Raw genomic sequence first — 1130687 nt, 5'->3', positions numbered from 1 at the left:
ATATTAAACATTTGCACTAAAATAAATTTTGGAACATTTTGTTAATCATAAGATCCTCGCAAGCACCCAAACGCCCAAATTCAAGGGTAAAATTCTTAACGAAAAAATTCCGTACATATCACATCAGTTTCCACAGTTTGTCAATAAACATATCAATATGCGCACAAAATTGGTTTAATGTCAATCAACAATGGAAATGTTGGGGAGATAAAGGAAAATGCGGCAGCTCCATTGCTATCCTGATTTCAACATTAACAAAATATTTGCATTAAAGTCAATTATGTAAAAATAGTACATTAAAGCTTTTGTAAATATTCTTCTCTTTAATATTTTATTTATTAATCAGTGAAACTAATTCAAAGCGTTTTTCAATTCCATTTGCAGCTTTGCTGTGCATTTATTTGGGATTTTACAAAATAATAAAAGCAAAATTCCTTTGCCTTATCCCTTGAACTTTGGCTAACGCCCATCAATATTAATCAGAATGCATATTTCATAAAGCGATTTCAACATTTCATTGTCCAGTAAACTCGATAAAACAAGCATAATATTTCCCATTCACAGAGTCATTCTTTCCTCTGTATTTCAATCATTAATCTCCCCGAATCAATTTCGCAACGCTGACCTCCATTTTAAATATGCATGGCAATTACAATTACAAAATTATATTTCCATATCCCAGCAACAACAGCGATTCACAGGGAAAATAACCACTTTCATTTGTCATTTATTTTTATGGCGATTTTTTGTTGGCTTTAATTGCAATTACAATTGACAAATCTACAACAACCAAAGGGGTTAAGACTGGAAAAGAGCAAGCCGCAAATGCAACCAAAAATTAATCATTATCAGTGTTGATAAGCGCCTGAATATTTTCCCATTTGCCGCACATTAAAAGTGCATTATAAGCATAAATTATTACAAGAAAAATAGGAGGTTTGGAATGTACGATAAAAGTTTAAGCTGTGTAAGCGCAATTTCTTATTTGTTAAAATGGGAATAATCCTGATCTTAATAACTTTACAAATCTTTTAATGCATCTATTGTCATTTACAAAACCCTATTCCCTTTAAATTGATGTATTGTTGTATTTTCTTTTGCCGGAAAATTTCATTTCTCATTTCCTTTTTTTTTCAATTTTATTCTTGATCGAATTTCATGCAAATCAAACATTATGGGGCGGCAAAAATCTGCCAACTCAGACTGAGTGGGGAAATGAAGGGGCATGAATTGGGCAGGAGGCTATTGGGCCTAAATAGGCGATTCGTGACTTGCAGCTGAGACTGCGCGACTGTTGCCATTAGCGGGGCCTAATTAGGCGCGGTCTGGCAGCACCCGCAAAAAATTATAGAAACATATAGCAAACCGCACGAAAATTGTGCAATTCATCCGGGGGCTTGGAAAAGGGACTTGGGCAGCTGGCGAAAAAGAGGGAAATTAGCACGTTAGCGTGATTCACGCGACAGTTTTACAAGCCCTCGGTTCGGAAATGATGAGGCACTCAGTCAGCCCACATCTCCTGCTACTTGGCTGCATAATCGTACTTCGAGCAAATGGAAATGGATATTTGATTGTTCGATTGGGGCTTTTTAAAATACCTAATTTATGACAGCCTAAGAAACCGGAAAAAACTGTTTAGATTTCGTGGAAAATATGGAAGAAGAAATATTTGAAGCATTTGAAATTTGATATTAATCAAATATAATATAAAAAACTTAATATACAGTTTAAATCTACTTTTTTGTTTCTCTTAAGTAGTGCAATCGATTCAATTGCTATTATTAGGAAGTGGGAAACATAGTGTTGCCAACTTCATTGCCAATCAGAATGCCATCCACACGCAGTCCACACACTCCAAGCCCTCGCTTTTGGCCAAGTAGCTCTAATCGTATTTCTCGCAAATGCTTAATGTCTTAAAACCGAGCAGAATAAATACCAAAGTGGACATGAGGATGAGACAGGAGGACTCCGAGCAGAGGATACTCTGTAGGAGCTGAAGCTTCAGCACTGAGTGCAATTAATTAAGCAAAGCTGAAAGTCATGCTCACAATCCCATCCTTTGGTCCTCACATACGCACCAATTTAATTGCTTACAAGTTGGAAACATGGTCAGAACAAGAAGCACAAGGGGTCAAGCAGCCAGGGGCAAATAACAATTGTAATAAAGCGTCAAGAGCAAAGCAAGAAAAATTGCAACAAATGTTCAACTAAACCATAAAGTGTGATTAATTGAATATTTCTTATGCTGCACGTAGACGCGTCGAGAGCGCACAAAAGAAATTCACTTTAGTGGCCAACGATCTCCCTTAACTCCACCATTTCCCCACTTTCCCCCCTTCCCCAATTTCCAAAAAGACAGAGAGAGTTGCAGCTCCACGGTAGCTAAATTTCTAGCTGGCGGCAATAAATTTAAATAAATATACGATTACGCGTGCGTATTAAGTTGCTTCGGGCCAACGATGCCAGAGAGTCTAGTCCCGGGTCAAAAACAATGGGTGTGATTTGGTGTGGGTTGGCTAAAAACTATAGGACTAAATTCTTTTTTTTTGGCTTTTTAGTTAAGTTTAGTGTGGAGTCTTTTTCGGGACATGTGTTTCATAATGCGCTGTTGATCTTCAACTTATTGATTTCATTTTTGAATATTAAAACTTTGTTTCTTTAAAAAAATATATCTTCAAGTTGCAAAGTGTAATTTCCCTCAGCTAAATGACCTTGCCAAGGATTTTTGAATTTTTGCTTGTCCATTTCATGAAATAGTATCATGAAATTGGAATCGTGTAAGCATGACATAGCTTAACAAACATATAGAATTTGATGTCGTTATTATTACACGTGTAATTAATTTAGTTTAAAAACTTTCTGATATATCGAATTGCTATGATTGGTGTAATATAATTAGAAAGATGCTTTAAATTATTATTGATTTATTTGATTTTTTTATTGTCAAATTACTAGTATTTTTTAACATAATTAACTCTCTTACAACTGCATTTTTTTTAATTTTTTGTATGAATTTTTTTATCACAACTTGGGCTGTCGATTCCACGGTGTCCAGTTCCAAAACTGCCGCCTATTTTGTATCTAGAACAATGGCAGTGGCTCGGCTGCTCCGTCCGCTGATACGGCCGGCCCTGCCTCTCCTTAGACCTCCACCGTCCGCTCTGGACCACCGCTCCTCTTCCTCTTCCTCCGGCGGGCCGCTCGTGGCTCGTTATCTGCTGACTTCTAATTCAGCCGCAATAAATCAATGCAACGTGCTGCAACGGCGAACAGTGGCAACATTTTGCGGCGCAAATGTGTAAGTGGAGTTGATGAGAGGGGATACTGGGGCGATGTTGTGGGGATGATGGAGGGATGGGGCAAGTGGGCGTGGCCTACCACACGACAAAAACCAAAGCACACACACGGACCTAAGTTCTCGCCCCGCTCGACTAATCGAAATTTGTTGGGCATTTGTGCCCATTTTTTATACCGTCTTGTTGCCGATTTTATTTGCTTTTAATTGGCCATAATAAAAATTTATTGGCCTCAACTTGTTAATGGTTCGTTAATGTTGCAAACTTTTCACTACGAATCGCTGCTAGCCGTGAATGCGTAATGTATTTTAATATTATTACAGTTGCCAGGTGAGCCGCCAAAAGGTAGCACACGCAATTAATTGAAAACCAAACAGATTAATTAATTTCGTATATTGTCATAACCATAACAGAAACAAAAAAATATTTGTAATTAACTGGCGCAAATTGAAAATATTTTTGCACTATTATTTTTATATGGGTGTACTGATTAGCAATTAGTGCTATAAACATTTTCATAAAATTTGTTTAAAAAAACTTAAACGATAATTATTTTTGTATATTTCGGTTACATATTTTTAGAAGAGCGGTGCTCAGTCCATTAATGTAAATTAGAATCGTTTAGTCAAAAAACCTTGTTATTATAACGAGTTCGCAATTCATAACTGCGTGAAAATGCAATATATACGCTTGATTTAAATCGACTTTTTCTTAAATTGAAGCAATTATTCTAGCAGATAAGCTGTCAATCGAAACTAAAAATATTAAATTGCAAATATATATTTTTCAATGTTAAAACAAACACGTCATAGCAAGACAAATATAAAACACAAATTCAGTAGCGGATAGTGGGAGTGCCTCTAGTTTTATAGATCCCGAGTTCAGATCGAATCGGCTAATAATTCTGATCAAGAATATAAATATTTTGTAGAGTAGATACTTTTCAACGCATCTCTTTTTCTCTTTTCTTTTACTCTGCTAGTTCTAGGTATACCTCACTAGTTGCTTCAACTTCCTTGCAGCACTTATCTGCACCACTTAAAGTTCTGTGATAGTCTGCAAATGCATTCAAATCTGTTGCACCCCATGAGCAATAATCATCAGCCACTAGTTTGGTGGGGTTTTATTGCCTTTATGTATTCCTCTCAAGGAGTGGGAAAACCTGCTACCGAGGGTTCGACTTTCGATTTCCACCAGACATATGCTGCACATACCCCCTTCTGGGCTTCTTTACTACCTCGTTCATGGGATTGCCCCCCTCGTTCTGCAGACAACCATCGATGTGCATTCACATCCTTTGTTGTCACATTTGGCACGCGTCTTGGCCACGGATCATCAGGTGCACAAATGTATTCCGTCGCCAGTTGGCAATTGTTGTTCAGCTTGTTGTTGGCCATGATTGGTTTTTATTGTTGCCGTTGTCGGCACACAAACACCTTTTTGCTGCACCAGAGACAGAGACATGGGGACTGAAGTCTGGAGACTGGGGACTGGGGGACTGGTCTCCGGGAAAAGAGAGTGGGGAAGCGCAAAAAGGGGATACCTTGGACCCGTCGACATGCAAGCTGCTTTGCATAAGAACCGGTTACCCTCGTGGATTTAACTTTTTCTCTCTTATTTTCGTTGAGTTTTAAATTGATTGGAGGATTTAATTTCAGTGGCAGCTGCCGTCGCTACCGAAGCTGAACAAATGTCGGGTGTTGAACACCTTTTCATATATTTTTTTTGTTTGGGTCTGGTCAAGCCTTTGCACTAAATTACCGTAAAAATGTGCTACCCCTTGCGACGCTTTTAGTTTGGTGTTTTTTTTTTATAATTTTGCACATGTTGTGTAATACGAAATGATGGATGAAAATGCTCGCCAAAGAGTGGTATATCATTTTACTTGAGGACAGCTAATAGGCAACGTTTTTGCTTTGACACTTGTATCAAAAAATCCTTAACTTTTCTTGGATGTATAGAAAATGTGTGTTTAATTTGTAGTTACATTTAATGTTATATGATCAATTTAGTTTACTCACCTTTTATGCACTTACACCCCCCAAGTGAAAACCACAATGAGAGAAGTCGGGAAAAAATTATGGTTCAATTTGTGAATTTTGTTGTCATGAATCATTTGGATTATAATGAATAACTTTTGAGTGGCAGTTGCAGCTTTTTGCGTGCTGAAATTAATTAAGTCTGCAATGCCATGGCAACAGTACAAGAGGAAAAGGAGTGCGGGAAATGGTAGGGAGGGGGGGACACAGGGACATAACACACCCTGTCGGCACGTCATATGCCCTTTCCCTCTTCCACAATGCTCTGCTCTCACTCGCACCCTCCTTTTATCACCCACACAATTTGCAGTCCGACTTCGTTTTTTTCAGTTCAGCTCCATTGTGTACTGTCCTGCTTAAATTTGAATTGTGCTGCAGTTTTATGTGGTACCTAATACTTACAATTTTTGGGTATATCAAATTTGGTTCAAAATAAATTTTAAAATAAATGAAATAGTTAAGATAAGTTTGATCTTAAAAGTGGATTTTTTATAATTATTAACATACTGAATTCACGATTTAAGTCTTAACAAAATGATTTGACAAGACGATAAAGATATGAATAGTTTTGAATAACCTTAACACATTTAAAGACATTTTCCAGGGTAACGCGCATTCGACTATTGACCTCATTTAAATGCTAGTTCCTGGGCAAATTTTTCACTTTCGCCGAAGGTAGTCATCCACATCCAGCACGCGGTCTGAGCAAGAAACCAAGGGGAGGAAAACTCAGACAGACGCGTGAACAGGACGAGGTATCAAGCCAGGCCGAAAGCCAAGCTGGCCCACACAACACATGGTCAGGTCGGCACAAATATGGTTTTTATGCCGGGTCATAAATGTCAATTCCCAATGCATGTTTGCCACTATTTAGATTCCTGCTTTTCCATTCCTCACAGCGTTTTTTTTATTCTCGTTTGGTTTTTATGTTTTTATAGTTTTATGGTCAATCCCCCAGGTTTGTTGAACTTTACAATTGCTGAGTCATTTGGTCTGTCGCGTGCCTTTGGCCCTGGAAAATGGAAAACTGGAGGAGGAGGCGGCTACAGCTGTGGGCGTGTCTGTGGTTAGTCAGCCCACACGATTGTGAGTATGTGTCCGTGTCCTTGAGAGCGGCGAATGCACACAACCAAGGAAAGGAAAAGTGTTTGTCTGGACGGCCAGGAATCAGCACGAGTCCAATGTTGATGATAATGAGAACAAAAGCGCCTTTGTTGGGGTTTTCTGGGGTGGTTATGGCTTTTGAAATAAGTGAATAATTGCTGCACTAAGAAAATTGAGGAAAAAGTGTTTACTTACTCATATCGAATCGAATGCAACTTGGTTTTTTGATACGAGCTGCACCCAAACGGAATATGACATGCATGTTATTCTACCCCTAAAAGCGGTAATTTAGAACTATAAACCACATCTTCATTTATACATATGTTGTTTTACTTTTATTTTATGGAGCAAGCTCCTATGCCAGACTTTCAAAAACTTTTAAAATCTTGAAAAGGATGCGGTCCTAAGGCAAAGGGATGCCTGTTATCCCTCAGGGAAACCGCTGTTATTTTTATTATTTTGATTGAGTCCAACGCGTCGCAGCGTCAGAAATGAAGTGGAAATGAAGTGAGCACTTGAATTTCAATTGGAGTGGCCAGAATTCAAGCCCAGAACCTCACACAAAACCAAAGCTCTGGACCAGCAATCAACCCCGAAAGCATAAAACACAATTCCAGGCCGAGTTTCGAGCTATAAATAAGAGGCAAAACAACAAGACGAACAAAAAGAATACATTATTCCCCACATTATTCCACTTTTTGCGGTTGCCGGAGAAAGGGTTCTTCTGGCTGGCCCCTGAAATGGTTTGACTAATGATTATTTAAGTGAATTACCATTAAGAGCTCCGTTCCTCAGCTTCTCTACGGCCAATTTGGCCTGGAGTGTAATTGTATAATTGTTGACGAATGTTTTAGCATTGTTTCTCGCCTCTCCGTGTTGCCTGCTCTTCGGCTTATTAATATTAATAAAGTTGATTAAAAGGCTTATTCGGAAAACTAAACAAAGGCACTTAATGCCTCAAATACGTTTAAGTGTTTGCAAACGGTTCCCCTAAGTGGAACTGGCTTATGTTTTGTTTGAACCTCGCTATGATTTTAAATCTGGCGCATGAATTCAAATTGGGAATATTGTATTTATAGTTATGCTTATATAATAATCTTTGAGGAAAATAGTTATATATTAAATAAGAAGTCTTTAAACTGTTAATACGTGTTTAAAGGCAGTTTGTATAATCTGCGTGTTAGGAACAGTTCTAAGTTGTCCCAAAGGCTATTGAGTTCTCAGAAATATCCGAATTCCTTTGCCTCGATAAATGCTTGAGAGAAGTCCAGTTTCAGACTTGGAGCTTGGTCGGTTGGTCTCCAGACTGCTCACCCGAGCGCAATTTCCCATAAACAGGCGTTGCGAAAGCGATTTGCATCGGTTGCAAGTGGAGCTTTCCCAAGGAACCCCCGTTCCCATGCCTCTGATGCAGCTCCAAGTGCCGCCCAAGTCGGGCGTAGCATGTGGCACTAAGTCGTCAGGGGAATGCGGCGAGATAAGCACAAATTAGTGGTAAATTAAGGCATCAGCATTGCTTACCTACATGGTGCACTGGAAAATGTCACATTCTGCACCGATCAAACACTGCTACACAGAAATACCATCAAGCTCAACTATTAATCATTTATTTGGAATTCTATCTCTGTTCATCAAAATTTCACATTAAGTAAGGGAAATTATTGTAGACATTTTTCGATTCCGGATAAAAATCTAAATAATATAATAATCTTAATTAAGGAATTATTGCAACTATGTATATTTAGTTCTAAATTTTTCACAGAAAAAGTGATCTAAAGATTAGTTAGTCTTTTTGTCTATGTACAGTCTCAACTGGACATGACAAACTCCAGGGAGCTTCGCAGTGCCTTCCTGTGAATACCCAATCCCAATCCCAGTCCACTGACCGCAGACCAAGTTTGATGGACGTGCACTCAACACTTTCGCCCAGCTGACAGTTACACTAATAACCCCCTTGCAACCCTTTCACACCCACTTTATGCCACCATTGCACCTCTGAAGCGCCCGCCCCCTTCGAAGCCACTCCCCCAAAGGCAATCCTGTGTGGCTTATCAGTTTTCAATCACATTTTGACTCGAATTTTGGTACATTCGGTGTGTGTTTGCCTGACCATAAATCAAGAAGACGCCCGATAATCCTCAATTCACGGCTGCCACTTCACGTGGAGAGTTGAAAGTGCGACAGAAGAGATAGGCACCTTCCCCAAATAGATAAACATTGACAGCTTGACATGTGTTCAAATATCAAATCCATCCCCTTTTCGGGGCGAATAAGTCCTGGCACGAATCGAATACGTGGTTTAATTTTTATTGTTCCGAGGTTCAAGGCTGATCTATTTTTTCTTTATTGCCAAGGGAAGAGAGCAGCTGAAATCGAGAACAAATGGGGAATTCGTCTAGGGGTTCTTCCTCCATGACACGTGTCGTGGGGATCACTTGCCGGCATACCTTTAAAATGTTATAGTTATAAAATATAATGTTTTTATACATGCACACTTGCATTTAACCGCGCAAATGTATTACTAATTAATGATATTGTTTTTATGTTTCAATTATTATTTAACAAATTAAGCTTAGAGAGCACTGGTTGCGGTGGTCTTCGACAACATTTTATTATAGTGGTTCGGTCAAATACTATTTATTTAATTTTAAATGTTTAATTCAATTAAATCAGATGTGCGAAAGAAGAAGGCTGACAAATTCCCCTGGCAGTTACCAAGCCATTAGCTGGTGATGTAACCACTCATCGGCTTCGTTACTTCTGCTCAGACACAAGCACACATCAACTGCCATAGAGGTCCTTGGTCCTCCGACTGGAAGACCATAATAAAGCAATAAAAAATGGAGGGATTCAGGAGAAGAAAGGCGAAAGAAAGGTAAACGCCGGTGAGGCCAACTAAAGAGCCGCAAATGCTGTCTGCCCCTCCCTTGTTCCACATCCCGCTGTCTAATTTATCATCAAAGCAGGCCAGGACAAAAGGATAAAGGACATGCGGCGGCGTAGTGTAGTGACCATGGAACCAGCTGGCTTCCTGACCAAACCGACGGAACACAAAACACAGCGCCCAACTGAAACCTGCGGGTGTTCCGGCTGCAGGTATATGTGTGCGCCCGAGTTTATGACTAAATTGAAACAGGTTGAGCCGAGATGAGACAGGTGAGAGGAGTCGCAAAGGTTCTGGCAGTTTACTTTCCGTAGTTCTGTAAAAGATGCCGAGGAAAGGTGGTGGAAAAAAGCAAGATCAGTGGCAAAGAGGAACTAATTAATAAAGTGAATAATATAAAGAACAAGCTCAAGAACTATGAATAAAAATATTTAGCATTTGTATTGAATATTGAAGTTCGAAAAATGTAATTTTTAGGATTGAAATTCAATGAATTTAAATCTAGGTGGCGGCATGTTTCTGTCAGAACAGTCACCATAGGCGCCTCGAATCCGTTCTTCCACGAAGAGAGCACTATTCCTTTTGAAGATCTTTTCCTACTCGTCTTGTCAATCAATTGACTTCTTCACTTGAACTGATATCTGTTTACACAACACAATCGCACACATCCCGAGATCAAAGCGAGACCACTTGAACACTTAACCCGAGGCGAGCCCGGATAAATCCGAGTCCCAGCTCCGACTAAGGACTCTCGGCTGCCCTGGGGCTTATCTCACTTACAAGTAATTGTAATATTATCCCTAATAAGCAAAAGATTGATAGCATTCCGGGGAAGGACCATAAAAGCGGGAGAGAGTGTCGTGGGGACTGGGGAAATTATTAGGAGGGTCCGAGGAGCGAGCCTCACTCGGCACCGGCTTGAAAGGACACAAAGGATGGTATGGCCGGCTATCTGCTTACTCTTCTCATCATCACTCGAGTAAACAATGTCATAAAATCATCAATCAAAGCGGGGAACTCCTCCCACTCCCTATCTCTTCCTCCCGTTCCAATTTTGGCCTTCTCGTCTTGTTTTCTTAGCCTTATAGCCCCTTTTTGTATTGGCCCTTTGTGCGGGCCCTAAACTGTCTAAGCAAACAACAACAAACTGGACACGCGTCCGGATTTGGTTTTGCCTGGGATTACCCATGCCCCTTAGATATTTATATATGTGCCTCCCTTTCTTGTATTTCTGGGCCTGTTAATACAATTAAGTGTTAAATTTGTTGCTGCCTTTTGCTAGGGTTATTTGTAAGACGGGGCAAATTGTTTTATGGGCGTGCCGCTATTTACATTATAAGTAGATATGGTCAGGAGATTTTCTTGCGGCATGTCTCAATGGGGAATTCGGGGGCAAGATGGCAATCGCCTTGGTTTTTGGGGCACCGGATGCGAAGGTGCTTCATTAAGTGGCTGAGTTTATGCAGCAGCGTTGGATTTTCTTTCTTGTAGGAACTTAAACTAAGTAAGAAATGTAAGATGTTTACCCCATTATCTGTACAATTAAGTTATATACAAATATATAAACTACGATTTGTTTATCAATTTATAAACATATATTTTTATCATTACGTTTTTAAAAAAATAAATTTTCTTGAAAAGACTCGTTCCTATCTTTTTTTGTATTCATTGTTTTGTTTTTAAGTAAATAAGAACATCTGCATTTCTACCTAGTACTGTGTGTATATCTGAAACAACCCATAAGGACTACCTGTTTATCAGTAAGGTCATAAAACGGCAGGACAAATATTTTGTCGGTCATGTTCATGCTTGATCAATTGGACTTGTAGCAAGACTGGTATCCTTTTCGTTTAACAATTAGTCAACATAAGAAAGATTTTCTTATATATACGACTGTTTTGTTTTTGTTCTGAAGACTATAACACATTTTTTTCAGTATATATTCATTACCGGCCTGTACTCCACGATTCATCATAGTCAATCGTATCATAATTTTCTCATTATCCCTGCCCTGCCTCTACACACACGTTCTTGAAGTAGGTAGATATTATAACTGACACTGTCAACTGACTGGTTTTTGTACCAAGTTGGCACTGGTTTATTTGCTAGCTGATTAACTAACCACCCACATTTTGTTTGTCGACATTAGATCAGGTTTCCAAAAACTATAACTATAAAAAAAGTGAACAGAACATTTTAAGAATAGATTGAAATTAACAGAATAAATTAAGAGTTGCTTAGTAGAATTCGCATTGAAAGTGCGAAAGTATGGAATTAAAAAATTGGAGTTGTTCTGGCCGGTGATGAAGGATTTTCATATTTTACCTTAAAATACGCATTGAGGGGCATAAATCGCTTTAATTCAGTACTACGTTCAAAAGTAATTCATAATCAGGATTGAGTTTATGAAATATTTTTCTTCTTGATAAACATATATGCATTTATTAGGTTACATCTTTTCACAAATTAAAGTAAAATCGAATTTGCCTATTTGGTCGAATCAATTCCTTTCCTTTTCCGATTCCAATCAGAAATATAAAGGACTTAAACAATTTCTGTTAAAACAATAAAAACAAAATTCTTGGATGATTTCGTTGGATTTCTCCCTAGTTTGATTCAAGCCTGAACATTTTCCAGTCGAACATATTGCATGTTTCTGTTTGATTCTCCTCTTCTGAAATTTTGCATCGAGTTCGTGCTGTTAGAACACTGTTAAGCCGTATAAGACTGAGGTTACACATAAAATCCGCAAGAGGGCGCTACTTCGTGGGCTGTCGGCGGGCATCGTTGCAACTTCGGTTCCACGACACGAACGTTTTCGTCTGGACACGAAAAACGGAAAGCGAATGTATCTGAAAGATACGTTTAGTCTATTTCGACGCGAGCATTGTAACGGATCGCAGGTCACGGACGCTTGGATTAACGGTACTGTTGCCCTGAGTGTCATCTGTGTGTGAGAGTGCGTGTGACCGGTCAACAAAAAAAAAATTTAACAACAAAGCAAAGAAACCCCACAAAACCCCCAAAACCCGCCACTCGTGCATGAGTGGTTTGAAAAGTGCATAAGTGTAACAGTTGGAATTTTAAAAAATATTTTCCGATATGATTTCAAACGAAATATGATCGAAAGCAGCTGATAAACAGCGGGAAAACAGCAGTAAACCAAAACAAAGTGATCGAGATAAAGGTGTTTAACTTAATCGGCATCTTGAAAAGGAAGAAAAATCAGGGGCTTTCAAAAAAGTCATAAAAAGTAAGTGCAGCACGACCAAATAAAACAATACCAATTGTGGAATGTAAAAATATTTATGCAAAACGTAAAATAAGTGAACAAAAAAAAGAGCTTCTGTGCAAATAAACAAATATTTTCTCACTAAGATAAACAATAAAACCCACAGTCTGGGTGACTGCCACGCCCCCTCAAGCTACCGGCAATCTCCACCTCCAGAGGCTATCCTTTTTGCGCTCCTTTTTTGGGTCAGCAAATGGATCCGAATCATTTTTTGTGGGATTTCCTTTTGCTTTGTTTATTTTTCCGTAAGCGCGCGAGATTTTGCACACAGTTTTTTCTACTATGTTTTTGGCATATTTGTTTATGCGTTCATCCAGTTTTGCTTTGCCTTTGGGTGCGTTGCAAAATGGGTTTAAAATTGGCAAATCTTTGGCGGGAATATATCAAGCAACTGTCAATGGATTTGAATAAATTTACAACTGTCTAAACGGTTTAATCTGAGCGGAAACTTAGCTTAAGATTGTTTAAGTTTCGAAACTGATTAGAACTGTTTGTGTAAACTGATGATTAGCAAAGGCTTTGTTGATCTTTATGTAGTTTTGAGAGCATCAAAAATATACATATTTGCTAAGGGCAACGTTAAAGGTTGAAATGTTAACAGATACTTAATAAATGCTAAATCTATTGGCTTAATGATTATACTACAGAGACACCTAAAAATATAATTTCGTCTGCTATGAACTCCTTTAAATAAAAACTAATTAAAGTAAAATAATAAGTGCTGCTGGTATCTAAGAAACTGATAATATTAATATTAATATTAATAATATTAATAAAACTAATTAAAGAATACACCTGCAATGCAAATTATTCCACGCTGCTCCTAAGGATTAAATATATCGATGCAGTCAGTCAAAAGTACTACTATTCCCAAAGAAGATCTTTGGATCCTGCCCTTAAAGTTCCCCATAGATGGCAAGCACAAATGGGGACTAGTCCTCAGATGTTGATCACTTGGCTTGGCTTTCATTTAAATGCCTTAATGCTGATATTGACCTTTTCCTAAGTTAAGCAAATCCGAAATTTGTAAAACACTCTGTCTAAGAGAAAATATGTCAAATGAGGCCCAAACGTCAACGACTTAGGTGCGTGCCCTATTAGCCTCCCCAATAAAAATTAACTCAGGTTAAAGACGGGCGAAAATCCCGCCAAAGACATAAATCTTCGAACAGGCCGCAAAGTCAAATGAAAATAGCACAAACAGAAATATTTTCATTAAGAGTGTGGAAAATATTCAGCAGAGGCAGGGAGCCGGCAGAAGGGAGAATCAACATACATCAATCTGTCAGTGGGGCCTGTCAGCTGTTTTAAGCACCCACAAAGTGCTGTTGCCTCCAAAATACGAAAAGAAGAAGAAAAATATAAGAAGTTGGAGACGCCGGGCAGACATTCAATAAAGATTGAACCCGAAGAAGATAAAGCAGAGCGGTGAAAAACCCCAAATGTAAATGTGAAATTTTTCGAAATGCATTTTTCGTGAGGAGCCCCCATAAAAAATTTGTGTACTTGTACTCTCGCTGGTTTTTTGCTTATTGAGTAAAGTTTTCCTTTGTATTTATTTATGTTTTCCCTTTTTTTTGCTTAGCCACGCGCAAAACGTGCGCCAATCAATTCCAGACCGAACTCAAGCAAAACATAGACGAAATTGAAGACGAAAAAAATCTTAACCGTGTGAACATTTTTCCACTCCCACGGCAAACAAATTAAAGCAAAGTTGAGAGAAGAAGAGCCCGTCAAAGTCGTGTTAAAATTAGAGACAAAAGCAATTTGTCTTTGTGCAATACTTAAACTCGAAGATGTATCTTGCAGATACATTTACATCTGAGCGCAGAGTCGATGGTCTATTAAGCGAACGTGTTGATTGATTTTTATTTTCGGGCATTACACAGAAATCGACACAGGGCTCGAAAACTCTGTGTTCCCATTCCCATTGCGGTTTTTGTTAATGAAAATTCAACGCCGCTTTCCGCTGGTAAAATCAGATAGAGGCGGGGGAAGGGCCTGCTAAATCATTCAACACTTGAGGGTTTGCTCTCCAGTTGATTCTATTAATTACGGAACCGTACTCGAAAGTGGGTCTGTATCGACTGCCATGGAAATCGATGACTTATTAAGGAGTATCGTCTCAATGGGAACAGTTTGAATGCCGTAAATTAGGGATGTGAGCATAGAAAAGTATATTCTAACTAATAAACAAAATGCGTAATCACATATAAAGTTCATATTAATTTTGTATTTCTGTGAATGCAAAGTATTCAAGTAACTTAAAGAAAAATATTTCGAAATTGTTACATTTATTACAGGTATAATAAGTTTGTTTGGAGATATATAGTAAAATATACAATAAAATGGTACAAATTGATAGCCAAATTTTTGGTTGTTCCCAATCCACAATCACCTTTAGCACTATTTCACTAACAATTTGAGCGCATCCAGCTTTTCTAAGGGATCTCCTAAAGAGCATATAAGCAGTCGTAGCTATCGGCAATGCTTTTCCCATTTTCCACTCCCTGTTTCCACACTTTTTGTCATCACCTTGGCAAATAGATTTCGGTGTCGGAAGAGCACTTAGAAAACTGCTTTGCTGCTGCTTCCACTGGTTGCTACTGCCACTTGCCAGACCGAAAATTGATTGATTTTATTTGCACGATTGGGGGGAAAGAAAACGTTAACCAACTCCTTCTCTGCGTTTTCTTCCCCCAAAAATTTCGTCGCGTTTGCGGTTCGTAAAAGGGGGAAAAAAGTTTGCTGAGGTGTCTGTAACTGACATTTTGTGGCCAACTCATTTGCACAGTTTAAATTTTGGGCTTCCCCCTGTCAACTAGCTGAAGTTATGGAAAATACGCTTTTTTTGGGCTTCAGAATGGGAATCTCTGCCCCAAAAACCAAACTCCAACTGTGCTTGTCTGGCCAAAAAATAAAGGCATATTCCTTACTCAGTTATGGGATGAAAATTGCTTTACATTTCCTCTACCCCCGTTTTGCTGCGGTTTTTCGTCTGCATTATCGATGAGTGCGTTTTTCATTTGCTGGAAAATTCACCTAAAAGCAATCGGCATAGTTGTGACTCCGTTTTCACTTCGTATTTCCAGGATGCAGCTGAGAGAAGCAAAATTGTCATGAATAAATGATGGCCAAGGCGAGGATGATGACGACTATGTTACGGGCCAAAAAGTGAAGACACACACAAATATAAATTTTTCACAGTAAAATCCTATTTTCCCTGTCCTGTTTTCCATTTTTCTGCAAATTTATGGCATATTCCCAATTGAGATGGCCCGGGCCCAAGTTAAATAAAACCATTGTTTCGGCTTCTTCGGTAAAATTTGTTTGGAAATGACTCCTGCTCTCGAATGTCTCACAATTAATTTGAGCCCTCTGCTCTCCATGGAAATCGGTTATAGAATTTATTAAAAATATACAACTCTGAAATTTAATGAAAAATGTATGCATAAAGTGGGCGGTCCGGAATTGATTGAAAATGACTTATGTTTTTTTTTTACGTTTTCCAAATAAAACAAGGTAGTAAGGTTGATGTTTAAAAGCTTTTATTTGAATTTTGTAAATTTTCATGAAATTCCCTAGATTCTGCCTTTTAGACTTTAAGCACTTGACATAGTACGAAGCGTTAAAAAATATTATCATATGTATGAATAATTGATAGGCAAACAATGTCTAAAATAAAGTGATCCATTTCATGTAAAGAGAGTTAAAAAGTTAAAAGTATTATTTGCTTAATGCCAGAAAATAATATTGATTTTAAGTCCCAATCTGTATGCTGAACATAACTGAAATCAAACAATGAACGTCAGCAAATTTTACCGAACAAATGGGGAATTGTGTATTTATATATAGCGAATTTACAAACGGGAAAATATTTATATGGCCCAGAAAAAACTTTTGCATTCACCGATTGATTGACAGTCAAATTAGCGGCAAACAAATGGCGAGAAGCCAAGGCAAATAATTTTAAAATTCATGCGATATATGTGTATGTGGAGAGATGACACATATACACTGTGCGCATATACGGCATATCAATCAAATAAATTATGGCATTGTGTAAGGCAAATTACGGCAAATGGGCGATCCACTAGATGCAAATCAATATGTGCAGCAGGCAATCATTCAACTCGTTCGCTCGTCAGTCAATCAAACGCTGGCCATTAAGGTTGGCAAGGGGTTGGAAAAGAAGGGGGGATTTTCCAAACAGCCTCAAGTGGTTTCTACGGCCATAAACAAGTGCCAGTGGAAACTCTTTTCTTTTTCCGATTGTTTTTTTTTTTACATTTTTTTTGAATTGGCGCCGGCGTCGTTGCAACCTAATTTCCCATTTATCGAACACTTTTCGGAACTGGCGCTATGGCAAATATGGCAATCATATGCTGCTACCATCGAATTGTATGTTTACATGGTGGGCGGTGAAAAGGGGCGGGGCAAAGGAGACGCACACGCATCATCACTCATACGTCACGTTGTCTGACTTGTATATCAATTTGGGGGGGCAGACGGAGCAGTGCCTAATAAAAGATACAAACGAAAGCTCGTCGAACGAATTGGAAATGCTCTGGGTTGGAAATTAGCAGGCAATTAAAATTGCTGCATTCAACGACAAACAATTTGCATGGTGACATTTATTGGCTAGTTTTAATTATATGCAATTTGGTATCAGAAAGGCAGGGTTATTTCTAACCAAAGTACATACAATGAACGCCATTAAAAAACACAAAGGCATAGATTTTTTAACAACTAAACAAAGGTAAAGTTTATAAGGTATTTTTTAGATAGGTGAATTTTTGTTATACTTATATCAATACAATTCATTATATGAAAACGTAGAAATTAATTAAAATTAGATAAATTAGATCGGTATGTTTTTCAAATCAACATGTTCATTAATGATTGGATGTGAACTAAAACAAAACACACCCAGAACAACTCTATTACTCTTTTCGCAAAGGGTATTTCACAGATCCCGCTTTCGATGAGGCATCTGAAAGTACGTGCCTCGTGCCTCATGTTTCATTCCTTATGCGCCATGCCTCGTGGCTCAATTCAATTGCAGCCCAATTGACGTTTGCATAAATATTCCCTTTCGACTCCGTTTTTGCCTTTTTTATGGCCGCTTCTCGGCCATAGTTTGCACAGTTTATAAATTCTGTAAGTTTGCCCCTGCCACTGCCCCTTTTTTTGTTTAATGCTGCCTGTTGATTTTTTATGGCACTCGATGCGTGTTGCTCTTTAGCACAAAATAAACAAATTAAGGCGCACAAACTGCAGCTTTGTTGTTTATGAATTTCGATTCTCTGCGGCGCTGATTTTGTTGTTTCCAGTTTATTGGTCGGGCGGAGATTTCTCAAATCTTGCCGAAGGGGGATTCTTTGCCCGGGTTGTTTATGAAGTTTTGAAATCGATTTGGCAACGCGGCAAGTGGCCCTCCCACACGAACATAATAAATTCTAAAAAACACATTCCTCTTTATTTGGCGTCGCAATGGAATTCTTCCGTTTCCCTATCGATATAAATAATTTTTTGGGATTTATTGTACGAACTTTTTAATTAATTCCCATCATCGTAATTATGTTGGTTTTATTTGGGCAATTCGATCTGCCTTCAATCAAGTCAAGTGGTTCAGTGGGAGAATCGAATTAAGTGCCGCTGTTTTGGGATAATTAGTATTAGCATTTGGCTTTGGATAGAAACTGATTTGTTGCAAGTAATAAAGATGCATCTTTCAGATCATTATGTCTACCGTTTAAGCGCGTACTACGAAAAGTTAACAAAAAATAATATAGATATAAATATATTAGAGTAAATATAACTAGTTAACAAAAGCGTTTTCAAATCAACAGTATTCTAAGACTTTGACTCTTAGCTAACAATAACCTGAAATAATTACTACCTTAATCCAGCTACCGAATTGTGAATTTTTTTTTTCGTTTGGTAATTTGAACATAATTCGTTATCCCCACTTTATCAGCCGCTTGGCCGAAAACCAAAATTCAATTACCTCCATTCGCCCCGGGCCATGAAATTGTAACCTGAGCTAAAGAAGCTCGGAAAATGTAAGATGGGCGGAGGAAAACCGAGAAAAACAAAGCATTTTTGGCATATGCTAGACTTTCATTTCAAAGTGGGCGTATATTGGGAGACTCAATCACTCAAAATGGAACGGTAATTGATAACTTTTCAATTTTCCATAGCCAAGGGCAAAATGGCAGGGGTGTTGAATATGGTAACTTTTCATTTTCCATAGAATTTTCACACATTTCTGGTGCAAAGGTCTCGGTGCTGGTGAAAACCTCAATAGAGAAAAAGCGAAAGTTTTTGAGTATGATTCGTCTATTTTCCGCCTCTCAGGGGGTTTCCTTTTGTCTTATTTCGAGCTTTGACCGTAATGACCACCATTTGTCACAATGAAATGTATACATTTCCGTTTTTTTTAGCTTTTAAATGATTTTTCCATTGTTAAAAATTTTAATTCAATTTTTGTCCATACATTTTGCAATCTAATTACTGATTTTTAGTGAATTTTATCCATTTTATTTCCCCGAGCTTTTCTACTCATTCACTCGATTACACTTTTTGCCACTTAAAGGCAAAATTATGTAAATGAGCAGCCACATATAAAAGCACATGAGTGTCTCAAAGTTAAAGATCCTTTTTTGTGATTAGACTTCTGTTCCAGTTCACTGAAAAAATAAAACGATGAATTTATACACATAAATTTACAACAAGAATTATGTTTCATAAAAAATAAACATAAATTGTAAATGCTTTACCAGTCAAAACTAAATGATTTCGACAAATATTTAAACCCATTATTCACACAAAACATTTTTATACCAAACCCCCTACGAATAAGAATCTAACCTCGACTTTTACCAACACTTGAGGTCACCAAGGATTCATCTGAGTAAGGGTATCGCTGACAGGGTGACATACAAGCACCACTCCCAACTTGAGCCACCTGAACCACCGGAGGAAACCCAACAACAGGCTGGGGAGTGGTCTCAGTCACTTGCGACAGTATCGCATTTGCTTTGAAATTAGTTTGCCAGCAACCGAAAAAAGATATATGTATATAAGCGGGAGCGAAAAGCGAAGGGAAAATGAGACGTGTGTGACTATGTTAGGGCTCCGTTTTGTGCACCTGTCTAGGGGGGCGGGAAGTCCACCTGCCATAGGGGGCGGGCCGGTTGCCCATGGCAGTCGGTCTTTGCCGACTTGTTTACGGTGGCAGCGAACAGATACAAAGGAAGCGGATAAGGGGAACCCAGATAGAAGGATACAAAAGATACACAGATATGCAAGTCACATTACAGACCGGATAGTCAGAGTCTAGTTGGAGTTCAGCTTGGTGGAATTGCCCAAGCTTACATCTGCATGCAAACACTTTTCTGACAGTCATTCGAGGCTCTAATTTATTTGATTTTATTCTATTCGCACCATAAATGTCTTCTGCATTTGTCAATCAAAAAGTTTTAGTGACCCACATTAGATTTATATAACTTGGTGTCACAGATTTTACATATCTCTTTGGGAGCACATGATACATGGCAACGTATTTGAAGATAGATACATAGATAGGTTGTCTGCGTACAATTTAATAAATTGTACAAAAATTTGAGTTGATAAAAAATCAATTTATAGTTAAAGGTTTCGATTTGAATTGTTAAAAGATTATATTTTAATCTAAAGTGATAGACTTGCAAATTTTAAACTTAACTCAGAAAAACTATAGAAATATTCTATCTTCCCACAAAATATTGGTACACATTTTGTGGAAAACAAATAAGATTTAGTAAGCAAAATTTAAAAAAAAAAGTAAATATGCATATATCCATTAAAGCCTTTTAAAGACTACGTAGTCAATCAATCTGGAAGTGACATCATCCCATCGATGAAATTACCATGCATGATCAACTTAAGTCCATCTTATACGTCACTCAAGCTGGGGATTCATTCATCTGGTGCCTTATATACAGCCAATTGATCAGTCCTCGCCTTTGCCCACCAAGACCTTCAATTATCTATCAATTAGAGACACACAAGAAGACGGGGAGAAAGGAAAGCCCAGCCTTTCCATTTAGAACGGAAATTATTCATGACTTCCATGGAAAACCGAAAAACAAAGAGGCCAGAGGAACACAGAAAAAATCAAATTCGAGAAGAAAGCAAAGAAGATAAATGACCAACAATTAGTCACACCTACGATGACAATCACCGAGCGATTGGAAAAGGGGAATGGTGTGGAGAACGTGGGCTTACCAATGGCTCCAAATCGAATTCGAATTCCCCCAGTTCCTCTGGGTCAGACAATGGCCACAGTAATGAAAATTTAGCAGGCCCAAAACACAAAACCAAGCTTAATTGCTGCGGGGTGGGGGAAAACGAACCGAAGGCCCTTGGCCCCCCAAAAGTGCATGTGTAGTTTTGATTAGCGTCAGGTGGCGTGTCAATCGGCAATTTGCGGCACGCCCCCTCAGGAAAATGACATTTGAATGATGACAGTGAACCGGTGACTGGTTACAGGTAACAGGTAACTGATCACAGGTGACATCTGGCGTTCTTCCGCACTTGTTTTTCCAGGGTTGGGCCCCCTACTCTCACAGAAATATCTCTATTATGCAGACCAAACAATCAAACAAATTGCTGCCTTCTGTTCTGTCGCTTATAGCGACTGGCTCACGGGCGCGTCTGCAGCAATAAATAATTATTTACATATTCATTGGTTTTTCATCATCTACCATTGCAGATATCAGAAGGAGCAGGAAGCCATTCGAAACATAAATCCGACAACAATCAACATGTTTGGCCATCTCAATTTGCTGGCCGCTCTGTTTTTCATCGGCACACTGAAAGGTGAGTTAAATCAACGCAAATTGTACACGTTTGTTTCATAGCTACACTAAAAAATGGGTTTTTAAAATAAATCCACATCTCTGCTTTAACTTAAACATGTTTAAAATGGAAAAGTAGGAATTTGCGGCACATGCAATATGGAACTTACCATACTACTTCTGTTCTAACATAAAAATTAAAATATCTGTCTGACTTGCATGCCAATAAATCAGATTATTTCTAGCGTGTATTCAAATTCATAAAAGGCACTCAAACTCCGTGACCAAATGTTAGCCAATTATGCAGACTTCATTTGTCAACGTTTTGGCGAGTATTCAAATATGAAATTTCACACTCGGCCTGACATTTCCCCACCCCCTCTATCCAATCCACCCACAGCATCGTTCATGGGCGGGTTTGAGGGGGCCGTCGGTGACCGCAACTCGGGCGCCGGCTCCATGGCGTGCCTCATAAATTAATTTACACTTGAAACTGGCCAAGCCAAACAACAACAAAAACTGCAATAACAACAAAAAAAATAAAAGTGTTTTGTTGCCTCAGCAACAACAACGATATCAACAGTGGCGAAACTGAATGCCCCGTACCACCCACGATGGGTCGGAATTGCAAAATTGCAGTTGGGAATTGGCAGCGGGAATTGGGTGTCTTAAATGAATACGTTACGAAGAGTTTGAGTACACTGAAATTGATCAAAGTTAGGATATGAAAAAGGGCTTCTTTCAAGATAGACTAATTTGAGACTAATCATTAGGTTTACATGATGTGTTTATGCGAAGCAAATATCACGCAATCATATCGCGATCAATTTTACGAAGTCACGATTTATCGCATACTAAAGTTATAAAGTTATATTTAAAATTAATGAATATTAGCTTATAGTTAAATTAAACACTTAACTGTTACAAATTCTTGTTATTATTTGCATATATTTTTTTAAGTGATATAACAATAACTTCGGAATTTCCTAACTAAAACTGATATTTAATAACACTCATTAAGCTTCTTCCCATTGGGGGCCGAATTAAACGAAGTTCTAAAGCAGTGTTAGTTTTTGCCGCAAAAAGCCATAGGACCCCCCTCATAAATCCCCACCCAACGCCACTGTGGTCATTATCAGCTTGAGTGGGCAACGGGAGCCACGAGTCTGTTTAATTGAAATCGACGCTGGCTGCGCTTACTTTCTTCGCACATGAATTTGTTTATTAACAATTCCCTAAAAAAGCGATAAAGAAGCTGCGTATTTGGGCTAACGCTGGGCGAAAGGAAGGAGGGGAACGCCCAGGGATTCTGGGTAAATTGCTCTGCGACGGCACTTTGTCGTCTGTCGTAATAATTCCGTTGCAATTGAAATAAATTAAATTGCATGCGGAGCCATTGTCAGCGATGTCGCCTGTTTTCCTCCGTTATTTGTGTGCGCTTTTGTCAAGCGGAATTGTCAGTGGGTACTGTATTCAGCACCACCGAGCCACCCAAGCCATCCAAGCCAGGCAAGCCATCCAAGCCAGCCAAACCACCCAAACACCCAACTATCCGACTTTCCGACCCTATATGGTGCACATGCATACCACCATCACGAATGCAGATGCATAAACCGCAGCGGCCCAAACCAAAACCCCGGCAAAGTCATCACATCGTTATGTGCACATGTCACTGCGGCATTTGTTTAATTAACAAAAACGCTCGTGTCCCTGCCCCTCGGACCATGCCCCTGCCCCTGCCCCAGCGACTTCAGCTGCATCTCTGTGGATTGTGGGTGCTAAGTGGTGACCCCGACCAACTTCCCGACCCATCCGTTCGGGAGCCGAAAAAGCCTTGCGGTTGTCAGTCATCGTTTGTCTTTGTAATTTGTGCCCTGATGAGTTATACTTTTGAGTGCGTATTCGCCTGTCCGTCCCACTGTCCGTCCTGACTGATTAATGTGATGTGTGTGTTTGTGCGTGTGTATGGATCATGAGCTGGGCGGATAGTGGAAACTTTAGCTGATGGAATTTTGAGAATTTTGAGTGCGTCGCAGAAACAAGTGAAACCATGATTGGATGATGAGAGTGAAAGGGATAATGTGGAGTAGAGGAAAAACTATATTTATATATCAAATTTAACAAGTGAATGACAAATGAATGAATTTAAGTGGAAACGATATGGGTCCAAATATAATAGATTCAAAATGACATGCAGAAAATGGGTAGAGAAGAAGAGTTTCCAACTGCATTCAGCAATCAAAACTGCCACCCAAGTGCACTTCCAATAAACACGACACCTTCGGTTAGTTTTAATTCCTTGGATCTTATTGACACTAAATACTTGGAAACAATTTTGCCAGCCACAAATCTAGACTAAGCATAAAGGTCGCCACAAACAAAACTTTCTCAATAAAATGTTGAAAGAAAGTTAAACCAAACTGACAACCGCAACACGAAAAACATTTTAACTCCAAGAAAGGAAATAAAATTGAAAAAGCCAAGCTGGAAACTGCTGATGACATTTTCCAACGAAGGAGGAAACATAGGGAAACATTAATCATTTAATTTGATAAGCCATAAACGAAGTCGCCGATAATCTTTCTACGTGTCCCATTGAAAACAAGGGAGTATAGTCCACACATTTCAAAGGGGGTTGACTTCGATTTGGAATCGCACTTGGTGGGGCTTTGGCTCTGCCAGTGACGCATTGCATGCTATTTCAATTGATTACGCCGAGCTCGAGGGCCAGCTAAAAAAGATGAGAGGCAGGCCCTGGAGGAAAACTACTACTTTTGGCTTTCACTTCACTTGCAGACAATCGAGGGTTGGCCAAACTTGTCGCATGAAAATGCAATTCAATTGATTTATGTGCTCGATGCAATTACTTGAGAGGAAGTTCTGGCTGCGTGCCGGGTGCCAATAAAAATCCAAGCTGCCCCTGCAACTGACAGCCGCATAAATTGCCGCCCATTCCAGCGGAAAGCCAAACAGAAGAACTCAGCCACATCTACATCCAACCGATTTCTTTGGGCAGCCCGATGGCAACCCTGAACACCTTGTCACTAGGTGTGAAAAGTGCTCCTTGGTGCTCTGCCACGCCCACCGCACCGAAAATAATCAATGGGCGTAACGGTAGCGGGCCAATTAAATTTATCGCCAACTCTTTTGTGCCTGCAAAATTGTTTTTAATTGTCCTTGGCAATTAAATACACGCCCGGCCGCCTTAGTCCTTTCCTTAGCCCTCTTCCCGCTCACCTTCCTCACAGGAATTAATCGAGTCGTGTGCCCAGATAAACACAAATTTAAAGCGGATAAACCCGAGGGGGTTTTTGTGGTTTGTGGGCGGCTGGGGTTTAGAATGTGCGGAAAGGGGTGGCGAAATCAGGACTCGGGTTGGTAAATTAAACACGGGGCAGGATCTTCAAGAAAACTCTTTTTTGCCTAACATTATTTCAAAGAGAAACCTTTTAGCTTTTAAAATCAAATTTTTAAGACCTCCAAACAACATTTAACGACACAGAAATTCAATAAAATGTTGTAATTATTATGTACTTCCAGAGATTATAACTATGACAAAGGTCTCCAATAAAATTCTATAATCTTCTGACACAATTCATCAATTTCAAAAGAATTATTAGACACTTTAATGACATTTTTATTAGGAAACATATCAGTTGAGTGTTTAAACTAGAAAATAAAAAATTCACGAAAAAATAGGGTAAATCAAAAATCATTTTAACTTTTTGACTTAAGAAATCGAAGCCATTTCGTTTAAATATCTCATAAATCGTAAGTCCTCGTATCATAATCTTTAAAGGCATCTCTAAAATTCCATAAAAATCTTTATCAATTCAACTCAATTCCTGGCTTCCAGCTTGGCAATTTGGCTTCATGCAAATGAATGATTTTGATGAGCCTGGATAAAAAGGATGAGCGAATACCTGAAGCTGCTTCAGCTGCATCAGCCCGCAGCCGAAACCAATGAAAACTTCTTTATCCCTTTACCTTCAATCTTCCCACTGACATTGCTTTTTTATCCTTGTGTCCCGTCCGAGTAGCAGTGCTTAAAAGATGCAAAGTAACTGCTGTCCTGGACCAATGTTGCCACATCTTGAGGCACTTTTTGAGCCACTTGCAGCCATTCGAGCTTCCTATTTTTCCACATTTTCTCGCTATTTTTTCCCCCACAGTTTTCTCTTTACATAGGAAAATCCACAAAATCGACATAATGAAATTTTATCTTGGTTCTGTTTTTTTTTTCTATTACCCTACTCCATCTGCTGCTGGTCTTTTTATATCATCTATATTAAAGACTTTTTTTTTAGAGGTACGCTGATTTTCAAAATCATTGTAAACATTTTAACGGGGATACAATAGTTTCCAGATTAAAGCACCTTTTTCAAATACTTTTACAATTGTTTTTTCATTTTCACAACAATCAGTGTTCGATTTTTGAGTGCACTACTGATTTCGATTTCGGTTTATGTTTGCATCTACAAATCTCCGAGCCGCAGCCATAAATCAAAAGTTTGTTCTATATTTTTTTGAATCTGTTATCTATAGCTTCCACACTCGTTCCGCTTATCAAAAAATACCCCGCTCTCTGGTGGTCCAAATTTTTACTCGCACATTTTATTCAAATGCTACGTGTTGCATTTTTTTCAGCCTGCACATTGCTCATAACTTTTCTGTGTCCAGTTGGCACTATTTTCCCACTCTCTTTGCTTTTCCGGTTGTGTTTCTGGTGGGGTTTGGAAAAGCAAACACAGACTAGACCGAAGGCGATGGCTAGTTTGAAAAATATATTACTCAGGCTTAAATTAAATTTTTTGGAATTAGCTAAAAATTTGTATTTGTATTTGTGAGCAAACTACCGAAATTTTTCACTGAACTATAATTTAGTGCCCAAGATTTTCCTGCTCTAGTGCAATTTTCGCGTCTCTGGCCTTTTTCCATTCACAGTTCATATTTATTTCCCTAGCCAGTGATTATTATTTCATTTGGTTGCTGCTTTTGGGCCCTGTGCAGAATTCGCTGCCTTTCATAATTCTGGCGACTTGTTTGTTTGAATTGTGTGCAATGCTGTGTTTCGATGTGGGGTGGGTGGCTGGGTTGGATTTGCTGGCATGTGGGGCAGATTGCCATGTTGCTGGCGGAGCGTTAAACGCGCCAAATTGATTAGCATTTAAATTGCCTGCGAAATGTGTGGCACAAGGAGCACTGTGACCAGCGAAGCAACAGCAGGAGCGGCAGTCCAAAAAATTAAGCCATAAAGCTGAAAGCGGACCATGAACGGTGCGCTCCTCTGTCGTTTGGCCAGCTCCGTCTGCTTCGCCACCCACCTTCCTGCCTTTTCCCATTTGGATTCCCATGGCAGCAATGAATTGCAAATAACGCATTGACCGCACTGCACCTTTGCCGCCACCTTTTGCGGACAATTCTGGGTGAACCTCAATCCCATTCCAGATCCAGGTGCATATGTATGCTCGTACATGGATGTATGTGCGATATCTGTCCAACTTTTGCCCGACTGCCGGCAAGCGTTGCATGTTGCTGGCACAACAGCAACATAAATGGCAGCAGCAACATTCGTTGCGTTTACCGCCAAAAGCAGAAACCTAAAAGCAAAAACAATGAAAAAGGCAACCTGGACAAAAAGGTTAAAAGACAAATAAAAAAACTAAAACCAAAAGTGCACAACACGGATATAAAATTTTTCATGCATTTGTAATTTATGTGCTAAAATGTTATCGTTGTTATCGCCGCCTTTGTGTGAGTGTGCCAGTTGTGGGCGCTGTTGTTCAAAGTTGTTGGCCAGCGAATTGTTGTGCACTTACGGTGGGCATCAATGGAATGGCTGGCGGTGGGCGGCTGCCTGGGGCAGGGGGCGTGGCAGACAACCTGGTTGTGCCACATTTCCAGTGAAAAGAGCTGTTAAAAGCGCCCGAAAAGGACAATAAGTAAATACAATTTATCAAAATAGCTAGATGAGCTATTTTATTTTTATTTTCCTGCCGTAATTAAGTTGCAGAATATTGTAAAACCATTTTGGAGCTCAAAAACTTGTTTAGACTTTATTAAAGCTATGAAAAATAAGTGCATTTGGACTTAAATAGGGAAGATAATTCTTCACGATTATCCGATAGGTTTGATAAAGTTAATTGAAAATTATGTCAACGTTCATTGCAGAAATCTTAAATCACTCGCCTTTTGTCCTCGCCTTGATTGCATACGTTAAGCAATTTGTGCGCTTGATTTATCAATATTTTAATATTTATTAACCGGTTAATTAAATGTTCGCACACACACGCGTTATTGTGTGCCCCAATCGCGATGAAGTTTCTTTCATCTCGTGGGGCCTTTCATCTTTCAGCCTTCCATTAAAAAATATCATAATCAATATCGATGACAACGTCGGCGGCAAGAACAACAATTAACCTTCTTCAACAGCTGCGTCGCATTCTTAATGTGAAAATACAAACAAAATTGAGTAAAAACAACCGAACTACAACAAGAGACAACAAACAACTCAATTTGCCACTGTGCAAGTTGCTGTTGGAAGTCTGCTGTTTATTGTTATTTTTACTTGCTCATTGGCGATGCGATGCGATGTGCTGCCGCTGTTGCATATGATCAGCCATCGTTAAATCGTGGACACTCCAACCCCTGCGGCCTCCTCTGCAAAAAAAAGGATGACGATGACGTGGCTTTGATGAGTTGCCAGTTGTCGTCCAGCCGCAAACATTCAATTGAATTGCCCAACAAACAACTGAAACAACAACATGGAAAATGCTCTGGACGGCGCTTCACATACGGGCTGGTGGAAAAAGACCCCTGGAGTTCGATATCTTCTGAAAAGGTCACCGCCGGCGGGAGACCTTTGGCTCTATGTTTTTATTTTCGTCTGGCCAACCGCTAAGTAAACCGCTGGTCCAAGCATTAAACTTGATAATGGAATTGGAAAATATAGAGGGAGCGAGCAAAAAAAAAAATAAAAATACCAACGAAATAGAAAGGGTTTAGCGTGGAAAATGTTGTGCTCATAACACTGGTTAAATACCCTCTAATAAAGAAGTACTCATTTATAAATACTTACCAATAAATATCCAAATAACATTCTATACTAAATAGCGATGGGGAAAAACTATTTAGCATTCAAACATTTTGATTTTGCGTTGAAAATCAAACGTCAATATTGATACACATGAAGGGGATAATATATTCTATACAGTTGTCTAAGTTGACTAAAAAATGTTGCAGTATTTGAATAAAAATTCTCTCCAATATTTCGCCATTGCATGCATATGCATTCTGCAATATTTATGAAGTCATTTTTGCATAACCAAAATCCCAAATGTATTTATGGGTATTTATGAATGTATAATATTGTTTTAAATGCTTTTATTTATTTAGCTTGAATACTATTTTGTGGCGCTTTAAGTGGTATTCTAATATATTTTACCAAGATCGGAATGTTACTTTAAGCCGATCCAACTGAAGAACTTCTTTCTTCGCCATACCAATGAAAGCTTATAGAGTAGAACTAAGCGCATTTTCACTTATTTTTTTTTAGTATCTGAGAGGCGGCAGATCTACATGGAATACACATCCATATACCACATATCCATATCCATTAAGCTGCCGCCGTCAGCGATTCATGTTGGCGCTCATGTCCAGACGTCGCTCCTCGATTCTCAGCACTCCGTTCCGTCCCTTCCCTAAGTTTCTCCACTAAGTTCTCCAGCCCCTTTCTCACAATGCACTGAGAGTAATTCAAATACCAATTGAGCTAATAATATCCATTCTATCGCTGAGTAAATTGACCTACCATAATTGATTCTACTTGTATAAGATACGCCCATTATAAGTATATTTTAATAAGATCATGGAAGTTATCTATTGCTTTGTTATAAGCCTTTGTTAATCACCTAATTTTTTCCAGTGCACTATTCATTCCCCTACTTTTCCCTACTGCTGTCATCGCTTTGTTTTCGGTTTCGCTTAATGCAGCGCGCGACATGCAAAGCGGTCAATCCACTGGGCTCCTGCTCTTTGGCCCCAGTTCCTCCGCCCCATTACCCAATCCCCTTGCCCCTGTCCAATACTTCTCCACCCCGCCCCCGAAAACTGACCTTATCTCGCCAACGTTCGACGACATAATAAAACTCGCTCTGCGTCGCCTTTCAACATTTATTCTGTTGTTTTGTTCTTCAGCTCGCGCGTTTTAAGTTCAGCATCGTAAAACATTTTTATAATGCGTTCACGTTGTTCGCCCGAAGATCTTTCAAAGGGTTTTTCTTAGCTTGCCTGGGAATCGATGGTATGGAGGAGGTCTTCCACTTTGTAAGTGAAGTATGCGTGCAGTGTGGTAACGATTTGCACAATAAACTTAGCTATATTCACTGTATTTCATGGAAAATCGATTTTAAATGTAATACAAAATCATGATTTTTCTACATTTGCGTTTAGTTTGTTAATAACCTTAAGCTTTTACTGCAACTGTCCAAAAGCGCAGGAAATCAGTACGAAAATGTATTCCGAATCCACTTTTAACCTAACCGCTTTACACTTATGTCACGGCGTGTACCGCGGCGTATCTCTTCTTCATTTGCATTGCGGAGGTGGCTCAATTTTGTCTTCGGGCCATCAAATATTGAGCGCGTTTTAAGTGACACTTTACATCACCATTGACACTCGCAGTGAGTCCGGTGCTCTGGGCTCCTATGTGTGTGTGTGTATCGCTATCTCTTTCGTTTTGCGATGCTATCTCTGTCTGCTGTTTTAGCTTTATAGTTTGCGTGAGGATCGTAAAGTGTATTTTTTATGGCGCAAGGCTTTTTAGGAATTGTTTTTTTCGGCTGCCACTTGGTTGCACCATTGATGATGAAAAACTTGTGACTTCGTTTATCGATTGACTAAATTTAATGGGTTTTCTTTAGTGTACACCTCGCTTGGCTTTTCCCTCGATAATTTGCCTGTGTTTATGCTGGTGGTATTTTCCGATTTCTGGATCTTTGATCTTCCCTAATTGGAATTCTCTTGGACTTTTTTGTTCCGGTTTCGTCACAACGTCTGAAAATGAACGGAAGCAATGGTTGGGAAAGTTCTTCTGACTTTTCCCATACCCAGTGGGTGGTGCAGGTGGTGCTTTGGGTGGATTGTATACATAGTGCTCGGCTAAACTTCCTTCGAGTGCTGTTACTGGCGCCTGTCAACTGGCATCGATAAAAATCTGCAGCTTCCTGCAATTTCCGCTTTTGACAATATGCGGGCTGCATACAAAGTTTTCCTCCTCCTCGGGCGAAATATTTCCTCGCCTACTTTTTCCAGCAGCCAGGTAAATATGTATTTAGATAAGTGTCACTTATCTAGACCAACCAGCCGGGAGTTCTCATTCTTCGACAGTTTTTCTCTCTCTGGAGACCCTTCAAACTGACTGCCGCACACGCAATTAATTCTCTTAATTGAAACTGCAACCGTCTTCTGCCCACCTAATTGGTAGTTGCAGTGGGCGTGGCCACAAAGGGGCGTGCTCTGGGGTCAGGAGGCATATCACTTGCATCGGAAAGTGGCGCCCCAAATGAAAGCAACCAGCAGAAAGCGAGGGACAAGTTGCGAAAGATGAGAATCCCGAATGGGAACCAAGAATGAATGAATGAATGGTTGACTGAATGGGCACAGTGGATCACTGGAATTTATGCGGAATTATTTAAAAATATGGCCCTGGCTTTTATATTCTCTTTGGAATTTTCTTTAGAATTTTATTTCCAATTAATTCTAAGCATCCCGCTATAAAGATCGGGAAAAATGCCAGGTGATTGCCACAATCTTTATGGCAGCGCATAAAATTAAACTCACTCAATGGCCCAACAGTGATTAGGGGCCATAAAATATATTTAAATATTATGAGAATTTAATTGCAGAACCGATATAAAGCATTAATAAAACTTGAAGTTTCGGGAGAGATCCTATAGAATTTGAGTAAAATGAAAAGTAGTAAAGCATACGTTAAATAAAGGTATTTTTCTAATAATCATGGTAATAATAAATAGTTGGTAATTAGTGTCTTAAAAATGTCATTTAAATTATTCATAAGCTCGATATTTGTGCAATCAAGCCCACTGTGCATAACGTTGGACAAATGAATGAATACATGGATTCCTTGGCAATTTTAAGGAGGGCACATGGCAAGTGTGAGAAGCGGGCGAAGCGACAAATGCAGTAACTGGAAAATTGCGCGACAATTAAAGATTTTGCGCGACGATGGAAGGGGTGGTGGTGGGGTGCCGAAACGGGGCGGTTAAAGGAGAAAAACAAGGCGGAGGCGTTTTCATCTCCGGTTGCCGTTGCCCCGAATGTAAGTCAAGTGAGGCGTAAAGTGCATGCGGGATAGGGGTTAAAGTGTGCAAAGGAAACCCAGTGCACCGTAAGACTCCACGGCCGCTTCCCCGACCGAATTTCCTCCCCCTCATTTTCCGGCCCCTTCTCAGCCGCGTTTCCCTCACTGTAGTTGTTGTCAACTTGTTGCGGACGAAGCATTGAAGATGTCTCGCTAAAGCGAATGTGACAACTCGGCTGACAAAATGCTAACAAGATGATGTGGCGCAAACTTTTTTCCAATGTCTGCCCGGTTTTTCCGTACTTTTCCTCACTTTGCAGCCTGCAACAAGCTGTGCCAACAAATGACCAAATGTCGCCACCAAAAAGTGCCACAAAGATGCAGAGCCGACCACCCAGAGCGTCAGAGTTTTTCACGTAGGCTGAATTTAATTGCAGAGAACAATGTATCTTCATCTTGTACTCTCCTAAAGTGATTATACGCTGAATTTTCATCTATCCGAATTGAAGCTTATTATTTTAAAGATTGGGAAATATAACAACAAATTGGTGAATGAAATTTAGAACTATTTGGTATGGAAAATATTATCTCTAGTGCCTTATAAAAACAACAATTTCTAGATAAGCTTAAAGGGTATTCTAGGAAGCGAATTCTTTTTGAAACGTCAGCTCTTGTTTGCATTGAAATACTTTTCCTGCGTACAATTTATGAGCGAACAACAGCAGAGAGTAACAGCGAAAAAAATTGACAAACAAATTCTTAGTGGCGGCAACGCGTCGTATGCGCAATTTTCCCCTATGCGAAACCGTAAATCATTGCGACCAATGCTTGACATCTATGAGACCTCCTCTGTATGGGTGTATATCTAACCATGTGTGTGTGTGTGGGTGTCAACGCCCCTCTGTGGGCGTGGCGGATGCGTGTGTGCGTTAATCTTAACTGCGACTGCAGTCGCCGCTCGTCTTCACGTTTTTCTGCCTTTGACAGCGTCGGTCGGCATTTAGTTTTAATTTATGGCACATTTGCTCACTTTATGTTCATTTCTCTCGCCCAGATGAAGGCACCACCCACCCACCTAGTCGCCCCATCTCTGCTGTTGTGCCCCGCCCCCTCGAGAGGGTTGCGCCCTCGATTTAATTGCTTTGGAAAGTGCAGAAATTACAAGACAATGGTCTTTGAAGATCTTTTGTTCTTTCGAAATCGCTTGGAAAAGATATTTCTCAAAGATAAACCATTTTATAGCTTATTTCTAGCGTTTCTTCTGTGTAAATAATACAGGTATAATGGTGGGGGTAGGCAAAATATATACAATTGATTCAAATGTTATTTTGATTTTAAGTACTTATAGCTTAAGACTGTCTACCCATGTTCAGTGTAAATTTATATTAAATTATTCAAATAACTCAGTCTAGGGTATTACCTCTTTTCTAAAGAAACCGAAGTTTAATCCCATTCGTGGTTTTCACTTGCTGACGCTAACTAAGTGTATTGACCGTACCTGCTATTGAACAACACGGTTGAACAAAGCGGATAACAACCATGAAGCACGGGTATTAATTTGGACTATTCAATGTGCCACTTAATACCAAAGACGTGTCAATTTCATGGCTGACAGAATCGCCTGAGATGATGATGTGCTGCTCCTGCTGCTGCTCCGCCTCCGCATCGTTGACATCCTTTGGTGGCGTGATGGATTGGGAACGGAGGTCAGAGGCGGGTCACCACTGGGGATTAATTACAGCCATCAAAAGTTATTAGACGCAATTATCGCAATGCTGGCAACGTGACTACGATTTGAGGCCACTCCAAGCTGCCTGCCTGCTGTTGAGTGAATAGCCATGCTGCAAGTGTGATCAAATGCGCTATGTATCTTATATAAGTATCTGTCACTGGATGGTTATGGATGCATGAGCTGACGTAAATATTGAGCAACTATCTGCAATATTTCTGCACTATTATATGAACATACTCAAGAATTGGTTAAACGAAAAAAGAGATTACACAGTTCAGCAGCATCACAGTTAAATCAGAAGATAAGCTTCAATATAATTCTTGAAAATATTAAGTAAGTTTGATTATTTTTTGGCAAAACTGCAGAAATATTTCTCTGAACATTAGTTGGCAGTCACTAACAACGAACATGGCAGTAACAACTGTTGCAGGAAAATCAGCAACATAAACAGCATTAGCACACTGGCAACAAGAAATAAGCGGCAAGCTCATCAGCATCCACTTCGCCAACAGCAATTAAATTGGGCCGCCGAGAGCAAGCCGAGAATTTTCATTGCCTCCTCCATCGAGAGCATTTTCACCCCATTTCCCCAATAATTCTGCCCCCGCCGTTCCTCGTGGCTTAATTCTCACCAAATTTCTCTCGCCGTGTCTGGTCGACATTTGTCAAATGTCGCTGGTCTGGGGTGGCTAAAACCGCAGTCCATGGACCTCAAATGCCTTACCCCGGAATGTCCAGCCCGCAACAAATGATTTGTCAGCTGGCACGGAGGAATCTTTCAAAATTTGTCGTTGCCTGGTGTAATTAACACTTTACCGAAAAATTGAACTTGCCCGGCCGCAGACGGGCCAAATATCCATTAACAATAGCTGCTGCACCCCAATTTCCTTCTAATTTTCCACGATTTTCCAGCCGACGGGAGTGCTAAAACAATTAGAAACAGCCGCGCTTCGTCGCTTGTCGGTTGTCATTAACGCAGAATGCGACAAAAATGATCAGCAGCATGAAAACGCGGAAGGCGGCAAGTGTGCAATTTTTAGTACACAGAAAAAAATATAAACAATATATTTGTAAAAGCATTAACCGAAGGGCAAGTTAAAATAAACGATGGGACTCTGAAATAAAATGTATATATTTATATAGAAGATACATCAGAATATTCATCTCATTAAACTACAAAGGGAGTCAAATTTAACTTACTAATTATTTTTCGAGCTTGTTTGCATGTTCTTAGTTGCCGGCGCTCATATTAAAAAACAATTTTTGTCAACTTTGTCTCTGGGGCGTAAATATGGAAACTTTTGTTGATTGAGGCAATTAGCAATTGGCCTCGCTCTTGGCCCGACCAAATGTTTGTCTAATTACACTCGGCACACACTTTACACAGCTTTCAGCAGGCTGCCATTTGTCTTCATTCTGTAGCAGCAGCAGCAGCAACTCGCTTTATTTGCCTTTGTCAAGGCGGCAACATGCAGCATGCAGCATGCAACATGCACAGCGGCAACATTGACAGACTCCGTCAACGAGACTTATTTTTTGCGGCTGAAATTAATGTGGCAAAAGTTTGCCAACGCATGGCAACTGCAGCGTACTGCTCCCGTATTTTTCTACCACCATTCATCCAAGGGTTGCGATGGTTCTTTTTTGGCCCGAGGCGCCTGTGGTTTTCACTGCCATAAAATTATACTTTATAGCATATTCCGGCTGCTGTTCCCGGTTCCCGGCCGTATTATAAATAGGTTTATTTCGGATGGCTGCCGGGCCCAAATGCTTAATCACATGTGGGGCGTGGTCCAGACCCTGATCGGGAGAGCGGGCAAAAGACTTCCCCAGAAAAGCTGACAAATTGATTGATGATCTGCTATAAAATGTCTCGTTTGTTGTGAATGTAACGCAACATAAATTTGCAAAAAATTATAGCAGCAGCGAAGAAAGGACGCAGAAAAAGTCCGGAGAAAGAGTAAAATGTGGAACAAAGCCCCTTGGCTCAGAAGCCATAAAAAAGTGTGAGCCAAACAAGGGGAATTCTGCAATGTCTGAGTTGATTCGACGAGCAGTGAGTGCAGAAGTTATAATTAAAAACATATGTGCCATGACCCAAGGCAAGCAAAAAGTCGAAAATATTGAGAGAAAGAGGGAAAGTTTAAAAAACGGGGGAGCACAAGAGCTGGGTTGGGTTTAAATTGAAGTTGACTTAACCCCGAATGGGTTAATTAGACGACCGTGGTGCAGTCAAATGGCAAAAGTGAACTGAAATGAAACCAGTCAAGGTCAGATGTGTGTTGCAAACAAGGAAAGACAGAATCAGAGGAAAATGCAACCAAAAGGGCACTGCATGTTTCATGATTTTTGCAAAAACTGAGCATTTTACAGGGCTTTTTTAAAACTGAATAACTTTAGTTTTGTATCTCTATAGAAGTTTTGTGTGTAGTAAATTGTGTTACCTCTTAAGATTATTCCCAGCACATACACGTGGAAATATCGTAGAGATAGCAACTGAAACAATCTCAGCTTTATGGCCGCAATTTCTCTCCCACTGCCAACTCTTTAAGCCAAACTATTCGAGTCCCGAAAAACATTCCCTGCGATCCCCAATAGCTCCATTTCTCTTCAATCACCTGGCGGTAGTGGAACCATTCCTCTTCACTAACAAGACCCCATCCCCATTTGCCAGCAAAGACGACTGTACTAGTACCTGTAGCCAGAAATCGCTGAATCGTCACAAAATCACTTTTACGATTTTGGTTTATATACTCACATATAAGTATACATGGGGCAATAAAGAGGAAAAAATAATATGGCAAACTAGCCCAATACAACTGAGAAATCTCGGTCCCAAACTGACTGAGATTTCCAGCTCGGCGCTGTCGTTGCAAACTTTTGGCATCCACTGTTCAAGGCTCAATAAAATTGCACGACGAAGGAGCTGCTGCTGGCAAACAAAGTAATTTTTATAGTAGCCAACATCTTCCCGCCACACATGAAGCTCAGCGGCAACCTATATGGGCGAATGCTTTACTTATATTTCCTCAACTTTTTCACCTTCCTTGGGGTTTTTCGAGCATTCATGATATTTTTTTTTGCCCCATTCGAATCTTTATTTTTTGCCTTTTCGCAACGTCACAAAGTTGCCGCAATCTGTTGAGGCTGCTCCGGAATCCGAAACGCGAAAAAGGTGGAGTTGTCTGGTAGTTCAATTCGTTAGCAGAGGGGTGGTAAAAAAATAGCAGGGGAATGTTGGATATTCATAGCTGACTGCGAACAATTTACGCCTCGCATTACACAAACTTTTTTTCGTTGGGTTAGCGAAAGTCAGCGTGACTTTCCAGTTGGGCTTTGTGCTCGTATTTATTTACATTCATATAACAAAAAAATTTATTTCCCTACGCACATATGTGCATCAATGTTTTCGGGCTTCCCTAATTCCGGGAGCTGCAACTTATTGAAAACGAATGGCGTGTGAAAAATGTGGGGTTTCTTTTATTTTGGCCTTGAGTTGCCATGAAATCGAAGCAAGTCATATTGCAAACATATATCAAAATAAACGAATGATATTTGCGAAAAGTCAAGGCACACACATGTCAGTTGTTTTATAAAGAGATAAAATGGAAAACATACTTCTATTTGAGGGGAGTAAAAAGGCAAAAGCCATTTTTGTTAGACACTAAATCATTTATACAATTAAGATGTTTAAATTACTAAAATGTTTTGTTTTTAGTTAGCAAGTATCTAAAAACACTTATACTAAATGATGAAGATGCTGTTTAACCTTTGTAGAATTCGAACCTATTGTTACAGATAGCCGGAAGGTATTAAAAGCTAATCAAACCTGCTTAAATCCTATCCGGATCCTTCTCTTACTTCCCAGTAGATGGGATAATTACTGTCTTCCCCCAACTGGCTTTCATTTCCATTTCCAAACACAACTGCGAATTATCCCCTGGCTCACCACATGAGGCAGCAATCCACTCAACCAGATAGAGACGAAGATACACGAAGTGAAAGAGAGAGGGCTATAGGCAGAGGGATAGTGAACTTTTACAAACAGGATGACACAAATTAGGTCCCAAAATTAGCCAGCTTTTGCGGAGGAGATAGTTTTTCAACAGCAACAGTATCAGGGTTTTAGTGGGTGTGCCATGGAGATAGTAACAGCTTTTCCGGAATCTTTTAGCTGGAAAATATTTAGGCACAAAATGTTTCTAACTGTTGCTCGGGCGCACAAAACTTGGCACAGCCGGAATCCGTTTCCGCAATTTTTGTCTACTTCTCGTGGCCCGTATTTTCTCTTTTCTGTCTACGGCAGAAAACTGTTGCACTTTTCCCAGTTGCAATATTTTTCTATCCTTTTGTAAGAGTGTTGCACACTTTTTAGTGTAAATATTATTGGCAACAAGCGCTGTAAGTGCCAAGAGGGGGCGTGGCGGGCGGACAATGGGCGAATGAAGTGGGTGTCTGGGCCTAACGGCACACGGCTGGGTCGGAAAAGTCGGAAAAGCCGAGCGAGTGCTGAAGTAGCTGCTGTTGCTGTTTGTGCCGCACTTTAAATGCACTGGAAAGTGTTTGCTTATGGCACTCCAAACTCCCACACACAAATACACCTTTCGAATATCACTTGTGCGGAGTATATATACCCATCTTTATACATATATTATGTCTCGAGTCTAGCTTGGGCGCCTTCAAGTTTAAGTTTTTAAAGTAATTTATTTTCTCCTACCTGTGTAGTTTGTTTTATTTTGGTGCTGCCACGGTTGAGGTGGCAAGTTCTATCTCTTTCTTTACGGGGCATTCTTTCTTTTCCGGAATGCATTTTTGATTTTTTTTCCTGACCCTGTTGCTGTTTTTTTAGCTGTCACTGTTGTGAAGCGGGTAGTAGGGATCTTACAGCCGTTTTGCAGATGTGTTGATGCTGCTGCTTTTGGCTGCTTTTTTATACCAATTTTCTCGTGTGTCTCTTCTTTTCCTACTGTTTTTCCTTTATTCCCTTGCTGCTTTAATTTTTGTTGTTTTTCCTGCTGATGCTGTTTGCTCTGCTGTTTCTGCTTGTTTCCCTGCTTGCTGCTGTTGCATTCACTCTGCTTTTCTTTCTTGCATTTTAAGTGCATTTCGGCCATGTCCGCAGCTGTGTGTGCTTCACCTTTTGCTGAGCCATTTTTAAGTGACTTGCAGTCGACATTCCGCCGACTTCTGCACAACAAATTCCTTTTAGTACGAATATATTGTGCTTCGATTGCTTTTCCAAATGAATAGATTTATAATAAGATTTTGGTCGAGATAGACAACCTACAATCAGACCAATATATTAATGTTTTTTTTAAATGTTAAATAAAATACGAAGGTACATTTCTCTCTGTGCATACACCCTCTCCGCTCCCTTGTCGTTACACTTTCACCCACTTATAACCTATTTTTTTATGTTGCATACTTTTGCGAACCGGCGTTCTTTTCCCCGTTTCTGGTTCTCTCGTTTGCCAGCCATAAATCATCTTGTTGAGTGCCACACTGTGGCAAAGGCTTAAAGTGTTAAATCAGCACAAAATGTTGCCTAAAGGGGTTAAAGGGGCTGCGAGGGGGTTAAACAAAATGTGCCAAGCATGCGGCGGCAAATTCAAATCACATTATAATTCATGTGGCAAAAGTTCAAAATTAGAGACGCAAACTGCAAAAATTGGAAAAGTCCAAGAGAGAAACCAAAAATATTAAAGGTTTCTTTTTTTTATGACATTAAAAAACTAAAAATTAATGCTTAACATGGTAGTTGCATATTTGTTAAGTATTGTAAATAATAAATGCATTTTAACTCTCGGTACAAATACTAAGATAATTCCTTTAAATTAATTAAAATCATTTCTAGACACAGCAGTACAATAATTTAGCACTTTAATGCCTTCGGGGTACATTTCAGATCCCAGAAACTATTTCTGTTAATTTGACCTGAATTGTTACCTGTTACTCGATCTGGACGAGAACAATAAGCCAATCTCAATCCCTTTAGCCGTAATGAGTTCAATTCGCATTTCATGGGGCCAGTAGGTCCTTGAAGGAAATCCCACCGCCTAATACTGGCTATTAACCCAGCACTGGGCCACAGAGTCAGCCGCAGTAAACTTCCAAGACCGCAGTAACCAAATGGCCCAAGCCAAGCGGAGCTATCTAAGCCAACACACCCACACACACACGGGCACAGTCAGGGGTCCAGGACCTGGATCCTTGCCCTGGTCCCGGTTCCCAACCATAGCCATGATCCGGCGCCCTATTCGTTGAGTTGCAAATTTTAATCCCATAGTGAAGCTTAAACAAATTTTGTGCCTCAACCGACATATGTGGGCATAATTGAAGTCGAAATGGGATGCAAAGCACACGCTCAATGCCCATACACTGCGCGAAATGGTCAATAGGTTGGGCATAGCTTACCATTTGATTGAAGTGAATACTAAAATGGCAGAATTGTGAATTATGAAAATAATAGATAGATATGAAAATAAGTAGATAATGCTGCGCTTGAAACTAACTAATTTTACTTCTAAGTAACATTATTGACCTATTTTCCAATTTCGGAAGCTACTTTCTTTAAGTGAACTTCTTCCTCATATGGACATTGCTCACATCGTTCTATTGTATTTGCATTAGTGTAGTAAATGCAAAGTGTTATAAGCTTTATTATGGTTGCCGTAGTAGCAGCCTCCCTCTTTCGCTCTCGGCTCCCCTGAATTTTATTCACCCCCAAAATATACACCGCATATTGCAAGAAAGGTCGGTCCCAAGCACGAGTCCCAGCTTACGCCTGGGAGTTTTCTGTAATGATGTGCCCAAATCCCACACACGCAGAGGGAAACTACAAACTAATCCGAATTCCATCTGCCGAGATGAGAAAGGATCGGGGGGAGTTCGGATAAAACAAAGGAATGGTTAACACTATCCTAGACATACCAACCTAAAGTGCAGATACTCTTATACTCTTATATATATATATGATTAAATATATTTTAGTACTTTAAAAGTTTGAAGTTTTAAAATATATATTCAAAACACAATCTCTTGCTAATTTATGATAGGCAGGCAAAACCTTTTATTCATCAAATTACCTAAGCGCCAAACAAATTGAATCACAATTTCATTTATCCCTCATCGTTTTTTGAGGGTAGTGAAAAACGTTTGGCTAAAACCCCAAAATGGATTGATAATATCCCGCAAATGATTAACTTGTCTGAAACTTTTTTGTCAGCGCCTTGGGGGGCCTCTAGTTGAGCCGGCTGAGAGGGGTTCTTATCGAGGGACCGCTCACATATGTAAGCCCCCGTATGCTAATAGTTTTCCGAGCTTCCAACAGATTTGTCAAGCTGTCTTATGCCAGCCCCCGTACTTTCCTTCCCATATTATTTAAATCAATCAGGCGGTAGGGAGCGGGGGGATAACTGATTGTGGGCTTCTCATCAAATTAGATCCAAATGGCATCGTTGATTGGCCTGCCCGACTGACAGCTCATAATGAGATTGGATTTTTCTCCCTAGTAATTGACAAAGGGTTGAAAATCTGTCTGAGTTCCCCTTAATATATGCAATAGTGTCAATGTCAAATGCCGGCCATAACTCTTTGGCCAGCCCTCGCAGCACATAAATATTGTATCACATGGCGTCATAAAAGAAATAATGATAAATATCCAAATCAGCAGAGACGGCAGCAGCCCAAACAGAAGTGTCCCAAAATGACTTCATTGCAGTGGATGCGGCACCAGAAATTCATAAACAAGGAGACAAGTGCCCAAGTCGTATATTCATCTTATACAGTCAGTCCCCCATCTCAGTCCGTCTTTGCACTTCTCTTATCCGCAACGAGGCGGTAATAAATCTCTTGGCAAAAGGCGAAAAGGCAAATCGTACAGATTATTAGGCCGCTCGCTCCGCAGTTTCCTCTGCCTCGAATTTCCATTGCGTCAGGAAAACATCTGGTAGCTTTTGGAGGATTTTATGGATTTGCCAGCGGAGTGGGCGTGTCCCAATAGAAATACTTATGTTTATGCGATGAGCTCAAGTTCTGACAGTGGATTAAGCTTTGCATAAATATTGAAAACAGTTTGAATGCCTAAATCATCTTGTGGAAATCGTTCTAGAGTTTTGGCAATTTGTTTTATTGGCATGATTACTAATAGTTTAAAAATCGATTAATCAAAATTCAAATAAAACATTTTCTAACTGGAGCAAATCATACTCAATTGACAAATTTCCTCAAAGTTATTCAACTTAAAATTCGCAATGCACAATGGAGCCCACTTTGGACTCCCAAAACAGCTAATTGCTGGCCATCTGTCAGCTAACCGCCAAAGGCAATCAAAAAGTTAAGGCCAAAAGAGCGACAATTCGACCGCAAACTAATTTATTAATCCCCTTCCACTTCACCTCACAGCGAAAAACTAAAAGTTTTAAAGCTTCTGGCTTCGTCCTTTTGCGGACGCTGCTAACCGCTCACGGACATGGCTAAAATATGCAAAACTAACATAAATCTCAATTTGGAGATTTATGAAAAAACACACACACTCGTAGAAACCCACAACTAAAAAACCTGAAAAAGTGTCGCTGGCAAAGTAATAAAAAATTTGTAATTCCAATTGCGCCACAAAAAGAAAAGATAGAGCGTGGGGAAATAGCTAGACCACAGCAAATATCACCAAAAAATACCACAAGCAACCTAGCACTATAACAAAAAGGCTTTTAAATAAAATAACCAAAAAAAAATTGAGTCGGAAACCGAGTGAAAAACTGCGTGGTGAGGAAAAATTGTGCTGCGCTTAAGTGTCAAATAGCGGAATGCAATATAAGCAATACAGTTAAGGCTCGCACCGAAAATATGACTTGCTTATTGGAAAATAATCAAAAACACTCAGACAATAGGTATGTCTTACTTTTAAAACTAAAACGTGTTGAAAACTATTTCTAACAATATTGTATTGGAACCTAAATGGTAATAGATACTAGATTTTTTCGTTGAAAACTAAATAAATTCAGAAAGCAAAATAGAGCTTTGTAAATATCCGTGCCAAAAATGCAATTAGGTAAATTAATTTAATAAAAAATGATTTTCCCCTGGACAAAAGCGTGCACACAAGCACTCGACTGAGCCGCCACTGTCAAGATAAATTACTTACCGTAAGCTCTCCCACAAAACTTGGCGCTGAACAAATTGAAAAATAAAAAATTCAGCATTCCGCGAATAAAAAAATCCTCCGGAGACCGAACTACTAGAACTGGCAGGGGGCGGGGTTGGCGGATGACAAAAAAGGGTTTTGTCTTTTCCCTAATATTTTATTTGCCACCCAGCCAGCAATTCCTCGCCACCCCGATTTTTCAACGGTCGTGCGTGTGTAAAATCTGTCGCAGATTCGACTTCAATTATTTTTTACACAATTTTCTTGTCTCTTTCGGCGTTGCGCTCGGTTTTTTACCTCGCTTCTAGTGTGGCTGCACTGAAAAAAATGTTTGAAATTAGATACAGACATTTAAAAGCGTAGTCTGACGTATTTTAGTTGTTTTAACTTTGTTACCAGGAAATAAAACAAAAAGTTTGGTTTGGCGACATTAACTATAGAAATATTAAAAGAATGTACATATTTATTTATGTAAATAAATATGTGTAAAATAGTAGTAATGCCTCTGTAATATGTATATTACTCTTGCGTTTGCATCGTAAATATCGCAACTTATAATTGAATAAATGTTATGAAATATAAGCTATGAAATTTATAGTCATATTAATTCTGGTATGACTTTTTAGCAGTGCGGTTTTCTAGGCCGTGCACATTTTTCGTTCTCGTTGTTGTTTTTGGTCCTTGCATATTTTCTTTTTTGGAGCTGCTCATAAATTTTGGGACTGTCCGTCGGCGGTAAAGAATCACTGCCGCTGCCTCTGCCTCTGCCGACTTCGCAGCTCCGGCTGCTGTTATTCTAATTTTATGGAAATTCCTACACTTTTTCTTGCCTTCGCCAGCGCCTTTTCTTTTCTTTTCCTTGCTTTTCTTTTCAGCGCACAGATTTGTGTTTGAGAAAAATCTGTTTGTCATACGCTTCGTTGCGCCTCATTTTGCCACGGAGCGGGGGGAAAAGTCGAGAATAAAAGGCAGAGTGGGGCCGAAAAAAATTTATTAGCCGGGCCTCCCAAAAAAAAACCCAAAAATAAGTAAAAACTCCATTTAAAGGCTGGACACTGGGTGCCATAAGTATGCTGTGTCTTCTGGCAGCCGACTGCAAGGGAAAAAACTTTTCACAACGCATAAATTTGCCTGCGTTAGTTTCTTCTTTTATTATTTTGCGCCACATAATTCTCCCCGAGCAGCCAGCATATGCTCAACTACTACATATAACACCACCCCTTCGGATCCGCAGTTCCAGTTTTCGTTACGGTTCCGAAGATTTGATATTAAAGCAGGCGCAAAGTGAATTTTAATGATTAAGCCCTAGGGGCGGACACATCAAAATAAAGCTAACAAACTTTTCGCTTCGTAATTTTTTCGATTTGATGCTCAATTTAATAGAAAAGGGAAAATACAAAAATTAAGCTAATAATGCAAAGGGATTAAGCTCCCATAAATAATATATTGAATAAAGAGTAGACTTCCATAAAACAAGCGCAAGTGAAAGGCAAAATGTGCATTTTGAAAAAGTTCACCTCTAGCAAAAGTGACAAAACAACCATTTAAGTCCAATTGAATTTATTTTGTTATTGATAACCACACAAAAAGAAAATCCCATCATTTGCCCCTTCACTAAAGCGAATAAATGCCACAAAAAAATAGCCATTTCGATTTGTTACACCTTCTAAAGCCCGAACCAAAAAACAACAATCAGCGTCATTTGATTTCACATTATTAATTAATTCATGGCAACGCCAACAAATTAATTAGGAATCCAGCGAGCGGAAAAACGAGGGGAAAATGGTCGATAGAAAGAGAGGCGTTGTAATTTCATAAATTTGATTGCCACGCCAGCGAATTAGTGTCAAGCCAATTTCAACTAATGAGCAGCCATTAAAAGATATATCGAAATATACAGATATATAATTGGGCATGTAACTTGGGCCAGGAGCATCTCCATTTTTGCATTTTCAAATTAGGAGCAACAAATGGATCGTCTAATATTTGTTGTCATTTGCCTATTTATGATAATTAAGCTTTGACATCTTTATGTTATTAATTCATTTGACACCAAGTCAAGCTTCGCCCACGTATTTCTAATTTTGTCAACGTTCAACGGATGTCGTCGACCACAAAAAGTTAATAGGCAAAGGGCCGCAAGTGACCCAAAAAAAAAGAAGAAATGGGAATGAAAAGCCAGCGGAAAACGGAACGGGGAAAACCACAAAAAGAAACGAAATGAATCGGCAAGGTGAGAAAAGTGCGGCACCTCTCGGAAGTTTTCCCCAATTTTCCCGGCGGCATTAACCGTTGATCGGTGAGAGCATTTAAAAACTACGGCAGCCTCCCAGAGGCGTCCGACTTGCCTCATAAAACTGACAATAAAAAAAGGGGAATTCGAAGAGTCTAAGTGGCGGGGAATGGTCTTTGGAAGTGGTTGTAGATCCATGCTGATGAACTTACTCCCCTTTTCTCTGATTTAGAATAGGAAATCACTCTTATAACTAAGAACAAACTATATTTGTAAAAATTTATACAATTTTAAAAAATATTATACATCCACAACTTTCCCTTTTACTCTTTCTACTATGGCCGTAAGAAAACTACTACTGAAAAATTGATCGCCCTGCAAATGCCAATGTCAAAATCCCGACCGAAAGCACTTCAACTCAATTTTCCCCCTTTCCCGGGAAGTGAAATCGGAGTTTATTTTTATAGATTTGAGGGCAGACAACAAAAAATCAATTGTCTTGCACACTTGTGCATCGGAAGCATCCCGTACCCCCTTCTTTTTACCCTGAGGGCGTAGCGTACACATGACATGTGTCAAAAGCGAAAAGGGAGCGGGGAAAATGTAAAATAAAATATATGTACGTACTGGAAAAAGTGTCATAAGAATGGAAAGAGCATCTCAACTCTTCGGAAACGAGATGGGCGTGCTGCCGACAAATAAAACTGTCGGGTTTAATAACACAACACGAGATGCAACTAGGGGAACTCTTAGATGGCCAAGTGCACTTCTTACAACGACTAAACCATCTTGGGGCGACCCCAACTGACTGCTCCATCTGACAGATTACAGCTGCGATAAACTAGACTTTCCGTACCAAAGTATTCCTATCTGTGTTTCATTTCCAATTAGAAATCAGCCACCGCTGATAAGTCCCTCTTCTTAAAATATGACTTTTTCATTTCAACCAGACCATAAATATATCAGTGTTCTGTTCTAAACGTCACTGGAAGACACAAATAGAAAATTGTTGAAGAAGAGCTTAAAAAGATGCCCTTCTGACGATCCATGATAATTGGAGCTCATTAAATATTTGTTTCTACGTTGTTGGTTTCCGAAATAAATTCGAATATATTACTGCAAAAGAAACCACAAACTTACTACTACATATAAGATTTAGTTTAGTTAATAAAATGAAGTTATATCTAACTTATTTTAGAAATCCTTCACAATTAACCCACTCAATGTTTAATGAAAAGAGCTTCAACTTAATCTCAAACTTTAAATGTAATTTCTAACTTTGAGTTTAGCTGCAACTTTAATCAACATTTCTCTTATTCTTTCCCTTTTCTTTGTCTTTCAGGTAAGTCGCCGAGAAGTTTTCCGACCAAAAACCCACCCACCCATCGACTTCTACCATCTTCCGAAATAAGGTAAACAGGGAAAACACTCAACTTCTTTGTGCCCTGTGAACAACTGTGTCGTTGTCGTTGGCGTGAAAAAATCCATTAGAAGTGGAACTATGTCAATCGATGCCAGAAAGAAAGAACATTGAGTGGCGAAGAGGAAAATGTTAGGGGGCGAAGCGTGAAGTGCAGAAATGAAAAGTGAAAACAGGGTAAACTCAGACAAAAACCATTTTTTTTTTTTTATTTTAATTTTATACACAATATTGAATGGCTTCGGAGTACTCCAATCAGCTTAATTATCGCATTTATATATGTGCATTTCAACTTAAAGTCCACTAACAAATGATTGATCTAGTCACCTCAACTGTCCACCTGGTGGAGACTTCACTGTCCCCAGACATATATGCAAAGCTGACGGCACATATGTATGTTGGCCTGTGGTAGCCATGAATTATTTACATACCAAACCACCCAAATGCATTTCTAATGTTGCGACAGTAGCAAAACAGAAAGTGCAAATGAGATTTGCCTTTCACTGTGAACCAGAACGAAGTTTGTTGCCGGTCATCGGACATCAATGGATATATCTTACGGTGGTTAAGACAAGTCAAGCTCTTGCCCAGACCTATTGATTTTGGTCAGAGCAGTGCCTTTGCCCGTCATTCGGTTCTGTATTTGGTCTAATTTGGGGCTTAAGTGGCTCTCTCCTCCTCCACCGACTTTGAGTTTTGGGGAAATGTGGAAAATGTCGAAAGGCGAAGATTCAAAATTAATTTATTTTCCATTGGATTTAATTGACAGACAGCGGAAGGTTAAATTCAATGCAAAGTTAAGACGCTATTAAAACTGATCTGAGAAAAGTTTCAAACCGTAGTGACAACTATTCTTGAAACTTTATCTCCGTCACTTTATGATGAACATAAAAGAACAATTTTCCTATATCTTGAATTAAAATAATAAAAATTGAAGTAAATAATGAAAGAAGAGCGATGCTTAAATATGATTGGCTTAACGAAATCAGTGAGCGTGATAATAAGGCTTTAAGACTTCATTCGGGTTCGTAGTTTCAGATTTACCTTACACACTTTCAAGAAAATATAAAAGTGAATTACATTTTCCCGGTTTTTCATCCACACAACTCTCTTTACTCGCTCCCAGCATTCCATTTCCATTTTAGCACGGAATTTCCGTACTCAAAGTCAGTCGCACAATAAGTTGGCAAACAATTGAATGCCTCATCAGCAGGACTTCGATTGATATTATGGGACAGCTACTCAGGAGGATCCCTACACCGATTGCCTCGCCCCCTTGCCGCCTCCGCAGACAGCTGTTATTATCAAATAACCGCGCAGCATATCAAATAACAAGAAACAAACTTTGTCAACACGAGTGGCTCGTGTGGAGTAAAAATGCTGAGCCAGGAGGAGAATGGAATATACATACATACATATATACATTGAAGTGGGAAGAACTTAACCCGGCTGCAAAAAGTCTTGGATAATGTTTGCCAAGGGATAGCGAGAGGGGCTGAGGCGGGGATGTTTGCACATTTGCTGGCATTTGCAGGATATTTGTGTATCCCCTGGATACACTTTCCTCAGGGAAAGCAAGTCGAGTGCAATTTGATATTATTGCCAACTGGCAAATACACTCGAATCATTCCATTGTATCCGTGTATCCTTGCATCTGTAACCATGTATCCTTGCATCCCCGAATCCCTGCATCTGGTGCATCTGATGGCTGTGGTTTTGCACATTTGTTTGCATTGTTTGAGCATTCCCTGCCCTGAAATATGATTAAATATTTCGTAATGAGACTGCGGAATCCTTACGGCACCACCGAAAGCCAGAAAGAGATGGTTGGGCTAATTGAAACTGTCAAGTTTGCTCAGTTTTGTGGCTCCAGTCACATCCAGGTGCCTCGAAACTTCGTCTCCACAGAATGTCAAATCATGTAGGAGTATGTGCGTCTGGTATCTCGAAGATAAATATTTGCAGCCAAGGGTTTGGGGTCGGTTCATTAGGGAAATGTGTGGAAGTTTGGCAAAATACAACATTTTCTCAAAGTGCAATACCATAGATAAATGGTTGAGCAAAAGTTTGACATTTTTCGGAGAATTTAGTTGAGTATGTGGTGTGTGGCCTAAATATATGTATTTTCCTTAATCACCAAGAAGTTTTCCTGCAATTGCGGTATCTAGTTAACTTGATATTTAATATCTGGAAATATTCCTTAGCAAAAAGCTTGTTAGGACTCAAACCATATACATATTTATATTTTGTATCTTATCTAATTTCTTAACTTTGATCTTTATCCTAAGATTTCGCATATAATAAACCAATTCAAGCACAAAAATTCTACACATATAAAGAACATTTTCCACACCTTACATTTTAATCTGCGATTTCCTGTGCGAACCAGATTCCAATCAGTTGTAGACCTATCCCAACACTTTACACCACTCAAGGTCACACACAAGGACCCATCCAATGGCAAAATAGCAAGGGCGATAGACAGGGACTCATATCCAATTTCGGGGCAACATTTTCGGTTGAAATGCTTAAATTGTTTTTCGTATAAATTTCAAATTAACAAGCCCTTGACTCGGGAAGTTAACTGATTTATTTCGGATTTGTGACAACAACCGGAGGTCGTCGGGACATATGAAACCCTTTTTCAGCCAGCCCCGCCCCTAGTCCTTGGACGCCACATGGGCCTTTTGGATTCGAATTGGTTCTGATTTTATTTTCCGACCTTTTTCGTGGGTGCCGGGCGCCTTATAGGATCAAAGGATTACGCAAAGTTTGGTGATGCGTAAAATGAGTTTGATGTTGATATAAACATGTTGATGATGTTTTAATGTAAATAAACCTGAGCGGGTCCCATGATCCATTCTGAGCCATCGATTCCGTGTAATGACGTGTAATCTGTGGAGAGTTCTGTTGACCGGCATTAAGCAATTTAATAATAAAATAGGCAGATGGAGTTCAGTTTATAGTACTATGCGTATAAATAATCCACAAGCGTGTTTAAAGTAAACTGCAGAATAGTGGTTGTCGCTACTTTAAGCTAGGAGACCCTAAAATATTGCATTTATATAGTAACAACTCATACTCATAGTTCCAGTTAAACGCTATCGCTTTGGTATATATGTATTCTATTCAATTTGACCCCTCAAACTTGACGTGAACTTTGACCGCCCGTATTGAAACTGACACAAGGAAAGTTTATTAAATGGAAACTGTCTTCGCAGGATGATGAAGCTACTAGCAAATTGATGCGTGACCGCATCACGTAGCTGGGGCTATAAATTCCCTGGCAAGTGTTTTAAAAAATGTTTATAATTTTTGATGCTCGACTGGCGAAGGGTCGAAGTTCGCCCCTGCTCTTGAAATATATCCAGGAATCTATTTTCGGTTGAGCCACACGTCTGCACCTTTGAGCCTGGGAACTCTCGGCACGCGTCCCTAGCAAGTTACTCAAAAATGCTGTTAACCTAGATATTTTCTAGCTAAGTATATATTATCTTAGGGGTAGAGGGAGAAAATACGAATTTATCTAAACTGTGAGTTGTAATTTGGCAACACTAAGCCAAAAAATAGGATTTTCCAGGAAGCGGAGCAGCACAAGTAGGGTTCAATGTCCCCAAGGCATCGTCTCAATGACAGCTACAACTGGGACCTGTGAGAATCCTTCGTCGACATTCCTTTCCTCTTGCCTTTTGCCCAGTTGGACGTGCGTAGTTTTCCATATGACTGCTCTGGGAATTTTGTGACGTGTGTGCCACTGCTAATGTATATCCTTAAATGCACAGACAATATTCCCTTTGCCTTCGTGGTAATGCGCTTATTATGATGATGCCACATAAAATAACAATTTGACTGGCCATTACACAATTTGGTAGCTTCGCATATGCCCGCCAGAAGTCAGCTGTTCCTCAATAGATGTCCTGCATCGAGCCTGTTTCCCATGTGCTGATCATTAATCCTTAATGAATTAATCAGCACGTGGCCCCTGGCCGTCTGCCTGTTTATCAGTCCCGCTTTCCTCAGCTGGATGTGCCCGAAAGGACCTAGTTTATTGATATTGCTTACCAGCTACCTGCTACCTGGCCGAGTTCACCAGGTGTCTTGTGCTGGGACCGTATACAAACAAACAGCTGCCTAGCTTGAACCCCAATGTTTGGCTTTGAATTGAGCAATTATAGATGCAGATATCTCTAATATTGGCTTGCCTTCGTTTGCATGAGCAGTTTTGTTGGCTGTGACGACGCAGGTTTAATAAGGTACATTAAAGAAATTATAGCAAATGTTAATTTTCTCAACATTTCAAATCGTTTAAATTACAGACATAGTAATAAATTAATAAGATATGCTATGGTCTTACTTATCCAAATCTTCAGGATAGAAAAGAAGAAAAACAACTTGGTATCTTAAACAGTTTTTTAACAGTGTTGACAGTGTCTTTTTTTAATCTGGAGCGTAATTCTGTAGAAATTCTGTATTTGCCAAATATTTTTTCTAGCTTTAAATATTTTATTAAATCATCCCTCGCATGTATCGTCCAGTTGCAAACCTCCCACAGCTGCTGATGTGACACTAGCCTGAAAGAAAACAAAAGAATGGAATCGAATTCGAATTGAAAACATCTGTTCCAAGGGCATTAACGGCTCTATTGAGGGGTCAGGGGTCACAGGTCAGGGGTTGTCCAGAGATTATAGAGAGGGTGGGTGAAATGACCATAACCGAAACACATTTGAAGTCGGACTTGATACAGCAAACACGTGACCCTGTGGACGAAGATGACACTATGGGTGGGAAGACCAAAGGCAGATCAAATTCGGACCCTCTCCGATTTCCCTTAATTTGCTGACCTTCCGACCGGATTTGGGCTCTAACTTATTTGGCTTTCGCTTTTGTGTTTCAATTATAAATTCCTCATGGTCAATACGCTTTAATTGCTCTCTTTATTTGGGCTGACAGTCCGTCCTTCCCCTATTGCAGTAGTAGGCCCCCGTTTGTCCACTTTGAACGATGGCCAGCCGAGCGTGAAATACATTAGCGTGCGGACCTTGTTAGACCTCCACCATACACACTCACAGTCACACACAATCCCTTACCAAGCCCACCCACACCAATACACTGGGGCACGCAAACTCATTTAAGGCCCAAAATGGGAATCCCCCGAGGAGCTTTTCTGGCCCAAAGGATGTCAACTGTACACACCGTTGGGGCAAGGGAAAAACCATTGGAATACCCTTCGCACACCGAAGATTAAGAGAATGCTTGCAACTTTGGCATTTTTATTGACACTCTGTATCCAGAAAACAAATTGAACTAGTAGCTAATCTTGCAAAAAATCAATTAGAAAATTTAATTTCATCTATATTCTAAAAGCAAATTAAATTTCTCATACATACAAATAAAATAAATGTAGCTCCTTTATAATTTAATTCTTAAAATTAACTTTGTTAGGGTATTTTCATTTTCAATCAATGGGCGCTTACCAACCATCATGTTTTTTGACTGTCTCATGCAACAGACATTTCTGTTTACCACCACTATTTGCCACCCCCACGTCAGCCCCCTGCAAATGAAGTTGGCAACCCTGGTCGTCTATATTCCTGTCCGCCGTCTGCAATTCCCAGTTCCCATTGCGAGCTAGGGACTTCGGCTATTAAATCGAAAAACGATTACAAACTATAATACAGTGTTTGTTTTGGACGCCCACAATTCTGAACATTCCCTGTTTCCTGTTCGCTGTTACCCCCACCACATTTTCCCATTTCGAATTTAGCGTAAATGTCAATTCTATTCGGAATCCCTTCCCCGATTTAGTCCCTTTTGCGGTCATTTCATTGTTTCATTTTCACACGCAACAATAATTCCAATCTCTGGATTCCTCTTTCCTATTTCCTCTGGGACTTTCATTTTGGGCCATAAAATTGCATCAAATTTTATGTGCAATTTCGATTTTTATTTGCTTTTGATTGTGATTTGATCAATATGTTCCTCTTGTTTGCCCTGGCTTTTCTCGTTCCAATTGTTCCTGTTAATTGAAATGTTCATTGAACTGGTTTCGTTGGTCATGTAACTCCCCCATGAATTCCTATTGTGTGTCAGAGCCCAAAACCAATTAATAATAAATTATGAAATTCAATGGAAGAAACTTAGAGAACTGTAGTTGGTAGGATGTTGACCTAAAGCTACCCTACATTAAAGTTTATCATTACTTTACTCTTAATATGTAAAAACAATAAAACAAATGGAAAAATTATGAGGAAATAAAGATGCGACTAAAAATATTCCATGCGAATACTCTTGATTGTGATTGCAAATCAACTACTTAGTTTCTATTTTGATCTTTATACAACCACGTCGACTAAAGGGTAGCAAAAATTTCGAAGAATTGTGTTGATGTATGACTAGATGTTTTTCTTGGAATTAGCCACCATGGAATAATGAAACAAAATTGGAGGTGGAGCCATTAAGTTAATTTTTTAACTGATGAACTGCTTGCCTCCTCTTTGGTATTTGTCTCGCATTTGACGCCCATTTAATTCATTTTTTTCTTGGCATTTTTGTGTTGCGTTTCAACTTTATTAAGATAGAAATCAATTTGGTGCCTTGGCTTGACTGTTCCGCATATTTGCACGGTCTCAAGTCTGTCAAGATGGCCTGGATTCCCTTTCCATCTGAAGGCCCCTGGATGCCGCTTGTCTAATTCAGGAAATTGCCATAAAACACGCCACAAGGCGAAGGCGCAAAAAGTGTCAACTAGTTGACCTCATCTCTGAAGCCAGCTGCATCCCAAACTGGCAGGAAAATGGAGGAAGAAACTGTTGCAGACATCAAAATGACGTGACCGGGCGAAATGGGACGGGGAGGATGTGGGAATTCCTGGTGGCTTAGGATCGGTGCAAATGAAGTTGCCAAAGCTGCTCCTGGGTATCCGCTTCTGATTCTGTCCTGGGATTGTCTCTTACCATGGGGCAATTACGATGCGACGGAGAGTCCGTGTTCGGGTCATCATGGGGCTTCCCAAATTCCAACTTTTTTCCTTCGGTTTCGGTTTTCCGGAGGCTATGTGCAGTCGACAGATAAACAAGTTGGCAGCACTGCGCGTGGCGTGCGGAAGGGATTCCCCTTTTGCTCCGCCTCTGTGTCCTGTCATTTTGAAGCTCGACGCTCATTTTCGCCTCTTCCAGCGATTTTACTTCGTCGACTCAGAGCTAGTTGCTTTTTGGGGGCTTATTTGGTACCCTCGAAAGCGGCTTTGTAATTCTGCTAGGTAGTTTTGTACTCTCAACGATTTCCCTGACCATTTCTAAATACAAAGTTTAATTAAATTAAGATTTATTTGAAGTACACATATTTGAAGTATGATGTTGTGAGAAAAATATAAAGCGTTACTTTACATACTTAAAAATAAAAAGAATAAATTCGTTTATCTATAATGTAGAACAGTTGGCCCTACAACACTTAAAATATGTTATTTTTAAGTTTATTTAAAATATGTAATTATATTCGAAAGTGTCCAAAATAGTTTACATTCCTTTTAAAGATGGGCCTAATTTCTCAACAATTTAGAATGTTTGACTTGAGTAAAACACTAGGTACCTAAATTCCTATCTTAGAGCCCTTAATCCGTGCCTGTTTAGTTTTTTTCTTTTTAGCTCACAAGAAAAGCCCCAAATAGCTGAGTAAAGTACGTGCATCTGTGTTTGTTTAAGTGTATTATTGTGTGTGTGTGCTCGTATCCGTGTTTATTCGTTCCGTTTTGTGTGTGTTTGTATGCGTATTCTGTCTTGCGGTTCGACAAGCGTAAGACATTTTCAATTACAGTTGCCAGCATGACCGCTAACCAGCCTCCATAGCGTCCTCTCCCCCCACATCTTTCCCGTTTTCGCCTAGTTTTTCCGACATTTCCCAAATCAAGTTGCGTGCCAGGGTGTGTGTCTGTGTACAAGTATCTTGTGGATGCTTGTCAGGCCACGAAATGCGTCAATTAGACGAAATTGCAATGTAGGAAAGTGCAAGAACTGCAACGCCTTTTCCACTTTCCCCCCTTTTTTTCATCCTTTTCTTTATTGTTGTTTTGAACAAAAAGTATTCATATAAATTCTCGTTGTTCTTTGTTTTTTTGTGTTTGTTTGCAGGCTGAGAAGAACTTTTATGAGTGTTAATTTGTGTTGTCAACAAAGTTAACATGCGACGAAATGTCGGACTCTTCTTGGCTCCATGCCTTTTTCTACTTCCAGTTGTTTTCTTTATCCACCTCGACCATGGAAAGTTGTAGATCCAAATGGCATACTACTATGCTGGAAAAACAGAGATGTGGCTGGCGGAGAGTTTTGCTAACTAAGTACAAGGAATTACTGTAGTTCTCCATACTTGGCATTTCTTCCTAAAAATCACTCTTTGGAAATTGTGTGTTGGTGATGTGTTGGTATGCGTATATAACTATGCTCATATGAACAAATATTTTCTAAAATAACAGCACGCTCTATTCTATTGATTTGAAATCAATCAGATCATAGCACAGAACATTCTCAAATTCCTTATCGCAATGGGGTCTTTACACTTTCGAACTTAAGAGATACTCAGCAGCGAGCACTTAAGGCTCTTGCTGATATCTCTGAAACTCACAATATCATTTCCCGACTTCCCTCCTATGTCAAGTATCAACACCCGTAATGCTCAAGTGCAATTAAGATGCAACTTTATGCGTCACTAATCTCCGGTAGAAGCCAGCTGTCAAGGGTGTCCGAAAAGGGGGTTTTCAAGGGGGTTTCTGGGACTGAGAAAGTGCGTCAGTGGTGGTGGTTCAGATGACCGCGAGACCCCACAGAGAAGCCTGTCAATCAAGGAGCCACAGTTGCATGGCCCGTTTCGGTGCCAAGCACTTGACTCTGACCCAAGTCGAAAAAACACTCTGAGCCATAAATCAATTAAAATTGATTCTCTACCAAAAAAAGAAGGAATATCTGCAGCCCCGAGCTCTCCCGTTCATCCACCTCTTCCAGTATATTCTTAAACTGACAAAAGACAGCGCAAAAAATATGTATTTTTCCCGTAATGAATGAAGTAGCTGGAAATGATCCGAGATGAAGTTTTTGCTACTTAGGGAACGCAGTTGCCCCCAAATCCGAGTGTGTGTGTGTGCGTGTGTATCTGGGTGTGCAGTGTTTCTTATCTGCAACAGACAGCGAGGCAGTCAAACGGAGCATAAAAGACGGAGACTTGAGAACGGCGAACCGAGAAAAGGAGACGCAGTCTAAATCAGAGGCAGAGTCAGGGTCGCAACTGCATTATAGTACACTGTCAAAAATGAAGTAAACATATTTTAGGCACACAACGGTATAATCTGCAAGAATCAGCCTGAACACGAATTACCATGACTTTCATTAATTTTGTACAAGTAAATCAAAATATTCTCATTATTACTATAGTTCATTGTTATTATTCACATTGTTATGAAGCCAATTTTTTAAATTAAAAACTAATATATAATTTTTCTTAACGCTGCCCACTTTTTAGCTGAGTGGAGCCCACTCAACAGTCTATTTCTCCGCCCCCCTCGCATTTAAATATTGACAGCTATTGGCCAATTGCCTCGGCTCAGAAGCACTCTGCCAAGTGTCCATAATTCCGTTTGGCACTTTTGGCTCATAAATAAAATTTCTGCTCGCTATTTTGTTGTGGCAGCATCTGTGTGGCAAGGCAATGCCCATAAAGAGGGGACTGTGCACACTGCAGTGGATATCTCGATTTGGCTGTGGACACACACATTCCTCATTCGCTCCTGCTTTGGCCATTTCCATAAATATTTCATTTAGCCCAACCGCCAGCAAGCTGCACGCTTTTCCGGCTTTTCCTCTTGATTTTTCTAGCTTATCGCCAGTTGGGCATCTTCCAAGCTCAGACAGCCTGTCCCCCATTTTCATCCTGTTCCGTGGGATGCATTGAGACAACAATTTCCCCCTTTGGAGTCCTCGGAGGAATCCTCCCTGGGATGCTATTCCAATTGTTGCAGCTTGTTGCGCACTTGCAACTTGTCATACATTGGCATAAAATAAGAGAAAAAATTTTTTTGTGACATTTTCATAGAGCATCAGACTGTGAGATAATTCGGAATTCAGTGAATTTGCAATGCGCATTGACATTCAACGGGAATTCTATTGAGATTTTCAGGGGATTAAGCAATTCAACGAAAAAACATAAGCTTATATATAGACTTATTTGCATAATCATTGAATTTATTTTATTAAATTGTGTGACGAATAGAAATAATCTTAAATTTTAATGCATAACGTAGTTGTGCTACGAAGAATCAACAGAAGCATATAGAACTTTGTGCAAAGAAAACGGCAAACCATTTACTTAAGCTATCGTTTAATTAAAGATTAACCTTAACTATTAATATTTTTAACTACTATTAGTAGTAGTAATTCGTCGTAGAACAACAAATACTTGTATTTAGTTCACAAACCACAACTGGCGCGCTGCTTACCACATTGAGTTGTGGGCTTCAGCCGCAAGATGCGGTGACTCTTGACTTTGGCGGTCTTATCAATGGCAATTGGCCTCTCAACAATAGTCGGGTTAATTAGAAATGGCCACGCCCACCGAAGTCAATTACCAGGCAATTGCTTTCGAGAAAGAGGGAGAGAGAAGTACCTGGTAATTGAAAACTATTTATAATGAGTTAGCTGGGATTAATGCTGCCTTAGTAGGGCATAAACGAGAGCCCATCGGTTGGATGTATTATGTTGCTGGGACTTGAATCCCTAATGTCATTGGATCTGCTAGCCAATTGTTGTTGAGAGTTTCTGGCTGAGGACATGACAGGATAATGGCCGCATTTAGCATACATTAAAACACTAATTTCCATGAAACGAAGCAAAAACCTAGTATATTCCTCCTTTTTGCTGCTCCTGCTGCTGCACAGGCGGTGCCTTTTAATAGAGCCACACTAATTACATGCCGTTAGAGTGAATGCCCAGCCAAGTGCCGAGAAGTCCCTAGCCCCCGGGAGTCCCCACTTTTACTTCCTCTGGCTGCCCTGTGTGCGTGGGATTCACCGCTTTGCTGGGCGACAGGAGATGGAGCAGGGGGATCCCTGCAACAGCAGCAGCCAAAGTCAAATTTTGTAATTAAAGCAGCGGAATTTATGAAACGTAACATTTTGCATTTTGGCGTGCAACAAGGCAAAACGCACACCGACGTGCATAGGCACCAATACATCAGCACTACACATATATATCAACACAGACACACCGACAACTGAAGGACGCTAATGCCTAGTCAGCTTATAAAGGCGAATAAAAACAGAATTAAATATTAATTAGATGTATCAAAAAAGTTTAAAACCCTGGCAATCCTTTTGATTGAATATAGAGTATCTTGTAGACGGGTATTTTGTTTGAATCGCTTTACCTAACAATTTTGTTTTACCCTCAGAGTATTTTTTCATGGCAGTTAATTTTGTAGCAGCGAGACCAAAGGAAATGCTTAAATTTTAATTTCTGCTTTTCACTTAGCTCTTTTGCCAGCTTAGACGTTCACACACGTGATGAAGGAAAGGAAAAACTCTTCAAGTTTTATGGCCACACAAGCGGCAGCAATCGAGCCGATTCAGCAGGATATATATTATATATATATTTACAGTATATCTCCGCGTGGCGTTGGTCATTTTTCGAGGGGTAAAGCAAGGGGGCAATATATAAAATTTATTAGCAGAAATTATGATTATTTCGTTTGCTCTTTGCTGCGTGTACTTTTAATATCCACTTCGGTCTTCCTCGCTTTTCCTTCCGCCAACTTTTCCTTCTCCTGCATTTTAATGGCGCTCTTCGGCGTTTCTTCTTCTTCTGCTGTCAGCTGCATCAATTTTCCAGCTTCGCCAGAAAAAAATTATAGGTGGAGAGCTCGTTAAGCTCGCCTTTAATTTTTACTTAAGACCATAATTTCTGCTCAGCAATTTTTTGTTTTATGTGTGTGGCCCGCCATTTGCGTGCGTTTAATTGTGGTTGAGGGGGTGGCAAGCCACCACCTGCAGCCACCCAACGCCCATGCCACGCCTTTTTGGTCATTAGGCGTGGCCAAATTGTTTGTGGCTAGGTGGACGAGCTCTGCATTCTAATTGATTTGGCTTAAAACGCTTCGGCATGCATATTCTTCTCTGTGGATTGCCCCTAAATTGAAATGAATGAAATATAACCGTGTCACGCGGAAAGGATTAAATTTAGATGTTTGCCAAAAAAAAAATATCATTGAAATAAATTAAGATCACCCCACATAAATTAGTTGCTATCAAATGCCTTAGGCACTTTACGCAACATATTTTCATTTTTGAAAACTCCAGCCATTTATTTTAAATTTTTGATAGAACATTAATTATAAACAAAAAACAAATAGAAATTGTACTAGTTCGCATTTTTACCCACATTTAATCATACTTGTTCTACGAAATTTCACGTTCAGCCAAAAAGTATGCCATTAATTGGAATACACAATGCCATAATGAATTGAATGATGTGTAGAAAGCCCAGCTCCTGTATGCCCTTAGAAATTTTCCTGCCTAATTCTGGTTCTAATTCCATTACCTGGGCGCCCCCAGAAATGCGCTCGTAAATCCTATAAAAAAAGACAAATGACCCATTAAGCGCAAAACTTGTGCACTTTCATTGCGAAAGGATGAAGGCGAAGGCTGGGGGTAATATAAGGATGAAGGGGCAGGTCTCGATGGAGGCAAGAAATGCAAAAAATGGAGGCAAAATTATTGCCCCGCAGCCAAAGACAACAAACTCTTGATTTTTATACCTGCAGCAGCCGCAACAAAAATGTTAGTGGTGGGAGTGAGAGGAGAGTTCGGGAAAGAGACGGGGCGAGAAGAATAGAGCTGGCTCATAAAACGGCGAGATATGCCAGGAAAAAGGCGCCACGCAGTGTTCGTCTATTTTTCACTTGGTCGGTTCTCTGTATAAAAAAGTCGTGGCTGGTAGCTTCGCCCAGAGGTGTGGTGGTGGGAGGGGTTAAAAGCGGGTTAGAGGGGTTTGTTTTAGGATTTGTTGTGCTTATGAAAGCATTAAACTTTCCTCATTTAAGGGCTGCGCACTTGAGTTGCCTTTTTTACTGCAATTTTGCTCTTCAGCTTCAGCTGCCCCTCAATTTTGCCCCCCTACGAACAATTTTCCAGCCCCCCCATCACCCTTTTCCCACCCCTTTGACGATGTCGTCTGATTATGTCGCACAGCTCGCAGCGGTTCTTGAAACTGGCAAGTTGTTTTGCTTTCGCCTCAGTCAGTTATTGTCACTAACAGGAGCGTGGGGTATACTGGTTAATCCTATTACATTTTACAGAATTTATTAAAAATAATTTCAGTTTAATTTAGTTCTGAAGGGGGAACAACAGCTTTATACTATTTGATCAAATGTTTAATTTAGAAAAGGCTTAATTATGAAAATACTTATACATAAATATATAAATGCATAGTATACATTCTATGGAAATTGTCAGTTTCATAAAAACTATTATTTATAAATAAAGGATATTGAGTATGTATTTAGGAATTTCGGAGTTCATTGAAGTATGTAAAGTTCCTTCATTTTTGTTTACACTTTTTCAAGGGTATCAGTCAGACCAAGAGACCCGAATAAGCCACGATGGTATTACTTTTCTTAACCCGATAAGCGTCTGGCGACAATAAGGCAGCCAGATCCTTGTCTATCCCTCCGTTTGTTTTTACGAGAGTGTGTGTGAAAAAATATTATGCAATTTCAACATTTTACACACTTGAACATTTTCATGCCGCCCTGCAGCGTTTTGAGCTCCCAGTTCGGTTTTCTTTTCCTTTATATTTCCCATTTTCCTTTTTTTAGCCTTCCCACTTCACTATGCTCTCTTTTAGACACTTGATGAGCTGATGTTGCTTTACCCACACACACACGCGCAAACACACACGTAGACACCGACACATGCATTGGGTAAATTGTTAGAAAAGTATTTGAGACACTGTCGCCCTTGTTTTTAGGATATCAAGTGGGCGTGGCTGAGCTCAGAGTGCGATTCTCCTGAGGGATTTGCAGTGTCTGTTTGCTCCCATCTTTTGTGCGCTCCGCTGTAATGTAAGAGCAAACAAATGTGCCACGCCCCCAAACTACTCACCGCCCACCCCGTCCCAGTCTGTTGAACTTTGACTCGTCGCGAGCTGTCAGCTTTCATTTGAATGCCACAGTTGCAACCTAAACCGCTTAGACTTCTCTCACGGAGAACAGGATCAGGAAAAGGAGCCTTAAGTTTAAGCAAGGAGCGAAGGGTCTCAAAGCGAAGCAACAGCAGAATGCACTAAATAAGGGACTCGCAGGCGGAAGGGAAAAATAATCCAGAAAAGGAGTTAAGATCTGGGAAGCCCCGGGCCAACGTGCAGTCGACTTAAACGCATTTCGATGTTTACCCCCTTGGCACAGTGACTGCTAAAAGTTTGCCTTAGTAATAATTCACACACAAACAACAGCAACAGCACCAGTGAGACAACAACGAGCATTTTTATAGTTACAACATATTTAGCCCGAGGCGAGACGTTCATATTTACTTCTGTGCAAAAGCAGCGCCAACAATAATAATCATAAAGTAAAGAAAAAGAAGGACAAAAAATATGAAATAAAACTAACGACGCTACACGGCGAAATAAAATTAAAAACGAAACAATTTTTTTTTCAATCAAGTTCATAACGACTTTATTATATTTAGTGAATTCAAAGCCATGGAATATTTTCAAAATTCGTATATGTGAAGCAAAATAAATATCGAATTTTGTTTTAATTTATTTGATATACAGATAAGGTTGGATATCTAAAACTAAACATTAATATTTGAGTTACTCCTTTTTTTTTTTGAGTGCATAGAGGCTTTCCACTCAGTGACTCCCACGCTAGGAGGTGAAAAGGTTGAAGGCAAAGGGAAATAATAATAACAAAAGGCAAACAGAGCGAGCGAAAGGGAACGAGCTGGCTGCCGAGTCTCGTGTGGCGCCTCATGTGGGAATTTTCATACGGCGCGTAGCAATTTCACACATTTACATAGTAAAACACACACTGCACCGCTCTCCGTTTCCCAAGGAAAAGTGCTGTCGCATAGCGGAAGTGAAAGAAGTTGTCGCTCCTCCAGGATCACAAAAAAAAACCAAACGGGGCGGGACGGAGGAGAAATGCGCAAATTATATTTCGTTGTAAGGCAAAAGCAAACAAAAATGGTGAGAGGGGTTAAAAAACGGAAAGAGGACATGCGTGTGCTGCTATTACAGCAAAACAAACAAAAATGGGGAAAAATTCTGGCATATAAATAAAATATCGTAATGTGGGACAGGCACCATGGGAATGGAGTATAAATTATGCATTAAAAACCCACAAAACCCAAATGGATAATTGAAATTGCCCGAAGCTGGCAAAAATAAAATTTAATAATATATATTAAGCTGCACAAAATAGTTTCAGATTAAAAAATATAATAGCTGATATCTATCTAATACGCGAAAATATGTTTTGTGTTAATTAATTAGATGTTTTATACACAAATTGAATTCAAATGGAATAATATATTAAAGCATAACAAATGGTGTTTTGTACAAAACCGGAAGTACTTCGAATTTTTATTGTTAACTTCATTAATGAAAGAGTAATAACTAATTTTCAATTAAAATTTTAATGTCAAGTGCTTGCTCGTTATTTTATGAAAGAATCTAAAATAAATTAGTGGACAAACATAATATTTTTCTACTTTTCCATTTAAACAACACATTTTGAGCGAAAGATTAACAAATAACAATTGCATCAATGTCAAACCATTAGATGCATAAACAATTCAAAGGTTAATTAAAATGCCACCAATTGAACATTGCTAGATAAACACAATAATAATTTATTTTTAACTCTAATTTTTCGCATGTACATAAATTTCTTGTAATTTGATGTGCCAAACAAAATGTTAGCGAATATTTGAGCGGGACAAACGCCCATAAATTATGTCGTGTGACATTCCTCTCCTTCTATTTGCATTCGACGTTTGTTGCGTTTTTCGTTTGTATATTTTCCACGTTTAGCGGCCCACAAAAGTAGGCAACAATTTCTGTTCCGCCTGTAACCGCAGTTTACGGATGATGGCGAACCGGAAATGGGGGGTGGCATATCAGCGGGACTCCTGCTGTGCACGAATGCCATAAACGCTCACAAAACACACCCACACGAGCACACAGCAAGTAGACTGATGGGCAGGCGGCCTACATGACGTATGAGTGACTTTTATGTTTTAATTGTGGGCCCAAAATGGTGGGCGGATGTCGACTGCCACACAGCTGCGACAGCTGGAAGCCTTGAGACACTCTCTAATTGGCAGTGAAAAGGCTTTCCCCCACCCCGCCTAATCCTTCCCCTGATGATCATTAAAAATTTGCATAATTTATGGGATATTTGCAGTAACATTTGATAAACTTGAATACCCCGAGTGAAACTACTGACGATTAATGATAAATGAGGGTAGTTACGAACAAACAAAAACCAACTCAAATTTGCATACTATTTTATGACAATATTATTTCATAATTAAAATTAAATCTCATATTTAAGAGTGAGGAAGAAAGTTGTAATTAACTATGCACAATAAAAACATTAAAGAGCGCAAAAAAAAGGTAGGCAGCAGAGCGACAGTGAGAAATAAAGGTAGCTCAAATACAATTCATTTTTTGTCCCGCAGCACGAATTCTCAGTCATAGGCCAAAGGGCCTTTGGTCCTGTCCAACACACTGCCACCCACACACAGGCACACGCAGGACCACTCAGCGCCCACTCACACATTCAGACAGGCAGTGAAATTAATTAAATAAGAAAAAAGGTAAACCGAGAAGTTAAATATAAAACAGGAAAAGACAAACCCAGAACAAAACCAAAGCGAAATGGGGAGAAGAGAGCAGTAAAGTGAAACTTGAAATTGAATAAAGCCCACAGCATGGGTGGAAAAGGAGAAGGGGCGTGGCAGAGGGCAGGTGGAAAATGGGACCAAAGACAAAGGCAAGACGACTGCAATATAAAACCAAGACAAGCTTAAAGCAAAGTGGTCTGGGGGAATAAGTTATACAAAATGAATCCGTTGATACCCCTTAATGGATTTATTGTATCAATTAAAAATCTAAGAAGACTGATAGTAACTAAAATAAAATATGTACATGTATTTTGCAGCATTCATTTACTAATAATAAAGATTTGGATTTAAATATCATATTGAAGGCTCTACACTGGGCTCTAAAAAAAAACACCCACTGCCAAAATACCAAATTAGTACAGCTCAAGAAGATTACTCCGCCCGAGAATGGGAAGGATGAGCCCCGAAGACATATAATTTTCAATGCACACGGCAAATTTTCAGTCAAAAGACCTCAGGGGAGCAATGTCACTCAGCCTGTTTCCTCCCTGCTCCCCACACATATACATACATTTATTTCCCACTGCAGTTTCTTGATGACAGGAATCGGGGGTATTGGATGAAAGCCAAGTAAAGACGGAGGCGTCCACATGATTAAGGTTTCACAATTTATCTAATACAATTAGTCAGGAGGTGAGCAACTGTCATTTCATGGGGACAAAGGGAGTCGGCGGTCTGGGGCTCAGGGTTGGGTTGCGGTAATCGTAGACCCTTGGCGCCGCACTTTCCTTAATGTCCGACAGTCTTCTCCCTTCAGGGTTTTCCTTTTCACGACTTTTGAACTTCTGATGCAAATCGTGGTGGAGTGTGTGGACAAGGTGCGTTGCAATCGGGTGTGACCTTTGTGCTTTATGGCATTGGGTGTGTTTACCTCACAGTTGCTGCTCATATCTCAAGGTGTTGCCCCTGACTTCAATTAACTTGAAAAATATTTATATCAGACAAATTTAATATTGCAGAATTTTTCAAAACATCTTTTATCTGCTTCCGAAGAAGAAAAGAGGAAAACGATATTCTTTTCGCGAAATTTCTTTCATAATTTTATTTGCCATTTTTTTCGTCTGATCAATTATACGTTCTTGTATAGTTTTTAGGCAAAAAGGCTTTTTTGTTTTGTAGGGAAACTTATATACCAGCCCTGGTTCAACAGGCAGAAATTTCTCCACTTTTTTTCCGCGTAACCTTCTTTTTTTTTGCTTTTCGCTTTTCCCACCCAGCTTTTGTACCCTTTTGAACCATTTAAACATGGACCAATGCAATCTGTTGTCAACATTTTTTCCCACTTTCCTCGATTTCGGTTTTTCCTATTTGTGCGTGCTTTTGTTTGTTGGCCATATCACAAAACCGCAAAAAGGCAGAAAACTTTTTTGGCCAACAGTTGTTTATGAGGGGCAAGGGGATAAGGCACGGTCGGGGAAAACTGTTGGCAACAAACTTCAACAACTCAATGCACTCAATCAATGCACACAAACAGCAACAGTCGCCGCCTTTTGTGGCACAAGCACTCGACTCATTCGCACAGATACTCTCGCTAGCACGCACACACATAAACCACTCATCAGCTGAAAATAAAAACAAATTTATAGTGCCACAGATAAAGTGGGCAAAGAGGCAAAAAAAAATAGAAAGATTCTAAGGACGAAATGGAAAAATCAACAAGCGATTTTTCAAACAGCGACAAAGCAATCAGAATACAATCAGAAAGCAAGAGAAAGAGAGTGAAATATACATACTACATCTGTAGGCATACACTTTTATGCCTTGTAAACAGATTGATTTCAAAAATGATAATGGGCCCCAAAAGCCGACAAAAGCCCACAGCCAAGCAAACGTAGCACTGAGCATCCAGGGGGAGCTCGCAAATCGGGGACTTGGGCAGCATTCCAACATTCACAGACCATTTGGCGGCTTAAGGTTCGCTGTCGGGTTATCGCTTAATCGCATCGCTTGCCAGCCACCCGACAGCGTGCACTGCAAGAAACATTTGTTTAAAACAATATAATATTGAGCACTAATTCGGCTTACGAATAAATCTTTTTGAAAAATAGTCCACAACCCACTCAAATATGTTCAAGCATTACCTAATATTAACTATTTATAATGTTTTACATAATTTGTTATATTTAAATTAATTATTAACATACATTTTAAATATTTTTATGACAATGTCCTACTAACATTTTAAAACCAATATAGGTACTTTACATTGCAGTCACTTGTTTTTTATTCTCTCACTGTAGCGATTGCTTGTTGTTGCTGTGACTCCTGCTACTGTTGCCTTTGTTCTCTGTTTTGGTATCGGTTTCTTGTCTGTGGCTCTTACACAAATCCTCCTTTTGGTAAAACCCCCTCCTTCGCCGATTGTGTCCTTTTGTGGCTCCCCTTATAATCATTTTTCAATAAACAAACAATTTCATGGGCGGATTGTCTTTTGGCAAATCGGATCTAAGCCTCAATAAGCAGCCAGCGACAAGACGCACTTCCTCGATGGCCCCGCCTCCGATTTCCCGAAGCCTGATGGCTATCTGGGGGCCTTGGGGTTACCGCAAATGCCCTTTCCTTACACTGAGCAACAGGAATTTCAGTCGCATCCAGTTGAATCCCCACTTCTGATTTGAGTGCGCTGTTCCATTGTGAACAACAAAGATTTTATGGAATGTTCTTTAGGTACTTTGTGGTTAAAGTAGAAAGCTGTATATGCTTTAGTCATTAGGTGTGTCTGATTGATATGAAGACTTCAACTTATAAGTTTTACACTTCCTACGGTTTTTTCACGACTTTATAGTGCAGTGTTCGGCCAATTTCGAACTGCCAGCCAGTCGATTTCTATAGATTAATAATTGTTGCTTTTTCTTTGGCTTCCTTCTTTAATTCCACTCTCCACTGAAATAAGATACAAGATTTCTGTGCATTTTAGTCAGGGACCAGGCGATATCCTGATAAATTTCAAGTCAAACAAATGGCTTAAGCAGGATCCGGAGAGTAATTACTCCAAGTAGCGAGAAAAAAGCGGAATGAAGGGATAACTACGACCATCCTTTGTATTTGTGTGATTCCAGCTCTGATTGTGTGTGTGTGTTTGAGTGGAAGAGCGGGATAAAAAATTCAGCAATTTCCCCGGTTACGGGCTGCTGCCCTCTTCACTCACACTCTCTTCGTTTGTCACTTGAATCTGCAACGAATTGCTAAATTTTAACTGAAACATTTATCCACCAAAGCACTAAATTATTCCTGTCCCTATAGAGAACTGGGGTGAGCTCAGTGTCTCCACGGCTCCTTTGTTGTATTTGTATTCATGTGGCAAATCGGGGACATTATCGTCAGCATCGTCATCAGCATCCGTATCATCAGCATCAACAGCTGCAGTTCGTGCCAAAAGTCGTAAGAAAAACAAAAAATGCCAGAGAAGCAGACAAAAGTCAAAAGCTGTTATAAGTCTGTTTCACCCTTCTTAGTTTTCGTTTTTATATTTCTGTATACCCTCATTATAACAGATATAATACTAAAACCATAGAAGAGTTTTCACAAAAATAAATTATATCTCTGAACTTCAAAATTACTTGATTTCTAAATAGAATTAAAGTTAGTTTTAGTTATTTATTCGCTTAAGTAGAGACAGTTACATAATTTAATGTAGATTTGTTACCAATAAATTATGCGCAGTAACACATAATGCAAGAAAGCAAATTTTTTAATTTGATTCAGATAGCGAGTGATGACTGTAATTCCCTGTGGCTTGACTTGGAGCTCGTCATTAATAACCGCGAATTATAAATTCCTTTTTTTCGCAGTCACTGCGGTTTCCTTGATGAGGGAGAATAGCGGTTGGTAGTGGGAAATCGCATTTCCAGACAGCTTCATTTTCCGGCAAGGGTTGTGAAAAAGGGGGGGAGGGGCTTTGCATTGGCTACGCATATTCGTTTCATTTGCTTCTCGTTTGTCGTTATTCGGTTTCATCCTGTTCTTTGGCTTTTCCCTCCTGTTTTTTGTGCCAACGTAAGCGCTTTTAATTTTCAGCTTGCATGCACAAAAGTATGCAATATGTTTTTGCTGACCCCCCTTTGAACCCTTATCCAACACTGCTCCACTGCACTTATGCATGCATGACATGGACGGTGGGCGAGAGGGAGTTGCAATCGGGGTATGCCAGGCTAGAGCTCGACAATAGCTTACATAAATTTTAAGCTCCATTAGCAAAATGTTTCAGTTTCGGCCCAGAGGCGACGTGTGCAACTCTGCCCCTCTCACACCACACCTGTATACGCCTCTCTTTCGGCCACCCGGTAGCTGTCCCTCTCACACACAGCCCTAAGTTCAAGTGCAGCAAAAGTTTCGGGTGTTGTATTATGCGAATTGCATATTACATAGAGTTGCAACCATTTTTGTTGGACAATTTCAAGTGAAAACTTTTGGCTTAGCTTAAGCCCCAGAGCTCATTTGTATATAAATTAAGAAGGAGCAGGGGTGGCAAAATAAAAAGATGGTTATCATGAGTTTCAGCTAACTACTTAAAAATCCCTGGAACAGATTCAAAGGCAACACACCACACCAAATGCTCATCCTTTGAGGGCCTGGAAAAAATCCCACTAATTGCAAATAAATTAACTCAGCTAAGCTAATGGTCAGGCTTAATCTTTCTCTCCGCAGAGAGAAAACCACAAAAATAAACAATTAAATTGGCCAAAGGAACGCCAGCGGACTGCCGACCAGCTGATGGCGGCATAAAAATCAATTCCAAACAACTGAAGCGGCCAAATGAGTTGCGGAAACTATAACTTACCAAGGCCAACACAGAAGCACATCGTAAACTTGGGGGATACAGCGCCCCTTAGACCCCCCTTCCCGCGCCCTTTGAGCCACACAATGAATACAAATTGCTCGGTAAATAAACAAACATCTCAATAAGGAGCAAATTACTGACGCCAGTCAGCGAAAATAACACAACAACAGCAGCAACAAAAAGAAAACACAGTGGAGCAAACAAACTTCAGCAACTGAGCAACTGAGAAGGATAGATGGAAAATTCGGTGATGACGGTGGGGGAAGGACCCCAAAATAAACACAGCCAACGGAAGGAAAAACCAGCTCACCCACACATATGTATAAGTATAATCGCTTCAAGGGAAGGGAAGCTAAAATGGCATATAGAAAGAGGAATGTGCAATGCATGACAATAGCAACAATTTGGTTCCTGAGCCTCTGGCTGCAGAGAAAGAAAAATCATTGCATTTCGATTAATAAGTATTTTTTCATAAGTTCACTAGTTGTCAGCTTTATGGATACTAACTATCTATTAAATCTTAAAAAAATCCCACCCTCATAGTAGCAATTTTTTGCAGTGTATCGAAATGTGATTGTGTGTGCTGCTAATGAATATAATGGCGTTACTCAAATGACGCCCCTGTTGGCCGTTTCAGTTGTTGTACCCCTTGTTGATTCAGTTGCTTCTACTCATTCAGTTGCTGTTGGCATTGATGTGTGAGAAAATTGCTTAGCACCAACACAATTGCACATAGACTCGTCCTTAGTGTCTGTGTGTGGATGGCTAAAGCAAATAATGAGCGTAAATCATGGTTTATCGATAAATATGGACAAAGGCACGGATATATAGCATGTCCATGCTCTGGGTTTATTGAGATTCACGGAGAATGATGTCCATGAAAATGATCATAGGGAAAGGGATTACCCATACCCAAAAAATATGAGAAAAACAGGAAACATAAGATTGGATTTCTCGGAAGAAGCAATAAATCAGTAAAAAGCTTGGCTTTGATAATAGAAATGCAAACAATTTTAAAACGGAAAAAGTGTAAAATGGAAGAAACGGCTTGACCTAGGGAAAATTAAATCATAATTACAAAAATCAATAGATTCCAAAGCCAATTAGGGTTACTATAGCACTTCCCTTCGATGAACCGCAAAAATCGCATGCCAGCAAAATTGCACACAAATTTTAAAGCCAGACCTCCTGCGAAATTATGGATAAAGAATGGCACGCCCCTTTTCTTTTATTCCCTGGCCCTAATCAAGTCCAGGCCGTATTCTTATCTTATTGTCTCAGCAATTTAATATTTATGCAGCTGCGGGGAAGGGGGAATATTTGGTGGAATGGGTGCCCTACAGTCATGGTCCAGTTTAACCTCCATTTGCACCGAGGCCCTACGGAGTCGCAATCCCACTACCGGGTCCAGTTGCCCAGTCCCCTTCCCTAATCATCATTTCGCCTTGTTTTCTTTTCATTTTCCATACAATTTTCCGCTCAGCCGTTTTTTTTACCCCCAGCCCCACCCTGTTTTTGATGTTGCCCCGGGGAGGGCTGAAGTAATTGTTGCGCTGCCTGGCACGCCCCCAGGCCAGTTGCCGCCCCTCGGCTCCAAGCACATTAAAGTCAGCCGAAACGGGAATCGCGAATATTCGCCCATCCCAGAGGGGCAGCGGGAAAACAGATAGCTTGCCTTAGTCAGAATCTGAGCTGGTCAAAATATTTGTGCTGTGAAAATGGCTGGTTTCCCTTCAACTCTTTCTCAATTCAGTTTGGCTCAGTTAGTTTAGATCATGCTGGCCAAATGCGTATTCTTGCTATGGCAGAGCTTCTGCAACGGGTTTTTATTAAATTCCGCAATCGAATTGCAGGCATCGCCCCGCATCCCCGAACGCCGTATCCTGGCCAGATCCTTATGAACTTTTACAGAGCCATTATATGCAAATGATGAGAGCGGAGAAAGCAAATATTGCTACCTCGGGCACTGGCCACAGTGGGCAAGCCGAAGGAGTCGAGGCAGGACCATGCACACGCACTGCCATTGTTTGTCCTGGCTGGCAGGATGAGAATGCGGATGAGGATGGTCCACAGTCCCGAGTCATGTGCAGACATTTACATAGGCAAACAGCTTCGGCTGCCGGCCCTGTTCATCTACTGCCCTGGTATCCTGGCGTTCTGGCGTCCTGGCATCCTTGGTGTCCTGGCACGAACTACTAATAAACCAAAGAGCAGCAACAACAATGGCGTTGGCAGCGGATATTAAGCCTGAACCGGCCCCGAGGTCCCAAAAAAAAGAGAGGTATCCTGCAGGCTAGGAGATAGGGAGCGGGGAGATCAGGGAAGTCAGGGTAAAACAGACAAATAGGAGGAAAAAGCGGCTCGACCTTAGAAAAAGGCCACCTCCCTAACGAGGCTAACTTTTTGCCAAAGATTAAAGATGTCCGGCAATAGTGTAACGATACGGATACAGGGACCTGCCCCAAGCAATGGAGCTCCCCGCCCATCACGCAAAAATTCAGGACCTGCGACACCGATGACAGCTTAAACAAGCACCGCCAGGGGGCGCTGCAGCAACAGATGAGCTTTGGACATTTTCGAGAGCATTCCCACAGGCGAAACGGAATCGAACATGATTTGTCGCCTATTAACATCCACAGTGGGCAGGAAAGTTTAATTTGGTGTTTAAAAATAAAGAGGCACTGAACAAAAAATTATCACTAATATATTTATAATATTGCAATTCATAATGAACTTAAAGGACCAGCTTACTTAAACGTTTATATCGATATTTCAACCCACTCCACGGACCATTGAACGTGCACTGTGAAACCATTTGCCATTAAAAGTTTCGATTTGTTGGGAACTATGCACGCGTGGCATACTATAATATTGGGAAAGGATTCATATGAGAGGAGGAAGATTCCGCATATATTTTCGTGTCATATGTGAGAAAGTTTACTCTCCTTTCAATTCCCCATTTGGCTTTGGCTCCCTCTTTTAGTTACAGCGAATACGAATATTTCTGGGTATTTTTGTGTCCTTTGCAAATTTAATCACTTAACCCCAATGAAGTATGAAAGGAAACTTTTGTCGCCCACAGAAAAAGTTGACAGAAGAAAAGGCAGCAACAGCAAAAGTGAACGAAATTCACTTTTCCCCAAGCCAATGCACAGTCAAAAAATGATATATTTAGCGTTTTACGTGAAACTGAAAATAACTTGAAAATCTCAATAAATATTAATACACTATTTATTAAGGAAATATTGAAGATATTTTGCAGAATTTTATTTGCGCCTTGAATATTTTTCTGAAAGTGTGAGTGAACGGGAAATTGATTTTTGACTTGGCAAAGGTCGCAGCCTGAGCATATTAATTTCACTCAAACCCGAACTTCAACTCCGGCAAGAACCAAAGGATGCGAGAACAGCTATTGTGTGCCCTGTTGACATTCTGCACGAGATGTGCGTGTATGGGTGTGCCTGGTGTGTTAGCGTATATTAAGTGTGTTGGTGAGTGTGTCAAGGCGCCCAAATGACAAAGTTACTGAAATTACCCAAAAGCAAAACTTTTGCTGAAACTGCTGCTGCCTCTATTGATGCTTCAGCTGTTCGGATGCTCCTTCTAATGGTTACAGTAGTACCTCGAAGTAAACTACGAATAAACATATGTTGATATTGTCCAAAATCTCATTTCAATTTCTACTCTTTATGAAGCAATCAGCTTCGCTCCACTTAATATACAGGATTTTATTTCAAAGCTACTAAGAAAATTACCAATAAATGATGATTTTTTATCTGAACAAACTATAAAAAAATCTACATTTTTCATACAATTTAAGACTAATGTCAGTAAATTATTTAATTATTATTTTATTAATTAAATTGTCAGTAAATTAATTTTAATATTTATGTTACCCTAAGAAATTTAAATATATACCCTTTGTGGTACTACTACATTCTAGGGATATCACTGTAGTACATTTTTTGGCAATGCCATTGCTTTTGCGTCACAGTTCCATTTGGTGTTCGACTCTTAAGCAGAATTAATGAGAGCAGAGCACGAAGATGGGGAGCTTGTAACCTAAATTCCCTGGAAAATCAAATAAAAAGTTTTTCTGTTTATTCTGCGCTTCTGTATTTATTTTACCTTTTCCTCATGCGCATTTTTCTTTGTTTTGGATGCTGGCCAGCAAAGGAGTTTATTTCTCATAGACGACATCGTGCTTGCGGAGAGAATCTCTACCAAAAACTTCACCCGTGCAGTCTCATTAATGTCCTTTGGTCCCTTCATCCTTTTTCCCCTTCGTCTTGCCGCTCTTTCTCCGCAAAGCTGAATGTCATTTGTTGCAACTTTTCCTGCAAATTGTGGCAAAGTACTTGCTGCAAGTGGCTGCTTTAAGTACTCCGTATTCTCTCACCTGTGGGTGTTTGTATGTGCATTTCCATGGTTACACGTACACATTTATATTGCCGCACATACTCGACTTGGAATATCCTGGCAGGTTCGCCATTTATGTTCATTGGCAATCCTGTTTGTAAGTTTGGTCTACCTCTTTAATGTAACCAATTTGTGTATTCTTTCATAATGAACCTTTATCTATCTATCATATCTATTTATCTCTATCATATTAACATTTATAATACCCAGCTGAACTGTTCTGAATTTAATAATATATCCATTAGTCCGTTAAATAATTTAATTAATTTCTGCACTTTTTTTTCTGACAGGCTTAACTTATAATCTTTACTTTCCGTTTCTAGAAAGTATTCAATTCTTTTTTTTATACAGAACCTATTTGTGGATTGACCTTTCACCTTCCATCTTCATATTTGGCAGTTTAATCATATTTCTTGCACTCTAATTCAATCAGTTTGAATAGCTCATCCATAAGTTAATTGAAAATCAGTGAAAAACTTGTTGTCAAAGTGTCTCTCATCATATTTTAGCTCGAAAAGTGTTTCTATTCTCGACTGAACATGACGTTGCACTCAACTCAAGGCAACTCATCTGAGCGACAACAATTGCCAGTCATAGCCATGGATATAGATAAAGATAAGGATATAGATACAGATGTTGTCATTGAGATTGATATGGACTAGTGAGGGTCTTGGCCTTCCCTTGCCTGTGTGGACAATAATATCCTCTCACATTTTATTACACTTGTAATGTGCAACGATTGGAGAAAAGGCAAAGGAAAACTGTGGGCTGGAAAAGTCTGCCTCGGGTGTAGTAATAATGTGGGACCCGTCCAAGAGAGTGGGTGGGCGTGAGTGTGTATATGTCCCATATATTCCAACACTGTGTATCTCTGCCCCACCCACAGTGATTGAGTTTGTATCATTGTCAATATTGACAATAAACAAGTTTGCCATAAAATGCTACAAGACCCAAAATAAGTCGTCGGGCGATGTGGACAAAACCACAGTGCGCCACAGAAGTTTTTTGCCCCGCCCAACTATAAATGAATGAATGAACCTCAATCCTGTCGCCATAGCAAAACATCATTTCCTGTCAACGCATTGACTTATTAATATGTATAATATAATTTACAGCACGTAACCACTCTGGTACAAAGCACTTTAACAAATTAAACGAACGAAGAGTTTCCGATAAAATGGGTGAAATGTTTTTTATAAATTATATAAAGTATACATTATGCACCAAACGGTTTGGGGTGCGTCCATCGGTCATTTTGCTGGTCAGTTGACACGGGCTCCAGTGAAAATAAACTTTGGTAATTAATTAAAAATTTCCAGCTACATAAATCAATCAGGCGTCCTTCGTTCGCATCCCACCGTCAATTAAAGTTTTTAAGCACCTGCAAAAAACATATTTAAAATTCTTACTTATACCGATTTGTTCAACGAATCCGCAAGTTTTTATGTGATGTACTCTTTCAGAAGGAAATTCATTAAGATATACTCTACCAGAAGAAATTTAATTAAGAATATACCCCTATAAAAATCGCTATTAATTTAAATATATATTTAAAATGATATTTAATATTATATTTATACCTCATCCATGCCCATATACCCGGTACCTCGTGCCAATATTTGTTTTAACCCCGCCTTAATTCGTTTGCTTTCTTTTAATTTATTTTATCGCAGATTTCCGCGTTGCTGGGCTCAGACTGACCGAGGTTCGCATTCCGATGTACGTGATTAAGGGTACCGCGGCGCAGTTGGAGTGTCTTTACGATCTGGATGGCGAGGCCCTCTACTCCGTGAAATGGTACAAGGATGGCAACGAGTTCTACCGCTATGTGCCGAGGGATATGCCGCCTGCCCAAACGTTCCTGCTGCCTGGTGTTAACGTCGATGTGAGTACTCCGTATATATCCTATTATTACTTGGGGAAACGAACTAAACAAAGTTTCTGATGCTGTTGGTGTCGTACTAAAACTGAACATTACAAACAGCGTTGCATACTTTTGTGGTTGCTGCCGAAAGAACAATGCAGTTGGCCAGCCTTTCTCCTCTCTCTCTCTTTTTGAAAAAGTTCTGTATCTCCACATGGACAAAAAGACTAATAACACATACTTAAAATAATTAATTAACTCTTGCATTACGCACACATTTTTTATGTTTAAGTTTTCTCTTTTACCATTATATTTAAATATTCTTAAAAAACCACATTATATCCATTTTTTTAACCCAATTCACTCTTTTTGTCAAGACTTTTTTCTGTGTACACCACATCTATTTTTTCCGCAATGTTTGGGAAATTGTTTCGTGCTGTGGCAAAGGTGATTTGGTGAAAGGAAAGTATAGGAGTCCTTGTCTCTTAAGACAATGCGATATCTCCAGTGCGAAAACTGCGGGAAAGGAACTAAAGGACAAAAGAAGTTCTACACTTGGTTTTGGGCTTGAATAGCAAGGCAGGAAACTGGGCCTCTTCTTGGTCTTGAAATTAAAATAGAAAAAGAGAGAATTTAAACATATTTACGGAAAAGAGAAATAAAGACCTTTAAACTAATTACATAAAAATAGCAGATAGCTCTGAAATAAACGGAAATTGCTTAATTGGTGAATAACACGAAACGCAAATGACAGCGATGTTTAGAAACGGCCTAAAGCTCAGTTCTTTAAGATTATTGTACATAACACACGATAGTAGTTTACAAACTTTTCAATGCCAAAACTTCACCTTTAGTTATCTGCGTAGTATTCTGTACTTTATGCTGTCAAACTACCTAAAAACATACAACATATATCCTAGGTACATACAATTCCCAAGATATAACGAAGTTTTAGTCAAATTTGCCCTGAATTTTCTTCGTCCAAGGCATTACGAATTCCATTTCACTTGAACTTCGTGAAACGCTCGAAGCCCAGTTAAGAGCTCTGGAAGCAGATACAGATAGCTTGTCAAACATATGCCAAGATAGATAAAACATTCGCAGATCGAACTGTTTAATCGACCGCAAAAATAGAATGAGTGTAGGGCACTTCTTCAGGCGTTGCTCCATTATTTTAGCCACTAAAACTTTGGCACGTAACAATGCACTAGACGTTAACCCACAGAGGCCCCCCTAGCCCCCTGGAAATGCGGAGCAGGGTGTGCGGTGGGTGAAATTGGATGAATGGGTGCTAGGGGTGGAGAAGCGAGTTTCAGATAAGCACGTGAGCAGACAATCGCAGTCAGTTGATGGTTACATTCGACATGCCACGCTCGCTTTTCCTTGCCATAGGATTTCACATTTTCCCGCATTTTCCTCTAGTTGGCCACCGAAAAAGTGAAATCTGCTTTCCCATGCATGCATCCCCCTACCACAGAGTCCCGGCCCTGTCGCTCGTTAAGTGCAATAAATATTTCAAGTTGCGCTTTTGCGTTTGCTGCCGGTAGAGGGCGTGGTCGACGGAGTGTCCATAAAGCGCGTTGCCCTCGCCGCAGAAAATTCCACACTCTGCGATCCACGCTACACATTACCACTAAACGATTTCCGTTCGGCACTACAGTGGATTAGAGAAATATTTCGGTCTAAACGAATGAGAAGCAGGAGAAGCTCGGCTGGATTTCAATCAAAATTTGGGGTAATTATGGTGGAATCGAAGTAGTGATGTAATGATAGTGACATTAATGGGAGTTTTAGCGTGCCTTTGCATTACCTGCGTGTTAAAATGTAGTTAAAAAATACTTAAGTTGTTAAAATGCAGTAATCCAATTAAAATGAGCTTATACACTACTAATTAAATGAGAACTCCGAATTTCTTTATCACCTTTTAATAGACACAGTGTTTCAAGCACTCAATTTACCAGCGCACCCCACTGTGCACTGTTCTTTTCGCCGCTTGGCGGTAAACTTTTTGATGTTGCAGAAGAGGGGGACTACGATGGGACTCACAGAAGATGCCAGTTAGCGATAACCAATTGAAGCGGTTGTGTGTGCTCCAGCTCCATTTGCTGGATATTGTTTTAGCATAATCGATTTGAGTGACTGCGGCGGGGAGATATATGTGTGCGCAAGGGGTCTTCTGCTGCTGTTTTGGCTTGTTTTATTGCAGTTGGCCAATAGTTGGCTGTTACTCCGGCCAACTTAGGACTTAGACGTGCGGTTTACCTGGGCTCAACTCCCTGGCATATCCGTGTGTTTGTGTGGTAAACTATAAATTAGGTTAAAACAACATGGAGGAGGGTTCGGGACGGCAAAGAATGCGCAATAAAAGATAACAAAGTGCACTTTTCTGCTTGGCCAGATAACAAAGTGTGGGTGGTGTGGGGTTTCCTGGGGTTAAACAACACGCAGCTGATCTCCTTATCCCTCCTCCCTCATAGCCTCGCTCACATTTAGACCCGGATTTAATGGCTTTAAGTTCAAGTGAAATATTTGCCTAACCCTTTTTCGGTCTGACATTCAGCGCTGACCCTTCGAGGGACCCCAGTTATTAAGGTGCAGGAGGCGCTTGGACATCTCGGACATTTAAAAGGCATTTACGAAAAAACAAAAAAAAAACAAGAAGGGCAAGAAAAAGAGGGCCAGCTTGAAAACAAGCGAAGCTGCGGCAATTTTCAAAAGCAATTACGTTACATTAACGTCCAAAGTGGCTGCAGGAGCCCCGCCCTCTTGACAAACCCCCTTCACCAACGCCTCTGGCTGATGGTATTGAAACTGCCAATGACAACGCCAAGAGCTCCACTGAAAGGGGGGTTTGTCGGGGGGCAGCTGCAACTTTTTCCCACTTTTCGTTACATTAATTTTAACCAGCCATCTCTTGCGTCCCCATCATTCAACAATTTCTCTCGATTCAACAACGACTTTCTCTATTTACTCTACTTTCAATACTCTTTAATACTCTAATTGTAATATTATTTAATTAATTTAATTTTTTTTAACTATACATTCTATCTATCTATAAAATATTGATTGCTTTAAGCATTATTATATGCTTTGTTTTCCTGTGTCTTCATTTCAGGCGATATATATTCATCTTTTCTGCAGATTGCAGTGAAAAGAGCATACAATATTTCCCAAAAAATACTTTCCCCATCCGATATTTTCCCAACTTCTGACCGTTATTTTCTGCTCTCGTTTTTAATTGCAGTTGCACAACTCGAGCGACGCGATTGTTACGCTGCGCAACGTCAATCTGCAGTCGGCGGGCCGCTTCCGGTGCGAAGTTTCTGGCGAGGCACCCTCCTTCCAAACGGTCACCGAGCACGGCGACATGATTGTTGCGTGTAAGTAGCATATATATTCCCCAGTTGCTTTTCCACCCAGAGTAGTGTAGTGCATATATATAGCTAGCTGGGCGTCGGGCGAAAACTTATAACTCTAATTAGAAATTGCGGCCATTTGGCGCTGACTGCTGGTGGTCCAGATGCTGTGGCTAAAAGCGGGAAACGGGGTCCTGTCGGTGGCCAACTGACGCTGACTTTGACTTTTACTCTTGGAACTTGTCACAGGATGGCAGTATTAACCCTTTACGAGCACAATTCGGTTCGAAGCTCATGGACTGAGGGGTGTCTTGAGTTTTCCAGTGTCTTATATTTTGTGCTCCCAACCTATTGAACACATATACTCTCAAGCACCAAGTTGAATTTAAAGAATATATTAACTGCAAACATTAATATAAGGTTAATGCAGGAAAAGAAAACTAATTAAAAAGCTTTCAGAAATTAAAAGTAAAATTTAAATAATAAAATTCAACTGAGAAAAGGAGACTGAAATGGGCCATTGCTAAAACTTTGAGCAGGACTTTCGATCCCCGGAATCCCTGCAAAAAGTTTCCCTTTAAGCAAGGAATCTAATCAGGTAAACACACTAACCCCATTAATCGTCACCCAAATGTCCTAAGCTTGGCCTTGGTCTCCTTCATTTACTTACACCCGAACTAAATTGGTAACTCCAACTGATTCCAGCAGCCTGGCCCAATCAGCTTTATTCAATCGGAATTGTGTTTACTTAGTCAAAAGCATTTGCAGTGCATTTGACAGGCTTCATTTGATTTCATGCTTCTAATGCCAAATAAGCTTACTGAACTTCGTCCGGACTCCCACTTTCACCCCGGGCAAAACTTGCCAAAGCTTAACGGTTTAACTCAATTTTGGAGGTTGTCTGTCTCTGGCTCCCGTGGCTCTTGTCTTGGCCAACATTCCTGCAGGGCAATGCCAAAAATGTTATCAAGACGCCGCCGCAAAACTGAATGTGCAAACAAAACGTCAAGTGAAGCCGGAACTTTAAGGTGCGCGTTATTATCCATCGACCCACATTTTGCACAGAAAATAGTTTTTACTGCTTTGTTTGCCAGGTATTGTTATATTGGCAACACATCTATGTGTGTAGAAAACTATAGTTAATTAACAGCGATGGCAATGTATACTCTCTTAGGAAAAATACACTCTTAGGAAAAACCATCATATACATAAATAAATTCTATAAATAAATGATATGTCAGAAGCGGTAGATGGTTACTTAATTAGTTATTAAGAAGATAATGCGTACATCAACTTACATATTTCTATCAGATGGAAACATTAAATTTAAATTTGTTTCCGTTTTGCAAATCATTTTTATTTTGTGTGTTCATTTTTTTGCCAGTGTACTACACCCACTCATCACTACACTTGCAATGGGGAGCGCTTTGAACTGGCGTTGACATTTCGTTTGTTCAATTATAAAACTTTTGCGTGGGCGTGTCGACACGCCCCCTCAACCTCGCGCCGCCCCCTTTTTTGCAATGGCTGTCTCCCTTTTATTGTTTAACGTGGACTCTGTCTTTGTTCTAAACGGGGGCTTTTGTTGTGCTTTTGTTTCTGGCTTTCGGATGTTTTGTTGCTGCTTCTGCTCATACTGCGGTCCCATCCCGGCTGGCTCTGTTTGGCTTTCAATCAAAGTTTTTAAAAGCTTCGGCAGCAGAACGGGCTGGGCATATGCCACGGCTCACAACGCACAACTCACCGCCCACCATCCGCACCCACACCATGGCATTCAGGAACTCGCCCACAGATGCCTTTTTCGGGGCCCCTTTGGCAAACAACAACAAGTCGAAACCATTTCCGTTTCCGTTTTGCAGAGCCCGGAGATCCATAGAGATTCCCAGGGATCTTTTTAGGGCCATTTTAACTGCTCGGTCAGACTTTGATTTGTTTTGGGTGTACGGTGATCAAAAATAGCAGGAAACTGTGCTATCTCAGTAACTAATAATATTTTTGAAATCTTCAATTCATTTCTTAATGTTGTTTGAACTAAAACCGTATGTTTTATAAATAATTACTATTACTAGTTTCCCATATATATTTTATATCACTTTTGCAGAGTGTTGACACTTTGGCTAGACAGTTTTTATTGGTTTCCTTGATTTCATTGCATTTGGCTTTTTGTTTTCCCGTTTGCAATTTTATCCAAAGTCCGTCAGTGCATCAACGGCTGGAACTTTTATTGAATTTCCGGCTGCGCTCCGTTGAGTTTGTTGTCCCTTTGCAGCGGTCCCTGTTCCCTTGTTGTTTCTGTGGTGGCTTAGGTTTATTGCAAAATTCAGTTACAATCTCTCGCTAGCCACAGTCACCGCCAAAGGTCTGCGGCCGTAAATGAAATTTCCGTTTCGTTGGCGGCTTTAAAACTGAAGTTTTTCCCATATTTCCATTTGATTTTTAGATCTTCCGGACGAAGGATCACCGAAAATCAGCGGTGGACGACCGCGTTACCAGATCGGTGACTATGTTCGGGTTAATTGCACCGCAGGACGCTCCAAGCCCGCTGTGAAATTATCCTGGCAAGTGAATGGAGAGCCAGTTGAGCAGCAGAAACTCCGCAAATACGACACAATTGTATCGGGACGAGATGGTCTGGAAACTTCTGTGCTGGGCCTTCAATTCCGGGTGGAACAGAAACACTTTCGCAAAGGCAACATGAAACTTAAGGTGAGTTGAACAACTTAACTAAACTCAACTGTCGGACTCTTGTGGCTCAAAACAGTATCAAAAACAATGTAGAATTTGGTTCGGGTAGATTATGTTCACTTACAAATCGTGATATTACATTTTCGATGTGCACATTTACAAAAATCTTATTATAATTTATTTTAGTTTTATAAATATATTTTCTTAATTACAGTGAATCCCTAAAACAATAATTTTACTTTTCAAAAAGGTTTTTGCACTAAAAATATTATTTTTATGTTCCATGTGCTTTAAATGTTAGTTTCCCTCCGAAAGTAAAACCAAAAGATTGTTAAATTGTTTTTGACTGTTTTGGAGTTACGCAAGTTCGATAGTGTTTCGTACTCTCAGCTAGCTAACCTCAAATATGTTGGATCTTGCAGTGCATAGCCGAATTGTCGACCGTGTACTGGAGGTGCAACGAGGAGTCCGTGGAGGGCGACCGGCCGCAGAAGGCGCCGGTGCTCGAGTCCCGGGAAACGGTCTACGCCAGCAACTCACGCGCCGATCCCGTCCAAGGTACGTCTTACCGGGAATTATTTGTGACCAAAATCTTATCGCTCTTGTTCGTCCAAACAAATGCAGCCAGTTCCACGGCTTCAGCGCCCTCCACACCAATCACGCCCCTCGTCCTCCTTCCGGTGGCGCTGGCGGTGATGGTGATGGCAACTCTGGCGCAGGGAATCGCGAGAGATATAGACACAGATAAAATATCCATGGATCGGACAGCGCCTGGAGGGATTGGGATAACGAAAGGAGCTCAGCAGGCGAGAGAGTTGCTGGCTGGCCGCGAGGAGGAAAATCGCAGGACGAGTCACGGAAAATCCGCAACGCAGCTGGAGAAAATGTCATTGACTGCACGGTAGCTGCATTAAGCCACAAGGCGGCTATTTCCCTCCACAACACACACTTTTCACCGATTTTTCCGTCTTCGCTTTGCATAGAAAATAAAGAAACTCACTGAGAATCAAAAACAGGAAATGAACAAAAAAAAAAGTAATTCAAGCAAAACGAAAGAAATGCAGCTAATTTCTTTATGCCGTTAACAAAAGCTTTCATGAATTTAATTTGAAACAAAACCTATCTAGAGAATAAATTACATTTACTTGTCTGAGAATGAGAAAAATTGTATGTGAAAAAGCGTGCTAATGTTTTAACTCTCTTAGGAATGTTAAAACCTGTGTCGAATGAAAAATCCAACTGTAAATAGTTAATGTTTAATATATATATTTATGTAACTGTATTGTATGTTATTATGGTTAAGCTCATTCACACACAAAACAGAATTTAAATATCACACGAAAGGAACAGAGAAAAAGTGAATGGAAAATCCTTCCACAAAAGTTGGTCAAGGCAAAATACGAGTTTAACAGAATAAAAAATATGAGTAACTATAAATTAATATGTAGGAAAAGTATCGTTAAGATTGTTTTAGCTAAGCGATGATGAAGGGGAATTTTAAGCAAAACACATGGTGAATATTTTGTGAAGTATACAGTGCGTTACGAAAGTATGTGAACTTCAATTGACATTTCTTTATAATATGGAAAAAAGGCTTTTTTAGTGCCGACAAATAAATTGTTAATATAAACTTATATACCAATTAAATTAAATTTTTTTATATCAGACCATATTTTTGGACTATGATAAAATTTATTTCAACTTGCTATACTTTCGAAACGCAGTGTATAACTGTCACTCAAATTCAACCGAAACAACTAAAATGTCTTCTTTGATTAGATGATTTGTCTATAAAATTTCGTTGTTCGTTGAGCATGCATTAAACAATGTAAAATTGTAATTAGATAAACGTAATGAATGCTACCGATAAGGAATCACAAAAATAAAACCAAAAAGCACTTAATTTAATATTAAACAAAAAAAAATAAGGAAAAGAGAGAAAAACTAATCAAAGTTAGGAATTACAACTTGGTGACTGTTGGAAAAGTCTTAAAACTAACAAAAACATATCGTACATTTATATGAATTGCCAAAGTCTTAATGGGTATTAACTAAAACGCGTGCGTGCTTCTGTGTGTGTTTGATCCTTTTTGAAAATAAAACTAATAACATTCCGGGTTCGACTTAGCCATCATACAGAGGAAATGTAAACCGTTTAGTTAGCCAAATGTTAAAAACAATAGCAAGATTCAAAGGAGCATGAGTAATGAACACAAATTTAAACAATAGCAAAATGATTGTGATGAAGCCTTAAAAACATAGTTGAACTCAATTCATATGTGAAATTAAGTGAAATGAAACGAAATCAAATGAAATGAAATGTATTGGATTTTATTGTGTAAATATAAAGGCGATTTGTCCATGGATTCCATACTTTTTTGCCCTTTGATGTCCATAAATTCTGTGTGTAAATATGATTACGAGCTAACTAAATTAGAGTTAAGACGTCAGCAGCAGCAAAACAAAATCATGGAACGAAACAAAACAAAAGCCAGAGCCAATTTTAATTATAAGCGAAAAACAAAAGATAAAAATATATAAATTACACATTTAAATATCGATGAGCGAACATTCAAATGGTAATTGAGTACAATTGTGGGGGCCTGAATTGGTGAATGTGTGTGCGAATGGGGATTAAAACATAGATATAGTATACATTAAACACACATATACAGAATCTGCATTGTTGTCAACTGTAACTGATTTTTAAATCTTATTTAATATCTATGCCATTAATAGCAATTAACAAGAAAACTACTAAGCATAAAAAAAGATGAAAACAATGCAAAAGTACTAAAAAAACTATAAATTGCATTAACGTTAATTCGAAAAACAAAAAAAAATAAATGTGTGGTAATTGTAAGTGTAAATTATTTGTGTATTTAAATAACAACTTTTAGATGTATTAAAAGGCAAGAAAATAAAAAGCAAACTGCATTCAACTCTATACGATAAACTCAATGTGAAACCGTAAACAATTCAAACCTTAAAGCTGCCATGTAAGCAAATAGGAATTATTTACAACTCAACTCAAATCAAATGCCATAAAGTAACTTCAACTGAATTTAAATGCCAGACAAAGGGCAGACGTCTCTGTAAATATCTTTAAGCCTCATTCAATTTGCGAAAATTACTCGCAGGCGATCAAAAACTGAACGAAGAATTGTGAAGTAAACGAGTGGAAATTCATTAATAAAACATATTTGTTTCAAAATCACAGATTATCTTCGTTTTTGCATTAAATTGTCTGTAATTTAAGAATGGATACTATCAGTAAGTTCACACACTTATTATTTTTAGTTTAGTATGTCCCTCCAAATTAAGTCAGCTTCAATTATTTCGCACACCCAGGACAAGTTCCCCTGTCCAATTGTAGGAACATACTTTCAGTATTTCCTTTTATTTTGGTTAGGTGCAACACAAAGAAAATTGGGTAATTTTAAGAAAATATTTCAAATACGTGAAAATGTTCTCGCCGAACGTGACAACAACCTCCAACGGCAAATAAAAAAGTAATCGAGACCGGAAGAGGGAACATGGCACAAAACATTTAGCAGTAAAATAAGAGCAGTTACCAAAATAATAGAAATGCCGAAAAATAGACAGTACCAGGAATGCGTAGTAGAGATATGTACATATTTGTGCAGGGTTTAAACAAGGTGTTAGTTTAAGAATATTGAGGTGAAATATGTCCGACAAGTTAAAATGTTGGGCATGGAGAAATATGATTATCGTTGTTGAACCAAACTAGAATATGAAAGATAAACTTTTAAATCATTGTCATCTTTCCAGCGAGCGAATATTCAATTTCCATGTTTTCTCCATGTTCAATCATTCTCTAAAGTTTTTTTTGTTAATTCATTAGTTTCATTCTTTTTATTATTATTACAATTTGGTAAAAAATCTTTAAAATCACATGAAAAAAGAATTATCTTTTCTTAAATTGTGGACACCTATTCAAACAACTTTTGCATAAAACGGCACCAACCCAAAAAAAAAAACCAAAAGCACAGCACGAGCAAAGCAGCACAATAAGTAGAAAATATCTGCGGACTTATCCGTAAGTCGCACCTTAGCTTTTTCCTCGCCGGACTTCACTAATAAGCTGCCAACGAAATAAGAACATTTGATAAATACCGAGGACAAAGCCAAACAAATTATAAGTGTTGCGGATGTACGATGCTGGATAAAAGGACTGAGCAGATTTATTAGCTAGCCGACAAATGGCCGCAAATGTGCCCACCTGGTATATTTGCCATCAAATGTCACATAAATCAGATTTGCCATCTAATGAAAACAGCGTGAAGATTTTCCGGGAAATGCTAATACACCCAAGCTAATTCCCTATTTTGGTAGCCATTATTCCAGACCCACTTAATCTGTAGTTCTTGATGTCATCGCCAGCTATCTGGAAGATACTTCTGGCATATTAAGGCCAATTGTCTGGGGCTTAAAAGTTTCATGTTTGATTTCGCACAGATAAGAAGGCATCAATTTGCGGCACAGGTAAACTTTTCGATTGCCTCCTCTCACCTGTCCCCCCCCCCCCACACACACACAATGATAAGTTAAGCTGCTCATTCAAATGGGGGGCGGAGAGTTACTCAAGTGGGCGAGGAAAGCTGTTAAAAACTGATGCCGATATGCCCCAAAGTTTAATTGGGCTCGTTCAATTGGAAGGAATATGCCATTTGGGGTGTGAGCTTAAGAGACATGGCAAGAAATTTTCTAGCCGGGGTCGTGGCCTTTGAGAAGATTTACGTGGTAATCAATTTGGAAAAAAATTGAATGAAAATTTAAGAAACAAATTTGAAACGTTTTTTTTTAAATTGTTTTTATTGTTTAAGAGCTCATGTGACCTCAGCTAAACCCACCCAATCCAATCAGTGCAAAAACTCCTTAAGTCATTTTCAATCCATACCCTAGATCTCGAAATGTTTCATCCATTACCCTATCGACTTGAATTGTCAGTGGCAGACAGACAGGATGATTGCACCTTGAATCGCTTTCCATGCAGCTCGAGGAAACTGAGTGTAGATTGGGGGGCCACAATCATCACACAATGTCATGTCGCCGGCTGCCATTATTTGTTGCCATTCGGAGTTGTCGTCTTGTAGTGTTGTTAGCATTTGCAGCTTTTGAAATGATTTGCAATAAAAGTGTCTGCCACTGTCCATTGGCCACGCCCCATTGCCAGATTACGTGCCACTTCAACAGCTGTCCATTGGTGTGGCTGTCCCTGGTTTTGTTGTCCTTGGTATTTGCGTTGCTGGTGCAGCTTATCTGGCCTCTCTAGCATGGGTTGGCATCGTCATTGTCCTTGCCACTGTTGCGTAATTGCCTTTTGTTTACTCTGCTTTCATCTCCTGCGTCACCCCACACACCTCGGCTCTTGACCTTTACGCATCTTTCAGGTGCGCCAGGGGCAGTAAAGTATGGTCAGGAATTTTAAAAGTCAACACTTGTGGTCTTAAACTGACACTAACAGATTTGTTGAAAACTGTAGAAAAAAATATCTACGAATTATTATTATTGTGCTCTTTACAGAATAAATATTCCTTTCGCAATTTGGTAGCGCACAGCTTGTATCGCAAAACTTCCACAATAGAAATCCGCTCCTGAAATGGGAAAAACACAAAAAAGCCATAGACGGAACGGCATTGGCTACAATCATCTTTCCTGCATTGCCATAAAAATGCGTGGCAACGAACAAATTACTCATAAAAATAAATAAAAAATTGCTGCCTTCCCGTCAGTTGCTGTTTTGGCCAGTCGTTGTGCTGCCTGCAATTTCTGGCACATCATTCGGGATTGCCGGGGCCGTAAATTATATAGATTCTGGCCAGCATTTCTACACTTCTGGCATACAGGCGGCAGTAGGACCTTAGATATTCCCCGGTCCGTGCCATTAAAAGCCGTTTTGTCCGGGAAAATGGAAATGATTTCGTGTCATTGCAGTTACGTGTTGGTGAAAATTCCAGCAAATTCAGGAGACAGCAGAAAAGTATTGATATTTCTGCATGCATGGCATTGCGTCTTTAATATTCGCAACAATTTAATAATACTTCAAGTCACTAAAATCAGCGATTATTTGGTATCTGGCTATTTACAACCTGGGCATCTGTTAGCGATTACAGGTTTTAAAGTCTTTAACACTTATTCCTTACTCTTCCAAAAATGCAACACGCGTACCCAAAAAATAGGCCGCCCATAAAATCAGTTCTTCCAATTTACATTTTATCGACTTGGCACTTGCTTGCCTCATTATGTTGGCCATTTTTATTGGCTTCCAAAGATTTGCAGCCGGACCCAACTCTCGAAATGGAACCTTAAAACAGAAACCCGCACATGCGCTGATTTAATCAGGAAATACATTTCGTTACCTGGAATTTTTATGGCCAACCGGAGAAGAGGTGGAGCGATGTGTTTTGGCAATTTTCATATGTCTAAACAAAGGAAAAGTTGCCAGCCTCTGCTTATCTAACCGCAAATGGTTGATGCCATCCTAAGACTCTGCCGATATTTGATTTTTTACGACCTCAACCCACACTGAATCCTTTCTTTGCGATTTACTCTCGCTTAAAATAACAATTTCAAATTGGTTTTACTGCCTGGGGGTTGGATTTTCTCCTCTCGTCTTGTGTTTATGTCGCCTCGCATTTTGATCGCTTTGCATAAGCGCCTTTCAGCAATTTGCTTTGCCTCTGACCATTTGCTATATGCGGCTTAAAGGGGCGTGCCCCGCCCACCCCTTTAACCTCACTCAGAAGTCAAGTGCATTAGATCCGGAAAAGCTGCACTTGCTGGGTTGAAAACAGGAGACTCTTTTTTCGGAGGGTTGAGGGCTGGAAAAGCTAACTTTTGTGCACCAGACAATAATTGAAAACGCTCTCCCTGCTGGCCGAGTTTGTTGGCCAAACTTTGTGTGCTGGCATTAAATTTATGTTAATTGAAATTTATGTGCGCTGGCCACAGCTCAAGCTCAAACAAATGAAATTCGGAAAAAAGAACCAGCGCAATGGAAAATGGCAAACTTTTCCTGACATTGGCAGCCAGCCTGGTTAGTTCGCAGCGCATCGAAAGGCCAAAATATAAATTAAAGTCACCATTCTCTCCGTTTTAACAATACATTATTTGATTGTCATTCGTAGTGAAATATAAATCACATTCAAATTAAATTACTCTATTTTAGCCAAAGGCAATTTGTGGCAAATACAATTGTGTGCTGTAACAATTTAATTTGACATTTTTTCATTTGTGTTTGTGTATGGAATTGAATGCTTCGACATTCATATAATTTATAAAACTTATTAAAATAGTTTGCCAGTTTTGTTCATCAATTATTTATAAGCAAAACCTTTACATTTCTCTGTCATAGTCTTCAGTCGCTATTAATTCCATTTGCCACTTTATACTGAACGCAGCTAATGGAATTTAGCACTGTACAGAAGAAGAAGTCCAGGGCGAAAGGACATCCACACTCCTGATTAACACTCATAATTTGATTCCTAATGGGTTGTGCCCTTAGTTGGAGATCAAAACAGGTTTGCTGCAACAGAGGGCTGTAGATTATTAATAAGATCCTTTATTTTACACTTACCAGGTTCTTGAGCTGACTGACAAAGTTCCCATCCAACTGCTTAAGTTTTGTATGTCTCAGATCGATTATCAGAAGCTGCAAATTGAGAAAGTCCTGCATTTGAACCAAACGGTCATTACAAAGACCAATGAGTAGCATCATCAACAATGGCGCAAATCCGCTGCCCAGATATCTCCAGAAAACGAAGCTCCATTTCTGCATCACAGTTTTATGGCGGTGGAAAAATATCCATTCGATAATGTATGACCAATTTCTCACTAGCTCAACGATGTTCGAGAAAAGCATGCTTGCCACTGGAAGCCAGAGCACTTTGATATCCTGGTGGACATTACTAATTTTTGCATAAATCCGCAGTAGCCGAAGGAGTTTCTTTCGTTGCTTTCTGTTTGGCTGCTGCTCCTGTTGGCAGTCCTGCAATCATAATAGACATAAACAGGATAACAAAAATCAAAGCATTTTTGTATAGTGTAGGTGTGATCATTTTGAGCGGTTCGAGGGCGATTCTAAAACAAGCGTGCTTCATTAGAGTTTACTTAATCTCAACTTCGTAGTTTTGCAGATACCTAGATCACAGGGTCATACGGACAAACAGGCGGACAATGAGCAGAAGGACAGACAGACGGACGGACAGACGAGCATTGGCAAATCGACTCGGCTAGTAATCCACAAAAAGAAAGTAAACGAAAGTAAATGAAAGTAGTGTATATACCATATAGGGTCTAAAACGCATTTTTCTACATGTTACATACATTCAAATATACCCTTTTGATACCCTCTTTGAGAAGCGGGTATAAAACTTTGTTATGGCTAGGGTTTTTTTCTTACCTTCAGAAAATGATTGATAGCAGCGATCCAAGATAGCAGAAGCATTTGGTAAGCCACATACACATTACAAATTAATCCCAGCAGCAGGGTGTTTAGCATCGGTACTAAATAAGAATGATTAATAGTCTGCAGCAGAGTAAATTGCAAATGCACTACGTAAAGGATCAAGAGCGAGATACCATCCAAGGATAGAGGTCCGAGAATTGAGTTTAAATGAGCGTTTACCCGGATAACGTCATTCACACGATCCACAAATGAGCGATTCCAGGATAGGCTATTCAGCCAAGAATAAAGGCGAGCGGTATTCCAAAGCGATAGTTGCACTGCAATTGCATCTATCAGATTATCAAAAAGCCGTCCTGATTTGTTTGGAAGTATCGGAAGAAACGCCATACATAAATATTGAGCGAAAGAATAATTCCATAGCAGTGTCAATATCTTTAGGAGCAGAGCAATCCGCTTGGTCCAAATATTCCGAGGGTGTATGACCATTTTTACTTTTCTCGCATCGAACTTTATTTGCCCAACCACCACGCCGCGATAAATTATATATGAGATCCAGCAAATAAGGGAAACTGACCATCGTAAAATTCGGGATAGCCACTTTTTGCGGGATTTTCTTAAAGGGATTTCGTGACCCTTCTCTGGCATTATGGAACCACTGAATGAGTCCCATGTGCCGGGTTGATTCATAACGGCATTCATGTGGGCTACAATGGAGTAGGAACTGGAAGTTATGACCGTGTAATTACCCAACCCCAAATATATTCGCTTTATTCATATCACCAATCAACTAGCAACCACAACTTGAAAATACAATCAACTAATGTCTGCTTCTATATTGATGCCATTTAATACAAAATGTTTAACAAAACAAAGTATTGTACACATTCATTAACATTGTTGTGAGTTTAATGAATGACTAACTTAAAAATGTTCAATATCATACTGAATTAAAAAAATTGAATGCGTGATCAGGTTTCCGAACATGGCCAATGTATTGCTGCGAGTTACATCATACAACTTAACAACCTTTATTTCTAACGGATTTCGTATCAACTGCAGATTAAGGTTCTCAAACTGTCGGTAAGAAATCTTTGTTATAAAAATCAAAATCCATAACTTCATGTACTCACGGCTTCTTCGAGGCGGACATCCAAGCCAACGAATATTGTCCGCTCCCCGAGTATTTGTAGCATTTCCCGGTAGTCATCCTGGACGTGGAGCATGACCGATAAATTGAGCATACCATCAAGGTAGTAAAATAAACACCAAGCATATGATAGGATTACAGCACTCAGTGCCATGTTCAAGTTCTCATATCCATGTTTGAGGATACTATACGCCAAGTAACAGGTGCCCACCGAGGACAAGTAGTAGCCCCCATAGATCATGGCCCCCTGAATGCCGTATACTTTTTCCATTTGGTCCACAATCGTGTGTAATTGGCTCTGGACTCTTGCTATATTCTCTAGCTGATCCGCCAACGAACAACACTTGGTCATGAAAACTCCCTGATGCCGGGGGCTTAACAGCAGTTCCTTGGCTTCCTCGATCACCTGACGCAGTTCCGTGTTAATGAGCTGGAACTGTGTCCGAACGAAAAGCATTATCATGTATTGCTGTATCATAGTCATGTTGAGAATAACGGACACCCAGTACTGCAAGCCCAGTCCCAGGTAGAATTGCGAGTCTATATGCCCCATTGCATTCAAGACCATGGCCATTTGGAGGCCATCGGTCATAGTCCCGGAAATAAACTTGGTGAGAATGCCCCAGCGAGACATTCTCCCTACCTGCGGCCTAGCTACATACATTCGGACCACACTTGCCGTCAAATCCATCATCTTGCAGCGCTGGTACCATCTGTGAATCAGTATGAAAAGACCTACAAATACAACGGGAATTAATCACTTAAATTATGCAACGGCTTTTTGAATTAGTGTTTTTGCTACCAGTAGCAATTCTAAGTCCGGTCATTATGGCGACAACATATTCGTGCAACATGTTTGCTCTGCCGAAAATCGTATTAACAATGTTTGTGTTTCCGGTCCAGTGATAAATGTATAGGACAAATATACATGAATCCATCGCAATTGCGTAAAAAGTACTCCATTTTGTTGTAAATACACGCCCTGTGTTCCAGTCGAACTCAAAGGTACTGAGACCGATGAGGAGTCCATAGTGGTAAACCGCTCCCAACAAAAAACTTTCCAAGTCCATTATTTTTACGAACTGAAAGTGTCCTCAATGTGGTTTGCCCTGCTGCGGAAATAATTTAACTCCAACCGTAATATACTCATTTCGAAAGAGATATGCTGATAAGATTGGACAGATTGATCGAACCAAACAGAGTAATTATATGATAAAGGTCAGGTAATACGGAAACATTCTTTATATTTGCAAACAAGCATGATATTTTTATACTAAGCGATTAATTGTGAAGATAGTTCCAAAATAAACCCAATGTCAAAATGATTTAAATAATATTCCACTCAAAAGAATTCCATGTCAAATTGAATTAGAAAAATTGAATTCACTATAATAGAAGCACACATAGCCGCAGTTGAGCCACGCGTGATAGGGAACATACCCATTACATTAATTTTTAATGGGTTTCGAGCCAGTTGCAACTGAAGACTTTCAAACTGAAAGGTAGTAAGTGTATTTAAAAAAATCGATTTCATTTGGATTATAGCTTACGGATTCCTCCAGTCGAATGTCCAAGCTGGAAGCAAACACAGTTCGTTCCTCCAATAGACCCAAAAAGTCCTTGTGATGGTCCAACACACATAGCATATTGTTGCAATTGACCAAGGCATCAAGGTAAAATAAGGTAATCCAAATGCAGGCGATGATCGAGGTCTTGGGTGACAGTTTCAGATTTTGCGGTCCATATTTATATATGCTATATGACATATAAGATGTGCCCACAATGGATAGGTAGTATCCACTATAAGCCATAAGCCCCTGCATGCCGAATACCTCTCCCAGTTGACCCACCATCGATTGTAGTTTGCTCTGGACCTCGCCTATATCTTCCAACTGATCAGATAGATAGCAGCATCTCGTCATAAAGCCTCCATTTCGGTGCTGCAGGAAACTCAAATTCCTGCTTTCCTCGATCACCTTTCGCAGCTTTGCGTTAATAATCCGATATTGTGCTCGAATTAAAAGCATTACCAGAAAATGCTGGGATATGGCCAAATTCATAATGAACGAAACGCACAATTTTACAAACAAGCCCATCAAATCGGCTGTTCCTTGGCGTTCCAATGCATCCACGGAGAGTCTTACTTGAAAGAGGTCCATTGCAAAACTAATGAAAGCTTTCAATATAACTCCCCAGCGAATCATACTCTTCGACTGCGGATTGATCATATATAAACGGATAACGTCTTTCACTAGCTGCATCATTTGGCCACGCTGAAGCCATCTATTAAGCACCGTAATGAGCCCTAAAAAATATATAATCAGACTGAAGAACGGAAATTTTATATATTTTTACCCGCCACGATCTTTAGGCCGGACATTACGATGATAACATATTCATGCAGCTTATTTGCGCTTTGAAAAATTAAATTGTTATTACTGTGAGCGGTAAAATGATAAATTGTTGTAATCAAAATAAGGATGTTAGCCATGAAGGCGTAGATAGTACATCGCCACGATGTAAATACGCGTCCTGTTCGGCAATCGTACTCAAAGTTACTTAACCCTATCAAGTAGCAGTATATGTGGACTGCCTTCAGCAGCAACACGACCCAATCGACCATTTCGGAAAACTGAGTCGACTCCTACAGTTGGCCAGCATGTTAATTAGCTTATGTCTATGACAACAATAATCTGATATCGAATTCAGATTTTGATTCGGATTGCCAACGAGGCGTACACAAAAAAAAACACGTAATGGAAAAGACTTGCAAACATATTGGAGAAGTATTATTTATTTAACTTGATTTATTTATTTTTATCCCCGTTTCTACTATATTCATTAAAAATTATGTCTGACCATATAAAGACTGTGATCTGGGAAACTATGAAAGCTATCCGTTTCTCGTAGACCAAAAGGATATTGTAAATTTCCGACCGAATCGATCTGACCATGCCCGTCCGCATGAACGCCTCAAACCGCCCAAAAATGGGACGCGGAATTTTAATTTTTTTTATTTTATTTTTGTTTAAATTTCTCGTTTGCACTTCTATTGCCTGAGAAACGTGTGTGTCCGTAGTTAGGTTAAATTCGAACAGGTAATTTTCCAAACATGATAAAATTATTTATATATGGCCGCCCTTGTTGAAATTAAGATTTAAATGATGCCGATAGAGGTGACGATGATCTCGATGATGTTTTCAGTAGAAAATTAGCAACATAATGCTTGGGGGCTTTATTTGTTGTCAAAAGCTTAAGTATCAGAAATCCTACAACAAATTTTGTTATTATTTTACTTTTTATTTTTTAATTTTTTAAAAATATTCCATTTCGTATTTAATACGTCTATTTGTTGGCAAAAGCTGAAGTATCAGAAATTGTACAAATAGTTTTGTTATTATTTTACTTTTTTTTTTAATTTTTTAAAAATATTCCATGTCGTATTGAATAAGAAATATCGAATGTGTTATTATAGATCCCATCATGGCCGCGGATGAACTCCGAGTAATGGTAAATATATCCAATACTTCAAATTTGAACGGATTTCGAATTAGCTGCAATTGGATGCTTTCAAACTGTAAAAGTAGAAGATCGCGATACTTTAATTTGGATAGACGGATAAAAACTTACGGATTGCTCCAAGCGGACATCCAAGGCGGAAGTAAACAGAGTTCTATCTTCTAGTATCCGTTCTAGCTCCTTGTGATCATCCAAGAGATTGAGTATAACAAACAGATTTAGTATGGCATCCATGTAGTAAAAAAAACACCAACTAAATCCCAGTGCCACTGCTCTGACAGTCAAGTGCAGTTGTTCTATACCATTTTTAGCTAAACTGTACGTTATGTAATTTGTTGATATAAAGAATATATAGTATCCGACATAAACCATCATCCCTTGCAAGTCGAACATCTGGTTCAACTGGGCCACGATAGATTGAAGTTCATTCTGAAGTTTTGCTATATTATCTATTCGATCGGCCAAGAAACAGCACTTGGTCATGAAAGCCCCTCTCCGTGGGTAAGTCTCACTTAGCATCTGGCTTTCATGGATCACCTGCCGCAGCTCTGTCTTGAGCAAATGGTAATAGGCTCGAACGAAAAGTATTATCAAATAGTACTGTGATAAGGCCATATTTATAATGGCTGACATCCAGAACTCCAAGGCCATTCCCACGAATTGTTTGGACCCCAAGCGACCCACTGAGTCTATAGATATGGCCATTTGTAAGAAGTCGCTGACGACAGCTACAGATAACTTTACAAGAATTGCCCATCGGGACATTTGCTTCACTTGCGGCTTTTTTAGAAATAGCCGAAATACACATTCAGCCATGCGCATTAGTTGTGCTCGCTGGTGCCATCTGTTGAGAATTGTAGAAACTCCTAAAAAATGTCCAATTTAAAAATCTTTAATAGATGGTTTCATAAATATAGTATAATTAGTTAAGCGACCTGAAGCCATCCTCAGTGAAACCATCACGATGATCACATATTGGTGTAGCTGGTTCACCTTACTGAAGTACGAATCGAGATTGAATTTCTTGGAGATTTGCAAAAGCACCACCATACAAATTAAGACGTTAATCGCGATGGCGAATATTATGCTCCTTTGGGCTGCAACAACACGACCTCTTTGCCAGTCAATTTTGAAGTTGCAAAGACCAATGATCTGCCCATAGTAGTAGGCTGCCTTTAATAACAAACCGACCCAGTCAAACATTTCCATTAACTGAAAGAATCCTCAATTTCGGTTTCACCAAGGCTAATTAATTTGTGTCAATGACTTCACTTACCTAATATACTGATGTAGACAGATACATATTACAGCTGATATCCTTGATATATTGTGCTTTCACAAAATGTAGTGGTATAAGGCTCCATTTCACATTGTCTGAGTAAGTTCGGACCGAAGGGGTGTTTTATTTAATTTTTAAATTTATATTTAGAGCCAAATAAGTTTAAGTTATTGTATCTCAGAAGTGGAACGAATGAATGTTCACGGATATTCTATACTGCACACAGCGCAAAAAAAGAAGTCAAGAAGTACAAACGATTTTAAATATTTTGAGTTGCTATCCTACCCTAAAGAACCAATTGAAAGCAGCGAGCCAGAAAAGTAAAAGCAACTCATATACCACATATGTGTTGAAGAAAAGCTCCAGCATTAAATTGTACAGCGAGAAGATGTGTAGTTGAATTTGACTATACCCAACAATCTGCAGAACAGTCAGCTCCAACTGAAAAATGTACAGGATCAACAAGAAGTTAGCGTCCAAGTAGAGCGGTCCCACAGTCACATCTATCTGGGTTGTTATGTGGATCACGTTGTTCACTAGTTTAACAAAGTGTCGATTCAAGGAAATGCTACCCATCCAGTAAAACAAAAGAACCACATTCCATCATGATGGCGGACATCAGTATATCAAAGAACCTTGGGGAAGTAAAAAGTAAGCCACCATTTTCCAATGGAATAAATGAGGCAATGAAAAGCATATGAGATGCCAAATTTTTTAAGTAAGAGCCACAATAATCTTCAGACATAGGGAAAGTCATTTTATCCAAATGTTGCGCGGCTGAATAATCATTTTCCGCATTTTTGAATCGTATTTAATTTGACCAATCCCGCAACCACGATAAATAATGTATAAGGTCCATGATATACTGAAAACAGACCACTTTAGAAGTCGCGAATTACATTTTTTATAGGAAGTCCGTACTGTTTTCTCTTCCACCATTAACTAGTTCTCTATTTATTTGGAAAGACAGACTTCCCCATTGATAATGAAATGGCATTAATGGCGAAGTAATTTAGGCTTACAATTGTGTGACCTTTAATGAAAAAACGAGTCTTAATAGCCTATAAAGTTGGTTATGGGTTAAGGTACCCAAAGCCTATATAAAGTATATATATTCTTGTTCTTTATATACTGTAGTATTGAATTGTTGCCACGGCTACTTAAAATATATAAGTATTAAAATATACTTAAAAATATTTTTAAATTTTGGTATTAGTCTTGTAAATGTCTAGCTTTAAGCTTTTTGCCACTTTAAGCTTTTTGTCAATGGCATCTTCTTACCTAATGAATCTGATCTAAATTTTGATGTATTTATAAGCATCTCATTTAAAGGCGGTTGCAGTGACATTTCAAAATTATTTTAGAAATATGTTGCATTGGCAGAAAACCGCAATGTTCTTTTGAACATACAAAACCCACCATAACAGCAACCCCAAAGAGCAAGGATGCGTCATAGTCCTTCCAAGTATTCGTGCCATAAATCAAAAGTAGCGGAAATTCAGCCTCACACCTACCTATGCACACTCACCCAATGAATCATGGTATCGGTGGGTAGAGAAGGGTATGCGAGGGGCGTTAATGCAGTTCATGTTGCATATCCCTTCGCTATTCATGGTCAATAAGCGTGGCTCGTGAGGGAAAAAAGCAACAAACACACAATAAAATGGTAATTACATTAGCCAATGTGTTTATGCTGCATTTTCACGCGGTTTACAACTAAACTTATTTAAGAGAGCTGGGGCCATGCGGCCCTTTGTTAATTTATGCATTCAGTCCGACCCCCCATTAATGCGAATTATCTATTCGATTGTAATTTAGTTGATTGTTTTAATCTTATTTAAATTAAAACACTTGAAAATTTAACTTTCAATTCGGAAAAACAATAACTTTGCAATAGTTATAATTCTACTACTGGAAACAATCTAATTGAACTTTTAACACATTCTTTTATTACGTGGACGTGTAAATGTTACCCATCAAATTAATTTGTAATTTAAGGCGCATTTGTATGAAAATAATACTCTCCCCCAATTATTGCTGCCGCGTAAGCATGTGCGTGGCACTTTTATCAAATTTACGCTTATTGCATTTTAATTAATTATAAACAGGTAATTATGGTAAACAGTCTGGCCCACCGCCGACCCATAAAACCGGGCTTACAAGCATTACCAATTTACGAGCCAAGTGCTTGGCAGTTCCGCCAAAGTGCCATCCTGGGACGGGCAAATCGTATATAAAATTAATTTAAAACACGCCACAAACCCTTCGCAAATTCCCCTCTCTGCAATCCCATTACCATGGTTATCCATTGGCTTACTGCAATTTTTAGTGTCAGTAGTTGTTAAATGCCTAAATGTTTGACCCATAAATTTTAGAGTCACGCCCACAAGGAAGGAAGTTATATCAACAGGTGTAGAATCTGGTGTGTATACAATTATATTTCAAAATTTATGACGGACTTTTTTACAAAGGTGCAAAAAGTTGAACTGTTTTTGAAATGGGTTATAAACATTTTTGAATTGAACATCTAACCCGTAACTCGAAACTAATTTAGATTTAACAGAAAAATAATGCCGATGGGCGCACCCTGCCATATTCGCCATTGGTCGTCTCGGAGTACTTATATCCTTTCAAGTGGGCCATGGATTCATTTTCGTAACGGATTTCTTGGCGTGTCTTGGCCGTCTTGGACTTGACACAGTACTCTGATCGAAGACGGTTTCTCCTGGCGTAGTATCCATACATTTTATCTCCGTATGTTTTCCTACATTCGGCGTAAATGGACCCGTATCGGGAGTAATACTCCCTTTGGGCATCTGCAAACCAGGCGCTACTTTTCTCCCAGTTAGTGCGAGTCTTATCAATCTGACTGGCCACAACGCGAAAGTGCTTGAGCTGATCCACAAAAATCACCTCACTGTACTCTTTCATTGTGGATTAGGAAAAATCAACTCAGAAGCAAAGGGATAATATAACCATTAAAAATATACACTTTTTAGTTTTTAGTAAGACATTTTATGCTCTAGCTTATGGAAAAGAATAAAAAACAAAACAGACAGGCACATAAAGGCCTGTTTTGTTTCAAACGTATAACTAGATGTCTAGTTTCCACAAATTCTTTATGCAGTCTTTAACAAAATATCTATTATATGTTATTGTCCATTAAAACAAGCAATATTTGTAAATAAGCAGACCAAGAAAATCAACTTACATACATAACTAAATAAATGTTAATTGAACTGAACTTAAGGCTTCCTTTGATTAGGGTGTATTTTGGGTGCTTACATAATTGAGGAGAATAGGATGCTAACCAGAAACTAAAATGCGATCTAAATTAATAAAAGACGCTTCTTTTTGCTTGCTTTTTTGGACTTAATTTATTTTTCATTTTCATGTTCAGTTTTACAAACTATCTGGTTTTACTTTTTTTGTCAAACATTTGATTTTCCAATACTTACAAATAAATGGTAAACTAAAGTATTAACAAAGTTCATTGATGAAGGTTAATGAAGGAAGGTTAGTTTTTGACTTAGCTAAAACCGACAAGGATTTTGTTTTCCGCCTCTCGGTTTGATTTAGTTATGTTTTATTTTTGAATTTACAACACGCACAAGATTTGCTTAGATTTAGATTTAGATGTAGATTAGCTTACAGAGTTGCCGAGGATTTCTTTCGCTTAGATCCTAAGTAAACTTGAGTTCAAACGTCGCTGGCTATGTACAAGAAACATTCATTTTGGCTAAGTTGTATGGCGTTTACGCCCCTTGCCAGTCGATCAATGCCAAGCTGAGATGTCTGAGATAAATTTTCGGCCCAGACCAGCAGCTGTTTGTGGGCCATTTGTAGCCATTGCCGCGGTGCCTTTGGCCCACAATCGAACGGCTTTGTATGCAAATGAGCCATTGGATTGCATTTCTCACGCCCAGGTGAGTCCGTCAGACATGCGATGTTCCTTACCATATGGAAACCCCAGTCATCGCATGAGTCATGAACTGCTTTTGGCCTTTTGTTAGCTGCTTGGTTACTCTGTTTGGACTTGAATGCATTCGATTGCGGTTTGTTGCGCGTTTTCGCAATTTGCATGTCTCCGACAATTTCCACCTTTTTTATTTCGCCACAAACTGCTCGGTATCAGACTTTGGGGAACTCTGACTCAGTTTGAGCCAAATTAGCATAAGCCAAAGGATTTGTATCATGCATGCGGCTAATTTCTCAAGGGGAAAATATAATGTTACTCATTGGAAAGAATGACTAGCCTCAACTGTTTTTTTTTTTTCATTTTTTCGCCAACGTTAAATTTGTCTTATTTTTTTTATGAATGTGTTATAAGAAATGGCCTTCGTTTACCTTTGAAAAGTTTAAAAGTGGCTTTTCTACTTTTTTTTTAAGAGAGCTAAACTTTTAAAAGGTTCCTTTAAAATGAAATTTGAATCTTTTCAAAATATAAGTAACCAATGTAAGTTACTGAAAACATACCTGCAATCTTATTATTTTTCTTTTCTACAGTTTGTTTTATTTAAGGTCAATACATCTTACATCCATAAGGTTAGTTACATGTTTATTTGTACGGCATACTATCATACTATTTTTCCAAACTTTAAATTTTATGCGTTCAGTTTTCTAAAGCCATTGAAGGAGTCGCATTGGCCGAACACTTCCGTATTCCCCGTTTGAAGTTGGCGACACCCTATATTCTTTTAAATGGTCCATTGGCCTGTGGGACCTTCTTCTTTCCCGACGTTTATAAGACTTCGTATTAACTCTGTGTTCTTCCCTCAAACGATTCCTATTTGCATAGAACTCGTAGTAATCGTTGCCATACTTTTCAAGACTCTCCTTGTAAATTTCGGAACACCTTGCTGCCAAATTCCTTTGGGCAGCCGGAAACCAAGAGCACCGCTCCTCCCAAGTGCGCCGTGTCTCCTCGATTTGGCTGCCCACAGTTCTGTGGTGCAAGAGTTCACATGTGAATATCACCTGGTCATACATCCTAATTATACTGCGATGTGTACGTTCTTTTTTAACAAATTAACAGAACACTGTGTGTGAGACGCAAACAGCTCTCAAGAATGATTAAAAACAATCAGGCATAGTTTCGTTTCCTACATTATTTTATAAGTAAGTTTAGTTATGAAACGACCCCTTGACGTTTCTCAGCTTGGCACTGATTAAACTGATTACATTCAGTTACATACACGCTTATATCAGGACTTCTGCCAAATTTTAAAGTTTTTAACTTGTGCAATCCTTGGCTTCTTGTCTGGCTATTTACAGCTTTCTGATGAAAATACTTATTCATAATCTTTCTCTTTGAGGAATTTTTGGAACGCAAATGCAAGTTTTTGCTTAGTCTTAGCTTACATTACTTTCTGGCTGATATTACTTCGGGTTTTCATTGTTTTAATTCTATAAAGTTTAGACTTTTTGCTTTACAATTTTCTTACACTTGCTTAAAATCTTAAGGTAATGAAAAATTGTGTTGGGTTAAGTTGTAGACTTTTCTTGGTATGTAGATCAAAGTGCGAATATGTTTTTTACAATCGAAATGTTTGGTTGCTTTTGATATGCCCGAAATGGATGATAAATTGGAAAGGATTTTCAAAATTAAATTAAATACGTTGAATGAAAATCATTTTCTACACGGTTTTACTTCCTATCGCTTTCAAAATGAAGAAAATATCACATAAGATCAACGAATGATTTGCCTAAACAACAATTTCTTAAAACTACATACAATTGCCTAATACTACGAATAATTATTTACAATTTCTTAGCCTCTGCTTAAATGCTCGTGTTAAGTAGTTACCATTTCGATATTCAAGTGAAATATCTGGCTCTTGATTAGGTAATACATTTATATCCCCTTTTTCATGCACACATACATCGATTGAATTTTGAATTAAACCAAAGGTTATGATATAAATAAATCCTTTGGTTTCTGTCTTAAAGTTTTTGGCGTAGGATATGTCTGCTTTTACGAACGGCTCTGCTAGTTAATGGGCTTCAGTTTTTGCGATCCTAATGTTGAAGGAGTTAACTATTTTTTGGCCAGTTCCAATTTTGAAACAGCAGCAGCAGGATGACAGGAGGCAGTAATACAATCAGGCTTGATGGCAGTTTTGAACAGGCGGCAGCTGAAAATACAAAATATTAGCTTGGCGTTCCTTAAAATAAATCGTATATTTAAAATTTGCGGATATACCAATCGTGCTGGACTTGGCTGCTACCGTCTCCCGAGATTCCAATGCCGGGGCACGATGCTGGCGATCGCTTTCCACACTCTCCTCGTTACTCTGCAGATACAGTGAGCTGATCTTGGCCACGCACTAGGGGAAAATGAAATACGATTAGTGCACGATACTCATCCGAATTGTATTGCAACTTACCTTCAACTTCATGTCGCCGTGCTTGAAGTGGAAGGACCGCACCCGGAACTCCAGTCCCAAGCGAGCCATCTCCAACCCATCTCGATTCACCACCACCTTGTCGTACTGCCGAAGGTGCGTCTTCTGCACCGGTTCCCCATTTATAAGCCAACTAAGGTGACAGACGGGCTTGGACGGCGACGAGGTGCAGTTAACCCGGACGATGTCTCCAATTTGGTAGCGCGGCTGGCCACCTGTTATTTTCGGTCCGTGGTTGGGGGTCACTGAAATGTCAAAAGAATATTCAGTATTTGTGGCACAGTATACATATTTTTTTACTACCTATTATGACTTTATTCGGGCTTTAGAGAAGTTAAATTGTTATATAATTGCTAACTATGGTTGTTTTCATATTCACTACATCAAGCTTTTAATTTAGCTTGGCCGACATTTATGACTGTTTTGGCTTAGCTAAGTGTTGTTGTGTTTCAATTAAGTTCTTTGAATTCGCTCCATTTCTGTTTTCCCAGAAAACTCACATAGCTTTACCTTGATCTTCTGGGTATCCCCTCATTTGTAGTCCCGCTTGAGCTCAGTTATTCAATTTTAATGAGCTGGGGAAATTGAATATATCCTAGACGAGAACTAGCTGGTTATTTCTGGCCACGTTTTCCACCTTCCCATCCACACCCTCCCACCCTTCCGGCTGTTTTATTATTTTATATGCAGCATCGCTTATTTGCCCCACTGCCCCAAAAGTAAAATCAGCGAGTATGGAGGCTAGGCTACTTTCCTCATGGAGGCTGGCAAGGCATTTCCAAGATTTATGTGCAGATTTTCGCCAGGCGAGTGCGGGTAGATGTGAAATTGGGAGAGAAGATTGCCCATAACACAGCTGAATAAGAGAAAGAACTTTCGTTTTGGGCATACGAAATGCTTATTCAAAGTTTATTTGGCCATGTGTGTGCAAGTGTGTCCTGCAATTTTCATCTGTGTGTGTAATTCTGTTCCTGACCATGTAAGTGTATTTAAGGGTGTTTTTGGAATGGTGATGGTTTTGGGGCAGGGCCTATGTCCATCACCTATTAAAATCGTCTTTGGGCCTACTTCCCAGACAAACCAAAAGGAATCAATGCCAAAAATAAAGACACAAGAATTCAAGATTAGAAACAAAATTTTAAGCTCATCATTTCAGATGTTCATATAAATCCCGAAATCAAAAGCAATTTGTTAAATTACTTCTAAATCTGCCGGAATACCTACAGGTTTAAACGAAACTATAACATCAACCATATCCATTGTCTTTTACAACTCACTCCGTCTGTTTTATCCTTCTCCACATAACATGTACAGAAATAAAAACCAAGTCAAGTGGGAACAGGACTAGAATCAGGGCTCCTCCTTAGGCGCTGCCCATGTCCCCTATATCTGCAAGCCTCCTCCTCTTCTAACTCGAGTGTTTTCTGTATGCATTAAAAATATTCGTTCATGCCAAAACCCAGAAAAATTGAGAAGGGGAATTTTCTTCCGCATAACATTGCGGCTTCAGTAAGTGAGTATGTAAGTCATGAAAGATAATTAATTTTTAATGGTTTCCAAAAAATTAATTTTCCCTGAAATTTGTCGGTTGTGTTTGTTTTTTTATGTCCAGCTTGAATCAGTTCTTGCACTTTTAATAGTACAATTCAATAGAATATATACGTATGTTTTAGTTACCTAAGTAGAATAATATTTTGGCTTGATATATAAATAATAAATGGTGCACCTAATATAGCTTATTAATTGTTTTTGGCAAAAATCAATGGAGTACTCGGTGTAGCTATTGCATTCAATGAGATATTAGAGAGATATTGAGAGAAATATTATTCTTCTCAGTGTATGCGTCCTGGTCAGGTTGCCCTTTTTTCGGGATTGCATTTCCCTCTCCCGTTTGCTTATTTGTAATTTATAAAGTGAAGTTTACTTTGCTTTGGCTCTGCTCTCTCCCATGTAAACTTAATTTTCTCCAAGCAACTGACTTTCTGGAGAAGAATGGGGCAATAGTTGGTATGGGAAGGATAGAAAGGACCTATAACGGCCAGCTTTGGTGCAATCTGAAAATCCAGCTTGGAGAAATGCATTTTTGATAAACGCATTTGGACAGATTGAAAATATAATTTCATGGTTCCACTTTGTTGTCATTCTAAATTTCATTCTTTTGTAGAGAGCAGCTGCAGTCAACAAATGCAATGACATAAAACTAGCTTACTCCCGGTTTTGATTTTATGTTTTCTATGCATTTAAAATAAAGAATTACTTGTGTATAGTTTGTAAACAATGTAATAATTTGAATTTGAACACAAGAATTGGCCTGCCAACAGAAAACTGCCCTAAATTCTTCAATTTATTTTGCCCTGCCAAAAAAGAAAATCCGAACCTAAATTAATGGATGACTGAATAAATTCAACTTTATCTTAGCCAGATATTTATTACCTCCCAAATATATTTGCTACCGAATGTCGTTGCTTTGCTTTAAACCTCAGCTCACCTGCTTGTATTTGGGGTTATGTTGGGATAATTGTTTATATATATTATGTGAGCATTTTTTAAATCAACGCCATATTGTCGCACTTAAATTTTATATTGCGGCATAAATCTATGGAGACAAACCCGTAGAAAGAGAGAGGTTCGTGGAAAAAAGGACACGTATGTCTGTATGAGTTGGCAATTTATTTTGGCCAGACTTAGCACGCAACGATAAAGGACACACAAAAGGAGGAGGGCAAACTGGGGGCAATCGAGCCAGATGAGGAGAAATGTGTGCAGATGGGGACGAGAACCCTCAGGTCACAGGACCTGCAATAAGCCGAAAACTAAAAGCTAAAAGGGAAATGGCCGAATGTCGAATAGCCACATGCTTCAAGTATATTTTCGGTATTTTCCTATGACTAAGCAGTTTCTGTTGCCGCAAAAGGAGAGTGAGGGGAAAAAATAGTGCGGAGGACACCTTTTGTGCAGTGGTTGGTAAAAAAAAAACAAGAAAATAAGTGTCTGAAGCACTTCCCCAACAGCAACAACAAATACCTAGCATAGTCACAGAAAAAATAGATATTTACTAGATTTGGGAAGTACATTTTAAAATACCCTTCAATATTTTGTATAAATATAGGGCTGTGCTTAACAATAAAAGTGCATTACACACAATTATTAAGAAAAGGCAAGCATATAATGCAAATTTATAAATAGTGAAAATGTACAAATAGTTTCATTTTGTGTTTTAAACTTTCCTTAAATAATGTTTCCCATGTCAGAGAAGAGTAGGCATACTCAGAGCAATGGGAGCAACTACAGTGAGCACTGTAAGTGGGCGTCTATCTAGGTTTTTTTGCATGACTTTCCTGCTCAGTTGGGGGTCTTCTTTTAATACGCTGCGGTATATTTTTTGTTAGCAGCCAACCGACCACCTGAAACCACCTCCCCTTTTCGCTCGAAGCGCACTTGGCAGCTTCTTCTTAGCAGGTGATAAGCCAGGTCAGGTGGTTGGGATTTTGGCAATGAGGGTTGTGAGGACGAGGGGGTGGCATGCAGTGGCACCCCTCTAGGCATTCACCTGCTCCATTTGCAAAGGACCCATTGCTGTGGGGTGTGTGTTAGTGTGGAGGTGTGGATTATGCACATGTTGAGCATTTCGCTTAAGTGTTTTTTTCTCTCTTCTTTAGGGCTTGTTCTAAAATCTCAATTTTTTGGCATTTTCTTTGGGCTTATCTCTATCTTGAAAATTTTAATAAACATTTTCCGAAATGATTTACACTCCATTATATTAAATGAATTCAATGGAAATGCAGGTGACAGTGGTCCTGTATAAAAATATATGTAAATATATGTGCAATAAAATTATGCGAAATAGCCATTTCAAGGTACAGAGGTATTCCCGACGTCTCGGTAAAAATATAAATGGGATTTATTTTTTTCACTTGTCCCTAGTTGCCAGCATACTTTTTATACTTTATTTAGCATTTAATAAATTGATCAGGATTGATGAGCACCTTTAAGTGTGTAAATTTTTTGTTTAAATTATAGAAGTAAAAAAACGTGTTTTGTTCTTAAAAAAGGAAAAATATACTTGAGTCTCTGAACTTAAAGGATAACCCGACTGAACTCCATTCGGAACTCGAGTTCTTCGTGTCACTTCCCACTGCACATCCGTTTCGTTTCCCTTGTCCCAAGCACTTCATGCTCCGTTTCATTCCGCCCATTCCCATTCCCTCCGAGTCCCGTTACACCCGTGACATTTCTCGTTTGTTATCTTTAATTTTGCATATGGCAACGATTTTTAATGCACGATACGAGTCCTTTCCCCTTTCAGCTGGATCCTTCGGTTCAGTTGCGGCATGTTTGAGTTAAGACAACATTACAGTTACCGTTACTTCCGCGGCTCTTCCGTATCCTCATCTGCATTGGACTCTCCGATTCCTCGGTATGTGTGTTAATACACTGGAAAAATATTTCGGCCTACGTGATCAAAACGTTTTTATCTTCTTTATGTACGAATCCTGTAATTCAATGTCCAACTTCAATATTTAAATGACTTATTCCGACAACCAAATGTAAAAGTAATTTCTTAACATTTTTTTTGTTACAAGTTTTCATAAACGAGTTTCTTGTTCGAGTGCATTTGTTGCGTATCTCGCGTTGTTTTATAATTAATGAGCACGCAAGGCTCTCAACGCTTGGCAGATGTCCTGCTCTCTCCGCACGATGTCCTGGGTGTCTCTCTGGGTCCTCATCCTGTTTCTGAATTTATGGTTAAGTGCACTTTAAAGGACAAACACACATATAACTCACTTTTCCCGCTGAGTTCCTTCGCTCCTCGTCCTTTTCCCTTTTTTTCGGAGAGCCCTTCTTCTCGGACACTTTCATGCACAGACATACACATAATGTGATCGCTTATCGATTTTACAATATAAAAAAGCAATTGCCTGCATAAAGGTCCTGGAACAAGCCCCTTACTTACATTCGCAGGCAACCTCCCACTGGCAAGCAAAGTTAAATGTGATTTTTATGAGCTATGAGCGAACTTTGGGGCGCAGGAAGCTGGGGGCGGCACTCTGCCATAATATTTATTATTGCTCCTTGGCCTGGTCACCCTAATGAGCTGTAAATTATCCAAAGGAGGCCAAAGGCAAGGAGCTCATTACAGTTTCTTAAAGTTACGGCCTAATTTCTAAATATCTTAATTCTATTTTAGTAAAATCTTGTATGTTTGGGGCTTTAGCAACACAAGTTTAAATGTTAAAAATTTAACAAAGCCAAACTTCGAAACCGAGCAAGCTTGAACTTTATACATCATACTCATACTTGAATTGAAATGCTTTCGCTGACACTTTACGATCGCCAAATTAACATTGTCAACTCCCATCGGGAAAAATCGCCTTTCACTAGAGCATATTTCATGGCTCACTTGCATTAGCAGGACGAAAATCCCTCTTCGCAACCTCTTATTCCTACTTCCCTGAACTCTCTTTCTACGATGCTGCTGACACAGTTCTCGATGATGAGGCTACATCCCACTCAACCAGACTCATTCATCCATACTGCCACCTAATCCATATCTTCCATATTTTGCTTGGATTTGCAACTCCACTGTTGGCTTTTATAAAAGTAATTGAAAGTTTGAATGAAATTCATAAAAAAACAAATTTTTATTTTAATACACTTATTATAAACTTGGATTTAATTGGTTAACATTAGTAAATTGATTCATTCTACGTATTCCAAATTTTCAAGTATCCTATGACCACTGTACCCTTCAAGATTTGTGCATCCCACTTTCTTTGTGCCCTATATTTTTTGTGCTTTCCTTCTATAACTTCGGTTCGAATATCGTTCAATTTGGCTGCCCAGACACATTGTTTAATATGCAAAACCATTTCCCATTTCCCCGGCATTCCAATGCGTCTTCTGAATGAAGGAGGAAAAGGGCAGATGTGAGGGGATTTCGAGAGTGAGCTAAGGGAATAGCCCAAAGGAAAATCAGCATGAAATGTGCTTAGAGTGGGCGAGGGCGTGGTCGCCTTTCTTGGCGATGTCCTGCTTCTTGCTGCCATAAGTTAATGCAGGTTCCTGCCCCGAGGATGGCGGCTTCCATTGATGATTTCGGTGGTTGTGCTTCGGTGTCCCCAAGGGGATTCCCATGCTTAGTCACTGCTTCTGGTGCTGCCCATACTGATAACCGTTTGATTCTTTTATGAGTTTATAAATTTGTGATTAACTTCAGGCGCATTCGGCAAACTTGATTGGGTTGTGTGAAAACTTCCATGAATTGGATGTGGAGTGAGAGAAAGTATGAGCTTAAGGAGGCAAGACTGTGCGGAGAAAAAAATCTTTCCGAATTCCCATTCATCTAAATATTTAAAGGACTATACAACTTTTAACATACAAAAAGGACATTCTCGGAAAAATATAATACAGTGTTTTCATGATATCAAAAAAGGTGCACATGAAAAAAGTATTGCTTTGTACTGTTTTCCCAAGTGTACTCGTTATCCTTCACATATGTAAATGGTGATAGGATAAACGATCTTTTTCTGCAAGCCAGCCTCCGCCAGATGGCGCCTTTGTCTTAGCCCCGTTTTTACCCACTTGGAAGTCGGACATGAAAACATAATTTTACTTCAAAAATGCGATGACAGTGGCACCCGGGCTCCGCCCACTTCAGCCCATGACCACGCCCCTTCACTGTACACACATGTGCGCCTTTTGTTGGCACTGCGTCGACGTCGACTGCGACTGCAAAAATTCTATTTCAATTGTTTGCTTAGATTATGCAGTTGTATTAAGAGTGGAAGGCACAAAAAAACCAAGTGTGGAAATGGGGACAGGAGCAGGACTACGAAGAGTCTAGGGTTGCCAAGGCGAAATGAGAAGAAAGGCGAAAAGAAACAAGTGCAGGATGAAATCCTTTAAAAAGCAGCGAACAAGAGAAAAGTGAGTGAGTTTACAAGGAGCCTGGGAGTTGAGACGACTCGACAATGCCATTTGCAACGCATTGCCATGTTGCATGAATTCCATTTACGGACTGCGACTGAAACTGGAGAGTGGAGACTGGCGACCGGAGACCGGCGTGCTGCAACCTCGACCAGGTGAAACACCATCAGGATCTGCACCACCTGCGGGAGGCAGTCGCTTTAAGATGTCGTGGGGAAGCGCAAGGAATTTAATTTCATTAAGATGATTAATGCCGCCTCAAGAACAAGTTATTTCAGCCAGTGTGGTATTTGCTTTTATTAGATTTACAATAGAATTATTCCGATGCTATATTTGAGAATGTTTATTTTAATTTAAATTAAGATTTCCCTAAAGATATTTAATTTTAGTATAAAAATATTAATTCTATAAAGCTTTGGAGAATTGCGTCGTTTTTTCTTACTATTACTATTTTTTTCTTTAAATTAGATTTAAATTGCTTAAACACAAGAATTTTAACAGACTAAAAACCAATAAAAAGAGAATTATTTTTAAATTTGCTAGATTTCATAAAGCTGAAATCGTTGTGAAGTGCTTTTCTCCATCTTTAAAAGGCATCTGCTTAAGTATCCAATTTGAGACGGGTCTGCCTTGCCACTTTGCCTTTCACCTGAATATAACACTCCCCATATGAAACTGGGTATTCTTGTGTGGCACTGTTTTTTATAAAAGGGGGAAGGCCATCAAAGACTGCTTGACAGGAAGCTGACAACCTGCATGCAATTTACATTCAGCAGCTTCAGATTTCGGCTGCCTTGCGTGCGCTCTTAAATGGTTTTGCCTCGCTCCGAGTTTTTCTGCCCGGTGACAGAGTAGCAGGAGTCCTTGGCCGTTATCCTTTAACTCGCCGCTGTCAATCCTTGTCGGCTGGCTCCGGGCTTCTCCGCTCTTTATCCACTCCCAGCAATTATGTTGCACTTTCGGGATAACTCAGCATCCAGCATTCTGCTGCCTGCAACTTCTGATGCCGCATCACTTGCCACTGTCATTCACAACATTGTTTGCTGCCCGGCACTATTAGCATTTTAATTAAATTTTCTGCTGTCGCCCGATGTCCAAGTGCCTCGCCTTTTGAATACCCCCTCCCCGGCCATTTGCATTCACATTCCGCCAGCATTTATGCACCGCCCTTATGTTAAACTCACCCACAACGGTCATGGTCTCCGACTCGGATACGGTGTTGAATGCGGGCGCCTCGCCGGACACCTCGCACCGATAAAGTCCGGAACTCTGCAGGGTAACGCGGCGCAGGAGAATCTGGGTGTCCGAGGAGTTACGCAGCTATAAGAAAGAAGGGAATATGGATTTCCGTAAGTATTCGTACGTTGAAAAAATATGAGTACTTAAATTAAATAAAAGGGAATCTGCATTTAAGAAATAACCCTGAAGAAGACATCATCAATTCGTGCGCTTTAATTTTAAGTATCTCTCAGATAAAGTAAGAACTTTAATGCAAACGGCATTAAATTAAATTTGTTTTTCAGTTAAACATCCAAACGAGATAAATTACATGGCAATGAATCGACATAAAATCAAACGCAATTAGAGTTGAAGATTTTTCTATGGATGATTTTTAACATTCACAAATTCTAGGCAAAATGAAGATTGATGATGGGAAAGGCAGTTTATTATTAGTTTAGCCACACTGTGGGCGAAAAATGTAATTTTCTCAAGGGCCGCAACGCAAGAAAACGCCAAGCAGAAGGAAAGCAAAAGTCATAAACCAAAAAGTCGGAAGAGCCAAGACCGAAAAACCAAACAAGCAAATGAAAATGAAATATCTAGAAACAATCGCACAAGGGCCTGAATAAAAGATAGAAGATACGCGTGCGAGGGCGGTATGTTGTAAAAGTCACTCGCACAGTTTTTCCTGTACTGGCTTTTTCATTTTCCCTGGGCAACAATTGCAGTCAAGTCAAGTTCTTTAAGTTGCACTTTTATTATCGCACACACATGCGGGAAGAAAGTTTCATTTGATTCGAGCAAATTTTTATGAAAATTCCTTGCTCTCGCTTTGTGCTTTCCCCGGTCACAATTCCCTCCACCCACTCCACTCCTCTTCGCCGGCGTAAACAATCACAAAAGTCACGTTCAACATTATTTTTGGTTTGTTGCTTGTTTTCAGCTGTCCCAGCACCACCCCTCCTTCCTCAACCCTTGGCTGGCCCTTTGGTCCTCTACAATGACTGTGGACTGGCTTTTGTTTGTTGCCTTCTTGGCAGTACTTAAGCCGATTCTTCTACCCATTCTTCAGCTGCGTCTTCGTCTTTTTGCCAATTCTTTCGCCACGCTCAAGTTGTCAGCACCCCCTAGAAAAATTTAGCTCAGGGGGTCGTTTTCCACAGGACCGTAAAGGGGGTTGGGAAAAGTTGTGGTGGGGGCAATGGCAGTGCTAGCCAAAAAACCAAATCTTACCGCAATTCAAATTGCAGTCTCCCTTTATTGCTTTCTCGTCGACGCCGTTTCGCTCATGACTGCAGATTGAAGTTGTTATTTGTAGTTCCAAATTTGGTTTGGCTAAAAAGAATCAGGGTCCTAACCTTGTTTATGTGCCCTGATTGAAGTGGCCAACAAATAAATGAGGGACCGGTCTTGAATAACAGAGGAATAAGAAGCTACCATAGAAAAAAACATATTTACATTGGACCAAGTCTTTTTGTAACGTTAAAAGTCGTTTGCATAACGTGTATATACAAAATAATATAAAAAAAATTAAATTAAAAATACTTAGCAATTTCTGACAGGAAAATGATAAATGAGCTATCCGTAATATAAAGCACTAGTACTTAAAACAAATAGTCTTATAGTTATAAAAGTTTGCAAGTCTATGGCTACATTTCCAACCGAGATCCTTCTTAAAATAAAGTAATTACTATATTCGGTGCAACGAAAGCTGATATGAGAGTGCTTATCAAGCTTTTCCCAGCCATACCACAACAAGCATTATTGTAGCCCGGAGAGCCCGTCTTCTGTTCTAATCATTTCCCTCCACTCAACTCGACCTTCAACCCTTTTTGAGAGGGCGGCAACGAAATGCAGACATTGAAACCAAAAGAAAATTATGCCGCATTACGCATTATGCTTCCACTAAGGAGTCTCCCTTAGCTAGCGTTTTTCTTTAGCTTTCTTTCCCTCTCCCTGCCACATTTACTTGTATTTTCCGATTTTCCCATTCCAGACGCTTGGCCACACGCACACAGGCCATAAAACACGCTGGCACATTGCTCATACGCCACGTTAGCCTCGACAATTGACGGGATTTACTTCTCTGCGCACTGAGAGAATAATAGCTTTCTTAGGATAAAAAGCAAAAATTCTGACTGTACAAAGAAATTAAAGTAAGAGCAGATGCATATAGTATGACAAAGTTTGTATTATCTTTTTACTATAAATCAATTATGAATACCATACCATTTTTCCACGGTGCTCTCGCACTTTCTTAGCCTCATTTTGCTTTGACTGCTCGTCTTACAGAGTAGACGCACTTAAGTGCTTTTGGCAAATTATTATTATTAGAGCCGCACGAAGTTAAGAGGGCCAGCAAAGGGATATCAACTTTGTCTGCTATATTGACAGCTTTAAGTGATTTCCGTTAACCTTTTCGATCGCAAGGCAAGCAGACCAACACGTGACCTTAGCCTGGCCAGGAAGGGAAACTGAAAATGGATGGTTGGCGGGGCGGAAAACAACCCTACCAGACACACATTTTTATGGGCAACTAAGGAAGGTTACATCCACATTAAATTAAAGTTAAATGGCAAAACTACGTGGCAGCAATTTTCATTCCAGCGAAGACGTAATCAGCAACAAGCAGAGTGAAAACAGGGGAGCAATAGCGGGCGGAAAACTTGCGAAAAGCGCAGAAAGAGCTTCCCTTGCCATTGTGGCAATTACATGTTTTAAAATAATCATTATGATCGGGTCGTAACACTAAATTCAAAGCAACAGCCCCTCCCTCCTCAAAATCAGCACCATAAAGTGTAATAAAATTTTAAATTAAATTTTTCCGCTTCCTTTTTTTAGATAAGGAACACCTGTTGTTGTTTTCAATAAGCACCGGGAGAAAAACTTCTAATTTGTACACATCTTAAATATGAAATATTTTAACTTGCTTGACATTATTGATAAAAGCGGCTTTATAATGCTCTTTAAATAATAAAAATGGCAAAATATTCTATTATAATAAAAAGATAATCCTGCTTAAATATAAGTCAAGTTCAAGAGCTTTAAAGCTAATATTAATATACAAAATTAATAAAATTAAAATTTTTGTGTATTTAATTTTGGTTTTTTTGTATCAGCAAATAAAATATGTATTTTCTATATCCTGTTGCGGTGCACTTACATCGATGTTGACTCCGGGCAGGGGGAAGGACTGTCCGGGGGGCTTATCGCGTGGCACATAGCGGTAGATCTCGTGCCCGTCCTTATACCACTTCACCGAGTACAAGGACTCCCCGTCGAGGGCGTAACGGCAGCCCAGAGTGGCGCTCTTCAGGCGCATTATGTGATTGGGTATCTTCACCTCGGTCATTGTCAGCGAGCTGCTAATGTCTGCAATTAGCGTTTAAAAGAAATAGAAACGGATGTTAGTGTGGTGAAATTATTTTTAATGGATTCCCCCGAGATGATGCCATTTCCATTTCCATTCCTATTCTCAACTGCAAGTGCACCAAAGTTATCCCCTTAATTCGTATGCTCTAACCCACTTTCATATTTCAACTGTTATGATTCCAGCTGGCCATATTTTTCCACCAAAATGGCCAGAAGGCAAACACAAAAAACCTTTTGCAGCCCTGTCATATGAATTTGTACTTGTCCTGCTGGACTCCGGCTACTAGATCCCGGGGAAATCCAGTGCACGTCACTGCAGTCCACAACTCACGTGTAAGGCGAAACAAAAATACATGCGCCAAAAACTCAAAAGTCCCAGAAAAAGAGGCATTTAGAAGTGGAATTTCCATACCCTATATGCATAATTTCCATTTTTAAAAGAAAAATATCATGTGCTACGCCCAGATATCGAGGGTTTGCTTTTGAATAATCATATTTAAAGGATTTTATCTTTAACTTATTTAATTTTTCTGATTTAAAAAGAAAGTAACATATTTGGGTTTTAAGCTTAGCTTTAGCAATATATAATTTTTTATTTAAAAAACCTTTGTGGGTCGAAAAAAGAAGTATACCCCGAAGAAGGGTAATCAAACCCAAACAGAGCCAAAAGCTTTTAAATCACAAACAGCAGAACCTGGCACATATCCCCATATTTGCCTTTGGCGACATTTTGGCGGCTTTTCGGTGAGTCCCCGAAGGACTAGCGGTACCCGTAACGCTAACCGTTATATTTGCAGCTGTGTGGGTGGGGTCACGCCCACTTATTTAATATACCGCTACACTTTTCATTTTTCCAAACGTCAAACGTGAAAAAGTGAGTTCTTTCTGCGGGAAAGCGGGAAAAACAAATACTCACGCACACTAGCACTGACACTACTCCTCAGACGCATATGTATATGCATGTGTGTGGGTGTGTGCGGTGTAACGTGCAGCGCCGCCATTGAATTTATCACATTCACATGCAAATTGCGCCAAACGACCTTATTATGCAAATTGCCAACTGCAAATGGAGAACGAAATTGATTTTCCTGCATTCGCCGCTCCAACAACAACATCACGAATAAGCGAAGGGAAAGTTACGGATAGGAAAGGAACGGAAAGGGACTCATGCGCAAGGAACTAGAGGTACAGTGGTTACCTGATAAGCCCAATGAATTACTACACGGAAATGTGGAGCTTGCACGATCAGTTAAATTGGCGAAGCAGTAAATGCGAATTTAAGGACGAAAACGGCGGACTCTTGGGATAAATATGACGGATTTACGTATTATTATTATATTACTCAAAGAAATGCGTAGGAATATGGTTTAAAATTCTATTATTCATTATGAATATTTATATATAATATTTTTCATTTCAATATTAGTTTATTTCTGCATATTTTGTTAGCAACTAAGAGGTACGATCTGCTGCTTATCAGAATGTGTTGCAAGTTCAGGATCTCCTGTTGTCTATGGCATCGTTCAACAGTTTTGCGGCACTCAGCGTGCCACCTTTATATGACAACTTGTGAGGAGGGGCGGGAAATATCACCTTAGTGGCGAAAGGGGGAGAGAGAGTGTGTGGTTTTCACAGCGACAAATGGCGAATATATTGAGCTGTCAGACGCCCAACGCAAAAACCCGAGCCGGAGGTCATGCACACAGAGACATTGGCACAGTGGCATCTGTAGTATTGAACAATGTGGACAAGTAGGGCAGCAAGACACTCCAAAAAATAGGTGGGAATATCTGAATAAATTATTCAAGTTAAATCTGACACCACGGCGTATGAGTAATCTTTCTAGGCCATTATGTCTTGCATGCTTGATAACAATTTGCTAATCTGATCTAAAGAAAGGTATAGTCACCAGTTTGTTGCCGTTCTATATAGAGCTTTTGACTTACTATTCAGAGGATATATGCTGCTTCAAAATCAGGAGACAAGAAACGAATTTCTCCCAGTGCACAGAAAGAGACAAAGTAAGGGAACGCGAAAAGAGAGAGCAGCGGATTTGCAATCGGAATCAAAATCGCAGCCGCGCCTTCAATAAAAAATACGTTGAATGCTTTCAGCTTGTTTGCTTGCACGTGTGTGTTGCCCTTTTAGTGTGTGCGTATGTATGGGTGTCCGTGTGCCGGTGGCAGACAATTGGCATAAAAGGAAGAAGAGGCGGCGATGGCAGCCACAAAATGAGTTAGTTGTTTGCCTTTTTGCTGTTCCACAGGCACACAGACACACACAAGCGCTCTTTTTTGGGCTCGAATATTTTATAGCACCAAATACAAATCGGCAGCAACAACAAAAATCATGCATTATAAATTCATTTCCGTGTCGGCATATTTTTGTTAACCCAACAGCAGAATAAGGCAAATAAATGGAGTATATGGTGCCATAAAATGTGCTAATAAGTTAAGGATTTGTGTCAGTGTACAAGAAGAAGGAAAACACGGTCGTAAGGTTTTTAAGGTTTCAGAATATTTTACAAAGTAACTTTACGATTGAAGTATGCCAAAGAATGGAGTTGAATGTTAAGGAAGTTATGCAATTTTGTAAATTATTAATAGATATTTAATACCATAATATTCGATAATTATATATAAGATCTTCCAATCTTAATGCATAAAAATCTTGAAGACCAATTGGCATTATTTTAACAAGTATAATTTAAATTTTAAATTCTTATTAGTACGAAGTACAATGCATGATCCTGGTAATTTAAGACCGGCTCACCCATGTCCTGTTGGGATACGCCTTGCGGTTTTAGCGCCTTAATTGCAGTTGACTGGCATTTGACTTTGCAAATTGGCCTGGGACACTCCACCCTCTCTGTCACTCTCTCTGCCATCCAACCCTCTCTTTTTGGCACTGGCGGTGCAGGACCCACTGCGTAAATGGAGTGTGTCCTTTTTTCTACTGCAGACTACGGCAACAACAACTGACTGCACATTAAAAATTAAAAAAGCCAACAGAACGGCAAGGAAACTCGAAACGAAGTGAAGCTCAGTGACTGACTGGGGGTTTAGCTAAAAAGAGGGTTCAAAAACTTATACTAATTATAATAAAATTGTAGGCAAGTTCTATACTGCAAGTCATAATACCTGGACATCCAAAATTATGCTGCATTTATACAAAGGTATTTTGATTCTTCAAGGATGCTACACGGTAAAGCCCCGTGACTACGCCACTGTGTGTGCAAAATGGAAGAAAGAACCCGATCCACTCAAAGTCAAAAGCCAAAAGCTAAAGCTAAAGTCGAAGAAAGGCAAACGAGCGGGAGGGAAAATTAAGGGGAGTAGCTGGTAAAGAAAATTTGCCTACGACAACGAACACAGCAGGAAGAAAAGTTAAAAAAGAAGGAAAGTAATTTCATGCATCGTTTAATTTTCATTCGGGTTTAATTTGTGCAACGCCCCCACAACATAACCCCTCTTTTTTCAGGGTTCCAGCTCCGCCATTCTCACCATATCACCATAAAGAGTTCCTTGATGGCGTTTCGTCCCCTTTTCGCCGGAATGTTTGCAATTCCCCATTTAGACCTAATACTCAACAGCCACTTCCAGCTCAACTGACAATTGAAACAGCAAATAAAGTGGGGGCTAAAAGGGGTAAAACAAATGTTAGGCAGCCAGAAACACAACAGCCCTCAAAAAATACAATATCACGAAGCTGAAATTGACACCAACCAAGTTTGAAGGGAAATAAAATTAAATGAAGCGCAGCATTGCATTCATGTTTCACTGAATAAGCCTTTTCGCCTAGAAAAAGTTTTCAAATCATTGAAATCGAAGTATATTCATAAAGGCGTAGTTTGATAAAACACCATATCAGTTAGGTTTAATATACATATCATACTTGTTCCAGAAGATAATACCCTTTTTTTTAACACACTCCCCCATTACACAAGTCCCAAATAGCCGACTTGTCCTCATCCAAAAATTGTTTCGACTTTAATGAAGTCAATTTTGGAAGTTGTTCCTGACAACCCCATACTTCCACCTCCAACTTACTTTTGGTGTTCATCCTTGAGAAAAGTCTGTACCCCTTTTTCGTAATTGAAATTTTTATAGTTGTCGCACAGTTTGGTATCTCGGGCGAAAGAAAATGGAAGGAGGCGGGTTGAGACAAACTTTTATCAGCGCCTGGCGCATTCTTTAAAACAATTTCCACTTTCTACCATTCCCACCCACACAACGTCCCTTTTGCGCAACAAATTAATCCCTTTATTTGCATAATTGAAAAACATCAACTGAAGCAGTCAAAAAATATCCAGATCTCCAAGTTTAGTAGCCAGCGGGCAAATCTCCTGAAAGACGCAACTGACAAGGATACACTCCGATTTAGAAAGTTATGAAAATAATTGTGTATTTTTTCAATCAGATATAACTAAGTAGTGGATACATATAGCATGTAATTGTGCATATAATTTAAAATAACATTTAATTTCATTAAGAAGTTTTTACGATTGTCATAGATTTTCCTCAAATCCTTTTCCCGGTTTTAAAATATTTTTCGAGTGCTTCGGGCCGAACTTTCGCCACATTTTAATGTTGTTGGCCGCATCGCTGCCCTGGGGAGCTATTTAACATTTTTCCAACACTTTGATAATCGCACTTTGCGGGCAGATTAATTATTTACGAGCGGCGTGTCCTCTTCTACCTGAGTTCACTCGCATCGTTTAACCCGCAGACAGACGGAAGACATCCGAGAGTAGACGACAAAAGCCCAGAAGTTGATGTTAAATCATGGTAATGCCTAAAGCTCCGGCTCCCCGCCCCAAAATCCCAGACCTCCTCCAATGCCAGGCCAGGTATATTTGTCGCCGGTCTTAAGAGATTGCGGCGCACAATTTCCGCGCTTGGCTTGGGGTCAGGTGGCCCCTGCCCCCTTTCCCGGGAGATTTTCCGGGGCGGAAAAGCAACCGCAAGACATCAAAGCGCGCGCAGCGAGGACCAAAAGCCAACCAACGGAAGCCGCATTGGGTATGAGAAGTATGCGAAGGCAATGAAATGCCAAAATTATGAACAATATTCAAAGATATTAACGGAATACTTTAAAATTTATAAACAATGTTGCACAATTCGTCATCCATGAAAGGCTCAAAGTATTGCAATATAGGTATATTCATAAACAATTTCATATTAGAAAGAATACATATAAAATGTTTGCATTATAATAATAATGAAATAAATAAACCAATTGATTAAACCACATTTTTTACAGTTCATTTTCCGATCAACTTTTTCTAATATTCCCGAAAAAAAGAAGCATATCCCTTGAGCTCACTTACTTATCAAATGGTAATATTTCAATTGGGCGGTGGCCTAGCCTCTGGCCCAAATGAAAAGGAAACAATGCTCAGAGAAGCAGGACCTAGATCATCTGGGGTTATAATTAAATGGGTGGCGGGGTTAACTGCTCCTTTATATCCTGTAGTCCTGCGGCGCAGTGAAGGCGTCAAATTAATGCGCTAAATGCAATTTGCGGCGCTGAAAAGACGGCTTAAGGCGATGCCAAGTGCCTGGTTCTTTGAGCCAACTAACAGCCAAGGCAACTTTTCCTTTGGCCCCGTCCCTTTGCCATATGAATTATGCAGTCAAGGAGAACAAGACTGGGCTCGCGAGTAACATAAGATGAAAATCGGTTTAAGTTCTTTAAGGGGTGAATGCTAAACAGCTTACGCATATATCAATTACATTAAAGATATAAATGTTATAACATAATTATTCGCTGCTTTCTTTAAGCTAGATGTTTTACAGTTTGCTTAAATGATTTCAGAATTTTCCTCCTAATTGATCATCGTGTATGCAACTTGGCATTATTTATTCAAAAAGTTGGACCATCACACTCTTGCAAATTTCACCACTGAGCCTCCATTAACATACGGCCCACTTATTGCATCCCCTTCTTGGACTTCCTTCCTAGCCACATTAATATTTGATTACTGCTCCCAATTCAAGCTTCTTTCGAATAGCAGCGAAAAAATTTCCTATGCCTTGAGGCCGCGACCGAAAGTTGAGCTAAAATATTGGCTTCCAGACGGCCATAGAATATGTGCTCGAACATATAGCAGAGAATTTAAAATAAAAGGCCATAAGCACGCTTCCTACCAACCAATTTTCTTTACTTTCCTTCCCTTTTTTTTGTATTTCTGACTGCTTCTGGCATAATTTGAGGAACTTCCTATTCAACTTTCGCCGACCAGCCCCAGGGGACGGACACTCACCTCAGAGCGAGGTGTATATATATTTATAAAGACAATTTGGCCGTGGCATATTACCATGCCAAGGGATATACGAAGTCTTGGACCGGTCGAGAGTATTATAAATAATTCAGTGGCCCGGCTCTGACCGGAGGCGCTTTAATGAGGCCAAAACGGACTTTGACCATCACGAGTTTAAGCAATTTTCGTAGTCAGGTGAAGGTATAGGAATTTATGACAAACTTTCTCTTTTCAAACGGTTGTGCCTTGTTTTCTTGAGATATCACTTGGAAAAATCGATATCCACAAAACTCGATTGAAATAAAAAGTTTAATTTATTTGCATATATGTAATATATATATTTATATGCATAAATATACTTATATTTAACCATTAAAATTAAATCAATTTAAAATTAATTCCCCAAAGCTTTTCTTGTTCCACAAAATTTCTAAGTAGACTCAGATTTGTGAACGCCAAGAAAAATCAACCGATAAAGGTAAGTATACATGACATATCCAAATGTGGGCGGAGTTCGTCCGGGACGCAAGTCGAAGAGGCGTGGCAAGGGGGAAAAATGGGGGTAAGCAGCCGCAATGCGTTAGGGAAAATCAATTTCGCATAAAAAATTCAAGCAAAATTTTATGCCAACCTTTTTTTTCGACGTCGCTGTTTGTGCCATAGCTTAAGTAAAAGTTATTGGCAGAGAGTGTGCGGATGTTGCATGTGTCTTTGTGTGGCGGCATGTGAAGTTAATGATTATGCAAATTGGCCTATAAATCGATTCCAAATCGTCGGTATGGCTGCAAATGGTCGATAGTTTTTTCAGCGTCCTGATACGGCGACAAAAAAGGTACTTTGCCTATGTATTCGCCCTGGTTTAGAAATTACATAAAGTTAAATGCAAAGCAACAAAATTATTCACCGTTACCTATAATACATCTCACAGGCATCGATTTTTAGCCCTAACATCAAATAACTCAGGCCTTTTCTCCTAATGCTTTGCGAGCTCGTCAACGCACTATAAAAATATCATTATCAGAGCAAAAGTTTGCTTATCAAAGACGACTTCGACAACAGCAACAGGATAAAAACAAAAAGTGCTGGGGAAAATTGTGGCAAAGAATTTGCATATTCCACAAGCCATGCGGCAGGAGCCACAGACACGCGGCTGCCACTGTCGTTGAAGTTGAAAAATGAAGGCCAGGAAAATTGAATTGCCAACTGGTCGTCTGGGTTCCTTTCCCCTTTTTGATTTCTCATCGTCTCGCAGAAAGCTTATCATTAAATTCAAATATCAATCAATTTATCATAAAAAGGAATGGAAGCGCCAACAAAGAAGCCAGTTGAAAAGACGAACAGGGGAATTATGGAACTGCATCTGCATCTGGAAAAGGAATAGGGAATCAATAGAGAAAAGGGTCAGGTCATTAGCTCTTGGAATTTCAATATACATAGAAATTGGTTTAATAAGAACCAAATATTGAAATAATTTTAAAAGCATAAAATACTTCTAGTGTTATATGGAAGTTCTTTAATATTAGGGTTTCCACTTTTAACCAAAGAACCACAAAGATTCCGACCACAAAAGCCTTCTATTAACCAGTTGACACTTGTGCCTTCGACTGCCTTGAAGCCCTTAAGTAAATTATTGCTAATGGCCTTTACAGATGGGAATCGCTTGCTAGCAAAGTAATCACAACACGTGATTGATTGAAATCAATTTCCCGCCATAGACATCTGTGAGTTGTGTGTGTTTGATTTTCGGGGTGGTGTTTGTGTTTATGCATATATTTGCTATCATTCGGTTACTTTCTCTTGTGGCAACACTTGAAGAAAGGATTCCTTACCAGAAACATAACAAATAAGAAAGATTGCTTATAACATAACATTTTCGAAGTTGTAGTACCGAATACTACGCATTTGAAGGAAAAAGATTTCAAATATTTATTTTTGGATAAATTAAGATAATTAATAATTTCAACTGTAGACAATTATATTTTTGTAAGCAGTTCATAATGCTTTTTGCTTGTGTATTAGAGGTGTGTTCTTATATACTATACTTTTTTATTCTTTTAGATAACGATACGTTTGAAATCAAGCAGGTTGAATGAGGGTCCCTTTTCCGAGATTTTTCCATTTCTCGGATTCTCCACGAGAGTTGCCATAGATGCCAATTGCAGACAAGCGAGAAGCTCAAGTTGAGGTCGTTATCCAACCAAATTTTCAGCGCGCTTTTCTCGCACTCATCTTTGATATGCTGATTTATTCCGCGAAATTAATTTCAAATGAGTGGCTGATTGTCATTATATGGAGTCATATATGAATAATCGAAAGTGCATCTATCTGGAAACCTTCGATTCGCTCCAGTCCCAATTTCCGCCCACATTGTTGGAAACGAAAGCAAAACAGAACAAATACGTGGCTGGGATTTTTATAACCAAATCAGGACAGGACCAGCCACCCAGTGAGATACAGCTGCTTTTTGGCATTGCCTTTTATTGTTTTTTATGATCATTTGTATTCATCAATTTTGTATTGATTTGGCTGGGGAAAGCCAAGACAGAGGAAGCGTTTATATGCCAAGGCAGCGAAAGGATAAACAAAACTTGGCAGAGGGCAATGAATTCTGATGTTTTGTGGCCCGTTTCGTCCTTTTCGCCATGGTTTTAGCCGCTTTCTCCGCTTCTTGGCAATTCCGCACAGCATCTTACGAATTTATGAGCTATAAAAACATCTGCCAGGACGGACGCCCCCCTTTTTGTTACCCCACTTTATTTTCCCTGTGTGGTAAGGACAAACAAAAGTAAAGTGCTCCACTTTTTGATTACTTTTGGTTATTGTTTTTATGATTTTTGTTTCCTTTACTTTGCTTTTATTTTACATTTTGATATCACTTCTTCCGGAGTTCGAGTGTCCTTTCTTTCATTGCGTAATTTTAATTAGGCGCCAAATGCATACTAAAATATATATTTATTTTAATGGATGGCATGTGTGTATAGGTATTGCAAATGGATTTGAAAATTGAATGGATTGTTAAAGATATTTTGTAGGCTTGTTTAAAAGAAAAAGGAACAATAATATCAGCAACCACAATAGATATGTTGTCAGCTTCTGCGAAGCATTTTTTTTTTTATTAATTTTGTATAATTATCAGCTTAATGAGCCAGAATTTTATTGATTTTCATTTTGCATTCGAAGATTGCATTTAATTTAAATATTCGATCTCTTTGAGACTTTTCAACTAAATGGAAATTCGCGCTTTTTGCCATTCATTGAATTTATTAAGTTCAGAACAAATAAATATGAATGGTAATTAACTTTTAACCAGCAAAGAGAGCAGACTCTGAAAAGACTGGGAATATTGAATATTTTATAAAGCTGCGCGCGCATATTAAAATTGCATTAAAAGTGTCAGGGAAATGCTGCTTTCTTTTTTCTCCAACAGAGCCAAATTAATCCAGGAAAAGCCAAGGGGGCGGTTTGAGCGGATAAAGGAGATGCCAAGCTGCGGTGGGAAAGCGAATAAAAAATTGAATATGCAGCCAACGGAATAACTGAATTCATAAAACGCATCGCAGGCGAAATGAAATGCGGCAGAAATGAAATGTTAACAACGCCAAAAGCCGAAAAGTAGTTCGCCCATTTTCCACCGAATATAACGAAACGGGGCATCTGCGGGCGTGTAATAAATAAAAGAGAGCAAAGAGACTTTCGGCGACATCAAAGTTATTGACAGCTGTAAAGTTCGGTGTAATCTCTACTCCCATTCCCGCATGGTAAAATGTCAGAATTCAATTAAAATTTTATGATATGCACAAAGCAGCAAGAGCAGCAAAAGCAGCAAAAAGCGCCGACTCTGGGAGTCGCGCAAAAAGTAGAAAAGGAAAGTTAAGCAGGAGCAGGGAAAGTGGATGCGAAATTTTCCTGTCATAATGAAAGCAGCTGCATGCCCACTCACTCGCCTGCACTTTAGCACACATACACACACTCAAACGCTCATTGAGGCCATTGGCAGTTTCCCCGCTTTTCCCCACCATTATGCGCTTTTCCCAGCTTTTCTCTTTACTTTGTGGCGGCGACAACTGCACACAAGTGCTGCGCATTTTGATATAAATTTATGAATACCCTACCCACAGGCCAGAGGGCACATATGGCTGCATAGCAGTTAAATTTTATTGATAAGAAAAGTATCACTTTCCATTATGTGCTGGTAATATCAAAAAAGAAACAAGCTGCGACCATACAAAAATGCATTAATAATATCTCAACCTAATATTAAATAATAATAATTTTTTTTTTATTATTATATAGTAACAATAATGAAAGTAGGAACTTCACACTAATTTCCAACTTCAAAGCTGACAAAAAGCACATCCAAATGACACTCTGGCCGATGCTGAAAGTACTTGTCTTGACAATCCAAGCATTTTTTGTGATGCTGTTATTGCTGTTGGCCATCTTGAGCATCATTTGTGCGGCGATTTTTGTGCTGAGCTCTCGGTTTTTGCGGCAGAGAAAAATAAAACGAAAATAACCATTAAAATGATGGTTATAATTTAGCTAACCATTTCGGCTAGCATTGTTTTGTAGCTGGCCCAGCTGCTAATGCGACTTTATTGTTATGGATGTGACGCTACTCTCTCGCTTTTTCTTTTGCAGGACCAGCGAATTTGATCATGTGCATGTGGATATGCAAATGGGTATGTTAACAGGATGTTGCAGCATGTTCGTCATAAATTCTGTTGGAAAGCCGTGGTAGTGAGGGCCACAAATCGACCATTTGCAGTGACCTTTCAACTGGCGCCCATAAAGCTGTCTCTCAACCGCCCCCACTCCCCCAATTCAGCCTTTTTTGGCCACTTTACAACTTGAAGACCACGGAGCGGACCCAAAAGCGGATGCGATAAGCTTAACCCATCCGCACACTCAGTGGAGGCATTGATTACCAGCGGCCCAAATAAATTACGAGGGCTCAGTACTCTCTGGTCCACTCAAATGGCAAACTTTCCCCTGCAACTTTCACTTTGGAAACAGCGAGACGGGCAATGGCGAAAGCAAAGCAGCCACCGGAGGCGGAATTTTTCCGCTCTATTTGCGCTGCACAGTGACTGCCAAAAATCCACTGCAGGCACCTAACACAAGAAAAGATCCGATGAGAGATGTGCCAGGACATAGACAAACAAATACCCTGACTTAAATTTAGATCTCAGCATTTAGCATGCGCTTTATATATTATTTTGTTGCTCACTACAATTTATTCATTATATGAATTTATAAAATTTAATGAAATAAATATAATGACCACTTTCACCACACATCCTTGAGCTGCCGCCACAAAGTAGAGCGAAAAACCAACTTTGAGCTGCCATTTGCCATTTTCCAGGGCCATTCTTGAGAGCGTCTTGGCAGCGATGGGCGCGTGACAGGCGGGAGGCGTGGCTAGCGATGCGTGAATAAATCAGCTCGAGTTGCAGGCACATGTAAGTAATGTTTCCTTGGCCAGACACGAGCCCATCCCTAAACTTCCGTGGGAATGTGTTCGAGGAAATGACACAAGTGAAAATATTTCAAACACTTTGGTCCAATGTGAGCAAGGAACTTACCGAGAGTGTGATTGTATGGGTATTTGCCATCGATTGAATTGTCTTTACGCTTTGGTGAGCGGCTTACACGACTCAGCCGAAGCTTTGATTGTGGGTGTGAGCGTCTTATTTACTCACACACCCACACTCTCTCCGTCCGGAAGTCCCAAGCCTTTACTTTCGCTTGCCTGCTCTTTCTCCTAATCAAGTGCTTTCTTCCGCAGAGTGCATATAACATTTAAAAATAGTCAGAAGGTCAAGGCTTAAAGGCTTAAACTCACCACGAAAATATTTTATCCTTTTTTTTAATTTCATTATTGACTTATGCTAGTGGTATATTAAAAATAGGGCTAGCTAAACTTAATTATTTTTCTGCGCAAGCGTTTGAATTAAATTCTAGACAATATGAATTTAAAAACGTTCAGAAAACCTCTTGTTGCCTGTGCCATAAATTAAATGTTAAAATTAAAAAAAAAGAAGTGGGAGAAATTGTTTCTGCCACACAACACTTTATGCTCTTGATTTCGGACCCTTATCAGACATTGTATCCTTATTAATCTTCCATTCCTGATCCCAATGCCTCACACAGATTTCTCCACTCGATTTGCACATTTGATAATTTCTGACTGCGAATCAAAATCAATTTGCTGGCCATCAACGCCCATGAGGTTGAGGTTGTTGCCACGAGGTCTGACCTGGAAAGCCTTTTAGCCCAACATTTGCCTTTTGCTACGCCCTCCGCACAATTTCCTCCCAATTTCCCGCACCCATCCTGCGGATCCTTGACTGTGCTGATTATTTTATGCCTGGACGAACGGTCAGACGGTGTCATGTTGTTGCCGGCCCCTTAGATTTTTTGATAAATTTTCCATATCGTTAGCAGCAGCGGCAGATGATGATGAGGGGCCAGAGGGGAGGACCACAAGGACCGAGGTCCGTTTTAAAGGGTGTTCTCGGCCCGTTTTGGCTTGCTCTTTTTATTTACGGGCCAGATGCACAATTTGTTGTAATACAATATTTTGGCCATTAGGAGCCAGGAGTTGGGAGCAGAACAAGCAAATGGCCACTGACTTTGTTTGCTGCGCAATGTTTGCGCTTTTCTGTTTTTCTGTCTACTTTTTTTCCTCCAACACTTTGAACCTTTGCACGTGCCCCATAAGATGGGTGGAAAATTGAGAAGACAGAGGTGCAGGATATTGAGTTCAGTCGATGAAGGGGTAAGTCTCTTTCCGTGAGAGGATTTTAAAGAATACAATTATTTATATTAAAAACTATGAAATGTTTCAATTCAGTAGAATTGATATAGTCATGTATTATGCTTAAACGACGCTTAAGAACACACTTTTAACCATTATTAAAATTAAATAAATAAGAAATATATTTATTTCTATCAAAAATTTAAACATAACTTTATGGCGAACGTTTCAGTTCTTCACGGATTAGAGGGTATCATGGCGTCTTTGATCCTGGTAATTTAGACAGTTTATTTAGGCATGTTTCTGGTTTGACCCAAACGTAATCCGACCAAGTTGAGAAATAATGCTTCCAACATTTTTGGGGAAATCCCTCACACATTTCCATCTTCTTCTGTCTCATTTCTTCATACCCCGCTAACTTCTAGTCCTTGACTGCTTAATGGAACGTAAAGTCTGCATGATTAATAGGCGCCTGTCGGTCGTTCGTCTGAGCCTCGTCAGACATTAATGCTAAGTCCTACCGTATCCCGAAAATATACACTTTTTTTTCTCTCTCCGCGCTCGAATGATTTCAATAAAGACACACAAAAAATGCCCAAAAAAGTCAACTCAGGGCACTTTTATTTTGTTTCAATTTGGTTAGGGGCGTTTTCTGACCGGATCGGACCAAATTGAACCGAACTGAACCGAAAAACTGGGTCCCAAACTGTTTGCTTTGTCCTGTGTTTTTTGCCTTTTAGACATTTTATTTTACTGAAATCACAAAATGTTGTCCATATTATGTATCGAATTTCAAAAAATCTAGAATAATAAATGGATAAAGCACATTTAGTTATCCAACAACTAATTATCCACTCATAGTACCTATTGGATTTCAGTGAAGTTTTTCTTATTGTGAAACTGATCAGCTAGGAACGAACTCTGGAAAATACAGCAATTGAATGCATGACGAATTTAATATTTACGTTTAGTGCTTTTAAATTAGACACCAAACACATTTTATGCAATTTGTTCCAAAAAAATGCTGTCATGTCAACGAAAAGTGCCATGAAATATGTACGGATGTTTTTGGATTACAGTTTGCACTACCCCTCCGATTTATTTGAATGCTGGGCACCTGCTGCTTATGTCAACGACAATAAACGAAAGTGGAAAAACAACAATGAGGAAAGAAAATAGAAACAATCGAGGAGCTTTCATCAATTGCCCAAATGCAGAGATAAACTTCAACAAAAGCTTAGTGGCTCAAAATGTTTTTGTCTCGCAAACACAGGACATTGATACGTATGTGACTGTATGTGTTTCCCATCTATTGCAACAATCGGAGTGTGCGTGTGTGAATAATCAAAGCAAACACAAAGTGGAGGAAAAAACACTTAGCCACACAGAGACTCAGTTGCTTTGGCCATTGCGGCGACACAGTTTTATTTAAACAAAAGCATACTTGAGCTTATGCTCAGTTTGCCGGCAACAATTTAATAGCAGTGTATGGATGAGGGGCTATGTACACCACAGGATATAAGTGTGTCCTTACGTAGGACGTAATGCCCACATATGCACCATCCGCATGGTATATTTTTCGCATATATAAATATTGGACCTTGAAATACTTATTAAATCTTGAAAATCTCTTAAAAAAAAGTATCAGCATATGAAACCAGTGTTTGGCAGTGCCAAATTGGCACTAAGTTAAAGGGAAAAAATATATAGCATACTTATATGGGCAAGCAAAATCTATGCCGGAATTTTACTTTGATATATTTTCCCAGAACTAATCAGAGTTTGTTAATCAAACTTTTGAAGCTTTTGACGAATGATATGATATTTAAAAATTTCTCCTTAAGAAATTAAATCTACATCGATTGCCAGGAAATATACATATAAAAGAGAGGGAGTGACCCCCGTTTTTCATATGATTATTTAGACCCCTGTTGATTTTTCTCTTTTTTTTTTGTGCTGAGTCAAGGGCGATTTCTACGTGGGCTCGACTTGATTAATGCGAAATTGTGTTACCATCTAATGAGGGGGTGGCCGGCATAGGGATATCTATGGGTATATGCGCGTATTTCAATATAATAAGTGGGAGTGCCCAAGCAGGTGGTTCTATTTCATTTGAGTTCGGTCATTATTTTCGCAAAATTCAATGGGAACGAGCTGAGTTTCCAATGAAATTTAAACGAATTTCATATTTACAGTTTGCCTGGGGGTGGTGGGCGTTTTCGGGGGACGCTGTCAGAAGCAATCAGGCTGCAGGCGCTGCTCGGCAATATCAAAGAGCGTATTAACATGCAAAGCAGGACCCACAACCAGAGTCGAAGTCAGAGCGCCAAAAATGAAAAGTAGTAGGTATGGGTTGAGTAAAATACAAAACAAAAAAAAAATGAAAAGAAAAAACAGACTGGCAAATAAGGAGACGCGAACTTGACTTGCCACAGAAGGCGCAACAAAATTGAAAACCATTAGGATTAATGTTTAGTTGAAAGATTTGCGCGTTAAGCCATTTTTACATGGCTGCCTTCGGCTGCTCCGATTGCTAATGTAGTTTATGTGTAGGAGTGGGTGGTGGGTGGCGCCTTTGGATTTCCCGATGCCAGGATGGCTCTTAGGCTCCCAGGGAGTATCCTTAACGCTAACTGACGTTGGCTTCTGCTGCGGATGCTGTTACTGCTGTTAGGCTTAAGGCGAGACGCTCAAACGACATGTAAAATGTGACATTTTAATGTATGCAAATGAGACGTTGAATTAAGCCAACGCACCCACACTGGGAAAGCCAGAGAGACAGGATAGGGAAAGCGGCGGATATAGGGAGAGCCGCAGGACCTGCAAGGATCCCCGCTGGTGTGCAAACATTCACTTGGCTCCATATCCGTTTCCGCTGCTCAGCATTCCCAGCTCTGTGCTCTGCCCTTTGTGATATGATTTGAAAATAATGAAAAGACAGTTACAGTCCTCCCACTCACTTTTTCGCCACCCCTATTAGAAACCCCCTCACGTTCCTGCCCTGCCGGAAATGTCAACTTAACTGGCTTGAACTCGAAAAATGCGACAAAAGGCAGCGCCACAGATTATTGAAAGTAATAAAGATAAAAAAATATATACAAGATATATTACTCTTGGAAACATGTGTAGGGCTGTATATATTTCATAATACATCCTAGGAATAGTACTGAAAAATATGATGTATTTTATAAAACAAATATTTTTGAGGCAAACATTTTTACAAATTACAAATACCTAGCTCTGGTTTGTAAATATTATGTTTCTGGAGAAAAAAAATAGAATTGCGAGGTCCCCTCTAATAACAAACAAGTAATCCTGAATGGGGACTTCTTGCCAAATTTATTAATTTCTATTCCGTCTGCGTGCCCCAATTTGTCCTTGTCGACGCTTTTGTCTTTTGCCAATGGACTTGTTCGATTGTTTTGGTCTTTGGCTTTCAATTTGTTGATTGTTTTTCTTGGGATTTTCCCAGGAATTTGTTTTGAGGGAGCTGGATTTCCGTCCACAGAAACAATTCTGTAAAAATGTTTGAGTATGAAATGCGTAAACTTTTTGTTTGGCGTTACATTTTCTAAGAAATGCTGGAGAAACATTTAAGATATTTGTTACTTCACTTAAAAGTTCTTAAGAAGTAAATGGAATAAAGAGAAGAAGACAACGTGTTATCTTAATTTCTTTGTTTGGTAAAAGAGTTGGCTCGATTACAGTAATGTTAAGATAACAAATTAAAACCCAATAATAAAAGCTAATCTTAATTTAGCTTTTAATTAGATTTTAAAAAAATGTGTGACCAAAGCTCACCCGTAAAATCCCAATATTAAATATTTTCCCTGCTTGCAAGCAGAAGAAATCCTTTTACTGGAACTCAGGGGTACATTTGTTTAATTATATCCCATATTTAAATTAATACCAACTAAGGCACACTTTTGCCATTTGTGCTTAGACTTTTCCCCCCAAAAATTTTTAGATGAATGGAAAAAAGATGCCCACTGCCCCGGCGTGGCATTAATTATGACCCATTCTAATGGTGCCCAAAAGAACCTTTTGTATATGCATACGTATTAGGAGGGAGATTTATAACTCACCGATTAGGACTAGTATCACATGTAGGATATACCAGATCTGCAAACTCGTGGCCGCCGTCCTTCCTGTGGCCGATTTTCTCGCTCCCGGAGTTCCGTCCTGTTGCTCCATATTCATTCGCAGCTGTTGGTGGCATTGGTGGTGCTCGGTTTTATGGTGGTGCGGCAGCTGGTGCTGGGTGAAGGGATCCTCCGCACACATCTTGGCCTCCGTTAAATGCCCCATAGAGCCACGCCCACACGCACTAATGTCTTTATTAATTTCGGTGTGAAATTTTCACTTATTTCATTTGGACATTAAGTTGTTGTTTTGGGGCTCCCCCTATACTGCTGCCTCTGTGCGGTAATAAAATGTTGGCTATTAATCACTTTTAATCGCGACGCGAACAAAAACAACGGCAAAGTTAAAGGCAAAAACTATTAAAGGACCTGAGGCTCCCCGCCCCATTTTGCTGCTTCCATCATATGGAGCGGCACTGCAGTCAAGTTAAAGACATAAATTTTCAAGCATTTTGGGAAAAGATTAATTACACAGCAGCCTTTTCTCGGTTCTGCGGCGGAAAGAGCGTGGAAAAGCGGAAAACGAAGGAAAGACCTTGCCACATAAATTCAAAATCCAGTTGCCGCTCGCTCCTTAACCCTTTGGTTGATTTAGAGCGTCAGGAAAACGCTTGCCAGGCAATTGAGATGGTGACTAACATCAAAAGCGGCGGGTTGCGTTGGAAATTCACTAAAGGGTCGCCTTTTTTATTTTAAACGGTGACATAGCATATGCCAATTGCTTTAATTTTAATAACCCACAATCCTTCAAGTGCCTGACCACAATACCGATTTATAATCCAAGCTAAGCACGCGCAGCTAGCTGTGCAATTATCATAAGCTGGTTAGGCGCTGTTTATTAAATGAAATACCAGGAATTCGGTTGCGGATTGGGGTCGAGCCACTGGGAACAGCTCATATGTCAAGATTGGCAAAATTATGGCCTCATCTCAGACATACGTTAAAGCGAAATTTATTGGTAATAGGGTTGTTTGTTTCCAAATTATTATTTTATTTATGACAGCAATTACGGTTCAATAATATGCGGACAACCGAATTTGAATTGTGATCAGTGCAATAATGAAAAACATTTAAACATGCATCTATGAAAAGAATGAAAAACATAAGGTTAGAAACATATTAAATGATTTTGAAGTCTTTGTAACGTTTCTTTACAATAAAATAAACTATGAAAATATATCTTTTTAACTTCTCGATTATTGTCATTTTGTATTTCTCATTAAAAAACAATAAAACACGTACTTTTAGAAATTACACACACCCGCATTACACCAATGCTGGAAATGATTTATGGGCATTTACAAATCCAGTGACAGCACGAACAATTAACAAATATTTATAAATATTTATAAATATACTGTCATTGCCCGACAGATAGCAATAATATTCAATTTTTTCCGATTAATTCCCTTTTTTTGGCATTTCACTTTGTTTAAAGCCAACAATGGCTGGATAAACACAAATAAATAGCCAACAAGTCAGGTGCAGATAATAAAGCAACAACAGCAGCAGCTGTTGTTTAAATTACAGCAACAATAAAATCGCGTACACCCGCAGAAACAACAACTCTGGAAAGTGGGGCGCCCGAAAGCAGGCAGTACTGAATAAATGGTCAGGACCCCGCCTTATGTACAGGACACTATATCTATTCCAACACGCCCAAGCAACATAATTAGCCTAAATTGAAGCAGGAGCTGAAAAAGGGAGACGGCAATAGCGGCAAAAAGAGAAAAAATCACATTTTATAATTAAAGATTAAAATGCTCTCCGGCTGAATGTGGAATTTATGGTGGCAAGTTTTCAAGTTGGAGTTCCTGGCGCAAGTCAGGGAAGTCAAGCCGTGTTTTGGTCTTACAAAATTAAGGATACCGCCTTAATCATTTAACAAGTACATAGACAGCTTACTAAATTACTTTGTATCCTACATGTTTTAGTTTTAAGCTATTGTTTCAAAAATCATATTTTGCTTGAACGTTTTTTTATATAAAAAAGTTGTTTGGGAATGTAACCTTCTTGCATAAATCTATCATAATATTTATAAAAAAAGCTCACTTGATGCCGTAAAACCAAACTGTTTACTTTTTTATATAAAGGAATGGGAAAACAACTACAAAAACTGACGATGTAAAAGTTAAGCCCTCGCTTTTACAAGGTTCAGTTTTTGGTTTCTCCACTTTTCCGGTTGGCTCGACTATTTTTAATTTTTGTTAGTTTTGGGGTCGCCAGATGATTACTCCTTGTGTTCCACTTTTCGCGCTTTAATTAACCGCAACCGCAACAGTTTTCTCAGTTTTCCCAGCAATAACAACAAATGCCTGACAAATGTTTTCGGCACGCAACAAATGCGGCATTTCGAGCGGGGGCTCAAAGATTTTTCATTTCCACGACCTGCACTTGCTCACATTTTCATTGAATACGTTTCTGTTATTATTGCTGCCACACTTGCACTCGTTCGTTTTTATTTGAGAGTATTACGGGGCATTTCCTACTTTTTTGTAAACACGATATTACTTTTAGTGACCGCTCGCTCACGCACACACACACATGCACAAAATTTGAAAGTGTGCGTGCTATTCGATTGGCTCAGTTTTCAGTTTCGGGTTTCGTTTAGCTCCTTCACAAAGAGGGGATTGTAACAACGCGCGCGACAAAAATGACGTGCGTTCACTTCAAAGTTGAAATAGCGACTAAAAAAAACTCATGCTCACAGTGCCTAGCCCGCGAGTGGCGCCCTCACTTGGCCAGCACTGGAAGCTTCTTGGGGGAATGTCATTCGACAAAGCAAAGCGCGAGAGGGAAAGCTCGCTTAGCTCTCCTGCTCTCTCCTTCCCCTTGTTTGTATCATTCCCAATTGGTTCAGTTAACAGCGGCGTGTTTTTAACATTGGAACTTTCCTATAAATTGTTAGGGTTTGTGGTAGCTCACATAGGGAAATGTGCTGAGGCGAATTGACCAAACTGTATGGCTTACTATAGCATAACATTTAGCCAACAACGCATACAGTCTGCCATAACTTTTGAGAAACATAATGGGAATTTCCTGGTATAAGAAATTCTCTTAGCTATGTTAGTTTCATTACATATCATGTTTTTTTTAATAATTACTAATAATACTTCAGTTTATAAGTAAAAGAACAGCTATGAAAATATATAATCATAGGAAATACTGAGAATATTATTGAGAATTACTGATTAAAAATGTAGTTTAAACTCGTAACCTAGTGTCGTTGTTCCTACGCACTATTGACTTAACCAAATTTCAAGGCTAGCGAGGCAATGCAATTAATTTGCACATTGTTTTCTGGTGCTCAATTAAACGCCATTAAACGAAGGACAAATAAAATTGTATATGCAAATAAATAAATGCGAATGTATAAGCTCAAATGAGTGTGGGCCCGAGAATCAAATATAAATGGCGCTTTGCTTAATGAAATAAAATGTAAATTTCACTGTCACTGTAAACCACTTAAAAATAAATATGAAAAATTATCACAATATTTAATGAACCAACAGACCAGAAAGCCAAACTCCAACTGATGACGTCAGAGCAGAGGGGCTGTGGCGGAAGGGTTTTTTAAAATTATCCCTGATATATGACTTTATCTATGCGATGCACACAACTGAACGAGGGGAATCGGGTTAAATGAGCGACTTTTGTTTGCCCACCAGCAATGACAATGAGCAAAAATGCAATTCAAATTGAAAATGAAAAATAATGCAAATAATTGAACTTTTTGCGCATTAATCGAGTTAAAGTTTCGTTTTGCATGAGGAATTTAAAAGTGCGTTAAGAACATTACAAACTGCAGACCTTTTAAAGGTTCAACGCTGGTTTTTCTGCGAACTTACTTCCTTCCTCTGAGTTTCCCGCCTTTCCGCCCTGCCACATGCAAATTTCGACCACTGCTGTTCCTTAAAACACTAAGAAAAGTTGCATATAGCCAGTTTAAATTTATAATTTTTCATTTATTTAAAGTACTTTTATACGCGTTCGTCGTACAATAAAAGGATATACTAGCTTCCTTAGAGCGAATACAACAGGTACTGGTTGTCAATACAGAGTTTTTGAACGCAATTATAGTATAAGGTTCGAAGTAGCAGCTCTGCGGTGTGCGGTATTATCAATATGACGAAAGGACATTTAAAATTTTTCCTTCTGAGTATCGTGTATATAATAGTCAGGGACTTTGACTACAACACGCTGTACTACTTTAATTTAATGTATTAGTACTATGAAAACTACAAGTAGTACCATAGAAACATAAATAGGTTTAATACTTTAAGTAACTAGATATTTTTTTGTCTGCATTTGCCTGGTACTCTCAGCTTCTATCCCAACTGGAAACCCTCTTCGGGACAGTGGCATTTCACTTCATTTCTGTGCCTGGTTGAAATCGGTGCAGCACTTGAAATTTTTAAGCTTATGTGGCTTTCAAATGGGGCAAGGCTACGAGAGGGTTAAGGGGCTAGAAGGAGTATTCAGCTCTCCTCTCTGTGTGCTTAGCTAATGGTTCAGTCTAGCTTAGGTAGCCCTAAAGGAGATTCCATTCCTAGTCAGGAACATTTGTGGCCTGCATAGCAATCCCCCAACCAATAAAAGCACTAAGAGAAATATAGAAATCTCAAAATGCACTTTAAGTAATAGCTCAACTCACATTTGCTAATATTTCATAATGCTAGATTTTGTGTTCCCATCTTTTCTCAACAAGAGCGTGTAGATTGGATTTCGAGTGAAATTGTAAATGAAATGAGTCAAGAGGAGATTCTTGACTTGAAGTAAAACCAAAGAGAGCCAATTAAAATTCAGATTTTCTTATCAGCTGAACTGTATATTTTAACTTAAAAGCATTTATCAATACGATACTGTCTTATAGCATTGTTACCCATCGATGGCCTTCAAAGTAGGCTCTCTCCACCAAGCTGAATTTACGTGTGATAACTTCACGCGCAGCTGTCATAAAAAATTCGCGCAAAAGAAATGTTTTCGGCCTGGCCCAAAGGGAGTGGATATGGTGGATGGGGTAGGGTTAAGGGCACACTCATAAATTAATACGAAATACACTTAAACAAGAACAGCGAGAGAACGAGAAAAAAAGGAGGGGAAAAACTTTTGTACTCATTGATTTATAGCGTTAATATTTCTGCTTTAATGCATCAAATAAATTAAATTGTCTTACGCACCTTTCAGCAGTCGAAGCTGGGAAAACTTTGATGCCACTTCGGGGCAGGGTACGTGTCTAACAGGGCATTATTTCCAGCAAAAGAAAAGAGCGAGCAGCAAATGCATAACTTCGATTTTGTAAAAACAAATAAATATTCATAAAAAATTATTCTTTTCTCTCCCCCTCACACGCTGCTGTCTCCCTCTTTCGTATTCCAGTCTTCGAAAAAAGCACTTTGCGGATCTTCAGTCGCCGCCGCTGTTTTGCATACAGAAGGAAAAAGTATGGGCAAAAGGCGTTTGAATTATAAATATTCATTTATGCTAAGCAAGGTGTTCGTGGGCGGCAGCAGGGGGCTCTGGGCGGGAATTTCTCCAGGTGTACTCGGGGGCGTTACCTTCGTCACGCCAGTTGCCTCCCCTCTTCTTTTTTTGGCTGCTCCTTTCACTTCTGTTTCTGTCTTGGCCTCTTTACCAACAGGTCGTATGATTGATTTAATTACGGTGTAAAGCGTGCTATTTTCAGCCATAGCAGCAGTCTTCTTATTTTTATGTTGGGAAGAGTAAATATGCCTCATATAGACTTCTGTTCTTAGCTACATTATATAATTTAAATAAAATTCGTTCGTTATTCAGCAATTTTGAATCAAGACCAATCAAGCTAATAAATCAAAAAAAAACTAAGTTATTCAAGTATGTGCAAAAATTATGCATTAAATCTAATAATTAAACTTCCTAATTGAAGACTTCTTGAAAGGGAATTTTTTGGTATTTTGAGACATGCCCCACTTATTGCTTATCTGTGCTTTAGTAATCTAGGTAGGTCATTAAACTCGCTGCTTCGCTCCCCCTTCCTTTTGCCAACGGATTGCTTATCGCGAAACAGCCAAATGTTTGCAATTTATGGTCGCTGCTCATTGTTGCTGCCTTCACCGCTGCCATTTTACCACTCCGTTGTTAATGCCGAATGAAAAGCTCAGCTAAGCGCCAACGCCCGCATCTACACATAATTTCCGTTTTCCTTTGTGGCGCCCACAGCATCGGATGGGCAAAATGGGGGCGTGGCACAAGGGAAACAAACAAGCGGCAGTCGTACTTCATGTAATCAACATTTTAATTGCGGAAACGGAACTCACACACACGCCCAGCCAACGTGGCGTATGTGGAGTATCTGTAACACATTACGCATACGCAATGTATGCTTCACTCTGTTTTGGCCGCCGTTGTGTTTTTTTTCTGCTTTCCATCACATTTCCGTCCTTGGGACTTTTTCTGGCCCACTCTTTCTGGCAATCGCAAATCTAGTTGCCTCTCTTTTGCGCTGGAATTCATTACATCAAATATAAAGAAAGTTTTAGGCAATTTGCCAGAAGTCCTGGGAAAAGAGAAGAGCAGCTAAAACCCATTTCCCTCCCACACCACCTAGGAAAAAACGGAATATACTATATACCCACTTAAACGCTGCAGCATAGCTGCATGCAGGTAGCCCAAATCTACTTAGCTGATGGTGGTCGCCCGGAGGGAAAAGGTAAAAAGGGGAGGTGACTAGGTAAACGTAAACGAATTTGCGAATATTCAGCAGCCGTGGCAGCAACATCAAACTAAGCTATGGCATGAAAAAAGGCTTCGAATTGAAAGTACTCTACAAAGCAATACAACTTAATCAACTAATTACTATTTTTTCACTTCATATTCTAAAAGAACTGTACTATTTTAGTAAGTGTTTATAGTGTAAGTGGTGCAAAACACCATGATTTTAACCACCACTAATTTTAATTAAACACCTAATTGTATCCGTTGGCAGGTAAGAATATTATATTTAAAGGGTACTTTGCGTACATGTCAATAATTCGATTAGCGAAAAATGGCCATCAGGATATTTATGGTTGAAAATATTTGTCCATTTTATATTTGGATAATCTTTCCACTTTACTTCCTGGTCAATTAGGCTAGTCTGTCAGTACCCAACGACAACTTGCTACCCCATCCCCTATAGAGACAGATATCCTTCAGACCGCTCCCTTCAGTCCTCCAACTGCTTGCCACCTTACTTTCAGCACAGCTTGCCTTACAGAAGGCAAGTCAGTTTGCCGAAACACTTGAGCGACAATGCCAGGCGCCACAGCTCGTAGCTAAGCAATGCAGACGAAAGCCCAAAAGCCTGGAACCTTGATCCCCGCGGGTCCCTTATCCAGGCTGACCTGTACTTCCGAGTCCTTCTCACTAGTTTCTTCTATTTTTTATGGCTGCATCAACAGCAGCAGCAGGGGCAGCAACAGACATGATAAATTCTCTTTAGTATGCGGCATACATGAGTGATGATATTAACCAACAACATGCAGCTTCCTCGGGGGTAAAAGTGGGAAACACGATAGTCAGCCCAAAAAGGAATCGCTTGAATCTGTCTTTCCTTTTCCGCCCATCTATTCGAAACAGATATGATGTCATGGATTAAAACGCTAAGTTATGAAACGATTTTGCAAACAAATCAGTTATAGTTTTAATTTTTTAAGATGCCTTTTATCTAAATATCAAACACTTTCGTTTTCGTTGCGTCGAAGCTCTCGTTTTTTTTTCCAATATTTATTTTTTAGTTCTTTCTCGTTTCGTTGTTTTATTTTGAGCTGTGTTTTAACCCCACCATGAGTATAATTCAAAGAACCTCATTTTCACGGGCATCGGTATACTCCACAGACAACGAACCAACATCGAGAATGGGATCAACAGTTTTGATTGGTAATGATATCGCTATAGAGGAAAAAACCGAGGAGACCTTAGTCCCAAAAAAAGAACTAGTAAGACGCCAAAAAAGATCAAAACCTCAAAAGATTACAAAGACACCGGTTGAAAATAAACCACGTAAAGTGGTTAAAAAGCCTCAAAAGGCGGTTCCATCCCAAGCCATTTTACCAACGATCGTAAAGAGCCAAAAATCTTTGGTAAGCTCTAAAGAAACGTCACGGAAATTTACTCTCCGTGATCGTTTCTCTAGAAATTACCTTTTGGACTCTCCTGGAAATCGGTCTAGTGTGATGTCTGTGGGATCAAACACCTCCGTCTTATCCAGAGCTTCCACAAGTTCGCGAAGATCTAGAACCAGGACCAGCAGTAATAAGCTACCCACAAACAAAAGTGGATTCTGGGGTCCTTATAGAATATTTGTTTTAAAATCTAAGAAGCCTCAAACTGCTGAAATAGTACAGAATTACCTGACAGATACTTTTAATGTGGAGGTACAGATAGTCGAATCATCAGAGTCCTTAAATTCAATGCGTTTTAATACCCCTTCGGATTCCGATTCAAAAAAAGCGTTAACTAGTATTTTATCGGAATCCGATACTGAAATGGAGCTTACTGTATCGGACCAAGAAAGTGATGTCGAAGAGCCTGAAGATACGAAACAATCCGAAAGATTAAGGTTTTTGGAAATATTTGGTAGTCTACCTGATATAAACAAGCTCTCTGCTAGTGACAGTGTTGAAAGTATACAGTTTACCAAAGAGAAGGAAAAAGTATTACCAGTGGTCAAGAGTGACAGAGATCGGAAAGAATCGGACTCATTCGCGGATCTTCAAGTGGAAGATGAGTACACCGAATTTCTAGACCAAAAAACCCACAGTCTAGAGATCAGTAGCGAATCTGTAAGCGAAACTGACGAGGAAATCTATAATGATGGCACAATTCCAGAAGAAAGCCAAGATAAAGATATAAGTGAACATTTGCTTAGTATCCAGATCAGGTCGACAGTCTTCGACGCTTCCTCATCGGATTTGTTTAATGAGATTCATATGACTAATGTAGCGATGGTTGAGCAGTTCCTCAGCGGGCTAATAAATGAAGTGGTCAAGTATGATGAAAGTACTTCCGTCCGATTGGGACGACTTCTAGACAAAGAAAAAATGCTGGAGGAGCTGTATCTACTGGTTATCGACTATCAATGTGAAATGCATCGCAATCAGGTTCTCGAGAGGAGCGTTTCAGATTACTATGTAAGGCGTAAGGAGTTTTCCTTGGTCAGCGATGACAAGCAAATCGACACTATTAACCGCGAAAGGCTGATGTCTGCTCTGATAGAGCTTGATAATCGTTTGGAGCAAGTTAAGCTGACTGAGGAGTTAAGTGCTAAACAAGTCAAAGCTTTGATCGAAAAGGAGGCAGAAGCCCGAGCTTTGGATGCCCAGATATTAGCCAAATTTGAAGCGAAGGTCAGGGAAACCCTTTGCAAGGACGAACTTGATCGTATAACAATTGTCGTGAATGACCTCCTCAAAAAAATGAACAAGGCTCGCGATGAAACATCCGAAGTACGGGAGGAATTGCTTTTGGTTCAGCATCGTTTGCAGGCCCTAAAGAACGTGAGAGCTAATGGTGTTTTCGGATTTAAACTTATATATTTATTCTCTTTTTTTTAGAAATCCGAAAAATTGGAAAATCTTGGAGGTGGCCTCCGCGTCCTTGAATATATTTCTAATCAAGCCCGGAACAACGCTCTGAGGCTTAAAATTAAAGGTAAGTCTTTCTAAATAATTTAGAATTTAATTTAACACATTTAATTGCTTGCTTTTACAAATTATTTTATCCTTAAATAAAGAAATTATCTGTATATATATCTTATGTTATAAATTAGTCCGTAATTTGTGTTTTTAATTACAGAAAAGGAAATAGAACTTAAGCGGTTTCGCGACCGCAAAACCTATGATGTCCATGCGATGGCCCACTTGAAGAACAAGCAGAAAATAAACGAGGAGCTGCTGAATAATATGAAGTCAAAGCTAAAAACGCAGCAGAAGCTTGAAAAGGACCTCAGAGCTCGTCATTACAGGGAAATGGTAAAGCACGACTGGGTGAAGAAAAAGATACTCAAACTTAAAAGAGCCGGCTGCTTGATGCATTATCCGGATTTGTTGCTGGACTACGATGCAACCGTGGATCATGTGCGGAGAAAGCGATTGGTGGTCAGGAAACTCCACCAAGAACACCTTCGCCTCGAGGAAAGGATATTAGAGGTGGACACCCATATCAAGACGATAAACACGTCACTCAGAACCAAACTGAGTTTTGCCTCCGTGTCCTTAAGTCGGCTAAGTAACAAGAGCCTCAGTGGAATAAGAAGGTAGCATTTTCTAGGGGTCAATTTCTGTATTTCTTTAGGTTTATTTATAATACATAAGATAGATGCACAATAACGACTCATAGTTCGATGCATAGTTCTTGAAAGTCAAGTTTGATTAGTTTGGACTTGCATACTTCACAACTATTCTGATATCGCCAAATTTAACTGTTGGTGGTTTTAATTTGCAGGGAAATTCACTTCCAGCAGCTGTCAGAGACACATGCGCAGGACCTCAATTCACTTTTCACTGAATGGTGCATCCGAAGCCACGCAGCAGGACATGTCCTGGCTGCTGGCATAAAAAGTAGTGCTAAAAAGTATTCAAGCACTTTACTTAATTTTTATCTAGTTAAATACAATACTCTGTAGTCAAATTCGTACATAACTATTAGGCAAACTTATAAGATGGCAACAATATGCATAAATTTATGTTGGGTGTTTAGAGTACCAAGCTTGGGGCTCAGAAAGTTTTGTGAAGCACTGTATAAAACATATGTAAGGCAAAGCCATGTTTTGCATCTTTTGGCAGCTGCCATATATCTTAGTTTCTGGGCCCTACAACAAAACTACGAAAACATTGGATACATAGTCGCCACACAGCCGTATATCTATAGGTGCAACCACTGGGAGTGTATTAGTCAGTGGTGAATTGGAAGTAGCATCTAAGGATGAGCCAAGCAAAACGCAGATGAGCCGGTGGATGGGGCAGGACGCGTCTGGTGGGGCGTGGTGGTGCGTGGAGGTAAAAGGGATTAGGTTGGGAAAAGGGGATTCTCGGAGTCTGTCCAGGCTGAAGTCCGTGTCTGGTTTGGCCTGCTCCTTGGTATGCACATTTCATGTTGCACTTAAAAACAAAAAACGAACAGGTATGTTCGAGGCAAGGTTGTCGAGTGGGGGTCTTTCGGTGGGGTGGTGCTGCTGGCACACACAAACATGTGGCGAAAACTAATAGCAAAAAAGAGGAAGCACCAGTAGCAGCAGCACCCAGCAAAAACCGAACCAAAACCAACTGAGTTGGGTTAATGGCAAAGGTGCTGATGCTGCTGCTCCAGCTGAATTTGCAGCACCCTTTGACCCCGAACTAAGCAGCCCTGGCCCATGGCTCCCCATCTCCCACCCCAAAACCTTCCTTCACTGCAATTTTTTTTTTGATTTTGTAACCAACATTAGGGGGAACACAGGTGCATGCTTACACTGGGAGAAATATTGACTAATAGATTTTAATAGATATATAAAACATGTAAGTTTACATGTCTTCTTTACAGTAAGCTCTTATATAGTATTTCCCATTTGTATTTTAATTTTATAATGATGACGTAAAGAGTCTTCATAAAACTAAGAAGTATAAGAAGGTATTTTTAGCAGAGCTGTAGAATTTGAAATTCACCAAGCTTTTATATTGCTTAAATATTTTTCAGTGCATAGATTTTGGTAAGGGTGTCCTTATGTGTGTTTTTAGCACGCATGTTCCAAGCGCTTATCGCCATCGTCGGCTGCTGTTAAGAGGGGTTAGAAAAGTTGGATTTTTTTAGACGGACTCGTGCGGGCTAAAGAGTTAAAGGGACTTGCACAGGTAAGGTGGAATAGTTCAAGAAGGATGGAGCGGCATTCTTGGCAAGCAAGATGAAATTTCGTTAGCTAAATTCGATTTTGCACTTGAGCCGCTTGCAGACCAGCTAATGCAGAGAAGCGACCTTCTGCCAATTTTTTTTTTTTTTTTTTTTACCACTTTGCTCTTCTGGTAAAACCAACTTTGGCCTCGCTGGCCAAGTGGAAGCTAAGAAAAAAAGCTAGAAACTAAAGCTAATGCGCTTAGGGAAATCGTTGAAAAACAAGACGGGAGACTAAGACTTTTGTTTGTCCGTCAATTCGATGAATAATTAACACAACCTAAATTTGCAAAAACTTAAGTATGTGGTTATTTAAAATTCAATACATTAATAATGTATATCACATAACTAAGAAGTTATTTCAAAAATTGATATAATATATTCTATTGAATTCTCCTAAATGATTTTTGCCGTTGTTACAATTTTGGTTTCACAACTTTACGATTGACCCTCTGCCAGATGTAACATAATCTTGACGGCGGCATACTTTTGCCCACTGAAAGCAATTTGAGGTACTCAGCGACACACTCACACACTGACAGGAAGACACACAAATGCATTTATGTTGGACATATGCGGTGCAAGTCGGAATGTGCCTCTTCAATCCGCAATTTGGTGGAACGGAAGGCGGGGCTAAATAGCTACATATCTATGGCCCGGCATCTATAAGCCAATTTCCGATGCTCTACATCCGCTGCCAACGCATCCGCCACTGGCGTTCCTGCTTTGCATTATATAATGCTGTAGTTTCAGCAAATGTCGCGCTCAATTAACGCAGTTAGGTATTTTTGGAGCATTTCCCTTGCGCTGCATATCCCTTCCTGACAGCGAAATGCAGATGATTATCCTGCTGCTGTAAGTGTTTTCGCTATAGTGGGAGTTACAGGAGTGGGGGAAACGGGGTAGAATGGTTAAAATGCGTGGGAAATTGAAACACTAAAAAGAAGGAATGGTAATGTTAAAGCAAATGAAGACATCTTTTCAATAACATTAAAATTATAAGTACTAAGTAGAGTTAACTTATAAACAAATATTAATAAAATTAAGTTCCAATTGTTTCTCTGTACTACTGAAAACCCAAAGAACAAAACATTAAGTTGTTCCTTATACCAACCGTATTTCACAAGGATTTGGTGACGTAGTCATAAACCTTTGCCACTCACTGTCAGTCGCAAATTTGATTAAGCTGCGCAGCGATTTATGCTTAGAAATTATTTATAAATAAATCTAGCTAACTATTGCCTGCAGCTCGCGGTGGCTTCGTCAGCAGGACGAAGAAGAACGTCAGCCCTTTCTTTCGGCTGCCACGCCCCCTCTGGCCACCTCGTGGTGCATGCCACTTAAAGCGTGCCGCACAAACCCTCCTCTAGCACACACATATAAACACGGAGCGGAGCATTTTGAGTAATAAACTCATTTCATATGCTGACTGCTTTTTCATTTCAAAACTTTTTTTTCGCTCTTTCACTCTTTTGGTTTTCCTGTTGTTTGCCTCTTGTTAGCGGGAAACGGGGTAAAAGGATATGGGGGCAACTTCTACAGCAGGGTCAAATGATATACGAGTATGAGCTGTGTTCCCTTTTTTCCAACTCCAGTTCGCAACCCTTTTTTCATCTTTTTTTTCCTTGGCTTTGGCTGGAGAGTTTCTGGAGTTTCGGTTGTTGTTTCGTTTCGTTTCGCTTGAAACTTGCAACTTGCATGGGAAATATTAAATATGCATACGCTAAATGCAGTCGACTGCGGCATCCGTGACTGCAACTGCTCCCGTTCCTGTTATTGTTGCTGTTTATGTAGTTTTTTATACGTGGTAATAGGTGAGCTTAGAGGGTATATTATTTCTAACTAGGCGCATATAAAAAAAACAACACTTTTTTGTTCTTCATCTTGGCAACGGCGTCATTTCTTTTCTGTAGTTTATAAAATTGTATTTATAGTTTCATGGTTAAAATTAATATCAAGATTACTCCATATATATGTGGTTATGTATTATATACTGATATAATACTATTGATTTACTTTACTTGTTAGTTATACAATTTTTTTTAACAACTTGATAAGTTTACTAATTTACTACTTCTTGAAACAATATTATTTAGAGTAGCCGAAATTCGAAATATCCATCACCATTTGCTGTTGCCAGGACCGCGCTAAAACAGGTGAAACAGGCTGTCAAAAGGCCTGACACCGCTGTAATGAAATTTGCACAGACCACGTCGACGGCCATTGCTGCATTCGTCCTTTGGCACCATCGCCAACCTATGCCCACCTCATCCCACCTTTAGTTTTTACATATATCGCACTAAACTCAGTTGAGTGACATTTTAATAAAGTGCTCACTTGTTCAATTAAATGCCTGAGGCTTTGTACGATAAAGAAAATAATGGCGGGATCGCAAAAAACTAAAGTGCAAAAGCAGACAAACAGTCAGTCAGTATGTCAGGGGGGCCACGTGGCGTATACGTAATATTCAAACTGCATTCTACCAATGTCTTTTGTCTGTCATTCAATTGTGTTTAGAGCTAACAAGAGATGGATCTCATGGATGGGTGTCCGGATGAATGGCTCGAATGACGGGTCGATGGATAGATGGATGGTAGATGGTGGGTTATGTCAGTGCATTAGCTCTGGGGTGGCGGAGTAATGACAGTTCTTGGGGTCATGACACATCGGGAAGCATTCAACTTTGTAGGGTGCTCAGCAATTACTTGATGGGAATTCAAATAGGCAGCTTATCGGTTGACACTACTGGGCAAGCCAATGTTAGTTACACTTATTAAGGTGCAACTACATTTTCATTTTTGAATTACTAGGCTATTACATAATTAGGCTATATAACATTTTCTTAGATTTAACATTGGAGAAGCTTAATACAAATGCATTTCTAAACGTTGTAGCCTCTATTGGTTAATATTTAGATGTGAAAAATAATTTAAAGGCCACAGATATTCTGAAAGCACATTTTTCTGTTGAAAAAAAAAAATTAAATAAGCTGGAAAGATAAATAAACAGCAACAGATGAAATCTGAATTAGAGAATAAATGATTCTGGAAGCACATTTTTCTGTGGAAAAACATTAAAAAGGCTGGCAAGAACACAGATATTGGAACGCTGCTGTAAGTGCCAAAGTTGCTGCCATAACCGAGAGTCAACTCTAAAGTTAAAACTGCAAGTGAAATGCAAAAACTTTTACCTTCGCCCCTTCGACAACAGCAAATATTCTGCAGAATTCGGGGAAAAGAGAAACCGAACGGGCTATCAAGTATGAAAATTGGCACATCAAGGGCTTTAAGCGACAGTCGTTTATCTCGGGCACAGGTTGGATCGCTTTCCGGATATACACGGATATATAGATGTGCATGCATTAGCCAGCAGACACGATGCGACAAGGAAAGCGATTCGCATTGCAAGCCAAATAAATTCTTTGCCACAATGCGAGAAGTGCACATGTGCAAAAGAGGTGCAGGCATTCGAGGACAAATCAATCAGGTAAGAATTACCTTAGGAATATGTATTTTATTTATTTTAAAAACAAAACAAATTATCGCTTAAAAATGCATGTGTAAAAATAGGTGTGGAAGAAGCCATATGCAATATTTTTTAAGGATCAGTGGTTGCATAAATTTGATTCTGCCAAAACATAAACGGCTTATTTCCTCGCAACAGCCAAGATTTCCGCTCGGAATAGAGACATTTTTGAAACGTTTCCTGCAAACGAGTTTTTGGATCCGCATTCCAAAATGGGTTGATTGCCGTTTTATCTCTTACCTTTTACATAAAAGATCTATGGGCCGGAGAGTATAGAAACTACAAGATTTTATTTTTTATAATTGGTAACCCTTTTTTATACTAATTTTTTTATGAGTAGGAGGCGAAAACTATATTTTTAAAATGGCACAACTTTTTAAAATTGGTGCCCAACATTTTTAAGTAATTTAAATGCTTTTCCTAAACTAAATTACTTTCAATGTGAAGGAAATAAAATTAATTGCACACTCTAATTTTGCTGGCAATTTTATGGCGCAGCAATGAAAACTAAGTCGAGTATAATAAGAACGAAGGCCAAAATAGACACCCAAGGGGAGTGAAATTGGGGGAGAAAGCCAGTTGGGAGGCGCATATTCTAATCACCCGAGTCACGCAAATGTCAATGCTGCTGTCAAAGTGTCAATGAAATGTTCAATGGAAATAAAATGCGCAAATAATAGGAAAACCAAGGCGAACAGCAAAAGGCATTCGCAAAAGGAAAACGGGATGGGCGGCGGAAAAGTGGGCGGGATGAGCAGAAGAAAGTTGCGAAAAGCACAAGAAACTTTGTCAGTTTGCGCTGCTTTCTCTTCTCGGTTATTGAAAATATGGCTTATATGGAAATGCCGCGGAACATTACGCTTATTCTTCTTCGCTCTGCTTTCTACGGCTTCTTTTTATTTTCATATTGCCTTAATTTTTTCCAATTTTTTAAGTCCCTAAGAGCACATTTTAATTAATGAATAATAAATAGAACAAAAGAATGAAAGAATTCATTCCTGAAAGTGTCATACATTTTTAATATTCTTATAAACAATACAAGATCATTTAAAAGGTTTCTTTTCTTTCTCATAACTTAATTATTCCAAAAAATGTAATCTATACTTTAAAATTCGTTTAAAATAATTAATAAAATACAACTTAATCAACCTAAGTTGTATGATTGTTTTTATATAATTTAATAATCTCTGTTCATCTGAGAAAATATTGAAAGAGTACTTAAGGCGTCTATTCCGCACTATAATGGAACTTTATATTCTGTTTCTTTCTGCTATTTGCTGTTTTATTAATAAGCGCCATGGCGAATTCCCCCAGCGTCTGTGTGTGCGTGCGGAAGTGGTCTAGCATGCCTCACTTTATTTCTATTCCCCACTCTCTACTTCCGCCGTTTTCCTCTGCCCCGTTTCACTTTCCTCCAATTAAATTTTACAGGCTTTAAGGCTTTGGGCTCAGGCCTCCGGCCTCGACTAGTTATAGGCAACAAAAATTAATAGAGCAAAAAAATGGCAACTCATTTTTACTACCACTACGCAATAGAAAGTCCAACGAAATCGTCGCCTCTGAAGTATTCTGGTATCGACTGGGCGGGCTTTAGTTTTTCTAAATATGTAGTTCGTTAGCACGATGATAAATGAGTAATACAAGTTGGCCTAACAGAGCTTTTCCCACATACAAATTTTGTAGATACTTGTAAGTTTTTAGGGCCCAGGCGTTTCCAAAAAATTGTTTTTTGTGAATTACTGGAAAAACGTTCAGCTGTAATGTGTAAAATATCTGTACAATGTCCCTTGCCAAAGCAAATAAGAGCTTTAAATTCATCATCATCTGCAGCAAAGCCCCACTGCAAACCCTATCAATAGCGCTTGCCATTGATTTCTTCGACTCCCGGCCAATGCTAATTGCTCGTACGTCTCTCATCGAGGAGGATAGCTATTCCTGCTAATGGCTGCCAGAGCTGCTCCTCATTTTCCTATACTTGCAGCACCCACGGGGAGTGTATTGTGCGGATAGACCGAACTATGAAAATTTGCCACAATTTGTGTGTGCAACCGACTCTGACTCAACCTCCCAAAATTTGACGCCTGATCAATAATATTGACTGAGCTGGGGAAACTCTCTCTAAAGCACACAGGCAGCCGGAGGGAAAACTGCTGGGAAGGTGGGAAAATTTAAATGCACCAGATGGTTTGATGATGAAATTAAACCAATACAACAAGCTGGTGGGAGAAATTTATAGAAGGGGCCATCGAACTACCAAACAACCGAACTTACACGTACACGTTCGCTTGAACAGTGAACAAACCTTAAAACATGTTGTCAGAAATGTTTTAAAAATAAATAATAAAAGTTAAGCTTTAGGAAACCACTAGTTGTTATGGTACTTATCGTTAACAGCATTTTTAATACTTAATTTAAATAATTTTATAATCTTAGTTTTCAATTACGAATCTTTAATGTATCGATCTTTTTTTTTACTTAAAAACAACATCTGATGTTGTTATAATGACATATAACAAATATTTAAATATATAAGTTATGGAAATTTACAATCAAAAATGGTTCTCAGTGCACGCAGTAGGACTTTACTTCCAGAATGAGTGAATGGCTGAGTCTGGGATTCGGCTCGCAACCGAAATCGGTTGACTGCATCCATCGTTGGAACAATTTGGGTGCAAAATCTATATTCCATGCACACGTAGCAAATTGCAAACGGACGTAAATACATCAATTGCAATTGGGGAGCAGTCGGTGGTCCAAGTGGACCCGTACCCGGGTGACAAACAGTTCAATAAACCTCGGCAAACAAATTTAATATGCGTGGACAGTGAGTTGACAACTTCTGACAACCCGGCCAGCGTTCCCAGCTGCACCTGTGTGCGTTCGAGGCATCAATTGTAATTAATTGGCCATGTCTGGCAGTCAAAATTAACACATGATCATCAAACAAATTTGCAGCAATTTTCAGTCGGCATTAGAGTCTCCATAATCTCTGGCTCCTAATGATGGGTGGACATCGTTCCGTCGCTTAAATATTTCTATTCAAAGGGGCCAGTGAATTACTTAAATCGATTGCGCATTAATTACTGTAGTTATTTAACATGTATAAACCTATACGTATTATTTCACTGCTGATACTCTTTTTTTCAAAAAGTAACATCAAATTAAATTTCATTGCAGCTATGTGGTTAAATAATTTATATTATTCCTCAAAATGGCTTCAGTGTTACATTAACTGCTTCATTGCGTATTGCCTTCTTCTGTAGCTTCCTCTGCGTTTTTCCAGTCAAGGTCCTGTGGTGCATAATGCTTATTAAGGAGCAGGACCAACGTCCTCAACCCCTTGCATTTTTCTTCTTTTTTTTTTTTAACCATCCACCCAACGCCTGGAATTCCCGCACTTTCCCCATTTTCAACGCTTGACTCTCCAACTGTTTTGCTATGACGCTTGAGTCAACATTAATTTAAATGAGTTGCCACTTAACTTTTAATTAAAAATTCACTTTTTATTTATTTAGTTGAAAATGGAATGGACTGGCCCCGACCCTAGCCCGCATGCCCCTCGTTTGCTGGTGGGACATCCGCGCGCTTGCTCGCTTTGATTTAAAAAAGTAGAAGTCAACTAAAATAAAAAATGGCTACACAAAAAAAGGCGAGCTAAATTAACGAAAAATAAGAAAAACAAGTGCTGAAAGGAGGTCGCAGTTTGGCATACGCGCAGTTTCGTATAAATTAGAGTTTGCATTATTTTATTCTGCTTGAAATGAGCGCAAATGGTTTCATTTAATTTGCAAAGCGCGACTTTAATTGCCATCGACTAAATAAATATATGCAAGAACAAATGAGTGCAAATATAGAAAAGCGGGAACTTATTTTGCCCATTTTCTTGTAAACATACTTTTGTCTTCTGCACTTTTTCTACCTCTTTTTGCTGGATCTATTCTTTCCTTGTATTTGCATTTCTATTTACACAGGTCTTAAGTGCATTTTCGCCTATTGCGGTTTCGGCATTGTATTATTTTAAGATTTAATTCTGGGATTAAATTATAAGTTTGTAATTTACTCAGTAGGCAAGAATTAAAAAGAAGTTTTGGCAAAATATAGCTTTCTTACAGAACAAATTCAAATAAATATATAGTCTGTAAGGAGCATTTTTGTAGTCAGTACGATGATAAAAAATGTAATCGACCTCACATCCACACATTCCTCACTGCGTGATGGCATCCTGGGATATTTCCCCCCACAGGCACATTTTCAAATGGCTTAAGCTGGCCAAAGCTGATTATTGAACAATTTCCGTTCAGTGGTCCATTGTACCGCCAGCACTGCCCCCCCTGGCACAATAAACCGAAAACCCATCAGGATGAAAACTGCCAAAAGAGCTATCGAGAATGCGGATGCCGTCCAAACTGCCTGCAATCCAATCGCGACTTCAGTTAGCCACAGAAAATGCAACTCCCACCAAGTTTTGCTGTAAATCTCTCGCCGCGCAGAAACTTGAAGAGGGAACACTTACTTAATTGAATGGGTTGCGATTGGGAAAAGCGCGGCTCGCCATGAACTTTATCATTATTTTGTGTTAATTATGCAGCTTTCGACAGTGGAGTTGGGGGATCTTGGAGGGCTTTCTTCTCAATGCCCAATTATCATTTTCGGGGCTGGGAACTTTTGCAGCACTTAATAACCAAAGATCCCAGACAGCACGCAAAACTTTATCCGCTCTAGAACGTCCTGGAGGTTATGAAAGGGCAAGGGGATTATCAATTTCCCGTTCGCTTTTCATTATGGCAACCTTTGAACTTTGCACAATAAGTTGGCTGGCAAGAGTTGCACTTTTCGATGGCTCCGCCGGCCGCTCCTTAACAGATTCTTTTCGGGCCCGTCAATTAGCCAAAGCCTCCGACTGACCAGCAGACAAATAGTGAAACAGAATTACAGCTTAATTCGTTCATTCGGGATAAGCACAAAACATGCCAGTCTTCTGCTGTCTTTCGGCTGAATTAACTCCTAGCACTCAAGCCAACTAATCGAATAAAGTACAGTTTTCATTTACAACAAGTTGGCAGGTCGTCTCATCCCGCACAGAGTTGTATCACGCGCAGGGTTGAACTGGTGTTTTATATTTGGCTAACTTTTTCTATAAGCCCTCATTTCTTCGCCGCCGCTGAAAATTAAGTTTGTTTTCCATTAAGTTAAATAATTACAAAAATATCCACCAAAGAAGCGAAATACTCATTCCATATTCCCCCTTTTTTCGAAGCCCTTTGGGGCGTGGCCGGAATAGCAGCTGCAGTTGCCCTTGTACTCAGTGTGTAACTGCCAATGGGAGATGCCTCTTGCTCGGCTGACTAACTATTTGACCAGGGATGGTTCAAAACTTATTTACTTTTTCATCGTTTAAAAAAACATGTTTTGTTATCCCTAAAAGTGAACAAGAATGTACTATGAACTCAAGAGATTATTAGATAAGGAATACAAATAGGAAATACTTAAATAAATATAAATGTATTTAATTGACTAGATTTGTTTTATAACATATTTACAGAATCCCTGAGCAATTTGCGAATTGCGAATCCCTGGAGTCCTGACAACTGCCGTTAGTTCGGCTTGAGTACAGAGGAAAAACGGAGGGCGAAAAGTTTCGCTTAAACGACGCCTCAACACTGGCTCATTATCTTTGGCCTTCTTAGCTGCCTCCTTTTTTTCCTTTCGGAACTGTGTGTCTTTTTCTTTAACGCTTCGCTAATCAAATTCAACATTTTTCCTTTTTAATTTGACAATTCGAAAACAGGCAGCCAGGAAACGACGGAGCAACAGCTGCAGGCTGTCAATTGGAAAATGATCAAGTAATGCGTAGATGGGAATTGTCAGGCCAAAAAGGAAAATGGAAGTCTTTGAGGCTGACATCTTCAGAACTATTCAGATACTACAGTGTCTATGGAGTAATTCAAAGGTGACCCTTGGAGTGCAGTTGGCTAAAATGCATTACAATTAGTGACCAATTAGGCAATGTCCTGTCCAGAAGTCGGCAACAATTGCCACTAGTTTGCACCCTTGTAAATTGATTGAATTTACTCTGCAGGCACGTGACCTGAGCTCGCCACTCCTTTCAACGCGTGTTTCGCATATCTTAGATGCTTCAATTGGACCTGCACCAAGGGTTGCCAGATCTCTCTTCAAATGAGCGCACTAATTGGCCTTTAAAGTGTCCATATTAACCGGGACACATTTTTCTGTAAAGTCCCCTTATTGCATCGACTTATTTAGTGTAAATGTAGTAAATGTTTAAAAGCAAATTATGCTTCGCATAAATCATATATTATAAATATTTTTAAAAAAATGTTATCTGAACTGCCAACCGCAGATCCTTTTAAATTAATATTATTCGTCAACTACATAAAACATAAATATTTTTAAGTCAACTACAAATTTTTAAGTTTGACTACTTAACGCTAGTTTTTGAACTAGTTTTCTGCATTTGTAACTTCAGTGTATGCAGCATGTGATAGCCTTTGAATATTGATAATAATATATGAAAAAGGATAAATATCACTAGCACTAAATCTGGTATAGAGCACCAAGTATCAGTATTTTGTTTTAATGCTTATATAGTACAGAAATTGACTATTCGAATTTGAGGACAGTTCTTGCTTAATACAAATGTTGGTAGCCTTCAAAAATTGGATCTCATTTGGCTTTTTTAATGATATACTATAGTTTGCAACTTGTGCGCCATCTCTTGGTCATAATTTATGCATTACGGTCTTGGCTTGGCTTTCACGAGTATGACCCTCCCTCAGTGGCCGTATGTGAGTTCGCTTGGCTGATTCTCCAAGCGCATACTTTTTGATGGCCTTCGCTTTGGGTTTGCTCACTTATCAGGAGTCTTGCAGACGTATCCGTATCCTTGCACGGCGACCGTCGGATGTCAATATAATTTAAGCAAATATATGCAGCGCTCACGGACATTCGCTCGGTCATACACCAAGAATTATACGCTTTTGATGAAATTTTTAATCATGCCAAGCTCAGCTCTAGACATAACAGAGACGAAGAGAGCGCCCCTGTGATTTGCATATTTCTAATTTCAAAGTTGTAATTAGTATAATTTTACAGTTCTAATTGGATGATGATTGGGCCAACTTCGTTTGGGCCGTATGTGAGTCGGCCCCATGAATATGCATGGATATATGTAAGTGGAAAGGCTAAGGAAAGGGGGTAAATGGAAGTAATGGGCGGAAGGCCAAAGCATAACCTTCATTTGGCTTTGGCGAGAGAGTGAAAGTCATTAACATGAGTTTCCAATTACAGACTGCACCCTTTGAAAGTGCTAATAACTTTATGACGTCTGCGTTCTCGAATGCATATAATTATGCAAGCCCGAAAATAATATTGAGCTAAATAAGCAAGTATGTAAATTATCATTTTAGTAGATTTTCCATATATTTATTAGCGTAAGTTTATTAATTACAATAGGGCTTGCGCGGTCTGCACTTAATGAGACGAATAGTAAGTACGTGGCGATGACCGACGCTTCTCATCTTCCAAAATCGACTAACTTAAGTATAGCAAGAGTTCTTATCTCTAAAGCTTAACAAGTTACAGTTTCTTATAGGTAAAGCTCGATCTATAGATGGGAAAAGCACTTGAGGCTTACGACTATATTTCGGGTGTTTTGTGATTGTGTTAACTCCTCCCCTTCTAAGACGAAGGCTGTCCACAGACTTTTTACAATTGGCAAATCTATTTGAAAGCGGATCTTACGGGTAACATTGGTTGTGCACTAAGTTCCCATACTGCCAACCTGGTACTGCGTTAAACCATCGAAGGGAAGGCAGCTCTGCGTGTCTGGATGATCCGAGAAGTTCGTAAATGCTGCTGATTCTCCATGTCATGGGTTCGCAACAAGGTTCTGGAGATGATCGTAGCGAACTTGGAAAAAATCTTTATTGTAACCGTCGACTTGTTGACGACGATGATGCTGATGTTGGTTGAACTAGTTGACCATCAAAACGTATGTGTTGAACGCACTCTGGTTGGCGTCTGATGGCAGATATTATTCAGTTCGTCGTTTCAGTACCCAGGCGCAGAAATAGTTGCCGCATCTTTACGTCTTTAGCAGATACTACGTTGATAGATCTTAATTCCCTCTTCTACTCTTCTCATCTACTTAAGAGGTAGTTACAGTTTTAATACTAAAGTTTTGACAATAATTAAGTATAACAATTATAATTTTATAATAAAGTTCATTCAGATATTTTTGATATTAAAGTATGTAGTAAAACGCTTATTGATTGCAAGTATTGATTTTCCTATTTAGTTGAACAGAATCAGGGAATTTTTTTTAATCGGGAATTTGAAATCTAATTAGAGTGAGTGCGCTATACTGTTATTATGCCGTTTTAGTAATGCATTTATTTTCTATGGTAGTTTCAGGAAATATTTGTGGTTGCGTGGACTTTAAGTTTTCAAATCATTCGGGTCTAGCATTTCATCACATACCTTTAAAATTTTCTAAAGAGGATGAAGCGGAAATAATACAAAATGTTTAAAGATTAAATAAGAAGGATTTGACAAATATTTAATTGAAAAATGTTTGCAAACTCTTTTACTAGTGTTCAGATTTCACGTTTGTATTTTGCTAACTTGGCGATGGTCACAAAAGGAAAAGAAATACTAAACCTAGCGTAGATTATCTTTATGAACGACCCTCCCTTTTATGAGGACCGTTGTCCCGAGGTCTGCTTCGATTAGTTCTTCCCTATACCGTGGGGTTAGTTTATTTCCCAAGCGATTGTTTTGTTTTACCATGACGGTTTCTCCCACCTCAAAGGTTCTGTCTCGTCTTGTTACATTTTCTCTTCTTAGCTGTTTTTCCTGAGCTTCGTTAACCATTTCTACTATCTCGTTAGCCAATTCGGGAGGAGTTGAATGAATAATGTCGATCGGTCTTCTATTGGTGACTGAGTGCACCGTCTTATTGTATTCTATTGTTGCCTGAAGAATAAGGTTGACTGTATCATTCATTCCACTGTCAAGTTTCAGGCATCGAGCTATTTCTAAAAGCGTGCTGTGAAACCTTTCAACCTGTCCGTTTGAGGTACTATGAAGTGGAGGTGCGTTCGCTATGTTAACATTAAAACGATTTTTCAAAAGTGACTTGATTGACTCGGAATTTATGGACGGTTCATTGTCACAAAATATTGTCTTTGAATGGGGAAAAAAGTTCATTAGTTGCATAATTGCAGGTTCTAAATCAGTTATCGTTCGAGAGCCGATTGGTTGCACAATAGCGAATTTGGAAAATTTGTCAATACATGTCAAAAAGTAATTCCTGTCCGTAGAAAATATATCAATATGCAATGTCTCGCCTACATGTGACGGAATAGGTGTTCTCCCGAGGATTTGCTTTTGCGGATGGCGGTCGTATTTGGCTTTTTGACAAACCAAGCAGTTAGCAACAAAGGTAGCGGCTATTTGTGACATTTTAGGGAAAAAGTAGTATTGAAGAATTTGTTTTACATTCTCCTGTGCTGCCCTATGCGCTCTGTTGTGCTCCAAAGACACTATTTCCCGTTGCTCAGTTTGATTAAAAATGTCGCTGACCATTTTCATAGTGTGTCGGAAGGTTGTTGCTGGAAAGTCATTTACAAGACTGTTTTGAATGAAAGCTAGTACAGGTAATTCGCAGTGTATCGCATTCACTACATCCGGCTTAACCACATCACGAATTCTTCCGATTAAGGTCTCTTTGTCTAGAAACTGTATTAGATGCCTTGTCTTGCTTCCGAAAATAACAAAAGTTCGAGTTGAGTCTGCGGTGCCCTCATCTATCACAATTTGGTTTCTAAAACAGTTAACCGGCTTGTCGATAGTTTCGATTGTAAAAGTCAATGAAATTTCGCTATGTATTGTTGCAATGTCTGACTGGGGTTCGTCCTCTAGGACATGAATAGCCTGCCTGGATAGTGCATCGGCAACATAGTTCTCCTTGCCAGGCTTATAGAAAATTTTAGCATTATGTTCGTCTATAAACGCCTTCCATCTCTTGATTTTTGCATTTGGATTCCTATCTGACACGGCGTATGTTAACGGCTGGTGATCTGTAAAAATGTTTAAGTTTTTGACACCATATAGATAGTTCCTAAGAGACTTTAAAGCCCAAACGATGGCCAAGAGTTCTCGTTCATTTGTTGCGAAATTAAGTTCTCTATCCTGTAAAGTTCTCGAAATCATTGTAACAGGCTTGCCATCCTGTGATAAGACTGCCCCCAGGCCAAAAGCCGAAGCGTCTGTTGTTAAGTCAAAGGCTTTTCTATAATCGGGATACAATAACATTACATTTTCGGAGACAAGAACATTTTTAAGCTTCTCAAAAGCAGAACATTGTCTTTCATCGAAAGAAATTGGTATCTTTTTAGACTGGCTTGCGGAAACCTTTCCGTTTTCACCCTTCAGAATGTCAGTGAGTGGTCTAGCAATAGAGGCGAAGTCCTTAATAAAGCAGCGGTAATAACTTGCTAGCCCTAAAAACGATCGAACACTAAACAGATTAGTAGGTTGATTATATTTCTGAATAGCCTCTACTTTGCTAGGACTGGTTGTGATACCTCCACTTGACACCATGAATCCGAGATACTCGACGCTTTCCTTGAAGAAAAACGATTTCTCTTTAGAAACCCTCATGTTTGCCTCAGACAGTCTGTCTAGTACCCAAGCAACGTCGTTTACGTGGTCCTCAATTCCGTTTGAAAATATTATTACGTCATCAACGTAAACGTAACATGACTTTCCTATACGGTCCCTAAGAACATCATCAATAGCACGTTGAAAAATACTTGGGGCATTTTTCAAGCCAAACGGCAAACGGCAAAACTCGTATTTTCCATTTCCTACTGAAAAGGCAGTTTTCTCTCTATCCTTTTCTGCGAGCAGAATTTGGTGAAACCCCGATTTAAGGTCAAGGGTTGTAAAGAACCTGGCTTTTCCCAAATTTGACAAGATGGATACTACGTTTGGTATAGGGTACTTGTCGTCGATTGTTTTTAAATTTAGTTTTCTAAAATCTATAACCAACCTTTTCTTAGTATTTCCCTCTTCATCTGTACCTTTTTTATCGACTACCCAAACCGGATTGTTGTAAGGTGACGACGAGGGCCTGATAATTCCGTCCTTTAACAAAGCATGTGTCTCCTTATTCACAAAATCCGATACGCCCATGGGGTACGGATAGAGTTTTGAGTAAATGGGTTGGTCGTCCTCAGTACGTATTGTGGCAACAATGTTGGTATTATACGGCAGTGCTTCTTCCGGTTCCGCAAAGACGGCCAATCGGTTTCGAAGCATTGTATGGAATTTATTAGATATCTGATTTGGAACCACAATATTCTCTATGTTGGTGAAATTTACGCTGTCACATCTCAAAAACTGAATAGATTCCACTTCATTGTTGATATTCAACGTTTTGTTCTTAAAATCTAACGTTGCATTTCCCTGTTTCAAAAGGTCAAGTCCTATTATTGCGTCAAAACTAGAGAGACTTGGAAGAATAAAGAATTGAACAGATGTGTTAAATAGCTTAATAAAGCATTTCTGTTTGACGGTGTTGCAACCATGAAGCGATTTTACCGTGAATTTATTTTGTACCGGTATTATGTTTTTTAATTCAGGGAGGGGCTGTATGTAATTTTTCGAAGCCCCGGTGTCAATCAAAAGTTTTATGGTTCTCCCTGCTATCTCTCTTTCTATGTACGGTAGCAGGGATTTGTGGCTAAAAAATGAACATGATCATCAACCTCCGCTTCTGCCTCCTTTTGATAACCGTCTGTATCTTCCTCACATTGACCTTTCTCATGAGGTAAGTAGTTGATCCTCTGCTGTTTTGGCCCTGTAAACCTTGCACTGCCACTCGTTGGTCTTTTTGATGCTTGCGCATACCCAAAATGTCCCTGAGCCTGACTTGTGTTTTGCTGTTGGGGTTGCGATGCGAATTGATTTTGTGTTCGAAATGAATTTTGTTGTTGGGATGGCCAAGAATATTGTTGTTGAGATGGCCAAGAATTTTGCTGTTGGGATGGCCAAATATTTCCCTGAGTCGGAAATGGAGCTTGTCCAAAATTTCCAGTTCTTCTAGATCGCATGGATACATCAGGATTTGTTAACTGGACTGGATCTTGTCTTTCCTGGTTATCATAAGAATGAACCTGACGCTTGCTAAAATATGGGTTTTTAGTTTGCATGGGCATGATTGAGTTTCTATCCTTATCGCTGTGCTTTTGTTCGATTTTCTGACCCCTGTCTCCAATATTTTTAGAATAAATAAGGGCGAATTGGTAACGCTCATGGTTCGACTCGACCTCTTGCGCTAAAGCGAGAGCAGTTGGTAAATCTTTTGGACCTTTTGCAAAAAGAATGTCGCTCAACGATTTCTTAGCTCCGGTTACAAATACACGTAACGCGTCCGTCCTGTACTTTTCATTCAGTGACATCGCCAAGGCACTATCAAATGTCATTATTGTCTTGTTGGTAAGTAGGGTCAGTTTTTTCTCGACTTCATCGTAGAATTCAGTAAGAGTCATGTCTCCCTGTCGCAAAGTTGATAGCTCTTGTTCGATTAGATAGATCGGCCTTTTGTCAGAATATGTGAAATCAAGACGGCTGATCATTGCTTTGAAATGTAACGGAGTATTAAAAGAAGCCAATACTGTATTCGCTGGACCTTTTATTTTATTTCGCATAATACCAAGAGCTTGGTAAAATGTTGAACTTCCCTCGTAATCTTTGAAAACTTTAAAAGCGACATGAGCCGCTTTTCTCCACGACACATATGTTTCACTTTTGCCATCAAAATCTGGCAGAGATTTAATTATATCTAGAGGCTCGTTACAGACAACACCTGGTCTAATTTCAGCATCTACATAAGTTTCCACCTCTGGGGTGTTCACTGTTAATTTCCCGATTCGCTCATTCATCTCCTGCAATTGCTTTTCAAATGATTGTTTTTGGACTGCGAGCGCACCGGCAACAGCACTCTCTACGATCGCTTTTAACTGAGCTTCAAATTCCATTTCGCTAGTTGTCTTTGTTTTTGACCACCAATTATCTGATGACTTATTATTTTTTTCTGCACTGTTTTGCCTACTTGCCTGGTGCGCTGACCATTTTTTTAAGCTTGACACTAGGTTGTCTAAAAGGTTATCACTGTCACTCATGTATTTTTATTATCAATACTCTTTGCATAGGTTATAATATAATAATAATAATAATATTTTTAATTCGTTCAATACGCGTTATACTTACAATATAATAATAGTGATTAACAAACAATTTTAAGGTAGATGGTCTTAGTAATTAATATTATATTTTATGTAATCACGAAATTTTTATTTCTTAGGTTAGAGTTAATTAGCCAAAGCCGCTGGTTTTGTCTCCGGATCCTCCTTTTGTTATTTATTTATAATTATTCAGTTATCGTAGGTTTTTATATCCGTTTGGGCGCCAATTATCATTTTAGTAGATTTTCCATATATTTATTAGCGTAAGTTTATTAATTACAATAGGGCTTGCGCGGTCTGCACTTAATGAGACGAATAGTAAGTACGTGGCGATGACCGACGCTTCTCATCTTCCAAAATCGACTAACTTAAGTATAGCAAGAGTTCTTATCTCTAAAGCTTAACAAGTTACAGTTTCTTATAGGTAAAGCTCGATCTATAGATGGGAAAAGCACTTGAGGCTTACGACTATATTTCGGGTGTTTTGTGATTGTGTTAACTTGTATGCAGGAGGTTTGCATTTGGGCTTAAATTAATTCATAAATATTTGGACTGCTTTCTGAATCGTTCACTAATTTTTTTTAACAAAATTTACCTGCAAACCAGTTAGCAAAATTAAATCGCTCAAAAGGAAGCAAAATAAATAGCAGGAAGTGGTAACATATCAAAAGTAGAATGAGAAAGCGAGAAAAACGTTGAGCAAACATGGCTAACGACTGCATTTCGATGCGAATGCGAACGCATACTCGTCCTTGGATGCACATTGAGCTGAGTTTTGAAGTCATTTCCAATGTTTTTGATTTCAGTGATTTGTTTATTTATGCATAAAGCATGCGATTCGTAGCTGGCTTTTGTGCGAGCATCAGCAGGAACCCACTGAGCCAGAAGCAGGAGCCTCGTCTGTGGAACTCGAAGCCGACAAAACTTAGATATTCCGAGCGAATGCACTCTCTCCAGTTTTCTGCAAACAAATCAAAATCAAAATCGTGTGTGAATGCGATCGAATCGTAAACATGGCTGCCATTCCACGGAAACGCAACTGGCACACCTACATCGGTGGTCAAAAAAATAACAACAAGTTACCTAAGGCACACAAAAAATCTTAAACTTGAGTTTATGTGATCCACTTAACTTTTAATATAAATTAATTTTTTATTTTGTATATATATATTTATATTTATCATTGAAACTGTGATCATCGCTATGCCAATGTACATTTTCGCAGAAACGATTTCATTTTGCCCCCCAATAACCATTGATATGTCCGCTCTCTGTTCGATGCTTCCTGTTATCCTGCCACCGCCCCCTTTCCGGCTTTCCGGCCACGCCCCCTGCTCCTGCGCGGTGTTATCCACTGCATTGTTTGCATTGACACGGAGCGGCTATCAAACTGGCAGAAGTTGACTTGCCACTGGCAGGCTTTGTTCGCCATCTCGCACTGAGCTTGCGGCCATAAAAAATGAGGTGGCAAATAAATATTGCGTAGCAGAAAAACACACACGTCCACATCCGTCCGCACATATCCTTCTTTATATATACATTAATGGCATCTTAGTAAGTGTTGTCCTGAATCGTATACAGACTTGTGATCCAGATTAGTTATGACGATATGACTGGGTATGCTCATACTTAATCGAAAATATTAACTTTGTACCTGTACCAATCTCTAAAAATATCCTGTATTTGTTGAAAAATAAATTAGTTTATCTATCATCTTTAAAGTCTCTTTAAATAGGGCACATCTCACCTGGCCGTAAGCGCACACCTTCCTACGAACTTGTCCAATTTCATTTTTGTCAACATATTCGCTTTTCAAGTGATTCGGCCAAGCAGGAAGGCAGAAAAGCAGTAAAGCAAGCCGGCCAGCATCGTTCCTCATCTGATTCGCCCACTACCTCATGATTTTTCTGCATTTCTCCCGTTGCTCGTTGGGATTCTTGTAAGAATTGCTAATAACCAATTTCGATTCAATTCAAGTGTCAGCACAAGACGACAAAGATGACGACGGCAGCCAATGCAGCAGAGTATACCACAGAATAGATAGGAGGACCTTCCTGGCCATCGGGGATTGTGCGGAGCCAGACCAGCGGATGTGGGGTTACAACCACGACCACAATCCACACGGGAAGCACAGCCAATTGAGTATTAATGGTCGGACTTCTCCTGGCTGCTCGGCATCTCTTGCACAGGGAATATTTTCGTACAAACGAACTGCCATTATTTATTAATATAAATAAAAATTATTTTAAAGGTAGAAATTCAGCAGTAAGCCATAGCCATACATCTATAATATAAACCTATTGCTATAATAACATATATTCTACAATCTAATAAATTCCACCCAATTAACATAATTTAATTGAACAACAAAAGTCATAACTTAGTAACAAATATAATAAAGAAATAATGACTTATTAACATATTTCTCTAAGTGTATGATGCTGATGCCAGCAAGTTTTGCGGTCAGAATTATGGCTGATGGGGGGTACGAAGCGATGGGCGGTTAGCAGGGGAGGTTACCCATTTGAAAGTAAAATCAAACATATTAGAAAAATTGTTCGACGAGCCAGAGCGAAATGCGAGTCGGGGTCAGGTCGGCTCCAGTTCAATTCAGCTTCCTTCGGAGCGGTTCGGTTTCCTGTCATTCGTTAGCAGATCCCAGAGAAGATGATATATGAGTTTGGCTCAAGTGCCATGCGATGGCAGCACGCCAGGGCGACACTTCCCCTCTCGTTGGATCCACGCTTTTGTCGGATTTTATATTAATGATAAATTAAATTGTTCATTGACTTGAATAATTTTGTGCGTTGTCGATTTTCGGGGGAATTTTGCGGATAGTTTTCACATCTACATCTAGCAATTCTCCCACGTTTCGCATAATAAATTGATGGATTTTCTGTGGTATTCGGTGAACTGTCCGGGGGAAATAACAAAAACTGTTGACAGTTCGTGTCACAATTATACAACTACGGGTATATTATGTGCGGATTAGTGAATAATTGATGATAAGGGTTTGTCGAATTTATAAACAAACGGCAAAGGTGTGGAAAACTGGAAAGTTTAATTTTACCTTAAATGGCGCTTTTAAGGAAGAGATATTTAAAATAACTTATGAAAATACAACTTTAAAATTAAAATGTGCACTAAATATAATATGCGTGATAAACTTGTATAATCAAGGGGAACGATTAAGTCGAGTTCTTATGCTATCAGCTTTGGCTTGATACTAATTATAACTGAAACACTTGCAGTGTCAGTAAGTAAATAGTTGCAAAACAATCCTTAGCTCCATTTCCGCCCATCTTTCCCCTCCCCAGTCTTATGCAATTAAGCAATTTTCATGGTTGGCGGCAATAATTTTATGTAATGTAAAAACTATTTTTTTATGGAAAGGAAAAGGCAGTGGGTGGCGGGTGAAAGCGATGAGCAAACGAAACGAACCAAAAACAATTTACAGATTTTGCACAAAAATTTTAATTAAACAAATTTTGTGTGTGGAAAGGAAGTTGAGTGTAAAAGCAGAAAAGTTTTGGTTTGCACGGTCTGCGACTTCCTTTTCCCCAATTTTGCTGGTAGTAGGAAGTTGGCACGAGGAACTCCGGTCGGGTCCTGTTTCTGCTCTTGAGCCTGTGCCCGAGTACCCAATTCAATTCAATTTTTGCACCATAAGTTTTGCTCAAAATACCAGAAAACTTGCTCAATAATCTGGCCGAAAGAAAAATTTATATATATATAAATATATAGCACAAGACAGCTGAATTTTGTGTGCAGGAAATGTTGGCAGAAAGTTTGCGTTTTTCTCTCTCTGCCCCAAAAACTATGCTTGACCCTGGTTGGTGTGGGTACTTTGGGAATTCGGTAGAAGCTGCCAGTCCGCATAAATCTGGGCAGCTGGCTGCAAATTTAACTCGGCATTTGAATGTCACCAAGCTCACCCAACTCCATCCCGTCTAGACTTATAAAGCCGTCTTATTCAGGGGACAAAATAACGAAAAGCGAGCGAGCTGGACCCTAAAACCAATGTCTGACTACCACTTAAGCGGACTGGAACGTATAAATCTTGCAATGGTTGGAATTTCCACAGCAGCAACAACAAGTTAAGCACAACAATGTGCAATTTTATTGCCAAACCTCAGACGTTGCGTATACGTAACGTAAGCTGCTGTTACTGCATCAGCAACGGAATGCCACAAAATGCTTCCACCATACGTTGCCACACACATTTTGAGGAATGGGTGTGGAATGGATGGTTCGCGTGGGCTCTTCGGGAGGAAAAGCAGTAAAGCTTTTGACTGCTGCGGGGCTTCAAAGGGAGTTTGACAGTTTGACGACGAAAATGTTTTTGGGGCGGCTTTCGATGAAAATTCCTCGACGGGGGCAACTGAACTTGGCTTTAAGCTTAGGTACCCCCTAAATCGAAATCGAAAAGAGTGAAGAAATTGATGCCACACTGTAAACAGCGTAAGAATTGATCTAGGGGAACACAATTACTTTATTGCATAGTTTCAAAAATAATTTTCAAGGTATCTAAAGCTGTAATAGTTTTTATATAACTTGAGCAGATATATAGCAGCATTGAAAATAAACTTATGTATTGAAATAATAAAATCTAGTTGATAGATAATGCAATTAAATATTGTTTAGATCAAGTACTTATAGATGAAATATCACATTTCGTCCTTTTTGTAATAGGATACATGAAAGTTCATACATTAAAATGTTAACAATTTTATCAGCGCTATGCAGAGCCATAAAACAAGGAGTTTATCGAAAGTAGTTACCATGAATATCCATTTTACAAATTTAACGCACCTTTCACTCTGTGGCCGCACAACAAAATGCTGAATACAAAACATTTTGTTTGTGGCATTTGGGGCATGTCCCCGGCGTCATAATTAGAAATGAAAAGTGAAAAATATATTTCCACTTTTCAGCAGCAACAAAGGGAATAACGAGAACAGCGACAGCAAGCGACCACTTTGCTATTATTTATGTTAATTGTAACGAAGCTGAGGCGACGTTCATCACGCTGTCTGTCTGTCCATGCGTCTATCTCCCTCCCTGCTCTCATGCCCTCTCGCTTCCACACAGCCGACTGTTTGTTGCAACCATTGTGGCATTGCCGGTGTTGTTATTGTGGCCATGCTGCACACGTGACAGCCCTGGCCACTCGTCTATGCACGCAGTGTCAACTTGCCACACACACCACACAGTGCAACATAAAAATTGTAACAAATTGTATAGTGCGTAAATATAGTATAAAAGTACATTTTTGATAAAAGCCGTAACATAATCAATAATTTAAGCTTATTCAGTTTAAAAATATAAATGTTATAAAAATTAAACCTATAGTTTTATAACTACACTATAAAGAGAAGGAAGATACCTTTTTATTTTTATTTAGATTATATTTTAGAAACCATAATGCTTATATTTTTTACCACTGTACCTTTGTGTGGGTGTCGTGTGCATGCGAGTGCCAGTCCTTCTGCATGTGTGTTGGTGCATGGCATTATTAGGCTAATGGCTGCCCCGTGGGCATTCAAAGCTTTTGTGTCTGGGCAAAACGCTTTTGTCCGCCATTGTCCCTGCGCCGATCTCCCTTCCACAAAGTGCTATCCTCTCTCGCATTCCGCTTTAACCTCTCATTCTCAGTCTCCTTTTACACCGAAAGCCAGTGTTGTAAGGCGATCTATGTCTTTACAATTGTAGTTAAAAATAATAAGTATATTTAGAGTAATACTCAATAAAACTATAAACGAAGTCTATGTGTGATATGGATCGTGCTTAGAAATAGAGATCAATATTTTCCACATATATGTACTTGGTTTGCAGTGTGCAATGACAGCAATTGCGCTGACAGCGAGGCAAAATGGAACGCACACACACATATGCGAGCGGAGACAGAAGTTGCCCCGTCATTTGGAGTGCAGTTTATATTTAGTCTACCACACAATGACTGACGGGATGGCGCCACACTCCAAGTTGAAGCTGTGCTTCGGAAACCACAATCACCAATTTGGAGTAAAATTATAAACCGTGTTTTAGAAACCCAAACATTTTATAATTAAATTTTCTAGATCCCAGTGCTTGCATCGCCTGTAGCTGTTGCGCAATTTAACATTGATAGTAATTTAAAACAAAATACTGTAAGGATGCTCGAAGGCATTTATTGTCCTGCTGGATATGCATTTATGCATTTATATTTAGATTCCAAGCTTCGATAGAATTTTCAGAGTGTATCCCCATGGCCATTATATCAACCCTGCTTCTGTTGTAACAAATAAATTTTAACTCGAGCTGAGCTGAGCTTGAGCTGAGTTGAGTTGACATGCTGCCAATTGGCCGCGTGCGTGTTGGATTTACAATTGCGAATCGGGTCAATTTGCAGCCGAGCATGAGACCCGTTATGATGTGAAGGACCTCCGGCAGGAGGAGAGCTCTTCGAAAGTGCTGAGATTGTTCGCAGGACAGTGGAAAGGAGTATATGGGGAGAGGCAACGAGTCTCACGTTTGTGTTTGAAATGGGATAGTTCTCAGTAGTACTAATAGATGGGTAAGCGTTGTAGGAAAATGAAATGGAAATTATTTAAGCGTCCTTAAACGACATTTAACTTCCGTCACACTTTAAACTTCTAATGAATAGGATATAAATTTTAAATATAAACATTTACTAACAACACAGTGTATCTGAAATGGACAATATACCCAGGGAGCCACCGAAATGCATTTGAACAAGGAGCAAAGCAGATAACATTACCGGATATCCTTCCCAGGACGCCATTTATATTTCTCTAAAATTTTCATAGCCTGCTTTGCAACTAAGCAGCGATGGTTATCATTGCGAGGAGCAAAACGAGGGTGAACTGATAACTTTAATGCCAGACACTTAGTCCGCACCCTTTTTCCCCACTTTCTCACTCTAATTTCCCTTAGCTTTATTTATATCGGCCTAAATGAGTGCCCTTTCAGCTGCGAATTTTTCATTAGCCCAAAAAAGACATGAGCCATGGGCTGGGGAAAATTATGAAATATAGAGCAGAACTGCTTAAGGAAAAATACGAGGGCTGAGACTACCAGAGTACCGTGATTTATGCGGCCTCGACTTAACACCGCAAAATCTGAGCCTTTGTGTCAATTTGTTTTGCGTGCCACGAGGCAACCCAAGACAGAGACTGACTCACGCACCGGCCAAACAAGGGAAAAGTATGAAAATGCGGGGTGAAAAACGACGGCGGGTTGAAAAGGCCAAGTGAATAATTAAGCGGTTTATAAACATTAGTCTCAGACAACGTTAAGTGGCAGAGCTACACTCAGAAATTCGATTGGACTAGGGTCAGAAATACAATAGGCAATGCAATAAACTAATGACAAAAACAAACTCTCGATTGCATTTAAATAAAATAAATTAAAAATTTGTTTCAAATTTTAAGTGACTGCTATGGAATTTACTAGAACATAAACGAAATGGAGTATTAAAGCAGGCATTTTAAAACGAATACATTGAACAATTTAAAACGAATAATCTATGTGCTTTATAACGAAATGGGAAATATTTTTTTGTTTTTTTATAAAATTCTTGAGACTATTTTGCTAAGCGCTATCAAGAAACAGAGCCCGTTCTGCGCCTACCCAACATTATTTATGTCAGCCGGCCAAGGGCCTTGGAAAAGCGGGAAAAAGACAGCGGAATAGAGGGCCAGTCAAAGTTAAGGGTAATTTGCAAAAGGGGCCTTTAAAGTTGGTCCGGACTGGACTGCCACTATTTATATTTAATCGCATGCTCCAATTGCAAAAACAATTTAAAATCAACTTGCTCGTTAAGTGAAGCGGCACACAAGGACCCCAGTTCCCACACCCCTCTTCCGACTGCTCCCCACCCATTTTCCCCTATTTTCCCGCCGTTTTCCTCCCATTTTTCCTCCCCTTTTCCTGTTAACCGAGCCTGGCTGCAGTTGTTGGTCCTACTGCTGAGGCTACTACTGCTGGCATCGTTACTGCTGCATTTTCGACAAGTGCTTTTAACATTAAATATTCATTTACAGCATTAAGGGCACTCGAAGTCACGCGTTAACGGTACCGTCAGAACACACACACACACACACAAACAAACACAAATACACTGCACAATCCCAAAAAATGTTTGTCGAGGGGAAGAGGTTTTTTGGGGCAGCCAACTGAGAACGTGGCGCATCAAGCAAAACGGACACGGGCGTGCATTAAGTGAATATATTTCTGGGCCAAAAAAACGAAGACTTAGCCTGGTTACCTGCCGTGCTGCAGAACACTGAAAATAATTCATATTTCCTTAAGAAAATCATAATCCCAAGTTCGAAACCACCAAATCGCGATTTCAAACTGAACTATGAAATGACAAGTAAAGTTCAACACAAGGAAATTTTTTGGCAACCAGTTACATTTTTAAAATTAATAGTAATTAAACATTTTAATAGAATAACGATAAGGTACAAAAATGTTAAACGTTTGAATAAATTTTTAATCTAAAAGAAAACTTTGAAACTTTTTTTCCTTAAAACAAAAAAATACTTGTGAATATACTAAAGCTTAAAATAATTAAAGGATGTGAGTGTGTTGAGCTCCGTTTGTGGATTTACATAATTTAAATTCTACTCTAAGCTCATATATGAAATAAAGCGCATTCTATATTTCTGTAGGTGTTTTATAAGTCCAAAATCTATTAATATGATATATTTGTTTTTTAGTGCAGCTACTGAAATATAAAAACCGCAGGATGTTTTGTTTTTGGCAAAGCGATGATTAAGGAAGAGTCGCGATAATCGGAGCAGAGTCGCGTTTCATTGCCGCTTGTCTCAACTAAGCGTGTTCCGATACCAAAAGCTTCTCTAGAGAAAAAGGAGAGCGGCTTGGAGAGAGAACATGTCCCGAATTGGGTCTCTCTCAGTCTCGGGTTTGCTCTCGTTTTACCTCGTTTCTCTGGCTTTGGCAGCACATTTCGGCTTTTGAACTTCGACTTGCCTTCAGTCTCGATTGTAGTGTCGATTGGGCTAATTCGAGGCTGACTTAAGCGGCCTTTTGGGTGGAGAACAATGTGAATAAACCAGGCCAATTGTGGATTTTTTTGAGGGGTCAACTAATTTGCCTTTTAGTATTAAGCAAATTGATATATCCTTTTCTGATTAGTATTAGTAAATTACTTGAACAGGCAAGAGCTTAAGTATTGGCAGCGAAAAATGATCCAACTCCATTCGAAATTTGAGAAAATAGGTCTTCAATTAGTTCATCTCTATTAAAAATTATTAATTTACTTATTTACCATCTAAAATTCATAGTTGTAAGCTCACATTCCCATGATTGGGAGCCAGCCAAATAAATATTTAAGTTTAATCATGAAGGTATTTGCTGTTCTGCGAAATCGCAAACGAACAAAAAATGGGTCACTGGCCTCATCAGAACTAACATTTAAGCCCACGCACTCTCCCACACATATCATAAAAGTATTTATGCGCAATTTAACACGAAATAAAATACATTTTTTCGTCCTGCCGGAGCCCTTGTCTCCTTTCTTGAGTCCTTATGCGGCATGCATGACAATTATACCAAGCTAAATTTGAGGCCAACGACGACAACATTGCTCAGCTTTTGGTAATGATTAATGAACGTGTGGGCGGGTGTTTCCGTGGGTGGTTAGGGGTTGTCAAAGGTCTGAATGTTTCACATGTGTCGCTGTTTGCTGTGTGTGTTGACTCCCAAGTTGACATCATAATTCGGGCATTTGCTGGTCAGAATGCGTTGACAGTTTTCAGACATTGTACTGGGCAGAGGTCACAGCGAGATCAAAGCTTATGACCGAAAGAAATTAGTCAGGTATTAATTGCAGCAAATTTTAACAAAAATCAAATCAAAGAAAGAAGCTCAAGAATTTAAAGAATTCCCCAAAAAGTGCCAGCCAGCTGATCGGGAATTTATATGCATGGCGCATGTTGCCGCATGCCACATGGTGCCAAACATTGGCACAGACAACAAGACACACAGACTTCACGGCTCAAGGAGGGCGCGCTTTTATGCCAAACACATTGGCAAACATAAAATTTTAAACATGCATAGGCCGAAAATACAACTCAGAATACAATACACCAACCAGTCAAGAAAAAATACAACGTACAGGCGGGCATGCTAAGCAAGAAGTACACGAAAATGCCGGCTAATTTAAGGTCTCTAGAAGAGAGAATACCCAATACAGCGGATGGAAATGTTATCCTTTTAGTTGAAGAGCTATAAAAATATAATATAAGGCATACAAAATCACTGCCCTAAAAGGCCATTAGTTCCTATAAACTGAACATTACCATTCAACGTGTAAGTGTAACAACTAGTATTACAAAATATTTAAAGAAATCTGAAATTTCATGAGCCTAACTTCACTTTGTTCACCATTCAGCTTAGCAAGCCCTCTTATCCCTGCCGCATCACAGGGTATCGTGCGAGTAGTCGAAGCTTGTTGTTTGCTTAGCCCCTTGGCGGCCTTCTAAGCAGCTTAAGGAGCAGAAGAAGCGGAACCAAAAACAGAGAAGAAGCTCAAACATTCCGCTAAATTTATACCCCGCACATACAACGAAAACTCCAGGACTCGCACACACATGTATGTGGCACATATATTTGCATATTTGCGTGTTCTCTGTACCGCGCTTTCTCCACATTGCTCTCCTTTTGCCCGCTGCGCCTGATTATGGCGCTTAAAGAAAACACTTAAAAAAATAAGTGGAGGAAAACTAGGAGGGCAGTGAAATGGGAAAACAGCTCGGCAACCCGGCAAGTGCCAAGCGCAATTGGGGTTAATATCCTAGCACGAAAATACTCACACACACACACACACACATTGAAAGCGCTGCCCAAGTTTATTTTGAATTATTTATGATTAAGTTTATGGCAGAATTTTTGACTTGAATTTATTTGGCCTTTGGCTGCCTGTGAAAATTCCCATGAAAAATACGCAAAAATTAATAAAGCAAAGCGAATGACGAGAGAGCCGGCTAGAAGTACCAACCGAAATAGAAAACTTTTGTTGCATAATAAGCCGTTAGCCGTTACCTTTTGTTGCCTTTGCGTGCTGGCCAAATTAAAAGCCAACAATGTCTGCAAAATGAACCAAAAATAACGCAAAAAAGCACAGAGCGGCAGTACGAAAACTGAATAAAAATCCACAACGTGTTGTTATTTGTGCCCGCTTGGCGAAAGATTTTTGTCGCCATGCTCGAGGGCTATAAATTTTCTCAGCTTGTCGCAAAGTAAATGCAGGGTAATAGAGGCGTATAGGCTATTACATATTTATCATATTGAAAACATAAAGTATTATCATCATTGAACGATACCCCAAACCTATAAGTTTATTATTATGTTGCACGTGAATCTATTCTTTCTAGTTCATTTGCTAACTACTCTTTTTAAATATCTATCGTGTAAACAATTTTAGCTCTATATTAAAAAATTTTGAATATATTAAACAACTATTCCAGAGAATCAGCTATTCGATTTCATTTTGCAAGCACACCTTCCAGCGGCCTGTGGAAAGTCCTTCGCTCGTAGTTCTATGTGTTTTTGTGCATTGACATTTACAAAGTGAGAATTTAATTAAACTTAATGAAAGTGCATGAGTGTCCGTGGAAGGGGCAATAAAGTGGGGGGCCATTCTGGCATGGGGCCAGGCCCAGCAAAAGGTGAGAATAAAAAGAAGTTCGGCTTTAGTGGGCACTTGCCAGGCTATTTCGTAAGTCTGCCTGTTTACGGTTTCGGCCATTAAATGGCCAACACTGGGCAGAGGGGCGGTGGGGCGGAGGGGCGCGGCGCATGATGAGCAGGTCAGCTTCAATTGCAGCCGCACCACATTGCGTATGCTTAACGCACCCCGGATGGAAATCGAAAACATCAGAGAACAAAACAAACGAAAATCGGGTCGGAAAAGCCAAAAACGAATTCGAAGCCAGGGGAAGGAGCAAGCTGACCCAAATTTCAGCTGCATTGCGTTCCGGACCCCACTGCGTATGATTAATTTAAGTGAGAGTGGTTCGTTGGAAAAGGGGTAGGAAAATGGCTGAGGGGAATCCGGCTGCTGTGGCATTTTCTGGTCGATAAATTTAATTTACACAAATTAGTCGCGCATTGTCGTAAAAACGCTATCGAGGAGGTGAAGCAACACAGCAAGTGAGCGCCGGCATAAAAACAAAAAGCTAATTAATTAAAACACCTTGGACACAAACGCACACACACACACACCCACAATTTCCCTGGAACTCCACTCCATAGTAATCGAAGTGAGCTAAGAAAATAGATGGCTTTTCCGAAAGGGGCTCGCTGTAGGGCGATTGTTGGTTGTTCTGAAGAGGAAAGGAGTTGGGACAATAGCTTAATGCTATAAGTAAGCAAAAGCATTGGTCAGAGCTTCAGACAATACAAGATTAAATAAATTACAGATTACTCAAAATCTGTGTTAAGTGGAAGGATTTGAAATGCTCTTAATCGTTTTCATTAATACCAATTTAAATGTTTCACCTTAGGCATAAACTTATTTCATACATAAGAAGCCCAGACGGATATAAAAATAGAAATAAAATATTAAGCAAATCCTCTTCGGACGCTGATTGAAATGAAGTCCGGGAGAACTGACCAAATAAAATATGGGACCGCACGAGCAATTCAAAGCGCTAATTTCTTGGGCGCGGCCACGCACGTCTGGCCAATCCTTGGCTGAACCACAAGGACCTCGTCCTGTCCCATCTACATTCCGCATTCCGCTACATGGAGGTTCGAGCCATTTTCATTACATATCTGCCTTTGTGGTCCAAGTTTTTGCTCTCAAGATTCATTCGGCCATCTCGCTGAGCGGTAATTTATGGCTACGCATTTGGTTTACTAATAATATGGCCAAGGATGTTCTGCAATTTCGATTCTGGCGCCGCCTTTTGTTTACCTAAGCAATAACAATAAATTAATCGTCATCGACAGCCATTAGCAGGCCGCTTCCTGTCCTCTCTTTATGCTTTTGTATTTTTAATTATGTGTCCAAATTTTTGGTATTTGTTCTGTCGACGTTCGCTTTACTGCACTGAAAACATTTGCTGTAACATATTGACAGATATGTAATTAAAAAATTACTTGCATCAAAGAAGTATGCATATTGAGCGTATAAGACAAACAAACTCATATGTTTTTGCTCAATTATTGCTAATTAAAATCACAGTAATTTGTATTATGAAATAATAAGCTAATTTTTTACAGTACCCCGCCTCTTCCGTGGCTGGAATAAATATTCGTATTCATATAGGAAATATGGCGTGTCGAGCTGTTAATTGCCTCTATCAATGTCGCTTCCTGAGCGCATTTTACATGTGTTTAGACACCGCATACCTAGACACCAAACCCCTCGTTTTCTATCCCACCTAATTGTGGGTAATGTGTTTGGGTTTAATTTTTTCTTTTTTTTGAACGATTTTCTGGTTTGGCAAAATGCGTGGCAAATAGTGGGTGAATGGTTTTGTTGCTTTTCGCTGTATTTGTTATACTTTTTGGATATTTAAATGAGTGTGTGGGATTTGCGTGCTTAGAATTCTATTGGGCTAAATGGCTGATAAGCATCTACATATATTGGTAGTTTAGTGTGTTCATATAAATTGATTATCAGACTGCTGTGAATCATAGAGCCATGGCAATGAGAACAAGCAAACAACATTTCTCCATACGAACCTAACAACCTTCATAAATATAGACAAGAATTTCGATTGAACTAGAAAAATCATAAGGTCAGTTAATGAATAAATAAATGAGTAAATTGAAGTGAAATTATTTAATAACAGTCGAAACTTTACACTTGAATAAAATGGCTCATTGTGCTCATGAAAGCGTAACCGGCCTTTACACATACACAGACACGAACAGCAAATTGTGTAATGCAATGAAAATGGAAACCGCACTCAGCACAGAATGCAGTATGTCAACGTTGAGGAGAACGGAAAATCTTGTTATTGTTCGAATGTGTTTGTGAGTGGAGCTGTAACAAGGCAGCTAATTAGTTTTTGGAAAATGCCGCAGGATATTTCGAATGGTAAAACACAAAACATGTGTTAAATTTCAAGCAACAAGAGGAAAATTTGTTCAGCAAATGCCGCACACTTAAATGCTCTCTGAAGTATAAATAATATAAAAATAAATAATATTTTAGCTAACTTTGTTTATATAAAATAAATCAAAATACATTATTTTACGGCTAATATAATAATATATTGAAAACGCAATTAACTATATGTTGTATAATGACTAAAATAAGTTAGTTTACTAAATAATATATTATATTATAACTATTATAATGTAAGACAAGAATGCCGCCAATTGAAGTACATTTTTTATTTTGATTATGTGCTGCCATATTCACACACAGCCTAATAAACTTCCCTAAAGGGTAGCCAAAGCGTAGACATTGTGTAAAGGGTGTATGATGTGCAATGCACTTATGCTAAATAATTGAAAATATTATATTACCAAAAGTAAATGTGTCACATTTCCTGTTGACTTTAATTGTTGTCAGAAGCCCGCCAGGCGGAGAGAATAACACAAAACGGACAAAACGGAAGTGTGTGTGTGTGTGAGTCTGGGGTGTGCGGGCCTACAGTGCGTATGGGTAACTTATCTTACCGTTGACATAAATGACATTTTAAGGGCAATAAGTTATTTCACATTATGCTGCTTTAACCCCAAACTCATCCGCTACCAAAGGGTGTGGGCTGAAAGGGTTTCCAGGGGCTTCCAGGGGGTCCTGGCCATACAAGCCCAGCTACAAGCGGTTGGAAAGGACACAAGGACATCCACAGACTGGCTCGAGTTGTTAACAACTATGGGAGCAACTTTATGAATGCACCGGGGGTGGAGTGTGCGTAAGTGTTTGCACCGCATGCGGAAGTCACATGTTTGCATTATGTGTATGTGTGTCCTTTGCCATGTCCTTGTCCTAAGCCCCTTCCCGCCTCCACAGCGCCCCTGTTTACACTGCACTGCACCCGCTGCAGTTTGGCCAGGCCAACGTCGCATAAATTTTCCACATATATTTACCCAGTGTTTGCGTCTAGCTGGCAACATAAATTTTAACTGCTGTGAAAATATTTGTTTAATGAGAAACTTTTAGCCGGCTTCCGCTCCCAACAGGGAGCAGTCACTCAGCCGGACCAGCATTATAATTTATTAATTATTTAAGTTAAAGCCTTGTGGCTGGCCGTCTGTAAAGAGACAGATAAAATATTCACACAGTGCCAAATGTTGCAATGGCACCAAATTAGATTGTCATCAATTCTCGAGTGGCATTCTCAGTTGACAATGACAATTCTTTATTTCTTAACTATCTTGGCTGTCATTCTTAGGTGCACTTTATGTATTTCAACAACACCCTTTAGTGATTTAAAAGACATTTTTGTGAAATACACAAATTTTCATTTGAAATAGTGGCACAAATTTACGGTGATTTTTATGGCGAATCTGTGGCTTCCTAAAATGTTACCAAATAGCTATGATAAAGTCAACTTTCATTATTCGAGTCGACCGCCAATTTGTTCCCAGCACAAGATTTATAAAAACCATAAATGGGAAAAAATTTCAATTAGACCGCCAACAAGAACGAATATTTCCATTTTTGGTAAACCACATTTAGTCAGAGTTGCCGGCACTTAACCTGCCATAGCCCACACTCACACACACAGACATACGTCGCTTTCCCTTTAGAGGGAGACAGGGAGATGGAGAGCCGCACACACAGATACAAATTACCAAAGATTTATCGCTTGTGCACTTGGAATTGATGACCAGGGCCTAATTGTCATCCGATATGAGTCCACCGCATGACTCGCATTGTCGAAGGAACGGTGAAGCAGTCAACCAACGGAGGCGGAAAAGGGCGATGGCGATGGCGGTGTGGAAAAGAGGGGCGTGGCTGGGAGCATTTTCCACCGGCTGGCAAGGGACCATTCGCCACCAGCACATTTATACACTTCATCCGAGCACGTGCACAGTTTTGCATGCTGCGGATAACTTGCACACACAAAAACACTGGCAAAAAAAATTAGAACTAAAGATATGCACAGAACGTCTTGAAATCGGGTGAGCATAAATGGTATGAGCAGGTGAACTTTCAAACGTGCTTTTAACAATGAATAAATACTTTTAATTACCTCACATTTATTGTCTGAAAAATAAAACAAATTTTTACAATAAAAACGCAATTAAATTGAAATAATCAATTATAAATTATAGTAATAAAGCACTATAAAAAAACCATATGTTTTTAAACCTTTATGTTTTTCTCTGCACACACACGCAAGGCCATAATTTTTACAAGGAGTAAAGGAGAGCAGGCGGAGTTGAGATGGAGTAAGCGAAGGAATGGGAATGGTAGAGCGATTTATGTTTGACTTTCGTGTGTGGCCAGCGGTTGAGAGACGAGGATGGGAGGATGGGATGGCAAAGTTCCCCTTGGACTCAACATATTTTTCCCCACATTCTCAGAGGAATATCGTATATCTCGGCTGAATCGCTTGATTCACCCAATAAGAGAAAAAATCTTAGGAAATAAATACATGAATATATTAATCCAACCATCTGAATATTGATACAACCTAAAGGTTTATTAGCGAAATAGTATTTTAGCAAATTATGCAGGTTTTATGGATGGAGTACTATAAATTATTTGTAGTATTTATTATTTTACTTACCGTTCGGGTCCAAATACATGGGTATCGCCCGTTCGATGACATTAAATGGAATCTCCGTGTGACGTTGGCCCTTATTTTCCCTGTTAAGTTAAGACTTTGGCTAGAATTGAACTATTCGCTTTTGGTAGAGTAACTCCTGCCTGATGTTGTTGTTTTCGTTGCTGCATTGACTGATAAATCGCCAGCAATTTATTATTGATAACACATTGGTACATTGATTGTGTATTAACTGAAACTGTTTGCCAAAGTAAAGTGACATTGATATATGGCATGTACATGAAATATCGCCTGTTCCGACTGTTTCTCCCTCCTGCACAGTGGGCATGTGGTGGGTGTGGATCCGAATGCGAATCCGAGTCCGAGTCCTAGGCTGCAGAATACCCATTGTGGCAATCAACACCAGACGCTGACGCAAGATTTGTGGCCCACCAGTCAGTCAGCCAGTCGTCCTCGTCGAGGGAGTTCGGTTTGGTTCGGTTGAAAACTTAATGCCCAACATTTGACATGCCATCAGAAATGATGATGGCATTTCATTTTAATTTGGCACATAACAAAATGCAATTATTTATATCAAATATTCATGAATCGTTGATGTATTTATTGCATCCCTTTAAGCATACATGATTTAATTATTTTATCCTGCCTTCTGGGAATTAAAAAAAAAACTGTAATATATATATTTTACAAAGCCGAGTGATTATAGACAACTAAATTTTTTTTCATTCATTTTATAAGCATTTTTAATAATAAAACTAAATTTCAATTTGATCTATGTTGGTTTCCGACTATTAATTAAACTTAAACCATTTCATTCTCTTAAGCTTGGATTGCTGTTTGCGCGTTTGCTAGTGACGTAATTCGTATAATTAAATAACACCACAAAGCAAAAAACTAAAACTAGTTAATTTGCTTCAACTATTGAATCGGAAGACAGTTTAGTTTGTAATTATTATTTACATATCAAATATACAACATTTGTGCATAGCTGAACATAAAAAATCTTTGAATTAATTAAAGGCTTATTAAATTTAGATGTCTACTTCCTATAAGTTCTCTACAATCGTGAACAATCTTAACGAATATATTCATAAAAGATCAATACGTGCACTTATACTTTATTTAGCATAAAAGTCATAAAACATGCAGGCGTACACATGTATACACTTCCGCCTGCATATGGATGAAAAACGCAGCTGGAGGACGAAGGAGTCAACAATCTCGTTGAGCACAACCAACATGCAAATGCAGACAGATGTGGCAAATGAACAACTACCAACTAGAGCAACAACAGCCGGAAAAACAATGGAGCTGAGTAACTTGTACAGGAGCAAGAGACAAGTGACAAGCAACGCCCAAACACGAAAGTGTAATCAACGCTTAAACACTCGCGACGGCAGCGGTATTCCAACATGGCCCAGTCTTTTTGCCCCCTCTAATGTCACAATCACCTCCATTTTACTCTGCCTCTGCTAGCCCCCTTAATGGTGTTCCAGCATTCGCCGTTAACAAAATAGTTGAAGCATAATGAGTTGGAACGGGTTTTCAAACTGCGAAATTTTTCAAAATTTCTAACACACTACATCATTTGTGTTTGTTAATATGCTTCAATAATTTATTTGTAACTGAGTAAACAAATTGTAAATGGAAACATCCTCCATGTGACTTTTTTGTTGCATACTCTTTCCGGACATTCCGTCGCTAGATGGCGCTGCAAAAAGACAGTGCGACAGCCATTGCGACACATTACTGTCAAAACTCATGAAAATATTTCAACCCAGACCGGAGCATCACACACTGGCCCACGGAAAGGGGCATCCAGCGCAAGAAGCACAACAGCAATGAGAAAAACTCACTAACAAGCATCATATGCCAGCTGAAACGTCAACAACAATGCAACATTCTCGCACACACATACAGCTCATTAGAGCCATGACATGTAGGGGGGCGGAGGGCGTGTTGGGCGGTAGGGTGTTTAAGGATTTACTACGCCGGCTTAGCAGGAGCAGCAGCAACAGCAGCCGGAAATGCAGAAACAGAAGCAGTGGAACGTCAAAAGAAGCTACAGAAATTGGAACAACAGGGGCACAAGTTTCCACCGTACAGTAGCCACTCGCTTAAAGTTTTTGAATTTTAAAATTTTTATATATAAGTATAAGCTGTTAGTTCAAATACAAGTCTTGCGTTATGTTAATTTCATTTTCAAATGAGTAACCACTTTTAAAATACAAATTGTTTAAGCTTCTGTGTCAAGTAATCCCTGTATTCTTAGCTGAATCAGGATATCTGCTCTGCTTTTCTTGCCGTTGTTTCTGTTTCACTCAACATTCATTTGTTTCAAACTTGTTGAAATTTCTCTTCCCATTTGGATATACTGACCATGTGAATGGTTTTGAAAATTACAAGCCCTTTACTAATAACACCAACGAAACCTTTAAACCCAAGCTTAAAATAAAAATGTGTATAAATAACTTATTACCTTACAAAATTCATGGAAATCTAAGGAATGCATTCCGTTTACATTTCAATGAATCCTTTTTCCATATGAATTGAGTCACATTTTGAACGCAACTTGCTATTATTGCATCAAAGATTCTATATTCAGTCGAATTTTACTCAAGCTGTAAGGGTATTCAGGCAGTTGACTGATGAACCATGAGAGGCCATCCCTGTTTGCTGTTGCTGGCATTTTATGACAGTTACAAAAAGTTGCCTGATGATATAATGTTTATGTGTCGCTGACACTGCCACACGCACCCCATCGCCAACAACATACAGCCCACTGTTTTTCCGTCCCATCGCCCACTGGCTGTTTTCCACGAAAGACAGAGACACCGATGCGATGCCCGCCGTCATAATTGCACCTGCAAGGCTAACAGTCGCAGACAGTGAGGAGTTGGGCTGGGTAAAAGGGGGTGTTCATTGGGAAAAACAAGGGGCATGAGCCGGAGCAGCTGCACAAAAAGACGCACAAGGAACAATGACACGACAGAAATATGCCAAGTAGCCGACCCCCAGCCCCCGCATCAACGAAAATGACAGCGGAAAAACAGGGGGTGGGTCGGGCGGAAAAGCTGGGAGACATATGATGCATATCGCAAATGTCGTTTGCTGTCAGTTTCCGGTTGTTGCAGCAGCCATTTTGTTTATGCATGAACACGAATGCGACTGCGACTGCCACTGCCACTGCAACTGCCACTGCAGCAAAAAGAAGGCCGACCAGAGCGGGTGGAAAGCCGTGGGTGTGGACTCGGAAAAGTGCAAAAGGAAAACCAGGTGGGCGGACTGTACGAGTTCAAGTGTAAACTAATTTCGCGCTTTGCACTTGGTTAGCCCGACATTGAGTTATGATTTTCGGTTTTCTTTTGGGGTCAACACTCATGGCACGTGATGCCCGGCTTTAAGCCATATTTTATGGATACCGTCCGCTCCGTTCCTCCCCGGATCCCAGCCGATAGCCGCGTTTTGACAGCTTCACGCTCGATGGCAGTTGGTCAAAAGGGTAAACTGTCCCATAAGTGCTTACAAATAAGGTCAATCAATCACTCAATCAATCAAGGTGGCACTGGGGGATTCGGTCTACCGCGTACGATATCATTACTTACAAATTTAATTTAAAACTAAAAATAATGGAAATCATGAGTTCAAATAAATGTGTTCTAAAGCCGCAGAAATAATTATTAATATTTAGGCATTTAATAGAATTACTAAGCAGTTCTATCTAAAGTAACAAAGCAAAATGAAGCCACTTCAAATGCAAAACAGTCATGGCAACTCATTCCACGCTTGATTACCGCTCACATATCGCTGGAAACTTCGATTGCCATCGCCGAATGCCGATTGCAGTTTGCTCCCCTCGACGGACATTAAGTCTAATGCTCTCCAAATGCCGCCGATTGCGGTGAACAATTGCTTTGTATCCTTGCTACACGAGGCATGTACATACAAGGACTCGAGCAAGGACACACTTGATCGGGTTGACATAAGTCACGATGACTGGCCACAATGTTTGGATGATGATTAGGACCAGACACTTGCAGACCACTTCGCTTGATTTGCCGGCATGACGTGTCACTTTATGGGCCCCCCATAAAAAATTAACCAAATTGCCATGCTAAAGATTAATTTCAGCACTTTGCGATGCCCTTAAATACATTTAATTTTAATTAGGTTTGTTTGAGGTGTGCCAAGTTACTGGATTCTTTTTGCTTCACTTAAGAGCGAATTGATTGCTTCAATTTACAAATTTATATATAAACTAAAAAAAGATAAATGAATAAAAATGATGGAGATAAACAAGATAAAGTTGTAAAATTGGATAAACATCGGATTCACTGAAACAAGTAAGTTAGGAAAGGTCAGCAGCACTCGCTTCTTAATACCAATTTACTCTTGTATCCCTTTTAAAAACAAACTTTGGAGACGAGAAGCGTGTGTGTGGACTAAAAGCAAACGGCAATTAAATGTCATAAAAGAGCCGTAGTATACTAAAGTAGGGATTACAATCTCTTCGACTTGTTTTTTAACTCGAGACGGGCAGCAGCTGGGACTGCATCCACAGCCGTGGGGTTCAAGCAACCGAGAATGTCTAGACATTTCCAGCTTTAGCCTTCATGGACAACAAAGTCTTCATTAGGCGAACGACGATTTTGGTGCAGATCGTATGACGTGATATTTATTTCCATTTCATGGCCGAAAGGAACGCCAAATTGGCCAAAAATCGAGAACGTCTGGGTTGAAGTTGTTGAAGATTACTTAAATGAATACGCTATTAAGTCCAACGAATTTAATTGCTACACCACCAATGTGGTTTGCCATACAAGATACTGCTAGATATGAAGTTATATATCGGCCTTAGATTTGATGTTAAACCTATTATCATATTGCATCTCTTGCAATCAAGTTTAAGTTAGATTTAACATGTTAAAATGGAATATCTACATTTCAACTATAAAACAAGTGAGAACACTATACTGTGGCTCCTTCGCCTATCAGTTTTCGAATATAATTGGAGAATAACTGAATCGGTTTTCAAAAGTGTGGGCTGAAAATTGTTTTTTAGCTCGTGGGGGTAAGAGAGGTCTCGACGGCCATATCGACTCAAAAATGTATACATTTCTTTTGCCTATACTTTTCAAACAAAACTTGCACAATTCTTCCCACTATATTTAACGTGTATAAAAAATTAAACAAAGCAATGAACGGTATCGAAAGGGAAAATATGGCCGACATAAAAAAAAAAATGAAAGTACGATAGTATGTGTAAACTTTTGTAATTAAAATATTTTAAAAGAACCAAAAATATTTACACGCACAGACCGCAAACCATGTTGGCTTGCATAACTGAAAAAAATGGGGATGGATAATAAATGAAATATTGTAATGTAAGTTGAGCTTATACAGATCCGAAAACAAACAAAAGAATTGAAATCGGTACTTGCTCGACAATTATTGTGATGAATGAAAATAACATGATTCTTGTTTACGAAGAACTAACTAAATATTACAGAAAGTAAACTCAAGACCAATACATATTATGCCTAGGAGTAATAACTTTATTAATTGAAAAGTCCAATACAAAATTGCCGCATTTTACGGAATTTCATTGCACACAAAGACTTTTGAAATAATTTCAGCACATTGTCCTTCTAGCTCCTTTTTGTCTCATCTTCCGAGTATCCACCCACGCAAAGAAAAGCAAGGAAAAGAGTGGAACCCGTTAGGCGTCATTATCGTGCACACTTAGTTATCCCTTTGAATGTCCTCCGTCCCTTCATGTGTGCGTTAGTGCGGGTTTTGTCCTTTATGGCCCAAATAATTGTGCGGTCTCCGGGTCGAGAAAACTATATTTTTAAAGCTGAGCTGGGCAAAGAGGGCGTTGATGGAGTCATTTGAGATCAGAGGCGATTACTGTTATTTGGTGTCTAAATTAGCTTGGATGCATTTGCGAATATGGGTTTATTTGACAGTAGGATTAAAATAAAGCCGATATAGAAGGCTATATTCAGGAATATGAAGTAAAAACATTTGCAGCATTTCGGCTTCACGGATTGGATTTTGATTTCGAGCCGACGAAACATATGAAGACATTTTCTTAATTTAGGCAACACTAATCGAATGCACAAGAAGGTTGGTGTTTGCAGTCAAATAGAAATCTATCGAAACGGGATCCCATATCCTGTTGTATCAATCAATTTTAGCTTATAAATTACGCGTTTTTTGACCAGAATGTTTTTTCACATTCGAACTTATGTTTTTCTGTATGGCGTTCAAATTCTTTAGGTCAATATTTTCACCATGGTCAAGGACCCGAGTGTGTTTTTCTTCTTCTGCAGATGTTTTTTCAATGACTTCGGTAGCCGGTGGTGGTGATACTGTTTCCGGTTCTGGTTCTGGTTCCGGTTCCTGTCGCTGTTCCATTGGCGGTTCTGGTTGCGGTTCTGGTTCCGCGGAAACGTACACTATCGGCGGATCAGGAGTCTGGCTCATTAGCTTATTAAAGCAATGATGGGCGGGATGGAATCCGGGCTCGGGATCCTCCTTTGGCAGACTATCGTCGGAAATCATCGATTGGTCTGTAGGCCGATCGTATTGGAAATACGGAAGTAAGTCGTCGGTGTCGGTGTCGCATGGAGGACACTCCTCTTCGCCGATCTCGGAGATATGTTCATCATCTACGCTTAGTAGACTCTCCGAGGACTCTGTGAACTCCTCGCGGATCAGACGCCTGGCCAACTCGACCGTTGAGAACTCAGTGTAGTGCAACTTTCGGCGTCGTACAAAGGATATGCGTCTGGCTCGCTCTTTGATAGTCTCCAGGAATTCGAAATCTTCAGAGTCGTCCGAGCTGCAGGATGGATCATATGCGAAGAAGTCCGGCGTCGTGAGCTTTGCCTCCTTATGCAGTTTTTCCACCAGATCCTTGTGAGACATGACCTTCTCGCTGGTTTCTCTTTCCAACGACGTGGTCGATTCATTCTCCAATTCATAGGGGTCCGAGTGAACGGGCATTCCCAGGTTCATTTTATCGAACCTTATTCTTTTAGTCGCCATGGTTATAAGACAAAGTATTTGTTTTTTTTTAGCTTAATCTTATTTTTGGGATTTATAAAAAGTTTATACGTTTAAGTAATATTTCTGCCCAGACTGAACTGGATGTGTTAGCTTTGATGTTTTAATCTATGTTAACTAGATTAGCGTTATATCGGAAAAATTTCAGTCCTCCATATTTATAATGATTATTAGAAAAATAATATAATACTTCCAATGTAAGTGCCTTAATATACTTGAAGCTCTCATTTTCTTTTCGTTTTCATCTTGTAAATTTACCCGAGTTCGCCGAATCAAACCATATCTTGGACGTCAGTCTGGGTCCATGGCTACTACATTTTTTGATAACGGCCGAGATTCGCCTACGTTCCATAATTTGATGTCACATTTTTTCCACAACGCGGGTTAAGTGTTTAACCTCTGGTGCGAGTGGGCACAAAAAAGGGCGATATCTCGACAAAAGAAATTTGTTTGCGAGCCAATTTCGATTGTGTCAAAAGGAAGGTTATTTATTGGACCGCAGGCGTCATTGTCTAGCCATCGATGGGAATAAATATGCCAGTGGCGTCTCACAAGGATGCATAAATTGTCAAAACGAGATTTCGACTTGCGATGAATTTAATTGGATTGCAAAAGTTTCTTCGCGTATCGCAAAACCGAAAATTGAGCTGTTGAAACGTGACGTTTCCACCAACTCAAACGGAACCGCAGCCAATATGCATACAATTAAACTGTATTTTCGGCATCTGGTTTTGGGATAAAAGCGCCTTTTATGGACACTCCATTTGACCCACATTCGAAGAAGGAATTCTGCCAAGAATAAAATGTTTATTTAGCATTTTATGCCAAAAGAGAGAGCGCTAAAATTATTTACGCAGCATCAGGCGTGTCATTTGCATGTGCCACGCCCCAGCCCCACAGTCACGAAAAATTCAAGGCGATGAAGCCCACAAAAATACGCTAAAAGTATTTACATTTGACTCGGAAAAATTATACATTTCCGTGCAAATAAAAAGCAAGTCCAAAGCATCTAGTCGGTGGGCGGGCAAAGGGGCGGACAGCATCGGAGGATGCCCGGAAATAAAACCAGAATCCGAACCAGAAAGCAGATTAGAGATCCTTGAGGAAGGCTGCACGAACTCGAAATGCTCTAGGTGACGATATCCCAATAAAAAAATATAAATGAAATTGGAAAAATTGCTTTAAGAAAAGCCATACTTGGATTGACACATTTTTAAGAATTGATTTCTTAAATGCAAAAAACTATATTAATATTTAAAAAATTATGAAAGCAGATAATTGGATTCATCTTGTTAATGCCGATGAGATTTCATAAGGTAAGGATATCGAGGTGTTGCATTCAGCTCGTAATACTTAAGCAGCTCCTTCGATAAAGGACAATGACAGGCGTGGCAAAAAAGCGCGTTGCAAAGAGGAAAAGCTTCAAATCCGCAAACAAACACTGTGACAGCTACAATGCGGGAACTGAAAAGTGGGTGGCGCTGGGCAGAAAAGCATCACCCGACCGAATGAAATGTACTCTCTATTGACATTTGATTCCAGCCTCACTTGGCTGGGAAATAAAAAATATATATATGTGTATGTCAGGTTGTGTACAAGTGCAGAGCGGACGCAGTTAGCCCCGTTTTGGGGGTAAATGCGGAAAAGGGGCAGCCGGGTTCTTCACTTTGTTGCACAAAGCCTTGCTCAGATTTCGGTGAAGGAAAACTCGTCGCTTCACTCTTCGAGGCTGTCGTTTTTCGTTTCATTGTTTGTTTGTTTGTTGGTTTCGTTTCGTTTCGCTTCGTGCTGTTCCGTTTTCGCTTTTGTTTGTTCGCCTGTGGATTGTGTTTCCTGTTACAAGGCTTCCAGGATCCCATCTCCCGAACCCATCTCGAATCCCCTGTCCTGTCGCCTTGACGCATAAATTTGCCTTAATTTGTTGCAAAATAATTTCATTCATTTACGTGCTGCCATTTACATGGCCGTTGGTCCACGTTGATAACTTATTTAAGCGCTCTTTTCCCCAGCGAAGGAAAAACAAAATTTGAACAAAATAAATTATCAAACTGTCACATTGACGTATCGCCCAAGTGAGACAATCCGGGCAAACCGAGGAGCCAACGGGGAAAAGTCGAGCCAATCTCCTGGCCATAATCTAGAGCATCATGTTGCTCGTTTAAAGGATGTCAAAGGTTGGCCATATATCAGCAAAAGGCATCAAACGCAGTCGAGTCGAGGCATCGGCTTCAGCCCGTTAACAATTTCATGTAACAAATTCTTCGTGCCCGATGCCGGACATGGATACATGGTCAGGAGTGTTCGCCACTGGAGTGGGTGTAAGAGGAGCACTTGGAGAAGTATTTTTGGGATTTACTATCCATTTAATAAGGAAACTTAATTCACAATATTAAAATTAAAGAAAATATGAAACAAATATATACAAAGTATAAGATACTAAATATTCCCGTCTTTAAATAGTTTGAATCAATAAGAAGGTAAGGGTTACGTGAAGAATCCCACAGTAGCAAAGCACACAAAATCTGTTTTATAGCGAAAAAGAGTAACTTATTTCTCGCAGTGTCGACACCCGAGCTGTTTCAGATTTCCAATAAATATGCCTAGGGTGGTCGTGGTCCTTCTGCTGATCCTGATACCGCCTCTGGTTCTGGTTCTGGTCCTGTACTGCTCTGCTCTGCTCTGCGTTGGGTTTGGACTCGGAGCCACCGCACTTCCTGCTGTCTGCCACCCACTGTCGCTTATTTGACATCCTGACAGTTTCGACAGTTGCCTCTCGTTTCTCGCTCCACGACAAAGTGCGTAGGGACGCCGGACGATGAACGACGGCCAGAGCTTTGTTTATTTATATGGTTTATACGGTCGGGATGTGTGTGCAGGCTACCTTGTGCCGGCGCTGCGGTTGCTCCCGTAAACGATGCTTTGTTGGAAAAGCGGGAAAATCGAAAAATGCCGCAGAAAAATATCCATTGCACGCGGGTCTCCGGGTTCAAGGTGTAGCCCAGCATGTGACAAGGATTCGATGCTAACCCAGCTCTCGGTGTGTGTATTTGTGTACGGCACTGTTAGCCACTAACAAGCGGCTAAAATCTGTCGCCAACAATGGTGGCAATTGGATGTGGACTACTTGGTAAGGGTTTCAATCTGGCGGGGACTCAACATCTTTGATGTGGGTTCAATGTATCTGGGTTTCCTGGGATATCCAAAATCTCCAAGGGTTGAGAGAAGTCCTATCAGTAATTTGGTTGCTGTATCATTATAACTATCTTCTTATATACTTTTAAAGAATGGGAATTTAATTAAATGTTTCTTAAATATTATTTGCTTATTCTGTGCCTCGATCCCACTGTTCTTCAAGTGAATTGCCACCTGAGACATTGTAATTTTGGAGTACTTCATCGGTTACTTCAAAGCGGAGTGATTGCGGCATGAGGTTTCTAAAGGTGGCAAGTGAAATAAGATATCACTGCTCAGCTCGAATTCTAGTTGAGATTGAGCTGTGAACTCGAGTCCGATCTCGACCGATTGGCACACATATTTTCCGCTTTTGTTTGCAATTATGCGGCAAATGGAAGCAGCTTTTAGAATGGAGCGACCAACCTATCCATGCTCCATCCCATTTTGCTGTGGATCCGGGGTCTTGTTGATTTTACCGATTCCGCTGCAGGCCAACGGATGCTATGGACACACACAAGACAAACGGATGGACAGAAAGTTGTTTGCTTCATTGGCTGCCACAAAATATCAACAAGCATTTTGTTTATTTTCTCAACAAAACAAACACACACACAGACCGACGTCCATTAGAAGGGGTTGTCAGGGGACTGAGGAAGATATCCTGGCTTTTTTAAGTGCATGTTGTTTTAGCGTTTGTGACATGCAACTGCCAGGGGGAAATTGAATCGAACCGAATGGATGCGAAGCGAAGCTTCAGTCCCAAATTTATGCAACTTCAATAGCATGAATCCATTGTTTGACCACTGAAGAGCTTGGTCATCCTTCGTCCTTCGGCTGAAGTGCCATTTTCGTGCAAACTCAGTGCAAACTGAGTCGGCAAAGTGAAAAACCATCCAGTCTACAACGTATTTATATTTGCTTGTTGATCATCCGATTGGCTTTTCATTACGTTAAATTAGTTTTCAAATGCAGGCGGCAGAAGTTGCAGCAAAGCGTTTTTGGCACTTGCCGATTCTCATTGAACCAATGTTTATATTAAATGTGAAGACAATTTATTGCTTAAAGTGGAAAAATTGAAAAGAAAAAGGCTCAGACCTAAGCCTTGGTAAAATCATTTCAATTGTTTAGGCCAATTTCTTGTACATAATATATATAAAAATATATAAAATAGTTTTTCCATTTGATGTCCATAAGCTTAGACATTTTTAGAAACAGTTTCTGTATGTATAGTCAGCTACTTATTTGTGAGAATGGCATGCAGATGACGTTTTCCTGCACATTTTCCTTATGATAAATGCAAAGTCGGTGGTAAATTTATGCAGTTGTGACTCTGCATGGTTCGGGGCCCTTTTCTGGGTTCCGATCAATGCCAGGGCCGTTGGCCATGTCAACGGACGGGGAGCGATACGAGTTTGGTTCGGATGGGTGGTGGTGGCACACACCAGATACCAGATACCCAGCTCCAGATACGGTTATGGATATGGAGTAGCTACGGCCATGACTGCAATTTAAATATTGCATGTGCTTCGATAGGAGAAGCCGTGACCAGAGCGAGGAGCAGGAATGAGCCATGGCAGCAGCTTTGATGTAGACTGCAATGCACTGGAAAAAATGAGGATAGAAATGCATTTATAATGTCTCCTATGTTTGTATCTTCAAATATTTCTTCAAATTTAAGCAGTAGTTGCTAATGAAGCATATTATGAAAATGTTCATCATTATATATGTACGTTTAGCCATTTTTTTCAGTGCAGAACCCCATATGCGAGTGCCGCCATCACATATTAAGCATAAAATTGTGTGCCAAACAAAGTAACGATAAATTGGACTATGTAAAAGTAAGCAGAGCCTGCGGATGGAGTTGGAGACGGAGGACGCGATGGCGATGGCGATGGCGTTGGCGATTCCAATGGCGATGGCGATGGAGATGGAGTGCGCAGTCCCATTCAGAAAAGAGGGGCGTATTTGGCAGGAAGCGTCGCATTATAATTTATGCACATGCAAGCCACGGAGTCTGGCCGGGGTCGTCTGGTCGGTTTTCTGGTTGTGGTTTCGGTGCGGTTCAGGTCCCGGGTCCCGGGTCCGCCACTTAATCCGCGTTTAATAACACGAAGCCAGCGCTGCCCAGCCCCTGATCCCGATGTGCGATACGACTTTCCGAAAAAGGGGGGGCAATCGCGGAAACTCCACTGCAGACGCTCCATGTCGATAGCAATTGCTTAACCCGCTTTATGGTGCTCCTCCAGGCTGTGTACATTTTGGGGGCCATATTTTCGTGGGGATTTATTTAAAGTTTAAAATAAAATTGGGTGTACACGGTCTTTGTTTTATGGTATTTTAAAAGTATTGTTAAAGCGGCATTGATAAATGTTAAAAGCCTCTGGGTAAGTCAAGTCAAGAAAAATAGTTTCACACTGCAGGAAAAAATCAAGTACTAAATTCAGATAGTAATAGTTAACATTATTTATAGAAGAATAAGCTGAATAATCTGCAATGTTTATTAAACAGTTCAATTGTTTCACTACTTGCTTAGTAGTAATAGTAGATTAATGAAATGTTTACAAATGCTTTAAGTTGAACGTTCCATGTCGATTGCCACCGCTTAACCCCATAAAATGCGGGAAATCTTTTGAAAATTTTTAACGCTCCAATGCCCCACCGAGGAAAATATTTTGCTATTGGGCTCGGGATCGTATGTTATGCATGCCTACCCCAAGGGGTCAAAGGGTGAAAATGCTTAACCAAAGGCATTTTTATCAGCCGAGGTCTTAACACGCATATACAAATATGCCAGACACACACTCACACCTACGGGCTGCAGTCACACACACACACACAACCAGAAGGACATAAACAAGTCAAGCTTTCGGTGTGTGTGTGTGTGTGCGGGGGGTGAATTCGAGGCTGGGGCAACGTCTGCGGGTTAAAAGCGAAACCTTATCGAAAACGTTTAAACGCACGCAAATTCCACGTGGGTAAGATAAAACATGCATAAGCCAGGTGGATGGGGAGGACGGTGGGCGTGGGGTGGGCTGAAGGCCTTTTGTTCGGATACCGCTCCTTGTGCGTTTGTGTGTGTGTGAAAAATATGCCAATGTTAAATATTTGTCGCATGCTGTTGTTGCTTTTGTAGGGTGTCTCTGGTTTGGCACCCCTCAGATAAAGCCTTAACTACACTCACACACTCACACGCTCGCATACGCACTCACACCGATACGCACGCACACTATGCGGCACCCTGGTATGTGTAATCTTTTGCGTGCTTTACGCATTACGCTCGACACAGGACACCGTTGCAGGACACTTTGAATTATTCATTTATATGTCGACGGTTCAACTGGCACTCTCGCTTTTCATACCCTGGAAATTTCTAAAGAGCGACAAACTAACATAACCAACATATTAGGAAGTTGTGCTTATAGAAAAGAGCTCATTTCATTGCCTTTTTACTAAGGCATTCTTTTAGGAAATGTTAGCAACTGAGTAGAATATGATTTAGAAATAAACCATTCCGATTTCATTAACATCAAAAGTTTCTTATACTAAAATGCTGGGTATTTCAGAGTGGAAGCCCGAGGAATATCGTTTTCCCCTGCTTTATATACGCAATCCAGGGGACAGTTGACCCAATAGGGAAAGCTAAGGGCAGGTGGGGTGCTCCCGGGTGGGGATTTGTAGGGAGGAGGGCCCGGCAAGACAGGTAAGCCCGCCGCCTCCCAATAGGCGTGTTTGTAGCAACAACTGTATTTACTTTTATCGCTGATAAAGCGCATAATTTATGGCTGCTTCACAAAATTTAAATGCCCACGAGAATGTCCGATGGGAGACAAAGCGCTAAGGAATTTTTCCCCGGCTCCGTGAAAATCCTCCGGCGTGTGTTTGTCCGGGTCACTTGATCTCCATGGCACGCATTGAAGCTAGGCCAATTATTTCTGGGAGCTTAGAGCAAAAACAATTTAATATGCAGACAATTAATTGTTAATTTTCATAATTAAGTGAGTTTTTTAGCTCAGATACTTGACAAAAATTATAAAGAAAAAAATGTGCAGTGACCCAATTAAAATATTATAACAAAACATAAAACATATATTACATAAAGCCAGGGGCCATTTGAACATCCTATTTTATATAAACTAGTTTAAGTACTGCAGTTCCTGAATGAAATTATATTAATTATTTTTGCTTTGATGGAAGGCATAAATCATTTGTGTAAAAGCAACTAAAAGGGAAGTTATCTGAAAGGCCTACCACACTTCAATTTTGTTTATATAAAACTCTATACTTAATTGAAACTAATTGACAGGGAATAACTTTTTGAGCTTACATTTATTTGCCAGTAAAGCTTTTTCAATTAAATGATGATTTCCGTCGACCTTTAAAAGGTAAACGATCCATTAGCTAAACAAACTGTTGCAGTACTCAAAACAAGTAAATAGAGATCAATATTTAACAGCAATTTCAATTGAAAACTTGTTGAACTAGCTGTGAACCGGAGTGGGCGGGAACCGTAACTTCGACCAGGGGGCGTGTCCATTCAAAATCAATTACACACGCCCCCGAGGTCAGAACGCAGTGATTTAATTTATGGCTTGCACGGGAAGCTATGTGTGTGCTTCTATGCTTTTCTTTTTGTTTTACTAAATAATTGTAGTTTAATAGCTGATTAGAATGTAAATGCAAAAAGCATTGCCTACATTTCGGCGCTGCCCTCTAATAAATGTGTTCATGAGTGTGTTTTATTAGGGGTGGAAATGGAATGGCGTGTTTTGGTCCTGGAAAAATGCAAATTCAATTGCAATGCAATGTGATGAATGTTCACGTATAAAATATGTGGCGTTAAATTTTTGTCGAGCGCAAACAAAAGTCAACTAAATGTAAATGACCAGGGGAGTAAGGAAAAATACACTTAAAAAGGCACCTACTTACGTCTTAATTTATAGAAATTGTTTCTATAAATTCAGGGATTAGACAACATTTATTTATATATTGTTGATAAAATATTAGTGCGAAAGTTTTATATAACAAACCAAACTATAAAGCCGCAAATTATACCTAGCTTATAGCGGATTTATAAAAATAGCATGGAATACCTTAAAAATTCTCTTATAGAATTACGCTTCCCCATTTACTTGCTGTATAAAATCAGCTGTGGAAATATTCCCGCTTCTGTTTTTGGGGTCAGAGCAAGGCAAACCAGGCGAAAAGAACAGAAAGGAGATCCGGATTACGGACTTTACGGCTCCTAGGCACAAGAAATGGCACAGAGGAAATTTATGACTATTAAGCCAAAAGTATGTGGCATTTGTTGCTATTTTTGCACACACCGCCTCGGTAAAGTTATGCGACAGAAATAGCGCTAAAATATGCAAACCCAAATCGCACACAAATGCCGGGCTCCGCACTCGCGATACCTTCATTCCACCCACTTCAGGCCGGCTATCAAAATAGATGAATCAAATTAAGTAAAGAAAAAAGTAGAGTGCAGAGAGCACGGCTTAATTGAAATGCTGACAGGGGCAGGTACTTGGACTCCAAGCAATCAACCTAATTTGTCGTATGCAATGCGTCGATTCCAGTGTCGTGTCTGCAGTTCGTCGTGTCCCTCCAGTCAGTCGGTCAATATTTATAATGATAGCTAATCTGCAGAAAGGGCAGCTCCAGCCCCAGCCCCAGCCCCGGCTCCAGCCCCTCGGCTCCTGCCCTCCATCCTGTCATAGGCCGAGGTCACCGAAGAGCTCTGAACTCTCGCCGGGAATGTCTGTGCTTTGTTTGCCCCTCCGGCGAGTGGAAGCGCTTTAAAATGATGGCGGAAAATAAATTGAAAGTACTTGTCCATTGTTTGATTAATGTGTCAATAATGGCAAACAGACCGCGACCCGGAATTTTTCAGATAACGAGCAGGAAAAAATTCCAGTCGAATTGAATGTCGGACGGAGTGCTTTGCCAGATTAAAGCGTGCAAACATTAAAGTTTGTTAGAAAAAGTCAACTTTTTAGAGATTTGAATGCGGGCTTATATTGAAAGAAAAATATTTAAAAATATTAAACTGAATTGAAAATGTTAATTGAGATTACCAAGACTTTTATTTGCCTGAAGAATCCGAATCCGAGTCCGAGGCGTTCCCTGTCCAAGATTTTCCCCTTCGATAAGAACTTCACGTCCACCATCGTAAAACTCCGCTGAAACACCAGTCGCAACTTTTTCAACTGCCTTAACTGACAATTTCAACTAATTTGCTCAACTGACGCCCAATAAATCTCCGTGCCCAAATCAACTCGGCCACGCCCCCCACTTCGCCCCCGCCCCAAAGATCCACACCCACTGCATTGCCCTTAGCTCATTTACGCCGGGTGGAGAAAGGCGGAGAAAGGCATGGAAAGGGACCACTACAATGGCAACATCACTGCAAGGAAACGTAATTTTATGTAATTGAAACCATTTTCGTGTTAATTAAACTCTTTTTTGCTCCCAACGACGCTTCACGTCGGTCTGCTTTGCCACTTTTCACTGTGTCCTTCCGTTTTCCTTTGCTGATGGAGGTCTTGGTCTTGGCTTAAAGCATTTTACACTTGCCATTAACGTGGCTCCGCGTCCAAAGTGACAGCCACAATGAAAACAAAGACGCGGACTTTGAATTCCAAATGGAAAGGGCGGGCTGAACTTAAAAAATGTTTTCCACTCAAAAAAAAAGAAAACTTACTAATTTTCTATAATTTTATAGCAGGATTTTGGAAAGTTGAACTGATCCATGACCACTGCACTGTATAAGTAAGCCCACAAATACTTGTAAGTAATGATTTTTTTTCAGTGCATCACCTACCAGCACAAGTCATCGTGCAACGGGTGTCCATCGATTGAGTGGGGTTCCTGTAGATTCCGCAGGGGCTGCTTCACAGTCATTAAATTGGATTTCTTTTCGAGCATCGTTCGCTGTCTGCTTTTTGAAGGGTTTTCCGAAGGAGATGAGTGCGGGGCATATGGACGATAATTTTGAATAACAAATACTCAGTTAAGATTCTTCAGACTTGTTTACTGCGCTTGCTTGGTAGGTGGGTCATTTTGTAGCTTAATTCATAAAAATTTGATATACTCTCAATGTGCGTAATGGGGCTTAATTTCATTCATAAAATCTGCAGAGTCAATCATCGCATGCCAAAAATATACACCCAAATCAGGATCATCCTTGGCTTTTTGTTATTTTTGGCCTGCCAAATCCATGTCATGTTTAAATTGCAACAGCGCAAAACGAACACAAAATCTTTTTAATTAAATTTACTTCTTTTATTTTGGACTTGAAAAATGTTTGGCGTACATTTGAGCGTATGCAAATAATGTCATAAATAAAATGGCTGTACGCCATGACCTTTCTGACATAATACCTGATATTCGTACCCAGTGAAATCAGTGCAATGGAGTGTGCTATGGGAATAGGAAAGATTTATTTTCGAACAAGCGTTTAATTAGCCAATTAATTAGACTACTAAATACAACCAATTAAAAATATATTTTTACCGTTCATAAATAGTTTACTAATAATGATTTATAAATTAGAGAATTATAAAATATTTATTATTGATTTAAAATGTTATTTGAAAACCTAGGTACACTAGCCTCTTTAGAATTTTTCGTACAATTTCGACTTGATTTTAGAGGGTATTTCTGTGCCTATTTAATTACCACGGTAGCCGTTCTTTTTTGGCACTGTTGCTCTGTGGTTTGTGTCATTCATTTAGCTTTTGTTCCACTCGGCTGTTGCCATCTCCCCACCTCAGTTTCCCCCGCTGCTGTTGCCATTGTGCCGAGCCTCATTTATTTTACTTACACGCATGCGATGGCAATGGCGGTACCGCCAACGTCGCGTCATTTATGACACCTTGACAGAAAAATGAGCACAGCCCACACCGGTGGGGCTGGAAAGGTTGGATGGGCGTAGGGCACCAGGTACAAGGTGGGTGGAAATGGGTGGAAGTGGGTGGCGGGGCGCCAGGTGAGGTCGGTCTGCGTGGGTGTCTGGGGTGCGGTTGTTGCCAAACGCACATTCATAATTTCATTTTCCTCTGAGACGACGACGGCACTCGCTATGCCCTTGTACCAGTCTACCTTGTCCTTTTGGTCGTTCTACCCTTAGAGAAGGTCCTTAGGCTGCAGAAAGATTTTCATATAAAAAGTTAATCGAAAATTAGTTCTTCCTTACCTGTGTAGCAAAATTATATAGTTTACATAATTATAAATTATAAAATTACATAGTTTAGACTTTTTAGTTTTCTGTATGTGTTTGAACAAACGATTAGGGGAAGGGTAGTTATACTTCTACTAAGATATGTTACCCATTCTTTGTAAGCGCTTCCTCTACTTTTTTTTTATCCCATCCTCCGTTGTGCCTCTTTGTGTCGCCTTATTATGCGTCTGAAATTGAAAAACTTTGTTTGCCGGCACGCTGGGGTTAACAAATAGGCTGCCTTGGCTTGGGCTTCCCCTGCCCCTCCTCACGACCAGCACTCCACCACCCATTCTGCCCACTACCAGCTTTTCCGCTTGTGGCAACACCCAGAAGTGCGTCACATAATTTGATGCCTTTTATGGCTTTTAATTTGTTGCCGTCGCTTCTGTGTCACTTGGCTTTTGCCTTTTTATCTCCCCTCTTTTATATGATTATTTGAATCTGGCAGTTGTCAGTGTTTTTTCATTTAATGAATTCTTTTGGCTAATGAGTGTAAGGAAAGGCGGAAAAGTCACTGAATAGCTGCGTACAGATAGAAAACTGGCAACAAGTTCCATTACCGATCGAATTGGCATTTTCTCAGAGCTGCGTTATCAGGTGAAAATGATTTTTCCCTTTTTCCACCTATAAAGCGTGCATAAAATATCACATCCACCAACGTTGGGAAATTGGTGGCAAATGAAAAATAAAGGGCACTGTGGGTTAATAAGCGTGTTCGTGTCGCGTGATCTCGTAGCTTGATTGCCTGCTCTAGTAAGGAAAATTGATTTTACTTGTTTATTGCAAAATATTGTTTGTTATTCCTTTCCCTGCGACGTCATCTTTCCCAGTTACTGGGATTGCGTTCGGCTTTCTGTTGACAAACTGCACAAGTTTCGCTTTGCGGTGTACGAGAAAAGGAGGAAATTAATTGCTTTTGTGGGTGTTGATCGGTGCAGTGTGCTTTACAGTGTGCATTAAAGGGCCCTAAAATAAATTAAAAGCAAAGCAGAATTATTTTAAAATAAAATAATAATAGGGTCTTCGGAATACTCTACATAAAAGACTACACAATATACGCTTCGGTGGCCATGTTCTTTGAAACAGTCTGCTAACAAGTTTCCCAATATTTGCATATTCCTATGCAATGCCTTCGTGCAAATATCACAACATACTGATGCGACGCCTTACTTTTATCCATCCATCAGCCGTGGAACACATTTATAAATTATGCAGTTTGCACTAAAAAGTAACAACACAAGCCAAGCTCAGCCTTTTCTTGCTCCCTGCGAGAGCCTTTTGTTTATACTTTTAATAAACAACTCAGAGACAGAAGTGAGGGACGTAGACTCCCCAACTCATGTGCACTTTATGCATTATGGAAGCCATCCTGTTGCACCTGCTGACAGACGGAAAAATGTATGAAAAATACTTACTTAATTAAATAAATTTAATAGGTAAATTGTATATCTTAAATTTAATCAAAAATTATGAAAGAAGATAAATAATGTATCGTTTGTATGCATTTTTATTTTGTATTACTAATTAGAAATCTTGTTATGTTTAGTGCACATTTTTCTCTCACTGCATTTTTGCAGTTGCTGCTGTACTATTTGCCATTTGCTGTTTGTTAAATTGCTTCTTTGTGTTCACGTGCAAATTTCGACGGTTTTTACCATTCGTTCTATACGTTTTTTATTTTGTTACCTACCCCACCTGTTTTTTGCATTTCACCAGTGGAGTTTTTGTTGGCCAACCTTTTGTGCCATGTGCGGCTGCTTTATTCAGTGCATTTTGTTTGCATATCAAAATGCGTGAAATGTGTGCGATGGGTATTTCGCCGAGTTGGTATATGGGCGGAATAGTTTTGGATGGAATATATACGGCGGCTTTGTCCCGATCTGGGCCAACTTATTAGCGACGTTTTGGCCCGGCATTTACCATGCATAAAAATGTAAGCTCTGCCAGGAGGAGCGAAATTTATGTGCGTATAAATATAAATGCGAGTGAGGGAAAAATAAACGAAATTTTTACTGGCGCTTTTCTTATGGTGCAAGTTTTTCCACAAATATGCGAAGAATTTTCGGGATTAGCAAAAAACGCCAAATTAACTTGCCCAACTACAACAGAGAATAACAGAGCACGTGGGATTTTAACAATATCTTAGGCACTTAAAAGATACCTTATATTTCAGTTGAAGTTTGCAAAAGAAATCATTAAAATATAAAAAGATCATCACATAAATCTGAGTTAATTATCTTATTTGGAATTTGAAAGCTAAGAATAGCAATCTCAGGATTATATTTCGATGGAACTGGAATTGAATTTTATTTGACAACTTCTAAAACCATAACTTTTTATCGTCCCCCTTTAATCCTTTGTAATTCCTCAAGCTGAGACCGCTTTCATGTTCACGGCTGGGTCTCGGTCACTTAAGAGCATCTCGACCCTGATCGTTGTCCTGACAACGCTGATCCCCGAAAAGGACCCAACAGCAAAGCGAGACCGGCAACTATTGCGGTGACATTTGCCAGAGCCCAAAAACACTGCGATTTCCCATCACCCGAAACGGCAATGGTTATGCTAATGCCAAGGTGGGATATCCAGCAGGAACACCGCCAGGCTCCAGCTTCAGGACCAGGTTCAAATGCTGGAGCAGCCGCAGCCAGTCAACTTTTATTTCAACTTTATGCCATTTGGCCACCATCGGACTGTAAGTGGGGTCTGTCAGCATGTGTGCGGGTCCTAAACTCAATGGCACCCTGGGCTCCACCCCCTCTTATCCAGCACCCTGTGTGCTTGTGCACTGGAAGAAAATTTCCACACATCCAATATTGATTCACATTGTTATTTGGTTTCGCAGAAAGGTTATGTACATTTAGGCGGGCTTTAAATATATTTAGCATTTTCTTTACATTTACCTTTATGAATGAATTATTTCGCTTAAAATCTGGCAGCTGATTTTTTGTCGTGTCCATTTAAGGGGATTATGCAGCATAAGGCGGAGCGAAGGACGAAAGCAGCAGGCGAAGGGACAGAGAATGACAGGACTGGGAAAGTCAGCGGGAAAGGACTGGGGCAGGATCAAGCGGTCAGCGGGTAGTTGCTGTTAAATTCAGGTGTGTTCCTCCCCTCCCCACGCATTTCTGCACTAGCTGCATGAGCTCATATGGCTGTGTGTCTGTGTGTTTTTCTGTGTGTGTGCGTCACCGTGTGTTTGTCCAAGCTAATACCTTTTTATGACCGTCATATGTTAATGCGGCTTCATTAACATTTTAATGTCGACGGTCCCAATAAAATAACACCGAAAGACACAAAAAAAAAAGAAAGCACAGAAGCCCAGCGCAACCCCAGAAACGCAGCTTAATTAAAAAATTTAATTTAACAAAAGCAAATAAAGACCCACAAAGGAAATGGAGAGAAAGACAAACAGTCAAGTACCATAATTTGATTTAAACGCGGGATCGGCGGCTACCTATGATATGTAAATGGAAGTGATACAGATACCTATAAAAAACGAACTCAAACTAATCTGTAATAATACCAGATTTCCCAGCAAGCTATAGTTGAGCGATAATCTCATCATCAATATTCATACCCATTGTATCATTTTTATCCCACTTTAAACTGTTCGAAAAAGTTAAAAAATGTTTACTTATGCCGACCTATAGAAGGTGGAAAAAATGTGTCTGAGGTGCATAATGAAGGTAAAACAGAATCATTGCCAGAACACCTACTTTCCTCTCCGAACGCATGGGTGCGTAAAGAGTTTGACGAGAAAGTAATTTTAAACATCGTTTAATTTTCATTTTGTGTATTTTTTTCCTTGTGGCCCCCCTTTTTGTTATCCCATACCCTTAACTGAAGTGTTTTTCATAAACCTTTTTGCTGGACGACGCTGCCCAATGGACATTTGAGCAAAAAATTCCCGCACTTTCTTAACAAAGTTAATTTTTATGCTCTCTGATTTTACGCAGTGTTTTGCCTTCTTCTAACTTTGGATTCTTTACTTTCATGGAGTTGGCTGCAATCAAACAGCAAAAACTGTTTAACAAGTATCAGGGGTTTTGTTTTTTTAGGAAAATTCTGTTGTTTTTTTTTCAGGCCGTCGAAATGTCAAAAGCAAGGTCAAGTGACCCATTTGATTAACGAGGCGAAAAGAGAATTGAAACGTGTGGGTCAAGGGAGTTATGTTGTTCTAATTGATTGCAATCTGTACAACATGACGTATGCGTGATATTTGCTTAATTTGTTAATTATGCAGGACATCTGGAAGAGCACTTGCTGATATTACTCTAATAATTGAGGTGCTTATTTTACTGTTTATTTCTTCATTTGAATTCCTTGGCAAGTCTCATCGCCAATGTTTGCGACTAACTAAAATTGACTTCCAATTGAAGGGAGCTGGACCATTTTAGTGCGAATTTCTGGGTCGCAGGAAGATAGAAGAAAAAGCAGAAAAGATGGGGTGTGGAAAACACGAGCCTTGCTCTTGCACTGATCAAGTCAGGTGGACCTTGCCTCAATCTCAGCTGCACTTTGGACAGGAGCAAACTGCGCTGAGATGTGGGGAGAGACAGAGAAGGACGACTAGTGTGTGTGTGTGAAAGAGTCAGCGACCGTGTGCCGAGCAAATGCAATTTGCATATGCATGAAGCTCTGTGGCCGACATTTTTGCAAGTGTAAAGTGTAAGAGGTGCAAATGACAGTGACCGAGGGCGGAAAAGTTAGTGGGAGGGGGAAGGACATCCGCAATGATTGTCCAAAAACAACAAGAGGAGAAGCGCAGGCCGAAGAATAAGAACAAGTGGCAATGTCCTTGACTATGTAAGCTTAAGATCTAGAAAGATGTTTTAAGGTTAAATTCATTTTAAATACAATATTTATAATATTATTTATCAAATTAGTCTAGTAGTAAATAGACTGTATTTGTTATTTTAAAATATAAACTATAATATCAGGCACTCATTATGATAAAAAATGTTTGATTTGGAAGTAGATTAATTACGTGTAAATATATTACAAAAATATGTATTTCTCTTTGTAGTCCAAATAGTTTATTTACCAATTCGGAAAACATATTTATATTCTGGGAAATTTTTCCGCAAGTGCATCCTTCTTAATTCCATTCCAGCCTGTTTTGTGTTTGTGCTGACTAACTGTGCCACGCCCCCAACCGTTTTTAATTAGTCATTCGGCCGAAATCTATATGCAAAACCAGCACCTGTTCCTACTTTCTCCTCGCTTCCACAGTCGGTGCCATTTGTATACGCAATCGGTGTACTCCCATTTGTGTTATTGTTTTTAATTTGAGAATTCTCAAGAAGTTGTAAATTCATTACTTATTCACTTGACGGGAAAAGAATCAGGGGAACAGCTAGAGCCAGAGAGCCAGCGAGGCAAAAGAAAAGCTCAGCGCAAAAATAAATTAAAAATGTAAATTAAATTAGTAACTTCAGTGCGTCTGTCAAGTGCTTGGCTGATTTATTTGGCAGGCCAGCCAAATGGCCAGTACCTGCCCAACGCGCCCCGCCCACCATCTTTTCGTTCGAAATAATTAAGGAATTTGAAGACTTTTCCTTGGCTCCTCTCTCGCTTAACTTGACCTTCAGCAAAGTTGACCATGGCAAAGTGTGGAAAATCTCTTTGCCCAAAGTCTAAAAAGTATTCGCATACACCCACACACATGCCGGACAAACTTTATTGCATAAATTTTTAAATGCCAGCGAGTCCTGGCGGGTGAGATATAAATGTCACAGAAAATATTGCAAGACTTTGCCATTCGTTCGCTGCCATTTCCCACGCTTTCCATCCCGCACACATACGCACTCACATATATCTTAGCGCCCACACTCCCCGTATCCGGCATTTTCCCACTGCGAGCTGCTCTGTGGCTGCAATCAGCCAGCCAAACTTGGCTGCTCTGGCGTCTGGCGTCAAGATAAATGCACAAGTTCATTCTCAGTTTTAGTCAAATACCCTGCAAATGTAGTAGTTTATTTTTAAGAGGGGCTTACAAAATTGTGTCCATCCGGGAAGAAAATTATAATGACTAATTTATGGCTGTTGAAAAGGAAAATCATATAATTTGACTCATACAAATAATGTAATAAAGATCACATTTTTAAATTAGCTTATCATACTATTAGGTTTGGTTTCTTAAGTATCACCTTAAAAATATATAGATAGGCAACTAGAAAATTCTATAATATATATAATCTAAGTTATCTGATGCCTGCTCTTAAGCTTTCCTAGGTGTTTCCCAAAGAATATACAACTTAATACCTTACTTGAGTGCGCGAAACTTGACTTGATTAATTCTTTACCGATTTCGCGAACAAAAGAATGAACAGCGTCAACAAATTAAGTTAAACTGCTGCGTAGTGCATCTGCATTCTCTGCTCCCTAATTTCCATTTTCATTTGCTTGTTTTTTCAGCAGGGGGCGGTATTTTTGCTCTGTTCCCGCTTCGCATGGAAAGCGGGAAAATGTTGTTGATGTTTGCTGCATACCACGAAGCACGGCTTGGCTTGGCAAGCGCATTGCATATTTGCTTTAAACTTTTGTGTCAGCAAGGAAAGTGAGACGGGCGGGAAAGTCGCAGGAGATGCAGATGAGTAGGAAAAACCTTGTGAGATAGACACACACAGTCACAGTTGCAATCGCAGTTATACTCAGACATCAGAAAGTTGTGACATTCACGGAAACAAACAAACTCCCACACACCTTACGCGATTGTTGCCGTTGGCAAAGTTCTGTATTTTTTCAGCAGTTTTTTCTGACGTTTATGCACTTGCTTCTAGCTAAGAAGAGTTTATTTCAGTTGATGGCTAGCGAAAATATTTACAAGTATTTAATGCAGCATATAAAAAATCATGGGAAAGCAACCGAAATCTGCCAAACACGCTGCTTTTTAATTATCATAAAATATATTGCCGTCCAAGAGTAGTCTTGCCAGAAGTTGGCAATTCATTTTACAGATATTTTAATGTTGATTAAAAGGGATTTAATCAAATGCCATGGTACCTTATTCCGTTTTAACAATAAATAAAAATATTTCACCGGGTCCCTCTCTTGATTATTTAAATGCCCGCCTACGGTTGGATTTATTCGTCGCCAAATTCTGTGCAAATCTGGAAATTGTGTGTGCCTGTGCAAATAAGCGGCAGACCCTTTCAAATATTTGCAGTGCGTATACGTAATTTTTAATTGATTTGGCCACAGTTGGCAAACAGGCAGCAGTAACAACATGGGTCACGTTAAATAATACCCATTGTTGGTGGCTGGCCAATGAATATTGAGATGAGGTGAGTAATATAGACACGAGGGAGTGCTGTGCGCATAATAAGCCCAAAATGTTCTGTTTTAATTGCATATATTAGGGTCCATTTGCCATGGTGTATTTTGTTTATTGAGTACACAGTCGCTTAGAAAGAGACGACTGATGGGAGTGAAAGAGATAGCGATGACATCGTGTGCTGCTATTGTTCCTCGATAACCCATTGTCGCATCTACGTCGCGTTTCACCAGCAATTAAATTATTCACAAGTTTTAAAGGCAATTTCACCAATTAGTTGACGGGATATCAGGTTTGTGATAGGTTCTTAGTAAACTATATAAGGCAACGTATAGAAATACAATTAATCCAATAAAGAATAATATATAAATTTAGTTTCATAATTGACTTGCTATTACAATGTTCTTCTCCAAAGAACAAGATCTTGCTTAAATTACTCTAAATTAGTAGCATATCAATCGCGGCAATTTGTCCTAACCGACCGTTTGTGATAATTTTCCTATTTTTATTCCAGAAAATTTTTAAAAATATTTGATAAATTAAATGCCAACAATTTCAGCAAAGCGGATAAAAATCCATTTTTTGCTTAAGAAATTAATTGATATCGCTTAATAAGCAATTGAAATATTTATTGCCATTTTAATGTCTCTGAAGAGCATGCCAAAAATTCAGTTGCAAATTTGTACAAATTGTTAAAAACTTTTGCTCTATTAATTTTAATTTCGGTATGCAGCACATTTGGTCCAAGACACTAAATTCTCTGTGTGCTGTGACCATGTGTTGTCTGCCCTTTTTGAGATTAATTAATTTATATCAACATTTCAGTTTTAAGCCAAGCAAAACAATCAGCTTTATGTCCTTCAAGCCTGAACCCATGTTTATTTCTGTGGCTTGGTATGCTTCTCTATCTATTGTAGTGTGTGAACTCTTGCAGGGAACTGCTTTTGTGATGCCAAGGAAGGTAACAGATTTATTAAAAGATTTATTATGGGTTAGATTTGTCAGGGAATTCATTGAACCGTTTCTTAACAGGCGGATGGGAAGTCCTGTGTCCCATACGGAGCTAAAGTCTATACTTAATTCTTTTAAGAGTATTTAACAGAAAGTTATCCTTATTTATCCTTATTCAGGATCACTATCACAGTCGATCTGGCCACGTTCGACGTACCGTTCATACAAACGTGAAGATACCGGGAATTACACAGAAAATAGATTAAGATTAAGAATGCAGATTCTTTAAAGGTAGCCGCAGTTTTTTTATTTGACGTGGCAATTTCAAATGATTTGCCAAACGAATTCGAAATTTTCTCCCTGGCACTCCTAATTTCAGAGTAAAAACTCTTCTGGCGTTTTGTTATTTATTGCACTTTTTGATTTATTTAATTTGTGATCACAGGATTGACAGCTCTTAGCTGCGGTTTTTACTATTACCACTAGCCGGCAGCTTTCTGTGGAGTCTTCTGCTGCCACTGTCTCGATCCCCAATTCCAAATCCCCGATGCAATCCAGTCTTCCCCTCTGCTGTTTATCTTGGCAAAGAGACTTTGGCCATGTACACGAATTGAGGGCGATGGCGTTGGTTCCTGGTACATGGTTCCTGGCTCCTGGAGTCGTGAACTTGTAAAAGAAGTTGTTTTTCCTGTTCTGAAAATCTTCCAGTGTGTTGGGCTGTGTCAGTGTTTGTGTATTTTGGCCGCCTGTTTGTTTGGCCAACTGTTTAACTTGGCTCTCAGGCGCCTGGGCCGCAAAAACTTACAATCGCTAGCACACAAGTTTCGCTCACAAAAAAGAACAAGAATTACCACCTCTAAGCCCACTTGACGCACAGCCATTAAGCATTTTAAAGTGGGGCCAAATTGAATTATGGTTTCATGTGTGAACACAAATCGATCATAAAACACTAATTACACTGCCCGAACTAAGAGCGTTAGCACGCTTTCCCGGATTTCATGGCTCAAAGCTTATGGCTCATGGCTCTTGGCTGGTGGCTCAGATGGAATTAGCCACCCACTAACACCGCTGCAGACACGGCGATTAAAAGCTTAATTATCCCATTGCGACACTTCATTAGTTTCGACCAAGTCGTCCTGCCGGCAAAACGGCTTCTCATGCTCCGGCATCCTCAGCTACTCCTCCTCGTTCGCCGAAAACTTCTTCGCCACGTTTATTGCAATTAATTTCCCTCAGTTCAGTTTTAGTTTTAAGTGCTTCCTGAGCATGTGTGTGTCTGGTTCCTCTCAATTGGTGAGAAAATTGTGTGTGGTTCTAATGGTATTTTTATTTAAGGAGCCATTTAAAATTTTATAATCCATATTTTGTATCGTTTCTGAGGCTTAGACAATTCGAATTTATATATATTATGTTACATTAACGTCTATATGCACTCAAAGACTGGCACAAAACATCGATGGATATTGAAGACAAATAAAAGATTTAAACATCCTTTAAGGATCCATCTCCACTTTCCCATTACCTGGAATCGGAAAAAATGAAATATATTTCCCGTCCGCTGCTCAATTAAATCGGATGCCACAAGGGGGAGACACGACCTGCACCTGACTTCCATCTCGGGCTTTTGGCTTTTGTGATACTTTGCTTTTCCTCGGCTAATGGAAATTTCCGTTAGTCCGTTGTGAAGCTTATTTTTCTTTGCGCAGCTTTTCACAGATTCAATTTGAAACGGTACATTGAATTAAATTACATAAACGAAGATGGGCGACGACGATGGCAGGATGCTAGGGCAACCCGTCAAGCTGCAACCTTAACAATAATATGGCCCACAAAATCGCATAACAATGAAAATGGCTAAATAAAAAGGCAACAAAAAAAAACAGAAGCTCGTCTCAAAGAATAACTTACCCACCACAAGAATAGCGCAAAATGTGAAACGAATTTCAACAGTGAAATCGGCAATGCTCTGTCGACTATTGGCTCATAAAATTACCTGCTCTGTCGAGTATTGGGTAATAAAATCACCTACTAGAAGTGCAATACGAATTCACATTAAAAAATAAAGAAAAATAAAACTTAAAATCTGAATATTTTGTATTTTAACTGTTCTAATACCTGGCGATAAGTCCCATTGTATTTTATTTATTTAGTTCGTACAAAATAGCTTTTTGACTTTCAGTCTCTTTTTAAGGTTAAACAACTCTGATACGTTTAGAGTATGACTAAAATATGGGTCCAATCAAAGTGAAGTCATCGTCCATCGTAATAATAACTCTAAGGACATAGGCTAATGCACTTCAATTTCCCAAATAAAAGAACAGTTGAAAAGAACAGAAAAAGTCGAGTCAATTAGGCGCGTTTCCGGTCAATTCGCTTTGTGCCTGCTTTGGGGTCCAGCGATTCAATTGCCAGAATGGAAGACAAGGATGGTGGCACTAGGGGATGGGATATGGATGGGGATGGGGATGGGGTTTGGTATGGGGATGGTTATGGCAGGGGGGAGCGTCGAGTGTGAGAGCCAACACCCCATAGAAGCACTCAACTCCTAAGCGCATGGAAAGCCATCAGTGAGCGACATAAATTATGTTCTTTATGGCCACACCAGGCCAAGCAAAAGTTGACTTTTTGCATTGAACTCCGCTGCATAAATCAAAAGTGGAAATGCGTTCTGATCGGGTGGTGCACCTGGAAAAATTGAGCCTCTTTTCGAGAAAACTAACATATTAAATGAAATAAATAAAAAAAAAATGATTATTTATATATCGAATAGAAGTACACATGCATTTCAATAAGTATTCTACTATATCTTGTTAATAACTCAATGGAGAGCTTCGCATTTTAAACAGGTTTTTTCTCAGTTCCGCTGAGAGCTGGCCAACAGTTTTTGGGGTCGACCCCCTTCGTAGCTCTTGCTCACGTATACCGCTGCACGTTTGTCGTCCTGGGGCCGCTCTTCCTCTGCTTATCCTTCTGCCGCTCCTGTCGCCGCAGGAGGTGGCCGCACAATTTGGCACGTGTGATAAACTAAAAATTGTTGCTGGCAGCCATCGCTGGACGCGACTGCAAGTGTCAGCATATTCCGGCCAAAAACTAATAGAAAAAAAAATGCTGCGCTTTTTGCTCAGATTTTTCGAGGGTTATCTGGCGCATGTAGTTGACCTTGGGGGTGGCACAAAGTTGCCGCCATTAGGGAACTATTAGCTGCGGGCCTCGCCAATATTAAAAATTGTTCGCCCATATTTCTATCTTTCTCGCTGCTGGACAAATTTCCATTGGCCATTTTTACGGCCGGCTTTCCAACTATTTTTCGGAACTTTATCAACAATTGAGAAAATGTTTGGTTTACTTTGGGAATTTTTAACTTTTGTCATGATTGCCAAAAGTTGGCAGACAGTTTAAATAAAAAAAAAAGTCGTGCATATCTAAATTGTTTTCAGAATAAATTGTTTCAGAACAAGAGTCTTGATTTACCTTATATGATCGGCAATTACTTAGCCATTTCCCAAATATATTAACATTTTCAGATGCGCAAGAATGGGTTTATTGTCCAAAGAAAATACTTTTGTAAGAATTAATTTGAATATTATTTTCTTAGAAAATTTCACTGGTTTCAGACTGAGAAAAATGGGGCAAACAGTGAGCAATTGCCCAACTTCCAATGCACTTCTAGTTCAATCGCAGCATTGATTGTTTCCCATTCGCCTCGTCTGCGTGCCAATGAAGTGAGCATTTGGCTTAATGGATGGACGGAATCCCAGCTCCATTCCCGTGGATAGGAACTCCGATGCATAAAGAAAACATGTCGCCGACAACGAAGCTCACAATGGCCACCGGCTGGATGCGACCTCGTGCGTGAGTATCTGTGTTGCAGAGCTTACGTGGCCCTTAGGTGCATGCCCCGAATGCCCGATGGCAGCCTACTTGCACCAATTACACGTACAACGGGATGCACTGGTAAAAAACTGTTTTGCAAAAAGGAATTCCAAAAAGCAAGTTCACACAAATTCTGGTAATACGATAAATAAAATAGTTAAAATTTGAAGATTGTGATTTAAAGTATGTTGACAATTATAAATGTTTTATATTTAGATAAATAATTAACTCAACTTTATTTTTGAGTGTATCTCGCGGACGGTTGTGGAGACAAAAGCCGATGCCCGAGGGTCATGTGATAACCAGCCCTTTGAAGTGCTGAGCTCTCATGTGTTTGAGCCAAGGCAGCGGGAGCCAGGACTCTATTCTGAGTGTAGGGTTTCAATGGAGAGGCATAAAACTCCGTGTCCTCTGCCGTCCAGCGTTTGAGTCGCGTCTAATCAAAGGCATCGCACGTATAGATTTCATTTTTGGCGGTCTACTAATGGGCGCTCTTTGACCGCAGCTGACACAGAACAGGGCCCATTGCTCACTCCGCCGGCAGCTTCCTGCTCTAAGCCCACTTAATTTGTTTTCAACTTGAAAATGTTGACCAGCTGCACTCGGGAAATCCAAGTGCTGATGTGGTGATTTAATGTGGCGGCGTCATGCGCTGCACAAAAGCAACCACTTCTCATCATGCAAACAAAAAGTTTAGAATGTAAAGCCGAAAACCTAGAGGCCCTTTCAACAACAAAACAATTTTTAAACTAATTTTTAAAATATACGTATTTTAAAATACAACTTTTTTACACTAAACTTATTTGAGCTCTTGTTTTGATAGCTTGAATATTAATAGTTAAATGCTTCATTATCTTTTTGTTTCAAAATTCAATATGAAGTAATGAAAAAACACTAAAGAAATTAAATGAAACTTGAGTGCCTTTTTGATCGCTTTTCTTTAACCCGCACTTGCCACAACTCGAAATTGGAACAACCTCTCGGAGGGAATATAAATGGGCATGCGAAATGAGTCATTACTAATATGGTATGTACGTATGTATATGCAATCAGGACGGCATCCGCCCCCGCAGACCCAAAAAAGACACCCCTTTCATCCCAGGGCGCAGCCCCGTTGAGTCATTTGTTAACAATCCAGAGCGGTGGCGGTTTTCAGGGCCAGCGCCAAATGCGCGGAAGTGTGTAGTCGGATGTGGTTAAGCATACGCCATGTGGGCCATCAAAATTTTGTTTTTGTCGTCGCTGGCCTCGCTCGCTGGCGCGCTGGCAGTCGTTTGATTTACACTTTTTTCAGTTGGATTTTGGTGTTTTTTGTTTAGCTTTCGTGCGGATTTGGGGGTGGTTGGAAATGGCGGGAGTCTGGGTTTTATTAAGCAAATGTGCATGAAAATCTATGCACGGATACGCGCGCAATAATGCGAAATTTATGGCTCGCAAACGTGACACTCCGTGCCAAAGCTGCATCTGCCCTACCCGCTGTCCTGCACTGAGAGAAAAAGTGGAGAGACTCTATAAATTTCATATTTCTCGAATGACTTTAGTCTAAGCAGAAGTAACCGCTCAGTGGAAACTTGAATTTATAAGATATATCATATAAATATTTGAATTTCATTACAAATTTTATTTCACTTGGTTGTTCTAAATAATTTATGCTTAAACTTTATAAAATTATTTATATATAATTATGTAATTATGTATGTAATAACAACTTACATATTTGTTTCAGCTCCTTTGAAATATTTATATTAAATTCTAAGCTTTCGATTACTTTTTTTGTGTCAGCTCCGCTTCCTCTTCGGCCACGCCCCCTGCCAAGCGGAAACTGCTCATTTCGCCCCCGGATGCGGGGTGGGGGGCCAAAGGCAGATGCCTCTCGCAGTTCGCTCAGCATGCAGTTTTAATTGTTTTGTCGCTAAAATATGTTGGTGGCCCCCCAATCTGCAAATGTCTGTGCCGCTGCAGCTCCTCTCGTCTGGTGCATTTTATGGCATTTAATTTTGCGAATGCACATACACACATAATGTTCACAAACTTTGCTTTAATATTGTATCATAAAATAAACACGACTCGGATATGGGATGCAGCTTTAGTTTTCCCCTTACATATTCCCATTCCATTTGCATGTTTTAGTTGACCGCAGTGAGCATTTATTTGTCCTACATTTTTTCACAAATTTTGGCAGCAGTTTTCCGCCATTCAATTCGGATTGAAATTGATGTTGCTTTGAGGATAACTATTAGTTGCAATTGATGGGAAAAACTATCAATAAATGATGATCATAAATGAAAAATGAGAAGGGGAGTCAGAGGAAGCGATTTGTTTTCGGTTTCCCAAATGTATAAACACTTTAAATGTATTTACATTTACTTTCCACTGTGAGCATTCCAACAAAAGCATAAACATATACTTTTTTCGTTCGGCACATTGGGATATTAAAACATCAACTACAACATTCAGAGAGCACAGATCCAAATCAAAGTCCCAATCGCAATTTGCTTTAATTTGAGTATGATATCAAACCAAATTGATTTCTTCATGCCGCGCATTCCCGCCTTTTACGCCGATTGCTGCCGACCACGCCCACCGCCGCAGCGTGGGCGTTTTTATGGACCGCTTCTTGTTTTTACTTTCCCGATATATACATGGATATATACATACGTTTTCCTTCGGTTTTTGTGCCACACTAAATCCACTTGGGTTTTTTTTTGGTTGGCAGCTGCAATCGAATTGGGTCCTGGGTTTTCTATTAGTTCGGCTGGCGCTTGTCTTTTATTTGCGTGGCTTTGGCTTTCATTTGATTTGCATGGGATGTTTGCATATTTCAACTTTGATTTATTGTGGCTGCGGGCGCGGAAAGTGCCCTCCTCCTTTGGCAACTTCTGCTAATGGCCGTTGCCATTTCATTTCAGCAACAAGTTTTTAACCACCCCTCTCGCAGTTTCACGGCTAATGCAACGCAGCTTGCAGCTCTTAGCTCTCAGCTCTCAGCTGCAACTATCGCAAACACTTTGAGTTAGCCCTCTGAATTTTCCCGCTTTCGCACACACGCTTTTCCAACTGATTTTCCCCAGCCAGGCCCATTTCCCCAGCAGCTGTGACAGGCGTTGGCAAAACTTTTTAATCTCGTTAGCTTGGACGGCATAATAAAATTAAAGCCCGATGCCAGGGCACTTTTCAGGTGGTGGAACTTTTGTGCAGAAATTTCAATACGCCATTTAAACTGATAATTGTTTCGTATAAATCATTTTGGTCCACTACATATACATTCAAACAGGAGCAGAAATTACCTTTCGGTCGCGCAGAAAGTTAATTAAAAAATTGTGGCCAGGGCGGCGGGCCAGCGCTTTTGTTCAAGTAGCTCGCTGCTCTGGGGCTCAAATAAACTGCAATTCAATTAGGGACGCGGCCATAAATAAAGCCAAGCACACACACACACAGAAGAGCACAATCAAGTGGCCCACCCGACCATCCCACCAACAGTAGGCATATTTAGTTAAATATTATTATAATTTCGCTTTCTTTTTCCTTTTGGTCATCGCCTTTTGCGGTTGGCAAGCACATGAAACAGATAAAACGATTCTACACACTGCTGGAAAAAATGCAGGTAAAAAATTAAAAATCAGTTTATAAAAAAATCCGAAATTTAAATTATATTTAAATAAGACAAAGATACTTTTCAGCAGATGATTTACAGTCTACAGCTGAATTTAGTTCCCGCTTTTTCTTAGTTTTTCTTCAGTGTAATCGCCATCCAACAGGGTCTCTATATTTTTGCTACCACTTCCATCTCCCCTCCATGGCTTCCCCTTTGGCTTTTTTGCGGTTTAATCTTTTATAAATAACAAATGGCGTAAGTTGTCTGCCTTTTTGCCGGAGTGGGCGTGGCGCCAGTGGGTGGAAAGGGGATGGAGTGGGTGTGGCCGACGGGCTGACCGTGTTTTTAGGTATTTCGTATTTTGAATGCCACTCGTTTTGGCCACTTTTTTAGCTAAAATGAACCCAAGCCGCAAAAGCTTAGTTTCGGAAAAAATTACAAAAACTTCTGAAGACAACAGAGCAGTGATACTCCTTAAAAAGTACCAACTAGAATTTACCCTAGAATTCAGAAAATGAACTATGAAATATAGATATGTTAGGTCTGTAACCGGATAAAATTATGTTTTTACAGGGTAGATTAATTCATTAAATAATGACATTCCGGGTAGAATTCGGTGGCTTCCTGTTTAACACAACTTTAACGCTCTCCAGATTTTCAGTGAAGGAAGTAACAAAATATAATAATGAAGTTTACAAATATGAAAATTTCGCTATAGGAACTTGGGCTAAAGTAATTATTTTTAATAATTGACTTGGTGTTTGCTTGTTTTTTTTTTTTATTTTTGTTTGGACAGCTTGCTGCTGGCACCCTCTTTCTCCTTGTCCTGAAAATGTTTGAACTTTGAACTAATTTGGCAAAGTTTCGGCACAGCGACCGTGTATGCATGTGGCTCCTCCTCCGTGGCCGTGACTCTGCCATCTGCTTGGCCAAAAGCCTGCTGCCTCTGACCTCCAGACCGCAGTGAGCGTGGCTCAAACTAATTAAATTTATGGGTCTGGCCAATTTTTATGCAGCGGCAAAGTCCAAATTTGAATTTAAACTTAAACAAATGCTAATTAGATGGGAAAATCGGGTATGGCAATGAAAAGTGTATCCTTACACTTGAGAGAGGGTCATCAATTAAATAAATAAAATAAGATGTCAAAAAAAAATTTAAGCTTGTGATATTTTCGGTAGATGTTTAAATACACCTTAGTAATTGAAGTGCGCTTTATATTACTGAGATTTATATCAAAAATGTTTTGCTTAACCAATTCGTTATTAAAATAGGATTTGCAATACTATTAGATCAAGCAACAAGCCTACTTTTCAATAGAAATTTTGTAAAATCGTTTTTTAATGTATTTAATTGTCAAACAAAAAAAGTTATAATCCTCTTAATCACACAGGAGAGTACACAACAAAATGACCGAAAAAGCTGGCAATTTGTAGTATATTAAATTAAATGAGTTTTACCATAAATATTCGAATGCAAATGTCGACAAACAATTGAAAATGAATTGCGTTCGAGTCTAATTAGATAACTTAAACAAATACATGTCTAGCATAATTAATTTGCATTTTCCAAATATTTCGCTCATTATTTCCTCGACCCTTACACCCACCCCACTTTTCTTTGTTCGCAGTTAATATATAACAAATTATGTACGCAAGCTGCAAATATTTAGCAATTAAAAATCTGTACGCAAAACATTCGATGAAATTATAAATTGCCATGATAGAGGAAAATGAGGGCAAAGAATTTAATTAATTCGAAATTTGTGTTGTTAGCAGATGATGTCCTCTGACCTTTGCGATTCTCTGATTGCAATGCAATCATTCAACTCATTTTCTTTGTGTTCTACGTTGTGAAAACTGTAAAGATTCTTCGAGCTGGAGTAGCAGTTCCGACCCATCCATTTTCATAATTAGCAGTAAAGCTTCTAAGTCCTTCTGTGCTTTGGTCCTTTTCCATTTACCTGGTTCTTTCCTCCCAAGAGTTTTGAGACGCACACGCGACCAAAATAAATTAGCACCTTAACACAAAAGAAGGTGAAGGTATTAAACCGATCGCCTGGCACAAACGTAGGTCCCCAAAGAAATTTTGTGCAGGTGGGCAAAATATGTGTGTGTGTGCGAGCAATTTTTAAATAGGTTTGAGTTAGGATAAAATGTTGACATAGTCTTATGTGAAACATGCACATAACTAACAGGGTGCGGAGTATACGATAGTCGAGTCATAGCTTGTGGACTGAATACCTAAGTCAAATATTTATCTAAACATATTATATTAGTATTGTTATTGTGTTGAAATATTTCATTTTATTTGATTTCTACATTATTCTCCATTTGCGATATGTGCATCATGCTCAACATTAACATAGGAAGATGTATCTAATAGTCGACGCTATATATTATTACCTGTGGACACAAAATAAGATAAACATAGGACAGAACAATATTCGATGATTTAGAAATGCTATTTATTAACAAAACATTTACTATTTTAATTTTGACAGCTATATTTTAGTAACTTATGTCATATATTTGTCTAAACAAAAAATTATATTAGCGTTGTAGCTTTTGATTTTATTTTATTACGCCAACCTCCGACGCCTTCCTTTTCCTTTCTTTCATTGTCAGCTTGGGTTTGCCTCGGTCAAATGGTTTGTTGCATTAAATTTATAGCACACAATAAACTCTTGCGGTTGCTGGCAAGACTTCAACCCGCCAAATGCCACAGGGCAATTACAACAGTGGTGGCAAAAAGGCGGGCTTGGGCAAAATATACATATACAAATATGAAGGGAAATTGTTAGTGGAGAAAGCGAAAAAGATTCGTTACTATTCGTTAAGCCACGCTGCAGTTTTGCTATTTTTAGCTTACGTACCTCTTACTCTCCGTGTTCCGCATCACTCACACGAATTTTATGAATAATATCCTTAAGGCATTAATTTAAAATTTGATATTTTTGGCCATTTTCGTCGGCGTGCACAACTGTAAACAAGAGTAAATACTTCCAGCATGCAAGGGCCAACAGGCCCCCAAAAAAACCAGGGGCCATATTGGGGTAACAGACCGTAAAGAGCGAAATATGTGTAATATGATTAAATTTTATCAACAAGCAACTGCCTGTGCCAGAAAACAACAAAGGCAAAGCTTTCAAGGGGATGCTCGGGGAAAGTCTGAAGGGTGTGGAGTTTAAAAATCGCCTGGAGAGGAAAAACATCGCAAAACATATGCAGAAACAAAAGATACAACGATGTTTCAAGCACGTTTCAGCCAGCTTTGTCATCTATAAACGTATTGGTCCCGGTCATAAGTAACGCTATATGCATATCCATTCTTTTGAAAAATTCTGGGGTACATCTGCACAAAACAGCATCAACAATTAAATCTTTTTAAAAGAGAAAAGGAATTAAAATTATTTAATTTTTCATAATTAAATTTAGTAAATCAAAATACATGTTAAAAAATTGATAAAAAAATGTATTGTTAGTTAAATATATCCTTCAGACATCGCAGGGTATTTGAAAGGCAATGTTTCTTAACATCACAGACTGACTTTTCTGCCAACACTTCCTCTGTTTGTTCTGTATGTGTTTACGACTTTAGATGGCAATGTGTTATTTATGGCTCATTTATGATTTGGACGCGTGATATTTGTAAGATATTGTAAAAAGGAGGGCAGTGAGGCCTTTGCATTTTGATTGCAGATGTGTGTAATGGAATGTCGGTTAAAGTAAGGCCATACATATGACTTTCGGACCCCCATTTATGGATTCCCCTTCGATTTCGATAGAGAAACGCAATTCTTCTGACAGTTTTCTGCCTTAATCCAATAACGAACATCAGCCGCTGCCACTCACTGCTGTTTTCCACTCATTACTGTCCATGTTTCGCTGTCATGTAACTACTGCATAGAACTCCACCATATAAACACTTAAACAAATTGTAATATTTTTGAATACAAAATATTTACGTAGGTACATATTAATAAGCTCAAAAGAATGTTAAATCTAATCAATATTTTTATTAAGCTCAAAGAAGTTTAACTTCTTTATATATAAAAGCTAATATTCTTATATTTTTTAGGCTTTTAATATTTAATTATTTTTAATGAAAATTATTTTCGATGAAAAAATGTTCGTTTTTTTAAATTTGAGTTAAAGTAAATTGGTGATATATTTTCTCCGTGCGCACATTACGCATACGCCTCGGGTGCCGCCAAGTGCCACTGGCAATTGACAACTGTTGCTGCCGCAAGTGGTGGCAACTGTTGCGGTGTCGCTGTCTGATTGAATTTTGATTGTTGCACTGGATTTTTGCATAAGTTGCTGCAGATGCCAGCCAACCCCCTTTCCCACTGCCGTTCATTATGTGCAACTCGACTGGCTGATAAATCTAATCAGTGTCGTGGCAACACTAATCCGCCACGCCCACTGTCACCCGCTGTGCCCACCTTTAAGGTTAACGTTAAGTAAAAGTTTCTGCCAACTTCTCAGCGAGTGTGAAAGAGGAGAAAAGTTTTTACTTAAATTTTTTATATTATTTTCGCTTGGTTTTCCCAACTCACTCCCTTTCTGTCTTTCCAGCTTCCTGCAACACTGCACGTAGTAACTTTTTATTATTGTATTAGCAAAAGTTTATTTTTTCTTATTTTGCCACCCCCGGCATCTTTGACTTGGCTACATCTGCGCCTTTAAGCCAGGCCAATCGATAGTTGTCTGCGAGCACAACTGTACACACTTGTGCGAATGGGTCGTTCCAGCCGTCCAAATAGCACGAACCCACTGCTCCAATCGTCCAAGTTGGCTGAGATGTTGCGCTTTTGTGGCCGATGGTTTAGATTTAATTTGGCAAACAGCAAAAGGGAGGGGGAAACATTTTGACAAAGTGCCCATCGTCTATGTCGTGGGAGAAGACTCAGCCGCTGCATAGTGGTTGCAAACTATTATTTATTTATTTTATCGACTTTGGTAAATGTTTATATTTAATTGAAGATTCAGTAGTGTACCTGAGCCCTAACGAACTTTTTAGTATGCTGAAACTTGAGAAGTCACTATGTAAAATGTCACCTCTTAAGAAAATGGGTCTGTAGCTTAAAAATTATAAAAACAAAGTTTCCATTAGAGATGGCGTGGCTTAAGTCACATAGTCTTTTTAACTATTTATATATTATACATAGGACTCGAGAAAAAAAAACCTCCTTATGAAATAAGCTCTTCAGCTGGCACCTTAAGCAGCCACTCAAGGTCACCGGCTGAAGTTCTCCAGAGAGCAACTGAGCTCGAATTTGCAACCACTGTCGCATTCGTGGCAAAAGCAACTTTGTTGCAGTCTCTGTGGCCCCATGGAAGTGCACTTATGTGTGGAGTTGAAGGCAGCTCCGCCAAAAAAAGGGGGTGGTGCACGGTGGACGGGGTGACAGCCACAAAGGCGCTTGGCTTGTCACCCGCTACTTGGTCAAAGCATTGCGTCAGTCAAGTGGCACTCGGAACAGTTAAGCAGCGATCCGACGCCATAAATGTTTCTCCTCCAACTCCGGCTCCATATCCTGCTGCTCCTTTGGAGCTGGGCCACCAACTCGAGTGGCAACCAACAACTAACGAAAAAGAAACTTCTAAAAAAGGCTAACGTTTGCCCTTTTCCACGGGGGAGGGCGGTGGAGCATCTTGGCACAGACAATTTCGCAGCAATTTAAGTTTTAGCTTTTGTTTAAGCAACACTTCAATTACAACGCCTTCAGAAAGTATGTCAACTATCTTTTGAAGGAAATGCTCGTAAGAAGATGCAACTACAGTGAAAACTCACAAATAAATGAATGTTTATTTGTTAGAAAAAACGTCGAACGGTTTTATTTACTAAGTAATAATATTAACTAAACTTGTTTAATATATGGAACTAGCGATATCTTTCGACTAACAAATTATAATTTCTTTAGTCGTGTTTCCCTGTAAATCCCTTTTTCTCGTAGCTTCTTCAACTTTCAGCAAGGTGATTAAACTCATTTGGCACACACATGAACAGAACAAAGTCCTCCACTGACTCTTCCCATCGTTTTCCCCTTGGCTTCACTTTTGTTATAAATTTTTTGGACGAGGATAATAGTTTACAGGACGAGCACGAGAGGCACGTAGCGAATTGTTGCCAGCTGCTGTTCACAGGAGACACAGACACCCACACAGGTGCTCTTTATGTCCTGGCTTTAAGTTTCGGTTTGCCACCGGTGTCCTGAATTCGTTTCTTATGATTTATTATTTTTCAATCTGCTCCTAGGGATCAACCTTTCCACACTATCCCTTACCTCACTGCTGTCATATTTTTATTAACTGATAGATTGGTTGGGTGACCCAAAGAAAAAGTGTGAGCAAAATTTTCAGACAAGAAGAAAAGTTTTTGTAATACCGAGAATAATGGCTTACTTGGTATATAGTTAATAAAGAGGGTATATACAATACGCGTTTGGTTTGGAAAAATGTTATACATTTTTATTGAATTTGCCAAAATATATATTTTTTTAAATATAGAGATACATATATTGCTCTTCTTGCCCGTAAAAATAAATATGAAAATATCTAGATACTGTGTAAGCTATTTTTTTTTCCATTACTATTTTAAGCTGGCATGTGGTTAGGAAACCAAGAATATTAGGAACTCAATGCAAGAAAATAACGTAAACCTTTTTATTACTTAATATATCGATTAATAGCGTGTTTCGCGAAAAACTAGTATATATTTTTAAACTTTCTTTAGCTGAGTACTCACTGTACTTCTATGAAGAATAGAGTGAGTGGGCTGCCATGTGTGTATTTATGATTTGGACAAGTTTTGTCTATATAATTAAATTAATTACTTTCGAGAAACTTTGACACATCTAATTATTATTTTATTAATTTATGTGGCTCTCACTTATCACGATATGGGTTTCCTGACGAGTGACCCTGCCTGAAACAATTTCGGAGTGGAAAATCCCTCACAGTTCCAAATTGATTTTCCCTGTTTTCTGTGCTTCCAGAAAGTGTTTTGTCAAAGGATTCCAAGCCGGAAATCGTATTTTCTTTTCAGCTTATTCCCATTTAATTGTTGCCGCAAGCTTAAAGCCAAAAACTAAAGATTTTCTTAGTTTACGAAGCTTTGAGGAATTGCAACCGGATTTTCATTTCATTTTCTTTCATAAAACTTCTGTGTACTTTTGTGCACCCAAATCGAAATCCAAGTGCAATGGCAGCGGCCAAAATGCTTGGTCCAAATGCTCCGTAAATCCGTTTTGCCATCCCGAACGCAAAATGAAAAGCGTTTTGCAGTTTGTGTAACTATTTAAAAACTTTTGCCCCGCCTTTCCACAAACTTAGCGCTGCCCAATTCGAACCCAAATTGAAGTTGCTCTCCTCATATACAAAGATCAAAGAGGGTGGCTGTACTAGAAGTTTGTGATCGGCTAATTGGACTTGCATTAATATATTTTCTTCAGATTCAAAAAGGTAATAATTAGCAAAATGAATGGAAAATTCCCTGATAAAAGTTATAGACTTTGCTATATGCATAACCTTTTTTCTAAACCCAAATATTGGTTTCTACTTCATGATATTCCCCACTTATTTCTGAGAAATCCACCCTCGTTTATATATATGCATTTATGCAAGCACACATTTGAAGACCCTATCGTGTACGTTTCGGTACCCTCAGATCTCATCTTTCTGCTCATCCGAAACTTTACAACAAATTAAATTCAAGCCAAAACTTTTGGCAGCAAGGGCTTGTGGATTCGAAGGCTAAGGTGCATGGACCGTAGAGTGTGGGTGCCCGAAATCGATACAAAGTTTGCTTTGTACGGCATTAAATTCACTTGCCACATGCAAGTGGCACCGCATCACTGCCAGCTGTGGCTTATGAAATGCATTAACAAAGGGGGCAGGGACACCAAGTCCGCTTTCCGTTCCGTTGGAAATGGATCTGCATTTTTAACGGCATATTTTAATGCCTGATTTTTAACGTCAACTCGACGCACTTATTGACAGCTGCGACAGGAGCGGCCCCAAACCTCCACCTTGATGCATATGTCATGCGATACAGAAATTTATTTGCCCCGAAACGCCGCAGGATACCCCAGCGGATCGAAGGCATAAAAAATGTTTAATTTAATTTTTGTCGCACCGGGCAGAAAAAGAAGAAATGTGTGCCGGCTACGCCTTGACTTTTTACCCACATGTATATGCATAAAGGCTTGCATACATTTTGTCATGGCAACTGCTGTTCAAACATAAAACGCTTAAAAAATGTTTATAGGTAAATATTTACTGTTCACGGTTTTTTCTTTGCGAAAAATTTCGGGGAGTGTCGACAAAAGCTATAACTGCTGAGCCGGGCGCTAATCGACGTATGTCAAATTTTGATTGAGTTTTAATATCGGTGGCTGAACGGCGTAATTGATAATCATTCAATGATCAGAGCAGTGCAAGTACCATTCATTGATTCAGTTAAAATTTGTCAAAAAAATTGCTTGGTTTAAAATATTTCGGAAGTTAAGTATCTGAAAGAATGTTAAACCCTAAACGTAAAAGCGTTACTATTAAACACAATGATGAGTATAATTGTAACTATACAGGTAATTGTAAAATTAGGTTGTAAAGTGAAACATATTCATTATAAAAATAAATAAATAATAAATTATTTTAAATACAATTATGCAAGGAAAATAGAGCTAATCGCATATCTGTTTAGCCCAAGTGCCTTTGCTAGACTCCAAAAATCTTAAAGTAAACGTTAAAGTGATGTGACTATGTCCCACCATAATTTTTATTCAATTTAAGCCACTCCAGCTCCCGTTTCCCGTACAACTCGTGCAACTGATTGTGAGTTACAACAAGAGATTCACAGGGATTCAACCCGTATGGCTATGGCGAAGTGAAGGAACCAGGGAGCGATGCATGCAAATTGGACATTGCACTGATGAGCGATGTCCTTCTGCATTTCTGCCTTTCTGTCTGTGCGGTGCACTGGCTTGTTTAATTGCAACTAAAAGCGGAAGCCAACAACAGAGCAGAGTGCAAAATGGCAAAAAGAAAGACACGAATATAACGCTGACTGCTCCCCTGAACTGTGTCAAAAACAAGGACCAACAGCTGCGAAAAAAGCACACACTCTCCACACAGAAACGAGGCGAAACTAAAGATTCGCACACGAGTTTGTTGTTTAGTTTTGCTCGTTTGTTTGTTTGTCGCCCTGTTTGTTTGGCGTACGTTACTTCCTGCAATTTGCACACTGCCAAAGCGTCAACTTTCCTCAGTGGCATCGAAAAAAAAAATATATTAAATATATACTAAGCTGTTAAGCCCACATCTTTAAAGTTATATGTATATATATTAATCCTTGTGCCTGAAAACCGAAGTAGCGCAGAGATCCATGTCATCTCCTTAGAAGGATAACATCATTCAATAATCAAACATATGCACATAAAACTGAAATTGAAACTAGTTAAGAATTTGTTCTGTAATTTGATCAATAGCGGATCATTAAGATCAAATTCATATGTGTGCAAACTTACTAGGAAGGTATTTCTGATACGGGACTCCAGGCACTATCCTCATATGGAGACGGCGACATCCTTTCCCTCTCCGCCGGATGCAGGAGATCCGGGTGGGCGGCCAGAAGGTGAGAAGGGGCGTGTGGCCTGCTGGGGGGCAAACAGAGCCGAGTCGGCTTTCCTTTCTGACACACTATTTTGCATGTTGCATGAGCTGTCTCTCTCGTTCGCTTTCTCCCCTTTCTCCAGCCCCTTTCACCTGTGCCTGGCGCATATGTCACTTGTCTAAATGGCAGCGACAACGCTCACCCGAACTGGCCAGCCGATGGATGGGGCCATTGGGGATGGGTTGGAGTGGAGGATGTGCAAGGGGACAGGTGAAATTTGCTGCCGACTGGCCATGCATGCAAATGCAACATTTGCAACTGTTTGAGTCGCTGTTTTCTCTTCCTATACCCTAACAGCAGGTGTTTCAATCTTTTAAAGCCATCTAAATTATTTTAGGCTTGAAAGTGATTTTATAATATGTATATTCCAAAGTTTATAATTCCAAGTTTGCTAATATCCACTTTGTGTCGTTTTTAATAATAGTTTTTTTTTGGTAAGAGTAGTTTTTGCTTCGGTTATGAAGACTTTTCTAGCTTTTCTTGTTTTTGCAGTTGCTTTCGCCAACAAGGTGGCAACACTGACACCAAGCAACGACACCAGCAACCCTGCTGCAACAGCAAAAACATGTGGCAAGACTACACCAACAACCGGCAGTAATTTGGACACCTTGTCTATGTGTGTTTGCTTAGGCGGGCGATAAAAAATAGGGAAAGACGGGGAAAGCGGGTCTATCGGACCAAATGAACATCTAGGGAAAACGTGGGTAAAGGGTTAAAAGCAAATATGGGAGTCTAGACTATATTTGGATGCATGACAAAAAACATAAATAATAGTCAATATTCAATTGTAATAGTTACTTCAATTCTGTTAACTGTTAGTTTCCAAGAAATTGTTCACAAGAGAAGCTTTTTCTAGTTGTTGCCATATAGTATTTGCAGTATAATTGGTATAAAAAAGAAATTTAGATCAACTGATACAGATCATAATTGAGCTCAAGGCACTAACAGCCAAATAAAATTTATTTATGCAATTTAACGAATGAAAAAATAACCCCTTTTGGCCTTCCTAATCAAGTTTGTCAACGATTTAACGCACATCAATTAAAGCCGCTCAAAGATGGAAGGCTTAATGATGGCCTTTGTTTTCATCGCTCTCCATGGCCAGTCATTCGACCAGTCAGTTAGTCAGTCAGTCATTCGGTTGGTCTATCTGCTGTCCTTATATATATTATTGCGAATATGTATGTCTGTTCCTGTGGGGCTTCCCGGCAGTGCTGCTGATTTTATACATTCAAATTAGTTCGCTTTGCACGAGTGGCCCTCGAATGAGAGAGCGTACTGCTGTGATATTTCCCGACCACGGCTGACTGGCCAGGCAACCAAGCAACCCGTCGGAACACGGCACAACCGCTCCAATACCACTACTCCATACATACATACATATATATCTGGAGGGGTCCGGATTGGGGGGCTATCAAGTTGCCTGTGAAGTGCTTATCCTCAAATCAGTGACACTTGAATGTGCAGCCCAAGTGACTGACCAAGTGGGTGACTGACTGACTGCTGGGCAACCAGAGCTGTCATCTTGGCTACTTTCCCTTCACAAATAATATAATGTAATATAATACAATTTAATATTATTCCTTTATGTATTAACAGTTAATATCTGAGGCATTACTTCTCCATTCAAAGCTGAATAAAGGATATGATCTGTTACTCCTTTAAGGAAAATCCGCCAACACTGAGCAGCAACCTTACAAAAGTGCGAAGACTTCGTTTCATCTATTTACTTTGCCCTTCGACCGCCGCTTGCCATTTGAATCTGTAACTGGCCAACAATTTGAGTGTTGTTTGTGTCCCTGATTGAGTAGCTAAATAAACTTTTGCTTTTATTTAATTTAAGGGATTTATGACTGTAGAAGATAATTGTCAAATGGCTTAAGAGTGTAATTGCATAGTATTTTTACACAAAATTTATGGAATAATAAGTCAATAAAAAATATCCCTTCAGAAACTAACAAATTAGTCAGCCTAACCCTATAAGCCGAAAAACCTTGTCTATTCCACAAAATGGTCAATAAATTAGCGCAAGTAATTTGAGCAATTAACTAAAAACAGTTAAAACCGCTATTTGTTCGGTTAGCGAAATCGCTCGATGCAGCAGCGCGAATGCAATGAATTGGCAATAAATTCTCGGTTCTCGGTTGAAACTTTCTCTAACCCCTTTCTCTTTATTTTATTCGATTGTGTGGGTGTGTCGGCAGAGTCAACTAATTTATGTTTTAACACACTCGCACATGCAAATTAGCACACGCACAAAATGAATGCAAATATTGGGTTCCAAGGGGGCTGAGGCAGCCATAATGAGCTCAAGTTGGGCAAATGGGGCTGAATGGCTGAATGGGTCTGAGGTTTTCAGGCGTTCTTTGCGGTTCATCTGGCAACAACTGTTGACAAAATGAAATCAATAAATTTTAGCGCAAATCAATTAAAATACACCAGCCAGATTGAATTAGAGTGCTGGGTGGTGCTTTTGGCCTTCTTCTTGTTGGCCAAACGAAAATATTTGTCAATTTGCGGTATTCACAAAATTAAATTTGACACACACGCACCGGCAAGATGGAATGTCAGGATGAGTTTAGGCAATTTTACCTCACTTTGTGTGAAATTTGTTCTAATTTATTTATACGGCTTATTAAAATAATTGTAAGCTCGGCCATTTAATTAAAAGTCAAACTTTATTTGCAACGAGAAAAGCGGAGCAAACGTGACAGTTGAAAGTGGAATCAAATTTATGAAATCGAATTATGGCATGCATGGAAATTAAGAAGTTTACGGTTTAAGCCCCAATAAGAAGGATGAACCCATAAATCGTCCAAATAACAATCTAACTGCAACACAAAGGAAATTGAATGGAGGTAAATAAGCTTTGTCATATCAAAAAGACTGCAATGAATCGGGACAAAGGAGCTTAGTTAACTTATTTATTTTGAAATAGTTTCCAATTTAATTGCGTTTTACTGTCTAAACCCATAAATTGTGCTTGTTCATAGTAGACTTTTCGTTACTTATCCAATTAAATTTCAAAGGCCCAAGCCTTAAAAATAGTAGGAACCAGAGAACTGCAGCCCGCCACTCGCACTCTACGTCCACCCGATAAACACTCGGTACTCTAGGCACCCCGTTTTTTTTGACACCCTACTTGCGGCAACACAAAATACTCGAGTGTTTTACCGACGTTGTGTTTTTGTTACGAGTAAAAAAACCACCCGAGGCCTGCTGCGCAAGAGCCGTTTGGGTGAGTGGACGCACAGTCAACGATCGGCCGCACGTCATTTTTTGTATGCGGGCTGCAGTTCTCTGGTCATTTTTTGTACGCCTAAAATTTGTATGGGTGGAAGCGTGACGGGTATAAGAAATGAAGGGTAAAAGGGAATACCCAAGAAAAATTTCGTGCTCACGTCTTTGATGGACTCAATGGGTGCCACCCGTTTCGAATCATTCCGTTATTAATTTTTCACACGTCGCTACCTGAATACTCTAATGACAAATATTCTTATATAAAGTTATTTTTGAAATGAATTTTGTGACATTATGACTATAATCTATATTTAAATAATAATAACGTTAATAATATATATAATATATAATAATATATAATATAATATATATATATATATATATATATATATATTATATTAATAATATATAATATAATAAAATATAATATAATATATATAATTATAATAATATATAATAATAAGATGAAGGGCATATTTTACAAAGTATTCGACAAAGTCTAGAGCCACGCCGAAAGAATAGTGTGTAAACGTATGGAGTGTAAAACGCATGGAGTTACGCATCTTGTCTGTGACTCGACTACCAACGAGACCACTCGAGTATTTTTGGAAACACCCGAGTATTTTTGGAAACACCCATGTGTTTAACGGTATACCCACAAGTGTTTTTGTCACTCATCCCTTTTTAGGCAGTGTGTGATCGGCACCCGCGACGCAAGGCACCGTATTGATTCGGGTGCGCGCACAACGGGGTGTCTTGTCTGCATGTTCAGATTTATACTGTGTGTTTGTAAGTACCCGCGATGTGCGTGGCGGGTAGCACCCGCACACAAAATTGTAGGGTGTGAGTCGAGTGGTAAAAAAGTGCCACCCTTGCAGTTCTCTGGTAGGAACACAAATTACTTTATGAAGCCAAACGTTGAGATATACGCAAGCCCATTGCCAAAATCGGCTATTACTAAAATTTTGCAAAAATATTTTGAAAGCGACTGTCTTTGGTCATCCATAAATATTTGGCACTGAATACCGGTAAGAAAATTAAATAATCAGGTAGTTTTAGAAGTGCGCTGCCATAATTGTCAACTGAGCATTTAAGCAGAATAGAAAAACTACTTGAAATCGTCCGGCCGGAAAGCAAATGTAGATTTGAAAAACTATTCAAGCGTTAAGTGCTCTGCTGACCATGTTCAAGGACACCGCCACCGCATCGACCGGCGAGCTCGCAGGGGAAGTGGGTGACGCCCATTCGACTCCCGGCAGCTGCCCTCCGCCCGCCACGGCAGACACGCCCCCCGTCGCCAGCCGATCGCTGGACCGACGCCTAAACCCCAACGCACCTGTGTTTGTGCCCGACTTCAAGGCCAGCCAGGTGGCCAAAAAGCTATTTGATGAGTGTAAGTACTGAAATTTCCATAAACACTTTATCAAATGAAATTAAATTAAGTTTATGTTAAACAATATATATTTTGTATATAGAAGCCCTTTATATACATTATGCCTTGCCTTAGATAGACGTTGGTATTGTGCACTCATTTATTTCTTTTTAATTTTCTGATGGATTTAAAAATTTAATTCTCATGCAGTATCTACGTACACCCGGTGGAGTACGGCATCCTCGGAGGACATATGCTACGCACCTCGTTACGAGTCCATCTGGCGTGAGTCCAGCATCCAGCGGCAGCAGGTTCTGCCCCATCCGGGCTACGTTTACAGCCTGGATCCTGGCGAGGATGAGGTCGTCGAACTGGAGTTTGACGAGGTCCAGGCCATGAATATCGGAGCCGAGGCCTATGATCCCAAGCTAGGAAGCACATCAGTTAGTCAGGCAATGGAAGTTCGCGAAACTGTGGGTGATGTGGAGGAACCTTTAGATGAGGAAAAGAGGAATGGCTTTAAGAATCGCCACTCCGCCAGACCAGCCAAAAAGTGCTGTCTGGTCATGTAGGTCCCAAGGAATGGCTAATTTGTATTTATTTTCCATTTGTTTTCACACCTACTCGCTGCGACTCAGTAAAAAGTAAAATGTTTCCTTACTCTCTCAATTTATGTATTTCTTACCTATACCATGGATGCTTATAAAGAATTTCTCGCTTAGTAAGTAACTACATTTTTTCTGCATTTAATACGCTTCCAGCGCGAAGAATTAAATTCTACAGGTATTTTTCAACGGCGTTGCAATTAAGACGCTTTTCAGAACTTCCTAAATGCACTCCTTTCAAGCCCACTTACGGCAGACTGGAAGAAAGGAAGCTACGTGGAGAAAGGTCGACTATACCTATGACATAATTTATAGCCTACATTTTAGCGCCCTAAACGGGTTTGTTTTACTTTCCACGAAGGCTCTTGCCTTTCTGCCTTCAGCTACTTTGTCCTGACTTTCTAATGATGTTGAATATGCATGAAAACTTTTGCCGCACGCAGAATTTTCCTCGCAGGATGGCAGCTGAAAGCTTGATTCACCTGTCTATGGGTAGCATGGCAGCAGGACTGCCTTCAGATTTAAATACCACTGAAAGTAGTACCTGTTTAAATAACTCTTTTAAAAACTCTATAAAATAACATGTGGAATTTGGAAAACACCTTGTGTTCACTTCCAAATACTTGTGGCTATGCAAATAAAATTTTCATTTAAACTAACATTTTTTTTACTCGTCCAATTAAAGCTCAAACATTTTCTTAGACTGCACGCACACTTTTGCATTGTCTGTTCGCAAAGTGGCGACAACTTTTCATTTTTTCGCTTCTTGATTATTTTAGTTTTACTCAATTTTTGGATAAGGAAGGGAAACTCATAAGGCGTTTGGGTGCTGGAGTGTGTGTCTAGTAATGAGAAAACTTTCGTGTCCTTGCGATGTCTCATTTAGAGCTGTCCGCAGCCCGATGTCTGATGTCCTGAGCCAAGGATAACGCAGCTGCCCACGACTTTTGAATGATAAGCGCGGCGAAAAGGACACGCAGTGCAGTCCCATCTGCAGCTGCACAAATGCTTGGCGGAAACAATTACCAACTCGTATGCAAAAGTGCCAAATTGCCAATGGAGCTTCTCCATGGGCGAAACTTTCACGCCGCTCAATGTCAGCGGGACATGTGAGCAAAAGGAGTCGAAAGGAGGTGCCGGGCCATACACCTGGGCCCCCCAATTTTGGTCCTTTGGCAAGGATTCGCCTGGCAATTTTGTGCCAATTTTCTGCGCCTTCTGTTTGTTTATGAAACAAGTCACGTAAGCGACGAAACCCGTTCGCTCCTTTGCCCTTTTTGGGGGCGTTGAACTGGCAGCTGGCTAAGTGGGCGTGCCATCACCTTGTTTTTGCCACTATTACTCTCCCCGTTGTTGTTTCGCCCTGGGGCGATTGTCATTGGAATCGAGAATTCAGCAATTGGCAAACGTCACGAAAGCGGCTAAAACTTTTCACGATCTTTCGCGCCCTTTCGCCTGATTGTTGATTTGGCAATCTTTTGTTTTAGCCTGTTTTCGACTGCAACTTTTTCCTTTTTCCCGAGCCTTTTTGTTGGCTTGTTTTGGGTTGCTATTTATTGCATAAAATTTATGCTTGTATATTGTGCAATTGAAAAAGTTTGTCACATTTCTCTGATTTTCCGCCCTTAACGTCAGTAATACAGTACGTGTCGAAAATGTAAGTAGCTTGCAACCAGAACATGACGATTTAAGAAATTGTAATGTACACTTATTTATTTTTCATTATATATTATAAACATTATAAATATATATATATATATATATATAATACCCTTCCAATTGCGAAACGCACGGTATGGAACTCTAATAAAATGTTAAAATCAAGGGAAACCAAAGCCGCTGGCATAAACCATTATTTATGCATCGATTTCAAATCACCAAAAAACAAAACAGAACGGATTGGGCCAGAAAAAGAAAGTCCCAAATAAACACAATGGCAAAACGGAAGGCGGCAAATAAATAGACAACACAGGAATATGGGCAAACAATGCCTGCAATAAATATCCACACATGTGTGCAGTGCACACAGTCGGGTTGTCTTTATGCACCTATAAATAAATTCATTTTGTGATATTTATGCCACGATATGGCAACGGCTAAAATGGCAATCAGTTCAATGACCAACAAAAGTTTGTCTTGTCTTGCAGTTTTTAGTATTGGCTAAGTATCCTGTGTGATTTTTAGTTATCAGGTATATTGGGCCATGTGAATTTTATAACTATTCCGTGTTTACTGGTAAAAATATACCTTAAAAAATACTTTATCAACATTATCAACATCAACATCAAACTGGCTTAAATTACATTTATAATATTAATAAAGTAATTGTCAAGTTAATAAAAATTTGTATAAAACATAACATTTTGAGATAATCGATAGTTTTTCAAGGGTTATTTGCCCCACAAGCCCAACAGAATTTGTAGGATACTTTTCCTGTCTGTTTTCAAAGGGACTTTTCCCTCGGTCCTTTTTCACTTTTGCCACTCTACTCCTTTATCCACCTCTCTCTTTTAGTTGGCAGCACTTTTAGTTAAATTGAGCAACAAACACGTTTGGCAATAAAAATGATTCCACTTCCAGTTGCTGCTGCCACGCCCCCTTTGGCTCCCATGAGGACTTCCACACCACCACCCAGCGCCACCCCCTTCAAACATCTCCGGTTTGGAGTCCGTTTCGAAAAATGCAAGCCGCAATGCGCTGGCAGTGGAGTTTTGCACATTCTAACAGATTTATTTCACTCGAAATAGTTTCATTTTAGTTGCATTATTGTTATTGTTTGTTCGTTGTTGCTTTTACTGCTGTTATTGCTATTGTTGTTGCCGCTTGCCAGAGTGACTGCGGAAAGTTTTTCTATTATTTTCAAATTTAACTTTGCCATTTGTTTGAATTTCATGGATACACGTAGGGACAGCTGAAGTCGAAAGAATAGAACTCGAAAGTAGGGTTAACATTCTAAGGGATTGTAGTGTGATAAAGCACACATTTACTTAAAATGTTTACAAATAAAAAGCACTTTTGTTAGTAAGCTATTACATATTTCTATCTGCTTTACTCGAAACTTTTTCTAAAAGGCAACGAAATTTTTATAAATATTTAGAAACATTTGTATAAATTGTATTAATTTCGACATTGCTAATCGGTTGACCTCATCTGTATATCTGTGCTTGTGGTCTAGTTGGTGTGGATGTGCGTAAAGGGTTCCAGGCAGCGAGTTTTAGTATTTACCAAGTTTTTCCTATCGGGTGCGTTGCTCTTGGTTTTCCAATATGAAATATATTATCGATGTTCCCAACTTTTCTCAACTGTGCAATTTCCACTCAACTGTTCTCAGTTTTCTACTTTTCACCTCGCACACACAGATGTACACATATTTTATATCGTGGGCGAGCTGACATTTCACAATTTCAGAATTTTGGCAACAGGTTGACAGACCAAAATATATTGTAATAGTTGACGCATACGAAAGCTTAACTGCTATTTTTCAAACAGCAATTTGGAATAGCAAATATTATCTATAACCGGAAAAGCCTTTAGCTCACAACCATACATCTCTCGACAATATATCAAAAAGGGTTCATCCAAATCTACCTGCATTCTACAAGATACTATATACTACGATATACTCCTTTGACCAATGGTTAAATCCCCTCCCTGCTGAAATGTGATAAATTGAAATTACATCCAGTTGCAAAGCAGGAACGCATTGCGCAGCATTTTTAAGCCGTTTGTTGATGGGGTGCACCTGTCCCGTTTTTGGCCTAAATCGGGGTCAAAAGTCGGGCCTTGCCGAGCAAAACTTATTTATAGTGCCCTGTGCGATGGCGACGCAATTTATCGTCATTAGTGCGAGCCGCAAACGAAATTTTCACTTGAAAATTTCACGAGCTAAAATGAAATGCCTGCGGTCGTCAGCGGTTTGTTCGACTCGGTTCAGTTCGGAATGGCCTCTCCTCGTTCTTTGTTAATCAAAATACACTGAATAAAAATCAGTAAAAAATCAGGTGCGGAATACCAAAAATAAAACCATTCTAATAGCGCGTATATCTTTTGCTTTATGTTTGAGTACTGTTTTAAAGTTACATATTTTTATAGATATATTTACTCGATCTTATTATAACTTCTTATTATAACTATACTATGTTTGCAAATAAATTTTAAAAGAATTGTCTTTCGTTAGCCAAAGAAATGTTATAATTTTAAACTATCATTTTGTATTTTCAAGTGTGGAAAGTGGGAAAAGGAGACGACAACCGCGACGACAACGGTAATGATGATTACTGACGGTTTTAAATCATTCGCTAATTATTGCAATTGTTGCTCGCCTTCGGTGTCCTGCCCGTTGTCCTGCTCCTGCTCCTGCTCCTCCTGTATATATCCTCAAGGCCCGACGCCGCTGATGACGTTCTCGCCGAATAATTGATGATGGGCAGGCGACTCACACTGGTAATCAAACACCCAAAGAGTTGATTCGCTTTTTGAGAAATTCAAGTGACCGCAAAACAAACAATTTCCCGGTGCAAAAAAAAAAAAAAAGAGGAGGAAAATCACCCGCCAGGAATCCAGAGGGCTTAACCACTGCACTTTGCCCGTACATTTGCGAATCCCCACAGCAATCAACCTAATTTATTACGACTCCCCGGAACCCAGTGAAACTCGAACCGCAGCCAATGACTGTCATTCATCTATGAATGTTAATAATTTCCATTGCCGTTTGGCGAAATGCGAAATTCAACAACCACACCATTGCATTGCATTTCATTGGCCTGTGAGTTTTTGTGGCTGCAGCCCTGGCATTCACTCTGCGGTTTTTATTTCCTCGGTTGCTTTGAAGCCCTTGAGTCATTCAAAAAAAAAAAAAATATTTTAAATTAGCCATATTTTATTTCGGTCGCGGTTCCATAATTTGAGAGGGTAATTTTATGCCATCGATCGAATCGAAATTAAGTGGGTGATTGTGCTTGAAACTTATAAATCGTGAAGGACGTTCGCATTAAAATTTGTTCTCAGAATTAATTAAGTGTTCAGAAAATTATAAAAATTTGGAAAATTACATTTTTAAATAAGTTCCCAGCTTGTTAAGGCTTTTTATTGATTGAAGCATTTCTCCGCTAATTATCATTCCGCCATATTTAGAAATATCGGAAACTAAGTTATTTGTAAGCCTGTTCGGCGTACAGATTGACTTCTCCTCATCGCATGTGTGCGAGAATGCTCCCCTTTCCACTGTATGAGGGCAGCACGTGCTGTTAGTTCACCCCCAGCCACGCCCATCACCCACTCCGCCCACCTGCTGAAGCGAGCTAATGCCCACCCATTTACACATACGTGAGCACACCGACGGACGGACGGACAGACAAACAACTCATTTCGCTCAGTGAACTCAACAATAAGCATAAAAACATTCATCACTGATTCACTACGTGAGCTGGTTTGTCAATTATGACGGCCTAGGTGGATCGTCCCAGCAGAGATGTATGTATATATGTTTGGGGACGGGACTGTGGGGATAGCTGATGGTGATGATGAATATATGAGTGCCGCTGATTGAATATCAACGCCGGGGCACAAAAGGAATTCCTCATGCTTCTGGGCTGCGCTTAACACTTTTGCGTCCTCGTTTCCGGCAGCAATTTTTCCTCCGCTTCTTTCCATATTACAACATACATGTATCCCTGTGAGCATATTTTCTGCGCTAGTCAACTGTCAGATTTTCGTTGTGCCAGCATAAAATGTTAAAATAATGCCACTCAGACATAGACCGTCTTTCATATCGTTTCGTTTCGTTTTTTTTCGTTTTGGTTTGGTTTCGTTTCGGTTCAGGTCCCAGATCTCAAACCATATCCCATGCCATCCCACATCTCGAGGTCCCCACTCACCAGCTACATTATCTCCCATTTGTCGCATACAATCTGCTTGCCTTTTCTTTTATTTTCCCCCCTAGTTTTCCCTGGCTTTTTTTCCATCTGTATTTGGTTGTTGTTGCCGTTAAAGCCATTTCCGGTGACAGTGTAATATTGTAATATGCTTATGTCTGTGTCGTCTGCCTGTCTGTGTCACCGTTTGGTAGCAACTCGCCTGTAGATGCGGCCATAGATAGCTCTTTACACTTCCAGTGGCGAGTGCCCAGGAATGTCTGGCAGAGGAAGGAGTCGATAGTTATCTAGGAGAGTTTACTGAAGTATTCTCCCTACCCACAGCGAAAGTGGTTTCAGAAAAAAGTGGTTACAATCATTCCGTAATAATAAGCATGTAGGGTGTTAATACAGGATCTCTTTCACTGCTAACTTTGAGTAACACATATTCAAGCGAAATCGTGTAGTATTGATGTTTTTCTTAATATTAAAGACCCCTTTAAAAACAGTTCGAGTAGGGTATATGACAATGCGGCTGGTCAAACCAAACTTCGTTTTTGCACTTATTTTCGGGATTGACAACTTTGCATTGTCAGCAAATGAAAGTTGTGTAGCAAAGTTATTTATTGTTGCGCTGGCTGGGCTTGTGTTTTTGAGAAATCAATCAAATAAAATGCGACGACAGCGGACCCGAAATACCCCTCAGCACCCCGTTTATTCCTGTATGGGTGGGTGGATTTGATCAAATTAAAAGGCAACCCGTATGTCTTACTCACCCACACAGCCACGCACACACTGAGACAGCGGCACCCATACAGATGCAGAGACATTGGCATTGCAATTTGAAGACAAGCAGTTGAAATGCATTTCGTGTTGCCTGTCTGCATCTGTGTATCTGTAACTGTGGGTGGTGCGGCACTGTACATGCTGTATGTATATAGTATGTATATAGGAGCATCTCCGTGGGCCACAGCCCCACCCATACACACCCAGTTACGTGCTAAGAATTTTAATTAACAGATAAATCAATAAGAAATATGGACGACGGCTGTCAGTGTAACTCTGTGAGAGTGGAGAAGAGGCATCGCCTCGCCAACTAAATAAACTTCTGACGCTGCCAGTCGTCTATGTCTATGTTTCCATTCCATTTCCCCCGGCTTTCCCCTCACCATTTTCCCCACCCAGAAAAGCGCAAGTGCTAAGCCCGCACCCGGAAAATGGCCAACTGCAGAGAAATTAGAGGAAAAGGCCGTTAAAATTGCAGCTGCAGCAGCTGCAATGGCCACATTAGCAGTCTGCGGCTTCTTGGCCTTGGGCTCAACATAAAGACTTGGCCAACAGCGAATATCTCCTACAGATGTCCCCGAAAAGGGCAGTAAACATTCTAGGAAATGTTCGAAAATGCGAAATGCTACTTGGTGTTTATTGCACGTGTTTGATGGTTTTGCGGACAGGTAAACATTTCTCATATAAAATGTTCTATTTAAAATAAAAAGTTCCTAAAATAATTCTCTAATTCGCTAGCTATGCCGAGACCTATATTCTTAGCAAGGTATTTACTACTTGCCGTGCGCGAACATTTCTAACTTCATTATTTTATTTTCAGCGCACAGATCTCTGGAGAATGTTTACTGGCATTCGAGTCCTCAAGATGCCCGACTGAGTAGCGCATTTATGCCAGCCGAACCGAGCCTCCGCCAGGACGTTTCTTCTCGTGGCCGAGAAGTGCTTGGCATGGCAAATGCAGCAATAAATAGAATTACAGTCAAGAGCTTGATAACTTGCTAAAATGCACAAGGCGCACCAAGTCCTGGCTCTGCACTCGGACTACCCAGCTCAGGTGCGGTGAAATTTATTATTAAATGAACAAAATAAATGGCTAGGAAGTGCGCCTGAACTGGCTGTGGCCACGTATTAATGACGCTTTTAAGAGAGCAGGCCCGTTTTCTGAATTTAATGATGGAACGTGCCACAAGTCACGGCCAACAAGTCCCATTAGAGGCAGACGGCCATCAAATATCTAACGTGTGCAACATTTTGTTCGCTTTGCAATAAAACAAATTCGACCCGGGACAGCAAAACAATTCCGACAGGTAGCGACAAAGTTTAATTTGAATATAATAGAAAAACTTTTGCGGGGGCCCAGAGGCTGGACAAAACCAAAAATCTAAACAAGGCATTCTCTGTATTGCCGGTTTTTAGATGCGAATATGAAAACATCTCAAAATTAATCCCCTGGCACATAAAAAAGTCTATAATATTAAAATAATTTTAAACAAAGTGTGATTAATTGCCTATTTCCTTTTTATGGAGCACATTTTAAGTACCTGTGACTTTATACAAGGTGTTTTCAAGGATCTACATATATTAAGAAATTCAATGTAATTTAATATTTGCTGTTAATTTGCAAGCATTTTGTTTAAGTATCCCATTCGAGAGTATCAACCTTAAGAGCAGCAGCAGAAATTTCTCTGCGTTTCGTTCGGCATTCAGCGAAAATAGTTTTGAAAACCGGAAATATATACGTATGTCGACTGATATATGTATGTGGACGTGTGCGAACGTTGGTATGGAAAATGTTTTTTGTTGTGTCATTAAGTTGAAATTGTGTAGGTGGTCACAGGACACGGACTTGGAGACGGACAGAAGGCAGGACATCGGGCTTTGGCCGGGGGCGGGGCACAATGGCTGCCCGCCCAACTTTATTTCTATTTGGAAGCGGCGGCGAAAACTTCTAATCGAAAAAGTGTCGTCTGTGCGGCTCTAGTTTTATGGCCACACTTGTGCCTTGGTTTTTCTTGCAATTTAATTATTATTATTTTTTAGCGAACTGGCAAACAAATGGTTGCATTTGTTAAAAAATATAATCTTTGACTGATAAAATGCTTAAATAATATATTAAATAAAATAAAGTAATTAAAATAACAATTTTATTTTTCAAACAACAGCCACAATTTGCTAAAATAAAATCAACATTATTTATATGTGGAATAACAAATGCCAATAGACTCCCGAAACGCACTGTACTCGTTTTGTGCGTTCAATAATTTGTGAACAAATTATTTTCGTGTACAAACCGAGGTCCCTTTATGGCCATGAAAATGCCAGCCGGGCGAGAGACCATGGCCATGGCTAAAAGAGACCCACGGCTATGGACTGGAAGTGGAAGTAGTCTTCACCTTGGTTCTCTTTGGTTTTTCCGCTTTTTCGCCGAGTTCATTCATATTTCCCTCAGGACAATCGAGTGGGAGTGTGTGGTGTGCTCTACAAGTTTTTGGTTGAGCATTTTCTCTTTGAAGTTTGGCCGAAAATTCTAAACTGGGTTGCGGAATTTTTTGGTTATTTCGCTGGAACAGGAAGAGTTTTCTGCGGAGCTATTTTTTCTCTTTCCGTTTTGGGTTGTTTACATAAACACAAAAGCTGTAAAAATAAAACATTCTCCTAATTGAAATCAAATTCATATGTTTTCGCAATACCTATTCTACCATTGCCCGAAAATGTAGAGTATAGACTAAGATACTGTCCGTCTTTGTTGTCCACAGTGTATTCCACGTGGCGCCCACTGTTTTACATTTCACTTCCTGTGTTGTTCTTTTCGTTGGCTGGCATCTTCCTTCCTGGGCTTATTAAATATTCAAAGGCAACTTCAGAAGCGGGCGCCAATGCAACAAGCCAGAAATTAGTTTAATCTGAGATTTCGCAGCCCGCACATATTCACTCAGGTGATGCCCGCTGGCTGTGCGATTTATCTGCATATATATGTGCGCTTTTATATAATATATTTTCAATTTCTTTTCAATTTTGCGCCTAGCGCCTTGCTATATTGTTTACGTGGCGTATGGCGTATGCCTTCTGTCTTATGTCTTTTGCCTTCTATGTATATGTCAGATATTTGCATACATTTTGCGGTGAATTTTGTTGTTGAGGGAAATTGCGCATACGCCGCGTTTTGTTTTCCATCCTGCTGACACAGTTGCGAGTAGTAACCGCCCCCTTTTTTGATCCGCCTCCTCCGCAGCAAATCAATTTGGCCTGCATATTTGCATAATAAGCATAGGAGACCCAGTTTGTTTGTCACTCAGCCAGCCTGTCACTTGATCAATATGTGCATGGCGTGCTCATAAAACGATTGCCCCCCGTGATTCAGGCCACCACCCTCCGTCCGTATTACTTTGTTTTCTTGAGTCAGAAATTTGTGTCGCACAAATGTGGCCCGGGGTGTGATCGGGTCAAGGAGCTGTGACTTTAAGTGGCAAATCGCAAATGGCAAAATAGGGAAAATGCGGCATCCAAGTGCGACAGGCGACATGCTGGTTAACCTTTGGCAACACGGAATGGCATAAACAACACGTGCCGCAGTCGAAAAACAACGCAAATTGCAGTAAATGTTGTGGAATAATGACTTTATTTCATCTGCTGATTTTTCGTAATTTATATGTGATAGTGGTTATTTTTCCTACATGCTCCCTTTCAATAAACTAATTGGCAAGTGATTTCATAGAACAATGGCCAATAAACAAACACAGATTCATATTTGCCTAACAAATAACAAAGGAATGCAGGAATGCTGAAGTTATTTCAGATTACCTTTGCAAAAGTAAGTTTAATTTGAATTCTATAAACAAAGAAACATGTCCAGTATCGGTATTTTTGTCATATGTTTTAGTTACTAGCTCTTCTTTTTTGTAGTTATATCAGTTTGTTTATTTGTTGTAGTCCACTGAAAATAAGATTTTCCTGCTTTTGGCTTGCTAGACCATCATCTATGTTAGGCTTCAACAATCCAAACACATTGGCTTAAGTGATTTTGATTATTGGCCACTTAACACTGTGGATCACCAAGCAAGCCAAAAACAAAATCGATAAACAAATTGCCAAATTAGCACATTGCCGCAACAAACCATAAAAAAAAAAACCAAAACACCCAAAACAAATCGGTTTGGTGGGTCAAAAGGGGACTTATATATATTTGGAAAAGGTAGGAGTATGAGGCTGCAGAACAGACTGGGTGTGCGCCAGGCAATTCATCTGCTCAAACAAAGCCATCTATTCAGACGGTGTCATTCATGGCGACGATGCTGCTGCCCAATCGTGCGATGAGCATCTCTGGTCATTCATCTTGAGCCGCCGCTGTCAATCCCCCCGGAAGCCATCCCCTCCGAAACTCAGATCCATTCCCGATGCTTGTGTTGGCAAGATAAATGGCTTACAGATTATGATCAATTTGTAGCGGAGCCAGAGACCGGGAGACCGAAACAAGGATATCCACATATCACATGCCCAATGGCCTTGATGGCCACGCCTCTGGCTTGGGGGCGGAGGCATCTGCTTATGACAACTTAAGTATGATCTAAACTAAGAAAAAATGGATGAGACATGAAAAATTGTTGCAAATTGACTGCAGATTGGCACTTGTCTCACGGGGCGTATGAGTAATGCAAATAAAATAACTGGGAATAAATGTAAAAAGAGAAATAAAAAGGAAAAAGAAAATATTAGTTTTAAAATTTGGGCTTCAAGCACAATGGGCTTATCAATTTTTGAATTGGAAGCAGATTGGTTTGACCAACGTGTCGTATACGTTATTTTACAAAAAAATTGAAATCATGAAAAATTCTGCTGTTTTTGGTAATTTGTTATTGTTTTGAAGTGTTACACTGGAACCAAAAAGTTAAGCAGACTAGTCACCAGAATCTTACGACCTTTAAACATTTGACCCTTATCAAACTGATTTGTGTTGGTTTTATATCTGCGTGAAAGCTTCAATCCCCGTTTTGGTCATTCGCGTAGTTTCGGATTCTTTCTAAGCCGAAACAACAAGGTGTTTAATCTAGACAAATCCATTTACCTAAAGCAGCACCATGACAGGCACACAGTTACCCATCGAACGCAAAGGGGGGCGTGAAAATAGGGGCGGGAAGGTAAATATTTATTTGAGCTTTTATTGCAGACCCCACTCTAGGGGCTTTGGCTCGGGGCTTCGAAGCCCACGCTGCGTTTACTGCACATACACGCAATGCGGGCGACCTCGCTGCACTGTAAAAAAATTCATGCTTTAACTATCAAGCCAAAAATTTAATAATGATCATATACTATTATTAAACAAAAGATTGCACACCACTTCATATTTGAAAAGATATTCTAAAAATTACTAAAAGCAAAACCTAGAAACATTCCTTTGATTTGGCTTATATTCTTGAGTTCTTCTATAGATTTTTCAAAGTGCTTCTGCGTGGTTTTTACTGCTGCAATCGTTGATAAGGGAACAAAAGCAGTGCTGTCGATCTTGCGCTCTCCCTGTTGTTGTTATGCGTGTTAATTCCCTTTGATAAAATAATGCCCGGGATAACCTTTAAATGGTTTTCGATGTGTGCCCGCATGCCAAATCCTTTTCCCTTTCCGTTCCCCTCTTTTTGTGTGCGACTCCTACGCAATTAAGCTTTATTTATTCTTGGCCACAGCAATTGATTGCTGTGCCAAGCAATAAATGTATAAATAAATATTTCGTGGAGCACAAAACCAATGCGGAATAGCAGGAAATCCATCAACCTTAACGAAATCAAAGACGGCCGCCTTAAGTTATATCAAATCTTGCCCTTCATTTTCGCTTAGAAGCAGCATTTTGGCCAACACTAATTGGTGCCTGCCATCCAAATTCGCACGCATTCTGTAAGCCCTCTTCGAGACAGAAACCGAGGTCATGGGTTTAGAGTGGGTTCAGAGAGCATTGGGCAAACATGACAAAGTGTTAATGCCAAGGTTTACACAGCAGTGGTGCCAGGAAATAGGCAAGTCCTACTTGTATATAAATAAAATGCACATATAACATAGAAGAAATATCCGTAACAGTTTAAAGTAGTGAGGAATTGAGGAATTGGTTTCGAGCCAACTTAAACAAATATTTTCATTTTATAAATATTTAAATGTAACAGTTTTAAGGAATAACTTCTAAGTTTACGTATTTGGCTAGAAATATCCACGAACTTGGCTAGAAAGCGCCCAAATTTACCACACTAGTGGCACTCCGTAAGAAGAGCAACTTGCAGGTGGCAGCTCAGCTAGGAGTCAGGACAGGTGTGTGGCATGCGGCATTTGCAGGCAGGTGAAAGTGTGGCAGGTGGGCAGGTGGCATTTCGCCAGCTCAACTTGCTTAACGAGGTTAGTTGCGTGTGAGCGAACGCAAACGCGAACGCGCTTCAGACAAATTAAAAAGAAAAATTCTTGAACAAAAATAACGCAAAAACTAAGAGCGGTAGATGAGTAAAATAGCTACTAAAAATGTTGGAATTTATGGGGGAATGCAAAAGCTTAAAATATGCGTGCGGGCATGTTTGAACATTGTTAAATTTTGCAGTGCCGAAAGACTTTCCCCAGTTGATACAGTTTTAAAAATCCATGTGAAACGGATTACGTATTTGGAATTGTTATTCTTATATAATTTCTTTTTTAGGTATAGAAATTTAGGTCAGCCGCTTACATTTAAGCCTTCAAGCATTTATCGAATTGTTTTCCTCTTTCTTCAGACTGCATAAGCTGAGCTAAGCTAAGAAAGTTCAAGCGCATCATAATTTCGAATAATCCCTTAAATGCCCACAACTCCAAGGACAAAGTTTTCATTTCCATTTTGGACACCGCAAATGCGTGACATCAAACCCAACTGATTAACCCGTAACAAAAGTCCTTGCTCGTCCTTGCACGGACACATGGGAAAAGTACACACAGTGGGAAAATCTGCATATGCAAAAAGCTACACAAAACAGGGGCAGAGAAAAGGATGGAGATAAGCTACAATTGAATGGCGGACAGACAGAGAGGGAAAACAAGCTGTGCAGATCATAAAAAATACTTAAATTCGAATTATTGCACTCGTTGTCTGTCTAAGCCAAAAACGAGCTCGGAAAACCTCAAGCGTTTGCTCGCTTTTCCACGAATTTTCTTCTTTCGCTTTCCTTCTGCTCTTTTGCGGGTGTTTCTGGCAAGCGCCTTAATGCTAAGCAATTTGCGTTAAATGCGAAAGAGATTAAAACAATGTTGCATTTCTAATTGTTTTAAGCAACGACGATGGCGATGAGAACGATGATGGTAATGGGGGGTTGGGAGGATGGCGATAAGAACGATGGCACACATGGCGTATGCGCATCGCAATCGCAGTTTAAGTATTTGGTATTTATTGCATGGGTAAGGGAAAATGTGTGAAGGGAGGGAGTTCCCAGGATATGCTTATCGACTAAAAGATATCCTGCACTCTGACTCACTAATACTAGTAATTATAACTTAATATATTTATATTTATATATTTGTAACCTAGCATTTCACTATTTGGGCATTATTTCATTAGTATGGAGTTCTTCATACGCAATTCACTAAAACTGCCCTCATATTAAATTTCCCATGGAAACGTGGAGTAAACAGCTGAAGCTGCAGAGTTGCAATTATGAGAATACCAAACACAATCAGCACCGCCGTCATCGGATTCTCCCCACTTCAATATACTCGATTTAAGAGTCGAAAAGTGGCGCAAAGTGCAGCCAGAACACAAGTGTCCCCAATCAGGCGCCTCGTCCGAGTTGTAGGACAAAAGTTCAGCTAATTCCCCATCGTAATTGAAACCATTTCAATGTTAATTAAATCTACTCTGGCTTTCCCTATCTTTCCCTTTTTATCTCGCAGCGGCTCCCTTTTTCTATAGAAAACCTGCAACTTTAAAAGCATTTCAAGTGTGGCTGAAGAGGCGAAATATTTAAGGGCGAGGCGAGGCTGACTAATGAAGGGTTTTTCATTGGTCCTTTGGGATATCACGTAATACAGGTGGCTAGTCTGCGAGGTTAACAGCAGTGAAAAAAGTGCGAGTATTTTATTTTTAAAAAACATACAAACTCATTTTTCAATTGCTCAAATGTTTTAAGGTATGTTTTTAACTTCTTACCATCCTGCTTATATTTAATGTGCACAGGAGTATGAAAGGTGAAAACCTATTTAGTACTCACATAAGTCCTAAAATTATAACGCAAAGCTTATAGTTCTCATTCATCATTATCCTCGTACTTTTGATCAAAATCCTCATGCTGCTTTGCGTAATTAGCATCTAACTGACGCTAGAGTGAGGTCAACCATCAGACCATATTTATTATACCCCAAAAATTTAAATTAAATACCCTTAACCATATATCCATATGAATATGTGGAATGCACTTAACAGTTGGTGACCGCATCATTTCAAATTTGCTCGATAACATTTTGACCACAAATTTATGAATGACTTTGGCTTTTGGGTTACGAATGGGCAATGCATAATGAACAAGCCGAATTAATAGAAGCAATTTATGTTTTCATTGCATTGTCAAAGGAAATCAACATAAATGAGCTAATTACTAAGCAGGCGAACGATGTGCTCACATGCGTCCTTGTGTCCTTTCAAGCTCCTTTGATTGAGTCAACCATCAATGTGTGGTTGGCTGCGCAGGCTGGACAATCTCAAGACAAACAATCAGCCCCAAAAGTCCCCTCTCACCGCACAGATTGCCACCTTGTCGAGGACCTGCTGCATTTGACAAAATCTGTATTGTTTTGACGACATTTTAATTAAGCAAACCGCTAGAGTCGATCCGAAAGCCCCAAGACTTTAGGCCAAAAACCCGAGCAGCCAAAAGGAATATGCAATCTGAATTTGGGGTTCACCCAATCAGTGTGGTCTGAGTTTGAGTGATCTGCTGAATTCTGGTGTTTGACAATTATGCAAGGGGATAAGCTGAAGGTGTGATTTGGTTTCACACTTAAGTTTATAATATCTTAAATAATCGAAAATTATTGTTGCTGGCCAATAGACCAATATCCGTTTTCCGAAATATGAAATATAATTAAACTGATATATTGGAAAATCTCAAATAATTGGTACTCTCAAGAACAAAATCCACTTATAAGTCAAAGACCTCCAGGCAGTATAAAACACGAAATAAGTCTGAACAACCATTCAAAAGTATTTTTCCTAGCGAATTGGCAAGAAAAAAATGTATACAACAAAAGCATGCAAACTTCATCAATTACAGAAATTTTCTTCAATTAGCAAAAACTTAATAATGGAGCAATTTGGCAAAACTGGTTTATAATTTGTTTGATGGTGAACTTCGTTGCTGTTCTCATTTTCCCGCATGCATTCGTGTGTGATAAATGAATTTGAAATTTTACAAGAGGGCGCCAGGAAAGTTTCGCAATTGGTCAGTCGAAAGAAAAATGAGAAGAAAACAGAGCGCTGCAAGTTGAAACCAAAATAATGCGGTTTTGTGGCCAAAAATCAAAGGAATATGCCAAGCTTAAATTCAGCAGGCAAACAAAATGTATTCAAATATAATACATTGCGGCCGGCAGTGAAAGCCGCAAAACTTACGGCTCTCAAAAGTCAGAAAATGGGATGTCCGAGTCAGACGCAAAATCAGAATCGGCTATTGGCTAATAGTCAAAGAAAATTAAATTTACAGCGCTTGACTCGCCACTCACAAAAGTTAAAGTTTTTCCAACAATTTTTCCGTTCTCGTCCTGATGAAATTCACTTCCGCCTGCATGGAAAAACTTTATATTATTAACGCGGTAAGCCCTAAATGTTAAAGAGTCTTCCAAAGCTATTTTGCCCTTTGGTATTTTTCGCATTTCGCTGATAAAAGAGTAACGTTTTGGGGGAATCTGATGAATAAAATACAAGCCACAATTTTTACATAAGACATTTTGTAAATTATTGGCAATAAATAGAAAGATACTTGAATAGAGCACCATTTTATGTACGTATATCTTTATTTATAATAGCAATACTGTACAGAATAGGCTTTAAAATGGTTATTTTAATGAGCCATTGCATGTAAATATTTTACGAATTTCTTAATTACCAATTAATTCCTGTGATTGCAAGCCGCAGTTAATTTCTTTTTTTTTCACTTTATACATCGCATTTCCATTTCCTTCGACCTGTCATCGCACTCAGGAATCCTCGCAAGGTCGCCAGCATTTCTCCGCCTATTTGCACAGGGATAATTGCATTTAATTTTGAATACGAATCGATTGAACGAGCGAGCGAATCAAGGAAGCCAATCATAATTGGTGGTTATCAGAGCGAGACGAGCGTCAAAATGTGGACTTTCTCCTCTTCGTGCTTCCCTTTCTTTTGCTTCTTCCCTTTCCTGTGCCAGCTGCATGTCCTTGATGCTTGGCTCCCTCCAATTGTCCCTGTCATCGCCGACAATCCTGTCCGTGCCAACGATGACGATGATTGGTCCTGTAGGGATGTTATAATCTGAACAATTGGAATATCTCTGTCATTCTGTTGATTTACACATTTGCTTATTGTTTGTGCTCAGATTTTTCCATTTTAAATAGCAGGGGCAACTACGTGAATGCAATTTCAATAATTTATTTGCGAGGCCAAGGACGATTCACATTTCCTGTCCCAGACAAAGGACGAAAAGAAGAGACGAGGAAGCAATGGATAAATGTTATGAAAATTGCAGTGCAATAATTAGCAAGTGTCGATTAAAATGCTATGGGAAATGTTATATTTCAAGATTATTGCTGAAATTCTTCTACGAGAGTTCAAGTAATGATATTATCTTGAAATCTTGGTCTAAGTTATAAACAATTCGATGATTTTCTATTTAAATATAGATTATTTTGTTGAATTTGTATGCTTACGAATTTTAAATATGAATTATTTGCACCTACTTTTGTTCTCGAACTATATTCGTGAACTATTTTATCTCAACTTTTAGGAAAGCCTCTCGTAGCCATCGGTTGGATATTTTAGAAATTCCAGTCCGTGAATGCCAATGTCTATATCTGAACCTCTATGCCTCCTTCGTTCCACTATCTCTCTACTCTATGAGTTCAGGCATTTCAGCAATGTCCATCAGTCGATTAGGTTGTCGCACTTGGCTGACTGCGTTCCCAGTTCCTTTTTTGCGAGCGGTTCTTGCTTTCCGCTGCCACAGTTCTGTGGGATAACCCAAGGATAAGTTAAACTTATTGTTACCCCTGCAAAAAAAAAGAAGAGCGAAATAAACTTTTGACAGTTTTCGTTGGACTGACACTGCTCCTGTTCCTCCCGCCAAGTTTTTGCCCTGTTTCGGCGGTTGACTGGCTGAATTGAACCTTTGAGCCATTTTCCTATCCCACACGCGCCAATATAAATGTTGATTCAGTGGATAAGTTGGGGGCCGCAAAACTTTGCCACATGCCACACTTCGGCACAAAAAACGGGATCACAAAAAGGTATAACAACAGTAGGGCAAACCAAAAGTTATAATTCACTTATAAGCGTAGCTGACCCACAAATATGTATCGATTGCTTATCGGTTTGTGGAATAGTTTTAGCGCCAAAGTTATGGGGCTCGCTCTTTAATGTACATAACAGCCGTGATTTCACAAATGGTAGCATTTTTCAAAAAAATTAAATATATAATATACCGTAATAAAGTGCGTACATAAGTTATCCAAAAAGATGTGTAGCATCAATTTGTATTGCCTATAATTGCTAGTAAATCTATTGCGTAAACTCTTCTCTGCCTTTAATTTAAAGGCAATTTGGTTTAATTAAAAATTTACCACGCCGCATGGGCAGTTGGGTAATTAAAAGTTTAAAGGTCACAAGCATTGTCCTTTTTCTCCTTCGCTCCTCCCTTCCGGCCAACTTCCTGTCTCCTTTGCCTTTTGCTTTCCGCTGCTTCCGCTTCCGCTGGCTGGGTAATAAAAATAGCTCACGTGTCACGCCCATAAAAGTCACACATAAAACAGCAAAAAATAACAGGAGGAGTAACAAGACTGGCATGGGTCGGCCGTAAAATACCCTATGGTATAAATTATTAAACTACATATTTTGATTTGTATTGTGGTATTACTACTTCTTTTTCTATTGACCAGACATTTGTTGTTAAAACTAATGTTGTTAATTTGTTAATTTATATGTAGAGTTTTAACTAAGACTCTTTTAAAACATATTATGAGAACCAAGTGAGCCTGCTTTTGAAATGAGCATACCCTTTGCCACCAAAACAGCAACAGAAAATTTAATTACAAACCAGCAAACATTAAAATTTGTAATTCCATCATAAAAATTTGTTTGTTTTGGAGGAGAAGAAAACAGAGTGGGATGAGCTAGGAAAATGAGAGCAGGGAAAATCAGAGGTGGAGGTGGACAAAACAGGTGCTGCCACATCCTGTGGCCAGTAACATTAACATTTGTTTTCCACCTAGACTCGTATAATTTCCTCAATAAAAGTCCAACCAGATTGGCCTTCAGTACACACTGCTTTCGGAATTCCCCTTTTCCCAAATTTTCCCTCCTGTCTGTGCGGTTTTTAATTACTTTATATTATTGGCCAAGTTTTTGGGGTAAAGATTTCCTCAGTACATAAAATCTATGTGGTGTGAAATGAATGGAGCAGCCAACAATGTGTTCTACATGGCACTTGGACATGGTCCGAGGCGAGAGTTCTGGCATCCATTCATTGTTGATTGCCGAGCAGGCATGGGAAGTCAACATACACTGCGCAAAAACTAAGACAGCAGGTAGTATTGTAGGAAATAAAACTTTAAAATTGGAATAAATATTGGAAATAAGACAACATTGCCTAATGATTGATGTCACTTCGTTTTCTTTTAATTCTGCATTAAGTCTGAGGGATAATCATCTATTATGAAAATATTTCTTCAAGTGCATTTCTCATCACAGTCGTAAGCACAGAGACAGATCCCGCTCGAGATGTTCTTTTGTTTCCTCGGCACCGGGCGCAGTTCATTTCACACTGCTCCATCATCATTCCCCGTCTCAACGAAACATGCGTTGGCATTCCAACTTCCTCCGTTCGTCCTTCGCTCCAAGTATCCTTTGAGCTCGTATTTTGTCTACCAGCAACTAGAGCAGGAATAACAACAACACATGACACGTGTCACAGGCTGCGCCCACAAGCAGGAAGAAGTGACGAAAGGGTTGAGTTCGGGGTTCCTGTAAAGGAAATTCTGGGAAGAGTCTGGGATGGAGTTCCAAATAAAGTCGGGGTGGTGAAGAAAAGTTTTGTTCCGTCGACAATGGTAATGGATTTTTGCAATGATTAAGTTATCTCTTTGATAAGAATACAAATTTGTATCCGTGCAAAAGTTGTTACACTTTTTAATTAAGTAAAGGTGTTGATTTAAAAATATTTGTTTGGGGTTGAAAGGAACGGCAACTCTCTTATGAATTCATCAGTGGTTGGGTATGTTAAGTTTTCCTTTAGCAGTAAATGTTTAATTTTAATTGGCAATCAAAGGGGCTTTAAAAAATGTGAATCCTGTGCTCGTGTCCGTCTCTTTCTAATTTCTCTAGCCGCCTCTTTCGCTCTCTCCAAGTATTTGTCAATTAACGCTTATTGTATTCGATCTCCACCAGTTTTTGCATATTTTTTGCCAACTTTATTGGAGCCAGAGTTGCCAGGCTTCATGTGCGTGATTGTTTTTTCTTTTTTTTCACTTCCCTGCCTCTTTCAACACATGTGATTTTGTGTTGTCGGTGCTTTTGCGGCTGACACACTGAAAAAAAGGATGCAGTCTGAGTACATTGGCAGTGGCAGCGTTGCATTTCAAATTTCCATTTACCGACAACTGTTTCGATTGTTTACATTGATTTATTTACGTTGTTGTTTATGCGGTTTCACATGCTCTACCCCTTTCTTTTTCCGCCCATTTTCCCATTTCTCTCCTCTTCTCTAATCCACTAATACCCATGCTATGGAGCTTTGGTTTCGCTGAGTTTCAATATCATTCGCCAATTTTTTTTGGCATGCATTCGAACTGCATTGAAATGGATTTATTTGTACTTGCAAAATATTTTCGGCAAAATCCTGACGCACGCAAAAATGCCGACAGGGCATTTTTTGTTTCGGGTTTTCGAGGGAGATTGGTTTTTACATACAATATAACCAACTCATAGATTCAATAGTTAGTGTTTATATTAGGTCGAAACTGAAGGGTCAAAATGCCACAAAGAGCGCAGCATCAAAAATCTGCTCAAATGGCACAAAATCCGTTGAATATGAGCCCTCAGTTTCCATTCAGTATTGCTCTTTTATATCGAATCTTTTTGGCTGCTGAGTAAGCTAAATTTAATCTTGAAGCTAATTTGATTATTTTGTGATACATAAAGATTTTGTAGATATTTTTCAATTGTTTTTATACAAAAGGAAACATAAATCCTCTTGACTTTAGTTTAGACATATAAAATATTCTGAAATATGTAACTAATTCTACATTTGTTGAAATATATGGCAAACGAATGAGTTAGCGACGTTATAAATTCTTGATCAGTCCAATCTGTCCCAATGTTCAAAGATGGAGAAAGACTTACCAGACGAAAGCTGAAGTGGCAAAAACTGAAGCATGTCCATTTCAATTATAAAGATCGAAAGCCCGAACTTAAAGCTAAAGTATATATAGGTATTAGACTAAATAAACTTTTAAATTGAAATTTAATTACATTTCATATATAGTGCTGCCTGTGCCCCGCCTGCTGTTTAATTAAGATAATTATGCTCAAGCCGTTGCACAAAATCAGATGCTATGCTAATTTCGCGAACTGAAACTCAAACAAAGTGCCGAAAATGTACACAAACACACACGGAAAGGTAAACGCAGGCTGCGGCTTGGCTTGACCTCATCTAATTGAAAAGCCATTAAAAAGCTTTCAGCTGCTCATTATACATTTAAATATTCGCCGTTTTATTTCGGTGCACGAAACTCCAACTCCGCTTTTCCCCTGGCATAAACCAAGTTATTTTAGTGTTTCGCGCATGTTTAAAGTTCACATCCAGGTGGACCAGATCACACACGAAAACATGCTTGGCATGCAATTTATGCTCAGCCAGCTACAGTTTCCTTTTTCATATTCAGTGGAAGTGCTCCTAATGCATTGACTCCATACATAAATGCATAAAATAGCAATTTTGTGGACTCAAAAGTCAAGATCCGGCTGGCAGTCCAGAATGTTGACTAAACTACACCGAATAAAAAACTCTCGATGGACCATTGATTACTTATGACACTTTATTCATGTACAAAACCTCATTTACATAATAGGTACTATGAGTACCTATGCCACATTTTCATTGCTATATATGTTTGCTACTATAATATACTTATTTCCCAATATCTATTGATGTGCAAAATACATTCATTTATAGAATATTAGTTTTAAGCATTATAGAGCTCTCAAATTCCGTCGTTAGAACCCTTAAAGGACCCTTTTAACCCGCCCATGCCCCGCCCGATATTCAATTTTCCGCGGCCAAGTTCAAGCTGTTTTGGCTGCGCGCAAACCGCTAATGCTATAAACGCCCGAAACCGATTGCGCAATTATGACGGACAGCTTCCCAGAGGGCAAACGCTGACATTTTGGCCAAAACGGGCGGGTTGGCTCAAGCGGTGTGTAGTGCGAAAAGGCTTTAAGGCTTTTAAGGAGATGAAAGCGTCATACGGTATGCAGGTGTATGCAATGCGAATTGGATTGCCGACCAATCGAGGGGGAAATAACAACTAACTGCTGGGGCAGGGTGGAAATAAAATATTAATAAACAAAACTAGACCAAAAATGGCTCGACAGGTGTCGTGCTCGGCTTACACAACAATAAACAAGGCTTCTGGTTGGGCTGAGAAATCGTGGGATGAGGTCCTTTTGCTGCGTGCCTGGGAATTCGGGCAACAACGAACGATTGCTTTTCCGGAAGGAATCTTTTGGGAAATTAGTTTAAAAGGTCAACGAAGACGTTGCCTCCTCGGCGAAGCAAAATTAACTGCGTAACTAACTTGTAAACAGATTATTTATGATGCCAATCGTGGGCTCTACGAAAGAGTTAGTGTGCAGAATTTTATTACACTTGCCGCACGCAGCGGCGAATAAAATTATAAATTGCACTAAAAATTAACAACTTCACCAACAATTCCACTTAAAATGTTTATTGCGCTCATTAATTTTTCGGTTGTTTTCTGAAGAGCTGTTGTTTTCGGTTGTTTTGGCCAACACAATAAAAATTGGAATGGCAGTTGCCAGCAGTCGAAAGCCCCAGCGCTCAGGAATTGCATTAAAGTTTGAAGAGCTTTAATTTTGCGCAATAGTCTTTCGATCCTTACCGCCGTCTCATGCTCCGACTGACTGTCTGGCCGGGCTTAATGAAAATTCCGAGCAGGCAAAATATAATTTATGCCTTCTATATGGTTTATTGAGTGCGATTTATACGACAGCAGGCGACATCAGACGGCGTCAGCCAATTCATTGCCAATACAAAGAGAGATATATGTGCAGAATAATAACAGTAAACAAGGACATCATCAACGTGAAGTTATTGTTCCGAGCCATATATGGATAATATATATAAAATAAATTTAATTTTAATATTAACAATGTCGCTGGCTGGCTGGACAAGCTATAAATAAATAAGGCGGCTTAAAGTTTTAATGAAGCGCATAAATAAAATGCGTAAATTAAGTTCATTTTATTTGACTGGTCGAGGGAATTTATTCAAGGGGAAATAAAGGAAAACAACAGCATATTGGCCAAAGATAATCGATGGATGAAGGACAGGAAAGTACAGTGGAAAATGTAAGTGTAAATGACCTTGGATTAAAATATTAAAAGCTCGACAACAATATGTATAAAAACATTTCGTTAAAACTTTATTTATATACAAGACTGTTCGTCTCACAGTCAGCAAGAAAAAGTATCCGAATTAGGAACTTGGATGTCCTTTTTAATCTATGTATCCAACTGGTTCTTAAGAAAGAAATTAGTCTTAGTTCTCAGTTCTTTTTTGTGACTAATACAAATTACTGAGTTCACATCAAGCGTTGTGCAGGGCTCTCGAATATGAACACATGTTTCTGGAGTACCACTTCATGAGCAAGTCCCAGAGCGAAAGGCTTAAAGCCGTAAATAAGCTGGCCATCACGGAGGTGGCACCGGCACACAGACGGGCAGAAGTGGAAGGCCTAGGACGCCATGCGCCATTAGGCCAGGGAATGAAACGGGAAAAGCTGGGACTAGAAACTGGAAACTAGAAAACTAGAAAACTACACGAAGATGAAGATGCATGTAGCTGTCCGTCCCTGTCCCCCACAGTTGTGCTCTCTTTCTGCGCTTAAATTGGTGCTAAAGTGCAGTACAGACAGTCGAGCCGAAGGGAAATGTCGCTCGGAATCGAGTGACACATGCAGCAGATCCTTTCAAGAAGGATATGTGCTTGATGTTACACGGGCCAAGGGGACTGAACTGAATGTTGAATGGAGAAGGAGAACGGGTCTCGGGATGAGCCCAGGTGAGAAAAATCATCAATGGATAGCTTGATATAGCACAAAAATAACTGGCACAAAACCTTTTTGCATGGAGGGCATCATCTTTTTGCCAGCTATATTTATTTTTTAAGTTCTGCATGCATTTGAACTGCTGTATCGACAATTTAAACGATATGCAAACTTATGTTTTTAAAGACCCAAAATGAATTTATTAGGAACAAGTACAAATAAACTATTTGTCATTTTTTGGTTAATCAAATAATTGTTATTTCATTGCAAATGTCACAAATTGTATAATTAGTTTTTGAGGCTGGAACTTTTATTTTCTGTTTATTTTGTGGCTTTTAAAATATTATTTGTGGAAAAGCGCCTTTAACTGCAAAACTTTTTCATTAGAATGCTTAATACAACGGGAATAACAACAACAAATTACCGAATTTCCCACGACCACGCCCACTGGCGAATAGAAGGCGTTCGGCGAACTTTGGCGACCGCCGTCAAATGCACTTCAAACTCATTTCATTTGGAAAATAAAACCTGAACCCAAAAAGCGGCAAACAAAAGACACTGGAACTCAAAGCGGCAAAAGCAACAAAAACAACAACTACAACAACAACGGCGGCGAAAGGAAAACTTAGTTTTCCCAACTGTTATTGTTGTTGCTGCTTGCTGGGTTTTGTTGTTGTTGTTGCCGTCAAGTGCGCGTGACTTTTTCGGGAGCTTCAACAAATTTCGGTTGAATAATTTAATTGTTGCCAAAAAAGAGGACGGCGGAAAAGCGAGAGGCACAGTGGGAATGTGGGAAAAGCGGAAAAACCTTGAATGACGGAAGGTTAGTGCTGCGAAAGCGTATGATTTTTTTAGTAAATTCTTTTGCATGCAGCGCTAAATTAAGCAAAGCATTTGAAATAATACATACCGTTTTTGTATAAAGAAGACATCAACAAAATGCCTTTTAAAACTTTTAATTTTCCATGATGATGCTTTTAGGGCCAACCAATTGTTAAATTTGAAGAAATACCCTATTTAGTTTTAATTGGTGTAGTTTTTCTCTCTGCGTAAAACAGCCTGTTTTATTAACGGCTACATCAACAGCATCCCAAGCATCCGAGCAGCAATGCCAGAAAAAAACTTTTTCCTTTTACCACCCCACCACCCCGTTTATTCCTTCGCTTTGAAAATAAGCGCAAATAAAATATGCAAAAAGGCGTAGCGAACTTTATGATATTTGACTTTGTGGGACGCTAAGAAAAAAAATCACACGAAAAAAAAACGAAACCAAAAAATGCCAACCAAAAAAAACGAAGCAAACTTTTATTTTAAGTTCAAGTTAACTTTCTGGTTAGAATGCTGCGGAGGGATGTTGGGCAGAGGTTGTTGGCAAAAGGGAAAAGGGGTAGGGGAAAGTATTTAACTACTAAAGATATGGAATCTTAGATACCCCTCATTTTACGGATATCTTTTTCATTTATTTAATAAGATAACATTTTAGTTTCTACTGCTTTCTATATCAATAAAAAAACATTTAATCGAAGTACTTCCGGTTTAGTTTCTTATTGAAACAATCCAAGTTATTTTTGAAAAGAAAAATCTGCATTTGCAAAGGGAAAGTAATTTTAAATCGTTGAAAATGGGAAAACTAATACTATATAGGTAACATTATTGTGCACCTACCAGCGGTTCCGCACCTGTTATTGTTTCATACTTTGGTTACATTTGGCTGCCTTCAGCTTTCCCCGGCAGGACTTTCATTTTGGCCCATAGAGCAATGCGAAGGGAATAATTTATTTGCAAATCAAAGTTGGCAGCGAGCTGCGTATATTAGCAAGGTGCACTCGCATAGGGATGTTATTTTTGCCTTCTTTTTTGGTTAGCTGCCTAGTCGAAAATTTAATTTCCCAGCTCTACCTAGCACTGTGTTTTATTTATGATCTTGATATGCTTATTCGTACCTTTCTGCAAGTTTTCACAATTCGACTTGGAGTCATATTTCATATTTCTTTCTTTGGCTCAGTAAAAACTTGGCCAAAACGGCTGTGGGGATGGGGTGGCTGTGCTGGGCTGGACTTTAGACTGCCTGCTGGTTTCACCTTTTGCAACCTTTTAGCCAGGTCTCTTCCGCTCCTCGAATTTTCTTGGCCTCCCCCAGTGCCTTAAACATATGACTTCCGTAATGTTTGCGTGCACAATGAATAACTTACTTCTATGTTATCCTTTTGTGCTGCTGCTGCTGCTGCTGCTACTGCTCCTGCAGCTGTGCGTGTGTGTGTGTTAGTGGGTTGGTCCTTGGGTCGAGGCACACACCCCATATAATATATATTTGTGTGTACTATATCCCAGTCCCAGCTGCGCTTTAAGTCATAATTTTGCATGCGAGCAGCGACAGCTGCTTAAAAATGTAAGCTCGGTTGCTTCTAGATTAAGTTTGCTCTGTTCCTGTTCCATTTTACATTTACTCCTTTACATTCTCGAACGTACCCAATCCTTTTTAGAATTTTGTTAATCACATTCTATATACTATTATATAAGTCAACATGTGAACATGTTTCTGCTGTAGAAAGTGTTGTTCTTTAATTGATTGAAGTTACAAATAACTTTGGAAATACCTAATATTTTTAAATCATTTATATGATATGTATTTTTTGTGCAATCAAGGATATTATCATACAAATCAATGCAAAAAATCATCCACTTAGATTAGAAACTCACATCAAACACGCGCTCGTTAGCCGTTGTTTTCCATTGTTTTAGCAAGAATTTTCTGTTGTAATCAGCGAGCTTGACAAAATTACATTTATCAAGGCGGCAGCAACGGCGATGGCGATAAACAAATTACGTTTCTTTTTGCAACTAATCAAAAGTAATCACTTTGCAATTTTTCGACAAAAAGACAAACACAAAGTGAGCCAAAAGGAAAAAGCCTGACACAAGAGAGTTAGAAAGTGCGCTGCTTTGAAAGGCGGTGGCAAGGAAAGTCTGAGGAAAGTCTGGGAAAAGAGGACTCCCACCATCAACAGCTGCTATTTGCTGCTGGCATTCACATCAAAAACAACAGCAACAGAGACACTTTCCCGCCCATCAAGGAGCCGAACATACGCGACAAAGTTCGCCAAACAAAATCATGATAAATGAACCCGACCAACAAACAAACAAAGCGAGAAACAGAGAGTTTCACAACGGGCTAAACTTTTCCTTGTGTCTCCACTGTGTGTTTTTAATTTGACAAAAGAGCGCAGGAAATTAGCGGGAAAAGGGCAAGAAAAACAAAACTCATGCTGATTGAAAGGGGTGAAATGATTAGGCAGCGTAGAAAAGTTGGGAAGATGCTACGAGAATATATTCGAGTCATAGAGCACCCTGAAAATAAATACCAATAGATAATATTGAAGCAAAACTTACCCTCAAGAAATATTAAGAAAATAAATGGGAAAATCTTTAAACGGTTTTTATATTTATAATTATTTTTCTAAAAAAAAATTAAAATATAGTAGCCATCAACAAAATATAAACACAGTAGGATGAATAATCCAGTCAGCGATATAAAATTTCTAGAATATCCTGCGGGAAACATAGAAGTTCTGTTTGCATTTCAGTCCTCCAACAAAATTGTTTTCCATACCCCTGCGTTGTTCAATGGACGTAAATAATTCGGGCAGTTATTACAAAAGCTAATTACAACGGCACTTACCACTCTATTCATTCCGAAACCCCACCGAATAAGCCCCTTTTGTAATTATGTTGCCAAAAAACATTTTGGGCACAGGCCAGCGAAAATATCTCGTATTTGTCTGTCTGGTCAATGCGATGCATTTGCCACACGCAATTCGCAATTCGCATAAATTTCCGCAAGTTTTCGGACCGGAATAAAACGAATATAGAGTAGTTATAGTTTTTGGCTTGCGGTGGGGGGGCAAAGGGTAACTTTCATGTCGCGGACGATGAATGAACATCGATTAGAGCGCCACCAAAATGTTTCGCAAATTAACGACCTTCGAAATGGATCGCGGCTAAATAATTGCTGAGGCTCCCATTATAAAATGGAGCGATTCGTATTAAGTTATGCACTTTAGATTTGATTAAAAAGTAGATTAAGTGATATCACAGTATTTATAATACAAATCGAGGTAAGATAATGTTTGATTACCTCTAATATAGCTATGACCATTTGATACATGCTTTATAATTATATTCTATCCATATACATGAATGCATCTAACTATAGTTAGTGAGTGTAAATATAGTGAGTCAACTTCAACATTTGTATACTTTATATTTGAGCCATCAATTCCGTACTTTTCCATTGACCATCCGCTCACCTTAACAGTCATAAACCCATAATTCCCTGGCCATCATTAGGAAAACTTCAACGACTGTCCATCAATTAGACGTGAGCGGAAAGCTGCTTCTTTTCGTCTGTGGACTTTCTGACCCCTTGGCGAAGTCGAATCAATTGATGTCAGGTGGGTGGGTGTGGGCATCGGCGATTTCACCTTGGCCGGTCCATTAATAATTGAAATGTATTCAATTGTCTGATTCGCTGAGTGGCGGAGGAGTGAGTGGATGGATGGTCAGGGACTCGCAAGTACAATGCATGATTAATGATCTGCAGACGTTTTGGGCTCTTTTTTAGGCGCCGGCATTTGGGGCGTAGGAATTAAAAAATGATTAGAGATGGGCGTGGGGTGTAAAACGCGTGGGCATCATTCATCGTTATCGTTATCGAATTATGCGGCAATTACTTGCGGGAATCATCGAAGCACCAGTGCCCTTCCTCCGTCTGTCTGCTTAGCATTTGTCAATCATTAATCACACAATTTATGTTAATTGAATTGACGTCGATTTATGGCAATTTTTCAATCAGATTTCCGTAACATTTCCCTTTTTTGTTGTGTTGTGTGCGCTTTCCCTAGCCTGAACTGTCAGTTTTATATTGATTTTGCATAAAAAATCAAAATCAAAATCCAACCAAACAACCCCCCACGACGACGACAAGGACGATGACTATGATGATGATGACGATGTGACAATAAAATGTCCGCAGTGCCCATCCTTTGGCCATGGCCATAAAATGTAGCCATGGATGCATGAGCATAAGCGTTTTAACTGCAGTTCACCCTGGTTTTATGGACAGTGCGTTGCATAAGTGTAATGCAGTTGATGATTTGAATTGCAGGGATTTAAAGCCTATTACCTAAAGCTATAAAACTGCCTGAATTTCTATTAAATGACGAAGAAAATGGCACTAAGGAATCAAAATAATTGTATAATAATACAATTACTAATATATACTAATACAATACTGCTGAAAAAAATTACGAAATTTTTTAAAAATGTATAAAGTGCAGCATAACACTTTTAATTTAACTCAGTTGTTATACCTTTCCGTCAAACAATATTATAGCCCGAATCAGCTGAAACAATTGACCCAGTTAGCCACTCACACCAATACCCACATTCTCCCACACTCGCAAACACCGATAGTGTGTGTGTATTTCCGTTGGGTGGCACAAATTCAAGTTTACCCATTCGTAACGAAAGCCTGACACAAGCGGACCTCCTCCGCAGCCGAAGCGCCCATATTTGTTTAGCTTGATTACAGACCAAATGTGATTTAAGGCACGTTAAATACACACAGACACGTTTCCATCCACGCGTATATATCTGTATGTGTGCTCGAAAATGGTCAAGAGGGAGGGGGATCCTCCGGTCCACAATCAAAGCTTAGACAACTACAATTTAGAGCCAATCGGACGGACGCTCGTAAGTGGAGTCGTGTCCTGCGGTCAGCTGCAGTTCCACTTCGCTCCCCGTCCACGTCCACGTCCATCTCCAATGGAGCCATAAAATATGCAGGCACACGCCCCTCACATTCGCCAACCGCCCACTTATTTCCACTTACCAACAAGAAGGCGACATTTGGTGGCGAAAATGTACTTATTTTTCCGCCATTTCCAATAACCGAGAATGCATTATGGCATAATGGTCAGCGTGAAAAGTGTACATTTTTAAATGTTTATAAAAATGTAATACGTTTACAACTTTTAAGCCATTTAGAAATTAATAAACAAAAACCATTTATGGGCTTACAAAACAACAAAATCAGGATGTGTATAAATCAACAGGAAAATATTGTAAAAACATATAACAGCTCGTGTATGATTTTAGCCTACTTTTTTTAAACCAATATCACATATTACATTTACCAAAATAAATATTCAAAATTATTTATTATTATGAAATACAAATTTTATTGCTTTTAATTCTAGATTATATCTTATAAGTGTATACCAATAAAAACTTTCCCCTATCAGTTTGAACTGATGACTTATTGGGAATCGTATTTTTGCCCGTTGATTAAGCATTCCCAGAATTGAATGGTTGACTTAATCACCGAGAGAACTGCGTAGAATAGCCGGCGGACCCACTGGAGATGCACTATTCTTGGAATGCCATCCGGAGTGATGCCCACTCAACGTTGTTTCTGGTGCAGGGGCATGGTTGTGATTCTGGTGTTGCGTCTGTGCCGTTTCCGGGGATGCCGCTGAAACCACAGTCAAAACAAACAAACCTGAGCAGCACACGGGGATACGGAGACTGTCAGACCTGGAGAAAATATACACCTGCACTTGAAGAATAAGAGACGAAATCTTTATTTAAATTTGTTTGTTAATACCAAAATGCAGACATACTAAAGCGCTCTAATCTAAATTCCATTCATGGTTTCTGAATGTTATTCAGATACTATTCAGTTTCTATTGGCTTGCCATTTGTAATAACGGAACTGCATTTTGAAGCCCACTTTCTCGGTAATGTTTTGCACAGTGCTGCAATCTCTGGTTGACTTCATTGAGGTTGAGGGGCAGGTGATGTTGATGCCACCTCTCGGTTAAGTCGTTGTTCCGTCGACCTGCCCCTGCTGAAATTGCCTGTACGGATAGTTTGTGGTCTCGTCTTGTAATTAAGTCGAAGTTCCCCGTTTTAATGCATACTTTTAGCCGTACTGCTGGCCTGGCTAAATGACAAATCGTTGCGGGCGAGAAACTTTAGGTGCTGCGTGTGCTGGGGATTCATAAAAAAAGATGACCAAATCCTTTGATTTGTGTGCGTGCCAATGCCAAATTGCTTAATCTCCCTTCGCACGAACACTTGACCCAATTTTTAATCACTTTCCAAGCACACATGCTCTCTTTTTGTCCATCCCGGCATAAATTTGTGTCTTAAAACTTTCCACCTGGCCAAGGCAAAAGTTTGGCTTGCACGTTTTAAGCTGCCCCTGCAGAGTAACCGTCCGAAACAAGCTTAAAAATTGTGAGTAAGCCCAAACTGGCATAAACCGCACTCCAAATTCGAGATGGAATATTGAGAGGATACTTTTGCTCATAATTTGAACAGAAAATATAATTATTTTTAAGATTTTTTCAAGTTTTTTTTGTCAATTTAAAACAAATAATGCTTAACAGTTTCTAGAAAATGTTTTTTTGATTAACATATAATAATTATGATTTTGATAACTCTGTTAAAATCTTTCCTTCTGTTAATAAGTTTATTAAATTATTATTTTAGCAGACGACCATCCCTAGTAGCATTTTGGATTTCCGCAATATGTGCTACAAAATATTCTAAAAACACATTTGTCCAGCTCGAAAGGGAAACAAGGAGGCCAGGCCAATTGTGTGTGAGCTCTGTTCTCGTACTTTTTTGCCGTGTGGTGGGGGCGCAAAAGTTTCTAACAATAATAAGCAAATGCCCAAAAGTGAGCAGTGGGATCCAGTTGTTTTTGTCTCCACTGCGCCACAATTGCCAGCACTAAAAGTCCCCTTCAGAATGTATATACACGTATCCCTCTACTGTTGTATTTGCTGCAAATACGATTAAATATGGCAAAAGTTGTGCGTACACACACGTCGGCCATTTTATTTAGATTGCAGGAGGGCAAAAACAGAGGCGGTAACAGGAACAGGAGCAACGACAAGGACAACATTGAGGTCGTCGTCGTGGGGCCCTCAAAAATGTTTGGCTAACTGGAAGAAAATATTCAAAAACTCAAAATATTGTGTAATATGCAATATTGCAATGAAAATGGGTAATTTATTTACAGAATATTCAAATTGTAAGAATTACTTAATGCCGAAATATTGTGTGTTAAATATTTATTTGTCTTCAAAAAGGTTTAGTCTTAAATAATGTATTGAAAGCTTTAAAGTAAGTATAATTGGTTAATTTATAAGGAAATTGCCAAGCACTTTAATTGTATGGGAAGGATAATCATTCAGTAAATAGGGCGAAAGGTCTGAGAACTTAGTTACCAGTTGGCATAGGGAAATTCTTCAAAACGGTTTATGTTGATAAATTTCTTTGCTCAAAGTCTGTATGTTAAATATTTATTATTTCATACTAAGGATTTGTCTTTAATACTACATTAAAAGCTTTGGGGTGAGTATTTAGAATACGCTTAGTTGTACTGTATTGAAAAGTACAAAAATCAGATTCGTTTTGCAGTGCACATGTGCGTTGCTTTTGCTGCTAACAAGGCCAACACGTGTTTTTGTGTTGTGAGGCTCGCTCCACAGAAAGCACAGCAATTCTGTTAACAATTTTATTATTAAAATGATGTCAGTGCCTCAGTTCGCTTTCCGCCCTCTTCCTGTGGCTCGGCAATTGACCACAAATGCATTAGTGGTGCGGATGCCCCCCACTTTCACCTACATACTTCCCAAGGCGAATTACACAAAAATTTGCAGAGCTCCATGCCATGCATAGATAAATAGGGGAATGTGTGGACGCCAATCTCTGTGGTAATCCCCAGATGACCTACAAGTTGTCGGACAATGTTGTAGAATTTCGCACGGCTTATTTTCGGTGGGCTAATTGATTTAAATAATTTATCATACTTTTACCCTTTTTTTGCTGCTTTATTTAATTAATGTAGTTTTCTATAGGCGATGGATATTCCAAATGTTACATGAGAAATAAATTAATTAAATAGAATAGACTGAATGCAAGTGACACTTTTTTCTTCAAAGAGCTACATCACTTGGTATTTACCCTCTACACTCATCGGAGCTTGCTATATTTCCATTTTTATGCGATTTGCACCCTCGTCTGGATTTGCTCAGCTTTAGGCTATCGAAAACGCAAGTGGATAACTCCCTTCGCTCCTTTTAGCCCCGCCAAACAACCTGATTATATAGCCAACCGTTCACAGCTCCTGAGCAGTTATTACGTTTTACTTATTGCATTTTTCAGCTCTTTGCATTTTCGCTCGAGCTTGCAAAACGATACACGAGCGGGAATGGAAATGGAAAAGGAATGGGTTGGGATGGTTTGGGTTGGGTTGGGTTGGTAACGAGGATTCAAGGAGCCCCAGCATGTGGCTCACATGACATCTGGCCAAGGGGGTGATCACTGCAGTCGTGATGCAGGGGGCTCCACCAAGGACGAACTCCTGCGGAGCTAAGCTCACTGCACTTGGCCATTGTTTGTTTGTTTTTACAACTCTGATTGAGGTGAAATTGCATATTTCTGTGCGCTTCTTTCATTTCATTTTATTTCTCCGTCTGCAGCTCCTCCTCCTCTATTTCTGTAATATTTTCAAACGTTTTATTGAATGTCGCTTACCGACAGCACTGCTTGCCATTCCTGGCTTTTCCTTTTGCCAGGTACCCATTTTCAGATTCATCTCCACATTTCCTCGTTCCATGCACATATCTTACCAATGTTTTCCCCGCCTGCATTGGCTTTGTGTTTATTGTGCGAATAAATGTCAACAATGGAGAAATGTACGTGGATTGCCGACCGATTTAGAATCTCCACCTTCTCGATCGGAATTTTCTCTTGGGTAGCTTATAAGGAATTTGACATGCACTTTAATCCAAAAATGAATACCAAGTAATCACATACTCTTTCAGTTTGTAATAGGCTGAAAGGTGTGAGAACTCAGTATCCAGTTGGCCTGGAAAAATTGTTCAAAACACTTTATGTCGAGAAGGTCTAATCGTACTCATAAATATACAGGTACTGGTCTGAAACATTTATTACAAAAAATTCAAAAAACAAAAATATAGCGAAGAAGTTTAAAGACCATGTACAACCATATTAAGGGCCTACACATAGATGAATACCAGGGGGAGAATGAAGATAATACTAGAAAGCTGGCGTGTGAAGGTACAGTGAAGCTAAACGCCAACGCCCAAGAATTCGTGCCACGTTTCAAGAGGGAGCAGCCAGCAAAAGAAGATGCTATTGTTGGTAACAGTAACATCGGCAACACGATTAACGACGTCCAAAAACCAAAAACTAACCTTATGTTGCCGTGGAAGGGATTTCCCAATAAACCTCAAAAACGTAATGTTCTTCACTTCGCAATAGAATTGTTTTATAATATTTTATTTACGTTTTTTACATTTTGTTGTAGCTTCTCGCAGTCCCCAGGTGGTTTTATTAAACGATGTGGACTACATAGTTGTACCGAGCACCAAAAGATTGAAAAAGCCCATTGACCAACTACTCGTGGAAAATGTTCCCACTGCGCCCTCAAAAGTCCATTCAAATGATCCAGCTCCAGCTGCAAATCGCATTGATCACGAGGAAAGGCGCCGCGAACACGAAAGAAAAGTCGCTGTGGAAGCCTTAAAGTTGGCCGAACAGCGCCGAATGAGGGATCCTGTAATTGCCCCGACGGAGGTCAATGAAAACTCGAAGAACGTGCGACCAATTATAAATATCTCACGATCTCCAATAAAATTCACGCCAGAGGAAAGGATCAAAGTGGACCGTTTGAGGGCAGCGAAGAGAGAGCGTATCGAGCGTATCCTTCGCGAAATGACAAACAGCAAGCAGGCGCAAGTGAAGAAAGAGCAGCTCAAGCAGAAGAAGCCGGATAATGCAACCAATGAACCTAATAAGCCCAATGAACCTGCTAAACCTAATCAGCATCCGGAGAAGACAAATGAAGTGCCCACGGTGACCAAAAAGAGGTACATACCCACCACCAAGGAATGGGACGAGCAATGTCGTGCCAAACATTTGGCTAAGATGGAAGCTGAAAAGAAGAATCAGATGGGTGTTCAGGATGCGAACCCTTCGCCATCTGCTGTGCCATCGAACCCACTGAGTGTGGTGAACATATCTCCGTCGGGAATTATTCGTCTGGGCGATCTGAGGGCCACGGCCCAACCTCGCTGTAGTCCACCTGCTAAACAATTGGATACGGAGAAGCGCAGGGGAAATCTCACCCACTTCCGACCCCTTCACAACTGGACAATCCGTCGAAATCCGCAGGTTCCATTGAAGAGCCTCTGCAATAAAGATGGAAAGATCGTGCAGCGCTATAGCATCGAACAATTGCTGCTTTTGGAGCCTAAACCTGAAGAACTGGAAAAGCCTCATGTGGAGAAGGCCCTGTTAGGCTTGGGATTTCTGTACGATTCATTTAGGGGCTCTACATAAGTGTATTCGCCTTGTTAATCGTTAAGATTCGAATTTAATTTGAACTTATTGATTAAAAAACATTTCATCTTTTTCCAATCACTTCACTTGAATGTCTGAAATAAAGAAAAGACTGCAATGCGTATTTCAAGTTTGCAAAGCTAACTTTTGTTACAGTTTTTAAGACTTCTACATTTATTACTGTTGACTATTACTGCACAAACGCGTTGGCATTTTTCAGCTTTTTGCACTTTGACCCTCGTAATTGAGAACCGTACTTTGTCATGTTATTGGTGTTGCTGTCAACTGCAACGGCCAGGTGCAATAATTTTAATGCCATTATTCTGCTTATTATTACCATGCCTACTGTGCGCAGCTCGCAGCCTGTGCGCATATATTAAATTTCACTGAAAATTTGTTTTAATTTCATTAAACGGGAGAGGGAGCAATTTACACATCAGTAAAGAGTCCGCCGGTGCACTGAAATAAATTTTCCAGGACGAATCCCCTGCGGGCCCATGTAACCGAGGCCGAAGCGCAAAAATATTGACATGTGGCTATGGCAACGATTGCTGCTGGGTTTTCGGGGGGAGGTCGGAGGTCATGGGAATGCCCGCCAAATGGGGGCCTGTGAAAGGGGTGGGGGGAGGGGTCCAGTGGCAGTATCATATAACGCACAGACATTGCCCTTGTCATTTTTGCTGTTGTTGTGGCTCGGCCAGCACTGCGCAAATAAAGCGGAAAATTGTGTGTTTTTTCGGACTTGTTTTCTGCGTGTTCGAAATAAAAAAACAATGAGTAAAACACAAAAAGTAGAAACAATCAAATGCATTTCACTGGTCCGCGTGCGTCTGTGCATGTGTTAAAATGACCTTTGGCTTTTATTGTCGCCGCTTTTTGCTGCACTTTACTTCCTCCAACTCGCACCAATTCTTTGACCTTTCACGCTCCCCCTCTCACTTAGTTTGTCGGCTTGGATTCCCTCGCTGTCGATATATTGTTTAATTCACAGTGGATGTTAGTGACAATTCCATATTGGATATATCAATTATAAATAAAAAAAGATATTTTGATATATTAACCACATGGTGGTGGTAATATAAATCATTACCTCCTGATTTAATTAATAAATTTAAGTGCAAAAAAAAAAACCAGAATCTATATAATAAATGCTTATGAAGCGACCTTTTAACTATTTTGGCCAATATCCTTTCCAGAAAATTCTTCAGAGTGCCACAGGTTTTGACTCCACTCATTCTGTGCTTGTTTAATTGTTTTTACTCAACTTTTTTTTCAGCTCCAAGCTGTTGCGTTAATTGCATATTTAAATTTATGCTGTTAATTGTTGGCAGCCCACGAGGAGCCGGATGCATTGCCCTCATTGCCAGTCGCTCGGTTGAGTTATGTGCGCCCGGCCAATGCGAATCCGCGAATTCCCTCCGCTGACTGAAAGCCATCAACAACTCGGTTTGATGTGTGTGTTTCCGCGGGGTGTGTGTGTGTGGGTGCCGGGGAGTGGGCGTGTCTGCCGCCTCAATCGTTACATTTCGAGGTCTGAACAAGTAAAGTGGGAAAAGCCTCTCAGAGTAAATGAAATGCCTGGTTTTCCCTTTAAACAAAATCCAATTGCTGTAAAGGGCAGATCAGTATATTTGCGTATTAAATATATAGTTATATATATCTTCTTTAGGAGTGGTGTACTGTAACGCCATATTTGTATTTATTAGAAACTTGAAACTTGGGTTATATTTTATCCATTGCTTAATAAAATTGCCATCTTTTTCCTGTTTTTGGGAGGGATATTAGCTTTTTGGACTTGTGGAGTTGAGTCAATCCCCTTTTTGCCGGACCATTAAAAGCGAACATCCGTGGAGCTGGGCTCACATACCGCACGATGTGTAAGCTGATTAAAGGCCGCAAATTTGTAGGCTACAAAAGGTGGATTCAAGGGGAAAATTTAGCAGGAGCTCGATTGGCAAACACTTTGTCGCACTAATTAAGCCACTTATGGGTGGTCCAAGGCCATGGCAGCTTCTTCTCCTCAGCCCAGCTTGTCACCCGGTCGTATGCGTAATAAATATTGAATGCAGCACCAGCGATAAGCTCTTGCCGGCAAAGGCCAAAGTTTTGCATCAAGTATTCCCTTTTTGGCCAGGCGTGTGGGTCACTACGTGATCCTCGGAAGAAGACGTGACGAGCTGCGGAGCCCGCACTGAATTGCCTTAATTTTCGTGCTTCCGCCGCCGTGTGCAAAGTGGAAAGTGCAAAGTTCAAAGGAGGCTGCTTATTTTTCATCCTCGTAAAATGCAATGCTTGGGAAAAGGGGATGGACCTCTTCTTTGCTTGCCATGTGAAGTTTATGGTGGTTAAAATTAGTTTCATTCGAACAACATGTTCTATAAATTTGCATATGCGTGGGAAATCAAATTATCCTCTGTATAATCTTCGACCAGAACTTTACAAAAGACAACAAATAACTCGAAAAATAAGTCTTCTTTTTTACATAAATTTTTTAATTAGCCAACGCTACTTCTTCAATTTATAAGCAAACGTTTCCTTGTCAGCATATTGTTTTTTTTTTTTGGTGAAAATTTGTCGTCTGACGGAAGGGTTCGGAAAAGAGGGTGTGTGTGCGTGTTTGTGTGGGCAAAGGTGCAACATAATATTGCCGTGTTGTCACCGATTGTTGTAGCTGCCCCATGTTTCCTGTTTAGACGTGTTGTTATTGCAGCTGACTGCTGCTTGTTGTTATTGCCGGAGAACGGGCCATCCCATCATCAACATCATTGTCGGCACCATCAGCGTTGATGGCTTGTTAAATTGCCTGTTTCACCTGTTCCCGTTGTTGTTATTGTTGCACGTGTAACCTGAATGTTGCTCTATTTTCAAATGTCCCTGTGTGTGAGGGTGTGCGAGTGTGTGTGGACGTGTGCTGTCGCTGTGGAAGTATGCGTGTCTGGTTCTTGGCTCGCATACATTATGCACATTAGCGCACATTATGAACATGTTCGCTGTGACCCTTTCATGAAAAACATGAAAAATCAGGGGCCCCGAAAACTGAAACTGGACTGAAGCGACAGTTCGTGACCTGATTGGCAACTAGCCAGCAAGCCAGAGCCCCGAAAATGATTTTCACTCTTAAATTAGTCGTGCAGCTGCCGGTTGAGAAATTAAGTCAACCATCTGGGCACCTGTACCTGCCATGTTTTTGAACCACCCAACTCCCCCAATCAGGCCAGGTTAAGTGTTTACGTGTGCACTTTAGCCATCATCAAAGCCTGGCCAGCGGATGCTGGCTCAGCGCTGTGAAAAGTGCGTTGAAATATTGCCATCGCTGGGAGTTCGAAAAGTGCCGCCTGGCGAACTCCAATAGCCAGACAACTTTAAAAGACTCAGGTGCTGACACTTGAACCTATAACTTTTGTAGATGATAAACTTACATTTCTTTAAATAAACCAATAATTTTTTAGGGAAAGTAGTGTTTGAGTTATGTTGCTTTGCTATTCCTCACTTTATATAAATCGTAATAAAACAAATTTATTACAAAATTGCAGCTCATATTAACTTCTTTAGTATAAATAGTACACATTATATGTGCTTAAAACACTCATTTAAATTAAAAATCCTGCAAAATCCATAATGCTTTACATAGATAATCCACGCTGAGTTGCAATTATTCCCTTATTAAGAGTTGTCAGGCAGTGCGAACTGTTGCCAGTTTAAATGCTACTTAAATGCACTTAAATATGAGCCACCCCCCCCCCCCCCACCCAATGAAACCACAGCACCTTTTCCATTGCACTCAGACCCTTTTGTGGCCATAATTATCGCTGGAAATGGCTCAGGCTCAATCGATGCACAGTGGTTCCCATAGGCCAAACACGGCATTCGTATAATAAATAATAGTATTTAGTATTGCATGTACGACGTTCTGTGTTTTGCCTAAGTTAGTGTTGTGATTTGTATATAGTTACAGATGTTCTTTGTTTATGTTTTCTATCTTTTGTTGGAGTTTTCGTTATGTCCTTTTCCACTTAACTTAATAATTCTTTTTGTGCATTGTTTACTAACATTTTAAAATTAAGAAATCGTTTAATTCAAGTGCCGACAGGTGCCCAGGTGTTATATATGCAGAGCAACTCCAACGTAAATGAATAACTTAGATGTATGCTTGCAAAGAGAAGTTTGAACCTTTTGAACAGACTTCTATTGAGATCTGATCCATTTATCACTGGTCAAAGAAAACTTTCATGCAAACCAAAGTCAAAGTTTTTAAAATCAGTCATTGATACTTGAGAAATCTTTTTAAATTAGATATGGTTTCACCTTGTACATATGCACATATACAAAATGTAATATATATTTTTTTTGAATTTTGAATAATTAAAATATAAGTATATCAATGTATATAACCTAAAAATTATTTTGTGGTTGTTGCTATTAAATGAATGAAAAATGTTCATCCAATATTGTTTGCAACAAAATGATTTTTCAAACAAAATCACGATTTTCGACTGATTGTTCCTATAGCAGCTATATGATATAGCATACAATTTTCTATAAGCACGCCCTGGATATATAAAATTTCTTATGTAGAATTCCCAGTTTTCGTTGCAAAATAATTGAAAACAAAAAAGTTTTTCATACTAACACTTCATTTCAAACTGGTCGTTCATATGACAGCTATATGATATAGTGGACCGATCCGGCTGATTTTTTAATATAATTTTGCTACAAAAATAAGAAAATTTCAACTGGAAGTATTTTTGGCCGCTTTTCCTATACAATGGGAACCACTGTGCGATGGTGAAAAATGCAGACACAAAAAGTCGCACATGACAATGAATGTTAATTGCAATGGGAGGCTGTCTCATTCTCCCGCTCATTATCCCTCTCACTCACACTTTCTACGTCTGCCACCAAGCAACTCTGAAATTTACGCGCTCAAATTATGTATAATAAATGTATTACAATAACAGAAACATTTGCATGAAGTGGATCCGCAATTGTTAGTGACTGCGTGATGTGTATTTTGGTTTTAATGTGGTAAAAACAATAAAAAGATCAGCGAGTTTCAGGCCATGAGACAGAAATTCCAGCGGCGGAAGAAAAGCTAATGGAAATGGAATATTTTCAATAAAGGATGTGAACACCACCTTTATAACTTTTGGTAAAAAGAGCCAGCAAAATGATTGAAGGCTTAAGTGAAAAGATTAATTGAATGTTTTATAGTAAAATAAATAATTATACAAATAGAAGGTCTTCCAATTTCAAAGTATATAATGTTAGTTACAAGTGTTAATATTACCGTATTTTAATCCTGTCTTTCCATTTGAATTTATTCAAATATTTCCAACGAATTGTGTCATTAAATAATTGTATGCCATCATCGCCTATTGGTCTAAATTAATTCATTTTTTGCGTTTTTCCAATGCGACCTATTATGCCAATTGTAATCAGATTTCATTAATCCCGCATTGAGAGCTTTTATGCCATTGGTTAGTCAAGTACTTTTCCGCATTAATGGCAATAAAATCTATTGGAAACTACTGCACTGCAAAAAGGTTAATTATCCGTTTGCAGAGACTATCAAGTCAGTGAAAGGATCCGGAAAAACAAGAATTAACAAAAAAAATATTCGTTTCAGTGGTATAGGAAGTTAATTTTATTTTTCTGAGTAAATTAATGCACATCTAGGGTAACAAACTGTTGAACTTCAGTTCAACTATGTAATTTATTTTTATGTAATTAAATTAGCTTATATTGTTTGGTTCGTAGTAGTGTTACAAATAAGGTATTTTATTTTTTTTTTACAGTGCCTTGATATTTTCTACCTTGACAAAATAGTTAACATAGTTATATGCCATATGGCCATCCAGTCAGATTGGAACTGGCTCTCATTAAGTTGACTTTAAGCCGCATTGCGCTTTGGCCGCATTAATCCTCTTGTTCAGTTTTCATTACATTTGCGCTTATCTGCATAATTGAAATGAATGTTAAAACGTTATTTGCCGTTTTAAATACCGATAAAAGTGTGCGTAAAAAAACGGATATATACCGGGCATGTATTTATATAAAATAAGTGCACAAATGTGCAATGACATATGAAAAACATATCATTAATTTTAAATAACCAAATTAAACAATTAATTGCCAAAGACATGGCCACCACGCAAAAGTCCGCGACAGCAAATTTAATTTCACATTTCAATGGACAAACACCCAGCCCAAAGAACCGAATCCAGATCAAATGTCTACGTTACCATTCCATCTCGACCGTCATTAGTAATTAAAAATTAAATAACTATCAACCAGATGGCAGTGGGGCAGCACTTGCCAAAATATATACCAAATAAAGTTGGGTAAATTATTAAATATTCTGAAAGGATGTTGGAACTTTTTAAAGGATGTTAGACTTTATTTAACGGAGTTGTAATGAAAAAATTAAATAAATAAATTATCAATATATTTGGGCATATTCCATAAAATTTGAATTACAAGCACAAAAGCTTACAAAACAGCAAACAAACCTAAAAAGCGGCCAACAATGCGACAGGCCGACAAACAAATGAAATTCATTAACATCCTTCTAATTGCATTAGACAATGACAGCCAACAGACATTCGAGGACAAACGGAATGGGCCTGGATTTTGGCCACTGCGTGTGCATTTTGCATGCAAATTGCCAAATTAATGAGCCCCCAAACGAAAAACCACAGTAAATACTGCCCTAAATAAATTTATAAATACAAACAGTTCGGGAAAGAAGTACTTTAGAGGTCTAGTTCTTTTTAAATATCCAAACTAATAGCTGACTGCGTTTTAAAATATTATATATATACCATGTTCTTTAAAGAATTGATTATAATTCATTATATTGCAACGACTTGCTTTAAAATTCGCTTTTAAAGAAAATCCAAACTTAAACTTCTAATTAACCTTTGACCCAACTTTTGATTCTACGGTCAAGGCAAATCTTTATTCGGGCTATTTCTTTGTGATTCAGAGGTGGGCGGAAAATGGGTTTTGGCAGGTGTGTAGCCATCACAACCTGGTACATGGAGCACTCCCAACAAGCCGAAACACAGTCGACCGTCGGAAAAGTCAGCAGTCAGAGTCAGATTCAGAGTCAGGAGTCGACTGCGTCTATATAGCCAAATCCTAGTTCACTTAAAATTTCACATTTCCTTCCGCACACTCGAAATGCTTGCGGGAAGCACAGAAGCACAAGCACAAGGATTGCCGAGGGAAATGCGATGGGAAAATCGGAGAGAAATACGGAGGATGGCAGGAACTCACACAGCCCGACAGTAAAAGCTGCTGTTGGAGCTTAAGTTAACAACTTATGCCAGTTGTGGAGATATCATGGCCGCAGAGCTGGCGCTCAGCTCCTCGACTGGCGGGTCGAAGGACACGGGACTCGGGCCGAAGGACATCTCGCACAGAGAATGCATTTAGGAAGGAAATTAGTAAGTAAATGTCATAATTTGCCGAAGCCAGTGGAAAAGAGCTTTGTGCATGAAGAGGGGATTACGAAGTCATTACGAACACATATGCCTGAGCTCTCGCTTTCCCTCTCACTTTCTTCCGGCAAATGAAAATTAATGAGATGAGATGCGAGAAGCAGGACACCTTGGACTGCCATTCAGCGTTGGCTAATCAAAATGCAAATTTCAATTGGCCAACTTTAGGGAGGAAGACACCCGTTCGGGAAAATGAGCATACAAACCAAGTAGAAAGGACACACTGGGGAACGCACATTGCGCACCGCAGATGATGTTTGAAAATTAATACAACCTAAATATAAAGTTTAGATTTATATGTTTGTATATTATACTATTATATCGAGTGCCTTTATAAAAAATCTGAGTCCCATTTATTGGTTTCTCCGCAATTTGAATGTGGAGTGCGTGTGAAAGCTAACAATGCTTATAATAACGAAGTCCCAATTGCACGAAATCTTTGACTTTCTACCTTCGCCTGCCGAGGGAAACAGCGACGAAGACAGTGGCAGCCAAAGGACCCAAGGGGCCAGGACAAATGGGCCAATAGCTGGCAATGCCAACTGGTTGTTGTCAACACACAGAGACAGAGACTCACAGATACGGACGGAGAAAGTTGGGAAGGAGGTCGGAAAATCGGAGAAATGGAGAAAGGGAGAGTTGGTCACAAAAGACGAGTCTCTGGCACGCCGTAATCCTTTTCAATGTTAACTTCCGCTGTGCCCACATTGCCCTTGGCAAATTACTTGTATCCTTTTCTTCCTTTACTACGTTTTTCATATTTATACAAATACATATATATAACGTCTGGCTGCTTCGTCTTGTTTTTGTTATTTGTGCCGCAACTTTTGATAACGTCAACAGAATTGAACATAGCCGCAAACCAAAAGCAGCAACAATTTCTGTCTCTGCTCTGGCACATTTTCTTTGTCTTTGAATTTTCATTTTGGCTTTTCCCTGACTTCCCTCGACTCCGCTGTCTTTGCTTTACATATTTTTTATACATTTTCATTGCCTTTTGTGTGGTTATTGGCCGAGGGAGCAAGTAGGAAAATCCCTTTGTGCCTTCGACGAGTTTGTCAATTTGTAGCAAATGCAGTAAACATCATCTAATTGATGTGGAAACTACCGCCTGCCAGAGTGCCACAAAAGGTTCGATCTGCGCCCACCACACCGCTTTTCCACAGTTTTCCACAGCCCCTGGCCTTTTCTTCGTCAGTATTGCGACTCCCATTGATGCTGCGCTTGACATCTGTCCACGTGTCCTTCCTTCGATTCGCCCACTTTTTATAACAAAGAATCCCGCAGGATGTGGGGTATGGGCAATTAAATCGAAACAGGGCTGGCCGGAATTGCTTGCAGATATTATTAATAAAATTATTATTCAAGTTTCTTATGTTAATATAGACCTGGCCTTACTCCAAGTCTCCTTTTGCTTTGCCTAAACTTCATTGAAAGAACTCTAGGGTATTAACCAATGAATACATTTAAAGAACATTTCGTGTTTTCTATCCACATACCCAACATTATAATCTGGGCCCGTCAATCTAACTTCAGTGTGATTGGTCCAGAGGGATAAGCGACCGACTAATTTCAACCAGGTTTGTATCCTGGAAAGTCCGTTCCTTACATATCCTTCTTCGGGAACTGCCTGCGCTTGTCAGGTGGGTAATGTTGCTTTGCATAATGTTATTAATTGAGTGATGGATTGCTTATAAAATGATATCAATGAAAGCTTGCTTACATGAGCCAAGTCCAATTTTGTTGCAAGGGGTAAAACGAAAAGCGGGGTATCTGTCGTCTTTTTCAACAAATCTATCAGTCAAAAATCAAATGCTTCGTGTGCGTGCGTCATAACTTAATAACTTAAAGGGTTTTGCAAAACTTTTCCAACTATAGCGCGTCTAGAAGGAAAAGGAAAAATGCAGAAAATGTGAGAAATCGTACCGCTAACAATCCAAAGAGAAAATTGAAAAATAAAGGAAAAACACACTATAATAAATAGCTTTAGATAATGGAAGTAATCAAAGTATATTTTATTTTCTTTGATACGTTTTTATTATAGTCATTAACAAATTCTTACATTTACCCAATAAATAATACACAGAAACAGAGAACGATAGTTTTTGTTACAAATGTTTTACATTAAAGTTAAACATTTATTAATTTGTTGTCTTAAATCGAATTAGGCACCGAACCGAGCAACTTTCCTATGTTTTTTCATGTTTTTTTTGAATTTCTTTTGGTTTGCCCGAGTTTTGTTATTTTCCCTTTACCACGGTGTTGTTCTTTGATTTGTTGTTATTGTTCTAGTTATTGTTGTTGCCGTCATTGCGAATTGTTTGCGCTGCTCGCGTTTTCCTCAGTTGCGGTTCAACGCGCCCGCCCACCGCCTCCTTTTTCGCCTTTACGCTTTCCCGCTTTCTCCTCACCATTTTCATCATCATCAAAGACAACAGCAACAAGCAATTTCTGAGCGCGGCGAAAACTTTCGCCCAAAAAAAAAGTTTTTCTGCACATGCCAATGGAGGCGAAAAAGGGTTCCACATCTATCACATCACACATCCTCATCTATGTGTGTGTAAGTTTGGTTTAAGTTTTTAGCATACACCTCAAGACATAGCGGCCAAGGAGGCGGAAGGGGCGTGGCAGATCGGCGGGGCAAAGTAACGCCAACGGTAGCGGCTCGAGCAAGGGCGAATGGCAAAACTTGCACAAAAGACCAGCAGTCAGACAGCAGTCCAGAAATGCACGGAAAAAAATCAGTAGGAATATACAACTATGCACATTTAATTATTTATTACAAGGCATAAACATAATTTTTAAAGCTATTTAAATCAAACCTTATGTTTATCCAATATTATACTCTCAAAACACTACTTTTAGATACATGTACACGAAAGCAAGTCTGTAAGACTACTTCATTTTAAAATTTTCATTTATTACTTGATTTCCGTTAGTAATTCAAATGCACTTTTAATTTTGCTTAGCAAACAAGGCTTCCGCCCTTTTTCTTCCAGTGCACGTGCGCGTGTGTGGGTGTAGCTGCGTGCCAGGCACACCTTGAGGAAAATTGTGCGCATAGCCCGCAAGCAGACATTGGTTAACAAACTTTTCAACTACCTAACGCACATACTCGCACACATGCGTGGCCTGAGAAATTATTATAACACGCCACGTTGGCAACCTTTTCATATGCCAACAACTTTAGACAGGACGAGGGCCAAGTTGGTTGGGAGGAATCTCCGGATCTCCGGCTACCCGGCTCACCGGGTTCTCGCCAAGTCCTGTGTAGATATAAAATTATGCGCGTTTATTCGTAAATTAAGTGTGCTGGGGCTGTTGCTCTTTGAAAGTTTGAAAGCAAATCGCTGGCTAACTTGGCCAAAAAGGGAGCCCATTGGGTTGTAACCGCGGCGCATGCATCTTGTGCGGTTAGAGCGGGTGTGGCACGTGCCTGGCGATTCCCTTGGGACAGGATGTTTATTAAAAATGCACAAGTCCTAAGTGGTCATGTCCATCGATAGCCGCAGCCATATTAAATTTATTTAACAAGGTTCTAAAAATTACACTGCGCGTAGGCGGAGTGCTTACGAACCTCCCTTTCCTTTGAACATAAACCAGATGATAAGCAAGTGTCTCAGTGGATGAAAAGATATTTTTATCACTCCTTGAGATATTATTAAAGAATCCACCAGACAGAAATTTTAAAGATTAGCAACTCCAAGCAACATTTTAAACAGTCTAAATTATAACTATCTTAATCTTTATGAGCTCCTTCCTTTCATGGCTTCCCACCCAGATGATCAGTTTTCCGCATTTAGTTTTCTGTAATCGATATAATCAAAGGTTTACCCAAGACGGTGCCCTCCTCAAACGATAAGTGTGGTAATTCCAAGGGATGGAGGAAAGTGCTGCATCGAGTGCAACATTGGAGGAGGCAAACCCAATGGGGCAGACACCGCAAAGTGGAGATGTGGCAGAGCTCCGATCCCGAAACTCGGCAAAATTCAGCTGCAGATGCCAAGCGAAGCGCAGCGCACACAACATTATTGGCAGGTGGAAACAGCAGCCGTACAGGTAGCTCAAGGGGGCGTGGCAGGGCGGACGCTTTGCAACGCGCTAAAAATTTTCAGATTTTCGGAACATAACATTTTACGGTTTCACGGTTCATTGCCACATGCAGGAAAAGTGAAAGATATATTGCCATACAGGTGCAGCTCACTTTCAATGGGTGTGTTTGTTTCAGGCAGAGAGAGAAAAAATATTTGAAAATTAAGTTGTCTCTTAATATATCTTTTTTTTGGATTAATTTTACAAATTTTTAAATTAAAAATTGTCAATGCATTTTCGAAAACCAAATGAAACTTAAATGTTTTGTGTGACTAAAATCAAAAGAGTAAGCGTAGATTTTGTAAGGAAAGTTATAAAAAAGGTTTTTTCTACAACGCTACATTTATTACAACTATTAACTTTTAGTAACCTAGAGAAATACAATGTATTTGTAACAATTTTCAAGTGCATCAGAGCACATATGAAACCGATACCTCTCGTTTAGACGCCCAGCCGTTTGAGGAGTTCGAGGAGAGGGTGTTGGCAGGATAACTTTTGGGTTTTCCTTGATTTTGTTGTTGTTAAGCTTCCACGAAATATTTTAAGCAGTTTAGAAACTGCTCATGTATATCACAAGAGTTCACATATCACGCACACAAGCGCCAAACGGAGTGGGGTCAAATTTGCCCATATATCGATGGAACTCTCGCTTTTGTTTGGATTTTGTTCGCTCTTTTCGCAGGTTTTCATCCGCTGTTTTTAATTTCTTTTTTCATCACCTAGTATGGTCGTCGACGCTAAGCCTTTTGATTTCGGCTCTAAGCGTATCGGATTTTCGCATATTAATTCATTTAAATTGTTAGCAGAGTTTTAACGTGTCGTTTTTTGTGGGTTTTCAGCGCGAGTTTTATGCAGGTGTTTTTATGCGGTTTCTTGGCTGATGGAATTTACCCCAGCTCAGTTTCGAATCAATCAATTTGCACTTTTAATGATTCATTAATGAGAAAACTGAATTTAATTGCGCCAATAACAGGAGCTTATTGATTTATATAAACGCGACTGGTTTTTTTCTTTATTAGCCTGATGACTAATGGCAGCAAGTTATTTTCGACAATTCTTAAAACTGCCCTTCTGGTTTAGTTGCCTTGTGACACTCCCTAAAACGTGAATATCCTCCATCATATTGATAATTTATGTTTATTGCTTATGCAAAGCGCAAATTCCAATAAGCGGCAAATCAAACAAATTGCTGAAAAGTTTCCATCCACGAGAAAATGGCAGGGTCATCCCCATTTTATGGGGAAAGAAGCCACTAAGCTAATGGCATTTGGCTCGTTGATAAGCCGCTCGACCTCGAAAATTAGCAAACAATGTGCGTAGTCTTAAATGCCTTTGCCTTCGCCCTCCTCCTCCGCCACTTGCATTTATTGTTTTTCATTTTGGGTTTTCCGCAGAGGTGAAAATTGTGTGCGAAAAAATCGTACGTGCGTGAAAATGAATGGCTAGGGAGCCCAGTGTAATTGTCCGGCAATGGCATGGGAAAATGCTTTCCGAGATGGTTGCGGTTCCAAAGAGATTGGCGATGTTCGCGTGGAGTTTTCCCGCTGGCGTGTGGTCAGGTGTTTGTCAGAGATATGACCGTGCCCCCTCGTCCATATGATTTAATGTTAATCACATTTAATGGGGGCGTGCGGTGGAAAAAAGAATGGAAGGGAGGGAAAGCGAAGAGAAGTGGACGGTCGTATTGAAAATAAAAGCTCGTAAATTAAATTTAACACCAGCGAATCGCAATGAATAGCAAACAAAAGTGTAGACAAATATAGGAAATTTAACCAAAAGTTGTACCAATTTTAAGTTTAGATATAAATAGAACAATTTTAATTTTAACAATTTGTTTATAAAATAAGCTTAAACATAATACAATCCAATAACACAACTTATGGATTAGAATTGATTGCCTTTAAATTTTTCCGCTTGCTAATTTCATATATTTATTTCTTGGAATTATATAAATTTAAAAATACAAGTTTCTTTTTATTCCTTGCAAAATATATTTTTCCCTGTACAATGCTTCATCATACTTACTTGGAGTCTAGCCCCAGGAAGGGTGTGAAAAATAGGACCGCTCACAATGGCCAAATGATGCCGCTACTGGGCTTCCCCTCAACTTTTCCATCTGCCAGACTAGGCCCATAAATTTTTACTAAGCACACGCAGTGCGCTCTCCATTGGCTGGTCTGTACCATGGAATCGTGGTTCCCTTGCTGGCCTGGTCATCTATTTCCCTGGCCTGAGAGATGTGTCTACGTCTGCTGTCCGTTGTTTTTTTCCTCGCTTTTTTTATCGTTTAATTAAAATTCGCAACACGTAAATCCATTTGAGCCGCTGCTGCAATCTTTACTTTAACCTTAAGGCGGTCGAATCCCAATCCCGGTCCCAGTCCCAGTCCAGCTTTCCCGTTTCCATCTGCCATTGCCGAGTGTTGTGTGTGTGGTAAATCCTGTTTTTCTATTTTGTTGCCCTATAAAACCACTTTACACAATTTTCGTCTTTTGTTTTTCGATTTTCTTCATGTTGCTCTGCGGCAATATCTTCTATCGTTCCTCTAATGCTCTTATTGAAATTAAGTTCTTTTCAAGCTACTGAATGGTTGGTTTTGGGAGGTTGGAATAAAATGGATCGAAATATTCGCAAGACTTGGAAACTAACCATATAAAAAAAATATTTGTAAAGGCGTTTTGTATATATGAAATATTTAATTTATTAATCATAAGAAGAATTCTTTTTATACAAGTTCTGTTTACGAAAAAAATGAGAGTATTACAAGGTCCTTATTGAGGAAAATACATATCCGTTTTGATTTCGCTGCTTGTTTTGCAGTCGTTGGCTCTGGTGCTGTTGGCCAGCCGAAGCCCTGACTTTTACCAATTATTGCTAGTGCCGGGGCCAGCCAGCGAATTAGCCTTTGTTGGGCAACCAATCAACCGGCGACCAGGGTTCTCATCCCTCTGGTATTTTTCTCTGTGTACTTCCCCCTTCGTTAGCCGCTGGCTTTTCATTACTTTTCTAGCAACGTACTTAGGCCATTGTTGTGCAGTTATTTAGCACAATCAACACCCGATGCCGCTGATGGTGAGTGCCCCTGCCCCGATTTCATTTCCCCCTTTGTCTTAGCATCCTGGCGATGCAGGGATATCCTGCTACTTGGAAGAGAGCTTAGTAAATTTTATCAATGGCAAACATTTCTCTGCCAGTGGCCCGCTGGCATCCTGATGGGTAAGGAAGGTTTCACCTGAAGGCAAGATCCTTTGTTCATTTACGTTTCACTGGAGCTGCACACAAAATTAATGGAAATTGCTCTGCACAATGTACGAGGCAATCCAGCCCAGTCCAAGCAAAAAGGAGCAGCAGGACAGAGCTATTAAAAAATTAACAAATAGCCGGACTGAAAGTGGCAAACTGAAACTACAAGCAGGCCTGACTTGAAGGCATTCCATGTAATTGTTGCATGTCCTGCCTTCGCCTGCGATTGCATTCAATTGGAATTATCTATAAATGGACGAGAGCAACAAGGACTGAGGCATCGGAACTGGGTGCGATAAAGTACTGGCCAGAAGCTGGGAGTTCGGGGATTTTGTGGGCTCCCGGACAAGTTGTTAAGCGCACGACTTGGTCCAGAAATTGTGTGGAATTAAGTAAGGAATTAAGGGCAGTTGAGAGGTTGGATTAGATTTTAAGTTACAGGTACGGTTAGCCTAGTAGGATTTTGAGTGAGTGTCTGTTTGCGACTCAATCAAATTTGAATTGACCGATTCTATGAATGCACTAGATGTTTAATCAATATCTAATGTGTGGAATTACAAAGTTTTAAGGTCCTTCGATTTTAATTTCCAATACTTCATTAGTTTTTACATATCCATGCTTATGTTTTCGTAGGTATTTCTTTATATATACATTTAAGATTAACTATGGTGATTACTTCTTCGACATATTTGTTAATACTTTTCTTAAAAAAACAAAGTTTTCTCCTCCAGCACTCATTTAGCTCGTCGGGTAATTTCGATTCACTTCAACATGTTTCTTTCTTAATTTTCTCGCTACTTGTTGATTAGTTTTAAATGAGTTTTGCTGCCGGCAGTGCTTCACTTAACCCGATGCCATCCTAACCGTTCACCTCCCTTCAGGCCCTGATTGATATTTACGCGCTTCGCCTGATTGAAGTGTAATCAGCAGGCAGTCAGTCAGCGATTCAGTCGCTCCTTCACTCAGTCAATCAATCGGAGAAGCTGCGGGCCATGTATTAGCAGCTGAATGAAATGTAAGTGAGCAAATCGTAATTAAAATTGCGCCCATCAGCGCCAAGAAGGGCAAAAACAAAGCTGCAGAGGCGCGGGGCGGGCGTTACAGGAACAATCGAGGCGGCAAAGTACGCTCGAGGACACAAACAATATGCATTAGGGCTGAACGCTGTGGGGGGCGTGGCAGAGTGGGTGGCGAAGCGGTAGAGGGAACGGGTCAAAGCACTCGGCTGTCTGATGGCAATGACGTTGACAGAGACGAGACACTAATGAAAATGCATAACCAGTTGCAGCAGCAGTCGAGGGAAAAGCGAAGCTATAAACAGGAGTATTACTGCCAGCAATGGGAAACTGGAAGTCGCCAAAAGAAGTTATTACATTAAGAAATAGAATAAAAATATAAATAATATTCCAAAATATTCTACATTATTCTCTTTTATTCTATAACTAATATAATTAGATTAACTCACAAATTCAAAACATTTGAATTAAAAAAGAAATCAATTTTAAAAACTAAAAGCACATGTTTTATGCAAAGCTTAAGCACCCAAATATTTGTACCTAGGACCATAACCGATCGTCGGAAGTTGAAGGACTCGGCCGACAAAAAGGGCGACAACAAAAAGGAGTAACAGGATAATGAGGAATGCAGCGCGGCTGAAAGGAGTTAGCGACTGCAAAACAAATTCTGAAATGGGCAGCACAAAAGATGAAAGCGGCCCACTCATAAATAGGGTGACACAAGTGGAAAACGCGAGGGGCGGGAAAACCCACTGCACTCATCGTGTGTGTCTCTGTCTGATTTCTGTCGCTGTCTCTGTCGCTCACTCCGGCACTCTGTACCCTTCCCTTTTGAAAAGTGCCCCTCGCCACGTCTCACTCACGCCCTCCGATCCGGATTCTGAGTCTCCGTCCGGGCGTAAATCAAAGTGAAAAGCGTGCTAATTGCATTAAAAGCATATAAACAAAATGCAATGCAAGTGGCTGTGATAAATATAAAAAGCAACAGCCCAGGCCCTGAAAGGCCTCGGAATGAATGTCACTGTATGTGGACTATACACACATATCTCGCCATCTCTTTCGGTTCCCCCCAGTCCCTTTTCGGTGCCTTTTGTGCTGTGAAATTAAGCAAATAAGCCCGAGCAAAGAGCAACAAAAAATGGGGTAGCGAAAAAGTACTGGAGATTCAAGTAAATTTGTTAGCTCAACGAAACCCTTTTCAGCTCTTGTTAGTGTCCAACAAATTTTATAGGGCGCCACAAAGTTGACCATTGAAAAGGGTGCCACAAAACTCCACAAAACTCTTCAACGATAGTAAATCGGATCAGTCGTGAATGTTTTTTTGAAATTGGGAGGTTTAATTAATATAAGAAGGTCAAGAGTAACAGAAATACTACAGGAAGCTATCAATCCTAAAAAAAAAAAATAATTGTAATGTAATTTTGAACAATAACTGGAAATTTAAAAAAAAATACTGAAAATATGCATCGATTAATAATTCAAAATAAACTTTCGACTTGTAAATCGTTTACATCCTCCCATTAGAAATAAATCTTACGTGCATGCTTAAAATCACTCTTCTGTTTCGGAATATGGGGCGTATACTTGATACGACAGAATTGTAGTTTCTCTATTTATTGATGTCACAAAGCATTTTAGCTAGCTTGAGTTCAACAGAATAAACATAACAATATTAGTATAATTCTGGCAATACAATTGGCCCGAAGTCCCACTTTTTCTTGGTATCCATGAAACTTATCGAAACTCACATCCGTCACTCCATGTGCTGGCCTGCAGTTTCCCCAAGTCATTAGACCGCCGTTAAAAAAGCCGTCTGGATAAGCAAGAACACAATATGAGCTGCTCACATTTATGGTTGGCGATACGAATGTTCTTAACTGCATTTACACAGGCATCGACTGAGGTTCGTAGCCCTGAACCAGGTCCTTTATAGCACCCAATCACGACTGGAATCGGAGGAACTGCCGCATGCGTAGCGAATTCAATCGTACAATGTGTTGATATATGACACGTAATCAAATGTTTAAGTGCATGGCACACGCATCGCCAAGTCAAGGAGGTCTCCATCGCACCCAGTGCCCCACCACCAAGTTCGAAAAATATGAGGGAAACCCATTGGAGAGGGTGGCAGGGTGCACTCAGAGTACACGCAGCAAATCCGACAAGTAAATATAATAACAATAAAATGAAGCAACGACATGAATGCCATCGCAGCGCCAAGGCGAGATATTATGACACTGCCAGCAACAATAAAAAAATATAGCAGCGAAAAGAATGCCTCGCAAGGACAATTGCCGGCACGAATCTGTTCCCCGTTCTGTGTTTTCTGTTTCAGGTCAAGAGCGCTCACAATGGCCAAGAGGACAGGAAAATTCAAGCCGAAATAACAAAGGATGATTGCAAATACCTTGTACCCTGCTAAGCAAATAAGCTATTGAAAAGGGTTTAATCGTTTGGATTCCTGTTAGGAAAACTTAAACAAATCAATTAAATTAAAATATTTATCCAAAAAAACAGTAAGAACCACCGATCTCGCCAGTTTATACTTACGGAAGTTTGTACTCTATACAACCCAATGAACAGAATATCCAGGGTATCCTAGAAGACAGAGCAGCGGCCTCGAAAATATGTTGGCAGTCACTTCCTTGGGGCAGTGCCAACAACAATCAGGCAATCTAATTTGTTTTTTTTTTTTTTGCATTCTTTATTTCTTTAAAGACTTAATAACATTCATTATCCGCATATATTTTACGCTACACAGGGTTTTTGGCTTAAGTTTTCTATGGTTGGATATGATTTCGCTAGTAATGGTCTTAGTCTAGGTAACATTTAACAATCTGTTCGTCGTTCAAGAGAGAGAAAGATTTTCTCAGCAGAGATATGCCATAAGTTGTGCGCCATACATTTAAGTGCAGCAAAATCATTTCAATGTTTTTGGAGTCTGAATCATTTAAATAATCAAGGAGTTACTACTTTCGATTATGAAAAGGGGTCCTAAGTAACTAAATTATTTTTACCACCTCCAAAGGAAATTATAAAATATAATGTAATGACTTTATTGTGAAAAATACATACGTAAATATATGACAATTTAAAAATCATTTTACTTGTACCAAATACAATTTATTCTAGGATTTTGTTGGCTAGTTTACTTTCTAAGCTTTAATTAAAATCCAGCTCCTTAATTGAGTTTTTGTTATTTTCTTTCAATGGATTCAATGTGTACAGCTGTTATCCTAAATTTTTAATAGCTTATGAGTCTTACGTTAGCTTCTTAAATTCTATGGCTTTGGCTACTTACTTGAGTTCATTTATACAGTTATGCGTACCATTGAAAATATTTGACCGCCTCTTACTTTTAAAGCAATTTCTTAGCCAACAACTTTGAGCATTTTCCCTTAGACGACAAGCAAAAAAGGCCAAAGAGGAACAACGACATTTCAATGCTTCACTAATAAATGTGTAATATATAAATATAAATACAGTTAAATTACGGATATGTACATACACTAGTTAAGCGAGCCGCACACGCGGCGTATACTTGATGTGACAAAAATTGAAATATATATACACAGAACTTAATGGGGTTCTAGGCCGAGTAGCTGGCTCTACTGTTCATTTGCTTCCAGGTTAATTGTTATCTACGCTGAACAGCCTTCTCGCAGCTTAATTGGCTAGACAGGCGGCTCCTGTTGATGTTGCTGCCGTATCCCATGTTGCTGCTGTTGATGTTGCTGCTTGTGCTGCTGCCACGGCTGCCATTGCTCCTCTGACAGCTACATCCCTGCCCAACTGCCGGTCGGAAGCTACACAGAAATGCTATTAAGACTGGCAGCGCGTAGAGGGAAATGCGTGCAATTGATTTGGAAGCTAATATGCGTGACCAGGGCACCGATGAGCCCCACATTGCCCCAAATGGCGCCACCGTTGCTCTGCTTGCGCTGGACGAGGCTGCTGCTGCTGCTGCAGCTGCGGCCGCTGAAGTTGCTGCTGCAGGGCGTCGGCTCTTCTTCAGTTGTTTGTCTAGTTTGTGGATTCAAAGCGGGTGGAGAGGTCAGAGGGGATACGAAATGGAGACCGGTGCGGAAGGTTGGCCACAACAGTGGCCACAACTGTTGCTGATGTACTCGAACAAAATTGGAAATGGTATCCCAATTCTGATTGAGTTAACTTTAATCTGCTGATCTACCAAAAGCTAAATTCCTAATCTGATTATCATACTAACAAACAACACATTATTCGGAAAGTTACCTTTTGCATTTTTTGCATTCTTGACAGAACAACTAAAATTACATTTTAATTGAATTGCGTAAGGTTGTTAAACTTAAGAATAGTTAAGGAAATATTGTTTATGAAAACTTCTCTAAGTTTAGTTTATTGAATTTTATAAAAGTAGTTTCATTTAATGCCAAAGACATAATATGGTGCATTGTTTCTTTTATTAAATTGAATTTACTTTACTTTACGTCAATTGCAACAGCTATTTCTTGGAGTGCACAGCCCTTGTTGACCAACTAACCGCCGGATGATTGATGATCACTCACCTTCGAGCTGAGCCTTGTCCATGGACTGACGGGACTTGGACATGACCGTCTCCCGCGACTCCAGCACTGGAATCCTCTGGTGCTTGTCGCTCTCCACGCTTTCCTCGTTGCTCTGCCAGTACACGGAGGAGATTTTGGCGACACACTGCAGTCGGATTATGGCCGGGAAATGCAAGAACGAACGAGCAGGGAAAACTTTCATCAAATCTGTGTACATTGATAAATGTGTGGGGGGCTGTGGGAATTGGGGACCATGGCGGATTGGCCATCCTTTTGACGGCGTAGTAAAAGTTTTATGCTTTCATTAACTCCCCCCGTTTTCGCCCAAATAACCCGAAAATGACCCGCATACATCTCCGCAGCACCCACACAAGTATGCACACCAGCAACCCCGCGTCACCACATATGCAAACGGACTGTGACCCACACGGTGACCAAAAGGTCGCTGCACAGTGGGTGCTCATGTCCTCAAATAATATTTGCAAATACTTTTTTTAGGTTTACGGAAAGTGAAATATTTGATTCAGATCAATTAAATATTAAATGTAATAAGAGTTGTGACTATTAATTGGTGACTTTATTTGGAACCACTGTGCATACTGGACATGTCATAAGAGCACTTCGTCTGCCGCCCGCGTTCGCATGAAATTTTGTGGCTTGTTCAACACACATTTGCACTCGCAGTGGTTTGGGTGGTTCGGTGGCTCGGTGGAGCGGATCAGCGGGATGTGATGGCCGGTGGGTGAGTGGCTGGCCAACTGGGTCCAAATGGATAATAATCAACATGAGCTGCCATGTTATGTTGTCGCAAATTGAATCAGAGCAACAGTACGCTGGCAAATATGTATGAGATGGATAGCTGATGAATGTATCAATTTTCATGGCCTGTCCTGCTGCCCATAAGCTGCTTATTGCATATCCTTGGCAGGAACTTTTATTGTGGCTCTTGAATGGGGTACATTTAACTTTTAATCAAAGTGGTATAATTTTAAGTTTGCATTTTTTCTTTTTTTTAACTGTTTGATTCCCCTTTTAATTCTTCAAGCTTCTGCCTTAAAATGATGACACCTACAAGCCAATACATTGTACATTTTCCTAAAAACACCATTGCATCCAATACAGCATGTTTAAAAATGAGAGATTTCCCACCTTCATTGAGAAAACTTCACCCCACTAACTTACCTTTAGTTTCATGTCGCCATGCTTGAAATGTCATCCTCTCACCCGGAACTCCAGACCCAATCGAGCGACCTCCAACCCCTCGCGGCCCACAATCAGGGGTTCATAAGGTCGCAGCAGCGAGCGGTTCGCGTGCATCCCGTTAATCAGCCAGCTGAGATGGCAGACCGGCCTGGATGCCGCCGAGGTGCAATTGACGCGGACCATGTCGCCAATTTGGTACCGCGGCTGTCCGCCAGTGATTTGTGGTCCATGCTTCGGGGTCACTGAAAAAGCCGAATATACAGAGGCTTAGGATAAGGGGATAACTCTTGGTCCATGGAGTTCATTGGAACGCCAGAAGGCAATTTTGATAAGCTTTCAGATGCCCGATGAATTTTCTTTAATATCTAATATATTTAATAGCTTAAGTTTTATTATAACTGTTTGAGTACCTTTTATTTCCCAATCAGATATATTCTAAATATCGATTTATCTTTAACCCAAGTCTTAAACAATCAAGAAGCTGTTGGCCAAAATAGCTATTCCAACTGAAAATATATTATATAAATGCTCGATGACCAATGGCCTTATTTAAAAATAGCTTCGTGTATTGGTGTGCAACCGTTTGTATTTATTATAATATTATTTCGCTAGCTCGGGGTTCTATTTTGCCATTTAAATTTTATTTGCTTCAGAAGCCAGCGTCTGAAAATTGCAAACAAGAATATCACAAAAACAATAACACTACCAAATTGCTCATTTCGCTGAAATATAAGCCAATTGTTCTTCGCTAAAACCGAAAAGAAAAGCAAACAAAAAGGCATATCTGAAATGAAGTTGTTGTTGCCAAACAAGATTGATGCTTAATTGGGTTTTAGTTTTCGGCCAAATTCTATACCCAGCTGTTAAGCGTGAGCTATCAGTTGTGCAATTAAATCAATTCCCATTCGCAACAATGAGGACATGCAAATGCAGTTTAAGCTCAACTAAAAGGGAAAATAATATATATACGAAAATGGCGAAATGCATCTCCTCGGTGTGCAATCTTTGCACGTTATAGTTGCAATTGATTTGTTTCGCTCTGCTGTTGTGTGCCTTTTGTAGGTCACACTGCTGGTCCTGGCCATGAAGTCCAGCTGCTGGACAGATGGCGGTGGAGGGCCAAGAGGACGGAATGAAGGGACCATCGCCATGTCTGCTGGCCCAACTGGCTGCTTGCCAATTGGGCCAAAAGCTGCGAAAATCGAACAAAACTAAAGCGAAACTTCAATTAAACATAATCGATAGTTCCGCATTGATGAAAAGTTAGGGAAAATGAAAGGAAACTTCAACGTTTATCGCACAAAAGAATATTTCTTTTCCCACTTTTTCATCTCTTTCTTAATAATGGCGATAATTGCTCCTCGACTTTGCCAAATACGAACCAAGGCAGATTTTAAAGGTTACACTGTGAAGTAAATTTGATGATATATCTTTACTTTATGTTTTTTAAAACTGCTATTAAATTAAATTTATCAGACCCAAAATATATTTAAAAAGATTTATTTATCCTTTTGCTAAAAAATATTAAATTTTTACACAATATTATTTCTAGCAAATTCTGTTGAGAACATATATTTTTTTAATGGAAATTTAATGTTTAACCTAATAAAGAATGTAGTAGATTTATTACCAGGTGACTTTGTTTATAGTAGTGTCCCGAATAAGGTCAAAATAAATTGCTTTTCCCTTCCTGGAAAATTCCTTTGTGCTTTCTGTTTATTTTTTTGCTTTTTCCCATTGTTCGGCTTAACCGAACTAAACTGCATAAATTATTATTTTCAGCGAATATTTTTACGCTCCCCTGACATTGATTAAGAGGTTGATATTTTGTGGCACTCCTTTTGCGATTTCCTCCCTTTAATATTTGCTTAACTGTTCAACATATTTTGCCATGTCGTTGGGTCTGGGGAACCGGGGCTTATAGCCCCTGTTGTGCTCCGCTCCAGTATCAATTGGTAATAATTGCTGGGCATTTTTATTCTTCAGCCGCCATTGTCCGGCTTTGTTTGCCTCCGAGGTCCTTCAGACAAGGGATCAACATGGATCCAGTTTGTTTTGCTTGGGCCGTGCCCACGGGTTTTTCTTTGTCCCGAACTTGGACGAACAATGGATTCAATTGAGCAACTGAAACAAATATCTAAGTAAATCGGATGCCTAAATAAACTAACCATTTTTCACCATAATAGCTTTTTGGCCCACACATCCACACAAAAAGCGTCAAAGGAAAGCCATTGATTAAAGAGGAACGAGAACTCGCACCATTTTTCTACTGATGGAAAATTAAGCTCACCCATGTGTCTTTGTAGAAAAGGGCTGGTTTAATTAATAAAGATATTTGATATGAAAAGTGAAATCAATGATTATAAAATATTTCTTCTAAAAAAAAATATATAACTTTAAGTTAATCAAAATATAAAAGAACTGGAAATTGTTTAATTGTTAAACAATAATGGTTTAGTGTAACTACATTTTTTACCTACTGGGTTTAGTATTTTCTACATGTGAAACTGAATTTCTGACAGAGATTACGTTTAACCAATTTTCCCAACCGGATGCGGCCATCATATGCAGCTGAACGGGGACGACAGCATTTTCCGACCATTTCCCGCGCGTTGCCAACTGGGGAAGCCCCTTTTTCCCTCACACACACACATTTTCAATTTCCGCGCGTACACTGCAATTATCGCATATGTTGACTCCCCAGTTGATGCTGTCTAATCCAAGGAAGTGGGTCAAATGCATTTGGCCACGACAGAAAGGCTTTTCCCCCTAATTGCATGCTATTATTTTGGCCACAATGCAGATAATGGAACCAATCTATAATTTTAAGTAATTCGACAATTTAAATGAGATTTCCAGCACGCAATTTAATTGTACTAAAGCCTATATTTATCTGTTTCTTTTTCACTTTTACTCTACCATATTTGTCTCACTTTTTCGAATGCCTTCTGATGGCACTAATTTTATTATTCCTGGCCCAGAAATTCATTAGGTTTATTGATCCGCAAATCGTCATAGTCATTATGGCTCTGATTTAATCCGCTTATATCTAAACCGAAGAGCCGCTTTCCTTGCCGGCAAACCATGGGGAATTTTTTCTCTTCCGATTTTTCTCCATTAAAGTCTAATCGTAATTGAGTAATTTCCAGCTGAAAACGGAAGCTCTGATTGGTGGACTTTCGCTCCCTTCTCTCTATTCCTCCATCGAGGAAATATTTAGTTAGCCTAATTATGCGATATACCAATTTTGATAGCCTCTCGCCGGAACAATCTCAACATTTCAGTGGACGGAAATGTAGGTGAAATTTACCGTTTTCAAGCTACAAGGTTGTTGTTAAACATAGTAATCGAAAAGGGGGTTTACCATTAGGATATTTGGGTCAAATGTGTCGATACGCATATAATCCTCTTTCAGGATAGAAGGATGATTTTGGTTGGTTTAGCCCGCTATGTTTGTTTATGATTTGATAATAAAAATGTTCGTTATTTAAAGATTAGTTACTTTATCAGTTTAAACACTTTCTACTTCGTTTTTGTCTGCCCCTTTCCAATTAAAGCTTATCTTAAAGACCTCGGTAAAGAATCCAGCTCGTTTTCCGCATTTATTCTAAGTTTTCATCCGCAGCAGTTTTTCATATTGCGTTCGGCCATATTTTTACGCCATGTTTGGTTGGATTGCGCAAAAATTTCAAATTAAGTTGCAGACTGGGCGAAAGAGAGGGAAGATGGCGAGCGAGAGAGAGAGAGAGAGATGCAGACCGAGTCTGGCGCTGTGGAAAAATCCCAAGCTGTAGTGAGCAACAGAATTGCATCACGTACATGGGCAATTTGCCAGTGGAATACATACAATACAAAGAACACACACACACACACATTAAAGCTCTGTGTCGACCAGGAAAAAGGATGGCCGAAATCCTTCCTCCCCTCTTACCCCGACATCCCTATCTCCGCTTCCCTGAGCCCGCTGGCTTTTTTGGCACAGGTTTTCTCCTCGAGAATTTGTAAATCGCAGCGAGAAACAATGCCGGGCATAAACTAAATAAATGTGAAATATTTTATACATTTTCGTAGAGGGTCAGAGAGGGACAGGGTGTTGGAAAGTGAGAGAGACAGGCGTGGTGTGTGCGAGAAAGAGACAGCTATAGTTGCACAATAACAGATTACTTTTCGTCGCTTAGTTCCCAAGCTGCAATTAATCTTAGCGCGTTTCTTCCGCCAAGTTCTAGCTGTCCCTCTCTCTCTCTCCCTTAAATGTATCCATTCCGTTTTCGCCCTATTTCGTTCTCTCTTTCTCTGTGTAAGTTTTTTTTGGCCACTTTCACTTACCCACAACAATCATGTCCTCGTGACCGGAAACCGTCTGAAACGAAGGCGCCTCGCCGGACACCTCGCAGCGATATCGGCCAGTTGACTGAAGGCTAACTGAGCGCAGGACAACGACCACGTCCGTCGAGTTTTGTAACTGCAAGAAAAACGCAGGGAAAATAGGGTCACTAAGCGCAAAGACAAAAGTGAAAGCTGTTTACGCGTTTACAGAAACAGTTTGCAATTCCTAAGTACCTTACATAATAATAAAACAATTAAATTATAGTGACGCTAAAACATAACCATAGTTGATTTCGTCAACTAAAAGATAGCTTTTTAAGTAAATATTTTTACAGGGCGTTGATATTTGCGGACTTTGATATACCAACTTGGAGATACTCGGCTTCACTAGAATCACTTTCAACGAAACAATTATACCCCTTTACATACCGATTAAGGGGAGTTATAAGTCTAATGTTATATTGCAATCTATGATGGTTTAATTTATTAAATAAAATTTGAAATAAATTTGTAAAAACAATGTACAATTCTAGTGCAATCGATGAGAATATTTCTAAAATATGTAAAACAAAAATGTTTATTGCAGATATAACTGTGAATAATATTGAACTTAAAATTTAATTATTTTTTTTTGCATCTGAAAATCAGTTTTTTAAAATATCCAGCCTGAATTTAAGTTCGTTTTTGGAGCATTTTCGTCGACATCATCCGCGTCCTTTTCATCGAATTCATTCTCTTCGTCGTCACCATCTTCCTCTTCTTCTTCATATTCATCATCATCGCCATCGTCCTCATCGTCATCCTCACCAAGGATCACCTCGGTCAGGGCATCCAGCATCTCGCCCAGATCCTCGTCTTTCACGGGCATGACTTCGTTTAAAGATTCTGCAGTGGGCGACACGTGAAAGCTCCGCATCGAATTTTCGAATTTAAAGGCATCCTCGAGATGCAGAATGCTTAGATTCTCCTTGTTGCTTAAATTAATATCTACTGGATCGCTCGTAGGCTGGCGAATTTGGTCAGCAATCAAGCGGATGACGTCCTCTTCATCGATGGGCGGCGTCGACTCCTCCAGTGATTGCACCAATTTTGATTTCTTGTTGCTCATTTCAAACCCTGCCAAAATCTAATCAAATAATTTCCTTTTCGAAAATTATGAATTCCAAAGTTTTAAACCTAACAACAATTTCTATGGGTGATGATTCTATAAAAATTGAGGGTTGAATCTGAAAATATTATCTTACCTAGCAAAAAAACAAACTGGTTAATCGATTATATATACTTTTTGATATAATATATAATAATTATTATATGTGATATTGATTTTACTATTTTAGTCATCATTTATAAATCATCTGGAATCACTTACCTCAACATCCACTCCTGGCAGCGGGAAAACCTGACCCGGCGGCATGTCCCTGGGCACATAGCGGTAGAACTCGAAGCCATCCTTGTACCACTTGACCGAGTACAGTGACTCCCCGTCCAGATCGAACTTGCAGCCGAGCACGGCATCCTCGTGGCGCATAATGTGCTTGGGGATTTTGATTTCGGTCATTGTCAGGCATTCCACGGATTCTGGTAGACAAAAAGCGGAGGTTAGACAAAGAGTTATTTGCTGGAAATTCAGACGTAGTATGTGCCACTTTAATAGGTCCTTAGTCGTGGGCTGGTTTAGCGGTTTCAATGCCAGTGGCAGGACATAAATAACTTGCAGCAAGTGCATAAAAGTCAAGGAAATCGAAGGAAAGGCCGCCCCGCCCCGTCCCCAGACTAGAACAATGCGCTTTTGTTTTGCCAACACAATGGTTAGTTGGCTGGGAGAGAAAGTGAACACGACTAACTTGAGCAACGTGTCCTGGTTTGGAAAGTTCTTTCCCACGCAAAGATGCTGCCTGGGTGCTGGCGGTGGAAAAGCTCTTGGGCCTGGGCAAAATATGACTCAGTACTCGAGACAATGCTGCAGAGAAATGAAAAGTTGCCAACTTATTTAACAGCCCAAGACAATGACGGAAAACTGTGTGTAGTTCGCCCGCTCACAGCTGGGAGGGCAATTTGGGTCACGCAAATCGAGATATGAAATTAATATGGCAGGCTTGAAATGAGCAGTCGGAAAGTGGGGCAATCCGCGGGAGAGAAGTGGATTGTGATGCTTAAGCCATCCCAGGGGAAATAAAGGACGTGCCTGATGCTGCACAGAACTGCATATCTATACGGGTTGAAATGCTCATTTAAAAAGTTTAGAAACATAGGTAAAGGACTGAAAAATGGTTTATTTATCTGTATTTATTCTATTTAATAAGTTCATCCTTCAGGTGAAGTTGTAGCTTTCTAAACAACCTAGTAAATATTTTTATTAAAATATAACTGACATTCCTATGCCATGAGAAAGCGTGTGTAAATGTAGGTTATTTAAACCAAACGCGCATTCATACGAGAGCCATTTCATAACATGTCATTTACCGAAAAGCCCTCCATTCATCAAATCGAATTTATTCCCCATTTTCATAGGCTTTACTCTACTCAATCTCAATTTGCATGTCTTGCGTCACAGAAGTCAAAAGGGTAAATTAACTAAGGCCTTTACTAATTCACCACTCATACTAATGTAATTCCCGAACCAATTTATACAATACTATACAACTTTCAACGCCACGTTGGAGTCCAATCAAAGCCGAGGTACAAATATATTCTCGTTGTCAAATCAGAAATAGAACTCAAAGAAAATCCCACACTTAACCTTAAGTCCGTCAACAGCTTTGGAGTTTATTTTTGGAAGGGCTCACAAATAACAAAGCAATAATGTTTAAAAATACAATGGTTGCCGGGTCGGAAGACAAAAACAACGTGTGCCTAAATATAAGTGCACAATTTAATTTCCCAAAAGGATGAGGTAATATGGTATTTTTCCAGGATTTCTTTTTTGCACTTGAAATATATATGTTAAAGAACTAATGTTTCCAAGTGAAACAAAAAGAAAATGCATATGGGTTGGTGATTTTTGTATTTTAAGATAAAAGTTATTAAAAGTACCTTTAATATTTTTTTAAAATAGTACAATTCTTTGTTTTTGTTTGGCACTTGAGCAGATTTTAGCGATTTAATCCGTTTTTGAACTAATTCAACATTTTTGTGAGCAATGAAAGGGTGTCTTTACAGGGTACCAAATGTTTGGAGCCTGGCCAGTTTTCCGATTCCATGCTTTTTGTGGTCGTTAAACCAACGTAGCGACAAACAAGCAAACAGAAAGCACAATGCACAAAGCCAGAAAAAAGAGAACCGCCGCCATTGAAGCCGATGACGATGTAGATGATGATGGGGCAAATGTTGGTCTACCGGGAAGTGGGCGTGGAGCCGGTGCCACGCCCTTCCGTGGGCTTTGCCCCTTTGAGTGCATTTCCGCTTTGCGGCGGCGGCGTCGTTTGAGTTCCTTTTTTTCCGGCCGGTGCGTGGCTCCGCTTTGGCGGACACTTTGTGCAATCTACGAGTGTATTTCGCCTGTGTATGTGCGGCTTAAGTATAATTTAGCATTTTACACTCTCCAGTAGTTTGTTTACTGCTGCTCCGTTGGCGGTAGACAAACAAAGTGCGTTGCCAAAAGGTTTCCATCGCACAAAGGACCGCTGCCACTGGAAGACTCCTCTGTGCTTCTTTTTCTTCGCCAAGTAAGAGAATTTTTAAGGAACCACTATGAAAACATCCTTGAGGCACAACAAAGTTCTAAGGAGCTTCAGCCGGCCGGTGACTTTAACGAATTTTAATTTGCTATACATTTTTTAGCCCATTTCAGAGTTACTATGAAATTTAAAAAGAATTATTTGCGTGGTCCCATAATATTTCAATAAATGTATTTATAGCTTAACTTTTAAAATCAACCATAACTCTTCTAATCCCACGCCTTAATTAAATTACACGATTTCCGATTACCCCGTTACCAATTTCTCAGTTTTGTTCTATTTAAAATGTTTAGAGATGAAGGCTTGCTATTTAATTCTTCTATTTGGTTGGCTTTCATAATTTAATTAGGTCTCAATAATTTATTTTTTTTTGCAGTTTTCAGTGGGACAATTGCTCAAAGTGATATAGCAAATTGCGTTCTTGATTACAATCCAATTTGTGTTGTACTCGAGGATTGCGCGTTTACACTGCATAGCAAATGTTTATTAGACTTCCATAAAAAGTTTACATATAATAAGAGCCAAGCGCGTGGGTGAAATGTAAAAATATAAAAATTACTTAATATGTATTAGTTATATTTATTTTCAGCTTTGGAAACATTTACAAGCGGACCGTGTCCAAAGGATAAAAAACGGTGCCCTTACCACAAATATTTAGGAGGCAAAACTTTTGAGGATGCTTTAATATAATATCCGTAGTAAATACTAAAATAATTTTCGAAAATTATAATTTTTAAAATTAATTCTATTCGGTCGTCTTTATTAAACTATCGACGGCAGTTCAGGTAGTGACGAAGCGCACCAGGAAAGTGTTCGAAGTCGAAGAGAATTGTATATATTTTCATCTTAGTTAAATAAAAAAAAGTATTTTTCGTCACAAAAGTTGATACCAACACGTTTGTTGTTTGTCAGGTGCGATCGTCACTAGTTTCTAGCTCGTTAAGAGTTTATATCCCCAAAACTGTGTATTGCTTTTGAAAATTTTCAAGTGCGCAATTGTAGCTGCCGCCAGCAGAGGCCGGTCTTTCAACAGCTAATTAATAAGACAGAAATTGGAAAGTTTTGTCATTTAACCTGGGCTTAATTAAGAAAAGCCAATGCCAGAAAGCCAAGGCAGGATTGTGCGCCTGACAGAGCCGGAAAGTTTTCCATTTGATGTCGTGTAAACGTCATAGTTATGGTCGAAAAGGGATCACTCAGCACTTTCTTCAGCTCACCTTAAAACGAACCGTCACAGACAAAAGTTTGCTACTTAATTATTGTTGATTTTTAAATGATTTCATTTGCCACCCGAGGGCAACAAATGTCAACCGCAGACAAAAGTTATCCGCCTCCATTCACCAAAATGAGTTTCTTTTTGGGGTTTAGTTGTGCTCGAAATCTAATTCAATGTTAGGGGGAGCCGAAAATTGCTGGAGATGGGTGTCAAGTGCAGAACTTTACTGGCAAAGTTTAGCTTTGCATATCATTATGGCTTTCTGATGGGGTGAGCAATGTCCTTAGTCGCCTAAATATTGTGCCAGGGGGGTGCTCTTCATAAGTAACTAATGAACTTTTCACAGTTTGAGGGCGGTCGATTTTAAAGAGCGAACTAGTCGGAAAATTGATCTGGGGCGGTTGATGAATATGCAGAAAGCTATACCATATATATTCATCTGTGTGCACAAATAAATTTTTTTTAATTGACAGTTTCCTATTGAACAAACAAATAACCAATTATATGAAGAGGTATGATAGAAAATTTGAAATAGAATTTTTTGATATGCTCCTATTTCTGTCACAAATACTTAACGCTATGTAGAATTTTGTTTGAATATACAACAGAAATAATATTTGGCATCGAACCCATTTTGCAGTCAAATGACGAGGATAGTAACTCACTCAAGCGGATTGGTTACACAATGCAAACATTGTGTATCAATCTCGGCACTTTTTTCCCCTTGATCATTCACATCTAACTGTCACATGAGCTCAACTCGGCTCAGCTTGGCCTCTACTCCCATATTTCTCTCCTCCTATCAATAAAGCTGCACAGGCAAATGCAAAATGCAATTAATTTTATTAGAGTCCATTGAAAGCTCATTGAAAAATCGGCCCACAAAAGGGAGGCCATTGTGCGGAAGGTTGTCAAGCCAAGAATTTACGGCCCGGCCAAGGCTTCACTTACAATGCAAATTTTTCCAGACAGCCGGAGAGGAGGCAAGGAAATTATGATGCGGCTGGGTTCGAGAGCTTACTCATGGGTTTTCAGGGGTTGTGGGCGGCGTTGCGGGTCCGTATCCGGATACGGAGCCTTGAGCAAATAAAGATGTTTTTCCAATGTTTCGCAGACGCCAGCAGCGTCAATACGCATCAATCCCCGCCTGCATTCTCCGCAGATCCACCATAACCACTCCTCCCAGCCAAGAGAAGACGTCTAGAACGTGCTTAATCTGCAATCAGAGGCGGAAGTTGGTCTCCCCCCTCCTCTTAAGCCTGTTCCACCCATCGTCCGTCTGTCGTTTCTGTCTAGTTTAGAGTCCGGTCCCCTCTTTATTTCAGTTGCAGTCTCAGCCCCGATGCGATGCCCTCAGAAAGGGTACTGTAATTTGAGCCTCTAAGAAAGTGATATTCCATAAGAAAATAATTTTGATAAACTTTATATCCTAATTAAAATATAACAGCCTTGGATTTAAATTTCATAGGAAGGTTGCTCTTACTAAACATTTTTCTTTAATTCAGATACATTTTTTATTAACTTCATAAATCGATTGCATAAAGTTATTACTTATGATTTATTTGCTCTCATTTTATACCACTTATATATTATATTTGTTATATATTTGAACTTTAAAACTGGAAAGCAGATAATTGTTAACCGATCCTTTTCTCTTTTAAAATATCTCAAGAGTATTAAATTCTTCGTTGCGCTTAACGTCTTCCACTTCCCTTTGACGACTAGTGCATCCTCATTGTCCTGGTCGTTGTCATTGCAGTGGGGAAACGGGAGCACGTCTGCCACTCCCCCTGGGCGGCCCAACGCCCCCTTAACCCCTTCTGGCCACCAAAGCCAACAGCTCCCAGTTGTCAGCTCAGCTCAGCTCAGTTCAGTTCAGTTTTTGCTGCATTGCAGGCGCACTTTCATTTGCATATTTCGCAAAAAGAAAGAAAATACGAGGGAAAAACAAAAAATATATGGCATAAAGTAAGGGGAAAGATGAGAGATGCTAAAAACTTGGCAACAATCGATCGAATCCCATTGAGTCTGTTTCTTGTTAGATGGTTAATCGCAGCGCGCATAAAGTCAAAAGTTGCGATATCGATTTGATTTGAAAGAATTTTGTGACAAAACTTATAACTGTCATTTGTCAGCTTGGTGAAATGCGCAAAAGGCGAGTGCTGTATGGATTACAAACATAATCATTCGACATTAGTGTGTCAACAGATCCATTCATTATGCAGGGGTTATATTATTCCATATAATTACCTCAAATTGAGTTAGTAATCAAACAGAAATAACTACTGCGTAAAATTAATCAGGCCATGTTAGGTCGTCCATCAAAGGGACATGCATAATGCACATTATTTTCTTTAATTAGAAAATCAATTAAATTACTCCGCCCAGTCACAGCTGGAATAATATAATTAAAGTTCACTTCGCCTGACAAGCGAAATAATGTCTAAGATGTCAGTGCATAAGTCGTCAATTATCCCTCATATGCATGCATCTAAATAAACACAGGAACTTTAATCATAAATGATAGTACTGATTGCCAAAAAATCATTAATTTACAAATAATAAAATATCAAATTGTCGCACTCCTATGTTTCTAATATAATTATTCATAGATCTATGTATTAGGGTAACTCATAGGTGTAGGCTTAACCATTTTACTATTCATACTGATGGCCAATAAGCCGACACGTAAGCCGACAATCTGTTCGCACCTCCCCACGTCGGACCCTTCAATGGGCCCTCAAGAACACTTTAACTCAGCCTAATCGCTGGAAAAGGCACTTAATAATCCTTATAGGTATTTATGATGCCCCAGCAAGCCGAGCGAAATCTTTAATAAACTCCACTCGAAGGAACCTCAAGTGTTTGGCGTCTGCTGGAACTTTCATTAACTGAATCAAAGGGGATATCGGAAAGTATTCGTAGTGTGGAGAGAGTGGAGTGCGTGTCGCTCAGCATTAGTTTCATGTGCTGCCAATAAATGTGTACTTCCAACGGACATCGGTGCTCGGTGTTTGTTAGTTACAATTTGGCCAGAAGTGTGCGCCACGTTAACTTAATTTCATTATTTGTTGCTCGCTTCCAGTTTTCCCCAATTTTTTCCCCTTGTGCGGCATGCGTACGTGACCCCATAATAGGAAAATAAGATTTCTATCTATAATTCAGGCAGCGCTCGCCCAAACCCAAGTCGGCTAAGTGCCCGCAAATAATAATCATTTCAGTTTCCCCCGTTTGTCTAGACAGAAATTGTATTTGTCAGTCATTATTATTACTACGCTCTGCTGTCGCAATTGAGCGTGGTAGGAAAGCTAAGTTAAATAGTAAACACGGATCTGCCGCAGAAACTTTTTTGCTTTGACAACCCTGCCGCAAAGGGAAACGGAAACGGAAATGGCGAAAAAAACTTGAGCATGTTTATTTATTTAATTAAATGCGGCAGCAGAAAAGTTTCACTGGTGTTTTCTATACATATATATATATATTTTTTGTTTTTTGCTCTGCCACGCGGCAATCAAGCTAATTAAGTTGAAGGTTTTCACACACAGACACAAAAAATTAATATTAATAAAATATATTAATTGTGGTGGGCGCCTATAAAGGATGTGCAAGTAAGTGAATTCAATTTATGGTTCAGTCATCCGCAAGTTTCATTAGCTGTAATAATTGGGAGTCATTCAAAGTGATATTCTTTTTCAGCAAAAACTAGAACGATTTTCCGCTTCAGCGAAAAGAATTAGTCGTTATAAATTGTGGTCAGTATTAAAAGTAGTGCATATTTTTTATACAATTCAGCGTATAATATATTCGTTCATTCTAACCCTTTTATCACTTGAAGATGATATTTAGGGCCTTAAGTAAACCCCAATCGACATCTTCATTATTCCCGCAAATCAAAAATCTTCTGCTAATTCTCCCTTCTTGTGGCTAACCGCAACTTTCGCCTGTTCGCCAGTTAATTTTGTTTAGTTTTTGCTCAGCAGTTTGTTGAACTTAATTAAAAATAAATAAGAGGCGGTGGTGGCAGCAGCAAACTTGCTGTTTATTAATGCCTTTGCGAGGTCTTGAGAGCTGAAGGGATTTCCAGGAAGGATTTATCCCCACGACCTGACAGCCTTGACTTTGCGCCTGACTTTCTGAACTTAACAAAGTCTTGACAAGCTTTCGAGTATCGATTATTAAATGAATTTCAAATAAGTTATCTCACAGTGCTTATGAATTACATTTAGAGGCAACAGATGTGTAATTTTCTTGGATTTGGATAAACTTTAAACTTACCGAAACACAGTTGGAGCAGCAAAATGAAGAGGGCGCCATAGGCTAATGAATATCGACAGTTTGTTGCAGGATCCATGCTGAGCTTGCTTCTTATGTTCTGCGTTTTCCTGCTAGTTTTTCCTTTGCTGAAACTTTAATTTTTCAATTTGTTGCGGAATTTTTGGTTATTTTTCTTGTCCATGCTCGCGCTTTTCTATGTTTGCCTTTGCTTCGTTTGCGTTTTCTTCTTGTCTCATTTGTGCAATGCAATAAATTTTCCTTGACCGCCAACGAGGGAAAGCGTCAACCAATTGCTTTTCTTGTTGTTTTGCTTGTCGCTGTCGTTGGCTTATTTATATTTATTTTCCATGAGCTCGTTGCTATTTGCTTTTCCTATTAAGCATTCGCCCACACAGACACATCTATGGCCAGTCACATTTACATGTTATATCCTGCGACTATTTGTATTTGGCGCCCAGTCTCGCTTCCTTTTTCGGTTTAGCTTCCGGTTTCGTTATTTTTTGTGTCTCCTAACGCACTGAATTTAATTGAAATATCAGCAAAACTTTCCTAAGACCATCTGGAAGTATAATAAAATGTTGAATATTTATCTTGGTTAAAGCTTGGTTTTGTCATCCAATTAAGTTTTTCTATTATTATTATTTAATCGTTGGCCTAAGTGTTTGATTTGCGTATAATAGCTATTATTGGTAGCAGGAAAAGTCATTTGTCATTTTCTCTGGTCCTATTTTTGGCTGCCAATTAATGCGAGCGGTATCCAGTTTTTGGTACCTAAAGTTCATATTTTTGGAAGCCCAAAGCTATTTTAATGTCCACTTGTTTGGACCTGTGTTGGCACTTGACTTTGTAGACCTCTGAACTGCATAAAATATTTATGCTTGGTCAACACAATTTTTTATTGAAACGGAAGTGATTATATTTACAAATTATTATTATTATTATTTGTGCAAAACTAACTTAACTCGTATGTTTTTGTACATATTTGAAGATCCTTTCTCTTAATAATCCCATATTTCTATATATTTCAAGAATGGTTTCTCGTTTAATACATTTAGAAAATTACCAAAGTCTTTTATCTAAAACGCAACTTGTCCGTCTTCAGATGTAAGTTATTTTGAGTTCCAAGTTGTCTGAATATTCCCTGGACTTGTTGAAATTCGCATTTCGGAACTGCCTAAGTCTTCTCCCTAGCAGAACATTCCAGTCGCCAATGTCCTGAAGCCAACAAAGACAGTCGATTGCAATTGTCATTTCACGGAAACAAGAAACCAAATGAATTAATCATACAATTTATGGCCAATAACTGTTAATTTGAATTAAATGCCCTCCGAAGCAAAAGCCCAAAGGCAAAGCCCACAGCTCAGACGCAAAAATCATTGAGCAAAGGCATAAATTAACAATACCATTGTATGGCCCGAAAATGTGTAATTGTTCTCGGGTAGGCAGAATTAAATTTGCATAAAATCAATTAAAACCAAAAACTCTCGGCAAGCAACAAAGCACTTGGGGGAAAAATCTGTGAAAGCCTTTTGGGCAGAAAGTTTTCCGAAATCATGTTTTGTAATTAGAGGCCATGAATAATTTTAGCACCTTGTTGTCATCTATTTTAAGAGACACGCATACACTGAGTCACATGTCGAACGGTGAGTGGCTTATGCAAAATAGTCGAGTCGGACCCTGAGCGCACACACGCTGCGTATACTTGATGTTGGCTCCTGAGCCGAGTCTTTTGCATAATTAATTATGTGGCAAGCATGGTACTGGCTTGTTAAATATGCAAATATTCGGAGAGCAAGGTCTAAGCGGACTTAGACACCGCAGGTCACTCACATCTTTAAAATCATAGCTACTAGTTTTTCCCTTCTTAAATTCATTTTGGTTGGTAGCCCATTTGGGTAGTGCTCTTTTGCCCAACGCTTTAAAAAGATTTGCCTATAAGGCCATGTCCAATAGCTTGTTGCAACACACACAAACACACATTTTGGGGGCGATGAAGAAGAAGGGGGAAATAGGGGCTTAAGCGCCTCCTACGAGAGCTCTCTGAATGCCGAATGAAGAATTGACTGAATGGCCATACGAGAAATGCCTCACTGACTGACTGACTGAATGACTGGCATTGCCCTCTGCGTGCTAGTGTGTGTGTTGCCCATTGTGGGTATTGCTTTGGTGTGTGTGCGAGTTCTGGGGCCTTGAACAGCCCTTGACGTTTGGGCTATGGACCAGAGTTTGGCTTTAAAATTTAAGGCACGAGTGTGATATGCCATTAAAACATAAGCAGGCATAAATAAATATATATTTTTAATTTATATATATAATACAAATGTTAAGCAAGCAATCAATCGTGTAATACGATCCAAAAATATGGTATCATTTTCTTGTCATCATTATAAATAAGAAAAGTATTTTCCAAGATCTGAACCATTAAATCCAGAGCGGATGAGATAAATAACATGAAACTGAAAAATATGTTCCCCTCAATAAAGAGGGTGGTAATCTTTTTATTTATCGTGATATTTGAGTTTTAAGTGTCAATTGATAAGGCCATAAAGGTCAGCGAGCCATGGAACTGACCTCTGCCAGAGTTTCGCAATTTAAGAATGTGCTGGTAGGACTTTTCTCCCCGCTTCCTTGATTTCTCCACCCGACTCGCCCTCACCTAAATGAGACTAATGAAAGGCCATAACTCAAAGACCGGACAGAGAATGCCCCAGCTCGGCGACTCAAATTAATTGGCATTGTACGGGCATTTCATATATATATGGCGGAAAATGGAGGTGTCCACACGTCAGTGGTCAAAATTATAGGGTCTATGAAGTCTAATGTGAGGTATATTCTTGGTATTCTTGCGACTACCTTTAATCGAAAAGAAATTTGTATCTGACCAGTCAATTTAATTAATTAGTTTCTTTAAGTAGTGTGTTCATAATAAGTCTCAGCTACCAAAGCACTATGTATTCATAATTAAATGATGTTTTAGGATTTAAAAACATATAAAATACAAGCTCCAGTAAACCGTTAACCTATATAGTATAGCAATCCAAGTTTACAGTTTAGCAACAACTTCTGGTTAGTCGATATTATTATGTGCTTGGCTGTCCCTTGCCTGTAGTATATTGCTGTTGGCCCGTATCCGGCTATAGAATTTCATAATTATAATAATTTATGTTGACACCTGAGGCGTGTGCACAAATTGAACTGGCCCCAAGGTCCGCGCCAAGTTAATAAAACTTTAAGTTACAATTTGTGTGTTGCTATGTTGGTGTGTTTCGCTCTCTATCTGCCCTGGAAAATCCCTGAAGAAATATGAGCAAAATTCTATGTCGCATAATACTCACTTATTGTCGGCGATGCCTTTCTTTTGTTTTTGGCTTAGCTCTATTTTTCCAGAGAACTTTAAAGAACTCCAGTGGGATGTCGATTTTGTCGGGGTGTTTGGGTTGGCGGCAGTGTTTTAGCCAAGTTTACCTTTCGCTCTCACACCGTTTTTTGTTTTCGCTGGCCCACGTGCATAATAATAACAAATGATTGGTTGTCACGCACGTAACGGTACTTTCATTCATAATTTATGCATTTTAATTTGTCAAACTAAGTAGGAAAAGATGGGGAAGTTTCACTCGCTGATGAGAATAAATTCGTGGATTTCAACTGGGGGAAGATTAGTTTTCTTTTTCTTTCGCCCAACTGCACTGGTTTTAGTTTGTTTTTCCTTACTTTCGCTTACATTTTATTCATAATTTGCCATTTCACTGCAGCACAAGCACACACACCCTCGCAAATGAGGCACTCACACAATCGCACGTACGCACGAGTGTCCTCGGTTTTATCGCGATTTTCAGGACTCGGGGACTGGAGCAAATTGGAGTGGAGAACGGAGAATCGAGAACGGAGAATCGAGAATCGAGAATTTTGCCGCCACACGGACTTGTGTCGCCTTCGCCAACCACACAGCACCAATAACCGACCAAGACTAAAAGCTTCGCTCTCCTTATTACCTGGTTTTTACTTGGCGCCCAACACGCACACCCCCGCACACTCGAAAACACACACACGAGCCAATTCCCGAACTGGAAAACGACGACCGGATATCAGGATAAAAAGCGACCAGAACGCACAAACTGGTTCGCATTGTCTGAGGTTGCGAAGTCACGAGCGAGAGAGGGAGCTCTCTCTTTTTCTTCGGAAAGAAGGTAAGAGAAAGCGGGAGAGATTGGTTTGTTTCAATTTCACATTCCACAGATGTAATTCAACAGCTATGTTAGCTCAGTTAACATTATGGATGCTATCGCTTGGTTAGCAGAAATAGTGGGAAATTATTATGTCAGCAGAATTCTAACAGTAGCACAACAAAATTCAAATTTAAGCCAAAATTAAGACTCTATCTGATTCTAAATTCTTTTATAAATGTTTTAACCAATTATAATAAATTTATCAATCTTTTCGTACACTTGTATTAACATATTTTATTATTCAATATATGTATATGACATGACAATCTAGAGATGGCATTTCGCGACATAGTTGTAATACGTATACGACAAAAATTTAGTTATATTTACTTGGGCGTTCGACGCGTTTATTTAATTCTTGGTCACTGCTTAAGATCCCATCACAAATACTGCAAATTAGTAGAACTTTCTTCGCTCAAATACCCGTCCAAATAAACCCGGAGATGTTGTTCGTCAAATGCCTAGTTAAGTCCTCGCAGAGCCTGCACCAACAGCATTTTCTTTGATACGCACACAACATTGGAAAACAACGAAAACAATAGAAACAAGTGGAAGAACAAGGAGCAGAACAAGAGGAAGTTGGAGAAGTAGGACAAGCAACACAGATCCTTGCCCAGTGAAGCATCAATAGAAAATACCAATAACATCGACATCATCCTCCGCATCATTAGCCCAAACAAAAACTGCTGACTGGGGCACAATGCCAGCAAGCAAATCGGGCGAGGAGCCTGCCACTCCCCCAATTTCGTGCTCGAAAACCCCTATCCCGAAGCGTCTATCCCCTAACCCACCGCTCACATCATTTCTAGACCATCGTAACCCTAGCTCAAGGGGCTCCAACTTTTTTTTTGTGCTGCACATGCCCCGCTGGCAATTTGAAGTTGAGCCAACAGCTAGGAGTTCTCCACTTTCTAGTCCTCCCTCTATCTTCGGCTTTCACTCGCCTCTTCTAGTTTCTACACCGTGAAGAAAATATATATTACAAACGATACAACAATTGGTTACAAAATACAAATATAAAAATTCAAAATGTTCCGTCAGTTGCTTAAAATGAACTTTGAACTTATTTTCCAAAATTTGCACCATAATTTCTCACAGTGCATCTGCCGGCATCGGCTCATTGACAGTCATAACGCTGAAATGCGCCTCAACTTGAACTAATTTGTGCGCAATTTGCGCGAAGAAAGGCGTCGGAAACACCAAAGGCAATGCCAAAGAGAGAGGGACATACAGATATAGCCAATGAATGGGGAAAGAGATGGGGAGACCCTATGCGAAAGGGACGGCTGATGGGCGAAGAAAGAATGGCAAGCATTTGCACTTTTACTTAAGCGTAAAACTTTTCTTTTGCAGGTTGCAGCCAACTAATTTCGCTTCCTTTTCCTCGAATGGATGGAAAAAAGCGATGGTGGCATAGAGACATTGAGCGATAAGGAGAGATAGAAATACTGTTACTGATTGCGTCAACTTTTTCTGCAACTTGCTTTGTTTCAAGTTGTTTCTGTTCTCTGGAGTTTTTATAAGAAAGTATATGAGTTCCAGACAAATGTTTGACCTTCCAGTAGGCAAATTCATTTGATCATTTCATAAATAGTTGTAATATTCTAAAACAATTTTCTGATTTCATATACTTTTAAGAAGTTTGCACTTTCTAATTCCGAAAAGTGTTCAATTTAAAGGTTTGTCGAAGTCCTTTATATTTTCAAGGCAGATCTTGTAGAGCAATAATGGGTGTCTTTTCGTCCTCACACTTACTTTGTAACATCATTTGTTTAATTTCGTCATGTATCTTTTATTTTGTTTTTGTGTGTAACTGTGCAAATTGCATAAATTTGATTGCTTGAAATTCAGTGTAGGTGAGTAGACCTGTCCTTTGCGGTATGCTCCGTGTCCTTTCTCTCCTTCTAGATCCTGTTAAGTTCGTCCCTTTGTCAGGCAAATCCAGTCCCTAATTGTCTTCGTCATGGACTGATTGAATCTCTTACACTCCACAGGCGGCTTTATTATTTAACATTTCAATTACACGGCGACGAGACGGAGTCTCAGTCGTAGTCCGATTCGAAATCGGGGAGTGGCATGTGAGTAGGGGAGTCGAGGGTCCTTCTGCCAAGGACGAGCAAAAGGCTATTTAGCATGTAAATGCGAGTCAGTGCCAAATAGTTGAGTCTCTCGCTAGAGTCTCAGTTTTAGTCGGAGGCAGTATCTTGTTTGCATACAAATGGATTTTCTTTATGTTTATGATGCCAGTGCGGGGTAGACTGGAAAATAATTTCGCAAATGTTACATTTGATTACGGGATGAATCTTTTCTTGGATCTTTCAATCTCTAATTGTCTGTTATGTCGCATGTAAATGAAGCATTTTGCCTTGATGGCGGTTACCAAAATGCGGGCTTAAAGTGTTGTTTTTTATTTTAGATACGCTGGATATTATTATTAAATACTTCAATTTCCCATGGTGTTGTATGGCTCTTATGGCACTAAAAAATGCACTTTAATTTACACAGCCGTATGCAATTAGGCGTATTTCATTTTTAATACTTCACTATATCGCCAGAGTAATTAAGAACCTGCCGAATGAAGGAACTCAAGAAAAAAAGTTCGCTTCCACCAACTATTTGCCGCAGGAAAAACACAATTTAGGCGAAGAAAAAGTAAACCCTCGTTCGCATATAGCAAAAAGCGACTTCAGGCTCATTGTCGAGGATTTTTAGTGTTGAAAACAATTGAAAGTGTTGGCAGCTGTGCGCAGTGATGATAAGGGTGGCTTTGGGAGGGGGTGCTGCAAACACGACATGCAAACTCATAAATGCGGCCGCAAAAACACAGTGGCACACACATGAATACAATGCATTTACAACCGCCAGCAAAGGCAGCAGAATCAGAAGTAGTAACTATAACAAAGAACTCGGTCATTTGGTGCACAAAACGCAGTCGAAAGCACGCCCCATGCTGCTAAATGCTGCACAAAAAGGGAGCAGACGGAAAAATAAAAGCAAAAAAAATAGGAATGCGGCAAAAGGACTAGGAAGCACGCACAGGAGGCACCCACAATTGCATGCATGCATGTGTGTTTGATGGGTGTGAAATGTTTGCCAAGCAGGCTTCAAAAAATGCCAGAATCACTACGGATCTTAGCATGAAAATACTGAAAGGCTTGGAATATTTGTATATCCATAGAATAGATTTTTAAATATTTATTTTACTTTCGTTAATTTCGAATATTTCTGCTACACACGCACATTGAAAATTTCAAGTAGATGTGTGCAGAAATATTTTTACACAGTTTTCATATTTTCTTTTCTTATTTAAAAATGGAGTATTTTTCAAATCTATTTCCAAGTATTTTCCATCTTTTATTTGGTTTCATCAAGATATTTGCTATCAAGGAATTCCTCGTTTATAGCTGCCTGTATCCATTTAATAGTGAAATTAACGCCTATTTGATGGTGCGAAAACGATTTGCTGACCTAAGTTATGGCACTGTGCGAATTTAAAAAGAAATTCCCCGGAGAGAGAACGCTGTGGAATATTTGTTCGAATCAATTTAGCTGCGACCGTAAATTGATTAATGTTGAGTGAGGTGGCCGCAGAATTGTGAGGTTCCGCTGTTCGCATGCTATTTATAAGCCTGCGGCTTTCGGCATTCCAATGCATTGGCTTCAATGAATAATTAAGCGGTTGGCGCTGCCAGGATTAAGAAGCAGCTCCAGCCGACCGCAACCACTCACTCGCACTTGCGAGGCTTCTTTGCCACGCCCCCTGCACGCCCAACGCCCCTAGTGCGCACACGTACACACACACACACACACACACACATGTCAGGCTAAGAAGTGGCAAGGATATGCGTGTGCGGGACATTTTTCACTTGTCAGGACATGGCGCATACGCCTCGTTAGCCAGGCAACCCCAGAACCTGAAAGCGAGAAACGCCATCTAATTTATAGAACGTGGCGGTTATTTCTTTTAAGTGCTCGACAAATAGAAACAACAAACACAAAACACATTTCGTCACGTTCTCCGGCATCCAGCAGCAGCATCAATATTTTTATTTGAATTCTGTCTCCCTTTTTGTTTATAATTTATTTGCATTTGCTCATTGAAATGCTGCACAAACCAAACGGGCCCAAGTGCCACGAGCCTCAAATAAATGGCAATCGTGGGAAAAGAGGGGGATCGATGGAATGGGGGGGGGGGCGGTATATCATTTTGCTGCTCAGTGATGATTCGAAAGGATAAGGTTGTTTCAGTTGGAATGCCAAGATGCCTCGGCCAATACCAATAATGTTGAGTATTTTTTACAAAACAATATTGAAGCACACATTTTAGGGCGACGTGTCCAATGTCAAACCAACTTTTTATTACCAAACAATATAATATTCATATGTTTTTTGCATTATTTTGTACTTTTTATTAGTTGATTTTACAAAATTTGTTTCCTTATTCAACATAAACTTCCTGTTCGAAATTTACCCGAAAAGCTTAAAATACACATATTCAAATGGTCTTCTCTTTTAACGCCCAAAAAATAATAAAACCGAATGCTAAACGAATTCGAATCATGCAATTTTTGCTTTTTCTGCTGAAGTTGTACCTATTAGGTACCTTGCGATACCCCGCATCTACGAGCACTCGTCATAAATTCTCGTTATACAATTTAAAAACATTTGCTAAACACGCATTTCCTGCATGGCAATGTCCAGTCGAAATGACCAAGAGTTTCGGGAGTGAGAATTTGGCTCGGGGGCCCGAAAACATAACATAAATTTACTTTTTGGCCGCCCAACGGGCGACGCTTAGATGGGAAAAACGTAGAAAAATAAAGGACACTCGAACGCCCATTGAGATAAAATTGTCAAAATGTTTGATGAATGCGAAACGAAATGAAAATTTATTTATATTTATTTCCGTGTGTTGGTGTGGATATGCTAGAATTCCCGCTCCATTTGGTATTATTTGGCTTGTGTTTTTTAGATATTTTCATAGCATAAATAGATCAGGGAAATGTTTGCAATCCGCCACTGCCACACATCGTGTTTATTTGCGTATGCAAAAAACGTTTTAAGTTAATTTGCCATGAAGTTTTCGGCGATAGCAATAAACCAGGAATTCATTTTATATATATATATTGGTAGGTTCTAGCCTTTTTGGCCGGTACAAAAATTGAGCCATTGACATTTGACTTGAATTATTTATGTGATTGATAAAAAACATATCCTGTCATCGCATCAAACGCAGAAGTCCTTCATAACTCAACGCCCCGTTCCACTCACTTCTTGAAAAATACTTTTGCTCACCGAAGCACAAAATTAGTGTTCAGCTAATTTACAGAATGCCATAGATGCCTGGGCCCAAAACATGTGTTAGCTCTCACACAAACGCGTATCCTTCGGGGGAGTTGAGAAAAATGGGAGGAGGGGCTAGGAAGAGGATCATGGACAACGTGACGTGCCACTCATCGCCATGAGCCCCGAAAATTTATTAACACATGCCAATCATAAAAAGCGCAAATCGCATTTTCATTCGTACAAAGACCGACCAACCAGAAATCGAAAATGAAAGCAGATCCCCTTATAGAAAAAAAGGACATTCCAAAAACGAGTAAAAGTCATAATACTGCAAAAGAATTTTTTAAAATTAAGTGGCTCAAAATGTTCAAACGTTCAAATATTAAAATGGTTATTCTAAAGAACAAATCTTTTATTTTGTAATTTAATTCGCACTGTTAGGTGAATATTGAGATTTTGAAAAGAATACGGTTTGCAGAACGTCATTCGAATGGCAGTTTGGCTAGGCAGCTCAAAAATTACAGTCACGTTTTCGATTATGAAAAATTTTATTTCCAATTTTTTCCCTCTTTGCCTTTTTCCAAATTCTGCCACCCTGCCTTGTGGTTTTCCTGTTGGTTGTAGGTGCATTCAAACATTTATTTATTATTTATAACCCGCAGACAAAGGACAATGGCCTGGGCGAAAATGGTGAGAGAGTCCAGTGCAACAAGCAAATTGCGTGGGGTGATTGGCAAATGCGGTGCGAGGGTGGGAAAAACTTTAAAGAACGCCTGCGGTTAGTCGAAAACTGTTAATTGATTTTGTCTCTCGCTCCGTCGTAGTTTTCAAGTCGTCCTGCGATCCTTTAGCCTTTGTACAATATAGATACCTTCATGCCAGTCCATCGGATTATTGTGGCTTTTGTGCAGTGGGGCGCAGGATTAGCTCTTGGCCACCGAACTGAACTGCTTAACTTTCGTGCAATTTGCAGGCAGGCAGAAACATAAAAATAGAGTGGGAGAAGTCGGATACTTTTTGGTCCGCATAAATCTAAGCTCCTGCTACGGAGCGGGAGATAGCCAGAGAGGTCCTTTTGAACGACAAACAATTTTATTGTCCTGGCCGCAGGCAACACACTCGCACATATCCCTGGACTTTGGTATATGAGTGCGGTTAGTGGCCAACAGCGACGAAAATTGCAAAAGGATATGACTTACAAACACTCGAATAGAGCATGGATTTTACACAGACCCAAAAGAAGTTCAGTAAAGGATGCCGAGGAATTATATTAATAAATAATATTAATAATGGATTCTTCGTAATAGCAATACTATTCATAGATTTTATAGCCATGGAAGCGCTGGCAGCTTAAGTTTTTTAAACTTTAAATATTAATCATCCAAATAGCTAGCTATTATAATTCCTCTCGTGCTATTCAGATTCTTAGAATAGAGTTAGAATTAAAGCCTAATTCCAAAAGTAGGGAGTGTCATGCAAGCACACTTTCAGATAGGACATCCCCACACATCGGAATATAGGTATGTATGCACGTATATATGTACATAATGCTGCCTCACATGCGGTTGCAGCTTTGTGCGTCGGCATGACTGCCGGCCACGCCCACTGTCACAGGGGGGCGGATGGGCGGTGGAGCCCGACATAAGAGCATTTCGTAGCACAGCTTGATCCTTTTTTATCTTCTATTTGATTTTCATTTTTAATACGAAAATAAGTTTAGCTTAAAATTGAATTATTTGATTTATTTTTGGAGCGAAGCGGAGAATGCAGACTGCAGAAGGGGCCAATGGAGATAGAGTGTGCCGAAAAGTTTTCTTATTTCATGCAACCAGACCCCATCCCAACTTGGCCAAAAGTGGTTTGTTGGCCAGTTCTGTCTGCGCTTTTGACTTTGAGCATAATTTAATCGGATGTTTGTTGCCGTTCCAGCTTCCGTTTGCCAGTTTCATATTATTTAAGTTTTTCTCTCCCATCCAAGTGTTTTTTGTATAGATTATTACAGATTCCATTTGACAGGAAAAACTAAATGGGAAATTTGTGAAAATCAAATTTACGTTGCTTTTTGTGGGCAGCATATATGCCCTCCGCAATTTTTTTCCTTTGCCAGTTCTGGCGTTCAGAGCAAAACAAAAGATTTTAATCATCTTAATTAGTTTACGGTTCTGATTTCACCGAAACGAAACAACGTGAAACCGGAAAATTCAACAAAAAACAAGAATGGAATGTACATAAAATAATGGATCGACATAGCATATACCTTTTTAAGTTCTTAGAGGGTACATAAAAATGTATAATAAAAGTATAGTTTTACTAAGAACCCATAAAACAACAGCGAAAGTTTTTATTTAAGTAATAAAGTAAGTAATAAGTAATTTTTATTTAAGTAATAAAGATTCTGATCTTTATTACTTAAATAAAAACGAAATGAATATTAAGCGATTTAATTTCTCAAAAGTCATTTTAAGCCTTTGCAGGGTATCAAGATGGAGAAATGTAAGACTAACATCTCCAGCAGCCATTTGCTGGAATGAAAAATGGCTCTGGCAAACAACTTCGCACATGTTGCAGCCAACTTGCCACTGTCTTTGTGTGAGTGCAACGTGTTTGTTAGCCAAATTGAATTTATGACCTGTGGCGCTACACTTACACCGAGATACACCTGCAGAGCAGCTATTCTGGGGGATCCCCCGGGTGCGGGGGCTGGAGGTAACACCGGTGAGGTTGCCCAGGCGACATTGTTAAATTTTGCGTTCTAATAGCCAAAGTGTTGCACCTGACAGGTGAGACAGCCGGCAACGAGCCAGAATCAGAATGTGCCATGTCACACTTGACCCCAAGCCGAGCTCGTTGACTCTGTTTTCTATTTCTTTTTTTCTGCTAGCAATTCCCCTGCTGCCATTGCAATTTGAGTGTTTTAATATGCCGAGTTATTTGATGGAGCTCCTCTGCAAACTGGATAACTGGAAGGACTACAAATGGCTTGGCCAGTGAGGATTTATTATTTGCTAGTAAAACAAACTGGTGAAATTCAACAAACGAAAAACAGCAATTTTATAGAAGGAATAGTAAATAAATATTAATCATTAAATATAACTCACTCATTTCACATTTCCACCTTCTATGAAATAATTAAAATTCCACACCCAAACATAATCAAATGTGACAAGTATTCATGGGCCGTTTAGCCCACCTAAAAACACACAAGAAGAGCCATTCCTGGCCAGCTTCAATTAATTGAAGGCAACTCAGTGCCGAAATGCAATCGACAATTTGCTGAAATCCCACGAGGGCCACCTTTAAGTGACTTCTGCACTTGGAGTCCTTCCCCAGGACCCCGCCACAATATCCCAGAATCAACCAGCGCCTCGATGAGTGTGGATTGGGATTGGGTGTCAACTTCCAACTTGGGTTGCAGACCATCATCAATATGTTGTCCACACCCAAAAAGTATCTATTGCCAGGGTTACACAGAGGACACACTGCTCACACCTTATTTTCCATGTGCATAATTTCCACAGGTCGTTGGGAAACTGTGGGCGGAAATGGAGGAAAGCTTATGCGCGATCCGAAGGCATATGGAGATGCCATTTGTATGCATTTGCCTAACTGAGCCCGGTTCTAAGCCCATTCGCAGATCTACAATGCATTGTGAAACAGAAAAAAATTCCTTACAACTATTATATTGCAGTTGCAGTGTCCTTGGAAATCCTTTAAGGAAAAATATTAAATAAAAGCTTCTAATCTATATTTTAAATCGTTTTGCCTTGTCTTTAAATAAATATAAACATATTGTTTATGTGTATTATCGGTTTTTCCTTTTTTTCCAGTGTGGATGGATGGGTATCTTGGTCTTGGCTACCGAAAGCATCCTGTGAGACTTCCGAGTCCTTGTCCTGACCCGACCCATTCAGGACCTTTCCTCGTGTAGTGGCAGTGTTTCGGGCTCATTGTTGATATCAACACAATTTAGTGTCTTATACATGCGACCTGAGTTGTTGCTGCTGCACAGTTCGCCTGCAACTAGGCAGAGCTTTAGCTAAATACCTGCCACTGGAGCCACCTCCTGTTCCTCCGCCTGTTGCCCCTGCTCCTCCAGCTGCTCGCCCACTCGGCATTGGATGCCTAAGCAAACAAGCCACATGGAACCACCCGCCCACTCACATGGTCGCATAGTCCATGCACCTGCATGGAAAACAAAATGAGTTGCATGTTGATTAAGTCACCTGTACACACTTTTGCACAAGCAAACAGCACAGCCTGCTACTCCCACGCGCAGAATGGGAGCCCGGATGGCATCGAGGATGGGGCAGAGTAGCAGGATGCCAGAGGGTACCACACATGTTGAGAGCTTTCTGGCTTTAGCTGGAAAATGTTGCTTTTTATGCAGCATCTGCAGCAGTTGATTCTGCTTCTGCTACTGCTACTGCAGCCTGCTAAAAATTGCTTCATTAAGTGTTTCTTGTTGGCCTCTCCGTATCCGTGTATTAGTAACGCTTTTATGCTAATGTCCTTCGAACCAGGGAAGGCCGCAAAAGAAAACAAACCGAAAGGTTCGCAACGCACTAATGCAGGCGGAAAAAGCGCAGATGTATTCAATTTACAACTTTATTTCGCAATAAAAGTTGAGACAAGATCTTTCCAACTATTTTAAGCTCAATAGAACAATAATTATTACTATCAGACATACTAATAATGAATAAAATAGAAAATCTACGTAAGAACTCTACAATTAATGGGAATACGTATATGTAAGATATGAAAGAAGCAATATTTTTTTATTGTGTATTCAAAAGTTTACCATAAAATTTGATATTCTAGAAAGCTTCTCTGGCATGCACGTGTGACTCGGAAAATCCTTTGTTTAGTTGACCCAAAAATTCCCAGTAGCTCGACATTCAAATTGGTTTGCGTTTATATACTGGCCACTGTATAAACATTTCTAGTGGCTGATTGAACTGTCAGAGTGTAAAACATCTTGCACTGGTTTTTTCTTTTTACGCAACCATTTGCTTATGATTAAAGCTACCTACCTAATAAACTGCTGAAGTACACTGGACTTAATTTACTTCTGTTATTTCAGTTTTGTAACCCATTTTTTTGTCACCACATCTCTGGGCCTTTTGACAGTTATCCAGAGATTTACAGCCCTCTAAATCTTCGTTCCCTTCCTTTTGCCTCAAATCATCTACAAGGATTCTTTGTCTCCGCTTCAGCATGACGTGTAATTTATTTTCGCACTATTTTTCAATTATTTAATTTCCTCTGCAAGCACTCGCATCTAGGCAGTAAATGAAATGTAAATGGAAAATTCTGCAACTGCTTGGCAATCTAGATAGGGTTGAAATAACACCGAACACTTTATACTTCTCCAAAGCTCTTTCATGTGGGTCGAGTTCCATTGCAATTTAAAATCTGAACATGGCATGGGGTATAGTTACCCCTATTCTTAGTAAAAGGTCTAACACATTTGCATTATTATAGACATTTTTTTAATGGTTTTCATTAAGCCCTTGATTGTGTTGCAGAGTAATCTGCGTTAAGGGCACACTACTGCCAAATCTTCAGCTGCTTCTAATTGTCTCAGCTTTGGCAGCCACAAATTTCCAATTAGGCGCAGTGCGCCTTGCCTTGAGATTACAACCAGCCTTTCGTAAAATTTTCGACTTTTCCCACCTCCTTGGCGAAATTAATTCCGCACCCAATCACACACTCGCACATATTTGCGTATGCAAATTTTTCGAGCTATTTGCTGCGAAATTATGCCACTGGCTGTCGACGCGCATACGCGGCCAATAAAATACGCAACAAACTACGCGATGCCTGAGTGATGAGGCAGCCAACCGACTGCCATAATTTATGTTGCGGTAAACCCCCAGTTGCCTCCGGATCCTGACCCGTTTTACCTTTTCAGCGCCGGGGGACTGCGGATCCGGACACGGATACGGATTCGGGCTGTTTATATTGCTTATTTAATATGTGCACGGTTGCCTGGATCACCAGGAGCAGCAACAGCAGGAGCAGCGGGAGCAGCGGCAACAATGGCTTTTCATTGAGTTATGCCGCTCATTTGAAGCGTCAGCAGTCGGCTATAGTCGCATTCGCCGCCATAACAATGAGCTCATTGCTGCTCCTGTACCGGCTTTTCCGCCCAATTTTCCGACCGCCTCCCACTCTCGGCTTTCCCACGCCCATCATGAGCGAAAACCTTAAATAGTGGCGCGTGTCAATTTAGAGCTGGGATATGACATACCTTCATCCATCAGCAGCTGCTGGGCAATTTGGTTTTCAGCTGAAATAAGTTTTTGCGGCTTAGTCGATATTTTCACTTATATTCCTGACAACAAAAATTCGTACGATGAAAAAATCAAAATGCTTTTAAACAACAGAAAATATTATTAAATCACTGCTGGTTCTACCTAGAAGATGACCTATCATTTTCAAATTAGACACGACAAATAACATTAATCCCTGAAATGGAGTGGGCGGAAAAATCCTGGGTGTGGGTTGCTGCGGTTGCTGCTGATTTTTTTCCCTGTAATGAAACACTCGGGATCGACTTCACGAGAATTCCGGTCTTTATTCGCGCACTTGTAACTTAAGACTCCCTTAACATTAACAGTAGCAATACCGCGGGACCGCGGAGTGGTGAATACCTTGCGGGAAGGGAGGAGAGCGAGAGAAGAGAAGGAGAGCGCGAGCAGCGGTGCTTGCGAGCCGTGGAGGAGCTTCGAGTAAAAGCATTGGCCGCTTACACTGCCGCTCAACTGTTTGCGCCCTTCTGGCGTGAACATTCTCCCCCCCCTTGCGTAGGCAAAGGTATCCCTGGCCGGCTAGACATCAGGATCGGCCTCTTCATTCCGTGCACGCTCCAGAAACGGTCCATCCGAACACCGTGTTCTGCGCGACGGGCAAGCCATCATCAATTTTTAGGAACCCCGGTTGGATCAAGTTGGCATATACATCTGATCCCAACACGAGGGAGATGGAGGCCGGCCGGTGGAAGCGCTCGTCCGCGAGACGAACACCGTCAAACTTGGCCCTGGCGGCGTCGCTCAGAGCTTGGATGGGTGTCCGGATCCTTAGGCTGGGTTCGACCTTCAGGACGACGTTGAGTCGGAAGGTGCTTGTTCGGGACCGGAGTGTCACCGAGCAGACCTCGTTGCCTCCCAGCCGGGCGATGGGCAGCCGGAACGCAGCCGCCAACGACCGGTCGATGCTGCTCACCGGCATGCATGGGTCGATCATGGCCCCGGTCTCGAAGGTCTTCGAGCCCGTGTCCAGCACGACGATGGCTGTAGGCAGAATGGGAACAGCCTTCTGCTGCCCCGTTGCCACCGCCGGAGACGCGACGGAGACCTTCGGACGCCGTTGATTGTTGGCGACTGGGGCTGGTGGCGGAATGCGGGAAATCCGGACCGGACGAGGTGCAGCGGGATGGCGCTCTCTGCGCGTCGGAGCTGGTAGCGCTGCTGGGGACGGAGCGGGACGGACCTCGTGCATGTGGAGTAGAGTGTGGTGGTTTCCTCCACACTTCTTGCATCCCTCTTGGCTTCGGCAGTCTCCTCCTGAGTGCTGATGGGCGAGGCAGTTCGAGCAGTACTTATTAATAAGTACTGCCCGAAGGCGCTTTTCAGCGCTCAGTTTGTGGAACCTCTTGCACTTCCGAAGTGCATGGATTCCAGAGCAGACTCGGCAGCGGTAGGATTTGATACCTCGAGTACGTCTGCTTTCCAACGACTGGGTGGCACGAGGTCGCGGAGCCATTATTGGAGGAAGTGAGTAAGTCTGCCAATAAAAGAAATGAAGAAGCTTAGTATGAGCCGACTACTCTTTTGGCCCCGGAATGGGGGAAGTGCCCTAATCCCTAGGAACGGAGGACTCTTTGTCCTCCATCGGTAGCAGAATAACCTTGTGGACAGGGCGTTTTATGGTGCCGCGAGACGTACGGATCTCGACGACTCGAATGCGGTCGTCGGCTCCTGGAAAGGCAGAAACGATTCTGCCGAGCCGCCATTCGTGCGGTGGTAGATTGTCCTCCTTGACAACTACCATATCGTCGGCTTGGAGATTCCTGGTCGGAAATTGCCATTTGCTTCGTTTATGGAGTTCCTTAAGATACTCCTCTTTCCACCGTGCACTAAACTGCTGATGTTGTGCCTTGAGGTGTTGCCATCGATTTATTATCGACTTGGCTTCGCCCTTTATCTCGGGTTCCGCCGTGGAAAGCAACGGCCCTCCAATAAGGAAATGGCCTGGTGTGAGGGCCAGCAAATCTGAGGGATCTTCGGACATAGGGGAGAGGGGTCTAGAGTTGAGGCAAGCCTCAATCTTAGCGAGAAGTGTCGCCAGCTCCTCAAATGTATATTTGCGGGCTGACGTCGATTTAAGGAACAGGGTTTTGAAACTTTTCACCCCTGCTTCCCACAAACCCCCCATATGTGGAGCCCCGGGTGGGATGAATCGCCATACGAGTCCCTGATGGCTATATGCATCAGTCACGGACTCTTTGATGGCTTGGAGAAAGTCCCTGGAAATCAAAGTTGCCGCCCCCACAAAGGTCTTACCATTATCCGAATGGACCCGTTGAGGACAACCGCGCCTCGCTACGAAACGAGCGAAGGCCGCTAGAAATTTCTCGGTTGTTAGATCGGAAGTGGGTTCCAAATGGATAGCCTTCGTGGAAAAGCACACAAACACACAAACATATCCCTTCGTTATGAGACACGCTCTCCCTGTATAGTTTTTTATTTCGAACGGGCCGGCATAGTCGATACCCGTGTAGGTGAACGCCCTAGAGAAGGAGACTCTATCTGTCGGGAAATCGCCCATCAGCTGTGTTTGGAGTCTCTTCTTGTAAATCGTGCAAATCTTACAAGGATTGACCACAGCCTTCACCAGATTCTTGATTTTAGGAATCCAATACTTCGATCGGATCAGGCGTACGATCAATTGACTACCGCCATGAAGAGTAATCTGGTGAGTAAATTGGACGACAAGGCGCGACAGTCTACAGTTATAGGGGAGAATAATCGGATGACGCTCATCATATTGCAGGGTTTTGGAGGCAGTGAGACGGCCGCACGCCCTTAACAGGCCGTGTTGGTCAATGAACGGGAACAAATTCACCAACGGACTTGACACTGGAAGAGGCCTTTTCTCGGTCAGATGCTGAAGCTCTTGGCCATATGCTCTGCGCTGCGCAATGGAGGTCAGAGTTCGTTCTGCCCCTCGGATCTCTTCACTTGTAGGGCGTGAGTTGGGCAAGAACGAACCTTTGCGGCAGCGTTTAAGGAAGCGTTGAACATAGACCAGAACTCGCAGGGCCTTGTCCAACTTGGAGAACCGCTCGAGAAAGTCGATGGACGGGGCCTTGACAAAATGCACTTTGACCGCGCGCTGCTCTAGCTCGGTCACTGGAAGAGTGTCACTTTGTGCTGGCCATAGCTCTCGTGGCCCTTGCAGCCACTCTGGTCCGTGCCACCAGAGATGGTTATCTGCCAATTCATGTAAGGATACGCCTCGACTGGCTAGATCGGCGGAGTTTTGTTCTGAGCGAACGTGTGCCCAACAGTCGACTGGCGTCGCCTGCATGATCTTGGCAACTCTGTTGGCCACAAATGTGGTCCAGTTGCACGCAGGCTTTCGTAGCCAGGCTAAGACGATTGTGGAATCTGTCCAGCAGCGGATATTTGAACTGGCGGAGGGCATGTGCGGGAGGATTGCTGTCACCATTTCGGTTAACAGCACGGCACCACAGAGCTCTAGCCGAGGAAGGGAGACGGTTTTTACCGGGGCCACTCGTGTTTTGGCTGTAAGCAGGCGAGTCAGGATCTTTTGCCCCACCTCGACGCGGATGTATATCGCCGCTCCATAGGCTCTCTGGGACGCGTCACAGAAACCGTGGTGCTCTATGATTACCTCAGGCTGGTACCAGATCCATCTCGGAACGCGGATCTGGTTGAGGTCGGAATACTCGGCTAAAAACGATTGCCACCGCTGACACATTTCAGTGGGAAGCTTATCGTCCCAGCCTAAGTTTTGCAACCAAATCTCCTGCATGAACATTTTTGAACGGATTATGAACGGCGCGAGCCACCCGGCAGGATCGAACAACCTAGCGATTTGGGACAAAACTTCTCGCTTTGTATAGGAGGGTTCCACAACTATGTCTGGAGGAACGAAATAGAATTCGTCGGACTTTGCCCTCCACCGAATACCGAGCGTCTTGGCCGTGCTTTCGGCATCGATGTCGAGGAACTCGCTATGAAGGAGGTGTTCGGCCGGGACGTCTTTAAGGACGCCTTTGTTGTTCGAGGTCCACTTTCTCAGCGGAAACCCGGAGGCACTTAGGGCTGCTTGCAACTCTCGAATTGAACTTTGGGCTTCGATTACGGAATTCGCCCCTGCCAGAACGTCGTCGACGTACATGTGCTGCTGGATGATGCGGCTGGCATTTGGAAATGGCACTTGGATATCCTCTGCCAGCTGTTGCAAGACTCGAATGGCGAGGAAGGGGGCGCAGTTGACCCCGAAGGTAACTGTTTTTAATTCGAAGTCTCGGATATCTCCTTCCTTGTTTCGGAACAGAATTCTCTGAAACGGGGTATGTTTCGGATCGACCCAGATCTGACGATACATTTTCGTGATGTCTGCACTGAAGACGTATTGAAAATAACGCCATTTCAGGACCTGGATCGTTAGATCGGATTGTAGGACTGGACCAGCATGAAGAATATCATTTAAGCTGGTCCCATTTGCCGACGGACTTGAAGCGTTGAATACAACGCGAAGCTTTGTAGTGGTGCTTTCGGGCTTAACTACCGCGTGATGAGGAAGATGATACGATGGAGAATTGTGAGTCGGCGGAACTTCTTTCATATGACCCAGATCCAGGTACTCCTGGATCACGCTGTCATATTGCTCTTTTAATGGAAAGTCTCTTTTTAAACGATTTTCGTTTCTAAGAAACTGAGCTAGCGCAATGGACCTTGAATATCCTAAATCGGATCCGATATTCTCGGGATCCCGGAACGGGAGCGTCACCACGTATCTCCCGCTTGCGTCTTTTGTCGTTGTTTGGAGGAAGTTCCTTTCACAATAGGAGTCCGACTCTTTTACCATCTTTACTGGTAGATCCTCCACCTCCCAGAACTTGCTGAGAAGCGTGTCGAGCGTATCAGGGTCGCCTATTTCATGCACCTGGGTCGTGAAGGATGCGACCCGTTTCGGCTTGCCCTTGGAAATCGGCCCCGTTAGCACCCACCCGAAAATAGTTTCTTGGCCCAGGAGCGAGCCGCAAATATTTTGTCGGGTGCCATCCATCATTATGGATGGTAGAATGTCAGCCCCGATCAATACATCAATTTGAGAGCTCTCAAAAAAGGTAGGATCTGCCCAGCGGAGTGCGGGCAGGTCCTTCAAAGAATTCCGAGGGATCGGATAGGAGGGCAGTTTGCCTGAGAGCTCCGGAAGGACGTAAGCTTCAGTGTCTAACTGTAGACCTGGCTTAGTAGGAGAGCGAATCCCGAAGTGACACAGCTTCGAGGACTTCGCGGAGACTGAATGATTTAACCCGGAGACTTGGGTCTGGGTGTTGCGGAATGGCAACTTGATGAGGTTGAACAGGCGTTCTGAAATGAACGTCGCCTCGGATCCCGAGTCGATTAAGGCTCGGGCTCGGTAGCTCATCCCCAAATGGCACACGTCAATCATCGCTGTGCTCAGTAGGACGGCTGAAGTGCCGGACGCGAAAAAAGTTTGCACCGCTGAGGTGCTTGCCGATGCATTTCTGCTAGAGGGTCTCGGAAGTTGCTGTGTAGGGGGCGAGGTTGAGAAACTCGCATTTTCGGAATTTGGGGGGCTGCGATGCAGCAGCGTATGGTGCCTGCCCTTACATGTAAAGCAGCTGTGCGTGCTTGTGCAGTCACGTAGCTGATGACCTCTGGCAAAACAATTCAGACATAGCTGCTTCTTTTTGATATACCCGGAGCGCGAGTCAACAGACATTTGAAGAAAACGCGGGCACAATCTTACCGGATGGTTCTCCTTCGAACATAAGTCACACCCTGTCTGTTTGGTGCTGACCTTTGTCTCGAAGGATTGAAGCCTTTTTGGAACTGCCTGAGTCGGTTTCATATCTTCGATGGCTTCCAATGTCCGATACCTTTCGCTCAGGAAGGCATTCATTTCTTCCCAAGCTGGGATCTCGGATTTAGCAGTTAGCGACTGTTCCCATAAGGACAGGGTCTGCTTGGGCAGTTTGCTCGCGCAAAGGAAAACCAAGATACAATCCCAGTTTTCTGTGGATACCTGGGAATGCTCTAGTGCTGTTAAACACCCCTGAATCGTGGATTGTAGCTCTTTTAGAGCATGACCAGATTCTTGCGAAATTGAGCTCAAGTTAAAAAGAAGCTTGAGCTGGCTGTTGACTAAAAGTCGCTTATTTTGGAACCGATCTCGAAGCGCCTCCCAAGCCGAAGCAAAACCATCATTCGTGAGAGGAGATTTCGCCACGATGGCTTTTGCTTCGCCACTTGTTTTGGTAAGGAGGTGGAATAGCTTCTCGACCGGAGTCAACCTGGGGTTGTTTACGTAAATTGCCGTGAATAGGTCCCGGAAAGTGGGCCATCGGAGGTAGTCGCCATCGAAGACTTCCGTGTCGCATGGAGGTAAGCGGCAGCCGGACGAAATTAGCGGCTGAGAGGGTGCTTGCGCGACTTGAGGCGTTGCTCTGTCGATTGTTTCGCCAATTTGTGCTGCACATGACTCGTATACTGAGTAGCAGTAGTCATATTTGGCCTGGAGAATAGGCACTGTGTCGAGGGATCCTTCTTGGGCCATTAGGTCAGAGCATGTTTCGTACTCTCTTTCCACTTTGTCCCATAAGGCTCGCACCTGTTGCAGACGGACTTGTAACGTGTGTAGGGACGGAGAGGCTTGATCAGGAGTGTTGATCTTCGCTTCGAAAAGGCTTACGCGATCGCTGACGGCGATGAATTTATGCAACGCTGCGTTTGCGGGCGTTGGCTGCTCAGAGGATGCCATTTTTCTTGTGTTAGAGCGTGTGACGCGGAGGAAATCAGTCCCGACAGCGGAGGGACTCTCGGATTTTCTCGATAGAGAAGACTCACTAGACGCTCGCGTCACTGGTCGGGAAATGACCAACCTAGGAGTTGTCTTCGAACTGGTCGATGGCGAACCCTTTGCTTTCGGAGTGGGAGTCGCGGGTTTGACCCTAGGACTAACGGACTTGGGTGCTGGCTTACCGCGAGTGGATAGCGGAGATTGCGGGTTGAACTTTTGTTCTTTTCCAGGTGCGGTGGTCTTTTTCTTGTCTCCCTCTAGGGGCATGCTCAGCTATGCCCAAAGAGAAGGAAGTCAAGAAGGCCTGCACGCCGCAAACAAAAAAAAATGTGGAATTGAGAAAAAAAGAACCAGATACGGAGGGCACCAAAATCTGGATAGACAAAGGATCCCGTCGGAATTCGGGAGAAAGTTGCAATTGGGATCTGGAGATTGGAGCACGAAAGAAACAAAAATCGCAGTCTTTGTGAAATAAGGCCCAATAGATCTTCAATCAACTTGAAAAAAGCTTAAATGAAGCACAATATAGCTAAAATTCAGTGTGAAAAAAAATAGCTAGGAGGATTCACAAAAGAAAACCAACAGCTAGAGTGAAGTCCACCAGAAGATATAGCTATATTGGTGGTCCAGAAAAACAATAGCTCAAATTTATATAAAAACAAAAACTATGAATTGCAATTTCTGAAAAAATCGCTAAAAAATTGCTACCAGCTGGAGTCTGGAAAATAGCCAAGGATTTATAAAAAAAATCACTATCGACTGGAAATCCCAAAAAAATAGCTAATATATAGAAAATAGCTAGAAAATAGCTAGAAAATAGCTAGAAATTGGCTAGTTAATAGCTAGCTATAGCTAGAAAATTCAAGTTTAAATTTATAAAAATAGCTACCGGCTGGAGTCTGGAAAATAGCCAAGGATTTATAAAAAATCGCTATCGACTGGAAATCCCGAAAAAAAAAATAGCTAATATATGGAAAATAGCTAGAAAATTCAAGTTTAAATTTATAAAAATAGCTACCGGATTTAGGACCACAATTTTATTATTTTAATTTAGGAACCAGAAATGGGAGCCAGAAATAGCTTGTAAAAAAAAAAATTATTATTTGGGTTAAATAATTATTAAATAATAATTATTAAATAATAATCAATAATAATAATAATTAAAACAATCGTTTATTTCCCTTTTTTTTTTTTTATTAAATTATTTATTTTTAAATTTTATCGTCGGACTTTTTTTATTTTATTTTATGTCTCGACAATAGGGTATTCTCTCGTCGCTATGCGCTGGTTTTTGTCAGGGCAATAACGAACAAAGAGGAGACGAAAGAACTTGCACTTGGAAAGTCTGCGTAAGTCGCGACTGTGTGTATGTCAATATCGTTGGAAGCTAGGTCTGACAATGGATATGTCGTAATGTATGTGTATATGGCTATGGGTATTTGTGTGTATGTGAACTTTATTTGGAATATTTTGTATGTGAATATATTGGGTGAATATATGTATGTTTATATTTAATTTACAATAATTATATATTTAATATATATGTGTATATTTAATTTAATTTAGTTTTATTTGTATTGGGTTGTAAATTTTATTGAGGCACACACAAAAAAACAGCAGTTTAGCAGCGGACGATAACAGTGAATTTTGGACAGTGTATATATGTGTGTACATGCGCTTGGATATCAGCGGAGCACCGTAATTAGGAGGCCGGTATTGGCAAAGTGCTTGTTTATGCACTTAAAAAAAAAAGTAATCACGGTGGCTGGGCGCATGTACTTATATATTTTCACTTTTCACTTGATACGGATGGACGGAAAGAATAAACGCCGTTGGAAAAACGAAAATGGCGACCACGGACGGAATAGAATTTAAAGCCGTACTTATCTTGAATTTTCCGCAAGGAGCGCTGGCAGGATCAGAGCTCATCCGGCTCGAAGGACCATGAAATGGAGTGGGCGGAAAAATCCTGGGTGTGGGTTGCTGCGGTTGCTGCTGATTTTTTTCCCTGTAATGAAACACTCGGGATCGACTTCACGAGAATTCCGGTCTTTATTCGCGCACTTGTAACTTAAGACTCCCTTAACATTAACAGTAGCAATACCGCGGGACCGCGGAGTGGTGAATACCTTGCGGGAAGGGAGGAGAGCGAGAGAAGAGAAGGAGAGCGCGAGCAGCGGTGCTTGCGAGCCGTGGAGGAGCTTCGAGTAAAAGCATTGGCCGCTTACACTGCCGCTCAACTGTTTGCGCCCTTCTGGCGTGAACAATCCCTAAATAAAATCGAATAAAATCTGAATTATTTCAACAACATTCTCATTGAAATAAGAGTTTGTGTGCACCATATTGATTTCAAAAATAAACATGCACATGCTCCCATAAATATCCGTATCACTTCATTTTTCACCCCATATCGTTTGCAAGCCAGTAAATCTGAATGGATGCGAGTTCATTGAAATTATTGACAAAATGCAGCGCCAACCATTGAATACTTGAACGAACACCTTGCATAGGGAAGTTTCCCCTCTACTTTTTTTTTGCCAGTCTGTGTACTTTTTCGCCAAAGTATCGCAACAACTTTTGTCCGGTTCCATCAATGGATGCTTCTTATCAAACATTCACAGCCAGTTGGTAAGTTTCTATGGCAGCCAAAGATGTTGTAAAGGAATTTCCACAACGCGTTAGTTCTTCCTTACACCTAAAAAAAAAATATGCCAACTGTTACATTTCTGTGGGAAAATGATTTTAAACATTAATAGCGCTTACAGAAGAAACTTAGCGTTAAATATGATCTGATTTTTATAACATATACAGTCTTAATTATTCTTTTCTTGCACTTTTCATGAATTTATTCTTATGGAGTAATGCATTTTCCCACAGTTTTTCCTCAACCCTTCGACTATGACGTGGCGAAACAGAGCCTAACTGGCTGGGAAGCGACACTTTCCTTCACTTGGGTTCACCAAGTTCGGTTGGAGTTCAGTTTCACTTCATTTTTCATTCATACAAAGCAACAGACGCAGTCAGCGCAATGCAGCTGCTGTTGCTGATTGTATCCTTATTACTTTAAATACTCTATACTAAACTAAATTATTGAAGCCCTAAATATCCTAGCTGCTTGCAGTATGTCACATAAGCTCTGCATTAATCATTGATCATTGTAAGCTTTATTGGTATATTAATATTAAAACAAATTAAGTTTCACACCTAACATAAACCTAAATATAAAACTGAAGTCCATGGCGCACTTAAGGGTATCTGAATGTCCTGCCAGTCCAAGGGGCATCTTCCCACCTTACTCTTGCACTTCTCCCCCCTAGTGCATTCGAGCTCCTTTGTGCCTGGGCTGCTTTTCATATAACAACAATATTTTATGCTCAGCTGTCTGGCTTTTTATGCATTTGCCCGGCTGCCTATGTGAAAAATTACAAAAAGCCAGCAAGTAGTGGCCGCAGTGTAGAGCCAAAAGGGGGTCAGAGTGCATCGGGAACGGCGGGAAAGTGGCCAAGCCGCAGAGACGCCGTCTAGGGCCAAGTGTTTGCCATGCACTTGACTGTGTTATTTTTGCCTCCTGTCCGGGCCCGACGCATAAATCAACCTGCTGCAAACACACACACAAGCACACGCCCAAGGAGCAGATATGTACCCATACATACATATACTCGAATTTATATATATATATGGGAGAGGCAACCCCGTGACAGGCAATCGGGATAACTATTAAAGCGAGTGGTGGACCCTTAAAGATGAGCCCGCAATCGGATGCGACAAATTTTATTGAGCTCCTGTTCAATGATGCAGCATAAATTGGCAAAAAAGAAAAAAAAACCAGCTGACAACAAAGGAGTAGGGGTGCGTCGTTATGGCCAAGTAGAAGAAAATTGTTGGAAAATGCAGAAGGATAACATTGCTATCTAAAATAACTGAAACGCTTACCTAATTTCAATCTGTATAAAATAACCTGATTTTTCCTAGCTACTTTTAATTTCCAGCTAAAACCCAAAATCATTGCACAAACAAGAAACTTTTGAGAAACTCTTGCCAAAATGAATACAAGAAATGGGCTTTGAACTAAAATGGGCGGAACAAATCTAATGTTCGCCTGATAACTCAACACTTACTATCTCCGCATGTGTGCATGTGTGCTTGTTATCGTTTTAATTGAGAACAAAGCCAAAACTTATGCGCTGATAAAACTATAATTAAACGCAGGTTTCCGCTTCCAGGCAAAATTCAATGGCAGCCACCCAAGGCCAGGACACAGGATCCCAGACTTCCTTTTTCGTAGCTACCAACGCGCTGTTCGCTTAATGCGGTCATTATATAAAGTCTTCTATTCCAGGGATCCGCTCGAAAAGTCTATCTCACATGACTGTTGTCCCCAACAACCGACAGTGCGTCTCATGTGCATAAGGTCGAATTTAACACTTAGAAAAACAATTTAAAAGAAAAAGAAATTATACTCGGAATATACACATTTCTTCAAAAATCTAAATCAACGCATAAGTTATTACATTTTTATAATAATTCACTGTTGAACACATTTATGATATATCTATAAATATGCATTAACTTGAAAATTATAAAAAGATATATTTTATTTGAACTGTACTTATTCTGATGGCTTACTGACTTTTGCATACAAAACTTTTCTTCGAGTGTAGCAGCAAAAAATCTTTTTGCTTAATGATTATCTGTGTATCAGCATGAACATGAACACCGCCACCGTTTCTTTCCTAAACTTTGCATTATTTTTTCCAGCAGTTTTCGCTCTTTTATGGCACATTTAATGACAGCTGAAATTTGATGTGCAAGGATTTAAGGAAAGTTTAGAGCTGTCCTCGAGCTTAATGAGGTTTTGCGGGTAAAAATTGCTTACTAAAAAGTTAAAAGATAAAGCAAAAAATACATATGACATAAATTACAAAGACTTTTAGATCTTATGACAGCTGTAATGTTTTGGGTTTCTTAAGGCAATACTACGAAGACAAATAACACTGATTTTAGGACCTTTCAAAACATACATTTAATTGCACGCTTATGCAGTTTATCATTTAAATTGACGGTGCATTCTGAGTTTATCTTAACCCCTAATTTTTCTTGTTCATTTCCATTTATTTGGCCACTTTGTGGCGACTGCCGATTCCGTTGAAACGTTTTTGGCCACTTGTTTAATTTTGTGCTGAACATTAAGCTTAATGCGTTTACACAATAACCATGCGTTCCCGCTGGCAGCCCCCGCTCCCAGTTGGAGCCCCCTCGCCAAACCCTCTGCCGACGCCCTGCTAATGGCCTTATAATTACTGTCCACGTCCGACGAAAGCCAGCAATGGTGAAATGCGGAAAAGAATTGGCCCAGAACAAAGCTAACAAGAAACAGAGGAAAATAAAATGAGATTTTGCTACATAGAAGTGCAGCGGGTTTCATTAAATGCTCAAATTATGTACTTGCTAGTAGTAGTATGTCCTTTTCTCTAGCTTTCCTTCCTTTCATTTTTCTTCACTTCTGTCCCCCACTTTGCTCTTTACCATTTTCTTTTTCGTTTTTTTTTTTTGATTTTCCCAAGGGGAGGCCAAAGTGTTGGCAAGCTTCAAAAAGTTGCCTGCCACGGACAGCCTTGACTTGAACTCAAGTGCGGAAGTGCGTTTCTTGAAGGCATGGGATGTGCATAGATGGTTAATGGTAATACCCTTTCTGCTGCTTAATATATTATAATACTTCTCGGAACTTCATTTTTAATTGGATGGCAATATGTTGTATGCAAATGTATATATATATTGATAAAAAAAACGTATACGATAAGTGTTAAATATTTAACTAGAGTCCCAAAACCACAAAATGAAGTTCCAAAGCGAAACAGTTCAGCCACGAATGCTGAAGGTTGGGGGTAAAGCGTAAGAGGAAGCCTTCGCAGGAGCATCACCATTGGGCGGACCCACTGGCGTCCTTGGAGTGGCTCATAAACTATGCAAGAGCGTACGGCTTCCCGTTCATAAGGCAGCTGGAGAAAGGGGCGTGACACCCGCCCCCTCAGCTGGCCGCAACTTTCAAATAAGAAAAATGACTTTTGCATGCATGTGGCTCAAGTGGATAGATAGATGCAGATGCGAATACGGATATGCCGACACAGGCGGATGCGGTTGCAGCAACGGGATGGATGAAAAATGCATCGTTGAAAATTTTTACGCATGCGAAATGTAAAATAAAAAAGCGAAACATAAGCTGTCAAGTGCCGAAATAAGTGGTAAAAAACAGGGATTTTCTAAACAATATATCATACAAATTATCACATCTGAACGAAAATAATAGAAATATATAGAGTTAAACTGATAGATGTAAAATAAAATAAGCAATTAACTTTAAATATAGTTATAAATAAATACTTAAAGAGCGAATATATTCAATTCTGCAATGGGGACTCCAATTATATAAACGAAACGTTTTGGTCTTGCTGTTGGTCCCTTGGCTTGCCAGTTGTGGCTTAAAGCGATTTGTACCCTTAAAGAGCCAAGTGGAGCCGAGCTAATGCAGATGACTCCACGATGTTCACTCTTCTAGCAGGGTTATCGTATTTTTTGGTGGCGTCCAGGGGGAGGTTGTGGGTGGTGGGTGCAAATAGGGGGTTCGGATGGTTAGTGGCGCCTCGAGTTGCGACCAAGTTGACTGCACGGTTAGTTGGATCCGTGTGGAGCGGAGCGTCTCCATTGTCATTTTGAATTTGTAACAACATGCGCACACGACAATTTGCATTTCCGCTTGCCAATGGGATAGTTTTTCAAGCATCCGGTCTCCCCCGTTTCCAAAAAACCCTTATCCCAATCCCTTCTGGGCCCAAACATTTGCTCGGTTTCTTTGGGGAGAATTTCATTTCACTTTGTGTGCATATTCCTGCCCGGCACGGACCTTTAAAGATGCAACGGAGTTTCCCAAAATGGCAGTAGCACCAGAAGCAGAAAAAAGCTAAACAAAGAAACCAAGCAAATTGACAAACAAAGATGCACTGAAGCCGAAAAGGAAAAACAACATGCAAACCAACAGCGAAACCAAGCCAGCAGCCCAAGCTCAGATCAACTTAGATTTCACTGAACAAAAGTTACATTTCTTTTGGCTCTAAAATCCTGAAAAGGATATGTCACGTAAAATACGAAAAATAATAGTCCCAGTCAAATATGTAAGATTTCCTTATTCAGATGATCTTGCAAAACTATTTGCAAATGTTATTAGCATGGCATTTTTCTAAGTGTCCTTTCGGACAGTTTATAATTGAACTGTGGCCCAGTCGAGCGCATCGAATGGCCAAACGGCTGCCTGGATGTACGAAAATAATGAAAATGCAACTTAATTTCTTGCCCAAAATGCAGAACACATGCCCACAAAAAGACACATACGAACGCACATTACCAACAGCAAGAACCATGTGGATCAGGGGTAAAGCCCGGCCAGTTGTGACAATTTTTGGTGTAGATGTATGTGTTTTTCGTCTGGCCTTATTCGACTTCCCCCCACCACCCTCTCCCACCCACTCTTTGTGGTTCGGTGTGCATCAATAAAATGTTGGCATAAAAGCTTTGAGCCGGCCCATAAACTGGGCGCACATTGCGTATGCTTAATGCGCATGCAGAGGAGATGGGCGACAATTGTGATTCGTGATCACAGAGTGACACAACTTTGCGATTTAATTATGTAGGGGTTGAATATCATAGTGCTAGAATAGGAGCCGTGTAATTGCATTATTAAAAGATAATATTATTTTTTTATGAATCTAGCAATGGCATATCCGAACTTTTTTTTCTGCGATCACCTACTCAATGTTGACAGGCACAGTTTTTTCAGCAAAAATAATAGATCACATAAACAATCTAAGTCAACTTTATCGAACAATTGCCGGTATCATCGTGCCTAATTTATGTTCATCAAACACACCATTCCTCTGCTGCGGTTAACTCCAAATCAGGGGGGCTTTGAAATGGAGTGTACCCTTGTTACCCTGGCATTGCACACAATGGGCACTAACTAACTGGTACGTCTGATTTGAATGTAATAGGTCTGTGCCTCCTTTTTTCCAACTCCAACCCGCCCCTTTACCTTTGAGCATGGCCCTTGAGTCTGGTCCCTAAAATCAAATGCAACCTCAATGCTAGCCCAAAAAAAAAACCCTGCAACAATTTGCGGCTTTTTGGGTGAGGCGGGGCACAGCGCATAGTTTTTCATTTCCAATTTGAAGACCTCAATCAGTTTTTGTGCCTTTTGAGTTTGAATTTGATTTGGCCCGTGTGTTTCTCTGTGTGTGTGCGTGTTCGGGTGTGTGTCCTTTATGGCTGCTTATTGGTTTCATGTGCCAGGTGGGCCAAAACCGAACAAACAAAAAACATTTTATGAGCTTGTTATTGTCGTCGTCGGCCACGCCTTTTGTGTAGTCCATAAAGTTGGCTTTTATTGCTTTGTCGTTGCCGCCGTTTTTGGTCAACTCCTAATTGGAAGTTCTAAATTTCATTGTTTGGCTTTTAAGCTTCAATTGTTTGCGGTTCGAATGGTCATAAATATTAAGTGTTGTCGGCTACTGGACATCTCCTCTACTCATTGCGAACTGGCGTGACCTTTGCGACGTGCTCAATCAACCGAACTAAGCGGTGGATCAATAAAGGGTTCCCAAAGTAGGGTAGTAGACGAAAAGTAAAGCTACTTAGTGTGCCAAGCGAAGGAAAATGTGAATATTTTCAGGAACAATTGAACAAATTACCTCTCAATTCTAGAGCTACATATATGTATTAAACATCCTCTAAAGTCTTAGTTTTAGCAAGTAGTCGGAACGGACTACTATATCTAACTACTAAACTATATATCTAACTATATCTAACTACTAACTACTATATCTAACTACTAACTACGGACTACTAAATAATTAATGGGAACAGAAATGTACCTTAGGTTATTTTTATTTCGTGCACCAGTTAATTGACACATTTTTTATTAAAATCGGAATAGAAACAGTCGAACACTTAATAAGTTTCTTCCTTAGCTAATTATATTTTGGTTGATATTTAAAAAAAACGTCCTCTTGTGGAACATATTAAAGTGCCAAGGGCCTAAAAAATTCGAATTCTTTTGCATCATTTTCAATAACGTATAATCCAAAGGCAACAAAGGCTATCCTCTTTCTGGTTTCCCACTTTCAGCGGGAACATTTACCAATTTGGCTGGCTAATGTAAATCAATGACCTCTTATTAAAAACTTTGAGACCCACAAATTGTCTGGCACGCCAAACTTTTGAACTTCCCGCTGGCCGAGCTCTTTGGTGGCCTGGTTGGGGATATTGGGGGCAGAACCTCTTTGCCGCACAATGGAACGCTTTTTGCTATTAGCGCACAAAAGTCAACAAACGTACAGGGGCCACAGACGTCCAAACCAGCGCCCACTTGAAAATAAGTAGGAAATACTGAAGATGGGAATTCGCCAAAGAATAGTATTCGACGTTTGCAATATCCTTTCAACAACCGATGATATTTATACATAAAAACTTCATTCAAAAAACTATTATTTATAAAGATATATAAGGCATTAAGTTTCTATGAAAAATAAATTGGCATACGTTTACTTGATATCCACGACAGAAGAATCTAGGTATACCCATCCACGACAGAAGAATCTAGGATTCAAGAAGGCAAATCCTGGCGAGTAATGCCAAGAAAACTTTTCAATTTGTAGGCAGCTGGTTCGGCAGAGGAAAAAGGGAAATAAAAAGTGGGGAAAAGCATCGCTGGCGTTTGATCTGTGGGCGGTAAAAAAAATATACGCAGCCACTTGTAGTCGGACTTCCGACTCAGGATTTGTGGGCACGCAAATTCTGTTTGCCCGAGTGTAATTTCTTAAGTAAAAGGTAAACACTTGGAAAGCTGTAACTGTAAGTGTGGTTAGAGCAAAGCTCGATGCAAATGACAGGCGGAATAGGGAGTGGTTGGAAAATGGGTGGAAAATGACACTCCACCACCTACCCTCCAGCAAAGAGGTGACGTCAAAAGCACTCACATTGAATTTTCTTTGGCAAAGACATACTATTTACTTGCAGTTCAATTGGTAAGAAAAGTTGGGGAAATCGGTTTCTAAATCTAGAAAATAATGCAATCTTCCAAGTAGGAATACTGCACTAGCATATGAATCAGAGAACTGCAAAGGTGGCATTTTTAGCCACTCGACTCACACCCAACAATTTTGTGTGCGGGTGCTACCCGCCACGCACATCGCGGGTACTTACAAACACACAGTATACGTCTGCACATGTAGACAAGACACCCCGTTGTGCCCGCACCCGAATCAATACGGTGACCTTCGTCGCGGGTGCCGATCATACTCGGCACCCATAACGGAGGGTAGAGAAGACAAACAGTCAGAAAAAGACAAATGCCTAAAAAGGGATGAGTGACAAAAACACTTGTGGGTTTACCGTTAAACACATGGGTGTTTCCAAAAATACTCGGGTGTTTCGAAAAATACTCGGGTAATAGTCTCTATCAGTCTATCTACTCTTGTAGATAGTCGAGTCACAGACAAGATGCGTAACTCCATACGTTTTACACTCCATACGTTTATACACTATTTCTTTCGGCGTGACTCTAGACTTTGTCGAATACTTTGTAAAATATGCCCTTCATCTTATTATTATATTTTATTATAATTATATATATTATATTATATTTTATTATATTATATATTATAAATATATATATATATATGTAATTTAATTATTATATATATATATATATATATATATATATATTATATTATATATTATTATATATTATATATATTATTAACGTTTTTATTATTTAAATGTAAATTATAGTAAAAATAATAGTAATAGTAATAATGCTAATAGCCGAATCTATGTACATAATGTCACAAAATTCATTTCAAAAATGAATTTATTCAAGAATATTTGTCATTAGAGTATTCAGCTAGCGACTTGTGAAAAATTAGTAAGGCAATGATTCGAAACGGGTGGCACCCGACATGAGCACGAAATTTTTCTTGGGTATTCCCTTTTACCCTTCATTTCTTATACCCGTCGCGCTTCCACCCATACAAATTTTAGGCGTACAAAAAATGACCTGCGGCCGATCGTTGACTGTGCGTCCACTCACCCATACGGCTCTTGCGCAGCAGGCCTCGGGTGGTTTTTTTACTCGTAACAAAAACACAACGTTGGTAAAACACCCGAATATTTTCTGTTGCCGCAAGTAGGGTGTCAAAAAAGACGGGGTGCCTAGAGACCGAGTGTTTATCGGGTGGACGTAGAGTGCCAGTGGCGGGCTGCAGTTCTCTGATATGAATTAGTAACTAAACCGAATTTAAAACAAATCTTATATCGTGACTTCGTCACCACAGAATAAATAAATAAATCTTTTAAATTTTCACAATTCAGTGCACATAAAATGCGTATATCACTTATATCATATTTTGCAGATGTCCCTGTAAGTGAGCAATTAAATTTTCCATTTCGATATACGCATTGTTAAAGCCCAATAATACCACGCATTAAATGACTTTATTGTGTCATATTTATATTCGCCAAAATGCTCCTTGCAATTTGTGTAACTATTTCTGGTATTTATGCATTGATCAGAAATTTGTTTACCTTGTAAGCTCAACTGCAAACACTTTCTACCACAATAACAACGGCAGAACACGATTACAGCATCGAATCCAGATGAGATAAGCACACAAACACAAACACACCCACACACACAGATGCAGACACAGACACCAATACAATTGCAAGCAGACACACTCATTTTACATAGATTTATGTTGTATGCCTCACTTAAATATACAAGATTCAATGAATTTTCAATTAACTTTGATTGGCACTTTTCCTTATACATAAAGCACACTTCCCCGCAGGAAGCATGATGTTGGATATTTGTGGTTGCCCTGGCAGACCGATGAAGATATATGTTGCAAACAGGAAAGCTGCAAAGGAGCAGGACGAAGCCAAGGCGAAGGGCTAGACGATGTTGCAGACGAGATGAGGCGGGGGAATTAAACTGTGTGCATGTCCAAATGATGGACTGACTGACTACACTTGGGCATTTATGCAAAAATCCTGTACGAAAACTGTCAAATATGAAGGCAAAGGCACCGAAAGAAAATGCGATAAACCAATAAAAGGTGGAAAATGCATTAAGCTTTGTTTTTATAAAACTATCAATATTAAATTACAGGTTAGGGTAAGTTTCTAGCTTCTTAAATAATAAATGCAAATAATATTTAAATATTTAATATTATTCTTTACAAACTTTCAAGCTTACTTAAAGTCAATAGTTTTTAAATTGAAACATTTGTTTCGATAGTTACGATGTTCGCTTAATCAAACTAATTTACTTAAATACAGCTTGCAGGTTTTAATTACAAAAATAGCTTGTTAAGTCTAACATATCGCGGCTTTCTAAACCCTTAAGTTAACTTAACTTTAAGTGCATTCTCGAATTGCAAGCAACTGTAACAATCATGGCATTTGGTTTGGCTATTTGCGTCGGTAAGACGGCATCAGCAAGTCATGTCAAATTGGAAAACAAAAATGGACAAGCAAACAACAACGGCCGGCAAACAAACAAGTTAGGGTTAACATAAACATGGGCATTACAAAAATGCACTAATGTTTATACACAAAATAAAATAATGCAATTCTGAGCAGGAGAAAGCGTAACAACAACACAAAATCGGAACTCAAATAATGACTTTGAGCCAAGACTGTGAGTGGTAAATTGATGAAATTTCCCATATTTCGATATTTATAAATAACATATTCGTAAACCGACATCAAATGACACAATTTGCTACATATTTCCACAGTCTGCGGTTTGTCGAAAAGTTTTATGCAAACAATTTAGCAAAATCTTAAGGCTGTCAAACACATTTTCGCATACTCTGGTCATAAAATTGATTGCACACCTTTAGGTGAGAATTTCTTAATTTTTAACACGTTTCTAATGAATATCTAACATTTCAATAGCGAGCATTCAATTTCGAAATTAACGTTAGCATAAAACATCTTAAAGTATTCAATTAAATCGAAACTTAGTTGGCATTTTAGAGAAACTGAAATTTTGTTGTTTCGGCTTTTTGTTTAGATCTACAATTTTTGTTATTTCTCGTACGTTAATTTATAAATCGTACCAAATGATGTGCACAAATATTTTAAAATTCTACTAAGTCTGTCTGGCATATTGCCCCAATTTGCCGTCAAGTTTTTGTACACTCCTTTCAATTATCGCATAGGCAGAATTTAGCCAGAATGCTCTAATTAATCCCCACACACATTGTCATCAAGGACTAACAACAAAAGAGCCAGGACAACCTAAAAAAATAAAAAAAAAATGGCCTGCTCTAGTACTCAACTTTTTACGCTTCAAGTTCAACTGAAAATAAAAATGAGAAAAAATCAGCTGGTGCAGCAAATATTAGGCGCACAAATGCCAGCAATCAAAATGCAGAGCTGTAAATAGAAAAAAAATCAAGGGACTGAGGGAGGGTCACTAACAAACAAACTACGACACGCTTGGCAAAAGGCTTATTAAAAACGCATAAAAGAAAACGGCACGTTTACAAAGCTGGCTCACACGCACGCACACACATGCAGCAGCGCTTGCAACAAACACACACACACATATGCACGAGGCACTCGGGCGCATAAATCCGCGCTAAATGAGTTTAACACTTGGCTTAATAGTTTGGTTTTATGAAAAGCGAAAAAAAAACAAGAAAACCCAGCGGGGGAAAGGCAAGAGGGGCAAAAGAACACGACCATGGGAGAAAAAAAGGATGGCAAAATAGGCAAGCAAGCGGAGGAAAAAATAGGTTCCATAGCATAGCATACTTTTATGCGCAATAGAAAACTTGCAAATCGCTTTTTGTTTTCATTGCAGGCTAAAACAGGCGGCTCCAATGTGGGTGGGCGGCGGCTCTGAGCCAGCCGCCTTTGAGCTTTTAGCCAGGCTTAGTTGTGTGCAGTTTTCGTTTTTATTTCTATTAGCAGACTGGCTTGGTCCACTGACTAAATGAAAAGTGGAAAGTGGGCGGAGGCGGTACACCCACGTCGTTGCAAAAATATACGACTTTTTTCAATGAACGAATGCACGCGGAGCGAAATCGCAGTGTGTTCGCTGTGTAGGCGTCTTAAACTCCAACAAAAGCGGGAAATCAAAGTCAGACAAAAATACGCTTTAGATGAGCAGCGTATGGGATATTTAAAACTCTGCCTCATAGAGTTGAAGGGAATACCAGATTTATTTAAAAAAAGGCACAGTTAAAAAAGAAGCGATTCCGATCCTATAACGGATATGTATTTTGATCAGAATCATAAGTGACTTTAGTGATTTATTTTATTAGATTGAATTAGATTTATTTTAAGGCCAACCAAGGTCAGTAGCTTAGTAAAACAACTTGGCTAACTACCAAATAGTCAAAACACAAACTTACTTATTCAAGGCTAAATCTCTGCACCTCAAAAGAGTCGACAAGTAATTGCAGTACAAGGATATTCAAAATAGAAGTTACAGTTGTGCAGCATGTGGAACGGCAAAGTCAGTAGTTAATATTTTACAACCTTTTTACTTTCAACATAATTACAGTTGCGGTGTCTGGCGGCACGCGTTTCAAGCACTCTGAAAAACTATTTGCGCACAGGTCCTGGCGGAGGTCCTGGTGCTTTTCAGCTTCAGCTTTTCCCGGAGACCGGGAAGAGTAGACAGACACACATGCTGGGCACATACATAATTTAGCACGGCACTTGGACAACATTAACGTGTGTAGCCTAGCGCTGAGTGCTGCTCCTTCTTCGCCTGCTGCTGTTGGGAAACCTAAACGGATACGCCGCACAGACACACTGACAGGAGGACAAGGACACACCCACACAGACACAAAAGTGCACCTGGTGTGCCTACGTATATACACATTAGCTGACGTGCACGGCAAATATTCTCACACCAAATTCGATAAGAGAATTTATATTTCTCAAATTCAACAATTTTACTTTAGGGTAAAGAACTACCATTATTTAAACTTATTTTGTTGGCTTGTTGGTGCAATGCTATTTCCAATTCAAGTCTCAATCAAATGGCAGGGCAAAATATTTGCAGTGCATAATATATTTATTCCTTTAATACATATATAATTTTGCGCAGCTTTTTGCAGTCGCTCTTGTATTTTATTGGTACCACATCCTCTGCCAACGCAGGCTGCACTTTAATGTCCTCTTTTTTTTCGACCGCCCTTTCTTTTCGTGGGCCCTGTTTTTTTAATATTGTGTTTACCTTTGCTACTTTATGTTTAAGTGCAGCTGCACAAAATATACCAAAAAGGACATCACAGGGCGGCGGAAGTAGAAGAAGAGCCCAACCTTAACAAGCAAACAAGCGATGACAAGCTTTTCCTTGCCATCTGTGGTGGCACTATGTTTTGGTTAATACTTTCTATTTTTTGCGCTTGCTGCACAAATATTATTCATTCAGAAAAGCTTAAAAAGTGTGCATGGCTTGCTCCTCAGCTGATGATCATTTTGCTCAGCTGTTCCAGTGGCTTACATTTTTTGGGGCTAAAGGGAAATCGTACCACAAATTATGAAATTTACAATCGTGATAAAGTTATAAAAATGACTCTAGCTTTATTCAAATATAATATGAAATAATTGTAGTTCTTAAAATACCTTAAGAATATGTTCGTTTCAGTACTTTATAACTAACTTTAAACTATTTGCCTAACATCTAGGAATCACAATTTTCCCTAGTGAAAACTTCTTACCCAAAAGTTGCACATTAAAAATTTGGCACTAACAAACAATGCAAGACGACTGCGTGACTGTGTGCGTGCGTGTGTGTGTGTGTGCTTAAGGACATCCCGTGTACTCCTCCTACAAATGTATCTTTACCCAAGCCAACGAACAAAAAAAAGGAACGTTTGTGATGGTAAATCTTTACAGCTAACAATTAAGTCGCATAACGAACGTTTCTGGGTAGTTATGGATGGCTGGGAGAAGAGACAAAAACGAAAACTTTTTATTACCACACACTTGCGGGCTTTTGGGTAACTTTTCTGCTGCTTCCGATAAGCAGTTCCGACAAACTTTGCGCCATATAAAACCCCACACAGCTTACAGCGGGAAAACAGTGACTGCAAGTACAACTCTTCCAGCTGTAAGCAAAACTAACTAGCCGTAGTGAAAGACAAGTCGAGGCCGAAACCGAAAACCCACAACCGATGCCAAACTACAGAGGCAATTAATTTTGCACCCCGTCCCCGTCCATTTGCCCAAAAAATGGAACAGGAAGCCAATGAAACGTGCCGGTTCTGGAGTGTTATCATTATGGAGTATCTTGTACCATTTAAATAATTACAAACTAACTAACCGAAAAACAAAAAAAAGGAGAAGGAAAATGGTAAATGGTTAACGCATTGCGTGCCAAACGAGCGACATTTGAAGGTGGTTCGTTTTGGATTTATTTACCAATGTAAAAGGTGGCAATAAAAGTTACACAAAATAAAATTGTTTTTATTGCCCCTCAGTATTTGTTTATAAATAGTTTGCTCAATTACTTTCGTAGTTGTGCAGGTTTCCCGACCGATAAGGCAACCAGTTACCAGTTAATTGGGCGCAGATACCAAATGTGGTTAAATATGCATTAGCCTGGTTAATTAGCAGGGCCACGAAACGGAAATTGTTATTATATTTATCTACAAAAAGTACATGCAAATGTTGATTTGGTATTTATTCAAGTAGAAAATCATGCGAATAATTAATATAAAATATTACAAATTTTGTAGTTATAATCCTTATTTTAGTTATCGCTCCTAATTTAAACAAATTATAAAAAAAATACATCTATTTGGCAGCTAAGGGAAATAAAAATAAATAAAATATTATCGATTACTTACGATTACTTGCATTATTAAATTATTTAAGAATCTCTCTGAAAAGCCAAGCTCCTGAAAATTCCGAACTTTCTTGCTCTGCCATTTAAGCCCTTCGATCGGATCAACTGTCTGGTTTAATAAAGCTCTGTGCGATATTTTAATGCCAAATTGACAGTGTCAGACTAAAGTGTCGTCAGTGCTGGCCTCGAAACCTCGATTCTTTGCCGTTGGGTCTGCTGTTGCATTTTTCACTATGTATTTTTAATTTTTATTACTATTTGTGTATTATGTACTTTTACCCCACTCGTTTTACGTTGTCAAACCGGCGATGTTTCGCTGGCTGAGACCAATTTATCACACAGCGTGCCCCAATAGATTTAAATTGTCACATCGTTTGTCATGAGAACGGCAACAACAACAACGTTGGCTAAAAGTCGGTTGAAAAGGGGGCGGGGCAGGCCAGCTGATACTGAATACTGAAAATGGTTAACCAAGTTCTATGACAATTATTATTACAATGCATATATTTATTAATTATTTTTGTTATCACAAAAAATGACAGAAATTGAGGTCACAACAAAAAGTGAGCAGTAAAAATTATAATTAGGCAGACGCATTGATGTCAAACTAATTATGAGCATCATATTGTTAATAGCTACGAAAACAATTTGCTAATAATCCTTTTGATAGAGCAAAAAAGTTTTCATTCTAAGCACCGAAGTGGTTAATTCTCTTAACCTATTCTATTATGATATTTTCCTGCAAAGTTTTTTAGCCATCGGTAATGGCTAATCAAATACAGAGCCTTTACCAATAAAAATCAATTAGTAAATGCAGTCTTTAAAAAAAAAAGTAATGCAATGTTTTTGTTATGCCCTCTGAAAAAGTACAAACCATTTGCGAGTGGCAAAGCACAATCAACAATCAAAGTGCCACTCATTATTCACTTCTTTTCTCTTCCCCGTCACCGCAGCCGTCTCTAATCAGACAAATTCAATTGGCATTAATGCGACAGCTAAATAATAAAATAATTTATGCGGCTCACCGAAGTGCAAACTCAGTCGATGGAAAGTGATTATGGGAAGTGGGCAGGGGTGGAAAATCTGTTGATGGAAGGGGTGGAGAAGTGGAGCAGAGTGAGGCATTTGGAAAATCCCCCGACAAACAATTGAAAACTAAAACGTAGCAAGTGTCTCTAAGCCATCCAGCTGGGATTTCTACGTATATTATCTATCTATCTCGTCCTGTGTGTGTGTTGAAAATGTGCTAGAAATTAAAAGATAAAATACCAATTAGTGGCGCTCCTAGGCAGCTTTCGGCTGGAGTGGAATGTGGAATGGAAGTGTTTGCTAATTGAAAAACAAACTACATTTGCAACAAATTAAGCCACAGACACGTACACCAACAGCAACAGATCATGAGTAGGTTGTATCCAGAGGGAAGTATCATATCTATATTCAAGGCGAGGCGAGCACAGAAATATTTGCAAATTATGAAATATTCAAATACAGTTCCGGGCTGGGCAAACAGCTAAATATGAGTGTGTGTTTGCAAACAAGGCAAAGCAATTGCAATCAGTCGAGCTGAGTGTTGAGCAAGCATTGTGTTTGACACTATTCGGGATGCACCACTTCTACCCAACCCCCATCACATCCCCATCCCCATCCCACGTCAACCAACCCATCTACCATCTTTCATTTCTCGTCTTGTGAGCAAACGGAAACGGAAGTTCCATTTGTGCCTTTGATGATGCGTATGTGACACATCCCGTTGAATGCACTCGCCTCTTCTTGTTTGCCGTTTGTTGATTTCCAGTCGCCTCGAAACACATTTAACCCGCATCCCAATGCTAAGCAATCTCCATTCGTTTCTCGATTCTCCGAATTTCTTTTCTCAATTTATAGGAAAACGCTGTGCAGGCATATGCATTTCCAATATTTACTCGATTGGAGAGATTCTTCCAAACGGAATAATAATTACATTCTGCTAGCAGTTTATACTTCCTTTCGGCTTGTAAAAATTTAAATTGTGTAATTTAATTCTTTAAATGAAAATGTCATTATATTGGATGCCCACTTAAATTACAAAAGGGCAAAGTGCTTGAAAACTATTTAAAAAAGTGATTTCAACTTGTTCATTCTAATCGATTAACACGAGACTATTTCGAAATTCTAATCAAACTTAAGTCATCACAAGATGAGCATAAAGATGAAAATTAATGCTGTGCGAGTATGCAATGCCGATGCCTGTGCGCAGTAATTACCATGGCAAACTCAATGCAACTGCACTTAAGCAACTTGCTGGCTCAAGTCAAATGAGTGTGTCATACATGACGTATGCGCAATTAATTTACGGCCATAAATTCATAGCGACCATACAACAAAATGTCACGCAGCACAGCGCAGATAAATGCGTCGATATGCATACGTAAGGTCCATCATTTTAAGAGCCCATATTGCAGCATGATTACGACTTAAGCGTAAGGAGGAGGCGAGAGTTATTGAAATGAAATGCTCGCAATATGGCCAATAAAAAAATATGCGGGAAATAAACGAAACGCTTAACTCGAGCCAAGCAGCAAGCACTTGGCGAAATGTTTGCCAACCAATATCAATGTGTATATGGCCTGGCCATGTATGCATATGTACCAGTTAAATGCAGGCCGCACACACTGGCGAAGTTCATCTGCGCTGCAGGCACTCAAAGTATGATAAATGAGCGTAAGAGTTAAATGCCGGCAAAAGGAACGGAGCGGAGCGGACCGGGCCTGGCCCAAACGACCGCCATTAAAGCTGTTTTATGGTCAGCTTGTGAGCCGAGCTGAGCGGAAACGAACGGCGAATATCCTGCACCCACGCGAGCGGTTAATCGGATATCCTGATGCATTTCAAAGAAGGTAGTTCTTGATTTCATAAAATAATGTCTGTTCGTCATATACATTCTATGGAATATGAAGGCCACAATTATATGTAATTAATTTTTCTATGATTTAGATGAGATTTCTAAACACCGCACAAAGCCTATTATTGCAACAATTGCATCAATTTAAGACGCGTACTTAAGATGTTTTTCTCTTTTTTCAAATACGAAAAGAGCATATTATACCGGCTTTCAGAAATATTGTTACCCCTCAAAATGATATAATTGGTAGGCGAAGGTAAGGAACGAACTTATGAGACACGTTAACTTATACTCCATATGGGTGCCCCATTGTCCGCGTTCCGTTGTAATTGCCATTTTAAATACTTGCGCTCGTCTGAAGCTCTTTATTCGTGGCCCGCCATATTTTTCTTTGTCCAGTGATTGATCGAAATGGGGAATGAAGGGGGCCGGGACAGTCACCGCCATATGCCATACGGCATATGCCGTATTCCTTATGCCTTATGCCATATGCTAAGCAGCTTACTGGAATGCCCAGACACGCATAAGGAGCTCAAATTAAATTTTTCTGCTTCGCTCCGCTTTTATTTTCCTCCGTCCGAAAGGAAAACTTTTCTGGCTTATGAGAAATTGCTTGAGCTGCAGCCGAACATGAAAATGAATTTTTCAACATGTTCTCCTTAAGCTGTCTTAAACAGCCAGGCTAACACAGATACTCGGATACAGTGGCGCCCATGTGTGTATGGCTGCAGCTATGTTGGTAGCTAATAAATAATTGTCTGGTTAGTGGGGGACAAAGGGCGGCGCCTACAAGTGGATGGGTTGGAAAAGTCCCAACACCATCGCAGCACAAATAAGTACAAATAAATCACAAGCTCCTCAAGATCTTCCCCCTTTTTCTTGGCAAATAACAAAATAAAGTCTGCGGCAGGAATTAACGTCTTGGGGAGTGAAATTAAGTCGAGAAAAAGAGTCCTGCCGAGGAATTGAAGCTCTCATTATCAAAAGGCTTTTTTAAAGCAAAGCAAAAATACCAGAGTCATTTTAAAAATTAGTCTGAGTTAACTTTTTATTAGTCGAACACAACCACAATTAATCGTGAATCACGTATGCCAGTCTCATTTGACAAGCACATGTAAGTAAGCATCTAACGTTTCATAGGCAAACAATCGCGTTAATTTATAATCCCCTTAGCTGGCCAAATTAAATTTGGCATTGAGAGCAGGTCACTTCGTTGGAGTAAATTTGATTATGGGCGCCAAATTAAATTATCTTCGAAATCATCAGCATTCTTGCATTGAACCTAATCCGATTTTGCGTTTCGTTTTACATTTAGAACAATTGTTTTGGCTTCTATCTAGAAATTTGGCCATTTATTTACAGATATGTATGTTATCCTTTAATCGGCAAAACGGTAGTCCAGGTAATCCTAAGTACCTACTATCTTGTGGTTAATTTTCTTAGAGCTTGCATTGTGTGGTTATTAATATGCCAAGTTCAGTGAATTCCATCAACTTTCATTGAATAATTCAGGGGCTTCTGCTCAAATGTGCAACTACACACATTACAGAAGCAGTGCTTAGTCCAAAAGCGATTTATATCCAGTTCTTGTAGTGGCAACCATACCTAATGAGATATTTTATCTGGGCATTAGCCATAACACCTAAGAGAGCACCTTCAGAGCCACAACTCCGATGAGGAAGCTAACAAGTTATCGCACTGGGATACAGAAAAGAAAACATATTGCAGTATTCAACCATTTAAGTAACTCAATATTAGTTAACAAGTTAATAACTTTGAAAGGATATAGGTTAAGGCAAAAAATGATTGTAAATGCTTGTAAAATTTGTTAAGATTTCCTGAATATTACAAAGTAGTCCCAAGTACACTAGTTTTTTTTTTTTGAGTGCACCTGGAGACTTTGGACTTCTGGCAACATCCACTCGAGCAACAAACAGTGCCTATATGTGCGGGTGTTTTTAGCAAATTAGGTTAACAAACTAATAGATACATGGGCATGCGGATGTGTGTATATTGTGGGGTTATTTGAGCGGGGCACCTGGCAGTCGGCAACAACAACTTCATTAGCTAATTCAATGATGGTGGGTAGGGAAAAGGGGGACGGGGGACGGAAGTTCCGTCGAAGGTGAGGGCACTGCGGTCCCAGTCGTATGCCAATAAACACAATTTTACGCTAATTGGGTAACAAATATAATTGCCAAGAGCAGCGTAATAAACCACAGGCAAACACAAGCACACACACTCGCTCTTCAAGCGGCACCATATATGCCTAAATATCGCAATTGGAGGGGCATTCGGTACAGCAACTGTTGATACGCAGGATACGCAGGATATTTATTGGGGGAGGAGGGGTGCGAATGCCAGTCATCCGTTCCATTGGCATCCATTGTTTTTGGCCTGCCGAGCGCCTGCGATCTCGACCTCAACAGGTTCATTAACTAAGTGGCTGCGTTGTCCCGGCAACTCGACAACGCGCTCCACGTCCCCGGATTCCTGGCTATGGTCCTGCATCCCGGTTCCAACTGGCAACGGAAACTGAAGAGCCGTGGAGTCAAGTGGGGGCGGGAATTCAACCCATTGTAATTAGCGTGAAGCGGGACAAAATGCTTATTCAGCTATGTGAGACATCAGCGGAGGTAGAGCGATTGATTATGCCTAATCAGCTATCATATGTAGCAAATATTGAGGGACTTGCCTGAGTAAATACCATGTATTCAGCATCTAAGCCATCTAAACCACAAAATGTGTGATCCTTTTATAACTCATTTCTTCAGTAAAACATCCTTTTTCGTTCCTTAATAAATTATAATAAATTAAATAACCTGCAACCATTGGTTCCATTATACAATATTGCTTACTAGATATACTAAACCTGTTGTACACCATTCATTTACTTAAGAGAATACAATTAATGGTGCTACCCTCGCACCTGCCTTGTTTCGTTTGTTTGCCGCCACGTAATGAGTTTCTCAATTCATTATTAATTAAAGCCTAAATAAACTCCGGCTAAATTATTATCAATCCAACCCAGAGCCATTTGCAAAGTGAAAAATTCGCCTCACTTTCCACGGCAATTTCCCAACCTCTGCGAAAAATAAACCACACCCTCAACGAAAAACCGAAGGCAAAAAGCAAAGGCAGCGAGCGTAAATGTTTGTTTGCTTAACGCGGTTCGATTTATTTGCATTTGGTTAATTGAAATAATTGTCCTTAATTTGTTTGTGCCTCAGAGCAATGACAAGCTCCTTCCACTCCTGCCACGAGTCCTTCTGCGGGGCAATCCGCAATTGATTGTCTGCGATTCGCGCCGCTAATGGAGGGGAAATCAATTACTTCTAAGCACTCTACGGGGGCAGGGGTTGGGGGGAACTGGCACAAAAATTGATTAAAATTGATTTACGACGAACAACAACCGACAAAAGTCAAATAACAAGCCAGACACCGAAGCCATCCTACTGTCACTTCGTAATTCTGCATTTTTTGCCAAGAATTCGAATTGAAAAATCAATGCAACAGAGCTGGAATATCAGATACCCGTTACTCAGCCGGCGGGAGTGTGAGGTAAATGGCTACCTGTCAAATAGAATAAGGAATATACTAATAATTAGTTAATATATAATAGCTAGTGGTATATTGTGATTGTTAATTGTTTAAATGCTCTATAAAGTAGGTGCTTAAATTAAGTGCCTGCCATTTAATTGAAATTTTTTATATACATCAAAAGTAATATCTCAGAAATAAGTATCACTAACATTTAATTAAGTAAATATCATTGCACTTTAATTGGATTAATATCTGCCCAAATGATTCCGGCTCATTTACACCAAAAATCCCTGCGATATTTAAACAACAATTTAAAAGCTTGCCAATTTGAGTATGATTGGAGGCATGTGTAGTAGACCGATGAATACCTTTTATATATACAGTATTTTTAGTTTAGCATTAAAAGCATAATAGATTTATACATGTTATAGGCCTTGGTAATTTAAAGTTAAGTAAGTAAGGAAGAGCACGAGCAATTAAATTGAACTCCCCTTTAATTTAGAGTGAACAGCACCCAACGTCCGCAAATTAAAGGATGCTTATGAAGCACTCATCCCAACCAATTACCCCGAAAACATTTCATTTAATTTTTTGCTGACTTAGCGTCGCCCAGCGATGTGTGCGAAATACTTTTCGTTGGCTGGTAATTTTGCGAAATTTTCATAAGCGCGCATTATGAAAATATTTGCGGTTATTAACGAACGCACGGGCCATCGAATTGAATTGAATTGAATGCATTGCATGTGGTCAGAGGACTAGGGACAACATCGAAAATTGTGCTATCTAATGCATTCGCCACAACGACTCCGAAATCAATATCAATATCGATAATAATATTCTCCCTGCAGTAACAGCGTGCGCTTGTGGTTTTTTCCTGCATTTGTTTCTGTGTCGTTTTGCCCAGGCAATTAAAATGCGACAGCCACAAAGTGTCGATTTCCCCCTTGTGCAACCCAATCAAATGCATTGCGAGAAATATAATTGATGCATTAGCCATGGGGTCCTGTGGGAGGTCCTGGCTCTAAGCCACACCCCTGTCCTTAACTGTCAACTGTCGCGTTTTCTACTCATAAATCAAATGAGCGAAAATGCATTTTCAATGTTTTTAGCTGAATGTTGATTATGACTATTTGATATTTACTTCAATTGAGTGCAACCATGGGGTAAATTCAGGGCGGTTGGAGAGTTGAGATCTGCATTTACAACCGCTCGCCATGGCTAACAAAATATTCATAATGCGGCTTACATGTCGTATGCGTGATCTGATATTCTTTTTGCGGCTTTCAGCCGAAATCCCGCCACTGGATTTCGATGAGGAACTGCGTGCTTAGCGGTTTTTTGGTTAGCGAAATGTTTTCGTTGGCTCTCATATCCGTCGCCCTATTAGCACCATCAGACACTTCTCCACTTCCCCGGGGGCTTCATCGGTATCTCGTTCTCCCAGTCGAGGATTTTGTAAATTGATATAAATTGAAATGCGTTTTCAGTGTTTGGGTCATATTCGCGTGGGTAAGTCAAAGGTAGATGGCAAGGGAATTTATGGTGGATGGGCTTGTTCAGTTCTAAATTACACCCACGGAAGTAATAGTAATACTTCTTAACTAGTTATACATTTATTTTAAATATTGCACTTTGAACTGCAAACTGTGCTTAGTTTTACTTAAATTAACTCCGAATTTTCCAGCAACTGCTGGGTTTTATCGACTTTAATGCAAATTTGTGCATGCCGTGCCAAGTGAGCTACATAATGGTCTTGCCACAGCCATATCAATGCTCAGCCATCGTTCCAAAAGGTGGAGTGGAAAGTGAATGAGGGGTTCTGGGGGAGCAGTTGTCCAGTTCCTCCAACTCCGCGTGAGGAGCAAAAACCAAAACAATAATCGTAGCATACGCGTGGCGTAGCCCAAAGCTTTTACACATATTAAACAGAAAAATGTGGAAAAAATTAAGCAATACTGTAACAAATATGTTTAAATAAACCCAGACTTCGCTGAAGGAGAAATTGATTCTTGGAAATTGATTGCTGATTGAATTTATTAAAATTTTCTCTTACGTTTTATACAATCATTTTTCGTGTTAAGCTAACTTTCATTATTTTTTGCAGTGCAACTCGTCCATATTTATTTGTTGTCTTTTACTTTATATTCGGTTTCGCATTTTGTTCTGCCCATATGTAGCTTACTAGTTCAATGCTCGTTGGTATTTCAAATGCTTTTTTTAACTATTTTTTTCGTCCGCCAACATAGCATTCACAATAGGAGAGGCCAGCGGTAACCGAGGGAATCATGAACATCCAGGTGCACCGCAGCGGTAGCAACAAAAACAATAAAAAGTAATAATAACAAGTTCACCAGCGAAACGAAGGAAACAATGCTTAAAAAACAAAGCAAAATTCGGATGTGAACCGAATATTTATATATGGAGAAATGTGCAAATGGAAAACCGGAACCGGAATTGTTTATTGTCTCGCTTCTTTTGGTTGTTTTAACGTTCAAGTGCATAAAAAAGTTGCATAAATCGATTCATTTTGCAGATCGAGGCATTCAGAAAGAAAATTGTAACTGAAGCTGAAGGGTATCGGAAAAAAATTCGAAAATAATTACTTCACCTGAATTCAATTATACATACAACTTTACTTGTGAACCTTAAAGCGCTTAAAACTTTTCATTTTAAAATGAAGATGTCTTAAAAAATTAATTCAGTTCAATATTTTCTATACATTTTCGATGGTTTAATCCAAAATATAGCTGAAATATTTAAATGAACAGTATTTCCACATCAAACGGCACAATTTCAATTGCATACGATTGTGGGGGAAAAATAACCCAAATTAACAGTGTTTTCATTTATAACAGTCAATTCATTCCGGTTGTTCCGCAGCACAAGTGCATACATGGCGTATACTTAATGTTGAGGGCCAGCTAGCTAAGAGCAAACAGAACTACTGCTTGAAAATTAATTAACAGCTCAGGGAAACTGGCTCCCTCGCCGATGAAAAAATAGTTTTTAAGCCACAAACAAAGGGGGCTCACACACAAGAAAAAAAACACAAGTACAAACCGAAAGCAAAATCAAGTTGTACCTTCAAGTAAGAGCCCAAGCAAAGTCCCAAAAATTTCATTCAAATGCTGCAGATTGGATTGGATAAACGAAAGCTAAGGTACGAGAAAAGCACTCGTACACAAACACACATACACCTCTGTAGCTGGGGTAGTAAATCAGTTTTAATTGATATTTACCAAAGTGCTCGTGTAAGCAAACACTTTCCGATTTGCGTCTCTCGAGCAAAATTTTCACGATTTTCCCACCCAACCTCCCCTATTTTTACCAAAGGCTGCTGCAGAAATGGTGCTCGAAAAATGTTAAAATAAAGAAAAAATAATTCTGCCTTTTGTGTTTGGTTCAGCTTTGGAATTGGGCTAGGTAACGATTTGTTTTATTAGTTTTGTTTCAAAATGCTGCAATTTCAGATATCGCTGGGCATATTCGTTTTCCAGATAGCTTGTGCGGCATCAACTGAATTGAAAGATGGGACGTATTTTTTTCAAATATTAGGTTAATGCATTTGTATTGATTATTGCTCGTTGGTGACTAACAGTTTTTGAGGAGGCAGCTAAGGAGCCGTTTTGAGATCGTTAAACAAGCTAGCTTCATGCAGAGGTATCCTTTGCTTCCATTCCTTCGAAAACTGCGATTTTCCAATCGTTGTCATTGTTGGCAATTGGTAAACCAAAGCTCGACGCACTTGGCCAGCTTCTGTTGACAAACTGTTGAAAAGTGGTCGGTGGGAAATTAACGTTTCACCGCAAAAATGTTCGCTAGCCGGAGAAGGGGGATGGTGGTATAGAATCCAGGACTCGGGAACCCCTTATAAACGGGCAGTTCGGACCCGAATCCGGATACGGGCGGCAGAATTCAGTTTTTGGATTCCAGTTGCAATTTCAGTTGCAATTGCACTGCACTTCATGCAGACACACAAAATTGTTAACCGAAAAAGTGCAGGCAGTTTGAGTGGTTGTCAGTGGTTGTCGTCACCACGTGAGCACGTGTGTGTGCGTGTGTGTGTGTGTGCGAACATGTGTGAGTGTGGCTTCTGCGGTATTGCCTTTGCACACACATTCAACGTTAATTGATCCAGCAGCAAGCGGCAATAAAGGATTTGATTTTCAGCCTCACAAAAGACAGTTACTCGAAACTCGGACTCCAGCACTTCCTAGCTCACTCTGACAAATGCCACGCCCACCGCCCACTGAACACTGGGAAAAAATCGTGGAATCTTTATAAAATTGCCGAGCTATTTTTTATATTTTATTGTCTATTTTCCGCTGATAAAATTCATTTTAATAATTATATGTATTTAATTGGATAATTCTTATTTGTAATTCTATATAAAAGGGAAGAAACCTAATTCTATATATCTTTCCTTCCCCTTCACTTCTGCGGTAAAATTTTATTTTAGCCTTAATTTACAGCGTGTTTCCACTTTACCAATTCTAAGCTACGCCTACGCCGAGTGTCTCGTCACAATCTAAAAAGAAGTGGCCAAAGAGTCCGAGGAGCAGTGAAATCCGTGTTGCAAATGTATTTACAGTTCAATTACCCAAGCAAGAAAAACCAGCATGGTAAAGTTCTGCCAACCAAGAGCACTCCCCTTTTAGCCAAAGTCCCTGCGCATTCCTGGAAGGTTAGGAAATACAAAACTCGGCAATTTTCAGCGACTTCGCGCTGTTCAACCTGTCAATCAGCAGAGCGCACAAGCCAGACAACAGACGAAGGCTCAACGGCAAAAACTAAAGAGGTGGGCTACGTGGGGTTTACTAGATGGGAAAAGCAGGGGAACCTGCCAGCGGAGACAGTTGGCAGCTGGCGGGCGTGAGTGAGTTATGGCCAAGTGCCGTGGGATGAAAGGATGGGCCGAAATGGGAGAGACTTCGGTTGGAAGTTGCTTAGTCCTAAAAAAAAAAACCGAAAGTACAGCAGCAAATGCACAGTGGATAATAACGCTGCCACTTTTTAATTGCTAGTTACATAACATTTTATGAAACAAGGAAACTGCATCCATATTCCAGTTTTTTGCTATTCCTGTTAGTCGAAAGTTTATATGGCTCTTAAGTGGATATAAAAATGTGATTGCTTGGATTATTTAAAGCACTGTCAATAACTCTTTACGCGAGTTAACAGCTATACAAATTTGAGCCACAGTAAGCTCTTTTTGACATTTTGCCAAAAAAAAGGGGGAATTGCAGCCAGAGGAAAGTGGCGAGATACTCATAAATGCCTCGCCCCTGCTGACATCTGTGAAACACAATAATTTTGTGCTGACTTCTTGTTGAAATTTGTAAATTTACGCTGAGCCAGGCAAAGGCTCGAACATGTGTCAGCCAATCAGACGGAATCGAAATCGGAATCACAATCGAAATCAGACAGCTTGTAGATAATCACGCCAAGCCATTGACAGCTTTTGGGCTCAAATTCGAATGCGAACAATGCAGCCGGCAATAATAACAATAATGAAAATCATAATGGAAGGGGGGGTTAAATCGAAACAGAAACGAGCAGACATAGTCAAAAATAGCATAATGCAGGGCATGTTTAACGATCCTCTGCCCGATTACAGGTCCAAAATAACGTCAAAGAGTGCGGGTCGGTCTGGTTTCGGTGGCTGAAAATGTTTAGCCAAGCGGAGTCAGCAGAAAAAAATGCATTATTAATAAGTTGTTAAATTTGCCGAGTAAACAGAACATGGCAAATAAATAATTCACAAGGGCAGGGAAATGGAGGGAATGGAAATGCGAGCAGCAGGAATACAACACCGCAGGAAAAAAGTGACTTGCGAAATATTAAATTATGAATATTAATACTAAAAGTATAAAAATTTATTAAGTATCAAGCTGTGCAATCCAAATTGAATCCGAAATAGTTTCTTAGATATATAATTACCACATTGTAAATTATAAGTACTACATATTTAATTTAAGTAGTTTGTAGTAAGTAGTATTTACTAATGTTTCTTTTATTCGACTTTTCTCTCAGTGCGCGGGTCCAATGCAGCGAACTGCATCCAACTGAACCAAACTAAACTGGAAATTATGCACATCGACTGTCGGAACGATGAAAAGCAAGTTTCCTTTCCCGCTTTTCCTCGCCTTTGGTTCGCATTCTGCGATTACAATATTTTGAATATTTTATGCCCGCGGAGAGGGCGAAGGGAAACCGGAATGTTCGATGACTGTGGCGCTGGTTCCTTCCATTTTTCCTGTTTTTCCTGCTGTCATATCGCCGTGGATGAATATGTGGATGTGCAGGCGGCTGACTCTAATGCAATTTTCCTCGGCGCACGATGTGTTCCTTGATGTCAACGTGTTGTCCGCCTTCGATGACTGCCTTTTCTCCATGGCAAAAAGGAGCAGGATCTGGAGGAGGTCGTGCCGCATCAGGATTCGATGCGCACAGCTGGCGATGGTATAATATCAAACTGTGTTTATGCATTTGCAATGCAGCAGAAGCTGCAAAAATAGGGTTAGGGCCGTGGCAAGTCCTTGATGTATGCAACTGCATCCCCGAAACTTCTCGCAGACCATGATCCATTTTGGTCAATACCCAAACCACGCTTATGCCTTTAATGTCCTTTTGAAAGACATGTTTGTTTGCTCGGGAAGTGGACAATATATAAAAATAAATTCCAGGCTCAGCAAGGAGTTAAAGGATTTTTATACAATGAAACTTTTAATATTAAAGTAGCAATATAAATTCTTCTTTTATAATTATGAGTAGATGTATTCGAAGGCTTTGTGGAGAATCATATAACCATAGAAATGTGATTCGCTAGAGCACCCAGCTATCAACTGTTAATTTAGTGAGCAACTTGCAACCGCAGCAGGACAGAGCAGACAAGTTGCGGAGCAAGTGTCAATTACGCCATAATAGCCAAAGGATAACCAAAAAGGCCGCAGCAAAGTGGGCAAGTGGTCAGACTGCTGCTGCTGCTGCTGCTGCAGCTGCTGTTTCGCTTTTGCTGCTCCATTCCGCAGCTGCCACTGCAGTCATCCGCAGCAGGACGACCAGAACGAAAGCGCCAGTGAAAGTGGCAAAAGGCGGGCGACAATCAACGCTTTTGGCCAGACAAGGATATTACCGTGCTTTGAAGTGGCCACCGCACCATCGCATCGAGGATGATGACAATGGTTTGACTGGTGTCGGCTTGGTTTCGTTTCGTATCCTTTCGCTTGCTCTTCAAGTGGCAACAGCAGCGGCAGCAACAATCAGAGAAGCAGCAGCAGCACCGCCACCAACAGCAACACCAATACCAACACCAACCATCGACAGCAAGTGCGAAGCGGAAGCCAACAAAAAGCCGGAAACACGAAATGTAGCAAACACTAAATCAGTGAAGTGCATTAGGAAATACCCAAACACAATGATGGTCAGCATAATAGGTAAATACAATGTTTCTTTTCAGTATTTAAACACAAACGTCTTGGAGCACTTGTATCTTATTTCTGGTTCATCACAATTCATACATAAATTTAACAAGACAACTTGTTATATTTTATGTGCAATGTGTTTTATGGACTAGCCGCAGGTGTACATGTGCTTATATATAATTTGTCACTGTGCTTGTTCTTCATATTGGACAGGAAGTGCCTCTGGCTTGGCTTTATGGTGTGTCCGCTGCCAGTGCTGTTGGCAAATATTGATGCCATTATAACAAGTGAATTGAAAAGATCTTGGCCGCTTCTCTCTGGCAATTGACATTTTATGGCGACAAGCAATGGTCATCAATCACTGGGAAGGTGCAGTACCCTCAACTCTGGGCTAATTCAATTGGCTGCAGCATTCCCTTTGAAGTCGAAATTAGCTGTGGAGATGAATAAGCCATTTGGTGGCTCGGGGGAATATGCAAAACATGTGACTACGTGCCAGCCACCAAGCCATTCGTGCATCAATGGCAAATTCAAGGATGTGCCATGCATTGTCTCCTGTTCCAGTTGACATTGCCACATCCTCGCGGGAATTCCTCATCATCAGCGATGTCGCCCAATGTCAAATTAGCCGCAGACAAGGCGGTTTTCTATTGTTGACAATATCCTGGTACTGCCTTAAAACGCGTAGGAGGTTGCTCATTGTCGTGCCACGTTGGCAACATAAAGCAAACTCACAAATTAAAAGAAATGCAAACGAAATCTACTAATTGGTTTATTTTTTTAAAACTGTAGAGTGCTAAGCAAAATGGTAGTGAACAACATCACTTAAGCTAATCCAATAAAGTGTAATTAATTAGCGACGACAATCCGAAATGGCCACGCTCATGCAATGGTTTAGTTTACTATTCTTACAGTTTGTTGGCCAGAAAATAAAAAGTGTCAAACGAATAGCTGGTAATGGAGAGATGGTCAAGAAAAATAGACCAACTAAAGGAAAAAACCTCAAAAAAAATCAAAAGGTATTTTTAGTTCAAACTTAAATTATGCCAAATCGAAAGACTAAGAATTTGATTTAATTTTGTGAAACTATAGAAGCATTAAGCATTATTAGATAATATCGAACTTTTTCTATACACCAGAACTGGAAGAACTATACTTGGAGTAAAGAAAATCATTAAAACGGATTCTGGGTTAAAAACGTGAAACCTGACTCTCTGTTGCTCGGTTGGATTCGCTTTGAGCTCAACTGCTGCATCGCGGGCTCCCTGGGCTCCGATGTCTTTTGACACGTTTAATGGACTACGCTTGCGTCGTGTTTTTGGCTCCTGTTCTTCTTGGATATCCTGCTCCCTGGCCCGCATACCTCCGCTGAGCAGCCCCATCCTGGCTGCTCCATTTAACCCCTTGTTGCGGCCGCATTGCGGCTCCAAGCTGACAGCTCTCGACTCGGTGGCAGCTCTCCATCTGCCGCGAATAGCGAGGTAGCCAAGCCTTATCACACTTTGATTTGGCATTCCCTTTTTGGCCAGCGCTTTCTGTTCACCTGGATTTTTAATGGCATTCTCTGCATTCGCCCCAAAACTGGCTAACAAAAAATGCTCTTCTTCTGTCCCCACTTTCGGGCTTATGCTTTCCCGCGAATTTGCTGTTCCCTGCGAAAGCAAGTGATTACTTAGCGGTTTCTCTCGAGGTCATCGTGCGGCTGAGAATGACAAACTAGCTGGGAAAACGGCGGACAAAGGATTCGGTTGGCTTTCCACCACTTATAAAGTTCATTAATCTCAAAAAATTTTATTTTTTTTGTATTATATTAAGTTTTTTATGTATGTACAATGTACATATATATTAGTTTCTTTTCTTATATTTTTTCTCCCGCCTTTTTCAGACTCATATATAGAACTTCCTTTTTACCTTCCAAGCAAATTAAGAGAGCAATACCCAAGTTAGCCTGGCTAATAATGGCAAACTAGCCTGAAAGTAGCAAATGGCCGGCCCATAAAAGCCAAGCATGTGGTTTCCATTGTATTTCGAGTACACGGCAAATGGGTTACACATAAAATCAAATAAATGGGGCAATTCGGTGAAGGACTCCCATTTTTATTTTGAACTCTTCGCACATCTCTTGCATAATTGTGTATTGTTGTTGTAAGCTGATTTTTATTGTTATTTTAACATCGATTGCCACATGAGGGGGCGTTCGGAGGCGTGGCGACAACAACTTTATTGAATTACAAAGCAGTAACGATAGAAATGGAAATGACAGCAAAAAAAGTTGAGTTTATGTGTGTCGTTGTGAAGACAAAAGGCATAACAAGTGCATGTAATGATGCCGCAAAAAATAGACAATGGTAACTTTTTTGGCTGGTGGCTAAATCTGTTTCAAATTAATGTTATCCATTTGAAAATTATGAAAAAAATTCAAAGCTTGAATTTATCAATATTACTTAATATTGTGTAAGAGAGTTATGAGTTATGTTTTGTCCCAGAATATATCTAAGCAAAGCGGACTTGTTAAATTTATTGTTTAAAATGAAAGCAATAAAGTTAAATCTATCCACATTTTGGGCCCATTTTTATAAAAGTGCATCCTCTTTCGCAGGGGAAAACATCCTTCCGTTTACTCATTGCAAACAACCATTTCAACGAAATAGATGAACACTATGTAGAACAAGTGCATAACTAAGATTTCCTATTTCAGTTAACAATTTGATAACGGCAACTGGTTTTTTGTGTCAGCAGAGCGACAAACGAGAGTTTCCCTAGACTTTTGCATTGTCCTTTGTGTACAAGCATTCATGTGACTGAATGAGTTTTATTTACCCGGCACACTGGAAATTAAGTATACGCCATGCTGGTTGACTCAATGCTGTTGCACATTGTTTCGTCGCATCTTGATACTTAATTTAAAAATAAAATAAAATAAAAATATATATATAATTGGGTCTATATTAGAGCAGCTACCTCATTACTTTCTTAAGTTAACCTTAATAACTATGTGATATTTTTGGGAAATGTCTATAAATAGTTGGAATGAAATATCCAGCCTGACAGGAACCTTTAGTGAGCTAAATTTTATAAAATGTACAAATATTTTTCAATGTGCAATTTCTGCACCCCACCACCCAACATAATGCATTCAGGCACAACAAACAATAGCCCAGCAGCAATATGCCATTAAAAGGTAGGGCATGATGTGGACTGAACTCCACTATTGCTCGATTGCATCCAAGTTGTAATTTTCTTTCTGTTCTGCCTTGTTTTATTTCCTTTTACTTGCATTTCCAGACTTTAGTTTTGCCCTGCTCACTCGGCTGGCAAACTATGACAAAAATCAAAGCACTAAAACGTATTCACTTGAGAAATGGATATTAGCAAGCAATTAGTAGACATTTTCTTTTGTTTTTTGAACACACTGGTCGCAACAAGAAAAGGCAATTAACGCAGCAAAACTTTACTTTACTGCCATGAATAATTTGTAGTCACCCCTATATTGCTGGAAACTTATGAGCACATAGAAAAACTTTACAGTACAATTTTAAGATCTAGTCCAAAAACACTGAACCGAAAAAAGTTAATTTTTACTGAAAAATATGACGTTTTAAGAATGAAATTTGGCTTGAACCAATGCTTTTACACAACAGAAATATTTTTTAATTTTTATATTTTAATCACGATTTTAGTAGAGTAATACCGAAAGGATGCCGATCCTGAACTCGTTAGTTTTTAAATTCGCTGCCTTACACGCAGTTTGCTTTTCCGGGTTTTTCTTGCCACCACTTTTTCCTTTGTTTAATTCTTCCTTCACTTTTTTTTTGCTTACACGCAATTGTCATTTATCACTTTTTATTGATTGCCGTGAATTTATCAATATCCGCTTTTCCGAGAACAACGACAGGAGCCGCCCGCGGTGAGTGGTTGTAAGGACACGCCATTTCCCTCTCATTGCCATATACCCACGTAACAATTTTTAATGCCTTTCAATGGGGTCTTTCTTGCTTTTTTCGTACTCGAATTCAAGGCATGAAATTGATGCGCTGTACATGAAAGTTTCGTTGGGAGGGGATAATATTTAATGTGATTATTTTGAACATTTTTATTGGTTAAACGTAAGCCGGATATCGGTCATGATATGAAGAAACGCGGAGTGACGCGTACAGGTGCATTTATTATCCTTGAGTGGGGCAAGAAAACTCAGAGCGGTTATTTATAGCAGCGTTCGTTAAAAAGAACAGGAAATTCCAATGTCAGCGGAAAGTGCTAAAAAGTGTTTGCTCACAATGAATCGGCCATGAATGATTGCCGAAATTGAATGTGCATTAAAAGGCCCTTCAAGAACACACTGCTTTAAATTATTCGATTGACAGTTTTTATTTTAAGAAATTCCCCCCTTAACCTGTTTAAATTAACCATTTAACAATCGACGCTTCCTGATTTGGGTTGTGCGAACGTATTATCCTAGTGCCGATTAGCATTATGTGCCCGTCCATAAGCTTTTCCCCTGTGGATGTGGGGTGTCGTAAAAAACGTCGACCTCGTATCAAGGATACTCGTTACCCCTTAACTGAATTGGATTTACCCAAAAGCAAACCCTTTGTCCACAACGGCAGCTTAAATCAGCCGAAATCCCGAGGACTTTGCGATAAGACCCAAGCTCGCATGCAATTTGGCCAAATGTATTACATTCAATTTGAATACTAAGCCGCTTACCAACACTAAAAGTTTGATGTGCGCACAATAAACAGGATTTTTGGTTACAATTAGCATGTAAGCTTGGCTGAAACGGGTGGCGAATTATCGTTGGCCGGGGAAAAGGTCAACTCGAGGTTGACTTGGGCACCGACTTCGCCAGCCAAGAGCCAACCAGCGCAATTAACACAAAGGGAACTTGGAGCGTACATTTGAATGTACATACATATATATATTTACATTTGCGGGTAGATCCTTTGAATGCAAGGAGGCGGAAAGAGCGGCGAAAAGAAACGGATACTTATTTAAAATTTATGTAGCGTAATTACAAGCGATTTAACCCGTTGCCAAAGGGCCAAACCGAACCTTTCTCCTTCTTTCTGTGGCTCCCTTTTTATATCGAGTTCTTGTTGTCTCGCATCAAATTAAAAAAATGTGTATTACAAAAAATAAAATAGAAACACCGCTTTGGGGTGGTAATGGGTTGGGTGATTGCTGCTGCGTTGGCTGAGTGGTAAAACTTGTGCATAATCTTTATCGAAAACAATCTCATACGCTCGGGTGGTGCAACCTTTTGGTGGACCTCTTTAATTAGTAGAATGGACTCATCAGGGTCAGCACAATGCTGCGGATAAAACAGTAGGATTTTAATGTCGATGGGAGTGGAAGGTTGCAAATTGATACGGCTTTTTAATTGGGGGGCAGTACAGACTTCTGTGGCACCCTCAAATGTAGTTTGCTCTGTAATGTTATACCACTGCAGTGGGCATAGCCTACCCTATAGATACCCTATGATGGAGTAGATTTATTGCAGTTCAAGCTCTTTAATTACACCTGCGGTGGGCGTTAAACCAAATCTGGCCAGTTCACCCAACATCATCCAGTGATTCCACTGCTGCTGTGAATGTGCCTGTTATGTATATAATTTAATTAGTGACAACCACGCAGACCGAGTGGGCCGCAGTTGGAGCGCTTTGTCTTTGGCCTAATGATTTTCATGTCTCGGCATACTAATTTCCTTTAGGTAGCTCGGCACCACCTCTTTCTCAACTGCCCCACCGCTCCATTCGTATCGTCCTGGTCGTCCAGGACTAAGTTATGGCGGCACATTACACCGACGGCATAAAGAAATTACTCACCATTTGATGCTCGAATTTATTGAGTGGGGTTGTCAAGGGAATGGCCCCCGCAAAAAAGGGCAGCGGGAGGGTGGGGATAACGAGATTCAAATCGAATGCTGATTAATGCGTCATGCAAATTGAAACTGAAGTGGTGTCGTCTTTCACGGCCAGAGAGGCTTGTTAATGCCGCCTGTCAAATGGTTGACAATTTGCCACATTTCGCTCCAGTGCCACTTTGTGGCAAATTATCGAGATGAATATGTTGGAAGTGAATGGGTGAATGTGAATGGATTCTCTTTCAAATGGCTTCCAATTGCATGCGGCTGCTTCATTTATTCATTTAACTATAAGTCTAGATAATCGCTTAAATCTTAATTTTCAAACTACCATAAATAAAACCCAATAACCAAACATTTATTTCCTTTTTCCCTCAATTTTCATTTTGGAGAACCCATTCAACTCTTAAATGTTGATTAGCGCCTTTGCTTGGTTCACTCACTTCGTGATAAGATGGCCGGACCGGGCATTAATACTTTTGATTTAATAATTACGCAGCGCATAAATTAATCTGCGAGAGGTCGCACCCGGACATAAACAACCCGGTAAGCCGGAGGATCCGGCAGGATCCCGCAGGATACCAATCCCATCCTCGGACCTCAGCCATGAATAAATTCCTGCGGCAGCGCACAGTTCGCCTTCGGTTATCAGTCAAGTCGAGTCGTAAAAGCCGCGCACCACAGCCTCAGACTCCGAAAACCAGAAAGCTTGTAATCTTAATTATATATTACAAAGTGCTGGGGTTTTCGCCGGCGCTGGGAAACTCACTGCCTTGGCGGCTCGGTCTCGCCCGTTTTGTCGTGAAAAATAAGCAGGAAATGAATGAATTTTTCAGTGGCATAATCCCAAAATGTGCCAATGTGTTGCCCCTACCCACAGGACCGCCACCGCTCCTCAAAAACCGCAATTCACCAAACCATCTTAGAAGCTAAAGACGCACCACCGATCCGCTCCTCCCCCCGTTCCAACCCACTTTTGGCAGCCCCAGCACTTGTCATAAAATATTGTCTGGTTGGGAAAAGAAAAACTTTTCAATGCCCTGCCCCAAGACGACAAAACGTAACCACACTGAAAAAAATCACTGTCTTAACCATGTCAATGTCATGGTGTTTATTGTACAACTTAGTGTAAATCTTTATTTTTCAATTATTATATGTAGCAATTGTGAATATTTACCATATGGCATTTATGATATATGATATGATATTTTTCTCTGTGTACTCCCCTTTCCTAGGCACCCACTGCGTGCAACCCCTCCGTCTAAACCACGCCCCTTTCCATTGCCAGACATTGAAGTGTATAAGAATAAGTGTTGGGATTAGGCGCTTGACTTGAAAATTGTATAAAACAAAATTTTTGCATAAGCTCTGCTGGGGAGGCTGCCTACAAAAAAAAAGTGGAAAGAGGGGAGGTTCTGTTGGTTAGCAAAGTTAAGCGCGTTAGCTGTTCAAGGATTTAATGGAAAATCGCGTTGGCGTTCGCCTGCTGAGGAAAAACACAAAGCAGCCACTTGCGATGGAGTGGAAAGGTGGGAGCGGAGTGGAGCGGAGTGGAAAAGCGAGCTGGAAAAGCGGATAGCAGAGCGAAGCGGCAACGGGGTAAATCACGCATTTAATTCCAAGACATTTAACAGTTTATTTTTTTTTTGCTGTCCCTTATCTAATATTTTACAAACCATTTATATGATGATTAGCCTAAAGTGGTTTTTGTAGCAGTAATACGAGGGAGGAAAATTATCATGGAAAATATGGAGAAAACTCTAGAGGAATGTAATGCACATGCAGTATTGCTAACACACTTTTTTCAATTAAATATAGACTTATTGCCCTATCAGTTGATAAATCATAACATTGTTATATTTACATAATAAAATATAATCGTTAAAGCGAGTGTTTCTATAGCATAGGCATAAATTTCTTTTCATTTGCCAGTTGAGGAGCGTTAAAATAATTGCACACTTTTTTCGCCGGCAGAAAACGGATGTCACGCCCCGGACCATGGAAATTAAGTGAAAAATTACAAGGCAACAAATAATTATACACTTTTCCCCTGCACTTGAGGCTGCCACAAATTGCGGATGGTTGGGTGTTAAGCAGGCGGTGGGGGAGGGACTTGTGTGGACCATGCCCCCACAAGTGGGTGGGGAGGTCACACAATGGCATTTGTGCTTGCATAATTATGAAATTACTCTGCCACAGTCGAGTGGCGAAATTCTTGTGTGTGCACTTCCTCAGCCAGCTCCTCTTCTCCAGAGTTTTCTCGGTGCCCTTGGTTGCCTTCTTTTGTGCAGTCTTTCGAACGGAAGGAGAATCTTTTCGGACCACATAATTGCACTAATAATATTCTGTATTATTCCAGATTTTTCACTTACATGTATGCAAATACTTATAATTTAAGGTGTCATCAACATGCTATTATTTTATTTTAAATAAATACAGACATCTTGCATAACTGTTGGCAATGTTATATTTTCGAAAGTTGAACTTGGCTTCGAAAAAACTTTAGAACTCATTAAAAAAAGACCATCGCAATAGATTTGTATTTTGCGAATATATATGATTAGTGAAGTGCATCGTTAGTACCTCCATAGTGATATAGATTTTTCTATACTATACTATCTGCAAAAGCAACTTAAATACTTCTCACCCAATATTTCCAGTTAATGCTCACTTTCAATACCTTGCTCCTTCTGATACCCGCTCATTAGTCCTGCAAACCATGCACATGCGAACCTTTGTCCTTGTGCTGGGACTCTAAACCTTCATGTTCGTGTTGGTAACTAGCAGGAGACTAAAACTCCCATCGTGATCTTCATGAATGGCCGGCACATCCTGTTGCCAGGACTCAGACGGGGACGACTACAACAGCATTCAAGGACTGCTGCGCCGTTGAAAAACTCCCTTTTTATGAATGAGTCGCGGTGCCATTTGCATATTAACGGCTTGTAGCCCTAATATGTGCACACTCCTGACCCTTGGTCCACGACCTGCCACGCCCCTCGCCTACATATTTGCATAATAATTTTATGGTTGGCTGCAGTGGAATAGGAAAGGCCAACACCAGAGTAAAAGCCATTGTAGTCGGCCGAGTAGCAGGCCATTAATGGAAGTAAATGGCTCCGAACAGGAAGCGTGAATTATATCAACCAGTTTCGTTTTAAATCTAGCTTTTTTTGAAATAGCTTTAAATGATTAAATTAAAAATTTAATAAGGTGTTAGTATGTGTATTATAAAGATTGTATAAAATTCAAAGTGGAATCAATAAACTTAAAAGCTCACTTCAAAGTAACTTTGCTAGTGTATTTATCATAAGTTTGAATTTGTTAATTTAATTAATGCTCAATTAAGTGAATATCCAAACTACTTCGTCCACTAAAATTCAATAAAATAGTTTAGCAGCGGTTGACAAATCTGGCTTTTGAGGGTCATAAGTGTAAAAGAGCAGCTACTTGGCATTGAAGAATTTTATTCTAAGATTAAAAGGAGACATGATATTTTAAACACATAATTTGGCTAATAGTAAGAGTCATTAAAAGTCAAATATATATAAAATAAAAACAGTGCTACTCGATATTCAAATGTATAAATAAATCGCTTTTGGCTTGAAATAGAATGTTATTTAAAATATATTGCGATTTAATCTACTCGAGACCCATTCCCGGTTACCAATCCCAATTGGACGGGCCGGGAAACATCATTAAATTTGACACTGCCCCGTTCCGCCCACAGGCTTTTATTTTCATTTTATTTTCCCATGGTCTGAGCATAATTGTGCCAAGAGGAATTGCTGCAAGGACAATGGATGGGGATGTGGATGGGTGTCGCGAAGGAAACTGGGGACTCTGGCCACAAAAGTGGCGCATCAAGTGACGGGCATTTACATAATTATTAGAAACAGTTAAATTTCCACAAATTGTACACTGGCCAGCACACGGGGGAGCCATTACTTACATTACTTCCTGGCTGGGATCGTGGTCGGGGGTGAGGATGTGGATGCGGATGCTCCCGCTATCTGGCAGCCGAATATCTTGGCTGTAAGACTCCAGTCCCAGGACGAGCAGTTGGGGCTGCTCCTGTTGACGTGCGTGGCTCTGACTATTTAAAATTGTTTACCCCCCACCCACGGAAATCGGTGGGAGGAGGAAGGAGGCAGGAGGTCGGGAAATAAAATAAAATGTAATTTTTATTAGGCTTGGTGGTTTTTATTGTCTGCTTTATCGTTCTTACAAGTCCTTGTCTGATATTTGTCTATGGCATGTCCTGGTTGGTCATGCCACAAGACAACCACCCCCTCCCCCTCCCTCCACACTCACACACACACAGATAAATAGACTTGGCCACAGGACATGGCCTCGCCGTCTTTGCTCCTTGGCCCTTTGAGATATTTGTCGGTTTTGTTTCTTGTGTTCTATTTTTTTATGACTTTTTTATTGACTTGATTATTGTGTTGTTTGTTGTTCTCGGTCAGCCAAAGTTTCTTAAGGGGGCCCCCAGCAGAGGAAATTAAAAAATAATTTAGAGCCTGGGTTCAAGGGTTGTGCGGCATAAATTGTGTGGCACAGCCTGTGCTTGATTGCCTTCGACTGGTCTAATAAATAACACTGGGGAATTCAAATCTCGGGAAGCTGCCTAAGGTGCGTGATACCCTGTAATTTGCTGGAAATCGGACTTGATTTGGTTTAGCCTAATTACTGTAAACTGCATTCGAAACACTTAACTTCTCTCTAAATATTTTATTAATGTTAACTTCTACATTCACTCATTTAAAGGTTCAAAAAGTATTAGGAAATATTATTTTTATTATTTTATGAATAGCTTCAGCGAACGTGAAGGCTCACTGTAGTCAGAAGTATCTAGCCATTATGCGATTTTTATGAGAGCTCATCTCATATTTCACAGCATCCAGACACGGAATGCCACCTAAATCGGGTGTAGTAGAAAATATACGATGAGTGTAATTCAAAACCGGGCGCACTCAATAAATTGCCAAACAAAAAATAAGAAAGCAAGAAATAAAGAAATAAAGAAATAAAGAAAAAGTGAAATTTGAAGTTTCGCCAATTAATTGAAAAAAGTGTCCGAAGCACCTTGACAACATGCGTTGACAATTTATGGGGCGAGTGCCACATTATATGCTGCAGGAAAATTCCATTTCAGCAGAAAACTAATAACGAAATGGGTATCGAATGTCCAAAGTGGCGCTTAGATTGGGAAATCTTCTCGAAGTACCGAGGCTACTCAACTTACTTTTGTTTAAAATCCCATTCGAAAAAGCCATTAAGCTGGTGGCGGTTTAAATTAAGTGCCACCAAAATGTCAAGGACCCACAAAAATCGCAATGAAAATCAAAACAAGATGAGCTTGAACACAAAGACCAAAATGGCCCCCCATTTAGCCAAGAAAAGAAACCACAAAGGAAGAGCAAGTCTCATAATTAAAAATTAAGCCATTCGCCTATTAGTTTTAACCCTCATTAACTTTAGATAAACTAATCTCCAAAGTAAACCACTCGCATTCAGGGCCCAAGTTAAACTGGCACGAGACCCTTGCCAAAGGCGGAAACCCCCGAATCCCGCGGATGCCGCCCTGCCCCTCACCCGCTTTTCCAACCTCAACCCCCACATCAGAACCTCAGCAGCTTTTCTTTTTATTCCGCGCGCGCCTACAGTGCGTGAAAAGCTCATCAACTCGGGGCAACTGCCTCACAGAGCCAGCAAAATGATGTAGAAACTGAGGCACAAAAAAAAACACACACCGAACCTAATATGCTAAAAAAGAAGAAGGAACCCATCACATCGAGAGCAGCCAGAGAAAGGAAAGATAATTAAAAACGCAACCTTGATGGAAAATGAAATGTTTACAAAGACACAGCCAAGAGTCTTCTCAGTCTCCGCAGCCTCCAAAAAAAATCTAAGACCCAGTGACAGGCGAAGGAAAACGTTGAAAGGCGCCAAGAAAGCCGAGGAAAACATTTGCACTGCTCAGCCAGCGGGACAAAACGAAAACATAAACGGATGCGCGCTGCGGATGCAAAGTTTACTCGGCCAAAAAACGAAAAAAGGATGGGAAAATATAAAAAAAGGCAACTATGAGGCCTAGAGAATTCAAAGGGACTCCAGCCAAGGCCGAAAGGAGACGGAGGAACAATCAAAGTCGGCCCGAAATTAGCCGGAACACTTTCCTATTCAGTCGCCGGATAAATGAGGAACCCAAGTAATGTCGATCCTCAACTAGAAACCAAAGAGGAAATGTTTATTAAATTATCCTTTTTATCCTATTTAAAGTTAATAAATAGTTTTATCGTTGTACTGTAGTTTTGAAATTTTTTTGTAGGCATTTTCGAAATTTTATTCAATTTACTTATGGATACACTTACACATTTTTTATATAATAATATAAGTATTTAGGTATATTGAATTAGAGCTACTTATAGTTTAAACACATTGCTCTGCTCATTGTTGCTAGTAATTTCTAAAATAACAAAAGGATGTAATGATAATTACAAAGCGCAAAAATTGAGCAAATTACACGAAGCACTTGACGTTACACCTATAGAAAGAGTATACAGATATGCTTAAAAAGAAGGGGAACGAGAGCAAACCATTTACATTATATATGAAGCTGCCTTACTGGCCACATAATACCGCCAGTTTCAATCTTAAAGCATGCTAGGTCAACCAGGGTAATAAATAATAAAAACTTTACACGTGTGAAAAATCTATACATCGCTACTTAGACTAAATCGAAGGACTTTGGGTAATTGTCAACTGTCATAGGTGCTACTCTGCCATGGCTAATTCGTTGGGGGTCGATGGTTCTGCTGTTGCTGCTTGCCACTGCCACTTGCCCCACCATCACGCTCCACTTTGTTCTCGCGCACCATCAACAGCAGTTGCAGCATCATCAGGGCCTGCACCTTGTCCAGCGGATCCATAAATCCGCGCTGCAGCCACTTTGGTATGGTGGTGCGTGCATGGCTGAAGCCCAGTTTGTTTAGAATGTAGTCAACGCCATATGGCTCAATGGACTTGCCCGCCCAGGAGAGCAGGCGAACTGTCGGCTCCAAGTGCCAGGTCTGGCACTCAAAGTGCCGCCAGTCACGCACAAACGATTCGAGATCAAAGGTGGGCGGGGAACCCTCCTGTTGCTGCTGCTTGCCATCAGTTGAGTCGTTTGTAGCGCTTGTCGATGGTCCACCAGCTGCCGCTCCAGGTGATAAGGTTGTGGCTGTTGTGGTGGCCGTCGTGTTCGTTGTCGCTGCTCCTGACATGTTGGCAGTAGCGTTCGCAAGGCTCGTGTGGCTTCCTTGCAGCGGATCCAGACTGCTCTTGCTGCCGCTCGTTTGCTTGCCCTGAGCAGTCAGGTTCGTGTTTGAGGCGCCCTTCTTCTCTTTGAGTATCTCGTCGGTCAGATATGGCTTCAGGTTAGCCTTCTGCGAGAGATTGGGTGACGCTGCTCTCGCCGACTGAGCTCCAATCTAGTGGTGATATAAGTGGTTTTATTTCTCAATTTACAAGCAAATAGCTTTAACACTTACCACCTTCTCCTTTTCAGTCACATAGGAAGTGATGAGATCGTGGAGGAAGAAGAAGGCGTCCGCATCGACGGTCACAAAAATGTGGTCATCGAATTCGGTGATGAAGCTGCACAAAACTTCTGGCTTATTTTCTGCAATCGAACATAGATTAACTTGCTGTATTAATAAATAGATAGATTTATATGCACTTACCACTTGGCTCTGGTGTGGTTGGTCCCTGTTTGTGCTCAGTCTTGAAATGCAGCTGCAGGCTGGGCAGGGCGAAGATGACCTCGCGATTGTGATTGTGTTCCTGGGCCTTGGCAGCGCTGCTGCTGCCAGAAGCCCGTGTTCGCTCTATAGAATTGGAGGCGATCTCTCGCTCGCATTCCAGCATGGGGAAGCGATCCACAGCTGTGGGGGAAGAAAATGGCGAGTTAATTAACCTATATATTAGCATTATTCCTTATTAGCTTACCATCAATCTCGCTGTTAGCGAAAGCGTAATGGAACCACTCATTAAGCGTCTTGAACTGAGGCGGGAAAATGATGTTTCTGGTGATGCGACTCACGATCGCCATAGAATGGTTCTGCTGCTGCTGCACCTCCGTTGTCTGTCCCAAAGAAGAGGTAAGTGTCTGGGTGACCAGAACTTCGTCTTCGCTTTGACGCGCCTCGGTTGCAAAGTTAATGGATGGAGATCTCAAGCTGAACAGGGCCCACGACTTCGATTTAAAGTTGATTCCGTGGAAGCAGGCTAGGGAGATGTTCTGTCCCCGAAGTTCGACGGTGCCACCCAACACATTACCATGACGTGGCAAACGGGTCACTAGTGAGGGCACAACCAGGCCTACAGCCTGTGCCAATGGCTTCTGCCAATGCCGATGATGGCGTGCGTCTGTGTTTTCGCCAATCATGCCCTGAATCTGAGGCGGAGCAATAAGCTCTCCATTTGCAGGCTTTTTCTTGTGCTGCTGCCGTCTCTTGATGCTGGCAGTGCGATCCTGCAGGCGAGGTTCCAGATTGGAAAACACCCTCTTGGAGGATTTGAACTGCTGTGTGAAGAACTCCTCCAATTTGAAGTACATCTTCAATAGATCCGCCGTTGTTGATTTGCTGATCATGATCTGCAATTGGTCCCAGGTAAGATCGCCGTGAATAAAGATCAGAGCTCTGGGCTGGTCCTTGCCATGTGCTGGAGTTGCTGCCGCTTGGGAAGCAGTGCGCCACTCATCTTTCATGGCAGCTGAGAAGCTGCTTATTCTGGTCATCAGCACAGATGTTCCCATGTAATCTAGTCTAAGTTCCAGGGCCATAAAGCTCAGTCCCATGGTGTGGTAAGGCTCCATGCCCGCCTCCTCCTTGATGTGAAAACGTTTGTTGATCTTGTTCACCTCGAAACTGCCACCCACTATACCACCCTTGGCATCAAGGGCGGATCCACCCAGATAGATCCCAGCATACATGTTTTTGTAGCCAGTGCTTCCGATGGAGAGGCGTCCATCCGACTGAAAGTCTTTTGTGAGCCAGACAACATTGCCACACACATTACCAATGTTCATTTGCACATTTAGTTTGGTAAAATTAACTGCAAAGATGACCAGAGTTTCCCAGGCAGTGATTTGGTTCTTTTCAGATGGAGGCGTTCCTGACGATTCGGCGCTGGAGGATTTGCCCAGATTCTTCAAGTGTCTTACAGCTCCGAAGTGTCCCAGCTGATGCTGTTGCTGCGACGGTTGTCCATCAAAGTCGAGGCGCATTTTATCCTTAGCCCTGGAGGCGTCTTCACTGGGCGTTGGAGTGGCAGGTGGGCAGCCGGTTGGTGTCTCTGCGCCATTTGCCTGTTGCTGCTGCTGCTGTTGCTGCACACTAAGGTCACCCAGGAAAAGCCTTCTCACAATCCTTCTGCGATACCAAGCTTTGGGGAAAGCTAGGATCTCAGTCAATCTCCTCATGTCGTACTTAAAACTGGCACTACCAATATCCACAATGGTTGAGAACCGTATCACGGCTCGCGATTGATCAAGAGATCTCTTAGAACTGGGCAGCGGTTCAATGTACACTTTCCTGCAGCGCGTGATGTGGAACTTGACGAACTCCACGTTGATACTCAACGAATCCTTCCTTTCACTATCGCTTAGAGGTGAAAACTGTGTCTCCTTGGACGTCTTTTTGCCACCATACGGATGGAAAATGAACACATTAAAGTCGGCAAGGCAGCCTGTAACACTAAGTCCACCAGTAGGTAGCTGCTGGTCTGGTTGGCTATGAACTCCTGGTTGTGCTGAGTTCTCCTCGTCGCTGCTCCTCTTTGAACTAAAAACAATATCTAAACTTGGCAGCTGAAGCATACATTCTACTCTAGAAACTGGCAGACAACTAAATCTGAAGGTAGAAGGTTGCATATGAAAGTAAACTATTACATCCACCGGAAATGAAGCATAAGTCACATAGTTGGCAGGCAGTATGTCCAGATTAACACCTGTATTGTGGGAGGGAGTTGGCGGAACACTACTCGATTGCCGAGCAGGAATGGGCTCAAGAGTCTGTTCTAGGAATTCCAAAATATGTGGTGATATGATTGTTTCCTCTGGTATACTTTGTAAAGTCATCCAAGCGCACAACGTTGCTCGCTTGCTGCCCATTCGGCGTCCAGTTGGCAACTGATCTCCGGTTAATTGCTCGGCCAGTGTTTTCGACTGATAGTGAAGTTTTACATCCAATCCAGGAATGTGGAAGATGGTGAGATCCGCCAGCAATGCGTTGGCATTGTAGCGCAGCTTGCTCTTGTCCCTCTGCCTTCTCGAAGGAGTTGGACTGCCCCAATCGTTGCCTATGCTTCTTTCGCGCTTATGGGATTTTACACTTGAAGCTGGCACACCACTTGTAGCTGCTCCCGATCCACCAGCGTAGCCTCGCTCCTCACCAGTATCTTTCGTATGGAGCACGCATTTTCCAGAGTTCACCAGTACCTTAATGTCCAATTCGAAGTCGATGTTGGGTTCGGGCTGTTTCTGTCCATGTCCATGCTTGCGTCGCATTTCCACGGAGGTGCCATCAACATCAATCTCACTAGGCGTGATATCACCTCGCCAATCAAGCTCATTGTCAGCTGTCTCCGTGTCCGTGTCCGCATTGGGTAGTGAAGTCTGGCGCATAGCCTCCGTGAAGGTGACTCGTCCAAGAGCATTAACTCCCCCTCCAATGACTCCTCCTCCTGCCGTATGTTTCAAGGAAGCACTGCGGGAATGACAGGAGGCCGGTGTGCTTTGCAAGCTAGATATCTCATCATTGGAGGCAATTGTGTCCAGTCTTCTGCCAGTATAGCTAACATTGTCCATTGTTTGCGGAACGCCAACTCCAGTCACAGAAGATCCAGATCCAATGTACGAATGCGAGCGACCGTAGGTCTTCAGTGACCTTCTCAGCGATGGTCTTTTCCACTTTTGGATCATATCTCTGCGGAAGTACTTGTAGCATATGGCTTGTAGCTCTTGAAGTCGTCTCTCCTCGTGGGCCACGGTATTATGTGATGCTCCGAGAGTGCGAAGATCATTGATAATCTTCAGCTGTTCGGCCATCTCCTTCTCCATCATGAACGAACGCTTCTTGGAATCGATTGTGGGATCAAATACAAAAGCTGGCAAATTGTCGAAGTCTCCTCTCCGCCGCACAAACGTATCTCTGCAGCTCTGATCTCCTTCATCGCTGTCCGGTGATTCCATTTGGGTCTCATCCTCTTCGAATCCCGTGAGCATGGTAAGGGTGTGGCCAAGAGAACTCAGCTGCTTGCCAATATTCACATCCAGGTGAATATCCACGCCCTCCATTTGCCACTTTACATTCAGCAGCCACTTGGCATTCTCGCCCTTTTTAGCTGCTGTAGTGCGGGAACACACCTCGAAGGTTCCTTCGGAGACGACGCAAACGTTCATAATGGGCTCAGCGCTGTTGGGCTTCCAGTCATCCAGATTGGTTTCAAAATCATCGGCAAATCGCAGGCACAAACCCTGGAACTTTCCCTTAGACACCAAAGCTCCCGAGTTGCAGGCCGAGATTATCGTGTTCTCTAGCGTGATCACTACTGCACCCTTGGCATCAAAGTCTTGGTATGAGCGGGAGCCAAAGGTCTGCAAAAGAAAATGCATCTGGTTCAGATAAACAATTGATAACAGATTTTATTGGATACATACCGTAGTATTGACCTGTTTCAGGGGCAAGCAAATGCCCATGTCTTCCACGGTGAGTTGCAGGAAGAGCGTAGACAAATTTGAGCCTGCAATCTGGCCAAAAGCCACGCGATCGAACACTTGTGGATTCTGCATATTTTGGTTCTGAGGCTGTCCCGAGTACTGACTATGGAGACTGTGCTGAGCGTGCTCGTGGCAGAGATTCGCTCGTTTCTCCGCCCAGTACTCGTACGCATTCTTATAGTTAAGCCACACGAGGATTGCCTTGTCCACGGCAATTGGCTGCACGTAGACCAATGGTCTCTTCAGGGTGAGCAAAATCAACTCCTTGTCCTCGTTGAGCAGTTCGTCTTGGAAGGCATTCCTCAGGTTAATGGTAGTGTGGAAGAAGGCATACTGCTGGAACTCCGGCTCGGCCTCGTCAAAAATTACATTGCGGATAATCTGACCCAGGGACAAGTTGAAATCTATATGAGCCTTAAAGAAGAGCTTACGATTACTCATATCGCCCAGGTTCTTCACGCGGTTTGACAGCTGCAGCTCCAGGATTCCGGTCTCGAATCGAACCGCCGAGGAACAGGGTGTAGTGGCCGTCAATTGGATGCGTTTCATGGAAATGTTGATTGAGAAGAGGATGCGCTTAAGCGAGGACTCCTGCACTGCTCCCGAACTATCGCCGCTCTCCTCTGTCCACAGGGGTACAGGTTTCTCTCCTCCGTAAACCTTCTGCAGCACCTCGTTGATTTCGCGCATAAACACCTTCTGAACAAAGACCAGATGGTTTAGGAGATCGGTGGTCAGACAGCGCTCGAACTCGCCGATCTCGGCACTGGCGTTCACGTAGCCCCCTTGGCGCAGGACAATGCCCTCGACATTTTCCGTGTGATCCTGGCGATGGTCTGGAATGTATTCCGCCAGAACGTGAACAGGTGGCAGACCAATACAAGCTTCCGATGGCAGGTTCATCTCATTCTAAAAGGAATTACAATGAAATAACACATTTTATTACTTCTTAAACCTTTTTTTAAGATTTTAGTTGAATTCTTTTCAAAATCTGCTGCTGAGCATCTTATAACTTAATTAATTATACATTAAAAACAATGATTAGGGTTAAGTAACTTAAAGAAAGATTTAAATTGTTACCGCCACACTTTTAGTGTTACCTTTTCAGGCAAAAGATAAAAAATACTGAAAGCTTGGAGGCGATATGAAATAATATAGTTGATTGTTCAGCATTTTTGACGTGCTATTTATTGCAAAATTGAATGTGTCAGTGCAAAAAGATTATAAAATATTTGCACCCTGTAGTTTAAACAACAGTTTGACAGCCTTTGTGAGTGTGACACTTATATTCGCCCGATTATTTATGTATTTATGGGATACAAGAAACCCGATTAAGGTTGATTATCTTATCGCCCCAACTGGACTACCATTTCTGTGTTTTTTCGCTCAGTTAATTTGCTGCCATTGAGGAACCACAATGAAGAGGAGCACCACCCAGATTCTGGCTAAGTTGAGGGAGCTGATGCTCCGCGCCCAGGTGGGCGACTCCTGCGGCATATCGGCATACATTGTGCCCTCGGACGACGCCCATCAGTCGGAGTACCAGTGCCAGCATGACGAGCGACGCTCCTTTGTGAGTGGATTTGATGGATCCGCTGGCACGGCGGTGATAACAACGGAGACCGCACTGCTGTGGACCGACGGGCGGTACTATCAGCAGGCGGAGAAGCAGTTGGACTCCAATTGGGTTCTGATGCGGGATGGTCTGAGCGCCACACCGTCGATTGGCGCCTGGCTGGCGAAGAATCTGCCCAAAGGCAGCTTTGTGGGCGTGGATCCGCGCTTGTTGTCGTTCCGCGTGTGGAAACCCATCGAAACGGAACTTAGCTCCGCGGAATGCCAACTGGTGCCCATTGAAGGCAACCTAATCGACGAGGTCTGGGGTGAGGATCAGCCACCTCAAACCTCAAACAAGATTATAACCCTAAAACTAGAACATTCTGGCGTAACTATCGCCAAAAAATGGGACGTGGTGCGCCAGCAGTTGAAGGAGAAGAATGCTGATGCCCTGGTGGTCAGTGCGCTCGATGAAATTGCTTGGTTCTTGAACCTACGCGGCTCGGACATTGACTTCAACCCCGTCTTCTTCTCCTACTTGATTGTGACCAACGATGAACTACTGCTCTTTGTGGACTCTGGCAAATTGCCCACTGATTTTGTGCAGCATCAAAAGGAGAACAATGTGCAGATAAAGGTTTTGCCCTACGCCTCAATTGGCGTTGAAATTAGCAAGATTGTGTCGACCAAGGAGTCAAAGATCTGGATAGCACCCACCAGCAGCTACTATCTAACTGCTTTGATACCCAAGTCACGTAGAATACAGGAGGTAACGCCCATTTGTGTGCTAAAGGCCATTAAGAACGATGTCGAGATCGCGGGCTTCATCAACAGCCACATTCGCGATGGAGTCGCTTTGTGTCAGTATTTCGCCTGGCTCGAATATCAAGTTAAGAAGGGTGCGGAAGTCGATGAAATGTCTGGTGCCGATAAACTCGAGTCCTTCCGGTCGACAAAGGATAAGTACATGGGCCTCAGCTTCACCACAATTAGTGCTTCGGGACCCAACGGCTCTGTTATTCACTATCACCCAAAAAAGGAAACCAACAGGAAGATAAATGACAAGGAGATTTATCTGTGTGATTCCGGAGCTCAATACTTGGATGGTACTACAGATGTGACGAGGACCCTTCACTTCGGTGAACCCACCGAGTTTCAGAAGGAAGCCTATACTCGCGTTTTAAAGGGCCAACTGAGCTTCGGCTCCACCGTATTCCCAGCTAAGGTTAAGGGACAGGTTCTTGACACTCTGGCGAGGAAGGCCCTGTGGGACGTCGGTTTGGACTACGGACACGGAACCGGACATGGAGTAGGTCACTTCCTTAATGTCCACGAAGGTCCCATGGGCGTAGGAATTCGACTGATGCCCGACGATCCTGGTCTCCAGGCGAACATGTTCATTTCCAATGAGCCTGGTTTCTACCAGGACGGAGAGTTCGGCATCCGTGTCGAGGATATTGTTCAAATTGTGCCGGGCCAAGTGGCACACAATTTCTCCAACCGTGGCGCGCTGACTTTCAAAACCATCACCATGTGCCCGAAGCAAACTAAAATGATTAAAAAGGAACTTCTATCGGATGCGGAAGTAAAGCTGCTCAACAGCTATCATCAACAAGTCTGGGACACTCTTTCACCAATCCTATCTCGCGACGGAGACGAATTTACTCTGTCCTGGCTCAAAAAGGAAGTCAAGCCCATCTAATTGCTTTTTTAACCTGTTATTTCCGTCATCTTTAACTAATATTCTTTCGCATGCATACACATACTCTTTTCTCAAGACTAAAATATTAAACAAATGCTTTTATATACCTTTTACAAGGGCTTATCTACAATTTGTACGCTGAACAAATATTATGTAAAAAAAAAGTTTATAAATGTTTAAAACTCACCTGAATTTTGGTATTAAAGCTGAGCGTGTGCGTGGGCAGGTCGATAACAAACTTTGCCCTGTGCCCAGTTACTCCCATGGAACTGACGTGATTCATGCGATACTGGGCCTGCAGCGAAGGAAGTAGCGCTGCATTGATGGACAGACTCTGCAGGAGCACATTGAACTGCATGACCAGGGGCTGAAGCAAACCATTCTGGTGCTGTCCTGTGCCCGTCTTGGATTGCGCCATGTGTGCTGCCCGGCGAGCCGCCTGTTGAGGCTGCTGTTGGGCACCAGCTCCGCCGGAAACAGTGCGCTCTCGCATTTCGCTGGCCACTCCAGTTCCACTGCTGGCTCCGCCAGAGTTGCGGGCATGGAACGGAGACTCAGGCTCCTCGGCGGTATGCGAACGCAGCGTGGACCGACCAGAATTACGCTTTACACGCAGCTCCTGTAGAGTGGAAGACAACTGCTTAGAGCTTCGAGTCATCATTCCATGCAGGGCCACCGGATGTTGCGGTATGTCTATGTTAACAGCTCCGATCGACAGCAGGCCACTGTTCTTATCCTTTCCACGCTTGGAAAGGCTTGAATAGAGAGTCTGGCTCTTGCCCACGGTTACCTTTACCACGGTTCTGAAAGGAAGTACAAACAAGTTAACATACCAATTAGAAAATCAGGCAGAGTAGTGCTTACTGTTGGCTGGGAGCCACCCCTTCGAGCAGCACAATCATGGCGCGTCCCACTTGGCCAGTAAGAGAGCATTCCAAGGAGACAGGACGAGCCTTTTTCCTCCAAGTGGCTGTGCTGTTAAGAGTTGTGATCTCCGATTCCAGCTTGAGGCCAGAAAGCGTGGCCAGCAGACGAGTTTTGTGAATCTTCGCCACACCGAAAACTATCAGCCGGGTTCGTTCCTGAGATGACGCATCTACCAGTAACATCTCCCTATGTTGGGGCAGAGGTGTTGGTGCACTGGCCAAGTCATCCTCGTCATGCGTGAAGCCCGCAGACTTGCTTTTGTGTTCGTTCAACGAGCTTCTTTGGACCACAGTCTTGGTCTCCGGCATTGTACCATACAACTCCAACAGGTGGTAGATGGTCTTCCAGCAGTTCGGTGTCTCTAACATCGGCGCCATCGTTGGCATTCCAGCTTTGGTCAGCGTGTTCTGGTAATCCCCACTGACACTGGTGGCACAAGCACCATTCAGCGAAGCTTTCGACTCCGTTGACATTTTGAGGATATTTTGTTCGTGAAGCGACATTGTTGGACTATCCCTTAGTGGCGATGAACTGGACTCATTCAAATTCGTGTAGCCCAGCTTCCCCTTCACGGATTTCCCGGTGGATCGAAGTTTCTGGGCGAAGCTCTGGGGCCTGTTCTTGGCATTTGGAGAAGGTGTCAGTTGAATAATGGGAGCCAAGCCTCCAGGACGCGGTCTCGCCAACATTGTGGGCATCGTTTCGTTGAATTTGTCATAGCGTTCATCTGAGTAGTTTTCTGCATGGTTAAAGCGCTCGGACATCGAGTTAAATGGCACGATGTCTGTGGGCTCAGAAGCTAAAAAGCAGAATAGTTATTACGTTTAAAAATGCACTTGATCTTTAACTTACCCAAGCTGCACTCGTCTTTGGTTTGGCTCTTTTTGCTTAGCTCAGGCTGATCGTGAAACTCGTTCTGGGCATCCTTTACGTTTTGATACATATTGCAGATCTGATGTAGCAGCCTCAGCAGCGGCATATTTACCTGAAATCCATAAAAACATTTTTATGTAGCTTATGAGCATTTTGAAGTCTAGATATTCCACCCACCTGCTGCGAGATGAATCTCACATTTAGACTGAAATTGATCACAGTACTGGTGTGCTTCTTTAGCTGGCGACGCGACATATAGATGACATTCTGGCGCGCCTGATCCACCATGCCATCGGACATTTTTAAGACTTCCAACTCCACGCCCACTCGCTCGCATAAGAACAAGGGGGTGTCCATCATTATGGAGGCCCTGCCGCCGTTTGATTTCTTGTTCAGTTTGGCTGGCTTTTGGGCAGAGTTCTTTTTGTCACCCGCCTCGCTGACCACAATGTCCACCCGAATAGAATCAAAAGTGCCGATCAAGGAGAGATTTGTGCCAAAGTTTTCCAGCGAAGAAATGTCGGCGTTGGAGAACTTGTTGATCATTTGTTGCGGCATCACTCCCAAGCAGGTGAGAAGTGGTTCAAAGATCAGATGGGCATCGAGCAGCTTAATGGAATCCTGCATTATGCCACTACGCGTTTGCCCTGCATGTTCAGTCATTTTCGGAGGAGCTGGCCGTGCGTGTTCCTTTTCGGTAAAGTGCTTCTTTTTGTTGTCCTGCTGTTTGGCCATCCAGAAGTACAAATCCTCCTTGTGGTTCTCGGCTACTAGCCAGAACTTGTTTACCGAGTTTGTAGAGCTCAAGGAACCCTCTTGCAAGGCACCGTATTCTGAAGAGAACATAACATAAAATCACTGATTGTTATTTATGATTAGTATTATAAAATGTACTTACCGAATTCCGGAACCTGCTTTTCAACCAGCCCAGAGATAATGGGCAGCATCTGAATACTGGAACGAGACGAATTGCCATGTGAATAGTTCGAGGCTTTGCTGTGGACTTTATTTAAGCTGATGCACACGGATGTTGTTTGGAGAGAAGAACAGACCACAAGCATGACATTAAAGAGATGTATTTGATGGAAATAAGCAGGCAAACATTTTCAACTTACCCGCGCCGGGGTTGGTGTATATTTGGCGAAGTGGAAGTAGATCGCTGGGAAGCGTTTCCATGGTTGGCACCCTCATGACCATAAGGAGCACCTGTAGGAAAAAAATGTTAATAGAGGAATACCGGTTTCGTATATTGGACAAGCACTCTTCAAGAAAGCACTCTTCTGGATAAGTTGTACACTTAACGAAACAAAATATAATATATAATAGTAAAAAGCTTAAGAGAATAAGAGATAGAAAGTAGGTAGGAAGTATTAGTAAGATATACTTTACATATTTATCGTTTAGTGTACAACAAACTTAGGATTAAATTTAGTTTCATAGATATAGATATAGTGATAGCCAGAAAGAATAGAAGAGTTTTATTGTTCTGTAGTAAAATGCAAACGCAAAGCATCAAACAATATGAAATGGTGAACACTCAAAGCGGTGAATAACATTTGTGTGGCAAAAGTATTTACAGATACAAAAGGAAACGGAAGGTAGTTGATAGCAGATCTAAGCAACACACTCTTGCACTCATACGGACACAATCATTAAATTTGGTTAACAAACGATCAAAAAGTGCATCAAGCAGGAGGGGGAAATATAGAGAGAGTCTATAACTATACATAAATCTATGTTAAAAGGAGATAACCACCCGCCACAGACGGCGGGAGGAGAGCGTTAATCAAAAAAATACCAATGTGAGTTCGATGATGCTGTGTTTGCCCAAGTAATAATGCATTCTCACTCTCTTCCGGATTCTCGCCGACGCCCGCAAAGGCGCCCATTTCAACATCACCTTCGCACTCATCGTTCTCCGCATCCTCCTCGTTCTGTGGGAACGAAAAGGTCACGTTGATGGGTCGCGCCAGCTTGTTCTTGTACTGATGCTCAAACAGAATTGGATTGTACAGCGTATTCTTCCACTGCCGGCTCAGCACAATGATGCCCTATAAAAAATGGAAATTAACCGAATTCTAAAGGATAATATTTAGCGGAACTACTAACCTGTCTCAGGGTGTTCAGATGTGGAACATCGTGTTGCTTGAATATCGTCTCTATCCTCTGAACGCCCTCATCCAGAACCAACTTCTGCATGATGTAGCACAGCTGGCAACTGGGATCCTCCTGCAGCGTCTTCGACAGCAACGTGTAGTTATTGGCATACCGACTCTGCAAATCATTTTAAATATAATAAATTAATATATAATATATAACCACGATATAAACAGTGGTTAGGTCTATATAGGGTGATCTGCTGTATAAAAACCTTTATACCTCTTTTGTTACCTTCTTGATCTTGGGATTTCTCTGAATCTTCTCGTTATCCATGGCCTCCGCCATAAGACAAGCAGCCACTGCCGTTTGTCTCGTGTGCAGAGCCTTCATCAAGGATACGATTTTCATGGCCAGTCGATTACTGGGGTTCATCCATGCGGTGATAGCTGGGGAGGCCGTGCTCAAAAGATTCCAGTCCAGTCGCGTCAGATCAATCTTTCGGGTAATAGGCACGCAAGGTGGAGCGGCGAAGTTGAACCAAACCGCTTTAAGTTCAATTACGCACGAGGAAGTCTTGTCCGTCTCCTTGACATTCGACAAAACCTTGTCGTAGTTATCCTTGGTGTTGGTTCCTGCGCCTGCAGTTGGTTTCTGTGCTCCTGGCTGAGCATTCGCTGTGTTGGTTCCCTTTTCCACATCTTCATCTGGAGGTTTGGGTGTGGATTTACCCTTTTCAGCACCTGAGGTTTCTGCCGAAATGTTGCTGTCTGAAGCAGGTTGAAACTTCTCTTTCGGAGTTTTGGGTGTAGGCGGTTTCTTTGTTATCAACCTCCATGCAGCTTCAGCCTTTGATGTGGCTCCTCCATCGCCAGAACCCGCGGCTCCGTCTCCCTGGCCCACCAAATCATTGAGATTGAAACCACCTGCGGAGGCTCCGCCGCCTGCACCAGCTCCCGCCATTTCGGCCAACTCCTCCTTGCTGTTCTCGGACTTCTCAAAGTGCGATCGCTTGACTATCTTCACACCCACGCCCTCCAAACCACACTCGAACATAATGTAGCCAATGCTTTCGATGCCCGTGCTCTCCGGCATTTTCAGGCATTCAAACAGCACTTTGCTCTTGTGTTCTGGAATGGCAGTGACAATGATGGGCGAGTCCTGGGTGCAAGACTGTCCCTCTGTCTTCAGGCGTCGCAGTTGCGCATGCGCTCTCCCAATATCCAGCGTTATGACCAGCTCCTCCAACTGCTTCTCCGATGTCTCGATAAGAATGGGCTCTCCTTGCACATTGTCCGGCCGCGTCTGCGAGGAAAGATGTGCCAAGAGAGCACGTGTGCCCTTCATGATGCCACCCTTTTTGTTACTGCTGCCCGACTGGACCGTTTGCTGGATGTACACGTTGTGCATGGAGGCACGCGTCGTCTTGCCCAGATGGAACTTCGTGGAGATACCCTCCATGTAGAAGGTGAGGAGCGACACGCAGCTTAGATCCTATTAAGAAGATAGCAAAGATGATGATAATTTCACCAATCAAAGCTTTGTTTGCTAATTTACTCACTTGCACATTATCCAAGGCTGCCACTGAAATGATCTCCTCCACAATGGAGGACTGCAGCATGGTGATGCTGACCTTGGGCAGGACAATTAGTCCCTGAGTTTTGGTGGAAATACTCTCCTCATAGACATCGCTGAGGAACGAGTCCCCGGGTCCCTGCAGATGCCTCTCCGTCGTGGATCGCTTCGAGTTCGAGTGAACCTGCGACCAGTAGCTTAAGCTCTGATCCCGCTTCAGGATGTTGTCGTTGTTCACCTTGGCAATGCAGGATGTGTGGATGAAGTTCACCACCGAGAGCAGGTGCATTGATTGAATTGTCGGGACGGCGGCCTCCACCATTCTATAAGGGCAATAACGTTTAAATAATATAAATAACTTATAATTAATATTAAAGTTTAGTTTATCTCATTTTTTATAATAAGGAGTCTTAAAACTCCCCACAAATCTCGTGTAGGGGAGTGGCCTAGCAACAGCCGCGATGCTAGGCGGCCAGGGCAAAGCGGAGAGACCGTGAATTAACGGTACCCCGTTAGGTCTTGGACTCGAGCGGGCCAAGGGCACAGGGGTCGAACGGTAACGGTGCGGATGTCGGACAGGCACAAAGAAGACGCACCGTGAACTAACGGTACCGTTCTGGACCTTGGACTCGAGTTGACCAAGGGCAAAGAGGTCGACCGGTAACGGTGCGTGCACAAAGAGGATGCACCGTGAACTAACGGTACAACTGTTGGACTTTGTACCCAAGCGGGCCGTGCGCAAAAGGGGAAATAACGGGATCCCCGCGGCCTATAAAGGGACGGCGCAAGTGCAGCTCGGGGCAGTCAGTCTTAACACGTACGCGAGGATAGTCGAGGAGAGTACCGGCGCGAGTCGCGCGGTCAGCGCGCAGTCGGAACGGGATTTGAAGGCGGAGGAGTAGGACAGTGAAGGAGACAGAGAGATCGCGGGCGGAAGGTGGCCGAGTTTCGGAGTGTCAATCGAAGGTATCGGAAGAGTGAACACGCGGGCGAACGCGAAGAAAAGGAGCAGTGCAAGCGTCGGGCGGCAAGAAGCCCGAAGGACTCAGAAGGACGAATCGCCACAAGCAAGTGGAGATTCTGGGAGCGGAGGAGAAGGATCTGACGCGCCGTAAGGGTCAGTGGAGTCAGTGGTCGGTACAGGTGGTTCCAGGACGAGCGTTGCCTCACCCGGGACGATACACCCGTGCCCCATAACATCCTAGATCCGTTCCGGCCGGCGGAAAGACCTTCGGAAGCTAAGGCGAAGAAACCGACGTGTCCGTAAGGGTCAGTGGAGTCAGTGGTCGGTACAGGTGGTTCCAGGACGAGCGTTGCCTCACCCGGGACGATACACCCGTGCCCCATAACATCCTAGATCCGTTCCGGCCGGCGGAAAGACCTTCGGAAGCTAAGGCGAAGAAACCGACGTGTCCGTAAGGGTCAGTGGAGTCAGTGGTCGGTACAGGTGGTTCCAGGACGAGCGTTGCCTCACCCGGGACGATACACCCGTGCCCCATAACATCCTAGATCCGTTCCGGCCGGCGGAAAGACCTTCGGAAGCTAAGGCGAAGAAACCGACGTGTCCGTAAGGGTCAGTGGAGTCAGTGGTCGGTACAGGTGGTTCCAGGACGAGCGTTGCCTCACCCGGGACGATACACCCGTGCCCCATAACATCCTAGATCCGTTCCGGCCGGCGGAAAGACCTTCGGAAGCTAAGGCGAAGAAACCGACGTGTCCGTAAGGGTCAGTGGAGTCAGTGGTCGGTACAGGTGGTTCCAGGACGAGCGTTGCCTCACCCGGGACGATACACCCGTGCCCCATAACATCCTAGATCCGTTCCGGCCGGCGGAAAGACCTTCGGAAGCTAAGGCGAAGAAACCGACGTGTCCGTAAGGGTCAGTGGAGTCAGTGGTCGGTACAGGTGGTTCCAGGACGAGCGTTGCCTCACCCGGGACGATACACCCGTGCCCCATAACATCCTAGATCCGTTCCGGCCGGCGGAAAGACCTTCGGAAGCTAAGGCGAAGAAACCGACGTGTCCGTAAGGGTCAGTGGAGTCAGTGGTCGGTACAGGTGGTTCCAGGACGAGCGTTGCCTCACCCGGGACGATACACCCGTGCCCCATAACATCCTAGGCCCGACCGGACCGACCACGTCAAGGAGCCAGCGGTACCACGGAGGCAAGGCGTTGGAACAGGAGTGCCGCAGGAGTAGCGAGATCTCCATAATTCCCTAGGAGGATTATTTCTTATATGAGAAATAGCATAATAAACGACTATATCAAGAACCTTTCCTTGGTCGGGCAATCACACAAATCATAAATTTGGTGGGACGAACACACAAACTCTCTGAGCTAGCCACTGCAACCAGTAGCGAGCGAAATAAAGAAAATCAGTTCGTTACAAACTTTATTAAATATTTTTGATGTCTAAATATGCAAGACAACAAAAATATCCCAAAAAAAAGGTTTTTTAATAAATTAGTTTTAAAATTTTTAAATTTAATTATAATTTGCCTTACTTTTTTTCAAAAGTTTGTGGTTTAAAAAAAAAAATGGTATTTTCGGTATATATTTTATTTTGAACATTTCAGTATTTTTATTTCGAATGCATGGTATTTTTAACGGTCAAGGGCGGTCACACTTTTGGGCCACCACACGTGTAGAAAAGAACATATTATTGATAAAGTACTTCTTTGTGCAAAAATGAAAACACCAAAAGCCAAAGAATCAGAAAAGGCTGAATTAAAGCCGATTAAAAAAGAGCCCGGCGTCGTGGAGGATGGTAAAGTGACCAAGAAATCAAAGGCGAAGCCCAAAAAAAAGACGGTTAAAGTTCCAAAAGATGAAGTAAAGGCTGCTATCCAGGAAAGTCCCAAAAAATTGTCCGCCAAAGACCTGGCCAAGATCGAAAAGAAGAAGGCCAAGAAGCAGGCACAGAAGCTGAAGAAGCAACAAAACAAACTGACGCCCAAGGAGGTTAAGACGGAACCAGAAGCGCCGGTTAAGGTTGAAGGTAAGGCCATCAAAAAGGAAAAAGTGGAGAAGGAACCAACGACGACTGCTCCAAAGGAAAAACCAAAAGGAAAAGTGTCTAAGAAAGCCAAAGCCAATGCCAATAACAAGGATGAAGGTGAGGTTAACAAAAAACCATATTCCCATAGATTAATCAATTCCGACATTCATCGCACAGAAGGAGTTAAGCGGATCCGGAATCCTGAAGAAGAGGCGTCCACCGTTTTCGTAGGTAATCTGCCCATCAACACCAAACGTGTCCAGCTGGTGAAATTGTTCCAGCCCTATGGATTGGTTCAATCCATCCGGCTGCGCACCGCCGGGGGCAAGCAGCTTTTCAAGCACAAACAGCGCAAGGTAGCCGGCTCCCTGAACGCCTACGTGGTGCTCCAGAATCCCGAGATTGCCCAGCAAGCGCTTTCTCTTAATGGCACAGAGTTTAAGGAAAATCACCTGCGGGTGACTCCCGCGTCTATGGCGGAGAAGTTCAGCCAGGGAAAGGATCAGCAGCCCAGTGACAAGGATGCCAAGCGAACCATTTTCGTTGGCAGCCTAAAGTACTGTAAGTAAAGAAGTCAGTAGTTTGAACTAAGTGCTAACATTAAGTGCTACTCATTCCAGCGGCCACCGAGGAGCAGCTGCGAGAGATCTTCTCCAGTTGTGGCGAAATAGACTACATACGTTGCCTGCAGGATGGCGACAAGGGCTGCAAAGGAGTAGCATACGTCTGTTTCCAGAAGCCCGATGCTGTGGGACTAGCTCTTGAACTGAATCAGACGCTTCTGGATGATAGGCCAATCAACGTGGAGCGCTATCAAGTCAAGAAACTGGGCGCCAAGCAAGTGCGCGATGCTGCCGCCGCCTCCACTGCTTCGAAGACGTCCTCAAAGACCAAAGCTAAGAACCAGAATTCGGCGGGCGCAAAAAAAAGGCTAGACAAGAAGAAGGGCAAAGAGAACGGTAATGTGAAAAAAGAAGGAGCACCTACTGGTCAAAAGAAGAAGTCTGAGTACCGGGGCGTCAAAGTCGACGGCATCAAGAAGGCTAAGAAGCCTAAAAAGAAAAGCAATGACCTACAAACGGCTCTTGCCAAGAAAATAGCGCCCAAGCAAAAGAGTTAATATACATTTAGGTATATTAGAGCATAAGCATAAGATTTGGAATAAGTTGCAATTCGATTCGATGAGATTCGTTTGACTTTCTGTTACGAAGTTAACCACCGGATCAGTTTCCGTAGCGGACACTGGATTGATTATGTTGACCAAGTAATCGTTGAAAGATTACTCAGAAAACAACTTAAAAATAAAATGCGAAATTTTAAACAATGTGTATTATGTATTAGAATTAAATAATTAAATAGAGTGCAAAACAAAACAAAGGCAGCTGCAAACAAGGCTTTGAAATAATTCTCAGTCAAAGAATACATCGAAAATAAAATGTTACTGCTTGGGATCTGCTTTATTTGCAGTGTCAACCCATTAGTGCTAAATGCATTTCCTGTGGTAAGTTACTTGTTAAATGACTTTTTTGAGGGATTGTACAATCGGTCCTCTAGGAATCCCAGGCCAATTCCAAGGATCTAGGTGTCCTGAATGCTCGCTTGACCGATCCTGCTGACTATCCCGACCTCACAAATGGTCTTACCGATGCGGAGGTACAGGAGACCCTCAAGGATCTAACCCTGGATGATCTTAATTCCTTGAACAAGCTACTTGATGAGCGCCTTGGTCGAGATGAAGATGTCGACGATGACGGTAAGTAATCACTGTAGATGATCTTTCATTGTCACCGGCTGAAACTTTTCAAAGAAAGCGAGCCTAACAGCCCATGGTGGACAAGCGATGGCCAATATACGCAAGCAGGACTTTCAGTCTATGGATGTAGGTCTCGATGATAGCTGCCGGGATGAGGACGATTCCGATGAAACGAAGCCTAATTTGTGCACCAAGAGACCCACTTGCCCGACCACGAAGCGTTGCTCAAGGAAAAGCACTTGTGCGCCGAAAACCACTCGAATGTGCTCAACTAAAAGTGCTTACGACAATTGCAAGCCAAAATCAGGTGGCTTTGTGGACGACGATCTTTCAAGCGAAACTACCAAATCTCCGAAGCCAAAGAACAAAAAGTGCAAGAAACCTAAAGATGACTTCGAATGCGAGGCAGATGACTTTCTGTGCCAGGCCAGCAGGCGATCAAGAGGCAAGGAAAGTAGAGACACACTTCTGGATGAAGAATATATTCCAGGGCAGGAGTTGACTGGAAATGCGCAACTGGGTGATGAGCTCACATCAGCATTCAATGATCAAGGTGAACCATTGAATGATGCACAAATAGAGCTATCAAACTCCGAGTTTGACAACAGCTTAGGGCTAGAAAATCAAGCCAGTTTAAAGCAAGTTCAGCCTTTTGACTTTGGAAGGGATAGCAAGATTAATACAGAGCAGAAACATCAAACTAATTTAAAAAACGAGTATAGACGTCAAAATCCTTTGGAATACCCCGTGAACTTGAAGCACGAACCTTCAGGCCAATTGAAAGAAGAAGATCAGGCGAACTTGGATCAGAACTATAATGCTAAGATTAAGCGAGAACAATCTACTGACTTAGAGCTAAGAAGCCAGTCCACTTTGGATCAAGAAGATGAGCTTAATCTAAACAAGGAATATCAGCCAAACTTAGATTTGACCAATCTGGGTAATTTCGGGCAGGAGCATCAGGCTAATTTCGATTCAGAATATCAGAACAACTTTCAAAAAGATCATTTAAACAACTGGGAGAAAGAACATCTGGCAAACTTCGATGCTGGACAATCAGCTAGTTTGCATCAAGGTGAACAGCAGTTCAATCGGAATCAGAAGGCACCTAATGTAGAGGGAGTCGACAGAGCTGAAAACGAACCGATAGCGAATGAAGCAGATCCACTTGATCTTTACGATCGCCATCAGTCCTCCAGGACGTCACATCGTAAGAGAGAACAAACAGAGAAGCAATTTGTGGAGCAGATGCACAATGAAGATGATAATAAACAAGCGAGTATAAAGGATGAGCCGATGCCACTGAACTCTAAACTGCCTAAGCAGGAACATTTTTTCGATAGCGAAAGGTAAGATAACTACGATTTTGTTGTTTCGTTACCATCACTTATCACTTATCATTTATGTTCAAGTTTTATTGCCAATAATGCTCGGGATCCACCTCGTTATTTGATTCAAATGCAAGACGACTACATACAAAGTGAAAATGAACGTGGCGAACGTCGATTGCTCGAGGATCGAAGGGAAAGCGAGGCGTTAAACATGGACAAACTCACGGAGGAGGAGCCCAGAACAATGGAGGAATTCCATTTGGATTCCGAGTACAGGAGGAAAAAGCGCGAGAATAAGAACACTAATGACTCCCCCGAGGTGAGTGGGCAACCACACACCTCATTATAGAATATACATTTGTATGCAATTAGAACTCCAAAGAAACGTATATAAAGATGCTGATGGACTCTTTTCCGCGGGATCAGGGTGGCCGGATCAACGCCCATGCGGCATTGAGGCAGTCCAATCTCGCCCATTTGCGCATCAAGCGAAGTTGAGTTATATATGTATATTTAACGCTATACTTGATAAATGCCTTTATATATATTTTTTATATGAACCCATAAAATGATAATCCAGAAATACGAGAGCTGAGACTTTGTTGTTCCTATTTCTGGTTTTGATTCATAACATTATACGATTTGGAATTGCCAGCAAATTTTCTCTTGTTTAAATTGTATGGTAATTAAATTGAAATGAAATTATCGTATCATCATTTCCACTTACCTTTGTAATCCCTCCAGTAGAAGCGGTGTAAGGAAGACGTTCAGTTGACCTTTTAGCCTGGCCACCACAGACGTACAGACCGCTCCTCCCTCAGCCTGCAGACTCATGAACTCGCCATCATCAAATCCGTTCGTGGTCTTGTCCGATTCCTCCTCTTTTAAGAGCACACTGGGGTCCCAGGGATGAGACTTGGGTCCGCCCATAAATGTGGCCGAGCTGTTGCTCCCAGTGGCGTTTTCGTATCGAGGAACCACTTTAATCTCCCGCCAACAGGAGTAGAGATCAAAGTGGGGCAGCATCTTGCTGCCAATATAGGTCAATCCACCGTCTTCGTTCTCCGAGAACAGTGGAGTAGAAAAGACATCTGGACCCAAGGGAAAGGAACATCCATTCCAGTTAAAGCACTTCACCTGCGACAAATGATTCAGGTAGCTGGCCATCAGCAAAGGTGAGTCGATAATTGGCCGGTTGACCTGCTGGTGCAGATTGACCAACGCCACATCCTCTTGTGAAGACATGGCCGATATGAAAGAGTTGGAAGACAGTGATGGGGTGCCAGATGATGAGCCACGAGAATCAGCCTGCAGAAGGAATACCATAAAACTGTATTAGATATATTCTGAGTGGAACATGAAATTGAGTTGTTTTCGGCTTCTACAACTAAAATAGCCAGTTCAAAGGACACAAGCAGAAAACTGTGAGAAACTTTTTGTTGAAGTGCAGCAAAGATTTTGGTCGGTTTTTGAAAGATTTAAAATAAAATTGCAATACTTTTCAGTTAATCGAATTGACATTCAATTAGTAATTTGTAAAGTTTTCAAAATTAAAATATAGCTGACAAACCATACTAATTTCAAACCAAAGGCATATCGAAATGGAATTTTTTGTTGATTGATACCGGTAATAGCCCACATCCTACAGCCTCATAGCTTATGATATGAATTAGATATAGGATCGAGAGCAATAGACTCTACATGCACTAATACACAACATACTTTACATGCATTTGTTGATCATCGAGAATTTGTTTGACAATTTTTGGAAACTTATAAGGTAAGAAAGGAGGTCTACAGATACATTCAGGTTGTTCAGAACAGACTAGCATTCGAATTTCGATTTAGTTAGGCTACTTGTTAGTTAGAAGAGGTTGGTTGGTTGCTTGTTGTTGGTACTAAGAACTACTCACATCATGAACAAAATGTCGGTACTCAGGTCGAGATGAGATATTTGTTATTTTTCTTATTGGTGTGGCAAGACCGTGAATGCGTCTCGCGTCTTCGTTCTGGGTGATTTTTGTTTAGGTTTTGGTTTTTATATCGATTTGGTTAGTTCATTAATTGATTTCGGATTTTAGAGATGAGTCGAGTTGAGGAAAGGAATAGATTTTAGGTGTGGCTTACAGTTTAACAAAATCAGCAACAGTTTCTCAATTTATGCTTTAAAGTGTGAACCGATATTGAGAAATTGTTGCTTAAGAGTTATTAAAAGTAAATGTATGTAGATAGACTTATGTTTAAAGAGCGAAGCATGCACTGAAATAGACTCGAATCGAATAATATTTCGAATTTGGGCTAATATTGCCGCCTTGATTATTACATGGGTGAATATGGAATTTAGTGATAAACTGAGTTTAATACAAAATTGGCCTCAAAGCAGCAAAGCTAAACGCGCTTGGTGTAGATAATTCACTGAGTAAATCGGCCTAACATTATACAATACGTAATCGAGGTGTTTGAGTATTTGATTTTTCAGCTTTACCAGTTCTGTGGTGCTCTGCGGTCGTTTTGGAAGTGTTTTGTTGCCGTCGGGAGCGTGGATCTCTAGATCGCTGCGATATGTGGGTAGTGTGTGACTTCCATTATCGTTTTGGGCTCCAATGCTAGTTGAATGAAGATGAAGATATACAATGAAGATATATTGTTAGTCAGAATATAATGGGGTCGGATATAACTTGTATATAGGCACCTTAGATCCGACGAAAATCGCTTCTTTCCGGACAGCACCACGGATCCACTGTTTACACTGTTTCGCTGCTTCATGGATCCCCGCTGAGACAGCACATTGGATATATCCTCTTCGGCTGAGAAGAACATCTCTGAGGGATTCTCCGACGTCAGCGATATAGTGCGTTGCACTTCGCGAGGCAGCTGATCTCCACCTAGTCCCTGGACGTGAAGCGCAATATCGGCGATCTCAAATTCCAACGGATGTGAATGAGGTGCCGAGTGCGACATTTCATCCGGTATCTGCAATGGAAAATATATTAGGATTAGTATTAAAATCAAAATTACAATATTGTGCCGCACCTCTGTTTCATCATCGAGGACATCCCCCGTCAGTCTGGAGTCGGAAATGCTAGTCTTCGGTGGTGAAACCCGCAGCCTATTGGAATCGGAACCGCGCCGATGGCTACTTCCCGCGTCGCCGGCAGACGCCTCGTGCTGCAGCTGTAGCTTCTTGGAGGGACTATCCAGCAGGCGGGCGTAAGGTACCTCCACGGAAGTTTGTCTCGTACATGGATAGCGCTTGGTCCTCCTTTCCAACGTATTAGGGGATCCAATGCTCTCTCGAGACTTATTTCGGCAGTTGGGCTCAGGTTTCTCAACTCCAGTTGTTCCACTCGCACCGATCTTAAACTTAGTGCCATCGGGCAGAGAGCAGAGATCCGTCTTCTTCAGACTTCCGTTTCGCAAATCTCCAGCTGGTCTGTACAGGCGGCCTTTGCCATTAAAATCCGCTGTATCGTAAAGCGAGACACAATGAAGACTGTAGGGCGGGGTGTGGAAGACAAGTTGACCCTGGTGGAGAATGCTTTCGCCGAAACCGAAGTCCTTATTATTGTTGATGATGCTGAAATTGCAAAGATATAAAAATTAAATGGTTTTTCTTAAAATATAATATATATTTGATTGCTATTTCCTACTAAACGGTGTCATTTTACTCACAAGTATCGCGCTATATTGTAGTTATCGTGGGCATCCTGCGCCGTTGGCTTGAAGAATTTTTGTCCATTTCGATTGCTTCCGAAAAAGGCGCATCCACCGATACAGCCACAACGTGAGATCTCAGTGCCAGAGGACAATGCACTTCCGTTATTGGACCACAGGAACCAGAGTCGCTTGAATTTGGCATCGTGCTCACGCAGAAAACTGCAAGGAAAACCCACAATTAGAATCAATAGACTAAAACATCAATCCGGATCTTACTTGTGCTGCACGAGATGCAGTTCGTGATCCGGAATGGGTAGAGCCGAAGCTCCCTCCAACAAAATGGGCCCCAGCGAAGTGCAGCCCACCTCCACCCAATTTTCAGTTATCTCCGTTTCTGGTGTACGCTTGGTATGTGTTTCCGAGAAACTTCCCCTAAGCTTCCGCGTGGCTTCCTCTCGAGAATCTCGCCTTGAGAAGGAGTTAGAGCTTCGCTTTCCGGCCTTTCCATGTGAAGCGTAATGAGATCCTCCTGCATCCTGAGACTTTAGGGAATCTTGATCAGCTCGTCTCAGCTTGCCTGACCGATTACTGCCCGTAGTGTTGGTGTTGAATGTCGAGTTCGTCGTGTGGAGCATGAACAAACGCAATAGAATGGAGGGCAGTAGCCCAGAGATCCCCGATTTGACGCGCTGGCCGTGAAGATTACAATTGGCCAAACGAATAGGAGAGATCCAGGCATGCAAAGCTGTGCCACTTTCTATCAGATATACATCCACGGCATCCACCGAAACGCGCGTCATTTTGTATTTTATATCCTCGGAGGAGGGACACTTGTACTTCTTCTCTTCCTTGGTTTGGGGGCACAAATTGCTGGGCACTCCGTGATGGCAGTTTCTTACTGTCTTAGGTGACTTTAAACAGTTCTCCGGATCAATGGCCAAGAGTATAAGTGTCTCCAGACCTGTAACAACGTTTACAAGCTGTGGTAGAGTAAGCTTTCCGGTTAGCTTGCCCAGCTGCACCTCCACGAGCCAGGAATATTCCAGAGTGTCCTCGTCCAGAGCACAGCCCTCATTACTGAACATGGCATGACCTCTAACCTGGACAGCGGAGAGCATTAGGTGACCCTGGTTAATATGCTGCTCCCTCTGCGACCGCTGCACGCAATCCGATGTGAGTAAATACGACGGACTTACTAACACTTGTAGAGTTGTTTCATGATACTTCTTATTCATCTCGAAGCCGAATCTTTCTATTAGAACGACCGGACATGGCGGATCATCTTCATTGCAATTCTTCATTACGTGCGCCTGAATGTCATGCACAATCACAGAAACCATCACCTCCAGAGGACGATATAGACGAGGATCGAAGGGTTTGCGCTTCTCCTCGGGCGGTTGAGTCTCTGAAATGGATTTATTGGCTAGCTCCTTTTCTTTAGCCAGCAGTTGGTCCTTGGGATTTACTTGGGCAACGCCGGGCTCCTTCATATTTACATTCGATTGCTCCATGTCTGTGAAATTCTGATCCTCGCCGAAAATATTTTCCTTCAGGCTAATAAAGTTGCGCAGCACATTTCCATAAGCCATAAGCACGGAGCTACCAATCTCCAGTTCCACAGTAACATGGTCCGCGGCCAGCGTTCCAGGATCAAATTTACTATACTGTTCAGGTGGCTGTTGCCAGCTACTAACAGGTGATTTTCTAACTTTTGGTATCCTCATGGGACTCAATAAGATCTCCTCTTTTTCCGGCGTTGTTATATCCGCTTGAGGATCTGGTCCTAGTGGTGGAACTGGATGATAAACATACTGAATTGACAGTGCCAGAATGGGCACTGCCCAACAGTCGATCCAACCGGCAGAGCGCTGGCAAATCTTCCGCCACTTCTTCGAGTACAACTCTGGGCGCCGGATGAGCTTGCCCTCCCTGGTCAGCAGTCTTGCGTTCTCATCTATGGCTAAAACAATAGGGCGCACCGAGGACACTTCCGGTACGTATAAGCTCAAATCCAAGCCCTCTCCGTGGATCCAAAACTTAAGAGTAACTGTCTTGGGCAGGAAATCGTCAAAGGGCAGGGCGAAACTCATCTCAAAGACGTCTCCACAGAAAGCCAGATGATTGTTCTCCTGGTTGGCACTACTGCAATCGATCCAATTGTACTCGTTGCACAGCATTAGGATTTCGAACTCATGCAGGCGGATGCTAAAGTTACAGGTATACGGAACAAAACTGAGTATATCCGGCCTGGCCTTGTTAGCCCAATCCTCGATGAGATCCTGGAAGAAGCACTTGTGTTTGTACACGATGAAAGCACTCGTCTTGCAGCCGGAGAGAGAAATGCTCCAGTCCTGTGGTGCGTTCCACTTGGTCGGGTAGTGTATGCGCACCTTGTATTCCAAGGACTCGAACTCTGCCAGGCTGCGGTACTGCAGCGAAGTGGTGGCCTCCACGTGGAAGAGCTGTCCCTGGATCTTCGATGTGTAACCATCGGGTTGAGTGACCCAGGGAATTGTCATCTCTACATACGAAGCAGGTCCCACGGTTATGTGCATTGCGTTTGTCTCTTTTTCTTTGGAAAAGAGTATGTCAATAGTTGCCTCATTTAGCACGCACAATGTAACATCGAAGGATTGATAGCTGCGAAGTTCCCCTGGCTGGGGTGTGGGTGTTACTTCTGCCTCCTTCCAATCAGAAGGGTAAAAGTACCTGTACAGATGATCTCTTTGCCGATCTGCCCACGGTCCGTAGCTGAAATCAGTGCCTCTGAGACACCTGGCATTTATGCCCCAGACCGGAGGCGAAGGCTCCACAACATCACCGTTGGGCAGAACAATCTGTACAGGATGTTCCGGCACCACGCCTGGCTCGTCCATGTAGAAATACAAATCCATTTGATTGGACATCATCACCACAAAGCCTTCGCCCATATATCGCGGTGGTTCATCAATCAAACCAGTATACTTGGGACTCGGACAGAAGAGCACTTTCGCATTTTCGACTTTGGCCTTCACAAAGTGCATAAAGTGATCCAATCTACAGACAGCTGGCTTTGTACTGTAGGTGCAATGGGCCTCTTCCACGGAAATCGATAGGGTAGTCGGCGTTAATCGGTTTCCAAACACAAAGCGACCGGAGCAAACGTCAATTTTAATCACTGGTATTAAATCCCGCCAGGTGGTGGCCTGCATTGCCTCCGAGTTCTTTACATTCTGAATTCTCTGGCTCTGCCGTGCGTTCTCCAGATTCATGTGGTGTTCCTTGAGCTTGTTCCTCTCCTCATTGCTCGCCGCATCTGTCGGTATAAGCAGCGATGGTTCCAGACCAAACGTCTTCTCCAACGTGTCGTACAAATCCGATCTGTTGTATATGTGCAGCTCGTAGCCATTTAACTGGACCGATAGGCGCGTGTCCGAATGGGAAAGATCTATGAAAAGTAATTGTCATCAAAAGTGTCCGATTACTCCCTTATTCCAGCTCACCTTCTGAGACATCCTTGGGCACATAGGAGCGCCACCAGCGGAATATGAAGTATCCATCCTGCGCCCGCACTGTGTAGTCATACGTGATGTAGACGAAGTCTCGGAACATTATCTTTCCTGCGAGCGGATTTAGAGCAACAGAACCGATCTTGAAGTACGCGCCCTTGATGAACCAACGGTTGGCGATCTTCGTTATCAGCATGCCAATCACCCGAGAATTGTAGAAGGTGATATACGTCACCCAGGTGATCGTGGTCAGGAGCGACGCAAGCAACCATATCTAAAAAAGATTTCAGATCGACATTAGGTTGTAAGAATAAAGCAAAAAATATAAATATCCATGAACATAATTAAACAATAGTTTATTGCCGTTGTGGGTTTAAAAATTTATTTTTGAAAGTATTAAAACAATTTTTATAAATCCTTTTAAATTTAGGCCACTTTTCATATCATTGTCTTCAGGAATAGAAACCATCTTTGTAGAAAAAAAATCATGTACAATTTTCAAATATTTCGAATATTTTCCATGATTATAACCAAAATGAGAAAGTCCGAGAATTACGTACAATTTTGTAAAATATCCCTCTTGAATATGGCAGTGGACACCGTTTTTTAACTGGACTTTAATGTGTACACAATCAGAGACATTTAAATGGGCAGCTGTGCAGTGATTTCTTGATTCCCTACGAATACCACGACTCGAGGACCTTGCAGGGTGTGTCTGTGAATATGAAACCGGTTAAGTGGTCACTCTGCTCCTCCTCAATGATGGTGCAGCCATTGGCAAAGGTTAGGTTTAAGCCACGGCCAAGGAGCTGGGCCTCCAGGGACTGCTTCCGGATACAGTGGGCGCCCCGGAAGTAGGCGCGACCAGTCAGGGGATTAATAAAGTCCGCCCAATAACCATTATCCATGATCTCACGCGAATTGAAGCTGGCGAAGTGAACGAAAGAGCGTATGGCCTTGTTAGGATCTGTGTCCTTGTATCGCATTCCAATCATGCCGAAGTTCATCGAGCTGCCAAAGCGGACATACGGATGCTGGAACAGGCGACGCATGTAGGTCACCAGCAACTTGGGGCAAGCCACCACACACATTTCGGTAGGTGCTACCAAAGAGTCGAAATTGGTATCGTTTTCCTTGGCCATATAGTAATTGCTGGTATAAGGCTGATCCACCGAAGAAATAAGGCCCTGATACGCTGGACCCACGCAGTTTGGCATGTAGAACAGATCAGTGTGGCGGCTGTGAAGGATGGGACACTGATTCATCACTCCCTGCTCATCCTCCTGCTCCGTGTCGTCGAGGTCGTCGAAAAAGACCAACTCGGGAAAGCTGCTGCTCCCACTGGATCTCCGTATGTGGGATATAATCTGGCCATTTCGCGTCGAGAGGCCTTGAATCACCGTTCGCAAAGCCTGCATGTCTGACTATGGATGGTAGGACCTGGAAGGTTGCCGCAGTTGCAAGGTTCCTCGAGTACTCGGATTCTCTTCGCGTGAACCCACGAAAATGATTTTACTCCTCAAATTTTTGAGGATATAGGAAATTTTGATGATTTGTTAAATGACTGCGTTTTAGAACGAACGACTGAAAGATTTCATGTGTGCCCCGTCGTTTTTGATAATTTTTAATTAATGCTAAATTATACCACTCCGAAAATGTGGTAGTCTTTATATAGAGTTAATGGCTTTTATGACCGGCCTCATTGAACGCTGGACCTTGAGTATCAAATAAAAAAATCGGATTTAATAGAAGAATGTCTGAAGGGTTGGTGTTTTAAAGGAATCGAAACTTGACAGATTAATTTTGATTTATAAACCCAAGTTTACTCAAGCTAATTCTTACTTCTCAAACGATTGATCCACATAAAAGTTAGTAACTGAAAATGTTTACCAGCTGTGGACTTTAATTGCACAAACAAGCAAACTACATTTAAAAACAAAACCCCTTGTGTAATGTTAATACAATGAATTATGCCAATAAGATAAGATTAAGTAAAGTCATCTGTCTTAATCGCTAAATAAAAACCTAATTGCCACCATTTATTATGGAATTAACCTATAGGGCTTACTAATCTTACTTAAAATGTCTTTTTAGTTAGATTAAAGACCCAAGTGGATATTCATTTTAACTTTATAAATGTTATTAATCCAAATAAAAGAGCTAAGATACTTCATAAAATTGCTCTTGTTTAGGCTGGATTTTTAAATAACACTTGATGTCGTCTATCTTTAATTGGAATATAGTTGAATTAAAAAGAAAGACGATTATAAAAGAAAGCTATGGGAAATCTATATTCCGATTTGAGCTCTAGATCAGCCTAGAAACCAGTAGTCTTATCATCGGCGGGGCGGCGGAGTGACAAGTAGGCGGAGTATGTGTGTGTCAATGACCAAATCCCGCTGAATGATAAGCTTTCCGCTGCTCCCTTTGACCATTGAACCAATAAACGTGGAGATAAAGGCAGTCGTCGGCTGATTCACTGGCATGCCAGTCGTATTAATCAAATTATACACATATGTATGCCCTCATCATGGGTATCAAGTTTCGCATTCTGAAGCGTATTCTCACCATGCGCGCATCCAGATTCATGTCGTTCAAGGAGACATTGTGGGTGCTGTTCCAGGTGCCCACTTCTGGGAATCCCATGGGCAGGCTGTCATCGCTGGTGTCCTCCACTTCTAACGCCTCCATCGCCGCTTTTCTCTGTGTGTATGTGGGCGGGGCGGGGCGGTGCGGGGCGGTGTGTGCTGGGATTCGCCTGCTGCGTTTGTTGATGTTGCTGTTGTTGCTGCTGCTACTCAGGTTTTGCACTCGCGATTAGCGATTGCTCATAGCCGCGCTCATTATCACCGATCACAGGCTATGTATATCATTCGATTATGGATTGCACACATTGGGCTCTTTAATTTTAAATTAAATTTACTATTCTACACACACACTTTAACTGAACGCAGACACACACACACGCACACAGGTTCGATTTTTCCCACTTTGTTTCGGAGGTCGCGGGTGTCTCAATTTTCGATTCGTTTTTTCTCGCCTTCTCATCGAGGCAGCTCACTGCCTTTTATCACAGCAAGAGTTGCAACTACCCGGTCGCGTTTTAAGCTAGATTAGCTCATTAATCGCTGGCTATGAAGCGCGAAAAAAATAAAAATAATTTCGCCTCGGACGAAAACACTCCCATCGTTTCTTCTTCTTCGCGAACAGCTGATCGATCAGGGATGCACAACAAGCAGCTATTCACTGACTGGCAACGCCGGGTGACGTGCGATAGTCACAGCTCGCGGTAGAGATGCGCAGGTTTCTGGGGAAGATGGCGCGTAAAGCTGTCTTTTGAATAATACAAAATTTCAATAAAACTGATAGCGTTGTAAAACAAAATGTACTTGCTTTTATTTTAGTTTTAAAACAATTATAGAATGTATAGTAACATAGTCTTAGCTTTGAAGTAATAGTCTGGGTTTGTAATATCACGATAAACTAATTAAGAAACAATAAATCCAACATTGATTACAGTGTTGAAATGGTCATTAGTATAGTTATTGTTTTAATGTACCTAACGAAATGCATTGTCAAAAGATGCCCAATAAATTACGCTCAAAATATACTATTCATATCATATATGAATATCTCTATTTATTTGTAACTTCACGAGTCACGAATAAGTCACGACCTAATCTAATCTTGTATGTGCCTCCGCCAAAAGCACTCACGCTGCCATCGCTATCGAGGAACTCACGGTTACGCGTTAGTCCCTTTTAAACAGCCGTGTGATTCACTTCGTTCGTAATAAAATAAACTGAAAGCAGAGAAAAGCTGCTGCGAATCAGTTGTTAACTTGCATTTAACAAACAAACCAATTCCGCTGACCACTGGTGATGTCACAGCTGCGCTCGAAAGTCATTAGCCTCTACAAGCACGTAAGTTGCGCACAGTTTACCGGCGGCACGTGCACCCCCACCCACCCAGAAGAAAGAAAAACCGAAAAAAGTTCAACCTAGACCATCCCCAATTGACATTGCGTAAACACTTGCAGTTGCAGTATTTGGGCCGCGAATATCCCGGCCTGAACGGGCCGCAGAAGTTCAGGAAGCAGATCCACGATGCCTTCATGAACCACAAGGACGAGCAGGATCCCAAGAAGATCGTCGCCCTGCTGGCCCAAGGACGCTACTTGGCCAAGGAGGTGGAGGCCCTGTACTCCCTAAAGAAGTACCGTAGTGTCAAGCAGCGCTATAGCTACAATGACTAAGTGGGCGGAACGTAAAACGGCGGGCGGTAGGCGTGGCAGCGATGCGGAAATCGCGGCGAAAATTCAAGGACTGATGCTGGGGATTGGGGGGAGCACGAAGATGGAGGTGTAGAAAGAATCATGAGAATATGATACGTTTCGCCTTGCTTGTCGCACACAAAAACCCAAAAAATATACATACTGATATGCATATTGTTCGGCAAAGAAAAAAAAACGCAACCCAAAACACACAATAATAATTTCAAATGTCTTGTCAATGTCCAACTTAAAGTTTGTTATTGAGGCACCAAAAAAAGCGAAAAACGAGCCGTAGCGAATAAACGAAGCCGCCATTGAATAAACCAACTGACTTTTATGATTTCAAAACAAATGTGTCTTTTGCTACAAAAATAGCCGCGGCATTTGCTGGCCTCCAATGGTAACTTGTGTGGCATTATCATTGGAAATATCTTCGAAATAGTCTAGCATTAATTAGCCCTATTCCAATTTCAGATGTAAGTTCCACTTTCCCTCTGAGCGGTGACCTTGAAGGGATTCCGCCGGAAGGGGCCTGGCAGGTGTATGTTTATCTGGGTCTATTTCGGATATGTCGCAGTGATAAAAAGTATCTATCAGATATTCGGTGCGCCTGCCAACATGACCACCGAATGCGTTGGGCGCCGTCTCGCCGTCGCGTATTGACAATACTGCGTATTTAAATTCATCTGACCGCTGATCGCAGGTCGCCCCAGTACGAGTATACCTATAAATATATACACGCTGACCATTTAAGCGTCCATGTTTTGGTGATAAACAATCGCCGATGTTTTCGAGCTGATTGAGCTTTTCGTTTCGCGCTGACGAAAACATGAAAGCTCTTTTGCAATGCAACTAAAGATCTACGTTCATACCATTCACTATTCAATGTTATCAGCGAGCTTTTCACTGATAACAGAGAGCAGGAATGTCAGTGCGAAAAGCGCGCGCTCATTGTAAGTAGATTGTTACACGATAAGATGTCAGCTATTTTCGTATTTACGTAGGCTGTCTGATCGGCACTTTCAAAGACAAACGAGATTCAAATAATAAATAAAGCTCATTAAATTACTTAAATATATAAAACAATAAAAGCGTTTATCAACAATCCTATTTATACAAATTAACTATATGTTCGATTTTAAAAGCCTATAATTACCCTTAATAAAGAATATTTCCTAAATTTCTTGAAAGAGCTGAAAATCTTTGAGATTTGTAATATAATAAGCGTTACTAAAGATATTGAATCAAATAAGCAGTTTTACCATAATGCAACTACGTACTATATTTAATGGGTAATGTAATAATTTAACACTAATCGATTGACACTTTGAATTGCCTAATATATATAAAACCTTAGAGGATGAAACATTAATAATTATAAATAAGTTTTACAGTCAAAACCCTTGGAAACATTTGTGCGCGGGGCGGTATGTATACAGAACAAAAATAATATTCGCATGGGAGTGCACCTAAGTCTACAAGTCCTAGCCTAAAATCACAATCTTTTCCAGTGGAAAGCGTTATGGTGGTGACTTGGGGATGTTGAGAGAGCAGCTAGCTATTCACATTTAGCCAAACTCAAAGCCGAGCACCTCGTCCAGTGCGTAGTCAAAGAGTCGGAAGTCGTCCTCATAAATATCGTACAACTTGCGTATGGCACCGATGGGCAGGGGATCGAAGTAGTTGCGCAGATTGGCTCGAGTGCTCGACGGTTTGTGGCCAGTGGGGAATGTTAGATTGTCGGCTCCAGCCAGGTAGAGAGCCAGCGCTGAGTCATCCAAGAGAGTGTCGTATTTGCCTGGGAAAGTGGTATGGTAATCAATGGTATCTCGGTAATACGATCTTGCAACTCACCCACTACGTTGTACTTCATTACACAGGGATTGCACAGCTTGGCTATAACCTCCCAGTGCTCGTTGTAGTCCGACTGATTGGCTCGGCTCAGCTCCGGGGTGACCAGATATTCGATGAACTCCCCAAAGCTGACGTCATCGCCGCGTTCCAACGAATTGTTGCTGGCTCCCGGGCGCAGCTCCTTCACGATTTGGCGGCCCACGCGCGACTGGAAGTAGCGGGCACTGGGGGAATCACCCTCCAACTTATTCCGATAGGCGGAGAGAAGACGCTCGAGCGGATGCCGCACCAGGATAAATCGCGTATACTCGTCGCTGAGAACCTGTTGCTGTTCCGCTTCGGACAGATCGTAGAGTTTGGTGAACATGCCCACGGAGTGCGCCAGGGATCCGGGAATCTGGAGGGGATCGGTTCCGTTGTGCCACTTGTTTGTGAGCATCATTAGCACACGCTTCCAGTTTGTGCAGGCAACCTGGAAAACGAAGAATCATATTCATGGATTTGTTTAGTTGAACACTATTCTTTGGCCAATTAAGCCAAATAAACAAGAAAAATAATTCCTCTTCGTTTACATTATGAAGAATTTCAGACTGAAGGTTACGTTCCTTGAAAAGTGGAAAAAAGATTTTGGGGCGGAGGAGTGAATCACTCGGTTCTTGGGCATTTCGCAAACGAACATAATGATAGGGAAGCACCGATAAGCAGAAATACATCAACCCTTTTTCCAAAAAATTGTTAATGAGTGGATTGTGTAGATAATGGACTGATTTATCTATGTGCAGGTGTCTTCCCGCCCACTCACCTCAAAACTATTTACAACTCACTGATAGTCATTGGAAATGTTTATAAATTGTCTATTTTTAATGACTGGCAATTATATTGTAATTAAATACTAATAGATTAACCTAATTAAAAGTGTTCTGACACAATAATCGAACTGTGATTAGACAGCTAATTACGCGAAATTAAGCACTTCATTTACTTCATAAATTGAAAGTTAATAATAATTGCAGATGATATGATGATTTTATGAAGCCTAAATGAGTGAAATTGAGGCCATCAAGCCAATTCAATATATATTGATACGTAACTATAAAAATCAAAAGAAATTCAAGATCTTTTTCGAGAAACGACATAAAAATTTCATTTTTATTGCGACTTTCTGGGGTCAAGCGTTAAATGAAATCTCCTCAACACATATGACGAGCTGAATTACTTTGCTTTTAATTGCCAAGTGCAATAAATTATAATCTTCGCCAAGAGAGATGGCCGGATGGGTTTCCCTACTAGGAGGCATTGGGCAATAAGTCAAGTTGCTAAAGTGAACTAACAACTAGGCAAACTAAGCACATAAATACGAGTCGGAGTGTATATACAAAGGCATTTCGTTGGGCGGCCAATGTCGAGCCCAATTAAACACCGCAAAAACATTTCACATTACAAAAGCAAACAAATTCCGTGTACGTTTAGCCAGTGGAAAGCGTAGGTAAAATGTGAGGCAATATACAGAAATACACAAAAAGATCAGCGTCGAGGTTAAGATATGTCAAAATGTCGATCTAAAGTGAAATGCACAATGTTATTTTTAAGCAAAAATTGAAAAGCCTTCGCCAGTTAAGGCGCTATTACCCGCCACTTATCTCAAATGATTGACTGTTTACAAACACTTTCTGAATAATCCAAATCCTTAAGCAACTATTCCATTTTTAAACAAGTCAGCTTGCGCTAAGTTTAAACAACTTTCAAAACTTAAGGAAGAGTCAATATGCCAGTTGAAATAAAATGTGAAACTTAATATCACTCGTATTAAAGACTTTTTTATCCTTGAATTTTTAGAATCCATATTTTAATTTAGTTGGTCAAACTAATCGAGGCTTCTAGATGTCATTTTCGATACCGGATAGATATAGAATTAATAATCACTTGCAAAATGTTGGATAACCTCCCAATACGTAAGCGATAAACGCAACATTTTACATCTAACGCAATTTTTTATGGCCATTAAAGCAACACGCGATGGTCACATAAAGTTACCGACCAGAGTGGCGAGCCCCCCTTTTGGAGGGGGGTAAGGTGGAGCTTGTTGAAGAGGGTATTGGCCAAGGGTAAACATAAACAATTTACGACTTCATGGAAGAACGAGCCGAGGGAACATGCAAAGCTAGCCACTCAACAAGTGGCGAATGGGAATGCGAAACCAGCAATTGAGATCTGTAAACGCTCCACTGACCCCTCCTGCGTGGTGAAATCGAAACCAGTCGCGCCAATGTGGGATGATAGTCATTGAAGATAACAGGGAACGTGTGTCGAGGCATTCAGGTGGCATGTTACCCAAACACGCCCCCTCCGGCAAGTGGAACACCTCAATGGCACACAGTGTGTCTAGCTGACTTAGTGAAATGTGGCTTTAAACTAGTAAGTTCTACGAGATCAGATAGTTCGAGTCCAGTCGATTTGAGCAGAGTAAACAATGTAATTATCTCGGCGGTGTAACAGTTTAACATTCTAATTTGTTTACTATTTAAATTTACTTTAATCCCTATAATCTATACACTTGCGTGCATAATGAATAAATTTTCAAAAAAGGTGAAGTACGATCACTAGTATTTTGCAGATGTCAGGGTTCAAAGGGCAACGACAACATGAGACGCCAAGCTATTTCCGTACCACTCAACCACCTTCAAACACCAAAGAAACCAACACCTGCAATCTAATCGCATAGTTTTGGTTTGATGTTTTCCAATAACTCACTCGAAGTGATAAGGGAAAAGCTGTTAAGGCAATTTCCGATAGCTGATTCCCCAAAAAATTTAATTTCCTAATCCAATTAGGCAAATCCCAATGAGGCTCTCCTCGGTTGGGCAGCACATTAATTTAATGAATAGATTACTCCTATCTAGAGCCGTGCGCGTCATAGGATGGACACTATATAAATATATTTAAAATTAATTTTAATAACGATTATCAAATGGAGTCCATAGCAACGTTTCAAGACTTCTTGGCCTTTGACTTGAATCTAAAAGATTTGAGCTGACTGGCAATGGGATGCAAATGGCAACGACTTGCAAATGGCTGGCCTATAATTGCCGGCCATTTGAGAGAGGAGGTCATTATTGCATTATTGCAACTTGCCGTGGAATTCTTGCCGCTGTAATTGATCGTTAAATCGCGTGAAATCAGCACTATTATTGTATGCACATGTATAAAGCTGACACGAGAATCGACGCCTCTTTTCGATAAGCCAGAAGTGGCGCGAGCTTAGCAATCAAATGCACTCGTTATGGAACACTCTGTAAATCTAATCAAGTAAGTCGCACTGTAAGGATTTTATGGCTGGAAATCTGATTATTTGGAGGACTGTCTGCGTTGTCGTTTCACATAGCTGGCGTCTAATTGTAGGCCAAACAAACAACCAAACATACATACATACTATCAAGCATCATTTATGCCGATGCCGATGCCAAAAGCCGCAGCATCAACAAAACCTCTGCATGTGTTTCAAATTGAATTTGATGAAAAACAAGTTTCTATAAACAAAGCGGAGGCAAAAGCTGAAAACTGAGACACAGATGCCGATTTTGACTAATGTATGCTGCGGTCTTTTGATGGCATAGCACATGGCAACCGCCGGAGAAGATTTATCAACACATTTATGTTTGGAGATTGCTGTTGTTTGATCTGCGATCAAATTAAAGTAATTCATGGATGCACCGCTTACTGAGCATTATATATCTTGCTAAATGAATTTGAAAACTTAATAAAAAAGAGAAGAAGCAAATAAATTCAACATAAAACAAGTAATCAAAATATTTAGCTGAATGAGCCCATTTCATACAAAAGACAACCACATGCCCCTATCTCGCACCCTAATTCGCCGAGCCAGCATTTGAATGTATTCCCCTTTCAGTTGATTCAACCATACCTTGGGCACATAGCAGTAGAGCAGTTTGTGCTCTTTGTCCACGATCATGTGGTCCATCTGCAGCTCGCTGAGATCCTCCAAAGTTTGTGTGTGGTCGCCGAGCAGCTCGCATTGGCGCTGCATGAACTCCTGGCGTTGTATATTAATGGTTTGCGTGAGCTCCAAGCTCCGGCGGGTTATTTTAACGTTGTTATTATTGCCATCCTCAAACGGAAGGCCAGTGGAGAAATTTCCCAGGAGCGAAAAGCCGATTGAAATGCAAAACGAAAGCCAAACCAGTTGATCCATATTAACCGCGATTTGCTGCCCGACTTTCCAATCGGTTGGTTGACAATCGTTTGAGGTACTATCATTGGTTTTGGCTATCTTCAACTCTGTCGCTGGCGACCGAAATACTTGACGCGATGGACGAACTTTAGGGTGGCTGCGTTCTCAATGCCCAGCTCCTTTAAAGTAGCCCTGCCGCTGCAGCGTTGGTCGTCGATCGGCTGATTCGTGTCCACGTTGAGCAGTCCAAAACAGCGCCATAGAAACCGCCACGAGACGAACGCGCGATGATCATGCCCGTTGCGCTGAGCTGAGTGAACTAACTCGCCGGTGGAGCTGGCCACCGCAACTGGTTGCCGTCGTTCGTCGGAGTCGTCGGCGATTCCCCGACGCCGAAGACGCTCTTCGCACCGCTCGCGTTGGCTGCGCTTGTGCTGTGCCCGCGAGATCAAAGCAATTGCCCTCTTCAGCTGAGCGATCGTGGGCTCGTGCTGGTGGAGCTGCAAGAAAGCGACCAGTTAGAAACGAATCGTTTGTCAAGAGATATCAAGAGAGCTTAAGGGAGAGGTTTAAGCTCAGGATAGAGTTATTCTGGAGTCAAAGAAATCGCGTAAAAATGGATAGATTAAGGGTATTGAATAGGTATAAAATAATTGGAATAATACTAGTATATTGACTGGAGAACATCTTAAGAATTTTAGAAGGTGCCGACCCACTTTCGCTGCCTTATTATATGTACATGACTTTCAGCCAGAGCTCAAGCTTCTCAGGCGCCAATTGACAATGTTACTGAAAGCAAGTGCAAGCAGCTGCGATATAAATCAATTCAAGGAAATACTGACCACCACTGTGAGGGTGCTGAGTCCATCTCGCTGCACATAGATCGTTGTGGCCCGTCCCTCGGCGATGGCTATCTGGAATTGTAAAATATGTAGAAACTGTAGTACGTTCAGTTCAGCGCAATGGAACCGCGTAACGGGCACGGATATCTTCATAATAAAAGCCCATCAATTAGCACGTTGATTGTACGGCAGTAGGTCAGTGGTAGTCAATGGCCAATATCGGTGACGAAAGCATCGTCGCAAGAACGAACACCCCAAAGTGCTAATTGCAACTGGTATTAGTGGGTTGGAGGAGTAACTGGTTGTATAGAAGACTTTATGGCTGCTAATGATATTTGCACTTGGGTGGAACTATAGGCGATCTAGTTTTGTCAATCAGATTAAGCATTAAAATCTCTAGATGTAAACAAAATTTGCAGTCTTTTATTATGCAGATTAAGGCGTTTTGAACGTCAATTTGCGGAAAATGTGGAATTATCTGGAACTATGTCGAATTAGAAGCATTAAAATGATTGACCGACATTTGTACAATGTCCGAGAGTGCGTCAAAACACGATTAACATATAAAATGGAAAACTTTTGCAATGAATTGCTTAGGTTTAAAGCACTACAATGAAATAAATATGCAAACTTAATGCTTAATACGCGGTAAATAACAATAATGCTGACTAATACTAAGAGCTTAGCCAATACATCCTAAGATAGAAGTTATTGTAAACCTGGAGTTCTACTCCGCGGGTTAAACTGGGTATTACCTCCCCTCGCAGTTCCGTGTTTGTTATATCGTGCGGAATGTCAGAGAGAGTCTCAACATCCTGCAGGATGCGTCGTAGTTCCTCGGAAGTGCTGGCCAACATGGCTTTGTGTTCGGCCCGATCAAAGTCGTTCCGCAGGCGGCGGGCAGTCTTAACAACACGGGGATTCATCTTCCGCTTCTTTTTCTTTCCGAGAATTGGTTCGTTTCTATTGCGAGCCTCTCGAACTGCCTGTTTGCGTAAATTGAGTGGCATTTTCCGCAGTTTCTTGTAGGTTAGCACATTCCTCCTTTCCGTTCTTTTCTCCTTGCGTATAGATGGTTCCATCTGACTTCCTCTGAATGGCGAGCGATCTCTATTTGTGTGGCGACCCATTGTAATATTCCTATTTTTTTACTTTATCTGCAGAAAACAAAACTTGTTTTGTTTCTTTAACAGCTGTTTAATGGCGCTGCCATACTTCTGGACAAATGTTATCGCAGCTATCGATAGTTAGCTCTCATCTCTACAAGACCGCGCATATTTAAACAGCTTTTTAAGTAAAATCTAATGTTCCAAATTGAAAAGTGACCCAGGAAATTGTCGGCTAGCACATATAAAAATAAATAGAGATACGGTTGCCTCAGTTCACTTTGCCTTGGTTATATTCAAAATTCTTTTCTTTTTTTCTTGGAACTTTGGCTTTTAAATTTTTAGTTTTTCTTAAAAATGTCTAAAGGCACTGGACCTTTGTCTAAGTTGTACAATGTTACCATCAGTACTATTGATAAATTTGTTCCAGGTGCAGTTCAGCCACTTTGGCAATCCCCAGCTGGTAGGTAGATCCATTAAATATTACCAAATATGTATTAATTCTTTTCCATTTAGGACCCCGCACTGTGTTTTTTTGGGCGCCAGCGTTTAAATGGGTATGTACATGTTCAATTTTAAATTAATCTAATATTAAATCCAGCATTAGCTGAAAGGAAAAGCCTTATTAACAATAGAACAATTAAAGTGGTGGTTTGCATTGCCTAATTGATTTATTTTTTTATATTTTTAGTCCTTGGTGCTGGCTGGGCTGAGCGATACGCTAAGTCGTCCTCCTGCCAATATATCGCTGAATCAGTGCGGATCCTTGGCAGTCACGGGCTTGATTTGGTCTCGCTACTCAGTGGTTATCACACCCAAGAACTACAATCTTCTGGCCGTCAACATAGCCGTCTTCATAATCCAGGGTTATCTAATGGTCAAGCACCTGAGGTGGCGCAGCGAGAATTCTCGGAATGCCGTGTTCAATCATTCGCACTACCCAATCAAATCGGAGGATGATTGGTAGCAAGAAAAACAGTTTATTGAAAGTTGGCGTTATTTGATTTCATCATTATTTGAAATCATCTGAACTGAAAGTGGTATTAAACGAAATACATAAGGTCCGGGAAGACTTTCGTTTATTCCTTGAAAAGTCTTTGTAGACTGAAAAACTACTGTTTATTTACTCGAAAAAGTTAATGCAATCTATAAAGACCGTTCTGTGGCAATAAATGCTTTCCATATTGAATTACACAATGAGCAAATCCTTTTAATTATTTATAGAAAAGATTATCCAAAAATTAATGAACCTAAAAATAAGAATTCGTTTTCTTTAATGACCAACCCCGTCCAAATAAGAACAACCATCACATTTGTTGTGCCGCTCTGAAGCTTTACAGTTTTTATTCCATTTTCTCTTACGCATTCTTGAAATCATCATCGTATAGCTTCTGCTCGAAACTAAGAACTCTATCAATAAAACTAATGTTTCACGCCCCCGATGTTCTGGGGCGATGGCTTGGGCATGTGACTTACGACTAGAGAACTATAATATAGGAGACGTTGGCATAATAATATGTCTAAGAGATTGGCAATCGGCTTGGGGTCTCCGGCTGAGGTCCTGGATGCCGTGCCAGTGGCTCTTCGTACGGCCGTGATAGTGCGCACAAGCCCCGATTTGATTGGTGATTGGTCGTCCTGTCGCCGGTCGTCCTGCAGCCAATGCGCTGCCTCCAAAAAGGACTCGTCGTTGGCCTCCTGGCCGGGAGGAGGGTGGTGTCCTCGAGTCGGGGGTTGAGTCGTTGGCAGCCCGGCAATGCAGTTGGCAGCACTCTATTTGGCCATTCGCACACACTCACAGACTTTCTGCCCGGCCAACAGGCGTATACTTGATATATTACGTATACCACTCGATGCGCATGTTAGCGAGGCAGAGTATCCTTATGGAATCCTAATGTGTGTGTGTGTGTGTGTGTGTGTGAAAGGCCCCTTGACACGTTGCCAAAGGAAATGCATTGCAGGGCGGCTGGCTTTGCCTCCGTTTGCCCGAGATGCTCCCTTTCGGCCGGGCTTCGTCGCCGCTGTGCGTTGCGATTGGTTGGTCAGACCTTCGTCGGTTGCAGCGGAAAATCGGCTCGACTTTCTGGGCCTCCTCCCCAATTGGCCAACAAGGTTTCCTTTAGGCCGTCAGCTTCTGCAATGGTAGTAAGAGAAAGGACTCACATTAGTTTTGGCTGCCAAAATAAGATTTTTAGTAGGTTTTGTTGCAAAAGGGCTTTCATTTAATCTCAACATATTTATTTTGGGAATTTACCAAGAGCAAAATTGCAAATTTCGACCACATACATACTAATTTGTAGTTTCATATCAGAGGAATACTTTTCTGGCCTTTAGACTTACACAAAAAACTAATTTAAATTTTGAATATAAGTCTTTTAACTATAATCCTCTTGTTTAGCAACTTTTGTTTGAGATAAAACTGTAAAATGTTTTATGATGATAAAATTTAAGGCAGCAAAATAATAATGTTTCAAACTTATAATCCTATTTTTGACTTTGCTTTTAATATAAATGGTAAGCATTGAATTATTTATACATTCTATTTAGTTCAATCTATAAGGTTTTATTAATGAACATTAATAACAAATCATTTAAGGGATCGTCTTCCCCAAACTTTATCCATCCCGACCATCTATTCTTATCTAGAAATTTCATAGTCCTGGGCCACTGTGCCACGGTGTTGGTCTTCATTGGTGGAATGGGTAATGGGCCTCTGCCAAGATGGTAGCTTGCCAAAATCTTGCCTAGAATTTTTTCTCACGCTCGCTTCCAAAAAAAAAAAAAAAATTTAGAAAAGTGTAGGAAAAATGATGGCGAAGAAAGAAAGCATCTGAGAGACGGGCGGGATGGCAATGAACTTTATTGCGTAATGCGGAATCTTGGCAAGCGGCTCGATGAGATTCCACTGGGGAATCCCCCATGCCGATGCTGTCATGTAATTAAAGCGCCACCTGCCGGCCGATGCGTAAACAAATGAAGCCGACTTAATTTATGATCATGGAGTTTTGCCAATAAGTTTTCCAAGAGACGCACGGCAGACACGCCGTCTGCTCCGATCGTTTGCCGCAATGAGCTGCTACGCCCGACAGCCTCATTTCATCTTCACCCTCGCCTGGATGAATGACTTCGGCTGAGTTTTCCCATTGACTCAGGTCAGGAAGTATATTATTGAACAGCTGCCAATTGCGGCGAGCCCCAAATATTATCCATTCCAGACCATTCCCCATCCTAATTTCACACGCACGTGTTAAGTTAACGTGAATTATGAGCCATGGCAAGTGGTCCAGAAATGCAGCAGAAAGACTTCTAAAAGTGGCCAAGGGACAACACTTGCGTTTAATTGCCTGCGACACAGCTGCTTAATCAATTTATGAGCTTTGGCACATTGTGATAAATAACCATTCAAATATTTTACCTCTTTATTTTCCCCAGCCATTATTCATTCTTGGACATGGTCGAAATGACTGAAAGTGGCAAATGAGTGATGGCTTTGATGTGGCTTATGTAAGTGAAAATCAGGAAATTCAAAAATTCTAACTAAACTGACACATAATGTTGGCTTTTTGCTTAAAATTAAGATCTTTGGCGTTTTAGCTAAGGAAATTTGAAAGGCCAATAAAATATGTTCCTAAATAAATATAATATGTATAAAAAGACTTAATTGAACCATTTTCTTTTGCTTTAAATAGGGGGAAAAAGGGGGAAAGCATTTAAATATTTTAAATTCCCAAAGTCTATCAGAAATCAGATAAAATGCTTGAAAGCGCCAAAAAAGAATATATTTTATAATATTTAAATGTTTTGCCCCGTTCTGCACACCGAACGAATTAGTAAGAACGTATCTGTGCGGGAAAATATATGCTATATATCCTATAGATGGCAAAAAGTGCAAAGCCTTTGACGTTTTCAACAAATTGCGCTGTCTTTAATTTTCTAATGTGTGTCTACATGTATGGGGGTTTTTGCTGTTTTTCAATGATTTTCCTAGGAAGAATATCGCTTGTATTTATTTGTTCTAAAAGCCAAAATGTGAAATTCGCAATTTGGTTGCTTAAAAGTTGATTCCTATGTTTTTTTTTCGCTGTTTCAATTTTCTCTCGTTTGCTGGCTGCCTTTGCCTCATTTTGCCGTGTTGAATTTTTCATTTACCTTGCTATTTTCGGACACACTTGACGGGCAGAAGATCGAAGGCGAAAGGCGCAGAGTAGCGATAAAAACGTCAAGACCGAAAGAGAAAAGCCCGAGAAAATTGCGCAGAACTGTCGCCTGCCCTTATGTACTCAAAAAAAAAACCATGTATATAAGGGGGGGAGGGTGCTCCATCAACCGCATTATATACCACATATAAATAGTATTCAGACTGCGGCTCTCTATGTGTTCTATGTGTTCTTGGATCTTTGAGTCGCGATGACGCGCAATTGACGCGGGCAAAGACGCGTTGAAAGCGTCGCCGCTGCTTCTATTTTCGTGGACACGACTAATACTTTTGCACCGACTGAGATATAGATTCGGATTCGGCCACAGATACAAATGCATCTGGGCGTATATTTCGTTTTAATCTATTTCAGTTGCTTCATCGAAAATGTGCTCTTTTCTTTTCTTTTTTTTTTTTTTGCTTCCATCTGTCTGTGTTTTTTCTCTGTGTATAGGGCGACGGCACAAATTGTAATTAGTGTTAGTTTTTCTTAGCTTTAATTAGAATTTTCTTAATTTGCACGTCGGCATGTGTTTTATGGTAAACAAATGAACCTTGAGATGCAGTTAGCCTGCAGTTTATTTATCGAATGTGCAAGCTTTTAATTAGGTTAAATTGGTGGTAAGAAACGAGGGGGGTGCGCTGTTGCGCAATCATCTTTATTGTTTAAAGTATTACCCTTTCTACGCATTACATCATCAGACAGCATTTTGATCTTCATTTGCATGCAGATTTTCTAGAAATAATATTTCAATCTTTATAATATATTTAAATTGCATAATCACTGAAATTTTTAATCTGCAGTAGCTAGTATTATTAGAGAATCTACATAAAAAATGAAGCTCTTGTAATTCTTATTTCCTAAGCAACTAATATAATTCTTGACTGTATATGTAGCAAAATTTCTGAACAATCTCATTTCCCACATCTTAGCACATTTATCCACGCAAATTTTCTATGCATTTTTGTGAATATTTTTAAACGAACAGGAACAACATTTCACTTTGTATTTATGTCTGCATGATAAAGCTTCATATGTTTCGTTTATTTTTATTAACTGCAATGAATTATGTAAAAAAAAGCATTAGGTGCATCTACTTTTAAAGATGCGTTGTCACCGCTGTGAAATCTGATGAAAACTGAAAGTCAATCAAAACAGCAGCGATAGAAAAACCAAATACCCGAAAATGCGAAAAGATAAATAGAAACTCGTAATCGGAAAATTGGCAGGCTGCAAATATTAACTGTCTGCCAAAAACCGAAAAAAAGCGATGAACTCAAAATGAAAAAAAAAATTGCTTGAATATTGGCCAATAAATTTTACAAGACGTTGACAGTTGGCCAACAGCAAACGGCCTTGCCGAAGGCCAATCAAACGTCATTATTTCGCTTTACCCATGTGTGGTGGTGTGTCTGTGTTGGTGGGTGATAAACACAATCATAATGATAATTGGACACCTGTTGGCAACTGCTGGCTGGTGTCTGGCCAAGAATTCTTTGGCCAATTCAACAACAATCGGTGACGTAGCAGCGAACTGGGCAGCTCGTCAAAAATGTGCGTCAGCAATTAAAATCATAATGAGAGTGCCAAGTTAGAGGCGCCACCCCGCCAAAGGAGAACCGCTGCCAAGGCCCCAATCCCCAATACCCGATCCCAATCCCCACACGCCAGCCACGCGACTCGCATTCCACAGGATGCGTTGCCAACGATGATGCCAAAAATCTTGATGCCAAGAAGCCGCCGACAGCGGGCTGCGTTTGTTTATGTTTATGTTCGCGGCGTTTTGGGTTCCAGGGAATGAAAAAAAAAACAGTCCAAAGAATAGGGCGGTAACGAAAGAAAAAAGGCTAAAATATGTAAAAGAGTAGGGAACACACATGATGGAGAAGCAGGAATTCTCTACCAAAAGTGGCAAGCATTAGAAAACCACTTTTAATACGAGCTTAAAAAGATATACCAAAGAAACTACAATATATAATATAGCTATGTCCATTACATTCAAGCTAAATTGGAGAATGCAAAACAGAGATCTTAAAAACATATGAATATGTTTTTAATACGACAACATGTAATACCCACAAGACGTTTTATTCTGTTTACTTTAATCGTAAAACTATCTTTTTTCTGAACATGGAATAGTATCTTCTTGGTTAGCCAATCAACTTTCAAAGTAGAGAAGCCTGAATCATAAAGTAACGCCTCGCAAGATTGAAAATTGTTAAGTGTTGGGCACTGCAGCAGCAGAAGAATCACCACCGCAGACTTGTAGGCGCTGCCAATTGCAGACTGCGACAATGCGGCGTATACGTAATGCACCCCGACCCGCACACATAACGTATACGCAGTGCAGGACAAAGTTGCGGGCCAAATGCATAACAAATAAATAACAAAGGCCTGACCATCATTATAAAAAAGGCAAAGGAGCGCCGAAGTTGTGAAAGAAAAAAATTTAAGCGGACAGTTCAAAGGATAGCGGTCCGCACTAATAAGTTTTAAGAAAAATGAAAATGAAAAATCGTTTGTGCATTTTTATAAGTGCAAAAATATGCAAATAGAGTAAATCATTACTGGACTGGACCAAAGGCAGACAAAGTTCTTCCTCAGCGATATTTTTTTTTTTTGTTTTGTTTTCGTTGGCTGATGACAGCAGAAGGAGCAGAAGGAAACGCTGGCCAAAATCATAATTTGGCGATTTATTTGTTTGTTTGCCCGTCTAGGCCGTTGAGAATTATTGTTTTGTCTGAAGCCGACACACCAGGAGGAGGAATAAATGTGCGACTTCAATGCCGCCATCGATATGCATTTAAAGTCTCTTTGACAATTTCTCACTGGCAATTCAATTAGTTTTAATTGCTCGACTTGGCGGACGTTTAAAAATTCCACCCTTCGTCGCACGGCCATCGATTAAATCAATGCAGAACATAAATCTTCAAGCCTTTCGCTGCACAGAGTTTGGAATTTGAATTCCGAATCGAATATCTGGCGGAAGGAAAGATAAAGCGCAGTGACCAGCGGCGGCATGGGAGGACCTTTTGTTGGACATATGCAGCCAGTCAAGAGGAAAAGGAAGGACACAATGCCTTGGACTTGGCTTGGCTTAGTTGCCAATTTCCTGGCGAGAAAAAAAAACGGGAGAATTATTTGCCAGGATGTCCGAAACATTGTTGGTGTCAACAAATTCCTTTTCAACGGCTGCAAAAAAATGTTCGACCATTGCCAGCTAGAAAAGCAAAAAAAAAAACGAAACGAGCGAGGCAAAGACAAAATTAATGTGGAGACATTAGGGAATGTCCTGCTCCCAGGATGTCCTGCTCTAAGTCCTCGGCAATTAAATATCGTGTTAATTTTTCGACTACCCAACTGCTCTGCACTTTCTGGCCAATTAACTACGCGTAGAGAGATGGGTAGATTTTTAATTGTTTTAATGGATCGTAAATCTCTTTGTACAACTTTTTGATTGCTGCAGCTAGTTGTTGTTCTTCTTCAGTGCAGACGCTCATAAATTTGGGAATTTTAAATTTCGAAAATCCAACATAAAACTAGGCAATTTTATGGCTTTAATCGAGAACTACAAAAGCAAATACTTATTTGCCCAAATTTAATTGCCCTAAGTACATTGTACTCTGGCGTGTTTTTGTTTCCGTTCAGTCATAAAAGAATAAATCTGTCTGTGAGATTAATTTCTGATATATGAATTTCGTTTCATCTCTGCCGGGATCTGGAGTATGAGAATGGATGGCTTTTTGGTCTGGCCAAAAAATGTGGGTGGCATTATCCTTCTAACCCAGACAGCTCATCCTTGGTGGCTGTTCATTGAACCATGAGCGAAGGGAGCCGAAGAAGGCTGTGAGCTCTTTAACATTTTTGGCCAGGCCTATAAATTCGTTTGGGGACCCTGACAAAATTCTAGATAGTCCTTCACCGGGCACGCCCTCCTGCGGCGCATTTAGCATTCCCGTTGTCATCTCTCGGTTGCATCGGGTTTATTTATGTGGCGCCAGGCTGTTCCCAGTGCGTTCTTCCCTTTTGGCTTTACTGTATTTGTATTGGGGGTTAAGGATTTTCACTCTTTTGGTGGGCGATTATTACCATGTGGCAGAAACTCACTGAAATACGGAGTTTAGGTTTGTTGCAACTGGATTTCAATGATAATTCCTTTGGAAGTAAAGTGAGTACATCTTAACTTTTTCTAATGGCAAATGTTGTTATAATATATACTTATTGCTATCACCCGGCTTAAAATCTAACTCTTAGCTATTAGAAGTTTGTATATTACTCAAAGGAAACTTGGTAGTTCCTACTAACTATAATCAAAGATATGGTCAAAATGCCTTATCTGCAATTTAAATTAACATTGTAAATTCTACTCACCATTTTGTAGCACTTTTCCGCGCTTAGATGTTTTTCACTCCTTTCTCTTCCTTAGATTTTGTAAATTCCTTTCTTCTCAGCTGTGCTTACATCTTATACTTTCACCACGCCGAAGACTTCCCGCGCTAATTTATATTAATTATAATTGTTCGAAAGTGCTCATTATAAAGAAAGATATTTTCGTTATAAATCTTTTGACGTTGGTTTATAAACGTATTGTAATTCACTATTGTTTGTGACTATTTCATATTTAGTTCTATATATAATATTGGGCTACATTAAGTGCTCAATATTGGTTATATCATATGCGATTATGGTTCATAGTAAGCACTATTTCAACTATTTGAAAAATAGTTATAGGCTGGTTATTTTAGTTTTATGAGTGGTTATTCTTGTCTACTTCTTTTCAATTTTATTACAATGTGTCTATTAAGTGTCATCGTATTATATTTGCTTTTGTTTCTATTATTATTTTTTTTTAATTTTTTTATGTTTTGTTTTAGAAACTGATGTTGAAAGTTTCTTTTGGGATCTTAGTCCTGTGTATAATGTTTTTGGTGCATCCTTTGCTGGAGATTCCGATGTTCTGGACGATGCTTATCCTTTGGGCCTTCGCTGGCGATTGCCCTGCTGCGTTTGACATGGAGCCGCGGCCAGGACGAGTTCTTTCATTAAGCCTGGCCAGATGAAACAATCAGCTCCTGCCAAATCGCTTGGGTCCGAGCCAGAGTGCCCACCTCCTCGTCCCTTCGTTCTTGGCACGTTGGTCAGTTCAGTTCAGTTCACAAAGGCACACACTGTTTACACTCACTTTCTAGCACCACAGAGCAACTGGTTGTCGTTGGATGTTGTTGGCAGTTGCGGAGCAATACTCCTTTTCTTTGATTGTTTATTTAATGTTTCTTATTTGCTGTATGATCGAGACGAACGGGAGTATCCTGGCGGGCAGCGTCAGGTGTTGCGTACTGCCCAGGCTCCACTGTGGTCCATCGTCCAGTGGCTATAAGGCACTGTGTGTCTCTGCGACTGTGTGCCAAGCAGAAGTGGAAATTGAGGGAGCAGAGCTGTCAATTGCCCTGATCTTGGCCCTGATGTTTGAGTTGGCTAATCAAACGCGGACCGTGGCCAAAAAAGTGCGCTGCGTTTCCTCCTCCTCCTGCTGCGCCTCCTGCTCTTCCGCCATCTCCCTGCTCAGTTGGCCACATCCTGCGTCACCTGTTTTTGTTGTTGGCCGGCCAATCTTCTTGGCTGGCTACGCGTCAAATTGAGACCCAAACTCCGCTCAATTGGCAGCCGTGCTGCCGTAGATGCTGCGGATCCAACCCGGACACGGACACGGACCCAGACCCGGACCCGGATTCAGTTTCTGGCCGGGTCCGGTGTTGGCCGCCCTGCCAGCCTTTTGTTGGCTCGCCACACCAGACGCTACCAGTTTGTTGGCCAACTGACTGACGACTGGCCGCGCGGCCTGCCAAAAAGCGAGCCAGAGGCCCTCGAACGATTGCAACGTTCTGAATTCCCGTTCACGTTCCGTTCCGGCGTTCTCTTTGTCGCAGTTCGTCTCTGCTTTTTGTGTCGTCATCGTCGTCGGGGGCTTCTCCTTGCGTGTGCTCTCTCGCCCCCCGCATGCACTCAGAGAAAATGTTGGCTTTCGTCTGGGAAATAAACATAAAAAAGTATGCTATTAATGCTATGCTATTATTATCTGATAAAAAAAAGTAAACAAAATAAAAAATGCAAATATAAATATTTGGTTTTATGAAAAACTCATTAAAGATATAGAAAATGAAAAGAAAATATATTTATATATATATTATATTATATATTATATATAAATATATCAAATATTTTTCGAAGTGTGTAAGGGCTACGCCTTTCTTGCATTGGCACAACCCGTCCATGCCGCTGCTCCGCCGTCTCCTGACCCCCGACCTTCGTCCAACTGGCGGAGCTCCAAGCGAACGATCCCTCCTTCCCCTTGGTGAAAATCGTGGCACTTCGTGAGCTCCTCGGAAAATGCTCGTCGCTGCGGCAGAGCTCGTTTTCCTCTGCTGCTGCGGGCTCTCTGCGCTGCCCGCTCTTTTTAAAAGTTTTTGAGACATTTTGAATATTTCTGAGTTTCAAATATTCAATATTTCCAGTTTCAGTATTGAGCACGAAAAACAACATAATCAGATGATTTATGACTAGCGCGTGGTACTTGTGGCGAAGGCATATGTTAGTAATAGGGAATTTAAAAAAGAAAAAGAAAATTGTTTAAATTCAGGTGATTCATGTGATTAATTAGATAATACAGACAATGTGTTACATAAAAGATTTGCTTTGCAGTATGTTCCATTTTCTTAGATTCTAAGTTGAATCGAGATGTTATTTAAATCGTAAAAATACACCACAATCTTCCCATTGAATCAAAAAAACATACTGGGTACAGAATCAATCGCTTGAAATGAGTTATCATTTTGTTATTTCGCCAAATTGTTTTGGTACAAAACAATCGAAATCAGCTAGGTAGTCTCCAAAGCAAAAACTATTATTCCAAACCAATTATGAACGCAGTTGCAGTTGGTAGTGAAGCAAGCAGATCTTCGAAAGATATATTCATAAATACATGGCTGCTTTTCGACAAACGCATAAACGCTGCCATAAAATTAGAATTTAAATGAGGCACTAAAAAGTGCAAAAACTACAAAGGAAGAAAGCAAATCGAGAGTAACGCAGACTAAAGGGCCGAAAGGAAAGGCCCTTTGCGAACTCCTTGAGCTAAATGAATGCAAATGGTCAACAGGTTTTAGCACATGCAAGGACACATCTTCGCAGGACATCGATGCCAATCAGAATAAGTGGACTTTCCATCGGGGGAATGGTGCACCAGCCATACGCTCTCATCCCGAGTGGATACTTTGTCTGAGTTATGAAACGAGTGGCGCCAGTGTAAAAATTTTATGCAAGCGCAAAGCAAAAATCTCGATGTAAAATTTTAACCAGTGCTAATAAATTTCTAATAAATGCATGTTAGGTAAAGGCCACAATGTTGCAACGGCACTGGTCACGAAAAAATATTATATTGTTTAAAAAAATATATAAAAAAAACATATTAAACTTAACAATATTAAATTACATAAAGAATTTATGCATTTTTGCCTTAAAATGTTAAATTGTTTATGTTTTTCTGAAAAAAGGAATAAGTAAAAATCATTTATTTTCTGCCAGTGTATTTCTAGGGGTCGGAACTCGCGTGTGTTAATTGAGCACCGATTACGCGGCCATTAATAGGAACCACCCGGCAAAGGACAAAGGACGGCAGTCATTTAACCATCGGCAGCAAAAAGTGTGACAACAATGCGAGCCACACGTTGACCGCAGCAGCACGTGCTGCCAGAGGCCAAAACAAGTTCTCTCCTCCGGATGCCTCATGCCGGAGCACCACCTGCCCTCCATCTAATGCCATCGGCATACCATACCATTCGGGTGGAACTGCTGTTGCTGTCGCCCTGTTTCCGCTACCAACTAAACGTTTATTTATTGCCCAAACAGCGCCAAAGGACAACAACGCCAACCCCGATCCCCAAACCACTTGCCCGTCGCATTCCTGCACCACTTCAGCGAGACAAAGGCCAGGCCAAAGATAAACATACGAGTTCATGGTAGGGTGGTTCCCCCCTATGCTTTGACTTTTGGAAAAGGCTTGCAGAGAAAATGTTGGGGGTCCAAGAATATTTATATTAATAAATTTCTTTTAGAAATGTGAAATTATCAGCAGAATTATACATAAAAGTTACTCATTCTATACAGTAAATTTACATTTCCTACATGGCGTATGAGCAATTTGATTCCTTATTTGCTTACAAGCTTAAATGCTATTTACTATTTCTTCTGTTTTACTGAATATATAATAATTTTTAATAAATTTAATATTTAAAAACTAACTGTACAATATTATTCTACCACTTTATCTAAGTCCACCCTAGTGTACACATATCCCTCCTCACTAAGCAATCTCTTCACTGTTGCCAACAGTTCTTCTAACTGGGCAGTAAAAGCCCATTGAAATGTGGGCAGGGAATCCAGGCTGAGAGCAAAAAGCGAAAGGTCGCCACACATCTTGATTTTTGCCAAACAAAACATTTTTCGAGCACTTGCTCACCGAGACGGCGGTGGCTATAACTGTATTTGGTTATGTTAGTCACGTGGCCTCCACTTGGCTTTTGCCAAATTGCTGGACACCAGCGGAGGGGGTCGGTGGAAAGGGTTAAGTTTTCTTGGCTGAAAAAAACCGCAGTATATTTTTTTATTGGTAACCAAGGACATTGTATGGGAATGAACAGAGAGAAAGAACCTGAAGTTGGGGTAAAATAACTGATTCCATAGAATCACTATTATTAAAGTTATTCTTCATAAATGCATTATTGATAATACTTAGGGATAACTAAGGCTATATTCCCGAATTTACTAGGATGGTTTTAAATCCCTCACCCAACCATTTAAACACTTTAGGACTTGCCCAAATATGTTAGTCTGTTAGCCTTATCTGCACTCCTTTTTCTAAGCCCTTTAAGCCCCGAAAACCGATGGGTTTTTCTTTTATTTACTCGATTACCAAACAGAATTTCTAATCGTTTTCCTGGAAATTACCTTCCATCCGTTTTTCGCTTTTTTGCCAAAGGCGTTGAGTTGATAATTTCCTAAGCCCGCACAAACTGCCGAGCGGAGACAATGAAGAGTCACCCACATTATCGTATTGTTTTCAGGTCATTAAGTTTGTCCACAGACGATGGAAAACATAGCGAGCAGAAAAGCCAAGGAATGTGTGTAAGTTAAGCGAATAGAAAAACAATTGAAAATTGAAGTGGCAATTAAAGTTTGTACCCTGCGCCGAGGAGAATATTTAAGCCGAACTGGGATAACAATTTAATGCACATATGCTGAGATTTATGTGTTTTGAACGCAGGACAAGACAAAAGCGACATTTCGTTTTAGACAATATTTTTCTTTTGGGGGAACGAGGATGCCATAAAGAAGGAATCATCCCGTTCTGTTGCCATTTAAATGTACGAAATTGTTTTTGCCCCTTGCTGGCATCCTCACTGACAGGATGCGAAAACGTTTGAATATTCCTTCCTCTGCCCAGAACATTGTATCCTTTTTCTGTCTCCACATTTATACATGTATATATATTTATTCTGTTTTGTCGCTGTCGGCGATTTTTTGCATGGCCGCGTATTTGGCATCGCGATAGCGCCAGGAATTGTCTGCCCAGCACCAGAAAATGCAGTTCAGATATCGGCCATCGAGTCGACAGAGTGGGTCTAAGCTGGAGTTTCCCCCCCTGTTCGAAGATTGGAGAACCTCAACTTAGAGGAACACCACTCGCATATTAATTTAATTTGCCTTGTTGACACGGTCGGTCAGCCGTCTCGTCTGCATTCAAAATGCGTTTTTATGCAGTGCAGAAAGGCAGTGGAAAATCACATAAGTACGCGAAAACATTCATTCATTTGCATTCAAGTGGGCCTCGTTGGGCTTTTCTTTGATTTCTTCATCAGATTCTGATCAAAGTTGAATAGTTTTGGTTCTTTGAAACCAGGGCAAAGTTGCGGACTTGTCTTGCTGAGAAAGTTTCACCGTTGTCAATGCTGTGATTTGTGCCCCACCTGGCAAACGGCTGCAAAATGCCACGTGATTGATGCAAATCCTGGTTGCATGATTACAAATTAATTTACGAATGGGTCTATGAAACAATTATTAAATAAATATAGATATACTAATGTAGCTAATAAGTAAAGTCAATTCATAAGTCAATACTAGGATGCACAGGTGTTTGATGATAAGTCTAAGCCTAAATTGTATGTCATTTTGGAATCTCTAATTGTTATGATATTCTTCTTTTTTCTCTTCTTGTTGCGTGTTTTTCTCTTCTTTCTGAGTATTTCATTTTTTTATTTTATTCATAGGAATATATGTAGGAAAATAAAAGATTAATTGGAAAATTTATTAAAAACTTATAAGTAATTTATCCAATCGCCGCTAGGTGGCGCTTGTGTAGAATCTCTGAAACTGCTGCTTTTCTGCTGCACATGTTCGTAGTGCGAGTACTGGGTATCCTATAGTCGAGCAACAAGACTAAATAATATTCTTTTCTGTGTATTCTTTCACCTGAGACAACATATGCTTTCACTTAATCACCAACTTGTTAGACCCAAAAAGAACTTAAAGTGCACGCAAGTCAAGCGCACTTATTCGTACAACTTAATAATGACAAAAGACTGCGCCACTCAGCATTTGCAGCGACGACATATTCCCAACAGGTGTAGACGCCACATCCAATTGCAAAGCTATTTTCGGTCATGGGAACGATGACATCGCTGTATTGCTCCTCCTATTCCGACTGGGCTATAAATATTTGTGGCGATGTGCAGCTGGAGAGGCAACTAAATGCATCTGCAGAACAGCAGAACTCCGCAGAACTCAACTTTAACCCGCAAGAATCGAAAGTAAATGGTTATGGCCACCCGCAACATTGCGGCACAAAACACTTGAACCGGCAGCATCACCAGCAGCTCTGCCACCAACCCAACTTTTTTGTTTGAGTTATTTTACGAGTTTTATTGGCTTTTATTGGCAACGAGATTTGAATTTTTCAAAACGACACTTGCTGGTTGTCCTGGCTTTTGGTCCTGCTTGCCTCGCTTTTTTGGCTTAATCGTTAGTCATTTTTTATGGCCAGTGTTTCGCCTGCAGGTGCCATCCGGACATATGAACCCACATCCTGGACATAACTTAACCGCTGATTGCACTTTTATGGCCAAAAGTTGCTCCAGCGGAGAACAGCCCACATTTTTTGCGATAACCACCGCAAACTGCTAATTAACTGTTGACTAACAATAACGGTTTAAGCCTTCAGCCTTAAATGGCTAACCATCAAAGAGAAGGCTGCAAAAAAGTGGGCAAATCGGCACAAATGCCATTCAAAGTGTGCCGCATAATGGCAGCCGACAGACAACTTGCTAATTTTCATGCGCCATTTAAGGGGCGAATTCTTTCGCTGAGATAAAAGGGAAATCTCTCCTCCATCTCGCCCGTCACGAATTCACTTGACAACTCTTTTCTGCTCTGCAAACGTTGTTTTTTTTTTCTTTACCAATGCGACAAGCCAAGCCTCCGTTGGAGCTACTTAAAATTCAGTGCCTGGCATAAACATCCTTAAGCATCCTTGCTAGTCAACAGTCGGCAGTCAAGAGTGCCAGCAATGCGCTTTAACGATATGTCAGAGATTAGAGAGCGTTTCAAATGAATGTTGGGGCAATTAATTGGGGGAATTACATTAAGAACTACAGAGTAGAACGGGTATATAGGGTATGCATATAGATAAGATATCTTCGAAGTAGTTTTTTAATATTTTTCCTAGTGATTTTTAAAGGTAGTTCCAATATAATGCGACTTATAGCTATAAAGTCATTTAAAAACTAAATATTTTCTACAAGACATTTATTTATATACCATTTCGTATATAACCATCAGCGTATATTTTATAATTTTATCACTCATAACAATTGCTTTTCTCTGCATTAGTGCCAGCATTCAAGCAGAGTTCTTTGGCCATTATTAAGTTCACTTACCACACCCCTGCCCAAAATAAATGCAATAATAACCACAATAAAAATCTGTAAAAATGAGCATTACATGAGCTGGTTCCATATGAATGAAAATAGAATAACCGCCAGCGGCAAACGCGAAACAAAGCAAACAATAATTTCCCTCATATATAAAAAGGACTCGCGGAGTGGGCGAAGGACTCGCTGTGCTGTGGGCCAACTCGAAACGGATGTACAAATTGCAAGGCATAATTCAAATTGTTTGACTTTTTGACAATGACTGCGCCAGTTTGTCCTCCCAATGCCTTCAAAAAAAACATCTCCGGATAGCCTCTTATCTTGGCATATGTTCCATGAACTGAAAACTGGCGCCATTCGCCTGCAATATTTTTCTAGAACTAAGCTATAAATTAAAGAGCTACACTGCAGTCTCTGCAAAATTTAAGGTTCCCTCAATCTGTAGTAACAATGCGTGTGAGTCACATTAATTAGCTAAACTGCCAGAAAGTGCGCTTAAAAAGCAATTAAATGTGATTAGCATAAGTTTGCGCCTCACTCGCAACAGGAAAATACCATATATTTTCCAAAAATTGTTAAATACTTTTTGGCTTGTGGGGGGCTCAAAATCGCTGAATACTTTCAGGCGGCTGCCATTAGGTTCGAAATGGGTTCTGGCGGTTTTCTGGCTCTGGCCTTAAAACCATTCGACTTAATTAGTTGGCCGACGCCAACAGTCGACGCCCCCGTCGATTGCTGTTTTTCTCATTTTTTGGAACGAAAAACTATGAATTTATTTGACACTTGAATAAATGCGGTTTTGCGGCAGCCAAAAACGAGGAAAAATGGTTGGAAACATATATATATTTTTCAAAATGGATTTGCTAGCAGCCAAAAGGCCCATTCCCTTGCGTCCGGGGTGTCGACACACATGGTTGATATATAACCCATGTCGTGCTCTTGTTCCGCAGTTCGATTCACAGCGTTTCCTGATTTCCTTACCCCGAAGTCAGTCAGGATGTTCGGAGAAGGATATCAAGGGGATTCCCTGGCTGGTTGGGAGGCGTGTGTGTACTTAGCGTTTTGTAAAATGCCATTTTCTGGGACCTCCCTAATTTATGAATGCCGCTTCAAGGCGGTAATTGTGATGTGCGAGTGTGCTGCTGTGTGTGGAGTGCACTTTCGGCGAACAAAGGACAACGGCCAACGGACAATGATGTCATCTGGGGATGGAGTGGCGGATTAGAAGGTGACTGACTCCAAGGATGCCTGCTGGTGAAATACACACATCTAAATTATTTTTCAATTTTTCTTAAATGGGCATTCATCTTTCATCTTTCATTGACTTTAATGACTACTAAAACTAAAAAACAAGCAAAAAAGCTTAAGCATTTTAAACTGTTAACAAAGTTGTTGGTGTGCATGAAGTAGGCAGTTTATATAATAGCTCAATCCATTTGGCACTTTCACTTGTTCTAATAAGGTAGCTGATCTTTAACCCTCTTGCATTAATTGCATAAATGCCTCGTAAACGAGACCTTTCTCACAAATTCCCTGTGTAATGCAACCATATATGTTAATGGATGTGCCTATTTAATTTGACCATTTCCAGGCCAACAGCAAGTCAAACCATTAGGCAAACCATAATTGAATAGGCGAAGTGGTATTATGAATACAATCTTTCGGGCTATTTTTAACGGCAAGTCGAACACCTTTTGATAGCACCGAGTTCTATTAATTCCAGCCATTTAAATTCATCGCCCTGCCTGGCGAAAACTGTGCAATTTTACTCTGTGACCACAGTCCGTTCAAGTGAGTCGACCGCATCGCACACACGTACTTTTCAGCTGTAGCACAGTCGATTAAAATTAGTAAATAAATTGACATAATGTTCTGTGCCCTATCAACATTCCTCACTTTCGTGGGCGTCTATGCCCTGGGCTGTTATCTCTACGAGCAGTTAAGAACGCCGTACAAATTGCTCAAAATCAGGTATTTCAGCGATACTAGGCCAACTCTGAAGGAGCGTTTCGGAGATTGGGCCGCTGTCACGGGTGCCAGCGATGGAATTGGCAAGGAATATGCCAAGCAGCTGGCCCGCCAGAACATCAATGTGGTGCTAATCGCTAGAAGCGAGGAGAAACTCCAGGCGGTAGCCAAGGAAATCGGTAAGTCAAGGGGTGGAGAGATTGAAAATGTTAAGATACTGCCAAATATGAGTGTTAGCAACAGTTAATTTGTATAATCGTTAAAAGATAATACAGTTGTTAATCGTTATGTAATATTAGCACAAGTATATACAAATATTTATACAAAAAAAAAACAAGTTCAATAGCTTTCAATTTTGGTCAACTGCATTTATAGACTGCCGTTGTGATTGCTAACTGTAACATATTTGTTAAAACAGATTGACATTTTTTAAAGAACACGCAAAGCACTTGTCGAAATTATGATTGAAAGCCATGCAATGGATTTTTATTCGGCAGTATATGCCGATTGACATCTTATTTTAGTTACTACTATTTTTTTGTATTTTATTTTGTTTGATTTTAGCCGAAAGCGGTGCTGGTGTTCAGACCAAGATTGTGATAGCTGATTTTACCAAGGGCTCGCAGGTCTATGAGCACATAGAAAAGGAAACTGCCAATATACCCATTTCTATACTTGGTAAGTAGCATTTACTTAAGTGGTATTAGTTCCATTTGGATCAATAATTTCAATTTATCGCAGTAAACAATGTTGGAACCGCGAAGCCGACATCCTTGCTGAATTATAGCCTGGAAGAAACCCAAAATATCATCGACACCAACGTGGTGGCTGTTTCCCAGCTGTCACGCATCTTCTTCCAGCGCATGAAGGCGTCTAAATTGAAGGGAGCCATTGTAAGTGTTGGTTCCGGCACGGAACTGCAGCCCCTTCCCAATGGAGCCTACTATGCCGCCTCCAAGGCGTACACCCGTAGCTTAACCCTGGCCTTGTACCACGAGGCGAAGCCATATGGCATCCATGTGCAGATGTTGTCCCCGAACTTTGTGGTCACCAAGATTAACTCGTACTCTAAGCAGATCATGAAGGGTGGTCTCCTCATCCCATCGGCCTCGGATTATGCCAAGAGTGCGGTTAATCAGCTGCGCGACGAAGTGGACGAGACTCCCGGTTACCTGTGGCACCATGTCCAAAACGCTGTGGCCACCGCCTTCACCTGGCGAGTGCGCACCTATGTCGCCAGTAAATTGTTCAACAAAATATCCGACAAAAAATAGCTGAAATAACATTTTAAAACAATAAAAATACAGATCACAAGCCAAAAAAAACTATATTAAATATTGTTAATAAATTAAATGTTATTTGGGCATTTGAAATTGCTTCAAATCCGATTATAAACAAATAAATAAAATTAAACACATATTTTGACAACAGAATATAGCATATTTTTTGGCGGTTTTTTGAGTATTCAATGGGAACAAAAAACCTATAGATTTCGATGTACTTATTACTAATCTATTCCACATATGATTTTTAATAAGGAAAAATTGTTAATTGTTAAAGAGACAGACTGCCTTTTGTGGAAATAAGAGAAAGAAATATTGCCTTTCAACTATACTGGCCTTATCACTTAAAGTCAGTTTAGTAACGGGCGTGTTCACAATCTCTTGAGTACGCTCTTATCACCAGTCAAAAGTTCGCTTACTCGGACTATATAAAGAGAACTCTCTTAAGCACACAGTCAGTTCTTAAACGAAGAAATTATATTAAGTGAAGAATGGCGCTTATTTTGCAAGTGATTTCCTCGGGAATCTACATAGTGGGTTCTCTTAGCATCGTCGCTTTTCTCTACGACAACTTTAAGTCCTTGTTCAGCATCATCAAGGCTGTCCTGGAACCCTACTTCCGACCGAATTTGCCAAAGACTTTGGTAGAAAAATTCGGACAATGGGCAGGTGAGTCCTTCTGTCGTATAATAGTGAAAAATATGTTATTAAATCTAATCAATTTTAACTTATGCACTTTTTAGTCTTACATTACATTTCTAAAAATTACCTTCGTTAAAGTTCGAATATCCTTAAAAAGATTAACTTCGAAAATGTTCAATGTAATAATTGTGTATCAGCCAGCGAGGGAAATTTATTTCTTTAAATATAGTTTTCGATAAGAAATCAATCTACTAATCATTCTGACTTTCTTTTTAAACTATCGTTGTCAGCATGAATTTACTTATTTCTCGATATTTTCTGATTTACAAGTGATAATCATTATGGACGTCCACGTGGTGACGAGGCGCACCAAGATAGTGTGCCAAATAAACTAACTAAAGTTCTTTATCTAATTTAAGTGGTGACGGGAGCCACCGATGGCATTGGAAAGGAATATGCCAGGGAGTTGGCTCGTCAGGGTCTTAACCTAGTGCTCATTTCGCGGACGAAGGAAAAGCTGATTGCAGTCACCAACGAGATTGGTAAGCAATGTTATTCCACTAAAAGGTAAAAATGTTTTATTTCATTTCAAACCAATTATTTAGAGAGCCAATATAATGTGCAAATCAAGTGCATTGTTGTGGATTTTGCAAAGGGACGCGAGGTGTACGATCAAATCGAAAAGGAACTGAATGGAATCGACGTTGGAATTTTGGGTAAATAAATGAATTGGCATAGAAATACATGATGAATATATATAAAAAAACTGTTCATTTACATATAGTTTATAGTTGACTACTTAGGAAGATCCGATTAATAGGTTTTTAAAGAAATTAAATCTCTTTTATTTTAACAGTCAACAATGTGGGCATGATACACGACCCCGAAACCCTTGACAAGGTATCAGAGGACATGTTGTGGAACCTTCTCACCGTCAACATGGGATCGGTTACCATGCTCACCCGCAAGATTCTGCCCCAGATGATTGGTCGCCGAAAGGGAGCAATTGTTAACCTGGGATCCTCCTCCGAACTCCAGCCCCTGCCCAATTTGACTGCCTATGCGGCTAGCAAAAAGTTTATAACCCACTTTTCTAAAGGTCTGGAATATGAGGTGGCCGATCACAATATCCATGTGCAGCTGGTGATGCCCAACTTTGTGGCCACCAATATGAATGCCTATTCCGATAAAGTGAGGCAAGGAGGACTGCTTTTCCCCAACGCTTATGCCTATGCCAGATCCGCCGTCTTTACACTGGGAAAAACGAGCGAGACCAACGGTTTCTGGGTTCACGGAATACAGGTGTGTATTAATATACTATCAATAATAGTTATCATATACATATAATATTATTATATAATTATAATCTATATGTATGACTAACAATACGAGTACTTTCTGATAAATAAATATACCTTCCCTAATTACAGTACGCCCTCATGAAGTTGGCTCCCATGCAGATTCGTACTTACTTCGGACACCAACTCTTCAAGCGACTGAGAATCGAAGCCCTCGAGCATAGGCAAAAGAAACTAAAAATTTATTAACTTTTTAGCAGTCATCTAAATATTTGGCAAAATAAATATTTTAAAATTTAAGACAATTTATAACAGTGGAAATAATATTTTTAATTTTTGAGAAACTGTTATCTTGAAAATAAAACATAGTACACTTTTTGACGGGTTCATGTATTGGCATTGGTTTGTGACCTTGCTAAGCACCGTGCCAAAATTTTCAAGTTAAAAGAGATTCTTTTAAGCTTTAAATTTTTGTTAGTTTTTAATACATTTAGACAGTTAAAAACTTTCGATGTTCTTTAAAAAAAGGTGTAAGTATTTTTTCGACCCTAAAATAATTACATATGAATATTATTTAGGAATTTAGACAGCATGGTATAATAAAACTCAGTTTAGCTTAAAAACGGCTAAAACGACAACACTATTTACTATTTAGAACGTTTGGGAAAAGCTTGTGGACTTCCTCGTTGAACTTTTCCCGCCTGGCTCCTCAGTCTGGAATAAATATTCGGCTGGGCAGGAGGTTACTGACAGCCCTTTACTCATACAATATCGATTTATATTTAGCGTTTGAAAACTTTTACTGTTTTGTTCGTTGACAGCATGTAAGTTTATAAATCGTTCACAAATAAATGTTTTTTTTCGCATTGTGGAACCTTGCTTTAAATTAAATAAAAGGGCTGTTAATTTATCTAATGAAAGTATTTCGGCATTTTCAAGCGAGCAACAAGTGGTAATTGTATTTTGTGGGCGATGACTGCAATGACCTTTTCACTGACACACGTAACTTTATGATATAGGTGGCAATAAAAATTTGATTTAGCATGCCATAAAAAAATGATACGACTTTTGAATAAAAAGTCATTAATCACCGTTCATAATTCTCGTTGGTTTTTCACCCATTAGTGGTTTTTGGGACATTTCCTATTGTCATTTACCTCTAATACTAACTTCATCCATATGTTTACTTAATTGCTACATGCATTAGATAGACATTTGCCCAAATTACCACCGATTACCAATATTTTGAATGTTTTTCGGAAGAAATCGCGCCTTATACTTTGTTGCAAAGTTATTTTTTTGTTGTATCACAAAAATGATACTGATACGTTTTTTGTTTTGCTCGTTTGTAGGGAAATGGAAATGCTGTTTGCAATGCTGATAAGCGAAACTTATGGTGTTTTAAAAGATAGTGAAGGAAAATACATTATACAGTTTTATTTAATAAAGACAGAGCATGTAAAAACAACTTCAAGCAATTATCTGTGAAAAATCTAGAAGCCATAAAAATTATTTGTTAGGGAAAAAGGTAAATTAAAAAGATAACAACGTATTAGAGGTGTGTTGAATATGTAATTATTACAATTATTAATATTTATATTTAAAAAAAATGTTTAAATTTAAAATTATGTAAAAGAAACACGAACACCTTTAGAAAGTTGTCATATTTTAATGCCGTAATTATTTTTCCTAAACTGAATCACTCCTAGCGTATTTAGCCACATGCGAAGGGAAAAACAAGTAGAGGAATATATCTGTACAAATAAACTGTCTCAGATGACAGGGGTCATTGCATGACAAAAGACAATTTAACGCATCTTTTGCCTAATTGTTTGCAATTAGTTCTACAACACTAGTAAGCCGATTATGCACTTAGCAAAAATTTCAAAACTACAACAACTGACCGACTGGCGAGTGAAAATACCGAGTTATCCAAAATAGTGAGAGGGTCATTTCTTTAGTGGCAATTAAGTGTCAAATAATTCACCCGGCACCCAGACACGTAGATTTTCAACACTATTAGGCCGCAGTAAAAGGCAACAAAATGAAGTTTACAATTTTATGAAATAATGAACCGACAAAGAGCTGAGTAAAACCGCGGAAAAGAGCCCCAACTGCAGTGGCCTTTCCGCTTTAAGTCGCTGATATTCATTCAGTTTACAACTGTTGCTTGTTGAAGACCAGATCCGAAACTGAAAATCCGAAACCGAAAGCCCGAAAAAGCGAAGTCGCGGCTCCAAGTTTTCAGTGCGTGATCGGCGCTTAAACCTGCAACTTGTGCCCCCGGAAAAAAGTGGCAGACAGACAGCGCGATAGTGCGAAAGTCGGGCGATTATGCACATGTCGGTACAATAGTAATTCTCAACGAAGCAGTAAATAATCAGCCCCGGTCGTGTTAGTGATAAGAACAAGTTCCACAATACCAACCGAAAATCGGCCTATTTGGACTATTTAAAGAGCATTCTCTTAACCATGCAGCCAGTTCTGGAAGTAAGCATCTACACGCTGCTGAAGATGGCGTTCCTTTGGCAGCTGATCTCGGCAGCCATCTACCTCGTGGGACTGCTCACCATCGGTGTGTTCCTGTACGACAACCTGAAGTCCTTGGTCAGCATAATCAAGGCCGTTCTGGAACCCTACTTCCAGCCACACTTGCCAAAGACATTGGTGGATAAGTTCGGACAGTGGGCAGGTGAGTGTTTCGATTGGTGGACCCATTATATCCATGAGTTTCGCTTTATTCACCGAATGTTTCCATGTTATTCAATCCGGTATTTGCATACTTTAACCCCAGGGGTCTGTCAATATTTGAGGCCTGCGTTTTCGGTTGCCTCACTGTCGCGAATGCAAATTGTTTACCTTATTTCCTAAGGAGTGTTTTTGCTATATGCAGGTAGCATCCAGCACTTCTCAGAATTGAAAGGCATCAGCTATTTCAAATCATCATAATATATATATATCATGATATTTCCTAATAATTCTATAAATGCCAATAATTTCACAATTTAAATTTTAGACTTTCTTCACACGTTAGCATTATTAAATTATTGATTTATACGTTAATTGCACCTCATGTACTGCATTACCAAGTTTATGATCAAATAAATCCTTGAGCGATAGAATCTAAAGTTAGCACGTTTGGGGAAAACGGTTACAAAATCCAGTTGCGATAAGATAAGAAACCAGTTAACATTATGAATTTCCATCATTTATACCAACGAAAAGAACAAAATGGCATTTCTTATCTAAGTGTTTGGCGTATTGCTGATGGTTATTTTTAGTTAAGCTTAGATATTAAATGAATTCACATATTTGTGAATCATAATAAATAGTATCATTGTCTATAAAATATATTCTTATTAAACACAATTTGTGTTCAATTGTTAAGTTAAATATAAAGAATTAAGAAAGGTTAAACTTATTCAACAAATTCCTAAAGAGTAAACATATTACTTATTTTCGAATTGTCTGCTGATTCATTAGGATTTGGCAACCAATAACTAAATTATTCAAACAACTTGATTTGTTTACAATTTCATTTATGGACCAGACAAAGTCATTCAACTCGTAAACCGGCTTGCGATTTTCTCGCCTGTTTCGCACATTGCGATCGCTTTGTTTTTGCTTTATTAACTAATTAATTCGCTTTCATTGACTAGAGTCTCGTGCTGCTCATCGTAGTCAAACAGTTATAAATTTAACTATCGCTTCTCGACTTTATTGCTTAATTAATGGGTGACCTTCGGCGCGAGTTTGTTACAGTTTTCCAAATTGAATTATGGATTTTATACAATTGCTTTTATTGTCCACCAATCAAAGTGCCAAAAATCTTTGCCAAACTATAGCAGTCATAATTTTCGGGCAACACGCAAGCGCAACAATCGATTGCCAAGTTTTGCTGCCGTGTTGCACGTTTCCGTTGCACAAATATTTGGCAACCAATAAACCAGCTGCCAGTGGCAACATTGCAGCAATTGCCACTCTAGCCGGTTTGCTTCTAATCGCTTCTTTGCGACCGATTCCCCATTCATGATATTTGCTGAGGTTTCGACAACCGACAACCGACGATGTGATTTAAAGAGACTCAGCCAAATGCAGTGGGCTAATTAGCAGGCAAATGCTAGATTCGAAAAGGTCTTTCAAGGAGGTCGTGGCATTATTCAGTTGCTAAAACTATAGGTACACAACAGAAAGTGATGAAATGGGTCTTGTAAAGTAAATGGATTAGTTTAATATTGATTCAAGTCTTCATATAAAATCAACAACATTATACTATAAAAAAGAAGCTAGCTTTGGAAAGCCGAAACTTATAAACTCTTGCAGTAATTATACATTTAATAAATACCTAATCTATCACTTATACATAAAATATTTAATAATCAATAAAAACGAGCAGCTTACATCTGTAGTCATATAACAAATTCTAAAACGTGTTGTATAGTGTAGTCTTCAATATTCCGTGTGTTTTGTCTCCCTGAAAAAATTTAAAAAATGTGGTTCCCTTTCGGCAACCTTCGCCTTTACTTATCACGTTTTCCTTCGATTCCTTTCACTTAGTGGTGACTGGAGCCACCGATGGCATTGGCAAGGAGTACGCCAGGGAGCTGGCTCGCCAGGGTATCAACCTGGTGCTCATCTCGCGGACGAAGGAGAAGCTTATTGCGGTGACCAATGAGATAGGTAAGTGTTGCTTATTACTTAGTATATATTTAGAAATGTCTTTTAATTCCCAGAGAGCCAGTACAAGGTGAAGACCAAGTGGATTGCAGTCGATTTCGCCAAAGGACGCGAGGTGTACGATCAGATCGAAAAGGAACTGGCGGGCATAGACGTTGGCATTTTGGGTAAGTAATTATGATAAGGTATTTTTATTCCAATCAAACATTAGTACCGGATATTTAGCCGTTTTATTATACGATATTGTATCATTCATACATTCATCATTGTCAACAGTAGCAGCTGCTTACTTACGCTTTATATTTTGTGACTCTTTTTCTTGCGCGGCTGCCAATGTCAAACAATAATAATTGCGTGCAATTATAATGACTCTTTTTTATTTTTTTTGGTCTATTGGCGAGGCGAAGAGTGGCTTAGGCGATGTTCAAGTACGCAGTTGTTGGGATTTTTATTTTTATTCGGCCAACGAGACTCATAAACGCTTCAGCAATTTACATTTCGACGACCTTGCGAACTTCTCAAGGCGGCTTTAATAAAATGTTTGGCTGATAAGAGTTGACATTGATCTTGGCCAGCGTAATTTAAAGCCACTGCCATTTGATATGAGTTGTTATAAATATGGTGTTACCATTATGACCATGCTTCTTGAACCGTTATGGTTGTAATGCAAACTATTATTCATTTTTATAGTGAACAACGTGGGCATGATGTATGAGCACCCGGAGAGCCTTGACTTGGTATCAGAGGATCTTCTTTGGAACCTTCTCACCGTCAACATGGGATCGGTTACCATGCTCACCCGCAAGATCCTGCCCCAGATGATTGGTCGCCGAAAGGGCGCCATTGTCAACCTGGGATCCTCCTCCGAACTCCAGCCACTGCCCAACATGACCGTCTATGCTGCGAGCAAGAAGTTCGTCACCTACTTCTCCAAGGCCCTGGAACTGGAGGTGGCGGAGCACAATATCCACGTGCAGCTGGTGATGCCCAACTTTGTGGTGACCAAAATGAATGCCTACGCCGATCGGGTAATGCAGGGAGGTCTGTTTTTCCCGAACGCATATACATTTGCCCGGTCCGCCGTCTTTACACTGGGAAAAACGAGCGAGACCAACGGTTTCTGGACCCATGGCATTCAGGTTAGTAACTTACCGATTAGGTATATTCTTCGAGATACAATATTACCCTTAATACCCTGATTTAATATTTTTATTTTATAGTATGCCTTTATGAAACTGGCTCCCCTGCCGATCCGCACATACTTGGGACACCAACTGTTCAAACGACTGAGAATCGAGGCCCTCGAGCAAAAGCAAAAGAAACTGAAGCTTACTTAAGTCACTTAAGCTAGGTTAGGAGTCATGTAAATATTTGGTTCTTAGTCATAAGGCTTAAACTATTAACTAGAAAAAAAAAACACTTTTGTACAAAGCCATGAAAAAATACGAAATATAAAACAACAGATAAAACAAAAGATAAAAGGCACGTTCGAAAAACCGGCTGGCTAAATCAATTGCCAAAATGCACTGCCGGATTGCATAAGAGCTGCAATTTGGCCAAGGAGTGGAGGGGAATTGGCTTTCGGACGGTTTTAGCCGTGAAACCGGTTGGCCAGCGCGCGAAACTACTGACCGACAAAATGGCAAAGTGGCCAACTGCAGTCGGAAGCGGCCAGAAGACCAGCGACGACTGGGTATCCGCATCATTGCTCGCACTTTTAGCTTGTATTATAGGTTGTATAGCCGTTACTCGAAGAGTAAAAGGGTATACTAGATTCGTTGTGAAGTTTGTAACAGGTAGTAGTAGTCCGTTCGTTTGTCCGTTCGTCTGTCCGTATAATATATAAATATATAATAACCATGTAGGCCCTAGAAACAAAGACGCAGTGCGCCCTTGATTCAGAGACTTGCCACGCCCACAGGCCATCCAAAATTGGGACGGCCAAACTTATGAAAAATGTTATATTTTTATTTTATTATTTGTATTGCAAATATCCAAAGATATGCCCAAAACATTTTGAAACAATTCCTTTAGCTGAGTAACAGGTATTTAAAAGTCGACTATACCTTTCATTTATGTTTTGTTTGTTTTATTAACTTGTTGTCCAGTTGTTAAAGGCCTCAATTTGCATATGCACATGCACATGCAAATAAAGATAAAGTACTTTTAAGATCTCTCCAAGAACTGCACACAATTACATGAATTTAAATTTTGACTGGAAACTAAGACTATGCTAGTTAATTTAAACCTTTCTGATGGTTTTTAATGTTTTTTTTGAAGTTTTAATTGGGCCCACTAAAAAAATTGAGTTTTCGTTGTTATTCGTTAATTGGAAACTTGAATATAAAATTTCTTTAAATTAAACTTTTTAATCCGTTAAAACCGTCAAAACAACCAGTTCTCAAAAATATTCTCGGATAAATGTCATTAAATTTTTAAATATTTTATAAATACCGTTTCCACATTGCTTTTTTTAAAACATTTATTAGCGTCTTCTTTTATTTTTAAATTCGAAAATATATTTGTGTATATATTTTGTAGTTTTTGATGAAATATTACAGCAAATGGTGTTAAAGTATTTTTACCGATTCAAAATCGGAATAAGCCCAAAAGTATGCTTAAAATATAAAGGTCATCAGTTCACCCCGCCATGTTAATATGTGTATATTTATACATATATTAAATACATCATTTAAATATGGTTCAATTGATTTTTGATTATTAAATGCAAAGTCCCCACATTTGCCAAACAAAAAAAAAAAGTAAATAAGGTTTGTTTTTGTGTTTTTATTCCTGCAGTTTGTTGTTGCTGTTCTTTGCGGTTGTTATTCACAAGTTATTTAAGAAAAGTCGAGTAAAATGCAGTTACACATTATGCATGTCTTAATAAGTACGAGTGCGAAATAAACATGACTGTTTAACAATGAAATAACCAATTATATCGATGGTTCGCATTGATTGCTGATGTTGTTCTTAATTTGCTTATACTGTACATCATGGTCTATGAATTGCAAGCTAAGTAGATTCCATTGCCGAACAAAAATAATGAAAAAGATCACAAAACTATATTTATGATTAGAGCAGATGACGCCAAGGCCGGCAGCACAGTTTTCAAAATAAATCGATCCTGCAGCGCCTCAAAGATGGATGAAATGTGGCAGAGCACTGGGAAAAAAAACAAACGCATAAATATATTGGGGGGAAATATTTCATTGGAGCGCATCCCAGGGGATCCGAATAAATGGTACTTACCACATGGCAGGGGTTACCCATCAAAGTGCTCATCCTGATCGCCGAGCCATCGATTTTGGCAACTGGTGGCATTGACGTCATCTGCAATGTGCATTAAACGAGAATTTATTTGAGAAATTTAACTAATAGCCGTGTTCGATTTATTGATTGCAAAAGAAGAATCATTTTTGTCTGACGCAAAGTCACTGCAATTGATAAAACGTATTATTTTCGTATTTTTTGTTGTTGGTTCTAGTGGCCACATTGGCATAAACAATAGCTGGCATTTGTTTGTTTCGAAGAACATAAGCTTTTTAGAAATTTATTTCAGAAATTTCTTCATGGTGGAATTGCGAAAAAGCAGCATCGGACTTTTTCGAAAATAGCGATCTATACTCGAATTGGCAGCGCTTGTGATATTCAAAAACATTTAATGAAAATTAATTATAATTTCCACCATAGCCAATCATAAATTCAGGCCATAAAAAACTGTCGCTTTGAAAATTTTTTGTGATTTTTCGGGCGAAAATAATCTTGAATCACAAAGTTGCGACATTTGGAAAATGCCATGTGAAAATGATTTTGAATGCTCCCAAATGACGGGGGGCTGTGACGACAGGAAGGTGTTTAGTGGGCCATGTCGAAATCTTGTCGTTTAAAAATAGAAACGGAAAATCTATTTATTAACGCGAGTGAGCCAAATGGCTGCCAAAAAATGTATTCAAGGTTTTTGTTTATTTTTTTCTTGGGTAGCGAGTGTTTCCATAATTTGTTTGATGTGTGCGATTGATAATTGATTTAATTGGCAGGGCAAGGGGCGGGGGTGTGCTCACCTGGCTTAGGTTACTAGTAGAAATCCATTAAATGCTAAACATCTTAAACGCGTAGGGTCCTAGAAGCTCCACCGGACCACAAGATGATGACATGGCCGGCGGCTTGGAATTGAAATTCAACATGTAAGCTATCCTTGATGGGTGGTTTGTTGGTGGTTGGTGATGGTCATGGTTGACAAGGGGATGTGAGCCTAGAAGGCGGCTTCGTAGAAGGCGTAGAGCAGGAACAGCAGGAAGGCCAGGATGAGGAAGGTGGTGAACAAACTTTTGGCCTCATTCATTTTGATTGATTCCGATTTGGCTGCTGGCTAAAGGGATGATACGGTATTAGGTATGCGATGGATCGGTCGACAGACGCAAATCACACACTTGTGGGATTGGGTTTTCTTAATTGCTTGGAGGATTTCCAACCGTTCGTAGCTAAAGGCGCGCAATAACTGAATTTCCCGATCTGAATTCCACTTCTCCACAAAAAGTTGGCCAGCGCTTGGAATTATGGCCATTGCCTGGGGCGCACGCACCACCCACCCACATACATGTGTTGATCCGATTATATAGACGATATATAAAAAATTCATTTATATTTATATATGTATGTGTATATCACCGGCTATTTGGTTGTATGTGAGTCCAGTTGTTGGTCATATTTTTGACGCGGCACAAATATTTTCTAGATCTGTATATATACATATGTGTGTAGATTGGTCTGCATATTAGAAATATATATATATGTTTTCGAATTCCATGCGATTCTAGCCAACTTTCTGTGTTCTTTGAACATTATTCATTTGCTGGACTGCACCTAGACAAATTGCTTTTTCCGACTGGACCTTGTCATTTGAAAAATGTTTTGTTTATTTATTTTTTGGCTTTTTCATTGGGGAATATGTTTTCCTCTCCAGTCGTGTGTTTGATTAACATATTTATTTACTTTAGGCTGAAAATTTGTACATCTAGCCAAACTGTTGCCTTAAAACGTTTTTAAAAATTTAAAGAATCTGGAATAATCACGTAGTCCCAATTGAGTTTATGGCACATTTTGGCCTCAATTAGCATTTCAAGGTTCGTGATTGATGTGGATTTATCTCGATTAAAGTCAATGGGTAAATGGGGTAATTGAAATTGGGTACATTGAAACAAATAATACTTTTACTACGAAAATATTTTAAGATTTTTCCAATATTTTTGTATTTATAAGCTTAAAGGGTTCGATCATCTTTAACTTACCTTTGATCCTGCCCTAAGGACCATCTACTTGCCGGAAACATTTTACAATACGGCATAGATGAGGTAGAGGAAGAAAAGCAGGATGGCCAGGATGCCAAAGGTGGTGAACAAGTTGCGGGCTTCGCTCATCTTGATTTAATTTGCTGCAGATAAAATATTTATTTATTATTAGGTTAGAACGGACAGATTTAAATATTTTTCCCTATTTTCGGATTACTTATACACGAAATATTTTTTATTTGGCGCGTGAGAAGTTTATCTTCATATGAACATAAAAAAGGCGGCAATAAATTTTCGCTGAACACATATTGTTTTGTTTTAAAATAATCTAATCAAATAAAATTCAAAAAAATTTTTATATAAAGTCGACAGATATCAAAGCCATATGGAAAATATTAAATTTTTCTTTGCTTTCGTCGTCGTCTGGCTATATCTATATGATATTTCTTTGATTTTCTGATAGAGCAATCAAAGAACCGTATGTCTATATAGATTGAAATAATTCCAGTTTTATAGATTGGACCGGTTCCAACCGAAAAAGAATTGAAAAGACCTCGGGTGCGGAAATATTTATGAACACGGCACACTTGAATTCGATTTGTTAACTCCCACAATTTTTTAGCATTCGTCTGGGGTCCTCAGGTCACTTCACTTCTGGCCCGGATTTACCTTGGTTTTTTGTCCGCTGGGGAAAGACACAATTTTGTGCTATTAACTGGTGAAAGCCTTTGGCTCAACTAAAACCGTTGGCCCGTCCACGAATTGGGATATAGATGAAATACTTAGCGTTCTGCAAGCATCCATACACACGCAGTTAGATCATATCTGACAAGTGGATATAGATTGGTGGGCGTGTATTTGTGCTTTCGGATATAGCATACATACATAGCGAAATATTTTGTCCCATTGGCCAAAATGAGACGCCACTACCAGGGCCAGAGTGCAGACTTTTTGGAAAGTCGCATAGAAATAACATCGAAAATAAATAAAATAAATTTGCTGCGCGCCATTTGACAGTTTTTCAGCAGCCGTTGGCCGGATCTGAAGCCAAATGACCAACAATAACAATACGCTCATTAAAAATAATTTTGGCATCTAGTATATGGCTTGTTCCATTTTTCGAAACATTTGCCTCGAAATTATTGACAGCGTTTTGGAATTTCCGCAAGTGCAAAGGAACTCAAAACATGAGGTTTAAATTGGGCATGGGATCTACAAGTTATTTTGCTTGATTTAGAAATAGCACGGGATGTTTATCTTGTTTATATATATTTTTTTTCTTTCAAATATATGAATAGAATTCAACTTGAAAAACGTAAATCCTTTCTACCTAATACCTACTTAGCGAAATCACAAAGAGTTTTGTACAACGCCACACCTCCTTCAAACCTCCAATCATATCGTCTGTTGACATAAAAATACCAGCAAAAATGTTCATAAACAACTGTCACACATTTCGGGTCCTTGACTTTTCTAAAAAAACATACACTTTCCCTAAGCTGACACTTGTCATTAAGTCAATTTGGAAATGCAGTGCGCAAATGGCATAAAAACAAAATGGTTTGACACAAGAATATATATACATAATGACCAAGATAATTATGGAAAATCAATGAAATTTCATGTAGAGGAGCCACATTCATGAAATCAAAAGAAAGAATAAAAATCGACCTGATAGAATCAGGTTTGTTGGTTGAGCTATTGCAGCTGTGACCACATTGCGTATGCGCAATATGTGTTAAGCACTAAAGGATCATTTTTGGTATAAGTTTTTCAAATATTTTTCCAAGCACACTACACTCCTCATAGGGGATTTTTATTTAAAATTCATATACTTCAACTTGTTAAGTCCGTTTTCATTTATAAAGCTAAATCATTATGACATAACTTCATTAATAGGCGATGTAGGGCAAAATAATAGATAGTAGAATAAACTCGGTTCCGGCTATTACTATTCCTAATCTATATTAAAATAATAATAACTTTAAGGCAATGCAAAACAAGAATATTTTACATAGTTCCAATTGATCAAATATAATAAAGATTTAAAGTCTAAGAACTTCTAAGGTTAAGGGCATATTCTCTCAAATGCATGTCACTGTATGCGTAGAAAAGAGCTGTTCGCTCTCCGCTCTCTCGCTCTTGAACCAAAATTCGAGAGAGCCTGGAGCCACCTATAGGGCCACGCGAAAAAATCGTGTGCAAAAAAAAATCATATGGCGTTACACATCTTGTTATTCTAGTGTCTTTGGCAAATCGGAATACAAAGATCTTTAAGGTTAAGGCGAGTTCCAATAAAGAGCGCAAAGAGAACTTGAAACTTTGATAGAATCGAGAATATATAGCTCAATCCACAGCTTCCGTGGCTTATCAAGTCATTAGGGAGGAATTCCGAGCACAATTTTGCGCAGTTTTTGTGGAACAAAACAAACGAGCGGATCACAATAAAATATACACTAAATGCGGTGGAAGCTTCAGTTTGTTTTATTCGCTATAATACACATAGTGAGGTCCCAGAATGGAGAAGATCCGGAATCAGATACGGAAGTGGAAACGGATTCCGAGGTAGAATCGAGCCAGTTTTTTAGCCATTTGTACAAAAGCAACTTGCAACAGTTGGTGAAAATTAAGAATGACTCAATGGATCCGTGCGATGACTTCTATGCACATGCTTGTGGAAACTTCGATCAAGCGATGGAAGAAAATCCCGATGATTTTCTTCCACCTTATCTGTATAACAAACAGGACAGAATGAACTTCTTTACAGCTGTGGTTGGAAATTTTGAAACTGTACCAGGACGATTGATATCTCAACTATATGCGGAATGCCGAAAGAGGGGAGAACGAAAGGTTTTCTTCACCCCCACTCGATTGACTTCTCACTGGGAACGTATGCTCGAGGAGATTCCATTCCTGGCCAGGCATAAAGAGGTGCTCTCTTCCTGGCCTTTCTCTAAACATCAATGGGAGCGAAGGCGCCTTAATGGGCAGCTGAATTGGATAGTTCTGTCAGCTCAACTGGCAGCCCATGGCCTACCCACTTTACTTCATATCTACTTTGCCTTGGATACGATTTATGTGAGTCCCATGGAAGAGCTGCCCTGTCCCAGTATCGCGGACTTCCAATCTAGCCTATCTGATGTCTTGGGAGTTCGGCATCATCATGTAGCCCACATTATATCACGTGAGATGAGGGTTCTGTGTCGAGGAATGAGAGGAGAACTTCAATCTGTAAGAAGTTTAAGCAGGAATGCCAGAAACACCACCTCCAGACCAAGTGAAGAACAGCTCCTCTTGGATGAAAACACCATGGATTATTTTCAGCAGTATTTTGCCGCACTTAACTTTTCCGAGGAACGGCTGGTGGGAGCACGTAAGTTTCCTCTGGATGTCAAGAAGATCACGCAAGCCTGGGAAGTTCTCCGAAATACGGAACCTCGCATAGTGTACAACTATGTGATGTGGCAGGCCAGGGAGCAGCTTCGATATCCGGACTGCTATAGGGTATCTGAGGAGTTCGAGAGACTACTGCACGCTGAATACTGGCAATGGCATGTTTTGAGACCCCATCTGAGCAAGGAAGTTGCTCTGGCATCCTATCAACTTCATACCACTCGCTTCCAGAAACTAAGGAGATCCAAGTTGTCCAGACGAGATTGGTATGGGCACCTGTGGCCAGCTTCTGTGGAGAAGAAGGAGCTTCAGGTGGCACGCATTCTCCAAAATCATGCGGAAAACTATCTGAATATAACTGAACTAAATGAAAACTACGAAGAATTGAAATTCGAAAATAATTCCTTTTATGGAAATCTTCTGATCCTTAGACGGGCTCAACTGCGTCATAGTTTTGTATCGCCCTATGTGGACGAGGAGGATGTAAATCAGCCAGCCTATTTCTTGAGGCAGTTCCTCCACTTTGTGCTGCTTTCCTTGCACCGCCCTACTTATCACTATTATGCCACACAAGGCTTGGACCTTTGGAGGGATTCACGACTTCTCTTAGATACCGATGGCCACTATACCGCCTTGGATTGCCTAGAAAGGCAATCATTCAAACACTACGATGCTATATTGGCTCCAATTTACAGACCACTTGGTTCGCACGAGATCGCCGAGATCTTCCAGTTTTATCGCTCTTTTCAGTATTCCCTCACGGACTATCACTTTTGGCTTCAGGGTGAAAGGTTCGCCTTTGCCGAGACCTTTGTGATGGAATACTTCGGATTGGATCCACACAGGGTACTCTTCTATGCGGTGGCCCAGCAGTTATGTTACCGCCAAACTGAGATATTTGCTGCCCAATTGAATAGGGGCTACATGAATCTTCCCGAGTTCCAGGAGGCCTTCAAGTGCGCAGACGAAAAGGCCATGAATCCCCCATCCAGATGCATGATCAACATGTGTGAAAGGCCACTTACTTGATGTTTTCAATTTTAAAATTTAAATATGAAATCATTTTAATGAAGAGATCAAAAATAAAATGTATTGTTATATTCACCTAGTCATTTGAAATATACTTGTCATCAACATTCATTATAAAAGTTGCCAATTTAAAAATGGTTTAAACAAACTCAACCGCCCACAAGTTTTATAGTTTTTACATATGAAGATTAGCTATTCATATTTTAATGAATTTGACAATATTGCCCACATGTCGGTCGTTTAAAGACACAGGCGGGAAATGTCTTTCCATCTGGCCATTTATACGCTTTTTGTTTGACATTCCATATAGCAGAAAATTGGCATTCACACATTGATGATACAATAATATATATTAAGAGTCGGTTCCGAGTGGATTTTTCGTGAGGAAAATCTGTGGGCGTTCTAGACACACGTACCGGTAATAAACCGCAAAGGCATCAAAAACAATTCCAGAGCAGAAAAACAAATATATTGGCTCGATCGCGAGTCACATAACGGCCATAAAGAAAGCTCCAGTTGATGTACTTATATTTATATTGTTTCTTTCCCCGCTTAAATTAAATTACATACCTCATTCTAGTTTGTTTTCATTGACCCGGGTCAGGAAGTCTTCCAAGTTATCTATGTGGGTCTGCAGAACTAGACCGAGTCAATAATAATTCAAGATTCTTGGTAAGACCTGATTCCTATAAATTCAAAAGACCTGCGAGCATTCGCCTTTGTACGTGAGCCAAGATCCGCTGGTGATAATATCAAAAAAGTTTTCATTCAGTAAACGTTGCTAATTGAAACCGCAATCACGTAGGCAAGTGTACATATTGTCTATGAGTGCATATCGTTGAGTGAGTAAGTGTTGTGTTAATGCATTTATGAGTTTTTCTCAAAAATTATAAACAAATAGCGAAAACTTCTGAATTTATGAAAGAAATGAATGAAAGAAATATGAAAACTCACAAGGCACCGAAAGAAGCGAAACACTTTATATTACATTCTGTTGAAACTTCTTGAAATAGCTTACATATTACACCTTATTTTCTGCAACTTAAATTCTCAATTCGGTTTCACTTTTCCGCCCGCAACTCTCACTTTATAGCCACACTCAATCCAACCATCAAAAGTACTCACTCATTTGCATATCTCATTACAATTTGGCCAAAATCGTATTGACTCGAGCAGCCGGCTCTTAGTTTCTCCAACGTTTTCAGACCGAACGCTTCACGAATCTGGCCAAGAAATTAGATTTCAAATTAATCGGAACTGCAGTTGGTTTGAGTTTCTAGATTACAAAATGCACTGGAGATTTGTCATTGTTTTGCTGCTTCTAGGTGGGTAATTCCGATGATTTATAAGTGTATTTATTTAGTCAAAAGATTATCTTCAGCCAGCTTCAACCGGGAGACTATTGGAAAGAGATTTCTGCATCTAAAACCTATTCCCATTCAACATGAGGATGAGAGCACCACTGAGGGATCTACTAATCCCACACCCACCACCACAGCACCGCCCTCGAATAGGGATATCACCATCGGTCCGTGCAAATGGGCTATAGGTCGAAGTTGTCCGGATCCGGATGTCAAGTATTACATCTATACGCGCCATAATCCGATGGACAGACAGTGCCTACACATCGACGAGTCTCTGGAGAAGTCCAATCTGACTGACTCCTACTTCAACCCACGTTATCCCACTAAGATTATCATCCACGGCTATAACTCGGATATGTTTCTACATCCCCTGCAACAGATGAGAGAGGGTGAGTCCAGTAGTTTCGATACTAACCAATTTTATCTAATATAAATTTTGATATATGAATAGAATACCTGGCCAAAGCGGATTATAATATCATATATGTGGACTGGAGTATCCTGTCGCCAGGACCCTGCTACATAAGTGCCGTTCATAACACCAAACACGCTGGAACCTGCACTGCCCAGTTGGTAGAGCGCCTGGTGGAGACAGGCAATACGGATATCCACGTAATAGGCTTCTCATTGGGAGCACAAGTGCCCAACTATATAGCCAGGAATTTGAGTTCTTTCATGCTGCCAAGGATTACGGGACTAGATCCAGCGATGCCTCTTTTTATCACCTCGGGCAAGGCGGATAAGCTGGATCCCAGTGATGCCAGCTATGTGGATGTGATACACACGAATGCATTGGTTCAGGGAAAAATGGAGAGATGTGGTCATGCGGATTTTTACATGAACGGTGGAATCATGCAGCCAGGATGCAATGGACAGAAAATTAGTATGTCGTGTCTGGCCATTTTATAAGTGTGGGTTCTAATTAATATTTCCACTTCTCAGATTCCTTTGCGTGCAGTCACCAACGTGCTCCAGCGTACTTTCTAGAATCCATCCGCTCACCCAAGGGTTTTTGGGGATGGGCCTGCAGTGGCTACATATCCTACCTCCTGGGAATGTGTCCCCCAACGAATTTTTTGCTTGAAGCTGGGGAGAATATACGGCCCTCTACGAGAGGAATGTTTATGATAGACACCAATGACAGTTCACCATTTGCCCTGGGCAAGTGGACGGATCTACCGACTTTGGGAGCAAAGCAGCCACAGTGGCGAGCTCCGACCCAGATACTGAAAGCGCCTCCAAATCAAGGTGTGGATCCCCTACTGCATCACATCGATCAGTTTGGTAAACTGGCAGCCAACTTTAACAACCTTCAGATGTGGCCCACTGAGCAGGATCCCTACGAGCATTGGACGAGCTTCAGTCCTGAACAGAAAGAGAACGATAGCGATGGTGATTCTGTCGAAGAGCAGGACCCAGTAGAGTTTATTGAGCAAGATGACAGACAGATGATAAGTACAGAGGCGCGTCCAACTCAAAGCTGGTGGGATTACAGAAGGAATCTTACATATGGATTCATGGAGGATAACATATTTGCAGTGCCCACAGTGGATTAGCCCTATTCGATGTTTTAAGCTACTTAAAATCCTTCCTTGCCCCCATTCCTTACTAATGTATAAGAGTCACTTAAGTTTATATTCATAGTTACAAATACAATTCGAACGAAATAAATTATGTTTAATACCTAATATTTTACAAAATCTGGAAAGCTATATGTTTAGCATTATGCCAACTTTTTTTATGTTTTATTTTTTATCCAGCTAAATAAATAGGTAAATTTTGTGTAACATAAAAAGCCTTACTATACTGAACATAAACGAACATAAAATCAGAAAACGATACAAAGGTCTGTGCACCCCGTGCTGAATTATAAAAAGTATATTTTTTTCTGAATTTAAGTAAGGATTTTCGTTTGAGTTCAATTTCATTTTAATCTGTTCTATTACAACAATTAATATCAGCAAAAAATCCGATACAAATGAAAACTGTAATTCAAGCATTATATAATTAAACAATTGCGAATACAATAGCAGTTTTGTATATTTTGTAAATTGTAATAAATTTGTTGCCATCATTTGAAATGGATTTTTAGAATGTGGACTTCCGGCTCAAGATGTGAGGATAGGTCCTATTCTGGTATTGAAGTCCGTTGAGAAGATCCATGGTGGGTATATATATTAACCTTCTTGGTATACAACTTTGTGTATAAAATGGGATTTGGTAGTTAATTAACCAGACCCGAATGTCGTGTTATCTGAATATCCGATTAATTCACCCGCCAGCTACCATCCTCCGTTCTGACCACATAGCTTACACGTAAAATGCTAATTCGTTATCCGTAATGTTAATAGCCCCCGCTCTATACCTTCTTTTTAACGGTCCTTCTGGCTCTGGTCGCCGTAGCAGCCACCGATGCCTGGGGGTCAGCTGGTGTGGGTTCATCGAGATCAGCTTTTACTGTCGATTTGGTTGGGGGGGATTCGGGATCAAAATCCTCATTTATACATTCGGGCTCCTGCTTAATGTCTACCTCAATTTGCGGCTGTTCGGGTTCGCTAGTCGCCGACATCGGGGATGGAGGAGCACGTTCTTGATCGGGATCGTCGTCCTCCTGTTCGTGTGACGTGTTATTTGTGCTGACCTCTTCCTCCTCTACCACAGAAAGGTGGTACAGCCTCATCTCCTCATCGGAAATGGGAACTGGTGCGTTTGAAAGCGGATCACGCCCATTAAGTGACTTGGGGAATGCAATCACATCGCGTATTGATCGCGCACGGCATAAAATGGCAATCAAGCGATCCAAGCCCAATGCAATGCCTCCATGAGGCGGGCATCCAGACTCCAAAGCGCTCAGTAAGTGCGACAAATGATCATGTGGGATTTTCAGAATCTGTTCCAATATAAAGTGCTGCATGTCTCGATCGTGGATGCGAATTGAACCGCCGCCGACTTCCTGGCCGTTCAGCACCAAATCGTAAGCCTGGGAGCGTATGCTCTCCAGATTTTCGCAGCTAGTGGCAAAATTTTCTAGATCATCACTATGTGGCAGGGTAAACGGGTGGTGAACGCTCTCCAACTGATTAGTTTCACGATTTCGCTCGAACAACGGGAAATCGATCACCCAAAGGAAGCGGAAGTCGTTGGGCTTCTTTGTTTTGGCATTTTCCACCAGAAAGTCCTGATAGTCCAGTCGGATGCGACCCAACAATGCGCGCTGTAGGTGGATAAGGACAACAAATATTATACATTTTACTTAATTAACTACAAAATTTCTTACAGTTTCCACTTTTGATCCAATGCCCAAGAAAAGAAGATCGTTCTCCTCAAGGTCAAACTTATCGGCGACCTCTGTAGCCACATCTTCGCCTAGTAGCTTTCCCAGTTTCTCCTGCACATCCTTTGTTGGGCCAAATTTGCGCACGAACAACGTACCCTTGAACTCCTTGCCTAGGCTTTCGTAATGCTTTCGGGCAGCTCCATTCCAAAAGGCTTCACTGGCTCGCACTACAATGGCATAAGCGCCAAGATCATCGTATTTTTCCTTGAATTCATCGCTCTTTTCGATTATTTCCGACACGTTGTTTAACAGAAAACCAAACCGAGTGTCCGGCTTGTCATTTCCGTACTTTTCCATTGCCTCCTCATAAGTAATACGACGGAACGGTGTTTGCAGACGCGGAAAGTCTTTGGGCCACGAATAACGGAGGGTCTCCTCAATCAGTTGCATGATATCATCCCTGCTGGTAAATGATAGCTCAATATCCAACTGGGTAAACTCCGGCTGACGGTCTGGACGCGTCGCTTCATCCCTGTAGCAACGGGCCACCTGAAAGTATCTGTCTATTCCACCGGACATCAGCATCTGCTTGAATTGCTGCGGACTTTGTACGAGCGAATAAAAGTGGCCCGCCTTGCGAGTGGGTACTACAAACTCCTGAGCTCCGCCTGGCGTTCGTCTGAAGAGCGTTGGTGTCTCCACTTCGACGAAACCCAGATAGTTGATAAGATACTCTCGCATTTTCATTATAACAGCCGATCGGAGGCGAAGATTATGCTGCATATCATTAAATCGTAGATCCAGATACCGATGAGTAAGCCGCAAGCGTTCGCCAGCACGATTGAACTTTCGGATCTCAAACGGAAGATTTTTCTTTGCCGGATTGAGAACAACCACTTTGTCCGCTTCTACCTCAACGTGCCCAGTTTGCATTTTGGGGTTTATTGTAGCCGCTGGACGGGGAATCACTGTACCCTCAACTCGAACAATTGACTCAATGGGCACGCCTGTTTCTGCGTATTCTTCCATACCATATGTTTTCGGAGACAACAGTACCTGAGTTTGTCCATAAGCATCCCGAAGTATGAAGAATTTGTTCATGCGCTGGAACTCCAACCAGCCGCATATGACTACTTTTTCGTTGATATCATTGGAGGTTAGTTCCCCGCAGTTATGAGTGCGGTCGGCAAACTTGTTGGTATCGGCCACCTTGGCTCGTTGCTCGGAAATTACAGAGGGATTAGCAGTGGTAACTGCTTCCGCGCTATCTTCCTTGGCTTCTCCATTATTGCTGGTAAGATTGGCGGATGCTTCGGCGGCAGCCTCCTCAGCCTCAAGATCATCGATGGAAAACTTTTGTTGCTTCTCTTTTGCCTTAATGGGACCATCGTAGGGATCGTCCGGATTGAGGACCTTTACGCTGGTTACACTGACTTCCACCTCACCAGTATCATATTTCTAAAGGGAATCGCATTGATTCATTTTACAAATCGATGGAATTTATAAGTTCTTACCAAATTAACATTGGCTTTTGGTCTTCCCAGAACTTTGCCCACTATTTGGATAACTGTCTGCTCAGGTGTTGAAAGAAAGGTGTCGCTAAGCTGAAAATAAACATTGAAAATAATCAATTTGATGAAACTATTATAGCATTTTGTTCATTACCGACTGATCCTCGATCATTAGTTGCGTTTGACCATAACCATCTTTGAGCTGCAAGAATTTGTTGTTTTTGGTAGAGGGAATCCAACCAACCAAAGTCACTGTCTTGCCCACATCGTCGCGCCTTAGATCGTTGCAGGTGAGATCACGGTTTTCAAAATACTTCAATATATTCTCGTTCTCTGTAAAAGACAATAAAAATATAATGTTACCCATATGCAAGTACTAAAACACATTCCCACTTACTGGCTATCTTGTACTCGGTGCTGGTGATACCAAGATTACTCTGCTGCTGCACCATTGTGCTGTATGTGCGCTTCTCACCAGCTCTTTTGGTACCGCTGGCCGGGAAATGAATGTTAAGTATGTCCTGTACCTCCACTTCGATCTCGCCCGTTGGCATTGTTTGATTGCACGAATTGTGTGGTCGCCGCATGACCAGGCCCACAATAGTTAGTGTTGTGTTCTCTGGCATGTTGTTCATGCGCCGTGCCACTCGCGGATGCTTGTCTTCCAGAACCACAAGCTGGCATGCACCGCCATTGCGATCGCGCAGCTCTGCAAACCGATTCACCCGCTTCTTAATTAGCCTACCGGACAGCTCAACAAATAATCCGCAATGGTGATTGCGCAACTCGCCGCAACTCTGGCGCATTGGCTGCGGGGGCTGTGAATTCATATTGAAGTTGCTGGCCATGGCACTCATCAGCTGCATTAACTCATTCCCAGAAATGTTAGGACCACCCACTGGAAATGTAAGAGTGGAAATAATAGTTTATTTACTGCAGAGATATACATTTAAAAAAAGATATACATTAAAAAAAAAAAAAACAAACCAATAAAACTGTTTTTGTAAACTGTCTTCTTATTCTTTATAAAAGAATTTTATAACCAGTTGGACAAATTGAACTAAATAATCTAATTCTAAGTGTTATCTACTTACTGTTAAATGGATTTGGTCCGGGACCTGGTCCAAAGTTGTCATTGAAGCCTGGTCCGCCACCACGGTAGTTGTCGAAGTCATTGTAGCCGCCACCATCTGCATAGCCTCCGCCACCACGGCCTCCAAATCGTCCGCCGCCACCACCGCCTCCGCGATATCTGCCACTCATGATCTGCAAGCCGAAAATATGGATTAAGGATTGAACATGGACAACGCGAATGGCTAGTTCGTGATTCACGAGCACTTACGTGACCGCAATCAGCCGGTTCTTCCGCCGAGAGCAACGAGCCCGGGGTGCTTCGATGCCGAATGTGCCTATCCGCCAAGAAACCTCCACTGGATGCACTGTGCACGAGTTGCTGTTGCAGCTGAAGGCGCTGATGACTTCTCCAAAGGGTTCTGGAAATTAATAACATTTTTGTCGCCCTTTAGAATGGGTTTCCCTTTCAGAATTAACTAATGCCTCATGCAAGGGGCGATGTAGAAAAAAATTTCTAACCCAGCACGAGCTGCACACACACACTGGCGCGCACTAATCAGACAGCGACATATATATACACACTGGCCAAACGGCGAATATGTATGCGTGTAGAGCCGGGCGTCGCGAAAAAGCCGACGCAGAAATTGGCGAATCATTGGATCTTACCGGAAAAGTCGGATCGAGTGTGGGGCCACAGTTACGCCGAGTTTTTAGAGCCAACTGACAAGAAAATATTACTTATATTAGGCTTACATATGATCGACAAATGTTTCTGAAATATAGGAAAAAAAATTGTCTCTGTTTTGGCTTGGGCAGCGATGAAGTGTGACCATATGCAGCATAAACAATCGATAGATCGCGTATTCTAGGGAAGAAACTATCGAACAAACGCTTATATATTAAATTTTGTTCGTTTCATATAATTTAAGAATAGAAAACATTTTATTTAGTTTAAAATTTGTTTTATTTACATGACACTTAAATTCATTAACAAATGCATTCAATAACAATCTATTTGTGTTAATCAGTACTACATGCATGTGCAAAAGTCAAAATATGCTTTGTAAATTGGCAATCACAAGTTTCCTTCTTAACTTGCATTCTGGCTTATAAATTACGAAAAGTACACGGACCCGACCAATGCAGATATTTCAGTGGTGCCTCATTTTAAAATGTTGACCTTTTTGAAACCTAACTACTGTAGTCGGTGCCGTTGAGCGAGTTCTTAAAATGCTGGACGACATAATCGTGATAATAGGCCATTATGCACAGAGGCTGACCGAGAATAATGGAAGCCCACACGATTATATTGCCCATTCGGGGACCCAATTTCTTTTCAATGGATTTGGATACGGCCGATAGGGGAATCTGACCCATCATGCCCATAAATGCCCATATCTTGTATATTTGCAAAGGAACTGAAACCTGGAAATATAAATTATATTATTGTAAAAAATTTCAAATTCAAAATATCAGCCCTCATACCAAATATTCATGGAAGACGGCACTAAACAAAAAGACAATAGTAGAGGCCTGTCTTGAGGAATAGCCCATCTGGACCACAGGGATGTAGAGATGACGCACGCACCACCTATGAACTGGCATGTTCCATGTACGCCAGAAGGTATCAATGTTATTCGCATTCCACCAATCACAATAAAAATTGCGATCAGCAAAGTTCAGCAGTTCGCCCACCGCATTGAGAAAAGAGTGGAACATTAGATAGAAAAAGCAGAGCCAGCAAAGATGATTGGGTAGCTAATTAAATAAACATTATTAAATAATATTTAAACGTTTTATAATTTGCACTCTACCAACCGCAAGTTTAAGGAGTCGCTCAGTGGCTAAGGCCACGTCCATGTTGGAGAACGGAATCAGGGAGTTCCGAACCGATGGAATAATCCATTGTTGAAACAATGCCATAACCACATTCACTCCAATCACCACCTCCAATAAACGCTTCAGCAAAAAGCGTTTGCGCACGCGCGAGGTTCGCGGGAAATTCAACTCATAGCAGAGCGTGGGCGCGCAAAGGAAATACAAGAGATCCTTGTAGGTGAGATTATCAGGATATTGCACCAGCTTTGAAACATCCTCGTCTTCTTCACCTCCATTCAAAACTCCTTTTTCTGGATGAAAGATGAATTTTTAATATAAGACATACGGTTGAGAGATACCAACATACTTAGTTCCGCCAAAGTTATGCTTGGTCGACGCTCCCGCGGATTCTTTTGATAGTAAGTCTGACGGCACCACATATTCGTCTGTACATAGGACCAAAGTTTTAGAAACAGCACAGAGTAAAAGAAGCAAACTGTTGAAGCGCCCACTAAAGAAATTTAAAGGTTAACAGATAATTACATCATTTAAAATACATCTAAATTAAGTTAATTTCTTACTCAAACTAAAAGCATGCCCTTTTAGGTGAATTGTTACCACCGGCAGACAAACCAAGACAACAATGTTGACTATCTGGATGAACAGTCCCAAGCCCTCTGCAATTATTTCCTGGAAAAGAATTACAAATTTGGTTTAATTTTTAATTCATTTTGTTAGTATCTTTTGAAGACAGGACTTGATATCATGACAAATGATACTAAATTAGTAAAGTATCAATACGCGATGTTTGTGATATGAACATTTAAATTCTAAAACCATCGAATTCCTGTAACGGTAACTTCTCTCATCACTAATAAACAATCGATATTAAAAACTCGCCCTAAGTTCCATCTCCAGATCTGCGAGCATTGTGTGCGAAAACGAATTGCGATTTCATTTCATGTTGCAAGACTGTGGAGGAACAAGCCACAAGTGATATAAATTAAAGCGAATAGGACCATCAAAAAGAAAATTGACTCAAAATGGAAGTGACAGAGGCAAATTTACAGCTGCTGGCCGGTTATTTGCAGCAGACGCTGAGCGCCGATCCAAATGTCCGCCGGCCGGGTAAGTGTGTGTAGGAATGCGTGTGCACACACACAACTGCACATGCGTGCAGGGGTGCTGATGTATATGTGCGCGGGAAATGGTTTTTGGCGACGCCAATGAAAAATACGGTTTTTAAATCCATTTGAAATGCTCCACAAGTTCTCCCCACGTCAACTGAATTTTACAGTCGCGCAGCTTTCTTATTTATTGAATCGAGATTAGCTGATCTTGATATGACTGTTGCCAAGCCAGCTTTCAAAACCATAGCCCTAGTTTTAGGATTATTTAAGGCATGCCAAAATCTCAATATTTTTCATACTTATGGAGTCCGCACCATAACCAAGCTTTTGAAAAAATTGTATAAACAACTTTTTGCTTGTTTTATAAATATATTAAGTTCAACGAGGAACACTTTAAGCTCCATATCGGTTGCTTATATATATTTGCAACATCCAATTTCCATATGTATGTAGTTCTAACAAACACACCATTTCCTTCTCTACTTGTATAGCCGAAAAACTTTTGGAATCCACGGAACTGCAGCAGAATTACCCGATCTTACTGCTCAATCTGATAGACAAAGCCCAAATGGACATGACCACGCGGGTGGCGGGAGCCATTGCCTTTAAAAACTATATTAAGCGGAATTGGGCAGCCCACCTGGACAGCGATGGACCGGATCGCATCCACGAAAGTGACAGGAATACAATTAAGACCTTGATCGTAACACTAATGCTCCACTCACCGGTGGCATTGCAAAAACAACTAAGCGACGCGGTCAGCATCATAGGCAAATATGATTTTCCCAAAAAATGGCCGCAGCTTATCGACGAGATGGTGGAGAGATTTGCCTCTGGTGATTTCAATGTCATCAACGGCGTTTTGCAAACCGCACATTCGCTGTTCAAGCGCTATCGTTATGAGTTTAAGTCGCAGGCTTTGTGGGAGGAGATCAAATTTGTGCTGGATCGCATGGCTAAACCTCTGACAGACCTGCTCCAGGCCACAATGCAGTTGACCAAGGTGCACGAGAACAATGCCGACGCCCTGAAGGTCATCTACGGTTCTTTGGTTCTTGTGAACAAGGTGTTTTTCTCGCTCAACTCCCAGGATTTGCCGGAGTTCTTTGAGGACAATATCAATACGTGGATGGGAGCGTTTATCCAGCAACTGGCCGCGGATGTGCCATCCCTGCGTACTGCTGATGATGAGGATGCGGGTGTTCTAGAGCATCTGCGTGCTCAAGTCTGCGAGAACATTTGCCTTTATGCGAAAAAGTACGACGAGGAGTTCAAGCCATTTATGGAGCAATTTGTGACTGCAGTTTGGGAGTTGCTGGTCAAGACCAGTTTGCAAACCAAGTACGATTCAGTAAGTAACCGACACAACACTCTTTTTCAATAATTAATCTTATAATTTTTCTATTCCTATTTTGCGCGCAGTTGGTCTCCCATGCTCTACAGTTTCTCTCTGTGGTGGCAGAGCGCCAGCACTATCAGAGCATTTTCGAGAATCCGGAGATTCTTGCGCAGATCTGCGATAAAGTTGTCATTCCCAATCTAGACATCAGGCCCTCAGATGAAGAAATTTTCGAGGACAGTCCGGAGGAGTACATTCGAAGGGATATTGAAGGCTCTGACATTGACACACGACGTCGGGCGGCATGTGATCTGGTCAAGACTCTATCAATCAACTTTGAGCAAAAGATCTTTGGCATTTTTGGCCAGTATCTAGAGAGATTGTTGACCAAGTACAAGGAGAATCCGGCTACCAATTGGAGGTCAAAGGATACGGCAATTTATTTGGTTACTTCGTGGGCATCTCGAGGAGGAACTCAAAAGCATGGCATCACACAGACCTCGGAGTTGGTTCCACTCCCCGAATTTTGTGCCCGGCAAATTATTCCAGAACTGGAAAGACCCAACAGTAAGCCCAAATAACCATTTTCCCAATTCGATCATCTTATATCTGCATTCTTTAAATTCTCTTTGCAGTTAACGAGTTTCCTGTTCTTAAGGCTGCTGCCATTAAGTATGTAATGGTGTTCCGCAGCATTTTGGGTCCCCAAGTCCTAGCAAGCTGCCTGCCCCAGCTTATTCGACATCTCCCCGCCGAAAGCTCTGTTGTTCATAGCTATGCTGCTTGTTCAGTGGAGAAGATCCTTACTATGCGGGATGCTAGCAACACGATCGTGTTTGGTCCACAGATCTTGGCACCTTACACAAATGAACTTATTAGTGGATTGTTTGCGACCCTTTCGCTTCCAGGTTCCGGAGAAAATGAGTACGTAATGAAAGGTGAGTTTGGGGGACTATCCTATACGTTTCTAGTATGTTAACAAATCTCTTATTATTATTATTAGCCATTATGCGAAGTTTTTCGGTCTTGCAATCGGCTGCCATGCCCTTTATGGGCGTCGCCCTTCCACGGCTTACCGAGATTCTCACCCAAGTGGCCAAGAATCCTTCGCGTCCGCACTTTAACCATTATCTTTTTGAAACGCTGGCTCTGTGTATAAAGTAAGTATAATGCATTTTGGTGCTAAAGACCAATAACAAATTTTCTTTTTCCCTAGAATTGTTTGTCAGGCCGATAGCTCGGCTGTGAGCTCCTTTGAGGAGGCCTTGTTCCCAGTTTTCCAGGGCATCTTACAGCAGGACATTGTCGAATTTATGCCCTACGTCTTCCAGATGCTTTCTGTGCTGTTGGAAATGCGCGAGGGCACTGGTACCATACCGGAACCCTATTGGGCTTTGTTCCCTTGCTTGTTGTCCCCAGCTCTGTGGGACAGGACGGGAAATGTCACACCATTAATTCGACTGATTTCAGCTTTCATCAAGCAGGGATCTGCTCAGATTCAAGCCTTGGGTAAACTGGTAAGTTATTATTATATATCACACATTTCATTTTACAGAGTCCAATCTTATAAAATTTTCAACATATATTTCAGAGCGGAATCCTGGGAATATTCCAAAAGATGATTGCCTCCAAGGCTAATGACCATGAAGGGTTTTATCTTCTCCAGAATCTGCTTTCCTACTACCCTCCCGCTGAGATTCAAACCAATCTTCGACAGATCTTTGGCTTGCTCTTCCAGCGATTGTCTCTCTCGAAGACTCCGAAGTATTTAAGCGGCATCATTATTTTCTTCAGCTTTTATGTGATTAAGTTCAGTGGCAGTCAGATGGCTCAATTGATAGATGAGATTCAGCCTAACCTGTTTGGCATGCTGCTGGATCGCGTGTTCATCACCGAAATGGGCAAGGTTCCCAAGGAGCAGGATCGCAAAATGGTGGCCGTGGGTGTCACTAAGCTCCTTACTGAAACTCCAGAAATATTGCAGCAGCAGTACGCTACTTTCTGGCCACGACTGCTGCATTCTCTAATCGATCTCTTTGAACGACCACCAGAGAAATTGATGGGTCTCGAAATAGGAGAGCCAGCAGGAGTTGCCGAAGATCCCGATTCGGGCTATCAAGTGGCATTTGCCCAACTGACTCATGCTCAGCCCAGCCAGCAGGATCACCTGGCTGAGATTAAGGATGCTCGCCAGTTTCTAGCAACTTCGCTCTCTAAGTTTGCCCAGGCTAGGGCAGGAGAATTTTCCACTTTGTTGTCGCCCCTGGAGCCGGAATACAAGCAAGTACTCCAGAAATATTGTGATCAGGCTGGAGTACGCATTGCCTAAAGGAATCGACCGACTTGGAGCTCATTCATCGCGCAATCAAACCTCGCCATACATTCGAAAATTTATGCATAAACGCACTCGATCATTCATTGCATGCCCAGTTTATTGTCATTAAAAATTTGTATCTAATGTATCTATATGTAAGTTTTGTAAACAATTAAAAGTTATGTTTTCCGAAACTGGTGTGTTTCATACTTTTCCCTCTGATAAACAAATCATTTCTTGTCAACAACCTTCACTCAATTTCCAAATTGTGAATTTAGAATTAACTAGATATTTCGAAATTTAGCATATAAGCCATGTTCAAGCTAATAACGTATTTCAAGTCGCGATCGAAGAAATTAGGCGTGAGATGCTATCAAAGTGAGTACTTACCATGGCTAGACCCTTCTCCACAGCCAAACAGAGCGATATGTGCACTAAAGAGTCTGTAAAGGATGGTAATATGAAGGTTATCGATTTCGTTTGCGTAATCCTTGATTTTGTTCGTACTTACAAATGCTCAGGATTAGGGCGTTATGTCCTTCGCCTTCGTTGTGGCCGCTTATGAAGAAGAACCAATCCAGAGGGTTGATGCGAATGCCATATCTAAGAAATGGGGAGTTAGCTAAAACTTGTACTTCTACTTAAGATCATCGTAGTTACTTTAGAAGATTCTCCAAGCCCAAACGCAGACCTCCAATGCAGAGCAGTAGAAATCCCCAGTTCACCAGTCCAGAAAAATTGGTAAATCCAGAACTCCAAGAAAACAGGGAATCTCGTGGCCGATGGATTCTAAAAGAGGCGAAACCCTCAATTTAGGCTTAAGTAGTTTAATTTCCCATACTTACGGTCTGCCAGGCTGTGCTCTTCTCTGCTTCTCCTCTTTATTGGAAATCTCCTCAGCACGAGTCACACTTTGTGTTCTCCTGTATCTCAGCTTCTTCTCAGATCCGTTGGTTCCATTACCATTTTCATCCTTATCCAAAACCTTACGATACTGTCGCAGATCGATGGGATTCCCGTGCTGATCGAATAGGTTTTGTGTTGACTTGCGATTCCTTAGACTGCTAAGATTATGCTCTGTGGCGGACGCCGATCTTCTCAAGCGCTTCATGATTCCAACACCGCTGGATCCGCCATTCTTGGTCGGTTGTTCTGCTTTCCCTGGCTCCTTATCTTGGGGATCCTTATTGGTGGTCATGGTGCTGGTCTCTATATTAATAAAATTTCAATTTATAATGATTACTTCTAGCTTATCGCAAATTCCATTTGCAATTGAAATGCAAAGATAAGATTTGTTTTGGTATCCCTTATAAAATGTTTGAGTGCTTTTATTTTGACACACAAATAACTCAGATTGGATCCCATGCGTTTTTAATCAGCGGAGGCATTTTCGGAGCCGCTTATCTATTGAATAAATACGCAACTCAGATAAGACGTAATGAGGGTAATTAAGTAATAAGATGTCTTAATCACATATCTTGGTTTTTATTTATGAAAATCGTTTTACTGCTTACTGAAGCGGGTCATATATTAATCTATTAGTAAATAGAGCTCTAATATAGAGTAAATAGAAGAGACAAAACCAGAAGCAAAATGCGGCTTGCGGTCAAAGTTCAGCTGACTACTAGATTGCTGATTGAGTAATCAGATACCGATTTGCATAGACATTGAACCCGCATTTGATAATGTGGTTAAGCCAACAGCTTCTCACTTAAATCGTGTAAAACCAGTTGTAAAGCTGCTGCGATCGTACTTGACATTAGCTCCCACAGTCAAGATCGCATGTCAACCAAATGGGAGGGCATTATCGCCGTTAAGCCTCAAAAATCCAAATCACAGCCAACTTTTGCAATGAAAATTGTATAGAACCCAAGAATCATCAACCGTTTATTATATGTGCAGATTCTATTTTTGAATACAAATGCGATTCGAGTTATAGATTTGCGTTCACGTAACTTGTTTGTGTTAAACAACGAGTAGCAAGATACGATTAGGAAATTGTTGTCTCAGCAATTATTTAATATTTATAAATCACTATAATACCTACATATATGACGAAATTTTTGTGTGTTATCTGTCGAAAAGAAATCTTAAGTAACAAAATCAACGTCATGTTACGAAGGCAACAATTTCACCTAATTGTTTTATTCGAATAGTTTGTTGATACCTTGTTTATTTGACATCAAAGTTCGATCACTATCGCTGCTTATCGCTTATGAACCGAAAAATCAATTTAAGTGATCGTAGATGCCAACCTTTTTGAGTAATGGCTTTTGAAAGTTGAAATGTATACGATTCGAGTTCAGGATTGCAATATTTTTTGAAGAATTTTAGCAATTTTTGTCTCGCAGCGTGTATTTAGTATTCCACTGGCGAAAAACACAAAGTTTTACATAATTATTCAGTGCGTTGAACTGATCCAAGTGCAACAAAGACATTTACTCCAATCTCATATGTTCATGGGGAGTGCAGAACGATTTCAGTCGAGTCACCGTGACGCAACGTCATTCAGAACTTTAAGTCGGAGCTCGTCATGGCTCATCAACTGAATGATGAGTAATTTCCAGTCATCGAGGACCGCGGCAGTCCGAGATGTACATGGAGCACTCAAAGATATATATGCACCCATTAATATACATATAATAAATCCCTGCAAGAAACTACACAAGAGAGGTCAAATAAGATAATCAGGATAGTACTGTAAAGATATTTTCAAGTCCAAGGTAATAGATTAATGCACTGTCAACTTGGTGTGGGTTCTTATTGAAAATGTATTTTACTCAACGTCTCATTATTTGATATATGTAAGTGCACTAGAATTGTGACCGCTGCTGTTTGAATAGATATGTAAGAACATACATATACAACCCGCATGTGGAAACCGAACCTGAATTGAATGCTCTTTGCGGTTTGACGATTAGTTTGTTGAACTTTCGGTTTATATTTAAACAGTCGAAGGTGGGGGCGGTACAGCGGTAACTGCAGCAAAATGATAATGGATCTTGGAAAAGTTTCGTCAATTTAGTGAGCACTGTTGATTTTTATTTAATGCACTGTGCCCTACGGCGACCTTAAAATCGTTAAAATATTCCAAACATCTTAGTTGTGTCCTACATGGACGGATAATTACTGCCGGAACCGGTTGCAGCTTTATAAGGAAGAACTCTCCTTAGCGATGATAAAAGTAGGTCAGTAACTCAGTCGATTCATCAACTTGAGTGCCGAACGCCGACCAATGGAACATCGATTGATAAAGGTTATCAAGCTGCGGTTCATAAACTCGGAGATTGCATAATCCCCACGTAATCATGTTGCCAGGGTAGACATGTCTGGCTGGGCCACCCTAATCACAATTTCCTTGCCCCTTACCATGTAAAACGGATGCATACCCAGCTAGAGTCGAAATTCTAAGAGGCGATTTTGCTGGAATCAATCTAAAATAGGTATGCTAACTTTGGGGAATGAAATATTTATAATTGATTTCAAACATAAACTGAATTTTCAAAGTTTAATGTAATTTGAAGTTAACCATGACAAGCTTCACTGTAGCCTACAAATTATCGAGAGGAAAAAGACACAAAAATTTCGCCGGCTTCCTCTAATCAGAGGGTAACAACAATGCTCTTATCAGCCGGAGTCTGACATTTGCCGTGCGACTGATAATTCCTAAGTGGAATGGAATTTGTTTTCCCAACCAGAGACACGCTCTCTCTTTTGCTGGGTCGTTTTATCTCCGGTCAGAAGTACTCTCTGTTTGGGTTTTCAGCATAAACCGGTTTTTTGGCATAGAAGTTTGTTTGGTTTTTACTGTTTGACTTTTTCTGTTTGATGGCGACGACGCCACATTTCGGAAATGTTTTATTTTTTTAGTTCGCGACGCAATGCCCGGATCAAGGTTATACAGCCATTGGTCAAATATATGCACACGCATTCACACATTTAGTTATATAGACATTATCACCGCTCATTTAATTCAAGGGAAGGCGGAGATAGTTTCACTAATTTATGATGGCTATATGGCATGCAAAAATATAGCCTCTCTATATTCGATTATATACGATTTGTTGTTAGGTTTCTCTTGTTTTTTATCAGCTTAACTGCTGTTATCATAAAATTAAGCCGCTTTAATGGGCTTTGAGTCACCAAAACACACTGCACGTGTTTGCCACTTGTTGTTTTTGTTTTCTTTTCAGTGGCTACCAGAAACACATTTCCGATTGGAACAACTGCACTTGCAGATCTTCTTCTTATTCGCTCAAGTTCATTACTCCGCCATCGAAAACTTCAAACAAAAGCGAGAGTTAGACAGAGAACGAAGATCGCCGAAGAAGCGTAAACAAACACACAAAAAACTCTCACACTAATCGTTTAATTTTCCACTTGAGCTCTGTGAACTTTGATTGCCTTCTATTGTTTGTACTCAGTTAACAATATATTATTTGTCTACTCAGTTTAGCACACCTTGCACACAATTTAATCCAATTGGCAAGTTTTTGTTGTTTCTTCCAACAAGAGCAGACTTATTTTCACGTACTGGAAGCGGCCTCTTTTTACCGTAAACCGCACGCTTCGACGGCGAGTTCTCAACTGACGCTTGGAAAATACATTTGGAAATAAACAAAGCAATAGGCTGGACATCAGTGATGCCCGGAGCTTAGCGTAAAATTATTTTTTTGGCGGGAAACACAAATGTAATACAGCAGGAGCCACAATCGCCGATAGTAGTCGATAGCAGTACTAAAGGTAGAACTTCAAGTACTAAGTAAAAATATTGCATTGATGAATACTCACAAACGATTTGTCTTTTGTTTACACATTTTCCGCTAACATGTCAACACTGTCAGATAATCTTGGGTTATCGGTATCAAACAGTGAGCGATCGATATTTACTGGAAGGAAATGTGGCGGTACATTTGAAAAGCAAATTATAATTATTCGTAGAAAAGAAAAACAACTGTGTTATTCTTCAATGTATAATTATTCCCAGTGAGCATGAAGGATATAGACATACTTTACAATGAGATAATATGTTTGTATTATCCATCAGTATTTCAACTTACCCCTTTTTAAATATTTGTGTAGAAAGACAAAGACTCTCCAGTGCAGTTGCCTCTTATTATGCACTAGGTGGCGCACTGGACTGATCTCCCCAATAGATGGCTCTATTGTCTTTAATTTTCGTATGTCGTATTTCGTTTTAGTTTTTATTATTTTCACACTTAACAACTAAAAAACGTAGAAAAATTTCAATAATTTAATGCTTAATTACACAACGAAAACTCTTTGCTCGAATTACATTGGGTATAGAACGCAGTCACATTGTGACGCCAGCAGGGCCTAACAACTAACAACAAATAAATACATTTTCAATTAAAGCTGACTTATGTACAAGAACGTATTAGGCGTGAGAAAAAGTTTCTGATAGATTTGGTATAGAGCGCAGTTCAAGAAAAATGCATGTTTTGGGCTAATGCTGCTGTCGCCTCTCGTCGATCTCGTCCTCGTCCAGACCCTCGATAAGATCCTCCAAGTCGTCTTCACCATCGTCCACATCATCCACAAATTGATCGATTCGTTTGAGTAAATTGTTTGGCTCTTCAGCCTCGCCCTCCTCCTCGTCCTCATCGTTTTCAGTAACCGTTTCATTATCATCCTCAATGCCCTCCTCCTCATCTTCATCATTGTATTCCATAATATCATCTCTGGTGGTGACCCCGTCTTTAATCCGTGACTCTGGCAATTGATCATAGTCAAATACCTGACGTGTTGCCCGAGGTGGTGTTTCAGTGGAAATCGGTGACCCCAGACCTTCGCCAGCTTCATCATCTTCATGGGTGTCATCTTCAAGGAGACTCTCTATGCCCGCCGCTTTACTGGATATCCTAGGTTCCGGTTGCTGTGGCAACAACTTGGTGCTAACTGGCTTCAGCACGGTGCTCGTAGTAGAACTTGCTACCAAAGGTGCATCAGTGGATGAGGCTATCTTTTGGGCATCGGCAAACATATTGTCCAGTAGACTAAGCAGATCGTTTACACCGCTTGGCTTTTCTGGAGTGGGTTGTGGTGGAATTAAAGGGGTAGTGCTGCTTATGGGCAACTTGGTGGTTGTTGAAGTTGTGGTTTTTGTAGCGGTGGCAACGGTTGTAGTGCTAGTGCTTACTGGAGCCTTAGTGGTGCTATATATAGGAGTTTTTTGAGGAGCCCTTGTGGTCGTAGGTTTCATGGTAGTGGGCTTATTAGTCGTAGTTGTCGTTGTCATTGGCGTGGTTTTGGTGTGCAAATGTTTTACCTGATAGGACTCCACAGTTCCCCTTTTCTCATTAGGATCGGCTATCCTAACCACTGGTTCCCTCTTGGAGATAACCGGCACTATCTTCGGACTATGTGGATCCAATTCATTTTGACCGTAGGTCTTCACTTTCGAATGACCCTCGATGATGAGGTACATGGGTCCTAGTAGCGGCTTCGGTGGTTGCTTGTAATGGGAGAAAAGAGAGTCCGTGGTGGGTTCACTGGGAGCAGGAGCCACTGTGGGTCTCTGCGCTAGATTGCTAGTCTGGGGGATCAGTAAACGATTACTGGTGGTTGTGCTGGCTCGCTGATAAATGGGCAAAGTTGTAGTCGTGGTCGATGGAGTGGTTCCCACGGTGGTAGTGCTGCTCATCATCATGGGTCTAAAACCAGAGCTACTTGTTTGGGGCGTGGGTGTGATATAGATTTCCGGTTGGGGTTCTTTTCTAGTGGCCACAGTGGGAACTGCTATGGTGGGTGGACCCGGTACAAATGTCACGGGTGCATAGGTAAATGGAGGACGGGTGGAACTCATACCAAAGCCAACAGATGCTTGTGGGTGATGTGGCTTGGTTGTGCCCATCAAATATTTTGTGGCTGGCATTGTGGGCTTAACCTTGGGCTTTGACGTTACCACCACCTCTTTTTGGAGTAGCTCATGGAGCCACGGCTTCCTAAGACCTGTCTTTGATCCACTTTGTTGACCTGGGAGAGAGTTGGGCGAGTAGATCATCGTTTGCTGGTGATGGGGCCTTGAAAAGCTGTATGTGTGCATGGATTCCTGCAGATGGGGGTCTGAGTAACTCAAACGATATGGTGGCCGACTGGTCATCCAAGGCGTTGAAGAGGATAAAGAGGTGTGGTGGCTCATCGCTGACGGTTGCTGATGGTAAATCACTGAGGAAGTCATCGCTTGCTTGGGAGTTGGGGAGCTCATATGGTTGAGGCTCATGTAAGAGGTGGGCGCTCCCGTGGCCATCATACTGTGTCTGTATTCCATGGGAGGAACGGACGAACCACTTGATTTCATCATCATCATGGGCGGTGGCATCAAATGGGTGGGCGGCATGTGCTGCTGGACATGTTGATGCTGTGGAATATGATGGGTTTGCTGTGGCATTTGTGGGTTATGTTGTTGTTGGGTGGGGGCATAGTAGCTCCTCCGGATGGCCGCATATTTAGCTTGTTGCTGGTGCTGCTGCAGCTGCTGGTGGTGGTGCTGCTGATAATGGCCTAAGCCACCAACTGGTGGATATGAATGGGAGTGGGGTACCCTTACGCGATCACTTGCCACTCCAAGGAGCAGTACCTCACTTTTCGTTTTGTTGCGAAGAACCTCTGGTGGTAGTTCCTTTTTCCTGGCCTCTGGATTACTCTGGCCCGTGCTGTTGTTCTCCGCCCAGTAGCGTACTCGATCCAAGGCCGGCGGACTGTAGTCGTAGGTGGGATCCTTTTGCAGTGGATCCCCGTGGCCAAGAGGACGCCACTCGTTGTTGTTGTTCGGGTCCAGCCGTGGAGCTGTGAAAGAGAAGACGCAGGGGTATGATGATTGAGCACCGTATCAATTTACTTTTACAAGTGCAACTTTAATTGCCCCCCAATTGGCCGGCGGGCATTTAAGCTAGAGATTCAGCGTAGAGCCCGGAGTTATTGGCCATGGCCAAACTCGTTAAAGTGTTAACAAATGTTTTTGTCCCGTCACTTGGCCAAGATGGCATCCTGGTTGCTCATAGCGAGGGGAGCCAGAGGAATTTATTTTATTAGCATTTTCATGCATTGTGATGATGGAATTGGTATTATATTGGATTCTTAAGTATAATGGTTTTAAGTAATTACATTAATGATGCTTTCAAGAGTGAAGAGGTCCAAGGATTAATAATAATCCTGTCCCATCTCATCGAACTTCTCTCGTAACTAACTGAAATGGCTTTCAAGTAATTTTTGCATAAATTGATTTTAACGCCTGCATACAGAGTGCTAGATAGGAGTCTCTATCCAATCCGAAACCCCAGCCACAAGCCGCTTATCTGCGCGCCATGTGGCTCTTAATAAAGCCAAAGTCAGAGGTGAAGCCGCCACAAACTGTGATACCCAACGCCCACCTGGCAGACAACACTTGGTGGCTCCTCCGCCGGCAGGCGTTGATCAGTGGGGGCCACGACCATGGGCAATCAACACCGCAAACAGACAGACACAAAGTCTCATTGGAGCCACTTGGGTCGACTTGGATTTCGGCTCGGTCTTAGCTCGCCATTGCCTGATTGACTGATCAACGGGCTGAGGAAAAATAAATGGCAGAGGCGGCGAAGGCGACGACTGCGAATGCGGAGGCCTGATAAATTATTAGCTAAAACCAGACAAATCGCTTTCCATTTGAGCGGTTGCATAGGCATGCGGAGCTATAAGCTCCCAGCTTCTCGACGTGAGGACATGCACTTGACACAAGCGGAAATGGCCACTCTGGCATCTTGATCTCCTTGTACCAATTGGCATTTAAAACGCTTACATGAAAGGCAATTGATTCGCTAGTCTGATAATTTAAATATTAAACAGTCCACATCAGGTAGACAAAGTATGTCGCATATAAGAGGATTTTGTTGGAAAATGAATTAATTACACCTAAAACAGGCTAATTTCTTTGAATTCCATAATATTTATTTACTTTCGTATTGGTCGGATAAAATCCTATTAATATTGTAGGGTATTTACTGCGTCGTTTCGCCCTTCCACTGCATTTTCATAATGGGTGGGCGCGCTCTGCCTACAATGGGTAGCTCGGCTTAACCGGAGCCACTCCAATCGCAGCCAATCGAGCACATGCATCTGTATCCCATTTATCCTTGCATAATTGCCTGTGACCACGAAACAATGTTGCCAGACGATTTTCACTTTCATTCGCATTAAAATGCCTCGCATGATTGCGTTCAAAATTGTTTGATCTCCTAATGCTGGCCATTAAAATAGTGCCCGCTCTCCGCACCCAGGCACCCAATTATGTTGGCGAAACAAAATCAAAGTGCAAATCTTTCATATTTTTCATTTCGCTGCGGTTGTTGTACGTTGTTCGCTCACCTGTTGTCGCACCGGGCGTCAGAGCAGCCCCATCCTGGCTGCCAATCGTCTCCAAAGTCTGCGGCTGTGATGTGGATGCGGTTGTTGATTGAGCCAAGACCTCGACCACATGGTCGCCGGAGGCGTGTCCGAGGAGCAGGAGGTGGAACAGGCCAAGTATCGTAACCAAATCGCGGCTCTTGTGGCGTTCACTAATCATCTTGCGGCTGGCTTGGTTCGTTGATCGGTGTCTCTGGGGTGTTTTCTTGTTGCTTCTCGTCTTATCTGGAATTTTGTTAAATTGTTCAGTTTCGGTTATGACTCGCTGATGATTTAATAGCCAACATCGATTGTGTTCGCCGAACTCGATCTGTGCAATTTCAGCCACCGCAATTGATTCTTAACTATTGGATAACAACGGACGTGAATGAGGAAGTTTGGCGGTGGTTGCATTCGACTCACTTAACAGGTTGTTATCCAGATCGTTGGCCAGTTAATTTAGAGCTGGTATGAAATTCAGGTAGCCTTTTAGTTGTGATCATAAAATGGAATGTCCGTTTAATATAAACTAAAGAGTAAAGAAAATTAACCTTTCACTTGGCTCGATTTATTAATGAAAAGGTATTAAATTGTAAATTGTTTTAACAAATCGGATTTTAATAAGGCTGATTGAGGGAAAAATAAGCGAGAAGATTTATTAAACGATAAGGCTTTAATTTAAAATACCAAATTTGAGCAACGTAAAATGTCCTGAAACAAAAGACTTAGGACACAAACTACACGAACTATTGTAATCATTTTAATTGGAATCTCATATGATATTTATTACGGAAAATACTAAATATGAAAATAGCGATTATTCCCAATTTTAATGTAATTTTAATGTAATTTTTGGGAAAACAAAAGACTTAAGCAACAAACTTAACGTTCAAAGGACATACAATTATTTGTGAATAACTGCAACTTCTAAGTTAAAATTATTATAAACGCAGCAATGCATCGGTCTGATAAAAGAGGCTTCTCCAAGATTGATACGATTAATTCATAATTTATGGCATTGTGCGGCAGAGGGCAAACAGACAACGTGATTAAAGCGAAGACTCCCAGGAGACCGGGGACTGAATGCCAGCGGTCAGATGATGTATACGACCTGGGTGGGCGGCGGCTCTGCTCTTTTTGGCTTTCTTTCTTCTGCATTTCCTCTCGAAAATATGTCCTAAGGGCTTCTTATCATCATCTCCCTCCCCAAGTTGCATGTCATCTTTGTCTCTTCTTTTTTTTTTTGGTTTTGTGAATATTTCTTTGCGGCTTGCGCTTGCCGGGCGATTCGTTCCCATCGAAAGTGAAACTTGTGCTTTTTGATCATAAAAGAAAATTTGCATTTATTTTGCAGCAGCTCTACGGGTTTCTTGTTGTTGCCTGCATGCTGCTACGGTTGTTGTTGTTGCTGGTGCATCGCGCTCGGCGGCAATCGTAAAAATTAACTTGATTACTACACGCATAAATAAAGCCATTAAATGGCAAACATCTTGCTATGGCAGCAATTAAAATCAAATAAAACTCGCCGACGGCTAAGAAACGTGGAAGGGGTGATGATGGACTTGCAATTGATAATAATTTATCCCGGCCAACTTTTTGACCAACGCATTTTCCAAGTATCGCTCCTAATTTCCCCCAATTTTCCCCCGCTTCCTTCATTAAAGCAATCGCATTTTTATGCGGTAGGCTTAACTTGTTTTGACGCTCTCGTTTCGTGTGAGTTATTTAATTGTTTTTATTATCTTACATCGGCTTTGCATAATGCGTTTAATTACGCATAATTTCCGTGTTATTTAACTTTATTAGCTTTACATGACAAGAGAAATGTGACGATTGCTAAGTGAGTGTTGCGGCTAATGATTAGGCGATTGTCGCATATGCTAATTAAATGGAACTTCAAAGAATTGTCGTTGTAATTTTTAAGAGATATTATTTAACATTCAACAGAAAATATCACTAAAGCTATCTATTTATTCTAATATCGGACACTCAGCTTGTGGCAGTGCGAGGATAATAAAAAAAAGTAAAATAAAAACATTTTAAAGACAGACAGGCAAACGAGTAAGAGATGGAATGATATAAAAGATCTAAAGTTTCAATTAAAAAACTTGATTACTTTTTTATTAAAACAAACTAATTTGTTTGGTCAGTTTGAATTTATTATACAATTAATTTTAAATGCTTTAAAAAAATATAAGTCGGTTTTTATGATTTCACATATAAAAAAGCTACAACCAAAAGCTGAGCCATAAAGTTAAAAAGTAGGTTTTTCATGTTAAAATGTAGTATTTCTTATCAATTGGCTAAGGAGCAATGCCGCTGCACCTGCTGCACTAAAACTAGTCTTATTTTCCCGCAACTTTCCAGTAATTCGCAGGATCTCGACCCCTTTGATTGAGCAACCCACGCCATGTCAAAACGGTATGGTCTCCTATCATAAATGCATTCCAAGCACTTGCGATCGGTGTATCATAAAAGTGGTCACTCAGGCACTCAAACGCTGCCCACAACATCGAACCCAAAAGGCTCCATCAAGTCCAAAAGGCGCTGTGAGGCACTGGGATTAAGAAAAAATCACTGAGACATGGAGATGGAGTGAGCGATGCACTCAAAGCGACAGCTGTTAAGTGGACGGCTAAGCCAATGTGTGTAAAAAAAAGGCAGCTATAAAAAGCCGATGAGCAAGCAAACAGACCAATAAATAGACAAACAACCGAAGCCGAGACCAAATATCCATTCAAGTGCGCGACAGTTTTTATGCCAGCAGCAGCAGCAGCAGCAACGCAGCAACCTGCAACCTGCAGCAGCAGTAGCTGCAACACGAGCAACAAGAAACTGGCGCACTGAGATGCATACCAACATGGCAGCGTATTAGCCAAAGACAAATACTAATTGCAGCCAAAGCAGCTGCCAACTGCCAACAGAAGCAACTGCCACAGCAGCAACATTAGCAGCAGCAGCAGCAGCATAAGCAACATCTACAAATGCATCAGCACAACAGCAGCGCCAGTTGCAGTTGCAGCTTCAGGCTTTTTGTTGCCGGCAGTTAATTTCATTTAAAGAATGTCATCTTCACTTTAAGTGAAAGATAAATGCGCCGAGTGGCCCGGGAGTGCCTGGAAAATCAAGTGTATGTGCGCCCTTTCTCTCCTTGCCTTGCATCGCCTCTTTTATTCTGTACACACGGCGTATGAGTGATGTCCGTTTGTTTGTCTGCTTTTCGTTGGCATAAGCGCCGGCTTTAACGCCATTCAGCGTCTTAATTCTTTGCGCAAAGATGCAAGATCGTAAAAGAGACAAAGCACTCGATTTCGCTGGCGAAGAAAGGTGTATTTTATGTGCAACATCCGCACTCATGGATTATACCATTGAAAACCGAGAGTTGATGGATGGAAAATGCGGGAAAATGTCCATCGACAATGTATCGTGACCAAGTCTTTTTAGTAAAATGTTACTTTAGAGATTCTAACAGGCTACAAGTGGGTCGTAATATGATTTATTACGCGCAGCAATTTTGGGAAAATTTTTAATCTGAAGGCGTCTGGGAACCTTAGGGGAAAAGTATCGTGGGCTTGGCGTTTTCTTTTTTGTTTGGAACGTATAGTTCTCATCGAATGTAAAGTAACTTCTAAGTGCAGTGAGTACTCAAGTATTAAAGTATCAAGGCTAAACTCAATCTTAACTCAATTGCAATAAATAGTCGTACAAGATTATTTCAAATCACGCTTCAAACAACCGATCTATGTATGTCAAATAAATATTCATTAGCCATTAGATACACAGATATTTTATCTCCTTTGACAGTTAAGCTTTCCATTGAAGTCTTAGTTCTATTTATTATTACATTTTTAAATTAGTTAAGCACTTTCTTTCCTGTACGTTTTGTTCTTTCACTTTCACAAGCTTACACAATCTATGCAGGATCTTACATCACCTTTTCCCGGCCAATCGTCTGGCCATTCAATGTCACTGGCACAGGAACAAATATTTTAGCGGTTCCGCGAGTCAAGTCTTTTATAATTTGTACTCGTAGGTTGTTATTTTAATCCTTTTGAAACGGCAATCTAATTCGCAGTCGTTTCCTTGCCGACAATAGTCACAAATCAGTAATCAAACACAAAGCCACTCGGCCAGACAGTGAGGCTGGCCAGAAGACATTTCATTTCATTCAGTAAATTTCACTTTTAAGCGACCAGCGCGACCGATGAAGATAGCAGCTCTTCGAGCTTCTGCCGCCGAAACCGACAGACATTCGCACGGCCTCGGGTTTTGGGACAAAACCTGGGATCTTTATGGAGGAGCCAGAGGTTCAGGCGCTTCAGGTTTCGCTTCGCTTTGCCAGTGCCACCAACCAGTGCATCCGTTTCAAAACGCGTCCGTTTGTTAACTGATTTCGCGTGGTCTTGGCCAAAACTAAAATTCGAAACTGTTAAAAGCGGCAGCGTCGTCGACGCAGGCAGCACTCGACTTCGGCTTCGGCTGAGATTTTCAGGTACATCGAACCAGCTGAAAAGCAAAGCCTGCACTTGTCTTCGTGGTGTTGCCGCCGTCGCAACGCTTTTGACCAACGCTTTTGGCCAAAGCGAATCCATAAAGACACGCGTCGCCAGCGCAGTTGGCAGCGCAGTCGACTTCGTCACCAAAGTTGTCGTCTTTTCGCTTTTGTTGCTGCCTGTTTGTAGTCGTTGCCCAAAGGCAGACTCACTTTTCACTACCTGCAACATGTGACCGCTGCTAGCCAAGAATTCTGATTAGGTTTGATTTTATTTTCCTTTGATATTTGCAGAAATTTAGATTTTAGGAAAGACTAAATAAAATTCTAGTACCAACGGTTATTAAAACGATTTAATTATCGAAAATCCAAAGGAATATATCATTTTAGTTCTATACCCCAAAACTTACACTTTCGCTGCCACCTGTTGCATAAAAAGCAAACATCCAAAATAAATTTCTACTGGCAATCGGGTCGTAAAATATGTTAAAAGCTTTGGGCAGCAAAAACAATTGGCAATAGTCATGACATGACTGGCTGTCAATTGGCGTTGCTGTTGCTGCTGGGCGTGTGCGTAGTTGAGGGGAAGATTAGAGTAAGCCGACAGACATGCATACGAAACTCGTCAGTATGATAAAGAAATAAAATAAAATAAAAAGAAATGGCAACGGCTGCGGAAAGATTATGTTGTTTGCTGGCCACAGAGCCTCCCTTTGTCCCCCTTTTCTTTAGAGGTGTCAATAGGCGCAGTGTTGCAAAAAACATCGAACAAACAGCGTATTGCAAATCGAAAGACTCTGGCAACGAACTTGACGCATGACTTTCGAAACTTAGAATGGCACAACACGCAAATATCTATGCACACTCCCAAATACCTGTCGTTACAGAATTTTAAATGTTTGCAAATCATTCCACTTTCTTTTTTCCCTTGTTTTTTTTGCTAAAAACTTTGACAAGAACTAAGTAAATTCAATGCTTTCGGCCCACTTTTTATGAATGAAAAACCAACTAAATTAATTTCACATAACTAAAATGCAATCGAAATTAAGCTAAATGGCTTTAAATTTATTTTGCTGGTTTTTCTCCGATGAAATCGAGTCTGAGTAAGGACCAAATCATCGCAAATCACTGTATAATGTAGCTCACTAAATCCCCCCACGGTAATTTGTTTTCCTCCTTTTCCCCTCCTTGAAATCACCAATTGGGTTTCCTCAGTCAGTTGGTCATTTGGCCAGGCTCGTTAACTTGTTCAGTGGCCACTTGCAAGGCCATCTTGCCATCTCAAGTGCAGCATTTGCCAAGACACCCCCGCCAGCTAGTGGGAACCCCCTTAATTAGCGCATGTGTTGCATGCGGCCAATGTTGCATGTGGCCGGCTAGCTATCTGGCAGCCCACTCGGCCGTGTAAATTGTATCAATAAATTTATTGATTTCAACTGTTGCTGCTGACTTGTTTAATATTTTGCGACGATTTATGTTGCAGGCATGCAAATTTTAGTATTTATTTGCTTTGTCGGTGCACCAGAGGAACCGGCAACTGATGGCGGCCAAGATGACGCTGCTCCGGCTTTAATGAACATGTCGTCTCCGCCGTGTCGTCGCTCTCGGGAAAGAGTCATCAAAACACACACGCATGGCAAATTTGTGTGCTCCGGCTGTCAGCTCTTGTCGCGCACCCCTCCCCCCACCCCTCCCCCACCCACTTCCTGCTACACTATAAACAATATGCAAAGGAATGCAATCAAAGCTAAAAATATTTTCCAGAAGGAGTTTGGTAACAACAAACATTTATTAATGTAAATTTATTTTGATGCTGTCAGGATTATTTTTTGGTCGTACATAAATCTATGCTTTATGTATTAATGGATATTTTAATAAATTAAAAATTAATTAAGACAAAATTTATATTTATTTCTGATCGATCTATTGTCTGAATGTGATGTGAGTGTTTGCCCCAATTTTGTTGAGTGCATTTCTATGTCCTGCTCGTGCCCGTGTAGCTTAATGACAGAAATTAGGCAACCTTTCACTTGCACATAATTTCACCCACACACACACACACACACACTCGCAATGACTTACACAAAGACATTTCCGGCACGGGGCGAGAGTTGGTTTGTGTTTTCTTCTCATTTTGGACTTTGGTTAGTTTTCAGCATTTTTTGTTTAATTTTTTTTTTTTTTTTTTTGGAGCGTCTGCACACCCATAGAACACTTTCGTTCGTTGGCCAAACGAAAACGCGGCTCGCACATATTTTTATCGCTTTGCATTTGGGGTTAGGGCAATTTCTACGGCCATCGACTTGCCACTTGCACCGCCTGCCATGCATGCTAAATCAGGTGAAAAGCTCTGCCGCCCCGAAAAAAGACGTCGCCCGGCGCATTGCTAATTAGATAAACAAATTTTTGCTTTTTGTTGCGACGCACCACCATCGACACTCGCACACAGAAGCGGACACTCGCTGCCGTACATTGTTGCACGCACTCGAGTTATTGAAAAGTGAAATAAGCCGCGAAAGGTGGCAGGTTGAGCTGCGGAAGAAACCGAATTTTATATGCTCTATCAACCAGAAGAATTGACTTAACATAAATATATGCAAGCCATACATATTTACTACATTTTTAATGCACTTTGAATTTAAACAGTATCTTAAACATCATCTTAAGTACTTGTTAAGCTGGTATTTATTCGAATTTTCAATAAGTTAGATGCCTTTTTTCTTTACTTGTTCCAAAGTATTTGTCAAAGTGCAGCGACTCATTCGACAGGCAGTGCGGTGATAAATACACAAGCAGTCCGATGTTTAGTTTCTAAAAAAGAAAGTGAAATTCGAATGCGGACAGAACGAAGCGCAAAGTGCGCGGCCCAGGCAGCTCCCAACTTGGCCAACTTGGCCAGGACCAGGCCAATACGACCACAACAACAACAATATCGACACCAACCAACAAAAAGTAAAAGAAAAGCAACACAACAAACATAAAAACAAGCGGCTTTAAACCTGACTGAGCTGCAACGAGCGGCAGCGAGTCATTCACAAGTTGTGATGCTAAACAAATATGACTAATTATGGAGGAACTGACGCACTAAACAGCGCCACATAATGCGCCCGTCGTCTCGGTTTCGACGTAGATGGTCCACGTCCATGTCCACGGATGGAGCGCAGTCCGGACCGGTTGCCGGCGGCCAAAACCAACACCCGCAATTTCGCCAATTCGTGGAAAAGCGCTCGATTGTATGAATGAAATGCGTTTTACGCGACAAAGTAGATACCGATCGTCACCAGCAGTTGTACACTCGAAGAATAAATAATAATTAAATAATTTAAAAAAAAAATTATAACTACTCCCTGAAGTAGTTTTCCAAAACCAATATTAAATGCAAGCACTGAAATGTTGAAAATTTGGTATATTTTAAAAGTAGCTTTAAACCTTTGTGAACACTTTGCTAATAATATACGCTAAACATATTTTCTCTAAGTGCAGTTTTCTCTGCTAGAAGTGAGTAATGCCTACTAACCACTCCGCAGATAACCTGCCCACAGGTCATGCCACAAGTTCACCAGCCAAGTCGGGTGGCAGCCGGGGCAGATTCGGATTCGTTGGCTGCGATATGGGTGACCAAAATATGTGGCGACCCCGACCACGCCAGCTGCACATCAATCGGTTTCCCTCCTCCAAGGCCGACTCGAAGGCGATCCTCGAGAGGGGCGACTGGGTGATGGACGAGGGGCCAACGCTGCGCTGGGGCATCGCACCCGTCAGCCTGATGGCGGATGACTTTGCCGCGGCGCTGAGTGTCCTGCCCGAGCAGCACCATCGCATCGTGTCCTGCGTGGCTGCCTATCAGTCGCACGCGCTCGCCTTCGCCGAGCGCCATCAGGTGGAGAACGTGTACACCAGCTTCGAGGATCTGGCCAAGTGCCCAAATGTCGGTGAGCTTACTACATTCTACTACATTCTGTGAAGCATCTACTTAATCATAAATTACAGATGTCGTGTACATTTCTCCCCTGAATCCCCAACACTCGGAGCTGTGCCACCTGATGTTGAACCACGACAAGCACGTCCTGTGCGAAAAGCCGCTCTGCATGACGGAGGAGCAGGTGACCAAGCTGCTGGAGAAGGCGCGGGCGCGCGGTCTGTTCCTCATGGAGGGAATGTGGCCCAGATGCGTGCCCGCCTATCATTACCTGCGGCATCAGATCCTGCGAAACCGTTTGGGAGAAATAAAGCAAGTCCATTGCACTTTGGGCCTGCCCGTTTCGCAGGGGTAAGAGTTTAAACGTAGATGGGACAACTAGCACATATTACATCGGCAAATTTGCAGGAGACTAGGACTCTACGGCGGAGTCACCAATGATTTTGGTGTCTACGGTATGCAGCTGGGATTGTGGGTGTTTCGAGAAGTACCACGCTGCCTCAAGGTCAGTGGCAGGGTCAACTCGGAGCACGTGGACGTGTCTGCCGACATTGAACTGTGCTTCACGCGCGGCAAGAGGGCCCTCATCGAGGTCAGCTCCGAAAAGAAGCTCAGCAACCAGGCGGTTATTCAAGGCAAGGATGGTTCCATTAAGGTGGGTTTGGCATAAAGTTTGAAATCTTGCATTATGTATATTTTTTCTCCAAGATGAACAATTACTGGTGCCCAACGCGTCTGATCACCGAGGAGGTGGATTATGAGTTCCCGCTGCCGGGTGGCGATCAGATGGCACCCACCCACTACCACAATCGACTGGGCATGTGCTACGAGGCGGAGGAAGTGCGCAACTGCATTCTGAAGGGCAGCACGGAGAGCGATGACTTCAGTCACAAGGAGAGTCTCCTGCTGGCCAATCTGATGGACACCATCCACGCCGAACTGGGAGTCGGTGAATTCGCCAATCGCAACGAGGTTTCAGATCTGCAGAAGCAGATCGAGAATGTGCAGGATATAGTCAAGGATCCCGAGGAGCTGGCCAGCGAGACGTGCCGGGTGGTGGAGGATGTCAGCATGGGTGGAAGTCTGGAAATCAGTCGGCAGGAGGTGAAAGACCAGGTCAAAGGTCATTGATTGAAATTGAAATTTAGGGTGTCATGCTTGCGGAAGACACTAATCTTATCACCGGATTATAATGTTTTTAAAGAAATCGACAATGCTCAACGAGTGAAAATAAATTAACATTAAGCTGATAACTTTGCGTTGTAACGAATCGCTCTGCTTCTAAAGAGTGAAATATGGCTAAATGGTTCGTGTCTAGGCTAAAAAGTATTGATCAAAGTTCAAACTGCTTAAAAAGCTTTGCCATAAACAGCTGTGGTGAATTTGGAATTTTAATTTTTTATAAAACAATTTTTCCCAGATTTGCTTAGTATTATTGTTAATGATTCTGAAATTTTCCTTTATAACTTTATGTGTAACCATGTTTAAATACAAAATTTAGTTGGAAGTATAATGCATGTTATCAAACTTATCAAAAATTTGTTATATGCAGCGATATACATAGTTGCATATCTAATCGTTTTCAGTGAGATTTTGTCACACTAGACAACAAACAACAACTGTTATGTGTTGTCACTGTTTCTACAACACTATAATTTGATATAATGCAATTCAATGACGTTGCTTGTAGTTAACGGGTTTAACACTGATAAGAATAGTTTACGGATTAGATAGGCGGCAGTTTATGGTGATTATGAGCTGGTTATTGATAACCGAATTTCGTGCACACAATTAGTTCTTAGCTCAGTTATTTAAATAAAATAATTACAAGTAATTTAAGACATTTTTGTGGTTTTACATTTGTTTTATTTTTTTAAGTATAAGTTATTTAAAATTTCTATAATTACAACCTACTGCTTCTTCACCTTCTTTCCCTGGGAAGCTTTGTTCGATTTGCCAAATAACTTGCGCCACACAAATTTCCACACGATCTTGTTGATGATGAAGACGATGTAGAGCACCAGGGCGGCGATGATATATACGTCCACATTATTGCTGGCAATGAAGTTCATGTGAACCAAGGGACTCTGCATGTGAGCGGCACCATGATGACGGATCACGTACTCCGTCCAGTAGACCACCGATTCGTGAGGACTCAAAGGACGATCGCGGTAGAGCTGTGAGAAGCTCTTCAATGTCTTTGCGTACTTGGGATTTTCGATGACCTCCTTAATGGATGCCTTGAACTCGTCCACATCCAGGGTGGCCAATGGCAGCTGCAGGCCATATCCACTGGCCACCAGCTTATCGGCATTACCCGGCTGATCGGCAAACACGGGTAGCGCCAGCATGGGCACTCCATGATACTGCGCCTCAGCCACTCCTCCCTTGCCCGCATGCGTGATGAACAGCTTGAGCTTGGGATGGGCCAGGATATCGTCCTGGGGCAGCCACTTCTTGTAGAGTATATTAGCCGCCTTGCCGGGCGTGTTCTTGGGATCCTCCCACTTCCAGATCACCTGCTGCTTAAGGCTGCTCAATCCCTTGAATATGGTCTTCACCACTTCGGGCTGGATATGTTCGCCCTTCAAGTTGGAACCCAAACTGAAGAGAATGGCTCCGTGCTTGCCCTTCTCCAAAAACTCCTTTATATCCTCTGGCAGGGGATCGGGCTTGCTCTTCACCTGAATGCCTCCAATTTCAATTACTCCAGGCACATTCGGACGGATGGGACCTTCGCTGATGCCATGACCATTGCAAAACGCCAAGGAGACATTCCTCTTGGCCTGCTCAAAAGTGGGCATTGACTTGTCCTTGCCCCAAAGACGGCTGAAAAAATATTGGAATTATATTATATTTCCAAACTTCTGGTTCAGTCAATAGATAAGTACTCACTCATAGAACTTGTTGTATTTGTGGCTCAGGAAGATGTTGAGAGCATTGAATCCCAAGGTGCTGGCAAAGTTCTGCATTCGCTGCTGGAAATTCATGGGCTGGCCTGGAGGTGCGGAGATATGCATTTGGGGAACACTGGACAGCTCTGGATTACCCAGCACCTCGTTGACCATCATCATGGGTGGGCCCGACCAGGAAATTATAACGGGGCAATTAAACCGGGCACCCAAAGCCACCTGGTATGTGTTAAAGAAGAATCCCACGAAGACCACGTCGAACTTGTTGCCTTTGTTCAGATAGAGCTCCTGGAAGCGCGGATCCTCCAGAACGTCCACCTGCTTATCAATGAGCAGGGCTAACGAGCTGAAGATCGATTTCATGGTGTTCCAAATCGAAGGCTTCTCCTTGACCATTCCAGCCATACCATCGTTGAGCACTTTCTCATCCTCGGCACTCATTGGCACCACAATGTGGTTAATGCTCTTGTGGGTGACTTTGGGAGGAACCGAGGAGACGACGGTCACGTTGTGACCCTTCTCCGCCAGCGTCTTCATGATGGACATGTGCACGATGAAATGCGACGGACTGTGGCTGGTGAAGACGCCCAGGATGTTGGCTCCTTCAGTTCCCTGTGGCATCGATTGCAGGGCCAACAGGGCGACCAAAAGGCCGCCCAAGCTGCAACCAATCCAAGTGCTCCGGTTTTGTGTCATGACTCGCTCCGTTCAAGTCCAAGTACGAGTGGAAACTGATATGGTTCCAAGCAGCCGGCGACTATCTTATACACAGTGGATTTGGACGATAACGGCGGACTGATAAGATATCTTCGATCGGTTAATCTGCAAATGCATGTGTATTTCTATTCAGTAGCATACATTTTATTTCAAATTTCGTAAGTATTTACTACGTGGTCCTCAGAGTGGCACACGTTGTCTTCTATCTGGGATTAAAGTTCTTTCTTTCAAATTTTTGTGATTTAATAAAATATTATACTTTTTTCCCCCAGTAAAACTTTTATAATCTTAATTATGACGAAAGTCGACACATTCTCTTGTAATTTGTATAATTATTAAATCAATAATTTAAAAGTGCACTTTATTGATCTACTCAGATCATTAAGTCTAATTATTTGTATATGTACATTACAACAATTATTTGGTCATTATTAAATAAACTGCTATACACATGTACAATTATATATTAAATTTGGAAAATCCTTTGTTTTATATGTATAATTATATTCGTAATATATAAATTCCCGAAACCCGGAAAGATGCGGTTTTTAAAAGACAACTTGTGCCAATTTTAAAAATGTTTCGACAATTACTTAGGTTAAAGTGCAACCTTGTCGCACAGTCAATGTCAACTTGTAGGTTAACTATTATTTCATCAATTTTCGCTCTCTCTTGATGACTTTAACACAACAACTATGATAGATATTTAAATACCTCGTCTATATAGAGACATCCATATGAGCCATTCGAATAATAATGAGATATTTTGGAAAACAATACGCGTTCGGCACGCGCTGCCTCGACGCCGCTCGAATCACTGAGAATTGAATTCGATCCGATTTGGAATTACCCGATGAGATAGTTCTCGAGAGAAGAGAGAAGCCGAGCGGGAGGCCTCTAAAAATAAATTTATTCGCTGTGGGAGAACATGGGAATGCTCAGGCAACCTGTTGAGCGAGTGTTGTTCTAGGTCTGGGAATCATTGTTGCTATTTCATTAACTGTCAGGTTGTGTAAGGTGCATGACATCAGCTTAAGGAAAAAAATAATATATATTTAAATGCAGGTTGCAGATACATAACTTCAAAGGCTTGCGACAGTTAATTACCCTAGTTAAGACATCTAATTCGTATCTACAGGTTAGGTTCAAGTGAATAAATAATAAATTGCTTCTTTTGTGCATAATTTTGAATTAGGTTTATGTATGGGGAATCTTCTTAAATTGTTTCTGACTTGCTTAACAATTATTTAAGATTGTGAGACAACAAAAATTGCAAGTGAATATGTTCAGCGCCCCTTACACTTATCTACCCACAAATACAAGTATCAAGTACATGCCTATAAACAATATGTAATGATTGAGTTTTGTGCAAACTCATGCTTTCCGGCAAATGTTTTATCTGTATAGTAGTCTTCGCCATAATCAGTGTTTCTTTAAAAAAGAGATTCAAAACAAGAAATACAAAATAAGTGTATGAGTTACTTTTTGTTTAATTTATTTTAACTTTTTTTAAATTCTTAACAACAACGTTTGTATTTCACCATATCAACTGAAATATTGCATATCCATTCATGGAATGTAGATCCCAATTAATTACTTTTAAGCTTTTTCGCCAGCGATTCGCGACGATTACTGTATCCACTCGCAACATTTAAAATCTTGCGAAATAGAAACCTAATAATGACTATGAGTAGAATACTGACCAGGAGAACTACTCCATAGACATCGAGATTGTTTCGAGCCACAAAGTCTGTGTGAATGATGGGACTCTGCAGGTGAAGTGCTCCTTGATAACGCAACACGTACTCGGTCCAGTAGATGACCGACTGACGGGCTGTTAACGGACGATCCCTGTAAAGGGTGGAGAACTTTCCGATCGTCTCACGATACGTGGGATTCTCCAGGACCTCATGGATAGTCTCCTTCAGTTCATTCTCCGTCATTGTGAGAATATCCAACCATCGGCCAAAGCCAGATTTTGTCATGATTTCAGCATTTCCCTGTTGATCGCCAAAGATCGGTAGCGCCACCATGGGAACTCCATGATATTGGGCCTCTGCCACACCGCCCTTGCCCGCATGGGTTATGAATAGTTTGGTGTTCGGATGGGCCAAGATATCGTCCTGGGGCAGCCAATTGCCGAAGAATATGTTGGAGGCATTTCCGGGCTTGTTTTTCAGGTCCTCCCACTTCCAAATAACTCTCTGAGGCAACTTGGATAGCACTTTGTACAGGATATCCACGGTATCGGGTCGAAAGGTATTCGTATTCACATTAGTGCCTAGGCTGAAAAATATCGCGCCCTCATCAGCGTTATCAAGAAACTTGGCCAACTCCTTGGGCAGAGGATCGGCCTGCTCTTTTACTTGTATTCCGCCAATTTCTATGGATTGAGGTACTGTTGGTCTGATGGGTCCTTCGCTGGGGGAATGGTAATTATAGAACAACAAGGAAACTCGGCGCTTCATCTCTTGATAGTCTGGAAACTCCAATTCATTTGCAAAAGCTCGCCTGTAAAGAATTCATAAATCAATTTATGTTTCTAGCTCTGATTTTTGTTGTATACTTACTCGTAAAACTGGTTCATTTTATAGTCCAATACTGTCTCAAAAACGCACATGACGCCATATTTCAAAAAATTCACAAATCTTAGGCCAAAGTCCATGGTGTTTTGCCCCGCTTTAAGGGCTACATTTACGGTCGGGACATACGATGGATCGTTGACATTACCCACAATGCTGTCCATGAAGGGCAGTGGAATGCCCACCCACGAAATAATGACCGGACATTTCAACTTGGCAGCAATGCCCAACTGATAGTTGTTGGCCATCAAACCCAAAATCACCAAATCGAATTTGGTCTTTGGATTCTCGTAGATCTCTTTGAAATTGGGATGCATCATAAATTCATACTGTCCTTCCAGTTGATTGGATGATTGGACGATCGCTTTGACCATGGTCTCCCAGAACGACGGCTTCTCATTAGATACCTCAGCCATATATTCTTTGATAAATTTATGTCTCTCCTCCGTCGGCGGTGCAATGATCACGGTAATATTTTCATGTGCCGCCATTTTCGGTTTCATCTGGGTCACCACTGTAATGTTGTGACCCCGATCTGCAAGGGCTTTCATCACAGCCATATGCACGATCACGTGCGAAGGACTGTGGGTCCCGAAAACTCCCAATATATTGGCTCCATCGCTGCTTTGGGTCTTCGTGCCCAAAAGCAATACAATCAAAAATCCGATTTTAGTATATTCAATCATGTTGAATTAACCTTTCAATTGAACTCAGCGTAAACGACTAAGATAATATGTTTCTAGCGTTCTAGCTTATATAGCAAACGCAATATCACTAGGGAGCATATTAAAGTACCTATAATCATATGGGTTTGTTGCTTTCGCTGCGCCGTAGTGACTGGGCACATCGGGGAAGTCTGCCTAGGGTCTGTTCAAACACACTGGTCAATTGCTAAAAGATTATCGCTATCGCAAAGGTTTTCTGTCAGACAGCGTATCTGCAGCCTGAGTCACGATTAAATGGTAAAAAGAATCAAGCATAAATTTATTGTCTAATCAGTAAACAAAATTGGTAAATACATTATGAATATGAAGACTTTACGTAACAGTTTTGCATAGGTATGAGGTATATAAATTCTTTATCTTTCCAGAGCTAAAAAGTGCGAATTCTAAAGACGTAGACTCTTTGCCAATTTGTTTCCATAGATTGCCATGCCCATTCTAACGCCCACAGACCGCTTAAAGCAATCACTTTCTACCAATATAAAAAAGATTTTTATCCCCCGCCCTCCGACTCGTGCATTAACGGGTATCTGATAGTCGAGAATCTCCACTGCATTGCCCCTTTTTATAAATGAATCAGAAAAGAAGCATATTTAATTATTAATTGTTCATATAAATATTTTATTATTTCAGTGCAAGTTTTTCTTTATTTCTTAAATATAAGAGCTAAGCTATCAATAGATTTTCAAAGTTGTCCCAAACAACAAGTAACTAGGCCAATAAGTAATCTTTTTTGCGCTATCGATAACTCAATGCATGCGTCATCAAGTAGCATGAGAAATTTCGTAATAAAGAAGTGGGCCAATTATGAAATACAATTTGGTAATTCTTTAATAGTTAATTTGACTTAATTTATTGTTTCTTTTTCGTCTGAGAAATCTTCGCCTTTCCACAAAATTTTTTCCACACGATTTTTGCAACCAGTCGGGTGAGGAGCACAAAAAGGGCCAGAATCGCCAGAATTAAAGCGTATATATCAAGATTGTTAAGCTGAATGAAATTCATGTGCACGGCGGGACTCTGCAAGTTGGGTGCTCCATGATGTCTCAGGAGGTACTCAGTCCAGAAAACCACCGACTGCTTGGCGGTCATGGGTCGATCTCTGTACAGGGAAGAGAACTTTCCAATGGCTTGTCTGTACTTTTGATTTTCCAGAACCTCCTTCAGGGCATCTCTCAGACCGTCCTCCGTTATGGACAGCAAATCCAGAGCCAGGCCATATCCAGATTTCTCCATCCCGGCAGCGTTTCCGGGCTGATCTCCGAAGATCGGCAATGCCACCATTGGCACTCCGTGGTATTGGGCCTCCGTAATGCCGCCCTTTCCAGCGTGTGTGATAAAGAGTTTGGTATTCGGATGGGCCAGTATATCGTCTTGGGGCAGCCAGTTCTTATAAAGAATATTGGAGGCGTTACCAGGCGTGTTCTCCAAGTCCTCCCATTTCCAGATTACGCTCTCCTTCAGTTCGGACAGGACCTTGAAGATGGTCTGTACGATTTCTGGCCTTACAGTGGAACTCTTTACATTGGAGCCGAGTGAAAGGAAGACAGCTCCTTGCTTGGCATTGCTCAAGAACTGATCGATATCCTTGGGCAGAGGATCCGGCTTATCCTTCACTTGTATTCCTCCGATTTCGATTAGCGCAGGCACCAGGGGTCGAATAGGTCCTTCACTGATTAAGTGGGAACCGACAAAGGCCATGGAGATATTCTTCCTCAACTCCTTCAGAGTGGGCATATCTTGTTCCGGAAAGACGTCATTATAAATGCGTGTCAATTTGTAATCAAACACAACAAAAATAAATTCGAAAAACAGGGACTTTAACGCGTTTTCAGCTCGCTTGAGGAAGCCCATTGGATGCGTGGCCACAGTTCCCATGAGGGGCACGTAGGATATCTCCGAGGGATTACCCGTGTACTTATCAATTGCCGGAACAGGGGCCGACATCCAATCAATGATTACCGGCACCTTTAGCTTATGAGCGACACCCAGTTGGAAGTCGTTGATGAAGTAACCCAAAATCATCAAATCGAATTTGGTCTCGTAGATGCGCTGAAAGCGAGGGTCGGAGAGGAGTTCCGCCTGGGAATCGATCATAACATCCATGCTGGTTAGAAGGCGATGCATAGTGCTGACCAGTGAGTTCTTTTGCCCGGCCATTTCGGTCATTTGGTCTTCCATGATGCGTTCTTGCTCCTCCTTCATAGGCACCACAATCAAGTGGATATCCTTGTGCGTCACCTTGGGCTTCAGCATGGACACCACGGTCACATTGTGTCCAGCTTCGACCAGTGCCTTGGCCACCGACATGTGGATTATGAGATGCGACGGACTGTGACTGCTGAAGAGCCCCAAAATGTTAGCTCCCTGGGTGGAGGCAACCACGCCGAGAAGCAACAAAAGCACGTAGCGAACTCCGATCATTTGATTAATTTTTGGTGTGACCTCTACGGCCACTGTCAAAATAGAAACTAAAGAGAATTGGGCAAGCGGCAACCTATTTATGGCCGAACAACTGGTGCCAGTCATTGGATTTGCTTATCAACTTCCCTCGATTCCGAAAAATACCTTAATGATAGACGTTAAAATTTCATTCTCTTGATACTCTTATTTACCTGCTCTTAAATATGCAACTCCGCTCTTTTCTAACTTATTTTGTGTTTAAAACGTTCCAAATAAAAATTTAATTTTTTTAATATAAAACTATATAGAAAAATATTGAAAAATAAAATGAATGTAATGAAAAATTTAATTTATTTACATAAATGATACTTTATTGCATTCCTTTTAAAACTGTATTCTGTAAAGGAGGAGGTAAATCGATGCTCAATCTATATCCTGATTACTTTGTTTCAGCAGAGTTTATAATTAATTTATTTATAACATATATTTTTGTTTTCCAATTGCTTTGTCAAGATGATTCAGCAAAAACGCACTATGAAATCATTATTTTTTTTGTAGTTCACCAATTTCGTGGGTCTACTCAAATAAAATTGTTACATTTTCGTAACATCCACTAAACTCTCACCTCTAAAAATATAAATGTACCGGTGTTAAGTGATCTCCTTAAGCATCTCATAAACCGAACTATAAAATATAATTGTAATTATGCGTAACAAACGACCTAAGAAAGCAAAAATGATTATAGTGCTCTTAGGCATCATTTCCAAACAAAAAGAGAATAGAGGAAAGCTCTTTTGTTAAGAGCACGTTTTATTTACACAGGTAAACAAAGTGTTTTATAAGAGAAAATCAGTGTATGTTTAGTCACTTTGTATTAAATATATACATTTTTTGCCTAATTTACCCATAATTATTCTTTATTATAACGTTTTTTCGGAATACCCATTACCCTCCCCAATTATCACTAAAAACCCAGCCCACACCTACTTCAGCTTTTTACTACCCGGTGGAATTGGATTCTTCTCTATTCTTAGCAATTGCTGATTCTGTCCCTTAATGTGACTCCAGTGATTGATCTCTCGCAGTTCCACATCAAACTCCTTCATGGTTTTCCTCAACTCAGGATACAGATGCTTTAGCACCCCATGATCCAGTGTGGGAAATAGGTGATGCAAAGCATGCTCACCAAAGTGGGTGAGCACCAGGAGATCCGACCACTTGATGTCTCCGCGATCTATAATCGTGTCCACTTGGTAAAGACCCCAATCGAAGTCCTGTCGCTGGGCATCCCCATCGTGTAGAATGCGAGGATCATGGTGAGCAGCAGTGAGACCAATAAGTCCGAAGATAAAGCTCCCAACCGATATAATTATTTCCCAGCTTAGAAGTGCACTAAACAGACCAACACCTGTGGATAAATATATAAAGATGGGCAGGCTGAATCCAATGAGATCATCCCAGCGCAGAAGGTTTCTTTTGGTCAGGGAAAGGACCAGGCTAAAATATAATGCAACCTATTAGTACAATGCACAGGAAACTATTTTGGACACTCACCGTATGAGAAACTGCCCTTGGAACAGGACCACATACACCACGGGGCTGATAAGCACTGAGATCAATCGCTGAGCTTTACTGGCATAATGACGATCCGGAATCCAGCATAGGAACGGCTCAAACATGGACATCTCCAGGTCGTGCAGAGAATTAGCGTAAACATGGTGTGATAGGGCGTGAGAAATTCGCCAGTTTCGGAAGTTCATCATGGTCAGATTGAAAGTGTACATCCGCCAATTGTCCCGTTGATGGAAATAATTGTGGGTCGAGGTGGCCACCCAGCAAAGCGACAATCCAGCTAGTCCCTTGAAGATCAATGAGTCCAGAACTGTGCCTGCCCAACTGAAGAGGAAGACGGACACCAAGATACCAAGATGGAGAAACTGAAAGAATATAGAAGAATAAGTATCTCTTTGGGTACAAGCGTTTTACTTTCGAAGGAACTTATTTCGTCAAGACCACAACAATACCTCGGTTTTCTTAGTGGGAGAGTAATCGATCTGCCTCAGCTTTTCACGCACTCTCCGCTTCAGTGTCATGTAGAAACCATTCTCTTCAATAGTGAACTTGTAGTTCCTTGGCCTTGCAGCCTTTCGCACCTCGAATTTGCCCAGCATTCCTCGAGCTCGCTCCTCGATATGATGTGACTCGAAGGGCTCGGTGATATCCGTGCCCCTGGTGCACTCAATCCAAGATGAGCCACCCGGATGGCGAGCGGCAAAGTCGCTTAAGTCGTAGAGCGTATCGTTTATGCGCCAAAGACCTTCGGCCTCGTCATCTACATTTTTCCCCTCCAGCCAGCTGAGCCAGAGAAAATGTAAATATGTAGCTTTATTGAATTAATTTGAAATTTATGGGTATTTTCGATGCAAACCTTTCACTGGTAATCGGTCGATGCTGGCGATAGCTCGGGTAATTCCTCGATATTCCCGATACTCTCCATTCACCATCGTCCTTAATATTGGGCGTCATTTTGTGCACTGTTCGTTAATCGATGTACACTAATAAATTGAGTTTATTTTAACCCCAGAAGTACCTTGAACGCTAGTGCTTAATCGTTGCTGATAACTAGCCGTTTGATTCCCAAGTTCATCTTAGTACCTAACGAAAGAACCGGTCGTTCTGGACACCCCAGATGCAGACTAACCGCAAAGTTTGTTTACGTAGCGCCTACTGAACTTTTATTGGAGCGGCGCTCGGCTTTTGTCTTCGTATCACACTCGCTCGATCAATTAGTAAAGCTCTGACCCGAGAGTATCGCCGATCGAAAGCTTTCCGCTCAGTGGCTCTCGCTTCTTATCAGGGGAAATGAAACAATATGTAAACGATATTCAGAGCATACTTACATTTAAGGGCTAGCAGTACGGTCTAGAATAGAGTGTGCAGTAGGGGGCCATTGGATTATTTTCCCATAAGTCAGAACTCGGCTTAAAAAAAAGTATATTTATATATACATACCCTCAGCTTCATATTATGTAAGTTTTACAAGGATTACCTATGCTTTCCAAGAAAAAGAAAAGTGAACTCAACGTGTAGCTATGTTAGTAAACCCCAGTAAATCGGTGAATTTATTGCTATCAAATGATTGAGCATATTTTATTGGAGCTCTTAGAGATAAGACTACCCCCAACAATCTGAAAAGCTGATAGCTTTCGGCTAGACCCACGCCAGCCAAGCGAAGCCTCAAACTGCTGCGATACCATAACATTGTTATGGCCACCGCACTGACCTATTGTCGCCGAAGTCTGCTCGAACCGCCCATGTGGTGCTTAGACATGCCCACTGCTTGAGATTTCACCTAATGAATTACCGATTAGAACATACTGTTAAAAAATATATGAGAAATAAATAGACGTAATAGTTAAAAGGCGGCAGCTGCGCCGCTCTCCTGATAACACCGGCGCCTTATCAAAATGGAAACGTTTTGTTTGGAAATCTCGATTTTCGGTTTATATAATCTAAAGAGATTCGCGCTACGCATAAAATAAACGGACCACTGCCGGTGCCTGTCAGTTAGTCGTTGGAATCCCAGCCGAAAGGTGCTCGGATCGGTAAAGTGTGTGCCGCAGACGTCAAGGATCAAAAGGACTCAGCAATATGGTAATCGAGGAGTGGAAGAAGAGCGGCATTGCCACCAAGTTTCCAACATACCGAAATTCGGCCCTAATCACCACACACAGCTGGCAAAAGGGTAAACGCCAGGACGATCGAGCCGAAGGACTGTGGCGCATCAACGATGGCATCTACGACTTCACCTCCTTCATTGACAAGCATCCTGGCGGTCCTTTTTGGATTCGCGAGACCAAGGGCACCGACATCACCGAAGCCTTTGAGGCACATCATCTGACCACGGCTCCCGAAAAGATGATTGCCAAATATAAGGTTAGGGATGCGGCCGAGCCCAGGATCTACACTCTGACCTTGGAGGAGGGCGGATTCTACAAGACGCTAAAGGAGCGAGTCCGCGAGCAACTGAAGACCATAGACCAGCGGCCGAAAAAGAAGAGTGATGTGAGTGTTAATCAGGAAAAAGTACCTTACTGAAAATGGGCGTGCCTTAGATTCAATTTCATATCAGTTAAGTAATTCTTATCAGTTACATATTGATAGGAAGTTGAACCTGCCGGCCCATAAATAAATTTATTACTAACTAAAAACATCTAATCTTACATTTCACGTGTCGCAGCCCTAATATCATGCCCCTTGTATTCAACGGTATTTGTGATTATATTCTTTTATTTTTCGCAGGCTGAAACAATTATTGAAATGATAACTTTTAAATTTATGGTGTTATTTATGATATATTAAAATACTTTTCTTTTAGCTCATTCACCTGGGACTCATTGTGTCGCTCTACCTGTTGGGCATTGCCAGTGCCAAATACAACAGCCTTTTGGCTCTGGTCCTGGCGGGTGTGGCCCTCTGCTGGACGGTGATCGTGTCCCACAACTACTTCCATCGTCGGGACAACTGGCAGATGTACGCCTTCAACCTGGGCCTGATGAACTTTGCCGCCTGGCGTGTGTCCCATGCTCTGTCCCACCACATCTATCCCAATTCGTACTTCGATCTGGAACTCTCGATGTTCGAGCCCTTGCTGTGCTGGGTGCCCAATCCGCACATCAAGAGCAAGTTGATGCGTTATGTGTCCTGGGTCACGGAGCCGGTGGCCTATGCCCTCGCCTTCTTCATACAAATTGGCACACGGTGAGTGTGTGATCGAGGCGGTGATCGTAAACAAAGTCTAATCAGTGATCTTTTGATTGATTGATATTGCAGTATTTTCTATTCGCTGCGCCACACCAACATCCTCTACTGGCACGACCTACTGCCACTGACTATACCCATTGCCATATACCTGGGTACCGGGGGAGCTCTAGGCATTTGGATCTGCGTGCGCCAGTGGCTCGCGATGACGTCGATCGCCAGCTTTAGCTTCTGCTTGATTGGTCTGAATGCGGCGCATCACGATCCGGAAATCTATCACGAGGGCGATGCCAATCGTGAGGATCGTGACTGGGGTCTCTTCCAGGTGGACACGATTATTGACCGCGGTGATCTCAAGTGGTCGCAGTTCCTGGTGCTCACCCACTTTGGCGACCATGTGCTCCACCATCTCTTCCCAACCCTGGATCATGGTCTCCTGCCCGCTCTCTATCCGGTGCTTTACCAGACTCTCGATGAGTTCAAGGGTCATCTCCGCGAGTGCAACCACATCGAGCACATGATTGGCCAGCACAAGCAACTATTGCGCATCGAGCCCAATCCCAGGGCTCCTGGGGCGGGAAAGTAGGACTTATTTTGTATGGGGCTTAAGTAAAAGTAAATAAATATATCTACAACATCTTATTAGTTTACAAAAGACCTGTGACAATTTCTTAACAGGTATGGTCAGTAAATATGAAAAATATGTCCCAGTTGAATGATTTCTTCATCGGAAAATAATACACATTTCATAAATTGATTTACATTTATTTTGTTCCTTTTTTGTATACTTTTCATTTAGTGTCAAGTGATGATCTTATCTCCCTATCACTGCTTGATAGAGTCAGAGTTAAACATAAACATAAGCGCAGTGTGTAGCTCGTGTCGTCCGTAAGTCTTGTCTGGTCTGCATGACAAACAAAATTGGGAGTACATATAGAGCAAAATATTCGAACTGCGGGCGACATTTACCGGCGGACACTTCCGCGGGGCCTTCATTTTGACGGGGCTCACAATTCGCGATTATTCTCATGTTGTTCGGTTGAGAGAGTCGATGGTTCTTTCATAGTTAGTTGGTTGAATGCATTTCGAAAGTTGTATAAAAATATATAAATACAAATACAAATACAGGTCCAGCGAGCAGTGTCCCCATGGCAAATGTCGCGCTTACACAATAGCCTGTTACTGATCACTTATGTATTATGTATGCTAATCGATGGTGATCGATTGTTGTTATATGATTTCATTTTTTGCCTAAGTGCATCTGGCGTTGTTGGTGGTTTGCCTCCCGTCGTTTTCGATATTTATTTTGTTATAGTTTTATTATTTTGTTTTTAAATTAAGAAATTAAATTAAAATCATAAACATAATCATTATGAAATATCATTTAAAATAAATTAAAAAATGAAATGGCATTTAGAATTCGTTTTCAGGAGCAAGGTCGAATCTTGGTGGGAAGGCCAATCCGTCGAATTGTGGCCTAACGGACGTCGCACGGGGCTGCGGAAGAGAGATAAATCAGTTGATTAGAATTAGTTTAAGTATAAATACTTTATTAAAACATGCCGGGTAAGGGACAAGTCGCCATGTTGGATCGACTGCACGGGATAGAACGATAACGAGTACGCCTAGCACTCTCTGAACACGTTTTGTAGTGCCAGCGAGTGACGCGGTGAAAGAACGGTAACTGAGGTACGTAAATGCTCTTCGAGCGAGAGATAGAGTGTCTTGCTTGTGTCGAATGAGAGTGGAGCGAGAACGCTTGACGAGTACGACAGCGAAACGATACGGATACTATGAGCAACGACAACGAACGAGTGAGCGAGACAACGAGATGAGCTGCGGTTGATTGACTGACTGGTGTGCGTGTGCGGGAGTGGGAGGGATGAGTTCCGACACAACAAGAACGGGTCAAGACGTGCACGAACACGTCCACTTACAAATGTTTCAAGAAAGTTTCTACTGCTCCAGCAGCGCGCTCTTGCGGCCCTTTGACGCTGTCGGCTGCAGTACACATGTACAAATACAGTTTATAATAATATAGTGGAAGAATAGTATTGTTTTTTCTCTTTTTTGTAAATAGTGGTAAAGAAAGCATTTCGATTGATTTAGCCTGGTGCTGCAGTTGGTTGCTTGCTTATTTATTTGCAATATTTTTTTTTGGCTTTTTGTCTGGTTTTCTGTCAAAATGAACGCATTCTTGGTTGGTATTCGATGAATTGATCCATTGATTTCTGATTGGGGTGGCCTCTAATTTATACATTTTTGTCTGCTAGCGAATGTCGTGTGATGCATCTATATTATTGTTATTAGTATTTATTTTATAATAATTCTTATAAGCTATAATTCTCTTTGCATGGTTTTGTTCTCTCATTATCGTAAATGAACCATAATTGGATCGCTATATAGATTTTTTATTCGATGGTGATGCCTCAGGCTTAGATCTGTTTTCGTAAGAGGAAGCAGAGCATACGCGCGCAATATGAAAGGGAAGAATATACACATTATTCAATAACTGATCCAGAAATAACGTGAGTGCGAGTGAGGCGCTGATGCAGCAAAATGAGGGCTCAGAAGTGTTCGATTGAGAGAAGTTCAAATGGGCTTTCATATTTACTTTTTTCTCTGAGTGGGTAAGGTCATTGTGGGGTCTTAGGGGCTAAAGGGTTGTGATGATGAAGGCATTTGATGCCATAGTTCAATAACTTACCGCTGGGCTGGCACCACGACCGACAGAACCGGCACGTCCCTTGGCGCGGAATTTGCTGATGGCCTGCTCGGCCAGATCGGCACGCTCCTCGGCCTCCTCAAGCTCCTGCTGAGCCTTGCGGAATTTGGCCAAGTTGAGGGCGGCGATTTCCTCGGCCTCCTCGATCTGCCTCTTGTATGTCTTGATCTTCTGTTGCAGCTTGTCGACCAGATCCTGCATGCGCTCGTGGTTCTTGCGGTCCTCCTCGGACTGGAAGCTCAGCTCCTTGACGCGACGCTCGGACTTGCGCAGGTTCTTCTGGGCATCGGCGTGCCTCCTCTGCTCACCATCCAGCTCGTTCTCGAGCTCGCGGACGCGCTGCTCAAGCTTCTGAATGGCCTTCTTGCCTCCCTTGAGGGCGTTGGCCTCAGCCTCGTCCAGACGGACCTGCAGCTCCTTGATCTGCTGCTCGAGGGCCTTCCTCAATTTCTCCTGGGTCTGGGCATGATCCTGCTCAGCGCGGAGCTCATCGGCCAGGCGGGCGGCATCGACCATAGCCTTCTTGGCCTTCTCCTCGGAGTTCTTGGCTTCGTTCAGGAGTTCGTCCAGGTCGGAGTGCAGGGTCTGCAGCTCGGACTCCAGCTTCCTCTTGGCAGCGGAGATGGAGGCGTTCTGGGCGGACACTTCGTTCAGCTGCTCGTGGGCATCGGCCAGCTCCTGCTCGGCCTGGCGACGGCCACGGTCGGCCTGCTCCAGCAGAGTGCGAGACTCCTCCAGTTCGTTCTGGAGGGCGTTGGCACGACGCTCGGAGATACCCAGCTGTTCGCGGGCATCGTCGCGGGCGCGCTGCTCCTCCTCGAGGGCAGTCTGGATGTCCTTCAGCTGCTGCTGGTAACGCTTGATGTTCTTCTGGGCCTCGGCGTTAGCCTAAAATAAAGGATAAGCATTAAGGTTAGTCATTTCGGTTCGACTACGCAGCAGTTGTTGAACCTACCTTGTTGGCGTGATCCAGAGCAATCTCAAGCTCGTTGATGTCAGCCTCCAGCTTCTTCTTCATGCGCAGGGCCTCAGCCTTGCCCTTGGCCTCGGCTTCGAGGGAAGCCTGCATGGAGTCGAGGGCACGCTGGTGGTTCTTGCGGGTGTTCTCGAACTCCTCCTCCTTCTCCTGGATGCGGCGGTCGATCTCCTGGCGCACCTGGGACAGCTCAAGCTGAGCGCGGAGCACCTTGTTCTCCTCCTGCTCAAGAGCGGCCTCAGCCTCCTCGAGGGCAGCCTGGAGCTCGTCCTTCTCGGCTTCCAGGCGCTTGCGGGCCTTCTCGATCTCATGGATGTTGCGGCCACCCTCACCGATCTGGTCGAGCAGATCCTTGACCTCATCAGCCAGGTTCTTGTTCTCACGACGCACAGCCTCCAACTGCTCCTGGCCCTCCTCGTAGGCGCCCTTAAGACGGAACAGCTCGGTGGAGTAGTTGCGGCACTCCTTCTGGGAGGCATCCAGCTCAGCAGCCAGATCGTCGACCTTGAGTTTCCACTCGCCGATGATCTTGTCGAAGGCCTTCTGCTTCTTCTCGGCAGCGTTGGCAATGGCGTTGGCACGGTCGACCTCCAGCTGCAGATCCTCCACCTCGGTGGACAGACGCTGCTTGGTCTTCTCCAGGCCAATGCACTTCTGGTTGAGGGACTCGATGGTCTCCTCGGCCTCGGCCAAACGGGCCTGCAGCTTCCTCTTGGCCTCCTCCAGCTCCTCAGAGCGGGCAACGCCATCGGACTCGTACTTGCTGCGCCACACCTGGGCCTCAGCGTTGGCCTTGCTCAGCTGGCGCTGCAGATCGGCCTTGCCCTCAGCCTCCTCCTCAACCTGCTCGCGCAGATTGTCCAGGTCGTGCTCCAAGTTGCGGAACTTGCCCAAAAGGGTGGCACGCTCGCGCGACTCCTCGTCGGCCAGACGCTTGGTGTCCTCCAACTGGGTGGTCAGAGAGATCTTGATCTTGGACAGCTGAGACACCTGGGACTCGGCCTCCTCCAGCTGGCGGAGCAGATCGGAGTTCTCAATGGACAGCTTCTTCTTGCTGGCATCGAAGTCGTTCAGAGTCCTGTTGGTCTCATCCAGTTTCGACTGCACCTCGTTGAGGGTGTGCTGCAGCTGCTTGGCGATCTTCTCCTGGGCAGCCTATTGGTGATTTAAGCAATGGATGTTCATTAGTTTCAGGATGGGATTGGGAACATTCATAATTGATTGTAAGTGTGGCATTTTGGTTTCGTGTCAAGTGCTGTACAAGGCATTTGGGGTTTAGTAGATCAAGCTTGGATATTACTTTAGTGGTGGTGGGTCGTTTTAGTTTTTACATAATCGAATTTTCTTTTGGAGTTTCGGTGTGGTTGCGTTGCAACTACGTTGATACTATACACAGATGTAGACGTGGCTAAACTAGAACTTTCAGCATATAAATTTACAGCATCGCGGTGAGAGCAATAATATATGTAGAGATCAAATTCAATACCTTCTCGTTGGTAATGTGGTCGACACCGGCGCGCAGATCGTTCAACTGGCCGTAGTACTCGTTCTTCTCCTTCTCAGCCCTGGTTTAGACAGATAGATAGAGACACAGAGGTTCGTATTTCACGGGTTAGTTCATGTTTTGTGGGGGATAAAGACAGAGACAGAGACAGAGACAGATACAGAGGCGAGAAGCGAGCGAATTGCTTTCCTTGCGTTGAACCTTTTCAAATAACCTTCAATTTCATTAGACAGAGAGAGAGAGAGATAGAGGGACACACAGACGTAGTTCGTTTGTACGTAGTTGTGTGGTAGCATTTTTATTTGTTGGTTGGAACATGCTGTGTTCAGTGTGATTCTGTATATGTATGGATCGCTGGACGTCCCTGCTCGGGCGCCAGTTATCACGACATATTACCTTATCGCGACCCAGCTGATCGCAGGCGGTACGAGTCTGATTCAGCTCGTTGTGGCAAGTCTGGCGATCGTGTTCAGCCCTGGATTAGCAAATAGGTAAAAAGAGCAAAATATCTATTATGTTGGGTTCGGCAACCAAAGCTCTTCGAAAGAAGACTAGACTGTAGATCCTTCAAGATCTCTCTATCTCGATAGCGTTGGCACCTGAAAAAGCTAGCCAGAAGTCTAAAAATATCCGCAATACTTACTTAGCCTTCAGCTTGTTGAGCTGGTCAACCTGCTCGGCCATCTCGGCGACGGCATCGTTGTGCTTCTTGCGCAGGTTAGCCAGGGTGGACTCGTGCTGGATGTTGGCCTCCTCAAGATCGCGACGCAGTTTGCTCAACTCAGCCTCACGCTTCTTGTTGAGCTCAATCTGGGCAGAGGTGGCACCGCCAGCCTCCTCCAGACGCTCGCCCAATTCCTCGAGTTCGCGGGCCAGATCGGCGCGCTGCTTCTCAGCCTTGGCGCGGGCCTGGCGCTCAGCCTCGACCTCTTCCTCGAGCTCCTCGATGCGGGCCTGCAGTTCCTTGATCTGGCGCTGGTGCTTCAGAACAACGACCTGCTCGTCCTCGAGCTTGGCGGTGATGGAGGACAGCTCCTTGTCCTTGCGCTGGATGGTCTGCTCGAGCTCCTTCTTGTTGCGCTCCAGATCGGCAACAGCCTCCTGGGTGAGCTTGAGGTCGCCCTCAACCTTGCGCTTGGACTTCTCAACATCGCCGCGCACCTTCTTCTCGCGCTCCAGCGAATCCTCCAGTTCATCGAGGGTCTGCTCGAGCTTGGCCTTAACCTTGTTCAAGTGGTTGATCTTGTCCTCGGCAGCCTGGAGCTCCTCACCGGTCTTCTGGTTGGTCTCGCCCTGCATCTTCTTCTCCTTGTTCAACTTGTTGATGAGCTCATCCTGGTGGGCGATCTCGTCGTTCAAGTTGCGGATCTGGTGATCCTTGGTGGCCTTGTCCTGCTCGGCCTTCTGGACGTTCAATTCCAGATCCTCGATGTCCTTCTTCAGGCCAGAGATCTCCTGGTCGGCCTTCTTCTTCTGCTGGAACAGCTGGTTGCGGGCATCCTCCTCCTGAGTCAGGCGCTCTTGGATATCCTATTGGAATTGAACAAAATTGTGTGGGCGTGTTAAGTGGGTGAGTAAGTAGGCGATCGGTCACTCCTAAATTTAGCCAAGTGCGCCAGTGCCCAGAAATAGCCGAGCAACTTTCATGCTCGATTGCCTCTGATCAATTTCGCGTTTTCCGCTTTCGTGGCACTTGGATTTATGCCATCGCATAAATGGGATTTAGTGTATGGGATTAATGGGATACTTACGCGCAGCTGGTTCTCGAGGTCGTTCTTCTGGGCGGTCAACTTGGCGTTGCGCTCCTGGTAGTCCTGCAGGGCACCCTTCTCGCCGGACAGGGAGTCCAGCAGAGCGGTCTTCTCAGCCAACAGCTTGGCGTTGAGGGCCTCCAGCTCCTTGCGCACTTTCACTTCAGCGGCGTGCAGTTCCTCAGCCTTCTTGGCCTTCTCCTCCAGACGCTGTAAGTCATTAGAGGCATTTGATGGGTTAGAAGGGTTGTTGCCGGAGCTGATCTCCTCAGCTGGCTGGGGATTTGGTGGTGGTTCGACGGCGGTCGGTTCGGGCTGAGGAGCAGCTTCTGCAGCCTCTGCTGGCGGAGCAGCTTCGGCTGGAGCTGCTTCCTCAGTGGCACTGGGTGTGGTCGATTCGGTGGACTTTTTCGTTTTCTTGGCTTTCTTTTCATCGGCCATGGTGAGGATAAATCACTTTCTAAAACTCCTAATTAAATGTGAAACTCTCTAGGAAAGGGGCTTTTCACAATTGTCAACTACAATTCCAATTTGAATTCGTTATCTTGATTCTAGCTATATACGATGCCAGTCAAGATGCTCTGTGGCTAATGTGGCTCTTTTGCTCAGATCGATTGGTTCTTCGTTAGGGGTTCGATTTTTTGTGGTACGCGTTACCGCGACGGCGACTGGTCAAATACAACTGGAATGGCTGCTGCAAATGCACTGGGCCACTTTGGCTATAAAATTAGCAAAAACGCCCCGATGCGAGCAGAACGGCACCAGAGCAGAGCAGCGAAATGGCAGCTGCTGCCACTTGGCATGTGTGTAATCGCCTTGGTTAGGAGGTAGCCATCATAATTCACGAATTGCTGGCATTGCTATAATGCTATACTGCGTCGGTATGGGGCCTATCAAGTCGCACTTGTGCGGCGGGACCAGCAGGTGTACCATCTTAGGTATATATAGATCGGTTAGAAATATCGTGCGTATGGATGTACATATGCATGGTAAATTACTCATCGGGGATCGGAACTATACGTGGGCATCCTCGGGCATTTTTTATTATTTAATTAGCAAGCTAATTGGCAAACTAATTGTGGCTCTTTAAAAAATCCCCAGCTATATGGCAGGGCCAAGAATAGATCCCAAGACTACAAGTCATAACTTTCGAAAAAATATTCATACCCAAATACATACATTGTACGTATGGGGGGGGGGGGTTTGGGTGTATGAAAATGTGAGAGGTGAAGAGTTGTTGGATTCCAGCGAAATGATTCGCCTGGGGCAAACAGAGGCCACATTTGGCCCGAAAGTGCGAGGAGATTATGACAGCGTCTATTTTTAGGCTGGCCCAGCGATTGGAATCAGATCGTATCGATATGTTCGGGCAGCTGGTAGTGGGTGGGTGGTGGTTCTCCCTCTCATTGGCCCCGTGATGCAGGTATTAAGATGTGTGCTTAATTAAGCGCAAGAATTTCGCATCGAAACAATGTTTATGACCATTGGCTAAAATAAGATTGAGTTGGGGATTTGATTGCTGCTTGCAGCTGCCACAGCTAATCCAATTACCCCAGACAGTGACCAAATGGAATGGACACACCAGGGCTACGGCTACATCAACGTGTTGCGGTCACCGAATGATTGTCACCAGCAACTGTACTGTCCAAGTTCATCCGCATCGAACCACAAGACCACTAAGACCCCAGACCCAGCCAGGTCTCGTTCTCATTCGTTCGGGGGGAATACTCACGGCAATCTCATCCTCGATGCGGCTGACGTTGAGGAGGGGCTTGACCTTCTGCCACAGTTTGTACCAGGGCCAGGTACGGAGCTGCAGGTACTTGCGCAGATTGCGCTGGACAACCTTGAGGGCGACGCGCTGTTCCTGGAGCTTCTTGAAGCCCTTACGGGACAGGTAACCACGGGCCCAGGCCTGCATCCAGGACATGATCTTGCCCAGACGCTCATCACGGAACTCCTCCATCTGACCCAGGACACCGGCGCGGAAGAACACCTGTTTTTTTCGTATTGAGTTTTTTGGTTGGGTGGGGGGGAAAGAAAATAGGTTAGATCTCTGTTGGTTCCATCTACTGAAGAGCGCGTGCACTAAGCGGAACCAACACTGTTCTGGGAGCTTCTGGGGAAACTCATTCAGACGGCGTAGGTTCATTCATTTTTTCTTTTTTTCTTTTTTTTGCATATGCTTAAGCGGTTCTTCAAAAACACTTTTGGACAGGTTGAACTGGGATATATAGAGGATGGATGGTACAAACAAGAACAGAACAGAAAGGTACATAAACTCACACATACAAACAAAACATATAAATAATTATTTAGTATACGGATGCAAATGGGATTAGAAACAGGCAGATGAAAACACTCAGATGAGACTAAGATAGGCAGTATAAAAGTCCAGATCAAACAATCCCTAGCCAAATCATTGACTAAAGCTGTGTACTAGCAGCTGGAAAAGTCACGATTGGACTAGGAATGGTCGAACCGGAAGTTATATCATGTGCAAGTGTGCAGTAGTGTGAAGTGAGTCTTGATAATATCTACCGATTGGCCTAAACCTCAATCAAACCCTGACGAATTGTAAAATTCGATGGTGCTTGAGTCAAGTTAAGCGGACTGGGAAACATTTTCCAGATTCAAGCAGTAAAGTGCAGATGATGTAGGTTGTGAATGAATGTTTAAGATATATTGTCGGTCATATACCTTTGTGTTACCCAAACGGTACTGATCTTCGGGCAAATCGATATACTTAATGATAATTTCAGTGGCCTTTTTGTCTTTCTCAACGCCCTGCAATAGCTTGGGGCACATGATCTTGTAGCTGTATGGGGGTTTGTAGTTTGAAGGTATTGTATTAATTAGTTTCAAACGATTTGGTTAGTGTAAGATGGCATACATACTAACTAATTTTGTATTGGTTTTGGTTGGGGTTAGATTAATCAACTAATGACTAGGAAATAGTAGAGTTACGTCTAGGTAAGTTACTACTAATACGGATACACCAATGAACTTTTGGGTTTGGGGGGATGTGGGGTTGGGGCTATCTTTTGTTAAAGACTTTTGTTTGAGGTTTGGGAAGGATCTGGATAGATGTATGGTGTGTCCTTCTATTAACTTATACAGACAGAGAGATAGAGAAAAAAAGACATGCGAACAGAGTGTTCCAGGCCAAGACTCTAAGCTTTTTGCTTAGTTTGCATCTCGACAAGGTCCAACTCCATGGGTGTTTTCAGTTTGTTGATGCAAAGTGTAAATGTATGTCTGGACATCAGTTTTGGAGCCATTGACAAAAGGAGTTTTTGAAGTAATCAAGTGTATATAGAATGTTTGATTGTGCGTGCCTTTGTGTTACCCAAACGGTACTGATCATCGTTCAGTTCGGTCGACTCGATCAGAACCTTCGTGCATTTCTTGGGATCCTCAATACCCTTGATACCCTTGGGGTTCAGGATTTGGTAGCTATATGGTCACATATAGATGATGATAATCAACATTAAATGATACTACAGTATACTAAGTATCGATTTATGGTTTAGTACTTCTAGCTTATACCTTAGTGTTAGTTACAGTTGATCTTAACGAGAAAGTCTTTCAAAAAGGAACTTCTACAAGAATACTTTCGAACCCATGCTTTGGGGTTTTGAGAGTGTTTAGGTGTTCGTGTCTACATGTGTGTGTGTGCGTGTTGGAGTGGGATTTCATATCATATCATTTCCGGGATTGGGGAGAGAAGTGCTGAACTGAGCGCCCTTAGTAGAGTTATGTTGCTGTTTACCTAAAGGGCGCCTAAAATCTGTTGGATGCTGTATTGGTTTTGTATTTCATTTGTGGATGCTTTTGACTCGTATCGCCTCTGAGTGGCATTTGAGATACGAGTGAAGTTCAATTGTTTTGTATTGAGAGAATTGGATTCGAATACGAGCTGTGTGGTATTCGTGAAGTGTGAAAGGGATATATTTCAAATCTACTAATTGTGGGAAGGAGCAGAAGAAAGAAATAAGTCCAAAATGCATGAAAATTCTAAACGGATTGGAACGTTTATATGCCTTGGTGTGTCCAATGCGATACATATCGGGATCCAATGAGGTGGATTCCAAAATGATGGATCCACACTTTTTGGGATCATCGACGCCAACAATGCCAGCTGGGTTCAGGATTTGATAGCTGCAATATGGAAATATTTATACCATCGTTCCCACCCGGAACATTTGTGACTTATCAACCCTGTTGTTTTCTTTTTTTTTTCTGTGTGTAAGTGTGAATGTATATATGGGTATATTGTATTGGGGAGCTCTCCCGTTGAGGTTTTCTTGAGCACCGTATCAAATATTATTGACTACATAAAAATTCTATTGAGCCATCCACTCATAAGTGTCTGCTATTGCAACAATTTTGAAGTTCTTTTGCCAGATTAAGCTTAGGTAAATAAATATCTTGATCATGCCTTGGTGTGACCCAGACGGTACAGGTCTTCGTTCAGCTCGGTGGACTCGATCAGAACCTTGGAGGCTTTCTTGGGACAATCGAGGTCCTTAATGCCACGGGGGTTCAGGATCTGGTACCTGTCAGGATGTAGAGTTCGTTTTTGATTCCATACTCAGAACAAATCGTGATACACACAGTAAGCCTTAAGACGGAGATACACCTAAACACAGCACTGAAACTGGAATTGATTTCTGGTACGGTACATGGTACATACAACGGAGGATCAACGTGTGGGGATTCAATTGAAAGATACACTAGTCATACAATTGGAGTGAGTACATTCGCTTGCATACACAAGGTGGATATAATAAGGAAAATTTTATGCGTGCGTGCCTTGGTGTGACCAATGCGGTACATATCGGGATCCAGTCCGACGGCTTCCAAGCACTTTCCGGCAGCATTCTTGGCCACCTTTTCGGCCGCCATGATGGCAGGTGCCAGAATCATGTAACTATAGTTGAGTATTACAATTCACACGTTAATAATCGATCATAATAAATAGATTACTCATAAAGCTAACTGGTGCATGTACAAGTGACCGAAAGTGCTGAACTATAACTGATCTTGAACTAAGTGTCTAAGTGCTAGTGTATTAATTATGTTGTATACGTAAGAGAACCCCTTGCAACCGATACTTACCGCATCTTGAAGTCGGGGTACATCATCCTGTTGGGGAAACCCTTACGGCAAATACGGATACCTTCAAGCACACCGTTACAGGTCAGCTGGTGCATGACCAAGTGGGCATCAACCACGCCAGGCTGCTTCATTTCGTTGGGAATGATGCAACGGACGAAGTGAGGCTGGGTCGAACGCAGAGTGGTCATCAAGCTGTTCAACTGCTCCTTGTAGGCCGACGAGACGGTAGCGAAGCCACCGCCCTTCTTGCCACGACCTCCCTTGGCCTGTTCACCGCCACCCGACTGGCCGGCGTGATCGGCGAAGATTTCGATCAGCAGCTTGTTCTGCGACTTCTTGAACTGGTCGACAACGGTGTCGTTCAGAGGATCCTTGTTCTTCTCCAACCAACCGGTGATGTTGTAGGACACGCAACCAGCATAATGGGCAATGGCGAAGTGGGCAGCCTGCTGACCGGGCTTTGGAGGCTTGGGCTTCTGGAATGGAGCCGACTTGCCCAAATGGGTGTTGGTCAGCTTCTCCGAGAAGGTCTGATCGGTGGCCTTGGGGAACATAGACTCTTCCTCCAGGATGGACAAGATACCCATGGGCTAGTGGTAAGAAGAAGCGAAGTTTCACTCGTTAGTTTCTTCCAAGATGAATCCGTGGGGCTAGTTACATATTTTTTGTTTTCTAGTAAAAGCACGCATTTAAACTAAAGTAACTTTTTAACATTTTATATAAGCGGCATATCGCTTCACTAAGACGACTTACAAAAACACATTAGTACATAGGACTTACCCCTTACAATTTTAGTGGTGAGTCGTAAAGTTGCAAATGCATTAACTGTTGGTGCTTGTTTAGCTTAAGGCGATCTTACAACTAGGTTAACGGAAATTAATATCGATTAGATTATATTATATTAGATCATTCTTCAAGGTGCACTTTAATCGCAATTGTGTATTATTGTGTAGTGGTCAGCTTGGGCTATCTGCTCTGATAGATAGTTATGGCCGTGTCTGTACCTTTTCGATCAGATCAATACACAATTGCAGATCCATGCCGAAATCAATGAAGGTCCATTCGATGCCCTCGCGTTGGTATTCTTCTTGTTCCAAAACGAACATGTGATGATTGAAGAATTGTTGCAGTTTTTCGTTAGTGAAATTGATGCACAATTGTTCGAAACCGTTGTACTAGATCGAGGAACGGAACAATATGTAACGTAAAGATAAAGCGGTGTTAATTTGGATGTGGCTTTCAATGGTTGATTTCGTCAGGTTAGTTACTTTCGGTTTTCCCTCGAACTCTATCTGGGGATTCTTCATTCTGGAGAGGCATGACATGGATGTGGGTTTGTGTGCTTATAGTATATGCATATATATATGGAGCTAGAAAACGCTTATGGGCGCACTTCTCCGCATGACTGAAACAATAAATATATATATATGTCACCCCTATCTGGGATCATCAGTTTTAGATGATTTGCCATTCAGGGTGCCGAAAACTTGATAAATAAACTTATTCATATATGTTGACAGAACAACGAGCGATGGCGGATAATTTTTGGCTAGGAAGGTTGGTTGCGAGGAGACGAACCTTTTCAATCAGATCGATACAGGCCAACAAGTCCATACCGAAATCGATGAAGGCCCAGTCAATGCCTTCCCTCTTGTATTCTTCTTGCTCCAAAACGAACATGTGATGGTTGAAGAATTGTTGCAACTTCTCGTTGGTGAAGTTAATACACAGTTGCTCGAAACCGTTGTACTAGATATCATATTTTTTGGGGGAAATGGTGCGGATTGATGGGATGAGTACATATTCAAAATATTTAAAACCAGTGCTTGGATGGGGCATGCCAACAAAATTCCCTGACATTCAGAACACACTCATTTTACAGATTACCTGAGATCACTGTGGCGGAAACCCATCCGCAGATTTCGATTCACATTGAAAGTGCTAGGACATGACATAACAAACGAAAATAATTCAGTGCATTTTTCAAGTGCACACAATTCAAAGTACGCAAAGAGAAAACATGGAGTAATTTGAGTCTATTAAGCACCTTTTCAATCAGATCGATACAGGCCAGCAAGTCCATACCGAAATCGATAAAGTCCCAGTTAATACCCTCCTTCTTGTATTCCTCTTGCTCCATGACGAACATGATATGGTTAAAGAACTGCTGCAGTTTCTCATTGGTGAAGTTAATACACAATTGCTCGAAGCCGTTGTACTACATTGGAGTTGGGAATATTTACAATTTATAATAGTGATCTATTAAGGTAACTACGGATAGTGCTGCAGTGTATCTTTGTGTGGTTTGGTGGGCGTTTTAGTGCGAAGATAGGTTGCACCTAAATATGTTGTTCCCCGAGTGATTCTGAATCGGAGTCTGAATCCCTATCTAAATCTTTAAGAGACATGTGTTAGCAGGTCGGCTGGTGATGGCGTAACCCAGTCATTAAAATGATTTGGGCCAAGTCATCACCAACTACATCTGACTAAAATCCCTCAGAGTGACCACAAGTGAGCAACCTGAAAGGATTCCACTCAGACCAAGTCCCCGATCCGTCCGATACTCACCTCGAAGATCTCAAAACCAGCAATATCCAGTACACCAATGAAGTGCTGACGCTTCTGCTGGGTATCCAGAGTCTCGTTACACTTCTTCACCAGCCACTTGAACAGACGATCGAACACACCCTTGCAGAGGGCACCGATCGAGTTGGTGACCTGCTGGACGTTACGGCCCTGGGTGACGAACTCGTTGCCGACCTTGATGCGGGGCTTCAGCAAGTTCTTGTAGAGCTCGGCGGTATCGCAACCGAACAGCTTCGACACACGGCCACCCTCCTCCTCGCCGTCCTGCTCAGCCTGCTCCTCGCGACCACGTTGCTTGAACTTCATGCCACCCATGTGCATGACAGCGGCGGTGATCCTGTACACATCCTCCTTCTCCTGCTTGGTGAAGCCCAAGATGTCGAAGGCTTGCTGTTGGTATAAAGGTTTTGGGGCGAAAAATTGCGGAGCTTTAGTATGGTGTCATTTAACGTCCTTTGGTTAATCAGCTTTTATTGGCATTATTTTTTTGGGTTTGTTTTTGAGCATTTTTTCTGTGGATCAGTGTAGCTTACATCTAGTAGATCATGCACAACATGCTTAAACGGTTTTACTATAGACTACAAATAATTTCGTATCGAACAGCGTTATGGTTAGTAGACCTACGGGTGCTACGGATAGCTAGGTTTACCAGGTGGCTTAAGTATTCCGGAATCATTGGGAAACGCGTGATTTGCCGGGTTGCTTAAACTCAAACAAGACAGATGAAACTAGAAACTTTCTGTGGGGCATACTAGTTGTTTTTTTTGTGAGGTTTACGTGCTATATTTCTCAACCATTTGGTGAGGACGGCTTTCGGGTCAGTCTTTGGCCGTTACATACTAAAACTATCATAGACACAAGGAATACAAACTTGAATTTGTACAAAGTGTCGTTTGCAGGTACAAATTACAGGGGTATTCACACACACGCGCTCTTTTCTATCTATAATTATGAATATCTTAGGATAACATGATGCAATGACATTCCAGGCATAAAGTCAAAGTCGAGTAAAACAGAATCGTCGTAGTCAGGGCATTCGTATTAGGTACAGGTACAAAGAAATTGACAGGACATCGGCTTAAGGACCGATTCTTAGGATGCTTTTTCGGGCAAGGGTTGCGACATTCGCCATTCCATCATTCTTACTCTCTAGAAGTTCCATTTTTGGGATCGGATTTTGAAACGGAACTTGGGTAACGGAAAAAAAAACGTGGAAGAAAAGATAATCACAAAACACTGAAAATATATTTGTTGGTTTCGGTGTGTTTGGTATAGCTCATCGGTTGGTGGGTTCCTTGTCGTTCAGACGTTACCGATATTGGATGCATATATATATACGGAAAGTGGCTATATGTGTGTGTGTGTGTGTCTGTGTGTGGGTGAGGTGCAGTTCGCTTGTGTGGGTTTTGGGGTAGTGTGTGCTTGGTTTGGCGACCACTTACATCTGCAAGCTGGAATTCCTCACCGTCATCCATGTTGGGTACAGTTACTTTACCCTGGGATACGTTATAGTAGTCGTAAATGTTATCGGAGAGGAAGCACATGTCTACATACACATAGTTGGAAAAGAGGTTTTTCTTTGGTTTAGCAAGAAGAACATAACTTATGCTCTAAGCCTAGGGTTTCACATCCTCAATGCACATGTGCCATATGCTTGATGCTGTGTGTTGTGGTGTGTGAGAAGTGTGTGTTTGGAGTGTGTGTATGCGTCTTCGACTTGGGCATTATCTTTGTGCACTTTTTCTTTGCCAGGAGCAGGCTTTCATCTCGTTCTATCATTTTATGGCATTCAATTACAACCCGGTGTCAAGTGAGAATTCGAATAGAGGGCTCAACTGTACAGATTCAGTGCTAGGTCAACAGAGATCATTCCTGCTCCCAGCTGAGGGATTCGGGTCTATTAAGTGGCAACGGTTTTGTGTATGGTACAAGCGGAATTTTGGATTGTGATGCAAAACTACGTGGGAAAAAAAACTAATAAGAATATATAGAAAGAGAGAGAGATAGAGAGCAGTAACTCAAGATAATTCCGGAATAACACTTGAAAGTTAACCATATGTACACAGATGTCATAGCCGTCACTACATAGAGCGAAAGATCGATATGATCGTGCTCGGATCATTATCAAACATCATCAGTGGAGTTTAAAAAGAAAAAAATTGAATACGTAACACTGGTAAAGAAGATATCTTTTTACAACAGTTCCGAGCTGGAGTAGGGTTTGCTTTGGGAAACACTGGACCTGCACTTCAACTTACGTCAGTTAACTCAAATTCTTCCCCATCGTTGACACCGGGTATCCGTGTTTTGCCCTGGCAAATGCCGGGATAATCACCAATATGTTGGCCCAGAAATACCATCTCTAATTTACGCGAACAAAAAGACTCGATGATATGTCATCATATAGCTTAATATAAAGGGATATGTGTTTGTGTGAAGGTAACTACGCCCTACCTATTATCATAAAATCTTTCTGAGTCACGTTATTTGGATTAAGTTTTTTAGGTTCTATATTAGGTTAAGAGTTTTTTTTTCTTTGGCTAGCTTGGCAAGCTTTGTGAATTTAGACCAGGACATGAAATTTAGGACATGGAATAACGTACATATATATGTACAGGAGTATTCATATTGGACAACATTGAGTGTACAACACAGAAGATAGTTAGGAGTTATGCATTGTGTGGGTTATGTTTTCATGGGTAGTACGATAATGCAGATAAGTAACCATTTTTGTATGGCCTTACATCCACGGCGACCCATTCCTCGCCATCGTTGACGCTGGGTATGGTCGTTTTGCCTTGCGAGACAATGCGATAGTCGTAAATGTTGTTCGATAGCAGACAGTATTCTTTATAGATATATATACGATATATATGCGAACAACATTGTACGATTGTTATGAAGGGTGTATTTGTATGTTGAGGTATTTGGTGGAAGGTATGTGGAAGAGGTAGAAAGAAATTTGTTCAATAATGATCCTATTGAAGGGGTTTGAATATAAGTTAGTTGGATATGAAATGGGTTAGTACTTCCGTTGGTGGTGGGTGGGGGGAGGGCTGGGGGTCTCAGTGAAAGCTTTCTACTATGAGTATCCAAATATCCGTTCCTTGGGATGTTTCATGGCATAGTATTGGGCTACAGCTAAGCGGATATAGGGAGTGGCCTAATCCATTTACGATACGATAGCGGTACGCAATAGTTAACCAACTAGCTATAAATTGCTCTAAAATAGATTACGATAGATCAAATAGTAGTAGTTTAGCCAAATAAATAATAAGTATCTAAGTGTCAATCAACAATATAAAAACGAAATTTAGAATCAAATAAGGAGAGGGCAATTACATCGGTGAGGGAGAACTCCTCAGCATCATCGATACTGGCTACAGTGACCTTGCCCTGGGAGACAATGTGGTAATCGTAGATGTTATCGGTCAACAGACAAATGTCTAGACAGATAGTGTGTATATAGAAAGTACATCGATTAATCTATGGAATCAATTTTGAATGGGTTTGTGTGGGTTGTGTTTTGTGTTCGTGTGTGTGTCTTGAACCTAAACCACAACTAAAAGAGATTTAAAAAGAACTAGATAGTTCGATGATTCTCTGAATGAAGGATGTATGAATGAGTAAGTGAGACGATTGTATACCTTTAACACCGGCAACGGAGCCAGACATGATCTGGTAGAAGATGTGGTAAGAACGCTCCAGGGACTGCTGGGAGATGACACGGGCCTTCTCCAGCAGATCTGTAATGGTAAGGGTATTACATTAGGATCCGGATTAACATTCACCACGTGATAATGTGACAACTTACAGGTCTCAATATCAGCACCAGCCAGTTTACCAGTGGGTCCGAAGTGGATACGGATGAATTTACCCTGGTTAGCAAGCGGATAAGTTCAAATTAGTTTATTTCCTACATGGTGATCTATCAAGTGCGGGACTACTTACGAAACGAGAGGAGTTATCGTTACGCACGGTCTTGGCGTTACCGAAGGCCTCAAGCACAGGGTTGGTCTGCACAACCTGATCTTCCAGGGAGCCCTTGCTCTTGGCGGCCTCGTCGGTCTTCTTGGAGGCACCAACAGTGGCGAAGTACGCAATGACCTTCTTGGTGTTCTCAGTCTTTCCGGCACCAGACTCACCGGTGATCAACATAGATTGATTCACGTGGTTGGTCAACATGTCGACGTAGGCACCGTCAGAGATGGCGAAAATATGGGGTGGCACCTCATTACGGCGCTTGCCACGGTACATCTTAGCGCAACGGTTGGTATACACGGGGTAGCGCTTGTAAGGATTGATGGCAACGCAGAAAAGACCGGAGTAGGTCTGTTTTTCGCCAAGAAAGATGGGAGAGAAGTTGCTTGTTAATACGGTGAAGATCTCTGTGTAAGTTCATCTTTGTTAGAATTGTTGGAAAGTTAGTTTTTGTATCGGGCGATTCAGAGCAACTCCAATAGTTTTTAGCAACTGTTTTGGTTTTAAGTTTTCAGTTGTGCTCATAATCGCTCCATAGACAGAGGAAAGTTTCAAATAAGTTTTTTCTTATAATTACGATTTTTAGTAACAGTTTCGGTTGTCTTTTGGTCTACCAGTTTTTTGGTGTTCGGTTTTGTGTTATAAGTAATTAAAAAACTAACTACGATGTTTCAGGATACTTGTTTAAAGTATTTTTCTGTTTGGGTTGGGGTAATGATTGATGGTCTGCTTTGGGGTTTTCAGCTCGACTTTCTTTGTGTGTTGAGAACCAATTCTTGTGGCTTTGATTGTGTGGTGTGTGTGCTGTGTGTAGAACCGTTTACTTTCCAGTTGTGCGGTTCATCCGACTGGACGGCCAAGATTCATTTTAATACAAGCTGGATTAGTGCATACGTCACAGGAAATGAGGAATTAGCTGGGGTTATGTTTTTTCATAGGGCTTAATACAATGAGTTTCATAAGTCCGAAAAAGGAGCCAATGACTAGGGTTAGCAGTCTACTCAATTGCGTTAAGTACTTTAAAGCTATGTTTGGAGACTAGTTGCAGTAGAGCTCTAATCAAATTTTGAATAATTTTGGGATGTTTTTCTTTTTCATAAGTGTGAGTGATTGGCGGTAGTTAAGCGGTTGGGTAAGAACATAGAACGCATACTTGTGTGCCACCCTTGATCGGCAATTACTTACGTAGATCAGCTTGTTGTAGTATCTCTGTCTCAAGTTATGGAGCACAGAGGCATCGTTAAGGTATGTCAAGTTGGACATATCCTCGGCTTTTTCGTATTTCGGGGGGTTCACTTGCTGGAGCAGATCTTTCTTTAAGTCTCGTGTCTGTATGTCATTTTCGTTCGATTGTCGGATTCAGTTCGATTGGTTATGTTTAGTTTTTGTACAACATTTGTTGGTTAGACGTGTTGGGTTAGCAGTTCGTTTTTGAGATTGAGAGAGAGAAGAAGAGATACCCATACATTAGTGAGTTTCTGGCAGTACAACACTTACGTAGATGAGCTTAGCATAGTAACGCTGACGCAGATTGTGCAACACGCAAGGAGTGTTAAGCACGGTCATGTCGGCCATATCTTCAATTTTTTCGAATTTTGGTGGATTGACTTTTTCCACCTTCTCGGATTTGATATCTCGTACCTAATCGTATATGTAGGCGAAATCTATAGTTTCATTCCAATTTTGTGGCTACATTATAAGCTATTGAAGTGTATAGGGTCAGGACAAAGTCCCAGCCTTATGCTATCCATTGAAAAACCCTTCTTGTAGTACCAAGAAGATTTCTTCATTGGGTAGCAGTTGACTAACACTTTAGATCGACCATAAGTACTCGACCATAAGACTCTTCAATAGCTTGACGATATTGTTTTTTTTTTATGTTCTGAAGCCTCTTGTACACGATGACTTTACCTCTCCACCCTGCAGACCAACGGAGACGATATCGCCCTTGGTGGCCTTGATCTCACCAAGGAGATAACCCTCCTTCTCATCGGGGATCCAGCAAGACTTCTTCGAGTCATAGGGTTTCGATTGATCGATACGCCTTTGCTCCAAAGACACGAACAGGTATGGGGTGGGATCCTCATCCTCCTGATTTGCGACTGGCTTCGGCATCTTGCTTAAATTTCGTTTAGAAACTTAAAAACTCGAAAAATAATATTGGGACTTTTCAAAATTTCTTTGTTAATCGCGTCGTGAGCCCAAAACTTCCCTGTAAATATACAAATGAAAAATAATATTTATTGTACGGTTCTCAGACAAGCATATTATTTTTGGAATTTTGTTCGAAGTCTGATTTTTTTATGAATTTTATGCTTTTGACCCATTTTGACAGCAGCAGCAATAGCGGACACTATAACAGTTCTACCCGTGTGTGCGTGGATAGGATTTCGAAATTAAATTTCGATTTCCAAATATGAACATTTTTCCCGTTTCGCGCTTTCAAAATTCCCGTTACCGTAACCGGATATTTATTTATGTGTGGCTTTGATTTTATCTCACACCTCAAAGTTAATTAGGCCTGGTCGGTGCTTGTGTTGTTGTTTTTGTTATAAACAGACAACAAGTGAATTGTGTGGGTTGTCGCCTAAATATAGATCACGGATCCGATACGAATAAGTATATGTATACCACTTATATATATATATCAGAATGCTTTGCATATATACGGATTTTCGGGGCGTTGGTATTTGTTACGTAACGTCAATTTTCATTTAGATATTTGTGTACTTTTCTCCAGGTTTCTTTGTAAAAAAATCTACAGACTATTGATACGTCGAAAAACTCTTATTCAAAATATATTGAGTTTAAACTGTCACCACAACTCACTCAACTGATAACTACTACCGCTTGGAACGCGTTTTCGATATTTCAAAAAGCTATCTCGATAAGGTGGCGTGTTCTCATACAAGCAATTCACGAGATCGCAATGATTCCTTTCAGTAAACTTCGAAGGCGGAACGATTTTCGACAATCCACACTAAATCGACAATCGAAAATCCGATTCGAATTGACGCGAACTTTTAACGAATGCGTTATTTTTAAAATTCTCGAAATTATTTCGAAACTAAAGTCACATACATATTCGTCTATATGTAGTTCGTGATTTCGAGAAGCTTTTTGGCTCATGCTACCACATGGCACACATAGACATAAGGTATATGTATTGGCGATCTCTTTCTAATGTCTTTGGTTATTTTTAAAACATATTCGAAATTATTTCGCCCATGTATATGAGCCGACAACGAATTCGAGTATTCTAAATCTATTTTCTATTTAATAGCGTGCCACGCATATGTCTCGGCCACACAGGTATTTGTGTATGAAATCATTTCGCCAGTAATTCGAAATGGCTATTACAGCATTTCGAACTCACATCGAAACACTATTTTCTTTTGATGAAGTAACAGCTGGCTGTCTCTTTCTGACATTTAAATGATCTATTTGCTTTAGAATTTTTTAAGTAATCGAAAAATAGAACGATGAAAGACTTTAAATTCAAAATTCTTGGGCGAGAAAGGATAAACTAGTTTTTCGTGGGAGTTCTGAAAGCAAGAAAGAAGTTTCCTTATATCCTTGTTACTTCACTTTCAGATTCAGATATGACCAAAAGTCAAAGATTTGTTACACAAGAAGTTGAAGATAGTTGCATAGTTCTCAGTAAACCAACTTTATCTTGAAATTAACGCCTATAGGTTATGTTAAGTAACTGATGTACTTCCTAAGGAAATATTGTTATTTGTAATCCAATTCGATTCGATAATCCGAGGTATTCCGGTTCACTGTCTTGATTGTCACAGAGTTTTAATAGATCCGTTTTCGCTAGGATCGTGGTTAAAGCACACACACACACTTTTTTAAATTTCCCGATTTTGTTGCATATATAAATATATATAGGTAGTAATAATTTTAGGTTTATGCTTTTTGACAAAAAGGTCAAATTGTTGCTGCTGCCGCTGATGCTGCTGGGTGGTAATATCCAAAAATCAGAGATCGCACATCAAAGGTGTTGCACTTACGCGCTCGAAAGCCGTTCTGAACCGTGCAACCGGTAAACTTGCCTTTTATACGGGGCAACTTGATACCCATGGATCCCGTAAGACCCCGAAAGCTTTTCGATTCGACGATCGGTGTGCGTGGCGCTGTTTCTGTTTCGGTTTTTCTTGCTCCCTTTTTCGGTCTAGCACTTGGCTGCTCTGATTCCTATTCCTCTTCTCTAGCAAGTGGGCATTTCTAGGGGGGATTGCGGGATGGTGAACGGTATATGTGTGAGCATATGATGCAATCAGGATCGTTGCGGAATCGAGAGCGGAAAGCTCCTTCTCCGACGATTGCGATTGCGTGAGCTCTCTCGCAATTCTCCCATTAGTCAAATAGTAAAATTCATTTCAATGACAACTTTTCCGCCGTGAGGCAATTCTTCTCCGCCGGAATCCCTCTCTCTCGTTCCAAGGGGAGCTTTCTTTTTACTTATTTCACATATCATTTCTAGACGCACACATGTGTATGGCATGGTGGGATCTTTATTTGTTTTTCTCGGTGATCATTTTTCGCTTTTTGTTCTGGTTTTGGTTTTTGGTCACCTCAATGCCAATCCGATCTGGCACCAATGTGGGTGGAATACAGGGGGAAAGCAAGCGGTCAGGCGGCGCTATGTGGTTTTCCTCCTAATCTGCGATCACTTTACGATCAGTGGCTAAACAGCTGTTCGAGAAGACCGATCGTATGCTATCAATGGCTAAAAACATTAGTTTGTTCATGGTTCAGTTGTAGAACAAAAAAACCCGATCCTTTGAGTTAATGATTGATGATCTAGTCTAAGGATCGGCCATAGAAAACTCATGTCTACCAAAACTAAAAATGTGAACTTCAAAATAACATAGATGGGCTAGAACATGCAAGCAATCGCAAAGCACAAAAAACGAAATAAAACACATAGTTGAAGAGATACTTTAGATATAGATAGATAGACAGAGAAATGCCACATCAAATCAATGTAGTCGGCGTCCTTCAGAGCAATGCGATGCGAAAATCTTTAGGTTTCAATGCTAAAACCCAATACAAATACGTTTGCAAATACGAGTGCATTATGAAATTCGTGTTGTAGCGATTTGTCGGGAATTTATCAAATCTATACCGCTGACAAAGAGAATTATGATAAATGCCAACAGAATTGAAATGGTCTCCCCTCTTACAACGATGTCAAATTCCGACACAGAAATTATTCATAATTTTTAGCAAAATTACAAAATTTCATGTGCAACATTTTTGGCAGAGAATTATATGATAAATGAATATACACCCACTGCAAGGTATTCAAAAAAATACCTTTCGTAATGAGTTGGTCCGTCTTAAATATTCAATATTTAACAATGATTATTGTGTAGCGGAAAAAGAATACGCAAAAAAACAACTCATGAATTCGGACAAAAACAAAATTCAAACATTTTTTGGGGAATATTTATAGTTTGAAAAAGATTTCAGTTCTCATTCAAGTGTGAGTGCTTTTTTCCTTTATTTTCGGGGCAGGGTTTGCTGCTCTCTAGTCTTTTCTCACATATAAAATTATAATACTTTTTGCTAAGTTTCTGAAACAAAATCTGTGACATTGTCGAACAGAACTGTGGGCAAAAAGACAAAAACATAAATTAAGCATTTTAAACAAATTCCAAGAACAACAAACAACAATTTAGCACCTGACAATAAATTATTTGTTGTACCTATAAAATCCAACGGGTTGGTTTGGGGTAATATTTATCTTAAATTATTAAATAAAAATTGTAGTAATCATACATTTTGGTCTATTTACTTATTCTAGATGTTTCCCTTGCTCCCTTAAGATATTCGATGCGAAAAAAGCGAATCCAATATTCTGCTCCCAATTTTTTGTTCGAAAAGCACAAAAACATTTTCGTTTTGAGTCATTGACGCAAAGCAATTTTTGCATTTTAGTGTCAAGATGCTGATTCTTCTTCTTGTGTATTTTGGCACTGGTGGTCCCCCAACATTTGCCCAAGAGGGTGGTGGAGGGTGCACATGGGTTGCTTGTCTACACGAGGCAGCAACAATTATTGCTTGCAATGGGCTATTTCAAAGATGCCGCAATTCTGCGATGTGCGAGGTCCTCCTCCGCACCTGCACCACCACCCCAAAGTCGCTGCCAAAGAGAAGACACTTTGAATGGCGTTTCTATCGGTGGGGTAGAAACGAGGATTGGTTGTGACACAAACGCAGATCACTGGGAACTATATGGTACGTTGCGTAGTGGGTATGTCTAAGCCATAAAGTCGGTTAGTGGATCATTTGCGTTTCTATTAGGCTCTTGCTCCTTTGCAAAACCGATCATAAATCATCGTCAGCGATGGCAGATGGAAAAATAGTACGAAGATAATTTATGGGTCAAGTACATATTTAACGCAGTTTTTGAACATATTAAACAAAATGTAATATTTCGACTTAAATATTTTATAAATATTTTGTTTATTACTTAGCACCTCTCTAGAGTTTTTTTATTTTTAAAAAATTGTAAGCAAATTGGTATAAAAACAAAGAATCGAGTATTAAATATTACATTTATTAAATATTACATTTATGCATAGTTCTTATGAATAATAATAAACCTTAACTATTTATTTTATTATAAATCTTTATCACTGTAACGCACTGTATTGTATCATACAATTTAAGATTCTTTTGTCTTAAATGTGTCTGCAATTGCAGCCTGCTTCGATTCCTTTCCGCCCAATCGGTTTCTGTTCAAGATATCAGTAACCCTGCCCGAAATTTTTGTCGAATGGTATTCCCTAAAAATTCTGCACAACCAATTGGTTCACATATAATGCAAATATTTTAAAAACGCCAACCGTGACCAAAATACATGCATAGTCTATAGATAACTCTCGTCTAAATGCATTGGAACCCATCCAAATGGTCGATATAAAAATATCCATCGTCGGCCAGTTTCTTTGCAATCCGCACATCCCAGCCCCCGAGCCGTTATCCCTAATCCTCGAGCGCCGACCGTCGGTCAACGTCGCGGACTCGGCGGCATCTGCATCGCATCTTCGGTGCACCGATCCCGTGCCCATGCCCATGCATCCAATTCGCGAGAGATCTCTCTTGATTTCCCCGAAGACTTGGCAATGTGGAGATGCAGTGAGCAGCGGGAAGTACTTGCATACATACAGACGTTGCCAGGTAGCACATGGCATGACAAATGAATGAATACTTCCTGCATTACGTGTGGGTTATGCAACAGAGGATCTGGCCATACTACGAAATATCTGGTAATTGAACGTCTCGTAAAATTATTTTCCAAGGTTGCCTTTAGCACTTGCAACTGTCAATCCTTAAGCTGAACAATTAGTATACAATAGATGCCGATTTTCTGGTACAGCATTGTTCTTTTGATTGATCATTTACAGCAAAAACTAAGTTTTTAAAATAATGATAATTCATTGTTTTATGATTGATTACTTGCAGCAAAACAGAGTAATATATTCACAAATCTACTTTAAAGATTGAAACACTTTACTTAAGACCTTAAAAACATATTTTTAAATAAATAAATTTACTTCGGGTATTAAAACAAAACATTGACAGTCTCTGGAAAAAATGTCGATTACGATATTGAGGCACAAAAGCTCCACTAAGCGGCTCCACTACATAATATCTCCTAAGTTTTTAATGTATTTCCCAATTTCAAACCATTATTGGGATATAAATAGTTAATATGAGGCAAAACTAAACCCCATTTCAAAGTCTTTAAGAACTTCATAGCAATGGGTATAAAACAGAGCTCAGTGCTTCTGACTTATTGATAGGTATAGGCAGTATAACTATTTTATAGGCATCTTACTAATTAAAATAATATATAGTTATTTTACGGTTATAGAATTTTTTCTTCTATCTCTTAAATTTTCATCTACGAGTAATATACAGTTTACTCGGAATATAATGGCCTATTTAATTGTGTAGAAGACTGTTTGATTAAAAATATTATGTTCATATATTATTTTTTAGAATTATTTATGTATATTATATGATATATATATATGTATGTACAAGTGTATATAATTTTACAAAAATCATACTTTTTTTTTGTTTTAAAGAAAATGGAAAATAAGTATTCAGTTTGAATTACCTGATACAGGTTTAGATGTAATTAAATTAATTCTTACAAAAAATAAAGATTGAATTAAAATGAATTAAATTCTAACAAAATGATTATTTCAAAGCCCATCATAAATAATTTTCTGAGCTATGAAAACATTCGCGTAGAACTATTTTCATCTTAGCTATAGTGGCTTCTGTCTAAAACCAATCTCGAAATGTTTGTTTTCCCAGTACACAACTTTGTTTAGAAATTTATGCAATCTGAAAAACGGAAAACGTTTTCCAGCCCTCAGCTGGGTGTTGATGTGAATCCGTGGGGTCTAAAATGATTAATTGCCTTGGCTCAATTGAAAATCGCACACGCATAATGCAAAACCAATCCGCAGAAGATTTCTTTACTCAAATATGAACTCGTAGTCGTATGTAGATGCCATCTATTGCTAATTAATTAGGCAATCCAATCGAATCATTAAGTATTAGTCACTGATGTGTGGAGCATTAAAAATTATTTCTGTAAGCATTTGTCACCCAATTAAACCGACTGCACCCAAGTACCCAAGCAGCCAACCAAGGAATCGACTATATAGCACAGAACTCAAGTGCAGCGAATGGCAATAATCGAAGTCTATATAGCGTCGAGACTTTTATTAATGATGAGTGAAAATGGGAAATGAAAATATTTTCCATTTCGAGGGGGGCAATTATTTCCCCCCAACGGACGCCTCTGCGCGTAATGTGTGTATGCGGTCTGATTAATCATGTACAGACATATAGACAGCATGGAAATGAGTCAGTACCAGGCCGAATGTAAAAGTATTTTTTCGATTTTGTTTTTAGATATTTATGAGCGACAAGCAAAGTGTATTTTTAAAACATATTTCATACTCCACAGAAAATCTAAGGAAGAACATACATATGTATGTATGGTATGCATATGGGTCGTCTCGAGAATGTAGAAAAAGTTAGAAAGTTTTAGGGGCAGATAATATGCGATAGTGAAACGGCAGGTAGAGTTCTTCATAGAATATATTTTGGGTGTAGGACCTCGTACTAGTTGTACAGATATATGTTGGACTCTCTCTATATACCTTGCCAGCATACCTACTGAATCTAAAAAACATTTCATATGCGTTTAATATAGCCGCCGATGTGTTCTAAATTTAAAGCAAAAGCTATTTAGTTGCGAAGAAGTTCAACACAAGCGAACGGCTCTCTACTCTGCAGTTCTCTATGTATACGAGAGTATCTAAAATTTAAAATTTACTATGTAGATACACGCTCGCACACAGGGACCGCGTCCTGGGCACTAACTATACGGATCCGCGGGCGCAGAACGCATACGCCGTGTGGTACGCGGACCGAGAAGTCCGTCAACATATCCCGCAGATACGGCCGATACACAGATCAGATGCGATCTTATCTGCATCTGTATTTGTATCTGTATCTGCATCTGTAAATGTAAATGTATCTGTATCTGTATCTGTGCCCGATCAGTAAAGAAACACTCTTTTTTCTTTATTTTTTGGCGTGCTCGTCAGCACGTCCATGTCCACGCTGTGTTGGTGTTTTCATCTCATGAAATGTTTCAATTTGTCTATTTTTAGTAGCAAGTTTCTTTTTGTTTATTAGTTCTTCTTTTTTTTGTTTTACTTTCCCAGCATGTACATAGCATTGTACATAGGGGCGTGGATAAATAGCAGTGGGTCGTTTTGGGGCGATGTTTCTGCTGCTCTGATTTAACGTCACAACTGAGGAATGTCTTCTCCCCGATCTGGCTGGATCACCACCACGCATTGTTTGTTTTCGCCCGAAAGCTTCGGCTATATATCCCGATCTGTTTATATAGTTTCATATATATGTATGTACATGCCTCGCTAATGGCTAGGTGTTTGCATAGATTTAGATTTAGCTGACTGTCTATAAGGTCAAGCTATGCCCGTGCGAGGTGCTTTGATGATAGGCTAAGGTATCGCGAATGCGTCTTTATATAAGGGTTTCAGATGAAATACGAATTGTTTTTAGATAATGTGTAGGCATAATGAATAATGCATAATAATTGAAGTTACCATTCTTGTTGTTATATTTTCTTTAGAAAAAATCAACTGTCAATAAACATAACAATAACTTCTTTATAGTATAGGATAAGAGCTTTAATTTGATAATATCTTAAGATATATTTGTTTATTGTTAGAATTTATTAAATATTATGTTAGTCGAAACTATAAACTGACTTAAAGAAGAGCATTCGAAAGTCCTTATAACAGAACCCCATAAGGAAACCTCAAGACTGCCTCTGCACACGCGGCGATTGGACGAGGAGCAAACAGATATAAAACCATAAATTCGTTACTCAGCGGTGATTTTAGCTGCAGCTACGGGTTCAGTAGATATGGCGGCACAGCTATCTGGACTAGGCGTAGACAATTATAAACAACATGTTTTGGTAATGTTACGCTCAGAGCCGTGGTACTACGGAGTTTTGCAAACAACAAATACGGCACATGTCCCGGTGTATAGTCACCATCGATGGTTGGGTTGATGGCGCTTTATCGCCACCACGGCACGTAAATCAATATTAGGCTTATCTTGACCAACTGTGAGAATTCAAGCATGCTGCGAACCCAAAGATATTGGCCCTCAGCCATGACAGAAACTGGTATCCCCATATCCATTGAGCTCACTCGAGTTTCACTTTCCACACGCCATGGGTTACTGGTCGGAGACGCGGGCCTGGCTCTTTCGTGATCCAGCCAAGCTCATCCGCTACTTGGTGCTCTTCGCCTGCTGCATTGTGGTCATTGTCCAGTTGTACGAGTGCTTCGCCAAGCTCTACAATCCACCCATATCCACTCACTCCTACTACAGCCTAAACGAAACCATCGAAATGCCCGCGGTCACCATATGTCGGGAACCGCCCTATAAGGAGGAGGTGCTAACGGTTAGTTTTAAAGAAAATTTAAAGATTAAGATATTTCTGTATCTTTTCTATTCGGTATAATTACATTAATTATATTAATGTAATCATATATTTATAGCGCCTTTCCGGCGGTGCTTGTCCACATCCAAAATATGCAACCTGCTGGATGAAATATCCGTTTGGAGAAATATCCCTGGATGAGTTCTTTGAAAATAGCACACATGATTCGGGTGACACCTTTGTATTTTACGGACTAAACGAGGACAGAAACAGTAAGTCTAATTAATTAAGGGTATTTTAAATTTTGCTTTAAATTTTGCTTAATTTAGATGTGGTCATGAACAGCAGTCTACACTTTTACATGGGTCGGTGTTACACCCTTAGGCCGAAGGAATCCGCCAAGAGAGTATCAAAGGCTGTTGGTTACTCCATAATGCTAGAACATTCCATGTTGACCACTTCTGTCAGCGATGTGGACACAGGCAGTGTTGGGTGGCATGTCTTCATACACGATAAGAAAGAGAATTTTACAGGTGAGATTATCATACAAAAATCACAGCAGAATAAGCTTTACTTGTTGATCCTTTCAAGAAATCAATATGAAGGGTTCTGGTCGAGTGGAGTATGTCTTTGTCGGTGTCAATGAGGAAATTGAGATCAAGCTTCAAACCCAATACTTCTCCAATGTTCAGACGCGAGAAGAGGCGTGTTCCGATGATGAGGATTACAGTGACTTAAAGGTAGGTTCAAACACAATATGTGTCCTTAATTCAGTATTTGCAACTATTTCAGTGTGGTGAACAATGCATCTGGCAGGATTTGGCCGATAATATGCAGTGCTCGGGACCTTGGATGCATGAGATTGCAAGTGAGCCCTGCAATGACTCCATTTCCATGAGGAAACTGATATCGGATTATAAGGAGTAAGACAGAAGCTTCAGTAGTTTGTTATATATTTTCCATTTCCTCCTTCAGTGTCTATGAAAATGAGGATGACTTTGACTGCGACTGTGTTCAGCCCTGCCAATCGAGAATATACACAACCTTCATTCAGAACAGAAAGGCTTTCAATCAACCAGAGCCACGCACCCAAATCTACATATACTATACAACGAAACTGATATCGGTAGGTTAATAATATTATGATGCATCGATCTTTCAACTAGCATGTTAACATTTTCAGATGATTGAGGAGCGACCCAGCTATGACACCACACAATTTATAGCCGATGTGGGTGGTTCCCTTGGATTTCTACTGGGCTTGTCTGTCCTGGGTTTGATTGGAATACTGGAACATGTAAGACCAAGTCCACATTCAAAGTGGCAGAGTAACAAGGTATTTGGAATCCTTCCAGATGACTCTCTTTTTCTGCGGCGGATTCATTAAGAAGATGCAGCAGAAGGAGCAGGCGAAGTTAGAGGCAAACTCCGAGGATGGTCAATCCCAAACCAGCGACGAGACCATCGATATAGAAATCGCCTATAAAAAGAAGGAAAAACAACCCAAATATTGAGTCAATAACCAAGCTGGCTTGGATTGACAATAAGTGGGAAGTACATATAAAGAAATACACTTCTTACATTTAATCAACTTCACGTACAACGTTTAAGTTTTCTAAGCCTACATCTTAACAGATTACAATTGCACTCAAATAAAAATATTTCGTACGTTTAAGAAATCAGTGAAAATGCTAAAATTACAGAATTATTTCAAGTTCTCAACTGAAAAACATTTCCGTTGAGTGCGCAAGATACTTTTGTACCGCTCTGGGAATCTAGATTCTAAAGCTCATCAGCAAACACAAGCCAATAATCATCAGGGAGCTGAGGTTCCTCAGGGAAGGAGCCGAATTGGACTTCAGTTTGATATTGGTATTTAGAATGTCCCCTAGTTTGTTGATTACATCTGGCAGAGGGGAAGTTCTAATTTCACACGCTGTATTCTCAATGGCCTCCTTAACACTGGCAGTCAGGATACGGAAGTTAATTGAGCCGGCGTACAGTTCATCGTAGATGAACACGGGTAGCTGATTGGATAGAACCCATAGACGTTTCTGATCATCCACCTTGATGTCACTGGGGAACACCAACGTATCATTGTTCATGTAGATGCGGCTCTGGGAACTGTGGCTAAAGTCTGTGGCAGTGCGCCAGCAGGCGACTTCGTTCAGATTGGGCAGGGCGTAGAAGAGGACCCCGGTATCCGGATCCAAGAACTCGGCTCCAGCCTGGGTGTTCGGTCCTCTGGAGCCCAGCACCTTGAATTCCCGATAAATCATCGGCGAAGTGGCCAGGGTTTTGTTACGCAGTATCGATGTATCCACCGAGAATTCCGTAGTGGAGCAGAGGGGATGGAAGTACAATGTGGCATAGCCCGTCTCCAGGGGCTTCGATAGAGCCAGTCCATATAGACCATCATCCCATTGAAACTCAATGCCATTGATGCTGAAGTTACCCGCCATTGGATCTGGGTGGAAGAAGTGATGCTGCACACGCCACGATTCCTCATCCTTCCATGAGTAAACCAACAAGCCGGGACTACCCAAATCGGCTGCGTAGGCAAAGGTGTTCTCACAGTCGGAGTCCTCCACCGCCAGATTGGCCAGTAAAGAGCCCTGCTTCAACTGACCGGCGGGCAAAACGTGTCGTCTCAACAAATCATCATTGTGCAGATCGTAGACCAACAGCTGTGCTGCTCCATAGATCTTGGTCTGCTCCAGGACTCCGGAGATCCTAGAATCGAGCACCCACAGGCGTCCACATTTATCGGCTCGCACTCGGAAAGGGGAAACCAATTCCGGTTCGGCTTCCTGGAGATTGTGAGCCTGCCAGCTGGGGAATGGCTTCAAGGCTGGACCCTTGCTGGACGTATCTGCACAAAATACAATAATTCATGTTAAATATAACTAATTTTATCCCTGATATAATCATCTAAAGTAACACCAATTAACGCTTAACTTAAAAAAATATTTGTTGTATATATTTATATGAAATATATATTAAATATATATTATATTTGAAGGTTTATTGATCTCTCTTGTCAACAGTCATTTCATTTGCCTTGTTGTATTTAAATTTGGCCATTTGCATTGCTAATTGGATTGCTCACAAAATGTTGGTGTACATATGTATTTGTTGACTGTTGGTGAGTAGTTCGCACTTTGCAGTGCACTTGTCTAAACTGATTAACTTGCTAATAAGCTCTGATTGAGTTGTGGCTAAATCAACTGCCCACTGGCCTTGCTGTTGAGCAGTAAAAGGTAAAGTAACTTTATATTTACTACGATTTACCAGGAATATTCTCATTAGCAGATTATATAATATAAGCAAAGACTCGGTAATTGCAAAAATAAATACTTATTAAAATTGTATGTAAATTGTATATTTTTAATAATTTTTAAAAATGAAAACAAGTATATGCACTTGCATTGGCCAAATGAGACTGCTTATTGTACAAGTGTACTTCGCAGCCCACACAGAAGCCCAAGTGATGTGTACACATAAATATATCTAGTATGCACCGATTTGTGGCATGCTGTTGATGTCAGACAGCTAATAACGGCAGCGAGCGGAATTACTATGCTAATTGCCGCAAGTGCGAAAGGAAACGGAATTGTTCGGATGGTCAAGTTGATCAGAAGCGCCATCAGACGCGACCAAAACAATTGCCGAGCTGTGAGATCCGAGAACAGAGATTTGAGATCTCGGATCAGCTCTTGGCACACATAGTGCAATTGCATGTGGCAATTATATTCAAATGCATGTACTGTGGCAGCTGCAACAATGCAACTCAAGCGCTTACCATTAAGATCAAGGTAGGCCAACGAGGCCGGCACTCCGTCCCTCCATCTGGGCAGGGTGACAAAGAGTCGGTGGCCGGCGACCTCCAGGCCAAAGGGTATCACATTGGCCGGCTTGAACTCGCCCCGCTCGATGGCCGACCATCTCTGGTCCGGACTGGCGTACTTGAAGTCCATTTCCCGCCACTCGTAGGCTACGCGTAGATTGTCGTTCGCCAGGGCAGAAACCGCCCACAGAAGTAGCAGGCCTAGTCTGAATCGCAGCATGGCTCCAATAAATTCACTGCAAATACCAAAATCAATTAATAAACGCTGCTCTACTCATTTAAGCTTCCGTTAAGCCGCAACGACCTTGTCCAAGCCATAAACGCAACCAGATCAAACACTCAAAGAAAACCAAATTAAGATTCATTTAATAGGGTAGGATTAAACTGCTGAATTGGGCACAAACAAATCGTAGATACAAAAGTGTTTACAGACTTTTTGAAAAATAGTATAAGTTCTTTCACGTTTTTCCCTTTAATTTTCCTTCACATTTCGTTCTCAGTATATTTGTTTCTTATAATGTTCATAAATTCTTAAATTATGTCATTTGGACCAGCCTTCTTGGCCTTCTAATGCTCCGCGTGACTCACACTTTATGTCGCTTTGGTTCACTTCGGCATTTGAAAGTTGCCTGTGGTCGGCCAAAACTTTGACTCAGTTGCCAAACCACAATGTTTAATTTCTGGTTAAAAGCGAGTCTTGAGGTATATTATCTAACCAACAAGATCAGAACGTGGCCAAGGAAGTTGGCCGATGTTTTCTTTAACCTTTTTTTATTTTTTCACTTTTCATTTTGCTCAAAACAAAAAATCAGAACGATCTACTACTGAAGTGCTCTTTAAAATAAACCTTTCTCCATTACCAACTGTTAGCAAGTTGACTGCCACCTCAGTCGATCTTTATTTTTAGAGTATCTTTCATTTTTTCTACCGCGTTGTCCGAAACACTCGACATCATCATCAATTTCAAGTTGAGCCTCGCAGCTCGACCATTAGCATTTCAAAATCTTCGTTTGTTCCTCAAATAAAGTGTATTTTCGATTTGAGACTCTACTCTTCTCGATGATGAATTTTTTCACGCAGTTTTCAAGTTATTTACGTGAGTCAGCTGTAAAAATATACTTTCCGTTTTTTATTGTGGGCGTGTCTAAGTAAGCCGCATGTAATTACCAAATGTTGTATCATTATTAATGGATTTTAATGGAATGGCGACGGGATTTTCCATCTATCCTTTTTTATTGCCATTACTTAATGCGTTTTTTGTTTGCTTTGTTGCTAATACATATTTATTGTTTTTTTTTTTTTTAATTGTGAATGGCTTCAAAGGCACAAATGAGGCGAGTATTGAAAACACACTTTTTGGTCAGCTCCAGTTATGCAAGCCTTGTCACCTGGCTGCCTCTAAGTTTGTGTCTTGAATCTTTCGTTTGGCCCTGGTTTCGCTTTTATGATCACCGGAGTTTATACATATGTTTTTTATGTGATTTACTGGACCAAATGTCAACAGTTCGGGTCGCCACTTAACACACCTTCTAATGATCAACAAAACAGCAGCACACAACCGCCAGTGTCGAGACTCGAAACGAAACTAAAAGTCAAGTGAGCCGCCAGTCAAGTCAACTTATTGGATACCGGTCTGCGTGAGTGGTTCCCGCTCCAAGCGGCTCTCTTGGAATTCGACTGAACTTGAATTAGTCAGCGCGTAAGACGGTCTAGCACGTTGGCTATGAATTAAAGTAGTTTTTGGCACGCTCCCTGGGCTATCCCACAAATATTATGCATAACTCCCACACCATGGACATACTAATCCCAAACCCATTAAAATCTCCAGCTGTGGCCCCGCGATTGACAAGCCCCTGAAAAAACTCCCACACCGCTTGTAGGCCTACTGTTTATTCACGATTGACCCATAAATATGAAAAGATATTAGACAAGCCCATGTCCAAGTAATTTCCCTTGTATATAATCAATATTTGATATTAAATTTTAATTAATTTGTTGGTTTATCATCATGGAATGTTCCGGTCGGCCGGTTGTCTCACTGACAGAATGAGTGCCTTGGTTCAAATAGGGTTATCCCAATGAGTCATCCATTTTGTGGCAGTTCCATACAAGATATGAATGCAGGTTCCCTTTAATAAAGTGATAAGTTTTAAATAATAATAGCTTACAGTTTCAGACTTATTATGAATCAGTTTTAACCTGAAACAAAATCGATGAAAGAAAACGCATGATATTCAATTTTATTTCTTTTATTAAAATGTCAATAAATTAATTTCAAAAGAATAGAGAACAATCGAAACATTAAACTAGAAATAGTACTTTTATGCATTTTATATGTTTTCCTAATAGTATTGTTTGCTTTTTATATAGTTAAAAAGAATTTAAACAATTGCTTATATAACTTGCTTGTATACTATCTTTCTTAGTGGTTTGGTAAAAACATTTTACGTACAAGAATGCTATATTCTTTTTTGTTTTTAATCCTTGCTCTTGCATCTTTTCATTTACATGACAACATTAAAAATGATTTAACATAGGCAAATTTGTTGGTTTTTGATTTTATGCATTTGCTCTAAATATAGTATAGGCATTAGCTAAGTATTTGTGTGATTATTTGTGGAACGAACAGAAATGGATAAGGAAAATTTGATTAGTTAGTTCCGTAAGCTTTAGTTAAAAGTAAATGCAACAAAAATATTTAAAGCTTATGAGAAATATAAACACGGTTAACATTTATATTTAATCAAAGATTAATTAATTATAAAAAAAAATCTTTGGTCGAAAGCTTCAAAGATCTTTGGCAAAAGAAATTCTTATCGTTTATTAGTTTGAAATTTATTCGATCTTGAAATACTTTCCCAAACAAAGTAGTTGCAACTATCAAAGCATTATTGATTAATTTCATATTGATAAATGAGTAAATCAACACTGAACAAAATGTGTAACCAAACGTTCTAGTAAATCTCTTTCAGATCCATCATTGCACGAATGCTTTGAGAAGTGGTGTGGTGGTCGATGTGGTTGGTGATTCAGCCGCCGGATTGTGTGGATTGAACTAGACGCGTAGTATGCGAATGCGGTTCGTCTGATTCAGTTATAAAGTTATATATAGTAGTGGTGTTATGCGTGTGGATATAACGATTGAGTGGTCGCAAGACAAGGACCGAAAAGTCCAACAGTTACTTCCATAACTGTGATGTGCCCTCGCCTCAGAGTTACAATATACCGGACCAGGCCGTATATCTGCTGACCAGGCTACGGCACATCGCCTGCGTCCGATTCGAACTTGTACTTTGTGGTCGGAAGGCATACTCTTCTGGGCATGCAAAACATAATCCAAAGATAGACATATACCACTTATTTATATATTAATATGGATAGATAGAAGGGGGCAGCACGGACGCAGGGGACTCTTCGCTCAGCAAAATTAATGTGACACGCTTTCGACTGGACGCAGCAGACATTTACGCTCGTGGATCGGTTTTGTGTGGGGTTTAGTATTACAGGGACTGCCGTTTGTCCAGCTACTCGCGTGTCGCCCAGCGCGAAGACAGACAGATTCGGTGGTCTAAATATTTAATTAAGTCTTAGTTTTCATAGTTAGTTCTCCTTGCAAAACACCTTAAGCCCATTAAATGTTAACAAAACTTGTAGCCTTTTTTAGCTGTACTCTTTTCAAATGAACGCGTGCATTGCATGGATAGAATTTTACGGAAAATTATGACAGAATATTAAATCAATTAAAGACCACCACCAAAAAGAATACTATATGTTGACTACTGACGGGAAATGCAAGCCAAAAGTAAACAAATTTAATTTGATTTGACTCATTTTGATAATCTGGATTAACTAACATAACACAGCCGCAAATTGACAATCGAAAAGGCTAAATTGAAACCAACAAGTCAAGGAATTAAAATGTTGCCTTTTTATTGCCAAAATAATTTTACACAAATTTAAAAAATGTTCTAATTAAAAGTATACAATAAATTGTTTCGAAATAATATAAAATTTGGATCACTAAAGAGTTTTATGATAAAAAAGAGTTATTTAAATAATATGCATTCCCGACGAAAGTAAAGCAAGAGTGGTAAGTAAAAGCAACTCTACAAAATGAAATGCGTCGATCAAATATTTACAAGTCTTCGCCATACAATTACCAGAGAAAGAGAATATGTATTCTACGAGTACGATTATAACGACTGTGTACAGATGCGAGCTTAGTCGAGGAGTGTGTGAATCGTATACGAGTAATGCCACCAAATCTGCGATATTGTCTGTCTTGCATTGAGGTACTTTCGTCTGAAGCACGCCGTTCTAACACCGCAGGATCATCGAACCAGGCCAACGAAATTCATATGCCCGGCGATATCCCGATGGCGGTGCGGCTAATTTGCCAGACCCAAAAGTCCAACATCAATTTTGCGCTAAACTGGCCAGAGCGAAGTGAATACTCGGAGGATTCAACCGCTTCTTTTTGGCCAGTTTTTTCACTTGTCATTGCTTATGGTTAGGTTACGCGGTATAGTTACATTAATACATGTATTTATACATACAGAGATATATAGTATAATGGTTGGGTTACTAGTGTTACATGTGTGTACTAGAGATATACTCAAACGTACATAGGTGAGTGTTAGATTGTGTCACGTGTGGTGCTCTCCGGGGTTCTGGGTGCTAAGTCTAACTACTGTAGGCTACACTGGGTTCGGAGTATTCGAAGATCTCGGGGAATGGAGAACAATCTGACTCATGCTGCTTTCCATCTTACGTGAACATAACAAAATAAAAAGGATACGACTAGTACTTTTTAACTGTCAATCGACTACTTATGCTAGCTAAAATTGTATGGGTTTACCAATAAAAACCTGAGCGCCTCTATAAAGGATGAAGTTCTCGAGTATTATGTACGTTTAGTTAGTTTGAAAACTAGTTGAAGTCGTGAGAAGGAAGCTACATAACCAAGGACATTGGAAGATCGCTACGGTAACAACTAAGCAAAAGCATCAAGATCTATCCCGAAACAATGTACGAGTATCGAGTGTAGTTACTAACACGTGAGCAATTCCTATCTAGATTCTCAGCAAGGGGCAACTCTATAAGCTATGTAGGCGGTTTACAGGGGGATGGGTGTTTTGTTTTATTGTAGTTGTTGTTGATTAGTACCAACCATACCATAACCAAATGACTTAGGATAAATAGTATTTGTTTATGCACATATAACTATTGAATAAGAAAATCAAATTGAATGTAGATACCTGCTCTGATCTGTTGTCTCACGATGACACACACCAAATATATTTTACATACCAAAAAAACAGAAACGATACAAACAAATTTCGAATATTTTTATAAATATTTTTGTATATAGTTGAATATATACTAGGTAAGGAAAGATAGGACTTACTTTTTGCCAGCCGCAACTGAACGATTGAACGAAGGTCTAGACAACATGGGGCCTGGCCAGAAGTTTTATGAATTTTAAAAACATTATAACAGTTTGCAGAGCTTTTCACGTGGACATAAAGAATCGAAAGTATAATTACGCACGAATAACACAAAAACAACACAAAAATGCTGCTTATGGCAATTGTCAACATACCCAGGGCTTTGAGCGTTCATGTTTTTTGGTTTTGCATTTGGTTTTGTGTGATTTCGAAGGTTTTTTCTTTTCGGATTTCATTTGTTTTGTAGGCGATATAATTAAACAACTTGAGAGTGTGTGGGTGTGGATGTGTTTAAAGTATATGCTCACTAAATGAAACTAAAAAAAAGAAAAAGAATGTTAACTGTTAAGTGTCAACGATTAATTTGCTGATTATACAGATATAGATACAGATATTAGATAGATTTCTACAGCACAACAAAATAGCTTCAGATGGTTGGTGTTAGTGTGTGTGTGGTTTAGCGTTGTGATACTTTGTGTTATACAAAGAGTACGAATAATATATCTAAAAGATGTATTTATGCACGCACATCGAGAAGGTCAGATTGGGAAAAATGGGGAATTTGGTTTAAAACAAAAGCTAAAATGGAGTGCTTTAGATGAACGAAATATATATATATAAATGACATCGACTTGTTTACTAGGCATAACCGCTGATTAGTGGGTAGCGTGTGGCCAAGAAGTGTGTATGTGTGTTTTTAGGGTACCGTGTCTCAAAAACTGTTATACATTGAAAAAAAACTGACTTTGGTTGGATTTTATAAAAGAACTTGCTTGCTGAGTGCGCGCTGTTTTGCTGTTTGCAATCATAAGCTTGATCCGTGCCTCACTCATGGAAAAGCAGTGGCAGCGGCAGGCTCAACAGTGGTGCCTGAGCCTGCAGAGCGGCCGTGGTCCGGGAAAAGGACCGGGCTGGCTGCACGTGCTGAGGATGCGGCTGCGGTTGCAGGTGCGTTGGCGTCTGGGCTGCTGGCGCCTGCAACAGACCCGGCGCTGCGGGCAGACATCATCTAAAGCGCGGCTGCATCATTTGCAGCATATTGGGATGTCCTTGCAGCATTACGCCCATTCCAGGCATCGCCATCGCTCCTGCTGGTAAGGCACCCGGCATTCCCGGTAGTCCTATCTGCATCGGCAGTAGACCTAAACCGAAATCATAATGTAAATTTGTATTTATTTCGATCTTTAAATAGTTAGCAACCGCTACGCCGTTTACAACCAGCAATCTAGTCACATACCTGCAGGCATGCCGTGTAATCCGGGGCCACCGGCTCTAAGCATATTCCCGCCGATGAGAGCTCCATGGGGTCCAATGGCCATGGCCGGTCTCAGCATCGGCTGCATAAGCTGCATGTGCCCAGGGAGCGGCATCTGAAGGTGTAGGACCGGATGAGGAGAGAAAGATATAGAAGAGCATGGAAAAGAGATCACGGATTAATACTCCTGAAGGCACTTCAGCAAGGTCTATATTGAAGCCATTGTACACAAAATTAGCTAAGTTGTTATTAATTATGTTGTTTCGTTTTTTGTTTTTTTTTTTTTCATTTAAAATATTAATAAGTTGGTTTTGCGTACTTATTCAATAAATGGATAAGGTGTGTGTGTGTGTTCGGTTTTTTGTTGGTGGAAAACATTTTTGCATCGCATTACAAATGTATGATAGAGCAGAGACAAGAAATATAGAGTAGAATATTGAGTAGAGCAGAGAGAAGGGGCGAGACTTCTCTTCTCACCATGGTAAAAACAATATATTTTGGTTGTAATTAAATAGTTTGTTGATTTAAAATGAAAAGTACTTACAATTCGGAAACTGAACTGACGACGACGATGGTGTGGAAGAAGGTGTGAGGGGATTGCATTGCAAACCATATTTGGTTTTGTATCTTAATAATTGAGTTGCACTTCAGGTAGAGCAACATAAGAAATTATTCGTATTCGCACTTAAGAAAAAGAAATAGTAATTTGATTTACTAACCGGAGGAATGGGGTCGAGTTCAAGTTCCAATATCTTTCTGTTAAAGTTAGTTTCAAACTTGGCTAAGAGTAGAGTTGGATGAGGATGAGAGTGGGTTAGGAGGAGGTCTACGGCAAGCTCATCGGTTGTAAATGAAATTGAAGGAATCGCGGACCGGAAGTCCTCTACCTTGGTTAAGCATTTGTACTGCGCGTTAAACCATATGAATGGAATGTTAGTGTGAATGGTAATGGATGTGGATGGTATGAATTAGGAATGCTTTTCAATGAAGGAAGAATTTGATTTCGAGACAGAAATGCGTGATCGGAAAAACATAAAACACTGATATATGGTAATACAATTTACAGGTCATAAAACATTTAGATATTATGCTTATGAGGTAGTTTTTAGGTTTTGTTTTTATATTGGTGGGTGAAGTATCAAAGTAATAGAAATAGATAGAGACATATCAATGCGGAGTGTTGTCTTACTTAATTCAAGTGTATATCTTGTGGATATGAATTAATCAATCAACCAGTCAATCAATCATCAATCAATTAAACCAACCAACGCAGCAACCATTACGACAAATTCAAAGTAATTGTTTCTTTTGTTTTTTTTTTTTTTTTTTTTTTTTTTGTAATAGAAATTATTGAAATGTACTTACATGGCTTGCAAAATAGTATAACATAACTCACGACTGTTCTCTCATTCACTAACATATTTGTAAATGTTCATTGTTTTCTGTTTTACTTGCAAGGCAGTACGTACTAGAAACTCATTTGGGGTCGGGGGGTTTGATCTTGTGGATTATATACGCATGGGTGTGATATTGAGAGAGATAGAGTAGAGTAGGTACTTGCTTAGACTACATAATTACTTGCATAAGTACGACTAAGTAAGATTATAATGGAGTTTTTGGCTTTTACTTATCTGGTTGCATTGCGCACTTTGTATATCACATATCATTTTGCGGGGTGTGAGTTTTATTGGAGGTAGTGATTAGGTTGGGTTTTGGGGGAAGAGATAAACTTGCTGTTGTACAAAAACCATACATACTGTAACTCTTTTCGGACCCTGCGCAACACTTTTGCAACACTTTATCGTTTATCAACACTGAACTTCTGCTCTGTACTGCAATTGTAACGGTAACTTTAACACATTTTTCCAGTTTACAAGCTTAATAGGGTTTTTATATTTATACATATGGCGTAAAACTTAGTTGAGACTGTTGATCTTCCTTGTTTCTAAGCTGGGCAAAATTAATGGGTTCGAAAAGAAAAGGGAACTTTAAGCGGTAGTGTTGGTAAGCAGTTGTAGTTAGCCAAGTGATTGTTTTTACACTGATGAAAACGTTATTTTGGTTTAAAGAAGTGCAAATTTCCTTTTCCTATCAGCTTCTAAATATTTTTATTTATTAACAAACTAAAACCTTTTTAAAATAAAAAAAAATATTTTTTTTTTACAAATACACACATTTTTTAATGTATCCTCAAGCAAGATCTTGATGGTTTCAACATAAATTTGAGATTAGTCTTATGAGTGTGCGTTTCGGTTAACTATAGATAGGATCATTGTAAATTTAGAACCCCCAACTAATCGCGAAAAACATTAGCTAATAGGTGATCACCATGATGATGAGGGCGAAGCTTTATTTATTGGGTTAACCCACTCGAAAATGCTGTCGTTGGCTTTACGATACCATTCTAGGACACAAGATCGGTATTTGTATTGTGGTCTTTTACAGATTGAGATTCTCAGCACTCGGAATTTCGGTATTGTTAAGTCAAGTTCATTCTTTGGTTTGATTGCTCGCGTGGCATACGCAGCACCACAGGATTAGAGACTTACCATGCCGACGGCTGCGGCCGCCGCAGCCGCTGCTGCCGCACCGGGATTCCCAGGCTGTCGGGCAGCCTGAAAGCGCTGGAGCATCACAGCCCGATTCAGTTCCTCCAGTTGCTTGACCTGCTGCTGCGCCGCCTGCTGCTGCTGCACCACCGCCTGTTGTTGCTGCTGCTGCTGCACCGCCGCCTGCTGTTGCACCGCGGCTTGCTGTTGCTGCTGAGCCGCCTGTTGCTGCTGTGCCGCCTGATGCTGTGCTGCCACAGCGTGTGCCACATGAGCGGCTTGCACCTGAGCTTGGACCACGGCTTGGGTTTGAGCTTGGGCTTGCACCTGGGCAGCATGTGCGTGTGCGTGTGCCTGCGCCTGGGCCTGTGCCACGGCTACTAGAGCGGCGTTCTGTAAGAAAATGTTTGGAATCGATTGAATTTATCTCACTTGCCACTGGGAGGGTGTAGTTTCGGGGTCAGCCAAAAAAAATGTATCCTGACTGAGTCAGGTCTTTTTGTACATATCGTGCTAACAAAAAAATTGCTTTAGGCTTTAAAAAAAATTTGGAGAACGGGGCTGAAACCCAAATAAAAATATAAAATTGCAGATTGTAAGCTGATGAAGTAGCAAAAATTAACGGACAAAAGTGACTAGATCATGTCAAGTAATCATCTAATTTTAGATTCTTTATTTCAAAATGATTCTTTAGAATTCACATGGAAACGCTGCCTAAGCGTGTATGGAACCGACTACATAGCTCTCTAACACATACTAAGCAAGCTGGCTTCAAATATGCCCCTATGATCCAATTAAATCAGCCCACCCGCTATTAAGAATTTTTCTATTTATCAGTGGAAATGTGAATTGCATTTCAGCTGCTTCCGCTTTACCTTTAAAATACAATACAAGAGGGGAAACTGGTACATGTGTTGGCATATCAGATTGATGGAGATTACGTTTAGGGCCAGACAATTTGAAACCTTGCTTTTCCCTTCTAACGAGTTCTCTGGGCTTTGAGTTAAGATGCTTTAAATCAAATTAATTAAATTGAAAACCGCCGTTTCGTTTGTTTTGTTGCCATTAATTTCTTTTTTAATTAAAAATTGTACAGACATATATCATTCTATATGCTAAAAAAAGTATTCTTTTCTTTTAAATGTTGTTTCGTATTGTGTGATTCTCGTAATCTGTTTGCTCTCGTACGCTGTGGTCGTCTAAACAGAGTAAATGTAAAAAAGTGTCCTGTTTGGAAAAATGGAATTCTCTTAGAATGCTAATGCATTCTCTCAAAATGCAGTCGAAATTGGGTCAGGTTTTGTGTGTGAAATTACATTTATTCTTTCATTATATTTCTTTTTTTGGAGGAAATTGTCTTTCTTTACACGTCCTCGTTTCAGTCCGTTGTGCTTGTCATTTACTGTTAATCAGTGGGTGTCGTTTCTGTCCCGGTCTGTTTATTTATATTGACTATGGTTTCTATAACTATGATAAGAACTCACTTCCTGGGCCTTCGACATGGCTGCGGAGACGGCAATCGAGTTAGCCATGCCACTGCTGCTATTGCTACCCGTTGGCGAGATCCCGGCCAGCGACGGGGGCGGCGGAGTGGTGGGAATCGACGTGGAGGCGCCACCATTGTTGCTGGGACTCTTGCGACTTTGTGGATTCGCCAGTGAAGCCAAAGCGGCCGCCAACCGTGCTTGTATTTTCGGTTGGCGCGCGCGCAATTCTTCCAAGCTCAGGTCCTCCTGTGGATGCATTATCTTTGTGGTCACAGCAGCAGCGGGTGTTCCGCTTGCCGCCGGTGGAGCTGGAGGTCGCTGCTGGTGTTGCTGAGCATCGGGCGGACCACTTGGTGGTGCGCTGGATGCGCCACCAGCATGATTGGTAGTAGGCGGAGCACTTATGGTAGCATTACTTTATCAAAAAGAAGAAATAATTGATTTACGTTAGTTTAAAACAAATTCTTGGGATAAAGCCAAATAATAAGTCATTTGACTGGCTTCACAACTATGTTTAATAGGGGAAAACCATTAAAAATGTGCCAATGTGAATAATTATTTAGAGTTCACTAGATGAAAGCAAAAAAGTTGAAAGTATTTCGCTTAAAATACCCTCAAAACTAAATCTACATACGAATTGTTCAAATAAAAGATTAGTAGCAGGATCTAACTGCTATCTTTAGATAAAAAGCTAGCAGAATTCTTATGTGGTCTTCCCCTAAGGATGCTAACCTGTACGCTGGAAATGTTGGCTTTTGTTGAGCCATGGCGGCGGCGTGGTGATGATGTGCCGCCGCCGCAGCAGCTGCCGCCGATGTTGTGGCCATGGCGGCTGGAAACAGAGGACGCGGAGGCATCATGTGCGGCATCATGGGCACTGGATACGGAGGCAGCGGCGGCATATGCTGCATCATGCCCATGCCGTACTGGCCCAGCATGTGCGGTGGCATCATGTTTGGGGGCATCATCATAGGCGGCGGTACACTCATGGCATCTGCAATGAATGTTGTATAGTGATTTTGTATACAATTCGCTTTGCTGGTCACTTACATTCCACTTTCTTTTTGGCCACCGGTTCATCATCGTCCGAATCAGACTTTCCCCCATTCTTCTGGCGTTCGTGATCTCTGAGATCCTCGGCGGGAATGCCGTCCATGCCGAAGATTTCGACTTCAATATTTGAGCGATTGGGCAGCGAGTTGGGGACCTTATCCACCGTTTCCTTGTGCACCTGCATGCAGTGAATGGATAGTCCGGGTCCGGTGTATAACTTCTTGTGGCAGATGTGGCATTTGAAGTGCTTGGCCTTCTGGTGCTGCACAAGGATCTTTTCGTCATCGAACTCACGGTTGCAGTACCTAGTTTTTGGCGTTAAGAGTTAAGGAAAATTCACGAGGATGCGGCGTTGTAGCCAGAATGCGTATTCGTGTGTGTGTATCTACCCCCAACCCAATACCATTATATAAATGTGTGTGTATGTGCAGATACAGCGAGCGGCACATGCAGTGAAAAAATATTTCTTTGTTTTGCGAAAAGGATACCAGCACCAGGGTTTGGAGGCCTTCTTCTTCTTGCGTCCCATGATCCTAAGGTGACTTTAAAACACTTAAATTTACAAAATCGCTCCGGTAATTGGTAGAAAAAAAACAATTTGTTGTACTACAAATTGCTATGTCGTGGAAAACAAAATGGAGAGCCAGTCAGAGTGACCATCGCATCGATTGAAATAAATTAATCTTATCGATATCTTTAACCAATATAATAATTATTTAACAAATATTATTGGTAATAGATATGTTTGCCTCAATAGCAAAAGGCAAGGAAATAATTTCAAAGTGATTTAATACTATGACAGTAGAAATAAGAGAACTTTGTTGTCATATTTTTAAAAGAACATTATACGAATTTCTTACACATGGTTATTCGATTATTATCGATTATGTACCTCGAAAAGCGCGGCCCATAAGATTACTTCACCAGCGCCATCTGCTGGCTAGTAGCGCATAATTTTGGTGTATTTCTAAAAAAAATTGTTTTGGTCACTCTTTACCAGCCGGCATTTACCAAAAAAAAATAAAATAAAACAGAATAATGGCAGATAAAAAGGTAAATTAAATAGAATATCAAAATTGTGGTGCCTAATCATCATAATCGTGACTTGGCAGGTGGGTGGCAACAATGACGGCAAGGAGAAGCGCCGCAAGGAGTCCATTCTGGACCTCTCCAAGTACCTGGAGAAACAGATCCGCGTGAAATTCGCGGGCGGCCGCGAGGCATCCGGAATCCTCAAGGGCTACGATGCACTGCTCAATCTGGTGCTGGACAACACGGTTGAGTATCTGCGCGACTCGGATGAGCCCTACAAACTGACCGAGGAGCAGACCCGCAGCCTGGGACTGGTCGTCTGTCGCGGCACAGCCCTCGTGCTCATTTGTCCACAAGACGGAGTCGAGAGCATAGCCAATCCGTTTATAACGCAATAGTCCAAGGATTTATGGCTGGGATGCGTTCCAGGATGTAGACTAAGTACAAGGCTCTTTTGAAAATCGGTTTAAATATATTTAGCGGAGACATACATACATACGTATAAATTAGTTCTTAAAATCTAATCAGGCCGCAAAGTACCACGTTTATGAGCCCGCGAAAGTGTTTAAGCTTCTCCATAATATTCAGAGTGTTCCGATTTTAAATTAATGCACTTTATCCTCTTTAGGTATGTTACGAAGATATCTACGGGTTTGCTTACGGTCAGATTTTGAAAGCTGAATCATCTAAATATGCGTAATTCAATTTATAAATATTAATTTTTCTAAACAATTAAAACCTAAAATTTTATCAATCTTATCCAATTACTTATGGAACGCTCCTAGCATTATGGATATATACAAGCGCCTTGCGTCGAGCTCTTTAGTGTCCAGCGGGCTATCACCTTAGTCCAAGCCGAACTCGTTGCGAATCCAGGGATACTGGGCAGGACAATCCATGCAAGTGTAGAAGAACCGATCCTCCTGCAGCACTCGGCTCCGCACCTTGCACACATTCGGCGTGTTGCAGACCTGCTCGTGGGGATCCAAGTCCTTTGGCTGGCAGTGCCAGGACTCGAATTGATGCAACTGGTTACTGGGCGTGGGATGTCGCATCCACTGAATCGCCTGCTGGTTAGTCACGAAGAACACATCCGGCAGCTTTTGCAGATCGTCGAGGAATTTCTAAATGATCAGGAAGGAATGAAGATCTAGTATTATAGGAATGGAAATGGAATATTTACCAGAAATGCATTCAGATAGTCGACTTTCTTGAACCAAGTGGAATGGAAGTACAGGCCAAAGGGTGCCCTATTGCTAAGGTAGTGCCTCTTGAAGTTGTGCGTCAGCATTCTGTACACATCCTCGCCGCTCAAATGCGGTGGACAAGTATCCACCATGCCGCACATATACTCGCCCACTTCCAGTTGGTTCATCACCAGCTCCCAAATGCCCGGATAACTCCTAGACGGGCAATTCTGATTCACGCCCGTGCAGCTGTGCGGCATCTTGTAGTCCAAGGTGTAGGGCCACAGAGGAGGATTCGAATGCGGCGCAACCATGGACGAATCGTACACGAAGCCAAACTCTTTCATCATGAGAAACTGTCGATTCCAGCCGACGCGCAAAAAGGGTACTCTCATCCCACGGATCTCCTCCATGCGAACCGCTGCAAACTTATTGATGATATTGGCCTGGCCAACCATCTCATCGAACCAATCCTCAATTGTGGCATTCTTGGACCACCACATCTCTGGACCGCGATGCCTACGGGCAATCAATTAAAGTGAAATCTCAATTTGAAGGTATTTACAGGCTGATCGACAACTTACGTTACTGAGTGCACTGCGATCTCGTGACCATCGTTCCAAAGCTTCTGCACATACTGATAGTTGGTAAACGGATGCGAAACATAGAATGTGCCCTTAATGGGACACCCGTTGGGGTTTCGCCTGTGCTGCGTGAACAAAACCTTGGAGAACAGCTCCCAGTTATCGTGATTGATGGCATCGTCGAAGGTCAGCAGTATCATCTGCGGAACACTCTGTGCCGGAAGACTGCCGGGTATCTGGGTGCCATCCTTCGAGCAGAAGCACTGCGGCAACTGGCACTTTCGCGGATCACAGGCACCAGCTGCATTCGGATCGTGCTCCACATCGCACCAGCCTTCGTCGGAGCCGTCGGGACAGTCCACCGAACCATCGCAGAAGTACTCTTGCGGCAAGCATGTGCCGTCGGCGCAGCCCAACTGGTACTCATCCGCACAGTCGGCCATCTCCAGCAGAGGCTTTGGAGCCGGCGTCTCCGCGCTCACATCGCAATTGTCCACATTCGCCTTGAAGTCGCAGATCTGACGCACCACATCGAAGAGCAGTCCCTCGGAGCACTTGAATTCGAACACCTCGCCGTCGAGGCAGAGGAAATACTTGGCGCACTCGCTGTTCGTCCAGATCTTGTGGACCGGCCTGTTGGGGTTGCGGTAGAAGCGTGCATCTTGCATGCAACTGGCTGCGCCGGAGGTCGAGCGACGATGCCGAGTCTGGTTGCCGACTATTCCATCATTGTCTGCAAAGCAGGCACACAAAAAACCAAAACTGGGTGTGAGATAGCCGTGTGTAATTAACAAGGAGACTGATTACTGAATAATGCATTGACCCAAAAACGATACCGCTCACGTCAGCCCAAAATTAGCCGCTTGCAGCAATATTTCTGCCTTTTTACCAGCTGGATACCACCAATCACGCACTGAAATGGGTGGTGCGCATAGTTGCCAATAGTAGTCAACTATTACGGAGCAAGACGACAAAAATCGAAAAAAACCCACGTCGCTACTTCAATTGAAACGAAAAGTTGGACAAACCTCAAGGAAATATATATATGAATGTGTGTAGGCCACTTGCACGTTTAGAAGTGCCTGAATTCCGAGGAGTTGGACTTCGATGACCTTTTTGATTGGCTCGAGGCCTCAATTAACATTATATTAAACATAATGTGATCTCAGATGATCTTCCCCCGTGATTTAAACGTGATGGAAACAATAGTAAGACTTGCAACTAGTCACGAAGTACAGCTGGCACTAAACTAGCACTCAAAATTATGTTGACTTGCCATTTAAAAACATTTTTCCAATTTGTATGCTTCAGCAAATTTGGAAATGATTATGAATATTCAAAATATTGGATAAATATTGCTAGGATTGAGAGTAAACTATGGAGCACCTTTTTTAAATCACTTGTGTAATAGGTCTTTCTGGAACCAACGCCAGCTCCACCCACTTGGAAATGCGTCCCAGCCATGTGCCACATTGCGGCGGACGGGCTGAAATGCGTTTGCATCATGGATCGGCAGCAATGGCCCGTAGCCGTGCCGCACCAGATCGTAACTCAGGTGGTTGGGCAAGCGACGCGTGTTGGCCAAATGCAAGATGCGATCTCGAGATTGGAGATATGTGCATATGTATGTGGCGCTATAGCAGATAGACCGACTGACTGACAGTCCGTGTGTGTATATCTCCATCTCCATCTCGATCTCCATCTGAATCTCAATCTGCAGCTCTAGCTGAATGTCTAGCTGGGGCAGCTGGGCAATTGCAGCATTTAGAAAGTAAATTTATCATCTCCGCTGGCCAGAGAGGCCAAGGCAGCGGGTCAGGAAAATTTCAGCAACTGTCATGGGGTTCAATGCACACGCTCTTTTTAGTTTTTGTTTTTTGGGGACGGGTGCGGGCTTGTGGACAACCCGACTTGGCCCCACTTGGCTGGCCGTTTCGTGTTATATAACTCCTTCGATTCGATCGACAACTTTCACACCCAATGTGCGCATGCGCGCATGAGCATGCCGAAAACTAAATAAATTCAGTCGAACCCAATCGAAAAGCGAACAAAAGGGGAGAAAATTACCAATGACCAGGGCGTCCAGCGAAGACGACATAATCATTAGCGCCGCCATCATCCAGATGCACAAACTGGGTAATCGGTGGGCGTTGGGGATTCGCGCTGTTGGTTGTGGTTTCGAGCGCCGCTGGGCGGAAGCGACGACCTTGACTGTGAAACCCGTTTGGCCATTTGCATTAGAGGCATTTTCCCCCGGGCAGAGCATTTTTCAGCCTGCTTTCCACTTTGCCACTCGCGATTGTGTTTGGCCGCTTGCTTTGAGCGCTTTAATCTTGCGCGCGATCGGAAAACCGCCAGTGAAAATGGTTCCGCACCGAGCCAAAGTCGAGTTGTGACTAAAGTCGTGCGAGATGCAGCCAAGGCATTATATATTTGGGCATTTCTCTGACTTGCGGATAGCGGAGAGAAAGCTCTGCGCAGTGGGTGTCTCGCTTATGTTTTTGGGGAGCGAAGAGCGCGCTGAGTTATTCATAATTTCCAAACTATTACACGGCGTGTTTGGAAGTTAAGTAGTTTGCTTGTTAATTATGAAATTCATGCATTTGAAATATTATTTTGTGAACTCCATCGAAAAAACTACTTAGTTGAGTTTTATTGTTATTTAATTAATAATATTTTATATTATAACTACAAATAGCAGTTTCATATATGTCTTAGAATGTTTATTTGAAATTGGTTCTTAGCGTCGATGTAACGATTTTTAATTTAAATTCAAACTATAGAGCTGCCAACGTATCTGACTTTTTCAACGGCCTTGTCAGTATTTTGCGAGCACATCGAGACGGTCACACTGCTGATAGCGTCCTATTACCATTGGCGCCCGAAATCGCGATTTTGTAATTCGTGGATTTTTCCTAGATAAATCCACACGGAGAATTTACTGAGAATAGCACACGATGCAGAAGGCGCGTCTCAGCAAGGGCACGCCCAAGGCAGCTGGCGGAGCCCGGCAGAGCGGCCAGTTTCGCGTACCGCAGCTAACTGCTCAGCAACAATTGCGGGCGCAGCAAAAACAGGAGGAGGAGGACGCCGCCGCGGACGCGCTGGATGATGCACTGATCTTCGACGACGAGGAGGGCGGCACCCGGATCGGCGACATATACATACCGCCTCCGGTGCCGCCGCATTGCTCCATGGAGAGCAAAGGACCGCGCCTGATCATCTCGAAGATTGTGAATCGGAATTTCAAGAGCTATGCGGGCGAAGTGGAATTGGGTCCCTTCCACCAGAGCTTCACTGCCATCATTGGACCCAATGGCAGTGGCAAGAGCAACGTTATCGACTCCATGATGTTTGTGTTTGGCTGCCGAGCCAATCGGATCCGTTGCAAGCGCGTCTCCACCTTGATCCACTCCTCGTCTAGTTATCCCAATCTGCGTAGCTGCTCGGTAGCCGTCCACTTCAAGCAGATCGTAGACAAGGGCGACGGCACATGCGAGGACGTGCCCGACTCTAGCATTGTTATCGAACGCACTGCCATGTCGGACAACTCTTCCTACTACCAGATCAACGACAAGCGGGCGCAGCTCAAGGATGTGGCTAAGCTGCTCAAGAAGCATCATGTGGATCTGGAGCACAATCGCTTCCTCATCCTGCAGGGCGAAGTGGAGTCCATTGCCATGATGAAGCCAAAAGGGCAGACTGAAAATGAAACTGGGATGTTGGAATACCTGGAGGATATTGTCGGAACGCAGCGCTACATTCGCCCACTGCAGCAGATTAACCAACGGGTAGATCAACTCACAGACGACCGAACAGAGAAGCACAACCGCTGCAAGCTGGCCGAGCGCGAGATGAAAGATCTGGAGCAACCGTTCAATGAGGCCGTCGACTATCTGAAGAAGGAGAATGAACTGGTGCGCACCAAATCCTTTCACATCCAAAAGATCATCAGCATCAAAAAGAGCAAGCTGGAGCAGTACACCCAGGAGCACGAAGCCTGCGCGGAAGAGCTGAAAACCCACGACGAGGGCACTGCCGCCCTGAAACAATCGCGAGCCGAAAAGGAAACAATCATCCGAAAGGAAATTGAGTAAGTACTTAATTTCAACTTCAAACTAAGCTATATATTACATTACATTACTTAATTTCATTTCAGAGCCTACGAAGCTCTAGTGAAGAATCGCGAACAGATCAAGAAAAGACTTGTGACTGTTGAGAGTGCCTACACAGAGATCCAGAGCACAATGGAGAACACGAACAAGCAGCGCAAGAAGGACAAAGCACAAATAGAAAAGAACGAAAAGGAGGTGGAGAATCTGCGCATGTTGCCGGAGAAAAATCAGCGCGAGATCGAAGATTGCAACAAGAAATTGGAGAGCCTGGAAGTAAATAAGGTGACACTGAATGAGGAGCTTGAAAAGCAGCAGGCCGAGTTAACTAAAACCACTGCGCCGCTTACCGAGAAGCGCCTCAAGCTCAGTGACGAACTGGTGGGCCTTAAGGAGAAGGTCAACACGGCTAAAGGAGAGCTGCAAGTGTTCGAGTCGCAGCTCAAGATCCTTAAACAGGCGGAGACCACTGAGTCAAGGAAATATGAAACCCTTAAAAGTTCGTACGAGCAGTCGCAGAAAAGTCTGGAGGAGAAAGTAACAAGGGTGGACGAGCTGAAAGAAAGCATTCCACAGATGAAGACCGAAATTGTCAGCAAGTCCGCGGAAGTGGACAAAATGGTTAAAGAGGAGCGCAACCTATCCATGCAGTGCAACAAACTAAGAACAGAGGTATGTTTAATTTAATTGCATTCTATATCCTTCTTCTACTTATAAATACCTTTTTCGGCAGATCAATGAAAGATCTAGCGTCATGCAGGCTCAGCGATCCAATAACAAGGTCCTAGACTTCCTTATGCGTATGAAGATGGAGGGCAAGATCCCTGGTATTCTAGGACGCCTGGGTGATTTGGGTGGCATAGATGCCAAGTACGACATTGCTATTTCGACTGCCTGCGGGCGGTTGGACAACATTGTCACGGACAACTATGATACCGCATCGGCGGCCATTGGCGCTCTAAAGGAGTACAACGTGGGCAGAGCCACCTTTATTACGTTGGACAAGATTGAGCACCATCGTCGTGATGCCAACTCCAGGATAAATACGTAAGTAACAGCAATAGAGAATGAAAATGTAGGGTACTTACACCATTCACTTACTATTGCAGACCAGAAAACGTTCCTCGTTTGTACGATCTGGTTAAGGTTGAAGATGACCGCGTACGAACCGCTTTCTATTTCGCCCTGCGGAACACACTGGTGTGTGACGATCTAGAACAGGGCACCCGCATCGCCTACGGCAGGGAACGCTACCGAGTTGTGACCCTACGTGGAGAGATGATCGAGATGACGGGAACCATGTCTGGTGGCGGCAATCGTCCTATACGCGGAAAAATGGGTACCCAGGTGCGCACCAAGACGGCAGAATCGGCTGACAGTTCGCAAATATCCCAGAAGGCGTTAGAAGACATGCAGATTCAGGCGGAGGAGCTACAGGCCCGCGTCAATTATTGCCAGGAACAGCAGGGCAGTCTTGAGCGCGAGATTCAGACCCTGAAGAGTGGCTTGCAGCGTGACGAGGCGGAGTACAAGCGGCTGGCGGTGAGCATCACTTCCCTGGAACAACAGATGGCCAGCAACCTGAAGCAATGCGAGGCGCAGCGGCAGCGAATGCTTAAGAAAACAACAGACGAAACAGCAGTCAAGGAGCGGGAGGAGCAAATAGAAGCAGCGAAGCAAGAGCTGGAACAAGCACAATTCGCCGAACAAGCTGTCTCCAGCCAAATCGAGGAGATCCAGAACCAGTACGATACCCTTAGAAACGATAGTGTCAAGCCCGTGGAGGCCAAGATCAAGAAGGTAAACAGCCAGATCGAAAAACTGGCCTCCCATGTACGGTCCTTGCATGTGGGCTTGGCCACAGCAGATCGAAATATAACGAAAATCACTGGAAACACTAATAATCTCCGTGAGAATATAAAAACTGCGGAAGAAAAATTGAAATTGTTGAATGAGGATCGAAAGAAGGCTCAGGAAAATAAAGAGGAGCTGGAAAAGGAAATGGAGGAATCGGAAGCGTCCATCGAGGGCGCCAAATCCCAATCCTCCGATATAAAAAAAGAAATTGATGAGATAACCAAGGAGGAGAACAAACGAAATATCGAGCGCATTGAAATAGATACTAAGCTACAAGCTGCAGCGGGAAGAATGAACAAGGTGAAGAATGACATTCCCGGGTGGCAGGCTCAACTGGCGCCTTTGAAGCTCAACGAGATTCCTGGAGAGACTGAACCACAAGCGCCACTCAAAGAACTCAACGAAGAAGAGCTGGAGGCAGAGACTCTGGAAGCCTTGCAATATAAGCAAACTATGCTGGAGGAAGATCTGAAAACAAAGAAGCCCAACTTGAGTTGCATAAAGGAGTTCAACGAGAAGCGCTTAGTCTACCTCGATCGCGTCCGTGTGCTGGAGGACATCACCTCCAAGCGTAATGAGATGCGCGACAAGTACGAGGAAGTGCGCAAGCGACGGTACAAGGAGTTCATGGATGGCTTTAGCATTATAACGAGGAAACTGAAGGAAATGTACCAGATGATCACACTAGGCGGCGATGCTGAGCTGGAGCTGGTCGACTCCATGGATCCGTTCACCGAGGGCGTCAATTTTACGGTGCGCCCGCCAAAGAAAAGCTGGAAATACATCTCGAATCTCTCAGGCGGTGAGAAAACTCTCTCCTCACTGGCACTTGTGTTTGCCCTGCATTATTACAAGCCCTCTCCGCTGTACTTCATGGATGAAATTGATGCGGCGCTGGATTTCAAGAATGTGTCTATAGTGGGGCACTATATCAAGGTAAATATCTATGAGAGTTCTTGTCTTACATTCAAATTTTAACGCCAATTGTTGTCTTTACCTAGGAACGTACGAAAAACGCCCAGTTCATAATTGTTTCACTTCGAGTCAACATGTTTGAGCTGGCCAATTTCCTGGTGGGCATATACAAGGTCAGCGATTGTACGGACTCCATCACCATGCTGAACTATCCGCCTACGCTGCCCACTCAGTCGCCGGTGGTCGCTAACAGCCAGTACGTGGGTGGAACGATTGAGGGGGATAACACGATAGCTGGCGAGAACCAAGACGATACCCCACGGGCGGAGGAGAGCCAAGCCCCGCCGTCAGAGCAAATAGTCCGCTTGATTGGCGAGTTGGGGAGGGATACCACATTTGCTCCGCCCTTGGAAAGTACGGCCAGGGACACAATACTCGCGCAAAATGTTGAACAGGCAGCCACTGAGGTTGCTGCTCAACCGTCAGATGCCACGGGAAAAGTAACCACGGATGTGTCCCTAGCAAGCCCGCCATCTTCCCCACCCATGCTCAATGTTTAACTCCAAACTACTTCAATATTGTAGAATGTTTTCTTATCTTGTAAAGGGGCATGTTGTAAACTGCCTGGTAATCTAATTTCTGGTGAAGACCGAGACGTAATTTGATGACCTCAGGTGGAATCGGTATTTCCAATTGGTATTATCCTTTCAATACTTATAATAAATGTTACATAAAATTGTACAGGCATCTTTTTTATTAAAAAACTGAGTGGGCTCTAACTATATTCCTAACTAATGCTGGCCATAATCTTTGAGCAAATTCCTTCCAGCGCCTCAGTGGTGACGTTCTTGAACGTCGTCAAATCCTCGCCAGAATCGCAGGCTTTGGATATCTGTTGATCCAGAGGCAGGGAACCCAACAGCGGGATTCCCATTTCGGCGCACATGGCAGCGGCTCCTCCGGTTTTGGCTGGAAAGATTTCGGAGGTATTTCCACAATGGCCGCAACGAAAACTGCTCATATTCTCGATCACGCCCACAATGGGGATATTTTGCTTTTTACAAAAGTTGATCTCCTTGCGTACATCCAGCAGAGACACCTCCTGTGGAGTGGTTACCATCACTGCGCGCAGGGATTCCGGGTTGGTGTCGTCTTTCAGGTACGAAACAACAGACAGATGCTCATCGGAAGTGCCAGGTGGTGTGTCCAACAGCAGGAGATCCAGATTTCCCCAGTCCACCTCGCTCAGGAACTGCCTGATCATGCCATTCTTTTTGGGGCCTCGCCAAATAATGGCATCGTCTACAGAGCCCAGAAGAAATCCGATGGACATCAGGCACACGTTATCCTCGATTCCCACAGGTGACCAACCGTACCCGGACTGGTGGACACTTTCCCCAAGGGCGCCCATCAAACGCGGTTGCGATGGACCGCAAATGTCGATATCAAGCACGCCGAAGTTGCTGTCCGGATTACTCCTGGCCAGATAGCGAGTTAGCAAGCTGGTTACCGTGCTCTTCCCAACGCCGCCTTTTCCGGACAGGATCAGCAGCTTGTGTTTGACATCTTTCATGGATTCGACCACCAAGGCCTTGCCGGGATCTTCGAGTTTCTTGTTGGGATCGCTGCAGACTCCTTGGTTGGGGCATCCCGAACAGGCGCTTCCCTTGCCCGCATTCTCGCTTTCCACGCCAGGACAATGTTCTGGAGGAGGTGCCTGCATGTCTCTTAGCTTTAATAGTTCAAATTCCGTAAACTAATTGTGAAATGAAATGATAACAAGGAAATAGTGTGGCCAATTATTAACCGAACACTCATACAAGTGCTGATTAACTGTAATTAAAATTAAAAATAATATATAACTAAGATATTCAATTTTATTAATAATTTAAGTATATTTTGATGTAAATATTCATATTCATATTAAAGGAACCAAAAATGGGTTTATTAAATTAAAGATATTTAAGCAAAGTTGAAACCATTGAAATAATTCGACTATTAATTTTCGTAAGTAAGTTAACAAATTGAATTTAGGTATAGGTAAATTAGGTATAATTGAAAATTAAGTATAAATAAGTGAATTTAAAATTATAAATAATAAATATAAAATAAAATTTTAAATATGTGTTAGCTTATATTTATTAGTATCTTTTCAGAGTATCGGTATTTTTAGCCGCCCAGCATACGGTCACTCTCCATTTAACTTGCTTGTCATCGCATTCGGCAACTCACAAACAACTTGTAATTTTCGTTGAAAACCCGGAAAGTATAAATATAATAGCAACATGGAGACTCTACTGGGTATCAAGGGCCCCGACTTCGTGATGCTGGCTGCGGACACCACCCACGCCCGCTCCATTATAGTGATGAAAGAGGGTAAGCCTAAATGGTGCTCATTTTCTTGGCGGCTTGGGTCTTATTTCGTGAGTCTCCTTGAATTTCCATTGCAGATCAGAACAAAATCCACAAGGTGTCGGATAGTCTGCTTATTTCAACCGTCGGCGAATCGGGCGACACGGAGCAATTCACCGAATTCGTTTCGAAGAACATAGCGCTATACAAGATGCGCAATGGCTACGATTTGAGTCCACAAGCATCGGCGCATTTTACGCGCAAGAATCTGGCCGAATATCTTCGCAGTCGCACGCCCTACCAAGTCTTCATGTTTGTGGCCGGGTAAGGATCGAGAGATCAGTCAATCCATATGCTTTCCATGCCTAATGTGTTTCCTCTCCAAAGCTACGATCCCAACGCGGGTCCGGAGCTCACCTTCATTGACTATTTGGCCAATGCACTGCCTGTGAATTACGCCGGTCATGGCTATGGTGCGATCTTTGCATCCAGCATCTATGACCGATACTGGCACCCCAATATAACCCAGGACGAGGCCTACGACGTCTTCAAGAAGTGCATTGCCGAGATCCAGAAGCGCCTGGTCGTCAACCTCAAGAACTTCACCGTCGCCGTCGTGGACAAGGATGGTGTGCGAGATTTGGAGCCAATCAGCGCTGCGAGCCTGGCCGCTTAGTTAGGTTTTGATTGAAGCATTTAAAATGCACAGTTTTGTAATAAAATGCGTATGGATTCTTGGCTAATTTAATACACAAAGGTGGTTTATCGGTTTAAAGATAAATTTTAGTCGGGCAAAGTTGGTGTTCTAGACGATCATTAAATAATTTCAATGTTCAACAAATCGAATTATTAAGTAATTTTTTTTATATCTTTTAAAACATGTTTAAAAGTGGATTTAATTTTAGTATCCTCGTGGTATTTTTATATACCTAGTATTTTTCATCGCATCGGTGGCAGTCACACTAAAAGTTGTTATACAAAATAAATAGTATTTTTTAACACAATATGAGCCTTGAACAACAGTCAGCCGTGGATCCTCACAATCCCCATGGATTGGGTGAGTCCTCAGAGTATTCGAATGTGCACACTAACTGACACTGCCCTTGCCAGGCGATCCAAATGATACCAGGTTGCGCAAGGTGGAGCGCGAAGTACTGATACCCAAGATAATGCGCGATCGTGCAAAGACGGAGTTCTGCTCAAAGGAGGTGGCCGACTTCCAGGAGTGCTGCAAGGCCAGCAGTATACTGATGGTGGCCACCTGCCGGAAGCAGAACTCAGCCCTGAAGGAATGCCTCACCCAGTGGTATCAGAACGATGCCTTCAAGGAGGAGTGCAAGCAGATATATCTACAGGAGCGCGCCGACTATCGCAGCACTGGCATACCCAAGAAGCACCGGCTGGAGAAGTTGTAGAGTCCCTGAGTAGTTCCTTATTGTTGTTTGCTTTGTACAAAAGTTAAGTAATTAAAACGCCGCACAATAGTCTCTGTTACTGTGGCTTCCTTCAAGTCCCTGGAAGAGCTTATCTCCTTAGGCGGTTGGACAGTCAGGATCAGCACATCCTTATCAGAAGTTTCTGCCACGCGCTGAACACCCTTCAAGTTCTTTGATTGATAGTGATCCGTATCACCAGGCCTTTGCACAATGACCAAAAAGCTGGCATGGTACAAGCGAGGACTTTGCTTGTAGATAACTAGAAGAGAAAAGTTAGTAGATATATTTCTCAGCTCTTTAGTCAAAACTTACGAAAATCACCGCCGAACTTAATGCCACTCTTGATGACCCAATTCTTGGACTTCAAATACACATAGCTGGCCAAGTTCTCAACAAATTTATCATTTTGATCTTTGGCGACCTCCACAAACATGTGGAAGTCCATGAAATTGCCGGCTAAGTTGGTTATGTCTAAAACATTTAAATAGTGAGCCAGGAAGCAGGACTCTTCCATTCCCAGGAGCAGGATTTCGTCTTCGTCTCCACTTTCCGGTCCTCCGCGAGATTTGCTTCCCTTGCCAAAACAACCATTGTCGTGCAGGGATTTAGCCTGTTCGGGATCAACTATCTCGACGGATAGTCCTGTAAATCTTCCCTTGTAACGTTCGCCATCCTGGCCCCTTGGAAGAGGCGCGAAATTCGCATTTTTATTGTAGCAGCGCTTTCTTTTGCAACAAAATGTAAACTGCATTCTCAGAGATGCCAAAAATAAACAAACCATTAAAAAATACCAAAAACATATGTTTACCTTTTCAAAACATTTCTGGGATAATTGAGCATCTTAGTGATGGTCACCCTGGTAAGCTTTATCAGCTAGCATTGCATTTAAGTAATAAATAAGCCATATTTAATGCAAGTTTCTTTAAGAAATCCCTTATAATAACCTCTGTTTTAGAAAAATGGAGGAGGCGGTATGCAGGGTTTGCCTGCGGCAGGAAGGCGACATGATCAACATATTCGATGGGACACAGGACCCGGGAGTTTCCATTGCCGATATGATTACCTGCTGGTCTGGCCACCAAGTAGAAAGAGGCGACTTTATGCCGGAAACCATCTGTCCAGAGTGCTTGGAAGACGCCCGTGAGGCATTTGGGTACATTCAAAAGTTTGAAGGGGAGAAGATCTGTAAAATATTTAAAAGCGAGAGCTCGCGAATAGAAAACCAGCTGGAAGGCCCTGAAACAAATGTAGCCCAGAAATACCATGTAAAAAACGAGCCTGTGGACGATGAGCTATACCTGGAAGCAGTCGGCACAGCATCAAATGATCCATTCGAGAAAGACATATGCAAGATAGAAGCTGAGGAGATTAATCAATCCAGTCTGCCCAACTATATTTCAACAGCATTGGATCTGGATATAACCCCAACTATTTCGAACGTACCTTCTCGTGGTAAACGGCGCTACAAGTGTTCCATGTGCTCAAAATCGTTCGCGGCAGCCTCGCAATTTAGTCAGCACATTCTAACCCATTCAGAAGATAATGCCGGTAGCCATGAATCGAACTGTTCTGGCTCAGATTTTAGTAACTCTGAAGAGGACACATACAAAAAGGATGACTATGACCCTGCATCGGATTCGGACGTGCCTGCCCAAAAGTATCACGTCAAACGGCGCCCAAAAAGTATTGCATCCATAACGCATTTGAAGAAAAATTCACAGAATCAAACTAGTATCAAGGCGAAATCTAGTTCTAGTGCATCATGCAGAACTACTTACATGCCCTACAAATGTAATTACTGCCCGAAATATTTTGAGGACAAGGACTCCTATAGATTACACCTTCGATCCCATGGAGGGCGATACAAGTGTTCCCAGTGTCCAAAGTCTTTTGCGAATGCAAAAATGCACAAGGAACATACTTTAAGCCACTCGGAGGATTCATCCGATAGACCAAAGTGTCCGCCATCAGATCCTCCCAACCGGGCTTTCAAATGCCCCAAGTGTCCCAAGTTGTTTCCGTTTTCCTCCAGTTGCAGTCGTCATCTACTAAGTCACGAGAAGACTCGCCCATACCAGTGTCCGGAGTGTCCCAACTCGTATGCCCGTCCCCATGCATTGCGTGCCCACGTTTTATCCCACTCCAAGGAGCGGCCGCACAAGTGTGAGCAATGTTCAAAGTCATATCGTCAGATTTACCAACTCAATGCACACACGCTGACCCACAGCGAAGAGATGCGGTACAAGTGCAGCCATTGCGACAAGTCCTTTAAGTATTCATCTAATCTAAGCCGCCACATGCGGTTGCACAATGGGGACAAGCCTAAGGAGTGCGAGTTCTGTTCAAAGACGTTTTCCCGCGCTAGCGATTTAAAAGTTCACATCCGCATCCACACGGGGGAAAAACCGTATAGGTGCGCCAACTGCAATAAGAAGTTTTCGGTTACATCAAATATGAGTAAACACCAAAGGAAATGCCAGTCGTAACCTCCGTGATTCCTATTTTTAGATTGAAGAGTAAATAATGTTTTGTAAGATACAACCTATATGCTTGTATATGGTAGAAGTTAAACATGAAGAAGTTAAAATTTCAAAATTAATTGAAATAAATCACCAAACAACTACAATTAAAGACCACAAAATCTCCTTTAGAAATATGTGCCTTAAAAATGGAAATAAAAATAAATAATGAATTAACATCCGAATTTACTTTTTTATTTAACTTAATAATAAAATTTCTAAAATGTAATATACCACAATTACAGAAGACGCGTTGGCAGCTCCAAGCTACCGATAACATCGGGCTCTGCTCACATATCGATTTCTTATATATCGAATATTCGATTGAAGGCTGCAGAAAAGTCACAAGACCAGTCAGCTGAATTTCGGTGCTGTGTCGCAGTAGTGTGAAAAACACTCGGTTGTATTTGATAGATTTTCATAAATTCTGTGCTTGAATTTGTGTGTGCCGAGCGTCGTCGCAAGAAAGCCCTCAAAATGACTACCGCCTTGTATTTGCCCGAGGAGAACATTGGTGAGTTTTCCCCCTCACCGCACCTCTTACTCGACCTTTGCGAAAAATCGAAGTGCGAGTGTGTGGGTGTGTGGGGTGGCTGGCCGTCCAGCGCAGCACCCCGTGCTTAATTCACCCATTAACTTGGTTTACTGCTGGCCCCCAGATATGATTGCTGCCACCTCGGTGCTGCAGCAGCAGGCGGCGGACATCCGCACCAGGACGATCAACTGGGCGTCGTACATGCAGTCGCAGATGATCAGCGAGGAGGACTACAAGGCAATCAGCGCATTGGACAAGTCACGTGCCAGCTTCTTGGCCCAGAACTCCAGCCAGGTGGTGAAGACGCTGCTTAATCTGGTTTCGCACCTGTCGAAGGACTCCACCATTCAGTACATCCTTGTGCTGCTCGACGATTTGCTGCAGGAGGATCGCTCCCGTGTGGATCAGTTCCACGAGACAGCCGGCAAGCTGAAGCAGTGCATCTGGGGTCCGTTCCTGAACCTGCTGAACCGTCAGGATGGCTTTATTGTCAACATGTCGTCGCGCATCCTGGCCAAATTCGCCTGCTGGGGCCATGAGACCATGCCCAAGTCCGACCTGAACTTCTATCTGCAGTTCCTGAAGGATCAGCTGGCCAGCAATGTGAGTCTGATTGTGTGTGGTACTGGGTGAATTCCTTCGATAGCATGTTTATTGTAGCCTGTTATCTGTTTATGAAGATAGGAGAGCATGTGAAGATTGTACCAGTATACGTAGTTTTCTGAGCAATGCTTGCACTGAATCAACCTCCCAAAGTTTTCAAATTTTATTTTGTATATAGTCAAAACAAACTGTTTTTATAAATGATACATGGGTTTCCTAGGCAGGCATTTAGCTTTCAGCATGTAATATATAGCTTATGATACTGGTTAGCATGCTTTGTTTTAGTGATATGCAAATGCTATAAATGCAAAAACATTTCTAATACAAATTTATTCTAATCCGTTAACGATTTCCTTATGGAAATCAAATGACTAAGACTTTAATTAACCACTTAAATCAGTTAAGAGCTAAGAAACCAAATAATCTGAATTCTGCATGTCTTGTCAATATTGAATACCTCTAATTTATTTTAATCTAACTAAACCAAGCAATACTGACCTTGTATACGTTGGAAAACCAAACAAAACTGACCTCGTCTTGGTGAAATACTCGTGAAATCTCTGTGAACGGGTTGTCAACGCAATGAGTTTGTTACTTCATTCTGCCATACATCAGCACTCAGAATCTTGTCACACCATATCCAAACCGTATATTATCCTGGATTTTTTTAAATTCGCCACCTCACTTCTACCGATCATCACGTGCAATCGTTGTCATGTGTCAATTATGCACCAGAATATAAGTTTGTTATTACCTTGTGTTCTTGTCCATCTATGGTTTTAATTTGTTCCGCTACACTCGAACCCTGTGAACAATTTTAATTTATATGCAATTTACCGTCTATGAATTGATTGAATCGATGTCTGTGGACGAACCGCCCCCACAACCAACGACCCTCGACCTCTGATCCCACCCGTAGGGCTTAGCATATCTGCAAGAGATGGCCCAGCTGGCCAAGCGGACACAAACGATCCTTGTGCACACGCATGGACTGCATGGCAAAGACAAAGACCACCATGGCCACCAGTACAGTCCTACACTGGCCCAGCTGCAGCAGCAGCACGAGCTGGCCGAGAGGGCCAACGAGAGCTATCGAGAGGTGGGCGTTGGCAGTGATCACCAGCAGCAGGATGGCAAATGTGTGATACCGGTATTCCAAACAACTAAACCCCAAACCAAACTCTCAGCAAACCACTCGCCGAAACAACCCAAAACATACACTTACCCACCCACCAAAAACCGCACAAAAACACGAATAAACTATAAAACATTTATGGTCACACGAAGGAACACAGTCGATAAGCTCAGTCAATCCTTATAGTTTCCAATTTTGAAAGAATTTTAGAAATATAACAACTTAATTTTATCAAATATATAAGGTTTACCAACTTTACTGTTATTTACTTATAACAGGAATTTGTAAAATTTGTCTTGTAACAACTGATTAATGATTTTGACTTATTTCGTAAATATGTAATAATTGCAAACTAATCAAATAGTATTTCGTAGTTTTTCTTCTTTACTTTTATTCTTTATAATTCCTACCTCTTCGACTGAGATCCGTGTGTTTGTGTGGCAAATCTTAGTCTATTTCGTAACTGTTTACTAACCCAACTAATAGCGCGTGAGAAGACAGCAAAGGAAAATCCAGCGCGAAGGCTCTAGCTGCCAGTGTTGTTGAGCAGTGTATGAATCAGTGCATATCAGTGTGGTGTAACGGTAATTTGAGGCCCGGGTGATGGTTAAAACTACACGAAAATCAACCAAAATTACACACAGATAAACCAATGGCATAAGGTGAACTGTTCGAACCCCCATTGATGATGTTGCATTACCAACTCTATCTCTCTTAAATGTTGTCCACTTTCTTTTTCACTTTATTTCGTATATTGTACGTAGCTTTAGTAATTATCGTTGTCGTAGCTAGCGAAAAATAGATTTCAGCAGATATCGTCATAACTAACAATCCTAACCAACGAAACTATAATCGAATACGAGAGTAAAACTAATCACAACATTTTACCATTGATAGAACAACGAATACATCCAGTCGGTGGCCAGGTGCCTGCAGATGATGCTCCGTGTGGATGAGTATCGATTCGCCTTTGTGGGAGTCGACGGAATCAGCACTCTGATCCGTATCCTGTCGACCCGGGTCAACTTCCAGGTGAGTTTGAAATTGAAATGCGTAAATTGTTTGGTACAATTTAAATTCGATTTCTTATTCATAGGTGCAATACCAGTTGATCTTCTGCTTGTGGGTGCTGACCTTCAATCCCCTGCTGGCCGCCAAGATGAACAAGTTCAGCGTGATCCCCATCCTGGCTGATATCCTCAGCGATTGTGCCAAGGAGAAGGTGACACGCATTATCCTCGCGGTCTTCCGCAATCTGATCGAGAAGCCGGAGGATTCATCGGTGGCCAAGGACCATTGCATCGCCATGGTCCAGTGCAAGGTGCTGAAGCAGCTATCCATCCTGGAGCAGCGTCGCTTCGACGACGAGGACATTACCGCCGACGTAGAGTACCTGAGCGAGAAGCTCCAGAACTCGGTGCAAGACTTGAGCTCCTTCGATGAGTACGCCACAGAGGTGCGAAGCGGTCGCTTGGAGTGGTCGCCTGTCCACAAGTCGGCCAAGTTCTGGCGCGAGAATGCCCAGCGCCTCAACGAGAAGAACTACGAGCTGCTGCGCATTCTCGTCCACCTCCTGGAAACCTCGAAAGATGCCATCATCCTTTCCGTCGCCTGCTTCGACATCGGAGAGTATGTGCGCCACTATCCCCGCGGCAAGCAGTAAGTACAGATTTAATATGTTACATACAATTCTATTAACAAATCCTATTTGTTTAGCGTCTTGGAACAATTGGGAGGCAAGCAGATCGTGATGCAGCATCTTGGCCACGAGGATCCCAATGTGCGATACGAAGCCCTGCTGGCTGTGCAAAAGCTGATGGTACACAACTGGTTAGTATGGACTTTCAATGCCTCTCATCTCATGTGCTCCCCTTCTCCACATTCAGGTCCAGTGATCCTCATATCATTTGTTTTCAATTCATGACCAGGACTATCATCAAAATTCTCTGTGTACTCAAAATCCGTTTGTTTCTCTTTGTTTTTATCAGGGAATACCTGGGCAAGCAGCTGGAGAAGGAAAACGAGAACCAGAAACAAGGTGCCGCTCCCATCGCTGGCAAGGCCTAGGTGGTCTAATCAACAAGTCATCCATGCACAGGCACACAACAAATATTCTAGCCAGGCCGCCAGCCTGAAACCTTAACTAACAATAAGAGTCGTAGGGGGATCTATATCTTCAGCCTGATCCTCCGCTTCTCCATCACACTTGCAATGATGTTTGTTCTTGCTATCTTTAAGCGCATGTTTGTTCCCCGTTTAAACTAAGTTTTTGTTAGCCCATACCTCCGTGTACGCCCATTTACGCCCTCAGTTCTTAGAAAGTATTGAGAGAACAATTCGATTTTTTGTTGGCATTCCAAAAAGCAATTCACTGTAATGGCAGAACAAATACAAGCAGCTATCCTCTACAAATTGTTCCATTCAATTCGATTGTTTACATATTTTGTTGTTATTATTATTTGTGTTCTTAATTTTATGAGTGCGCCGCTGTACAGAGTTTTTCTAAACCAGATGATATGCGCTTATTACGTTTATATAGTCGCATCTGCGCACCCACATCTAAGCAAAAAACGAAACTAAAGAAAACAAAAAATATATTGTATAAACCTATCAAGTATTTCTTTCATTAAAAAAATAAATCAAATAAGCATAATTGAAACGAAAAATATGTATTGCATAATAAAGTTGTTATTAAAGTGTATGATACAATTTTGGGAGTATAAAAAAAATATATAAATTAGCCAAAAATATAAAAAGACCAGTGTATTCTTGTTTAACGATTGGCAAAAAAATTGTGATTTAAGAGAGCATTTCGACGTTAATAGTTTTCTACTTTCTCTCTCAGTTATACAATCTTATTGTGACCTTTCTGCGTATCGACTCTTTCTTTGTTGGATGTTTTCAGTGACTTGTGCTTGTGATGTCTACCTCCACGCAATGAACTCAAGAAGTCGTAGCAGTCCAGGATGATTTGTGGTCATCTTTGTGCGACTCAGATGAGCAAGGCCCATATAGATCAGCCAACAAAGATGTAGTCAAAAGCAAAAAGAATGCTGCAGTCGAATTCATCGACTATCAGATACCTATTACTCAGATGACGGGCGAGCAAAAGGGTTAATTAGAAGCCTTTTTTTGGGCATATCGATATAAATTGCCAAGTCAATTATCATTGTATTATGATTTGTACATATTTTAATAAACTATCTTGTCCGATCAAAGTTTAAAACGAAATTAGTTATGATCAAAAATCTGATGTATACGGAATTATAACACTATAATTAAAAATAACAAAGGATTTTAGAATATTCCTACCAATAAAAGTAGTATTTAGGACCTGCGAGCGCTTCAAAAACCAGTTCCTCCCATAAAAAATTGTATATACATTTTTTAGTTCTTTTTTTTTATTATTTAACTTTTGTTTGTGGATGTCACAATTCTCATCGGGTTTAAATTAAATATTCCACTTTTTATTTAAATTAAATAATAAATTGTCCTATTTAAACTTTATAATTAACATAATTGTAGTTCTTTAGGTCTGTACTATGTTGATTTGTAGTTGTAGTTGTTGCTGCTGCTGCATTTGCTTGCCGGACTGTGACTGAACACAATAATACAGTTTTACATCCTGCAGTGGTTGTGGGTGAGTTGATGGACAGCACCATTACTTGGTGGCCGACTTCAGGTAGGCGATCAGATCGCCGCGCTCGTTGGGCTTCTTCAGACCGGCGAAGATCATCTTGGTGCCGGGGATGTACTTCTTGGGGTTCTCCAGGTACTCGAACAGGGTGTCCTCGTTCCAGGTGATGCCCTTGGCCTTGTTGGCGTCCGTGTACGCGAAACCGGCCGCCTGTCCGGTCTTGCGACCGATCAGACCATGCAGATTGGGTCCAACCTTGTGCTTGCCACCAGCCTCAACGGTGTGGCACTGGGCGCAGCGCTGCACGAACAGCTTCTTGCCCTTCTCAACATCACCAGCAGGAACGCCCATTATGGATTATGTGGTTAATTAATGTGTTAACACGGACTCGACTGTAAAAAAAAGGTTTGTTATTGATAAGTTGTTCATATAACCATACATCTGTTATCTTAAAAACTTAAAACTGTCTACTAAATGGGTCCAAGGTTCATAACTGCCATCAATTGTTTGCTCTATTCTAATAAAATGATTACAATATATATTTCTTATCATTTGCTAATCTACTTAATCCGAAATTATTGTTCCACTGCAAAAAATATTTATAAAATATTTTAAACCATTTAATAATAGTCCCAATTGAACCATTTTGTAGATCCTGATAAAAGATTCAGCCATACATTATCAAAAGATTATACATGCAGATCTTTCAGGAGCTCGTAACGAAATATTTAACGATCATGGCATTAAAATACGGGTGATTTCCCCACGTTTCCTATATATGTATTATTAAGGTATTGAAATAACAAAAAAAAAAAAAAAAATTTCCATGCGTGGGAAATAATGGGTTAATGTAGGTAGTTAAAACATTTTGTTCCTGTGTATGGAACGTGAATTAATATTTGTCCCCTTGCCCCGTTATATAAACAATTGATAAGCTCACTGCGGAAACGGAATTATTAAAATTGCTCATGCTAAGTGCATTAGTCGGCTGTTGATTTTGATAAGGCCCAATGTTTATTATCTAACGTAGTCTGCATTTCCATTTGCGGCCACCCCCTTTAAATCCACATACTTTGCTCTCACTAACACGCGCGTGGAAGGCGACGCAACGTCATCAGAAACCCACTTTGAAAAAACTTCAGACGCTGGTCACATGTTGCCCCCACATTCTTTCTCTCCTTCTCACACGCTCTTTGTGTCTCACTCGCTTATATTTGCCAGTCGGTGATTAATTGCGTCAGAACTGCTCAGCAACAGGCGGAAAACTTCCAGGAAGCATCATACGAAAAACGTTAGTTGTTTACATAACTATTCTATTATTCCAGGGTCTGTGTTACGGTCATCCTGTTAATTGCCGGATTATAAATTGCATGCAGCAATTTGAACTTGAGAGTGCAAAGTACCGTTGTGGTGAGTAATTCACCTACACATCACGCATATAGACTGAGAGAAATTCGGATAAACTGGAGCTCTTTTAATTCTAGAAAACCAATTTTACTTTAAAAGCATTTATTTATAGATTAAAAAATTTGTCAGCTTTTATATATAACTTGCATTTAATATCAACCTTTTTTCTTAATTTCTTTCTGTGTATCATGCACTTTGGCAGTGAGAGGTGGCAAAGCAACAACAATGTCAACATCCCATTTGGCCTTGGAGAGAATTTTTTCAGCTAATTGCCGTGCGTGTGTGTGCGTGAGATGAAGGGAAAGTGCAATTGGAAAATTGGAAGCAGGCCAAAGGCAGCTGTGTTTTTCCTTGTGTGGGTGAGCAAGGTGGTGAGAACAAAGAGATGTCTGAAAATTGGGCCAACAACCAAGTTTCCTGAGAACAGCGAATGTTACATAAGCCGACTTTTCGCAGAGGTGAAATCTCTTTTATTTATATTATAGAAAACTGCACATCGCAGAAAGCAAAACCTGCTTAGCAACCACGTGGCGCGCTTAAAGACCAAAGCTGAAGCATAGGCAAAAAAATTCCAAGAATTAATTTTTGCCACTGAGCGAGCGAGACAGCTGATGATCGGGTACGCCACTCTCTTTGCTCATGTAATCGACTCTCTCCGGGGCTTTTTTCAATGGCAATGTGACTTTGGGATGCTATTTTTACTATTAATACACCACTGCTAATATTTGCTAATGGAAAAATCGGCAAATAAACTGATAAATATCTAATGAAAAATCACACTTATACACACACACAAGGACACGTTTATGTAACCCGAATCATCCCCCAAAAATACGTTAAATTTGCATGCGAATCATTTTCAGAACACAACACAGATGCTGGGTGTTACGTAAACAACACGGAAGTGTTTCTAATTTTTATCTGACTTGGAGCTTTATAATCAATAACTATTCAAGGTAATATTTACGTCACTTGAAAATACGAAAAGTCCACCCACTACTTACATTGAACACAAACGTCGAGCGTCGCCGATTTTTCACGAATGACGAGCGCGCGTTATGTCGATAGGTAATTAGTGTGACCAGAGTGACCGGTGGCCACGCATTAAAAAATGTCGCAAGCTTTTGTGTCCGTAATTATCCACCACAGGACGTATGAGTAATTTTTTTCCTTATTAACAGGACTATATTTGAAAACCTCTGGAAAATGTTCATTATTTAACAAGCACCTGCAATTTATTACCTTTTCTAGTAGGACCATATGACCAACTATGACTAAAGCTGATTGGTACAACACTTTTCTCCACCCACGTCGCGCGCAATTTGAATTAAAAAGAGGGTTTTTGGTTTATCAACTTTAATTGGCTAAAGTGAAAGTAAACCTTTTTGAAATGTATTTGAGCTCGGCCATTCCCAATCAAAGTTTAGAAATCCAAGTGAATACGGCATCTTTTGAATATGTTTGGTGTAGTCTTTAAGCGCAGTTTTCCGGATAGCATGGTGGCCGATCTTGTTGTTTCGCAGGCAATTCTACTTGTTTGACTTGAGGAAGGCAATCAAATCGGCCCGCTCCTCAGCCTTTTTGAGTCCTGCGAACACCATCTTTGTTCCGGGAATGTATTTCTTCGGGTCCTTGAGGTACTCGTCCAAATTCCCCTCTGTCCAGGTAACGCCCTTCTTTATATTGGCATCGGTATACTTGTATCCCGCTGCTGTGCCGCACTTGCGACCCACGACTCCGCCAAGATTTGGGCCCACCTTGTGTTTGCCGCCCACTTCGTAGGTGTGGCACTGGGCGCACTTCTGCACAAAGATCTTCTTGCCGTTCTCTGCATCACCAGAACCCATCTTGGAAGCCTGAAAGACGAATGGGAAAGAAGGATATTGATGATTTAGTCTTTATACTATACTCTATTAATTTTAATAGAAAATATAATTCAAAAAAGATTCAATTTGTTTCAGTGTCCTAAAGAACCGTTTGAAAAGTGCAAGTCCTGGCCAACTGAGAGAGAGCGAGAGCACTTCTCTTGGTCACTCTCTTGGCTGCACAGCGATAGACAGAGACAGCTGCTAATGCACAAAAGCAAAACGAAATTGGGTCAGAAAAATAGGAAAAACGAAAATTAAATCAAAATGGGTATTAAATGAAAAGCAAACAAGCAGCTCGAGAACTTGGCGGCACTTCTAATGGGAAAAGCAACCGAAAGGTAATTCAATTAGCAGACACATTCGGCCCTGCCACCCCCTTTTCCACCCCCTTTCCCAACCAATTCGTTGACTAGCAGATGCACATGTGCTTTAAACATTTCCTTTCAATTAAAACGCATTTTACGCACTCTCCGCTTCCGCCCCCTGCCTTACCCTTCTTTTCCTGTGGCAAAAACAGATGCCACCGCATAACAAAACCAAAAAAAAAAAACAAAACAGAGGGAAATGAATAACGGGAACGAGACAGGGAACCATGCCGCATATAACGGTCATACAGGGATGATATTCACCTGCAGTTTAAAAATATTAACTATGTTTACCTCAACTAATTATCTTAAATTGTAATTTGCTTTCAATTTACCAAAGCGCACTATGATATTTTTAACAGAATGATATATATTTTTTAATTATTTATATATTAAATGTATGTATGTATGTATTTACATGAGTGTTTATACTAGTAAATGTCACATTCTAAATCCAAACAATGACATTTTCCTGGCGGCCCTTCACTGGTATTAGGTCTACTCCCTCTGCATCCATCTACATACATATATCCCTAATGGGACATCCTGGTTGTGACCTAACCTAATTGGCAATGGAACCATAATTTACCCGCAGGCAAAACTATCCTGCCTGTTGGCTCGAGTTCCTTTGCCGGACCACTATAAATAAATGGTGCAAGAAATTAAATTACGCTTGAACGGGCTGAACGGGCTCGGCCAAATATGGGGTAGTAGGAAAGAGATAGAATGCGGAAGGAGAGTGGGGGAAGGCTATATTGTTTACTAGATCTATTGCTGCGGAAGTCCATAAAAAGGTGAGAGGTTGGTCCTGGACAAATGGGGTTTCGAAAGAGTGCTGAAAACAGGCACAAAGGAGTCTGCGAGCTAAAGGATTTGCGGATATTGAATTGGCTGTAAGGTGCGGAAATTGTTATGCAAAAATAAAAAGCATATTGCGGCATCTGCTCAAATGTAATGAGGAAGGGAAAAATGTTTTATGTAGCTCTACCCGCCACTTCCGGAAAGTATGTAAGAGGAAGAAGAAAAACGGTTCTGACCCTATATCTCATCAGCCGATCTGAGTCGATCTGTTTTCGTTGTAACCATCGAAAGTTCACTTAAGATAATTTAATAACAGTTTCTTCAAGTACCTCAGACTTTACCAGTGGAATTAGAGTTTAGCTTTTGCCACTCCATACCCACTTCTACGTCAATATCCTCGGTCAGCGGGTTACCAAGAACAACGCTTTGGCTGTTGCGCAATTTGGCATGACTTTGGAATTCCCGGCAGGCCACACCCCCTCGAAAGCTATACCCATAAAGAACCACCTCCCCCCAACCTAAAAAGCAGACATTTCTGGTTTGCCAGCCCTGCATGGCAGAAAACCTACATTTCTTTCTTGCTCCCCTTTCTTTTTGATTGCACAGTAATACATCTATGACATGACGTCAAATATTTGGATTCAAGAAAAGTTTTTATAAAATATTAGTGTGTTTAATATGGATATTTAAGGAAAAGCGCATATTGTCAAAACTTTACATTAAAGATAATGGTAGCAAATGCATTCTTGGTAATGGAAAATTAGATTAGTTTTCATAGAGATAATTAGTTATATGTGCAAGCATGGTTGCTTTAGTTAAGCAAGTACCACTGTTTATGTTACAGCATGTGTTTATACTACGCGCTTTTCACTGCTGTTGCTTCTTCTTCTTTGGGGGCTTTCTTTTGAGGGGCGGTGCGTGGAGGGGCTGAAGAGATGGCTTCTTTTCTAGAACGAGGTCGCTGACTGCCCTTCAACGCTTTCAGCTTTCTGTGCTCGCGGATGCCCGAAAGTTACATAACCCCCCAACTACAACAACAACACCGCTAGTTGGCTTTGCATTTTATGCTGAGCGAGAGAGAGAGAGAGGCCATAGATTGGGGCAGAGAGACTAGAAAGAGAGCAGCTCCAACATAAATGACACGGAGAAAGCGCGAGAGAGCTGCAGCGCTGCGCGTGAGAGCAAAGTTGGAAATGTGTGAATGAAAAATTACTAAAAATGCTTCTTTTTAGACATTTTATACCTGTTCTTTGCTCAGACTGCACTGCTGACGTCGCTGCATCATGCACGTTACAGTGGGAGAAAATGGCGAATGCCAAGTATTGGATATATATATATAGATATACATAGATATATAGATATTAAATATATAAGCTGCTTATTTAGTTTAATAATGTAATATGACTGTATGTTTAGTTAGATATAAAATTAAGCAATTTCAGAACTAGTAATGGTATTTTCATATGTATTAGGAAAAGAAAAAGGACGTTTATCAAATAAATTTAATTAATCATTTAAATTAAGTGCACTAAGTTTTTCTGCTGTGTATGGGGCAGCAACAACGCAACAAGCTTACCCGACGGACAGTTCTTCTCGCTCTGCAGTTGCTTGTTGCTCGCTCTCTCGTTGGCTCCCTCTCTCAATGAGCGCTGGTTGGGGCAATGGCAATTGTGGCTGCTGCTCAGCTTGGCGTTTTCATTCAATCAGCTGAGTTCGCCGCGTTCGGTTTTCCCGCTGTCGATTCTGTTCACCGTTACACCGATCGAATATTACGCGTCTTGCGTCTGTAAAGGAACTGAAACGCACCAGTTTTCGAGTTGGAAAATATCCCTAAAACAACAAGACTCGGCGAGAACGGAAAATTTGTTTGCTGCTTGTCACCTTCGAAAGTTATCTGTGTTCTGGCCTCTACCACTGCTGAAATTTCTAGAGCGTTTCGGTCAGGGCCTACCTAGCTGAATCCAAAAAAAAGGCAAGAAAGCTACAGGGCAGCCACCAGAAAGGAGCTGCCAACTTGCATATTACGGTAAGTTGGTGGGAGCGCTAACGCCGCCCAGTGTTGTGTAATGCGCCACTCTTTTATGCTGCGTGTGTCCTTGCAAAGGCTGCACGTGTCCTTGAAATGCGTCAAGTGGTTCCTGCGAGTCTCTCTTTCTCATCGTCGATTTGCTCTCTCTTTCTGTTCTTTTACGCATTTTACGTAATCACGCCTAAACGTTGTTGTTTTTTATTTGCGTTTCCTTTCCAGCGTAAGCCCCAACTCGTTTTTCATTTGGTTTTATGGCCTGCCCCCACTTCTATTTCCACCCCAAATTCTTTTACATTTCCTTTATAAATTCCGATATGAGCGAGAGCTTTGCGACTTATATATGTAGTTCCTGCCAAAAAACCAGATTATCCTATAAGGCTCTCGCCTTTTTTTTTATCGGCGAAGGACATCTGCATATAAAGGGAATGGGATTGAAAGGATAATCTTTTGCTTTACTTATTTAATGCGAATTTGATTAACCATTGAATTGTGATTTCACATAGGTTAATATCTATAATGAAAAAAACAAACATATTAATATTTTAGAAAGGCAAATTGGCCAATTCTTCGTTTGTTTAGTTAATCAATTCTAATTAGTTAATCAAAATTAAAAACTTTTGATAAAAAACACCTGGTTTATTTTCTACTTGTGTATCAAGTGCTTCCCAAATTAATTAATATGAAAGATATTATGGTGTATTTATTTTAGTATGTTATTTAAAGTTTTAAGAGTTATACGAGAAACTTTTCCTAAAACCTTTGTATTTTGTTTTACTTTTAAAAAGTTTATTCAAAGGAAATTACCTTCTCGATTGAACTTCAACAACATTGGCCAGTTCTTTTAAAGTAAAAGTTGGCCAAAGTTTTTCATTCCGATGGTTGAACATAGCCTTTCCTGGGAACTTTGAAAGCGGATCTCTTGCGAACTGAACCACATAATCTTTTATTTTTCTGTTTGGAAGTCATAAAGAATTGGTTCATTCCCTTTTCTGTTGGCAGTTGATTACTTTTGCGCCGTGCACTCCACGACTCCACGAATAAGTTCACACAAAAAGTTCTCAAAGGCTTCCTCGGCCCCACCTCCGGTTTTTCAATTATGTCACATCATCTGTATTCCACACACCAGCGGAGCTGATGTGCCGCCCCCTTTTTGGCTTCAGTTTATTAATCATTTCTGCCTTTTGTTTATGCCTTGGCATGGCACTAGCATTATACATATATAGGCCAATGAGCCGTATGCCTTTCGTTATGAGCTGCAGCTAGTTCGCATGGCGTTGGTGCCCCAACATCAATTACAGCATAAGTGTAAGAGGAATTGCTATAATTTAATTAATTTGCTTTGTCCTGCTGGCAGAGACATAAAACTTAATGATTAATATTCATCGTGCGAAGCACTCGAAGCCATTGAGTGTAATGAGCCAGCTTTAATGCCCCACCAATCGAACACTTGGCAACACACAACACATACATATGTACATATATATAACGAGTACATAAACCATATACACCATATCAGCTATCCGATTCTCCATGTAGGTCAGCTCTGATGCTCGTTCATTTCTTATCTATCGTTAAGTGCACTTGGTGTCCCTCGACCAAAACTATAAGCAACATATGGGGCACGAAATCCCGAAAAACTTATCAAACTTTGGGACGTTTGTATTGCATTTATAACACTCGGAAACTTGGGAAAGCCAGCACGGAAAAAGGAAATCAATATTTGCGCTGGAAAATAATAAAGCGAATGGAGGAAAACCAGATTAGAAGCGTACATGAGTTTTCCCCTTAAGGGACAGTAAATTGGGGCGCACTTGAAGTGTTTGCCAGATAAGCCAAGTCATAACTACCAAACTACTTTTTCGACTTCCCACTAAGTGTTCTTTGCATTAACGATACATATGTACATAAACAAGTGCCATTAGTCACATCAACAAATTTCTGACCTGCTCTCTCTGAAAATTATAAATATTCATGCGGAAAAAGTGCTTTAAATATGTTGAAATAAAAATGTATCTCGTTTTGTTTGGCTTATTCTGAGTAATTGTGGAAATTTTTGATAAACGACCCAGACTTTCTATGAAATTATAAATGGTGAAAACTATTTTTAGCGCTTGTTTGCTTGAAGACTTGTTTGTTCCACATTTAAAATTTGGCGGATGAAAAACGATGTGTTTTGGCATAGATTTTGTTTGCATTTATAAATATTTTGTAAGATTTATTCAGGCTTATTTTTAACAAAACCAAAACTACAAAACATTCTTTGATTTAAAACCAACTGCCTAAATGTTAGGTGATTACTGCGATTCTCCGGATATGATAAATCCAAATCAACGGCTTTCGCTAACCTATTTAGGCCAATTCCAATTAAACAATTTTATTGTTAATTTCCCAGTTTTATCTACGAAAATTCAATTACCCAAAAGCGGAAATGGGCCAAAAAACCGAAATTAGCCCCGTCACTCAAACTCCGATAAAAGTTCTCAGTTGGTTTACGGATGAGTATGGTTTTAGAATGAATTTTCGCCATTGCCTTTGACTGATTGAGATTAGCTGAAAATTAATGGGAAGGCATCAATCTGGGGCTTACAATAAGCTTAAAAACAATTTCGACAACCAAAAAAAAAACAGTAAGCCGACAACGATGAATTGCATAAATTATTTACAACAATTTACAAATACAAGGCAAGGACTTGCTAAAAATTCCACAGCGTGTCAGATGGAAATTGAAAATGGCCAGTCGAAATGAGGAACTCAAGCTTGACAGGAAAATGCGGACAGACAGGATGGGCGGAAGTGGGCGTGGCCGCCGGTCATGCCAATTAGATATAATCGAAAATCAATGGCCCGATGCTCGAGCTTGCAGCGCAAAGGTCACCAGAAGGTTGATCCCATATGCAAAAAGCGGGGTCAAACCAAACCGAATGACCCTTTCCCCCCCGCAAAGTGAATGTGTGTGGTCCCCAATATTTTCACAGCGTCATCTTTCTTTACTTTGTGGCCCCACGAATAAGTGTTCTGAATTATGCATTGACCACGATTGAAAGTACTTGAGTGGGAAAACCCCTCCACGTAGGGCAAGAAAACTCATTCCAAACCCAATTGCTTCGGTCAGCACAGAATGTTCTAAAGTCATCGAAAAGTAGGACAGTGTAGGTTTGGAAAACTTCTGAAGATGTTGTGTGGTTTTTGACTTAATTGGAAATTTCTGGCAGCTCAAACTTTGGAATTTTCTGTATATGACCTCGTTATATTTGCAATTCAAATAGGGATACATTTAATACTAATATTTATCAAAAAGTATGAGTATATTTAATTGATTCACATTGTTTACATCTTTAGTCATAAATCTTTCGCTTTCGCAATCAATTTTTGCTATGTATATTTACACAAAACGGCTTAAGTGAACGTTTAATTAAATTAAAAATACTTTTTGGCCCTTAATGGCTGAAATGAATTTACTAATTGCCTAAGGCAATTCCCAATTATTTGAAATCCTAAGCACTTTGCTTGCCCTTCAATTCAATTTTAATTTCAGCTCATTCAGAGTTTATTGGTTTTGTATTTATTCAATTTTCGTTGCCTTCATTTGAATTTTATTGGGACATTTTCCGTTGTTTTTTCGTTAGTTCATTAATTTATTTAAAACCATTTAACGAGCCATAAAATAATGTCACCATCAGCGGAGCGATCTCGCCCAGCTTATCTGTGCATTTCCCCATCTATGTGGCATCTTTGTGTGAGTAGCATTTCTTATCAGGCGCGGGCATAAAGATTTTCCCATCATTATGCATGCGGTTAGCTGGGCCATAAAACCATGCTTCAGATCCAACTTCGCCACCGATTTTCCCCTTAGCCCAGTTAACGAGCTGGCCCCAATGGGACTTTGGGCTTCAGCTAATGAGCGACTGGCCAAGCTGACCGCGCAATTTCTTTTGGCCAACTTTGAACTTCGGACAGCCAGTCTCTTTCTTGTCTTTCTTTAACTTTATTTTTGGGTGGCCACATTTGGCTTATTGTTTATTGGCTTTTCCTTCGTCTGGGTCTCTGTGTTTATTATTGTTTACGTTGGCATTTCGTGCGCAATAATGGTATAATATTTGCATTTGTATTGGCTACGTGGCGTATGCGTAATAGTCGTGCCAAAAGAACAGGAAATGGACGGCGGCCATAGTGGCCATTATGGCCATCGGGATATTGCACATTGGCACCCCTTGGCTCCCTGCACTCCGCGTAATTGTTTGTTTGAAAATGTATTGATCTGTATTGTCTGTGGAATGTGGTTCCTTTAGTCAAATGTGTAAAATATTAAGGTGTGATTTCGCAATGTGTATGTGGCTGTTTAACAAATTGCCATGTGCTTGGATTTTTATTTTAAATTTAGATAATATTTTTTATAAGCCATCCATTAATGGTTCTTTGTCATGCTACATATATACTCTTCTATTCCGATTCCTTAGGTTGTACCCATTCGAAATGCTGTGCTTACCACAAGCCTTTGGGAATTGTTTTCCTCCAACTTAGGCACTTTAAACGATTTCGAAGCTCCCTAAAGGAACTTGACTTAAGGGCCAACCTAATTGTTGGCCATTGTTTGGGATTTTGTGCGGTGCAGCGTAAAGTTTTCCCCGAACAGCTGACAACTGGTCGCCTGACTGTTTAGGTTGTAGCTCTTGCTGGCCTGTGACGTCTAACAATTTTCCATTTAAACGGCATTGTCTGTGATGTTTGCAACTCATTCCAGCTGTTCGCCATTGTCAATTATATTTGTATTTGTCTTTCTCAGGCTGAGGGGCCATCGCCTCCCACTACCGATGTTCCCCCGTGTGTGTTTGTTCTGTGTATCTGAAAGATACTTGCAGCATAGCTGCATGTAGCTCGTATTCCTCGGCTAGCCCGCAACATGGCAGTTTTCCCTCGTCTTCTTTTATTTTTCGGTTAATTTACATGACAACACGTTTCGAAAGTCAGTCAACACAGCACAGGAGGTGAAAAGAGATGAGGGACAGTCGTAGTGGCTGGAATAGCCCGCAGAGATGGGGCCATTGTAAAGTAACTTGTAGTTAGATACATTCGCTTGTAAGTTGCAAGTTAACTAGACTGTTACAATGTCGCAGTTGCATGGAGAGCATGGATAGTTCGTGGTAAAAGTGGGGTTGGAAAAACGTAGGGCACTTGCCGCCTTTTTGCGGTTTTTCCCCTTCCCAAAAAAAGAAGGCACAGCCCTCTTGCTTGACTGCTCTTCTGGGCCAAAAGACAATGCTCCAGCCAGCAGTGGCAGCCTCGTTTCCTCACCTTACGGTTACTGCAGCCACTGCAATCGGGGAATTAGCATTCTTATAAATATTTATTCAGGTTTTTCCCATCTTCTCTAGTGTGTATCTTTGGCTCTTTGAACTCCCATTATCGCCCAGCTTGGTGGTAGTGTGTTTGTGTGTGCGCTGTTAATATTTATGATTTATACGTATATCTCTTCAATATTGCCATCTAATTGCCGACTCAAGTTGAACGGGTCCCCAACTTGACTTGCCGACCATGTGATGTCATTTGTTTGTTGTTTCTAGTTGCCTGTTTGGTGAGATCATGGCGCACCCCAAAAGAAAAGCTGCCTACAGATCTGCTAAAGATTCTGTCATGTAATGCTGTTTGAAAGAAAATAAAGAAATAAAGGGGGCAGATCTCAAGGTTCGCCCATCTATTGTTTACGCTCATTGAATCAATCGAACGGCTAACAATCAAGCGTAATATGCGTATTACAGTACAGTCTGACCCAATTAGATATCGTTATCTATTTACTAAGATCTGCCGCTCTAGCTCTGTGGAGTCTAGATCATAGACCTAACTATCGGTGTCTCTACTTACGCTCAGTCTGTATTTTACAATAGTAGCATACTCACATAGTAACCAAAAGTACAGTGAGAAAAATCTTTCTCACTTTTGTGTCATTTCATATAAAGATAATGAACCTATTTGCAAATGCAATGCTTTGACTACGATGATTTTAAGATTAAAGAGAGCATTATATATTTGTTATTCATGAATATATTTCAAACTTTTTCGCTCTGTGTAGCTTGTGTGGCACTTGGCAAGTGATATTGAAGCCTCATTAAGACGGATGTCAAAGTGGGCGGATGGGTGAATGGGCGGGGCAGTGGGTCGCTGTTTGTTTGTGGAATCTGCGCTCGAGCTGTGCTTGTGTCAGTCAGCGAGGCACTGAAGTGGCACGCGCTTGATAACAACACCAAGTTAAGCTCCCAGTCTCCCAGTGTCCCAGTCTCCCGGTTACATTCCCCGGCTCCACGGGACACGCAAACGCCCATTTGAAATGCAATTGAAACCGCCAGAGACAACCAGTGAGTGACAAGACTGCAGATAGCGACAGGCGACAGTGGCTGTGGCTGCAATAGTGATGACGATAGTAGAACAATGAAACAAGTGGGAAAAGTGGTAAAAGTAGGGGCAGTTGCCATACGGAACAACTATCTAGAAATTATCAGGTAAATGCCAGATGTTACACGGTTCTAATGGCCACAAGTGGAGGTAAATGGGTCAGATACGAGGTTCTAATGGGCTAAGTGGGAAAACTGTTGGATATTATCCACATAGCTTTAAACTCAACGTTGTTTAGAAATGACCATTTCTAGTTCTTGCACGAGGTTTGGGTTGCTTATATAACCCTTTTCAACTCTCTTTTACCATTTCTCAGTCCATTTAAATGTCAAAATAGTCGTGTTTGCCCAAATTTAGAAAATTAGGTTAACTAGCCTTATCAACGGCATTTCAGACGTGCAGCTGTCGCTTGCCTGCAAATTTCAAATGCCAAACGTCAAATGGCAACTCCCAAATCCGCCGACTTTCCCACTGCCAACTGTAGGGAAAAACGAGTTGAAATGGAAAATGCATGAAAGGCACAAATTGATAATTGAATTTGGCACAGGCTCAAACTGCAACTGTCAGTTGTTGTTTTGCTGTTGTTTTGCTGCTAATATTGCACAGCATGCGCCAAGTGGGTCAATGTGAGCCGGGGTGACAAGCAAAGTGAAATATATTTATGCACATAGAAAAAAGTACAAAAAACGCACACATCACATGGCGACACAAAATTGAAGCCAATTAGGAGGAAAATGGAAAATATTTGTCAGACAACTGGAAACAAAGTGTCAGTGGAGGTGTTGGAATAAAGAAATTAAGCATGTTGGAAAATCTGGAAAATCTATCAAGAGTCTCTCCGTATTATTAGCTGTTATTCGGCCATTACAGGCCCTAAAATATGTCAAACCGTCTGCGTGGGTGATAAAACTTCGTCGAAACTCAATGATGGGCCACAAATTACCGAAAAGACAGCGTCGCCATCAAAGATATTCGATTTCCAACACTTGACACTCATAAATTTCACAAGAGCTTGCCTGGCGCCCAGGATATTGAAATACATGACCCGAGGGGCAGGCAGGCAAGTCACAAATATTCGTGGATATGCCACATCCAAATCTAAAGTATTGCATGTTCGCACCCATTTCTCCGCTTTCTCCCCATCCACAAATCGCCTGGGCATTCGGTTAATTTAACGGCAATAAAAACATCACGCATACGCCCCGCGGTGCCAGCAGATCCAATAAAACAACTGCCTTGAAATTGTCATCGATGAGAAAGGGAGATGGGGAGATATTCGGTGAGCGATATTCGATTGGTAAAAGTTCAATCGAATGAACAAGAGCAACTGTATATAGATTTGTCTGCTAATTTTGGGAATAATATGGCAAATTAGCTTAAAACTGTTAAATTGAATATCTGAAGTACATAACCTATGTAAATGAGTGTTGACTCTTAAAGAGCTTACAATTTTCTAAGAAAGGGAACCAAAAAGTGTAAATACAAACTCTTAAATTCACTTCAATACCTTGTTTGATATAGATTTAAAATGAGCAAAATATTTTTTTTAATTTTTGTAATTTTTTAGTTGTGAAATTCAAAAAGGCATTGAAGGAGTATGGTCGGGGGGTGTGGGGTGTTGGGCGTTATGCATAAATATGCATCATACATATACATACATATACATACATACATATGTGGGCGAGTTTCGTGTTGCCCCGTTAGCTTTAAGACGCCCACGCCAACACGATCTCTCGCCCCGTCCCGCTCTAACTGACACCACAGCAGCTGCATTCGTAGTATTGCGCAGATTAAAATGAAAACAGAAAATATTTCCCATTCCCGAAATGTTTATATGTCAAAGCGACGCAAAAGAAACGAAAAGCCGTGCAGAGGCGGAGGAGAAAATGGAGCGCAAGGGGGGAAAAATTTGTAAATTTCAAGCGAACTGAGATAAGCTCAAATATGTATGTATGTTTATCTCCCACCGAATTCGAAATTATACGAAATGCTGTTAACGGCACTAATTTTAAACTTTCTTTAAAATTTATTGAATGGCAACATGGTCATTTATAGGATGTGGAATTTTGATGACAAAAGTAGTTCGATAATGTGGTAATTAAAGATTGAAGTTTAAATGATTGAACTCAGAAAACTCTAAATTCGTTTAAATTGATTTTTTCTAAATTTCTATAAATACACAATTTCTTCTTTGAACTTTAAAGACTAGATAAATGTTTTATTGTTACCAATATGGAAATTTTGTTTCACCCTAAATCTTGTAAATTCTAGGAATTCTAAATATGGAATTTAAGCACCATTTCTCCCACATTGCCCACTGTACTTACGTTGGCCTGGCTATCTGCATGATCTAAGCATTATAATGAGCCAGGCAAATGCGCAGGCGTATTTTGAGCGGTGACAAGATTGGTTACAAAACACACACAAAGTGAAAAAGTATTTGGCAAGAAGCTAGAAGGAAAAGCGATCCCCGAAATACAAAGCGGAAAAAACAAAGCAATATTTTTATGTGTCGCGTGGACGCGACAAGCTGCTGTCGTAGCTTTTTTTTTATTATCCGCCAGATATACATCTGGAAATGTTTTACGACCGGACTGCACTTTTTTCGACTGTCGCCATAGATATGGAAAGCGGGGGAATTGAAATTAATTTGCTGCCAGAATGCGGTGGGTGGAAATATGGGAGGAGGAGTGGAATAGATTGTGCATTGCATAATTGTCATTGACATGGAACACACGCAATCTGTCTCCTTCCTCAATTCTATGTAATCTTTGCTGCCAGGTACATGAAAACAGGATTTTGTCCAATTAAAGCGGACATCAATTGTGTGACTTCGTAGATTTGTATGTTTTTCTTTCATTATCCGTAACGAAGCGTTGCGCTTTGTCATTGAAATGCTTCAGCCAGATCTGGAAAAACTGGAGCATGCTACGTTTCGATTGGGGCCTCTTTTTGGGCATACCACCCGTGTGTATACTTCAGTGGATATGGGCAAGGTCATCGGCTTGGATGGGTGGGCTGAACCAATGCCTTGTTGGGCTGGGTGTGTGCAACCAATGGAGCATTTCGATCAGAGCTGCGCACTGCCGTGTTGCCAAACAAAACTAGTTCGGCCTAATGGTCGTGCTGTGGGGTACCGCTTAAATGATTGTTTTCGATAACGAAAAAGGGGAGCAGAGAAAGTTTAATTTGTTGGGGTTAAATAAACTTAATTCGAAATTAATCAAATAGTAGCGGAGTGCTGGAGTTGAATGCATAATGCTACATAAACAGAATGATAGGGAAAATAACTTGTAGTTATGGAAATAACAGCTATGAGTGTGTATTCACAGAATCATTCTTCAATTCCCTCATCAAGCAGCTTTTCACGGGAGATTTGCGGGATTTGGGTATTTGGGGGATTTGCTGACGGCTGCTCAGATGTCACGGCTGCCACTCGACACAGAGAGAATGATACTTGAGGGCTTTGAGCCATTGACTTGCCACTTTGAATAGCACTCGATGCTGACTAATGCCTCTTTTCAATTTCCCCTTGCAGCCTGTGCGTTTCGTTCGTTCCACGCTTGTGACCCGTAGCCCACGTCCACTTTTGTGGCGTGTGCAATCCAGAAGCCGCCAAGACGACTTACTCGATAATGAAGATGAGCTCGCCCAGGATTATGCAGCAGAAACGGAGCAGCAAGTCCTCCAATTCGTCGCGGGTCTCCATGACCACCTCGACGGCGGAGGAGAATCTCATAGAATCGAAGCTCTTCAGCTGGATGCGTCTATTCCGATTCGCCTCGCTGCTCTGCCGCGCCGAGTAACGGAGCTAGTCCTTAAGATCGAAGTACCCTCGATATCCTTTCCGCCTCCCAAGTGAAAAAAAACCCCAAATTTTAAGATATGTAAATGCATATGTCAGATACTCGAACTAGTTGCCGCTTTTCAGTCAAGTTTTCCTATATATAATGAGACACCAACAGAAACACCAAACTATTGTCACCCTAACTTTTCCAGCAATGTAGAGAATAAGCATTACAAAATGAGTAAACAGAAATACCACGCTAAGTTTAAGCTGAAAAGCTAGGAATATCAATCCCTGGGAGTTCAATGTTTAATTTACTGTCCTTTTTGGGAAATCGAAAACCATTTCGTTCAGTTAGCTCTTCACAATTAAGTCAATTTTTAGTGTAAATTCCGTTGCAACGGAATTTCTCGCGCCTTTCGTACCTTTTGTATTGTAATAAGTCAAAAAGAAGATAAGACACATACAAATTGCAAACTACAAGCAAATAAATATTAAATCATAATCCACTTATTGAGTTTATTCGGGTTTATTAGTGATTAAGTTTCGAGAACAGCCGACTACAACACGAGGTATATATATTTTTGTAATTACAACACTGTTTTGCGTGTCACAAAATGAAAATACATACGAGTAGGAGGAACATCAAGAGAATCGTTTATGCAAGGCTATTAACTAGATAAATACATATATTAACTAAAGAAGCGAACAAAAATGCAGTACTAACAATTACAATACCATGTATACATGTAGAGGAATATATTTACACATCAAACTCGAATCGGAGTCTATGCAAATGCGCTTATCCAATAAAGATTAACACTAATTCACAATAGTTATCCAAACCCAGCAATATGAGAAGTGCATTTAACCCAAAGAAGTTGCCAAACGACAGCAATTGTTTTTAATACATTAGCAATGCTAAAACACAATAGTGAAACAATTATCTTTATTTCTGTAAAACCTCAGAACGTACTATAAATCAATGAAATAACTACGACAACAAAGAACAAATACAGTTATCAGAGATTTTCGAAATTCAATTTTACTTATTAATTAGTTAGTAAGCCAAAATGCAACCATGCAACTTGAACATAACGGTAATAACGGTAGTAGCGGTAAATGCCAATACAAACAGAAAACTGTACTAGAACATAGCAATATCACTGCAGCAGATGTTTGTTGAGAAAAATGCAATAAATCGATATCGGTCAATAAATAAAGTCTTTAAGCTGTTGAGTGTTCAATGTAATATATCATTTATTTTGCTTCTTATTTGGTTGGGTCAACCCAAGTCATGGGTAAAAACTTTTATTTATGTTGATTATCAATAAATTTTACATTGTGGGTAACTTTTTTCTTTTAGTAGAAAAGAATAATATTATTTTAACATCATAGAGGCTTGTATTTTTTCAAAAGAAGTTCTATTTGAAAAATGAGCGCGGCTTCTATTTTAAATAAAACGCCTAATCGATAGGTATTCGATAACATAAAACGTGTTTTAGCGGTTAACAGCACATTTTATTGTACAGGGTGTTTCAATTACTTTGGAATGCGATAAGAGTGGAAATAGAATGTGAGCAAGAAAGCTGTTATTGTGTGAAAATGTCTTTCGATCGTAAATATTAAAATTTTCGGAAATGCATAAATGCATTGATGCATTTTTACAGGATTATTACATAATTACGCCTACATAAGCCTATAGGCACGAAAATTTCGAACACGCTCTGCGAACAACCAAAATATCGAATTAATTTAAAGGGCTCTTTCTTTAATGTATGGGCTGGTTTATAGCTAGACCCACTGTTATTCCATTATCTCAAAAACTGTTAATACATTTTTTTTTAAATCTTCCTGAAATGTCCTTCTCCAAAAAGAGCGGAGCCGATTTTTCAATTGCATATTTAATATACTTTCCTGAGTCGTCGTATCTTAGGACGTACATAAAAAGTTAGATCTTTTATTCCCTGGCATTTTTGCATTTTAATTAGAATTCACCTTTTACTTACAAACTACAAAAAAAATAAATAAAACACTTCACCGTGTTCCGAACTCCACTGTTCCGCCATCGACGCTAATTTGACAAACATACGAAAACAAATAAAAAAAAAACATAAAAATGTAGTATTTTTAAAACTGTTTTATGCTACGTATTTTTAAACTGTTTTATTATGTCTTAAGATTCATTTTTCGCTACCAAAAACCAATTTTAATTTATTAAATTAATGAATTCATCTATTAAAAAAAAATATTCTACGATGTATGTTTTCCAAGATATCTATGTTAAACCATAACGATGTTCTCAACAGCTCTTATTGAACATAGGGTAATTAGAGTAATGTTCTTAACAGCACAGTTTAGATAAAACAGGGTGATTACGGTGGCCGAGAAAACCATACGTAAACAATTAATCACAAACTATTTCAGTAAATGGAATCTACGTTAAATAACAAAGGTAGGCCAGTTTATTTGATTATTGCTAGGTAGTTACCTAAATACTCTTCTAGGGCAATGGAGGATATATGCCGAGTTTGCTTGGGAAACCGCGATGGCATGGTCAACATATTCGAAGGCACACCAGGACTGGGTCCTTCAATTCCGGTCATGATTGCCCAGTGGTCCGGCTACGAGGTTGTGAAAGGCGACTCCCTACCGGAACTCATTTGCCCAAGCTGCCTGGAGGATGCGCACATTGAATTCTATAAGCAGCAGACCTCCAAGATAGGCCACCAATTCCTGTCCCAAGTTAAAGTGGAAGACACCGAGGAGAACTCGCAGGATGAGTTTTGGAAGGTTTCAAACTACGCGAGTGGAAAATCAAATTCTAGTCAAGAGATAGATTGCCCAGATAATATAAAAGAAGAAGATTCATATTTAACTGATGAAAGGAATGGACATCAATTCCATCATCTGCAAAAGATCATTGAAACTGGTCAATCAGATGACTATTTTAAAGACGATGAAAATAGCGAAATATCAGTCGGCGAAAATTTTCAATCCGATTCAGATATTAGAGAGGATAAAGCTACTGCACCTGATCTATCTAACTGCCATATTCAAGAGGACAACTTCGGAGATGTAGTTACATCAGAAGACGAAATTGATAAAGCCGATGGAGAGCTCAAATGTGTTGTTAAGACTGATGTTTCAGAACCTTGTATACCAAAGACGTTTTTATTGCGTGACGATAATCATGAACGACCCCACAATTGTTCCCAATGTGGAAAATCCTTTGCGCGCTACTGTAGTTATAGGAACCACCTCAGGACTCACGCCAAAGAAGACATTGACTCTCCTACAGACCATAATCAACATATTGACACATTTCAAAAGACAAAAAAACCTCAAGATCAGAATAGATCACCTTCTAAACGCAACGAACGTGTTAAATCGGCTGGCCGTAAATATACGTGCACATATTGCCCTAAATTTTTTTTGGGAAAAAGTGCTCTTGCAAAACATTTGCGTGTCCACACGGGAGAACGTCCGTACAAATGTAGTCTTTGTCCGAAGGCATATAAGCAAAACGTCGATCTAAAGCGACACATTGTTTCTCACACCACGAGAAAACAATTCAAGTGTAATCTATGCGAAAGTACTTTCTTTAGTAACACCACCTATGAGTTGCACATGCGGAAACATGAGGGAGTAGTGCCTTATAAATGTGACATATGCCAAAGAGTTTTTAAGTTTTATACTGATCTAAAGATACACATCCAATCTCACAACGACGAACTACCATACTCATGCAATCGATGTTCCCAAGCTTATAAGAAATCAAACGATCTTAGAAAACATTTATTGACACACGACCAGGATGCTCAGACTGGCATAAAAGTTCGGAATTTCAAAGAAGTTAAATGTACTCATTGCCACAAGAAGTTTGCGAATAAACATAGATTACAGGTGCATACCAGGATACACACTGGAGTCGAGCCGTATAGATGTGATATCTGCAAAAAGACCTTCAAGTATGCTACATCACTGAAAGTGCACACTATAACTCACACAGGCGAACGACCCTTCGAGTGCGACTACTGCTCAAAGGCTTTTGGTCAACAAATCGATTTATATCGCCACATCCGGATCCACACGAGGGAAAGACCCCACAAGTGTAACCAGTGCGAGAGCGCCTTTATGAGACACTCTCGCCTCAAAGCACACCTTCTTGTGCACTCGGAGGAAAGGCCGCATAAGTGCACCCAATGCCAAAAGCGATTCAAGGTGTCGTCAAGTCTTAGTCGGCACATGAGGACTCACACGGGCGAGAAACCCTATAAGTGTGATCATTGTCCGAAGGCTTTCGCAGATGCCAGAACTCTTAGGAACCACATCCAGAATCATTTGGGAAAATAACTTTGAATTACGACCCGTGGTTCTTATGTTGCACAAGTGAATGTAAATAAAATGTTTCACGAGTTAGATAGCTGGTAACTAAATAAATATAATATATTTACACGTGATATTGATTTTTTTAATTCAACGAAATAATTTATGTTTTTTGCAAAATAAAATATAAAAAAATATTTAACAAAATGAAATGGTATATTAATTTCTTACAAGCTCTATTATATTTGATAAGCTTTTCATACTAGGATCAATAATTTTGGAGAAAGCGATTGCTATGCATCGATAAGTGTCCGATTTTAAGAAAATAACGTGACAGTTCGATTACACACAAATGACATTTCTGGAACAGGGTCGATTAAAAAATAAGGTCAGAGGTAAAATAGCACCGTTTTCGCCTACATTTTAAGTTATTTTATTAATTACCGTTTCTATTAAAGAGGTATGTATGAAAATTATGTTAATGGTTCGTTCAAATGTACATGATTTGTAGTTTTTATAGACATGGAAGCTATATGTCGCATTTGCTGGTCGGACCACGACGAACTGGTCAATATATTCGATGAAATGCCAGGACCTGGACCCTCGATTCCGGATATGATTGCCCAGTGGTCCAAGTATCCAGTTTTTAAAGGGGACTTCTTTCCCGAACATATTTGTCCAACTTGTCTGGAAGATGTGAAGACTAAATACAAGGTGCCAATGACCTTAAATTCCCCAAGGATCGAACCTGCTGATTTTGATGATACCGAAGAATCAAATTACCATGCTCAAGAACAAACCTATTGCTCTAGTCTGCAAACTAAAGATGCGCTTGGGGACCATATTGATTCGGATTCGAATGACAAGAAAGACACTTGTGTAAAACAACATAAATGTAATGACTGCTTAAAGGCCTTCCGGTTCAAAAACCAACTTACAATGCACATTCGGACTCATACGGGAGAGCAGCCGTACCAGTGTCCACTCTGCTACTGTGCGTTTAAGCAAAAACACCATCTTCTACGACAAATGATCGTTCACACAAGGAAGGACCATACAAATGCTTTATATGCCAAAGGGCCTTTAAGAGACAATCTCTTCTCGAAACTCAAAATTGAATTCACTACTGATCTGTGCGTGGAAAATGGAATTCAAACATGCCCTCCTATTTCACACAACACTCCGTGATTTAATATATATATAATATATAGTATAATATAAATAAATAATAAAAAAAACTTTTTTACTCAAAATCGCATAAGATTTATTGTTCGATAACATTTAAACTAGTTTTCAATACTCGACATTTGCTTTAAAATTCAACAAAATTAAAATAGAAGGAGAGCCCTCCTTAATTATTGCTACATAACGTACTCGTAAACAATGCAATGAATTAAAAATAAGTTAGCACACTTAGAAGTTTAGATGATTCTGATCGAAGGTGATGCATGAGTTGCTCCTACAGGCTAGACAAATGTAAATATAACCGAATACAAGAGAGGTTTTTAAGGTCGAATGAAACTAAAAGCTAAGGCACCGAATTTGTAGCAATCGCAATCGGCCAAGTGGTGGGTCCTTTTAGCACGATATCCTCCAGGGCGTTTTTGATCTTGATAAATCGTCGTTTAAACTCCAAGCCGCAACCCTTTGACAGCCGGCAGTCAACAAGAATCTTGCCATCCATCTCTATAATGTGCGCCTTGAAAACCAATCGCAGCTTATTCCGATCGACAGTGGAAACGGTGACCACTCCGTCGTCACCGAACTTGCACGTATAACCACCCAGTCTTTCGATGGTTCCCACCAATCGCTTGATAGTGTCATCCCATCGCGTGGTCACAAAGAATCGGGTCATTCTCCTCACCAAACGCTGGAAATAGTTCTGGGAAGCGTTCTGCGTTTGGTTCATCTGGGTAGCCAGTAGGAGATCATCCAGCAGAGCTGGTTGCGAGAAGGAGTAACTGAGCCGAGCCTCCTGTGCCAACGCCTGGCGATCGCCTCCATCCTCCTTGGAGCGACCACTGCCCAGTCTGACATTAAAGTCATCGTCGCTGCGCATTGTGGGCATGGGTTGAGAGCAGTAGTTCCGGGAGATGGAGTCATCCAGGCCATTGCTCAAGTGGGCACTAGACTGCAGACGCTGCCTCTTAGCCTTTGGCGAGCATATCTCCAGGGCAGCCGCCGAGTCCACCAGGTCATAGGAACGTTCTGAGGAAAAGAAAATGTTGTTTAGCATTAAAAATGTAATAGTCTAAAGCTCTTAAATAATAATAACATTAAGAACAATTAACGCTAGAAAAGTAAATTATACCAAATAAAATCAACTCAAGCATAATGCAGAAACCATTTGGTTTTTGGTAATAAAGCTCTATGGAATACTTATACACCATACAGCTAAAATCACCAAAGAGCAAATAATATGCAAACAAAAGAGAAACATATAAGTTTAAACAAATTTAACAATAAATGTAATAATAAATAGCAATAACTAAACATGGCTTAATTTGTTTCCGACGATTGATCTGCACAAGCCAATGCTTTGGTAATCTAGCTTTATGAAGTAGTTTAAATCTATCATACAGCTAAAGCGCCAAAGCAATGGTAAGTCAGCTACACTCTGAGGCACTCATTTCAATGTAATTCACTGGTACTTATCACTTTATTTGTAGATTATGTCCCACTGGCAGCACAGGCACAGAGTGACCCCCAAAATGTCAAAGGCATTGAGAGTCACTAAGTACCTGAGCCATCGAGTGGACTTTTAAACTATTCACTGATTTAAACACACTAAAGTCACCACTAAATAACACATACCATTGTCTGCAAACTGCATGTTGCACCATTTGTGATCCAGGGTTTTCTCCAAGGTCAAACGCGTCCCCGGACTGGTGGCCAGCAGCTTGCGAAGCAGCGAAATAGCCAAGGTGTCCAGTTTGCTCCAAGGAGTCTGCAGTTGCCAGTGATCGTTATCCCTCCAGTTGGTGAACTCCGTGCAATTGGTGGACGGCTGATCCCAGGGCAGCTCTGCAACACAACATATGCCATATTATTTGAATGGATTATTTGCAAGCATAGACGAATTACACGAAAGACACATGAATTGACTTGGCAAGCGGGTGAAATATCATTAATCATTCCTGTATTTGTGGCTGTTTTGGGTTGGTGCGTTGTTAAGCAATTTAAGCTGGAGCTTTGGTATAAAAGCTTTAGATGATATACAATGTGCGTGAAACAATCTACAGCTAGAATACCAAAGAAACAGCAAAAATGATAAATAGTGCAAGAGGAGAAATGTGAGCAAAGAACCGAAAAAAAAAATGTGGGCGAGTACATAATGCATGATGAGCTGATTGATTTCCGTAAATGCGAGGCTACATCGATGGCGATGCTCTGGAATTTATGCTTTCATTCTCTTTCACTGTTTTCTGTTTGTTGTTATAAGGTAGTGCACAAAAATCACGCAAAATAATGCAAAATTAAATAGCGGAAAATGCATTAAACGGAGCACATGTAAAGCAATCTCGCACCGAAATCACACTTACCACCCGCCAGCATTGTGACCAATATAACACCGCACGACCAGAGATCCGCCGGCTGGGCGTGATATGCCTTCTGGAGCACCTCGGGAGCCACATACGGCAAGGTGCCGCAGCGTTTGTCCAGCAGTCGCTCCTTGCCCTTGCACCTGATCCATGGTAATGACGTGATCACAACCAGATCGCAGTCGTCGTTAATTGCGAGAAAGAAGGGAAAAGAGAGCATAAGGAATTGAGAATAAGTTTTGGGCTTCTGTAAGTCGTTACACTGAGAGAATAGCACATGACTTTAGGACAGTATGAACTCACTATATAATGGCCCTAGAAAATAAATATTCGGCTAACAAATATATGGTATCCCATTAAAATATGGTGCAAAATATGGTTTTTGGAAACACCTTAATATAAAATATAAAACAGTTTCATTGATTAAGAAAATATTAAAATTATATTAAGAAGCTAAAGCTGATTAATCAGCGAAACTAGACACACTTTTCTATGTAGATTTATGGTTTAAATATATGCTTTGGTACCAATCTTATAATTGCATGCTTGTTGTTTTCCTTACAACTATTTTTAACTTTCTAATGCAGACCGGCTAACGATTTAAATTAGTTTTCGCTTAGCTGAAAACTAAAAACCACCAGGGGCATGTTTTGTTTGGATGCTGTGCCCGCAGCGCTTTCAATTAACTATTCTCCTTGTCGGTCAGTTGTGTGCAGAAAAACTTTTCACTACCGGTTAGCCATCGTTAATGGATTTTGTACGTTCGCACGCAGAGTGGATTTAATTTATAATATTTAAATTGCTAAATCGGATGCTATTTAAATAAATGCTATTTTAGTCGAATCTCTGATATACATTTAGGTATCCTTCTTTGCCTTATAATTGGAATTATTCTATAATGTTGTACCTAATACCTAAACATAGTAGCCATGCCAAAGTCCGATATTTTCACGTTGTCATGCTCGTCAAGCAGCAGATTTTCCGGCTTCAGATCCCGATGAGCGATCCCACGCTGATGCAGGTAATTGAGTCCGGACAGGAGCTGTGTAAAATACCTCTGAGCCTCATGCTGCGGCATTCCCACGTCGGGTTCTGCAAAAGAATAAAGAAACAAATAAACGTTTTAAAGCCTGCATGCTGCATACAATTGAGAGATGTCAGATCAAAATGCAAAAAAAAAAAGAAAAAACATTTCGCAGAAATTGAATTACAATTTTCGACACATTTTGCAATGCAATTTATACAGGTATGTTGAACAATACCCTCCCCTTTTATGCATACATTTATTTGTATTTTCTTTATGGATATTTTTCAGCGGAACTGAACTTTTGGAAAATGGGAAAAATGTGCAGCCGACCAACAACATTGGAGGAAAGGTGAAAAACAAATGCAATTCTGATGCGCGTGTGTGTAAAGGATTTATGAGCTTAGCCGGTTGCACCTACTTTCACGGAACAACGAAAGGCCCAGGATGAAACAGCCGCAGCACAATCAACAGTTTTATGCAATTTTAATCAAGGCCCGAGCGCAAACAATGTCAAAATGCTTGTTTAGTTGTCAGGTTTACCTGTTGGTTAGGTAGACAACAAATATAAAAGGCCACTTAACTTCTGGCTGTCTGTCTTGAAGTCACTATGCAACATAGGAATATATTTTACTTTAAGAATTAAGGAAGCTCGTCTCATAAAGAGATAGTTCTCTAGTACTGGGAGTACTAATACGAAAAGCTTTAAAGTTTTCTTAGCTCGCCAGCCACTTTGGCGAAAGAGTGCCACTCGGAAGTGCATCGAAATAGTCAGACGAAAGGAGAAACAATGGAAGTCACAAGGAAGAGAAGGCCAGGCCATCGCCTGGGGTTAGCAATAGCTAGACAGATTGTATTTCCTATGCCTTTCACCTGATTGACTGTCAAAGGCAGCCGCATCCTGCAAGCGATATCAAACATCATCATCTCATTTCCCCCATCCATCCGCCTCTCATCGATTTTACCTTTAACCCTCTTGTTTCTGCTCTTGACTCTAGCACTTTTGTCGGGGCGGTTCAAAGGTGAACAGGGAAAGCAATATTATGTTTATAAAATTTGCATCGAGTTGATGGAATTTGCCATTTTGATTGAATAAATTTTACATTTGTGGAGTGAAACTTTTATAAAAAGCGGGAAGAGTACTTTGAAACAGAATATATTCTTATAACTTTGGTACCTATGTTGCTTTTAATAACAATATGCTCTTATTCAATATATGCTATTTTTCCACAAGGTATAATTTGGATTTTAACTTGACGCTATTGCTACTTGCTATTTTTTCACAAGGTGTAATTTCGATTTTAATTTGATGAAAAACGGACATATAGCTGTCAGTAGAACAGTTAAAAACAGTTTCTATAACCAACAATAAACGCTTTTAAATGTGAAAAATAAGCACTATAAAAGAAATTAGTATTCCTTCCTGTTTTACCAATTCGAACGAAAGAATCGGTAAGCAGAAACTCAAGTAATTATTTTAAGCAGCTTTAGTTTCTATCGAGTTTTTCTCGCACGTTTTTTATATTACCCCCTTTTTTCACTTTGGTTTCTTCTTGTCACTCTCAACGTGTAAAACCTTTAATGTTGATTTTGCAGGAGATAAAGATGGGCTGGTGTGCCACGCCCACGTCTATAAGCCCAGCCCCAATCTGTGGCCCCCATTCCATGGTGCCCATTGTTTGCAATTCATTTATCATGTGGCATGTTGGCGCCATTTGCACAACTCTTTGGCCACAGGTAAAATTAAACGAAGGCAAGTGCATCATGCACTCAGGAAAACAATTAATTAAAATGTTCATTTACAAAAATTTGGATGCAATTTTTCGAATGTTAATCTGGTTTCTTTTGAGAATTGCAAGGAAATGTACGTATCTACACTTTTAGCATGAGTATTCTCAAATTCACAACGCTTTTCTTTCAGTTTCTGTATGCAAAGGCTTATATGCTAAAGGATAAACCGAAATATTGACTGACTTTAAGTTTGAGTAGCGCACAAATATAAACGTCGAACTGAAAAAGTATAAATTTGCATACATGAAGCCGAGAAAATAAGATGAAAGCAATAAAATTGCTGGCCGTCAGTAACATTTTAGCATAATTAAATGCATTTCACTGAGTGAGAGAGAAGCATTCCCACCCAAGCAGTACAAAAATTATGCAAGGCAATGGAAATGAGGGAAATTACTCGAAAATTTCATTTGTAATTGAAGCATAATTTATGTCGAACCCCCTGCTCAGATTGAGCGAGTGGCCAAATCGGTTGCGAATCTATAAGCCCCCCAATTCTCTCGCCCTCTTGATACCCCGCTTTTCATCTCGCCATTTGGCGTACAAGCTTAATGAATGCGTTTCTGTGCAAACAGACAATTAAACTCTCGCACACACGCACGTTCGTAGTCGAGGACATCTGGTTGCATGTGTGCATCTCCATTATGTTTCATTTGCATATTGAACCTATTTATGGCAGCCATTCATTGCACTCGGCCCCCCCTCTCCATCTTCCACTACCACCTCTTCCCTTACCAATTTAATATCCTGGCTGGGAAAAGGATGTTTTGTTGCCCAACCAACAGGCGCTAGACCGCTAAAATCGAAAGCAGAGATGCAAGCGTGATATCCAATGATGATCTGATTTCGTGAGTGGCCATATGATTGGCGATGGAAGTGGTCGTGCACTTCAATGCTTTTCTTTAACAAACAATTTTTCCATAATTTTGGGTAAATTTCAAAGTGAGTTTGTAAGTAGAAAACCATAAGCATTTTGGTAACTAACTGGAATAAAATGTGCATGTATGCAGTAGTAAAATAAAATATTTTATAAAATGCCATAATGGCGTTCGTTTAATTGACTGCATTTAACTTGCTCATTCAGCTGTCATCACAATATATTTGATTTACAGAAAAATATCTGACAGCCAATTATCAGTAAGGGAGTCAAATTTTATTTACTGATATAACTGAATTTATCTGACAGGATGTTAATTGGTGTTAAGTGGAATAAAAGCATACTTCGTTGGCTAAACTAAACACTTTGCTCAATAGACTCAAGTTGAGAAGTTGAACTAAAATCGCACCATACTTATTGATAAATATTTAAAGCCATTAGGTTCGCAGTGCCCATCACTCAGACTTCGCAACATCTCTAGATATCATTAAAAATGGCTTAGCAACCGGGGACTAAATATGGCTGCCACATTGATTATTACACCAGCTCCCCATGCAACATCCCCTGCGGAGAGGGCGGAGCAAAATGATGATGATGGTGATTGGGAATAGGCGAAATCGGGGGTGGACCAGCACCAGGACCAGAATGAGTGGTGGCAATCAATGCAAGGACGCCACTTCCATTAGGGGCAATCTCTCTTCGTTTCCATACTCGCTGCTCTTCTGCTGACCTTTTGCCAAGCTGTTAATATTTATGAAAATGCCACGAGCTTGGCACCTACTGTCCCCCCAATTTTCCCCTTTCCCCGCATTTCCATTTCCCCCCCGCCCATGCATTTGGCAAATTGTCATTGCAAAAGAGACAGAAAGCTGGCGTAATCAAGATACGTATCTTGTCAGTCTGATTTGTCGCTCCCGCTGCTGCAGAAATATAAATGTGTGTGTGTGTGTGTTCCACTTCGATTCACCGGATGGCAGGACGAACTTCAAGTTGGACCCACAAAAGTACAACAAAACCGTAGCACAACGCTGTCAGCAGTCGGTTTGTTTGTCCGTCGTCTGCCAGTGCTCGCATCGCATCGCGTCGCATATTGGCATATTTGCCCCGTCTGGCCGACGTCTATATGACTATGTGGCATCTGCGCCAAACCGCTGGCTCCACCTATCTCATTTACGACTTGGATGAGTTTCGGATGTGGGATGCCAGCACGGAGGCAGGAATAGTAATGAACCATAAACAGAAGCATTCTTATCCAATCATATTCGGAATAAAGAGCTGATAGAAAACCAATTTTAAAAGACGTATAAATGGTAATGTTCTTAAACGTACGTGGGTTAGGCAAGTCTTTAAGTGCACAGAGTTAAGCTATTTAAAGTTGTTTGCTTTTATTATTACCTCTTATAATCGCCATTTGCTAACGAGATTTAAACCATATTCTTAACTATTTCAAAGCACGCTTTGGGGGATCATTTTATTTATTGGATTTCTGTGGTCGACAACTTTTATGCCGCATAGTGGCTTACAGCAAGTTGAGTGGCCAACAAACTTTAAGTAGCTCCTCCGTCAAGAGGTTTTTGCTTTGATAAAAAGCTCAGTTGGTGCTGACTCGGACAACAATTGGGGCTGATTTAGTTAGCTACAGAGCCATATACCATCAAAAAAATAAAGGTAGTATGGTTCGTGAATCATTTTCACGCTTTTAGAAATATAAACCACCGTATTGCAGTTTATTACCCCAACCTCTACAATTTTACACAATTTCAACTTTAATTTTAAAAACTTTGTTGTTATAAGTAAGTAAATTAGCAAGCAAAGCAACTTTCGCTTACAAAAGTTTAATAACGCGTTAGCAGTTCAGTTCACTTGGACTGAAAATCATACTTATATAAATTAAATTCGAACTCACCTATTCGATCGAATAGCTCTCCGCCGGCGGCGTATTCCAGGAATATGTACTCCACGCTGCCCTGCGAACGTTTGCCGAAAAATCGGAGGATATGCGTATCCTGGAGCATCTTCTGTATGCAGACCTCCTTTCGCACCGAGTTCGCTGCATCCGGATGTTTTTTTAGATCCACCATTTTCATGGCCACAGCCTCGCCAGTCTGCCGGTTGATTAGTAGCTTCACCCTGCATCCAAATATCGGATATAGTTCGGGGATTAGTAACGGATATACGACCGCTGCAGGACGAACTGCAACTGCAGCTGCAACGCTGGTGTCTGTGTATCGACTGTTCTCCGTCCGGGTGCATTGAGTGCGCCGTATGCCGTCTGTCTGTCGTTAGTCGTACTCCCGTATTCCTCGAATTCCCCGGACCCGGACACCGGGGACATGCGCACTGTGGAGTCCCTTAAAAAAAAGGGGCAGCGCAGCGGGTGCTTTCGGGATGAATGTATACAGCGAATACGCCGGAAAAGTGCGTTTCACTAAGCACTTCTTCTTTTTCGTGCTGCTCTGCAGCATTTCCGGTTTATTGACTTCCACACACACACACACACATACAGAGGCACCACAAAACACGGACTTGCGAATTTGTATCATAAAATAAAATTCATTGCATCTCAATGTCATGGGTATTTTAAAGTCTTTAAAACCCTTGGACCACCATCGTTAAAAAAAAGTTTTTTAAACTTGAAGCTGAGTAATTATTAATCTGAGCGTATAAGGTCTTTAATGGTCTTATGGTCTGTGATGGCATTTGTAATTATATATGTATGTAGTTCGGAGACACTCACTCGCCGTAGGCACCTTCGCCCAGAGTTTGGGCCAAAGTCCATCCCTCGACGAACTCCCTGGTGGCCGCAGGACCTGTTCCCGCTTCCGTCAGCGTCGCAGCCATGGTGTGCTGCCTTTTGCAACCAACAGAAAACTACGCTTGCAGTTGCGCCTTAGTTTTGTTGTTCTGTGCTGGCTAGTGTTGATGGTTTAATATCCGGTTGCCCGTATCCTGTATCCTTGTTGTAGCCTTGCCGCCATGTGCGTGGCGTTGTCCTTGTCATCTGCCGCCCGATTCTCGCTCAGCTTTCGCCACCTCGTGCATATCTGAAAAATAAGAAAAACAAACACGGCGATTAGCGGAAAGTTTGCATAAAAATATATATGTATGTTTGTATATATATGTTTATGTATATGTATGTAGAGAGGGTTGAAGTGGGATTCCGCAGACAACAATAACAAACAAAGAAAAGCGTGAAACTTTTCTAATTTGTGTTCCACGATTCCACAACGTTCCGCGGTGTCATTCACAGTTACTCGCAAGCACACACACTTTAACCAAACGAAAAGCACATGGGGATGCTGAGTTTGAAGTTTCGTGGTGTAGAGAAGCGAGAGAGAGAGAGAAATCGAGATAGAGGGCCAATCGGGAACTACTTTTTGGTGCCTCTTCGCAGTGACGCCGTTAATATTTCATCCTTTGGCATGGTCATGGTTCGTTCGTTCTCCTCTTCGGCTATCCGTTCGGCTCTTGATTTGCGAGTCCTTCGTTTTGCGCAGCCGCTCGCCGATTTCGCGGTAAAAAAAATAAACAGGAATGAAGCAATAGAAGCGAAGGACATGAAGTTGAGTGAGGAACAAAAAAGAGTACTCGTTTTGGAGTAGAAAGAGAAGCAGCACCGTGGTTGCATATTAACGAAAAATATTTTACTAGCATAAAATATTGAAAATTAAGAAAATACACAGACATTTTAAGCACATTTATTATAAGATCTATGTAATATTTCCCCATCCTGCCCACTGTGCTGTTACTTGTACAATTCGCGTAGGTACAACTGTATGTACTTGCAATTAGACTGTGTGGGAGTTTGTGGAATTTTAAGGGACTGATAGAAGGGGAAACAGCGGAGGGGTATGAGAATGTAAAGAGATAAGAGCGGTACCCCTTCCATCCTTATTTTTGCTTGCTTTCCTAAAAAGCTCTCCCATTTCAGCACTTTCTTGCTTTTGAAATCTCCTTTGACCTCCACCTCTCGCAAAAATATGACGTAGTCGTTACGCATGACTAGCTCTATTCTAATAACCGCTGCTGTGGGTCTCCGAGCTTGCGCTTCAAAGAGAGAGAGAGAGAGAGAGAGAGAACAAGAGCGTAAGAGGATGCTGTTGCTTTTCTTGTTCAACAGGCCACTATTAACATTTGTATGCGTGTGTATTTGTACATTCAACAGAGTGGAATTTTTTCCTTCTTATTCGCATGGGTGTGTGTACTTGCGGGTTTCCTTTCTTTTTCCTTCGGCTATTTTTAGGTGTCCGCCATTTGAGGAGCTTCCTAGCGATACTTTTTCTCACGTAAAAATGTTTAAATAATTGAAAAGTTTGAAAAGTCGTTTTTGCATTCGCAATGAGCTCCGATTGTCATGCAAATTGAATTGCGGGATTATGATAAGATACGCGATGGTTAACTACGGTTACATTTTCTTGTTTATCCCTAAAGGGATCAAAGGGTATTATCCGTTTTTACACGGAAAATAATTCGTTTTATTTTAAAGTTTCATGCGAGAACAATAAAATAAATATATTTAATATAAAAATAAAATAATAATATTCGTTATATTTCGCTTTTTGTGCGTGAAAGTGTAAAATCTATAAGGTATTTATATAAGATAAAGTTCGGTGGAAGACATAAAAGAACATGTGTTACACATCCTAACTGAAAAGTGGTACAAAAAATACCCGGAGGATTCTAAAGGGGGCGTGTCAAAGCACGTGTTGACAGCCCAAGGATAAAACCTCAAAAGTGATGGCCAGCCTAATGGGAAGAGAGGAGGAAACGTAGGCAAAGGGAAATGGAGGACAGATGATACCGGATGAGTAATGAAACTCCACTAAAAACTTTGACAAGTTTTCGCAAAACTTTCCACAGAAGCATCAGAAAAAAGTTCAACGAGAGATATCAAAGTTGGAAAAGTATGTTAGGGAAAAATTTTAACTATATGAAGTGCAGAAAGAGGGAAAACCCCAAATTAGTTTTAAGAGCCTTTCTAAGTTAGACTTTTTGCTTTGTCGAAATTTTACGAACATAATAATTTTACGAATAATTCTGAGAAATATTCTTGGTCTTTTTTTTTCGTATGCCTAAATTAGAACCACTTTTTGTCGAAATACTTTCATAAATCTATAAAGATATAATTCTGTAATGATTTGTCTACTTGTTTGCAGAAAACCTTTGCAAGTAAGCCTTAAATTTGTATAAATATTTAATAGTCATTGCCTAAATATAATCCCACCACCCACGAAGCTGAAAGGTATCCACAAAGGTTGAACCCAAATCATTTATAAATTGTCACCTGTCACGCACTGCTTTATAAATGATATGAAGTTTTTCAACAGAAAACCATAAATTTGTCTGGCCTTTCATTGGGTTCTTTGGGTCCCTTTTTATCAGCAAAGAAAAGAAGGACAAACAAATAATGCGAACATCTTTTTAAATGCATTTTTTAACCAAAGAAGTCCGATCAGATTAATGTCCTGTCCTGTAAGCAGTTTTGATTAGCTTTATTTAATGAAATCTCTTAAAGCCAGAGCGATTAAATTAAACAATTCGAAGATAACGAAGTTTACAAGAACAAGCAACTGAGCTGTAAGGAAGGGCCAGCTGGAAAGGATCGTAAAAAACCGAATCCTAAACAAACAAGTCACAGGGTAAAAATCAAATAAAATTAAAGAGTCAAACGAAGCGCACACAGCACACACTGCAGTCTGAAAAGCCACGGGGTTTGGAGTGGTAAGTGGGGGAAAAAAAAGGCTGGTGGGTGGAGATTGGAGCGTGTCTTTGTTGCCACAGCAACACAATCTCACATTTAGTTACACTCCGCCATTTTCATGGCTAGATGGCAAAGGCTAGTAGGGAGTCAAGTATAAAGAGCAAACAAAAACGAGGTAAATTGTGTGAGGCAGCTTTTGAGTCTATACAGTTATTTTCTATTATTGTGTGGTATACAGATTAATATAAATATTAATATTGTTTGGGAACGAGACACCCTGTATACGCGAACAAGTCACCCTTTATCTTTATTTACATTCTTATTTGTCTGCAGCTTCAGCGGAGCTTATCAGCGGAATCAATGTAAGCATCGCACCGCTGTAATTGTCCGCGAGCTTGCCCAGTACTTTTCCAAACTTCTAACTCCCTTCTAACTGTAACTTGTTTACGTCTTATGCTAGACTAATCGTATGGCGTGATTACAGCCAAAGCTGAAGTCAGTCACAATTTTGATCTGCGAGAAAACGTACGCATCGGTGTCGAAATAATTAATATTAAGTGTCTGAACTTAACCAATAAATGAAAATTAACAGTAACACTGGCGGTTTTATTTATAAACATAAAAATTGGTCCTTCGAGAGCCGGATAACCGGAAGTGCGTTTCGTTCGGGCATTTGATTTTGATTATTGGCCTTTTGGCAAACGATAATCTATAGATTCCTACATCGTGTAGAATCGTTCCCTTCTTTCGACCACCATGCGGAGTGTGATTCAACAACGGGGCTTCTGCAAAAGCCAAATTACTCGTGCGCATAATAATGCCTTAAAATTTGTTGATGACATTCAATCAGTGCAAACAATAGTTGTCCGCCTGGCGCAACTACAGGAAAATTATTTGCGGTTCGTACGGCTCTCGGAAGAGCTGTATGCATTTAAATCGGAAGCCGATTGGGAGAACCCTGACGAGGATTTTGACGCATATGAGGACAAACATTATGCTACACACGCTATTCTCAGCAATACTTTGGAGGAGTTGAGACGGGATGTCACCTCAAACAGTATTGATGCCACAGTTCAAGCCGCAGGCACACCCCAGAGAAGTCATGTCGATTTTCAGTTCGAGAGAATTAAACTTCCGACTTTTTCTGGAAATTATGAGGACTGGAAACATTTTTCGGACATGTTTATTGGATCGATTGCTTCCAATTCGAGCCTGACGGATTGCCAACGATTTCATTATTTAAAATCGTACCTTGCCGGAGACGCGCTTGCATTAGTTAAACATATTCCAGTTACTAATGACAACTATCGGGAAGCATGGGAGCGGCTGGAACAGCGATATAACAAACAATCGCTAATTATTCGATCGTTCTTAAACAGTTTCATGAGCCTTCCGAGTGCTATAAATTCAAATATCGGCACAGTGCGGAAAATTGCCGATGGTGCAGACGAAGTTATTCGTGGTCTACGAGCTCTTAATTGCGAAGAGAGGGATCCCTGGCTAATTTTCATTCTACTTTCAAAATTAGATAGCGATACCCGCCAAGCCTGGGCTCAGTGCGCAGAATCCGAGGAAAAAGGTGTGACCATCAACCGATTCTTGAAATTTCTCACATCACGCTGCGATACGTTGGAGGCTTTTGAATTAACTCGATCAACCCAAGCTCGACGCGCAGCTACCACGCACCACGCAGACACGCATCCAAGACGGGAAGAGCCGAAGTGCACATCGTGCCAGCAGAATCACCAACTGTTTAAGTGTCCTCAATTCATCGCACTCGACATTGCATCTCGCCGAGACTTCCTCAAATCAAGAAAGCTCTGTTTCAATTGCCTCAGCCCGGCTCATATGGTGGGCAACTGTACATCGAGGCATACTTGTCGGATCTGCCGCCGCAAGCATCATACTTTGGTTCATGGCTCGTCGCAGCCAATTCAAAATGGCAACAACATTGACACAGCAAGTGTTGACAGCCGCGATCGACCAGCAGTCTCACATGCGGGATCTACAATTGGCCACAATCAACCGCTAGCTCGAGAAGGTCATCGCTTGGGAAGCGAGACTCCCGCGGAAAACAACTTTACGCATCATACTCTGGAGAATATTCCGGCGGCTGGTTCTCAGACTCTGTTGCCAACCATCCTTGCTGACGTCATCGACGCCTGGGGAAACACTACAACCTGCAGGCTGCTCCTGGACACTGGATCTACAATAACCTTGGCATCGGAATCATTTGTTCAGCGAATAGGCGTGCGTCGAACGCACGCACGGATTTCTATTCTCGGTCTCGCCGCCAACAGCGCGGGCGTTACCCGAGGACGCGCACATATCAAGCTGCGCTCTCGTCATTCGGGCCAAACTGTCGAATTGGTCTCGTTCATTCTCACCTCGCTGACGTCATCACTTCCTGCCCAAGTTATTGACACCTCATCCTCTACGTGGAGGCAAATCTGCGAGCTTCCTTTGGCAGACCCAACGTTCTGCACACCTGGAGCAATCGATGTCATTGTTGGATCGGATCAACTTTGGTCTCTATACACAGGAGATCGGAAACACTTTGGTAACGACTTTCCTATCGCTCTCAATACTGTATTTGGTTGGATTCTTGCAGGCTCTTACTCTGCATTCGATGATCACCCTACTTCTGCGGTTACTCATCACGCGGACCTAGACACGATGGTTCGTTCATTCATGGAGATGGACAGCATTCAGCCTAACCAGGCTCTCCTGGACGCCAGCGATCCCACAGAGCGTCATTTTGCTGCCACACACAAGCGCTCGACGGACGGGGTGTACGTCGTCGAGTATCCCTTCAAGGAAAAGGCACCGCCTATTGATTCGACCTTGCCACAGGCCATCAATCGCTTCTTCTCGCTGGAACGCAAATTTCGTCGGTATCCAGAATTGAAGCAGCAGTACGAAGCTTTCCTGGACGACTACTTGCAACGTGGACATATGGAAAAACTGACCTCGGCTCAGGTTGAAGAGTCCCCAGACACCTGCTTCTATTTGCCGCACCACGCTGTCATCAAACTGGACAGTCTGACTACCAAATGTCGTGTAGTTTTTGATGGATCAGGAAAGGACAGCTCTGGAGTATCGCTCAATGACAGACTACATATTGGTCCACCGATTCAACGCGATCTTTTTGGCGTTTGTCTACGCTTCCGGCAGCACCAATATGTTTTATGTGCAGATGTCGAAAAGATGTTTCGAGGCATTAAAGTCTTTAAGCCACACACCAATTTTCAGCGCATTGTTTGGCGCACGACTGAGAATGAACCTCTGCTTCATTTTCGCCTGCTGACGGTTACCTACGGATTGGCACCGTCACCATTTCTGGCTGTTCGAGTTCTAAAGCAACTTGCCGACGATCATGGCCATGAATACCCTGCAGCAGCTCACGCTCTTCTGCACGATGCCTATGTGGACGATATCCCGACAGGCGCCAACACATTCGAGGAGCTTATGATTCTCAAGGACGAGCTTATAGCCCTCTTGGATAAGGGAAAATTCAAGCTACGCAAATGGAGTTCTAATAGTTGGCGTCTTCTGAAATCATTACCAGAGGAAGATAGATGTTTTGAACCTATCCAGCTCCTCAACAAATCAGCTGCGGATTCACCTGTCAAAGTTCTTGGTATCCAATGGAACCCTGGGAAGGACGTCCTGTATCTCAACCTAAAGGGATGCGATGCGACCATTTCTCCGACGAAAAGAGAACTCTTGTCTCAGCTATCAAGAATTTATGATCCGCTTGGACTGGTAGCGCCGGTCACAGTTCTACTCAAGCTAATCTTCCAAGAAAGCTGGACAAGTGTCCTGCAGTGGGACGACCCCATACCTGAAAGTCTACGTACGCGCTGGAGAGCCTTAGTAGAGGATTTGCCAGCACTTACGCAATGCCAAGTACCACGGTATATTGCGTCACCATTTCGAGATGTTCAACTACACGGATTCGCCGACGCATCCTCGCACGCCTACGGTGCGGTAGTTTACGCTCGAGTTGCAGTTGGATGCAGCTTTCAAGTAACTCTGGTTGCCGCCAAAACACGGGTGGCCCCGATCAAGCCCGTATCAATTCCACGTTTGGAGCTAAACGCTGCGTTACTTCTATCTCGATTGCTTTCTATTGTCAAAACATCACTAACAATTCCTCTTTTCAGCACGAGCTGCTGGACAGATTCAGAAATTGTGCTACACTGGCTTTCAGCTCCCCCTCGACGGTGGAACACCTACGTCTGCAACCGAACTTCTGAGATATTGAGCGACTTTCCCCGTAGCTGCTGGAACCATGTTCGCACGGAAGACAATCCTGCAGATTGTGCTTCCCGAGGACTTCATCCGTCAAAGCTTCTGGAGCATCGACTGTGGTGGAAAGGTCCGTCTTGGCTGGCCACACCCACCTCTGAGTGGCCACCTTCTACAAGCAAGTTCAGCGTATCTTCAAGTTTCGATGTCAACACCGAAGAACGAGCCATAAAGCCCACGACTCTACATAACTTTCCTGATGAAAGTATACACGAGTTACTCATCCACAAATTCTCAACCTGGACGCGTCTTATAAGGGTATCTAGCTACTGTCATCGCTTTATTCACACTCTTCGATCCCATCATAGGAATTCGGCACCATTCCTTACGTCTGAAGAGTTGCTGGACGCACAGCGCCGACTTATTCGACATGTGCAACAAAAATCCTTTGCCAGAGAATATGAGCAGCTAGAGAATCGACGCCAGCTTAACGCTAAATCGCATCTTATCCGGTTTTCTCCGTTTCTGGATGATTATGGAGTAATGCGAGTCGGTGGGAGAATCGAGCAATCTACACTCAACTATAACGCCAAGCACCCGATTCTGATACCTAAAGATACACCACTAGCTGGACTCCTGGTTCGACATTTTCATGTCTCCTATCTGCACACTGGAGTTGATGCAACGTTCACCAATCTTCGTCAGCAGTACTGGATTCTGGGAGCCCGCAATCTCGTCAGAAAGGCAGTCTTCCAATGCAAATCCTGTTTTCTTCAACGAAAGGGCACAAGCAACCAGATCATGGGAGAGCTACCAATTCCTCGAGTTCAAGCTAGCCGCTGCTTTCAACACACAGGGCTGGACTACGCTGGACCGATCGCAATCAAGGAATCAAAGGGAAGAACTCCACGCATCGGAAAGGCATGGTTTTCTATTTTCGTGTGTCTCACTACAAAGGCACTTCACATCGAGGTTGTTAGTGAGCTAACTACACAGGCTTTCATCGCAGCCTTTCAACGATTCATTGCCCGCCGAGCGAAGCCTACTGACCTGTATTCGGATAATGGAACAACATTTCATGGAGGCAAGAAAACTTTGGATGACATGAGACGTCTGGCCATTCAACAAGCCAAAGATGAGGAACTAGCAGGATTCTTTGCCAATGAAGGGATTTCTTGGCACTTTATACCCCCGTCTGCTCCACATTTTGGAGGGATGTGGGAAGCTGGAGTTCGCTCAATTAAACTCCATATGAAACGAATACTTGGATCAAAGGCTTTAACGTTTGAGGAGCTCTCTACTGTCCTGACCCAAATTGAAGCTATCCTGAATTCACGCCCGCTGTGCCCAACTGGGGATAATTCTTTGGATCCACTGACGCCTGCTCATTTTTTGACTGGATCTCCGTATACTGCATTGCCTGAACCCTGTCGTCTGGATATGCAAGTCAATCGATTGGAGAGGTGGAATCAGCTGCAAGCCATGGTTCAAGGCTTTTGGAAAAGGTGGCATATGGAATACCTGACATCTCTTCATGAGCGGACAAAGTGGCATCTGGAAACCGAGAATCTGAAGATCGACACACTGGTAGTACTCAAGGAGCCCAATCTACCGCCCTCTAAATGGATTCTTGGCCGCATCACAGCAGTGCACGCAGGAATCGACAACAAGGTCCGAGTCGTTACAGTGAAGACTGCTCACGGATTATACAAACGCCCAATTGCCAAAATCGCTGTACTGCCTCTCTGCTGAACAACCGTTCAGGGGGGCCGGTATGTTTGGGAACGAGACACCCTGTATACGCGAACAAGTCACCCTTTATCTTTATTTACATTCTTATTTGTCTGCAGCTTCAGCGGAGCTTATCAGCGGAATCAATGTAAGCATCGCACCGCTGTAATTGTCCGCGAGCTTGCCCAGTACTTTTCCAAACTTCTAACTCCCTTCTAACTGTAACTTGTTTACGTCTTATGCTAGACTAATCGTATGGCGTGATTACAGCCAAAGCTGAAGTCAGTCACAATTTTGATCTGCGAGAAAACGTACGCATCGGTGTCGAAATAATTAATATTAAGTGTCTGAACTTAACCAATAAATGAAAATTAACAGTAACACTGGCGGTTTTATTTATAAACAAATATATTTCCCAAACTAATTGCTTTCCATCCTGTTTATGACACTGTTTTTTTTTAAGTGTACTCTCGGACAAGTGCCTAGGCTAGGGGACGAACTAAAAACTAGTCGCCGGCTGGGCAAAGGAGCAGTCTGAAAACCAGCAACGAGTAAAATTAATGACATTGTGGGTAAGTCACCTCCAGTCTGGAGTAAGGAGTATGGAGTTCAAGTTGGGCACAAGACTAAGTCAGACCATGGTCAAGCCAGCTGGCTTTAGCTTTATTGGCTGATGCCAGAAAACCCTGTAATGACGTTGGTTAATGGCTGCTCCAAGCCATTAGCTGCGATTTCTAACAGGGGATTTAGTCTCCTCCAGTAAGCCAAGATCAGGAGTGACTTGGATTTAGAAGGGGCAAGAACGCAAGCGTGGATTTGCGGAAATGGATTGCAGTAAACAAATTTATGAATGCTCTTTTATGATTTGACAGAGTTAAAGACCAGTAGTTCATTGACATGTACATGGCTTTAACTGTTAAATTTAATATTGTTACGCACATGATTATTGGTATAAACAGTCCCCTTTTGCTTGCTTAAGATTTTATATGCATTTAAATATATCTTTACTTAATTATCAAATCGGATTTAAAATGCAAGCATATGAATAATATTTAAAGGAAACAAATTGTCCATCCAATAATCTATCAATTATCATTAAGATTTGTCTGCAAATCAGAACAGAAGGCGCGCTCCAATCATCATTATAGCGCTTTACGATCTGTCTCGTTTGCGATGAATGATATAGCCCACTAATTGCAGCAGAGGATGCCCTGCTTTATTGATAGCTTGCGGATTATGCAGATGCCACATGAGGTAGTTTTTTTTTTCTTCTGCATTTTATCTACCGGTTACAGGCGCTCAAAAGACCACGGATCTCAGAGACCAGACTGGAAGACTCGAAGGCTCTTGGCAACAGCGGGGAAAAAAATATAACTTCGTTACCAGGACAGAGAGTCGCTGGCTGAGGTGTCTGTGTGTGCGTTTGTATCTGTGCGGGGCCGATAAGGCTAAGCAAATACGAGTTTTGTAAAGTATTTCAATTTGAACATTCGCTTTTTTCCCATCTTATTTTATGCGCCCTGTACATGAAGCACAAGCTGCAGGAGAAGAAGAAGCGTCCGCAGAAGATGGAGGCTGCGAACAGGAAAGCCAGAAATGAAAAAAGATATTGCATGGCCATAAAAACGAGCCACACGGATACACACCAATACACCGGTACAGTGAGAGAAAAGGACGGGCTTAACAGGCTGGCAGACAGACGGACAAGTGGCCAGACCAGCGCTGCCAGTTTTTTCTGGCGTTTTTTATTTTCATATATATGTATTTTTTGTTTGTTGCTTTTCTCCTTGCTCCGCTGCTAACCTCGAGATTTTCCTTTTTATTTCGCGGGCCTTGCACAAAAATAAAATAAACGGAGGGGGAGAAAAACGCAAAGAGCGGCTGGAAAAATATAAATTAAATGCCGCGTGTGCAATTTGTTGTGGTTTTTAAGTACTTCTGTTAAGTTGACGGTGGATTTGTACGGGCTCAACAAAAATGTGAATTCTTGAAAGTTTATTACAGCATAGATGTGTAATTTATTTATATTTCTATGCTTCAAACCATAGATATAAATAAATCCTAACGTATCTGCTTTGAATATGATTGTAATTGGAAGCTGTGATCCCAAAAGAAGAGTTGATTGTTCATCTACATATATCCATTTACATCAACTTAGTAAATGACCATGTAATTTTACAGTTCCTGTTTAAAAGTTGATTTTCAAACGTAAATATATATATTTTTCTAATTTCGATTTTATGTTTAGTCTGAAAAATGTTTCCTTTGTTTAAACTTTATGCAATTAAAGATATTCTATGGAATGTCGCAACTATGTTGTCTCTGGTTTACTTAAATATTTAATGAATAGTTATGTTTAAAAATAATTATCTCTTACATTTTTCTTGATTTCCGCCGAATTGTTGGAGATTGACAGCGAAATAGCGCGGAATTTTTGCGAAGCGGTTTCTTGGACGGCTTCTTCTTCTTTTTCAGGTTCATCATCTTGCTCTTCTGAGAGACTGAGGAACTACCCCGAAGACCGAAAGTCGAGAAACCAAATAGGAACCGAACCGTTTTGTCCTTTTTTAGGATTTTGTCGAGAAAGTCACCACTGAAAACTGTGTGCCGTCCTTTTACTTTGTAGCCTCCTGAATGGATGCGGCACACACACGCACACAGACGTATCCGGTATCCTGCGAGCCACGTTTTGTCTGTATCCCAATTTTAATGAAACAGCCTCGTGGTCCTTGCACTCTTTCTCCGTTCGTTTCTCTCTTGCCCCCGTCATTGTCTTCTTTTCGATACGATACGATTGAAAAGCGCCGCCTACTACTGCTGTAGTAGGAGCACTACTATTAATTTACTATTACGAAGCGGCGTAGGTTTCCACTATAGTTTACCAGCCATATCCTGTGGCAGGCGCTTCGTCCTGTCTGAGAGTTGAAATCAAACTGCCGCCTAGGTTCGCCGAACCGAGAAAGCCTCGAAAGAGACTCGAAACTTCCAGAGAGCGTCGGAGAGACCGCGAGAGCAGAGAGAGCTTACGCTTGCGCGCGCCAAAAACGAAAGGCGGGAAGGGGTTGGTGCTGGAGGATGCCGGTGGTAGTGGTGGAGAAATCCTCTCGCTCTTCCTCCTTCCCACAGCATTTGGCAAGTTCAACTTGCTCTCTCGCTCAAGTTCAGCAGTGCACAGTGGGACGGACCATCATTCAACTATTCTATTCTATTATTATTATGAAATAATCACCTTAACATAATCGAATTATATTGACATGGTTATAATTTGAACAATTATACGTTTAGTAAAAGGATTTCAGTCCTTGACAAAAACGTATTAATATCTTCCTATCATAGTTTTTCTAAAAACTTTTTATCGAATTAAGGATGGAATAGAAACAACGAAAGATATTAAAGAATTAAAAATAGTTCTCAACTTTTTTTTTAAATTATCTTTACAAATACTCATACAGATATCAAAATAATAGCGTAATAATGTAACTTAAAACATTTTCTAATGACTTAACCCCACAGTGCCCGATTGGGAGCTCTGCCCGTGACAGCAGAGGCTGAAAGCCGGCTACCGGCGAGGGCTGTTGCTCCTTTTTCTTTATTCCACTCTTCCATCAACCATTGCACAGTGGTATCGATAAAGTCGATTTGAAATTTTACTTTTCATTGAAAAATTATACACAAATAAAAGGTTGGTTTATATGTATATCCTAACCATTTTATTTTTAAACAAGCATTTAGAAATTTTGTTTGGTAAATCTTTTACGTTGCCCTACTGTGCGCTTCTTACCTTTTGGCAGCTCCAGCTTCAGTGGATGTCGCATAAGAAACTCTCGCCACAACTGGAGTGCGTAGGAATTGGAGTGGACCTTGTAAACAAAGCTGATTGGGATTCACTACCTAATATAGCGAAATTTGATACTTTGAAATTGGATTAGGGGTAGGTACACAAATTAAAGGCACTTGAATGCCCTTAAAGTATAAACAAAGCTAAACTTTCATAGGAGTGCGCGTCAAGAGAAATCAAATCCAACCAAAAATGTTTTCATATTTTAAATTGATACAAAAAGAGATTTCATTTTGGTACACTTAAACGGATATTTCGATGTAAAAATTTGGGTCCACCCAAAAAAAAATTGCTTGCACATTGTACATATTTATTTTAATAGCTTGCGCCATTTGTCGAATTGCTTTTTATTTTTGATTTTGCTTCGTCTTTCACTCATCGAATAAGACCGCGACTCCAGACTTGTTAACATATAGCCATACATACATGTTGTCTCTCCATCCCCCCTTCCCCTTCCCCAGTTACCACCACCCCCCTTTGAATTGACTACTTTTCGCTGACAACATCCATATTTATTTATGTACATACACATAGGCTTGTTTGGATATTTATGTACAACTGCGTAACAACAACAATAGCACCGGGCCTATGCATAAAACACAACAACTTCAGCATCCATTTCACCACTTATAACAACAAAACTTCTGCTTGACAACCCCGGCGAATAGAAGAAAAGGGAGCAAAGTAAAGAAAATCGCAAGAGAAGAAAAAAGGAAACAAAAGACGCACGCGGTTGCCACGGAACTAAAAACTTTTGGCTGCGTGTGTACGTGAGTTCACACTCTCCTCGGGCGAGAAGAGAAGATGCACGCGAAAAAAAATGGGAGAGGAGCAGCCACCACAAAAAGGAGACAGACAACTCCCACCGACCAAACTCAGCACAAGTTTGCTAATTTAGCCAGTTAGTTACTGTAGCCTGATTCAATTAGTCAGATAAGGACCTTGCTCTAAAAAAGCAAATGCACAAATATATGTACATATATTATTAATACAAAGATACATTAATGTTACATTACATTATTTAACGTGATTCTTTTGGTGTTCTGTGGGTTTGATCATTTTTACTTCCCCTTCTTATTGCTGCTACTTTTCTAATTCCCTCTTATTCATTAAGTGAGCCAATTTCTCAATGTTATTTGGCCAACTGTGCGACAGATTATTGAGCCTAATTGATTGGCGCGTCGTTTTTGACAAATTAATAATAGTTCCCCCACACAACAACAATAACATATTATGTATATAGCGGAGTGGGGTTTATTGATTAAGGGATTAAGGGGCTCACTCCACTTGAGCTCTTGCACTCTTGCAAAATGTTCAAATGATCTATTTATTGAATTAGGGAAATTAAATGAAAATTGAGAAAATGATTGTGAGGGTTTAATTATCCAAAGGTTTATGTTTGTGTGCCATAAACATCTACTAAGATATTAATTTCTCTTTTTTCATTTACTTCGGTTTTTATTTTGTCCAACTTCCCAGCAAATATAATGTTTAATTTAATAATTCAGCCGTGCACAAGTTTTGGCCTGCTATAATAAAGCGAACATCCGTATAGCTAGTCAGTGATTTGCAGATGGGGCATGCCTTGCTACGCTTCAAGTGATCTAGGATGCACTTCTCTCCGAAAAGGTGACCGCATTTAATGGAAACTGCGCGATGTCCTCCGGTAACCTCATACTTCAATTTGCAGATGTAGCACTTGTTCTCTTTGGCGATCTTCTGTAGTTTCATAGACAGGTTCTGCGCTTGATGTGCAATCGCGTCCTGGTCCGATAGCTTCAGTCGCAACTCCTTCGTTATATTCTTCTCCTTGTCCAGCTGCAGTCGCAGATCATGCAAACGCTTTTTGGACTCGAGTCTATCATGGATGATTTCGTCCTTTTCTTTGTTACGTTTTCGCTCTTTAATGACCTCAAAGATGAGTTTTTTCTTGGTCATCTTTTTAATATCTTGTTTATCCATCTCGTTTTCGATGTGAAAAATTATTTGCAAATATTACGGCCGAGTTTTATTTTGAAATACCAGGAATATTTTTTTTGACAGCTGTAAATATGTTGGCAGTGTTGGAAAATTTTGCAACACACAACTATTTCTAATGATCACAAGAAAAATGATTTTCAATCTAGGCAGTCAACGCTTAAACCTTCACTAAGAATATATTCGTTCTAAAATTGCTTGTCTAAAAACTTTTTTCACCTTGTAATTTTCTGGAACAATATGTCCACTAACAAGGCCGAGACTCGCTCGTTGATGAAGATGCTAAAGAAGGATGTGATTGAGCAGCTCTTAGCGGAAAGGAAAAGAAGTGAGCAAAAGGACAAGCAACTGGCGAAGCTACATATTACAATTCAAGAGAAGGATAAAATGCGCGAGGAGGAAGTCAAGCTATATTACCAAATGGAAGAGGAGATTACCAGTCAGAAATTATTGCAAGAGCAGTTGTTGTTCGAGTCCAAGGAGGAAATAAATGAGCAGCTAAAGAAGATTGCCATCGAAAATTCTTGCTGCATATGCCTGGATCCTTGGGAAGCGAAGGATCATCACCGCTTGGTTTCGCTTAAGTGTGGTCACCTTTTTGGGGAGATGTGCATCCGGACCCACTTGAAGCATGCCAAAATGTGCCCAATATGCCGAAAAATAGCTATTGAAAGAGACGTCCGGCATGTGTTATTAAACACGCCTTAAAATTATTTCCTATAAATACGATCTTATACCTTTTATACAATTAATAAAGAGCGTTGATAAGCTCGATCGATTTAACCGATAAACATAAATTTTAACAAGTCTCTTCGATCATATTTTCGACTATATTCCAATTTTTTCATATTTATGAGGGGATACAATTGAATAATTACCAAATGGTTTGGGATATATGCCAATTTAAAAAATATTAATTTCAACTTACATTCTTTTTGCAATTAATTTATTAAAATAGATAAATATTTTGTTTACCCTATAATATCAGGTATCTTGCTTTCTATTTGTAGAACTGCATAATGAATTTTGCAGCCAACAATATATATCTGTATTGGGTATAATTTAAATTCGGTTTTCTAAACGACATTTAAGCCGCTTATTTAACATGTGACAAAAGCTTATATATAAAAAGTGATTGATTTTTTGGTTTTTATAATTGCATGGCCTTAATGCTTTGGGTTAGTAATTTCGTTATGCCGGCTGTCTCCTGTTGGTTCCGCCTTCATTCATTGAATGGGATTCCATATTTTGCTTGCGATTCCACGTCTTGGTCCTAACATTCTGCCAGCGGTTCGTAAGGTATTTCGAGGTATTTCTCCGATCTCGCCCTGCTCCCGCCTGCTGTCCAAATCTGACTCGGCAGATTCATATAGGCTGAAGGAACTGCTCGAACTATTGGCAGTATGATACAAACTACCAGAACTGGCATAAGAACTACTGGAACTGGGATTCTTCTTTCTGGGAATCTTGCGTGGTTTAAAGAATTCGGGGTCTGTAATTAGTGGAAATTGCTTCCGTCCGTTAGTTATAATTTGAATGGGTCCTTCTGGTGGTTTTACTTCAGGCTGAACGTGCAGAGAATCTATTGCCATGGACATCATTCCGAAGTGTCGCATCATGGCTAACGCCTCCAGCTCATTTGTGCTGTCATCCTCCCAATCTTTCATTGTGGCGTGCTCGCCCAGCGGCCTTGTGCCTGCTATCTTCTGGATGTTCTCCATTAGTTGCAGGCTTTCCCGAATATCACGACCAGATCCGCCTCTGCTTCCATGGAGATTTTCAAGCTCGGAATTCCTCTTTTCCCGGGACTTCAGATATTCGTATGTACATTTGGGTCGCGGCCATAACTCCCCTTGCTTCCTGATGTCGTAGGCCATTTGACCATGGACAAAATTGAAATCCGGCTCCATGTCGACCAGATCATCCTCGAACTGCGAATTGGGAACCCATGCCATGATCGTGCGTGCTCTTTAGGCGAAATTTATTTGTTAATTTTTTGTCATCAGCCATAACCTAAAACTCACCTAACAAAAAATACTCAGAAAAATAGCAATGAAAACAATTGAACAGTTACACTGTCAACAAGTTCTCAGAATCTGAGACTGAATGTTTACTCCGTTATTTCAAAGAATAATTTCAGTGCGACCTTTCACCATTGAGCACAGAAATGCCGTAGGAATTATTAGGGCTGTGGTGAATTTAAATGCACCGATGTGCGGTGAATCTTTTGCACACCGGTGCGTGGTCAAGGTGAATAATATTGCGCCAAAAAGTTAAACAAAAGGTTATAGAAGGGGGAGCGGGGTGCAGCCAACAAGTCATTAAATAAACAAAGGGTAAAGCCCCACGAATCAACATATTTTCCAATTTATGCACCACTATTCCAACTCACCAGCAGCGTCTTTTCCAGCCAGCGCGTTTTGCTGTTGTTGCTACGTCTACACAAATTTGGGACTCTCGATTTGGAGTATTAAACTTTTTTATTTCACTGCTCTTCAAAACACTTTATAACAGCGATCATGCTCTTATTCACAGTTGTAGTAATTTAAATGCAAAAAATTCCGCAAACGCTGCTGAAATATACTACTTTGCGATAGGGCTGGAGCGAAACTGGATGCACAGTGCAAGCTATCGATTTTTCCAGTAAATCGCTGATATCGATGGTTATCCGTTTCGGATCCCAAATATCGATCGTCGAAAATGTAAAGGCAAATAAATTTCTGATTTCAGTATTTAATACATTTTATTTAAAACATTACAGTATCAAACTGTTAATATTAAATACATTTTTTAAATATGATTATTATCATAGTCAAAATCGTATTTCATATTAGTCATATTTAAAAAAATATATAATTATTGACTAATTGTTTTTAATTTTCGTTAAATTGATTTTTTCTTCAATAATCGACTCTATTATTTTTGCGACCGTATCGTATCGAATAACACAACAGCTTTAAATCATTCCTTGTGGACCTAATGTTTAGCTTAAAAGATATAATGGATTCTGTTCCTTAATTATAGTGTATACAAATGTACCGCATTGAATAACACAATTCCTAAAATATTCCCTTTACTCGTAGAGTAAAAGGGTATACTAGATTCGTTGAAAAGTGTGTAACTGGCAGAAGAAAGCGTTTCCGACTATATAAAGTTTATATATATATTACATATATATATTATTATATATATACATATATATATTATAGGTATATATTCTTGATCAGGATCAATAGCCGAATCGATCTAGCCATTTTCGTCTGTCCGTATAAACGTCGAGATCTCAGGAACTATAAAAACTAGAAGGTTAAGATTCTGCATACAGATTCTAGAGACAAAGACGCAGTGCAACCCATGTTCCCACGCCCACAAGCCGTACAAAACTGCTACACCACGTTGATATATTTTCATAATTTTATTAGTCTCTTAAATTTCTATCGATTTGCCAAAAAAATTTTTGCCACGCCCACTCTAACGACCTAAAGCCGCAAATCCGGTCACGCCTACTTTTTTGAACAATTTTTAAATTTTTTCTCATTTTTTCCCCTATATCAATCCCGTTTAATTTCGCATTCACATTGGCAGAGTAAAGGGTATCTGATAGTTGGGGATCTCGACTATATTATTCTTTCCGGTTTAAACTATTCCTATACTTGATTTTGGGCTTATATTAAGGGTTAAATTTACTAGTGCTAAAGTACTTGGGATTTTCTTAATTCGTTAACTTTACACTTTAAATAGTAAACTGTACAACTTAATGGTATTTTTCTTCTCACCAATACAAATACTAAGTGGATGATACATTTTTATCATCAAGTTTGACTTAACGTGCCCTGTTTAGAGTACATGTCCTTGATTATCTGCATGCGAGTCATTCGAGTCGCGCACAGCCAGGAGTCCTTAATTTGAAATGCCTCGAACTGCTTGCGATCTTCCTTGAAGGGTTTGTAGTAAATGTCATAGATGATGCGCAGAATGCGCTGCACATTCTCCTGCGACGGCTTCTTCGAGTGATTTGCAAATGTTTGGTTCTTATGCATCTTTGTGTACTTGCCATCATCCCACCAATCTGGAAAATCTGTATCTGCATCGTCGGTTCTAAGCTTCTCCTTGACTTCCCCTTTGGGACTTATATGATGCACAGCCTTTAGTGATAAAAATCTTGTTAGGAAAAGTGTGTTTTTGTTTAGAGTTCTTTCTTACATCCGGCGTACTCCAACTCCATGCCAGATCTGTCAGTGATGATTGTTTTATTTTGTCTGGTTCCTCTCCGCTCAGCATTGGCACAAGAAACTCATCCTGCTGATCTTCTTCGGCAAGGGACTGGGCCAACTCATCGTCTAATTCGTCCATTTGCTGCTGGACAGAAATTGAAGTGCTCTTTATAGGCAGGTCCAGTTTTGTTGGAGCTCCCGGCGGCGGATCTATTGACTGGAACCATCGCAACTGGCCATCAACGTTGACAGCCTGCAATCAATAGTAAATAATTGAAGAGCGAATTTAACAACTATATTTTGCAATGCTTACGATGACGTGCTTATCGCGGATGTCTCCATGGAGAATCTGCGGGTTGCAAATGGTGATGATGGGCGGCTGCTCCTCCTCCTGCAGTTCCTCGTAAGCAAATTCCAAACTTTCCTCTTCGTGTTGCATACTGCCTAAAAGGTCTTCTTTCAAAGGAATATCTCCGTGCTCCAGCTGCTGATTCAGCACAGGACTCTGGTCCTCCAGCATCTGTTGTTTCGTTTGTCTTAGTTTCGATTGCTGATCCCTCAGCATTTGCACCTTCTGCTTTTGTTCCTTTAACTTTAGATTCTTCAAATCCTGCTTCTCTGTGATCTGATATTTTAGCTTTTGTTCCTTCAGCATTTGCTTCTCCAGCAACATCTCCTGGCGCAGTTCCTCCGCAGTTTGAATGGCCTCCTCTATGCCCGAGTGGCGTAGCTCGTGGTGCCGCTTGAGATTGGCCTTTCTGTCGGAGCTGTAGGTGCAAAGGGAGCACTTGAACGTCCTGTGGCTCTTCTCCGGATTGTTGTGCACCATCAAGTGGCGCTTGAGGTCGTATGGACGATTTGTCTCGTATCTGCAGCCCATCACCAGGCACTGCAACTTGGCATTGCGATGCTGTTGCTGCGCTTCAGGAGGGCGCTTCTTGCACCCAGGATGCTTGATGGACACGTGCCGCTTCAGGTTCGACGCCTTGTCGGTACTGTAAAAGCAAACGGGGCATCCGTACAGCTTGGACTGCGTAATACCAACGTGGGACTCCTCATGACGCGCCAGGTTATAAGGTCTGTTCGTCCTGTATGGGCACCTGGCTACACTGCAACGGAATTTCCAGGTGGAGCACGATCCATTTGCTTCCTCCACCGAATCCCGATCCGCACTCAGCATTGCAAAAGTCTCAATAAGACCACAATATTAATAATGCTACAGGCCTAGCCTGGTATTTGGATATCTTGGGCACACGCTCATTTCGGTGAATCACTAAACTATGTGTTTTGGGGTACATGAACTCTCCGTATTTTAATTAATAATAATTACATGTTTGTTTGTTTAGAGCACATATCGATTACTGCTTGTTGATATCGATTATTCAACAAAAGTCACGGGATACGCATTCGAAAGTCACAACTACCGCAGAAACAAAACAGTGCTGCAAAGATTATTACAGTGGCAGTGTTCCTAATCGCTGTTATGTTGCGCGGACTTTTTAAAATTGCTGTAAAGTGAGATTTTAAAGAATTGCGAGGAATGAGCACAAAATTGGAGAACATCAAATAGAAAAAGGTATATAAAATCTAAAAGAAAGTCCTACCTACCACCAACGGTTCTTTTCGTCTATGCAGAAGCAACCTGCACCTCGAAGAGGTCATTATCCTGGCCGCCGTTTTACTACAGGACACATGCGCGCTGCATCGCCTGCAGCCGGCTTGCCGTTTTCATTGAGTTTTTGGGGCCACCATTGAATAGAAATACCCCCACAGACATTTAAACTCGGTTCAGAGTTCGTCTGGTCTGTAAGAATCGGTTTTGGGATCGGGAGTCCTTGCAGTTTTTCAGCTGTTTCGACTTTTTCACTTGCTCAGTTGCAAGTCGACTGCTGGCCAAGGCGCACGAGAAACTCGGAAAACAGCGGGCAACCCAAAAATACTTTTAATTATTAAAGCCAAAATTATTTGGCCAAAGGCAAACGAAAAGCTCGAGCAAAGAAAGTAAATTTCAAATAAAAAATGGGCTAGCCACTTGCCTTTTGTGTGTGTTTCTGTGTTATTGTCTAGGCCATTAAAATAATTGCACAAATATATCCGGTTATGCTGCCCCTGCAAAAAGCAACAGGGAATACTAAATAAATAAACAACCCCCCAAAAAAACTCGCTTTAATTGGTTAGCCAACGCCCCCGCCCAATGCTTAACCCCCCTAACCGAAGTTTTTCCAAGCCCACAACTGTGTTTGCCGTTCTAAATTGGCATAAATTCATTTATGGGTCAAACACCCTCTTAAAAGTTACCAAACCGTAGAAAAAAAATATATGAAAAAGTACCCCCATGCACTTGAGTGTGTTGGTGTGGTGGTTTCGTCTATGAGTGTGTGTGTGTGTGTGTGCACTTCCGGTTGCAGAGCACGGAACGGAAATATGCAGTGGAAAGCCCCTCCCAACATGTTAAAAATTTCAAATTGCGCAAGGTTATTCCAAGTGAAAGAGAAACCTCCAAATACATATCCTCAATTATTCCTAAATATTCGAAAATTTTGAAAATGAACTAATCGGCTAGCCTCTATCACCCACTCATTAGTCAGTAAAAACGTGCAATTAACGCCAAACAAACCAATCAGGAAAATTAAATGAAAATATTGAAAACGAATTTCGCTGCAAATTGTTTATAATTCAAACGATATGTTTTTCATCTTTTTCGCGCCGTTCCTCACGCAAACGTAAACAATTAAAGCAAAACGTATCGGGGAAATTGTATTTAGATGCTCTTGAAATTTGGATATATATTAACAAAAATGTGATTACTTAAAATAAATTACTTAAATCAAGAAATATTTGAATAAACATATAAAGTTTCATTTTAATGATGAAAAGTATTAAAATAAATTCCAGTTTTATATTAACCAGATATTGCTAGGGTATAACAATTTTTCGAAAATGAAATCCAATTTCGTGAGAGTTTCAAAGTACGTGGCATCAAATATTTTATTTTTTCGGATGATTTCAGCTATTGGCCTGGCCGGAATCAGTTTTCAATTTCGTTTTGATTTTCGACCTCTGACCTCGTTGCTGCACTGGAGGTTCTACGACAGCAAACTCGTTCAATTGCCGCCCTCAAGAGGAAATCTCAACTCAAGGTGAGTGAAGGTGTGCCCGGTACACAGGAAAATATTCCCAGATACAATACCACATTAAAAGGAATAATGATTTGGCATAAAAAATGAATGAAATGGCTTCTTTCTTCCATTTTATTAACCATTAAACTTCGTTTTATAATAATAACTGGCAACTAGTGGATAACAAATATCCAATTAGTATTCCTTTTATTGAAAAGTGTGCATTTTTGTTGGCTGCCTGAGTAAAAGGAAAACACTCGTGTTTGTGTGATAAAAATGATTACTTTGTTGCTCTGCTCCGCCACTGTTTGCCCAGTGGCCTTTGACCCTTTGTCCACGTTGGGTACTCATACTCGATCTCATCCTCATTCCCATTCTCGTCGGCATTTGCATCCCCATCATCGTCCTGTCGATGACTCTTCAGTGTCCACTTGTGCCAGTTTCTCGATTACCAGATGCGGGGGCTTCTATTGAAGAGGGGGAGAAGAAGGTCGCAGGACGCACTGCGCCCAAAGACTTTTCAACTATTTTCATCTGGGTTCAGAGGAAACTGGAGGTGTTGCTCTCGACGCTTGTGTTTGATTAGCTTAATTTAAATGAGAAGGTGCAAATAAAAGAGGAGCTGAAAAGAAAGACTCAATGCTTATCAAATAACAACAATTGCGATTGATTAGTTTGAAAGGTTATTAGTATTGTTCAAAATGATTCCAATCAGTCGGATTCTTCATTTGGCACGAGTGCATTTCCCATGGCTATTCAAAATAATTTAAAACTTAAGTAAAGACCGTATTTCAATGTGCAAGAATGTATTAAATCAAAGCCATATGATTCAAATAAACGAAAGTTTACCATAAACATATCCAACAAAATCATGCTTTCCATATATGTATATATTTTGGAACATGACTGAGGCACTAAAAATAGATAAGTAAATTTATTGATGGAATTAATTCTGAGAAATCACAGAGGGCACATTAAATAGAAAGATATTTTCCAATTGGGATATCATTTATAAGATATCGTTATAAATTTATGGAAGGTAATACAACGTAAAGAATTCTTCGTCCTTGTGTTGTATTATTGTGCTTTAAAATCGAACTAACTTCCTTTCTCGAAAATCTTGCCCTAAGAAAGGGTTCTTTTATATTTTCTATGCCAGTCGCGTTTCGTGCATTACTGCAAAACTGGAACCGTAAGAACGAGTTAACCTACTTTCTGGTTTCAGGTGTGTGTTTCCACGGGCATTAGTGCTTGTGCTGGGTGCATACAGTTGCATTTCAGTTGTTTCATGCATGTAAACAAACAAACAGAGGCACAAACACCAATGCAACGGCGAACACATGCAAGAAATTTGATTCATTTGCATGTTGCACCCCCAACAAAAGCTGCCACACAAACACAGATACACACACACACACACACACACAAACGAACACGCCCCACTGCACACAAGTGCAACTATAACAATCCTCGCAGAAATACTGTCGAGGTCAAAATAATAATAATAGTAAGTTGAGCCATTCCAAATTTTCCAGTATTCATTAATTTTCTAAACATTTTTTTACATATGTCTTACTAAGGACGAGTAACATTTTAAGATACAAATATTATAAATAATTGTTTGTTTAATTTCAAATATATTTCAGTAACTTAACTTGATTTTCAGACTTAAAGTATTTGGATGCTTATTTAAAAATATATATTTTTTAAACTAATTCCTTTTTGGACACAATTGTAAAGGTGGCGGGGGGCGGAGGACAGTTAAACAGCTTTTAAGCGCAAACAAAACCCACAAACGGAAGGGGAAAGAGGGGCGTTGAAGTGGTGAGTGGGTGGGCGGAAAGGGGGCAGGGGGGTGGAGGGAAAGGGGTGCCTTGGGGTCACCGCAGGCGAGTGCAGTGCCCTCAATTAGAAGGCGCTCAAGGACACAGTCAGCAACAACACGAATGGCAACGACAGCTGCTCGCTAAGTTCGCCTTTAATTGCTGACAACACGGCGTATACGTAATGCCGACCAGTATAAAATATTGCACTGCGCCTCTCTCCGAGCATTAAGTTTGGATTTCTACGGCTGCACCCCTGCCCTTTGAACTGTTTTTCAAGCAGTTCGTGCTTGGCCTTCTCCGAAAAAAAAGAAGAGAAATGCAAAAATTGAGTGAGTGGGTGAATGGGGTTCCAAGTAGTTGGCGTTGCCTTGGCTGGCATCCTTTGCTATCCACAGCAACATCTTCAGACTCAAGTTACTGCCGCAAACAAAAACAGAATCAAAAGAAAGTTAAGATCTAGCGAAAGGGGATTTCCTTCTTTTTAATGCCCTATAATAGGCAAAAAAAAAAAAAAATAGTTACGAAATATAATTAACGTATAAGTATAACCAAAGAAGATAGAATATTCTAATGCCAAAGACATTCTAGCCACATAATGTTGTATTTATACACATTTTATTTTTTTGATTGTTGAGTGCAACAGTATACAAATTTTAGACAACTTAACAAATATTTATCGTCTAACTTAATCGCAAAAGTAAGTTTTTCTCTACTGCTTTGGCTTTTGCTGATGATGTAGTTGCAATTATTGTTGCGGTTCGTCCTCGACGTTGTCTTTGCCTGCGAAATTTCCAAGGACACGCACTGTGTGTGCGGAGCCACAAGTCGTTGGCGTTTGTTGCCCGCCACAAGGACACTCGAGGCATGCATGCCAGATTTGTGCCACACCCTCACCTACCGCCCCTCGTCCTGGCGTCGCTGCTCCAGCAGCCGCCCATGGATCGGTTGCCGGATGTTGGAGCAGCCTTCGCCGGAGGTGAAGCGACAAACCTGAACCTGAATTTCACCTCGGACGACAGCCATTCCGCATGCTCATGTACACTAAAAGACATGATATAGATACCTTACCTTACATTGTAAAATTACTTTCAAATATCTACTTATATTTTGCTTACTTTAGATTTGCGAAACATTTGCATTTGGTAATTTTAAAACATAACAAGTCTGCTCGTTTATTCACCCATTTATTGCAGTGTATTTCTCTGTATCTATCTCATTCTCCGAGAGCTTGTGTGTGTGGTGGCTTCATGTTTTGTGGCTGCTTGTTTGGTCAGCCATGAAGGTAACAACAAACGCTGCAGACCCGCCCACATCCCGCCCACTCCAGCCTCCCCAGGCTCACCTTAACCCCCCCGTTGTTGTTACTTGCAGTCTTGACATTTAATTATCCGCTCTTGGGTGCAGCTCCCACTGAGCCTGCCGAGGATTCTGTGTGTCAAGGTTCTCGGTTTGTTTTCGGCGGCTGGCAGGAAACGCATCTGCTGAGGTGATCTGCTGCCAAGGTCTTATTCACGGTTGAAATTCGACAAAGTGTTCAAGGCGGAATTTATCAATTTTGCGAAACTTTTCAAAGGGGATACATTAAAACTTTAATGAAGATACTGTTTTTGGGGAAAGTAGATTATTAAGTTGTTGACAGTAGTAATAATAAAATGCATTTTTAACTATAGTTGGTACTCGTTTCTCACAAATCTTCCTCTTAACTTTTAAATTATCTTTTTGTTTTTAATTAAAGCATTTATACTAACTAACTAACAAATGATTAACCGCTTGCTTTTTATATCACCTTTCAGTTGTCGAAATGGAGCGATGCGAAAGCCGGCGAAGAAGGCGAAGGTGAGCTATTAATCCTGAAGACATAACTTGCGCGTATTCACATAACGTATACGCAACGTTGTTGCCACTGAAGCGAAGACAATGACTTCTCTTTTCAGTCGTAATATGGGGGAAGTCTGTTAGTTAAGTTAAATTTAATGCCAGTCATAAATATAATCTAGCATATAAGCATGAAAATAAGGGAAGGATAGAGCTGAATACCAACGAACCACCATTTTATATATTTTTATAGACATATAATAATATATATAAGACCTTAACCAATTCTTATTACTCACACAACATTAAGTAAGTTCACTACTCGGCTTAGTAAGCATTTTTACTTATTTAGCTTTTAATAGATCGAACTAAATAATAAATACCTATCCAAACAGCTGCAATTTTAGCTGGAATTTAAATTGCAAATGCAGGTGTACGATGTCTGACTTTTCAGGTCAATCAATAGCATTCCGATGGGTCCTGCCTGTGATTAGTATGTCAGCCGTGAAAACGATTTTTTTCTTCCATGTGTGTGTGTGTGTGTTTACGGTTTGCTTGTGTGCAAAATGGCGGCACAGGCGACGTCAATTTTCTTGGCTTGCAATATGGTATTTACGTGTGCTCGCGACCTACGCCAACATAAATGAAAGTTGCCTAGGTTAAGTCTGCGCAGACTCACACAAAGGCACTCAAAGGAATACGCTAATATACTCGTACATGTCTGCATGTCCTAGATGTGTGAGTGTGTCTGTGCTGTCGGTGCAATCAATGAGAGTTCAACGCTCGTGGAAGGCAAAAATGCGACTTCGCCTTGTCTGAATCACCTGATATTACAGTAAAGTAACCACTTAACAGTACTTTACAAGTGCTCCCCACACTTAAGAATTCTACTGCATGTTGTGAAAATTGATTTAATATTAAAAACGAGCTCTGTTTTTAATTCATGACATCATTATTGATTTGTGTAGCATACTTTTTGAGGTAATAGGGGTATTATTGTTAAGAAAATCGGAGGCCTAACAAAAATAGTGACTATTTTTGATCAACTTTTGAATATTTTTCAAAAAGAAGTATAAAATAAGTATATTCTTATTCAGGTTTACTAGTCGAAGGAAACTAGTAATTATCATCCGTATAAATCCAAAAATTTTGAGGAGCATAAAAGCAAGAATGTTGGAAAGCTGAAAAGCTATTGAACTGAATTATTTCAAGCCCCATACAAACAAAACTGAAATAATAAATAGAATTTTTAGTTTTATTATTAATTGATAATCACTTAACGTAATCGCCGCTAGGTGGAGCACGTGTGCTATCTAGAAACATTCACTTTGTTGTTTCCATGTCTTTATTTTCATTTCTTTAGCTGAGTAAAGGGTATCAAAAAGTCGATAATGTCGACTATATCGTTTAGCGTTGTTTTATTATTATAATTTGTGGGTAGTTTGACTTAAAATCCTACTCGAGATGAATGCATGAAAATTTGTTTACAATTATATGGACGCATTTGAGTTTTTTGTTTGTTTGGCTGCCGATGCGCCCAATGTCGTTCGAAATTAAATGCCAAAAGTGACAACACATCTAACCACACACACACACATACATATATGCATATTTTATGGTATGAAAGGAAAAAGCAAAACAAAAAATGGCAGGCAATAACTGACCCAGATTTCTGATGCCACCCTGCAAGCCATCATATATCGCGTATACGCCACGTGTTTGTGTTTGCCGTACGGGTTTACTCTTCTTTTTTCGCTTTTTGTGTTTGCATTTTCCGATTGAATGTGATTATTTTATTTCCTAGCCATGATAAGGATAACGATTATATCCCAAGGCTATAGAAAATCAGAGCAAATACTTTTTAATGGCAATTTGATGATTCGCAGGAGCTTTTGCCTTGAACAACACGCAAGTGTTTGTGTGCGTGTAGGTCCTGTTCAAGGTTGAACTGGGTTGAAAATAACCGGATTATCTATGCTAGACATCTGAGTAAACATCTAACAAGAAGCCTTGTGGTTTCAAATTTAGTTTCAGTTATTTATATGTAATTTTTTTATAAAGAATGCCTAGTTTACCGTATACATTTTAATTATATTTGTAAATATTTTGTAAAATGTAATTTAGACGACGGAAAAAAGCTGCACTTTGTGAGTCCCGCGCGCCGGAAATCGGTGCTGGCCCCAATCCTCAATAAGATCAAGAATGGCGCGGATGCGGCGGACAGTGCCGAGAAGAAACTGGGCAGCGAGAGCAGCGGCAGTGGTCACATAGCGGTCCAGATTGAGCCAGCCAGAAGGGTGAAGGTGTGTCTGAGAGCCTCAATAATCATTCTCAACTATTAACCGAATATATATTGATCCTTTAGCGTCACAGCATCCACGGCATGATGGAGGAGGAGAACACGATCCGGCCGCATCAGGAGATTCGGCAGCTGACGCTGGAGGAGAAGAAGTTCCTGCTGGCCGTGGAGAGGGGCGATATGGCCGGCACACGCAGGATGCTGCAGAAGGCCCAGGACACGGAGTACATCAATGTGAACTGCGTGGATCCTCTGGGACGAACAGCTCTGCTGATGGCCATTGACAACGAGAATCTGGAAATGGTGGAGCTGCTAATCAACTACAATGTGGACACCAAGGATGCGCTGCTGCATTCCATCTCTGAGGAATTCGTTGAGGCTGTGGAGGTGTTGCTGGACCACGAAAACGTCACCTTTCACAGCGAGGGCAATCATGTTAGTTTATTTTCTAGTTAAATTTATTAATCCTGTCACTTTATTTTTCCCCTAAGAGCTGGGAATCCGCCTCAGAGGACACGTCGACCTTCACGCCGGACATAACGCCCCTGATCCTGGCGGCTCACCGCGACAACTATGAGATCATCAAGATCCTTTTGGATCGGGGTGCCGTGCTGCCCATGCCCCATGATGTGCGATGTGGCTGTGATGAGTGCGTTCAGTCGCGGCAGGAGGACTCCCTCAGGCACTCGAGATCGCGCATCAACGCCTATCGGGCCCTGGCCAGTCCCAGTTTGATAGCACTCTCCTCCAAGGACCCCATCCTCACGGCCTTCGAGTTGTCTTGGGAGCTGCGCAGGCTCAGCTTTCTCGAGCACGAATTTAAGGTTGGTCACTTGGCACTTGAATTATAGATGTTTCATATATATATTGTTCCGCAGAATGAGTACCAGGAGCTGCGCAAGCAGTGCCAGGACTTCGCCACCGCCCTGCTGGACCACACTCGCACCTCCCACGAGCTGGAGATCCTGCTCAACCACGATCCCACCGGTCCGGTTTACGAGCACGGCGAACGGATGCATCTAAACCGTCTGAAGCTGGCCATTAAACTGCGCCAGAAGAAGGTGGGTGCACTGAATATTAGTCCAGGAATAACAAAGGTCAAAAGGTAATCCCATTTAGTTCGTGGCCCACTCGAATGTTCAACAACTGCTGGCAAGCATTTGGTACGAGGGATTGCCAGGATTCCGGAGGAAGAACATGGCGTTGCAGGCTGTGGACATCATACGGATCGGCATCATGTTCCCCATCTTCTCCTTGGCCTACATCCTGGCACCCTACTCCAGCATTGGCCAAACAATGCGAAAACCCTTCATCAAGTTCATCTGCCACAGCGCCTCCTACTTCACCTTTCTATGTGAGTAAACTATACATAAAGAAAGTAATAGAATGTAACTAACTTTAGTGATTTCACCCGAATTTCTTAGTTCTATTGATGTTGGCTTCTCAGAGAATTGAGACCTTCATCGGTGGCTGGTTCTTTGCTGATTCCTCGGGAATGCTGAACACGATGGAGGAGCTGCCCACGAAGCGCGGAGCCAAGCCCACCTTCATTGAGTGGCTAATCCTGGCCTGGGTGAGCGGTCTCATCTGGAGCGAGGTGAAGCAACTGTGGGACGTCGGTCTGCAGGAGTACCTCAACGACATGTGGAATGTGATCGACTTTGTCACGAACTCCCTGTATGTGGCCACAGTGGCTTTGCGGGTTGTATCCTTCTTTCAGGTAAATTTTAAACATAACATCTACTTAATTGATAATAATTAATATTAATGTATATGGTTAGGTCCAAAAAGAGATGATATACAACTCGCATGCCACGGATCTGCCGAGGGAGCGGTGGGACGCCTGGGACCCGATGCTCATATCGGAGGGTCTATTCAGTGCAGCGAACATTTTCAGTAGCCTCAAGCTGGTTTATATATTCTCGGTGAATCCGCATCTGGGGCCACTGCAGGTGTCGCTGTCCCGGATGGTGATGGACATCATGAAGTTCTTCTTTTTATATGTCCTAGTCCTGTTCGCTTTTGGCAGTGGTCTCAATCAGTTGCTGTGGTGAGCATACACATATAACATGTTATGTTAATAAAACTTGATTACGTGTTGTACAATACTTATTATATTTTTTAATACTAAGGTACTACGCCGATCTTGAGAAGAAACGTTGCCCTGAAGTTTCGCCCATGAGTGCTCTGCTAAACATGAATGGAACCAATGATCCCAATGCTTGCATTGTGTGGCGCAGATTCTCCAAGTAACTACTAAACATTAAAACTTATTAAGGTACTAATGAAATTCTTTCCTCTAGTTTATTCGAAACCACACAAACCCTCTTCTGGGCTGTCTTCGGCCTAATAGATTTGGACAGCTTTGAGTTGGATGGAATCAAGATCTTTACCAGATTCTGGGGCATGCTAATGTTTGGAACTTACTCGGTCATAAATATTGTGGTGCTGCTCAACCTTCTCATTGCCATGATGAATCATTCGTATCAACTTATTTCGGTGGGATATTTACACTTACTGGTCAATCCATCAAAAATCTGAAGTACGCTTTTAATTGTTCTAGGAACGTGCTGATGTGGAGTGGAAGTTTGCTCGCTCCAAGCTCTGGATAAGCTACTTTGAGGAGGGCGGAACCTGTCCGCCGCCATTTAACATTATACCTACTCCGAAGTCTATTTGGTACGCCATCAAATGGATGCGTCGTGTCTTCTGCAGCGGATCCTCTGCCGCTCGACGGGAACATCTAAAGACAATACGAGTAAGTTATTCATACATCTTCCTTTAAACATTTTTCAATCCCTTCTTGAATCTCCTGCAGCGAAAGGCGCAGCAGGCTAGCGATCGGGACTTCAAGTACCAGCAGATAATGCGAAATTTGGTCAGACGTTATGTAACCGTGGAGCAGCGAAAGGCCGAATCCCAGGGAGTCACCGAGGACGATGTTAATGAGATCAAGCAGGATATATCCGCCTTCCGGTGCGAGCTGGTGGAAATACTCAAGAACAGCGGAATGGATACGAATGTGACGGCGGGTCAAGGAGGTGGTAAGCTCAAAGAATCCCTGGAAGATTGCTAACAACCCTCTATTTAAATGGGTTTTCTATCGGCCCACAGGAGGTGGTGGCAAGAAAAACCGCCAGAAGGAGCGTCGCCTGATGAAGGGCTTCAATATCGCACCGCCTGGCTCCACGGGATCGCTGGCTCCAGTTGCCGAGTTCTCCACGTCGCTGGACAACTATGACAACCAGCACGAGATCCTCAGCTCCACACTATCCACCCTCTTTACACCGAACTTTATGCACAAGCGCCAGCAAAGTCAGGCCGGAAGTGGAGGCGGCGGATCAGAGTCACCGACCACGCCCACAGCTCCCCAGGGAACTCAGGGGGCGGCAATGACCGCCAGTAGCCAGGTCACCAAGTACAACAAGTCCGCCCTGAAGCCCTACAACAAACGAATCGCTGGACATAAAAAGAGATGGGGTATGTTAATATATTGTACAATTGAAATTAGTTGGAATATATATTTTTCTTGCCCAAAAATGTGGCCAAAAAATGTGTTCCCTCTTTTTTATGTTTTGTATATTTAATAATATGTATATTTGCAGGTACCCTAATCGAAGCCGCCAAAGTCGGCAACGTGAGCAAAATGCTGGGCCGATCGAAGTCCGAGGATTCGGTGTGCAACTCCTCGCACACATCAACGCCAGTTCATGGCCAGATGCGGGTGACCTACGCGCAGAACTCGCCACAGCAGGGATATGGTTACCATATCACAACCAGTTCCACAACCACATCCACACCAACTCCCACAATTTCGGTGGTCAGCAATTCGCCAGCAGCCCACGCCGGAGTGGGATCGCATTTCTTTCACACGACAAGTGGTAGAACATATAATATATCTGCAAAGATGGTTATTTACTTTATTTTTCATTCAGGTCTCACTGCAATTGCTGCACTGAAGCGTAAGCGCAAAAAGTTCTCATCGAGCAAGAATATTTGTCCGGTCACCGAATCCGTGGCAGCGGCCAATGCTGCTGAGATACTAAATGATAAGGTGAGCTGCTCAGCGCTTGAAAATTAAGTTACTAAGCCACTTCCTCCGTTCAGACCCTTAAGCGGGTGTCCAGCTATCCTGCCGCCGAGGCCGGCGCGCAGCACAATCCAGCCCAATTGGTCAAGCCAAGACGCCATGAGCAGACGCAGAGTCAACACGATTCGGTGGAGACCAACTCGACCTTCACTCTGTCCATCGATCCATCCAATACGTCTGTGAACTCCAGGGAGCCGCTAATCAGCACCAGTTGTGTTTCGACCACGGGAGCTATTGGTTGAAGGAATTTTTGGAAGATAAGGAGGAGGCCAGAGATACCAAAGAAACTACTTAGATGGCGCACATGAAGCAGATACTTAGATCCTATGCAGATACACTTTGTTGACATTTTTGATATGAAAACATCACGAGTGTGCAGCTAAACATACTGAAGAAGCTATACTTAGACTAACTCAGCCTAGATCTAAAATTACCTCACCATGTTAAGTTATAGACACCATTCAGATGAATAGCACACGCCACTCAATAACTGTTAGCCAATACTGGCCACCCAGAAACAACTACTTTGCACTACTGAAACGATATGTCCTATACCTCAATCTATAATATAGATTCTATATCCATCAAACTTATTTACAAAACTACGTCTACACATCTTACTACAAAATCATCTATAGAGAAGATATAAATTCGGTCAACCTTGCAGTTACGAACCAAAACGATTAGAACATCCTTATGAGAACTGCACGATTTAGACGTCCGAGGTTTACATTTACAAATAAGTACTATAAATAGTATTGTCAAAGCTTCTTCGCATCCAGATTTCCTCCTCCACCTGAACCATGAAGCACACATATCATGCAAGCGCTTTATAGAGATACCTTTACACCGAAAACAAAGTATAGATCCAATAAAATCCTTTATTAAATACATATACGAATACGAAATACTAAACTATCCCATATCGATGTTGAACGTTGCCTTAGCATGAAACATATTTTTTATACACATAAGTTTTGGATGAACATTGAATAACTGAAACGTACTATATCCGCAATGACGAAAGCGCTGTGTATTTGTTGATTTGAGAGAAAGGATTTTGAAACCAAGGATTTGTTGTTGTTGTTCCAGCAAGCAAGCAAAAGCAAGTAAGCAGAAAAGCAAAGCAAAGCAAAAGCAAAAGCAAAGCAAAAGAAGTAAATAAATCAAAAGATACCACAATTTTATACACCGATTTTAACCAACACGACAAACAATAATCGAATCGCATACTACATAAGTGTTTGCATTTTATGGATATATACATATATATCCGGACTACGGTGTGCATATCCATGGCTTGCACTCACGACGATTTTAGCGTGTATTATATACATACATATATATATATAGAATACAAATATGAATAATCGAAATTTTTAGATGATTTTTGCGTTAAAGTAGACAAATACCCACACAACTACACGAATAACATACGGAATATCAACGAAAACAATAACAAGGAATATCAAATAGCATTTTATATAAATACTTTCTTTTGGAGCAGCAAAAATATGTTGCACAATAGCCATATATGTATTTGCTGCATCCAGAAAAAAAGGAATGAGCTAGCAGGCAAACGAGATACCAAATACAATGTTAGAATAAAATAAAAATTGTTATTTGCACGGAAATATAAAATAATAATAAAACTATAAGGAAACGTATGAAGCAGTTGTTTCTTTTGTTGTTCACTATCTGAAAAAGGATTCAAATATAAAAACAAACGACATATTTTTATTATTTGTATATCGCATTTATTTTAAATGTTTTATATATATATATATATATTTTGCAAATAAATTTTATAAGTTGTAAACATAGAAACATACATAATTTCCATTTATTTATCATTTGATTCTGTTTAAGTTTATTTATTTATTTATATATATAATGTTTTTAATTTGCATCAAGCAAATGTTTATGCTTTACATGAACAAACATTTGTTTTGTTTTCTTTTGTGTATTTGTATTTTTTTGTTCTTTTTCTTGGTTTTTTTAGATAAGAATCCGTTTTGTATAATTCACATTAAATGCTATGGAAAGAAACAATTACATTTAGTTTAATTTATTTAATTAGAAAAATAATAATAATTGGAATATAAATCACTTTGCCTAGTTGGGGCTGCTATAGCCACATGGGACAGCCTACGAAAAGTGTCGGGTTGAATTTATTTAGTTGGTTGGTTGGTTGGTTGTGAAATGCAACAGTTGGATTGCCAGCGAATATAGCAGCCCCCACTGGGGTTGCCTTGGTTTTCTCAATTTTTGCTCGTCGTATAATAAGTATATAATAAATTGTGTAATAACTCGTATAAAAAGGTTGTGAGAATGAAAGAAGCGTCTGCTGTTTTACATATATCTATGTTTTGTATATATCTATATATATATATATATATAAATATATATATCTGCGTAGATTGGAGCGATCGGGGAAACAATTATACAGCACTGAATACTTGTAGCTAGTAGTCTAATAAATTCATACTTTTCGTTTAATTATTCGTTCTGCATTTGCCCTCTGGCCTCAATTAGCGCCCCTTCCACCATTCGGTTATTTTTCTTTTTTTTTTTTTTAGCTACTTAGGAGTGTTTTCAGATGGTGCAATTTGTTGACCAGCTATCTACAATCGTTTTCTTGGAATACATTTTACAAAAAGTCTTGTAAAAAAAATCATGCGCTGCGGGCGGGGCCACGCCCACATGCTAGTTCTACACGTATTATACACGAATTTTACAATCCTGCCGGGAGGGCAAATGCAACTTTTTGGGGCCACACAGAAAGTAAAAGCTTGAGAAGCATTTCGAAACAGGTTTTGACAAGTACTAGTGAGCCTTTAGGTTCATTTGCTGGCTGGTCTCTTTTGTTTATAGCACATATGGAGATTAGACTTTCGTTTTGTGACAACAAATATTATAAGTAAATACCATTTTTAACATTTAGCTGTGTGAATGTATGCTGTTGCGGTTTTGTGTACATTTAATACAATTAATGGGGTTTTGCCTTCTCATCTCTCCTTCTCTATTCCTCTTTCCATTGCATTTTTTTTTTGATTTCCTGTTATGTTTGTTTTGTTTAAAATTAGACAATATACAGTTTGATTTTGTTTCATTCAGTTAGGGTAAATATATAAAAAATACATAATTACAACTAATGGTTTAAATCACTTCTTTGAGACATAAAGTGTTTCATATTTGTTTTTTTTTTTTTTTACTTTTCTCCTTTCGTTCTGCCTGCAAATCCTATGGTAGTCCACGTTGGGCGCCATTTGTTTGAATCTCGTATCTTTTTAGCCCCTCAACATATTGACGAGCATGGCGACCAGGAAAGTGCCCACTAGGAAGGAGACCACAATGCACACGGCCTTTTGTTGGTCGCTAAGACGCCTCCGGTTGGAGTACAGTGAAGTAACTTTACAAACGATCCGCCTTAATCCTCCCGCCTGGGCCAAACTGGAGGATATGGCCGCCGCCGTTGAGGAGCTGGAGTTCGAAGAGCTACCGCCCATTCCGGTGTGCGGATGGTGGGCGTGGTGCATGTGATGCGAGTGGTGCATGTGGTGCTGATGCTGGTGGTGCGAGTCCGTTGCCCCGGAGATTCCACCGGCTCCTCCAACGCCGCCACCGCACGGCTGATGGTGGTGGTGGTGATGATGATGATGGTGATGCAGGGGATCTGCGCAGGCATTGAAACCAGAAAGCTCCTGCTGCAGTCGTCCAATTGCCACGGGATCTGCTCCCACGCCGCTCGCTCCACTTATTGCCGACGCACTTACCGATCGCATGTGCAGACCGTTGGTTGAGCCATTGCCGGCGGACAGTTTCCGGCTGCTTCTCTGGCTGGAGGCCATCGCCGGTGTTGCGGTGGAGCCGTGCAGGTGGTGATGACAGGTCGCCGAGCTAGGATCCAGTTCACTGGGCACCTGGTAGCGCAATGGACTGGACGGTTGACCATACAGGAGTTCTCCGCCTGCCGCTATCCGCACTGGACACACTCGGAACTGGTAGCATGTACCAGCTGCCAGATTGTCAATGGTGAATTTGGTCTCTGGACCGCGATACAATTGCCTGTAGTCATGGTTGGGCAAATTAATTGGAGCTCCGTTTGAGCTGCCACTGGAACTGCTGCTGCGTCCTTTGGGCGACAAGGATTCACCCTCCAATTCAGCTGCGCCCAAAACTGCATACTGCAATTCGTACTCCACACGATCATTGAAGGAGTTCTTTGAGTGCTGCCACTCCAGGGTGAGTTGCATTCCCAGTTGGCCAGGCAGCTCCATTAGGCACACGCTTCCCTCTTGGACAACACGAGGAGGCTTTATGTTCGCCGGCAGCGTGGCCGAAGTCTCAAAAACAAATTCCTCCGAGTAATCCCCATCGCCAGCCCGATCGGTATGGGCATAAATCCGGAAAGTGTAGCTGCTTCGCTCTTGAAGTTTGTGCACCTTGCACATGCAATTGGTGCCGGAGTAGACGGCCTGGAACTGCTTAGCCCTGGCCACATACATCTCCACAAAGTACTTGGTAAAGTCGCCACCATTTCCAGACGGATTGGAGTTTACGACTTTGCCGTTTCCGTTCTCGCCCCACTTGAGCTTTATGTAATTGTGGCCAGCACCGCTGCACTCTAAGCGAGGTGGTGCCGGAGGAGCTGGTTGGGTGGTCAGCTTAGCATAGGCACTAAAAGCTCCGGCACCAATGGCGTTGACCGCTTGAACACGGAACTTGTAGCCGGTTTCCGGCATTAAGCCACTAACAGTATAGCGTGTACAGGCATCCGGCGTAGCGATAGTTCTTTCCCCGTACTCAATGTTGTAGGAGCATATGGGCGAGCCGTGGGCCGCCGGCTGGGTCCAGTTGAGTGTGACCTCCTGGGCGGTGAACTCGTAGCCCTGCATTTGAGGAGCTCCTGGAACTGCGGCTGGCGTACATACACTTATCACGTCGGAGGAGTTTCCCGTTCCGGCTGAGTTGCTCGCCTGGATGCGGAAATGGTAGCGTGTGTAGGGCGAAAGGTTTCTCAGTTCAGCGCAGGTTTGTGGTCCCTGATAGCAGTTGTGGAATTCGGAGCTAGGCGGCTCTTTGACCTCCTCCTCCGAGTCATCTTCCTTTCTTTCTTGGCTGGCACTTTTTAGGGTGTAACTGGTCACTGGGGCACCATTCTCCTGCAACGGCGGTTGCCAACTGACACCCAGGTGGGTGGCCGACTTCACCAGCACCCGTAACTCTTCGGGAACTCCAGGAGCAGCAGCTGCTGCTGTAAATCTCATCCACTGAGACCAGTTACCGGCGCCAATCCGGTTAATGGCCCTTACCTGGGTTTCATACATGCCACCGGGTGTCAGATCCTGCGCAACAAAGTAGGCCTGCTTGCCGCGGTAAACCAACTGCGGAGGTTGCACTTGCTCTAGGCGACGCATCTGGGCTTCGAACTCTAAGATCGGAGCTCCACCGTTATACTCCGGATGCAGGAGCTTCAGTAGGGCGGCGTACGGCGAGGGAGGATCACTGCAATGCGGTGGAGGTGGAGCAGATGGTGGCACCGCCTCCGTGGTGACATGTCCTATATCGGAGTACGGACTCTGACCAGCTGGACCTTCGCAACAGGTTCGCAGAGCGTATGTGGTACCCGGCTGAAGTCTTTCGCACATGGCTTCTGTTTCGGCGCCACTGTAGATCCTTTCGAAAGCTGGCCCAGCGGCACTTAACTCCAAGTGGTAGCACAGGATCTCAGCACCACCGGAATCGCTGGGTGCATCCCAGCGGGCCTTAAACTGGGTGCCATGAATCTTTCCCTTGGCATGCGGCTTGCCTGGCCTTCCGGGACGTTCCGCTAAGGTGCGGTAGCTAACCTCCGGTGACCAGGGTGAAAAACCGGCTTCGTTTTCCGATCTCAGACGGAATTGGTAGCTGCTAGCCCGTCTTAATTGCAGGCACTCCGTTTGCAGCTCTGTACCCTTGTAGGTATTCAGGAAACCATGACCCGATTCAGCGTCCTGTAGTTGCAGCAGGAAGTCTCCATCTTGGGCCCGCCGCTCCCAGCCCAGTTTTAGGGAACTGGAACTGCTGGCCAGCAGCTGAGGTGGTTTAGGCACTGGCGGGGGATTTCCGGAGGTGCTGTAGCTGGCCACCGGAGAATAGGGACTCTGACCCGCTTCATTAACCGCCGCCAAACGGAAACTGTAGACCGTAGTCGGCTGCAGTTTTCCAATGACATAGTGCTTGGCCTTGATCTTGGCCAATTCCACAAACTTTTGCGGTTGTCCGGGCATCCTGCCCTCATCGTATTCCAGCAGATAGTGCTGTATGCTGGCACCGTTTGCTGCCGGAGCAGCCCATCGAAGGTTTATGGAGTTCTTAGTCCGGGAAACCAGTTTCGGGGGCGGCGGTTGGTCAGGCTCACAGGGTGGCGTCCGAAATTCCGTGGGATCACTCACTGTTCCCGTTAGTTTTTGGTAGTGCACCTGCAAGCGGACTAGGTAATCCTGACCCGGCTGCAGGTCTTGCACAATGCACTCGTAGGCCTCTCCTTGGTACAAGCTCTTGTACTTGCACTGCTTTCCAGAATCACAGAGGAGCACTTGGTACCGGAGCTGCCGCATATCCACCGTCACTGTATTCGCAATGGCTGGACTCTCCCAAATTATCTTGGCTGCCCGTGAAGTCACATCGATTACCTCAGGCTTTTCAATAGCTGAGATTTGCTCAATGATGCTGTTCTCGCGATGGTACTCCTCCTCATCATCGCCGGCCAGACTGGAGTTATCCTCGCCGTCCTCGGAGGTTCCCACGGAGCTGGCGCCACCCACACTGCTGCCGGCTCTCTGGGGATGCTGCGGATTCCCGTTCCTGGCCTGCGACTGTTGCTGCTGAGCCACCTGATGGGCCGGCCCCTGGTGCTGCTGCGGCAGGCGTCGTCCTTGATGGTTCACTGCATTATGGTGGCTACTGAGGTGTCCGGGCAGTGGCACACCCGGAGGAATGTTGTTATTATTGTGACCATTCAGTTCGTTGGCACGACGTGGAGATGGCGAATGCGGGGGATCTGTAGGAAGGTGAAGTATATATTAATACAATACGTGAATACGTGGCATGCTTTCGCCGCAGGATACTCACTTGACTCCCGCTGCTTCTCCAGCTTCCGGAGCAGCTTGTTGTGCTGCCGCTGGCTGCGTTCATCCCGATAATTGGGCGGCGATGGCGAGTGCGGGGAATGTGCATGTGGCTGGGGATGTGTGTGCGAGTGGGCGTGTGAGTGGGAGTGCGAATGGGCGTGTGTATGGGTGGTTGTCGCAGTGGCTGGTGCTCCTTGGGCTGCACCTACACTTCCAGCGCTTGGTGCTCCTTGGACCGAAGGTGGTGCCACCTGCTGCTGCTGCTGCTGTTGTTGTTGCTGTGGCGGTGGTGCTCCTTGGGGCGCCTGCTGCTGTGGTTGTTGTGGTGGCTGCTGCTGCTGTTGCGGCGGCGGTGGTGGCGGCAAGTGATAGTGTGGTGGACCATTGCCCGCAGGTCCTGGGCCAGGATAGCCCGCCACCGGGGTGTAGAAATGCGAAGTGCCATTCGCGCTTATCTGAAAGGTGTTCAAAATTGCACTTAATTATCAAGTTCAGCATTTAGTTGGTTACAATCTAATTTTTACTTTAATAAGCAGCGTTTTCTTCGAACCATCCATTCTTATTTGACTGAAAGAATCGAATTCCACGTCAACTTATACACGCTGGCTAAAAATATCTCGCAAAAGAACAGGCCGACGACTAAAAACAAACTGATAACAACTTATTGACTTTCGGTTTCTTATCTTTCGCAAAACGGAAGCAGACAATTTACGCGACTTCTTCGCGCACTAAATTCCTTCGACTTTTGTCTAGGTGCATTGCACCGATTTTTTAGGAACTACTAACTAGTAACGCTTAGTAACTAAACCCGTATAAATTCAAGGAACATCAAATTAAACGTTTTCAGTGGGGCTGCGTTTGCTGAGGTGGAAAAATACCACCACTCTATCAGTATTTTTTAAAACGCTTATGAAGTATGCACAAGGGATGCTCAATTGCTAGGAAACATCCGTGTTACTTTTTACGCAAAACAGCTGATTGAAAATTAAGGACATACATAATAATCATAATCCATAATAAAAAAGAATATAATTAGGTTTTAATTAAAATAATTAGGGAAGACACTCCTCATACAATAGGTAATAATGTCGAAGTATATTAAAAAATTTTAAAAATAACTGTAAAATTAAAAATCTAAATTGACAACACAGCTTTATAGTCACTAGCATTTTAGGGTAGCCAGTTTCACACCAGCCAGCTTTTTGTTTTGTCACTGCGTGGTATTCTACTGGTGAGCTTTTGTCATGTGACAACTTAGCGCGTACATTTGAAATGTAATAGTTTAGCATACGAACTGAACGCAGCTTTTCTTTAATTAAGCGTATAAATATTATTTAGAAACATGTAATTCTTTTAGGTAATTGTTCAAAAGTCAGCAATATACTCAAGAGAATTTTAAAATGTATATGATTTCCTATTTATACATGTTTGTGTAATGTAAGTAAACAAATATATTGTCGATATAGTCAAAAAAAAATATCGCTATGCCCAAGTTAATTCATTTTTTTTCCAAATGTGTTTCCATTTATATTCAAAATGATCTTAATTTATTTCAGACTATACCGATTTCCCCAGCATATCATTAAATAAATTGCTTTTCCGGATATGGGCAATTAGCCACGCCCGCATGCTGCTTATATTATCTAAAAATGACCAAAGTGGCCTAACTGATTATTGATAATTTGGCCCACCAATCGGTGTAAAACTGTAGCAAACTGTTTTCGCTGAAATTACACTAATTTCGTGATTTTACATGACCAAAGTTGGCCTCATGTGAGTTGTGCAATTTGTACACTTCAAGCGTTTCTCACCACGGTTCTTTTGGGATGATCATCAACTATGAATATACGAAAAAATATGGGTCAAAGTTAATGAGTTTTTTTTTTTGCGGTTTATGCTCGAATACAACAGAAATAAAAAAGGAGAACAAAAGAAGCCGGATTAGCAAATGGGCAAAAAAAAGAAACAGAAGATTATAACTTGTACTGCGAGGGAGTTTTCGTTTCGTTTTCGGTTTCAATGGTGCGACAGATACCGTTATTTCGAGTCAAGTTGCATAATGGATACCACAACACCGACTATGCAAATTAGCATACAATCAAATTATAAACATTTCAACATAAACACACAAGCGGAAGCTGCCATTTGTAAGTGCAGCATGCGAATTTCTGTGCTTCGAACAGTGGCGCGCGAACAAAGGGGTTTCAGATACTATGGCAAATGTGTTTGCATTCGGGAAATATTTAACAAATTTCCCTCATAGATTTATACCCATAATTAAACTTAAAAAATGGACCATCTTGCATTGCCGAGTCACATTTTGAAATATAGCTTCAAGATCTAACTCTTTTTTGGTCACGTATTTGGCAAAATGGCAAACCCCCCTGAAAAGTTTCCCATGTCTAGCCGCTGTACGCTCAAGTGTGTGTTTCTGCCGTGTGGTGGCAGCAAATTGTTAATTAAGTCAAGGAAAATTCAGCCTCAGCCAGTCAAGTCGGAATGGCGGAGTCAGCCGAGCAGTCACCGCCGGCACTTTCATTTCAGCAACAAAGCGTGACGAAGCCACATGTGTCCAAGCTGGAATCCGAATTTGAGTGCGAGGCGGATGAAGTGGTTGCCCGCTGCATTAATCAAGTTTTCCACTGGGAAAATGGCATTAGGATTGGCGGGTTATGTAAAATTGTGATAGCCAGGTTCAGCTCAAGTGGAGTTCAATTAAGAGTCATGAGCAGCAATGCTGCCAGCAGCGGGCACGACCAAGCTGCAACTTTTAGTGGCTTGCACTAACTCAATTTGGGAAAAACAACGACTAAAACCTACAAATTGTTATGCAAATCGCCCGTTTAGTCGTCAGCATAAATGCAGCATTTTTGAAAATATTTCTTCATCTCTATTTTAAAACTCCTCTCGCCATAAATATGGTATAGATTTAACTTCTTTTTGATTTGATTGCTTTGCAAGCAATTAAATTTTAATTAAAACGATGAACATACATAATGCTTGTGAAGTTCTTTTATTTATGTGATCGATGTGTCTACTATTTACAAATAAATCAGCGACAAAGTGTCAGTAAATTAAAACCTCACGGAAAGCGCGTAATCGTTGAAAATTATAGAATTCACAGTGCAATTAATTCTGGCTTTAATTGAGCAATTGATAATAATACAATAAATAACCTAAAGAGGGGGAGTTGGGCAATAGAATTTCAATTGCGCTAGGCGCTAGCCCAGAACCGGATTTGTAGTCTGGTCAAGTCACGAACTGGGGGATTGTTCGGGGAATCTGCCTCATCTTGGCCAGGCATTTCCAGCCATGGAAATGAAAACTATTTCAATTTTGCTGTGAACTTTTTTACGATTTCTGCACATAAAAGAGATGAGAGCAATGTTTATGCTGTACAATGAAATTGTTATTATTAAATTATTAGACATAAGTGGCGACGGGAGCAACAGTTGTGGGTCCGAAACGTGATGTGACTATGTAACGCTCATCTGCTTTGGTTAACAAGCGTTTTTCTTTCTCGCTCGTCTACATTTTGCAAATTAGCAAGGCAATTTAACTGGAATGCAGCAGCCCCAACTTTGAACTTGCCATCTCCATGGGAGCCAACTAGTTCTGCATGTTAATAGCCGAAATAAAACAAAAGCAAGGAAATTTGTAGCAGTGAAATGAAACAAGAGGAAGGAAAAGGCTTTTTTTTAAATATACCTTTTGATCTAACTTTTAATGACCCCTAATCAAATAGCAAAGCCATAGAATCATTTTTCCGTAAGCTTCAAATTTGTGACTCACCACTTTAATTATTTGTACGTGTAAATGCGTTATTACTCTATTAGCTTGGTTTTTAATTGTTAGAAATACCCAAGAAGTCATTTTAGCTTAACTTCAAAAAATGACTTGAATAAATATTATGTTTAAAAAGAAGGTATTTTAGGAATGGGGGAAGGGGGTAGTGAAAAGAGAGGAATCGAAAAGGATAGGTTTATCTTTAAAGTTCACTTTACCTTAAAAAATTACCATTTACCTGACAATCGTAACGCGGTTACTTTCTCACAGTTGGCAAGCAGCTATTCCCAACTGGCTAATTAGCATTCTGGCCAAACAATTTCGCAGAACAATTGTCAAAGCTCACGCCTAAATGACAGCTCGCGAAATGCAATGAAACGAATTCGAACGATAAGCACACTGCAACCGAATGCATTTGCCATTCAAATATTTGCGCACGGTGACTCAGAAATTGAGCAACGTAAATGGGACTTTGGAATTGTGCGAAATGAACTAATTAGTTATGCAAATTTCACGCTTTTCCCCTCGGCTCCCTCGAGTTTTCCCTTACAACGTAGAACGGCGAACAAACAAAACGATATTGCTGGTGAAAAACACAAACTTAAGCCAACCGATGAATAAATAAATTATAAACACAAAAGCACCGACAGCTGGCCAACTGTTTTTCCGCTTTTGTTTTTGTTTAAACTTTACTTAAATTGTTGTTATTGTTTAGGTAAAAGTTTACCCATTTTAGCCATTGTTTCGACCCGGTTCAGCTTCATAATGCATTTGCATCGAATCCGAATCCCGAGTCGGGCTGAAATTGAATAGTTAGTTTACAGTTTTCAGTTTTCCAGGAACCACTTCACCCGGATCCAATCCGGTTTGTTTGCCGCATACGGCGACATTTGGTCAATAAATTATTTTTACAGACGCCCCCAATGCAAATTTCGCTTTTAAATCGAATAAGCATCAGGGAATTATTGCTGTTGATTGCTGGTTGTTCGCTCAATTAGCTGTCAATTAATTGATAAGCAAAGGAAATCCGCCAATGGGCTGGAAATGAGATACTATTTTCCATCTATTCGATTGCAGATAGTTTGGGATTCGTGTACTGTTTTCCGATTCCGCTTAAAACGTGCTTCGATATTGATTAATTCAATTACAGAATGTACTATTATTATTATGAATTATTTACTTTAGGCTTGAGAAATAATAAATTAAATTTGTACCTCCAGTTCTAAACTCTACTTTTACATATATAGAATTTCCACAGCTTATGGTATAATAACTTAATCTTGTGATTTTAAACATATCTACTTACGAATGGCGCTGGATGTAGGTGTCCCTGGCCAGGATGCAGTTGCTGGTACTGCTGCGGCGAGAGCATCACGTGGGTCAGCGTTCCGTTCTCGTTGACGTACTGCGGCACCTGGACGGGCACCGGCATCGGGGGTGGAGGTCGGTTCTGGGAGACCATCTGAACGGCGGGACCTGTAAGTACCGAACGAAAAGGGGGACAAGTTACTTAAGATTCCTCAACGAGCGCCAATATGCTGATGATATGAGCAAGTGTGCGAGTGCGAGTTCGAGTGCGACTATCTCGCAGATACAAAATGGTACTCATACATGTGCCGTATAGTCATGTATGAGGGCACAAGTTAAAGCAGGCGACAGCTGGCGCCAGCGAGGCGGCAGCCAGATACGCGCGAGAAAGGACTTGGGGGGATTCAGGACATTGCCAGGACAGCCATTGCTGCTTTATGTCAGCGGCGATTTCTCTGTGTTTGCTTAATGGATATCTCTCTCTTCCTAGCCGACTCTCTGTCTTTTTTTTTTTGGATGTGTGCAAATATATATGCACAGCGAGGAATTGATTACTTAGTTGTGGCACTAAGTAATAAGTCTTAATGTATTCGGATATATAAAATTATGTTAAATTTAAAGTGTGATAGTATGCATATGCAGAGAAAATCGAATTATTTATAAAAATCTTTATATATTAATCTTCTAAATAGCTTCAAATACTTTTTTCATTGCATTATTATTTTCTTTCACCGATTTTCCTAAGTGTATACATTTGAATATGTATGTTTGTGTTTGCTGCAGCCAACAAATGCTTGACAGAGTCTGCCAATTTCTGGCTCCCTCGTCGCCTCGAACTACTCAACTACGATACGCATACGCACCGTTGCCCAATTCCGATTTCAATTGCAATTTAAGTCTGCCCGATGATTAATATCCAGCCCGGCCCAACCCGTGCATTCCCGTGCCGCTCCTGTCATAGGCACTGCGCTGCACTGCCCCTCTGTCCACTCGATAGTTGGCTTTAATAAATGTGTGTTGGAAACATAGAAATCTCTAGAGCAAACATTTCTTGGCAGCCTCACTTCGTGAAGAGAGAGAAAAATCGAGAATTGCGGAGTGAAAGAGAGGGGTGGACAAAAGAAGTTTTCGGGGTTCTTGGCAGGGCATCCGAATCGGAATCGGAATCATAGCCTCAGCATTGTCTGGATCTGTTTCGGGTTCTGGTTCTGGTTCTGGTTTGGCCACTGTCATTAGGGCGAGGGGAATGGGCGGCTGGCGAGGGATAATACTAATATCAGAGCTACCATTCCACGGCCATTTCCATTCCATCTGGGGATCCATTTCAACTGCAACGTTGTCGCATGTCATTGCCACAGAATAAACGACAGCAGACCGCCCCGAAAGCTGCCCCCTCAAACATTTAAGATATATTTTGATTTGTGGATTTGTATTGCTTTTCAATTCCATTCCTCTTCTGTTTGCCGCCATCTATTTTTTTTTTTTTTTGGCTGCAATGCGACGAAGAAAATAATGGAAAAAGCTAAAGACTGCGAGCGAGCAAACATTTGTTAACTGACGATGTCTGGTCGAGATTAGCGCATAATTCGGTTTGATAAATGATAAGGAGACCAGTCTCGTTGATACAAATGTATTTCAAGTGAAATAATTGAATTATTATTGGTGTGTTCTTATAAATACCGTGATTGAATTAACATGCTTTTCCGGCTCACGAATCAAAGAACACAAGTATTTTCCTTATTATTATAAATTATGAAGTATTATGAAATGCTGAAGTATTAAAGCCTTAATATTGGCCCCACTTGACGCCCTTCACTTAAATTCCCACGCTTTATCATACCCATTAATATTTAAAGCCCAAACAGAAAAAGAGCGAGTCAGAAATCCATGTTCATCATAAAATGCATTCCATGTTTGCACATCAATATGGATGGTTTAAAATGCGATTCCCAGCTGCAGAATTGCACTTTGCATGCCGGGGCACGTAGGAGCAACGTGGCCATGCCCACTGGTGGCCCATTTTCGGAGTTTTCTCCTTCTATTTACCACTTCGTTCGACGGGAAAAGCCATGACTTCTAGTTGTTGTACCCGGTACTTGTGGAGTAAAATGGTACACTAGATTCGTGGAAAAGTAGAAACGTGTTACCAACAGAAGAAAAGAATTCCAAACGTACAAAGTTTTCATAAACTTTATCAGAATAGCGAACTAAGTTATATGAACACCAAGATACAGAAGCAAGGGATTAAGCATGCAGATATCTATTCTTTTCGGTAAATCTTTAATTAGTCACCATCTACAAATACCAAAAACAGCTAAAGTTATTAATTTGAAAGGTTTAGTTTTATGTGCAACTAGCACTGAGAATTATCCCTCAGCTTAGCACATTAAGAGGTATTTCAAGCTCGGCACTCGACTGCTGCTTTTGCCCTTCTTGTTGTTGTTTTTTGTGCGCCTTCTGTTCTGTTTCGCTGGCTAAACAATGCAGAGTTGCATTTTTTATGGACACCACGCGGCGTATGCGTAATGTTGGCAAATGGATTGTGGGGAGGTTATCGTGTGGTTGAGTGTGACGAATGCGGCAGTGTTGGGTTGGCATGTGAGGCAGGTAGGTGTGTAGGGGATTCCCCCGCTCCGCTTTGATAGTTAAACTGTAAACTTAACGGTAATGCGCCTGTTAATACGCTTAGCCATGTCTCGCACTCATTCAGGCCGAAAATGCTGGGCCCCGCCGTTCAATCATGCATTAAATGCCATCCGCCGGCAGAAATTACTAGACCAGTCCCCCCCACTCCGTAGTCCCCTTGCCCGTAGTTACTTCATCTGCTCTTAGGTGTAAAAATGTTGGTTTAGTGCGCTGACGCATAATGCGACTGAAAAGCGGACAACCGATGATGGCTGATAAACTGAAACCAAGAGTTTGCTCCCGCCCTTCCCCAATACCCGATGCAGTTAATCATTCCGAGTGAGTAAGGTAGTGGAAAATGGGGGGTTTTCAGGGGCCGGAGAAGATTGTCTGGCCAGGAAATGCACACCGTTCCGAGAGCGAGATAGATGGCCAGTGAAATTCCCCTCAAGTGTTAAAAGGCAGCAATTAGTTGGGCGAAACGGGGCTGGCTTCCGAGTTTGCGGGGGAAATAGCTTATCACTTGGCCAGCAGACAGACAGTTAAATTAAGTACTATACTTCAGCGACAAAACCTCCTCGACTTTCTCCGCGAGTGTCTGCAACTCTTACTCAAACTTAATTAATGCTAAACTGCTTAAGGAGCGATTTGGGGTTGGGGTGCATGAAAAGGTATTTTCGCCAAGGAAAGTGTAAGTTACCTAGAAGTTCTAAGGAGCTTTTGAGAATGTATAAACTTTTTAGGAAATTATAATAGTAAGTTAAGAAAGAAGTTTGAAAAGTTTTTATATATGTATTGGTTTAAACTTTTGAACAGGAACAATAGTTTAGATGGGTAATAAAAGCCCTTTATTCGTTGAAAAGTAGTTGATGTATAAATTTAAGATAATCACAAGTGCAATGAAACCATGGGTTACATAAATGAGTGTTATAAGTACTTAAAAATGTCTCGTAACTCAGGTAACAACCCTCGCTGGGTCCTCATCAGCCACTTTAATTTTCTGCCCCGATGCGTTGACCTTGTCCCCTGCACGCACCCTTAACCCTCGTTGGCCCCCTTAACCCCACCATTTCCTTGCCCTTGGTAGACAGTGTCAAAATAAAGTTGTGGCCCAAACGCGTTTGGGCTAATTGCGAATTGTTATTGCTTTCCTGTTGTTACGCATTGTTGAGCCACCCATTCTGCAGACCTCAGTTTGTCACTTGTTCAGTTAGTCAGTGTCGCTGCTTCAGGGTCAGGGGTCATGGGTGAGGGCCGTTGTCTGGCAGTTTCGATTGTTGGCAGCACGCACAGGCATAACACGCACCAAATGCCTATAAAATTAATAACAATTGGGTTAGTAGCCAAAAAGCAAGACTTCAGTCAAGGAAATTCCAGTAGACATTTCATCCGATTGAATGTTTTGTTCGATTTGCTGAAGTGAGTTATTGTCGAGGAATTCATCTTATTATATGAATAATAAGATTCAAGATTCCTTTTGATGAACGCCCAGGGAGTTGAATAAACTTTCGATTGTCTTGAGCTTGATTTATGATTCTTTTCGATTGGCGGATATGCAAATGATTTCCACAGGGTGGTGTCAATTTGATATTACACTATTGATTGCGAAAGTTAACTCCCAAATGGCTTTTCTTCCATCGCTTTGATGTTCTCGATAATTACCCACCAAATCTAGACCAGTTTGCGGTTAGTTGGCTCATTAAATCAACACTTTTCCTCACTTATCTCTAATTCCGATCTCATGATAATTGCGTGTCTCTCCCATTCTCTTTAATTCACAGTTTCCCTACGTAACCCTCTTTCCCCTTAATTCGCATCCCATCCAATTAACGATGCGTGCGTAATTATCTCGATAATTATGATGAAACAAAATACAGAAAAAAAACAGCTTTCGCAAAATGCAATTAGAGCAGAGCACTCACGAATTCCATCATGGAAAGCTCTGGCAGAAAATTTCTTTAAGAGTTCTCTTCACTTTGTTCACGACATCGCGCATTAATTGCGCATACGCCCCGTTAAACGCTTGCCCACAAATCGAAGGCAACAAAATGCTCTAAGACTCATTGATTGATGGTTTGTCGAGGGGGTGAAAAATGGCGAAGGGGATGGGCGAATAGGGGAAGTTGATTTCCCACGCGGACGAGGAATGTGAGTTGGGGTGGCGCCACCTAGCGCCATTTGCCAGTCTGCACGTGTCGCACGTCCTGTTTCACAACTTCACTGAGCGAAAATATGTATTATTTGAAAAATGTATAAAATATTTAACAACTATGTTGCAAATTAAGCTTAATGAATATAGGAAATATAGCTTCTTTTCCAATTATACAAATAAAAAGTTTGTTTTGAAAGGTTTTCAAGGCCAGTTTCAAGTCCAGGCTACCTTTTTTCAGTGTCCTTAGAGGCTGCCATTTTATTTGAATTTCCAATATCTTTGACGAGGCAAACACACAGCCTCTGTCTGCTTTCCCCCCCGTCAGGCAAATATTGGCTTTTTGTATGTCACCTAAGTGAAGTCCTCATAGAGAAGCGCAAAAATGGCTCGACAAAAAGTGAATAAATGAAACAAAAAGCGTTGAAATAGACGTGAAATTTTGGTGTCACCAGCCAGGGGAAAAACGGGCGCTTTGCCGAACGAAGGCGTGGCAGCCAGATGTGACCGCCGCAGTAACACCCACACATCTACACCCATTTCCATTTCCCAGGAGATGTATATGTACATTAATGTCTGCACACATACATATTTATATATGCGAACATTCAGCCCGTCAACACATTATGCCTTCATTTATACTTTATGATGAGTAAATATTGTTATTAAAACGAAAAATTGCGCGTTGTCTGAGCGATAAACCAAGGTCCTTTCCCCTCCTCATCCTCCTACTCCGCGGAAAAGCCCACCCCCTGACCTTCGTCTGTGACGTGAACAAGGCTATAAGTCAGCATTTGGTTTATTGGTTTTGTCTCTTTCAGGCAAATTAAGTTTGGGGGCGAAAGAGGGCTTTTCTTGCCGGCTTTAAATTAATGTCTTCGCCGTATCAGGTGCATAATGTATCAGGTGGATGGCGGGGCTAATGGGGCGTATTTTCGGTTTAGTTACGAGATTTATACCGATTAGTGGTGTAATCGGCAGGTGGGCTAAACCATATGGTTAACGATGCTAAGCTTGAGAATTTAGAAATAATTACAGACGTTGCAAGGGATTTACCGCCCTGTGAATAGGGTTGGTAATTTATAGCTTAAAGATACGTCAAGAAAGGTTTAGTTTTAAAGTCAATTTAATTACAAAAAACCCATTGCGAAAGATGGAAGTTAGTTTCAACCATTGTCCCGATAAAATCATAAAACTATTAGTTTGAAACAATTAAAATGTTCGGTACATAACTCTTAATGGTTTAGTTTTTGTGGTTATGATAAATGCGAGCAGATAAACTTAATGGGGTTTGATCAAAATAAATGGTTATGAACAAACCCAAAATAAATATGGCAAAAATAAATAGAAATAATGAAAAATTAATCCAGTGAGCAAAGTTTTATTTGCATTATTTAATGGACTGTTAGAAAACTTTTTAGCGCGCAGAAATAATTTAAGCGCGCCGCAAAGTTTGGCAAACTGTTCGTAATCGGAACCCCCGCTCGACAGCAATTATAGCTCCACTTAATCAGCCCGTTTAATTATTCCTGGAAGGCCCCCCACTTGCCCCCTCCCCCTGGCAATCCTAGCCACAATCGTTAACACTTTCAATTTGTTGCACTTTCGGTCCTGATCCGCACTTCAATTTCTTCGCCCGCTGGGTTTTCGGTTTGTTTCGATGTTCGCCATTTGCCGCTCGCCTTTTGCATTACCATAAATGCATGCAGTGCTCCTGGCTCTTTCTGCTTCTTCCTCTTGGAGCCACCCCCCTCCCCCCGAGCAATTAACAATTAGTAGGAACTGTATTCCACCCAACTCCTTGCCCTCGCATAAGCCCCAATTCAATTAACTTGCCCACTTAAGCCAAAAAACGAAGGACGAGGGAAAAGCTTTATTTTCGTTGTTCTGGCCAGGGAGTCTACATGGGTAAAATTAAATTATTTTACTTAAATAAGTTAGTTGTTCACAAAAACTAACTTAAATTATATATCAGGGTAATTATTTAATTTGGAAAAGATTCATTTAAGCGTAAGCAAATAAGTAAGAAGTTAGTGAGTAAAAAGTATGAATAACATACTCCATTCTATGGTCTAGATGTATTTTTTTCAGTGTGAGAGTCCGGTTATTGCCGAGAGTTCGCCAATTTCGTTCTGGTCTTTTGTTTTAGAACCCTCCCACTCCGCATTCTTCCCCCTCCCCCTCTCCACCACCGCCACCCAGCAGAGTGATTCTTCTTCTTCTGCCCGCTACAATGGCATTGACATTAAGAAATGCTAACCCGCAATTTGCAATTTGCCAGCGAGTGAGTAGGAAAAAAAATGCAAAAATTAAATATTACTGTGCGGTGGCAAAGAGAGCGGAGAATCCCAGAGTGGAAAAGAAGAAACAATAATAATAACAAGCCAAAGCGAAACAAAAAACGAGCAAAAGGCGAAGAAAGCGAAATCAGCGTGTGGCGCATGAAGCTCATTAAAACACGAAATGGAAGACGAATGACCAACGCCAAACGAAAAGGGGAGAAGTGGCCAAAGGGCGGAAGGGGGTAAAAAGTGGGTGGCTAGAAAGGAGCGCAAAAGTAATACACTCAGCCAAAAACAAACATAGAATGCATATTATCAAAAGTAAGCTGGCAAACCAAGTGAAATTTTGTATTTGTGTTTTTATTTACGAAGAAAAAAAAAAGAATAATGTAGAGAAATCTTACTTGCACAAATATATTATTTCAAGAATAATAATAAAATTATAGGAATATATTTAAATTGATTTCACAAATATATTATTTTATTAATAATAATAAAATTATTGGAATATATTTTAACTCATTGTGAAAATTTGGCTCAATTAAAAATAAACAGTTTCCTAATATTTTTGGAAAAATACGTTTTTTCTAAGTATACTTAAATTAACCAAAGAGAACTGCTGGAACGAAAACAAATGAAATCAAATTTAAAGCGTGCGTAATTAATTTCCTTCCCCCCACAGACTTGACTCCACAGATTGGGGGCGTTGGCCAAGGCGCGGGGGCGTGGTCATTGTGGAGCTGTAGCTAAACCGTTGTTCGCTTGTTTCCTTTCTCTTTGGCTTTTGTTTGCTTTGGTTTAACCCGTTGTTTTGTTAAAATATTTAAGCAGCGCAAGAGATTTACAGGATTTCCGAGCGCAGCACTTAGTACAAATAAGAAACATTAGCCATGGGAATGGCGAAATTTACACTAATTGTTATTAATTAATTTTCGAGATATTTTTGCAATTACGTTCTGAACAAAGTAATTCTGTAAGTAGAGAATGCATGTAAGTTACTTTTTGCTATATGGATAAAACAAAAACACATTTGCAATGCACGTTAATACTGGTATTAGGTGTTTAGCAATCTCTTTAAGTATCTGCCTCTTTGAAACCCCTGTTAACCGCGAAATTAACCCCACTTTTGGTAATAAATCTTTGCTTGCCCTCGGATAAATAATTGTTGCTTCTTACAGACAAAAATACCTTGTCGTCCCGCGTTTCAATCGAGCGTATTTAAGACCACGACTTTTGCCTTTTGGCGGCACTTAAATTTCAATACGCTGTTGTTCTTGACTTTTACGGCTTTGGTTTGTATCGCTGGATTCTGCGGACGTTGCCAGTTGGCCATTTTGCCATTTCTGTGTAGCCAATGCTAAATCCAAAGCCGAAGCCGAAGCCGTTGCCTTTTTGCCTGAATAATTAATTTTATTTATGCCGCGACAAACGATGCTGCTGCGCTTTTTTACTCGATTTTTTCCCTTGTACGAGTACTCCGCTAAGCCGCAGTGATCATAAATTGTTGAGCACATGCAAAGCCAAGTGGGCGGGGCAGTGAGGTAAGCGAGAAAGGCGGCACAATTAGTTGGCAACACGAATGGCCCAAAACAAAAGTGAAAAGACAAAATGAGGCTATGTTCACTGATAACCGAAGCAGAAAATAATTTATTTCCCTTTCAGAGACAACGAATCAAATGCACAGTGCAGGCCACAAAACTAGAACTAAGAAAACTAAATTAGTTGAAATAGTGGTTTTATAAAGTTCTAACTCATAAATATGTTAAGGTTAAAAAAGAAACAATATTAATAAAATAGAAATAACAACGCTGCATTTTAGTTTTGTAACAGTAGAACACTTATTATGCGATACTAAATGCTTAACCACAATTGTTTAGTCACACGCATACCAATACCAATGGCGACTTACGTGCTGCGCCATTTTGTCCAAGAGAAGATTTATAAGGCCGCAGCCACTGAGGATACTTCAAGGACAAAACATGAAAAAACGCCCCGGGACAACAAGAAAATTTAAACAGACTTAACTCAGACGCAGACCAATAAAACTTGTACAGGAGAGCCAGAAAAGAGGAAAAACAGCAGCAGGAAAACAAATGACAGTCGGAAAATCCGGGGAAAAGGGCCTGCAGTGTTTTCGTATCTCTGTATGTGTGTCTGACCCAGTACAGGTGCTAAAGGACACACAGACAAGCGGACAGGCAGTCGGACAGACAGAGGTTCAACAATTTGCACCTGTCACAGTTTGAGCGCCACTGAACCGCAGCCAGATCAAATGTTTGCTCAGCTGTTGAGTTCCGGGGCTCCACCACCTGCCACTCCCACTTCCCACAAAGGTGTCGCATCGGATTTGGGTCAGTGGGATATATACCAGACTATGTATATAGACTGGGGCGTCTTTTGGTCATTGTTTTCTTGCCTCTCGAAAAGGTTCCCGGCCGTCAGTCGTTCGCTCCGCTGATTTGTATGCTTAGACCTTGGGGTTCGGGCGGGAACATTAATCACAATAACCTTAATTAATCATCCTTTTTGATTTATTTTTCTTTTTTTTTTGGTTTTTGCTGGCAACCCTTTGTGGCTGAAGAATATTCAGGCGTAAAATACAAATTAAACACATTCAAGTGAAGCCGTTTTGGCCAGGGAAAACTTTTCAATTTCCCATAAGGTTTGCCTTAATTGTTCTTTTTAATGAACAACTGGAACTTGATGGTTCTATATAAATTAAATATTCTACTTTGCTAACATAATTTGTAAATTATACATAAGATGGCCCTTTTGTGTGTCTGTGATTGTAATACTTTGCGATTGTTTACCAAAACTTTTGCAAGTTAATTCTTTTACTTTCTGGCTAAAACAAAAATTGATTCCCCCAGTTCAGCGGCAACTTTTACGTGATTTAAGCTCAATTTATTGACAGCTAGCGAGCAATTTTAACTGCCATCCACATATGTCACTCCAGACCCGCCCCCCCTTTTCCCATCATCATCATCCAAATTCAGACAGACTAACGACGCCTGCTGCCATTTGCTGGTGTTTTTGCAGTTGTTGTGCCTGTCAAACCGTAAATGGCGTCACTTTGACAGCCACCTAAATACATACATACACATATGTATCTTACGGATACATAACGCCCTTTCACCCACTGTCCATCACCGATGTCGTCGGCATCTACATATATGTTTATGGATTCCCATTTCTTTTAGTTAACATATTTTATGAGCGTTTTATGACAAAATTAATTTTTGTTTTCCTTTCCTTACTCACGCCACTCCCCTCGTCACGCCCCCTTTTGATGAACATTGATTTGTGGAGCAAAGATCGCATGCGAATATTAATAATAAATAAATCTGAATTGACAGCGCCAGTTTCACACTTTAAAAAGGCTTTAATTTTGCTAATTTATTAATCACATTAAGTATGCTAAAAATGTTATTGCTAAAAAAAAACCAGGCAAAATGTTTTTTAGATTTTCCTTGAATGATAACATTTGATGAAACCATAATTCCTTCGAGAATAAAGCCATTAGTTTCGACAGTATAAACAAGCATTAATTAAATTTGTTTACCAGCAAATTAAAAATCATTTTTACGCCAAGAATTCGCTGGTGAATTTTTGTTTTTTAATTATTTGTTGGTCTGCTGTGTTTGTGCAGGCGACATTAGTCGAAAATTTCCAGCGAAGTTATTTAATTATTATTTCGATTGCTTTTTTTTTTCAACATGGCCTTTGATTGAATGCGTTTCGTCGCTTTGTTGTGCATTCCGCGTTTTTATTGGATTTTTTGTACGTTTTATTTTGAAATAATAATAATAAAAAAAGTGAATATTTTTCGTTGGAATTTCACCAAGTATTCCATTGGTTCACTGGAGATTTTGCAAGCCTTTGGCAAACATCTTGGCACTTTTGGCTGCCATGCAAAAATTGTTTAAACATTTTTTTGCTTTGATTTCTTTGCTTACTTCTGCACTTCATTGTGTTAATTATATGCTGCCTGTTTATAACAATTTTTTCCAGCTCTTTTCGTGACTTTTTGTTTGGTTTTGTTTAGGTCTTTACTCTTTCTTCATTTGCGTTCGTTGAACTCATTGGATTTTTGTTGAGATTTTGGAGATTTTGTCTTATTTTTTTTTTTTTTTTTGTCTTTTGCACGCGTCGCGTTCGTCTTTGAAATTTTCGAGGGCCCGACATAAGAAAATATGCCAAAGTTGAGCGCTCTGAAAAAATATTTTTGTTTTTATTGTGGCCGAAAATGTGAAAGTTGTCGACGATTTTGGGTTTTATCCGCTTGCTTTCTTGTGAAGATCTGAAGATCGGCGCATAAATTGGCTGGGAAATGGACTGAAACGAATGTAAGTGGTGAACTCATGACCTTAACAAGGTGGGAAATATAACTGAGGTTTTTTGTTTCAAATGGGTATAAAATGTAGCTATAAAATTTATATTGCTTTTCCACCATAAGTGACAATTTTGACACGTTTTAAATTGCCCATATTTAATTTAAATTTAAACAACATTCGCACTGCTATTTAATTTTCGATTAAAGATACTCGTTTCGTTCGCAATTTTAATCTGATACTTGGCACACTCGACTTCTCGTTTTGATTTAATTCCGTTTGCCTTGACTTGATCCCATTTTTGTATTTTGCTGGAAACTCTTGCCATTTATTTGCGCTCCTCTGCTTTGCGGAATTATTTTCAATTGAATTGTTTATTTATTCTTTATCTTTTTTATGAAATTGTTTCTGCTTATCTCTGCATCGTTTCTTTCTCCGGCTGCTATTTTTTTTATTTATTCTTTTTTTTTTTCTCTCTCTCCAATTTCATTCACTGTTCGCCTTTGCCAAGGCAATTTTCCAAAGCGTGCATTTTTATTTTTGTGCGCAAAGTTATGCGCGTTGTAATTGCAAAAGTGACAATATCCGCTTCGTGCTTAGCTGCAGATAAAAAAATATATATATATAAAAGAAAATTTGCAAAAAATAGCAACAAAAGCGGCACGAAAAGTATGCCACAAAACGGATGCAATAAACACGCAGCCCAAAAGCCCGGACCAAGTCATGAATGGCAAAGTGAAAATGGCAGTGCCAAAGCCGAAGCAAAATGCGCAGAAATTAGCAAAACGGAAAACGAGAAAATTCCAAAAGCGGCAATGGCGTAGAGATTTTCGCGAAGAGCGAGAATGAGATTTTTCCAACAGCGAAAAGATTTTAATAAGACGCAAGAATGTATTAGCCAGCAGATATATGTTTATACATATTCGCGCATAATTAGATGCTTAACGGGTCACACAGATACAGATACAATTTTATAAATTGCACTCGCCATGTTTATGGATATTTTTTCTGCCAATTGTTTTCTCTAAAATATTCAAAGTCACGTTGTCTTTGCCAAATGATCTCGTCTGCACTTTTCCCACGAACACATTACCATCTGAATGTCAGTTCACAAAGTCCCACACACGACGTCTTCTGGAGGCCATAAAAAGCGTTCAAGATTTTGGCCATAATCAACTCTTGCTGATGGATATTTTCGCAATTGACCTTGGGCTTGGTTAAAGTGGTTTTTGTTTCGGGGATTTGCAAACTTGGGACTTCTTTACTGTACTATAAATCTATCTCAATAAGCACCCGGTTAATGGTTTCATTCGACGATTGTTTCTTGGGAAATCTTTTCATGCATGCTTAAAATATTTAAATTTGAGCAGTCAACTGTTATGTAGGATTTTCTAATTTATTTATTCATTTAAACTCAAAGATATACCATGAAGTAATTTGGCCAGCCGCTTAATTCCAAGCCAGGAAATTGTGTTTTTTGCCTTATAATGAATATCTGTGTCGCCTTAGATATTTGTAATTCCCTCTGTGAACTTCATCAAAAGCCCATAACTATTTGCTTGAATTTAATGCAAGTGTGAGATAACTGCGCATTCTGAGATGCAATAACAAGTTGAGCTTTCAAATTTCGCCAGCACTTCCAACAAAAGAATTCCTTTTATCTGCTCAACTTTTCCTATAAAACGCACCGTCTGATCTCATTCAGCGATTTCCCACACCCCAGAAACTAACTATCCAACTATCGTGGTACGCAGTTACAGTTTTTAGCAAGTATATCAACGTTTTATTCTTTTTTACTATTTTCCTGGGTGAAATGTGGAGCGGAGTGCATTACTCAGCTGGTCTTTTGTTTTGCATTTAGTCGAGTGGCGTTGTGGGCGTAATCTCGAGGCATTGTCACTCAATGCCTCACTTAACGGCACTTAACGGCCAAATGCTCACTAAACACGAGCATAACGAAATTTGAACTGCATCCGTGAGATACGCGCTCGACAAAAGATATGTGTGTACATACACACATGTAGATATAGATACGCGACACAGATACATTCGCAGATGCACTGCTCGCAAGTGGCTGCCGTCAATTATAACATTTGTGACAGTTGAAACTTTCAAATTAACCCACACACACACACGGCATATTTGCGAGTTCGCTTATCGCAGAGCCAGCAGCATGCAAAAATTACGTATACGCAAACGTTCACCGAAAACTAAAACTTTGCCTTCCTTTTGCAACAGCCAAAAAACTGAGTTAGTAATTTAAAGTTGAAAAGTTTTAAATACCCTTACAAAAATGTTTGAATTACGAGTTGCTTTTATAAAATCTCTTTATAAATCTATGTAATTGAAGCAGGATGCCCTTTAATCAAGGAGTAACTGATTACAAAACTGCGACTAGTGTCCAATTCAGAAGAGTGCTTTAATCATCTGCTCCGGCGATCGGATTTGTGTTCAACAAAGTAGTAGCCTGCCCAAAAAGCGTAACAAACTGAGTACGAAATACTGTCCCCTCTTTGCATCAGCCAAATGTACTGCCAACTGAAATAAAAAAGCGGCCAAGAAGAAGTTGAAAAACCCGCCATGGCCATTGGAGGAGGCATTAGACGACTTCGAGTGGCAGCCAAGCGGCAACGAGTGACCCAAATACTTCAGCTTTGGCTTCGGCTTCTACTTGCTTCTACTCGCTTCCACTTCACAGATATACAGAAACCGAAACAGATACAGATGCAGGCTGTGGCTTGAGATTCAGATACAAAGAACGGCTTGAGAGATACCAGATACAAGTGCAGTCAGGTTGGGCTACTACCAAACTGCAAAGCTGCAAGCTGAAACTTCAGCTAACGGTAAATGGAAAAACTGCGTCGGCTGCCAATGCAGTTAACCGCATTTCGCAGGCGTGTATCTAATAGATACATTTCGCATGCCGTGACTGCCACGCCCTCCTGCGCCCTCTTGCCCCTCACCGCACTTCACTTTGCTTTTCGCATGCAGGCACGCACACATGACATTCTTTTCGCTTCGCCAACGAAATTTCACAAATTTTCAGAGCTGCAAAAATTGCAGTTATTTCTTTTTCGATTTTTTAAGCCGCCTTTATTCACCAACTGCATTTGACACTTTTATGGTTTTTGTTTTGCTCTTTTTTTCCGCCTGCCAGCAGCATTAAAACTATTTTTTAATTATTTCATTAGCAGGGCGCGGTACACCAAGCCAAACCAAACAAAATCAGAAAAAAAAGCAAGAAAGTGGAATGGAAGGAAAAGTCTGCTTCAGACATGTTGACATAAATTTTAGTCGGCAGCCACTTTAGCAGGTCTTTGAACTTGAATTTAATTATGAAACTTAAGTTGGTCAGCAAAATATAAACACTGTCAAAAGTAAAAGTTGATCAGGCGGCAGGTGACTCACAGGCCAAAGATGAGAACGACTCATTCATTCAACAGACGTTTATTAGAATAGGTGAAAGATACAGATACGACGGCTTATATAAATTAGTGCGGCTATAGCAAAACACAATAAAGATAATAATATGGAAAAGAGCTGCAGTTTCCGGTTTGGAAGCTGTTTGTTAATTTTCAGGGAAAAATGCTGGCAAAGTAAAATATAGATTTTTGAATTCCTTTCAATAAAAAGAATTTCAAGCATTTCAAATATTTGGCTATATTATGTGACTCATTAAATGGAAATAATTTCTGAAAATTATGGCAACTTCTTTTGATTAGATCAGAAGATTTCTTTCCCAGAAACTGTGAAATTTCGATTAGTGCGAAAAACCGGACATGCCAAACTAAAAATAAGTTAGGGTTTGCCCAAGAAATTGGGAGCTTCGATTGGATGAATCATCGGATTTGATTTACGATGGCTTATGAATGCGATCCACTGAGTTAGATCGTTCTCTGTGGCTCTACGGAGAATTATTTGAAGAACAGTCTCCATGGGCAGTCTATGCATTGTCGTCACATGTTTGGAGATAAGGTGCACCCCCCCTCCATTTCTCGTCTCTCCAATCCGAGTATTTATGAATGAACAAGGGAGAAATATCAGAATGAGCAGGGGAAAGCAAACGAAAGCGGAGTAAACATTGAAACGAACGCAAATTGAGGATGTGAGTCACTCGTCGAGGGGCAGCAGCATTTAAGTGAATTACATTTGGCGCATCTGTCGCTTGGCTTTTAATTTGCATCTTGTAGATACAGTACTTGGCTGCACATGCCGTTAAAGATACAAATACGCAGTGACAAACAAACTGGTAGAAAAACAAATACACGATTGTCAATTTGTCGTTTCCCTGCACATTTCTTCATGTTGTTTGACTTTTATTGATAAGAAATTAGTTGGACAAACTAAATGCCACGGGGGGAAACTTATCCGCTTAGAGTGGCCTTCGGCCAGGAATTGCCCAGGAAAATTCGGTTCATCGATTTGCATAAATCACAATCAGGTATGTAAGCTCATTTAATATGCATAATTATTAAAATGCTGTTTGTCCAAGTAAGTAATCAGATGCAGTTGCTTAAAGCGATATAAAGAGAATTTAATCAAGTTGTCAAATTTAATTGGCAAATTCAGGAAATATTTTACAGAAAACCATTAATAGTAAGAAAATCAACCAGCTTTAAATGGCTAAGGGCAGTAAAATGAGCTTAAATAGCACTGAATAAATAACATGGGAAAAGTGTCAAGAAAATTATTCGTTTGATAACAATGCCTTCTGTGGCTTTGCTCACCGAGTTTGCTTGGTTTCGACCAAAGTTGCAAGCCAAGGTAAAATGAAAATTTCATAATTAGCCGTAATTGCTGCCTAGTTGTGCAAACAGAACACAAGTCGCAGGTGAAAGTGGGCGTAAAAAGTGCGGGTGAATGCAGAAATGTGAAGGGGCTTTCTCCCCCTCTTTTTTGCATTGCTTTTGTTTGAGCTCATGCAGCGGCATTTTGTGACTCATCAAAGGCAAATTGAAAAAGAGTGCCAGACAAATACCTAAATGAGCAGGAGGAAAGCGAACAGCCCGCGAAGGAGTATGGAAAACCTCAAGTGACCGCCAATCCAGTCACTCGCTTTTCCACGGTTTTCCCACCCCACGGTTTGGGCGCAAAAAAAAAAAAAAAAAACAAAACCTGATGTTAATGTGGAAAAGTGAATGGCAACCTGGGCCAACCATTGGATAATTTGTGGCAAGTGCTGCACTGCCACTCCCATTTCTACGCCCCAAGTAAGTGAGTCGAATACCCACACCCAATAAAAATGCCAAAGAGCTTGGTTGCCCTCCCTTCGACAGTGCAAAAACCAACAAATAACAGAAATCAGACTAACAAACAAAAAAAAAAAAAAATATAAACAAGTATCAATTGAAATTTTCTGGGAAAAAACTGCAAAACAAAGTGAAAGATATATCGCATAACGATTCGCTGAATTTCAGTTGGGCTTTTAATCAGATTTTCAGGGTTCGCTGACACGAATCAGCGATGCAGGAAATATTAAACAAAAAGTATACACAAAACTAAAGATTGGCATCGAAATTTATAGCCTTGTGATTCAAACATTGAAAGTCAATTAAAAGTATCTTTTAAATAGGGTTTCATTTGTTTATATATGTACATATGCAGAAGTTCTTTGTGAACTGGTTTGTATAGTATAGTATAGTTTCTCGTAAGTCTTAAGATATTCATAGAGCATTCAAGTTGTCAGTCTATTCAACATCTCAACTAAATCGAACTGTCTCCCTCGCCTGTTTTCTCTATTTATCCATCTTGCTTTTGGGTGCGGCGTGTGCCGGCTTTTAATTGAATTGAATTGAGTGTGGCCAGAAGACATGTGAGTCTGGGATTCCGCTTCATTTGAGCACTCCAGATACAGCTCCATTTTGGTGGGGGACACCCAGAGAACTGTGACAGACCGACAATCCCTGAGCTCTGCACTTTGCATGCGACTTGCGCCTGGGGGCGTTGTGCAAATGGTTAGGGCGTGGACCTGCCAAAGTTGTTGACGTCGTCTGGGATCTTGGCTTTTTCGGTTTTGCGAGTTGGGGAATATTTTATTTTAAGGCGGCAACAAGTGCCAACTACTCGCAAGACATTTGTCAGCTCAAAGTTTGCTGAATTTAATTGCATAAAATCTTTAATGTAAAAGCAAAGGAAATGGTTTGCATATTACAGTAGCAGGAATCCCTAGTTCTTACTGCTTTGCAATGGCTGAATAAAATTTTTTATATAGCGAACACTTTAAATATTTTGTTAACTTAAGTGTGTGTGTGCTATTTTTCTCCGTGCATGCAAATTTATTTGTCATATTCCTTTGCACTCATTCCACTCAATTTTATTGTATCAAATTATTTCACTGAAGTGACATCATCATCGGCAGCATCTTCAACTTGGAGAAGCAAGCGTCTTCACCCTGACCTCGTAAAACTTTTGCCGCATTTTCGCACGTGGCCATAAAAAGGCCAAAGGGGGGGAAAAGGATGTGGGCGGGCAGTGTGGAGTGGGCGTGGCCACTGCAGGATATGGCTATGCTTGCCAAGACCCCAGAGAGATGGACTTTCCGTTGGGCGCGAGGGAGAAGTGCTCGCAAGGATTGCATAACAGCCGACGGCAAAAAAAAGAAAAGTCGGAGACGAGGAAATAAAACTGAAACTTTTACGTCTGACCTTGTTGAGCGGTCAGCTGCACACAAATAAACTCCTTTCGGTACCTAATTGAATTTGAAATGGAATTTGTCACTTGCACTTACACTTCAGGCCGAAACAGTGCGTATACGTAATCATCTTTGATTGTGGCTTACCTGCAATCGAAACAAAAGGGTAGATCAAAAGTTAGTATTTGTATAAGAGTATTTACCATTTAAATAAATGCTATATATTTGGCCAAAGTGATTACACTATACAATTGTTTACACGGTTTAAAGTGCTTAAAGTGCGGCTGAAAACCAATTATTAATTCATAGACATAACTTTGCACCATATGCATATGGTTTCAATATTTTTAATTGTAAATGTATAATAATACTCATTATGGCATCACGTCCTTGTGGTCCATGTTTTACACAACATACAATCAGAGGCGCAAAAAGCCGCAAATATAATTGCAAACAAAAAAAAGGGAATTTTTCAGTCTGCGTATGAAATACTCTTTCACAGAGAATTCAAGAAAAATATATTTTGTCTTAAAAAAAGTTAAGCAGCTTAAAAATTCGGTAAGGAATTGTAGCTCACAGAAAATAGATATTTTTCAAAAAAAGTAACAAATTACGTAATTTCACAGTTGGTTAACAAACTTTTCATTTCTCTGAAATGCAATTATGTCAACACCGTAAATCACAAAAACCAACATTTAAGTCTTGAATATTTAAAACGCACCAAATAAATTCACAGTTGGCAAAAAAGAGTTGTTTTCGTTTATACTTTAGTATTAATTCTATTTGTTTTTTTTTTTATATTTAACAAAAGGAGTTTCATATCATTATAGCATTTAATATTTAATATTTAACAAAAGTATGTCCATATAATTAAAACGAATCATGTTCAAAATATTATTCAAATACATATGTGTAAATTGAGAATTTATTTAAATGGTAGTTATTTCCATTTTCTAAAACTCTCGGTATTCGCGGTAAATGTGTGTGTTTTTGGCGTGACTACGCTTCTGAAAAATTAAATTATACAAATTATATTTTTGGAAATTGGTCTGGTCATTTCGATTTTCGGCTAATGAGTCTGGGGGTGGGCTGGCAAATTAATTGCATAATTTAGTTTCCCGGCGTTTGTGCTGCATGTTCCGCATGTGTGGCAAAAAAAAATTTCCCAAATTTCGGTTGAAATCGTATGTAGATTGAGAATATTCGGGTTGGCCTAGAAATCCATGATTATATTGAGAAACAGCCAAAACGTTTTGTTCTCGGCCTTTCAAGCGACACAATTTGATAGGAAAACACATTTGTTATATTTTCGAGATCCCTCCAGACAACATGTGGATTTAATGCCATGTCGTCGGCTGTACTGACATATATCAGTGTGTATGCATTATTATGATGAGGCTCGACACATTTTGTGGTTTATGAGGCAGCTTGGTGTGGCTGAGTTTTTGTGTCTTTATTTGTACTCTTTTTACTGTTTTTGGTGCCAGACTTTTTTTGTTATTTTTTTATGACTACACATATCAGTGTTTAAGCCATAAATATTACAATATTTGACAATAAATCCGTTGCCATTCCGGTTTATCTGGTCCTTTATTAATTTATATTTTTATGAAAGCCAGCACTTAGGGTAATAACAAAAAACGCTTGATTCCAAACTAATTTAAATACTGTTAAATAGTTCCTTAATCATAAGGTCAAAAGGAATTCTACATATGACATTTTTAAAATACAATTTTATTAAAGAAGACAGAAAAAGAAAAATATGCCAGCTTATCAAAAAGCCAATGTAAGCGTGTTGAAGACCTGTGCCCCAAAGTCCCATGAAAATATTATCATTTTGTAAAAACTTTTTCCACTCAGGAGCTGGCGGCTATAATAAAAGAACACTTGGATATTTATCTGGAAACAAATTGGTTCACTTAACAAGCCCGGCCAGTTGACCTTTTAACCCTTTCCACAGCACCACAATTGACCCCCCCAGCAGAGAGCATTAACCACTAAAATCCCCTTTCGACCACAAAATTCACCCAAATGACCAGCAAACAAAGGAGCGAGTAAAAGGCCAGCGGGAAAAAAAGTGTAACCGAAACTGTTGGCAATTTATTTGGTCCAGACTCTCGGCCATTCGAATGGCATCCAATCGAACGGAATTGAGGCCCATTTTTTTGGGGGGAGGGGAGTGGGGGGTGGCAACGACAATTATAACAATCATAACGTGCCCCAAACAAGAAAAAATAAAAGGACAACGAAATTTTTATGGCAAACACAGCGAGCGATATCGAAATCAATATAAATCTGCCGGCACCAAAGATACGACACGGTTGGGGATTCAGATACATATATGTAGAATGTGCAGGTCAGTTTATTATCAGAATGGGGAAGTAGGTTACGGTTATAATCAAACATCAAGCTGCGAAATCTTAAAGATTCTGAAAAGTGTGGGAATCATACCTTTGTTTATATAATTGCAAATAACAAATAGTATCCAAGAAACAACCTTTTAAAGCCAACCTTAAATATCACAACCACACTAAGTTCGCAGTTATGAAACGCAGAGTTCATTTTTCAGCAAATAAAATATTTTTAATAAATAAAGCGCTCAAAAAAGTAAAAAAAAAAGATGGAAGCAACAAAAACCCACAATAAAACAGTCGAAACAAAAAGCAAAAGGACCAAAATCAAGAGTTACAAAAAGTTAGGATCCGAAGAGGAGGGCAGATAAAACGGCAGCAAGGGAAGGGTAGGGAGTCACATGAATGGCACTTAACTTGCCCAGAGATGGAAATGGCATAAGAATGGAAAAACGGGTGGGAAAAGCGGGCGGGAAATGGTGGGAAATGGCGGGGAAGCTGTTCGGAGAGGGTTGGAGTGCGCCTTGAGGCCAGAGAACCAGACTGAGGGATAGACAGAGATGAAAACGTTACAGTTACAATTTTAATGCGCATTGCATGTGTGTCCCATGGCCCTGCCCCCCATTTTCCAACCATTTCAGCCGCCCCTTTGCCCCCTCCCCCATTTCGCCCCGCCAATTGTAAGTTTCCCTTGTTTGATGCCAATTTTTTGCATTTGCTTCACTGCCCTCCTCCTCCCATTTGCTGGCTTTTTTCGGGTGCTGTCCTAGGCGGTGTCGGTGCCCCGCCTCCCCAACCTCCCAATTTTCCACCATTTCCCGCCCAGCTTTCCTTTTAGCCGCATTTGCCGGTTGTTGAACCCATTTTCTAGAAGCTTTTGCCGTCCATAAGTGGCCCTGGCCAACAGCAACAACAACTACAACAGCCGCTGAACTGCAACAAAAGCAATACAAATCAAATGAAAGCTGCGCTGCTGCATCTGCCTCTGCGATTTTTTCATTAGGGCAAAAGAAAAATGCGGCGATATAAATAAAAATGTGTACACAAAGGGCACAATAAAGTACGGAAAAAATTTCGTAATACAATTAATTCCGGCTTTATATGTGGCTGGTTAAAGATGCTTTTATTAGATTAGATTTATCGGCGAATCACTTATTTTTAATCAGCTATTTGTAAGTATTCAAAATAAACTAAAGCAGCAACTTTTCTTGTGAAATTCCACAACTATATATATTTCTTCTTATCAGATCACATCACTTATTAAATATTATTTTCTCTGGTCTTCCAGTTTTTGTGCTGACAGTCGATACTTGTTCGATGTGTACATCTTAATTTATATATCCGTTGACATGCAGACGACCTTAGACCTTCCTTTAAAGTGGCTAACCCACCACCTCTGCCACCCACCGAGCCGTCAGTCCAGGAAAAATGACAGCGGCAACTCATTAAAAAGCAATTAAAAGACTTTTTTGTTGTGCGGAACACAGGCGTCTGCGAAGACACTCAATAGCCGCTGGCCATTCGCAAGGTCAACACGCACAGAGTATGTAAATGAAAATAAATGTAAATTTGTAAATATATATATATGTATATATGTGTGGGAATCTGTGTATATAGCCGATGTATTGTCTGGCGTGTGTCTGGCTCGGGAGCTTCCAGGCCTGTGGCAAACAAAAACATATTACGCATACGCCACCGAAGGACACGCAAGGCAAACAAACAAGAAGAAGGCGGCCGCAAAAACAAGGACAAGGTGGATGTATGGACGGGGCGGGAGTTGGGAGCCAAGGGCTAGATTCTCGACCAGATACGCAGGATATATAGATGCGAAAAATATATAGAGTAGGAGATATCAAATGAGCTAAACGAGAAGTTTAGGATACTGAACTACGCATAAAACATTTTGTAAAAATTCTGAACTATTAAAGAACAGCATTAAAGTTAAAAAACATATTTAAACACTTACAATTTTAATTAGCTTTCCTAAGCATTCTACTCCGTAGCTTCATATATCTGAGCTGGCTTTGGAGTACTACCAACTTACAAATTACAACCATCCACCGCAACTATGATGATAAATAAACCGTACACCCCTTTTGCTGAAAATCCCAGCTCACTCACAAAAAATGGCTCATTGTCATAAGGCAAAAAAGATGCCACGACTTTTAAATTCGCCGCCTATTTGTTATTTTTTTTTTTGTTTGAGGCCAACGAAACGTAGACCGAAATGGCCAAAACGTGTTGACAGTTTTCCCGGCTGCGGCTGCGGCTGCTCCAGCTTCTTTTACATCTTCATCTACATTTTCACCCCCAAAGCTCGCCTTAAGCATGTCCTTGAGCTGAACAATTTATTGCCGCTTTAAGTTATTTTGTCATCCTGCATTATTTCGTTTAGTTTTCCTCGCGTTTTGTTCTGCGTTGATTTTTTCACAGCTCGCTTGCCGTCTTTTTCCATTTTGTTGTGGGTTTTCCATGCCACACCCTGATTTCAATACGAAATTGCGCAATGTATTAAGAAAGCATTTTCGAGCAATTTAAAGGCAATTTTCCCACTCTCTCCAGGCAAAGAAAAAAATTTATGCGAATTTGTTTATTCTCTTCACTGTGAATTCGATTCATGGGATTTGTTTAGCTATTGAGCTTTTTCAATAGCTGTTGCGAATAATAAACCACAAGAAAGTTTGTTTTATTACGACAGTTTTATTTCCGAAATAACGATAATTTACGATAGCGACAATGGTAAGGTTGGTCTTTTCCGAAACGCGAAGAAATTGCAACTGGCGGGCAGGCAGCCGAAATGCAGCGCCCAAGCTTAACGTAGGTGGCTAACAACAACAAACAAGGAATGAGCGCCGTACAGATAAATGCGTGCGAGAGCAGCGGTTTGCACTATGGGCATCGCAACTGCTACCACTGATTAATTTGACTTATAATATTAAAGAATGTGATTAGTCTACTGCACAGTTTTGGCGGCTGCATGACCCAACATCCTCCCCCCATTGGAAGCTTGGCTTCCAACAGAGTCCTCAAGGGGAAGCAGACACAGCTAGTTCACTGCCTTGGTAACCGTCTTCCTCCCCCCAATAGGCCAATATTGGGATCGACTTGCATCCAGAAGCGCTCGAGGTTCGGCATGAAGATCGCTTTCATGGTAATGCGAAATAATTGTTTTGTCAGGACAAACAGCTGTTGGCCAATCTCTTGCAGGCTCCGTAAGATAGGCGGGTCCATGCGCCCAGAATGACGATTCGCTAGGCTCAGACGGCAGGGATCCTCTGGATAAGATGTCAGCCGATTTAAAGGATTTAAAGCTGTTGGAACGTAACGCCAAGCCGTGACATCTGTCAGCTCCTGAATGGCAGCAACCCTATTTTCCACAAATATGTTTTCCTTGCTGGCTGAAGAAGGAACGCGTGAAGCTATTAAGGCGCTACCGCAAGGGCGCGCGCAGCCTCCAGACACAACCCAGCCCAGACGAGTTTTTTGAAGCAGGGGCAGTCCTGGCAACAACTTTATCTGACCCACGCACAGCAGCTCATAAAACAGGCTAGCTCCTATTAACATGTCAACACGCTGAGCTTTATGAAATTCCGGGTCGGCGAGCTGCAGGTTTTCTGGAATCTTCCAGTCCCCAATGTCCACATTAGCACTTGGCTGGCGATCCGTGATATTGGGAGCGATAACTGCTGTTATGCTCGTTGAGAAGTCCGAAGTGACAGACCGAACCGCAATTTCTACCGAGAATCCATCAGTCGCGAAATTGGAATGCCCGATTCCAGTGACGGAGCCGGACGACCTCGACCTCTTAAGTTGCAATTGATTTGCAAACCGAGAGGTGACCAAGTGCAGTTGAGAGCCAGAATCTAACAAGGCCCTGCAGGGAACGAACAGTCCCGATCGATTCTGCACTAGAACGGTTGCAGTGGCTAGCAGCACAAGGTCACTACCGAGATCCTGGGCAATTAGAGTAGACGAATTCGAAAGCGGGGCAGAAGGCTCAGTGTGGTAGCTTGAAGACACCGGAACACGTGGCTGCGAGGAAGGCCGACCATCCAGATGGAGCAGCGTATGATGCCTGATTCCACAGGTGCGGCAGCGGCTCGAGCTGCATTGCCGTAGCTGATGACCAGCCTTTAGGCAATTTAGGCATAGTGCTAGTCTCTTTGCCTCGCGCAGACGATCTACTGGCGCTAAGTCTCTAAATTGCTGGCAATGATATATGGCATGCTCTGCACTATGGCACAGCATGCAACCAAGAGAATTTTGGGTGGTAGCAACTAGCGTCGAACGATTTCTGTCCACCTGAACGCCTGGCGCATAGGTTGCCATGGCGCAATCCACGGCCTCCAAAGTCCTACATCGCTGTTCCAGGAATGCAGCCATCGATTCCCACGACGGAATAAGGTTGGCAATGTCCGGATCCTCCAAGCGCTCCTCCCACTTAGCTTGGCTCGCCGCATCCAGCTTTTGCAGCAGCACTTGAACTATGATGCAGCCAGCGATTTGCTCAGTGGTGCCCAAACCCTTCAACGCGCGAATGTGAGCGTTAAATTTGTCCGACAATTCCCGAAGCGATGCCACTGAACCATTCCGTACTACCCTTAAACCCATAATCTCGGTGATGTGCGCCTGAAAAACGAGACGCCGATTATCAAACCTTTTTTGAAGCAACTCTAAAGCCGCTTCGTAATTGCTGTTTGAAATCTCCAACGATCGGATAGTTTCCAGCGCTGAATCCCTCAAACATGACCGCAGATGTTGAAATTTCTCAATGTTGGAGAGGTCCGGATGGCTGCCGATTATGCTCGTGAACACGGAGTAAAAATCCGCCCAGTTTGCGTAGCCTCCGCCAAACGTTGGCAGCTGCACAGGCGGCAACGGCATCGGCCTCGGCCGCGGCTGCGTTTGAGGACCACTACACTGGTGGGGCACAACACCTTCCGCAAGCGTTGAGTGCGGCGCGAAGTGCACATTGCGTTTGGCTATTTCCGCGCGCACACTAGCCTTGAATTCAACGATGAATTCATCAAAGGACTCGCTCATTTCACTGCCAATTTCGTCGAAATCCAATTCCTCCAGTTCTGTATGCAGAACATTGAAGGCACCTTGCAGCTCATCAATCTGCTCCAGCCTCACCGTAAGAGTGGGTTCGTCGTATCCGCTAAGCGTCTCATTAGACAGCGATGTTTGTAGCCTCTGCAACCTGCTGAACAGCGCATTGGCTTTGCGCTTTAAAAAGGTCACCCTGTTTTTTTCACCTTCAGCGGGCATAGCAACAAGTCGCCTTTGATTCGGTTCAGCGGGAAGATGAGCACAAAATAGATGCCGAAAATGCAAGCGGGGTCAATGCACGCAACGATATATGTAGCAATGTATGTATATATGCAATGCTAGCTCGCTTACACAGCCACTATCACCGAAATCTCCACTCACTTGTCCAACCGATTGCGCTTTAATGTATTTATATTTATTTATAAGCGGGATAAGTGCATTAATTAATGCATGCAAATTAACAAAATCACGTCGGGGTCACCAAATGTTTAGCTATTGAGCTTTTTCAATAGCTGTTGCGAATAATAAACCACAAGAAAGTTTGTTTTATTACGACAGTTTTATTTCCGAAATAACGATAATTTACGATAGCGACAATGGTAAGGTTGGTCTTTTCCGAAACGCGAAGAAATTGCAACTGGCGGGCAGGCAGCCGAAATGCAGCGCCCAAGCTTAACGTAGGTGGCTAACAACAACAAACAAGGAATGAGCGCCGTACAGATAAATGCGTGCGAGAGCAGCGGTTTGCACTATGGGCATCGCAACTGCTACCACTGATTAATTTGACTTATAATATTAAAGAATGTGATTAGTCTACTGCACAGTTTTGGCGGCTGCATGACCCAACAGGATTGTTAAAGTTGAAGGGGGAGAATTTCTTTGTTGCTCGACGACAGTGATTATTTGGCCAATATTGCGGCTTACTGCGGATTACACGGACTCCAAATGCGAGGGCCAAAAGGTATATTAAAAGATATATCTTCGAACGCAACTTTTTTCTGGCCTATAAATTAAGCGTTAAATGCCTGACTTCATTGGCCCTTATGCATTGCAAATGTGACATTGTCGTAATGGCGATGACTTCTCCGAAATGTGCGAATTTAATTGGGTTGCCAAAGTTCTACTTAAAGTAAGTTAAGCTTTATTAAATCACAATTGGAATTGTGTGCACTTTATTGTTAGAGATTTGTTCATTGTTTGTTATACATTTGTTTGTCGATGCATGTGGCATTCAAAGTTCACGGTCATATTTACCGGTGGATATGCCAAAAAAATATTACCCGTAGTTGTGCACAAGTACACTGGAAGAAATTCCATACGAAAAATTGAAGAAAATAAAGATTGAGAATGATCATTGCTCATATTTTGTAAAGATTAATTTCAACATTTATTTATATATAATTTATGAATTAAATGCATAGTTGTTAAAAAACCTGTTTTGTTGCCAAATTAAATGAGTAATTTTTGCTTTCTGTGCATGTACTCCCCACAAACCAAATCAAAGCGAGTGAAATTCTCATTTGACACGCAAAAAATGCTGTTGTTATTGTTGCTCCACATTTTTGTATTTATTTTCTTCTTTTTTTTGCCCATTTTGTTTGTGTTTTCCATGTGGAGCGCAGAGATTTTGCGCTTGAATATCAAACGCACCAAAGGGGGCGGTGCGGGAAAATCAATTACGTGTACGCGTCGCAAACGGATGTGGCAGACTACAACAGCAGCACCAGCAACACCAGCTATACCAGCTTTACCATCCAAAGCGGCAACACCAGCAACATCAACATTGCCACTTTAAGCCGGAAATGTGCGACAACCACAAGAGCTGGACGGGATTAGGCAGCGAAGCAAGTCGAGGGTCAAGCTCCATTCCACTCCTCGGATTTCTGGAGCGACCACGTGCCTGACATTTCAATTAAATTGCCAAAAAATATCTATACGCTGCGAGATTTATATCCCAAACACACGCACCAAAAACTTTAAGCCCGAAAAATGCAAACGAATAAATTGCGCTCCTTTGGCAAATCCCAAGCACACCAAATGAAAATATAAAAAATTGCGAAAAAATATGTGCTATATGTATAAAGAAAATCGGGAAACAACTTCCGTTTGATGAGAGTTGCATAAAAACACGGATCACAATGGAAAATACTTTTTTGGCCAATGCCAAAATGAAACACGTTTTTTTCACTTTTGAACAATTGACGTGGTAAAAGAGTTATGGAATGAATGCTTGATTCGGCAATTGTAAAGGGCTTATACTATATATTATTATAATCCATATAACTTATTTATTAGTTCTTATTTAAAACGAATCTGTGCTGCCTTACCTATTAGGTTAAAGAAATTTAGATTTATTTACTAATATAATTTTAACTTCAAATTAATTTTCTATGAGTATCGAAAAGTCCCCTTCACATTGCACATTTGCCAGAATATATGTACAATGCACTTAAATGATAAGCCCCTGAATAATTACTGTCTTAAGTGAAGCTAATGATTTAGCAAAATTATGTAACTGTCTGATAAACTCTGGTGAAACAGCTTGTGTAACAAATTGAATATCAAACGAAGGTGCCACGGGTGATATAACTTTTAAGCCATACACGTATACCCAGCGCAGCTCAAACTGTGCAAATTGCAATTAGTGCCTAGTTGAGAGTGTGAGACACTGACTAAATGACTAAATGAGTGATTGAGAAACTGACAGCCCAATGCACCGAGCAGACCCCGTGCCCGAATGATATAATTACGTTTCAATTAGTGCAGCAGTCTGCTGCCACATGCCGCAAAACTTGCAACAAATTATATTAAATGAGGAAGCCAGATGCAGGCAGGCGGATGTTGGCGCTGGGGGGGATTTGGGTAAAGCCCATTAAGGCGGTGATATACTGACATTGATAGTAGAGAAAATGCTTCAGCTCACGTTCTGCGCTGTGCAAATGCCGATTTCATCTCGACCGTTGTTGCATGCAAACAAATGTTTCTGCTTCTGCTGATACCAAAAATTAATTAAGCTCACAGAGTGGGGGTGGCGCTAAAATAAATAGAGTTGCTGGTTAAAAATATGGGTCACAACGCCAAGACAATTGTTGACGGGGGCGTTGACAGTTCGAGCTCATCGCCAAAACTTTAAATATGAATATACTTTCTGGGGGCAAGCCACAAATTTATGCAACCTCATGTCGCCTTTCATCCTGCCCAAACTTTTCAAAGCCGAAAGCAATTTGTCATTGGAGACTTTTGACAGCCTCGTCGTCGCTGTCATTAAGTCCGTCCGTCGCGAAGGAAACTCCCCTTGAAGACAAATGCGATGGATTTGGATCCCCCAATGCCGGAAACTGGGATTCGTGCGCTATAATGCTCCACTTCAAAGTGAGGCATAAAACTCGACGCGAGATGGCCAAACTATCGGTTTGAATTTCGAGTTTTGGCTAACCTTCGGATTTTGGCATAAAATCGAAGCATCGAAGTCAGCGAGGCGATGTCTCGTTTGGGGTGTATGTATATATATGTATGCAAATGCAATGGGTTATATTCCGTGGGCCACCGACAATAAAATCGAGCAGAAGCGAGGAAGCCAATAAATCTGTGCCGCCAAAGCGGCTCGTAAAAATGGACAAGTTTATGTGGATTTCAGGCAGGCGAAAGGGGTTAAGAGCAGCTGCCATTTATTCCAAAGCGTACATATCGCCACATACCACCGTACATTTCGAAAAGCTCTATGCTTTTTAGACGTTTTCTACCTACATATACCTGTGTCGCCTGGCTGGCTGACTGCCTACAGTTTGACAGCCACTGACAAGACATTTTATGCACTTTTCTTTTTACGACCCACAGGAATTCGCTGCGCAGAGCTAAGAGCTTGTAATATGACATCACAAAAGGGGACACAGGACCTTCGACAATGTCCTTACTTGCAAAATGGAAATGTTTGCTTATGCCTCACTGAACAATTGTTGATGGGGCGGGAAAAGAGACCCTGGGAAAAACGTTTTATGTGCGAATAATAAGTAACAATCATTTGTGGATTCTATCAGCAGTGTTTGCACAAGTCCCTTTGTCCTTCTCGCCCATTTTTTCCCCCTAATTTGTATTACTTTGTGACACAGTTTTCTTCTGGCTTTTACAAGCAGGTGGCGTCTCGACTCGAATTACTTCGTTACTTCAGTCACTTCAGTAACGAGGAGCTTCTGCTCTATTTCGCCAGAAAGAACGAAAGATGAATTATTATTTGACAGCTCGTTTAATTTTCCGGGCTGGCATCTGCCAGCCATTAAATGACGGAAGAGAGCCGAAAAGTTCAAAGTGCAGAGTTCACCACAGCATGGCTTGCCAGCCGCTCTTCGCCCCTCTCAGAATATAATAAGTCTTAATAAGCCGAGGGCGTTCGATGTGCGGGTTAATTAAAAATTATTACCAAAGAGATTAACCGAAAAATGGGTGCCGGCGGGATATACTATACTATGTACTATAATGGCCAGATAGATATTGGTTTGCTCATGACTTGCCCTCATTACTTTCCATCCAGACTTTGTTGTTTATTCTCAGGGATTCTGATCTGTGGACAAGTGTTGATGTAACACTTAGATTTCCCATCATCGCCCGTTTTCTCTTATTTGCTCTCTAGTTTCACATATTTCTCGTAGGTTCATTGACTGAGTGTACTTAATATCGAAGATGTTTGCTTTTCTTGTATTTATGTATTTATGGGAACATTATTTGTTAATGACCTCAAACATGTGCTGAACTACGACTAAATAAGGGGGTTGGGAAAGATATATCAGCTTCACTAAATCCAATGGGATATAATGAAATGCGCTTTTGAAATTGTTTGATTTGAATATTTTGTACATATATTTGAAATATATTTCTATATGTACAGAAATAATATATTTGATTGCTGTTTGCAATTTGCGTTCTATTTTGCAATCTAATAATATATATACCATATATCTCAACTTATTTGAGAAACATTGCGCAAGAAACCTTGGCTTGCGCTTTTGCTTAAGATCGCATCCAAAATAAGTCGTTCTAGATTCAAGATTCTTCAAACGATGGCCTTCAGCTACATGCCCTTTTATCAGCCTTCAATTCCAATTCCAATTCCCTTCCATTTTTTTCCCTTCTGCTTTTCATTTGTTCCGCGCTTATTAAGGCTGACCGCATAAAAATCTAGGGTGTGGGCATATAAAATAATAGAAATTATGTTGATTAGAGACTCGGACTCGGCAATCAACACCATGCGGGGTGACCAGTGGCCACCCACTCATTCGGAATATACACCAGAAATACTACCATATCTCTATGCCATTCAGCTAAATATTTTTTGCACCACAAGTTGAAGGAACTGGGAGCAGAAACAAGAGCCTGCTCAGCATTCTTATAATTATAACATGCTCAGCATCCATATCAATATAGTAAAGTTGCCGTCGACCCGGGCGCAAATTCCATTAGAACTCACAGGGCGCACTGGTGTGGGGCACTACGAGAAGTGGGTTTCTTTGGGGAGAGGTTGGGACTTGAGGACATGGGGAGTCTGCCCAAGTCTCAGGCCCAGCACGCACTCAGAGCCCATTTCCTCTGCAAGTTTATTCGATTAACAACAATCAGGCCGGGCCAAAGTCGATTGGAGCTGAGGGAAAAGCAAAGGCAAAGCTGTCGGAGAAATCACTGTACAAAATATTCAATTTAAGCAGTGAATTTGCTGAATCTCATGTTTTATTTAATATCTGCAATACGATGGAGTGCATACAACTTGTAATTATAATGGCTAAATTAGAATATTCCTATGATTAAGCCCTGTTAAAACTTTTCTACATATTTAGCCATATTAATTTGCAAAACTTTTAATTTTCATAACTGTAACTCGAAATTTAATTATACTTTTACTTTGCCAGTGCAATAAAAGTTCTTGCAGTGCAAGGTAAACGTCTTAAATTATGATTTTCTGTTTTCATTATAGGTGGCAATTATTTCCCCCCAGTGCAGGCGCCCTTGCCAAATGAGCAAAGGAAGCTGAAAGGAGGGAAACAGGGGCTTAGATAAGGGGCAAAAGTGGGGGGGTAGAATATGGAGGTAGAAAAGCCATTTACACTTCCCCTTAATTGTAAATTATGTGCAACTTAGAGCAGAGAATACTCCCGGCCCACTGGCACTTTCTACCGGGTCTTCAATGTTGACATCAAACTAAGTGACAAAGTTCCATGGGCGGCGGGTAGTCTTTAGTGGGTTAAGAGGAGGCATTGCTGGGTGGGTAGTGGGTGGTGGGTGGGTGTGAATAACTGCCAGCCTCACATGCAAATTCAATTAGCACATGGAGAACACACACAGCTTGCTTGCTGTCTAGTGTAAGAGGGTAGGGGGAATCGAATTGGAAGATGCGCCAAAAAACAATCAAAAAGATACCAAAACTGAAGTCTTGTCTCGAGTCGATCAATGGGTGCTCTTTGTTTCACCCCCCTCCCATCACCCCACAGCAAAAACCACAATTAAGGTTAATGACATTGATAAATTGAAAATGTTGGTTATCGAGGTTTTTGGGTTGCGTGCAAACCTGATCAAATTCAATTATATATTTTGCCAACACACTCCGTCAGTTTGTCCACATCGGATTTCTTCTCGAGAGTGACACAATTCTGTTCTATTTCTGTACGCACATCTCTGGATGGGATTGTCGGTCAGTTGAGTTCCACTTCGACTGGCTTTATTCTATGGTCCATTTCAGTTTGTGTGGGTGTTTGGAAATAATCATGCTAATGCCAAATCACAAATGTGATTTGCTTGTTATATCGCCTAGCTACGCGTATAGGGTGTTAATTGTGATATCTAAAAAAAAGGGGCTATGCACATAAAGTATCTTGTAGGTTAAAATCTGGTAGATGACTTGTTTTTTCTAAACACCCTGTATTTTACGTATGTTTCTTACTTCTTATGCAAATCTCTAAATAGACGTACATTGGTCACTTTATATGTACTAAGAACGCGGACTGGAACTTAAGTCGTTGTCGAATCTGAAACTGGATGCCGTATCTATTAATATATATATATATATATGCCGCATTGTTGCTGTTGTTATGGAAATTCAAATGGTACCGAGTGCAGTCACTGGGAGCAGAGAAAAAAAGGCGATTTAGAGCTAATTTGTTGCCTGATGATATTAAATGACTGGCGTAGTCGGAGCTGGGTTTCCAAGAGGGGCATTCTAGGAGGAGGAGCGCGGAGGACGCATTCTATGCCGGAGAGATAAATCAAATGCAAAGTTTACTTGTTGACTTTGCGGACGGATGGGGCGGTGGTTTGAGGTTGAGGTTTGCTCCTCAGCAGATTTAAATGCCAAATGTATACAGCTTACTGCCAGGGGGAGTTGAAGTGGGCTGCTTTGGTGGGCTGATGGGTTGGGATGGATGGCTTTCGTCTATTTTTAGCATTAGGGCGGAGCACTGCCCTCTTTTCGTTCATTTTTGTTTGTTTGTCGCTTACCAAGTTTTTTGGCAGCTTAAGAGCTCGGCAACTGCATCATCGTGGCGAAGGCTTAGCGAAGTATCTTTTGACGAATTGAGATACTTAGCCAGGGGATTACTTCAGCTGTAATTAGCTGCACCAGAGCGATGCTCAAGTGCTTCACAGTCTTAGGGGATATTTTATTTCTATTAAGCACAGTGGCATTTTACAGTGAAATATGAAAAATTTCGTTATACAACGCTGAATACTAAGTGCATAAGCGATTTGACTAATATCTTTATCTGATTTTGTAAAATTCCTGCTAAAGGCATAATTTAGAGTTGTAACACGAGTGTGGACTCACCGTATTCCGTGGACATGGCGCACATGGGCTGGTGGTGGTGCGGGTGTGGGTGGTGCGGATGCTGCGGACAGATGCCCTCGTGCGGATGCGGTGCGATGTAGTATTCCGGCGGATAGAACTCGCCCGGATACTGGATATACAGCTGACCCGGCGGCAATGGCGCAATGCCGTTCGTTCCGTTACTCAGACCGTTCACCTGACCTCCGGAACCGCCACTGCCGCTGGACAGGCTGCTCACGCTGCTGGCGGAGGAGCCACCGCCGCCGTTGGGCGAAATGCCACCACCACCCGCCACGCCGGACCCACCGCCGCCGTGGCCGTTTTCGTGGGGTGGCGGTAGATTTGGCGGCGGTGGCGGCAGTGGGGCGTGGTGCAGGGCATGGGGCGGCGGCAGGTGGTGGTGGTGCTGCATGGCCGCCATCAAGGCCAGCTGCTGTTGTGGGTGGTGCAGCGCGCACACGGGCGGCACAATCTGGGCGCCCTGCGGCGGAGTTGCGGTTTGCTGCAGCAAAGGCGGCGATGCCGGCAGCGAGCAATTCGATGAACCGCCATCCGAGGGAGAGTGTTGTTGCTGCTGTTGCTGCAGTTGCTGCTGCGGGCCATGTTGCTGCTGCAACTGCGGCGGTGGTTGCTGCGGCTGCTGCTGTTGCTGCTGCTGCTGCTGCTGCACCAACAAGTGTTGCTGCGGTGCCGGCAACATCACCATGGTGCAGGCGGGCGAGGCCGGATTGCTATTCAAACTGGTCGTTGATGAGGTTGTCGAGGAGCAACTGCCACCCGCATTATTGTTGCTAGTTATTATTGTTCCGTTGGTGTTGCTTATGCTGCTGTTGCTTATGTTGCCGTTGTTGTTGCTGCTGCTGTGTTGCTCTGCAACATTCAGTCGCACCATGGTATTCCGTTTTCCGAACTCTGTCTCTGCCCCGTTTCTGTGACTTAGGCCACTCTTAGCATGTTTTCAGTTTAATTATTATGCGCTACTTTTTCTATCTGCAAAAGAACACAGTGTTTGTCTTAAATTAATAGTTGCACACAGGCGGAGCGGAGCGCCTTTGTCGCTTTGTTACCAATCCAATAACGTTATCATTTCTTTGCTGCGATAAGAACGGAGACAAAACAATCCACCCACCCACTGGCTCTCGCCCAAGGTTATCAGAAGAAATTCCAAGAATTCAACTACTCTGTCTTCGAAGAATTCGAAATGGGGAAAATTACAGTGAGTTTATGTCTATTTCACTTAAGCTCCCACACAGCTGATAATGTTGTATTGTCGATAAAGTAAATACATATCAATATTGGAGGGTTTCTCATTTAAGAATTTGTAGATTTTGCTTTACATAAGCGAGAGAAAGTACCAAACTTTAATTTGGAAAACGATTTGAAAACCATCTGATTTGCAGTGAACTTTTCCATATCTCGAGGCCAAATAAGCAAAGACCACACATGTGTTCTGATTTTTAATTCACATACGTAGAACCGACTGTTTACGGATCAAAGATCAATGACGAAAGACTTCCGTTCCACACAGCGTTTCCAGGAACATCAACGATAAGATGAAAGATGCTGGTCATAGATAATATTTTCCATGAATCTAGTACTAAACTAAATCCAATTGAAATTATCTCTCCAAACTGCTGACAGCATCCCAGGCCTACGGCAATTGTTGTTTTCGCTGCTCAGCCAAACAATTGCGAATTGTAACCAGAATTGCGCATTGTGTCAATTTGACAAATAATTGAAATATTTTCACAAAAGGCACAAACCCAGCGCTACAATGAGTGTTGGGAGGGAAATTCAGGGGGTTGATTGCTGGGGAAACACCACCCACATGCATTCATAGAAAAAAAAAACACAGAATAGCGACGCAGATAAGAGTGAAAACTAGCTAATAAGAACAACAATAACAACTACTGCGAACAGTACAGCAGCGGGCACTTAAATGAAACCCCGCAAATAACAAAAAGGCGAAAAAAAATGTGTGGGGGAAACACAAAACAGAAAGACGAAACTGCAGAACAAAACAACAACGGCAAAATTAAAACGTAAGCGTGTCTTAATCGTTCGATTTGACATTCCCCCGCTCTCTTTAATATACTGAAAAAAAATACATTAAATATTTAAAATATTATAAAAAAAAAACTTTTCAAATAAGATTTACATTTGTTTAGATAACAAATCATCAGTGCTTTGGAGAAGCGCCCAGAAGAATAGTTTTGAAATAAAGTAACGATTTTTTTTTTTTTTTTAATTGCTTCAAAATTTTGAAAACCTTTGCCTCAGTGCCCACTTTCTCCTTCTTCATTCAACGTGTCTGTGGGTTCGACCCACCCGCATTTTTTCTGTCTGTAAAGAAATTTGATGCCTGCGCTTTGTTGTTGGGTGTTTTCATTTAGCTGTTAATGCAGCTTTACTTTAATGGGTTTCTTTTTGGCCCTTTCGCTCGCTACGTCTGTCCGCATTTATCGCACCTTCCACCAACAACTGACAACTGACCAAACGTCTTTTTTTTTTTTTTTTTTGACAAAGGTGTTGGGTGTTGCATATTTGAGGAGTGAAAAAGGCAGGGTTCAGTGAACTGAACCCAACTGACAAAATCATTTCCATTTCGGGGAGCACACTGAGTTTCCGCATCATCGTCCAAAAATGTGAAGCACGTGAAAAGTGAAAGAAATGCACTCCATAAAAATTCCGACTTCGATCAGAAAATGCAAATGATATTGAAGGAGGGGAGATATGAAAGGTTTTTGGAGTAATAAAAACTTTATACTCTTTGCAAACAGTATTATATACTTATACAATTAGCTTGGAAAATAACACATTCCATGATTAATTGTCTTTAGTGCTTCCCGTACATTCAAATGTAGTAAAGTTTTAATTGCCAATGATTTATAAGCTGGCAACTATGTAGTATGTATGATTCCCACAATGCAGGCAGGATTCCTTACAATTCGTGCTAACTGCTTAAAGATACTTCAGAAAAGCACTCCAGCTGAAGATGGCAATCTGAATGGAGTTACCAAGTTTTACACAGCCCCACAGCAACTTGCCAGACATTATCGTGAGCCAGAAGTAGAACAATCTGTTTGCGCTTAGGAATTTCCATTGCAAATGCTTTGCGTGGGTTGCATTCTAATTGATTTAGTGCGTCTGCACCGCCAGCAATTACCACCAAACAGTTGCCGTTCCCGCTGCATAATGCTCTGGGCCAAGCAGAAGAAGAAGAAGAGGTGCCACAAGAAGAACCTGGCCAAGAAGTAGCATTCACGGAGGGGGGTTGGTGTAAGCTTGAGGATGGGGGCGCTGCAGTCACAACAACAGAGTGAATGAAGTGCGACTGTTGTCACCTGTCTCAATATGCACTCTCGTACCTGTCTCAAGTACTCCCGGAGACCTCGGTCTTGCCCTCTCTCTCACTCGCTCTCCCCTTCTCTGTCCCACCAAGAAGACCCTCACCTGCAGTTCACACCTCTGCACACACCCACCTACACGGGCACAAAGAATGTCAAATGTTAATTCAATTGGCGATGGTTAAATTCACATCTAACATGAAATTATTCTTCGCATGTAAAGATTAACATCGCAACGCTTTTCCGAAGAAAATTAAATTCAATTTGGAATATTTATTGAACTTAATGTTTTTGTAATAATAAGTACTGATAGAAACTAAACGTGCAACAAAGTTTTTGTGTTCCTAACCAAATCGCATCTATGGTTTGCTTTTCAGAGAGTCTTAATATTGAAAAAATCTCAATTCATTGTTTAAAGATTCCACCAGATTTTAGATTTAAGTTATACTTTAAAATATTTGGAATTTCCAGCATTTTTCATAGTGTACCAGACAATGAGACACGCACCTCCAGCGCTGCCGTTGACGTCGCCGGCAGACAGCCAGGTGAGCTCAGGTGGGAGGGCGGGACAGAGTGAACCGAGACGGAGGACACCACGCGGAAATCTACGCAGCTTAGCAATGTGCTTCTTTCTGGTTTTTTTGTGTTTGTTTTCCTTTGGTTTTTTTCCGCTATATTTAATGGCAGACAGATGAAGAGGAGACATTCGTAGACTTTTTTTCTTAACACCCGCCGCATTTGTGTCAAAAGTGTCTAGACCGGCTTCAGGTGGTTACTGAGTGAAAACTTGCCCCCGGGTTTTTATTTTGTCAGTAGGTGGCACCCGGATAGTGGGTGGTGGAGCTGTGGGTGGGCGCGTCGAGGCCACTCAACGGCAACGCATTTGCGACACGTTGAGCGTCTTGATGAGGCCATTTGTTGGAGTATCGGAGGAGCACCTGTCCCCCCCAGCAAGCCATCCCCACCGCCACCACCAGCACCCATTCCGCCCACTTCCCAATCCGAGGTGTCAACGGAATCCTGAACGTGTCGTCAGTTCCGCCGCTGCGGAAGGTGCCAAATGTCTAATGAATTATTGAGCAGCGGAATGTCGTGATGTGGCCAACAAGTCACTCAAGAGAATGTCCGAATGCTTGAGGCAGCTTGAAAATTGGTAATTTTAGGCAAAACTTAATTACATACAGGCGGAAACTATTAGAAATCCTTGGTATCTTAAACTAAAAACATTTTGCATGTATGTGCCATGAAAAAATACGTTCTTTAATCAACGACTATTAGGCCTAATTGAAAAGGTAACCATATTGAAAGAACCATCGGTCTAACTTTCTTCCGACTGCAACGAATAACAATTACCTTTAATGAGTCTCTTTGCCAAGTTCGGTATTGGCTTAAAAAGTAAACGAAATTAGCATTTTTCGTGCTCGACAGATTGTGGATTGAGTTAGTGGAAGTGCTAAATATTTCAGGGCTTCTCCTTTGGGCCAACTCAACACTTTCCCACTCACGGAAGCCAAAAGACAAAGTAATTCTTCCCCCAACTCCGATTCTTCTTGGCTTTTCTCTAGCTGGCGGTGGTGGCTCTAGTCGCTTAACAAATGGCTTACTTTGTGTGCAAATAGTAATGGAGCAGAGGCAATTTTTCTAACGGTAATTTCTAACATTTACCTAGTTACCGTTAATAGACAAGTTGGCCAAGTTGGCGAGAGCCAAGACATGGAAAAATGTCTAGAGAGGGGGGCAACAACGAACGTAGGTGCAGACGGGGGGGTGTGGGGAAAACTGCAGTCAATGGCGGCCATTTCACAGCTTTCTTTCTTTTCTGCGCTCGAGTGCGTCGTGTCTGGAAAATTCTCCAAGGGGCAAAATGGGAGGCGAAATGTGGAAAATGCTTTGGTGCGTTTTATGTCGTGGCACATTTTCCCCTGGCCAAGCTCAACGACTGGTTATCGGTTCCGTTTAGAATGGTTTCTGGTTCAAAAAACCTCAATTCAGGCCAGCCAACAACCGGCAAAATGCCACCTGCAACATGCAACATGTCTCACATGCTGCAGCACCACTTAATTGCATAAGTCTCCCACCAAATAACTCAAAAATTTCCCGACTAGCTTACACAAAAATAAAACCCGAAAAAAAGCACAAGACAAGATTTTACTATATGCAACAAATTGGCCTAACAACCTGTTGTATTGGCCAGCTTCTTCGTTTAATTACAGGCACACACACACACACAACACACTATGTTAATGATTTTGGTTTTTTGGCATTTCTGGTTATTGTTTACTTTTTTCACTGCTGTACTTTTTTGCTGAACAAGTATCTGCAGTTGCATAAGGCGGCGTAATAAAAACAACGCAACTACAATTTGTGGCAGCGTTGGCGGCTAATTACTGCTATTGCATAAGGAAAACTTCTTTTTTTTTCTTATTTTTGCTGAGGCGCTGTGTGGCATGTGAGCAGGTTGATGACTCACAGACTTATCGAGAAAACTCGCTGGGACTGTAGTTAAATAACACAAAACATATACGCTTATTACTAAAAATTGTATCGTTAGTCAAAGCACTTTTCTTAAATATCTTCTTAAACCGCAGAAACTTTAAAGCCACAGCAACATTTTAACTAACCGATTGCATGGCTATTTGCCCGTCCACATGCTTGTACATACGCCTCATGTCCATTAGTCAGGGTTGAAGGACCCCACTAATTAAAATGTTCGCCGAGTGCCAAGGATATCTGTTTGCATCTACAATGGTATATCAGAAAATGCATGTTTAACACGCCCAGTGGCATGCCAAAATAATCCGAAAACTGAGTGCGATTGGCGGGGAAATCCCCCAGCCAAAGGAAAGGAGATAGACAGACACACATGCAATGCGGTTTTTCAATTTCCCGATAACTAACTAGCACGCGGGGCGTTGTTCGGTGGGCGTGGCCCGCTCGGTGTCGAAGGGGCATGTTAAGCCACACAAATGACTAAATGAACGCCCTTGGATTCACCACTCGATTTTGATGCGGGTGCATGCATCGCATTATGACAATGCTCGAAATGCAAATATTTCAACCACCACATGCGGGCCGGATAAATACTTTTCGACCGTAATGATAATCAATTTGTTATGAAAACTAACGGGGGAAAATACAAAACTAAACAAAATTCCGAAAATAATGCAGAAGAGATATGCATTTGTAAACTAAATGCTGTTCTGTATATGAAATAGAATCAGGCGTTGCAGTTTAGATAACTAAAAATGCCTAGTTCTTAAAATAAGCTTGCTATTTTAACAAACTTTTTAAAATATATAGTATATTTGTCTTATTTCGTAGCATTGATTAAGTCATATTGCATATTAAATAGCTGTATTTCCGTAAAGAAATAAATATATATTTTTTTGCTAACAATCATAAAAAAGTCTCATTTTTATGGCCCTATTGTCTGTGTGTGCTCCCATTTTTTGGCATTCCATACAATTTAAATGCAGCAGAAATTACACTTACAGTAGTTGCAGCACACACACACACACACACACATGCGCACACACTTCGGTAATGAAATAAATTATTAGAATTTATTGAAGTTTGGCGACAGAAGCGACTCGGCGACGAAGGCCATAAACTCTAAAATGTAATTTAATTGTTGTCGACAGTAAAAACTTATCTCATAAATGCAGCAATCATTGTGCCGCACACTGTGCGAAAGAGAGGGGGCCACAGCGGCAGAAGGAGATGGCACGAGGCGCACATTTGCATTTTCATAGTTCTGTGCGGACGGAGGACTATGCTCGCTTTCTGATATGGCCCTGCCGGTTTTGGCCTTTTTTGATAATTGCATTCCTTAACTGCAACTGTTTTTCCTTTTTCCCTTCTCCTCTCACTAATTGGTTGAAATTTCCATTCCGCCTTCGTTATAGTATATATAAAATTTTGTAATTTTGCAATTGTAGTTTGTTGGAGTGAAAAATTAAAACTGCAAACAAAAAGGCCAAATTAATTGTAGGCAAGCTGTGGAGCATGTAATTAGCAGCATGGGCAAAATACGATTAATAAAAAAGGGAGTTTAAAAATTAAAAATTTTTTAGAGCTGCCCAAAAATAAAAAGAACTGAAAGATACACCAAATAGTTAATAAGGAAGCTGGAAATAGACTTGGTTTGTTATAAAAGATACACCAAACGATTGGTACCAAATCATCGCTGATGTTATCCACACAGCTCTATTAACTATCAAATTGTTCAATTTATTTGCGTATTTATTGATAATATTCGCAACCAATTTTCCCTGCACTTTGCTAAATAATAATCCCCTTAGTAGAATAACCGGTCTCGGTTCTATTTCATCAGCAACTTAATCAATTTTCAATCTGTTTGCAAATCTCCAACGACAACAAATGCCTTGAGGTGCATCCATGTCTGGCTCTGTGTGATTTTAGGAGATTGTGGGAAATATCCGAAATTGCTAGTTGCATATGGCGAACGACAATCGCTGCAATGGGGGGACACAAAAAAAAATGCAGCAGAGGAGACCCCAAAAAATGTTCGAGAAATATTTATGGAGCACACAAAAATTGCTGCAGCAATTTTCCGATTGTTGAGCTACGACGAGGAAAGAGCACTGTGCCGCACAAAAAAAAAAAAACAAAAAAAAAATAAATAAAATAAGTGCGGCAAAAATACCTAAACAAAAATTTAATCGAAACTCAGGGAGTGAAAGGCGGGCTAAAAGGGGCGGCACACTTGTATTCGACGGTTGAGTTTATTAGTTTATAAAGTTCGGTTTTTGTTTGTGCGCACCAGTTTGCAGCATGTGAGCAAATTGCTTTGGCCAAACACACGTATATTAAAAAACAGACCCATAAACACTGGGAAATATACATACATATATGAAATAACTAAAACCGAAACTGGGAAAACTTCAAGCTTGGCTTTTTCCGACAAGCGACAACAAAATAAAAACAAAAATTGTTCATCCACTCGCTCTCTAATTGGAAACTTTGGTTGGCGTGAGGTTTTTCCCCCAATTATAACCAGATCTACTTTTTGTCAAAAGAGGGTTTACCCCACCAACCCTTCATCGCCACCATCGCTTTACCTATTTTCCACAGCAAACTTTGGTCAAAGATTTTCCTTTTTTTTAGTGCTGAAAGTTAATCATTTTGGATAATAATATCAAGTTTTTGTGCTTTATTTAATATAGCTTTAAATATTGGATTGATTTTGTTACGTTTTTTCATTGTGGCAAATTGAAAACTACTGGGACCTTTAATTGCTTTTTGTAAAGTCATGAAAATTGAGTTAAATTTGACTGCAGTTGACATACTAAAAAGTTGATGGAAACTTTGTATACAGAAAATAATTGGAAATGTGTGTCAAACAAATAAAATCTAGATGTTTTTTCACTTTTTTGGGTTGCAAAATATGAAATAAAAACACGCTAACTTAAAGTGAAAGGTATTAAGGTGTAGCTAAGCGTGGAAAGCACTCTGAAATTCTTCAAAATATAAAATATATTCTATAAAAACTCAAAATAGTTAGACGAATGTAATAGTATTTAGTGTCTTTTTTAATATGACTAACTAAAACAAGTAGACCACTTCGAGTGGCACATAATTGCACTATGATTAGCTCCGATTATTGTTGATCTTTATTCGAGTGTTTCTTTATTTTCACAGCCATTGTAAAATCTCGGCACGCAATGCCTATAAAAGGAGCACTTACGAGTGCGTGATATTTGTATTAATGCAGGCTTTTCGGGAAGCATGCCTCTACAAGTGGAGGCCCAAATGGCTGTCATGTGAGGTGGCCGCAAAATTGGCCAGACAAAAGACGAATCAGCGGAATGGAAAGATTTCCATGACAAATGTCAAAAAATTCGCAGAACGAATATGCATATAAAACATTCTTTCCTCCGTTTTTTTTATTATAATTTGTCATATTTTGTCATTTAGCATTATAGTTTTGAGGCGGGCACACATATCTCATTTGGATTCTTGGGTGGGGTTCGTTTTGGGGGGTAAATTTGCTCAAATGCCGGCGCCTATAAACTCACACACATGTGCGCGCTGGTGTGTGTTAGCTGCTTGACAACAGCGGAAAAGAGCGGAAATGCTGCTGCTGCCTAACCGAACCACCCCGAAAAAAAGAAAAAAAAAATAATAAAAGAAGAGCAGAATCAAACTAAATGGGGAATGGGTATGGGCTTCCCCCAAACAATGAGTTTGGGCCAAGACCATGCCAAAACGGACATGCCAGCGGCAACAACAATAATGCTGAGCACAATTTCGATGGCCGATGCCAAGAAAAAAGGCTAACACACATACACAGAGAAAAACAAACACTGTTTCAGTGAGCGGCACCAAACGGAAGGGACTTGACAACATACGCAACATGGGCGAAAAATGAGTGGCGACGACGCTGGAGACGGCGCACATGGCGTATGAGTGACGAAGCTCCGGCTTCAGACTCCGCCGGAGAAGGAAGAAGCAAAAAAAAAAAATTGGACGAAAAAAAAATAAAAACCGACAACTAAGGCACACGCCCCGCACAGATTTGATAGTTTTTATCGATTTAAGTGGATTTTGGCCTCACACAAAACGAGCTTGCACTGAGGCGAAAGAGATAGCTTCTGCCGGGCAGAGAGGGACGGCAAGAAAGTGGGGAACCCCTAGAAAGGGGCGAATAGAAGCGGCAGGGACATCGCAGCTATATAGACAGACAGCCTTGGTTTTTGGCAAACGACGCGGCCCCAAACAAATAAACATAAAACAAGGAAAAATGTGCGATCTATCAAAGTGGCTAAGACGAATTGGGTGTTACCCTCACTTTTATATAAAATGAAATTGCTAAGTTATGTTAAGCAAAAGTTTGAAGTGCACAATTAACTAAATATTAATAGATAAGACTGAGTTATATGACATTTCAATGTAGTTTATCAATTTAAGCACTTCGCAGTGTACTAACTGCATTTTTGCAGTTTAGCTAACCAAATTGATCAGCAGAGCGTCTTGGAATCATAAGGGCATGTGCAAAAAAAAATTCTAGCTCGCTGATGTGCGGCTTGGCTGCCGGCATAGATAAGCGTTCTTCCGCAAACACAAAAGTCGAGCGAGAAGAGTGGCGATGCTTTGACATCCGAAATCAAAGAGCAAAGTTTTGCGTATAAAGCATAAAGCTTCGACCATGAATTGTTTAACTTTTTGCCCGGCTCCAGCATTTTTCTTTATTATTTATTTTTTGTAGTAGTTCAAGCAGGAAGTCTATGCGTGTGCCGCCACGCCCACCCTGCTCTAGCGCCCCTGTTCGTATTATACAATTTTTCTTTTTTTTTTTTATCAACACTTTTGCCTGGGGGTCCGAGCAAATGCGTAAAAATTATGCCACAGCTTGAACGACTCGACACGAGCAAAGGAAAAACGCACAGAAAATATACATACATAGAGGAGAAAAAAGGAAAATGAGAGAAAAAAAAAATGGGAAAACAAAATGCCCCGGATACGGATGTTGGGGAAACCAAAGCCGGACAACCAATTTACTTTTATTTTATAGACGCCTGCTTAAGGTTTCTGCAGAGTTTTTCTCTGAATCTCGTTTTTTTTTTCTTCATATATTTATTTTTTTTTTTTGCGTTTGAAAGGCGTTAAATATTGCGCATAATTTATGCCTACCAGCAGAGCCAAAAATAATAAAATGAAGATAAAAAATGTATTTATTTTGCGCATACTTACGCATGGGCCAACTGCAAACTATTGCCCAACAAAAATGGCGTTTTCGCCACTGGAAAAAGTTCCCGGCTTAATGCGCATAAATATTAAATGAGCTGGGGGAGAGTGTATCAATTGTTCTGGCCCCCCCATCTGGATCTGGATAACCCTGCGACTGGATCTGGTTGGAAGATGATGATTTAGTTTTCAGCACTCCATTGCAATAAATTCCGTTTGCCAGGCCATTTCCAACTGGTTTTGTCAGGGCGACTCTTGTCTGTCTACTCTCGGTACTCCCTATATACATATGTATGTATGAATTCTATCGTTTATAGAGAAATATATATACATACATACAGATACAGAGGATCCCTCCTAACTGCTTGGCACTCAACATTATAAATTGCCGCATGAGGGGCCCCGGGATTCAGTAACTGGGCAAAGTCATTGCAGCCAAACAAAAACTTATTATTTATATACACATATTTGTGTGCTTGCCGCTGCGCTCGCAAAGTACTGATGGGATTGCAGAAGGGTCTCCATTCTAATAAATAATTATCGTATTGTTTAAGTCTCGAATGGAATACCATAAATCATGACTTGGCCACTAGACGTCGCGAGATATTTGACTCTGAATTATTATCATCACAGTCACATCAGACTGATAAGCACCATGGCGACAGTGTGAGCAAGAGGGAAAGACTTTGGATGAAAGAGAGTGCGTGAAAAGTGGACATGGTAGAAGGGAAGTTCTGGGTGAAACATTTGTGGGTGGTTGGGTAACCTCAAGGAACTTGGTCCCAGGCGGAGCTATGATGAGGAAATTTGGTACTGGAGCTGGTTTCTACTGGTTCTTTAGCATAAATTAAATTCAAAGTATTCCTTATTTATTAAAGCCCACATCTTTCGGCTTACTATAAAGTTATTAAAGTGTATCCACAAATTATGTACACCAATTTTCCAATTAAGCTGAGTTACTCACTCTGTAAACCATATTCCAGCTGCTAATTTCGTACAATTTATTTAAAATTTATGCAGTGCAGTTGGGCTGCCCTGTTACTAAAATCTCGCATGAATATCTAATCGGTTTCTTCCTGAAACCCGGCTACTCAACCAGCCAAATTTGATAGGCCCACCCAGGGGCCAATAAAGTGAGAGGCACTTGTTACCAATACGATTCTCGGCTTTAGCGGAAAATTGCGCTCTACCCACATAAAACATTTGCCTTTAGGCTCAAGGCCTTCAGCTCCTCAGCACACATACATATATAACAGAGTTTGAGGGGGAGGGACACGTTATGGCCCCCAAAGTACAGTAAAAACAACCAAAAACGAGCTGAAAGCTGAATGCCTCAAACACAAGAACACTCGAGATTTTCAGCTAACTCAACTCTAGAGGAATAAGGTAAGCTTCGATTAGTAGCATGCTTTAAAGAAATCCTTTTCAGCGGCCAGGTATTGGTCGCAACATCATCATCATCGTCATCGTTATCGGTGTTCTAGGCCAAAATGAAATGCGGAAAAGCGCAACCAACTTCACCACAACTGTGCTGCAGTGTTGCGGCTTTCAATCAAATAGGGAATATTTACCTTTTTGCTCACAAACTAGGTGAGTTTGGATAGTTTCAGTTAAACAAGTACACTTTTCAAACGAAAATTTAATAGACGGTCAGGCGTGGTATCTCTATACAATAGTTGATTAAGCATAGTAACAAATAGATTATTAAGGTAAATATTGGATATAACATCAATCCGATATATATATTAAATAACAAATAACTCAATTACTTTCCTAGCTTCAGTGTTTCCTCTCTGGAATACAATACTTTTGGCATAATTTTACAACTTCGACCGAGTGGTTTGTTAGGTTTTGCTTTGGTATTTCCATGACATTTATTTTGAGAACCCATCGCAGCTCGTTTACTATGTGTGGGCAGTTCTGTACCATCTTCTGAATGCAATCGCTTTTTTCTAAGACCTCGTTCCGGTGACTTTCCCGATTTTCGGCTAAACACACTTTTCGTAGCACTTTTATCTTGACTATGGAGCTTACTCAACTGCTTGGGTATCTGATCTCCACCTTCAAGAAGAACACACCTTTCAGCTGGCATCACTCTTTCATTGGTGTAAGGTGTGGGTACACTAAATCGAACTCTTTTATCAATTGTATTCATCTCTAATTGTTTCTTTAAGCTTTCTAACTCATCCTGGCTTACGCCCTTTAAGTGAGTTTCTTTAGGTTTAGGTTTCTTTATGATACTTTTTGCAGGCTTTATTAGCATGACAGATTCTCCCGCAGTTTTCCTAATATATTTATGATTTCTAGCCCGTTCTTTTCTATAATCCTCGGGATCAGGATATTTTGGTTGACGACTTATTTCATTCTTTGCCAGATGCGCAGTGTTATTTACAGACTTACTTTTATAGGTGTGTTGTTCAATGTGATTTTTTAAAGTCTGTTTTTCTTGGCTACTGGAAAGTGGTTTTACTCGATTTTGTGGTGAAACATGAGCTCGATTATTATTTGCCCTTTTTGAAATCCCGGGTTTTTCGATTTCTAATTTCTTTTGGTTTTGCCTCGCCGATCTCAGGGAGTTATTGCTTCCATTCGTTATAACGTGGGCACTGTCTTTTCTTGATTGAGAATACCCAATCTCTTTTGAAGGAATCTTTGGTATGTCCTGAATTGCTTGCTGAAATGTTCGAAACTTATTTCTCTCCATCATCTCATTCCAGAAATCAAAAGTTCCCTTAGTTCTCTTTGCATCATCAATTCTTTTTATAAGGAGCTGCTCCCACTCAATTTTTCGTTGTTGTTTAATTGGGATTATTAGATTATTGGAAATATTTTTTGTTGGATGATTTTGAAAGTTCAGTATTTTTTTGTCCCAACTTAAAGATTGCAACCTATTTTCTGGGTTGAATCTATTTTCAGTTGGGTAAGGCAATAGACTGTTTTCTTTGAAGGGATTATCCTGTCTGCTCAAGTGTTCATATTTACTTTTAAAACTGTGGTACTCTTCGTCCAAGGGTTGTCGTCTGTATCGTGGGATTTCCAAATGAAGACCGCCACTTGGTAGGCGTATCGTTCTCTGAGGATCTCTGTGCAGCCAACTCCATGGCATGCCATTGAAATAGGGTTCGGGCATCATGAATCCTCCGGAGAATCGGTTTTGGTTCTCAGTGCAGGGTCTTACCCGCGGTCTTGGTGGCCTTCCATCAGCAAATAATTGTCTTGTATGTTGGTTTTGTACGACTGCAGCATATAGATTCGAGATGTGATTAATGTGAATAATTTGAGCTGCTTTTGGTGAAATGGGTGCCATTGGAATTTGCTGATTATATTCGGAAGCTAACATGGGACTTTCCAGTTCCTCCGCGCAGACCAACGATCTCATGGCCCCAGTTCTCTTTGCATACGGGTTCATAATTCCGGATCTCTGAGTTCTGGGATTCCCGCCCTGGCAAGGACATCGATGGGGTGCATAGCCATATGGTATAGACTCATCCGAGGGATAACTATCTAGATCGCCACGTCTTTCGTATCCCAATCGCTTAAGTCCCGCCCACACATCACTTCCCTTCGATGGTCCCTTTTCCGTAATCTCCCGTCCCGAGAATGGCGTCATGGCATTTTTGCCACAATAACCGGGACTGTGATTGTTCCTCAAGTCATCTGCCTGACTTCTGCAACCCTGACACGTGTTATTTTGTCCACATCTCTTCGGTAGATTGAGAAAGTACTGGATCATGGATATCAGGATGAGCAACGTTCTCGTGGGTATGGAACACCTCAAGTTACCGCATTCGTCGAATATCCCGTAGTATAGCTCACAGATGTCGGGTATAACAAACGGTACCTTCAGCGTATTCCAGCCCAACATCAAAGGATATAGAATCCTCGCAAAGACCTGCAGTGTCAATTGGTGGAGAAATTGGCAGACCGTACTGGACGACTTATTGACCATCTTCGCCAGCACTTGGATCATACATCCGTTTCTCTGACCCCATCGCCTCTCGCCCGAAACACAACAGCTGGCTGCCTTTCGTCCCTCCAAAAATGGCCGACAACTTTGGACCCGCTGCAGACGTGGAAGCTGAGGAAGACAGGCCATGGGGTTCGTGCGATCGCTATGCGATCTACAGCAGCAGGAATTCATTTTGGCCTGACCGTCTTGGCGTTCCGAAAGTAAAAATTTTGTGGCTGCCAGTTCCAGGCTAAAATTTTGAATGATTTCTGTGCTGTAATTTTCAAAGCATGCTGGGATACTACGAAAAATTAGTGGTCGAAACAAAAAAAAATTCATTTTACCATAAGCCCATTTAGTTTAATATAATTTGAAATACATTTGGGAACCACCTAACAAGGGATCTTAAGACTCTCGTTTCTGCAATCTTCCCCTATTACTCAATGACGAATGAATTGAAGACTGATCTTCGACCGGCTCTACTTGTTGCTTGTTTATATAGGGCTTGATCCTTGTAGTTGATAATTTGTAATTGGAAATTCGACGAGTTCGTCTAGATTGTCGCCGTTGCCAGGTCCAGCTCTTTTTACGATCAAAAGGTTCATGGAAAACCATTGAGTATTGGTCGGAAAAGTATTTTTTGGGCGACTTGGAGGCTTTTGGAACCTTGGGATAGTTCTCCCTGACCTTACCTATAATTTTCCAAGGAATTGGTTCCTCTGACGGCGTCTGAACAATGGCATTGTAAAGCCGGGAAATCTCCTGGGCGGTTTTCATTTCACGTTTATAATCTGCTCGAGTCGTTCCTTTCCACTCGAGATCCACCTTTTTTAAGGCTTTCCTTAAATTTTTTTCATTTATATTCATTCCTTTCCTGGCGATCAAGTCCCTTATTAGAATGCGAGTACGTGTTGTTCTTAAATCTCCCACGGGACCTATATAGCTGTCCCTAAAACGATGTCGACCCAAGGTTTTCATCAGATATTCCGCATAATCATAGGACTTGGCATAAGCTAGAGCAAGTTCATCATTGAGAAACACGGACTGCCGACCAAATGTCTTATTTTTCCCCTTCTTTTTGTCCGTTTGAGATTCTGATTCTAATTCAGTTCCTAATTCCGATCTCATTACCGGTTGAGGTTTATTAGTCTTTTTCCCCGTTTTTTCGCTTTTCGATTCACTTGGACTGCCAAAGACCTGAGAGATCCAATCTGAAGATACCATACTTTCTAAATGATTCTGCTCGATATTTGAACGACATTTCGCCGGATGTTCGTCAGGATACGCCTCGTAAATGGGCGAGTCCTTCCGATCATTAGGCGAATCACCGTTCAAATAATCCAGCAGTAAAGGAAGTAAACTTTTAAGACTCCTTTCATGGATGGGACTTCGTAAGTTGCCACGATGATCGAATATGGCCATGTACCGATCACAGACATACGGATAACAAAGGGGCACATTGCAGTAATTCCATCCACAGTCCTTGGGTTTCAATAGATCACTATAGTGCCGTAGGCTAAGATTAAACAGAAAGCTATCGATTTCATTGGGCTGAAATCCCACCAGTTTTGCCAACTGTTCGATTTCCACTTTGTTTCTCTGACGCCAAAGACAATGCTCCTGGGATAGACATGTGGATCTAGACGGTTGTTTTTGGCCAAATGAAACAATCTTGGATGTCCACGGAAAATTTGCTGTAAGGCTGCAACATATTTTCCGCATGCTCATCCTGTGGCAGATACTTCAAATTTTGAATAAAATTTCGTTTCTCGAGAGGATCCAAACTAGTAATCAAAAGCCGAGATCACAGGGGCATTGTGGTTCAGTAAATTTATGTTGATCGAAGGAAATACTGGCAATTAAATGAAAGCCAGCCGAAAAACAAATATCCGTTAAATACAAAATTGTGCTTATAATTAAGTATGGTGAATAAATAATTACCCTGAGGTGTAATAATGTTCCTGTAGTATTATTTGTAAATTCGAATTGATTTTAGGGTAGAAACCTATCCCAAGATTTTGCATATTAAGTGAACCCTAGTCATTCTAAACCTAGAACAAATCAGTTCAAATCAACACTCATGCCAAAATCTGTTTATAGACCATGGTGAAGCTCACCTTGTCAAACCAACTGGCAGGTGTAAATAACCCTCAGTTTGTCGATACTTCAATGCCGTTGGTTGGGGCATTGCGCCGACTGACACGAAAATTAAATAATGGTCTTCACTTTTTTTTTTCTTTCGGCCACGAAACGTGTTCGCAGCGTACAAAAGTAAATTTGATTATGTTAATTTCTGTTCCTTCTTTTCCCATAAATATGTACATGTATTTTTGGTAAGACTTTTTTTTGATGTGGCGAACACACCCAAAACCGAAAAGGAAATTAGGCCCAGAATGCCGATGGACAAGTGTGTGTGTGTGTGGGCCAAACAGATAAAAGAGATGAAGACGTGGAAGCGAAATGAGTTTAAAGTCAATAACCGCAATAAAGCGACGGTGAGATTTTTGGGCCTAAACAAACACGCAACTTTGGCCGCGTAAAAAAGTTCACCGACCTCCGACACAGTTGGACAGTTCTTTTTGGCCAAAACTGGACGGAAATGATCAATAGTCGCAAACTGCACTTGTGCAGTGAAAAATCTTTGCAACATTTTTGCCAAGCAAACTCTTGAAATTCACACGTACTCGGTATAATGACTAGACTCAAACAGACCGTAAAATGTATAATTATAAAATTGCATGTTCTTTTCTGATATTATCATGGGCATAAACAATAAATTTGTATGTCAAAAATCTAAGTGCAGATAAAAGTTTGCACGTAAGCCTCAACACAACAATAATAACAACATCATCAACAATCTACAATCAACGCTCGGCCATTGGGGAATGTTTGGGCAATTGAGTTAAATTTATTTGATGGGGATTTTGTTTGTCTAGTAAGCCTCTTATGTGAAAAGCACTCAGATACCGGGGATTCACTATAAAAATGTCCATACCTTTTTTGTTGCCAATAAAAAAAAGTCTCCTTGACAAACAAGTGAAAATTTGTTGACCCATATATGTAAATGTAAGTCTGATTATCACTCACTATACCATACTAAATGAACAAGAAAACATCATTGAAATTAAATTTAAAAAAAAAATGTCAGTTGACAGATTTTAAAACTCCGTAAAACAGCAAAGATTTAACGTTTTTGGATTGGCAAAGTATTTGCAGACTCTTAAAAGGATTTTCTTTTCGTTGTCATACTTACAAATGTGAAAATTCTGCTGCATGTATTTCAAACGTAATCCGGCTCAGCAAAATTCATTTAAAGCTGATTTAATATTTGTTTAGCAATTTAATATTTTTTTAAAAACCTTGTAGCTTTTGAAATTGTATTTTATTTATTTACTGGTAATTCTATAAATTTTATTTATCATAACAATTAGCTAATTGAAGTTTATAAATTGTTAGGTTTTTATTTTTGATTTAGCGCAAAAGTAGTTAGCAAAAATCGGTTAACCTTTTTAAGGCTTTTAATTGTTGTATATGTTTATTATTATTCTTGAAATTGCACAAAATTGGTATTGTTATTTTAAATGCTTATTAAGTTTATTCTTATTTGTTATGCTGTTATGTGTATTGAATTGTTTTGCTGATTATACAGTTAATTCGATTTGCTTTAATTGGTTTGTTTTGCGTTGTTTGGGCAAATCTATTTATGAACACAGCTTCTGTAAATATTCTCGTCGATTTTTAGCTGAATTATTTGTATTGCACATGGATTGTTAGTTTAATTGGAATGCTTCAATGTTCGATTTTTGTATTGCACTTTAGCCCACAGACTGAAAGTAGAATGGTGCATTAGATACATATGTTTGAATGTGATTTGCTTCTCCAGACCCAAATTGAGGTTACAGTCTATTCGATTGTTTAGCATTCGATAGCGGCAAGTAAGTAATTATTAATTGTTTATTATACCCCTTCGGGTGAGTGCTGTTTGTTTGCGACTGCTTCTTTGTATCTACAAGTACCTAAATCTGTTTCTCGCTCGCCATATTTATCTATCGATAGAAAGCTTTCGACTCTATAAATTCTAGAAACTTATGGTGCCGCCCCCGAATCCATGCCAAAGTTTGCCATGAGTAAACGATATGTATATTCAGATTCTGGATAAATTTTCCATGTTAATTAGCTGGCATTCGAGGAGTGGAAAACTCTGAGCCCTGGGCTTTTGACCTTTTTTGCACTCTATTTTACTTGGGATTGGTTTAGGTTTAATCAAAGTTTTGCGACCTTGAAGCTTCTGGATGTTGGAAAGTTTTGCTGCCGAATTGATGGGCAGCTTAGTTAAATTACCTTAGATAAATATTTGACTGCAGTCAACTGAGATTAGGTGAGGTCAGTTCTGGTTCACATTTCTTGTACTCAAACTTTGATAAGCCAATTAAAGTTGAAGTTTCTTTGAGATTATTGGCTAGACTCTATCGACATTTGGCTGTTACTGAGTAGCTTAGCAGTTTTCCTTACGTTGGGGATTAGAAAAAATATACAAGCAATTCTGGATAGAAATGCAAATATGATACTGCAGAAAGAAAACACAAGTGCAAATGAAAATTATTGAGCAATTTATATTTTTCTCAGAACTGTTAGCTAAGTTAAAATTCCATGGAATTGTTCGTACAGCAGTAACTAAATACCTCAATAAATGTTCATATGTATGTATCTGTAACAAGGTATCATTTAACTTACTAAGCTACTAAGTATTCTTACTAGCATTTTTAAATGGGCTATAAAAAAGGTTAAATTATTTAAGTTGACAAGTGAAAACAATTTACTGAAAATAAACATTGATAGACAATGTTGTTTGTGTAATTATATTTGAAACATTTTTACGATGACTCCACAACAAGGGACAGAATACAAATATGTTTAGTTTTAGCTGAGTTTTATGTAACCTCAACGTGGGCCAAAAGGACACAAAAGTTGGCTATAAATTCAATAAACCAATGTCCAATTTTTCACTTTTCTTAGAAATGTTTTTTATATAGCTCAGTTTTCTTATTCACACACACAGACGAGCACGTTGTTCTGGGCTGTTTATGTTTTTTTCTGATTTTCTTTTTTCCTTCTTCATTCTCTCTTGCACACTCGTTCACCCACACTTAGAATCCCACACAATGCACAGTGAAATTCCGCTACACCGGAAATTACAATTGAAAAAAGTGGATGGGTTTTGTTGCTTGTCTGTTTTCTTTTCATTCGTATTTTTTTAGAATTAACTAAAACGTCACACGAAATTGTTATTATTATTTATGATTATAGCGATTATGGCTTTTTGGTTATAATAAAACAGGATGTAGAACGAAATAACAATGAAGTTGTGTTTTTAAAAAGCGAATTTTTGTACATTATTTTGAACGTTTTATATTTAATTGTTTTGACTTGGTTCTAGTATACGGCTGAGTATTTTCGGCTTAGTTTTTATAATTCAATATAATTAAATTTATTTTTTTGAATTGCAAGTTTCATTATATAAATTAGGTATTGAATATGTTTTGAAACCGATTTCAACGATTTTTTCGAATCACTTTTTCCACACTCACTTTTAATTGTTTAAACTTGTAGAACAACAATTGTTTATTGCAGAAAGAGGATGAAAACACACGACGCGCTGCCCTTCCTCGATCCCCTCTTCACCGCTTTTCCTCTTCAGTTTTCCGCTTTTCAGCTGCGCTGCCAAACCAAACCGTACAGTTTGAGAGTTTATATCGGACTGCCAGCAGCCGCCGATACGAGTCGGCAACCGACTCGTGATTCGAAGCCCGAAGTCCGTTCTCATTGGAACCCGAAAAGTATCTCAAAACTGGAAGGCGGTACTGGAAGATACTTTTTCGCTCAGGGGCCCCGCATATGTCATTTGTTGTTGGGCGAGTAAAGAAAAAAAATAATAATAAAACAAAAAACACGTAGACCCGCAGCACAGCTGAGCGGAATATATTTACTACTCACACTGGCGGGTAAGAGCGATTTATCTGAGAGATACAAATGCGAACGAACGACCGTCACCGCAACGTAGTAACTACACAGATACGACTCGGCCACGCACACATGCTCAACCAAAAAACCGGCATTCCTCTCAGTGCACTTATTGAATTTAAAGAGAATTCTCAAAAGAGGTAAGAGTTCAAGAGGCACGCTCTTAAACAATATCTTGACAACTATTTGAGTTGCCAATTTTTGTGTGATTTCCCGGTTTATTTTTCGAAGTTTCAGCAATTTTGAAATTGATTTCGTGAACTAGTTTTCGCTGTGCAATTATTTTTAATTGCATTATGTTCCTCGAAATTTGAAAAGTTTTTCAACAGTTTTTGTTTTTATTTGCCTTTTTTGTCGACAAATCACGATTCACAAAATTTGACTGCGAAATTTGCATTTCTGGTGAATTACTAATGGAATCGGGATCTTGAACTAGAAACCTTCTGAAGAGCAAATGGCTTTTAGATTCTTATAATATTCTTATTTAAGTTTTGGCTTAAAAAGTATGAAGATTAAAAAATTAATAAATATTCAAAAAATCATTTTACTTTAAAAGAAACTAAAACATTTGTAAAGTAAATGAGGTAAATATAAATATACATTTAATTCAACCTTTGGATGGGCTAGAAATTCATAACTTAAATCTGAGTTCCCATTTCAAAAAACGAGACGCAGCATAATTGCTTATTGATAACCCCCCAAGAGACCCAAGACGAAAGCCCAAAAACGAGATTTTCGTTCCCCGAGTGATAACAATTTGAACTTTGACAAAGCGAATGCCAAACTTTGAGCACAAGCATTTATGTTAAGGCAATAACTCAGAACGGCAAGTCGGAGTAGTATCAGTTTTCCACACAAAAATAAATTGAAAACTTTTGAGAAATACCCCAAAGTAATAGCTGAAAATAATAATAATGTGTGGCCTTTGAAATGCGAAACGTTTTATGGTTGTAGGCATTGGCTCTTTTTTTTTGGTTTTTGTATTTTAAGAGCGAGTAAAACACAAAAGCCATAAGCTAAAATGCAAACTAAGTAAGAATTGTGTTAGGTCGCATGATGATGAACGCGATGATGATAATGACGATGCTACACTACACTCTAATAAAATTTACGACAATGCGAATGACTACGGCGACGACTCAGTTTCAGCCAGAGAATACGGAGGTTGGAGGAAACTGGGTATCTTGTAAGCCCTGCAGTCAACTAACCAAAACTAGCAAAGACCAAAGGCCCGAAAAGTATCTGTATATATATAGCCCCCGAAAAGCCACCTCTCCATATATATAGCTTACATACAGACATACATCCATATATACATACGTACAAACGTATCTCTGCTCTTTTGTCTGGCTTTTGGTGTGGGAAAGAATGCAGTGAAGGGAATTTCCAAGTCAAGACTTGGCAAGCCATGGCCGTAATGTGTAATGTATCTCTTGGATACATTTTTAAATTGTATGCCATACGCTGCTGGGGCTGTTTTGGAACGTTGACAATGCAACTGTATCTGTATCTTTGGCTCTGTGTATCTGTATCTGTGCCCCAGCCAAAAGGCCAACAGCATTTGCATTGGCCATTGCCAATTAATCAAAAAACGAGAAAAAAAAGCAGCAGAAAAGCGCTTAAAAAACCCCAAAAAAAGACCTGCAATTGATTTCAATATTTCAGCAGCATTGTATCTTTCACACAAAAAGCGGCGAATATCGTTGCGTAAAGCAATATATATAGTCATATATATAGTAGTCATATATAGCTTTTTCGATAACTCCGCCCGCTTTCAATCGGAGTGCCACACCAAAAGTGGCCCAAATATACATAAGTTGTATAAATAAGTTCAAATTAATAGCATCGATGGCATAATAATAATTTCATAGATACTAATTTTTAAAATGTAATTCTTATTATACTAAATATGAAGTATTGGAACATAGCTTTTGTTTTTATGCAAAAAGTTGTATTTAAATTAAATTAAATATATTGTACTTTAGTTATCACGCTCTATTTTCAAGAGACCATTTTAAATATTTATATTATATTTACTATAAAATAGATTGCTTCCATCCGTAATTTGAATATTTTCATCCATTTGTTTACGTTTCCCTTGTTGCATGCCCCTTGTTGCACTTTTGTGCACCGTTTTCAATTCGATTCGATTCGTTTCCCTTTTCTCGATTTCTCTCCGCACTTCCACTTCTTTTGGTCTCTTTGTGGGCTAGGTCAGTTCAAAGTTCACGTGTTTCGCCTTTATTGATTGAATCACCATCGAAATTTGGGCATTTGTGGTCCAGAGCCAAGCAACCTGTTCCCTGCCAACTAATAGTCGGAAATTGGAGGAGTTGTGTTTGTGGCTCGACTCCATTGTTTACGTCTTTTGAATAGGGTGTATTCCGTAGATCATTAATTTGGATTGGTATAGTGAACACAGTACTCGAATGCAACTATTTGATATTCACATTGGCTGAATATCAGTTCTTGCAAACATAAATTATTGAAAATTTAGAAATTATAACTACTTTCTGAACAATATCTCCGTGTGTTATTTCAGCCAAATTTTTTACCTGGAAAATGGCAAACATGGGCCAATTCCTTTATTTACATGCACATCATACATGCTAAGGAGAACACTCCATAAAAATATTTTATAAAGCCAGCTAACCCATAGAACATCAGCACTTCAAAAATCAGGTCACTCAGACAACAGATGGCGCTGCAAGCGAAATATTTTTGCAGCAGGCATACGCATAATTTCAAGTGCTAGCATCAAATGTTATTTTTAACCAAAGCAATTTCGCTTCAGGATAGAAGGCAAGTTTGTTTTTTGTTGGGGGAGGGGGTGTTCACATTTTTTTTTCGGTGTGTGGGTGCAGTTAGTACCAAACTCTTGAATTGTTGTTCTGGGGCAATAAATTGAAATGCACAAAAGAGCTTGTGAAAAATAAAGAAAAACCCGTGGGGGAAAACCGAGCAAAGCCGGGTCTTGGCCTCGGTCTTTCGACCAAAGCTCGTTTTACAGCTGCTGCTGCTGGTCTACACTGTCAAAAAAAATCAAATACTAAGGGTGATCGTGGATCAGAAAAACTAAATGTTGAAACTTTAATTGTAAACGTAGAAAACGATGTAAAAGTACTTGAACTGAAAGATTATTGTATTCAAGATAATCTACTAAAACGTTTTTGAAAACAGTAAAGAATATAAGTGCAGCTTATTTTTTTCAAGTGCACTTGTTGCTGCTGCAACGATTTAGTTGCGGGCCACTTGTCATGCGAGAGAAGGCAGCATTCGACATTCGGCATCCAGCATCAGAAGCAGTTCTGCAACTGGTCGCCTTGCCCGAGTCTTCAAATTGCCAGTTAGCCAATCTGCCGCTCTCTCTTCTGCAGCAGCATCAGCACCTCCCCCCCAATAAACGCAGCAAACCCCTTTCGGTTAAAAAGAATACCCCCCTCCATCATCAACACTTCGCCTGGCCACATTTTTTCAGTTGTCGAGTGGCTTTGTTAGCGATGCAGCGGCGACTTGCAACTCGTTCTGAATTCCAGGGCAAGGAGGTGGTGATTTAAGGGGGGGTGGTAAAGGTGTACACAGAAAAAATTATTTTATTGATGGTGCTCAATAAAACCGAAACAAGTGTAAAACCGAAACAAGATTAAATATGATTAAAAAATATGAAAAAGATTAAAATATGAATTGTCAAATAGCTTAAATATATAAATCTTAAAATCTAACTAAAATCTATCATTTAAATATCATATCATTTTATGTATGACATTAAATTATGAAAAAGATTCTCTGTGTATCTGTGTATCGGTGGAATAAATCCGAAACTGGCCACTTTAGACAGAGAAAGAGACGGAGGGGGAAAAAGAGGAAGAGAGTAGCTGCATGTAACCAGAGAAAAAGAAGAAATTGCAATGGGAATTGCAATTTGAGGCACAGCATCTGTGTGTGTGTGGGATTTTCCAGTTGTTGATCTTATTTTTATTTTTTTGCTGTGTGGTATTTGAAACAATTTGAGCTAATTTCTGTAAATGTAGATCTTATCAAAAGGATTGCGTGGTGTTACGATTTACAGGGATCAGCAAAGAGTAAAGTAGGCATTTATTAAAAGTTTAATGCCAGTTTTTAGTTTGTTTTAAGTAGAGGCATAGGTTATATAATTGATTATTTACTAACTAAATCAAGTTAATCTAAAATATTTAACTCGAATGTAATATTCAAGGTAAAACTGTAAGAAGGATGCATTTATAATGAACCTCTTCAGTTTAAGCACATGATAAACAAATAACATCTTACCCATAAATTAAATGACATTCATTCAATTTAAATCGCATATGGCATTATCATATGGATTTGTCAAAGGCCAAAGAACCGTTAGATCATCATCTACAATGTATTGAATGGAGATACAGAACGATGTGCACTCACCTGAAAAGATATGCAAAGTGAAAAGCATTAGTATAAATGAATAAATTCCACAAAGATCAAGGTCAATACAAATCCGATACCCTCGAACGGAAATCAAAGTATTCGCATCCTTTTCCTCGCCAATCTCTCATAGTCTTTCTCGACAGCAGAGAAAAAATGTTTGCCCCGAAGGCAGAAAACCGAAAATAAATACAACCAAAAAGTAAGCCAGTTTCGGCAAGGCGAAGCATTTATACCCTTTCAGTAATCAAAGATTTAAGAAATAATGCATACCGAATAGGAAGACTATATGATCAAAAACAATGGATGTAAATCATTTCCAAATGGTTCATTTACCATATAGTAGACCGATCCAAACCGTTCAGAAAGAATAATTTTGGAGATTTTAAATGTGCATATAGATTTAAACTAAAATACGGACGAACGGACAAACATATCCAGTCGGATGTTTATACAGATCAAGCAAATATATAATTTGTTTAGCCGCAAGCTTCTGCTTTGCAAACTTCTAACAGAAATTAATATACCCTCTGCAAGGGTATAAAAACAATCGGAGATGAGAACGAGGGTAAGAAAGCTAACCCAATTCAATGAACGTATCTATGTCAACGTTGTGGCCGTTGATGTTGCTGTCCTGTGGCTCTTATCAGGCCATAAATGTTTTGAGTGCAAAAAAAAATCTAAGTAAAACTGTAGGATGAGGAGTTAGAATCTTTGGAAAAGCAATGCAGACTATCGTAGAGAAAAAAAGACATTTGAAACTAGTCGGGCTAGGTATTAAAGTATCTGTGCGGCCAAGCGGGTGGCTCTGCATTTGTATCTGTAAGTGCATTTGTATCTGTGCTGGACCCATTTTGAGTTCAAGATTCTTTTGTGACGACTGCTTTTGCCGTTTGTGGCGAGATCAAATCCCATAGCTCTATGTCTTTTCTAGTTGTGTTTGAATTGTATTTGTCTTGTCTTAAATACCCTACAACTGGGAAATTCTGTAGTTTTAACCAATATACAATTGTTTGGTTTGTATATTCATATTAATAAAAATAAATTTAATAAAAGTGTATTCAATATTTTGCTTTTTCCCTTAGTCAAAGTACCCCAACTTAAACGGCTCTAGTTGGTTCCCTGTTTTAACTGCCACAGCTTTTGGTTTCCTCTGCAGATTTTTGCATGCATAAGAAAAGGCAGAAATAGCGCTGGAAAAAAACGCCCGAAAATGCTGTATGCATTGTAAAGATTTCAATTTGAATTGCATTTGATGCTTGCTGCTTAGTTGGATTTCAAACAGTGGGTGGATGGAGCTGCCCACCCCCTCTGACTAGTTCTAGTTGGGGAAAATCCACAGCAAATGCTGCCATTCATGTCGCTCGCCTGCCCTCGTTCGCTGTGTTTGAGATATTGCGATGAAACTGCTCACATATATCCACCAACTCACACATGCACAGTGCAAATGCGTAAGCTGATATCAAGGATATTTATAAATTTAAATGGGTATTTAAAATTGGTAGTTTAATTTTTAATGTTATGTTATCATATAAATGTATGCAAGTCCCAAAAGTATTTGGGACTCTATTTATTTTCCTATTCTATTTATTTTCCTCATTAAACTCCAGTGTAAGCTCCGCATTTGGCCAATACTAAACCAAACCGAACAAGAGCTGCAGCTTCTATCGCCTTGACTTGAGTTGAGTTTAAGATGCTTGGTTGAATCGGTTTGTGCCACATATTTTGATGGAATGTTGGTGGTCTTTCCCCTCCACATCGCCACCCAGCAATTCGAAGTTTTAAAGTTTTAGCTCAAATTGAACGTTCTTGTTGTTACTCCAGTTCTTCGACTTGTCGTCTCTCATCCAACTAAGCCGTAGAGTGTTTTTGGGGGGATTTTATTGCGGGTTTGTTGGTCAGGAAATGGTTTTATTTCGAGAAGTCAAATATAAGGGGTTAGGACTTGTCGGTTGAATATAATATGGTTTTCCTTACAGTTCAGGCTCAGATACTTGTATTTTATTTATTTGCTTTGCTTTGATATTTTGCATTTGCTTAATATTGATTTACAAAATATAAAAAAGGTATTTTTAATTTTAATACAAATCAAATATGTTAATAGAAGTCCGAACTAGACGTATTCAATTTTTATTTAATTGTAACTATTTTTTAATCTATCAGTTGGTGGTTCTTAAATTAAAAGCTGTCCTGCTGCCACATCAAAATGTATTCCCCTAGACAACCTGAAGTATTCGAATCAGTGTCACTTCTTGGTTACAGATCCTCCCTCCGCTTCTGAACTCGTTTTCATAGCTAGTACCAGTATATTTGTTGGCTATATCAAGCGATGGAAGGGCATGAACACTTTTCAAGGTCCGAGCTTCAGTCAGGGACAAGCCAGTAAAAAGTGGGACAATTAAAACGTTGCAGAAAGCATCATGAGGCGAAGATCGGGTTTTTTCCACAGCCCTGGGATATCGGTTACATATCCGTCTTCATCTCTTTTATTCGCTTTATATGCCACAGACCGACTTGTTTTAATTAAGTTTGAGCTGGGACTGGACTTCTCTCGAGAAGGATTCCTGCAACAGTGTCAATTGGTTATCACTCATAATATGATGTATCTGCGAGATGGCATTTGCATCTGCTGTACGAGTATCTGGTTATTAGTTGGCATTGCCGGTCGATGAACTGCATCGTCAGTGTCACTCCAATTGGTCGAATACGCGGAATTCCAGCCTTTGATTCGGTTAGGCGTACTCGTTTTGTATCAGCCAGATGCATCTTGGATATTTTTAGCCTCGCCATCTCCACTCTCCTTTTTTTACAATCCCGAGGCGGATTTTACCTCATTTAAACGTGTTCCTCCACCTCCTTTGGCTACTTCTCTTGCGGCCACAGCATCATCTTTCCCCTTTTGACCAGCGTAAGTCCTCCTCTACTGGCTTAATTCGCAATGATTGCGGATATTGAACTCAAATTGTATACTTTTTGTAAATACCCTTTAATTTATTACATATCTGAAGTCTAAAAATATTCAAAATTAAATTGTATTATATATAACCTTTTAAATATATTATATATAATTTCTAAAATATATATGTTTTACCTGAACTTTCAGTTCTCATATTATATCATATCATATCAGGAATTTCTTCAAAAAATTAAAAAGTGGCTCATTGGCAATTTCCCGCTTCCGATAATCTTCCCACTTCCCCATAGAGTATCTGTGAATCTCGACAGGCCTTTCTTTCTGGTTTTTCCCAACAATCTTCATCATCAGCATAACCATCATCATCATCATCGTCGGGTTTTCAGCGTCATCATGCTGTAATTGTTAGACTGTAAAACTTTGGCTTTTGGTATGCGCACTTTCTCCTTAAATGCTATTTTTTGTTAACATTGTTTTCGCCATCAGTCGACACAAGTTCCCTCGTTTTTTTTATTTTTATTTTTGTTGTTCGTTTTTCTCTCCCCCTCCAAAAGATTAGGTGCAATTGGAGGAGTTTCGTGTATATCTTTCAACATCTAATTTGTGGCTTTCCTCGACTCAGTTCCGTCCTCGTCTTCTTTGGCTCCACCATCGCATTTCCGCGGCTTGTTGATTTTTTTGACATCTTTCGCGTAATCTGTAATTTCTTGTTTTGGCACTGCAAAAATTCCCAATCGTGTTTAATTGGCATTTTTTAGTGTCGCAATTTTAATGATTTAATTTTCACTGCTCGTTGTGCAAATTGCTGTTGCGAGTTGCAGGTTGCACATTGCACATTGCTATTGCTGTTGCACTTTTGCATGGGTGTGTTGACATGCGTCAGCCACTGAAAATCGGACAATGGAAACGGGAATGGAAATGGCAGGGAAATGCTAATGGTAATGGAAATCGAAATGAAAATCGTCTGATTCAACTCCGGGCTCGGATTCCGATTGTTCCGAAGTGTCTGAGCGCAATTGGCATTGCTAACGACTTGGATTTTGGCTGTGGCTTTCGAGTGAGCCTTATTAGCAATTGGAGCAATTTGGCTAGAAGGAAAAATCGGTGAAGGGGTCTTGGTGTGGTTTCGTTTTTGGCCGAAACAGTGTCGGAATATGGAAATGAAAGATCCGGCAATCGAAAGGTGAAATTGCAAAATTTGCAATGACAGAGATTTGCATATCGAGTGATTTGGGAATCGACACATTCATTATGGGGCGGAGCTTCAATCGTCACGAGATTTGCATTTAATGTCATATGAGATTTATTCCTTTAAGACTGCCGATTAATTTCGCATTATTGATAATAGGAGAAAGTCTTTTAAAAGTAAAAAAAAAAAAAACATTAAATTGCGCAACTAGCAATAGCCTATTATCGACTTTTATCGACTTTGGATATTATACCTGATTAAAATTGAATTTTTTTTTTATCTTTTTATATAATTTTTATTATGTGACTTTATTTGTGGATTTATCTATGTCCTTGCCCAGTTTGTCAAACATTAACAGCCTCCAATTTGTGCGGAAGGCAGAGTTTGCCCCAAACTCAATTGGGATATCAGTAACCCAATTTAGCCGCCTCTTGAAACCCTTCAACTGATTGCAAGTGGAGCGTGCTCCAATTTGTAATCGATTTCCCCTCAATGTATCGCATCCGTATCAGACAACAAGATTTCAATCAAAATACTTGTTTCACTCCGGCCAACAACTTGCACTAACCACAAATCGCTCGAGGAGTTCAGGCGAAAGGATGGAGAGGAAAAGCATTGGAAAATGCGAAAAAGTCGGGAAAAAATAGGGGCGTGGCGGCAGGTGGGGGCTGGGTGCAACACCTAAGGAAAGACCTTGAAAAGCATGCGCTGCGATTGCAGCTTACAACTTACAACTTTCACCATTGCCGCCGCCGACATGTTGCATTAATTTTTCATGTCACAGTCAGACAAACGAAACGAAACGAGGCGAAAAAAGCCAAGTTACCCCAATCTCAACACACAGAAAAAAATTCGGCCCCTAATTAAGATGATTTTCTTTTTACTAGTTCCAATCCTAGCATTTAATCGGGGGCTTCTGTAGCGCATAAATATTTAAGTTTGTTTATAAACACCAAATATTTATAATAAATACCTAGATATATTTCCCTGTGCACACAAATTCCATTTCGAAAACGAAAAAAAGAGAAGGGGCGGTACAATAAAACAGAGACAGACAGGTAGATATCCAGATAGAGTCAAGCTCTTCCACAAGTCGGCATCATCATTACGGCTCTTATCATCGTCGTCACGAAATGCAACCGCAAGGCCTACCCACCCCCTCCCATCTACCCCTTCAGCAGCTCACTCGGATTGTCTTGCCATATGCAATTAATGTTTTGCTTTGTCTTTCACCTTAGGGTCACTGAGAAAATCTGGGGCAACCTCTAGTGAACTAGCATCAAGAAATTAAATTGAAAATTTATATTTTAAAAATATAACTAAATATTTCGTTATATTTACCATCCTTTTGAACTACTTATACTTGTTGAACGATTTTAATAACCACGAAATACTAAAACGAGCCACTAAGGATACATTTTTGCCCAGCATACTTTTAGGCAACCTGTTAAGAGATTTAAAATCTCCCGAAATTTGTTCTCTTTTAAAATACCCGACCTATTAGTGATACTCTGCAAGAGTGAGATACTTTTTTCTTGCAGTGTTTACACTGAAGCTTGGGCAAAGAAGGGAAAGAACTGAAAAGGGGGTCGCGTTCTAGCAGCATCTTCTTCAAGGCAGCGCTGCAATATGACCAACCCATCCAATCCAACCCATCCGTCCGTCCAAAGCTGTTGCATCTTGCACTTTGTAGGTAGAAGTTGGTGACCCACACACACGCACACACACACACAGATACGAACCGTGTGCGCTGGTGTGCGAACCTGTCGATGTGGTAGTCGAAGCCACTGCAAATTGCATATTTTTCCTCGGCTTAGCTCACGTTTCTCGCTCGTTTCGCAAGCTGTTGAAAAGTTTCCTTTGTCTTGCCGCAATCCCCTCTTCATCCGCAATGTCTAGTGGATGCACTCGATCTATATGTATATATGCGAGATTTAGCCCGCTCCCTCCCTTTGAAGTTTCGTTCATTTTATTGCAAAGTTGCGGTGCATCTTCTCTGCCTCAGCCGATTTTGTAGACCCGTCAGTTTGCGGGTTGCTAGGTACCCTGAACAAAATTTGAGCCCAACAATAAATTTTAAAATTTATAATATATAAAAAGACATTCAATATTTGTATTGTTATCCAAATGAGCGCTTTTAAAATATTTCATTTAATTTTTTAAAAGTTTAAAAGGTATATCAACTAGAAAGTTCTAGTATGGTAGAGTAATAATGTATAATTGGGAATTGGTTTTCAAATTTAATCATATTTTTGATCAACTTCATCAGTAGTATGCCAAGCTACCCTCCGCTAAGTATTCCAATGTTGTGCTGTTTATTTTTTATATTTCCAGCTGTTTGCTCACTAAACCTTCCTACAACCAGCTTCAACCGACAACTTAACCCCCTGGTGCCCCCATCGCTGAAATCTGAAGTAAATCTGTGCTGGGGGATTGTCGTAGGACCTTGGGCGCGATGAGCCCAGAAAGAACCGAACAAGGTGTGCAACAGTTGCATCTGAATTCTTGCCGATTTTTTCCCTTATTTTGCTCAGTCTTCAATCTTTTTGCCTTGTTTGTTTTCTTTATTTTGCACTTTTGCTCTCGTACTTATTTTTGTTGTGTTTTGGGGGATTTCCCAGTTGTCTATCGAAAGCGATTTATTTTTATTGTTATGGCAGACGGACAGAGATTTATGCGCTTACAATACCGATTTTTATACGACTTTTTACGAATAACCATATCCACATTATACGTAAGGGGGAATGCGAATTTTATGACAAAATTTATTAAAAGTGATTTTTTATGGATTCCGTTTTTAATATATGAGAGCAGGGCGCAAAACTTACTGGCCAGATCAAGTTGTGGTTTATTTCTCTGCAAAACCCGTCGTCTACAGGATGAACACGAATATTGCGCAAACTTCATGCGAAACACACACGGCTAGTAGATGGATATACATATGTACAGACGTGTATATAATCTAATGTATCTTTCACGGGAAGCGTGTTTTCCATCTTCGCCCCGTTGACGTTTGTTTGATGTTTGTTACCCGTTCGGATCACCACCAATTCAAAGTTTGGGCATTTCAATTTATTGCCACAAAACTGCAAACATCAGATTGGCGGACAAGCCAGTGGTGCAGTCAAACACTTCAAGCACTTCAAAAAGTTTTAAACAACTTAAAAAAAAAATGCCAAAAAAATAATAACCAAATGCAACCAAAATATGCAATGTCTTCTTTAAAGGAGAGTTTCTTGACTATCAGAAAACTCTTGCTCAGCGAGCAAAAAATGTCAAATTATTTTGGTGTATCAAAGAAAAAATAACAACATTAAAACTATCAAAACATTTTTTAATAGTTTGGGCATAAAAGTTGTAGAGTGGGCGTGGCAATCAAAATGTACATTCTCTTAATTTTCTAGCTTTTATAGTCCCCACAGCATTCGAGAGAAACGGACAAGCGAACGGACAGACGGACGGATATGCTCCTTTAGTGATCCTGATTAAGAATAAATATACTATATCTGTTGCATACTTTTCAACGAATTTAGTATACCTATTTAATCTGCATATATGCAATACTTGAGAGTTGTATGCTAACTACATAATGTGTTCATTCAAAAACCTTTCCAAAAGTACATCCTTTATGTAAAATAAATTTAATAAATATATAATTGGAACATGATAGTATAAAGTTATAGTATTAAATGATTAATTAACTATGTTTGCTTTAAAATTGTATATCTTTAATATATCTTATCTTAAATTTAAATCTTTAAACTATTATTTATATCTTCATACCCATGGAACTATACAAAATTTCATAGATAGCTCATTGATCTATTGAGTTTTTCCTCCAAAAGTTGCTGCTAGACAGCTAACTTTTGGTATGCAGCTTCAGCTTAAAGACAGCTCACTCACACACTGCCATTCTGTTGTGAGTGGGCAAGAAAAAAGGAAACTGCATTGAAACTCATAAATCGAGTTTTTCCAATTTTATCCCACAGCCTCTTTCCCACTTTTTTCTTCCTCTTCCTCTGCACACATACACACGACAAGGCGACGATTTTTCTTTTTTCTTCAAGCAGATTTTTCCTCATCGACTAATTTTTTCTTTTCCAAGCACACATACACATTTTCCAAGACTTAATCATTATTTTTCCAGTGCTTTGCTTTCATTACTTGATCACACACACTAGTGCATTTTTTGTAGTTTGCTGTTTGTTTTGTTTTGTTTTTTCTTTTTTTGTTGGGTGGCAGGGAGTGAAGAGGGGGTGGTGGTTTTCTTTGGGATTTTCCTTCCACCTCTTCGTGTTTCCATGTACTTGTCTTTTAGCACTCTTCAGTGTGCATTGATTCCTTTGTTTGCCAACAACAACAAATAACAAATGCATCTAAAGTGAGTTTGTATTCGTATCTGTATTAGTGAGACGCATCTTCATCTGTGAGCTGACTTGTTGACTGCTCAGTTTGCTGGATTCAATAGCAATAAGAACTACGGTTCTCTTATTTATCTAAGCGACAGGTAGCTAGCTCTCTTACTTTAGTACAAGATTTTTGGTTTTCCATTTGTAGATCCGTGTCCTTTTGTTTTGAAGTTCTTCAATAATTAAGCATCCAAAACTGTAATAACTAATGTAACGAAATGCATAAAGTTGAAAATTATTTATACAAAAATTTTTAATTTTAATTAATTATTTAAGTTAATTATATTCTAAAGCTCTCATATGATTTTATTGTTTCCCTTTTTTGGACACATAATTAGTGAATTCGTATTCCGTGTATTGTTTTTTTTTATGCCTGCAATTTTTCAGGTCACTCTCTCCTCGCTTTTCTCTTTCGCTCTCTGTCTCCCTCTCTTTCACCCTGTTGATCAAGTGCTCAATTATATGACTTGTTGTACTTCTTGGCTTCCATTGACCATTCCGTGATTCCGAAAATCGCATACCAAAGCTTCCAGTGAAACCAATTCCAGTTTTCAATTGGAACAGCAAAAAAAAAAGAAGAAAAACCATCGAAGATTCAGGTCTCTCTGCCTCTCACTCTCTCTCTCTGTCCTTCTCCATTCCGTCTCTGTCACGGGTTCAGACACCCGTAAAGCAGCCAGCGTCATCGCACTTGCCATGCATTTGTATCTGTGTATCTGTGAGATCGCATTGTTGAGGAATTTCCAATTAGAAGCTGTAGACCTGTATAAGAGCGTTTGGGAGAATATAAGAGCGGTGGCTCAGAAGAGAACTTCGTAGAGTGGCTTGTTCGGCCACATTAAATCGGAAATACCCTGCAAGCTAAATTTTTACTTCTTTTACTTAAATTTTTTATACATCCAGTAAAAAGAGATTTAAAGAAATAAAATCTCAACTTTGGGATATTTTTCTTTTTCGCTATTTTTATAAGCAAATAACGGGCAAAAGCAAAAGCATGTGTAGACAATGTTTACGATTTAAAATATTTGTTAGTACAATTAAGCATATTTTTTATTACAAAAGCGTAAGAAAGTATTGAATTAATCTGTAAAAACCGGGACATGCATTGTGTAAAATTTCATATTTTCTTTTCTGCCGACCAAATCCTTTGGATTTTATATGATTATTTAAACTTTAAGAACACAATTACTTTTGCGTCCTTCCCGCGAATAACTGCACTGCATTTGCTGTTACCAGCAAGCTCCAGCAATAAACACGAAACCGAAATTATACAATCTTCTAAAGTGTCATAACATAAAATCGAAAGTGAATTTTAATTTAGCTCCAAGTCTGCGCCAAAGAATTAGTAAAATTTTGATTACCCCTAAAGTTGCGCTTGCTGGGAAGTTGTCGTAAAAAGTTGAAAAAATCATTAAACCAAACCCTTTTCTGTGCGCAAAACTGACATTAAATTTAAAGAGTTTTTAAAGTCTCATTTTTGTTGTCGGTTGCGAAATTTTTTTTATATAGAAATAAATTATTCGAGCTACCGCAATCAATTTGCGTGCTAATAAAAACTCATTAAATGAAGTGCCGAAGCTGTTGCCAATCAGCAATGCAGCCTTCTGGTTACCTTTTGTTATAAATAAAAATAAAGGAAAACCGTAGAAAAAATCAGTGAACTCGGAGAGCCAGAAAACCTGAAAAGCCGAAACAAAATCCATAAAAAAGCAAAGGAGTGGGCGTGGGGCGGTCCATTCCATTCCAAAAAAGTCCAAGACCTTTGACTTTTTTTTTTTTGTGGAGGGCGTATTGTGGCCAGTATTATTCTTGGTCGGTTCAACGCTGGTTGAACCCTCTTGTCTGATCTCTGCCTTGACACATTTACAAAACAAAATGGTAAAATAAAAAATCCGCAGAGGTACAAGAAAAGACGAAATCACTGAAACTGCAATTGAAGAAACTGCACAAAAGGCTTGAAGTTTGTCAGCACTTTGACATGTTAATTGCATTTACGGTTCATGATCATAATCAGCATCTGATGATGATGGCGATGACTAGGTGACAGCCTGCATTGGCACTCCAACAACCTACAGACTTGGCCAACTAACTGAATGACAAACTTTCCTAGTGACGAACTGACTGGCAATCAAAGCAGCATCTGCTTGGGACACCAACAAATTCGTATAATTGATGACTTGAAAGATATATATAGTTTCGTAAATTAATTAATATCTCTTACCGAAATTATCGAATTTTAGAATATAATAATTATAAAAATCCGTAAATCGATCCCTACTTAATTTTAGTGTTAGTAAACGACGATTCCATATCCAGTGCTTCACCACTGACATTTTCACCCAAGATCATATGATAACTGAAATCTTCTGGGACTGGCCGAAAAAAAAGAAGAAGCAAGCCCGAAACTTGACGGATGTTTTTCTGCGGTGGTAAGTGGGGAAAAGGAAGGGACGTTGCCACTCGATGTCACCGTATGATATGCAATTTAAGCAACAATTTATGATAGCTGCCTAAGCACGACTGCCACAACGATGACAGAGCAACGTTGTCGGGAGTGCAGAAAGTCTGCGAAGCCCAAAGGTTGTCACATGAGGAGGCGGCTGATTGAAAGAGATAATAACCCGTAAGATTCAAATCCATTCCGTTGGCTCTTTCCGCACTTTAATGCACTCCAATGTGGGCCGAGGTGGATGACAATTGTTGTGACATTCAACAAACTGAAGTTGGCGAAGTGCACTAGAAGAATTATGGAAAATCAAGATGGAGAAATTGTAAAAGTGCTTTTTCAATGGCCATGGGTTCTATTCGAATATAGTCAAGAAAACAAAATCATTAAATTGTGCTCTTAGGAAACTCCGTCTGTCGCAGACATGACTTTCGAGCTTTTCTTCATCATCAACAAACTGCATTTTGTAGACTGGTAAAACACAAGCTGTCGCACGAATAAAACCAATATAAGCCATTTACAATGGCGGCCAGAAAAATGTAACATCAAGTCGAAAAAATCATTAATTGTGAAAAGTCTTGTTTATGTGTTCCGCGCTAGGCCAATGTATATTTAATACAATTTATTATGTAACTCAGTCCCACTTTGCGTAACACTAAAAAAATGTGTTAACAATTTCAAAAAATGTAACCAACAATATAATTTCTTGTTTTTAACACTTCTAAATGTTGTTATTATTTTAAGTATTTTTCCCGTCTATATATTTGTATTACCTAACAAATGAACGTGGATATATTAAACTAAATAAGTGCGCGTCACGTACAGGACATGTCTTCGTCTTCGGATGCGTTTCTCTTCGCTTGAAAGGACTCCTTTCCTCCGCTTCCTCCTTGTAAGATAGGTCCTCGTTATGTCGTTAACAGCGCAGGAGAAAGGGGAGTTTGGCGAAATGGGGCCAAAGGAGAACGATGGCATCCATACATGTCAATGCCAGATGCCATTTGGTGCCACTTATCAGCTTAGTGACAACTTCAAAGATACTCTGCCCCGCCGCCTTAAGAACTTCAGCAGAGGCATTCGGTTTGCTTATTGACAGTTTTAAGCTTCTACAGCTTTTAATATCAGTTTTAAATTGCATTCATTTTTAATAGAGTGCTACAGCTAATGAGAGTTAATCAAAAATGTTTTTTATATACATTGATAAATCGTTGAGCACATATTGTATACTTGGATAATCCACTCTGAAACATCTGTTCCCAAAATATGATGAATTACCCTTAGAGATGTCAAAGGCTGCGCTCCACGCACTTTACTAGTTCGAAATATGCTAGTTTAACTTTTCTCTCACTCTATGTATATATATTCCCATCTTTCGTGGATTAACTTAAAGCTGACAAGGCCAAACTTTATTTTTAGTCCGGCTCAACTTTAGAGCCAGCAATTTTTTTATTGTCATTGTCGAAAATACCTTGAGCAGGAATGAGCTCCTTTCTGACCGAACCACTGCCACCAACTAGGCTTGTGAAAAAAGTTTATAACTTATCCAACACTGGGAAAAATTTTATGAAATTGAATAAATATCGTCAAAATAAAATTGATAGAAACTAATTTACCAAAATAAAATTTAATGAAATCAATTTATATTTTATACTTTATATAAATAGGATTTGTTAACATTTTTTTTAATGTTCCAATATTAATTTCTGTAAATCTCCTTTAAGTGTAATGCGCATAGGGGCAGTGGGAAAGTTTTCACCACTTCAGAGACTTTCTCACCGCTCCCTTTGCAAGTTTTTCCAGTGACCTGACCAAAAGCCTCGAGGAGGAAGCGCAGTGACAAGAGATTTAGTTGACTTTTGTTTTGCTACGGAAATGGCAAAATGGCATGACAAAACGAGGAATGCACAAAAGGCATAGGTGGGTGGACGAGGTGGGCGGAGATGGCGTGGCACGTCGGCGGTGGGTGTGAAGTGAAAAGGACGTGCAGCCCCAGCTACCTTTTGTCTAGTGCATTTTTCTGTCGCATGTCCCTTGCAAATTGCATGCAGACACGCCACGAGGATGACGACTACGACGTTGATGCGGAATCTTCGCTCTCCATGCACCAAAAAAAAAAATAATAAAAAATAAAACAACACCCATCCGCCACCCACACGAAGGACAAGCAAGGACTTATACGTGATAGTGGAATTTCAGACTAGGTGTTTCCACGGCAGTGGCTTATCCTTCGCTCAGCAGCATTAGAATTTTCTTGACAAAAGACATATGCCAGCAAAATGAAATGAAATGGTGTTGAAAAATAGTCAGTCAACTTTTTGATATGTGATGGCAACAGGACCTTTAAATCGAGCGAAAAACTGCATATCAATGCAGCATTTTACTGTGATTATAATATTTATATATAAACAGGCAAAGGAACAAAGAGAAAATCTAATATTCATAAGGATAAAAAAACAAAACGGTGTTAATAGCTTAGAAACTGATTGATTTAAATTCTATTTAATTTTATTTTAAACTAATAAATGTGACATGAAAGAAAACTTTGTATTGAATGTTGAACTTAGCTAGATAATGAACTTCGTGTGGGTAGATTAAAGTTTCTGAACTACAGACTTATATTGTATTAGAGTGGACCCAGAAATACTTCCCCAGCATTGGCAAAGAAAAATTAAATTTTCCACACCCTACCCAACGGACCCCATTTTCCTGGCTATGTGTCAAAGTGTTTGCCATACCTGTCGAGCCAAGTGCTTCAAAGTTGGCTCACAAAAAGGAAGAAAGTAATTAAAATTAATTATATGGCAAAATGGCTTCACCAATGAAGTTATTCAACATTTTTCTCTCTCATTCATATATAACTTAAATATATATATCATAAATTTAATGCGCAGTTAATTGCTCAACGTTTAAAGACGGTTTCTGGCAGCAAAGTTGGCCAACAAAAATACTTAATTGCATTAATAACGACTGTTTTACGTGTTTGTGTCTCAATTAAACGCTTTAATTAAAATTATGATGCCTGGAAGTAATTTTAACTAAGAAGAGTGTGCTCAAAATATTCCACAAACCTGTCCAACTAACTTTCCGTTGGGACACACAGCTTAAAATGCAATTAACAAACTCACTGCAATTAAGAATATAATGGACAATAGTTGTCAACTGTTTATCTGAACGTGAATAAAAACATTTTCTTATTGCCAAAATAAGTGCTTTCTAATAAAAATTGTTCAAATTCATTGGTTTCATCCATATTTTCCTAACTTCATTTTATTGAGCGAAATTCAATTTCAATTAATCTAAGTACGGTTCAATTATTATTCCCATTATTATTTCCAATTCATTAACAAAACCCTGGACAAATACACCACAAACTGTAATTATGGATGTTCTTGTGACAATTACGTGAGTTCAAACTGTTCGATCCAGTTCGGCTCAAACTGTAATCAACTCTGAGCCACTTCAAAGTCGTAAATTGGCCTATTTAAACAGCCCCAAGCTGTTTTGGCCAACCGAAACTGCCCATTAAGTGAGCGAATTTAAATGTCACAAAGTACGTAGCACAACACAAAATTAAAGTCAATTAAATAAAGGCCGGCAATAATTAAAGCAAACAAACAACAACCGCAGGAGAACAATGTTAATACTCTTAAACGTTCTACCGCCAAATGGTGGTAAAGTGCAACAATTACGCAGTCACGCCCCCCCAAAATGAATGTTTTAATAGGCGGATGCGCCAAATTTGATTGTGCCTTTAACTCTGAAAGAAGGGTAATATAAAATATATGTTATAAAAAATATGCTATGTATTTGCAATACAAAAAACATTTTTTTCATATCTCTACTTTGTTAACAGTTTTCCTCTCTATAATTATAGTCTCTAATTGATATCATCGTAATTGAGCTCATTAAATTTACTATCCTTATAGGCTTACAGCTTAAATTTTAATTAAATGCTTCCACCAATATAGCACATAATCTCTTAAATCCTAGTTTGATTTTAAAGTGGTATTGTATAAATTAGATAAAATTAATTCCTAGCCTGGTATATAAAAATGACCAATAGATCTCATCTCCGAGTGAGTTAATGCAGATTTTCAGATAAGCAGGCGAAAAGGGAAAATCCATTAGAGATTTGAGGCAGACAAAGTTCGTTAGCCAAAACTAACACACACACACACAAAATGCTGCTACATGTTTGCCATATCATACAAACACACACACAAGCTGGGGTCAGATTACCAACAAATTAGCGGTTTATTAAAGCGCCATTAACACTTTATAATTTAAAGCCCCCAAAAAGAGCACAAGCGCACACATAAACACACACAAAAGGAAAACCGCCAAAAGGCAAAAAAGCAACGATGAAAACAGGGGGGCGGAGGTGGGCGCGTCCAGAGGATGATGGCCTTGTCAAAAGGCGATGATCTAAAATGCAGGCGGCCAAAAAATATTTAAGCCAAGGGGCGTGGCCACCAGCTAATGAAGTGGAGTTAAAAACTGAGCCATTAGCATCTGAAAAATTAGGTGAGGAAAGCACGGAAAAAATGGAAAGATAAGTAGTTGAAAATCCTGCTGGTAAATTTTAAACACGAGCAGCTTTGTTCCTATTTTTTCGATGATATTTTTTATGCATAAATATTATTCAAAGTAATGTTAAATGCACATAATTTTATATATCTAAAAAAAATATATACAATTTTCATTGTAAGTTGAAAGCATATACATTTTTTACTAGTGCACAGGTTGTATAGCCGAGTCAGTTATTTATTTATGATGTATTTGCGCAGGTTCCAAAGGAGCTGCAGAAATCCGAGGAGCTGATGACTGTGACCTCAGATTTAGTGTGAAAGCGATGTGGGTTCATTTTGTAATATATATGCTTGTGTGTGAGAGCAGTGAGCTGTGAATTGTGGGTGTTAAAGGCCAAAGAGGTTAAAAGGCAGCCTCGAAACCTTTGGCAATGACTTTTAAAGCAGCTATTTGCAATGTTGAAATGCTGAAAACATGGAAGCAATAAAGTAAAAGATTAAAATCCGATGTTATCACCATAAACGCCACTCATATTCAGCACTCAACTTCAATCTATTGGAAATTCATTTGTTTGTGATTAATTTCATATAATTTAAACACATAAAATATCCCACTTCAGTTGCAGCGCTGCAACCGATAATTTGCCCACATTTATAAAATGCCAAATCATTATAATAAACATTACGTTTGAGGTAATAATCAATAAAAAATAATACAGCAAAAAAAACGTAGGTAAATTACATGGTGGCTGTGTTGCAAAAAATGCCAAATGTCCAAAAGCATAAAGCTAAATAGCGGAAAACCGAGAAACGTATTAATTTTGTTGTTGCCTGTGATTTATGTGTAATTCAAATGCAAAGGTCAGAGAGCGAAATGTGTGAGAAACACAGATTGGATATCAACATAAGTAAGCGCAAAAACGACAAATTGTATTAAACAAAACCTATTAACCAAATAACTAATTAAATTAATTAAAACTAAACACATTATGCAATCTATTAATAAAAAACTAAGGTAAATGGCTTTTAAATGGACTTATGAAAATATCATTCATATTTGTTTCACACAAATAGCGGCTTTATTTTCGTAGCTAAATGAAAATTCAAAAGTCTGAATATCCAATTAGTTAGACAAAGTGGCCAACAGTTTTTCTAGCAAGGCAGCGGGATCCACATGTCGTATACGCTATATTCGCGTACTAAATTTGAAGCGCCCGAAAGCAGGCTACAAATATAAATGCTCGTATAGTTTTTGTTCTTTTAAACGCTATTGAAATATTTCACAAATTGATGGCTTTGTTTTGTTCGAAAAAATGCTTAACTTAACTGAGCCATTTGAATGCAAACATAAAATCAGTTGAGAAAAACTAATTTCATTTGCAATGCTGTGTACATTTATTTCGAGTCTCGCTATGTTTCGGCAAATTGTTCATTTCTAATGCGCTTATAGAAAAAAATGCATGTGAAAAACAACCAGTTTAAACAGAAATCGCCTTAAAAAAGTACAATATCAATATAAAATAAAAAGGCAATGACAGTCATAACATAACAGTAGGTTAAATGGCACACGACCTTGCTCGACATTCTTAATAAAGTTTAGATATAAATAAAAACTTTTTAAATCTTCAAATTGCAGGCACCCAAATGCATAAATAACTATAAATATGCGCATTATAGAATTCATTTCGTCGGCTCCGTCGAACTCATATTTCCAATGCAAAATCCCAAACTTTTCAGCTGATATTTTCCCATAGTTTTTCTTTTTCAGCGCTTGTTGTTAAGTTAACCATAAGTACTTAAGTGTTCAATTTATGATTTCGAGCTGCGAGAGTTTTTGCGGCAGATATTGAGCAAAGAATTTATTGTCGAGTGCAATTTACGAATTAATTAAGTGCTTATTGAAATTAAGTTTTTAACAGCTAGAAAAATGAAAATTGTTATTCGGTTTCAAAAGAAATATGAACAGGTTGGTTAATTAAAAGGTGCACAATTATGCAGCAAATTTTCCCCAATCTGATGGACAATTTCCCATTCTGAATGCAACAGTTAGATCGAATTTCATTTCATTTCTGAGGGGGTAAAAATTTAATTTTCAGTTAAAGCGTTGCTTATAGATTGTTTAATTAGGGCGTGAAAATTCTGAAATAAATCTACAAGACAAACTGAGGTTTGTTGGCATTTTCTGCGATTGCTTCCCATTAAGGAGCACAGTTTTCACTCCTAAATTGACCGCAATTTTCCGCCCCTAATCTAGCTATTTGGAGCTCACAACCAGGTCCCCTTATATGCAATAAAAATTAAACTGAAGTTTGTGCTTGCCCACTTTACCATCGTAGTTTTTATTTTATTTTCTTCTTACGCTTCCTGCAATTTTCCAGCATTTTCTCGGACTCTTTTTGCTTCTCTCGCTATGACAAACGTGCTGACATTTTTCGCTCGACGCTTCGCATCAAATTAATGCTCGGAAAATATGCATATGCATGTCGGGTAAACGAGTATATTGTAAGCAAAATATTTGCACATGGGGGCGTGCGGGGCGTGAGGGCGTGGCACTGAGACGAGGGCGGTCGCTGTGGGGGTGTGGTGGCAACATGCTAACGAGTGTCACTAATAGCAGCAGTAGCATAAAATGTTTGCTTAACAATGAAAATGCATCGGAAAACTGCGTGCCTTAGTTTCCAACCATTGCCACCGCTCCTCCCCCCGCTTTCGACACTTTTCCAATTCTGCAGCTCTAAGCTGAAATGCATGTACAAGAACTGATGGGCGTGGCATCCAGGGGCGGCGGGGTCTTAAGGCGTGCCGGAAGAGCAGGGGGGAGGGGCATGGAGGGACTAGCTTACTCTAACTGACATTTAGTTGGCAGTCGGAACGGCCAACGCATCAGGATGGATGGGAAGCCGAGGCTCCCGCTTTTGGCGCCAGCTGCAGGCAGCTTTTAGCCAGGAATATCAGAAGCCCAGAGCCCTCTTTTCCTTCGGATTTCCCAGACATTTTCCACCCAACCAAAGTGCGTGCTTAAATTCACCAGAATTTACGTGATTTTAAATGAAAATGTCTGCCAGTTAAATAAAGTAAATAAAAAGGAAGGCACATAGTTTTAAGGAACTCAAAATCCGCGGAGACTATATAAAATTGTACATTTTCATAATAAATTTCAAATAAAATAAACAAAATAAATAATATATATATCGAAAAAGTTAAGATAATCTCATAACATTTTTAATTATTATTAAGAATGTTTAAGTAGAACTTTAAAATATTTCTCTTTGATTTTATATAACGTAAAATTATTTGGAAACAGTAATAAATGCCCATATGCTTCTCATAGCATCATATATGAACTCAAAATAATTTTTTCATTATTTATTTATAAAGAAATTGATGAACATAGACAAATAAAAACACTCGGTCAACACAAAAACGCGTTTGGCCAATTTTATTGGTTTCCTTTGACCTTTTGACACATAAAAATACGATTGGGCAAAACAAATCAACATTATTTATTGAGGTTGTTTATTTTAGTCCAAAGAAACCCTGCGGACTAACAGAATTCCATTCAACAGGCAAGCTTTAAATTTAAACAGCATGCTATGTTATGCAATTAGGATAGTTTGTTAGGGGTCATGAAATTTAGAGTCACGCAAGGCCGGAAAATGCATTTTCAATTAAAAGTGAAAATGACTGCATACTTTCGTGAGCAAAGAAATTACTTTGCTAACTTTAATAACAGGTGGAAACCTGTTTGTGTTTGTTAAAATATGGTCTGTATTTAGCTTTTCATTTTTAAGATTGGAATTGGAGTATAAATGAAATTACTAATACTCTTAATTTGCTCCATATTTATTAATTGAATCATCATATTTATCATATTTTATTTTTATACTGTTTTTCTTTTCGATATTTAACATTAACTTATACTCAAACCACTAATAAATAATTTATTTATTTTATATTTATAAAGGTATGTATTTATTATACTTATTTTGATATAAAACATTTTATCGTGCACGTGTGAAAACTGTATAAAATATTCGTTGCTTACAGCGAGCGTTTACTGTTTGTTTACTTTCTTGCTTCCTTTCCCATGACTGCTCACATAATGAGCTGAAAGCCTGAAGCCTTTTGCCGCGTTGGCGTGACTGAAAGACGCTTTCTTTTTAATTTTCCTCTCTTGTTTTTGGTTTTATGCGCTAATTGTTTAACTATGAGGGCGGCTATTAAGTTGGGGAAGGAACTGGGGGCATGTTAAGAACTGGAAGTGCTAACAGCGGTTGCCTTCTGAAGAAGCCTTGATTAAGACAGGATGGATGACGTCGAACTTAAATGAATGTAGAGGTTTCTTGATTAAAAAACAACATTTCAGTCAAAATTGTACCTATCCAGCTTTAAATGCTTAATTTACCTAGTTAGGTTTACAATAAGAGAAACAACAATTGTGTTTGTATATCCCTGCCACATCTGCAGTGTATTTATGCTAATTTCGCTAAAAGTTGTCAATTTGTGCGCTAATGCTATTCAAAATCTCTTTACGACTGAAAAACAAATCCGTTTTATCAACAATACAAATTGTGTACCTCCTGCAACAATCAAGTAAATAACAACAGGACGTCCTTAACTTCGTTTGTTTCATTTCAAAATAATTTCTGCCGAAATAGGCGATTTTCACACCAATTTAATAGCAAATCGCAAAAGTCTACTTTTTGATTTACAAATCAAAGTCAAACGACAAAACACTGGAATTTTTAAGTTGCGACGTAGAATTACCCATTTCATGATGTTAACATATAGTGTCGAATAGGTTATGTTAGAAACTATATGGATAAAATTAGAAAAGCTTACTGTAAAGAAATCTATGAAATAAATAAAAAACAAAAGATAGAATGCTATAGTCGAGTTCCCCGATTATCAGATACCCGTTACTCAGCTATTGCGAACGAGAAATTTCATAATTTTTCTGCGATGTCGATAGATATTGGAAAATAAAACGAAAAAAAATTGTAAAATTTTTGAAAAGTGTGGGCGTAACCGATTTGGCGGTTTTAGGGCTTTACAGTGGGCGTGGCAAAAAGTTTTTTGCAAATCGACAGATATTTACAAGACTAATAAATTAAGAAAAAAATCCAAAAAATGTTTAATTATGTGGGCGTAGAAGCTTTGATCGGCTTTAAGATAGTAGTTACTGTGTTACATTAAAATATTTTTTACCAACCAAAAGTATCTACATCTTCCCCATCAATATCTACATCTTAAATTATTTTTCTGTGTGCACAAGTCGAAGAAATTACCTCTAGAACATTTTGGTGCGAAGCCGTTTTCTCTATTGAATGAAGCTAATCAAATAGTTGAACCAGATTCGCAGTTGAACGCTTCATTAGTTTTGACGCAAGTTGGGCCGCCTCCCGAGTGCCGTGGACAGGCGACAGCTTCTGCAGCAAAAGAATTGAAATAAATGCGCACTTTCAAAGTCATTTGCAGGCAAATAGTCGCTGCGGGACTTTCCGCACCCGAACACACATTGGGAAAACTTATCCAGCGCGCTTGGGATTTTTCTTAATTTTTTTGCCCCTTTTGCCACTATTTTTTTGCTTTTCTGAGCGGATTTTCCGCACTGTTATTTTTGCAAGACTGTGTTTTTTTTAACTACACCCGGTCCCTATCGCAATTGTTGCTTCGCTTTTCCTTAAACTTCATTCGTGACATTTATTTGCGGTTATATTTCTGGAGCTTTTTATTTTTGTAACCGTGCTTCTTTCGCTGGGTTTCCATTCAAGTGGGATTTTCTCGTGACGCGGACTATTCCCTTTCGAAGTGGCTTCAAGTACATGCAACTTGTTTTGGGGTTCACGCTCCCTGGTTTATTTCCCCCCAAATATCCTCAGCTTTCCACCTTTTTTTTCACTTTTTTTGGTCTGATAAACAACGAGACAACGAGGCACCTTTCGCTTTTGCCCTGTCTTTAATGAGAGTATAATGGTATAATAGTTTAACAAATTAAAAAAAATGTAATATTAGAATTGCTTAATCCTACAAAACTTTCCTCTTATAAATTTTAAATTAAGTGCTATGATAGAAAGTAAGATATTCAAATGCAGCAAATATGATGACTTATATACATAACTAAGGTCTTTTTATTTAATAGTTTAAACAAATAGTTAATTTAAATCCACCTTTAATAGTTTAATTAATAGTTAATTCGAAACCATATTTAAAACACAACCAAATTCAGATTTTATAGGGTATCCAAAAGTCTATCTCCTTATATTTCCGTTTTTGTCCGAAATCTTGAACAAATCTCTGGGTTACCTCCAATCAAAAAAGGGGAAAAGGTGCGGTGCTGCAAACAAAAATGGTAAGCGATTTTTGCATTTGAGAAAGTAAATTCAAAGCGCAGCAATGATTCCGCAAAAAGCGAAATTCGAATTTTACTTTTAATGTGCACTCAAAGGCTCTCGCTCCCAACAATTTCATACGTACATGATGAATGGCTTTTCTCAGTGGTATAATTTCAATGCGCTCTATTGCAGTATTATGTAATAGTGTCATGGTAAGTGCTCGGCTCGGAAAATTCAGGCAGGGGGATTGTGTTATGACTTCAATTGTCATAAAAGTTTTGAAATCTAATAAGGATTTAGCATAAAAACTTAATAAAGATTTATTTTCATAGCTTGTCGAAGTAAAGCTATTATTTTTAAGTGAACACCCGTGCTAATTTTTTTTTCCCAAATTCCAACGCATAGAAAAATCTCTGAAAATCTTATATGCGCATTTATTTAGCTCCAAGCACATGCCTTTACTCGCATTGAGTGCAAACAGCAATCTGGTTATCTACTACCATTTATTAGCCCACACACGAGCACTCCATCATGCTTCTATCTAATCTCCATCATTATTCCATATCCCAAACCATTTCACCAAATTTCACTTCGGTTCTCCCCGAGGACAACCTTTTCTTTTTGAGAGACTAGAGAGCAAATGGAAAAGCATTTCGATTACCGTTCACCTCAAAAAGTGCGTCAGGAATATCAATTTATTATGTAAGCCAGTTTTGGGGTCGCTTGGGAGTCACTTTGCTGTATGGTGAAAAGAGCTTGCCACAAAATGTTGCCTTCACGCACCGACAATCTGCTATCAAAATGAGTTGCCTCAAGCTTTGAGCACACTTGACTGCCACCACCCTACCAACTTTTTATTATTTCTACTTTTTTTTGGCCAACTCAATTACAGTTTCAATTGCAATTTTAACCATTCTCCTATTCATTTGCATTCATTCGGCGGCAAACTCCGCAAACAGCCAACAGCAAACAAAAGTCAGAAAGCTCATCATGTAGCACCACGACTAGCGCACACAAATGTGCTCTGGGCTCACACAGATACTCCGGAAAAGCCACAGATATTACACAAACACACTCGCACACGGGCACACTAACGGCCTGAGCTCCATTGAAGCAGAAGCTTAAGCTGATAAGGCATTTGAATTTTTTACAGTTGATTTAGCCCCAAAACGAAATGAGAATTTTCACCTGTTGCCAGCTGAAAAGCTGTTGGAAATTTTGTGGGAATATAGCCAGAGCACAAAAGCCACCAAACGCGTCAAATGAAGCATACGCCATGTGGTCAGGCCAAAAAAAATGCCTACAATATGAAAAAAAAGAGGCTAACGCGAAAAAGGGTAGAAAGATAAGCCACTCAAGCCAAATTCCAAAATGTAATTAGGAAAACTTGTGCATTAAGATCGCATTAATGCCGCAGTCACAAAAAAGGAAAAAACTTCAAAGCTTAAAAGTCCCCAATTAAAGTTGCACTTAGCCATCCGCCGCCTGGGCTTTCAGTCGCTCCTTTCTGGACTCCTCGTTTTATAATTAACTTTGCGCACATTTTTTGGACAGTCTCAATAGGGCGGACATCATCTTACTTACTTTGAAAACTATAATTTTATAAAAATTATTTTTTTACAAAAATTACTACAATTTTTTTATTTATTTTTATTATTTTTTTTCAGCATTTTTTCAGTTTTGAAAGGCAAAAACTGGACTAAAAAATATATATTCCTTTAGTTCACTTTTCACTCATTTTATTTTTATAAACTTTTTTAATATCGCCAACTCTATTTAGGGTCCCACAGATTCACTTCGCTGCTGGTGCAGTCGAGCTGGTGCAGTTTTGAAAAATTGATTGCATAATGCGACACAACAACTGAAGTTGATGAGCAGCGACAGCAGACGAAACAAGGGTATGATGGAATAAAAGGAAGGAGGTGGCACCGAAGAGCCAGGAACAGAAAATGCGATAGATGAACTGACAACCATGGAGGCAGCCGAAAGCCACATTCAGCCGTATAACCAACCGATTATGGGAGGGCAAAAATCGTGAAGTTGCTGAATTCTGAATGTTATGGAATTTAAAGAAGAATGATTGTGAACTGTAAGATTCTTGAAACTAAGCTTCGCAAAAGTAGAAATGAATTCCTAAGCCATACCCCAATGGTTTTGTACTTTTGAGAACTTTCTCTCGTCAATTCTGCTTCATAGTGTCAAACCTAGCCGCATAAACCTCATCACAACTGCCTGTTGGCGTTTATACCACCTCGTGCCTCTGGTTCGAAGCGACTCTACGGCAGAAAACAAAGTATCGCCACCTCATCATCAGGCAGCGTCATCTTCTGTCATGTTCGCGCAGACTTTGGCCGCGGTCGATGTTGCTGCTGCTGCTGCTGTTGCTGTCGCTTACAGCAACAACGTGACAGCTGGTTGGTGCAACAACGGCGAACCGATGCACAACAGCAACATGCAACAACATCGCGGATGGCAAGTGGTAGTCATAACAACAATGCCGTCAACACCAAGCGCCATTCGCAGCCTCTCAACTTCATCCAGCCCTTGGTACTTATTATAGTTGATGTTGCTGCTGCACTTGGGTGTTGCTGCTGTTGTAAGCAAGCAATTGCAACAGTCTGTCTGCAAATTGCCACAGAGACTGGGAAATCAGATGGCTGGGAAGACACAATAAAGAAAACTCTTGTTTGCCAATAATGAAATGCAATACATTTCCATCCCATCGAAATCATTCACGGGGCAACGGGAATTTCTTAAAACTTCAGATGAACTCAAAGCAAACGGAATTAAGTTGAAAACAAGGCTGGTGCTGCTATATATTTAATTGGGAAATTTATTCAAATTACATAACTTTTGAAGAAAGGTAGCGAAAAAATTTCAGGTTATTAAGCCAGAAAAATTTGCCCACTCCGTAGCCACAACAAAATCACTTCCTTCAAAAAACCATCAGCCAGCAATTTGGTAACTCAAGCTGTATAAAACTTAGCCATTCAACCCACAATTGCGATTCGGGCAGCCAACAGATAAAAGCATCAATAACCTTTCACTCGCCGTAAGGAAACGCCATCAACTTTTCATTTTTTGGCCATCCAAATAATTGCCAACCAAAAGCCTTCATCAGTCATTTCTCCCCACTTTTTTTTTTCTTTTTTTGTGAACTCCTTTTGCGGCCATTGTCTTTTCCTTTAAGCAATTTGTAATGCAACACTTGCCCACCGAAAGTCATAAAATCGAAAATCGATGCAGGCCCTAAACCAATAATTTCCATCATGATGATGCAATAACAACGGGGATGACTTTCCGAATAATTGCCGTCCCAGCTAAGCAAAAAAAAAAAATAGTCGGAAAATGTGCCAGCATACAAATTGTTTGCTTAGCAACCGAAAATACAACCTGCAGGCCAAAACATTCATCAGATTTTGAAAAATTCTATTTTCTGTGCTTTCCATCCTAAGGCAGAAATATCTATTCCTGATATCCACAGCAATTACATACTCATCTTCAGGGAGTCGACCCTTCTCGAGGCACTGAAAAAAATTTGAACCCACAAAGAGTTTTTTTGTAGTTTAATAGAATATAAATTTGAATTGTATTTAGATGTTAGTAGTAGTAATTGTAGATAAACTTCTATTGTAATAACTCGAATAATGATTTGCATAGTGGGTATTTGAAGAAAGCTAGTTTAAAGCTGTAATGATCATACGAATTATATATTTAATATCTATTAAATCTCTATAAATTCTGGTAGCACTACTTTATATACATGTTTGTAAGTTTTTCGTCTTATTTCCCTGACTGCCATGATAGTCGTAATAACAGTCATACAAACGGCACTGCTCCAATAATGATGGGTATAATTCAATGCGCTCAAGATGGCCGCAAGTGTTGCACTTGACGACACCAGACGCACGGACAAGGACACTTTGGGGCAGGACGCATGGCAGGGGCAGGGGCACAAAAATCGGGTTGTAAACATAAAGCATAAAGCATGACAGGGATAACAATGCCGATGACATAAACACGGACGATGGGCGGGATGCGGGGCATGCCTTTCAGGGATTGGGATTCGGTTTGTGTCCGATTCATCTGCCTGAATGGAGCAATTGTCTGCCTCCTGTCCCGGTCCATATTTCTGTCCGGCATTCCAGTTTCCTTGCCGCGCCCCGGTTTGTCGGATGAAACACTTTCCCATTGAAGCTAATGAATGTCATGAACAGGACTGAACAATTGGATGGGCCAACGTGGGTCGCTCCGGGCGTTTTTCCTGCTGGAATGGGTCAAGTCCTGGCAAATGCGAGTAAAGTATTGCCGAACATGGTAGCTGGAAAGTTGTCGTAAAATAATAAATCGGTTTAACAGGGCCAACAAAAGATTGCACAAAACGAAAAGTTGTTATTTAATAGTTAAACCTTTTATGTGCTGGATTTAATGTTTTTGCTAAAATAAGGAAATCCTTAGGAAGCATTATTTTTAAAAAGTTAAAGTCTTGTAACTAAATATTTAAGGAAAGTTGTTGCATGACAAAAATAATAGACCTTTATATACTGTAGATTTTTAAAGAATTGTGAGCCTTATATATTTGTCAGATATTTTAATAACTGCCCTCGTTCTCACATACAGCTGACCATTGTTGTGTTGGCGATTATTATTTGATAACCATGAAATGCGTATTTATGGCGTACGGATTTCCAAGAATCCTTCTGTCAACAGACGATAAGTAGGCTCAAAGCTTGTGATCTTATTCTAAATATTGGCAATATATATATATAGAGAGAGAGGATGTTTGTTTAATGAGGTAAGCAATTGCAGTTACACAGAAACAAATTGAGTGCTATTTGATTCAGTTAGTTAGAAATTAACTAGTATGTAATAATTGGTCTGAAAAAATTTTAAAATTATATTTAAATAATAAATATTTAATATATTATATATTTTTTATAATATTTTTTTATAAGGATATTTTTTATGGACATTCAACATTGAAGTAGTTTTTAACAATAAAAATCAGGCAAATGCTTCGCTATGTTATGTTATGTTATGTATGTTTTGTATGTTATAAATTTATTATATATTTATTTATTTATTATTTAATATACACCTGTATCACTACATTTTGCTGTGTGTCTATTGCACCAACCGAACAATGGAAAATGGACAAGGCTAAGCCGGTGGGACATTGAACGTTGCTCACCACCGCACGATTCAATGAGATCGGGTGTAACATATATCCCCAAAATGTCACGCTTGTCCCATTCAGTGTCTTCGTATTTGTTGGCCCATTGTATGTGTGTATCTGTATGTGTGAGTGAGGCCAAAGTGTTGGCCATATCAGAGAACCTGTCAGAAAAGCGAAAAGGAGGTTCGAGCCACGAAGGTGGCTTTCACACGTCATGGGCATAATTGAAAATTGACAGTTTATTGCCATAGGCACGCCCACTTTTGGCCTCCTGGCCTTGTTGGCCATGATTAAAATAACAAAAGCACGCAAACACACACACTCAAGCACACGCACACACTCACACACACGCACACTCACACACCTCATTGGGGACGAAAATGTCAGTGAATGAGCTTTAATTTCGACATAATAGCTGGCAAATTTGGCATTGTTCGTTGTTGTTGAGTTGCTGGAAATTCGGGTGGTTTAGTGGGTGGTTACGGATCAGATACACTACAAGCCGCTCTATTATTTTGCGGTAATTGGTTTGGTTTTCGCAATTTCAATTGTTGCTGTTGCTGTTGCTGTTGTTGTTGCTGCTTTTGATGTTACTGTTGCTGCTGCTAATGCATGTGGATACAACTGCTTTTGTCTATTGGCATTGCTTGTATCTTCTATCGCAGCAAATTTAAACGATGTTTCTGGTTTGGGCCAATATAATGTTTCATATCCTAATCTCTTCAGTTGCACTCTGTTTTAACAATTTTGCAGCATTAACTTCCATGCCATTTTTGCTACAAGAATCTTAGAGCTTCAATACTTATATATAAAAAAAAAATAATCCATGTCATTATATACAATAACTTATCATTATATATAATTTTAAGTTATATATATGATTCTTTTATATATATTTAATATTAACCTTATTTTTATGCAAAATTCAATTAACCATACATTTTAATATACTGATTAAATTAAAATAAATTTTCTGCGCGCACACGAAGTGTATTAAAGCCCTACAATTTAAGTCAATTGCGATTGTAAAGTGCCCATATTAACACTTTTCGCATTGCAGCACTGTAGGATTTACCACCATTGTTCCGCCAGAATATCCTTTGATTTTCCCAGGGGCGGCAACTGTTGAGCCGCTTTTGTGCATACCCCGGCCATCAAACGCCCACCTTTTGAATATTTGATGTTCTACTTAACCACAACGGCAGAACACAATCAACGCCCAGAATTTATTTTCGGACAGGTGTCGTGTTTATGGCTAAACATTCGCCTGGGAATTGCAATTGTAATTGAGGTCCTTTTGTTTGCGCCAGTTTGCAGCTAGCTACTGTTTTTGGGGTAATTACTGGCCATGCGGGGAAATTGAATTAGGGTAAACACACGTCGCAGCGAAGGGAAAGTTAAAGGATTAGCCTGATCGAGGACTTCAAGTGGCCGTGGTGGTGGTCAACTTTGCGTTGCCTTTAATTTGCAACTTTCGAGTTGGCCTGTAATCATTGCCGGCGAAAAGAAACTGAAACTCTCCAAAGACAGGAGTGTGGAGTGCGCGGGACTAAGGAAAAACTTTGGCGCCAAGACGACAAAAGTTTTCCAAAAGAGAAAACAGACAGGCCAACAACGGGGGTACTTGAGTGGGCGAGCAAAAACTAGAGGAAAAGCCGGGGGATTCCCCTCCAGAAACTGTAACATATTTGCATAAATTTTGGGTGTGCTCCCCCAGCGTATTCAACTTGAAGGCTGTCAGAAAAAATGCCAGGGGAAAACGTCGAGGCTCGTTGGAAAATTTCCTATCTAACAAGTTTGAAGTTTTCCTCCCTTTTTTTTTTTTGCATGTATTTGAAGGTGGGTACGAAAAATTAGCAAAGACGCGACTTGAAAAAGTGACGGCAGAGACTCAGTTCAAAGTTGAAATCATGAGAATTACTTGGCGGAAAAGTTTTGTTTTGTATTTTTTCTCACTTTTTATTCTTTCCACCCGGGTAAAATATGCGAAATGAGTTCGCTACACAAATTATTTGTCATTATGCATTTGTGAAAATGTTTCCATTTTATACATGTCGCCGCAATTTATTTATTCATCGTGTCTGTTTTTGTTTACCTGCGAAAATTTGTTAGGCCTTGTAGGGCCTCTGATTTATGAATTATCAAAAAGATTTTCCACGACGACCCACGAATATCATTTGTCATAGCAAAAACCGGATTAACATTGGAAATTGATTGATGATTGGAAGCTAGCATCTGGAAGTTTAGGATTAAGATGGAGTTGGGTGTTGTAAACTGAATTTATAGTTGTTAAAGCAGAGCACTGAGTCTGGAAATAAACTTAAAGGCTTTTTCAACACTTACACAATTTTGCCAAGCCATTTCTGAAGAAAGAAAAGGACTTCTTCATTTTAAAGCGCCTACACAATGTTCACCCTTGCAATTGACACAAAAACTGTGTGAGAATGGCCGACTTAGGAAAAATCAAAGTCAGCTCAGCTCATCTCATCTCATGGAGCATTTCAAATTGCAATTAGCCACAACAAGTCAGAGCGATTAAGCCATGATTTTGATGTTCTAAAGGAGGAAAGGGACAGAGATTAGGGAATATAGAGAAGCGGAGACAATGGGGGAAATATATCCAAATGGAGGTAATAAACGTGCGATTACGAAACTCCCAGCAAATGTCGACGTCGAGAAATTGTCGCATTGACAAACTTAACCAAAGCCAAGCACGCACATGCACTGGAAAAAAAAAACTTAAAGAACCATATATATATCATATTATGACGAATAAAAAATTGTATCAAATTACTCAATAGATATTTTAAATAATTTAATAATATAATATAACAAAAACAAAATTAAATAAAATAAAATGCATGAATTAATATAAAATTATTTTCTTTGTTCTTCCAAGGCTGAAAAGTATGCAATGTTATATTTTGCTGGAAAACCGCCATTTTAGTTATTTTCCAAAGCAAACTTTTAAGCACCTTCGCTATTTACTTTAAATCGCAGTTAGTGCTTAAAAACAAATATTCTTCCGGGTGTACAGAGGGAGATAGGAAGACAGAGAGTAAGAGACGGCAGCAGCTGTGACAGAGAAGGAGATAGAACATTAAACAATTTGTTTCACATTTGTGGAAGCGTTCCCTCGCCGTTTTCCCTTTTTCCGTGGCCAACATGAAAACTTTTGCCAGACTTCGCCTGTTTATAAAGATGTCCGTGTGTGTGTGTGCGGAGTATCTGTGTTTTTAAATATCTGTGTGCGGTGTAGCCAAAAGTGTGTGCATGTGTTACTTGTATAACATTACAAAACGGTACACATGTGCAATCTGTCTACGGGTAAATTTGTTACGTTGCACGCCATGCGAACATAAAAAGTGCATTTCCAACTTGGCACCATTCGACACTAAAGATTGCATGGAGAAAAGCGTTGCTCTCCATCTCTTCTCCCTTCTGGCCCACCTTTCGCTCTCAGTTTTCCGCTTTCCCACACCCTTTCACCTTTTACCAGTTTCGTATGCAAATTGTCGTTTAAACACTAAAACACGTAACCCTTGTGCGACAATCGCTTCATAGAATATTCAAGAACAGGGATTTCATTTACAGCTAGCAAGCTGGAAATTAGGTTTCAGCTAGTGGGATTCAAGCATAAAAAATAATATTTAATAATGCAATTCATTAGAGTGCCAAAATTGTGTTGTTATTTTTATTTTTAGTAGATTTTAAAAGCTGACTTAAGAACTACTTTATAGCCTAGTTCTTATCGTGAAGAGCAATAAAAATTTAACTTAGAACATCTGAGATACGTGCATCTTTAAATTGAATATAAAACCTAACATGCTGGTAAATTGCTCAACGGAAGCAGTGAAAAAAGTGTCATGAATGCGAGAGTTAAAGTTACATATGCATTGAATCCGCGCTGTATCTGTCTCTTTCGCTGCTCTGTTGCCCTCTCTGTCACACTCCGCAAGTTGTCGTCGTGTCAAACTGCCAACAGCTAAAAGAGTTTGGCTAACTGTGAGTAAAAAAAATCACGGCAAAAACAAGAGAACACGAGAAATTCATGATTCAGAGGCGAATTTAAAGTACCCATTTAATTCAATTTATTTACGAAATTTACCAAAAAAAAAAAAAACTATTTTCCACCACATTCTTCCAACCTTAAATAAATCCTTTAACAACTATTATCCCAAGCTTTATTTTTAATATTTTCAGCAGGATATAATTCTTGTCGTGTCCCGAATTTTCAAAAATTTAGAACATTGCTACTGAATTGAAATCAAACAAAGCTGGTGTCTGCAAATATATATATATATATATATATGAAAAAATGGGGAAAAAAGAAGGAACTACTGCAACTGTCAAATGCATTATCATGGCATCTTTTTGCCAAACAGTTCACAAGGTAAAAACGAAAAGAAAACGCAGTCAAGTGCCTAGGATAGAAGTACCACTTCTGTCCCAGAACTTATTTAATATTAAAGATGTGAAATAAAATTGTCGTTGAAAAGTGGTTGAAAAATATATGTAAAACTTAAAGTTATTCAATATAAGCAACTTAAAATGAATATGGAATATTAATAAAAGAAATACGTATGAAGTGTGCCTGCTACAAAAAAAGCAATTTGAATTGAATTACCATATTAATAGGCTCTGTTTTATTTTCACACCTTTCAATGGTTACATTATTTCAATCACGCAGAGCTTTAAAACGCAAAATGGATTAATAGGAATAATTAAGTTAGTTATTCATTAACAATTGAATACGCAATACGCTTTTGTTCCCGAAATAATTGATTTTTTTGCTTGCTTATCGAAAATGCAGCAATAGTTTCTAGTTTAAAGCATTTAAAGAGCTACTTAAAGTTGATTTAACCATTAGTGAATTACCATGAGTCGTAATTTAACTTTTTTAGACTATATTTATTATTTAACTTGTATTCTTTAAAGCCTTATCGGCACTAACGCAACTGTCTGTGCACAAATATGGCTAAATCACTTTCATAGTCTCACTTCCTGCTGCGTAGACTAAAACAAATTAAATCAATTCCCCATCACGCATACGCCACGTAGCCCATAAATTCCACTCCAGACCGCCCGCCCACCTGAACAAATATGTAGGTATGAATGCATGTATAGACTTATATAGATATATGTGTGTTCGGGATCAAGTTGTACAAGACCCGGTGGACAAAGTAAAGCATAGTTAGTAGTCTGCGAATTTTTTCCTGGGGTTTTGTTTGGGGGTTAAGCAAACACGGTTGTGGCGTTTAACAAAGTTGAAGGCAACCGCAGCTTCTCGAACATATGTGTTCGCAAAAAAGGACGATAGGAGCGAAAAGAGCTGGTGGATTCCACTACAAAATGCACTTTTCCCTGGCAGCTTCAGAAACTTTTTGGCCATGACTAAGAAACTTTTGGTGGCGCCCAAAAGAACCCAGCCGCAACATTTTCAATTGTTGCACTTGCCAGTGTCTTAGAGTCTTTCCATATCTCTGGATTTTCCCACAGGGCTCGCAATTAAATCTGCTGCCAGACTGTGCCGCAATTATAAGAGCACATAATTTTGGGTTCAAGCGTTTTTAGCATCCAAACATTTTTTTTTTTTTTTTTCCATCCTCGCCATTATTATCCGCCAAAGCTTTTAAAGGGTGAGATAAATTTTACGCTTAAAACACCAACGATTTGAGCCACATCCTGGGGCCACAAATTCAAACAAAGCGCACACAAACTTTGCTTGTTTGTCGTGTTTGGTTTTTGGTCTACAACTCTCCAATTTGTGAAACAATCCAGCCGTAAATGTCGGCCTCTCTCTGACAACTGCAGTGCTTAAAGCGCTTTAATTAAGTTCGACTTGAGCCGGATTGTTCCGTCCAAGTTCCGCCCACAAGAACCTCGCCCGCAAAAAGCCGATTGAAAGTTGCGAAAATTGGTGTCAACACTTGGTCGCTTGCGTGTCGAGGACCAACTATCCCAATTCGATTCTCTGATTTTCCCCCAGCTGCATGGTTTTAGTGCGAGGATTTCATTAGAAACTTTTACGGTGTGTGTGTCTGTGGCTTGCACAATGTCGACTGGTTGTAAAATTTATTACAGAACAACATTTTAAAGAGCTGGTGAAATAATTCAAATCAATATAACTAACATGGGTTACAATATAAGTTCAAGTAGTCACGCAGTACCAAACGATAATGCTAATATAGAGTTAATAACACATCAGAAAACAGTGCCTATTATATATTATTACAATCATACTAAGCACTTCAATGATCAAATTAACACATAAAACAGTTTGTAGATTGCGAGATATGACCTATTTATATTTTCAACTGGAATTTCATAATAATATGACATAAACTCCTCAGCCAAACAGATAAACAATTGTCGCCAAAAATGGCTGTTACCTAACCAATATCCAAATTTCTTTCAAAAATATCTAGGATTGCTTGCAAATCTGAGAAAAAGATTGTTGGCTCATCAATAGTTACGGCCAAGTTTTTCATGAAACTCCCAAAAAGCGTAAGCATTTCATTTTATGCTTTAAATGGTTTCCAACATTTTAATGAATAATAACATTGTCAAAACATATTCAAGCTATTCACAGAATATTCACTTCGACATTTGCTGTATGAGAACAGATGAATCGAATTACCCATAAAGTATTAAAAAAAAAAACAATTCAATTTTGATTCTGTCACAATAGATTATTAAATTGACACATTTTATTGCAAATTATAAAAGACTTTTAACAAAAAATTAATAATGCAGAGTGAACACTTGTTTTCAATATTAATGTCGATGTTATTTGTCAATGAATCTTATTGTTTGAGCTTCTTATTTCTTCGTAATCATTAATAGTAAATAAATATTTAAATATTTTAAATACATCCTTCACAAAATCATTCATCGACTTGCTGGTAATACTCTCCGATTTTGCTTCGTCAGCAATAGTTTTTATCCCTTCGTAATCATCAATAGTAAATATCTGCTCTATAATCTGGTCAAAATCTGGTTCGTTTTTAGATACAGCATTCATCGTCGACTTGCTGGTAATACTCTCCGATTTTGGTTCGTCAGCAATAGTTTTAATCCCTTCGTAACCATCAATAGTAAATATCTGCTTTATAATCTGGTCAAAATCCGGTTCGTTTTTAGATACAGCATTCATCGTCGACTTGCTGGTTATACTCTCCGATTTTGGTTCGTCAGCAATAATTTGAGGAATTCCATAGCAAAACTCGCTCACTATGGCGCAGAGCATAACTAACATAAGAAGCTTAAACATTATCACGACCAAGTTGAAAATCGAACTGATTTACTCCGCACGACAAGTGCTGCTTTTATACCTTAATTCCTAATTAAAATTCTCATGAATTTTCAAAATTTGTTTTCTAAGAAATGAGAGAAATTTTTAAATCGTTTTCAGATTAAAAACTTGAAATCTCCTACTTCTTATCGCTCAAATGAAATGAAAATAGTGATATTTCAAGCACACTAAACTTGAATTTACTATTGTGAATGAAATAAAAACTCAAGGCCTGATCCATTTTTAGCTTCGTGTATATATGTACTACATATGTAGGTACATACGTATAGTCACATAAAGTATACCCTGCATGACTAATGCGAATAATACATAAGTGCTGCTAATGCACAAGAGCATGCAGTGCGGCTGGAAAATGGGAGTGGGAAATTTTCGGAAGCTGAAAATGAAGAGGACGGGAATGGAGTCGGTTTTTGGGGGGGGTAGGGGCGGGTAGGAACTGGGAGGGTGCCGAGCATTGTCGCAATATGACGCATACGCGTATATTTTATGGCCCACAGATATGGAAAAAAGCGGGGGGAGCGGCAGATAACTATGACTTCATTATGAGCTCATGCCCGTAAAGTGCAACCAAACCAAACCAAACCAAACCGAACCGAACCGAGCTGAGCTGAACCGAAAAGCAAGCCCAGTGGAGGCCCGACAACTGCCAGCATAAGCCAAACATTAATAATAAACAACTTACAAGCCATAAACCAATGGGATGCCGCTACCAACTACCCAACTACCAACAAACAGTGGCAGCGGCAACGAGTCTCAAATAAATTACACCATGAAAAATAAACAAATTCAACGCAGTCAGTGCAAAAAATCAGCCAGAGCAAATGACATTAAAATCGTTGGAAGGGGATGAAAACGCATTTCCAGTTAAGAAAAAAAAATGACAGAACGCACAGTGAGTGCTAAAATTATGACAACAGGCGGCTGATCCTGCACTGGCCAGAGCCCAAAAAAAGAAAGAAAAATAGGAGAAAAAAAAAACGAAATAAAAAACAAAGAGTGAGCAAAACGGAGAAAGAAATCCGCTCAACTGGCAGGCGAAAGGCGAATGGGAATGGTAGAAATTGACACTGGACATGGGAGCATCGAAATGGACATGGATGCGGACGAGGTTGGGTTCGAGGATGTGCATTGCCCAGGGATATGGACATTGGCGACAGTCGACTGACTGAGTGTAGTCGGCAAGAATGATGCATGCCACATGGTACGCACTTTACTCTCACCAAAGAGCCAACAAGCCAAGAGATTTTCACAATCCAGGAAACCAATTCCCGCAGTTTTCGGGTTACACCAACCCAAAAGTTATAGTAACTTTAGGCTAAATAGTAATATAAACTTAAATGAACTTTGATTTGCTAACAAAACTAGATATGTATAAGTAATATAAAACCATGAACGAGTTAGGAATTAGATATAATATAAAATTAGTACAATTATGATTTTATTAAAGATTTAAAAAATAATCTTTTGTAAAAACCACTTAATACTTTTATAGGCAAATACAAATAAAGAACTTTTTAAAATTAGTCTAGGGCTAAAAAATCATTTGAAATAGTTTTAAAAATATTCATGAAAGAAGTCGCCCAAATATAAAAAATATAAACCAGCACTCAAATAAAACCCATTGCACAAAAAAGGAAACAAACGGAGAAAGAGAGCGCGAAAATATGGTGTAGAGAGAAATATAGCTAAACGGAGATAAAAAATGTTTTTGGCAAATGGCCGGGCAAGGAAACAAAAAAAAAAAATAGTTAAAAACTGCAAAACTCGTATGTGTAAGTGAAAATTTGCGAAAAAGCGGCGCAGGCAACAATGGGAAATGGACACCAATTGTAGCCAGTGCGTGCGAAAGGGACAAGCGCGGGGCAAACAAAGAGGGAGATGCGAGATGATGGTATGGCGAACATGGCAACAAAGTTGCATGGGGCCAAACATAAAAATCGAGAAGTCCATAAGACCACAGCGTGTGGCGGACCAGTGGAAAAATCTACATTCAAAATGAGCGGAGCTATGAGGAGAACACTTCCCCGGAAAACTTGGCAGTGGAACAAAAACAAAAAAAAAAGGGGGAAAACAACGGATGGATAATGGGGGGGATGAGGGAGGATGGACTGAAAGAATCCGGGAACTCTGGTGACACAGTGTCATCTGCATACACACAGCTGGATATGGTCAAGTTGGCGCAGAAAATTTCCTGGGAGTGTCGCCAACTGTGATGACTTCAATATGCACTATCCTGCGATCCGGCGAACTCGAGCAGATAGGGACATGAGTGCCCCAGGACTCGGTCGCCGGCAAATGCAAATTGAAACACAGCTGAAATGGCAAAAATGAATCCGATTAGATGTCGCCGGATAAAGTCAACAGGGGACACAGCCATCACTGGAGGCCAATTGCCAGGTGTCGATCCAAACGGATGCCATTGATAGCCGGGGCAATGAAGATGGACAAATAGAGCTGGGCTTTCGTTGAGGATTGTGCAACTGATATAGTGGGTGGACAAAAACAGTCCAAACAATAGACAGCTGGTTAAGTAAGCATACACATACACGTGCTTTAGATAGTATATTCTTTATAAATATATTTATATAAGCCATCGCCCATTCTCCATTGCAAAGATAACCGCTAAAACAATTACCACTTAATTTGCATTCACCTTCAGCGCTTCATGTTTGGTCTCATCTCGTCGATGGCAAGACACAGTGCAACCTGCCTATGTCAACTGGCGCCGGGGCCCGAACTACTTATTGCATGGCCAAACAAACAGATTATTTGGCAAATAAGCCGGGCAAACAAGCCAAGAACTTAACCAATGCTTTCGCTACCTTTGGCCAGGCCCAAAAAGCAAACAATCCGCACACAAAGGCAGCGCCCAACGGTTTCGAAATTAATTTTAACCCAGACTGCGGCGACACACATACTAAAGGGCCAAGTTAGCTAGCCATCTCAGTTGGCTTTGCTTAACTGATTAAGTCCCTGGCCGGTTCCAGACGGTTCGAAAAGAGGCTACGAGAAGGGGCAGGGGTCCGGAAATAGGGTCTCGGGTGCTCCATGTAACTCTCATCCTACATGTTGGCATCATGAATCAAAGCGGAAAGTAATGGCCAAAGTTACAGGAAAGACACTTTAGATCGCACAGGCTCTATATGTGGTCAGTGCACTGAAAGAAATGTTGGGTATTAACGCGAATAATATTAAAATAATTTAATATGTACGTAATATTTATTGATAGTTTAAAAACATAAATGTAATGTTTCAAACTTCATTTAGAGAAAATTAATGCAGTTGAAATGTAAAAGGTCCCACATGGAAATATACTCTGATTACAAACGATTAATGGTCACATCGCAGGATCCACTGTTTTTTATCAGTGCATGGGCCATTCTTTGGGCAAACTATATGGACCCAAATAGCCCCGGGCATCATGGACAGGAATAAAAACTGTACAACAAATGTCATAAAACGGCCACTCACCTCGATAAACTTTGCTACGCTTGCCAGCGGCCACGATTTGTTGCTGCTGTTGCTGCTGATGCTGTTGTTGCTGCTGTTGCTGTTGCTGTTGCTGCTGCTGCTGGACAGTTGCTGCGTCCAGTTGCAGCAGCAATCTAGGCGCTGAAGCTGCTGCGGCTGCTGCTGCTGCTGCCTGTGCTATGTTTCCATTAACATTTGTCACTGGCGATGGCGTCAAATGTTGCTGATGCTGCCCATGTTGCTGATGGTGATGATGAAGCTGCTGCTGCTGCTGCTGCTGTTGCTGTTGCTGCTGTGCGTGATGCGAATGGGGAGGATGGGCATGCGAATGGGTGTGCGGAGGATGGGCATGAATGTGGGGATGATGGCCGATGGCGCCATTTGGGGCTGCCACGGCCGGCGGTCCATGTGCCGGGCAATAGCTGCGATATTCGCCATTGATGTCGATGTAAATTGGCGCCTCCACAAGTGGCCAAGCGGCGCCAGTCAAAGACGTTGCTGCGGCACCACCCGCTGCTGCGGCTGCTGGAGTTCCGGCCGCTGCCACAGTTGCTCCTGCTGCTGCTGCTACTGCTGCTGTTGCAGCTGCCGCTGCTGCTGCTGCTGTTACTCCATTCGGTGGCAGGGCTATCAACTGCACGGGCAGCAGTTGGGCGCCATGAATATGCGGCAAGCCTCCATGTTGAGCGCAGAGTGGCTGCTGCTGCGGCTGCGGCTGCTGCTGCTGTTGCTGCTTGGGTGACAACTGTTGCTGCTGTTGTGGGTGTTGCTGCTGCTGCTGAACTTGCTGCTGATAGTAGACCGTTGTCTGCTCATAGGCGGTATAGCCCAAAGCTGTGGTTGTTGTCGTCGTCACCGAGGACATGTTGCCGCTGGGCAGCGACGATTGTTGCAGCTGCTTGGCCTTCAAGGCGGCGGGCTGAAAGGGCGGCGCCAAGGGGGTAAGATTCGATTTATATGCCTTTATCAACGCACTGCTGTTAGATGTTGCAGCAGTGTTGTTGCTGCTGTTGCTTTTGATGTTGCTGCTGCTGGTTGCAGTTGCACTGCTGCATCCAGCATTTTGATTTACTTGCAACCCGTTGTGCACTTTCCGGGTGGATTTTGATCTATCGGTGATGGCGCCACGACCGTTAGTAGATACTTCGCTGCTTCGATTGTTATTGTTATTATCCACCACCGACAAAGTTGCGGGGGGTTCGCGACTATGACCTGACCTCTCGATTACCTGATAGCTTTCACCAATGAAAGACACCAAATCATGGCAGGCCTGCTGCAGTTCCGCTGATGTTGCCGCTGTACCAGCTGCCGCAACATTGTTATCGTCCTCATCGTCGCTTTCGATAACATGCTCGATAATGCGCAAGTTATCGTAGTCTATAATGCGGGCATAGCCCATGCCCAAAGTCAAGCCCGCTAGCCTGGTCACGTCGTCGATTTCCTCCTCATCATCGGACTCGACTAGTTCCTGGACAACATGTGGTACACTCGCTACAACTGGAGGCTCCTCCTCAGAGCTCTCCTCCGGCTCGTTCGATTCATTGCCGTTTATCGTGGTTTTCACATCACTAACGCCATTGCTATCGCTTTGTATACCGTTTGTTTCCACTTGCGTGTCCACTTCCTCTTTGACTGCCCCTTCCATTTCCACTTCCTCTTCCACAATCTGACTCAGTCTGGGTTTCAAAGGCTTCAGTTCAGACTCATCATCATCATAGCCATCAGTTTGGGTACTATTATCAATAAATATGGTGTCTGTGGCGCCGTAATAATCGCATTCATCGCAGACCAGCTCCAATTGGTTTTCGTTAATTTCCAGGACAGCAGCTGCCATTTTTTTTCAGGCGAAACTCTCTTATTAATCGTTGATTAGTAATAGATGATTTTCATCGTATTAATCAGAGATTGCAAGCTGAGATTCTGTTTTGACAACAGTTGGGAGTTGTTGAGAGTGCCTTTAATAATTGTCGGCAAAAGTGTCATGTTGCTTAAAGTGAAATGGGCGACCACAAGTTGAACTTGGATAAACACAGGAGCCAAGTTTTAGGCCTCAATTATTTACACCTTTCGGATTGGCAATGCCTGAAACGAAACGGAAAAGTAAAGGAAAATTATTAAAGTCAAAGAGTTTTTCACTTTCAATCAACTTTGCCCTCTCAAGTTCGAGGCGAAAGTTTGACTTGTGTTGCCTTGCCACTTCTGTTCCTGCAGATTGTTTATCGAAAGCCATAAAATATTTATTTTAATTAAAAGCAAATCATAAATTCAAGTAGAAAAGGAGAGCTATAACTGAAAATGTATGCGAAGCTTGAGAAAGGAGCTCGATTCACTTTGTTGGAAAAACATAGTTTTATTGGCAAAACATAAACAAGTCAAAGTTACTGAGTTAAATTTATAAATTGATTTCCAATTTTTTCCGTACGTGCCACTCAATCTTTTTAACAAATTGAATTGACTGGAATTTCCTAAATTCTGACCTAAACCATTGTTGACGAATTACAAGCAAAATAAACAGATTTCGAATAGAATCGAAATGTAAGCCAGTTAATTAATAGTAAATGCTTGTAAATAAATGCCGAAGGTCTAAGCCCTTAATTTAAATGCTTTTTACTTTAAATGTATTTTGCCACACCGGCAATCAAATAAAACCAAAACCCACATAGCAAATGTAAAAAAAAAAAGAAACATCAGGGGAACGATGGCAAAATCAGCTAAGTCTGCACAAATGCAAATGAAAATACATTCAACAACTTTTCCTGCACGCCAACACGCACACACGGAGATTGGTCAATATGCAAAATGTATGTGTAAATTGTGTTTTGGTCAACAATTTCAATATTTTATGCGGCCAACCTGGCGTATGAGCAATGTGTCCGGCCGGCAGAAAATGCTGTGCGAATTCTTGCGGCCAGCCAAATCGATGAATTATTTATATAATATACCGGAAGTTATTTTCTATTCAATTTACACCACTTAAATATGTCGGAGTGTTTAGATAGACTACGTACTAAGCTTGGGCATCAAAGGTTCAATGGCAAAATAATGAAAATTCCGATGGGATTTTATGTAAATGAATTCTGCTTGTAGGAAAGTTGTTTCTTATTTTAAAAACACTTTTTATTATTTTATATCTTACGCTCAAAATATTATATTTTATATAGTTGGTATTAGCAATATAGATATTACTGATATTAAATGAAATTAAATCTTTATTTTCTGTTCATCCTAGAGCTAAAAAAAAGTATTAATTTCCTAATACAAATACTAAGTGCATGCTAATTGGGAAAAGTCTACATTATTTAAATTAAATATTTGTTTGCACATTTTAATAGACTAACTAAAAGCGGTAATATTTACGCCATTTAAAAGCGTGTATATTAACAAAAATTTAAATATTTAAGATGATTAATTGCTGCACATTAAGCCAAACAAAATGAATTAGCGCTAATTGGTTGAACTTTTATATAGAATTAGTTTGCATAAAAATAAACAAAGTCGTTTTTATTCATATTACTTGTAAAGCACAAATTTATGCTAGCTTAGAAGCCTGCCGCAAAACAAATATCATAAACCAAAATGAAAACAATTGGATAAAATGATCTAAAATGTATTTGATAATATTTCAGTGCATTTAATTTGGCGTGGATGGCAACGAAACAGGGAAAACTGTTTACAAAATAGCCGCAAAATATTTGGGAGCTCATTTCCATTTCCGAACACATACTTTCATAATTGAAATGCAGAAACATTTCCAAATAAAACAAATATTTGCACACTCCAATAATTACGCAAACTAAGGGGTGGGTTGGAAAATTTAATAGCGGAGAAAAATAAAATAAAGAAAATCGTAATTAAAGTGCTCCCACTGAATTGAATTATGCGTGACCATAAAACTATTTGCAAAAATTATCTCAAAAACACCTAGTGCCCAGTCATAAATGAAAGTCAAAGTCATTCAACCGGGTGCTACCTCGGTATTATCAATAATGCCCAGCTGTGGGGGAAAGTTGCAAAGCGATGTGCTCTCCGCAAACTTGGAAAAATGCAATTAAGTTTTCCACACCAAAGGAATGACAGGGAAAGGGTTTTCAAGGGGGCCACATACTTTTACTATCTGTGTGACCGTATCCGTATCCTTGTGCGCCTTCAGGGTGTCTGTCTGTGTGTGTTTAAGCCAACAAATTTAATTAGCCACGCACGATGGTAAAAAAAAATAAATACAGCAACTGCATAAGTAAGGGAATTGCTGCATTCAAGTTCCAAGCAAAGTCAACAAGTTGGAAAGTAAACCGCACTTTAAATTAAATTAAAATATTACAACTCTTGTTTGCAGAAACGTCTATAAATGGCCCCTTTAGAAATTGTAGTAATTTCATATTGTACTAGTATAGTCCTAATTATATAGTCAGCAAATTTAGGCACGCTTTTATTTTCAAGCTAAATAATGGTTAATTTAAATATAGGCCTATGTACCATTCAGTATTTTTTTTTACAAAATTTAAACTTTTATTCAACTTTGCAAAGGTGAGATGTTTTTCCCTGCAAGTTCGCTTACTGCGAAGATTGCATGTTCCCACTCAGATATTTACACTCAAACGTCCACAAGCTCTCAGAAATGAGTAGATTTTTCATGTTCTCTCAGTTTTCCCCGAAAAATCGTTCTCTGTCACTCTTTCTCTGAGTTGCCACCCACTCTCATGACGCATGTGTAAGGAACTATGGAAAAACCGAAGCCAATTTGGAGCTTTCAGCTTCACAAAACGCAACAAGTTATACTTCAATTTGATGACCAACGGCCAAAGGACATAATCAAATATTTAAGCACGCTTTGGTAAAGTTTCGCTTTATAAACATTGTTTTTATATATTTATTTTTATATACCTATGCATTTCTTTCCTTTACCAATGTTATTAAATATTAATGAACATTTGCATAGCAATTACCCAAACTTGAAAGCCAGTTTGCGACAATTTTCCATTTCACAGTGGCGAGTCAATTGGATTTGGCATCGGAAATGAGAGATGTTAGAATTTTGCACGTGGCTGACCCTTTAGATGTTTCGCTTACACTTTCGGCCTGCCACTTCTTGATCTTTGGCATTTTGGTCCCACGCGGCGTATGATTAATATTTGTATTAATTTGTTTTATTGCGCATACGCCGCGTGGCCCGGTCTTATCTTAGATGCGGCCCAATGATAAATTCGCTGCACGCTCATCACGCCCCATTCACATGACATGACGTTTGACTAATGACAAGCCACCGCCCTCACAGCTCGCTATTATCCCATTCGTGAAAAACTTTAAATGCTTACCTTTAAGCTAAGCAAAAAAGCGTGGAAAATAAGATAAAGTAGAACAAAAAGGAGCGAAGCCAGTAAAAAAAAAGGAGCAGTAAAGTAGGCAAGACATAATAACATAGATAAAAGGTTGACAACTTGCTAACAAATGAATTGCAAACATGTTGCAGCGGTCCTCGAACACAACGATGATGATGATGATTTGGGAGGGAAAAGGGGGAGGATGATGAAGGAGCCGCACAAAGGGAAAATTTATATGTAACCCGCGAACGGTTGCCTAAGCTTCTCAACTGATAAGACTGCCATGGAAAACTTCTTAGCCAACGAATAAATACACTTTTTGGTTTATATGTATAAAACATAAAATACAAAGAATTAGTTACAGTTAAAATATGTTCCATTATAAATTTATGTTAATTTCTATCACAACGTATCTGTATGTGTAAATTAATACGTATAACCTTTATTTTAAGGGTAAATATCAAAACGCGAAACTCCAAAAGCAGTAAGCGCCACTTAGCCTATATTTTTTACTGAATGAGTGGGCGTCACAAAAAGGAAATCCTGATAAAAACACTGTTTCGGTAGCCAAACGAACTCAGTAATACTCTCTCAAGCCACAATAAAAAACTTATTAAAATTAAACTAATGAAAATGTAGTACCCAAATGAATATCGATTAAAAATGAAGCGTAAATTTAAGCCAAAACTCTTCAGCTTTTATTACCTTGCTATTTGAACAATAAACAACAAATTTGAACAACAATAAAAGCGTATTTATTTATATTTACAAATCTTTCGTCAAACATGTACATATCACTCTCGGCTAAATGGCTTTACAACCTTAATCGAAACTCCCCGCAGGGTGTAAAACAAATGTAGAAAGCGGCTTGCAGACAGGCAGGCTGTGAAAGGAGCTTAAGGATTTAAGCCAAGACATGGAATGGAAACGGTGGGAGTCCGGAAAAGTCGGTGGAAAGGGGGAAAAACGCAGGCGTACCAAATGCGGTGTGAGTAATTAAGACGCAAGTGCGTAAAAGTTGCCCGCATGAAAATGACGCAAACGATCAGCGTCAGACGAGAAAATTTGTGACAGTGGAACCGGGCGAACAACAGCCCCCACGAAAGTAAGCAAAAGAAATGGCTTCAATTAATTGAGTTGGGGAAAAATTGAAGAGCGTACAATTGCTGCTGCTGGAAAATGTTTAATGTGGCATACTTTTGGGCATCGCCAAGCTGTGTAGGAGCTCACTTAATGCTGGTTAAGCTAGAAAAGAGGCTTATGCCCAATCAAAATGTCTTAAACAGTACAGTATATATTGTTGATATTTAGACAGCTCCAACCGGGCTTGGCTTTAATTCTTGTGAATTAACCATATGCAAATCACATTTCGCAACAGCTGTCTTGTCTGCTTTGCTGTGGAAAACAAGTCAATTAAAATTGCCAATCTATGGGTATAAAATTTCCAATTGGCCAAGAAGGCACGTCCCAGACATAAAACAAAATTACAAAGCCCACAAAACAAGGATGGCACACACACATGGACAATAAACAAATTGCAATTAGTTGATATACGAGATACCAGATACGTACGTACGAGTATGTATCTGGCACATAGGTGGAGCAGGTCACAGTTTATTGCCCGTATTCAGGGAGCTGCAAAATGCAACTCATATTTTACCAAGGCCAAAAATGTCTCGCTGCCTGCTCATAAAACATTTTACTTGGAAAAACCCAAACTGACACTGATGCTGACACTTTCACACAACTCATCTGTCTCCCCAGTACCCCTCTCCCCCTCCCACAGTCCCCCAACCACCATGCCCCACCATTGTGCATATAATTTGTCACTTGCATGGTCTTCATACACAGAGAACATGATCTGCAGACAGACCACCAGAGAACACGAGGCACGCAAAGAAATTTCATGGGTCTCATTGAAACAATTGAAGCTGGCATCACTAAATATGTAATACAAAAATTGTCAAAAACTTCTTTGGATATTTCTATGATATTTTGATGCCTGTTAAATTATACAGTTTAATTAATTCAAAATGTAACCTATTTAAAGTTTTTGTATTTCGTTTCAAATCTATTTTTTAAATATATACAACATTTATATCAAGACATGCCACTTTGCCTTTGTTTTAAAGTTTATTAAGTTGTGTTTATATGAAAGTATGCTAAATTCGTTTGTTATAATTAGCGATTAATGCTTCGCCAGTATTTATTTTTTTTTTTGGTGTAAGTGCACAATGAGTGAAAATAAGGGATGGGGTTGCCGGACAGGTCATCCTTTCGAATAAAACACAGCAAGTATAACTGTCAGGCTGCAGAGGCTGCCGTTTATCACACAAGTACACACACTTCTCGCTTGTACACTCACCTATGTATGGGTCGCACTGTGTGCTTATAGGTTGACTCCGCATAAATGTCAAAGAAGATGTGAAAGTGTGTGTGTGTGTTTGCCCGTTTGGTATACAAGATTTCAGTTCAATTAAGCGTATTTGATTAACAAATTAAACTTGAAGCAATTCAGTGAATCGAGAGAAACCATTGACAGAAAGGCAATGGGTATTTAAATCTACATATATAAGTCAAATGTTTAGTATTGATTTTTTATAGTTTAAAGGTGTGTTATTTATTTCATCCGTATTTTATATAAAGTGCTTTACCTAAACCTAAATAAATGCTAGTCTATCCCCATTCGGAGTCGTAAATATGCCTGAATTTCCTGTCCAATAAAAGCAGCATTGTTCACAATTCAGCTTTTCTCACTTGCCATAAATAATAAGTGAAAAGCGTGTCATTCTAAACACGCCTTCTGCTTTCACCTACCGACTTCATAAAATACCTCGTTCGTGTTTTATGGCTGTGCACAGTGACAAGTGTTAAAATAACATTTGTACTGCATTTTAAATGGCATTTTGAGCAAAGAATTTCCGTGCGCAAGTGTGTTTCCATTTTGAAATTCTTTTATTTCTAGAGTGCAGAACGTTGGGGCAAAACAATCAACAAACGAATTTCCTGCTTGTCCGGTGTTTGTGTTTCATTTTGGTCTGGAGTCAAAAGGCCACATTTAACCGAGGAAAACATCAAACATTTTAAATAAATGTTCGCTTTGGGCGAAGAGCTGTTGTCCCTGATTTTTCGACGCTTCTATTTTTAGGTCTATACGAAACGGAAATCAAATAGAATTTAACCCACCCACAAAAGTCATCCTTGCATACACACAGATACATTTACGGCCCGTTGGCAAACAGAAAAAAGAAAACTGAGCTCCAGGCAGAAATCATAGCATACTTTAATGTGCTTTAGGGCCAGGAAAGTAAAGTGCAAAAAATGTGTAAGAACTTATTGTAAATCACCGGATTGTTGCATTTTTCTTTACATCGAAATTTACGTTTTAATTAATATGCAAACATGCACATAAAATTTCCGTTGGATATGTTCGTTATTGATTTTAAGATCCTATTGTTCTTTTTCCGTGAATCGTTTATTTTATTATTAAAATAGAACGTAAAGATGAAGCTTATACAGAAATATTGAACAATTATTCATTTTATTGGCTTCGTTTCGGTCTTTTTCAGTTTCTGCGCGTACATTTTTCCTTTTAAAAAGTTAAAAGTTATTTAATTACTTTACATTGAAATATTTGTAATATTTTATTGTTTAGTTGAATTTTAAATGAATATTTCTGAATAGAATTGCCAAATAATATCAAAACTACTTAAAAAAGATTAAAGGCTTTTATGCAGAGCTATATATTTTTACGTAAAAGAGCATCGGAGAAACGATATATTTCTAGCTGTCACATTCCTTTTAAACATTTTTTTATTGACTTCCAAACGTTCGGTTCAGTAGCAGCCATATGGCAAGCTCTGACACTTTTTGATTAAATTACCGTTGGCTGTCAATATCAAGAGTAAACGGGGCACTGCTTTCCAACTGTCCTTGGCAGCACTGGAACTGGCGTAGTTTTTGTACTTAATAGGCATTAATAATATTTTAACTTTATATAGTGCTTTCTGTTCGCCTTTTCATCGCATTTTTCTAGTGCCTGAAGTTGAAGATGACTGAGCATTGACATCTTTGCTTGTCAGTTGACTTTGACAGCTGTTGAGGATTTAATTGCCACTATAAACATGATTGATATCGAAAACTTTGGCTTGCGTATAAACATCCTTCATTGTTTTCTTTGCATTCGCTTTTTTGTGCCTTTTTTTGCACAACCCAGTTTAATTAAAGCTCCATATGGTATATATTCTGGGCTCGATTACCAAAGTGTGGGCGGTCAGGGATTCTATATTTAGACCACGCTGATTAGGGACAGCAGTGGCGAAAAACGTCAGCAGAAAGGCGTCCCTGATGTAAATATCAGAAGCCAATATTGGAGAACGCTGAGCGGCAAAGTTTGCTCAATTCTTTTACCACTTCTGTTGTTGTGAGTTGGGGATTATTGATAGATATGGCTAACTCCGCTTATATTGGCCAGCCTCTGCAAAGCTGATAGATAAGCGCCTGACGTCGGCCAGTCTACGTAAGTCTTGTTACCAACTGGTTGGCGGTCCAAACTTGGTCAAGGATTCAAATGCCAGCGAGCAGAATAGGGTCAAGATAGAGGTAGTTTTCTATCAATATGTACTATTCTCTTTTAGTTAATAGATTTCCATAGTTAATAGATTTATTTAGAAGTGAAGGATTTGATAATATTTGAATTAAAGCATGCTGAGAATTTGGTTGTCACTGAATTCTGACTAACAGGTGCCCAGTTGTATTTTGTGTTTTGCACGTAACTCACAGTTCTTAGAACCGATTTTAGTGATAGCACACGTTTATACAGTAGTAGAATTACACAAATATCGGAAAAATGCCCAACTTTAATGGGGCTATTATAGTGCACACACTTCAGTTTCTGAAAGCGCCGGCGACACTGCGAGAAATACTGGTGACCATAGCCAAAAACACGGAATTAACGCAAGATGAGCTAAAAGAGCCTGTGAAACAAACCCTCGAAATGGGCCATCGTTTGGGATTCCTGCAGAAACTCGACGGTGAGATACTTAAACTTATTTTTATACCACACCTACAAAAGTGTACATTCAAAAGGTCGCTACTTTTTGATGAACATGACCTTCGAGACATTGATGTCTGAGATGGAGGCCCTTGACAAAGAAGAATCTCCGGAGAAGTCACTTAAAAAGAAGAAGAAATTAATACCCAAGACTCCTTTATCGTCGGTAGCTGGGAAAAAAATTACTAAGAAGCCAAGTCAAGTTAAGACAACGGAACAGTTGGAAAAGCCTAAACCAACTGAAAAGGGCCGACTGCCGGACATTCCTAGTTCATCAACAAACTTAAGAAAAACGCCATCCAAGCTGACTAAGCGTACAGTTTTGAAGTAACCAATGCATAAGAATATTAGAACTGGTCAAAAAAAACCAATGCTATATTTGTTACAGGATAAATTCCTGTTATATTATAATATTTGGCCCGAAATAGAAAAAGGTATTAAAATCTTGTAAAAATTCCATTAAAGCGTTTTTGAATCTAAATATTTAAAATATTTCCATTGGGTATAATCGATTAGAATGCCACATTGCTGTCGGGAATACGTCCTTACTTTCCGTCTCCTAATTCCCTTGGCCAATGAGAGGGTGCCTTTGAGAAATGGTGGCTCATTTGCGCAAACTGACAAATGTCTCAATTAGCGGAGGACGAATCCTCAAATGCAAGGGCGGTGGGGAGTATATATTCGGGAAAGTGGGTGGCAGCGAGGCGCCCGACAATGTCGCGACGCTTCCTATTCAATTTGAAAACCAAATGAAGCGTTGCCTCCGCCAAGGAGCAATTTACTCAGTGCATTGAATTGACCATATGGTTGGATACCCACCGAAGTCACCCCACGCCATCCGCACCACCACCCCTCGGGGCATGTAGAATGGTCAACCCACAGTTACAGAATCCCTTAAATTTTTGTAAAAAGCTTTAATACACTCAAACAATTTATACAGCATATTGTACTGTAAAAGATTTTAAAAAATAAACCTTTTTAATCACTGTATACTTCATATAAAATATTTTTATAGGTTAAAACATTTACTTCTTTTTTTTATATATATTAGAAATAAAGTTATAGATATATTATTTTATTTCTGTCATTGGTTAATCCGATATTGGAAATTAAGTTGTATGAATAGTATTTATTTTAAATAAATTGATGAATTTAGAAGGCAAATCCATTTTTTCCGGTGCAATAGTGTTGTTTTTTATATAGTTACTCGCGCTGCTTTGCTTTGACCTTTGCGATGACGTCGGACCGGCGTCGGCTACCTCAAAGAGAGAGCAATGTAAACAGAGAAAGAGAAAGGCGGAGAAAGCAAGAGAGAGAGCCAGTGGGGGAGAGAGCCTGGTGAATAACCAGCATGGTGAGAAGCGGTTCCTACGCGAAGAGTGCAACAAATGTTTGGTGGACAACTTCGGGCCAACAAGGTAAATGTTAAGGCACACACGATGGCTGAGTGGGTGAGCTCGTCGGTGGGTGGTTTTAGCGGGCGGTGGGTTAGTTGGGCGGGCTGCTTAGTGGGTGGTTGCTTTTCGGCCCGTGACGCGTGGGCAGCGACAAAAGCGGGTGAAGCTATGTCTTGCCCTTTTTTCGGCATACTGGCATACATAGCACGGCGAATTATTTGTGTGTGCCGATGTGCGGATATACAAATGTGTGCCTTTATAAGTGTGCTTTTATAAGGGTGCGTCGATCTAAGCCAAGTCTTGAAATGCCAAGTGAATATTTATAAAAGTTTAAGCGCTAAAAGGACATCAAAAGTCTACAAAACTAGCTGTTAATATTTTTTCGTTTAAAAATAATTATATAATTCAAGTTATGAACTCTACATAGTTTAGGTCCAAATAACATGAACAAGTTTAATCAGTATTAAAATTTTTTCATTTTTAGCTGCGAACAAATTGGTCCACCCTAATGCTCCTGTATCATGGAAGTCCTTGTTCACGATGAGCGTGTGCCCAGACAACGAAATGTCACAGCAGCCTACTTATGCTTTTTTCGCATCGCGTTTTATCCCCAAATGTGTGTGCGATTTTTGGTTCAGCTTTTTGGCATATGGTCGCCGTGCCGGAAAAGTGGGAAACCGGCTGCTTTCCCATTTGCAGTTTGTCTGAAAAGCTGTTTCGCTTATTTCCCTCTTTTTTAGTCAAGCGTTTCTAGATAAATATTTTGCAACACCGCATCGCATTTCCATGATTAGCAGATAAACATATGCCAAGTTGCAAACTTGGCGTGTGTTTGTGGGGTGCAGAAGTTTTGAGAATCCCCGGGTAGTGGGCGATTATACACGCGACTTTGATTGAGCTTTCAAAAGGACTAAGTTAAACACACAAATGTTTACTTAGGATGCAGCAGCTGTTGGCTGACGGTTAAAAATTGTTGGAGAAGTGGAATATCTCAAAATATTTAAATTTAAGATTTGATTTAAAACAATAAATTCCGTAAAGTTTCTAAATTATAGTATACAAGTACTACATTAATCAAAAACTAATGGTCTTGTGTATACATTCCATCCACAGCCGCATTAAAACTGTGTATCTAAAGCTTTTAAGTATTTAATGCCCAAAATTGCCTAATAGTACAGTTAAAATTAAAAAATCTAATTACACGTTATTACCACATAATATATTCCCCACTAACGAAAATCCTTTTATCTTTAACCCCACACCCATTGTCATTCCATTTGGTTGGAATGTAACGCCTGCCCTTAATTCAATTAACTTTAATGAACCAAATTATAATTGCAAATAAATTATCTCATTAAAGACGCAGAAAGTTCGCACTCTTGCCTTTTAGTAGCACTAAAACTCTGAAAACGGCGTCAAGGCCAATTAGAAAACTTTGTCCAAACATCTCACTACCAAGAAGGACGAAACTGAAACTTATCTTTCGGATCAGCAAGAGCCCATTTTCACCCAAAACAACCCCGTGTGTCTGGGCGACAATCTAGCATATGCCAAAGTAAAAAGCTCACCAAAGTCAAACTCGATTAAAAATGCATAAATGCAATTAAACGCAAATGGAAATCGAACCAAACTCGCAAAAGCTTCAAGCGAAAAACGCCTCGAGGTGGAAAAGCCAAAGAGATACACTTTCAAAGTATTCCACTTTTTTCACAAACATTTGATTTTAAGGCTGGTAGTTCATGGTATTATTGGATTTGCAACACATGTAATATTAAATATATGGGATTATATATATTATTTATCACAAACTAATTACAATTTTTTATTTAAACTTTGCTTGCACGGTATAAACTCCTAGTTTTGTTCAGTGTGTGAAAGCAAAAAGTGTAAAAGATATATGTAAAGAGGCAGACGTGGGCGGTGGGAGGAGGCCAGATATCCAAAAGACGCGACAAGTGTCGGCCGAGCTTTGTTTGGCGCAAAGAGAGCAGCGCACTTCGAAGAGCAAAAAGCGCGAAGCCAAAAATCCAAAGACGACCATAGATAGTAAATTGCAAAGTTTATGCCGCCAAGTTCGTGAAATTGTAATGGCTTCAAACCACGATTATGCTACACCAAAGTGGTCATACAATTTAAAAAAAAATGACGTAAACCTAACTTTAATCCATGAAACTCGTACATTTATAATTATAATTTCTGATTTGGCGGAATTAATGAACTAAGTACATCGTGTATTCATTTTGCAATCGAGTCCACGCGTGAGCTTTGTAACAGTAAAAGAAGCCCTGACCATGCAGTTGCGTCAATGGGTGCGAGGGAGAAGGGTGAGTGTGGTAGCAGGAGGTGGGTTTCGGTATTAGAGAGAGAGAGAGTGGGAGAGCGCGAGGCACTGGTTGAGTTGGTTTTGCTGACTGCACTTGTTTTGCCATCGTAGTTATTGTTTTTGTTGCTTGCAACGTTTTGCTGCCACTTGGCCGCAAAGGCAACAAAAACAAACACACACTAATACACGTGCGCGTTATTGCCAATTCACCCACATACACACAAACAACAGTTAGCCGCCGCTTGGTTGTGTGTGTGTGTGTACGCTAACATATTGAACGCATTTTTTCATATTTCTCAATGGAAAAGCCAACTCCAAACACCGTTAATATCATCCATATTAGTTAGTTGCCATTTGTGAGAGAAGAAAATGTGAAAAACATGTAAATTGCTGAGCGAAATAATGCAACATATGCTAGCACCACACTCTGATATTATCAACTTACTTTGCAAGTATTTGCCTTTGGATTTGTTTTTGATTTTGCTTTTGTTTTCTATTTATTTATTTGTTGCTTTTTGGTTTTATTTCTTGCTGCACTCACTAACACAAAAACACACACGTACGCGCTAAACACGAAAAGCAGCCAACATATTTGATTCGTTTTGATTTTCACTGCTTGGAAATTTTTGCATTTCCATTTTCGAAATGCGTAACAAGTATTCTGTGGTTGAACAAACAACGATTTACGCGAATATAATAAAATAACGATAAACGGTTATTACGATGGTTTCCGCTGGCCAAAAACCTGCGACGAAATAGTCAACTGTGGGGAAAACAAGTAACAATTGTACCTGCCGAATTTGTTTTTAAACGCTCGCCAGCTTTTCTGATTTTCCGATGCGAACGCGCGCGCTGCGAAAAACATATTCGAAGCGAGTCGGAGAAGCCCCTCTATATAGATTCTCTCCGGCGCTTGAAAACAATTCGCATTGAGTGAGTTACGAAAAGCGGCTGATTCGGGCGCGAATTTGCTCCCACGAATGCTACACGCTCTTGCTCCAACGCATTGCAATGCTCCGCTCTCTTGAGCGCTTTCTGCGCTCGCTAACGGTAATTCATGTGACGTTAACGTAAAGCTTAGTTCATTGCTTCATTATTGCAATGCAAAAATTTACATTATTTCGTATACCCTACCCATTAACCGAATTAAAGCTAATATCTATTTATTTATATTTATAAATAAATAAAAAAAGCTAATATCTAATATCAAATAAGTCGTTATCTAATACATTGTTTTAATTACTTTTTAACCTGCACTTTTCTATTAAATTCTATGTAATTCAATTCAAAATCCAAAGTTGTTAGTATTTTTTCTTTGTGCATAAGAGTAAGCAATTGTTGCTTTCGTGCGCTCTCTTTTTCACTCTCTTTTAACCCGTTCGTTTGCGTGGGTGCCAGGGAAATTTCCACCCACTGAAAATCCCAAAATTGAGTTATTAAGTGAATCAAGTCCCAGCAAGGTTATTGAGCATAGTTATTTGAATGTGCATAAGATCAGCTATTTACGAAATGCATTTATTTTAATACTCTATCATGGGACACTCCTAGTACAAAAATTATATGAATAACATACTTATATACTTAATATGAAGCCGAGACCGACTTAACAATATTTTAAGCTTAAAACTAAAAATACATTTTATAATTTGAATAAGAATAGGATTGGGAAATTCATATTTAAGGACACGCTTAATATATAACATAAAATATCCCTTTTGGCGTCGACTGCGCTGCATTTCCTCCGCCGTCGTTTCTGCTCCAAAAATCGCGTGGGAGAGTGAGTGAATAAAGGAAAGCGTGAAGAGGGAGAGGGAGAGAGTGAGAGTGAGTAGGTGAGTCCAGATTGAGATATTTTTCCAAGCCTGCAACCTGTATGTAATTTTGGCTCAAGAGGCCAAAAGCTTTTCGCGGTTGAAAATTGTTGCTTTTGCGACGCCGGCCGAAATTCCAACAGCTGTTTGCAGATTACTACAAATAATAAATAAATAATAATAAAGCAAAACGGAAGGAAGATTTCAATAAAAAGATAGATGATAATTTCATGGAAATATAAGCACAAAGAAAGAAACTGGCTAACAACTATAAAAATTTTCAAAAAAAAAAAAATTTAAAAATTATCAGTATAAAACTAGTCCTGTACCTCCGTTACGTAATGGACACCACATTATCCATTTTACTGCACAACCGAAAGTAAGTTTTGTCTATAATAAGATTCTAATTCAAATTCATTTGCCACGATTCATTTGTTATAGATTGTTAATCTTTTTGTAAAATTTATTTTTTAAAATACCGTTAATCCTTTTCAATAAAACCGACTGGGAGGATACAAAAACTTCTGTTGTAATTCTTACGTATGTACATGCAGGTCAATAAAATTGTAAACAAAATCTCCTTGTAACACCAGTACTTACAAAACTTTTACAAGAGCTTATGGAAAGCGTTAGCATATTACCAAACCATTGCGGTAGGTGTCCACGCTAGTCTGTTTATTGAATGTGAAAGCCGGAAATACAGTTTTAAGGCATTTCCGGAACTAATCTCGAATCCATTCCATCCAAGTTACAACATAATAAACTGCTTACAGGGCTATACAAACATAAGGAATGCATAAATTTGTCAATTTATTCTATTTTATTCAATTTTGAGTAAAATAAAACAGTAACCAAATAAAATTAGGTATGAAAATAATTTTATTTAAATAGCAGTATATCCCCTTAAGAATTGAATAGGAAGAATTTCGCTGTCCTCATCATCTGTTCGTTTCTATGCCCCAACTTTGCAGAACTTTTTGGATGTTTTTCGCAGCTTTAACCACCACTCGAAGTCATTCTTGATGTATTTGGCTTTGACAGCACGTTCGCGTTGCTGCACAAATTTGTCGCGATCGCGCAGCCAAATTCTAGCGTACTCCCAGCCAATCAAGTGCGACATCGATACCGGACTGCACTGTAAAAAAAAAAGTCCAGCAATAAGATATTACCAACTTGTAAGAACCATTATTGACTACGAAACCAGATGTGCTCATTGAGAACTTATTTTGTTGCCTGCTTATGTGGATTCTTCAGAAATGCAGGTATTAACTGAATTATTAAAAAATCCACCTCTCTGACGATATTTTAAGATATTTAAATCAAAAGCAACAGTGTGTAGTTACCTCTAGTTCGCAGGATGGCACAAAGCGTTCTCGGTTTGCCGCCTCGGTGGTAAGATTATCTCTAGGCTTACAAAGTCGAGCTCGCGACCATTCTTTGGTCTGCTTATTCATTTCATGAGGGGATTATGTATGCCTGTTTCACTAAGATTTTGTCAGTGATAGATAATGTATAAAAACTTAAGATTTTTGAAAACGCATATCCTAAAACGATAAATTTATGGATTAAGGTTCAGATATGTATGTATGTTTGAAGGAAAAAGCGTTACAAATAGTTTACATTTCTGTACAGTTTTTCATTTCAATGTTTTATGTTCTCAAAACGAAACGAAATAAAACAAATAATGCAAGACTGAAAACAGTCAAAACAAACTTGGTGAAATTTTTCAAACCAAGCCATCCGAAGGACAAACAACGAAATGTTTCGAAGGCGTTTCCTTCAACCAACAAAGCCAACAAAAACAACATGTCCGGGACCAAGGAGAAGAAGAAGAAGAAGCGTAAATAAGAAGCAAAATTGAACCTGGAACTGAAAGACAAAAGGCAAAGAAGTATAACAAACTTTAAGTCAATACACCTACACAAAATACAACAAAACAGGGCGAAACAAAAAAAAAACAAAATTAAATAGGAAAAGAAAAACTCGCCACTTTCCCTCCCCCTTCTCCCCACTCAGCCGAATAATAGAAGAAGCAGCACAAGAAAAACAAAACACGGCGACAGGCCAACAATTTGAGGAGGGCGCTTTGAAAAGTGGGCGGGGCAGTAGGTGGTTTCGGTAGCTCCGCTTGTCAGAAAGAGACGGAAACAGAGCGCTTAAGCACTAATAAAAAAAGTTATAATGCTAAGTTAGTCAAGCAATTATTTTTTAATCTGCTTTAATATATATACTAATTAAGACCTATAAGAAACTTTAAAAATCAGTTGCTCTTAAATTTAAATCATAGAATGCTTATTTATTGGAAATTTGAAAATATTACATAAAATTGGGACTTAAGACTTGCATTTCGCGCAGTGTAAGTCGTACGACCAAACGTAAATCAAACAAAAATAAAACAAAGCAAAACAAATAAAATAAACAAAACTACGCAAAAGTAGCAGACGACGAAAACGAATATACGATGACGATGGAACAAACAAGGAGACAAATAATTAATCAATGCTACGAATTTTCGAATACCCTTAAATAAAAATAATTTGTGTAAATAGCGATTTAAAATTTAAATATTTACAAATTTAAATTTTATGTTTGTAATCTTTAATTAATATGCTTTTATTCATTTTAATCATTTAAAAAACTCTAGTTATTAAATACAAAAATCTGAGAAATACTAAGTAATTTTCAAAAATTTTCATGTCAACTGAAATATTTTGATTTTTAATAATTTGGTTTTAAAATAATACATTTTGATAAATTATGGAGTAAACCCCACCAAGCGAAAGAGAAAGTGAAATGAAAAGAGACTAAGTAAGTGCACAATAAGCGAAGGAAACCAAGGGGGCCAAAGGAAAAAACAAAGGCCAAGACAAATACGAAACACGATGATGATGATGTTAATTTCCAGGAAGATAATGATGAAACAACCGAAGCATTTTCCGTTTTCTAAAACAAACATTTGCCCATGTTCTCAACAAACTTTTTATTTGGCCGAAAGAACGAGGGAAACAGAAGCCAGACAGCTGTGGTGGGTGGTTGGGCGGTCAGAAGTGGAGCGCTGCTCGGTGGGTGGTGGGCAGTGGGAGGTGGGTGGTCGATTGCCGCTGCGGTGGGCGGCGGGGAAGTTTCGAGCAAACAAACACACAATTACAGTTACAGTTGTGTTTGTCTCTCCTCGTTGCTGTGCGCACTGCAAACAAAACTTCCTATTTTAACCCACCGCCCACCTCTGCTGCTCCTCCTCTCTCCCCCTACCCCCTCTTGGCACCACCACCCGTCGGCTATTGCTGTCACACTTGCACTCAGCATAGCTTTCTGCTGTCCCTTTCGCTCCCTCGGCTTTCGACCGCTCACGTGCAATTGTATGCGTAAATAAGCATTTTACTATACAACACAAACTGTTTCTTGTCCTCGTCATTGTTGTTGTTGTTGTTATGCTGTTACCCAGCATTTTGGAATAATCCGTGGGCATAATAGGCTAAGAAATACCTTTTAAATGGTATAAAATTTGAAAAAAGATATATAAATATAAATAAAATAAAAATATACCACCTTTGGCTTAAATAAATAAGTAGTATTAAGTATCTTCATAAAGTGCGAAAAAAATAAGTGTGAACATAATATTATCAGATTTTCGAAAAAACTTTCGAACTATCAGTTTCTCAGTACTAAACTCCGAGATACAATTACAAACCTAAAGTGTAGAATATTGTAATAATAATTGTATGAGCAATAAAATGAACCCGATTTTGATGAATAACATAACCTTATATTAACTAGAACATATTATTTATATCTATATTATATAAAACATATATGTATATATTATATATTATCTATAGCAAATCAACCCAACGGCATGGTACTATAAATTCGAAAAATAGGATTTTATTGTTTTTAACTTGGATTTCGAGCTATTTGTTTATGTCAAGAGGGGCTGGGCTAGGGAGGGGGTTGCTGTATGCCAACGGTTAGGTGATTGTCAAATTCACCCCCTTGCTCCACCGAGAACCCTCCCCCTCCCCCTTACACCCACTCCCCCCTGTGGGTGTATCTTCTTCTTCGTGCCGAGCTTCTTTGTTGTTGTTTCAGTGCTCATTAGTCGCATTCGCATTGGCTCCTTGTTGTGTTTTGTATGTTTGCCTGCGTCTGTGTGTTTGCATTTGTTTGTTTTAAAATTTTATTGTATTTCATTCGTTTTGTTTCATTCCCTTGTTGGTTGTTTCGCTGTTTGCCTTTAACCCCACCACGCCCCCAAGGACCATTTGGCCACCTTCTTTTGTTTTCCGGGCATATCCTGCTCTTCACTGCTTGGTAGTATGCATTTGCACCTAATAATTTGTTAACTCTAGTATTTTTTCTTAATATGTATGATAACGACTCCTTTTGCAGCTTACAAATTAAAGAAAGAAAGAAATGAAATGAGATATGTATGTCTGCAAAACTGATACAAAATATTTAACAATAAATATTTTACCTCTTTTTTTGTAACTGAAAAATTCTAAGAAATTCTAACCAAATGGAAATACAATATGTCAAGAAACTTTTTACACACTGTGAAATAAGTTGAATTTTTTGACTTTAAAGGTAAAAATAAAGAGTTCTTTGCTTAAATAAACGCAATTTTTTTATGAAATATATTAAAATAATATTTATTTTACTTATACATCATAAAACAAATAAAGAATATTAAATATACAAGAAAATAAACAACAAATTCCAAGTTTACACACTTTTGACACTGTCAAGAAATTCTATATATATAATATTTATATTATATTTAATTGTGAATAACAGAAATTACAACTTAAACCTTTTGTTAAATGTACATACATATGTACATATTTTCCCAATAATTTACTATAATAAGGCATTTCTATCCACCACATGTGTGCATAATGACATACTTACATACATACTTATATTGCCAAGTTCAGCTTTGTTTTGGTCACTTTTCCGTTACATTTCAAGGCATTTCAGCGCAACGACAGCCATGAAAAGCGCAGTGAAATATTCGACATATTCGTCAGATGAGCACAACAACTATGGAAAAACGCATAAAAAACGCTTGAAGCCAAGAACTAAGGCTAAAACATAAGCAGTCAGATATGTAAACAAAAAAAAAAAAAGGTAAAAACTCACGTGTTGCCGACGTTGGTTGGCCAGCAGCGGAACAAAAAATGCTTAATTAATTAATTTTTTGCACTCTCTGTTGTTTGATTTCTGCTTGACTTTTTCGGCATTTCCCCCTTTTTTCCAGATACTCGTGTACTTTGCAGCATTTCGGTTTTGCTTCTTGGCATAGCTGAGCTGGCATTTTTGTTGCCGCTGCGGGGAGTGTTTATATGTGTGTCATTGTTATTGTTAACAGCTGTACTTTCGCAAATTTACAGCAGTAAGAGCGCAAAAAAAAAATAAAGAACAACTTGCACATAAAAAAACAACGTAGCAAAACAAAACAACACGAATAACAACAACAGCAACAACGCGAGCTGCACAAAACCATTTTTGCTGAATGCACACGAAAAATCAACGAAAGTAGAGATACCTAACCAAAACGAAGCGAATGCACAGTCAGTTACTAATATTATTTAACTAAATACCATTTAAGAGATTTTATATCTAATAGTATATCCGAGTATATTTTATACCGTTTTCAAAAGGCAACATATTCCGCAAAGGTTAAATAAAATATTTAAAAACTATGTTGCATAATATTGAAGAATTAGTTATCTTAGATATAAACTAAAAGCAATATTGAAACACGTTCTCTTCTGACATTTTACGATATTTTCGAAAAACAATACTATTTTCTAACAATTTAAAAAGCTTTTTACCAACACTGAAACTAGTAGTAATATAGTTTTACATTCATATTCATATTTTAAATGCCAGATAAATTTGTATAATTTTTCTCAGTGTTTCCAATTGCAGCACAGTTCTGTGGCCCTGTTATTGTTGTTATTTCTGCCGCTGCATCTTGTTATTGTTGCTTGTCGAACAACAAAAAATACAACACCGAAATAAGCAGAAGAACAAGAGTAAACAATTGCAACAACAACAACAACAACAACCAGTTGGGTCTGAGCTAGTAAATAAATGCGACAAGCGTATTTTTTCCGTTCAGCAAAACAATGTCAACACGGCGAAAACATTTCAACTGAAAACATAAAAACTTCCAAAAAAAATACCACCCGCACAACATTTTTGATAGCTGCACTTGCCGAATAAACATTTCATCATAATTATATTCAGATGGGGTACAGTTGCGTTTCAGTTAGTTAGCAGTCTGCAACAAAATGTTGCATACCACGGGGCGACCTGAGGAAAAGTACCATGTAAAATGGTGAAACCAAAAGCCAGAAGGCGGCGAAAGACCAAAGAAAAATTTGTTTACTTCCGCTTGAAGTTTTGCCAAGGTTTGCGATTTGTTTTCCACAGAAGTCAAAACAAGGGAAAAGAGATTATTTTGAGGACTTTTTCTGCGTGTTTACGTTATATTAAAATATATTACTTTTTAAAATATTTCAAACGAGGCGATCTTAAATGTAAAAATTAAACATGAAAATGCAATGAAAATCATTAATATCTTTTTTCATACCAATTTAAAAAAACACTTTTTAATTGATAAAAGTAAAGGACATATCCTTCATTCTGTAATTACACAGTAGTAAAGTAGTTCGGTTCTTTGTTTTCCAAAATTTAAATATTTAATTATTTCCTTAATAAAGTTTCTGCATATAGTTGGATTGTTTAACACCTGAACAGTGGACACTCTGTTCCCATCTCTTTCTTACTCCACCGCAAGCGCTTTTCATCAGTGACAAAGACAGAGACAGACAACAACTAATTAAGTTCATTGCTTCTATTTGCGTATTTCGCTGCCTCGCATGCATTCGCATTTATGTACGCACAGCTATGGTCACAATAATTGCATTAAAATTTAATCCACTCAAAAAATAATGCAATTTATTGTAATTCGCTCATAAAAAGCTTAGAAACATAAAACATATTATTGATTTATCTTTGTAAAATTAGAACGCATTTTATAGCTGGGTCAATTATCATAATAGAGTATATAATCTGATAAAAAGTAATTCCTTATTTTTATTTTTTGTTAAAAATAGTCAAAGTATTGTTTAATAAGTTCTTTAGACTAATATTGATATTATTATTATTAGTTGATCGAAAACATAAGTCAAATAATTATCATTATTTACAAACTCTAGGTTATTTAATCTTAACCGCAAGTGTAATTTCACCCATTTATATTTACATACATACATGAATGTATGTACATATGTATACATAAGAATGTTTTCTTGCCATTTTCAGTTGCTGCTGTTTTACTGTTGTTTTAGTTATTGTTGCTGCTGCTTTGCATATTTTTTGCAGTGGAAGCTCGACAACAAAAGGCGGTCGAAAACAAAACAACAAGAGCAACAAAACTCATCAGGCTCATCTTCATTAACTTTGCTTTCGGTATTTCTGTCCGTTTCCCCTCCTTATGTATAAACCCCCTCCCCCCTCTACACAACAACCGGAACTTCTTCTTCTTCTTTGCAGCCCCCATCCCTCTTTTCCATTTTTCCCAACCCAACTTTCTTGCATTGTCTCTGCAAAATGCGAAAAACGGGAAAAAAGTACTTTTGTTTACTCTTATGCCTGCGTTCCCTTCGTTTTTGTTGTTTCGCTGCCGACGTCGCAGTCGCCACTGTTTACACATTTCCACAGCCGAAGTCCAGCAACAACAAGAACAAAAGGAATAATAAAAAAAAACCGCCCGAAAAACAAGTCTGCATTTATGCAGGCAACAGCCAATTCATTCAAAGTATACCATGAAATAAACTAATAAACATAAACCCTTGCTAGAAAAGACCATTTTGTAATGAATAGTTTTCGTACTGATTTCGTTTCAAAAAGTTAAGGTGTTAAATTAATTTAATACAGTTTATAATCATCATTCCTTTCTAGGAACATTAGAATAATATTTTATTTATTAATGCTTGGCTAAACCAAAAATATCCTCTATCTAAACTCCTAAAAGATAGTGATAAAGAGAAAAATCGGCAGCAAAACCAACTAAGAAATGCGAAATGGATAATGACCTTCAGTTGCGTCGCTGCCGACGTCGACATCCCAGTCGGCAGAGGTGTTCGCTGAGAGTGGGTGGTGGGTGTGACGGGTGTGGGGGGTCGCAAAACAACACGACTTAATTTCTGGTAGTCAGGGACATTATACCGCCACTCTCTTTCTCTTTTCGCTATTGCCGCCCACGCACAAACATTGTAAACAAACGAAATTGCTTCCTAGTTGTAAATTCGTACGCAAACAAACGCAAATAAAGTGAAAGAAATTAATGAGATACTATTAAAATCACCAATTTAGGAAATTAATACTGTAGTATATGTTATTAACTTTAGATTTTCGTTTGAGCATCAAAATGATTTCTTATTTGTTAAGAGTATATTAATCTACATCAGTAGATCTTATTTTTTCAGTGTAATCCATTTAACACTGTGCGCCTGCTCTCTCTGAGTCCCTTTCCTTTCGCTCTATTTGTCTCTCTGAAAGAGATTTATTTCCCTTTTGCGCTCTCGTTCTCCTGTGCAAACAAGTGTTTGTTTGCTGCGTCGCCGTCGACGCCGCCAGAGCGGCGGCAGAGACACCCCCACATTCCACCCCTCACCCTTGCCCCATCGACGAACTTTCTTATTTGATTACTCGCAAAAAAGAAAATGCCCCCGCCCACTGTCAAATTGTGACAAACGAATTTGTACTAATTAGCATTTCTCATGCGGCCTTCACAGTGGGCGGCATCGATTAAATTATGCCATGTAAACGATGACTTGTTGTTTTATTTGTTGGCCGCGTATAAAGTTAAATCAGATTAACTTAGTTTATTATCGTAACGTGGACCCAAATTGATTACAGTGCGAAAATGCTGGCATGATGTGGTAGAGTTTAAAGAGCATTTAAGATATGCCAATAAATTCTACTATTTTGTTATAGTACTTAAAAAAAACCGTTTATAATTTAATTTATAGAAGATAATATAACATAATTTTAATAAATTAATTGGTCTTTTATATGAAAAATGTTTTTCAAAGTTTCTTAACGGACTATTTTCTAATTGCATTCCACAGTGCTTGCCAAAAGTAACGGCACAACAAAAATTCGACCAAGAACGGCAAACTAAAACAGAAGGCGCGAAAGAGAAAGCATGACAATGGTTTTGTGAAAGACAAGAGGAAGAAAGGAAGCGGAAAGAGAAGAATTGTGGACTTAGCCGGAGAAGGGGATGAGAGCGAAGCACGTGAACTGAGAACTTGCGCACGAGAGAAGAACAACAGCAATAAAAACAAAAGCAAAAATACACCGCCCACGCAGCCACCAAAAACGCAATGCACTTTGACTGCAGCAGAGGAAAAAGCAGCGTGCCGACTGCGATGGAAACAAAAGAGTATCTGGCAAATATAAAGTAAGAACAGAACTCAGCAAATTGCGGCTTTTTACGATTTGTAATAATTATTTATTGTTATATATTATTTTATAAACACAAACAAATTAATTAATTATAATTAATACATGTGTAAGTAATTATGATACATTTAATAACCGTCAACAAAAAAAGTATTACATATGAATGTATATTCAATGATTAATATTAGTACTCAGAATTTATTTTCGCTGTGCAAAAGTGCAATCCGTTTGCGCGCAAAAAAAAACAAATATATAGTGCAACTACAACAACAACAACTCAAGGCAAACCATTTAGCCAACGCTGCGGCAGAGCGCGAGCAGCGATGCCGGCAGAAGACGGAAATACCAGGCGAACGATGACGAACGTAAAAACTACGCACCAAGCACAATAACAACACCAAAACACGCCACGAAAAACAAACAAACAAGCAAGTAGAGCGAGCGAGATACATTTGGAGAGAAATATGTAGTGGGGGAGAGAGAGAGAGAGATAGAAGTGGGAGAGCACCTGCCCCCCAATGTACCGCCCACTCGGCTAACGAGCAAACAAAACTAAACAAAAATAAATAGAAACCGAAACAGAAACAGAAACACAAGAAAGGCAGCGAAATAGAAAAGCAGGAAATATTTCGAACTTATGAAGTGCGGAGAAAAGAGAAGACTTACAGCTTTGCATTTCTATTATTAATTAGTTTCCAGAAAATCCATTTGAGTGCACAGACAGTATTAACAAGGTAGTATCTAAAATAGAAATAGAGTTCAGCAATATTTAAAAAAAAAATGACATATAATAAAATAGGTATTATTATAATAATTTTTTGTAATAATAATACTTTTACGAATTGGGTCAAATCTCACATTCACAAAGTCATTCAGTAAATAACTCATCGAGCTTAATAATTAATATCACAATTCTTTTTTCTGAAATATGACCACATTCATTGAACTTTCTTTTGTTTAATTTTTTTGGGTCTTAGGAATTTTACTACGACGTAGTAGACATTTTGTTTCATTTTGGCGCGAAGCAGATTGTGATTATGGCTTTTTATTGTTATTTTTGTTATTTTGTCTCGACCTCGGTTCGTTCAACTCGTTTTTTTTTCACTGAACCGCTCCTGTCTACTTGTTTGTTTAATTTTTTGCCATTTCTGCTTCACATTTTATTTGTTTGTTTGACTCGGCTGCGCGCGTGTCGTTGTATGTGTGTGCGGCCCAAGAAGCGGTCCGTCTCCCCTCCCCCTCTCCAGCCGACACCCCCTCACCAACCGACCATTCATCCCCTCCCATCCCCCCTTTTGATGTTGTTGTTGCTGCCGTGTTTCTTTTGCTCTTTATCAAAACAACTGCGCTGTCGACGTCAACGCCGCGCCGCAGTCAGCCTTCACACAGCAGAGGACACAGAAAAAAGCACGCATGATGCACATCCAACATATATCATATACGCGATGAAAAATATTATAAAACATTTAAGTTAAAGGAGTTGTTCATTTAATAACATATAATTTAATAAAATTTCTGTGATGTGTATATATGTCGTAATATTTTAATGTCGTAATGTTAACAACATTGTTAACTGTTTCGATATAGAGAGCAAAAGCTTAGGTAAATACTATTTTCTTAGCCGCTCCTGTATGTCTGCCACTGTTTTTTTTTGGCGCGCACTGCACTGCTCTCTCTCTCTCTCCCGCAATAACTCTCTCCGCCGCTCTCTTACCCCCCACCCACCCGCAACCAACGTTGTTGTTGCCTTAAGCATGACAAGGCACTGTAGAATTTCACAACAGGCCAAAGAGAACTTCATTACGATGTTCGTTTTGTTTTTCCACGAAACAACTGTTTACTCTGCCTCTGCTTCTTCTTCTGCGTCGGCAGCGCAGTCGGTGCGTTTACAAATCGATGCCAATAGGTTTGCGACTGTTTGCCCGAACAGTCGACGAAATCCGGTGCTCGCGAGCGGTTGTAATTAACGGTAAAGCTGTAGTTGTTTCGATGAAATATTGCGCGCGTAACGGGAAAAATACGGAGCCGTAAAAGCGCAACAGCGCCTTTGAAATAGCGGTAAATATCGCCAGTACGTGTGTTTTTTTCGGGAAGGATGTTTGTTTTCGTCACAGCCTCTTTTTGCTTGCCAAACAAATAACGGAAAAGTGAAGGCAGAAACCAAAATATCGAAATATTTTCGAATTCAAACGGTATTTATGGACGGGAATATCAGTGTGAAATATTATTCCTTTATTAGAAAGGCGGTGAAAAGTAATGTGTGCAATTAAGTAGCTATTATTAGCATAATTCTTTTAAAAGACATAATTTAAAACCAAAAAAACGCATGGGATTAAAAAGAAGGCGCATAAAATGAATGTAGTTCAAAACTTTTATTAATTATTTAATAAATAATGTAATAAAAAAATTTAAAAAAAACTGTGAGACAAAAGTAATTATTTTCGCATGGAAAAATCAACCAATCATTGTGAGCCAAAACTTAAAAACTATTCTAAAAATTATTTTGATGATAAAAACCACATAAAATATGTTGAAACCCCTGGAAAACCTTGTGCAGCTTCGAAAACAAATATTTATGTTGGTTTAATAAAGAACGAAACACCCCTAATAAGTCAACAAATATTTAACAAAAAGTGTTTCTCAAATTTATTTCAAAACACATATAGCATGTGCGTTCGCGAGTGTGTCTGCGTTCGATTGTAAATTGTTTTTTATTTCATTCCGCCCGCCTTGAAATGTATTTTTAAGTTTCTGTGCTCAATTTCGCGTTGGATGTTGTTTACTTTTTGCGTTGTTTAATTTGTTTTGGCCTGTGTTGTGTTTCTCTCCCTGAGTTTCTTCTTTATTCAAAATGACAAAAGGCGAAAACAAACTAAATTGTGGATAACATGGATTTTATGCAAATTCAACGTTTTCTGATTCAGACCTTTATTTCGGCAGCGCTGTTAAATGAATTCAAAATGGTCGAAGAAATCAGTCAAATAAAGCGTGGAATATAAAAATCTGTGCAATCAAAATGATTCGTATTAAGATCAATAAGATTATATAACACTCAATATTAAAACCCGAAACAAACACACAGAAATTCACTAAACTTCTGAAACAATTAAAGTAAAAACAAGTAGTAACGAAACAACACACCTTATTTATAAATAAACATCCAATAAAATGGCAACCTAAGCATTTCCGCCCTGACTCACATTACAAGACAATAAAAACGGTGACATTTAGAAATTCCTGATAAATTCTCCATACAGTCGCACATTTTCTCGGTAATCAAATAACAAATCAAAGCTTCGAGACATGCAAATTAATTTTGAACGCAGAAAAACCCAAATTCTACTATTCACAATCAGTAAACAACAAGAGTACAAATAGTCCAACAAAATATATGACCGCAGAATTCCAAGAAAATCCCTCAAAACTGTGCTACTTAAAAATACCACGAGGTCGCACACGAAATGCAAGGGAAAAACCAAAAAAACATAGCCAAAATGGCATTTCGAGTATTTCCAGCTTATAGCTACAACGGAAAATAATTGGAAAATCACTTGAAAAAAGACAAAGAGCAAAAAAGTGCGTAAAAAAAGCAGCGTGGCGTAAAAAACAAGTCCTAAAAATAGACCAAAATGTGTCGCGTCTAAAAATTGACGCATAGTGTGGCGCAAACAACAAAAGCAAACAACTAAACACAATAAAAAAAAAAACACACACGGATAAAACACAAACAATAAAAACCACACGAAACGAACTAAAAACAAATTAAGGTTTATCGCCCGTCTCTTTTTAACTCTGCTTGCTTGTGTGTGCGTGAGTGCCGTGCGCGAGTTTACCGTTATGATTCATCCAGCTGTTTGCGCAGCGTAGCAATCTGCGCAAAAAGAAATACTTCTCGAACTTTTGTTCGACAGACAAAAACCGATTACTAAACGATTTATTTTATGAAATTATGTGTGCTAATTCGTGTACTAAAACACAAAGACATTTATGTGCATGTAATTACAGTTGCGGTTGCTGATTAAGATTCAGTTATAAAAACCCACAAATAAGTTTACAGTTGTCAGCTTTAATATACAGCTTGATTATATAAATAATAATTGTATTTTGGGGAAAATGGTTATGCTTAGCACGCGAAATTTATCATTCTAGCAAAAGAGGCATTATTTTCTGTAACTTTTCTAGTTACTATAGTCTATAGCTATTGTCTTGTTCTAAAAATTCAGAAAAGGATCTCCGAAAGTCTTGATCCCTTCCCAAATCCCTATTATGCTGGCCGCTTTTGTGCTTTGTAAGCACGAACGACAAGTGCTAAAACGTAAAGCAAATTGCGCTCGTCGCCAAAACCAGGAAGCAAAAAATCTACGTTCGACAAAGATTGATGTAAAAGCGAGATGCCGCATAGTATAAAGCCCCATGCGCTGGTGTTGGTGCGAGTGAAAGCGCACGTGTCCCTGGGTGCAGATTGTGTGTGTGCGAAATACACTTCCGTCTATTGTGAATGACGAGGCGCGAGCAGTTGCCTTGCCATCTTTGTTATCGTTTGTTGTTGCCTCCGCTTCGGCTTCTGTTGACTTGTGACATTTACACACACGATTACGGCGGAAAAAAAATACATTACCACTCACGCGTTTTTCTTGGCAGAATTTTCTCCGTTCGCTGAAACTGCCGTATTTCGCTCTACACAAAAGACATTAAAAGTAATTTTAATTAAGGACTGTTAAGTTGTAGAAAACATATTTGTGGTCTAAAATTCGTCCGGGTTCGACACCCAACAGTATAAACTCAAACAAAATTTGAAAACATTCAAATACTTACAGTATGTCAAGAAACTGTTTACACACTGTGTAATAAGTTGAATATTTCACAGTGTGTAAACAGTTTCTTGACATACTGTATCTCAAAATTCGATATTTGTGCCCGTGTAAAGACAGTTACACGCCGAAATGCTAATGCCTTTTAAAAATCTGCCCTGTCATCCGCTGCGGACTTTATTCCACGGTTTAATTTGCTCTATAGCTAGCTACGTATATACTATAATATAGTGCCACTGACCTAGGCAGACGATGACGTGTGTTCTGTAAAAACTGATTATAAGAAATTGCTGGGGATTTATATAAGGGAACTTGCTGAATGGAAAATGCTAGTTTCGATTGTTTTCACTGTTTGCCGAGATTACAAATGTCGATCGATCAGTTACGGTTTAGATAATGGCGATCATTACAAGCAACGCAATATAGGTTTTTGGTTTTTCCCAGCACTGATCTCAGAGCATTTTAAACACTTACGGAATTTCCTCAGCAATGCATGTGATATTAAGTAGATAAAGCTACGTCACGGCTACGGGGGTATTTCATAATTTTGCGTCACATCATGGTTTAGATAAAATTTCGCCTAATCTACCCTTGGAGACGTACCCGATAAGCACGAAGGCTGAGATTATTTTTGGCTGTGGTAACAGATATAATGGTTGGTTTTGGGGATTAGAATGTGGCAAATAACGTTGTAGAATTGCCAAAAATAAGTTTATTGCGAAATGGTTTCAAATTATACCATTTAAGTTAATTAAAAGTTAATGTAATAATTAAATACTTTCGCAACTGTCAATTAGCTGAGTAAACAATTAAAAGAATTTGATGTATGCCAGTGTTGTTTTCAGAGCAATTACGAATATCGGAGTAAATGTTAGAATTTTAAAATATGTACTTTATTTTCCCTTCCGTACGATCAACTTCTGCCCGCCTCCGTTTACATAAAATGTCATTCGAAATTTATCAATTAGATGTCAAATCAAATAAAAAAACCCAGCAATTAGCACGTTGACTGCCACTGGAATTACAACTATAACTACTGCAATAGAAGGGAATATTTCTGTGATGATGATCACCTTAGGTTTTGAAGTTTGTAGTTGTTAAGTTTGCTTTTTGGCCATGCTTAGTTGTTGGCCAGAAAATTTCCCATTACTGATTAACACCTTCGCGCACAAATAAGTTAACAGAGAACATAGGCCCGAATGAAATGGAATCATAATACAATGACCAATGGCGATCGATTTGGCCGCAAACAGCTCGCTGAAAATGTTTCGAGTGGTGAATGAGTGTGTGGCATGACTCATGGGTATCATTCGACTCAGGGACGGAATGTTTGACGTGCGGGAAAAACCCGGCGATAACGTAAACAAAACGATATATGCCGAACTAAACTTGTTTTCGCCGCTTTCGAATTGAGGATTATTTGAGAAAAGTGTGATAAGTTGCTTAAGAGTAGGAAACTATTTATTTTTGAATGACCAATTTTGGCTTTCTTCTCTGTCGTTTCAGTTAATGAAAAGTAGTAAACACAGTGCTAAATGAAAGAGAATGAGACCCAGTCGACAGGACCCAAGAAGACGATGTTGATTGAGTGCATTTCGCGTGACATTCCCTGAGAGTCAGCTTCGCAAATCGCCAGAAAGCAGAAGTAAAGCTCAAGTGTAGAGCTGTGCTGCACAGATCTGTACATATATATACATATATAGCAATCAACCATCCACCGATCGGTTGAGAGGCGTGGCAAATGAACTTCAATCCGGCCAGCGTGGTAGCCGCCGCAGCAGCAGCCGCACATCAGACGTCCCATCTCCACCACCATCACCATCATCATCCGTATTTAAGCCACCAGCAATTGCAGAACCACCAGAGCAGCATCACCCAACCACAAGCACAGCAACAACAGCTGATCCCACTGCCCGTCGTCGGCGGAGGAGCAAGTTTACCAGTGGGTGGCAGCGGCGGTGGCGATACATCGCCCAAAATCATGGAGTGGACCAACGACGATGCTCTGGAGCTGATTGAGCAGTACCGCTGCCATACGGAGCTGTGGAATCGTGCCGATCCCAAGTACAAGGATAAACTATGTCGATTCCGGGCGTGGTCGGAAATAGCCGAGCGTTTCGGCTGCAGCAAGGCGGAAGTGGAGCGGAAGATGAACGTACTGCTCACACAGTATCGCCGGGAGAAGCACAAGATGTTCGTGAAGATATACCAGGGCATACAGCCCAATCCGTCCAAGTGGTATGCCTTCAAGCGATTCGATTTCATGGAGGCGGGCGGCGGCAGCCTAAGCGGCGGTGGGTCCGTGGGATCCGGTGTTAATGCCCCCAGCGGCAACCTGGTGCCGAATCCCGTTTCCTCATCCGCTGCCGCCGCCGCCCACAACGGGCTGAACGGACTGGCCGCCGCGGCAGCGGCCTACGAAAGCGGTACGATTGCGGCGGCGGGCAACGGAGGAGCACCACCCAATGTACCAGGTGGCGGAGCACCTGGCTCACAGACCGTCATGCAGCACAGACGCATCAAGACCAAAGAGCTGAAATATTTCGGAGCGGTAAGCGAACATTCTAGTTTAAACAAATTCCATTAACTTTCATTGGTTGGTGCATGAGAAAACAAATGACGCACGTCAAGCACAAAAGGTTTGAAAAAATCCCCAATAGGAATTTACCAAAATTTGGGTAATTCCTCTTTCTTTTTTTTTATATATATAATTATCAATTTATTTTGATCAAAACCAAATCAATGGTATTTTTATACTGTTTGTAGAAATGTTTATGTTTTCTCAGCACATGTACATACATATACATCACTTTTAACAAATCGATTTTGGTGGAAAATTGACATACTCATCAAATTACTCACCATAATTCGATTATAAAAAATTTTTTTTTAAGTGTGCCCCAATAATTTGTTAAAGATTTTTATTTCATTGAGTAGAGTGCCGTTCTTATCGTATTTGTACACATTCGTGTGTATTATGTACGAAAACCAAAGTCCAAATTCAGAAATGATGAAAAATTAACCAGAATTAAAACAGATCTTAACCCAAGTAGGTTATTAATGAAAAGTTTTAGCTTAGATACGCACATATGGTTTTTAGCAAACGTTTTCCACGTTTTTTTTTTTTATTGATTTCCAACGAAAAAATTGTACTTCCACAAAACTGAAAAGTGTTATTTGTAAAAAACACATGGAAACCAATGGAAATCGCCTTTTTGACGAAATCGTTGGAGATTTCATTCGAAATATCCGTATTTCAATATATTCCTTAGAACTCTTATCACAATCAACTTCAATAGAAAAAGTCTTTAGCATTAGAGGAGCACACACGTGTGACGTGTGACCAATTTTTCGGCTTAGCAACCAATATTTATTTTACACATTTCATTTTATATTTTCGGACGCTTATCACTTCAATTGAATATTTCAAAAGTAAACATGAATTTCTAGTGTTAATTTCAATCAAAACAACGGCTTCGAGTTAACTGTGAAATGAGACGGAGAGAGTCGGCATAAGAGAGCGACAACGGACTCAACTCTCTTTGGCGCTGGCGCTCAGGCAAACATGTGCGCAAGTGACTTGCTATTTCTGCACTGGCCCCACTCTCTGGCTCTCTCTCTTTGGTCGTAGTGTTAGTGTGCTCGGCTTTTGTTTGTGCTCTTTTTCGTTGTTGACGATCAAAACAGAATTAAAATTTTACGCATAAATTTTTCTTAGAAATGCGCAGTGGTGTGTGTGCGAGGCATTGGCCCCAGCTCTCTCCCGCGCCACCTCCCTCGCCCTCACCCTATCTTCCCCTCTCTCTCGCACTGTCTGCCAGCTTGTTGTTGGTATTTTTGTTGTTTTTATATGCGTTGTCGCGCCAGGCAAGCAAAAAGTGTGCGAGTGAAGAGGGAGAGGGGTGTCTTGGGGCTGGGGGGCCCTGACATTTCGTCGCCGAACTCTTCTTCGTCTTCTCCTTCGCCTGTTTTTGCTGCTGTTGTTGTTGTTTCTGTTTCTCTGAATGATGAAATGTTTGTTTTGCACAGCGAAATGTGTTGGCGACTGCGACGCAACTGCGACGCCGGCAGAGAAGACGCAGCACTTGCTACGGTGATTTTTTCACGAGTTGCATTTTCTTCCGTTTGTTATTTTGAGTCCCCTAACTGTAAGTTTGATATTACCTGTGGGATTATCAATATGCATATCCATTTTATGTTAAAAAAGTTTTCCATTGCATTACACACGAAATGAACATATGTACATACATACATATATTTAACTTTAATAGCATTTAGACTTAATTAAGAGAGTAACTTAAACTAGAAATTAGAAATGTGTCGAAGCAACCCAGTTTGCTAACTAAATAGCTGGCTAACTTGAAAAGAATAACGCCAAACTTGTTTGCTCAAATAATACTTTTTTTAATTAGTTTCCTTGCAGTGGCATATTTAAATTAATTAACAAAAAACCACCGTAGCTATTGACTTTTAACCAATTAATGAATCATACTAACTGGCAACTTGGAGTCTCGAAACTCCGCTGCGAACTGGCTCTTTGTTTTGCTGTTGCTGTAGTGACGTTTTGTTTTGTGGTTACCCGGTGGACACCACCTTATGCCCCAACCCTCCCCAAGTCTCCACTCCCCCCACCCCTCCCCTTTGCACCGTGATTCGCTGGAAGCTTTTGTTTTTACTTGGCTCTGTTGTTTGTCAGACTTATCAAAACAAAATGCCAGCAGGAGTTGTTGCTGCTTCTTGCTGTTTTCGCTCGTTTTTTTTTGCTGCCGTTTCTGGAAAACAAATGAAATTTTTGCAAGCCAAAGAATATAAAACTTGGCGCCTGGACTTTTTCTCAGTTTTTTGTTTTTACTTTTACTCGTGCGGTGGGGGAGGGGGGAGGCATGGGGCGATCGGGGGCGTGGCTTGGCTAAATGCATGCAACTTGTTTGTCCAAGTCGTGTCACCTTTGGTTTTCTGGTTTTGCGGTGCCCATACAAATTTCGGCACTTATGGCCATCAAAATAGAGCTGTTTAAAAAGTAAAATTTAAAAAAAAATCATTATTATTTCAAAACAGTTATTTTGTAAGGCTATAATATACTTATTTGCAATGATTTCGTTTTTAAATGCAATGAAATTAAATTTGTGTTTAGCTTCGTTTATTTATGTACATAAGAGCTTGATTTAAACCTACAAAAAAATTTTTTATTTATTAAATCCAATAGATAACTTATAAAATAGTATTATTTCTTGCATGATGCATTTTTTTCAAATATATAGTATATTTTGTTTGTTTCTTACTCTTTGAAAGGGCGTAGTTATCCATGAGCTAATTCGTTTAATGTCTGTTTTTTTCGTGATTTTTCTTTATCTCACTTTGGACAGGACAAAATCGGTTCACACTGGACGTGCTCCCCTTTAATCCACTCCCAATGCCATTTTTTTTTTAAATACTTTTTCTTCTTCTAGCGTTGCTCCCTTTTTTGTGTTTTTTGGTTTGGCTTTGGTCTCGTGTTGTTTTTCTGTTTCTGCGTCATTATTATTTGCGTGTGCAGGCAGCACTAACAACGACGCCCACGCCCCCTTTTCAGAACGCCCACCTACGAACCACCACCCACGCCCACCGCCCACTTATTGTTATGTATTTTTGTTCATATTTTGCAATTGTTTTGCTCTGCGGTATTTTCCTCAAGACAAGTGAACAGTAGAAACAAAAACAAGATGAAGCCGAAGACGAGCTCTGGTGTTTTTGTTATTATTGTTGTTTCGGTTGTTGTCCCGCAATGTTGTGGCTAGCAAACGACTCACGCACCGCCTCACATTCACCACCCACAATTTGCACCACCCAAACTGAAACACCTGCAAAAAAATAAAAAGTTTCTAGCTTGAAAGTAGCATATTTATTGGAGATACTAGCTAAATGCGAATTTTAGGTTTTTATGCGAATTTTAGTTTTTAGGTATGGTGTAAAATTGATACTTCATTATTTATAGGTTAAGTTGAATTTTTTTAATTCAAAACCTAACTTGATTTTAAGTACATTACTTATTACCTACCTATGTTTTCCGGATTAATTTAAATCATCTCTATTGTTTAAGCATGAATTCTTCAGTTGATATATCACGTAAACTATGTTCTTCATTAAAATATTAAATGAATTGAAATTTGTTGTAAATATTTAAATTTAATTTATATCTTAAATGGCAACGCGAATTTTTTTAGAATCGATCTGTGGTGTGTAAATTGTTGTCATTAGACATGTGCATACCATTATAGATCAAAAAATATATATAATAAGTGAAATTTTTCATTAAGGCACTTGTAAAATTCGAAATAATGCTTGATTTTGAGACCACTTAACGGTTTTATGTTTGAATCGACCCCCAGTTTGAAGTTAATTTATGTTTTGCACGTCCCGACAGCTTGAACTTGACTCGTTTCTCGGAAATGTGTTTTTCGAGTGTAGTTTTCTCTTGTTTGTGTTTCCTACTGTTGTTGTAGCAGTAGCCGAGTATCCAGCTGTTGTTGTAATTCGCGTTGTTTTGTTTTCCCTCGCATTGCCTATAAACCACCCACTACCCCCCACCCCCAGCCCCGCGTTGGTGGAATGAAAAGTGCAAGGCAAATATGCAGCAACTGCGACGCCGGCAGCGAAGTCAGCGTTTGTTTTTGTTTACTCATTCATTGCAAAGTTGTTTAGAGCCGAGCGCGCAGCGTATGGTTTTTTTTTATGCATATGTACATATGTATGTACATATGTGTGTAGTATGTAGATGGTAATGATGATAGTGATGATGATAGGGTATAGGGTTTGTTGTAGTGGGCGGCAAATCTGGGGCTTTCTGATGGGAAATGTGCTTGGAATTCGCTGTAGTTCCTTACCATCCAAAGTTTTGATTCCAAACTTAAGCAAGAATTTTGAAGTTTTGAGTAGTTCAGGTTTTTTCGGCAGCCTGACAACTCTAGAAATTGGTTCTGTGAATTAGTGACAAAAAAGGAGTTGACGGGATTTGGAAGTATTGAAAAGATATTTACAATTTCTTAAAAGGTTATGATATTGAAAGGTTTGAATGTCCTGGCAACTCTAGAAATAATGCCTGTAAATAGATTTTAAAAATAAACAGTTTTAGTTTCCCAATTCGTGTTGAGACGCAGTCAGTCAGTTCGAACAACAAGAAAATGCAGATGGAGTTCCAGGAAAAAAGTGTTTTAAGTTATTTTCATGGGTCCTGACAACTCTAGAAATCGTACCTGCGAATTAGTGAGAAAATACAAGTCGTTCAAATTCACGTTCGATTACGAATACAAAGATATGTATGTGGGAATAGTGGGGAACTTTCCCAGCAACTAGGGAGCACAGCTTTCTGGGGATTAACCCGTTAACCGAGACACTTGGCAACTCTGGTATTGGCACCTGCCAGGTGACGAAGCCATCTTACACACACACGCACACTCACACACTCACCTCCGCACACCGCAATGCATTTTCAATTGCAATTTGTTCCACTGTTAATTTTACGACTCCCCTTTCCAGTGTAAATCCCCCATTTTAGATGGAGGAGGTGAGAAGGAAGACGGGGGGTTGGGGGCTTTGTTTGCGGCGCTTGCGCTTGCGGTTTTCATGGCAGTTTCATTAATGTTAGTGTAGCAGTTATTTTTGTTGTTGCTGCGGTGTATGCGCTTTTGCGAAAATATCGCCGTCGTACTTCAAAAACATTGGCGTGAGCAGCCGGATAGATACAGTGGAACTTTGGTAACTGCAACTTCTTCGATATTATCCCTAACATAACATAATAACTGAAACTTTTCAAGTAAATATGCAAGATGAAATTTCCTGAGATATGTACAGCTGCGGTTAAAATAATAGCACTACTGCAGGTGGAAAGTTGATTTCCTAAAAAAAGGTATTGAATGTTTATTTTTTTAAAAGTCTGATTGCATGAATAATAAGTACCATATGTTGTCTCTCTAAGCAAGAAATTTTGACTCTCTCAATGTAACGGTTCTTTTTGTTTTTGGGCACTTTCTGCAAAAGGGCGCTAAATGAGGCGGTAACAAAAATAGCACTGACCACGTTTTTGCTAAATAAAATTAATAGGAGTGATTGCTTTGAGTTTTTTTTCGACATATTTTGAAAAAAGGAGTTGCATTAAAGGTTTTAATTGAATTTTTTTCAAAAGAAGACCAAAAATTCTCTAGTTATGGGTCGGGGAAAGCATTTTACCGTCGAAATAAGGAATTTGATTAAAAACATGATCTGTGAAGGTAAAACCTACGCTAAAATGAGACGGTTTTTTTTGTTTTTCAAACAATATGATCCGCAACGCACTGTTGTTTGTCGAAAATAACGAAAAACGTGGAAGAAAGCCCTCTATGTCCAATGTGGAGATGAAGCGCTTGAATCGGCAAAGCAAGAAGGAGCCTTTTAAGCCGGTGACGGAACTGAAGAAGGAGCTTCAGATAGCTGCAAACGTGGAAAAAGTTCGCAAATACTTTAGACAAAACAACCTTAATGTGTGCAGTCCCAGAAAAGTCCCGCTTTTGACTGTGAAGCATGTGGCAAAGCGAATCGAATATGCCAAGATACGCAAGGACTGGCCTGTGGAGAAGTGGCGCCACATTTTGTGGTCAGATGAGAGCAAAATTGGGTTTTTTGGTTGGAAAGGCTCCCGGTCTTATGTTCGGCGTCCACCACGAACTGAAAATAATCCTCGCTTCACCTTTAAGACGGTAATGCACTGGGGATCAAACATCATGGTATGGGCGTGCTTTTCATACTATGGAGTAGATCCGATTCATATGATTCAAGGCATCATGGATCAGCACATTTACACAGATATCCTGGAAAATGTGATGGCGCTATATGCCGAGGATAAAATGCCGTTTTTTTGGACATTTCAACAGGATAACGACCCAAAACACACGAGGAAGAAGGCTCGAAAGTGGTTTGAGCAGAAATCGATCCGAGTAATGATCAGTCACCCGACTTGAATCCAATCGAAAAACTTTGTGCGGACGTGAAAAAAAGGTTTCTGAAGCCAAGCCCAACCATAACGAGAAACTTTGGATTCATGGGGGATCGAGGATCAAGGATTCATGGAGCAAAATTCCTCAAAAACGGTACCAGGACTTGGTGGACTCCATGCCAAGAGGATGCGCAGCTGTCATTGCCTACAATGGTCACGCAACCAAATATTAAGATTCTTTAAACATAGTTCTTAAGATATAATCCATTTGTTGAACTCTTATTTTATTTTTTTAGTTAGTTTTAGCAAAATACGAGAAACAGTGCTATTTTTGTTACCGCCTAAATTTGGAGGTTTTTCTTTGTTTTGCCAATTATTTTTAAAATATCCATTAGATCTGTTACCAATTTTATTATTTCAATTGAAAATCATTGTAGTATTTAAGATTAGTGGAAAAAATTTTGAAAAAATTTCAGAAAATAGAGAAACGATGGGGCAAACACGAAATGTGCTTTTGGTGCTATTATTGTTACCGCAACTGTACATATATTATATAAATATATTTAATTATTTTCGAACAGAAAAGATATTTTTCAATAATCCTCTAATATTTTTAATGTCAAGAGCAGAGTAGAGTAAAAACTTCAATATCTTCGTTTTATTAATGGTGTATTTGCATTCTGATTAAATGAATATTAGATTTTAAAGCCCAATAAAGTCATTTTTTAAGTCCACTGAAATGTTTTAATACTTATAATTAAAATTTAAAAAACGTAATATTGATCTTGTTAGTGTTGAGCGAAAAGAGTTTGGGATGCTTTACTGTAGCAGTGGAAAGAGGTAGCTTGCGACAATTGTGAATGGGGCGGTGCGGAGAAAGGGGGCGTTGGTGGGGAGTGAGAGGGGGGTTGGGGGAGAGGCGGCTAGAGGGGGGAGGCAGTGGGACTTGGGCGGATTTCGTGCCAAAGGAGTAGAAGCAGCGACGACGACGACGCGTAGTTTGTGTAGTGTGTTATTTATTCATTGGATTGGATGATAATCAGTTTGTTTACATTTTTCAGTTGCACACACAATCCGAGCGAAAGAGAGAGCGGGCGCGAGTGTGGGCGCGAGCGAGAGCGGGCGAGTTCATTCTCTTGTCTGTTTTATTTTATTTGCCTTAACAAAATAATAATACAGACATGCAAACACGCACACAGCGCACTCACACACACACGCACGCACACTCTGCTCCGAATGCGTAAACAACAAAAGCAGCTGCAACAACAATAGCAACAAGCAGCGGAAAAGAGATGGTGATAGCGGCGGAGGGATGGGGGATTGGGCGGCGTAGTTGAGGAAACTTAAAAACAGCAGCGGGGGCAACAACAAATAAACAACCCAGGTTGAACTCTTATTCTCGGGATGCCCCAATAGGCAACATTCGATTTTTGACATTTGTAGGCGTTTGACGGAAAATAATGGAAATCGAAAATGGAAAAAGAAAAATATGTACAAAATCATAACCTTCAATTTTCAACAGGCAATGTAGAATATCTTACAGCTTTTGACAGCTATATGTTTAGATACATATGGACACAACATATATCGATAGAAAAGTAATTTCGTAAAAAAATAGAGCATAGTGTATTCGTTTTTTCCAAAATGTTGGGGCCCATTTGCTTTGTCGCAGCATTTTGATGGAAAGTTCTAGGCGCCACAACTTAGACAGACAGAAAGGCAAAATCAAAGAGATCGTCGCAGACAGAAAGAGATGGCGCTAGCCAGGGTGGAGCGGACAGAAAGAGAGGGAGCGCCCACTTTGATCGCCGCTGACCACATTAAACTTTTTGTTGTAGTTGTTGCTGAATTATTTTCGTGTGAGGCCCCAAACGTGGGGTAGGTTAATGCTAATGCCTCGCCTGACCATTAAAAACCCTCTCCATTCAACTCTCCATCTCTCTGTCCCACTCTTTGGGTTCTTCTAGAAGAAGAATTCTTTGGGCGCTCTCTTTCGCATGTCAGAAGAGTCTCTGTGAAATAACGCTGACATTTGCAAAAGTTTCTACAAAAAAAAAAAAAAACAAACGATGCAGTCTTTATATTGGATTAGATTTTGAATCTTATAATTTGTATTTAGAGTGACTCTTCAATTAGAAATTTGTGTTTTTAGCTCAAAGAAGGAATATTACGTTGCCAAATGAAATTAAAAGTATCGAAAAATAAGTAGAGTTTTGAATCATCACAATTAATTTGTTACGTTTGTTTAGTTATTTGCCTTAATTTCCGATAAATAGACCGTTAATTGCCGTTCTATCTCGCTCTTAATGAGTCACCCAGACTTTGCATAAAAAAGCACGTTTCTCTTAAATCGTTCTCTTCAAGCAGCAGCGTGTTACTCTCTCTTGTTCTCTCTCTCTCTTGCTCGTTCACTCTCTTCCGCGCTCGCACGTTTCGGCTGTTCGAAAATTTTTACTACGCCGCTAGAATAATTTCGGACAAAAATATTACGAGTTCGAGTCGCGTTGTCGTCGCTTTCGCGCACAGCAAACAAAAAAAGGTCTAGCTGCAACAAGTGTAAATAGCGATCCTAAGCAAGAAAAAAGAACAAAAGCCAAAATGCATTATCAAAACAATAATAATAATAACAATATTATTAATCTGAGATCCCCTGCGATTCCACACAGAATTCCGCCGGAATCCGTAGCAACTACAAACTCTTCAAACGTAAGTTTCGGCATTATTCGGTTTGCCGGGGGGAGCGGGGGGCCTCTTTCAAAGGGCGATTGTTTGGAAAGTTCGCGCACTTTGCCACCTGTGTGCGTGTTTTGATGATACCCTTCCCAAAGAGTATATCTATTTAATCAGAACATTAACCTAGTCACTGATATTTTTTATAATAGTTTCTTGCTTTTTTTTTTTGCATTTTGCTATTAAATTAGTATGTAGCTTTATAAAATAAATATTTAATTTAATATAATACTAATTAGAACATTCATCATTGTTCAATTTGTATAATTTGATGTTCATAGTTCGATTTAGTTATATATGAATTTTTTTATACCTACAAGAGCATACAAACTTCTCCTATCTTAACTTTCTTTCATGTTGTTTTGCTTTTTTCACCTGTGTGCGTGCGTGTGTCTGCTAATTTGTTTTGATCGCTTCGTGTGTTTGCCATATATAGATATACACACATCTATTGGGCAAAAGCAACAAAAACACGATCTGAGCGCAGTCAAATTATTATTTATTTACCAATTATTATCATAATTCGGTCCGACTTCGCACTCTTTCGGCTTTAATTTATGTTTCGAATTCACTCAGAACAATGATAAAAACAACTTTTCGTCGAGGTTTTGACCGGCATTGGAATGCGATGAGAAAAAAAAAAACAGAATCTGAAATTTCTAATTCAATTGGTTTTGCTGATATCAATTAGTATTATTATATGCAAATTGATTTCGACTTTTAACAGCAACACTGCAGGTATGCAAAACGAAGTGTTCTCAACAATTTGTTAAAAAAAAGACGTTAATCTCTTGTTTTCCAACGAATTGTTAAAGGAAAAAAGTAGAATCGAGTTTGATATAAATTTGGATCTTATTAAGAAATTGTACTTATCTTTGATGCTTTGTTTATTCAGAGTAATATTGTGTAAAAAAGGTACTTTTTTTCAGTAATTTTCTATAAAACATCATTCCGTCTATCCATCATGATTTGGCAAAAATATGGTAAGAGACCATAAATAGCGCTTAGCCAGAATGATTTCACTTAACAATCATCATTACACTTTAGTTTTAAAAATCTAATTTTTCTGCTATCTCGACAATTTGTTAGAATCACATTTAGGGCACATATTGCTCCATTATCGGTTCTATTAACATACTCCATTTCGATAAGAGTTACGCATTTGAAAATAAACATAAATATATATTATAAAAATATTGTGGTTTGACTTTGATTCGATTTTGAAATCGAATTCCCTGTTTAGCGGCAGCAAAGCTTTTAATTAAACAATTTTGTAGTTAATAATTTTATGGGCTCCGCATTAGTTCTCAAGTAGCCAGTGTCGCTGCGTTGGTTATCTTGATCGTACAATCTTTTGGACTGCGTCACGATGACAAAGTGAGGAACCTTTGAACACCCCAACCGACTGCAAATGCCCTATTTCTAATCTCCTCGTACTCGTTCCGTTTCTCTACTTCCAGATGGGCCTGAACATACCCATGTTGATAGCGAGCAGCCAGACGCTGGACAGTTGGAATACGGCGGGTCAGTACTCGCCACCGATATCGGGCTCCGGCGGCGGTGGCTCCGAGCGAGGAGGAAGTGCTGGAGGCGGCGGAGTGCCGCCACAGCAACTGCGAGTGCCCCTGCCGATGAGCTATCATGGCGGAGCTGGTGGTGGGAGCAGCAGTAGTGATTTCCAGCAGAGTCCCCTGAAGACCATGGACACCTCGGACAATGAGGACAACAACAATACCAAGGAGGATGTGGCGGCGGCAGCGGCACTGGGACAACTGGCTGCCAAGGTCGAGCTGCGATCGCCGGCGGGCGCAGGTCCTGGCGGTGGCGGTGGTTCAAGCAGTAGGGAAGCCAATGATCCAGCCAGCGATCCCATCAAGTCCGACCGCACGCTAAGCGAAGCTGGCAGCAGTCCCATACCGAATACCAACATGCACGAGGCGCACAAGAATCACCTGCTAAACAGTCCCGCCGGCGGAAGGGCGGTCACGCCGCGGCAGGCGCATGAGCAGCTGCACCACCATCCGCACACGCAACACCACCTGCAACATCAGCAGCAGCAACTGCAGCAGCAGCATCAGCAGTTGCAGCAGCAGCAACTGCAACAGCATCAGCAACAGCAGCAGCTGCATCACGGCCACGAGGAATTGGACATCAAGCAGGAGTTGGTGGACTATTTCCATGGTCAGGCGGCTGCCGGTGGCGGCGGTGGTGGTGGTGTTGTTGGTCCTGCACCGCCGCCACCACCCGAATCGCATCGTTCCTATAGCTCAGCGGGCGAGGAGAGTCGCCTCCAGTTGGTGGACATGGCCCAGGATCTGAGAGTCGCCCAGGCGAAGGCCAATTTTGGTGCTTTCATCCTGCCACCCAGAGGCAGTGATGCCAGCACACCCGCCATGCCCTTAAATATGCGAAAACTGACCGGCGCCGGCAGTGCGGGTCATATGCTAATGAATTCGCTGCTGGGCTCCAGGGAGAGCATGTCGGATGGCGAGGAACCCGATCCGGATAACGACGAGGCGACCGAATCGGCCGCCAGTCCGGGTCACATCAAGAGCAGCGTTTCCGCCCAGGCGGCCGTTGCAGCGTCCGCCTTTTACGCCGAGTCCCTGAACCGAGATGATTGCGATTTTATTGGATCGAACGTGTCCCTCAAACTGCGAACCATGGATCGCACGCAACGAATCATTGCGGAGAAGCTAATCAGCGAGGTGCTGTACTATGGGCAATTCAACGAGCTGGAACGCTCGGCGCGGATACAGCCCAAGTGACAGTGGCGCCCCAAGAAGTGGACGGCTGCGATGGGGAACGGAAGTGGTGGGGCCGTGGGTCTGGGCATCGGTGTGGGTTTGAGCAGGATCAGGCTGGGCAGGAGCCTCCTCGCCCCGCAGCATGGCAAGTGAATTCCATTTGATGAAATAGTCGACAGAGAGTAGTAGGCAAATACAGAAACCAATACAGAGAACAGTACAACTTATTTTTAGTTTGGCCAGGATCGGGGTCACCACTTGTACAAAGCTTGGCTTGAACGGGGGCAGTGTTACTTAGCCGGAGAGAAAGTGGAAAGGGCGAGAAGAAAGCGGAGAAGGGCTTGGAGAAAGGTACTTACACACCAGGGAGGGAGAGATGCCGATGCTGAAGGGTTCAATCACGTTTGGTCATACTTCAAAAACTAGCTAATTGAAAAGGCAATTAGGAGTAGAATAATTATGTCATATGGTATGAACTTGAAATGTGCTTTTAATACGTGCAACGTTTAAATTATTAAGACCAAAATTTTAGGTTTACTTATAGAGAACATTAGGCAAATATGTATTTTGTTAGCGTGAATTAATTTATTCTGTCTGTGTAAAGTTTAGACCTTTGTAAAACAGCTGCCATCTCTCCCGGAGGAAAACACAAACCACAATATAGAACACAAACCAAAGTTACTTTCTATTCTGTTCGAAGGGCTGCCTAAACAATAGTTTAGCTTGTGTGTCCACCAACTTCAATATTAAAATACACGAAATACATAAAATACATAGATACTAGATAGGTTACAAATGGGTCTGGGACTGGGGTCAGCGACACACCTGAGACGTCTAACTAGCAGAATCTCAGTATTAACTATAAAATACACATTACATAGGGATCCACGCATTTGCCATAGATCGTTTCCATTGGGGCCCGATCGTCCACTTCTTCTGGGTGTTCTTCTCCGATTGCTGGTTGCTCGAGCCTCTACAAACCAGACCTCGCCCCCTAGAACAGAAATACAGAAATTAAAAATAAAATATTAATAATAATAATAATAACAATAAAGGAGAGGAAAAGTAAGCAAAACTAGCGTAAAGACAAGGAAAAGCGGCTGCTAAAAAGTCAAGCTCCAATTTGGGCATCACTGAAACTCATGTTCCCGAGAAAAGCTAACCGTTGAGAAAGGCACTTATAAAATGTATAAGTTTTCTATACATATATCTGCATATGTATGTATATGTAAATGGATAAAAATATATAATATATCATTGTACCTTATTTTGAAACAGAGATGTTTTTTTAGTCACTTAAGTAAGTCTGGTCGTCGAAAAGTCACCGCGATCCAAACCCAACAACTGAAACCAACCAAGAAAACCAACAAACAAAAAGCAACCGCAAACTTTTACCTATATTATACAAATACAAATACAAATACAAATACTGTCGTCACTAGTTCGTTAAAGAAACAACAAAAACCAACGCAAATGCAGAAACAAAAGCGAAATATTGTACATTTTCGTGTTTATTTTTTAGGTCCTATTGATTTTTGCATAATATTTAAGTAGCTTTTATTTTTATATGCAAAGCAAAGCAAAAACAGAAACATTGAATTAATTTATATGAATATATATATATTATATACATACATAAACCTAATAAAATATGGGCAAATTAGTTAGTCACATAAACGAGAGAAAGAGATAGCTGGTTAGTTGAGGATGATGAAATGCAGTTCGGCTTTTGCTGCTGCGTTTTTTAGCCCTAGTTTTTACCTTAGCATAGAACAACAAAATCAAAAAAAAAAAAAAAAACAGCATAAGTCCAAACCGAAATGAAAAGTCATGTGTAAAAAAATGGAAAACTAAATGTGAATAAATTAATTGTCTGTAAAATTAGCGAGAATTTGTTTGGCATCGATGTGCAAGTCGTGTGTTCGTGTGAGTGCGTATGAAAAGCAAACCAAAATTAGTTTTTCCTGAATGTGTAAGCAGCAGCTAAAAAACAAATAAATGTGTGTACCTATTTGTCTGACAAGCATTGTAAACTGTGTGTTTTTCTGCGTCGCTGATTGTTGGGATTATAAATTCAGGTTTTATTGCACCCATATTTGGTAAATGGTAAAGATGTTTTCTGTTTATGTAGGCCACATTTAATAAGTGCCACATGGTGAATTTAATATAATATATGTAATTATCTTGAAATGCAAATATTTTGAGTAACGCGCCATATTTATCGAAAGTTCCCAATCTACATTAATCGAAAAGCATCTACATACATTTTACATGAAGCCCAAAAGCAGGCAACGAATCAGAAGCTGATCTGGCAACGCCGCACATAAAATTCAAATTAAATCACTCTAATTTAACATCAAAATAAAAAACAATTGATAAAGGTTAAAACAAAACCTTCTTCCAAAAATTTTTTTAATCCCCAATTCCTTAATCCCCAAACATTAAGACCATCCAACACTTTCTTTGATTCTAATTTTACTTGATTTATTTTCTTCAAATATAATCTTCATCGTTTAACTCCGCAAAATGAAAACTAAATTGCCTGCGTTATTGTGTTTTGATTGACCTGTCTAGTGTTTTAACCATACAGTTTTTGTTTTTTAACTTAGAAACGAAACTTAAGTGTCTGGCTTAAGAGGTAAAAATATAATTGGTTATACAATAAGGCTACGCTTTCATTAATCATTAATTAATCAATTACTCCTCTATACATGCTGAACGAAGAGTTCACAAGGCCGGCGGAACCAACAACAACGGGATATAGCAACTTTTTAGGTATATTTTAGTTTGTTTAACACAATTCTCTCATGATTTATTATCCATGATTTAATGTCGCCGAAAAAATCCAAGAAACAACGTTTAAAACTGTGAACTTACACTGAAAATTTAGTTGCATTATTTGATTTAGAATTGGTTTTCAAAGAACTCGGCATATATTCATTCGTTAACATAATCAAAACGTGGTATTTTCTTACTTTTTGAAAAAGAAATATGTAAAAGAGTTTAAAATTTGTGCGCTGCTGTGTGTTGGGTTGCGTTGGTTTCGGATGACGCAGAAAGTGAGGGATTGATGGTCTTCTTCTCTGTGAAGGTGGAGAACAACACTCGTTGGGATCCTAGAACTCAAAGTTGAACGAAGAATTATTCCGGCCACCGCCGTTGAATTGGAAGAATGAGCGGAACATTTGATTGGGATCGAAGTCGGCTGTAAAAGAAAAATATAAAGAATTAGCATTTCCCCACATTCGTAGTATAATTCAACAATTTCCTGCTCACCTTGCTCCTGCTCCTCGATATCCTGGCCGCTGTCGTAGCGCGACTTCTTGCGAGCATCCGACAGAATGGCGTACGCCTCGCCCACCTCCTTGAACTTCAGCTCCTCCTGCTTGCGCTCCTCGGCACTGCTGTTTGCGTGTCGATCCGGATGATGTACCAGCGCCTTTTTGCGGTACGACTTCTTGATCTCGTCGTCGGTGGCGTTGCGTCCAATGCCCAGGATCTTGTAGTAGTCCTTTCGCTTCGACTTCTTCAGCGCAAACTTGGCCTCGCGCAGCATTCGCTTAATCTCCGGCGTCTTCTCCAGCTGCAGTGCCGTCTCATAGTCCGCCACCGACTCCTCGAACTTCTCCAGATCATTGTAGCAGCGCGCCCGCAGCAGCAGTGCCTTCAGATATTGACTATTCAGCTCCAGCACTCGATTGCAATCGGCCACGGCCTCTCGCAAATTGCCGATACGTGTGTTGACCAAAGCCCGATTGTAAAGCAGTTTCGAATTGATATCCTTGTTGTGTTCGTCGATCTTCAGGGCGTCCGTGTAGATCACGTGTGCCTCGCGATAGCGACCGGACTTGAATAGCATATTGCCGTTCTCCTTCATCTCCTTGAGCTGCTTGCACTTGCTGCGCATCTGCTTGGACTTGTAGTGGTCCGGGTCGAGGGTCAGGGCGCGCTCGAAGTGGATAATTCCCTTGTCCAGGTTGTCCGTGTAGTACAGGCAGAGACCTCGCACGTATATCGCATCCGCCGACGTGGTATCCAGCTTCATTACACCGACAGCAATGTCCAAGGCCTCATCACATCGCCCCAAAAATGCAAGGCACTCAGCCTTAAGCAGACGATATCTGAAAGATTCAGTTTCGATTAATTGAAGTTTCTAAATTATATTCGATCGCGAACTTACTTCAAGCAGGCGGGCGCCAACTTCAAGGCACTGTCCAAATAGAAGACCACATTGCGATAGGATTTCGAATCGTAGTTCGCCTGAATGGTCGCCTCCAGTTGGCGCAACTTCTGCGCCGCCGTCTGTTCGGCAGCAACAGCCGTGCTAAGCGAGTTCAGCTCGTTGACCATTTTGACGGCCTGCTCGGTGCCAATGATGTCGCCCAGGGCCAGACAGCACTTGGCCACCCGGACGTAGGCCTTCTCGAAGCCCGGATCGATGCGTATGGCGTGCCGGGCGTCGGTCAGGGCGCTGTTATAGTTGAGCAGCATCATGTAGCAGGCGGCCCGATTGCCATAGTATGCCGCCGAGTCCGGACACAGCGATATGGCATCCGTGTAGAGCTTGAGTGCATTCTGATAGTTCTGCGCCTTGTATTGGTCGTTGCCCAGTTTCTTCTTCTCCTCGGCAATGCTGCAAGTAGAGAGAGATGTGGTGGTTAAAAACAATTTTCTTGGTCAATCCTTGGGGGCTTAGCTCATTGCACAAAAGAATCGGTCGGTCGTTTACATAGTCTACATAATTTGAATTTTTAATTTGATGTCGTCGGTCGTCGTCGTCGGGCGAGGCGAAGTAACTGCCGCGGGGCAAAGTCGCCATCTCAAGTGGAAATGCACAAAACGGGCACAACGAAAAGCAACAGGAAGTAATCCGCTTGCTTTGGACTAGACGTGGACTTTTCAAAGTGCACAGTGACTCGAAAATTGGGGGGAAATGTGATGCATAAAGTGCATATTCATTTAAAAAGACATAAGATAACGATCAATTAATGGAATTAATGACAGTTAGCGGTTGGGATGCTTTAGTACGGATTATTAAAATGCGTAAACGAATTAAATGCTGTATATAGCTGATTTATTTCTATACATCTCAATAGTTTGCAACATTAAATCCTTTACAATTATTTAAAAACCCAACGTTAATTTTGGGATATAAGAGATTGGTTTGCCTAAAAATAGCTATCCCTTAAAAAAACACAAGCTTGAGTTGCAATTAATAATGGTGCTCGTTAGGGACATCCGTTTGCCCTGGCCGATGAATTTCCACTCCCATTAACCGGAGGCTTCCATTCCATTTTAGCACACTGTGGCCCGCCGCCCCCATCACTCCGATTTTCCATTTGAAGGAAGTGCAACAACCTGCGCCAAGCTCAAATGGGCCAAGAAATTATGGCATCACAATGGCCGCCAATAGGGCGACACTAATGCGGTACGCCAAAGAATCCCGAAAGCCAAAGAAATTCCCTATTTCGCAGCCCTCCACCTCTACACCTCCTCTCCACTCTCGAAACACAAAACCCACTTGGAGTTGTGCCAGCCAGGGTGTTTACTGTACCGAGACCATTGTCACCATGCCAGTATTATGGGGCATAAGTGCTCTATGGCTCTATGTTGTTATTCTCGCTTTTCACTCCGACCTGTTTGTTATTTATTTGCCCATGGTTTCGGTTTCCTTGCTGCCTATTTATATTTTCATCGGTGTGCCATTAAAAATACATTGAGATATTACAAATTCTGAGGGGTTTCAGCACTGCACCTTCTTCAATGCTTTTCCAATTTCTGCTCGATTGAAACGTTTGGGTAAAACTGTTTGGTTTCCATTTGGGAAGCAAAACTTCGAAACTTCGCAACCAATTTTATGCATGCTTATTTAATAAGTATTCAATTTAATAAGTATTATTTTAGAAGCCCTTACCAACATTCCATCTACTTTTAATGCCATCATTTTGATTGGAACTTGCATGCGAATAAGATACGGCGTGCAAACAAAAGATGTTAATTACTGCTGAAGAATGAAAATCATTGGCATTGCTCACACTTTTTTTCATCTTGCTCCGCAGGCAGACAAATAAAGAAAGGGGGCGTAGGCAAAGTGGGTGGTTTTGGCTTTTTTTTCAAGTGCTCAGCACAAAACTTTTAATTGCTGCCATAACTTGCCAAAGCGGTCGCGGCCCGAGCCGCAAATGGGGCCAAAATGGGGGGTTGCGGATATCTAAGACGGGATGGATGGATATCGGGTGGTGGCAGGCAGCACTCCAGTCAACAGCAGCAGCAGCAGCAGAAGCAGTTTACATAACAATTAGAGAAACCCATAAAAGTCAAAAATTCGCTTGCGCTTGATTGGGCAACATTTTAGAAAACCATTTGTTAGAGCGAGGCCCTTCAGCCCATTTGCCACCCATAAAAGTAGGCAACGCGGTTTGCATTTGCAATTCAACTTCAATGGAATAAAAAATAGGAGACTTGGATTATACATACTTACAACATGCATTCGTTGTGAACAAAAAAAAGAAATGGTTTAAAACTGAAGAGCTGATTTAAATTAAGCAGCGGCGAAAGGTGCACGCCCAAAAACATGAAAGCCCGGGCTAGATAAATAAAGCTCAAAGAGGCAAAGAGGATGAAACAGGTAACAAAAAATGGTAAACGGAAAACGAAGTAAAAAGAGCCTACAACTGCAGGCAGAAGAATGAATGCAAAGCATGCAATGCAAATATAAGCATGTATAGATTACATATGCTCTCAAATTGGTAGTTCCTCGGATCAAAGCTGTCCAATATTTATTATTATTATATTTGATTTATATTATTATTGATTTCAGCAAGGCAATTCCAAAAAATTTAATTAAAGTTAGGCATACTATAATCTTTAATAAACTATAATATAAAATATATATAATAGTATATATTTATAGTATATATTTATAGTATATATAATATATAGTATATATATACTATATTTATAATAGTATCTTTAAAATGATTTCATTCATATTCCTTTTTATGTTGCTCACAATATCTTAGCTAATCTCTTGCTTAAGTACAAAGCAGTACTTATTAATAAGTTATTACCCATTAATTCTTTTTATCACCTACACAACAATTCATTAACAGCCCCTTGTTGCTAGCATTGTGACCCGCACTGTGCGTACGTGTTAGTCCGCATATGCAAATGCCTGCAGGTCACAGCAGAGTTCAATGCGCGATAAGCGAAGTCAATGGCAGTAGCAGGGCATTCGAGGTATGCTGATGGGCTATAGTGTGAGTTGGTCGGAATAATCATTCCCTCATGAATATGGATGGCTCGTCGGGCGAAGAGGGGGCTGTCATCGTCTGTGATGACAAAACTTTTCGCACAGCCATCGAGGGAAACTTGGACGCCGTGTGACATGTGCTGCAAGAATCATGCAAAGTAGATTGTCAGGGTGTCAAATCTATGAGTTAACTGATGCGATGCGATAGATAGCTCCAGATCCACAATTGCTACAGTGGGACCACTTGAGGTTCGAGTAGTTTTCACACTCTGCTTGATTACTTTTCCAAACATTTATGTACTTAACTTTTCACCGGGGGGCTGAAACCTTTCTTCAGCAAGTCAAAGGAATTTATGAGTTAACTGAATTTTCAAAAAATATTCAAAAATATTGCTGAACATTCCGCTTATTTTAAGCAAAAATAAATAAATCCTGACTCACTGCATGTTTAGGGTATACTATTTAAAACGTTTTTAAAATTTGAATTTAATAAATTAATTGAATAACGAATTAGAACATTAAAGCCGAATAAACTGCTTTATAAGTTAATGATATATCGTTGGTAAAACTTTGCCATGCAATTTACCGCAGTTGAAATAAAACTTGCATCCACTGAAAACAAACTTAAAGACTTCCGCCGCACATATATATATATCAAACTTCCCAGTGCACCGCCATTAGCATTCCATTAGCATCCTGTCATATCAAATTGCCTTTGACAAACGAATGGCACAACAGAGTGAAACTCTCATTCTAGCCAGCATTTCTACTTACCGCGGCAGAAATGTAAATTCCTCCGAACTCATATACAATTTATTGAGCATTGGAGGAGTCAGACTTTTAGTGTTATTACTTTTCGGCATATGAGAAAGCCGAGGAATTTTAAAAAGATCCCATTCGGGTGGCTAATATTATTGTTACGATCCTAATGCACCAAACTAACGCAAAACTACAAAAATAAGTGGCTATCAAAAGACTATTTTAGCGAACACGTCGTTATTGCTGGTGGTCTCTGGCAGCCAACGGAAGCGACTGATGTTGATGCTGCTGCTGCGGTGCTGCTGATGTTGCTGCTGCTGCCTGCTTGCTGCATGTTGCCGCTGCTGCGGGCGATGATTTTAATGCAACGACACGCCGAGAAGTTTCAAGCCGAGCGCCAAAAGTAACGAAGGCGAAACTACTACCATCATGTTGCAGTAACAGCCATGTCATTGAAGAAAAATTAAAAAAAATATATATAATTTTTTAAGACCTAACTATGGCTATATAAAAAATGTCTTATGTTTGCATCTCTCATTACTAAACAAAATTAAAGATAGATGTAATCAGCAGATGTAATTTCTGCAGTGAAAACTACTTTGTTGCATGCACTGTGCCCGCTGCAGCAAGAGAGCCATTTCGAAGAGAGCAGAGAAAGCATTCGCTGCACTGTGCAGCGCGCATGTGAGAGAAGCATGAGTTGTGGGGAAGGTTGAGGAGGTGGTGGGTGGTGGAGTCTCTCTGCAGGTGGCTCCAACGATACGCCAGACAATGCTACTAGCCATCTCACAGCCATTTGTTGGTCAATAAGAATAGGGAAAGTTTAGGCAACACAACATGAAAATGCAAATACTCTGCTCTATATTTCTAAACTATAAATATATAAATAAATATATAAACATTCTTATTTTAAACTAAATGACTGATAAGTAAACATCTCCTACTCTCTACATTTATTATAACATTATATAATATATAATAAAGATATCAAACAGTACTTATTCAACTTAAATCGCAATGGATTTAATGCAATTTATAAATAATGCGGACATTGCAATTTACGCCTGCAACAAAAGTCAATATTTTGTGGCAACAACACGCTTCGAATTCCACTTCAGTTAACGCTGCGCAAGTCAACAAACCCTTTGCGAAAGTGCATATCAAATAGTTTACCCGTTTACCCATCACAACACGCTTAGGGAGGCGTGCAAAAGTGGGCGGAGCAGCGGGCAGCGGACATGACCTGCCACAAGTTGAAATTGCTTGCCACAAGAACCGAACGTACACTCGAATGCATACCAACACCAAGATGATACTTGCTTTGGTACAGTGTAGCGTGCCTAAGACTAATTTGACTGCATTAATTACACTTTATTTTTCGCTATACATTTTTCAGTAGTATAGTTATTTTTATTAGATTTTTAAAAGAATAATCATTTTTAATAGCAAGAGTTGTGGTTTATGCTAGCCATTTTGTACTGTACTATTGTGACTCACGTGGACCACGCACAGTAGGTCAATGCGGGTTCTGTGCCTGTGTTGGGTTTTTTTCTTTTTTTTTTGTGTTTGCCCCCAACTGCGTGAACCGGAAATGCTGTGCAGACATAATGGCGGCCGAAAATAAAGGGAGCGAGTAAAGCAAAAACACTGTTGGGCGCAGAGCAAAAGCAGCTTAAGTGAATAAGGAGAAGAAGTTTCCAATAAATAAAAGAAAAGCCAGCTTAAGAATGGGGCGAAACTTCAGGGAAATGTTCGAGGGAATACGTATTACAAAGTTAATGAACCTAGCCAAGAGTCGTCGGTCTGAAAGTTTAAGCCAAATTGCTGAAAGTTGAGGGGGGCTAACTAAATAAACAACCAGTTCGGAAAACACTCGAAAGAAAACGGTGTGAACAATTTGAGATTTAAGAAAATGTGTTGGAAAATAAGCAAACATTTGTAAATGTATGAAACTTTTTAAATGCATTTTTTTTACTAAATAGATTAATTTTAAATTTTACTCAAGAGTGAAGATTCTCTCCAGTGAAGCAGACATGAGCTTGCAAACCATTGTCAGCACAAGAGTGGGTTCAGAACTTATGCAAACAAATAGAATACATAATTGATTGTTTGTCTCACCATCGCCCCCATCATCATCATCATCAGAAGCAGCATCATCATGGTTATAGAACACTTACAAATGGATGAGCTCGTGTTCTATTGACACTTGCCTCAATTGAATTTATGTTCCCCAGTTTTGGGTCGTTGTCCGACCCATTAATTCCATGTGTTGTTAGCTGGGGAGAAGTCGGGGAAATAGTGGAGCTAAATGGCTGGGTTCTCCCCAGTTGCCAGTTGCTTGCTATTTATGGCACACACACAATACGTAATAAAAATATACACGTAAATATGACATCGGGATTTATGACGTTGTGGAATGTTTGCTTTTAACTTAATACGACCGATCTATTTGGATACGTGCTAAAAGTCCGATTGATTGGCAGATTGTTTAGCATGGAGTGCGACAATTAGATACGAATGATTAGTTGCAATGGGAATTGCCAGGCTATGCAATATCAATAAAATGGAACAATATTTGGGGCAGATAAATTCAACAAAACTACAATTTTCATCATTAGATTTGGATATATATATTCATATCGCCGGAAAAATAGCATGCTGAAACATTTTTGGTTTCGAAGATACAAAAAAAATGAAATACCACAAATTTTTCCCAACATGCACACGATAAATTTCCACTTTTCTCCAAAGAAAACAAACCGTAAATCATAAGCCGGTAAATGCATTTTCCCTTGACACAAAGTGGCCCATAAAAATATGACCAAGAGCAGCAAAATTGCGTCTCCAAACATATAATTTTAAGTATCCCACGAGGAGGCGGTGGCATATTCACAGACAGGACCACTCCACACACGCCACTGGCCTATAATTCTCGACTGCAAATGCATTTTGGTTCAGAGTTTTCGTACTCGAAATGAATCGGATTACCCATGTGAGTCATTTGGTTGGCTGCAACTGCAATAAAATGCATGCAAAATTTAATGCCACTGCAATTTAAAACGCAATCTGCTCGCCCACAGCAAGTACAACTGCAACTGCAACAAAAATTGCAACTGCAACAGCAACATGAGCAGCAGATACGCCAACAACAATGGCGGGGCATAAAAACATTTATGTCGGGGCAATAAACGACACACCCAGTCAAAAAAAAAAAAAATAGCTGAAAGCTAAGAGACAACACAAAAACCAAAATTATAGTGCGGTAGCAATGCATTGTACATATTTTCCACATGCAGCAGTTTTTTGTGTTTTCATTTGTTTTTTTTTTTGGATAAGAATTTGCGCCGGCGACCTCAATGTGCCATATGCCAAAGCTTTGCTGCCCAAAAAGTTGGGGCCAACACATGTGCCAAGAGACCCCAAAGAGGCATCCGCCAAATGCTCTCCTAGGAGAAGGGACTGAAAACCAGAGGCTAAAATGGTCGAGAGCCAGTGCATTTGACAGCCCAGTTGGGCTCTGACATTTTAAAGAGATTGAGAAATGTCGAAAAGATTTTCCGAACGCCTATTTTTTTGTTTCGGCACAGCGAGAGAAAAACATACGCACGTCTTTTTGATTTTTAAACTACTTATTTTAAGTTGATTGAAAGTATTTTATATTGCTTTATAGCAATAGTTTAACACATATTTAGTGATTTGAAATCCTTCTTTGATTTAATAATATTTTAGCTTGTCGAATTTTCTCACAGTTTATTGCTGATATATTCTGTTTTTGCCTTGATCACACTGGTCAATGCTCTTTGCGAAAAAAGTGTGTGAAGGGCAAAAGGCTGGCGAAAAATCAGAGTTGAGAAATGAATCATCATAGAAAAAAGTTTAAAAGTGTTGCTGAATCCTTAAATATTGTATTTGTTACGTATTTTAGTAAAATTAATAATATTAACTGTCTCTTATTTCCAATTATTTTCCTATCAATTGGTTTTATAATAAAAGCTCTTATCTGAATGTCTATTTTTAGATACTTTGTAGACAGTTAAATAATATTGATGAATTGGCGGAATAATGCGTCTGTTCTTGTACTCATTTCTTATCGTAATTAAATGAATATCAGTCAACTATTCTAGAAATCTTGTAATTGATAGAGCTTTATATTCATGTGAAATTTTTAAAAATTGAACAGTTTCACATAAGATAGCAACAATTCTTGATTGCTAACTGATCAGCCATATTATTCAACCCATTTTAATGTGCGACTATATCAATTGATTTCGAATTTCAACGCCTCTGCACGTGGCGTTTGTGGGGCACAGAGGTGAGGTGAGAAACCGCAACAAATGAATATGCAACAAACAGCAGACGACACCCAAACACACAGAAATATTTATTTATATATACACGCCGCCGATTTAAATGCAAAATGTGCATACATGTCTTGGCAAAATTATAATACTCACACGCAACTAAATTAATTGGATTTTGTACTTCTTAGAAAGCAGGCGTATTGAAGTGAATAGTAACCCTTTCATTTGTTGCTTTTAATAAGAACTTAAATATATATGCTGTGGTTTTCAGACAACATTCACTTTTTTTTTGAGGCTAGCTGTGTTTTTGGATGGGTCAACGTCGGTTTATTTTTGGTTTTTATGTACTTTCGGTTGCGAATTAGTTAGCATTAGTTTAGGTGATTAACGCAAGAAGGCAGACATCCCTAAAATACTTACTACAACATTTTATTCAGCTCGATTGTTGGCTCGTTGTGGATTTACAGAGATTTAGTTGGCTATTCCGTCTGGTCAAAGTGGGCTATTTGCGAGCACATAGAAACGGACTGGATCGCTTGAAGTATGTATAGTCTACGTTCACAGGTTCTTCAACTTATTTTGGAATAATTATTTGATTTCGATTTAAGGCACGTTTTGATCATCACAATATAATCGTATTATGGGAAACGTAAAATTTTCATTATTTGACACAGCAAAGGAGACAAACAACTCAAAGCGAAAATTCTTGGAGCCTTTGTTTTCCTATTTATTCAGTAATTTTCCCTTTCCGCGACAGACTTTTCACAATTTTCGCGACTAGCGCGGAAAACGACGTCGATCGACGCACTGCTGCAACTCGCGACTGAGTGAGTGGACAGCGTGACGATCCCCTTCGATGCCGCCCTCTGCCGCTGGCGACTGCAGCGCAGCAAAGCAGCTGACGTGGAGAGAAACGAGAGAGCAAGCGCCGCAAGAAGAGCGAAGAGCAGGAGAGCGTCAGTTGCAGTTGGCGAAAATGAGCGTCAGATCAAAGAGATCGCAGCAGACTGATAATAAAAGGGAAATTGTGCTTGCGTGAATCTAACACTTTTAATTAGACATTTTTGAAATGGAAAATCAAAATAAAGAACATAGTCATAAGAAATTTATGAAGCAAAATTTATCATATCCCTTTTTGAATATAAAAAAATGTCTAATTTTAGTAAAATATTTTTGTAGCAGTAAAAATAAATCCAATAAATACTAAACATAATTCAAAGTGAGGAAAATGCATTCGATTTCTGTTTAGTAGTACATATATGGCTTTTAAAATGCCATTTTTTTCGAGCATGCTCAAACTCTTCCTCAAAATCGTTGAAAAGTTGTTGCACTCTCTCCTCTTGGTTTCCTCAATTTCATTCGCTTTGTTTCTGTTAAACATTTTTACTTCCCGTTGTTTAAGAAAGCACACTTTTGTAGATATACAGATCTATACAGACCATATATATCTACCATATAGCCCGTGAAGTGAAGGCGTGTCGTGTATCTCAACCGAGACATGTACCAGAGATATCGTCTGCTGGCTGTCTGATTGTAATTAATGTTTTTTAATGAAACCAAAAATGGCAAGACAACAAAACTGGACATTCACAGGGGAACAGGAAGAAAGTTGGGGTTTTGTGGAAGAACCTCTTCTGATAATGATTCGCTGAATATGAGAAGAATATGCAAGAAGAAACCACAAAGTCATGCTCAACTACAACTAGATCCAGTTCACAGTCAAATTGGGGCAATTCCAAAAGCAATTTAGGTTACATTCCGCAGCAACAAGTGGAATTGCATTACAAACTCGGCAACCGAAACCAAGTGAAAGTGCAGACCCCAAGCAATTAAAACCACCAACCACTGCCGTGAATACAAAAGCAAAACAAAGGAAAATAATTCAGCAAAAAAACAGAAAAAAAGCCTGATAATTTCCAGAGAAATTGCCAGAAATTCCCTAACTAAGATAACAAGTGCAAAAGATAACAAATAAATATAATAAAATATGTCTACCCAGTTCTCATAAAACCGTAAGAAGTGACTTTAAGACGCGAAACTAGTTTCAAACTGTAATGGCGCCATGAAGTTAAGTGCTAATTTACAAGCTGCCAACACCTACAATTTCCAACTGAAAATGGAAATGCCTTTTCCCCACTCAACATCATGCACTCTCTCTTACTCTCTTTGTGTCTACACTGCAAGAATAATTTGTGTTAAATTGTCTAAAGTCAATGAGTATCAATAATTGTACATAAATACACTATTAATGTTGTATACTCGCAATATTTTATATTCGAATTTTATAAAGTATTATATATTTTAACGTTTGTTACCGTGTACCTGTCTTCTAAAACCAGCTACAGTCATCATAGGCGGCAGACTGGCTAAACTGGCTACCAGTTTCGATCCAGACAGATAAGGGAAGACCAGACCGGCGATTAATGGGTAGCAGATGACAGCTGTTTAAGCTTTTTGACATGAGCAACGAAGGATCTGGTTTTCTATTTAACCATGTAATTGCAAGCGATATGATACGATTGGATTGGCTAACTATAACTATAAATTGATATATTCCATTTTGCGCTAAATTGAATCGTTTCCAATTCGGTATAATTTTTTTTTCAGCTGACCTTGGCGCATCATTCAAACGTCTCTGGACAAAAAATCTTCCCACAAGATGGGAATTACGTAATTTCAAGCTATTCACCTACTATTATCTTTAAATGACAGCCACTTTGCAAAAGCCCACTACATCCGCTCAGAGCTTCTCGAAACAATCAAGATATTTAATATTGGAAACCATCCAATAGTTACTTCTCGGTTTCTTTTTTTTTTGTTTGCCAATTGTGTTCTGTTTCTAGCCTCGTGGCGAATCAATAATTTAATTGACCCACTTTGACTGGAGTCGAGCAATAACTTTTCGAGGGCTACATAGTTTGAAGCTAATTGCCCGAAGTTATATACATAGTTGGCCAAAAGTTTAGACGAAATAGAGAAAAGTTGTACCAAAGCGAATTTGGGTCGAAGCTACGTTGAAATACATCTGCACCGAAAGCGTTAGCAACTTTGTTGTTGGCCAATAAATAGAACAAAGTGCTATCCAAAATGTAGTTTCAGATAACGAGCAACAGTTTTCTACATGGCAAAGGAAATATATGTCTACTATACACAAATGTATGTTTTTTAACAAACTAAAACATTGGAATTTCTGAAAGTGACCTCAAGTAAACTCTGCAAGGCAATCACAATAACGAGCTATGTTCATTATTTTCTTATCGCCTATTCCAAGCAAAACTAAAACAAAAGTGCTGTAATGCCTAACAGATGTGATAAGGCTTTAATCTAATCACAAAACTTAAGCTCAAACTGTTATTACCTAAGATAATGAAATGCTCAGTGATTTTAAAACTGTAACTAGAAAATATTAGCTTCAATAATTGAAACCTTTGACCCTGAACTTAAAAAGGCCAAAATGTCACATCGGCATATATAAAAGCAGTTCTTTTTCTTTTACCAAGGCGAATAAAATCAATAGGCTGATGCTGCAACCTTTCGGAATTTCTAATTTATCAACAGGTTGACTCATAGATGTAGATGTGCAAACGGGTTCCCTCGTCATCTGCTCTCTTCCCCATCGTCATCATCGAGTTCCCAAGTAAGTGCAAACAACAAAAAACAATAATAAACATCTTTTCTCCATGGCTATGAGTCAGAGAAATTGTTCCGGCTTTTTTTGTACTTCTTGTGCCCAGTCAGTCCTTGAACTCCAAAGAGGCGAAATAATATTACTAATGGAAATTAGAAAAACGATGAAGGCCTAAGATACATGAGCGTATGATTTTGCGCTTGGGTTCATTCACATTAAGTTTTATTTTGGCCAACTTTTGCGGTAGCTTTGTGTGTAGGTTGCCCCGAACTTTTGGCATTGTCTAGTGTTTCGGTTTTTTGGCGATGACTGTACTTGACTTTGAAACTCCACCAGTTGATCGCATTTAGTTTTACACGCAAAACTGGCGGTCAATAGATTGTATCCCACATTTAAGCCATCACCTGATGATTTTCCATACAAATCTTATCTATCTTCATTAGATTTCTTTCTGTATTGCATGCGATTACTCACAACAGGTGACGCAAATTCTAGAGTAAAGAACGTAATAAGCGAAAGAACAATGGCAAAAAGTATATCAATGCCAAAACAACAAAACTGAACTCGAATTTCCAAAAATTAAATAAATTCCCATTTTCCAATCAAGTGTCAGCTTCGATTACTCGTAAACACGGAAGTAAATAAATTCGCGTCCGTACAAATGCAAATAGCTGTTTAATTTTTTTTTCCTATTGTTTTTCCTCGATGCTTTTGTGTGGAAATACGGGAAACAAAAATAAACGCAAATGAAGCGTGGCAAAGACAAATTTATAACTGTTTATGTTGGCACATTTGCAAAAATGTGCTCCATTTAAGCGGTAAACGGTTTTACATACATAAATGAAATTAAAAAATTAAACTGGATTTTAATTTCGTTATCATGGGCAATACGGTGTCCTTGACTTCCAGCTCCAGTCACTCTAAAACTGTGACTTTAATGCCAGCTTGTGAGACCACAGAGGCTCGAATTTCAAAATGTAACGTGCCCACACACACAGAGAGACATTGAGAAACATTGGTGGGCAAACGGAAAGTAAAACCAGTTTCAAACAAGAACTAAACAAAGCGCACCTAGCAACAACAAAGGCATTACAGTAGAACCTTCCTAGCTCAAACATTTTTAATATCTCGTTTCTAATGGTTTTAACGGCGAAAGCTTTGACAATGAAAACTGCACTTAGCACTCAACCATGTTTGTATGAAAATGTAATTATATAATACAATGCTTTACAGGGAATCGTATAACGTATATAATATAAACAGACCTTTTCTACGGAATGCCCACTGTAAACTGCAGGGCGTGTGCGTTGGCGTCACTGACGTTTTATATCTTGTTTTTGCTTTTTTTTTATCTATATTTATTTGCTACGTTTGGCTGCTGCCCATGACCATGCCAAATGTGTGCGACAAGACGGGGGCAATGCTACAGGGGGAGGGAGTGAGAGGTAGAGACCCCGGGCAATAGATTACATAAAACCAAAATGCAAACAAAAACTTTAACACCTATGTATGTACATAGCTGTTATCGCACAGTTTGGCATTGACTGCAGTTTATATGTTTGCAACTAGCCGTTCTTATTGTTGCAAAATGTACTTAAATTTCAATTTCTTTTGCAGATTTAGCACTTTTACCTATCATTAAAGTTGAATAAATTGATTACTATTTAGCAACATAAATAATTATGCCAGATTTTTCCGCCTTATCTAAATGTACACAATACTGTGCATAAACATAGCTACAGTTTTTAAGTAACTTGGAATCACATTCACAGACAGGCTGTTATATCTGGTTTTAAAGCGACTGTGGAGATTTTTGTCGTTTTTATTTTTACTTACGTTGCCGCGTCCTTGGGCACAATTTGCTCTGCTTTGACATCGATGGCCGGCTGTTCTGTCGTTATTTCCACATCCATTTCGGAGTTCGATGAGGTTTCTTCGCGTTCGCTGTCGCTAATTTCAATGACTTCGTCGTCCATGCGTTGCAATTACTAAGTGAAAGAACTCCAGCGACCAGAGTCCAGTGCTTGCAAAACGTTGTTATTTGTCAATTCCCCTTTATTCCACTGCTTTTTCGCTTTTGCGTCAATGGCAAGTAATTGTGCGTGTGTGGGAGTGTGCTCCTGCGTATGTATGTGTGTCGGACGCGCGCCGTGTTAGAAATCCCCGATTCCTGGTGCCTTCGATGCGATAACTGTCTTACGTCTCTTTTAGCAAATCACTTTGTTCGCTGCGGCTTCTCTTTTAGTTGCAGGCTGTTGCCTATTTAGTTCTTAAACTTGAATTTTGTGTTTTGTATGGCCGAACGAACCGAGCACACGGAAAAAGCGTGCCATGCGAAGTAGTGGTGGAACACAACTAGGGGTGTGCAAAAGGTACAAGAGTAAAAATATATCGATAAATAAATATTTTAATCCTCACGTGTCGATGTTTCTAATTTTTACACCAATATAAGTGGATTGTATATTAAGCAGCCTAATAATATCTGAATTATGCAAAGTATTGCATGTTGGAGCTAAATCAAAATAAGATAAATCAGTATTTGGGTCTGAAACCCTGCTAAGGGAAACATCTGTTGGATGTGAACTTGGCTATCGCGAGCACTTAATTCACTACTATGTTTGTGCGTGGAATATTAGTATGAATATGGAGTTTTTAAGGCCGCATACGATTTATCTGCAATGGTGGAGGACAACAGCAATTCAATGGAGCATTCTCTTGCCACCATAAGATTGGGTAAATGTGTTAAGATCGTGTTTATCAGGTCTGAAGGTCAACTACAGTTAAAATTCATGCGTTAGTCGAATGGGATCCTTATCGAGACTGCCCAATTTCACTCGATTGGAAATACAAAATAAGAAGCGTGATTCAGAATATCACGTTTCACTTGCCGAATTTCTGCGATCAATGGCTCCAAACGGGTCATTTGCATTAAAGTCATGCAAAATTACTACCAAACTCAAGTGTTGAAGAACTTATTGTTTTAAATTCTACTCACTCAGTGTAGAGAATGATGATGATGAGAAGAAGTACATTTCATGGTCCTATGAGATGGCTCAAGCAACTTAACTTAATGGAAACCGTTGACGTTACTAAAATAACAGGGCTGAAAAGATTGCGTGCTGGTTTTATTAACTCTGTGTGAATAGACATACAAAATCAGCTGGACTAATGTTATTTTTTAATACAGAATATATGTGATTGTATAAGCATATACAACCTTTTTATTTTAACACGATTGTCTTGTATTAGTGTTATCCAAAATAAATGTATTTCTAAGCATATGTGCAGGGTATTCACCATAAACGACACTTCTCGTGCTGAGGCTTATTGCGGTTGCACCCAAAAGCCTTGTCAAATGGCTCAAACCCTTCGATAGCTCTCTGTAAACGCACTTGATCTTCCTTGTACTGAACCAACATATCGCTATTGCCGCAGAAGAACTGGCCGGCATTTAGGAAGAATATCTGCTCCGGTGGCAAATGGGTGAAATCCAAACGGTTTCGATTCTTGGCCATCTTGGCATAAGTAGAATAGGCCAGTTCTAGACCGGCAATATCGCCCATGGTTTCATCGATGTTGTCTGCATTGCGTGACAAGCAACTGACTGCTTCTTCGAAACGATGCGATCTGAATGGTTGATCGTTTCCATCGCTGCCAATTGTAATGCCCTCGGTGGCAAAGGCGCTTATCAAGTGATGTGCCAAAATATATCCCATCAGGCTGTACTTGAAGACATCATCGCTTTCCAGCTGAAAGAATGGCTCCTGCAGTAGCCCAAGTGGGACAATAATCACATTGGGGCGCATCACATAGTACGAGGTGGAGGCAATGGCGCTGCTTGGCTCCTGTAAGTCAAAATATTCGGCTCCTCTGAGTGCCCTTTGCTGGATTTGGGCCAACATCTTTTGGGTGCGAAACTGCAGCACCTTGAGATGCAGCTGATGGTAATCCAGCTCGCCAGTGGGAAACTGCAGGTCTTGGTAGTACTGGCCGACGAACTGGCGAAGATTATCGGTTTTTGGAAGATTCCCAACGTTGATCTCAATTGCCTCTGCCTTTCGAACGACGAATTTCTTCTGCAAAGCAGTCAACTCTAGATGATTTTGATCGACTTGCAGCAGAAACTGATGGCGTAGTTTCTCGAAAATGTCCTTAATTTCCAGGACATTGCCACTGAAAGCGGAGTGTTCGAAAAATCGTTCCTTATAGAGCATGCTTGCAGCCAAATTCAAGTTGCGGCGCATCTGTGACACACACTCCGCGGATTCTCTGCCACCCGTGGTTTCATCAAATAGAAATATTGCAAACCGGGTCATTATGTAGCTGGCCACCAGCCGGGCATCCTGCTTGTCCATTAGTTCCTTAAGGCTGGTAAAGTACCTAAAATTGCGCACCAACACTTGGAGTTCTGGGGCGGCGCTGGAACCTATTAAAATCTCAAAGAAACGCTGCCAGTTGTGACCGGTTTCCATCTCAAAATCGCGGATACTAATGTATCTATTATTCGGTCTGTCGATCGGATTGATCATCGTTTTAAGCGACAATTCAAGCGTTCGTATTTTTCGAGCCAGAGTAATGATTTCACTAGAAGGAACCTTCATGACATACAGAACGGATAGAATTTCAATAAAACTGTTTGGCAGTTGAGATTCTTCTCCGAAAGTGGGGGTATTCAATTCTACCATGTACTCGGTGGCATTTCGTGGGTTCGACACGACTTCAAGGTTGAAAAACACGTTAGTTAGACCGTAGCGATGCAGATGAGCCAGTGTCTCGAGCCATTTGAAATTTTCCTGGGGCCAAGAACTACCGTCCGGAATGAACTGAGGCCATGTGAGTCCTTCGCCGGGGGAAATCACTTTCAGATACTCGCTTAAACTATCCATATTCCGCGGCGCTCCACGACAACTAAGGTAGTAGCGAAGGACCTTGCCATCTACACTAGATACATTAAAGTCCGGCGATTGAGAACTCAGTTCCAGATCGTCCATTACTTTCACCAAGTTCTGGTTAACCTGGTGATCCAGCATCTGTATAATGTCGAAAAAGGTGTCGTCCATGTGACGCATGTTGTACTGGCCGCAGGCGTGGTTGTAGAAGTTCTCACAGGGATTGGCCTCCTTGTCCACATGATTAAGGATGCCATTTAGAAGTCTTGTATTGGAACTGGCCGCCACAAGGGGCAACAGCAAGAGGCAGATAATCCACATAATAGCTGCGAGCGCACTGAACTTTTGCCATCCAGTCGTCGGTTAATAATACAAATCTGGACACATCCAGAGAAAGCTATATACATACATATATGGTGAAGTCAAAGCTGATAATCCGAAGTTATGGAACAGTAACCATCGCTTCAAAGTCCAGAAATATTATTGATATAAAAACTTTCGAGCCCGAGGAATTCGATTGGCAGCTAACAGGAGGTATCAAATTGACTCCTAGTCCAAACTTGTAATCCAAACTTGTAAATAATACAAAATCAAATTTTACTTAAAAGTTAGTTGCATTTATTGAAGAGAAAAACCAGAGTTCAAAGCGAGCTGTTTTTTGCGAAAAATCAAACTTCCTGCCCACAGTAGCGACACCTTGAAAAAGTTGCATGTTGTAAAACTCATTTCTTACTGACGATAGTTGGTTGCTATGACATATTCTGACATTTGGATGATAGAGACGGTACCTTTTTGTTGTCAATTTATGGGGGGAAAACAAATTTGTTTGAATAAGTACTTTTTATATCTGCCTGTCTTTTTTTTTGGTAAATTTAGTGTATTTATTCGGATTTAAAGCCACCGATTTAAGTATATGTCATAAAGAAATTAAATTCACATGACATAAGGAAATGGCAAAAGAAAAAAATAGCCCAAAATTTCACAATTTAGAAAAAAAGTAGCTGTACATATTAATTCTCGTATCTAACATATTCTTAGTACTATTTTTTAATGACAGCTTGGAAAAAAACATATGTAAAAATAAAATATTTACATTACAATAATTATTGTGTTTTAAACTCTTTAAAGACCGAAAATATTTTCTAAAAGCTGTTGGAAATCCACATTTGCAATCAATTTAATATTAAATGGTTGCTGTCACCTAAAAGACAGTGGGTGAGGAAATCCACAAAAGAAAAGCCCCAAACGAAACGAACAAGAAAAATTCATACGTCATGTGCAAACACAATACATAAAGACGTATTCCATTCCCATATAGAAAGAAATATGTACATGGAACTCTCAAATGGAGAGAACGGAATGCGATTGGTTCGGCGACGGAATGGCAATCGTTATGGAGAAGAATCGCAGAAGGCGAAACGAAGACAAATAATAGAAAAATGACCGAGCTCTCAGATACATTGTACATAAACATAAAGAGGTGGCAAAGGTGCGATGCCAGAATTTATAAGCAATGCTATTTATAAGAACCCGAAAAACGAACGCCCCTCAGGCGAAAAAAACCCCATTATCGCAATATGTGTAAGTGCAAGAAAGATGCCCTGTCATAGTGCTGCTCTCCTCCGAATCAGCAACACAAAAAGAAATACAAATAAACGGGACTCGAATGGAAACGAATGGGAAACGGAAAACGGTTGACAAAAAAAATCAAAGCTTGGGACGGAAAGAGATAGCAACACTGCCCCGAAAAGTATAATTCGTTGAAAGTTTGTCATTTACTTTTAATTGAAATTAAAATGCTTTTTGTCAAAGACAGCTGCGCAAACTCGAAGTAAAGCCATTTTTTTTACTTTTCTTCTCTGGCAATGCATTTATTATAATTTACTTTGCAACACAAAATGCCAAAACAATTGTCATTTGTTTATATAAGGCGTCGCCCATGGGGGCGAGCGAGAGCGCAAACATGTACGACTGGCTATGCAAATATGCTGCTTTCTCGCTCGCTCGTGTTTATTGGTTGCAGCCCACCTGAGCGTGCGACAGAGATGGCGAGATGGTGTGAGAGAGAGGGCTCAGGCTGAAACGAAATGAAATTGAAATGAAAAACGGTTTTTTTTTCCAATGGGAAAGAGAGAGAGCGGGAGGATTTGAAGAACACAACACGCACAAACGAATTGAAAAAATAAATAAAACGAATGCAAGAGAGAGAGAGCGATTACGTTTGTCATTGTATTTTCGGGGTTGCACACAGAAATATACACAGATACAAATACACCGATCAATCGCACATACCACTCCCCTTTTTGGCCTGGTATTGGTGTAATGCGAGACGTGGACGGGCAACAGACATTCGTATTCGTACTCGTATTCGTATTCTGGTTTTGCACAATCGCAGATACAGATACACCAGCTCGCTCTCACAGGCACAGACACACACATACACGCTCACTCGTCTCGGCCGACCGCGCTGCCGGCGTCGCTGCCACGAAAATCCGAAAGGAATCGAATTGAAACTCGCCTTTCATTACGAATTTGTCATTCGCAAGAGAAGGTAATGCAATAAAACTTTTGCGCGCGCATTTCTCTCAGTACATAACGGTAGCGCTTCGTGTGTACGTACGTACGTGTGTGTGTGGGTGGGCTAAAAAAATAGCACTCGTTAGCGCCCGCTCGCTCGCTCACTCGCAGTCGTCGCCTCGCGCCGTCTCGCTCTCAGTCGATTCCCATTCGAATGCAATTCGTTTCGTTGATTTCTCCGATTCGCGAACGAGAGGGGGAAGAGGAACCAGTCGAAGGCGAAGAAGCAGAGGCAGCGACGCCACCGTCGCCGTCGCAGCGGAGTAGCTGCCATCTCTCAATCTCTGAGTGACAATCCGTCGGTACGGTACTCGAAAACGGACACAGCTCCGGTTTCCAAAATTCCAGTACGAAAACGGTTATTCGAACTCGATTAACACACGCGGGCAATCGAAATAAATAACTTGAAATATTCAGAGTATATATTTCACAGCGAAATTCAAAAAGCAAAGTGCGCGAGTGTCTTGTGTCAGTGCTGTTGAGTTTTTAAATTATTTTAGACCTCCTTAAAGGTAAATCTATGTTCTATATCGAATCATTCAAATAGGGCTGACAATAGGTATATTTATGCAAATGGGCAGTAAGGATCCAAATTAGCTTCATTGCCTTGTTTTTAACATAACTTAATTAAAGCAAAGTTTGCAAAGCAATAGTTCTGTTGATCAAGGATTTTTTTTGGGAATTAAAAAATAATCGGACTTTAAATGCTAACTTTCAATGTTCGAAAGGGCAATATTAAACTTTCCTATTTTCTGTTAGTTTTCTATATTTCTTTGTAAGTAAAATGTTTGTTAGCATATTAATTTACAAAACATATTTAGCAAGATAAGCTTGTAACTACCATAAAACTAACTAAACTGGCTCAAAAATAGAAGCACAATTTATTAATTAGGAGCATAGCTGAGCCAAATACAAATTCTAAATCGTTTGGAAATTGTTAGCAGGTCTCCATTTAAATTTGATATTATAAAACTTACAGAAATATTAAAAATTGAAAGTCAATAATAAGCGGATGCGAATATACGAGGCACGCTCACTTAGAATTTGCATACAGAAGCCTAATAAATAATTAAATATGAATTAAAAGTTCATTAATTATTTATCTTCCTCTCACCATCTATTTTCTATTTCTCCCTTACTTTGTGTCAATTTTTTGTCACGATAGAAAAAACGCCAAATTAACGAATCGATTAAAAAGTAAACAAACAAAAGTGTCGGCCATGATGAAGTATGGATTCTGTGACAAGTGAACAGAGTGAAAATAACAACAATAAAGCGGGCGCAATAAATAACAATATTAATAGTGGTATTGAAAGAGCCGCGGGCAATATGAACACCACCGCCATGTTGATGCATCACCAGCAGCAGCAGCAGGCAGCCGCAGCAGCAGCAGCCGCAGCAGCCCAGCAGCAGCACAATGGACGCGACGGTAGCAACAGTTCGCGTGGAGCCAACGAGGATCGTCCAAATGGACGGAGCTCGCACACAGGACGAGGATCCAGTTGCTCACCGGCCAGTTCACCAAGCCGCCATCCCAGTGCCGTCAGTCCGGTGAGCTCCCTCAACCACTCCATGATGCAGCAGATGCAGCAGCAGCAGCAACAACAGCAGCAGCAACAGCAGCAGCAGCAACACCATCAGCTCAGCCCCCCGCCACATGGAATGCCATCGGGCAACGGACTGCCGACGGGCCTGCCGCCCAGAATGCCCCATGGACTGCCGCCCCATTCGCTGGGGCTCCTCAACTCCCTGCAGATGATGCACCATGCCTCCCCCTTGGAACTGATGGCCGCCGCCCATCACCATGTGCCGCCAAGGTCGTACAACTCACCGCCGCCGATCTCCACCTCGGATCCCAGTGCCAATGAGTGCAAGCTGGTGGAGTACCGGGGTCAGAAGGTCGCCGCATTCATAATTAGCAACGAAACCATGCTCTGCCTGCCGCAGGCCTTCGAGCTCTTCCTGAAGCACTTGGTCGGCGGTCTGCATACGGTCTATACCAAACTAAAGCGCCTGGACATCGTACCGCTCGTCTGCAATGTGGAACAGGTGCGCATATTGCGCGGCTTGGGCGCCATCCAGCCGGGCGTGAATCGCTGCAAGTTGCTCTGCTGCAAGGACTTCGACATCCTCTACAGGGACTGCACCACGGCCAGGTACGAAACCGAAGCAAAAGCATTGGGGGCAGTTCCACACGCAATTGGGGGGTTTTCGTTATTTCAAGACTTCATTTGATTATTTCATTGATCTGCGCTGTGCAGCCGAATATTTTGCAAAGGGAGTTACATTAAGTAGAAAAATCTTGTTAGGATTTTGTTTATTTAAGAATTGGATTGGGATCTAAGTGTTTTTGAATACGATTAGTTACGATTTTAAAATAAATTTCTAAACGATATCCACTGATTTCGCAAAGTGCATGCGCCCAGTTAGTTGCATTTCCAGTTCGGGGTTTGCTCTGCAAAATTTTCTCATTTCCTGTTTCCGCTTTAGCCAACTTACGCACTCAACTTCCACCCCCTGCCGCCGCCGCCCCCAACTTCTTGCATATTCTTGCCACGGTTGCAATGCAAATAGTTTGTGCATCGATATCGATTAACACGGGCAATCAAAAAACTTTCGTTTCGCATTTCGCCGTTTGCCTTTTCCGATGACATTTAGCGGAAATACGCAATGCAAACGTAACGCTCCCCGGTGACCCCTTGCTAACTAACCGAAAGCTGCGTAATTCTTTTGAACGCCTCTAACAATAGTTGGTAAAACAGTTTTCCACCTTGCACAACTTTTCCTCCTGTTTCATCCGATGTTTTTCTGCAATCGACGTGTGCGGTGCGCTGTCAGCTCATTTCCGTTCGAGTGGAAAAAACGACAAGCAAAAACGGAGTTCAGTAGAAATGGGTGTTGTTCTTTTTTGTGTAATCTTTGGAGGGGGATCTAGAAGCTAGTCGGTCTAAAGTTTTTAATGGTTTAAAATAAAACTATTTTCCTTGGTTACAGAAATTTTTGCGAGCTAGCCAATTTATTATTATATTATCAAGGCGACTGACATTTTTGTGTCTCTAAAATAAATACTTCCTTATAGCTGCAACTTAAATCTAAAGATTTAAAAAGTTACTTAAAATGCTGCAGACTTATACAGAAATATGCAGATATTTATAAATTGTGATTAGATCGATTTGTGCATATTCAGGTCCCAAAGATACAAAAAGATCTTGATTGCTTGAAAGATCAATACAATTAAAGGCTAATATTCTGATTGATCCCCAGGAGATCCAAATATTCATGCATATTTAAACATTCCACGCCTGAAAGGTTTTTAAAAACATTTACTAACTGAACTGCCCATGCATTGAGACATCAACAGTCGAAACGATTACAACCTTGTATTTCAATATCCCTTCTTTTTTGGTTTTGGTTCTGTTCTGCTCTTTTTTTGTAAGCCAATGTAGAGTCCTGGGGTATTTGTGTTTACAGTTCTCAGTTGCAGTGAAAAACGGGTTGAACTGGCCGCTGACCACAATGAAGTCGATGGAAAACCATCTAGTTAATTATGGAAAAGGGCTGAGCCACATGTATGGAGTGTGCTCCAAAGTGCACATGCGCTTTGTTCAGAGAACTGAGTACACAGGCAAAAATTGAGATCATCTTGGATATCGGGCTTAAAAATTTAGATTGCCGTAAAATGTATTAGTTTTTTTTTAAGCCTTTGTTAATAGCTAGAAAAGTACGGTTTGTGTTTTATTAAAAACATATATTTTAAAAAGTAAATCCAGCCAAATAAGTCAAATCGAAATGAACATAAATAGAAATGATTATAATGGATTATAATGTAGTCCGTTGATATGAAATACTAGTTATATTTTTCTCAATGAAAAGTTGTACAGAGAGCCAGAACAGAAATAAGGAGACCCAGTCTAAGTACGATTCCCGGTTTTGAAAACCGAACCGGACCGAACATGAGGAACGGTTAAAAATGCGGTTAAACCTATTATTAGGTTGAAAAAGTTTTGCGCTAAATTGAAACAAGTTGGCAGAGCGAGCGAAAGGGGAAATGCGAAACCGCTGAAGGCAGCGCTCTCTGTGGATAATTACAAATTGTTTTTGGCCAGTGGGCTGGATAAAGGGGTCAAGGGGGGTTGAAAGGGGACGGGGGGTTCTCGGGGCGTGTGCATTTTCACACCCGCTTGCCCGCCAAAATGCAAGTCCGTCAGAACGAAACCGTCAATGAAAAACTTCCCTTTCAGCATTTGTGCCCCGAATTTAAGCCGTGTTTCCTTCCGTTATGTTGCAGTACTTGTTTTTCGTATTAAAGCTTACACAAAACGTTTAACAATTTTGCCTCACTTGTCTCTTCTTCTTCTCTTTTTAATTGCAGATGCCTATCGATCAAGCCACCAGAAAGGTAAACACACAAGTATAATAAAAAAACTATGGCAATAACTTTTCTCCTCCTACTTTTTGGTTTTTTTGTTATTATTTTATTTAACGAAGGAAAAAAAGAAACGCATCGTATCGATACACTTGAGAGTTTTTAGAGCGAAAAGAATTTGTTTATTAAATTAATTAAACTCGAAACGGAAATTGGGCGAGCCTCGAATGGCGGAAGTCGAAAGGATATGGCCAGCTAAAAAGTGCAAGAAAAAGAATGTGAATGCTATAAATAGAGCGTGAAAAAGGGTTTTATTTCGATAAGAAAATGGGGCGGGGCTTAACGGTGTTAACGGTAGATGAAACAGGTGTGTGGATTGATTTTTGTAAATACGATATGAAAGGAAATACTCTTAACGTGCAGATTAAATGGTTAGAAAATAGGCTTCCCCAGTACAAATAAACTGAATTAAAAATTTCAAATTATTAATTTTTTGGAAAAATATTAGTGACGAACCTCTGTTAGTTGGTTGCGAACAATGATCCTCACATTTTCACTCTAAAACACTCTTGAGCTCATCCAATTGTATACGCCTTTTGTTCAAATCAAAACTTACGTTGCAATAATTTTTTATTATATTTGTTTGCCTTTGTTGGGGGCTTCTCCAATGGCAGCCAACCAAAATAATGATTTTTTTAAGATATACAACTTTTTTTTATGTACTCAAGCTCAATGCTCTCATAATTACAAAAATTATTGACACTGACATTTCATGGGTTCGTATAATTTTGTCAGCATTTTTGTGTGACTCGCACTGACTTGGCTCAGTCAATTTGGTTTGGCAAATGGCAAACAATTGATTTTGATCACAGTTGACAGTTCGGTCTCCACTCCTCACTCCCTTGGCATTTTTCACCTAACTTGGCTAAAACGGCGTTTAAGCGGCACCGACCAAACGGCTCAAAAGCCAGCGAGGCAAAAGGCGAAACTCCAATGAGCCACAGCAACGTGTTGTGACCGCGCTGGTGGGCACACCTTTCCACTAAATTGGACTAAAGCCATACTCCGCCGAAGACTTACCAACCGATCCGAGCCGATCCAATCGAAGCCATGGACTTGCAGGCCACAACTATGCAAAACGCTCGGGCCAAGTGAAAAATGTTCGCCCAAAAAGATGGAAAAAACGAATTGAAAAGCCAACGATTGATTTGACTGCATTTGAGTTTAATTTGTTGTTAAATATGTTAGATTGAAGATGGCGGGGAAAGGAAGCGAGTTCGATAAGTGGAAGAATTGGTGGGAATAATAGGAGGGATATCCTTAGTGGTTAGTGGTTCAAAAGGTATAAAAAAGTTTAAAGATTAAAGTTTAGAGAAGTCGTGGAATTTTAAAAAAACATTTCAAAACAGTCATAATAATGAAAATAGAAAGCATATGTTTACGGGCAATGTATCATATTACACGATCTTTAGCCTATCCCCGCGTTAATTTTAAACCTATATTCGGGAAAACCCCAAAAAGTCATTCAACCAAATAGCAAAATGAATAAAATATTCCCATAAATCTCACCAGCCGAGGGGGGAGGTACGGCGAGAATTCAAATTGATTACAAATAACTTAACACAAATTACGACAGCACATTGATTTATTATGTGGATTTCATATGCAGCGCTTTGTTGTAGAGACAGACTATAATTTATGCCATCCAACAATAGCGGCGACTGTCGAATGTCTAATCACAAATGACTGACTGACAATCAAGAGATCAACTGAACCAACCGAACTCCTCGGGCTGTCAAAATGAGAGGCGGAAAAGTGTTGCAAGGAAACAAAAAAAAAAAAAAAAGCCAAAACAACAAAAAAGAAGAAAACAAAATATAATTATATTAAATTTCTAAAATAATTCGAGTCTATGATTTTTGAGGTGTGAGTTTCATTCGGGCCATTTGCATTTTGCAAATTCAGCTTAATTGAGTGTAACCGAATAACAAAAGCAACATTGTGGCTGCCTCTCTGTTCAATCTAAATGAGGCAACAATAGTTCAATTTATTTTTATAATAATTACAGAGCCTAAAACAAAACTGCACACAGTGTTCATATAAAGTCGGCATAGTCGAGTACGAGTATTCTCTCAGCATCATGAGATGCGATATAGTCGCAATTAAAGGAAAGGGAAGTGGGGGCGATCTTGGTTAGCCATCCAATCCATTGTTGGTGTGCCATGTTTGTAGCTACATTTTTTGTGGCCCGCTGTTCGGTTTTTGTTTTTTGTTGCGAACTAAATGAGTTATTAGCACGCCAATTGAAATTGATGTGAGTGAGGAAAAAACAAAGTATGCAAAAACAATTGCCAAGAAATCTGCATTAATGCACTGCACATATGGGGCTGTTGTTGTTGGTCGGGGGGAAATCGCAAGTAGCTGGCTGAAATTATATGGCTTTGGCTTGGGGAGGAAAGAAGGCCACCCAAAATTGCTAATAACCATGTGATTTTCATTTAAATATTTGAAAAGTGTCGTGTGTTACAATACTAACACTATTTTACAAGATTCTCAACTTCAATAACCTAAAAAAGTTCTAAATTTAGCAGAAGAAGCTTTTTTTCTGGCAATGCTGCCAATTTAATATTATTTCTCTTTGCCAATGATGCCAAATTATGTTAGAGAACTTTTTAAGTCTGTCAAGTCTGGGTACAAATACATTTTAATACGTAGTTTTTTAACAAGTTATACAATCATTTTAATTCAGCGCAGAAATCTAATATTAGCCTTCACTGAGAGTACTCAAACAAATCTAGTTTGTGCTGTATAATTTACGATTCCAATTGTCAGTGGCTTCCATTAAATGATGTACTTGATCATTTGGAGAAGTACAGGGCGTAAAACCCACAATTAGCCTGGAAATATTTCCCTGAGACCTGCCCTGTGGATCTGGGGCCCCGCTTTCAAAACCCTTTGGCGAATGCCATGTCATTCGTACATTTGCATGTCATTTAACAATGAATACGAAAGTCGACTGAAGTCAGCGCTGTCTTTGTCTCGTTGAGCTCAATGCAAATTCCAATAACATTTATTGTTAACAACGAAAGAAATTCGAGCCAACTTCAAGCGCCAACACACAAGCGGTATTCTTTCTCGGCTTCTTTCTGGGAATTTCCAATGCATATTGTCGGGTTTACGGCTTTCAGACAAATGGCAACGGTTCGCGAGGGGCGAGATTCAATTTGAGGCTATGGATTCAATTAACATCCTGCTCTGTGAGCACTCGGCATTGGTAATTGCAAATATGGAAATTGTGTTGCAGGCACACATTTAATTGTCGGTTACTGGGATTGCATTGATTTAGTTGCCGGCAAGCACGCTCTGCAACGCGGTCGCAAGGTGGCAACTTGGCCATAAATATAATTGATTTGCCAATTTGCAGCTTAGCCCCAGTTTCTGGACGCCAGATCGCCGAATCGCCGGGGGCAGTGGGTTAAGCCCAGGGAGTGTGGATTCGCTGACAAATGCCGGGAACGCCTTCCTAGCCCGATGTTAACTATTCGATTTGGCAAGACTCGATGCGATTCGATGCGGATCGATCCAATTCGATTCGATTTATGCAACTGCAACTGCAAGTGAAGTGGCAGTGGCATATTTAGCGCACTTTGGCGCATATTTTGGCGGCTGTTTTTCAAGCGTCCCGGTCGCAAGTCATTAATTAACAACTCAGCTATCCCTTGATTATTGAAATATACTCGTATGTACATGTGTGTATGTACGATCGTCGGGGAGACGCAAGGAGACAGCTGCAAACTGGTTCGAGAATTGTGTGGCCAGTGTTGGTAACCGGTTCCTCCTCACTCCTTCTCCTCCTCCTCCGCGGGCTGCTATTATATTGTTTTACTTGTTTCGGGCCACAGGCATTGGACACAGCGACTATTTTGACAAATTGTTGTTTATTCCTGACTAAACGTTTGTCCGCTGTGCGAAAAAAAAATGCAAAATGACATTCACGGCGAGTGACAACGGTGCATAAATTAGCAAAAATGGCAGTTGGTCTCTGGTCGACAGATTGCAATTTGGTCTTAACCACTGAACATTTCGGAATGCAAATTAACAGAAAATTATTTTTCAGCTTATCCGGTTTTGAAAAATTAACTTACTGAGCCAGTTAAATTAGTTATTTGGCATTTGGAAGTTACATAGTTACCCTACAGCACAAACTTTTAAAGAGGGTTTTCTATAAGTCTATATACACTAGCATGTTCCCAACCAGATCAGCCCAGTTCTCCATCAAAGCACATTTTGCAGATCTTAGATATTGCATCACCATGTGACCATTACGTACATGCCTCGACCCAATTATCCAATCTTTCCCGAAACTTATGCAAAAGACATATTCTTGCGAAGCGAAATTTTCTGAACCAGACAAACATGTCAGCCTGACAGAACCGAAAACTTTCCAATGAAAGTGTTGCCCGCACAACCTCCAACTCACTTCGCATAAATTCATACAACTTGACTGACTGACAGGCGCACGGGTCTCGGTCTTTTTTGCACGTCACATGCGGGGGAACAACGGCCTTCCGATTCCGATTAGAACCCAGAAACACTTTCGCTGGTATTCTTTCGTTCTCGGAATGATTCATGGCTAAGGAGTCTCTTTATTTGACCCAAAGGGGCCAAGACAACAATCCGACTTGTTTGTGGTTGAACGTTTAATGGAGCACAATTAAAATCCAGCCGCAAATATTGGCTGTGGCAATATGTAACTGTAAATATTTGGAAGAATCGTTATCCGAAGAACGCACAATTACAAATTGTTCAAGAGTTTCGCCATCATATATGTAGATACATATATGTGGAGACTACATACATATGTGTATGGAGTATGCATGGCATAATTTATATCGTGCACACGATCATTGCTACCTGTGTTTATTTGCCCATCGCCGCTGTCTTTTGGCTTCTAAGGGGACACCTGTGTACCAGCGGCAAACATGGAATGAAGATTCCATAACTTAATTGCTAGGAAGAGGAACCATCTGGATGGAAGGGGTCGCTCTATTTGATCAAGACCCGGCTCCCCTTCGTAGTATTTGCTGCACTTAGTCAGTTTTTGCTTCGTATACTTATTATTATTTTTTTGGCTTTACTTTTTGGGTTTTTTGGATCCGACCCCCGCGCTGCTTGTGGGGTTTTATCTCTTGTTTGTCATAACTTCCACCCGCTGCGCCAAGTTGTTTATGCCTCTTCGGTTAACTATTTAGCTTAACCTGCGTCAAGTATTTGCCCAAGACTTGTTTAAATATTTTTTATACAAATAGCAGCAATTGCAGGCATAAATTACTTGAAAAAATAGTTGAACTCTTTCTTTTTCCATACGTTTTTCTTCAGCTCCGTTTGTTGGCTCGCTTTATTGTTGTTGCTGTTTCGGGTTGTACATTTTTTTATGGCACATAATTAAAATGGTAGCACGTTTTCGTTCTACTCGTTTTTGGCTTTTTATTTGTCTCAAGTCAACGGGGTGCTCACTAAAGTTGGTTGAAGCTTAATTAGGCAATGCAACTTGCGGGCGAGGGGTGGGGAATGTGGCTAAAAATGGCATTTTTCGGAGGGGAAAATTATTAAACAGCAAGATTCCGCGGAAAAGTTAAGCCGTGATGGATGCGTTTACGGCGAGACAGGCTATCAAAAAATTATAGACACTTTTTGGCGAAGGAACTGCTCGGCTTTTACAGAAGCAAATAAAACAAAAGAATTTACAACAATATTATTTTTAAATATTCAGCACGGTCTGGCACATATAAATCATGACGAGGGCCATAAATTACCTTTGAATGCCTACCACGGTTTTGTGTGAAAGAGTTACCAATTTTAAGATGAGCTCTATGTACTGGAAGCCATTTTTCTTTGCCTAAGCAATAAATTTTCATTTAATTTCAAGTTTTGTTAAATATTTTCCACTTTAGGCTCTCAAGTTGCGTTCTACCAAATATATCTAATAATAAGCGTGAAAATGCAGCAGCACAATGCCAAAATAAGCATTTGTTCTCCATTACTAATCCCACCCATAAATTTGCTGAATTGCGATCACTGAGCTGAGGCATTTGGCATTTTTTTGTACTGATACCACGGATATTGTCCATTGCTCTCAACCCAACAGTAACTCTCTGCAATTCCGCAGTTCCAGACCGGGTAGACCGCCCAAAAGGGGACCCGTTGGGCTTTCCCTGCCGCCCACTCATCTATCGCAGCATCCGCAGTTGAAGAAGCATCGCCTGGACAACGGCGACTATGCCTATGAAAACGGGCACATAAGTGGTAAGTAATTGAATACAATCTATATTGGTGTGACCATACATTGCGAACTACACAGTGTGACCTTCATGTAGAAAAACAAGTGTAATTTTGGCAATTTTTGTTTTGTCATACATAACTTTAACTTTAAATTCAAGTGGACAGCTACCACTATTTTTACCGTGCACTTTAACTTCCCACTTGCCGCTGCCAATTGCAATTCTCACACAATTGAGTGGCATGGCCGCAGGGGCCACGAATTCGGATTCGAATTGTAATGAAATCATTCCCAGATTGGCCACATAACTCGCTTTCGGGGATCGGCGGCTGTTGAGTTTCTGTATTTCTGTGCTTCCCCAGCCAGTCGATCGATGATCGTCGCTGCCGCCATTTGTGATTTGTGGTCGCTGCTTGTTGGCTGATTACAGCTTACACAGCACAGCCAAACGAACAAAAACGAAACGGATACACAGCTACAGATACAGATACTTTGGCTACGTTCCCAGCCAAAGCTAAAGCCAGAGCCACCACCACACCACAGATAAATGGCAGCCAAAGCCACAATCAAGTCGAATTCCGCACTGTGATTTGTACTGGCACAGGAAATCGCATTCAACTGAATTTTCGAATTGTATCTGTGTCTGTAATTATGATAAGTACAAGCGGACTTATATTTAATTGATTTTTACATATTTCTCTATGATCCCTAGAAGGAGAGAGAGTGCCGAGCTGACAACTTCGTCCACGCCCCTTTCTATTAATGTGTCCGAAACGCACAATATTGAAAGATACCCGAACAGCCACAAAAGCCCAATCGAATGAAATCTCAAAATCTTTTTCTTTAGAACCATGCGCCGCCGGCGCCTTCTGAAACGAAGATGGGTCTGAAAAACTGTTTGCTCTTTTTCGCCCCGTCATTTATGGCCATAAAGAAAAGGTTGCCTGAAGTGAATTATGGGGCGTTGATACTTGAGTGATATTGCATTATTAATAAAAAGTGCACAAGGCATTTCTATAAATTTTTAACTGCATTTTCACATACGAACGACCATCGTTTAATTGCATTCCGAAGCCAACGAATTTTCGCCAACTTACAATGTTAGCACTTTAGTGAATTTTAAAGCATTTAATGGCCCACTAAATTGTCTAAATGCACATAGCCATGTACACATGACAGCATATATACATACATACATGTGCATGTGTATGTACATAGTGCAAACAAATGACAGCCGTAGATACACACGCCAGATAGAAAAGCATCTGTATATTTGCCGTGTGTGTGGGTGCATTTAGTTGTTGTGTTTAGTCTGGCCGCTCAGACAATAGACAGGCCATGTATAGGTATATATATATATATATACAGTATAAAATTTATATGTGGCAGACACAGACAAGAACAGGTGTCAGTTGGGCGAGCCATCAAAATGAAAGGCAAATATTGGCGAGGATGGGCCAATGGACGAGTGAATATGTATTTCGAAATTAAAATATTTAGCAGAGCTCAGGACAGAGGCATGAAGTATTGATTAACGTTAAACTGCCAAGTAAATGTGACTAATACAAATTAGAGTAAAATGGTTTAAAATTTAAATTTAAATTTAAAATTAGAAAAATATAATAGTTTAGCAAAGTTTAGAACGGTTAAGCATAACTTATTTTTTTCCTTTTTTACCAGATATGAAATCGCCACTTTTGGCCAATGGCTACAATCCGCCGCCCATCAATCACATGGCCTTCATGCAGATGAACGCCCACCATCCGGGAGCGGCGGCTCTCATGTCGCCGGGAATGCCGCCCCACGGATTGCACGCCCGTCCCGAAAGCCAGATGCTCAAGGCCGCTGCCCAGAACGCCGGAATGTCGGCGGCCAATATGGACGCCTTGGCCAGATCGGGAATCTGGGAGAATTGCCGTGCGGCCTACGAGGACATCGTCAAGCATTTGGAGCGATTGCGGGAGGAGCGAACGGATGAGCGCCAGCAGGCGATGGGAGTGGGTGGTGCGGTCGTCGATCGGGTGGGAAATGTGATGGTGGCCGAGCACAAGCCCAGGGATCTCAGCTCCAGGAATTGTAAGTAGAAGCATTGTAATGTGCAAAATAATGTAAATTAACATACTAGAAAACTATAAATAATCCACCAGACTTATTTCCATACACGAGTTTAAAAAAAAGTTTTATGTTTTTTAATTTCCTTTTATAGGCTCTCCCACGCGTCAGAGTCCGGTGCTGAATCTTAGCAAGTCCGGCGGAAACACAGACCACGGCGGAAGCAACTGTGACGCGGGCAGTGAGCGCAGCGATTGCCACTCGGTGGCAGGATCCCCGGGAAGAGGGGGCTCCCGCAGCCTGGACGAGGGCAGTCGCAGTGGCGTCGGAGGTGGCGTTGCCTCCCATGTGGGCGGCGGCATAATCGGCGTCGAGGACGACGAGGAGGAAGAGGAGAACCTGAGCGACGAGAACCAATCCGAAGTCGATGAACGCTGCCTGGCCAAAGATGACGAAGGTGAGTGGACTTTACATTGATCCGATCCCACTTGTGCGATAAGCAGCAGTGCACAATGTGCGCGATAAACGATAAATGTGACATTTTCTGACTGACTCCGTTCGGAATTCGTGTCTTTTCTGACAGATTTGAGTGACACGGAACGTGATAATCTGTCCACGGGCTCAGCGGCCGCTGCAGCGGCTGCAGCGGCAGCGGCCGCACACCAGCTCCACCAGCATGCCGCCTCGCACCACCACCAGACGGTGGGTCTGTCCCACCTGGGTGTGGTGCCTCCACACCAGCGGGGATCCCCCTCATCGGCGGAGGCAGCGGCAGCCGCGCTTCAGCACCAAAGAGCCTTGAACTACTCCCAATTGGCCGCAGCTGCAGCTGTGGCAAACGGGGCGGCAGTGGGCGGTGGTGCGGTTGCCAATGGGCCCACCGGCGGCGGTGGTGCCCTCACCCCCAACGAGGCGCTCCTGGCAGCCAACGATGCGGCCGCACTGGCCGGAGGTCTGGCCCTTGGCCCCTTGGGCATCGATGCCCATGCCGCCGTGCCAGCCAGCTCCACGGAAACGCTGCTCAGGAACATCCAGAGCCTGCTCAAGGTGGCCGCCGATAATGCCAGGCAGCAGGAACGGCAAATCAGCTACGAAAAGGGTGAGTCTCAGATTTGAAATCTAGAAATATATTAGTAGGAGTTCCATTTGAAAAAAAGGATATAACTGCATAAAAATTTTTATTATTAAAAATTTAGCTAGTTTAAATTGCTGTTCGTTTTTTAAAGTAATGATATAATTTCTAGCATTACTAATTTTTAAAATCTTGCTTCAAATATACTTTTAGCTGAGCTCAAGATGGATGTTTTAAGAGAACGCGAAGTGAAAGATTCGTTGGAACGCCAGCTGGTTGATGAACGTAAACTGAGAGGTGAGTAAACAAATTAATATAATTAATGAATTACATAAGACCCAAGAAAATTTAGCCCTCTAAGCTTTAGAATATGAATTCCCATTTCTGATAGATATCTTCTATTTGCGTCTTAAAATCTTCTTGAACTGCAAACCGGTTCACATTAGCGTCAGTTGACTGTGAGTGGCGATCCATCCACAGTTTGTGCAGCAAATCGGTTCTGACAGTGCGCCACATTCGCATCCATGTCCACATTTAGCTCCAGATTCAGATTCATACTCACATCCCGTCCAGCTCCTTCGCTCGCCCTATGCCGATTCCGACTCCAATCGGGCGCACTTAATGCAATCTGACTCAAATGACAATGACACCTGATATGCCGACTGTCTGCGAATGCCCCCCGCTTAACCCCTTTTGGCCCCCTTAACCCCTCCACTCTGGTGGTCGTCGCCAGGTTGCGGGCTAAGAAGAAAAAAATATAAAGGGTTTTAAGGCTCAGGCTGCCGTTCTGTCTCCTGGCCTTTTTCAACAGAAATCACAATTCAAATGAATTTAATATCATTTCATTATTTAGTTACACTCGAATGATTGGCAAAAAGTAGCCAAACAAAAATGTGGAGGGAGAATGGGGATTGGGGGAAGTGGAATCCGAGTTGCACATACAGAAATCCTTTAATTGGTTGTTGTTCTGGCGTTTCCTTGTGATGACTTCTTGAAAAGACCTTAAAAGGGTTGTCAGGGGTTAAGGGTTGATTACCTCTCGTAAAGGCAGCGATGGTGAAGAACTAAGCCTAATTGAGAGAAAAGTTCTGAAAACAGAATCCACTCAACCAATTAACCAAACATAAGACCGAAAGAAGCTTTATATGACTTGAAAAGGGTATTTGATAATGTGTTTTTCTGCTCAAAAATAATAACTATGGCTTTAAGGAAAATGTTCGATTTGCAAATTAGAAAAGTAACTAGTTTGAAGTAATTTGAAGTAATGTCCCAATCAAAAACTATTTTTCTTCGTAATTTTTCAATTGCACTTTTCAAAAATTGATCCATATATCGGCGGCCACTTTGTAATCAATAATCGCAATTCATTAGGCTTACAACTACTAAAGTTTGCAACCCTCAAATTTAGAAGCCGCCATTGAGCCACCCAAAAAACCGGAGCTCCACCCAAAAAAACCAAAAAAAAAGAAAAACAGAGAAAAAACCAAGAAAGAAACGAAAACAGCGGAATTACAATGCGAAAACAAAGGGAACCAGGGCAGACTATAATTGCCCACCGACTGACCGACCCGGCCATAACTTAATCTCCGCCTTTCCCCTTACTTTGTGGGAAAATTATGGAGGGAAATGCCGCACATAAATCAGCAAACGAATACCGAAAAAAAATTGCATGCAACTATGCAAAATGCCACACAGGCATACATAGACATCTAATTGCAACTAATAATAACGCCGGAGTTACCATGCCCAGCATTAACCCCCCTCAACAACCACCTCCGCCTATGAAGCCCGCCCGGTAGGCGACATCAGCAAAGTGCCAACGCTGTATATATATATATTGATCACGAGCTACCATGCCAGCATAGCCTCGTCCCCCGCTACCTGAAACTCTGTTGCAGCCGATGATGAAATCGGCATGAACACACACACATACACACTGCGTAATCGCGACGTCCTCGTCTAGACTCGCTACCTAGAACTAACGGGATCAAAAGCACTGCTGCTTGCCCGTGCGTATACATTAAGAATAAAGCTTTCATCATTCTTGATCTTGACACCAAACCGAGCAGTTGATTTATTTAAAGTGGCAAATATATATATATCATAAGTACACAATAAAGTCATTATTGACTCCCATCACATCAGCCTGGGCAGCAACTAACTAAGAGTAGAGAAAGGAGGACCCCCAATCCAACGGAGGCACCCGTAACTGGCGCAGCCGGACTAGAACTAAAAGGATTAACAACGCCTTTCACGTTCTTCGTTCCACTTCTGTAAACGGGTAAGTAAGTGAACAAGTGGCAGAAAAAAAAAAACACAAGTTTGAGGAGCCAAGTGTAAATATATGGTTCTCAAAAAAAGAGAAGAAAAGGAAAAAACTTCACACAAACAAGTTCAACAGTGACATACAGTATAATTACAAACTATTGTGACCTAATATGTGCACATCAATCGCTGAAAGGGCACAGGGATCACACATAAAAAAAATGTCTTTACATTCAAAGTGACCGAATATGTGCACATCAATCGCTGAAAGGGCACCGGGATCACTTATGACATACATAAAAAGTTAACATCATTCAGTGCTATGGCCAAATATGTGTACATCAATCGCTGATGAGACACCGGGACCATACATAAATAAGCAAAACAAATAAATCTAGTTCAATGTTGTGGCCGAATATGTGTACATCAATCGCTGAAAAGGCACCGGGACCACAACATTGAAAGAAATTAAACAATAAATCAGTAATAAAATCACTATGTGTGTCAGGTTGAACCTTTCCTTAAAAGCCATATACTTGTTCGCGAATGTTCCCAATTGAGAAACATTTGTCAAATTACAAATACACTCAACTTACTACTTCGGATTGTGTTACTGCCATGTGTTCATTTACTTATACAAACTGAATATAAATTTTTTTATACTTACTAATGTACATAATATATTACAGTCAAACATTGGAGCCAACACTTACTTAGAAAGAAACAAACGGATTCATATTATAAATACACACTACATTTTAAGATTATCTATATATAAGATTACAATTACTTAATTACACCTTATTATTTAAGCTAAAACATTATTACACTAAACATATACACATATACACATAAACATAGGTACACGTATACAAAAGTATATAAGCACAATAACACATATACCATATTTTTAAGTACAACACACAGACTACACAAATCAAAAACACCTACATGCCACAGAGAATTCCGTTTAATACCCAAAGTAAAAGAAGACTTGGACTTAGAAGTGGAGGCAGCCTTCCTCAAATTAGGGAACAAGTAGAACAATCCACCAACAGCAACAACATGGACTCGGGAAACGCACCAGCCCCTTTAAGTCCGACTACTTCCGCTACTTCCACAGTTATTAACACCAACCTTAACCCAACCGACATTTTGGCTTTTATCGAACAACTCCCCACTTTTGAAGGTCATCCTAGCAATCTCGACAAGTTCATAACTAGCGCTGAGGAACTGCTGTTCCTCATTAGATCAGTAGACAAGACCCCTTATGGACAACTACTTCTAAGGGCCGTCCGCAACAAAATCGTAGGAAAAGCAGACGATGCCTTGACCCTTTGCGACACTCGATTGAACTGGGACGACATCAAGACTAATCTCAAACGACTCTACACCAGCAAGAGAACCGAAGCGATGATACTTAGGGAAATACAGACCCTCCCAAATGACCTTACAATGGGAAAACTTTTTTACAGTATAATTAAAATGAGAAACGAACTTATAACAATAGCTAAAGACATGGATACCACGGGTAATGCACTCGCAACTAAACGTACCCTCTACGATGATATATGTCTCAACGCATTTATCATCGGATTAAAGGATCCATTAAGAACAATCATAAGAATTAGGAACCCGGAAACTATCGAAAAAGCTTACGAATACGGACAAATGGAACAAAGTTTTTTCTTCCAAAACTCAAACAGACAAGTAGAGGGCCGTCGCCGTGACAATCCAACGGACAGAGGACGCCCATACCCAAAAAATAACCAACAAGAACCGAAACTATCAAATAATAATGGTCGCAACATTTCGCACCAACAAACCAATCATCAGCAAGGGGGACAATCGATGAGAAATCAAAACACATCCCACAACTACGAAAAACCAACTTCAACACACCAACAATACAGAAACAATACTAACACAAATGTAAATTTGTGCAACATAAATGACGACACAAATTTTCCGCAAAGAGCCTCGGAAGACCAGTCGGATTCATAACTAAAAAAGCCCACGGGTCATCATTACCTTATGTAATGCTATCCCCAACATTTGTCCCTTCACAACCACTTAAATTCCTAATAGACACTGGGTCCACTTATTCATTTATAAACCCGGCCCTCATTACAGAAGACAATATAAAAAAACTTAATTCAAGCATAGCCATTCATACAGTACTTAATACATTCCAAATTACGGAATTCACAGACACTATTAAATTTATACAATTCAAAGAATTGTCAAATCAGAAGTTTCTTTTGTTCAATTTTCATCCACACTTCAATGGCCTCTTAGGCATGGACCTTCTATCCACTCTGAATGCAAAAATAAACATCGCGGATTCCATTTTGGAAACACCTGAAACCGCAGTTCCAATTTTGACACGACCAAACCCTGTAGACATTTTGCATACTGTACCATCAAATAGCAAGGTAAGGCTTCCACTACCAGTAAACTTCATGCAAGGAGACTTTATATACGGGACCACAGATTTTGACAACCAACTATCAATAACAGGTGGACTGTATACTGCAACCGCAGGTATAGCCTATTTCGAAGTCTGTAACAGTTCAGACTACAACCAAACACTTTATTTAGAAGAACCATTAATAGCAGAAGAACTCTCTTTACAACACTATGGACTTTTACACTGCATGTCTACAATGGCGGATACTACTCAGACGGACACCCAACAAGAACTTAATATTAAGACAGAACATTTAAACCAAGAAGAAAAATTTAATCTAATCAATCTATGCAAAACCTTTAGGAAACTTTTCCATTATGAAGAGAGCCATTTGACCTTTTCTAATGTCGTTAAACACTCCATACCAACAGTAGACAATGTTCCGATATTCACTAAATCATACCGTTACCCATATGTACACAAAGAAGAAGTTCGTAAACAAATATCAGAAATGCTTCGACAAAATATTATTAAAAACAGTCACTCTCCTTGGAGTGCACCCGTATGGATCGTACCCAAAAAAGCCGACACTACAGGCAAAGAAAAATGGCGGTTGGTAATAGATTTTCGAAAATTAAACGAAAAAACCATCTCCGACCGTTATCCGATACCTAACATAGCAGACATACTGGACCGAATAGGTAGAACAAAATACTTCACAACAATAGACTTGGCAAGTGGATTCCATCAAATTGAGATGAATCCACAAGACGCGAACAAAACAGCTTTCACAGTCGAAAATGGGCATTACGAATTCACAAGAATGCCCTTCGGTCTGAAGAACGCACCAGCCACTTTTCAACGTGTGATGGACAACGTTCTAGGAGACCTTATAGGTAATGTTTGTCTGGTTTACCTAGACGACATTATTATATTCTCACCCTCACTGCAGAAACACATTAGCGACATTAAACTTGTTTTCTCTAAGCTACTGAATGCGAATCTAAAAATCCAACCTGCTAAGTGTAACTTCTTAAGGAAAGAAATTGACTTTTTGGGACACATTGTTACTCAGGAGGGAGTCAAGCCCAACCCAAACAAAATACAAGCTATTAAAGACTTTCCCTGCCCCAAAACCATCAGGGAAATCAAGTCATTTTTGGGATTACTTGGGTACTATAGGAAGTTTATCAAAGATTTCGCAAAAATAACAAAACCTATAACAAGACAATTAAAAGGAAAAAAATCAATAGTAATAGACGACGAATTTAGGAAAGCAGTCGAAATTTCAAAGAATTTATTATGCAACGACCCAATACTTATATTCCCCGACTTTACAAAACCATTCACGTTGACGACCGACGCAAGCAACTACGCCATAGGGTCAGTGCTATCACAAGGCCCCGATACCAACGACAGACCCATATCCTTCGCTAGTAGAACGCTATCAGACACAGAGGTTCGATATTCCACCATAGAAAAAGAAATGCTAGCTATTATTTGGTCAGTAAGTCATTTTAGGCCATACCTTTTTGGCCAGAAATTTAAAATAGTCACAGATCACAAACCATTAGTCTGGTTAGAAAGCTTTAATGGTCAAAACCCTAAACTACTTCGGTGGAAAACTACCCTAGCCGCATACGATTACGAAGTAGTGTATAAAAAAGGCAAACAAAACGTGGTCGCTGATGCGCTTAGTCGAATAGAACCAAATTTAAACATAAACGAAGACCCACAAAAAATCCCAGTTGTCCAACAACCATTAAATCATTTCAATACACAAATTGTGTTCCACATTGGGGAAAAGTCTTCAGTACAAATCACAACACCATTTACGTACAAAACAAGACAAGTCATTTCAGAACCTACATATACCTTTGACACTATTTCTAACATCTTGCAATCAATTCTTAAACCAAACAAAATGACTGCAATATTTGCCCCAGATCAAATCTTTTTGCTCATAGAGGAAGCGTATAACAACTACTTCTCGGTGAACGACTCATATAAAATCTCCCGTTGCAAACTGTTCTTACCCGAAATAACCGAAACGGAAGACCAAAAAACAAGAATACTTACATACCACTTAAAGAACAACCACAGAGGTATCGACGAAACCTTTCAACACCTAAAAAGAGATATTTATTTCCCCCGCATGAAAGATATTATTACGCAAGTAATAAAAGACTGTGACATTTGCCTTACACTTAAATACGACAGGCAACCCCATAAACCAGCTATGCAATCACCACCTGCCCCACCAGGACCTTTAGAGGTGATCCACATAGATATTTACTTCGTCAATGGTACTTATAATCTAACTGTCATTGACAAATTTTCAAAGTTCGCACAAGCATACCCGCTTGATAACAGAAACTCCATAAAAATCATTGCCGCCTTGTCTCAGTTCATGAGCAACTTTGGCATACCCAAAAAACTTGTTTTCGATCAGGGAACAGAATTTTCCGGAAACCTGTTTAACGATTTCCTTGCTCAATACGATATACTCCAACATACTACTTCATTCCAACAATCGACTGGTAATTCACCCGTCGAAAGACTTCACTCTACGTTAACAGAATTGTACAGAATAGTTATGAACCGTCGAAAAGAATTACACCTACAGTGCGAACATACCGAAATACTTAGCGAAGTATTAACAACCTACAATAACGCGATACATTCTAGCACAAATCACACCCCTTTCGAACTCTTTCACGGCAGGACACACATATTTGGAAAAACCATAACTTATGACAATCATCATGACTACCTCTCAAAACTAAATCAATTCAGACAAACACTATACCCCCAAATACAACAACACCTACAAAACACCACCGATAAGAGATTGGCTAAGTTAAATAAGGACAGGGAACCGCCAATTCTAGTTGAGGAAAATAATACTATATATAGGAAGGAAAACAGAAGAAACAAAATAACACCTAGATTTTCTCTACACAAGGTAGAAAGAGACAGAGGGATAACACTAATAACTACCAGAGGTCAGAAATTACATAAACAAAAAATTAGGAAACACATTAAAAGAACTGTGAACACCCAGTCCCAATCAAACACTAACACTTAATGAATTCAACTAAACATGAAAATGTAACAATTAAAAGACAAATTTGATAAACAGACAGGGACATTATTATCAGGATCATATATAAAATAGAACACGTAAATAACAAACAAGTTTCGATATAGAAATTTTTCGAAAATTACCAGAACCAAATTTTTAAAGAGCAATAACGTGGCCGAAAGCTTACTTGCTAGTAAGTTAGGCCTCATTTTCAAATTTATGTTTAATACACAACAATTAGAAGACATACGAATTTTATTTAATAAGCAAAATGTAACCATAGAATTGGATGAACACATTAACAACTTTTGTTACCATCCTGTTAAACTCTTACTTGCAACACCAAACTATTATTTAAGGTTAAAAATCCATTTTTCAACTAGCAAATGTATCATTTCATTCAAACAATTCCCTTACCTATACATTGTTCATACTTCATTGTCTCCCACGACAAACTTACCATCGAGATACCACCAATGGAACGAATAGAAAATAACAAAACATTGAAAGTCCTATCACTCGAAAAACTGCACCTGGAGGCATTGGCAACAACCGGGAAAATGGACTACATAACTCAACAATACTTTACCGCTACGTACCTTGCATTGAGCATAGTACTAATACTTGTGATCTGTCTCCGAACCTGTAAAAGGCAGAAAACGATTTTTACCCAGCAACCCACCCACACACCTCACGTTGTCGAGTCGGCTATCCCTTCGTTATGGCCATCTCTCCACACTAGGGGGGGAGGAGTTACCATGCCCAGCATTAACCCCCCTCAACAACCACCTCCGCCTATGAAGCCCGCCCGGTAGGCGACATCAGCAAAGTGCCAACGCTGTATATATATATATTGATCACGAGCTACCATGCCAGCATAGCCTCGTCCCCCGCTACCTGAAACTCTGTTGCAGCCGATGATGAAATCGGCATGAACACACACACATACACACTGCGTAATCGCGACGTCCTCGTCTAGACTCGCTACCTAGAACTAACGGGATCAAAAGCACTGCTGCTTGCCCGTGCGTATACATTAAGAATAAAGCTTTCATCATTCTTGATCTTGACACCAAACCGAGCAGTTGATTTATTTAAAGTGGCAAATATATATATATCATAAGTACACAATAAAGTCATTATTGACTCCCATCACATCAGCCTGGGCAGCAACTAACTAAGAGTAGAGAAAGGAGGACCCCCGATCCAACGGAGGCACCCGTAACTCCGGCGATAAAAATCGCAGCCATGTACGGGCTTGAGTTTCCACTTTTCGAGTTCAGAACATGGCAACAATTGGCTATTTGCTGTGGGTGAGCGTGGGTGCTGGCGTTTTGGCGTTTTGGAATGGCGCAAAATCGAATCGAATCGCATCGCATGGAATATGGAATGGAATGGAGCTGCGGATGGAGGGCAATGCCATCAGCCGATCCTCGCTGAAATTCAATATGCCCGCAACAGATTTTGGATTTGATTTGAGGTTGATTTTGTGGCTCCACCCTCAAAACGGCTGTCACCACGCTTCATCGCATCCATCCGCATCGGTGCAGTCGATCAGGTGCACTGGCAGAAATTTTCTGTGCCAACGAAAAATTTCTATCAAAATTAAATAAATTATAAAACTATATGGACAATCTTTAAAAAGAAGTTTTCTGAAATTTTTGCTGTTTTAGAAGCTTGAGGTTATATTTAAATATCAGACTTAAGATTGAAACAGATTGTTTTTATATACATTTTTTAAAAATATTTTTAAAATTATTTTAAAGCCCCAAGAAATCTATAAAGCAGTTTTTCCCCATCAAGTTCGGCCTCGTTCATTTTTTTCTGTGCACCTTTTCTATGGCTCGCGATCTGGAATGATTGCAAGTCAGGATCAATAAACATAATTGCGCCCACACACACGGCCGGATGCGCACTTGAATTGGCACAGGCAACGAGCCAGAGAACTGGAGGCCACAACCAAAGCCCAAAACCCGATCGAAAACCAGAACCAGAAAGCCGGGCAGACCCAGAATCGTTTGAATCGATCAAATTACCAGTTACCAGTACGAGATCGCCGCACGATCTATCTATCTATCGCTCATTGGGGCTCAGTATTTGCTGTTGTTCTGTGGTTCCCGGGACTCGGAGCTCTGTTTTCTTTTCCTATCTCCTGACATTTCCGTGGAAGGAACTTTGTGTTAATGTTCGCATCATGATTTGTGCAGAATGGTGGTGCTTTCGCAGGGATCAGTGGGTCAGTGATAGCAATCTATCAGTTTGCAAATACAGTTCTGCGAAGTGCAATCCATTCGATACTTGTGTATTTTTGAAGTAATTTTTTTTTATGGCGCATAGAAATAGTAGCTATCATAATTTAAAATTGCGCTTAAAATCATGTTTAATAAGTATTTTTCTCTTTTTTTTCAATTTTAGTGCTCTACCAGAAGCGCTTCCGACGCGAGCGGAAGATCCGCATCCGCTATCAGCAGCAGCTTGGGGGCGGCAGCGGTGCGGTGAAGGGCAGTCCGAATGCCAACGGGAGCGGAGGCGGTGGATCTGGATCGGCTTGCAGTGAGTCGGAGGCGTGTGGCGGCGGTGGCGGTGATGCCAAGTGCAACAATAACAACAACAATAATAACAACAATAACAATAGCAACAGCAGCAGCCACGGCGGCGACGTGGAGACAATGAAAGGTAAGTTCCGAGGGTCAAGGACACGCACCACGCATGGCTAACAGATCCCCCATAAAATCCCCACCACCTTTTATTCATTCAAAAACACCTGTTCCAATTAGGTATTAATTACGAAATGGAACTAAATCACTTATAGAATAATAGCAAAAATCGACTAGATTCCTTAAAAGTTTCGTTTCTTTAAAATAATACATCAAAAAGTATAAATGCCTAGTAATAAAGTAAGAAAAAATGTTTTTTAAATAGCTGAATACAAATGTAGCTTACATTTTGAAAAATTGATTAAACAAAAAATTGATTAAAAACCACCTGACCCACGCCCAAATTGCCACCCTACGCTTTTTAACCAACACAGCGCCCTCTTCTTCTATTGACCATCTTCCGTAGAAAACGATGCTGGCAGTGAAAAATCGGACAAGTCCCTGGCCTCCAATTCCTCCTGTGATGTGACCGCCGGACATTCGGCTGGATCCGTTTCCGGTTCCATCTCTGCCGGCCTCAACTGCCCGGATTCCCCCACCCACTTCAAACGGGAGCCGAACTCCGATCACGAGGGCTCCGTGGAGCGTCAACCACGATCCTCAGCCGCCTCACTGGCCGCCCACGATGAGGATAACACAAAAAGGTATGTGGAATAGCCATTAGCAATACGCTCATAAAGATCATAGTGTATCAATGGGGAGTCCTTAAATGGTTATTGCCACTTTAGGTTTTAAATGGGGAAATGATTTGTTACTGTTTGTGTTTTCCATTTTGGAAAAGATTCTGAAGAATGTGGTATTATTTATTAATTTATTAATTAATTATTTATAAACATTTTCCATTTCTTTGTTTCCATCCAGATGCGGCAGTCGCGATCGGGACGAGCGACCGCCCAGCGGATCAGCAGCCTCTGTGGCAGCAGAGGGCAGCTTGGCTGCTGCAGCAGCGGCCGCCGCAGCAGCTGCCGCAGCAGCAGCCAGCAATGGAAAGGGTCCGTGGAGCTATCCGGGCATCGATCTGATGGCCACCGGCGCATTCTGGCAAAACTATTCCGGTGAGTTGAGAGCTGGAAACATAATATATTGTTTAAGATTGTGGGATAAATGTCAGTTAATATGTTGAGTAATAACAGAAAGCTAAATCCTGAATTATAAAGGATATCATAGTCCTGAAAAGCAGTGCATCCATAACTAATTTATGTAACATGCCATAAAAAAACACTTTGTCACTTTCAACTTAAAAGTATTTCAATGATTATTGAAATTTACATTTACCTTAAGTTGCCTCTAAATAAAGGTTCCCCATTTCCACACTGATCTCCTTGCAGAATCCCTGGCTCAGGAGCTGGAAATGGAGCGCAAGAGCCGTGCCGCCAATGCCGAGCGGGATGTGAAGAGTCCGCTGTCGGAGCGACCGACGGCTTACTACAAGAACTCCGTGCTCTTCGGCAGCGCCAACTAAACACCTGACCAGGTGAGGTGGCGAGGATTTATTTGATCTCAGAGTGCAATCCCAACCGGCGGCGGCTCTTGAGTGGGTGAAGTAAAAACGTGTGTACATACCTAAGATGAAAAAAGTTGGAGTTTTGAGAACGTTGCAAACGTTGGAGCGGCCATTTTGTACATAGAGAAAGGACGTAGTGAAAAGATGCAGAACTTCCGATATCCCTTATTGAGTGCTTAGATGCGATAGCGAGCAGTTGTAAGCTTATAGTGACGTTGTATATAGCAGCTGATACGAAAGACTTTTTAATGAATTGAAAAACGATAAGCTGAATACCCGTGTAGGCAGAGTTGGCATACCTAGCATTTAACTTCCCCGAAAAGAAACCATTTTTAGCATTGCTTATAAACCTTACGATTTAGCTTCAATTCGAGTATATTAATGTAACAGAAATATATAATATATAAAGTAATACGTAGTTATTTAGGGAGTACAGAAAATAAATCTTACGAGCCGCTTTTTAGTGTTTTAAAGATTATGGAAGAAACTTTGATTTATTTTACGATGTAGTTTTTCTAATGCTAAGGTTTTAATTTATTCACTAGCCTAGCAGGAGTGCAGTAAGTCCGTAATACTAAAAATTAGCATATAAAAATAATTAACTTCAAGTATTTCACTTGCCTAGGCGATAAACAATAATTCATATTATATATATATATCAAATAAAGAATATTAAATAATAAATGCTAAACAAAACAAACTTGTATGCTCGTTGCAAAAGCAAAACAAAAAACGTAATGAAGGAAAAATGATCAAAAATTGACATTAAAAAACTATTTAAACGCTTCATATGCTATTATATATACACCCTATATATATACACACATTAACTTTAGTCATAACAATAGTCAAAGAACAAATAATTCCGCGAATCAGCAAACAACAATAACGGTTCAAATATTGTGCAACATTTCGCCGCTCGCAGTGAAAACACAGAAATTATTATAATAAATACGATTAAAATAATACAGCAGCCGACAACCGACAGACAAAACCAACACCAGCAACCAAGCGAAAAAGTTTAAAAATAATATATAATAATAAATTATTATTGCAAAAATAATAAAGCGACAAACGGTGTTTTTATTTATTTTTTGGAGGTGTCTGGGTGGGTGCAACAAAATGTCGACCGCAACTAATGTGGCTTAAATTGTTGGCTATTTTTGGCAGCCTTTTAAACTTGAAAATATTTAAAAGGTAAGGTAAGCTAAATTTCACTTTAAGTAATTTGCTCATAATAATAAAGGAAACGAAATGATTGTAAATATAAAACGGGCGGTGTAATTTCCCATAACAGGAAGCGCTTATAGTGCTGATTTCTTGAATTAATGATCCGAAATCATTGGCTGAGGATGTATCTTTGTTTAATTGCTGTCTATAGAAATGGCTTTATGCTTCGCAGATTAATTTGTTGTGTGCGGGGCCTCAATTTGGTCTAACATATGCCAGTCTATGCGATTTTAGCATTTAATTATAGCACCAGGCAGACGCGCTCATCGGAGGAGCGTGAGATAGCCGCAAAAAATAGAGATACGAGAACCAATCGATCAGCGAACCCGGCAAATTCTTTTTGTGTTTTTTATTATTTTTATTTTTTTATGTTTATTATCTGACCATCAGCTGCGAGGCGCGCGTTTGGACAGTTATCGATCCAGAATCCACAAAATTTATACGCCAGATGATGATTTATGCGTCTGGCTCAAGGGGATCAAATCACTTTGGATCAGCTCTCAATCTCTTGGTGGCGAGAAGAAACCACGCGGAATCGGATTCAGATACAGAAACTGCATATTGTGATTATGATTATTGGTAAATTATATTTAATTTACAGTTAAACGATCACGTATGTACGCCAAAGGCCCCGAAAATCATTTCGCCGGATCGCCAAATCGCCCGATCGAAACACACTCCAAAAATACCTTCTCCACCAACATGACCTCAATTATCGATTTAACTTTATTATTGGTTTTGATTTGGACTTTTTGATTTTCGGGGCGCATCTCAGCAAAAAGTTGAAATTAAAAGGAATGCTGTTGATTGCTATGCTCGTCCGGATCCGCAAAAAGGCAACACATCGCGTATGGGAGATATATATACATATATATATGTGTCGCTGGATCTGGAGCATTAGGTGGGCAGGTCGCTTAATTCTCGTTAATTTCTCACTGGCAACGTGCAGCGTTTAGCTGATTGCGGGTTTCCCATTCGGATCGCTGCTCCTTTGCCACATCTCAGTTGGCCACTAAATTGTGGCAATCATATTTTGCGTTAAATGCATTCATTTTATGTTTTATTGAAGGGTCCTCGCCCCATACATAACTGTTATTTCGGCAGTTTGCTGGAACTGGTTGACAATAAATCAGATTTATTGGCTGGGCGTCTTTTCGACCAGTTTTAACTGGGTTAATCATGGGAACGCTGGGGGAAATCGCACATAAGGCCACTTCTAATAAGGCGAAGGTAGAAAAGCATTATCAATATCTTAAGCAATGTATATAATTTAATTTAATTACTTGGAATCTTTTTAGACTCAAGATTGCCTCTATCAGAATCTAATTTACTAATCCCTTTCGTAAGAACCTTACACATGACCGCTCGGTCATAGATCATCTTTGCAACATCTAACAGCTCTTTCATTGTAGCTGTTGTCAGGCCTCATAGATCATGATTCTCCTCCCGTAGCGGATCGTGGATCGTGTATGCTGTTGACAAGCAACTGTCACCACCAGCGGCCCAGGCGCCATATTGTTGGAGCTCCACTTCGACTTCCACCTTTACCGCCGCCTGCATTCCCCAACTTCGAATCCATCCTTTTACCCTGGGCACAAAACAGCGGCCCCCAACTGCCTGGCAGCCAATTTCCACACACAAATAAGCCGCCAATTTGGCCCCCTCTATAGGGCAGTTAGTCCCTAGACCAGACGGCCGAAACAAGGCAAGCGAAACCCGCCAGACACTACGTCAACTCCACAGACACGTGAGCACGGCCACTGTGGAAAACTACCTCAAAACTGCACAAAAAATAATATATATAACAATAGATATAATATATATTACAAAGTTGTATATTTTCTGCAATTTATTATTTTTTGTGCACTGTAAAAGTGTACGTATGTACTAGGAATTGTGTTATTTTAAATAGAAAACGGCACATTTGGTAAATCCCACACTATTTTACCAATAATTAGTGGTTTAGCCCACTGTGCTGGGCTGAATATAAAACTAGGCTTCCCTTGGTTGCATCTTCCTCCGATGAGTCGCTGGTTATAAATCAGTTTGCGCGGCTTTTAATAAATTGTAATTGAGTCGCGAGTCGCGTCTGCAGCTCATAGATACATTTGTATCTGCTGCTTAGGTGCTTAGTTCGCTGTGGCTTGTATCTTTAGCTTTTGGCTGCGATTGCGATCGCGTGTGGGAATGCAAAGGCGAATCTCGGGCTACGAAAGCGGCCCATACGATCCCATTCGAGGCGATCCTTATAAAGCAGGCTGCTGCTGCTAAGTTAACCCCTTGGTTGTTGTTGTTGCTGCTGTTGTTGTTGCATGTTGTATACATGGCACTTTGCCGGCTGTCGCCACTTCGGTTGTTTGGTTGTTCGGCTGTTTGGTTGTTTGGCTGTTCAGAACCCCTGCCCTTTTTGCCCCGCCAGCATCATGCTCGAAAATCACGTAATGAAAAATGTTTTGTGCGCAATTTTTCTTTTCATTTGTATCGTGCCTCTCCAGCTTGCGAAAAGAAGCTGAAAAAAAATATATAATGTTTTGTTTCGCTGTTTGTGTGTGTCGAGCAGCAATAAAACCCATTGAACACGAGTTGCTTTCGAGGCAACATGAACAATTAATGCAACATATGTTAGCGGGCCGCAGAAACCGCAAAGCGAGATCTGCAGCGAGATGATCCTTTATGCATTTAATGGCCGGCCAAACAAATCGAATTAGTTGCCAACGCTCGAGGCTGGCAACACGCGAGCGGAACTAGCCAAATAGAACTTTGGCATTTGATTCAGAGTAAATATTTGAGGGTTTAGCCAGAACTGCTAGTACTCTTTTACTTTATTCTTGAAAAAGATAAATTTTAAAAAGTATTTCAGACTGATAAAAGGATATGTATATGGAGTTCAATACAAAATAGGATTTAGATAATTAAATGTAAAATGTTAGATTCAGAGATACTAATTTAAACTATCTAAAAAATCCAACACAAGTCTAATTATTTCTCTCTACTTAGTAAAAATTTCACAAGGCTTTCTGGCAGTAGGGTATTTAAAATTAATTTCATAACAAAGATTACGGGTTACACCCCCAAAACCAAAAGCAACTTCCCTTTTCCCCTTTAAGCTTCCATATCCACCTCTAATAGTTACAACTAGACTTTTTCTAATTGAAACTTTTTGTTTTGCAATCGAGGAGCCGCAAATAGTTCGATCGATTGCCAAGATACGAATTAACCCAACAGATACGCAGCTGCAATCACACCGATTGCCAATGCATATGAAAAATTGTACTTTTAATTGTATCTTCAGCCCCCAAACCTGGCCCATTCCAATCGATTCTATGGTCCATACATAGGCTGTAGACCAGTCTCCCAGGCAACCAGCTCCTCATCGCTTCTTTAATTGCTTCGCTGCGGAGGAGAGCTCGTATTTGTTTTAAGACTTTTGGGCGGGCAATTTATGGCTTATCATTTTTTGTGCCTTTAATTCTGTTTTCCTTTTCTCAGGTGGGTGTGATGAGGGCGGCGGAGGATGGACTCCAATGAATTGGTATGGGGATTTCTGGTGAGCAGGTGGATTTCTTGGGTTATGGGTCAGCTGGAATGGCCAACGGCAATGCTTAAAGATACGTCAGATTCTTTGTGAGATAAAGCAGGTGGTTAAATTGGGAACTATATTTGAAATTATATACCTTAATATCAAAAATCAAGTAGTCCGAAATTATCATTGTATTCCAGTAGGGATTTACAATAGTTCTGGGATTTTCTCAACGACATCCATCCATGTAATCCCCTCTTTATAGGGATGCCCCCCCAAAACAGCACGATATCGACAGGTGCTCCTGTTGCCATTTAATCTACCTTCATACAAGCGTCTTGCGAATTCTTTGTCAATTCGAATGCAATTTTAACAGAAAAAAACGAGAACAGAGGAAACCCGCAGAAGCCGCAACCAAAATCCGCTGGGTACAAACAAAAAAGATGCTTCTTTGTTACTTAAGAGCGGAAAAGAATGGGCAGCAGGGGCAACATGGAAAAAATTATTTCATAAATCCCTGAGTGGCTCTCCGTCGATTCTAATGCACTCAGGCAAGAAACGAGGGGAGTTCTTGCCACTGCCTTTGTGTATTATTGAAGGGATAACTACTTATAAATGTGGCAACAACATGCAACTATCTTTCGAAGGAAAAAAGATTAGCGAAAGGCTTACATAACATACATACGTGTGGATGCGGTTTGATTTTTTTCTCGCTGGCAGCTGACACAGATATAGATACTTTGGCAACTATCCACGGAATGATTACAACAGCCGCTCTAAGATTCGTTTTCGGCTGAAGGAGCGCCAGCATGCCGGCTGACAATTCAAGTGGAATTTTTTTTATTTTTATATTTCTTTTCAGATTTCTTCCTTTTTTTGTCGTAGTGGTAGTTGTATAGTAGTTGGCGAGCGGTTATCCGATATTATTTCGCTAATTCGATACTTTTATTTCGAGCAAACGGGTACCTACCCTCCCTCCATCGTTTCTTTGCATAATTTTTCATAATTTTTCTTATTATGATAATTTTGCTGGCGAAAAAAAATATAATATACATTTTATGTGAATGCAATCTGATCCGTTATTTATGTGCCACACAATATAGTATGGTCTGCGGGTCTGCCGTTCCCTGTACCGAATATAAACCGTTATGTGGGCGCAGACCACACATTATGTTAATCATAATTTCACTGCACTGCCTGCCATCGTCTTTTTTTTATCATCTTTATTTTTCATTGCCTTTTATTTTTGTGATTTACAGTTTCTGGGGTCGCAGACAGGTGACAACAGCTGTCAGTGGGCCACAGTTGGTTGGCCGATTAAATTTAAGTTTGGAATCGGGAAGACACATTTATTAAAGGATCTTAACAATCAGTTTTAATACCAGTAAGATTTTTATTTTTTTTTTAGATAATTTATTGTTGTACCACTTTATAAGATATTTTTAAGACTACCCACCTCTATCTGCCCGCATGTTGGAAAACTCCAAGATTTGCATCCGCTAAACTCAGACATTCGATTCATTCCCAGCCTCTTCCGGCTCAAGAAAACGAACCGCAACTTGTGCACGTTTCCCTGACATTCTTACTCCTCCTTCCACTCTGCACTCCCTGCCACCGATTGTTCCTTGTTTAATTTCGCAGGAGCACAATATCCATATCCTTCCTGCTTAGCCGCTGGCTTGTGGGCGGAATATGGGAGCTGGTATGGTGGCGGGCCCCGAGGATTTCTTGCCCGAGAAAAGAAATTGTAAATTTTCGTAAAGGAAGTATGAATTACGGGCACTTTTTCTGCCTTTTGTTGGAGAAGGTCCTTCCCCCACAGCCCCTTGCCGTTCTTGTGTTCTGCCATATCAAGCAATGTCTATAACTAGATATGTGGCAAGTCTGAGAGTGTGTATTGTATATGGCTTTCACTTGCTGAACTCTTGTAGGTGGGAATAAAGTCCTTGTTTGCCGGGTGAAATGGAGTGGGCGGAAAACAGGGTGGGTGTGGGTTGCTGCGGTTGCTGCTGATTTTTTTCCCTGTAATGAAACACTCGGGATCGACTTCACGAGAATTCCGGTCTTTATTCGCGCACTTGTAACTTAAGACTACCTTAACATTAACAGTAGCAATACCGCGGGACCGCGGAGTGGTGAATACCTTGCGGGAAGGGAGGAGAGCGAGAGAAGAGAAGGAGAGCGCGAGCAGCGGTGCTTGCGAGCCGTGGAGGAGCTTCGAGTAAAAGCATTGGCCGCTTACACTGCCGCTCAACTGTTTGCGCCCTTCTGGCGTGAACATTCTCCCCCCCTTGCGTAGGCAAAGGTATCCCTGGCCGGCTAGACATCAGGATCGGCCTCTTCATTCCGTGCACGCTCCAGAAACGGTCCATCCGAACACCGTGTTCTGCGCGACGGGCAAGCCATCATCAATTTTTAGGAACCCCGGTTGGATCAAGTTGGCATATACATCTGATCCCAACACGAGGGAGATGGAGGCCGGCCGGTGGAAGCGCTCGTCCGCGAGACGAACACCGTCAAACTTGGCCCTGGCGGCGTCGCTCAGAGCTTGGATGGGTGTCCGGATCCTTAGGCTGGGTTCGACCTTCAGGACGACGTTGAGTCGGAAGGTGCTTGTTCGGGACCGGAGTGTCACCGAGCAGACCTCGTTGCCTCCCAGCCGGGCGATGGGCAGCCGGAACGCAGCCGCCAACGACCGGTCGATGCTGCTCACCGGCATGCATGGGTCGATCATGGCCCCGGTCTCGAAGGTCTTCGAGCCCGTGTCCAGCACGACGATGGCTGTAGGCAGAATGGGAACAGCCTTCTGCTGCCCCGTTGCCACCGCCGGAGACGCGACGGAGACCTTCGGACGCCGTTGATTGTTGGCGACTGGGGCTGGTGGCGGAATGCGGGAAATCCGGACCGGACGAGGTGCAGCGGGATGGCGCTCTCTGCGCGTCGGAGCTGGTAGCGCTGCTGGGGACGGAGCGGGACGGACCTCGTGCATGTGGAGTAGAGTGTGGTGGTTTCCTCCACACTTCTTGCATCCCTCTTGGCTTCGGCAGTCTCCTCCTGAGTGCTGATGGGCGAGGCAGTTCGAGCAGTACTTATTAATAAGTACTGCCCGAAGGCGCTTTTCAGCGCTCAGTTTGTGGAACCTCTTGCACTTCCGAAGTGCATGGATTCCAGAGCAGACTCGGCAGCGGTAGGATTTGATACCTCGAGTACGTCTGCTTTCCAACGACTGGGTGGCACGAGGTCGCGGAGCCATTATTGGAGGAAGTGAGTAAGTCTGCCAATAAAAGAAATGAAGAAGCTTAGTATGAGCCGACTACTCTTTTGGCCCCGGAATGGGGGAAGTGCCCTAATCCCTAGGAACGGAGGACTCTTTGTCCTCCATCGGTAGCAGAATAACCTTGTGGACAGGGCGTTTTATGGTGCCGCGAGACGTACGGATCTCGACGACTCGAATGCGGTCGTCGGCTCCTGGAAAGGCAGAAACGATTCTGCCGAGCCGCCATTCGTGCGGTGGTAGATTGTCCTCCTTGACAACTACCATATCGTCGGCTTGGAGATTCCTGGTCGGAAATTGCCATTTGCTTCGTTTATGGAGTTCCTTAAGATACTCCTCTTTCCACCGTGCACTAAACTGCTGATGTTGTGCCTTGAGGTGTTGCCATCGATTTATTATCGACTTGGCTTCGCCCTTTATCTCGGGTTCCGCCGTGGAAAGCAACGGCCCTCCAATAAGGAAATGGCCTGGTGTGAGGGCCAGCAAATCTGAGGGATCTTCGGACATAGGGGAGAGGGGTCTAGAGTTGAGGCAAGCCTCAATCTTAGCGAGAAGTGTCGCCAGCTCCTCAAATGTATATTTGCGGGCTGACGTCGATTTAAGGAACAGGGTTTTGAAACTTTTCACCCCTGCTTCCCACAAACCCCCCATATGTGGAGCCCCGGGTGGGATGAATCGCCATACGAGTCCCTGATGGCTATATGCATCAGTCACGGACTCTTTGATGGCTTGGAGAAAGTCCCTGGAAATCAAAGTTGCCGCCCCCACAAAGGTCTTACCATTATCCGAATGGACCCGTTGAGGACAACCGCGCCTCGCTACGAAACGAGCGAAGGCCGCTAGAAATTTCTCGGTTGTTAGATCGGAAGTGGGTTCCAAATGGATAGCCTTCGTGGAAAAGCACACAAACACACAAACATATCCCTTCGTTATGAGACACGCTCTCCCTGTATAGTTTTTTATTTCGAACGGGCCGGCATAGTCGATACCCGTGTAGGTGAACGCCCTAGAGAAGGAGACTCTATCTGTCGGGAAATCGCCCATCAGCTGTGTTTGGAGTCTCTTCTTGTAAATCGTGCAAATCTTACAAGGATTGACCACAGCCTTCACCAGATTCTTGATTTTAGGAATCCAATACTTCGATCGGATCAGGCGTACGATCAATTGACTACCGCCATGAAGAGTAATCTGGTGAGTAAATTGGACGACAAGGCGCGACAGTCTACAGTTATAGGGGAGAATAATCGGATGACGTTCATCATATTGCAGGGTTTTGGAGGCAGTGAGACGGCCGCACGCCCTTAACAGGCCGTGTTGGTCAATGAACGGGAACAAATTCACCAACGGACTTGACACTGGAAGAGGCCTTTTCTCGGTCAGATGCTGAAGCTCTTGGCCATATGCTCTGCGCTGCGCAATGGAGGTCAGAGTTCGTTCTGCCCCTCGGATCTCTTCACTTGTAGGGCGTGAGTTGGGCAAGAACGAACCTTTGCGGCAGCGTTTAAGGAAGCGTTGAACATAGACCAGAACTCGCAGGGCCTTGTCCAACTTGGAGAAACGCTCGAGAAAGTCGATGGACGGGGCCTTGACAAAATGCACTTTGACCGCGCGCTGCTCTAGCTCGGTCACTGGAAGAGTGTCACTTTGTGCTGGCCATAGCTCTCGTGGCCCTTGCAGCCACTCTGGTCCGTGCCACCAGAGATGGTTATCTGCCAATTCATGTAAGGATACGCCTCGACTGGCTAGATCGGCGGAGTTTTGTTCTGAGCGAACGTGTGCCCAACAGTCGACTGGCGTCGCCTGCGTGATCTTGGCAACTCTGTTGGCCACAAATGTGGTCCAGTTGCACGCAGGCTTTCGTAGCCAGGCTAAGACGATTGTGGAATCTGTCCAGCAGCGGATATTTGAACTGGCGGAGGGCATGTGCGGGAGGATTGCTGTCACCATTTCGGTTAACAGCACGGCACCACAGAGCTCTAGCCGAGGAAGGGAGACGGTTTTTACCGGGGCCACTCGTGTTTTGGCTGTAAGCAGGCGAGTCAGGATCTTTTGCCCCATCTCGACGCGGATGTATATCGCCGCTCCATAGGCTCTCTGGGACGCGTCACAGAAACCGTGGTGCTCTATGATTACCTCCGGCTGGTACCAGATCCATCTCGGAACGCGGATCTGGTTGAGGTCGGAATACTCGGCTAAAAACGATTGCCACCGCTGACACATTTCAGTGGGAAGCTTATCGTCCCAGCCTAAGTTTTGCAACCAAATCTCCTGCATGAACATTTTTGAACGGATTATGAACGGCGCGAGCCACCCGGCAGGATCGAACAACCTAGCGATTTGGGACAAAACTTCTCGCTTTGTATAGGAGGGTTCCACAACTATGTCTGGAGGAACGAAATAGAATTCGTCGGACTTTGCCCTCCACCGAATACCGAGCGTCTTGGCCGTGCTTTCGGCATCGATGTCGAGGAACTCGCTATGAAGGAGGTGTTCGGCCGGGACGTCTTTAAGGACGCCTTTGTTGTTCGAGGTCCACTTTCTCAGCGGAAACCCGGAGGCACTTAGGGCTGCTTGCAACTCTCGAATTGAACTTTGGGCTTCGATTACGGAATTCGCCCCTGCCAGAACGTCGTCGACGTACATGTGCTGCTGGATGATGCGGCTGGCATTTGGAAATGGCACTTGGATATCCTCTGCCAGCTGTTGCAAGACTCGAATGGCGAGGAAGGGGGCGCAGTTGACCCCGAAGGTAACTGTTTTTAATTCGAAGTCTCGGATATCTCCTTCCTTGTTTCGGAACAGAATTCTCTGAAACGGGGTATGTTTCGGATCGACCCAGATCTGACGATACATTTTCGTGATGTCTGCACTGAAGACGTATTGAAAATAACGCCATTTCAGGACCTGGATCGTTAGATCGGATTGTAGGACTGGACCAGCATGAAGAATATCATTTAAGCTGGTCCCATTTGCCGACGGACTTGAAGCGTTGAATACAACGCGAAGCTTTGTAGTGGTGCTTTCGGGCTTAACTACCGCGTGATGAGGAAGATGATACGATGGAGAATTGTGAGTCGGCGGAACTTCTTTCATATGACCCAGATCCAGGTACTCCTGGATCACGCTGTCATATTGCTCTTTTAATGGAAAGTCTCTTTTTAAACGATTTTCGTTTCTAAGAAACTGAGCTAGCGCAATGGACCTTGAATATCCTAAATCGGATCCGATATTCTCGGGATCCCGGAACGGGAGCGTCACCACGTATCTCCCGCTTGCGTCTTTTGTCGTTGTTTGGAGGAAGTTCCTTTCACAATAGGAGTCCGACTCTTTTACCATCTTTACTGGTAGATCCTCCACCTCCCAGAACTTGCTGAGAAGCGTGTCGAGCGTATCAGGGTCGCCTATTTCATGCACCTGGGTCGTGAAGGATGCGACCCGTTTCGGCTTGCCCTTGGAAATCGGCCCCGTTAGCACCCACCCGAAAATAGTTTCTTGGCCCAGGAGCGAGCCGCAAATATTTTGTCGGGTGCCATCCATCATTATGGATGGTAGAATGTCAGCCCCGATCAATACATCAATTTGAGAGCTCTCAAAAAAGGTAGGATCTGCCCAGCGGAGTGCGGGCAGGTCCTTCAAAGAATTCCGAGGGATCGGATAGGAGGGCAGTTTGCCTGAGAGCTCCGGAAGGACGTAAGCTTCAGTGTCTAACTGTAGACCTGGCTTAGTAGGAGAGCGAATCCCGAAGTGACACAGCTTCGAGGACTTCGCGGAGACTGAATGATTTAACCCGGAGACTTGGGTCTGGGTGTTGCGGAATGGCAACTTGATGAGGTTGAACAGGCGTTCTGAAATGAACGTCGCCTCGGATCCCGAGTCGATTAAGGCTCGGGCTCGGTAGCTCATCCCCAAATGGCACACGTCAATCATCGCTGTGCTCAGTAGGACGGCTGAAGTGCCGGACGCGAAAAAAGTTTGCACCGCTGAGGTGCTTGCCGATGCATTTCTGCTAGAGGGTCTCGGAAGTTGCTGTGTAGGGGGCGAGGTTGAGAAACTCGCATTTTCGGAATTTGGGGGGCTGCGATGCAGCAGCGTATGGTGCCTGCCCTTACATGTAAAGCAGCTGTGCGTGCTTGTGCAGTCACGTAGCTGATGACCTCTGGCAAAACAATTCAGACATAGCTGCTTCTTTTTGATATACCCGGAGCGCGAGTCAACAGACATTTGAAGAAAACGCGGGCACAATCTTACCGGATGGTTCTCCTTCGAACATAAGTCACACCCTTTCTGTTTGGTGCTGACCTTTGTCTCGAAGGATTGAAGCCTTTTTGGAACTGCCTGAGTCGGTTTCATATCTTCGATGGCTTCCAATGTCCGATACCTTTCGCTCAGGAAGGCATTCATTTCTTCCCAAGCTGGGATCTCGGATTTAGCAGTTAGCGACTGTTCCCATAAGGACAGGGTCTGCTTGGGCAGTTTGCTCGCGCAAAGGAAAACCAAGATACAATCCCAGTTTTCTGTGGATACCTGGGAATGCTCTAGTGCTGTTAAACACCCCTGAATCGTGGATTGTAGCTCTTTTAGAGCATGACCAGATTCTTGCGAAATTGAGCTCAAGTTAAAAAGAAGCTTGAGCTGGCTGTTGACTAAAAGTCGCTTATTTTGGAACCGATCTCGAAGCGCCTCCCAAGCCGAAGCAAAACCATCATTCGTGAGAGGAGATTTCGCCACGATGGCTTTTGCTTCGCCACTTGTTTTGGTAAGGAGGTGGAATAGCTTCTCGACCGGAGTCAACCTGGGGTTGTTTACGTAAATTGCCGTGAATAGGTCCCGGAAAGTGGGCCATCGGAGGTAGTCGCCATCGAAGACTTCCGTGTCGCATGGAGGTAAGCGGCAGCCGGACGAAATTAGCGGCTGAGAGGGTGCCTGCGCGACTTGAGGCGTTGCTCTGTCGATTGTTTCGCCAATTTGTGCTGCACATGACTCGTATACTGAGTAGCAGTAGTCATATTTGGCCTGGAGAATAGGCACTGTGTCGAGGGATCCTTCTTGGGCCATTAGGTCAGAGCATGTTTCGTACTCTCTTTCCACTTTGTCCCATAAGGCTCGCACCTGTTGCAGACGGACTTGTAACGTGTGTAGGGACGGAGAGGCTTGATCAGGAGTGTTGATCTTCGCTTCGAAAAGGCTTACGCGATCGCTGACGGCGATGAATTTATGCAACGCTGCGTTTGCGGGCGTTGGCTGCTCAGAGGATGCCATTTTTCTTGTGTTAGAGCGTGTGACGCGGAGGAAATCAGTCCCGACAGCGGAGGGACTCTCGGATTTTCTCGATAGAGAAGACTCACTAGACGCTCGCGTCACTGGTCGGGAAATGACCAACCTAGGAGTTGTCTTCGAACTGGTCGATGGCGAACCCTTTGCTTTCGGAGTGGGAGTCGCGGGTTTGACCCTAGGACTAACGGACTTGGGTGCTGGCTTACCGCGAGTGGATAGCGGAGATTGCGGGTTGAACTTTTGTTCTTTTCCAGGTGCGGTGGTCTTTTTCTTGTCTCCCTCTAGGGGCATGCTCAGCTATGCCCAAAGAGAAGGAAGTCAAGAAGGCCTGCACGCCGCAAACAAAAAAAAAAAAAATGTGGAATTGAGAAAAAAAGAACCAGATACGGAGGGCACCAAAATCTGGATAGACAAAGGATCCCGTCGGAATTCGGGAGAAAGTTGCAATTGGGATCTGGAGATTGGAGCACGAAAGAAACAAAAATCGCAGTCTTTGTGAAATAAGGCCCAATAGATCTTCAATCAACTTGAAAAAAGCTTAAATGAAGCACAATATAGCTAAAATTCAGTGTGAAAAAAAATAGCTAGGAGGATTCACAAAAGAAAACCAACAGCTAGAGTGAAGTCCACAAGAAGATATAGCTATATTGGTGGTCCAGAAAAACAATAGCTCAAATTTATATAAAAACAAAAACTATGAATTGACGTTTCTGAAAAAATCGCTAAAAAATTGCTACCAGCTGGAGTCTGGAAAATAGCCAAGGATTTATAAAAAAAATCACTATCGACTGGAAATCCCAAAAAAATAGCTAATATATAGAAAATAGCTAGAAAATAGCTAGAAAATAGCTAGAAATTGGCTAGTTAATAGCTAGCTATAGCTAGAAAATTCAAGTTTAAATTTATAAAAATAGCTACCGGCTGGAGTCTGGAAAATAGCCAAGGATTTATAAAAAATCGCTATCGACTGGAAATCCCGAAAAAAAAATAGCTGATATATGGAAAATAGCTAGAAAATTCAAGTTTAAATTTATAAAAATAGCTACCGGATTTAGGACCACAATTTTATTATTTTAATTTAGGAACCAGAAATGGGAGCCAGAAATAGCTTGTAAAAAAAAAAAAAAAAAAATTATTATTTGGGTTAAATAATTATTAAATAATAATTATTAAATAATAATCAATAATAATAATAATTAAAACAATCGTTTATTTCCCTTTTTTTTTTTTTTATTAAATTATTTATTTTTAAATTTTATCGTCGGACTTTTTTTTATTTTATTTTATGTCTCGACAATAGGGTATTCTCTCGTCGCTATGCGCTGGTTTTTGTCAGGGCAATAACGAACAAAGAGGAGACGAAAGAACTTGCACTTGGAAAGTCTGCGTAAGTCGCGACTGTGTGTATGTCAATATCGTTGGAAGCTAGGTCTGACAATGGATATGTCGTAATGTGTGTGTATATGGCTATGGGTATTTGTGTGGATGTGAACTTTATTTGGAATATTTTGTATGTGAATATATTGGGTGAATATATGTATGTTTATATTTAATTTACAATAATTATATATTTAATATATATGTGTATATTTAATTTAATTTAGTTTTATTTGTATTGGGTTGTATATTTTATTGAGGCACACACAAAAAAAACAGCAGTTTAGCAGCGGACGATAACAGTGAATTTTGGACAGTGTATATATGTGTGTACATGCGCTTGGATATCAGCGGAGCACCGTAATTAGGAGGCCGGTATTGGCAAAGTGCTTGTTTATGCACTTAAAAAAAAAGTAATCACGGTGGCTGGGCGCATGTACTTATATATTTTCACTTTTCACTTGATACGGATGGACGGAAAGAATAAACGCCGTTGGAAAAACGAAAATGGCGACCACGGACGGAATAGAATTTAAAGCCGTACTTATCTTGAATTTTCCGCAAGGAGCGCTGGCAGGATCAGAGCTCATCCGGCTCGAAGGACCATGAAATGGAGTGGGCGGAAAAATCCTGGGTGTGGGTTGCTGCGGTTGCTGCTGATTTTTTTCCCTGTAATGAAACACTCGGGATCGACTTCACGAGAATTCCGGTCTTTATTCGCGCACTTGTAACTTAAGACTACCTTAACATTAACAGTAGCAATACCGCGGGACCGCGGAGTGGTGAATACCTTGCGGGAAGGGAGGAGAGCGAGAGAAGAGAAGGAGAGCGCGAGCAGCGGTGCTTGCGAGCCGTGGAGGAGCTTCGAGTAAAAGCATTGGCCGCTTACACTGCCGCTCAACTGTTTGCGCCCTTCTGGCGTGAACACCGGGAATACAGGGTGACAGGCGCATTTAATCTCCTCAAAAAACTTCGATAGAGCTTAAGATCTATATTTAGTATTAGTATTGGTCAAGGACTTTTTCAAATACGTGCCATTGTTTTTTGAAGATTTTTAACCTGTTTTAAGTGAACATGCCTATTAAAACACTGTGTAATTCACTTAAACTAAATTATAAGTTAATAGTTAGCATAATTCTAAGCTATATATACTTCCCTTTTCACATTTATTTAGAAGCAAATACTGTTTAAGGTATCAATAAAATTTTACAAATTTTCAAGATGTCCTTTTGGGATCCTGTAACTTCATGCAAGTTCAAACATCTTATACTCTTGCACACCCATTGTCGAGCAGCAGTTAGTTAGTTTTTGTTTGAGTAAAATCAACGCCATATTGTAGACATTGTTAAGGTTTCTGAAAATTTTATAATTAATTTTCTGGTTAACATGTTTTTCATATGTGTAAATATGCGCACAATCCATACAATACCAGGGGGGGTAAGGCCCCTTGGTTGGTTGCTGGGTAAAGTTCAGGAAGTGTGTTTACAAAGAAAATCCTTTTGTACAAGTATCAGATTCCTGTGCTGATTAAAGAAGCACCCAACAAAGGGTTTGGATTGGGCGGGCTAGAACATCTTCCCATGCGAGAATATTTATTAAAAATTTCAACATTATAAATGATTTGCCACATGCTACTCATTGCCACGCTCATATCCTGTTTTAGTTCGTTGCTGCATAGAAGGGATGGGAAGCGCAGCGAAGGGCACTGTTTTCTTGTGGCGCCATGACTTTACAAGATCCCGAGACTCATTGCTATATTAACCATTAAGGCATTTTAAATCCAGACGCCGTTGCTCCCCCCGCTTTTAAGTTTTCAACGTCATTTACTTCGTTTCAATTCAATTTGAAATTCAAACTCTTTTTGGCGGCTGCCGCTGCTTCTGCCGTTGATGTTCCCGACTTGGGATTTATAAACTGAGTGAGTGACATGACCATGACGATATAGTAGTAGGTAGCTAAACTGCTGAATCACCGATTCGACGGACTGCCAAATGGCATTATTGTGAATATCTGGAAGATGTTTTTCTGTTTTCGGTTTTCTGGTTTCTCTCTTTTTTATCCATTGTGCGCGCGTTCAACTCTTCGATTCTTTTCCTTTTCCTCCAGCAGTTGTCCTTTTACTTTTTCTAGCCGTCATCCATTCATGTGATCCATCTTAATTCTTTCGGCATTCGTCATCGGTTTTTCTCCTTCTCCTTATTTTATTTTACTTTTTTTGAAAATCCATTGCGCCAGTTCCACACTTGGCTCTGCATTTTAATTTGTCAGCGATTTTCTTTTCAATTTTATTTTCATCAACCAAAACACGGATATTGCATAGTATTGGGCGTCCTGCCAGCTTCTGATCGATGACGTTTTTATTTGCCATATGCGCGTGAGAGTGTGTGCGTGATGGATGGCTTTCGAGGGGGCAGGGGGATGCAGGGACTTTGAGCCAGAGTTAAATTTAAATTGAAAGTGCTACGGCTTAGTGATGGCCAATAAAAAAATATGTCAAAATGTCGGGCTTAAAGGAAATCAATGAGTTTATTTGAGTCAAACTTAATTTATTCAGCTTATAAATGCAAAATTGAGTATATTACTTAATCAAAAACTATAGTTTAAAAGGATAAAGTTAAAGTCGAGTGCCACGAATATCAGATACCCACTGCTGTTGATCCCTGCAGGATTTAAACTGTTTTCTTGTGTATATCATATATTCCTTTGTGTTTTTTATGCCCAGATCATTTGGTTTTTAATAAAGGATAAACATATAAAGTCTCTCTTGTTTTTCAAGGAAGCTGTGCCTCGATGTTCCGAAGCTTGCAATCCATCGATTTCGATTTCGTTTGGCTGAGACAAGACGAACTTGCAACTGGGCTGCGTGTCAATATATCACGATTATGTCAGTCGCTTGTGTTTGTTACCCAGCAGGCGGTCACCTCTTATCCATTGTGGAGTATGAAGAGGGGTATCCAGTTGGGGATCTGGGGATTTGCGTGCGCACGCGTACAGCGCCAAAACGAATTAAATGTGATGCACCGGCAAATGATAATTCAATTTTTTTTTGCCTGAGAATCTGTAGATTCAATTTGTCCAACTGTTTTGGCCCACAAAGCAACAACGCACACGCTCTTCAATTTGGCAAGTTGGCAGTTCGATTTGCGACTAAATGAGGAATCTCTTCTGGACACGCAAGCCGAGAATAAATGTGGGGGATAAGCCCCCTGCCCCTGCAACTGAAACTGATGATGTCAAAGTGTTGCAGTTGCTGTTGATTTTGATTTTTTGGCAAATCATTGGCGTAATCTTTCAGCTGCTGTCAGTTAGAAAACCGATTGAATGAATCAAGGCTAAACATGCATACATTCCCAATTGTTAAGCAATTTATGCAAACAGCACTTCCCCTTTTTCCCATTTCCCGAACGATTTACCATTCTTTCGACGTTTTCGCCTGTCAAATTTGCCAAATCACGATGACGTATCGCTAGACCACGTTTGACATTAACGTTTTTTGCTATCAGCCAACAAAAAGGGTTGCATACTAATTTTCGGAATGGAAAATAGGGGTATGGACTGGTCCATTTTCTTTTTGCTGCCATGCGAGGGGAGAGATAAGAATGCGTTCGCACTGATTGAGTTATGAAGTTGATGGGAAATGATTTTATTATGTATCGGAAGTTCTACAATTTGGAGTAAATTTGTGACGTTCAAAAGAATATAATTTTTTCAAACCAATAATTACATGTTTTTGGGATTTTGCAGTAATTCGCTTAGCAATTACTTAAGGCCTAATTTATAGAGCTCTTCAAGGCATTTGATAATCAAAATTAAGTAAAGAGCTCTCTTTCGAGCTTAGGCCATTTGTAGATCAAATAAACCAATTCTCCCCAAAGCGAATTCCCTTCCATTTCGACTTTGTTTACAAGCTAAATGAGGAATTGCCTATTTAGGAGGGGGAACGGGGCGATTTTTAACGATTGCCCGCTTAGTGTTTATTTGTGCATCTAAACATTTTTAATGGCAAATTGCACGATCCAGCCGAGAACAGTGCCAGTTGGCCCCTAGAAAGTCCAAATCGAAATCCCACCCAGCGTGGGTGATTTTTGATTTTAATGATACACGGGGCAAGTATTTTTTGAGTTATTGCTCACAGTGCGTAATAAAAATCCTCGGCCCGTGGACTCTCGATGTGTGTGTGCCGTACTGAAGTTTTTATTGTTTCTCCGACGATTTAATTAAATTTCTAAAGCGTGCCGCCAGTCGATGCGATGTTGATGTTGCTGTTGATGCTGTTAGTTGGCCATTTAGTTGCAGCGTTTTATTTGTTTGCTTTAGGCGCGTCGTCATCCCCCTCGCCCTCTTAATTCTTTTCGATTCGTAGTCCCCATATTCCAGTTTTCCATTTTTAGCCTCGATTCAAATGCAATTTCACACGTTTCTTCAGTCGGCGGCTGGCAGGGCATTTTGGCATTTTAGTGCCGCAATCAAAAGTTTTGCAAAAGTTTATGCACATTCTTCGGTGACCACAAGTCTTTGGCAATTTATTTGTTATTTCTGTTGCTGCTTTTTTGTTTAGGTTGTAATACGGTGCGATTTCGATATATCTAGAAAGTCTAAGTATTTAAAAGAAGTTGAGCACAATTTGGACAAGCCTTGAGTATTTTAATATGTAGAATTGGTTTTCTAGAGCTCTATCTATATTGAAAATTGCGAAATATTCGCATATAAATGTATCTTTATGTTTCTTAAATAGTTAAATTTGTTACAGATTCAAATGTGCCCACTTATAGTATTAACTTATTAACTTAGTTTCGATCGCTCTCCAGCATTTTTTCACATCCCATCGAAAGCCATATAATTCATGGAGCCACACACGTTTCTTCATTAAATTCCACGTGTTTATTTGTTTAAACTAACCTTTTATGAGGCAGTGGCGCTACATCTAGCCGCAGACACACACAACGATGTCTATATACATATATGCATATATGTCGGGGCGTCGGGTTATCACATCGGTCTATATAGAGAGTCGCCTCTGCTGCTGACAGCTAATTGAATTTAATTGGTGCGAACAGAAAATTACACAAAATATAAACAAAACTTTCATGTTTTAGTTGTTGTCGTTGTTTTTTGTGTAGCATAATTTTATGAGTTGTTTATTTCGTTAAACAAGAATAACCTTAACTTGTTATGGCACATTTTTATTGTCGCTTGTTTATGAATAAAAACAAAGGCAAAACAGTAAGGAGCGCAGAATGGAGCCAAAGCCGGAGCCTTTTATTTTGGAATTCAAAATAATTGTGGTCAGACGAATTCACGATCTGGGCGTTAAAAATCTATAAACGTATCTCCGCTCTGCACGATGCTGACTGAATGCCCTATAAGGAATTGCAAGGTACATCTACAAAGTCAACACGATAATTAAGAGGATATTAACTTAAAGTAAATACTAAACAAAGTGTGTTAGTATCTATTGGTTAGCTTTATGTCTGTAGCTCTGAATACTTCTAAAACTTGGTTATGTGCTGTTTATTATGAATCTGGTTCGAATTTGTTTATGATCAAGTGCAGAGCATTCGAAGTGCTTTAGTTTTAAGTGGTATTATGTTACCAACTTCTCCCACAAGTTGGACTCGATGTTGTGGCGCCACTTGGCCATGGTCGAAGTCAGTGATCGTCATCTGTAAATCATTTTGTGTGACAACCCGCTGACAATTGATGGAGAACGATCTCCGGGAGGAGCTACAGCAGGAGAAGACAGCTCAATCGGAATGGCCTGGTGGCTGAAGTTCTCAAGTTCACAGTTCTCAGGTTCTCTAACGAAGTCCCTTAACGACGACGACTGCCTTGTACGAACTCAGATATACGAACATAAAGTCGCGTGGCTTATTTAAAATTAACAAAGCAATAAAAATGCAAACTCAAGGCAAGCAGAGGGCGATAACAATGTGGGAGAAAAAGGAGAATGAGACCTGGAAATGGCCTGCAGTAAAACAAGTTCATTGTGGATATAAGCCAAATTGAGAGGTCGCAGTCTGAGATACTTAGTCATTCTAATACCAAATGTAGCGGAATGCAAAAACTAAAGCAACTTTTCCAAGGAAATCTTTATCGGTACGGTCAGCTTATCATATCGCTGGCTAACAAACCCAAATCCCTGACCAGTCCACATGCAATTCCTTATCGCCGTCATCGCCTTTTCGACCCGGCCAAAACAATGCAACGCGCAATCAGCGACACTTCATCGGCTACCAAAAAAAAAAGCAAACTGCAAAAGGCGCAGTGGGTATATCGAAACCACAGCAAATAAACAAAAGGACACAGCGCGTAATGAGGGCGAAAATATCTTTATTTAAAGACCAGCGAGAGACTGGCTTCCTTGGAAGACAACAGAAGTCGCTACTGACTCCCAGTTGGAATCCCTGGTGCAAGGCAGCATATTTGTCATTCGCAGGGAGCTCCAGGCGGCGATATGGACCGGGGCAATAATCATGAACAGATCTTGTAGACGCCGCCATGGACCAAATGCTCCTTAATTAGATGGGGCGACAAGCCCAAAGAAATCCGGTAGCTGGTCCGCAGCTTTGTCCTCGTCCTCGTCCGCAGCCTAGGAACACGATCAACGATATATGCAAGTAGTTTACACTCAAAAATATAAACAGTAAAAATTAAAAATATTTTAAATAATATTAAGCACTTTTTTGTAAAACAGATCAGATTATTTCTATATTTCGAAAGGGGTGAGTTTTAAAAAATGCATTATACAGCAATAACCCAGATTTTAGCCCAGATAATTGGAAAAATAGTTTAATTATTTATGTATATTGCATTTTATTAAATGCATAGGATTATAGAACTTCTTATGAATTAAATAACTTACAGTTCTTATGTTTGTTGTAATTATTTTATTAAAGTTTCCTCCTAAGTGCATTGCGACTTTAGTTCTGTTTTGGGATATATTATGGAACGGTGGCCAAAACAATGCCGTGTTTACAACTTGTAAGCTATGCAAGTGGCATGCTCTGGCCCACTCCCTTCCCTGTCACCATCGATCCCATATAGTTAACCAAAATCCATGCCCTTTGGGCCCTTAACTCGCAGTCTGGGAAGCTGCCTCTGGCTGGCCAAGTCTCGACTTCTGCCACTAATGGCATATTTTGCATTCCAATAAGGCATTGCGCCAATTGCAAATAATTTCCGAGTGTATAGTCAGCTTAATAAGATCACGATTCCCAGATAAGCCGCTTAGATAGCAACTAGGACTTCCAGCTGGCTCCAAGGGTTTGAATTTGGTTAACAGTGGCTAGAGTAAGTGTGGGAGACCCAGTCACACGGCGTATTCATAAGTTCGAAATTCTCCAGCTGGCCACAGATTATTAGATAAAGAGATACTTAAGTTCGGGGTTTGTTGATTTAATATCTCGAATATATAAAGAATAATATATTTAAATGTAAGCTTTTGTTAGCGAGATTTAATTCAGATTAAGCACATAGCGGTTAACATAGAAACCTATAGCGTTATATTAAATACTTTTCGATAAAAGTTGCATCCATTAAATTTTTATATAGCGAATGAAATCCTTGTTTTCATTATCTTATTCATATTTTCATAACCTTAGCATGGAGAAATTTTAGATATTTTATCTTGACTTACCACACCCAATAGAAGGGTATACCAAAGTTATTAGGCTCGTCGATTTTGGCCAAGAAACAATAACTTAATTTAGTTGTCTTACATCGTGTTGCTGTCGTCGCCAGTCGAGGCAGTCGGCCCAGACACCCCCGATCCAGGTCCTTGTGGCCACAGTTCACTGTAGTGGCAGCCTTTGCATGGTGGTATGTCAGCAATTCTGTAAACAGGGGACACACAGCCCAAAGGGGGGCAGGTCCAGCCATGGTGGAGTACGCATATGGATCGCGGATCGAGTTTTTCGCAGTCGCGTTTGTAGCGCCAATTACACAAAGCCAAGTTAAGCAGTTCGAACTCAGTGGCGAAATCTGTAAATCTTCGCTGGGGCACAAAAAGCGAGGAAAATCGGCAAAGAAAAAACCACCGCAAAATGCCATTTGACCAAGATGGGTCCGAGATGATAAAGCGACCGATTCGCCCAGACGTGGGCGCCAAACAATTCAATGCAAAAGGGGCAATTAAACGGGAGAGCAGGGTAACGATGCATATAAAAAAATATGGGAACCCGGGCAGTGTTTGAAAAAAATAAATTAATAGCTGCTATCATTTGCATCACGAAGAAACTTTGAAAGGACATTGTTCAAAGGCATCAATCAGAAAATATTAAATATATTAAGCCATTTTAAAAACTCTTTCGTTGCCTGTATATGAATGAAGAGGGCAAACATAACTAAAAAATAGTAATAACAACATTATTCTTATATATAGAATAATATATGTAATAGAATTACATTCCATTTGGCACTACCTCTTTTCTCTCAGTGCATATCAGTTTCCTTAATCTCCCTTCCCATTTGAGGACCAAGCCCATCGAATTAATTTGCGGTGCATTTTAGTTTACAACTTTGTAATTAATTTGCAAAAAGGGACAGACACAGAAGGAGGCCTTTTAGCCACCGAAAGGGTGACATTTGTTCCCTTCCAGCTCCGCTTCCCCAACTTTTCATGTGACATTTGCGTGCTGTAGATGTCTTTATGGTCTGGTCTGGATAGTTGAATTAGAGATGTTGGCTTAGAGAAGTCGGCTTAGAGAAGTCGATACTTGATGGCGCGCAGCATGGGGAAGCGATCGCCTGTGCACTGACCGCGGAAATCGTCTTGGGTCAGATCAAACAGAGCCACTCCACCGAGATTCCTTGCCCGGGCGTACATAGCCTTGCTGGAGCCGGAGTCCGGATCATCATAGCTAATCCACAGTCCATGGTCTCCATTTTCATCGGCGGCACGGAAGGCGTAGCTGCCATAACGTTTGGTGGGATCCACAACCCTTTTCACCGGAGCATTAGGACCTCGGGCATTGGAGTTACTGGGGTTTGGCATCAGTGAGCAGATCTCAGCCCAGTTGAGCAGACCCTCCTGTTTGCTCTGAGGTCCAGCTGGAGCAGGTCCCTGGGTGGAGGAGACCACTGGCATACCAGAGTCTCCCGAATCCTTGCTCATCTTCCACGTCCTGCCATAGGTGGCAATGCCAATGTTTATCTTATTAGCCGGCACTCTTTGAAGCAGCCAGTGTTCCATTTGGAAGTTCAGATTGTAGTGGCCCAAACGATTTTGTCCAACTGCCTCATATGTTGGCGCCGAGAAGTCGGCCTCCTCGGGATTGCGCTGCGGGGTCAGGAAGTCAAAAGTTCCCAGGTTGATGAAGTCCAGGCTTGGGGCGATCGACGGGGCATCGTAATACCCTAGAAAATAAAGAGATGCACTGAATTATTAGTTCCGAAATACATTAGCACTTATTATATAATAACTCATTCCCTGCTACTTTCTAAGCCAATCTGTTTCAACAGCTGCTTCTAAAACAATTAACAGTTGTATACCAATTAAACAAAGTTGGTTATATCAGTGGGTTTCATCGATACCCAACGCAAATAAAAAACTTTTCTGACTCATCAAATTACACCAGATCGTCGGAATAAACAAAGTAATTGCCTGTCGTTTGTATACTTACAGCTGGAGTTAACGTTTGGCAAAACGGTGAGACTGAGCAGCAGATCATTTTGTTTCAGAGCGGCACTCAAATCCTTGATCAGGGCAGTCACCTGTCCTTTGTGCGTTTCCGATTCAGTGTCCACAATATAGTCGCCGGTGAAGAACTTCTTGAAACTCTTCCAGGCAGAGCCAACATCCCCATGAACCTTGCGTGGCTTATTTCTGGGTAGCTGGAGAGCCAGGTCCAGACCATCGAAATTATAACGTCTCACCAAATCTCGAGCGGATTCGATGAAGCGCCTGTGGCCCTGTTGTCCCGATTCCAGGAGCTTTATATACTGGTTACCCTCATTGGTATCGGCATCGCCACCAACGCTCAAGAGGAACTTGATGTGGGGATAGCGTTCCTTCATACTGGTGACCTGGGCCAGATGACGCTGCTCAAGGTCCAAACGCTTGTTAATGCTCTGCATTTCAAAGTTATCGGCATTAACACCCGCATAGCCGTAGACCAAATGGGTGCAAAACTGCAGGGCTAGCTCGATGTCGGTAATCGAAAACTGAGCCAGGCCTACAATGGGGTTTACAAATGTAGCTTTAACTATACAAATAATAGGTTCCCCAATTGGGAATACTTACCCTGACGCTGAGAGCCCTGCGAGTCATAGAAACAAACCAGATTAGGAGCGGCGCTCACTTTAAATTGAGCCAAAACCGCCAGACTCAGTGCCAAACTGAGCCAAAGAGAGCCAGTCATCTTTGCAGAGCGATATGTGAACCCAGAGAGCTCTACGAAGTCAAAACAAATACTATATACTTTTGGACTTAGGCACTACTTCGCAATGTGGTCCGTCGCCGGCGAGATGCGAAACCAAACTGAATTCGAAATGTCACTTAGCACGGGAATTGGAATAAATATGGGCACAGTGGAGCTTTTCAGTGGAACCACCTCCGCGCGTTTCCCCGTAGTGAATCGAAAACCCCAGACGAACAATAGCAAACGCAGTTCGTGGGTATCATTATCAACGAAATTCAACGAAATTGTTTGTCTCAAGTGCCAGCTGACATCGGGTTCAATGAGATCACCTCTCTCAGCTCGGTAATTTACACAAAAAAAAGGACAGATTATATTTACGTCTTTCTCCAGATTATGTCCACCGACTCATAGTTTAAATAGGCTAATTCCACGGGCAGTGATAAGTCTGCACTTTATAGGGTGTTGACGAATTAGCAAGGTCGCTACTGTTCGTTACTCATGCCCAAAAATGTGTAAATATTTAGCTTTTAAATGCTTAAGGGATTGCGGAGGAGTTTACTATGCACATAAGCAGATTTATAATTATATGTTTTCAAGGTTTCCAATGAAAAGGGGTACATAGCGTATAAGTGCCAGATAAATAAAATGTATATACAAGCTCCTAAAAATTTGTTTTGAATATGAATAATAAAGTTTAAGCAGAGCTTAAACTTTTATAGAGATAACAGCCCTTGGTATTACGCATAACAAATGTCTTAGGTTTTATATGTATTGAATAATTGTTTATTTAAAGTATTAAATGTCGTGTTTCGTTTTATAGACGATATTTGATGGCTCGCAGAATGGGATACTTATCGCCTGAGCACTGTCCACGGAAATCATCGTAGCTCAGATCGAACAGCGCCACGCCCCCTAGGTTCTTGACACGGGCGTAGGCTGCCTTATTGGAGGCGGAGTCGGGATCATCGTAGCTCACCCAAATGCCCTCGGTTATCTGACCATCCACTGGGCGATAAGCTATGCCCCCGAATCTCTTGGTGGGATCAGAAACTCTTCGCAGTGGCGAATCGTTGCCCTTGAGGAATTGATTTTGGGGATTGGACAACTTTCCGCAGATTTCAGCATAGCTGAGTAATCCGGGCTTCTGGGACTGGAAGCCCTCGGGAGCTGGTCCACTTGTCTCCGGCACCACAGGAACTCCTTCGAGACCCGAGTCCTTGGTAAGTTTCCATGCATTACCATAGGTGGCAACTCCCAAATTGATCTTATTAGATGGGAATCCCTGAGATAGCCAGTAATCCACCTGGAAATCAGCGTTAAGGTGAGCCAAGCGATCCTTTGATCCATCGGGATGGTAGATGGGAGCACTGTAGTCCGCCTCCTCGGGATTACGAGCTGGTGTCAGGAAATCGAAGGTAGCCAGGTTCACAAAGTCCACCAGGCCATTCAGAGCGGGAATATCAAAGTACCCTAAAGTCATAATTAAACTAAAGTATAATTAAATATGATTATTATTTCGAAATACCTACAAGTTGAGTTTACATTGGGCAGCACAGTCAGACTGAGCAGGAATCCATCAGCTCTCAAGGAGTCCTTTACATCCCTTACCAAGGCGGTAAACTGCTCCTTATGAAGGGCTGCGTGTGGATCCACTATGAAATCGCCGGTGAACAGCTTCTTAATGCTCTTCCATGCCAGTCCCAGATCACCGTGAACCTTCCTGGGCTTATTCTTGGGGAACTGATAGGCCAGATCCAATCCATCAAAGCCGTAGGTCTTAACCAAGTCATAGGCCGATCGGATGAATCCAATTTGACGAACCTTCTCGCCCTCCAGCAGATCGATATACTTGTTGGGATGATCAGGGTCGATGTCATGATCGCCGCCCACACTCAACAAAACCTTCAGGTGGGGATACTTCCTCTTGAGGGAGGTAACCTCGGAGAACTGATGCTTGTAGATGTCCAGGTTCTCGTTCATACTGTACGCCTGTAGGTTTTCACCTCGTAGTCCAGCATAGCCGTAGACCAAGTGGCTGCAGAATTGCAAGGCGATCTCCAGATCGGGATTGAGCAGCTTGCCCAGACCTGTAAAAAACACAGTTTAAATTCAAAAGATGGCATATTTAGTATGCACGAAAAGTACAACGAGTTGCACTCGAATAACAAATAATCCCAGAGACTCGAAGTGGTCATTGCTGTGGGACACTATCTGCGCACAGTGATCTGACACCCAACACTCTCGCTCTCGTTGAAAACTACCGGAGAGCGGAGATCGGCGGATCTCCCCTGACCAGCACCCCCTTCTCGGATGCTGATCCATTGTCTCGTCGACTTCAGTGGCTTAATTGAACGCCAACAGTGTGAGCCCAGCGAGCGGTTTATTATTGTTCGACTCGGGTGCGGAGCACAGTGGGTCGAGTATAGTCATTTGCATATATATAAAAATATTAAATTATACGTTATTTGAAAACAGAATTTATAAATGAACTTTTGGGTTTCAAATGTATACTAATTTATACTCAAAAAGCCTTTAGGACGTAGTTTTTGGTATTTTTTAACAACAGATTTTTAATTGAATTGGAAAATATTATTTTCTGGACATATATTTGAGCTGTTAACAAATCAACATTTTAACTACTTCCTTTTTTAAACATTTTTACAAATTTAAATTTGAGACTTAAATATTTATTTACTTATCGAATGCATCTATTGTACGATTTAATTCTTAGCTCACTTTTTTCCTATCCTGAGGACACTGTGCAGCGCTGCTGAGTCACTTGGTGCCACTTGCTCGGATCGCTGGTGCCAAGTCAGCGTCCGCTGGCGGGGCAGTTGTCGTGCTGGACTCGCTGTGTGTTGAACGCTCTGGTTTTCATTTCGAATGCGTGGGATCGGCTCAATAATATAGACTTAACTCGCCCAATACCAAAATAATCAACTAATTGCCATATTTTGAGAATTCATTCCATTACTCTTGTTTGGTAAGTTACACCCGCCCAAATTAGCTTGTTAATCCGATCAAAACTGCTGCTTTTTATCGCTTTGCGAGCCAAACTCTGCGGGAGAGCCAGTCTCTGTGTTTTATTTTGAAAAAGAAATAAACTGGCCGGATAAGCCACTGACCTCTATAAAACTAGCTTTGGCTCTCTTTATCTCTCTGTTTCGTTCGCCAGGCGATAAGCACTGCAAGTTGAATTGAATTAAATCCGAGTTTTGTTTTGAATCAGAAATGGTTATGTAACTCGATTAGCATGCTTTTGTTTTTATTCGTCTGTAAATTTGGCACACGCTACTCAAAAGATAGGCGGATTTTTTGTAGGCTTTTTCGATAAAATCAAATTTTTATATTTCCACGTTTTTATAGGTCAGCTTTGAATAAATTATTAATATTTTAAAATTTTCTTTAATTCTTCTTATTTTTTTATTTACCAAATCTGTTGTTCAGTTCAAACGTGACTTAATTGGTAAATAAAGTTTAACCAGAATTACTGTTCTTCAAAGCTTTTCATAAAGAATTTTAAATGATAATCAAGTGTATATATTCACAAAACGTATGCCGGTCAGTTTTCATTGATTAAAAAAATTTAAAACAGGTAAACAACATTTTAGTTTGTAATACTAATAATACACTAGTGCTAAATGGGACCTGTTTGAACAACTAAAATGTTTCTACGTTGTAACATTTTCTGTGTGTGATTGCTATATAGAACATTTAACAACATCATCGAAACCTCATCGATGATCTAAGTTTTGTGATCTATATTATTTGTTTGTCATATTCACTTTCTGGAGTATTCCGACCCCCTCACTCACCTTCCCTGGTGTAACTCGAAGAGTCATAGTAGCAGACTAAGTTGGAGGCAGCTTCTGTACTTGCCGCAAAGAGGCACGCGACAAACGTAAACCAGATCCACGCCTTCATGGTGCCAGGGATATATCTCTATAGGCACGACCGCAGAGCAGATCAAATGAAATCGAACTGAGACTGGAATCGAAATGGAAAACGAAACCGAAACCAAAACCCCAGCCCCAAGCCGACGACAAAAAGCTTGAGCGGAGCTTTAAGAGCGGTCTGAAAGCCGATCTGAAACCGAGCTCATTTCATTGCTGTCTTACTTATTCTCGCAATGACTTAATTGTGTACACAGAAGTTAATGACGACGATTGCGACGAGGCAGACGCAGGGTCATAACGAGGAGACCTCTAAAATTAAAAAAAAACAAGCAAATAATCTTAAAACATTGAAACGCGCTTGCTGATTAGAATTCGAAAACAGTGTTTCTGATTTGTTTCGCAAGTGTACATATATAGAACTAAATGCGGTGGAAATACCCGTCTATACCACTTGATTTAGTTTATCATACGCACTATAGAATTCAGTTTTTGTTTAGCAAATCACCGAATGACTGGGATTGTTTATTGAATTTTCAGATCCGCTTAGAACATATTATTGTGGGTTTTTACTAAATTACAAACCATTTCCTTAATGATTTGTGTTTGGAATTAATTTGGGCTTTCCCAATTATTAAATAGTATTTTCAACTGCAAACATATGTAATAATATAAAAACGTTTCAATATTTATAATTCAAATGACACATTTATTAAAAAACTTAAAATATTAGGCTATTAGCAATAACAAGCAAATTATTTATCCCATAAAGTACTTAATTGACCGCACAATGGGGTACTTTTGGCCAGTGCAAAGTCCACGGAAGTCATCGTAACTTAAATCAAAAAGTGCAATTCCACCGAGTCCCTTACTCTTGGCATAGACCGCCTTTATTCCAGCAAAATCCGGATCATCGAAGCTCAGCCAAACGCCAAAATCTCCATTCTCATCCGCTGGCCGGAGGGCGTAATTTCCGTATTTCTGGGTGAGATCCGTGACCTTGCGGAGCGGCGCCAGTTCTCCTCTATATTGAGCGGATGCGTTCTGCGACAACTTGGAGCAAATCTCTGGCCAACTGAGTAAACCCTCAGCACTCTGGATTTGTATTCCGCCTGGTGCAGCTCCACATGTCTCATGAACAATGGGAGCTCCACTGAGTCCAGATTCCTTCGATAACTTCCAAGCCCTGCCATAACTGGCTATTCCCAGGTTCAACTTCTGGCCGGGACAATGATTCTGCAGCCAGTAGTTAACCTGGAACTCAACATTCAAATGGGGCAAGCGATTCTGTTCGTCCTGGAAGAAAATCGGAGCTGTGTAGTCCGCCTCCTCGGGATTTCGTAGTGGGGTGAGAAAGTCGAAGGCCGCCAGGTTTATATAGTCGAACTGGGGGTGCAGTTTGGGGACATCAAAGTACCCTAACGAAAAGAATGATAAGGAAGTGGTTAATAAAATAGTTCCTACTATATGCAAAAATAATATATATTTAACAAGTTTTATTTTTACTGGATTAAACTTACATGTGGAGTTCACATTGGGCAGGACTGTCAGAGACAGCATCAGATTGGCAGATCGGAAGGCATTCTTTATATTTCCCACGAGATCGGTGAATTGTGACTTGTGCTGCTCCGCCAGGGGATCCACAACAAAGTCACCAGTGAAAAGCTTCTTAAACGACTTCCAGTACGTTCCAAGGGATCCATGGACTTTTCTGGGCTTATTGCGGGGCAACTGGAACGCGAGATCGAGGCCATCGAATCCATTTCGCTTCAGCAAAATCATGCTGCTGTCTATAAAATTCTGCTGAGCAGTGCGATTCGCCTCCAGAAGCTCCACATATTTATTGGGATGGGCCTCATCCACATCGCGATCTCCACCCACGCTGAGGAGAATCTTCAGTTGAGGAAACTTCTGTCGCAGGGCGGTGATGTCCTTGTAGTAGAACATGTCCAGGTCCACATTCAGACTGAATAGCTCGAGCGTACCGGACTTCAGGCCCGCATATCCGTAAACCAAATGGGTGCAGAACTGCAGGGCCAAATCCAGTTCGTTGGTATGCATTTTGGCCAGTCCTTGGCGCAAATACGAGGTGGAGTCATAATAACAAACCAGATTGTTGGCAGCATGGGTCAGGCTTGTCACACTGAGCAAGCCCAGTAAATAAAACAACTGGAATCTCATCTTCTGGTAGAGACCACGTCCTGACTTTATGGCTGATAATTAGCAACTGAAATCTCGTTCAAAAGCTTTATAGCTCAGCTGCTGTATTTTTGCTTATCTCACTGTTCTGTCGATGATGCCATTATCTGGTTTTCAGGCATTACGTAGTTCCTGTCAATGTTTTCCGACTTTATTGCGTTTGTTTGCGATGCCCTGTCAGCTAATACAGTTTCACGAATTGCCGTGACTCAACTTTTAGGGGTCTTTTTTATGGCAAAGTATTTCACGTTTTTAGTGAGTGTTTTGGACTTTTGTTTTACTTGCAAAATTAAATTTATTGCAAAGGGAAGATTGAAAAACAAGAGTTATATATAATTAATAATATTTATTGTACAGATATTAATAATGAAAGTTTTACAATTTTACAATTTCATTTTACAATACTCATATAAAAATGTACTAATGAACTAACAGAGTATTTATTCAGAGATTTATATTTTATTATTTTTAAAACGCAGTTTTAGTGTCTTCGATCTATAAATGAAACGTAAAAACCAACTTTAAATCTTCCATACATTGCCATAACATTTTTCATGATCTACCTCATTTACGCATCGTCATCGCTGTCGTCATTTGGCTCCTGATGAAGGTGAAAGACTTTCAATTAGCTAAACCCGAACCGCTCCAAAAGAGCCGACTCTCGAGTGGAGGACAACCTGCTGGGCAGCCGAATCTTCGGCAGCTGTTTTGGGCCCACGGGGAGGCACTTAAATCAGGAATCAATTGAAGCATTAAATACCCCAAACAAAGCAGCGAAAGATGGTCCTTGGGCAAAAGTCGAAATGGGACAGCTAATGACGACAGTCACAACAATGCGATGTGGGGATGGATCTCTGATCCGATGTACTCAGGGATCTACTCTCGTATGTGACACAACCAATTAGACAAAGGACATGGCGGGTCCTTGCCGAAGAATGCGAAATAATCCTCACACGCTGCTTAGCGCTGACAAAAAAAGCCGGAAAAATCGGGGGGCGAGAGGTCCGAGAGGCGTGTTCGTGATGAGAGGCGGCATTATCCTCGAATGTCCTCGATTGTGTGTGCGTTTTATCCGCAGCCATATCTGTATCTGTGTCTCTCATTGTTGTTTGATTTATATCGGAGGCCTGGCTCATCATCATCTCATTGTTTGCCTCACACCCCATCCATCCGCACATATATGTATGTACACATATCTATCCCATATCACTGTGGCCCAGATATAACAAGCCCAAGCATTTCTGACCTTAGCCCATGTCCACTGTCTATTAGCCACAAATCCCCATTTCCATCTACCAACTATTTGCTTTGGTCTTTTTGGTTGTTTACTTCGGCTAGTTTCGATATCATCAATCAGTCAACCATTGCTGCGCAAATAGAAATCAATGCCAAATAGCTTAATGTGTGAATTAATGTGCTATATAGTCAGATTGTATTACACTTATGGGCTTTGCTGTTGACATAAACTTTAGTGTTCAATAAAACTTTAATAGCTTTCGGACTAAATAAGGAAATAATCCAGAACACTTGGATCGGAAAATAAAACTGTTTTAAAACAGTATCTTTCTTATGCTCAAGAGTTCTACATTCATCATAAATGGCAGGTCTTATTTAATAACTTTCTCTGTTGCTATTCAATAGTAACCTTCTTCTTTATTTAGGTCATTTAAAGTCCCTTGTAAATGATCAAAACCATTTGTATAGCACCACAATAATTGAAACTTTTCCAAGACCCTTAATCCTTTCTTACATTTTTATTTACCTCCTTGCCGCGAAAACTTGAAATTGGTTTCCATTATTGCGCATTCTTGGGTTCCCTGCTTGGCAATAATTAAGTCCAATAATAATTTAAACAAATACCTTCGCCAACCCCAGGCTCACCTTCAGCTTCATTATCTGTGGCAGCAGGTGCAGAACACCGCAAAGCATTTGCCTTATTTCATATTTCTAATTAGACAGCCGACGCTTTTCCGAAGTTTTCGTAACCGGGCAGACAATGCAATGCCCGCAAGAACAGAGGAAAATTCAATTTTCACAAAACAATTGCCATTAGGCGACGGTTTTCCTTTGCCGCCAAAACAGACGAGTGCTCTGCCCAATTGATGTGCCTAATCAGTTTATCTAAAGCATTTTTTTTGGCCGCCCTTCTGGGGGTTGCTGGCCAACAGGAAATTCATCATTGTCAAATGTGCGGCTTGACATTTTCCAAAAAGAAGGGGGGACTCGGAAAAAATGTAAACTTTTTTGAGGCAACTTTTGGCTTTTTTTTGAGGGTTGCCTTTGCAATATAATTAGAAATTCATAATGAATTTTATTTGCTTTGGCCGCAGAGCAAAAACGAAAAAAAAAACGAAATGAAAACAACACGAGGCAACGTCGCCTTGTCTAAATGTATTTTTTCGGTAATATTGACGCGCATTTTTGTGCAAATAAAATTAAAGCGCCCCCACGCCATTTTCGCCCTTATGAACCCACCGCATTAACAGACCGGGGCATATCAAATTATCAGTCGTGGGCTGGGCAGTAGTCAGTCATTCAGTCACTCAGTCATTCGTCAGTCCATTCAGTCAGTCCATCAGTAGGAAATTCTGGGTCGAGCCTTGGATTTCAAATTCTTGTTTTTGGAGGGGGATTTGGTGGTGTTAATGCGGCGTGCAGGTATCAAAGCGGCGTTTGAAAAATGAAATTAAAAATTGTTGTTGATTCTAGCGCAAAAGAAATGGATAAAGCGAAAAAAAACAGTGGAAGATTAAAGTTAATGATAACAGCGACTGTGGCATACCCTGCTGAATGATATGCAAAATATAATAGTAAAGTTAATGCAATTTAAACGTATTTTGGGCATTTTTAAACAAATATTTTCTGATAAATCTCTCACAGATAAAAAATGAGTTTTAAAATGTAATCAATCTACTTATAGCAGGCAAAGTGACCTATTATAAAAGATTTCATATAGTGCAACCAAAAAAAAAAAAGATACAGCACGTCTAGAATTTTTAATTTATAATAAGTCAAAGAGCACTTCTTTGGGCTATCTATGTCCATGGCGGGGTTGGAGGTTCATTCCAAGGAGTCAGTCTGTCCAGAAATGCCCCTCACTGCCATTCATTAGGTAAGGACATTTTGTTGCTGTCTTCATTAGAGACTTCGGATCTCAAAGTAAGCTTGGGAATGTATCCATCTATCTGTCAGCTAGAGTTTCCTGCTTGTTGCCGGGTCCGGATATTGCTTTGGTTTTTGCGGATGACTACATGGCGCCACATGTCACCAATACAGAATACAGAATGCCAAATACAAAAAAAAGACCAAGAGGACCTTGAAGGACTTCGTTTTGAGTAGCATGACCTTCGGTGTGTTGCTCATATTCATTATAAGCCCAAATAACTGTTGTCGTTGAGTGGCAAGTGTCAAAATACCATGGGCCCAAAAGGATTGTTACCATCGCACGTCGGTTCCCCGATTTCCTCTCCTCGATGGCGCCTTCTGGTTTTCTGCTCAATTGGTTCTGGCGTCGATTTGGCCAACTTCTTCCCCCTTCCCTTCCCCGACGTTTCCCTTTTTGTGGGCTCGAGTTACCAGTTGCAGCTAACTGACTTGCTTATTGGCCTGGCTTTCGGTTGGCCACTTGGCCACTTGGCCCGGCTCATGTGATTTACCGGGCCCTCTGCTGCTCAAGTGTCAGCAGAAGCTGATGGGAAACCTTAGTGGCGGTGCCAGTGGCGGCGACTGGCGACAGTTGGCCCTGGCTCAGCATTAAGCCTCATTTCTGGCCAATTCTGTCCTACACTTTCTGATAACTGTTGCCGTAAATCAATATCTCGCTTTGTGGTCAATCAAAATGCGTTTTTTTTGCACTGTTGCAGAGGGTACCGTTCGGGGAAATGGTAGCACATGATGGGAAGTACTTACGATACCTTGAAGTACATAAGTGTAAAGACAGATTAACTATGTATCTCCATATTTTTAACAAGCTTGGGCACAGTCTAATTAATTTTTATACGGAACGGAACAAAAGAAAGTCGCCGCGGCAATAATTCATTGAAAAATATCATCAAAATCAAATGACAAAAACAATGTCATAAATAATAATTAATGCCACTTAATGCACACTACCAACAATATTCAAACAGAGCTGCGAAAAAATATTAATACATATAAAAATATAAAGCAGAACATAAATCTCGGCGGAGAGGGTGAAAGCAGAGACAGACAAGTTGGTCATAAAAATGGTTTATAAGTCCATAAAAACCAATTGTTTGCATTGCCCGTAATTGCATTAAAAAACACTGAGCCACGTGGACACTCCAATAAATATTGATGGGGAATTGGGGGAAAAAAAAAAGAAAATCCGCAATCGAAGCGTATGCATTTTTAATTTCGGACTTAACGCGGCATATAGAATGTAATTAAAACAGAATCTGATTAAATAAAAACAAATTAAGTGGTTTGTAAATAAATTGAATAGCGAGTGCGTAAAAAAAGTAAATAAATTTGCGGCCATGTTATTGTTACATAAACTGCGCTTGCCAATTTTTTGTTGCCTGTTAATCACAAACAATACATTAATAATATAAACCAATAACTAATCATATCAAACAGCCGTGTCTACATCGTCTGTACAGTTGAGTCGACTTTTAGAATCCTTTTCGAGAAACTCGAATAATACCAACAACTTTTACTTAAGGCCAAAGTTAAAATAATATTGTGACAAGACCCATCCCTCGAACAAGTCTGGGGTTCTTCTAGCTTTTAGCTGAAGGCCAAATTCGTAGACCATCCACATTTGTCTATTTTCCTATGCAAATCGTTCGATTTCGCTGTGGAAATGGAAGTTTTGGGCGAGTCTGAGGAAAAACCTCTGTTGCAATCACAACCCCTTTGCGCATTATGCGTAATTCTAAAAATGTTTTCTTTTGCTTTGCTTATTTTTTAATTGCTAAGTTCGTATTTCCACCTCAGCTCAACTCAGCCCTTTTTCGGCCTTTCTACTTTAGCCTTTCTCGTCTGCCAAAAAGTTCAACGAAGTGTGTAAAGTTTTCTTCTCACAGCGTAGGAATGGGGTAGCTAGCTGCTTTGGCATTAAATTTGTGTAAATGGATTTTGCTAATGGATCCAATAATTCATTTACAATTTTACTTCTTAGCCTGGCAAATGGTATTTGCGCCAAGGTAAATAGGAGTCAGGACGACTTGGCCGCACTTTTCTGCGGTCGCCGATGGGAAAGGAAGGCAAAAGTGGTTTGCATTCGGTTTTTGGGTGGCTTTCGGTGGAGGATTTCACACTTAAGTTGTGCGGGAAAACGCTAAGGAAAATTCCTCGACTGAGAGAACAGCTTTGGGCCTAAGGACTTAAGAGGTATTTTCCAGTCCAGCTTTCAGCATCAATTAGACGCCTCTGCGTTCTGACTATTTGAAAATATTTATTTGTCTCACATTGTTACAACTTTTAGCATTGCCTGACATTAATTTGTTGCTAATACGTTTTCCACCTAAGTTTGTTGAAAGCCCTATCAATGTATTCTTTTCCGCAGCTTCCCTTAATCTCCTCTAGCGCGGAAAACAATTCCAAACACACAATTAAATACCATTTTTTACGCCCAATAAATTTGTTAAAAAATGTATGAGGCTGCGTGAGGTCCCTTTTGTGTGTGAGTGTCTGCTTAACAATATGAAAAATAAAGCTGACCATTTTTTCACACGCCAGACACGCAAGGATAAATCGGGGGATATATGTATATATAATCGTATATACATATATACATATTTATATGTGTGCGGGCCAAAGAGTTGAGGGCAACGCGTGCTAAGGACCAAAAAAGGACCCACAACAATGAACCTGAGCGTCACTTTGTCTTTTTGTTGGCACACACACACACACTCGCACGCAGCTGGACACCCGTGTGTATATGTGTGTGAAAAATCACTGCCGCAGTGACGAAGGTCCTTCCTCGTTGTTGCTGTTGTTGCGCCATTATTTTGCTTAATTATTTACATGAGTAAACAGTTGAGAGTTCAGTTCAGTTCACTTGCGCTGGTGATGAGTTGCGGAGGTAATTTTTTCATATATTTATGGTGTCCGCAGATATGTGCAGTGTAAAATATTTCTTAAAAACTAATCTATATTATTTCTTACATAAATAAACCAAAAATGTTCATCTGTAAACTTTAAAGTGTTGCGTTTTGGCTTAAGTTTTTATAAAAAGTTCATATTCATCATTTTCCTAGAATAAACTTTAAACTTGTAGTATTTTTTTAAGTGGACTCATGTGTAAATAACCTCAAGCGCGTCGCTTAAAAATTGGTCAAAAGCTCGCCTAATGGATCGCTTACTTTTTTGCGGGAAATGAGTTTACCCGAGGAAAATGCGGTGAAAGGGCCCCCCAAAAAAGGTGTGAGTGTGGCTGGTGGAGCTCTCACCTCTTAGAAAATGTATACATGCGCTGATATTTCCAATTCCATAAAAGCGGGAAACGCCTTCGAGATTCCTGTTTTCCCTTGCTGGTAATGTCTTTTTTCTGCAGCGAATCAAATCGAAAAGAGCTGAAAGCCATGGCAAAACTTGGCAGAGACTTCCAATCAGACACAATTTGTTCCGACCAGAACCGCAATGAGATGAGGAGAAGGCCACGAAGACGAGAACATGGCTCACACGGAGCTCCTTGTCTCACCTCGTCCTCCGCTTCCGCCGCCTTGGCAATAATAATTTCAAAATTACAAATTCACAAAACGTACGCGAAATTATGCGCAATGTCTGCACCTCGGTTTGTCTGCCCCGCTTCCCTTAAAGCCCCTTTTCCCACAACGCCCCTGCTCGAGGACTGCGTCATCATCCTCCGATGCCCTCATGTATCTTTGTATCTTTGCATCTTTCAGCTGCCATCTGCCGCTGCTTCTGCTGCTGAAAAAGCTGTGCCGCGCCTAAAGCACTTTTTATATTATATATATTCACATTTATATATAGCTATTGATGTGCCATATATATATATTGGGTATATATGCCGCCATGCCGCATCAAGGATTACATGTTGCGCAAGCCGGGCCACATCCTCACCTCAGTTTTGGCACAGTGGGAAAAATTCATTACCAAAATGGATCAATTTAGGTAGAAGCAATTGACTGAGATGCACATAATTAAATTAGAAAAATCTTTGATATAATTTAAATATGCTGAAAATTTGATTGAGTTACTTTTAACAGTGCAATGAAAATTAAAAAAATGAAATATGAATTTAAAATGAAAAATATTGTAAAATAAGAGACACTTTGTAAAAAAATCGTATATTTTTATCTATCGCATTCCTTTTTAAATGTCTATTATGCACAACTTTGATTTTTTGAATTGATTTAGTCCCACTGTGTCGCGTCTCCATTTTCGTCTTGTATAAAATGCATAAAATTCACATTTAGATGTTGCTCTGCGGCCTGCAACTGCGACTGCCGGCTTCCATGCTGCCATGTTTCCAAGTTTCCCCCGATCCGATATGAAGGCTGGGTCCCGTCTATAACTGGCATTCATCATTCATTCATTGCCTCCACTCCAACGTCAGACTGCGATTTTTCATAGCAAATATGGCGAAGTCGCGAATCGCGGAGTTGCCTGTGCGGCTTTCTGCGGCGAGTCTGGAAGTCTTTGAGTCTTCGAGTCAATCAAATGCCCCAAGTTCATTACGAACTGCCAGAGTGGTTGGGTGAGTAATAAGTGTCGGCTCTTCTCTCTATAATAGTTTGCCTGCCTATCTGTTTGAAGTACACAGAAAAAATTATATCATTCTACTGGAATAAGTATTTCAGTTTTTGAACAGAAGAATGGGGGATCTGTATTTGATTTCGCCATATGCCGAACAATTTACTCTTGACTATAAAATGAGATAGAGCTAATATTTACTACTAGACTTAAGAATTTAATCAAGTTTTTAAAATTTTGGAGATTAATAGTGAAACAAATATTTGAGTATTAAAAAGATATATTTATATCTTATATTTTAAAAACACATATTATAAACGAGTCATAGGTATAGAAATGCGCTAATTAAACATAATATAATTTAGAAAATATATTAGTTAATGCTTAAGATTGCTTTATGGTAAAACGAAAATCCAAGCATGCTCCTATTTGGTTGTGCTTTTTTATCCGTGCAGAATAGTTGGCCAAGAGTTGGGCATAGATCAGGTTAGTTCGCTGCCACCTTCGTCCATTTTCGGCTGCTACTTTGTTGGCCGTTTGGCTGTTGGCCTGGTCCGGAGTTGAAGTCGGAGTCGGTTGTTGTTGCCTTTGCTGATGGGGATGTTGATGGGCTTGATGCATGTTGTGTTAGCTTCTGTTGTTGATTTGGAATGCAGTTTGGCGGTATGGCCCGGAGCCATATTTCCTGCTCCTGCATCCGCCACTCCGCATTTTGCATTTTGATTACTTTTTTCAGTTGCTCAGCCGACAGTTGGAAGTTTCGATTTAGTTTTTGTGGCTTATAGAAAGAGATGCGCAGATATCTACTACATATATTTCTATAGTTCGGCATTTTTCCTGCGCTTTGAAAAGAACCGAAAATTCAGCACTTTGCCAACAATTGGCCAAAAAGGAAAACTTTTCGACTAACTTTTTAATGGCCACGTGGAGGGAGAGCTTTTAACTGTAATTAGGAAACAGGCGAGGTTACCACATTGAGAAAAACCTTAACATTATTTGTACTTCTCATTGTAAATTATTTTAAGATATCACAAACACATATATCTACTATAAATGTTGTTTCATGTGCTTTACGTTTCTTGAATTTTATTGAATTGAAATGTTTGTTATTTTAAAATTTTGCCATGTGCAGCACTTGCTAATATATATGCCTGCGCACATTCAAAATGGTGTATATATAAAGCGAAAATAATAAGGAAAAATTCAGCTCAATTTTCGTGAGTTCCGCTTGGCATGCAATTTCAAAATTTTAGCAATTTCGCTTCTGGTTTGTTGCTGTTTTCCTCCTTTTCTGTTTCGAGCAATGACATAAATTTATTTGGGTTTCTCGTGTTCGGTCGGCGCACAAAAGTTGATGCCACAAAATGGCGTCTGGCCGGGGAAATTGTTGCATGCATTTGCATATTTTCTGCATCGGCTTGGCCCGCAAAAGAGCGAGTGCGCGACATTTTATTTGGAAAAGTGCAGGCCCACTTAGCTCCCTCCTTCTTTCCAAAAATTTTCCCTTTTTCTCGGCCATAAAACATCGCCAGCGCTGTGGCAACATGGCCAAAATGGCGTTGGGGAAAATGTCAACCATGTGCAAAAAGGCAAACATCGGTGGGCGAGGGGCCGCCAGTAGCAAGTACCAACCGGTTGAAGTACGACTATTTCCCAGGACACAGTGGTAGGGAATAACATATATAAACTAATAATATTGAATAAATAATATTTTGGATTTACCAAAAATATATCCTGCACCTAATGCTGTGTTTACAGAACAAAACTCGTTTAAGAAGTACATATTTGTTTTCCCAGGTAAAATAATTTAGTTACATATTATTATGAAATGATAACTTAACTAATTATTTTAGTATTGAAATAAGTCATGATGATTATTTATTTTTCTACCCCTAATGAATAAATGAATTAGAATGATCACCATCGAGGCACCACTGTACATTTGGGCGGGCAATCAGCCAACCAAAGCGACGGCCATGCGATGTCCAATGCCCAAGCCACCAAGACCGCTCCTCCTCTTCCGCCTCCCAGTGCCTCCTCCTCCTCCTCCTCCTCGCCCCCCTCCAGCAATAACCCTTGGCCAACCCCGCAGTCGGAGTAGAACCCGCAATTATGCTGTAGACCAAAGCAAAATAATTACTTTGATCGTCAAATGATATTATTTTGTCGGCCATGCGGTGTCTGTGGTGCAGGGTAGGGTGTTTGGGAAGGTGCGGGCTGGTCGGGCTGGGTGGATAGTTTCCCGTGGAAAGGGGGAGGGAAGGCCGTCCGAGTGGGCAGAGAGGGAGGCGTGGCTGGTTCTGCATGCAATTGAGCTGGGTGTGCGAGTGTGCCGAGCTTAAGTGTGTCTGTGTTGGCAATGGCCGTCGCGAAACAGTGGTTTTAAATAATGGCAGATTAGTTAACACTACTGGAATTTTTAATAGTTTTTTCAGAAAATTACATCTTTGGAATACGGAACTGTTTCATTTTTAAAATAAAATTGAAATGTTTCAATAGATTCTCACTTTTCCCTAAATTTTATAAAAAATACTTGTACTCGACATCTTTACTATCAGCTAGCTCTTGAATTATAGTCAAGAAATTGGTATAACCTAACTTTTAAAGTACAATGTTACTCTGCTATTTTTATTATACACGTTTTTTCCACTGTTTTCTATTGGCCAGCCATGATGACGTCGACAATGGCCGCCATCAACTGAAAGTGCAATGTGCATTTGGCCAAATTTGCATTTGTCGGTATCCCCGCACCACCCAAAAGCCATTTTAGCCGGCCCAGGCCCACAAGTTAATTACTTTTTCGTACATTTTCGATGGCGCGTTTCGCACTGGAAACTTCCTTTTTTCCATCTTTATTTATTTCACTGCAAATGAAGCTGCCGCATGGCCAGGATGCCTCCCCAAGCCGCCCCACAAAAGCCCCTGAATACCCCACGAAACTGAAACTGAAGCTACAGCTCCATTTGCAGTCCCAGTTCTCAGTCCACAGCAATATCCGCGTCCTGCATTTCGCTCCTCCTTTCGGTCGTTGTTAGTTTGAATGCGTTTTCGCATTTATATGCAAATTTTTTGGTTTGCATGCAGAAAATATTGCTTTCGACAAATGGCCGGAGAGTTGGGAACGGGAATGGGATTGGGGCGATGATATAGTGGGGGTTTTCTGAAAGTTTTCGTTGTGGCTGCCAGGAAGAAAGGGGACGATCCCGGGGCCACGGAATTGGTCGGCGAAATTGCAACGAGCTGACCAATGGGCGGCATCACCATCATCATCATGAACTCAAATGGGCACAACCGCAAAATTGGATTGGAATTCGACCGGGATATGTGTTTTTTTTCTTTTTTTTTTAGTAATTTAAGGGGCTAAACCGCCGAATTATAAGTTATTATTTATTGATTGATGAGTTATCAGAAATTGGAATTTCCCAAAATAAAAATTAATAAATGTACAAAGAATGTGAAGTGATCATGTACACAATAAAAAAAGCATATTGATGTTTTCAATAACTTCCAAAACTATCAAATCAATTTAATAAACGTTTGACAAGCCTCATTAAAAGTTTAACTTATTTTGCAAGTTTTGCAACCCGTGCACTATGAATATACTCTCTCATTTTCCAAGAATTCCTAATAGAATTCTCTGCTGATTAGAGCAGGTAAAAGAAAACTTCCCACACATTTACTTTAACCTTTTGTCGACGGCCCAACCCCCTTTGGCAAATTAATAAAAAGAAAAATGTTTCAACTGAGCTGCAGATTTATGGCGGTTAGAAAATGTGCAATTAATGCGTGTATAAATTACAGCGGACAATTAAATGGGGTTCAGACGTGCTGAAAGTAGCCTCTAACCATCTGAAAATTATCCAGACTCATAGCGACCCACAGCATTACACATACGCTGCGTGGGCGTCGACATTGCGTGCTTAGGGAGTGTGATTTATTTTTGGGAGAATCGTCTGGATGAGCATTCGTATGAATGGATGCGTTTATAATGAAGTTCCGATAATACATACGACTAATTATGCGCCAGGAAGCGTACAAGGAGAAGCGATATGAAGTAGACAAAGGAAACTCAAGGAAATACTAGCACTAAATGTCCTGGGGCAAAAGAACTAGGTAATGCTTAAAAAAAAATGATTAAAGGATAATCATAGCTTGCTTAAAATTAATATATTTCGATACGTTTTGTATAGGGTACTAAAAAATGTATATAATAATGGTCAGTTGGGATTTCTTATACAATTTAAAGTATTAAATGCTTAACAATATAAAATATTTATATTTATAATGCTTGAAAAATATTTAAATATTTATATTTATAATGCTTGAAAAGTATTTAAATATTTATATTTATAATGCTTGAAAAGTATTTGTATGAAATTTTTTAAGTAATTTCAATTATTAGAAGCATTCTGTTTTATAAGAACACATTATGCTAACAGGCGTTGAACATCATCTACTTTGAATACACATTCCTTGCTTTACTTACCCCAAAAATGGGGTTAGCTGCGTAATCTACAGAGCCCAAATTGAGTTGTCTGTGTGCAATGGACAAACAGAACCCCACCCAGCTTTTGTTTACCCCCCTCGTACTACGCCCATGCTCCTGCAGCAATGCAATTCATAAATTTCAACAATGATAATCGAGCAACTGAGTTTGAAGAGGGCGTTGCAAGATTGCTGACTGCACTTGGGCGAGATTACAGCAGGGGAATCGCCAAAGAATGGGGATGTGGCAGCATCCAGTCGGCAAGTGTAACATATTGCACATGCACACTCCCATGCCCATGTGTGCATTGGTCCTTTTCGCCCAGGACAACGTCGCTCGATTGCGAAGCCGATGCCATCGTCGCCACCCAAACAAACACTCGACGCTTTTGTTCCTGCTGATGGAATTATTTGTTCGCACATTGTCAACTTGCCACTCCCCCAGGCCCCGGGCACCTCGGCCACCCGCCCCATATCTTTAGGGTGTGCATACACCGTAAAAAATCACGCAGTGCTTACCAAACCATCAGATTCGTGGTGTAACGAATTTCACGGGTATATATACAAGGAACTACCTCTTAATGATGTTTGACTTTAATTATAAGTAATATTTACTAAAGTGTAGATAAGATTAAATCTTGAAGATAGTTTAATTCAACTAATTGAGTTCCACAAGCGTAATATTTTTTAAAATTTATTGTTAGCAGCTCCTATTTTGCTCGCTGTGTACCTGCGACATCCGTGGCTGGTGTTTCCCATTGCAAAATGCAATTTGCCGCCACCCGAAAGGTTTTTCCACCCACCTTTTCCCCCATTTTCGGTCTTATCTTTGCTTTCATTTCATAAACCAGCTGCCCCCTCGTCCAGTCACAGTTTGCAACACTTTTCGACCGCAAAACAAACTCAAAACTGAAACAATGAAGACTCGTTGCTGCAACTGCAATCCATTCTGTGGGCAGACTGCAGTTGCCGGCACAATGTATCATCAGTTGAACTTTTGTGCGGCTGTCATAGGCAGAAATTGGTTGCATGCCTGGCTCTCTGCCGAAAAAACACACACATTTGCCCAAAAACGAGCCCTTGCAACTTGATTTGCAACTTCATTTGCAATGCTTCGGGATGGGAAAATTTGTCGGGGGGAGACGATGGGGATTTGCATGGAGGTCCAAGTCGATGGCTTATAAATCATCTGGAATTGGTTTGTAAAAGACAATGTGATTGGATTTGATATTTTCGTTCAGGGTTTCGGATAAGATCTCAAGGCTTGGCTTTCGATTGGGTGAAACACTTGGGGAAAAGGCAATTTACGGGGTCGAGACTTAAAAATTTTCTTCCCTGGGAAAGAGTTTTATTACTAAAGCATGTCTCAATCAAAATATAAAATATAGTAAACTGTATAAATAAGGCGCTGCATGTCTCATTTCGCATTTAGATGTGACAGTATCCCCGGACTTTTTTAGGCTTTCCCCTTAAGGTAACGTCTCTATATCTTTTTCCGTAGTTTATCTTTATTATCGGCTGCAATTTTGTAGAACAACATGGCCCGCGGAGGTGCTCACTCTTCATTCTGCCTGGTTTCCGAAGACTAATTGAAGACTCTCAACACCTCGGTCGAACGGAACCAGCTGAAAACTGTGAGAGCCGCCTTATATTCCCAACTGGCCTTAATTAATTTCTCAGCCATCCAGCGGCAGAAACTACGCAGCTTATTTGAATGTTTATTAAAATGTACGAGAACTTCCCTCGCCGGGTTGCCTTCTTTTCTTCTCGGACATAGTTGCGCCTAATTTGATATAAAATATATGTATAATATATATACTTATGTGCTATAGTGTTATGGCAAGGCAGGCGATTCACTAACAACGCGCCAACATGCAAATTGGCAATTTAGTTTTAATTTTTTAATCGCTGCAAAGGAAAATTCAACACGTTACGTTGATTGTTAAACAGATATACATATAAATTATATTTCGTTTGGATAACTCAAAAGTGGCTACCGTTTTACATACATACAGAGGAAAATAGTTTTTTCGTGTGCACCTTTTCGTTCATAATTTTTAATTGCGAAATGCAGAATATTTAAAAAAGTTTCAGTCAAAAGGGGCTAGTAATTGTTTTCGAGTGCATACAATATCATGTCAAGCAGACATTTCAATTCAATTAAATTCTTTCGCCTTTTATCGAAAAACTTTTGCGGCATCAACTTTTTCGTATTCCCAACCATTTTCCCACTTTTCAAAAGCTGCATAAATTAATTAACCAAAAATGCTTTTAAACTTGTACGTCCCTAAAATAACCAAATTCTTCAACGGAAATCTGCGACTGAAGGAAAACAAAGGCATAAATCGATTAAATTTGCTGTCATTCTAAATTTGACACATGAAACAAAATGCGTTGAAATATTCCCACCCACGGTCCTCAAAAATAATTTTTTTAAAATGGAAGGGGAAGTTTGTTCCTGTCACATGTAGCTGGGTGTGAAAACAGCAACAACAGCAAGGGTAACATACGTTCGAAAAGCTTTTCAGATTTTTCCCCTCCCCAATGGGGGGGGTTTCCTTTTGGGAAAAGGGTGAAAATCTGGGTGCGCGACGTTTATGCAAATTGTCAGCCGTTTGACTGTGAAAACATTGTGTAGCCATTTGAACTTTCGGGCAACAAAGAGTTGAAAGGGATTTTTTTGGGAGGAGCAGATGGAATTTCAAATTAATATAAAACGCTCGAAAAAAGATAAGAAATAGTACAAAAATTAATATACATGCACTTGATAAAATTATGAGTACTTGAGCCGATTAATCTTATGCGATGCTACTTTTAAGATTCTATTTATTATTCGGTCAAGAAAAGGTACGCAATCTAGTGTGAACCTAGTGTAAGTGAATTGATTTTCTAAAAATATAAAGCATACATATTAAAACTTAACAAGTTGTTTTTGTTTTCCACCTGTTGTAAGTGTCTTGTTTCTTCCTGCAATTAGAATTTTCATTTCCATCCAACGTCCAGCTCGGAAAATCGTTTCTTCGTAGATTCTCCTCTCATTAGCTCTTTGAAAAATTGTGGTTACAAGTGGAACGCGTTTCCGACTTGTGTAAGGCGGCACCGGGCGATAAATAAGCGTCTTTCAACCTACAACTCTGACTTTAACACTTGCGACAACTTAATTCGCCGTAATCATGCGAGCATTCTGCAATGAAGTCTCTTTACCGCTTCCACCGAGAGACCCAATTTAAATTAATCAACTTGGTGGGCCGAACAACACCCATTCAAGGCCCTGCGATTCCACCACCCACTCGAGGGCTCCTCACGAACTCCCGATAACCTCAGCTGTTGCGTGCTCCCGACTAATTTTCATGTGCGTTCCTAATGAACTTTTAATTGTTTTCCGAGGAAACACAAAAAGATTCGATCAGAAGACAATCGCAATTGAAAGTTCTTGCAGCAGTTTAAGGTTTACGGTGGGAAAATAGCACAAATGGCTTGGAGAACTCTTCAATATATAAGCATATATATTATATTAACATATAAAATATAAACACACTATTAATATATATTGGGGGAATTTTAGGAATTAGCTATATCAAAATAAACTTCTATACCTTTTCAGCTCTAATTCATACTTTACCAAAGTCATTCATAATTCAGTTGGAGGTCCTTTAGTTCGATTCTTCTTTTCCGAGTGGCAAACCACACAAAGCCCACATAAATAAATTGCCGGCAATTACGGCGTTAACAAGTTTTATTGACTGACTAAATGCGCAAAGCCCCCCGCCCCCGGAAATCCATGAAGTGAATTCCCCCCTCCGTCACTGACAAAGTAAAGTCCAGAGATTCTTTTTTCAGCTGCCCGAGTTCTCCCCCTTTTTCGGGCAAGGACATTTCATGGGCTTGTACAAACGTTTAACCGAGTGTCTGCTCCCCTCAATTTTCCTGCCCCCTCCCGCACTTTTTTTCGGCGGGGAGTAAATTTATTTGCGCTTCGTGGTCGTCTGGTCAAGTTTTTGTTTTTGACCGAATGAGGGGAGTTTTGTGCCGAGGGAGAACAATGAATAATGTCCGCAGTCAGCCAGGCGCAATCGCTTGTTTCCACTTGCCGACCACCCACTGTCATCCCCCCATTTTCCCGCCCCACTTGGTCGCCCCATTCATTCCGCTAGATCAATCTTCGTTGCACTTCTGTTGGGTATCCCCCTCCCGTTTGGCTCGCCCTGTCCATGTCCGTCTATCGATTCGACACTTTGTTGCATTTGAAATTTATTAGCCAGTTCTATTCCACATACACGTAAAAAAGGGTCTGTACTGTAAAAAATGTACATTTCGGCGGAGCTTAAATAAGATAAGATTTATTTTTAAAGAAAGCAAAACTATTCCACAGTTTAAATTCACACGTTTATCAGAATTTAAATACTGATTACCTTTTACTTCTTGCTAAATTGATCATTGTATTGAATATTGATATGTTATTATGTGGACTTAGAAAAAGGCAGCGTTTTCTCTGAAGTTTGCTTATATATAAATGTAATACCTTTATTACCTTAAATATAATATAATAATATATTATAATGCAATATAATATAATAATATAACTTCATTGCTGACTAACTATTAAAAACAATAGAGAATTTTTGCTGTGCCAGAACACAACGACAGAAATCTTTATCGAGCATGTGCATATATGTACATACGAGTACATCCCCAGCATATTTCTCACATTATAACTGTCAGTCGAAAATTTACCTTTCGAGCTAAGCATAAAAAATGGCAAAAAAGAATCATAAGGCGACATTGATTCCGTGCAATTTTTTTTATTTTCGGCAATGGCAGCCAATAAAAAGATAAAGCCAGGCAAGCGAATCGTCTGGGGGAGGGAGGTTATAGCCATGTGTCTTGGTCTCGGGTGGTTCGTTCCCCTCGAGAGGTGGTGATATGGCTGATATTGGTGAAATGGGGCGGGGGCGTTAAGGAGCAGGGGGCGTGTGCTAGGCGCTATCAGCATATGCGGTTTAAGTTGCGGTTGACATTTATTTCACGCACCATTGCACAAATAAATGCGTTGCGGCTTGCCGATTCGATTGGAGGGGATGAAGAATATATATTAATATCTGGAATCGTTTGGGGTAATGTACTGAAGTGCTGAAACTTTGGAGAGTCCCTAAGGGTACTTTGTAAAAAAAATCTATAAAATATATAGTTCATGAAACCCAAAAAAAAGCGCTGTACTACAGATTCAGCATAGCATCTATAAATAAAATTTTATAAATGGAATATAGGTTTGGCAATTTGATATGCCCAATTAAGTTTGTTCAGCCTAACTTTTTCAATACTTTTACTCATCTCACAGAAAAGTTTACAATTAATCGATTTACCTTACGTGTATCATATATCAATTAATTTATCCATCACATCTTCAATTAGCAAACACTCGAATAAAGTCCAACTGGCAATCGATTGGAGAACTCGGTCTGTAACAACTTTGACGGGCAAAGATCATCTCCATCACATTTTTGCGGGTTCGGAGAGACCCTTTAACCCTTTTCGTCGTCGGTACAACTTCTGGGCCACGCCCCCAAAAAGGCAGAAAGAAGTCGCCTTCGAGGGTCTCGGGGTCATTTGTTCCCACTTCCTCCACACTTTTGTTTCAATATCTTCGCTTAGGATTTCTTTTTCGTTGCGTTTGCCTTTTTGGGTTTTTAATTTTACGCTTCGAAATTTTATAATTTCCACACTTTGTGCTAGACTGCCCCTCTTTCTTCATTATTTTATCTCTCTCATTCGGTTCTTGGGGGCCTCTCGTCTTTAGCCTCAAACATCAAAAGTAAAGTTTTATTTTCCAGCATATTCTTTTCCCTGCTCCTCGTATTTTTGCTTAGCCCGACTGAAAATTCCTGTCACGTACACAAAATTTTAATTGATGCCATTAAAAGGTTTGGGTCTCAAGAAGCGAAGAAATAATACAAGTTGAACGAGTGGAATAAAAATATGATTGGCAAAAAAGGTATTTGGAAAAATAAATTTAAATGTTTATTATTATTTATAATAATCTATCTTATTTAAATGATTATTTTCTTGAACAAGCATAACATTTGATAGGAGTCTTGATTTTTAAAACACATTTATATTTTGTTCCAACTGAAAATGACATAAGAATGACCATACTCGCTAACTGAACCTTCTTCAATTAGTGGAATGATTTAGCGAATTTTTGTGAAGTGGCTCATGAAAGTCAGAGATAGTAAATAATCCCCAGCAGTCTTTATCCATGTCGACATTAATTAATGTAACTTACAGCTCTATTCGCAGGATAGCAAAATCTCGAAACTTTTTAGCTGTGTAAGTGAGAATTTTAATTGTACCCCATCCGCACACACGTCCTTGCCCATCCTGTGTTGACTTTAATTGTGCGAAAAAGCAAAAACATTCTAATTTACAGAGCTGCGCGAAAAAGGATGCAGGATATGTGAGCTGGTTTAGCCGTGAAGTTGTTCCCCCGGACTCAGTTTGTGTGTTTGGAATGTGATAGTGTAATTATGATGCGGTTTTGGGTTCGGTATTCCACCCTGTCCAGATCCTGGCGAACAATTGCAGCCGAAGATTAGCCAGCTCAGCCCTTAGCACACGCCTCCCGTTTTCCAGCCATTTCCATGACCATGTGTCGCACGTTGAGAGTCCTTTTTTGTGCGAGTCCTTTTTGCATACTCCATTCGGACAATGGCAAATGTACTTTATGCAACTCGCCATTGTTTGCCGTTGTAATTATGTTGACAATCCATCATCATACATCATCATCATTGGCCAATGTAGGGGGTATTTCTATATGTTTCTCTAAATTTTTGTTGAGGTTTCTACGATTGCGATTGTATATTTCTGGGCACGGCGCTTGACTGCCTCTTGTGTCCTGTTTGGCTAATTTGTTTAATGAATGCATATGGAGATTCGCATTGGACGCGGTTGGCACGTGATGAGTGATTGTGGGGTTGAAAAATGGTAGAAGGGGTTGTTATTTATTTATTGATACAGCTGGGTAGCTGATATAATATTTGGCCATTTAAAGTGGCATACGTTGAATTGTTTCTGGTACACAGTTAGATAATACCTTTGGGAATTGAAAACCCATCTTAAACATTTCACCAAAAGAAAAGGGAAGATTTCTTAAACAAAATGATTAATATTTTAATCAATGATTTACATTCATATTGTACTTATATTTGCTTTTTCATTCATCTAATTAGCTCAAAATCAATTTAGGTTCCGACTAAGCAGCTTTCATCAGCTAATCACTCAAACTTAAGTCCCAACCCACCAATCCTATGCTAACCCACTACCACTAGCTGTCTGTCAATCGCAGGATCATATCTGCATATATATAGATATAGTTGGAAAAACTCTTCCCCATCGCAGAGGGCAAATAAGACAAAAGTAGAAAAAATAATGCCAAGAAAAAATATTCTACGCCAGTGTGTGAGGGAAAGTGTAACTGTGTTTAAACTCAATTAGCATAAAATGCAATCCATCATGGAAAATGTCAAAAACTGCTGAGCAAAGTTGCTACAAGTCGAAGCACAAAAAAATAACGAAAGAAGCCAAATCAGGGGTTGCAAACTGAACCGCAAAAAAAAAAATAAGTGGAAAAAATTTCTAATATATTAAACAAATATGATAATAAAGTTGGTGTGGTGGGCGAAAGGGGAGTGGCCAGGACATTGGGAAATGCAGGAAACTATAAAAAAGCAGAAGACGCTGATAGAGAAAAGAAAGTTGTGAACTTTGCATAAGTTTTTCGACCAAGGATTTCACATCCACTCAGGTATTTACGACCTAACCAAATGCGATAAAATGTCCCACCCAAAAAATATAAAGTATATTTCAAAAACCTGTAAGTTAGCCTAGTTGTGCACTGGGAAAAACCATCTTAGCATTTTCACAAAATGCTTGTTTTCTTTTATTAGTGAGTCTACAGATACATGTGGAATCATTGTATTTAAAATATGAACAAGTGTTTCAAGTCGCTTTAAATAAAATGCTTGAATAAAAACCACACTCTTATGAAAAGAAATCCAAATAATTTCTCAAAGTGCTCGAGTAGTTAAGGGTCAAGTAGTACCAGTGGGATGGGAATGGGTTAAGGAGGACGAGTCGGCCATAAATTTCCAGGTGCTCCTGGCTTTTGTCCTGGCCTGCCTGAATTATTGTCACGGGCAACAATGATGTGGCAGCATCAGGAGCTGTGAGGTCCTTGGCGGGGATGGGCAGGAAGTCCATAAAGCATAGGCTGGGGCAACTTTAGCCGAGAACCCTCTCATACGTAGACGCCCTACCCACGACAAAGTATTATCGAAGTGGGTAATAAAAAATAGGAAAATATGTTGGAGATTTCGGGCTCTTTTGGCTCCATATCTAAATTACGCTCATCCGCAGACATATCCTGCATGGAAACCGCCAGCATTAAATGTTGAAACTTTGTACAATTTTCGTAGCATACTTTGGGGAAAAGCGAAGAAAATCAAACAAAGACTAAGGGGTAAATATCCTTCCATTTCTCGGAGGACTCGCAAGCTCCAAGAATTAGGGGTGTGGCCGCCGCAAAGATCCTGGCCGCAACATAAATCCTGCAGGACGTCTTGGCACAGGAAAATGCAATGCCACGGCAAGAGGAATAAAAAAGATGGAAAAAAGAGAATATAAAGGTGGAGAAAAATGGGAATGATAGAGGAAAAGCCAGCAACTACAAAAGAAACGAAGAAGGCAGAAATTTTCACTTGCCAGCCAAAAGGGAAAATTGCATTACGCAGATGTTGCCAATTTTGCAGTGGGTAGGGGGAAAGTTAAGACTAAGGGCGTGGGGAAAATCCAGTGAAAATTCTTCCCTTTTGTCCCGCCCACGAAGTGCTAAAGAAAAAGTCATAAAATGCAAGCAAGAAAAGAAAATTGCAAATGAAATGTCGAGAGTTTTGTGAGCTTTTCCCGGGGGTTCGAGGGGCGTTCAAGGGAAAAGGGGGCGGAGAAAAAGCAATAAAATGGCGGATATAAAGAAAAGCGAAGGGCAGGAGCAGATTTTGCCATGTACACGGACTGTACATAAACTCCCCTCAATAAAGAGGTATAAAGGAAGAAAGTATACAATGAAAGCGGTTCGCAGGAGATACGATATTATTTTTGCATTTCACTAGCAATTAATCTTTCAATTTTAAACACCAAAAGATAATTGGGGAAAATTACTTGTCGGCGAAAAGTGGAAAGAGTTTGATATATTTGGTTATTAGTGGGAAAATTAATTGAAGGCCAGGTAAGGGATCAAAAAGTGATTAGCGAAATAAAATCAAATGAATAATTATTCTATTTAATTTCTTTCTTCTATTCAATTTATTACAAAGGATAAAATAGTTTTATTTCATTTTATGAAATATGGTTCTATATTTACACATTAAGTATTTTTTAGACTTATATATCAAGGGAAATTTCGATATTTAGTGGAAATTTTATTGAAATTCTGGAGTTGTATACGCAGCGTTGCATAGCGCCACTCTTGTCTATATAATTTATTTAAAAAATAAGAAAAACTAAAATTCACATGGTCATACTGAACGTGCAAAAATAATTGTCTTTTCCTGAATTCTCGGAGCCTCTTTGAAATGAATTGTTTATAAAGAAATTTACATACCGCAGAAGTTACACAGGACTTTTCTATAAATAACTCGAGACGGGACCAGCTTAACCCCCGAAAGCCCCACCTCACTGCGCGTTCATGATCATGGTTGTAAAACTACAACCGACAAACTGAAATTGCCCAACGAAATTTCAAAAACATAAATTTAAAATTAGTCCTGGTCAAAGGACCCAGCGAACCCTTGGCCCCACAAGGCCCGAAAATTAAGCAGGGACTAAAGCCAAAATATTGTTTTTACCTTGTAAGTAAAATATTTATTCAATATAACAATATTTTCTGATTGAGGGATGGAAGAGGGACTAGGACAGGGATAGGATACCGAGGGAGCGAAAGAGAAAGCGAGCCAGAGGGCGCTAGGGAGAGAGAGGGAGAGCGAGAGTGCGCAGTGCTGAAATTTGCACAAAGGAAATGCCTTTAAATTGTAAAACGAGACGCATAAACAAATGCACAAACGCAAACTCAACCAAACACACAAGACAGTCGTTGAGTAAATAATGAAGCAAAAAAACCAAAAGAAAAAGCATAGCAAAGGCAACAAGAAAAGCAAAAACAGAAGTGCAAACACAAACGCAAAGAAAGGAAGCCAGTACATAGCGGAACGTTCGGTAAGTGGAACACGCTCTTGGGGGCGGAGTCTCAACGATGGAAATGAAATCGCAATCTGAATTGAAATGGGAATTGAAATGGAAAAGAGCGAGTCAGCTAGCGAGGGAGCGAGAGAGAGAGTGAGAAAGAGAGAGGGAAACGCACACACACTCACATTCTCGCAATGAGAGAGCGAAATGACAAACAAATACAAATGCACAGTTATTGCTGCGCTGCTGACTTCGACGTCGCTGCTTCCATTTGCTCCCCTTTTCGCGCCTCTTTCTCCACCATGCTCCTCGCTTCCTCGCTCTTTTCTTCCCATTTGTTTGTTTTTTTTTGTTTGTTAGGAGCAGAAGCAATCCCCAAAACGTGTTCAAAACAAATAAAACAAATTATAATCAAGCAAAGAGAGAAAGAGCAAGAAGTGAAAAAACTAGAGGAGACATTTTCCAAATTTTTGAATTTTCTTACAATTTGATCAGAAACCTTCTGAAAGAAGTGCTGAAATGCATGTGAGCTAATACTTTATTTGGATGAAGTTCAGCTCTTAAGCCAATGCCTTGCAATCTGATAAAGTTATAAGGAGATATATTAATTGTATCTACATACATTTAATAATTGATTTTCCATAATGATTTCCTAAAATAATATAAAATACTTAAACTAGCTTCCTTAATAAACATTCGTATATGCTTCAAGAGCAGCAATAATCTTACTGTTTATACTTTAAATAAGAGTTTGAAACTTTTAGTAGAAAAACTGAGTTATTGAAAAGTTATATCAGGTTGCTTTTTCTTAGATTTGTGTTGGGGTTATTTAAAACATATATACTAGATCAACAGTCAAAAATGGCGGAAATCCATAAGTTCGTGTTGCTTACATTGTTTTCTTAGTCGCTATTGTTGGTGTCGGGGCAATTAACCCACTGCTGCCCCTTTCGGTGGACTCCGAGGTTAACCCCTCGTCATACTCGCCGTTTGGTTCTTGCATAAAATTATCAGCCGCAGAAATTATAGCAAAATGCTACAAGTTTTTGTTGGTAAATTTGCATCTGGTTTTGTATCAGACGTTTTAATTACAAAATGCTACAACAGCTTCGTTTCGATGTTTCAGTCGAGTTGTTTAATTGCCTTTGATTACCGGTGGAATTATGGGAAATGTGAGAACTAATTGATGAACTCCAATCATAATTTCCTTAGGAGATTCCGAAGTTTGCTGGCTAGGGAGCTATAGGTGTTTTAATTATACAAATTAGGCAGAAGGCACATATCAAAGGTAAATTTAAAACACTACATATATGCAACATTTCCTTAATAGATTCCATTTTTTATTACAGTATACATTTTGTAAGAATATTAAAAAACTTAAAAAATAAATATATTAAATATGTAAAATTACAGGGAATATGTTATATTCATTTTAGTTTTGCACCTATAACAGGTTCTTATAATATTTATTTCACTACCCATTTTATGGAGTTCTTAACAGCTTAACATATTTTTATTCGTTCTTTTGCTGTTAAAACGTGTTTTCATAAAAACCGCACCAGCTACATAAATTTTAGTGGCAATTACGTTAGTCAGCTCACCTTGCCTGGCAAGAAGCCCAGGACTCCTTTGGATTGCCGGCGGCGTAAGGACCTTTAGGCAGGTCGAATTTCCAATTCCAGGAGCGACCATGCTAGCTGCCATTTTTCCCATTACGTAAGACCCAACCGAAATTGAGTTGAAAATGCTTTCTTACAACTAAATCAAATGTTTTGATAAATTGCCCGGCACACGCAAACATTTCGTTTGGACAAAATGGCCGAGAGAGCTGTCGACTCGATATATATGGTAGTTGATGCTTATCTGGCCATTAAAACAAGGCCAAGACTTTGTACAAACAAAAAAAGAAAACAATTGCGTGCCATTTAATGCGATTTTCGCATTTCGCTGAAATTCCCCAGTGCACTTTGTAATGCTCTCCTGATGATCTTTCGTTTTTCATGTAATCTATATAAATATTTACATTTTGTGTGGCTGCAGTTGTCAACACAATTGAGCAATTAAAAGGGGGGATCTACGCCAAGATCTTCCCATGACTTATCTGGAAAAAGGTTCTTCTCATGACTCCGCCGCTGCCACAGCAATTTTCATTTCAATTTCTGCGCACGCGCAACATTTCAACCTCCTACTCACGTTCCCCAAGTTTTTTTTTTCTTTTTCCATCTTTTCTCGTTGCAAGCTTTTACCTCTTTGCTTGCGAGACTTGCACAATTTATCTGTGATTCCATGTGATTCCATCTTTAGTCTGGGCAGTTTTTCCTGTCAAGAGCTAGTCGCTGGGATGTTTTAGGGTTGTCATCGTCTCGCTGTATTTATGATTATTGTTATTACCATTTCATCCTTCTACTCCATTGCCTGTTTCGTGAGCTTTGAACTTGCCAGCGCAACTTCAATTCATAAGAAATTATTGAATTCGAGGTTGAGGTTAGCCGCTGCAGGTAAGCTGCTGGTCAAGCGTGTAATTTAAGATTCGTTTTGCCCCTTCAACATTTGTCTTTAAAATGTTTTAACTTTGTAATGCCCTATCGAATCGATAGGAAACTTCTGGATCTGTTCGATAACTTTTAAGTACACTCACCTGCCAATTTTCATATCCATCTGCAGTCGTTTTCCTAATGGGTTAAGGGCCTCGGATAGGCCTCTGGTTCTGCTTTTCACCCGCGGGCTTTCTATTTTTATATGGCGCGTGTGTGGAATCAATGAAATGGAAGATAATTGCACACACACAGCATTTCCATTATTATTAACATTAACATGAGCAACAAGGATTGATGGGCGGGGAAAAGTGGGAGGCAGGTGTGTGGCAGTAGCAAGCAACACGTGTGAAAATCAAATTCCATGGCATCACCTACGCAAATTACAAAATGAACACACGCAGCGTCGGACAAAGAGGGGCGACAGGGGGCTCACGAGCCGGCCAAGGGGGGTTAAAGGTGCCGAGCGCATGCCTGAGCACCAATGGGTTAAGCGCGTTAATCATTTTAAGCATTGACCGGCCTTTCAGCATCCTTTCAGTGTTGTCAACAGTTGGTTGCAAAAAGTAGCCAAATCGAGACTAAATCGCATAACACAAAATTATTTTTTGATATGCATTTAAAATACTCATTAAAGCTCTGACGATTCAAATGTTGACAATCAAATGCTTTGTATTCTAAAGACAACAAGTACGAGAAATCAAAATCAGAAAGCAACCTTATAAGAAGTATGTTTACAGGACCAACCTTTATAGCTAGAAAAGAGTCAGATGGGTAACACTTCCCCGTTTATTCTCCCCTCTCTTAATAATTTTCCCTGGGCTTTCCCCGTTCCTCATGCCACCCATTCATCGATGATTATTGCGTTAATTATTATCCTGCATCCTGGTTTTCAGGAGTTCCATGGGGCTATTTCGAAGGCATACTTGTGCGTAAACTTCAAAAGGAATCTCTGCTATTTTCGTACGAGGTGCCTGCTGCCCAGCTTAACCCCTTGCTGCCCCCGTTTCCGAGGTCTTTGTCCTGCTCACTGCCTTGGGCTGCGTTCGTCCAGCTGCTGCCCACTTGCCACTCCCACTTCTCCTTGGCCTGTCAGCAGCAACTGACCTAATAATCATTTTCAAAGCGAAAAATTGTTGCTGCCGAGTTGGCCTAACTTATTTCATTCACACTTTGTGTGGGGCTCTAGGGGCGGTAAGGGGAGTTCGGATGGGCGGACTGGTGTTAAGCGCTTGGGGAAAACATTTTCCTTTTTTAGCCTTTCGTTGCTGTGTGCATGGGGCCTATTGCGTAGAGTTTTCCGGAATGGATTTTTGGATCCAGCCTAATTTGGACACTTTGATGAATGTTTTGGGAATGGGTGGATTAAGCAAGTTTTAATGGGAATTCGAGTTCTGTAAATGTATTTACAAAGTCTGGGAATATATAATTAATTTCAAATATTTGTATTGCTATAATAAACAATTTATACATGGCTAAGAAATTCAAGTTCGCTTTTCAACTAAATTAAATAAATCCCATTCTCACAATCATTCAAATCGAAATCAAATTAAAAGCTTATCACTAATAGACCATCCCCGGGCCATTTCTCATGGGTCAATCAGTTTGTTCCCAAAAAAATTAACCAGAAGCGGATGCAATTCAAGGTTCATTAACAGACTTCTCTCACCTTTCGAACTCCCAGCGAACAAAATACAGTCATTAATCAAATATAGGAATCCAAAAGTGTGATTGCTATTCGAGCACGAATACTGATCAAGATCTTCAGCTGCAAGTTGGCAAAGACAAAAAACCGAAGAAATGATCGAAGATCGATATTTTCAGGGGAGAATTGAAAAATTAGGGCGATGTGTTCGCAATTCTCTGGCCCATCGAAGTGCCAATTAGGCATTTTGTACATTCTTCGTGGTCGAAGGCGACAATTACCAAAGACAATGTAGTGACCACAGAACATTTGGCTTTCCATTCGCATTCGACACTGCATTTGTCGCTTTATTTGTCTGCCTTTCGGGCGACTAATCGAAATTAAATGACGTGTGAATGTTGGCAGCTGTTTTCTGTTGGCTCACCTCCTGACTTTGTGCTGTTATTATTATTGCATAGCTTTCGATTGCTGTCAGTCAGCAGCTCCCAGGTTGGCCTTTCAGTTCCCCTGTCGCCCAATTGCCACCGGCTTCATTTCAATTGGTATCGTAAGTACCCAGTAGCTGAGGGAATATCAGGCTCTCAGTGGCTTATAAGAAAGATACTCTTTATAAAACACTCATTTGTGACAACTTCCCACATAATCTTACCAAGAATAATCTCTACACTTTCTCATCGTTTTAAAAATAATATAATATAAAATAGAATAATATAATCTTACCAAGAATCATTATTTTACTTTCTCGTTGTTTTCAAAATATTTTTGGAATTCAATATACTATATATCTTTTGCAGGAACACATACAAGTCGACCCTTGACCAAAAGCTTAACAATCTGCTCCCGTTCTGTTCAGTTGACTGTCGTCTGTCGCTTTTTTGTGGTTTTTATCAATTTAGTTGATATGTTATTGGGCTATTTGAGCAGACCAAAGCCAGACCAGAAGGACCCATAAATTATGACGAATGTCAGTGGATGATTGCAATTGCGTTTGCGATTACGATGAGCTTGTCGATTACCAACTGGCGTTAAAATGTTGTGGCCGCTTTCATAAATTTTGGTATATGTCGACTTTCACGCCTGATATTTGTGCTACTTCACTCCCATGTTCGGACATTTAATTAATGTTTAAATAAAACCCAAAGACCTGGCTTCTTCGCATTTCGCCCCGAGTGATTTGTGGATCATAAAAGTGAGCTGTGAGAAAATTGGAAAACATCGGATGATCTGCGGAGTGGTTGTGCCACTTCTGTTTGATTAAAGTTTGTTTAATTTATGATGTCTGACCAGAGATGAACTTGTTCGTAAATTGTACAATTTTATGCCTGATTTGTCATGGCCGAGTGGGATTTGTTTTGGTCTAAATGGGTCTGATTTATTTTCCACCATCAATTTGGGATCGATTCGGATTCGACTGGCTTGAGGATGAGCTGCTCAATCTGACTGGCAACTGTCATCAAATTGCACTCAACTTGTCATTACTTACAGCTTTGTGCTAATAGTTGCCTTCATTCGGCACATGCTTTTTTCACCATCTCCACAGAGTTGGCTAATTTACATATAAATTAAAACTAGAAAAAGTAAGAGCAGTACTCACACACATCACATGGAGGTCGGTCTTTAGCTGGCAGTTTGTTAACCTCAGCTCGTCTCGTTCTTGTGCTTTTGGTAATAGTTGTCTGGGCTTCTCAGGCTTTTCAAGTCGCCCGCCCCGAAATTCCGCACAAAATTTCATAAATGCCTGGCAATAAGCGACCCAAAGCGGCAGGATGAATCCCAGCTAGGAGGATATGATGTAAAAAAGTCGAGCCACATATGCGACACTTTGCTGCACATGTCCTGCGAGAGGACAAAAGGCATCCCGGGCACACAAAAAACCGCAAAATGCTTAAATGTCTTTGATGGCTGGCTCTCGAACATCCACCACCCAAAACTTGGTTACCAATTTTAGTTTTGGGTTTGGCATTTTGTGCGCTCCAAGGAATTTCAACGGTTCGAATCCGAAGTATTTTCCCTGTTCAAATTTTAATCTGTACATTTTACAACTGGCATACCATGCCTCAACCTCTTTGATCTGCTAGCCGATTGATATATCAGATCATTAATAATAGTTGGCTTCGAACTTTTTCCAATCTCCTCTTCGGTTTTTTTATTCGGCGCCTACTTTCTTGGCATATTATTTGTTCAATTTCACGGTGTACATACTTAGTTATAGTTGTTATGTTCTCTCGTTTCGATTCGCTTTGGCCACTCAGCTGAAAACATTTGAATTATCATTTTGTGGCACTGCCTAATGATGATTGTTTCGCATTTAATTGGTTTTTCATTCGGCTGGTGGTGCATGACTGGCAAGAAAAACGTTTCAGAACTTGTAAGGGAATTGTAATGTATTTGAGTGATCGAAAAAAAACGTTGGATTGTTGGTAGGTAGTACAGTTTCTTATATTTAGTTAAACTTTTTATACACATTTTTAAATAATATTAATATTTTCTCTATGAAAGCATTACTTACCCCTTTCCGTTTGGCAATCCCTTTCACTTCTCCATCTTATACACTTTTCCATAGCCATTGCCACATATCATTATTTCATCTTTAAGCAAATCGAGTCCTAAGCCACTCTAATGGATTTCTTGCCCCGCCGAAGAACATGGATTGCATATTTCGAGCAACCCAATGTCCCAACCCACAACCCTCGAATACCATCTAATTGCCATAATCCATTTATAAGGTAGCATAGTCGCACAATGCACAGCGACCCAGGGAAAACAGTGGGGAAAAGCGAAGGAAAAATGGAAAAACAAACAAAATAAGCCAGACAACAGCCAAAGTAAAAAAGTCAGTTGTTGCAATATGACAGGACTAGTAAATAAATAAGGCTGACGGCCCCCAGAAGTAAGAACCCCAACCGCTTGGTCGAGCCCCCCGTTGCCTGCAGTAAAATGATACAAAGAAATGCGAGACGACGACTTTTCAGTACAATTTCCCGGCGTTCGAGGAAAATCCTTTTTATTAGTGCGATAAAGGCCGGTGAAATATGTAAAAAATTCTGGGAAAACGAACCAGGGAAATTACACAAGCTGCAAACAACATTTGCATTGCCTACTTGCCGGCGTCTTTTATTTATGTATTTTCTTGTCCGCTTTTCCGTACGGGGAAAAGCTGCGCTTATTATAATTTCCTTTTGAGCATTAGGCTGCCAACCCCAACCGTCGCCGTCTGCTACCCACTGTGCACAGTGGGCCTAATGGATGTTTGCTGTCGCTGCTCGATGCTCGTTTTTTACGATTTGTAAGTGCAATCAGTTGTACAAATGCAAATCTCCCATTGGGTTTGTATTTTTTTGTGTGCATGTTTTTTTCCCAGAGCTCAAAGTCAACTAAGTCGTTTAATTTTGTTTAACAAGATTTCGCGGTATTTCCCCGCACGTGTTGCTTTAATAATCCGGCATCAACCACCGAGGCAAATTACCCCAAAAATCTCGAGTATTTCTACGCATATTTTTCCGCATTTTTACTCCCATTTGATTCGGTTTTTTCTTGTCCTGCAGAGTTTCAGTTTCATTTTGGGCTTATGACTTTGATTTGTGTGTTTATCTTTTGAATTTTTATTAGCAAATAAGTTTCCTTTTCCGCCCAAGTGGGGCGAAAAAATTCAAATGAGCGGAAATGATGGAGAATAAATATCCGCTTACAATTAGAAAAAGGAAATGCGCTAAAGCCCGAACATCTGTTGTGGAAATTGCAATTTAATCGCAGGAATTTTCGATTTTCAGTAGAGAGCCAGCGTACAGCTGTCTATTTGAAGCGTTTGGTAAATACAGACAAAAGTTATAGACTGATAAAGTAATGTTTGCAGTGTTGTAGCTAGATTTGTCATTTGTTTTGTTTGCCTTTGGCTAAATATCGAAACATGTGTGCAATCCACAGCTTATCACGTGGCTCCCCTATCTGCCACCCACATTCCCACCAACAGTCGGCAATAAAATAGTGCGATATATGTATGTCTGCGTCTGGGCGAGAAATCTCTTGGGTATTGGTATCCAATAGTTTTCTGGCTGCAGTGACTTTGCTTCCGCAACAAAGTCGTTGGTGGACCTTTGAAGTTCGCCGCTCTGGGCGGGACTTTCAATTAGCTTTACACCTTTCCCGACTTCCAAGTTAAGTCGCGAAGAGACCGCACACAAAGTCACTTGAAGGATGAGTTCCACATAAACAGAAATACGAGATAATCGCCAGGGATGAGAACTTGAGACACATATTTCGATCGTGACAGGTGATTTCACTTTTCGGTCATATTAACTTCAAAAGATATTACTTTATAACCAAAATAAGTAGAATAAAATTGGTTTAAAACAGTTAGAAAAAATAAAAAAAAATATCCAATTGTTAGCAAATACCAATTTCAAACAATTTATCTTTATAAAGAGTGTAGATTATATGTTATTTATTAGCTAATACTTAAAATATTCACAATATTCAAAATATTCACAAATTAATCGCTTTTACTGTCACCGACTCACGGTGCCACCTTCACCATATTTTGTTTCTACCGTGTTCATTTATTGATCGTTAAAAATGATTTAGACCTGACAATGAGACATTGTTAAGGGCGACGAGGAGCCCGTAAAATTCTGCGGTTTTTTCGGTTTTTGTTCAGCACATCCATGGCCAACACTATGCTGTTGAAAAATAAAATAAACCGGCCCCGAAAAGTACTCAAATTAAATAATTTTTCTTATTGTTTGCCATAGAGCTACTGTTCTCTCTCTTTTTGCGGTTCCCTGAGGCCGGCAACTTGTTGCTGGCAACATTTGCGGCTAGACCTTGCCTCTGCAAGTTCCCAACATGGAAGAGACAACAAATTAATGTTGTCGAAACACGAGAAAGACTTGTAAACTGTCGGCCGTTGAGGCAGAAACCCTTTTTGATTTTTGGCAGGGTCCACAGACCGTAGAAGAATCGCTGGGAAAGAAGCTTCAGCAGAAGGAAGCTCAGCACGCACGGGAACAACAAAAGCAAAAACAACATAAGCGACAACAACAACGACTGCTTCTTGGCGGCTTTTGACTTTGGCCTTTTGCATGTGGACCCGGTTTGGTTGTTATTGTTGTTGTTGCTGCATTTGTTGCACGCTTAAATGTCTTCTAAGTGGCGTAAATCTAAAATTGTTGCCCCAGGCTCTTTGGCTCTTCGCTTTTTATGGTTTCAGGACTCTGATTTGCCTTGGCAATCGTCGCAGATTTGGGGGATTAGTTTTAGCCGGTGATTTGGCCGAGTTTTTGCCGTTCTTTGCTGGTATTTTTTCGACAGTTCTGATTTTATTAGGTATGCAAATTTTTGTGAGTCTTTCTGTTCTACTTTAAACGAAAACACATTTAATTATGTTTTTGAACAGACGCTTGCATTTGGATTTGTCTGGCAATAAATGTTTTTGTAGCTCTTCATTGTATTTAATATAGGCAATTGAGAATTTTTTATTTTTTGCCTATTAAAATAAACTAAAAAACAATAATGGAGATACACTTAACGACGTTTAGTAGCTTTAAGATTAAATTGCGAAAACACAAAGATTAAATACAAATTTCAGCATGATACGCCTGCAATTGCTCTGATAAGTTTCGTATTTTTTGAGAAATATCATGCATTTGGCACACTAAATAGTAATTTTAGAATTACTCGATACTATAAAAGTTTCCGTTTCAACAAAAATTTCACCAGTATTCTACTTCTATGGTATTTGCCTAACTTTTATTCACCTTAGCTTACCGCTTTACAATTCTGTAGAAAGGTCTTGCGAACTTTCCCCCAGTTTATACACGAGAAAATGATTGATTGTTGTCAATAGGAAGCTTCCAAAGAAATTAACTGTTCGAGTGTTGCATAACTCTCCCACCCCCGAATCGATCCACCACGCAGCTGTCAAATTCGGAGCATCATATAAATGACATCGAAACAGTCGAAAACAAAAAATAAAGAGGCATTTTTGTCACGCAGCCAAATCGATGACGTCGCAACAGAAGGCTATGTAATCAGTTCCGCTTAGCCAAGTCACAAGTCACAAAAGTCGCTGGATAAGTCGCAACTACACGGCCTATCTAGAGCGCTGATGACTGTTTTGATGATGATGACAGCCGAGTGTGATTGACAGGGATTTATGATTGTTGCCTAAGCAGTTGAAATTTCTGTAAAGTCCTACACGCAGGAATTCTTCAGCGAAAGCAGTGAAAAGGGGTGGTGGAGTAGCAGAACCAAGTGAATGACCCGTTTGCATTTTGTGTCTACTTGTGAATGGCTAAGCAAACACAAGCAAACATTCGCTCATTCATTCAAATGCTGTGAAAATTGCATATTATGTGGGCAAACAGTAGACACTCAATAGCTGATATTGAGACTTATATGAAACCAAATAAATTCATTAATTCATCTAAAAGTTATTAGAACTGTTAACGGTATTAGTGTTACCAGTGCCTAGATAAATGATTAAAAGTGTGACCAAACGTATAATTGTGTGATGCTTAAATGCTTGCTCATTTATGGAAAAATATGAGTATTTCAATGAAAATTATTTACAAATGAATGCTAAAAATTTAGTTTATGTCGAGCTTAGCTTAACATAAAAAGTGATTTGCATTACCACTGTGCTTGCAGTCTGCTCTGCTTTTTGGTTCACTCACCTCGGCTTGTGCAAACACTTTTTGCGGGCAAATTTTTCAATGCGCATTGCATTTCATCTCTAAACGAGATATGGGCACCAGGACGAGGACGCGAGTCCTTTTCAAGATGCTAGGGCGGAGCGAGCGAGACGGGGCGAAGTGTCTGCTGTGAGTATGAATATTCATGCCTTGTTTATGCATATTTGCGTGTCAAGTGATGCCACGTCCTTTCCTTCCAATTCCTCTTCCTTCGTCCTGTGCGATTCGCATTTCCCTGCTCACTGCTCTTATTCAGCGGCTTCTGCTGCTTCCTCTTCGTCATTTTGCACGTGCAACACGACGTATGCGCAATATTTCCGCTTCTGCTTTTCGGTTTGCTTTTCAAGTTTGTTTACCATTGCACACGAGTTGGGTTCAAAAAGTAAAAAAAAAAGGACGAGGGGAAAGCGATGCCAGCGCTGTGTGAAAAATTTTCTGTTTATGCTCACATTTCATTTGAACGTGAGTTTGTTTGTTTGCCAATTTGAAGTGCTAAAAAGTCAGTGGCTGAAGAGGAGCAAGGGGTTGAGACTGGACGAGGAGGACTTTGATTGCAATTTGTGCTGAGTGTGCAAAAAGGAAATGACTGCAAAGGAGGTTGAGCTTCTGCACTTTCGGCCTGCTAAAGGGCAATAGCAGGCGGATTAGATGAAAAGGAATAGAACCAATACAGATACTTTATTTTAATGGAAAATAATAAATAATACCAATTGAAAGGGGACATGTGAGCATTATCATATAGTTGGTTTAATCTTCCGGAAATCGCTGCAGCCAAAATGAATGCACTTTTTCCAATTCTTTACTGTCTCTTTCACTAGATTTCTGCTAACCCATTTAGTAGCCCGAAGAAATATTCCCCAACTACCCACTCAAAAAAAATATGTTCACATCAGTCTGATTTCCACGCCGTGTCCATGACAATTGCCCAGTCAAAATGGGGCGTAACTAGCCATGTTGTACCGCAGCTTCAACTGGGAATTGGCCATGGCCCAGACGGGGACGTTGCCGATGAATATGATGATGACGATGATGGATACTCGATACTCCTTGATACTCAGCCCGAACACGAGCAGAACAAAAGCCATATAGCGATGCCCTTGAGTGATCTATGCAAAGCAAAAGGCGGTGCTCAGGACCCAAGATCGGTGGATTGATGGTGATCGTGGTTATGGAGTTGGTTACAGCCAAATGAAAGGTAGCCGTTGCCAGTAGCTCGCTGGTAGCCGACTAGTCATCAAAACTGGGAAATTAGCATAGACAGTTTCCAAGCCAGCCATGGCCAAAGTGCGTAGAAAATCATAAAAATGGCTACTGGAGTGGCCAACAAGCGAGAGCCAAAACCACGATGCAGCTGGATATTCACACAGGAAAAATTATCGACTTCATTTAAAGCAACAAAATGTTGATTATATATTCAATAAGCTAATAATTTATTTTCTAAACCATTGATAGTTAACTTAATTATGCCATCCTTACAATTAAATTTAAAATAATTAATAAATACGCAGTAAAAAGACTGTGTCATCATACAAAGTTAAGTTAATAATAATATTAATCACTTTAATTCCACGTGTCTCAGTATACATTTATGTGGTGTCAATTTAGTTGAAACCTACATTTTTCTCTGTGCAGATGACTCGGCCTCAAAGCCAGCGGCATTAATTTCATACAATTAATGGAAATTATATGAAATTATGAGTGGAACATTGAAATTCCTTGTGAACATCACCCGGGACAACAACAATCCAGATGAAATTCACTGTCCGCCTTCAAACGGAAAACTTCTAGCACTAACTTGGGTGGCAATTTCCATTTAGACACAGGCCGAGCCAAATGAAAGAAAATTAAATTTTTCACTGTCTTCTTAATTGAAACATTAGCCAAACATTTTAGCTACTCCCACTCCCCAAAAAGCGGCTCCACTCCTCTGTTCATTTACATTCAAATTAACTCGTAATGAAAACGAGTCGAGAAACTTTGACTTTGTCTGGTTGTTTTTCCGTGGGGGTTGTGGCATTTAATTAGTTGTTCTGATTGTTGCTGCTCCGTCGTCCTGTCGCTGTTTCCCCTGTTTATTACTATTTGCTGGCCATTTCTTCTCGGCTTAGTCAGTTAAATTATCCACGCCCAAGGATCTCTGTTTGTTTTGACACTCGTTTGATGTTCATTTGCTGCAGTTTAATGACAGTTGGCAGTTGTCTATTCGATTGAATGGACAATCAAAATTACGGGGTGGAAAGCACTGACCTTTCGGAAAGGCTGTGAAATGGAAAACAATGTCGTCATTGCTGTCACTTTTAATAGTTTTTATTTTCAAGGGTGATATCACGTGATAGCCTTAAAGTAAGTCCATCAAAATAGAGGCGCTTTCAAGCATTTAAAACCGCTTATTTCTTATGCTTTCAATTTCGAATTGCAAATATAGCGGTAAAATAAGCTTATTATATAATTCTATTGAAAGATTCGACAAATAGCACAAGTAAATTAATTTTTCATTTACCTCGGTAAACAATATTAAATTTTGACGAAACTTCGGGGTTGTCATTGATACAGTTCTGCGTTGCACTTGCCGCAACCCGTTCCCACCCACTCCCAAAAAAAGGGACCACACCTTACAGCCCCATGCCTTCCGATTTTCCATCGTCAATTTCTCCGGGCGTTATGTTGCCGTGGCAAAAAGAAAACAAGAAAACAGCAACACGTGCCCCTTTTAATTAAAATAAATAAATAGGCGCAAACGCATAAATAAACAGAACATTGAGCCATAGGATAACTACAATGCCAAATAGAGATGATGGTTCTCGGTTACTCTGTCAAAAATATTCTTGTGGGCCCGGTACGAGTATTCAATTTCATGCATTTACTTGGAAGAGCGGGTTGTGCCCCGGGACAAAAAGAGTTTCGGGAAGGGGCGAGTTCTACCCCCCCATTTATATAAGAACTCACGATATGGGGGCGCCTTGAGCTATGTTATGGCTTTTTCTGCTCTGTATTCTTTGTGAAACGTGCGCATTTGAATTTGAGGCGAATTATTATTTAGTCGCGGCGAGACGCAAAACGTTTCTCGGAATAAAACATTTCCAACAACTTAATTTTTGTATACCGCAATTTGCATGTGGAATAAATCAAATGTAAAACGCATAAAAGAGTCAGGAACACCCCCAAAAATAGCACAGACATGAGTTATGAGCTGTGGGTTAAGGTGGAGTTGCAGGAGCAGGAACAGTAGCCTTTGTCTGGCCAGGATTATGACCATTTATTTGCCTGTCCGTCCTGCAAAATGGTAAATACTCTTGTGTTGGGGCGAAAGTTTTGGCCTAAGGCGATTTTCCTCGGTACAAGAAATCAAAATCAATGAAGATTTCGCCGCACAATGGAGCGGTATTAACAAAAAGAGTGTCCTGCACCCGTTTGGTTTCCACTTTCTGAGACTTTTGTGGGCCCCGAGTCCTTGGCTTCCTGAACTCTGCTGGTGCCGTGCCCTTTCATGGATTATGCATCGCTTAGCTGGCGTAAAACTTTTCAACCAAGCCAAATTATTTATTACTAATTGAAGGAGCACAGCACTCGCAAGTCAAAGAATGACTTTTCCTTCGATTTTAATTCGATTACTTTTCGGAAAACATTTTGCACCGAGTTCAATTTGTCAGAGTTAATTAAACCGAGTTAAGAACTTTATTGAGCATTTCCTGCTGGCAACAAATGAAAACCAATCAAATTTAATGCGAACTTACCAAGATGGCAAAGTGCGGTAAATGGAGAACAGAAAATATATCTGGTCCGGCCATTGGGCAAGACATAATAATAACTTATGTTATGGCAGCGCCAGAAGATCTGCAAACGATATGTGTATGATCCATGCTCACCGACATTCATTCAATACTCTACTTAAGTTAGGGATCATAGGTATTCAAAAAAATAGAAATAAAATAATACATATATTGTTATTACATAAAATAATACTGGGAAACTATATATATTATCAAGCTATAAACTTTTAAATTCTCTAAATTATACCGGACTTATTTTCTTTTAGTTGCAAACATCATTTTATATATATCTTAAATCCAAGTTAGAGGTTAATAACCTTGCTTTTTTCATTTCACTACATATCCTGCCTTTGCTTACATATCATTTTAATTTATTCATACACTTCAGGGTATTCATTCTTCATTTTGCTGGCCGTCCTTACTGCTTAATACTTTTCATATAAATGCACAAGTTTTTGATTGATTCAATCAAAACGAAGCAAAACGCAAACTGCGATCAAGAAGTGGTCTTGAGCTAAAAGCCAACGCAAAGTTGGAGGCATCAGGTTTTCTGCATGCCTGTCACGTAATTTATTGATTTAGCTCTTGGGAATACGAGAGACTGTTCGTGGATCGTGAAAAATGAAATGTTTGCCACTGCCAGCAGCAGAAGCAGCAGCTTCAAAATAACACTGATATTAAATTCTGAGCTTAAATATTATATAAAATGCAGCTCTGTATGGATAGTGGATATTAAATACAACTATTTTTAAAAGACTTTTTTATAAATATGCCTTTCGTCATGTTGTTAAATGTTAAATAGAAAAAAATATTTTGTACAGTTACAAATTTAGTTAAAACTGTTCCTATTTCTTGTTAAATTATTTATATTTTTGTATTATTTTGTTATTATGTTAATGTAAATGATTCATGAGCGCGTAATTTTTCTGGGTGCACATGGGCAGACTGCGCAAACTGGCATGATGGCTGACCGAACTGGACTGGGGCTGATTGGTTGTCGATCGATTTGGCTGCCGGCCAGACAAATTCAAATGCATTGGCCCCGATCTGTAAATGCAACTGCTGCAGGAGGAGGGCCGAACTCAGGGGGGATCAGGTGCGGGGATCAAAGGCACTTACGCATGTACGCCTCAAACGATACACAAAACTTGATCATCGGCGGCCACAGCGATCATCGATCAACAGACAGACAGACATCCCATACCATCCCATTTCAACTCATACCATACCATACCATACCGTCCTGGGTCTCGAGAGATAATGGCCGGCTTGCCATTTTGCATTTTTGCATTTGTAATGAAACTGAAAACCAGAATGAATCGTAATTTGTTCGAAATCGAGCAGAAGCAGCCAGTCCAAGTCCCAGTTTCGCGCACAAGAAATAAGATCAACAGCGGATCCGCACTGAAATTGCACTGCAGGATGTTCAAAGTGGTTTGGGATAAGATTGTGGCTGAGGATGAGGATGGCGATGAGGTGGGAAGAGCTCGATATGAATAATCTGGCATGGGAGGTACAGTGGGTTGGCTATTCCACAAAGCAAACTAAACAATAAGTAACTTAGATTTGCAACCAACTTTTTTAATTTACACCAGTCTTTTCTGCAACTTATAATATTGATTTATTAGAATTTTATTGCTAGTCGAAAATTCCACGATAAATGATTTAAAAATGTTTTCAGTTTTCTACTATTCCAAGCCCCCTGTGCAGTATTAAACGTTTCTCAGATCGCTTCCATTCGCTTCTTCATCTGTGGCCTGCAATTCGTATGTAAAATCGCGCATATTCAACTGTTATCAGACCCACTCTTTTGGATTCACGCGGCTGCCTTTACGTACAGATCATCTCGCACTCCCCAAAAACCCCCGTAGTCCTCGCCAACTTCAAAAAAATAACTCCACCGAAGGCAACGCAAATGGCAATTTAAGTCATTTTGTTTGCCGTTTTTTGCGTTCGATTTTTTTTTTTTGATTTTTGTTGCAAGGCGAATTCAAAATGGTTTAATATTATGCACAAATCGGGCGAGTTGCGTAGTAAATTATGGGCCATTAAGCGAACAGGTAGAGCGGCAGAGATACGGCAGGGGGTTTACCTGACCGGCCCCGGGTAATCAAATTTGTGTAAAATGGCAGCCGGCCTTTTGGTGTAAAATGGGGGGCGGCGTCTTCGGCTAGAAGGAAAATCTCAGCAGCGGCATCAGCACTTCCAGGGAAATGCGTGCTACCTGCAGGAAATCCAGACGCAAAGAGAAAGATGCATATAGTAGTAAAGTATCTTACATGCTGCCTCGGGTGCAGCTGTTGGATCGTAAAAACTAATTTTAAAATCCTCTGCTCCTGCCTTACAGCGATCAGTCTGCTCGGAGTCCCAGCCTCAGGATGTGGTGGCTACTTCTTTCGCTGTCCCTAATTGCGCCGTCGTGGCAGGAGAATGCCACAGTGATCAATCCAAGTTATGTGACCAAAGCGGGTTGTGAGGCCTTGGTCAAGGAACCAAATCTCTGCGAGTGCCAGGAGCAGGAGATCAAGTGCGAGAACCTTCAATTGCACAGTGACAATCTGCAGTTATACGGCATAAGCTGTAGCATATTCGATGCCAGGGGATTCGGTTATATACCACCTCTTAAGGTGGGCAATATCGGTTCACTGATCGTCCAAAACTGTGCCATACCAAATGCAGAAAGCATCAAATACTTGCTCAGTAAGCTGGGTGTTAGCAACTACACCGAACTAGAGATCTTCAACTATTTCGATCCCAAGAAAACCGATCGAGGAGAGGTCCTGCAGCAACACTACACGGATCACGAGAGTCTGAAGAAAATATCCATCATTGGATTCAAGTCAACACTGCCTGAAAATTTTTTGGAAAACCTGCCGGCACTACAACAACTCTCCTTAAAGGGAAGCAGTGATTTGCCCGGTAACATATTGCATCCTTTGAAAAATCTAACCCATTTGGAAATTGTGGTCAAGAATTTGGGCAAGGTGTCGGGTTCAATATTTGCAAAGCAATCGAAGCTAAAGCATCTGATGATCGACTGCGATGCCAAGAACAGTAGTGTCGAAATGTCCGCTTTTGGACCCCAGGAACTCTGGCACATGACCGAGCTTCAGTCGATCGAGCTCTTCAATTGCGGTGATAATGTGCCAACCGAGTTGTTCTGGATGTCGGAGCAATTGGCATACATAGGAATAAGGAGCAACATCAGCTATTTGAGCAAGGACTTCCTCAAGGTGCAGAAGAAACTGCTCACTTTGAGATTGGAGAGGAACAATATTGCCAGGCTGCCCGATCAGCTTTTCAGGAATACTCCCTTGATTTTAGAGATTCACTTGGCGTTCAATAATTTGGATCGCATTCAGAGGTGAGTTCTTATTACAGTTCATGTAACACTCTTGAAAACTAAATTATAAACAAAAACACAAATCAGTATGATTTTTTGGTAACCATTAAATAAAATGACATTCTGAACCCTTTTTTGCAGCGGCCTTTTTGACAAGTTAAAGAACCTACAGGTGCTGAACCTGGAGCACAATCCAATAACCACCATTGCCCTGAATGCCTTTACTCCCATACCAACTGCCCATATATACGTGGGCAAACTCTTTAAGGCGGCGAAAAATAATGCCGACTGGGCTCGATCCACAAATGCAACAATCTGCGAGGAGGAGTACATCTACGGGGTGTGCATCTACTGCAAACGAGATGAGTATCTGGACCACTTTGCCGACTCGGAGAACTGCAACAAGCCAAATCCGAAGGCCAAGGATGTGCTGGCCAAGAAGGCCTACGAGAATCAGCTGAAGGCGATGCCAACGCACTCCTGGAAAAAGGCCAAGGAATGTGAGTAAAGCGTAGATACAACTTTCATCCCACTCCAGTGATTTTTCGCCAATAATTTATATTAAATTTGACATGCGACTTCCCTTCCGAGTCAGACATTGCCAAATTGAAAACAAAATAAAAAGCAGATAGCGCATGAAATACAAACAATATTAATATTTGTAGCCCGCTTTCAACGCCGCCAATGATAGGGAATGAAAGTTGAAGGTTGGTGCGAAGTCGACAGAACGTTTTTATATATAAATCATGAAGAAAAACAATTTATCTTTTGATTTGTAGCCAAGGGGTGGGTTGCTACGAAAATGAAAGAAAACTTTTTCAGGGCGCAACATGTCAAATGTAATAAGGCCTAATGTTGTCTTCCCTTTGCTTTTCGAGGGCTGGAATGGATTGTAAGTGAAAGTCAGATGAGGAATATCAAGTGAATTATGGGGGTTGCGAGGGGAAAGCGAAAAACATTTCAGATTGCTATCATTTATGTTCAAAAAAAATCCAGTAACTGACAGAAGCAACAGGGATATAAGAAACTCACGAGGAATGTTTCAGTGTTATGCAAATAATATCTGTCATTTCTCGTTGTTGATCTAACATGTTACTTTGTATAGGGGAGCGGGGGTCCCACAGAGCCAACAACTCATAAATGTCAAGGATATCACATGTTGAACTCTGTGGGTCGCCAGCGATGAGAGTTGATTGAACAGCAATCAAATGTAAATTTCTGTAAGTGGAGAAAGGAGTTCTTGGGGTGGCGTAAAGACCTCTAAGCGTTCTAAATGGGTGCTTAAAATAATTCAATTCTAAGTGCGCCCTTCCATGTACAAGAAAGCACTTAAGTACATGCAGATTAGATAAATGTACGAAATAATAATGTACCATTTGGTAACGAACATGTATTACAACTATGCAATTTTTTCTTTTGTAAATGTTTTAGTTCGTCGTTTAAGTACTATGCACAACCCTTTATCAGTTGTCACCCAGTTTAAAAACCTAATGGGTGGCATTTTAGAATCCGCTTCTCCTACTACTTCTTTTTTCTTATTTTTCCGATGCGCTTTAATGCAGCCCATAACTCATGGCCTCACTTACTCAGTCAGTCGTCGACTGGCTTCTAATCTCAATTTGCTGTTTGAGTTGCCACTAATAAAACGCACGACGAACTGACACCACTGGAATCGAACCACTGACCACTTTGGACGCCACCGAACGAACACCACAATCAACATCGGCGATCCACATGCATTTGTGCTGCCGTCGATACACGGATTGGATTTGGGTCTGCTTATGGTTGTCCCTTTGCAGGCTTTCTGTGTTTCCGATAGACATAATTTGTCGGGCATGAGGTGACACTGACATACAAAGAGTCCGAAATCGAGGACGATTGACGTTTTTAGAGATGGGATTTTTCAAGATAATAGCTTTGTGAACAGAGAATATAACAGCTGCTAAATTTATTTATAGGTTAACCGATTAATAGAGTAATTATTGAATTTAACATTTTTATCCATAAATGGCAAAAAAGACGAAGATGGTGTAGTGGTTCCCCCGAAAAGGTTTGAAATCCACCACGCAATCGTACTACTCCAATCTTTAGAGTACTCCGCTCTAGAGAAGACACACGACCCAAAAACATAGCTCACAAGCAGTGGCGCCACAAAGGGGGTACTTTTGGGCTATTAATGCCATAGAAGATATGAAAAGGTATAGAAATGTGTTTGGGCGCCCCTGTGTTTAGGATACCAAACCCCTAGAATTAACCAAAAGCTCCACCTCTGCCCACAACTGACCAGCGACAACAACTGGCCATCCACTTGGCCCCAGATTGCGACTGGCTCTCCACAAATGCAGCTTTTGTACTACTCGTATCTGGCGGATACATTTCAAAGCAATGCCAACTGGACTGCGTTTATCGCCTGGTAGCCCGGCAAAAGCCGAGACTCAGACTCCAAGAGACCAAGCGGCCAGAAAACAAACAGGGAAAAAAGAGTGAGGGCCCCATGCGAAATTTATGGGCATCAACGTTCAGTTTGAAGCGGGATCCCGAAAAACCTGGACTGCGAACTCCGGACTCCAATGCCGTGCAGGCGACTAGCTCCAGTGGCTGGGTTGGCATTTGTAATGCCTAAATGCTTTGGCGAATTGATTTTTGGTGTAAACGATGTGCAATTTTAATGGATTGTGCTGCCAGATAAGCCAAAAGGAGGAGCAGTGCCTCGGAAGCGGCGAGCAGGGAATACTCCACATATAAATACACAGAGTGAGAGACCCCAACTCTGGGACCATCTCCGATGCCAGTCGTGGCTTGTCGTGTGTCGTTTAATTGAATTTGTTTTGATTAGTTGCTCGATGTGTGTGCGGGCATTTTGCAAATGCAGCTTAAAGTGTTCGCCGCTGGAGTTTTAAACTCACCGGACAAGGGCATCTCAAGCGGAAAGGGAGCAGGATAAAAACCTTTGGGCCTTCAAGGCATCCAGCTAAATTGACATTGTTCATAGTCATAACATGACGGAAAAATGTCAATTTAAATATTTGCAAATATTTTAACAAGGCATGTGCGCCCCAGCAGCGCTAATTTCACATGTGCGAAATAAAAATTGTGCACATTTTTTGCGCCAAAAAAAAAAATAAGAGAACCCAAAAAAAGGTGCAACAACTTTTTAATTAATTAAGGGAATGATAACGAAAGCGCCGGGGGTGCAAAGAAAATATTATGCAAAAATTGTGAGCCAAGAGAATGCGAAAAATTTCTGGTTTGAAAAAGGTTAACACGACAGTAGGGTTAAAAATGTTTTGCAGGCAACGAGCGATGTTAAACAAGTTTTTACTCATTTTTAAGTCTTGCTTAAAAACATCACTTTTTAACATGTACCAACAATTAAATATCAGAATATCGATGTGGTAAGGAGAAGAGTCTTAAAAGTCCTTAAATATTTACCAAAACCAAAATTGGCTTTGGAAAAAATCCCTTTCTTGTCCCAGCATTCAAAAATGAGTTGAGTTTTCGTTTTTCATTTTAAAGGGGCCCCAACCTAGGGGCAAATAAAATTCCAAACTCTACTCACAAGTCAATTAGACAGTGAGAAACCAAACACAGAATGCCATAAAGCCCCCAAGGGGGTAAATTCGCAATCTCCATTTGAATGACAGGCGGCAGTGCAGTTAACTTGTTGATTTTGCCACAAAAAGGGGGTAAATTTCGTAGAGGAAAGGTTAAGTCTCAACCGGAAATCTGGTCAGAATTTCAATTGTTTATGCGTAAAAGTCAATTTGTGATGCGAAATTCGAGTCGTAGGCAATTGTGTTTCTGGGATCCCTCTGCATGCGTTTCAATTAGAATAAGATTGACAGCTAAGCCCGGGGAGTGAAACTGGGATCCAAACTGGCGATTGGGGTATCCTTGTATCCTGCACTTGCACTTGCACTTGCACTGACCGATAAGGTTATGCACTTGGCTTGTGGTTTTACCGAGCCTAATTGAATTTAATTGATTCGGTTTAGGACTTTTGGGGGAGTCTGTGTGCACCCGCTCACATTTGGGGTGGCTTTCAATCGGGAATTATTGTGGCGGAGTGGGGAATGCATTTTAAAGTTGGTCCACTTTGGCCGGCTAAATGTTGTAAATGTTGCATGACTTCCAGAGGCCCGCAGTTGGTAGCAGTGAAAAATTGCAGCTGTCAGCGTTGGCCAGAAAAATGATTTGTTGATTTTGTTTCTGGGTTTGAGGAGCTCGTGGGGTTGCATAAATCATAAAACGCTTTACATATTCCATACATATTGTATGGCAGGCCATACTTGCCGCACGTATGCAATTAAACTTAATATAAATGTCTGGCAATTATTGTGTCTGCGATGCATGAACTGCAGCGACTTTGGCTTATAATTGACTCAACAAGCTTACCAAAAACGTATCTAAATTAATAATCTTGCACTTGCAGATCCCGAGGAGGAAGAGCAGCCCTAAGCTCCGAACGCTTCGTTGGGATTTTACGCATCAGTACTAACTAGTATATGGATTTCTGAATAGCTTATTTCTGAGACTATAATGAGATTAAAATAGGCTGAAGCTAGGGGAAGCGGAAAGGACGTTGTTGTTTCCCGAATAGAAGTATCTTTTGAAATATAACACGATTTTCATTTTTAGTTCAAAAGTTTTCTCATAGTTTCTGAAAAACGAATCTTTAAAGACTATAATTTTATGTTTGCTGATTGTAAGATGTTAAAATCGAAACGCTGGAACTATTACTGTATCAATAAACCTATGAAATAAAAATCTTGAAACATACGAACTTATTTATGACTATTTCAGTGTAACTATAACCCCCCAACATCTGGGTATTTCTCTCTGAAATTATGGCTATTAGCCCCGGAGAAAAGCAAGCGACACACAATAGCATTCCATTTGCCATCGGACGATGACAGGAGTATGGAACTAATATTTGCCAAAAATGCCAAAACAAAACGACTGGCATAAAAATCACAATAAAACAAAACAGTGTAGGAACAACAGGATCCTGCAACCCGAAGGCGACTATTGTACACATGTAGCTTTCCCCTTGCCAATGGTTGGATGTAAACGAGCGGGCGGGGGAAATGGTTAGTCGAGAGTCCTGAAAGCTTTCTCCAGTATCGCGCCTTTTGTGTGCGATGTGTGTTTACATGGTGATTTTTTGTTCGCACGCGATATCCTTTCTGCCGCCGCCCAGGATGTTTACCACCCCCCTGAATGCCACCCCAAGTCCTCCGGATTCTATTTCCCTCAGTGTTTGCTCCTTTCGGGCTGTCTGTCATATATGCGAACTATGAAATGGCTGGCAAACATTCAACTATTGTTTGCATTAGTTGGTCTTTTCAGCTTTTCGGTTTGCCCAAATGCCCCGCATAATTGTTGCCGCTGCTTTGTCCATCAAACAATGGGAAAACACCGAGCGACACGGGCAACAATAGCAACATTTGTCCTGAGTTATTTATTTGGAAATACAGCCAAGTTGCCAAAACACTGCAGTTAATTATGGGGATAATAAAATTACAACACGCAGAACATCAACCAAATACAAATTATCTTTAATGTTTAGATTGAATATTAAGTAATATTATTCATTAAATATTAAAACATTGTGTTCAACTTGTAATACAAATATTAATAAAACTTTATATAAAATAAATTCATATTTATGTAACTTTAAGTACACCTTTCCTCCCATTTTCACAATTGAAAATAAGTTTTTTATGAAATTTTTATTCTCTGAATTCTGAGTGCAGCTGTAGGCCAGTGGAATATTGCAATTGCAGGAGGTGTCCTCGTTCTTTGTCGGTGTCATGTCTTCATTGCTGGATGCAAACAGCAACGGCAAACAACGAAACAACCAAACAGAAACAACGGCAGCTGTAAATTTATGCACGCACATGCAGCTGGCTGCATTTTTTGCGATTCCCCACTGTTGCATGTTGCCGCCTTTTTGGGGCGTTTTTCCGCAATGTTGCGAATGTTGCAGGCGCAGGTGCAACTGCAGCACGTGGCATGTGCAACAATGATGTCAAACAAAATATGCAGTTGCAGATCCAGAGTGGACGGCAAATGTGGGTGGGTGGGGTATCCAAACAGACATATTTCTGCCTAGATTGGGTTGTCACCACGTGTTGTCGCCGCGCTGGAAAAACTTCAAGTGCTCTGGAATCCAATGGCTATGTTTGGCCAGGAAAATTGTGGCTTAGACAGAAAATTAAATATTTGTTCAGCTTCGAGAAAAAGGTTTAAGTTTTAAGCCCAAGAATGTTTAATTTTTGAAGCTTTATTCTAGCTTAATCTAGTTACTAATTGTATGGGCAAAGAAGTAACATATTAGTTAAATTTTAAAGTTGCCAGTTAGTTTCTTGCAATGAGAAACTCCTTTCACAACCCCTTACCTTCACGCCAATTTTGGGTAATAACTCCCCCAAGTCAAATATTTCCGCATTACCTCGATCGTCTAATATTGACTTCGCCGCAAACCCAAACCGCCGAGTCACTTAGCCGGCTTTAACAAATAGCCCAAAGGACAAATGGGCCAGGCGTAGAACAACGACAAAAACACATGAATAATGCAGGCTGTTTACTGGCGACCACGCCCACTCGCCGCCAATCGACGAACGCCTAAGCACCAAAATTAGCGCAAATAACAATTAAAAATGCTTGAATGCATTTAATTATTTTGTTGATTGTTTGTGCAAATATGTATGGTCAAATCAGAAAAACTAATCGAAAATGCAATGGGAAAATACATTTTGCGCAAATTAATTAAAATTATCGAGGCGAACGGACAAATCAACATACACAAAATAAAAACACAGTGAAATAACAAATGGTCGAGCCAAAGCAACTAATTAATGAGTTGATTAATAAACAATTAGACGGCGGCGCAGGGGAAATAGTTACCAAATCGATGCCAATTTATGAGCTGGTAATTGACGCCCACACACACGAAAAATCGGGCCCATAACTCAGCACTTTGGCCAAGTGGCGACTGTTGTAAATCAAGTGGGCCCGAGCCATTGAGCCAACTTGTTTGCCTCTTTTTTTATTTTCGCTTTTTTTGGCATGCAAACTTGGCCCAGCTGGAGTGGAAAAAAGTCTGGATGGATGGAAGGGGGGAAAACAGGCAGTATGCCTCTGCCCACTTCTCAGATCCCTCGACTAGATACCCGAAAATTTTTTAGTTAGCCTCCTTCAACGGCTGGGCGCATAGTGCTAGGCACAAAAGTGGGTGGAGCAGCTGGGATCCCGGTGGCAGCCACTGCACTTGGCTTCTGCAGTTGCAAATTTCTTACTCCAGCTCACTGTGCGCCTGTGTAGCCCGGCCACGCCCAGCCTTTTTCATATTCTTATTTTTTTGTTTTTTATTTTTACTTGGCCCGAGGTTCTTTTTGGGGCTCACACACACAGCAACTGGCAAACTGATTGTTCAGATAAGTGGGCCCACGACTTGACTATGCCTCTGGTTCGGCATTACAATACCCGTATTGGTTCAGTCCCAAGCGCAAATATGTTAATTGCAGCAGCGCCAAACAGAAGCCCCAAACGGTTGGGGCGGTTGGGGGCTTTCTTAGTTTCAGGGAGGTGTATCTGATTGTCAGAGTTCAAATAGCAATTGAAATAAACGTCTCAAGAGCGTTAATTGCTTCATTAACGCGCAAATTACCATACAAATGAAGGCATTAAATGGATAAGTAAAGTTTGCATGGTATTTTTTCAAAAACTTGTAGTGCAAATAGTGTCCTATTTATTTGTTTTTTAGCTGATGTTTCCGGATTCCAAAGGTCGCCCAAGGAATTTCAAACATGGCAGCAAATTGAAATTAATTTAAAGACACGGGAAAGCGTTAATTGAACAACATTAGGGCCAACATTTGATTGCTTAATTTACATGAAAATTAACTAAACCAGACACTGGGTGAGAAGGCGAAATCTCGGAGCAGTCGGAATGCCCAAGGAACATGCCAAACTAGAGTCGAAAATAATGGGTCAGGAACCCAGGGAGCAGGAGCCATCCCTTCGCTGGCTTCGAGGACAGTGCGGAGTTCATAAAGACGCAGACTATTAAGACGGTTTAATTCTTGATTTTACACCCTCGTCGTGGGTATAAATACATATATATATACATTTTTTGGGTCCAAGGAGTCCGAGAATTCGGTCGTGGCTCATGACCCACGAGGACTGTCAATTTCTGGGCTCTACGCCCCTCGTTTTATTTTTAATTTCGTCTGAGCGAGTCTTTTTTATGCCGTCGAGGCTCATTAGATTTGCAAAGTGTTTGGCCTTTCTCCGCTGTCGATGGTGGTCGTTAATGTTATTATGTTGTTGGTCTCGGGACCCCAAGGTTACTGGCCAAATGCAATTGGATTAATAAATGCCATTAGGCATTGCAAGTGTTTTATTTTTATTCCGTTTTTTTTGGGATGGATAATTTGTATTTATGCTGTCATTTTATGCCACATTTAAGTCGAGTTATGGGCAAGGACAAAAAGTAAGCATTATAAATTATAAGGGAAAAAAGGTTCCCAACGGGAATAAAATCAATAAGTTGCTTTATAACAACATAAGTATCTTAAAGAAAATTAAGATTTAAGAATTAAGAATAGTTAAAAACTAATATTGTTAAGAAGTTCGTTCAGATGTACTCTGCAGAATTATTAGAAAAATTCATATTGCCCTTTAATTTTACGCCACATTTCTTACGCATTAAATCGGACTAACAAAAAAAAGGAAGTTATGGTGCTGGAGGATATGGGAAAGGAAATGGAAATGAGACAAATGTCAACAATCGCTGGGTTATTTTGACAGTTCATGGGGTGACTTTGTGGGTGTGTCCCCGACACTTGGCAAACAAATTTTCCGGCAGCAATTAGACCAGCGCGTTTTTTATTTTAATATAAATGAAGTGAAATTAAAAGGCAACTGTTGACAAAGGCCAGAGAGTCACATGTGGTCACGGGCAAAGTGACGCCGCCATCGAGTTTGACGCTCATCATCGTCATCAAAGCAGACGCACGTGTCTGGGCGGTCAACTTAGTCCAGCGGCAAATGCTTTTGACACCTTTCGCCCGAACGGGTGTGAAAAAGGCCCGAATAAAAGGTCACAAAGCTGGACAATTGCAGAGGTCGCTGTGGTCGGGGTCACTCGGACCCCAATAACCTTTGCCGGACAGCAGAAACGCCCCGAGTTCACAATAATCAAAAATTCCTGGTCACTTGCTAATGAAGGATTTCAACGGGAGCTCAGTGAACTTGAAATTTGAGGAACTCTGGAGTAGCGCATATCGATAACCTTCAGACTGACACAATTTGGGATATAAGTTTGACAGGTGATTTGGTCAAGAAACTGAGGTCAAAGTTTAGCCAATAAAATGGCTTACACTACATATATTCCCAAGAACTTATTTTCATAAGAGCAACCCTTTTGCATTTCGTTTTCTTCTCTAGTCTAAGCTAATTATTTGTTAATCAACACTTACTACACACACTTAATGTATTTTAACACACATCAGACAATAACCAAATTTAGGCATTTCCCCAGGGATTACGTCTTCTGAAAATCCCAGTCGACAGAAATTCCGCCGACGCCCAAGTAAATTGAATTCTTTTTCGGCAAACGAAACTAAACGAATTAAACGTGTTCGGCTAGAGACCTCTTCATACACATATATACACACGTATATAGGCAACGACCACGCCCACAGGAGGTGGAAAAAATAATTAAATGATAAACTAATCTACACCCAAGCCTTTAATAATCAGGCGCCAAAGAGGAGGAAACGAGAGGCCAGCAACTGATAGAGTTAGAGAGATATAGAGTCTGTGTTTTTTGGGGAAGAAGTGGGGCCAAAATTGGGCGGAAAAATGGCATGGAATATATATGTACATACGTACATATAGCCGAACGGGTGTCCTTGCTGGGTTCGCCGCCTGGGCAAATAATTATTATTTTTCGAAACTATAAATCTGCTTACAAAATATTTTCGTGCATTTTTCTCCAAGCCACCCACAGCGAAGGGGGTTAAATGGTGGGTCTGCAAGGGGTTAAGCGAGGAGGAACACCAGACTGCGCCAGCTTCGGCAATGATATACAGTTTTCAATTAAAAATTATAGTCTAATGAAATTTTCCAGCATCGCCGGCAGCAGAGTATTCTGGGCTTTTTATTTTATTTTTTTGGTTACAGAGAAGGGGAAGCGGAGAAAAGTTAATTGCCAGTTTCTATGAGCAGAGCAACCTTTAAAAGGTTTTGCCAAAAAAGGGTTTCCCAATCACCTTTAGTTTGTGTGAAGTTTCTGCCTTGCTACTCCCAATTATTTTCATGTCTTGCAGTGGCTCAAACATTTTGTCAACTTGTTGGGACTCTTTTGATTTATGCTATTTACTTTTTATCAACCTGCCGTCTGCACTGGCTCAAAAATAATTACAAAGCTGGGTACCGCTCCCCTTGGCCCAACTCCTTCTTCACTGCATTTTTCGATCAAATTTCTTAGTTCACAAAAACTACTGGCCACATACACACACACGTGCAAACCGGCCACAAAATATTTTGGTATGAAAAATGTCCAAATTGCTAACCGAAAAATGTCCTTTTAAGCTGGGGATACGGCAAGGACCATATCTGCTTTATAGTTTGCTTTTTGTTTGCTTTCTAATAGTTGCTCCGCAGAGGTCCGCAAATGTGGAAGATGGAGGCGATGAGCACCTGTCCCATAGCTGGCAACCCTGTCCCTTGCAGAATTCACAAACCCCATTCTCGCATGTAATCCGAAACATTGTTGGTTTTAGTTTTTCCGGACTGTGGCCCTATAGTTTGAGTAATTTGCTTTTAAGCGGTTTTTAATATCAAAGTATTGCCGAAATATTTCCTAAAATAAATGCTGAAACACACCCCCAATGCGACACGAAACATTTCATACCGAAAATGCGTAGAAAATCTGTTTGAAATTGTTATGTCATTTTTATGCAAAATATTTTCGAATTACTAGAAACAAAAACCGCTGAGCTGGACCTCGCGCCTTGTGACTGTCATAAAAATGGAGAAATCGTAACATTTAAAAGCTGTTCTCATAAACATAATGGGATCAGAGGGAAAAACCTTAAGCCCCTGGAAACAAAAAAAAAAAAGAAAGTGAAGAAGTCATCAAAATGTAACTCAAGACATTTGCCGAGACTAATTTCTGTCCAGTTCAGGTTTTTCGTGGGCTCATATTGCCATTCGTTTCACTTTTTTTGCCTTTGTTTCTGTTTTTCTTTTTTGTATTTTTGCTTCTGTTAGGGGGTTTTTCTCACCCCAACAGTTCATTAGCCAGAATTTACAGTCACTTTTGGGCAATGCAACCGAAATGGTACGCAAATGTAGGCCCAAAAAGGTGGCTTTGTTTCTGAGGGATGTAGATACACTAAAGATACTTTGCTCCAAACATCTGAGGTCCTCGTCCACAATTACCATGAATATTAAGCCACAATAAGAGCCAAAAGCTGCAAGCTGAACTCGCAATTGATGGAGCCACAGATGTTTCGGTGAGGTTGCGGTTTTCAGTTTGGTTTCTGTTTTTGGGGTTTTGGCCTCACCTTCGACCAGGTAGTTGAAGGAGGGTTGGCTCTTGTTTGAGTCGGGGGTTTCTAAATGGAGATACCCCTGAAGTACCAAATGCATTTTTAATGAAATTTATGTAGCCTTGCATTAGTTAGTAAAATAGAAAGGGAAAGCTGCGCTGAGGCTAAGAAAATTCAATATTAGCTAGGTAGGCTTTAGATGGGTTATATAGGATGGATTTCATCAGCTTCCTTCCCATTTCATACGAAAACCCATCGCCCGTTTTGAAAATGTTAAAAAATGAGTAAATGGTTTGCAAAAATAATAAAGGAGTAAAGAAAACTTGCACATTTTTCGGGCTAATCAAGTGGCGTCCCTGGAGAAATGCGCATTCATTTAAACATTCCAAACAACAAGTTACCCCTCAGAAAAGACCTCTTTCCATACATTCTGATGGCCTACCCATTACATACGCAGTTAACTCAATTCCTCTCTTTTCTGTCCGTTTGCAATGCTGCCAGCCAAATTGAATTCAAATTCAATTTGAACTTTTCAATTTAAGGAGAGCAGAGGGAGGATAACAACAGCCAGAGCACATTTCGAATGCGTAAAATGTAATGAAAATTATGAGTTGAACCTGAACTTGATCCAGAAGCTGAACAAAAAAATAATGTGGAAAAGTGAAAGCTAAATGAAATTTTACAAACCAAATTGTTCATGCACTTTTGAGCAACACTTTCAGCGTTAAAAGGGCAGACAGAAGCTCAGACAGTTGGCCAAATGAAATGAAACATACTCGTAAATTTAAATTGAAATTGAAATACGGCAAACTTCAGACGTGCGTCCTGTTTTGTTGCCTTTCGTTGCCGCGGGCAGCGTTTTTGTAGCTGGGTGTGACATTTGACGCCCGGCGAGGGTAATTTTCTCCGTTTTCCACCCACCGCCACCAAGCCCGACTTTCCCTCACCGACACTCACTAGTTATGACAGTTACAACTTTAATCAGACAGCCCCACATCCAACTCCAGGCGCATTCATAACCAGCGAAACTTTTACGAGGCACTTGCCCAGTTGACGAGTCCTTTAGCTCGACTAGGCCATCCAGGTACATCCGACCAGATGAGGTCCTGGCCGTTCCACATTGTTGACCAAACATAAAAAGTATGTTCGCCGTCAAGTTGGATTTGTGAGGCAATCCAAATAAGGGCTACACTCTACATAGAAACTTATTTGAATGTAGTCATTTAACATAATTACTTATGTTCCTATAGATCCAAATTAAAAAATCGGTAGGATAAGTTGCTATAAGTTTCAGACTGAAATAGGATTTAACTTAAGACGCCACAAGTATTTTCTTTATAAGCAATTTTTTACATTTACGTTCTAAAGAAACCCTTAATATAATTATAAAATATATTTACATACTTAAAATGCCCTGCAATTAATCGATTACTTTCCAGTGTATAGTGAAAACCCATCAAATGCACCCATTGCAGGCGAGACTGCGTTGCTATCCTTTGTGCTTAGTGCCCACAAAAGATGGCTCGGCACCCAAAATCGAACCGAAAATCCAAAAATAGGACCAGACACAATCCCAACTGCCTTCCGAAACGCTTCAGGCCAGACCGACAATTATTATTTTACAAATTGATATTTATGAAGCAATTTACAAAATGTTTTTACGCCAAACGACTTTTGCAATCGCCTGAGCTGGAAGTCCGGGAGTCGGAGGCTTGCACAAACAATGCACACAGATTGCAGTCGTGGCCAGGTCCTGATTTTCGTCCTGGACTCATGGACCCTTCGGACCCTGCTGCATTGGCATTGCAGTCGGGCAAAAAATGTCATGAATTTCATTCGGAAAAGAGGCGCAGGAGGCCGTGGACCGGCAAACGGTTGACTTTCGCCCACCGAGGCCCCACAAATGTTTATTAATTTTATTGAACAATTAATTAAATGCGGGCAAAATGTTTTGTCAGCGGCAATGCCAAACGACAGCTGCGAACGACGACGACGATGGCCTTTTGGCTTGTTGCACTGCGCCTGCAAGTATGCAGCGCAATATTAAAATACCACAAAAACGTGACTCCAAGTCGGTGGATGGGGATATTCGGGCATATGGAATGGATTCGGGATGTTCCGGACTTCGTGTTCAAAAAATATATATTTTAAGTCGGTCTAAAAATTTGAAAATATGCGGTAAACATGTCTTGTCATCAAGCAACTTAAAAAACTTTAAATGAAATATATTATTAACTTAATGCCATCTGATAATAGAGAATTCTGGTTCTGGAACACCCTCAAACGAGTATGATTTTATGAACTGCAACAGCAGTTGCAACAACAATCAAAGGGCCGTTAGCACTCAATGCAAATGTTGCAGTCACAAATTGTTTTTATTGAAATGGAGCCCACCCATACTTGCGGCATTTAAAGAAAATTGCCAAATGAAAATAGGCAAATGGCAAAATGTGGTCCATTGTTTGAAAATATATGTTCTGAATGTGCTGCTGCCTCCTGCTCCAAAAAAACAAGTGCAGGCCATAACAGTTGTGTTATTTAATGCCAAATTTATTTGCATATTGTAGCATTCGTAGTGGGTGGCAGTGGAAAATGGGTTGGGAAATTCAAGGATGCTGGCGAGCAAGCGATATGCACTTGACACTCAAGTGGACGCTACACACATGCCAAAATCGGGCGGGGATATATGGCCATACATACGTATTATTCTCGAGGGTGGCTCGGCTTTCAAAAAAGGTTTTTTGGTTTTCGCACACTCGGCGCGCGCTTAAGTAAATACAAATTTACATTTCGCTGCCATAAACACTTTTAAATTTGAATTTCATTCTTTTCCCTTATTTTTTATATGCATTTCGTACGGGGGCGCATGCAAATTGAAATTGATGCCAAGGTAAACAGTTTCAGTGGAAGCCAGACAACTGGCCAAAAGGTCAGCGTGGTTCCAAGCCCCTCCCCCCACAGCTTCTGACCCCATCCGGATGAGCTGCCAAAGAGCTTATCCTAGCCCACTGCGTTGACAACTTCGGTTAGCCACTGGAGAGCGTGAGCGTGGGGCAAACCCTCGAGGAAATGTCTTGGCCATAAGTCAAAGCCACTTCACAAAACACTTCCGGCTCACTGGGACGTTTTGTGGATTTTCTATTATCCGCTTGCTGGATTTCCTTTTATGCTTGAGCTTTTTTTCTGTTCGCACATGATTACCTTACAATTTATGGAACCAAGTTCGCTGCTTTCAGTGGTTTGTTCATCAGAATTTTCGTTTGTAATAAAATTATTAGGTAATTTTTTTAAAAATAATTATAAAATGAATAGGCGTTTAAACCAAGTCAATATACTTAATAGAGAACATGCTAGTTCCGATTTTCCCAGAGATCCTTTTAGCTTTTTGCACAATTTCCCACCCCCTCCACATGTTTTACTACCACAAGAAGAACTGGTTCTTCTACCCAGCATTTCACTCCTTTTGGCAATTTTCCCATTTATTTCTGCTGCCGGAAAGCAATTGAAATGGTATTTTCATTTCCGAGTGTGCACTTGTTGCTCGATGGGACAAGGGTTTATTTTGGCAGAAAAGTGTAAGCCCGGTCCCCCTTTTCGTTTGTAGTTTCTTGGTGGTTGCTGCCACAAAAGACCCTTTTTGGCTGAACCACAGCAAAAAAGCTGAGGAAAATCGTCGGATAAAAAGGGGCGTTTAGTGTGTAAAAAGAAGCTGGGAGAATTGAGCAGAGAGCCCTTGTTGTTTTTGTTAAATTTTGCAGAAAGTCACCAAAAAATCACCACCCACACCCGCCGGATCCGCTTTCCTTTTGTGTGGGTGCGTGTGGTTTTCGCTACCGGGTTTTTTGTTTAGCCTTTTGGGTATTTAAACTAAGCGGATTGTGTGGGTGACATGAGTAGGTGTTAAGTGGCTTTGTCACTTTTCCCGAGGGGTGAGAAAATCCGAGTATTCCTCTAGTTTCATCCACTCTGCGATTTGGGAGGAAAACACACTTACGGAGTACTGGAAAAGCCCAATCACGTTGCCTTGCACTCAATTTAAGCATTTAATTGCTTTCTGCAATCATTCGAAAAACACTTTCGCAAGCCTCCCAAATGTAAAATCTCACAAAATTAATCAGTTTGCTTCGCCCCATCCTCCCAGAAAGTCAGAGCAATTAATCCAACTCAAATGACTGACTGATTCTATCGTTTTGCCGCCGAATCGAGGAGATGGAGATTTGCCAAGGCAATAAATCGTTGCCTGCTGCTACGGCTGTTAATTTGCAATTCCGATTTCAATTTGAGCACAATTTTTGGCTCCGAAAAATATGGCCAACGGGCAATTGCTCTGCAATGCCTGTTGTACACTTGGAGAAATAAGTCAGTTTCCAAATGTATCAGTTTATTTAAAAAATCAAACAAAATTGGACATTTAAATTCCTTTTAAACTTATAAAGCACTATGAAATGGGCTTATATCCCCAAGGACATGTTTCTATATATTATCTTAAATCATGAATCAATCAATTGCACACCAGTAAAGATACAAAATATTTCTTTCAGTGCCTCATCACTTCTAGATCCCTGAGAGAGTGATGCGCCCGTAGTAACCGCAAACATTTGACCAGGAGCCCTCGGGTGCTGCGGCGCCTGTTCCTGTTCCAGTTTCACTGGCAGGACCTCCCCTTCAATGTGGCTATGGATGTGGTCATCCTGCGTCCGGTCGGTCGGACATGCGTCCGTTTGTAAGCCATTCATTTGTCCAATCATTCAACCGGAAGCTATACCGTTTGACACACATATACCCGTAGAGTCCCCCAATCCGGAATTTGCTGGTGGCGCTGGAACCCGCTGGGTGTCACACTCGGACACTCGCATGACACATGCAAATTTTCCACTCGCATCCCCCAGAACAGCCACATCCACATCCGCATCCGCATCCTCATCCGCTTCTACCGGCAATGTGTCATGCGAGTGCTAGTCGCCACTTAATTCATTTGATGCCGTAATTTGGCAATTTCTCGCAGATTTCCACAGTCTGACATTCGGATTTGATCAATTAATTTGAATAACACCGGTCATTTATCATGTCGCGGCCCCGGATGCGAAAGGGTTGTCCCGGCTGGCTGGCTGACAGGATATCCCCAGGTCTAGGGTTGCTGATTGGAGGCGGCCGACGAAGTTAATCCCCCCATCGTGTGACTTCAGTTTGGGTTCGTTTTTTAGTCGCAGCTCACGAGGGATTTAAATTGTTTTCATTGGATGTTTTAGGGAGAGTGTCATTAGATATATGTGTGTAGAAGCTGTGCCACTTTACCAAGTCAGGTAAACAAATAAACTAAATCAAATTGTTATATTTTGCATGCAACTTGAGCTAAGAACTATTAATTTCGTTAGAAGTCAAAGGAGAATTTAACCCTCAAAAATTATTGTCTGTATATAAGCATTTCCACTGCCGCAAGTAATCATAATAAATGACAAAGAAAATGCCTAAATTACGTTTTTAATAAGCACAGCAATACTTTATGGAACTGCTGCAATACTCCCCGTATTTTTTACCCGTATATCTTTTTCTTCCAGCTACAGCAAGTCACGTAAAAATGTAAGCAAAAGTGAGTTGAACAACAAAAGAAAAGCCCTGAAAGAAGACACGGCTGCTTAGATAAATGAATGCGAATTACGAGCGGGGAAAATGTGGAAGGGCAACATTTTCCGGGGAAAAACTCCTCTTCCAGTGCCACATACTTTGCATACTTCTCTGGGAAACATTCGGAAGCAAGCGTGAAGCCGCAGCAACTGTGTAAAATTTGTTTGAAAAAAAAATTGTTCGAAAAGCGCGGAAAAAAATAACAAATCACAAAAGACGAAAAATATTATATACAAATGACTTTTTATGTTGATTTCATGGGAGCAGCTGTTACGGGGGGACCCCGTTTTTGTTGCTCATAATTTATTATCCTGCACGGTTTGTTTTATGAACTTTAAATAAAAATTTATTAGCAGGCAGGGGAGACAAGATAAAGGCGAACAAGTTGTGCGGCATGTGGCCGTCGCAAGACGGTTTGCATTTTTGATTAATATCCATTTCGCTGCTATCGACGATGCATCAATCAAAGTTTTCAACATTCCGCCCGTGAAATGAATCTTGACTTTTGGCCAGGGAATTCATCCCTTAGATATGATATTTGATGCATGAGCCTATCAATAAATTTGACAAATACAGAAACTGGTCAGTTAATTAGATACAAGTTTTCTTTTCATTTATAAGTACTTCTTGTTTTGTTTGATTCCTAGTCTATATAAAAAAATTCTTTTACTTTTATTGAAATAAACAAATTTTTACACTTCTCTGGTATTTCGTTGACTTTAATCTATCTCCTTCTGGAATCGAAAGCATTTTCCCAAACCAGCTATAACTTTCATTCGTTGACGTCAATTTTATCCCCTGCTGTTTTGGCATCTTCAAAAAAAAATGCAAAGGATATCTTAATCCAGACTTTTATTGGGGGAAATGTAATACAATCTCACAATTTAATGCTACTTATGTTTGGCGTATGAATTTCATACCATTTGTAATCCCTCGAAGGAAACTTGCGTCCCAGCAAAAATCAACAGAATCCAAATATAGACAAAGCTTTTCAGATGCACTGGTAATAGCTAATAAATAAGAAATTTGAGTGTGAAAAGTACCAAGACAACTAATTATATGAAATAGATAAATAAACAACAAAATTTATAAAAATTACAAAATAGTTAATTTAAATTGAATTGACATGTTACGTAACAATATTTAAAAAATTACACTAACAATATCTTTTAGAAGCTTTAAACTTGAAAAAACAGCCTATAAAGAATTCATATAACTTGAACCTCAAAAAAGACTCGTGTTTCAAGCGTTGACATTTCTTGTAAATTTATTCTGACACAAAATCGTTTAGCAATAAAGTTAAAATCTCGCATAATTGTTCCCCAAAGTGGCATATGGACAAGTCGATTTCCTCGAGGGTTATCTTCGGGAATTATCCGAACAGAGAGTCAAATGAAAAAAAAAACGCAACGCGAATATAAGATTGTACACCAATTTTATTAACTGCAAATCTTATTTGCATGTTTATTTTGCATAATGTGCCGAAAAACAAGCGTCAAGTAAGGACATCGCACCCCTGCAAAATATGGTATGAGGGTAGCTTTCTTTTATTCAAATATTTTCTTATGACTTGCCAGAGCGCGACAAAAATTCGATTTGAGTGTATGTCAACCGCCGAGCTCCGCCCAAAAAAAAAAAAAAAAAAATTAAAAGCTGAAAAAAAAGGAAAAACAAATTTCACGCCTAACAACGCGGTTTCGCGTCCCTTCCACGATTTGCATACGAAATCGGAGAAGTCAGAAGGACCTGTCGAATCGAGGGTGGTTGCAACAATTACAGATGCCATTTGGCCTTTCGATTCGAGTGGCTTTCCGTATTTTCATATTTTATGCATTTTCCACGTGTCAAATCGCGCGTCAATCAATCGATGCGCATCAGGCATGTTTAATTTTTGGAAAATTTCCCATCCACTACGCTGTGCTGTTGCCATTTTATTTGCTTTTCATTTTTATGCCCCGGCACACCCCACGAAAATGTAAAACAAAAAAAATAAGCAGAATAAGGTGCTGGTTTCAATTTTACGCCGATTGGTTTTCGGCAATCGCCTGTGCAAATAAGCTGAGCGAGCGATAAGCCCAAGGTCCATGCCTGTCGTCTGGCTATATAGCCCACTGCCCATATAGCCGGGCTCAAATTTAAATAAATACAAGCAAAGTGGAAAATAAAATGCGCACAAAAGGTTGTCGGTGGGTTTCCGCCTTTTCCACGTAACGAGACAATTTTTACACCGGCCAATCTGTAATTGGATTTATTAGGTCACTTTACTAGATAAACCTCGACACCGAATGCACATTTTGTAGATACTACGTTTAAAGATTTAGGCAAATAAACTGGGTAAAATCGTTTGACTCACTTTATATAGTTAGACAGATTAGAATTAGTGTGTTTTACAGCGCACTATAAAAATGTGTTCATAAAAGTCTAGTTCATATTTCTATTTAGCTTTTTTCTATATATGATTTTGTATAAATATTCAGCAATTTTGGTGTTCAATAAAAACGAAAGTCTCATTCCCTCAGCTATTTTATGTCGCAAGATGTCTTCCCTTTACATTTCCCCCTCCCAACTTCAATTATTGTTAACCTAACCAAACATTAAAAGCCCCGAAATGAGACGTTGAAAATGTAGAACGCAACTTGGCGTAGCTGCTTATTAAAAATTCAAGTATTGCCAATTTTGGACGCCAGTCCAAAAGGCAGGCAGCAGAAATGCGATACTAGATACTCAACCCACACCACAAAAACAGATGTGAACGTTGACAACGCACGGGGAAAAGGCACTTACAACAATGGAAATGATTTTTGCATAATTTATTCGATGATTATTACGAAGAAGGAGACAGTTTTTGAGTGCCACCCCCCACGTTGGGAGCCAGTTAATGTCGCTTTTTATTGCAATTAGAATGTTTTGGGGATTGTAAGATGACGCCGCGGCTCTTTGGTCCTGGGTCTTGGGTCCTTGCTGCTACTTTGTGTTTGTGCTTGTGCATATTCGCAGGATTTAATTTAACTGTTGCAGGCAAAAGTGATTATGTTCCTCTTTGCCAGCTGCACATTTCAACTCCTGTCCCCAGAGTGTCTCCGGATTGCCGTTCTACACATGAGCCACCTCTCAAGTGGTTCGCTCCGGATCTTTCATTTCGACTTCAATCATATTTCATGCCCGCCCTGCCGGCCCACTTGGTTTATGTTTATTGTTTTATCCTGGCTTTCCGCCGTGTGCCAAGGACTCGCGCACACACTCAGACATAATCAGAAAAGGTAATCAACATAAAGTTGAGCGTCGTCAGCAACAATTCTCATTCCCCGTCGACACTTGTCACATTCACAAATGAATGAAGTGCCAAAAGCACAACTGAGACGGGAAAACTCACGAAAAATTATGATGCCATGGCGTGACACAAGGTGTAACAGTATACCTTCTTATTTAACCAATCCGGGCTGGAAAGTTCAGAGTTTTCTTAAGCCGGCTTTATTAGGTTTTTTATATTATTTTACTATATTTGATTTAATCTAGCTTTTTGTATTTATTTGTAATATAAATATTTGTAATAAGTAAAAAAAAAAATGAATTAAGTAATGTGTTGTTATCTATTAACTTTTTAAGAGTTTTCCATGTTGGACTGTAAGCCAATATGCTAATTTAAAGATATGGCGCAGTTAATTAAATTCTCACTCGTTTCCCCTGGCATATCTCGACCATTTCTCATATCCGGTCGAGCTTTCCATCAAAACCCTCAAATTGATTGATCAACTCAATCGGTTGTGCATTTGAGTTTTGTGTTTCGCCAAGCAGAAGAATTCAATTATTCAAAAGCCGAAAACAACGTGAAGGTGGGTTTAATGTGGAGTTTAGGATTAGGTCCAAAGGATGTGGTCAAAAGGAGGGCATGTGTTGGAAATTTTTTTTACGTTCTTTAATCAATAATTCCCTTGGATATCCAACTGTTACTGGGTGAACAAAAAAAAAGGCAGAAAAATATTAACCTTAATAATTTGATTGATGGTTGAATGGCTTTGCACTTTTTTCTACCCGGTCTATGATAAATTTGTAAAAAAAAAAAATTGGTATGTATCATATAATGTAAATGCGTGAGTTTCTCTGGTCAAAGGCAATGAAATCCCTCATTATGGACGGGCGACTTAATTAAATGAGCTTCCCTGGTCACTTTCTACCCACAAAGAACGTCTCGAAACGAAAACAAACACTCCATCGATGGATGCCACCCCTAAATATCCATCCTCAAACCTCGAAAAGCCCCAATCCCACGAGCGTGGCTCATTTTGCGGTCTGCATTGCATTTAATTAAATCATAAATAAGCATAAAGCGTAACGCATCTCCGACAATTAAACAAACATAAAAACCTACCAAGTGACAATGCCACGCCCCCTTCTCCCAGCCCACACACGCACACACATATATTCTGCGCAGCATGGGGTGAACAGTAAATTGCGCACTCAAATGACCAAAAACGCATTGAAAATTGCATTTAATTAAGTCAGTTCCCGTGGTCGCCTTTGGCCACGAAAGCCGCATCTTACTTTCGAGCTTATAATTAACTACTTTTTGGATATAAGATGTTATATATTTTATCATTTAATAAAATTATCTTGTAACTTTGTAACCATTACAATTATTTAGACAATTTTTTATTTTGCATATGCTAAAAAAGTTGTATTTACAATTGATAGTATTTAACCGCTCCAGTTAGAGTATTCAAAAGTCGCCATGCATGCATTGCTTTTTAAAACACACTCTGTTTATTTTGACAAAGCAATTGGCCCAAATGGATGCCAGGATTGTCTGATAATGATATGTTGATGACGATGTTGTCGTCGATCTGGTCAAAAGCCCATCGGTGCAGTCAAACTGCACGTCGTCATCGTGTGTTGTTTATTTTAATTACTGAAATTGCATTCGAGTGCCAACTGCCAAATGGCCAAGGCACCACCCGCACCCACCATCCGCCCACCTTTCGTCCACCTTTCGACCACCTTTCGACCACCTTTCGTACACCACCCCCCTTCTGGCCACGTGGGCGCCCCTCTTGTTTTGTTAGCAGCCAACTGCACCGCTATCATCGTCCCCGTTGTTGTTGCTGCCGCTGACATGGCTGCATTTTGCTTTCATTTGCGTTTACGTTTGGTTTGGTTTTGGCCATTGCCTTCAGCTGCAAGTCCCAGCCCACGTGGGCCCGGCGCCACCCACTCGTCAACCCATCCACCGAGCGATGCATGTATCAAAGTTTGTTCAGGTAAAATGCCGTCGCGCAATTGTTATGAGTGTCATCATCATCGTCGACGAGGCGGCAGAAAGTGGAACGGGACCAGGAACAGGAGCATCGGTACACTCAAAAAAAATTTATACTATCATAAACTCACACAAATTATAAATGATCTCATAAATTAGAGATCAGTAGTCCCTATTCAGGGATCATTCTCATGAGGTACTTTAAAATCAACCCTCTTTCTAGATATATATGCTACATACCCCAGAAATTTTTAAAATATCAATCCTATATAGAACGCATTTCTTCCTGTGCAGAAGCAGTTGGGAATCGTCAGGACCAGCCTTCTGTTAAACATGGGACACATTATCGATGCCCACTCCTCGGACTGTTGGATGGAGGGAGCAATTTCAGTAGGGAAGGTACTTACGTGGGTAGTGAGGATGGAAGCAGTGCGTGGTCAGTCAACACGCGCTTTATGCAAACACTTGGCAAACAGAAATGAAAGCATAATATTGAGCGCATGAGGCATTGGGTGGCCAACTGGGAGAAACGCCACTAAAAAGTGGCCATCGCCAGTGAAACCTATTGGAGACCCATAGTACAAGAAGCCAAATTTAAGGCGCACAAAAATCAGCTCGATTGTCATTTTAATTTACTAGCATTTCAGTGTCTTATACTGAATGATCTTATTTTTCGGATAATTAAAACAATGCTTACAAAAATCGCATTGGCCAATAATAAAGCAATTAACAAGTGAGCCGTCGAAAAAATCACAGACATCGCAAGGGCGAAAAATAAACACAAAAAATGAAAAACAATTCCGGGCAACAAAGTCCTTGGGCAGGAGACACTTAAATGCGCTTTAATTAAAAATTAAATCCGTTTTGCGCTCATAATTATGCAGTTCTCACATGCGCACCCCCGCCCACCGATTTTAACCCATTCCCACCCCCAGTTCTCCAAACGGGCGAATCATTCCGAACTGGGTCTGTCCGGAAAAGTGGAAAACCGAAGAGCTGTTAGCTCGTTGGGCGGGGCGTATGAGTAATAAATATGTAAAGCACCAAATGGGGTTGGCAAAGCGAAAGCGACAGCCAAAGCGTGTGGGGTGTAAAAGGGTTAAGGGGGCGTAAGACAGAGACAGCGCGAAAGGCAACGGCATGTAATCAGTGAATAATTCAGTTATAAGAAAATAATTTTTCGCCAAACATTAAAAAAGCGCCATGCAAAAGAGACAAGCTATGTTTTCAGCATGGAAAATTAGGGGAAAACGCCCCGCCCACTGAAAACAACAGACAGAAAATCTCAGCGAGGACTATGGAAAAGCACAGGCAGAGACGAAGACGTTTGGCGTCATGTAAATAAGAATTATGAAAATAATAATGGAAAAAGGATTAAGACGCGAAAGCAGCCGCATCACCAACCAACCCCCCAAGCAAAAAAAGGGGCCAGACAGACATGAAAAGCGTTGCAAAAATGTGGTTGCTTTACAAGCTGAAAAGAAAATGCTTGTAAGAAGCATTCCTAGATACTCTATATTCAAATAAATATTATAATAAATGCAATTAAAATTCATATTTTTACTGCGTGCTTATTTTTGAGTAATACTGTCTTTTTATAAAAATCTCGAACGCTTTGGTAACTCTATAAAAAGTAAAAGACTATAAATGCTTGGTTATTTTAAAATTTTAAAAATAGAAAAATGTAACATTTTTGATTAAGAAAGTTAGGGTATCAAGAAAGAGTCGAGGTCAAAGGCTCGCCCGAAAACCAAGACGAAGATGAAGATGTCGGCGAAGGCCAAGACGTTGGCAGTAAAAGGTTATGACGCTCGGCGTATGTGCGCCCCGCAGGTTTTTCCGGCGTTTGGGGGTTAAGAAAAAAGAGAGGGCGAGGGTGGGTGGGCACATGGGGGGTGGGGGGATGGCAGCGGTACACTAAGCCCACACGACATGCAGTCGCGTATAATTATGGCATTTTTACAGTGCGGTCTTCGCTGTTAGTTTTCCTTGAATTTAATTACTGCCGCCGCCCTTTTTGCATGAAACGTCGAGGGGCTGGGGTGAAATAAAGTGGGTGCGGGTGGTTTATGTAGCTTGTTTCGGCAACTTTGCTGCATTTTTAATGCAACCACACAGCTCACGGGGAAATGTGAAAGAAAGAAACGGGAGTACCTGCCAAGATGCTTAACACCCAACCGCCGACGACACCTGCCTGATTTATTGCCCAAGACGCGACAATTTCCCACAGTTTCCACCGGGATGACATAGCACCACCACAATCACCATCGCCACCACCAACACCGGCAGAACCAGGAAAGTTGTTAACATTTTAGACATTTTTTTTTTTGCCTTTATACATTTTCTTTTTAATTTCAATTTTCTACTCGACAAACGGCGGCCAACAATTTGTCGGCGCGGTGTCCTTGTTAGTCCTTGATGAAGGTTGGCTGTGGGGTTGTGCTGCCCCATTTCGTGTGTGGTGTGTAATTGTCTTGTTATTGTTGCTCGGGCCGCTTAAAATTAATTTTTATTTATAAGATCCCAGGCATCCCAAGGTGCGAAACGCGGCAATTATGCCAGGCAGTGCCATTAAGCAATTATATTTCACATAAAATTTATTGCATTTTCGGTTTTTATTTATATCTATTGTCTGTTTCGCCTGGAAACTCAAGGGAGAACTTTTGTTTTGCCAGCTCAACTTTTCTTGGATTTGAATTGCCTGGGAGTTTTTAATTAATTTCGGATTTCAGTGTGTGTGCGTTGTGTACAACCAATTTTCAGAAAAAGCTTAGGAATAAAGAAAATATTTTTAAGCAAAAAGAGAAAAACCAAAGGGGGGATATATATATATTTATTTCTAAACAAAAAACAGCTTTGCATTTTGCACCTAATCCTGCTTTCCTCTGTATTTTCCATAAGACAAAGCTTCTCACCCATTGATTGCAATTAAAAACGTGCCAGATTGGACTGCCGCCCAATCTCCTAAAACCAAACAAATCTGAAAACAAAACCTTAAAATCCTTTTTTTTTAAGACAAAATTCGTTGCGGACAACATCAAAGGGGCCAATCATTTGCATTTGCCAGTCGACAACTCTTCACAATGCTTGAAATCTGCCGCCCCCTCGCACGATTTTCGATCCTGCTCTTGACTTTCAAATAGTATTTTGCGTAAATATTTATACTTCTTTTGTCAGCAATTTTTTCAATAACTTTTAATGCCAACATATATCATGGGACGGGCCGGCAACAATGGACTTGAAATGAAAATTGGTAAAACGTTGGCCTTTGTTGTTGTGGGCGCAGTTGGATTATAGGCAAAAGTTGTGTAAAACTCAGACGAGGTGGTCGTCGGGTGGTTCACAGATAGACCATCACACTCATATGGGTATGTGAAATATATATGGCCATTCCTTTATCCCCAACCCCGATGATGAGTAGTCGTTGGTCGTTGTAATGAATAGCCTTCTGTAAGGCATTTTTACTCCGCTTCTGCAGCTCCGGCAATTTGAGACCGCACTTATCTGCGATTATGACTTTTTAAAATTACACTTTTCAACACAGATACTCCGCATTTCCCCCGCCAGCCGAACAGGGGCAATTTATTGAAGAGATGAACGGCAAAAAAAAATAGGCAAAGAATTTTTTGCCATATCCCATATCCATATCGGCAATATCCCATGGCATACCTCAATTTAAAACAGGAAATGCCTCTTGAACTGCCGTTGGTTTCGGGGTTGTTCCGGCTTTTCGCTGCCTTTTGATTTACTTTTATTGGCAGATTAAGTGCGTCAAAAGGTAGCGCTTAACATACCCCTCCGTAACCGAACCGCCTACCCCCTTGAATTTGCAGAATTATTGAAAATTTTTAGCGCAAAAAAATAATCTGCCAGCGAGCATATGGAGTGTGCATGTGCTGTGTGTGTGTTTCTATCAATTTTTATGGTACAGTCGAAAAGTCACTTTTGATGTTTATCTTTGGGTTATAAAATATCATACGCACTGAAATCGCGCAAACTGGAAGTTTATAATGTGTTAATGCATGGAGGTAAAATGGCAAAAATATAGGAAAATATAATATATAATTATTTTAGAGGAAAATGTTACTTTAAAGCACTTTTAAGACATAAAGAAGTGGTATATCAAATGAATATAGATTGCAATTAAACTCTTTTAAGCAAATAATTCTGCTTCTTTTTATCTAACTTAGCTTTTCATAATCATATTTCAATGTCGACCTCCATACATGTAAATAACTAAAACCAGTTGTTTATCTTATGGTTTTCCCAAACCAACAAGCCATTTGCAAACCCCTCACACTTAGGAACTCTCTTCCGCTCTAATCTAATCCCAGAGGTGTAAATTCAACCGTGAAATGCGAAAACTATAAGCGAGCCCAAAAACAACAGTTTTCATTTGAATAAACAGCCTCACACGGGGCGAACCACCCCTTTCCTTAATTTTGGGGTTACATTCTGGCTGTAATTATAGGCATAAATACGCGTGCCCATTTGCCACTGAATAAATCAGAAATATGATGAATACTAAATAAATGTGCCAGGCTGGGCTTTACATATCCTTGAACCGCATCACCGACAATAAAACACAAAACAGTTCTTGGCCCTGGTAGCATACTTTTTTGGGCTCAGAAATGAGGAAAATTGTTACCAACAGCGGCAGCAGCAACCCGAATAACCGGTTTTTAATTAAGATTAAATGAGCAAAGGAGCTCACACACATGGATTTAAATTTAAATGAACAGCGCAGGATGCTCAGGCTTCGAATTCAGAGCCAGACTGGCTCCTCGTCGACTTCATTAAGTTTCAAAACAAAACAAAAAAAACACACACACAACAACCGAGCTGAAGCGTGTTAAAATATTAATTTATATTTAAATCGAAAATGATGCGTGCACACACACGAGAGTCGGATTTGCATATTTGAGGGAATAATTTCCTCGAACAGGTTTGGAAAATGCTACAGACAAACCATTTGGAAAGCTAAAATTAGCTGGAGAATAAAATATAGCTAGTGTAGTAAAAACTAGTAAAAATATAGTTGTTTATAAAGCTATTAGAAGACAAAATAGTTAAGAATATTAGAACTAAAAATTATGAAGAATTTCAGAACTTGCTAGTATATTTTCCCTTGCTCCCTTGGCTTCCACATTAAAATTTTATTTAATTATTTCCCAGCCACCGTTCAAATTAGTTTTTTTCCAGAATCTCTTAAGGTGAATTTCCATTTTTGCTCAAAACTTTCTTTCCAGCAATTAATAACTCCCAAGACCATTGCCACAGGACCCAACTCAACCCATTGCGACCCTCGAAAACATGACCCTAAGTAAACATTAAAAACTCGGGCCAAGAAATCACAACCGCTGCGAATAAAAAGCACCTGCGGGGCCTATACGAAAATCTAAAAGCCCGGGAAATCAAGAAAAACACGCAAAACAATTATTCTTAAGATATCTCAGCGGCAACATTAAAAGCCAATTCCACTTGATGACAATAGAAACAAAGCGCGCAACACCTGCCCTCGGGGGGCGTGTTGGCTGGGCGGCTGAGTGGGCGTGGCTGGGCTTATAAAAAATGCAAAAGAATCAGCCAGGCAAATATAATACAACAAAAATAAACCGCCAAAAGTCTGCCGCCGCTTTCTGTCCCGCTTTTCCAGCTTTTCGTCTTATTATTATTCTTGTTGGTCCTTTTTTAGGCATTGACATGAAAAATAATGTCGCCATCGTCGCGAGTTCTTTTCTCCAGTTTTTCCAACGTCTTGTTCTTGGGGTTTTTCTAACGAATTTTTGTGTCAACGCGGCATGTCGCCCCCTGGGTGATAAAGCGACTAGATCCTGGGGATTGTCCTGTTTGTCATTTAGTTTGTTGTGAAAAATTATGAGAAATTATAAAGATTTTATATTTAGTTTTTAAAATATTTTTAAAGTTAATTCAAAAGCAATGGAACTCCTTAAAAAATTCTAAGTATGTAAATAGGCTTGAAAATGTGTCTAAATCATACTCTTAAATCATATATATTTTATATAACATATATTTTATACTTCCTGCATATCATGAAACTTTCCGTTTATGTACCTATACTTAAATCATATATATTTTATATAACATATATTTTATACTTCCTGCATATCATGAAACTTTCCGTTTATGTACCTATACTTATATACTTTTGGTAAAAATAATTAAATTATTTCCCACTCTTCACAGAGCACTCATTCTTCGCCATGATGATGGCTCCATTGTAGCTCCGCCCCCTGCATTGTTGTTGGCATTTAAGTTGACATTCCCGCCCACCGATGCGCCCTTGGCCCCTCCCAAAATCCACAAAAGAGCGACTCTACAAGGCGCGTGGCTCTAATGGGCCAACTTGTAAGCCTCCACTGCTGCCCCGAGGGCAGTACTTCCCGCGACAATCCCGCCCCAATACTCTGGGAATCCCCAAACCTGAAATGGAACTGAACTGCTCTATATAATTGTCACCATGGGTGTCGCTTATTTCGTTTTACAAATTTTTCGTTCTATATTTTTTTGGCCAGCTGCAGGCGACGAGTTGAAATGCCAAAACGTTTAAGCGCAAATTGTGGCAATTAAAAAAGCGAGGCCGAGAGCTCTGCAATTGCTTTTCCGGACAGATGCCAACAGGCTGATAAGCACTTGACATGGCCGTTTGATGGTGGAAAAAATTTGGGAATTATAGCTGTGAAGGGAAGATCGGCAAACAAACGATGTCGAAAGCAATTTATATGCAAATCGGGCCACAGAGTGTCGATGCCAACTGAGGCGTTGACGGCGAGTCGAGTCAATTGATGAGTTTTCATTGCATTTATTTGGGCATGAAATATCAAATATGTTTCATAGAGCCCCATCTGCTTAACCCTTTGCTGACCAAGGACAACAAATTGGGCCGCACTCTTGAATAATGCATAAAATCTGAATTTGTGAAAATGAGTTCAAACTTTACAAGACAGCATTTGAATATCAAAGCGTTGTAATTTTACAGTCTTTTTTCGGCTATGCCGCCTTTCTACATAACTTTTATGACACGCTCAGAAATTCATTTAAATTATAATCGAAAATGTTGTAATATTGGGTGATAAATCTGATAAGAGGTCAAATTAAAAAGGCAGGAATATTATTTTGGTATGCATATTTAGAGCAATTGAATCAGAAACAAGGAATTAATTTTAACATTATTTTGCTATCTAAAAAAATTAAGAATAAATTAAAATTACTGGCTTCCATTGTGGTCAGTTAAAAGTATAGTTTTAAGCTAAAAAAATCTAGAAAATATATAGAAACACATTCTTATCAACGAATAAAGAGTTTAAGGTGCATACTCATTCCCTTTCCTTGCGGATCAGCTACACGACGGATGCTAATAACCCAACTAAAACATGCAGTGAGTTTTCCTCAACAATCGACCATGAATGGAAACCCCTTCCACTTCGATATTGTTCCACCTCGTGGCCATGAAATTGCTTTCCGCTCTCTGCAACCCACATTTTCCGGATCCGAGACGAGCCACATCAGAATTCATCTGGCTGCCGCATATTATCCTGGATTGTTATCAACGGCAAGCGACCCATATAACTGCAGGCGCTCGGGGTCTTAGCCAAAAAAGAACAGCTAGCCAGGGGCAAAATGAACTCAAACGAAGAAAAGAGCCCAACGAGAAAAACAAATTTAAAAACCAAAAAGCAAGCGAACATTAAGTAAATCGAAGTGTATATACCCTAAAAATAAATATTTAATTATGTACATATGTAGGTCCAAAAACCAAACATAAATGACAGTTAAACTGTAATCATTTATTGGTTAACCAAAAAAATATCCTGCCATACTAGAGGCTTAATTTATTAACCTTTTTTTAATAATTAATTTGAATCACAAAGGATTGAATATTAAGCCTTACTCATGTTCAATTAAACTATAAACTATAAACTGTTTAATTAAACTATGCCATACTAAAAGCTATATTACTTTTAGGAAATAAAGAATTCTATATTAATTTTTTGTGTGTAGCAAAGTCTAAATGTAAATGGTATATCCCCTTTGTAAGGGTATACCCAAAAGTTCGAATGAATTCGTAGTGGGGGAGGATTCAGTTTCTAGGATTGGGGTGCGTTTTCAGGGCCGGCGCCTGCAGATAGGCACAATAATTGTATCAAAAGCATATTTTCCATTCTGGTAGAACGAATTTTATGCTTTTTCAATAAACATTAACCGATTTTGGTATTTTTTCATATACGAACCAAAAAAAAAAGGAGGAAAAAAAAGCAATGGCAATGAAAATGTTAAATGGCAAGCAGCCGAAAAGTATGCAATCATTCATGCGTTCATTATTTCATAGACTGAGCTCCGAGGGCATACTGTACAGTGTATATTCCATTTTTTCAACACAAATATGCAAACAGAAGATTTTCATGCCGTGAAGTATGGCAATCAATGAATTGGAAACATTTTCGTTTAATATTTTGCCTCTGGCTTTATATCTTAGATATGAATACGGCCACTTTTTCTCAGCCATTTGTTTCTTTGTATTGTAATTTGTTAGGTCACCGTTTTGTTCGCTATTATATTATAAGGACTTACAAATTAAATTAATTTTAAAGTGATTTAAAGTTTAAACATACTTCAGCCTTCGTCTTGATAATTTAAAAAATACGATTAATATTGAGTATTTAACTTCACCACATATTCTTAAGCTGATATGCTAAAGTTGGTTTAAAGTTGGCTAATTTAATTAAAAACTGTCTTATATATTGTTTTTATACATTTTATATATTCAATTAATCTTTATATATAAATTTGCTATCCATGATTCTGGAAAATTCAAACTTGGAGCGCTTCAAGCGCGTATATACTTTCTACATACTTTTGTCAGTTATTAAAACGCAACCAAACCGTTCTCCTTTTCTAACAAAATTAGCCCCATCTTAAAGAACCAGCCAGCATGAAGGTCACAGTCACAGCGATTGGGGCGACAACATTAGCATTACCATAATGTTGCTGGCCACTTGTTTGACTCAATTAGATTCATTAGGCCAAAATGGCGCAAGTGTCCAATCTAACTTTGACCATTCGAAGGACTTGTCGCCCAGGACGAGGGCGCAGGGATAGGTCAGCGGAAATAATAAATGCTTGGGCACATTAAATAAATGATTATTACAAAGGGGGCGAGTGGACTGGACAGGAGTGGAATGGTTCGACTTCTTGGCACTGAAACTGATGGGAAATAAAAGCGCTGCTAAAATGTATTTTATTTGCACAGGACATACGCATGGAAGTTATCTGGCGGAGCAGTGGGAAATAAAAATTATCAACGTGCGAAATAAAACTCAAGCCGATATACGGGGTACATGTGTGTATATGCCAAAGTTATGATTGCCCTGGCTTGCACATAAAAACTGATTATGACACTTGATTAGATGTTTCTTTTTCGCATCCATTTCCTTTGGAATGGCGACTGGTAATCGCATAAAGCGAAGTATTTCGTTTAGTTTATTGTTGCACAAACACATCACTCAAATCGCTGAATTTATGATCTGTCGAGCTGTGTCATAAATGTATCGAATTCTTGTCGCTTATTTCGCTGGGTGTGTGTTTCCTTTTTCCTGAATTTCCACCCTCCCATTGCCGGCGGTCCATAATTAAAATAATAATTTTCACGAAAAACTTAAGACCTAGTAATTATAATTGTCAGTTGTGCCAACCCCAGTAGATGCTGGGATCGTGAATTTCGGGGTTGCTGCTCATTAAACATAATTTTTGTGTAAACAAAAGCGAGTGTAACTTGAGAACAAAATCGATGTCGGGTTTCATTTGTTGCCCCACTGCTGAAGGAAGTGGGTGGTGCGGGTGTTTTTCCAAAAGGTTTCGCAGTGAACGTGTTACTTTTTATAACCAAAAGTATATTTTGAATTACAGATCACAAGAGCTGACAAGTACATGGTGTCCTTACCACTCATATAACCGATGAAAAACAGCAAAGAAAACTTTAAAAATAAATTATATAATAAAGTAAATTAGCATAAATAATAGGACTATTACAGTAAGAAAATAGAAAATAACTAATATGTCAATAAAAATATATAGTTGGTTTTAATAAATACAAAATTTGCCTAACCCAACATCCTTAGCTATCTAACAAGCTAACCACAAAACTCAAAGAACGCAAATGATGTCATCGCGAAATAGGTTGAAAACCTTCAATTACATAGACTCATCAGAGTCCTTATTCTTCTGTGACATCAATGCCAACTTAATTGACAAGTGGCGGTCAACAACTCAATGCCTTAAAACAAGCAACTCATTTGCGTGTCAACTAAAGACAAAGCGGCCCCAGTAATTGGATAATGGCAGAAAAGAGTCGGGTTTTTGAATAAATAAAAAAACACAAATGGCAATTGGCAAATGAAAGTGCTGGCAGGGATGTCAGCTAAACTGGTTAATTATAGTTTTACCCCCAAGCAGAATGATGCAGCAACAAAAAATGCTAACCGCAAATAACTTATGTCGTCATTGTGTCAACGGCTGTTATCCGAGGGTCGGAGTTTCTCCAAATATGAGGGTTTTCGGGTTCTGGTCCTCTGTTCACTTGACCGCAACAATTGAAATATGCCACTGAAAATTGAAAAACCAATTTTATTGAACCCCGGGCATCGAAAATAAATGCTGGAGAGCATTGGAAATGATTGAAATGAAATTGGAATTTTATTGGAACGGAATTGAAAAAGGTCTGCGACTTAAATTAAATAATCAAACCAAGGGAGTTACTTTATTAGTTATTTGAAAATATTTCAAGCATTATAGAGGCTTACAAAATTGTTCAAAGTAGCTTAAACAAACCGCCAGTTTTCATACAAATCCCCAATAGAAACATTTCCTATTTAAGCCATATTTTGAGTAGAGCAAATTCAGTTGCCGAAGCATCTAAAATATGCCTTCCTGGAATATCAATGGCTTTGGGCTCCAATTAAATAAACATAAAATGTCAGCGACTGGCCAAATAATTTTAATAACCAAAATTGGCTGCAATACCGTCTGTGGGTGTAGGGATTTTCCAAGAGAAGTGCTGCTTGCGGTCGTTTTAAACAAACCACAGGTGTTGCATACATTTGCCAGCTTTGCATTAATTATGACGTGTGTCTCGGGAGAAAGGCGTGGCAAATGGGGGGCGGCTAGTGTCCAGGGGGCGTGGCGGTGAAACTATTTGCCGCACTTGCGACCAAAAGCTGGTAGCTCGTACGTAAAATTGTAGCATACTTATGGGCTAAAGTAATTTTATTGCCATGCACAGGAAGCTGCATAGACGACGACGACGAAAAGGATTCCTGTAAGAGGTCCTGCGAAAGGAGAGAGAGAGAGAGCGAGTGAGAGACTGTACGGATCCCCGTAGAGCTCCTGGCACATCGTGTGACCCGTAAACTTTGCAGTTTCTTTGTTTGGACTTGGCCCAACGTGCCGGTCCCCAAGTTTGTTGCCGCTCTTATTATTTTAGTTGGGTAGTTCTCGCTAGTTTCTCCTGTTTGCCACAGCACAGACAAAAATTGCATTTATCCTAGATTTTGAAAATTAAAAACCTAAGACTAAAATACCAGAATTGCTAATTACAATGAAGATAATTCCTCATAATTCCTACAAACACTTTATCATGTCCATAATACTTTTATTACTTAAAAATTATAAGTATTAAAGGCACGACCTTAAAATGCATCATTATATCATATTGTTAGTTTTTTATATCCTTAATCTTTAACCAACAAAGAAGAAATCGAAAGAATTTTCTGTGTAGTGTTTTTTTTTAACTGCTATGGAGAGTGGATGATGTTGGGATCCTGCGTCATGGGTATGCGTCCGCACATAAAATGTTATTGCGAAAAACTATTAAATTTCTCTAGAGATGAAAATATGATCAGAAATTTAAATCGATTTATTAAAAGCCGTCGCAGTTGTTCGTTCAAGTGATTGGAGTTGGTAAGTAACTTGGCCAAAACGGATGCAAGACCTTCAATTGCGAAATGGAACATGTGTTGCCGAACAAAAGTTTTGCGGCCGAAAAGGTTTCCAATGTGAGACGATTTTTGATTGATGGGAGTGCAGTTTGAACAGTGGATAGAGAGCTGTTCAAAAACAATAATTTAAAATTTATTTATAATAAAATTTAACATTTTGAATTAACCAAGAAATATATATAGTATGGTAGTACAGACTAGTTCAAGTAAAATTATTTCTTAGCACAAATTCATAGTTCATTGCAAGTAATTACAAATCCACTGTGCAAAGTTGCCTTTTCCGAACCCATGGACATCCGCATTGGCAGTCATATTTCGGTCAAAACTGGGGAAAACCAAATTTACTATGTACGCTTAATGTCTAGACAAAGCTTCCCAATTACCTTATCCGATTACACGAAGATTTGCCCCACGAAGTGTTGGACGTGGACAACTAGAACTCCCCAGAAACCCGATCCCAAAACCCAGGACGAAAAGCATTGCCTTTTGGAAGCCCTTGACCCGGCATGCCAGGAACTCTTCGGGAGAAATCTTCATATTACTGTTGTCCCTTTTTTGGGACATCGCCCAACCCCTTTGCTGCGGAGCGGAAAATGTTGAAATAATTTGGGCAAAAGAAATATTCTCACACCTTTCGCAGAGTAAAAAGCACTTAAGTGCCTTGGCCAGGACTCGGGTTTTAATTGAAGTGCAGTCCAGAGTCCTTGTGTGTGTGTGTCGTTTTTCAAGCAGGTGTAAAGTTAAATCATAAAATGAAATTAAAATAAACCAAAGCCGAAGCTGAAGCCAAACGTAATGAAGTACGGAAACACTCCACAAAAAGGAAAGAAAAGGATTAAGCATGGGCTAACTCGACATCCCAAAGGGTTTCCAGTTGGCTCCCCTGGTGCCCATAATTAGCTAACAAAATTTTTTGAGAATTTTTTCCACAATTTGCGTACGTACATTTTTTTACGTAACGCAACATTTTGTTATTGAAAAATTCATGAGCCTTTGCCCAGTAAATTGACACAAGGACGCAGTGGCGGTGGCACATGAATTCGTATCCCTTTTTCAAGTTTAAGAATTTCTACAGTGCAGAGAAAAAATATGTTTGATTTATATATACTGGCATATTTTTTTAATATTTTTTAAAAATTATCATTGCAATTAAAGTTGTTATATTTTAAAAAGGCATTCCGTATCTAACTTATCTGATATTTTAGTCAGAATCAACAAAGTTTTTATGAACTTAACCCTTTGCAAGGCATACGGCTCTGTCCTTGGCCTGCGCAAACGTTTTTGTCATATTACAATATAATTTATTAAAATTCTTATTTGCAACGCAAAGGACCTCCGCAGGATGAGAGAAGGAGACGGCTAGAAAGAGATAGCCGAAGAGAACTCTGTTATAAAAACAAAAGAGACTCGTTAGTGCTGAATTTTTAATAAAAAGCCGCACATGATACCGAATGTAAATTACCATATTCCTCTTATAATTTGCTATAATGAGACTCATCCTTCAGTCCTCTTGTTGTTTTATGTGTGTGTAATTGCCTTTTGGTGGCCATTAAATAGATAAATCCCGACCAACCTCGCTTTTTTTTTAGCTGTCCTTTTCACATTTGCATATGGAAAACGCAATCAAAACGCCCGAGAGTCAACAAAACCGCTAAGTAAACTCAAACAGAATGGTCAGTGGTAAAGTGGGACGCAGACCCACCTGAAAATCCGAACATATTATTCGATGGCTACGCATTTCAGTGAGCTACAGCCAAATGCACACGCCCCCTTAGAAGCATACATATATATATGTGTACATATATATATATATGCATATATATGTATGTACTCGTATGTTCACGACTTCCGCCGACATTCAGTTCCGGTATTCGATGTTTGTTTTTGCGGTTACGCCCCCGGAATCGACCCGCGAAATCGGGTGGGTCAGCGACTATGAACGCTGGGTTGGGAACTCCTGGTAAGATGTGAAAATTCATGAGTTATTCACAAGAGTTACAAAAACAAATGTTCAAGCTAGCAAAATATACTACTGATTTGTTAATGTTTCCTTTATTGATATGTTGTAAAAGGCACTAACAAAAGAAACTCTTTGTTTAAATAACTATAGTAATCTATATATTTATATCTATTATTATTTAACTATTATTTTTATACTATTATTATAACTATTTTTCAAGACCCTGAAAGTCAGAAAAATCATTATTGATTGAGCATAGTTATTTGTAGCTTTGAAAACTTCTCAAAGAAAATATCTATTTACCGGTAATTTTGTGAATAATTTACAATGTGCCAAAAGAAATTAAATATGTGCCAAAACGAAAGTCTAAACAAGTCCAGATGCATACAAGTGAATTGACCCATAAAATGTCAAGGTAAATAAAAAAACGAAGTTATTTGCAACAGCAAACTCCCTTTTTTTAACAACTAAGTGCCAAGTGAAAAACAAATAGCCGCTGAATGGACACATCAAAAATTGGTCAAAGCACAAAAAAAGCCGAAAAGAATCTGGTACATAAACGCCTTAAGCTTGTAAAAGTAAAAAGTATTTAAATATGACAGCATAAATTTTAAATATAATGTAAATACAAATATATTGATTAAACATAAAATAATTCGATTCAAAATTCCTTCCACCCTTCGAAACTAATTTGGAATTAGGAATTTTTTCAATTGTTCCTTCCAAGCCGGAGCACAACAATTTCCCCCCTCCGGAATCTTTTAAGTTCGAAGAAAATTAGCCAAACAAATGATGCAGAGAAGAAAAACCAAAATGCCAGGAACAGGCAATTAAAGAGCAACCAATGCCCCAATCCAAAATCCTCAAATCCCCCGACCTTCGGGGCAGGCAGCCAAGCAAACGGAAAATTCATTACAAACAAATTAACAAATAAATCAAATTTCAATACGAAAATTTGTTTGCGAAAACAATTTTGAGACGGGTTGGTAAGTTCTGGGGCTAAGAGTCTGGGCCGGGGTCATAGCTAGTAGCTACACATACAAATCGCATGCCACGCCCCAACGCGGAAACTCGGCAAGGGGGCGGGCAGGGGGGAAATGTAGAATCCGTTTGACTGACAGGCGGCAAATCGTCTGGAGCTCGGCCGGCGCACTTGAGAAATCATTTATCTAAATTAATTCCTGTCGTTTACATTTGCCAGAAACAAAATGCGGAGTGGGTTGTTTTCAGGATGAGCTGGGATTTTCTTGGGGGTAAGTCGATTTTAAATGCTAAAGAAAGCAAAAATCAAAGATTAAGACAAACATTTACTATTTGCCCGTTCTGGGAGGGATGAATGAACTGTCAATTGCCCGGAAGCTAGACAAACTCACGCCTCAAAAACGTAAACGACATGAATGCGCATTTCTGTCGACATCGCGCGTTAATAACTCATTTCGAAATTCCACAACGAACTCCAACATACGTAGACCACAACTGACAAAAAAAGCCGGAATAACAATTAAAATTGTTCTTAGACTCGAATGGCAACATTTTCAACCCTTTCAACAAATCCCCAACTCAGTTTACCACCGTATTTAAAACGCAACGGGCGGTTTTTCGTCTGAGGAAAAGTTTTGATACATCAAAATCGCGAGGGAAACGCGCGGTTTTTGACGTTAAGCTTTGGGAAAGATGAAAAGTTCCATGGAGAGTGAGAGTTAAACCCAAACAACTATATACATAAATATATATAAGGAACTAAAATGAGAGGGAGAGTGATAGAGACTTATACTTGCTGCTGGAATAATTGGTTCTGTCAAAAGCAGCAATTATAATGCCCAAGCCTCTCTATAAATGATATATCAAATAGAATATTTGATTGCACACTTCATTTGCTGTCGTCAACAATAATCTTGTATAACTGGGTTAGATAAAACAAATTGAATTGCAACGATATTTTACAAATAATAATTTTATTATTTTTATGTAAAGTTAAGTTAAACTAAATTTGTATATTTTATTATCTCTTATTCAACTAATTCAATCAGATGTATCCTTAAAGACCACTTTTATATTGCTAGACCAATTCTAGGAATTTTGTATATTTAAAGTATTTAAATTAAGTACAATATTTGGCATTAATAGACTCTGTTAACAAATGTAATTACTGTAATTGTGTAAAATAAAATTAATTTATTCCCTTAACCAAGTTTTGATGTGGAGGCTCCAGGAAAACATTATTCACAAATTCAGGAGTCTTGCGGGCATAGGCCACCACCAGTTTATAGGGAGATAGGAACTTTTGATCCTCATTGTTTTCGCCTTGCTGCAAATTCATGGATATAACAATGTCTATAAAGTCATCCAGGAACTGTTCATGCAAATCTGCAGGCATTCGCTCAAGAAAAGGACAAATGGCCTTTACATTATCTGAAAGGTAAAAATGTAGAATTAGTTAATATTAGTTACCTTTGATGTGAAATGTGCTTTAATTTACCTTTCAGAGTCCTGACACCTTCATAAACAAACACTTCATTTCGTATTTCCACATTGTGTTGCACGAAACCCACATCGTTCAACAACTGACTGAATTCCTCGCCAGGATTTGAACTGTAGTGCAATGGGGATATGAACCTCTCCACATCCTGCATATAAGTCGACCACTTTTCGTTTGTCCTAAGAATCTTATAGACTTCGTAAACCGGATTGGAGGCCAAAAAGGCCAGAAGACAGTCACCACCTTCGGGCTTCAGAAGATTGTATATATTTCCGAGGGCTCCTTTCAGATTTTGCACCCAATGGAGGCAGTAGAAAGAGGTGACATGGTCAAATCGGCCGCTCAGCTCCTCGGGCAGCCGCTCGCATCCTATGTCCAGAACCTGGAATCTGGTACGCTCCTCCCGCTGGTAATGCTTGCTGGCATAGTGCACCATCTGGCTGGAGATGTCGGTGCCCACCAGTTGTCCACGAATCGGCAGCAGTGGCTTTACGAAGTCCATGAGCACGTTACCGGATCCTGAACCCACATCCAGGAGGGCGTCCTCTCCATCGGATCGCCACTGCATGGTCGAGGCAAACTCGTCCAGAATCAACTTGGCATCGTGCCGTTGCACCTGGTTGGCGTGCTGATATAGAGAGGCCTGATTCATCTCGACAACTGATCGACGATTGGGGCCGATCTCAGCTTTATATACTCATCGCTCGTGATGTCATCAGTTCACAGATTCTAATTTTTTTGCTCTCGCCAGAAATTCCACTCTCCAGCTTATGACGTCGAGCTAATTACGTACGAGTATTATTTATTTTTAAAGCTCTGTAATTTTATTGGTTCCGTTTAGGGGAAAACCGACAAGAAGAGAGCGCGCCTATGACAGCTAAAAAATACACTAGCCAACAAAATTCGAAGACTACACTCATAACGTACAAATCATTTAAATCGGATATTGATAGTTTTTACACTAAAAGGGAGGTTTCCTTATTTATTATTTCTTGTCAATAAATTTACAAAAATAAATAGGTAAAACTAAAAAGTAGACATATCACAAATATTCCTTATAAAAAGAAATATTTCCAATGTATCTGCTATTAAAAAAAGGTAGTTTTACATATTTTAATAATTTATTAAAATATAACAACTTGAAAATCGAATAATTTCGTTCATAACAAACCTCGTGCTCATTTTTATCTTCAGAAATCGGGCATGGAAAGCTCAAGTTCTAGGTCAATAGAGCTTTGCTAATGCTTCCTTCATAGAATTATTATGACTTTTGAAGTACGTAACCAGGCATTGAAATGCAAATCACTTACGAACTTGAGCAAAACCCCTGGAAGTAAATTCCACACGAAATTAACATAATTTTCATGAGCAGTGTACCAGCCTCCAATTGGACAATGGAGATAGGCCAAAGCAAATGAATGAGAATGCCCGAAAAACGATCCTAATTTTCGATGAACCCGAATGTGCAGAAGTGAAAAAAAGTGTTGGAGGTGCATTCAACTCGAGAAAGTATTAAAACGAGTGAAGTCAGTTCGATGACCTACCCTAAGATTGGTTCGAAAACGGTGCAAGACCATCTAATCTATTTATGGATAAATATATACCAATAATTTGATGTTCGAACTAGAAATAGAAAGGGAATATTATTTTGGACCCACTCTTCGATGCTGCGGGAAATATAAATTCATTAAAAACATTCCATTTAGCTGCAAATTACATTTGTGTAATTGCTGGCAGAAATTGCTGCCAGAAAGCGAAGCTCATGTTATTTCAAATATTTCACATATGAGCAGGACGACCGTTTGATGTCCCTGGGAGATATGAACCACTCACGTTCGCATCCTGCATTCTCCAACACTAGGCACATCACATCCATATAAATTTATTTGCCAAAGTGACATCAAAAGCCCCCGCTCGGATTCTGATTCTGGCTTAATGTGTGTGGGCGTTACGGCTGGTTAATTGCATTTGTCGCAGACTCTTTTTGGTAAAACAGCCAAAAGGCAGCAAAAGGGTTATTCGGCTCGAAATTACCGAGAGCTGTCGATTGGCTCGAGCTGTCACAGAGCCACGGAAATCAATTAAATCGGACGAACCAAACACAGAGGGCCTCAGCATTTCGATTCATTTGGGAGTTTGAGTGTTTTGCGTTTCTTGGCTTTGAGTATTTTAATGAAGTTATAGCACATAAATGAATTATTCTGCAAGATGAGCCAGCGCAGAGAAATTTCGATAAGCTGGGATATACAGATTTGTATATAGATTTGATAAATCGCAGCATTTAAAAAATAATTATTCTTCTCTTAAACAGAAATATACACTTAATAGATGCACGTATAATTTATCTATTGTGTGTAAATCTAGTTTAGCTCAAGTTACTGGACAGATTTACAAGTAACTTTATCATTTTTAATTTATACCCATGCGATGACTTTACATTTTTCAATGGAAAATGGTGCTTCATTTTCTTACATATATTTCTGTTATCAGCATTGTCTTTATCAGTAAAAGGATAAGGGGTCTCATCAGAAAACTGCAAGAGTTTTTGCCACTCGACTCAAAAATTTGGAGTGCGGGTGCCACTCACCACTAACTCGGGTGCCGATCACACTCGCCACTCATAACGTATATCCACTCATTAACGTATTCCTGTAATACATAAATTATAATTATATACTACAAAACTAGAATAATTCAGTCACCACATACCTCGTCACTTAACCAAACCATTCCTTCAAAAAATTCAAAAAATAAATCAAAAATCGCATAGTTCTATGTGACTTTCATTAATTTACGAAGATTATAAGCTCAACCATAACCCAATGTAAATAATCTACATATGTACAGCCCTTGACCCCGACTCCAAATATCTGCCCACTTCTTCCCTGGAAATTATTCGCACTTGAAAACTATTTAAATGTTATCTAACTGAACAGAAGACTATATAGCAGACCGTTCTGGTTATTTGTGCATGTGGTATGGGGGTTGGCAGTAGAAACAACAAAAACTCTTGCATATGTTAAAATATCAAAATAGCAAACAAAGCAAGGAAATCGTAAATGTTGAGAGCAAAGGGTTGAGGGTGAAATGAGTTTTTAATGTCCCAAAGGGGAATTCTTCTTGAGCTCGAGACAACCACATATACACAGAGAAAATATCTATCTGCATATACTAAATATCAATTAAATCGAATTTTGGCTTAATTATTCCATTCCATTGAACAACCTTTGTCAGATTTGCCATTATTTAAGATAGTTGCTCAGAAATCCATCAGGTGTAAAGCGACTTCTTTTGGCAAGATGACTTTATCCACATATATTTTGTGCAGACAATCTAAGATCAAAAAATTTAAAACTCTTTTACAAAAAAGTTCTTTTTTAACTTGTTAAACCTAAACTTACATGCATAACATATTTCGAAGTGAATAATAAGTTTTAATTTAAATTTAATAAAAATATATCCAATAACGCAAGATAACCAAATATATAAAATTTTATACCATGCAGTTAAATGTATGTATATAACATAACATCACATAAAAATAGTCATATTTAATCTGCTAAAATTTAGATATTTTTAATAACTTTAAAATGTACGCTAATTGTTGTAGTGTAAAAGCCAGGCTAGTAGATTGGGCAATGCGGATTTAAAATACAAAGTAAACGGCGATTTGTTGTTATTGATTAGAGCGGACAGAGCCAGACAAACATATGAGCTTATCCTTGGCTTCGCTCCGTCTTCTCAATTTCCCCACGAAAATTCAAGGGGCGATTTTCCTGTCTCCCAAGACGACGATGCCCGCAAACTTGATGAGTATTTAAAAGTTTTCCATTGTGTGTTTGATGAATATTTAATTAAGCATAAAAGGAGCGGAGCAAGAAGGGCAAAAACTTCGGCAAAGGGTTGCTACTGTTTCACTGTGTTTTTCTTTTGTTTTTTCATTTCCTTTTCGCCCAAAAAACCTGCTTTCCCATTTTCCAGAGCATTTTGTGTGGCGAGCTTAGAGAGTGCAAAAGAATAAAATAAAATCAATTAACGCTTACCAGTTCCGTTTTTGCTCTTATATTATTATTATCTATCAATACCCTTTCTCAATCAGAATTCTACAGATATTGGGAAATTTCATTGGGAAATTTATCTGAGTAAAAACCTAAGTGCTTACAATTTATATAATTTCTAGGTAATTATTTATTTTTTTATAAATATTTTATGGAATTTTGGAATGGAATTTTGAGAAAAGAGGGCAAAACACAGTGAATATGCTTAATCTATATAAATAGTAATACAAATATAATAAATGTAAGCAAATACAATTTAATGTGTTTTTTTATTAATGGTGAGAGTACCCAGATTTCAGCAGCTTGTTGACCTTCGAGTGTTTATATAATTTTTATTATATCAGTATTTTACAAGTTGTAAGCAAAAGGCCAGGCTCAAAAGAGCAGCGAAAATAATTAAATAGTAAAGAAGGCAGTGCGCCGAAAGAAAGTCCCCACCCTCCCCTTCCGAAAATCCAGCCCACTCAACCCTTTGTGCCACTTTCTCCCCTCACACACATTTTTTTTTTATCCTTTCTCCGATTCTCGGTGCCCAAAGAAGCCCACAAATAGCCAAAAGCTAGCGAGTGTTGATGGCAGCCGCAGCCAACGAAATCCTTTTACATTTTATATATGTATATGCATATTGCTTCTTATATTAATTTGTTTTTCTTTTTCGATTTTTTGTGGGCGTTGGGAAAATTAATTAAAAATTAAATGAATGAACGAACGCTGGGATAATGAGCCCCTAAGCTGATTTTGCGCTTAAAAGTATGCAATGGGAAAAAAATGTCGAGCTGCCCGAGCATGGCATTCAATAACAATTTCCACCCCACTGCCACGCCCACCTGGGCGGTACAGGTATTTCGCCAACCCACCAAAACAACAACAAAAGGAAGGAAAAACTTGCAATTTTTGTCGCATTTTTTTGCTGTTGTTTGTATTTTATTTTCGTTTAATATCGACAAAGAGCCAGCACAAAAGAAATCAGAGGGACGTGGCGCAGCAGCAAAAAATGAACAGTGAAATATTGTGAAATTTTCTTTAACGTAGCAAAATATTTTTATAAAATAATCAAGTCTTCCTTTTGGGCTGTTTTGTTTGCAGCAAATTATTTTTAGCTTTGTGGACGAGCGAGAACGTGCAAACCGTGGGGCATTTTTTTTTTTTTTTTCTTGTTTTGGGTGTAAATTAAAATCGCCCGCATTGCGCTTTTTTATAATGAGCAAATTGGGGGTGGGGCAAACTCAATACTGAAAGACAGAAATAAAATTAATTAATAATGGCGAAATATTTCAATGGCGAACACACAAAAAGCGAGCGAGGAACGATGATTAAAGGAAAAATATGATAGGGCAGGGGGGAATTTAAAAGGAATTCGGTAATTGATACTTTTATGAGAAGAACTGTGCCATCCCATAGAGGAAATGGCGAGAAAACTTTATTATTTTAACCCCAGGGTATATAATTTTTTATTTTAATTTATAAGTTTTTACACAGCATAAGTTTTGAATAAGCTTCGTCTTAGGCTATGACCTTATCCCACAGAGACTGAAAGTCAAAGTCATAGCACCCCTAAACCGCAAAACATTCCAGCTACAAACCCCTAACCAAATTCTCTCCCAACCCTTGAAGAAATATTAAGACAAGGACAAGAAGGGCGAGCACTATCAAAAGTCAATTACAATGCAATTATTGTGCGGCCCGTGCCAGTGGAAAACCAGAAAACATTTTCAAAAGCCATTGAAAACTTTAATTGAAAATATCAAATTATTTTCGAGTTAGCGTCAGCACAAAAAAAGTCAAAACGCCTCGTCTTGAGTTCGATGAGGTTTCAAGGAAGTCCTGCGATATAGCCGAAGATACACTTGTGTGCATATAAACCATTAATTACTTTTGGCCAGATTGTAGTGAGCGGCAGTGGAGGCAAGAGAAAGTTGCCGCATAGTCAAGAGTCGGGCCAAATTGTAATGAGTTGGCATTTTGTGAGATTCCCCCACTGAAATATCTCGTTGTAAAGTAGCTGAAATGACATTAAAAGGGCAAAACCAAGCAGAAAGGACATCCGCATCCTTATGGACACTAACCAGTTGGAAGGAAGAGCAAAAGAAAGGCCTACACACACACACACACACATATGTGGGACTTGGCCCGAGCTGGGGATAATGCTTCTCCTCAACCCTTCACCCATCGTTTCATAGTTTACAATCTTATTATCTTGGCCTGGCATCTCGAGGCCCACACTCTCACATACACACACATTTTCCTAAGGCAATTAAAAATCTTCACACTGTCGTCGATGTCCTTTTGCTCCTTTTCCTGCTTTCCCCTCGCGTTTTGTCTGTTTTGTTATCCCCTCGGCCCAACTTGATTTTGTTTATTAAACATATTTTGCATAAAATTCACTTTATTTGCAGTTTATTTCGTAAGAAAATTATAAGGTTTCCCCCTTTTTCCATGAGACACGCTTGATAGTTTTTCCCCCGGGAGGAATTGCGTTTTGGAGGAGGGATAGTGTTCCGTATTCTTTGATTATGTTGGATCACGTTCTGCAGAAAGTTATTTGCTGCTGAGAGTGCTTTGTTTGCCTGGGATTTTAGTTGTTGAAGATGCATTGCTGAGACCAAATGAGATACGGGGATGAGTTTTAAGGATTCTGGAAATGCGTAGGGGTGATTAAGAAAACAACGATCAGGGCCAACTAAAAACTAGAAAAGGAAGCTAGCTAAATAAATAAGAATTATATATTGGCATGAAACTGGTGTATACCGAATAAGAACACTATATGATCAAACAACAAAGCCTTTTTTCCGATTATTCCTATGCATGCTATATGAAAGAGTATACCTATTCGGCAATCATACTATACCGTGCCAGCATAAAGAAGACTTTTGGCAGCGTTTTATGCGGATAGATTTGTAACTAAGTACAACCAATTAATTACAACTAATAACTAATTATATATAAAGTTTTGGTAGACAAACAAAAGTCACATTCCTGTTTCAAAAAATGTATGCCATATTCAAATTCTGCTCTTTTTTCAACCAAATTTACCCTAATATATTTACTTCTAATTCCACGACCCCCGTTCATCTCATAATCCATTTTTGCCACCCCCCGCATCAGGATTTCACGCATTTCTTATCTAACATATTCACATGGGCATTTTCCAGCAGCACCCCGAATGCATTCACACATGAAAATCCCATAAAAATTGACAATAATAAGCCACATATCATCATTTCACTCTCCACACATATGCACAGACGTATGTACGTTCCACTCGATAAGAAGTCAGCAAGGCCTGGAAATCAACCAGAAATCGAAGGCTACCCTTCCGAAACCAAAAACCGAAAGCCGAATGAAGAAGAAAATCCCATAAAAAACAGTTCAATGATATAGAAAAATAGATAAAGCTAAATTTGCAAAAATAACAACAAAGGCACTCGGAGAGGAGAGCGACTGGGGAAATGGCAAATGGAAAACGCGTGGCAGCGAATCAACTTTAAAATAATCCGCACAAGGCACTTGAGAATCCAAAAAAAAAAAAGGAAGTCGAAGGGCACTGGGATCCTCGTGGTGTTGTCAAGTGAATAATGGGACAAATCCGCAGTGTAAATATGACACGTTGCAAAATGGCATTCGATGATAAAATAAAAAGGAATCTCAGGGTTCAGAACCACACTCGCAAAAAAAGGACGGGAAATTTAGACTTACATATAACAAAAAGAGTTTAAGTAAAATAATTTCCTTAATTTTAAATGCGGCTCAAAAATCAAGCTAGATCAACACCATTAAGAGAAAAATTAAATTAGTTCACTTACATTTATATTTCATTGTTATTTAATTTGAATATACATTTTAAAAATATATACACTTCCTTTAATATTTTTATATATATTTTTTAATATTTATAATTTAATTAATATATATTACATTTTATAAAAGTAGCAAAAAGAAACTTTTTTTGCAAGTGAGCATACTCATAAACGCCCCACATCTGCAAGATTGAAGTCACTGACAGACGCACATCCTTCGGGAAAGGTGTTTTGACAGGGCGTCAGGCAAGTCAGAAGTGCAGACACAACAACGTGGACAAAAAATAACCAAACAGGAGCAATGGCAACAAGGGGTTAATATTTGTGCCGCACCCTCACCGTAGCGTATCAATAAAAAGATCGCTCCGCTGGGCATTCAAATTGTTTGTTTGATAAGCCAGTGTGGAGAAGTACGAGCACTGAAACTAATTTTAACTTACTGATACACGTAGAAATATTAAAATTTAGCTGGATTCATCTTCAAATATAATATTAAACTTATTGCATAGATAATAGAGTAATGTGCTGGTTTTTTTTATGTGTCTAATATTCTTGTGATATTGGATATTATTTTTTTCAGTGCTCTAAGTTTATGGGGGGCCAGACTCTTTTTTTTACCGAAGTTAATACAAATATTACGCCTTTTTATGCTGAAAGCAAAAAGTGCAGGCCAAATGTGGCATAAACATTACTTTTGGAAAAAGGGTTGGCCACACCCACCGCTTTTGTAGCCGCCCGAGAAGTTATGACTTTGTGTCATTGAATCTTTATGTGTGCATTCGATATGCATTAAAATTCAATAATCATAAAAATAACACGCAAAATAAAGGGAAAATCCAGTCCCCCCGACTGAACAGCTCCCCCAATTAACCCTTGAATGACAGAAAAGGAAATTGTCTGACTCTGTGTCTTTCTGTGCCAATATGAACGTCACATAAATCTTGGCAACACTACTACTAAGTCGCTATTAAGTAAAATTGACCACATATTTTATCTCATATGCGCACGCAACGAACGTAGACGAAAATGGCGAGGGTCAGGGGTCATTCGAATGGTGGGTGTTGGGCAAAGGGCGAAGAAGCTGGAGAGCCAGAACAATGTTCGAGTAAATTAAGCCAAAGCTTTCAGAAAACACAAATTAAATAACTTTCGGAAAGAAAACAATTAAAATGGGGAATTAACAAAGTAAATACAATTAAGAAGGTGACATGAAAGGGAAGCGCATGAGAACATTGTATATCTTATTTAAATCTTTTCAACAATAAGTTGTTTAATATAACTTTTATTTTTCAGTATTTTTAATAACGCTGCTTCCTAAAAATGATATAGTAAACTTTTATAGTATAGGAAACAAAAAGATAACTTTATCTACTTTAAAGACAAAAATAGTAGTACATTGGTGTTCTACTGGGTCATTCTGTGTCAAAAGTATCATCACTGTAATTTGAAATATTTAAGTTTTTTGCATTGGTTTTTATTAAAGTGTTAAGAAACCAACTTTGAAATAGCCGCCAATTAAAACAGTGTTGTCAATAAACTAATTTTTTAACTTATCTGGCAGCTCTGAATGATTTTTAGAACCAGTCTAAAATACCGAAATATATCGATAGTGGCAATAAAATTCTCGGACCATTTTACTTTCGTTATTTGTATTTACATATAATTAGAATTATAAATATAAAGAATCATGCCTTTTTATTTGTAAAAATATATAAGATTTGACTTATTTCGCATTATCAGCAGTATCCGTATTTGCCGGCTTCTACATCGATAGTCACATCGATAGTATCGAACTATCGCGAGTACGCCGCACTCGCAGTGACGTGTACTCTTTTTTTTAGCAAAATATAAGGCGCATCTCTACACATAGTTTAGTTTAAAAGAGCCTATCGACAAGACGCGTTGATTAAGAATTTGTTGAGATAAACTCGGGACAGATAGACACGTAAGCGGTTTCGCAAACTCAACAAAGATGAGGCAACTGGGTAAGTTTCCGGCCCATGCAAGAAATAGACAATTTATGTTAATAATACATTTTCGATACGCCCCCGCAGCGAGCATTTTGTTGCTGGCATTTGTCGTGGGCAGCGTTAGTGCCTTCTATTCGCCCAGCGATGGCGTCGTGGAGTTGACGCCCTCGAATTTCGACCGGGAGGTGCTTAAAGACGACGCCATCTGGGTCGTGGAGTTCTATGCTCCATGGTGCGGCCATTGCCAGAGCCTGGTGCCCGAGTACAAGAAGCTGGCCAAGGCATTGAAGGGAGTCGTGAAAGTGGGCTCCGTGAATGCCGATGCGGACAGCACGCTGAGTGGCCAGTTCGGTGTACGTGGCTTTCCCACCATCAAGATCTTTGGCGCCAACAAGAAGTCGCCCACGGACTACAATGGTCAGCGAACCGCTAAGGCCATCGCTGAAGCCGCTCTGGCGGAGGTCAAGAAGAAGGTGCAGGGTGTCCTGGGCGGCGGCGGTGGATCGTCTTCTGGCGGTTCCGGCAGCTCTTCCGGCGATGATGTCATCGAACTCACCGAGGACAACTTCGACAAACTGGTCCTGAACTCCGACGACATATGGCTGGTGGAATTCTTCGCCCCCTGGTGTGGTCACTGCAAGAACCTGGCACCCGAATGGGCCAAGGCCGCCAAGGAGTTGAAGGGCAAGGTCAAGTTGGGCGCCCTGGATGCCACCGCGCATCAGAGCAAGGCCGCCGAATACAATGTGCGTGGGTACCCTACCATTAAGTTCTTCCCTGCTGGTTCCAAGCGAGCCAGTGATGCCCAGGAGTATGATGGCGGACGCACTGCCTCGGATATTGTCTCGTGGGCCAGTGACAAGCATGTGGCCAATGTGCCAGCACCCGAACTCATCGAGATTTACAATGAATCCACTTTTGAAACTGCCTGCGAAGGAAAGCCATTGTGCGTCGTTTCCGTTCTGCCGCACATTCTCGACTGCGATGCCAAGTGCCGCAACAAATTCCTCGACACATTGCGCACCCTGGGCGAGAAGTTCAAGCAGAAGCAATGGGGCTGGGCCTGGGCAGAAGGTGGCCAGCAGTTGGCCCTGGAAGAGTCGCTCGAAGTGGGAGGATTCGGCTATCCGGCCATGGCTGTGGTCAACTTCAAGAAGATGAAATTCTCCGTGCTCAAGGGCTCCTTCTCCAAGGACGGCATTAACGAGTTCCTGCGCGACATCTCCTACGGACGTGGCCACACGGCGCCTGTTCGCGGAGCCAAGAAACCTGCGATTGTGTCCGTGGATCCTTGGGACGGCAAAGATGGCCAACTGCCCACCGAGGAGGACATCGATCTGAGCGACATCGATCTGGATAAGGACGAGCTGTAAGGCTGTGAGGATCGGAGATCAAGACTGTGCGGCCCAAGCTCAAATTTCCACTTATTAAACTAACAAACACTTGCATTCTGAATGATATTCATTAGTCAGCCAGCGTATCTAAATATAAATAACTCTTAATTATCTATTAGTGTTTTCTACCATCCTCACATAGATCTAAACGAATCCAAACCAACGATCATATAAACTATGTACCACAAAATGAATAAACTGTGCAACAAATCGTATAAATTCTGGGCAAGTGTTAATCGGGTGCGGAAAAGCGCGGGAAGTTGGTAATGAATTACACAATGTTTCGTGCTTAGCGAGTTTAAAAAAATGAATAAGTTTAACTTTATACAAAGAAAAGAATTATTAATATCTGTAAACTTCAGTTCAAATTATCTTCCTCATCAAAATGTATTTGGCTTAAGTATAGTTCATTCTTCAGTTATTTTTTTTTTTTAATGAATCATCAAATATGTTTGATTTCTTCAAAAACTCTATAGCACCATTACATCCAAGAATCAACAAGTGATATACACATTTGTTTTTTAAAAATGTATTCCAACGTAGCGCTGTATAAATATAAAGTTTTTATAAATCAATGAACTTAATATAGAATACAGAAGAATTAGTTCATTAACACCCCAAATTCCAATAAAATGTGTGAGAATTTTACCGTTTGCTGCGGTAAAACCATTTATTTTATGTAAAACTCACATAAAAAGGTCCAAAAAAGATTTGTATATAAAATTTGATAGACTTAATGCTAGATAACGTCTAAAAACGTATTTTTGACACAATATATAGAAGGATACTCATGCTGGTCTAAATGCACAAACTGAAGATTTCTTAAATGTATTCGTGGTGGCAAATTGGCGCTTAAACTATGATTGGCATGGTATATTAATTAAGTACTTGGTTTCGATTTAAGTACAACCTGTGTATAAAGGGACGCGAATCGGCGTTTAAAAATGTATTGGAAAATTCGAGGCATCACAAAGAGTTCGTCTGTTAGTACGATTCGGATTCTTAATGCAAATTGGGTTGCGTGAAGAAGGTACAAAAAAGATCGCTAAATTCCCTTGGATTTCGAAAGAAACAACCAGGCAACGTGACTCAATTGCCACAATTTGGCTCTGTCCCACAAACAAAAAAGAACAGAAAACACAGCGGTGAGTAAACGGCTAAAACTACCTGCATTAAAAGAAATAAAAAAAGGCCAAAGATGCAGGAGGGACAAGGAAAAAGGGCCAGAGGACAGGCCAAACTTGTTGAGTCCGGGATTAAGAGAAGCAACAGATAAAGAAACAGTCGGGGATGCGTAGGAAACCCAATTTACAATTATGAATGATTAATTCCCTTTCCAGCGAACTCCTCAACTGGTTATTGCTATATGCAGTACTGTTTTGTTACGAAATTCGATCAAAAATATAGGAAATTTAAAAAGGGTATATAGAGATAAAATTCGAGATATTTCTTGTTAAGACTTAGGACCTAAATCTGTAGTCATACTAATGGATTTTCGTTTCTGGCTGGCATTTAAGTCTTTTTCGCGTTACTAAATAGAAGTACTACTAAACCACTACACCTCGAATCAGGCCAACGTATGGTGGTGCTTCTGGTCGGGATAGTTCTCTATGGACTGAATGGATCGCGATGTGGCGGCGGTAATGGTCGAGGATACGTCCATAAACCGATATTTCTTCTCATCGCGACAGAGTAAGGGGTAGCAAATGATGCCGTAGTAGAAGACGAGGCAGAGAACGATAACGGTGAAGATGATGGCGATGATGCCGAATGTGGAGATTCCGGGTTGACTGTCCAGATACTCCTTGGCCGTCGGCGGGGGCTGGGTGGTGGTGGGCGGCTCCGTGGCCTTGTAACCCCTTCGATTGTTCCGCGCTGCACTCGCACTAAAAACCAAGCAGCTGGCGCCTGCAATAACGAGATACGTATCCGTAAAATCTGATCGCGAGGCGATTTCTTCATTTTTCTCCCTCTCTTTCGCTCACCTAAAAACAGCACACACAACAGGTACGAACTGCGAGACATTTTTAATTTATTTCGAATTTACGATTGAGCACGAACGCGGGGCGAAATCAGTTCGTTGCCACGAGAACGGGACGCAGACGCAGAACAGAGACTCGAGAATCACACAAAGCAACAAGAAAGCAAGACAAAAACCTTTCGCGTTGCTGTTAGGGACGGACTGTCGTTGCTCATCGATACATGGCGATAGCCTTCGTTGACGATGTTTCAAATCGCAACATTCGAAGAATGGTTTTTTGGATTGTTTTAACTGAAATATATCAACTAATATTATATAAAATCATTTAAATAATGAAATTAAAATAATAATGATAGCTTTGCTTGTGGGTCTTGGATTCATATTTAAAAAACCCAAGGACCTGTACAAATTTTATATATATGATATATATCATAGATGCATGTTAACAAAATTGAAAGTACATTGGTGTATATATTTGAATAAATATATAAATCTATATGAATAATTTATGTCTCTCGTCACGAAAAACGAATAAAAATTGTACTAGACCTAAACTAAACCATTAATCCGTGACTTTTTCTCTTAGAACGATATGTGACCGCGACTCAGTCACGCCGCTTTTCAACCATCGACCATCGCCAGCCAGCGTAGTTATCGATAACACGACGAAAATTTGGTTGCCGAGCGTGTGTGCGCTGCTCTGTCCGTGTACACTTTATTTTCAATTGGTGAAAATTGTTATAAAACTAGCGAGGAAATATGTGAAAATAGGAAAAGGCCCAATTTCGACACTCGAACTGTGCGTGCACAATCGAATTGGCGACCACCCGACCGCGGAATCCTGATAAAAAGCATAAAAATAACAAAGGCGTTAGCAAACGAACGACGGGCGAACGAAGGCATATAGACGCTTAAACCGATCGTTCCCTTACAGTTGTGTATATTTAGTCATTGCAACTGATTAACTTGACGCAAGTAAATGCAAGTATAAACTCGAAAACGGCCAACGCAGAGCAAAAGTACAGTGAAAATTGGTCGATTGTCGGCGCACGAAGACGAATACGAGCAAAAGGAAGAAGAAGCGAACGAAACAAACGAGAAAGAGAAACCAAACGAACGGCGATTTTGCATTCGTGTGCGTGTGTTGTGTGTGCTTGAGTGCGCGCGCGTGTGTATGTGTGAGGGTGGAATATAAACAAAAAATAATTTACAATACGAATATCAAGAACGATTGCTCTACTTGGCGAAAAGTAAAATGTCACATTTGCCATTGGATGCACGGGCCATTCTCCAGTATCTAAATGATTTGGGCTATAGGAACATATCAGCCGAGCAACTCCGTGAATTTCTAAAAGGTAAGCAATCCGTACAAGTGTGTGTGCGTGCGTGTGTGTGTGATTGTTTTTGGTTTGTTATTTTTTATGCACAATGTTTTGTGCAGGTTGCGGCTTTTCGGCTAAATTTCAAACGATTCGTCACCATTTCAATTTGTTTTTATTCCCCCAACGAACGTGCGTACAAAGCACAGGCAAGAAAAAGAGCAGCGGCACAGGCAGAAATACGGAGCAATGGAAAAAAGAAAATATAAAAACGAGTATTACTTGGAAATTGTGAACAACACACTATACATACCCATGGCACAGTGGTTTGCAGCAACAAAATTCATACGGACCACAAATTTAGGAATAATCGAATTAAGGCCGGCCCGACATCGAAGGAAAACTGCTTTGGCAAGGTTCACGTACTGTGGCATAAATACATTTCAGTAAAAATCCTAAACACATGGCTCTTGTGACCCCACTGTTCTGTGTGTTTTTTGTGTTTAGCTTGCTAGTCATAGTTGTTGTTGCTGCTGCCCTGGGCCTGCTTTTCTGCGTTTGCTCGTGTGTTTCGGCCTCCACCACATTGTAAGCTTCATCCGCAACTTCACATGAATTTCATCCACAAACATATATATGTACTCGTACAGCAGCGGGTAAAGCGTTAGGGAAATGTCTATGTGCAATTTGATTTTGCAATATTAATAAGAAAATTGTCTTACAGAATATATTTTATTTACCTAATGCACAAAAGTGTGACTCATTAAAATGTCTATTTCGGTTATTTTAAATTTAAAGTGCTATAAGTTCCAACGCAACTGTATACATGAAGTCTGTGTGTGTGTTGTTTTTTCCCTCCACTCTCTTTTTGTGTTTTGTGCGTTTTTCGTGTTATTTTTCGCTTTACTCCTTGTGCGCTCCTACTCTTTTTCTTATTTTTCCTTTGTTGTTGTTGCTGCTGCTACCGCTTGAGGGTTGCCACTAGGGTTTCTTTCGTTTCTCTTTGCGCCAACGTTTCGTTTTGTAATGGCAAATATAAAGCGAGGGCAGAAAAAAGTGCCAGCGCAGCGTGCTGATGTGCTCGTTTTTCAGGTTATATATATATTGACGCGCGTCAGTGCATATTGGCTAGGCATACAATTTATCTGCAAGTATTTACGAATGGGTTAGTACTGAACACGGCAGGGTTGCCGGACTAATTGTCATTATGAGTTTAATATCGGTCATCGGCCATTATGCCTTTGTCAGCTCATTCGCATTGTTTTTTGGGAGACGTAAAAAACCAAAACAACAAATATGAATGGAATGTGATAAGCCATATTGCGCAAATTAGCAAGAAACACAACGATAAGATGCATACATATATTTGTTAGGGTGATTTTATAAAATGAAAGAATCATTTTTTAATATAGAAAGTATAATTTATTAAAAGAGCTTATATGCAAGCCGATGTTAGAATGAGTGACTAAGAATAAGTGTCAGCACCAACTGTTAGTTCATTCTTGAATCACTATTCTTCCACATGTGTTTTCGTGCCTGTTTTGTGTTTTTACTTTAGGAAGATTATAAATATAACTGGTTTTTAATCAAACGCAGCAATACAGTACAATTATATTGCAGCTGTGTCACCCCTAATTTTTCCGCGTGCTGGCAACGCCTCGCTAAGCGTAGCCCCCCGACCTGGCAGCTCTATGCTGCAGCACAGCTGCTGCTTCTTCTTCTTCCACCCGCTTGGGTTGTGTTTCTGTGTTCCCATTTAGTTTGGAATTAAAATAAATTAACTCACACTTAACACTCGATGGCCTTTTAGGCAATACATACCGAAATGCATCCAAGTGCAGTTATTGATTTGATTTGTGTGTATCCGAATGCAAAATTGCATAACACACATCGGGAAACGTACGAGGAACAAGAAGAAGAAGAACCACCGGGAGTAGGATTTCTCCCACAGTGATTTATTTGTTTTATATCATTTTTCGTGGCAATCAAGTTTAAAACGCGGTTGGTGTTGGATTTCCAGCTACGGTCGAATTTTGAATAAAAATTAAAAAGCAAACCAATTAAATCTATGGTTATAACTACAGCTTTAGACTGGTACAACTTCATTTCAACTAAAATTGGAGGGAAAATTAATAAGAGCGGTTCCTGTTTTTATTAAAATGTTTTTAAATATTTGTATTTTATAAGAACATTTACAACGTGTTTGGATGTAATAAGTTGATCTTAATATTAGTGTCGCTCAATTTTTTTTGTAAATAATCATTTTTATGGTCTGATTTTTAAATTTATTTTTTAGTGCAATTGTAAAATCTAAAGTTTCATTAAATTAAACTCTACATAAAGCATACACCTATTTTTTACTTTGTGAATTTGGTAGAAATTGCTAAAGCTTTAATTTGTTGAAATTCGACTGTAGCTCAGCCCTTCAAAATAAATTTTAATTAATGGCGTTTCTGCAATTTCTTTTCTCTTTAATTCTGGGTCCGTTGGCTGCAGCTAATTTGCGCCAGAAGGTATGCAACCGCAGTCGGACAAACAAAGCGCCAGCAGACTCGCAACAACAACTAGCCACTCAACAGCAGCAGCTTCCGCAACAGCAGCAACTCCTCCTAAAGTAAAGGTCATAAAGAGCAAACGCCCCCTGTGCCACTTTAAGTTCTACCTGGACATTTGCGATCATCAGTTAGCAAAGCGCATTGAGTCCGACATCAAAGCTTTGGGTGGACATCTCGAGTTCTTTCTCAGTGACGATATAACACATTTTGTCACTGATAAGCCAGAGGTCATAGGCGGAACCCCCGGAACACCAGGTACACCTAACACACCAAGCACCCCTACGAATCACTACCAGCAAAATGATGGTTCGGCAAGAAAACCGAATCAGAGGCAATCAAGAGCGGATGCAATACTGAGTCGCGTGCGGAGGAGCACGGTTGGAGTGGTAAACAGTGGCAATAGCACACCCACGACATCCCTAAAACGAAGCTATACCATCTGGCAGACGGATTATGCCCAACGCTTTATAAAGCGCATTCAGACCGAGCTTAAGCAATACCTTGAGGGTAAGAAGGAAGGTGGAGGAGGATCAGCATCAGCTAGCCCCCATCATATACAGCTAAAAAAGCAGTATGTGAAGATTGAATCCGTCAAGCGTAATTATAGACCTTACTACCATCTTATCAAGCAGCCAGACGACTGGCCAAAGATAGATTTAAGCAGCGAAGACGGCGCCTTTCGACTACTAACAAAGTCGAAGACCAAGGATAAGGAGCATAGCATGACCCGCAAGCCTTTGCGTTCACGCACATCACAGAAAGACAAACAAGCTGCTGGGGAATCAAAGCCACTCCAGCATCCTTCTCTGCAGGAAGTTAAAAAACAGTCTGCGATACCGAATAGTCCGCGATCCAATTGTCGCGAACCAATAGATTCGAGCGAAAAACAAGGTGGAGTGTGTGAGATCTGTAAATTGGAGTACGATATCCTGAATATCCATTTGCAGAGCAAAGATCACGAGCTCTTTGCCAAGAATTCGGATAATTTTCTGGCTCTAGACACTCTAATTCAAAGTTCGGCGGATGTGAATAGGTTCCTGGAGGAGGAGCCCGTAGAGAGTGAACTTGACATGGATGTCGATGAATCGTTGAGTAATGAGGAGTTGCAGAGTCCCCGTCAGAGGCCATCGCCAGCGTTGCGGGAGAAGTCCAAAAGGATAACCAAGGGAAAGCATTCGTCAGAAAAGTTTCAAGGAGTTGCAGTGGCATCACCTCAAACGCCTTCCCCTAGTGGCAAGAAGGTTCAGGGAAATTCACCTGGTAGTCTTTCTGAGCTTCAGCGTCAGGAACATCCAACAACAGCCGCAGCAACGCCAACAACGAATTCAGGACGAAGGAAAACACAGAACTCCGGTCTGTCACCCATAAAGAGAGCCATGTTGCCGCCTTCTTCTATTTATAAAGTAGTAGAAACTAGGGAGGAATGTGCTACGCCTCCCAGAGGGCGAGGAAGACCTCCCAACCAAGTGGATTCGCCCTCTCTGATTGTAAAGTTCCAAAAAATCCGACAAACAGAGTTACAACGACTGAATGGAGAGGCAGAGAACTTTATGTTTCCCAGGACAGCGGTACCAACCACAAGGAGCAGCAGTGAGTTGCCCACGGATGTCGATCGACAAACCACCTCGGATGTAAGAGGCAGATACAGTATCTCCTCCGCCAGCCTAGACACTAGCACCAGCGAAGCAGAAACTAAGGAATCTTCAGGATTACCTACTTCTAGCATACGCAAGCGAGCTCAAGCAGTGGGAAGGCGAAGAAAAGTAGGAGGAGCAGCGCCGCAGGAGGTTTTCCAACGCCAATTATCAACAGGGAGTAGTAGTAGCAATAGTAACCAGCAGCGCTTTCCAAGCGCCCCCATCCAGCCAGAAGAAGGGCCTCAACCGCAGCTAAAGATCAAGATAAAGCAGGAGCAATTGGTGGCCACCAGGAAGAGCAGTCGCACAGCTACGGCTATTGTGACAGCAGCCACCGCCAGCAGTCATCAGCAGCAGCAGCTAAGGCAGACAACTTGCCGAAAAATGGCCAATAAACTGGAGGATAGGATGGGGGAATTAGTAAAGCCCAAAATAAAAATAAAGAAGGAAGTTATCGAAGAGCAGAAAGTGAAGGAGTTGGAAGATCTGGAAGACGTATTAGATAAAGAATTAGATGAGGAGGTGGACAGTAGTTGCAGTAGTGGTAGCGATGAAGACTACATTGCTGGTAGTCAACGAAGAATTACGGCAGCTCCTCGTAAATCAGCGGATACTCGTGAACAACGAGCAGCGAGGCGGCTTTCCAGATTAACCATTAATCGTAGTGCCGGAGAGCTTGAGCTAACGGAGGTCAAAAAATCTCCTTCGAGAAGCCGCGCTAAGAGCCAGAAACCGTCAAGTCCCACGAAAAGTAAAGTTAAACAAACGAAGGCAGTGCCACCAGCGATAGATTTATTCTTTGATTGCAGTAAAAGCGAAAGACTTCAGGGAATGCAGTATACATTCGAATCGTTGCCAAGTGGAGAGCTTTGGAATAGAGTTTTTCTGCGACAGGACGCTGGTGAAGAGAACTATTACACGTATTATGGTAGCACTAACTATAGGAAACTGCCCTATGAAATGGGTCCCATACCCATGGCCAAAACATTGCCAGCACACAGTTGTGCTTTATGCCGCGAGGCAAGTGAAGTAAAGCAGGATAAGGGAGAGCAGATCAAGCTGGAAGATCAGAAGCCCGCGCCCAAGAAGGAAGTTAAGAAGGAGGAGGAAGTCCAGTCCTCTTCCTCCTCCGCGACCTACAAGAACAAAAAGCTTCACCTTCTCCAACGTTATCAGCAGGAACAGGAGCAACTGCAGCAGTTGGAGGGAAATTCCTCGGCCACTGCCACAGCCAAATGTGATAGCAAGGCGAGCACCCCAGAATTACTGGAAAGGGAGTTTGCCTCGGGTTCTATGGGGGATAGAGTGCAGCTGATAGAGAGAGTGAGGAGCACGTCTAGTTCAAGCTGCAGCAACAGTCAACGGAGCGGCATAACCTGCAGGAATAAGCAGCTGGCCCGGATTGCCGAATTACCACCCAGAAAATCCCCTAGAGAACATGCTTCTACTCTGGCTTTGGTCAGTTGCATTATAAGGCAGCGTCAGGACTCACAAAGTAAAACGAACTCAGAAGCAGAAGAGCCACCTCCTCCTGTACCTGCACCAAAGCTCAAAACTCCTATAAAACAGGAACCAGTAGCACCTTCATCTCCCCGAACTACTCGTTCTCAAGCTGCCACTCCTGTTGAGGAACTTCGATTTGCCACCGAGATTAGCGAGACAGTAAAGAGAATGAGGCGGGGGCAAAACAAATATGATCATTCCCCGCCAGCGCCAGTTCCTACGCCCGCAATTTCTTCACCCATCAGAAGTCGCCGCCTGACACCTGCGGCTCGTAATCAGAGTCAAATTTACTCGCGCCGATTGGAATTCGCAACCAGTCAAAGGGAATCCTCAGCAAGTGCGCTTCTGGGTAAGCGGAAAAAAAGAGTTAATCCTTCGGTTGCAGGCACAGTGCGACCGACTACCCAACATCTTGCCGGAACGGGTGCGTTTCGTGGAGTCCGCAAATTGCCCAGCAAGAAGGGATTGCTCGAATACGAAATGGAACCGTGTGCCCTTAAAGCTTTGGATCAAGCCCGTCAGTATTGCAATCCAGGTTTCGTTGCCTGGCAGTTAGACAAATACCTGGAGCTAGCTGGCAAAGAGTACGATATAGATGATGACCAGATATCACCGGAGGCGGAGTCTGAAGGACGAGAAGAAAGACTTGTTAACACACCACAAACTCCACCACCTACTGATTGCTTTACAAGCGAGTTTGACTTGTGCGACTTAATAATGGGAAGTGGAGGGAGTGGAGATGATGATGAAGATGTATCCAGAGGAAACCCACCCGGTCGACGAATAAGTAATCTCAATCTATATGCCAGCTATTATAGGAAAAGGAAGAGTCTGAAGTCCAATCGCACGGGCTGGCCTAAAGCTCAGAGAAGACGGAACGCAGGTGGTTTAGGTGGCAGTCGAAATTTGCCAGATGAGCGAATTAATTTCCAGAAAATGGGTCTTGCTGAGCTACACCCTATAAAGCAGGAGCCAATGGAAACGGAAGAGGAACAGACCACAACCACTACCACAACTACAACGACTTCTGCGACGAGAGAAAATCTGCTAAGCAAAGACGATGAAGATGATGAAGGAGGCGGAAACTCGCCCTCTGGTGGATCACCTGCTGATGATAAACAGAATTCCCGGGAAGATGCCGTGATGACTCCGCCAGCGACCGATGTTGATGAGCAGGCTGAACCGCAGGCGGATGAAATGGAAAGTCTGCCCGACGAAGATGAAACCATGGCGGATTCTGTGGATCAGCAGCAGGATGTTGAGGCGGAAATCGAAGCAACTGATGCGGATGTCGAGGAAGAAGAAGAGGAGGAGGAGGAGGACGACGAAGATGTTTTCGAAGATGCCTACGAAGAGCAGGACATGGGCATGCAGAAAACTGAGCCTCCTGAAAAAAGAGCTCGAATACCTTCGATATCGGTAACCACGCCGCCTGAAGACTCTTCACAGGGCAAAAAACTCTTGCTCACCCTGCATAATGGTCAGCGACTTCAGGCCACCTCCACACCAAGTACCGGGCCAGTTCAGCAGCATCAGAGAAGAACTCCCCAGCTGAACGGAAGTCTAGGCAGCTGTATTTCGCCAAGTGAGAAGTTGGGTGACAATTCCGACATATTCACGGTATCCTCTGACGGTTTGGATACCGATTTGGATTTAAGCAACACCCAGGCAGGCGATTCGCATGAGCATTGCCCACACCAGACGACGCCGAAGCGGAAGTTTGACATCTCCAAGTATGCGCCACCAAATAGTGGAAAGGCGGCGAGCAGCTGTGCCGCCGAAGCGGCGACGGCCGCCGTGAAGTCATTGGCCATCTCGCAGTTCCTGAAGAAGGAGGTGCGTGTCACCTGCAGGCGACTGAGGGCGCCATTCCGACGCTTTCGATACCGTCGCTGAGCACCCTGTGTCATCTAATCATCATCCAGATCAAGAAACGCATCATTCAGCACCAATCACGTATAGCTTTTAGTGTGTACAGCCACGATGAGTAATAAGTTTCAGTTTTTAGGTATTTTTAGGCCACAAATCCCTCCAAAACCACAAAAACCAGCGATTTCGATTCAGTAATTTTTCCAGTTTTAATTTCTGATTACATTTGGCAAAGTGGAAGTTAAATGATAAACGGTCTAATGTACCCATTTAATATACTCGTTTGAGACAAAGCACCACTGCCAAAATTGTGTAAAAGCGAATAGCAAATAATGTTTTCTGAAAACTCTAAATGTCAAATCAAGTCCGTCAAATGTAATCGAGTTAGATCGTGAGAAGAGTTCATCCCATTTATCAGCTAAGTGTAGCATAATAAAAACCCACACAAAATCACACACGGAAATACGTACATAAGCCTTAGTTTAATCTTAGTTTAGCTCAAATTCCCTGCCCCCCACAAATAATTCTCATCAACCAATTCGGACTATTCCAGAACCTCTCATTTTCAACCTAGTTTTTAAGTAGTAAAGATTCCATTTATCGTTTTTGTTTTTAACTGTGGAAATCATTTTCTTAGCTATGTACTATTATCAAAGTCAACGCTCAAGCAAAATAAAAAAGGAGAAAAACGTAAACTATGTAACAGAAGAAAATTAACTTTAAACAAAAAACCAAAAGCAATTGTAAAAATATTAAAACAAAGAGTAAATTAAATTAAATATTCAATTAAACATACAAAGGAAAGTTTTAATTTATTGAATGCACATCGCATGGGCTGAAAGTAACGTCAATCATAAAATACGTTCGGTAATTCTCTCTTCTGATCTGGGTCAAAGTTTCATATTCTTAGGATGCATAGTGGGTGTCCAGTTTTTATAAACTTTCAGATTCGGTTAGTCGAACTTTTAACTGCACGTCATTTTCTAGTTACATCTTGCCATCCTGATTCACCGCACCTATCTCATACCCGCTATCCTCATTTCCCTGCTAATGGCCACTTCTTTAATCCGATCCCATCCCAATATAGACTTGCGCAAGCTCATCAAGCATGAGGAACGCCTGGCGGAGAACGCAAAGGAGAGCGATTTCAGCGGCCTGCATAAGCGCGGCACCGTCAGCTCGCGTGCCAAACTAAGTTCGGAGAAGGATAAGGAGAATGCGGCTCCATCATGTCCGTGTCCATCTGCCAAGGAGAAGGAGTGCAAGACTGACAAGGATGACGATCTAAGGGAGCGCTCCGTTGGTGGGGCCAGCTTTGCGGACTTAGCTCGCCTTTTTAAGGAAAAACTCCTGATGGATGCTTCCGTGCCTCCAATGTCGGCTAAGAATTTAGTTCCCGAAAAATCTCAGGTGAACGGAAGGCGTCGCAGCCGCAGCAAGACCCGCCGGGAAAAGGAACCATCTATTTCTAGCAGCGAGTCAGAGGCTAATGAAGACCGTCTCAGGATGCAACGCCGCCGCCGGAGCAAGTCGCATCCGCGTAGCGCCTCCAATCGGAGATCTGCTTCGGGTAAGTAATCTTTATCAAATTGTTGTTTTTAAATAACTTAATAGTCATTCTCCTCTTTACCCGTTTAGTTCGCCAACGTCGCAAATCCATGCACTGCGATCCGGTGGCATTATTTCAGTACTACCAGAAGGAGTGGGCTCATTTTCGCAGCCAGATCCCCGGCGAGAATACCCGCATCGGAGTGCGCAACAAGCCAATGGGCCTGAAGAAGTGAAGATCGATTTCCGATTCAAACATTATTTTTAAAATTCCATACTTCATTCGATTCCGCTGAACTGCAGTGATTACTCACACTTATTTATACTTGCATTCATTCTTAACTCATTATATAAGCACTTCTTAAACAAACAACAAACTTTAGAAGACAAATAAAGAAATTCTTTGTGCTTAACTAAAGATTTAAATTCTAAGTTGCTGCTGTAATTAGTGAACCTTCCTTTGTAATCATATATTTTTAGCTCTACGTGAAGTGTATTCACTTTTTTAGACAAGCTGTCAAAATTTTCATTTAAAATATTAGTTTTTCACCTGCTAGTGGCAAGTGAGCACTCTATTGTTGATAAGAGGGTTTTTAGAAATGTTGGAGAGGCAACGAAGATCCCAGATGAGACTGGATACCGCTGCACCCATTGTAAACCGAACCACCACGATGCGAAGAACCCGTCGATTGAGCTTTAATATCGAAGCAAATGGCTTTGTGGCGCCAAGGACTCGAAGAAGACGAAGAAGGGATCCCTACTTTATAACTTATCCTCCGATGTATGACCCCATGCAGATGGGACACCAATGGGGATTCGATTTTAGCACCAACGCAATGCCCAATGTTTATGAAAATATATTTCCGCCCTTTAACCGTTTAGATGCGGGGGAAAGGTATGAATATGATACTGTAAACTCACTTCCACCGGAAGAAACGTGCGATACAACCAAACCGCATGTTGCTCATGAGATCGGGGATATTTTACTGGGATTAGATAGCTTATTGCAAGACAAAAAGGTCGAAATACTAGAAGAACATCATGATAAGTCTAATACCAGCGAGAATAATGAAGATCAATCCTCTAGCTCTCAAGCAAACCATCATTCAGTTCTAACCGATGTTATGTGTGAAGCAATTGACCGGATAAACAACTATATAGGCAATTATTTCAAGCAACAGGAAATGCAGGCTAGCCTTAATCAAATAAACCAGTTGCGGGGCAAACTACCAGCGATCCAGGTGTTGCAGCTGCCCGTGCAACCGCTAATCGTTCAATCGGTTCCACCGTGTCCATCTTTTGATAACTATCCCTTTCCAGAAAATTATATTCAAAAGAAATCCCATCTCGAACGTTTGCCTTGGTTAAAGGAGCGAAAACGGAAACGTCTGTCAAAGTCCACTACCTACGTACATATGCAGAATCAAGGAAGTAGTACCGAGGATCTGTCAAGTAGGAATAACCTCACAGAAATCCAACAAACATCCAAAAAGGATGCTGGCACAACCATGTGGTGTCCAAGAGAATGCTGTAGAGATCATTGCGGCGCACTTAAAAGCCAGGATGTCTATTCATTGGGGCAGGAAAACGAAGAAACTGCAAACTCCCTGACATCAACTGGATATCCTCCTCCATGTCTCAAGGCCCCACCACCGAGTATTAAATCAGACGAAGAAGGGGACGATCACGGGGAGTATTACCGTCCTACTGGGGAATCCATGTACTTGCTAGATTCCCCTCGAACATCCAGTTATAGATCTAGCTGCGATTATCGTCAAGGAGGGGGAAACCTCACATATTCCTACATGGAGGAAGAGGAGCAGGTGGACGATGATGACTGGTATCGAAGTGCTAGCAATAAGCTAGCTGAGCTGGAAGTGGAGCAGGACTACTTTAAGGAATTGGAGCAGAAAATGCTAACGACTTCGGAGGATCAAGCCCATCGAACTGACCCTGAACCAAACAGTGAAAATAGTTTTGTAAATATCATAGCCACCAGCAATATGGCGGTCAGCACTACAGAGCTTAATGCCGAAACACACCGGAATCCAACAAATATTGTAAGGATCTGCAAAACGTCCTCCTTAAAACAGCGAAATAATGCGAAAGGTGAAAATCAAAGGGTAAATTCGCCAGGAATCCATAAAGTTATGTTTGAAAATGTCCAATGCAACAAGGGAGTGCAGGTGCAACCAAACATAACATCGGCGGGAACGGATCCAATAAGGAAAGTATTTACCTCGACAATATCTAAGGTCAAGAGGAATTCAAAGCATTTAATAAGGCCCAAAGACAGGATCAATCAGAAACGCTCCAATATATAAACTTTAAAAGGAGTCAATAATATTGGAGCAAAATGACCTTAAAGCAATCTTTTACAGTCCCATCAAATTTAATAGATTCGAAATTTTGTATACTTTCGACTCTCTTACAAACAGATCTTTGAAGGGGCTTGGGTTAGGAAGTTGGTAGTGATGCCAACCAGATGCCATTATGTTCTGTGAACACCCGATTGAGAAGCCGGAGAAGAGCGCCTGTCGCTGCAAGAACTGTGTACTGAGGCACTCCGATTTCCTTCCCTGGCCGGAGCCCGTTGGATTCACGGCTGATCGCAAGACTGATAGAGAAAACACCCATCACATTTCCACATTTCAATCAGCCGAGAGTGTGATTACCCTTGCGGAATCCAATGAAAAGCAGACCAATCATTACAAAAATCACCAAAGTAATCCAGATGAAGTGGCTTATACCCCAAACCGAAGTGGGGTCAGCAGTCCAGTTTACGATGGGGCTTCTTCTCCCACTCAGCGCGGTGGCACTACTCCAGCTCCCAATAGGGGGGGCAGTATTTCGCCACGTAAGGAAGAGAATTTACCACCGCGGGATACAGCACAGCCTCAAGCTCAACCCACCATCCTGCTGATCGTAGTCAAGTGAGTCATAGAAGCTAGCACTTTGAAAGCCATAGGTGAATATATTTTTTTTTAGCAAGAACGATCCACCACCGTATGGCCAAGGACAAAGTTTGGAGTATCCAGGCCAACAATACTCAGTTCCGGGACCCAGGGGATATCCAGCTCCCGGACCCAGAGGATATCCAGGTCCCGGACCCAGAGGATATCCAGGTCAGGGACCCGGAGGATATCCTGGTCCGGGACCGAGAGGATATCCTGGTCCGGGACCGAGAGGATGTCCTGGTCCGGGACCCAGAGGATATCCTGGTCGGGGACCCAGAGGTTATCCCGGACCGGGACAAGGGTAAGTTTCGAAACCATTTGGGCATACAAAACTAAAGAATTTATATATAAGCTACATTTTCACAAAATTATGTTAAATATTAATTATGTTTTGTTTACTCAGCTATTATTTCCCACCGTCTGGACCTGGAAATGGAACAGGACCCAGAGGAAGACCAAGACCCCAGAATGAGAATGAATATGCTTACTAGTAAGTCATTTTATAAAGTAAAAGTAACACCTAACTTTTCTTTTCCCACAGTGACAGGCGCCGATATAGGTATTTAAAAACATTAAATTTCTGCTTAGGTTGTATATTTTATTTAAGTTATTTTTTGTTATTTATAGCGAAGCGTATCAAAACAATCGAAATGACTGGAGTGGGCAGCCAAGAGGGTAAAATGTTACTACTACTATGCTTACTATTTCAATTTGATCTATCATCTCCATTCATATTTCAGATACTACGATGGTGCCTGTGTCGAGGAACAAAATTTAAATCGCCAACCCGAAACCCGACGAAATTGCCAGTGTCCAGATCCTGAAAAACAACAGTCTCCTCCTCCGGAGGAAACACAAAGTCCCCACGAAAATTATGACCAGCAAACCACCAAAAGAAAGAGTTTTAAGCGCCTGGTAGGCAGGGGAGTCGGAAATACTTGTAGTTGTCAAGGTCCAAGCATGATGGGTAGTAATCTGAGACCTCGCGGAAACGAAATAGACAATCAAGGACTGGGAAAAAGTGGAAATATGGGAACACCACCCAATACTTTGGAATATTTATCGAAAAGAGGAAGCCCGCCGGATATCCGGGAAGTAACTGTGACCGATGCCAAAAACAAGACGTACAGGTGCATACAGGTATGATATGTAGCATTCGCGGTACAATGGCAATATAAACATCCATACATCCGTAACAGGTGCCAATTTGTATCTCAAGTGGGAAGGCGAATACCTGTCGCTGTTGCAAATGTGCTCCATCTCCCGATGCGGAAAACGATGAATCCTTCGACGAGGACGCGGAGTGCACGTGCAATCAAGAGGGCAAATGCACCTGTGTGGCCGGGAATGAGTTTCCCAAGGAGTTTGGCTGCGAGTGCGATCTCACAAACTTGGAGCAAACTCTTCGTAAGCTTATACCCAACGCCGAGTGCATATGCTACTTGAAGAAGAAGCGTCGCAGGAAGCGAAAGAAGTGGGCACCCAAAGTCTACTACGATCGGTTCGCCAATCCTCCGTTTGTCCTAAATCCCAAGCCGAGATGTCTGGACTACGGACGCAGTCCATTCTGCAACCCGTGCTATAAACCCTGCAGCTGCGCACCTGTCCCAAAGAGCTGCTACACCTGCGACTACAACTGTGAAGGATGTTATCGCTTTTGAAATTCTCCCCCCAAGAAGTTAAATGAAAGCCATAACCTGTACAGATCCTCAACATTTACTTAGGTGGTGCCAAAAAGCCTTTGCATGTTTTTTTTGACGCCATCTGATACTTGTTGGGAATCTCAGAGGAAGTTAAGAAAATATAAATAATTCGGAATTGTAATCAATAGAGCCCTTTATCAATGAAATTTGTATTTCTGTGTGCCCCTTTTGACCCGCAGTAAAAGCAAAAGGATCATCTTACATACCTCCTTCGTTTATTTTTTCGAATGCGGTTGCTTTTTTCTATCTGTCAGATAAATCCAACAATGTAACTGAACCTCTGAGCTCCCGTTCTTGAACTTCGCCCTTTAGAAATGACTGGCCAAGCCAAAAGGCGTCGCACTGCTCAGCAAATCCTCCTGCGACGAGCCTTAGCCAAAAGCGTTAGTGGAGGCCTGGATCATGGTGCCGTGGTATCTCCCCCATTGAGCAGGGATCCCACACGGGTCAATGGAATTCAGGAGAGATCCTCGTCGAGAGCAGCTATGAAACTGCACAGGATTTTGGCATCCAATACACTTAAAGTTTTGCGGGAGAGAAAGACGGCAGGAAATCTGCCAGGATGTGAGCTTCAATCGAGGGACTCACTTTCGTGGGGGAAACTGAAGCCAAGTGGTATATTTATAGGTGCTGAGTTTATCACAGTTAAGGGCTGACCTACTTTTCTCTTTTCAGAGGACAAGCGGGCATTAAGTGGTCACAGTTTAAAAACCAAAGAACATTCCAGGGGCAGCTCTCGGTCGCGTTATAGTACCAGCAATTACCCATCCACCTGGCAACTTAATATCAGTAGAGCCAAAGAGGAACTGAAAAAGGTTTCTACAGGATCGCTGGACGAGATTATCAACTGTTCGATTCTCAATCGCACCCCTTATGATCATCAACTTAGTACGCCACTGAAGTCGGATAATTCCTGTCAGTGCACTATCGAAAAGAAGGCTAGGAAGCGGTTCAAGAAAAACAAAGCGGTTTCGGTGGCCGAAACCCAGACAATCAGCGAAGATGAAACAAGGAATTGCTCAGAAGAAAGGAAACCTCCAGCTCCAGAGGGACTTCAGAAATTGAAGAAGAGGGTTAACAGTGGGGAGGAATATAAGCCACAGCGAAAGGTTTTCAAAACTCCATCAAGAAGTAGCGAGAACTCTACGGATTTTTGTAGGTGTAAGGAACACATTTCAGGACCAACTTACAGTAACTATGGCGGTTATAGTCCCTCGGACACGGAAATTGAAATGGGTTCTGAGTACGAGGTAAAGATACCAAGTCGGTATGATCATCTAAACAAAATAGAGAAGGTAAGCAAGCCACCCACAAATGCAGATACCAAGTGGCGATTCAAAATGCCCAGCAATTCGGAAGTCCAAGAATATATGGCCAGTAGAAATTATGAAAACCTACCAGTGCGTCAAAACAAAAATATGGATCAAGACCGGGAAATTCAAAGAAAGATATTCAATTCTCCATATGAAAGGAAAAAAGTAAGAGAAAGGCCATTGAAGTGCCAGGGCCGTAAGTACTTAGAAGTTCCGTACGATTCTTTAATTGAGACCCCAAGGGAATTTTATGGAAGAAATAAATTAACTACAAACCCAAGCCAAGTTTCTTTAGAAAACTTTGTTAATCGCAATAATAAGGGGGGATGCGAAGAAAGGATGTGCCATGGTAAATGTGGAAAACAAAATATATATCAAGACGACGGACGAAATTCTTCAAATTTCTATCAAGCTACAACTAATGAATATCCGTACTGTGATCAGGATGACTCAGATACTCCAAGAAAAAGGCACGATGCACAACCCAATTACAATCAGATGCATAGGAGATCCCGTAGACAAGGTACCTTTTGCATTTAAGTGATTAAAACAGTCTGCCTAATTAGTTAATTTTTTATTTCAATTAAAGCCCCAAGACGATCTGATGGTAATAAAGATTCATTTCGTGGTTCCTTCGAAATGGGAAATGGATATAGGTATCCTACCACGCCCAAATGCATTGTGGCAGTAACTCAGACATCTACTGTGTTTCTGGAAGGACATCAAGAGCAACCAAGATCGAAAAGATCCAAGACAGGAACAGCGACATCCAATTCGCATTTGATTGAATCACACGAAGGTCAAAGCCAGGTAGTACAATCAAAATCAGCAGAACCTAAAAATCAGAACCAGAACCAAACAAAATCGGATAAAACTAATTTTCAGTCCCAACCCATAAATCAAGATGATTTTAAGGCACAAACAGCAAAAGCTAAGGGCTTAAGAGCTGTGCAATCCAATTCCCTTGTAATTGAATCCCAGGAAGACCAAGAACATCTAGTACAATCCAGCTCAGAAACTGTATTGCCCAAAGTGACTGCTCCGAAAAACAAGAAACCAGTTAGTACGAAAAAACGAAAAAGTAGTAGAGGTTGCAGTTGCTGCAGTAGAAGTAGTTCTAGAAAAAGATCTGTGAAGAAACCTACAACAAAAAGCCAAGTGTGTGAAAATTGCCAATGCAAAAGATCAGATGCAAAGAATCAAGATGCAATAAGCAAGTCAGTGAGTAAAGACAAAATCCTAAAACGAGACTCGTCCCAAACTGACAATTGTGACGTGAGGGAAATTTTAAATATTCTTCAAAAAACTGTGGCCGGTCTGCAAAAGCAAATAAATTCAAGAAAAGGATTCGGAAGGTATGAAAATTCAAAGACAGCAGATAAAGAAGGGGCAAAACCTTATTCTCGTCAGCGAAAACCATTCCGTATGGAAAGAGAAGCATATGGTCAGCGTGTTGGTCCTTTCCAAAATCAATACTCCTTCAACGAGGATACCTCTCAACAAATCCACTATAACGAAAGGCCAACGAATTTAGGTCATAAGTTTGCTTACAGTGAAAGAAGTGCCTCAAACGGAAACGGAAACCCATCGTGCATGTGTCCATCTAATTCGTATACATATTTCAAAGGCCAAGAGCCTTTCCAAAATAATGCAACTTATCAAGGCAACACAATTAACGGAAGGACACTTCAGGATTCCTTTAATAATGGTTCCTTAGGAAATGAACCATATAATAATGTAAGAACATCTAGACAAACAGAATACGGTTACCCAGAGGAAATATGCGAACGAAAAAGTCAACCATATCGAACCCAGAAACCCCTTGACCATGGACAAAACCATTACCCAACGGCGGACTATAAAAATCAAAGCATAAACCAGAGTTTTAATAGATTCTGTTTAAATTCCCAGTGCAGTAGAAATAATCCCCAGATGCAGGACCATCTACAGAATGTTTCGACAGGCCAACCAAAAATGGAATCACCATATAGCCCGGTTTCCAAAACTACCTCAAATTCAGAAAGACAAACTCCCAATGTAACAAGCAAAAGTCCATGTTGTCCTTGTCAAATTATAAATGATCCAGACCAAGAACAAAGAAATGGAGAAATGTCCTTACAGGACCGCCCAGAAATACGTCCAGAAACTTATATACCTAATCAAAAAAGTGGTGTCCAAGAGCCTTTACAAATATGTAACAATTCCACTTGTCCATATGCCTTAGATTACTTCAAATCCTGGAACAGTCAAAATGACCCCAATTCGAATAGAGCTGGTCAAACGGAAATCCTGTCGAGGTGCAATCCTGAATGTCTTGGGATTGCACTTAATTCAGAAACTAGCAAACGACCTGAGCATTCACCAGTTGAAAATAATCAAGGAATAGTAACCTTCCAAGTCAGCGATCAATACTGTGCAGGTGAAACAACACCCAATAGAGTCAGAAACTATGAAGATCCTACACAAGCATGCGATAATCCTTTTTGTGAATCAGCCAGGCAATTCTCCAGGTCGTGGGAAAATCCAAATTATCCAAAAGCACATAGTACTATACATAACTCAAAAGAAAATTACCAAACAGAGTGCGACCCGGATTGTGTTTTAAATGAAACTTTTCAAATGAGTGGCAACGCTTATAATTACGAATGTCCTGATGCGCAAAAGGGAAGTGAAAATGGCACTGCACTTAAGTCAGAAATTAGCAAGCGACCTGAGAATCCACCAGTTGAAAACAATCAAGGAATAGTAACCTTCCAAGTCGGCGATCAATACTGTACAGGTGAAACAACAGCCAATAGAGGCAGAAACTATGAAGATCATACACAGGCATGCGATAATCCCTTTTGTGAATCAGCCGGTCAATTCTCCAGGTCTTCAAAAAATCCAAATTACCCCAAAGCACATAGTTCTCAACATTACTCAAAGGAAAATTACCAACCAGAGTGCGACCCGGATTGTGTTTTAAATGAAACTTTTCAAATGAGTGGCAACGCTTATAATTACGAAGACTTTTGTGGAAATCCATATTGTTCCGAAAAGAACACAATTATAAACGATACAGCTAGATCTGAACAAGGAAAGGGCTGTCAGAATTTTTTAGATCCTTCTTTGGACTACACAAACAATCCCGGAATGAATTTTTACAGAAATTCTCTTAACCATCAGACCGATGAAGCATTATATCAACAAGAACTATGCGAACGGCCCGACAGAAAAATACTTTCGAAAAACCCACATGAAGGCGTGTCCGTAGATCACTCTGGAAATCGCGTTTGCTCTAATCATCCTAGAAGCCAAATGACTAAAAATTATTTCCAAACTGCACAGTGCTCACCGAATTGCCCTACAAGGCCAAACTTTTCCAATCAAGGTGAAATTAAACAAGGAGGTCCACGAGTGACAGTATTGAATAGACACAAGAGGGAGGAACAAGTAGTTAAATCTAGAAATAATCGTGAACCATTTCAAGCTACAAATGCTTCAGAATTTTACTCGAATTCAAAGTGTTTGGATAGAACAGATAGATATTCCAAGAAGATAGACATCAAAGAGGATGTTTGCAGCAATTCACAATGCCCAAATAAAGTGGGGCGAAGACATGGAAGCAGAAACGACGACGTAATACATCAAACATATAGAGAACCAAAAAATAATGAAAAATCTTTAAAGATTTCTTCGCCCAGAAGAGCACAACTACAAAATTGCCCACAAAACGAAGTCGATAAAAAGTTCTGCCTTGAAGATTGTCCTTATCAAAAATATTCTCCCAATCAAAAAAATCGAAGGAACACTGGGGCAGGAACTACAACATGCGCCAATCCAAACTGCCCAGATAATTTAAAATCTAAAGTAACTTCGCAAAAAGATAAGCATTCTACGCAAAATAGAACTATGTACTGGACGGACAATGTTGAAAAAAGCACGAAAGGGCATATTTGTAGGAATTCAGAATGTACCGCTAAAGCAGGTATAAATAAGGATCGAAATAAATATTCAAAAAACGATAAAAAATGCTCTTCGGAAAAGAAGTGTGGAAATGAATTTTGTAAAAGTACAAAACCAATGAATAGGGCAGGGAATGAATATGGATATGGGGATGGTAAGTCGGGTAAAATCAGTTCTGCAAGACAATCATCGCAAAACGATAAAAACCCCAAAGTCTATGGAAAAAATCCAGTTGCAGAATATGAATACGAAGAGAATGGTTATAATCGGCAGCGATACCAAAATATTCCCCAAAATCAAACTTATCAAGTCTGTGAGAACCCAAAATGTCCTGTTCTCAAAAATGAGGAGAAGAAATATACGAAAGATTTGTCCTGTAACGCACAATGTTCTGATAAAGGTGGTACTTATAGGGTTACAAATGAATATAAAAGTACTTCGGAAAGGCAAACAGTATATAGCGAACAAAAAGCAACAGGTCAAGGAAATTTTCAAAGGGAACAAAGAAATAGTAAGTTGCAGAGCAAAAAAGATACAGATTTAAACACCAAAAGCTATAATCAGCGACTAAAAACTAATGATATTGATATCTGTAATAATCCAAAATGCCCAGATAGACTAAAAGAACCTGACAGTAAGTACCATTGTCCCAAACAACAGGTTGTCTATAGGACAAATGAAAGGATGGCAATGGCTCCTGAAAAGGATCAATGGGATATAAGCTACGATTCAGATTCTTGTTTTGAAGATTGCCCTTACCGCCATCGAGTTCTCTTCACCGATCTTCGTAAATGCAAGAAAATTCCCAAAAATAGAAGTCGCCAAAGAAGTGGAAAATCAGATAATTACTATATGGATCAAATTGAAACTAGAATCTGCACTTCATGCGAGAATTTTGTCCCTCTTAAAAGGGATCGTCAGGCCATTCATAGGCACTGTAATTTACGTAATGTGGAAGCAAGTGATATGCACGAATCCAAGGAAAACTTAATACTAAGAACCATGTGCATGCCCCCTAATATACCAGCACCAGTTTATGCCAAACACAGAGATAACCCTTTAGTAACAGATCCCATTTTAACCAGCTACGATAAGCATATTTTGAAAAATTTCGAAAAATTCAAGGAGGAAGAGAAAAACAAATCTCAGAAATGTGCTCAAGAGTGCCCATTCGTTGCTCAAACTGAAGACAAGTCCCTTTTATTGAAATATTCCTCTGTTTGCATATCTGAAATAGAATCCCAAAATCATGACCCTCCATGCGATTGCAAAAGTGAAGAATTTATAGAAGAAAGAGATACGGAAAGAAAGAAATCTAAATCTTCAATATTTAGTTCTTGTTTAAAGCCTCCGAAAAATGATAATGAATCAAGGTCTGATCAGGAAACAAAAATGAAAATAAATGAAAAAACTCATTCTAAATCGAGTGGATTTAGCTGTTTTAGAAAAAAGAATAAGATTTCCCGCGAACCTAAAGAAAATACTCCTTCAAAATCTAGTTGTCCCACAGAAAAAAAGAAAGAGGTAAGCGCTTCAAAATCAAGGGGACCCGCATTTATTCAACGAACGGAAAATTCCCAGGAAAATTCCAAAGAAAGGGAAAGAAAATCCCCTCGATCAACAAAATCTGGAGGGTTCCTCTGTTTCAAAACAAAGAACAAACGGCCGCAGAATGAAAACTTGGAAGAAGAATCGCAAAGGGATATTGATAAAGATCCAGCCAATGCTAGAATTGAAAAAAGTGTTAAAGAAGATAGCAGTAAAAAACCCTCGAAGCGTAGCGGATTTTTCCATTGGAATAGAAAATCCCAAAAACCAAAGGCCAAAGATACCGCGGATGCAGACTGTACTTGTAGTACCCATCTTTACCATGATAAAGACGTTCCCATTTTGAAATCTGAAGATCCTTTCCGCTGTCTATGTGCCCCCAAAGAAATCAACGATGGCGAGGTTAGAGTCCTATATGACTCCAGTTTCCGGTTCAAGAAAGAAAGTTGCAGCTTGGCAGATGTCCCGAAAAATACATATTACCATAACGATTCCCAAAATCCAGGACAGGACATGACGGAGATCCAGGAGCAGGAGGTCAGTTACTGTCCATGTAGCAGTGCTAATGGGTTCTATAAAATTGTGCGGTAGTTATGATTGAGAGTTTCATCGAATATATGTATATATTTTTTCGAAAAAATTCCCAATCATAATTACTTAAAGTGGGCTACTGGAGACCAGAACAAAATTTATAATTATTAAATAAAAAAAAGTTGAATGAAAATAATATGTATATATTAATGCTTGTAGTGTCGCAGTAACCAATTAAGGGGAGATCAAAAAATCAGCTTAACCCACATTTATAACTACGCAGAATTTCAAAAAACACGTTAGTTAGTTTTGCATTTAGTTTTTTAATAAATTTACTTATAAGACAAATTATCAGTTTATTAGTTTTTAACCGTAAAAACCGCCGAAACCACCAAATTCTTGTTGCTGCTGACCACCAAAGTTTCCATTTCCGCCAAAACTTTCCTGCTGCTGCTGCTGTCCAAAGGAACCGAAACCACCGAATCCTTGTCCAAAACCGGCCTGCTGTTGTTGCTGCTCAATACCGCCTCCATATCCACCGAATCCGAACTGGGGACGCGCCGAGGCTATGGCAAACAGAGCAACCAGACAGAAAATCTAAAGACCCAAAGATTTTAAAAAATCTGTTCCCTAGCATCAACTATAAAAGCACTCACCAAGAATTTCATTTTGAAAACACTTTTAGCTTCCTCGACGAGACTGGAGTAAGAGTATATGAATCGTCTTTGAGGATAAAACTGCAACTGAACTCATATCTAGCCAGTCTTGGTATTTATAGAACAGGTTCGGCTACCTAGGAATTTTAGAAGCGCATTACCTGAGTATACCTTTTCCGAGAAGCTGGGATACTCATTAAATAGGATTTACACGGTTCTCGTACCTCAGAAACACAGGTACTGCAGCTAATCTGTTAGGCCTCCTTAAAAGAATAAGCAGAAAACTGTCCTTGAATATTTTTGGTTACCACCAAATAAATAATTAGTAATGCTATTAAAAATTATATATTGTTTATAATCTACAAATTATTGATGAATTTGTAGTATTGCTAAAGTACAAATATTAATTTCTCAGAAAAATTAACATTTCAAGCATTTTCACTCCATATGCTTTGCTGATATGGCCGAAATAAATAGTTTTGATTTATTTATTTCAGTATTTTAGTTAGCTTAACTAAACTAAAATTACTTAAATCAAAACCATGCCAAGAAGTCATTCCTAATCCTGCTTCTTTAAACTTGTATATTTATATACATTATTTACAGCGTCAAAAACGCTCCCTTCTACCTTTATTTTTCAAATATATTCTGTAAGTGTTTATTCTCTTTTTTAGCTAAACTTCACAATTGCCTTTGCAATATTTATTTCTATTTTAAAATATCCCTCAAGGCCCCAAAAGGTCAAATTTTTAATTCTGCGGATACATAAAGTAGTCGCCATCGTACATATTATCGGTGCGTTTCGTCACTACGTGAACTGCCACACACAGTGATAAATGGGTGCAAATACATTTTTCGTGTCACGATGTAGCCTCGGTATCGATATCAGTATTTACCAAGTAATCGATATGCGGCGTTGAGGTGCCAATGCCTAATCGAACCTATCGATAGACTTTACGGCCTGCAAAGTAAAATGTTGAACAATATTTTAAAAACATCCAGGCAGGTGCTTTATCCCGTGGCAAGAACTTTCAGCCGCAGCAGCAACCAAGCCAATGTGGTGACCGAAACCGCTGCGGAAGTAGCCGCACCTCCGGCGACGAGATCACCCCTCATTCTTCCGCAAGATTACACAAATTGCTTGCCGGTGAGCAGGAGCACGGCGCGCCAGGCATGGATTGAGAATACGGATGCGGTGGCGGAGCGAAAAGTTGGCCTGATTGAACTGCATCCGGATGTCTTTGCCGCCCAGCCGCGCGTGGACATCATCCAGGAGAATGTGGAGTGGCAGCGCAAGTATCGTTATGTAAGCATGGCACACACCAAAACACGAGCGGAGGTGCGCGGTGGTGGTCGGAAGCCGTGGCCTCAAAAGGGAGGTGGTCGTGCCCGCCACGGCTCCCTCCGATCGCCCATGCTGAAGGGCGGCGGCGTGGTGCACGGACCCAGGTCGCCCACGACCCATTTCTACATGCTGCCCTTCTATAAGAGGGTTTTGGGATTGACCTCGACGCTGAGTGTTAAGCTGGCCCAGGATGATCTGCACATAATCGAGAATGTGGACATACCCACCGGTGATGCAGAGTTCCTTAAGGACTTAATCGCTGAACGCAATTGGGGACCTTCTGTTTTGATTGTAGACGAGTGAGTACTGCTTGAAGGTGAACATATAAAACTTATATTGATACTGATTCTATTTTTTCCAGAGACCATATGTTCCCCGCGAATATTTGCCAGGCTAGCGATGATCTGGGCTATGTCAACCTGATGCCAACCTTTGGCTTGAACGTGTATTCTATGCTGAAGCACGACACTTTGGTGCTAACAGTGGCTGCAGTGAAGCATCTTGAGCAGCGTCTGCTCTACCAACTTAATCGAAACGACGCCGCCAGCAAGGGCGGCAAGTTTAAGCTGGATCAAGTCTAGAAGTTAAGAAAGTTAAATCCTTTAGTTTATTTGTAACCTTTATGGATGCCAGAAAATGCATTGTTAAACAAAAAATGATTTTAAGATCAGTTTTATTGATGTGCTCTCCTTACTGTTTGTAGACGTCAACAAAAGCGCTTAGTTCTTTGTTTATATCGCTAGCCACGGTGACGAGAGGATCCTTATCCACTTCAGATACAAATACCAGGCATTCTTCATTTAGAGATTTGGCCAATATAGGACAAAACTCATGGAGAAAACCCCTTTCCGAATTACTATGATTGCAGAGGAGAACGGTGGTATTGTTGTGAGTGAACTCCAGAACTTCGTGGTGGGACATTTCGCCGGTAATGATAAGATCCGCTTGGATACCCTTCAGCAGAGATGCTCCAGAGCCGGCACAAATGCCGACGGATTGGATGAGTGTCTTGGGAGTGTGGCCCACAGCTAGAGCAACGTGCACGCTGTTTTTAATGCGCTTTTGCAGAGACTCCACCACCTGGGAAAGCTCCATTTTGGTTTCTATATATCTGCCGGATCCGGTACCCGGAGGAGCACCCAACTCCGGTTCCAGGGGACGGATGCTGAGGATATTCACTGCCTTAGATAGCCAGTCGTTGACGCCACCACTCTTCTTATCCCACGCCGTGTGGGGCGAGTACAAGGCTATGTCGTTGGCCAAGCATGCAGCCACGACGCGCTCCTTCCAATGTGACTGCGTAATCCTGGTCAGGGGCTTGAAAATTGGCGGATGATAGCTGATTATGAGCTCCGCCTCCTTCTCTAGCGCTTCTTTCACTACGGGCTCCGTTAAATCGTTAGTTAATAGTATTTTCTTGATTTGTTTTTCGCGGTGCGGCTCGATCAGGAGTCCCACGTTGTCCCACTTCTCTGCCCAAGAAGTCGGAGCAAAGTTCTCCAGCTCCTTGACCACAGCCGCCAGCTTTTGACCACTAAAAGTGTTCATCCTTCTCAGCATTCCTTGATGTCCTGTGCAAAATATTTCTTGTCCTGCGTTTAAGATTTTGTGCAATTGACTTATTGGCCGGTAAGTGCTGCCAACTTGATTTTTGTTGTTTTTCCGCTGCTAGCTCTTTAAAACATCTGTTATCACCCGCAATTTTTAAAATGAGCGATAAAATTAATGGTTAATATTAATAAACACTAAAAAATGGGGTTCCAATGCGTACATATATTGTATACTATAACTATATAAACAGGTCAAATTTTTGTTGCGTAATTTTGACACAAAAACATTTAATAAATATTTGGATTTAATAATAACGAAAACACGAAAACAATTCTAATAGAACTATGAAAATTAATTTGATAGCCTACAAATAATTTAACAAAACATTAAAAAAGTTTTTATACCTCAACAATGTCATCAAATTGGCACCAAACTCTTGCTTTTAATAGGAAAAACTCTAGACGAAAGCCCGATGATAAATAATAATTCAACAAATTCAAGCGGAAGCCGAAGAATTTAAATTTTAAATAATCATTTAGTTAAGTAATAAAAAAAAAAGTAGTAAAAACCCACAAGGAAATGACAGATGCAGGGAACCCCTAAAACTGAAGAGTAACTTGAAAATTCCCAGCAATTGAATTGCAATTTTTGCAATTTAATTGGAATTTTTTAAATTTGATAATCATTTTGTTATATTAAATAATTTAACAAATACCAGAAGGGGAATTTTAAATTTAAATTTAAAGTAACAAAAGCCCCTTAAAAGCCAACAGAAACCTTCGAAACTACTCTTGACCTTAAACACATTATATTTTATGGTAAGTTTCTAATGAGCTTGTAAAGCCCCTCTAAAATTCTTGGATTCAGATAATTATTTAATCAATACAGCTTTGTAAAAACCCAAAACAAATTGTCAATATACAAATTCACGAATTGGCGATAAACTGTGATTGAATGTTAAAAAATCCCAGAAGGAGAACGTATGACAAATCGATCGCTCAGAATACTCCCTGAAATTCAGAATCGGTCGAGGTTTCGATCTTCTCAGCTGACCTGGGAAAAACTGAGGGAAGAATCCTGCATCTGATTTCCGTTCGGTCAGCGGGTGATTTCGCCGATGTTTGTCCGCCTCGCCGTCATACGCATTTCAACTGTAGTGCGCCGAGCATCAACATCACATCGCATCGCTCGAGGAACTTAACAATCACACAATCAGAGAGTAAGAATTATAAATAAACACATCGCTGTTGTGGTTGCTTTTGTTGTAGCTGACGATTTAACTCCTCTCTTTGTTGTTGGGAGATTTTAACTTGGCGCTCTCCCTACGATCTGGCAACTCTATGGTCGTCTCGCACATATATAAAACTGATTTAAGCCCCGATTACACAAACCAGCGTAGATATATTAAGGCCAACGTTTTCACTTGGGTATTTTCTTTTATTAAGAAAAATATAAAAAAAATACATTTTTTCAATTAATAGTTTCCTATGTAAGGAAAATTAAAAATCGAGACTCTTCATTTCGTGATAACTCATAGTGCAAACGGGGCTTTATAGTATAGACTGCCATATAAATATATACACATCAGCGCGCTCCCTCGATTTCATTCGCTATCGAAACGTGAAAGAAAGCAGACGTGCGTCCGGGTACTATGCGAATTGCAGATTACAAATATATAAACCATAAATACGCGTTTTAAAGGCAGCTTCGCAAGACAATTAACCAGCAAGGTAGTGAGAAATCATAGAAAATAGTGCTGGGGCTTAAACCCAGAACATGTGCAGAAAATAAATAGCAAGAAGGAAGCTGTGTGAAAAGGGAGATAAAAAATCTACCTAAGTGTGATTGTGGGTGTGTGCGGGTGAAACAACCGTGAAAAGGCAAATAAGACATTGGCAAATGGAAAAATCTAAAATTTTCAACCAGTGTGAAACCGTAATTTTTATGTTTCTGTGGCTACACTTGTACATAAGTCCATAAATTGCCTTTAATCTACAAAAATTATTGCGTTTTCACTTGTTCGCTGGAGCCTATATGTTTGTTTCACTCGCACCCGCGAGGTGAGCGCTTACTGTGCGTGTGTATGTGTGTGTGTTTGAGAGACTGAGCTCAAAAGCAAAGTTCAAAACGACAGGAGTATATATATAACATATATACATATATTTTAGCCCAACTGAGAGAGGAAAAGCACGAAAATGCCGAGCCCAACAAAAGCAGCGGAGGCAGCAACAAAGGCAACAGCAACAAGTGACTGCAGCTGCAGCGCTGCCAGTGTTGAGCAGCGCGCCCCCTCAAACGCGGCTAACCCCTCGTCCTCACTAGCCACTAGCGGTAAAATTGGCGGCAAAACACAAGATCAAACGGCCGCCATTAACAAGCAAAAGGAATTTGCCGTGCCAAACGAAACCAGTGATTCGGGCTTCATCTCCGGCCCGCAATCCTCGCAGATCTTCAGCGAGGAGATAGTCCCCGATAGAGAGGAGCAGGATAAGGATCAGCAGGAGTCGGCACCCCAAAAGGAACAGCCCGTTGTCCTCGATTCCGGTATTATCGACGAAGAAGAGGATCAGGAGGAGCAGGAGAAAGAGGAGGAGCACCAGGACACCACCACTGCCACCGCCGATTCAATGCGACTCAAACACAGCGCGGACACAGGCATCCCACAATGGACCGTCGAAAGCCATTTGGTCAGTCGCGGCGAACAGCTCAACAATCTTGGCCAGAGCAGCAGCACCCAAATCACCGGTCGCAGCAAGGTTCAATCCTCCACAGCCAGCACGGCGAACGCGAATCCTTCGGGATCGGGAGCAACATCATCCGCTCCGCCCAGCAGCATCAACATCATGAACGCCTGGGAGCAGTTCTATCAACAAAACGACGACGGCGACACGTAAGTAAACATTATCGGATTTCGACAAATGTCACTTTATTCAGAAGGTTCCTTTCTAGACTTTCAAATTATTTATATATGTGCAAACACATTTATTTATTTATTTTTAATGTGGGGAACTTCCCAAGTATGATTTAAACATTTTAGCGGCTTATCTCTAGGTCACTTAAAAAACTTTCCCATGCTTATTCTTAGACTAGCAATCATAACAATTTTATAATTTAAATATTTTTTTAAATTGATTATATTTTGACAGTCACAATCGCCAAAAAAAAACCTTTATTAATATTTTGGGTCTTCATGTTCTTAAAAATCAATCTAACATACTCATTGACAATTCACGATTAAAGATTTATATGCACAGTCTTTGAATCATTTCCGAATTTCTATGAACTGATACGCGCCGTATTTCCGATGAGAATCCTAAAATTTCCCAAAATAACAAAGACAACGCGGCGTTGCACAGATGACCACCAAGCGAGCTAAGGGGAGAGTTTCGTGAATCACTCAAAGACCATTGTCTGAGGCGAGAAACGCGACTGACACATGTGTTTTAGTCAGGCTTTGGGGTTTTCCTGGTATGTGGGCAGGTACGGGAACAGGTTTTTCGGGGCACCTCTTCTTTCTTCGCATTACTTTACCTCAACTTAACTTACTTGGGTTTTTACGCCGCCACATGAACGGCGACAAGTGTACAGGAAGGAAAGAAAGTGCGGGTGTTCGATCGCCAGGTAAAGAAACCCACAAATTCATGTTGTGTCTTTTGCTCTGTCTCTCGTTTCAGACCTTTGCACCTGGCCTGTATTTCGGGATCAGTGGACGTGGTGGCCGCTCTGATTCGCATGGCTCCTCATCCGTGCCTGCTCAACATTCAGAACGATGTGGCCCAGACTCCCCTTCATCTGGCCGCTCTTACTGCCCAGCCGAACATCATGAGGATACTTTTACTCGCCGGAGCAGAGGTAATATTTAACAAAGATCAAATAAAAAGCTTTAGACATTTGCAGACATGTAAAATCTAGCATAATCCACTATTGACGAATATAGTGTCATATCATCTTTGTTTTCTAAACTCTGAGCTAAAAACAAGCTAGTTCACGCATTATCTTTTTAACAAATAATTCCCATTACTCATTTGAATAGCCCACGGTGCGCGATCGTCATGGAAACACCGCCCTGCATCTTTCCTGCATCGCCGGAGAGAAACAGTGCGTCCGTGCCTTGACAGAGAAGTTCGGCGCCACGGAAATCCATGAGGCACACCGACAATATGGACACCGGTCCAACGACAAGGCGGTCAGTTCGCTGAGCTACGCCCGTCTGCCCGCCGATCTGGAGATTCGTAACTACGATGGTAAGTAAAGTGCTAGTTACATGTATAATAATTAGTTAATATTACTGATTCCACAAGTTTGTATAGATAGCAATATATTATTGCTTGGGAATGGAAATCACGAGTTATTTGTCTCGCAAACTTGTACGAATTTTTCCGTTCTAGTAAAGTGAATATTTTTGGCCCAGCATTTTCATTTTCGGGCATTTATCATTAAGAATATGAATCTGTGCCAAAAATGTACCCATTATATATAGCTCTATATATGCACATATATATGGTGTCCCGCCAACGGCTAGCCAAACTGCGAGACATTGTCGTCTGTATATATAGTATATATTGTATATACGTTATAGACGTACATATGGTTATGGGCTATATAGACGCCTTTGAGCAGATGCCAAAAATACATTGGCCTCCCCGACACATTTCGCTTGAAATTTTCGCTCGTCAAATCGTTTTAAAAAAAGCAAACCCCCTCCCTGATCCTTGTTCATTTGCGTTATTGATTAACCAAAATAAACGAAACGCATAGAACACACAGAAGCAGAACATTCGCAAAGTTTCAGACGTCAGCAAAGTATAATAAAAACAATTTTACACAAGGATAGGTAAATATTTATTTGTTTGCTGGATGTGGAATCTGAAGTACACATTTACATAAGCTCATTTCGAAATGGAAATTCATGTATTTGCTCTGTTTTACCCCCGAGTCTTAATTTCGAATGCATCGAGGAAATAATTGAAATGAAATTTATTTTCCACACGTAAGGACAGGCGTGTCTCATAATTAACATTTGTTTCCTTATTTGATTTTTTTTGCTCTGTATTCGCGGAGCAGAAATCGAATTATCGATTCCAATGCCTCTGGGATGTGGGGGTGCCACCCACACGCATTGCATAACATGTGTGGAGGAGCACAGGAAGGGTTCTAAATCGGAACGTTTATTTATAATCCATAATTTGTGGCACAGTGTATCTGCTTGCCAAGATTTTGGTAGCACAATCCATTTATTTGGTAGTTTATTTCGATTAAATGAAATGTTTACAGAACTTTCAATTGCTACCATTAATAAAACTCAAGCGCTTGAATATTTTTCAGTAAAATCAATCGCTATTATTGTTTTTAAATTGAATGGAAAGTAAAAGTGTTGTAATTAACGATTGGACTCCTCCAAAAAGGTTAATAAACTTGTCGGAAAGTGTTGCAAAATCAAAGTTATTTACTTTTGACCTTTCGTTTGTTTAATCGATTTCTATTGGCCTTTCTGCCGCTGAGTTTTTTCCTATGTATAACCTTGCCAAAAATAAATTCCGAATTCGTGAGTGGCAAACATTTGGTGAACAAACATTTTTTTTCTACCCGTTTGCCAGCTTTAAGCAGCGCCAACCGGTTTGAAGCTCCACAAAACAGCTGCTCCCCATATCGTGGATATATGTGTGTACATATGCTATATATAACCCGCTCATACACAAGACACATAATGTATTTCTTCGGCTAGCCAAAAGCAACAGCGCAGACATTTCCGACAAAAACTATTAAAAACAAGCAACAAAGCAACAAGAAACGAGACGGTCAGACGCTTTTGAGCATTTCGCCTATTCGAAACCTCTGGGTTTTCCCACTGCCATAGCAATAAATTCGAAAGCAATTTTAAATATTCGAGGCGAGTTCTGTGTGTAGATCACTATTGATGACGATAGCTAATTAAACACAAGGCCCTTAGAATATGTGGTCCAAATGCAATTCAATCCAGCAATTGACGTCAGCAATCGGGATGAAAAACATATTTTTAGATTTAATAGTACACTAATAAGTTGCCTATTTGACAAATTGTTTCTTCCTAAGAAATTGCGACTTTTATTGGTTTTTTTTTAATCAACATTTCGAAAGACATTCCAACTCTATTTAAAACTTTAAGACATTCCCTTCTAAATTAAATGCTACTGAAAGTGTATTTAGGCACTGGTGACGAAAATAGGACACGTTTTCAGCATTTGGCCAAGAGCCAAGCAAGAGCAGACTTTAAAAGAATGCTGAAAATACAAAACAAATAATATCAATAGAATAATGATAGCGCATTAGACCGATTAAAGGCACAGGCCATAACGGAAATTGGGAAAGGTTCGTTATCGAAGGCCCCTTCTCCACCCGCAGAAACAAATACTTATGTACTCTTTGGGAAATCCCCACAATAGTAATTATGGCCAAATGTTTAGAGGTCGACCAACCAAGCGCCCGTTACTTGGCCATAATCCATTTTTGGGCATCATTAACGCGCCCGACACGCAACTCGGGAAATGGACTGCCATTATATAAATAAACGCACGCAAGGCTCCCGAGGACGAGGACGAGGACAGGCTCTATAAATAGTATAAGGACGTCTTTTGCCAGTTCGGATCGCTTGACAACTTCGTGGGCTTTGGCCTTTGGTTAACCAGGAGTGCCAGAAATTCCCACTGTTGATAATAAACAGTGCAAATGGCCGGATTGTGATTAAGTTATCTGTAAAAATGAACTACTGTCGTATTAAGGAGAGCAGTGACGTTTTGGAGCCGTATCAAGCTGGGTTTTTATAGATTTCCAGAAAATCCTACTGCTGATTTAGCAATTAATCCAATAAATAATGTAGAAATACCCCAAGGGAATGCCGAAGACAGCAGAGTTTCTGCTCTTATCGGTATTTTAGATGAGCAATAAACAAATGTTGGGTTAACCAAGCGAGGGAATTTCAGAACAGCACATTTGCCCTGCATGTGTATGCCATTTGTTTTGTTGCGAATAGATATAGATATCTTTGCTTAAGCGAAGAAGAACCCCATGAAATCTGTGGCCTGGCAACTGAAATCACAATTAGGAGCAGTCATTCCCGTACTTCCCCGCCTGATAAGCCGGCACACTATATAAAAAATAAAAAAAAAGGTAAACGAGATATGTCCATCGGTGTTCGATCGTCAGCAGACATTGGTAACTGGAAATCGTGCGTTATCAGCTGGCGAGGAAAACCCCATAGGTGGTCGTTTACGGTGCGATTATACGACACTCGCTACGTTCACCGAATTGCGCTCCTAAACGTCCTCGCCCCCTTTCCCATTCGCGTAGATAACTGGGTATTATCAGTGCCCAGGTTTTACCACTCGAATGTTACTCTATTTACTGGGGATCTCGCTGCCATATGTGCCGCAAAGGTCTCGTGTTTGAAAAACTTCAGCTGAGAGCCGTAGAAACCCGCTGTTAAATCGTGAGTTGACGCAAATTCTGAAAAACCTTTTAAATGACCGCATTAAAAAAAAGGCAAGAAATACATACGTTCGTCGTCACTGGGATTTTCATAAGCAAATATCTTGAACTTTCGACTGCAGCTGGAAGTGGTAGTAGTAGTAGTAGTAGAAAGACCAATCAAATTGATCAAGTTTAATCAGTCTTACAGCATCGCAAACCCGTTTCGGCTATTAATTTAATCGAGATCTACGACATTCTGGAATCCGACGACGGCAATCAATGAGTTTTACATCGAGGCTTGTCTGTTGCACCCATAAACAACAACAAGTTAGTCATATGCACAAGGTTAAATGTAGATACTCGTAACACTATGATATCCCACTTCCCTCTCAAATCGCTGCATCATTTCCTTATTAAAAATCTGAAATTAACTTAATCCGCTTGGGTTCGGTGCGAATGTGGCTACGTAGCTAAATTTCAAGATCTAAGAGTTTATTCACACCGAGAGATGACGACAAGGCTGGGACATTTACTTATGTATTTTTGGTTTTTATGGATTGCCAACTGATAACTTAAAGAAATCTCATTTGGCAGAGTTCAAATGCTCATATACTTTGGAGTTTATTCACATTAAAGTACAAGCGGACAAGGTTAGATTCGTTTTGAAAACGGAAATGTGTACTTCCCATTTGGGGTTTAGATCATTTCATTGATCATCGATGTCAGATTTAAACAAAGTGATCTCAGAAGTAGATTTATCCATATTAAGACATCCGAGTTTATTGACATGGAAGTACTGGAAATCAATTGTGATACATGAGCCATCTAATGGATGATTCCTACTACTTTGCGCAAGGTAAACAAATAGCAGTGAGTAGCGCTGAAAGAACAATACCAGATACTTTCAATGAGCTCATGCTAATTGCAAAAAAAAAATTGAAAACAAGTGACGGAAGTTAAAGCAACGCAATGAATAATAACTCAAGCTTGCGGAAAATCCTAAGTGCAATTGAGTTGACAAACGAAAAAAAACCAAACGCTGATCTTCTTCCAACAATGGTTGACCTCTTTGCGCCTGGGGCTTTTCCCCAAATTTCGCGACCGGCTGGGTTTTCTTTTTCACTTATTTCTCTTATTACATTTTTAGTGCAAACCCACACGTGGCCGACGATCCCCAGCCGATTTTGGCTGGCTGCTATTTGCATTTCGCATTCATGGCTCGAAAGAAAGTCAACAAGGCGAGTCGGCTGACATAACGATCGAGCGATATATAGCAGTAGATCGGGTGGAGGGCGGTGGAACCAGCCGAGTTGAGCTCGAGCTGGGCTCGAGTTGCTTTCAAAACACTTTCATTGCCAAGTCAGTCGTCGTCGTCGTCGTCATGGCATGGAAAATCCACGGCTTTAATTGTGCTAAATTGTGCTGTTTGTTTTCGCTTCATTTGGCGGCCGGCTGGAGAGCGCTACCTGGGTTTTTCACTTAACTAAAGCTAATTTCCACACTGGGAAAGTTCGAACACAACGACACAATTGCCCAACGGCGCCCAGAAGTTTTTGGGGTAAACAACATTTAATTTGATATTGTCTTTTCTCTCTTCTCTTTTGGCTGTTGTATTTTATATTTATCTTTTTTTGGGGTATTTGCAAAGCCCGATGTATTTGAACAGTTGGCTTTAATTTCATCGGCCATGTCTTGTGGGTTTTGGGCCAGGTAATTCCCCCGATGGCCTGGTAACTTCTTTTGGCACGCGCTGTCTTGGAAAACTCGAAACAGCTTTTCGATATTTCCCCGCTCCCATAAATATTACAAATATTATTAACGTACTTGTGCATATAGGTAGGTGTGTATGTGTGTGTGGTTATCCATAATTATGAAACAATGACCCAAAGTGAAGGACAAATAAGCTGGCAAACCGGGGAATACAAGAGATAAATATTTGAAACAAAAAGCCACAACACACCGCACGTTATGAGCGAAAAACCCGTTGTAGAAATTCCAAAACTCTGCCCCAACAATAAGCACAATTAATTAAAATTAAGAGAAGACAGCGTTGCGTTTAATATTTGCGCTGTCAATAAATTTATGAACTTTGCGACTTCGGGTGACTTGTGTGGAGTACTCTTAACTGCGCCGTTGGGTTTTTCACATAAGGTCGTTGTCGATATCGTTAGCCTTTTCTTATTTTTTCTTTTTTATATTTTAAATTTCAGCCGCCTGTGTAAATAGTAACGACATCGTATCGTACAGGCTAATGGGTGTGAGTTGTTTTAATGGGTGAAAGGAAAGGGGCGTGGTGGGTGATTGGAGGTGCGATCGGATCAAGTGGGCGGTGGTGCCATTTGTGAAACTGTTTGGGTTTTCAAGTGCCGCACAAATAGAATTTCCCATTTTGCGCAGTTCTAGGCGATTTCATAACGCTCATTAATTGCTGCGTCTCAAATGGCATTGCAGTAATTAATTTGCAATAGGGTTGTAACTCAGATATAGCCTATATAAGGATATTCTTCTCTATCAACAGTATTTGAGTTCTGCCTTCTATTATCTCTATTATGTTTGAGATTGCCTCTTTTGGCCGTGACACCAACAAGTTTTGAATATATTCCTATGCCGATAACATTGTTTTGAATTTTGAGTGTTGTATTTTGAAATTGCTAAAAATAATTGTGACACTTAAACTTTAAACGCTGGTACACCAAAACGACCACGTTCAAATTTTATACCTTTATTATACCGCATAAAAGGATTTCGATCTCAGATGTTTCTAATTATTGGCCAATCAGCAGCGCGTTTATGGCCATATTCTAACCGCTTTCTGCAGACGTGTCAGACTTTCCGGCTAAGACCAGGTATTATTAGCCGTGTGATCTTGTGACGCAGCCTTTTTGGCCATCGTTGGGGGGAATTCCCAGAGCAAAGCAAAGTTTGAAACAAACTTTTGTGTTTCATATTTCATGTTTTATACTGGCTGCCCGCCCGTTTGTCTATTAATATACCCAATATCGTTTTATATACACGACCATTTAATCGTATGCTAACGATTGGCACGTTGCTGTGCTGAAGGGGCAACAACAATGAGGATTGTCTTTTACTAGCTCATCGGCTTCTCTTTTAGTTAGTCGAGCTTAAAAATCTCCGTGTGGTCATCGTTATTTTTATCTTGTGACACAATTGTTGCTTTTGTAAGCTGTCAAGCCGAGATTCAAAAAAAAAAAAAAAAAAAAATACACATACAAAAAAAACTGGACTGCGCAGAGCTGATGACTTTCTTGGGCCGCTTTCTTTTGCAATAACACTGATTTTGGTTTTAAATTCCCGTGCGTAATTGGGTTTTTAACCATTGATAACCTTAGTCGATTATTTTTTCTTTTTTCCTGAGCTCTCCTGGGGTTATCTGCTCGTTTGTTTCGTGTGACTCATGGGTGGAATTTTTAGTATATTACCACAGTTAGTTCTCGGATTAAAGACAACAACAGTTTCCTAGCGGAAATCTCCGTCTGGGCCTGTAAATCTGTGTGCGGTTTATGCAAATGTGCCAACTGTTTGCTGTTTGTGTGTGAAAGTCAATCAACAGCACGTGTAGCCCAGCAGAAAAAAAAAAAATATAAAAAAAAAACTTTGAATAACCGGGTAGAAAATATGGCAAGAGTAGTAACAACAACTACTACTACGTCAACTAATCATAAAGCCATAAAAGCGAAGGCATGGAATACAAAAACAAACAGAGACTAAACAATTCACCTTTGTTTTCAGTCTTTTTTAGCAGTAGTTTTTAATATTTTATATGTGTGCGAACTTTGAATCGATCTGAAAATACGAGAATGAATCGATGAAGAATCGTTTGGAAGGCAAAGAAGAATCAAGATGCGAGAAAGGCAAAACTAAAACTGGCTTTTAAATGTTCGTTTATTTTCTTACATTATGTTGTTTTAATTAATTTATTTATAACAAAGGGGTGTGTATTTTCAACTGCGAATATCTTTTTAAATTCTATTAGAAACATGATCAGAATATCTATAAATTTTTTTGCTCAAATGTCAGTTAAATTATTGCACATTTTTTTTTTTTATTATTATTTCATACACTTGTGTTTGTGTGTCCATATATCAGATTTCTATATGCATAAACCAATTTGAACTTGGGCAAACTTGTTGCCGAAGCAGAAACCAAAAAGCCAACTTTGTATTTGGTTTGTTAACTTAACGCCAACTGTTTGATTTTTATTTTATTGTATTTCATTGTATTTTTTTTTCCTGCCGTACCTCGTCACTCGTCTTTGTTGTTGTCGCTGGCTGTTGTGTTATTGCTGCTGGTTTATTGTGGGAATTTCTTGGGTTTTTCAACGCACACCAATGCCTTGCGATCGCGCACACAGATACGCGCCTGCGAAGTCAACGGGTTGTCTTATAAGGCAAAAGCCTCCACTTGGCACCCAGTTTCCTCCGCTCCGAGCCCCTCTCCTTGGCCATCCAACTGGTCATTGTCGTAATCAGAGCTTTTTGGGTTCGCATTATAAAACACTACTTGTTTTACAACGGAATGCAGCTTTTTTTTCACTGCGGAAAAGCTTTGGGGTTTCATTCATAAATCAAGCTTTTTCGATCTCCAATATTGGAATAGTAGTACAAAGTTTAATATATGATTTTATGATTTTTATAATAGTTATTAAACACTGAAATAATGCTCTTTCTAACCAATACCTTCTATATTCTTTTATTACAGGAGAACGCTGTGTGCATTTGGCCGCCGAAGCGGGTCACATTGATATCTTACGCATTTTGGTATCCCATGGAGCCGACATTAACGCCAGGGTAAGTCTCAAAAATGCATACAATTTCCGAGTTTCCGTACTAATGATGTAAATTTTTTTTATTGCCAGGAGGGCAAATCGGGCCGCACACCGCTGCACATTGCGATCGAGGGCTGCAACGAGGATCTGGCCAACTTCCTGCTCGATGAGTGCGAGAAGCTGAACCTGGAAACGGCCACCTACGCCGGCTTGACGGCCTACCAGTTTGCGTGCATCATGAACAAGTCGCGCATGCAGAACATCCTGGAGAAGCGCGGAGCGGAGACCGTAACGCCTCCGGACAGTGATTACGACAGTAGCGATATCGAAGATCTAGACGATACGAAGGTGAGCGTCAGTGCTTAAGAACATGTACCAAGAAAAGATCACTGCGATCGCGTAGAGCGTAAGACACAATTTGAAATGGGCCACCACCAGCTTCCAAAATGTTCAAAAACTAAGTAAGAGAGGGGAAGTCCCCAGCTGAACTGGTATTCAGCGAGAAAATATTGTTACACTTGAGAAACTCTAACTATTGTAACACAATGTATTGTTAACCAAAAAAAAAACGAAGATAACTATGAATCAAAAACAAAAGAAAAAGAAAAAAGCAAACAGCAGGGTAGCAGCAAGTAAAGAAATTATCCACCCATAATCTAGGGTATCTATGTTTTAGTAGAGCCCGCTCAAAAACAAATTGAACCAACATAGTTTATGCATCGTTTACAAGCAGTTTTGCAAAGCGTAGAAAGATACAATATTATCCGGAGTACTTTCGTGCACTGTACCAATTTAAAAATATATTAAGGTGTCCAATGTAAAACTCGATGTTTGTTGCTAATTCTCTCTACCTACGTACGAGTATATGTATTTGTGTGTGTCTGTTTCTGTATGTTTGTAATTTTTGTATGTGCGTGCGCGTGTGCGTGAATCGACCAACTAATCTATTATACAAAATTGAATCATAAACCGTAGTACTAAGCTAGCTAAATCTAATTGATGTTTTCATGTTCTGACTGAATGAAATAATGTTGCAAAATAAATATTTTATTCTACAAAAAAAAATTAGCAAACAAAAATTAAATGTTGAATTCAATGTTGTAATGGATTGAAAATAAGGTTTGTAATTCTATTTGGACTTGAAAGTATATGCCCCTTATTGTTTACTTGTTCTTGCTATGTTGTTTGCTTATTTTGTCGCTTTATGAGGCTTTTGTTCGTTCTTGTACCTAACACTTTTGTTATATTTTAATTTTAACCAGCTGCTTTCTTGCGAAACTCTTGTTCTTGCAGATGTACGATCGCTTTGGTGATCCGCGCTATTTTGTCAGCTACAACGGTGGCAATCCCATGACAGTTGCCTGAATGCCCATCCAATCTGTACATACGACTTAGACTAAACATACACATACCTATGATTAACACAACTTGAATTCCCGATGTGGTTATATCGATGTTCCCCGAAGCGCACGCCTTTTCTGCCCAGAATTGTATGCAATATTATTCCTAGACACACACGTTCTCAAAATGCATCCAGGAAATGGAACCTTATGTACTTACTGTCCCGGCACGTGGGAATCCGAAACGAATTGAATTCCTTGTGTTAACACAAAATGTTTAGAGCGAAATAAAGCATACAAGGATGCAGAATGTCAAGCATTTTATTTATACGCACACAAACTTAACTCTAAGCAATAAAAGTAACTGACAAAATTTAATTATTCATATATCGTCGGCGGGGGCACATAATCAAAATTTATCCGTAATTACAAAGTACGAACCATTAAACGAGAACATATAAATTGGATATGCATTCAAGAAATAATTGTCTAGTCTGGAAACATACCAGTAGTATTGAGGCTTAAACTTAGCAATCAAGGGGGTAAAACAGTTCTAAAGGCCTGAGCATATCAACGGATGCTCTGTCGGAACACGCTCTGTTTGCCCTTGCTGGTCGAAACGGCCTTCTTGGACGCCAACGGATCGGGAGCGAAGCAGTTCCAAAGACGCAGGGTTTCATCAGCTCCGGCGCTGATCACCGTGCTGCCGTCCGGAGACATGGCCATCTGCAGAACTCGTGACGTGTGTCCAGTCAAGTCGGCTTGCTTCACCATTGTTGGGTATTTCCAAATGGTCAGTTGGTTGTTCGCAAAACCATGCGCAGAGATCAGCTCCTTGTAGTGGCGAGAAAAGAGCAGGGCACAGACCTGCGACTTGGAGTCCACGGATTTCATCAAAGTGCCATTGTTCACATTCCAGAACTTGATGCAGCGATCGGCGGTGCCGCCTCCAGAGGCTAGAGTACTTGGCTGCCAGGGACACCAGGCCAAGGCACGCACTGCAGCTTGATGGTCGTTGAATTTGTGCAAGGGATCGGTAGCAGTTCCCACGCCACCGCTGACAGCCGACCAAACATTCACCAGATTGTCGTTGCCTCCGCTAGCCAAGTACTTGAAATCCGTGGACCACTTCAGGCCGCACACCTCCTGCGTGTGTCCGGACAACGTGGAAAGCTTGTGCTCACGTGCACGCACATCGTGGTGGACAATGGTGCCATCGCGGCTGCCAGAGGAAACGAGGAACGAGTTCCAGGCCAAGGATCCCACTCGGGCACTGTGTCCATCCATCACTCGCAGACGCTTCACTTTGGAGCAGTCCCACAGCTCCACGGCACCGGTGCTGTTCCCGATGGCAAGTATCTGACCCTCCTGGATCCACGATAGCGAGCCTGCGTAGTCGCCCTCCTCAAACTCCGTAAGCTGCTCGATATTTCCAGTTTGCGCGTTCCACAAATAGACGCAACTGCCCAAGGCAACAGCCACTATATTGTCGGCACTCCAATCCATAAGATTTAAATCTGGAAGAGATCAATAGTAAAAAAAAAGAAAAGAAAAGTTTTCTTCGACCTACAGTAATCGTTAATAAAATCAGGTGCATCCAGAATCCTCTCGGATGTGGTGGGTATATAGCGTGAGCCACTCTTTGTGGATATGGGTGTCTTAATGGAGTACACCACCTTCAGGGGATTGTTGTGTGTTTCCGGAGCAGCGGGAGCCTTGTTTTGGTAGCACAAAATGCGCCCGCCCTTGGAGTCACCGACCTGGGCCACTTCAGAGATGAGTTTCTGCCGGTCGCCCTTGTGTGCCGAAGCCTGGACATTGCTCTCGTTGCTGTTGCTCGAGGTGGCCTTGTCGTTCTCCTCATCGGACTTATCGCCGGAGTCTTTGTTCACCTAATAGAGGTACGAAAAATTGCACATGAAATCAGGTGGTCAATAAAATCGTTTAAAAATTCAATGGTTTGTATTTCTTAAAGGGTCTGGCTTAAGGATGCCCTTACAGGGCGTGATGTCAGTGGAATCCTTACCAGAAAGTGTGCTAACTCAAAGTTGGTAGCCGCCCGATTCGGAATGAAGCGATCCCCGCCTCCTGGCGTCTTAGAGGGCGTGGTGTTGGACTTCTTGGTCTTGCCCTCGCTGCTCTTGCCCGGGGTTTTCGTGGGCGCCTGGACGCCCGAGAAACTGGTGTTGTACGAGACGGATAGCACCGACCGAGTGGTGTTCACACTTCCATTTAGAGACGCCTCCAGCTTCTTCTTCCACCTGGGCGCAGGTCCGCGCGTCTCGCCGTCCATGATGAGAGCATTCTGCAAATCGCTCACAAAATTGAACTGCGACATTGTGTTCCGGTCTTTTCTGGTGTCAATTGATTATCGAATTTATTAATTTATTATTATTAAAAAAGAGAAGCTCATAGAACACTGATCGAATTTTTTTCAGATTTGCGGGATGCAACACAAATGGCGGTTCGATTTGGAAATGCAATGTGACCGCAGCGGCTAACTGTTAGTGATATTTTTTGTGCGTAAAGCAAAATACCAGAAAAATAAAATGAATACAAAAAATTAGAAATCGTTACAAATTAAAATTGCTTCTTCAAAATAAATTATTTTTGATTTATAACTGATAGCTGATTATATATTAGCCTAATTTGCAATGTGACCGTACATCTGTGCTGCCTGATCGTTTGGATTAGTGCATCCCTGGCGCACAGCTGTCATCATCGCCGCCCTTGTAAAAAAAACAAGTGAGTCCCAGCGCTACAATTGCAAAGCCGAATTTTACGAGAATAATTAGCAAGTCACTGTGATTAGCACCTGCAAGACGTGCTCGAGCGACTTTAGAAGATGGCCTTCAACTTCACCGCCTTCACGTACATAGTGGCCCTGATCGGGGATGCATTCTTGATATTTTTCGCCATATTTCATGTCATTGCATTCGACGAACTGAAAACGGATTATAAGAATCCAATTGATCAGTGCAATAGCCTCAATCCGGTCAGTAAACTTGGTGTCTACACCCACAGTGCGCCCTGTAATTAATGTGTTTGTATTTCAGCTGGTTTTGCCCGAGTACCTTCTGCACATCTTCCTGAACTTGCTCTTCTTGTTCTGCGGCGAATGGTTTTCGCTATGCATCAACATACCCCTCATAGCCTATCATATTTGGCGGTAAGTGACTCATTTGACCGTGTGATATAATGTGATTTGAGATTCGAAATGATCAAGATTCACCCAAGCCCAACATAAGCACTATGCTCACGCTTTGTATACCCCTACCGCTTTCAGTTACAAAAACCGCCCTGTGATGTCGGGACCCGGACTTTATGATCCTACCACGGTCCTGAAAACCGACACTCTATCCCGGAACATGCGTGAGGGTTGGATCAAACTGGCCGTCTATCTGATCAGCTTCTTCTACTACATATACGGGTAAGTCTAATTGAGATTCATTGTGGCCAGGGTCCTCATTTGTCTAACGTTTCTAATTGCTAATTTTAGCATGGTTTATTCGCTCATCTCGACATAGGCAAGCTCTTGCCTGGGGATCTCAGTGTTGGCGCCAACGCATCCGCGTCGTGTATTAGTTGTCTATACTCGGGTAGAAGACTTCCTTTTTTGGGGAAGAGTCCCCATCATCAACCGCGAACAATACTTCACTTGTAAATTCTAGTGTAAATCCATAAAGACATCTTGTAGCTTTGTTTTTTTTATACAATTTGTAATACTTTTCTGCAGTACGAGATTGTAACGTGTTTTTATTTTGATTATTTTTTGCATTTGGCATCTTTGGTGTAGTTGGATTTTAAGCATTAAATAAAAGTCGAATCAATGTAACCAATTTTCATTTTTCTGTTTAGCATGAGGGACAGCGGAATCTTTGGCTGAACGCGACGAACATGGAGCAACGAGCACTTAAGATAATAAAGATTATGAAAGGGTACTTAAACCTTATCAGCAGGGCAAACATAGATATAGTCACCAATTTGATACTTGCATTACACTTTTTCTAAGGTAATATACAAGTTTCTTGCATCAGCAAACATATTTATCAATCCGCTTTAAATTGTGGAAATTATCTTTAATTTTAGAGCTTCCATTAGAATGGAATCATTTCTTATATAAAATATTCACCAAAGAACCACAAAATAAATGTATTTTGCTTTAGAACGTATTTATAACTTTATTTTACAATCGTTTCGGGAGGCCACAGCTTGGAATAAACAATATTGTGATTGAATCTTGATTAAATTAAAATGCTGTTTACATGGATAGGTACATGGGGCTTTTAATGGGCAACTGGCGTTTGATTACGACATAAAAACAACGAAGAACAAGAAAAAGAATATGAGAACGCCGAAGATTTTGATCATCAGCCAGCGGTTTTTGGAGACGGACTGAAAGTATTTCAGGATCTCCCCATGGGCAGCCTCAATATTCAATTCCGCATCCGCCACATTCGTGTCAATACGCTCCACGATCTCTTCCTGCTCCTTAACCATATGCGCCAGCTGCTGGAATATTCCGCCAAGCTCAACGATGGTAGATTCTATATTTTGCATGGTTTCCGCCCGCTGCTGGACGTAATTATCGGAATCATCGTAGATGGCCATCTGTGTCTGGGTTGATAGGAGTGGTGTGGTATCGCTGCTCCCCATATCTATGCTGACCGCTTGGTTTTCCTCGCTAAGAAGCAAGGATCCCTGCTTGGCTGTCGAGGGGGAGACGGTGTGTGCGGCCAACGGACCTGGTCCCTGGCTAAACTGATCCCGACGCGTCTTCTGCTGCTTGAGGTTCTCCGTGCGCACCTCCAGGATTTGCTTGAAGTCCGTGCTCATGCTGGCCAGCTTCGATTGCAGGGCTAGTACCATGTTAGAGGAATGTGACACCAAATGCTTGCCGTTTGTGTGACGCCGCTGATCCTTGGAGATGTCCTGCAATCGGGCAATTTGTTGGTTTAAGGCATTTAGGTCGCCTTTGATGATATAGGTCAACTCCTGAATCTCCTGCGGTCTGTCATCAAATAAGCTCTTCTTTTTGGCCACTAAAACGAAGATGGGAATTTTAAAGTTTTGAATAATACGAATTTAACAAACCATATACTTACACATTGTGAGTTTCTCCAGTTTGGCGTAGGTGCTGGCTATGTTCTTGCCGATAAACCTGGCGACCATCATGAACTCCGAGTAGCTCTGAACCTGCTTGGCTTTGCGGGGATCGCGTATATTGACTGCCCGGGTGATGTTTCGAGCCTGCAGAGAACGAATCGCATTGGCGAACTCGCCCGTTCGATCGCGTGCGGCCATGACGAATATTTCTGGTTCGGGTTCCGGCTCCTGCGGCTCCTCCTTCGATTGGTAAAACTGTGAACTAGTCGGAATGGAAGCGGGGTAGCTATAGTTGCTTTGGCTATCGTTATTGTTGCCCGGTTGATTGCCGGTGACCACGGCGGCAGCGGCACTTAAAGTGCGCAGTGCGTGGCCCGAGAAGGCGCGTAGGTTCCACTGGCGGGCCGCCTTGCCGTACTTGTCGTCGGAGTAATCGGGAGTGGAAATGGAATCGCCCGACTGGTGGTTGTCTCCAATGTGGATGGTCGCCTCGTGACCAGTTGGTGGTGGAACCAGGGACTGTGCTAATAGTCCTACCGATCCGCCAGCTGTTCCCGTGCCCACAGATCCTGCGCCTGCTCCTCCCTGTTGATCCTCTTGAATGGTATAGGTACTGCTGCTGCTGTAATCCTGCTGGTCCGTTTGATGAACGCGTCTTCGGGTTTGCATCTCATTTCAGATTGCAGCTTGTACCAGGGAGTTGACGTTGCTGTTTTTCATATGCACACGAACGAAATGATCTGTTGGACTTTTCTTTGCGAAAATTTCCCCTTTGTTTTTCTTCTTTGATGCACTGGTTTACCGTTCGTTGTTTGGGTCGTCACTTAGCTAGCGGGTTTGTGTGTCCTAAACAAGGTAAAATTTGGTCACCGTTCAAGTATTTCCAATTGGTTTTGTCAAAAAATTTATAATAATTGCTAAAAGTTGCAGAAAACTCACTCGAACGCACACACACACACACACTTCTCACACACACGAACACACCTCCAGATGATAGATTACGATGACGTGTTGATATTTAGAAACTATCGATAGGCACGAAAAAGATTAAAGAAGTTGCTACTTCTTTTCGTTCGGAAAGACACAAGTTTTCCAATATTTTAATTATAAGTTTTTAATTTCAGAATTTTTAAAATATTTATTGCTTTTAAAATATTGCTTAAAAAACTAGCTTGTTTTTTATAGTCTGCATGCATGCCGTCAGCCCTGTTAAGCACATATCGATAACCCACGGCGAGCAACGCTAGTTTTTTTCTTTTCAACTTTTAATTCTTCTCTTAATTAAGCCAAAATAAAATAGCCATAGTTTATCAAAGAAAATGACACTGTATCACTTTGGAAATTGCGTGGCCCTGCTGACGCCGTACTATTTCACCTACAAATACTCCGGCCTGTGAGTTTCCTCCTGGTTTCTGGTGATTTGCCGACTGCCAAGTCCGCAGCTCTACCAGGTCAATAAAAAACTATTTGTGAACTTTCCCGGCTTATTTTTTATTCACAGATCAGAATATGGAGCCTTCTGGAAGTGCGTGCAGGCGGGAGGCATTTATATATTCACACAGCTCGTCAAGATGCTGGTGCTGGCCACATTCTTCTACTCGGACGCTCCATCCTCCAGCGGCGAGTTCAACTTCTTTGCGGTGCGTGTGCTTATCTGTGTTTACCTTAACCCAATTATTGAGGTCATGTTGTGGTTTCTCTGGTTTGCAGGAGATCCTACGCTGCAGCATGGACATTGCCGATCTGCTTGGATTCGCCCTAATCTTGAGTCGCATACCCGGCAAGGGCCACTCAAAGCTCATTACGGCTGGACTTGGATGTAGGTTGAACGAACCAACTTAATTAAACTCATGATGAGGGTGGTTTTTAAAGATTGAAAAGAGCTCTGCTTAGATATATTAATGTTACAAGAGCCAATGCCTGGTCAACCTTTAATATCCCAACCCATATATGTATGACAACTCCCAAAGATTCAGTAAAAACTAACTATTTTCGTATACTTCCGCAGGGGCCACCGCCGAAGTGATTCTTTCCCGAGGTATCATGCTCTGGGTGGGTGCCCGAGGCACCGAGTTCAGCTGGATCTACATACTCAAGTGTCTGGAGTCGAACGTGCTTCTGGTGCAGCACATCACCACGGCCACCCTGATCTGGCTCTTCACCCGTCACGATTTGAACAAGGCATTAAAGCCGCTGGTTAGTCTGCTTCTGGCGGTGACTGTCTTCAAAGGCGTCTGGCTGGAGGGCATGCTCCACATTCTGACCATTGGACCTTGGCTGACAGTGGCTGTTAAAGCGCTGGTGGCGGCCGTCATTGGATTCTGCACGCTGCACATCTATTCGGGTCTGGCCCAACAGATCGGAATTTAAGCAATTGTGCCAAACACTCTGTATTCCTTTGTTTTTGTAACTTGTTTATTTTTTGGTGTTGTCAGAGAAATTGAGATTTTGTAAGAAAGACAACAATTACGGTTTAGAGAATTACTCCAAATGTTAATGAATTATAGCTACGATAACGTAATAGTAACAAAGATAGCTAACGACTTTTAATGGGTACAACGCAACTTTGAAAGCTAATACGAAAAAGAACATTTTTGATAGACAGCAACAAGTTACATCTATAGAATTCTTATATTCTTGAAATGAAACGATTTATCCAGGACATCGTTGCTCAATTATACCATACGTTCGTATGGAGAAAGAGTAGATTAAAGCCACCTAGTTTAGAGATTGGCTCAACTTATAGCTACGATAACACAATAGTAACAACAGAAAACAAAACAACAAAAATCTAGAAGATCGTCGACAACATATCAACTACAAAATGAGTTTGATAATCTTGAAAAAAACTATCTAAAAATATTCACAGATTCTCACTCAGCATAAGATTGTCAATTAGCTTAGTGGACTCTTTGCCAAGAGTAATCTGGTGCATTTCCAGCGAATTAGCTCGCTTTGATATCTCTATAAAACGGTCTCGAACAAGATCTGAAAGTTCAAGTTATACGTTATTTCCAACACACATTTTGTTCTTTTCGAACTCACACAACAAATGGAGAAAGGCTAACGAAACCTTGATGCGACCATCAAACGTTTTCATAAAATAAATGGCATCGATTCCCGTGATTTTGGGATTATTACGCCAAATGCTTAAAAGACTCATCATTACGCTGTAGGTATCTGCAATGAGATTATATTTTATTTGCGATAGCATCTTCTAAACATTGGCTGAACTCACATGCATGATTATCCTCACAGTATATGCCGTGCTCATTTATTTCGTTATTATAATAATTTTGATTAACATCATCAGGCTGCTGGAGTTGAGGTTGCACACAGTCTTCCACTTCAAGTGGTTCGGGCTGATAGATATGTGCCTCTTTATTTCCACATTTTGTAGCCTGAGGTGGTCGTACAAATATCTCCTTCGAAAGATTCTCGGTAAACTCGCGGCCAAATATGGTTCTCAGTGTGTTTTCAGCCTCGAATTCCATTTCTTCATTACTGAGCTTCGGGCCGGAGCTATGAAGAGCTGTAAAACTTACACTACATCGAAAAATTAAAAAGTTTTAAATAACAAAATGAATAAAGGTCCTACTTGCTATGCAGTTTACACAGAAGTTCCTTGGGGGGTTTCGGCAAATCCGATGGTTTTGGCACTATCACTTCCCTTGAAATGTAATCTTCCATATATTTCTGTCTATGCTTCACCAGCTGCTTTCGAGTGTATTCAATACGTTTGTCTACTATAAGCTTTCTTTTCTTATTCTTCGGCTTGCTAAATGTTATTTCTTCAAAAGAATTTATAACTGAGGGCAACGACGGTTCACAAACTATTTGAGTTACTTCAGCTGGTTCAATGTTATGCGGAAAGATTTGTGTCATGATAGCATTGTCAGCTTGGAAAACATCCCAATCATCCAATCTAGGCATTTTATCCGGTAAGATGTCAGTTGGATCCTGAGCTATTGAACGACGCTTTACTATAATACAAAATAATGGTTTATTACATTTTCAATTGAATCGAGAATTTCTTACGTGAGTCCCTTGTGCCGTCTTTGGGGTAAAGCTCTTGAAAAATGGTTAAGTCCGCACCCTCGGCTTCGCCAAAACCATTTGATGGCATAATTAAGCTATGATCTTCGGGAAGTTCAATCTCTTCGGTGATTGTAATGGAATGATACGATTTTGACTGCGTGCAGCTCCGAGGTAGTTCAATAGACTGTTGGCGAAAAATGAAATCATATAAGGAAGAAGTCCAACAGTATCTTGGCGACCAACCTCGTCCAGGTCCTCCACCACCTGTTGTGTGCACTCCGAATGCCACATCTGGCATTCGGATAGCATCTGCTCGTAGTATTCCTGTGAGATTTCATCCAACAGTTCCGATTCCTGCAGTCTGGGTCGTTTTGATACTGTTACTTTAGATTTCTTGGTGATCACCCGCTTTCGTTTGCGTTGGATTCGAATCTCAGATTTGTTGACCATTACGGATTTTGTGGTGGTGAGAACGTAATCCAAGTTGGTACGTGTACATTGATCAAGTAATACCTTCGTATCTCCTATAAGAATTCGTGATTATATGTCAATGTTACGTAGTAACATTACACGTAGTAATGTTACGTAGTAATACTTACCCAAAAGTAGATCCACTTGGCATCTAAAAATATCCGTAACTCCGAAAACCAAGCGGGAAATGTCCTTGAAAATAACATTTTGCCTGTTTCTTGTGTCCAAAACTTTGGATCGCTCCTGGCGATTTCTTAATGCATTTTCCTCAATTAATTCGGTGATTTGCTTGCTGAAATGTAGATAAATTACTTGTTTATTGAAACAATTCATTATATTTAATATTTAATTACCAGCAGGCGACTACATCCACATCTGCGATCTCATTTTGATCGAGTGGCGCAAACGCCGATTTCCGCGGCTTGCGGACTCCTGCTTTCCAGCAGGAATTTAGGATGTTGCCCTCATATAAACTCAAGCTCATCGTAGCTACGACATTAAGCACATAAATAATAGTATTAACTATTTATAAGTTAGTGCTCAGCAATTAAACGTTAAGTTGAAAACACGGTGCCGTAACAACCCTAAAGTAACGGTGCTTTTTTTAGAGTCCATCAGCCACTAGAGAAGACAAGTATGATCCATATATCGTATACGAACGATTTTTAATTACTATAAAAAATTGAATTTTTTAATACATTTAGAACATACAGCTTTCTGATACTAAACTAAAAAAAAAGTGAATTTCCATTATTTTTAATAATGTCCGTAAATAATTCCAATGTTACCGTTAAGAAAAAACGTTTAACAAATATTGTTATTATTTTTTAATTTATCAGAAACGTCGTTTAACAACACTTCACTATATTTTTGATGCAGCACAGAATTTTATTCGGCGTTCAGTGAACGGTCTCACTGCAGGAACAACAAAACAAAACTCAGAATAAACGACAGTATTTAAACGATTCCTTAAGAACAAGTGATATTGCACACCCACAATTAACTGCCAAAAATTCTGTAGTGCAGACCATTTTACAGATCGCATCCAAAACTTCAGTGCTAAAGTTATGGTAAGAAGTGCATAAAAGGTCGAAAATCAATTACCAAAATGAAAACATGACTAATAGAGTGTGGGCGTGTTTTTGTTTTTCAATCGACGATTGTTGTTTGCAGATAACTTTGGGGATTCCAATTCATTAATCAATTATATCGATTTCATACAGAGTGATAACCAGATATGCGACATAAGCAACGAAGTTCTGGAGGAATTGAAGAAGTTTCGCTTCAGCAAGAGCAAAAATAATGCGGCTTTGATATGTAAGCCTTGATTGTCATGGTAACATATGTATGTAGTTTGTATGACCACTCCATTGTCCCTTGCAGTGAAAGTCGACCGGGAGAAGCAAACGGTGGTGCTGGACGAGTTCATCGACGATATTTCGGTGGACGAGCTCCAGGACACATTGCCAGGACACCAGCCCCGATATGTCATCTATACGTATAAGATGGTGCATGACGATCAGCGCATTTCGTACCCAATGTGCTTCATATTCTACACACCCAGGGATAGCCAGGTGGGAGTTTAGCAATACTCAAATATATACTATAATTTATAACTCTCTATTATCTATTTCAGATCGAATTGCAGATGATGTACGCCTGCACGAAGAGCGCCCTTCAGCGCGAAGTAGATCTCACACGCGTCTACGAGATACGCGAACTAGACGAACTCACCGAGGAGTGGCTGAAAGCCAAGCTCAAGTAGAGAGGTTTCGATCTCTGGGATCAATCAATCCGGGCCGTTGTCAAAAGCAATATTTTATGATAGTTCTCTGATTGATTTTTGAGCTTTTTATATACATATTCAAACTGGATCAAGCCGATACCAACGATGCATACCAATACCAAACAAACCAATATTGAGATACTACAATTTTTACCTACAGAAAACACAAATCAAGCTTAGTTTATACAACAATGACATTTTTATATCGACGAGCGCATGCGACAAGTATGCGCGAGGAGTTTTTAGTGATTTTAGTTCTTGCATTTAAGTAATAATCTTTATAGAAGCTGTGCTTGCCAAATTTCTACATGTATTTATTGTAAAGATATAAAAGCAAACATGACAAAATATTCCATTTTATATAGACAAACTAAATAAAAGTGTTCAATATCAAAGCATAATCTAAAACAATAATTATGATTAAGATAAATATTCGTAGTAATACTCTAGTAATGTAGTCTTTGCGCTGCCGTATGGTGTAGCATAGTGTAACGTCCTTCACTTGGCGTTGGCGGTGGAGGCGGCGGCGGAGCCAGCATGTGAGCCATTGCAGCCATTCCCATTTGTGTGGCGGGATTCGGTGGGCCGAGATGATGCAGTGCATCGTGATGGTAGTGATGCGACATGGGCGGTGCAGGAGGCAACGGCAAATTCAGTAGATTATTATTCGCCGCATGTGTGCGGAAATGGAGACTTAGGCTGTCCGCCGTATCAAATGCCTTGTCGCAATCCGGGCACTTGAAGTGGGCGTGATCGAGGGTGTCCAGACCCACGGGATCCGTGTCTATAGCCTCATCGTCATCATCGTCCACTATATCATGGTTTGTACTGGACTCCAGAGGATGAAGCTTCAATTTATGCGTCCGCATATCTCTTCGCCTGCTGAAAGCCTTGCCGCAGACATCGCAGTGATGGTTTTTGATGCCCGTATGGGTTATCATGTGCTTGGAGAGATCCCCGGCAGTGTAGAAACCTTTCTGACATAGCGAGCATACCTGATCACGCACTCCTAAGTGAATCTTCTGGTGCGCCTGGAAATTGCCCAACGCGGAAAACTGCTTGGAGCAGATCTCACACTGAAAAGGCTTGTCGCCCGTGTGCGTTCTTTCGTGCACTTTTAGATTGTACTTCTGGGCGAATCTCTGGATGCAAAAGCTGCATTGGTAGGGTTTCTCGCCCGTATGTGTTCTTATATGCTGTGTTAATTGGGCAATGCACTTGAAGCTTTTGTGGCACTCGTAGCAGGTGTGAGGCATCTTTGGCACAGGTTTGGGCCCCCGTTTTTTGTGCTCTTCTGGCGGCTTTCTTTGATACCGCGACCGCCTTTTGCTCACTTTGGCATCCACCGGTTCCTCCTCATCGCTGTCGCGCTGCGGAAGCAACGGCTTCTCCACAAAATCCGTGTTGGTGGCCGCATCCTGGCGCCAGGACTCCAGAATGCCCAGGTATTGCCGTAGCCGGAGATCACTGTTTTCGCATTCCTGCTTGAAGTGGAAGGCAACTCCCAGCCGGTAAATACAGTTGTTGCAGATCACCGAAGGTAGACCATCGGTTTTGAAAACCTAAAACAATTTGCATATGCCAATTAACATTGAAATATTTTGTTTTTAGAACCCACTCTTATTTTAGCGCATTGCATCAACATTACGGAGGGCATCATAGCAAAATCCGTGCTATATATTGAAGTTACAGGATGTAGTTCCTCCAGGCAAACTCGGCAAATTTTGTGGATATTATAGTCCATGTTTTATTTCGACTTTAAAAAAATCAACAAATAATTGCTCGAAAGTTTTGCTTTAAATTCGTATCAGCTGATTGGGACCAGGGCTGCAACGGTACAGTCGTATCTCTGGCTTGTGAAACGAAACTATGATTGGGACCAGGGCTGCAACGGTACAGTCGTAACTTTAGCTTGTGAATCGAAAATATCAATTATGATTAAATTAGTTTCACGGGCTTAAGTGAATTTTATTTTTTATTCATTTCTGCAAATCTTTTGCATACATAGTAACATTTTGGTAAGCTACTTAAACTACTAATAACATTGAAAGGCGTTGATAACGATAATTACTTAAATATTTAAAACCCACATTTTGTTTTGCGAAACATACAAAAAATTAAGTTAAATGCGGCGGTAAATATATATTACTTATTACCTCAACCAGTTTCATTTATGAAATTGAAGTAAAAACTGTAGGAATAGGCAGGGCTGCACATGCAATACGGCGTTGCCATCTTCAACGAAAAAGTGTAACCTTCTTTCGTTTTTGCGCTGACGTGACGTGACAGTTGATTTGTTTGATTAAAATAACTAAGAGTAAAAGCGCAGCCAAATCGATTCGCGCCCGAATCCACCAGCCCGGAATCGGTAGCCGAAAGCAAAGACGCAGCCGGAAAAGGAGAGGATACGGGAAGAACGATCCTCGCACCGGTCGAGGAAAAAAGAGAGAGAGGCAGCGAGAGAGAGCGTGAGAAACTGGGAGCTGCACGGGTGAAATTTCGTGGTTTCGGGACCCCGACCACCTGAGCCCTCCACCCCCCGCTGATAATATACATATCCGCATATATTCCCCACTGGCAAGATGCTGTGTATACAATATTAGCGATTATCGAGAGCAGGCAGCGCATGTGCCGGCATCCAAGGAGCTACAATAGAATATTTAAGCTATTGTAAACAAATTCTGGAGAGGAGGTGACCAAGGTCAAACAATCCGACGAATACGAATACCTGGCGGCTAGTTTCGTTTCGCTCCACCGCAAAGTGCCAGTTAACCCGTGCCGCTTGCCATGGCCACAAGCAGCCAGCTGTTGCCCAACGGCAACTTGTCCAGGAATGGCAAGACCAAGACAGAGGACGGTGAGGAGGTGGAAGCCGTCGCTGGAGCTCGTGCAGCAGGTGCAGGTGCCGGAGTAGCACTAAGGGGACGACTAACAGGACACCCATCCACATCCGGAACGTTTATGAAACTGAAAACCTATCTCCTAGCTCTGCGTCCCTGGTCGCTGTCCGCCAGTCTGGTTCCAACGCTGCTCGGCTCAGCCCTGGCCTACCGCTCCCAGTGGGCGGAGGAGTTTTCGCTGGCCACCTTCTTTCTCACCGCCTTCACCGTGGTCACCGTCCACTGCGCCGGCAACGTCGTTAACACCTACTTCGACTTCATCAAGGGCATTGACAAGCAGAAAGCCGACGACCGCACGCTGGTGGATCACATACTCACCAAGGATGAGGTGAGCAATCGAACGGATGGATCAATTAAGCCAATAGAGCGCAGATCCGTCTGTAGAGCGTATTTAAGTGCCGGAAAGCTTACTTCTACTCTTTGGAAACTAAAACTTCAAACAAGTTCAAATTCAATTTATGATTTTCAACAAATTGGTGTATTCCTTACATTAATCAAAACTAAATTATTTTAAACATTTTTCGATTTTTCTGACGTGTTCACCAAAATTGTTAATTTGCAAAAACAATATTCCGAAAATTCAAATTATATGCAAAGAAACTCGCGAACACTTCTAAATATTTAATGGCAAAACGTGATTTTTAAATTTCAATTTGTCGGCGGCAAAGCAAATATTTCTCGAATTGTCTTTTTAAATTACCCAAAAACAATTTAAAACACCTAAAAAGTTTAAAAATGCAGTCAATTTATGTGTGTACCATTTAGAAATTAAATTATTTTTATATACGTTCAGAAAAAACGTGCCGAAATCATAAACCATTTTGGAAGAGAAAACAATATCAATAATTGCTAGCAATTAGCAAGGTACTAATTTAAATCAAGGGCAAATATATTAGAGACTAGTCAAACAATAATACTTTTAAATTTTTAGGACCATTCTCTCAGTTGATTTTATTTATTTATTTTATAATGAAATTTAAGAGGAATATGCAGAAATTACTGGAATGACAACATATTTAATCATCACCACATTTATAAATAATAAATATTTTTGTTCATTTGCAGGTGGTATCGCTGGGCGCCATTCTGTACATGGCTGGCTGTGGAGGTTTTGTGTTGCTGGCTGTGCTCAGTCCGGCGAAAATGGAGCACCTGGCACTGATCTACTTCGGGGGATTGTCCTCGAGCTTCCTGTACACCGGAGGCATTGGTTTCAAGTATATTGCTCTGGGAGATCTGGTTATACTGATACTCTTTGGACCCATCTCGGTGCTATTCGCCTTCATGTCGCAAACGGGTCATGTGGACTGGACGACAATGGGCTATGCGATTCCTTTGGCCCTCAACACGGAGGCCATCCTGCACAGCAACAACACAAGGGATGCGGACAACGATCGCCGGGCTGGAATCGTAACGCTCGCCATTTTGATAGGCCGCACAGCATCGCACGTTCTGTATGCCATGCTGCTCTTCGCACCCTACTCATTATTCTTCATCTTCGGCTTGAAGTACTCCCTGTGGTTCCTGCTGCCGCTGGTAACCCTGCCGCAAGCGTTCCAGATTGAGAAGCGTTTCCGCAACGAACAGACGATGCACCTGGTGCCTCGGCAAACAGCCAAGCTGAACTTCTTTTTTGGCATCTTGTACGTGGTGGCCTGCTGCTGTGCCCATCAGTTGCCCACCTTCGGATTGCGAAGAAATTGATAGGCGGAAAATCTGAATCAGAGAGAATGATGGTGCAATGATTTAGGGAATTTCATTAGGTTTTAGTCAATGTGAGTAACATGAAGGAAGGGAGAATGGAGCTTTGTCAGCTTCCCACAGTTTGACGTTGCGCAAATTTCGAATGCTGCTAGTCGCCCGTTAGATTCTAAACTTTTGAACTGAACATATCCTAGCCCTAATGGGTCGATTAACTTGAGAGAAAACCTATGGTTAATATAAGACATTTTGAAATACGGATTACAGGCCTAGTATCAGCTTAACAGTTTACTATTTCGATTCCGAACGATAATCCACAAGCATTGTGCAAACATATAATAAGCTAAAAAGTCTCTAAACCAAATGCATACTTAAAATAAACCTTAGCATCTTTTGCAAATATTTTGATAGTCAAATGTTAAGATCTGAAACATTTGATTGGCTTTCGCGATAACTAAACCAAAAGTATGATATTAGACAATTAATTTCTATGTCAAAAATTGCTTAAATTGCCCAAAGGTTTGGCGACCATCGACCTTGACCTATCCCACTCGTTTTTATTTATTTCATATCGTCACAATTTTAAGTCCTAACCAATCGATGTTATTAATAATCATACTCTTCCTCTCGCTCGTTGGGAATCACGGACCAAGAAAGTTTTGTGCAGCAGCAACCAACCATTAAATGTAATTCAACCCACTTTTATATTATTCGAATATATATATATATATAAATATCACCACATTCACACGGGTGCAGATACTTAAGTTTCGCGAATCAAAATGCAGATTTACTTTACGAATAGAAGTGCTTGGAAATGCAGCTAAGTTGAATGTTTTTTCGGCAATTGGCTGGCTTGCTTTGTGAGTTTTACAAATATTATATACACGAACACGAGCATATATATATATTTATACACAAATCTAGATCATGTAAGCCCAGTGTCTAGCGGCAGGATCAGAGTGAGAATTATAAAGGAAAAATCGTGAAAAAAAAACTAAGCAAAACGAAAACAGATCACAAATTACAATTTTTAAATAACTATATACGTATGTAGATGTCGAGGCGAAGGAGCAACAATTGTTTTCCATTAACAATAGCGTATGCATATAAACAAATAGCTTTAAATAACAAACAAATGAGGAGAAAGCCAAATCCCATTCGCATTATACATTATAATCCATTGTGTAACTGATGATTTGTGTGGCAATATTTATTTGTACGCTAGATTTTTGTATATTCATTCATTCTTTTGTGTATACTGCATAATGAAATGCTTCTGTTGGAATCGCTCAGTAACCGAGTGGAATTGAACTAAGTGAAAACTTCGTAGACTACAAATCAACAACCAGATGAACAATAATTATTATAATGCTATTGATAATTAAATGTTTAATTAGACAATGTAAACGAGAATTGTGTAATATATACTGATTTATATTTTATTGAACGTGAAGAAAGTGCCAGGGGCTTTAATTGAAAATTCTTATTTCAGCCAATCGATAACATAACATACATATCGATTTAAACGGAAGATGCAGGATATTTTAGTGATATTGTTAACCTTATTCCGTGTCGAGGTAAGTTTGAAAGCATTACGTGAAAGAAGCCTTAATCCTTATTACTGCTCTCTAGCCACCAACATGATGTCATATGGCTTCACAGCAGCGGTGGCTCCCTCGAGCGGTACCTCCTCCGGCACCTGGCCAGGAATGGCCACCATCTTAAAGTTTTGGAGCACTGTGGTCGTGAACATAAACAGATTCTGTCGCCCCAACAAGTCACCCATGCAGCGATGTCGTCCGAACCCAAAGGGATTAAAGGCCTCAGGTAGTTTCAGATGGCCATCGAAGAGGTATCTATCCGGATTGAATGACTCTGGATCGGGAAAGTCGACTGGGTTGATCAGCATTCCCCTGAAACAGGCAATGACCATGGTGTCCTTTGGAATTTCATATCCCGACAATCGAGTATCGCAGACAGCTCGATGCGGTATGCCGAAAGTGTGGAGCATGAACATCCTGACCGCCTCCAAGGTGATAGCCTCGCAGTAGGGCAACTTGGTGCGGTCGCGGGACCACTCGGGTATGCGCTCCAGACCCACTACCTCCTTGATCTCCTGGAAGGCTCTCTCCTGGATTTCAGGCTGCAGCACCAAGTGCATGAAACAGAAGCCCAGGCTCTTGTTGGTGGTCTCGGACCCAGCCAAGAACATATCCAAGCAAATGGCCAAGAGACTCTCATCGCTGAACATGCCCTTCTCATCGTTACCCTCGTCCTGGGCACGAAGATACGAATCCATCAGATCCCTCGGTTCGTCGTAGTTCTTATAAGTCAAGCGATGCAGCTCGATCTCCTTGCTCATGAACGTATACAAGGATCTGTGACTCTCCACGAAACCATTGTAGCCGGAGAAATTGGGAGCTATGAATCGGAGCAGCGGAAAGTGACTGAAAAGAGCGCCCACCATGTCGATGTTTTTGAAGAGCTCAAAGAAGGTCTCCAGCAGCTCCGTAATCTCCGGAGAACCAGGCTCGTATCTTCTACCACTCAGCATGCACCAGAGAGTGTTCAGTACATAAACACTCGTTAGGTCGTGCATTTCAATCCTCGTCTGCTTTCCTCCTGACTTCAGCACCTTGTCCTTCAAGTCCTGCAGCAAACAGGTGGCCTCATTGTGCACTATATCCATCATGCCACTTCTAGCAAAGCCAAAGTTCTTCAGATGCCTCAGAATAAATCTACGCTGCTCCACCCACATCTCGCCGTCCGTTAGAAGCACGCCCAATCGGGAATTGAAGGTTCTCAGGCGATAGAATATGCCATCGGGACGGCCGTCAATATCTTCGTTGGTCATCATTTCACTGATGGCATCGTTCGTATAGGCTATCACCACCTTATCCTTGCCAATCTTGAGGCCAAAGAAGCCATAGGGATTCACATACTGCCTGGCAAACACGTCGATTACCTTGCACAACATGCCAAGGCGACAGCGAAGTTGGGAGACCTGCAGGGCGCTACCCACAATGGGATACCAGACAGGTCCTGGCGGAAACCGCTTGGGCTTCCGAACTCCTCCGAACAAGATGGCCAACAGAGTGGCACAGAAAATCCAGATGACCGCATAAAACATGTTTCTGCTTTCACTTTCTACCAGTTACGCAATCTTGGCTGGAGTTGCGAGCTGGACTTTCGGGTTGGTAAGCTATCCACTGCTTCCTGGTGACTTCGTCCAGAGTTCGATCCCGCTCCTGACGTTCACTCAAATCGACTGAATCCGCTCGGTTGGTTGGGCGTCGCTTTTATAGAGGTCTTGTGAAAAAGCTTTTCCTCATGTTTGATTTGTCGTTTTAAAGTTATCTCGTGTTTATAGTTGAGAAAAATGGGTTGCGAAAAAAAGTATGGGTAATTGTTCTTGGCTTGATTTTGAATATGTGGTTAATCATTAGTAATCGTACTGGAAAAAATGCTTAATATAAGTCCAAAATAGCTAAAACTTCATAAAAGTTTGTTGATTTTAAGCAGTATTCATTTGACATTCCCCAAATTAAAACAAGCGCGAATGCAACTTTCAAGTGTCTTGACTATCAGATACCCATTACTTAGCAAGTGTGAGCTGCTGCAAGAAAACCTAAAATTCTTAGGCTATATCGATAGCTTCTATAGTTCGAAAGATACAAGATTCCCAAACGAATAGAAAACAGACTTGATCAAGAATATATATACTTTATACGGTCGGAAAGACTTTCATATAACATATAGGATACTCTAGCATACCCTCTTACATGATGGAATATGATTATTATTATATAAGAACTACAAATTTCGAAATTTCTTTTTATCTAACATACATTGTTTCAACTTTGAATTTCGCTGAGTCACTATTGCATAAGATCCTTAACTCGATCCATTTCCCTTTAGCCTTAAAGACCCAAATCTTCACCCGTCTGACCCACTGCCTTGTGGATGGTTCAACTGCATTTTCCTCGGCGCCAAATTGCCGCTAACCGCCGACTTTAATGGTCATGGACAACGCCACCAAAACCACTGGATCACCAACGCCGCCAAAGTCAAGGAAAACTTGTTGCGTTAAGAAAACCGCGAAAACGCAAATACCAAAAACCCGTTTGCTCCAAATGAAAGGGAAAACAAATGGAGATGTTGGCGAAGAGAAAAGGAGACGGAGGAGGAGGAGCTGCCTGGACAACTCGACTGGATGAGGCTATTATGTCATCGCCATCGCCATTGCGGAAAGCTGCGGGATGGACTTTGTTTTGATGATATGGCCGCTGGTTCCGGTTTCTGGGGATCGCGGATCGGGGCTTCGGGTTTGCGATCTTGCCGTTTCAGTCGATCAAAGTGGAGCTGCCATCGATTTTTGGCATCCAATTGGGGCTTTAACACGGCGCCACACTCGCGGATCTCGCCCATTTGAAGACTGGCGCCCGAGCTGCGAAGACGTGACAGGACTGCAATTAAGTCTAAGGAATGGGTTTCAGGTGAGCGGAGTGGCAAAGTGGCAAACAAGGATCTACACACTATAAAATTTTTAAGTTTGTTAAACTTGTACTGTGCGTGCTTAAACTAATTTACTAAACTAACATTGAAATAAAAATTTGGTAACATGTGAAGAAATTTATATTGTTTTTAAAACCAAATGATTTTAATAAACTTAAATACAGTTCTTACTTTAAACCAACCCGTAGAATTGTGCTCTTAGCCGCCACCGGTCTGGGAGCCATGTACATGATGCATCTGCTCGCCCAGGATTGGGTGAAGATCCGACCCATTCGCGGAATAACCCAACTAGCCGGAATGGCCGCTCAGCCAATCCAACAGGTTATTGCACCCATCCAACAGGCCAGCGGTGCGCTAAATTTATTCCGGAGCAGGAGAGAGGCCAGTCTGAATCACGAACTCGGTTGGGTGCGAAGGACCCAAGATTCGGGTGGAGGTGGCAGAGGTGGAGGCGCGGATCACAGGCCACCACCTGCCGTCGATTGGAAGAGGATCCTGTCGAGAGATCCCTTCGAGTGCCTGCAATCCTTGATATGCCAACTGATGTCCGGAGCGGAAGCGAAAGTTCCGGAGGCTGAGCTGCTCATGGATTATTTGGAGTCATCGCTGGAGCTGGCTCCGGCCAAGATTGGACGCGCCTTCAGTCGAGGATTGGCCTTGAGAGGCAGCACGGAGCTGTGCTACAACGAATATCCATTTTGCCTATACTCCGCCAAAACGATGTTGCGCATCCTGCGTTGGTTCAGTGAATCGGGCGAATCGCTGCCCGTGGATAATGTGGCCTAGTTCAAATCCAGTCTAGCTTCAGTTTTCCCAAGAGAGAGTTTAAAGAGAAAGTGAAAATGTGAAACTATGTTATATGATGTTAATAGAATATCAATAATAAATGATAGTATATGATGCATCATCTTTTACTATAAATATAATATTAACATTTTTATAAGAAAAATAGTTTATAGTTAAGGTGTTTCATGTTTTTACTTGAATTTTGAACAAACATCAACCATAAAAGAACGTTTTTACATACATATGAAAACTTCAATGAGAACGCAAAAATTGAGATGGTCGAATTAATGAGACAATAAGCTCGGACTGTAGATCCTGCGCACGTGGAAGTGGCGAGCCCGTCGCCGGCAGATGGGGCAGCGATGGTTGCGCCGTATGGCCATGTGGATGCAGCTGCTGCCAAACAAATGGCCGCAACGGAGCGAGACCAGCCGATGTATTCCATTTTCCGTCCAGGGAAATAGGCAAATGGAGCACTTTGAGTCCTCCACCATCTTGTCCAGACGCTGATTGATTTTCTTCACACCCGAATGGAGCTCTGCAATGAGCACAAGTTCGCCGAGTCTGTGCAAACGTTCCTCGAGGGTCGCATACTGCAGCATCGTGCCCTGCAACTGGCGCAGGATGCGACGACGCTGAGTATTCAGATATTTGACCCGCAAATTGTGAGCCCTGAGCTTGCGGACTTGCTCCTCCGGATTCCCACTGGGCGGCTCCTGCTGCTGCTCCGTGCGCTCAAGTTCCTTCTCCAGTGCCTCCATTTTCACCAACAATAGATTGATCTGGTTTTCCTGCGTCTCTGTCTCCGTCGACATTTTGTATTGTAGTGACAGATAAATCCAAATCGGATTGTTATGTAGAAATATAAAGTAATTGCATTGAGCCTATGTGGTTACTGAAAAAGTTTATTCATAACAATAAATCTTTCTTGGTAGTGTGTATCATCAGTATGCAAAAATATTCATATACATTATGTAATACAATTGTTTAAACATATTAAAACGGAATGAAGTAACTTAGCTTCTGTTTCATATTTGAGTTTTGCGTTCTGTTGCTGTAAATAACAAATGAGCGAGCGATAGTTTAGTTAATAAGGCGCTTTCAAAGCCCATAGCAATAATTAAAATAAGTTAAAGTATAAGTTATTTGATTTGTTCAACACAATTTGTACATAAGGGGAGATTAATAGAGAGCTTCTGTTGCGACTTCTTTTTTGTGCACATGTCGGGGAGATTGATTCTCGCTTTGATTTCGGCGCAAAAAGAGTAATTTGTAAAACAATGAGAATAAGTATGAAGTAAATTCCGTAATGGTAAAGCACATCAGGCCAGCGGAGGAGTCTTGTTGTCACTGAGAGTGACACTCGTAACATCCCGGACAATCATCTCGGCCACCTGCCAAGCTATCTCCTCTTGCACATTGTCCTCCGGCAGGTTCACCAGCTTCCGCATGGCATTTTTCAGCTTGCTTCCGCTGACGCTCAGTGACCACGGCTGCGATTTCAGAGCCACTGCGTCCACGGCCTCAAAGTCCCGCTCGTAGCGTCCCAAGGAGTTAACAAAACCGAATTTCAGTGCGCCCACAGGACGCTGCCACAAAAGTTGGGGATTCGTTAGCTGCCTAGCATCGATGTTCAGATTTCCCGACTGATGATTTAGCGCTGTTTTGGACGGCGCTTGATCCATGGAAGCCAGCAGTGTGTTGTGCTGCGAAATGTGCGTGCAGTCTGACATGGATAGAGTTTTTCGATGTCGCTGCTGTTGGGCATTGGAGGACTTGCCAGCTCTGCGCAAGCTCAGCTTGTGCTGGAGATTCGGATGAGTTGTGGAATTATCTGAATAATGAAAAGTAAGCTTATGTTAGTGCAACAAAGTGACACAGAATTTAATATATCCAAACAAACCTCTCTTGACCTTCAGTTCGTTCACGTAGTTATCGAAGATGTGCGACTTTAGAAAGTCAGCGAAATACTTTTGCTCCAGATACTTGGCCGTCACCAAGAGGGCCAAGTCGAAGGCTTGCCACTGCTCATTCGGAGCACAGATCGCTTGTTCCACTCGTGAGCGCAGCTTCTGGGACATCCACAGACGGCACTCGGACTGGAGGGAGAAGTATTTGTCGTATATGATCATGGCATCGCTTTGCGCAGCCTTGCGATCCTCCTCCTTCTCATCGCCGGAAGCAAAGCTCTTGCGGAAGTTAATGGCGGTGATCCAGAACTCCAGGCATTCCCGCTCTTGTCGCTGCTCCAGGTACTCGGTGAAGTAGAACAAAGCCAGTTCGCTGTTCAAGACGTCGTAGATATTTACAGAGCCGCCCTCGATCAACTCCAGACAGTATGTGGAGTAGTAGCCGCTCTGTAGAAATCCCTGCACATGATCCCGCTCCAGCTGCTCCAGCACAAACTCCCTTGCTTCGTCAAAGCAGCTAGCCGGGATTGGTTTGCTGCACTCGGACTTATCCCTACCGCAAAGGAGCAGCGATATATGCGCGAGGATGACGATGGGCAGCTCCACTTGCAGGCTGGCGTTCACTATCAGATACTTTTGGTATATGGCAATGGCATCGCTGATGCTGGCCCGCGACAGCTCGTAGTTCATCACACTTTCCGTTCCAGACTTTTGCCTATTCAGCTGCTTGTTGGTCTCCGCATAGATGCGGCTCTTCTCGTCGTCTGTGAGGGGTTTGCGCATTGACAGATCGCACAGCGTCTTCAATTCAGGTACATCTTTGTCATCTTTGTGCGGAGAAGATTGTTCCATCGCCATCCGAGGAGCCTCCTCCGGTTCCTCCTTCTCTTGCGTCAGCGCCGCCCGCTTAAAGTTCTCAATGTCCAAGTAGAATTTGATCAGCGGCAGGGCCTGTCGGGTGTCCAGATACTGAACAAAGAAGCTCAGGCAGTTCGGATCGTTGACGATGGAAGCGAGATTCATGGAGAGGCGTGAGTTGTAGGTGAAAATGTCTGGGAAGAAAGCAAAAGTATTGAGATTTTCTGTTGATTGGTTATAGGGATGCGTGTATCCAAGCATAAATGGCACTGATTAAGTCAGTTTCTTATATCATGATTTAAATTAAGTAGGCACACATGTCCATATGTGGAAATATTCCTTATTAGCAATAATGTTATCTACATTTTATCATGGGCAGTCGAGAATGGAGCTGCGATTTGCCAATCATTTCACATTCAAAGGTGCCAACGTGATGAGCAATTGAACAATGGGCAATGAGGTAATTACCATCGTTGCTGGCGAGACTGATGCCATCGGAGGGGGCTCCTCCACCGCCTCCTCCTACTCCTCCCGTGGTTCCCACGCCGCCCTCCTCCTCCGCTTCTAGGAACACTTCGTCGCAGAAACTGGTTGTGGAGCGCAGCGAGTGGCGTTTGTGAGCCATGGCTGCATCACCAGCTCCAGCGGCGTCGGTGGTGTCCACATCATACGCTGGCATTTGGCCACAAATGGCATCCGTGGCATCTTGGCTGCTGCGACGTCGGCCTAAATAAATCAACAAAAAACAAATGTAATTGGTGTCAACAGAAGAGGAAGAGGGGATGAAGAAGAAGCGGGGAAGGGGAGTTGGGTGAAAACAGCAGCGAAATTTCTTTAATTTCTTTAACTCACTGGCGTGCCTCTTGATGTAATTTAACATCTTTACATTCTCCGGCTTTCGATGGATTGGAGAAGTGCTTCTTGTGCTTCAAAATGCCGATTAACTGGAGATTCGATTAGAAATAATTTATTGCAGTGCGACGGTAAATATTATGAAAATGGTTTCAGGCGATAGTGTTTTTTTTGCGACCTAATCATTTTAGGGTATTTTCGCTAGCTGGTCACTCTGTTTGCACTGTTGTGGGTTGAGTCTTTGCTAAAAAGATTGGAAACCAATTTTAACGAAAGGCAAATTCAAGCGGCGAAAAACGAACTCACAGAACCTGAGCGAATTTTAACGGCGAAAAGCGAATTCATAATACTGGGCGAATTTTCGCTGCGGAAAGAAAATTCATAATACCGGTTGGAATATTATCGGCGAAAGCAGAATTCATTTATTCACAGCGAAAATGTAGGTACTGGGCTAATATGGATGTTTAAATATAGCATAAATTAAATATTTTGAGTTTCAGTTTAATAAAAAATAATAAATAAATAATTTTATTATTATTAAATAATAACATTTATTAGGACAATGATTTCGCTCTTTAATTGTTGCAAATTTGCCCTATCAGATGGCGCATTAGTGGATGTGAACACTAAACAGATAGGTGGCGCTTTAGCAAACGAAAATTCAGTGTTGTGAAGCGCGGAAATCGGAAATATCGCAGTGGCATCCATGCAATCGATAGTGCCATTACCGATTTCCCTATGTGCGTTTTTTTCCTTGCAAGCCCACGGTCACTCTGCAGTTTATCGCCGAATTGAACGCACGTAACGGACCGGACGGATATAGCATCTTCCGATCGGAAAAATCGTACAGTGCAGCCAATTCGCCGTCTACAGAAATCTATCAGCGCGCGTGTGTTGGTGCCAGTGCGGTGGCAAATTAAAACAAAAAACAGCTGCGAATTTGAATACACAAATCTCATGCTCACTAAGAGCGCTAAAGTCATAGAGTGCAGAATAGTGAATTGAAGAACTTTTGGACGCGCTAAGAGTCGCTCTCCATCCCCATCTCTCTCTCTCTCTCTCTTGTGTGTGTGCAGTGCTAGTGTGTGCGAGTGTGAGTGAGACGGGCAAACAATTTGCCGCTAAATACAAAAAGCAGCTGAGACCAGCTGACACATGTGTGTGTTCGAAATACAATAAAGTTAAAAGGCTATAAATAAATTGCAAATGTTTATGTAGCCGTCAAGCAGCAGCAGTAGCAGCGCAACAACAAAAACCACGTGGCACAGACATTTTGGCCACGATAGTAAGCAAATACACAAACACGATTAAACATGTCCGCCGTACCGGTTGCCATCAAAACGGAGGAAGTTATTCTAGAGCACGCCGAATACAACAGCGCCGAGGAATTGGATGAGGAATTGCAGTAAGTTTGCGTCTTAATCGAAATCTCGTTTGTTTCAAATAAATACAACGCGAGTCAACAGCTTGGCTTGCATTTTTATCACGCAAATTATTGATTATTTTTACTACTTTGCTAGTGCGCTCCCTTTTCTCCCTCACCGTATCACTCACTCTCTCTCTCTCTATTTCTCTCGTTTGCTTTTTGCCGCCGTTTTGCCGACAAAACAAATACGGCACAAAAACACCACCACCATTAAGGCACTTCTCTCGCACACACACACACACGCAAGCTAGCGTGTGTCGCATTCCATTCCATTTCCATGCCGTTTTCTTGTTGCTGGAATAAATGTGCTTCTTTTTTGTCTCGTCGTTCGTGTCTCTGTGCCCCCTTCTCAACATCCTCTCTTTTTTTCCGCCGCTCTCGTCCCGCGCTTGTGTTGTTGTTGCTGTTTTTACGCTCTGCCTTTCGTCGTCCATATTGTAAAACGGCTGTTTTGTCAATTTGTCAGCAGTGTCGGCAGACGGCAACAGTGATGGCACAAACATGAGTCAAGGGTACAGCTGTTAGAAACGATGAGTTTTCATTTGTTTTAACTGTAGAAGTGTAGAGTTCAGTCAGTAGAAGCCACAATATAAAAAATATATTTTTGGTTTTTCTATACTATTATAGAGGTGTACTTTTAGTTTCTCAAATATTTGTACCTTTGCTACATATGTATAATACATAAATGTTATAAAAGATTTTAAGCGATTCTCTTGAAATAATTTTGTTTTTATTATTACCTATTTGATTTTTCCTAAAATATTTGCTCTAATTTGTTACAGCTGCTTTTATTTTATTTTCTGTTTTTGTCGATCGCGTTTCGCTCTCCGCTCCTCTCCTCCTATTCTGCTGCTCTTGCTCTAGCTCATATGTTCAAATTAACGGAGGTAGAAAACAGCTGCGCACCCGCACTCCCTCTCTCTTTCTCGCCTCCTCGCTTATCGTGCGTTGCCTAATCAACATTTCTATTTCTTCTTTCGCGTTCATAGTTGAAATGAAATCAGCTGTACCGGTAAATTCGTATCATCAGATGATTTTGCTTCGGCTTTATTTACATGCTTCTCCTTTTCCCTTCGCTCTCTTTGCTTATCTCTCTTTACACCGCAAGCAAAATGGATATAATTTAAAGATCCGTTCGCTGAATTTAACTAACGATTTGAAACAAATGACACAATACGAGTTTATTTTTCACCATTTTCAAAATTTATTTAGATATGTTTCTCTAATATTCCTTTCAATTGAATGAGGCTCTATTTTTCTTTCTGTGTGCCCAAAGAAATGAGTGTACCGAGAAATGTTGAAAATAAGTCGACTCAGAAATGTATAATTTTAATTTCTTTTACTTTTCTTTCGATCGTTTTCCTTTCGAAAATATGTCCCATGTTTTCGCAGCGAAAGTTTCTTTTTTCCTTTGCCGGCTTATCAGAATCATATGGTAGCGCTTTTCGCTTTTCACACGTCATAAGCGGCGCCTTTTCTTATCGCACGAGCATATGTTTTTGCACAACGCCGAAGAGAATCGGAAATATATACCATACATATGTATGTGATTGCACACTTATACTAATCCGTTTCAGCTGGCTTTTCAAGACTTTTATTTCAGCTTGCGTATATACCGGGTAAATAAATATATTAAATTCGGCAAAATGCCACATGTTTTTGCTACTGCATTAAAACTCGTGCTACTGTCTGTGTTTTATGGATTTATTAAGTACTGCTAAATAGTTGGCAGAAAAATACAAGCATTTCGTAAACGCAAATATAGGAAATGTTCAAATACATACATTAAGTTTAAACAGTAGAAGTAATTAAAATGCGGTTATATATTATGAGAAACTAAAAAGCTGTTCATAAAACACCAAGGCTACATTTCTATTTAAACCAAACAATTGCAGCCATAGATAACTGTTTAAACTTCGAAGGTGGCACGGTTATTTTTGCCACTAGTGTGGACGGTATAACAACTGCGTTTTAGCAGCTGCTGTCTGTTTGTTGTTGGTGCTAAAATAAAAGAGCGTGCCTTGGCTAAAAGTCTCCACCTCTATCTTTCTCTTTCTCTCTCAATTCCATCCGTTGCACATTTGCGAATACTACGAAAGCATGTGTTGTGGCTGCTATTGTTGTTGGCGCGGTTCTGTTTGTGTGGCGTCATTTCCGTTTTTACCCCACTCGACTGGAAAAGAGGAGCAGAGAGTGCGAGAGTGAAACGGAGCGTCCTCAACTCTTTCTTTTCCGTCTCGCTCTCACTGCAGTTTTATAAGAGCCGCTCCCCAGTTGATCCAAGTACATAAGCAGCGGGAGAGAAAGAGAGCCCCAGTTGAGTTGCACTCAAAGCCAAAAGCTTGTTGAGCGCGACAGTGGGAGAGAGAAAGAGCGCGCAAAAGTACAGATGCCGCCACACACACATTTTTTACTACCACACACGTTTCATTGAAAAAACATATACACAAAAGCTAAGGCCGTAAACCCACTGCAAATTTGCGAAAAAACGAAATGAAATGAAAACTAATACCAACACATGGCTTTAAATCTGCTGCGCAAATTTTTGGGCGATGGCTCTGTGTGTTTCGTTCCGTATGCCAAAACGTTTCGCTTGTTTTCGTTTCGTTTCCACAGCGCCTTTTTTTTTCTTTGCTTTTTCCCATGCGGCATTTATTGGCAACCTGCGAGCAAAAGAGAGAGCGAACTAGGGTGTGTGCAAGGGAGACAGAGCGCTACGGCTTGTTTATGAAAAACACATGATTTTTGTGTACAACAGTTTTTGGGGCATGGCGAAGAGAGGAAGGCAAAGGAGTGCGAAAAAACTACTATTACACCATAGTTTACGAGAAACCCTTATCATATATGGTTGCAGTAAGATGATCATATATACAAAACGTATATATACTAGACCTTAAAATAACAGAAGCTTTAAAAAATCTCCACTTCACCATATTTATATCAATTTTCTCAGACCTCTTAAATTACCGCTCAAGTGTAAACACACTTGGCTATAGTATCAGCATTTCTCTAGATTTCATTAGAAAACAAACAGCTGGTGTAGAATTTCTTTTCGGCATTAAGCTTTGTGATTTTCCGTATTCGGCCACTTTATACATACACTTTTGCGTTAATTTGTTTATATTTTTATGGGAAATGCGGCGCCAACTGGCAGACGCAACTGTGGAAAAAGAGTAGCTGGCGGCGGGAAATGGGGAAATGCGAATTCTATTTGTTCATTAGTTTATGCGCCTGTACATTGTTGCACAAATTACGCAAGCGGCGCGAACCTTATTGCGTTGCATTTCATTTTTGCCTCGCATTCACAGTCAGTTTCGTAAGGCTGGCCCGATTTTCACCAACAATAAGGTCGAAAGCGGGATTTCCCCTTGCTATTTTTAAGTACGACGGACGTGACTAGTTTTTTTTTTTAAATTTGAATTATCTTTATTTTTAAAAATCATCCATCAGCCTTAAAATACAAAACAATCTAAAGAGTAATAAGAAATGACATAATTTCATACTTTTGTTAACGCTAAAACGTTTAATTTCATTCCAAAGTTTTCAGCTGTTTGTCCAGATCCTTCTCGTTATATCTACTCGATTTTTGTTTGCACTTCTGTATCTCTTTCTTTAGGTATCCTTGATTTACAGATATCGTGTAAATGTCAGTATAAATAAAATATACCTGGTAATAATAGGGGATTTCCCTTTTTCCCAACGCTCCTCGGGCTCCACGCTTTTCCTTCTGCATCCCAATTTTCCTGCCTACATCCGTTATCTTCACCTGCTGCAACTGCAGCAATACGAAGAAATTCCAGTGAAATGATGACGTAAGCAGTGACCCAATAAACGTATGTACAATTTATGTGCAAAGTGCAACAACAGCAGCTGAAGAGGCGGTGGGTCGGGCTAGTGGGGGGCAGGAGTGGGTGGTGGTGAGTGGCTAGGTGGCAGCCAGCACTCGTGACTTCGGCTTTTGTCTCTCTGTCTGTTTATCGTTCGTATCTCTGTGCTTTTCTCTCTATGTACTTGCTGGCGAAAAGTGGCCAATGAACTACATTGAACCCTGGCTAAAAGCAGCGCTGCTGCAGCGCCGTCAGCTGTCCACTATCATATGTTGTTATTATTTTTATATTTACCCATTTGTTTGCACCTCGAAAATGCGTGATTGCAGTTGAAACGGCAACATTATCCCCAATTGCATCTTTAATAAAAGCAGCCATTCGGATCCAAACAGCTGTTGCAACGCCTCAAGTGGGGCATGTTGCAAGAAAGAGTTCAAAATTAGATTCGATTCAAGAGCACATATGAAACCGCAGGTTCTAGATTTATCTAGTAAATATTTCCTTACTGAGTATATTGTATTGCTAAGAAATCACTGAATCATAAATATTCAAGTTTATTACTGAAATTTCCCACTAGTTTAATCATTTAAGCCATACATGAACTTCTTTAAAGACAAAACTGCACATGAAAAGGAAAGTTTTTGTAAAAACTGCTTAGAACTTTCCATTATTTATCGAATTTTTTCCGCCGTTTATGTGCATTGTTGCAATAATCAGTAACGCCCTCATAAAATGCCCAAAATATGTATGTAGCATCAAAAACAACAACAGATGTTGTGCCTGCCACCACATGCAGCATGCAACAACATTCCCCGCGCGGTTTTCATTCAGCGTTTTTCGGCCTTTGTTGTGCAAACAAACACAAACGAGATGGCCAACAGCAGCCAAGTGCGCAGATCCGAGATCCGAACCACATTCCTTTGGCCTTTTGCAGCAGCAGCAGCGGCAGCATCGCAGTCTTTGGAGCCTTTCTGCATCTCTGCTTTTCTAGCTGCCACAATATCCACATCCGCCTGCTGCTGCCGTTGACCAACTTTGGAGGCATCCACCGCCCCCATCCTTCGATTTCCCCCAAGCCGTCTCTTTGGCGCACTTGCCGCAGAAATGCTGCCGGAGAAGAACGACCTTTGGAGATGCTGTTGCTAAAAATAAACCCAGCCAGCGAGACCATGTCTCTAATACAGTCAGGCTTCAATAACTAACGCTTCTTGCCATCCGGTTTTCAAAAGCATTAAAACAAGAGTAGGATATGATTTAGTTTAAAACTAAGAATATATCATATATGTAGATTGATTTTATTTTATCCAATATAAGAGTCAAAGAGTTTTTGTATATCAAACATGGTTTATACTAAACCATAGGCATTCAATCCCAGTTGACCAAAAATATAAAGGGTTCTATGGTTTTGAGAAAAATCCCTGGAAAGGTTCAAGTTAGAGAGGTGGGACTGTATTTTCTAGCATCGTCTTGGATGAGCGTTGGTTGTTGTTCTGTTGTTTCCCCGTGGAATGTGGTGTTGCAACTTTTACGTACCACCCCCCGCCCCCGCTCCGTGTACCTGTGTTTTTGTTGTTCTTTCTCGGTGAGCATGCCATTGTGAAAATTGTTTTCATTAGCCTGCAGCAGCACGAGCAGCCAAACTCTGTTGGCCTGTGGAAAACGTGTTTGCTCTTTTTCGTAGGGTAAAACCGGTTCGGCATTCTTGGGATCTCGCGTCTTTGGGACCATAACTATGCTATATGCTGCAGCATAGCGTTAAGGAGAAGAGCAAGAAGAAGAGCTGCGAAATAACACGAAACGGAGGTCCAAAGCAAACCGAAGCGAACCAAATCGAACCGACAAAACAGAAAGCAGAAAACAACAATCACGACGACCGGCGGCGGCGATGGTGGCAACAATAACAAAAAGTGGAATGCCCATACTATTGACAGCTGTGCCAGCGCTCTCTTTCTCTAGCTGCCTCCCTCTCGCTCTGTTACATGGGTGGTGCAGTAGTCGATACCCTACAGTAAAGTCGTTGTGGTGCATCGTTTTAACAAAATCTACAAGAATCTAAAAGTATATTCCTTGAAGATGAAGTTGAGTTTACCATTTCCTAACTGGAAAATGTCCGTCAGTTTGAGCATAGATATGCATTTTGTTTAAGAAGTTAGGGTGTTAATGGAACATAGTAACTCCAACTTTTTCCTCTCGCCATGATGCTAACGTGACAACAACAGACTAGTGACTGTGTGAGTGTATTTGTGGCTGTGATTGTTGTGCAGCGTTGGCGGTTAAAACTAAAATTGAATTGAATGGAATTGTAAATTTATGAATGAATGAATTTTTCAGCGCTTTGGCGAGCGGCAACGTGACTTTGCGTGAGTGTTGTGTGTGGATTGTATAATGTAAAAATTAATTGGTTTTATGCACGGCTAGTTTTAATGTTGAGCCATAAATAGAACCGTAGATAATATCTTAAAGAATTAAATACAAATGTATGTAATCTATTATAAATGGTAACTACGCCTGACTGTCTTCTAGAAGCAAGTAGGGTATAATTTCATTCTAGAAAAACTAGATATTTCTTTGATTTACCCAACTAGTTAACCATAAAATCCAGAACACAGCAATTTAAATTACTCTAGAATTTATCATTTCTCTGAGGAGGATATGAGTCTCCACCAATATTTAAGCATTCTTTATTCGTTAACCAGCCACCGCATGATGACTCACTGTTAACCCATTTTATCATTTTCCAGATTGCAACTAGAGGATTCAGGGGGCGAGAACTATCACATCGAGTACGCCAGCGAGTCGGCTCATCAGGGTTCTCAGCGCCGCCAGTCGAGCATGAGCGGTACGAATACCTCCAAGGGGGGAGGAGGAGGCGGCAGCGGGGCCTTGAGCGATGGAGACGGTTCGGGAAAGCCCCTTGTGGACAGCGAGAAGCGAATGCGGCGGGAAATCGCCAACAGCAACGAGCGCAGACGCATGCAGAGCATCAATGCCGGATTCCAGAGTCTGCGATCCCTGCTCCCGAGACACGAAGGCGAGAAGTTGAGCAAGGTAAGTTACTATCCATTCCAGTTTGACAAGCATTGGTCTCCGGTTTCGTAATATACATTTTTTCTAAAGACTAAATGCGCATAGATAGAAGTTCGAGAGTCGTCTGGAAGCAACGATAGTTTCCTTGACAAATAGTAAACCGGATGTTAATACAAATTATTGTGTACTCAGCTGGCAAAGTAGCGAGTTTATTCACGTTTTCTTACTAAACCCTATAACTAATGATTTTAATTGAACAAAGGATGTATTTTTTCTCATTTTAAAACTATATAGAATTGGTTATTAGTCACGATTAGCCCCATTCCATTTAAATGATATCATTGCAAGTGTCCGCAGGGTTAAATGGTGAAAATTATTGCCCATGGTCAGTTCTCGATTGGTTGACGTGTTTTCTGGATTGCTCGGCAAGCAAAAGCCAATCAGCATCATCTCGACATCAACACCATTTTTGGGCAGAGATGCAGCGGCCTCCTTCCTCCACCCCACCTGTCCTGTGCCTTCTAGTTTTTTCTGGTTTCTACGCTTAAGCCGTGACACGCAACTCCAATTACGTTTAACCAGAGCCCCAACCCGAATCGTTTTGGACTGGACCTCAATTACAGGGCCGTCCACAAACACATGTTGACAAATTGCCGACGTCTCCTGGCGAAAAAAGGCGCATACGGAAAACAAACATACACGCCACTTGCTGAAAGCTTCCAGCTATGGCATAAAACGTGAATGGAGATGGAAATGGGTTTATGGAGGGGGCGTTAAAAGTGGGGACTAAAGCTTTGAAGGTCCCTTTTCGACATTTAGTCGTCAGGGCAACCGTGTTGGCGTCGTCGTCTCGATTGTTTGTCGTTGGAGGCGTTTCGCTTTTTCTTTTTACGCCGCCGCATATATATTTTGCTCAGCTTTTCTTTTTCTTATGTTGGCATACACATGTTCTCATATTTATGGGATTTTCACCTTGAGACGACATCGATTTGTTGTGACGCGTGTTTCGTAAAAGGCCGGTGGAACGAACGGCCTTGTAAGTGAGGGATGATATTAGCCAATCCTAAGAGCATTTTGCGTAGAAGACTTTATAAGTACTTGCAGATTTTTTCCAAGGACTTCCAGCTTAAATTGTGGTACTATTAAATGGCAGACGGTTGTAAATCACCGAAATGGGCAGAGTTAAAAAGACAGTTATTTCTTTTTTAAATTATGTGTCTGTGGCTGCACAAAAAAATGAAAAATAATTTTTGTATACTTCACACGTAGGAGAATAATCCCAATAATCAGAATCAGAATCGTTTAAAATGAATTTATATTCTTTGTCCTACTCTGATTCGAAATTACCCGTCAAAGCACCTATACAACACCGATATTTTTGACCACTATCCAGCACTACTTTATGTGCCGTTTGAGTAGTTTCCGTGTTTTGAGGATTTCGGTATAGCATGCTTATTTATTGCAAATTGAAAAGTGTCAACTGAAACTGCCAAGCCCCATAAATCAGTATTTGGCCCAAAAAAGAAAGGCGATGCAACAAGACTCCGCATAAACAAGCGTGGAACGAAACGACAGCAAAAAGAGAGAAATGCAAACAGGATGAAAAGCGCGTAAATATTAAAAATACTACCACATGCAAAAAACGAAAGGGCATAAACAACAACAAAAGAGACGTAGCCTGATGAATGACATAATGGGCGTAGACAGGGAAGCAGCGAGAAAGGAAGAGACAAGGAGAAAGTAGGGAAAGGGGTAGGACTAGTGCAAGTAGTTTATGGATTTTTGTTCTATGCACTTCGTCAACGTCGACGATTACAAATGGTACCACAACGCCTGTCACACATAGTAAACATTGTAGTAAATACGTGTGAAAGAGAAGAGCCTATGCCCAGTAAAAGAGATGGGGCTAAGCACTAGCTCTTTCGAGAGAGAGAGTGGGAGAGAGCACGTAACGAAGGAGGAACCTCCGACAGCTTGACCAAGTTTACACCCGCTATATAAACGGTTAAGCCTTTATAGTGTCGGCTAAGTGCCGGCTATATAACATGTTCAATTCTATTAAAAATATATGCTACCAAAGCAGGTTCTTAAAAGGCTTGCATTTCTTAACTCAAAATTTAGAAAATATTTAAAAAATATTAGAATTCAAAAGGGTGTTAGAAGACGGTTGTCTATTGTATTGGTAATATAACAGTTTATTATCTGTTCGTTATTGCTAATATTTTGTATGCTAGTAATAGTTGTGCTTTTAATAGATGGCACAAATTGAACACACTTAGAAAGTAGATAAGTTACTCGTTTGAGTAAAAAGAAAGACTAGGGCACCTGAAACATAATAAAAGCAGAACTTACGCACACAACATGCCCACATACTTATGTACATCATTGCTCCAACACACATGCAGGGTGCATATGCGATTGACAAAAGTGCGAAATGAAATTGCAATGCAGGCCGAGGTTGGCTGACAGAAAGCTGCGACGACTGAAACCATTCACAGTTAGGCACACGCACATAACGGTGCACGTCAGAGACATATACAAACACCAATGCACATACATATAAATATATATATACAGCCACGCCCTAAGGTGGGTGGCATAAAGCAGGCTGAGGAATGGAAATGTGTGTGCAAGTCTGTGATTTACTCGCGCTCTCCTCTCTTTTGCACTCGCCACTTCGCACTCTTCTCGCCCACTATTTGGCAGGTCAATGAACTTGTTCGCTAGGTGGCGCTGAAGTGCAAATGTGCAATTGCGTACAGTTGCCCCCATTGTTGTTTTTGTGACTATTCGAAATACACAGAGAAAAGCACAGTTTACTTACAAAAATTAAATTTTTTCTAAATTTAATACAACGGTGTCCGGTGTTGAACAATAGAATAATAATAATATAATTGTATGATGAATTTACTTAAATAGAGTCCTTGGTTTCGATTTCCTTCTGTGAAATTAATGTGGAATTAAGCTTCTGTATTATGGAACTTGCACGTCTCAAATTTAAAACGTTCTAAAATTTGACTTGAACAGCACTTTCAATATTTCGCGGCGTGTGAAGATTTAGGCGCGCCCCAGCTGAACTAACCTACATTACGGTGGGTGGGGGTGTTCACTGTACACAGTACACACCTTGCCCAGACAGCGAGCAGAGAGAAAACTGTAAAATTTTCTATATACAATACAATATCGATTCCTTTTCCAGTGGCCGACGAAGAAAAACGCGCGCCAAACGCAAAAGTTACCCCCGAAAAAAGTTGGGGAACTCTAAGGTTGCTGATGATAGTATGGGAACGAACGGAGGGGATAAAGGATAGGAAGATGGGATAGGACGATGGCGCCAACATTTTGTTCGCCTTCTGCTGATGGGAGCCCACACCACTCGCTCAGCTGTGGAAAGTTTTGCATGTGTGTGTGTGTGTGTTGTAGGATTGTGGGGGTGGGTACATTTTTCCGGGAGGTTTATGATTCCCAAGAGTGTTTCATTGCCATTTCATTTCCAGAGTTGTTGGCGTCTGTCTGGCGCCTGGTAGGCAGCTGTTTCACAGCCGATGACGACTCCGAATGGAACGGTGGGTGGTAGAACCACCCGAAAGTAACCCCCTTCATATGAAAATGGACTTCAGCTTGGCACCTGCGCACTGGCACTGTTGGCCCGGCAAAATCCGTTTTTCTTTTGGGCCCTGATGGCCCTTGTATTTTCTGGACTCAGGGGCGTGGCACCGGGGGCGGTGGGTGGAGGTCGTCGGGTGGTGCGCTGTTGCAGTGCACTAGGCCATTGGCATCTCGCAACCTTTTGCAGATGGAGGCAAAAAGCGGGATTGCAGCTAGAGATTTTGATGCGACGACAACTTCTGGGCCACGCCAACACCCAGTTTGCTAAAAAGCAAGTACATATGTAGATGGAGCACATATGTGCTATATAACGAGTTATATAACCCCATTTATATAGCGCACTGTGTGTAGCCTGTACTTTCAATTGCAGTTCGTAGTAAAAATGCTTGCACTACTACGCCACGCACAAATGCATAAGGAAAATCAGGTGTAAAGTACTCGCATGTAGCAGCAGCCACAAAATGCAATTAATGAAGCCACGCTGTTGTAATTCGAATTATTTTCAAGCTTCAGTGGGTAAATTTAATTAAAAACCGCGCTTTTGCCAAATTACCCTAGGAGATAGGAAGGAAAATAGATCCTGATTAGTGACGAATGTAACTAAACAGAGTTATCGCATTGGGAGCGTTTGTTAATATTTAATGTGCATTAAAAAAAACGAACTATAAAGATGAACCGATTACAAATTAGGATTAATCTAATCGGTAGTCAGGACGATAAGTTATCGATAGCGGCAATCGAGACTTTCTCAGAAGAATGCATCGGCAAAGAGAAAGCAGTGACAAAAGCAACAGCCTAGCCAAAAGCTTAAGCAAAAAAACATAAGTGCAATGGATCAATTACTTTGTGGGCAGACAGAGCGAGATGGAGATAGGCGATAGTAGATGGTGTGTGTGAGTTGCAAAAATGTCGGTCGGTCGTTGGTCTGTATCCATCTCGCTCTTTCCCACTCCGTCTGGCGATTTTTTTTCTGTTGATTATATGGAATGTAGTCTCGCCGGATTTAATGACTTTGTTGCATCGTAACGGTGTTTTTTCATCAATGACCGAGCCAAGATCGCAGACGGTCGTCATTACAATGTCGACCGCTTTTCGGTCAGTGTAAGTTCCGTTTGTATTGAATTATTGCTCGTCATTTACAGCGATTTAAGAATAGTTTTGTATCTTACCGATGCGAATGCAAAAGATCGTGTACATAGAAATTTTCGAAGTATAAAGTTTTCATATTTTGGGTTTACGATCATTCATTCACTGTAGAGCTTAATTTATTTTGAAATAAAATGTTTAATTTCCATTCCATACTCGAATGAGTCAGCAAACAGCTGTGAAATCGCGATAAATATCTGTAGAAATCGCAAAATAATAAATATTACAAAAATCTGAGTACGAGACACAACAACAAAGCCAAACAAAAACAAAAGCCAACCGGCATTTTTGCTGCGCAATTTCACGCACACAAGTGCAATCACGTGTAAGCGCGACTCAGCTGGTCAAGCAAAAGCAACAAAAACAGCGAGAAAACAAGGTTAGAGCCGCGCTGACCGGCAGAAAAGCTCGGTTCCCAAGAGCTCAGCTTTCCCAATTGCGTCGCAAGCTCTCGTCACAAAGAAATATAGCTTAGCAAAAAAAATCGATATTATTTATTATTTGTATATTCAGAGTGCATGATAATACAATCTAGTAAAGGAAGACATTGATCGGTAGATTTTTAAGATTAAACGATAAACGCATTCAATCGAAATATTCGCCTTCTTTTTGTATGTGAACTATTGTCACTTGCACTCGAAGCAAAACTCACGCACCATTGACAAAGAGACGAATTTGAATTCCACCAAAGGTCAATAAAACGCTTAACCCAAAGAATGCCAATGGGGTAAAGCCACGACATGCCACGAGGTTCATAGTTTTTCTTTTTTGTTTGTTGCTACCGGCTAAACAAAGCTCATGGTCAATGAAAGCATTTAATTAACATAAAAAAAAAGGCTAGACACACAAGCACGCGAAAATGACTGAAAGTGTGTTGAAAGAGTTTTGAATTAAGTTAGCCGGAGAAAGAGAAAGGGCGAGAAGAGTGTTGTTAAATTTCAAGATATATATGTGCGTATGTACGTAAATAATACAACAAGAGGCAGCTGACCCTCACACACAAATCAGCTGATCGAATTTCACGTCTATAAAATAAAGTAAACGCGGCAAGCGAACGACGACGCCTGCGGCATTGTATTTATTTTTATCAACGGGCTCGTGCTGTGTTGTTTACCCAAGACAGCTGTTTTAATTAACCCAAATAGCAACAACAGCAAGCTGGCGCTGCCAGTGAAAATATATAATTAAATTTACATTGCTGAATGATGACGAAGTCTCTAAAGTTGCATAGCCATCGTTTCAGTGGGTGCGGTATGGTATTAAAGCTCAGATAAGAGATCAGTGTTGTGAATAACACTGATGTGAGAAAGAAACTTGATGATTGGTGTTGCAAATTTGGATTTTGTAATGTAAAACCAATAATTCTTATAACTTATTCTTTGAAAATAACACAACGGTTATTAGATTGTAATTTGATAGATTAAATACAAAGTAACTGCAAAGAAACCTTAATATCTGAAGAATATGCTCATCAATCTCTGCATTTTATAACCGATAGTTTTAGCAAAGTTGTTATTACTGCATGCTTTGGTCGTTACCGACGTTACTTTTTCAATTGCCACGCTACTTTGGCTTTCTTTAATGGCCGTTTTTTATGACTTTTGCCTTGGATTAACTTGTGGCACATATAAATACATAGATATACAGATGACTGGGTTCAAAGCACATAGCCGTGTGAGCTCATCCAACGCACGTGTTTGAATTTAATTGGGTTAGCGTGAAAAGGAAATAATGCTTTTATTTTCTGTTCATACATATGCAAATTGAGCAGCCGCTCGCAACTCGTTAAAAATTTGCTTAAAACGCTTAATAAATTAGCAAACATCAAAACCCATACGGATTTTGGTGTCTGTGCATATCAATTGGTACACAGCTGTTTTCAGCTTGTGGGTGTGTGAAAGTGTTCCCAAATGACCTCGCCCCAGTCTCTACGGAAATCTTTCTTTTTATTTTCCCACAGATCCTCATACATACATATGCATATATCCATGTATATATATAAAAGGGTATGTTGTATTCAGTTGGTATCGTATGAACTATTTTAGGCAGCTAGCAAAACCGTATTTAAATATTTATATTTGTAGTGCGTCATTATTAAATATTAATGGTATTATAATCTACCATAAATATTTTTCCTAAATGAATCATGCATCCTTCTTTCTTCGGTATAACCTATTTTTCGAATTTTGCCATTTTCGATGACGGCATTCCTTTTATTCCCATACTCCCCAGCTACAGATTTCCCCAGTTTTCACTGAAAATTTGTTGAATGAGGGGGGGAATATACATGTGGGTGTTTAAAAATAGCCTCGATTTTGTTGCATTTGATTTGACCGCAAAAAAACGCGATGTTGTCACCCCAAAAATTCTCTTCTGGGACTCCACACACACCAACACACACGCGTATTTTGACGTAGCGTGTACATGTGGGAACACATGTTTGGCGCCCAGCAAAAGCAGCTGAGTGAGTGGGAGCGGGAGAGCGCGAGAGTGGGCGTAGGAGCGAGTGCGACCGAACCGAAGAAAGGCCTCCAATCTCCGTGGGTGAGGTTGTGGGTGTGCGTGAGCGTGTGAGCTATAGCTCTCATTCTATAAACCGTATCTCTAGTGCCAGTGTGTGTGTGTAATTTCGAGTAAAGCCGGTAGAAGTCGCAGCTGTTTTTGCCTATTTTTACGCTCACACTTTTTTTGCAACAAAGGAAAACAAAAATTCTCTAGCGGGGATTTTATGGCTCGTGCAATTCGTCTCAGGTTCCGTTATGATCAAAAATATTTGGATGCTCATTTTAGCAGGCTGCCGTTACTAATAAATACGAAATAGTGTTAAATAGTTTATCAAGGAAAAATATTAGGATAAAATTACAACGAGCCCTAAAATATATTCAGCAATATATTCAGTCTATATGCATGAATAGTTGTTGATTTCATAGCTTAGCTTACTTTGGAATTTTTCAAATTCCATTTTTGTCAAGTATTTGAACTGAATTTTTTTTCGGTGCACTCGAACACACGATTTCTGCTATCTTCCATTTGGCGTGGCCATAGAGCTCAGCCAAAAATTTGCACAAAAATTAATGTCAGCTGACTTGCTTTGTTTCGCTTCTCATTTTCGTGGCGCTCCACACACACCTGTCATCATCTGCAGGTGAAGAGTCGAAAGATAAGCGAGAACGCTACGTTAATTGTTTCTTTTCGCTGACGTGCGACGCAGTTGAACAGAAAGCAAACAAAAAATCAACCGGCAGATGGCAGATAATGGGAATAAACAATAATATCAGGAGCAAATGGGGAAGAGTTCGTTTTTTTAAAAAGAAAAGGGTACAAAACTGAGTTTCGAACCTGTCTAAAAGTTTTGGCACATTTATGTACGTAACATCTGTGGGCACATAAAAATAACCTAGACCAATTTCTTGTTTTTTTTGGGTTTGTTTACTGTTTGCAGAAGATAAAACTTCATTTGTTTTGTGGAAGAAGTAGGAATTTCCGATTCCGAGAAATAAACGGTTATCAATAGTATCTAGTTTTATTGCTTACAAATATTTAGACTCTAAAAGATAGAATCCCAACGTTCGGTTGTGCCATTTTGTTTGTTTTTGATTTGGGCCACACAGCAAAGTAGTAAAAATAAATTGATTTTCCCTGGTTGTTTTTCGTTTAAACGCATTTTACCAAGAGAAAAGCACCGCGCTTAGGAAACATGCGTGCACGCACGTAGTCCACCAGAAAAAGAAATATAACAAAAATGAGGGAGAGGTTGAAAAGGGGGGTGCGCTGATGCATTTTTGGTGGTTGTGCCACAATCTCGCATCAAAAATCAAACCAAATGGGACAGCGAGGCGTTGTTTTCCGGCTGTTTTCGTTGGGTGGTCCCCGTTCTTTCCTTTTTCGAAATCGCGCCCACATAACATTTTCATATGTATAAGGTTTGAAATCTTAAAACCGTTTATATCATATAGCCGTTCTTCCAATATAATCATTTAAAAGGTTTTTAAGGATGTTTTCATAATAATTATTTAAATTTTTTCAAATAAAAGAACTCTAAAATGAGTAGTTGTATTGTAAAATACATTTTTATTCATTCTTAGTTTATTTACCGCTACGCCCCACACACAGATATGCACCAATACGAATGCGTAGGCCGCTTTCGAGTGCCAGCTCAGCTGATGACGAATTCTCTCTCGTGCCGGCGGCGTATTTGCTATTTTTATGCATTTCCTTTTTATTCAATCAACGAAATTGTATTGCAAGTTGTAGGGTGTGCTGGCAACAACAACAACAACATGCCGTCGAAAGCAAGAACAACAAGAGGGCCAGAAACAGACGCGCCATTTATAGAAGTCAGCTGTCAAAAAAGAGAGGGAGCGCAACTTCCAACCGGGAATAGCTGGAAAGCTTGAGAGAGCACGTGGGAGAGGCCGCCGATGCAAAAGCTTGGGCCCACATGTTTTTCGCTACGTCTGGTTTCCGTTTCACGGAACGAACAAAAATGAAACGAATACAGAAACCCAACGAAGACCATAGCCGTCTTGCTCTAACATTATACAATTACCCCTAACTGTCGAAGAAGAGGAGAGTGGGAGAGTCAGAGCCAGAGAGCGACTCTCTCTAGCAACATTTGTGACGACGACGACGACGCCGGCGAATATTGAAAAACTTTTCGTATTGGAACTGTTGCTGGCTTCTTGTTGGAAAAAAGTACAGTCACCGCAAAAGCGGCCGTCTGTTGTGTATTGTCGCTTTGTTGGTTGGCTTGTGTTCGCTCTGAATTGGATTCTTGTTGGACCCGCCAGTTTGATCGTCTTTTTTTCGGTCCGCTGTTTTCTTTGCTTTGTTTATGTGGTTTTGCTTTTGACTTTGCCTTTTGTTTACACACACTGATATAAACGGTGGTGGATTTTCATGCCGGCATTATTTTTTCCCCAGCAAAACAACTATAATTGAGAAGGCAACGACATTTTCTTATTTGCCAAGGCCTCAACTTGCCGGCTAGTAAAAGCGATTGTGAGCGAGTGGGAGGGGTATAGAGAACCATATGACGCGGGAATGGGAAAAACGACCATATAGAGCATATGATTATCCCAATCGGATCAAAGAACAAGTGCATTTGCAAGATTTATCTCAGGAAATAGATGAAAATCAAGAAACGAACAAAGAATAAAATGGTGTTTTGTTTGTAACTTATGAAAAGAAAAATATACTTAAATTATAGTTATAGATTTTTTAAACTTAAATGAGAAAGAAACATCTTTCTATTTTTGTTGGCAAAATTAAGGAGTGGTTAATTTTGAGTCCCTTGGATAAGTTTCTTATGCCGTAGTTTTCTTAACCAGACATAACTAAAACGTTGTTATAAACAAATAATTGTTACATACAATGCATTAATATCTCGACCAATACGACCGCTTTGTGTTTATTTTAAAGGAAAAGGGCTTATCAGACAAAACGTCAACATCTACTGCCGCTTCTTATCTTTCCAATAGTTCCCATGCCTGCAACGATTTCCAATAGACAAGTCAATGAACGACCTTTGTGTGCAATAACAAAAAACACAGCTAGAAAACTTAAATATGCTGTGTGATTTATTCTCGCTCTTGCCGCTGGCTGCTGTTTATTTCTTCTTATAAGATATGCGCACGACATTGCAATGCCGCCGTCTGGCGATAGAAATAGATATCGAAAGATATGGCGGGATGGGGAGTGTAAGTTTGAAAATCGCTTGGGTACTCTACTACTGCTGGAAACAACAATAATAAACCCGAGAAAACTGTACACAACATGCTCTCTCCGTCGCTCGTCTCTCTGAAGCGGAGTAACAACAACAACACCAACTGCACAGATGGTGTGCAATTGCTGGGGAGACCCCCCACCCCCCTCCACCATACAGATACGGTGAGAGAACGACAACAGAGGGAGAGAGAGCGAGAGCAGCTGTGCGATGCCGGCAAACCAATGCTGTTGTTATTGTTGTTGTTTGGCTTGGCCATCTTTTAGTTGTTATTATTGCTTTTTAGTAGTGACCTCCGACAACAAACCGAAATCGAAACAAGTTTTAAGCAACAACAAGAAAAAAGAACTGCATTAAAGCAGAGATTTATGGTTTTTTAATCAAAGTCTGAAGAATGCAAAGGCATTCCTTTGCCATGAGTATTGCATTTGTAAAAAAAGTAAAATGAAAAAACGCAGGACTTAAGCTTTTTATTTTTGTTGTAAAACTAATTTTTTGCTATTATAATGGAAATGTCAATCACAGTTGTGGCTCTTGGAGAAAATGTATTTTATTAATTCATTCCACCTAAATATTTACAATCAATATTTGGCAAATTGTAGTTAATTTTGAGCCATTTGTGCTTTTAGACACATATTTCATTGCTGCCTTTGCCAGATTCGCATCTTCGATACCCATTTATCCTCCTTTTTCCTCACTACTTTTACTTCCCACGCTTTTTTGCTGGCCAGTGTTGCACAAAGCGTGATTGGAAGAGCGCGCGCATTTTGAAGGACACCAGTTCCTTAACCCTTTTTCATAAGGCAGGCTTGTTGTTCCCAGCTTTACTACACTGTTTACTATAAACATTGCAAAGAGGCAAACACGAAGAGCCAAGGGAAAATGCAAAAGCAAAAGGGCAGTCCATTTATGTACATATGTATTTATGTGTGTGTGTGCTTGCAATTAAGTCTGCTCTCGGCAATTATGCTGCGCCTTCGTTCTCCTCCGCTCGTGTGGTTCCTTCATTTTCTCCTCTTTCCCCACACGCAATTGCAGATTCTCTATGCATTTGTCTCTTTCTCAATGACTTTTATTGTGGAGCGAAAAGAAGGAAGGGTTGATTTAAGGGTTAATAACTTGCCCAACTTAATGACCATATTTGCGTGATACCCATAAACAAGAACTTAGCTACAATGATAAATATTTTAATTTAATTAAAAAAAGGAAAATGAAATTAAAAAGGCAAGTTAGTTTTTAGATTTGAGCCAAAATGGAACCAATTGCTTGCATAAAACTTGCACATACATGTACATCTTAAGCATGGTATTTAATCCTTTCGTCCTTATTCTTTCCAGGCGGCCATCCTGCAACAGACCTTCCAATACATTGTGGAGCTGGAGAATCAGAAGACGCAGCTGCTGACGCAGAACAGTGAACTGAAGCGACAGGTGGGCGAGCACGAGGCCGGAGGTTCTGGCGATGGTGGTGGTACCAACTCCGGCGGAAACTACAATGATTCCAATGCCAGCGGGGGCAATTCCACGGCGGTGGCCATCAAGAAGCGGAAGCTGACTGACAACGTGATCAACATCCAGGCGATTAGCGACAGTTCCGACGAAGGTCTGGGATCGATGTCTCCAGAGCCGATGACTCTGCTGACAGCCGGCGGAGCGGCGGCCACCAAACTGAGCAATGCTACTCTTCTGGCGGCCAAGGAGCTGCATGAGTCGAAGAAACAGTTGGAGAAGGAGCGCAGCCTGCGGCGACTCCTCGAGGATGAGCTCCAGATGATCAAGCGGCAGCTGTACAGCGTGGCAACCGCACCGCCCGGAACTGCTGTGGCCGCCGCATCCGGCGGTAGTAGTGGCGCCTACATTCCACGTGAGGTCATCGAGCACACCGATAACTTTGTGCGCAGCGAGGATTTGGAGGAACTTGGCGGCACTGTCTCATATGTGGAAATCGATGAAATGACTGGCCAGCAGCAGGTGGTCGTATGCTCCAGCATTGAGGAACTGGAGGCCGATGCCGCTGCCGAGATCATAACCGAGGATCAGGTGCACGAGGAGGTCATCCTGTCGTCGAACAGCTCCACAGAGTCCGAGAACGAGGTGAACGTGAACGCAATTGCCAAAGCCTATGCCGAAGGATGCACGTCGAGTGCTGCGATGCTTCAGCCAATTCTGCAGGCGGCCATCAAGGCCACGCCCAAGGTGGAGGTGGAACGCATCCACGAGAAGATTGTCAAGGTCAAGACGGAGAAGCACGATCTGCCGTCGATGCAGACCGCAACCCACTATCAGCATCCTCATCGCCAGAATCTGGAGACCATTGTCCAGGCCATCAGGCATCTGGAGGGTGATCACCTATTCGCGGACGGCAGTGGGGGCCAAGAAAAGTTTGGCCAGCAGCAGAATCTCCAGCAGCATCACCACCAAATTTCTGGAGTGCACCACCAGCAGCTGCAACACCATCGTCTGGCGCAGGATGCCCCGCTGGCCCTCACCACCACGGGCAAGCAGCATGCGGCGCTGGCGGAGCTGCGACCCTTCCTTCAACTCAAGAGCGGCGGCAACAAGCAGGTGATCATCACAGCCAAGACGGCCAAGGATGCCGGCGGTTTGGTCTCCACGAGCAGCAGCAGTACCACGGTCACGCCGACGGCGATCTTCAAGGTGCAAACAACGGGCGGTCATGGAAGCGGCAGTCATTTGCCAGCGGGCACATCGACGGGCACCATAATCACTGGAAGCAATGGCAGCGGTGGTGCCCAGCAGCTGACCATCACCACATCCTTGAAGCAGTGCCGACCGGGCGTGATAGTGGCCAAGCAGTTGCCGTCGTCCTGATTCAATGGCCCCAAATCGGGATCGGGATCGGGCAATAATGGAGCTGGAGTAAAAGCAGGAGGAAGATGTGGCGCCCAGTGTGGGGCAGGAGCTGTAACTGGAGCACGGGCTAGTATTAAAGGCGCTCGCCAGGACACAACATCCACACCGACAAAAGCAACCGCAACCGCAACCACTCAACAACAATTTACTAAGCAAAATCATTTTGCTGCCTCCCCCCGGCAACGTAACAGTAACAGTAACAGTAAGAATAGTAACCTTATTGTAAGCAGTAAAACTAGTAGCATCATCAGCAGCAGCCACAGAAATGTTAAAGAGACTGTTACCAAACAGAGGCAGAGGCAAAAGAATGTAAATTAGTAAGAGTTGAACGAAACAAACAACAAAGAAAGTATGATATACCAAGCAGACCTAAACAAATTTTGTATTTTTGGGATAATTATGATTTAATTTCGAACTAAACCAGACCTCCTTTTCCAAGCTTCAATCGCCAACAAACCACAATACATACATACATACAGCCACTGTAATTAAATGCAAAGAGTAAAATACAAATACCATTTGTTCATTTATTGGTTAAGAAACTAGAATTAACTAAGGAAATACAACTGAGCAATTGATTTTGAACAACATAATAGAGCAGCGGCAACAGCATAACGACAAAAAACGAAACCGAAACAAAACAGAGTACAAAAGAAACAAAAAAAAGAACGCAAATAGACATACAATTTATGAATTTTGTTTGGTTAATTCTTTTGAATAGCATGCATTGGAAAAGCTCGAAAAAAAATATTTGAACGTTGAGAGATGCCGAAATTGTTTAAGCATGTTTAATTGATGATTCCTTGAACTCTATAAACACCATCGCATTAATTTTTACCTTTTTTTAAATTATTTTTTCTTATCTTTAATTTTAACGTTCATAGGCGTACGTTTATATACTTTTGAATGGAACTTATTGAGTTTTTGTTGATATATTTGTGTAAAAAAAATTTTAAGTCTAATTATGTAAGCGAGTGATGAGCGTAGGTGGTAAACATTAAACAAAGCAAGAAAACAAAAAAACAAAAAAAACGAAAATAAAAACAAAAACATTAAAACATTCTAAAGGAAGAGATAAAAAATGCAAAACGAAAACAAAATAAAAAGCAAGTGAAAATCGTTTATTATATAAACTATTATATAAATATATATATATATATTAATATAAATTATATACAAATTACGCATACCTACCACAACATATATAAATAATACATGCAGCGTACATACGAACATAAGTAACGGAACATTACATAATATTACTACTAAACTACCATAAACAAATACTTTGCATACATATTTAATATGCTTTAGTAACATAAGTACGACAGGTTCAGATAGTTTAACCAGGAGTCCCTCGATCCCATGTACCCCCCTCCATACCCCCTACCCCCCCTTGCCCTTTCAACAAAAGAATGCGCACGTGTGAGCAAGAGGCCAATGCTGCAGCTGTCTCCCTTCGCCAAGCTGCGTCTGCGCTGTGCAATGTCAGTTTCTTCTTGACGTTTTGTTCAAGACGTCTCATAGCTGCCAGCTAGGACACCAAGTGTCCCTGCTGGGGCGCCACTGTTGAGACCCGCGATTCGAATTGAAGAAGCTCTTGTTCGCGCAGCGCTGCACCGCGGCTAGGCGTCCCGCATTTTCCCACAAGGAGAGAGACTATGAGAATGATGAAGGATACGGCCAATGCATGTAGGCAGCTACATTGCGTCAACCACGCCTGCTCGCCCGCTCGTCCGCATTCGAAATATTTGATTAAGGAAACATTATGCAGGCCGTTCATAGTTAAAGGAAAAGAATCGTGAAGAATATATAAGCCAGATCATACGAAAACAAACACATATTACTACATACATTCATGCTCTATGAAAACAAAAAATTATGTCAAATAAATGGTTTTTCCTTTTTCCCTCAACAAAACAATACATTTTTATTTTGGCGGGTATTTTCATGTTAGTTTAAGGTGAGCTTCTGAAGGCGTCATTATATTTTATAACTATATTATTTATATCACTAGCTTTTGTTAAAACTATACAGCACTATGAGACCTATAATTGCTCCTCTTCGATTTGCAAATCTGTCGAGAAGACATACATGTCCCGACGTCTGGCGAAAAGCATTTCCTGTCGCTTGGGATGAGTGGCTAAGGAGTGGACGACGCCGCCATTATCACCTGTCGGATATATGACGAAGGAAACCGATATGTTAATATATAGTTAATGATATAGTTCAAATTTACTCCCTTACTTATGCGAATGCGCTGCAGTACTTTCCCTTCGAGCAGGTCGTAAACAAAGGCGTCTCCATCACTAGAGCCCGTGACTATGTGGGCATCGTTCGACAGTATTCCGCACTCGATGTGGTAGTCATCGCCGCGATGGCCTCGGTACTCGGAGAGTAATCCCCCGGTCTCACAGTCCAGCAGTCGAACCACACTATCCTGACAGCCGGCCACCAGACATTGCTCGTCGAGCGTCTGCGCCAGATAAGTGATGGGTTCACCAACCTTGTCGCAGGTTAGTTCGCCCACCCGTATATCGTAGGTTCTCACACATCCGTCCAAGGAGGCGGCGTAGATGCGATTCTCGTTGGTTGCCACAGTGGTAATGCAGTCCCGGGCCTCCTTCATCACCTGCACGGGATCGAGGCGACGCGTTCGAATATCCCAGCACATCACGGCGTTATCCCGGCCCCCGGAAATGGCTATCGAGGAGTCCTCGTTGAAGCAGACGCATCTAACACCTCCGGCATGGCTACGCAGGCGCCGTACTGGAGCTCCTGAAATTAGCAATAATTGGTGGGCTATGAAAGTGAGTGCGAAAATGATTACAACTCACCCGTGGACACGTCCCAGTAGATAATGCTTTTATCTAAGCTGGCGGAAACAATATAGCTACTATCACAGCTTCCCTGCAAGTTGCTGAATTGAATTACCAAATAATAAGAATAATACTAAGTGAGACAACCTTACCGCCGCATCGGTGACTTCATCCGCATGACCACCATAAGTCTTAAGCAGTAATCCCGATGCCGGATTCCACAGCTTTATCTTCTTGTCAGATCCACAGCTCAAGCAATAAGTGCCATCAACTAAAGATTAATATGAGTCAATGCTTAATAATAGTGCACAGAAATCCACTTACCATTATAGCGCACAGCTCGCACTGCACCTTGCTTGCAGTCAATTGTGGTTTTTACGTTAAAGTTCTCAAATTCCGGCATATTTACATTAACAACAATAACACAACTGCAGCAAGGAACATATAAACAAACGGACAGTGTGGCCAGATGTAATAAATGGTAATATGCTCTTGTCAAATTTTCCAAAGGAAAAAATGACATGCTTCACAATAATAATGGTGAAATGTTTTTATTTTGTTAAGCTTATTAACGAAATAATTCTCACCAGCATACTAATTATTCTATGTATATTTTTCTTTTAACTATTTTAGATACAAATTTATTGATTTTATCTCATTTTTATAGCGTGTACAACACGCAATCATTAAGATGGCTGCGCATTTAATATTAAATTTCATTGCCCTTTGACAAATAAAGTTGGAACCAGCCATGCAAATAACACCAAAAAAATATACAAACAATTTTAATCCAAACTAGAGCGTCCTATTTAAATTCGGCGCAGTGGTGAGTTAGCAGGTGGTGAACTTGTAGCGGTAGAATGGGGAATTGATGAAGGCGCCAATAAAGTTGACCGCCAAAAGCGAAACAAACAAGTGGGCAGAACAAGAAAATCGCCAAGGATTTGGCAATCGAAATCACTACCCACGCTGGAACCCAAAGTCGAAACTTCCCAATTGTTACGTTTATCGCAAATAGATCAGGGTAAGGAACAATTGCGAAAATCCAGCTGATTTTGGCAGCTTACAGCTGATAGAAATCTTTGTGTTTTTAACGTGCAGATGGCGAGCAAGCGGCTGATGCTCGATGTGGAGGAAGAAGATGATGAAAGTGGAGCGTGTGGTCAGGAGAATTTAGATCCCCATGATGCCGATGTGGAATACCAGGCCAAGAGGCGCAAATCTGGCGCGCAGGAGACTCCGCTGCAATGGCTGCTGAAGCGGCATGTTCCCGCCAGCGCCAGCGTTCTATCGCCCATCACCGAATTGTCGCAGAATATGCAGGTAGCCCGCCTGGATGGCACTCCCAAGTCCACCCAGAGAATGCCAGTCACCAGGACGCTGAACAACTTTAATAGCCTGTCCTCGCGAACCCTCGGCAGTTTCAGTAGCTCCTGCTCGAGTTACGAGTCGGGCAACTCGCTGGATGATGAGTATATGGCCATGTTCGAAATGGAATCAGCCGAGAATCACAATATTGAGTTGCCCGACGACTTGGAAGTGCTCCTCAGCGGACAACTGAAGTCGGAGAGCAATTTAGAGGAGATGCCCAACAAAAAAGGCTCCTTGCGTCGCTGCCTCAGCATGTATCCCAGTGAACAGCCAGAGGAAGCGGTTCAAGCACTGGACGAGGAGACCAACATGCCCATCAAGAAGATGCAACGGAAAACCCTATCAATGAACGACGCCGAGATCATGAGAGCACTGGGCGATGAACCGGAGTTAATTGGAGATCTCAGCAAGCCTTGTACCCTGCCCTGTTTGGCGACAGGCATAAGGCATCGTGATCTAAAGACCATCTCCAGTGACACATTGGCCAGGCTGATTCAGGGCGAGTTTGATGAACAATTGGGAAGCCAGGGCGGCTACGAGATCATAGACTGCCGCTACCCATACGAGTTCCTTGGCGGACACATACGGGGGGCCAAGAATTTGTACACACGTGGCCAGATACAGGAGGCGTTTCCCGCGCTGACCTCCAATCAGGAAGACCGTCGCATCTACGTGTTCCACTGTGAGTTCTCCTCGGAACGGGGTCCCAAACTACTGCGCTTCCTGCGCAGCAACGACAGAAGTCAACATGCCCACAACTACCCGGCACTAGACTATCCGGAACTTTATATCCTGCACAATGGGTACAAGGAGTTCTTCGGCCTCTACTCGCAGCTGTGCCAGCCCAGCCAATATGTACCAATGCTCGCACCGGCGCACAATGATGAGTTCCGACATTTTCGGGCCAAGACCAAGTCCTGGCAATGTGGCGAGGGCGGAGACAGTGGAATCGGCGGTGGAGGCTCTCGCGGCCTCCGGAAATCACGTTCTCGACTGCTCTACGCCGAGTAATGTTTTCAGGCTGCAGATACAATTCTTGAACCGATCCCACCTGCCATAAGCTCACAGAGATCTCAATGAGAAACGATGGCTGCCCAATTTTACTCAGAATTATTTTGTAATATTTAAGGACGCACATTTTAAGGTTCATTTCTTGTTGCGTTGTTCAAATGTTGTGAATGCACTTTATATTTATTTAGTTCCTGATTTTGTATTATGTTCCACGTTGTGTGAACACAGAGAACCCAAAAAGAACCACCAAAGATTGGAAGAAGAACAGAAAATGGATAAATGTTCTCTAGTCAGTGTATGTAATAGTTTCAAAATTAATTAAAGTTCATTTTTGTGTTCGGAATTTAAAAGTTAACTTAAGAAAGTATTTCATATTTTATTTTAGTATTTAAGCATAATAATCTAACCCTTGGATTTAAGAACTTAAAAGAAAATTACGAAAATTGTCTATGTATAAATACAAACTATGCTGAAACTATTTATGTGGATTCCACCTACATCGGTCAACTTTTTTTTATAAGTATCTAAAAACAATCATTTAATACACAATTTAAAAGTTTTAGAATGAAAAACGTTTATATAAAACAGGAGATATAGGAGTACTCTTAAAATATTTCAAGAAAATTCGTGATGCAAATTTTAAATCAAATGAAAAATATTCCCTAATTTATATGTTATTATATTTTATATATTACAAAATTTTAAATGCTATAAACTAATAATGAAATATGAAGAAAACAAATAATTTCTTACTGATCGATAATAAAAAGGACCACTATTTTTGAGAACAGTTATAAAATACTTATCATTTTATTCATTGTTGAACAATTTCTGACATTTCGAAATACAATTCAGATTGAAATGCTTTACAGTTTATGTTTTTAGAGATTACGACCAGAATAGGTTTTTTTCTGGATTAAGGTTTCACCAAAGGGGTTCTGTATACAAATCTTCAGTCATGGAGGATGCCCTACTAATCATCATTTACAGGTGCTTCAAAAGGAGCCTTGCAACCGGCCTTATCGTAAAACTCGAATGGCAGCGGATCCTCGTTGTCGTAATAGTCGGAATCGCGGGCGCAACTGGGACCAAGTTCCATTTTCACCATCTTGTCGCGCCAAAAGTCGAGAAGCTCCTTGGTGAGAACCTCATCCCTCAGCTTGTAAATCCAACTGTTGTAGTCGTCGGGCCCATAGAAACCAGCATCACCCTTGTACTCCTGCAGCAGATCGGCGGCCTTGTTTTGATCCTCCGCCGAGGGTGTGCCATCGAAGAGCAGCTTCCAGATTATCTCCCTGGCGGCTGCGGCTATCTTCTTCACGCTGGCCTGGTGAACGCTGTCCGGAACGATGATTTTGGTCAGGACAAAGCGCTTCATTAGCGTTCGGTATTCCTCGAGAGGATTTTCCTTGGTCAGGGCGGCCTCAAATTCGCCGGACAGAGCGGCGGCATCATCGGCACTCAGTTCACCCGGAGTGGTAGGCGTCGCTGGCCCATCCTGATCCAGCGAAGCCTGCTCCTCCAGTGCTGCGCGCACCTTTAGGCTGGCTGCAAATGGAGCGGTACAACCGGCATGGGCATAGAACTCCAATGGCGGGGTGTCGTCGCTGTCAAAGAGATCACAGTCGCGTGACCAACAGGGACCGAGTTGCTTCTTCACCAGCACATCACGCCAAAAGTCGAGGAGCTCCTTCTTTAGAACCTCATCCCTCAGCTTGACAATCCATTCGTTGTACGGCGTCGGGTCGTAGAAGCAGGCGTCACCACGGTATTCCTCCAGCAATTGGCTGGCCTTCTCTGTGTTCGATTGCGAGGTACCTGCCTCGTCGAATAACAGCCGCCAGATGACATCACGCGCCGCTGCAGCCGTTCGATCGAAATTCTCCTTGGTGACATCATCATCTACGATTTCGTCTACCTGCACGCGTGTTTCGATGAGCTTTTGGTAATCCTTCACGGGATCCACCAGGCCAATGGTATAATCGTTCTGTCGAGACAATAGTTGTTATTGTTTGTAAACTATTTTTGTTTATTTTCTATGGCTGTTGTTTATTACCTGTGCTACTTTCTCTGCCGTTGCCATTTTGTCGGATTGTGCGTCCTCGGCCTTTCGCTTGGACATTCCCCTCTGGATAAATCGGCGATATAAGGTTCTTCGCAGTAAAATATTTCAAATCGTTGGGCTGTTGATCGTCACTTCTGGCGGAATGAGATAAGATGACTAATTCAGGTTGCCGCTTGCTGTTGCGGTACTACGTATGTAAATAGTAGGGTAGTTCTTTTCTATAGAGAACATTTAAATTGGGATGTTCTCGAAAGGGCAGGACTAGAATCAAAATACGACCACCTTTTGGAGGAAGAGGAAAATAAAATATGTAACTTTTTAAGAATATTGTTATTATAATTTATTGCAAAATATATCCGCATATACTTTTAATATATTCAAAATCTTTTAAAATCACTTCTTTCATATTTTATGAAAAAAAAAGCATAATGTGTTTTTGAAAATAATACAAAATAAATAATATATATATGAATATAAAGTATCGATTATGCGCACTATCAAGACATCGATTAAACACTAAATAGCACTTGAAACTATCGGCACTATCGAGTGTTCGAGCTAATCGAATATAATCACTATCGGTGTCTACCAACACAAACGAGCGAATTGTTCGCAACGCCTACTTCGATTACAAGTACTTTGCTCTTGGAAATCGGTAGAAAAAATTGTGCAATCCGTGCTGGAAACTACAGATATTATTTTCGCCCGATTGATTCATGTCAAATTGATTGATTCATTTTATACCATTGGTTCCGCCCTGTGCTGACTGTATGTGTGTGTGTGTGCGTGACAGACACAAAGAAATTTGAGGTTAAGCTGCAGACGAATTTTCGTTAATGTCGCTAAAAAACCAAAGCTTAACTGTATTGTTATTCAATGAAAAACACTTAAGCTAAAGATACAGTCAATTTACAATTGCAATAAGAGCAATAGTTGTGTCGTAAAGGCAACACACACAAGCCAATTGCATTCGTGGAATTCGTGTCGGTGAGAGTCTCGCGGTGCGTCTGTGTGTGCGTGTGGACGTGAATTCAATTTTCTCGTGCACGAAAAGCAACGAAAAAGCTTCAAAAGTTATACTCAAATGTGTATGGCAATTGTGGTAAGTGCGGCAGGGGATCGGCTAAAGCCGCAAGTTTTTAAATAATACATTTTTGTTGCATAAATTGTTTCGAACGCCAACGAACACTCGCACAACTACTGAGCCCCAAAGTATGTGTGCTTGTGTGCGTGCATTGGCATTTACATTCAATATTCTAGACAATAGTCATCTTGTGAGTCTAGAATATGTTATAAACTATTTGTGTTTACATTTTTTTTAGTAAAATTATACAAAAAAACTGAAAATGTGTACTTTTTAAATGAACAAATCTGTGTAATTGCCATGAATAATGTTCTTTTCATCGCAATCAATTCAATCGAATTGCAGGTTCTGCTGTGTTTGCATAAAACGTTAAGTTAAGTAATATCCTATTTGTTATCATACACTTCAATAAATGGGTAACTTCACGCATTTTACTTTCATTCGACCCAGTTACCTGGTTAACTGCCATCGCCAGTTGAAAGTAAATGTCAGCTGACCCAGTTTTACCATCCGAACGGAACTAGGACGGGACAAAAACTATTTTGCACTGCACCAGTTCGAGTTTGTTTCTCTTTTTTGGCAGTTTTTATCATCTTCATACGTCATTTGCTGGGTACATACACGTAGATTTATCTAGTATCTAATCTGTTGAAGACATTTCGGGCAGATTTATATCATATCAAAGCGGGAGAGCAAACAGTAAACAAAAGACATGGCCGAGAGAAATGGTTTTTGAACAATACAGCCCAATCAGTTGGCATTTTATACTGAGCAAATGTGGACGCAGCAAAGTTGTAGTGCAAAAAGATTGCCCTCCTCCTTCATAGCTTTCAGTTTTACAATCAGTTGTTACTCAACAAGGTTTGGCTGTGATTTCCTCTTATCTCGAATTTTCGCATTTTTTCCACCTGTGTTTATCTTGATCGCACTGTTTGCTAATCGATATCAGCAAATTGCGTCAATCGGTATTGAAAGCGGTATAGAAATGGAACCTGGCAACTGAAACTGTCCCAAACGCACCACAGGAATATTAATTATACTCCAACCGGTGGTTGAAAATCCCAACGATATTCGTTTTTTAACCAGTTCTCTTGTCAGATTTCTTGCGCTCTCCGTTTTATTTCCGTTTGGGGTCTCTTGTCCTTGAACAAGTTCAATGATATTGCCGCGGCCCGGCAATACAAACAAAAGAAAGAGAAAAAAGAAGAATCTCATTCGGTTTCGTTCTCTCTTTTTATTTATCCGTGATAAAAAAAGAGCGAGCCAGATAAGCCTATCAGCCAAGGGAACAATTTTAAAATCCGGTTTGACTTTATCAAAAATATACCGATATATCATATCGGTATATATATCGTATGAGGAAAAGACGTCATCATTTGGACGCACCGATTACCAAACCCGAATAATTTAGTCTGTCAATCATACACAATACATTTTTCAAGATTGAATACCTATCTGGCATTGCATTAAATTCCATTTTCTTATCAAGAGTACTACATGTATCTCAACTGAGCATTGAGATTACGTATACGCTTCTTGGTTATTTTGTATTCCAGCTGTTTGTATTTTGTTGTCTGGGTTTATCTGCTTTCCGCCAGTTCTCAAATATTCCACATTCCCACGCACACAATCGCACGTCAATTGAATTCCTCGAAATGTGTGGCAATACTTTCGATCATTAAAGTGTTTCCAGCAATTTGTTTGAGGTCATTTTGATTTAGTGCAATTTATTGGTTCCTCGGAACATCTTCAATGAACCGCAGCTTGAATTGTACAGCCAACTAATTAAATACGCTCGCACATTAGTTAGGAGCAACTCAAGAACTCGCTAATTAGAAACGTCGAAGTAGCATGAGAGTTGCGAACTTTCAGACTACTTTTCGCGGTTATATATCATTGTGGTGTATTTTATTTTTTACTGCTGTCACGTTTTGGCAGCTTGTGTGCAGAATTTCACCAATACATGTCATATCCAAAAATAGACCAAAAAGCAAACAACAAAGCATGCAATACGATTTACAAACGTCAGTGGGCGGTGAAGGGTGGTAGATTGGTGGAAAATGGGGAGGGGAAAATGTCACCGACCACCCCCGGATTCTATATATAGTGCGCGATAAATGCGGCGCTGTTTGTCCTCAATAGTTTTGGCCTGCCCTTGGTTAAGGTACACAGTACCCAAAACTAACCAGGAAAATGGCATTTTGCTGATGTGCCATGCATGTACGTACTCCTTGTCTATAAATCAACCTTGAAGGACCTGCAATTTGTGGCAGGAGTAGACATGCATTCGATAATTGCAATAACAAGACAAGATTGCTTATTTCTTTTTGTTTTGGTTGCATTTTATCAAAACAAAACAACAACAGCTGTTTTCCGATTAAAAGTCGTTGATGATGACGCATGAGAAGCCGCCGCCTGGTGCGTCACGAAAAACTGCGCGACCACTTGGAAACTGAAAAGGCGGTCTGAGATCCTAGTTGCCTCCATTTCCTGCTCATCTCCTCCTGGTCGCAGCACTCGAGACGCCTCGGGGTGAACTTAAAATTTCCATTATGGCGAAATACGGAAATGCGCGGTTGGGTGGAGATGGTGTTGGGACTGGGGCTTGGACATCGCCCTTTCTCCTTTGGCAGTCGCGCAAAATCAATAACTCGAGCTTGGTCTCAGTCTCATTTCGAGCAGCAAAACCATGTGGCTCTGTTTTTGTTCCTAATACCCATACTTACCAGATCTGAGAGCGTGCCGCAAATATCTAAGGTGAACAAAACTTAGAAAAGCCTAATGGCTTGATTTTCATTTGTTACGGAAACAAAAAAAGTTATATATCTTCATCTATCTACCATATCTATATACATCTTTCGACTATTTATTGTAAGATAGATTTCATATATTGATCCTAAATCATTCATAATTGTTCTTAATATGCATTTAAGATTCCATTAATTAAAGATCCAATTTGGTTTCGGTGAACTATTTTGTTTATGTTTAGTCTACTAGTTTTCTACCGCGTGTGGTGGCTACTTTTTGTAATAATAAGTGTATAAAATAGATGACCAAATCAGCTTAATGTATTCTTAGTGTCTGCGTTATGTCTGGCTTTTTTCGGCACGTCTCCGATTTTATTGACACCCGTGGACAGACTTTAGCTTAGTAAGCTGAGGCTTGAGTGGCAGCTACCCTCATCACATTTCCCGTCCGTTAGTCATTTTCAATTTGTTTACAACCTTTTACTACTGTTTTTTTTTTGCAACTCAGTAATTTTTCGGCCGATCTTGTTTGCCAGGATTGCAGTCGAAGTCTAAACAAAAACTGAATGGGGACAAACAAAACAGGGAACTGGAATCGAAGTACTTTGAACCCCGAATCCAAACTCAGACACAACGGTGTTGGGTTTTCTTTCTTACCTTCAGATTTCATCGGTTCCTTGTTCTTTGTTTCCTCTTGTCTGGCCCTCGGTCTAAGTCGTCTGCTCCTGATTCGGGAAAGTCCAATCAACTTTCCGCTCAGACGACACCATCTGCTACCTCGCAGAGGGGAGAAGAGAACAAAAAGAATCTTTTGGCAAAGATACAATAGTGTGTTAGGAAGTTTTGCCTAATTGCACGAATATCTTTATGTTGATTTGAAGCAAAAGTTTGATTGCATTAAAAACAACGTTTAAAGACATTAAGATGTATTACCAGATTGGAAAATGCATTTGAAAATCTGTGTATGTAGCGAGGAGCATTCAAGTGGAACATATACTGTATGTACCAATGTATCTTTGTATATAACAAGTAACAATAAAGCCACAATTTGGTATTAGTGTCGTCATGCCATTTGCCTACATCTCGATTATAATCAACTGGTTTAAATGTAAGACTAATTTCATATTAAGTTACACGTTTGTGTGCGGCGTAGCCTTCATTAACTGTGCATATTATAAACCGCATTTAGCTTTGTTTATTGCCCTTAAATAACGACTAACCTTGGCATCCCGTAAAAGTTATAATCTGCCTGCGAAACTTTCCTTAGCTGTGTTTGTACTTTCAAAGTCAGGTAGCTAGACGGGAAAAAACCTTTATATGTTAAAGATCTTATCAATCATTTATTTATTCCCCGAATTAACAAGCGTTTCCACATAGATATTTGAATATCCTACGGATTTTATGTCCATATGCATTTGAAATACCAAGCCATTAACGCAATATAATTTGTATTGGTCATGAATATAAGAGTTTGTTAGGTAATGTCAATATTTTTTTTAATTATAGTAAAGTTTATTTTTGAAACTTATTTCACAGACGAAGTCGAAAAGAAAATTGTAAGATCTATATTTAAAAATGACAGAACACGAAATATCTCTTTTGTATAGCTTCTAAAATTAAACCACATAACATTTTAAAATTAATACACTCGTGCTTTTTCATCAGAACTACTTATACCAGAACGAAATCATCAATGTAGCGAATAAAATACTTTAAAATGTAACATGTATTTAGTAAGCATTAAATCGCCTTTTCACGGTCCATTGAACTCAGCTATTTTTATTTAACAGTAGAAAATTAAAACTAACCAAGCAAATTGTTTCTATTTTTCCTGCCTCTATTGTTTTTGCACAACAGACCTTTTAAAGTGCTTTAAATATGCACCAGACTGTAAGATAATTTTTTGTCGAAGTAGTGGGGGGTGGTGGGGCAGAAAGCAAACCTCTCTGCGTGAGCGATTGGAGAGATGTGCGTCACGACTCTCTCCGCTCTCCGCTCTGCCCGGCAATGGAGACTTACTGCCGGACGGAGCGGCCGTTTCCGTGGCGTAAAATGGGTGGCGAAGAGTTGACAATCGCCAGTCGATAGCAAAACATGAGAGAGTGCTCATCGCGCAGCAATACGCGTCTACTTAGTGTGGTAATCGTAATCGATCAACGTCTCAGAATCGACACTTGTCGATATTTAATCGAGATACTATCTCGCCGCATAACGGGCGATTAACGATAGGTAAATACAATTTATCCGCTGGCAAATCTGGATGTGGAGGACCAATCCTCAGTAGTTTCTAATTAACTGATAGGAGAGAAAGCTTTACGATCCGCGGATAAAATCGATTAGTGTCTTCCGGCAAACACCTGTCGATATCTAATCGAGAGTCCATATCAACGCGTTACAAGCTCCGTCGTAATCAGTAACTAATCACTGTATTTGCTTAAATGCACAGGGAAATACCTATGTACGTATAGATATTTACATATATACTTGCCTGTGTGACTTTTCAATTTCGCCAAGACGCAAAACAAAAAATACATTGCATAAGTCACAAGTAAAAACCGACTGAGAAATATAGCATCAACAAAAAGTGTTGTTGCTTAACGTGTCATGCGGTAAACACACACACACACTGACAAATCTAGAATGTACTGGTATATACTAGGTGCATTCCGAGAAGAAGTGAAAGTTTTCTGTTCTATCAACAAAGTGTTCCTTTTATATGTTTTGTTGTTTTTTTTTGCACCCGCTTCTTAATTAGTTTCACGCGTTTCAATATCACTCGCTATTCCACAATGGATTCTCCAAATACATACCATAATCGAAATGCCTTTACCAGAAGGAATTGGCCAATTTTCGAGAGAAATATTCGCCTACTTTAGGCAAAAGTGCAAAAATAAACACAGGTCGCACTGGGGCCATAGAAAATGGAATATTTGCTTAAAGAGTTATCGCGTTTGTGTGTATATACACGTATATATGCGAAATACATATTATACAATCATTGTTCTGCTTCGGTCTTTATATTTGTGAACTCATTTTATACATATGCTTTTCACGATCATCAACGGAATATAAATAATGTAAACTGGTCGTGGAAATGAGCAGACATTATCTTGGATCACTTTTAGGGAATATTTTTAATATTTTTTCAGACAGCAGGCGACCAATACATTTAAAATCCACTTCAAAGATTTTTCTTGCGTATGTTCTCTTGTTTTCGCAGATAAATTTCAGTTGATAAAGGCGGTTTTATTTTATTATTTTTAAATTGGCTATTTGGGTTGCTAATTAATTATTGCAAAAGTTGGTAAATCTTAAAAATGTTGAAATTAATTTTATTCCACTAGCGATTTTTGTATGTTTATGGTACCTTCAAAATTGTATAATGTATGTATATTATATACAACGTGAGCCCTAACCCTTGAATGATTTTGATTGTAATACACCAGTTTTATTTTTGTTTATTTATTAGATTTAGAATTTATATGTCACTTTGCAAATCAATTTTTTTTGTATACAATTTATTTCCCCTAAAAGCTTTTAGTTGCTAATGTTTTCAAACATTCATGGTGGTCAAATAAATTCTTACAAATATATTTTCCAGCCATTTTAATTTAATTTAAATGTGCTACCGAATGTTGTCTCAACTTTTGATTTCTTTTTGCAGTTGGTTAGACCTGTTCCCACATCTATGGAGTTTCATCTAGACAGTGCAGAATACTGCCAGGCACAGCACAAATAAAAAGTGAGTATGGATTATTTTTGCAGGGTATATGGTCCTCTTGCTTAATTAATTAGCTCAAGTGGCACGGGCGGTGGTACACTGCGTGGCGATGGAAAGGTCACTTGACTTACAGTGAACAAAGCACTGTGACCTTTCTGGACAATTGACGGCTTGACCCGCCCCGAAGAACATCGCGGATAAGAGAGTGTCGTGCGAGACAAAATGGCGAAAGTCTCAATTATTTCATTGCGTGTAATTGAGCTAAATTGTTTTTTAGTTTCCCACGAATTGTTCTCAATTAATTGAACAATGGGAGTCGCTAGAAAGAAGCTCAAACCGACTTGCACCAGATTTGTCTGGAATTGAACTCATTTTAGTCTCACTCTTTGCAGGTAAGCAATCCTACAAAAAGGCGGAGATAGCCTGAGTAAACACAGTCATCTCTTCGGGAGTCGACATCGATAAGTGGTGTGGATACCATCGGAATAATACCGTCAACGGATCAGCTGAAGTAGCGACAGCAGCGGCATCAATTAGCCCAAGACTGTCGATCTATGGGAGAGAAAGAGGAATACTAAATTCAAAGCATCGCGGTGATCACAGATCATATCACAGCAAGGAAATATTTAAATTTTTAACAACGAAACCTTGAAAAAGTTGTAATATTTTCGAAAACAAAACGGGAACTGAGCCCAAATCATTTTTGTTAGCTTAAAATACGTGTGACACTTAACAGGGAACCCTTTTTTCAGTCAAAGAAAATTGATTGATTTTCTTTGTGATAGCAGAAAAATCCATAATTGTACTTAATTGAAAAAAAGAACTAATTTTACTTAAACGATACTTAATCTAAGTTTGTGTTTTGGTGTAAAACATTTAAGATACGATACGAAAAGAGTTAATTATATTTATATTTATTTTTTATACATAACTCTAGCCTAAACAAGATTCAATTGTAAGCCTCTAACACGCTGAATTTTTAATCTAGAAATCAAACTACTTCCGTTAAAAGAAACCAATCAAATCTTTGTGAAAACGAAACAAAAACCACACCTCAAGATTGTAAGCAAGTAACAGACTATACTTAAGTGCACACGAGCCAGATTAAGTCCTTCAGAACAGCTTTTGTAATTGTTTATGAGCATCACCATGCGTCAAAAAGATCTGCGCCCAGCCCCCGCTCTAATTGAGTACAAGGGCATGAAGTTCCTAATCACCGATCGACCATCAGACATAACCATTAATCACTACATTATGGTAAGTCCCTTAATCATCTCAGCCTTAGCCACAACCCATTAATTTCCCTATCGTTCTTGTAGGAGCTAAAGAAGAACAATGTCAACACTGTGGTGCGCGTGTGCGAACCCAGCTATAATACCGACGAGCTCGAGACACAAGGCATTACTGTCAAGGACCTGGCTTTTGAGGACGGCACCTTCCCGCCTCAGCAAGTCGTTGACGAGTGGTTTGAGGTCTTAAAGGATAAGTGAGTACAATAACAGCGCTCTTGCAGTAGATAATTGTTATTTTATTAATTATGTCATTTATGACATGGAGCGTATTTTTTTGGTTTCACATTCAAACTGAAGATCTAATAAAATTAGTCATTATTTATTTGATTTTAGTTAGTTTTAACATTGAATATAAATAGTAACAACATTATTATAACTACACTGTAAAGATATTTTCATTTATTTTTAAGCGAATTAGATTGATAAACCACCAGTTCAAATAGTTCTTATTTAAGACATATGTATTTGCAATATTGAATTATTTTATTTAACATAATTTCTGAGCTATCATAAACCACAATCGAACTAAACGCGTCTACAAAAAATAAACCTCAAGTGATTTTTATCAATTTATTCAGTATTATTTGTTGCTTTGTGCCACTCAATCTAAAGATAATCAAATATTACTAAATTCAAAGAATAAAAAAGCCAAAGACAAATATCTAAAAGCTGCGCTAGCCACATATCCAATGAGCTGTTTAAAAATTCCACACAAATTAAAGAAGAACATTTTGAAGTTGTACAGAACCCCGCTTGTAGTCCCCTCTATCGCCTTAGCTGCTAGCTTAGTATGATTTCCAATGTTCATCAGTTATAAGTTGCTGTATAGAATTTGGCTAACTAAAATCTGCACATTCCTTCCTTCATACTTCTCTCAACGTTTTCGTTTTGTAAATTTCGAATTCCACACTCCATCAACAACTTGTACTACCTGTAAGCTACCAAACTTGATCAACGAGAACTTACCTTACCTTCCTATATGATTCGTTTCGTGTGCTATTTTATGATACCGCTGCTGCTGTGCCCTAGTTTTAGAAAGTCCACAAGCGCCACACTATCCTACTACAAACATAAGCGATTCTCGCTCAGACACATACCAAAAACAGTTCCACCAACAACAGCAACTGCAACTGCAATAAGAACTTCAGCAACCAGAGCCAGTTTATCCGCAGCAACAGGTCGGGACACAGATACAATTCCCCTAACAGGCACAGATAATCTCAATGATACTGGCGAGGCAGCATCAGCAATTTATAATAATACTGCATTTCTTGATAATGAAACTTGTCGGTAAGCGTAGACCTAGAGTTATAGGCTTAGACCAAAATCAAAGCAATTTAATAATTAAAGTAAGCCTTTGTATTTGTTTTGCAATCAACTCTATAACTTGTAATTGTACCTTACAGATATCAACAAAATCCGGAGGCTTGCGTTGCCGTTCATTGTGTGGCTGGTCTGGGACGAGCTCCTGTCCTTGTTGCCTTGGCACTGATTGAATTGGGCTTAAAATATGAGGCAGCAGTGGAAATGATTAGAGAGTAAGTGTTTGATAACCAGCCGACAAGAAGAAAAATTAAATTAACATTCAATTTATTTTAGTAAACGACGTGGAGCCATTAATGCCAAGCAGCTGTCCTTTTTGGAAAAATACAAGCCAAAGGCGAGACTAAAGCACAAAAATGGTCATAAGAATTCATGTTCTGTGCAATAGATTTCCAACACCATATGTATATTCCCACCAGACAAAAAGTGTTCATTTTTTCAAAAACAAAAAAAAAATGCAAGCGGATAGAAAAGCGCGTACACAAATATGAATTGATAGGCAGCAATCCGAAAAATTGAACTAACCATGTACCACAGAGAGCCCAAAAATATGGACGGAGAAATTGAGTTACAGCCCCAGTTATTACTAAACCTCAAATCTCAAATTGAAATGTATTGGCAACAGTTGTGTAATTTGTATGTATTAATTAATGTAATTTATTGTTATTTTACAATTGGATTCAGCCACACCACAGCGAGCTAAAAAAAATTTGATTTTGTACCTACAGCATATATAAACAGACTTATACGCATATATTTCATTACGAACGGCCCGAATACCCCATTAAATGGTTGTAGAGGGCTTGTCGAAGTAGTTGAAAAATAAACAACATGTTTAAATATAAAATCTAACAACAGCAATCAAAGCACATAAATAAACAAAGTTTTCGGGATCTAAGTAAAAGAACGGTGCACGGAAAGGATAAAACTTAACATCTATATTCTAAAACGGAAAAATGTACTTAATCGCATATTAGTTTGAATTTCAGCCCTCAAAAATCTGCATTATTTATATTTTGTTGATTATCTTCTTTTCAATGCGGCCACTTTTAGCTATCGATGGGTGAAGGCATATATCTGAAAACTTATTTGATTTTAAACTTTCAATAGTAAAAATACATTTATTTATATTAGAGCCTTCTTTTTTATATGCTAAACACCTTGCTTATTTGACACTACAATACCAATCAGCCTCTCACGTATATGCATGAGTTCCATGTGTGTATGTGTGATACACAGATATATATAACTATACATATAATTAAATATATATATGTATTATAGAACTACAAAGTTTTACATTAATGACTACATACATTCAAACTCAAGAATTGCAAGCAGTAAACAAGCAGTTTAAAGAACTATTTCAAACAAGCAGCAAGAAAAAATAAAACAAAAATTGAGAAAATGAACATGCAAAAAAAAATTAAACCTTATTGTAAACAACAAATTAACAAATTATATTGTGTGAAATGGAGACGAAAAACACAAGCCGAAAATAAAAACAAATTTAATGCTTATAAATAATTTATCCAAAATATTGAATTGTAATTTTTTAAAATGTTAGTCATTACAAGAAAATAAAAATGATCTATATTAAAATTAACCAATGAATTTTGTTAATCCCTGTAAATTAGACAATCTATTTTATACAGTTCATACTTTTTTTTTTGATAAAGAAAGCAATCAAATGTGGAATGGGTTTGATATTTATTTGGTATCATCTAAATTGGCTAAATTCGAAGGTTCCTCTATTCGATGGACTGATGATCTTCTGCTGGAAATCGGAAAGGAGTACGAATTCCTGACAACTAAAAGGTTTTGGAAATAGTTTCACCAAAAATATTTCGACCAAATAAATTTTTTTCGATGTCCTACCAAAAATTTAGATCAAAATCAAAAAACTGCACTTACATATTTATTTTTATTCTATTTTCTTTCAAAGATTTTTTTTTAATTATTGACCAAACGGAAGGAAGCCGATAATTGGTAATTCATAGGACTCTCTGTAAAATGAAATCGCGTATATACATTATTTAACATTAAAGTGTTGATAAAAGCCTTACTTATGTGGCAGTATTGGTAAAGGTTCCGGGAAACTCTCATGCATTGCAGAAACTTCTTCATTAGTTTTACGTTTGGAAGGCAACTGTTTTAGTCCTCCATTTACTTTAATATCAGATAGTTTTATTGGGAACTTATTAATTTTCGATCTTGCAGAATTTAAAATCGATTTAGGGATGTGTCTATATTGATTTACATTTTTTCGGTTTTTAATAAATTTGTCTTCGTTGTGGTGTCTACTATAGAATACGGAAATTCTATATAATTCTTATATTATGAATGCGTCATTTATTAATGCTTACATTTTCTGCTCTTTTATATCGCCGTTTCTTTTTTGTATTTCCCGGCTTCCTTCCTTTCGTATGGTTCTCGGCTTAGCAATAGGTTTTGTCCGCCGATCTATTGGTTTGCCACTAAGAAGTATAAGAATTTTTTCCATTCTAAAAAAACATAAATAATATATATATTTTTTTTTAAATATGTGCACTATAAAAATACCTTTCCTCTTGAGATTTTTTAAAAGCATAGAAGTCATGATATAATGCCATCTTTAATTGCTGAATTGCGTCTACAATTGGCTGAAGATTATTTGATACATCACTCCTTAAATTATTAGTAGAAGAGTGTTCTGTTGTTGAAGTATTTGGTTTGGAACTTGTTAGGGCATTCTGTGTTGGTGAAGTTGTTGATATGGTTTGGGTGGTAGAAAAAATTGTACTGTATGTCGTTGAAAAAATTGTGTTGTTCTGTGTTGTGGATTGCGTAGTACTACCATCCAACAATACGTTGTACAACATTTCAAAATCATCGAATAGCTTTAACAATTTTTCCATCGTCAAGTCGGTAGTATCTTCATTGGGATTGACTGTTGTGGAAAGAAGAATTTCTAACTCAGCTGAATCGCCGTTTACTGAATCAATATTGCCCGCGACGATTTGCTTTAGTACGGCTTTTACTCTCGATATGAGCGTTGGTGAAAGTTGCCCCTTCGACTTGTCGGCTAAAGACTTCTGGATTTTACGTAATTTTTTTAAAAGTTCAACAATGTTTTTGATTTTGTCTTTATATGAACTAAGCGAACTTGTTTGGCTAGGGGTAATTGAGTGAGATATGGTTGGGGAACCCTCTGTTGTTGAAAGGTTAAGATGGGATGCTGGGTTTTCTGTTGTTGACTTTATATACGTAGTAAAATGAATATTAGGGGCCATAGTTGTTGAATTGTTGAATATAATTGGATTAGTGTTCTCTCCCGTGATTTGTGTACTACTATTTATATTTTTCTCATCGGTAAATTGGGAAACCGAGCTTTCTGTTGTTGAAAGGTAAGGAGTAGTAGATTGGGAATCAGTGATCATTATTCTTGTATTGGTTGCGGTGAATTGAGAAGATGTGTTCTCTTCAGTTAACCGTGTGGTGTCCGATATTTGTGTATTATTTGAATGGATGGCTGTACTCTCTGTTGTTGAAAAAGTTGATGAGGCAATAGTAGTTGAGTTGGTGGTAATAATTGAACTATTAAATGTGCTCTCTGTTGTTAACTGGCTGGTACTTTTTATATTATTTTTATCATTTAATGAATAGACCAGGTCTGAAAGTATCTTAATTAAATGTTTCAGACTTTTAGAATCATCGCCATTAATCTGGTCTTTAAAGTCATCTGTGTTTGTAGTTAGATAGGGAGTAGTGGTTCCTGTTGTTGAAAGAGTAGTATTAAGCTGAGAACTCGTACTCTCTGTTGGCAAATGATAAGAAATAGTTGATTGCGAGTTCGTCGTCGATGTTGTCGACTTGGTGGATGAAACTGGATGGGAAGAAGATCCTTCTGTTGATGATGTGGTAGCTGGTGACTGGAAACTTTTGCTGTCTCCTGTTGAATGGGTGGTACTCGTAATATTTTTTGTGTCACTGAATTGATTGATCAATCCTTTAAGTTCTTTGATCAAATTTTCCATAACCTTAAATTTATGGTTATCCTGATTAACAACATGAGTAGTGACTTCATAGTTGTTTGTTGTTGGATGACTAGGCGAACTCTCAGTTGTTGAATGACTAGAAGTAGATGATTGGGAATTAATAGTCACTGTTTTCGGCGTAGTGGTTATAAAGGGATGGGAGGTAATATCACCAGCTGAGGAATGAGTGGTCGTCGTTGGCTCTCTGGTGGTACTTGTAAATTTATGTTTGCCATTATATTGACTGATCAGCTCTTCTATACCTTTAATCAAATTAAACATGTCCTTAAATTTACTTTCATCTGTTATTAGATTTGTAACTTCATAGGTGCTTGTAGTTGGATAAGAAGTAGTGACTTCCGCGTTCAAATAAGTGGATGTACTCGGATGAGTAAAGGTGCTTACCGTTGTGGTATAAGAAGTAGAACTTGATGTTTTACTTGTTTTATCCATTTGAAATATAATATTTCTTAGTCCCTTTATCAAATTTCCCATTATATTAATTTGATTGATATTTTCTTCTACAACAGGATGAGTTGAGCCAAAAGTGCTTGATGTTGGATAGAAAGTAGTGGCTGAATAAGAACTAGTTGTTTGTTGGGAACTACTACTTTCTGTTGCTGAGAAACTTTCCTTATCGTTTAACAAAATCACCAGTTCCTCCAGGTTTTTATTCAAATTCTCCATGACCTCATTTACATTGGCACTGTTGTCCACATTTTGATTTGTATTTTGAATAGCTTGCGAAAATGAATCAATTAGTGATTTTTGGGTCTCTATCCACTTCTTTAATACTGTCTTAGTACGTATGCTGGTGCTACCTTCCCTCAATTGAATTACTAATTCAAGTAATTGCGTAAGCATATCTTTTAAAAGTATTATATCTCGAGGGGTCATATTTCTATTGGTATTAGGATCATGACCTTTCAATACATCGGTGATCGCCTTTACGAAGGAATCTAATAAACTGCGCTGATTTTCCGCCCACTGTAGGATCAGTTGGGATGCAGTTTCGCGTACCTTTTCTGCTCCTGGCTTATCCTGTCCAGATCCAGATCGATATTTTCGCTGTAGTTCTTTACGTAAATCTTTCATATTCTGTAATTCTTCGTCATTATAATGAGATTCGGTTGCTTCAGGAATTCGTAACGAATGCATATTGGTTGGTTGCGGTGCACGATATTTTTGGGATACTGTTTTAGAATCTTGCAAATTCTTTTCTGAAATGATATTTTCCAATTCGTGTGAATCACTGTTCTGTTTGTAATCATACCTTTCGGTATGAAAGGTTTTAATATATTTGGGTGAATCGTGGCTTCCTTTTGTATATTTTATATCGTCAAGATACCCGTTTGATGATGAAACAGGAAATTCCTGCAAAAATTTAAGTCGTTGCGGTGGATTTGGTGGATCCTCATCCACAGGGTTCCTTTTTTGGATGACGGATGCTAAATAATTTAGTTGTTGATCTTTGAAAACGTGTCGATCATGTTCATCATGTTGAAATGGAAGCTTGTCTCTTTGATGCATAAACATTCTTCCATGTTGATTTGGAGAAATATAATTAATTTTGTTTCCTTGATTCGATATATAATATCTTCCATTAGAGTATGGATTCGGAAATGAATCTTTGTTGTGTTGCTGGTGCACATTTCCAGTGTCAATATCACTTAACTGTAAAGGAACTTTTTAATTTATAATTTACAATTGTACATTTTTCCTTACGCTTGCTTTAATTATTTTTAAGAACACACATAATAATAAAGTCTTTAAACGAATAGAGTACATTGTTAAAATTTCTCTGGCAATTGAGTAAACAAACCGTAATATTTCAGATACTATATAAAGAAAAGAAAACAACGACCGTTGATAATTAAATTTGTGTTAATTTTCCGCCGATTTTCTGCTCGAAAACTTTTTTCACTAATAACTGTAAAGTCAATTGCTTAAGATAGAAGGGTTGTGAGGAATTTAAGAGGGTTGCTTAAGGTATAAATATAAAATTATACTTACCCTTTTAAAATCCATAACAAATGAAAATCATTTAAATATTTGTCGACGATTAGTTCATTTATTTTGCTAAGGAAATTTAAAATGTTTATCGTTTCTTATTATTAGTGGACATGTCATATACATTGTGTATACGTGTCGAAATTTAATAAAATGTGATTAAAAAGAGCCTATAACTCATAGAGATGAACATTAACTTGATGATGAACTTGCAGCAAATCCACGTATACCATTATAACTAGATTTTGTTATGTCATATTTTTTATACATTTTACAACGTTTAAACACTCCAAAAAATAAAGGTTGTATTAGTAATTCAGTTTGTTTAAAAAATTACATTTAATAGTTAACTGTTTTCATTTCATTTTGCCATTCATCTCAGCATCTTAGCTCACCTTTAAAAACTCCGTCTTCTTTTGATTTCATTTCCTTGAAAATAATCTTAATTTAAATTGTCTTCATCATAATATTACATATTTTGTTTTAGGTTTCTAGGCATAAATTCATAAAGTTCATAAATTGTTTCCACATTCGAAATACGATACAAAGGCAATTAGGTTGGTATTCATTTAAGGTTTGGTTTCCCCTTCCATCTTCCGTGTAAATCTTGCTAAAGACTTTCGACTTAGTGTAAGGCCTGAAGAGCGCTGTAAATTATAGATGGGGTTTTCGAACTCAGTATTAAATAAGTATTGCATACTTTACAGGTGGTCCTATGCGTGGTTTTACAAATCTGTGCGTTAACTTGCCGTTTTAAAAACATTACATTCAATAAAGTACACTTTACAAAACCTTTGGAAAACATATGAAAAATGTTCGCCGCATTAACATTAAATATTATCTATTGTAAACCGTTTTAGGCTGCGTTCAAAAACGAAAACCATATTTATTCTATTCGGCTTTGAGAAATCGCGAATATTCCTAACAAAAGTAGGTGTTTTGTGTATTTTTTTTGCTTCTCCACCATTTTACGTGTATTATAATATTTATACGTTTTTATTGTTGTACAAAATCAACTAAGTTTTATAAAATTACAAAAATAATTGTCATTCGAATTATTTTTGTTCGCATTTACTAATTTTTTGCTAATTTATTCATTTAATATTTGGCATTGGTTGCACCATATTAATCTATCAAAATAGTCCTTGAAACGTGGGTTCTTTTTCTATAGGCGTTAGGTATTGTATATATAAAAAAACATTGCGTTCATTAAGATTCTAAGAAACTGTTGAAGGAGCAGCTTGGAACAAGGAAACTCATCGTGTGAAATCGTTGGTCTTTAAGTTGTCTCCTCTGCTTACAGCGGCCTCCATCGTTCACTACATTTTTAAAATAAAGTAAGACCCAGTTTCATAATTTTTGGCGCAGTTTGTAAGTCTAAAAGTTGAAATTGTTCTTGCTTATAGTGGTTTTAGTACCGAAGATTGTGCCAGTTTTTGTTTGTTTTGCGCTGTTGTTAAACATTCGACAAAGTATTGGACTACGGCATAGTTTACGATCTATAGAAAACAAAAAATATATTTATATATATGTATATGTACAAACAACAAACCGATCGTAGTCGCGTATAGTACATAATAGTTGTATAATGTATAGTTCTGTGTACATTGTACCTAACGCATAAAGCTGTGCGTCAGGTAAAACACTAAAATTATGGTCAGCGGCATTAGCTGAAGCGTCAAAACCAGCCGCGAGGCATTGCCGCAATAGGTGTACAGTTCCTCCTAAATAAAAAGTAAATAATAGTATTTAATTGAAAATCTTAATCACATGAGCTAGTTTAATCATAAGACAGAAATGAAAGCGGATTGTGGGTGCTATAGATAGTGAGACTTGCGATATCTCTTTAGTTCCCGAAAGCTCAACCTTTATACGGACGGACGGAAGGACGAATGGAAGGACGTGGTCACATTAAAATACTTACATCTTCGTGTACCGTATAACACTCTTCGATGCGCCGCCGTTCGTAGAAGCTCATGTTTAGCTTATAGCAGGGGAATTCCTTATCGTATTCCATCCGCTGGGGTTCGGTGGTCAGGCGAACGCTACGAGACGGCATCAGGACATTGACCACCACCAGCACCAGATTGGAGTTCGGGATCTTCTTGACCAAGAAGGGTCGAGTTGATGGCGCCTCCACAAAGTCATTGATGCCCACGAGGGCAGATGGCTGCAGTGCATAAAGAGTGGATCGCTTGTCACACGCCTTATAGATGGGATCGGGTTCGGGTTCATCGAACATGGCGTTTTCGTCGTCGCTATCATCTTTTGGCTTCGAAGCCGAAGACTTTCCTCCATCACCGACGGCCACGTACTCGTCTTCAATCTCATCTGTGTATTCCATAACTGAAAGAAGAATCAAATGAGATTACAGGATATAAGGATATTGCTCTACATGTTGTTGAAAGAATCTAGCACTTACACGGCGCTCCATCAGCCCACCATTGAATCCTCTGGTATTCAAAGAAGAGTCGGCCTACTAAATACTTCCAGCCGAGGCTTAACAATCGAAGAGGCTGGATCGAAAATATATATATTTAATATATGATTAAACTCAAATTGGCAGGACTTACATGCAGCAGACCGTGTCCATCGCTACCCGCCTTTGGTTCCTCCTTGCATTGCTCCTGGTAATCGTACACCTCTATGCTGAGGAAGATGCCCCTTTCCACCATCGCAGTCATGACATCGCCGTGGAACTCGCCAAAGAACTTGCCAGTGGTGTTGATATTCTGTCCAATCACGATGTACGCATTATTGTCAATCACCACACAATCCACGTCGTCATCAGTGCAGATGGGCAAGCAATGGTTGCACTAAAAAATTCAGAAGGAAAAACTTAACTAATCTGGAAAACATAGTTTTAATTTGAATCGACTAACATGATCCACTGCGGTGATGCTGAAGAAGCGCTCCCACATGCGGGCGTGGGAAAACTGGAAGCCCACTACGCAGGCGGGCGCCTCCTTGCCACCGTCCCTCGGAAAGATGGCATGTGAGGCGGTGACCTTGACCTCGCTGTCCTCCATGGGATCATCGTAGTACTTCACCGAGTAGACGAAGCTCTCCGCTCGATCCTCGTGATGCTGCAGGATAGCACTCTTGTACCAGGTCTCATCGATGGCCGTGGTGTGGTAATCCCCGAATTCCCGATCCGTGTCCACCTCAACCTCTCCGAAGATAAACTGCCAGCGGGTCAGGCCACTCATGGTGGCCACAAAGCGCAGATCGGCGCCGAAACGCTCGATCAACTGCCGTTCCTCATCGCTCTCGAACCGCCAAACACCGTAGCTGGAATTCGTTACCTTGGCGTCGAAGATGAGCAGGTTCACCAGCTCCTTGTTGCAATAGTAGGCATCATCACCTAGCGTTTTGCGACCACAGTTCACTGAAATCAAAAGCCATTTATTTGAGTCAGTACCAAATTATTTCGCACACTTACGATCATCTTTGTCGTCCCAGTCGGATTCATCCTCCGCATACTGCTCTGACCACTTCCAATCGTTTTGCATCTTGGCCAGAAACTCGCGCAACTCCGCCTCAGGTGTTTTAAACTCATGACCCTCCAGATAGTGGTATTTGCAATAAACCCTGTACATTTATTAAAATATTTAATGTTCTTATAAACTCAAGCAGATTTAGATTAACACCCACCAATCCGGATGAACTTTCCAGTTTTCGCCGATGAAGAAGTCGGATATATTTATCTTCATGTGCTTGTTCTTGTCCACCTCCTCGCCAACTTTGATCCAAGTTTTGCCATATTCCGTGGGCATTACGATGCCCAAGGTGAATGGGGTGTTGGGCAGCGGGGCAAAGAAGTAGTCCTGCTTCTCCTCGGAAACACGGCGCATCTTGTCATAGTGATACTTGACCGATATGCTCTTGAACTCATTGGCTTCGTGGCGCACCATGGCGTTGCGTATGTGTAGAATAGATTCGCCCGGTTCCCGCGGACTTTGGTCCTCGAACAGGTGCTCCACTTCGGTGAAATCGATGCTGTTGTAGTTGGGATTCATCTTTCCATTGGTCTGGTGTGGGTAATAAAACAATATATATATATATATCAACACCATTTGATACCATTCAACTTACCCCAATGGGTCGTAGATCAGGATGAAGCAGAACATATCCATTGTTGGACACCACAAAAGAGTAGCCATTAACACCCAGCTGGAAAATAATTCCCAATTAGCATTAAACATTTTAATTAAAGTCCTTAATCCCACCTTGTAGGGCAGTGTCAGCTTGTCTATATCTTCCACGGGCACGTCTGTTCCAGCGACTCCCAACAAACGTGCCCTCGGATTGGTGCTGTTCACGTGGCGATAGAAGCGATCAAAGGCGGGCACTCCCACGGATATCATTAGGCGAGGTCGTTTCTCATTGGAAGTTTTTGGATCGTACTGTATGGAAAAATATAATATTGTTAATGTTTATATTTTCAACATATTAAAATATTTTCAGTATTCAGACTCTAACCGTTTTATCGGTGAAGGCGTGCGTCCAGGTGGGCGGATGCTGTTCGTTCTGCAGCACCAAGGGCGTGGCAATGACATCGACGTACTTGAGCACCTCCTCGTGGACCTCATCCAAAGTTTGGACATGCGAGTAGTAGCCCCGATTGAGGCAGGCCATCCACTGGATTTCGCGCACCTTGGTGACCTCCTTGCCCAGCAGATAGGTGAACACACGGGTGTCCATCTGCGAGGTTCCATTTTCGCCATTGCCCCAGTTGTACTTCTGAAAGACTTCGGTGGTATTTCCAGCCACTCCGTCGGTGACCAGCATGATGGCCTGGTTGCACGTTGAATTGGTGACACAATGGCGACTATCGTAGTATTTTCGCAGCAGTTGGAAGGCCGTCTCGTAGGCCAAGGTGAGATTAGCATATCCTTCGGGATCGTCCAACAGTTCGATTTGCTGGTTGAAGACCTCTATGTTTTCAGGTGTCGCCTGGACGAGGGCTCCATTGAAGCAGGGTATTATGTCATTCACCTCACTCGAGTACCGCAGAATGGTGAAGAAATCATTATTGGAGAAAGTGTCTAGGATGCTGCGAATGGTGAACTTTGCCACGTGATGCCGGAAACCCGTCATTGAACCCGAATGATCCAGCAGGATGACAATGTCCTTTGAGCACGTGGCTGTCTCAATGTACCAAGACCTCTTGCGGCAATCATAGGTGTCGGCATCATCCCGATTTGGTCTGGTATCAGTCCATTGGGCAGCCGGATAGTGCCGAAGGATTCCCGTATCGGAGCCAAAGTACTGCCAAGACAAGGCCGGATCGGATTGGTAATTCTGCCGGAACACCTCGTCCAGATGCTCGGACCACATTATGGTCTTCAGAACGCGCTCCGACCGATCCCATATATTCGATGGCACGTGCACCGAACTGTGTTCCGTGTCCACTGGCGTATTGTAGAAGTGTGTGTCCGGATTCAGCTCCATATTCCGATACATCCAGGCGAACTCAGCCTCATTCGGTTCCAGCTCCTCGGAACTGTTTCCATTGAAGGTCGAATACTTGCTAGAGAAGTAGGTGAAGTTCTGCAGCGCATAGGTGAGATTAAACTCAAAGTTCTCGTTCACGTATTCCGCCCGCTCCTGGATGCAGCGCACCGCGTCCATCTTCCTCGCCAGCATTCTGCCCACATTTTTCGTTATCGACTTAATCAGTTCGGTGCCGTTCTTCAGCTCCACGCGGGCATTGTACTCCTTGTACTTCTCCTTGATCTCCTGCGACTTGGTGATCTTCTGCGCCAGCGCGAACAGCTCGTCGCCAAACTGGGTTGCCCACTTGCCGACGCTGCAATAAGAAAAATATTTGGTAAATGAATTGTAATAAATAAATATTAATATTATTATAAATTATCTTAAACAAAATTATACCCAAAACTTTAAAAACTATCATATCATAAATTCAGTTATTTTAGCTTAATTCAATCTGTGATCTTTATGATGTCGCATTCAATACTTTCACAGGACTTCTTTTTGGCTTTATAAAAATCATAAATAAAGAATAAGCCATTGAAATTGTACTTTTGTACTTAATTGGTTGTGTTATCCCTTCACACAACTTGTTTTTTCTTTCTGGCATTGAACATGCAATCCCATTAAAATCTATTGTGAGTTATATCCCCACGCAGTGCAAAGCAGTAAACAACACTGTCCCGATGTCAAAAGTGCGCCAGCGAGGTGTCAACCACCTGTCCGAGTTCCACTAATTCAATTAGCGCACATGTTTGCCAGCGGTGTGTAGGGGCGTTGGGTGGATTGTGGGTGGTGTTCGCACCTTCCTTGCGCCTCGCACCTGGCCACAATGCGGTGACAACGCCGTCTTCCTGGCAGCGCAGTCGGCGTTCCACCACGAGCAGCTGTTCCGAGTTGAGAAATCAACAAGTGCCTGCGCGCGCACCTTCGCTCTTTTCTCGCTCTCTTTTCTTTTACTCTTAAAGGAAAGGCTTTCTCTTCAGAATGTGGGATGATTTTGGGCCGATTTCATTAGTTAATGCATTCGAATAGCAAAAAATAATTAAAATATAGGTTGCTAACGTTTAGATAAGCGTTTAAAATAACTTTATAGTTATTAGAAAGGTGAATTATACACAAGACAAATGTAACTACCACTAATTAGAAAATATGAACATTTAAGTAACGTATTTGTATCAAATTTACAAGGTTTTGTTAGAAGACTTGGAAACAACTAATTGTAATATGGAGGGGTAATCATCATTACTTTCATTTGATTTTCTTTTTGGTAATCAGTAGTGTTGTAAAGTCTTAATATTTACATTTCGCCCGCAAAATGTCAAAGCCCTTTAAGCCATATTGCATTGACTTGAAATGCATTAATAACGGCCACTTGACATTTGATAACCCGGTTAAAAAAAGCAAACACATACATACATGCATTTTTACCCATTTTTATGTGATTTTTTTTAATAGTTTTTATGTGAGTGTATACTAGAAAACGTGTAAATAATTCATTTAGCCAACTGCATTTGCCTGACAACCGTTCGCGTGAGAGTTTGGCATTAACTATAAACATTTAAAGGCATTCTGTGCTGCTGCCTGCGCATGACCGCACTATTTTCTACCCGCTCTTTATCTCTCTTTTCAGTGCGGGAAATCTCTTGACGTGGCTTTTGATGTCGCCGACGCAGCCGGCGGCGCTGTTTCGGCCATTTTCATTTCACTTCTGTCGCCGACGTTGCCTTTGACACAGTTATTCCGCCAGCCCCGAAGCACCCCGATATTTGCCCCAATATATATATATATATTCCCCGCACGCTCTCAAGTGTTTTGGCCCGGTCGGCGCTCGGTGAAATTGTTTTTGCCGCTGGTTGGTAGTTGAAAATGAACGATGCCTCCTCTCTGGCTTTTATTGCGTTCTGGAGTTGTTCAATTAATTTGCCCATATTGCTATGTCGTATCTCGTTTGTCATTGTTTTAGATGGCCCTTGTTAGCTGCGGCCACGGAAAATGGGAAAACCCTAAGCACTCGGCGAAAATGTATCACTTACAGAGCGGTCATGGGATCGCTAACGAAAATGAAATCTCGTCCCAACAAACTAAATTTTCCCTGGAATCATTTAATACGCGCATATTTGAACAATAATTTCTGTTTAAGATTGAATTTTTATTACGGTTCCCTCGGGCATAAATTGCTATATTCTATTAAAGCTCGACTGGCTGCAATGCGCCAAAAATCCCGATTCCCCATTAAATATTCTTTGTAATGCGAACGGACATTAAACGATTTTCGGTCTCTGCTCTTTTTCATGCCGCAATTTTGTGGCTATTTAGTAGAGCTAATTTGGTTGGGGAAATTTTATTATGGGGTTTTTGGTCTTTAATATTTGATTATTTATCTATCCATGATGTAGTTCGCTAATTGGACATTTACTTTATTATAATTTATGTGCACCGCATTACTTTTTATTAGTCATTTAGACTTGCTAGCGTATTTACGCAATGATAACTATACCTATAATCTTTTCTGTTTTTCAAAATGTATATTCTGTTATATATTACTTTTCACTGAAAATATATTTGGCTAGCTTATTTAAAACTTATTAATCATGAGGGCCGTAAGCTTTCGTTCGCAAACAAAAGAGAACAGATTTTGCTTTCCCTAGGTCCCCGTTTACTTTAATTAATTGTAGGTATTTTGGCCATTTGTTTAGTGGCCTCAAACAAAATGCCCCATAAAATATTCATTTAGCGTAAATAGGCATCAGTGATTGTACCTTTTCGCGTCATTCGAAAAGTCAGCATGTCAGACAAATAATGTTCATGTGACTTCATAAAAACGTGGGGCACACAACAAAAATTGCGACCCTCTAGCAAGGGAAATAATATCAGGGGGAGAAAAGTCTAGAGAGCCAGAATGAGTGAAAATGCTGACGCACAAAGTGAAATGAAATTGTTCGAAACAAAAGACAAGACGCTTAAACACGCAACGAAATATATTGCCATTTAGACCATAGGAATACCTTATTAGGAATATGATATCTTGGTGTGGAAACGAATATAAATTCATTTTACCAACTAACCACGTCTCTTGTTCCATTGATGTGGGAAGTGTTCAAGAACATGTGTTTTAATTAACCAAAGTCCCTAGTCAATGCAAAATCATATTTCCATGCAATGCATTATTAGTTTAACACAAAAGCTTTGCTTGGAATATCATGTAGTCTGCTTATTTTACAAGCTAAAATTTATAGAGATGCAAATGCCAAAGTGATTGTGTTTGTGAAACCCAAACTAAGTACGAATCATTGTTAGTGGTTGTTTTAATAGCTTATCAGCACATCTCAATATTCACATGTAGCAAATAATTTGCATATTCCTGCCTTGAAAGCAACTTAAGCTGATTCACAGGAATTTGTAATTTGGTTGAATGAAAATCAGGAATTAAAACAACTCAAGTTTTGGGCTACTCAAAAATCAATGACCGAGTAAAATATAGTTATCCTTTCAGTTAAGTTTTCGTTTGATTACTATTATTTACTCGAGGTGAAATTATGTTAAAAACTACAACGTAAGTAATCCACTAAATAATGAAAATTAAAATCAGCAAAAAATAAATTCAAAATGAATACTTTGAAGTTTTTAGAAATAAATAAGCACTTTGAATTCACCCGCTGTTGCGTGAATATAAGCTTATTCATAGCTGGCAGTCGAAAAAAGCCCCATTTTATGCCCACAGGGAATATTGTGTAGACGAATAAAAAGCCGCGCGACAGGCAACGAAATTAGCATAAAATGTACGAAAAAATTAACGAGCGACGGTGACAACGAGATGAGGGCGGCGGGCACGCCCCCTAATTGACTGCGTTTCAAAGACCCCATTCCCTTTGTCCACAAATTAAAATCCTTGCGTGTCTCTTAAATGTAAATATCCTGCTGACCAATTTCCACCTGAGAGAAGGGAGGGGGACTTACGCTTCATCCGCCGCCGAGGCCTCCGCCCAGTGGGTGGTGAAGGGCGTGGGGAAGGTGCCGCCATGCGGCCCGCAAATCAGCAACAACAACAGCGGCTGGGAGAGAGAAAATGCGGTCAAAATGACAGCGAAATGTGTCATCAACTTTTCGCATAAACCAAACATTTTTCTCGCATTTTCCTTGTGTTTTTTGTTTTCGATTCGATTCGATTCTCACTGGTATTGTTCGTAGGGACTATATCGTGGCATTTGGCCCCGTTTCTGGTCAAGCAGGCAGGCGGTACACTTTGAGAAACACGAAATACCACTTCAAAATTGATATACAATTTAGGGTGGAGTCGCAACGTCGACGGCGACGCAAGCAGAGCTTTTCTTTTCGCTCTCCACCGCACACAGGCACACAAGCACGCCGAGCGGGACACGGGGCGTATGCGTAATGCGAATAATAATAACGATAATAACTGCGATTAACGCGAGCCCGTGGAAAGTGCGATACTATTCATTTCATTTTTTTTGGTGCGCCTTGTGAAAAGTGGCCACGATTTTCGTAATTTATTTTCGTATTTTAGTTTTCCTCAGAGCTGCGTGCGTTGAAATTTTCTATATATAAACGGCGGGGCTCCGAACGATTTGATTACACATATGGAACACACTGTCGCTTGTGACTGTATGTGTGTGTGTGTGTGTGGACGGGCGATGTTAAATTTTGCGCGGTCTTAGCGTTTTTCCGTGCCACGAGCCGCCGATGTCGAAGAGCTGCGAACAACTGATTTCGGATTTCTGGCAAACGTAAAATGCCAGCTCCTCTCTTTGGGACAATCCTTGCTCTTTAAAGAGAGAGTCCTATTTTTAGTCTCTCTCCTTGTTTACATTTGGAATGTCTAAAACAGCTGTTTTCGTGGTTTTTCCTTTATCTATTGATTTTGTCACAAGGGAAACGCGTATCTTCTTTGTGCCGCTTATTCACAACAGAGAGGCGAGTTTTCCACACTTTTCAAAGAGCTCTCGAGAAGAGAATTATCGAGATTCTCACACCTCAAGAGTTTTTTAAATAATTTTCGATGCCTATGGAAGCTATTTGTAGCTTTTTAGATTCAAGGGACTGGTAAATTTGTGTAAGCGAATTTTAAATAGAGGTTTATTTGGTGTTTTGGGCGAAGTAGTTGGTAACTTAATTTTAATTCAGCCGATTATTTATAAGTTGGTTTTCTTTGTTTTTAACAAATTTTTGTGACTATTTTCCCGAGAACTTTAAAAAGAAAAGAAGTGATTAAGTCTCAATTTCTTCTGATCCAGCTTAACAAAAGTAATTCGTACCATAATTTAATCTGTAAATTTCTCCTTGCAAGTATTAATTAATAGGCAAGACACAATCGTATGCCACCTGCATATTTCATGAACCTCAAAAACAGACTTTTGGGGCCCATCATCTTGCCATAATTCCGCTTGAAGTATTCAGCCTGCGTTTAGCAACAAAATCCAATTTCGGTTAGCGCAAAAACCCAAAAAAAAAAAAAAAACCGAGACACACATGCGAAGCGGCAAAGTTCAAGCGCGCCTACCGCACATCAGTAGCATATCCTCACCGAAAAACCATCCGTATATGTATGTATATGAGCACACACACACATGCACATAGAACCTCTGGCAAGGACGTGCAGGATGCCAAGCACCAGTTCACATTTATGAGGAGACAGGGTCAGAGGTTTCCATGATGACGATGACAACGCACTTAGTCAAATTTTTTAATGAACTCAACAGCGTTTTACTTTTACACGGAGCGCTACCACTAGCGGAAAGTTTGAGTTTTTCGACTAAATGATACCCGGTTATACTAAATAATAAATATATATATATACCTTAATAATGCTAGAAAACTATTTTCTTATAGGAAAGGTGAAAGTTGTTCTTTCAGATTTTCTTTTTGGCCATGTAGCTAATTAAACTTTCTTTCAATGTATTGAGAATGCATTAATTAAACGGCAAGTAAAAAATGCTGCTAAAGCGCAAATGCACTATTTACATATTCATGAATGTAATATACCCGCTTTTTATATTATTAAAATAAGAGGTGCAAAACCAACAACTAGAAAGCGTATGATGGAGGGCCCTTTTGGAGTGTAGTTGCCTGCAGTTTTGTACTGACAAAAGGTGGAATGCAAAAAGAGGAAAACTTTCAGTAGTGGCATTTCAGGTATTTTTCCCAGGCTCTAGCCACTGCACACTGCAACCTGGCTAAATTGCGAGCATGCTTTTGGGGGCACCCATCCTGCAAAACCTCATGTTAATGCTCTCGTAATTGTGGCAGCTGTGGAACACGTATCTGCCGGATGAGAAGCTGGTGCAACTTGTGTGCGGTTTGTTCAACACTGAAAAAAGTGTTGCGACATTAGCTTATCCGAATATATAATGTTCTATACAATTTGCTCACTTTAAGTACACCGCTGAGGTTAAACACCAGCATGCTTAACTTGCTTGGGAATAATTATATTTATTTGGATATTCCCAAGTGTATTAATAACGTCACGTCTGATGGCTCAAGTGGGCAGAAAGTGAGCCCCAGAGAAAACCGCAAAATGTTGGCTGTGCGCATTTCATTTGCATTCGAAATTATGAGCGGACCAAAATTGCGGCATATTTTCCGCTGTTGACTCTTCACCGTTGGCCGGTAAAGAAGAGTTTGCCAAAAACTTTCGAGAACTTATGCGAACGCACTTCAATTAGAGACAGATAGACCAGAAAAGAATTTCCAATCGAGTCGAACGCCTTGAAGCACGTAATCAACTTTTGGCAGTTCGAAACTTTTTTGTCAGCCAAAAACCCCTGAGGTCTATGCCATCGGTAATATTTCGCAACATCAACATTCGTTTCCTTTTCCGTTTAAAACAGGGTGCTCAGATAATGTCCAAGCTAATATCCAACCTAGGTTCTAAGTTATAGTGCGTAAAATAAAAGATATTCTAAGGATCTTAAAACGTATTCATTACTTGCTTTAAAATCTTTTCTTTTGTAATGAATAATAAATATTTTCGATGGCGGGACCCTGTGACCATAAATTCCCTAAGAGAAAAACCTATTTGAGTTCGCCCTTTCACCTCCACCTGCTGTTTACAACGGTCACCAGTGCAACACCAAAGCAAAGAATGACAATAAGAAAAAAATCCAAAATAAGTACAAAAAAAGTAGGTTGACATCGAGTGTCATTTGCCATTTCCATTTTACTGTTTGGATTGCTGCCAGTTTTTATCCTTTCTGTCAATTGTCCTGTACAACATTTTTGGCAATGTCCTCGGGAATCTTTTTTTTTAACGAAACAGATACGTGTATAAGCTGTTAAATTAAATACAAACTATTACTTTATACTCTGAATGCATATATTTAAATTAAATAATGTAAATTTATCATTATTATTATCTGTAAATCTTTAGTATTACTTTATTTTTTCAAATCACGAAATCACGAAAACTAAATGTTCTCATCTAAAAAGATTTATAAATTACCTCCTAGAAATAATAAATAAATAAACATTAATAAATTTTCCAAAAATTAATTCAGCTCTTATATGTTGTAAAATTCATTGTGTTTTTCTGTGTCCGAATTAAAGTGTTTTTCTTGTGATGGGTTCATCTTTCCGTTATTGGTTTCTTGTTTTCTCACAGTTGGCTAGCTCCGTTTTATGGTCGCTTGGCAACATCAGCTTCATTTCGTTGTGACCACAAGTCCTTTACCCGAATTTTTCATGTATGGCTGCCCAGTGAGCGTGAATAACGTGAATAACCCAAAGCGTGTAAAAAGTTTGAACAAGTTAACATGTTTCGTATATTCTATAATGTCCTTCCGACCACGTTCTCGTTTACGAGAACGTCCGCATCCGACAAATCGTTACCAGGGCTGCAGGGCTTATTGGATTTACGGATGTTATTTAATTAAATTGCTATCTGTTAGAACTTGAGCTTTGCACTCGGCTTTAATTGCATATCAATTTCGCAGAGCGTAGTCAAATGGCGAAAACAACGCACAAATGGGAAAAACAATACGACGAAGCCTGGTCATTAATTATGTCAGATCTGGCTAAAGTCTAAAGGCCAGCAGTTAACTGAGAATCGAGTGTCAGTGCCATTTCGGCAGTGGAAAAGTGGCATAATTTATGGACTGGCGCCCATTTCATGGGCTTTTGCTTCCCGGTAAATTATGGCACCCGTACGTGTCCTTTTGTGTCCTTGTATAATTCGCCTCCATCTGACAATGACACTGACGCATTTGCTTGTTGTTTTTTTGCTCACCCATTTGTCCCATTTAATGCCAGCATCCATAATGTTTCGAATGCGAAAATGTTCTCATTAGCCCGTTGTCAGTATTGAATTAATTTATATAGGAGGCAATTCTGCTAATTAGTAATTGCTGATATTATTTGTTGTCAAACGAAATAGCCCTGTCAATTTCTGGCTTTTGGTATTGACGATTTTGGGTCGGCTTTGTGGTTGGCTTTGGAATATAAAACCGCTAATTAGCTGCATGATTTGGAAATGAGGAATTTAACTACACCTGTGTAGCTTGAATATAGTTGGAGTGTTATATGATTCCAAGAGGCCGTAGGTAACATAATTTCAATGAGTTGTTAAAGATTTAAATGTTACAGATAAGGGATATTGCCTATGGAATTTTACTACTATTAGTATGGTTAAATTATTACTAAAAAATCTACAAAAATCGTATCAAAAAACACTTGTGCACGCAGCCTTCATCGGATTTTACACGATAAGCACGAAAAGTGATGGAAAAAGTGTGACAATGTTTTTGTGGGCTTACTTCGGCGCTTTTCTTTTTGCTACAAATGCTCCGCAATCTAGGGGATATTTTTTTGCACTTCCGTTTTAATTAGGCGAGAGAGCTTTTGGCCAGATTTTCTTTTAAGCCCATCGGGCAGGCACTTTACCTAATTTATCTTTTCAATGCCACCCCTTGGTCCGGCCATGTTCAATTAGTTTGACCCATTTTCTTGAAACAAAGAGCAGGAAAATGTGAAAGCCCATCACCGCCTAACCCCCTTAAAAACCTCGCGATTACTGGGAAATTGTTTTCGGCTTCAAATTTATGGCAACTGCTTCAACGCCTCGGGACTATTCATAGATTTTCAAAGCAAATCGATAATTGCTTTGGCTAAACCGCAGATTCACAAGCTTAATTACGGAGATATTAGATTCAATGAACCGCACATTAGCCCCCAAATCGATGTTGAACTTGTATCTTCAAATGTGGCTTGGGGAGTAATGGAAACCGGATGAAAGCTCCTTCATTGTCAGCCTATTTTGCAATGTCCTTAATTAATTATCTGTGACAACAGCGCGATGTCCATGGGACTGCAAGTTGACAACTCCTAAAGGAATGCCGGCCGTTTAACCTTGTTGTTGTTAACGTTGATGGACAGGCTCAGAGGAACCAACTTCTTTCACCCGCATCCCAAACCTTTTTGGGGGCGTGGCACACCACTTGTCCTCGTTTCCGGGAAGAGTCATGTCCAATGTCCTGCTGACTGATGATGGGGTGGGTATGATTTATGGGTCTAGCGGTCTACGTTCCAACATGCGAAGAACCTATTGGTTTTTCTTTTTAAAGGTCCCAAATTTTTCGATGACATCGAAAAAACGTCAACTGCAGATGGCTTATAAACGATGAACGAAAGTTGTGCATTTTTTTTTTTGCGCCTAGTTGGGTCACCGATGTCCTTAAAACTGGAAGCTCTAGCGGAAATTGATGGAATGTTTGATCGGGTTTGTCGGGTTTCACCGGGGCCTCCGAAAATTTGATTTTGTTTGGCGTGGAAAGTATGGAAAGGTAACTGGGAAATAAAGTTTGAAGGAAACTTTAAAATACTGCCAACAAGGATTTGCATAACTTTTTAATCGGCTTCAATCTTCATGAATCGATTTATGAACTAAATTTCTGTTTACAAGACCCTGTCCTTCCTGGCTAATATTTAATTAAATTATATGTTATATTCTCTTAAATCGTAAGCGATATAAGTGAGTACATCTGCACAAACAAGTATCTAATTTCTAATCAAAGAAATTCTGTATGTTTCCCACTAAACACCTATGATAACAATTGATAATGCTTTGGCCATTAGGTCAGTACACTAATGACGGACAGGGAAAGCCAATAGAAAGGGGACACCTGACATTTGCACATCGTGCCGATAAGGACGAAAAGAGCACGGGAAAGCAGAGAGTTGACAAGTGTCAAGATTGCCCTGTCATTGTGCACCTAGTTAAAGAGCAAACAATGGCAGGAAGCTGTCGACGGTGGGCAAAGGACATGCATCCTTTAGTTGCAAGTGACATGGCACGGCAGGGCCACTTCTCATCATCCCTGCATCTCCGTTGAGTCCAATTACACTTGAAAACTATAATTACAGAAAATACACCTTGATTATAAGGATTATTTTAGGTTGGCTTTTAAAAGTGCATTACTATTGAACACATAGCATTGAAAATTAATTTTTGCGTACTCTAGAACCGCTTTTAAGTGAATTTGTATATTTAAATAGTAAAGCATCCTGTTTTCAAGGTCATAGATAAAAGTTAATCTCTAATAGCAGTGCTGTTTGCTGCAGAAGGTGTTCTTTTTGTTTTGTGTACTTGTCCTGTGCATTTTGTCGTCCATGTCGACTGAGGCTCTAAGTGCCTATAAAGACATCCGCTTTTGTGGCGAAGATTGGCACCATTGTCAACACTTGACCAAACTGTTTGCCCTGCCGGTATGCGAATTCCGGACTGAATATTCATAGGCCAATGTGCTTGTGGGGAATCTCGTCAACCATGCATTATGCAATTGCAGGCATCGTCATCATCATCATCATCGTCATCTCAATGGTAGCAGTGACAACAATGCCAATGGTGCTGGCTTTGACGGGTTCAACCGGCACAGAAATATGGGAATGGAAAAAGGTGGAATTGTCATTTCGAAGTGGCACTGAAATTGTTTCTGGGTTTAAATTGAGTCGGTGCCTGTGCTGAATCGATTTGTGGCATAAATGAATATTAAATGGGCAATCAAGGAATACGCTGCAAAAAAGGTTTTTCCCGCCGACTTCTCCCTCTGTGACTCGCCGTGTCCCGCCGAGGTGTCCCCCCGACTTGTACCGCCGAGGTGTCCCGCCGAGGTGGCCCCCTGACTTATCCCGCATACTTGTCTCGCCGAGGTTTTCCGCCGATGTGTCTCCCCGTATTCCGCCGATGTGAGCAGCCGCGTCCCGCCCAGGTTTCCTTCCGTGTCCCGCCGAGGTGACCCACCGACTTGTCCCGCTGTGTCCCGCGGACATGTCCCGCCGTGTACCGGCGTTATCTTTTATCTAGCACAGTTTCGAACACTATGAATGTAAAAACAAGTGTCGTAACAAAGAAATGCAATCTCCTCGAAAACTGTGGATCAAATTTGTATGCAACTTTTTTCATAAATAACCAATAAAATTACAAAGTTTTTGAAATGCCGTGCAACTCGGAACACGCTCTGTGAATAAAGTAATAAATATTAAAAGTTAGAGCAGAAATCTTATTGTTAATAAAGCGGTTCATGACATGGATGTAAAGTGGTACTTGTGCCAGAAATGGCGCCATTTTTAAATACCTTCAAACTTCTCCCACTCTTATGCGATTTCTGGAAATCTGTGGATAATTTTTTAATGCATTTTCCAGGATCATTCCCTAATTCGGCCTACATAAGCCTATAAGCACGGTATTCTGGAACACGCTCTGTGAACAACCATAATATAAAATTAATTTTAAGACCTTTTTTATGTTCATATGCCACTATGTCACTATTATGCCATTATCTCAAAAACCTGAAATGTCCTTAAATAAATGTTATTTAGCTTGAGTTTGAAGCATTAACTGCGAGTAGCGATATTCCAAAAAGGAGGGACTAGCTGTATTTTCAATTTCATATTTTATATACTTTCTTGAGTCTTATAAACTTAAGTCGTAAATAGATATTAAGATCTTTCTTTTCTTACTATTTTTTTTATTTTTATTTGCTAGACTTAACCTATAAATAATGAAAAAAATAAATAAATAAAAAGCGGATTCAATGTTTCTAATTCCACCGTACCGCAATCGACACTAATTTGACGTATGTACAGTACATCAGTAATAACAGTATTTCTCTTAGCAACTACTAAAGAAGTGCTGTTATTATTTGTTTCGTCTACTTTGTACGTATTAAATATTATAGAAAGCTATTTCTGAATTTTTTTTTTAATTTGTAATAACCATTTAAAAATGTAGTTAGCTTAGAAAATGTAAAATTTGAATAGGGTGACCATTGCAGTTGTGTGAATTTTTGCGTTAATGGTGGTTGTCTTGCGTAAAACTAAGTTTTGCTTAAAGCTTTACCAAAGGAGTCCAGGATAAAAGCTTTTATTCCGGATAGTGAATAAACTAAAGTCCGTTTCAAAACATTTCTGTTAAGAACCGATAGAGGGATCTAGTTATAAGGAATATAACTTCAATGGGCAATGCTCATTGGGCATTCAACTGATAAGTAATATGAACGAATCCCACTTGATTCTATGTGAATAATGTTTTGAGTCAGTGAGTGAGGTAACCAAAACAATTTACAAAATGAGTTCAACTTTAAGCCTCAATCATTTTTGTTAACAATGTTCTATTTGTCTTCCTTTCCAGTTAAATCAAAAGACTTTAACTAATTCGATTAATTACAATTAAAGAGCACAAAGGCGAAATGGAGGTTATTATCTTCATTGAAAGCTTAATGAAAACCAATCGAGTATATTTCAATAGGCTTAAGCGAAAACAGCAACACAAAAGCGGTAGCTGTTCCAAAAACAACAATCACTTGCAGGAACAACAATTTACAAAAATGACCTCAATTTGATTGTTTTCAGGAAGTTCAGCGGTGCGTGTGTGTAAGTGCACGATTGTTGTATGTGTTGAAGGCCATGTGTTTGCAGGTGAAATGCATGACAAATATTCAATTATTTTCCATTAAGGCAGGCATCATTGATATAAATGCAATTCTGGCATGCGTAATTAAATTGCATTTGATAATTTCAGGCCCAGTACAAAACGATTTTCATTAAACCAACATGATCAATTTATTATCCAACGTAGTGACGAATGCTTTTTGCATAGATGTAGTCAGATGGATTTTAAAACTTTTCTTTTTTTTTAGGACTTAAAAAGAAAAGCAAAAATTAGAAATTTAAGTTTTCTAGTAAGTTTTTAGCGTGACTATACTAGGCCCAATTTTTATGTGGTACATATTTTTTAGCATTTATTGTAACTACAAAATAAATTTGGTAATTAAGTAAGAACATATTTGATTTCCAGTGTTCCGCATAACTCCGACTTTACATTCATTGCAGTACGCAGAAGAATTTTCATTCATCATGCATTCGTGGGGATGCCTTACAACATATTTTACAATAATAAATAGCATAGAAGTATGCAGCAACACGTAATAAAAATAAAAATGGGCGCAACAATGAGGACGCCACATCAGAGAAAAGGAGTTCAAAGGACATTACACCAGTGGTCAGACCAATGTCGCGTTGCATCCGTTGGAAAACCGACAGAAAGTCAGTCCCCTGCTGACTGGATGCGATTCATGGGAGCGGACAAATACCGGGATTATCATTTATTCACAACAAACACTCACTCACATGCCGCTGCTCATTCGCCCCATGGTTCAAACCACCCCCCCGTGGCAAGGAACCCGCCAAGAAATCCGGAAAATGGCAGCTGGACAAACTCGAGTTGAGGGCTTGGATAATTTCATTAAACAGGAGCTAAATTAGTGTTCGAGTTGCATATTTAAGATATCGTTGGCTAACTTAGTGATGCCTTTATTAAATACGAATCTGAACGATTTTGCAATTAAAAACAATAAAATGTTACATTAGAAAAATTTGATAATAGTGAAGGTTTTTATTTTAAATTTTTAACAAGTATTGATAGGGTTTTAAATTCCCCCCACAAAAATGTAGACAAGTTCACTCAGAACGTAATCGAATATATTTAAATATTCAATGTTTATGTCAACCATGCCAGACAAGAATTTAAACTCGAATTCTTCAGTGGTCAGCTTTTGGGTATTTTTCCCTTTTTTTTTTTGGAGGGACCCACGTTGGGGCAGCACGTAGGCTGGGATCTCCCCAATTACTCCACATAGTTTATGGTCATCAACCAGTAGTCTACGAACGTTGAGAACTTTCTACGAGTACGAGCATACATATTTTATAAAATTTAATGCTGCTGATAATAAAATGTGCACCAAGCGGGCCACAAACACACACACATCCACACACACCACGACGAGTGATGTTTGTGCCAAAGTGCAATGCGCATAATTCATGTACTTAAAAGCGTTAAATAGAATGCCAGAGCAGAGTGACCGGATTCAGTGGAAAGGGTGGCTAAAATCGGACGGCGGCCGAAATGGGCGTACAGTAATAAGCCTAATATGTATGTAAATTGTGGACGCAGAGGGCCAAAAACTGTGGCAAATTGCCTGGTCAAAAGCAAAGCCAACCCGAACAGCCTCCATGTCTTCTGGTGTGTCAAAATTTATGAGGATTGCGTGACCTTCGTGCAGTTGTGCGTGATAAATCAATTTCATTGCAATTTGTAATTGTGTAAAATGTATTTTCAATTGGCCCGGACCAACGCAGACAGAGATGGGTGGTCGGTGGGCTTGGGTTTGGTTTTGTGCAGCGATGGGCTGCACTGGTCTGGTTTGACCAGAGATGGCGACGGAAATGCATGATTTTGGTCACATTTCCAATTGTCAATGAGATTTCAAATCTCCGAGATTTATGCGTTGCAGTTTCACCGAGCGCACACACAATGAGCGTTTTGTGCGCTGTGTCAAGCAATTTCTAAGCCATTATATATGCACCACTGCCACGTCTCCGCTGTCCGTTTGTAAATTTCTGTTTTTGGTTTCATGATTTATGCACGGCCACACCGAAAGCCAAACCGAATCAGCCTACAAACCAAGCCACCCACTCATCCACCTAGCACAAAGACTAATTGCATTTGGTTAAGTTAAACCCAAGAAATTTAGTGGATAAATTAAATCAGCTGGCACGACTAATTTGATCCGAAGTTAAGCAATGTACGATACTGTTCAGTTTCGAAGTGAGCCACATTGGTAACAGCTTCCATTTAGGCCAAATTTGAATAGCAGATGTGACACAATTTTTCCCTGATAGGAGGTGTCCTTTTTGTTGACAGCTAGACGACACTTGGCTGAAATGCAGATAAAAAAGGTGCCAAATAATTTGAAATATGGTGGAGCTATGCTCGAAATAAGAGTGAAATTTCATTATATTAGGTCAAAATGGCACACGGATTAAAGTCATTATTCCTGGCCTAATGTCATTTACTTATTCCAAATTATTGATTTGCTTTTCTTATATTGTCTCCGGGTTATTACGTCGCATATAGCCGGATTTTTATCTACATACGTTGAATCTATTCATATGAAGTGGTTATATTTCATGAATTTACCATTATTTATGCCAGAATTTTGGTCAATTCATTATTAATTCATGCAAATTATGTTTAGTCAATGCAAAGCCCAATGGCAATTAAGCTAATATAAAAGGCGATAAACGAAATTCCAAATAAGCAAACAATATGAAATAAAAACAAACAACTGGTGCTAAGCGAGTCATTTAATCTGCATCATTAATCAAGGAGCATAGGCTCTGATTACTCCATTGAATTAGACGCACTAAATTTCAAACGCAACCAAAAAACGAAACAACCACACTAGTGTACTTAAACACCCTCGCGTTGTTAATTTGGTCAATGGGCTTTGGTAAAATCGATAACGAAATAAACAGAAATGAATATAAATACCTGTAATGGCAGTATATAAACAAGCCGAAAATTGCTCAACTTTAATTAACAAATTTTCTGCACGCCATTCAAATTTCAATAATGGCATTAAATGCGGCATTACATTTGCAGCAATTTAATAACCATCAAAGTAGGCCAAAAATGTATAATTGCCAACTAACTATTTAAATTGTTGGCCAAATCAACAAATTAATTTTTATTGGCTTGCATTATTTGCCAGCAAACTTAAATAAAGATTTTACTAATTTGTTGGCAACTTTGATGGTAGCAAGAAAATGTAACAAAACTTTGAGCCAACTAAACTTTGGGAAAATAACTTTTACGCCCTTTAAGCATAAACCTTATGTTTGAGTAATAAAAAATTTACATTTCCCCATATTTCGAACATTGCATATTTATATTCATGCGCTTTGATGCATTTGAAACTACACAACAATTTCTTGCTGACTTCCTGCAGCTTAAGTTAGCTTTTTTAATATTCATCTCTTAGCAAACGGCAGATCAAATGTTTGAAAACATTAGAATAAGTGCTAATTTCCTAATAAAAATTCAAAAGTAAATGCAAATTGTGAGTGGCAGTCGGAAAGAACAAAGTCAAACTGTCAGGGCACGAGTCGCTCGGTCTATTTATGCATGAATGGAATTCAATTTGCATAATTAAAGTTAAATGCATGGCATTTGCTCGGTAAATTCATAAATAATCCAGCGCTGCACAAATTACATCAGAGGAGCAAACGAGCAAAATCAAATACAATTTGAACAAATAATCGCCTGATGTTTGGCTAGTACTGAAATATGAAAACAAAAAGCTCATAAAATTGAAAGCCAAAAATGACAAAACCTTTTAATTGAAAACTTGCGAAAAAATAATCTTTTGATTACTTAAAAAATAAAAAATATATATGAAATATATGTGTATGATCGTTTGGCCAGAAGACTGATTGCCGCATAATGGGATAAAGTCAACCCATTAAGTTTGTCTAGCCAAAGTCATTAGGTTTAATGGCCGTCAGACATGTGCTGTTCGGTAATCCTGGCTCTTATCTACTCACTCCTTAGTCCTGCTAAACTTGGCCAACAAAACTTCACATATTCCACGTGCAGTTGAAAGCTTGTAAAATAGTTATTAGTTTTAATGAGTTAGCCGAAAAAACTGAGTTCTTGGCCAAAATTTATCCCTGTCACTTGGTTTATTAATGTAAAAAACAGATTCACTTATCTATTTGTATATGTGTTTTAAATTGCTTTTGAATTTGTATAGCTCGGTTGTCTTTTGTTAGCTTTTAATTGTGCTGCAAAAATCAATTGACCTAATTTTTATGACATTGAAATTGGTTTTTTTGTGTCACACGAAACAGTATTTAAATAATTTTATTTGACATTTAAAGGATTTGATAATGGCTTTTGTTACATTTATCAGAGGTCAATTCGTCGCATGGCTTTAAAGGCATTAAGCCGTAACTAAGTTTTATTTTCATAAAATTGTTTAAAGCTTTTATAAGCTGGCTGCTTGCAGCTTTATAAATAAGTTATCTATCTATTTATAATATATTTCCATTTGACAAATACATTTCAAACAAAGGGCTAAGGGCATTAAAAGTAATTATAAAATGTAAAATGTGCAGTGCGCGTGTATTTCAATTAAACAAAGTCCGCAATTGGAGCGCGTAAAGCTTGAAGTAAGCTCAATTATTGCATTAAGTACTTTGGTGACCAATTAACAGTGAATCTCAATCTAAGCGGACTTAATCCACTCAATACTACATAGAGAATTTACAAATATTTATTACGGAATTTATGCTAGTTCAAAAAGCATCTCATTTAATTTTGATAATCAGGAATGTGGGCACTTTTGCAATGTAATTGATGATTTTCTAATTAAGCTCAGCTCAGTTGGAAACATTTAATTAACCAAAGCAAAATAGTAAATATCCAAATATATATTCCTGCTTTAACAAACGTATGGGGGATAGATCAATAAAGGAATTGAAAATTTGGCAAGCTTTTTAAGCGACTTAACATGCCATAAAATGCTCGTAAATATGATGGTCAATAAATACGGTAATAAAATGTGTTTTCATATTCATATATATATATATGTGCACAATGGACCCGCATCAAGAAAAGGAAGCCATTGAAGCAATCAGGCAGTAGTAGTCCATGACCACAGTTACTGCATTCCGCAACACCACCACCACCACCATCACGACCCACCCACCCCGTATTCTCTATTCGATTATGATAAAATGCCTTTAGGTGACCACAGCATGCAAAAGTGGGTAGATTCCGGGACACACGAAGGATTTGCGAGGAACCCAAAATAATAATCGTGCGCATAAATAAAACATTTTGAAATCAAGTGGTTACCCCCTCCGAAAAATTCCCTCGCATTCGAAACGAAACGAAACAAATAAGCAAAACCAGTGAGAACCGAGAAAGGACACAACCTTAGATGAGGAAAAAACCGAAATTGAAAGTCAAGACATGAAATATTTATGTATTGTGGGTTTCCTCGAAAGTTTTGTGGGTGCGTTGCCATCTTGGCATGTTTGCTATTTGTGGTTTATATGCCAATAAATAAAAACCTTTGCCCTGGCCCAAAACAACACAACACAGCACAACACATTTTAAAGTATGTCCGTTTCGGTGCTCACCAAACTGTAACCAAAAGGACCCACCAATCAGCCCGGTCTTCATGGTCACTTTCCACTTTCTACTGCCCAAATGACCCACACTCGGGCAAACAAATTGTTAGTTGTTGAACTCTGCTCTGGCCAAGTCCTCTCTTGATTGAGCCGTTGGTTTTTAGGGGCACTCATCCAAACACCCCTCTTACCGACTGTCAGCAAACTATTTGCACTTGGTTTGGGCTATTAAATTGCATAATAAATGTATCTCAAATTCCAGCTCTTGGCTACAGATTATTTTTAAAATTTTTGGTTACCGAGCAGGAGATTTGAATGCGAGAAACTTTTATTTTATATATTTTTCAGACAAGTGGACTAGATTGCTTGTCCAGTTTGGAATTAGGAAGTGGAAAACTATTTGATATCCGGGAATTTAAGGGAGAGTGAAGTACTAAAGTATATATTTCCAAAAAAATTTTAAATCGCTTTGATAAACAGAAATAGTTGAAAGATCATATTGAGATATTGTTTCCATTCATTCAGTGTGTTTGCATTTAAAATGAAATTTATTACATTATTTACAAAGGAGTTACCATGTGAGCAATGAATTCTATAGAATTTAGAAGAGATTTCCTGCCTCATATGTCCACCTCATTAATTTCTTGCCAAAGTGCTAACATTCTGTGTGAGCCTCCCAACCAAGGTATTGCCAACAAAAAAGAGCTGAATAATATCCATAGAAATCTCCTTGGCACGAGCAGCCTCCAAGAACTTAATCAGTAGCTGTTGACATAGCCAGGTCTATTCAACCAGCCCAGACTCTTGGCTCCCATGACACTGGCTTTCTTTAAAAAGGAATCCCTGGCCTCGGGCAAATATGCTAAGACCAGAATTGCTGCCCCGGCTCTCGGAGATCGAGAGGCAAGTTTTTTAATTTGGTATAAAACAGTGCAATATATATTATGTTTATTCATGGCCCATATACCGTAGCCAGCCAAACTCATCCTCAACCTCTCGTCCCCATCACTCTTAGCTGGCCATTCTGTTGGCCTGGCCCGAAGGAAATGAAAAAGTTTTAGGCCCATCTGCTGCCTTCTTGGCCTCCTCATTCAATTGCCACCGGCGTCTCTGGCTTTTGTGCTCCTCCGCAGCTCCTTCGATGGTGCCCCCCGAAACCCTGAGGTCTTTGAGTTTTCACTTAGGCTTTTTGCATAATCAAGATAAACGATAAGTAAATTTATCTTTATTAACAAATCTTTAACGTGGCCGAGTAATTTATTTGCGGTTGGCCTCCGTCGGACGAAATTTTCACCAGCGGCCCTTTTTCTTATTTGACTGACATTTGAAATTGAGTTTCGGTCTGCGGTTTGTATAAGGCCAGGAAGTCGGATTTGTTTGTCAGTAATTATAGTTTATTTCGCAAACTAGGTTCCTAGTTTAAATCAAGTGATTCACTGTAAACTATTTTTTAATTTGTAAAAAATAAAATAATAAAGTGCCTAAGGTAATAAATATTAAATTTGTCTAAAGATTACTATTGTTTAAAACAAAACATTTAAATTTTGCCATAACTTTCCCATTTGAAGAGCATTTTTACTACTTGATCAAGGTGCTTGCAACACCAGGTGCAAATATTTTCCATGAAACTGTGAATTTATTATTTTTCATTGATGTGCTTATGGAATACGGCCAATGTCGACTTTCTTGAATAAAAGTTGTTTTTCTTATTCCTTGGCATTTGGTGGAAACTGCTCCGGTGCAAACACGTTTCGCGGAAACAATCATGCTTGCAATAGTTTCCTGCCTGATTGTAAAGCGATTATCTGCCCTATAGGTATGGCTTAAATACGTGTATATGTGTGTGTGTGTGTGTGTGTGTCCGGCTGTAGTCCTTGCTACTGGCAGACGGACTTCTTCATCGTGGACCTGGAAGCGAGCTGCAGTTGCCTGCCATGGCATAAAGGATGTGCAGCCGGCACACATGACTTCCGTCTGATGGAAAATAAAGAAAACGAATTGAGTGCAGGACAACGGCAGCGTGGTGGGCAAAAAGGAGCCGGAATGCGGAGAGGGGGCATCCTAGAATGCCACTGATTAAACTCAGTCGGGGAAAGAAGCTCAAAGAAGCACAAAAAAATGAGGAAACACGGTAAGCGACTAAAATAGCTTTGGTATTGGTTTACTTTGCCTGCACCTATAAAGTAAATAAGGAATTCGAGATGCAGCTTGCTCTGAAAGGAGCTAAAGCTCCAGCTAAAGTACCCGTCGCCGGATCCGGAGCACTAGCAAGCTAAAAAGGCATTAAAGGATTACGTTGTTTGGAATTTACTATAATGGGGACATTGGAAAACTGCTATCTAAATTCTAACCTGGCTGCCAGGCAGAATTTATAAGGTATTGATCCAAAAAGGGAAATTAAAAACGATTCCAGGACAAAGGAATTTGGAATGAGTTCTTATCAATATATATTAAAATATGTTATGCCATCGTAAGCTCCAATTATAACTTTATCCAAGGAAGCCTTGCACTTAATCCCGATAACTAATAAAAAACGGATTGTCGGATGTTTGTTCTGCCAATTATCTTCGAATAGCGTTGTCGGTTAATCTCTTCGAAAATTTAACAATCAAACAATTTCCGCACTTTAATTGTTTATCCTCATCCACTTATCTGTGGCAGCACCACCACAATCATCACCATCACCACCACCACCACCACTTTCTCGCATGGCAATCAGACAAATAAAACTTCGATTAATTGAATATCAGAAAGTAAAATGCACACGATTCCGGCCAAACAATTTCTCCTGCCTGCGACTTTCGGACGAGTGAGTCGTGAACATAATAGCCGGTTGGAATTCGTCATTCAGGACATGACTTTGCCAGCAATCCGCTCCAGACACTGTATACAGTGATAAGACCCCCGGGGGCGGATGGGGGCGTGTCGCCGACAAGGCAGGAAACAAGCGAATCAAGCCATATAAAAGTTTTTACCACCACAACAAAGATGGATACCGCACAGCGACACTCAGAACTACATTTTTTGGCCACATTTATTCGATTGCCATAATATGGAGCTGGTTATATTAAGTAAAAGTTTTTCTTTTCCCTAGAAACCATCGAAATATTCATTGTAATGTTTATTTCAGCATTCTAAAAACTTTGAAAATTCCGAAAAATACAATTTGACTACTTATATCGAAGTAGTCTAAAAAGTGGGTTGAGCATTTTTGCCGAGTGCAAAGACATTGTGTATGTGTGTGAGTGGTTGTGCAGCATGTGGGCCACTTTTATTTGGCCGCAGCTAATTGTTTTTCGTTACGCTACGCATACCAATGCATTTAGCCATCGACCAGGACCATAACTTTCGAGTGTTTTATGGCCTCACGCACGGCAGGAGCAGGACAATATCTTGGCCCCACACACATCCTTGCGTTACCCCATCCATCGCACACACTTGTGTCGTTAAATAAACCATACACCGGAAGCGAAGTACTTGGAAATTTATTAATGCCACGGTCGGCAAACGATGACTGCAATTCCAATTCCACTTTCAGCTCCCATTTCCAATCAAAACTCAATCTGTCAAAAGCTTAAAATCTCATTTAAGGCTACTCGTGGTTCATTGCCGATTTAATTGGCTTCCAGCAGATCCAATAAGTGAGCGGAAAGCAAAACACAATTTAATTAATCGAAAAGTAGAGTAGTAAGTGGCAGTGGAAAAGGAAAAGGAAATGTAGCCATCTGCTTTTTGGCTCCTCGGAGTAATCTAGAAACAATAGATGACATAATTCACATGTCTTTGTTGAGCCATTGTCCATTACTGGTTGCCGCATGCCTCGTTTACTCCGGCTTCACTGCCATTCTTTTTGGCTTCCTTTGTCCGGAATTTTTCCTGCTTTTCCACACTTTTCCCGGCTTTTCCGCCCACTTCCAACGCCCATGTGGGCGAGACAAAAATGTTTGTGAAATGAGCCGTAATAAGCTGAAAATGCCTTATGGTTTCGGTTGTTGCCTCCTGGTGAGGATGAGAAATTTGCTTTGTGTGGCTTATTTTGAGGTTAACGGAAATTAACTTTATCAACTTGAGTAGTAAATTACGGTGCTTGTATATATATATTGCAATTTTATAAAGGATTTCAACAGAGACTGCAAAAACTTTTAATTCAATTCAAGATTTACTTCAACATACTAAAGCATATTAAAAATATATACAGTGCAAATATATTAAAATAGAATGCTTACATAGGAATATCTTGAAAGCTGTTTCCAATTTCACATTGATGATTTGGCGAAGAAAAAAAAATATATATATTTAGAATATATGTAAAACAGCTGTGGATACTATAACTCTAAATTACTATTCGATGCTATTAAAAAATAATTGTATATCTCTAATCGGTCGACATGGTTGAATTACGCGTTCCATTCTGAGAAAGGAAAGCTTGAAGCACCAGAAGTTTGAGTACTGTAAAATAAAATAAATAAATATTATATTAATTTATAAATAAATATTTAAAGTAAAGTAATTTAAGTAAAATTTATAAGTAAAACATTCTACGTACCATGGACTGATAGGCCTGCCTGAGTTCCGAGTGTTGACTGAGAATGATGGTAATGGGATAGCTAAGTTTTTCACTCTTGCGGATTCGGTAAATACCTTGAAGGACCTTCCAGCTCAACTGCGGACAGTCCATCAAGTAGATATCGTTGAGTCCGGGACACATTCGCACCATATCTATCAACTGGTAGTCCTTAATATCAGGACAGTTAATTAGAGCAATGTATTTCTGAACTCTTGGAAACCAGAGCTGACTGATCTCGCGGTCGCAAAAGTAGCAGTTTGCCAGGACCAATCCCCGCAATCGAGAGCACCGATTCATTCCCACCTCCTTCATCCAATTGGGGTCCTGAAAGCCTTTGCAATCCATTTGAATCAGTTGCACAGAATCTTTCCGTCTGTTTAGTATAAATTGCAGGCACTCAATTGTCAGCTGACTTCTCGTTCCACATTGTGTCAACTCCAACAGGCGAAGATCAGTCAGTTTCATGACAAGATCCTTTTGGTGAGAAAACAGTCCTGTGGTCAAAGATAGGTCTCTCAGATGGGAACACTTATCAATGAGCTTCAAGCTCAGTGTATCGCAATCGAATCGAAGAAATAATTTGGTCAATTTCTGGCACCGCTCCAAGATCCCAGTGAGAGCAGTCTGCGAAATGAAGCCATTGAGCACTAGTAACTCCAGTTCCTTAAAATGTTCGATGAAGTGCACCTGGATTTCACAGTCGACCTTCAGGCGGCGCAAATTTCTCATTAATTTGGGAAGAGCATGCAGTGGCCACTGGGCCATTCTATTTCCACCAAAATCTCCAGCGTGTTGACTGACAGACTTAACTTTTTCTTCCATCAGCAGTTCGCAACGTTGAACAGATACCACCGACTTGACTCCTGCTTTTTCTAAAACATTAAGGTTTTCCTAAGAAATATGAACGATCAGAGTGATAAACTTTTGAAATATTATGTAAACGTACCCACCTGCAGTTTATCTGCGACGAAGTAAATGTACTTGAAATGATCCTTCATGTGGACGATAAGATGTCTCTGGGATTCCACGCCAAGATCCCTATGAAGAGTGCGGAAGTCGAGCCGTTTCCTGGTACTCCGCCAAAGGGTGTAGCAGGCGGCGGGAAGGAGGCGAAAGGAGCGATAGAGGACAATCTGGTCGGAGAGGTCAAGTTTTTGAAAAACCTTCTTCAACTCCCAGTAGTCCGCATCCTGTTCTCGCTCCTCAAGTTTCGTTTGGGGATTGGATCTATCAGATGAATAGTTGTTCGATGAACTTTCCAAAGGGGAAGTCAAACCGTCGCCAATTTGGGCGACCTGATGGATTCGACGGTTTTTTTGAGGAGCTTCCATCTCGAGCACCGAGCAGTCTCCAACTTGGAATTTTGCCAAACGCTGTTTCCTCTCTGGATACTTCAATAGTCTAGGACTACGGCTCAACATACCGGAGACCTAAACCTATACGCTATAAGTATAAAAAAGGATAATAGAAAATTGAAGTCCTTTTTAATTTGCCTATAGTGTAGTAGTTTCTATAAATCAAAATTTAGTTGAGTACTAGGTCAAAGTCTCCCAATCTTAAATTTATTTTTTAATAAATTTATACATTTGAACTTTTTGTAAATTGACGCTCTGCTTTTGCCTTGGAATAGCTGAAGGTAGACTTTCCTTTAATTGGTTATTATACTTATTTAAACGAAAATTTACCAATTAAACTTTCTTCTGGCAGCGCTTAATTGTTGGCGTAAAAACTTTATTGCAGTGTTAATTGTGCAAATTATGCTGCAAAAGGGGACTACCAAACACGCACGCATACACACCGAAACAGAAACAGAAGCAGCAGCAGACGCAGACCCACCATGTTTGCCGCAACCAGCCCTAAACAAAGGGAAAAATAATAACAAAATGCAGAACAACCCAACAACAAGGACATCGCAATCCTGGCAACAGTAAAAACCACATGCCAACACTTAGTGCCCAGCACGTGGAACGGAGGCTGCCGTCGAGGATCTGGCTCATATTATGCTTAATTATAAGCGTATATATGCAAGAACAACACAGCGGCTAGCATCTGACCTCGCTTAGCTCATATTACACGCCAGTCTCAACCAAGCTGGCCCAAAAACAAAAACAAAAAAAAAATCCAAAAACAAGCACAACATACAAAAACACGTTGGGGTTTTCGGCCCTGTATTATGTAACTGCATTGACCAAAAGTTTGGCGCACCGAAAACTTTCCGCTTGCCTTGCAGCTTTGTGTCAAAGCGAAAGGCGCCAGCAGCAGGACCAACTCAGGAGCAGGACTTCTGCCATGTCTTTCGACGCAGTCCCACAAAGTTTTGTGGCTCGGTTACGTAACGGCTTTCCTTTGGCTTCTTATCTGCGTGAAAACACAGCCACCAAGCAAACACCAAAATGCTATTAATGTTTGCTTGTCGATTACTAGCAGGACACGGACAAAATTTTACAGATATTAAACCGGAAACTGCGATCCTTACAATGGGATTTTTAATCTGTCGTTCATATTTTTTGTAATTTTATTAATTGAAAGGATAAGTAAAATTGTTCTTTTCCAAATACAATGACAATGAATTCTTAAGTACTTTATATTTTGACTAAATAAAAAAGATTCCGAATTTTATCTTAACTATCGTGGTTTTGAATGTATAAATTCATTTAAACGCGATCTCTTCAGTTGCAATGGAAACGAAATTAATTATTTTTAGAATAATTTTTATATTCATTACTGAATGCATATTCAGTAAGGACTATTTTCGCTGTCGAAAACTTTGTGTCGACACCATTAAAGTTCATTACCGAAAGATTTCCCGCATTGTCTGCGTTGCAATTTTGTTGCAGCATGCAAATATATCAAAACTTAAGGCTGTCTATGCTGTAGTTGAATCGTCGCCAGGACGCCAGACTGCGGAGCCGACTCCTTGAGACGGCATGCCGATGCTGAAGATTTATTATTTATCAGTGCAGATTGTGCAACTACTTTGTTGCCCCTTACCCGTCCCAATTTTTCGCATCCTCGAGCTCAGTCATGTGTGCAGCATAAGATTCCTCAGACACACACGCAGGTCCTGCAGGCAATGCTTATATCCTTTGGCTGGCAAGCTATATGCATTGTCTTGTAACTGAAAATGCAGATTGTTTACTGATGTTAGATGCTATTTTCAATGGCTTCTTGCAGTGCCTCGAATTTCCAATGAGAATTGCCTCGATGTTTGTCGGTTAGAGGAAGAGTTGATGGATGAGTCAAGGTAACTAAGTAAATAGATAAAAAGGTTTGCAGTTCATCGACAAGCAAATCGAACGAACAGCACTCACATCGATTCCACAGTATTATTTTAGTATCCTTCAGAAAGCCCAACTCGATGGAAAACAAAGGATCTTTGTTCGGCCTTTCTAAACAATTCAATTACGGGTATAAACAACAAATAAACAAGCAACATGGTTGTGAGAAAAAGTTTCCGGAAGCGGCGGGGAAAAACTAAATGAAATGAAATGAAAATGAAAACTAGACACGCAGACGGAAAACTGAGAATTATCTGGGCATTCCGTGCAAACGAAAGCAGAAAATTCATTTTTTGCCGCAGTCAGCTGACGCTATCTGCTGCCTCTTTGCCCTCGAAGAACCCCGATTCCGGTACTTCCTTCGCTGCATTTAACTAATTGCGATAATTAATTAGGACTAACAACCAGAGTTCGGGTAAAAGTCTGTGCAAGCCATCCAACTGCTGCAAGGATAACAGAACAGCGGAAACCACAGGACCTCTGGGCACGCAAAGAACGCCTATATGGAGGTCCTGAGCTCCATGGACGTGGATATGTGCTAAGCGCTGGGGATTACCAAATTGATATATAAAGTTCTTGTCCTGGGTTCTTATGCATTATGCTGTTAATGGCTTTTCGTGGCTTCCGACACGAGTTTTGCCTTCATGACTGCCAGAGGTTGGCAAAATAATAATAATTGCTATGCTAAATAATAAAGAATACACAATGCTGGTATATAATTCCAAAAAGAATGAAATAATGTCAGGTAAAAGTAGGTTTTCTGCAATGTAGTTCTCTCTTTTGTTTTGTTTTTAGATATCATGTTTATATATCCTAAGTAAACATTTTTCATTTAATTATTTATAATTAACGAACATATTTTATTTAGAGCTATGCTGCAGACTAATGGAAGCAAATGTCGAAATTAAAAATCGAAAGAGGAGTCTATATGTCAGCGATATTTAAGCGAACCGAAATGACTGGCTTGGTGGCTTCATTAATTAATGAACTTTTCGTGGGTATCGTGTCGTTCCCTTTCCTGCTTGACACCCTTTTTCCCACAGTTAAAAAGCAGTTTCTTTCACTTTGGCCATGCATGAAAAACCCGCAACTTGTTTACTCAATGCCGGCTTTTTCACTTCAACACTTGGGTGAGTTGGTGGCCCCCGGGAGGACTAGACTCAACCCTTTTGACTCGAAAATTTTTGCATAACAAAGCGGCAAACAGATGGAGGGAAAGTGCCGGCGTGGCAGAGACGTGGCACTGCAATTTATTTAATAAAAAACGCAATGTCGACGACCCAAGCAATTGAAACTTTTTCAACCGCAAAATACTAAACCATACTTCTAGGCAATAACGTAATTCAAATGCCCCGTAGACGACGACACCAACAAACTTTGCACATTTTTGTCCCGCCCAATCCTACCAAAAAAAAAGGTGGTTCCATGAGGCAAACTGAACTCACAAGCAGAGGAAAAGTTTTCCAAAAATGGCGTAAATTGTCGGATCCCCCAAAAACAGAACCCTTTCCCATCTACCCATGCTAACTCTTTTTTTTTTGTTTTTTTGTAAATAGTGAGGAACCACGGGTGACCAAGTGGGAAAGTCAAAGCCTTGCGCGGCATTTACTAAAATATTCATGGCCTGGTGAGTCGACACCCCATCGGTGGGAGTTGGAAAGTGGGTGGTGTTCAGTGGGCGGCTGAGTGGGCGGTGGGGGAAGGTCGAACTGCCAACTGGCCTTTGTACTTGAATTGGTTCCGTTGCCCTTCTGCAGTTTTTGCTCTTTTTGTTTATGACACGAATGAGCGAAGTTTTTGATATTTGTTGATTGCTTTTTCGGCTCTGATTGTGGGCGTTGCAGAGGCATGCTGATGAAGTGGGCGTGGCCAGCTGGGGAGCAACAGATCTATTTGCATTTTGATTCCGTTTTGTTGAGAGTCTCAGTATGAATAATTGTTTAATTGTCTTGTTGATGAGTTGAAAACCAAGCGTTTAAAATGAAGAAATAAATACATTCATTTAGGCACAATTATTTAATATCACATATATGCATTTTAAATCTGAAGTTATTCCACAAACTAGTTTACATAAGTACAAATGATTAGACCACCTTAAACTGTCATATAGTCACTATATAGTGAATATGTTAATGTATGCCCTCCTTCGCTTATATAGAAAAAACCCTTTACTTTTTTCTCACCATTAGCGAAAATTTCCATTCAATCAAAACACTTTTGTTTTGTATTTGTTCCTCTTAAATAAATAAACCGAGACATTTGCAAATGTTATCATTGCAAGCTGCGGATTGCGATGGTGCTGAACCACTGATTTCTTTTAGTGGGAAACTCTTTTGTGTATCTTGGCTATGCATAATAGAAAAGCGTGTGTGCTTAAAATCAAGTCGGACTTAAAGTGCTTAATGGCTGGGTTTAAATTTGTACATTTTTTTAGGTCAAGTGGTAGCTGAAGGAGAATTGTATTTTATAAAGAAAACAAAAGATGTCCGAGCAATGATATGAGAAGGCTAGTTTCAACCATTAAAGTATTTTAACTTCAAGTCGTTGTAGTTCTCGTTGCCACACTCATATTGAATAATAAAATACATATTTTTATATTTTATGCACACGTCTGATGGATTTCAAATCCACTGTCCAATGATGAGCTTAAGTCATTTTATATTCCTTTGCTTAAACTCGTATAGATGAGTGGTGGCCTCGAAAGCAATTTGCCCAACGTAAACTTGCTTTCTAGAATTTTGTAATAGCCCCGATAACAATGGCTTGGCACATCAACAGGACCGGTTCCGAGGAGCACTCCTTGAGTGACGGCATGCCAAGGAGACTGAGGGGGGGTCGGGCGGTGTGGGGGGAAGGCGTGACACCGAGATGGCCAAGGATAGCTGGCAGGTTGGATTAACCCCGTTCCCTGGTTGAAGTCACTGGCAGGACACTTGACTGGCGGTTGGTGGAAGTTGAGGTTGCCTGCCTGGCTGCTGTGCAATTGGTTTTGTGGGCCATAAGGACTCCCCCTTCAAGGCCATAACAACAAATGGCCAAGCAAAATGGATGTCGACAGCAGATGCTTCAGTTCCTCCTGCTGGACGTCATTTGCATTTATCCATCCGTTCATCCACCGTAGCGATTTCAAATGATGCTATTTGTGGTGAAAATTTGATCGATGATTATTATTTATATAAACCGATTAGTGGCTTGCGTGTATTTTTATGGATATGTGCAAAAATCGTCCCTTATGCTGCGAAAGTTTATAAATATCTGGCTATATACCACCAATATAAATTGATTGACACGAACACAAAAAAATAAATGCGAGCCCTCCCACCGGAAATGAGCAAAAAAAGATGGCAAAAGGAAGTGATGGGTTATTTGTGTATTTGTATGTGTGGCGTAATGGACCTGCTTCTGGTTCACCTATTGCTATTGTTGTTGTCATTAATGTTTGATTTCTGACTGTTTTTGCCAGACTTTATTGACGTATTTCGGTTCGTTTTGGCCCCTTGATTACAATTCGCTTCCGGCAGTCATTAATTTTTATTTAGCACATTTTCAGGGCGCTCGTAAAGTGAGCGGGAAACGAGAAAAATCGCCGCTTTCCAGGTAAGAAAAATGGTACAAGGACAGTGAGATCCAGGAGAATATGAATAAATTATGGCTACATGTGGGCGTTTGAATCGCTTTTTCCCCACTCTCTGCCGCGCCTCTGGGCGGAAACGGAAAGTGTGTTAATTTCCGACAGCAAAATGTTTACGCTTCTGATGGATGCGAACTGCAATTGATTTCAATGGGATGGCGGAATAACGAAAAAAGTGACTGTTGTTGAATAAGGTGAGGTCGTTCAGAGGTGTAAAAACTGCTATGTGTATATTCCTTCGTTGAAAAGAGCATTTATATGAATACAATATTTTTTGTTTATTAAAGCAAGAACATTTTCGAATGAAAAAATATGTCATAAATAGTTGAGCGTCTACAAATGAATTAAAAATATTAAACTTCGAATGGGGATTTTAATTTAAGAGCGTACAACAATAAATTGGTAATAGCAATTACTTGGCACTACTCTTAAATTTGTAATTACTTAATTACTTTGCAGCTCTTTTATTCGTGTAAAACTCAATAAGAATGCCCCTTCCGTGCCTCTCAAGCTGTCTCATTTATTATTCATTCAATATTAATTCAAGCATTAAAATTCCAACGGTTCCCTCTGCCTCCCAACGCCATAAAATATTTTATTAAAATGCTTTCACATTATCCAGACGCCCATATCATGTTGGGCTATCATTGTCCGATTTATTGGCAACAAGGGCATCGTCGACCACTCGTCTTTCATTCATTCACTCTGGACTGCTACCAAGGACATGTCCGAAAAGATCTGACGCAAGTTTTATATCCTTAAAAATTATTTAAATTGTTGAATGTTGGAAAAGATTTCCTTTTTTAGTTGATGTAACAAAGTGATTGTAAACTGAATTTAATTGCTGGTAAATAGTTTTTAGTTGCTTAATAATATATGTTGTATTTCTATATATTCCTAATAATCAAAAGCAATAGGTCAGCTTTGTTAAAAAATTAAAATATATATGTCTATTTTTTGTTTAAGCTCAAAGTTGATCTTAGTTTTGAGCTGTGCAACCACGACATCGACTCAAACACCTTAAATGTCCGCAGGCCTACTGCATTTGCATATGACGGGCCGTGTTCAGCAGTTTTTCCAGCCTACATTTACCCTTTGCCATTTTTCGCAAACACTTTTCCTCCATGTCGGACCATGAGTACCGCAGGTCTTTTGTATTCGCACGTCCATTCTGTTTATCATTTTTCCCACCTCCGTTGGCTTCCTTACATGAAACACGTAAAACGCATTCAAGCTGAGTTTGTTGGGATTGAGCTTAAAAAAAAGCAAACTTAAATAGGTACAATGAATTTAATTAGTTCTGCTTTCTGCAGTAAATTAATAAAATGATGTTTTATTGCATCTGTCTTGTCAGACAATAATGTTGACAGACGATAATGTAAGCCAACTGTTTTAATGAAGCACTTTCATTTGAAAAGCCACTTAAAATACCCATTTATTACCTCATTTATACCCTAATTTCGTGTGTTTTTCAGAATTGTTGATTAATAAAATATTTTATTTAATCACTGCAGTCCCTAAAGAATATAAACTCCATATTCTTGGCCTTTTTGCTCAAGATCAACAGGTCACAGTTCTGGGTACAAAGGGCTAAAAAGGCATAAAATTCCGGAGACCAAGTGTACCAACGGCCAGCGGATGTTGGCTTTTTGGGTAACACTTTACGGCCGAAGCACACATACACACGCGCACTTAGGCCGCCGTTTCCGTTTCCGCTCACTTAATGTTTCATTTTGTTGCTGTTACTCACCAAAACCAAGAACCGCCGCCTGTCACTCAACTCGAGTGTGTGTGGTTGTGTGAGTGCGGGTGTGGGTGTGGGTGTAGGCCAAGTTAATGTCCAACGTGCTTGTCCATGTGTCAGTTAGAGGCTGCCTTTGTGTGCGTTGTTGGCCATGTGTTGGCTTCCGAGACAAAATGGCTTAAGTAGTCACTTTTTGTGCTTATGCCCGGACTTTGGTTTAATTAATTACGAGATTAATGTGACTGCACAGCGTGTGTGTGTGTGTGTAAGTGGTTGTGCGTCTGGTCGAGGCAATTGCTAACCGTACATATTTCGCTGAAGGTGGGACATTCGGACGTTTGGCCAACTGCGTGTGACGCCGTCGTAGATGAGTTCATACTACACAACATCGAGCCAGTAATTACATTCACACCCCACACATTTGTCATTAACGTTGTGGCTGCGGTGTGAGTTGGGTGCTTATTGGTGGCTGGACAACATAACCACATAAATGTTTATGAAGGAAAGATATTTTGCCAAAATTGGAAGGCTAAGGTAACCAAAGAAGAATAATTGAATTACTTTATATGTCTAATGTCAATTATAGCATCGCAGCTATATAAGTTTCCACAATTTACAAAATTTATTTGAATTTATAGAGCAATCAGAAAATCTGAATATTAAAAGAACTTTAAAAATCAAGTTAAAATTCTGATGTATATTAAAGTTTATGAACTTTATAGTCAACCAAATGAAAACATTTTTAAATTGGATTTAATGAGTTCAAGATTGATTCCCAATTCGTGATATTATTTATTGCTCTCGTGTCCTTTATTTACAGGATCTCAATTCGTTTTTTCGGTAGACGTCAACATTTTAATTAATCCCCTGGAATGCTCAATTTCATTGCGGTTTTGTCAGTCGGCTTGTTAACAATCATCCAGATAGGGACTGCCATGGCGCATTCCTCTGTCACTTTTTCGGTTTTCCCTCACTTCCTATTAGTGGGCTCCATTTTAACTGACATATGTCAACACTCATTAGCTCAGCGTTTCAGTTCAGTACCGTGGTGTTTTTGTTGGTATTACTATTGCTACTGTATTTTTTCGATGATTGATAGGTCTGTTATTCAAATGTGTGACACACGAAAAACATGACAAGAGAGCTTTAAACTCATGTAGATGAAAACATAAATTTTTCGATATTTTATGGCGTGGAGTGGGTTGCTGAGATGGATCGAAAGGCCGCTAGAAGTCTACTTTACATTCAAATGGCGTGCCAGGATAGGAGTTCCTCTTCCAGCAGAGTCACTTTTTTATGTGCGTTAAAGAGCCTTTCAACTTGCGATATGTAATCCTTTGATTGATGCTCGGCAACGTCAAAGCACCGTGCACACACACGCCAAAACACAAAACCTCTGCGCCCATCGTCCTTGGTATTTGGTCCTTGGTACTTGGCACTGCAGTAGTACTAGCTACCAAAATCAACGCCTATGCAAATTTGCCGAAGGACCAAGGTGAGAGAAGAGTGATTGCGGGATGGATGGATAAACCCAGGGGCGGGCCAACGAGTGAGACGAGTGTTAGACATATGATGACAAAGACGATTTTCGCATTTTTGCTTTTTGATTAGCCTCCACAACTGCAGTGGCTTGGGAAGCCGAAGCCTTGCAAGGATACGAAAGGCGCTGGATCAGGCCTGCTTTTTGGACGAGCTAAAACTGAAGCAAAGTTCAGGTAGCTGTAACTGTATGCCCAACCGTAAACAGTAGCCACAAAGCAAGGCGTTTGATCTGATTTTCTCGATTGAAGGCTCACAGGATACACCTCGTCGAATCCTGCATCCCGCTGCATTGGCTGCTCCTGCAGCTTCCATTGCCATCTATGACGAAACAAAGCTGCTGATGGACCGGCATACAAAATCGAAAAGTGGAAACCAGGAAACTAGACACACAGACAGTTCGGCTATATTGAACTTATTTGGTATAACTTTTGTACACCATTGTTTTTATCCAAATTGTTAGAAATCCTAGCTTAAGCTTTATGTTAAAACAAAGGAATTATTAAGTACAAATTAAATGATTACTACTAGCTAAGTAATGGGTTTGTGATAGCATTCTCTCTTGTTTATAATTGCATTGACGCACCTGCCAACCCACAAAAAGTCGTTCTTAAAGCTTACCCGCTTCGCTGACCGCATTTTGATATCTGCAAAAAGCCACTCGACGTTGTCCCAGAAAGCCGCGAAATGCAAATTGAAATCAATTAGCTAATTATGGTGCATTGCAACCGCAATCCGAAATGGCGGGCGGCTGGGAGGCGCTGATTTTAAAGTTTATGTTAAATTTTCCTATCGATTAACCGAGCTAAGCCTAAACTTGGCCGCCGCCGAAAGCACTGCACTTGAAGTTCATAGGTTAAGCCGAAAAGGTAGGTATTTTTCGGCAAAACAACGCTATTTCCACTATGCGAATTCGCAACTCCTTATCCGAAGTATTGGCCAATGAGCTGCATAGTGAATTCCTATTTTCCCCACCTGTTGGGTAATTGAAATCCCGCAGAGGCGGGGAACACGATGGAATTGGGGTGGTGTGACCAGGTGGGTCCTACTTTGCACTCTTGCGAAAATATTATTGAAGGATTAAAGTTTAAACTTTTAAGTGCAAAAACACTTCAATTCAATTGTGTGTGGGCTTGGCTGTGCGTCGCTGTTTGTTAGTTAGTTAGTCAGGAGGGCCCGTTGGAGGCGTGTGGCCAGGCGCACTTTGAGCCAGGAGTGGTCTGAAAACTTTTCGTTGCGGTTTTGTTGGCACCTTGGCCACAGAGTTGCATTTGCCCCTGTTGGAGTTTCGATTCACAATGTGTTGCCTTTGTGCTATTAACGTTGAACAAATGGTTGCCACACAAGCCATATGAACGGATATAAAAACAAACAACAATTGTCGAAACTACTTAATTAAATGCAAAGTGTAATTATATGAGTAAAATATGTACAAAATATATTTTAATTTAACATTTTATTATATTGACTGCCGGTCTTTACCTGATACTTAAGTTGTAAACTACTATTCATAATAATTAAAATTTTTTAATAATTTGAAAAATATTTTTATTTTAAAATAAATTTTATTTTAATTGACTAACAATATATTATGAGCATATTTATTGTGTCTCTGTTAAAAATGCTTTGTATTTCTAACAATAATCTAACATTTAAATTTTTATCCGGATAAAATTGAATATTAAGAACTAGGAAAATGCTTATATCGTTATTATGCTTTTTTTATTCTTGTCATTTTCCAATATTTATCAAAAACATTTTTCTTATATTTACCGTTTTAGACATACTATAATCTTCAGCATTCCCTAATAAATTAAATAAGCCCTACCTTAAGGAGCATAATGCGGGACAAATAGGGCAGGAAAAGATAATCGCCAGCAAAAAGCAAAACGGCTGAAGGAAAACAGTTGGGCGACACAAGCAGCATAATCGGGGGGGTTTCTGGCCATATTTCGCTATGGGAAGCTAACCTCTTTTTCCATTCCATCATTGACAAGTGGCCTTTAAATGAAGTGAAGAAGCCAAAGCTGTTGCCGTCTTTTGCAGCTGACGACATTGTAGATGGTGAAAAAGGGGAGCCTTGGTAGAGGCCTGGCTCAGAACGGCGTCCTTGAACACTCGTTGTCGGGCTGTAAGGACCCCATTTTCTTCTATTCGCCGGTCCTTGTTCCTGTGCCATTGCCCATCGTTGTCTTTCGACACATTGAAGGAATGCCGAGCGTGGCCATTTCTCCTGCAACTTCGCGCTCAACAATTTAGTGTGCATTTTCCTATTCTACTTCTTCTATTTTTAGCATTTTCCACTTCTTCGAAGTTTTTGCCACGACTTTCACCCGAGTGCCAGGGGGCGGTCCGCGTTTAAGTGATAATCCTGACTTATGCTGCGAATAATGTTGCTAAACTGTTGACTGCACTTTCACTTTAACTTTCCTCTTCACTCCTGCTAACTTTAAGTCCGCTAAAACTACCCACTTGCATTTCCCTCCTTAAAAAATACAAATAGATATGAACATTTTTGTTCCATTAATCCATTTTGGTATTTATTCTAAGGATACAAATTATTAATAGGTTTGTTTCCTTCGTGAATGTCTTTCTTATAGTTTCGAAATTCTTGGTGAGCATCCTACTGTTTACGTACTATTTATTTCCATCTAACATGGTATAGACACGCATTGGCCTCCGACTGCTGACATTTCGGGGCCACGAATGCCAGTTGCTTAAATTCCAGAAATACTTTGACTCTTCCTTGCTTCCGGCATTTTCCATCCCCTGCCGCTCCTTTTGTGGTTTTCCCCCTTGGGCTTATGCAACTGAACTGCTCACGTTTTCGTGAATTGATTTGCGAGCGTTTTTGCGGTGAAGTCGGGAGTTCACTAGTCGGTGGTGGCATTGGGGGTCACAGGTCACCCCTTTGGTCTTTTCGTAGTCTTTTGGCTCCTCATTCATAATGAATAATTTCCGCACGAATTGAATTCAATGGGCAAATGGTTTTGCCGGCTTGTGCCGTTCCTGCCTAATGGCCATTATTATTATTAGGATTATTATGATTACGATTACAACCGAGCATATTATCGTACACTTCTCTGCTTCCTTTTTTCCCCTTTCAATAGTTCTTCATCACGGTTTTTCGTAGTTTGGCTTCCATTTCATTAGATTGACGTTCGTTGGCAAAAACTCCATTTATTGTTAGTTAATTCATGATTTATGGCGTTTTTAATTATTGCGTAAAGTACTGAAGAAAGAAAAAATATCGGGCTTGGTCTATATAATTTGATTAATGGATGAGCGGTATTCCAGTTTTATTGAGTTCAAGACAACTACGATTCCATTTAATACAAGTGCTTCCAGTATTCGAGGCTCTTTAAAAATCATATAAATTTAACTATGTCTGCAACGTTTATTGAAATGACACTTAAATTCGTAAAAATTGTAATATCCCACTATTGCTAAAGCATTTTATTTAAAGCAATTTCGCAAACAATATTTTTATTAATTGGCTAATAAAAGCGATTCCAAAAATCAACCGAAAGAAAAAACCGAAATCATTGACTACCATATTAAATTAAAATGCGTAAAGCGGTGAACAAAGCAAAAAAAAAAAACGATTGAAAACCAAATGGGAATTATCAAAAAGGCAAAGTCCGAACCAAAAGCTTTTATGTACTATATGAAAATCTTGTTGCAAAAACAACCCACAAAAGTAAACAAACGATATAGCACACATACATGGAAGCATTAAGCCAACTGCAATCAAATTTGGCCAACAAAAACTTGGGCAATAATAACTGCATTTCGCCATTGAATGTTATTGCATTAGTTTGTCGGCAAAAAAGGAAGAAAAACCAACAACAGGATACGCCGAGAATGTGGAAAATCACATTCAAGCGAAAACTTTTTACTAAATGACACTATGGCATAACAATTGCATTATCCGCTTTGATCTTTGATTGGGTTTTCTTCTATTTTGCGGCTGCCGCTATATGTTCCATTTTGTTATCGAAATCAAATTAAATTCCTATTAGGCAATAGTGACATCAGATTAATTTAATTTAGTTTTTCTAATTAAACAAACAAATTCTTAAGAACTTGATTATACTTATTTAAATGAAAACAGAAAAAATAATTTTCCATTAAAAGTTTGATGATCCAAATTATAAACTGTTTACCACCGACATTAAATAGTAAAATAATTAAAGTTGAAAAAGTTATTCAATTTTTAAACTAGAATCGAACAAAATCCTGAGTCAATCTTTGCATAATTTTGGTTCGTCTGATTCGTTTGTTTGGTTTTGGCTTTGATTTTACTTCTATCCGTTCTAATTCTTTCTTTCTTCTTTTTTTTTATGGCGAACTGCAATGCTAACCATGATGACGATGGTAACCGAATTCCGGCCACGAAGTGACAAACGCATTGAGCAAATACATTTGTTGGCCAACAAAAATGTTTGACACGAATTGAATAGCTCCTTCTCTCGAAATATCCTGCTCCCAAGCATGCGCATTATAGCATTTTTCAAAAGTAGAACACGAGAGAAATACTTCATTTCACCATGGAAAATCAACAAGTGGTTGCCGGTTTGCAAGAAAATCATTTGGAGCCATGGGGAAATGTTGGGGAAATAATTATAGCACTGCTTGTTCGCTTAAGGGGAAGTGCCTTATTGAGGGGAGTGTGTTGAGTACTTCCTTGCCGACGCGGAAACTGACTAGGAATGGTCATATTAGTAAGCAGTGTTTTTATAGAACTTAAGATAAACTTACTTATCACCATATTTGTAAGTATCTTGCAGTTTCATTCATTATGTGTCTAAAGGGTCCAGGCAACGAGGTTGTGTGTAGCCGGGGGTGCTAAGGAAACACACTTTATATGAACCCTTCCATCCATCTGTCCAAAATGTCCGTCAATCAGTCCATGAGATTTTAGGAGCATAAGACATAGGGTGCTGCTACCCTTTAAACTCTCTAGTTTGTCTAGATCTTGCTCGAACTTTCCTAGGTCTAAGTAATATGGAACTTGACTATGTAACCTCTTGCCTTTTTTTCATTTACAACGGTGGTAAAGTAAATAAATTTTCAATAATTTTAACTGTAGAGTTGTCACTTCTGAGATATATAATTCTACAAGTAGTTATCCGACGTCCTGATCTAGCAATTTCCTTCCACGAGTCAAAAAAACAATCTGAGCCCCAGACACGTGAAGGTGTCGTAACCTCCAGGTCGCAAGTCACGTGAAAAATAAATCGTAAAAAGAGCAATGCGAAGCCCTTTGTGAGTGCCATGTAGTCAGGAGTTAAAGCTGCTGCGTGCAAAAGTTTTGCGAAATGTAGCGCATATAATTGCGTAAGATGAGCATGAAAGCGGAAAACTTGTTGCATACTGCAAGGCGTTTGTGGCTAACGGATTGCGTGTCAAGTTTGTGCGGCTATATGTGTGTTGGTCGGGTATGTTCTGGGACATTCTCGGTATTATAACGTTTTACGAGCTAATGCGAAATCCGAGGAACCCTTTTAAGGCGAAGCCATTTTATGATACGTTTAGCTCCTTACGTAATAAAATATGAGCTCGAATAAATACTTAACGGGGTGTGGGGATCGTTATTTAACTTAACGTGTGCATAACTAAGTCACTTCGTATTTTGATAATTATTTCTCCCATTAAATACAATTATATGTTCATTTAAATTAAGACAACTGTACAACTGTAATTAACATAAAAATACAATGTATATATCTTAATAAGTGAACGCCACTGAGTGAAAACATATTGTTTGCACTCACTATACTCCAGACATATGTATGGCCAGAGAAAAGCGGAAGAGATATGCAAATCTACTTGTTTATAGGGCAACAATTTCTAAACTAATTTAATACGGCCTGCCCAAAAGTTGCACTCCCCCCTCCCTGCATCATAAAATATATGCAAAATGGAAGGAAAACAAAACAGAACTGCAAACTAACCAAACGGAAACATAAACCCAGGCCCAGAAACTTTTGTCATCATATTGTTGTGACCATAAATGAGTGAAATGTTCAAACAGGCATTTTCTCAATTCCTAGTCATACCAAAATCTGACCAAAGTATGATCAATAAACCCAAGAGCGTGTAGCCAAAATGGCAAATAATTAGGAAACTCAGGCCCAGAGGAAAATTTGGGTAGCTCATGTAAGCATGTGCGTGCTTTTCATTGCCCCACAAATATTGCCAAAATGCATGGGATACATCTCAAATTGAGCACATTATCATTGCCTCCGCATTGAGTAAATATTTATGCTTTGGTACCTGACTTAATTGACGACAATATTGCCAGTAAAGTCTGGTAATTCGCACACTAAATAAATATTTATAAATAATTAGGCAACGACAAAAGTAGTTGGGCAATAAGTGCTGTGTGTTGTCTTGGAAGTCATTACTAATGCTCTAAATAAATTTACATAAAATCATTAGATTCTGTTATCTAGTATTTTATATTCAAGCCGAAATGAAACTAAAATCAAGTTGGCATGCTTATATCAAGTAGGTAAAAATCCACGTTGGCTTGAATCGTGACGAAATAGAGCTACCTTCATAATTTTAGCATTTGAACTGGCATTTGCATTAAGTGCTTTTTCATCCCGGAAGTGGATGAACTTTGAACCCAAATTGTATGATATGTGAGACTTCAAGTTAAAACAGTTGTAAGTGCATCCTAAGTGGCAACAATTGTACTTACTTGAACATCTGTCAGGTCAGTATTCCGGACTCAGGAAGCTCTTCATAAATTCCAAACAATTGTTGGCGTCTTGGTCGAATGCGAACAAAGGGCAGCCATTATCATTGTTTGTGTCTGAGTGCTTAGATAAAGCAGGGTCAATGGCCATCAGGCCAAGTTGGTCGAACTTTACATGTTTCACTGCAGCCGTACATCATAATTACCCAAATGCTGCTACTGCAGTCATAGAACTCTCGGCTGGTTGAGTGCAAATCAAATCACAAATCAAAGTGCCCAAAAACCCCAACATACAAATTTAGTTTCGGGGAAAATGAGATGATGATGACCCGAGCATGGAAATGGACAACAAGGATGGTGACCAAAACCCAAATACGAACTGAATGAACCGGCGACATGTTTGTAATTAGTACTTCGCCATTGGCGCTCTGATGGAATGTGTCCCATGTCCTTTGGACATTACAAAATTTGAAGAGAGTTCGACTCCACACGTCTTTCACTGCTGGGAGGCGAAATATGTGGGGGTTGCCTTACTGCAGTTGTGTGGCAAAACATCAAAATTAGTTGAAAATTTCGCACATTCCGGTCAACAGCCAGAAAATGGCTTTGCACCACTTAGAATCGCACGAATGTAAATCAGAGAGTATGCCTACATTATTGAAGCGGGTTAGAAAAGTTACATTTTGGCTTCTGTGAAAGATTGATGGAATGACCCAAAAGCTTGTTTAGGTTAAGTTAATTAAAGAGAGAGATAATGTGCCGCCGAATGTCCTTAATAATTCAAAATTTATTAAATCATTTGATAAAATATCGAAATATAGCTCTTGTTCATATACACTCGGATTCGGTTAAGAATAATTTTTGAATTCCACGCCGAACAAAATGTTGCTTCAAATTTATTACCTCCATTCAGAGAAATTACATCACTCGGCTATCAAAAATTCAGCTCGGAAAAAATTGAATTTGCCTTTACCTTTGATTTCGTATGAATCAAGCAGTCAAATAAATTTAAGTTGACTGCCAAAAATCTCTTTCCTTGCAGCTTTTAAACCAACTCACGTGCCGTGGAAAAATGAATTTGCAAGCGAATGAAAGAAGTTGGAAGACCCACTGGGAAAATCGCAAAAGGAATTCATTTAAATCCAGTCAACAAGTGCGTAGAACTCCCTTTGCCAATGAAAAGAGAATTAATGCAATGCATGGAAATAAATTAACATAAATCACACTGAAAGTGCATTAAGGACGATTGAGTCTCGCCATCAACTATCGAAGGGCACAAACTCGATTATCTGCACTTTACAAGAAATCAAATTCATCCAAAGATAAGAAATTGATTTATCAGCGAAGGAAGTCAATCAGCAGAAAATGCCGGGAATGTGATAAACAGTCTATAGATTCAGTTCAGATGCACTTATTCTCAGATTTGCTTCCTTAAAATTATAGTGAAGACGCGTTTATGCCATGCTTTCTTGTTTTTCATTTTAATAATCGAAAATATACACAGTCAATAGAGATTTTTGTTCATTTGGAATTCAAAATTATTCTATTGAATAGCTTAAATTCGATTGCAACCTATATATTTACTTAAAAAATCATTTATTCCCATTTCTAAATGGTTGGAGCAAACCAATTCCATGCAAAGTTCATGCACATCCACATTGAAATGCAATCATTTCGCAATGAAAATAGCTCATCAAGAAAAAGTATGAGTACCGGGTATCTAATGGCCGTAAAACTAACTTTCCAGCGAGTGTTGGCTTTTTAGTTACAATCCCAGCCACCGCCGGCTTAAAACTTTGCATCATTCTTTTTCATTTCGCATGAGTACATAGATGAATGAAATGAATGGATTGTTGTGCCGGCTTCTGTCGTTTGGCTGAGTGCCTGCTTTTGCCATAGCTTTAGTTCCTGGTTGAGCAGGTCCTGGTTTTTTCCTGCATGCCCTGGATGTTGCCAAGTAGTCAAGCAGTCAGTTGGCGGCCTGTTAAAGCGGATTTGTGCTACTCTTGGCTCCGATGTCATGCACTCTGCACCACCAGCCTCCAGTTTTCAGTTTTCAGGATACTGCAGCCGGAATGGTCGCCCCGGTGGCGTCAACAGCTTACATTATTTATTTTGTTTTATTTTTCATCTCTTTCCAGTCTGGCATGGCACATGGATTTGCGGGCGGAGACTGGGACCCCGAATGATGATAGATCAAGTATTTATAGAATGTCGTTTTGCATTTCTCTTTCTATTGATTTTTGTTTAAGGCTTCGCTTTTATTCAAGTGCTGAAAGTGATTTGCTTGTTCCTTACCGATTTGTTAAATATATTTTATCTTCAATATTTTGCCAACGTTAACTAAAGTTCATACTGCACACAGCCATTTCTGTTTAATCGCAGAGCAAAGGGATTTTCGCGTAGGTCCTTGAGCGGAAATGGAACCTCTGTTCGAATGTTGCCGGCAATGATTAGCCGAAATCCCATGCAGTGGAAGTTTGCTTGGTGCCATTGGGACAGTCGCAATTATTGGCGATTCCGCAGCTTCCACTTCCTGCTTTCCCCGGCAGCAGCTACTTATTAGATATTCAATCCGCTCAAATGTTTTTAAGTTGTACAAAATAGCTCGCAGAAGCAAAAAAAAAGTTTCTTACTTAGAAGAAGTATACCACGCAAAGAATTTTTACTAAAAGCTTAAAAAATATCAGCAAGGATAATGTTTTCTGGCCAATAACCAAACTGCATGGCAGGGGCTTGCAGAAAATTAACGCAGGGGCACGAGGGAATCCCGTTTAATAAAGGACGCACAGATATAAGCTTAAGCCGCCTTTTCTGAAGTATCCTGCGTGGCTTGCCACCCGTCGTTGTGTCGACATTTTGAAAGCATTTTCCAAGTTCCCATTCTGATGGAACGTGAAGTTCTATTCGATGTTCTTTACTTGCTTGTACAGTCGCTCTTTTGTTATTTTTTTTCTTGACTGTCAAGCAGGATATTACACCTCGGATTTTGGCGCTGTCTTTCACTTTCGCCTGCTGTGACATATTTCTATGGCCATTTCCCCTTCCTCTTCCTGCTGCGAGAGCAGACAGACACATTTTTTTTGGCTCATTCCTTTGTTTTTTCTGTATTTTTTGTTTTAATCTTATAAGCAATGTCAGCGTGTGCTCATGCCACAAATTGTTGCATATATCATCCCAGGGCGCTTTATTGTTTTAATATGTTAAATCGTAAGTTTTGCGGAATTTACATTCCTTAATATGTGTAAGTTATGAGAGCATTTTGTATGAAATGCAAAGTATCTAATAAGAATTCTAGTCAAAAAAAGTCTTTTAAGGATGGAGATTTTCCAGATTTAAGAATAATCATTATTTTTACCACTGATGTTTAAATAATAAGTGTATACATATTTCTGCGTCTTTTATCGAGAAGTTCTTCTAATTGGCATTCCTTTGGTGGCGTACACCTAATTTTCATACATTTATCAACACTTTTTGTGGTCCTCTGGCAAATGTAATTTATATTTCTGAGCGAGTCTGTCTGCCCTTTTTTTTGTTTGCTCATCCCTGCGAAATTTCGCTTGATTTTTTCACCGTACATCCGGCGGGTAAATAAGTATTTGCACCGCAGCCCACAACCAAATTAGCCGTTTTCTAATGAAACACAAGGATTCGTTTGGGTTGTGTGTGAGCTCCTGGGTCTATCTGCACTGATAAAAGTACAAAAGATAATGCCGGGGGCAAGTCTTCTTCTGCCCATACTCCCACAGATATCATACACACATAACTCACCGTTGATTTTGGAGCACACTTTGCCCCCTTTGGGGGCTTTCCTTTTTTTCTTCTCTGTTTTTGTTTGGATTTAACCCACGCTCCGTTTGTAGTTATGTTCTACGTGTGGTTAATCGCAAATGAGCAGCGCTATTCCTTGTAACCATAATGAGGCCAATTAGGCTTGAGGCAAAAACTAAATGCTGTGTGCAGTTTGTGTAATGGGCCGCCTAACAATGCGTAGACCCTGCGTATGTATAACTCCCACTTTGCGCCCCTTTTGGCTCAATTACGGATGTGGCAAACGGCTTTACATCTCTTTCAAGCGATATTCCGACGCCCTATAGCTTTAAGTCGCTCCTTGTCAGTCATTCGGTGCTTGGATTGTGATGATGTTTTGCAGACTTTGTGGCGGCTGCAACTGCAATTGCCCCAGCGCCATTTTATGACTCCATTTGCATTGGAAGTTTGCTCCAAGTGAATGCAATTCGAGTTTTCCAATTTCTTTTTACACTTTATGTTTCACCAAACTTATTTCGACAGTGGTCCTTATAATGCTGGTAATTTGGTTTATATTTGCTATCGTAGTTATTTTCGTTTATTTCTCATAATTATGTTACATTACTAAAGATATAAAAGTCTGGGGATTTACTGGTCATCTGAGAGTATTAAAACTCGAAACCAATTTACTTCTAAAAAAAAAAAAAACAATAGAGAACGTTATAGAAGAGTGGCTCGACTATCAGACTCCCGTTACTCAGTTAGTGGGAGGGCAAATCAAAATTTTTCATATTTGTTTGACAAATTGACAGAAATTAGCACAAAAATTATTAAATTATTATACGGTTGCAGTTACGAGCGTATCTTGTATACCAAGTAACGTGTATAATTAAAAATTATGAAATAATTTAAATTATTAATATTTAAATGCTATTCGTAGGAAAAGTAAGCCAGGTCGACCAAGAAACTTAAAGATGCTTTCACGTTAAAGTTTCCAGAATTGAATAATAACTAATTTCAGTTGATCCTGATTATTGAAGAACACCATGAGAGACATTCAGTAAAAAGAATCGTTTTAAGCTCGACTTAAAGTTAGTTCCTGTCCACAACATGCGGCCACTTACGTGATAAAAGATTTCCACACATACACAGTGACAATGCATTTGCTGGATAGATATTTGCACGGAAATCGCCAGAGAGCATGTGAAATATTTATGGAGGGGCATTGTGAATGTCATGATGATTAGTTGCATATTCTCTTAACCCACCAATGCCAACGGAGCTGGCTGTGTGCCCGATTTGGACCAGGCAAATATTTAATTTAAGAACATTTTCTTGCGTTATCCTCGAACATGGGACGTGGGCCACAGCGTGGCGTGTCCTTTTACTATCCTGTCCAGTGCTGTCCTGTCCCGTCCAGTCCTTGCAAATCTCAGTTGGATTCCACCCACTCTTGGGCAACACCCCCTCTTCCTTTGCCGAGCTCTTCCTCCTTCGATTGCAGCTGAGGCTCAGTCATACTCGTATTAGCCCAAGTCAAACAATGGCATTGGCAAACCGAAGAACAGCGCCAAATTGCAACGTGCAGAAGCCAGTGGAAAGCATAGAAAGAAGCGGGAAAATTGGGGAAAACACAGGGCCTGGCCAAGTGGCGTTAAGAAAATGCACCAGACAGAAAATCGATGGCAATATTCTAGCTACTTTCGACTGGTGCTGCTGCTGCTGCTTCTGCTGCTTCTCCTGCTGTTGTTCCCGGGCTTATTTGTTTATTTTTTATTGTTCCTTGTGGGGGAGGCACTCTAAATCCTTTGTGTGGCAGATTAACACGTGCGCGCTCTCGGGACTTTTTGAAAAAGTAGAAAAGTCAGAAGGTCACTTTCAAGTTGCTTTCACAGCCAGAGATATATTTAAATTAGTTTGTTTTTTATACACAAAAATGCTTTTTGATATTCTCTGCTGAATCAAAATAGATTTTAAGCTGGAGAAATTAGCTTGTTTTTCTATATACTTCCCTTTTCCCCTTTTCGGATTTTATAGGTTTTTAGATATCAGACAGTCTATAAATTTAATAATTGGAAAGAAAAATAATATATAAATAAATACTTAATCCCAAAAATGTATCGAAAACAAACACTTCTTGCAAATGAATATTCAAGAAGAAAATGAATTAATGCTTTTTATGAAACTCTGTTTTTATTTTCTCACATTTTCTCGGTTTTATTGTAAAAATTCAATCATAACAATTAAAATTCAGTTTACATTACTTTTTAAGGGGGCTTGGGACTCTCGTTCAGTTTGAAATTATGCTATTACATTTACGAATTTTATACATATATGTATGTCTGCTACATATATTGTAAACAATTCCTTTTATCGTAAATTGTTCATATTTTAAATACTTAAAAAATAAAATGCGTCTAAATCGAAATAGGTAATTACACTGTCGCTCAATAATGTAATGTTCAATGTTAATGTATAATTATTTCATTTCCGTTTTGGTGATTATTACCTAATCAATTATATTGGTGTGGTTTTTATTTATATATTTTTGGTTTTGATCTATATCTCTAATTAGAAGTTAAACGTTATCAGTTAAGGTTGGTTTCCTCTTTTTTTTATCCAAAAATATACATTTTCCCTTAATTTGTTCAGTTTAGTGTTGTTGGTTTTTGGTTTTCTGGCTCGTTAGAGGACGAAGGCCCACGATAGATTTCTCAAAAAGGCAAAAACATTAATATATTTATACATATACAATTAGCTGATTTTCTTTATACAAGTTATACAAGTTTTGTTGGTTTGGTTCCCGCTTGTGTGTGCGAACAATTCAAATATAACAATTCCCGATGCTAAGACTAATGTGTTTTTCTTCGCTAAAAATAACAAATAAATTAGCCAATAAACCTCAGCTTGCGCTGAATGCACACTTAAAGTTCCATCAAGAAGACATTCTGTATGTATAGCTTACAATGTGGGTGCTATGAGGAGTAGGTCGGATTGCCCTGTCCTCTTTGCGGCGATTGTTGCTGCACTGGTTGTGCAGTTGGTGACATGTTCATTTGGCTATTGGCATTAGCTCTAACATTTAAGCTACTCGAATTGTTTTGGCTAACTTGGGACTTATTGTTATTGTTTGTGGTCGTGACTGTGGCAACACGTCTCAGACGATTATCCGGAATCGGTGGTGAGTTCAGAGTGCCCGAGTAAGGCTGATGCTGCGGCGACAGCGAGGACGGGCCACTTCCGCTTCCGCCGAAGGCGTTGCGAATGCTGCTGCTACCGCCCAACCCACCTCCAGAACCAGCCCCTCCCAGGCCACCGGCGGATCCACCGAAGATGCTCCCATTGCTACTGCCGATCAGACTCAGCGAGTGCTCGTTCGAGAGGATCTGGTGGGCGGCCAGGTTCATTTCCTCGGGCGTCATGTCCAGCGCCTCGCGCATCTCCCGTGCAGCAGTCCCCACGAACTCGGAGTCGCAGTATTTACCCAATCCCTCAGCGGCGAGTACCTATAATTTGGAATCCATTATGCTGTTGGTCAGAGCTGTTTTCTAAGTTAGTATTTAAGTACTTACCCCTCCAATCAATGATTCGGCTAGGCCGTTCATATCAGATGAAGTTGGTAAACGACGCTGATCGTAGGGACTAGCTGGTGTCGATTGGATCATGCGTTCGTGGCCAGGAAGAGCACCATTGGGTGCGTAGACTGCATGTTTGCATAAAATAAGAAAATTTCGAGGTCAATTGTAAGTCAATTTGATCGTTTTGGTGTGGATATATGCATGATTTTTATACACGCTTTATTTGAGCTTGATGATCCAGGTATTTATGCTTTAAGTCAATCTAAACTACGCTTTAAAATATTAATCTAAAGATTCTGGTAACTATTATGAACTATAAACTGATCATTTATTTAACTTATTTACAAAAGAAAAACTAGAGGTTTTATTTAAAATATATATTTTTTAATATTATACAATGTCAAAAAATAACATAAGTTCTCGAGAATATTTACGTTTTTCCAATAAAATGCAGTTTAATCGAATCACTATTTGCTTAAGAGAAATTTACATGTTCTTTTTACCTTACAAGGATCATCAAGCCTTTTTATATTGTTTATAATTATGATTACTGTTATTGGTTAGTTAAGCATTCGACATTGCAAGCTCTTTATACACGATCTGCATACATTGTTAATATCATAAGCACAATTAAAATTATAAGTTTGTTTCTAAATTAAGCAAGCAGTTATTGGTTAGATAAGGGCAAAGCTCAATGTTCTGCAAAATTACTAGGCAACACGTATACGCAATTTAGCTAGACTTTCTATAAACAATGCAGGCGTAGCATCTAAGCATCTTTTATGGTAATTTTTTCGCATGTTTTGTATTCACAGTGTGTTAGTTAATGTTCGTATAGGGGATGTGAAGTCCCCAAGGCCCCAATCCGGGTGACAATGGTTTTCCCACACAAAAAAGAAAAGGAAGCGACAACAATACAATACTGAGAGACAATAGTGAACTTTTGGAATACACTTTCTGGCAGATTTTTTTTTTCGCATAGCATAGGATAACATAAACGTACGAGTATATTTCTGTAACAATTACAACGATGACAACGTTCAGATTCGCAGCTTGGGTATACAAATTGAGTATTCGGTTTTTGGTTAGTATTATATGTGGTAAGATGTGGTTTATATGGTCGCAAGGCACACACTTTTGTAAGGGATATGGCTCAATAAAGCCAAGGCCAAGGCTTATGAGTAGATGGGCACAACATCACGGCTTTTAAAAATAAATATATATAAGAAATTTTATATATATTGAATATATAGACATCGATATCGGGTTTGCTTTGGGTATGCGTTTAATTACGTTCGTTCTCTCTTGTTGCTGTTGTTGCGTGTTAAACGATTGTTGTTGCTAAAGTTGTTTCTGGTACTTGTTGTAGTTTGTTGTTCTTGTTGTAGGTGTTATGTCATTAAATCCATATTGTTATCAGGGAACTTTCATATAGGAACTCACGAAATATCATAATTTTTACCGACAACGGAATGTTTCAATTGCTTCTCTCTTGCGCATTTTAAACTTAACAGAAAATAATGAAACAAAAATAAAAACGCTCTTGGGAAGGACTCCCATTTGGGAAGGGAAACCAGTCTTGATTCGAACTCTTTGCAGACTCTTTGGACACTGAAGAATTTGGTCAGGGTTCGAGACTCAGCACTCGGTGGTTTTTAAACTCGAATCACTTATGCTATAATAAAAATGTTTGTGAGAAAGAGTTATAAAAACAAATTACTTTAGCAGACACAATTGACTGGTTTTAAAATGTATCCTGTCTTGGCGAATTTGTTCTTCTTGAAAATTTATGATTTTTGATGGGTTAGTTCCGTTCATTAGTTTGTAATTAACAAAAGGAGCCACATACGCTAAGGTTAATAGTGGTTGTTATAATGGGAAGATCTAATTTTCGAAATGGGTTTTTATGTTCATTTAAGTTGTGGGTAACACAATAGCTATCGGGAAGAAGTTTGGAAGGAGAGATTGGTATCGATAGTATTTAAGATAGATTAGCCAATTTGAGAATCAAATTCAATCTTTTTCTGCATCATAGGAAAAAAGAAAGAAAAACTCTTTCATTAAATGAAAACAAATACTTCACAAAATTATAAATCTGTTCAAAAACCAAGCATTCCGATCTAATGCGATTTTAATGTCCCGAATAAATAATCATTTTCCCCCTTAGAACACATATTTACGTTTTTACCTGTGTTTCTATCTGAAATTATAAAAATTCTTATGGTAATGGCTTATGTATGTTTTGTGTGTTTGGCTCGATTTGAACTATAATGCAGCGGAAGCGTTTCTATAGAACTATAATTATTAGCTGTAAATAAAGCTGCACTCAATATTACTAAGCTACGAGTTTGTTCTACAATTACTATTTATTCTATCTATTTAGGTTTAAAATCTAATCGATGTGTACTACAATGATGTGAAACATAATGACAATTTCATTTTCGATTCAGTTAATGTAATTTGGTCCCAATTAGAAAACAGCCAGGTAAACACAATAAGAACATATAACATTTGGCCGCCTCATCTGATTAGTTTATGATTTTGCAATTGACCTGAAAAGTCGTATTGAACATTTTTACATGCCGCAGGCAATAACAAATCTTAGAACGCAGTGGTCGAGAATCTGTACATCATTTTAATTTGCAATATGTTTAATAGGAATGCAGCAGCTACGTAATCGGATGTAAAACAAAACAAATCATTTCGTAAACAATTAGATTGGTGTTATAATAAATTGTTGTTGCTTTTTTGTTAGGGTCAAATTTGAAGTGTATAAAAACAACAAACGAACCAATTTGATCGGAATTTTTTTAGAATTTTGTCCGGTTAAAAAGGAATAAAATATAAAACACATTAAATAATGTTAATAAAAAGGAGTGCATTTGGTTGTTGCTGTTGCAATTACTGCTGTAGTTGTTTTTGTTATGTTTTTATTTGTTTTAATTTTATTATTGCAATTTGCAGCATTTTAGGCTTACCATTGTTATATGGATGCAATAAAATACCACGATTGCGGTTGCTGAAATTAATGTTCGGGGATTGAGTAAAAGTTTGGTTTATGTTTTGCTTTTTTGCTCAATAGGTTGGTCGTTTCTGTTTCAATTGTCTTGAGATCCACTAGTTTATGTGGCAACAAGTATGCATTTAAGGTATTTTTTGTGATTGCAACTAAGTTTGCTAAGTCAACTAATTGAAAACTCGTATTTATTTTGGTGGTGCCAAGTCAGTTGTTGAGCTTGGCTCGGCTCCTTTTGTCCATTACAAACTTTAGGGCGCTCTTCACTAGGTGACCAAACAAAATGCCACAAAACAGAAAACGCTAATTGTTGGCAATAAGAATATGGATAAACTCACTAAACAGCAAGCCATAGTAACGAGTATTATGGTAATGGAGCTTCGTGTTTTTAAATATCTTTTTTTTTTTTTTTTTTTGATGTATGGCTAGGTGACAACTCAAAAATTGGCCTACAGACCGCTTCTCCGGTGAAATCCTCCACCCCCGCATACTCACTCATAGTTAATGGCATTCGCCTCAGGCGGCAGTGTTCCGGCCACAGTGGCCGCTCCGCCTCCATTTTTGGCCAGCGGTCGCATGGATATGCTCTCGCCGAACGTCCTTAGCTCTCCGCCACTCCCAGCCCCCTGCAGTTCGTCCTGCAGCTTTCCGGCTGCCGCCAAGCGTGCCTGCATTATGTTCCGCGTTATATTGTTCACTCCGTCGGCTACGCTGCGGTTCAAGGTGTCGTACAGATAATCCCCGCCAGCGGGATCGACGCTCCCCAGGACCAGCGAGCTACCGCCCACGCCCAAGGCCGCGGATGCGGATCCACCGATCGCCAAGGCTCCGTTGCTTTGCGAAGCAGTTGCCTTGGCACTTCGCCTGAAGGTTCCGTTTCCATGTCGGCGGATCGATGACCACACGCTGCCAAAAAGCGTATGGTGGCGCTGCAAGAAATAGTTAGGAGAAATGTTTATGTTAAAATATATACAAAAATATTTTAAATATAATATAAACTTTATTGCTAACTTACGCGATGCATGGGCTCCGGCTCCTGGTCCAACTCGTCGAGATTGCCCGAGATGGCTCTCTTGAGAGCTGGAGACACTTCGTGTAGGGTTCGCAAACCGGCCTGCAGCGTGACTGTATTGCTGTCCGGATGACCCTCCTTGCCCTCCTGTTCCTTGCGCTTCTTGAAGCGCCGGAAGTAGTCCTGAATTAGATATGTGGCGTAGAACTTGCCGACGGTCACCTCGTCATCGTTGCCCGGCGGTGGTACCACCTGATCCAGAAGCTTTGGATTGGTCCGCTTCCAGATCTGCTTGATCGTGGCGCGCAGCTCGGAGTTGGCATCATCGATGTTACCGTCAGTTTTGATGCTCAGCGAAGTGCGGACCACCGCAAACAGTGTGGCATTGAAGAGAACCGTTCCATCTGAGTTGAGGGGCATGTTCATGGAAACCAGTCGCTTGCAGGCCATTCTATGTGGACACAGTTTGCCGAAGCCAAGTGGTGGGGAGATCTTTCTCAGCAATGTGACCACATCCAAGTGTTTGATGCGCCCCTTGGCGTCCGGATCGTACTCGCTCCAAAGACGAATAAACTCGTCCAGGTGATGGGGACCCAAAATGGACCAATCCCGAGTCAGATAGTCAAAGTTGTCCATAATGACGGCCACGAAAAGATTAATGATCTGAGAAAAACTTATTTAAATTCTATTGAATAGAGAAGTATTTTGCATCCTTACCAAAAACGAGCAGAGAACATAGAAGGAAATAAAGTAGGGATAGGCTATTGAGGAACCGCATGGTTCTCCCGGCGTATCTGAATTCATATCGCACTTCACATCCGGTTGCGCCGAGCAGGACATCATAATTTCCTGCCAAGCTTCTCCGGTGGCCGATCGGAAGAGTACTAAAACAGCCTGCTGGAACGTTTGGAAATTGTTATTGGCCGTGATGGCGTTGTTTCCATCTAGAGCAATTTTGCCGAACACCTGAAAGTATACAGTTTATTAAAGGTATCTCTTCAGAAATATTAAAACACAAAACTTACCTGCATCCCCACAACCGCATAAATGAAAAATAGAAGCACAATTAGCAGGGCTACATATGGAAGTGCTTGGAAGGATTTAATAAAAGTCCACAGTAATGTTCGAATGCCTTCGCCTTTGCTGAGAAGCTTGACGAGTCGCATCACTCGGAACAGTCGGAAGAAATTGATGGATATTAAATTTGAACCAGCCTGAAATAGTGCGTTTTATAACTACATATTATAAGAACATTTTTGATAAACTTACTGATTTCTTGGTGGATTTGCAGCCCTCTACAATGTCGCATTCTGCTATCTGAGAGGTATCCTTGCTCTGCAAATATTTTTAGAATATTTAGAACCAAGAATTTTCATAGTAATAAGTTTAAGAACCTTAATTTCAGAGTAGACAATGTCAATGAAACTGCCTAAAACGATGATAAAATCGAAGACGTTCCAGGCATCTCCAAAGTAGTTCTGTATTGTGATAAGTAGATAAGTATTAATTAGACAAATTTTTGTTTTTTTTTTAGCTCTTCTTACCTTAAATCGAAACGCGGCTAATTTAAAAACAAATTCCAAAGCAAACACCGCCGTAAATATCATATTCAAAGCATCTAAAAGTTCCGTGTACCACAACGGCTGATTATAAAACTTCATAGCCAGTGTTACCGTGTTTATCATGATCAGTATGAATATTGTGTATTCGAAGGATGACGACGTGACGAACCACCAGACCTTATATTGTATACCATGCTTGGGTATATAGCGTCTAACGGGTTTCGCTTTCAAGGCAAACTCTATGCAATTGCGCTGATTTTTATCCAGATCACAATTCTTATATTCCTGTTCACCCTCATTTTGGAAAGTGACGATAACGAAACCGACGAATATGTTCACCATGAAGAAGGCAATAATAATAATGTAGATTATATAGTAGGCAGCTACGATCGGACGGAAGTTGTGTATTGGACCGCCGTTTTCCTTATTCGAATCAATTGAAACATACAGCAAACTGCAATGTCAAATTATGTATAAAAAGGATATTGACTCATAGTATTAAGGTAGACTTACCCTGGCCAACCCTCAAAGGTGGACACCGTGAATAATGTCAACATGCCCTTGGCCACATCATCGAAATGGAAGCGATTGTTACTCCATTCCCGTTCCCTGAGTCGCGGCTTATGAACATCGCCATCATCATAGACCAAATAGGTTCCGCTGAAAAATATTTGTATTTTTATTAAAACAAAACCAATAACTAACAAACAAAGCATACTTACTAGCATTCATCTTGAGTCATTTTGGAACCATCAGTGCACTTGAAAAACTTGCCCTGTATTTGGTTTGGGGTTTGGAAATGAGTTGGGACGTCAGGGGACGAGAAGATAGTCAAGTATTAGCGAATGAAATGGTACAGGTGATATGTTAAGGAAAGCAATCTCAACGTCAAGTAATATTCGATAGAGTTTGCTTTCCCAGGGTTCACAAACATTAAAACTGCTTTAATGTACTGACTATTATCTAATACCTAGTTCAAAAAAAGCTTTACTTTGATAAACTATCTAGTTCTACATATGTTTGCTTAAAAGTATGCACACAGTTACAGGGTGTTTCATATGCAAACACATTTACATACACTGCTCAAAACTTTTGGATGGACGACAAAGGTTTTAGTTTTTTATATATTGGACAGAGCATTATTTACAGACGGGACACCAACAAGGGTTATTGGGTTGGAAAACATTGTTACAAACGTTGGAAAATATATAAATATATTACATTGGGTTGGCAAGGAGCGAGCTAACTTTGCCTGAGAGGTTAGTTTGGAAAGCTAGGAACTGAACTGAGCTGGGTGGTAAAGCTTCGAAATTTTGTTTCGTTTACCAAGCTATTGCGAAGCGAATTTTTTTTGATATGAAGAAAATGGGAAAGAAACTTGACTTAGACTTTTCTTTAGAGAAAGTTTTCTATTTAGTCAAATCCAAAAATATCACACCGACAATAGTTACCTTTCAATACAGAATTACCCTACACACAAATACCGAAAAGAATCTACAAAATTCAAAGCACACACAGAGTAAGCCGCAATTTTTCTTTATTTATAGTTGGTCCCTTAAAAAATAAAAGCGCACACTTAAAGCTGTCTTCAGATACCCTTTACCAATGACTTTTATATATAATTCAAAAGAAATTACCTTAAAGAGTTGTACTCCAATAACAGCGAACATGAATTGTAACAAATATGTCACCAACATGATATTACCAATGGTTTTGATTGCGACTACAACGCACTTGACCACATACTGCAGAAGTTTAATTATTTATCAGTGTAGGCCAATTGGTTTATTGTTCGAATTTTTGACGTATGAATGACAATAGGAAATATAATTTCATTTTTAATTCAAGAATTTGTGTGGTTTTTCAGAACCAATTTGTTGGATGATATCAAATGAATTTGTTGCCATTATATTAGTATTGAAAACACGACATTTTTTGGGTTCGCAAAATTCAATTCAAAACAACCGAAACACGTTCAAGGAGAGAAAAAGGGAAGAAAATACGTTTAAAATATTGGGAAATCTTGTGATATTTGATTATATTTTTTACAATTACAGAGAAAATAATAAAACAGAAAATACAATTATAAATAAAATCAAAATGTTTATCTTGACAAGGTAAAGATAATAAAAAATCAAAAATAAAATCAGTACACTTTAAATTATTATTTTATGAATCCATAGTAAAAGTTATCTATTAAATGCAAGAAACACCTTAGAACAATTTTTTATACAGATATATTTAAAACTTATGGTTAACTTTACAGTGGATTCAATAGGTTGTTTACAATCTTAATGCAGTTGTGAGTTGTTGTTACTGATGGTCCGCAAACTTGGGGTTCTTTACACCGGGGAAGATTTTCACTATAGGACGGATTGGCCTTGATGCTAGGGTGCAAGGTAGGTTGCTGATTTGTAGCTAATGGCTAAAACCCAAAACTCATGTGCTGATGTGTGTGCTATTAGGTATATAGCGTATATACTGTATGTGTATGTGTGCTCATGATCGGCTTTCGATATCTATTGTGAATTTGTTGCATTAGACGTGTACAAACGCAGAAAATGGGTGTGGAATATATAAGATTTGATAGTATAATAAATGGTATAATGTGTATTAAGTCGTGTGAGTTGTGTTACAATCGCGAGAACTGGATGCTACGAGTCCTTAGAATTATATATTGTATTTTTAGTTCTTATCCCTGCTACAAGACTATAACGTTCTATTTATTTTGCAGCAATACTTTTTCTATATAAGACTATTTCCTGCTTTATCTTTGCTTCCGACTTGACTTTAATATATTATGCAGAGCATTAATAAGCAATACTAGCCAGCAAAAGTTGTTGATATGTACAATTTAACTTTCTTAGTCAAAAGTAAACGGAAATTAGTCAACATTTTTGAAACCCATAACAAATTAAAAAGCTTTTAGACATTATTAGTAGCGGAAAATTCAAACAAAAATTGTATTTTAAACAACAACAAGGTTAGCAAGGTTTTTAGAAAATGCTCGTTCTTACACCCAATAATAAACATGGATTTTTAAAATTTTAAAGAGAAACTGAACTATTTTTTTAATAAGGCTGTATGTATAGTAACTAAATTAACTTAGAACTTTTTGTAGAATGAAAGTTCCATGCGGTAGTTTGGTTCTAAAATAATTTTTACAGATTCTTAAATACTAAATAATCGATATCCTTATTGTGGAAGGGTACTAAATTGTCTGCTCTAATCATTAATGAGGAGTGTTTCCCTACGCTTGCGTTCTTAATAAAATACTATCCTATTGGGAACTTAAAATTAAAATCATACCTTAAACAATTGGACTCCTATTACGGCAAACATGAACTGCAGTAGGCATGTGACGAGCACAATATTTCCGATAGTCTTAACAGCGACTATGACACATTGAACAACATGCTGTATGTGATACGACGATATATAGTTATAATAAAAACACTATTTAATATATAAGTCTAATTATAGTAAGGCATGTTTGGCTTCTGACTTCCATATTTTGCGCGAACATATTGCTGGTCATGTGTTTAGTATCAGGGGTTATTACATAGAGTTCACTATGCCCAAGCCACGCCCATACATTCCTATTCCACGCCCATTTTCGTTATGGTGTTACGAGTAAAACTCGAAATCAAGAAATATATTTGTCAGCTGTGTGTAGTTCATGAATATACTTTTTATGTTGCTTAATTTATATTTTCATAACTTTATTGAGGTGCACCCTACACCCAGCATTTCAAGGTTTTTTGTTTGGCATACTCTAAAGTTAATTGAAGGCCCAAGAACACTTCGTTGGGATTATTATCATTTAAAATGTTTAACTTGCATATTAGTTTGAGATAAATATTATCATTGATTGTGCTCTTCGTAATGAACTAAAAATTGAAATAATAAAACTGAAACTCAAAGAAGAAGTACAACAATTTTCTGTTGAAGCTTTTGATTATGTGTCAGAAAGTAAGAAGCGAAATTGAAGAGGTTTTGAATGAATTCTTACCTTCAGTCCCTTGGCACGATTAATGGCTCTGAGTGGCCTTAAAACACGGAGCACACGTAGAATTTTCACGACTGAAATCGCATTCGAACTGCAGTTGAAATCGACGTTATAGTTTATGTTCCAGAAGTAATTAGTATCACAACTACTGGGTTAGAGTAGTTATATGGATTATCGTTTACCTGGACACTAGAGATATCAATGACACGCAGACCACAAGTAAATCTAATAGATTAAATGCGGATCTGCAAAAGGCTCCGTCGTGTAATACGAAGCCGTATGAAATCAATTTCAGAATCAGTTCTATTGTGAAAACTGCCGTGAAAAAATAATCAAATTTATTGAGCACCTGCAAAAACAAATGGACAGTTGTGAAGAACATCGAATGGAACGTGTTTCTACTAGAGGTGAAAACTAATATCTGCTAATCGTAACTTACAAGTTTTTTAGTTCATTTGACGCTGATTTATTAGTTTTGGTCGGAACTGGAGCTACTTACTTTATTCAGGTCATCATTGGCTTTCAGAGGATTCTCTGCTGCCAACATAGCCGATGAAAACATAATGCAACACAGGATAATGTTGCCGAAATTGCTGTGATTGCAAAGCCAGTGGCAGAAGACGCGAAATCTGTTGAAATATAGTAGAGCAGAGTGTTAAGAAACGTGCTCCCAGAATTTTATAAATCACAAAAGTAAAATCACAAAAAAAAAACAAAGATATTTTTAGCATGCAGTTAGAAGTTTTACAATTCAAGTTATAAACAAAATCATGGAATAAAAAGCAGCTAAGAGTGGAAATAAATTTTGTCTACCAAAATGGATTTCTATAGTCTAATCAAACTCAAAATAAAACCGGAAATTATTTCTTATGACAATATACAAAACATGGTTAAACAAAAGGACAAATACATGATTATTTAAATTATGTTTAAAAAAAAACATAATCTACGCACACGCACACATACACACAAATATATATATAGTATTTTCGGAGACTTTCAATATTTGGGGGAAAATAAAACTCAAACATAAAAACCTGTTCGTTTGTGAGAAAAGAAAAAATGATGTGCCCGGCGGTATGGGTAGAATTTTCGTTGCCGTATTAACCTCAGACATACGTCGGGGTCGTGCTGTAATCATGCCTTCTTCATCCACTATATGCAATACAAATTTTATCATATATTACGTATATATATGTAAGTTGCCAATTTGGAAAAAATAATAAACACATTTATAAGAATTTGTCCAAAAACCATTTGTACATTTAAACTACAACTACCTTAAAAATAAACTTAGGTTCTTATTAAAAAATGTATTTTATTTGAAGATCGGCTTGTACCTACATATACTTATTATCATACTTCCATTAAACAGAAAGAGTGAAAATATTTTGATACTTAAAGTTGGCCAACCTCAATAGCAAAATGCAAAACCAATGAAAATTAAATAAATAAAACAAATAACCATCGTCGTACTGGGTTTTATCGAAACTAAAAATTTTACAAATTATATACATTCGCAATACGCTTTAAATACAGCTCGATTTAGAATTATTATCGATTGTTTGTCACATGCGAACAACAAACGGTTGAAAACCAGTGTAAGATAACGTAACTCCAATCACAAAACACATGGACCATATTAAAGGGTGTGCGAGGTGTGTTTCTGTAGTATGTCGATCGCTGATGGATCGTTTGATTGATTGCTTGATTGATTTACCTGTTCGTGTAACTGAAAATGAAAAAGGCACTGCCTCGCGGGATGGGCTTTTTAGTCTTCTTCATGCTGACTTCGGATAATCGCCGGGGTCGTGCAGTGACACGTGCTGATACTTCGGAATTGGAGTCTTTTGATTAATAATTGCAAGTGTTGTATGTTTTTTCATGGTTTTGGTTGGTTTTTGTTTTGTTTTTGTGTGCGAGGTTTCCGAAAATAGCAGCATTGATGTAGGCGTCGGCGGCATTGTTTTAGAAAATATTTTTGATTTGGTTTCGATAGGTGTTAGTTTCTTGATAAAGCTTAAGCATAAGCTAAAGTACTTAAAATATGGTTCTTAGATAATATTTAATTCTTACACTGAGCTTAGTAAGGGGTTGGTTAATAGAACTGAACATGACATACCTTCCTCTTCCTCCTCGCACATTTCACGGACTTCCTCGTCTGATAATGTTTCATGGTCCCTATAAAAGCACACAATTACGATCATCAAAATCAGTCGTATATCGATTTAAATTAATATATTAATAGTTTATATATTGATAGTCAAAAGGAATATTATCGCCATACATCTTGTCTTCATCATCTAGTTCCTGTTGCTCCATATCGATATCTATGCTGAGGTGATCATCCATGCCATCAATTGTTGGAGTCGGACTATGAGACTTCTTCTGAGCAGATTCATCGTGCTAAAATATTCAATAAAGTTCTTAGGTGGATTCCTTAGGGAACAAAATCAAAACTTACAGGTTCCTCTTCTTTTTCGACCTCAGAGAGCGAGTCGGCATCGGCCAAATTATCCACAGCAATGGCCAAGAACACGTTTAGCAGGATGTAGTTACCGCATATGAACAAAATAATAAAGTAAATACAGGCCAAGGCACCATAGGAGGAAACACCGCCATAGGCATTGATGCCCACATACATCACAGCATTCCAATCCTCACCAGTCATGATCTGTAAAACTTGCATTCTATCATTCCGTTTGCGATTAAAACCAGACGTCAAAAGTAACTTGCCTGAAACACTGTGAGTAGAGCCTGCCAGAAGCAGTCGAAGTTCATTCGATACTTCTCCTCTTTTCCATCAAAATTAAATTTACCGCCAAAAACTTGCATGCCCAGCAGAGCAAATATCACAATAAATAGGAAGAGCAGTAACAAAAGTGAAGCAATCGATTGTATAGAGTTCAATAGGGAAGCGACGAGATTTGAGAGAGACCGCCAGTACCTAAAAGTAAAGAATGGTTTGCATTATTTTAGATTTACGTAGCAACTGATAAATGCTTCAACTTACTTAGTTACTTTAAAGACTCTCAGGAGGCGTACACAACGCAGCACGGAGACACCCAATGGAGGCATCATTCCCGTGTTCGTTAACAGGGTTTCCGTAATGCTGCCAATCACCACAAAACAATCAAAACGATTGAACAGCGAAACGAAGTAGCCCTGAAAGCCCAAGCTGTACATCTTCAACAACATTTCGCAGGTGAACAGACCGATGAAGAACACGTTGGTGTACTCTAAAAAAATATATGTTGATATATTTATATATTTATGTGTATTTTCCACATACCCTGGAAATTATCCAGCCAATCAAGCTGGCCATAATGCTCCGTGGCCAAGACACCTGTGTTGAGAAACACCAAAACGATGATGAGCCAGTAGAAGGCCTGGGACTTGACTGCCTTGCGACAGGCCCTTCGCATTCGGCGATTGACTCGATCGAAGTCCTTCTTCATTTTGCGCCATCGTGATTCAGTCATTTGGACCTCGGGCATTTCTTCGCCCAGGTTCTCGGTGGAATCCATTTCGTTGGGCTGCTTGCCCTTGCCATCGGATATCAGACCTCCCACGGCGTCTGGTTCAATGTCCTCGGCTTGGGTAATCCAATCGAGATAGCCCCGCAGATCCTCTTCGATCTGCTGCTTCTCGCGCAGCTTCTGGAAGTCGCCGCGGTTCTTGGCCTTGTTACGCTCCTTGGAGAACTCACCGGACAACACACCGAGAATCAGATTCATCACGAAGAAGGCACCCAGGATAACCATGGAAATGAAGTACATCCACTGCCAATCGCTGCCCATTGCATCTTGGATCTGAAGAATAGGATTTCGTTAGAATATGATAAAGATACAAATTATTGAGCTTTTATAATTAGCTTGGAATCTCTATTTTGCTTACGCTATATAGGACATCAGTCCAGCCCTCAAGGGTGACGCACTGGAACACCGTCAACATGGCCAGGCCAAAGTTGTCGAAGTTGGTGATGCCGTCGTTTGGTCCATCCCATCCGCCGTAGCACTTGTAGCCCGGTGGACACTGGTAACCCACTCCGCAGGGCCGGATGTTTTCTTCGTATTCACCTATATTCCGGTTTGTTGGATTTGGTTTGGTTTAGGATTTATGCATTAGTAATGTGGTGAAATGGTTGTGTTCAGTGGGGTGCCATTTAAGTTTTCTTGTTGTGCAGTGTCGTTTGCGGAATATGCCGCTTCTTTGGCATATTTGACTTGTCCCAAACAATTTGATAGATTTTCTAGGCTTATGGACTAGAAGATTAGCCGGAGATCGGGGCGTTTCCTTACTTGTGCGCGGTAAGAGCCACCGATTTCCACGCTCTAATCTACTAGTGATAGAACCTCAGTGGACGTTGATTTTGAAATGCGACATATCTGGTGGCATTCAAGACATTTGAATGATATTCGTACAACGTATAAAAATTGTACGATTCGATTATGATGGTGGGATCTCCGCTTACCTGTGATCTCATCGCGACACGCCTTGTGCAATTTGCCAGAGAAGAGCTCTAGGCCAATGATCGCATAGATTATGATTACGAATAGGACCAGGAGTGCAATGTGAAACAGTGGCACCATGGCCTTTAAAATTGAATTCAGCACAACCTGTAGACCTGTTGAATAGCGTTATGTATTGCCAATATTCGATTGGGTTATTAGCATGGTGAGCGGTTAAATATCTAGTGCGTACAATCAAAGTTAAGCAGAAAATACGTCACAGAAATAATCGTACATATAATGTAAATGAAAAATCGAAAACATCTATCTATCGGACAATCTATCGGACAATCAGCATTTTCATTTCAAGGTTTTTTTCAGCTATAAAAATTATTGTACTTTTTCTGTGCAGTATTTTAACTACGAATCCATCCGTAGTTCCTAGATTTCCGCTCTACCAGGCCAGAGGATTTAGGATTCTTTCGTTTTAGAATATGTTCGATGGTGCAATGAAGGCCTTACTTGGTACACCCGATACAAGCCGCAGTGGACGTAGCACTCGAAAGGCACGTAGGGCCTTCACATCAAAGGCGTCCTTCATCAATTGGGAGAGTGCAGTACTTATCGCCCTGGAAAAATGTATGGCATACAAAGTTCATACGTGTCTCAGTCTGGACGTTATTTCGTTTCGATAATTTGGTTGCTGTTCTTTTCGTTTTACGATTTTCTTTTCAGATTTGGTCAATTTCGATTGAATTGCATATAAGGTAACATAGAAAATGGTTAAAACGAGGCCGCAGTGGGCCTGGGCGCTAAGCGCTTTTAACTGGTATATTTAATATGCTTACCCTATAACTACAATTGTAAAATCTAATAAATTCCATCCATTTCTTAGATATGCACCATTATGTAACACAAAACCATATGCTAAAATTTTCATAACACATTCCGCTGTGAATATAACTAGGAATACATATTCAACTTTTTCCTGTTATTCGGTGTTGGTTTTCGTATCATTTGATTTGTTTTGGAGTGCATGTGTTTTATGTTTGTATTTGGGATTCAGAATTTGGATTTCAAGGATAGTTTCGTTGGTGGATTTATGAGTTTATGGCATGAATGAATCGGATGCGCATGAGATGAACGTAAGAGATATACATGAAAGAAATTCATAATCATTAGTAAGCCATTATTTAATTTTTATAATTTCAAAATACCCAGTGCATGGGTAGGACTTACCAAGGTTTGATTCGTCACGTTTGAATCGCTGCCCGGATAAGGGGTGTAAACAGCCAAGGCAATACAGTTGGCAAAAATGGTTAACAAAATAAGGAACTCAAATGGTCTAGAAAGGTGAAAGCGTTAAGGATAACCATATTTAGGCTTTTCGTCATCTTAGAACTTAGAACTATATAGACAATTAGGTTGAAGGTATAGTGGGTTTGGATTTTAAATTTAAAGTTAAAAAGTTTTGGTATAACTCTAGTAATGAAAAGGATACTTCCACTCCACGATGCGAATGCACAAGGCTCGCAGAGGATTCTTGACGCTCAGGCAAAACAATGCTCGTTGTGGTCTGTCTGGTTGCGGTTTTCCACGGCGCTGTTGTCGCTTTTGGCCGGCGGCACCTGCAGCAGCTCCACCTTTTTGGCCACCAGCTCCACTTGGTCCAATTGTGGTGCCGTTCATGGTTTCCGGAATGTTTGCAATGCCCATAGAATCGATGCCTTCAAAGGATCGCATTAATAGGTTTATTATTCATTGCTAAAAACGCTTTTAAAGTAGATAGAGACTTACCCATGATATTGTTGCCACCGCCCAGATCCCCCTCCCCGGAGTCGTATCTCGCCGTCCGGGAAACATCTCCGCTGCCGGGACCACCGTTGCCGTTTGGCGAAAAGCCTCCCCCGCCGGAGGCTCCACGCTCGAAGTCCATAATGTTGAAGAACTTGCCCGCACCGCCACCAAAATTATCAATTAGCTCCGCGGAACTGGAGTAGAATGGCGAAAAGGCCTGCGTGTCGTCCTCCTCCTCCTCAAAGTACTCGTCGACGTCCTCGTCGTCGTCTTCCTCTTCAGCGGAATCCCCTTGGTCGTGCTGCTGTTCCTGCTCATCAATGTCAATGGTGGTGCCCTCGGGCTCCTCGTCGTCTAGCTCTTGATCCTCCCGATCGAAATCACCGTAGTCCGCGTTCTCGTCTTCGTCGTCGTCCTCCTCGGTTATCCTGCATGTCCTTCTGATCGAGGGACGATTCCTCGAGTTCTTTCTCACGACAACGTCGGCGTTGTCGTCCACCTCGCCGACGTCTTCGAGTGAGTCGTTGTTGCCGCCGCAGCTATCCTGGATGATGCGGACGTCCTCATCGGCATCCTGCCGCCGATCGCTGAAGCTCTCGCAGTCGGCGAGCGATTGCTCCTGGGCCTGTTCCTTGGCTGCAGCCGCAACTGCCGCTACGATGGCCGCTGTACGCAGGGTTTGCGAGCTGAGATCCTGGTTATTCGGATCGCCGTCGTCGTCCTCGCTATTGTCGTCACAATCGGCGATAAAACTACAAACGTCGCCGACGCCAAAACCATGCAATGTACTGTTATCACCGGTGATATCGCAGTTGCAACTATTGCTGCTGCTGCTGTCGCCGCCGACGGCACTGTAACTACTATTATCGTCGCGTCCGCCGCCGCTGCTGAAACTACTGTTTGTGCTGCCGGCACTGGTAACACTGTTCTGCGGTTGCAGTTGCCACGCCTCCTCGGGCGTTAGTCTCGGGGGCGGGGCACTGATGCCACCTCCGCCGCAGGATGTGCAACTGGACTTGCGCCGCTTGCCGCTGGAACTGGTTGGTCCTGCTGCTGCGGGACTTGTCGCCGGTCCTGTGGCTATTCCGGTTAGAGATCCTGACTCACTGCCTCCGTTGTTGCTTTTGTGACGACGTTGCTTGAAGTCTAGCTTGTAGGTGGCGTTGTTTACAATCTGACTGGTGACGTTGCTGAGGGCGAGCTCGGTGCTGGTGGGTCGCCTCCTGGTCCCGCTGGGCTGATTCGGATCCTCGGGCGGATCAAGTGCACTGCAGCTGTCGTGGTACGGAGGGAAATGAATTTAATTAATGTTTTATCTTAATCAAATATTCGATTTGCACTTGCCATCAACCATTTATTCTACAGGGTGGGGTGTGGCAAAATAGTGTACACTTTTGGACTGGAGTTAAACTCTAGCTTAAAATAATTGACCTTTTAAATTTCAATTTAGCAGTTAGCTGTAAAATGTTCCATCTGTATATCCTATTTTATGTTCCTTTCAAAATTTAAATTCGTAGTTGAAAATGTCGTTCAAATATGAATTGAAATGCATTCTCTTTAATTTGTTCCTGAATATCATTATTAATAAATTACAGAATTACTTGCGAATTGATGCACAAAAGTTCCTTTCCCACATATTGTGGTTTAAATAGTGTAAACTCATGATAAACTGCAATAGTTTATGGAATTTCCTCAATAAGCAAACAAACTTTTCTGGTTTTTATGACCCACATGTTTACCTTATTATGACTTAACTTGGCAGAATAATTTAAGGCGTCATAAATTAACACCTAGATGTATTCCGAGACTCTGACAAGCAAATGATGTAAATTATTCAAAAATAAAGCAGCAGTATCATGTTATTTTAGCTTTAACTCTAATGTATTTTTGCATTGAGATCAGAGGAAGCCTATTAAAGCCCAACTTTAAGTCCCCTATGTCCCTAATGCGGGTTCCAAATGGCACATTAAATACTTGGCATGCGATTTCAGACATATGAGACACACAATAAGACGACGAGCACAAGGGACAACATTGAGTCACGATAGGAGTACGATAGTTAATTGTGGGGTCTGGTTCCGACTTACTATGCCCCAGAACGCCTAGTTTGTTCCATGTAATCAAACTCTTGCATTGCATGGAAAATGTATTTCTTTTCGTTCTCCAGCTGGAGTTGTATGTACCTTTGTTGCAGGACTGTTCCCGAGGCAGTTCCCAATCCGGCTCCCAATCCCGCTCCCGTGGGCGAGGATCCCGCCGATGCCGATGTGGTTAGTGGGTTAGCCGGAACCGGAAGCGTTATCGTCGGCGATCGATGCTGATGATGGTGTTCCGGTTTGACAACGACCACTTCCAAATCACTTTTCGCCGATGACTTGCGGTTGTACTTTCGACTGCCACGCGTCGGCGTTTCGGCCTTCAGATAACGCCGGCTGGTGGACGGGGAGGAGGGCGAGGGTTTCCTCTCGATGACCAGGGTGTTGTCATCGTAGGCTATACAGTTCACCAGCTCCCCGCCACCCATCACAGTATTCGTGGTGGTGGTCGAGGCGGAGGTCGAGGTTGAGGTCGAGGTCGAGGCTTCCCGCTCCCGTTCGCGGTCCCGATCCCCATCTCCACGGTCATAAAGTTTGGCCTCCTTTTGTCGCTGGAATTGCAATTGCCGGCGACGTTGCGATGAGGAGGTGGCTCCACTTCGCGAAACAATGCTCGGCTCGATTGGTTGTTTCTGACTTTTCGAGGCACATGATTCATCGACGATGACAACACTGGCCGGCAATAAATCTCTGCCCGCCTCCCAGCTCTTATCGCTAGTGGTATCCTTATCCTTATCGTTATTGTGTTTATGATTTAGTTTATTGTTAGCACTAGAACTATCCAAGGCATCGTGTCGGGTAATTGGTTGCTGTTGCTCTGACTGCTGCGGCGATTGTTGCTGTTGCGGTGTTAACGAGGCTTGCTCCTTACGGTCTCCTTGCGGGATTAGCGGTGGGTGTGGCACAACGGGGGCGGAAATAGGTTATTAAAGTTAGTAATCAAACTGTGAGATATTGGGGAATTTTCGTAACTAGCAAGTGGCATAATAAAACTTCCATACGCTGTTATTAACTTAGCTCATAAGGCACACAAACTTATAAAAAATGTCGACAATGGTAGTAACTAATAACTAATAATTAAAAGTATAATTTTCTTTAAGATATCTGAATGTTTTAATGGTTCATTAAACTAGTAGCTCCGCTTAAAGAGTCCACTGTTCTAATTAAAATCAAATTTGCACCATAAAGCTCTTATCAGTATTGAAACCAAATATATCACAATTTTATTTCAAGATATAATTATAAACAGTCCTTGTACCTGTATTCATATTTGAAGTTTCATTCGGACGCACAATATTTATTGCCTTTCCTTTAAAATGCCTATTCGTTGAGCGTTTTCCTTGCCAAAAGCCAAAAAGCGAAACGCGGTCAAAGCATCGCAGCAACAGGTGTGTTTGGTCTCAGTCGCCACACAGACATGCACATTTTAATCAGACTCACTTAAATAAGCGAAAAGCTTTTTGTTTTGTGTTTAGAAAATGGTTTAATAGTTGTAGAAATTCGACGGTGGTGACTTAGATTTTTTTTGTATTTTTATGGTTTTTAGTTTGGACGAGTTTAGAGCGGCGGATTGTAAAAATTTGGCATTTGTTTGTTAGTCTGCAGTGGAGAGTCGTTTTGAAGATTGTAGATCTAAAGCATAATGTAGTTTTCAAAGGGATAATCAGGACAGTTTTCAATTACACCAAACCATTAAGTATTTTATTACATCGAAAACATTTTCTCGCGGTTGGAAAACCCATTCCATTCAAAGTATCTCGAAATTTCTCTAACCATCCCCCAAATTAGGTTTTAGAACATATTTTCGGTAATCCCCGACCACAAAGCACTTTATTGGATTTTGCTTAATTCCATTTGAGTGCACCGACAACGAATTTTCATCGCCAGTGATAACTTATCGGCATTTCCTGGCGTTACCTATATATAACCCACTTTTCCGAGGCATGTGAGAGTGAGAGAGCATCAAAACAAAAACACGCGCAATGTTTACATTTTCCTTTGTTGTCGCAACGACTTTTTTGTGACCCAACTGTCAAATGGGCAATCAACTTTGACTGAGAGAAAGCGACTTTCTCCCGTTTACTCTCCAACTGGCAAGCTCGTTTTGCAGCCGAGCTTTTGGCCTTTGCAGCAAGGAAAATACATGTTTTATTAAATTACCAAAAAAAAAAGTATTATTATTGCTTTTGCGTTTGTATTTTGTTATTAGTACCGAGTATTTCCCAAAAACAAACTAATCGCAATCACACATTAGTGCGGTTGAATGTCAGCTTGTCTGTGCATTTGGGTAAATATCACACAACTCTGTAGACGGAAATGGGGTCAAGAGCGCGCATTTGGCAGTAAAAACTAATTTGCTCATGGTCTTTTGATGGCCCGCCTGGGAAATGATGTACGCATACTTTTGTGCCTTGCTGTCATATTAATTACATTAAGTATTTCAGGTCTTCCTAGGGTTTTTAGCTGCGTTCCGAGAGGTTAAAGCTGACCGATTGACCTACCCCCGCATATGTAATAGCCTTCACACGCACACACACCAGCTCACCACGGCACCAACACATGGGAAAGTGTGAAAAATTTCTAATGGCTCACTGCGAAGAAAGTGAAAGCAGCTTTCCACGGTGTCCCTATAGCCTGTTATTAGTTTCCCCTATTCGAAAATCAACATTGCACTTTATAATTGCGGTATTATTGCCTTGGTTCGTTTGATTTTCCTGGCTTTTCAGTGTTGTATTTTATTGTATTTTTCACACGCGACCATCAGCAACGCGAACAAGTTTAAGGAATCAGCCACAAAAGCACACTGTGCAGGAAAAGTCAGCTTTTCGCAGAGGCAGCCGTGAAAATGTTGATGTTAGCCCAAGAAAAGCTTAGGATCTGGAGCTTGCTTATCTGCTGATGGATGGGTTCTAAAATTGGGAAAAGCCTGTTTGGTGTAATTAGGCATTCCAAATGTTCACAAGTCGTTGGAATTCAAAAACTCATTTTCATGGAGAAACTATATTTAAATAAAATTTATAGATATTTTCAAAACCTGGTTATATAAAATAAGAAACTAATTAAATCAATCATTTCTTTTCAAACATTTTCCTTTGCAACACACAATTTCGTGCAGGAGTAATGAATAACTATAACTATTTGAGATGTTTATTCGGAATATACAGGAAATGAGGTTCATATAAGTATTTAATAAATCGCTTTAAAGAGGGAAATCCCAGAGTTATTGTTCAACACTAAACTTGTGTTTACAAACAAACCGAAATCGGAACGTAAATGCCGATAAATGAAAGCGGGATCCAAACATTTATGCTAGCCTATTTTTGTTATTTTTTTCTCTGTTTGTTCTCTCTCTATAGATATTTTAAGCATAAGCAAATCAACTTTTATGAATAGATCGAGAGTTTTCTGGTCTTGAGTATCTTTATCCCGCTTGCACTCACATTTGTTGTCAATCAGCTGTTGTTGGTGAACGCATGCGCAGATGAAAATGTTTGACAGTTGGCGAGAGACCACAAAAATTTCGAGAGAAAATATTGAAAATTACCATTTTCCCTGAATTATTTTTTCTTTCGCGTGTGAACTTCACTTACACAGCGGGCCGGCCTGAGTCACCGAGAATTTTTTTCTGACGCTTGGCAATATATTATAACTTATAATATAGAATCGGTTTTCCCATGGGTGTGTTCTTCGATTATATATACAATTTGGCTAATGATATATTTCCGGCTGAAAGAGACTTCTTGATTTGTTGACTTCTTAGACCGTTCCATGAAAATAGATGTTCGCAACTTGTTTTTTTAATTTAACAAATGTCATCTAACCAATTTGTTGTGATTATCTGTGCTTTCTACGCGTTTTATAAGTAGATATATACATACACCCATAATATCTGATCACCATTAAATGATTTGTTTATCTCTTCCCGCTATTTTTATGAGTTTGTGTGTGATTATTTATTTTTGGTTTTATCGAAACAATTAAATGACCTGGATTTTCGAAGATGCTTTCATTTCAGTGACCATTATCGCAAATCTAATTCTGCCTAATTAAATTTCAAACATAAAACTTAATAATTATTTATCATAAGCTCTTTATTGAAGGTCAGAAGATTTTAGTGTGCCTTCCCTAAACAGAAGCATCCATTATTTTTGACTATAAAATTGAATTATGCCGCCTCAACGAGAAATTAGTTTTCATCGTGTCCAATGAGAATTGTGCGGGAAAATATTTTTTAAAACAACAGAAATACGTCAGCGGGTGAAGGGGTTGGGGCGTGAGGGTATAGTGTACGATCGGCATTTCGTCGGTCAATTTCTTTGGGCCAGAACAGCAGACTATTTCGCCGGTCTAAAATTAGACCAAGCACACGTAGTTGGATCTGTCGATGCGGCAGTGTTGTTAGTGCTCCTGTTGGCTCTATTGTAGCCCCCAAATTTAAAACAGAAAAAACAACAAAAGCGATCCGCAGGCAGCGAAATTAAATTTAGCCTAATTGTATTGCCTTTACTTAAATCAAATTGCATGGCTTATTGAAATATGCAATGCTGTAGCCTAAAAACACCACATGGAACACTTTATCGGCTATCTTTAGACTGCTAAATCGATGCACATATGTGTATATATATACTTATATGTATAGTATATACTTGATCTAGTTAATTGCTGGGGCTGCTTGTTGAACATTTCACTTACAAGCTGATCCCTCGGCGATTCCCTCGCGTGGCAACAATAAAAACACGCTGCGATTTTTATTTGTTGAGAAGCAGTCGTGCGTACGAAAATCCGAGCCAAAAATCCAACGGCAGCATACGTGGCGTTAATATTTTTAAACTTTTTGGGAGATATCTTCTCTTTTGCTATTCGTTGGGCTGGGAACCAGATATACCAATCTCCTAAAATAATAGTTACTTCTATTACGACCCTGTTGAATTGGAAACATTTTGAAGAACTTGTTCACTTATATCATGTGTATTTTTATATATAGCTGCTAAAAGTGTGCCAGCTCAACATATAATATAGATTTATCTCACACGTTATACATATATTTTTCATATATATATATATTTGCACTTTAAACTCGTTTGCACTCTTAACCAATTTGAGAAAACATTTTTCACTTCATCAAATCAATTTTATTGGTATATTATCAATGAAAAAGACCAGAAAATCACTAAAAACTGAAATTTTGTTTCACCCGTTCAGAAAAAGTATTTTCTGCGTGCAGCTTAAAAATAAATCTGAACACACACGGTCGCTGGCGCGGGAACCGAACCAAACCAATTCACGCCAACGATCAGCCGAGAACTGTCAGATTGGTGAGATTTCCAAAGACTCCCTTGCTCGTTGGTGAAATTTTCGGTATTTAGACAATGGATTCGAACGGCAATTTTAGGATATTTTGAAATTTTGATACCACGATACTTTTTTTTTAAATGTCAAGAAGCAATCGAATACTTACACTCGTTAGTCGAAATGTTGTAAACTTAATTTGTATTAATTGTGTTGTAATAAGCTTTGAAACGGTTGAATAATAAAAAAATTATTATATAATTTTCGAGTACTTTAAATTTTCTCATATACAATATAAAATATTTTATATTGTTATTATTCCAATTATTTTGAATAACTAAATTTCCAAATAATCCCAATTCTTCGGATAATTGTATTTGTTTTTTGAAGTGGTGGAATGCCATTTTGTAACTTCCTCGCAAAACGTGTATAAAAGTTGTTTAATTACACACTACAGCGAGAAACAGCGCTACAAAACCTAAATTACACGAATCATAAACAGGCTCACAAGCCCCAACTGAAATGTAAAACAAAAATTATATCTATATACATATATGATTATGGCTGTAGAATACCGGAGGCAAGAGCAACTTTTGTTTGTCTGTTCGTTCGGCACACGTAGCATATTTACAGGAGGCCAACTTGGAAGCATAACTGCGCCAACAGGAACAGGAAGATCCGCTCAGATTGTCCTTATGCTATGGATATGGATGGGAGGATGTGAGAACACATTCCTCTTGGCTACTGGCTGCATAAACATTTACATATGTATGTGTTTAAATGCACATAATTAGGGGCAAACTGAGAGAAATTCATATTGTTATTCCGGTTTTGTATTTTTTCTGTTAGTAAAATACATCATAAGAATAAGATGTCTATTCAAGACATATAATTGAGACCCATAAAATGTTATTTACATTAGCTTACATGAGTTCTAAAAAAATATATATTCGTAAGAATTATTCAACATAGATTTTAAATGTATCACATATAGCAAATACTTTTAATATTTTTGTAATATTTTGTAGTATATTCTATTACAATTCATATGAGGACTTCCAGTTGCTCGTGTAAGTTTCTTATAAAAATATCGGCATCCAAATATGCTAATGAATATGTTTTTGAGTATTTCGCTTCCACTGAGTTCACGATGCTCATTGGTTCACCGTTGCGTATGCACGTTATTAACTTGTATGGCTAATTAAAAGTTTTTTACAGCTTGTTATCAGCCTTTTTTTTTTTTACCAGCAGAAACGTATTCAAAAATTTTTCATTGCCTTCGCCGGAACCACAGACACTCTCTCACTCGCAATTGGTAAGATAATTGCATTAAAATAACTGAGAGAGATTCTCGGAGTGGCTCGTCCTCGAGGACTTCATTATAAGTTGCCATCTGTGGCAGCAAAAACCCAACCAAGCAAGTAAACTGGGCAACTATATTTCCTATCTCTTACTGCAGGACGAGCCAGGAAAGCAACAAAATGTTAAAGTTGATAATTTTCTGGACATTTTAACTGTAAAGTGACATTTCATACTTTGCGACCTCTCCGGTTTTTGGGGCTCCTCGTTGGGGGCAGTTGGGGGAACAATATACATAAACGTTACTGCAGCAAGGACGCCAACTCGCCAACTCGCAGGACATTCGATAAAGTTGCGCAGAAGTCAAATCTCAAAGGAAATTAATTTGTGTTGCAATGTGAAAATTGTGCTGAAAATTAGGTTTTTACTGTGTTTTTTTTTGTGTATTAATGCAAAACACTCAAAACTTCAGTGTCTGTAGAACTAAAAGTGTCAAAGGAGTTCATCTTTTCTGATATAGTTAACAAAGGTTAATCGATTTTTGATGTTCTTTTTGCATAATTTAATTTCCACTAAATCTTTAATTTGTATGTGGTTTTATTTTAATCGTTTTATTTCATTATTTTATTTTATTTTATTCGACAGCCATTTCAACCATTTTCAGCAGACTCTTATTTATTGTGCTGCCGTCTACCCGCTTTCATATCGCTTCATATTTACACGGAATATTTACATTCATGTCCCTTAATATTGCTCTGATGGAAACATAAAAAAGAGTGAAAGAAGATATTAAGAAAGGTAAGAAACAAAAACAAATTTTCCACGCTTTAAAATGTGAATTCCATTTTTCTCGAAATGAATATTAAAATCATAGTATGAAGTGCATAAGGAGAAAGTGCGACCGCGCAGACAGATATGTCGATTTAACTCAGACAGGCAATAGTCCTTAAATTCTTAAAAAGTTGGTATTTCTAATCTTGGATCATAAGCACTTTGTGCAACTTATGAGCTTTATTTTCTCCTTTCCTATATTATAAATCATATGTTTATATTTGACACTCATGTCATAATAAGGCAGCTATTCATTCGTAATGGACATCGATTGTAGTAATTCAGTATAAACACCATACCCTTTACAGTTTTAGCAAACTGATAGCATTCTTTAAAAACTGCAATCTCTGCTTCCAGTTTCGCTTTGGTCACTTTAACCCCCAGCTGGGTCGAAATTCATGTGATAGGCAGGGACTAAATATCGGTAGCCACACCATCATCCGTGGCACTCTTCTATCTGCTGCGACTTGCACTTTTTTTCTTGGATACGCTGGATGCGTCACATCTGTCTTTGCCGCTGCCCGTGTTCCTTTGGCTACTCGTTTCGGCCAGTTCCTTTTGGCCGGAGTTGTCCCCTCGGACTTTTATTGACACTGATAAGTGTGCCCAGAGCATGGCAAAAAGGTAAGCAAAGCTGGCAATTTAAATTGAAATTGTTTGCCGCATCGCAACAGCAGGCAGTAAAACCAAAAAACGAGCAAAGGATAAAACCAGTGCCAGGCAAAATCGGAGCAAAAAATAAAATGAAAGGAAGCAAAAATAGACGAGCAAAAAATTAAGTGAGACAAAGTGTTTTGCGACAATGCAGCAGGATTGTCTGTGGGCGGAGGGCGTGGCATGGCAGCGGAATGCAAACCTGAGATTCGTTTGCAGCAGCTGGTGATCTGGTCGAGTGCGTGTTAATTCCATTTGGGCAGTATTTTTATTGACTAACCACACAGAGGAGTCCATTCCCCATTGAGCGGGTGTCTTGATTGTTTTGTTTAACATTTCCAACAGACCGAGTGCATAGATATTCTCGTACATGGGCATGGAGGCACTGATATAGAGTTGGTCTCTTCATGGGATTCATTTATTCGGTCCTTGGGCCATCAACTGCACTCCTGGCTAGAAGTGAGGAAAAGCTGGAGTAGATTTTCCGCACAGTCTGGAATTATTTTTCACTGACTTTAAGTGTGGGCGTTATTCAAGCAACCTTTTGTTCGCTTGTAATATTTGCAACATAATATAAAATAAAAGGATCAAAATTCTTTCTTCGTTTCGACTTAAGCCTATTGTGCGGTTAAAGAGAAGATAAGGAGCCACATTCTTGAAGATTCAATGAAAAACTTAAATTTTTCCAGCACAATTCCGATTGAACTCTTTGGCCAGCCCGGTAAAATCTCTCGAGGGCCTCGCAAACTTTGCCAATAAATACATGCATCCCTGCACTCATCCGGGACTTTTACGTTCGCACTCCCCGCGATACCTTTCTTGGTGAGCAAAAGTTCGAAGCACAAAATAATATCGTACACAACGCATATTTTTCGGTCCTGCTGCAAGGACCTTTCGCTGTCCATGGTGAGTGCTAGGGATACGGAAGTGAAGAAGTTGGAGAGCCGAAAAGAAAATGGCGCGCGCAAAAAGCGGAAGTGCACATTAGTTGTATGCAAAAAGTTTTCTGTAAAAGGGGAAGCACAACTTATGTACAACAGCGCTGGCAAACAAATAGGAATTTGTGGATGGTTTTGCCCTGTCAGCTGAGCAGAAAACTCTCTCTCTTTGCCCAACTAAGGAACTGCCAAAGCAACTGAAAAGGTGCGAACAATTTTTGTGCACACCTGGGCAAAAAATGCTTTCAAAAACTTCCATATTTCTCCCTTGAACAAGTACATGTTATTTTAAAAAAAAATAATATTCCATACTCAAAGTTAGCAGCATTTCAATTTTCACAGTTCTTTTTTCTTATTAAATTTTCTAGCTGCCGAGCAAAGTTTAATGTATGCATGTCAGATATATGAATACGGTAGCCCAGTCACGATTTTTAAGTAGAACATCAGGCAAAGCATCCGGGAGCAGCAGAAGCATCTAAAATGCAGCCATCCTGTCTAGGAATGTTGCCCTGTTCGCTTGTCTGTCCAAAGAATTGCAACGGATTTATTATTTACCAGACGAGGAAGGTGGAGCATTTGATGCTATTTTGGGGGCTGGCCAATCCCCTCTCATGTAGGTCAAATTATTTTGCAAAGCGATTGATATCTATATGAATATTGCCAGGAGGTTGCCATTATTGGCTTGTTCAAGTACCAATTACAAAAGGTTATTTATTCTTTTTGTAGAGAGTGTCGAAGTGTCTACATAAAGCTTGAACCTCTTCAATGCGAAGTTGAATTATATTAAGCCACCAAATGCAAGAGCGAGCAGCCATGATTTTCATGACATAAGTCTAAATATTTAATAGAATATGAAATTTATGGGTACTCGACAGTCTGATAGTTTTTTGTGATTCAAGACCTTCCATTAAAGTCCTCCACTCCCTTCTGCTCAGTGGGAACCTTTAAAATGGAAAATTCCACCGGCTGTTCCAGCGTCGCATCGGAAATTCCTTGCGACAAGTTTATTATCGTCACCATCATTGCCATTCAACAGCATGCCACGCCCACGGAACAGTTGGTGCTGACATTGCAGGTTGATTGGAGTTGGAGTTTTGGGAGGAAAATCAAATGGAATTTATGGTCTGCACATTGCCTCGCCTCGGACTTCTTCTTCTGGAGGCTGTGTGGCAGTTGAAAAGGAACCTAACCTGCTGTCATCTATTATAGAAACCTATAAATCCTGCCAGACGGCGAGAAAGGGGCGGTAATGTCTGTCATTAAATTAACGCTAATTTGTTTAGTGGTGTCTTGGGAGACATTTGGCCAGAAAGAAAGGTCTGCTAAAAAGTGTCCATTCCGAGGTATCAGGGTTATCGCGTTGGGTATATACTTTGCTCCAAATCTATGTTTAAATACCGGCAAAGTTTCGCTTCAATTTCCATTTAGGCGGCACTAATGAATGAATCATTTGAGTGAATTGTAATTGCCAATTGATACACTCACTGCCGAATATCAATCTGGAATGCACATTGTTACCTCGGAAAGCAATAATTACGTTGGCTCTGTAATCTAATATCCGTATGTGAGGAGGGCAAACTGCACTTCGGGGGCGGTAATGGGTGCATTGTGGGCGTGGCACCCGGCCATAATGTGTATAACATAAATTGTCATTGTTAAAGTGCTAATGAATTTTCGGCATGCAAATCTCTGCCGTAATGTGTGCCATTACAATACCCATTGTTGCTGCTCATTCTCTGTCACCGGGTCAACTGAGTGACATTCTTCATTTTGAAATTTATGGTGCGTTATTCCGCAATATGTTCCATGGTGATTGGATATAGATTTTCAAATATCCTAAAACAGCTATGACAACATCGGTGCGTTTCAAATTGCTAAAAGCATTCATTCATAAATATATATTAAATCTTTTCGAAAAAGTCTCATTTGCTTATTCATTTCTGTTAATTTTATAACAAAACATTTGGTTAAGTCTATAAAAATCGAAATCCGCGTTTAAGCAAATTATTTATGCTTTTTACAACCGCACGCGTAACCGCAAAGTACTTGTAAATACTCATACCTTTGGCATTCTCTCCCTCGTAAATGGCAATTTTATTGCTATATACAATACCAACGAGTTATATTCCTTTACTGCACCAATGCACCGCCTATACCTATGCGCATATGGGTGTACGGATCGGCTAAAGCCCCGTTGGTTCTGAATGAAATTGCAATTTATGCTGCGTACAAAACAATTTTCCAGCGCCTCAGATACACCAGGAAAAACAATGCGGCAGCCTCTGCTTCCGAAAAGGCAGTGAATGAAAATTTATGTTGGATGCGTGACCGTAAATGCTGTGTTCGTGATAAATCAATTTTCATTGCACACATACACACTGCGATTCTGTAATTCTGTGCAATTTCGAGGGGGCGGCGAGTGGGTGCCGCCACAGTCATATGCAATATTAAGTATTTATGCAATCGAGCAGCAAAGTTTTGCATTTGGATTTTTGCTCCATCCACCACCGGTGAAGGAAATATTTGCGGGATTTCGGTAATTGTAATGCATTCAATTGACAATTGGCTTGCCAGATTGACATCTGCCTCCCAAATGCACCCAGCTTCACATATATAATACACAAACAGTGGCAGTAAATGTCTGATTATTTTGTGATTTATGCATTGCAATTTGAACCCTATACGGATATGTGTCCGTACAAATGAGCATGGGCGATTTCAATTTCCACTCAGGTTAATTTCAATTAAAAGTTGCATTTGTGTATTAATTAACACGATACACGGACAAACGCATATGAAGATTTATATCGCTGGAACTAATTATGTCACAAGCAATTCTAAGTTGAAACTTCAAGATGTTAAAGTTACTTGTTCTTCTATAAGCACGTAGGCTTCTTTGATATAATACAGCAGCCAGCATCTTGGTTATTTCTAATAAATGTGTTTATACTATATAACATAGAGCTGCAAAGGTAATAAATCAAGGAAATATTTAAAATGAATTCACCTCAGCCAAGGCATTTTAATTTTGTGCTTCCCATAATTTATTTATTAATATTAAAGAGATACAAAAAGCAAACTAATTATAATTAATTGCCCTTAAGATGAACAATATTTATACTCTCCTCAGTCTTTTTTTTTTGCGCTACTTACCCTAAACGAGCCGTAAGTGAGAGTGCCTTGAAACACAGACCCACATGAGCCCCGACGTGTGACCTCAATCCCCTCCAGAAACTCCTCCCCCATTTGCCACTCTTGACTTTTAATGCCCCAGCTATAAATGTCAAGTCCCGTGGGGGCGATCCGCCCACTTCCAAAAGGAAATGACAAAGAGAGGGCTGAAAGGAAAAAAAAAAAAAGAAAACCACAGCAATGCACAAAGCGACAAACAAAAAATAACAAACAAAATGAAACACAACAACAGAATGACAAACTCACACATATGTGCCCACGACAAACAGGCAAGT

At 40.4% G+C, this 1130687-nt stretch overlaps 115 protein-coding genes, 6 long non-coding RNA genes and 1 pseudogene across 224 annotated transcripts; 52 read left to right on the top strand and 70 right to left on the bottom strand.

The window, feature by feature from the left end:
• Window positions 1-12156: 12156 nt before the first annotated feature.
• On the top strand, window positions 12157-83574 carry LOC6732595. 2 transcript variants are annotated; one of them, XM_016178181.3, is made up of 7 exons: window positions 12157-12576; window positions 21374-21480; window positions 74124-74335; window positions 77559-77694; window positions 80111-80376; window positions 80778-80913; window positions 80980-83574. In XM_016178181.3, the coding sequence occupies exons 2-7, from the start codon at window positions 21426-21428 to the stop codon at window positions 81258-81260; spliced, it is 1086 nt and encodes a 361-aa protein (XP_016025277.1). In that variant the 5' UTR covers window positions 12157-12576; window positions 21374-21425; the 3' UTR covers window positions 81261-83574. The 2 variants fall into 2 exon arrangements, with proteins under 2 accessions (XP_016025277.1, XP_016025278.1); XM_016178182.3 differs by having other exon boundaries at window positions 80778-83574.
• A 4134-nt stretch (window positions 83575-87708) lies between these two features.
• Window positions 87709-89441, bottom strand: LOC6732594 (uncharacterized protein CG31750). The gene is made up of 3 exons (XM_002079677.4): window positions 88781-89441; window positions 87956-88366; window positions 87709-87904 (listed from the first exon to the last, which is right to left on the bottom strand). The coding sequence occupies exons 1-3, from the start codon at window positions 89429-89431 to the stop codon at window positions 87737-87739; spliced, it is 1230 nt and encodes a 409-aa protein (XP_002079713.3). The 5' UTR covers window positions 89432-89441; the 3' UTR covers window positions 87709-87736.
• Window positions 89442-89468: 27 nt separating this feature from the next.
• LOC6732593 (putative gustatory receptor 36c) lies at window positions 89469-91058 on the bottom strand. The gene is made up of 3 exons (XM_002079676.4): window positions 90736-91058; window positions 89917-90668; window positions 89469-89860 (listed from the first exon to the last, which is right to left on the bottom strand). Exons 1-3 carry the CDS (start codon window positions 91001-91003, stop codon window positions 89708-89710), a joined length of 1173 nt encoding a protein of 390 aa, XP_002079712.2. The 5' UTR covers window positions 91004-91058; the 3' UTR covers window positions 89469-89707.
• A 217-nt stretch (window positions 91059-91275) lies between these two features.
• LOC6732592 (putative gustatory receptor 36b) lies at window positions 91276-92556 on the bottom strand. Its single transcript, XM_002079675.4, has 3 exons — window positions 92289-92556; window positions 91484-92238; window positions 91276-91428 (listed from the first exon to the last, which is right to left on the bottom strand). The coding sequence occupies exons 1-3, from the start codon at window positions 92554-92556 to the stop codon at window positions 91276-91278; spliced, it is 1176 nt and encodes a 391-aa protein (XP_002079711.1).
• Window positions 92557-93355: 799 nt separating this feature from the next.
• Window positions 93356-94979, bottom strand: LOC6732591 (putative gustatory receptor 36a). The gene is made up of 3 exons (XM_002079674.3): window positions 94388-94979; window positions 93564-94318; window positions 93356-93508 (listed from the first exon to the last, which is right to left on the bottom strand). The coding sequence occupies exons 1-3, from the start codon at window positions 94659-94661 to the stop codon at window positions 93356-93358; spliced, it is 1182 nt and encodes a 393-aa protein (XP_002079710.2). The 5' UTR covers window positions 94662-94979.
• Window positions 94980-97132: 2153 nt separating this feature from the next.
• On the bottom strand, window positions 97133-97797 carry LOC27209436. Its single transcript, XM_016184869.3, has one exon. It carries the CDS (start codon window positions 97660-97662, stop codon window positions 97288-97290), a length of 375 nt encoding a protein of 124 aa, XP_016025276.1. The 5' UTR covers window positions 97663-97797; the 3' UTR covers window positions 97133-97287.
• Window positions 97798-99215: 1418 nt separating this feature from the next.
• LOC6732590 lies at window positions 99216-99722 on the bottom strand. Its single transcript, XM_039293210.2, has one exon. It carries the CDS (start codon window positions 99718-99720, stop codon window positions 99352-99354), a length of 369 nt encoding a protein of 122 aa, XP_039149144.1. The 5' UTR covers window positions 99721-99722; the 3' UTR covers window positions 99216-99351.
• Window positions 99723-100722: 1000 nt separating this feature from the next.
• Window positions 100723-132521, bottom strand: LOC27206561. Of its 3 annotated transcripts, none has more exons than XM_039293199.2 (7): window positions 132222-132521; window positions 129763-130095; window positions 112447-112655; window positions 109247-109382; window positions 101118-101380; window positions 100934-101057; window positions 100723-100865 (listed from the first exon to the last, which is right to left on the bottom strand). In XM_039293199.2, exons 2-7 carry the CDS (start codon window positions 129983-129985, stop codon window positions 100765-100767), a joined length of 1056 nt encoding a protein of 351 aa, XP_039149133.1. In that variant the 5' UTR covers window positions 129986-130095; window positions 132222-132521; the 3' UTR covers window positions 100723-100764. The 3 variants fall into 3 exon arrangements, with proteins under 3 accessions (XP_039149133.1, XP_039149140.1, XP_016025274.1); XM_039293206.2 differs by having other exon boundaries at window positions 132309-132521; XM_016180281.3 differs by having other exon boundaries at window positions 132331-132521.
• Window positions 132522-137500: 4979 nt separating this feature from the next.
• Window positions 137501-140183, top strand: LOC6732588 (polyamine-modulated factor 1-binding protein 1). Its single transcript, XM_016178183.3, has 3 exons — window positions 137501-139334; window positions 139392-139488; window positions 139633-140183. Exons 1-3 carry the CDS (start codon window positions 137622-137624, stop codon window positions 140094-140096), a joined length of 2274 nt encoding a protein of 757 aa, XP_016025273.1. The 5' UTR covers window positions 137501-137621; the 3' UTR covers window positions 140097-140183.
• Window positions 140184-180761: 40578 nt separating this feature from the next.
• LOC6732586 lies at window positions 180762-182397 on the bottom strand. Its single transcript, XM_002079669.4, has one exon. It carries the CDS (start codon window positions 182273-182275, stop codon window positions 181424-181426), a length of 852 nt encoding a protein of 283 aa, XP_002079705.2. The 5' UTR covers window positions 182276-182397; the 3' UTR covers window positions 180762-181423.
• Window positions 182398-183876: 1479 nt separating this feature from the next.
• LOC27206645 lies at window positions 183877-184453 on the bottom strand (annotated as a pseudogene).
• A 38739-nt stretch (window positions 184454-223192) lies between these two features.
• LOC6732585 lies at window positions 223193-224393 on the top strand. 2 transcript variants are annotated; one of them, XM_016178184.3, is made up of 3 exons: window positions 223193-223327; window positions 223398-223692; window positions 223882-224393. In XM_016178184.3, the coding sequence occupies exons 2-3, from the start codon at window positions 223482-223484 to the stop codon at window positions 224241-224243; spliced, it is 573 nt and encodes a 190-aa protein (XP_016025272.1). In that variant the 5' UTR covers window positions 223193-223327; window positions 223398-223481; the 3' UTR covers window positions 224244-224393. The 2 variants fall into 2 exon arrangements, with proteins under 2 accessions (XP_016025272.1, XP_002079704.1); XM_002079668.4 differs by having other exon boundaries at window positions 223209-223692.
• Window positions 224394-258378: 33985 nt separating this feature from the next.
• LOC6732584 lies at window positions 258379-259997 on the top strand. The gene is made up of 2 exons (XM_002079667.4): window positions 258379-258769; window positions 258840-259997. The coding sequence occupies exons 1-2, from the start codon at window positions 258508-258510 to the stop codon at window positions 259871-259873; spliced, it is 1296 nt and encodes a 431-aa protein (XP_002079703.2). The 5' UTR covers window positions 258379-258507; the 3' UTR covers window positions 259874-259997.
• Window positions 259998-267825: 7828 nt separating this feature from the next.
• On the bottom strand, window positions 267826-273726 carry LOC27208048. Of its 2 annotated transcripts, XR_001600674.3 has the most exons (4): window positions 273493-273726; window positions 269099-269258; window positions 268875-269031; window positions 267826-268816 (listed from the first exon to the last, which is right to left on the bottom strand). It is a non-coding gene; the product is annotated as an uncharacterized LOC27208048 (long non-coding RNA). The 2 variants fall into 2 exon arrangements; XR_006542069.1 differs by having other exon boundaries at window positions 267826-269031; window positions 273493-273725.
• Window positions 273727-278409: 4683 nt separating this feature from the next.
• LOC6732583 lies at window positions 278410-298947 on the bottom strand. Its single transcript, XM_016180280.3, is given in 7 exon segments — window positions 278410-279749; window positions 280271-280415; window positions 281453-281715; window positions 285800-285935; window positions 287169-287377; window positions 294968-295526; window positions 298303-298947. Coding segments are annotated over 6 exon segments (1215 nt in total). The 5' UTR covers window positions 295044-295526; window positions 298303-298947; the 3' UTR covers window positions 278410-279363.
• Window positions 286359-287012, bottom strand: LOC27208033 (calsequestrin-1). The gene has a single exon (XM_016183656.3). The coding sequence runs from the start codon at window positions 286905-286907 to the stop codon at window positions 286452-286454; it is 456 nt and encodes a 151-aa protein (XP_016025271.1). The 5' UTR covers window positions 286908-287012; the 3' UTR covers window positions 286359-286451.
• LOC27209362 lies at window positions 289762-290219 on the top strand. The gene is made up of 3 exons (XM_016184798.2): window positions 289762-289802; window positions 289853-290005; window positions 290066-290219. The coding sequence occupies exons 1-3, from the start codon at window positions 289772-289774 to the stop codon at window positions 290164-290166; spliced, it is 285 nt and encodes a 94-aa protein (XP_016025270.1). The 5' UTR covers window positions 289762-289771; the 3' UTR covers window positions 290167-290219.
• Window positions 298948-311165: 12218 nt separating the features above from the next.
• LOC120284694 lies at window positions 311166-319482 on the bottom strand. The gene is made up of 2 exons (XM_039292997.2): window positions 319446-319482; window positions 311166-312264 (listed from the first exon to the last, which is right to left on the bottom strand). The coding sequence occupies exon 2, from the start codon at window positions 312241-312243 to the stop codon at window positions 311332-311334; it is 912 nt and encodes a 303-aa protein (XP_039148931.1). The 5' UTR covers window positions 312244-312264; window positions 319446-319482; the 3' UTR covers window positions 311166-311331.
• LOC123327078 lies at window positions 313046-316191 on the bottom strand. The gene is made up of 4 exons (XM_044922448.1): window positions 315981-316191; window positions 315301-315401; window positions 313235-315168; window positions 313046-313082 (listed from the first exon to the last, which is right to left on the bottom strand). Exons 1-4 carry the CDS (start codon window positions 316189-316191, stop codon window positions 313046-313048), a joined length of 2283 nt encoding a protein of 760 aa, XP_044778383.1.
• A 41501-nt stretch (window positions 319483-360983) lies between the features above and the next one.
• On the bottom strand, window positions 360984-391188 carry LOC6732580 (transmembrane protein KIAA1109 homolog). 9 transcript variants are annotated; one of them, XM_039298614.2, is made up of 24 exons: window positions 390492-391188; window positions 387918-388197; window positions 384712-387862; window positions 384451-384654; window positions 383812-384355; window positions 383471-383751; window positions 383264-383384; window positions 382692-382787; window positions 381506-382086; window positions 374685-375021; window positions 373406-374617; window positions 373136-373300; window positions 372825-373077; window positions 372142-372232; window positions 371925-372040; window positions 371204-371859; window positions 371006-371138; window positions 370091-370952; window positions 369414-370029; window positions 365908-366876; window positions 362193-365844; window positions 361928-362128; window positions 361736-361866; window positions 360984-361675 (listed from the first exon to the last, which is right to left on the bottom strand). In XM_039298614.2, exons 1-24 carry the CDS (start codon window positions 390612-390614, stop codon window positions 360992-360994), a joined length of 15459 nt encoding a protein of 5152 aa, XP_039154548.1. In that variant the 5' UTR covers window positions 390615-391188; the 3' UTR covers window positions 360984-360991. The 9 variants fall into 9 exon arrangements, with proteins under 9 accessions (XP_039154548.1, XP_039154551.1, XP_039154550.1 ...); XM_039298617.2 differs by having other exon boundaries at window positions 371925-371980; XM_039298616.2 differs by having other exon boundaries at window positions 372876-373077.
• On the top strand, window positions 367088-369412 carry LOC6732581 (xaa-Pro aminopeptidase ApepP). Its single transcript, XM_016178185.3, has 2 exons — window positions 367088-367237; window positions 367358-369412. Exon 2 carries the CDS (start codon window positions 367385-367387, stop codon window positions 369224-369226), a length of 1842 nt encoding a protein of 613 aa, XP_016025265.1. The 5' UTR covers window positions 367088-367237; window positions 367358-367384; the 3' UTR covers window positions 369227-369412.
• LOC6732579 (nucleolar protein 12) lies at window positions 377289-379018 on the top strand. 2 transcript variants are annotated; one of them, XM_016178186.3, is made up of 3 exons: window positions 377289-377811; window positions 377875-378255; window positions 378315-379018. In XM_016178186.3, exons 1-3 carry the CDS (start codon window positions 377385-377387, stop codon window positions 378812-378814), a joined length of 1308 nt encoding a protein of 435 aa, XP_016025264.1. In that variant the 5' UTR covers window positions 377289-377384; the 3' UTR covers window positions 378815-379018. The 2 variants fall into 2 exon arrangements, with proteins under 2 accessions (XP_016025264.1, XP_002079698.1); XM_002079662.4 differs by having other exon boundaries at window positions 377872-378255.
• Window positions 379054-381383, top strand: LOC6732578. 2 transcript variants are annotated; one of them, XM_002079661.4, is made up of 5 exons: window positions 379054-379195; window positions 379249-379447; window positions 379506-380796; window positions 380860-381097; window positions 381151-381383. In XM_002079661.4, exons 1-5 carry the CDS (start codon window positions 379130-379132, stop codon window positions 381274-381276), a joined length of 1920 nt encoding a protein of 639 aa, XP_002079697.1. In that variant the 5' UTR covers window positions 379054-379129; the 3' UTR covers window positions 381277-381383. The 2 variants fall into 2 exon arrangements, with proteins under 2 accessions (XP_002079697.1, XP_016025263.1); XM_016178187.3 differs by having other exon boundaries at window positions 381161-381312.
• On the bottom strand, window positions 388292-389742 carry LOC27208339. The gene has a single exon (XM_016183932.3). The coding sequence runs from the start codon at window positions 389339-389341 to the stop codon at window positions 388601-388603; it is 741 nt and encodes a 246-aa protein (XP_016025262.1). The 5' UTR covers window positions 389342-389742; the 3' UTR covers window positions 388292-388600.
• A 466-nt stretch (window positions 391189-391654) lies between the features above and the next one.
• On the top strand, window positions 391655-392544 carry LOC6732576 (electron transfer flavoprotein regulatory factor 1). Its single transcript, XM_002079659.4, has 2 exons — window positions 391655-391846; window positions 391963-392544. The coding sequence occupies exons 1-2, from the start codon at window positions 391805-391807 to the stop codon at window positions 392176-392178; spliced, it is 258 nt and encodes an 85-aa protein (XP_002079695.1). The 5' UTR covers window positions 391655-391804; the 3' UTR covers window positions 392179-392544.
• Window positions 392545-393460: 916 nt separating this feature from the next.
• LOC27206560 (carbohydrate sulfotransferase 13) lies at window positions 393461-398548 on the bottom strand. The gene is made up of 3 exons (XM_016180270.2): window positions 397973-398548; window positions 394051-394522; window positions 393461-393994 (listed from the first exon to the last, which is right to left on the bottom strand). Exons 1-3 carry the CDS (start codon window positions 398258-398260, stop codon window positions 393765-393767), a joined length of 990 nt encoding a protein of 329 aa, XP_016025252.1. The 5' UTR covers window positions 398261-398548; the 3' UTR covers window positions 393461-393764.
• Window positions 398341-400303, bottom strand: LOC6732574. Its single transcript, XM_002079657.4, has 3 exons — window positions 399837-400303; window positions 399082-399153; window positions 398341-398739 (listed from the first exon to the last, which is right to left on the bottom strand). The coding sequence occupies exons 1-3, from the start codon at window positions 400209-400211 to the stop codon at window positions 398341-398343; spliced, it is 846 nt and encodes a 281-aa protein (XP_002079693.2). The 5' UTR covers window positions 400212-400303.
• A 133-nt stretch (window positions 400304-400436) lies between these two features.
• Window positions 400437-401387, top strand: LOC6732573 (mitochondrial pyruvate carrier 3). Its single transcript, XM_002079656.4, has 3 exons — window positions 400437-400650; window positions 400704-400744; window positions 400879-401387. The coding sequence occupies exons 1-3, from the start codon at window positions 400545-400547 to the stop codon at window positions 401152-401154; spliced, it is 423 nt and encodes a 140-aa protein (XP_002079692.1). The 5' UTR covers window positions 400437-400544; the 3' UTR covers window positions 401155-401387.
• Window positions 401388-401499: 112 nt separating this feature from the next.
• LOC6732572 lies at window positions 401500-410701 on the bottom strand. Its single transcript, XR_005543443.2, has 3 exons — window positions 410687-410701; window positions 408755-410409; window positions 401500-402321 (listed from the first exon to the last, which is right to left on the bottom strand). It is a non-coding gene; the product is annotated as an uncharacterized LOC6732572 (long non-coding RNA).
• Window positions 410702-418125: 7424 nt separating this feature from the next.
• LOC6732570 (hydroxysteroid dehydrogenase-like protein 1) lies at window positions 418126-419657 on the top strand. Its single transcript, XM_002079653.4, has 3 exons — window positions 418126-418511; window positions 418897-419010; window positions 419074-419657. Exons 1-3 carry the CDS (start codon window positions 418232-418234, stop codon window positions 419604-419606), a joined length of 927 nt encoding a protein of 308 aa, XP_002079689.1. The 5' UTR covers window positions 418126-418231; the 3' UTR covers window positions 419607-419657.
• Window positions 419658-420091: 434 nt separating this feature from the next.
• Window positions 420092-421804, top strand: LOC6732569 (hydroxysteroid dehydrogenase-like protein 1). The gene is made up of 5 exons (XM_002079652.4): window positions 420092-420284; window positions 420677-420799; window positions 420863-420973; window positions 421114-421559; window positions 421688-421804. Exons 1-5 carry the CDS (start codon window positions 420107-420109, stop codon window positions 421802-421804), a joined length of 975 nt encoding a protein of 324 aa, XP_002079688.2. The 5' UTR covers window positions 420092-420106.
• Window positions 421805-422257: 453 nt separating this feature from the next.
• On the top strand, window positions 422258-427709 carry LOC27208901 (hydroxysteroid dehydrogenase-like protein 1). Of its 2 annotated transcripts, XM_016184446.3 has the most exons (6): window positions 422258-422379; window positions 424034-424247; window positions 426113-426235; window positions 426289-426399; window positions 426923-427371; window positions 427453-427708. In XM_016184446.3, exons 2-6 carry the CDS (start codon window positions 424070-424072, stop codon window positions 427567-427569), a joined length of 978 nt encoding a protein of 325 aa, XP_016025250.1. In that variant the 5' UTR covers window positions 422258-422379; window positions 424034-424069; the 3' UTR covers window positions 427570-427708. The 2 variants fall into 2 exon arrangements, with proteins under 2 accessions (XP_016025250.1, XP_016025251.1); XM_016184447.3 differs by lacking the exon at window positions 422258-422379 and having other exon boundaries at window positions 423946-424247; window positions 427453-427709.
• A 2866-nt stretch (window positions 427710-430575) lies between these two features.
• Window positions 430576-432304, bottom strand: LOC27207777. The gene is made up of 3 exons (XR_001600551.3): window positions 432193-432304; window positions 431524-431666; window positions 430576-430604 (listed from the first exon to the last, which is right to left on the bottom strand). It is a non-coding gene; the product is annotated as an uncharacterized LOC27207777 (long non-coding RNA).
• On the top strand, window positions 431221-431667 carry LOC123327323. Its single transcript, XR_006541995.1, has 2 exons — window positions 431221-431358; window positions 431495-431667. It is a non-coding gene; the product is annotated as an uncharacterized LOC123327323 (long non-coding RNA).
• Window positions 432305-433755: 1451 nt separating the features above from the next.
• LOC27206416 lies at window positions 433756-436098 on the top strand. Its single transcript, XM_016174437.2, has one exon. It carries the CDS (start codon window positions 433984-433986, stop codon window positions 435943-435945), a length of 1962 nt encoding a protein of 653 aa, XP_016025249.1. The 5' UTR covers window positions 433756-433983; the 3' UTR covers window positions 435946-436098.
• Window positions 436099-437120: 1022 nt separating this feature from the next.
• Window positions 437121-438865, top strand: LOC6732567 (phospholipase A1 member A). Its single transcript, XM_002079650.4, has 4 exons — window positions 437121-437270; window positions 437327-437698; window positions 437761-438192; window positions 438252-438865. The coding sequence occupies exons 1-4, from the start codon at window positions 437234-437236 to the stop codon at window positions 438863-438865; spliced, it is 1455 nt and encodes a 484-aa protein (XP_002079686.1). The 5' UTR covers window positions 437121-437233.
• Window positions 438703-444021, bottom strand: LOC6732566 (aspartate--tRNA ligase, mitochondrial). 4 transcript variants are annotated; one of them, XM_016180268.3, is made up of 8 exons: window positions 443838-444021; window positions 443440-443590; window positions 443192-443363; window positions 442495-442995; window positions 442252-442430; window positions 442101-442190; window positions 440587-442044; window positions 438703-440523 (listed from the first exon to the last, which is right to left on the bottom strand). In XM_016180268.3, exons 3-8 carry the CDS (start codon window positions 443358-443360, stop codon window positions 439669-439671), a joined length of 3252 nt encoding a protein of 1083 aa, XP_016025247.1. In that variant the 5' UTR covers window positions 443361-443363; window positions 443440-443590; window positions 443838-444021; the 3' UTR covers window positions 438703-439668. The 4 variants fall into 4 exon arrangements, with proteins under 4 accessions (XP_016025247.1, XP_039146961.1, XP_016025248.1 ...); XM_039291027.2 differs by having other exon boundaries at window positions 443925-444010; XM_016180269.3 differs by lacking the exon at window positions 443838-444021 and adding an exon at window positions 443691-443710.
• Window positions 444022-444111: 90 nt separating this feature from the next.
• Window positions 444112-454388, bottom strand: LOC6732564 (diacylglycerol O-acyltransferase 1). Of its 2 annotated transcripts, none has more exons than XM_016180266.2 (10): window positions 454234-454388; window positions 450618-450981; window positions 450433-450561; window positions 450284-450375; window positions 450163-450215; window positions 445571-445679; window positions 445357-445500; window positions 444990-445300; window positions 444657-444929; window positions 444112-444596 (listed from the first exon to the last, which is right to left on the bottom strand). In XM_016180266.2, exons 2-10 carry the CDS (start codon window positions 450968-450970, stop codon window positions 444363-444365), a joined length of 1698 nt encoding a protein of 565 aa, XP_016025245.1. In that variant the 5' UTR covers window positions 450971-450981; window positions 454234-454388; the 3' UTR covers window positions 444112-444362. The 2 variants fall into 2 exon arrangements, with proteins under 2 accessions (XP_016025245.1, XP_016025246.1); XM_016180267.2 differs by having other exon boundaries at window positions 454307-454384.
• On the top strand, window positions 445880-449966 carry LOC6732565 (exportin-2). Its single transcript, XM_002079648.4, has 7 exons — window positions 445880-446117; window positions 446611-447470; window positions 447542-448025; window positions 448094-448396; window positions 448462-448618; window positions 448675-448975; window positions 449050-449966. The coding sequence occupies exons 1-7, from the start codon at window positions 446033-446035 to the stop codon at window positions 449785-449787; spliced, it is 2928 nt and encodes a 975-aa protein (XP_002079684.1). The 5' UTR covers window positions 445880-446032; the 3' UTR covers window positions 449788-449966.
• On the top strand, window positions 450011-468814 carry LOC6739243 (trans-1,2-dihydrobenzene-1,2-diol dehydrogenase). The gene is made up of 5 exons (XM_016168984.3): window positions 450011-450150; window positions 467173-467577; window positions 467636-467915; window positions 467973-468219; window positions 468273-468814. The coding sequence occupies exons 1-5, from the start codon at window positions 450087-450089 to the stop codon at window positions 468693-468695; spliced, it is 1419 nt and encodes a 472-aa protein (XP_016025243.1). The 5' UTR covers window positions 450011-450086; the 3' UTR covers window positions 468696-468814.
• On the bottom strand, window positions 454963-465984 carry LOC6732563 (mucin-2). Of its 4 annotated transcripts, none has more exons than XM_016180265.3 (3): window positions 465728-465984; window positions 459136-459399; window positions 454963-457581 (listed from the first exon to the last, which is right to left on the bottom strand). In XM_016180265.3, the coding sequence occupies exons 1-3, from the start codon at window positions 465735-465737 to the stop codon at window positions 455240-455242; spliced, it is 2616 nt and encodes an 871-aa protein (XP_016025244.1). In that variant the 5' UTR covers window positions 465738-465984; the 3' UTR covers window positions 454963-455239. The 4 variants fall into 4 exon arrangements, with proteins under 4 accessions (XP_016025244.1, XP_039146966.1, XP_039146964.1 ...); XM_039291032.2 differs by lacking the exon at window positions 465728-465984 and adding an exon at window positions 463062-463598; XM_039291030.2 differs by lacking the exon at window positions 465728-465984 and adding an exon at window positions 463083-463598.
• A 593-nt stretch (window positions 468815-469407) lies between the features above and the next one.
• Window positions 469408-472040, bottom strand: LOC27209034 (UDP-glycosyltransferase UGT5). Its single transcript, XM_016184558.3, has 3 exons — window positions 471908-472040; window positions 470460-471298; window positions 469408-470393 (listed from the first exon to the last, which is right to left on the bottom strand). Exons 2-3 carry the CDS (start codon window positions 471170-471172, stop codon window positions 469475-469477), a joined length of 1632 nt encoding a protein of 543 aa, XP_016025242.1. The 5' UTR covers window positions 471173-471298; window positions 471908-472040; the 3' UTR covers window positions 469408-469474.
• A 663-nt stretch (window positions 472041-472703) lies between these two features.
• On the bottom strand, window positions 472704-474642 carry LOC6732561 (UDP-glucosyltransferase 2). The gene is made up of 2 exons (XM_002079644.4): window positions 473764-474642; window positions 472704-473704 (listed from the first exon to the last, which is right to left on the bottom strand). Exons 1-2 carry the CDS (start codon window positions 474459-474461, stop codon window positions 472783-472785), a joined length of 1620 nt encoding a protein of 539 aa, XP_002079680.1. The 5' UTR covers window positions 474462-474642; the 3' UTR covers window positions 472704-472782.
• A 459-nt stretch (window positions 474643-475101) lies between these two features.
• LOC6732560 (UDP-glucosyltransferase 2) lies at window positions 475102-476979 on the bottom strand. The gene has a single exon (XM_002079643.4). It carries the CDS (start codon window positions 476919-476921, stop codon window positions 475350-475352), a length of 1572 nt encoding a protein of 523 aa, XP_002079679.3. The 5' UTR covers window positions 476922-476979; the 3' UTR covers window positions 475102-475349.
• A 700-nt stretch (window positions 476980-477679) lies between these two features.
• On the bottom strand, window positions 477680-479653 carry LOC6732559 (cytochrome b5-related protein). The gene is made up of 5 exons (XM_016180264.3): window positions 479491-479653; window positions 479329-479434; window positions 478925-479255; window positions 478455-478837; window positions 477680-478397 (listed from the first exon to the last, which is right to left on the bottom strand). The coding sequence occupies exons 2-5, from the start codon at window positions 479424-479426 to the stop codon at window positions 477884-477886; spliced, it is 1326 nt and encodes a 441-aa protein (XP_016025241.1). The 5' UTR covers window positions 479427-479434; window positions 479491-479653; the 3' UTR covers window positions 477680-477883.
• Window positions 479654-480437: 784 nt separating this feature from the next.
• Window positions 480438-482293, top strand: LOC6732558 (cytochrome b5-related protein). The gene is made up of 3 exons (XM_002079641.4): window positions 480438-480965; window positions 481279-481661; window positions 481734-482293. The coding sequence occupies exons 1-3, from the start codon at window positions 480552-480554 to the stop codon at window positions 482245-482247; spliced, it is 1311 nt and encodes a 436-aa protein (XP_002079677.1). The 5' UTR covers window positions 480438-480551; the 3' UTR covers window positions 482248-482293.
• Window positions 482294-482410: 117 nt separating this feature from the next.
• Window positions 482411-504419, bottom strand: LOC6732556 (myosin heavy chain, muscle). Of its 34 annotated transcripts, none has more exons than XM_039291114.1 (19): window positions 504325-504419; window positions 502217-502517; window positions 501491-501634; window positions 500276-500656; window positions 500139-500202; window positions 499972-500070; window positions 499667-499770; window positions 496307-496714; window positions 495317-495487; window positions 493739-494328; window positions 491956-492073; window positions 490350-490613; window positions 488618-488827; window positions 487510-488396; window positions 486849-486927; window positions 485342-486517; window positions 484369-485274; window positions 483599-483662; window positions 482411-483158 (listed from the first exon to the last, which is right to left on the bottom strand). In XM_039291114.1, the coding sequence occupies exons 2-18, from the start codon at window positions 502418-502420 to the stop codon at window positions 483618-483620; spliced, it is 5850 nt and encodes a 1949-aa protein (XP_039147048.1). In that variant the 5' UTR covers window positions 502421-502517; window positions 504325-504419; the 3' UTR covers window positions 482411-483158; window positions 483599-483617. The 34 variants fall into 34 exon arrangements, with proteins under 34 accessions (XP_039147048.1, XP_016025235.1, XP_016025229.1 ...); XM_016180233.2 differs by lacking the exon at window positions 491956-492073 and adding an exon at window positions 491318-491435; XM_016180262.2 differs by lacking the exons at window positions 486849-486927; window positions 491956-492073; window positions 499667-499770 and adding exons at window positions 487263-487341; window positions 492661-492778; window positions 497767-497870.
• A 5490-nt stretch (window positions 504420-509909) lies between these two features.
• LOC6732555 lies at window positions 509910-512851 on the top strand. Its single transcript, XM_002079638.4, has 8 exons — window positions 509910-511358; window positions 511456-511609; window positions 511667-511870; window positions 511929-512077; window positions 512130-512260; window positions 512313-512463; window positions 512521-512634; window positions 512693-512851. The coding sequence occupies exons 1-8, from the start codon at window positions 511125-511127 to the stop codon at window positions 512849-512851; spliced, it is 1296 nt and encodes a 431-aa protein (XP_002079674.1). The 5' UTR covers window positions 509910-511124.
• Window positions 512852-512898: 47 nt separating this feature from the next.
• LOC6732554 (protein yellow) lies at window positions 512899-516798 on the bottom strand. Its single transcript, XM_016180228.3, has 3 exons — window positions 516711-516798; window positions 515140-515420; window positions 512899-514209 (listed from the first exon to the last, which is right to left on the bottom strand). The coding sequence occupies exons 2-3, from the start codon at window positions 515402-515404 to the stop codon at window positions 513113-513115; spliced, it is 1362 nt and encodes a 453-aa protein (XP_016025205.1). The 5' UTR covers window positions 515405-515420; window positions 516711-516798; the 3' UTR covers window positions 512899-513112.
• Window positions 516799-517417: 619 nt separating this feature from the next.
• LOC6732553 (BUB3-interacting and GLEBS motif-containing protein ZNF207) lies at window positions 517418-527677 on the bottom strand. Its single transcript, XM_002079636.4, has 7 exons — window positions 527464-527677; window positions 526973-527280; window positions 526655-526916; window positions 525920-526337; window positions 524436-524828; window positions 521869-522001; window positions 517418-521773 (listed from the first exon to the last, which is right to left on the bottom strand). The coding sequence occupies exons 1-7, from the start codon at window positions 527502-527504 to the stop codon at window positions 521637-521639; spliced, it is 1692 nt and encodes a 563-aa protein (XP_002079672.3). The 5' UTR covers window positions 527505-527677; the 3' UTR covers window positions 517418-521636.
• Window positions 527678-527870: 193 nt separating this feature from the next.
• LOC6732552 (U6 snRNA-associated Sm-like protein LSm7) lies at window positions 527871-528766 on the top strand. The gene is made up of 2 exons (XM_002079635.4): window positions 527871-528028; window positions 528088-528766. Exons 1-2 carry the CDS (start codon window positions 528014-528016, stop codon window positions 528403-528405), a joined length of 333 nt encoding a protein of 110 aa, XP_002079671.1. The 5' UTR covers window positions 527871-528013; the 3' UTR covers window positions 528406-528766.
• An 80-nt stretch (window positions 528767-528846) lies between these two features.
• On the bottom strand, window positions 528847-532179 carry LOC6732551 (chitin deacetylase 1). The gene is made up of 4 exons (XM_002079634.4): window positions 531846-532179; window positions 529779-530511; window positions 529191-529713; window positions 528847-529131 (listed from the first exon to the last, which is right to left on the bottom strand). Exons 1-4 carry the CDS (start codon window positions 532042-532044, stop codon window positions 528853-528855), a joined length of 1734 nt encoding a protein of 577 aa, XP_002079670.1. The 5' UTR covers window positions 532045-532179; the 3' UTR covers window positions 528847-528852.
• Window positions 532180-532595: 416 nt separating this feature from the next.
• LOC6732550 (structural maintenance of chromosomes protein 4) lies at window positions 532596-537403 on the top strand. Its single transcript, XM_016178188.3, has 5 exons — window positions 532596-533871; window positions 533938-534562; window positions 534624-534937; window positions 535000-536683; window positions 536749-537403. The coding sequence occupies exons 1-5, from the start codon at window positions 532736-532738 to the stop codon at window positions 537220-537222; spliced, it is 4233 nt and encodes a 1410-aa protein (XP_016025204.1). The 5' UTR covers window positions 532596-532735; the 3' UTR covers window positions 537223-537403.
• On the bottom strand, window positions 537394-538480 carry LOC6732549 (cytosolic Fe-S cluster assembly factor NUBP1 homolog). Its single transcript, XM_002079632.4, has one exon. The coding sequence runs from the start codon at window positions 538383-538385 to the stop codon at window positions 537450-537452; it is 936 nt and encodes a 311-aa protein (XP_002079668.2). The 5' UTR covers window positions 538386-538480; the 3' UTR covers window positions 537394-537449.
• Window positions 538481-538833: 353 nt separating this feature from the next.
• On the top strand, window positions 538834-539762 carry LOC6732548 (probable proteasome subunit beta type-2). The gene is made up of 3 exons (XM_002079631.4): window positions 538834-539038; window positions 539113-539338; window positions 539402-539762. The coding sequence occupies exons 1-3, from the start codon at window positions 538948-538950 to the stop codon at window positions 539688-539690; spliced, it is 606 nt and encodes a 201-aa protein (XP_002079667.1). The 5' UTR covers window positions 538834-538947; the 3' UTR covers window positions 539691-539762.
• Window positions 539763-539955: 193 nt separating this feature from the next.
• On the top strand, window positions 539956-540524 carry LOC6732547 (COX assembly mitochondrial protein homolog). The gene is made up of 2 exons (XM_002079630.4): window positions 539956-540071; window positions 540125-540524. Exons 1-2 carry the CDS (start codon window positions 540020-540022, stop codon window positions 540427-540429), a joined length of 357 nt encoding a protein of 118 aa, XP_002079666.1. The 5' UTR covers window positions 539956-540019; the 3' UTR covers window positions 540430-540524.
• LOC6732546 (probable tRNA-splicing endonuclease subunit Sen2) lies at window positions 540424-541237 on the bottom strand. The gene is made up of 2 exons (XM_002079629.4): window positions 540763-541237; window positions 540424-540709 (listed from the first exon to the last, which is right to left on the bottom strand). The coding sequence occupies exons 1-2, from the start codon at window positions 541229-541231 to the stop codon at window positions 540447-540449; spliced, it is 732 nt and encodes a 243-aa protein (XP_002079665.2). The 5' UTR covers window positions 541232-541237; the 3' UTR covers window positions 540424-540446.
• Window positions 541238-541239: 2 nt separating this feature from the next.
• LOC6732545 (zinc finger protein 726) lies at window positions 541240-543154 on the top strand. 4 transcript variants are annotated; one of them, XM_016178189.3, is made up of 2 exons: window positions 541240-541309; window positions 541406-543154. In XM_016178189.3, exon 2 carries the CDS (start codon window positions 541410-541412, stop codon window positions 542934-542936), a length of 1527 nt encoding a protein of 508 aa, XP_016025201.1. In that variant the 5' UTR covers window positions 541240-541309; window positions 541406-541409; the 3' UTR covers window positions 542937-543154. The 4 variants fall into 4 exon arrangements, with proteins under 4 accessions (XP_016025201.1, XP_016025202.1, XP_039154385.1 ...); XM_016178190.3 differs by having other exon boundaries at window positions 541257-541339; XM_039298451.2 differs by having other exon boundaries at window positions 541280-541309; window positions 541378-543154.
• Window positions 543155-543304: 150 nt separating this feature from the next.
• Window positions 543305-547943, top strand: LOC6732544 (V-type proton ATPase subunit H). Of its 2 annotated transcripts, XM_002079627.4 has the most exons (7): window positions 543305-543483; window positions 543629-544107; window positions 545027-545257; window positions 546140-546274; window positions 546339-546901; window positions 546959-547072; window positions 547231-547943. In XM_002079627.4, the coding sequence occupies exons 1-7, from the start codon at window positions 543447-543449 to the stop codon at window positions 547307-547309; spliced, it is 1638 nt and encodes a 545-aa protein (XP_002079663.1). In that variant the 5' UTR covers window positions 543305-543446; the 3' UTR covers window positions 547310-547943. The 2 variants fall into 2 exon arrangements, with proteins under 2 accessions (XP_002079663.1, XP_016025200.1); XM_016178194.3 differs by lacking the exon at window positions 545027-545257.
• Window positions 547944-548621: 678 nt separating this feature from the next.
• LOC6732543 (cytochrome c-2) lies at window positions 548622-551445 on the bottom strand. Its single transcript, XM_016180227.3, has 2 exons — window positions 551291-551445; window positions 548622-549271 (listed from the first exon to the last, which is right to left on the bottom strand). The coding sequence occupies exon 2, from the start codon at window positions 549228-549230 to the stop codon at window positions 548904-548906; it is 327 nt and encodes a 108-aa protein (XP_016025197.1). The 5' UTR covers window positions 549231-549271; window positions 551291-551445; the 3' UTR covers window positions 548622-548903.
• A 180-nt stretch (window positions 551446-551625) lies between these two features.
• On the bottom strand, window positions 551626-555034 carry LOC6732542 (cytochrome c-1). Its single transcript, XM_016180226.3, has 2 exons — window positions 554897-555034; window positions 551626-552142 (listed from the first exon to the last, which is right to left on the bottom strand). Exon 2 carries the CDS (start codon window positions 552131-552133, stop codon window positions 551816-551818), a length of 318 nt encoding a protein of 105 aa, XP_016025196.1. The 5' UTR covers window positions 552134-552142; window positions 554897-555034; the 3' UTR covers window positions 551626-551815.
• A 169-nt stretch (window positions 555035-555203) lies between these two features.
• Window positions 555204-566775, top strand: LOC27206501. Its single transcript, XM_016178195.3, has 2 exons — window positions 555204-555346; window positions 565275-566775. Exon 2 carries the CDS (start codon window positions 565372-565374, stop codon window positions 565540-565542), a length of 171 nt encoding a protein of 56 aa, XP_016025195.1. The 5' UTR covers window positions 555204-555346; window positions 565275-565371; the 3' UTR covers window positions 565543-566775.
• Window positions 566776-567851: 1076 nt separating this feature from the next.
• Window positions 567852-571356, top strand: LOC27208182 (zinc finger protein 14). Its single transcript, XM_044922445.1, has 3 exons — window positions 567852-567978; window positions 568031-569874; window positions 570364-571356. The coding sequence occupies exons 2-3, from the start codon at window positions 568035-568037 to the stop codon at window positions 571038-571040; spliced, it is 2517 nt and encodes an 838-aa protein (XP_044778380.1). The 5' UTR covers window positions 567852-567978; window positions 568031-568034; the 3' UTR covers window positions 571041-571356.
• On the bottom strand, window positions 571092-579952 carry LOC6732538 (serine/threonine-protein kinase grp). Its single transcript, XM_016180225.3, has 6 exons — window positions 579821-579952; window positions 578990-579213; window positions 574309-574486; window positions 573395-573537; window positions 572667-572876; window positions 571092-572060 (listed from the first exon to the last, which is right to left on the bottom strand). The coding sequence occupies exons 1-6, from the start codon at window positions 579922-579924 to the stop codon at window positions 571381-571383; spliced, it is 1539 nt and encodes a 512-aa protein (XP_016025191.1). The 5' UTR covers window positions 579925-579952; the 3' UTR covers window positions 571092-571380.
• A 57-nt stretch (window positions 579953-580009) lies between these two features.
• On the bottom strand, window positions 580010-594566 carry LOC27207370 (E3 ubiquitin-protein ligase RNF8). Its single transcript, XM_016183065.3, has 3 exons — window positions 593133-594566; window positions 592548-592657; window positions 580010-580127 (listed from the first exon to the last, which is right to left on the bottom strand). Exon 1 carries the CDS (start codon window positions 594564-594566, stop codon window positions 594096-594098), a length of 471 nt encoding a protein of 156 aa, XP_016025193.1. The 3' UTR covers window positions 580010-580127; window positions 592548-592657; window positions 593133-594095.
• LOC123327076 lies at window positions 583541-588787 on the top strand. The gene is made up of 2 exons (XM_044922444.1): window positions 583541-583899; window positions 584164-588787. The coding sequence occupies exons 1-2, from the start codon at window positions 583541-583543 to the stop codon at window positions 588785-588787; spliced, it is 4983 nt and encodes a 1660-aa protein (XP_044778379.1).
• A 255-nt stretch (window positions 594567-594821) lies between the features above and the next one.
• LOC6732536 (E3 ubiquitin-protein ligase RNF8) lies at window positions 594822-595378 on the top strand. Its single transcript, XM_002079619.4, has one exon. It carries the CDS (start codon window positions 594822-594824, stop codon window positions 595287-595289), a length of 468 nt encoding a protein of 155 aa, XP_002079655.1. The 3' UTR covers window positions 595290-595378.
• Window positions 595379-595510: 132 nt separating this feature from the next.
• Window positions 595511-597076, bottom strand: LOC6732535. The gene is made up of 3 exons (XM_016180222.3): window positions 596974-597076; window positions 596606-596805; window positions 595511-596549 (listed from the first exon to the last, which is right to left on the bottom strand). The coding sequence occupies exon 3, from the start codon at window positions 596534-596536 to the stop codon at window positions 595808-595810; it is 729 nt and encodes a 242-aa protein (XP_016025192.2). The 5' UTR covers window positions 596537-596549; window positions 596606-596805; window positions 596974-597076; the 3' UTR covers window positions 595511-595807.
• Window positions 597077-597981: 905 nt separating this feature from the next.
• On the bottom strand, window positions 597982-600191 carry LOC6732534. Its single transcript, XM_002079617.3, has 3 exons — window positions 599109-600191; window positions 598785-599048; window positions 597982-598726 (listed from the first exon to the last, which is right to left on the bottom strand). Exons 1-3 carry the CDS (start codon window positions 599973-599975, stop codon window positions 598394-598396), a joined length of 1464 nt encoding a protein of 487 aa, XP_002079653.1. The 5' UTR covers window positions 599976-600191; the 3' UTR covers window positions 597982-598393.
• Window positions 600192-600643: 452 nt separating this feature from the next.
• On the top strand, window positions 600644-613631 carry LOC6739242 (transient receptor potential-gamma protein). Of its 3 annotated transcripts, none has more exons than XM_039298445.2 (18): window positions 600644-600796; window positions 601806-601935; window positions 605534-605576; window positions 607680-607858; window positions 607921-608289; window positions 608346-608678; window positions 608733-608915; window positions 608974-609208; window positions 609279-609574; window positions 609636-609904; window positions 609987-610103; window positions 610158-610353; window positions 610418-610612; window positions 610673-610898; window positions 610972-611334; window positions 611460-611735; window positions 611790-611908; window positions 611962-613631. In XM_039298445.2, exons 5-18 carry the CDS (start codon window positions 607939-607941, stop codon window positions 612184-612186), a joined length of 3384 nt encoding a protein of 1127 aa, XP_039154379.1. In that variant the 5' UTR covers window positions 600644-600796; window positions 601806-601935; window positions 605534-605576; window positions 607680-607858; window positions 607921-607938; the 3' UTR covers window positions 612187-613631. The 3 variants fall into 3 exon arrangements, with proteins under 3 accessions (XP_039154379.1, XP_016025187.1, XP_016025185.1); XM_016168987.3 differs by having other exon boundaries at window positions 610969-611334; XM_016168985.3 differs by lacking the exon at window positions 605534-605576 and having other exon boundaries at window positions 610969-611334.
• A 370-nt stretch (window positions 613632-614001) lies between these two features.
• On the bottom strand, window positions 614002-735589 carry LOC6732532 (fibronectin type-III domain-containing protein 3A). 6 transcript variants are annotated; one of them, XM_039298443.2, is made up of 7 exons: window positions 678064-678145; window positions 675635-675783; window positions 657379-658368; window positions 642268-642318; window positions 624152-624321; window positions 619061-619514; window positions 614002-618989 (listed from the first exon to the last, which is right to left on the bottom strand). In XM_039298443.2, the coding sequence occupies exons 3-7, from the start codon at window positions 658268-658270 to the stop codon at window positions 615235-615237; spliced, it is 5322 nt and encodes a 1773-aa protein (XP_039154377.1). In that variant the 5' UTR covers window positions 658271-658368; window positions 675635-675783; window positions 678064-678145; the 3' UTR covers window positions 614002-615234. The 6 variants fall into 6 exon arrangements, 4 of the variants coding, with proteins under 4 accessions (XP_039154377.1, XP_016025182.1, XP_039154378.1 ...); XM_016180221.3 differs by lacking the exons at window positions 642268-642318; window positions 657379-658368; window positions 675635-675783; window positions 678064-678145 and adding exons at window positions 720609-722690; window positions 735145-735589; XM_039298444.2 differs by lacking the exons at window positions 642268-642318; window positions 678064-678145.
• On the bottom strand, window positions 667984-672573 carry LOC6732530. The gene has a single exon (XM_002079613.4). It carries the CDS (start codon window positions 672571-672573, stop codon window positions 670198-670200), a length of 2376 nt encoding a protein of 791 aa, XP_002079649.1. The 3' UTR covers window positions 667984-670197.
• LOC27206559 lies at window positions 671831-674241 on the bottom strand. The gene has a single exon (XM_039298446.2). The coding sequence runs from the start codon at window positions 674107-674109 to the stop codon at window positions 672787-672789; it is 1323 nt and encodes a 440-aa protein (XP_039154380.1). The 5' UTR covers window positions 674110-674241; the 3' UTR covers window positions 671831-672786.
• LOC6732527 lies at window positions 730659-731457 on the top strand. Its single transcript, XM_002079610.3, has 2 exons — window positions 730659-730959; window positions 731015-731457. Exons 1-2 carry the CDS (start codon window positions 730776-730778, stop codon window positions 731308-731310), a joined length of 480 nt encoding a protein of 159 aa, XP_002079646.1. The 5' UTR covers window positions 730659-730775; the 3' UTR covers window positions 731311-731457.
• Window positions 735590-735921: 332 nt separating the features above from the next.
• LOC120285783 lies at window positions 735922-737237 on the bottom strand. Its single transcript, XR_005545063.2, has 3 exons — window positions 736990-737237; window positions 736840-736900; window positions 735922-736667 (listed from the first exon to the last, which is right to left on the bottom strand). It is a non-coding gene; the product is annotated as an uncharacterized LOC120285783 (long non-coding RNA).
• A 129-nt stretch (window positions 737238-737366) lies between these two features.
• LOC6732526 lies at window positions 737367-738125 on the bottom strand. Its single transcript, XM_002079609.4, has 2 exons — window positions 737854-738125; window positions 737367-737645 (listed from the first exon to the last, which is right to left on the bottom strand). The coding sequence occupies exons 1-2, from the start codon at window positions 737962-737964 to the stop codon at window positions 737463-737465; spliced, it is 294 nt and encodes a 97-aa protein (XP_002079645.1). The 5' UTR covers window positions 737965-738125; the 3' UTR covers window positions 737367-737462.
• Window positions 738126-747863: 9738 nt separating this feature from the next.
• LOC6732525 (homeotic protein female sterile) lies at window positions 747864-767258 on the top strand. Of its 5 annotated transcripts, none has more exons than XM_039298520.1 (3): window positions 747864-748048; window positions 752308-753352; window positions 763939-767258. In XM_039298520.1, exons 2-3 carry the CDS (start codon window positions 752543-752545, stop codon window positions 765244-765246), a joined length of 2118 nt encoding a protein of 705 aa, XP_039154454.1. In that variant the 5' UTR covers window positions 747864-748048; window positions 752308-752542; the 3' UTR covers window positions 765247-767258. The 5 variants fall into 5 exon arrangements, with proteins under 5 accessions (XP_039154454.1, XP_039154455.1, XP_039154456.1 ...); XM_039298521.1 differs by having other exon boundaries at window positions 747864-748061; XM_039298522.2 differs by lacking the exon at window positions 747864-748048 and adding an exon at window positions 748063-748182.
• Window positions 767259-767692: 434 nt separating this feature from the next.
• On the bottom strand, window positions 767693-783544 carry LOC6732524 (dnaJ homolog subfamily C member 7). 3 transcript variants are annotated; one of them, XM_002079607.4, is made up of 4 exons: window positions 783002-783544; window positions 769406-769858; window positions 768502-769346; window positions 767693-768430 (listed from the first exon to the last, which is right to left on the bottom strand). In XM_002079607.4, the coding sequence occupies exons 1-4, from the start codon at window positions 783139-783141 to the stop codon at window positions 768342-768344; spliced, it is 1527 nt and encodes a 508-aa protein (XP_002079643.2). In that variant the 5' UTR covers window positions 783142-783544; the 3' UTR covers window positions 767693-768341. The 3 variants fall into 3 exon arrangements, with proteins under 3 accessions (XP_002079643.2, XP_016025179.1, XP_039154460.1); XM_016180218.3 differs by lacking the exon at window positions 783002-783544 and adding an exon at window positions 777958-778389; XM_039298526.2 differs by lacking the exon at window positions 783002-783544 and adding an exon at window positions 773252-773316.
• Window positions 783545-784376: 832 nt separating this feature from the next.
• Window positions 784377-786429, bottom strand: LOC6732523 (membrane metallo-endopeptidase-like 1). The gene has a single exon (XM_039298525.2). The coding sequence runs from the start codon at window positions 786373-786375 to the stop codon at window positions 784459-784461; it is 1917 nt and encodes a 638-aa protein (XP_039154459.1). The 5' UTR covers window positions 786376-786429; the 3' UTR covers window positions 784377-784458.
• Window positions 786430-788564: 2135 nt separating this feature from the next.
• LOC6732522 lies at window positions 788565-815389 on the top strand. 7 transcript variants are annotated; one of them, XM_016178197.3, is made up of 12 exons: window positions 788567-789143; window positions 789797-790787; window positions 793004-793030; window positions 799173-799303; window positions 800958-801353; window positions 801484-801786; window positions 801913-802428; window positions 802615-802698; window positions 812577-812837; window positions 813225-813462; window positions 813680-813873; window positions 814147-815389. In XM_016178197.3, the coding sequence occupies exons 2-12, from the start codon at window positions 789862-789864 to the stop codon at window positions 814278-814280; spliced, it is 3210 nt and encodes a 1069-aa protein (XP_016025173.1). In that variant the 5' UTR covers window positions 788567-789143; window positions 789797-789861; the 3' UTR covers window positions 814281-815389. The 7 variants fall into 7 exon arrangements, with proteins under 7 accessions (XP_039154453.1, XP_016025173.1, XP_016025177.1 ...); XM_016178201.3 differs by having other exon boundaries at window positions 799167-799303; XM_016178200.3 differs by having other exon boundaries at window positions 799146-799303.
• Window positions 815390-821342: 5953 nt separating this feature from the next.
• Window positions 821343-829579, bottom strand: LOC120284604. The gene is made up of 2 exons (XM_039292960.2): window positions 829542-829579; window positions 821343-822346 (listed from the first exon to the last, which is right to left on the bottom strand). Exon 2 carries the CDS (start codon window positions 822323-822325, stop codon window positions 821414-821416), a length of 912 nt encoding a protein of 303 aa, XP_039148894.1. The 5' UTR covers window positions 822326-822346; window positions 829542-829579; the 3' UTR covers window positions 821343-821413.
• Window positions 823128-826273, bottom strand: LOC123327073. Its single transcript, XM_044922443.1, has 4 exons — window positions 826063-826273; window positions 825383-825483; window positions 823317-825250; window positions 823128-823164 (listed from the first exon to the last, which is right to left on the bottom strand). The coding sequence occupies exons 1-4, from the start codon at window positions 826271-826273 to the stop codon at window positions 823128-823130; spliced, it is 2283 nt and encodes a 760-aa protein (XP_044778378.1).
• A 5731-nt stretch (window positions 829580-835310) lies between the features above and the next one.
• LOC120284254 lies at window positions 835311-837474 on the bottom strand. The gene is made up of 2 exons (XM_039291268.1): window positions 836634-837474; window positions 835311-835624 (listed from the first exon to the last, which is right to left on the bottom strand). Exons 1-2 carry the CDS (start codon window positions 837044-837046, stop codon window positions 835516-835518), a joined length of 522 nt encoding a protein of 173 aa, XP_039147202.1. The 5' UTR covers window positions 837047-837474; the 3' UTR covers window positions 835311-835515.
• Window positions 837475-837499: 25 nt separating this feature from the next.
• LOC6732521 (chitinase-like protein Idgf3) lies at window positions 837500-839475 on the bottom strand. The gene is made up of 3 exons (XM_002079604.3): window positions 839238-839475; window positions 838618-839169; window positions 837500-838351 (listed from the first exon to the last, which is right to left on the bottom strand). The coding sequence occupies exons 1-3, from the start codon at window positions 839353-839355 to the stop codon at window positions 837696-837698; spliced, it is 1326 nt and encodes a 441-aa protein (XP_002079640.1). The 5' UTR covers window positions 839356-839475; the 3' UTR covers window positions 837500-837695.
• Window positions 839476-840115: 640 nt separating this feature from the next.
• LOC6732520 (chitinase-like protein Idgf2) lies at window positions 840116-843361 on the bottom strand. Its single transcript, XM_002079603.3, has 3 exons — window positions 843171-843361; window positions 840885-841442; window positions 840116-840825 (listed from the first exon to the last, which is right to left on the bottom strand). The coding sequence occupies exons 1-3, from the start codon at window positions 843277-843279 to the stop codon at window positions 840170-840172; spliced, it is 1323 nt and encodes a 440-aa protein (XP_002079639.1). The 5' UTR covers window positions 843280-843361; the 3' UTR covers window positions 840116-840169.
• LOC6732517 lies at window positions 842178-890611 on the top strand. The gene is made up of 4 exons (XM_016178202.3): window positions 842178-842338; window positions 884837-885853; window positions 885974-886332; window positions 890265-890611. The coding sequence occupies exons 2-4, from the start codon at window positions 884868-884870 to the stop codon at window positions 890288-890290; spliced, it is 1371 nt and encodes a 456-aa protein (XP_016025172.1). The 5' UTR covers window positions 842178-842338; window positions 884837-884867; the 3' UTR covers window positions 890291-890611.
• Window positions 843937-845489, bottom strand: LOC6732519 (chitinase-like protein Idgf1). The gene is made up of 2 exons (XM_002079602.4): window positions 844769-845489; window positions 843937-844666 (listed from the first exon to the last, which is right to left on the bottom strand). Exons 1-2 carry the CDS (start codon window positions 845427-845429, stop codon window positions 844008-844010), a joined length of 1320 nt encoding a protein of 439 aa, XP_002079638.2. The 5' UTR covers window positions 845430-845489; the 3' UTR covers window positions 843937-844007.
• A 33702-nt stretch (window positions 890612-924313) lies between the features above and the next one.
• On the bottom strand, window positions 924314-925428 carry LOC27208847 (juvenile hormone acid O-methyltransferase). Its single transcript, XM_016184400.2, has 2 exons — window positions 924725-925428; window positions 924314-924657 (listed from the first exon to the last, which is right to left on the bottom strand). The coding sequence occupies exons 1-2, from the start codon at window positions 925374-925376 to the stop codon at window positions 924416-924418; spliced, it is 894 nt and encodes a 297-aa protein (XP_016025170.1). The 5' UTR covers window positions 925377-925428; the 3' UTR covers window positions 924314-924415.
• An 8954-nt stretch (window positions 925429-934382) lies between these two features.
• LOC6732516 (protein disulfide-isomerase A6 homolog) lies at window positions 934383-936157 on the top strand. The gene is made up of 2 exons (XM_002079600.4): window positions 934383-934564; window positions 934634-936157. Exons 1-2 carry the CDS (start codon window positions 934552-934554, stop codon window positions 935920-935922), a joined length of 1302 nt encoding a protein of 433 aa, XP_002079636.1. The 5' UTR covers window positions 934383-934551; the 3' UTR covers window positions 935923-936157.
• A 419-nt stretch (window positions 936158-936576) lies between these two features.
• On the bottom strand, window positions 936577-938169 carry LOC27209467. Its single transcript, XM_016184893.3, has 2 exons — window positions 937929-938169; window positions 936577-937851 (listed from the first exon to the last, which is right to left on the bottom strand). The coding sequence occupies exons 1-2, from the start codon at window positions 937966-937968 to the stop codon at window positions 937511-937513; spliced, it is 381 nt and encodes a 126-aa protein (XP_016025169.1). The 5' UTR covers window positions 937969-938169; the 3' UTR covers window positions 936577-937510.
• Window positions 938170-939139: 970 nt separating this feature from the next.
• LOC6732515 (protein chiffon) lies at window positions 939140-947480 on the top strand. Its single transcript, XM_016178205.2, has 2 exons — window positions 939140-939279; window positions 941740-947480. Exon 2 carries the CDS (start codon window positions 941759-941761, stop codon window positions 946832-946834), a length of 5076 nt encoding a protein of 1691 aa, XP_016025168.2. The 5' UTR covers window positions 939140-939279; window positions 941740-941758; the 3' UTR covers window positions 946835-947480.
• On the top strand, window positions 939146-948773 carry LOC6732514. Its single transcript, XM_002079598.2, has 3 exons — window positions 939146-939279; window positions 947895-948377; window positions 948446-948773. The coding sequence occupies exons 1-3, from the start codon at window positions 939180-939182 to the stop codon at window positions 948589-948591; spliced, it is 729 nt and encodes a 242-aa protein (XP_002079634.2). The 5' UTR covers window positions 939146-939179; the 3' UTR covers window positions 948592-948773.
• Window positions 948774-948819: 46 nt separating this feature from the next.
• On the top strand, window positions 948820-950679 carry LOC6732513. Its single transcript, XM_002079597.4, has one exon. The coding sequence runs from the start codon at window positions 948955-948957 to the stop codon at window positions 950677-950679; it is 1725 nt and encodes a 574-aa protein (XP_002079633.1). The 5' UTR covers window positions 948820-948954.
• Window positions 950680-950848: 169 nt separating this feature from the next.
• Window positions 950849-953136, top strand: LOC6732512 (uncharacterized protein CG42266). The gene is made up of 7 exons (XM_016178206.3): window positions 950849-951288; window positions 951344-951613; window positions 951716-951802; window positions 951854-951871; window positions 951940-951987; window positions 952053-952452; window positions 952512-953136. The coding sequence occupies exons 1-7, from the start codon at window positions 950849-950851 to the stop codon at window positions 952971-952973; spliced, it is 1725 nt and encodes a 574-aa protein (XP_016025165.1). The 3' UTR covers window positions 952974-953136.
• Window positions 953137-953321: 185 nt separating this feature from the next.
• LOC6732510 lies at window positions 953322-960765 on the top strand. Its single transcript, XM_016178207.3, has 3 exons — window positions 953322-953630; window positions 953691-954851; window positions 954918-960765. Exons 1-3 carry the CDS (start codon window positions 953330-953332, stop codon window positions 960410-960412), a joined length of 6957 nt encoding a protein of 2318 aa, XP_016025164.1. The 5' UTR covers window positions 953322-953329; the 3' UTR covers window positions 960413-960765.
• Window positions 960656-961144, bottom strand: LOC6732509 (neuropeptide-like protein 31). The gene is made up of 2 exons (XM_002079593.4): window positions 961009-961144; window positions 960656-960949 (listed from the first exon to the last, which is right to left on the bottom strand). Exons 1-2 carry the CDS (start codon window positions 961018-961020, stop codon window positions 960719-960721), a joined length of 243 nt encoding a protein of 80 aa, XP_002079629.1. The 5' UTR covers window positions 961021-961144; the 3' UTR covers window positions 960656-960718.
• A 528-nt stretch (window positions 961145-961672) lies between these two features.
• Window positions 961673-963012, top strand: LOC6732508 (39S ribosomal protein L4, mitochondrial). The gene is made up of 2 exons (XM_002079592.4): window positions 961673-962652; window positions 962715-963012. The coding sequence occupies exons 1-2, from the start codon at window positions 961982-961984 to the stop codon at window positions 962932-962934; spliced, it is 891 nt and encodes a 296-aa protein (XP_002079628.1). The 5' UTR covers window positions 961673-961981; the 3' UTR covers window positions 962935-963012.
• Window positions 962938-964055, bottom strand: LOC6732507 (NIF3-like protein 1). Its single transcript, XM_002079591.4, has one exon. The coding sequence runs from the start codon at window positions 963911-963913 to the stop codon at window positions 963044-963046; it is 870 nt and encodes a 289-aa protein (XP_002079627.1). The 5' UTR covers window positions 963914-964055; the 3' UTR covers window positions 962938-963043.
• A 939-nt stretch (window positions 964056-964994) lies between these two features.
• Window positions 964995-977786, top strand: LOC6732506 (NF-kappa-B inhibitor cactus). 4 transcript variants are annotated; one of them, XM_016178209.3, is made up of 7 exons: window positions 964995-965123; window positions 966073-966794; window positions 967579-967756; window positions 967938-968148; window positions 976070-976158; window positions 976227-976484; window positions 977430-977786. In XM_016178209.3, the coding sequence occupies exons 2-7, from the start codon at window positions 966100-966102 to the stop codon at window positions 977499-977501; spliced, it is 1503 nt and encodes a 500-aa protein (XP_016025163.1). In that variant the 5' UTR covers window positions 964995-965123; window positions 966073-966099; the 3' UTR covers window positions 977502-977786. The 4 variants fall into 4 exon arrangements, with proteins under 4 accessions (XP_016025163.1, XP_016025162.1, XP_044779756.1 ...); XM_016178208.3 differs by lacking the exon at window positions 964995-965123 and adding an exon at window positions 965478-965634; XM_044923821.1 differs by lacking the exons at window positions 964995-965123; window positions 977430-977786 and adding an exon at window positions 965478-965634 and having other exon boundaries at window positions 976227-977201.
• Window positions 977782-979986, bottom strand: LOC6732505 (cell division cycle protein 20 homolog). The gene is made up of 3 exons (XM_002079589.4): window positions 979503-979986; window positions 979047-979368; window positions 977782-978993 (listed from the first exon to the last, which is right to left on the bottom strand). Exons 1-3 carry the CDS (start codon window positions 979812-979814, stop codon window positions 978047-978049), a joined length of 1581 nt encoding a protein of 526 aa, XP_002079625.1. The 5' UTR covers window positions 979815-979986; the 3' UTR covers window positions 977782-978046.
• Window positions 979987-980124: 138 nt separating this feature from the next.
• On the top strand, window positions 980125-981311 carry LOC6732504 (protein cornichon). Of its 2 annotated transcripts, XM_016178210.3 has the most exons (5): window positions 980125-980221; window positions 980289-980471; window positions 980533-980645; window positions 980763-980906; window positions 980976-981311. In XM_016178210.3, exons 2-5 carry the CDS (start codon window positions 980322-980324, stop codon window positions 981001-981003), a joined length of 435 nt encoding a protein of 144 aa, XP_016025161.1. In that variant the 5' UTR covers window positions 980125-980221; window positions 980289-980321; the 3' UTR covers window positions 981004-981311. The 2 variants fall into 2 exon arrangements, with proteins under 2 accessions (XP_016025161.1, XP_002079624.1); XM_002079588.4 differs by having other exon boundaries at window positions 980173-980471.
• Window positions 981312-981631: 320 nt separating this feature from the next.
• Window positions 981632-983615, bottom strand: LOC6732503 (syntaxin-5). 2 transcript variants are annotated; one of them, XM_016180216.3, is made up of 3 exons: window positions 983522-983615; window positions 982582-983428; window positions 981632-982518 (listed from the first exon to the last, which is right to left on the bottom strand). In XM_016180216.3, the coding sequence occupies exons 2-3, from the start codon at window positions 983249-983251 to the stop codon at window positions 981785-981787; spliced, it is 1404 nt and encodes a 467-aa protein (XP_016025160.1). In that variant the 5' UTR covers window positions 983252-983428; window positions 983522-983615; the 3' UTR covers window positions 981632-981784. The 2 variants fall into 2 exon arrangements, with proteins under 2 accessions (XP_016025160.1, XP_002079623.2); XM_002079587.4 differs by having other exon boundaries at window positions 982582-983560.
• Window positions 983616-983780: 165 nt separating this feature from the next.
• On the top strand, window positions 983781-985117 carry LOC6732502 (transmembrane protein 147). The gene is made up of 4 exons (XM_016178211.3): window positions 983781-983975; window positions 984084-984222; window positions 984293-984401; window positions 984591-985117. The coding sequence occupies exons 1-4, from the start codon at window positions 983902-983904 to the stop codon at window positions 984950-984952; spliced, it is 684 nt and encodes a 227-aa protein (XP_016025159.1). The 5' UTR covers window positions 983781-983901; the 3' UTR covers window positions 984953-985117.
• On the bottom strand, window positions 984980-987711 carry LOC6732501. The gene is made up of 8 exons (XM_016180215.3): window positions 987445-987711; window positions 987220-987383; window positions 986864-987144; window positions 986621-986804; window positions 986181-986565; window positions 985821-986128; window positions 985628-985762; window positions 984980-985570 (listed from the first exon to the last, which is right to left on the bottom strand). Exons 1-8 carry the CDS (start codon window positions 987573-987575, stop codon window positions 985446-985448), a joined length of 1713 nt encoding a protein of 570 aa, XP_016025158.1. The 5' UTR covers window positions 987576-987711; the 3' UTR covers window positions 984980-985445.
• A 241-nt stretch (window positions 987712-987952) lies between these two features.
• LOC6732500 (glia maturation factor beta) lies at window positions 987953-989278 on the top strand. The gene is made up of 4 exons (XM_002079584.4): window positions 987953-988161; window positions 988315-988408; window positions 988475-988665; window positions 988728-989278. Exons 1-4 carry the CDS (start codon window positions 988159-988161, stop codon window positions 988854-988856), a joined length of 417 nt encoding a protein of 138 aa, XP_002079620.1. The 5' UTR covers window positions 987953-988158; the 3' UTR covers window positions 988857-989278.
• Window positions 989166-990737, bottom strand: LOC6732499 (zinc finger protein OZF). Its single transcript, XM_002079583.4, has 2 exons — window positions 990496-990737; window positions 989166-990439 (listed from the first exon to the last, which is right to left on the bottom strand). Exons 1-2 carry the CDS (start codon window positions 990619-990621, stop codon window positions 989324-989326), a joined length of 1242 nt encoding a protein of 413 aa, XP_002079619.1. The 5' UTR covers window positions 990622-990737; the 3' UTR covers window positions 989166-989323.
• A 347-nt stretch (window positions 990738-991084) lies between these two features.
• LOC6732498 (ubiA prenyltransferase domain-containing protein 1 homolog) lies at window positions 991085-994928 on the top strand. Its single transcript, XM_002079582.4, has 2 exons — window positions 991085-992105; window positions 992843-994928. The coding sequence occupies exons 1-2, from the start codon at window positions 991665-991667 to the stop codon at window positions 993479-993481; spliced, it is 1080 nt and encodes a 359-aa protein (XP_002079618.1). The 5' UTR covers window positions 991085-991664; the 3' UTR covers window positions 993482-994928.
• LOC6732497 (probable cytochrome P450 303a1) lies at window positions 994900-996756 on the bottom strand. Its single transcript, XM_002079581.4, has one exon. It carries the CDS (start codon window positions 996609-996611, stop codon window positions 995100-995102), a length of 1512 nt encoding a protein of 503 aa, XP_002079617.1. The 5' UTR covers window positions 996612-996756; the 3' UTR covers window positions 994900-995099.
• Window positions 996757-996872: 116 nt separating this feature from the next.
• Window positions 996873-998922, top strand: LOC6732496. Of its 2 annotated transcripts, none has more exons than XM_039298399.2 (2): window positions 996873-997977; window positions 998161-998922. In XM_039298399.2, exons 1-2 carry the CDS (start codon window positions 997967-997969, stop codon window positions 998780-998782), a joined length of 633 nt encoding a protein of 210 aa, XP_039154333.1. In that variant the 5' UTR covers window positions 996873-997966; the 3' UTR covers window positions 998783-998922. The 2 variants fall into 2 exon arrangements, with proteins under 2 accessions (XP_039154333.1, XP_002079616.1); XM_002079580.4 differs by having other exon boundaries at window positions 997306-997977; window positions 998185-998922.
• A 33-nt stretch (window positions 998923-998955) lies between these two features.
• LOC6732495 (E3 ubiquitin-protein ligase RNF4) lies at window positions 998956-999631 on the bottom strand. Its single transcript, XM_002079579.3, has one exon. The coding sequence runs from the start codon at window positions 999595-999597 to the stop codon at window positions 999067-999069; it is 531 nt and encodes a 176-aa protein (XP_002079615.1). The 5' UTR covers window positions 999598-999631; the 3' UTR covers window positions 998956-999066.
• A 38-nt stretch (window positions 999632-999669) lies between these two features.
• On the bottom strand, window positions 999670-1002594 carry LOC6732494 (A-kinase anchor protein 10, mitochondrial). Its single transcript, XM_002079578.4, has 4 exons — window positions 1002403-1002594; window positions 1002019-1002276; window positions 1000686-1001744; window positions 999670-1000616 (listed from the first exon to the last, which is right to left on the bottom strand). The coding sequence occupies exons 1-4, from the start codon at window positions 1002428-1002430 to the stop codon at window positions 1000105-1000107; spliced, it is 1857 nt and encodes a 618-aa protein (XP_002079614.1). The 5' UTR covers window positions 1002431-1002594; the 3' UTR covers window positions 999670-1000104.
• A 548-nt stretch (window positions 1002595-1003142) lies between these two features.
• Window positions 1003143-1024154, top strand: LOC6732493. The gene is made up of 3 exons (XM_002079577.4): window positions 1003143-1003807; window positions 1010397-1010703; window positions 1022500-1024154. Exons 1-3 carry the CDS (start codon window positions 1003716-1003718, stop codon window positions 1023991-1023993), a joined length of 1893 nt encoding a protein of 630 aa, XP_002079613.1. The 5' UTR covers window positions 1003143-1003715; the 3' UTR covers window positions 1023994-1024154.
• Window positions 1024155-1026058: 1904 nt separating this feature from the next.
• LOC6732492 (WD repeat domain-containing protein 83) lies at window positions 1026059-1027339 on the bottom strand. 2 transcript variants are annotated; one of them, XM_016180213.3, is made up of 5 exons: window positions 1027179-1027339; window positions 1027007-1027125; window positions 1026873-1026955; window positions 1026283-1026813; window positions 1026059-1026208 (listed from the first exon to the last, which is right to left on the bottom strand). In XM_016180213.3, exons 2-5 carry the CDS (start codon window positions 1027039-1027041, stop codon window positions 1026084-1026086), a joined length of 774 nt encoding a protein of 257 aa, XP_016025155.1. In that variant the 5' UTR covers window positions 1027042-1027125; window positions 1027179-1027339; the 3' UTR covers window positions 1026059-1026083. The 2 variants fall into 2 exon arrangements, with proteins under 2 accessions (XP_016025155.1, XP_002079612.1); XM_002079576.4 differs by having other exon boundaries at window positions 1026873-1026945.
• Window positions 1027340-1027566: 227 nt separating this feature from the next.
• Window positions 1027567-1029714, top strand: LOC6732491 (cdc25-like protein phosphatase twine). 2 transcript variants are annotated; one of them, XM_016178214.3, is made up of 2 exons: window positions 1027567-1027878; window positions 1027931-1029714. In XM_016178214.3, exon 2 carries the CDS (start codon window positions 1027956-1027958, stop codon window positions 1029234-1029236), a length of 1281 nt encoding a protein of 426 aa, XP_016025154.1. In that variant the 5' UTR covers window positions 1027567-1027878; window positions 1027931-1027955; the 3' UTR covers window positions 1029237-1029714. The 2 variants fall into 2 exon arrangements, with proteins under 2 accessions (XP_016025154.1, XP_016025153.1); XM_016178213.3 differs by having other exon boundaries at window positions 1027569-1027878; window positions 1027956-1029714.
• Window positions 1029715-1030014: 300 nt separating this feature from the next.
• On the bottom strand, window positions 1030015-1031551 carry LOC6732490. The gene is made up of 2 exons (XM_002079574.4): window positions 1031293-1031551; window positions 1030015-1031223 (listed from the first exon to the last, which is right to left on the bottom strand). Exons 1-2 carry the CDS (start codon window positions 1031356-1031358, stop codon window positions 1030210-1030212), a joined length of 1080 nt encoding a protein of 359 aa, XP_002079610.2. The 5' UTR covers window positions 1031359-1031551; the 3' UTR covers window positions 1030015-1030209.
• Window positions 1031552-1037187: 5636 nt separating this feature from the next.
• LOC120285820 lies at window positions 1037188-1039658 on the top strand. Of its 2 annotated transcripts, XR_006542197.1 has the most exons (3): window positions 1037188-1037361; window positions 1038797-1038874; window positions 1039246-1039658. XR_006542197.1 is itself a non-coding variant. In XM_044923917.1 (2 exons), exon 1 carries the CDS (start codon window positions 1037227-1037229, stop codon window positions 1037353-1037355), a length of 129 nt encoding a protein of 42 aa, XP_044779852.1. In that variant the 5' UTR covers window positions 1037188-1037226; the 3' UTR covers window positions 1037356-1037361; window positions 1038797-1038875. The 2 variants fall into 2 exon arrangements, 1 of the variants encoding a protein (XP_044779852.1); XM_044923917.1 differs by lacking the exon at window positions 1039246-1039658 and having other exon boundaries at window positions 1038797-1038875.
• Window positions 1039659-1039907: 249 nt separating this feature from the next.
• Window positions 1039908-1042957, top strand: LOC6732489 (protein tyrosine phosphatase type IVA 1). Its single transcript, XM_039298482.2, has 4 exons — window positions 1039908-1040110; window positions 1040173-1040339; window positions 1041552-1041683; window positions 1041745-1042957. The coding sequence occupies exons 1-4, from the start codon at window positions 1039991-1039993 to the stop codon at window positions 1041854-1041856; spliced, it is 531 nt and encodes a 176-aa protein (XP_039154416.1). The 5' UTR covers window positions 1039908-1039990; the 3' UTR covers window positions 1041857-1042957.
• Window positions 1042958-1043530: 573 nt separating this feature from the next.
• On the bottom strand, window positions 1043531-1047026 carry LOC27206696 (serine-rich adhesin for platelets). Its single transcript, XM_016182502.3, has 3 exons — window positions 1044031-1047026; window positions 1043835-1043972; window positions 1043531-1043771 (listed from the first exon to the last, which is right to left on the bottom strand). The coding sequence occupies exons 1-3, from the start codon at window positions 1047018-1047020 to the stop codon at window positions 1043531-1043533; spliced, it is 3369 nt and encodes a 1122-aa protein (XP_016025144.2). The 5' UTR covers window positions 1047021-1047026.
• Window positions 1047027-1047533: 507 nt separating this feature from the next.
• On the bottom strand, window positions 1047534-1057724 carry LOC6732488 (voltage-dependent calcium channel subunit alpha-2/delta-3). 2 transcript variants are annotated; one of them, XR_005545087.2, is made up of 12 exons: window positions 1056948-1057724; window positions 1051977-1053306; window positions 1051724-1051900; window positions 1051590-1051667; window positions 1051149-1051525; window positions 1050937-1051085; window positions 1050377-1050882; window positions 1050068-1050310; window positions 1049917-1050010; window positions 1049419-1049840; window positions 1049047-1049218; window positions 1047534-1048993 (listed from the first exon to the last, which is right to left on the bottom strand). XR_005545087.2 is itself a non-coding variant. In XM_039298481.2 (11 exons), the coding sequence occupies exons 1-11, from the start codon at window positions 1057109-1057111 to the stop codon at window positions 1049108-1049110; spliced, it is 3651 nt and encodes a 1216-aa protein (XP_039154415.1). In that variant the 5' UTR covers window positions 1057112-1057724; the 3' UTR covers window positions 1047534-1049107. The 2 variants fall into 2 exon arrangements, 1 of the variants encoding a protein (XP_039154415.1); XM_039298481.2 differs by having other exon boundaries at window positions 1047534-1049218.
• An 18017-nt stretch (window positions 1057725-1075741) lies between these two features.
• On the bottom strand, window positions 1075742-1077591 carry LOC6732487. Of its 2 annotated transcripts, none has more exons than XM_016180210.1 (3): window positions 1076991-1077591; window positions 1076020-1076931; window positions 1075742-1075922 (listed from the first exon to the last, which is right to left on the bottom strand). In XM_016180210.1, exons 1-3 carry the CDS (start codon window positions 1077459-1077461, stop codon window positions 1075815-1075817), a joined length of 1491 nt encoding a protein of 496 aa, XP_016025140.1. In that variant the 5' UTR covers window positions 1077462-1077591; the 3' UTR covers window positions 1075742-1075814. The 2 variants fall into 2 exon arrangements, with proteins under 2 accessions (XP_016025140.1, XP_039152844.1); XM_039296910.2 differs by having other exon boundaries at window positions 1076987-1077122.
• A 1202-nt stretch (window positions 1077592-1078793) lies between these two features.
• Window positions 1078794-1079601, bottom strand: LOC123327383. Its single transcript, XR_006542120.1, has 3 exons — window positions 1079352-1079601; window positions 1079032-1079288; window positions 1078794-1078976 (listed from the first exon to the last, which is right to left on the bottom strand). It is a non-coding gene; the product is annotated as an uncharacterized LOC123327383 (long non-coding RNA).
• Window positions 1079602-1098878: 19277 nt separating this feature from the next.
• LOC6732486 (voltage-dependent calcium channel type D subunit alpha-1) lies at window positions 1098879-1119841 on the bottom strand. Of its 14 annotated transcripts, none has more exons than XM_016180206.3 (33): window positions 1119468-1119841; window positions 1118201-1119086; window positions 1116114-1117387; window positions 1115818-1116043; window positions 1115556-1115661; window positions 1115165-1115304; window positions 1114839-1114945; window positions 1114340-1114492; window positions 1113763-1113944; window positions 1113158-1113677; window positions 1112879-1113104; window positions 1112602-1112812; window positions 1112330-1112539; window positions 1112153-1112271; window positions 1111988-1112046; window positions 1111586-1111712; window positions 1110365-1110494; window positions 1110048-1110214; window positions 1109869-1109956; window positions 1109166-1109273; window positions 1107494-1107601; window positions 1106579-1106631; window positions 1106370-1106516; window positions 1105839-1106310; window positions 1105689-1105772; window positions 1105564-1105629; window positions 1105320-1105508; window positions 1105012-1105260; window positions 1104298-1104957; window positions 1103778-1104211; window positions 1103245-1103285; window positions 1100261-1100391; window positions 1098879-1100194 (listed from the first exon to the last, which is right to left on the bottom strand). In XM_016180206.3, exons 1-33 carry the CDS (start codon window positions 1119475-1119477, stop codon window positions 1099664-1099666), a joined length of 8214 nt encoding a protein of 2737 aa, XP_016025136.2. In that variant the 5' UTR covers window positions 1119478-1119841; the 3' UTR covers window positions 1098879-1099663. The 14 variants fall into 14 exon arrangements, 12 of the variants coding, with proteins under 12 accessions (XP_016025136.2, XP_039154303.1, XP_039154306.1 ...); XM_039298369.2 differs by lacking the exon at window positions 1111586-1111712 and adding an exon at window positions 1110903-1111020; XM_039298372.2 differs by having other exon boundaries at window positions 1118297-1119086.
• Between the last annotated feature and the right edge of the window lie 10846 nt (window positions 1119842-1130687).

Source organism: Drosophila simulans, chromosome 2L, assembly GCF_016746395.2.
Source record: "Drosophila simulans strain w501 chromosome 2L, Prin_Dsim_3.1, whole genome shotgun sequence".
Taxonomy (NCBI): Eukaryota; Metazoa; Arthropoda; class Insecta; order Diptera; family Drosophilidae; genus Drosophila; species Drosophila simulans.
The sequence above is the reverse complement of the archived record's forward strand: the minus strand, read 5'-3'. Positions and strand labels throughout refer to the sequence as shown.

Excerpts from the sequence above, each read along its gene's own strand:
- LOC6732538 (XM_016180225.3), bottom strand. The coding sequence starts at position 579,924 with ATGGCTGCGACGCTGACGGAAGCGGGAACAGGTCCTGCGGCCACCAGG. Across the intron at positions 574,487-578,989 it reads AGAGCTATTCGATCGAATAG|AACCCGACGTGGGAATGCCG; the intron begins GTGAGTTCGAAT and ends ATTCTTTTGCAG. Across the intron at positions 572,877-573,394 it reads GGTCACAATGCTGGCGGGTG|AGCTGCCCTGGGATCAGCCG; the intron begins GTAAGTGTGATT and ends GTTGTGTTGCAG.
- LOC6739242 (XM_016168985.3), top strand. The coding sequence starts at position 607,939 with ATGATGGAGGAGGAGAACACGATCCGGCCGCATCAGGAGATTCGGCAG. Across the intron at positions 609,575-609,635 it reads GGGTTGTATCCTTCTTTCAG|GTCCAAAAAGAGATGATATA; the intron begins GTAAATTTTAAA and ends GTATATGGTTAG. Across the intron at positions 611,736-611,789 it reads TTTCTTTCACACGACAAGTG|GTCTCACTGCAATTGCTGCA; the intron begins GTAGAACATATA and ends TTTTTCATTCAG.
- LOC6732506 (XM_016178209.3), top strand. The coding sequence starts at position 966,100 with ATGCCGAGCCCAACAAAAGCAGCGGAGGCAGCAACAAAGGCAACAGCA. Across the intron at positions 966,795-967,578 it reads CAAAACGACGACGGCGACAC|ACCTTTGCACCTGGCCTGTA; the intron begins GTAAGTAAACAT and ends CTCTCGTTTCAG. Across the intron at positions 976,159-976,226 it reads GAGCCGACATTAACGCCAGG|GAGGGCAAATCGGGCCGCAC; the intron begins GTAAGTCTCAAA and ends TTTTATTGCCAG.
- LOC6732593 (XM_002079676.4), bottom strand. The coding sequence starts at position 91,003 with ATGGACTTGGAAAGTTTTTTGTTGGGAGCGGTTTACCACTATGGACTC. Across the intron at positions 90,669-90,735 it reads CGGACTTAGAATTGCTACTG|GTCTTTTCATACTGATTCAC; the intron begins GTAGCAAAAACA and ends TTGTATTTGTAG. Across the intron at positions 89,861-89,916 it reads ATGTCCGCCTCGAAGAAGCC|TTTGAGAACCTTAATCTGCA; the intron begins GTGAGTACATGA and ends TCTTACCGACAG.
- LOC6732592 (XM_002079675.4), bottom strand. The coding sequence starts at position 92,556 with ATGGTCGATTGGGTCGTGTTGCTGCTGAAGGCAGTCCACATATACTGC. Across the intron at positions 92,239-92,288 it reads CGGCCTAAAGATCGTGGCGG|GGCTCATTACGGTGCTTAAT; the intron begins GTAAAAATATAT and ends TATATTTTTTAG. Across the intron at positions 91,429-91,483 it reads ACATTCGACTGGAGGAATCC|TTTGAAAGTCTTCAGTTGCA; the intron begins GTAAGCTATAAT and ends ACTACCTTTCAG.
- LOC27208339 (XM_016183932.3), bottom strand. The coding sequence starts at position 389,341 with ATGCAGGCTTTGCGAACGGTGATTCAAGGCCTCTCGACGCGAAATGGC.
- LOC6732534 (XM_002079617.3), bottom strand. The coding sequence starts at position 599,975 with ATGCTGAGTGCGGATCGGGATTCGGTGGAGGAAGCAAATGGATCGTGC. Across the intron at positions 599,049-599,108 it reads TCCGCGATAAGCACGTCATC|GCTGTCAACGTTGATGGCCA; the intron begins GTAAGCATTGCA and ends TATTGATTGCAG. Across the intron at positions 598,727-598,784 it reads GGAGTTGGAGTACGCCGGAT|GCTGTGCATCATATAAGTCC; the intron begins GTAAGAAAGAAC and ends TTATCACTAAAG.
- LOC6732554 (XM_016180228.3), bottom strand. The coding sequence starts at position 515,404 with ATGCTGCGATTCAGACTAGGCCTGCTACTTCTGTGGGCGGTTTCTGCC. Across the intron at positions 514,210-515,139 it reads GGCCTACCTTGATCTTAATG|ATACGTCCAGCAAGGGTCCA; the intron begins GTAAGCGCTTGA and ends TATTTTGTGCAG.
- LOC6732530 (XM_002079613.4), bottom strand. The coding sequence starts at position 672,573 with ATGAATTCCTGCTGCTGTAGATCGCATAGCGATCGCACGAACCCCATG.
- LOC6732570 (XM_002079653.4), top strand. The coding sequence starts at position 418,232 with ATGTTCTGTGCCCTATCAACATTCCTCACTTTCGTGGGCGTCTATGCC. Across the intron at positions 418,512-418,896 it reads GGCGGTAGCCAAGGAAATCG|CCGAAAGCGGTGCTGGTGTT; the intron begins GTAAGTCAAGGG and ends GTTTGATTTTAG. Across the intron at positions 419,011-419,073 it reads TATACCCATTTCTATACTTG|TAAACAATGTTGGAACCGCG; the intron begins GTAAGTAGCATT and ends AATTTATCGCAG.
- LOC6732500 (XM_002079584.4), top strand. Across the intron at positions 988,409-988,474 it reads AAATAATGCGGCTTTGATAT|TGAAAGTCGACCGGGAGAAG; the intron begins GTAAGCCTTGAT and ends TGTCCCTTGCAG. Across the intron at positions 988,666-988,727 it reads ACACACCCAGGGATAGCCAG|ATCGAATTGCAGATGATGTA; the intron begins GTGGGAGTTTAG and ends TATCTATTTCAG.
- LOC27206696 (XM_016182502.3), bottom strand. The coding sequence starts at position 1,047,020 with ATGTTTATGCATCAAAGAGACAAGCTTCCATTTCAACATGATGAACAT. Across the intron at positions 1,043,973-1,044,030 it reads AAAAAATCTCAAGAGGAAAG|AATGGAAAAAATTCTTATAC; the intron begins GTATTTTTATAG and ends ATGTTTTTTTAG. Across the intron at positions 1,043,772-1,043,834 it reads GATATAAAAGAGCAGAAAAT|TAGACACCACAACGAAGACA; the intron begins GTAAGCATTAAT and ends CGTATTCTATAG.
- LOC6732521 (XM_002079604.3), bottom strand. The coding sequence starts at position 839,355 with ATGACTGGCTCTCTTTGGCTCAGTTTGGCACTGAGTCTGGCGGTTTTG. Across the intron at positions 839,170-839,237 it reads GCAGGGCTCTCAGCGTCAGG|GCCTGGCTCAGTTTTCGATT; the intron begins GTAAGTATTCCC and ends ACCCCATTGTAG. Across the intron at positions 838,352-838,617 it reads GCCAAACGTTAACTCCAGCT|GGTATTACGATGCCCCGTCG; the intron begins GTAAGTATACAA and ends TTTATTTTCTAG.
- LOC6739243 (XM_016168984.3), top strand. The coding sequence starts at position 450,087 with ATGTTCAAGCTAATAACGTATTTCAAGTCGCGATCGAAGAAATTAGGC. Across the intron at positions 467,578-467,635 it reads GGCCAAGTGCCCAAATGTCG|ATGTCGTGTACATTTCTCCC; the intron begins GTGAGCTTACTA and ends CATAAATTACAG. Across the intron at positions 467,916-467,972 it reads GGCCTGCCCGTTTCGCAGGG|GAGACTAGGACTCTACGGCG; the intron begins GTAAGAGTTTAA and ends GCAAATTTGCAG.
- LOC120284604 (XM_039292960.2), bottom strand. The coding sequence starts at position 822,325 with ATGGCTCCGCGACCTCGTGCCACCCAGTCGTTGGAAAGCAGACGTACT.
- LOC6732524 (XM_002079607.4), bottom strand. The coding sequence starts at position 783,141 with ATGGACGACGAAGTCATTGAAATTAGCGACAGCGAACGCGAAGAAACC. Across the intron at positions 769,859-783,001 it reads GTGCCCAAGGACGCGGCAAC|CATTGCCGAGGAGAAGAAGA; the intron begins GTAAGTAAAAAT and ends CTCTACTTGCAG. Across the intron at positions 768,431-768,501 it reads TATCGAGGAGCAGGAGCAAG|CCGACTTCGATCCCAATCAA; the intron begins GTGAGCAGGAAA and ends TTTCTTTTACAG.
- LOC6732543 (XM_016180227.3), bottom strand. The coding sequence starts at position 549,230 with ATGGGCGTTCCTGCTGGTGATGTTGAGAAGGGCAAGAAGCTGTTCGTG.
- LOC6732585 (XM_016178184.3), top strand. The coding sequence starts at position 223,482 with ATGTTCAAGGACACCGCCACCGCATCGACCGGCGAGCTCGCAGGGGAA. Across the intron at positions 223,693-223,881 it reads CAAAAAGCTATTTGATGAGT|TATCTACGTACACCCGGTGG; the intron begins GTAAGTACTGAA and ends ATTCTCATGCAG.
- LOC123327073 (XM_044922443.1), bottom strand. The coding sequence starts at position 826,273 with ATGATTGACGTGTGCCATTTGGGGATGAGCTACCGAGCCCGAGCCTTA. Across the intron at positions 825,484-826,062 it reads TCGCTCTCCTACTAAGCCAG|AGCAATATGACAGCGTGATC; the intron begins GTCTACAGTTAG and ends TTCCATTAAAAG. Across the intron at positions 823,165-823,316 it reads GGTATCGACTATGCCGGCCC|CGAGGCGCGGTTGTCCTCAA; the intron begins GTTCGAAATAAA and ends CTCGTTTCGTAG.
- LOC6732507 (XM_002079591.4), bottom strand. The coding sequence starts at position 963,913 with ATGCTGAGAAGGATGAACACTTTTAGTGGTCAAAAGCTGGCGGCTGTG.
- LOC6732559 (XM_016180264.3), bottom strand. The coding sequence starts at position 479,426 with ATGACGCCCAATATTAAGGACGATGGTGAATGGAGAGTATCGGGAATA. Across the intron at positions 479,256-479,328 it reads CGACCGATTACCAGTGAAAG|CTGGCTGGAGGGGAAAAATG; the intron begins GTTTGCATCGAA and ends TCTCTGGCTCAG. Across the intron at positions 478,398-478,454 it reads CAAGGGCAGTTTCTCATACG|CCTGGTCCTTTCCCTGACCA; the intron begins GTGAGTGTCCAA and ends ATTATATTTTAG.
- LOC6732515 (XM_016178205.2), top strand. The coding sequence starts at position 941,759 with ATGCAACCGCAGTCGGACAAACAAAGCGCCAGCAGACTCGCAACAACA.
- LOC27209467 (XM_016184893.3), bottom strand. The coding sequence starts at position 937,968 with ATGTCTCGCAGTTCGTACCTGTTGTGTGTGCTGTTTTTAG. Across the intron at positions 937,852-937,928 it reads GTTGTGTGTGCTGTTTTTAG|GCGCCAGCTGCTTGGTTTTT; the intron begins GTGAGCGAAAGA and ends TCGTTATTGCAG.
- LOC6732519 (XM_002079602.4), bottom strand. The coding sequence starts at position 845,429 with ATGAGATTCCAGTTGTTTTATTTACTGGGCTTGCTCAGTGTGACAAGC. Across the intron at positions 844,667-844,768 it reads GCCCAATGTGAACTCCACAT|GGTACTTTGATGTCCCCAAA; the intron begins GTAAGTTTAATC and ends TCTTTTCGTTAG.
- LOC27208901 (XM_016184447.3), top strand. The coding sequence starts at position 424,028 with ATGCAGCCAGTTCTGGAAGTAAGCATCTACACGCTGCTGAAGATGGCG. Across the intron at positions 426,236-426,288 it reads TGCGGTGACCAATGAGATAG|AGAGCCAGTACAAGGTGAAG; the intron begins GTAAGTGTTGCT and ends TTTAATTCCCAG. Across the intron at positions 426,400-426,922 it reads CATAGACGTTGGCATTTTGG|TGAACAACGTGGGCATGATG; the intron begins GTAAGTAATTAT and ends TCATTTTTATAG.
- LOC6732588 (XM_016178183.3), top strand. The coding sequence starts at position 137,622 with ATGAGTATAATTCAAAGAACCTCATTTTCACGGGCATCGGTATACTCC. Across the intron at positions 139,335-139,391 it reads GTTTGCAGGCCCTAAAGAAC|AAATCCGAAAAATTGGAAAA; the intron begins GTGAGAGCTAAT and ends TCTTTTTTTTAG. Across the intron at positions 139,489-139,632 it reads TCTGAGGCTTAAAATTAAAG|AAAAGGAAATAGAACTTAAG; the intron begins GTAAGTCTTTCT and ends TTTTAATTACAG.
- LOC6732523 (XM_039298525.2), bottom strand. The coding sequence starts at position 786,375 with ATGTGGATTATCTGCCTCTTGCTGTTGCCCCTTGTGGCGGCCAGTTCC.
- LOC6732488 (XM_039298481.2), bottom strand. The coding sequence starts at position 1,057,111 with ATGTTTGGTTTATGCGAAAAGTTGATGACACATTTCGCTGTCATTTTG. Across the intron at positions 1,051,668-1,051,723 it reads AGCTGACACTGCCCTACAAG|CTGGGTGTTAATGGCTACTC; the intron begins GTGGGATTAAGG and ends ATTATTTTCCAG. Across the intron at positions 1,051,086-1,051,148 it reads TGGAAAGTTCATCCGGATTG|GGTTTATTGCAAATACCACT; the intron begins GTGGGTGTTAAT and ends ATAAATGTACAG.
- LOC6732581 (XM_016178185.3), top strand. The coding sequence starts at position 367,385 with ATGAAGAGGAGCACCACCCAGATTCTGGCTAAGTTGAGGGAGCTGATG.
- LOC6732551 (XM_002079634.4), bottom strand. The coding sequence starts at position 532,044 with ATGCTCTGCCCGGGGGAAAATGCCTCTAATGCAAATGGCCAAACGGGT. Across the intron at positions 530,512-531,845 it reads GCTGGACGCCCTGGTCATTG|ACAATGATGGAATAGTCGGC; the intron begins GTAATTTTCTCC and ends CCTGCTTTGCAG. Across the intron at positions 529,714-529,778 it reads ATCGCAGTGCACTCAGTAAC|GCATCGCGGTCCAGAGATGT; the intron begins GTAAGTTGTCGA and ends GATTGCCCGTAG.
- LOC6732556 (XM_039291111.1), bottom strand. The coding sequence starts at position 502,420 with ATGCCGAAGCCAGTCGCAAATCAGGAGGATGAGGATCCCACCCCATAC. Across the intron at positions 496,715-499,666 it reads AGGAGTTCTCCCTCACCGAT|CAAGCCTTCGACATCTTGGG; the intron begins GTAATTGCCCTC and ends TTATACCAACAG. Across the intron at positions 490,614-493,058 it reads ACCGTCTGGGTCACACCAAG|GTGTTCTTCCGCGCCGGTGT; the intron begins GCATGATCAAGA and ends CGAAAAAAACAG.
- LOC6732527 (XM_002079610.3), top strand. The coding sequence starts at position 730,776 with ATGCCCAACTTTAATGGGGCTATTATAGTGCACACACTTCAGTTTCTG. Across the intron at positions 730,960-731,014 it reads ATTCCTGCAGAAACTCGACG|GTCGCTACTTTTTGATGAAC; the intron begins GTGAGATACTTA and ends TACATTCAAAAG.
- LOC6732497 (XM_002079581.4), bottom strand. The coding sequence starts at position 996,611 with ATGTTTTATGCGGTCATCTGGATTTTCTGTGCCACTCTGTTGGCCATC.
- LOC6732536 (XM_002079619.4), top strand. The coding sequence starts at position 594,822 with ATGTCCACTAACAAGGCCGAGACTCGCTCGTTGATGAAGATGCTAAAG.
- LOC6732547 (XM_002079630.4), top strand. The coding sequence starts at position 540,020 with ATGAGCCTTGAACAACAGTCAGCCGTGGATCCTCACAATCCCCATGGA. Across the intron at positions 540,072-540,124 it reads TCACAATCCCCATGGATTGG|GCGATCCAAATGATACCAGG; the intron begins GTGAGTCCTCAG and ends TGCCCTTGCCAG.
- LOC6732565 (XM_002079648.4), top strand. The coding sequence starts at position 446,033 with ATGGAAGTGACAGAGGCAAATTTACAGCTGCTGGCCGGTTATTTGCAG. Across the intron at positions 447,471-447,541 it reads TGCAAACCAAGTACGATTCA|TTGGTCTCCCATGCTCTACA; the intron begins GTAAGTAACCGA and ends TTTTGCGCGCAG. Across the intron at positions 448,397-448,461 it reads AAATGAGTACGTAATGAAAG|CCATTATGCGAAGTTTTTCG; the intron begins GTGAGTTTGGGG and ends TATTATTATTAG.
- LOC6732545 (XM_016178189.3), top strand. The coding sequence starts at position 541,410 with ATGGAGGAGGCGGTATGCAGGGTTTGCCTGCGGCAGGAAGGCGACATG.
- LOC6732555 (XM_002079638.4), top strand. The coding sequence starts at position 511,125 with ATGGGTTACTGGTCGGAGACGCGGGCCTGGCTCTTTCGTGATCCAGCC. Across the intron at positions 511,359-511,455 it reads ATAAGGAGGAGGTGCTAACG|CGCCTTTCCGGCGGTGCTTG; the intron begins GTTAGTTTTAAA and ends ATATATTTATAG. Across the intron at positions 512,261-512,312 it reads CTGATATCGGATTATAAGGA|TGTCTATGAAAATGAGGATG; the intron begins GTAAGACAGAAG and ends TTCCTCCTTCAG.
- LOC6732595 (XM_016178182.3), top strand. The coding sequence starts at position 21,426 with ATGTTTGGCCATCTCAATTTGCTGGCCGCTCTGTTTTTCATCGGCACA. Across the intron at positions 77,695-80,110 it reads CGGCGACATGATTGTTGCGT|ATCTTCCGGACGAAGGATCA; the intron begins GTAAGTAGCATA and ends TTTGATTTTTAG. Across the intron at positions 80,377-80,777 it reads AAGGCAACATGAAACTTAAG|TGCATAGCCGAATTGTCGAC; the intron begins GTGAGTTGAACA and ends TGGATCTTGCAG.
- LOC6732505 (XM_002079589.4), bottom strand. The coding sequence starts at position 979,814 with ATGTCGCAGTTCAATTTTGTGAGCGATTTGCAGAATGCTCTCATCATG. Across the intron at positions 979,369-979,502 it reads TTGAGTTAGCACACTTTCTG|GTGAACAAAGACTCCGGCGA; the intron begins GTAAGGATTCCA and ends TACCTCTATTAG. Across the intron at positions 978,994-979,046 it reads TGATTTTATTAACGATTACT|ATTTAAATCTTATGGATTGG; the intron begins GTAGGTCGAAGA and ends GATCTCTTCCAG.
- LOC6732498 (XM_002079582.4), top strand. The coding sequence starts at position 991,665 with ATGGCCACAAGCAGCCAGCTGTTGCCCAACGGCAACTTGTCCAGGAAT. Across the intron at positions 992,106-992,842 it reads ACATACTCACCAAGGATGAG|GTGGTATCGCTGGGCGCCAT; the intron begins GTGAGCAATCGA and ends GTTCATTTGCAG.
- LOC6732492 (XM_002079576.4), bottom strand. The coding sequence starts at position 1,027,257 with ATGCCGGAATTTGAGAACTTTAACGTAAAAACCACAATTGACTGCAAG. Across the intron at positions 1,027,126-1,027,178 it reads GCGAGCTGTGCGCTATAATG|TTGATGGCACTTATTGCTTG; the intron begins GTAAGTGGATTT and ends ATTAATCTTTAG. Across the intron at positions 1,026,814-1,026,872 it reads CTACTGGGACGTGTCCACGG|GAGCTCCAGTACGGCGCCTG; the intron begins GTGAGTTGTAAT and ends TGCTAATTTCAG.
- LOC6732550 (XM_016178188.3), top strand. The coding sequence starts at position 532,736 with ATGCAGAAGGCGCGTCTCAGCAAGGGCACGCCCAAGGCAGCTGGCGGA. Across the intron at positions 534,938-534,999 it reads GCCAACTCCAGGATAAATAC|ACCAGAAAACGTTCCTCGTT; the intron begins GTAAGTAACAGC and ends TTACTATTGCAG. Across the intron at positions 536,684-536,748 it reads TAGTGGGGCACTATATCAAG|GAACGTACGAAAAACGCCCA; the intron begins GTAAATATCTAT and ends GTCTTTACCTAG.
- LOC27206416 (XM_016174437.2), top strand. The coding sequence starts at position 433,984 with ATGCGGTGGAAGCTTCAGTTTGTTTTATTCGCTATAATACACATAGTG.
- LOC6732486 (XM_016180206.3), bottom strand. Across the intron at positions 1,115,662-1,115,817 it reads ATTCGCATCGTGGAGTGGAA|ACCATTTGAGTTCCTTATTT; the intron begins GTATCCTTTTCA and ends TCACCTTTCTAG. Across the intron at positions 1,110,495-1,111,585 it reads ATTTTCAGTTACACGAACAG|ATTTCGCGTCTTCTGCCACT; the intron begins GTAAATCAATCA and ends ATATTTCAACAG.
- LOC6732548 (XM_002079631.4), top strand. The coding sequence starts at position 538,948 with ATGGAGACTCTACTGGGTATCAAGGGCCCCGACTTCGTGATGCTGGCT. Across the intron at positions 539,039-539,112 it reads CATTATAGTGATGAAAGAGG|ATCAGAACAAAATCCACAAG; the intron begins GTAAGCCTAAAT and ends TTTCCATTGCAG. Across the intron at positions 539,339-539,401 it reads GTCTTCATGTTTGTGGCCGG|CTACGATCCCAACGCGGGTC; the intron begins GTAAGGATCGAG and ends TCCTCTCCAAAG.
- LOC6732544 (XM_002079627.4), top strand. The coding sequence starts at position 543,447 with ATGACTACCGCCTTGTATTTGCCCGAGGAGAACATTG. Across the intron at positions 543,484-543,628 it reads TTTGCCCGAGGAGAACATTG|ATATGATTGCTGCCACCTCG; the intron begins GTGAGTTTTCCC and ends GCTGGCCCCCAG. Across the intron at positions 546,902-546,958 it reads CACTATCCCCGCGGCAAGCA|CGTCTTGGAACAATTGGGAG; the intron begins GTAAGTACAGAT and ends CTATTTGTTTAG.
- LOC6732512 (XM_016178206.3), top strand. The coding sequence starts at position 950,849 with ATGTTCTGTGAACACCCGATTGAGAAGCCGGAGAAGAGCGCCTGTCGC. Across the intron at positions 951,614-951,715 it reads TATCCCGGACCGGGACAAGG|CTATTATTTCCCACCGTCTG; the intron begins GTAAGTTTCGAA and ends TTGTTTACTCAG. Across the intron at positions 952,453-952,511 it reads AGACGTACAGGTGCATACAG|GTGCCAATTTGTATCTCAAG; the intron begins GTATGATATGTA and ends CATCCGTAACAG.
- LOC6732591 (XM_002079674.3), bottom strand. The coding sequence starts at position 94,661 with ATGGAAATGTTTGACTGGGTCGGTTTGTTATTAAAGGCAGCCTACTAC. Across the intron at positions 94,319-94,387 it reads TTCACTGAGGATGGCTTCAG|GAGTTTCTACAATTCTCAAC; the intron begins GTCGCTTAACTA and ends GACATTTTTTAG. Across the intron at positions 93,509-93,563 it reads ATGTCCGCTTGGAGCAATCC|TTTGAAAGCATCCAATTGCA; the intron begins GTAAGTTTTTAT and ends CTACTTTTACAG.
- LOC6732560 (XM_002079643.4), bottom strand. The coding sequence starts at position 476,921 with ATGATCGGAGTTCGCTACGTGCTTTTGTTGCTTCTCGGCGTGGTTGCC.
- LOC27206559 (XM_039298446.2), bottom strand. The coding sequence starts at position 674,109 with ATGAGCATGCGGAAAATATGTTGCAGCCTTACAGCAAATTTTCCGTGG.
- LOC6732504 (XM_016178210.3), top strand. The coding sequence starts at position 980,322 with ATGGCCTTCAACTTCACCGCCTTCACGTACATAGTGGCCCTGATCGGG. Across the intron at positions 980,472-980,532 it reads AGTGCAATAGCCTCAATCCG|CTGGTTTTGCCCGAGTACCT; the intron begins GTCAGTAAACTT and ends TTTGTATTTCAG. Across the intron at positions 980,646-980,762 it reads ATAGCCTATCATATTTGGCG|TTACAAAAACCGCCCTGTGA; the intron begins GTAAGTGACTCA and ends TACCGCTTTCAG.
- LOC6732553 (XM_002079636.4), bottom strand. The coding sequence starts at position 527,504 with ATGGGACGCAAGAAGAAGAAGGCCTCCAAACCCTGGTGCTG. Across the intron at positions 526,917-526,972 it reads GGCCAAAAAGAAAGTGGAAT|ATGCCATGAGTGTACCGCCG; the intron begins GTAAGTGACCAG and ends CATTCATTGCAG. Across the intron at positions 521,774-521,868 it reads ATTACACGGCATGCCTGCAG|GTCTACTGCCGATGCAGATA; the intron begins GTATGTGACTAG and ends ATTTCGGTTTAG.
- LOC123327076 (XM_044922444.1), top strand. The coding sequence starts at position 583,541 with ATGCGGAGTGTGATTCAACAACGGGGCTTCTGCAAAAGCCAAATTACT. Across the intron at positions 583,900-584,163 it reads AGAAGTCATGTCGATTTTCA|TTTCATGAGCCTTCCGAGTG; the intron begins GTTCGAGAGAAT and ends GTTCTTAAACAG.
- LOC6732594 (XM_002079677.4), bottom strand. The coding sequence starts at position 89,431 with ATGCCAGAGAAGGGTCACGAAATCCCTTTAAGAAAATCCCGCAAAAAG. Across the intron at positions 88,367-88,780 it reads CTATCAATCATTTTCTGAAG|GACTGCCAACAGGAGCAGCA; the intron begins GTAAGAAAAAAA and ends TTATGATTGCAG. Across the intron at positions 87,905-87,955 it reads TCAGTCAGCTCAAGAACCTG|CAAACCTGTTTTGATCTCCA; the intron begins GTAAGTGTAAAA and ends CCTCTGTTGCAG.
- LOC6732584 (XM_002079667.4), top strand. The coding sequence starts at position 258,508 with ATGTACAACCATATTAAGGGCCTACACATAGATGAATACCAGGGGGAG. Across the intron at positions 258,770-258,839 it reads TCCCAATAAACCTCAAAAAC|CTTCTCGCAGTCCCCAGGTG; the intron begins GTAATGTTCTTC and ends ATTTTGTTGTAG.
- LOC6732573 (XM_002079656.4), top strand. The coding sequence starts at position 400,545 with ATGTCTAAAGGCACTGGACCTTTGTCTAAGTTGTACAATGTTACCATC. Across the intron at positions 400,651-400,703 it reads ACTTTGGCAATCCCCAGCTG|GACCCCGCACTGTGTTTTTT; the intron begins GTAGGTAGATCC and ends TTTTCCATTTAG. Across the intron at positions 400,745-400,878 it reads GGGCGCCAGCGTTTAAATGG|TCCTTGGTGCTGGCTGGGCT; the intron begins GTATGTACATGT and ends TTATATTTTTAG.
- LOC6732576 (XM_002079659.4), top strand. The coding sequence starts at position 391,805 with ATGTCACAGCTGCGCTCGAAAGTCATTAGCCTCTACAAGCAC. Across the intron at positions 391,847-391,962 it reads TCATTAGCCTCTACAAGCAC|TTGCAGTATTTGGGCCGCGA; the intron begins GTAAGTTGCGCA and ends AAACACTTGCAG.
- LOC6732495 (XM_002079579.3), bottom strand. The coding sequence starts at position 999,597 with ATGTCGACGGAGACAGAGACGCAGGAAAACCAGATCAATCTATTGTTG.
- LOC27206560 (XM_016180270.2), bottom strand. The coding sequence starts at position 398,260 with ATGGATCAACTGGTTTGGCTTTCGTTTTGCATTTCAATCGGCTTTTCG. Across the intron at positions 394,523-397,972 it reads TCTACTGCTATGTGCCCAAG|GTTGCCTGCACAAACTGGAA; the intron begins GTATGGTTGAAT and ends TTCGTTTTCCAG. Across the intron at positions 393,995-394,050 it reads AATGAAGTACAACGTAGTGG|GCAAATACGACACTCTCTTG; the intron begins GTGAGTTGCAAG and ends CCACTTTCCCAG.
- LOC27206501 (XM_016178195.3), top strand. The coding sequence starts at position 565,372 with ATGAAGATGAGCTCGCCCAGGATTATGCAGCAGAAACGGAGCAGCAAG.
- LOC6732503 (XM_016180216.3), bottom strand. The coding sequence starts at position 983,251 with ATGCAAACCCGAAGACGCGTTCATCAAACGGACCAGCAGGATTACAGC. Across the intron at positions 982,519-982,581 it reads ACTGGAGAAACTCACAATGT|TGGCCAAAAAGAAGAGCTTA; the intron begins GTAAGTATATGG and ends TCTTCGTTTTAG.
- LOC6732563 (XM_016180265.3), bottom strand. Across the intron at positions 457,582-459,135 it reads GACGCCCGGTGCGACAACAG|CTCCACGGCTGGACCCGAAC; the intron begins GTGAGCGAACAA and ends TCTCTTTCACAG.
- LOC6732490 (XM_002079574.4), bottom strand. The coding sequence starts at position 1,031,358 with ATGTCCAAGCGAAAGGCCGAGGACGCACAATCCGACAAAATGGCAACG. Across the intron at positions 1,031,224-1,031,292 it reads CGGCAGAGAAAGTAGCACAG|AACGATTATACCATTGGCCT; the intron begins GTAATAAACAAC and ends TTGTCTCGACAG.
- LOC27208182 (XM_044922445.1), top strand. The coding sequence starts at position 568,035 with ATGGAGGATATATGCCGAGTTTGCTTGGGAAACCGCGATGGCATGGTC. Across the intron at positions 569,875-570,363 it reads CATCCAGAATCATTTGGGAA|TTTTTATAGACATGGAAGCT; the intron begins AATAACTTTGAA and ends CATGATTTGTAG.
- LOC6732487 (XM_016180210.1), bottom strand. The coding sequence starts at position 1,077,461 with ATGTTGAGCCGTAGTCCTAGACTATTGAAGTATCCAGAGAGGAAACAG. Across the intron at positions 1,076,932-1,076,990 it reads TCGTCGCAGATAAACTGCAG|GAAAACCTTAATGTTTTAGA; the intron begins GTGGGTACGTTT and ends CATATTTCTTAG. Across the intron at positions 1,075,923-1,076,019 it reads GGCAGGCCTATCAGTCCATG|TACTCAAACTTCTGGTGCTT; the intron begins GTACGTAGAATG and ends TTTATTTTACAG.
- LOC6732510 (XM_016178207.3), top strand. The coding sequence starts at position 953,330 with ATGACTGGCCAAGCCAAAAGGCGTCGCACTGCTCAGCAAATCCTCCTG. Across the intron at positions 953,631-953,690 it reads GGGGAAACTGAAGCCAAGTG|AGGACAAGCGGGCATTAAGT; the intron begins GTATATTTATAG and ends TTCTCTTTTCAG. Across the intron at positions 954,852-954,917 it reads TAGGAGATCCCGTAGACAAG|CCCCAAGACGATCTGATGGT; the intron begins GTACCTTTTGCA and ends TTTCAATTAAAG.
- LOC6732489 (XM_039298482.2), top strand. The coding sequence starts at position 1,039,991 with ATGAGCATCACCATGCGTCAAAAAGATCTGCGCCCAGCCCCCGCTCTA. Across the intron at positions 1,040,340-1,041,551 it reads TTTGAGGTCTTAAAGGATAA|ATATCAACAAAATCCGGAGG; the intron begins GTGAGTACAATA and ends TGTACCTTACAG. Across the intron at positions 1,041,684-1,041,744 it reads GCAGTGGAAATGATTAGAGA|TAAACGACGTGGAGCCATTA; the intron begins GTAAGTGTTTGA and ends AATTTATTTTAG.
- LOC6732567 (XM_002079650.4), top strand. The coding sequence starts at position 437,234 with ATGCACTGGAGATTTGTCATTGTTTTGCTGCTTCTAG. Across the intron at positions 437,271-437,326 it reads CATTGTTTTGCTGCTTCTAG|CCAGCTTCAACCGGGAGACT; the intron begins GTGGGTAATTCC and ends GATTATCTTCAG. Across the intron at positions 437,699-437,760 it reads CCTGCAACAGATGAGAGAGG|AATACCTGGCCAAAGCGGAT; the intron begins GTGAGTCCAGTA and ends ATATATGAATAG.
- LOC6732493 (XM_002079577.4), top strand. The coding sequence starts at position 1,003,716 with ATGTCCGCCGTACCGGTTGCCATCAAAACGGAGGAAGTTATTCTAGAG. Across the intron at positions 1,003,808-1,010,396 it reads GAATTGGATGAGGAATTGCA|ATTGCAACTAGAGGATTCAG; the intron begins GTAAGTTTGCGT and ends ATCATTTTCCAG. Across the intron at positions 1,010,704-1,022,499 it reads AAGGCGAGAAGTTGAGCAAG|GCGGCCATCCTGCAACAGAC; the intron begins GTAAGTTACTAT and ends TATTCTTTCCAG.
- LOC6732535 (XM_016180222.3), bottom strand. The coding sequence starts at position 596,536 with ATGGCATGGGTTCCCAATTCGCAGTTCGAGGATGATCTGGTCGACATG.
- LOC6732494 (XM_002079578.4), bottom strand. The coding sequence starts at position 1,002,430 with ATGTTAAATTACATCAAGAGGCACGCCA. Across the intron at positions 1,002,277-1,002,402 it reads TTACATCAAGAGGCACGCCA|GCCGACGTCGCAGCAGCCAA; the intron begins GTGAGTTAAAGA and ends TGATTTATTTAG. Across the intron at positions 1,000,617-1,000,685 it reads CGAACTGAAGGTCAAGAGAG|ATAATTCCACAACTCATCCG; the intron begins GTTTGTTTGGAT and ends TTCATTATTCAG.
- LOC27209436 (XM_016184869.3), bottom strand. The coding sequence starts at position 97,662 with ATGAAAGAGTACAGTGAGGTGATTTTTGTGGATCAGCTCAAGCACTTT.
- LOC6732578 (XM_002079661.4), top strand. The coding sequence starts at position 379,130 with ATGTTACTGCTTGGGATCTGCTTTATTTGCAGTGTCAACCCATTAGTG. Across the intron at positions 379,196-379,248 it reads TGCTAAATGCATTTCCTGTG|GAATCCCAGGCCAATTCCAA; the intron begins GTAAGTTACTTG and ends TCGGTCCTCTAG. Across the intron at positions 379,448-379,505 it reads TGAAGATGTCGACGATGACG|CGAGCCTAACAGCCCATGGT; the intron begins GTAAGTAATCAC and ends TTTCAAAGAAAG.
- LOC6732564 (XM_016180266.2), bottom strand. The coding sequence starts at position 450,970 with ATGACCACCAATAAGGATCCCCAAGATAAGGAGCCAGGGAAAGCAGAA. Across the intron at positions 450,376-450,432 it reads GGCTTGGAGAATCTTCTAAA|ATATGGCATTCGCATCAACC; the intron begins GTAACTACGATG and ends CCCATTTCTTAG. Across the intron at positions 444,930-444,989 it reads AGCGACTCCTTAAACTTGCG|CTACCCAATCATCTTTGCTG; the intron begins GTTGGTAGAGTG and ends TTATTTAATTAG.
- LOC6732499 (XM_002079583.4), bottom strand. The coding sequence starts at position 990,621 with ATGGACTATAATATCCACAAAATTTGCCGAGTTTGCCTGGAGGAACTA. Across the intron at positions 990,440-990,495 it reads TGCAATGCGCTAAAATAAGA|GTTTTCAAAACCGATGGTCT; the intron begins GTGGGTTCTAAA and ends AAATTGTTTTAG.
- LOC120285820 (XM_044923917.1), top strand. The coding sequence starts at position 1,037,227 with ATGAGAGAGTGCTCATCGCGCAGCAATACGCGTCTACTTAGTGTGGTA.
- LOC6732590 (XM_039293210.2), bottom strand. The coding sequence starts at position 99,720 with ATGTATGACCAGGTGATATTCACATGTGAACTCTTGCACCACAGAACT.
- LOC27207370 (XM_016183065.3), bottom strand. The coding sequence starts at position 594,566 with ATGGATAAACAAGATATTAAAAAGATGACCAAGAAAAAACTCATCTTT.
- LOC120284254 (XM_039291268.1), bottom strand. The coding sequence starts at position 837,046 with ATGGCATTTTGCGGTGGTTTTTTCTTTGCCGATTTTCCTCGCTTTTTG. Across the intron at positions 835,625-836,633 it reads ATACCCTTCTATTGGGTGTG|TGTAAACTACTTGCATATAT; the intron begins GTAAGTCAAGAT and ends TATATTTTTGAG.
- LOC120284694 (XM_039292997.2), bottom strand. The coding sequence starts at position 312,243 with ATGGCTCCGCGACCTCGTGCCACCCAGTCGTTGGAAAGCAGACGTACT.
- LOC6732569 (XM_002079652.4), top strand. The coding sequence starts at position 420,107 with ATGGCGCTTATTTTGCAAGTGATTTCCTCGGGAATCTACATAGTGGGT. Across the intron at positions 420,285-420,676 it reads AAAATTCGGACAATGGGCAG|TGGTGACGGGAGCCACCGAT; the intron begins GTGAGTCCTTCT and ends ATCTAATTTAAG. Across the intron at positions 420,974-421,113 it reads AATCGACGTTGGAATTTTGG|TCAACAATGTGGGCATGATA; the intron begins GTAAATAAATGA and ends TTATTTTAACAG.
- LOC6732558 (XM_002079641.4), top strand. The coding sequence starts at position 480,552 with ATGGTAATCGAGGAGTGGAAGAAGAGCGGCATTGCCACCAAGTTTCCA. Across the intron at positions 480,966-481,278 it reads GGCCGAAAAAGAAGAGTGAT|CTCATTCACCTGGGACTCAT; the intron begins GTGAGTGTTAAT and ends CTTTTCTTTTAG. Across the intron at positions 481,662-481,733 it reads TTCATACAAATTGGCACACG|TATTTTCTATTCGCTGCGCC; the intron begins GTGAGTGTGTGA and ends TTGATATTGCAG.
- LOC6732517 (XM_016178202.3), top strand. The coding sequence starts at position 884,868 with ATGTGGTGGCTACTTCTTTCGCTGTCCCTAATTGCGCCGTCGTGGCAG. Across the intron at positions 885,854-885,973 it reads AATTTGGATCGCATTCAGAG|CGGCCTTTTTGACAAGTTAA; the intron begins GTGAGTTCTTAT and ends CCTTTTTTGCAG. Across the intron at positions 886,333-890,264 it reads CTGGAAAAAGGCCAAGGAAT|ATCCCGAGGAGGAAGAGCAG; the intron begins GTGAGTAAAGCG and ends TTGCACTTGCAG.
- LOC6732586 (XM_002079669.4), bottom strand. The coding sequence starts at position 182,275 with ATGGCGACTAAAAGAATAAGGTTCGATAAAATGAACCTGGGAATGCCC.
- LOC6732513 (XM_002079597.4), top strand. The coding sequence starts at position 948,955 with ATGTTGGAGAGGCAACGAAGATCCCAGATGAGACTGGATACCGCTGCA.
- LOC6732566 (XM_039291027.2), bottom strand. The coding sequence starts at position 444,004 with ATGGTCACACTTCATCGCTGCCCAAGCCAAAACAGAGACAATTTTTTT. Across the intron at positions 443,591-443,924 it reads GAAACATTTGTCGATCATAT|AACCCTTTGGAGAAGTCATC; the intron begins GTAAGCCTAATA and ends ATTAATTTCCAG. Across the intron at positions 442,431-442,494 it reads CACCGAGTACAAGATAGCCA|AGAACGAGAATATATTGAAG; the intron begins GTAAGTGGGAAT and ends TGTCTTTTACAG.
- LOC6732546 (XM_002079629.4), bottom strand. The coding sequence starts at position 541,231 with ATGGTTTGTTTATTTTTGGCATCTCTGAGAATGCAGTTTACATTTTGT. Across the intron at positions 540,710-540,762 it reads TAAGTTCGGCGGTGATTTTC|TTATCTACAAGCAAAGTCCT; the intron begins GTAAGTTTTGAC and ends TTTCTCTTCTAG.
- LOC27209034 (XM_016184558.3), bottom strand. The coding sequence starts at position 471,172 with ATGACACAAAACCGGAGCACTTGGATTGGTTGCAGCTTGGGCGGCCTT. Across the intron at positions 470,394-470,459 it reads AAATACAACAAGTTCTATGA|CCGTCTTTGGGGCAAGGACA; the intron begins GTGAGTACTTAT and ends ATATTTTTTCAG.
- LOC123327078 (XM_044922448.1), bottom strand. The coding sequence starts at position 316,191 with ATGATTGACGTGTGCCATTTGGGGATGAGCTACCGAGCCCGAGCCTTA. Across the intron at positions 315,402-315,980 it reads TCGCTCTCCTACTAAGCCAG|AGCAATATGACAGCGTGATC; the intron begins GTCTACAGTTAG and ends TTCCATTAAAAG. Across the intron at positions 313,083-313,234 it reads GGTATCGACTATGCCGGCCC|CGAGGCGCGGTTGTCCTCAA; the intron begins GTTCGAAATAAA and ends CTCGTTTCGTAG.
- LOC27209362 (XM_016184798.2), top strand. The coding sequence starts at position 289,772 with ATGAAGGCTTGCTATTTAATTCTTCTATTTG. Across the intron at positions 289,803-289,852 it reads CTATTTAATTCTTCTATTTG|TTTTCAGTGGGACAATTGCT; the intron begins GTTGGCTTTCAT and ends TTTTTTTTGCAG. Across the intron at positions 290,006-290,065 it reads ATATAATAAGAGCCAAGCGC|CTTTGGAAACATTTACAAGC; the intron begins GTGGGTGAAATG and ends ATTTATTTTCAG.
- LOC6732522 (XM_016178200.3), top strand. The coding sequence starts at position 789,862 with ATGGATTCTGTGACAAGTGAACAGAGTGAAAATAACAACAATAAAGCG. Across the intron at positions 801,787-801,912 it reads CCTGGCCAAAGATGACGAAG|ATTTGAGTGACACGGAACGT; the intron begins GTGAGTGGACTT and ends CTTTTCTGACAG. Across the intron at positions 812,838-813,224 it reads CGACGTGGAGACAATGAAAG|AAAACGATGCTGGCAGTGAA; the intron begins GTAAGTTCCGAG and ends CATCTTCCGTAG.
- LOC6732579 (XM_002079662.4), top strand. The coding sequence starts at position 377,385 with ATGAAAACACCAAAAGCCAAAGAATCAGAAAAGGCTGAATTAAAGCCG. Across the intron at positions 377,812-377,871 it reads TGCCAATAACAAGGATGAAG|AAGGAGTTAAGCGGATCCGG; the intron begins GTGAGGTTAACA and ends TTCATCGCACAG. Across the intron at positions 378,256-378,314 it reads CGTTGGCAGCCTAAAGTACT|CGGCCACCGAGGAGCAGCTG; the intron begins GTAAGTAAAGAA and ends TACTCATTCCAG.
- LOC6732542 (XM_016180226.3), bottom strand. The coding sequence starts at position 552,133 with ATGGGTTCTGGTGATGCAGAGAACGGCAAGAAGATCTTTGTGCAGAAG.
- LOC6732526 (XM_002079609.4), bottom strand. The coding sequence starts at position 737,964 with ATGAATAAGCAGACCAAAGAATGGTCGCGAGCTCGACTTTGTAAGCCT. Across the intron at positions 737,646-737,853 it reads TGCCATCCTGCGAACTAGAG|TGCAGTCCGGTATCGATGTC; the intron begins GTAACTACACAC and ends TTTTTTTTACAG.
- LOC6732574 (XM_002079657.4), bottom strand. The coding sequence starts at position 400,211 with ATGGGTCGCCACACAAATAGAGATCGCTCGCCATTCAGAGGAAGTCAG. Across the intron at positions 399,154-399,836 it reads ACACGGAACTGCGAGGGGAG|ATAGCCATCGCCGAGGGACG; the intron begins GTAATACCCAGT and ends TTACAATTCCAG. Across the intron at positions 398,740-399,081 it reads TCAGCACCCTCACAGTGGTG|CTCCACCAGCACGAGCCCAC; the intron begins GTCAGTATTTCC and ends GCTTTCTTGCAG.
- LOC6732525 (XM_039298520.1), top strand. The coding sequence starts at position 752,543 with ATGAACTTCAATCCGGCCAGCGTGGTAGCCGCCGCAGCAGCAGCCGCA. Across the intron at positions 753,353-763,938 it reads AGCTGAAATATTTCGGAGCG|ATGGGCCTGAACATACCCAT; the intron begins GTAAGCGAACAT and ends CTCTACTTCCAG.
- LOC6732491 (XM_016178214.3), top strand. The coding sequence starts at position 1,027,956 with ATGGCGAGCAAGCGGCTGATGCTCGATGTGGAGGAAGAAGATGATGAA.
- LOC6732514 (XM_002079598.2), top strand. The coding sequence starts at position 939,180 with ATGTCACATTTGCCATTGGATGCACGGGCCATTCTCCAGTATCTAAAT. Across the intron at positions 939,280-947,894 it reads ACTCCGTGAATTTCTAAAAG|ACTTGCGCAAGCTCATCAAG; the intron begins GTAAGCAATCCG and ends ATCCCAATATAG. Across the intron at positions 948,378-948,445 it reads CAATCGGAGATCTGCTTCGG|TTCGCCAACGTCGCAAATCC; the intron begins GTAAGTAATCTT and ends TTACCCGTTTAG.
- LOC6732508 (XM_002079592.4), top strand. The coding sequence starts at position 961,982 with ATGTTGAACAATATTTTAAAAACATCCAGGCAGGTGCTTTATCCCGTG. Across the intron at positions 962,653-962,714 it reads TCTGTTTTGATTGTAGACGA|AGACCATATGTTCCCCGCGA; the intron begins GTGAGTACTGCT and ends TATTTTTTCCAG.
- LOC27206561 (XM_039293199.2), bottom strand. The coding sequence starts at position 129,985 with ATGGGGCATTTAACGGAGGCCAAGATGTGTGCGGAGGATCCCTTCACC. Across the intron at positions 101,381-109,246 it reads GGAGACCATGACCGTTGTGG|TGACCCCCAACCACGGACCG; the intron begins GTGAGTTTAACA and ends TTGACATTTCAG. Across the intron at positions 100,866-100,933 it reads AGCCAAGTCCAGCACGATTG|CTGCCGCCTGTTCAAAACTG; the intron begins GTATATCCGCAA and ends TTGTATTTTCAG.
- LOC6732561 (XM_002079644.4), bottom strand. The coding sequence starts at position 474,461 with ATGATTGAATATACTAAAATCGGATTTTTGATTGTATTGCTTTTGGGC. Across the intron at positions 473,705-473,763 it reads AAAATGAACCAGTTTTACGA|GCGAGCTTTTGCAAATGAAT; the intron begins GTAAGTATACAA and ends AATTCTTTACAG.
- LOC6732501 (XM_016180215.3), bottom strand. The coding sequence starts at position 987,575 with ATGAGCTTGAGTTTATATGAGGGCAACATCCTAAATTCCTGCTGGAAA. Across the intron at positions 986,129-986,180 it reads CTGTGTAAACTGCATAGCAA|TGTAAGTTTTACAGCTCTTC; the intron begins GTAGGACCTTTA and ends TTTTCGATGTAG. Across the intron at positions 985,763-985,820 it reads CTGTGAGGATAATCATGCAT|ATACCTACAGCGTAATGATG; the intron begins GTGAGTTCAGCC and ends ATCTCATTGCAG.
- LOC6732502 (XM_016178211.3), top strand. The coding sequence starts at position 983,902 with ATGACACTGTATCACTTTGGAAATTGCGTGGCCCTGCTGACGCCGTAC. Across the intron at positions 984,223-984,292 it reads GCGAGTTCAACTTCTTTGCG|GAGATCCTACGCTGCAGCAT; the intron begins GTGCGTGTGCTT and ends TCTGGTTTGCAG. Across the intron at positions 984,402-984,590 it reads CATTACGGCTGGACTTGGAT|GGGCCACCGCCGAAGTGATT; the intron begins GTAGGTTGAACG and ends ATACTTCCGCAG.
- LOC6732549 (XM_002079632.4), bottom strand. The coding sequence starts at position 538,385 with ATGCAGGCACCTCCTCCAGAACATTGTCCTGGCGTGGAAAGCGAGAAT.
- LOC6732532 (XM_016180221.3), bottom strand. The coding sequence starts at position 722,442 with ATGGCAGCTGCTGTCCTGGAAATTAACGAAAACCAATTGGAGCTGGTC. Across the intron at positions 624,322-720,608 it reads GCGTAGCAAAGTTTATCGAG|GTCCCGCCGTTCAGATGGTC; the intron begins GTGAGTGGCCGT and ends CGGTACTTACAG. Across the intron at positions 619,515-624,151 it reads ACCTACATCCAGCGCCATTC|ATAAGCGCGAATGGCACTTC; the intron begins GTAAGTAGATAT and ends AACACCTTTCAG.
- LOC6732580 (XM_039298614.2), bottom strand. The coding sequence starts at position 390,614 with ATGGAGGCGTTAGAAGTGGAGGACACCAGCGATGACAGCCTGCCCATG. Across the intron at positions 384,356-384,450 it reads TACAATATAGCGCGATACTT|CATCATCAACAATAATAAGG; the intron begins GTGAGTAAAATG and ends TTGCAATTTCAG. Across the intron at positions 372,041-372,141 it reads ATACACCAACCCCGGCGCGG|CTTAAATAAAGTCCACAGCA; the intron begins GTAAGTTGAAAA and ends CGTGTGCATCAG.
- LOC27208033 (XM_016183656.3), bottom strand. The coding sequence starts at position 286,907 with ATGAGCAACAAGAAATCAAAATTGGTGCAATCACTGGAGGAGTCGACG.
- LOC6732520 (XM_002079603.3), bottom strand. The coding sequence starts at position 843,279 with ATGAAGGCGTGGATCTGGTTTACGTTTGTCGCGTGCCTCTTTGCGGCA. Across the intron at positions 841,443-843,170 it reads TTCGAGTTACACCAGGGAAG|GTCTGGGCAAGCTGCTCAAT; the intron begins GTGAGTGAGGGG and ends TGTTTTTTACAG. Across the intron at positions 840,826-840,884 it reads GCCCAATGTAAACTCAACTT|GGTACTTTGATATTCCCGCT; the intron begins GTAGGTATTTCG and ends TTATGACTTTAG.
- LOC27208847 (XM_016184400.2), bottom strand. The coding sequence starts at position 925,376 with ATGAATCAGGCCTCTCTATATCAGCACGCCAACCAGGTGCAACGGCAC. Across the intron at positions 924,658-924,724 it reads AGGTGTCAGGACTCTGAAAG|ATAATGTAAAGGCCATTTGT; the intron begins GTAAATTAAAGC and ends TTTACCTTTCAG.